The sequence below is a fragment of the Sus scrofa genome, chromosome 18 (genome assembly GCF_000003025.6).
Source record: "Sus scrofa isolate TJ Tabasco breed Duroc chromosome 18, Sscrofa11.1, whole genome shotgun sequence".
In the NCBI taxonomy this organism is placed as follows: Eukaryota; Metazoa; Chordata; class Mammalia; order Artiodactyla; family Suidae; genus Sus; species Sus scrofa.
Genome location: NC_010460.4, coordinates 32,985,467 through 33,960,549, shown reverse-complemented (window position 1 = coordinate 33,960,549; position 975,083 = coordinate 32,985,467). Strand labels below are relative to the sequence as shown.

The following is a 975,083-nucleotide window of genomic DNA, read 5'->3' as shown; positions in this document are numbered from 1 at the left end:
ATCTTTAACACATGTTCATTTTTATATCTGCTTGAGAATCATGAGTTTTACTTTTTTAAAAAAATTGTCATTTAACAATACATTTCAAAATGGGATGAAATCCATTTTGAAGTAGAGAGAAAGGGACAAAAAATGTGTAGATTTGAATGCGTCTCATTTGGACAATGTATAGACAGCACACAGCCTAAAGGAGATTGACTTGCTCAAAGCAGCAGAACCAGAAAATGAATATAAGATGATAAATAGTAAACAATAATTAATGGTAAAGATATTAAAGTGACCCAAAACATGTGAATAAACATTTAATCTCATAATCATCTAAAATCCCCATACCAAAAAAAAAAAAAAAAAAAAAAAAAAAGAACACCATGAACTATCTTTTCTTATCTAAGACAGTGGTAAAAACTTAAAAGTGTGCAAGTTATAAATTTTTTAGGAGGCTATTTAGTAACACTTTTTAGAATTTTTAGTGCAGCTACTCTTTAACCTGGCAACTCTACTTTTAGATATTTAATCAGTGAAAGACTGGCAAAAGTATGGGATCATATTTGTTCAAGAATGTTTATTTCTAGTATTGCTATAATGCAAAAATTGAAACACTCTGCATTTCCATCAGTAAGGGGTTGCTTCAGAAAAGAGTATGTAGAATAATTTTTAAAAAACCATAGCTATATAAAGTAGTTCTCTTAGAGTGGTGGGATTATGGAAGCCCGCCACTACACATTTTGTGTTATATGTTTATATTACTTTTATAATCTGCAAAAATAATATAGTGAAGATACAACTGTAAGAGAATCCTATCTTTTAAGCTTGATACAGTCAGTGTCTTTTCCACTGTTCTGGAATGGGCTGCATCATATAAATTAACTCAGTGTATCAGCAGGAATGAGAAAGGTTGTAGAACAGCATTCTGGAATTGACCTACATGGAGTAGAGAGAGGTCATTACTCTCTGAGAAGATTTTTCTATGGATGCACACAACATTAAGACTAGGATTTAATAAAGATCATACGCCTTGCCCAGACCAATCATACCCTTTACCTATCTGTATTTGGGCAAATAACCATGAGAATTTTACCTAAGTGATTTTGAACAATTTATGGACCGTGGAATATATATGTATGAGTGTGTGTGTATTTTTTAAACTGGAAATGACTAGCTGTCTTTTGATTATAGTACCCAGGGAAGAATTAAGTGGAAGATGAATTAATGCTAAAAGATCTGAATACCCATCATGTAAATAATTACTTCCAAGTGAATATAATTCAAATGGAATTAACATACTTTAAAAGATATTTACGGAGTTAATTGATTTCAAACTGCATATCCTTCCAATTTTAAAAGAGGATAATTTGAAGCTGACCTTTTAGTAGATGCATGACATATTATCATTTTAAGAATTTGGATCATAAGTTACACTAAAACGCTATAGGAAATAAATTTGATCAGGTAACCAAACCAATGTCATGGTTCACTATCTATAAATACCATGGCAAATAAGAGTAATTAACATTTATCACAGGCTTAGTGCATTGAAATTACTTCTGTCAGTTACACCCCCAAGTAACCCAGTGAGGTAGGCTATGATTATCCTAGTTTAACAGAGGGTAACTAGGGGCAGAGGGTGAGAAAATGATTGATTCTAGACAACCCGGTATGCAAACCAATACCCTGGAGGATAGCACCATAACATTATTAGTATTTACAAAGCCACAGTTTGGAGTCTTTTAGTTATTGAAAACAATTTTGGAAAAATAAATCAAATACAATCTTGCATAAGTCCCTCAACAAGCTTTAGACAAGATAACATAATAGTCCTAGACAGTTTCCATTCCAACTTTATTTGGTGTTCAATATACATAATTTCCAACTGCTTTCTCTTTACGCTGAAGCTAAAACAGGAGGCAATGGGGGATATTGTGGAATGAAAAACACACAAGCAGACTATTCAAACTTCTAACACTGGTGGTGTTTGGTGTTGTCATCTGTGGTCTAATTTCTCACAAAGCTCAGGACTGGGCTCTGAACACAGTAAACAACCAGTGGATGCAAATGATGGATCTAGGAAATTACAATAGGTCAGTGGGATCTTGGAGATTCTTTCCCTGGAGGTACTCAACAAATATTTATCTGTCTAGAGTAGATTATTGGTGTTGGGGGGCACAGAGGCCAGACCAGTAATAGATGACATTTTCAGGACTGTAATTCTTGAGAAAAAAAAAAAAGTCCCCCTTCATGGTTAGTTATCTAAAGAGTTAAATATAGCCTCTTCTAATACTGAGCTTGTCCGCCACCCTCCCCTTTGGAGAAACTGATTTCTGAATAATTTCTCTTGTACACGCATTTTAAAGGTGTGTAATTAACTGGTAACAGGTTGTTAGGTAGCTGATGAGGTGTGAACCAGCCACTAATTTGTTTTCTTTATTTACAACTTTCCTTGCACTTGAAGATGACAGTGTGGTGTTCCTCATTCCCTGCTTACTTCACCAGATTAAAAAGTGATTTGTGAAGCCATTTTTAATTCTTCAAATTCCATTAAAAGGGAATATCCAGGGGAGTCCTAATCAAGACATAATAGGCACTAAAATGTGATCACACAACAGCACTTCTAATGTGGTCCTATCGGCCAAAATGTTAAGGGATTGCCTCCAGTGAGCTGAATTCAGCCCTAATACTGACCTACAACTTCTGGAATAACCTCTATGCACTTGGCACGGGCTTTAATGCACATGTTTGCAGCTAACACACTTTATTGCTTTAGAATTTGTCATGTAACCCACAGGGGTAATTTGTTGCCAATTATTATTATTGTATTATCACTAAAATAGTTTGCTTTCCCCTTCGGATTGCCTTGCCTCCTACTTAATAATGTATTTTTAAATACCAGGGTGAGAAGAAATTTAAAATAGAAATATAATGGAATGAGAACTGCTAAAAGTACAAGACTGGAATATTGAAAATGCTGCTGAAACAGAAACGGCTAAATGGAGAATCAGTAGGTAACCAAAAGGGGTAATTTGGAACCAGAGAGAACATTGAGTCAATAAGTTTGAAAAGACAAATAGAATAAAAACTCTGTCCTGGCCTTTTAAAAATGCATAACCAAAAGTTAAGCTATAGAATCTGTGAAAATATGTACCCAGACATGCCCATAAGCCTGGCTAGATAGTTAGCCGACATACAATGAAGTTAAGATATTAGACAAGTGGGGACATTTCAAAGTCGCCCCAGTCTGTCCATCTAGAACACTGTGGCCTCCAGGATAGTATTTCTAAATGCAGTTGTCTTGCAGCACCAACTCCAGAAGCTGCTATGGTGAAATTGTGTGATATTAATAGCCAACAGTTTTTAAGTTCTTGATAGATAGCAGGCATTGGTGGGGCTTATTTTTGAAGTTGTAAAAACCTTTTTTTTTTTTTCCGTTTTACTGCTGCACCTGCAGCATATGGAAGTTCCCAGAATAGGAGTCGAATTGGAGCTGCAACTGCAGGCTTACACTGCAGCTAGAGCAATGTGGGATCTGAGCCACATCTGCAACCTATGCTGCAGCTACAACACTAGATCCTTAACCCAATGAGCAAGGCCAGGGATTGAACCTGCATCTTCACAGACACTATGTCAAGTTCTTAACGCACTGAACCAACAATGGGAATGTCAGTAAAAATATTTTATTTAACTAAACATATCCAAAATATTATTAGTTTAACTATGATTAATATAAAATTATTAATGAGGTATTTTTTTTTCTCCACACTAAATCTTCAAAATTCAATGTGAGTGTCACATCACATCTCACTTTGGACTGGCCTCATTTCAAGGGCACAACAGCATAGTGTTGAACCGTGTCTCAGTGGGCTCCCGGCTCAGGGACTGTCCCCTACCCAACTATCTAAAACTGCCCGGCTGCATACCTTTCACCACATTACCTAATTTGTCTTCTTTGCCGCCCTCACTGACACCTCAAATTCCCTTATTTTCTTGTGTGATTTTTGTCCCTCAGGGCAAGGACTCACCTTGAACAGTGCTCAGCACAGGGTAGGTGCTCAGAATATACCATCCCTGCCCGCATCCGTGTCCAGGGATGGATGACAGGTCCCTGGGCCCCTTCACCTTTGCCTGGACCTGCTCCCCAGTCCAGCTGGTTGGCCCCTTGACCCATGTCCAGGTCCATCCCCAGAGTGTTAGTGAAATCATGGGTGTCAGTAGGCGGACTCTGCCCTGCCTCGGATTTCCATGCCTTGCAGAGGGACCACGGAAGATGGTCACAGACAATGGAAAACCCCACGTGTGCTCCTTCCTTCTAGAGCTGCAGCTCCAGGACCCTCTCAATGACCTGGCAGCCGAGCTTGGCACCTGCTGCTTCCCACAGGCTTTGTGTTAAGTTCACTATGGTCTTAATTCACTGAATCTCCCCAGTGACCCCACAGTGACCATGGATAATACAACTAGGATGCTTTTTTTATAGACAAAGGAATCGAGGCACAGTTTCACAATCAAAAGTAACTTGCCTAAGGTTACAGAATGATGGGGAAATATAATTAAAAATGAAGTCTGCCAACCCAGAAAATCTCTCCTCAGTTTTATTATCGAATGAGCATCAAACCAGAATGGGAGGCACCTCATAGGCAATCCACAAAGAGATTGCAAACACAGAAGGAAGTCTTACTTTTTTTTTTTTTTTTGGTAGCCAGACAAATACAACCTGTGACATGTGTGTTCTCAAGATAAGCAATAACTAGTTCTCAACTAAGAGGCCTTAGGGGGCACTTTTTTGATACATAACTCATCTTAGCTGTACCAGGTGGTTGGGATGGCCATCTGTATTAGCTGTTCAGTTTTATTCAGAGGAAATACAAACATCTCATATCTTTATGACAGGAGAGAATTGGAGCAAAGTGCCTAAATCAGTGAGGCTTGCATGTTCCAAAGAAATTAGAAGATAGTGGCCGCTCTCTTAATGTTTACATGTCAAAGAGGTGGTCCCGGAAATCCTCAGAAAGGATTACTGGGTCCCAAGGCTGACAAAAAGCCTATCTAATTTTCAAAAGGATTTATACTCATTTCAAAGAGAGGAGAAACTCTCAGAAAACTAAAAATAGACCTACCATTTGATCCAGCATTCCCACTCCTGGGCATCTATCCAGAGAAAACCACGACTCCCAAAGACACATGTACTCCGATGTTCATTGCAGCATTATCTGCAATAGCCAAGACATGGAAACCACCTAAATGTCCATCAACAGAGGAGCAGATCAAGAAGATGTGGTACATATACACAATGGAATATTACTCAGCCATTAAAAAGAACAAAATACCAGCATTTTTAGCAACAAGGATGGACCTAGAAATTAGCATACTAAGTGAAGTCAGCCATACGATGAGACACCAACATCAAATGCTTTCACTGACATATGGAATCTGAAAAAAGGACAGACTGAACTTCTTTGCAGAACAGATGCTGACTTACAGACATTGAAAAACTTATGGTCTCCAGAGGAGACAGTTTGGGGGGGTGGGGGGATGCGCTTGGGTTATAGGATGGAAATCCTGTGAAATTGGATTGTTATGATCATTATATAACTACAGATGTGATAAATTCATTTGAGTAATTAAAAAAGAGCAAAAAACCTAAAAATAAATAAATAAACAAAAAACAGAGAGGAGAAAGTACTTCTGATTAAAAGTTTTCTAAGTAAATGCTTCTAGAAAAAAAAGAGGAAAGGGAAATCTCTTATTTTTAACCAGGAGAATTAAGCCTCTTATTTTTAATTTGTATTTGTCCTTATAATAGATAATAGGTGGTAAGTAGAGTTAGAAGTCAAGCCCAGAGAGTCAGGCATTAAAGCCCTTTTTAAAAAATCATGCATTATACTGCCTTCAGAAACTTCCTCCTTGTGAGAACATGTACTGAGAGAATGCATACATTCCTTCGTGGATGGATATTTATTAACCAGCTACTGTGTTCTAGGCATTTTGCTAGGGACTAAGTAGATAATTATGGATAAAACAGAGAAGAGTTTTTGACCTCATGAAACTTCGGTGGAGAGACCTATATTAAACAAGTAGTTTTCTAAATCAAACAGAATTATGGAAATTGAGAAGAATGAAAAGTAAGTACAGGGTGTTTTGAGAGCAAATGACATAGGAAATTTGAACTAGCCTCGGTGGTCTGGAAGGTTGTGTAAGGTGAAAATGGAAAGTGTGATAGAGAGGAAAGGAAAACAAAGAGATGATTTGAAGTCTGGGGTATTAAATCGTTTGGGGAAGAATTAGGTAAAAAAGTAAGCATGTCCTAAGCTTTGAACACTTATTCTGCCAGAGTGAACTGATGACACTTGATATAAAATACTGTATCTTTTTCTTTGATTAGACTATTTTACAACCTCTAGAGAAAGCAGTTAAGTTGTAGAAAATGGATAACAACACCAATTTTCTTGTCTATAATATTGCAAATGATTCTTTTTCAAAAATCCAAATAATTTTTGTCTGGGAGAGTTGTAACTGATTTCCACCTTTTAGGAAAGATGACCTCCAAATAGTACATGTTATTGTCCTATGGAATATTAATTAGTTTGCAGTTATTAACAAGTTCATTTCTGCATTTCTGGTAGCGTCTATGCATGTCTGTACTTCAAAAAAATTTTTGCACCGGTTTTAACATCTTACTTTCTCCTTTACCAATTAATAAGTTAAAGGAAATATTGACATGTTCATTTTATATTTGTGTAAGAGTCATAATTCTACCTTTTCGAAAATGATAGTTTAGCAAGTGTGGTATAATGTCTGCTATCACTTATTCAGGCGAGGGCTCTTCCTAGTTTGACAATAAAAACCAACCTGTGACCGTATTTCCATTTACACTGATGTCACATGAATTACTCATCAATCCTTTAAATGCTCAGCCCCCACATCCTACTCTAAGAATCTTTATTTGGTTTACTTTAATTCTAAGGAAACTCTAAATGTAACATGATTCAAAGAAGAAGAAAAGTAAATCAGAAAGAAAAAATAAATGATACAAAAAACGTGGAGCAGCCATAGAGAAAGAGCTTTAAACTGCCATAAATCCCAGTCAAATTTTAGCCAGTTCTGAGAAAAATTACCGTTTGACTCACATCCCTTATTTCTTCTTACTCTCCAGTCAACCTCTCTGAAATTTTTAATGCAAATAAGTACACTGCCTGCCCTTCCCATCCCCTCTTGGCTAATTCTGCCACTCCTGCCCGTTACACTTTGCTTTTCTCTGTCACACTGCAGTCCTAGGTTTCCTCCTACCAACATTTAAACAGAACAAAACAGAGCACTGAAATTCCAACCCATCTCCTCCAGTTCTAATTCATTGCTCACTGGAAGAGAAGTAACATAATCTCAGTTTGTTTGTTGGTACCGCTCAGCCAGTAGTGATCATTTTCTGATTAAGAGTTGTATTGAAAACATAAATAAAGATGAATATTTTGAACATTTGGAATCAGAGTAAAGTTCTGGAATGGAGTAGACAAAAAGGAAGATAAAATCTATCACTGTCAACTGCTGATGTAAATAATAATGGGATGGACTGGAAGTTTGGGGTTAGTAGGCTCAAACTATTGCATTTAGAATAGACAAGCAATGAGATCCTACTGCATAGCACAGAGAAATATACCTAATCTCTTGGAATAGAACATCATGGGAGATAATACGAGAAGAAGAATGTATATATATATATATATATATATGTATGACTGGGTCACTTTGCTCTATAGCAGAAATTGACACAACATTGTAAATCAACTATACTTTAATAAAAAAATTTTCTAAAAAGAAACAAATAAAATATTAAAAATAAGATAGAAAATTAGTAAGAATGAGTTTCAATTTAATTTTTTTTTTTTTTTTTTTTTTTTAGTCTTTGTAGGTATGTACCCACAGCATATGGAAATTCCCAGGCTAGGGGTCCAACTGGAGCCATACCTCCTGGCCTACACCATAGCCACGGCAATGCAGGATCCAAGCCACATCTGTGACCTAAACTACAGCTCATAGCAATGCTGGATCCTTAACCTACTGAGCAAGACCAGGGATCGAACCCATGACCTCATGGTTACTAGTCGGGTTCATTACCACTGAGCCATGACGGGAACTCCTGAAATTAAAATATTAATTAGCAGTGCCCAACTTAACAACATTTACTAGTTATTACACATACACAAAGTTAAATATCTCATTTTAAAGTGATTTTATCCTTAAATTTGAATTTGATATCACTTACATAGTTTAAAGTCTTCAAATAGCTTCCCATCAAATTGTAAATAAATAATAAAGCTTTTTAATAGATGTGGCCTATTTATTCTAGCTTCAACTTGCACCCATCACCATTGCTCAGGATTTGAGGAGTGGGAGGGTGGGAAGGGGTAGGGCAAAAGATGCACCAGGGGCAAAGTGCATCACGTTCTGCTTCTTCCCATGTCTCTACCCAGGAGAGCATCCAAACCAAGTACATATCAATGTATTGACTGAGACTCTCCAATTGCACCTCTCCTCTCTTGGGGAAGAGACATTCTTCGCCCCATAATCTGGAGCTTATTGTTGTGTGGGTTGTGGCAGGAATTTTATTGTTTCCTTGTTTTTGTTTTTTTCTCTCTTGTTAGGGAAGCTTAGTCCTTGGTGTGAGCCCATATTCGATGGCCAACTCCTCCTGATGTGAGGGGTAAGGCCATTGGCCTCTTGCTAAGTGGCAAGAGTGTCTCCAAATGTTGGCCTGACAGTGCTATCTCAATTCCCAGCACTGAAATCAATTCTATCTTTAAAAGGCAACCTTGTTTTAAATAAAGTGGATTCCATGCTGGACGCACTTGAATATAAATTCACCTATAGTTAACAAGCCCCAGTAACTTTCTTGAGGCCACAAGGCTTTGTTTGCGCCTCCACACAGGTCCCTCACACAAGGCAATCATCACGCCTCTTGCTCCCTTGACTCATTTTCAACAGGGACCAGCTGTGGAAGCCAAGGATACCCCTCGCCCCACACTCATGGAGTGTGGGGGATGTATGTTGATGTGAAAAGTGTATGTGATTCAATCTGATATGCTTTGCGAGAAAATGAATCCCCTCTTAAGAATTTCCAATCAGTAAGAATAAAACCTGAGAGAGGAGCACATAGAATTGAGAGCAGGACATCCAAACGAGGGGGCTCAATGGCCCTGGAACCCGGGAGAAGGAGGGGCACATGGAAAGAGAAAGCCTTTAGAGCATCCAAAGCAATCCTAGCCCGCTTTACACTTTGATCCAGAGCCAGTGTTCAGCCACTCTCAGGAGATTCTCAGCCTGGGGAAGAAGAGTTCAGTGAACTTTCTTGGGAAAGAAATCTATCTTCTTGCATCTGAAAGTTTTCCCAAAAGGGGGATCCATAGGCTTCACAAAGTGCCAAAAATTTCAGAGGCTCAAAAAGAAGTTTAGAACCTGAGTCACAGCGATTTTCTCATTACTAAGTTCTTTCAATGCCATCTTTCCTTCTTCTCATCCTCCTCTCTAAAAACTTTTCCAATTTATCTTTTGAGAAAATTTTATATCCTTGTGGGTGTCTGATACTGTCCTGAGATGCACTTCTTATAAAATCTGTCCCAGTTTGCAGGAACTTGGGAAGATTGTGCTACCTGGAGTAAAATATCCACAGACTGAGGTACAGCTAAGGACAAGAGCCCTACTTCAGCTTAGAACATGGTGATGGACTTGTTGAGATATTGATAGCACATTTGAAAATCTGAAAAGTATTTTACCAACACACCCACTAGTCTTTGCCCAAATGCTGAAGAAGAAAGGAAAATAACAGATAAAATGGCTTTAACAGAAAGGCATTATAAACACAATAGTGTTCAGCCCTACTGCCATTTATCTCAGGTTGCTCAATGCTAACCTCAATTTATCTTCTCCCAGGAAAGAGTGTTTGTAAATTACATCAAAATGATTCCAGACTATCAGGCAGGCTGGTGGGCTTGGACTCCTGGAAGCAGTTAGGGAAGCACTCATTTGTAATGTTATGTTGGTTTCTTATTATTTAATATGTCAGCCAAGGGGAGGAAATGCCCAGATGTTTGTGTTCACAGCAGTATATGATCCCGTCTCTTCTTGGATGAAGGATTTTAAGAGGGAGACGATTACCTTGAAGTTCTTGATAGTGAGAAAGGGGTGTGTATCTGTCACCCCTTATAACTGTGTTTGGAGTTAACTTTCCACTGCAGATGTTTTTAAGCATTCTGCTCCATAGTATTCCAGCTGCATAGTTTCAGATCTTCATGGAAACAACACAGTTCGAAACAGTCAAAATATTTTAGTTATTAGAGAGCAACTTTAAATTTTGTTTACGTCTGCATTTTAGAAACGCTAGAAAAAAGTAATTATTCTCTGAAAGACTGTTTCCCATACTGTCAAGAGTGTTCAAGAAGAAAGAACACAATTTCTTCTCGTGTGTTTCTAAACAATCAGATAATGACTGTTGACTTATTTTATTTCTAATAAGTATATATATATAACAGTATTGTACACATGTATATATGGCTTAAGATGTCAATGCAAAATGCTCTTAGATGTATCTACAATTTTTCGTATTTTCTTAAGCCTTTTCATATTTAATTAACAATGTATATCTTCAGACGTAAATCTTACTCGAGAATACAACAAACCTCCTTATGTTTTTTGCCTTTGATATCTTTGCCTTATTTGTTGGTAGTTTGCTAAAATTTGAAGAACATTTAAAAGTTTAAGATATCCGTAGATGAGAGGCAATTAAGTTTCTCCTCTTTAGTATTGCATTAACTCTTGCAGCCTACAAGAATCCCATTTTCTAGATTACTTTTCTAATAGACTTCCCAGTAATTTAGCACCAAGGTTAGTGACATTTCAGGGAGTGAATGGGAACATTAAAGGGTATTGTTAGAAGTCTAAAAATCAATCAAGAAATCACTCACTTATGTGTTGTCAGGTTCAAAAGACATTTGAGGTCAGCTCAAGTTTGCTGGTAAGAAGCCAGTGAATCGCTCTCTTTTGAGAGAGGTATGATTTTTCCCCAGGACAATTTGCTATGGTGTAGTAAATTACTTTATTTAAAAAAGTAGAACTCCTCAACTCAAGTTCCTTGGAGAAACATTCTAAAAGTGAAGTTAATAGCCTTACAAGACACCCCCTGTATGGGCCCCTCCCAGAAATGATGAGACGCTGAAGAATTTTCTAGTAAACTGCGACATTATTTCCCTTAAACAGCCAAAGGGAGCTTAAATTAAATTTAATGAAAAAACAGAGCCTGCAGAGGGGATCCTGGGAAAACTGGCAGAAGCCAGTGAAAGTGAAAATGCTTCCCAGAGCCAGCTCACCCAAACCTCTGTCTGTCATGCCCAGCTGCGAGAGGGGACTAAAAGTTCATGCTGTCCCTCCCTTTCCAAATCCAAACCCGTCAGTTACTGATCCTTCTCTCCTAGGGATAAGCTAACACCTTCTTGCTTGTCTTGTTTTACATCCGAAGTACCTGGCTTGGCTTTCTACTTGTCTCGGCCCCACAAGTGGTCAGTTCTGTCGTTGGATTGTCTTTGGAAGTGACTCTAGATCATCTATTTATTATTTCTAGTGACTCTAGGTCAAAAGCTAATATATTTCATACACTTTGAGGGGATATCGCTTGAGTCCAAGAGGTTGTATAACATTGCCAGAGATAGTCATTGCTTGTCCCAGCTGAGACCTGACAAGATATATGAAACGATTTACTAACTTTATAATCAGAGGTTTGGCCAAATTGAAAACTGATATTCAGAGGCTGATAAAACAAAAAAAATTGATCAAACCCTCTGAGATAAATGAAACCAGAGGGAAATATTCCAACATGGGTGGGTGGATATGTCAGTTCTTTAGCATCCAGGCTTCAACCCAATTCTTTGAGGAACTGAGAGCAAATGTCCTTATCTTATACATCTTTGTGAACCTAAAAGTATAGCTCTAGAGGACTACACAAAAGAAAAAAGGGAAAGGAGGATTAGGGGGACTCCCTTTTATTTATTATTATTATTTTTTTTTTAGGGCTGCACTTGTGGTATATGGAAGTTCCAAGGCTAGGAGTCAAGTTGGAGCTACAGCTGCTGGCCACAACCACAGCCACAGCAACACCAGATCCGAGCCACATCTGTGTGACCTATACCTCAGCTCGCAACAATACCGGGGACTTCCCATCGTGGCGCAGTGGTTAACGAATCCGACTAGGAACCATGAGGTTGCGGGTTCAGTCCCTGCCCTTGCTCAGTGGGTTAACGATCCAGCGTTGCCGTGAGCTGTGGTGTAGGTTGCAGATGCGGCTCGGATCCCGAGTTGCTGTGGCCCTGGCATAGACTGGTGGTTACAGCTTCGAATCGACCCCTAGCCTGGGAACCTCCCATGTGCCGCCGGAGCAGCCCAAGAAATGGCAAAAAGACAAAAAAAAAAAAAAAAAAAAAAAAACCAATACCAGATCCTTAACCCATGGAGCAAGGCCAGGGGTCGAACCCACATCCTCATGGATACTAGTCGGGTTTCTTACCACCTAGCCACAATGGGAACTCCAAAAGGGGACTTTTAAGAAATATAAACTTTTATAGAAACACCCTACCCAAAAATTTAGTTTGAAGAAAATTTTAAATCAAAAATTGTAAGATCTCTTTTTACCTTTGTCTGTATGCTCGTGTGTCTCTATATATGTGTTGTAGATATGTGGTATTTTTCTACCTTCATATGGTATTGATAAAATTAATTTGTAAAAGAGCTCTATTTTATTGGTTGAACAAATAAGAACTTTTATAAATTTAGTATTAAAACTAACCCATGGGAGTTCCTATTGTGGCTCAGCGGTAACAAACTCAACTAATATCCATGCGGATGCGGGTTCAAACCCTGACCTTGAACAGTGGGTTAAGGATCCAGTGTTCCTGTGGCTGTGGCGTAGGCCAGCAGCTGTAGCTCTGTTTAACCCGTAGCCTGGGAAACTCCATATGCCTTGGGTGCCTCCCTAAAAAGACAAACAAAACAAAGCAAAACAACCTGACCCAAATGCCTTTCAAGTTCATGTGATCTGGGATAACCCTTAGTAAATAAAAGTTAGTTTAACTTTGTTGCTTTAATTAAAGGAGGGATACACTTAGAATTGCCGTAATTGAATATAGTGCAGACATGCAACTTTTTATTATACCCGGTTAAGTAGTCATATAAATTTGTTATCTCCTACAAAATTTTCTAGCAGATAAATAACCTAGAATGATAACTGACTTTGTCTAATGTGTCATGATGTTTTTGCGTGTGGTTTAACCATACTTTTTGAAAATAAGTGAATTAAATGAATGTGAGATAAAAGTTTCCAGATGAATTTTTATAAATCACTTCCCCACATCTTTTTGGTAACCTGAAACCTTTAAGTATTGCTAAATTAAATGATGGATGTTCGTTGAATATTCATATTGATTTCCAAAGGAGATAAAATACTGAAACATTAATTATTGAACATAGGTTTATCCACTTTTGCTTCTTTTTATGGAGAAATTAAAGATACTTTGGTCTATTAGCAAACACATTTTATGTCATGCTGAGAAGCATGTTTCTAGAAATTATAAAAATATAAGCATGCCAATCCTCAGAATGCTAAAGACAGTTCACAATTGACTACTTCTTAGTTTTTACTAGAAATTAAAAATTTCTAAGAATTAAAAGTCCTAGTACTTGTAATTAAAATTACCATAAATAATAAGGAAAAGAAATTTTATGTGTGGTCAGGACTAGATAAGATTGGAATACATTTAATTAAGGAAATGGATTTTAATATCAAAATGTATCTGATTCAAAATGGAAATTTCTTTTTATCTCTGTTGAAAGGACAAAGTTTGTTTTTTTGTTTTTTGTTTTGGTCTCCTCTTGGTAATAGGAGATTATGGAAGATTTTTCTTTGCCTTTAAGTAATCTGCCTAAAAAAAAAAAAACAAAGATCTTGTATCTTATCAAAATAATCACTTATGCTCTATGTTTTTTATTAGATCTTGTACTACTTAAATAAACCCAGTCCTCTCAATATTAAAAGAGTTAGGTTTTGCTCAGAATTTGTAAGCTTCTGTATATGCTATGAAGTCTTTAAAACTATTATTTTAATTACATAGACAACTAAGTATTGTTCCACAGTAATGTATGATCCTATTTGGTCAAGTTTTATAAATTTTTTTGATATTTTTGAAACACTTCCCCCAAATCAAATTCTAAGCAAAGTTCTTTTGACCTTGAATTAACTTTGAAATTTTCCACAGGACCCCTGGAAGATTTCAAAAGATTCGTTCTCCCTCTTATAAAAAAGGGAGCTATTAAGCTAATTAGGCTTCTCTGGTATGTTAAATTATATGGGAAGCCTTGCTGAATAAGGAGTACTACAAATCCGTTTTCATGCTGTGCTTATATAGGTATATAAGTACTTCTGAAATTGTATGAAATTCCTAGAAATATGATATGGCCTGATATAATGTTACTAGATGTAATTCCAGTTATTACACCAAAATGTGGTGTGTCAGAAATAACCAAATTTCCTTGTCAATTCCATCAGATACTTAATAATGGGCATTTTCGTTTTTTTTTCGTTTACAGAGAGTTACTGCTTTACTCTGATGCTTTGGAAAGGTATTCCTGTAAAGGTGTTTCATCTTCAGAAAAATTCAGGGAATGAGCTTTTTGACAAGCGCAAGTTTCTGATAATGTTAAAATCATAAAACTGAACTGACAGGAATAAACATTGCCCTTGAATCTCCTTGGAAGGAATGACACCCGTCCTCCTTTCTGTCCAGATGGCAGTCAGACTTCTGGGATTTGAGCCTTGGATACACAGCTCACAGCTAAGGAAGACTGTCTCTGATATCTAATCTCACACACATGCTGAAGACCTCCAAACCAAATTGACTAGGTAAAGAAGAATCTGACATCAAGGTAGGCAGCTTTCTCCCAAGACAGCAGATCAAGACTTTAAACATGAAACTCCTTGTTTAAAAGATCTTCTCTTTTTTTTCTCTTTACTCTGGCATTGGCCTGGAAAGATAGTGCCATCATCCACATCTCCCAGGCTATTGCTAAGGTGGGGGCGGGGGGGAAATAGGCTTTCAGACTAGATTTGTCATCAAAAGCTCTGATCTGTCCATGACACTAGAGATCCCCTGGTCTGTTTCCCTGTCTCTGGTTAACACCCAGAACTAGGGGAATATTATGTCCAGGTAAAGAAAAACACAAAGCAAGAAGAGTAACTGGAACAAAACCAGTTGTGTGTCTTGGGATCTTTCCAGGCAGGAGACATTCATGATTCAAAATTAGCTCCCTCAAAAAAGAAAAAAAAAAAAAAAAAAAGAGAGAGAGAGAGAGAGAGAAAGAGAAGAAAATTAGCTCCCTTTGGCAGATTCCCTACTTTCCTGGTTAGGAGTAAATGCAATAAGGCTATGATCAGGAATCTCTCCTTAATTCTTGAAAACATTCCAGAATCTGCTGCTAAAGCAACCTCTGCCCAACAAAAATCCTTACACTCTGTGACCAAAATTGTCCTTGATAATAGGATAGGCCCTGTATCTTCTAGTGGAGCAAGATGTCTGTTTTGTGGCCAGTACCATCTGCTACACCTGGATTAACCCATCTGGGGAAGTTGAAACTCATTTACATAAGATCCTTGAACAAATATCTTGGCTTAAAAAGGTGACTCCTTCAGTGGGGTCTGTCTTGGACTTATTCAATTTTGATTGGTTTAGGTCTTGAGGACCATGGCTCCAAAGTGCCCTGTGAACATTGGGAATTATCCTGGTGCATCGTATTCTCTCAACAGCTTTAAATGTGTGTTCATAGCCAATAACCACCAAGCAAATATCTCTTCAAGACTGGAATGTCAGAAAAGGAATGAAGAAAAGGACCAGCTTAAGGTCTATGAACTTGAAGCCATGCCCTGTGACTATGACACAAAGACCAGCAAGGCTGCAAGAACCTCAGAGCTGTAGCCAAGAGTGACGCTAAAGCCTTACATTTTGATCACATCTCCCACTTCAGCTGAGAGTCTGATCAAAGGGGGGAGTTGTTAAAAAAGAACTGGCAGGCCCCATGTGGAGTCACCTGTGCTGAAATAAAGACTGACTACCTCACCTAACTGTTGCAACCTTCGTCAGGAATGCAATCCTCCCGGGTCAGCCAGTGTGGAATTTTCTGGTCAGCTCTTTTTTTTTTTTTTTTTTTTTTTTGTCTTTTTGCTATTTCTTTGGGCCGCTCCCGCCGTCTGCAATCTACACCACAGCTCACGGCAACGCCGGATCGTTAACCCACTGAGCAAGGGCAGGGACCGAACCCGCAACCTCATGGTTCCTAGTCGGATTCGTTAACCACTGCGCCACGACGGGAACTCTCTGGTCAGCTCTAATGCAGTGATCTGTCACATAGGCCCTCTCCATTCCCCAAAGGATGATGAAGTAATCTGCCACATTGACCCCTTCCACCACCCGTAGGTGGGTTACCCAAGCCTGAAATAATCTCCTTTGTGTATGGCTTCCTTGTCTTGCCCTTATACCCGTCTCCTTTTCTGGAGCCTTTGGAGCTTCCGTCTGCTCTCCATACAGGACGCCACCTGATTCATGAATCATTCAGAAAGCCAGTAAAATCTTTAAAATTCACTCAGGTGAATTTTTTTAATACCACCAAATGGCTTTAGAGCTTCAAATGTCCACATTCGTTCACTCTTTGGATTGAGGTAACAAAGGGTTCCTGTTAGGATATACTTTAGCTACTGGGACTTTAATGGTTCTAGTTTATCAGATGAGTCCAAACCCCTAGCAGGGTTAACATTTGATGAGGAAACTGGGCTACATCCCAGACTGGGATGCTTGTGGAGGGGAGCCTCAGGTAAGGCACCACTGAAAGGGATCCCAGGCAGCTGTGGGAAAAAAAAGTTAGGAAGCCCTGAAGAAAAGGGGTGGCTTGTGCCCCCTCCCTTTTTTTTTCTTTTTCTTTTTTTTTTTTTTTTTTTTTTTTTTTTTTTTTTTTTACAGCTATAACATTTGTGCAATGCCTGGAAGGATCGACTGGGTTATACGTAGCAGACTTTTCTGCTTGTCCCTTGGACTCCAAAATATGTCATCAGAGATGGCATTTAGTGGACCTAGCTGATCAGGATTTATGACTCACTACAAATCCGGCAGGCTCTTGGGCTGTGAGCTGTGTTTTGCTAAGTCAGTTTTCTGGAAGGTGTGGAGCCTGGCCTACTATGTTGGCCAGTGTATTTACTGCCTTCCTTTTGATCACAGGACTCACAAACAACCTCCAGGCCAGAGAAATGGCAAACACAGGATGAATCTTAATACAGAGAACCAACCCAGGCCTTCCCCACAGTCCTGTGTATCCTACTTTACATAATAACACATTTTGAAAAGTTTGAAGAAAACCACATTCTTATAAATCAAATAATATTCTGGGAGTTCCCATTGTGGCACAGCAGAAACAAATCTGACTAGGAACCATGAGGTGGCGGGTTTGATCCCTGGCCTCTCTCATTGGGTTAAGGATCCAGCGTTGCCATGAGCTGTGGTGTAGGTTGAAGACGTGGCTCGCAGATCTGGCATTGCTGTAGCTGTGGTGTAGGCTGGCAGCTGTAGCTCTGATTAGACCCTTAGCCTGGGAACCACCATATGCCGTGAGTGTGGCCCTGAAAAGACAAAATAATAATAATAATAATAATAATAATAATATTCTGCCCACTGACTTTTTGCATTTTAAGATATGTATTCCCACACACCATAAATCTTGACTTCAAAAACATCATGAAAATTCCTCTTTTAATGGAAAAACAAAACTTTACAGTAAAATAATAGCTTCAAAGAATCAAATAAGATTTTAAATATAATTGCTGTACCTAAGGAAAAAGTAGCTATTGTTAGTGAAGAATAGGAGAGAACATTAAGCATTTTTTTAAAAGTTTTCAAAGAACAATTTTTCTTAGTGTACACTTTCTTGTCTCAGTTTTTAAAAATAGGATGGTTTCCTTCCCGTAATCTTTAAAGTAATAACAGCCACCAACAACAAAAATCCCAACCAAACCAAACAACACATAGCCCCCAGCCCTCATTGGTACTGGCTGTGGGCAAAGCACGTATGAAGAGATTGGAGTTCCTGCTATGGCACAGTGGGTTAAGAATCTGACTGCATGGAGTTCCCGTTGTGGCTCAGTGGCTAACGAATCCGACTAGGAACCATGAGGTTGCGGGTTTGATCCCTGGCCTTGCTCAGTGGGTTAAGGATCCGGCACTGCCATGAGCTGTGGTGTACGTTGCAGATGTGGCTCGGATCCCCCGTTGCTGTGGCTCTGGTGTAGGCCAGCAGCTACAGCTCCAATTCGACCTCTAGCCTGGGAACCTCCATATGCCACGGGAGCGGCCCAAGAAAATGACAAAAAGACAAAAAAAAAAAAGAAAAAAAGAATCTGACTGCAGCGGCTTAGGTCACTGCAGAGGTGAGGGTTTGATCTCCAGCTCTGAAGAGTGGGTTAAAGGGTCCTGCCTTGCCACAGTCTCAGAGTAGGTTGTGACTGCAGCTGAGATTCAATCCCTGGCCTGGGGAACTTCTGTATGCCACGAGTGCAGCCCTAAAAAAAGGAAGAAGAAAACACAAAAGCAGAGATATACATTGATTATCTAATTCTATCCTCACAGCAGCTTACTATCATTATTACTGCTAAGGGAGAGGTCCTAGACATGCAGAACTATCAATGTGAAGTATCCATGAGTTGCTCTGCAGTATTTCTCAAAGCATGTCGCTCAGATTGCCTGTACCAGAATCACCTGAGATCCTTGTTAAAAATTCATTTCTTTAGGCTCCCAAATGCAGGGATTTTAATTCAGAGGTTTGACATAGGAATCTGAAATTTGCATTTTCATAAGCACAAGTGATTCTGGTGCACAGCAAAGTTTGAGAATCACTTGAGAGTGTTCATTTTTACTGTAACCTTCATGCATATGTAATTTTTTTTTTTTAGGGTCACAGGTATGGCAAATGGAAGTTCCCAGGCTAGGGGTCACATCAGAGCTATAGCTGCCAGCCACAGCCACAGCCACAGCAACGCCAGAAACAAACAATGCGTCTGTGACACAACACCACAGCCAGTGGCAATGCCAGATGCTTAACCCACTGGGATCAAACCCGCATCCTCATCGATGCTAGTCAGGTTCATTTCTGCTGAGCCACAATGGGAATTCCTCATACATATTTTTAATACAGAGGTATAAGAAAGTAAAAATGGCCCATAATTCTACTCATCATAAAAATTAAAACACACATTAAATAATTCTAGTAAAATAGAAAGTTAGAGGTAAAACCTCCCTCTTGCCACATCTTTTATCACCAACACTTCCCCAACACATACTTAAAAATTCCTGCTCCTGATGACATGATACTATACATAGAAAACCCTAAGGACTCAACCCCAAAACTACTTGAACTGATTAATAAATTCAGCAAAGTAGCAGGATATAAGATTAACATTCAGAAGTCAGTTGCATTTCTGTATACCAACAATGAAATATTAGAAAAGGAATACAAAGATATAATACCTTTTAAAATTGCACCTCACAAAATCAAATACCTCGGAATACACCTGACCAAGGAGGTAAAGGACCTATATGCCGAGAACTATAAAACTTTAATCAAAGAAATCAAAGAAGATGTAAAGAAATGGAAAGATATTCCATGTTCCTGGATTGGGAAAATCAATATTGTAAAAATGGCCATACTACCCAAAGCAATCTACAGATTCAATGCAATCCCTATCAAATTACCCATGACATTTTTCACAGAACTAGAACAAACAATCCAAACATTTATATGGAACAACAAAAGACCCAGAATCGCCAAAGCAATCCTGAGAAACAAAAACCAAGCAGGAGGCATCACTCTCCCAGACTTCAAGAAATACTACAAAGCCACAGTCATCAAAACAGTGTGGTACTGGTATCAAAACAGACAGACAGACCAATGGAACAGAATAGAGAACCCGGAAATAAACCCTGACACCTATGGTCAATTCATCTTTGACAAGGGAGGCAAGAACATAAAATGGGAAAAGGAAAGTCTATTCAGCAAGCATTGCTGGGAAACCTGGACAGCTGCATGCAAAGCAATGAAACTAGAACACACCCTCACACCATGCACAAAAGTAAACTCGAAATGGCTGAAAGACTTCAATATACGACAGGACACCATCAAACTCCTAGAAGAAAACATAGGCAAAACACTCTCTGACATCAACATCATGAATATTTTCTCAGGTCAGTCTCCCAAAGCAATAGAAATTAGAGCAAAAATAAACCCATGGGACCTCATCAAACTGAAAAGCTTTTGCACAGCAAAGGAAACCCAAAAGAAAACAAAAAGACAACTTTCAGAATGGGAGAAAATCGTTTCAAATGATGCAACCAACAAGGGCTTAATCTCTAGAATATATAAACAACTTATACAACCCAACAGCAAAAAAACCAATCAATCAATGGAAAAATGGGCAAAAGACCTGAATAGACATTTCTCCAAAGAACATATACAGATGGCCAACAAACACATGAAAAAATGCTCAACATCGCTGATTATAAGAGAAATGCAAATCAAAACTACCATGAGATACCACCTCACGCCAGTCAGAATGGCCATCATTAATAAATCCACAAACAACAAGTGCTGGAGGGGCTGTGGAGAAAAGGGAACCCTCCTGCACTGTTGGTGGGAATGTAAACTGGTACAGCCACTATGGAGAACAGTTTGGAGATACTTTAGAAATCTATACATAGAACTTCCATATGACCCTGCAATCCCACTCCTGGGCATCTATCCGGACAAAACTCTACTTAAAAGAGACACGTGCACCTGCATGTTCATTGCAGCACTATCCACAATAGCCAGGACATGGAAACAACCCAAATGTCCATCGACAGAGGATTGGATTCGGAAGAGGTGGTATATATACACAATGGAATACTACTCAGCCATAAAAAAGAATGACATAATGCCATTTGCAGCAACATGGATGGAACTAGAGAATCTCATCCTGAGTGAAATGAGCCAGAAAGACAAAGACAAATACCATATGATATCACTTATAACTGGAATCTAATATCCAGCACAAATGAACATCTCCTCAGAAAAGAAAATCATGGACTTGGAGAAAAGACTTGTGGCTTTCTGATGGGAGGGGGAGGGAGTGGGAGGGATCGGGAGCTTGGACTTATCAGACACAACCTAGAATAGATTTACAAGGAGATCCTGCTGAATAGCATTGAGAACTTTGTTTAGATACTCATGTTGCAACAGAACAAAGGGTGGGGGAAAAACTGTAACTGCAATGTATATATCTAAGGATAACCTGACCCCCTTACTGTACAGTGGGAAAATAAAAAAATTAAAAAAAAAAATTCCTGCTCTTCTTAATAACCGCTATCAATTTCATGTTATCCCCTAGAAAAATGTTTGCATGTATACGCATATCCTTTTAGCATGCCCAGAAAATGAATCATACTATGTTTACTTTTCTCCATATTTCCAATGTATAACTCAACCTCTCTACAGAGCTCCACCTCATTCTTTTAAACTGCTGCATAGTATTTCATTATACATGTGCACTAAAGTTTAATTTATTTTTATCTATCCAGTTTTTTACTATTATAAACAATATTCCCATGAAATAGGAATTAAATGAAAGGGGAACAGATCTTTCCAGAATCTCTTTCACATGTTCTCAACTTTATCAAGACCCAACACACTCTTTTTATATCAAAAAATATGTAATTATCCCCTGCATACACTGAAAATTGTGGATAATGTAATCTCACATATAGGATTTTTAAACTTTTAATGCAATGGCCCAACAGTAAGATAAGGTATAAATAAAAGGAGAGAAATTGAGGACAGAATATCTACATTCATATGTTCATGTTCAGGCATGACCACATAAAAGCATAAGGAAGTAAATGTTTGGACAATATGTGAAGTCACAGTCAGTGACTCAGCCACACACGTAGCTCAGCACTTCCCACTATACCTCCCACTATACTCCCGTGTCCCAAAATGCTAGAGGAGAGTTGATCTTGGCCAAAATATTGGAGAAGGCTTCACAATGCTGGTGGAATGTCAGTTTGGCTTCAAGAGGAGGATTTGACTTTTGAAATGGAGAACTGGAAGAAAAAGGCATTCCCAATGCAGAGAACAGCAAAATAGGGCATAAAAAAGGATAAGGTAATACAGGATGACCTTTGGCTTTTTGGCTGTGGTGATGTAGTGGGGGAGGGGGGACCTCCCACAACAAAGGGAAGCCAACAACACCACCAGCATCTCTGAGCACATGCGCAGCTCTGTGGCAGTACAACATAATCGGTATCCTTGTGCGCAGGTGCAACTATGTAACATGAACTATCCAATCAGAATTTACAGAAAGTATGTTACCTTATAAGGGGGGGACAAGGGACCAAAGTGTAGTGGGAAACCTAACAGGGTATATAAGGCAACGCCCCACTTCCTTCCAGGCTCAGCCTTTGGCTGGGAATCTGCTGAGCCAGTGCTGCTTCCCAGCAAAAAGCCTCAGTGTCCCGTCTCTCTGTACAGAAGTCCCGCAACAGTGGAAACTACATGGAGTTGGTGTCTGAAACTGGAGTTTGTTCTGGTTAGTTCAGAGAGGGCCTTGAAAGTCTACCAAAGAGTTTAACATTTAAATTGAACTTTTCACTTGCTTTGGTAAGTTATTTGCATTAATCAGCGGCATGAATAATTTTAGTTTCCCGTAAATACTGAACCAATCATCTTTAGGCTAGCCCCGCTCAAATTTTCTCAAAACCCAAAGTGATGAAGGACTAATTAATGAGATTTTATTGTCCAAATTGATAAAGTTGCATTAAAGAAGCGTTTGAAGGTAATGAGCAGATATAAAAATAGGTTTCTTGTCTTTTCAAATAATCTCCGGCTTGAAAGACTCAGAAGAAGTCTTTTGTACTTTTTTCTGGATAAGAATCTGAGAAGAGGACATTTATGATCTCTGCTGGCAGTAATGTGGGGAGAAGAGTAAAATCATGTAGATGATAAGTGCAGCCTGAGAGGACAGAATGAAGTCCCTTAAACCACCTCCTCAGAGAGGGCCCATGTTAACATTCTATCATTGAAATCAGTTTTCTTTTGAAAATACAAAGATGTACTACATAATATTTAACAGTTCTAAGAGGCTTGTTAATTATCTTTGCTGGAAGACAATAAAAGATAAGTTCCATTCAAGCACTATTCTTCTGGGAAAAATAAATCTCTCTCTTTTCAAATATCTTTTAAATTTCACATTATTTTTTGCCTGAAATATCCCATTAGGTTTTCAAAGACTTCTCTTCAAATATCCATTTGGCTAAGGAGTCAGCAAACAGAAATCAGGAAAAGGACTACTTAAATTACTTCCACACATTTTAAATCTCATAAATAATTGAGATACAATTGATGGTTGCTAGGCTGCAGCCAACTTCATCCTCTCCCATTATAATGTAGTTTAAGCATGTTTGTTTGTTTGTTTTCCCCTTCTTTGTAATCCTGTGGGGAAAAGCTTTTGGTGATCAAACTGCATGTATAAAAGTACCTATTCCAAGGAAATGACTTCAAAGTATTTCAGGTCATTTCTTCTCATATATATTTTTTTTTTTCTTTTTAGGGCTGCACCCTCGGCATATGGAGGTTCTCAGGCTAGGGATCGAATTGGAGCTACAGCTACCAGCCTACACCGCAGCCACAGCAATGCCAGATCTTAGCCACATCTGCGACTACACCACAGCTCATGGCAACGACGGATTCCCGGGGCCAGGGATCGAACCTACATTCTCATGGATACTAGTAGGATTCGTTGCCACTATGCCACAATGGGACCTCCCTATGACTGACTTTTTATGTCTGCTATGTTCATGGAGGAGGAGTCGCCATATATTTATCAGCCCTGCTCTGCTCTCTTTCCGGAAGTCAGAACCGCATGATGGGAAACATGAGATGGAAAAGAGTAGCTTCAGCATCAAACCCAGAGCCTAAGGATCACCCAAAACAGGAGGGTGTTGAATAGGATGTCAAAAGAGTTGGTAGCAAGGAGGTAGGAAGTGACGTCAGGGCAAAGAGGTGACTAGTCACTGGGGGTAACAGAAAACTTACAAAACCAAATCTGTCATTCAAAATGTAAGTGCACTAAGTTTAGTTTTCTATCTCTGGACTGAATTACACTTCTTGGTGATACAGAAAATTTGGAGGAAAACTTGAGTTTATTTAAGGGAAAGAAGCAAGGCATAGGGGCACAGTGATAAGAAAGAAGTCAACACTCCTTAAAAGTGCAGGGCTCCTTCTTTCCTCTGTACCATCTTTTTTTTTTTTTTTTTTTTTTGTCCTTTTGCCTTTTCTAGGGCTGTTCCCACAGCATACGGAGTTTCCCAGGCTAGGGGTCAAATCAGAGCTGTAGCCACCTGCCTACACCAGAGCCACTGCAACTTGGGATCCGAGCCGCGTCTGCAACCTACACCACAGCTCACGGCAACACCGGATCGTTAACCCACTGAGCAAGGGCAGGGATCGAACCCTCAACCTTATGGTTCCTAGTCAGATTCGTTAACCACTGCACCACAACGGGAACTCCCTCTATACCGTCTTTTACACACACACAACCACTCATACCCTCCCTCAGTCCTCCCATCTCACAGAACTAGCTGATTTCATACCAGTAGATACTTCTTTGCCATGAGATGCTGCAGTCAGAATGGAAGATGAAGACAGCCCTTTCCTAGTGGCCAATACTTATTTGTTTGCACTGAACTTAAGCACAGTACTTATAAATGGACAGAGAACATTTTCACGACTCTCTGGACCCCAAGGGCTTACTCCTGTATCTCATAAAGTTAGAATAGAATCTAATGAAAGACAGGCAGTGGGTTCTCAGTTCCAGGGATCTGCCTCTGGCTTCAAGTGTTTGGATAGAACAGACCCAGGGGCAACCCTTGCTCCAGCCTCCAACCACCGCCCCCCCAAACCTTTTTGTAGTCGCAGCCTTCAGAATCAGCCACTCAGCTATCCTCGGGACCAGCCAACACCATTTTTTGAGTTAAACTCCTTATTACCTGTCAACCAGGAGCTCCCAGATTCGTCAAACTTACTCCACCAGGGTGGAGGCCGACGTCGACCACCTGGTGGTGCATCTACAGCCCTCCTACACCTACCTCTCTCTGGGCTTCTATTTGGACTGCGTTGATGAAGCTCTGGAGGGCGTGGGCCACTTCTTCCACAGATTGGCTGAGAAGCGCAAAGGCACAGAGCCCCTCTTGAAAATGCAAAACCGGCGCAGCGACCACGCTCTCTTCCAGGACGTGCAGAAGCCATCAGAGGATGAGGGGGGTAAAACCCAGGATGCTCTGGAAGCTGCCCTTTTCATGGAGAAGAACCTAACCCAGGCCCTTTTGGATCTGCATGCCCTGGGGTCTGCCCGTACAGACCCCCGCCTCTGTGACTTCCTGGAGAGCCACTTCCTGGATGGGCAGGTGAAACTCATCAAGAAGATGGGCAATCACCTGACCAACTTCTGTAACGTGGCAACCCCCAGGCAGGACTGGGCATGTATCTTTTCAAAAGGCTCATTCTCAAACATGACAAGGAGCCTCTGGAGCCCACCTCCTCTGAGGAGCTCCTCTGGGGTCAGGTCTTCCGACTCAAGCCCTCGTCTGCAGCCACTAGGCAGCTTTTTAACCACCCTGGAGCCCTCTCCCCAGGCTTGGACCAAATGGAAACAATAAAGCTTTTGCAGAAAAAAAAAGAAGAAGAAAATGAGTGAAAGGCAATCGGAAAGTGTCTGAAGATTTTTAAAACATGCCGTTAGGAATGCTTGCAGTTGACATGCAAAAACCTCAACTCACGGCAAGATATGAACAATCCACTGATGGGCAAATTAACAAAATAAGAGGTGTTGGGTAGTCACCTACATATCTTTAGGAAGGAGCCAGCCAAGTGAATTTAATTTCTTTCTTTGACACACTGACAAAGGAGAAGTAATGGCTATAATATATCCAGACCTCAGTAAGGCTTCTGGTACCATTTCACATGACATTTCTTTTCAACAAGCCAGTAATACATAGCTTGGATCACAGTGCTGTCAAGTGGCTGAAGAGCTGCAATCAAAGGGTAGCTATCAGTGACTTCTTGTCACCCTGAGGACATTTATCAAGTGGTGTCCATCCTTCAGGCCTGAGGCATCCACTGGGTGATGGAAGCAAGTGGAAGTTCAATAAATTTACTGATAACACCAATCTGGAGCAGCCTTCCACACCTGGCAAGATGGGAATCGTTTTCAATGACCTTGATTAACTCGGGCTGGTGGAGTGGGACAATCTTAAAGCCAGGATGCCAGGCCAAGACACAGAGGGCAGATTTTCTACGCAGGAGGGCTTATGGCATGTTGCAGTAAAACACAGCACTGTTTTATTTCCAAAATATTCTGAGACACTGTCATTAACAACTCTCCATGATGTCAAGTGGTTTAGAGCTACTTTTATGATAACTAGTTTCCTAATTTGCAAAAGGGAGACTCAAAGACGCCTCTCACGATATTCCTTTAAGATTTAAATAACCCCCGGAAAGCACCTGACATATTAATGCTAAATGTTAGTTTCCTTCTTCCTCTGTTTCCCCCCACTTGTAACAGTGGGACCAGCACTGGGAAGGGAGAGCCCTGAATTCAATATATAAATTGAAAAGGAAAAAAGGATCTTCCAAAAAAAAACAAAAATATTGCTATTAGACCTTAAAGCACCCTTTGACATGTCAAAATGTCACCCCTTAATCATATTTTAACCATAAGGTAGAATCCTTTTTCAAGGATGGTTCAAAATGATATGAGAGGTTGTAAGAATTAAAAAAAAAAAAATTAACCTTCAGCAATTTTAGGAGTCAGAGCATTCTTGCTTCTTCATGGATCTTAACAAAAGATCAGTCCCTTGCATACAACGGGTACTCAGTAGAGGCTTGTTTTATTTGCCTTGTAAGTTGTCAGAGGAAATGAGTTTTTAAAAAATCGGTGCTTACTAGTAACTCCAAAGCAGATGTTCTGAACCCCTCTGGGAACCAGACATTCCTTTGAGAACGAGGAACAAGAGCCAGTGCAACACCTAGAACACAGTTTTTACTCTTAAATTCTCATGGGGCTGAGATAGAAAAAGTCAAGGTTGTATCCCCATGAGGAATGTCCCCAGACAGACCCTGGGCCTGGAGCAGTGGAAGGGCAGGGCAGGCAGTGCAAAAGCAGCTAGGTGGTGTTGGTTAATCTCTTTCCAAAATAAACTCAGAGATGTCCTCAACTGTAAATACCTTTGGCTTGTAGAGGATAAGAGAAAGTCTCCTGACCCCAATTCCTTAAATTCAACAGAGGCAAACAGAGAACCACTGTCAGAAAAGCAAGTTTCTGAAATTTAACATCTCTTCTTCTATCTCATTCCCGGCTTATTGCTTTATTTCGTTGAAATGAACTGGCCAGTCGCATGAGAGCTTCCCCACGCTGCCACCACAGACCTGTTTGCATCTTTGCCTCTTTCCCTATGCAATCCAACTTCGTGCCCTCGTTTTTTTTCTTCTTCTTCTTTTTTTTTTTTAGGGCCATACCTGCAGCATATGGACATTCTCAGGCTAGGAGTCAAATTGGAGCTGCAGCTCCCAGCCTGCCCCACAGACGGCAACACCAGATCCGAGCTGCATCTGTGGGCCACACTGCAGCTTGAAGCACCAGATCCTTAACCCACTGAGCAAGGCCAGGGATCGAGCCCACCGCCTCACGGACACTATGTCAGGTTCTTAACCCACTGAGCAACAATGGGAACTTCTGCACCCTCATTCTATTCCTTTTCACCTCTGCCTTATCGGTTGCCCCCAGTCCTCACCCTAATCATTGCCCTTAGGCCACATGCATGTCATTACATCTCCAGCTAAAAAAATAAAATAAAAATAAAAATCCCAAAACCACTTTTCTAAAAAACACTCCCTAGATCCCTATGCACCTAACATTGCCAGAACCCCATTTTGGGTTCCCTTTTACCTCAAAACTCTGAAAAGAGTTGCCTGTATTTTTGTCTAAACTCTTCTCCTTGAAGTCACTCCTGACTAGGCTTTTATTTCCACCACTGTATTCAAAGTCCTATTAGCAGAGTTCCCATCATGGCTCAGTGGTTAACGAATCTGACTAGGAACTATGAGGTTCAGTGGGTTAAGGATCCGGCGTTGCCGTGAGCTGTGGTGTAGGTTGCAGATGTGGCTCGGATCCCAAGTTGCTGTGGCTCTGGTGTAGGCCAGTGGCTACAGCTCTGATTGGACCCCCAGCCTGGGAACCTCCATATGCCATGGGAGCAGCCCTAGAAATGGCAAAAAAGACCAAAAAAAAAAAAAAAAAAAACCCACACAAAAAAAACAGCAAAAAAAAAAACAAAAACAAAAACAAAAACAAAGTCCTATTAGCGGGATTCTAATAAACTGCCAGATTGACAAATCCAGTGATTAATTCTCAGTCCTCCTTATACTTGATGTGTCTGTTGATCACTTTCCTTTATTTGAAATATTTCCTTCACTTGGTCTCCAAGATCTCACTCTCTCTGGGTTTTTCTTCTGCATCACTGGCTGCTCCTTATTCTCCTTGACTTGATGCAGCTCTTCCTCTGACCTCTAAACACCAGAGGGTCCCAAGACTTGGTCCTCAGACTTCTCTTCAACGTCCATATTTACCCTCTGGGAGATTTCATCCAATCATAGCCTTTATAACCACCTAAACTGTTAATTCCCACTATCTTTGGCAGGGAACTCACCACTGAATTCCACACTTATATATGCCTTCTTTTTTTTTTTGTCTTTTCCAGGGCTGCTCCTGCGGCATATGGAGGTTCCCAGGCTAGGGGTCCAATCGGAGCTGTAGCCACCAACCTACGCCAGCGCCACAGCAACGGGGGATCCGAGCCGCATCTGTGACCTACACCACAGCTCACGGCAACGCCGGATCCTTAACCCACTGAGCGAGGCCAGGGACTGAACCCGCAACCTCATGGTTCCTGGTCAGATTCAATAACCACTGTGCCACGACGGGAACTCCTTATATCTGTCTTTTTGACACTTCTACTTAATTGTCTAATTGACATTTCAAATGCAGCATGTCCAGAACCAGATGCTTAATCCACTCCCCTGCACACCCCCCCCCAATTGCCCCTCTTTCAGACTTTTCCATTTAATAAAGTCAACTCCATTCTTCTAGTTATTCAGGTCGAGAAACACAGAGTCATCCCGGACTCATCCCTTTCTTTTTCAGTTTTGTCAGCCTCCACCTTTGAATGATATCCAACCCTACTGTTCCATTATCACCATCTCCGGGTAGGATCACTGCCTTAGTCTCCAACCAGTCTCCCACTTCCACTGCTTCTCCCTCTCACCTTTGCATATATGCTACACACCCAACCTCTGGTCCCCAAGGCAGCTCAGGGAGCCCACCAAAGGTTAAGTTCAATTATATAAAGCTTCTGCTTGAAACATTCCCTTTTTTTTCCATTTCATTCTGAACAAAATCCTCTGTCTTCTCCAGGAAAGAGCCTACACGGTCAAGTCCTGGGAGCTTCTCCGGCTTCATCTTCTGCCACTATCCCCTGCTCACGCCTCTCCAGACACACTGCCTTCCTTGTGTTTCTCTAACACCCTGGACACATTTCTGCCCCACTGCCCTTGCCCTTGGTGCTCTCTGGGCTGGGATCCTTTTCTGCTCAGGAATCTGCATGACTCTCTTTCACTTCACTTAGACTTCTGCTTAAATGTCACTTACTACAGATACCTGATATAAAACTCCAAGACACACCTTATCTCATCACTCTCCATCCTAAATCAGGGGAACTCTTTTAGTTTAATTCTCTGTACTTCATCACTACCCGGCTAATACACATTTATTTGTTTCCTGTCTATCTCCTTCCACCACGATATGAACTCCATGAAAGCAGAGATGTTGGTCTCTTTCATTTCCTGCTTTATCCTCAGCATTTAGAACAGTGTTTTGCATGAAATAGGTACCCACCCAAATATTTGTTGCATAAATACTGCCAGGTGCAATTGCTCGTAGCTGCAACCTTTGCTTCAGGAGACTGAGTTGAAGCAATGATTACTTAGACTACTTTAACAATCCATCAATAACACCCACATTTTCCACTAGAATAATTCTGCAAAGTAAGTGTGAATTCTGGACCAAGACTTTTGTTGTGAATATTGCTTTCTACAAAAATATAAAAGTGGCTGTCATAATATATTCGTTAGGTTAATCCAGAAGAAACAGAACCAAGAGGGAGTGTGTGTGTGTAGAGAGAGAGGGAGGCAGATTTATTTCAAGGATTGGCTCATGTGACGGTGGAGGCTTAGCAAGTCCAGAATCTTATGAGGGAGGCCAGTAGGCTGGAGACTCAGGGAAGAGTTGTAGTTTGAGTTGTGGTCTACTGGCAGAATTCCTTCCTCCTCAGGAGAGGTCAGTCCTTGTTCTATTCAGACCTAAGATTTCGGATAAGGCCCTTCCACACTATGGAGGATCATGTGCTCTCCTCAAAATCCATCAGTTTAAATGTTAATCTCGCCCCCAAAATACCTTCACAGAAACATTGGGAATAATGTTTGACCCAAATCTAGGCACTGTAACTCAACAAAGTTGACACATAAAATTAGACATCACAGGTAAATTATTCCAAATACGTACATTATTTTGGCCTTGCCTGCTTTGTATCTTCACTTATCTATGAGGTCCCTGGGCATAGCGGTGTTCAGGAGAGCAGGTGGTTGATAAATGTGAGGGGACTTTCTTACAATGAGATCAAGGGAACAATCAAAAATTTACTTTCACCAGGAAGGGTCCCCATCATATTGGGGAAACTCCTGCTAAATTGCTCAGTCAGTTGCTTTTCTAAACAAGGCATATTTGATTATTTATATCCTCTAAACAAGATAAAAAGTGAGATGGAAAGTCTTCCAACATCAACATTTCCACTGGAGGTGGCCCAATAGAATCCGGGGTCTTTGATTGACAGTGGTCTAGAACATCAGCTGCTACATGCAGCTCTTCTCAGCTTGGAGGAAAATGTGAAGCCATACGCCCTTGGGCAGAAGTCTTTAGCCCCGCAAAATATGCACGAAGAGGCTTGTGATCTTTGCAAACTGCAAAAATTTAGCAACTGTTGTGATCAATGCAAACTACAACTGGTTTGGAGATCATTGTAAAACATGTTGATTCAGAAAACAAGAAATGTGTGTGTATGTGTGTGTGTGTTTGTGTATGTGTGTGTGTGTGTGTGTGTGTGTGTGTTATGATGGACACGTGTCTTTTTATTTTATTGAAAACAGGGCTATCAAATACTGAGCATTGATGCTGTGTGGGATTTTGCAGTTAATCCTGAAAAGGTGAGGTGAGGTGTCACAGGATAAGGCCATGGTTTGAAATCAGTCAATATCCTAGCTTAGATTTGAAAGTCAATAGATGCTTGACAGTAAACGACTAACTAAATAAAACATTTTAACATCTCTATGTGTTTAAATCTAATGCTATTAACTTCCTTCTCCCAGCTGCTGGTAATGTGTTTTAGCAATGGCTGTCTCTTATCAAGGAAAAAAGTGTGAGTGATCATTTAACAAGTTTGAAACTCTTCCTCTCTTTTTAGTATAGATTCAGCAAGAACTACCAAATGTGGGTTCAAGAAAATACTAGCCATAAAAACACATCTGTCTTAACAGACTGACACCAGTAGCTCCAATTTTATATTTCTATGTTTTCACTTGGATCCCTGATAAATTGTAATTCAGATATCAGCTGAGGTTGTCCTGGCCTTTCAGATTTAAATAAAATTGGCCTAAGTCTCCCTTCTGTCCTGTGGGAAGTCTAATTCTTTCCCTGATATTTTCACAAAGTTCTTAGATCTCATGTTTCTATGGACACCGCTGCTTGGAGTTCCCACTTGTGCCGAATTTTAGTGTCTCTTTTGTCTGATCCCCACCTTCACCCCTACTCCACCTACCTCTGTTGAGTAGTGACCAGGGATGGACCCCATTTCCCTCTTGAGAAAATCCCCTACATTGGAAATTTGGGTATGTGTAGCAGTCTTTATCCAAGATTTGGGGAAACCAATGGTTAAACCACAGCAGGGCAAGCAACTTAAAATTTGCACAGCTGGAGCCATCCACACAAAAGCGTGGCTTTTTCCTCTTATGTCTCCTACCCACACTTTTGTTCCCTCCCCTTCCCTGCTTCCCTCACAACCAAATTTCTGTCATTTCTTATTCAGAGCAGTTCATTCTTCTCATAGATTCAACCCTTAGGGCTCTACTTCCCTCTGGGAGTGATCATTCAGTATATAGTCTTAAACCAACAGCAATACTGCCTAAAGGGTCTGGTGCCAGCTGTTATATTCATTTTTTCATCTATGTCTGAAAAGGTGACATGGGAAGTTCCAATTCCAAATCTACCTCTGATTCTGAACTTGCATCTTCATGCACAAAAATACCAGACTTCCTGTAGTTTTTTGCAATTTCACCTTTCTGATTCCATGATAAGCATTGCCTTTTAAAATTTAAATGTGGAAGTTCTCCTTATGGCACAGCAGGTGAAGGATCCAGCATTGCCTCCATCCCCAGCTTGGGAACTTTCATACGCTGTGGGTGTGGCAAAAAAAGGAAAGAAAGAGGAGTTCCCGTCGTGGCGCAGTGGTTAACGAATCTGACTAGGAACCATGAGGTTGCGGGTTCGGTCCCTGCCCTTGCTCGGTGGGTTAACGATCCGGCGTTGCCGTAAGCTGTGGTGTAGGTTGCAGACGAGGCTCGGATCCCGCGTTGCTGTGGCTCTGGCGTAGGCCGGTGGCTACAGCTCCGATTCAACCCCTAGCCTGGGAATCTCCATATGCCGCGGGAGCGGCCCAAGAAATAGCAACAACAACAACAACAAGAGACAAAAGACAAAAAGACAAAAAAAAAAAAAAAAAAAAAAGGAGAGAAAGAAAGAAAGAAAGAAAGAACTATCCCCTGAAGGTAGAGGCAAAAATAAACTCCCATCTTCCTATCAAAAAAAGAAAAAAAACAAATTACTCAGCTTTGGAGTTCCCACTGTGGCACAGCAATCTTACTGCAGTGGCTCGGGTTGCTGCAGAGGTGTGAGTTTGATCTTCGATCCTTGCCCAGCACAGTGAGTTAAAGGATCCAGTGTTGGAGTTTCCATCATGGCGCAGTGGTTAATGAATCCAACTAGGAACCATGAGGTTGCAGGTTCGATCCCTGGCCTTGCTCAGTGGGTTAAGGATCCAGCGTTGCCACGAGCAGTGGTGTAAGTCGAAGACATGGCTCGGATCCCACGCTGCCGTGGCTGTCGTGTAGGTCTGCATCTATAGCTCCGATTAGACACCTAGCCTGGGAACCTCCATATGCCGTAAGTGCGGCCCTAGAAAAGGCAAAAAAAAAAAGGATCCAGTGTTGCCACAGTATGGTGTAGGTCACAGTTGCAGCTCCGATTCAGTCCCTGGCCTGGGAACTTCCATATACATGGGTGTGGCCATTAAATAAATAAATACTAAAGATGAATGTGCTATTCAAAATTCTCCATTTATATTCTTACACCTGTAAGCAGATCATGGTATAAACTCTTTGTAAGCTGAGAAGCAATTAGTGCATCTGAGCTGATTTACAGACTTTTATTTCACAAATATTACCTATTCGGCTATAATGTTTCTCCACCTACATTATTTAAATTATTCTGTATACAGAAAACTAGAAAGCAGAGCCTCAGTGTCAGCCTAGAAAATTTCAGAGACCTGAAATTATCAAGTAAATATGCTTGCATTTGAACAGCCCTCAGTATGTGGGGACAGTTTAGGTACCTCCAGCAGCATCACTAACAGTTGGCTATTGGTAAATCCAAAGGTTTTAGTAGTTGCTCAGAAGAACTTGTCTTTGTTGGAGCAAAGTGCATTTTAAGAAATGACTTGGTGGAACATGTGGATCCAGATGGAGCCTTCAGTTCCCCAGACAATCCATTTCCTCTATTTTGGCAAAAAAATACGTTTAAGTGTTTATTGTGTGCTGAGCACTGTGTCAAGGTGTAAATGAATTAAATAATTTACTCATCCACACTGCCCTGTCAGGGAGCTATTTTTTATCTCCATTTCAGATATGAAAATCCTGAAGCTTGAGAAGGTCAAGTAACTTGCCCAAAATCAGTAGTGGCTGGCACTGCCAGGGGTATCAGACAGGGTCCTGGGACACTTAAGTGAGAGTTTCACGAAAGAAGTGCTTGTCCAGGTGTGGGCTGGAACAAGCAGGATCAGCAGTGGGACCCATTGCAACCCCCAGGCCTCTAGGGCCAAGGGCAGGGAGCACTCCCTGGAACTCGGGGAGACCTGTAGCCATGGCAGAGGGCATTCCCAATAGAAGCTGTCATCTTAGGCCCAAAGGGATGGGGTTGACAGAGTAAATTCCCCCAGCTCTCAGCATCTTTCTGGTCTGCCATTGCACCCCATTGTCCAAATCAACCTTAGGTAGAAAGCCAAGTCACCTGTGGCATTCCCATCATGGCGCAACAGAGACAAATCCGACTAGGAACCACGAGGTTGCCAGTTCGATCCCTGGCCTCGCTCAGTGGGTAAAGCATCTGGCTTTGCTGTGAGCTGTGGTGTAGGTCTCAGACACCGCTCGGATCTGGGATTGCTGTGGCTGTGGTGTAGGCCGGCAGCTGTAGCTCTGATTTGACCCCTAGCCTGGGATCCTCTGTATGCTTTGGTTGCCGCCCTAAAAAGACCAAAAATGAAAAACAAAAAGAAACCCCAAAGTCACCTGTGACATACAATCCATAGAAGTGAGCCTTTTTTTTTTTTTTTCTTCCTTTCTTTTTAGATCCACACCTGAGGCATATGGAAGTTGCTGATCTAGGAGTTGAATCGTAGCTGCTGCTGGCCCAAGCCACAGCCACAGCAATCCTGGATCTGAGCTGCATCCATGACCTGCACCACAGCTTGGGGCAATGCCAGGGCCTTAACTCACTGAGGGAGGCCAAGGATCAAACCTGAATCCTCATAGATACTATGCCAGGTTCTTAACCTACTGAGCCACAATGGGAAATCCAAAGCAAGCCTTTTTTAAGAGGAGAAACGTAATGAATGCAAACCCCACTTCTCTGGTTGTGCATTGCGAGTTTCCCAACACATGATCTAAAAAGCCCAGTCCCATCCCTTTGGGCCTAAGATGGCAGCTTCTGTTGGGAATGCCCTCTGCCATGGCTACAGGTCTCCCCACGTTCCAAGGAGTGGCCCCTACCCTTGGCCCTGGAGGCCTGGGGGTTGTAATGGCTCCCACTGCTATTGAGAGAAGGGCCATAAACTTGTCCACAAGAAAACAGGGCTTTCATCAGGCTGTGCATGATCTGGGATGTAAATCTCTAACAGGAACAGCTGATGAAAGGAGGCTTCAGTAATCCTATAAACCCTCCTTTTTTTTTGTTTGTTTGTTTGTTTGCCTTTTCTAGGGCTGTTCCTGTGGCATATGGAGGTTCCCAGGCTAGGGGTCTAATCGGAGCTGTAGCCATTGGCCTACGCCAGAGCCACAGCAATGCAGGATCCGAGCCGCATCTGCAACCTACACCACAGGGCATGGCAACACCAGATCCTAAACCCACTGAGCAAGGCCAAGGATCGAACCCGCAACTTCGTGGTTCCTAGTCGGATTTGTCAACCACCGGGAACTCCCCTATAAACTCTTAATGACCTGTGTTTTGGTAGAAAAGGAGCACCAGGTGCTGTAAACTGGACACTTGCCCCACCCCCATTCATGCTTTGAAATCCTAAGCCCCAGTGTGATGATCTTAAGAGGTGGGGCTTTGGGAGATAATTAGCTCATGTGGGTGATGCCCTCGTGAATGGGATTAGTATTCTTATAAGAAGACAGGAGAGACCTTGTTTCTTCCCCCTTTCTGCTCTTCACTGTGTGAGGAAGCAAGAAATTGGCTGTCTCCAACCCAAGAGAGGGCTTTCATTAGAATCTGACCCAATTGGCACCATTATTTTGGACTTCCAGCCTCCAAAACCATGAGAAGTAGCTTTCCTTTGTTTAAAGCGATGACACTTTGTGGTAGCAGCCAGAACGAAGACATATGGCGTATGCAATGAGCCTGGCATGCTTCTCTTAGAGGCTTGTGGCAGGCATCATAAATGCCCCTAAAGAGGCCCACTTTCAAATCCCCAGAACATGTGAACTTTTCTTACACGGCCGTAGAGACTTTGCAGGTGTGATTCTGTGATTCAAGTCGACCTGGAGGTGGGCAGAGGAATCTGGATTATCCAGGTGGAGCCAATCTACTCCCATGTGTCTTTAAAAGCAGAGAAGCACTCTCAGTTGTGGAAAATCAGAGACATGGCAGCACGGGAGCGACCTCAACCCCTCTTGCTGGTTTGGAAAACAGGAAGGCAGCCGCGAGCTGAGGAATGTGGGAAGCCTCTGGAAGCTGGAAAAGGTAAGGTGACAGATTCTATTTGGAGCCTCCAGAAAGGAACGCAGGCCTCCCAACACCTTGCTTTTAGCCCAGTGACAGTGACTCCAATTTCTGATCTACGGGAGTGTAAGATTAGCTGTTGTTTTAAGCTGCTACAGTTGTTTGCTGGGCAGAAATAGGAAAGTAATGCCAGGCCATTCGTCTTTCTGTTTCAGATTGGAAAGAAAGCCTCTCAGTATATACATTTCTGGCTATGTGATACTTCAAGCTGTTCAATAAGCCCCAAACATTCATTTTCAAGTACTGGATCTATTCAGATTCTAGGGCAGAAGCTGTATTCAGTTGCACACTAGTGTCATTTGAGTGTATATTGATCTTTACACTTGTTTTTTCAAATATCCCTGCCTCACCATTAGAAAAAGTTTTGTTTTTGATGGCAGAAAACAATCAGGGGAGAGGAGCCTGTGCTAGTGGCCTAACTCCTGGCCATATGAAGCCGAAAAACCAAAACTCTTTAAGGAGGTCCCTGGTGGTTCAGTACGTAAAGGATCCACCATTGTCACTGCTGTGGCATGGGGGGCTCTTGGGGCGTGGGTTCGATCTTTGGCCCCGGCACGTCCATATGCTCCAGGTGGGGGGAAAAAAACTCTTTTAAAAACCACCAAGTTAACCACAAGGCCGTCAGTTTAGAGGATGCCATGTTTGTACTGAAGTCATTGCTGGGTTGCGCACATGTGTTTGTGGGGTTCCTGATCATTCTGTCCATCGTGGAGATAATAAAGCACCCAGAGGGTTCTAATGGCTTTATGTAGCCACACACGAAGTGTAAATTGAGTTGTTTAAGCCTAAGCCCCCTGAGGGGTGATACGGGTAAGAGGGATTTGGGGAAAACCTGAATTATCCAGGTATAAACCTTAATTCTTGGCTCGATGTTTATGAGAATGTGGCCCTCAGGTGCTCAAGCATCCTAAGGAGAACAGCCACAAGAAGGATATTTTGGTGCTTTCGTAACTGCAGAATTGTGTACAGTTCATGCCACAGAACAAAGCTCATGCGAGATTCTTCCCTCTGTTTTGCAAGTGGCACCACCTGTAAAAGAGGAGAATCTGTCTTTAAATTAAGCTTCCTTTGTTACTTTTGCTTCAGACATGATTGCTGAGTTTGAAGTCCTGGGATTTTAGATGAAAAGAATTTTCGAGTTGGTTAACGGTAGGGGAGGGAGAATGCCTGTTTCCAATCTCACAGCGTGCCACATGCTGAGTGGCTGTCACACAAAGGACATGGAAGGAAAACAGGAAAATTGGTTGCATCAGGATGGGGGCATCTTGCGTTTCACTGTGGTTGATGCCTATTTATTTGTCATCAGTTTCCCAAGGGAGAAAAGGAAAATGTGTCCCTCCTACCCCAACACAGTCACACATCCATCAAGGCACACGTGTCACCCTCTGCACCTCCTTATTTAGCTGTTCTTCTGAATCCTATGTCCTCTATGATAAACCAGTAAATATGAGCCTTTCCCTTGAGTTCTGTGAATCATAGTCAATTATTGAACCTGAAGGGGGGTTGTGGGCATTAACAATTTATGGCTAAGTTAGAAGTGTGGCACCCTGGGGACTGACAACTTGCCGTTGGCATCTGAGGGAGGGGGCAGTCCTGTGAGGCTGTCCCTCACCTACTGGGTCTGTGTTACTTCCCTCTGTGTAATGGAACTGAAGGACACCTCGTTGGTAGCCAGAGAGTTGAAGAATTGGTTGGGGTGGGGGACACCCTCACCTCTTTGACATCAGAAGTGACAGGGATGTACAACTACAGGGGTGATAAGTTCATGGAGTAATGAAACAAAAAAATCTGGACGAGAACGAATGGGTGTGTTTGCATAAGCGAATCACGCTGTGGTACAGTGGGAATGATTGCAACCTTGTAAATCAACGACACATCAACAAAACTTCAAAAAATGGAAAAAAATAAATAATTGTTAAATTTAAAAAGGTGATGGGGAGAGTCGAGGAAAGAGAGTTTTCTTTGACATTTTTGATTGCACTCATATGCGTGTGTGTGTAATTCTATGTGGTTTTATCCCATGTAATCATTACCAGCATTAAGAGAGAGAAATATTTATCAGCACAAAAGAATTCTGTCTGCCTATCACCCAGTCCCAGTCCCCATGCCCTGACAAGCATTAATCTAGTCTTTGTCTCTATGGTTTTTGTGATTTCGAGAATGTTACATAAATGGAATCCTACACAACATAACCTGTTTAGGCTGGCTTTTTTCACTCAGCAACATGACCTTGAGGTCCATCCAGGTTTTTGCATGTATCAGTAGCTCATGCCTTTTTATTACCGAATAGTATTACACTGCATGGATATAATGTCTTGTTTGACTGCTTATCTGTTGAAGGTCATCTGAGTTGTTCCCACTTTGGGGCTATTAAAAAGAATGCTGTTCTCAACATATATGTACAGGCTTTTGAATGGAGTAAGTTTTCATTACTCTGAGATAAATTCCAAGAGTACTGTTACTTAAAGCATACTTTTTGATTCAATTCAATGTCTAATATCACAAAAACAAAACTTAAAAAACTTCAGTTTCTACAAAAGGTATGATTATTTAATTTTGTTTTGGAAATAAAAAAATTTCAGCTTTATTGAATTATATGTCACAAATAAAATGGTAAGGTAGTTAAAATGTACAATGTGATGCTTTGATATATTTGATATATGTATATGTTATGAAAGTATTCCCTCATAAGTTAATTGTTGGATCCATCAAGTCACATATATACTTTTTTTTTCTGGTGAGAATATTTAAGCTCTACTCTCTGAGCAAGTTTTGATTACATAATAATACAGTGTTATCAACTATAGTTACCATGTGATACATTAGATCCTCAGATCTTATTTATTGTATAACTGTATAACTGAGTTTGTACCCTTTTATAAACCTCTATTTTCCCATCCACCACCTCTGACAACTAGTTTTCTACTCTTGACTTTTTCTGGATTTCACAGAAACGTGATGCCATTTGGTATTTGTCTTTCTCTGCCTGGTCTATTTCACTTAGCATAATGCCCACCAGTTTCATCCATGTTGCTGCAAGTGAGAGGATTTCTTGCTTTTCATGGCTAAATAATATTTCATTGTATTTATATGCCACATTTTCTGTATCCATTCATCTGTTGCTGGAGATTTGAGGTGTTGTCTATTGTGAATAATGCTGCTATGACCATGGAGGTACAGAGAGCTTTTTGAGATGATTTCATTTCTTTTAAATATATACCCAGGAGTGGAACTGCTGAATCATATGGAAGTTCTAGATACAATCTCTTCAGGAAACTCAAGGCTGTTTTCCATAGTGGCTACTCTAGTTTACATTCCTACCAAGTGTTCCGTTTTCTCCACATTCTTGCCTTAATATCGTTTTGAATAATAGATATCCTAGGAGTTCGCTTGTGGCACATGAGTTAAGGGCATTGTCACTGTGGCATCTTGGGTTGGATCTTTGGCTTGGGAACTTTCACATGCCATGGGCATGGCCAAAAAAATAAAATACAGACATCCTAACAGGTGTAAGATGGTATATCCCTGTGCTTCTCTTCTGCATTTCCCTGGTGATTAGTGATGTTGAACACCTTTCCATGTATCTCTTGGCTATGTTTTCTTTAGAAAATGTCCATTCAGATCTTTTGTCCATTTTTAAATGGAGTTACTTGATTTTTTTTTTTTTTTTTTTTTTTTTGCTATTGTATGAATTCCCTGCACATTTTGGATGTTAACCCCTTATCAGATATGTAATTTGGAAATATTTTCTTCCATTTCTTGGTTGCCTTTTAATATTGTTGATGGCTTCCTTTGCTGTGCTGAAGATTTTAAGTTTGATGCAGTCCCACTTGGTTATTTTATTTTAGTTACCTTTGCTTTTTTTTTTTTTTTTTTTTTCTTTTTATGACCGCACCTGGGGCATATGGAAGTTCCCAGCTCAGGGTCAAATTGGAGCTACATCTGAGGCCTATGTCACAGCTTGTCAGCAACACTGGATCCCTAACCCATTTGAGCCATTTCAGGGATCAAACCCACATCCTCACAGAGACAATGTTGTGTACTTAACCCACTGAACCACAACGGGAACTCCATTTTTTTTTTCTTACTTTTGGTATCAATTAAAAAAAAAATTGTCAAGGCTGACTCAAGGCTTTTAACTCTGTTTTCTTCTAGGAGTTTTAGAGTTTCAAGTTTTTAATCTATTTTGAGTTTATTTTTGTGTATGGTATAAGGTATGGGTATAGTTTCATTCCTTTGCGTGTGGCTGTTTAGTTTTCCCAACTCCATTTATTAAAGAGACTTCCTTTCCCCATTGTATAGTCGTGGCTTCTTTGTAAATTAATTGACCATATATGCATGGGTTTATCTCTGGGCCTTCTATTCTGTTCCATTGGTCTATGTGGCTGTTTCTATGCCAGTGCCATACTGTTTTGATGACTGTAGCTTTAAAATATAGTTGGAAATCAAAGTATGATACTTCTAGTTTTATTCTCCCTCCTCAGGATTTCCTTGGCTCTTCTAGGTCTTTTGTGGTTCCATACAAGTTTTGGGATTGTTTATCTATTTCTGTGAAAAAATACTATTGGAATTGGATGGTGATTACATTGAATCTGTATATAGCTTTGAGTAGTATAGCCCTTTTAACATTAATTATTAATTATTCCAATCCATCAACACAGAATCTTTCCATTTTTTTTTGCCTTCTTCAATGTCTTTTGTCAATGATGATGAACACAGAATACAGATATTTTACCTCCTTGTTAAATTTGTTTGTAGGTATTGTTTTTGATGCTATTATAAGTGGAATTGTTTTCTTTTTCTGTTAGTTTGGTGATGTATACAAATGCAAATGATATATTGACCTGGTATCCTGCAACTCTACTAAATTCATTTATTCCAACAGTTGGTGTTATCTTCTGAGCTTACTGTATTAACTGTCATGTAATCTGCAAACAGAAATAATTTACTTTTTTCTTTGTCCTTTGAGTGTCTTTGTTTCCTTTTCTTGTCTGATTCCTCTGGCTAAGACTTGCAGTCCTATGTTAAGTAAAAGTGGTAAGAGTGGTTACACTGATCTCATTCCTTATTTTAGAGGAAAAGCTTTCAGCATTACAGCATTGAGTATGATGTTAGCTGTGGGCTTATCATTTATCGCCTTTATTATGTTGTGGTAAGTTCCCTCTGTACCTACTTAGGTTTTTTAATAATAGGTGTTAAATTTTTTCACATATTTTTCTGCATCTATTGAGAGGATCACAGGACTTTTTACCCTTCATTGTGTTAATATGTTGTGTCATATTTATTGATTTGTGAATGTTGAGTCATCCTTCCATCTCTGGAGTAAACACCACTTGATTACAGTGTATGATGCTTTTAATGTATTGCTGAATTCAGTTTGCCAGTTCTTGGGGATTTTCGTGTGGCCAAATACGATATGATACTATTAAGGGCTTCCCCTTCATAACAAAGTTAGGAATAGGTGTGCCGGATACATCTAAGGGGCATTTCAAGTTTTTTGTTGTTGTTGTTGTTTGTCTTTTTGCCATTTCTTGGGCCGCTCCCGCAGCATATGGAGGTTCCCCGGCTAGGGGTCAAATCAGAGCTGTAGCCACCAGCCTACAACAGAGCCACAGCAACACGGGATCCGAGCCGTGTCTGCAACCAACACCACAGCTCATGGCAACGCTGGATCGTTAACCTACTGAGCAAGGGCAGGGATCGAACCCACAACCTCATGGTTCCTAGTTGGATTCGTTAACCACTGCACCATGATGGGAACTCCTCAAGTATGAATTTTTAAAAATCAGGCATAATGCTTTTTACATTTGCCTTAGGATCAAGCTGGTAATGAAGTTTGTTTTCAAAACATTTTCACCTCTAAAAAAAAAAATTCATGGTGGGGGCATACTTTTCAGCAAAAGTTATATATCCCCTTCACACTTTTTGCTATATATGGGTGCGTGTTATTTCCTTAAGTCAACTCACATTTTCTTTGTTTTTTTAAATTATAGTTGATTTACTATATTGTGCCAATTTCTGCTGTACAGTAAAGTGACTCAGTCATACATACATATACATTCTTTTTTTGTATTTTCCATCATGCTCTATCTCCAGAGATGGGATACAGTCCCTTATGCTGTGCAGTAGGAAACTATCCATTCTGAATGTAATAGTTTACATCTGCTAATTCCAAAATTGCAGTCCCTTCCTCTCCCTCCCTCCTCCCTCTTGGCAACCACAAGTTTGTTCTCCATGTCTGAAGTCATATTTTTCTTGAATGTAATTTGTGAAGTAGCTCTAAATCACTACTGTAAACTGGATAACATTGTTGCTTGTCATGAGTAAAAGTAACACATAAAATACAAATAAAAACTCTTCTTGGAGTTCCCTGGTGGCTCAGCAGGTTAAGGATCTGGCATTGTCCCTACTGTGGCTCTGGTTACTGCTGTGGTGTATGTTCGATCACCAGCCTGGAAACATCTGTATGCTGAGGGCTCATCCAAAAAAAAAAAAAAAACCTCTTACTAAATTTCAGCTGGTTGCCACTGTTCCTCCATTCTTTGTTAAAAAGAGATATTATCAGTACCAGAAAGATGTTAAAAATGAGAGTTCCTGTTGTGGCTCAGTGGTAACGAACCTGACGAGTATCCATGAGAATTCAGGTTGAATCCCTGGCCTCAGTCAGTGGGTTAAGGATCCAGCATTGACCTGAGCTGTGGTATAGGTCGCAGACGCAACTCGGATCGCTTGCTACTGTGGCTTCCCAGCAACTGCAGCTTCGATTTGACCCCTAGCCTGGGAACTTCCATAAGCTGCCCCTGCAGCCCTAAGAAGCAAAAAACAAATGAACAAAAAACCCCAAAAAACAAAAACTGCTTATTAACAACACCAAACTGAGACTTTCACCTTGGTATATTCAGAGGTAAAATTAAAAGAGAATTTTAAATATTAAGAAAACTTAGGAATAGAAAAAATTATTTTCTTAGAGTAATTCTACATAGACATAATGCACTTTCTGTGGCACAACCTAAAACTATCAGGGGTATCAAACACGGCAGTAAAGCACAATTAATATTGTATGTATTCCTTTATTAAAATTCATGTAGACAATCCGCCTTATCAAAAGATTCATGTAGGGAATAGGAGTAAAAGAAGTCTTACTTTACTCAGTGCTAACTTAGGTATCATCTTTGGTATCATCCCAGCTGACCTGTTTTGCAAAATGTCTACAAACTATGTTTACAGTTTGTATTCCCTGACCCATTGGCCTGTATATTATCACAGCTCCTTCCTCCTGCTCTTCAAAGCTAAGTTCATTCTCCCTCTGCAGTACTCGTTTGGTTCAACGAGGGCTCAGCAGGGGCTCTAGGCACCCAAGCCTGGAATACCATCACGGGGGTGGCCAGCAAAGCCTGAGCTGGGCACTAGGCAAGGTACCAGGGTTAGCACTTAAACAGGAACACACAATGACCTCAAAAGTGAGAAGAGATTGAGCCCAGGAAATCCCTTCCTACCACAATGTTTCAAACCAAGCAGTAGGTACCTGCAACATGAGAAAGGCAGAAATCATAAAAGGTAGTGTGGCAAGTGCAAAGACTCTTAAAAGAATTTGGCAGAAATTGGTCACATAGTTCTTATCCTTTAAGGAAGGCTTAGCAGTTTCACTTGACTCCTGGGAAGCTCCCCAGCTGCTCCCCGCAAGGCATTAGGCAGGGCTGCAAGTAGCCAACTACTCCTGGAGCATTTAAACCCCTCACAACCAGCCTCATTTATAGAGGCGGTTTTAACTGGTGCGGAGTACCTGCAGAAGTATTTGCAAAGAGCTCCCCAAGTGGTTATGAGGTGTGATCAGAGTTGAGAACCAAGAGGGCATCATACTTCGCAGACACTGTCCACCTCTGGAGCTTTAATAGCAGTTAAGGGGCCCCAGCTGGAGGGGGGATGAGAGGGTGAAGCAGACTCCTCCAGGGTTACACCCCAAGACCCCACTGGTGGCTTGGTTAGACCAACCGTGCTGTCTGTATCCTGCGAAACAAAGTCGATTTAAGAAATTCCTGGGTCAATTTTAGCTTAGTTTAACAAGTTCAGGATCTCTTGTTTGTTTGTTTGTTTGTTTGTTTAATGGCTGCACCAGCAGCATATGGAAGTTCCCAGGCCAGGGATTGAATCTGACTTCAACTGTGTCAATGCTGGAGCCTTTAACCCACTATGCCGGGCAGGGGATTGAACTCATGCTTTTGCAGCGACTGAGCCATTGCAGTCAGATTCTTAACCGACTGCACCACAGCAGGAACTCCAAGGATCTATTTGCTTAATTTTTAAGCATCTTGATCTCCACAGTTCACATCTCATGGCTGGAGAAAAGTACCTTCTTTTCTTTATTTTTCTACGTGCCTTTTAAACTAAGGTTGTGTATGTGCCTTTAGAAGATGGGATGAGGTCCATGTGTGTTTAGCAGCAGACATTTCTACTATTCCCTGTAAAGTTTCTCATTTTCTAATTGTTGGTTATGTAAAGTTTAAAACAGCGCTACTAAAACAGTATTTATGAATAGAACAGAAATGGCAGAACATTGAATTTCAGATGATTGCAAAACGTTAATTTAATGAAAAATCAGATCAGTTATTCAGAAGCAGAGCTACAAATACATCTTTATAAAATTGAAATGACTTGATAGGAAAAGTCACCCCATCTTGCTTTGTTAGAGCAAGCAGAGGCATCACAGTGTCATTTGTAATTTTGGCAGAATCAGCACATCCTCTCCCCCCACAGGTTAGAGCGCCATGTGCTGATTCTGAGTGACAGGAACAAATGTCATTCCAACCACCCTCTCTGCAGGAGGAAGACTCCTGGGTATAAAGCTGGTCTTCCTTGCTGGGGTATTGCAAACTTAATTAATGTTTGCAAAACACTTGGAGGACCTTATGTAGAAATTACTATGTAATTGCAGAAGATTACTGTGAGGGGAAATGCTAGTAAAATTTATTGGGAGAGGAAGAGAATTTAATTGGTAAATCTTATGTTTTCCTTTGAAAATGATTTCAGACAGAAGCGAATTGATTTTATAAGCACCCAGGAATAAAGGGCGTTATCTTAAGAATAGTGGTCTATAAATCCAAGGTATTAAGTTTCATGGCTCAGTATAATTTTGTTTAAATTCATAATCCGAGTACAAACAACCACCTACATTAAAACCATTTGTTACAGAGATTAAAATCTGCTGTTCCTATGATATCTGTCTCCTAAAAAAGCCCTTATGGGTAAGGACGTTTTGTTTTCTGTAAAGTTGAATGAGAAAACATACCCCAGCCACCAAGATGCTAATTGGATTTATTCTGAGATCGTTCTTTCTCCAAATTTCTTTTGGATGCCTGTCGGAGCTGTTTACTGTATTGGTTGGGTTACTTCTTGGGAAAGTTCAGCAGCCTCAGAAAGGACTTGCATTTTATTTGTTTTAGAGCTTTTTTGAAGCATAACAGCTGAGTTGAACATGTTTATCTGATAACACAATTTCAGTGTAACTGGTAGTGTTTTATTCTCCCTCAGTCCATCTTATGGTATAATGTCATTCTTAGCTGTTGATTCCCTTTTCAGGGCTAATGATTTAAGTAGAATAATAATTTGAAGCTAATTCATGAAAGCTAAGGTTTACAAACCCCAATTACTGTGTGGCTCAGGATTGAATGGCCAGGAGTTGAGTAGCCCGATACAGAATTGTGCTAGCTCATGGGTCTAAAGTTGCTTTTGTTTACATCCAACCTGCAGCAGCTGAGGACTGGATCCCAAGGCCTAGCCATTGCCCAGACTGTGGGACAACACTCCAGCTGTTGAGAACATAGCTGGGTTGCTGCACCAATGCAGAGTTTGCCAGTAACCTTCTTTACCCAGAGAGAGCTATTGACTCAAGACATTCCAAGAATGGATTAGAAGCTGTGGCCAGGTATGAGATGGAGCAGGAGTGAAAAGATAAATTCTCCAAGCAAACATGCCAAAATATGGTGGTGATTTTGTTAGGCATTGAGATCTCAGGTATGTGCAAGTCTCAGGGCAAGAGGTAGGAACTAAAGACCCCTGGTCATCAAACTAAGACATGATGGTTGGACTGGGATCCAGAGAATCCAGTGATGATGGCAAAGATGAAAGTCTGGCTGAACCAAACTTGGGTCTGGCTCCCCTGCCTCGCTATGAAGCCAATTTACTGACATTGGGTTGTGGTGAAGGAAAACACAGCATTTATTGCAGGCACCAAACAAGGAGGATGGGCAGCTAATGCTCAAAAGGCTCAAACTCCGTGATGGCTTTCAGGGAAGGGAGTTTAAAGATAACATTTGAAGTGAGGGTTGCAGGATGCATGACTTCCTCCTGATGGGTTGGTGGGGAGATAACAGGGTGTTGTTTCAGGAATCCTTATTATCAACCTTCTGGTTCCAAACAGTCTGGAGCCTACAGGCTTGTGGTCAGTATGTCGTCACCATCTTCCACCTGCACGAGGGTCTTAGTTTCTGCAAAACAGCTCAAAGATAGGAATCAGATTGCTGTGTATGTTCCCTGAGGAGGAACTAGGATTGTTTTATTGCTGAACTGTTATCATTACTTCTCATGATAAATTAATCATAAACTCTACAGGGGAATGGGTCAGGGGGTGTGGGAGGGACTTGGTTTCAAAAGCCAGGAACAGGGGCCAGAGGCAAGTTCTTCTGGGACAGGGGGAAGTGGTGGCAGCTGGCTTGTGTGTACCATTGCTCTGGAGCACTCAGCTGATGAGGCCTCACTCCTGCTTACACACACCGAGTACCTCGAATATCCTCTTTGGTATGACCAGGATGAAGTCTGACAGTCTTGGACTTTAGCTGGGTCCCTTGCTATAGGAGGCAGCAGTGGTAGAGAAACCACCCCTCATCCTTGTGATCCCCCTGTGTTCTGAGAAAAGACTCACCATAAAGGACCAGCCTGACCTCGAATAATCCCAGACAAGACTCAACTCCACCTTTCCTTGGTGACTTGGCTTGTTTTAAAAAACCTTCGGTGTCCGCCCTCTCTGAGACAGTACTTGTTAATGAATATTCTCTCTATTGCAATTCCCTGAATTAAATCATTTGCTTAACTGTTGGATGCATTTTCTTTCACAAGTCCACACTCCTTGGCAGTTCACAGAAGGCCCTTCATGGTCTAAGCCCAGCCTCCCCCTTTGCTGCTTTTGCAACAAACTCTGTCCTCCAGCCCCACAGCCCACCTGTGCCCTACTGTTAGCGCCACGTTCTTCTGGGTCAGCTGCCTTTGCACAGGCTGCATCGTCTGGGCAGAACTCTTTGCTCACCTCATCTTGCCAGCTCGTCCCCAATCATCCTTCAAAACCAAACTCCGCTATCTCCTGTTTTTGGAAGATTTCCTTAACCACCTCCACAACTGACAGCATTTTGTTGATTTATCACTAGTTTGGATGTGCTATGTTAGAAGTCTCCCATGTATTTATTATTTATTTACTGCTATTTTAGGGCCACGCCCGCAGCATAAGGAGGTTCCCAGGCTAGGGGTCAAATCTGAGCTGTAGCTGCCGGCCTATGCCACAGCAAAGCTGGATCCTTAACCCACTGAGCGAGGCCAGGGATCAAACCCACATCCTCATGGATCCCAGTTGGGTGGTACTGCTAAGCCTCAAAGGGAACTCTCCATTTATTTACTTTAAAACAGGAAAAACCCTTGTAGACTCTGAGGTACACAGTGCCGGGTGAGAAAGGACTTAATGTTTGCTGGAGAAAGAAGCCACCTGCTTAAATGATCAAAGGTTTAGAGTGGACCATCCATAGCCATAACCACCTCCATGTTGTTTATGTGGAAATGAGCGTTGCTGCTGTTCTGTTCTGATGTGACTGAGAGCCCTCACCCTTTACCGATTAGGAGCCCTAATTAAATGTCAAAAGTGACTAAATTGCAAAGAACGAGTTGTCTTAATTAAAGGGAGAAAGCAATTGAATTAAATGATGTGATAATTGTTTAAAGTGACCCATGCTGAATCTTTAGAATCACCCTCAGTTTGTTTCGGGCCTCAGTTCTGGATGAGGCGGGGAGGGCAGGTACCCAATGTCAAAAGCAGCTCCCACCCCACCGAAGGAAATCTTGGGCCACTTAAATGAGAAGATGCCTCCCTACTTGTCTTTTTTCCCCTTCTTCTTTCTTTTTTTTTTTTTTTCTCTCTTTTACATTTTAGTTAACTCTTCCCAACTTTTAGTCATTATGACAGAGGATAGTTTTAATAATTTCTGCCACTTCTATGTCCCATTAATATTTTTATGTAGCTCATGTCCTTTCTTAATGAGCACAAAAGGCAAACTTGATATGACTACCTTAAACAGTAGACAGTATTACTCATCATGAGCCAAAGTTCACCCCCCATGTATGTAGCATATCCTGCTCCACCTTGATGGAACAGAAAAATTCAAAAAGAGCCGCTCTAAAGGATCCTGGTCACCTCTACAGGCCTCCCTCCTTGATTTTATCGGTTTTGTATGAGTTGAAAGGCTGTGTTTGAAATTATCATGCGGGTCTTATCTAAAGCCAGACACCCATTGATGGGATACAAATTCAGATTTTAGGGCAAGAGAAATTCAAACATAAATTTTTCCTCTGCCAGTTTTGGCCTCCTCCTGCCCCTCTAACGTGTGGTGTGCTTCTCTGCATTATGGGTTCACCAGGCAGCCCCCATGGCAGAAACACCTGCTCAATCAGGATAATCAGTTTTTCCTCCTCCTGGTACCAGCCATGTAACTCCTCAGAAGATAAGGTTTCTTTCTCAGTTTTGTAAGGGTTACAATGACTCACCATGTATGTGGAGACATCCTTGGTGAACTTACAATGCCAATACATCATGGCCTTAAAATCAGCCCCTGGTGCACCACAGACCCGTCAGATGACCTGGGGAGGTCCTGGGCTTCACCAAATGGAAGCTCTTGGGTTGAAAGACTTACTTATGACCTAGTCATGTTACTAGCTATATGACTGGTATTCTGACTATTTTATAAGATTATTTCGTGCATTACCAAATGTGTGACTGAGCCTCAGATAAAATGACAGATGAGGTGGCTTGCAACAATTGAGCAAACATACAGTTCTATAAGATCAAGGTCATAATAGTGTAATTCTAGATATGGGACGAAGCAACAAGAGGGAACCAGTTCCTGGACCGTAACAAACTCATAAGACAGGTGGTTGAGAGGCTTTTGGTAATTGTTAACGGGACCTAGTCCAGTAAGAGCACCCGGAGCGGTTTATCAATGAAGTCTTCGCCTGCCCTGGGGATGAGCGTTCCTAGGACCGTGGGATGAACTGGTCACAAAACGCCTCTGAAGTCTTCGTTGAACTTAAGGCAGAAAAGGAAGGGATTATGGAATGATGTCATCCACCCTCTGGGTCTGCAAGAATCAAGCCATTAACCACTGCAGTTGTTGACCTATGATACACACTGGCAGGAATTCAGGGCCAAGATCAGGATGAGGCACTTTGAGCTCTAGGAAAACTTGCAGAACTGGTCCTCAGAGAGTTAGATGTTTTCAGGAAATAATTTTTATGCGTTTGGATTCTTGTGTCCTACCATACTCAAAAAAGCACTAAACCGTTAAGATATCTGTTTTTAGTGGCTAGAGGCAACCTTCTACTGAGACGGGGGCTTGATTGCACATATTTCTTGGCCAAAATCACACATACACCAGAACACACCCCCGCCGCCCCCAACCCTTTTTTCTGCAACAGCTCTCAGAACTCTCAGAGAGACTGTCTCCCAGGTTATAATCCTCAGTTTGGCTTGAATAAAAATTTCCATTTTTTTCTTTTCAGGCCATACTTGTGGCATGTGGAGGTTTCCAGGCTAGGGGTCGAATTGGAGCTGCAGCTACTGGCCAGTACCACAACCACAGCAACTCGAGATCTCAGCCGCTTCTGTGACCTACACCACAGCTTATAGCCATGCTGAATCCTTAACCCCCCGAGCAAGGCCAGGGATTGAACTCACATCCTCATGGTTACAAATCAGGTTTATTACTACTGAGCCACAATAGAAGCTCCCTGCATTTTTTTCTTTAGATTGACTATTGACTAACTTTTTCGTTGACATCATGGACCATGGCTGATACCTATTCCACACCTAGGATGACATTGCTGAAGTTTTCAGTATGAAAATAGGTGAAAACCTTGCTACTATCTACATTGAGTAGGCATTCCTGATTTTTTTTCCCTCATTTATATACCACAAAAAATTCTGATTACTTTAACATCTTTCCTATTTTACTCTCCAACACTTTTAACCACTTGAAATGTGTGGCTCTGGGACCCTCTTGGTATCCTTTTAAAAAACATGCAGTGGGAGTTCCCGTTATGGCTCAGTGGTTAACGAATCCGACTAGGAACCATGAGGTCGTGGGTTCGATCCCTGACCTTGCTCAGTGGGCTAAGGATCCGGCGTTGCCACGATCTGTGGTGTAGGCTGCAGACATGGCTTGGATCCTGTGTTGCTGTGGCTGTGGCGTAGGCTGGCAGCTACAGCTCCGTTACACCCCTAGCCTGGGAACCTCCATATGCTGCGGGAGTGGCTCAAGAAAAGGCAAAGAGACAAAAAATAAAAATGACAAAATAATAAATAAAAATAAAAAACGTGCAGTTAAGGAGTTCCTGACATGGTGCAGTAGGTTAAGAATCTAACTGCACCAGCTCGGGTCACTCTGGAGGCATGGGTTCAACCCCCAGCCTGGCATAGTGGGTTGAAGGATCTAGCATTGCCACAGCTGTGGTGTAGGTTGTAGTTTTGGCTCAGATTCAGTCCCTAGCCCGGAACTTCCATATGCCATGGGTGCAGCCATAAAATTAAAGAAAAAAAAATTTTTAACTGAAAAAAAAAATCATGTATTTAGGATTTCTCAGGTGGCTCAACAGGTTAAGGATCTGGCATTGTCACCATTATGGCTCAAGTTGCTGTATGACACCTCTTCAATCCTGGCCTGGAAACTTCCACATGCCATGGGTATGGCCAAAAAAAAAAAAAAAAGAAAAAAAAGGCAGTTAGGATTTGAAACTGACATCTAGCAAGCACCTTTTTAAAGGTAATGTACACGGTCTCTGTCTATTAATCTCGATAACAACCTTGAGAAAATAGCTATCAGGATCCCTATTTCACAGATGGGACAACTCTGCTGACCATTATGAGCTGGCGGTTTAAGTGGCCTGTTTGTTCACCCCTACTCAGTGCCACCTCTTTGAATGCGCTGCAGTTTTTTCAGTAGTCGCGTCATGGCTCAGCATCACTGTAGCATTGCCTTGAGCTTCCTCCTTGCTGTATTCTGAGTAATAAAGCCTACGCCTCGTTTTCAGTTTGGGATCACTGTGAACATTTCATTCAGAGATGGTAGACAGGTTTCATCTGAATGTCGAGGCGAACAGCAGGCAGAGGCTGTCTGGGGCTCTGCACTGGGAGACTGTTTCAGAGGAAAGGATTCATTAGAAATGTCTCCCATGGGTTCTGGACCAGGGCTTGCCAGCGTGAGTACCAGGCATTTGCCATGCTTGCTGTAATCTTTTCTGGAAGTACGTATGGCCTCAGTCATTGCCCAGTTAGCATTTACATGCTTCCTGTTTTCTCCCTTGATGTATCATGTAGCAGTTGTCTTTGTGGTTTCATGTTACTTCATGGGCTGCCCAAGTTTTAACGTTTAAATTCAATTTTGTGAAGGTGCTGGGAAACCTCATTATTTCTCTTCTTTACGCAACCCAATATTATCTACTCACCTAAGGAGATAGAAACCAATAGAGGGGCCTAAGAGGGAGCTGCCTACGACACCCCAAAATGTGCCTCTTTGGCACAGGGACTGTTTTGAGCTAAAGGAAATGGAGACCCAGCAGACTCAGGAAAAGCCTCTTTGCCTCTCTCTTAACTGCCTAACAGAATTTAGAGAGAGGGCCTGGACCAAGAGAGAGCTAGTACCAGCTGTCTATTAGAAAGGCTCATCTGCACGGCCTGGCACACCCTTGTTTCCCAAGCATCTGCTCTTGTCATCTGCCTGTGATTTGTCTTCCTTCTCTTTGAGGCCCCAAGCCGCTCTCCCATTCTTTAGTTCAGGATGGCACATAAGAATCAATTGCCTGCCTGCCTCTGAGTCTGAAGTTTTTATGGGACTCCTGTATGTACAGAATTTTTTTTCCTCCTGTTAATGTGTCTTATGTCAATTTAATGACTAGGCCAGCCGAAGAACCTACAAGGTGTCGGGAGGAAGAAATTTCCCTCTCCCCTACAAGGTTCTTCTGGCCGGTCTATGAATTAAATCTGCATGAGACTGGTCAATAGGAGAAAATGAAACAGAAGTTTAATAGCATGGATCCATGGGAGAGACCCAGGAAACAGAAACATCACGAAAATGTTTGGTGGCTGAAGCCCTCACTTTAAATGCCACCCTCAGCTACCAACAAAAGAGGGTGTTGAGAATGGGGAGTCAGTTGGGAAGGTTAACAGGAAAAGCAGGTACCTGAGGGGAAGGTTCTTATGCGGATTTAAGTCATGGCTTCCTCCAGGTTAAGTTCCTGGAGATCTAGTCCTTTTCCTCTTCTAGGTAGGAGGGAGATGCCCTTACAAATGGAAATTTCCCTGAGAAATGTAATGGATTCTTATAAAACCGTAACTCCTACTTGGTTATCAGAGATTTTCCCATGTCTCCTGTTTCTTAGAAAATAGCTATCTCATGGAGTTCCCATCGTGGCTCAGTGGTTAACGAATCCGACTAGGAACTACGAGGTTGTGGGTTCAATCCCTTCCCTCGCTCAGTGGGTTAAGGATCCAGTGTTGCTGTGGGCTGTGGTGTATGTAGGTCGCAGATGAGCCTCCGATCCTACGTTGCTGTGGCGGGGGTGTAGGCTGGTGGCTACAGCTCCTATTAGACCCCTAGCCTGGGAACCTCCATATGCTGCAGGTGCGACCCTAGAAAAGACCAAAAAAAAAAAAAAAAAAAGAAAAGAAAAGAAAATAGGTTAAAATAATGAATATGCCAAATAAGCGTTTTTGGGGCGGCAAATTTTGCTCCCCTACAAAAGGAAGAAGGGCAAGTTTTCCTCCCCTACGCATTTTACAGAAACTGCCTCTAGAACTGTATGTCTTCATGAGATTTCATAATCTGTAAAAGTAAATTTCACAAAATACACAATAAGGTTTTGCCAATTTTCATGCTCGTGATTCTTAAATCCAAAATTGTTTGCCTCTGACTGAGCAAGTCCAAAATAAAGTGGATTACATAATTCATTTCCAATTTCATAGAACAAATTGTCCCAACTTTGAGGATGAGTTTAAGGGTTCAAAAAGAAATTGGGTTATTTGTCTTAAGAATTTTATCCCTTAATTTGCTAGCTGGAATTCAATAAAAGTGATTTTTAAAATTTATGATTTTAAGGAGTTTTCATGTGATGCAGTGGGTGAAGGATTGGGCATTATCACTGCAGTGGCTTTGGTCACTGCTGTGGCACAGGTTTCGTCTCTGGCCCAGGAACTTCCATATGCCACGGGCACAGCGGGAGCGGGAGAGCGGGAGGGGGAAAGAAAAGTTGAAAACTTAGGGTTTTTAAAACACCAAATTATCATTTTTTTCTTCCTTTTTAAAATTAACTAGTCTCCAGATACCAGTTTGAAAATAAATTTCTAATGAGTATCTGAGGTCATATTTTCTAATATCCACACAAAGAAAATAAAATTTTTTCCTGGTTTTTTTTTATTTTTAAGTGTAAGTATGGAAGAAAAAGAAGTGAAAACATATACATTATTATGGTTAAATTTAAAATTCTTGTGTTCTAGAGAGGGGAAAACATAGTAGTTTTTCCTTACAAAAATTGTCTTACTCATAATTTAGAGGATAAACTTTAAGAACTGTTTCATCTTTGTGAGTTATTCATAATTAGACTATTCCAAGTTTAGCATTTGCATACTGATTCTTAGTGGAAAAAAAAAATGTTGGTCCTGGAAACTAAAATTACCTGCTGCAAATTATAGTATTTTCTTTGAGAGTTTTGCTTTTCTCAAGCATCCCAACCAAAGGCAAATGAAATGAGAGCACAGTCATATGTTAGTCTCCAGAGAAAATTCATTTTAATTGCATTGATCTTCCTTCATAAGGTTAAATACAATTGTTCCCCAAGTTATATATCATTTTTATTGAGGTTAATGTTGAGTCAAGATCTAATTTCAGCAGCTCCTTAAAGTTATTTGAACTGTTTCCTCCAGCTACATGATGATACTTAACTGTTCATTTGAAATTCCAATTCACAACATCTTATTCCATTCATGAGTAGTTGGATATGTTTTAGTAAATTGTGTTTCGAAATAAGAGCATGTGTGAGGCAAGTAAAGAAACTTAAGACTTCAGCTTCTGAACTATGGCAAACTTGATTACATAAAATAAGCTTGTGGTTGTTTAGAAAGCTTAAACATCCTGGCCTTTTTTCACCCCTCCCCTTGAAATTGGGTAGGTTTTGAAAACTTCAACCATATAGAGCTTAGCCGAAGTCACACAAATTGATCTATGAAAACCACAAAACTTGTTGGCTGGAACACTTGCTCTTAGAGCCCTAAGCCACACGTGAGACGTTCAGCTACCTGGAGAGCATCAGGCTGGAGAAGCCCCATGTAAATTTTCTAGCTGACAGTTCTGGTTGGGTCCAGCCTTCCCGCCTTTGGCACAAAGGTGCCAGGCATGCGTAAAAGAGCCTCCCAGATGATGCTGGGCCCCTAGGCTTTGAGTCACCCCCAGCTATTCACATGTCCTCATTGGAGGCCCCAGACATTGTGGAAAAGAGAGAATTTATCCTCCCTTCCAGAATCCATGAGCACAATAAAAGGTGATGGTCCTAAGGCTGTTTGTTATTCAGCAGTAGATAACTGAAACATAGCTTAGTCCCTGCAAAAGGGGTGCCATCATAATAAAACATGTTGCACTGATTTGGGGGCCAGGCAGCAGGTAGAAGCGTGATGTACCTTGACGAGTGGAGGTGAAATAATGAAAGAAATAGAGATGTTTGGGGAAGTAGAAGGAAAGAAGATTTTTGTTAGTCTCAGTGGAAAATCTGGTAACACTGTCACCTGTGATAATATGGACAATGGAAAATATACCTAAGAACTCCATGATCTAGCCGAAGAGTTCTGTGCCAAACACCAAAACCCTCTCCTGTTTTCATCTCTCTGCCTAGTTTAAAAGATGTGATAGAAGAAGAATGCACTAAAGAGTAGAGTTTGGAAAAAAGGAAAATGGCCCAAGTGAATTTTCCCATCTAGTAAAATGTTCTCAAAGTAAGAAATGACCTCAGGAGAAAGATCAGATCCTAGCCGCTGTTAGGAAAATGGGGACTTGGGGGAAAGGGCAGTACTTAGGGTGTGATTTACAAACCTGCGTTTAAAATTCACAAAAATGTAAGGTGGGGCCTCACAGGCTCTTTAAAAAAAAATCTTCTAAGGATCTTAAGGGTGTTCCTTGTAGACATTCTCCCTTAAACATAGGCTTTCTAGGAGTTCCTGCTGTGGCACAGAGTGTTAAGGGTCCAGCTGCTGTAGCTCGGGTCACTGCTGAGACACTGGTTCAATGCCTGGCTTGGCACAGTGGGTTAAAGGATCTGGTGTTGCCACAGGAGGTTTCAGCTGCAGCTCAGATTGAATTCCTGGCCCATGCCACAGATGTGGCCATAGAAACAGACAAAGAAAGAAACAAAAATAGCCTTTCTAAGAACCACAGGTGAACATATGGCAGACAAATGTAAGAACCTTAAAGGCATTGTTTCACAGAAAGCTCAGAGGAGGTCCAAAGTAGAAAGTCTTTTAGAAGAGATTTCTAGATATGTCTAATGAAATATACTATAAATGGAAAAATAATAAACAATTTTTAAAGAAATTATGTCTGCTTGGAATGAAAGGGACAGAAATAATATAAAATAAAAGGATTTGGACCCCTGAACTTCTATGGGCAGGAAGCAAACTGAGAATACTTATCCAGTGCAAAAATGGGTGATTTTTTTGGGAAAAGAAGGACCTCACTGAAAGTGAAACCAAGAACCCAGAGTGTGGGGCCTAGAGCTGGGAGGAACCATATCCAGGAAGGCTCTGATGAAGAAATTAGCAACATGGGCCTGATTGATTTCAGAATTGCTATGGACCAGTGACTGGTGTGTGCCTCTGCTTCTCCCCCCACCCACCCCTTTTTTAAATGTAGTCAATTTATATTATTTTCAGGTATGCAATATTGTGATTCAATTTTTTTATAGATAACACTCTATTTAAAGTTATTATCGGAGTTTCCTGGTGGCTTAGTAGTTAAGGACCTGGCCTTGTCAGCTGTGGTTCAAGCCACTGCTATGGCTTGGTTTCAGTCCCTAGGCCAGGAACTTCCACATGCCATGGGTGTGGCCAAAAATAAAGTTACTTCAAAGCAATGGCTATGTTTCCCTGAGCTCTACAGCATATCCATGGTGCTTATTTACTGGTTCTCCTCTTTTTGATCCAGAGTCAGTAATTCTAGACCTGTCCTGCCCCTGTATGTTTGCTATTTATCAGGCAGGTAACTTGTTTCTTTAGTTCCCAGCTTTTTCAATCAGGAGAGATTATATCTGAGGAAATATACCCCAGGGGTCTCATTCACATCTGGACCTGATTTAGATGATAACATCCTGGACCTCAAACCTGAACTTAATATTATAGAATCCTGGTACTTTTTTGAGTTCTTCACAGAGAGCGAGTATGTTTCATCTGTGGGAGGAATGTAAATACTTAGGGCTGTTGGGCCAATTGTAGCAGTTTGGAAACTTGGCCACAAATTCTTTGACACTCTTCTTGAAGAAGCAAGATGCAAATACCCTTTCATTTATTTGTGTCTTCTTCAGTTTCTTTCATTAATGTCTTAAAGTCTTCGTGTATAGATATTTCACCTCACAGGATAAATTTTCTCCTAGTATTTTATTGTTTTCAATGCTATTGTAAATGGGGTTGCTTTTCTATTTCATCTTTGGATAATTTATTTTTCTTTAGAGAAACAACTGCTTTTTGTGTATCAATTTTGAAACCTGCAACTTTATTAAATTTATTCTAACTTTTTTTTTGGTAGAGGCTTTACGATTTTCTATGTAAGATTATTCCATATGCAAATAGGTACACTTTTACTTTTTCCTGATTAACTGGATGCCTTTTATCTCTTTTTCCTGCTTGATTGTTCTGGTTGGAACTTCCAGCACTATGTTGAATAGGAGCGGTAAGTGTGGGCACCACTGCCTTGTTCTTTAACTTAAGGGAAAAGATAGCCTTTCGCTATTGAGTATAATATTCAAGTCATAGACCATAGCATATCTAGTATAATGTAGGCTGTCATGGCCTTATGTTGAGGTATGTTCTTTGTGTAGCCTTCTTGACAGCTTTTATCATGAATGGAGTTGAATTTTGTCAATTGCTTTTCCTGTGTCTATTGAGATGTGATTTTTATCTTTCAGTCTATTAAGTAAGGCATCACATTGATTTGCACTTGTTGAACCATCCTTGTATCCCAGGGGTGAATCCCACTTGATCAAAGTATAGGGTATTTTAATGTGCTGTTGACTGTAGTTTACTAGTGTTGGGAATTTTTGCATCTGTATTGATCAGAAATATTGGCCTATACTTTTCTTTCCTTGTATTATCCTTATCTGGCTTCTCTATCAGGGTAATGCTAGCCTCATAAAATGAGTTTGGAGTATTCCCTCCTCTTCAATGTTTTGGAGGAGTTTGAGGAGGATTAGATTTAATTCTTCTATAATTGTTGGATAGAATTCACCAGTGAAAGAATTTTGTGCATGGGGTACTTTTATGACTGGCTTGTTTCGCTTAGTGAGGTTTCCTCAGGATTTATCCATGTGGTAGGGTGTGACAGAATTTTTTTTATATGGTCAGAAAATATTCTATTATATGTAATTACCACACGATATCACTTATATGAGCTATCTAGAAGAGCTGAACTCAGAGAAACAGAGAATGGTAGTTGCAAGGGGCTGGGGCAAGGAGGAAATGAGAATTTACTGTTCAGTGGGTTTAGAGTTTCAGTCATAGAAGATGAAAAAATTCTAGAAGTCTACTGTACAACCTTGAGCTTATAGTTAACATACCCTATTCTTCAAAATTTAAGAGTATATCTCATGTTATATATTTTTACCACAATAAAACTAAACACTTAACTAATTAAAGAAAATAAGTACATTTAAAAAACGGTTAGGGTAGAGTTCCCATTGTGGCTCAATGTGTTAAAAGCCTGACTAGTATCCAAGAGAATGCAAGTTCAATCCCTGGCATTGCTTAGTGGGTTAAGGATCTGGCCTAGAGAAAGCTGCAGTGTACGTCATAGATGTGCCTCAGATCTGGCATGGCTGTGGCTGTGGTCCAGGCCCGCAGCAGCTCCCATTTGACCCCCAGCCTGGGAACGTCCATATATGCCCCAGGTGCAGCCCTAAAAAGAAAAAAAAGAAGAAAAAAATTAAGGCATTCTAAGCTGCATGTATGTCTGGAGTTCAGACTGTTGTAAATAATGGTCTCTCTTAAAATGCCCCCTACTTTATACGATACTCCAGATCCTCCGAGAGCTGCAGAGAAGACTGCTAGAGCTTGTCTCACAGGAGTTAGGGGTCCTGGACCCGTGGCACACAGGGTATTGGAAGGAATGTATTGTCCGATAGCAAGCTATGTCGTATTCGAACACATGAAGCGTTGTCTTTGGGCAAAGAGAGACTTGTTTCTCAAAGAACTAGACCTCAGTGGGCTAATGTTGCAGCAAGAAAGCCTTTGGCTCTGTCAAAACCGCCCCAAATCTCCTCAGCAAGAGGATACAATGTCTCATGAGGGGTGGAGGTGAGTCAAGTAGAGGCTGGGTGGCCATCTGCTAAGGAAGTCATGGGCAAGTCCCTTCCAGCGCTGAGACTCAATGACTCATTGACTCGGTGACAACACTTACCAACTAAGTCAACAAATTATTCTATGTTAAACACTAAAGTTTCAGCAAGGACTCCCTCTATACATTCTCTGTTCTGTGATGTATATTAGCTGTAACTCAGAATATGGGAAAAAAAATGTTGACACCTTCGTTAGAGACCTCTGTGAGCATGGACCCAGTGCCCTAACACTTTAGCTTCCTGGCCACTGCAGCTGGGGCCGTGTAACCTCCTGCTTGGAGAATCAGGCTTTTGTATTTGTGAATCCTGGAAATCCACTTCAAACCAGCACAGGGAAACTGTAGAATTTACCTGAAGTTTTAACTGAGCTATTGCACAAAATCCAAGGCAGGAAGTACAATCAAGTCTGAGAGACTCCATCAGGCAGTCACACCCTTTATGTGGCCACGTGGTCTTTTTATACCTGTAATCAGCCTATCAGCTTCATTGCTCTCTTTGCAGATGAGCTATCTTGGCTTATCCACACACGGTGCTGCCTCACAGGTCTACATGCAAGCTTAAAGCCATTTCTAAATTTCTGGCAAAGAGTTTTGATCGGCTGAACTTGGATCAGGTATCCATACCTGCTCTGGGTGGTCTGTGGTCCCTGGTGGGTGGTATAAATGGGCAAATACCGAAGTGGTAGAAAGTTTGATCACAGTACTTGGTACAGAGCAATTGCTAAATAATTGTTAGATTTAGATGAATTACAATTTTAGAAAATTAAAAAGTTGACCTGAGGAGTTCCCATCATGGCGCAGTGGAAACGAATCCGACTAGGAACCATGAGGTTTCAGGTTCGATCCCTGGCCTCACTCAGTGGGCTGAGAATCTGGTGTTGCCATGAACTCTGGTGTAGGTCGCAGACGCGGCTTGGATCCCACATTGCTGTGGCTGTGTTGTAGGCTGGCGGCTACAGCTCCCATTAGACGCCTAGCCTGGGAACATCCTTATGCCGCAGGTGCGACCCTAAAAATACAAAAAGACAAAAAAAAAAAAAAAAAAAAAAAAAAAAGTTGATCCGAGACTTATAATTTATAAAATCACAAACTTCCAAGATAACTATTAATAAGTCAAGTTTGGGAGTTCCCTGGTAGCCTAGTGGTTAAAGGATCCAGATTTGTCCCTGCTGTGGTGTGGGTTTGATCCCTGGCCCAGGATCTTCTGCATGCCATGGGTGCAGCTCCCTCACAAAGTCGTTTGTGATTTTTAAACTTGGAAATGTCAGAGCTCTATTATAATTCCCTCTTAAACATCCCACTTATAAAAAGAAACAAACCCAAGAGCTCAATATGCTGTTTCTAATGTGTAACATTGATTTTTGGTCAAATAAGATAGAGCCAAGCTACTTCCTCGAACATTTTGAGTTTGCTCCCACATAGTGACCAAAAAAATAGTTTAAAAGCAACAAGAAGAATTGTTGAATATATTAAATCTTTAAAGTCATTTTTCGAAAGTATTGGGTAACCTTTGATATTTTTACTTAAAATCATCTCCCACTTCTTAGTGAAACTTTCATTGGGAATATCAAAACTATCCCAATGGGGTTAAAACAGGCCCAGAGGCTGGGAAATTTGCTTTACAAGAAAATATAATTTCTGGAGCTCTGAGGTCTGAGTTGGTGTGATTTTTTTTATACGACAAAGCCAATTATAGGCGTATCTGCTTTCTACTTACTGAGAGCTAATTTAAGCTAACATCATTTCATATAATATTCCTTGAGAACTAAATCCTTTGCTTCTTGGGTAAGTAAAACTCTTTTTGACTTCAAAGAGAGTTTTGCCCATCTTAGAAACCGGATCATGTTTCTAAGCATATTACCCTTATATGATCTCCCATTTCTCTTTCCTTCTTTTTCTTTCCTTGATGTCTGAAAGTTCTGATGGACTGGGTATTAATGGAGAGGTGCAACTCCCATGCGAGTTTGCCTTACTGTCACTCCCCTTTGCCTCAACTACATACTTTTTAAGAAAAATTCGGTTGGCATATTCTTGAGAACTGTGCATTATAATAAATAGTAACTTCAAAATGCATCAGCATGTAGTTGAAATCTAGGGTATGTGTTATATAAGCAACATAGAGTCCACATCATTGGTGGAATGAACAGATAGGACAGATGTGTCCTGTTTCTGTTCTATTGACCTAGTCAGTTGCTTTTGAAATGCACGTGTGGGTCATATAAGAGGGCAGAGAAGTTATCCCAAAGGGTTGAATTTCACCTCTTACTGCATATTTCTAAAAATTGATGACATACATCCCATTGGCTCGTCAAATTTCTTTCAAATGAAAATGGATAATCAGTCCTCCTTGCCTCTAAAGAGAGAGCAGGTATCAGACTTTCTCGGCAAGTCAAGGCTAATTTCACTCAGTGGATTTATGCAAATGGATATTTTAGATGAAGATACCCTAAAGTAAAGGTCAAGAGGATGCCCTAAACTGAATTTGGTTTCAAAGGGCAAATAGGAACTCCAGACTCATTTGTTTTCATCAGCATTTTGCTGTACCCACAACACACGTCATAATTAAATTCAGTCCGAGCAGAGAAGCTTGACCATAGCTCCCTGATCTATAATGGTACTTGGCTCTAGAATCAAGATATATTCACCTGACAAACATGTTCCAACTTGCTCTTTGCTGTCCATCATTCCTGTTTGGGAAAGTAATGCCAAGCTCGGTTATTCGGTTGTTTTCTTAATTAATTGAGATTATATGATCATAACTAAGATTTTGGCAACAGTAGCTAGAACAGACTTATTAATGATGATCAATGATGACCAGGTGGACTATTTGACAGCAGATTTTTACCTGACAATGCGTGTAAAGCTTTTAATTAGATAAATATAGCTAACAAGCTGACCTCACCATCTGCTGTCATTTCTCTTCTTGGGTAGAGCATTTCATCCATTGCCTATGAAACTTTAACCCTGTTCAGTGCAGGTCCCTTCGAACAGCCTCATTTACAACTTATCTACCAGTCTAGTGACTAGTTGTGTACCTCTCAACCTATTTATGGTCTCCTAAGCAGAAAACAATTTTCCAAAATCAATTGGTGGGAGTCTAAACAGTTCCTTTCTTGATCTAAACCCAAGGGAATAAATTAAGCCCCTTTGTGTTTTATCTAGTCAATGAATAGTTGCACATCAAAGAATTCTGTGGCTTGAAGTGCTTGCTTTGTTGTGATGGCTGGTGGCAGCTATGGTGACATGGTTCATAAAGGCAGTGATATAAGAAAGCAGGCAGAGTAGTGGAGCTGCCGTTTGCAACTCAGATCCTCCTCAGGACTGAGCTCACAGGTGTTGTCTTCCCCTTCCTGCAGGAATTGCCCTCAGTCAAAGGGCAATGCCTGACTCCTGTTACATGACCTCTGCTCCAGAGCTCCCTGTGGCATCAGCTCAGGCTCTTTGGCAAGAGCATCTCAGTTCCGCTTCTCCCTCTGAGGAATATTGCATCCCTTACCCCTTACAATGTTGTTGAGTTCCCCAATAAAATCTTAAACCTTAGTCTCTTTCCCAGAGTCTGTTTCTTGGACACCCAGCTATAGCATACAGTTATGTCACAAGGCCTTGCTTGCAGGCATATGGTGGACTTGGACCAGGCTGATTTCGTTTTTCAGCCCTAAGACTTTTTCCACATTTCTTTGTCTCTACCCTATGGGTAAGAGAGATGGTGGCCGAGTTCCCGTCGTGGCTCAGTGGTTAGCGAATCCGACTAGGAACCATGAGGTTGCGGGTTCGATCCCTGGCCTCGCTCAGTGGGTTAAGGATCCGGCGGTTGCAGTGAGCTGTGGTGTAGGTTGCAGACGTAGCTCAGACCTGGCATTGCTGTGGCTGTGGTATAGGGCGGTGGCTATAGCTCTGATTAGACCCCTAGCCTGGGAACCTCCATATGCCACAGGAGTGGCCCTATAAATGGCAAAAAAAGACAAAAAAAAAAAAGAGAGAGAGAGAATGTGGCTTTATTATGTGCCTTGTTATGAATACAGTATGGTGAGGGCTAACCTTATGTGGATTCATACACATTCTCTCATTGTGTAAGTTGTATCAGACACAACTGAGCACTCACGCAGTCACTCAAGGATTTCAAGGGTATCAGCTGACCTTGAAATGCCTCCTGTCTACAACTTGTCCATTTCTAGGGAGCATCCGTCTATTTCCTCCCTCTCAGATGGCCATTTACTTGAACTCCTAGCAGCTCTCCTAAGTTGAAGTTTTGCTCCCAATATAGTCTGTGTACTTTGTGTGCTTCAAGAGTTCAGTTTTGGGCAAACTAAACCTAAGTTGATTCTAAGATATTCAAGAAGAGATTTCAGGTAGGCTATTTGATCAACCAGCCATGAACTTGGAGAAGAAATGTTGATGTTAGCATATATAGTGAGAGAGAGAGAGAGAGAGAGAAAGTGGAATTGCTGAGTCATCCACTAGCTCTGTATGTAACTGTTTGAGGAATGGCTGGAATGTTTTCCAAAATAACTTCACTATTTTACTATTTACATTACTTTATTCTCTCAGGCAGCAATGAATGAGGCCCCAGTTTCTTCACATCCTCATCAACATTTGTTACCAACCATCTTTCTGATTGTGGCTATCCCAGTCTAAGTAAAGTGGCTTTGATTTGCATTTCTCTGAGGATTACTGATGTTGAGTATCTTCTCATGTGCTACTTGGCCATTTGTCAATCTTCTTGGGAGAAATCCTTTGCCAGAGTTTTAATAGGAGTATTGGTCTTTTATTTCTGTGTTGTAAGAATATTTTTATATATTCTGTAGACAAGTCCCTTACCAGATATGTGATTTGTGAATGTTTTCTCTCATTCTGTGTGTTGTCTTTTCACTTTTTTAGTGATGTACTTTGAAGCATAAACACTTTTAATTTTGATGAAGTCCATCTTAGGTGTTTTAGATTTGGTGGCTCATGCTTTCGGTGTCATGGTCAACTGTGCTTTGCCTCCTGGGAAAGCACAGTTGAAACAGAGACAGAACTATCCACAGGTTTGGCAACAAGGAAGTCATTCGTGACCTTGGAAGAAGGTTTCTAGAATGTTGAGGTTAGACTTCTGCTGGAGTACATTGTGAAGGACTAAGGAGACCGCCTGAGCCAACTCCTAGTCCTCAAAGACCTGGGGTACAAGAGAGGAAACAGCTTCCACTTGAGAGGGCTGCAACTTGCAAGGGAAATGTCCTCAGAAATGTTACCTTTTAGTTAAGACAGGGAGTCAAGGGAATGTTCAGGAAAGAGATTAACAACATCAACCCCCCATTTTTTTTCTTGCTTTTTAGGGCCACATCTGCAGCATATGGAAGGTCCCAGGCTAGGGGTTGAATTGGAGCTGCAGCTACCAGCCTATGCCACAACCACAGCAATGCTGTGGGATTCGAGCCATGTCTGCAACCTGTACCACAGCTCACGGCAATGCCAGATCCTTAACCCACTGAGCAAGGCCAGGGATCAAACCCACATTTTCATGGATACTAGTCAGATTCATGATCACTGAGTCACAAGGGAAACTCCCAACATCAGCCACTTTGTTGATTAGTGTTGGGATGTTAGGGCACAGGGAAGGTTTATGGGCTGGGGTGTGAGTGGTAGATAGGGCCACTTTGAGGGGAAGCCTGGAATGAATTCTAAATCGACCCTTTGTCTTTGCAAAACTAGACCCAAATTCAAAATCCTGAGGTCATCTATCCAATTAGAGACCTCTTTTTCCCAGGGAGCAGAGAGAAATGAAGTTCAGCTCTCTTGACTTAGTGGGAATTTGAGTACCGCCTCCTACCAAGATGGCCTGTGGGGGAGGCATCTCTAACTTGGGAATAGAGATGAGATTCTGAGTTATTGTTCATCCCCAACTCAAAAATATGCTATATAGACTATTGGTTAAATTTTTGTGTCTATTTTAAAAGACTCTTTTAGATAAAATCTTCCTGGCTAGGTGACGAAGATTGAATACTGAATCAAATTCACATAAAAACAGCTGATGTGCTGTCACCTTTAACAATATGTTTGGTCTAGATGGTTTGAGGTATGGATTAGATCAGCCTAGATTTTTTTTCAAGAGAGTGCAGTCTTCAAAAGCATTTTTAATGCATCATACATTCTTGGAGTTAAAGTGTTTTCTTTTTCTTTTTCTTTTTTGTAGTGCTGCACCCAAGGCATATGGAGGTTCCCAGATCCCCAACCCACCGAGCGAGGCCAAGTATCGAGCCCTCATCCTCATGGATACTCGTCAGATTTGTTTCCACTGCCCCATGACGAGAACTCTAGAGTTAAAGTATTTTCAACACAAGCACATATAAAGAAGATTCATGAAAATAATCTTTCCTGTATATGTAAAAATATGCTAGGCATCTGCTTTGATTTTTCCTCTTCTACCTATGGCTGCTTGCTGCAGCATAAAATCCAACAAGAAGCCCTTGGCAAACATAGTTTAATTTTACTGACACACTTGCATCAATTTGCTGATTTAAATTCTACATGTGTTGGTTTGGGTTCAGTCTAAGCTGCTTAAGTTCCGTGGATTAAATGTGACAGTTTTTTTCTTTTTCCCCACGCAATAATCCACATGTTCAAGGATGGGTAAATGGCTCTGCTCCATACCTAGTAATCTTCACTCTGAATGTGTGGCTTCCATCTCTGGGCCCAAGGCCACTGTTTTGGTTCATCCCATTTCCAACTGGCAGTAAGGGGGAAAGGCTATGGTCCAGGGCCAGCAACTTGTCTGCATTAGAGTTGCCCCAGAAAGTGCATACCTCACTTATGATCACACCCCATTGGCCTCAATTTAGTCACATGGCCATTCCTAGCTGAGAAGGGGGCTGGGAAACGTCTTTGTGTTGAGCCCAGCTAAAACAAACACGTTCTAGACCTTAAGAAGAACAAATGGATACGAGTTGAGCAATTTCTGCCAAATCAGGGGACAGCTAATATGTGAAAGTTTCTCAGTTTTTCTATAGTCAGTTCAATCCTTGCCACAATAAAGTGCAGAGAGGAGTGTAGAACTGAACAAGGAACTCCTACTCTGCTCTTTAAAGGCAAGAAGCAATTAGAGTTCCCGCTGTGGCACAGTAGAAATGACTAGTATCTAGGAGGATGCAGTTTTGATCGCTAGCCTTGCTCAGTGGGTGGGGGATCTGGCATTGCCATGAGCTGTGGTGCAGGGTGCAAATGAGGCTCAGATCCCAAGCTGCTGTGGCAGTGCCGTAGGCTGGCAGCTGTAGCTCTGATTCAAACCCTAGCCTGGGAACTTCCATACATTGTGGGTGCAGCCTTTAAAAAAAAAAAAGCAAAAAAAACTCAAAGAAACAAACATTAGATTCGAGAACATGGGAACTACAAGCTTTGCTATGTAGTGGCTCTGGGACTCTTGAGTAAATGACAACTTTTCTGTGCACTATTTCCTTATGAGGGTGATAAGGATGAAAAGGCTTGGAACAGTGCCTGGGTTATATGGCATGATTCAATTGATATTAGTTTATATTCTAGTAGCCACGGGGGGTAATTAATTGCTTTTTAGCTGATGTTTTCAATTATTAAAATATCTTGAAATTGTTTGTATTAACACGGGCTGTACTTTTCAAAGCGCAACCATGGCCACACTTGGTTGCCTTCTTCACCTCTTATCTTCTAGAACTTTTCCAGCTTCATCTCTTCTCCTCCTCCTGAAAGTTTTCCTCCATTCCCAACACCTTGCTGCTTTGTGTGCTGGCTCATTCTATTTCTTCCTTTCAAACCACTTCTAGACCATTCATTTTCAGAACTGTATAAACTTTGACTTCAAATCTCCCCTCGGGCAACCCTTGTCCACTGCCTCTGCTCCTACACTTCAAGCTCCCTGCATGTATAGATGCCCATTTTACTACCCTCTTTGTACCACTTGATGTGGCCCTCTGGTCTTTCTGATAGGCAGTGTTAATTGCCTCTCAAATATCCATTACCCTTTGTTGCTTATTATTCAACATCTAATTTTATCCAAGGCAGCAATCTGTTCAGACTCGGATAAAAAAAAAAAAAAAAAAAGAAATCTACTTTCCTGGCCCACCTTGAAGCCAGGGAGACATGCAATACAGCTGTGGCTGATGAGATGTACTGATGTCTATTTAAGACTCAGGAAACTTTTACTTTTACTAATAAATGAGGAAGACATAGCTGTAATTGTCCCTTCTTCCTCTTTCCCCCTTATAATCTGTACATGATGTCTGAGACTACAGCAGTTACCTTGTGCCCATAAAGCAACACTCGAGAAGAAGGAACCAAATCCCTAAGGATGGTGTCACAGAACTGCAGAAAGACCAGAGCCCTGTTAGCATCACTAGGCAGCCGGACCAATGTCAACTATCCAACTCTTCCTTTCTCGTGTCTTTGTTTTCTCTAGCAACATGATGGTAATTATTCCACATTATTCTTGTATCTCTCCCACCTCCGGTGAAAGCTGTGTCCTATTCAGTTCCAGAGATAATAATATTGGAAGCAGAAAATATTTAAAATTCTCCATAGCTCACCTCCAGACTCCAGCATTGACTTGGACTACTGATTCACCCATCATGGTACTGGTTGCCCAGTGCTCTGCAGGAGGTTCTGGAATTGTATCCTCAGTATATGGGGTTTTGTCTCTCATTTGAGATGTGGTATCCCAGAGCTGGCTGCGGGCTTCTGAACTGCTCTCTGCTATCTATCACTTCGCTTCCTACTGTCATTTTATATCAGTGGGCTCTAGAATCTTATTAAGCCCAAGTCTTCCATGTAAATGTCAATTTACACAACTGGGCTGCTCTCCACTCCCCACCCTGACTCCTGGTTGGAACTCTGATGGACACTGGCTGTCCCTGCCCCTGGTCTGGAGGCTGGCACTCTGTTGTCTCTGAGAAGACTTCATAGATTCCAGTAGAACTACCTACCAGGCTCCTAAGCCTCCATTACCTTCTGGTTTCCCTGTGGAGTTTCCCCTGCCCAAGCTTAGGCATGGATTAGTCATGCCTAAGCCATGATAGAAGATTCCTGTAAGACTTGGACCTTGTGCTTTTCTTGGTGGAACAATGTCAGCTCTTAGTCCCCACAGCTGATCAGAACTCCAGCAGCAGGTCTGACCTTATAGATTAGTCTAGTGCCAGGCCGGTCCCACTTCGCTGCTCTCACTACCGGAAAACTGTTCCATCTCAGCCACAAATCCTCAGGTACAATTCTCACTATTTAGGGGTTTGTGATTTGTTCTTCTAACAATACCACTGAAGCCCTGAGGGTTGGTGAGGTCTCCTTTTTAAAGTAAAGAAAAAATGACCTCTGAGAGGGTATTTTTGAACATATAACATCCTCCTAATAATTGTTAAATGAATGGATAATGAGTCACTAAGCAAGGGAAACCCACAGGTGAAAATAACAACAGTGCTTTTTTGAGAATCTGTCTTCTGAACAGCGTCAGAGAGATTGGCCTGGTTGTAATTGATAAGGAAGATAGGGGTCTTTAATTCTTTCCGGTGCTGTCTTGTTTGATTGATAACCACAATTTATGGCTGTGGTTCCATGGGAAAAAGATTATCTCAGTACTTAAGCTAGTTATTCCAAATGTGACACAAATGACCTGGACACTATTCGTGGTAGAAAATAATGAGAAAATAATGAAAAATGGGGTTCCTACTGTGGTGCAGTGGGTTAGGTATCCTACTGTAGCAGCCTGGGTTGCTATAGAGGCATGGGTTTGATCCCCAGCCTGGTGCAGTAGGTTAAGGATCCAGCATTGCTGCACCTGTGGCATAGGTCACAGCTGCAGCTTGGATTCTATCCCTATCCCAGGAACTTCTATATGCATATGCTGAGGGTACAACCATAAAAAAGAAAACAGAAAAGATGAAAAATACTTACTGTGAAATTCAGTCTTCGAGGTCTTTGTGGCCACCTCTGCTCCTCAGCATCTACTCATATCTGTTGGGCACCACAACCTAGTTTTTTTGTTGTTGTTGTTTTTGTTCTTGTGTTTGGTTGTTTGGTTTTTTGGTTTTTTGCCATTTCTTGGGCCGCTCCCGCGGCATATGGAGGTTCCCAGGCTAGGGGTCGAATCGGAGCTGTAGCTGCCGGCCTATGCCAGAGCCACAACAACATGGGATCCGAGCCTCATCTGCGACCTACGCCACAGCTCACGGCACTGCCGGATCATTAACCCACTGAGCAAGGTCAGAGATCGAACCCGCAACCTCATGGTTCCTAGTAGCATTTGTTAACCACTGCGCCATGACAGGAACGCCCCACAACCTAGTTTTAATGCATGTGTCTGTTTGACCAGATGTTTGTTGGCTCATTATGTCTAACAGAGTTCCCAAGGCTCTGAAACTCAGCCTCTTTGGACTTTTTTTTTTTTTTTTTTGCCATTTCTAGGGCTACTCCCTTGGCATATGGAGGTTCCCAGGCTAGGAGTCTAATCGGAGCTGTAGCCACCGGCCTACACCACAGCCACAGCAACATGGGACCCGAGCCACATCTGCAACTTACACCACAGCTCACAGCAACGCCGGATCCTTAACCCACTGAGCAAGGCTTGGGATCGAACCTGCAACCTCATGGTTCCTAGTTGGGTTCATTAACCACTGAGCCACGACGGGAACTCCTCTTTGGACTTCTTTTATATATAGAGAGGAAGCAAACCTTTTCATCTTCTCATTGCTGTTTGTATAAACAACATTTTGGGGGTTATATCTGAAGTGATGACTAGTCAGTGAGAAAGTGCTGGGGCATGAAGAAAAGCATGAGAAGGATGGTACAAAGGAAGGGCAAATTGCCATCTGGAGACTAAAAATATGATTGGGGGGGCTCATTTAGGAGCCGTTCATGAAGAAAGATTTCTGAAGTTGTACCTCCATGGGCTTGGGGCCATAAATGTTCATTTGATTCCCTACCAGTGCTTTGGAGAGAGAAATATTTGAAGAAGAGTTTTTGAGCGTACCAAACAAGGGTCTTGGAGTCCAAAGCTTCTCGTGATGAATCTGTTAAGGTGTTACAATGAAACGTCCCAAATGTGGGGAAAGGTCTGGAGAAGTATACTCTACAGCGTGGGCCGGTGAGAGAGCCAGGAGATTGCACCCCATCTTCCTCCACTCCCCCAACCCTGGTGGATTCTTATCTACAGAATAGAATAATCAAGTATTTTAACCAATGGAAAATCAAAGTCCTCTAAAGACATGAGTGATAGTATATTTGGGGTAGAAAATTATTTGTATTAATAATTATTTGTACAAATAATAAAATAGCTAAAGTATTCCAAAGAAGAATGCATCAAGGGCCATTACATCAAATCTGCATTATGGCAAACAAACAACCACTCACTTCCACTGCACCCCATAGACTGTTGGTTCCCCAGAACTGCTCTGAAATAATCCACAATACCCTACTTGTAGCTCATTGCTCTCTCTCCTTCCAGCTCTCTCTCTTCCAAACGCGTTCTTTAGCTTCATTCGATACTCTAAGTACATTCCTCCAAGACTGTTAGACCCCCAGTGGGTATTTTACTTCCTCCCCTACCTCGCCTAGCCGAAGCCCCAGTGCTTTACATCTGTCTTGGGGCCTTGGTCCTTCAAGCCCTACTACTCCTCAACTACAGTGAATCAAGATGAAGGCAACTTTTATTTGCCTTCCTAGGTACTGGATGTTGGCCACTGAATGTTTTAGAGAAAGTTACAAAGTTGTACCAACTGGTGCCATCACAAATTCATGATCTGTATTCTAAGCACAGCCTTCACTGCCTAGTAATCGCTGTTTTTTGTTTGTTTGTTTTTAGGACAGCACGTGCAGCATATGGAAATTCCCATGCTAGGGGTTGAATAGGAGCTATAGCTGCTGGCCTAAACCACAGCCTCAGCAACTCAAGATCCAAGCCACGTCTGTGACCTACACCTCAGCTCATGGTAATGCCAGATCCTTAACCTAATGAGTGAGGCCAGGGATTGAACCCACATCCTCATAGATACTAGTGGGGTTCATTACCACTGAGCTATGATGGGAACTCCATTCTTATATGTATTTAGGCATCACTAGCTCCAACAAATTTGGCCAAAATTTCACAATTCTCCTGAGGTCTACTTTACCAGTTCACTGTCTTTACTTTCAGCAAATAACTCTTTCTGATATATGGATAAAATAGGGCCACTAGTAGTGAATTTTATCAAGTCATACTATATCTCTAAAACACAACTGTTCTATATTGAGCATCGAGTCCCAGATAAATAGACATCCCTCCTTTCATCCATCCTCTAGATCCCTTTCCATCCTCAGGAACAGTTTCACCTTCCCTACGGGCTATTTCTCTCCTGGATGAATCCTATTATTTCTGCTGCAGACAGATCTGTTCTATTTGTCATTCCTGCTCTCTACAACTCTGCCTTCATTGCCCTTACTGCAAACCCATGGGCACCCCTAGCTTGTCTTCCTGCCTCTCCCAATCTTGGCTTCTTCTAATCTATCCTCCTCACCACTGAGTCATCTTGCACAGCAATCTTTCTAAAACATTAGCCTGAGCATGCTTTCCTCCTCCTTAAAATGCTTTAGAGGCTTTATCACCACTGGAAAAAAAGTCTAAGTTCCCTGGCATGCCAAACCATGCCTTTCCTGACCTGGTTTCTGCTCACCTCTTGAGTTCCATTTCTGCTCTCTGTTTGCCACCAGATGCTCCTGCAATCAGAGCTGGCCCATTTACCATCCTCTAAACACTGCATGCTTGCTTCCAGGTGTCTGCTTCTATGAGTTTCTCTTCCTGGAATGTCTTCTCCCTGTTGTGTCATTCTTGATGATTCTTTAGTCTTTGACCGAGGTCTACCACCTCTGTGATGTCTTCTCTGTCCCACTTTACCCACAAACCCTCACTCTAGGTTAAATGCCTCAATACTACCATGGCATCCTTCTCACCATTCTCTTATAGTCTTTTTCATGTCTTATCATTTATTCATCTTCTTAGCTAGTTATTTCTTTATTTACAAAAGTAATTAGGGAGTTCTCTTCATGGCTTAGCTGTTAACGAAAACCACTAGGATCCATGAGGATGGGGGTTTGATCCCTGGCCTCGCTCAGTGGGTTAAAGACCCCCAAGTTGCCATGAGATGTGGTGTATGTCGCAGACCTGGCTCAGATCCTGCATTGCTGTGGCTGTGGTGTAGGCTAGTGGCTGTAGCTTCGCTTCGACCCCTAGCCTGGGAACTTCTATATCCCCACAGATGAGGCCCTAAAAAGCGCGCAAAAAAAAAAAAAAAAAAAGCATAGAAAAATTGAAAATATATATAAGCAAAAAGAGAAAAACCCAAACCTAAAATTCCTCTAATTAGATTTAATTAGTACTAACATTGGGGCATATATTCAAGTATGTATATATAATTGTTTGATAAAGGGTTTATATTATACCCACTTAGACTTTAAAAAATAAAAAATTTAGATCATAAGGTTTTTAGTTAGCAGTGTGGTAAATAAATTACCCGGTCAAAAAATATACATACAGGTCATAGTTTTTAATACCTGATGGGAATTAGTGTATATATATTTGATTAAATCTATTGGCTACTGTTAGCTGTTTAAAATATTTCAAATTTTTTACTATTATAAAAATGATTATAATGCAATGATTATGCATAAATCTTTGTGTACATTTCTGGTAAGGGTATTTTCTTAGAATAAATTTTTAGAAGTTCAATTTCTGGGTCAAGGAGAATTTTAGAGAGGGCTGGTAGTTATTTGCACAATAGGAGAATAATGCTGTGTTTAAGTGTTGGTCTGTTTATCTTCCTTTCCATCAGGGTGGAGACTCTTAGACAAGGTGGAAACACTGTCTTGTTACTTCCTATGTCCCCAGGACCACAACTGGGAGTATCACGGCCTCACATCAAACATGTCAGATTCATGCCATCTAGCCGATGGCCCTTTTCTAGGACTAAGGAAACACAAAAGGCATCAGGATCATGAGTCCTGGACAAACTTTGTTCCAGAGTTTCCATGAAAATAAATGAACCCAATGACATGATACGCAGGGTGTTTGAACCTAGGTTTTGGATGGGTTATGTGTCATGTAAAGTCTGCATTTATGGGCTGTGCCCCTCATTTGGTGACTAATCATTTGGCCATTCTCTTGATGGCATTTCTTGTGATATTTTCACTAGTTAATACACATAGCTCCATTTTTTTCCTTGGGAATAAATTCTCCAAAAATGGCGATGATTATAAAACTTTGTATACACATAATTTTGTGTTCTTTGTAGGCCCTCAATAAATACTTTTAATCACCCCGATAAATCTAATCTTGATCTAGAAACTGCTAAGGGGAGGGACATGGGCCTCATTCTGCTAATAGTTTCCATCCCTCATAAAGGGCCAAATAAGAGAATGAACTGCCTTCCGCAGTGAGCCTCAGCCCACTCATTAAATATAGATGAATGGATGACTCTGCTCAGCATCACTGACAGGTGGTAATGAGTGGATGCTCTTGCCCGAGGCAGCTGGTGGGCATTCCTAGGAGTCCCATGGGAGGTCCAGGACCATTTCAGCACCTCAAATAAACGCATGCTTACTATTGCCACCTAGCCCCAACCTTCAGCACATCCGTTTTTTCAGTACTGTGTTCCTAACAGTTTATGCATCTGACTTGAGCAAATTTTCTGAATAACAGAGTCTTCCACCAGTTTAAAGAATATGGGGATGTTCTTTAAAAGCCAGTAGCAGAAATGCGGGAGAAAAGTAAATCAGTGTCTGGCCGCCATTACCCACGCACCCGGTCACTTAAGTACTTTCGACGTGAATTCTGCAGCAATCAAGCTTCAAAATGAACCCTAGGCTCTTCGCCTAGAAAGTCTTTGAAATCACAGCTGAGTAGGATGAGGTAGAGAGGAAGTAAAACAGGTTGAAACTTACTAAATGGCATAAAAATGACTACTAAGGACTAGATCTCACTCAATACTCGAAGCCAAGGTGAGAACTAATCACTGCATTCCTGTAAATGCTGAGTCTTTTAGACTCTTGCAATAGGAGTATTACAAGTTTCTGCATCTGTCAAGAGTGATGGAAGCCCCAGCACCTACACAATCTCCATTCAGATAGCTGGCCCTCCACCTCCACTCCTCCTACTGTGCGTCCTAGGCTTTGAGGTTTCACGAAGCAGTACAATGAAAAAAAATGGAGTGGAGTTCCCATCGTGTTTCAGCAGTAAGGAACCCAAGGATACTAACGCCTAGTATCCATGAGGATGCAGGTTTGATCCCTGGCCTCACTCACTGTGTTAAGGATCTGGCATTGCCATGAGCTGTGGTGTAGGTCGCAGATGTGGCTTGGATCCCGAGTTGCTGTGCCTTTGGTGCAGGCCAGCAGCTGCAGCTCTGATTGGACCGCTAGCCTGGGACCTTCCATATGCTGCAGGTGTGGCCCTAAAAGACGAAAACAAAAACAAAACAAAAAAATGGATGCCAGTTATAAAGTTGTTCGCTTTTAACTCTGCAAATTACTGGGAAAACCTCTATCTGCTACCACTAGCAGTTCAAATACTGAACATTATTGTAACCCCTAGATAAAGAAGATCAAAGAAAAGTTCTTCCCAAGTAAAGACCGTTAGATATTTGAGTCAATATATGCGAGTCATATTATTCTCATTTTTCTTATCTTATGAAAAAATGTGTGAAAACTCCGAAACAGAGCAACACTGGCTTGCGAGGAACTCCCTTAGTCCTCGCAGTCAGGTTTGCCACTTTTCCCAACCACACTCTTCACGGTCCCTTCTTGTTATTTCCAGGCTGTTGCTCTAGGCTACCTCTTTCCACCTGCTTCACTCCCCAAGCCTTTTTACTGCTGACACGCACCCCTCTTTTACCCGATGGAGCACTGATTCCATGGCAGGCCAATACTCCTTTTTCTTACTTCTTTTGTTCCTCAGTTCCCACCTTGAAATTGCATCCCAGATGCCCCAAATCCACTCCATTCCAGGGTTTCCACTGTGGCTCAGCAGTAATGAATCTGACTAATATCCATGAGAATGAGGGTTTGATCCCTGGCCCCCTCAGTGGGTTGAGAGTCCTGTGTTGCCATGCGAGATGGTGTAGGTTGCAGATGCAGCTCGGATCCCACACTACTGGAGGTGGTGTAGGTCAGCAGCTGCAGCTCTGATTCAACCCCTCGCCTGGGAACTTCCATATGCTTCAGGTCTGCCCTAAAAAGACAAAAACAAAAAAACGACACTCCATTCCTGGGGGCTCCAGCATTGGTGAGTAGGAGGGATCAGTTCACCCCATTCACTCTGGAGAGACTAATAAACTTAAACCAGACCCAGGCCTGAGGTTGCTCCTCCTGCTTATTCAGGGTTTTCTTACTTCTAGCTAATACTCTCAGTTGGTTGATCCTTGGCCTTCTTGTCTAATTCCATTAAAACTTAAAAAAAAAAAACAAAAAACTATTTGTTCAGAAATTTGGAAAATTTAAAGAACAATTATCACCCATAATTCACTACTTTGAAACAACTCTTACTACTATCACTTTGGTGTATTTTTTAAAGTGCTTGCTACCAGTCCTCAAAAACATTTTTAAAAATAGTGTATACTGTTCCACTGACTGTTACATTTTACGTAACCATCTCCATACTGACCTTTCTATGACTTGAAAGTTTTGCCTTTTGTCTCTCCATAGACTCATGTCACATTTAGATTTATTTTCTTCTCATAGATTTCCAGTAATGGAGTTATAGCTCAAAGGACCATGACCATTTTTTGAGACTCTGGATCCATATTGCCAAATTGCATCTCAATATGTTATCCTGGAGTTCCTGCCATGACACCGTGGGTTAAGAATCTGACTGAAGCAGCATGGGTCACTGTGGAGGCATGGGTTCTATTCCTGATCTGGTGCAGTGGGTTAAAAGATCTGGTATTGCTGCAGCTGTGGGGTAGGCTGAAACTGCGGCTTGGATTCAGTCCCTGTCCTGGAAACTCCATGGCCTTGGGTGTGGCCATTAAAAAAAAAAAAACCAAAAATTTATCTTAATTTAGTGCCATTAGCCATGTCCAGGAGTACAACTTATCATCATACTCTTCCTAGAATTGGTTCTGTCATTTATACATTCAGCTAATTTCATAAGCAACAAATGTTACTTCATTGTTGTTTTCATTTGTTTTGCTTGATTAGTAATTCAGATAATTATTTTACCATATGTTTGTTTATGGTTTATCTTTTGTGAATTATCTATTTGCCTATTAGTATATTTTCTCCCTTCCTTTCCAATCCTTATGCCTCTTAACAGTCTTTTTTTCTTTTCTTTTTTTGCTTTTTAGGGCAACAGCTGTGGCATATGGACAGTTCCCAAGTGTCAAATCAGAGCTGCAGCTGCTGGCCTTTGCCACAGCAATGCAGGACCTTTAACCCACTGAGTGAGGCCGGGTGTTAAACCCTCATCCTCATGGATACTAGTTGGGTTTGTAACCTACTGAGCCACAAAGGGAACTCCCCTCTTAACAGACTTAATTATCATTTTTAAAAGATCAATTTATATGAATTATTTATAAGGATATTAATATTGTTATATTTGGTGCAAATATATATATATATATATATATATATATATATTTTTTTTTTTTTTAGTCTGCTTGCCCTTTTATCTTGGCTATATTTTTCTCTGAACTATGTTTTGAAATTTAATGCCAAATTGTAAATTCTCAAGTCAGACCAAAATGAATAAAAAAGAAGAAAAGTTACCTGAAATTAGTAAACATTTAGTTCTATTTGTTCTTCAAGCCCAGCTCTCAGATCTGGATGAACCCAATCAAAAATCACAACTAGATTCCCCCACACTTCCTCTTTGGTGAGGAAGGATTCAGAAGAGGGAGGTGAGGTGGAGTGGATTCATGGGGGACTCACGAGGGGAGCCCTTCTTTGTCTGGGTTTGGAACAAAGATTTGGAAGTTGTGACAAGAGGCTGAGGTACAGTGAGGGGAAAAATGGGGAGGGTACCAGGAGATCCTCTGCCAAGTTCCTTTTTTTAATTTTATTTTTTATTACAGTGGATTTACAATGTTCTGTCAATTTCCACGGTACAGCAAAGTGACCCATTTATACATTTATATACAATCTTTTTTCACATTATCCTCCATCATGTTCCATCACTAGTGATTAGATACACTTCCCAGTGCTATACAGCAGGATTGCATTACTTATCCAGTCCAAATGCAATAGTTGACATGTACCAATCCCAAACGCCCAGTCCATCCCACTCCTTCCCCTCCCCCTTGACAGCCACAAGTCTGTTCTCCATCACAGGCTTGAAGTTCTTGTAATGCTCACCGTGTGTTCACTAATTTTTTTTTTAATGAATTATTTGCTAATAACATCATTTTCCCCTCTTGGAGAGAAATAACCCAGGACTGTTGACGGTTGTTCTCAAGTCAGTCACACCAAGACCTGTGTGTGCTTTTTTCAGGACAAGAAAATTCACATCATTGATGCAAAGGGAACTTGTAAACTGCTTTTACCTGCAAAGTCCTTTTCAGACCTGACTAAAATTTTTCTATTGGCTGCTCAGTGCTATTAAAGAGGAGTCAGCCTCTTTAATCTACTGCAAATGACTTAACAAACAGGATTAAGTAACGAACAGGATTAAAATTTGCTTGTATTACTGCCAATCACTTCTCCAAGGAGTCCAACAAGGCACCAGAAACTTTTCTTCCTCATGGGCCACCACCTGCCACACCCATTCCTTTTAAGCAGAAATCTCCTTGCAAACTCCAGATGTACTTCTCAAGGAGCTCAAATCCAGATTTGCTCTGTCACATAAAGGAAGGGAAACGAACAAGGAAGAGAAGTGAAACCAGTGTGGTGATACCTAAAGGAATGTTGGAGAAATTATTTTTTAATCTCTTAAAATATATCACAGTCGAACATGCTGGTAGTTGTCGAAACCATTATGAAAAACAGGTTCCTTGCAACATTCCTGTCCTCCAACCAGTTTCACTCCAGAAAGGCCATTATCTTCAATTTTTAAGTTATTTCTTAACTCTTACTCATACACCTAAATAGCTGCTGCGTGACAGTCTTTACATTCTAGGCATTACCGATTGACATTCCTATATGGAAGATAGGACCTTGGTTACTCTGCCTGTACACAAACTCCTTCCTTACTCTCATCCTTCCAATGTAATAATTATAATTTGTGGTTAGGATTTCCCTTCGTGGCTCAGTGGTTAACAAATCCGACTAAGAACCACAAGGTTGTGGGTTCGATCCCTGGCCTTGCTCAGTGGGTTAACGATCCGTCATTGCCGTGAGCTGTGGTGTAGGTTGCAGACACGGCTCAGATCCTGTGTTGCTGTGGCCCTGGTGTAGGCTGGCGGCTACAGCTCCGATTAGACTCCTAGCCTGGGAACCTCCATATGCCGTGGGAGCGGCCCTCGAAAAGGCAAAAAGACAAAAATAATAGTAATTTGTGGTTAGATGAATCTATGTTTTATATTTCCCTGACTGTGTGAATAGTATGCGTAGCTGACCCACATAGTATAGTCTAATTATATTTACTTATCTAACCAATTTTTTGTTCTCGCTGGAGTTCATTTTTTCCCCCTTCACTTACGTAATTGTCTAGGTATCTTTCTCATCCATCCCTCAAGTCTCTTCCAAAAGTACAATCTCCTGATTATAAGTCCCAACACATCAGGCATTTCATCAGCCTCATCTTCTTTGGGACATTCCATTCAGCTGCCGGTGGCATTTATGATGGCTGTTGAGGTCGGTGTTCTTCTCTCTTCTAGCCTTTTGGCTCCTTCACTGATTATGAATGACAGGGGTAAAGGCTGGGTAAGTGAGAGGGTACTTGTGTTCAGAATGTTGGGGCTGCTCTCGTATTCTATACAGAGAGAGGATCTAACATACCTTCCTAGCAATCTCTTCTCTGGGATGAGGTATTTTCAGAAGGCACCCTCTAAGTGTCAGTGCCAGTTCCTTTAATGTCTCCTCATCTCTCCTTTTCATTTACTTAATAAGGATATCAATTTCCTTGCACAAAATTCTTTACATAATTGATTTTTTAACATTGTCTCAAATCTTAGGTAGTGGGGCAGTATTTTCTTCCCGCACATACACACACCAAATGACTGCATCAAATATCCAATCTGGGAAAAATATTGCTGGTGGCACTAAAGTTATTTGGGGAAATCATTTGCCCAAATATGTGAAATAACTACAAAGGCATCCTTCCCTTGTTTTTGCAATTTTAGTCTAGGTCTCCATTTTAAGGAACTCATCCAAAACATGGGAAAAGCGGTGCAAAAGTATAGTCGCAGTGTGTTATTTGCAGTGGTGAAAAACTGGAAACAGTATCATGTCTGTTAATTGGGGAATGGCTAAGTAAATGGCGGGAATATCTATTTTGCTTTTTACGTACAATGCAATAGTATGAAAATACTTTAACATTAAACAAAAAATAAAGATAGCCCCTCCAGGTACACTGCGATGACCTCGATGTCAACATACACGTTGAACACTGAGACTGTCGCTTCCATACAACTTCTTTCTACGTGAACATGACTTCACTATTCCGAAGTTCGCGGGCATAACTTCACTCTTCCAGGAATCTTTTGCCAGGGGAATAACTTTATTCTTCATAATTTAATTTCTCAACAGACCCATCCAATTGTCAATAGCAAGTATCAACTTACAGTTTAGGTCCTAAGCCTCTCTGAACCCCTCCACCCCAAATCCTTGCCCTGCTGTTTGTAACGAACCCTCAACAATGATATCATGATCTTGACCCAATCTTAAGGCCTGCTCATGGAAAGAGCCACCTTAAATAGAAGCCCAGAATTTCAATAAAATCTGATCTTGCCCTTGACCCTTTGAGACCCTAGGTGATGCTCTCCTTTATGTCAGTGAGCAGTGAACTCAGCCCAGTACTATGAACAGATTGTGCTGGGATACTTGGGGAACCAGCCCTCAACAATGTAGGAGAACTGTCGTATATGCCTAGAGAAAAAGACAAAAGGAATATGTGAAATAATAGTAATGTCAGGGGATTAGCATTCTATCAAATTTTCAAGTCTTCTTAACCATATTCTTGGGTAATGAGGTCAAGGTTTGTTTCCATCAATGCCTAAAGACTTCGTTTTGGCACAAGCCATCTTTCATTGTGTAAAGATCAAATAAAGGCAAACCTGTGCAACTGGTTATTTTGTCATGTTTTGTAGAACAATCAATATCAATCCAGAGAGAAGACAACTCAGGTGGGAAAAGGAGCTATTCATATTGTAATTAGGCTTGTAGAATTGAAATACTTGTGGGGTCAGTGGTAATAAAAATGATCCAAGAATGCTCTAAAAAATCACTTCATGTTGTGAAATAATGAGGAGGACACTAACAATGACCTTTAAAAGGGTTTTGGTATTTAATGGGACAGAGGCTTTAAACAAGGGCTTGCTTAGCACTGAGTTACATAAATGTTCTAAGTCTAACATAGCATAGGTGAATCTCACAGAATTAACAGCTTGACTTTATTAACAAATTTGGTAGTCAATGGATTTTGCAGCGTTAAAGGTATTTCATGTTTTATGAAAATCAGGGAGAAAGCTGGCACGCAGATAGTTTGTCTAGCTGGCAAAAGCAACTCTCACCTATTCCTTTTGTACACTTGGCAGTGATGTACACAGCTTCTGTTCCAGGTAAAGATATGCTGATGACACGAATAAAGATAGAAATATCAAGATTAATCAGGTCATTTTATTTAATATTTACCAGTCAGCAGCCACCAACGTGAACATCCGAGCTAACAGAATCTCTTGAAAATGTTCTGCTATACAGCTGCTTCAGAAATACACACACATGATCAACTGCTCATTGCCCAAAAAAATTTTTTTAAAAAATGGCTTCAAGAGCGAATGACACCAATTTATACTGTGCCCAAGCACTAGTCAACAAATCTATTAAATTACAGAGGAAAAGGAAATCAAAGAAGCTTTGTTATCTTATGCATGTCACCTTATTTAAATGGAAGGAAGGCTTTACTTTTTTAAAGCAACAGAAATATGGATCTTCCTATATATAGAGAGAGATATATTTGAGGATGTGATTACAAACACAAGGTGTTATCATCAAAAGTAAAAGCTAGTTCAAGAAATTTCTAACTGAAAAACTTGCAAGATACAAAGCTAAAATTCATATGTTCCTTTTCTCAATTATGAATACTTTCACTAAACATAAATATTTTAACATATATTATTTTTTCTGACATTCAAAATTGTAAAGTCAATATGGCAGAATTATTGTTAAAAGCACATATGTACAAATATTCTTTTTCCATACATAAAGTATTTGGCATAATTATAACAATCATACTGCATCCACAATTGTTTGCTTTTATTTTTACTTTTTTTTTTTTTACACATAATGGTATCTCTTATTAAAATTAACCAGTTATGTACAAAAATACTTGAACATTTATTATAGAAAACCTCTATAACCAGCCTCAACAGCGTATCCCTGCTGAATGGTTTCATTAAGGGAATATAAAAAAGTGGTCACTGCCTTCCAGGTAAGCTATCAACAAAAACAGACACAGTTAAACTAAAATGCGCTTCCCAACAAAAGAGGGAAAATATTCAACAGTATGATTTAAAATACAGTTCATAGCTATTGTCAGTTGAGTGTTATAAACAGTCAGTAAAGAAAACAAAGATACAAAATACATTACTACATACAAGGTGCTTTTTTTCACACTCCTACAACTGTGGCATTAGCGTCCCTATCTAGATCTAAGATGCTATGTTGCAATATTCAAGCTAGAGCAGTCTACAGCCATCCTTCAATAAAAGGACAATAGGATTAGCTCAGAAGACAAGCTCCACTGGTAACACTGGAGAGTTGTGAGGAATTTTGTATGTTGTGCAGGATTGAGAATTAATGCCCTTGCCTTTTTGAAAGTCCTTTTGCCATTTAATCATGCTCATATATTTCCTCTACGTTTTCTTTTTTTTCTTCATTTACTCTATTGATTTAATACTGTCCTGTATTGATTCCTGAATTCTTGTTAATGGGACACATTAATTTGTGCCTACCTGAACACCTGCTCTTCTTCAATGACAAATTTGGTAGAGGAACCTATCAAGTAAAGGAAGCACGAGATTCAAGTAAACATTTCTCCAGGGGGCTTTTGCTGAATCGACCCTATTGGAACTCTGGAAGTACATTGCACCTTGAAAAGAAATACAGTAGATCCCACGGTGTCAGGGTGCTAAAGGATTTACCAACCGGTTGGTAAAGTAGCGTTCTAAGAATGCAGACGTCAGTCAAATGTCAAAAGCAACTTCAAAGAAGTATTTTTGTTGCAACAACAAAACCACTTCCAGTCCCAATCCTTGCAACCCCTTAAGCTTTTCGTCTCACTTGCCTGCTTTAACTGTTAATTCTGATGGCGGGGGCATTCATCAGTCTGCTCATCCAAAGAGCTGGAAATCTCACCTTATTTACAGAAGTCTTCTAAAGTAAGGACCATTGTTAGGATGTGCATTCACTTAATAAGCTTTCAAGAAGTATCAAGTATTCAGTAAAAAGTATACAACATTTTCAGGGTGTGTCTTGTCCGACAATATCGTATGGGTTTCAAGATTAAACTATGTAAAAAAAAAAAGTGAACCTAAAAAGATCGAAAAGAAGTCTTTCTCACTATTTATCATTTTCAAATGAGAGACGTTGTAATGAAATTCAGCCATACTTGGAACATCTGGCGTTTGAGATCAGTAACTTTTAATATTGTGCAACATTTTATTCAATAAGCGAGTTTTAATTCCATTCATTGAAAGACAAATCTGAGTAAGTTATTAAAGTGCCTACACTAAATGTCTTCTCCCCATACGTCTCACTGCTTGTAAACGGCCAAGGAGTCACCGCGGGGAAATCGAAAAGGGCCTTACAGCTGCGAGACCTTCCGGGGCAGGGGCCTGGGCCGCGGGCCGGGGTCCGTCCTCCTGGTCCCATTCTCCAGGTGGCCCGATCGCGCCGCCAGGGGCTTGGGGGGCAGCGCGGGCGGCTCGGCCGTGACCGGGATGGAGAGGCTGTGAGGTAGCGGCACCGGGCGCCGCAGAGTCCGCTCGTACACGCTGTACGGGGGCGGCGTCTTGCTCTCTTTGCGCACCGGCTCCTCCGGGCCGCTGTAGCTCAGGCCCGGCCCCGCCGACGGGTCGTTCACCTGATTTTCAAAACCTGAGGTTTCGGACGTGCTGCACCGGCTGAGGGACGAAATCCCACTGCTGTAGCTGCCCGACAGGACGGGGGAGTTGGAGATGAGTCCCGGGGAGTGGTACTCCACTGGAGAGGGGGTGAAGGACTGCACCGAGCCCTGCGCAGAGGAGGAGAAGCGGGGGCAAAGCATGGAGTTCACTGCCCTGCGATGAGCGGCCACGGAGTCTCCCAGAAACCCACAGGTTGAAGCCTCAGCCCCCCACTTTTGGAGACAGTGCCTTTCAAGAGGCGCTAAGTTAACGCATCCTCAGGGCGGACCCCAATCCAATCTGATTTACAGGAAAAAAGAAACTGGACACCGAATCGCGAAAGATGCATGCATACTGACAAATGACCCTGGGGACAAAGGGAGAAGGTGGCCAGCTGCAAAGCAAGCCCAGAGGCCTCAGGAGAAACTAAACTTGGTGACACCTTGATCTTGGACTTGAAGCCTCCAGAACAGGGAGAGAACACGTTTGTTCCTAGAGAACTTCTGGTCTGCGGTGCTTTGTTCTGGCAGCCCTGCAAGGCACAGGCAGACACCCAGAGTCCAATGTGTGAGCTGACTGGACTTAGCATCAGGCATTGATCTGCCAGGCCCAGCAGTCATTCAGTTCCCCTCACTTTACTCCTCAGCATGGGCAGGAGAGAAAGAAGGTTCAAATAATCAGAGGGAAAATGCAGGAACATATTAGTCCCAGGTTTAGAAAAAGAGAAAACTGACCAAAAAAAAAAAAAAAAAAAAAAAAAAAAAAAATCCAGGGACTCATTTCCCTTTCTAGCTCTGCAGGGCATGTGAACTGCAGAGAAGGATGCAGGGCAGCTGGAAGTGGGGTGGGAATCCCACCACAGCCCTCAGAAGGAGGGCAGGAGGCCCCTCGGCCCTGCCCTGGAGTCTTCAGCACCCAGTCCCGACTCTCAGGCTGAAGCTGCATGTTGGCAGCCCTCAGGTTTTAGTGTGAGAGATAAGCTGTTTCATCTGCAGTGTTTTTTAAAAAGCCTTAGTTGTTAATTTTTTAAGATAGGACGATCTCCTACAGAACTCCAGATTTCCAGCATTTCATTAAGCCCTGGAAGTTTTAGCAACACCAGCTCATATTTTATCTAGAGATAATCTTTTGAAGCTGAGCAGGGGCTGTCCCCTTCAGAGCGGGCATGAGTTCCTCAGTTTTCTCAGTCCTCACCACACCACACTGAGTCCTCCTGGCGCCTCCCTCATTTGGTGGCTGCCTAAGCCTTGCTGGCATCGGCATTTGCTACTTGCCTAACTGGTGTCCCAAGAGAGGCTCTGTGAAAAGAGGGTTCCCTTGGGAAAGGCCGTATCCTATGTCCTCCTTGAGTCCATTCAAAGCATATTAGCTTGTTAAAGTCTTATAATAAAGAAACCTAGGAGTTCCCGTCGTGGCTCAACGGTTAACGAATCCGACTAGGAACCATGAGGTTGCGGATTCGATCCCTGGCCTTGCTCATTGGGTTAACGATCCAGTGTTGCCTTGAGCTGTGGTGTAGGTTGAAGACGAGGCTCAGATCCCACGTTGCTGTGGCTGTGGTGTAGGCCAGCGGCTACAGCTCCAATTGGACCCCTAGCCTGGGAACCTCCATGTGCCACGGGAGCAGCCCTAGAAAAGGCAAAAAGACCAAAAAAAAAAAAAAAAAAAAAAAAAAAAAGAAACCTAAATGACTTTATTCAGACCAGTGTTTTCTAACCTAATTTGACCATAGACTTTTTTTTTCCTTCATTTATCACATAATGGCCTATAAAACTAATGTTCTTTGGAACAAACGTTGAGAAATGCTATCCTAGACTAACTTTACCCTGGTGTCTCTTTTTAAACAAAATAACGTTGGTAGACACAAATCCTTTCATTTAGCAGGAGCCTAAAATTAAGCATGGCCAATTAAGAGATCCAGCTTCACTGTTGTTTTTGTTACATATTAGACCCTAAGTTCAAAACAAGGCAGGTAAGCTCAGTCTTCTCCATGGGGTTTATTCCATCTTTTCATTGCAGGGGGGGAAAAAAAAACTATCAGGTAGAGTTTTCTGCATTCCGAGCACAGCAAAGCTTGTACTTGGTAGAGCGATGCCCTCTAATGAAACCCAGGAGTTAGAACAGGAACGTTCCATCCATTTTCTCTTCAAACCTCCCTGTAAAGCAAAGGCTGCAAGGCTACCTGCGGCCAGTAGGAGCACAGGCAAATCTGGGGACAGGACTATCTGGTGGCTACTTGAACACAACTGTAGCCCTTGGGTTCTTTACTTCGGAATCAATTCCTAAGACTTATGACTACTCTGTACCATCAAGTTGAAAAGATGCATGTGTTACATCTACAGCAACATGGGGGCTCTAGGCAAATGAGGGAGAGGGAAAGATGTGGAAACGCCCGTGCTGCTTTGTTCCCATCACATCAAGGTGACAGCCTGTGGCTTCCCGGCTGGGTGCAGTCCCATGTGCTTTCTGATTAATGGCCGTACAGCAGACTGACAGCAAAACGAGCAGACCGTTTGCACCCACCAGCAAATTTTGACATCAGAAACGCTGGCAGTGCAAACCAAATCACACCTGGTTTGTAATTTTCTCCATTTGGGGAGTTTTCCTTCCAGATTCTCAATTTCTATCAGCACCGATCCTTAGCACCACTGATGCACTGGATCAAAACCTGCCCCTGTGTGTTTGCAGAAGCTAATTTGTCTTTTGCTTTCACATTAGTTAGAAATGTCTCATCCACCAAAAGGACATGGTGCATGTAAATCCTAAGTCATTCAGGTACAAAATCATTCTCTGAAGACTCACTTCAACCGCACATCAGCCCCTGATGTAGTAACGCTGCACACCTACCTCTGAATGGACCGACAATCCTTGCTTCCAGCCTGATTTCATTTGGATAGAGACTAAATGTTATTCTTCACCTTCAAGAGGGATTTTTGTGCATTTAAGGTGTTAAATAGCCTATGTCTACAGACCAAATCAAACATCTGACCTTTAAACCTTTCCAGTTTGTTTCCCAGAATTTTTCTGGCCTTGTTTTTCATTATCAAGGATGTGTCTCCAAATGTAAATGAAAGCCGTGGTGTAAAATATTCAAAGAGAAAAAGTTGGGTTTGACATTTTCAAAATGGGTGAGGCTGATGAAAAAGGCATTGGAGAATACTTACTAGATCTTGATTGCTGATGTTTTTAAATTGAGTTTGTTTTTGATGTCTCTGAAACCAAAAGACCAGCCCTGAGAGAGACACAGGGACCATTTCTTTCCTAATTCAGTGTATCTCCTCACTCTAGTTGGTACTTGCTCATTGCCACCATTTGGAGAAAAAGGCTAATAATCTGAAAATAAATGGCCTCATTCATGAGGAGACTCCCCTAAGGGCAAGCCTGGTGTGGGGATTTCTTATTCTTCTTCCTCTCCCCCCTCTTTATATGTGCTCTGCCTAGTCTGTCCAGATAAAGGAACCCATTGATGGAGCAGGGATGAATCTTAGGGGAAAAAAGTAATATGAGGCCAGTTTCTAGCTTCAGTCTCATAAGAACCTGTACCTTCAATGGAGATCGCCCGGCAGGCGAAGGGGATGATACGGATGTCGTGTGTCTTGCTGGTGAAGCTGTGAACAGAGGGAGATCATTTCAAGTCAGAAAAACCAGACAGCTGACTACCTGCAAAAGCCCTCTATGTGTACAAACCCATACAGGTAATCCAGTGCACAAGACTTCCTAGGCCAGGGGGTTGGGGGAGAGACTAAATGATGCCCACCCAAAACAGACTTCTCACAAAGGGCGGCGGCTCCAAGACAGGGGAAACTTAGTGAAAAGTCACCAGTGCACACACGATGCCTTAACCCAAACTGGTCCAACCTCCTTTCCATTTCCTCAAAGTCTAGATACTTGGTCTATTTCAAAAGGTACTTTTAGGTGTGAGGTGCCAGGGAGCAGATGTTGGGAAATAGTTGCTCATTTTGGCCTGAGCAGGAATAGGAAGAGGCAGGTCATCCAGGCAGCCGAGGATAGGTCCATGGGAATATGCTGACATCAGCCTCCCCTTCCACAGCCCTTAGGCTCTTGAAATTGACCATGTCCACACAAGATGTGGGAAGTTGTCAATTTCTCCCTCTAATGTCTGTGCTTGAGTCCTCCCTTTCTCTCTGGGGGATGGTGCCCTATGCATTTCATCATTGTGGCAAAGAAGAACCCTCTTTTTACCTCACACCCCCCCCCCCACCGATTTTCAAGCCCTACATCAAGAACACAGCCTGGGTGGTGGCACTGCTCTGTGTGTGGCTTGTGAGTCAAATCCAGCTCTCCAAGGCATAACCACACACACTAAAACCCTGCTGTGACATCGTCAGCACGGTGAGGATGAGCCAGACCTCCCGGTTCCACCTACAGAGGTTTCAGGGAGCTCAGCGTCTCTGGCTCGGTGATGAGCTGCCATTCTCCCAGCTGTCACAGTGAGGTGTGAAATGTAAGAAAGCTACGGAAAGGCTGAAGGGAAAAAAAGGCAGTTACCCACCCCCCCCAACAGTGAGCACACATGAGGACATGAGGACAGACCATGACAGCAATCAGTGCAGAAAGGAAGGCAGCCCTGCCAGGTTCACGGGGGAGCTACATGGTCGCCTAGGCACCCTGAGCTTGGGTTCCCACACTGCGGGGTTGTGCAGCCTCCATCCTGGGCTACAGCATGGCCGGCAGCACGTGTCATGTTCCATCCCCCCCATGGCTTCTCCTAGCCCATCCACTGTGGGGGTGGAGTTTGGGAGAGGAGCATGTGTGTGTGTAGAGAAGCAGACCTTGACTGGGAATGGCATTTCTGGCAGAAGTCAAGGCGTATGGTGCTTGGGACCCTCTTCCTCTTGGCTAAGGTGTCCCCTGACACCATCACGGTGGACGCCACAGCAGCCCCTGCACCCACTGCATGTTCACAGCCATGTTTCCCTGGAAAGATGTTCTCCCACAGAGACCTAGAATAGAGCTATCGGCATCCTTACCTACAAGTTTGAATTGGCCCAAGAACCAACGTACCGTAGATACTACTGTTTTTTAGAAAATGCTTTTCAAGGAGTTCCCACTAGGGCATGGTGGACACCAATCTGACTAGGAACCATGAAATTGTGGGTTCAATCCCTGGCCTCACTTAGTGGGTTAAGGATCCAGCGTGGCTGTGAGCTGTGGTGTAGGCCACAGATGTGGCTCAGATCCTGCATTGCTGTGGGTGTGGCCTAGGCCATAGGGGATGCAATGCCTTGAATGAGCCCTTTGAGACTATGACCCTTTGATACAGATCCCTCTGAGCACACATAACTGCAGATGCAAGGTTACTTGTTCCCCACAAGCCTATCAAAATTACAGCCAGTCAGTCCTATTTGGGGGCCACCTGAACCCGTGACGTCAGTCCTGAGTAAAATGGCTGGAATCAGCAGAGGTTGGTAAGAATGAGGTCATTCAATGGAGAAGATGCTAATGGCTGAGCAAGGTTAGGGTACCCCCCCCATCCTGAGGATGGTACCCAGGAAAAGAACATTCGACCCAATCTGTGGGGTTTGTTAGGAATGGTGCACTGTTTGACTTAGTGCAACAGAAGTTCAGGAAAGAGGGGGAACCCTGCAAACGCATTATGTAGCTACTGGTAAGGGTTTTAGCTTGGACATCAAATGCCTACCTTTTTGAGGAAATCAGGAGAGGTTGGAGTAGTCGGGAAAAAAAAAAAGTTATTTTAAAGAAGTGATTGTTAAATGCTTCAAATACCCACCAGTCTGTGTGGGTCTTGGAGGGACAGGGGGAGAGATAAGTTTCCCACCATCCGACATGTTCTTGGCTTCTTTCCCACTGTCCAGGCTCCAGCTGCTAGGGGTGGGATTCACAGCTGGAAGGGAATAACACAGCTAAAAACACACGGTCTACTTTGCTCTTCGAACGCTTGACATTTTAGAAGAAAGAACCATTCCAGAAGGAAAAAAGAAATCAACTCGATTAAAAAAAAAAAAAAAAAAGGAACCCTCCTCCATACCCAAACTTTATCTAATTGCCTACCTCACAGTGACAGTGGACATTGAATTGGGTGATAACACATCTCTGTCTTTTCCTCAAGCAGTCAAACCGAACTACAAATCGCTACACGAAGGGGTAGAAACTTTTGGAGAATGACAAACGTGTTTAGATGCTGGCTAACAGATGGAAGATGTTGTCACTGGGCTCTTTTAAAACTTGATTCTTAGTGGAAGTTTCTGGACAAGTGCACCCTAACGGGGGGAAGACCATGGCACGCCCATATTTCCACTGTCTGGCAGAATTACTGGGCAGGAACAGCCCCGCCACACCGGCCTCTGGGCCCTTGTTCCTGAAGTCTATCGGCTGTACGGAAGAACGTCCTCAAGAAAATAATTTGGAATACTGACAGTATCATCCTTTTTTTGTGATCTGCCTGCGCCATGCTTCAGTAAGATGCAGAAATACGGAACAACCCCGTTAGGAACAAGGGCAAGACACACAAGGTTATAAATAGCCGCTTTGCAGATGAGGTTTACAAAACCAAGCCTTGAGAGAGTGCCAACAGCTTGCTCCCTGAACAGACACTGCCACCTGATGGCTGCATCTAGAATTTCAACATTTCATCATTCTTTGTATTACCACTTTCATTGGATGGAGCTGGCACAGGTAAGATACTTTTCCTCTGTTCCTTTTAGATGGGCTTTGTGGTTTTCTTTGGTAGAAAAGGTGAGAAAAAGACCACATTCCTAAGTTCCCCAGACAAAGATCAATATTTGCTTTGCAACTTTAAAGCAGAATGTGTGTTCTATAATAATTTTTGGCCACAGTCTCGCTGATGGCTATCTCCCAAGGAAAGGTTTAATGTATCAGTGTAGTCAAATGACGACGCCGTCTAGCTCTTAATGATGGCAATTAAAATGCACTTAACACGGACATTTCTTTACTGGCTCTTAATTCACCAGTTTGGGGACTGCTCTGATTTTTGAAGCTTGACCCTGGGAGGTGAGTGGGTGCCTTGCTGCCACCCCTACCTCTCCTCCCCCAACTGAGGACCCCACATTTAATTGGCTCTTTGTCCTCTGCTGTGTTGCACAGATTGATGCTAATTAGCTATTAACTGCTATGCATGTGTTTGTTCCTTAGTTTTCATGTGACCTTGAGGCAGGGCACACTCCATTATGCACTGGATTGCCATTCTTAAATAGCATCTGAGTCACCACAAACAACAGATGAGCTGGCAGAATGAGCTTGGTGAGGCAGACAAAAAGTGGGACCAGGGACTCAAGGTACTTGTTTTCATTGTGCTGAACAAGGAGCCTCATTGGCAACTTGGTTTCAGGCAGCACAGGAAGTGCCTCCATGACTCATGGAATGACACCAAAAGCCATCAGACAGAGGAGTCCCTGCCTTGCTCTGATTCTGCTGCTAAATCCTACAAGAAAACAGTTTGTGGAGACGACATCAGGAATCACTGCCTTTCCTTTATCCCCGTGAGAGCAAATCAGTCCCCATCGTTAAAGGCCTGGAGCTCTGCCTTCCACACAGACACATGGGAGACTGGAGAAAATGAGGACAAAACAAACCCTCACATGCTCCAGGACGACGAAGGGGCTGGCTCTACACTCACCTTTCTCAGGCGCAGAAAGATTTGGATCACTTCGTGGCAAGGCCCCGTCTCCAATATGATTAAACAGCAGCCTCTGGAAAGGTACAGGAATCTATTTTTATGGTGCAATATGCTGACATGTGAGACCTTCTCGAAAATGAGATGATTCGCTCATGACTGAACCTTTGTGTTAATTTTTTGTATAGTATGATGAGCCTAAGAGCAAAGAATTCAATTATATTTAAGGGGAAAAGGGGAGAAAAGCCTTAGGTTTGAAACAGTAATTTCTTTTTTTTGGCTTTTTAGAGCCGCATATGGAGGCCGTGGCATATGGAAGTTCCCAGGCTAGGGGTCAAATTGGAGCTGTAGCCGCCAGCCTATGCCACAGCCGCGCGGGATCCTAGCTGTGTCTGCAACCTACACCACCGCTTACAGCAACACCAGATCCTTAACCCACTGAGCGGGGCCAGGGATCCAACCTGCAACCTCATGGTTCCTAGTCGGATTAGTTCCTGCTGCGCCACAACAGGAATTCCTGAAAGAGTATTTTAAAAGTCTATATAAATGGCAAATACGCTTCTGTAATAAAATGCTAGGAAAAAAATAAACAGTAAGTAGCAGTTAAGTTATGGTGCTCTTTATAAATACAAATGCTAGGCTGGCAATACAAAATGCAAGTAAGAATTAAGAAATATTAGCTCCAAAACCCTGGTGAACCGACTTTACATTTTAAGTCCTAAATGAGGTTAAAACATATGAAATGATCCACATGTTACAATTTTTAACCTACACAAATGCCAGTTTTACATGGTTCTACCTAATAGGCACTAAGTCCTTAAAGGTAGATACACCAGAGTGTGTTCTTGAAAAATTGCTCTTATTTATTTTTGGTTGCGTCTGTGGCATGTGGAAGTCCCCGGGCCAGGGACTGAACCTGCACCATAGCAGGGACCTGAGCCACAGCAGTGACAACTCCAGATTCTAAACCTGCTAGGCCGCCAGGGAACCCCCTGAAATGCTGGCAACATACACACTGCTTGCAATTGTATCCAAAGCAGAAAACTTAAGCGGCTAATCAAGGAAGTCTTGCAGAGTCCCTCGTGCTGGCGACACATTCTCTAGGAGCAGATGGAACTGCAAAGTTCCTTCACAGTATCAGGTGACAGAGGGCATTAGACCAGTTAGCTGGTTCAGCCAAATGCACCCAGCTTTAATTTCTGGGAGACAGCAGTGTTGTTCAGAGGAGGCATCCTAGGATTTGGGGGAAGATCACACATCAGCAAAGATAAACCAATGGAGCCAAAGCCCACTCATGCTTATACATTTCCAGATGCAGCTACAGACTTCTCTGCCAGGAGGGTGTAGAAAAACAGAAATGAGCTGGAGTAAAGGTGACCATTTTTCCCTGCTCCTAAGGTATTCCCCAGTAATCACCGGAACTCAGGGCTCCATATGAACCTTCAACTTTGAACCCCCCCTTCAAAGTGCTTAAAGGGCTCAGAGGGTCAAAACCTGGCCGGCCCTGCTCTCCCTTGGACTAAGAGGGGTCACCTCAAAATCAAGTGGGGGGGAGGGGGTAGGGCCACGGTGCTTTCCTCCTGAGGCCTGCCAGGGAGGCCCCAGGACTTGGCTGCCTCCTCCTCAGTGCACGAAAGGAGACTGGCAGAGGCCAAGAGACATGCCCAAGGAACCCAAGTTCTCACAAACTGGGTAGAAGTAAAAAGAAAGCCCCTCAGGTTCTTTGGCTGATATAAGATGTTCCACCAAATTTCTGCTAAAGACACATGCGCATGGACACATCCGCGTCCCCCAACTCATTCACCCACCCCTCCTAGTGTTCCAGAAACAGCAACAAAATGCAGAGTCTGATCATTTCCCATTTCCCTCTCAGCCTTTTGCTCTGCCAACTACCCAGCTATCCACATCGGATCCATGGTTCACACAAAAATTCCTAACAGCAGACCCAGGGCAGAGGTCTGCTCGCCACCTGGCAGGACCTGCCATCAACACAGCCCACGGGGCGGCCCCTGGCAGCTAAGGTGTGTTTCTGCAGAGATGTAAGCAACACCCAGACTGTTCCTTGTCTGCTAATATTTCCATCCCACAAGGACTACCTGAGAAGGTTCCACGGGGGTCGGATAGATGGCGCTGCACGGCCTCTCTCTTGGGGACAGGCAAGAGTTTTCTCTGGAATGTTTGTGTTTGTCAGACAACAAAGGAGAAGCTGGGAAGAGAAGCAAAGAAAGGCCCGTCAGCGGGGTGATGGGACTAGTCCACGTGGAGGGGAAAGCCTGAGTGTGGGGGAGCTGCCGTGGCTCCTGGGGGCTAGAAGGTTCTCTGGGCACCTGTAGTCCACCCCAGACCCTGGCACTGACCTCTGGCACTCGATGGAGCCGAACTTGTCACATTAGGTGAGGCAGAGTGAGTAGAACTCAAGCTTGAGGTAGATGGACTTGGCTGGAAATACATGGGAGTTGTTATCACACAAGGCTTAGAGGCTGCAGACAACACTGACACATTTGAAAAAAAAATCACCAGGTTTTTTTTTTCCAAATTAGCAAAAAAAAAAAAAAAATCTCACTAACTCATACTAATAAGGAGGCACTGGTCTGAATTAATCAAGAATCCGAGATTTTGACTCCCACCAAAGAAATGCATTAGTGTCCCTTTGAGCTACATAAATCCTACAACTTAGGACCAGTTAGCAGCGGCTCCCTGACTCAAGCTCAAGAAGAAGGACTCCCAGCCTCGGGCAGGTAAAGAGGGGAGTCCTTTGAAAGGCAGAGAATGTGCCTTTGCACGTTCTCCAATGTACGTATTCAAAGCATGAATCCGACAGTATGTATCACGCCCCTTTTCCAAAGACTGGTGAGGAAAATTTCAGCCAAGTCTTTTTTTTTTTTCTTTCTTTCTTTTGTCCTTTTAGGGCCACATCCACAGCACATGGAGGTTCCCAGGCTAGGGGTCGAATTGAGCTGCAGCCACTGGCCTACACCACCGCCACAGCAACACTAGATCGAGCCGCGTCTGTGACCTACACCACAGCTCAAGGCAATGCTGGATCCTTAGCCCACTGATCCGGGCCAGGGATCGAACCTGCATCCTCATGGATACTAGTCAGAGTATCCATGAGGAAATGCTAAGCCACAACGGGGACTCCTCACCTGAGTCTTACTGAGTTATTTAGACCCAGTGAGCCGGGTCTACATACAATTTTTTGTGGCAAGGGTTACACTGACTCTCAAATCCCTCCAAACTATGTTTTGGCTTTTGTAAAAAAAAAAAAAAAAAAATTAGGGAAAATTTCCAACATGTACCTAAGTACAGAGATGTTACTTACAATGGACTCCTAAACTCTATCTTCTTAAAAACCCAAAACATTAAATATGCTTAAAAAAACAAAACACTTAAATATGGTTTTTATCTTCTTAAAAAACCAAAACACTTAAACCCTCATTGGTGGTGACAAGCTTATCTGAGTCCCAAATGAAGGCCAGAATCGGAGCCAGAGCTCCACGTGCTCCCCACCTCCCCCCTCTGCCCCCCAGCACACACACTGCCCACGGCTCAGTCAGGTCTTCTTCAAGCGGAGGGGGCAGTTCTCAGAGAATCATCTCTGCAGCCTCCACAGACCAATGAGGCCACAGGAGGGTTTAAAGGTGTGTCCTTAAGTCAACTGCTTGCTCATGGGGCTGTTCATCAGAGGAGCAGACGGAACAGAAACTCTCACGATCGAGACAGAAAGGGACTACACACGACCAGACAAAAAAGCTAATCAAGTACCTGCATGTTAAAGACTTCATCAGAGCTTTCTGATTGCCCTGTAATATTGCTTACTTCAGCAGAAGCTTGTGAGGACAGTGAGGAGGAAGAATATCGGTTGACAGCTGGGTAACTTAATGGGCTGTTTGGGGGGAAAAAAAAAATGGTCGTTAACTCACAGTCTCTGAATTATGCTTTAGCACATGCTGGGACGGTATGAAACCAGAGGGGGGAAAATAGACATCCCATTTTGTCGTCTCCTGTTTGCCTCAATATAGTCACATGTTTGAGTTTATTTATTTCTCATGCTGCTGCTGTTGTACCAGTGGCAGATGTCTGCAGCTGCCTCGAGGGTTGATTATTTCATTAAGAAATAGCGTATTTGACAAATGGTGCCATAAAGAACGAGAGAATCGTTCCAAATCATCTAGTGGGGATGCCAATTGTCAGATAATTCAGAATATGACTTACCTGCGTCTAGGAATTACCCTGGTGCCATCTGGGCTCATAGAAGCAGGTGCGGAGTTTCTACACACGCGAGGGCTTCCATTAGGAAAATGGACTGGACTGGCTTGGATACAAGCGGAGAATTCCTGAAGAGACAGGAAAGAAAACATTTCAGAATAGTAATGATATGGGCACAATCAGTCACGTACTACATGTGCAGGCTAATTGCCACGAAACCTTTACACAGGGACCCATCAAGGTCAGGTTTCAGTAGGAGAAGGTTTTCTCTCATTTACTGTTTTTGTTTTCATACAAGTTGAGCATGGCAAATAAAAGTGACTGCAATTTGAATATGTGAGGGCTCTCTGGTACAGTGGTGCAGTTGGGTAGAAACACCAAAAGATGTCACTATTGGACACTGCATCGTCTCTCTGACAAAAGGCAACAGGCGGAGGTCAGACTGCCCCCCCGTGGACACTTGGTGAATGTACCTGTATTCCCAAACTGGACTTCATCACGAAGAACTGGTCCACCAGCTTTTTGTGAAGGGGCCTCATGTCTTGAGGTACAAACTTCTCATGCACGGCCAAGCCAAATTCCAGAATCTGTGCCTTGATAGTAATATAAGGAAAATAATCCACATCAATGAGTACCTCTGCTACGTGCCTGCTGGGAAAATTCAAGCACAGGACCAAGCACATTGTACACGTTATTGTTAATCTTTCAATCTGACGTGACAGGAACAATCCTTAGTTTACAGGTGAGGAGACCGAGCATCCGAAAATTCCAGTGTACTCGAGGACAAATGAGGATCTGAACGTAGTCTCTCTGATTCCAAAGATTGGATTTTCCTACTACCCCAAGTTTTCTTCCCACGTGTTTTTCATCTATAACCACAACTTTTTTTTTTTTTTTTTTTTTTGTCTTTTCTGGGCCGCACCTGAGGCATATGGAGGTTCCCAGGCTAGGGGTCAAATCAGAGCTGTAGCTGCCGGCCTACGCCACAGCCACAGCAACACCAGATCCCGAGCCGTGTCTGCGACCTACACCACAGCTCACAGCAATGCCGGATCCTTAACCCACTGAGCAAGGCCAGGGATCGAACCTGCGTCCTCATGGATGCTAGTCAGATGCGCTTCCGCTGAGCCACAAAGGGAACTCCATATAACCACAACCTTTTAAACAGCTAAGTGTCCCTGAGGCCCCTTCCTGCACTTCTCAGGATGGTGCAGGGAACTGGGGCTTCCCGTTAGGAAAGTCAGGTGGTTCTCCTGGAGGGATCGCCTTTTGGGTGGCACCCTCTTTGCCATGCTACCCTTCTCTCTCCCATCTGGTTCTTCTGTGCTCATCCCTTCCTCTCCCAGATTGTCAAAATCTGTCAGGGAGGAAGTAACAAGAGAACAGGAATTCTATGACAGTTGCTATGCTTCAGTTGTTTTTGTTAAAAAAAAAAAATTTACATTATTCTTGTTCACTTATTATAATGCAAAAAGATAGAGCTGCTATTTTAAAAAGTCTTCCTGCTGTGAGGACCTAAACCGAGATGACTATAAACTTGCAAGTTTGCTTTGTTCAACTATCAATAGTGCTTAATTCCTTTGATTTGAGTAGCAGCTGTCTTTTACATTTTAAAAAATGCACTACAGTGGTCAAAAGAACAAATTCCAGAGGCTGACAGGAAAACAAATCACACATCACCACGACAGTCCTTTATCTTTACAGCCTGTGAAGATTCAAGGTTGAAAGCTCAGGTCGAACAGGACTGACCCTGGAGTGTCAGAGCACCCAGCCACCTGCCTGAGGGGTCAGAAGTGTGGCACCTTCTGCTCTGGAGGCCCCACCACCACCAGCACATTTGCATAAAGATAAAAATGCCTTGAAATAAACATCAAGGACACCTTGAAAGGAACAGCTTGAGTGGCGTGTCTGTGTAAGGCATAAAGGGCCAGTGTGGTGTGTGGAGAGGGAAGGAGGGATGGAGCAGGTGAGCCCAAGGGCAGGGGCCTCCTCCATCGCTGACACCAGCTGGGAGGGGCCCTCCCTTTGGCCCAGATAGCGTTGGGTTGGCTTCTCCCGGAAGCAGGCTCTGACATGGAGATTAGGCTGTCTACGGGGATGGATCCTTGGGGTCGCTGCCTGTGGGAGGGAGGGAGGGCAGAGATGGGACGTGACCAAAAAAGAAACTCAACGGCATGACCCCAAGGGAGCGCTGAACCTTTAATGGTCTGTCACGTGGCCAGGCTCGGTGTCCCCTCCTCAGTCCCTGGATGCAGGCCACTCAGGCTAGGTGGCTCCCAGCAGCAGAGGCAATCCTTGAGGACCTGAGCCCAAGCCCAAGGTGGCTTCCAGCAGCTGGGAGGCCACAAGTCCTTTGTGGAAGGAGCCGTGGGGCAGTGCCTCGCCACAACTGTTCTCTGAACCAGCTCACAGAGGAGGCGGTCCAGAGAAGGACAGGCCCTCTCCAGCCCAGGCCGCTTTCCACGGTCCCACAAAGGCGATGTGGACCGCCCAAGGTGACCTGCACCACCACAAGGCGATGGAGATTTAATGCTTCTGAGGCCCTGGCTCTTGCCACAAGTCCCCAGGGACACAATTGGGCAGGATGTGGAGGAAACAAAGGTCTCTGATTTTATTTTTCTTGAGCGGTTTCCTAATCCCTTTGATTTTTCTAGGGAAAGAATTCAGTCAGACTGAATACACCAGGTAAGAATCCTGGGGTGGGGCAAACTTTTAAACATCCACGAAGGCCAAGGTCATTCCATAATCCCAAGTACTGGATTACCTAAGCCACTCCCTTCTAGAATCTACATCACCCCCAGGGCCAGAATGAGAATTTAACTTATTCTCTATTTCCTTGCAGGTCAGCGTCTAGTAATTCCTCTCTCTTTTCCAGAAGCGGTATCACTGACCCTCTTCCAGCCATGGCCCTTGTCCATGGCCATTTCTCTCCCTTCAGTATGCAGGTTTGAGGACTAAGCCTATGGAGCATAAACTGTGAAATAAAACTAGATACGACCTTGTTATTTCCTAATCCAAAAGAGTGTGCTTTATTTATTAATTTGGTATTATCAAGTATTATTTGGTACTATCAAGGAAAGAGACGCTTCTCTCACATTTTATCATGCATGTTCCATTTTTCATGGGTATAAAATATCTTCATTTCCTATTGAAGCCAGCCTCCCAACCATAATGTCTCACACCTCAGAGGTTTTCAAACCATCTTCAGGCCAAGAGCTAATAATTAGTAGGGGCACAAAGGCAACAGATTATTCACTTTGGTTCTTCATACTTGATGGGACCAAAGAAATAAAAACAAACTATGCTTCTTGAAGCAGAAAATGATGAGGTTGTATTTAGTTTTTGTCTATATCGTCTAATCTATAGGCTTAGCCTGCACAACGTGGTACTGTTTTAAAGCAAAGGGTATTGATTGTCTACTTCCTTATGGTGACGTTTAAGTAAGAATTTCATTCATTCATTACATCATTTTATTTTGAGTTGGCCTGAACATATTCGATCCCCAAATCTTGAGTGAAAAGTGGGCACCAAGCCCTTGGGGAAAGAGCATGCAAAGAAGAGACTTCATGAAGTTGTTAGAAGGAGCTGTTGTTGTCAACTCACAGTTTTTTTTTGCTTGTGTTTGTTTGCATCAAAGTGGGAAGAAAAAGTAGAGATTAGCAAATTGAGATATATTACAAGCAAATCTATAACCCTTGACTGCTAGCTTCAGTGAGAAGCTAGCATTGTAGAAAGCCATGTAGGTGGGATTCTGGGTAGGCAAACACATGTCTACAGAGAAGAGGGGGGAAGGCGATGGGCTTCTGTCCCCCTTACCTGCTCCAGCATCAGCTCTCTTAACCGTGCAATTTTCTCTCCATCTTCAGGGTGACTTAAGATATAGTCTTTGACGAAGAATGCCTAGTAAGAGAAGGGACAGTCAGTTTACTTCAAGAGTGTTACAAAGGAAGTGAAAGACACAGTTGTGTTTAAAAACATCTTTAAAGAAATGACACCATTATCCGTCACTTTTGGGGCAGAGGAAGTGATTCTGAGTGTGGTCAGCTGGTCAGATAGGAATAGAAGGAAACTATTGTTGAAATGAGATCAGAGATTATACACGCTTTGCATTTTGGTAAAACAAAGAAATAGCAAATGCAAATCAATAAGCTTTATGACATTATATCCTAAAATAAACTGCCTCAAGATTCTGAATGATCAAGATGGTGGCCTCACCTTCTAAGCTACTGTACCTTTCTGTTTAAAACTAAGACAGCAGGTGAAAAGTCCAGTATCTTCCAAACAGGGTCAGATTTTTCTATGTCCAAGAACCACTGTTTGCTCAGGGAAATGGTTGTACATAGACATTTATTAAACAATCCTGCTACCCTCACTACTTTTCTTCATTCAATAAAACATACACACACACACACACACACACACACACACACACACTTTTATCCTCAAAATACCACATTTTGAAAAAAGGAGTAAGTGTGCATTACAAATGACTAATGTTCTATTTAAAAAATAAACCTGTTTGCGTTAACTGCAGCCCTATGTTAACAGGCTGATGTGCATGTATATTTTGAAAAAAATACTTCTGAAACCTTAAGACATCACATATAAAAATTTTCAGACATCAGTACCTAATCCTCACCTCTTGATACCTGGAAACTCCACCATTAACCGCAGCATCTATAACTCCGTTCAGGCACATGGTCAGGGGATTAATATTCTGCATCTGTCTGGTCTGACACTGACTAATCAGAGTCTTCAGCTGCTGATTCTTGTTTTCCAATACTTCAATTGCATTTTCCAGAGGACTCATTTCTACCTGAGAACAAATGAGCATAAATATATATTGGATTTTGTGACATTCAAGAAAAAAGACACAGTAGATTATCCATGTTCGGAATGATCTGTGCTCCCCCTTGGCTCTCATCAATATCTCGACCAGGAGCCACCCAGTGGAACAGACAAGGATGTGGAAGATGAATTCGCTGTTCATTAGTAAGGTCTGGAAAGAGAAGGTGATTATATTCATTGGCTGAAATGTGGTTTGGATAATCAGTGATCATCAATTATGTACTAGCTCTGCAACAATCAATTTAACCCTTAAAAGAAAATACAAGCATATGTCTTATAAAATGTATTCCTCTTTTCTTTAGAAGGCTAAGTATTGAAAGGCTCTGCATATCATTAGCACCTTTCTAGATACATACTGAATGCAAAGTCCCACAGAAGGTACAGAGATGCATAAGATGTATTTACAGATCATCTGATGTCAAGGGGATTTCAACCCAATTGAAAAGATGGGACACATGCCCATATGGACCTCATTTGCATATGTAACAGCACCATAAGGTGGCACAGGAGGGAACCCAGTTGGGAATTTATAGAAAATAAGATAATCATATACGCTGTAGGATCTATTTGTTGAAGGAGCGCCAAATAGAATCATAATGACTTAAAAATTCTAGGTTGTATGGGAGACCTCATTGTGAAAATGATGAAAGTACTCTTCAAATGTATACTTTGTGACTGTTACTGTCATTGACTTTCTCTTTGAAGAGAAGGTCTGCCAAGCTCTCAGCTGTATAATAATTCAAGCTTACAATAAGCACATTTAAATATCAGTTCTTTCAGTGAAAGAAACAAATTATAGAGTTTTTAAAGGTCACTTAGACCATCTTAAACCAACACTGAAAAGTACTAGAATAATATGACTATGTCAAACTTAAGAATGTACCTTCATCAAAAGATACTAAAAAAAAGGAAAGATAAGCTAGAAAGAGTAGATATGTGCAACATGTAAAACCATCAAAGAGTCTGTGTCTAGAATTACAAAAGAAAAAAGGCAAACAGCCCAATTAAAAATGGACAAAAGACGCAGCTGGTTTACAAAGGAAGAAACCCAAATGACCAGTAAATGTATGAAGAGGTGTTGAACCTCATTTTGTGATCAAAGAAGTTAAAAATAATACCACAATGACATACTATCAAGAACTCACCAGAATGGCAAAAATAAATATGGCAATAGCAAATAAGAGAGAGAATGTGAGCAACTGAATCTCTCAATTCCTGCTGTTGGGAGTTCACACTGGTTCAATCACTTTGGAAAGCAGTTTGGAATTATTTATTAAAAATGAAGATATCTATATATTATATTTTATGATCCAGCAATTCTACTTATAGGCATATATCTCAAGAAAAGTGAAGGAGATGTGTATACATGTATACTAGGAAACATGGACAAAAATTGTTATAATCAGCTCCAAAATCCATATGTCCATTAAGAACAGAATGCATAAGCATACTGCAGAATGCTCATACAACAGAATACTACACAGCAATGAAAACAAACTTAAGTCACATATAATAACATGGAATAATATTACAAATAATACTGAGTGACAGATGCAAGTTACAATAGAATATATACAGTATGATACAGTTATATAAGGCCTAACTCATTTTATTATGCTTTGCTTTGCTGTGCTTCACAGATACTGTTCTTCTTACAAATTGAAGGTTCACAAAACCCTCCACTGAGTAAGTCTATTGTTGCCATTTTTCAACAGCCTATGCTCACTTCATGTCTCTGTGTCACATTTTGGTAATTCTCACAATATTTCAAACTTTTTCATTATTATTATGTTTGTTATGGTGGTTTATGATCAGTGATCTTGGGTGTCACTATTGTAATTGTTATGGCAATAAAATATTTGAAAATTAAGGTGTGTATATTGTTTTTCTAAGATATGATGCTATGACATATTTAATGTACTACAGTATAGTGTAAACATCACTTTTATATGCACTGGGAAACCAACGAATCTGTTTAACATGCTTTATTGTGACGGTCTAGAACTAAACCCACAATATCTCTGAGGTATGCTTGTGGGAAGTTCAAAATCAGGCAAAAGTAAACTGACTTCTTTAAAGAGGCATATATATATAGGCCATAAATGAAGCAAGTGAATGGATACCATAAGAGTCAGGGTAAGGGAGGGAATTGTAACTGGAAAAGGAGGCATGGGAGGTCTATAGGGTACTTCCGGCAGTGTTCTGTTTCTTTACCTGAGTGGTAGGAAAGGGGTTTTTATTTTCCAATTACTTCGGACATTACACTTTGGTTTTATGATCACAAAAGCTAAACCATAAAGAAGTTTGAGGATTCTGATGAACTGAAAGTTAAAAAGTGAACAAAACAGAAGTTCCTGTCATGGCTCAGTGGAAATGAATCTGACTAGCATCCATGAGGATACAGGTTCGATCCCTGGCTCTGCTCAGTGGGTTAAGGATCTGGTGTTGCCATGAGCTATGGTGTAGGTGGCAGATGCAACTCGGATCCTGCATTGCTGTAGCTGTGGTGGAGGCTAGCAGCTACAGCTCTGATTTGACCCCTAGCCTGGGAACCTCTATATGCTCTGGGTGGGGCCCTAAAAAGACAAAAATTTTTAAAAATTAAAAATGAAAAAAAAAAAAAGAGGTGAAAAGAGACTTTCTTAAAAAAAAAAAGTGAACAAAACATCTTAGAAACAGAGAGGAGAAGAGTGGTTGCCAGCTGTTGGGGGTAGGGGAAAAGGGAAATTGTTGTTCAATGGATATTGTACAACAATGTGTGTATACTCAATACGCTGTATTATACATTTAAAAATGGTTAGGATGGTAGCTTTTATGTATTCCTTATGGTGCAGAGGGTTAAGGATCTGGCATTGTCACTGCAGTGGTTCAGGTTGCTGCTGTGGCATAGGTTTGATCCCTGGCCTGGGAATTTCCACATGTTATAGGCATGACCAGGAAAAAAAAATTAAAAATGTAAATGAAATAAAATACAGAAAGTACAGACAAAAGACATATAACTTGGGAAGATATTTCCAGCATGTATTTCAGATGAATTATCCATATATCTAAAATACTGAAGAAAACTAGACAAAGGATATGATCAGTATATTCACAAAAAAAGAGAGTAAATTCATGAAAATATATCATCTTACTAGCACTCAACAAATGCCAAAAAAAATCAACCTACCATGATCATTTTTGGTCTATTTTTTGGAAAGATTAAAATAAAATACAACAACCAGTGTTGGGGAGAACGCTGGGAAATTGGATATTTCCCAGAACAATCATCTCCTCCAGACAGGGCACAAACTGATACATGCCATTGCTGGTCCATGAATCAAAGGTTACCTTGTAGACCCCTTGATAGCTCAATTCACTTCTAGTGAAATTATTCTAAAGGGATGGTCAAAGAAGTGTACAAAGAATAATGTGTAAAAAATGCTCACCAAGGAATTATTTTCTTTTAGTCCTAGATTGTGATCTTTAAATACTGCTTTTGCTTCTAAAAATAATCAGGAGTCATTGGAGAAATGGTTCCTTTCAGGTCTGGGGTAGGACCGTACACATGGGCCTGCACTACCTACTTATACCAGTAAGCAAGGAAGGCAGCTGGAGGAATGCATTAAAACAGCTGGTCTATGGTCCATTCCCTGTCTTTACTGGAGGGATGTCCTTGGGGAACAGAAAAGAAAGTAGGTGACTTGGTCTTATCTCCTAGTTAATTTAACCTTCAAATAAATAGACTAATTGTTAGGAGGAAGAGGTAGTGTCTAAAGAATGCCCTCAGCAGGAAGTCCCAAGCTAAAGGATTGCTTATAGTCCATAATCCCAGAGTCCATAAGGCATGCTTCCCTAGAGAATGCCCCAGAGAAGTGTGATAACTCTCTGGAATATAAAATGGAATATTCCACAGCTTAAATTTCATAATTCAAATGTACTCCCTGTATGGGGGAACTCAATGAACTTCACTTAGAGACTCCATCTTTTAATCTGGATTATTATTGATGTGAGAAAGAAGGACCTAGAGGACAAGGCTTGAGGTCTCATTCATCTCTCTGCTCATCCAAGCCTCTTGATTGCCTTAAAATTGTTAGTAAAGCTTGATGCTGATTCCTATGCTTGATTTGACAATCCAATCCTGTGTGTTAGCTCAGTAATAAAGACAACTTGCTTATTGTCAAAAAGACTGAGAAGCCAATTTGAAGAGACTCTCAAAGGGCAAAATGGAACAATTTGAAACGTAATGAGACTAATAATTGTGATGAATTGAAACAAAACAAATATATTTAAATCCATGAGCTACTACTGATACTAAAAACAAAACCAACCAAACAAAACCCTCCCTGGTCACTTTTATAGGGTGTTAGGGAACCAAATTATTATCCTGAAAACTGTTAAATAAAGGGAAAGAATAGAGCATTATCCTTCCTTTCCTGTACCTCAGGGTCATCAAATGGTTGATGAAGGTATATTTCTCTTTATAGAAGCATTCCAATCAACAAAGAATGATAAAATACCATTTTGCAACCCCTAATAGATTACTGGATAGACGCAATGATCATCACTGGCTGCCACAGCATATATCACTACCTATGAAGTAGTTTTGCAAAAAATAAAAACAATAGGAGTTTCTGTGTGGCTCAGTGGCTTAAGCATCCAGTGTTGTTACTGCAGTGGCTTGGGTCACTGTCATGGCATGGGTTTGATCCCTGGCCCTGGGAACTTCTGCATGCAGTCGGTGCAGGAAAAAAAAAAAAATTAAATACATACATAAATAAATAAAAATAAAAACAACACCTCATCAAGCTTCTAAGTCTAAATGCCAAATTACAAAAAATAGCAACAAAGAAACATGTTAAATGACTCCACTGATTTATAGTCTGCAAAATCCAGACTTAGGGAAACACTTCCATATAAACAACCTGTTTTTTTTCCCTTCACCCCACCCCCCCCCAAAAAAAAGCAAGGGGAAAAAAAAGTAATTCAGGGGGGAACCTATAGATCAAATGGGACTGAGGAGGTATTTCAACCATTACAATGTGTGGTCCTTATTTAGGCCCCAATTAAAACAACAAATGCAAAAACAAACAAAAACCTATAAAATAGGTTGGAGAAAAACCTATAAAACTTGGAGACGTATGAATGACTTGGATATTTTATGATCAAGGAATTAACATGAAAATTTTTAGATGGACATTTTTCGTTAATATACAGACAAATATTCTTACATAGATAAAATGAAATGATGTCTGAGATTTACTTCAAAATAATCCATTGTGGAAGGGAATGGAGAGAGGTATAAATGAAATAAAATGGGCCTTTTTGATAGGTGTTGAAGTAAAATGATGGGTAAACCAGGTTAATTATATATGTTCCCTATTTTTCTATGATACAACTTCAGTTTAAAAAGGACACTGGCTCTTGTGCACAGAAATGACTGCACAGGGAAAGGGCAGAAGGGCAGAAGCAGACGACCCCTTAGAAGACTAGTGAAGACATTAGGCATTAGGTGATGCTATCAGGAGGGCGGTGATAATGACCCGAAATAATCTGGGTCATTTTGAAAGTACAGCCACAGGATTTTCTGATGGATATGATGTAAGGTGTGATAATACTGTCGTTATCTTTAGAGTTTAAAAAATAATTATCAATACATTCTGTTTTATAACTTTTTCATCTTGTTTAAAAATTTTTAAGTAAGCTGCCTTTTTAATCAAAAATAGATTTTGGGGGGGGGAGTTCCCATCGTGGCGCAACAGAAACAAATCCCACAAGGAACCATGAGGTTGTGGGTTCGATCCCTGGCCTCACTCAGTGGGTTAAGGATCTGGCATTGCCATGAGCTGTGGTGTGGGTTGCAGACATGGCTCGGACCTGATGTTGCTGTGGCTGTGGTGTAGGCCCACAGCTATAGCTTGGACCCCTAGCCTGGGAACCTCTATATGCTGTGGGTGCAGCCCTAAAAAGCAAACAAAAAAATATATTTTTTGTTTGTGTGCTTTGAAAACAACAAAAACAATGAATGAGGAAACAGTAGTTCTAAGGCATTCTCAACTTTGAAAGCATGCAGTACTATATTCTGGGGTTACAATTTAGACAAGAAAGGTCCATATCTGAAATCTTTGGATAGGAGGTTTCAGAATTCAGAGTTTTTCAGATTTGAGAAAGGTGATATAAGGCACCTATGTTCTACTAGGTAATCCTCAAGCAGGGTCCAGGAAAGTTCCCTTTAATCAAATGCATTAATATTTCTGTAGTAAAACATATACGTAGTCATACTGAGATAAAGATCTTCGATGGCCTTAGGTCAGGTTAGCTTTTTATCAACTGAATTCTGGAGCCACATTTATGAAAACATCTTTTGGTATCCAGAATCTTCTCTATTTTGGCAGAGGACCTAGGGGATTTTCAATTCCGTGTGGCATCTCTGTGTTGAGTACCTACTCTGTGCTCCGACCTTCGGGACCTTCTGCACCAGGAATTAAAGCAGTCAACCAACAGCTTTCACAGCAGGTGGGGACAGGCCAGGCAGTGGGAACAAGAGAAAGACGCGAGGTTATCAGAAGTGGGCTGCGTTCAGGAAACAAAACGGCCCGGCTGGATTTGTTCTGTTCGGCAGAATGCAAGACGGCAAACCCTAATAAAACAGGCAGCTCATGTTGAAAAGACTGTGTTCAGTCATGCTCTTTTCATCGTTATCCGCATGCTACTTTTTATTAGCAGGGTGTCTGGGAGCGTGTGTCATATTTCCAAGGTTAGGAACATGGTGAGACTTCAAGGGACTGAATGCTCTGGGTAATGAGTGGCTGGGAAGGTGCTCTGAATCACTCATGCAGCATGGGGGACTCAGCACTCGTCTGTGGGTTGGGTCCACGCCATTCAGCAGGAAGCATATCACTTAGACTTTCGGAGCCCTGCCTTCATCACCCTCTCCTCTTCCACGGAAGGCCATGGGGTCCACCATGGAAGCAACCAGCTTTGTGGCCCCTTCATTCAGATCTGACAAGAACCCAACCGTGCTGATGTGATCTGCTGAACGGAGTTCAATTTGTTAAGGGAGCTATGTGAATTTTTCAGTCCTGCAAAGTGATAATGTCATTAAATCCTTGGCATGATTAAACAAGATAAGCCGAGAGTGGGTTTTGTTGTTGCTGTTTTTTGGTTTTTGGCCATGCCCGCAGCATATGGAAGTAAGTCCCCAGGGCCAGGGACTGAACCCACACCACGGCAGCGGCTCAAGCTGCTGCAGTGACAGCACTGGATCCTTATCCCCGCTGTGCCACATGAAAACTCCCAAGTTCAGGGTGGTATCAAGGCTGAGAGAGATTTCATGGAGGACAAGCTATTTTTGGAAGACAATTTGGGCAGGAACTGCTCTTACTTATTCGTGGACAGAGTGGGTTTGTTACCTAAAGAAGGAAGGGGTTACATTATATTTTCACAATTGGCACATTTTCTATCAGCCAGAGGACTGAAGCAATCGAAAGGCTGGCCCCAGCCCTAACAGCTGGACCAAGGGTGAGAGAGGGATGCTTAAGACTGCAGGGCTGTTGTGGCTGTCAGCTTGAAGAGCAGCCTAGACAGAAGGGCAGAGTCTCACTCTGGCTGTGGCTGCCTTCAGCAGCTGCTCTCTGTTCCCACATCTGGGAACTGAAGCTGGGGGCATGTTTTACAACCTAAAGGCTTCCTGGGTGCTAGGTTTCCAGGTTCTAGAATAACACCCACCCTTCTGCTGGTGCTCAGTGAGGCTGAGAGAGCAGCATCCCTTCTGTGAAGTGTGACAGGATGGACCTACTGCATGTCAGATACCATCCTGGCGCTTGACGCTGGCCTCATGTTGCCATAAGGCTGGAAGAGATAAACAGCTGATGGTGGAGTCAGTAAAATCTGGGTTCGAGTCTACCCTTTTTTCAATATCTTGCTTTGGGACCTCTGGCAAAGGCTTTTAACCTCCTGTTATAACTTAAGAAAATATGGATAAGCATACCTCGGATATGGGAGAAATGAGAATGCTAGTCCACTGTTGGTGGGAAAATAAACTGATTCAGTCACCTTAAAAACAGAATGGAGGTTCCTCAAAAGACTAAAAACAGAACGACCATATGATCCAGTAATCCCACTCCTGGATATATACCCAAAGAAAATGAAAATACTAATTCAAAAAAGACATGTGTACCTCAATGTTCACAGCGGCACTGAGTATAATAGCCAAGATATGCAAGCAATCTAAGTGTCCAGCCGATGAATGGATTGAAGTTCCCTGGTGGCCTGGCAGTTAAGGACTTGATTTTGTCACTGCTGTGGCTTGGACTGGATCCCTACCCCAATAACTTCTGCATGCTTTGGGTGCAGCCAAAAAAAAGAACAAAAACAAAAATAATCCTCCCCCCCAAAACCCCAGATGGATAGAGAAGATGTGATAAATACATAAGTGTACACACACACACACACACACACACACACAGGAATATTACTAAGCCACAGAAAAGAGTGAAACTCTCATTTGTAACCCCGTGGATGGACCTAGAGGGTATTATTGTACTTAGAGAGATAATACAAAGAATGACAAACACTCTTTGTTAATCTCTAAAATGTGGAATCTAAAAACAAATGAATGCATTATAACAAAGAAACAAAACGAATACATACCCCATAGCTTTGATATGGTGATTAAATAAGATAATGTGATACATCTCTTCCACTGGCCTGGCACTGAAGGCACACAGTGAAGGTTGCATAGCTAGAGTAGTTAGGAGAGCTGGAATTCCAGTTCTTCTAACGCAAGGGCCCACGCTGTTGACATGTTGCTGTCAAAGCTGTTTTTGAGGAATCCCTCTGGCTGGCTGAGCTAAGTCAATGGTACGGTGCCCTGCCAGCTCTGGTCATAGCGGTCCATCGCGCAAACATTCATTAACTTACGGTAAGTGTTTCCAGGGACTTCAAGTCCAAAGCAGAAGCAATGTCTACATGGTTTGACTCCCATGTAGAACAACTGTGATGAGAAAGTACATGAGAACAAGCTCTGATCCTTACCACTTCACGCTTCTCCACCTCAAACCAGCGGGAAATTCCAGGTAAACTCTGCACCAAGTATAACGATGTCCTCTCCACCCAGAGACTCTACGAGAAACAAAACAGAGGAAGATCCCAAGTTACCCTTCCTTCTGATTACTGAGCTGTGACTCATGTCTGCCATTGAGTTTTATCACGTTTTCTGCTTTTGCCAGCTTTTCTTTAGTATGCACTCCAGCACTCGGCAATCCCTTTGCACTCGGGAAGCTATCACAGTAAGACAGGGAAGCGTATGTTAATTTCATTGCATATCATCTGGAACTTTTTTTCGGGGTAGAATACAGGATCTACCTCAGGCAGCAAGCTTCAAAATGTAAAAACAGGCCATCACATTGTTTTCTTTACTATTTCTCTAAATTTCTCATTTAAACACTCTCCATTCCTCGGGGGAGGGGGGTCTAGCTGTTTTTATTTGGAGGGGGTAGTGGTATCAGCTAGTCAACACGAGATTAGACTAACAAAATCCTCAAGGAGGAAGGGGCTTTAGGAATCACATAGCCTGATATTTCCATTTTAAAAATGATGATATTAAGCCTCCAAGAGGCAATGTGATCTCCTCAAAGCAACAGTCTCATCACCTGTGGAGGCAGCCCTGGAACCCCTGCACTAGAACTTCTCCATGGCTAGAGCCACTATAGCATACTTTCTCGTGCTGATCTGCACTGCTCTAATCCAGGAGAATCTGTATTCACAAGCCAGGGCTCCCTCTGGCCAGGATGAGCCTCCCCCGGCCCCCAAAGCGTGAAACCACAACTGCCTTTGGTCAGAGCTGCAGTTGGGAATGAGGTTCTCCTTTGTCAAACCAGGCTTCCGCATCTCCACTTCATGTTTCTTATTTAAACCAAGCATATTCCCATGTGGATAAAGCACTTCACAGAATTCCTGAAATAGTGCCATTTATTCAACAACAACAAAGGAAAGGATTTCTTTGTGCCAGCCAGGATCTACTGAAAGGAATAGGGCAGAAGCCCTGGGGCAGGAGCTATGCACACTCTGCTGATGACATGGAGGCAAGCAGACCGAGAAGGAATCAGGGAGGAGAGAAAGGAAGGCTACAGGTGCTGAGGAAAAGCAGAGGAGGAAGCAGGTGGGCACAGCATCCTGTGGGAGGAGGACAGTGCTTCTTAGAGGCAGTGACACGTGAGTGGAATTTTGAAGAGTGCGTAGGAGTTTGCCAGGCGGCAAGTGGAGGAGGCAGCTCAGGCAGCAGGAAGCAGCAGGCACAGAGATGCGAGGGGCTTGTGAAAGGGCAAGAGATGGAGACGTTTGGTGCTGCAGGAGCCCAAGGGGAGGGTGGGCGAGTGGGCTGTGGTGGAGATGAGACTCCTGGAGGGGCGGTTTGGAGCCAGATGCTGAGGGCTGTGAGCCCAGGAATAAGGAGCCGGATTTTTAAAAATGTTAAGGGGGAAACACTACACCACCAATAAATACTTAAAGTGACGGCCAAGAGGAAATGTGGTGCAGCAGAAAGAGCCATGGAGAAGGTATCAGAAGGTGTGGGTTCCAGTGCAGGGTCTGGGACAATGAAAATGTGACTCTGAGCAAGTCACCTGCCTGACTCTGGTGGATCTTGGACTTTTTTCTTCACTGCAAATAAAGGCAATGAAAACTACAGTATATACTAATGATCTTTACTTGGAAGCCAAAAAGAAAAACCCAAGTGTTCAAAAGAATTAGAAAATGATTATGGATCTTTTTAGTAACTTACACCCCAGCACTATTTTCCAATGGTTTCCTGGCCTTGATATACAACCTGTCAACCTTCTTACCTAAAGGACTGTGCCTTTTTTTTTTTTTTTTTTTTTTTTTTTTTTTTTTTGCCATGCCCACAGGCATGCAGAAGTTCCCAGGTCAGGGATCCAACCTATGCCACGGCAGTGACCCAAGCTGCTGCAGTGACAACACCAGATCCTTAACCCACTGTGCCACAAGGGAACTCCAAAGGATTATGCTTTGCTCAGTCCCATCATAACACTGCAGAACTGCCACAGCTTTCCCTCTGATCACTTGGCTGTGAGTAATTCCTGACATTACTGCTGGGAGCACCGGGAAATGACACTTAGGCAGGGTGACATGGGGGGTACACATCAGACAATCTCTGATGATGGTGTCAGGAGAACATTTCCCAGCATAAGTAGAGACCCTTACATTCTTTGCTAGGGGGAAAATACTAACTGGGGATGTGCAGTCTCAGTCTGTCCCTGTTATCAAGGAAAGAGCAGATTATGATTTATCTGTGGAACAATTTTACCCCTCTCCCCCAGTGGGGCTGTAAGAAACCTTGGCCTTTTGGGCTTAGGGAGAATTAGCAAGGCATTTCAGAAGCACTGAGACAGAGAACTCAATGCATGTGAAGAGTCTATGGTTTGTTCCTACTTCGGGTCCTCTCAGAAGTCCTATCACACACCATTCTAATAAAAAAAGCAGTGGAAGACAGTCCAGAACTCTCCCACTGCACCAGCAGTCTACGCACCACGTCTGTCTCAGAATCTCCTGTTCCTTCTGGTCTATGCATGGCTGTCTCCTGCACCTGAGAATAAATATCCTGAGCTTCCCACCGTTGGTTCAGCATGAATGATGAGAGGACTGGAGCTGAACCAGGAAATCTCAAAAAACTGAACTGAGGACCACTGTTGAAAGGGCCATAACTTCAGGGCATCCTCTGAGACCCACTGAGTCAGAATTCCTGGGTTGAGAAATCTGCCTGGTTGGACAGCACCCCATGTCACCGTCATTCAGGACAGAGTTTGAGAACAACTAGTCCAAATCATTTCTGGTCCCTTCTAGTTCTATCACTAGATTCTATTCTGTTCATTTAATTTACTTTTTATGGAAGTACAGTTGATGGACACTGTGTTAGTTTCAGGTGTATAGCACAGTGACTCAGTTATACAGATATACAGATATATATATATATATATATATATATTCTTTTTCCAGATTCTTTTCCCTTATAGGTTTTTACAAGTATTGAGTATAGTTCCCTATACTATACATAGGTCCTTGCTTGTTATCTAATTTACATATATAGTAGTGTGTATATGTTAATCCCAAATTCCTAATCTGTCCCTCCCCACTCCTTCCCCTTGGGTAACTGTTGAATTGGTTTTTTGTTTGTTTTCTTTTTTTTTTTTTTTTGTCTTTTTGCCTTTTCTAGGGCCGCTCCCGCAGCATATGGAGGTTCCCAGGCTAGGGGTCGAATCAGAGCTGCAGCTACCAGCCTACGCCAGAGCCAGAGCCACGCCAGATCCAAGCCGAGTCTGTGACCTACATCACAGCTCATGGCACCGCCGGATCCTTAACCCACTGAACGAGGCCAGGGATCGAACCCACAACCTCATGGTTCCTAGTTGGATTTGTTTCTGCTGCGCCACAATGGGAACTCCTATCTGTATTTTTTTTTAATTAAAAATTTTTTTTTCCTTTTTTTTTCTTGGGCCACACCCACAGCATATGGAAGTTCCCAGGCTAAGAACATCTACGCCATAGCCACAGCAATGCCAGATCCAACCTAAGCGGCAGCTCATGGCAAAAAGCAGTGTAGCTCTGAAACGCACACTGGATCCTTAACCCACTGAGCAAGGCCAGCGATCAAACCCATGTCCTCATGGATACTAGTTGGGTTCGTTATCTCTGAGCCACGCTGGGAGCTCCCTGTATCTTTTTTTAAAATTCCACATATAAGAGATATCATATGATATTAGACCTGACTCTCTTCTAAGTAAATATTTATCAAACATCTTGCCTTGAGGAGCTCAAAGTCTATCTGAGGAAACTTCAATGTCATAAGAACTGCCCAGTACCTTGAATTCATTCTCTTTATCTTTGGTGCCTTTGTGAAATGGTCTGTCGTAGCGGAATTTCCAGATGTGATTCACTTTGTAGAAACTTTTGATGTTGTCTGGAACACCCTCTCTCTGCAGGACCTCCTGGCTCTCCGGAATGGGAGTCACAGCGTATATCTGCAAATCTAGGATTAAAGAGTCAAGGAGAAACCCGACTTGGCAAACTCCACGGAGGCCTGCTCCAGCTGAGCTGTGGCAGAGAGAAGGGGATTGGGTAACAATGTGGTGTTTCTATTTGGGGCAAAGTCATTTAAAAAACTACCAAGGTACCAAGAACTCAGTTCACAGCACATCACTTCTCAGACTACAGGCCTCGAAGTAGATTTATGGAGGCAATGCTGACCAACTATCAGTTTGAAATTTCCATGACCACGAATTTATTTATCAATGATTTTTTTTTTTAATGGGATAAGCGAGAATGGCTTAGATCTTGGGTACTGAGGATTGTACCCTAATCCTTGTTGATGTGACACTCTTATCTTTAGTTCATGCATAAGCCTTTTTAAAATTGGTGTCAAATAATGTATAAATACCCATGAAACCAAAGATAGTACCCAGTATCAACAGTAATTTTTAAGTTCCTCGTCTCTAGACTTCCCATATTTACAGTAGCCACCCTCCCAAATCTTGTAATGATAAGCAGAGTGTTTAGTTGTATGTGATGTTTTTAAAAATTACATCAAAAGGGTACATTTACTTGTATATTTACCTTCCCCTCTTCTCATTCAAAGAAAGATAGCAAAATCTTTTTCCTTACATAATTTCTGGCTTCTGTTCCCTTTCAATTTCTCCTATGAAATGGCATCCGTAATTTTCAGTGGGAGTTTCTGGTTTTCTTTAAGATCCTCAGTTCCAGGAAGAGACAGAGGAATTCAGAAAAGAATGCTGGGATGAAATCTCTTTGTTTCTAATGCCTGTGTAATTTCAGTTGAATTGCTCATGTTTAGACAATGGGAGTGTCAATTATACAGCAATTATTAAATGCTGCCCAGGACACCATGGCTAAGAGCCCCGAAAGCTACAGGGGGTACCTCTCTCTCTTCCCTTCACCCAGAATAAAAACATCAAGGGAAAAGGAGCTGAATGATATGTGCCAGTAACTATAATGCTATATCGTTTCCTTGAACTGAAGGAGTTTCTATGGGGTATAGCAGGAAAATTATTCTAAGGGAAATCGCTAGAAAGGGGTTTTAAAAGCAGGGGTGAGATACAGAAAAGTTGAAACTAAAAGGAAAACAATTCTCTAACAGAATACTAAAGGGGTTCCTTTTCAAATGATACCATAATAATAACTAGCGCAATTCAGTTTAGAAGGAGCTAAGCTAAAATTAAGATGACAAGAAAGAGGGGGAGGAAGAAGAGGACTATGGAAAAGGGGCCAGTGGCTGAACCACTCGCATGAAATTCCTCTGTTGCTAAAGGCCAGGGTGATCTAACTGGGATCCAGTCCTTCTAGGTGTGGATACACTGAGCTTCGGCCTGGAAGATGGTCTCATCGGGCTGGTTGGCATGTTGCATGGCGATGGCATGGGGGAATTCGTTCAGCATCCTCTGTTGGAAGGCCTCCAGCCTTTCGTAGTCATGCCCTCGACACACAAACTCTTTATTCTGGAGGTGAAACCATAAAAAAAAGAAAAGACTATATAATGAGTGCATTAATTACAGAGAAAAGCCAAAAAATATGGCACTGGCAGTAACCAAGCATATGCCCAACTTCAACAGACTAGAACCAAAAAAAAATAAATAAATAAACTGGAACAGTCCAAAAACTAAAAATGCAGAGCAAAGGTCATAAGCTTCATTCCCTATTGCTTTTTATTTATTTATTTTTTTTGACTTTCTGTCTTTTTCTAGGGCCGCACCTGTGACTTATGGAGGTTCCCAGGCTAGGGGTCCAATTGGAGCTACAGCTGCTGGCCTACGCCAGATCCACGGCAACATGGGAGCTGAGCCAAGTCTGTGACCTACACCACAGCTCAAGGCAATGCTAGATTCTTAACCCACTGAGCGAGGCCAGGGATCGAACCCCCAACCTCATGGTTTCTAGTTGGATTCGTTAATCACTGAGACACGACGGGAACTCCTTTTTTTTTTTTTTTTTTTTTTTTTTTTTTTTTTTTAATGGCTACATCTGCAGCATATGGAAGTTCCTGGGCTAGGGGTCAAGTTGGAGCTGCAGCTGCCAGCCTATACCACAGCCACAGCAATGCTGGATCCAAGCCGCATCTGCAATCTATGCTGCAGCTTGAGACAATGCCAGATATTTAACCTACTGAGCAAGGCTGGGGATTGAACCCACATCCTCACAATTCGGTGCTGGGTTCTTAACCCACTGAACCACTATGGGAACTCCTTTATTGCTTTTAATAAGTCCCAGCAACACCCCTCACTCTTCTGCTTCTCCTGTGTGAAGTGCAAAGGGGTGGCTGATTCTTAGACCACCCAAATACAAAACAAAGCAATCGTCTTTCCTTTAAATGTTAGTAAACATGTGTTACAGATTATTTTTATAAACTAGACATCAAAGTTGAGTGGGTAAATTCTCAATTTGGAAGAAAGGAAAGTAAGCGCAATCTCTAAAAATACATTTTAGGGGAGTTCCCGTCGTGGCACAGTGGTTAACGAATCTGACTAGGAACCATGACGTTGCAGGTTCGATCCCTCGCCTTGCTCAGTGGGTTAAGGATCCGGCATTGCCGTGAGCTGTGATGTAGGGTGCAGACGCGGCTCGGATCCTGCATTGCCGTGGCTCTGGCATAGGCCAGTGGCTACAGCTCCAATTGGACCCCTAGCCTGGGAACCTCCATATACCGCGAGAGCAGCCCTATAAAAGGCAAAAAGAAAAAAAAAAAACAAAAAAACATTTTAAGTACATTTTCTATAAAGGCCACAGAGATCAGCCTTAACACTTTCACTCCAAGATCCTTCCATGGAAAGGAAGGCTAAGCCCCCCGCATTCCAGCTCTCAATGGGGCTGACACAGGAGCTGAGCTGGCATCACCAGCTCAACTCAGCCTCCTGTAGCCAGAATTCTGTTGAATGGCCAAAGCTAAGATTTAGGACTTTGAGGCCTTGCTAAATATTGGACAAATCTTTGTCTGGTTGTTGTGTTTGTTTTTGCAATATGTAGAAATATTCTGTGGGCTAGGACTCTCTCTCATCCAGGTAAGAATGGTGAAGGTTCTCCTTGATGGAGGCTACAGAGCTGGAAAGAGAGGTCTATTTTCAACAAGTGCCTTTATGATGTGGTTACAGATTGGCAGGAACTCTTTCTGACAGTTTAATGATGATGAGATTATAACTGCTGAGCAGCGTCATTGACTAGGCACTCTGCGCATCTTATTTAACCCAAGTGAACTTGAGAGCTCCACCCGCCCCCCAATTTATAATTGGGAACTGAGGATCAAGAGTGCTTCATACTTTGTCCACGTGTGCTAGATTCACGCTCAGGTCTGCGTGCAAAGCCTGAGCTCTCTCTGTTCTGAATGTGGCCTCGTTTGTCCAGGAAAAGCTCCTCAGAGCTGCTGACACCAAGAAAGATTGTGAGAGAACATGCCCTGAAGATCTTTAAGAACAAAGGAGAGTGATTTGTGGTCTGGGGAATTAAGAACCAAGGCTCTCAGCCTTTCTCAGCTCTGGGAGGTTTCTGTGACTGTGCCAAATGCCAACAGAGGAAGAACTCTGGGCCAAAGCGAGGAAGTCAGAAATCACCCGTGGGCAGGGAAAAAGCCCCTGCAGACAAGGAGAGGAAACAACAGCAGGACTGGGCTCGGTGAACCTGCCATAATTCTCCACAAACCTCGAAATAAATCATGATCCTTTGAAAGACACAAGCTGACACAGTACTCCCTAGAAATCAGGTCCCCCAAACAATCCTCTCTTCAAAACTTTCTTGATAGAAGTCATAACTTTCTCTTCTTCTTCTTTTTTTTTTTTTTTTTTTGCCATTTCTTGGGCTGCTCCCGCGGCATATGGAGGTTCCCAGGCTAGGGGTCCATTCGGAGCTGTAGTCACCGGCCTACACCAGAGCCACAGCAATGCGGGATCCGAGCTGCATCTGCAACCTACACCACAGCCCACGGCAACACCGGATCATTAACCCACTGGGCAAGGGCAGGGATCGAACCCGCCACCTCATGGTTCCTAGTTGGATTCGTTAACCACTGTGCCACGACGGGAACTCCCTTCTTTTTTTTAATGGCCACACCTGCAGCATTCCCAGGCCAGGGATTGAATCTGAGCAGCCGCTGCGACCTACGCCAGATTCTCTAACCCACTGTGCCAGGACGGGGATTGAACCCACACCTCCAAAGATAATAAAGTTGCTTTATACAATAAGATAATACATACCTTCCTGCATATTACAGAAATCCTCCAATAAATGTTAGAATACCCCCAAAATTGAAACAGCTTTAAAGCAATGCAACAGTTTATAAAATCAAAGGAGTTACTCTAAGCACAAAGTCATTCGCTGGTATTAAGAAATCATTTTTCAGGAGTTCCCGTCATGGCTCAGTGGTTAAGGAATCCGACTGGGAACCACGGGGTTGTGGTTCAATCCCTGGCCTTGCTCAGTGGGTTAAGGATCTGGTGTTGCTGTGAGCTGTGGTGTGGGTAGCAGACATGGCTTGGATCCCACGTTGCTGTGGCTCTGGTGCAGGCTGGTGGCTACAGCTCCGATTCGACCCCTAGCCTGGGAACCTCCACGTGCCGTGGATGCAGCCCTAGAAAAGATTTAAAAAAAAAAAATCATTTTGGAATAAATATAAATTTGGGGTCTTATTTATTTAAAAAAATTTTTTTGGCCACTCTGTAGCATATGGAGTTCTGGGCTAGGGATCAGTTACAAGCCACAGTTGTGATCTAAGCTGCAGCTGTGCCGGGCTGGGGATCGAACCTGCATCCCAGCGTATTGGCGGCAATCTCGTTGTGCCACAGCAGGAACTCCTGTGTCTGATATTTGAATTGCTGATAAATAAAAAGGAATTAAGCATTTCCACCATTTTTTTTAAAAAAAACACAGCTTTACTGAGATACAGTTCGCATAGCATAAAACTCACCCTTTTAAAGTATGCAACTAAGTTGGTTTTAGTATATTCACAGAGGTGAGTAACTATCAAGCCCTAATCTCTGAATATTTTCACTATGTCAAAAAGAAACTTGTACTAATTAGCAGTCATTCCCTATTTCCCCCTCCCCTCAGTCCTTGGCAACCACTAATCTATTTTCTGTTTCCATGGATTTGCCTATTCTGGACATTTCATATAAATGGAATTACATAACATGTGGCCTTTTGTGACTGGCTTCATAATAGTCTCAAGGTTCACTCATTTTGTAGCATAAATCAGCATTTCATTCCTTTCTTCCTGCTGAATATTCCAATGCACAGCTATACCATACTTAGTTTATCCATTCATCAGTGAATGGACATTTGGGCTGCTTCCATTTTTTGGCAATTATGAATAATGCTGTTACAAATACTTGTTTCCATGTCTTTATGTGGCCCTATGTTTTCAATTCTCTTGATTATATATACCTAGGTGGAATTTCTGGGTCATATTTTTAACGCTTAATTTTTAAATTGCCTTTTTTGGGGGAAAGCAAATACATCCTTATGGTATTAAAAAAAAAAATCCCAAATAATACAGGGCATACAACGAAAAGTGAATCTCTTTCCCATCCCTGACCTCAGTCATTGTCCTCAGACAAATCAGTACTTAAAGATATTCTATGCATATAAAACATTGTCAATAAAGAACCCACTTGCCATGAGGGTGAAAAAAACTACTTTGGTCATACAATTATATACATGTATTCATTTATTTGAGCTTTAAACATTAACTGGAAATATGCTAAACAACAAAAGGAAATTATTAAAGTTGGTAATTGTTTCTTTTTAAATCAAAGAACAGATTATAATCTGCTTTCCTAAATAAAGGTCAATCCTCATGCTTCTGAAGGGTGCAGTGCTCTTTAGAAACCAATAGAGGGTGACCCTTCCCTTTCATTTGGAAGAAAATGCCATTTATTTATTAAAAATCTGTTTCAAAAGAATGATGATACAGAGATTGATTTATTCCAATTGATTTTTAATAAAATTTATTTTATTAGTTGATGCTGTCTTCTGGTTTGCTAAATTTACTTTAAAGTTATGGCTCTACTAAACTACTTCTGATTTTTAAAAATCTTTTTTTTTTTTTGCTTTCTAGGGCCGCACCCATAGCAAATGGAGGTTCCCAGGCTAGGGGTCAAATCAGACCTACAGCTGCCGGCCTACGCCACAGCCACAGCAACACCAGATCCAAGTCGCATCTGTGACCTACACAGCTCATGGCAATGCCGGATCCTTAACCCACTGAGTGATGAGGCCAAGAATCAAACCCATAACCTCATGGTTCCTAGCTGGATTCGTTTCTGCTGCACCATGATGGGAACTCCCTGATTTTTAAAAATCTTTACACTTTTATTTTACACTAATTGCACACACTAGATAGACGTCTAGGATACTTCATAATATAGTTGCCAGTTGAATTTAGAATTTGATCTAGGCTATAATATGACTTTTGTGGGCTTCTTTATCCATAAAAATCATATTGTATGACTGATTTGATAGAAAGACAAATATACCAATAATAATGTATAATATTCATTATAATATATATTTTAATATCTTCTTTAACCTAAAAGTCCACTCTTTTCTTCTGGTTTTTAAAATAAATTCAAACAGTTTTATGGGCTATCTAAAAATATTAGTCTCTAAACATTATACCTACCATGCATAGTGGATGAGGTAGCCCTGAGCATTGAGGGAAACGTAATCTATGTTATGATTTTTGAGCCAAGTGGGGAAAAGGGGTCTCCTGCAGCACAGTCATGCCTGCACCCTCCTGTGGGGTCTCTGGCTCTCTGTGCCGCCCACAGCTTTAGAATGCCCGACCTTCCCCTTAGAACCTGGACCCAGGCCCATGCACTCTGCAGGGGGTGGCTAATGACAGCCCAGGACCACCATGTCCCTCTTTCAGACTTCGTCTTTCAAATTCGGCAAGTGTTCTAAACTTGCCATTATTTTTGAGTTGGAATCGAGCTTTCCTCTGTGTTCAGGCAGGTCCACCTGCAGAGCCAACACTGTGACCACACACGTTGTGGGGATCCTCTTCTAAGACAACAAAGAGGGTTTGCTTGTGTCTGTGTGGCACCTGAATACACGGTCATTTCCATCAATTAAAAATGACTGATTTGGGAGTTTCCTGGTGGCTCAGCCTGTTAAGGACTTGCTGTTGTTGCCACTGTGGCATGGGTTCAATCCCTGGCCCTGGAACTTCCCCATGCCATAGGTGTGGCTGGGAAGAAAAGAGACTGATTTGTTATTTAAGTGTTTGTTCTATGTAATACTTAATGAATCTTTGCCCATGGTGTCTGGATAATACATACACACACACACACACACACACACACACACACACACACACACACACACACGAAGCCATTATTATGCAAGCCAGATAAGTTATTGTTAAAGAAACAATGAAGTCAAATCTTTCCCCTTTCTCTTCTCCTTCAAGTACCCCTAACCTATATCCATTCATATGTACTGACAGTTAAAGCAAAATATTTAGGGCAAAACAAATACCAAAATATTAAGATTTAAAGTTTGTAGTGAGGAGCTCCTGTCACGGCTCAGTGGTAACCAACCCAACTAGTATCCATGAGGATGTGGGTTCGATCCCTGCCCTTGTTCAGTGGGTTAAGGATCTGGCGTTGACTTGAGCTATGGTGTAGGTCACAGAAGTGGCTCGGAGCCCACGTTGCTGTGGCTGTGGTGTAGGCCGGCAGCTGCAGCTCCGATCCGACCTCTAGTCTGGGAACTTCCATAGGCCGTGGGGGTACCCCTAAAAAAGACCCCCAAAAGAAATAAATAAAAATAAATAAATAAATAAAGTTTGCAGTGAGTTCACTCAATGTTACAAATTATCCCAGGCACTTCTTAGTTGCTTGGGATGGTGCATCTCTGCTCCCAACCAATGGTTTTATGTAAGTAAGCATACGAGCGATGTTACATATTGAAGTGTGACCTAAGCATTTAAGCATACGAGGTCCTACTACCTGGCCACAAGGTGAACAATGGTAAGAATGGAGTCAAGTATTTTATTATCCAGTAGTACTTTAGACTATCTGGAAATTTTTCTTTTGTAGAAACAGTTTATAGCAATGAATTGGATCTCCTTGTGGATGACATTTACCGTGTCACAAAAACAACTAGGCCAAGCAAGGCTGTTCACATGATTCTGGAGGGAGAGTTTCCACATGATGTGAAACCACAATGTCTTCGATCGTCTGCAATTCTCAGACCTTGCAACACCTGCCATTTTTCTCTCATGCTAACTCCATGGGAATCGCACCGAATAGGACAGTCAACACCAATCATACACATAGAAAAAACTGCAATTACCAAAGAAGGCTCATAAAATACAGGAAGCTTAGAAACTTAAGAAGAAAAATAAAATGACTGTTTCAAATCTTCGGAAATTATTCAAATCTTGGGAAATTATTCAAAACATGACAGGGCATTTGGAGTTCCTGTTATGGCTCAGTGGTTAATGAATCTGACTAGGAACCATGAGGTTGCGGGTTCGATCCCTGGCCTCACTCAATGGGTTAAGGAGCCAGCGTTGCCATGAACTGTGGTGTAGGTTGCAGACACGGCTCGGATCCCGCATTGCTGTGGCTCTGGCGTAGGCCGGCAGCTACAGCTCCGATTTGACCCCTAGCCTGGGAACCTCCATATGCCACAGGTGTGGCCCTAGAAAAGACAAAACAAAAAAATAAACAAAAAAAGAAACAAGGAAGGCTTTCTAGCTTAGCATGGTCTTTGCAAACGACGAAGTTAAAACACAATCTCATGATGTGATTGTCTATCTTATAGGATACAATGTCATTAATATTTTAGTTTTTTTGACTGGCATACCTATGTTGGAAGTAGGAAAGCAAATTAAACAGTAAATTACTTACTCTTAAGAAAAATGGAAACTTTTTCCCGTAAAATCCAACTCTGAAGAACTCTGGCTCAAGACGTTGCTGGTCCATAATTTTGTCATACAAAGAGGCTTCCATCATCTAGTAAAGCACAGGAGATGTTTTAATCATCTTACCTCATCTTTTAGCTCCATCACTTTATAGAAGAAGACATTTCCTCTATACAAAGGAGAAGGTCATTTTAATTAGGTTTGCAGAAAAGGTTTGATTCCCTTTCGATCCTTTAAGGTGGGGATGGGCAAACTTATTCTGCAAATGGCCAGACAATACATATTCCAGGCTTTGCAGGCTACATGGTCCCTGTTACCACTACTCAACTCTGTGAGGCCCACAGGCTGTAGTTGCCTGACCCTGCTTTAAAGGGTTGAGTGTATTATTACATGTGCTCATCCAGAGCATGTTTTCTCCGCAGTCTATTGAGGAAATATTTTCTTCACAATCAAATAAAAAAGAACCTGACCTCTTAGAGGCAAAACCGTTCTGGAGCATTCTCATGCTAGATGTTGTCACCTGTGAATTCAGTTCTCCTGGGTCACGGTGTTTATTTTATTTCAGGACATGTGGCAGGTGCAACGTTGTACAGGGTGGACAGGGACAACGTGACAAACCAAACCAAAGGGGGCCCATAGTGCAAAGTGCTATCTGGGCTGAAAGCTCTTAAGTGTGTCTCTCACAACATTGGAACTAGGAAGTACGTAAAGCTTATGGTTTCCCATCCGTGGTATTATCCTCCCCAGGGTTCCCAGAGAAAGACTAATATTGCACTTGAAAACATCCCCCCTTCCCCCGCCCCTGGTAACAGCACCCAAAAGAGCAGTTGGCATGAAGTGTAATGCTTTGGGTTTATAAAAATCTTAGCATCTATGGCACCCAAGGGTTCTCACGGGTAAACATTGTAACCTCGCTTCTGTTCTGGGGACAGGATGCCAAGAGAAGCACAGCAACGTTTTCTATAAAACTGCAGGGCCTGCCAGAGCGAGCAGGATGGACCAAAGTTAAGACCAAGTTTTTTTCCTCCTTGGTCTTCATGTTAGGAGAGGTACTGATGAAGTACAGACGTGAAATAAGAGGTCAAACGTACCAGGCCAGCTCCCAGCAGCTCAATAAGTGACTTGTGGTGTAAGGGATTTTGAGCTGTTAAAGCTTTATGATATCATCTCTTAAACTGCTATCTCAGAATTAAAAGGCAACATCATCATCTTTTTTTAAAAAAAATATATATATATAAAAGCTGACGATCCTGGAGTTCCTATTGTGGCTCAGTGGTAACGCACCTGACTAGGATCCATGAGGACATGGGATTCAATCCCTGACCTTGCTCAGTGGGCAAAGGATCAGGTGTTGCCGTGAGCTGCGGTGTAGGTCGCAGACAAGGCATGGCTGTGGTGGGAGCTGCAGCTCGGATTCGACCCCTGGCTTGGGAACTACCATATGCCGCAGGTGCAGCCCTGAAAAAAAAAAAAAAAAAAAAAGGAAAAGAAAAGAAAAAAAGAAAGAAAAAGCAAAGTTGATGATTCTGTTTTAGAAACCCTAAAGTGGTACAAGATGACACAAAATGTTCATGACTTTAAAGAATATAGACTTGAGGACCAGAGGGACTGGCTTGAACCTGAAGAGGGTATAAAACGTTTGGTTCAGGGACAGAGAATATTAAACTCCTTGAGCTCTTGGGGACCAAGACTTTCGTTTCAGTTTAGCAGATAAAAACATATTTCTGAAGCTAAAAATATTTGACACCTATAGCAGCTAGCCCCCAAATATTTAAAAATGGGTCAGCGAGCTATTTCTACTATTTTGCTGGGCAGATGATGGGACTAAGAATGGCATGCTGTTATAGAGATTTGGTTACCAGTGGCAAGCTCTTTAAACAGTGTGCAGAGTTCCCCCTAATAAATGGGAAGTATTAATTCTGGGTTACATTTTATATTTCAGAGGTCAGATGTAGAGTTTGGAAGGGAACAGGGGCTTACTTTTTTTTTTTTAAGACAAATGGTTTTTTATTTAAAAATTTAATTATAATATAGTTGACGCTTTTTGTATACCAATCAGAAGCATCACAAAGATCATCGGGCTCTGTCTCGGTAAAACAGGAGTTTGTTTCAGAGGAAAAGCATTCTTAAAAAGCGATCTACCATACCCATCAAGATGATCACAGAGTTAATTTCACAGCATCACAAGGGAAAGCTAATGGAAAGAGGATTCCAAAACCCAATCAGGATGCATCCTGGTACCTTACCCTCATCTTGCTCAAGTTTCTGTAGTCATAGTAACTCTCGTACTGCTCTGCAATCTTCCGGCATAATATGATACCATTCTCCCAACACTGTGGACCAGTGAATGACAGAAATGTTAACGATGGCACAACATTTACTAACTTCCACCCAGAGGTCAGGAGGTGACCGCTTGCAGCTGATCAAGCTTCACTTCTTAACCTTTATAACCTACCCTTAACAGTATCATTGCAATTTTCAGCATGAAAACAGCATGTAATTAACATGTAACTTCTTAATAATCTATAGAAAGTTGGAAATGATAAACCACCACAAGTCATAAACATATGGTGCAAAAATAACATTTTCTGGTGTCATTTCAGAATTATCACCTTGAAATGACGGCAGCTCTACAACGGTCAAGGTAAGGAGTCCACAGACCCTCAGCTCTGAAGTAGAGGGAACTGCCACTGACCCCTAAGGCCCAATTATCCACAACTGGCACAGTGGATTCTTTGTTTGACCCAACTGTACTTGTAAATTGTGAAGGTCTAGCCAAGCTGGTTACTCTCAATAGAAATGCAAAAACCCTAGCCTTTGATCAACTCATGTGTTGGCAATTTTTTTCCCCAAACAGTAAAGACAGTAGGCTTTGTGGGCCATGTAGCCTTTGTCACAAACAACTACTCAACTGCCATTAAAGCATTAAAACAGCCATAGACACATGAGCTTGGGGATGTTGCAAGAAAACTTTAATCTATAGAGAATGAAGTGTGAATTTCATGTAATTTTCACGTCAAAACTTTTTCTTCTTCTGATTTTTTCCAACCATTTAAAAATGTAAAAGTGAATCTTAGACTGTGAGCCGAACAGAAACAGGCAGCGAACCATTTGACCCATGGGCTGTAGTCTCCCAGCCCTGATCCAGCAGAAGCTCGTGGGACTGGGCCAAAAGGCAGAACCAGAGGTTTTGCAACAGCTTATCCTACAGGTGACAACTTTACTGCAGAGAGGTACAGAGGCATTTCTTTCCTGGTAATGTAGAGAATGCTATGTCAGCGTAGTTTGATAAATAATAGAGGAACGTAGGAAAGAAGCCATGCATTTGCATCAAATTTTTAGGTGTACCCAATTACGTTTTGTAAAAGAATGACAGTCACTGGTTGTATGTTTATTCCCTGTTTAACCTTGGCACTTTGGAAGATATATTTAAGACATGTATCACCAAAGCATCCAAGTGTTCAACTGGGGTCAGATTCGCAATTATGTTTCCCTAAAGAATAAAAGGAAAAAACCCTTGAAGAGGGAAAAGGGTGCAGGGGGTCACGAGTTGAATTGCTTTATTAGCTCAGTGAGGTTTTTTAACACCTCATGGCAACAACCTCAAGTATATGACACAATGCCATAAGATTCTGTAAACAAATTTAGTTTCATTTATTTTACCTTGAGAAAAAGTAGAATGGAGCCAAATACTATATACATTTGGGGAGTTGAGTAAGGTGTGATAAAATGTCTGGGTATCCAAACGCCTAGATCAGTGTTTCTCAAAGTGGGCTTCAATGTTCATACAGAGTGGAATTTCCTGGCGTTCTCGTTAAAAGAGCAGAATTCCCTGCTCCAAGCCAGGCCAGGAGTTTCTGCTGTGGCGTGATGGGTTAATGACCTGGCTTGCCTCTGTGGCATTGCTAGTTCAATCCCCAGTCTGGTGCAGCAGGTTAAGGATCCTGCGTTGCTGCAATTGTTTCATAGGCTTTAGATGCGGCTTGGATTGATACCTGGCCTAGGAACTTTCATATGCTGTGGCTGTGGCTGCAGGGGGGGAAAAAAGCCAGGCCAGCTTAATCAGAATGGCCAGGGGTGGGGCCTGGGAATCTGAATTTCAACAAACTCTTGGGGATCTTTAATACATGTTAAAGGAATCATGGGAGTGGTGACCATCTATGAACTACGAATAAAGGAAGCATTCCCACTGTGGCTCAGTGGGTTAAGAATCTGACATATGTCCATGAGGATACAGGTTCAATCCCAGGCCTCGCTCAGTGAGTCAAGGATCTGGCATTGCCACAAGCTGCAGCGCAGGTCCCAAATGCGGCTTATAGTTGGTGTGGCTGTGGCTGTGGCATAGGCCTGAAGCTGCAGCTTCAGTTCGACTCCTGACGCAGGAACATTCATACGCTGCAGGAGTGGCTGTAAAAAAAGGGGGGGGGAATGTGACACCCACACAATAGCCGTGGGTGGGGCCACAGGTAGGTGGTGCCGCTCACCTTGCCTCTGTCAAAGTTCTGGATGATGGCCAGGTGCAGGTGCTCCTTGCGCTGCCATTCGGTTTGCATGGGGTAGGTCAGGAATTCCCGGAGGGGCCGATCAGACCATTCCAGCAGCTCATCATATAGCAGGAGAGTATAGGCAGCCTCTGAAAGTCAAGTGGGAAGTGAGATCAACACAGGACCCCAAACAACTCCCCTCAAATGGGCCTGGTTTGGGACAAACTGCAGAAAATACTACTTTCTAAATTTCATGATCCTGAAGAAAACAACATCTAGAATATTTGCACAAGAAAGTTAATGAATGTTGAGTTCCCCATGGAGATGGAATTATCAGAGATTTGTGTATAATCATGCGGTTTCTCTCTTTCTTTTTCCTTCTTTCTTTTTCCACAATGCTCATATGCTATTGGTGTCATAAAAATGTTTAAAGATATCAGAGTTCCCTTTGCGCCTTGGCAGGTTAAGAACCCGACTAGCTATCCATGAGGATGCAGGTTTGATCCCTGGTCTCACTCAGTGGGTTGAGGATCTGGCGTTGCTGTGAGCTCTGGGGTAGGTCACAGACCTGGCTCAGATCTGACGTTGCTGTGGCTGTGGTGTAGGCTGGCAGCTGTAACTCCAATTCGATCCCTAGCTTGGAACTTCCACACGCTGCAGGTGCAGCCCTAAAAAGACAAAAAAAAGTCTTCTGTAGCTGGTTCAAAGATGTAGGGGAGACATGCCTTTGCCTGGTAGGGGAGTTCGCTGGTAAAGCCTTGGGGCGGGACTATGGGCATCTTCCCAAGGGCGTGTTCAGGAAACAAAGAATGATAGCTAAATTCTTCTGGATAATGAAAAACTAAAAAATTTGAAAGTTGTGTGTGGGAGCATGTGTGTCAGGGCAGAGGCAGAATGTAGGAGGCGCAAAGCTAAAGAGGACCTGAGTTCGGAGAAAGAAAAATTTTTAAGTTCAGCAACAGAGGAGGATTAGAAAAGGTAAAAGTGTTGGATGAGAAGTGCATGCGTGTGTGTGTGAGTGAGAGAGACAGACGGACAGACAGAGAGACATGGAGGAGGGAAGGAAGGCACCGTGAGAGCTGTGTGATACTGTTCTCAGGTGGCTGTGAGATGAGAAGGTTGAATCCTAGCCGCTTGATGTAGGTCCCAGTACCTGTCCCTTTGGAGAAAGAATTCGACAAAGCGACTGAGAGTAGGGAGGCAAAGAAGTGTTTATTAAGAGGGAAGAGAGAGAAAATAAGTGTGGAGAAGCACAGGCAGGCCCTGTTTCGGGGGTGGTGAGCAGAGAGATAGAAACAGAAAGAGAGGAAGAGAGTGCCATGAGCTTTGGAGGTGGTTTAAATCACTTGTATGGGGACAGTCCTTCTGGGCCTCCTCTGGCCAATCAGCTTGCATTGTCTGGCCGTGAGCACACATGTGGCCTGATTCGGGGCCTTCCCCTGTGTGCAAGCACATTTCTTAGCCCAGGATGGATCCTCGTGCAGGGGTCTCTGGGCACCTGACAGGATGTATATGGTCTGGTGCCCCTCTCTTCTCTGACCCCTGGGAACTTTCCTGTGGCATGTAGTTCTGGAGGTTATCCTTGACCTCAAGAATGAGAAATAGGTGGTCTCCATAGTTTATTCAAGCAAGACACAGCTTATCCTTGCTCCTGCCATCATTTTTTTTTTTTCTTGCTTTTTAGGGCTGCTGCACCTGTGGCATATGGAAGTTCCCAGGTCAGGGGTTGAACCCAAGCTACAGCTGCCGGCTTAGGCCACAGACACAACAACAACATGGAATCTGAGCCATGTGTGTAATTTATACCACAGCTCATGACAACACCCAATTCCACTGAGCGAGGCCAGGGATGGAACCCAAGTCCTCATGGATACCAGTTGGGTTCGTTACCACTGAGCCACGCCGTAATTCCCCTGGCATAATCTTTCATCTTGAAGTTATCTGTCCACAGGGAACAGATTACAGTTGCTCTGCCTGGGACCCATCTACCTCCTGTCTCATTATGACTCCCCTGGTTGGCCTCACAAATCTTTGGCAAAGGCTACTCAAATCAGGACTTGTTCAGGGTGGTTGGGATTTCTTGGGAAAACATGTAAAGAGATGATATTCTAAACATACATGTAGAAATGGTGACACATAAGCTTAAGCGTAGTTGACAGGTAATGTCTTTAAGAGAATACTTGCTATTCTGCAGGTCTCTTCCTGAACCATTAATATGGCCAAATCGATCAAGAAGAGGAACCAGAATTCATTGCCATTGATGAAGGACTAGAGTAATTTTTCCCCTCCGACACAACAATAGCCAACTCATTTACTAAACTGAATAAAATGAACAAAATGAATAAAATGAACAAGCCCTTATGTTATAATCCCTCCATGTGTCTCAAAAGACACAGGAGTAGCTTTCAACGCACTATCAATAAATGGTAATCCTTTTTCCTCATTTCTTTGCCTTAAGGGTCACTACACATAAAGCTCTTAAGGAACATGTTAAGTCCTAGTATTATGATTTAGCTCCGTCAATGTATAAAATATAGTTGTGATAAGAAAGGTCTGGATTCTTATCACTTTTCTCATCTCTAATTGTAGAAGGCCAGTAGGCACAGGCTCTGGCCTTTTTTCTTTGTAATTACCTTTGGTGACGCTCCAGTCTGTGGCTTCAGTGATTGTTGCAAGAGCGTTCATCGCCCACCAGCAGCCTCTCGCTCCCCACCACTCAGTCTGTGCCCTGTTACCGATACGATCTCCTCCACTGCAAACGATCATGCTGCTCCCATGATTAAGACTAGCCACTAATACTAATACTAATTCTCCATAGCTAATTGGATAAATTTCGACTTCCTAAAGGGACAGAGAAGGCTGCGCTCCATAGAGTACAGGTAAGAAGGAGCCCACCACTGTCTCCCTTAAGACGCCTCGAGCCCCCTTTTATCACATCATCAAGTTTTGCTGAAGGAAACAAGATGCATCCTGATCCAGACATAGCTGCCTAACAGGGACAGAGGCGCCTCGTGCTGCCTGAGCTCTGGACAAACTCTTTTATACAGTGAGATAGACAGAGCATCCCTAGAGGGTGTTGCTTAATTGGTGGATGCAGAAACAGCCATGCTGCCGCAGTGTAGGTTGCCATGGCAGACTGCTTGAGACAGCACAAGAATGATGATGATAATAACCAGAACATCATAGCTGTGCTGTACTTGAAGAGCCTTCTAGTTTTTTCTAAGGTCTCCTGAGATCATTTCCTAATCTTCTAATTCCCCACACATCTTATCACATGAAGCGTCTAAGAAAACCCCACGTGTGTCTTTGTTCTTCCATCCACACGCTTTGCTCCTGCCATGGGAACAAACTATGGTTCCCCTCACTTACCACAGCAACTAACACCTAAGGCCCTTCAGAGCCTTTCCCTTTTATCTACTGAATAACTCCTATCCTCTTAATGACAGAGCAGGAATTATCATCTTTGTCTCTCGGATTTCTTTTGTGTCTCCCTGATGTGAATGAAACACATCCACCTGCCATATCACTAAACAAAGGATGCTGCAGCCACCAGGCTACCACATTATAGCTGACCAAACAGTGAGCCCCGAGGGACCTTGGGATGGAAACAAAGAATACGGCCATCTAGGAGTCAAGGGCTGCAGCCACCCCGAGACCACGCCTGAGGAGACTCAGAAGGAGAGGGCACAGGATCCTGGCCCCAGAGAGCTAAGGTGCATATCAAAGGAAGGACTTCAGGGAGCCTAGACTCTTGCAGATTTTTTTTTTTTTTGAATGATTTCAGTGAGCCTAGACCCTCCCATAGATAGAAAAGCACTAACTCCTTAATTTGAGATCATCTGGTTTTCTTTTATTAACAGTAATCTTCTGATGTTCTGGCTACCCAGCTTCTGTTGCAAAAACTCATGTGTACCCTGGCTTACCCCCTCCCCCTTTTCTTCTACTGAGCCGTCCCTTGGTTCTGAGTTGCTGTGTTGTGGGCTTAAGTCCTCAGATTTGTCCACTGCCTAAAACATAACTCTCAACCTTAAAGTTGTGCCTTTTTTTTTCAGTGGGCACAGAGTACTCAAAAAACATCCCTGAGACTAAGCATGTCACAGTGAAAAGGAAGAGGGGTGAGGGCTGAGGGAACTCCACCCCACAGCTGAAGCCTTCAGCTGCCCACAGGGAGGGACGTAAAAGGCAATGAAGGTCAAATTCACAGACACAGAAAGTACCAGGGACTGGGGGAGGGGGACATGGGAAGTTATTATTTAATGGCTATAGGCTTTTGGTTTGGGCAGGTGAGAAAGTTCTAGAGACGGATGGAGGCGACGGTTCACAACAATGTGAGTATACCTAATGCCACTGAGCTGTACACAAAATGGGTAAGATGGTAAACTTTACGTTATGTAGATTTTACGACAATAAAAAAAAATGAAAAAAAAAGGGGGTGGGGTTGGGGAGCAATTAAGCATTTCTAGTCCCTAAACTGCTTTCCAAATCATTCTTGCCCTGGGGATGTCCAGGGGATGGCTGGAAAGTCAGGTGGGGTGGGCTGCCCCTGAGAAGTAAGCAATGGTGGGCCAGCAGAGGAAGCTGACAGGTGACTGAATGGTGACGTGGGAAAGTTGTGAGAACAAATTACACCTGTTTGAGAAATGGATTTGGGAAAATGATGGAGTATATCTGGGAAAACAGGGTGTGTGAAGGAAGCTGTAGAAAAGTTTCATTCAAGGAAACATGGATACCTTTGTGGCATGGACAATACTGCAGACTATGGAGGCTGGTGACACATAATAGTAAACTATAGATGTTTTGTTACAATACATTGTAGCTTTATTTTTCTGCATCTTTAGAAGACAATGTTACACATTGAAAAAGGAAAAATGAATCCCATCCCAAATTTCCAACAGACAATGTTTTTAAAAGTGCTTATGATTTTGAGAAAAAGCCATCGTCACATAATTAATGATAGGCCATCTCATGTCATCATTTGTGTACAGGGAAGACACCAATAAACAAAAAGAAAGAACAGGTGAAGGGTGGAGATGAACTGAGCAAAGAAGGGCCCCGTCACAAAAAGCTGGAAAGGGTGAAGTCTCTTAAACCAAATCTTACAAAGACAGAAAAGTGTCTCCATCAATTTCACTTTCTTCAAGGACACACAAAAATGAGGACAGAGGAGAGATGAGTAAAACGCTTCACGGGAAAAGAACGTATTTCTTATGACTTTGGGGAACATAAAAACTGCAAGCTGGGTAAACAAATTAAAGAAAAAGATGTAGCCGTTTTCAAAATATAATCAGACAGATTTGGATTTTCAGAAAACCAAAATATATCTGTTACGTATCTTCAAGGGCTTGTCCTCACTTTCCTCTCTCAGTTCTTTCTTAAATGATCTTTCAAATAAAACAAGTCTACGAGGTTGTTTACACAGTTAGAAAAACTAGGTTCACCATTTCTCTCAAAAACTGGCTACAAACTACTTTAAAACTCCCAGACAACAGAATCAGCTCAGAAATCTTAGTTTATTTTAAATAAAAACTATCAGCACATCTGTGTGAAGAGACACCAGGGCTCCCTTAGTGACTAGGGATTACCAGGACTGAGGAGAAAAGCCTGCTCTCAAGGTGTTAACATTTCCTTGCGTGCATTCATTAGTGATATATATTTTTTAAATTACACATTGCTAGGCACTAGTCTAAGGAATGAGAAGATTAAGAAGAAGAAAACATCACCTATCCTCACAGAACTTTAAAATCTGTCTATTTACCTATCTCCCTATCAACACACACACACATACCTATTAATAAAACAACATGACAGGAGTTCCCGTTATGGCGCAGTGATCAACGAATCCGACTAGGAACCATAAGATTGCAGGTTTGATCCCTGGCCCTGCTCAATGGGTTAACAATCCGGCGTTCCCGTGAGCTGTGGTGTAGATTGCAGACATGGCTGGATCTGATGTTGCTGTGGCTGTGGCACAGGCCGGCAGCTACAGCTCCAATTCGACCCCTAGCCTGGGAACCTATATAGGCCGCAAGTGCGGTCCTAGAAAAGACAAAAAACAAAACAAACAAACAAAAACACCAAAAAACACAAAACAACAACAAAACCCAAACAAACAAAACAACAACCACCACCACAACAAACACCATGATAGATGGATGCTTTAATGGAAGTCTGAAAAAAACCTGCAATGAGAAAAGAGTTGGAAACATCAACTAGGAGAAGATTTGGAAACATCAAGGCAGGGGTGCTGGGTCATGGAGTTTGCGAGGGAAAGAGAGGGGAGGCCAGGACTTTATGGAAAAGATGCTATAGGAGCTGGCTCTGAAGGAGAAAAAGAAGGACTGTAATACAAGAGTGCAGATGAGGTTGAACAGACATGTGTTGGTTCAATGAATGATGGTCCTTGAATAAAGAGTTTGAGCTTATTTTGCAGAACACATGAATTGACAGTTATATTTAGAGAAGCAGCTTGCAAAATTTTCTCAAGGGCCAGACAGTCAATAATTTAGGCTTGCAGGCCATACGGCTTTTGTTGCAACGACACAACTCTGCCACTGGAGCACAATAGCAACCGTAGACACCATGTAATTAAGTGGGTGTAACTGAGTTCTAATAGAAATTTCTTTACAAAATCAGGTGGCTGGCCTGCAGACTGAAGTTCCCTGACTCCAGCTCTAGTGAGTAACTTTGGGGATAGTTAAGAAGCAGTCCAGGTGAGAGAGGAGGAAGACCTCATTGAGGCAGGAAAACCAGAAACAATGTAAAGGAAGTGGTTTTGATTTTTAGGAAGCAGAATTAATAGCACTTCATGAATGAGGGCACTCAAAGCTATCACGAAGTTCTCCAGACCTAGTAAACACTGATGCTTTTAATTTACGTAGGGGAACCATAGCTAGAGGCGCATGCTTAAATTCTGGGACTTTGAGCACCATTTCAGAGAGAGTTCCTATACTCTTTTCAAGCTGATGGAGGAACCATGATTCAGAAGTTCTTTGGAAGAACACTGAGGCAAAAGACTAAGATTGGTCATTCCTAAATCTAGTTAGAGAATTCTCATTCTGGTTAAGGTGTCGTAAGCACATTCTAGCCTATCTTTCACACTGATGCAACTAAAAACCCTAGACAGAAAATATGAATCAACTATTGGAGGATTCAGAAACATAAATGAGAAGGTAGGAAACATCAATACTCAAAGAAGGGCCATATAGTGGTGAATTCTCTGGTTTTATTTTTTGCCCCTTACATCTCCTGGCTTAGCCTTCCCTGTCTCCTGGAACTGGAAATGGAAACAGACAGAAAAAGCTCCAAGAAAAGCTCCTCTAGTCAGAGGACTGGGAAAGGACCTTCTGTGGGATGGAACACTTTGGACTCTTTGGGACCACTCGAGTCCCAGGACAAACTAACTGCAAATCTGCAAACCTGCAGTGGGACAGTGAGGACAACCACAGTGGCGGCAGCAGCAGCTTCCATTTTTTCCCAGGGAGACCAACTGTCATATAGTGCATCACAGCATGGAGACTCAAGCCTTGGCTCTAACCAGGTGAGAAGTCTAGGACAGGGAGCCTCCAGGAGATGGGAAGAGCGAGAAAGATCAGAGAGAGGAAGACAGGGATTTCATTTCATTTCATTTCATTTCATTTCATTTCATTTCATTTCATTTCATTTCATTTTGTCTTTTTAGGCCTGCACCCCTAGCATATGGAAGTTCCCAGGCTAGGGGTCTAATCACAGCCACAGCAACAGCATTTGCGACCTACACCACAGCTCAAGGCAACACCACTTCCTTAACCCACTGAACAAGGGCAGGGATTGAACTTGTGTCCACATGGATGCTAGTCAGATTCATTTCCGCTGAGTCAGTAGGGAACTCCTGAAAGGGATTTTAAAATTCTGTATAGGACTTCTTGGGCTCACTCCAGGCTATACATGTATAGAATGAACTAGAATCAACAAAACAAAGATTTTGACAAATGAACTAAACTATAGATAACATTCCAGGTCCCAGACTCTTCCTGGGTGACAAACATGTGGGAAAGACCAGAAAAGTACTTGCAAAGACTTTGAAAACTAAACTGACCCTCAGAAGATGGCTCAGTACTTGAGATCTGAAACTAACTGGATTGATTTTCTGCTAAAATAAAAATAGTCAATATTCTGCAGAATATTTTTAACAGAAGCCAGAATCTTATAACATTCAGAATATCTGGGATACAATCCAAAATTACTTCACATTCAAAGAACCAGGAAAACTAAATGAATCTCGAAGGGAAAAGGCAATTAACAGATGCCAACTTGAAGATGATTCAGATGTTGAAATTACAGGCAAATACTATGAAAGAGCTATTATAACCATGCCACTTGAAGTAAAAGTGAACACTTGTGAAACAAATAGAAAGTTATGGGCTCTTAGCAAAGAAACTGAAGCTATTAAACAAAATGGTTAAAATAAAAATTTTAGATCTGTATAATAAAAAATAACAAAAATTAAAATTTCACTAGAAGGGCTCAGTATTTGAATGGAAATGACAAAGGAAAGACAATGGACTTGAAAATGGATCAACAGAAATTATTATTCTGAAGACAGAAAGAAGAAAATTTGAAAAGAAAAAAAGAACAGAATTCTAGAAACTTAAGGAATAATACCAAAAGGCCTCACTTCCATATCAGTGGAGTCCCAAAAGAGAGAAGAAAATATATTTGAGGAAATAATGCCATAAAACTTCCCAAATTTTGATAAGGAAGTGAGTTTATAGATCCAAGAAACTCAGCAAACCCAACCAGGATAAACTTAAGGAAAACTGTACTCATATACATCATAATTGAAGTGCTGAAAACCAAAGATGACGTCTTGAAGGCAACCAGGGTAAATTACAAATTACTAACAAGGTAATAACAATTTAAACTGTTTAAATTTCTCATCAGAAACAATGGAGGCCAGAAGAAAGTAAAACAATAGTCCAGGGATCGAACTCCAACCTCAGTAGTTAACACGACCTGTAGCCATGACACCACCAGGTCCTTAACTGCTGGGCCACCGGGGAACTGCAACATTTTCTACGTACTGAAACAAAGAAACTGTCCACCTAGAATTCTATATTCAGCCAACATTTCCTTCAGGAATGAAGGTGAAATAAAAATTAAGGAAAACTAAGAATTCTTCACTGCTAGATCTGCTCTAAAAGAAATACTAAAACATGGAGTTCCCTTCGCGGCTCAGCAGTTAACAAATCCGACTAGGATCCATGAGGATGCGGGTTTGATTCCTGGCCTTGCTCAGTAGGTTAAGGATCCAGCATTGCTGTGATCTGTGGTGTAGGTTGCAGACGCGGCTCAGATCCTTCGTTGCTTTGGCTGTGGTACAGGCCACCGGCTGTGGCTCCAATTCTACCCCTAGCCCAGGAACTTCCATATGCTGCAGATGTGGCCCTAAAAAGCAAAAAAAAAAAAAAAAAAAAGAAATACTAAAACAAGTTTTTTGAGTTGAATGAAACCGTTAACAGAGGAAAACTGAGATTTTCATGAATGAAAAAAGAGCAACAGAATAATAGGTAACTATCTGAATAAATACAATAGATTATTTTTATCCTCTTAAATTCTTTAAAATAGGTATGACTTGAAAATTATGACATTATCCAAAGGAGTTTTTAAGGTACACAAATGTAATACCTATGATAACTACAACATAAAGTAGGGAGGTTGTAAAGTTCCTATATTTAACTTCCTATATTTACCTTAAGTGGTGAAATGCTAAATTTAGGTAGACTGTGAAAAGCCAGGTCTGTAGTTTATAATCCCAAAAGTGACCTTTAAAAAACTATGCAAAGAGATAACAGTTTTTTAAAAAGCCAATATATAAAATAAAATGGAGTACTTAGAAAACATAAATTTAATAAAAAATACATTTTGATTTTTTTTAAGTTTTTTTGTTTTTTTAGGGCCACACGCATGACATATGGAGGTTCCCAGGCTAGGAGTCCAACCGGAGCTATAGCCCCTGGCCTACGCCACAGCCATAGCAACGCTGGATCTGAGCCTTGTCTGAGGCCTACACCACAGCTCACAGCAATGCTGGATCCTTAACCCACTGAGCAAGGCCAAGGATGGAACCCGTGTCCTCATGGATGCTAGTCGGGTTCATTAACCACTGAGCCACGAAGGGAACTCCCCATTTCATTTTTAAAGGAGAAATGCTTGAGTTCTCAGCTCTGATTAAAAAATAGAGGAGTTATTATGTTGAATATACCAGTGTCCAGCCCACTACCCCAGGCCTGAGAGAAAAGACACAATTACCTGTGAAGTTCTGAGCTTTGAGATGCAGATCATAGAGCTTGTGGATGTAGCGTATATACATCTCTTCCTTGTTCAGTTCAGTCTTATAGAAGTTCTATAAAAAAGAGCATAAATATGGATATTTCAACAATCAGGCTGGCAAGTATCTGCTCTTTACTCTGCTCGATGTTCCATGTCTTGCACCAAGAGAACAGATACATTTTTCCATACAAATGTACTTTAAAAATCAAGTAAGGAGACCCAGTGATAGATTTAAAAAATTTTTATTATAGTTGATTTACAATGGTCTGTCAATTTCTGCTGTTCAGCAAAGTTTAATATTGTTTTCCAACTGCCAATGGACAATCAGTTAATTCAATCAGAAATATTAAATGCATGTAAGAGAATAACCTGTTTATTAAATTTGATCAGTGATATTCAAAGGATAGTTTCTTTAATTTTAAACTTATTTGGTTTTAAATGAAAGGTTTCCAGTTTATGATCAGAACATAAAAGGATTAATGAGAGATTTTATTTCAGATTACTGTTTTGGAGCTTATTGAAAATATTTTGTTTATAAAAAAAGTATCTGGATCTTACCATACGTGTCTAAAATGCTTTAACATTAGTCATCAAAAACTCAACTTTGACCTGGACATGTGATGTTGGCATTTTAAAGGTATATTTTATAGGCATCCATTCCTTTACCATACCAGAAAACATATTAGTCCAGACTGAACTTGGTAAACATAGGAGCAAATGTGTAATAAGTTGGATTCCAGCATAAGCATGATGTTCTGAGACTCTCAGACACTTTTAGTGAGTGGATCATGATACACTATGAAATCCCGACTTAAGCCATATTAACTACTATCAGCCTTGCTGCTGTCACTTTACCGATGTTAGCTCGTATACAAAAGAAGGAAAAGGAATAGTGATGATAAGTCTGTCGACCTGAAGGAGTGACAGGTTTTTCTAAGGGGGGAAGGCCAGGAATTCTAAAAAATTTTGAAGCTGATTAGCCAGAAAGAGCTTTGATAATGGACCAAACGAGCCAATGTGGCTAATTAAACTGTAACTTGGGCTTGAAGCCTAAGGATCTGCTGTCAATGAATTTTCTGGCCACTTCCTAACAGGTGTCCATTCTTCAATATGAGGACTCGTCTAACCTTGAGGCACTGAAACTTAGTTGAATGCATCATAAACAATATTTTTTCTAATTGACACCATTATCCAACCCCTTCCTCTTGTGTCCTGGAGATCTTGGCATTCTTTAAAAAGCTAAGTAAAGAATGCTGTTCACATCTCTCTGATTAGAACCAAAATCATTTCATTAGCAAGAGTTGCTGTACCATAAACATAACTCTAACAGCTCCATAGCAGGCTTTTATATTATTGAAGGATGATTTGCTTTCATACTTCTCTGCTAAGAAGATTTCTTTAGGAACAAAACAAGCTATTACTCTGTAAATGAAGAGTTCTTAACAACAACAAAAAAGATCTCTCCAGGCAGCAGATGAGACTCTGTCAGGTATGTCTGGCAAAACTAGTGAGTGACACAAAGAACAAAACAATAATTCCATTTCCTAGTATTAGTTATGTCAAAGATTACACATTTTTACCCATCTAGCACTACAGTTTAACTCTGATCTTATAAAGAAAGCCAGAGTTCTCCTGCAGAAAATCTGGAATTGATCTTTTCAAAGAGTTAAGACTGAGCTCTAGGAGGAAGTAAGTGGTTAAAGAGAACCATACTGCAGCTAGAAAACATCAAAAACTTTCCATATGGAGTAGAATCTAAAAAGATCAGCTTCAACGTTATATATGTGGTCTTTTAATAAAAGTATTCTCATGCTAGTTGAAATTAGAACAGCTTTCAAAATGTGAGCATTTCCTATAAAGATTATTCTTGTGTCAAACTATCAGGATAAATTATTTGTCTCAAGTGACCATTGATGGGGCCACTGATTTTATTAAGTCTCGGGCTTACTCCCACTGGAAAACTATGCGAAACACATGTAGGTCAGAATATGCATTCTTTCATCCAAAGAAATGATCTGTTAGAGCAAATGAGGAAATGAATCCAGGGTCTACATTTGTTTGTGTACCTCCACACGGAGGGCCCTGGGAGAGAAGACGGAGATAATCAATAGAAGATGATTTCTTTGGGAAAAGGGAAAAGCTTTCTTTTTTTTTTTTTTTTCTTTTTTTGTCATACTGCAGCATGCAGAAGTTCCCAGGTCAGGGAGGGAACCTGAGCCATAGCAGCCACCCAAGCTGCGGCAGGGACCATGCTAGATCCTTAAGCACTAGGCCACCAGGGAACGCTGGCCAAGGCTTTCTTTGAAGTCATTTATGAGACTTGTTCCTGGAGTTGCAGCAGAACCAGGAGACAGACTGAGAAAACCTGAAGCTTATACAGCTCTTTGTTTTTCTCCCCAAATACTGATGTACAACTAGGGACATGGAAGGAGATCAGGTGGGGGAACTTGACCCTGGTGAAAGGCTGGCAAAAAGCTGGGGAAGCACAGATAGGAAATTTAAAAGTGGGAATGACTGTGCTCAAGGTTAGAAATAAGTGCTAAGAGGAGAGGTAATGGGCTGACCCAGTGAGCTTGACTTGATGGCCTGGAGGTTACTGTTGGGTCAGATGACAAAAATTATGGAAGAAACTGCATAATAAGATGTGGCCTGATAGAGGATGCTCAGGCTGTGCTATTTTTAGTGACTGATATCGGAGGTGGAGATGTAACAATTAAATGCAAAAATGAGGAGGAAGTGGTGGGTGTGGTAAAGAAGGATAAAGTCATATATTCAGAGATGAAGAAATGCGCAGAGAGAAAACACATTAGGGAATCAGATTAACAAGGCAGTCATCAGACAGCAAAATCCTGAGTGCTGAAGAGGGGCTATTAGGGGAATAAACAAAACAAAACAAAACAAACTGAAATCAGAGAGCTAGGACAAGACAGCATCAGAGTGGGGGACAAAATAAAATTTCAAAGGTGCAGGCAAATAGAGCAAAAGACATGTGAGAGACTCATATGGATCAGGGTAAGAACTGGAATTCTGTCTGTGCAAGTACTTAGAATAGATGATGAGGTTTCAACTATTCTGCAGAACAAGAAAAAGAGACCATGATATTCACAAATTTAGAACTGGAAGCAGTCACAAGGCATTCCTGTATTTGAAATCCGATTAAGGTAAACTATTTAAAGCATCAATTTATCCATATTATAATTTGAAAAAGGAATGTAAACCTCTGGTCATTCTTTTGCTCTGTAGTGAGATTACCATTTTACTAATAGTTAGTTATGAGACATTTCAATATAAATTTTATTTTACTTCCACAGTTCTGGTGTAGCCAATTATCCTTACATAATCCTATTTTTGTTCTCAAAAATGTCTTGTTTGGCTGAGATATTATACGGTCATTCTGGTTACAACCCAAACTTTAACAATAGTGGTATTAAGGATTTAATCTGCAAAAAAGCCAGAGAGTAGAAATTCATGTGTGAAACAGGAAACAGGTCTGTTTACAAAAGAAGAGTGTTAATATTTATTAAAATCTAGAATAAATGTAAGAAGGACAGAAACTGTGCACACAGAGGTGAGACGTGTCCCCTTCTCCAGGGACCTCGTGCTTTTTCCTAGGAGAGCACAAAAGACTCCAGAGCAGAAGAGTGATGTTGCAGGAGAAGGGAGGCACTGCCCTGGGATCTTCGAGTGGGTGTGTTCTGCAATGTTCTGAGCTGAGAATCTTCTAGCTTTTAATTCAACTTGAAGCCAAAACAGTTCTAAACTCTTCTAAGAAACACCCAGCTCAAGACATATTGTGGGTGAAAAACAAACAAAGCCTAGTGTTTCTGTGAAATAACACACATTAGGAATATAAGGAAGAAAAGGGGAAGCGTCTACTAACCAGGAGGCTAACTGTGCAGCCAATCTTTTTGCCGTCTACCTCACCCACTTTCATGCAGTCCCTAAAAACAAAAAGCAAGAGTCAGAACTTAGAACTTCCTTCCTAGGGGCAAACATAGTTTGTTCTTTCAGGGGAAAACACAACAAAAACAAAAAACCCATCAGAGACTAGAAGCAATGAGCAGGTTGCTGCTGGGATAAAGGCTCAGTGGAATAGAGGAAGGGCCCTGGGAGGTGTGAGCTCAGCGGAGGCTGGGGGGTTGGGGGTGTCAGACCCTCCTGAGCCCCATTTTCCACTGAGAATTTTCACTTCCAGGTAGATTGCGCTTCCTTTCAAAAGACCAGGGGCTCAGGCGGACAGTATACTGAAGGTGTCATATTATACACTTGCACTGGGAGGAGAAGGAGCTGGTCATCACAGTGAGAATGAGGCTTTTATTCTTAAAATGCCATGCGTTTAAGTGGGATGAACTGCTTTAGCAGTTTAGGTCATTTCAAAATCAAAAAATGATGTCTATGAAAGGTAACAGTGTGGTTTCATTTCCCCTCCCCTTTGGTAAGAAAACAGCATGACTGTACAATTCTCTGTTACTCTGTTGTCCCCCTAAGACAAATGGATCTACTGATTCTAACAGACGAGTCTAAACACACAAAAAAATTTTTTTCTTTAAAGACAGGACTCTGAGAACCCTCTTAGTTCATTAAGACTTTGAAAGAACTGCCAAAAAACCCCAGAACAAAACATAGGGAAAAACAAATAACTCTGAACCAGCTAGTTAGAAGTCCATCATTTACTGCACAAAGTTCCACTCTCTGATGATTAACTCTTTTGAGTGATTAACTCAAGTGGAACATTGACTCTGTTCTAACTCCTGGACTTTCTAAATGTAGCGCAGCACATCTGGAAAATGGGGGACTCGGCTTACCTGTAATCTAACAACCTCTCCATGAGTCGAGTTACAGTGGCGATTAATGAAACACCACTTTCCCTCCATGTTTCCCGCTCAATTTTCTTTAGTAGACTGGAAAAGAAAGAACCCAGGGCATTTTCAACATTTATTTTTATCAGTCACCATGACAACTATTTTACTTTCATCAGTACCTTAAATGCCTTAGCAACCACGGCAACATCTCACAAGTAGCACAATTTGCAAACAATGTCTTACCTAGGATACGGACCAAATAGTGGAATTCTAATCCAGGAAGCATTGACAAAGCAAATTGATTTTCAGATTATCCAAGTCATCAAATACGAACACATGCATATAATCATATTTTCAAAATATGCAAGCACCTCACAGCTCAAAGACACTGTTTCCTAGCTTCTCTCTTCCACTAACAGAGGCTCGCGCCCCACCACATCAAATAACACTGCGAAAAGCGAAAACAGGAGTGCCTCTAAGTTTACTTTTAAGTAAGAGCTTGCTTTATTCACATAAAAACGTTTTCCTACCTCTCAGTGGAATGCATCTTCATCCAAGCAGTTTTACTGCAATGCAACTGCTACAGGAAAATCCTTGTACAGACGGTATGACGTTTTGCGTTTTTTCCTTTCACTTAACATTTGCCCACTCAATACATATTGTACTATCTGTGCGCTCACTCAACAGTTTCATTCATTTTGTCATTAATCACAGAGGCTTTTTCTATGTGGTTATTACAGCAGACTGATGACAAGTACCAAACCACATCTCTCCTCCTACATTTTCCCTACACTTAAGCACCTTGGAGCAGAGGCACTGCTATGTAAACACAAAACAGTAACAATCATAGTAATTAGGGGCTGTTTGACTTTCCCTCCCACCTTGTGACAAATTCACCATATACTTGGCAAAAACCTTTACGGTTGAACTGTCCCCAGAAGATAGAAGTAAAAACATAGGCATGATGATATAAAGATGCTTCCCTTCCCCTCCTAAATTCAGTGATCATTATTTCTGCCTAAAATCTTGTTTCCCTTTCATCTTGGTTTCAGGAATAACACAGAGGGAGAAAACATTTCTTACAAGCACCATCTCAGCCTCGCATATACTGTGCCTAGCAGAAAAAAAAAGCTGTTTTGTCAAATCTTTTTTTTTGTTCTGTGGCTACATTCGCTCTCAATTTTCCTTCCCACTCTCAACTTTGTCTTGCTATTGCCATTCCAGTGCCCAGTCTTGTCTCCTCATCTGTTGCCCAAGCATCCCTGATCATTTGTTTTTCCTGTTTATTCTGAGCTACTTCCTAGGTTAAAGAGGAGGGCAAGGGGGAGACAAAGCACATGAAAGGATGGAGTTAGCCCTGACTAATCCCCCAAGGAAAGGACCCCTCGTTTGTTCTAAATGCGTTTTCTTTAAAACAAACAAACAAACAAAAAAACCTCTGAAAAGCACCAGTTTCAAGCTTAAATGCCAAACTGGTACTGGATCAAGTACTCAAATGCAAATCTGCCTGCCAAAGCAATGCAGGATGATGGAGACATCTTCCCAAGTGACAGCCCACACCTCATACACTTTGAGGCTGAAAAACAAAGAACTCAAGTTAGGTAATAATTCTAAAAATATATGGAGACTTCTTTTACAGGCATGAGTTTCATTAATTAGCACAGCCTCCAGATGCAGTAGGAAATCTCAGCTACACAATCCTCTTGTAAAAAGAGGCACAGCTTTGCAGAGATTGTTTTCCTGAGTAACTCAAGACCCAAATGTCGGGACCAAGCCTAGAATGCAAACCATCTGCCTTCTCTGCCAGGCTTGCTCTTTCTGTGGGGCAGCCAGACCTCCCAGTTTACCTGATACACACCAACAAGGAGAGGCTCTCAGGCAAGAGGAGGAGAGTCTAGATCACTTGGGTGACATTGGCCTACCATTTGGTATATTTCCATTTGGTCTGTAATTGTGTTGACGTGCTCATGTTGAGTACACAAGGAACTCATCTAATAATGGTGAAAGATGATTCCTTTCCTTTTTTGGGGGGGAAATAAAGTGATAAATGGCTGTTACATAAACTAATGCTCTAAACTTTACGTACATGTCAAAAGAGCATAAGTTATGCATCATTCTTTTTTAACTTTTTAAACCATTTTTAGAAGTACACTTAATGTGTAATGTTGCATTAGTTTCAGCAAGAGGATTCAGTAATACAGAAGAATATCAATATCTATTCTTTTTCATATTCTTTTCTTTCCTTTTTTTTTTTTAGGGCTGCACCTGCAGCATAAAGTTCCCAGGCTAGGGGTCAAATTGGGGCCAAAGCTGTCATCCTACACCACAGCCACAGCAACACCAAATCTGAGTCACATGTGCGACCTATGGCACAGCTTGTGGCAACACCGGATCTTTAACCCACTGAGCAAGGCCAGGGATCAAATTCACATCCTCATGGACACTATGTCAGGTTCTTAACTGGCTGGGCTACAGTGGGAATTTCCAGATTCCTTTTCATTATAGGTTATTATAAAGCCCTAAATATAGTTCTCTGTGCTATACAAGGGTCCCTGTTGTTTCTATTTTATATACAGTAGCGTGCATATGTTAATCCTAAACTCTTAATTCATCCCTCCCCACCCCTGAAAGGTGAGATCCTCTTGCTTATTGATAGGCAATGGGACTCAGTACCATTGAGGAGCAGGATAATTTGCAGTCCTGTAGGATGACACATCGCTCACCAGGCTTTTACTCTATGAAAGCATATGAAGGGTGTACGATTTGACCTTCGTCTGACCTCTCTGTGTCATAGTGGGATTGTTCAGAGGCCATGGCTTATATAAAACACCTGTGTCTGTGTGTGCTCTTGTTATTTCAAAGAGAAACATTAGAGACCTAAAATATTGTTATGTAGCTGCTATAATTAAATGTGTGATCACTAAACAAAGATTTATGAAATAATTTGGGGTCTTAGTGAATTATTTAGAGCAATATTTACAAAGCATGGTAGAGGACTGATGTGGAGTTTCTCTCTTCTCTTCTGGAGGGTAGAGCCTCTGAGGGTGTCAGTACCTCTACCATGTGCTGCTACGGCCCAGTCATGCTGTATCCTCAGCCTTAGAAGAGCACCTAGCACAGGGAGATGCTCAAGAAATGAAGCCCAGTGAGAGAATTAAGTGATCCCAGAGAAGCAGAATTTAATTCTGATACTCTCTTCTGGATAGTGCATGGGCGGCAATGATCCACTATTTCAGTATTATCCAAAACAATGAATCCTGAACTCTATTTATTTCAAAAAGATTTTGTGTGGGCAAAGGAGAGGGTTAAGGAAAGATGAGTTCTTAAGAAGGAAGATAGGATACGAATCCACAGTATCATTCTAAAGAGGTGATTTTGGGAAGCAGTGTGCTACTTTCAGCTTCTGAACAAATTTAAAGACATTTTGGCCATGAGTTACAGAGAGTAAATGAAAATCTGTACCATAACGGCATGTGTGCCTAATTCATAATGTGTGCAATGACTCATCGGGATTACACTAATTCCCTGTGATTTCTAGTACCAAAAAGGTATTTTATTGTCTCCTGAAATACAGTTAGATTTTTCACTTTCTTTCCTGAGCCCAGGTAGTAATGACATTTAATTATCACTTTATGTTTTATTTATTCCCCATATGCTGATCATAAAAGCATGAAAGAAAAATATTTATAGTAACATTTCTAGTAATATGCTAAGAATCAACAAAAGACTAAAAATCTCCATTGAATGAATCAGGCACCTTAAAATAGTCCTAATTATAGAGGCTTAATATGTTAATTATTGGTTTGCTTTTAATGTCAAGGTACATCTTCTATTTCAAAGCCCTATTTATACACAAGCAGTCCAAATTGCATGCCATCAGGCCCTTATTAAAGCAGATAAGAGGCACTATAGAGCTATGTGAGTGTTTATTAATCTCGTGAATTTATTATAAATAATTAATCCCAAATCTCAAGAGATTCATTTCACTGAGTGCTTTCTCATTTTAGTTCTTTGTTCAAGCCAAGGACTAGTAACTGAACTGAGAGTGGTTCTCAAATGCAATTTATTATAGTGGATGAGGTTTTAATCAGAATTCTTGCTAAACTCCAGCTGTCATGAAAGACAGATGCTTTGTATATTAGAATGAACAAGGACTTGGTGAACAATTATTAAAAGTTCCAATTTAATTATGGTATCAGAAGAAAATGGCATTGTTCAGGATTCGGTACAAAAGAATATATTTTATCACCCACCACCACCACAAGAAATCTGTATGCCCCCTTCTTGGCTGTTCCTTTCAATATAATTTTCTTAAAAGCTTCAAGAATGATTCTGAACCAGGCAAGCTGAAATCTATCAGTCGCTAATAATACTTTTCAAACCTGTATACTAATATATTTACAGCTCTAAATTTATGATCGTGACATGAATTACAGAATTTTAAATTTGGCCATCAGTATTAAAGCATTCATATTTCGTTTTAGGTGACACGTGGGTGTAAATATAAGCAAAAAAAAATTTTAATAGACAAAGATATTGCTAAATTGTTTTTGTACTTCTGAAAGAATTGTGAACATTTCCCAAGCCCAGTGAGCCGGTTCTTTCTTCAGGAAGAAACATTTCATAAGTACACAAAGTTTGAAAAATGACTAAGCTCCATAGAAAGCAGTAGAGAAAACAAGCACTAGAATTAAACTCCGAAAGCGCTAAAACCTTTATGTGTCCTCTGGCCATTTCACCCGGTGGATGAATCCTTGATGCGAGTAATTCACCCTGTGCCGGTGATCACACTCTTACATTAGTGAGGACAACCTCACATTCTTACATGAATAAGGACAACCTTGAAGCCCCCTTCCAACACTCCATTTATTTCTCTATCCTCTAGACAAATCCTAATCGTAGAATTGACTAAAAATGATTTGCTTCTGCGATATTCCAATAAGAAATATTTAGGAAGCAGTGAACAATGCTGAATGAGCAATCGGTACTGAAAAATTAAATCAAGTGTTGAGGAATAGATGCAAACTGGATGAAGTATCCCAACAGCACATCAGCCAAGGATGTCTTGCTTTCGAAAGCACCACGTACCAACATGACCAACATACCATTTGTTTTCCTCTCCCTCTTCAGCCTCTTTAAAAGCATTATCACGTAACCCCCGTTTTAAAATTATTAGGCATGAAGAGAGTGAGCTGTGTTACATAACACTTGTGATCTGTCCTAATCAGACTAATCTGAGATACGTCTAATTATCAGTATAATAAGATCCATTTGCCAGAGTTAGGCAATTATCCTTTATTTCACACTCCACAAAGACAAAGCACTCCTGTGAGACCCAAGCTGTCTTTGTAGTTCTCCCGCTGCTTATCACTGACACCAACTGCCCCCAGTAGAAGCAACTTGAGATAAACATGTTACTCACATACTGTTGAAGAGCTCACGGTATGTTTCATCACCTTTGCCTTCCGACATCAGGCTGTCCAGTTTGTCAATGAGCTTGGCTTCCACCTGAAACATATCCAAGTGTTACTCTCTCTTTCCTCCCCTTCTCAAGTAGGCTTTCCCAAGCAAATTGAAACCTATTTATTTCTGTAAGGGAGAAAGCCACAGTAAATTTTGTGAAAGCGGCATTATCAGCTTTGGTTAACAGGAGACACCCCCTTGGAATTCTAGGGGGCCAATTTAGATGCAGCAACATGACTCCAAACTCCCGGTGGGGTAGCAGGTGCTGCCGCCAAAGACTCTTATTTGTTGATTCAAACACAAATGCCTTCAGCCCAGCTTAAACGTTTGAATTCCTTTTTTGGGAGCTGTAAAAACTGGCAAGCCCAATGTCTTTTTTTTTAAATCACGATAAATATAAGAACATCAGCAAACTAATGTATCCTTAAATATTCATTTAAATATTTGATGTGCTTTGTCTCTATTTTCTTTCTCAAAACACTTCGAGGTTGCGCCACAACTTTGCTGAAGTGGAGAATTTGTCCTAACCATGTGCAGATGGTAGATCCATACACATATTCTAAGTCAGCAATAAGCAGCATGAGAGAGAAAGGACATATTTCCTGAAAACTGTAGTCAAAATATTTGTATTTTCAAGAATGTAAATCCTTTAGGACTTGACTATCAGAAAGGCAGAAATGAATATCCCTTCATCTCTCTGAGGCAGCAAGAGACAGAAAATGAAGAATCTGCTTGGCCAGAGAGAGTTAAACAACTAGGAGCTGGGAGGGATATTTGGCTTTGTCAAAGGACTAAGCCCGATTTTTCTCTTTGAATCAAACTTCATAAGATGTTAAAAGAGACGGCAAGTGGGTCTTGCCCAATACAATTTTTAAACAGCCTTTCATTCAGCTATTAGCTTTCTTGAAAATAAATGCAGATATTAGTACAGATGAAATGCCATGTTTTGGGGAATGGAAGGGTTCTATGTATGCATTCAGCTTGTTCATACAGTTGATGATCATTTCTAAGACTTGAGAAGGGCTTCATCTGGAGAAGCAAGGGGGAGACCCAGCTCCTTCCCACAGGTGAGCGAAGTGACTGTGTGAACAGGTACTAGGCCTGCAATCTCCAACATGAATGACTCGGCATGGCAAAAGCAGCCGATTTCTGCTATGAGATCTGGTTCTGTAATAAGAACAACTGTCTTTCCAAAACTGAGGGAGCACTGTGAGATCCTGTGTCAAAGATAAATAATGGGCTCATCTCCTTGGAATTTCCCTTATGACCATCCCTACTGCTTTTCCCTTTAAATTAATTCTCCATGCTTCAAGCAAAGAGCAATAAAACACACTGCGCATCAAATGTTCAAAGCTAAGCCATTCCCCAAACACAATATGCAGACCACTGAGAGGTCAATGATTTTAAGAATCATTAACCTTCTCATTCCTCTGCCTTGTGTCCAGCTGGGAGCCAATAAAACGTCTGCCAGTTCTTAAACACAGACAGGACTTTTTTAGCTGAAAGAGAATGAAATGTTTTTTGGGGGGCTTCTCCTAGGCTCTGGGAAACACAGTACCAGAGGGTGTCCAAGGCTATGTAGCTCATAGCTCAGGAGTAGGCAGCCCGGGCTGGAATCTGGGTTCATTGACGGCAGGTTCGGTGCTCCTTCCCTAACTCAGAGTTGAATGTGGAGGCCCAGAGATGCTCAAGGAGAACTGCAACTCTTCCAGCTGCTCTGAGGAGCAGCACATCCACCTACCTGTTTAAAATTGCCACTCCGCCTCTGCTCCCAGTCCATCATATCATGAAAAATAGGAATCATGACATTCCGGAGATCTGGCTGGGGTATCAAGGTCACTTCTAGGAAAGGGCCAATCAGGGCAGGGATGAAATGAAGCTTGTGCTCTCCTAAATTGAATGAAATATTTACATTTCAGTATATTTAGTTTTAATAAAATTTCAGAAAATTAATGTTACAAAATTTGTTTAAAACTACTGTTGCAAATATACATTCAACTGTAGCTGTCTTCTCAAGCAAGAAAATATTTCCCTAAGCAGATATATAAACAGTAAATTTCCATGTGTTAATATTTCTCCATCATTTTTAATTTAAAAACTAGGGATTTACCTTATTCAAAGTTTTAAAAAGCCATAAGTTACAATGAAATATTGTATAAATCATTAGGAATTGGTTAGGTATACTATGGTACATTCACTTATTAAAATTTTTATGCAGTCATTAAAAATGAGGTTGAAGAAGAGTAATACAGGTGAACTTTTTCAATATAATTAACTGAAAACGCAAGGTACAAGTACATTATGCACAAGTAGCACTTTCACTTAAAAAGAAAATATATATGATAGGCTAGAATATAATATTTCCTAATACAATCCACAGTGGTTATCTCTGGGTGATGATATCCCTGGTGATTTTTAAAAGTTGTTCTTAAGTGTATTATATAATTTTTCTTGTTTTATTACATAGTAAACATATTGCCAAAGTAAAAATTTAAATGGTGGCTCAAACCAACAAACAAAGAACAATTTTCTGAAAAGATTACAATATGATAATAGTGAACTCAAATTGGTGTTTAATAGGTGCTCAAAGGTATGGTACCCATAATTCAAAGGAAAGGAAGATGGAGGGTGGGGTGGACACAGATGATTTTGTCTAGAAGATGAATATTGAGTTTGGTCCATTACTCCAGTCATCCATGTTAAATCTCAGAGAGTTTCTATTTTTATTGTAAGAAAAGGGCATGCTGTGACAAATGTACTATTGTACATTTCATGTATGTACATTACATGTATAACCCTTCACGCCATGGATGAAAGCATATGATACTGAAGCATCTACCGAAACCCTTTCCTGTAAGCCCCTGCAACAGGCTGGGATCGAACCCACACCTCCACAGCAACCCAAACTGCTGCAGTTGGATTCTTAACCCACTTTGACACAGCAGGAATTCTCTCTTTCCTCTTGTTTTTTTTTTTTTTTTTTTGAGGTTTCATCAAAAGTAACTTCATTGTTGCTGAAAATGGCATTTCTCATTCTTTTTTATGGCTGAGTAACATTACATTGTATATATGTACCACATCTTTATCCATTCTTCTGTCAATGAACATTTAGGTTACGTCCATGTCTGGGCTATTATAAATAGTGTTTCAATAAACAATGAGGTGCATGTATCTTTGAATTGCAGTTTGGTCCAGATATATGCCCAGGAGACTTATAGATCATATGGCAATTCTTTAGTTAGTTCTTTTGAGGCGCCTCCGCACTTTTCCATAGTGGCTCCAAGGCTTATTTCTTAACTGTTTTGTGGGGGGAGGGATGGAGCAGGAGGTTGGTGTTAGCAGACCTAAGGTATCATATACAGAGTAGATAAACAACAAGGTCCTACTGTATAGCATAGGCAACTATTCAGTATCCTGTGATAAACTATAAAGAAAAAAAGAAAAGGATATGAAAAAGAATGTGCGTATATTTATATATGTGTGTGTATATAGGTGAATCACCGTGCTGCACAGCAGAAATTCACACATTGTAAATCAACTATACGTCAACGAAATAAATTTTGAAAAGAAAAAAAAGTAACTTCATTGTTTCTTATCATCTCTAAACTGCTTATCTATACCCATTATGTGTGAGGAATACACTTGGCTTCTAATTCCTTTTGCTTTCCTACCTTTATTTTTGACCTAGGTAAATATTTTATCTTTCCCAAAAGACTGCTTAATATTTCACATCAGAGCAAGAACATCTCCTTCTTGAGGAAAAAAGAAACTTCCTTATCAGTGTACCCGTGTATATCTTCCCCAAAAGAATGAGTACTTCCAAGACCAACAAACTCACTGTGGCAGAACATACAGAAACAGCAGTTCAGAGTTCTTCGCCCTGTATTTCCCCCATCTTCCCAACATACACATTTCAAATGGGTAACTAGCAACCAGCATTTGCAATTCTTTCTGCAGTTATTTTTGTCAGGGCAGAAAGCAGAAGCAACCTGAACTCAATCACTCTTACTGTCATTTGTAAAAGCTTAAACCTACTCACTGCTTGTTCAAGATGTCCCAGCAAGCGAGGAGAAGAAAAAGAAAAGCAGAGGAGATTCCTGCAGAGATGAAGGCTGGCGAGCCCAGAAATTAGCCAGCCTTACACCTGTTCGGTGACCCTGCCTTAGGAGATGACTGCATAGCTTTAAAGTCTAGCCACAGATGCTAGGCTCCAGCACAACCATGAACTGAAAGGAGCCTGTGCACAGGACAAGGGCCATTTTGGCAAGTGGTGAATATTCTCCCTGCTACCTTGACACCAAAGAGACATGAAGCCTTTGCACAGCTTTTGGGTCTGCATAGGGAAAAGAGGATGAGAGAGGCAGGAAATACAAAATAAAATGAAATTCCTGCCAGCCTGGATAGTCCTCTTATACCTGCTTTGGTGGAACAAGATTCAGGGCTGCTATATAACAATCTTTGTTTTTAATTTTTCCTGAGCTGGCATCCTTTGACCTCTCTAACAAGAACATCGTTAGCATACACTTATTTTATTTTCCACAATTTGCTTCAGTATTTTTGTATCTCTTTTGAAAAAAATCTCTTCCATTTATAGACATCTTACAATGTGATTTTTCTTCTTTAAAAATTTTTTTACTATGAAAAATCTCCAATGCACCTAAGATTCCAGAGGATAGTAAAATAAATCCCCACATACCTATCACCTAGCTTCAATAATTATCAACAACTTTTTGCTAATCCTGTTTCACCTATCAACCCAATTATTTTTCCCCTAGGAAATTTTTTTTTTTTTTTTTTTTGGCTTTTTGCCATTTCTTGGTCTACTCTCGTGGCATATGGAGGTTCCCAGGCTAGGGGTCGAATAGGAGCTGTAGCCGCCGGCCTACACCAGAGCCACGGCAACGCAGGATCCGAGCCACATCTGCAATCTACACAATGCCGGATCCTTAACCCACTGAGCAAGGCCAGGGATTGAACCCGCAACCTCATGGTACCTAGTCCGATTCGTTAACCATTGAGCCACGACGGGGGGGGGGGGGGAACTCCTCCCCTAGGAAATTTTAAACCAAGTCAGAAACATCATATAATTCTACTTGTACAAATATCAGTAAGCATCTTTTTTCTTCTTCTTCTTCTTTTCTTAGGGTGGCTAAGGGGTCAATTGGGAGCTGCAGCTGCTGGACTACACCCCAGGCACAGCAATGCCAGATCTGAGCTGAGTCTTTGACCTACACCACAGCTCATGGCAATGCAGGATCCTTAACCCACTGAGCAGGGCCAGGGATCCAACCCACATCCTTGTGGACACTAGTAGGGTTTGTTACTGCTGAGCCACAACGGGAACTCCAGTAAGCATCTTTAACAGGTAGGCCATTTTATAAATACAGAATTACAATGTCTTTACCACACATTTTAAAAAAGGTAAACGGTAATTCCTTAAATTAATCTAAATCCAGCCTCTATTAAAATTTTCCTAATGGTTTTAAACTATGTCATTTACAGTTAGTGTCTTTCAACCATAACCCAAACAAAATCTATACACTCTCTTTTGTAGCCTGATTTTCTATGACAGTAGAGAGGTCATATCCATATTTAAATCATTGTTCAGGAATTTATGGGGATAGTCTTTCTTTACTGAAAACACACTTTGGGAACAAAGAAGCTGTGCAATTTGCACAAGCTCTCCACCATAGAAATTTTATTCCTACTCATGCTGCAAAGCAAAATCCTAAGCTATGTACGGCAACAGCAAAATAAACTTCATTTAGAATATTTCTTTTTAAATCACAGATTTGGTATACTTTTCCCATCTCTAATTGTCAGCCACATGGGCTTGTTTTGAGGTATTTAGGGCACCTGCTACTGGGGCTGTCGGAGTTGTATATTTATGCACACAGAGCAGCCTGTTAGGGAAGTATTGATTTTTCTACAGCAGTTATAAGACACTGTGTTTGCAAATGTGGAAGAAAGAGCCCACTTTATATTTAGTAAGAATGTTAGTTCAACTAAAAATAGAAAGAAAAAGTTTAATCTTGCAGCATGATGGATGGCAAGGACTGGACATGGCACTAAAGGCTAACCCTTTTCTTCATAGACTATTCTTTTTATTTATTTATTTATTTTCTTTGATTTTTAGGGCAGTGTCTGTGGCATATGGAAATTTCCAGGCTAGGGGTCAAATTGGAGCTGCAGCTGCTGGCCTAGGCCACAGCCACTGCAATGCAGGATCCGAGCCACATCTGTGAGCCACACCACATCGCATCATTGCAATGCTGGGTCTTTAACCCACTGAGAGAGGCCAGGGGTCAAACCCATATCCTCATGGATAATAGTCAGGTTCCTAATCAGCTAAGCCACAACAGGAACTCCCCTTTGTAGACTGTTCTTGCCAGCATAGGTATAAATGTATAAATTTGAGGGAGAAAATTCATGCCTTCCCACCTCCCTTTACTTATTGAGGTAACACTGTTTTATCACATTACATAATGCTACAGTGAACATAGGAGTGCATATATCCTTTCAAAGAAGTTGTTATGGTATTCTTCGGATAAATACCCAGAAGAAGACTTGCTGGAACTCTCAAAATAACTTGTACATGGCCAGTCCTTTGTGAACAGAGTTAAACTGAATCTATTAGCCTGTTCCATTAAAAATGTAAATCTATAATTATCTGAATAAATTCTCCTTTGGCATTCAAAATGCTCACTATGACATATTTATAGGTAAAAACAAAATTATAACTGATGTATTTTGATATTCTTAAGTAACAAGCTTACTTAAGCTCTATAAGGACTGTTAAAACAGCACCCTGAATACTTAATTTATCTTACCATTTTTGTAAAAGTATATCTTTGAAGAGAAGATTTAGTATCTCTGAAATTCTCCAATTCCAGTTGTTGTATAGTAGCAATGACCTTTAAAAGTCACCTGATATCTGGGAAGTCTCAGATCATATATAATGCAGAAACCAAGGAATGAAGTGAAAATTTACTCTTTAGGTGAACTATGTCATGCTTGAAATTTGTACTTGAGTATAATGAGCCTTTTCTAACAGAGTGCTAGAGCTAGTCTTTAGGGCTGGAAAAACAAAGAAAGGGGACAGTGTTGCCTGAAGCAGTGCTTTTCGATCCTTAGCCAAGCGCATTTAAGAATCATCTTGAGAAGGAAGGATTAAAATGGTGGAGCTATAAGATGTCATGTTCACCTTCTCCCACAAACACATAAAAAAAAAAACACATCTCCATGTAGAACGACACACACAGAACATCTACTGAACACTAGCAGAAGAACTTAAACCTCCAAAAAGGGCAAGAAACCCTCCACATAACTGGGTAGAACAAAAGAAAAAAAGAGAGAGAGAGAAAAGGAATCAGGATGGGACTAGTATTCCTGAGAGGGAGCTGTGAATGAAAAAAGGAACCCACACCCTGGGAAGCTACATAACCAGTAGGGAGATCAGCCACGATGCAGAGACCTCAAGTTTCCAAGAAAAGCTCATCAGCTAGACCAAGGAGGGCAAAGCAAAGGGAGAGCTGCACAGATCATTTGCACCACTGCACTGGACACCACAGCCCGAGACACTTGGGTGCTGAGACCCAGGGTCCGGAGACAGTAAGGACAAACCACAGCAGTCATCTCAGAAACCAGAGTGAGGCATGGCCTGCCACCACTAAGGGTCTGTGAACAAGCTCCACCTGTGGCCCCACTCACCTCGGAGGTTGGCAGAAAAGAGGTCACTGCAACCGAGCACCACCCATTGCTACTCTCATTCCCCTAGGAATACACCCGCCCTGCTGCTGCCACTGCCAAACACTCTGGACAGCACCTACACATGCTTGATCACTGTCGCTTCCAAGGACCCTGCAACTAGCAGCAGCCTGTGCAGCACCTCCTGCATGGACTAAGTGGGACAGGGTGCTTCTTGCGTGGTCTACAGGTGGTGGGGCAAACCACTGCAGTTATCTCTGACTCCAGAGGTGGACGAGGCCTGCTACCACTAGAGGTCCATGAACAGGCATCACTTGCAGCCCCAATCATCTCAGAGGGCACCACAGAGGAGGGCACTGTGACCCAACACCACCTGTTGTTGCTCTCATTCCCCTGGGAACTCACACACCTTTCCACTGGCACAGCCAAATGCTCTGGGCACCTCCTAAATGCCTGAGGCTCATTACCACTTCCCAAGGCCCTGCAACTAGGAGTAACCTGCGTCATCTCCCTGAAGGCCCTGGCTACTGTCAAGAGTCCAGTGACCAGGCACTGACTATTAGCCCTACCAATTGCCTCCTTCTCCCTAGAAACATACTCAGCACCCTAGGGATAACAGCCTGCTCACCCTGAATAAAGAGACAGCAGACATCCAAACTCCCACGCCAAAAATAAATAGCAACCTCCACAAAATACAAAGGGGAGGGGCTCTTGCACAGAAATAGCCCTCCAAGACTACAGTTTGGTTTCCCTAAACTCACAGAATAAGAAAAATATAAGCAAAATGAAGACACTCAGAACCATTCCCAGTGAAAAGAATAGGAGAATTCACCTGAAGCAGCAAACAATGAACCTCTACAGTCTAGTAGACACTGAGTTGAAAAGGGACATAGTGAAAATACTGAAGGATTTAAGAGCAGATATAAACAGTAATGCAGATTACTTTAGAAAGGAACTAGAAACTATAAGGAGGAAACAAGAAAAATTAGAAAATTCATTTGCAGAGTTGCAAACTGAGCTAAAGGCACCAAAGAGCAGACAAATAATGCAAAGGAATGAATTAGTGACTTGGAAAACAGAAAAATGGAAATCACCCAATCAGGACAGCAGACAGAAAACAAATGAAAAAACACAAAAGCAATATAAGAGATCTATAGGATAATACAAAGCAGGCCAATCTACACATAATAGGAATTCCAGAAGCAGAAGAAAAAGAAAAGGGGACTGAAAATATATTTGAAGAAATTATGTCTGAAAATGTTCCAAATCTAAAAAAAAAACAGAAATAAAGATACAGGAAACACAGAGGGCCCCAAACAAGTTGAACCCTAACAGGCCTACACCAAGACATATTATAATAAAATGGCAACGATAAAGAGGATTCTAAAAGCAGCAAGAGAAACACAAGGCATTAATCATAAGGGAACCCCCATAAGGCTATCAGCTAATTTCTCTACAGAAACACTACAGGCCAGAAGAGAGTGGCAAGATCTATTCAAAGGAATATATGGAAGGAAAAAAATTGCAGCCTAGAATACTCTACCCAGCAAAAATATCATTTAAAATAGAAGGAGAAATAAAGAATTTCTCCAACAAACAAAAGCTAAAAGAATACAGCATACTAAACCCACTATAAAAGAAATACTGAAAGGGCTTCTCTAAATAAAAAGAAGTAAGAAGAAATAGGATGGAGGAAATCACAACTAGAAAGCCATCACTTAAATAAGTCAGTATACAGTTCTAAAAGAAAAAAAAAAAAAAAACCTACTGTAAAAGTGACAATAAACACAAGGAACAGCAAAAGGATGAATATGAAGATGTTAAAAAAGGACTTCAAAATTTGTGGGGAAGGAAAGTAAGAAAATCTAAGTTATTTATTTATTTATTTATTTATTTATTTATTTTGTCTTTTTGCCATTTCTAGGGCTGCTCCAGTGCCATATGGAGGTTTCCAGGCTAGGGATATAATCGGAGCTGTAGCCACTGGCCTACACCAGAGCCACAGCAATGCGGGATCTGAGCCACATCTGCAATCAACACCACAGCTCACGGCAACGCCAGATCCTTAACCCACTTAGCAAGGCCAGGGATCAAACCTGCAACCTCATGATTCCTAGTCAGATTCATTAACCACTGAGCTGCAATGGGAACTCCTTGGCTCTTTTTTTAAATAATGTGTTTGAGCCTATATGACTATCAGGCTAAAGCAAGGAGAGATAGGAAGGGATTAACATACTTAAAAAACAGGGCAGCCACAAATCAAAACCAAACACCACATTCACAAAACTAAAATGAAAACTACACAAACATAAAAAAATGGTCATCATCCAACCAAAAAAAAAAAAAAAAGGAATAAAGGAGAAATATAGAATCAACTGGAAAACAAGGCTTAAAGTATCAATAAATACATATTTATCAATAATTACCTTAAATGTCAATGGACTGAACGCTCCAATCAAAAGATGTAGAGCAGCAGATTGGATAGAAAAGCAAGAGCCTACAATATTCTGTCTACAAGAAACTCGCCTTAGGGCAAAGGACACGTATAGACTGAAAGTAAGGGGACAGGAAAAGATATTTCATCCCAATGGACAAGACAGGAAAGCAGGAGCTGCAATACTCATATCAGACAAAACAGACGTTAAAATGAAGGCCATAAAGAAAGATAAAGAAGGACACTATTTAATGATAAAAGGATCCATTCAAGAAGAGGATATTACAATGGCCAATATTTATGCCTCTAATATAGGAGCACCCAGATACATTCAACAAATACTAACAGATATAAAAGGAGAAATTGATGCAAATACAATAATAGTAGGAGACTTTAAACCTCACTCACATCAATGGACAGATCCTCTAGACAGAAAATCAATAAGGCAACAGAGATCCTAAATGACATAGTAGAATAGTTAGACTTAATTTGACTTTCAGGATATTACCCAAAAAGATCAGAATATACTTTCTTCTCAAGCACACATACTGGGGCACAAAACTAACCTGAACAAATTTAAGAGTATAGAAATTATTTCAAGTATCTTCTCTGAACCACAATGGCATAAAACTAGAAATCAACCACAGGAAAAGAAATGAGAAAAAACTGACTACATGGAGACTAAACAACATACTACTAAAAAACCAATGGGTCAATGAGGAAATAAAAAAGGAAATTAAAGAGTACCTGGGGACAAATGATAATGAAGACACAACCATTCAAAATCTATGGGATGCTGCAAAAGCAGTGCTTAGATGGAAATTTATAGCAATACAGACCTTCCTCAAAACAAGAAGAAAAATCTCAAATCAACAACGTAACCCACCTCCTAAATTAATTAGAAAAAGAAGAACAAACAAAACCTAAAGTCAGCAGAAGGAAGGAAATCATAAAGATCAGAGAGGAAATCAATAAAATAGAGATTGAAAACAATAGGAAAAACCAATAAAACCAAGAGATGGTTCTTTGAAAAGGTAAACAAAATTGACAAACCTCTGGTTAGACTTAGCAAGAAGAGGAGAGAAAAAATCCAAATAAACAAAATAAGAACTGAAAAAGGAGAAATCTCAGTGGATACTGGATACTGCAGAAATACAAAAAAAACCATAAGAGAATGCAATGAAAAATTATATGCCAACAAATACGACAACCTAGAAGAAACTGACAACTTTCTAGAGACTTACAGCTTGCCAAAACTGAATCAAGAAGAAATAGATCAACTGAAAAGTCTGATCGCTAGAAATGAAATTGAGTATGTCATAAAAACACTCACTACAAACAAAAGTCCAGGTCCAGGTGGCTTCACACGTGAATTCTACCAAACATACAATGAGGAACTTATACCCATTCTTCTTAAACTTTTCCAAAAGGTTGAAGAAGAAGGAACACTCCCCAAAACATTCTATGACACCACCATCATTCTAATACCAAAACCAGACAAAGATACTACCAAAAAAGAAAATTATAGGCCAACATTTTTGATAAATATAGACACAAAAATTCTCAACAAAATTTTAGCTAACCAAATCCAACAACATATAAAAGATATCATACACCACAATCAACTGGGATTCATCTGGGTTCACAAGGATAGTTCAGCATATGCAAATCAATCAACATCATACACCACACTAACAAAAGAAAAGTCAAAAACCACATGACCACCTCAATAGATGTAGAAAAAGCATTTGACAAAGTCCAACATCCATTCATGATAAAAACTCTTACCAAAGTAGGTATAGAGGGAACATACCTAACATGATAAAAGCCATTTATGAAAAACCCACAGCAAATATAATACTCAGAGAAAAGCTGAAAGCCTTCCTGCTGAAATCTGGAACAAGACAAGGATGCCCACTCTCACCACTGCTATTCAGCATAGTATTCGAAGTCCTAACCACAGCAATCAGACAAACAAGAAATAAAAGGTATCCAAACTGGAAGAGAAGAGGTAAAATTGTCACTGTATGCAGATGACATGATACTACATATAGAAAACCCTAAGGACTCCACACAAATACTGTTCGAACTGATCAACAAATTCATCAAAGCAGCAGGATACAAGATTAATATTCAGAAATTGGTAGCATTTCTTTATACTAGCAATAAAATATTAGAAAATGAGTACAAAAATACCATACCTTTTAAAATCGCACCCCCAAAAATTAAATCCCTAGGAATAAACCTGACCAAGGAGGTGAAAGACTTATATGTTGAGAATTATAAAACATTCATCAAGGAAATTAAAAAGGATTCAAAGAAATGGAAAAATAGTCCATGTTTCCTGGGTTGAAAAAATTAATATCGTAAAAATGACCATACTACCAAAAGCAATTGACAGATTCAAAGCAATCTCTATCCAACTACCCATGACATTTTTCACAGAACTAGAACAAACAATCCAAAAATCTATATGGAACCATAAAAGACCCCAAATTGCCAAAGCAATCCTGAGGAACAAAAACCAAGCAGGATGCATAACTCTCCCAGACTTCAGGCAATATTACAAAGCCACAGTCATCAAGACAGTGTGGTACTGGTACCAAAACAGATACACAGACCAATGGAACAATAGAGAACCCAGAATAAACCCAGACACTGACGGTCAATTAATCTTTGACAAAGGAGGCAAAAATATAAAATGGGAAAAAGACAGTCTTTTCAGGAAGTGGTGCTGGGAAAACTGGACATCTGCATGTAAATCAATGAAACTGGACTACACCCTCATACCACGCACAAAAATAAACTCAAAATTTCTTAAAGACTTAAACCTAAGACAAGATACCATCAAAGTCCTAGAAGAGAATGTAGGCAAAATATTTTTTGACATCAACCTAACAAATGTTTTCTCAGGTCAGTCTCCCAAGACAGCAGAAATAAAAGCAAAAATAAACCAATGGGACCTAATCAAACTGACAAGCTTTTGCACAGCAAAGGAAACTGTAAGAAAAACAAAAAGACAACCTACTAAATGAGAGCAAACAGTTTCAAAGGATGCAACTGACAAGGGCTTAATCTCTAAAATATACAAACAACTTCTACAACTCAACAGCAACAAAACAAAACAAAACAAACCCAACAACCCAATTGAAAAATGGGCAGAAGACCTAAATAGACAAAGAAGATATACAGATGGCCAACAAACACATGAAAAAAATGCTCAACATCACTGATTATTAGAGAAATGCCAAATCAAAACTATGATGAGGTACTACCTCACACCAGTCAGAATGGCCATCATTAATAGGCCCACAAATGACAAATGCTGGAGGGGGTGTGGAGATAAGGGAACCCTCCTGCACTGTTGGCAGGAATGTAGATTTGTACAACCACTATGGAAAATAGTATGGAGGTACCTTAGAAAACTATACATAGAACTACCATATGACCCTGCAATTCCACTCTCCGGCATACATCTGGACAAAACTTTCCTTGAAAAAGACACACGCACCCATATGTTCATTGCAGCACTATTCACAATAGCCAAGACATGGAAACAACTTAAATGTCCATCGACAGATGAATGGATTAAGATGTGGTATAGGGAGTTCCCCTTGGGGCTCAGAGGCAATGAATCTGACTAGTACCCATGAGGATGCAGGTTCGATCCCCAGCCTCACTCAATGGGTCAGGGATCCAGCATTGCTGTGGCTGTGTGTCTGGCATTTGTAGCTCTGATTTGACCCCTAGCCTGAGAACTTCCATATGCCATGGGTGTGGCCCTAAAAACCAAAAAAAAAAAAAAAAAAGATGTGGTATATATCCACAATGGAATACTACTCAGCCATAAAAAGGAACAAAATAATGCCATTTGCAGCAACATGGATGGAACTAGAGACTCTCATACTAAATGAAGTAAGTCAGAAAGAGAAAGACAAATACCATATGATATCATTTAAAACTGGAATTTCATACACAACACAAATGAAGCTTTCTACAGAAAAGAAACTGATGGACTTGGAGAAGAGAATGGTGGTTGCCAAGGCAGAGGGGAAGGGAGTGGGATGGACTGGGAATCTGGAGTTAACAGATGCAAACTGTTGCATTTGGAATGGATAAGCAATGAGATCCTATTGTACAGCAATGATCATGTGTGATGGAGCATGATGGAGGATAATGTGAAAAAAATGTGTGTGTGTGTATATATACATGACTAGGTCACTTTGCTGTACAGTAGAAAACTGACAGAACACTAAGCCAACTATAATGGGAAAATTAAAATTATTTAAAAAATCATCTTGAGGCTTTTGTACCCTCTCTCAGAGACTGTCAGAGAGTCTGTTTTAATGGGCCTGGGGTGGTGCCCAAAAATCTGCATTTCTTACAAGCGTCCAGGTGATTCTGTCTATTGAGTACCACTGTTCTAAAGAGCAGAGACATCATAATGCATTACAGGGATCAGTAGGCTCCAGAGATTTTTCACAGTATCTAGTTTTCTGAGGAAAACAAAATAATTTAACATAAAACCCAGAGGGATAGAAATATTTCTGTTTTAAAGACAAAGTAGAGGAGAAAAGTTGATGAAATATACAAGGACATCCTTAGTGAGACAAAGGGTGCCAGCTTTATTTAGCAAGCCATGGGTCACGGGCCTGAGTGCACAGGTATCCTGGCTTGGAGAATGATTTACGCAAAATTACCATACACGGCAATGCTAAGATGTATCTAGAAGAAGTTGACCTGCCATGTGTTTTAACATTTTGTTAAACCAAATGATCTGTCCTGGCCTTATCTGAACTCCAACAAGGGCCTAAACCACAACAGCATTCTATGGGAAACACCTTGTTAAATTAATGCCAAAAGCAATATGGACATTCTATGGGTCTTGATCTGTTTCTGAAAAACAAAGACACAAATGATCATTGAAACATGAAGACAGAGAGGATTGATTTCCAAATAAGACCAATGGATGCTCTTTTTAAGCTGAATCTAAAGACGACTCAAGGACTTCTGCTAGCTGGTTTTAGACAGTCAGAGGTTGCTTTCAAGGCTCTAACTCATCCTCTGGTGTGTGAAATTACCAGCAAGCACTGAATATTGGGCTCAACTATATATAATCGGGCTTCTTTGAACTGCCTTGTATATATTGCATATTTGAGGGATATCCTGGTCAAAAATCACCCTGTAACAACATGAACTGAAGTAAAATGATAAAGGTTCTATTTTCACTTACAGTAAACAAATGCTGTCATCTCCAAGTTGTGTTTGGAGAAGCTCAAGAGAAAAGATACTTCCAGGTCATGGCATATTCAACTCAAATAGGTCTATCACTCTAATAAATCATGAGGAGGAATTACAATGCAGTAATACTAAATGAATACTATAAACTGGCACAATTAACACACTAAACTAAGTTACGAATCTCTACAAAACTCTGTGCCAAGGAAATTTTAAAATGATTTCTTTTCTCAATATTATCCTTTTCTGTGTAACCAGGTCTGTGTTATCAATTTGCTGAATAATATGCTCTATCTGCTGTGGCAGATTAACAAAATTAGATTGAACCATTTCTTAGCAATTTCAGATGCTTTTAAGTCCTTTGGTTATACTCTTTATGATATAGGCCATTGGTTTCAAGTTTTTAAGAGTACAGATGCTCGGAGTTCCCGTCGTGGCGCAGTGGTTAACGAATCTGACTAGGAACCATGAGGTTGCAGGTTCGATCCTGCCCTTGCTCGGTGGGTTAACGATCCAGCGTTGCCGTGAGCTGCGGTATAGGTCGCAGACGCGGCTCGGATCCTGGGTTGCTATGGCTCTGGCGTAGGCCGGTGGCTACAGCTCCGATTTGACCCCTAGCCTGGGAACCTCCATATGCCGCGGGAGCGGCCCAAGAAATGGCAAAAAGACAAAAAAAAAAAACAGAGTACAGATGCTCGAGTCATTGTTTCATGAAGTTTATTCCAAATTTGTTATGAATCATAGCCTCAATTAAGAGTTATAAAAATTTTGAGTTGCTATAATTCCAAAATCCTGAAAGGTTAGCTCATTGCTAGAACTGTATATATTATTGGAACAATGCTAGATTATAAAATTTGTCATTCAATAATAATGAAACACACAACAGAATGGTGATGTTTCAGAAAGACCCCAATTTAAAGAATTTGTTGTAACCTTATTCAATGCCAAAGTGTCAATTATTCTGTATAGATTTCTTTATTGACTTAGACATTTTGCTTCAAATGCTGTCATTGGTAAATTGTCCTTCTTCATTTGCTCACTTAAAAGGACAGTGATGAGCTGCAAAATGGAGGTGGCTTCTTTTTTCATTACTTACCTAGGTTCTGCCACATGCTGAAAATTTCACAACCCATTGTTACTCTCATGTCACCATACCTGAAACAGAACAAAAATTACACTTGATACAAAGCCTCCACAACAAAGACCTATCTGTGTTTCTTTAGGATACAATCTATCATCATGTTAAATGGCAATATGTTTTAAATTAAAGATGTTTAAAGTACACGTCTTTTTACTGGAACTGACACAACATCATACTGATTTCAGGTGTACAACATAATGATTTGAATATTTGCATATATTACAAAATGGTCACCACGATAAGTTCACTTAATTTCCATCTCCATACCTAGTTATGTATTTTTTTATTTTGATGGAAACTTAAGATTCACTCTCCTGGCCACGTTCAAATATGCAATAGAGTATTATTACATTCATTACATTCCCATGATGTTCACTTTATAACTAGAAATTTGTACAATGTATGTCTTGATGCCGCAAGTTCAAATCTTCACATAAATCCTTTAGTAAAACAGATTCATCTCGTCATTTTTTACTTCTCTTTAATTTTGAATCCTGAAAGGCTGAGGATAAAAATGTTTAAATAAGTTCTGAAAATAGTGACATTTCCAGAAAAGACTGCTTGCTGTCCCCTTGGCCATTGCCTTTCCACTATGATTTCCAGTTATGGAAATATGATTTATGCATCATTTGAACTAAAATACCCTTTAAAGGCACAACATTGGATTTGTCTCATACTCTTGCATTTGATTATACACCGGTACTTACTTTTCTAACACCTTTTTCTTTTTGGAAGGTGTGAACATCTCCAACTGCAGACACAATTGGTTTATGAAAATGACCGCGAGGTAAAAGTAGGAATCCCAGATCTAAAATGAGAACAACATATTTAAATACTATGGGGTTACAAAAAATACTTACAGGTGATGGGTATGGCTACATGGGGATTCCGCATACTATTCTCTTGACTTTTATATAGGTGTGAAATTTTCTACAACAAAGAAGTAAACTTAACTAAAATACTATCTACTTTTAAATTGCTACAATGCTGTATGCCAAGTTTCATGAGCTCTCTGGTACATGCTAAATGGTAGAGGCTTTGTTTCTATTATACCATGTCCGTGTCCCTCCAAGGAGGCTGAGGTATAAGCTGGATAACTTTATTCCTGTGTGATTTTATTTTTGGAGCCCCTTTTAATGTAGAACTTAAAAAAAAAAAAAGATGCATGCCCTCTTTTGGATATGCTAATTGCTTTAAACTGGTGAATATATAAAAATTCCCTACCCATATAAATCTTCTAAGTTCTCTCATACCAAAAACAGCATCAGAAAGAGATCAGAATAAAATTCCCAGAAATAAATGTAATCAAAAACATGCAGGACATCATGGGAAAAAACTACTTTTCTATTGACACTATGTAAAACTAAAGATAAACAGGAGAAACATTATAAAGAATTAATATCTTTTATACATAAAGAGTTCTTAGAAATATAAAAGAATTGATAAAATTCCAAAATAATGAAAAGTCAAGAATAGATCCTTCAGAAAATATGAATTTTACTTAGTCAATAACTAATAACTAATGAATAATGAATAATAACATAACTAGTAAGAAATGTAAATTAAAGCAAAAAGTTGTTGCCCTTTCAAATTGTCGAAAAAAACCTGTCTCTTCTTGTGCTGGCATACAAAAAGGCAATAGAATATAATTGGTACAATCTTTAACTTGACATTGCCACTTATAAATATTTATCCAAAGAAATAACTAGGAAACATACCAAGTCTCATTTTGTAAGAATACACATAAAAAGAATAATTTATAAGAAGCTAGAAACTTGAAAAAACAGTAAACTAGAAATCTGAATATTAAAAAGTAGAGCCCTGATTATGAAATTTTGACATATTATTATAAGGTATGCATGTTATGCAACTATTAAAATTCCACTGGCTTCTATTGTATTTTTCTGTATTTCCTAGTTATTCAATAAGGAAATTTTACTAAATAGTTAACATTAAAGAGTTTTTTTAAATAATAAGAAATAAAACTATCAAAACATGAAACACCATTAAGAACAGAAGCCAAGATACACACTGCCCATCTTTATTTAAACAAGAGTATATTGTGGAGCTCCCTGCTGGCTCAGTGGGTTAAGGATCTGGCATTGTCAATCCTATGGCTCAGGTCACTGCTGTGGCGCAGGTTCAGCCTCTGGCCTGGGAACTTGCACATGAAGCAGGTATGGCCAAAAAAAAAAGTTACACAGTAACAATGACGTTAAGCACTATGATCAAGCACCATGATTTCTACCAAGTTGATAGTTTATATTTATAGACTCCACTTACAAATGTAATGAAAAACTCTTCTAATATTATTCATAATCAAAACTGATGGAGGATAATGTGAGGAAAAAATATATATGTAACTGGGTCACTTTCCTGTACAGTAGAAATTGACAGAACACTGTCAATCAACTATAATGGAAAATATAAACATCATAAAATAAAAAAATTTTTAAAAGCATCATTTTTTCAAAAAAAAAAAAAAAATTGATATGGCCCAAGATTAATTTGAGGTAGCCAGAATTAATTTATTTTCCTATTATTAAGAGAAAGAAAATACATGAACTCCCTAAAGGACAAGGTGAAACCTTTAGCCCAAGCACAACAGTCCTCTAAATGGACACTCACCTTATAATCAAAGTTTTCATTTAAGAAGTTCTTACGAAGTGCATCTGACAGGTACAGAACTGTTGTAATAATAACGCTAGAGATGAAAAAGAATACACTTTAAGTTGGAAACTCCACGTTGGTGAAAATCACTTATTAGATAAGAATAAAGCAACTAAGACAAAAGAAAACCTTCTTCAATAAGTTTGTGGAACAAAATTAGATAATTCATATCATATTTGAAATAAAAAAGAAAACAGATGCCCAGCAAAAAAAAAATAAATAAATTTTAATAGTAAAAAAAATCTATCACTGAAATGACATGTAGAAAAAAATCCATGAATTCGTGACTCAGAATTATATTAATATGTTGATATTTGTAATTTTTAAAATTTCCAAAGCAAAAATATTTAATACAACCATAATATTCCATACTTGATCAGCACTGAAGAAAAGCAAACTTTTAAAAAGACAGAAAAAGAAATGGACCTAAAGATGACATAGACACAATAAAATGACAGACTATATTGAATATTTATTATATGTCTGTTCTCTCCCATTTAAGATGTTAGGGGGCATATAAGAGCTGCTGGAGAAGTCAGATTTCCCTCTCTCAGGGCCTCAAGAATGCCACTAAAGAAACAATTACAGACTGTGAAATTGTCTATAACCCAGTACTAAGCTGGGTGAAACTGGTAGTGAATATTATAGAAAATTGGTGAGCACTCTTGGTTAACTACTGAGATACAATTTGTTCAAAATATGCTCCTTTTCACAGCTGCAAGAGTAGACACCCAAAATCGAGTGCATTTCCAATTGGGTCATTACATGTTAGATACAGCATTTATACTGAAATAGGTCACTCCCTAAAGTACCTCAAACCAAGAACCAATGTATAAACGATTGATATTTACCACCTCTTTGGCTTTTTCTAAGACGCACCCGTAAGGAAGTGCTGTGATGTGATGAGGCCCCAGTTCTCATTACAGGATTTGTAACTGAAGAATACACTTGAATGACCCTAGGTAAAACAACATGAAACCTCACCCACCTCACACCACGGTAAAATACAGATTAGAAGAATATTTATTAATTAGAAGAGTATTTAGAGTCTTTTTAAACATAAATGTCCATTATTGTGATCTGCTGGAAAATTCACTGTTAGAGTCTTCTTGTGGGGCAGGAGAGCATTAATAAGACTAAGGTGTTGGATGGTTGAATGCGGAAGCTCAAATGAAGAAAAGGAAACAGGAGTTCCCATCGTGGCTCAGTGGTTAACGAATCCGACTAGGAACAATGAGGTTTCGGGTTCGATCCCTGGCCTCGCTCAGTACGTTAAGGATCCAGCGTTGCTGTGACCTGTGGTGTAGGTCTGTAGGTTGCAGACACGGCTCAGATTCCACGTTGCTGTTGCTCTGGTGTAGGCCAGGGGCTACAGCTCAGATTAGACCCCTAGCTGGGAACCTCCACATGCTGGGGATGGCCCTAGAAAAAGACAAAAAGACCAAAAAAAAAAAAAGAAAGAAAGAAAGAAAGAAACAGAAGAAAAGCACCATTTTCATGGGTACTTGCTCTACCATGAGCAAGTACTGCATTACATGTAATGTGCCTTTTATATATGTCATTTACATCTTTCAATGAATCCTTCTATGAAGGTTAAGTAAAACCTATTAGAGTAAGAAGTCCTGTGGTTACTTCTGTCTCCCAAAGGGCAGACATCAACAATGAATTTCACATCAAAGAGATTAATCACTGGCAAATAAAGTAAAAAGTGGCAATTTTCCATATACACTGGTGAAAACAATGATGATAATAAGTTCACAAAGTAGTTAATTTAAATCTTACCATATGGAGCTACAGCTTAATTATCAGAAAATGGAATGCTAACAGGCAAGGAAAGGGCTCTTTGCCCAGTATCTATTGGATTGTCAGGCTTCTAGGTTTAAAGAAGAAAACCTTACATCCTTAACAAATGTTCTGATTTGATTTATTTGTTCAATAGAGAAATACACATGGTCCCATTGCCCCTCAGTTTTACATAAAAACCCACTTCTGGCCCCAAACTCTAGCTTGCATTGTTGTTCACAAAGAGTGTTCGTGAATCATGACCTATCCGGGATTTGGGTTATTAGGCCTAATGTCCTGAAAAAGGCCAACAGACTCAGTCTTCCAAGTGAGAGAGCTTATTTATTCAATGGCAAAGACTACCCATGTGCTATTTACATGCTAGGTCCCAAACACACAAACAAAATTCATGGCTTCTTGAACTGTGCTTTTGGCAAACAACATGGAGTCTCTCTGGTTTAGGAAGGACCAGTGAGGCTCATGCTGGCCACACTCAATGGAATCACTTGGGAGCTTTAGAGACACAGACCTTGGATCACACCCCCAGAGATTTAATAACTGGACTAGGGTGCGATTTGAACATCAGGATCAGTAAAGCTCCCAGATGACTCTTAGGGAACACCCATGGCTGAGAACCACCATTCCAGACTTTAAAATTTTGGCAACCCTTATTGGGGACCTGGTGATCGAGTTAAGATGCAGGCGATGGTTCAGCAGGCCTTAGATGGGGTCTGAGGTGCTGTATTTCTAACAAGCTCCTGGAGATGCTCATGCATCCTCTCATGTTGATTCACAATCCACCCTTTGAAACGCAAGGTTCTAGAGCCGTCCAAGTCATAAACACATTCCAACCAACTCTGCTTTCCATTCTCCTGCCTTCTAGAATTTTGGGCCAATAACTACTGTGGTTCTTTAACAGGCTATGCATCCTTGCTCTAGACTGAACACTTCACCCTCTTCTCAAGGCTGCTTTATCATCCGGCGCAAGAGGCACAGGACATAGGACCTTTTTATGGGCTTTGAACTACCCTAACCCTAAAAAAAAAAATGTTATGGAATCAAAAATTAAAACTGCAAAATGAAAACTAAAAAAGGCTCAGAGATCCCGTCATGGCTCAGTGGAAACGAATCTGACTAGTATCCCTGAGGACGCAGGTTCAATCCCTGGCCTTGCTCAGTGAGTTAAGGATCCAGCGTTGTTGTGAGCTGTGGTATAGGTCACAGATGCAGCTCGGATCTGGTGTTGCTGTGGCTGTGGTATAGGCTGGTGGCTACAGCTTCTATTTCACCCCTAGCCTGGGAACCTCCAAATGCCACAGGTGTGGCCCTAAAAAGCCAAAAAAAAAGTGCATGATAGATCCACAGAATGCAACACTATTATTTTCATTAATTGTCCCATATTCATACCACATATATTAAAAATCAGGGGTGACTTTTTATAACTTCACAAGAATTCCTAAATATACAGAAGTGCTGAGAAATCACAGGCAATTGGAATTAAATGATTTACTCCACAGGATGATAATCTAAAAAGCAAAATGTAAAAAGTGCTTTTTACTTTGGCATATGGCATGTGGTCTGTTTAATATGTCTGATATGATGAGGGGTAAATTGCCAAAAATAAGGCTTCCCAGGGCTAGAAAGATCTTAAAATGACTCCACATCCACTGCTTTTCATTTATGCTTATAACATTCAACCCAAGTCACATAGGCAGCTCCAAGAGCTCTTTATGTCCCAGAACTAAGATAGTTTCCTGGCACACAGATCCCCAAGCCAGTCAAAGGCATGTACACATTATGGCTCTTTCACTGTAGTGGATACCTATTGTGTTTATGGAATTTTCTTTGCTTGTTCTAATTTATCCAAAACCACGTGGCTCTTTTGCTTTATTCTTTTACTCATGACTCAGTTTCTGAATACAGGGACATTTCAAATCTCAGTGCTGCAATTCAATAGCCAAGAGAGGTTTGCAATCTGTTACTACAAATGGTCAAATTACTGATGTCTGCCATAATGTGGCCATAAGGATCACTTCTGACAACCATAATCTACGGCACAGCATGATAAAGTGTATACATAAAAGAGAAAGTGGTGCACAGGAAATAAATCAAAGCTATTTCTTCAAGTTTTCCACTTGCCACTTGGTTCTGGCATTCAGAAAGTATTTTTTAAAGCCACGCCATCCCGCCTATACAAACCTCATCTCCCACAGACTGTCCTTTTGAAAACGACTCCAACCTCATAATCTGCTCAAGCAAGAGCCCATCTCCATAAATTATACCTGGACTGAGAGAAGCACCTTTTGGATAAACTGGGCATCAACAAGGCTGATGTTTGTACTTTGAAAAACAGGTACAAGACATTCTAAGTCTGGAGTACAAGCAGACCCATTACTGGGGCAGAAGAAGTCACAAGTCATCATGTTCTGGGCAGATAAAAACCCTGAATGGCCACCAAGGAAACTGGCAGAAGTAGTCCTCAAATTTTAGTCCATGAGCAACTCCCGAAGGACACCTAAGACTTTAGGGCCTCACCAGTGCCTGTGGCTTGGTGGGATCATGCTGGGCCCCACCGGTGATTCTGATGCATGTGATCATTCACTTTGAAAACTGGTTGTTACAGATGGAAGAGAAGACAGACAAGGTTGGAACATGGAAAGCAAGGACATTTGGGGAATGTGTCCTTGTTAAACATTGCATTGTCCAGGGCCTAGCCCAGTATCTGTTGAATGACTATAGCCTCAAAACTATATTTAAATCTGTGCTTTGTGAGAATTACTTGCTAGACTAGATAATTCTAAAATGCAAAGTTTGTAAAACTTTAAATACTTTTTAATAGGTATTTTGTACAAGAGACTGAAATTGGATAGTCAAAGCTGATGGAGAAAGGCATTCCCAGTGGAGGGCACAGCAGGAGCCAAAACAGGGAAGCAGGAAAAGGAGTGATTTTGCTTTGAATAGAGAAGCATGCAGTGTGGGTGAGGTAAAAGGAATGAACAAGGATTGAAATGGAAGGATTTTTAAAAATCCCTTGACCTCCTCCTCTGGGCAGTATTGGCAGAAAAATCACTCGCATGGCAACAGCCTCAATTTTTTTGACCTTTAGGCTTAAACCCTAACATCATTGCATTTCTTTACGGATACATTCTCTTTCCTCTCTCCTTACCGGGAGATGCAATATATAGGCAATTCTTCTGTAAATATTTGCTATAACTGCAGACATTTGGCACATTCATCTTAGTAATATAAAGTTTTGATAAAAATCACTATCTTCCCCCCCTCCCGGAACAATGAAAGGATTTAAAGATAATTACCCTATTAGGGTAAAAAAAACACCATCATCAACAAAAAAAAGTAGTCGGTGTGTCAACGGTTGTTCAACAGATTAGCTACTCTTAACATCCAACTTTTCATGGTAAGTATCACACACTAGGTCCTTCTTCCTGTTACCATGGATACACCATCAACGCTGCTAGCTAAGGCCAAGCTTCCTTGTGTGCACTAAATCAGCACTACTCTCAAGTGTGGTGAGCTTCCTTCTTGAGAAAGTCTCACCACAAAAAACAATGGCAGCAGAACTAAACTGCACGCTTACACAGTTGATTTAATTTCCAGTGCAAGCTGATGGTGAACAGGTATCAGAACAGAAAGGCTCTAGGCACGTGATCACATGCTTATTTGCCTACCCAAGGACACTGCTCCTTCACCTCTATTTTCTTTGGCACCATCAATATTTCTCTTTTCTGGGCTCTATCAGTTAATCAACATGCATAATATTCCACATTTAGAAACGAATCCTAGTCCTCCTATCTCCTTCCAGATATAGCCCCATTTCTCTGCTCCCTTTTGCAGTAAAATCTTCTAAAGAGCTGCTTGTAATTATTGCTTTCACTTTTTCAATTCCCATCTGTTCCTGAATTTACTCTAATGACTTTCATCACCACCACTCCATTGAAACAGCACTTGTCAAGGTCACCAGTGCCTACACCACATGACCAAACCCAAGGATAACTGTCAGTTCTTATCCTCCAACCTTCCAACAGCTCTTCATACTTCTTCCTTCATAAAATATTTTCTTCACAAGATACAACACCCTTCTGGTTCTCATCTTACATTACAGGCTGTCCCTTTTCAGTCTGTGTTGCTGGTTGCTTCTTGACATCCTGACCTTTGAAAGGGTGGCACATTCCAGGGCCCAGTCTTAAGTAATATTCTCTTTCTCTCTCTCTCTCTTTTTTTTTTGTCTTTTTTTTAGGGCCATACCCACGGCATATGGAGGTTCCCAGGCTAGGGGTCCAATCGGAGCTATTGCCACTGGCCTATGCCACAAACACAGCAATGCCAGATCTGAGCCTCGTCTGTGACCTACACCACAGCTCACAGCAATGCTGGATCCTTAACCCAATAAGCATGGTCAGGGATCGAACCCACAACCTCATGATTCTTAGTTTCCACCGTACCACGTGGGGAACTCCAAGTGCTATTCTCTTTTCAATCTATACTTTCTCCCAGGGTGTTGTCATTCAATTCCATGGTATCAAATACCATCCCGGCTAATACCCCTCATACATATGTCTCCAGCCTTGACCCCTTCTCTGAGCTCCATGCAAGTATGTTTTGCTTCTCCTACATCTCCACTTGGGTATCTAAAACTTCTATTCAAAGCACCTCAAACTTCTTCTCACCATAGAATTCCTGACCTCTCCCACTCCCAGTGCTACTCTTCCCTCAGTTTCTTCCATGTAAGTGTATGGCATCACCACCTGAAGTTCTGTTCAGGTCAAAAGTCTAAGAGCCATCTTCAATTTTTTTTTCCTCTTGCCCACATCTGGGCATCTAAAAGTCATCTCTGTCTTCAAAACTGATCTTCTCACTACCTTTGCTACTTGTTCACGCCATCATCATCTCTTACCTGGATTGCTTTATTAAGTTCCTAATGGGTCCTTCTTGGCTTCTCTTTTATCTCTCTGCTTACTAATATCCTGATCCTGTCTTGCTCTCCTAACCTCATTTTTACTGGTTCATTTCCTTCTCACATTTCAGCCACATAATCCTTCAGTTCTTCAAATGTGCCATATTCACTTTGACCACAGGGCTTTGCATATGCTATTCTTGATGATAAGAACATTCTTCCTTTGCTGTCTGCCTGTTAATGCCTGATTTAGCTTTCAGCTCAAGTTTCACTCCTTCATAAAAAAAATCCCTCCTATCCCAGTCCAGAACATAGTACCTTGTATAGCCCCTCTTGTAGAACTGTGCTTTTATCTTTATGACATTTATTTTACATGTGAAGCACTGGAAAATAATTGCTAAATGGATTGCTAATGGAAGACCTCCCCTAAGAATCTTTGATTCCATAAATCACTTACTTGCTATACAGATCTCATGTGGATACTAAACTGGTTAAGGTAATAATCAACTAAATAATCCAGTGTTTGGTTGGAAAAAACACAAAAGAAAAAGCATGATATGTCTGAAGCCAATAAGTACTCAAGATAAACAAAATAAGGGCCTGAAATTTCAACTGCAGGGCCAGGAAGTTTTTGCTTTCCTTGGTAGGCAAGTCTGTTAAAAGATTTATCTCCTTGAAAGTATGTATAAAGCTGTGACTTTATTTTTGTACTATATTTTGCAATGTTTATGGGAAGAGGGTGGAGAGAAACTTGTCTCAACGTGGCCTGTATTTTTGGTACTTAATTTTCATCTTCCTTATGTTCATTCTTTCTCAGATTGAGCAGTTGTCTTCATCAGAAAGATCTACCAAGAACTTACAGTGGGCAGGCACAATCTAGCTTTGCAAGCAAGGAGGAAAAGGCAGGTTTCCTGTCCTCATGAAATTCAGCCTGGGCACACTGACTATATTACATGATATGAGACATTTAGGTGGAAAGAAACAAAGACCATACTCATTGCCAGGAACTGACAGTCAAAGCTTTTGGTGGGACTTCACGTAAATCAGGGAGGCTTCAGGATTTGGGATAGCACAGTTTACAGATGAAAGTTAAGGGCATTTAACTGATTTGAAAACACGAGAAGGAAGGACCAAACCCATAAAAGAATATATGTTTTGCAGGATGAGCAATTCAGTTGCATTTAAGCGGAGGCAATAGTGACTTCTAGGCCAGTTTAATTAATACTATCAATTTGACATGTATTAAGCACATGAGTGGGTCATAACAGTGGGAGTTTGGGGGAAAATGCTGCTTTGAGGGGCCCTTATCAAATATTTAAGAAAGTTAGTATCACAAAGGTGGTCTACTTCAGAGACCTCGATCTAGCTCCTGCAACTTGCTTTGATATAACTTAACAAAGTGGGAACTGTTTCTTTATGGTGTAGGCTCTTTTAACATATGTATACTATCTTTAACATCTTTTAGAAATGATTTTTCGATGAATATTACTGAGGTTAGCAGCTCTTACAGATAAGGCACAAAGAGTTGAAGGCTTCTTTCTCAGCTGTGTACTGCAATGATAACACAAGAAAAATCCCATATGCTTTCATAATTGGAATGGAAATGACTGTGACAGTTAAATGAGGAGATGAGAGGAGAGGGAAGTGGAACAGTGGAGAGCAGGTGGTCAGTTTCCAATTTAGCAGGTGCCTAGTTCATGCCCTCCTGTCCATGAACTAGGCTGGGCCACCACTAGCAGCCATCCCCAGTGGAAATGTGCAGCCAGATTCCTATCAGCACTGACTTGGAGGGCAGTGGAATGATATTACTGCATTCTGCAAAGGCTTATGGCCTTTTTCTCGGGTTTGCTATGGGATTGATCTTCTCTTTAAATGTGTTACACAGAGCTCAACTGTAACAAAATCATGTTCTTCTGTGGGTAACATTATAGGTAAAATCCTGAACATCATGTGTTTACTCAAAAGCAGAATCTAGACTGCTAAGTCGGCTACCCACTCACGTGACCATGAAGTCTTTACAAAGATAGTAAAGATTTTTAGGTGGGGCAGGGCGAGACGGTATTTATTAGCAAAAGCCATGTGGTTGTCATGATCTTCAGAGGCTGAAGCACAGCCTATGTATGTAAGGAACAAAATGTCCAATGTGCTTTCAGTTTGAATTTCTGCCACTGAAAATTCTAACTCAGGTCAAAATATCCCTCTGCAGACAGGGCAAGCAGAATGACAAAATGACGATACTGTGTGATGGTGACGTCAGCAGCCTGGACCCCTGCCCACATGGCTCCCTGGATCACTTCATAGCCTTTGACAGGTACCTGGAATGTTTGATCTTTGGTAAGAAGGCTCGTACATGACCAATGGCTCCCACTTAAACCTGTAGCATCTGATATCAGATGAAGAGATATTTGCTTCTACTCACAGATATTAAGCTACACATGCTAAGTAAGCTCTAAAGAGAGCTATTTCAGGAGCTCAATTATTCTTCCAAATGGAAAAGCTGTTTCTGTACTTATGTAAAATATAATATGCCATATTATAATATTTGTTACTGCACAAAGTTTTTAACACATCGTTTTAACACCTCCACGTCTATAAATGTATACTGCAGCAGAAGCCATATTAGGCATCTCTGATCAAAACCAAACCCTATTTTCCTGGGGCTCTTAGCACCATCATGTCTGGGCCTCTGCAGAGGACATATGGCATCCCTGGCCAATGAATAAGATACCTGGAGAATCAACCTTCACCCTGAGCAAGAGGGTGTTGTGGATGGGAGAAGAGGAGGAAGGGGAAGTGGGCCCATGTGAGCTTGAAGGAAAGGATGCTTATGAAATAAGGTAAACGACAAGGGTGGAGGTAAAGACCAGGCCGCATTCTTGAAAAAACTTCATCCTCACTCTGCGTCCTGAGATAACAGAGACACGAAGTGTGAGAGCAGGTAAATCCATGATACTGCTTTCTCCAGGGATAGCTCCTACCATTCTGACTGCCCGCTACTCTCCTTTCTTGGCTCTTATGCATTCAAGGATTGACTGCAAATGATTTTACTTGTTTTCCAGACATGCTTGACACAAGCTAATCTGATCAACTCCCAGAGATTTTCTTTTATGCCAATAACTCCCCAAATGTCTGCATCTAGTCCTGAATGTCCTCCAGAGCACTCTTTTCAGCCTTCTGCTGGCCATATCACACATGTATAAAAGGAACTTCATTCTTCATGCATCCAACTCAGAGGTCGTATCTTACTCCCAATGTTCAGCCCATGGAAGATGCTTACTGTATTCTGCTGAGTTAAAATGAGTGAAGAAAGATCAGAAATGACTCAAGTGTGCAGCAACAGAGCTGGTTAAATAAGCAATGGTACATCTAATCAAGGGAATATTACACAGCAATGAAAGAATAAAAGCCCATAAATGAATGAGGGGCTTTCTATGTACTGTCTTAGAAAGACTGCCAGGATTTTTATGTGAAAGAGAGATGCACAGGACAGTTTATTTATTCTGCTACCTGCTAGGTTCTGCATAAAGGAACAATGGAAGGACGTGCAAGAAACTAATAAAAGTGTTTACTGGAGGCTTGGATAGGGATAAAGAAGGTAGGTGGGACTTCTCCAGGCATACCCTGTTATATTGTGTGATTTCTGAACTATATTAACTTATTACCTATTTAAAACAAATAGTAATCTTTAAAGAAAAAGGAGAGAAGTTAACTCAGAGGCAAAAAAAAAAAGAATACCAGGACTTGTAGGTTTCAAACTTGAGATCGAGTGAAAAGAGCGTTTTGCATTCTCCTCTCCTTCTCTGCCACCAGCTTCAATTATCATCAATGCAAATGTCTTACTTGTTAGCCACCAGGCGCATGACAGTCCAGTCCTTCGGAAACATCTCTGGACGTATCAATATTCGGAACACAGTAAAGATCTGCAGCAGGAAATCCTTGGATAAGGAGGAAAGAGAGCATTTTACTGAGTTATTGTACCTGCAAACACACACACACACACACACACACACACACACACACACACACACACAGCTGTCGTTACCATTTCTACAGCAATCACATGGGAAGGAGCTATGCTTCCATAGTTTACCCAGGAGAAGGAATCATCACCTTTCCATTCTCAGCAGCCCGCTGGTTTGCTACCCAGCCCAAATGTTCCCTTTTCTTTCTCTTTCTTATGCACAGTGGAAATGACTTTTTGTTTTTCTTCACAAGCTCTACAAATTTAGGCTTTGGAAGTAAAATAGCAAACTAATAACAGAAGATAAGCAGGGAAATATATTTTCTTTTTTCTATTATAGTGTCCTAAACAGAACTTTCAGCTCAAGAGAACAGTACATGGTCCTGGCTCAGTTCCGCTTTCCTTTAATTGGGTGGCAACATTTAGAAAGCTACGTTCATTAAAAAGCAGCTTAAGGAGTTCCTGTTGTGGCTCAGTGGGTTAAGAACATGATGTAGTCTCTGTGAGGATAGGGGTTCCATCCCTACTTTGCTCAGTGGGTTAAGGATGTGGCATTACCACAAGCTGCAGATCAGCTCGCAGATACGGCTCAGATCTGGTGTTGCTGGGGCTGTGATATAGGTCAGCAGCTGCAGCTCCCATTTGACCCCTAGCCTGGGATCTTCCATATGTTGCAGGTGTGGCCATAAAAAAGGAAAAGGAAAAAAAGCATCTTAAACAAAAACCCCATGTTTCTTAGAGGGTATTCTGAAGGTGCAGTATTAATGGGATGCATGTAGGTTGATAGAATCTAAGTGTCCTGTGCAGAATAAATAGAAGTAAAGATATGTTGCTGAGTCTAGTTCTTAGAGGCTAAGAGAATGTCAAGGTATTCTTCAGAGATGCCATACGGAGGGCAGTGGTATTTACTGAAATGTTATCTTTAAACTGATCACCTAGAAACACTCCTGACGAGAATCAATTGTCAAGCATGGAAATATCTCTTCTTAAAACATTATAAGCAATAGGTCCAAAGTGCTGTGGTGCAGTCTACGTAATGCAGAATCACAGATAACATACCACAGGTAATGAATGAAATGGAGCTTGCCCTACTCAAAACGACTTGGCTCAGTCTAGCTTTGATTTGGATTTACTACCTAGAAAACAAAGACTGTTTTGCAACCTTCAGTGCTGCTAAGAAAACATCTCTAACAATCTGACTGAGGGCAACAGTATAGTGTTGCTTAGGAAAAAAAAAAAACCCTACGACAACAGGGTTTTATTTATCCAACCCAACAACACATCATATTAAACACATAAGTTGCTTGAATATAAGATTATGATTGTCACTCGTACCATCAGAAGATAGAATCTAAAAAACTAAGCAACATGTGGGAAGTGTGTGTGTATGGGTGTGTGTGTGTTTATATATTCTCACAGCTTTGATCAAACCCATAAATATTTTGACAAGAATTTATTTTAGCTTCTTTGGCACCAGCACACATATGTTGATATGCAGTTCGTGCTGTGTGGAAACATGCCCACTAGGTCATCTGTCTTTAAATGACCAGACAGATTCTCCCTGTGTTGGCAGAATCACTGGAGACAGTTTCCCAAATGTATTCCACTGCAGGTCAGGAAATTTTGGGAAACATCTCACACGCTAGCCCTCCCCTGGGACAGGACGTCATTAGCACACTAAAACTGAGAGAAGCTCTTTTTAATGCATTTCTAAAACTTATTCCAAATGGTTTTGAGGCTGATTCTTTTGAGATTTCCAGACATGAACACACATAATTTCTGCAAAAATGAATGTCTGCATTACCTTTCAAAATGTCATGCTCCACTTCAGTTTCCTATCTTTTTAGGGTTTTTTGGCCATGCCCGAAGCATATGGAAGTTTCGGGCCAGGGAAAGAGCCTGTGACAGAGCAGCAACCCAAGCCACAGCAGTGACAATGCCAGATCCTTAACCCACCGTGCCACATGGGAACGCCTTCAGTTTCCTATCTTGTGGCGCTTGCTTAGATAGATATTAAAGAAATACCTAACGGTGGGGGAGTCACTTGTTTTTCATGGTAAACAAATATTTAGGAATAGTTTAAATACATTCTAAAATACTGACATTTCATCTTTTCTCCTCCAATCTTTTAAAATAATTGGAAATTGGAGGCGGCATCCTTCATGGTGGGGAATAGAAGGGTGTGATGTCAGTTGCACTGGGAAATAATTGGCTGAAACTCCAGTTATTGGAGGCAAGAGAGCTATCTTCTGGGCTAGCAACTGTGGTGATTCTTTTGCAGTGCTGGGGACAAAGGGAAAGTTATTCCAGGTGTACGAGTCAGGGACAGACCACCTATTTCTGTGCCATCTCATTTTCCTATTCCCATGGATCTCACAAAATAAAAGTCGTGGCAGCGTGAACCTTGTGCCAGTGCCTAGGTGTTGACATTAGTCTTTTTTACTCCTAAGGAGACTTCTCAGTGTCTCAAGGAACCTTCTGAGGTGTCTACTCAAGCTTGATCTACCTTTATAGAACCAAACACATTAATCTGTAGAAACCTGATAATGAAAATAAAAGAACATTATACTGAGAAGTCAGAAAACCTAGATTTTAATCCTACCCCTGCAATTTATTAGCTCCGTGACCTGGTAATTTATGTAACCTCTCTGGAACTGAGCCCTGAGGCTTCCTAACACAGGGGCTTTAAGGTCCCTTGTAATGAGAGGCGATTAAAAATACTTAATACAATCACTTAGTCATTCATATAATACGCAAAATCTTTTCTTATTTCTCAACTATGGGCTAATGTTTCAGCAGATGTTAACACAAACACCTTCCACTGTGGTACTTAACATGTAATTTAGTTCAGCAAGTATTTCTTGTCAACTGTCATGTGACAGGTTACATTTCAAACTCTTTAAATCATTAGGATCTGAATGTTAGGAGTTCCTATTGTGGCTCAGCAGTAATGAACCCAACTCGTATCCATGAGGATGCCGGTTTGATCCCTGGCTTCGCTCAGAGGGTTAAGGATCCGGCACTGCCGTGAGCTGTGGTGTCGGTTGAAGACGTGGCTTGCTGTGGCTGTGGCATAAGCCAGCAGCTGCAGCTCCGATTCGACCTCTAGCCTAGGAACGTCCACATGCCATAGGTGTAGCCCCCAAAAAAACAAAAAACAAAAAACAAAACAAACAAAAAAAAGATCCAAATGCTAGACTCACTGTCTTGTCCCTTCCTCCCCAAATACGGTGGGATTTTTTTGGCTATCCTTTCTAAGTACTTTTCAGCTCTGATTATTTCACTAAACAAGTGCTTCTGCAAGGATATGCAAAATTATTTTGCATACCCAACAATAAGAAAGTTAACAGGTTCTTTTTATAATTTTAAAAAAGAACACTGCTGTAATAATACTCCTGTTTGGAAAGCACACAGAAATAAGTGCTTCATATGCCACCATATTAAAATCGGCAGCCTGGGAGTAGTTTCTTTTTTGATTGTTTACTTCAAATAGCACAACATGGTACCTTAACTGCATTCCTGGTTATTATTCAAACAAGGGTTCAAAATGAAAAAAAACAGAGACATTACTTCAGAGAAACATTTTTCCTGCCATGCAAGGTTCAAGTAGGAAAGTTTATGCGAAAATTTTCAAAAAAACAAAAAAAAATCTCATATTCAAATAGCAAAGGAGAAACAATTGCTAAGAGTTTAGATTATCATTAACATTTAATCATTCATAAACAATGGCTGCTTTAATATGCACCAGGCACTGTGCTAGATGCTGGGGACATCTAGTGGGGTAAAATATATTCTTTAATTTGTTCATGGAAGAAATTTTAGAGAGGGCCTGCAACATGCCACACCAGAGTGAGCTAACTGAAGTGACCTTTGCCTGCAGGGAGCTCACAATTTTGTGGGAAAGATGAATGCTAATCTGTGTCCATACATGTTAGGACCTAGGTTAAGTCTGAGGGCCAGGTATTCCACCAGAGGGAAGGGTACCTGCAAGCCTCCTCGGAGGCAAGACAGAACACAGGGCTGTCAAGCTGCAAAGGGGAGTGATATGAAATGGGGTTGGTCGGTACCTAGGACTAAACAGAAGATAGAGAGGTAGGTAGAAAGATAGGCAGACAGGAAGATAATGATCACAAGGGCCAACTGAAGATAAATAAGTAGGGGTTCTTGCTGGCACTGTGGGTTAAGACACCGACTGAAGTGGTTCAGATCGCTGCAAAGGTGCAGGTTCGATCCCTGGCCCGGTGCAGTGGGCTAAAGGATCTGGCTGTTGTTGCAGCTGCCACATAGGTCTTGGCTGTGGCTTGTATTCAGTTCCTGGTCCAGGAACGTCCATATGCCACGGGTGCAGCCATAAAAAAAAAAAAAAAAACAAACAAGCAAACAAAAAAACCCTGAAGATAAATAAGTATATAACAGATAAAGGTAAATAAATGTCATACTCTTCATGGTAAGCAGTTTGGAAATTTATCCCCAGGGCAATAGGGAGACACTGAGGGGCTTGATGCAGACAGGTAAGGGGATCAAATTCATGTTTTACACAGTTTCTGACTACAACACATAAAATATTATTTTGTGTTGACACATACCATGGTATCAGAATAGCACAAGATAGATATGAGATATAAGAAACAGAATTGGGGAAGCACATACTGGGATCATGAAACTTGAGTTAAGACATCTGGGCAAAAAGTATCATGAGTAGTTGACAGGCCAGGACACTGTCTGCTTATGTCAAGAGCAATGAATGTGACAGTACCTTCTAGGTATGCATGTCCTTCTCTTATGGTTTAAAATACAGTCAAATGTTATTTTTAAAACATGCCACAAGTTTCAAATGTGTAACACCATTGATATAGAATTTGAGTTCAATTAAAAATGTTAATAATCATTATCACATTGAAATTTATATCCTTAAAATTGAGTACTTATGCGCATTATGCAAAAGTAACTCCCAAATGATCCTCAATCTCTAAGAGCTATATAACTATTTTTCTGTAATAAAAGACTACAAGTTAAAATAATTAGATGGAAAAAGATGGCTTCTGAAGCAGGCAGGCATTTATAAGGAGGGTTGATTCATTCAACAGAGATTCAGTGTTCCAAGCTCTGTGCTTAGGACAAAAGGCAGAGTCCCTACTCTCAGGAGGCCCATAGTTATCAAGGATACAAGGAAACAACAATAAGTAATTCAATGCATTGTTGCACATGCTATCACAGAGCAGGCCCTGTGGTCTGCGAAGGCTTCATTCAAAAAGGCGATACCTGAGCTGGATTTTACAGCAGGAGCTGAAATGAGGGAAAGAATCAATAGGGGTACAAAACAGGCAGTGGAAGTAAAGTGGTGGTGGAATGGGCAGCGCAGGCAGACAAAAATAACTGATGCAGAGGAATACAAATTAATTTTATGTTTTCTTAGGAATAGAAAATAATCATGGTCATCTTAAGCGGCTGGAGCAACAACGCTCTCTCTACATAAAATGGCAGGGACGTGGACAAAACCTTAGCCCCCAGTAGAAGGTGGGTGTATAATAGAACATTACCGACAACAGAAGGAGAAAAAAAAACCCTCATCACTGCTTAGTTTTTGCTTTTGTTTGTTTCTAAAATAATGGCATGTTCTAGGGAAGGAAAGAAACAGTGCAGAGTACCAGCGCTGAGGTCCACGTTCCTACACACCAGCTGACACTGTGACTCACACACAACTACCTGAGGACCAAGGAGAAGAAGTGGCCTGGTGTTCACGAGGCCGGAAGCTACTTCAGCAGTAGCCCTGGAGATGCCCAGGCTCTCCAAGCAAGAATGGGGTAAAATACCATAAGTCTTAGCAGATTCTTCTTTTTTTTTTTTTTTTTTTTTTTTTTTTTTTTTTTTTGGTCTTTTTGCCTTGCATATGCTCCTATGAACACCGGGGTGCATGTATATTTTCAAATTAGAGTTTTCTCCAACTATATGCTCAGGAGTTGGATTGCAGGATAATACGGTAACTCTAGCTTTAATTTTCAAAGGAATCTCTATACTATTCTCCAGAGAAGCTGTACCAGTTTATAGTGCCATGTTCATATTGCCATTAGGATGCTTTCTAATGGCAAAAATCATCAACATCCTGAAGGCCCATCAAAAGGGGAATACTTAAGTTCTGGAGCATCATATAATGAGACTCAGAATAAGGAATGATGTAGTGGGTTATATAATGTCCATGATATACTACTGCGTTGAAAAAATATGTGCAACCAATATGAATAGTATCATTCCACTAAAAAACTGTGTAGATAGCACAGAAAATAGCCTGTGAGGATGCACCCCTATGTGTTAACAGCAGCTACCTCCTGGGATTAGAATGCATGCATGCGGAAGAAAAGAGGATATGTGCTTTGATTTATGACTTTACACCAGTCGGGTTACATGGGATTTTTACTGTCAAATCCCAATATCAGTTATGATTTTTCACTAACATCACTCTATCAAGTTGTCACTTTCCTTACTGATCGTTCCCTTAGGTATTCCATTTCTAACCTACACGTAGATACAAAAATCTCCCAAATAACTCTCCCTCTGCCAATCTCCCTCTGCCCATCTGCCTCTTAAAATTTTCCCACTTCCTGACAAGAATTACGTATTCCTTTTAAAGAGGTGGTGAATGAAATGTTACACAATGTGATAGCAAAAGCGGTGGTTTAGCAACGTTTATTAAAGTTTAGGCAAAAGCTGAGTTCAGCTGCCTGAGCAAGGAGCTGAGATGGTACTAGAAATCCTAGCCCTCCCAACTACTTGGAAAGGAGGGTAACATCAAACTGCATCGCAGGGACAGTGAAATGAGATGCTGCAAGAAGAGTTTAGCGCTGCCTCCGGCTTGCGCCTGTGGGGGTGGGGGTGGGGGTGAGGTGATACACCTGTTACCCATTATCACTGCTGTTGTTTATACACATCACACTCATTTGTAACATAATCATTTAGATGCCCCTAATAACACGAAGGTATTAACAGAGATGGGTTTTTTTAGCCTCACTATCCCTAATGTCGAGCCACGGTGCTCAACAAATGTCTGCAGAGTCAAACAATGGACACAATAAAATAAGGACAGTGTTTACCTCACAGAGTTCTTTGCAGGATTAAATGAGTTAACATTCATCAACCTCTTAGTATCTGACAGGTACCAAGTTCTATGTAAAGGTTTGCTGTTTGAGGTCCTCAGTTCTTTTACCATGACACCCAAATCCCAAAGTCTTCTTTAAGGTTTTCAGTTTTATGATCCATTTGGCAGCAAAACCTGACCCAAACTACCAGTCTTTACTTACTCCACCTAGAGGAATACTGTGTTTAGCTGCTGAAATAGTGAGACACTTGATTGTACAGTTGACCCTTGGACAACATGGCTTTGGGCTGTGCAGGTTCACTTATACACAAATTTTTTTCAATAGTAAATACAACAGTACATGATCTGAAGTTGGTTGAACTGCAGGTGCAGAACTGTGGATACTGAGGAATCACCTATACATAGGGCCGCCTGAAGGTTATATGTGGATTTTCAACTGTGTGCTGTTCAAGGGTCAACCGTAGTTGCTACCCTTAAACGTGCTATACTATACTGTATATGTGCCACATCATCTTTCTGAAATTTCAAAAGCTTTAATTTCTGAAATACATGTGCTATATGAACTTTAGATAAAGGACTCTGGACCAGTGCTATTGTCTTTGGAAAATCTTGCACTCTGAGTTTCGGTAGCACAAATACGAATATTTGACTTTGAAGAAAACTGAGAAGAGAAAAAAATGTATTTGTTAAAAGGTGACCTCTGAACTTTTGAAATACAGATGAAAACCAGAAGGCTAATTAGCCTTTGGTAAAATAAATGACCTCCAGTCTCACACCAGTTATCCCCCTTCCATTCTGACAGTGGGGAAGATGAGCTTTCTCCCAGTCAAGGCTAATTAGTTCCCTCCTGCTGTTTTCCTAGAGACCTCGCCCAGTAAATTAGCACCTCTTTTATCTTTAGCTTCTTCCTCTCCACCAGCTCTGATCATTAATATTTAAATATGTTTAAATCTCCTCCATAATAAACATTCCTCTGACATCCCAAGTTGCTCCTCTTCTTAAAACTGTCTATATCTACCAATCTTTTTCTTTTTTCTTTTTTTTTTTTTTCCATTCCTCAATCTATGACATCTTGGCTTCCACCATCGCCAGCATTGAAATTGCTCATCAAGTTCACCAACAATATTCAATAATTCAAGAGTGCAACCAGATAGGTCTTTCTTAACACAAATGTGATCAGGTCTCTCCCTTCTTAAAAACTTCCATAGCTTCCCAATGACCTCAAAATAAAGTCACACGTTCACAGAGCCTTATGTCTTAGAACTCTCTTCCTCATACTCTACAGTCAGCCCATCAATCTACAGATGTTTTTTGAATGCCTAAAATGTTCTAGGATCTGAGGCTACAGCAGGGAACCAGCCATGGTTTCCAGACATCAAGCTTATAACCTAGTAACTAGGAGTTGGGGATATACATCAACGAATAAACTGAAATATTCCAGATTCTAATAACCATTAGAAAGGTGGAATGGCAGTGTGGTAGGCCAGGCAGGGTATTCAGGTGACATTTTAGTTGAGAGAGATGAGTGTCTCAGTCAACGATGACCAGCACACTCCCAACTCAGCTCTCAGCTGAGAGACTTCCCTAACCCTAACCCTAACCCTAACCCTAACCCAAGAGTTTTCTTCTTGTCTGAGTTTGGGCTGCCAGCATTTCCTAGATGCTCCAAAGCACTGGGTGCTTACTCTGCATTCGTCATCTTTACCTGACTCTTATTGGCCGTTACCTGCCTGACTCCTCCCAGTACAGGAACTGGCCTTTTTATTTCCCATTACATAATAGCCTGGTAGCACTTGGTATGCCTGAACTGCTCAATCTATATTTCCTGAAAAACAGATAAAGTCATTAATATTGTTAAATAATTTTCCTGGCTTGAAGACCCAGTTTTTGTTTGTTTGTTTGTTTTAGGCCTAGCTATTTTGAAGGGGAAATATGTGTCTTTTGAAAAGGTATGTGGTTGACTGAAATAAGGGAAGCCACATAAAACACTTTATTTATTGCTTTCATTTGCTTTATTATTGTTAATGTGAATATCAAAGTATAAAGCTCAACACCTAGATTAAATAAATTATGTTCTTCAGCTTATGCTTTTTTGCTAATTTTTTTATTCCCAGGCCCTGTGAAAATGTGTAATCTTTTCCTACATGAAATTTTGAAACATGAAGTCACACCTTATTTTTTTTTTTTTTTTTTGTCTCTTTGTCTTTTCTAGGGCCGCACCTGCAGCATATGGAGGTTCCCAGGCTAGGGGCTGAATCAGAGCTATAGCCGCCGGCCTATGCCAGGGCCACAGCAGCACCAGATCTGAGCTACATCTACAACCTACACCGCAGCTCAAGACAACACCAGATCCTCAACCCACTGAGCAAGGCCAGGGATCGAACTCACAACCTCATGGTTCCTAGTCGGATTTGCTAACCACTGAGCCACAACGGGAACTCCTGAGGTTGTAGCTTCTTAAGTAAAACCTAACAGTTCCTCAGCTGTGTTAAATATTCGACTTCTGATGAAAGCTAATAACTGCACGATTGTTTTCCTTTTTAACCATATGGATTTCTGTATGTAGAGTAAGTTCTAAGACATTTATCCATTTTAAATTCTAAACTCAAGATTGAATATAAGCATAAAACTATGATATTTTTACAGCTTGGGCACATGCTAACCAACTGACTATTAGATTACATCTGGCCAAACCTATTCTTTGTTTTATACGACTCAATTTGCCCACTGATCCAATGTAACTGAAAGATACTTCTGAGACTATATAACAGTTAAAAGTCATGCACTATCTATATTTTTAAAAAATCTACAAATCTTCCTCTAAGGCCCCATGAAGGCTTCCAATCATGCAAATGTTAAAATGTGAGTATAACCCTGTCCTATAATTCTCCACCCCTCAGCACTTCATAGTTCTTCCATTTTGATAGTTTACATATGAAGCTGTCTGAAGCTGAAGCAATGGAGGAGAAATAAAAGGAACTAAGGACAGATGAGAGGTCATTCCTCCGAATGAGGACAATCAATCCCTAAGCCTTTAGTGAACACTATGAAGGAAAGATTAAAGTACCCTAAGTCTTCGCAAAGTAGGATTTTTACAAACCCTGCGTCAATATTTTCTATGCAACGTCAGACTGTTACCAAACCAGCACAGCACATTGATGAGAATATAGCCAACAACTCTGCCTCCCTCATCAGAATGTTGTAACCAGAACTTCTCATTGTGGTTTTAGTGTAATGAAATCAGCGAAAATAGTAATATATTCTTCCTTATCTTCTATGAAGGCAGCCCTTCTTTTCTTTTGTCTTTTAGGGCTGCACCCACAGCATATGGAGGTCGAATTGGAGCTATAGCCACCAGCCTATGCCACAGCCACAGCAACATGGGATCTGAGCCGCATCTGCAACCTATACCACAGCTCATGGCAATGCTGGATCCTTAACCCACTGAGCAAGGCCAGGGATTGAACCTGTGTCCTCATGGATACTCGTCAGATTCATTTCCGCTGAACCACAACGGGAACTCCTAAGGCGGTATTTCTAATTCCACTTAACTAACTTAGTCTATTTGCTTTTGCCTTGTTCTGTTAGTCCATGACTAGGTCACTGGACTTTGATGATAGGGACTTCGAATCTTACATCCTTATCTAAAATAAGAGTTAACTGCTTGGACTGAGTACAGGAATTTTAAAGCGTCAATACGGATGAGCAAACCTGCGGATAAAGTTGAGGAACAATGGAATTAAATGGAAACAGGTAAAGCAACTGTCCAAGAACCATCTGAACCATGATGGATAAAAATAAAAGCAACTAAAAAGATACATTAAAGGGCACTTTAAAAAATGATACTTACCCTTAGTTCTTCTTTAGTATTGAAACTGTCAAGAAGCTGTTGATAGTGTCTGTCTGTCATTTGCCGTAGTAAGGACAGGAGACAAGCAACAAACTCCCCCTAATTAATTAAAAAAAAAAAAGAAAGAAAAAAGCAAATGCATTTTTTGGTAAATATATCACAGACATCAGCAGCTTACTTTCAACTGCCCTCAAAGAGAACATTAGAAAAAAGATTCCACTGTGATGGAATTTACCCCATAATCTGTCTTAATCTAAATCACAGTATCACAGTCAACATTTCTCCCTGTGATGATTGCCATTTACTTGGTATACATGCATTTTTAAATTTAGAGTGGATTTTTGGAAAAAAAAAAAAAAAAAAAAAAACTTGGGTGGAAGCTTTTCACTAGGGAAGTAACTCCACACACTTCAAGAAGGTAAGGCAACGAGGCCCCCAAGCATGTATTAAGCATTTACTAGGCCTTTGTTCATTTTATCATTTTTAGATGGCTGCACCTGCAGTATATGGAATTTCCAGGCCAGGGACTGAATCCAAGTGGCTCTTATGCCACAGCTGGGGCAATGTCAGATCCTTTAACCCACCACCCCAGGCTGGGGATTAAACTCACGCCTCCACAGCAACTTGAACCACTGCATTGGATTCTTAACCGACTGTGTCACAGCAGGAATTCTCATTAGTATCATCTGAGCCTCATATCAGTGCTATAAGGTAGGGGTATACCACTAATTTAAAGAAGGTAAAACGTAGGTTTAGTGGGCTAAAAGACTCGCCCCAAATCACACAGCTAGAAACTGGTAAAGATGGAGTTATTCCTAGATTTTTCTATTCCAAACCTCTTGCTGTAACTTCACGCTCCAGTTTTGAATTTACTTGCCCTTCCCCTGCTCATCAGTATGCTTAGCTGCTGACTTGCTGGGTATAGAGAAAGCCATACATCGTATAATGTTGGTTTCCATTTCCTTTTAAGAACAGTGTAATTTAACTGTGATCCTTTTTGGCTTGGGCACTATGTGACTGACTCCTATAAAGTTCAAATCTTAAAAATTAATAATGAAAAAGAAAAAAAAGGATCAGATTCAGTTCTTGGCCTGGAAACATATGCCATAGGTGTGGCCATAAAAATAATTTTTTTTTTGTTTTCAATACAAACTTTTTTCTCCAGCAAAGAATTTATCTGCTTGTAATTACATTTAAAACAAGACAAGCACAACAGGATAAGTAGTCAGTAGTAACTGACTGGATTTAGAGAAATGCAGTTTAATTGGGAATTGGTTTCTTTGAATCTACATGGAAAAAGATTATAGGCTCAGATGTAAAATTTGAGACTAAAAGCTCTGAGATGTGGGATTTGACAACTAAGTCAGGACAGTTAAACACATCCTCATTAAGGCCATAGGAAGCCTGAGGATGCTGCTTAGTGGCCAAATCAGGGTGACCAGAGATGCAGGCCGACTCCTTGCACATGGACGGATAATTATTTGTAACACAGAGATACAACAAATAGTTATCCCTACGTACTTTTTAGGGAAAATACTTAAGAACTAACCAGTACAGCCTAGCAGAAATACCCTCTAAGCTCAACGTATTACATTGATAATGAAAAAAAGGAATCCTTGATACTAAACACAAGAAATAGAAAATGTAAGGGGACAATTATGAATATTTTAATGGATGTGTGTATGAGGACATAAACCAAGGCAAAGCAAAAACTACTCAAAAGGATTGGGAGAACAGTGCCTGCGGCTCACACATGACTGGGAAGAGTGCCTTTCTTACCAGCTAGACTGAAAAATGCTACTAACAGGGCATCAGTTAGAGTACTAAAAAGAACCTTTCTTCAGTAGTGGGGAAAAACTGCTGCTAGGACAAATGCTGCTTTGAACCTACCTAAGAAAGTTCAAAAGCAAGACGTGAAAACAATTGAACAGTTCCTAAAAATTTTAACTTCATTCCGCAAGAAAATTAAAGATATTTTTAGAAATTAAAAAAAAAATCCACCTCCCATAAGGTAGAAAGCACAATGCCTGGCATTCAAAAAAAAATTATTAGGCTTACACAGAAGCAGGAAAAAATGATGATACAAATGAGAAGAAAAATTCAATCAATGGAAACAGATTAGATGACACAAAAATAGAATTAGCAGTCATGGATATTAAAATAGCTATTATTAGTGTATTCTATATATTTAGGAAGCCTGAGGAAAGACTGAACATGTTAATTAGAGACATGAAAGATTTCAAAAGGACCTAAATTAAATCTCCAGAGTTGAAGACTATCATGTGTGATATGAAAATTCACTAAGTGGGGGGACTAATGGCAGATTGGACTGTGGATGAAGGACATTACCTGCCATTTCAGTGAACAAAGGATGCTATGGCCATAAAGCCATCAGCCACTGAAGCAACCACTGAAGGTGCCCCCTAAGAGGAATTCAGGATGGAGGAAAACAGGATACAGGCCCTAGATAGTTAAGATGAATATCAAAGGAACAATTTCACCAAGCCCAGACTCTTATACTTCCCATACAGAGATAAGCACGAAAACTGTTAGAGCTCATCAATGAATTTGGCAAAGTAGCAGGATACAAAATTCATACACAGAAATTGATGCATTTTTATATACTAACAACAAAAGATCAGAAAGGGAAATTAGGGAAACAATCCCATTTACCGTCACATCAAAAAAGAATAAAATATTTAGAAATAAACCTACCTAAAGAGACAAAAGACCTGTACTCTGAAAACTATAAGATGCTGATGCAAGGAATCAAAGATGACACAAACAGATGGAAAGACATACTATGCTCTTGGATTGGAAGAATCAATATTATCAAAATGGCTACACTACCCAAGGCAATCTACAGATTCAATGCAATCACTATCAAATTACCAAGGACATTTTTCATAGAACTCAAACAAATATTTTAAACAAACTTCCAAAAGTTTGTTTGGAAGCACAAAAGACCCAGAATAGCCAAAGATGTACTAAGAAAGAAAAATGGAGCTGGAAGAATCAGGCTCCCTGACTTCAGATTCTACTACAAAGCTAGAGTCATCAAAACCATATGATACTGGCATCAAAGACAGAAATATAGATCAGTGGAACAGGATAGAAAACCCAGAATTAAACCCACACACCTACAGTCAACTAATCTATGACAAAGGAGGCAAGAATATATAGTCCCTTCAATAAGTGGTGCTGGAAAAACTGGACAGCCGCATGTCAAAGAATGAAATCAGAATACTCCCTAACACCATACACAAAAATAAACTCGAAATGGATTAAAGACCTAAATATAAGACCTGATACTATAAAACTCTTAGAGGAAAACATAGGTCAAACACTCTCCAACACAAACCACAGCAATATCTTTTCAGATACACCTCCTAGAGTAATGATGATAAAAACAAAAATAAACAAATGGAACTTAAACTTAAAAGTTTCCACACAGCAAAGGAAACCCTAAACAAAACAAAAGACAACACACAGAATGGGAGAAGATATTTGCAAATGAAGCAACTGACAAGGGATTAATCTCCAAAATTTACAAACACCTCCTGCAGCTCAATACCAAAAAAAAAACAAACAACCCCATCAAAAAATGGGCAAAAGATCTAAACAGACAATTCTCCAAAGAAGACATACGGATGGCCAAAAAACACATGAAAAGAGGTTCAATATCACTAGTTATTACAGAAATGCAAATCAAAATTACCTTACACTGGTCAGAATGGCCACCATCAAAAAGTCTACAAACAATAAATGCTGGAGAGGGTGTGGAGAAAAGGGAACCCTCTTACACTGTTGATGGGAATGTAAATTGATGCAACCACTGTGGAAAACAGTATGGAGATTCCTCAGAAAATTAAAAATAGAATTACCATTTGATCCAGCAATCCCACTCCTGGGCATCTATCCAGAGAAAACCATGACTCGAAAATGTTCATTGCAGCACTATATACAATAGCCAAGACATGGAAACAACCTAAATGTCCATCAACAGAGGAATGCATAAAGAAGATGTGGTACATATACACAATGGAATATTACTCAGCCATTAAAAGGAAGGAAATAACAGATTTGCAGCAACATGGCTAGACCTAGAAATTATCATGTTAAGTCAGTCAGATAATTAGACGCCAACATCAAATGCTATCACTTACATGTGGAATCTAAAAAAGGGACACAATGAACTTCTTTGCAGAACAGATACTGACTCATAGACTTTGAAAAACTTACAGTTTCCAGAGACAGGTTGGGGGGTGGGGGGATCAGCTGGAGGTTTGGGATGGAAATGCTATATAATTGTGCTGTGGTGATCATTGTAAAACTACAAATGTAATAAAATTCATTGAGTATTTTAAAAATAAATAAAATAAAATATGAGACAAATGAATCTATCTATGACAAAGAGAACAAACTTGCTGTTGCCAAGGGGGAGCAGGCTGGGGGAGAGATGGAGTGGGAGGTTAGGGTTAGCAGATGTAAGCTATTACACATGGAAGGGAAAAGCAACAAGGTCCTACTGTATAGCATAGAGAACTATATTCAACATCCTGTGATAAAACATAATGGAAAAGACTATTAAAAAAAAAGAACATAAATGTGAATAACCGATCACTTTGCTACACAGCAGAAATTAACATAACATTGTAAATCAACTATACTTCAATAAGAGAAAATAAAATTAAAAAACACATATAGGAGTTCCTGCGGTGGCTCCGTGGGTTAAGAGTTATGTGTTAGTGTTAGTGTCTGTGAGGATGCAGGTTCAATTCCTGGCCTCATTCAGTGGGTTAAGGATCTGGTGATGCCATAAGCTGCAGCAGCACAGGCCACAGATGTGGCTCAAATTTGGTGTTGCCATGGCTATGGTGTAGGCCTGAAACTGCAGCTCCGATTTGAGCCCTGGCCTGGGAACTTGCATATACTGCAGGTGCAGCAGTAAAAAGAAAAGGAAAAAAATCCACATAATCTTTTGTCAATTATATCTTTAAAAAACTTAAAAAAATACAGTGACAACACCACCATTTATGGAATGGCACTACGTATAAGTTGCTATATTTTGATTATATTGTTAATTTTATTCCTTACTACAACCTTGTTGCATAGACACTAATAACTTCACTTTACAGTGAGATGTGTTAAAGTTAATAACATATTTATTCCAGATTCCATAGCTAGAAAATGGTGAGCTGGGGTGTAAACCCAGGTATCTCTTGCTTTTTTTCCTATTGCTCAGAGTGACTTATTTTATAGGGAAATACATCTGAAATATAAGCTTGAGGCTTATATTTCAAATATAAGTAGGTATATGAAAATCTCTCTGTTAACCAATGCTAGTACTTTGTAGCGTCTTCTACATCTTGACATAAAAATGCACATCTAATTGGTATAAATGCATTCAATTTTTTATCTCATTTTTCTATATATATCTACACTATTTCCAATGTAGCTACTAGATTAATATTGTTAAAATATTTATTTCAACATAAATCCTGTGAATAGTGAAGTATCATAAATGACAAGCCTTTTTTTTTCTTTTTACAGGCAGCGCCTGCAGCACACGGAAGTTCCCAGGCTAGGGGTTGAATGGGAGCTACAGCTGCCAGCCTCCACCACAGTGACAGCAATGTGGGATCTGAGCTGCATCCGAGACCTACACCACAGCTCAAATCAATGCCAGATTCTTAACCCACTGAGCGAGGCCAGGGATCGAACCCGCATCTTCATGGATACTAGTTGGGTTTTTAACCCACTGTGCCACAACAGGAACTCCAATGATACACTATTTTTAATGATGTTAGTAAAAATTTAAAAATTATTAAAAAATGAGTAGACTTTCATTAAGTCTTAGAGTCACTGTACCTAGGCAAGTACCTCTTTTGAATCCAGGTTATTAACTATTTATAACTCTCACATCAGGTTTAGGTCCATTGCAAACAACCTGTCATTCCGATGTCTAATGTTGGCACATTTGAGACACACCAATGTCTACTCGACAATGTCATTTTATTTATTCACTTAATGCATTCAGGCACTCCAAGCACATTTAACCCTAAGAGGCTTAGACATCCAGTATCTTACTGACATGTTTTTCATCAGTAATATAATTTTATTTGTTTTATTTAAAAGATTTTAGGAGTTCCCACTGGGGTTCAGCAGAAATGAATCTGACTAGTATCCATGAGGATGCAGGTTCAAACCCTGGCCTTGCTCAGTGGGTTAAGGATCCGGTGTTACCTTGAGCTGTGGTGTAGGTCACAGAAACAGCTTGGATCTGGCGTTGCTGTGGCTGTGGGCATAGGCTGGTGGCTATAGCTCTGATTTGACCCCTAGTCTAGGAACCTCCATATGCCGTGGGTATGGCCCCAAAAAGACAAAAAATAAATAGAAGATTTCAAGTGTTTACCTGAAAATCCTGGACTCACAGTTTGTTAAAAAGAATAAATAAAAATCCATCGTTGGTCAAGATTCACTTCCTTTTAGTGTCGGAATTTTTTTTAACCTACAAATCACCTTTAAAAAGAATTCTGTGCTGCAATACTTTGTATCCATTTTACAACTAGATTGAGTATAATGGGCATTTTCCCCAGTAAGTGTGAATGATATTATTAGATGGCTACAAGTTAGTCTTTTGGAAGCCTTCTGTTGTACATACACAATTGTTCCCAGAAACTTCTTACAGAATTCTCCAGCCTTCTTTTCCCCAACCACAGCCCGCAATGCACAAAAAGTTCAGATAAATGCAGAGTATGCCTTTGACATTCATGCTGAACTCAAGTCATCTGCACTATACATGGCGCTGAACAGATTTACGTGCAAAGCAAAGAAGTATTTATCAACCATAAGGGACTCCGGAGTCCAATTAGTTGAGGGTGTGAACGGATGGCCACATATGCCTCTTTATAAAATCTGCTTCCATGTACATTTAGACTTTTGAAAGGAATCAATTACAATAGTGCTTCCCCTCCCCACCCCCGCTATAAAGAGTGTTTTAAAGTTTGAAGAACAGTTGGTAGAAGAACAAGAAATACAATCCTTTGAGACAGTAAAAATAAGGCTGTTGTTATCTGCAATTCTGATATAGTCATCCTGATGGGTGTTCCTGGGAGGCAGGGTGACAGACGTGGTACTAATAGAGAGCTGAATGCTTCACCACCACACACTGTGGGAATGGCTTCTATCTACCGTATAACCACTAATTGTGGGCACTTTTTCAGTAAGTACTGAAAAGTTCTTAGTGCAAAACTGCCATGTGAAGACTCCCTACTTGGCCTGTTTTGTTTCTTTTTTTTTTTTAACTTTAATTTTTTATTGAAGTATAGTTGATTTACAATGTTGTGTTAGTTTCTGATGTACATCAAAGTGATTCAGCTCTACATATGCATTTATCCAATCTTTTTCAGATTCTTTCCGCATATGGACAGCCTATATTCTAAGAGAAAAGGATGAAGAAATTCAGCAGGTCTTCAGTGCCCCGAGAAATGACCTTGTCAATGACCAGATCAAACTTTTCACTATAAATTAGTTGTAACAACAACAGTACGAGTACTGCTTCTGTAATTATCATAAATCCAGACTACTGTTGCTACCACCACTACTAATTGCTAAAGTGTACTGATACTGTTTAAACACTTTTATAGATTTCATGAAATCCTCACAGTAACTTTGGGATATGTACAATTATTTTCTCTATTTTAAAGAAACAGAAACTTTAAAAAACTGAAGCTTAGAGATATTAGGTAACTTGCCCAAGAGCATAGGCAGATCATCAAGTGGCAGAGTAGGACTCAAACCAGGTTGACTGAGGACTCAAAAAAAAAAAAAAAAAATATTAAAGCATAAAATCTAAGGTGCCAAATAATTTAAATGTGTGTTTTCTTGCCGTCTTCATCACACATACCTCGAGAAGTTTGGTTTTTCACACAGCAAAGCACACAACACAACTTCCCCGGACAAGGTTTCACTTGATGCGATCTTCCTAAAATTCAGCATGCCAGACGATCACCCCGCCCACCCCACCCCCAAAGCCATCCAGAAACCTGACCCACTGCCTCCTCAAGCCCCTTAATTTGCTCTGATTATTACAACTGTGAAGGCCTACAGCTAACCATATCCCAGAGAAATTTGGCAGTGACAACCTTGCCTATGGATACAAAGCAGTCTGAAAAAGTGTTTCGGCTTTTGACCTCAGGCAGTCTTTGACCACACGGAGCACTTGCTATGATTTCGTTTACGAGGCCATTATAATTTTAGAACTGTGTCTGAGCTGTATTGCCAGGAAGCAGTTGAGATGTTACCATCAAAACCAAAATGAAGGAGACCTTCTGTTTTGGGGGAGATGGAGGATATATGCTTTTCCCAATTCCTCTTGCCAAGTACAACTAAAATCCCTCCATTAGATATGAAACGCTAGAAGACGACTCTGGAACAGACTAGCTAGGCACCTTGAACCAAGGGAAGGACATGGCATTGAACTCTTGGGATTTTCTTTTAGCCTCAGACATCCCCTCCTCTGGAGCTGAAACACCATCAACTGCAACAGAAGTTCCCCCCAACCCCCAACAAAACTTGCGCCAAAGGACCAAGAAAAGGGCAGTTTAATAAGACAAACCTTTCAGCCATCACTGCTCTACTGCAGTGAAACACTACCAAAAACTCCAGCATCTCCCACACTTGCAAAAGCCAAATGGGGAGCCCAGACATCCATGTTCACAAGGCTTTGATGAGGTACCCCAACATCCCTCTCCAGAGTGGAGAGCCAAACAGAGAGCAGGTACTTTCACGACTACTGCTCAGTGTCAGTGGAGACAAAGTGGGGAGCCTGGACGTCTTTATTCATCTGGCCATAATGAATTGGCACCCAATCCCTTCACCTGTCAGGTGGTGTCACATAAAGCCAGTTAAAACAGAAGGTTTAAATAATATTCAAGTCTTATAAAAGTGTCCAGATTTCAACTGCAAATCACTCATCCTACCCAAGCCCAAAAGATCTCAAATTGAATGAAAAGAGACAACAGACATTAATACTGAGGTGATAAGAGACGTTAAAATTTTCTGACACAGCTAATACAAAAATTAACTCAAAATGGTACATGGATTAAATACAATATATGAGACTATTAATATTTGTAGGAAAAAAAGTCTAGGAGATAACCTTCAGGATATAGGGCTAGACAAAGAGAGTTCTTTAAACTTGACATCGAAAGCACGATTCATAAAAATAAAAACTGATAAGTTGGACTTCATCAAAATCAAAAACTTCTGCTCTACTAAAGACCCTATAGAATGAAAAAGGAAAAAAATGAAAAAATAAACTACAGAGTGGGAGAAAATATTTTTAAACCATACATTCAATAAAGGACAAGAATCTGGAATATATAAAGAACTCTCAAAACTCAAGAGTAAAAAGTAGTCCAATTAGAAAATGAGGAAAAGACATGAAGAGACAGTCCACCAATGAGGATATATAAATGGCAAATAAGTATGTGAAAAGATGTGCATCCTTATTAGCCATTAAGGAAATTCAAATTGAAACACATACGATATCACTACCCACCTATTAGAATGTTCCCCTCTCCCCAAAAACACTAAATGCTGATAAGGGTGTTGCAAAATTGAATCATTCATTAAACACTGTGTATATGAGAATATAAAATAATACAGCTACTAGGGAAAGCAGTATGTTTCTTAAAACAAAACAAAACAAAGCAAAACTATTGTACAACCCAGCAACCACGCTCCTGGGCATTTATCCTAGAGAAACGAAGACTTAGGCTGACATAAAAACTTGCACTCAAATGTTTAAAACAACTTTGTTAGTAAAGCCAAAATCTGGAACAACTTTGACAGCCTTCATTGGGTATGGTTAAATATGGTATGTCCATACCATGAAAACCACTGAGCGCAGGGTGAGGTGGGGGGCGGGAGGGGAATAAATAAATAAATAATAAAAAATACACACAGTGACCTGGATGGATCTCCAGAGAATTATGGTGAGTAGAAAAAAAAAAAATGCTCATCACAATAGGTTACATATTGCATGATTCCATTTTATATAAAACTCCTGAAATGACAAAATAACAAAAATGGAGAGGAGATGTGTGGTTGCCAGGGTTAAGGAGGAGGTGGAGATGGGAGGAAAGCAGGTTTGGCTATAAAATGGCAACAAGGGGGATTCTTGGGATGATGGAAATATTCTGTGTCTCGACTGTATTAATATCAATATCCTAGTTGTGACTGCATCCTATAGTTCTGTAAGACATTACCACTGGGTAAATTGGATAAAAGCTACATGGGATATCTCTATTATTTTTCACAACTGCATGTGATTTTACAATTACTACAAAATAAAAAAGTTCATAAAAACACGAAAATACACAATACAAAAATTCAAAACAAAAATTCCCAAACTTTCAGACCCATAGTGAACTCTAGAAGCATTAGGAAGAAAACAAAAAACAAAAAAACATGTTTTGAGCATTTGCTAAGAACCAAGTGGTGTACTAATGAGATAGGTATCATTTTACACATGAAATTCCATCAGACCCTGAGAAATTAACTGTGTGCCCTTCTTTTCTTTAAATGAGGCTGAAACCACTATTAAACATACAATTAAGAAGTGTTTTTCATACTATCTTTAGCATTAGTTTGTTAAAAAGGAAGAGTTTAACTTTACTTCCCAAACCCAGAGCTTGGATTCCTGAGTAAATTTCAGTTCTGAAAGTGGAGAAAATAAAATTCAACACAAGATGGCCATATTGAAACAGTCAAGCCAGGGTGGACTCTTTATGTGTTTTAAATAAAAGCAAAAATTATTTTCAGGGGTTAGGCAAAAATTCTTAAGATGGGGTTCTACAAAATAATGTAAAAATAATGCCAAAAGGCTGACATTTTGGTAAATAAAAATATGTGAAAACTACAGCAAATGGTATATGGAAGAATGTTCTTAGATCAAAAAAACACATATTTGCTCAATTGGATGTGAGTTTTAAATAGAAATCCATCCATCCATCCATCCATCTTTCTCTCTCTCCACACACATACACACATATAACCTATCACATAAATTATTTTTTAAGATTTTATATAAATCATGTCATACTAGATTCATACAAGAGTGGAGCTTGAAGATACATTAGAAATCATCAAACTTTCTCCATTCACAGCTGAGGAAACAGCTCTTCCTCACCCCAAACAAAGATCCTTACTAGTCACAGTGAGAAATTTAAAAGGAGCCCTCAGGACCCCTGGGTGCTCTTGCTCTATCTGACCATTCTCACTTCCTCAACCAAAATCCAATGGCTGAGAAAAGAATCAAAAGGTATTGAGAATACTGATGCAATAGAATCACAGGTTAACTTAAACTGAGCAAAGTGAAGATAAATTGGGCACATGTGGTCCTTCTGTAACTAAAAACATCGCAATCCAAGATCTTTTAACAAACTTGAATCGTATCCTCATCCTCTGGTAAAATGAAGGTAAACTCACATACATGTGAAACGACCTCCCAAGGCCAGATTTCCCTGATTTTTACAGCAACCCACCCTCCGAGCAACCGAGGCTTTAACAAGCACAACTCTGCTGCTCCTTGCACGCCATTTGCGCTATGGCCTTACAGTGACATCCTGGAACTGGAGCCGCATCGTGGAACCGGGCGGCTGGGGTCGACTGGTGATCTCCAGTATGGTTCTCAACAGGATGTCCAGCAGGCTGGCCACTATCACGTCTATTTCCTCCAGCACAGACTTTTCCTTAAGAGAGAAAAAAATACCGTGTTTAAGAAATAGTGGCTTAATGTGTACATTAATCTCTCTTTAGTGCAACAGGGGGAAAAGCACATGCCCAAATCTAGAATCAGAGTCAGAGAACTCAAGAGCTGGACAGACCTAGGGACCCACCCTAACTCGCTTAAGTCAATGACCTTCTTTTATTAGAAATCAAAGGGAAAGAAAATGTTGACAGCTCTACCCAAGGATGCAATGGGTCCGGGAGATACAAATAAAAATGTGGGGTGATGTTCTGAAAAGCACCGCAGACTAATTTGGAGCAAAAACCAATGCCACTGATAGGGGGGGAGGCCCTGAGTAAGTCAGTTTGCCCTTCTGAGCCTGATTCTTCAGGAAGTGTTCCTCTTGGTTTTAAGAATCAACAGTGTTTTGGTTTCAGATTTTGCTTACATTTACTTTTCTCATCACTGGAGTTGCACAGCTTATTTTCCAAAAATCTATTTTAAGTGCAAATGAGTATTCTTATAAAAATGACCTTAACAAAAATTCCTACATTAAAGGTTAGCAAAGAGCACTTTCAGTTGAGGTGAATACTGGTAGCTGCAGGCTGGACGTCTGTGGCTATGGTGGGAACGCTCTTCCAGAATAAAATTAATCCTATCTAGGCCCCCAGGACTTGAGAGAAAAACCCAATATGCTCTGCACTGATTGTATGTAGTGGATTTGAGTTTCTATTATAGCTGCACAAGACGAAGCACTACGATTACAAATGCTTTGTGTACCAAGAAGACTGCCTTGGCAAAGGAAACTTTAAGAAACTATGAGTTTGAAAGAGCTTTTTGGCTAGGATTTTATGATAAACTTCCTTACACTCTTGCAAGAACACTACTAAGGCTTTTTTCCTCCAAGCCAGAGTTTCTGTCCTGAATTCCTCATTGATAAGCCCCCAAATTGATTGCAACTTCAACACTGAAATAGTAGGGGAAAAAAAAATCACCTCTACTACCACCTGATGTTTTCAGTGTTCTGCAGTGAACTTACTTTTTAGTCTCAGTGATTAAAGTTAGAAAAAAAAAATTCCAACTAGGCACAACTAGGCTTTATTCAACTGGGTGTATAAAAACCATGGTCCTTCTCCAGGCAGGTCTGTCTTACTACACTTTTTTTTTTTAATTTTAATTTTTTTATTTTTATGGCTGCACCTGCAGCACATAGAAGTTCTGGGCCAGGGACTGACTCCGAACTGCATCCGTGGACTACACCACAGCAGGCAGCAACACCAGAACCTTAACCCGCTGAGCCAGGCTGGGGATCAAACCTGCATCCTCTTGGAGACTATGTTGGGTTCTGACCCACAACAGAGCTTCTGACCTTTTTCTCTCAAGTGCCAACTCTGCTCCTACAGTGCTGGAGCCCTATCTCCATCACTTCCACTGGGGGCCCATGCCAGCTGACTGCTGAGCTCTTCAGAAGGTGACCAGATGTCAAAAATGGGGAAACTGTAGCACCGTAGTTAATGGGGAAACAGAGGAAGAAACAGGAGTGTCAGCACTCATTGCTTTGTAAAAGTTGTTACAGAAGCGTATGATACTGCCTAACAAACAGCGACAGTGACACAACTAGAACAAGACAGCCTTCCTATGTGCATGACGGTGCATACGCCAAGCTGTCTCCACTTATAAGCAAGCATGCGATTGTTCCCTGTTGACAGGACATCATCTAATGCAACTGCATTGCCTCAAGAGTCAGGGATACGGACAGGAATTCCTAAAGCCAAAACATCTGAGTGATTACTGTCAGGTAAGTAATGGTTTGGGTTCAAGATACCTCCAGGCTGCTGGGGCTCTCCTTTGCTTCCACTGTCTCCACAGGCTGGGGCCAAGGGCCTTGGCCAAGCTCTGACCATCATCATGCAAACTTTCAAAGAATGGACCAAAACAGACCATCTTTGCAAGCAATAATTTATTCTTGCCACAGAGCACTCGTCAAGATTAAAGACACATGTGGGAGGCTTTGAGATTTCTAATTTTTCCCACTGGGTATTCAGTTCTTCCTTGATATACAAGTTTAGGAAACCCAGGTTATTTGGGGTTATGGCTATCCCACAAGGCTAAAAATTTTTTTCCCTCAGAAGAAGAGCAAAAAGTCCAACCCAGCTGGAAATAAAAGTGAGACTCTCTCAGAGGATGACTCTTTGGTGGGATTTCTTTGAAGACTTGTAAAATTTTATTTCCAGGAGCCATATGATGGGACCTGCCTCCTATGACCTGTATTTACTTACTGAGCTATTCTTCTTGATGAGACAAAACACATTGCTAAGGATCCGCGCGCACATGATCAGGTCCTTCTGTTCTTGCAGGTGCATGTGGAGGTGATGCAACACGACAGGTAAGAGAATGTACCGGGAATCTGGAGGGAGAAGAAGCATTAGTGTCACATCGAATAGTCCTATATAACCTCACGCAAACCCTGATCTACTCTTTAATCTAATTGTAACTGCTAAATTATTAACATGTGTAGTTAGAAAGGTAGTAGTTCTACATGGTTAATATTCAAAAACAGCAGTGTCTTCCCCAAACTATGATTCCTGCACTTGCAAGGCCTCTGACTCTTTCATGGAAATAGGTTTTTTTTAATTAAAAAAAAAAATTGTTCATTTTACCTCCAAAGACCTAAATGGCAAGCTTCTCTTGCTATTTCCCGATTTATCATTGAGACAGATCATCTACTGACTTTCCAATATGACAGATTAGCATTTAGCTTTTTATCCCTCCCCCCCTTTTTTTTGGCTTTTTAGGCCCAGAGGTGTGGCATATGGAGGTTCCCAGGCTAGGGGTTGAATGGGAGCTGCAGCCACCGGCCTACAACCACAGCCACAGCAATGCCAGATCCGAGCCACTTCTGCAACCTACACTGCAGCTCACAGCAATGCTGGATCATTAACCCACTGAGCGAGGCCAGGGATGGAATCTACACCCTCATGGATACTAGTCAGACTCCTTTTCACTGAGCCACAGTAGGAACTAAAGGTTCCCAGGTTAGTCCCTACAGCCTCTCAAAAGAGTTCTATCACAATTTCCCACTAAAGTAACATTTTGTGGCTGCTACCATTCTGCTTTCAAAGCCTTTGTCTGTAACCAGTTTTTTTTTTTTTTTTTTTTTTTTTTTTTCATGGCTGCACCTGCGGCATATGGAAGTTACCAGGCTAGGGGTCGAATCAGAGTTGTAGCTGCTGGCCTACACCACAGCCACAGCAACACAGGATCTGAGCCGAGTCTGTGACCCACATCACAGATCATGGCAATGCTGGAATCCTTAACCCAATGAGTGATGCCAGGGATTGAACCAAGTCCTCATGGATCTTAGTTGGGTTTGTTACTGCTGAGCCACAACAAGAACTGCCTATAACTGGATTTTGTTTTATTTTTGTTTCTCTCTTTCTGAAAGCTTTCAGGAAATTATTCTTGGTAATTTAAAATTTCATAATTATGTCCCTTGTCTAGGTTACTTAACTCTATAAACTCATGTCTTTCAGTTCTGGGGACTTGCTCTGACTTACTTCCGGGATTATCTCCTTCCTGGTATTTCTATGTCCTCTGCCTGAAATTTTTACTACATTTTCACTATGAATCTTTCCCTTTTCCTAGGCCAGGGATTGAATCTGAGTTGGAGCTTTGACCTACACCACAGCTGTGGCAATGCTGGATCCTTAACCCACTGCATGGGGCCAGGGATCAAACCAGGACCACACAGAGATAAGCCAGATCATTAACCCACTGTGCCACAGTGGGAACTCCTACATTATCAATCTCTTAAACTGTCTTCTACTTGAATAACTCTAGGCATTTTCCTTACTTTATCTTCCAAAGCTTCTATTCAATATCCTTGTTTATGCTGTCATATATTTCATCTCCAAGAGTCCTTCTTACTTCCAAGGCCAGTGTTGCAGCTGCTCAACCTGTGCAGTCACACGGGTCCCTGTGCCCAAAATGGTCCCACACCTTAAGGCTCTACTGCAGCCATCATGAAACTCAGTATTTTCAAACATGAGGTGCTGCATTTTCATATGCAGCCATTCCTCTTTATTCCTTTATTTATTCTTTATTATATTTATATTTATTTATTATATTCTTTATTTCTCTTTTTATAGTTTCCCATTCTTGTTTCATGGATACACTATCTTCTCTCTCTGGGGAAATCAGAGACAATTTTTTTATTTTTATTTTTTCTCCCTGAATTTATCTTTTCCTTTCAAGTTCTTTTAGTTTGTTTGCTTGCTTTTTCCTTTAGGTCTCTGCCTTTCACATTAGAGGTTTTTCTCCAACATCTGGTGATCTTTCATTGTCCATTCAGCTTTACAAGTGAGGTACTAAAATGCTAACTAGGGGGGAAAAAAATTACAACCCAAAACCTGTATGCCTAGTCAAGCCTGTGGACGGACGAGGCTTTACCACAGGGAGGACAGACATACAGATGTTTCATGAGGGGACCTCCAAATTTCCAAATTTGAGATGTCTGTTTTTGGGCTGGTCAGTTTCTCCGGAGAGGAAGCTGCCAGTCTCCCCTCTGGCAAGCACGAACTCATCCTTTTTTTGGCCATTTGAAATCAACACAGGAAGTGGTTAGTAGAAGCCTCTCTGTTTAACCTGTTTAATGAGGCCCTATTTACAGTGTGGTGCCTCATCCCTGCATTTAGCATTGTCTAGTTTTCCTGAATACAGGCATATCTCATTCATTTTCTCCAGCAAATAAACTGTACCCCCCACCCCCTTTTCTGGCTGTGTTCCTGGCCTGTGGAAGCTTCGGGGTCAGTGATCGAACCTGCGCCACAACAGCAACCTGGGCTGCTGCAGTGACAACATCAGATCTTTAACCTGCTGCACTGCAAGGGAACTCTTCATAAAAACTGTTGATAGCTCTTATGCGTTGTCATCTTTCCTGCTGTCCTAAATTTGTGAGATTACATAATTTTTCTTTTTTGCCTTTTATCTTTTTAGGGCCGCACCCACGGCATATGGAGGTTCCCAGGCTAGGGGTTGAATTGGAGCTGTACCCGCCAGCCTATGCCACAGCCACAGCAACATGGGATCCGAGCCGTGTCTGTGACCTACCCCTCAGCTCATGGCAATGCCGGGTCCTTAACCGGCTGAGCAAGGCCAGGGATTGAACCCGAAACCTTATGGTTACTAGTTGGGTTTGTTAACCACTGAGCCAGAATAGGAACTCCAATTTTTTTTTTTTTTTTGAGACATAATTTTTAAAAATTCCTTTAGTGTCCATAGATATAAAAACCCTTTTCAAAACTTTAGGAAATCAATTTCAGCCATAGATAAATGAGACTTTAGGACCAAATGAGGTTCATCCTAAAAGGAAGTTTTAATACCTGAAACTCATATTCATCTACTTTCATCAAGAAAGAAAAGTAAAAACAGTTGATTTTATTCATGGAAGTGAATTTCGAAAAAGTCACTGGGAATGATCAAACAGTGAATACTGAATCATCCTTCCTAGGGGAAACCTCTATGTACCTGTGCATATCTCACAGAGCTTACAATCTGAACTCCCAAAGATAACTCATCCAGGCAGTTTATTTTCATTATTTTACAAAGAGAAAGTGAAGTTCAGAAGTACGAAGGGGCCGGCCTGAGGGAGTCCCACAAACAGGGGCCAGAGGGAGGATTCAAACTGTCAGCTGCCTGAGAGCTAGAGCCTCCTGCCCTCTGCTGCCTCCACCCTCTGCTCATCCCTGTGTGAGAGTGGAAATGAAGATAGAGCATCGTCATGTTTGACAGCTGGGAATGTATGCATCCTGCACCTTGATGGATTCACTACTCTGTGCGTGTCCATGAATGGGCATTGAAGTGCCCTAAGTATCGATGTGGGGGTTACAAATAAGTTTTAGTTGAGTCAATCCACAAATAATGAATTTTGACTGCACATGCGTCATTTCTCCCTTAACTGGAAGTCTTATATTGATCCCTAACTTGTTGTTAATATTTGAAATAGTAAGGTGATAGGTAATCTAAAAATTTAAGCAGTATTTGAAAAAGTAACAATAAGTATGCATATTGTCCTGAGTGCTAGTTTTTCAACATGATGTTAAGAGTACAAAATTATTGTCTATTATGGGCCCATAATGGGCATTATTACTTACGGGACATGCCCACTTGCAAATCCCCTAGTCCCTGTCCCTCTCTGCTTGATTTTCTAAAAGATGTCACCTGTGCAACAATTCAAATAGATTAATCTTGGTTTATAAAAACCCATGTGTAAACCCATGGAAAGGATTTACAGTGAGATCCTGCTGAGTAGCATTGAGAACTACGTCTAGATACTTACACTGCAACAGAACAAAGGGGGGGAAAAATGTATACATGTAACTTGGCCCCCATGCTGCACAGCGTAAAAATAAATAAATAAATTATAAAAAAATGTGCCTTATAAAGAGTTTGCATAAATTATAATTCCACTTTACTCATTCGAGGAAAAATGGATAACTAAATAATTCTATACCTATTAAAGAAATTAAACTTGCTGTTAAGAGCCTACAAGAAAAATCCAGACCCAGGTGGCTTCAATGAATTTATGAAGTATTCATTGGAAGAAAGCATATCAATTCTATACAAATCCTCCCAGAAAATAGAATAAACAGGGAATATCACTAATTCATTTTATGAGGCCAACATTATTTATGCCCAAATCAACCAAAGACATGACAAGAAAGCTAGATTTGATATCTCTGGTCAACATAGATGCAAAAATGCTTGTAAAATTTTGGCAAAATACACACACACAATATGATAAAAGAGGGCTTATCCCGGGAATGCAAGTTTGCTTTAATATTCAATCAATCAATGTAATTCCCCATATTAGCAGTAGATGTAGAAAAAAAATGTGCAAGATTCAGTGTCCATTAATGATAAAAGCTGTCAGGAAGATAAGAACAGAAGGTAATTTCCTCAAATTGATACAGGGAATTAATGAAATGCTTGCTGTTAGCTCACATAATAAGAGTAAAAGATTGAATGCTTTCTCCTTAAGATAAAAAATAAGGCAAGGATTGCCAATTTCACCTATTCAATTCAACATTGCACTGGATTCCTAGCCAGTATAAATAAGGTACATCTATAGGTAAAATATATACATTTATACAAAATTCTGTGTTCTAACAGATATCATAAGAAATATAAAGTATTCACAATTCAGAAAGTGCTTTTTTTAGTGTTTACCTGACTTCTCATTGTTTTCTCTTTTAGGAGTGAGGTTGGGAGTCTCATATTTCTTTTAATGCCGGCTATCAGGCTCCCAACAAGCCTGATGGACTGGCCTTAGGTTTACCATCAAAGCAAACCACATAAGACACTTTAACAAAACAAACACAGAGTATTAAAACCCAAACTTGTGAAAATTAACTGCAGGGTTCCTTTCAATAGGAGGCCTGACCAGGAAACCTAAATACTTATTTATAAATCAATTACCTGACAAAAAGAACCAAGAAAAAGAAACTGGAAGCTTAAATGACAGAAGTCACTACCTAATGATGTTTAATTAGAAAGGAAGATAAAGCTTATCTGATATGTTCCTGCAGCCACTGGGATTTAATCTCTAAAAATTCAATTTGCAACCAAGTGTTAAGAAAATCTCTACTTCAAAAAAGTAACTAAGATATACAAAAAAAAATTGTATGTGGTGTGTGTAAAAAGAAAATAACACTAGCCTGCAGATTTACGTCTTTTCCATTACTAGGGCAGCATCAGCTAATGCAAATGATAGACTCAGTGGGAAAATGCCAAACAAGCTGACTGGTTAAAATGCTAATTCTTACCTTTAAAAGAAAACACCTGGACTCATCAAGGAGGACCAAAGAAAAAAAGAAAAGCCACAGTTGAACAAACACTAACTTTCTATACATTTAAACAAAAGACTTGTTATGCAGGCTCCATCCTTGAAAGATTCAATACACTCATATTCTATATCTCAGGTAGAGCTCCATGTATTGAATGCATTGTGTGTCTCAAAACTTTTTGTTTTGCCTGTACACTTTTGCGTGGATAAAACCAGCTCCTGTTAGCAATTCCCAATGGGTGTGGGGCTGTGAAGGAGGAGAAGCTATTAAGAAATGCTAATCAATTTCCTCCGTGAGGTTAATTTCAAGGAGTGTCATAACCTCTGTCTCCTCTATCAACAAAACATCTGTCCCCAAGGGAGTGAGATCTGGGAGTCCTGTGGAGCTCCCCCCACACAGGGTTGCCAGCCACTCTTCACAAACTGGCCCAGCATGGGCTGGACATCAGCAGGACACCCAAGCCAGATGCTCTTGGCAGCCTCAGGATGGGGAGATGGGAAACCAGTAGGCAGGGGTCACACTGTGGTGGAGCTTTGTAGGTAGCAGAGCTGCTGACTGGAGGGAAGCATCAGCTGGACAGAAAAGCCTAAATCAGAGCTGCATTAGGGATTTGTCACCAAAGCCACCAGGAACTAACTGCAAGTGTCACAGACAGCAACAAAACCTGCAAACAAGCCCTTCGGACACTGGAGGACAGGTGGAAAGGTCCCCAAGTGATTCAGGGGCTCCATGCCATGCAGACAACATCAGGATCACAGAGGGAAGGAATGGGGGGCGGAGGGGGGAGAGCTAAGGGTGATTTCTGAATGTGGCTTAGGATCTTACCCAGTGGACTCAATCCACCCACACCCACCTCCCCATCCCTGTGCCTCCACCAGGGAGTAGCTGTCCTAAAGCTAAATCCTAAGGAATGCAATGCCACATATCCATAAGTGGGGAAGTGCCTTATCTCTGTTGGCCTTTCTCTTATTCTTCTCGATTTCTTCTGGGAATGAGGTTTGGAGTCTCTTTTGGAGGGTGGGGGTACACCTGTGGCATGTGGAAGTTCCCAGGCCAGGGATCAAAATAGCACCACAGCTGCAACTTGAGCCACAGAGGTGACAATGCCTGATCCTTACTCACTGAGCTACCAGGAAATTCTGCATATTTCTTTTAATGACTCCACTGGGCTACCAACACAAGGCGGTCTGGCCTTAATTCTTACCTTTGTCAGTTTTGCTCTGCTCCTGGTCTGGGACTTTCACACTGAACACTGTTCTGTTGTCATATTCATGGTCCTTCTTAGCTCCATCCTGATCTCTAGCCGTGACCCAGTACATAGCATTCACAAAACACTTATCAAGCATCTATTTTGCACCAGACACTGTTATGGAAGCTGGAGATATAACTGCCTTTAAAAGAAAGAAAGCCCCTGCCCTCCAGGGCTTTCCTTTTGGGGCAGGGTGGGAGGTAGACATGAAACCACTAAATCACCAATTCTTTGGGTATTATAGACACGTTAGGTTATCCAAGAAGTAAAAAGCTAAGGAATGAGAGTTATAATGGCGTAGGCGGGGCAGAGAGGAAATTTCTTGAGAAAATAAGAGTTCAACTGAGCCCTGAAGGATGAATGGGAATCAACAAGGTTCAGAAAGGAACAGGAGAAAGGAGGTTCCTAGGAGAGTGAAGTAATACAGTGATGGGACCAGGCAGGGGGCAGGGCAAGAGCACAGGGCCTGGGACAGCAGTTCTGGAATGTACCTTCAAAACAGAGCCAAACATCTACGATGTAAGAAAAGAAGCTGGGGGAGTTTCTGTTGTGTCTCAGAGGAAACGAATCTGGCTAGCATCCATGAGGATGTGGGTTTGATTCCTGGCCTCCTTCAATGGGTCAGGGATCTGGCATTGCCGTGAGCTGTGGTGTAGGTCACAGACATGGCTTGGATCCCACATGGCTATGGCTGTGCCATAAGGCAGCAGCTGTAGCTCTGATTCTACCCCTAGCCTGGGAATCTCCATATGCCTCAGGTGCGGCTCTAGAAGACAAAATAAATACATAATAAAAGAAAGAAAGAAAAAAAAAAGAAGTTAGGAGTGACAACATCTGGTATGAGTTTCCAAAGGGAACTTTGGTTCCGTAGATGGACAGGAGAAAGGAGATATTGGGGGAACGTCTGAGGCAGTTCAGACCAGGTGGCAGTTCGGAGGGAGAAGTGGGAGTGGGGGAGAGGCGAAGTGGCCAGGCATGGGGAACCCTCGGGAGGCCCCAAGGGCGGGGGTGGTGATGGGTGGAGATGAAAGGTAAAGGGAGGAGAGGGTTTCAAGAGCACCCCTGAGCTCTCCAGGCACATGGCGCTGCATCTGCTACGATGGGAAAGAGCAGGCTTAGAGAGAAAGATGTTGAGATTTCCATTCTAGGCAGGCTGAGTGTCAGGAGCCCGTGAGACCTCCACGTAGAGCTGTGGAGAGGGCAGATGGCTCTTCATGTTTGGAGCTCAGTGGAGAGATCTGGCCTAGAAATACCAACCTGCCTGTTACGTTAGCATATGGATGACTAACTGAGGTCAAGTGGGTGGGATGAACCCCAAGACTCACTCATTTCTCCCTGGTCAATAGCACCTCATCCACTCCCCCCAGCACAACTGCTGAGGTACTTAACCACAGCATAATTACTCATTCAAACTCTGCTTTCATGCTAGAGGAGAAGCAGCTTACAAGCAGGTAGTATGTATCTGTTTAATTTGCTGCAATGTTGCTAACATAATTCCTGGAGTGGGGTCTGCAGGCAATAAACATCTGCTGAATGAAGGAATGAGCTACAAGGTGAATTCTACTGGATGTGAACTGCAAGTAAAATGGTTTCTTTTTTTTTTTTCTTTTCTTTTTTCATTTTGTTTCTTTTTGTTTCTTTTCTTTTCTCATTTTGTAAAGTTCTGTTGACATATAGTGGATTTACAAGGTTGTTATAACTTCTGCTGCGCCACCAAGCGATTCAGTTAAACATATACACACATCCATTCTCTTTCAGATTCTTCCCCCCATAGATGATCACGGAACATTGGGTAGAGTTCCTTATGCTATGCAGCCCGTCCCCATTGGCCAATCATTGCACATACCTCGGTGCACATATGCCAATCCCAAACTCCCAATCCGCCCCTCCCCACTCCCCGCCTGTCCCCTTTGGTAACCACACATTTTTCAAAGTCTCTGAGTCTATTTCTGCTCTGCAAAAAAGTTCATTTGTATCCTTTTTTTAGATTCACAAATAAGTGATATCATATGATGCTTGTATTTCACCTTTCACTAATTTCACTTAGCATGACAATTTCTAGGTCCATGCACTCCACAGCCATACCACCCTGAATGCACCCAATCTTGTCTGATATGACTTTTTTTTTTTTTTTTTTTTTTTGGTCTTTTTAGGGCTGCACCTGTGGCATATGGAAATTCCCAGGCTAGAGGTCGATTCAGTGCTGCAGCTGCTGGCCTACACCACAGCCACAGCAATGCAGGAACTCCCTGACCTGACTTTCTCTTTTTTTTTTTTTTTTTTTTTTTTTCTTTTTAGGGCTGCACTCACGGCATATGGAAGTTCCCAGGCTAGGGATCTAATCTGAGCTACAGCTGCCAGCCTACACCATAGCCACAGCAACACCAGATCCGAGCCACATCTGCAACCTACACCACAGTTCACAGCAACGCTGGATCCTTGACCCACTGAGCAAGGCCAGGGATTGAACCCATAACCTCATGGATCCTGGTCACAATGCTGAGCCATGATGGGAACTCCAACATTTCTTGTCTTAATGTTTTAACACAGCTTACGTGGGAAGCAAGTGGGAGACACATTATCACAGCCCACTTTGCAGTGACTGCACATGCTGGTGCGCACCCTGGGCCCCCAGGAGAAAGTGGCTCTTCCTAGCATCGTACTTCCACACAAACCACAGCAACTATTTGTGGCATCAGAAAAAAGACATGCATCCTGGCTCCACTTCCCACTCCCTGAAAATCTGCAAATGTGGATGAGTGACAGATAAGAAATGAAAAGATATGGGTTCACTCTTTCCCTAGGAGGAGCATGCTTGCTCGTGTCAATCTGTACTGAAAAGATCAGAAACATGGTCAGAGAACAAAGTTAAAATTAGATGTTGAGTAGTCAAAAATATGTATATTTACCTTTATTTTCAAACACCATAGATACAACTCAACTCATAAAACTCAACTACGAATTCAGTGACGCCTATCTTTCATATTAGGGTCTATGTTCAAAGTAACGCATTACCTAAAACTCCTAATTTTACCTTTGTCTCTTTTTAGGGAAAGATGCGGAAATTAGTTTCCAAAGAAGCTCTTTCCAAGTACTTCTTTAAGAACCTACATCTTAACATGATTTTACCTAATATATACACCTTAATAATTTTATGCACGCAGATCTTTAGTGAAAGCCAAGAACAGAGACTGAACAACTGTGAAAACTAGGAGACGCTCAGCAAGTGCTTTCGGAGCTCCCTGATGGTGGAGGCTACTCGGAAAGGCCTTTTTTCACTTTGGGAGGGGGGGTCTGGGGGGAACACTGCGAAAGGAGGTAAGGAGGTGGGGCGGGGATGAAGGATCTGAGATGAGAGGGGGAAGAACACATGCTATTTTAACAAAGGCATTCTTGAGGTCTCAGGGGACTTTTAAAAAAACCTATTTTTATATTGGTCAAACAACATGAAATCTACATTAAAAAAAAACAAGGTCTTATACTTCTTCCAATGGTCCTGCATTATTATTCTACTTTTAGGAGGAAAAGGAGCAGCCAGTATTCACGCAACTTTGCTCATCTTTATAAGGTCCACCTACTACTTTGCAAGCTCTGGCTAGCAGAAATGTTTGAAACAAATGGCATTTTCCAATGTGAAAAAAATGTAATCACTGGCAGTGCAAGAAAAGTCAACACTCAAGTATGCTTTAACCGTAGCTCTAAGAAATAAAAGCTACTAGGCACCCATCAACTGTAGTTAAGATTTTATTCTTTCTTTTCTTTCTTTCTTTTTTTTTTTTTTTTTTTTTTTTTTTTGAGGGCTGCATATGTTCCCAGGCTAGGGGTCGAATCGGAGCTATAGCTGCTGTCCTACACCACAGCTACGACAGCTTGGGATCCACAATGCCAGACCCCCGGACCACTAAGCGAGGCCAGGGATCAAACCTGCACCCACATCCTCATGGATACTAGTGAGATTTGTTTCTGCTGCACCCCAATAGGAACTCTGAGATTTTATTCTTAAAGTTGTCAAATGGATAAACCATCACACACCCCTCCTTTATATTATGACCTAAAATGGGGATGGGAAAAAAAAAATGACTTCCGGCTAGTTTCTTAAGAAATCCCCACCCTAAAATAGTTGCTCTTTTGGTTTGTAGGCAAAAGAAAGTAGCATCAGCATGTTTCTCATCACTACACACTCAGGGCATTTATTCTCACTTCTATTTTCTGCATGGAGTTTTGCCTGATAAACTGCTCAATTATCCCAAAGTTAGAAACATATATGACTTTTTCTTAATAAGCAAATAGCTTTGCAATAGTTCAGCAGACCTCTGCTGAACCAGTCAAGTGCCAAGCAATGGGGGCCCAGGGCAAAGCTGATGCAAAAACCACAGTCCCCCAGAGTCCAGCCTCTCGCTACCATTGCCCAAACTACCCTCTGATCCCACTCTCCATGCTTCTACCTCCCTATACCACAACCTCTGTACTTCAAGTCTACTCATTTTGCCACTGCCAAGGCTGTCTTCTCCAACACCTTAGACCCTTTTCCAGCCTTCAAAAAACAGCAAGAAAAGAATTGGGTGGTGAAAGGGAAAAGTGAATTGCTCAACTTTTTATACGTTACGTAAGTCTGCCTGGACTCCAGATGATTTCGACATTGAATGTCAATATACGGAGATCCCAAATCTTAGGTAAGTCCTTCAGGCCTGGCCAGACGCTCTAGACTCTGATCATGGGGGGGGGGGGGGCCTGCAACCACAAGGGTTGATTCAGTCCTGCCTGGCTGTGGAAAGGCTCCAGCCTTGAGGCTGCACAGTAGCCTTTAACTCAATGTGGCTTGAACCTCCCTGTGACTTTTTTCACTGCGTTCTGCTGTGCTGGCCTTAGTATGTAGTACTCGTTCTGTCTTCTGTATGCATTAATTTCTAATCTAAGCTCAACTGCAAGTATTTTGCAGCCATGCTGCTTCCTTTGCCTGCCCACTCTACTTTATCTCTCCTTGGGCTTTGCAAAGGCTAATTTTTTTTTTTTTTTTTTTTTTTTTTTGCTTTTTAGGGCCACACCTGCAGCATATGGAAGTTCCCAGGCTAGGGGTTGAATCAAAGCTGCAGCTGCCAGCCTATGCCAGAGCCACAGTAAAACTAGATCTGAGCCACATCTGTGACCCACGTCACAGCCTGCGGTAATGCCAGATCCTTAACGCACTGAGCGAGGCCAGGGATCAAACCTGCATCCTCATGGATACTAGTTGGGTTCCTAACCCACTGAGTCACAAGAGGAACTCCATGTGATGGTTAATTTTATATGTCAACTTGACTGTGCCACAGAAGCCCAGATATTTGGTTAAACATTATCCTGGGTGTGTCTGTGTGACTGTTTCTGGATGATGAGAATTCCATGATTTGCTAGACTAAGTAAAGCAGACTGTCCTTCCCAATGTGGGTGGGTCTCATCTAATCTGTTGAAGCCATGAGCAGAACAAAAGGTGGAGGAAGAGAGAGCTCCCTCTCTGCCTGTCTTTCAGCTGAGATGTTGGTCCTTTCCTGCTTTCAGATTTAGTCTCAATTTATACAATCAGCTCTCCTAGTCTGCAAGCCTTAAGACTCAGACTGCATCTCTGTCACCAGTTTTCCTGAGTCTCCAACTTACCAATTACAGACGCTGGGACTTCTCAGCCTTCATAGCATGAGACAATTCCTCATAATAAATCTCTTTACACACATAAATGCACGCACACGCGCGCACACACACACACACTACTGGGTCTGCTTCTCTGTGCAACACTGGGCAATACAGGATTCCAGCACAAAGACAATGTTTAGAATTTTCTATCCCTCCTAAGGGGCTTGTAACATCTAAGATCGTTTTCTCCAGAATGTCTTGAGATTTATTTTCTTAAAGTGTGGGCCACATGTTCTCTGTCTTCCTTTTGGCTAACATGAACCCCCAGAAAATGAGGTCACTTCCTCAGATTCTTCTCACTTCTCCATCACTAACCAGTTCATTTCTGCTGAACAGAATTCAGCTTAGAGAAGCAGTTATCTTTGCCATACTCAGTGTTCTGAGAAATGGAACTGTCATGAAGGCAGTCAAGAATTAAGCACTTTGTCTTCAGCTGAATACATACCCAGTTGATACCCTGTAGTACTTATCACTCCTTTTTTTGCCCTGTTCAGCTTTATACTTTTAATCAGGAAATTGTCATTTGTAATTTCCACCTGGCCAAGATGCATGTACTCACATAACTACAGCTCTTCTGTGTGCCATGTATTTTACTTCCAATAAACACCAAATTTCATAGATTTCTGAGGGATTTTGACCTTCAAGGAGCTATGTCATCACACTGTCTTTGAATCTGTTTTACCCATATGTCATAGGCAAAAATAGTCATCCTCCTCAAAGACCTCTAAATTCACAGAACCTATGAATATGCTTTGTGAAAAGAAGATGCTAGATTAAAGGGACTTGGCAGAGGTGATTAAATTAAGGATACTGAGATGGAGAGATTATCTGGGATCATCCAGGTGAGCCCAGTGTAAACGAAGGGGTCCTTACAAGTGAAAGCAGCTAGACACAGAGAGGGATGTGAAGATACTACCCAGCAGGTTTTAAAGACAAAGGAGGGGCTGAAACCAAGGAATGCAAGTGGCCTCTAGAAGATATAAATGGCAAGAAAAAAATTATCCCCTAGACAGAAGAATGATGCCTAGACAGAAGAATTCTAGCCCAGTGAGAAGCATTTGGGGACTTCTGCTCTACAGAAATGTAACGTAAGAAATTTGTGTTGCACTAATCCACTCAGTTTGCAGTAGCTGTTACAGCATCAGTAGGAAACTAATACACCAAAACGAAGTCTAAAATGTAAGTCTGATATCACTGTATTTTTGTGATGCTATTCATTTTTTTTTTTTTTTTTTGTTCATGGTTCCTTGGTAATTTTTTTTGACCACTTTCCATCATTTAGTTACAGTTACTTCTGGGGAAATATGACAAAAGTGTGGCAATCGAATTATAAACTCCCATTAAAAAAACTTTCCTTGGAGTTCCAGCTGTGGAGCAGTGGGTTAAGAATCCCACTGCAGAGGCTTGGGTTGCGGCAGAGGCACGGGTTCGATCACCATCCTGGTGCAGTGGGTTAAGGACCTGGCATTGCTGGAGCTCAGATTCAATTCCTGGTCAGGGAACTTCCATATGCCGTGGGTCTGGCATTAAAAAAAAAAAAATCCATTCCTTATTGTAAGAAGTGTGTGCCTGTGTGTGTGTGTTTGGATGTGTGTGTGTGTGCCTGTGCACTTGTGTTTTTTTAAGTACAGGTCAAATGTGTTAGACTTTATTTTTCTACCTGTTATTCTCAGTGGATGACTGCTGGAATCTATGTTCTCTGCATCCACACCAAGCCCTTACAGTTTTATATGGTCCCTTTTCTTCTTCCTCTAGTGAGACAGAATCTGCTTACTTTTGTGAGGTGTGCCATGGCCCTTGTAGGGATCATACTCTCCTCTTAACCACCAGCCAAGGTATCCTACCCAGTTCTTTGGCACGATCTATGAAGCCAACTATCTGCACTGCACGTCTTTTCCTACAAGAGCTCATCTTTGAATGGGACAACACAGATATGCCCCATCTGTTCCCCAAGTCCACAGTCTCTGACTTAGCATTTCAGAGACACTAGAAACACTTCCAGGTTTTTCTAACACTACTGTGGGATCCCACATGATTTAAATGCAGGGTAGTTTGAGTTGTGGAAGGACCTGCTGTTTTCCTCCTTCCAGATGTGCCCTGTCACTTGTACATGATGGTCTATTCCTCGGTGGGTGAGTCACTGAATGGCAAGCTAATGGCATCTTCCTGGGGCACTGGCGGAAGTCGATCCTCTTACCAATCTGCACACGGTGCAGCTTCTAACTGGTCCACTGATTGGGAGCTGCTTTTCTTCTCCAAAGTTTATGCTTCCCCATAATCATCTTCCCTGGGGAGTGTCCCAGGTAACACGGGAGGCGGGTCTCCCCTCCCCCTCTTCCTCCTCCATACCAGTGTCACCATCACTAACTAACTCCCAGCACTGGCTCTGAACCTCTCCCCAGCTCACCAGCTCAGGCCCTTGAAGGTCCCGTTTTCCTGGGTCTCTTCCACCCTGTCCCCGATAAATAATCTCACCACCTCCCACAGAAACCCACTATCTTTTCTCCTGGATTGTAGCCACTTCTTTTCATATTTCCTAGGTCCTCATGTCTCTACCACCTACTGAATGAACATCAGTGATCAACAAGGGACTGAGTCCGCAGACAGAACACATCTCCCAGGGGCATATATATGTAATGAAGGGTCTCCCCAAATAATTTCCTCATATTTGAAAACAGTTTTCATTATTCATGCTGCTCAGACTTGAACCTAATAAAGAATTATCTTGTCAGTGAGCAGGAACTATGGTAGAAATTACTGATTTCTCTGAGAGGGGAACGAACCCTTCTTAGGTTGGTAAAAACAGAATTAGTGGTCTAGCCAACTGGTACCTGGTACCTGGTCTGAACCCTTATGCTCTCCACTTCACACCCCCTGCGCCTAACCCCAGAGGCAGCTTTAATCACTACAGAAGACTCTCTAGGGCTCCTAGGGGTAGAGTTTGAAAACTACTCTAAGAAATCGCCAGGATGTTTATTTATGTGGAAAAAATCAGAAGGATGAACTTTATTTCACAATGTCTGAAGTGCGGTTTATTTCAGAAAAAAAAAAAGAAGAAACATATTAACAGTCTATCAAGAGGAGAAACATAAATTAACCATGAATATTTCATCCAGTGGAATACTAAGTAACAGTCAAAGAAAACTCTAAAGCTATATCTAGTAGCATGGATTAATATAAAATTGTAATATTTGTCAAAAATAAGCACTCTACAGAACGACATTCAACATAATGTCGTCATACAAAGACTAAAAAGACGAACAAATTTCGAAAGGGTTAAAAAAAAGTATTTTTCATCTCTATAGAATAAAGACATAGAAAATAGGAATGAAATATTGATAGAGAAAATTTCTTTTTTTTTTGCTTTTTAGGGCCGCACCTGCGGCATATGGAGGTTCCCAGGCTAGAGATCCAATCAGAGCTACAGCTGCCAGCCTACACCGCAGCCACAGCAATGCTGGATCTGAGCCATGTCTGCGAACTACACCACAACTCATGGCAATGCCAGATCCTTAACCCACTGAGTGAGGCCAGGGATCAAACCTGCAATCTCATGGTTACTAGTCGGATTTGTTTCTGCTGTGCCACAACAGGAACTCCAATAGAGAAAATTTCTATGAGGGAAGCAAGTATACACAGAAGGGCCTATTTCCTTCCTTCCTTCCTTCCTTCCTTCCTTCCTTCCTTTCTTTCTTTCTTTCTTTCTCTCTCTCTCTCTCTCTTCCTTCCTTCCTTCCTTCCTTCCTTCCTTCCTTCCTTTCTTTCTTTCTCTCTCCCTCTTTCTCTCTCTCTTTCTCTCTCTTTTTTGGTTGGGGTGTGCAGCAGCTTGATGTGGCATCTCAGTTACCAGACCAGGGACTGAACCATGGCCACAGTGGTGAAAGTGCTGAATCCTAACCATTAGACCACCAGGGAACTCCAGAAGCAGGACTCCCCTCCCTCTCTTAACAAGGAAAAAAGCATACCCTATGCTACAACCTGTTATGATTAGAATCAATTTAATCATTAGAGGTTTCATTCTTTCTAGAAATAAATTTTTAATAGTCGTATTTTTTTATCTGGCTATTTAATACATGCATTCTAACAATCCAAATAAATAATGCCTTTGAGAACGCAGTTTCTAGTTTCCTTTTTTAAAATTGCTTCTGCTAACCTATGGCTGGAAGATGTAAAAAATGGCTTTCTAGGGACATTGTTTCATTCAAGACACCCACTGCCTTACCTGGGTTGGTATAGAGCTGGCTTTCCACGGTTTTGCCAATGCACTGAAGTTTGACAGCCTGCAGGGCGTCGTCCACGTGCACGATTGTGGGCAGACTGCCCAGGGTGTCCTGTACCAAGTTGGCCACTTCTCGGACATCAAAGAGCTTCAGCAGCTCTGAGTACACGGCTGGGAAGGAGCTCAGAAACACAGCCTTAAAAAGATGAAACTTAAATCAACCCCCAGATAAGCCCTGAGAAATCAGCTATAAAATGTCAGTGAGTTTAAGACTGTGACAAATATTTTTGAATGGTAGGAAAATGAATGTAAAATGCTTCTGGTACCTAAAACTTTAAAAAGGCTGAAAAGGCAAATTATAGGGGGGAAAAAAAAGTGTGCCAGGATAGAGCAATTTTTCAAAACATGCAAAGGCGTAACACAGTGAAAACTGGGCAGTTCTGGAAAACAACTGACATTAGCAGAATGATGGGCAAAACCATCAAAGAATCAGTGGAATACAGCATGATCAAATGGAAAGAATGCTCAACCAAGACCTGAACTCTAATTAGTTATGTTACATTCTTTTTGGGAGAAGCTTTCTGAAGTGCTCATTTAAATCTCAATTACCTTTAAGAAACCAAACACATGTATTCCCTAAAGCACACAATTCATGATTAAAGAAAAGAAACACAGGACATCAGAAGGCCCGAGATGACCTAAATTATGTGTAGGACTAGCCTGGCTTCTAATCAACTCTGTGACCTTGGACAAATCAGTCTAAACCCTTAGGTTTCAGTTTCATCACCTCTCAAATGACAAGATCATTAGAACAACACCTTAGGTTGCTTCAAGAGCTATTGTAAACCCAGAACGGTCTGTACTAAGAATATTCTTTACATAAAGAAACCCAATTATTATTTTCTAAGGGAGAAAAAAAAAAAAAAGATGCTAGCATCAAATCCTGAGGGACATACTTTAAAAATTGGGCTAGGACGGTACAGCAAAACAAACTCAGCCTTTTAAAATTTCACAAAAGGAGGGCAATGGAAGGAAAAGTCGATCAGCCTCAACCACCTGGTGAAGAAAGGAGGCACATGTTTCTAATATGCTGAGATTCAAGGGCAGGCTGGCTTACCAATGAGACCTGACACCAGCAGAAAGTAGGTCAAGTCTACGTGTGCTGATGATTCAAACACAGAATCAAATTCAAATTCATGGAGTTTGGTGTTTATCTATACAGCAGCAACAAAAATATCTAGAAGAGCCAAAATCTATTTTTGATGTCAGAACCATTAGAATACTTAAGGTGCTGGGGTCAAGAGCTATGCTCTTCCTTTGACTCTTAGAAATTATAGATTTACTTGAATGCATTTAAAATTAATAACCCGATACTTCCTGGTAAAGACTATATTTATAGAACTTCATTTCACTCTGCAAAGAGCTGAGTCATACAGATGAAGTTTAAAAAAAAAATAAAATAAAATGAAGCCAGGTCTCTGTTCACTATAAAGTCACCTAAGTTGATTTTCTTCAGGAATCATTACCTATTTTTACCTCTTTGCTTCAAAAAGTATTTGAATGGGCCTACAATGGAAGACACATTTATTAAAAAGGATAAAGGAACACAGACCTTGTGATGAGGGCAGACAAAAAGTTGTACATGCATCTAAGATAAAAATTTTTACTGCAAATAACAATAAAAACAATTTTGTTTTGACCTTCCTGGTAGCCAAGACAAACAGAGAAGGATAATTAATAGGAATTAGAGGCAGAGTCTTGGGCCTCAACTCCTTCTGCCACTCCTCTTCTTTGCTTGGGGTTTCCATGGTAGGGAACTGTCCATGGATTTGGAAAACAAGATCCACTGCATACAACTGAGTTAGCCTTCAGTCCTGCCCGGGGCAAGACTCCCAAAGAACTGGCTTTAGGCCAGGAGGACTAACCTCTACTAGGACCAAGATGGCCAGATCTATATAGCAGATCCATTGATTCAACCTGAAGGATTGCTGGGCTGGCTATTCTGCCTCTAGGAGAAGGAATTTGCCCTGAGCTGTAGCCCATCTGGAAAATGTGCAAAATGGATCAAGGAAAGTGGGTTTTTGTCTTTAACGCAAAAGGCAAGACCAGTGGATATGGCTCTGGACATGGTAGGCAATGTCTTAAGAGATCCCCATGAACTTGGTCCCCCGATGTGGTTCCCATAATTGTATTATGCTATGCAGCAAAAGGGATTTTGCACATGTAATGATTCCTAATCAGCTGATCTTAAACTATGGAGTTTATCTAGGTGGGCCTGACCTAATATACAGCCCTTAAATCACAAGTTTTCTCTGGATCCTGGTGGGAGAAGGCATAGAGACCTGAAGAGACTGACATACCATGGCTGGCTTTGAGGATGGAGAGGCCACACACCAAGGAATGACAGTGGCTTCTAGGAGCCGAGACCACTCTATTCCCCACCCCTGCCACCTCCTGCCTCGGCTGATAGCCATCAGCTAGGAGATGGGACTCTCACTCACAGGGAAACTGCTAACTGCCAAAAGACCCAGAAAGTGAGCCATCGATGCCTCCAAATAAGCCATCAGTGCCAACACCTTAATTTTGGCCTATGTCAAAAATTCAACCAAGCCTTCTGACCTACAGAACCTGAGCTAAGAAATGGGTGTCATCCAAAGCCATTATGGTCATTGGTTCTGCAGCAATAGAAAACTAACACCGTGGAACAGAATGGTGACACCTTCCTTCTTGGAAGAGAGCTATGAAGGCACGGGGTCAGAAGGGGGACTTGGAATGGGGAGACGTGTGTAGCATTCTCCCCCTCCCAAGATACGGAGGGACAATGTCCTCATTGCTTAGTGAAGAAAACTAAGCACCTCCTCATTTTATATAAAATTTCCCTTAGCATCAACCCAAACAAAAGTACCACATCAGAATTTAACAAACATGGGATAATGAACAAAATAATACAGAAGGACTTCAGTAGAGTTTATGAAGATACTCAGAAACTTTATGTACACATTTTATATATTATCTTATTATCTCTTGATAAAAAGCTAAGGGCCAAAAAAAGACAAAGTCTGATTCTTTCTTTCTTTCTTTTTTTTTTTTTTGGTCTTTTTAGGGCCGCATCCATGGCATATGGAGGTTCCCAGGCTAGAGGTCAAATCAGAGCTGTAGCCACCGGCCTACACCTCAGCCACAGCAACACCAGACCCAAGCTGTGTCTACGACACATACCACAGCTCATGGCAACGCTGGATCCTTAACCAACTGAGCAAGGCCAGAGACTGAACCTGTGTCCTCATGGATGCTAGTCAGATTATTGTCCACTGAGCCATGATGGGAACTCCAAAGTCCGATTCTTTGAAGGAGCTGCAGTTGTTTCACTATCTTGATGGAGCTGCAGAACTCAGAGCATCAAGAGCAGTGGAGGGCAGTATGATACACAGAACAGGAGGCTGCTCTGCATTTTGTGGCCCAAAGCATCTCAGGGTGACTGCTAGGATTTGGTGGAAACATAACAAAGGTAAAAGAATATTTCTCTAACTTTAAAGAAGAAAAAACGTCTCTTGAGTGCTTAGGAAGGTATCTCATGGAGAAACTATGACTTAAGGTTACTCTCAAGAGTAAGAAAATATTTTTCAGAGAAGAATTAGATAAGTTTTGTCCCTGTAGCTGACAAAAGTTGTTGTTGTTTTTTTGTTTTTTTTGTTTTTTTTTTTAGAGAAAATCTCAAAACGAAAACACAAATTTTCAACAGCTTTTGTAAAGTAGTGAAATTCTGAAGGAACATTTGCTTAGTGTATTGGATCTGCCTTTTCTTTTTTTTTTTCTTTTTTTAGGGCTGAACCTGTGGCATATGGAAGTTCCTGGGCTAGGGGTCAAATCGGAGCTGCAGCTGCTGGCCTACACCGCAGCCACAGCAATGTGGGATGTGAGCCGCATCTGTGACATACACTACAGTTAATGGCAACACTGGCTCCTTAACCCATTGATCAAAGTTAGGGATTGAACCATCATCCTCATGGATACTAGTTGGGTTCGTTTCCACTGAGCCACAACAGGAACTCCTAGACTTGCCTTTTCAAATATCAATTTAGAGGGGTTGGATAGTGGGCAATTCGACACTGAGGTCTCTGGCAAGTTTCCTAAAGTATAGTAATTGTACTGCTGATAAGTGAGGTCAAAATGACATTTAAAAAAGCCTGTATCCTTGCCCAGATGGAAGATCAGTCCGCTTTTGCAGGGATGAAAAAAACAACAAGAATAGCCCCCTGAAAAGTCAGAGAAGCATGATGCTATTTTTGGAGGGTTGGTACCTTTCCACTGTTTTGCCATTATATGTAATGCCTTCCTAATGTCAAATGACACCCAATTAAAATGATACTCTTAGGGATCTAGTTTTGTCTCCTAATCTCCCATTTTATATCCCAATTCTCAATAAGTCTCCAGTCTCCGGGGGATGGCAGTAAAGAGGCTGCTTCTCCATCTGACAGGCTTGTAACCAAGTTTTTAGAATTAAACATATACAAGAAGGATTAAGAAAGTGTAGAGAAAGATATTCAGCCTTATCTCTTGGATCATGTTCAAGGCCACGCTACTTGGAAAGTGGATAGATGCTGCTCTTAAACAAAACATGACGAGCTACTCCTGGTAATAGAATTTGGCAGCAACCACTCAGCACTGGACATATAAACTCAGTCCCAGGACAATTAGGGTCAAGTTAAAGAAGACAAAACAACATGCAGTTTAGCCAAGTCCAATATAATGAGTCTCAAGTCGACAGACTGAAAGGTAGCACAAGGCTTGGGGGAAGACAACCGCGGCCAATTGGCTCTCGTGAAACTCGTTCCCCTCCTTCCTTCCCCCGGGCTGATGGTGACAGGGTGTCTCTAATCATTAGCACGTGTTCTGGAAACTGGAATGGAGACCAATGTAAACTAAGAGGCTCTCCATTCAGTCTGAGGAAGAGCAACGCAACGTCTGCTCGGCTGGAGCTCAGAAGCTGGGGGCTTTTTAAAAGTCTATTCAAGGTCGGTTAAGCCACAATGTATAACCTGGAGCTACAGATGACTGATGCAGAGAATATTCACTTATGCTGCTGTGTAAAAATAAATAAATTGGACTCATTTTGCTTCTATTCAGCAGAGATGAAAAAAAAAAATTACCTGTGATTGAGATAATGCTCCAGACCCTTTGCTCTCTTGTGACAGAAAAAACCGGACTGACATGAGAAGCTCTTGAATGCAGCAGCGAAATTCCTCCTCATTCTGTCCGCCGGTGGCGAGGGAAAACAGCCTCCGAGACTGAACTATGTACTTAAAAATGTATTCTTGGGCCTTAAAACAAAATTTTTAAAATGTTAGTTTCGAAGGAAACCAAAGGTGTTTATTTAACACTGACATGGCACAAAAACACAGTACATTAGACTTTAAAACTGGTGATGTAAATAACGAATTCCCTGTGAGATTTTTTTTTTTTTTTTTTTTGCCTTTTCTCTCAAAGGCATATGGAGATTCCCAGGCTAGGGGTCCAATCGGAGCTGCAGCCACCGGCCTACGCCAGAACCACAGCGACATGGGATCCAAGCCGCGTCTGCAACCTACACCGCAGGTCACGGCAACACCGGATCCTTAACCCACTGAGCAAGGCCAGGGATTGAACCCGCAGCCTCATGGTTCCTAGTCGGATTCGTTAACCACTGAGCCATGACGGGAACTCCCCTGTGAGATTTTTGAAGAATATTTACTCGTAGGGAAAGAGTCATTTTTCTCTGATGCCTAATGAGAGGAAACATAGAATTTTTAAAATTCTATGTAATTCTCAAGAGGTATGAACATTAACTGTCTTTTGATCCTCAGATGATTTTTAATTTAATTAATGCAGAGAGAGTCTGTTTTTCAAAGATCATTTTGCTTAGCTGGTAGGTACTCTTGCCACTTGCATTTTACCTTCTGTTAGACCAAAATGATAAATTTATAATGAGTAAAACGCTTTTTTTTTAGAAATGAATACCTGTGCATTTTTATCTACTAACTTCAAATGGGGTGTATTCAATTATACGAATCAAAAGACTGCCAGGGCTGTTACTGGACAATCCCTTTAAGAATCTGTACTCTAGGGAGTTTCTGTTGTGCCTCAGGGGGTTAAGACCCGACACAGTGTCCGTGAGGATATGGGTTCGATCCCTGGCCTTGCTCAGTGGGTTAAGATCCTGCGCTGCTGCAAGTTGGGGTGTAGGTCACAGATGTGGCTTGGATCTGGCACTGCTGTGGTGCAGGCTGGCAGCTGCAGCTCCAATTCGATGAGCCTGGGAACTTCCACATGCCACATGTGTGGCCTTAAAAAGAAAAAAAAAAAAGAATTTGTAGTCTAGGCGTTCCCACGTGGGAATCCAACCGCGGTGGCTTATGTTGCTGCAGAGGTGCGGGTTTGATCCCTGGCCCGGTGCAGTGGGCTGAAGGATCTGTCCTTGCTGCAGCAATGGGTCAGGCAGCAGCTGTGGCTCGGATTCAGTCCCCAGCCCGAGAACTTTCATATGTCACAGATGCAGCCATAAGAAGAAAAAAAAAACCTGCATTCTATATGAATATATTTGCAAATAAGGTATAAGCATCTCCATATATACTAAACACACAGGGCCCAGAGATATGGGCAGTGTTAAACCATGAAACCCAGTAAAACCTCCGGTTTCCTCCTGGGGATCCCTGCTGTGCCATCCCATTTCCTCTTAAAATTTCAGACAAATGGTCCTCAGGTGGTTTCTGTCAGGATGGTAGAAGCAAGAGCCAGGAACGCCTAAGCTTAACCATCCATCTGTAGTCTTCTCTTCTTCTGAACCCTTCCTCCTGCCCATCCTAGAGTTCAAGTATCTGGAACCCAGAGAGGTAAAGATTCAATGCCGAGCAGACCCTAGGGGGCGAGCCTGGCAAAGTCCCTTTCAAATTTCATCAGCTCTGGAGCAGCCATAAACTGATTGAGATCCCTGAATTGGAATGTCAGTAATATACCTTCACCACTCACAGTCTGCACAGAGAAAACCAACTAGTTGAGGCATCACCAGGCAACAGCACCGCTGGACTGTGATCTGTTGTCAACAGCGGGGCCTTACCTTTAACACCTCCTGGATGTGCTCCTGTCTCTCAGCTTCTGTGATCCTGTCCACATACCACTTGAGCACTTTGATGAGATCTCTAAAATACAGGGAGAAATGTGCAGAAGGTAGATGTCATCTCGCTCTCAATTAAATGTCAACAAATCAAATGCTAATTTTTGTCACGGGGAGGCTTCTTTTCCCATCAGTTCTCACATTTCTCTGCCAAAGTGCTATAACATCATAATTTCACCAAGTCTGCATATCAACACCACTACCCCTTTGGTGAGGCTGAAGAGAGGAAGGACACTTGCAGTGAGATTCCTCTCAATCTGGACACACTCCATCGGCCCTGCGGTTCCTGGCAATGTTTCCAACGGGCGAACACAAACATCAGTGGACAGGACTCTGGCCCAGGGATTGCCTGCAGTGCCATGGTCATGGTCACCCTCGGACAAGTGCTAATTGGGATTCCCTCCCCAGCGACTCGGTAAACAGTTGGATGAAATATTCAGCGGGAGGCAAAAGGGGTTGTGGGGAGGGCTGGTGGTAACACGACCCCACTTCAAATCACTGGCAGTAACACATCCCCCCTTCAAATCACACCCCCACGGATTTATCAAGCCAGTTCTCTGACCTGTGGGGAGAATAATTTATCAAAGGGTGCCTTAGTAAATTCCAGGAAAAACAAGGTTCCTTGTTTAATCCCCAACTCATCCCATGCTCAAGTTTGTGGTCATGTGACTTTTAACACTGGTCAGTTCTTGGTTTCTAGGAAACAGCGCACTTTTAAAAAAATGCTCCCCTTTTCTCTTTGTCTGGGGAGAGTCCATGGATGTGCGTGCAGGTAGATGCTGCTGGGAGAGCTACTTTGAAGCCGATCTGTCATGCGTTTCTAGCCATCCACCCACAGACCAAGAAGATTCCACAGGCCTTACTTGTCATATTAGGACTGATGAGCCTGCCTTCCGGGGCAACCTGAAGTTTTAGAAATTATACCCCTGCTCTCTAGCTTCCAATGCCCCCTCACATCAGGGCCCAACTGACGAAGGGGCAAAGTCAGGCCAATATTGCAGAACTATCTCTGCTGTTACATTTTATCTTCTGAAAAACTCACGTTGGTGGGGGAGGGTTCAGACTTGCAAAAATAACTCCATGCATTCAAACGTCAGAGGCGTAAGTCTTACCATGCCAGGGTAGAGAATGCCCAAAAGAATGGGATCGAATGCTTCTCTGGTTACCTACTATCTTTATACAGCACATAGATGGGGGGGCAAACCCCCTGATTCTGTGCTCTTGTAACCCACCTCTGGGAACAGATAACTGTGCATGTATATGCTCATAGATGCTTAAAGTACAAGGTAAAAAAGCTGGCAGGATAGCAATGACAACACTGAAGTGGGGGGACAGAACTTTGGGGTACATTTCAGGGCTGTATGTAAGCAGGACCCCCAAACCAGGAAGAAGCTAAGCACAGGGTAGAAAGAGGGACATTGTGGCCTTCTGGCAACTATGGACTAAGTGGCACAGAGGATGGTACCAGCTAAGGTCTGTCATTATTCATTCCCTTTCAGCCTTGTTCGCATAATCTCAGCTGATAGGAAAGGACCAGCAGTTAAAACGGCAGCTGGTAACTGGGAGAGTCCAATGCCTCAGTTGCTTGCAGCTAGGGACCAGGTCTTTATAGGATCAGCACAAAGTATAGTGCCTGGCAGGCAGCGGGTACTCGGTAAATACGGTCAGATGAATGAACAAATGATTTTAAAATGGTATGACGGCAAAGGCTATTTTCTCCTCATATTTTTTTCTTAAAGACAGATAGAATCATCAAGGAGTATAGTGATTAAATGGGGTTCTTGACAACTGGAGTGAAATAACCAGACCTTTTAGACCAAAGACTATCAAGTGAAATAGAGACAAGAAGAAAACACTTTATATTTTAGGTTTCAGGAACAGAATTCAGAAAGTCCTTTTTTCCCCCTTTTAACCAAAATAAGTTTTAGCCATTAAAAAAAAAAAATGTGAGAAAGGAAGATACTGTCTCAAGAGACACTTCAGTGGTTGTGCTTCATTTCTCTCTACACTCCCGTTTAAATTTTCCTATATACCGGGTTCTGCTTTAAAAGGCTCAAAAGAAACTGCTTTTAAACCAATTATAAGATAAAGGGCCTTACCTGTATGCAAGTGCCCCAGCAAAATGACTCTCAATATAAGTGTCCATTACAGGTTTAAAATGATGAAATTTGCTATCTTGCAGCAGATTTATTATGTGAACCTTAAAAAAAAAAAATCAAAATGGAGCTTTATAAAACTGAATGCAAACCAAGATTTTTTTTTTTTTTCAGCAGGGGAGAGGGGGTTCTTTTTAAGTGAACTCATGCTATTAAGTGCACATTTCTAAAAACAGCCTTATAAGAGTTAAGGCTAAGAGACAGGACTTGCTGATGTGGCTCAGTGGGTTAAGAACCCGAGGGTTAGTATCCATAAGGATGAGGGTTCAATCCCTGGGCTCGCTCAATGGGTTAAAGATCTGACGTTGCCATGAGCTGTAGTGTTGGTCACAGACATGGCTTTGATCCAGCGTTGTTGTGGCTGTTCCCTCGCCTGGGAACCTCCACATGCTGAGGGTGCAGCCCTGAAAAAAAAAAAAAAAAAAAAAAGGAGAGAGACAGAAACAGACTAAAGACTGAGAGTTAAAATGAAGATACAATTAAAGTGAATTTAAACTCACCAAAGAATCAAACACTTTCGACCCATATTTTTGGGAATTTTCATCTAAAATTCCAAACAAGGTATCCAGTGTATCTTGTAGAAACTGTTAAAGAAGTAAATGCATAAGTAAAACATCCTCTATCCTTCCTCTCTAAATATTCTTTATTGTAGGAACTTCTAAGCGAGGGAGAACAAAATAGCATATACCTTTACTATCTCTGAGCCATCGATTTCTTTCAATTTAGAGAGACAGCCTGTGATCTTGTCTGGGTGGGTTCTCCATTTCAAAAGATCAAGCATATCACCTTTGCAAAGAGAAAAGGGAGATTAATTGCCTTAATAGATAATAGTCTCTCACATGAAAGGGTATTTCTGGTAAACAGTCAATACTTAAATATGCTGCCTCCTGTCACCCAAGGAGCCAAGTTGCAGGCTCCTCTGACTAGCCCTCTAAGACAATATTTATTACAGTGTATTCCAATTATTCCTCCCTTCCCAATGCCCTTGAATTACAAACTCCTACTTATCCTTTAGCTGTTTTTGCTCCCACTGGACTGTAAACTCCAAGAAAAATAAAATCATGCCACACTTGGCCCTATCATCATCCTGGCACCCAGAATAAGCACAGCAGACATGCAGCAGGAATTCAGTGTACACCGGCTGAATGATTTTCTGCCTCCTCCCATTAAAATGGCAGATTCTTGGAGTTCCCGTTGTACCTCAGCAAAAATGAACCTCACTAGTATCCATGAGGCTGTGGGTTCCATCCCTGGCCTCACTCAGTGGGGTAAGGATCCGGCGTTGCCGTGAGCTGTGGTGTAGGTCACAGACGAAGCTCAGATCTGGTGTTGCTGTGGCTGTGGTTAGGCCGGCAGCTACAGCTCTGATTCAACCCCAAGCCTGGAACTTACATATGCCAAGGGTGCGACCCTAAAAAGTGAAAAGAAAAAAAATAAATAAATAAAAGGGAGATTCTTGAGGGCTGAGAATGTACTTCATTCATATTTGTGCCCCTAGCCCCCAGTGCTCTGCCTAGCAACCAATTCCACCTGGCAATGAAGGTCTCCTTGATGAGGTGACCCAAGCCTAGCATGACTAGAAGGTCCTTGCGCAGTGACGGCAAGTCCAACCAATTGTCAGTCCATCTGGCCTGGAGGGCTGGGTCCTTGACTCCATGGTCATCATCCATCCTAGACTCTGGGCAAGCGCGGGGCCAGCTCTTCAATTTCCTCCTCTCCCTGAACTGGCAACATGCGGGCCCTTGAGAACCTCTTCACCTGGTGAGGAAGCAAATCCTTCCCTCGCCTTCCCTGGGCAGAAGCTCCCAAACATGGTGTCTGCCTTTGCTTGTCCCCAAAGGGAACAGGGAGGCGGGGGCTTGTGGAGGCCAACGACAGCAGTAAGAACAGACAAGGCTCATGCAAGCGGGATGTGCCCAGGGCCGGGGCACCTGGCAGGGCTGGTCTCCTGGTGCTTATGTGGCTGAGCGACTAGAATGGCCAAGAGGGACACTGGGAGGAATGTTCTACTTCAAAGCACCTGTTTCAGGAGAAACCTGAATGGGACCTGCTGAGAGACAGAAAGGCCAACATGGAAACAAAAACCAAAAAATTAAAAAAACCAAAACCAAAACCAAACCAAACCCAATGACAACTCAAGAAATCAAGAAAGTAATTATGATGAGAAAGCAAATATGATGCGGTAAATAAAGATGAGAAAAAAAGCCTAAGAATCTCCAGAGGAAATAGAAGCACCCTCCACCAAAGCCAGATTCAAGAGAAAAACTTCACAAAGGACTTAAAGGTAAGACATTTTGTACAAAATAGGAATGTTTAGCTATAACCTATAGAGGTAGGAGGGGGAAGAGAAGGATTTAGAATTAGAAAAAATGAGGGAATTTTAAAATAATGACATTGAAACAGATTTATGATTATTTTCCTAACAGAAAATCCTGAAAATGTTTAATATTCCTGTCTCACTCAGACATCCTGGAGGTATGATTGAAACCTTTTAAAAAGTGATTGGTTATATTTAGATTAAATTCTCTCTGGGGTGAGACCCTCGGTGGCAGAGGCGGCCTCCATTATTCTCCTTGTCTGTTTGCTGCCTCCCCCCTGCTTCCTGCATCTAACGTCAGGATGCCTTCCTTCCCTGGCAGCACCCCGGCTATGGCTCCCCCTGCCATTCACTCCCCACCCCCACGCCACCTCCAGTCCAGCGCTTACTCCAGCCCCCCTCTCTCTTTCCCTGCGCTTTAGAGGGAGGCCGTCTGCAAGGGCATCCAGGACACTGCCCAACGTGGGGGGTGGAGAGTGTGCAGTGGAAGGAGGCAGCTCCACCGGCTTTAGAGCGGCACCACCAGAGGCAGCAGTGGGGGACCAGGCACAGGACTGTCAGCAGAGCCAGACAACAGATGACAGTGGTCCAGACCATCAGATCAGGATGGGGCTGTTCACCTTTCCCGAGAGAAGTCTGGTGACTCTCTAGGCTGCTCCCAAAAGAGCCAAAAGGAGAGCAAAGTAGTGTGTCTGTCTGGACAGAATTAATCACGTACGTATTCAGAATTCAGTCAAAATTATCCTCTCTTAGGTCTCTATGTTAGCCATGAGAAGATACATTAGTGGCAAATTAGGAGCTAGGACCTACTACTGAAAACATGAACTTTATACATTCCATTCAATAGGCATTTGAGTGAACACTGTATGCCTAATCTACCAAATGCTATAAAATAGGCAGATGACATGATCTCTCATCCTTTTTTTTTTTTCTTTAATGACAATTTCAGGAAGAAATTGAATAAACCACCCATTAGTTGAGGGAGAAAAAGATGTGGGGAAGTCAGTATCTGCACAAATGTTAGACTGGATTTAAGTACTGTTTTTATTTTTTTCTTAATTTTTTTTTTTTACTTTTTTTTTTTTCTTTAAAGTTGTGTTCAACAGCTGAAGGAAGCCAACAAACAAGTAAAGTAATTTCTTCCCTGATCTCTATTTTTAAAAGTTTAAAACAGCTACCTGATCTGGCAATCACAGATGTCCAGCAGAGCGCTCTGGCCTGGGCAGGCTATATATGAATGACAGTGGAACACAGAGAAAATGTGCAGGCAGACACACCTTAGGGACTCTCAAATGCAGATCTGCTCTAGGAAACTGCTCTTAGAGACTACATCACTTACGAAACTGTAATGGAAATGGGATTTGCGTATTTTCCAAGTCTCGTAAAATGAATACAAAGCAATTTAATTCCAATTTGGAACTGGATTACTTCTACACAGAGATGTGTGTCTGGCATGTAAATTTCAGAAAGATCAACTAACTTCCTTCCTCCTTCCCATCTCTTTGAAACACACTATTCATTTCCTGGCTCATTTTGAGCCGTCTTATATTGACAAGGTTAAGCAAAGTCAAAATGATAATTAAGCACTTATCAGTCTCCGAAAATAATTTTCCTTCCATACAGTGAGATTTCAACACAACGATCTCATGAATAGGTTATTTACCCATATTCATCTGCAAATGTTCTCTGCTTTTACAAAGTAGTAGCTTCTAATTGTCAGGATTTGGTTCTATCTTAAGTTCACAATTCTGTCTAATATCCTAAGCCCTAGAACTAGAACAAATTAGGATACAGGGCCAAATATTTTAATGGCAGAGAACCTACTGTTACTTTGTGTCATTGGAAGAATAATGGCCCCCAAAGACGTCCGTAGTCTAATCTCCGGAACCTGTGAGTAATTTTACCTTATATGGCAAAAGACATTTTACAGATGTGCTTAAATTAAAGATCTTTTATTTTAAATGATTTTTATTTTTTTCTACTATAGGTGGTTTACAGTGTTGTCAATTCTCTACTGTACAGCAAGGTGACCCAATCACACATACACACACACATTCTTTTTCTCACATTATCCTCCATCATGCTCCATCATAAGTGACTAGATATAGTTCCCAGTGCTATACAGCAGGATCTCGCTCCTTATGCATTTCAAAGGCAATAGTTTGCATCTATTAACCATAAATTTTAAAGACCTTTTAAAAAGGGGTACTGTCCTGAATGATTCAGTGGCCCCACTCTCATTACAGGACTTCTTCAAAGTTGGAAGATGGTCAGAGTCAGAGAAATTTAAAGATGCTATGCTGCTGGCTTTGAAGATGGAGAAAGAGGGCAGCAGCCAGGGAATGCAGGTAGTCCCTAGAAGCTAGAAAAAGTGAGTAAAAGGATTCTTCCTGAGAGATTCCAGAAGGAATATAGCCCTGCTGACATTATGACTTAACCACTGATCTCAGATTTTTGACCTCTAGAATTGTAAGATAATAAATTATTGTTGTTTTATGCCAATAAATTTTATAGTAATTATTAGAGCAGCAATAGATAACTAATAAAAAGCTGAAGATATTCTATTGGAGGCAATCAGTTAAATGTCAACCTAGGCTAAGAGACATACAACCAATCTCCATGAGATGAATAAAAATTCCACCTAAGGGAGTCAATAACATGCAGATTTTATTATCTTAACAACCTCCAAAGGGTTAGACTGGTCCCATAAAAAAATGCCTGAGGTTTGGTAAATGCTTTATAATCATTACAGAGTTCTCTCAGTGAAGCTTTTATTTAACCACTGTATACTGATAAAATCTGATATAATGACATAACTTGGCAATAACCACCTTCAATCAAATTTACTTAAAATCAATTATATAGTTGATTTTTAAAAAATATTTCTCCAACAATACTTTTGGAAGAGGAGGAACAAAATCCAATATAAATTCATAAGAATCAACTGTCATTTGCCGATGTCCTAAAAAATGTAACAGTAGCACTGCATGAGAAACTGAGTGGTATCTTAAAAGTGGTCGTTATTATAATGCCCCAATCTGCATCTTTTCTCATTCCAGGTTCTAAGAAAAGAAATACATTTCTTGGCCTATGACACAGAAGAAAGAACTAATAACACAAAAGCTTAAGCATGGGAGCATTTTCTGACTCATAACACAGAACCCTGAATTATGATGGTTCGACTTAGGGTTTTTTTACTTTGGTGTGAAGGTGGTATGAAATCATTTAGAAACCACACTTTGGATTTTGAGTGTTGACCTTTTCCTGGGCCAGCAACAGGCCAGGCAGTGGCAGTGAGGCACGGCTCCCAGTCATGTGATCACGAAGTAAACAATCCACACACTTACAACCATTCTGTACCCACAGGACCATTTTGCTTTTCACTTTCGGTACAGTGTTCAACCAATTAAAGGAAATACTTCATACTTCATTATAAAATAGGCTCTGAGTCATATGATTTTGCCCAACTGCCAGCTAATGTAAGTATTCTGAACATGTTCAATGTAGGCTAGGCTAAGCTAGGATGTTTTGTAGGTTAGGGACAATAAAATGTACATTCGACTTACCGTATCCAAGTTACCACGGGCTTATCAGGATGTAACTCAATCCTAAGTCAAGGAAGAGCTGTACCTTATTATGTATGAAGTGATTCGCTTCAACATAATGAGTGTGACTTTCTTAATGTGGCATTCACGCTGCTTTCTAGAAGCCTGGCATGGCACCATGGAGAACTCAAAAATGTTTAATTTACTTCCTTCATTACAGACAATGTTTTCATGACAATTTGCCAAGGAGAAGAACTTGCTTTATTAATCATAGCTTGCTAAACAACCACTGACGTAAAAAAGTAATGCTAGAATAGAAAAGCAATATCCATCTAATTAAACAAAAAACAGCATTTATTCTAAAGCCCGCAATTAGCACTGTTTATGGAGCTATAAAACAAGAGAGATTAAAGTGGTGGGAATCTTTGCCTTTTTTTTTTTTTTTTTTTTAAAGCAGCTGGGTTTTGATGGTTTATTTGAAGCATTGTGTGTCTGGGTTCCAAGAGTGGGATAACTCTGTAGCCCTTAAAACTACATGCATTTAATTGATCACTGGGTCACAACTGTTTCCATTTTATTGGAAATCACAAACAGAAGGATCAATGATTTTTCTAGTGCAAAATTCTTAAATATAACATTGATGTTTATTGAATATGCCTACCAAAATTCATGAGTACTTAAATACAAAGGCTTGAAAATAAAAACCAGTATCATACGTTACCATTTTGTGTGAGTTTTGTGGAACAGAGAAAAGATGTTATCCAAAAAGACTCCTTTGTGGCCTTCATAGCTTGATTATTATTCCCCAGGAGAATGCCCTTGGAAAAGGGAAGTTTGAGGTAGCGGGTAGTATCCTGAAGATTTGTGTTTTCTTCACACTATAAAAAAAATAGTTTAAAAAGGGGGGGAGGTGGAGGAGAGACCTCATGAGAATTATTAATCATAATATCCATTTCTAGCATTTATGAACTGGGAAATATTCCAAATATCATTACAAATAGAATTTGGCTTTTAAGTAAAATGTAATGCAAATGTCTACAAGGAATTACACATGGATTTTGGACTCAGATCCTTGTGGGTTTGAACCTTATCTTTGTTACTTCCCACATGAGTAACTGCATCAGGTTATTTAACCTCTTGGGATTTCTGTTTTCTATCTCTAAAAGCTCACTGTGCTGTCATAAGAATTACATTACATAAGGCTTTTAAACATAGTGCCTGATACATTGAAAGTGCTCAAATCACACTGCAGTGGCTGTGGCATTTTAAAAAAGTGTTTAAATTCTTCCAACATTTCATCTGAGACAGATATTAACTCCTTACTTTGAAAACTGGCAATTAGAGGACTCTGCATCGCAGGGTAATTGAATAGCCCCCCTATGTTGGGAAATGTCTACTGTACAGAAAATGCCCCAGCCAACAAATGTAAAAGGAATTATGAACTTTAAAAATATTGTTTCCTATCCCTAATGTAATCCTTCCTTGAGTCAAGGATTGTCACTTAGTGCTAAAACCAGCAGGAGAAGTGTTGATGAGGAAATCAACATTCAAATGATGCCAATGTAGCAACATACCAGTGACCTCCAATGGGCAAGGGGACGAATACAGCTGCACGTGGGGGGACGGGGAGGTCAGCACTCAACTGCAGGGCAATGCAGAGAAACACATCATCATCTGTACTGCCTTCTCACCAAAGCGGTGGAAACCTGACGCTATTACACCTAGAGATTCAACTTCTACTTCACAGGAAATACGAGGGACAGCAACGTGCTGAGCGTTACGGGGAAGCAACCAGACAAATCTAGAAGGCGGCACTTGCCATAGGATGCCTGGCTTTGTCTCTTCAAGTTTTATGAAAAAAGGACTGTTCTAAATTAAACAACATTTAAGAGAGAAATAGCTAGATATAACAGAGTGGTCCTGGATTTGGATAAACACGCTAAAGAGGATTTTTTTTTTTTTTGAAATTTAAATAAGTTCTGGATGAGATAAAAACTAATGATTGGAAAAGTCCATAACTGACCAAAAAAAGTAAACTAAAAATATATATAAATAAAGATATGTAAAAAATATATAGAATGAAGCAAGCTAGATATCCTTCAGTACATGAACAAAGGAATTAATTATTGTACATCCAGAAAACTAGAATACCATTCAGTGCTCAAAATAAATGAAAAGACATGGGGGAATCGCAATGCATAATCACCAAGTGAAAGGAGCCAATCTGAAAAGTCAACATACTATATGATTCCAACTATGTGACATTCTAGAAAGTACAAAACTACGGAGATAGTAAAAAAGATCAGTGGTTGCCAGGGGTTGGGAGAAGGAAAAGAGAAGACTAGGCAGAGCTCAGAGGACTTGTATAGGGCAGTATGCTATTATAACGATGAATACATGTCATTATACATTTGTCCAAACCCACAGAAGATACAAAACCAAGAGTGAACCCAATGGTAAACTGTGGATTCCGGGTAATGATGAAATTCAATGTAGGTTCATCCTTGGTTTAAAAAAAAAAAGGACCATTCTGGGGAGGGATGTTGATAATGTGTGGAGGCAGAGAGTGGACAGGAATTTCCTGTACTTTCTCAACTTTACTGTAAACTAAAACTGCTCTTTTCAGAAGTCAATTAAAAACATATCATTTGGGTTTAAAAAAAAAAAAAAAAGTCCATCCAGGAAAACATCCAGAAGGATATACACTAAGGGGTTAACAGTTAACGTCATCTGGGAGTTCCCGTCATGGCGCAGTGGTTGACAAATCTGACTAGGAACCACGAGGTTGCGGGCTCAATCCCTGACCTTGCTCCGTGGGTTGGGGATCCGGTATTGCCATGAGCTGTGGTGTAGGCCGGCAGCAACAGCTCCAATTAGACCCCTAGCCTGGGAACCTCCATATGCCGCAGGAGCGGCCCTAGAAAAGGCAAAAAGACAAAAAACATCTCATCTGGGTAATGAGAGTCTGCTGTTTTTATTTTATTTTTATCTGTATACTGCTTTTGTAATGAAGGGGATTTTAAGTTAAAACTTTGAGAAGAAATATTTTAACAGATATACAACTGGTATAGTTTAGCTTATTTTGAGTATAAATTAATATAGTTTTAGGAACGTTATTTCTTAAACTTTGTATATTTTCAAGGCCAGTGTCTCAGTAACAGGTAGGAATTTAAGCAGGGAATCCCTCTGGCTTTCTAGACTACTTGGTGTGATTTACAAAATTAAAAAAAATAATAAAAAGTAAATCTTTAAGAAAGACCTGATATGTTCAGAGATGGAGAACTGGGATATGACAAGATGTTCTTCCCAGCACACCTGCCCACCAACAGGAGTACCAAGAAACACAACAAACAGCCTCCGTAATTTGCTTCTCATGTTATGACTCCAAATGCCTTCTTTTATTACTACAAGATATTTCATTTAGACAGAAGAATGTATGTATGGTTTAAAGAACATTTATAAAGTGAACACGTCATATGCTTTCCTCAGAAAAAATGCTTAGGCAAAGTAGTGTTCTGGAACCCAGAGACACTGTCTCCCTTTTCCTTGGTCTTGTTCAGTGGTATCAGGGTTTGGAGGACAGCAAGCCATGCGTCACAGGGCCCCTCAGTAACCTGATTTCCTGTCTGGACCTCGTCTGTGGGGTTAGGAACATGCTGTGGTCTGCCATCCCCAGCCTGACTTGTGCTGTGTAGGCTGAACCACTACTTCCTTTTGGGACAGGAGGCTCGTGCAAACCCAGTCTGGACACTGTCTCGCTATTTCCAGGCTTCCTCCCCAGGAGCTGCATGCTCTGGTCTGGTATGCGCCATCTGTTCACAGGAGTCCTGCCCCTAGAGACAGGGCTTCTCCCCGTACCCACCCCCTGCCCCCGCCAAAGACAGCCTGGCTCTTGAGCACTTCTCAAAGCGTCTTAGGATTCTTGCTTGCTGTGCTCGTGGAGCTCAACTGGCAGTCAGGGACTGACCACTTCTGTGATGGAAGACGCGATGGCTGTGTTGTGCCTGTAGGGGGCACTGTAACCACAAGTCCTGGCTGCCTTCACTGGGGCCAATCTTGATGACCTGATCATTGCCATCTGTTCTTGTTCACTTTACTTCTCCCCCAGCCTGTGGGGGCCAAGACTGCAGCACCAAAGTCTCTCTGGTTCTGAGGTATGACACCTTGATAGCTTCTCACAGCTAAACTCTTATCACCCTTATTCAAGTACAAAAAACAACAACTAATAAAACATCACTTTGGATAGAAAAGTTATTTTAAGAACTTCCACCAATAAAACTGGTGTGTGTATATGTGTGTTGTGTGTATCTTAGTATTGGTGTGGGGAGGAAGTGGGAGGGGGCAGGAATTCTACCCATCAATTCAGTAAAGTACATAATCACCCTTTGGTCTCTATGAACCTTTTGATATAATATTTACCAAAGCTTTAGAATTGATTTTTTTTTTTTTTTTTTTTTTTTTTTTTTTGTCCAGTAGGAATCAAGGCCATATGCTAGGTATTGGGGTTAGAATTTTAATCTATTTCTGAGGAACTTAAATGGGGCAGGCAGAAATTACACAGAAAATCTCATTGCTTATCTTCTCTTGTCCTCTGAGGTTTTCCATGTGCATCCTTAACACATCACACAACTCTGGAGATTTTAAAAACAATTCAAGCAACCATCATTCATGAGGGCTTACTAAACGTCAGGCTGAGCACTTTGTATTTTCTTATTCAGATAATAATCCTATGAGGTGGGATATTGTAACCCAAAGAGCTTATGCGACTTGCTCAATGTCACAGTGTTGGTATGTGTCAGAGCTTGGACCTGAACCAAACTTTGTGGTCACACCTACTACACAACATAGTGGTTGTGACCACAATTGCTCTTCCACTATTGTTTTAACCAAGTTTTGAGTTTTGCTACATCAAATTTAAAATTGATTGATTATAGGTAACATACTAAATGTCAGGTATGGCTAAAAAAGATATCCCCACCCCCGCAACCCATGCCGACTTTCGTTTTCAAAAAATAGGGTATGTTTGTGGGAGATATCCTGGGAGAGAGAGTGGTCTGTGCAGCTGAAGTAGTTTCATTATTTTTAAAAATAATTAATTTTGGGGGCGTTCCCATCATGGCTCAGTGGTAATGAACCCAACCAGTATCCATGAAGATACGGGTTTGATCCCTGGCCTCACTCAGCAGGTTAAGGATCCCGCAGTGCCATGAGATGTGATGTAGGCTGCAGACAGGGTTCAGATCCCAAGTTGCTATGGCTGTGGCGAGGCCCGCAGCTGCAGCTCCAATTCAACCCAAGCCTCGGAACATCCATATGCTGCAGTTATAGTCCTAAAAAGACCAAAAAAAAAAAAAAAATCCATCTTTAAGAACATCCTAACATGTTTAGAGAAGCAGAATCAGATTATTAGAAGACATTCTTCTTAGCATACCTGCCTGTAACAAAAGTACCAATAAACACAATCGGCAGCCGAGGAGTCCTCCTGTGAAGTGACTTGTCTATGGCCTAGAATCATCTAGGGAGTGAAAGGGGTCACGTGATCTGGATGCCAAGGGGAGGAGGAGCAGTGAGGAAAAGAGGAGGCATGACAGCAGAGCCTGGGACCCCAACAGATGACTTAAGAGATCACCGGTTCATTCCCTCGAGGAGAGAGAAACTGCAGAACCTGCAGACAAGAAGTGAGGTTGCAGAGCAGCAAATAATAGAAATGGGTTCCAGAAGACAGGCCTGTAGGTAGGGGCAGGGGCAGGTGTCACAAGGGTTTAAACCCAAAAGCCTGTCCAGACTCTTAAGAGAAAATGCAAAGCTCACCAGCCAGGGAGTGAGGAAAAGTCAGCAAGAAATTCCTCAAATGTTCTTCCCGCAGGTGGGAGAAGGGTCTGTACGATAAGTATGACTTGGAACCAGGACACAGACCAGAGGAAACCAATGAGAATGAGCAGTCTCCCCCATGGGAAGGGCTAAGAGCCGTGAAGTCACAGAAACGAATGTGGTAAAGGACAGCCTGGCACCGCCTGTGCTTGAAGTGGAAATATCAGTACTTAAGGTTGTGGCTGGGTGTCTGAATACCTGTGAATCTTGAGCAAGGCAGGCTCAACATCAAAAACCTGCAGCTTTGCAACTCCCTCTGCAGAGAGTTGAGAGATAGTTTTGCTACCACAGCAAAATCCACTTAGACCCGTGAGCTGGATGGGTGGTTAGATATGGATCACTTGCATTCTGAGGAACAGTTTTAACTCAGCTGATTTGGTTTTGGCATAAGGATGATTTTCTTCCATCAAATCCAGTGCAGGCACGGAAAAGGGCAATATGGAGAGGAGAATAAAAGGCACCGTTCTCTCTTCTGGCGACAGACAGAGACACAGCTACAGTGTCCCTGGTGTCACGGCAGATGTATGATGACAGAGAGATGAGGGAACAATTAACTGAGCCATTCTTTGTAGGAGAGACAGGCAACAGGACCACAGCCTCTTGAGGCTGCTGCTGGACTGTGGGAACAAAACAATGTCATTGTCATAGCAAAGAACAATTCTCTGTGCCTGCTTTGATAGGCTGGGATCTGCACAAGTCATTTTAAAATGGCATGAAGTTAATTTACTACACATTAGAGAAGAGGGACATGAAAGCCAGCCCTCTGCTTTACTCAAGACCAAAATCAGATCTGACAGGAGAGATGTGCTCCTTCAGACTCTTAGGGAAGAATTAAAGCGCAGGCTTTGATGCAGCAGTGGCAGCCTCCATGGTCTTTGAGATTATATAGTATGTGGCTCACGGTCTACCTCTTTGCCCGGAATTAAAATCAGGTGGTACAAGGAGTTCCCTGCTGGCACAGTGGGTTAAGAATCTGCCACTGCTATTGCTGTGGCTTGGGTCTGATCCCTGGCCTGAGAACTTCCACATGCTATGGGTGTGGCCAATAAATAAAACAGAATAAAATAAAATAAAATAAAATCAGTTGGTATCAGGCCCTGGACTACTTTTTGACCAGTGTGTTAGGCACGTGAAAGAGATGCAATGAGCAGTCATAGACAGTCTTCCAGAAACGTGATATTTATAAGAGCTTGCAATAACAGAAGCTAGGTGTTGAGATAAATAAATGAGAAACTTAGTCACGTGTAAACTGGTACAGATATTTGTAGTATATTAATCAAATTAAGGGGTCTGTAACTTGCAGGAAGTAGAGAATTAAACTATAAAATACCGTAAGTTAGACAATCCAGGTGGAACGTGGTGTTACCAGTTAATCAAAACCAGATTGATTTTAACAGTTGGGGCAGCAAAATACCATCTTGAGATTCTTCCAATACGATAGTCATCCTTAATGTCATTATTAACACTTCATTAAATTCCTACTACTTGCCAGTCCTTTAATTTCACATGAAGAATGCAACAAGGAAATAAACCCGGACCCTGCCCATGAGAGTGTGACTCATCTGACCTCTGCACTCATCTGCGAATGTTGACTACAAAGCTGTGATAAAGGCCCCTGGATTCCAGCTCTGCCAGGGAAGAGAGAGAAAGCCTTGTGGGAACCAGGCTATCTGACTTCAGTCATGAAGAGTAAGAGGCTTGCCAGGCAGGCAAGGGAGAGAAAGACAGGTTATATGGAAGAAATAATACATACAAAAGCCCTGGGGGAGGGAAGAACACATATGAGGTTATGGAGATGAGGCATGGAAACGGAAAATGGAGTGAGGGATCCTGGATTGGATCCTCGAACAGAAAATGACAGGACTGGAAAAACTTGCGAAATCCAAATATGTTTCCTGTGAACAGTATTACACCAAGGTTAATTTCGTTTCAATAAATGTGCTATGGTTATGTAAGATGTTACCATAAGGAGAAGTTGGGTGAAGGGTATATGGAAATTTTCTGTACTATTTTTGCAACTCCTCTGTAAGTCTAAAATATCTTGACAAACAACTGTTTTAAAAAGTCCAGGAAATGCAACGAGGAAATAAACAATACGTAGACAAGAATACACAGACAGACAGCAATACGTAGTTTAGTATGGCTGAAGCATGTCATGTTTTTCAACACCAAAAAAAGCCTTAGGACTACCCTAAACATCTTAAGAAAAAACAAACAAACAAACAAACAAAAAACAAACAAACCTCAAGGTGACTGTGATACCTGTCTCTGGTTTAAATTTCCTAAATTAAAGTACTATCAAGGAGGTGGCACTGACTGGTCCTGAAACCAAGTGTCTATAATATGGGGGGGGGGCAGGGTGTGAGTGTTGGGAAGTCAAAAAAGCCTGAAGATTTCTACTTAGAGCAGGAGAGAACAGAGAGTTGGAGAGAGAACTCGGCTTCGGACCAGGTGAGTTTTGACATGTCTCTGGTGAACCCAACTGATGATGTTTGGTAGGCTGATAAAAAATTGTGGGTTACAAATGCAGATCTGGCCAGCAGCAGCAGAGATGTGGCAAGAGAATTCACAGAAGTGGATGCGATGGTTCTGGAGCATAGGAGACACAGAAGGTGCTCAAGGGTTAAATCCATGATCCCACTAACATCTCAGATGCATATAAGAGAGTTCTTAAAGGAGAAGAAGGTTGGAACTCAGGAGAACACCACTGGACAGACCATGGAATACGGGATTTTCAAGAAGGATAATCAATAGTGTTACGTGCTACAGGGAAAGTCAAATAAAGAAAGATTGAGAAAGTGTCTGGAGGCTGTGACCCCAACATGAGCACCAGTGACCTGGAGGGAGAAACTTCATTTGCGCCGTGGGGACAGAAGTCGCCTGAGGATCAAATGGAAGAGAGGGGCAGGAAGCGGAGACAGTCAATGGCGACTGGCCTTTCCTGTAGGAGGCTGAGATGGGAAGGGCAGAGGCGGAGTGGTGGTGCTTGCAATTTTGTTTTTTCAGGAACAAGGCTTGAGTGTGTTGAAAAGCTGAAACCACTATTAGAGGAGAGGAAGCACAGCGGGAGGAGAGAGAAGAGGGGACTCCCACGGGAGCCAGGAAGGAGGAAGATCCTGAGGGAAGCAGGTGGAAGGATCAGCCTTGAAGCAAGGAGTCCTGCCCCATCCCCCCGGAGATGGGAGGCAGGAAGGAACGGAAGGATGCAGATAAGTCTGCAGGTGGCAAAGGAGAAAACACAGCGAGTTAAGGAAGTTCCTGTTGGACGGCTTCTGTTTTCTCTATTGAGGAGACAGGAAGTGGTGAGGTAGGCAGAATGGTAATGTCTTGTCCATGGCTCCTTTGGGGACTCAGAGAGGGAGCTGATTTGTTTGCCTGCAGTGTAGACAGTCCTGCACCTGTACCCATCAGGCTCATGCTAACCAATAACAACTGCATAATTCCCTCCACTAATTAACATTCAGCTGCCCAGGGAGGAGGAGAGAAGGGGGCAATGGTGAGAGATTGATCCGGGGCTGGTTTTTTCTTCCCATGTAGGCACAGTAGAACTAAAGATCAAGGGACATTCTGGACAATAAAAAGAAGAAAGGGTCAGGCATTGGAGGAGAATAGATAGAAAAAACAGGTATAGTCAGAAAATTGGAAGGTTGTGGTCAGTATAGAAGGAATTTATGATTTTTGATCAGAAGTGGCTCTGAATGATCTTGTCTACCCAGGCATCCATGCATGTGTCCAGCATTTATTTAGCACCCTCATGGCAGGTCCTGTTGGTTGGGCATGCATCCCGGCCAAGGGAGAGACCACAAGGGGGCAGAACACAAATGAAGGTCACTGGCGTGGAAGTGACCGAGAAACAAGGGATGGGACACTGGCCCGGTCAACCAGAAGGAGCAGACAACTTTGAACGAGGGGTTAGCCCGATAGCAGGAAAGCACACAGCTACCCACCACCCCGTCCTCCCATCTTCCCTGCTGGCCAGCAAAACACATAGGGGAAGAAGACACAGGTAACTAGGAAGGGGAGAAAGCTGTGTGGAATGAGCCTTATGGAGGGCAGGGAATACAAGAGGGTGGGGGACCAGCATCTTGAAGGGCACTGGAGCATTTAGAGACATCTGACCTCCAGACAATGGACACAAGGCTTTAGAAGGTGAGCTCACTCTACTCCCAAGGCCTCCCAGGAAGCTCTCTCAGCAGAGGAGAGCCAGGTTTCAGCGGAGGCAGAGCATTTTAAAAAGATCGAAGATGCAGTGGTATATATGTTAGTGAGAATGAAAGAGCTCTCTGCCCATCATGTTAATAGCCTTCAGTGCTAACATCAAGTCCACCTATTAAATGCTTCTGTGTTCAGCTTGGTATGCTTTCATGCTAAACTTAGCAGGTTACTTACCTTTATTTATTGACTTATTTTTAGGGCCACACCTGTGGCATATAGAAATTCCCAGAGCTACAGGTGCTGGCCTACACCACAGCCACAGCAACACCAGATTCGAGCTGCATCTGTGACCTACACCACAGCTCACAGCAAAGCTGGATCCTTAACCCTCTGAGGCCAGGGCTCAAACCTGCATCCTCATGGATACTAGGTGGTTTCGTTTCCGCTGGGCCACAATGGGAACTCCCCAGGTTACTTAACTTTTTTTTTTTTTTTTTTGTCTTTTTGCTATTTCTTGGGCTGCTCCGACGGCATATGGAGGTTCCCAGGCTAGGGGTCCAATTGGAGCTGTAGCCACCGGCCTACGCCAGAGCCACAGCAACGCGGGATCCGAGCCGCGTCTGCAACCTACACCACAGCTCACGGCAACACCGGATCATTAATCCACTGAGCAAGGGCAGGGACCGAACCCGCAACCTCATGGTTCCTAGTCGGATTCATTAACCACTGCGCCACGACGGGAACTCCAGGTTACTTAACTTTTAAATTAAATTTTGCAGGTGTTTATTAACAAAACAAAGGTTATGTGATCACATTCTCCTGTGCCCAAACCCAGATGGACAAACATGTTTGTGGTTGCCTAAGAGCCAGTGATGTTGGTTACTGGGGCGTCTCTCGCAGAATAATTGGGGAAATATGCAGAGCTCTCTGAACAGCATGATGGATGGTAAACCTATCAGTCTCTCTGAATTTTTCAGACTCCTCTCATTTTTGTTTTTCATTTTACTTATAACTACAAACATACTAAAGGAAAGGATGAGTAGAGAGCAACTTAATCTGAGAAATTCACCTCACAGACAGTAACGTGCATCGAGGGGCTGTGTTGCCTTCTGGGGACCAGGTGGGGAACTGAGATATAGCATAAGAAACTGAAAAGTTACAGGGAAAAGAACTATGAGCCACAAAGGGTTTAGGAACAAACTCTCAGGTAGCAAAAGTGAAATAAACAGATTTGCAAAAGGCTTTTGCGATCTAGGCCAGCACATTAAATTAATTCCCTCTCCAACCAGAAAACCTGATCAATCCTCTATTTGGCCTATTGCTTACCTGGCCCTTCTCTTGCTCAGATGCAATAAATTCCAGTCAAAGGAGTCAAATTCTTTACCAAGCAAAACCCCAGCCTGGCTGAGCTGGGCCGCTTGAGCCACAGTGGCATTAATCAACAATGATGAATTTGCAAAACCCCAATTTCTTTAAAGGTAGACTCTATTATTATTATTGCTTATTTATACATACCTACTAGACCGAGGGTATTTGAGAATGTACTTTTGAGAATTAAAAAATCCTTCACTGGACTAAGTCAGAATGGAGACTTGAACACATAGCTATTAACTTCCCATCTTCCTTTTTTGGCTCCTCACATTATTCTCCTTAAGAGACTTGACTTTTGGGAAAAGAATTTTCTTCCACTCATTATTTCAGTCTCTTTTCTTAACTTGCTTTCCAGCAGGTAGCTGGTGAGGAGTAGCCAAAAATATCCCTACAAAGTTAAGGAAGACAACAATCCTACGAGAATGCAGCAACATAACAAAACTTAATAAGATTAAATATGGTTACTAGCAAATTGGTAATTCCAGAGACAGGTTTTGGATTTAGCCATCTGCCACTGGGAGATATGACTAATGTTCTGGAGTTGAAAATCTCTTACATTTCTTTGATTACTCATATATTTATTCTATATACTGATATTTATTATTTTTGAATAGATTTTTTATTGCATTTATCTAATATTCTTTTTCTGCTGGTCTGTGATAACTCTTGGTAAATTGGGAATAGTCCCCCTTTGTAAGCTCTGCTGCAACCATATTTCGGTTTATTTAGTCTTGGTTATGATGGGTCTATCAATAAAGAGGTTTTAAGCTTTATGTAGCCAAACTTATATATTTTTTTGGTACTTGATTTCTAACACTTGAGAGGCATCATTAGAAAGGCTCTCCTTACCTGAATTTTCTAAAAATGTTCATTTGTATTATTTAGGCTCTTACAGTTTTATTTTTTACATTTAATCTGCGATTTGTTTTGGTATAAGAAGCAAGGTTAGGGATCTAGCGCTTTATTTTTCCCTCCAACACCTACTGTGGTCATCTCAATACCACTTATTAAACAGGGTATTTTTTAAAGCAGTAATTTGAAATCCACTCCTCTTTGTTTTGTTTTTGTTTTTTTTTAAACAATAAATTCAAGGCTGCAATCATCAGCACGCCATGTGCCTTCCTGCCATGGCAGAGGAAGGATCAGCATTATGCTCATAATATGGTTTTATTATCATAACCTGCAAGTGGCCTTAACCTGAAACTGACCTTCTTGGCTTAGTACTACTAAAAAGCAAACCATGGCATCCACTAGATTGAACACAAAAGATGTTATGCTTAGCAGGTAGTCCATCCCCCCCCCCCTTTTTAAGGGCCACACCTGAGGTAAAAGGAGGTTCCTAGGCTAGGGGTCGAATTGGAGCTGTAGCTGCCAGCCTGTAACACAGCCACAGCAACTCAGGATCCAAGCCACATCTGTGACATATACCAGAGCTCACAGCAACACCAGATCCTTAGCCCACTGAGCAAGACCAGGAATCAGATGTGTGTCCTCATGGATACTAGTCAGGTTCGTTAACCACTGAGCCACAATGGGAACTCCTATTCCATACCTCTTTAAGTAACACTGAATAACCCTAATCATAAGGCAACACAGCTACTAAGGGTTTTTCTGTGGAGCTAATGCTTCCTGATGGGTCTACGCAAGGTAGGTCTGCCCCAAATTAGATGCTCTATGGATACCATCCTGAGCCTCCTTTGTGATGGAGGAAGAGCATTGGAAACACCTGTCCTTTAAAACGTTTATGCTCAAATATATTTTCTTATGCTTTATGGATCAGAATTCTGGGGATTCAGTGAAAATTTGTACAAAGGCTTGAGATGATTCAAAGCTCTACTTTTGAGAAAAATGTTTCTGCCAAAAGCACCTTGACAGGCCCCTGCAACAGAGGAGAATTGGTTTTCTGTCTGGGATTTAGCAGTAGCTGGACTCCTAAGTACTCACATATAGAAATCTGTCTTCCTGGCATTTTAAGTACATGAGTGTCTCTAATCACAACTAAGAATCTTGGTACTGCTCACGTTCGTTTAGAGGAAGTCAACCTGGACCAGACTGGAAATTTAGTACCTGCCCCCAAAACACCTTCCGAACCATGGTGAGAAAGTCCACATGTGAAATGTCATAAAAAAGTAACTTATTCTTCAAAATACTGTTAGGAAGCTAATGATTATCTTAGCCCTGCCTTTTCTGGGTGGGGATTTAAGGCTGCACAGAGGCAAGATCACAAACCTTCCTCTCCAGTACCATTTAGATCTTCTGGAAAAGCAGAGCTGAAGACACTGCCTGTCATGTTATCTACCTCACCCACAGGGGCCTCAGACCTAAAGGTGAGATAAAGAGATCCTCTCAGGTGGCTGCTGCATTTAGCGCCTCTGTTTGCTTTAGTGGTTACACTGCTTTAAGATATTTTTTTCTTTGTATTTTAACACTGTAAGCTCCTTTCAGTCACTTTTTAGGATGAGATAATGGAGGTGCCAGAAATGGAGGGACCAGCACGGTCTGGTTCATCACTGTATTCCCAGTGCCTAGAAGAGGGCCTGCCCTGCAGTCTGGGCCAAGTCTTGCTATTTGTTCTTGAACAAATAACAAGAAAAATAAATGATTAAAGAAATATACATATACATACGCACAAACAAAAATTACCAGGTGTCTTGTGCATGGACGCTCAGTTTAATATTACTAATCCAAAGATAAAGAGGTTTTTTTTTTGTTTTGTTTTTTTTTTTTTTAATGGGCACACCCATGGCATGTGGAAGTTTCCTGGCCAGGGATCAACCCTGTGCTATAGCACTGACAATACGGGATCCATGACCCCCTGAGCCACCAGGGAACGCCAAAAGGTCGTTTTGGAGGGTTTTTGTTCGTAATGTCCTTCATTCATTCATTATATCTCCATTGCAAACCTGCCATGTGTCACAAACCCCTCTGACACAGCTGTCACTCTTGAAGGGCTCATAAAGCAACCAGAGTAAGCCAAGGGACCACCAGACGACGGCGACAATGTAATGAGGAGACAGGTAAGAGATGTGTGAAGATTCCCAGGGACCTCAGGGGAGGGCGCTTAGCCAGATGGAAACACAGGGAGTAGAGGCTGGGGGACCATGCTCCCCAGTAAAGGTTCTGGCCCAGGTGAGCCTCTGCACATGAGGAGTGGGCTGCGGGGAGGCAGGGGAGGACTGCCAGGTGGAGGAGGGGGAACCAGTAGACAGGACGTGAGGAGATAAAAAGGGCTGGATGTGGCTGTGGCTTCAAGTGAAAGACCAGAAGTGGTGAGAGGTGACGCGAGGGAGGAGGCAGCCAGACACACCCTCAGAAGCCTGCAATTTTCTCTCCTGGCAACAGGGAGCTTTTCAATGGGTTTAAAGCGGGAAGAGGCCTGGTTAGATCTGCACCTTAGACTGGTCACCCTCAAGCCTGGCTGGAAAATGAACTAGAGGGAGCTAAGGCCCAGGTTGGCAGGACTAGTTAGCCCAGGTGAAAGTGGACAAGGGCCTGGAATAGCATATGGTTCCAGAAATGGAGACACGAAAAGGTGAAATATTTTGGAGAAAATCGTGTACTTTAGTTCTCTATTTCATAGCTGCTAATACTTCTACACCTCATTATCACGAGCAGAGTCAGCTAACTTCTGAGGATCTCTTGCTTCGAGAACTTTCTTTTTATTATCTACTACATTACACTTGATTCCAAATGTGTCTGACAATTCTTGATGCCAAAAATAGAAATTAACAACCACTAAAGCTGTCATGACAAAGGAGAGCCATTTTTCTGCTTGCTTAGAGCAGCAGACCAGAAAAATGTGCAGCTTGACCTTGCTAAATGTGCTTCTAGGGGTACACAGATCTTCAGATAAGAAAGCAGATATTGGGAATATTTACAAACTTCTTTTTGAGGTTTATCTAATCCTCTGAGAACAATGGAAAGGATTTTAAGGTCGACATATAGACTGATCCTCATAACTACACTTAAATTAAGAAGAAAAAAATTCTTTAAAATATGTTAGAATACGACAGAATATAGAGACAATGTTCTACAAAAAGACACTCTTGGAGTTCCCATTGTGGCTCAGTGGTTAACGAATGTGCCTAGTGTCCCTGAGGACGCAGGTTTGATCCCTGGCCTGGCTCCGTGGGTTAAGGATCCGGCGTTGCTGTGAGCTGTGGTGCAGGTCGCAGACACGGCTCTGTCACAGAGGATGTGGTGTTGCTGTGGCTGTGGCGTAGACTGGCACTTACAGATCCAAGTTGACCCCTAGCCTGGGAACCTCCATTTGCTGTGGTGTGGCCCTAAAAAGCAAAAAAAAAAAAAAAATTAAATTAAAAATAAAAATAAAAAAAAAGATACTCTTCCTTCTAGCAAACTTCCAAAAGAGTATCTTTGGAGTCCTTTTTGGTTGTCTTTTCCAGAATGAGGATAAGAGAATGAGTTAATAATTCAGCCCAGACTTGCACAGCCCGACCCCTGACTGCTGTTACCTTATGCACAATGAGCTCATGAGTGCCGTCCGGAAGAGTCCTACCATCTTCCTGCATCAGGGGGACGAAGGAGAAACCAAATAACTTCTTCTCTCCTTTCTCCTTTGCTGTAGGGGGAAAATAAAAGAATCCGTCAGTTCTTGAAGTGTACGCTTCCATATCTGTGTTCAGAGACATAAATTGTGAAGATGTGTGATCATCAAGAAATATAACTCCACACACCCAGCTTCCTTTTCTCCCAGAATGGAAAAAGCATTGTTCAACTGGACACTGTCTTTGTACTCAGATGATATTTTTACTAATGAAGAGCAGCTTGTATGCTGGCACCTCTACAGACAGTAGCCACCCTCTAATGTCATAATCCTGTGTCGTTATCTGCAAGTTGCATTCCTTGACCAATTTTCTTCATGGGGCTCACTATCTGAAATTATGCTTTTTTAAAAAAATCTGTGGATTTCCTGTTTCTTCTCCTGGCAACCTACCCTCCGCCCTTAAATGTAAGCTCTATGGAGGGCAGGATTCTTGTTTGTTTTATTTTATTCTACACTTGGTACCTCAAAGAATGTCAAGACCATAGCAGGTTCTCAATAAATATATGGCAGATAAATGAATGGGGAAATGAATGAACATGAAATGCAATGTTTTGCTTATTATTTATGGAAAGAGTCTCCTAGCTCTGTCTTGGTCCTTGACAGAACTCTTCCTACAGGCACATGTGTAAAGACAGAGCCCTGTGGGAGTTTCCATTTAAGCTCAGTGGGTTAAGAATCCAATATGTGTCTGTGAGGATGCAGGTTCGATCCCTGGCCTTGCTAAATGGGGTAAGGATCCCGAGTTGCCACAAGCTACAGTGTAGGTCACAGACACAACTCAGATCTGGTATTGGCTGTGCCTGTGGTGTGGGTCACAGCTGCAGCTCTGATTCAACTTCAAGCTCAGGAACTTCCATATGTCACCGGTGTAGCCATAGAAAGAAAAAAAAAAAAAAAAAAGAAAGAAAGAAAAAAGAAAACAAACAAAAATAAAAATAAACAAAAAAAGAGCCACATGGAAGCCCCTCCTTGGAATAGGCATGCTGAAAAGCAAACTGCAACCTACAGTTTGATATGCACTTACTGCAGTAGGGTTCTGGAAGCCAGAAACAGGCAATGCGGTTTTCAGATGCCTAACTGTGAATTACAATGGCTAGAAATATCAAGGGTCATGAAATGCAGGTGATACCTGACAGAAACGTCCAGCTTTGGGAGGCAGTAAGACCCACACAAACGGGACCACATATTGGTGATCTTGAGGACCAGACAAGAGGCTCTAGCAACAAACACACCATCCCTTTCCAATTGCTTCTGGCATTTAACCACAGGGACACGGAACCTTGTGCAGACAGTATTAATTCTGGTTGACTTAGGCCCCAAGCATGAGGACATCCCTGAAAATGTGATTAGAGTAACGGATTTTTTTTCAAGTTATTAATTTCAACCCCCAGAGAGAAACTGGGAAAAAAGCAATATTCTTTAAAGTTAAACAAAAGTCAGAGCAAAGATCTCTGGGAAGAGATTTCTATGTCAATGAGGAAGCTAAGTCTGGAACTTACTATTTAGGGGACAAGACTCACTTAGAAATAATTTCCTGAGGAGTTCCCATCGTGGCGCAGTGGTTAACGAATCGGACTAGGAACAATCAGGTTGCGGGTTTGGTCCCTGCCCTTGCTCAGTGGGTTAAGGATCCGGCGTTGCCGTGAGCTGTGGTGTAGGTTGCAGACGCGGCTCGGATCCCGCGTTGCTGTGGCTCTAGTGTAGGCCGGAGACTACAGCTCCGATTAGACCCCTAGCCTGGGAGCCTCCATATGCCGCAGGAGTGGCCCAGGAAATAGCAAAAAGACAAAAAGAAAAAAAATAAATAAATAAAATAATTTCCTGAGGTTTTTTTTGACTGTCTTTGCTGTGTGGATTTTGGTATTCAATTTGGAAAGATAAAAGAATCCAAGATGAATAAACTTAGCAAAGATAAGGAACAAAGCAAGAATTTCCCCAAATTTGCCTCCTGCTATAAATTAGAAATAAAAACCAAACACCATTTAAAGTACATGGCCTTTTGTCCTAAGCTATTAGATCCAGATTAATAACCTGAATGGACTGTTATATATAATATGCATAACATGATTCCGATTTTGCTAATAAAACCCCTGAATTTATGGATGCCACCTCCTAACTTTCCACTTCATTCATTCTTGTACCCCAACTCCAACAATTCTGCCTCCCTGGCACCTCCAATTTATTGACCCCTTACCCCTCCACTCCCACTTCCCACTGCTATGGTCCATCATTCTAATCACTTCCTTGAACCCCTCCCTCCTGCATGCTTCCATGAATAACACTGCACCCTGGTAAAAGCCAATGTGTGGCCTATTCCATGCCGACACTAATCTAAGGTTAATGAGGGCACACTAACCACAAAGGCACCCTGGGCTGGGCAAACTTTCTGCAAGTACCTAATCAACTCATTCCTCTACTTTTCTGGACAATAATCTCATTCATTTTCGCCCCCTTTCAAGCCCCCAATACTCTGGCACTCTCTTCACTGTCAGCTCCTATAGAGAGACCTCCCATACATACACTCCAGCATCTGCCTCTTACCCACCTGCACTGCCTCCTATGGGAGGCCTCAAGTACCGACACTCCCACCCAAGGCCAATTCTTAACCTTGAGCACTGGGTCCCATGGTCCTTCCCCAACTCCAGGACACGGCTCCTACAGTTGCCCCCACTTTTCTACATCATCGGGTTCTCCTCTTCACTGAATGATTTCCTCACAAAAGACATGGTTTAAAATTTCATTTTAAACAAACAAAAAAGCAGAAAAAACAACAAAAAAAGACTTCCTGTGACCCACTCTTTTTAATAGCTACTATCCCATATCTCTGCTGGACTGTATTCCTGCAGTCTTTTTTTGGCCATCCCCATAGCATGAAGAAGTTCCTGGGCCTGGGATCAAACCCGAACCACAGCAGTGACAATGCAAATCCTTAACTCCCTCTCTGTATTCTTTACAGCAAAGTTTCTGAACAGATTTGTCTCTACTCACTTTCTGCCCTCCCTTTTCTCCGTCTTACTCATTGACTCACTCCAGCCGGGCCTTCCACACCACAAACCCACTAGAACCTCTTCCCAGGTTCAATGACCTTCCTAATGCCAAAGTGAGTTGTAATTTCTCTGTCCGTGTCTTATTATCACTGGCACCTGACACATCTGATCAATCTCTTCTTGAGAAACTTTCTTCATTTAATCTCCTGGATTCTACTCTCCCTTCACTTTCCTTCAACCTTACTGGCTATTCCTTCCTAACCTCACTTAGGAGCTACCTCTCATTCTCCCCAGATCTAAATGCATAAGGGCCTCCAGGGATCCATCCTTAGACTTCCTTTTGGTTTCTAAACTTTCTTAGGTTTATCATCCAGGCTCATGGCTTTGAACACCATCGATATTTGTGATATATGTGGGAGCTGAGCTGCACTGGCTCACAGAGCTGACAGCATGATCTTTCCCCAACTCCAAGATCGGTGATGTCAAGCTGGCAGCTTGAAATGGACATGGTAGGAATATTTACCCCCAAGAAAATAAACAAATGCTATAATTTAGGGCTTCCCCTCCCCTCCACAACCCTGAGACCGGGTTCACTATTTACAGAACACCAATGAACTCTATGTTCTCATCATCTAGTGTAAGTCTTCACCTTGGATCCCATTCAATGCCTATTTGACATCTTGAACATCTAACAGGCTTCTCGGAGTTAATGAATTTAAAATGGACTGTTTGAGTTTTGCTCTCTAAACAGATCCTTCTTGTCTTCCCCACTTCATTCAATGACCACTTTATTCCAGGCCAACATCTTGAGGTCCACTTTGGTTTTTCTCTTTCTTCCACATCCAATCAGTCAATAAATCTATAAAAAAGAATCAAACCGCTACCATCCTCATGCAAACCACCTAAACCTCTTCCTCAGAGGACTGCAAACGCCTCCTGAATGGCCTCTCTGTTCCCACCTGGCCCACCTACAATCTCCCATCCATACAACAGCCAGACTTAACTTCAATCTGAAGCCTTTAACAGTGCTCCTCACTCCAAATGAAGTCCAAAGTCTTTCCCATGACGTAAAAGACAATGGGGGATGTGGCTCCCCTGCCAACTCTCTGGCTTCACCTCTCACCTCTCTTGCTCATTCTGGCCCCCTTGCTATTCCTTGAAAATGCCAACTGTTTCAACCTCAAGTATTTTGTACTTACTGTTCAATCTGCCTGAAATATTCTTTACGCAGGTACTCAAAGGCTCACACCTTCACTTCTTTTATGGTGTTGTTGATGCTTCTCTTCATCAGAGAGATCCACTCTGACTGCCCTATGTGAAACAGCAACCTAGCACCATCGCTTTCTAGCATCTAATGCAAATGTAGTCTTCTTCACTGTACTTATCACTACCTGATGCATTATATATTTATTTGCTTATATTTGTCTGTCTTCCCTCTCTAGACTGAAAGATCTGTGAGAGGAGGTACTGTGTTGTGTTCACAACTGATGCATTTTCAATGACCAGTAAGATGGCTGAGACGCAGGTGTTCAATAAATATCTGTTTCATGAACAAATGATATTTGCAAATAACTACATGTATACTCAAAAAAATCCTTGGAAGCTCATGTGATAAAATGATTGCATGAATTATTATAGTTCATGGGATTAAGGGGATTTTTGTTTTTCTTTACACTTTGCTGAATTTTCTTCTGAATTTTAACAATGAGCATTTAAAAAAAATAAAAATAAAAAACCCTGTGAAGAATGTTTGAAGTACAAGGACAAGAAAGCAGAGATCTAACAGGTGTTACTGAAATTTTCATCCACTTTCCAAGTTTTGAGTTATAATAGTTTTCTCCAAATGCTCTTTCTCCCATTTCACTTTTACTTTCCTCTTTTTCTCACCTTAAAGCTTAAAGCTCAAAGCTCCTATTAGGCCCAAGTGAGAATGATAACAAAGTCTGGTGGAAGGAATGGTAGGGCACTGTGCCAAGTCCTTTGTGCTTTTCCACTTCAAATCCTACCCATGTAACGCTTCTGGGAATTTGGAAGAATGCTAAGACCCAACTAGCCATCACCCTGCATTCTGAAACAGCCACAAAAGATAATTTATAGAGGTCTCTCAGCCAATTCCAAAGCATACCACAGTCTCAGCAACAAGACAAAGTCCTTCTCCTCTCTCTGAATCTTGGGTAAGTTATACAGCACTAGGCAATGTCACTGCATAGCACTGGCAATGCTCCCATTCCTTCCAGACTGGAGAGGAGCCTGTTGCTTCCCCAATAATTGATTATTCTTATCGCTTGATTATTATACTGCTCTTGAATCTTCTCTGACTACCATGTACACTTCCAGAAGTGCACACCTCTGGGGACCCAGGGAGAACTGGAAGATCCCTGGATTGGAGGTTGGTGGAGGTAGGGAGTGCAGGCTTGAGAGGGTAGTAAGGAGTGCCAAAGAATAAAAATAGAGATGTCAAGAAACGACAACTTTATGGCTAGTAATGTCCTCACAAACAAATCCTGTCATATCTCTATGTCTTGGGGTTTTTAGCTCTAAAATTAGGCAATGAATTCATATCATCTCTAAAGCTTGTTTGAGTTGACATTACTTGATTCTCATTTGAATACTGCTCGAGACTGCACTGTGACGCAGATTTATGCAAATCAGATATGAAGCTCAGCCAATCATAGACTTTCCTAGTGACATCATATGACCAGGAAAGTCCCCGTGGGTTCCCCTGAGCCTTGTGAGAGCTGGATCAGCTCTTGGCCAGAAACAGAGCAGATGGGTGAGGACTGCCAAAGACCACCCGAGCCAGCCAGGTTTTTAACGCCACATCTCCCCTTTCTGTTTAGACAGTCTTTCTAGATTGTGAATTGATGTTTATGAAAGTGATCAATTTAAGAAGACCCCTGTACATTTCCATAGGTGTTTTGTTTCCTCCTTCTCTTTCATCTATGTTTCCAGAGAGGTTATCAGTTCTTTGAAAGAAAGGGAGCCCACTCACCTCTTAGGATTTCACTCACCTTCATTTCTCCCGCACGGAGGTCTCTGGCTTGTCATATACTTTCTACAGATTAGTCCACACTGTTGTTCAGCTCAATAAGCAGGCCACCCAACACAACAAAGCCATAGAGACAATCCCGCCAAACACTTACTGGAACAATGCCGAAACTCGAAGCGGATGTGTGCACCCCTGAATTTATCCACAGGGATAGGAAGCTTCAGCAGCTCAGACCACCTGGGACTGTTGTTATGATAAAGCACAAAGGAGTGGTACTCACTGGCTGGCGGCTCTCCAGACCCAAAGGAGATAAAATCCTAATGAAGGAAACATGCAGGTTAAAGTCAGCTTCATTTCAAGATGATTTTGGAAGGAGCAGAGCAATTGCTTTACTGTGTCTGCTCCCGAAATAGCACTTCATGGGAAATTTCCTCCTTGGTCCTCTGCAGGTGACTGCTGCCCTCACCAACACTGGCAGGCTGAGTCTGTTACATCCTGAGGCTGGTCTCCCAGGGCCTTCTCAGCCAAGGGTAGACCTTAGTAACCTGGGCAAGATGGGCAACGGCGTGCCCAATTTCAACTACGTGGCAAAATTCTCCACCTGCAGCAGGCAAAAGCCTGTCCTATGCCCTCCGAGGAAACTCATGCAGCCCGAGGCTCACCTGAAAAGTTTCTTCCATAAAGGAACCTACTATTATCACCCCAATTAGTTACGTCCTAATCTTCATGCCCTATTTTGGCCAAATGCTCGTCTCCCCAACTATCACAGATGAGAGGAGGAAAATGAAATCGCATAGAAATGTGGCATTTAAGGAAGAGCTCTTATGAGGACATTGTTGACACAATTGATTAAACAACTAAACTCCAAAAAGCCTTTCTGTTTTTCTTTCTTTTCTGAAAGGCACTTAAATGATTAAAAACACCAACAACAACCACAGGGGGTGGAGAAGTAAAATGAGACTGAAAATAATGCTACTCAGAAATTAACCAGTTGTATGAGAGATGAACCCAAAGCAACAATGTGAAATTGTTTTACCAAAAAGTTAACGCACCTTCAAGATCTGGCCACTACTCTCTACGATGAACATCGTAACTTCCACGTTTCTGGCCACACTCTTTCCTCCTTTCTCAAATTCTCCCCTTTCTATAGTGATGTATAAATCATTCCGCATTTCACCTAAGAGGAGGGCAAAAGTGAAACCATGTCATGTATAGTAGGAGTGTAGTAAATACTCTATCAAGAAAAACTTTACGCATAAAAAAGTGTTATAGCAATCATATAAAAGTAACATATACCCTATTTATACTTTTATAAAAAGGCCCCCACCCTTACTGCCAACATCCAAGAAAAGCTAAGGCCAGCCTCTGCTAGTCCGAATCAGCAATGCTGAAAAATGTACATTTAGGAGGTGAATACTGGGATTGGGTAGAAAGGTGTTGTCAAGTTTCACCATTTTTCAATATTTCCCTTATTTCATTTATGAGGTGTGATTCCAAAATGACAACCTAGCAGGGGTGGTTCAAAGAAACCAGTCTTAATACTTTACAGTCCCAGCACTTAGAGTAGAAGAAATACCTAGATGGAAGAAAATGATAGGACTGCAAACGGGTTACGGTTACAACTTAAATCTTTTCCGAAATTCATGGACAAAATGATCTCACTGCTGGAAGAATCCAGATTAGTGCTTTCTGAACACAGATGTAGAATAATTCAGCCATACAGACACACTTGGCTTAATATTTCTTGCCATCAAGCTATAAAACAAATGAGAAAAGCCCTGGATTCAAACGGACATGGTCTATGTACACATATATCATCAATTTTTTTCTCTGCAGTGGTTATTTATAAAACCTGAATGCTTTTTCATCTTGCCCCTTTCTTATTCCTGCTAGAAAAAAAAAGAGAAATTTGATGCCAACTAGCAAAGTGAGGCAAACACACTTGACAGCATGCTTTTACTTCTTCTGCAAGAATTCAATTAAGAGCAAGTGGTGAGTAGATACGGACATGAGAAGTAAGTACATAAAGAGCAACTAGAAAGTATTGGAAGGGTAAATGGCGGTGGTTGGCAAGGTTGAATTTATTTTTACTTCACACAGCTTTCAGACACATAAAGAGTCAAAAGCAATACCTTCTCTTTTTTCCTAATGAAAAACCCTCTGCTTAAGAAAGCAAGTCACCAGAAGGAACAACGACCATGCAAATATAGCCACACTTGGGAAATTTATCAAACTTCCTGACCAAAGTGTGTAGAAGAAAGTACCCTAGCTTTCAAGATCACGGGGGAATACCACTTTGCTTGGTCACCTTCCTCCATAAAGACCAACTTTTAATAGGAACATCATTTGTAAATGACCTTGGCTGACCTGGAAACAGATGGGCCACTAAAGAGTGAAAATGAATAATCTCTAAAAAGGATGACGTCTCGCCCACTCTTTACAAAGAGTATACAATGAAGACATTAATGGAAACAACTGATACAGTGGTCTCTGTCTTATGAATTTCTTAGTACTTGCACACAGCTCATACAAATCAATTTGGGAAGTCAGTGAAGTTGGAATTCCCAGGAGAAAAACAACATATTTCAACACATGTAAACTTATACTTGGGTGCTTTAGAAGGTTTTTTGTTTTAACCATCTTCATTTAAAAAAATTAGGAGAAAATGGCCCAGTAAATTTTCAGTATTTTTATGTTTTTTATAATGCAGTTCATTTAGTTATTACACACACTCATCTATCTACCTACCTACCTACCTATCCATACATATAAACACTCTTAATGCTACTTATTTGAACAATTCCATTACAGAAGAAATAAGCTCACAGACTTTACCCTCCAAATCCATCCATTTCAATTCAGAACAGGTCTACCAGGAGTTCCCGGCATGACACAGTGGTTAACAAATCTGACTAGGAACCATGAGGTTGTGGGTTCAATCCCTGGCCTTGCTCAGTGGGTTAAGGATCCAGCGTTGCCATGAGCTATGGTGTAGGTTGCAGACGTGGCTCGGATCCCGCGTTGCTGTGGCTCTGGCGTAGGCCAGTGGCTACAGCTCCTATTCGACCCCTAGCCTGGGAACCTCCACATGCCGTGGGAGCGGCCCCAAAAATGGCAACAAAACAAAACAGGTCTGCCATGCTCATGGTCTGCATACGTTCTATTTCAACGATATGCTGGGAGGAAACACTCGACACGTTTTCCCACCAGCAGATCTGGCAGGTTAAAAAAACAATACAAAGAGATGTCAGTTAATAGGAGCGGAATTCCTTTGCTTCTTGGAGCAGGTGAAACATGATGTGTAGCTCTGCTTACACACAGACTATAAAATGCACACTGATTCATGGGAAGTTCAGCTACAGGGGCTTTTACCTTAGAAATTTCCCATAAGGAGCGATTAGCTTGTCCAAACCACATGGGGATTAACTGTCCTGCAAAATGAAGAGTAAGTGTTCCTTGGGAGGGGGGACGTCCAACTCCCGTCTGCTGGAAGGACCGGCAATTGTGACGCAGGGAAAGACGAGCGGGGATGAGGAAGAGCTGCACGGCAACCCGTCTCTCTCTGCGGCGCAGGCCGGGCCTATGGAGGGACGGGGGCGGGGGACAGTGCGATTCTTTCTGAGTGTATTCATTCAGCAAATACATCGTGAGCACCTGCTATGTGCCAGATATTATTCTAGGAGGGATAGATTCAGCAGTGAACAAGGCAAAAATGCTTTCCCGGCAGAGCTTAGATTCGAGGAGGAGGAGGTCTTGGATGAGGAAATAAACCATGGAGCATGTTGAATAATGATAATAATGACTAATGCCCTGGATAGAAGTCAGACAGAGAAGGGGGCAGAGGGTGCTGAATGGGGCAGAGAGGACGTGCCATGAAGAAGCCCTCATTAATAGGAAGGTGTGGAGTTCCCACTGTGGCTCAGTGGTTAACAAACCCGACTGGTATCCACGAGGACGAGGGTTCAATCCCTGGCCTTGCTCATCAGGTTAAGGATCTGGTGTTGCCGTGAGTTGTGGTGTAGGCTGCAGACGTGGCTCGGATCCTGAGTTGCTGTGGGCGTGGCGTAGGTCAGCAGGTGCAGCTCTGATTCGACCCCTACCCTGGAAATCTCCATATGCCCCAGGTACAGCCCTAGAAAGACAAGAGACAAAGAAAAAAAGAAGGTATATTTCCACAAGGGAGCAAGGTTAAAAATGGGGTTTGCTTCCCAAAGGGACCTCCAAAGCTGGTTTAGCTTAGAATTTAAGTGGATTCTTTTATCTCTTCGGAATTCAGGAAAGCCTAAGAAATGGAGGGTCATAGGAAAACTGGAATAAGGAGATCTGAATTTAAGTCCTTCTCTGCTATTATCTGCTCCCTGTGATATCAGTGTAGGCAGGGGAGGATAAACCTCAGAGCCTCAAGTTTTTGTGTCATTAAAGTGGGGACAGGGTAAAGGCAGAGGTAGGGGTGGGAGAGGCAGGAGGAGGGGCAATGACGACTGTGTTAGGCTTGCTGTTTCTGCGGCTTACAACAACTTCTGAAATATAACACATTCATAAATGAAATCACCTTACAAATGTGCTTTACTTTTCTGTTCTTTAACTGTCATTGTCCCTGTACCTCCCTTCATCTTTTGCAAAAATGCTACACTAAAATAAGACTCTTTGAAAAGAGAACACACGAGAAGAACATTCTCCTGGATGACATTCTCCATGCGTTTCCCCCCCCTCGGGACTCGGCACCTTGCTCTGTTCTAACACCGCAAGGTGCCACGGTTTGCCAAAATAGGCGGAAGGACAAAGTGGAAACGAGTGCTAATTAAAGTCAATACACTTGAGGCTGGTTGGGGAGAAAACTAATAAGCCCAAATGGTGTCAGGAAAGCATCCTGGGTAATTACGAGAGAAACCATACAGAGTGAGGATGAAGTGGAGGCACAGCACCAAGCACGATGAGCTATTTTCCTGACCATGTGTATTAAGACCTCGTACCTCTTGGATCTACTACTCTGTGAAATCTGACACGCTTGACACTTGCCTCCACGTCACAGGCCCACTGGCTGGGAAGGCTTTACCCATGAAGGCTTCTCAAAACACCCACTGTAGAGGAGATAACGAGAAGGCCACAACTATAAGAACAAATTCAAAAGAGTCCAGTGACTACAATCAAATGGGGTGGAGGATGGCTTGACCTTATGAGCAGCTGAAAACCTTGATTCCTTCATTCTGTCCTCTGAATGCCCTGGATAAAGGCAGAGAGGGCTCGCTCTTCACATCGCATCAACCGCTGTACCCAGCCATAGCGGCTGCTCCACTGCCCTTTCTGTGCTGAATATGTGTTATTATTTTCGGAACTAGAAAACTTCCTGTCCTTAAAACCAAAAGAACATATGCAAAAGTCTAAGTGTTTTTGGTGAACTTGGATTGTGAGGATGATGGTGATGGCAGGATAGTAGATAGTAGCGGATACACAGGTAGTTGGCCAAGTGCTCTAAGTAGAATATCTTATTAAATCCTCACATGACTTTATAAAAATCCCTATTGTTTCCATTTTTCCATTAGGTGAGGAAAGCAAAGTACAGAGATTAAGAGACATGTCCAATGTACTATTGGTATCTCTGCTTTCCCCAGGAAAATGTAATTCAACGGGATGAGACCAACCATCCAATCAGCTGATGCAATTCAGCCTTTGTTTTCAAAAGATGCGGGGAAGGTATTACTCCTGCTCACACTGGTCAGACCAGTCATGGAGCACTGATTTCATTTCTAGGACAGAGACACACAGAAACGCTGTCATCCAGACCATGAATAAAAGTAGAGAAGAGACCCATCAAAGGAGAGATGAGGCAGAGAAGAGACTTAACTGAATTTTAAAATGTTGAGGTTACAAGCAGAAAAACTCAATCCACTGGATAGAAGGTAGACAGAAATCCACCCAACATGAAAGAGGGCCCTTTGAGAGACAATGAGAGATGTGACGTGATCCTGGTCATTACGAACATTCAAGTATAAGCCAGAAAACCACCCTCAGGGACCCGAGGAGGAAATTAATGCCCTGGACACATGGCTGAGCTGGATGGCCCTTCCTGTCTGTGGCAGGCAGACAAATGACAACCCCTTACCTCCCCAAAGATGTCCAGGTCCTGATCCTGGGAACCTGTGACCGTACCTGGCACAAGGGACTTGGCCCTCGGGATTAAGATACTAATCTTGAGATAAGGAGATCTTCTTAGATTATCAGGGTGGGCTCAATATAATTACAAAGGTCCTTACAGGGAGGCAGAAGGGTCAGGGTCAGAGAAGGGGATATGATGAGAGAAGCAGAGGCTGGATGGCATAGGGCCGTGAGCCAAGGAGTATAGATGGTCTCTACAAGCTGGAAAAGGCAAGGAAATGGATTCTCCTTTAGACCCATCAGAAGAAATTCAGCCCTGCTGTCATGCTGACAGGTTGGCCCAGTAAGACCTGTGCCAACTTCTTATCTCCAGGACTGTAAAGGAATTCATGTGCATTGCCATGATTTTGTTAGAGCAGCCACAGGAAACTAATACATATAACATGCTACCCACACCCAGCTTCTATTACTTCAGAAAACCTTCAAGGTGAGGTGGCATGAGGGTGAGGGGTAAGGGATAGGGGCAAGATTCACAGGTAACTGGAAATCAAAGCAGACCACAGTCAGGGAAAATTTACCCATGGATGAAAAATTAACCTTGGATTTCACACACAAAGTACACTTCAGTAAATCATATCTGTTGTTCTCATTTTTGCTTTGCTTTATTTTTAAAGAGTTCTCTGAGATACTGAACTTTTGAGGGGTAGCTTTTAATTGTTTTTTATGGCTATCTAGCAAGCAACGCAAATGATATAACAGCAGCCACAAAGGGCTTTCCAGACAGTAGAACATAGAGAGAGGAGCGGGAATGAGGTCCCATCACATGCTAGGACAAGGCACAGATTTCTGGTAGTGTCAGGTGGGGAAGTCCTACATCTTTGGGTGGTGGTGCAGGCAAGCTTCATAATTTGGGGTCATGAGCATCTCCCCTGATGTGATCAGAGACTGGGATCCAACCTCAGGGTGGAAAGAAGTGTGGGAAACCTTAACCTCCCTCTCTCTTTGGTCACCATGGCAAACACTGGTTCCAAGACCACCAGCCCTCGGCAGCATGATCAAGGGCTTCAGATGTAAGCCGAGTAGTTGCGTCTATACGATGTGGAGACCCAGTGACTTGGTCTAGGGGATGGAGAGCTTTGGTTAGATTTAGGATATGTTTTAGGGAGGACCAAATCAAGCAAGTTCCCACCTTCTTTCTTCAAAAGAAGGATTATTTGAGTCAATTCCACCTGTTAATGTACATGTCTCTAGCAGTAAGTGGCAAAAATAATTATATCTATGTATATACACACATTTAAAGAAAGACTATATATCTTCTTAAATGGAAGGCAAACATTTCTATAACATTTTTTTCACCCTAGCCTTGCAAATCATTATCTAATCAACTTTGACCCAACAGAAATCTGACTCTACTGCCTAAAGACCAAAGAAAAAGGAGGCTTACACTGGAGACACTTGTAAAATAAACTTAAATAAATTTTGAAATCACTATCACAGCTACTATTGCTGGCAACCATTTGAAACACAAGCTGTTAACCATGTTCAGCCTGAGCCTCTAGCCTCTAAATTCCAGTCCTTTCCCCACCCCCCAATCAGTCCTCCACTTTTCCTCAATTCCTTTTAGGACGAGGAACCTCAAAGATGTACTAAAAGTGAATGCACTGGAATGTCCTATTTAGGGGTTCCCTAGCAAAGAGTGAGAGTTTAACTGGCTGATGTGTGAGAACAAGAGTCTGGGAGACAGGGCAAAGGCCGGGAAGATAAAACAGGGAGACCACGATGACTGTCGAGAGAGAATCAGAAACTCAGACTAGAATGGATCCTCGGGGGCTGGGGGCGGGAGGCACAGCCTGACTTCTCATGACCTTCCCGACACATCAGCCAGCTTTATTCCAAAATGTCTGGTGGATGGAAACTACGTCCTTCCTGACACTCAGGATCAGCTCAAGCTGTGCTCTGCACAGTCTGTTAAGACACTTAGAGCCTGGCTGTCCAATACCATAACCACTGCCACATGTGGCAACTGAGTCCTTGAAATGTGTCTTGGCTGCAGAGAGACGTGCTGTAAACGTGTAATAGTTACCAGCCTTCAAAGGCTTAGGTTGATAGCATAAAAGAACTCATTACCAATTCTGTATATGAATCACCACCTCAAATGATGTTTGGGATGCACTGGGTTAAAGACAATGTATTGTTAAAAAACGTATTTCACCGCTTTCTTCCTGCTTTTTCAAAAAGTGGTTACCAGAAAAGTTAGAATTACATTTGCGGCTCGCTTATATTTCTATTGGAGAGCACTGGTTGAAATATTTTCCTTGCCCTCCCTCTCATGGTCTCAGAGACCAGACCATGGAATTTTCTGTAGAGTTATTTGGTGTGTAGGTGGCAGGGATGGAATTTCACAGAAGGTAACTTTTTCTCTTTGGAAATTAGGCACCCTAAGAAACAAAGTGCTGAATGACTGACCCTTATCGACAGAAGGGCCCGGAGGACTTCCTGACCACTCAGTAGCACAGGGGCAGGTGGCCGCCTTACACCAGCTGGCATTCCAGAGACTAGCCCATGTAAAAACCAGACCACGAGCAGGAGCTCTGTGTCCATGTTTTCCTCATTCCAAAAAGCGTTTGGCACGGATGACACTCTGTGACCCTCGAGAAGAGTTTTGTCTATGTTCCCATCAGGGTCAGGACCGCAGCTAATTCATTCTGCAGGGAGGTAGTGACTATACTGATGGAGGTATAAACACGTGCCTCACCGCATCCTGCCCTCTATCAGAACACAAATTAACTCTGAAGGACAAATCTAGAAAAAGAAAAGAAAAGAAACCCATCACGCTGGCAGACTGCAACACTGGGATGAGAAATGCTGTCCACATACATTTTCTCATTGAAAACTCAGCTCAAGTTTTCATCAGGGCCACCAGCGAGCATTAATTGACAAGTCAAAATTCTGAAAATAAGAAAGGAAAACAAAACAGTGACGGTTATGTTTGCCAATGTAAAACATCCCATTGAGTTTTAAAGTTGCTTTCGGCTGTTGAAGTAAACACACACATTCCTGCTTTCTCCAACTAATTTTTCTTTCTCTTTTAGGGCTGCACCTGCAGCATCTGGAGGTTCCCAGGCTAGGGGTCCAATCAAAGCTATAGCCACCAGCCTTCGCCAGAGCCACAGCAACGGGGGATCTGAGCTGTGCCTGCGACCTCCACCACAGCTCACGGCAATGCCAGATTCTTAACCCTGAGACAGGCCAGGGATCGAACCTGCGTCCTCATGGATGCTAGTTGGGTTCGTTAACCACTGAGCCACGACGGGAGCTTGTCCAACTAATTTGAATGACTCAGAAACTGAAGAAGAAAAATGAGGGAAGATGAAGAAGAAAGCGCTTTCAAAACTCTCCTGCAGTTGCAGGTGCTGCAGACCTGTGTCTGGAAGTCCCTGGTCAGCATGAACCCCGACATCGTAACATAGGCCAGCAAAGCGACAGAGGCGCATCTTATTCCACAGAAAGTTCATTTCCATCATTAAGGCCAGACAAGGGCTGCTGAGCACAGCCCAGCCCAGACAATTACTCAGCCAGTGAAGTGTCATGTTGCTTCATATTTTTCCATTTCTCAATGATACTGCTCAGAGACCAAGCTGAGGAATTCTTTGAGCAGCTGGCTGCATTCTGTTCTAAAATATGTTTTGTATATTAGATTTACCCATCAATTTGCTTCCCAGTGGGATGAAAACTTTTTTCTTTTTTGTTCAAGAGGAAATACCAGCTATTTATAGCAACTGAAGGAAATAATGAAGGGTTGCAAGTGCCCCTGAATAACATGCCACCAAGTAAACAGTCCTATAAACAGTCATTTTCCACAATGGTAACAGGAGATGCCTGGGCAGATGGGGTCCCTAAGCTGGGTCAGGTCATCTCAGGAAACGTTCCAGGCTGTTCGCTTAGCCTTTCTTGCATGAATGGATTTCTATCAGGAGAGAAAATGCTGCGACAGAAAATGCTGGTCAGTTTCTGCATCACGTTAGGTCTTTATGGACAACAGTCCATCTCAGCCGTGCCAGGGGCCTTGTCAGATGCAATTTCCGTTGCTTGCTTTTTTACACATGGGATTTAAACGGTGCTCTAAAGGCTCTTGTTTCTGAAAATACCGTCAACACTTTGAGACTAGTTGGCCTTTCTATTTTCTTCTTGGTTGTGGAGGGTGGGATATAGAGTACTGAGAAACACTATAACTTGGCATTTCCCTTGACGGCGTGCATTTGCTCCGCTCTACCGTCTCCACTCAGCAACAAACTCTTTTTTGGAGTCCCTTTCGGGTACTCATATAGATCTGATTTACATAGACAAATAGAAGTAAGAATACCTATGACCTTTGCATATAGCTGCTTACTTACATACATATATACATATCTGTGGTGGACAAATCCTCCAAGAAAAGCAAACCATTGCTTAATAACTGTTCTTGTCAAAACCTGTAAGGATTTCCCCTAAGTGAGTTCAATAACACGTTCCACCAGAGGGCAAACTATTTTCCGGCTTCTACTTCAGTTTTCTTTCATATTATGATCACAATGAAATGCAATCACAGACCCTGCAAGTTAGCCACCGCAATGCAATCAAAATGTAAAGATTTTTCACTTCATATTTTTTTTTTCCTTTTAGGTCCGCACCTGCGGCGTATAGAAGTTCCCAGGCTAAGGGTCAAATCAGAGCTGCAGCTGCCAGCCTACACCACAGCTACAGCAACACAGGATCTGAGCCGCATCCCCGTCCTACACCACAGCTCATGGCAAAGCCAGATGCTTAACCCACTGAGTGAGGCCAGGGATTGAACCCTCATCCTCATGGATAACTAGTGGGGTTTGTTACCACAAAGCCACAACAGGAACGCCTTTTAAAAAATAAAGATATTTTTTAAAAAAGAATGAATATACCTCATTTCATTCTTTGGCATGGCCCACTGGAACTCGTCGAGGTTGACAATGTGACAAATTTCTCGAGTGTCACAAAAAGACAAAAGAGCCATACTTATAGCCATACTGGGTCATCCTTAGTCACTTACCAGGCATGATGATATTAGAAAAACCCAACTTCCTGGTGATGGATACTCCATGAGAAAACACTGATGAGTACTCCCTTCTGATCTGTTCAATGTCTCCGTGCAAGAGTTGTAGGGAAACTGCTAAACCTAAAATAAATCAGAGACCAGAGTTAAAAATACTAGGGCAGAAAGAGCATGAACAGACACTGAAATTGCTTCAACCAGCTGCAATCGATGGTATCATTGTTTCAAAGACAAAAATCAACAGAATCTCTAAGATGAATATTTAGATAACACTTCTCCAACTTGACTACCTGAGTTTTCCCACTTATAAGAAGGTTCCTAGGAACTGGAAAAAACAAAAACAAAAAACCTGAACAGAACACTAAGAAGAGCATGTCTGGCTTCTATCCCCAAACCCCCTTCTCTAGGTGCCATACTCAACAGAAATATTGCTGCATCAACTCCATTTCAGGAACAGACAGTGGCCATCTAGCCCTAGCAGACACTGATCTCAAAATGAGAGTTATAATTTTTTTAAAAAATGCTATAAGGCCTGCGAATGAGTATTTATCAAATATCATAAAGATAAACACCAATCAAAGTCATATAATAATCCAAAGACCTTAAGGACATTCATAGCGATTTTTAAAAATTTTAGGTAACAATGGTGATTACAATGAAACAAAGATTATATTCTTAATATAATACACAGTAGAAAGTCATAATCCCATTCTTTACGGAATTTAGCAGGATGCAGGCTACTTTGAAAAACAAAAGGGAATTTACTCAGTAAAAGAGTAAAATTATCTTTTTTTGTTTTATCCCAATCATAGTGACATTACCACAGTGGCAGATATAAGACAAGTGACACTTTTTTCATATCTTATTTTCCCAACTTTCAGGCAAGAACTATAGAAAAGAAAGTAATGTCCTATCTTTTTTCATGGGTTTGTGTTATTTCCAATTTGCTACTTCTCTTTCAGCCTTTTAATTTCCTGTTCCTTTTTTCTTCTATTATTTTAAAATAAGAAAGACAAAAAAAAAAAATCCCTCATGCACATTAATGATAGAAAATGAAACCAGTCAAAGGTGACTTTTTTTTTGGCCACACCTACAGCATGCAGAAGTTCCCAGGCCAGGGATCAAACCTGAGCCAAAGCAGTGACACATCTGATCCTTGACCTGTGGAGCCACACAGGAACTCCAAAGGCGACTTATTTTTAAAAGTCCTTTCAGTCATCACTAACCTGAACTCTATTTTTTTTTCCGGCTTTTTAAGGCCACACCTGAAGCATATGGAGGTTCCCAGGCTAGGGGGTCAAATCAGAGCTACAGCTGCTGGCCTACACCACAGCCACAGCAACGCAGGATCTGAGCTGCATCTGTAACCTACACCACAGCTCACACCAACGCCAGATCCTTAACCCACTGAGTGAGACCAGGGACTGAACCCACAACCTCATGGTTCCTAGTTGGATTCATTTCCACTTCGCCACAAAAGGAACTCTGACCTGAACTCAATTTTAAAATAAATTTGGGGGCTCCCTGGTGGCCTACCATTTAAGGATCCAGTGTTGTCACCGCTGTGGTGCGGGTTTGATCCCTGGCCTGGGAACATCCACATGTTGTGAATCCAGCCAAAAAAAAAAAAAAAAAAAAAAGAGAGAGGAGGTTGGAGTCCAGAGGACGATAAATCTGTAGCCCAAAGGTCCTCCATTTACATCATTACATATCACCCTTTCCATGCAATAACGTACATACTATTGTGCAAGCTGTCATTTCTAATTCCCAGCTCTCAGTACTACTATGGGCAAACACAGATCCTAAGCACACCCACAACCATGCTGGGATGAGGCGGACATGCAAAACAGTTGGCATTTATCTCGATTAGGGTCTGCCTTTCACTCTCCTTCAGTGACGTGAAGAAACAACCATAAGAGCAGAGCTTTATTGGTTGGTTTGCTTGCTTTTCAAGAGACTGATTAAAACATCAGAAAGATGTGTTCTCTGAAAAAAGCACTAAGCTCAGAGAGAAGATAGAGCCTTTCCTGGGGTTCAAACCTGACCTAGATGAGGCACACCCAAGGGGCAAGGACACAGGAATGAAGCACAGGGTTGTGACCGCATCCCTGTGTCCTCACGATTCCTGGTGTGCAGACCTGCTAGAGGGCTGGTGTCAGAGAGATGTTGTGAGAATTAGATTAAATCTGGCAGGCACGTGGGAACTTTAATTCAATCTTCATCCTATTTTTACTTAACTATCCTTTAGCTCCCTCCACACCCCACCACAGGAGTTGGGTGATGGAAGGCGAGAAACAGAGGAGAGTCTGCTCTCCAAAGGCACATGGATGAAGCAGGGGAGAAAGAGCGCTCTGGATGGTTCGATGGAGACAATTTCAACGTGGTCCTATTGGTTCCTTTTAAAACCTAGAGTCCACAGCCAGCGAACGAAGACAAACTCACATGTTATAATCCATCTGTCCCAGCAGCTATTTCTTCCTGACTCATGCTCCTCCGCTACCCCCACCTCATTACTGGTGCTTCTGTTCGCCTCCTACTTCTGTCCTTTGCCTTCAAAACACTCACCCACACCATCGCCATCACCAGGAGCTGATATTTGTAGACTAGCAGTGTGTGCCAGCCGTGGTGCATAAGTCCTTCCTGCTGCGGAGAACTGTTCCGATTCTGGGTACTACAAGCAATGCTTTCACACAGAGAATTAGGGGCACCAAACCAAATTCTTGAGGCCCCGTGATGTTTTCAAAGTGCAGATCATTTTACCAGAACATCTCAGAAAAGGATCTGATGAGGCACTAGCAACGTTATGTGTTATGTACAAAGAAGGAAGAGAAGAGAACTAAACCGTAATGAAAAACAAAGCGATCACGCTGTTCGAGGTAGAGGCTGGAGGAGGAAAAGTGATCAGGAGTCTTGCTGGACCCTATAAGAACCACAATTCATTTAACCGTCAGTGATTTTTTTTTTTTTTCCCCAGTATAAGTTAATACAGGGATAAGATACTGAAAAAAGGCATTCAGTCAGAGACAAGGGGAATGCAAACAAAAATGAAAGATAGGAAATAGAGAAAAAAATGCTTCAGGGAAACACGGCGATACAAGCATGAGCAGAGAAATGCATCAATGTTCTCAAGATAGTAAGAGCCATAGGGAGGAGACACTACAAGATAGAGGGGATCCAAGTAGAAGAAAATTAGAAAGGAGCCAGCTAGCGGGTAAGGGAAGGCCACGAGGGGGGGGGAGACAAAAACAGGGAGAAAAGGAAAATTGGGCATTTAAGAGTTAAATGCACCCTAAAATTTGTTTGGAAGATATAGTAGTTTTTAATCTGCAGGTTTAGAAAGATATAGATGAAAGCTCCAGGCATAATGGCTGCATTTGTCCAGCCAACTGATACTAATTTGGGGGAGAGGGGAAGTTACGGTCATTTTGAGGTGACTTAATTTCTCCAGAAAGAAGAACTTGGAGAGATTCAAACCTGGAAAGGTCAACTGGGCCAAGCGCTTGGGTCTTCCCAAATCAACTAACTGCCATAAAAACACACAACACTTTACAAAGAAACATGAAAGAGTGGGTGTACTTTCAGGAAGACAAAGAAACACAATATACCGGTGAATCAACAGGGACCAGCCCACCAAGAGCTATTATAATACTATCTAATTTTCAACGAGGCAAACTCCTGAGCCTATTTTTACAGTGGTTCTTAATTATCATGACTACAATGAACAGGTTGGATAAATGACTCACTAGACAATAAGACATAATGTGCTAACACAAAGAAACTACTCTGCACTACAAAGAGAGACTTTTCAAATATTCACCCTTTCCAATGACTTAAGGATTAGTCCTATGCTTTCAAGAGTATAATTTATGACAGAGACTATGTTCACAGAGCAGTATTTTTTTTCCCCATTCTCTTTCTTGTCAGACAACTTCACTGTCTTTGCTTATCTGCTACCTCTAGAGGCAGAGCAACTTCTAAAACTTTATCTGCACACCTGAACTTACTCCTGCCACAATTCAAACTGTCCACATTGGGCAAGGCAGTAGCTTCCAGCTTTTGAGAAAGGTAGAAGATGAGATATAAGGATGTATAATCCAATAATGAAAGTAGCACACACGTAAGTAGAACATGAAGTGGTATGGGTTAGGTGCATGGTAGGAATTTTTTTTTTAGGGGTGCACCTGTGGTATATGGAAATTCCCAGGCTAGGGGCTGGATTGGATGTCAGTTGCAGGTCTTCGCCACAGGCACAGCAACACCTGATCTGAGCCATATCTGCAACTTAAACAGCAGCTTGTGGCAATGCCAGTTCCTTAACCCGCTGAGTGAGGCCAGGGATCAAACCCACATCCTCATGGACACCTGTCAGGTTCTTAACCCATTGAGCCACAACAAGAACTCCCATGAAAGAATATTAAAATAAGGAAACATGACCTATTGAGAGAATCTGAAAGTTCAGAGATTTCTTTTTTTAAACAGGGATTTATGACAACCAATAAGATAAAACTAGGTTGGATTTTTAATTTCACAAAATAGATCAATAACGTTTCACAATCAATGTTTTTCTGGCCCTTCAAATAGATACAAAAAAAATGAGATAGTTAAGAAAGAAATGTTCCCCTTATTAAAAGAAACAATCATTAAACCACACTTTTCTAATCAGTCTAGATTGTTTAATGCCCAATTATAAAGATTTGATACCTAATTTTAAACAGATGCCTAGTCATGAATTCATCTATAGAGTCTGTCACAAAACATATTTTTCATGATTAAACTCAGCTTATGGAGTAATACTACAGGAAAGAAAGGCTTGGCATTTGTTAAACCAAATGTGGTCGATTATTTGGTGGCTCTCATTTCTTATGAATTGAAGCTAACTCACTCTACAAGACGATTCCTTTTAAATTCATGGAATTCTGCACTTTTACATAAAAAGTAGCAAGCATGGCATGATTTATAAGTAGCAGGCAAAATTAATTTTAGACTAGATCAGCCATTTTGCCACCAATGAACCAAGTAACACGTAGCTGCAAATGTACAGTGATGCAAAAATGGAAAATAGTGACAAATAGATTTGATAAATACATGCTGTGATTAAGTGTGCAATTTAAGAAGTTTATCACACAGTCTCATGACCCTGACTCAATATTAACTTCTCTATGCTCGGGTTTCCATATCTGTAAAATAAAGAGTAATGATACCAACTCCATAAAATAAAGGAAGTGCTCAAACATGTTAGCAGCTGCTATACAACTACCACCACCACTGCTATTAATGATACCACACCATTCTTTCTCTTTCCAGCTGTGCTCATTTGGTATTTAAGCAGTCCACTAATTGCCTTGAGACGACTTCTTCTTGAAAATAATTTTAGAAATTCTGTATAGTTCTTTCCAACCGCTAGAAGCTAAGCACCAAGAGGACGAAGATTTGGACTTATTCTCTTACGTGCTGTATTACTAGTGTCTTGAATAATGCAGACATACAGTTTTTTTTTTTTTTTTTTGATGCAGGAATGTGAAAACTCTCCTTGCTCATTTTTTCACGATATTTTCTTTTTCATTATCAACCTATTCTTCTACCTTTTACTTAAGTCTTTTCCTGAGAGTGTGTTATCTAAACATTTTGGGAGACACAGCTGAGGGAATATACAACTGATGCTTAGAAGTGAGTCCTCTAATACTGGGCTTGAAAGAGCTACTCTCTGTGTTCAAGAGGTGACAAGGGTACATTTCAGTGAAACAGAAATGCCAAGGTTAACCTGTTGAATTTAAATTAACTCAGTAGTTTGGAAAAATCCATAGCTATGAAATCCAATGTAAGTAACTGGTCTCAGTCGAGTGGCCTGAAAAAACGTTTATGCATAATGCCACTTTCACACCTACGGGACCCGAGATTGCTATGGAAAAAGCAACACCTATTGAAGATACAAATAAAATAACAAGAACAATAATCAATCATGAAATAATAGGCAATGAGGGCGAGTGAGCAGATATAACGAAGTATGTGTTGGGAGTTCCCTGGTGGCTCAGCAGTTTAAGGATCCAGCATTGTCACTGCAGCTGTTTGGGTTGCTGTTGTGCGAGGGTTGATCCCAGGCCAGGAAACTTCTGCATGCCACAGGTGCAGCCAAAAAAAAAAAAAAAAAAAAAAAATACATAAATGAAACTTAAGTCCCCAAGTGTTAGGTCCCCCTTCCCTTTGGGGGCACCCAAATGAGTGTTGCCCCTCTGGTTTGCAGCTCCCTCTTCATTGTCAGCAGGATGTCCCTTCCTTTCTTCGGAGCTTAGTTTACTACTTCTTACCAGGTCTGGGTTGTTATGTGATTGTAGAGGAAGGGGAGGTTAGAAGAGGCAGTCTACATATTTCAAAACCATTTTAAAATCCTTGAAATAACTACTGTTTTCCATAACACAAGCAGTCCATGAAGAACAAAGAGTGTGCCTTCAGTGAACAATTAAGTTGTAACTGTAAATGGGCAATTAATTAACCAAGCAAAAATGTACTCTGTGTAGTATGTAAGAACTATCAATCTCACCAATATTTAATTCAAAGACTGTACTTTGCTCCAAAAATTTTATAAATGTGCCAAATTAAAGCATAAAATAAAATCACAATATTGATTAAATAAGGTACCTGAGAAGTGTAAAAAGTACTTAATACTATACAATTACATTTTTCTTTTTAATTCTCCTGAGTGTCTATACAAGCACAGAAGAAAAATGATAAATTTTAAAATACATGTTCTAAAAATAAATGTGCCAAAAACATGTGAGCTAAGAATAGATGTGCTAGTAATGCAGAAGTATTTTCACAAGCGGGGTATTCGAAGGTCACATTACAAACCAAAACTGTTAAGAAACAAATCCCTGAAGTGACCTATGGGGGGAGGAAAGGAAGAATATACTTGGCATATATCTATTAATCCCTACTCGTTTAATTGCCTCCATTAGAATTTTCATGAATTTGGAGTTCCCGTCGTGGCGCAGTGGTTAACGAATCTGACTAAGAACGATGAGGTTGTGGGTTCGATTCCTGCCTTGCTCAGTGGGTTAAGGATCCGGCGTTGCCATGAGCTGTGGAGTACGTTGCAGACGCGGCTCGGATCCCGCATTGCTGTGGCTCTGGAGTAGGCCGGCGGCTACAGCTCCGATTGGATCCCTAGCCTGGGAACCTCCATATGCCGTGGGAGCAACCCAAGAAATGGCAAAAGACTAAAAAAAAAAAAAAAAGAATTTTCATGAAGTTTGATGACTAAACTGAAATAGTCTTTTCATTCCATGTTCAGCATTTTAATATATCCACATTAAGAAAAAGTCCAAAAGACTGCTTCACTTACTTTTTCCCTCAGTATCAAATAAAGAGCTCTGAATTAGGCTCTTGATCTCAAGTCAGGATATTCTAACACTTAAGGAAACATTTCAGCAAATGAGACTAAATGAACAAGATTATATATATTTGGAAGAAAATCGTATATAACATGCCACCAATCTAAATAAACAAACAAAGACAGGGAATGGTTTGTTTAGCAAAGAAGGTTTTTTGTTGTTTATTTTTTTGTTTGTTTTTGTTAAAGCTGGCACAGGGAGAGGACTCAACATACAACAGGAAGTATGACCAAAGACAGAAACACATGGAATTGGTAAAAAATGTTTTGCCCTGTTGTTCTTTTTTTTTTTTTTTTTTTTCATTTTAGGGCCGCACCCATGGCATATGGAAGTTCCTAGGCTAGGGGTCAAATTGGAGCTGCAGTTGCTGGCCTAGACCACAGCCACAGCAACACAGGATCCGAGTTGTGTCTGTGACCTACACCACAGCTCACAGCAATGCTGAATCCTTAACCCACTGAGCAAGGCCAGGGATTGAACCCGAGTCCTCATGAATACTAGTTGGGTTTGTTACCACTGAGCCACAACGAGGACTCCTGCCCTGCTGTTCTTTTGTTGCTGTTTTTGTTTGTTTGTTTGTTTTTCTCTTTTTAAACCACTGGGGTCTTCTGATTCCTAGTAAAATTACTGAAGGTTGTATCTTGAGTTTGGTTTCTAACTGTCAAAAAGCATGGACTTCTGGGGTATGTTCATTTATAGTATCACAACACTATGTGGCGACTCATACCACAATCAAAAGAGGGTAGACTGGGTTGACAGCAGAATGTAGGGAGAGACAGGAAAGGGCAGCCGGGCCCCATCTTGGAAGATTTCAAGCCCTAATTTATATATTCAAGCCTTACTGTTAGACTCTTAAATGCTTTCATGTTTCTCATATATATAAGAAATAATATGAAGAACATCTCCTACATTTTGGAATATGTCTTGAAAATAGTGCCTTAGAAATGAGGTTATTAGGGGAGATTAAGACCTCTTTTAAGAATTTTGCCACATTAACAAAATCAAAAGCAGCTAGGATGGTCATTTTGGAATAAAAATTAACACCATGTAGAAGCCACAATGGGAACTTTTTTTCCCCTACAAACACTATTTCTTAACAGTCCTGCATGCTGTGTCTATGTTTGAAAGGTAGGAGGGGTAGGGGGCTAAACCAACAACCCAATTGAAAAATGGGCAGAAGACCTGAATAGACATTTTTCCAAATAAGATATACACATGGCCAAAAGACACAGGAAAAAATGCTCAACATCACTAATTATAGAGAAATGCAAATCAAAACTACAACGAAGTACCACCTTACACCGGTCAGAACAGCCATCATTAACAAGTCAGGAAATAACAAATGCTGGAGAGAGTATGGAGAAAAGGGTACCTTCCTACACTGTTGGTGGGAATGTAAGCTGGTACAACCACTGTGGAAAATAGTATGGAGGTACCTCAGAAAACTTAATATAGACTAACATATGACCTAGCAATCCCACTCCCAGGCATATTTCCAGACAAAACTATCACTGAAAAAGATACATGCATCCTATCATGCATGTAGTGGAATACTACTCAGCCATAAAAAAGAACAAAATAATGTCATTTTGCAGCAACACAGATGGAACTAGAGATCCTCATACTAAGTGAAGTAAGTCAGAAAGAGAAAGACAAATGCCATATGCTATCACTTATACAGGGAATCTAATATATGGCACAAATGAACCTATCTACAGAAAAGAAACAGACTCATGGGCATGGAGAACAGACTTGTGGTTGCCAAGTGGGAGGGCGAGGGAGTGGGAGGGACTGGGAGTTTGGGGTTGGTAGATGCTAACTATTGCATTCGGAGTGGACAGGCAATGAGATCCTGCTGTATAGCAGAGGGAACTACATCCAGTCACTTGTGATGGACATGATGGAGGATAATATAAGAAAAAGAATGTATATATATATATATTTTTTTCACATTCTTGTGAATATAAGAATTTGCAAAGTGACTGGGTCACTTTGCTGTACAGCAAAAATTGACAGAACATTGTGAATCAACTGTAATTTTAAAAAATATTTTAAAAAAGAAAGATAGGGGACGAAGGGTAAAACCTAATTGCTAGGACTTCTACACTTGAACCACAAATTATTAACAGAGTGAGATTTCAGCAAAACTTCCTAAAGATGATATTATTATATTTTTCATAAATTCATCTTCAATAAAATCTACTCATTTCTGAAATCCTCAGACTTCATTATTATCAGAGGAGGGATTTTTACTTCTCTTCCCTTCTATGTGCTTGATTTATCAGATTGCTCATCTGAGTTTTGCTTTGGGTACTAGAATATTCTACGCTGTGTCTTTAAGGTAAGGTAACTGACTTTTAAAATAAAACTCTAGAAGCATACATAACTTCCAGGGGTACATCCTGGCTGAAGCAAGCAGTAAAACCTTGAAAGGATCAGGCCAGGCGTTTATAACTGAGAGGTCAGATGCAGGGTCTCAGGGCTTCTGGAACAGAGGAGAGAAAGGAAGCCAAATGTCTAGTAGGAGTGGTGTCAAGTGAGACAACACTGCTGGAAAATGAGTCAACTGAGCAAAACACAGAGACACTGGGAAGAGATGAGAGTGCAGAAATGGGCTAGGTTAGATGAAGAAATAAAATGGGAGCCGTGATAGAATTATAGGCCTTCTGAAAGGTAGGCTCATTACACAATGCAGGGCGCTAGCAGCTCAGAGCCTCCACCCAGCAGGACAACTATCTTTTTTAACACTGGCATATTGAAAACCTAGACACTTACGTCGTTAATGTCACGGCTGCTCAAATCTGGTGATGTTTCTCCTCTTTAGGATGCACTTTGAAAACCAATTTAAGAGGGGGAAAAAAGTACTACTCTCCTTTCTAAATAGTCATAGCTTGATTTCTGATTTTCAGCCAGTATTATTTAATTTGTGAAATGTCTATTGCTAAACACTTCCTTAAACTGAGGAAATAAAAACTTAAATTTTAAGGCAAGGCAAGACAAATTTAAAACATAAAATATTTCTTTGCACTTCTGGGTCCATTCCCTCCCCTCTGGCTTGTATGTTGAATCTGCACTGTGCATTAACCAGACCTCCCTAATGGCAGGAATACCTGCTCAACCATAAAGATCGGTTTTTCTTCTTCTCAAGCTAGCCATGTAATTCTTTAGAAGATAACATTTCTTTCTCAGTCCTATAAGGTACCCACCACTCACCTTGCATGTATAAATACCTGTGGCGAACTTTATCCACAATGCCAATATATCACTTCTTTTTAAAGAGAACAGTTGGTATAGCTAAGAGATGGTCAGATAATCTGAGGAGATACTGGACCTCACCTACTTGCGGTTCTTAGCTTAAATACTCACTTATCACACATGCACTTGTATGTTCATTGCAGCACTATTCAAAATAGCCAAGTCATGGAAACAACCTAAATGTCCACCAACAGATGAATGGATTAAGAAGATGTGGTATATATACACAATGGAATACTACTCGGCCATAAAAAAGATCAAACTAACGCCATTTGCAGCAACATGGATGGAACTAGAGACTCTCATGCTAAGTGAAGTCTGAAAGAGAAAGACAAATACTGTATGATATCACATATCTGGAATCTAATATATGGCACAAATGAACCTTTCCACAGAAAAGAAAATCATGGACTTGGAAAAAAGACTTGTGGTTGACAAGGGGGAGAGGGAGGGAGTGGGATGGACCAGGAGTTTGGGGTTAATAGATGCAAACTATTGCCTTTGGAATGGATAAGCAATGAGATCCTGCTGTATAGCACTGGGAACTATATCTAGTCACTTATGATGGAGCATGAGAATGTGAGAAAAAGGAATGTATAGGTAGGTGTACATGTGACTGGGTCACCTTGCTGTACAGTAGAAATTTGACAGAACACTAAACTAGCTATAATGGAAAAATATAAAAATCATTAATAAAAAAATACGTATGAACTTTATGTTACTAGCTGTACAGGATTATTGTTTCTTGCATTAGCAAATGTATGACTGAGCCTCAGATAAAATTAATGATGATTAGGTGACTTGAAACACTTGATCAAATATACAGTCCCATAAGATCAATGATTGTAATGGTATAACTCTAGATATGGGAAGAAGCAACAAGGGGGAACCATTTCCTAGACTACAACAGACTAATAAGACAGGCAGTTGACAGGCTTTTGCTACTGTTAACAGAACCTTGTCTAGTAAGAGCACACTGAGTGGCTTACCAACAAAATCTCTGCCTGACCTGGAATGCGCATTCTCAGCACCATAGGACAAACTGGTCACAAAATACCTCCCAAAGCCTGGTCAAAATTAAGACCAAAAGGAAAAGGATTATGAAACAGAGAATGCTGCTCACCATCCAGTTCTACAAGAATTAAGTCCTCAGCTACTGCAGTGGCTGAACAACAGCACAGAGCAAAGATCAGGATGAGGCACTCTGTGCTCTGGGAAAACCAGCAGAACTGGTCCTCAAAGGGTCAGATATTTTCAGGAAAAAATTTTATGAACCCAAGTTCTTGCATCTTTCCATACTTAGACAACTTCTAAAACCATCACCTAAGACATGTGTACCTCAAGAGCAGCAGTAACCTTCTACCGAGACGTGTGCTTGACCGCACACGCCCCTGTCAGAATCACGTCGATCCTGACCACCCTGAGCTCTCACCCCATCTTCTGCCTTCACCTCTTGGGAGCAGTTCTCTGACCTCTCTGAGACTGTCTCCTGGCTCATAATCCTCTGGTTGGCTTGAAGGAGATTTCCCACTTCTTTCTTAGACTGGCCATAATTTTTTTTTCATCTGCAAACTTAACTCTTAAAGGGTGCAATTTTGACACCACAGAGGATAAATCAAAGACTCTGAAAATCACTTCCTCACCTTCTGAAAATCATTTCCCTGAGATCTTTGAATACATAACCCTATCCATTGGGATGCCTACTTCCTCACACGTAAAAGGTATGATAAATATGAGCAAATAACCCTGTAATTTTAACTACTAGCCCATAGATCTACTATTTCAAAGTCTTGGGAAGGCTTTTATGTTTGCTTAAAGAAGTGGTTAGCCCGTGGCTAAGAGTTATTGAGGAAGTACGACTGAAGTAATGTGTAAGTCATGGGATATCAAACTAAGGGACAGACAAGACATCTGAAATTGTTTACTTTCACTGAGTCTTAACCAGAAAAGAAATTTATTGACCAGAAATGAGAGATGAAGAGGGACCCACTGGTACAGAGTGGAAGCTCTAACTGCAGAAGTGGATGAAACCATTCAGAGGGAATTAACATTTCCTTTTAGCAAAGGCGATTTTTGACCTTAAAGTTTCCATCTTTATTCGGATTTGAGATATTAATATTTCAGTGGTATACATGGAGAATTAAGGTTAAAAAAGTTGTTTGTTTGATTTCTACTATAACTATTACTTACTTATTTGCAATTTTTTCAAGATCTGAAGCACATGGCAAGCCATTGGTTAAAAACTACTTTTTAAAAATGAATATAAGCATAATAACATACGAGTGTAATTTAATATCTGATTATTTTAACTTATTGAAATACTTGCCATAAACGGCAAATTTTTTCTGTGTAGCCAATCTTCCAAATAGTATTGCTAGTGATTATATCTAAATTAGCAAAATATAATTAAAAGAATAAAATTGGCTCCAATCACTACTTCCATTAGTTTATAGTTTGGGTTTGTGTCTTTTTTAAGTCAAACATCTTAAAGCATATTTTAGTACCATATTTTGAACTATATCCTTTTTCTTCACTGTCATGAAAAGAGAATGGCTGAAAGGAAATTAAAAAGATATGACAACTGCATGCAATACATCCTGAGTTTCTTTTGTTACAACGGACATTGAGCAAACTGTCAAAATCTGAATAAGATCTATAGATTAGATAAGAATAGTTTATCAATATTAGCTTCCTGATTTTGATCATTGTATTGTAGTTATGTTGCCATGTCCTCGAGTAAGCAGGGGCAGAGGGGAATAATTCTTTCAATTTGTTCTTAAACAGCTTAGGTGGAAAAAGTACATGTGTACGATATACATGTATGTGGGTGTTTATATATGTATGTGTATATGTGTGTATATATATACATATGTATGTATAAACTTCAGGAGCACTGATGCAATCCTTAAGAATTCAGTAATATTAAAGAGTCTATATAATATACAACATACAATTATACACGTATGTATCATATATATATAAAGCATGTGTCTGTGTATCTGTATACAGAGAAAGAGAGAGAAGTATAAAGCAGATACAGTAAAACGCTAACTTCTGAGAACTTAGGAGTTTTTTTTTTGTTTTTTGTTTTTTTGCTTTTAGGGCCACACTTGTGGCATATGGAAGTTCTCAGGCTAGGGGCTGAATCAGAGTTCCAGGTGCCAGCCTACACCACAGCCACAGCAACACGGAATCCGAGCTGTGTCTGTGACCTACACCACAGCTCACGGCAACGCTGGATCCCCGACCCACGGAGCGAGGCCAGGGATCAAACCTGCATCCTCTTGGACACTAGTCAGATTTACTTCCATTATCAACAGGGACTCCCAACTTAGGAGTTTTTTGGTACTATTCTTGCAGCTTTACTGAAAGTAAAATTAATTGAAAATTAAAAACTCTAAAAATAGAAAGAGTGTGGCTTAATAATTAGGAAATTCCAAAAGTGAGCAAAAAGGTCACATACTATATGTCTAGCCAATAGGCGGTGCCAATAAGTACAAGTGTTCTCTCTTTCTTTCTTTTTTTTTTGGCCGCACCTGGTATTCAGAGACTATGGGGCCAGGAATCAAACCAACACCATAGCAGGGAGTCCAGCTACAGCAGTGACAATGCTAGATCATTAACCCTCTGAGCCACCAGGGAACTTCAGTACTAGTGTTCTTTAGACAACAGTAGAAAGAAAAGTTACTAAATGCAATGTTCAAAAATCAAGAGCATTGACACTATCATTAAGAATTACACCAGGATGGGAGTTCCTGTCGTGGCACAGTGGTTAACGAATCCGACTAGGAACCATCAGGTTGCAGGTTTGATCCCTGGCCTCACTCAGTGGGTTAAGGATCTGGCATTGTGGTGAGTTGTGGTGTAGGTCGCAGATGCAGCAAAACATACAGTGGACACGAATGCAACCACAAAACTCAGCTTACTAAGTCAAAAAGCAGATTGTAGAAATGAACTGATTAGCAAATGTGATTCTTCTAGTTGTAAGCTACATGTGCAAATGATAGGAAATAAGATTCATAAATACACAGATAATACGAAAATACTCTGAAGTTTCTCTTAGAACATACATACTGAACTGGAGCCAAGGATTTTTACACAATTTATTTCAGGTCGTAGAACTGAATGTGTTTCAAATAGTACTGGCTCAGTCCTAATTCACATTCCTAGAATTCAACTGCTAATGTCTATCAGAGGTGATGCTTATAATAATCATTTGCTCAACAAGCCTAAACCAGGCTCATTTTCATGACTATTTTTAGAATTTCAAATTCTCACAAAATTATTTACGGATTTTAAAAATCCCCTAAAGTACAACTTTGGAACTCTCAAACTACCCAACCTAACTAGATCTAACCACAGAGATACATTAATTCAATTATATTTTTATCTTTAAAAGTTAAATGGGGAGTTCCCATTGTGGCTCAGTGGAAATGAATCTGACTAGCATCTATGAGGACCCAGGTTCAATCCCTGGCCTTGTGTGGCTGTGGCCTAGGCCAGCGGCTACAGCTCCGATTCGATCCCTGGCCCAGGAACCTTCATATGCTCGGGTGCAACCCTAAAAAGACAAACAAAATTAAAAAATAAAAAATAAAGGTTAAATGGATCATCTGAAATTTTCTCCCAGTTTCTAAATTCAACAAGATAGTGGTTAATGTACCTTTGCTATGTAAGTCTTAGGTTAGAGAGGAAAAAAAAAAAACTAGTTAAGTAGACAAAACTTTTTATCTATTAAATAGACTAGATTACAATTCCAAGCGACAGGAGGATATCAGTGAAGCATAAAAGGCCTGGAAATTAGGTAGTAGAGTTTGTTTCTAAAGCTAATTTCAAAGTTATCCTTTTTTTTTTTTTTTTCTTTTTTTAGTACAATGACCAAGGAATAGCAGGGAGAAAGCAGGGGGAAAAAACAATACTTTGTTGAGTGAACTTAATTTTCTTGAAAACATTTGAATGCATTGCTTCCATTTAATCAGCTACTCCATGGTCCGAGGAGAAAACAGTGGAAGTCAACCCACCTATCCACTGTGATAGCTTGAACATTAGGCACTCCAATTTCCGACTTCAATTCTGTATACCTTTGCTTCCCCCACTATTTTAAAGTCATTAGATGCCTCTCTTCCAATGATAAAGCCAAAAAGTTCCTAAAAACCCATCTGCTGTTTTTATAACTGCCTTCTCTCAAGACAGGGAATGGATAAGGTGACAATAGAACAAAGACCTACCAAGACTGAATGGGAGAGACTTAAATGGAAAGAGTAAAGGGCTAAGTTATTAATTTTATTTTAATTTAATTTTTCTTTTTCAGCTAAACCTACAGCACATGGAAGTTCCCAGGCCAGGGGTCGAATCTGAGCTGGAGCTGTGACTTACAACACAACTGCAGCAACACCGGATCTTTAACCCATGGCACTGGGCCAGGGATCGAACTCGTGCCTCCATGAATCCACTGTGCCACGGCAGAAATTCCTAATTCACTAAATTTCAAAAGTTCTTTCTGAGCTTTCTTTCTCTGAAACAGTATTTTGGAGTGGTGAACCTTAGGGCTGGGTTGGCCTTGCCTTGAGAAAGCTAGAAGGATCAGGAGGAGAATGGAGGAATAGAAGGCAGATAGATGCTGGCTGTGTAGAGTTGGTGGGGCTCAGGCTTGAAAGGAGAAGGATGGAGAAGGGTGGGCCATACAGACAGGACAGCAGACTGGGCTTTGCAGCAAAAGGCAAGTATAACGAGCATATATCAGGCTGTCAGCAACGTAAGTATCAGAATAGGCAGCAAAAAGGAAGAGGGATTCTACCAAAGTGGGGGTGGGGGACCCTGTAGACAGGGCTCTATGGCATAACAGTTTCATTCACTCTTTCCAAAGATACAGCAAGGAGGTTTCTGTTTGTTTCAGTAAATGGCTGTAAACAGAATTGGTAACACTCAGGGAATAGGGTGGTTTTCATCTTACTTTCTAGTAGCCTGATTCAGGATTCCAGGAAGAGTAAGTGGTCAATCAGTCAACAGAATGGACGAAGCACATGGAACATGTGGAGCATGTCTAAACACCCACAAAATTTCCCAAGGAAATAGAATGTGCTGCCTTTCCTTCCTGGAGCTAATCAATGGAACCAATCAGAAGACCCAGCAAGAGATGTTAGCAATCAACGGGCAGAGATGAGATGGAACAAACAAAGAGTAGGAAGGGTCAGTTCAATGAGCCAACCTACCAACAACCCAGCTCTACTATTCTCCAAGTCTTCATTAAGAAGATCAAATCAGGATCCACTTTGAAAAAATAAAACAAAGTGATCCGACTTAAGAAGAAGGGGTAAAATACTTCAGAGGATGACTCCAAAGTAGGTAAACATAACAACTACTAACACTGAATAGACATTTATTATGTATCAAGTCCCATGCTACATGCTTTGCATACATTTTCTCTTTTAATCCTTCTAATAACCTGGGAGGAGGAGGATAGCCTACTATAGTAGTAAAACTTGATTCAAACTTAGGGCATTTACTTCCAGAGCAAAGCTCTAGGAGTGATACTTTCTTAGAGACGTCTTCCATCTGAAAGTAGAGAGAAATGTGTGGTTTGGCCTGACTTGGACCCTGACCTCACAGGATACAGAGTCAGTTATGTTAAGAATCTACTGGAGGTGTAAATCAACGCTCATCATTGAGTCCTTCACCATGACTCAAGAGCCAACTGGGTATCGCCTCAGTTTGGACAAAGATATATTCAACAACCCAATGACCGAAGAATTTTAAGGCATATTGGAAAGAGAAAAGGCTAGGTATTTGATAAGGAGTTTGGAAAGAAGTATATTGGAGCCGGCCAACATGTCCTGCTTAGTCAGGGTTGCATCTATGACAATAAGGAGGGAAGGGAATACATGGGAAAAATCAGAAGGGCAAGGTTAGTTTTATATTTATTTATTCATAGAGGCAAATGCAAGCAAATTAAGAGTAATGGGAGTCTTGGGGAGAAAGAGAATGATATTTAATAGCTACAGACTTCTCTACCCAAAGTCAGTGAGCAGAAGGAAAAGAGCAACGCATAACGAATATTCGTGAGGCCTCAAAAGAACTTAAAATTCTTTAAATTGAATCCAGAGCAGCATGATCTAATAGAAGTATAATATGAGGCATCAATGAAATTAAAATTTTTCTAGTAGCCTTGTTAAAAAAATAAAAAGAAACAAATTAACTTCATTTTACTTAATCCAGTATATCCACAATATTACCTTTGAACATATAATCAATATAACACCTCAATCCCAAGTACTAGCCTCATATCTAATGCTCAACAGGCCAGGTGGGCTGGTGCCCATCAAACTGGATAGCACAGATACAGAATACATTTAATAATAAAAAAGAGTCCATAGTATCCAGAAATACCAGGAGTTCCTGTTGTGGCTCAGTGGGTTAGGACCCAGTGTTGTCTCTGTGAGGATTTGGATTCAATCCCTGGCCTCGCTCAGTGAGTTAAGGATCCAGCATTGCCACAAGCTGTGGCACAGGTCACAGATGTGGCTCAGATCTGGTGTTACTGTGGCTGTGGTGCAGGCCACGGCTGCAGCTCCGATTCAACCCTTGGCCCAGGAACTTCCACAGGCCATAGAAACAGCTGTGAAAAGAAAAGAGGGGGAAAAAAAAAAAAAGGCGGGGACTGGGGAGGAAGAAACACCAAAAGGCCTGAACAAAACTACTAGATTTGGCTAGAAATTTGCCCATGAATTTGGCAAGGTAAGTTTTTTTTTAAAAAGCAGCTGCTCTACCACCTCACTGAAGGAACATTTAAAATAAATCATTTGGTCCCTACACAGCAAGTGTTATTGTAATTCTTTCACAGAAAGAATAAAGACAAGTGTACCACAGCAGTGTCTGAAGAGTTCTTATTACTTCATGTTGTATTCCACTACTAAAACCTCCTGGTTCTTCAGAGACTCTGCCTTCAGCAGTAAGTGCAAGTCTTTTGTTTAATTAGTGGTAGATACAGGGCTTTGTGTGAATCCAATAAAAGCCAAGTTACCTCCCCAACTCTGGGGAGACGGAGGGAAATTAGACCTCACCATTCACTGTGGCCTGAAGCACTGCCACATGTGAGCTGTGGATACGTATGGCTCTAATGGAACCAAACCACACAGTTTCTGTCTGTAGTTACTTATTCTTTGTGGGTTGTTGTGGCCTGGCAACATGTGCACAGGTCTGAAAAAAAAACGTGGTCTAAATTTAAATTGGGTTCATCTAATTGCCAGGCAAGCTGGATTATAACACAAGCATCTCCATTCGGGGTACTTAAAAAGCCAGCCATACGAAACAATGCATTCAGTTCAAATAAGAGCTAATTTGATCTGAAGTTTCTTTATGTCAATTTTAAAGCACACAACTCCGTCGTTTATTTTGCTTTCACATGGGTTTGAAGGTGGGACAGGGAGCAAACAATATTCATGAAATTTTTGTCTACGAATCAAACCTAAAGACATCACTCTGCATACTATATAATCTGGATATGCTATGTTATAGTACAGTATATAGTATATTACCAGTATAAGACTATTTGCCATATACTATGTTACATATAACTTATAATGCTACATTATATTTCAGTTCCTGCTGAAGAAGCATGCCCATGTTTTTCTCTACATAACAATGCCTTCAGCATTATACTCTTTCTTAGCCAGTTTCAATATCTGAACGTGCATGTTTATTTTCTAGTACAATATAGTTGCTTGCAACTTAGAATCAGTGAAGCATGTTTTTCCTGGATCTTGCTGACAATTTCCTGTTCATCAAACACATCCCACACAACAGTCACAAACCCAGGCATATTTATCATGTGGTTTTTAGCAATCAGTAACAACTTGGAGGGCTCAAGACTGGCACTATGGAACAAATTCAGATGCTCTGCCTTGATTAAACCAGAACAGAATATATATATTTAGCAAGTTATAGCTACGAGCCTATCAAAGAACAGGGCGAGTATCAGAATGATGACTAAACAGCATTTTTAGGGAGTGAGGAGAGAGAAAAACAAAGGGCTGATCATTTTCTTCCTACACACATAATAAAAGCACCTGAAATGAAAAGTGTAGAGAGTTAGCCAGCAGCACATACCTGCATTGGAGCCAGTCAAATTATAACGTGCATTCAACTTCTTGATGATGTTCTCATGGATTTGGTACCACTCACTCTCTGTATTACACCTAGGAAAACATGACCATTCTGTTAAGCTTTGGTGATGCAGGAGATGACCGTAATAGCACATCTGCCCTTCTTGTTCTAAGTACTATAATGAACTTCCTTAAACCTCCTTGGAGCTCTCAACAATCCACTGCAAGTGATGATCATTTTTGGCCTATTTGCCTCCAAATGAGCAGGAAAGACAATATCTGCTACTGTATGACCAACAACTTCATGCCAGAAGGGGCTGGGATGAGCAATTCAGATTATGAGAGCCCCCTCTCCCCCAAATCTCAGAGAACAATGCATACAATGGAAGGAAGCACAGACAGAGTCTGACTCCCTGGATTCAAATCCTCACCATTAACTGAAACATTCTCTGGGCAAGTTATTTACGCTCTCTGTGCCTTGATTTCTTTATCAATGAAACCAGGATAATATACTAGAATATTAAACCAGCTTGGGCTTAAGATAAAGGCTGGTACATAGTAAATGCTCAATAAATGTTAGTTCTCATTAGCGAGTCTCCACCTATTATAACATGATCAAGTTGGCTGGCGTCAAAATGCAACAAATCAAGCAAAATGCAACTGAGGTTAACACAACCTGCACTGGCAAAAGGCTGGCACAATTCACTGACAGATATTTAAAAGTAACCCTCCCCAATTTTCTACTTCTAGGCCCAAAGACATCTCTCCATCTTCTCATCCTCACCGCCATTGGGACCTTGGTCTTTTTAGCTCTTGCCACTCACGGCTCATGTTATCTTTGTTTACGTGTATAGCTCACCCAGGAGCCCCTGAAAGCTCTTGAGGATTGGATCTAGGACGGGTAGGTATATTTCCCTTCAGTACTTTGAACACTGTGGGTACTTAAAAGATATCAGCTGTGTGAATGACCAGATGGATCTCCTCTGGACTGGTAACTCCTGATGGTTTGTAAATATCTGGGTCTGCCCTCTCTTTACTGCTGGGATCTCCCCACTTAGGCCAGGGAGAGTCTCCTTCATCTGGATGTGTTTGTGAATTCACTACTATGTTTTGTTTTGTTTCTATCTTTTGGCCATGCCCTTGGCATGTAGATGTTCCCGGTCCAGGGATGGAACTTGCAACACAGCAGCTACCCAACCCACTGCAATGACAATGCTGATTCTTAACACACTGTGCACCAGGGAACTCCTACCACTATCTTTTATTAGCCATAAATGCTCCTTCCCAAAAGTCCTGAATATCAAAGATTCTATACACTATCAATCAAAATGTCCCTCAGTATAAAGTCCTTTTCCTTATGATTTTGTCTACAGTCAGTAATTCACAATTTGCTTACATATTTATTTATTTCATCACCATAGGCTTTTCCAGGACGAATATGATGGAGTTTACTTTTGAATAGGTTAACAGCAGGACACCAAACAGAGCACTGAACCTTAGACGGCTGGAAAATTAAGATGAAATGAAACCATCCCACCTGTCCAGCTGTAGGATACCAAACTGCCATTTAGTACATTCTGCCTCTAGTTTTCTTAGTTCAGCTCAGTGGGGAAGGAAGAAAAATGGCTTGCTCCCTATTAGGTAGGAAGTGACTCCAGAATTCATGTTTTTAACCTGTAAAACTCCCAATAAAATAAAATCTCCAGAATTCATGTTTTTAACCTGTAAAACTCCAATAAAATAAAATCTCTTAAAGGATGTGCCTGCCCTAGGCAGGCAAGGTATTTGTTACTGTTCTCTGTTTGAGTCTCAGATAGGGTTGGGATTCAGTCACCTTAACTAACAGAAATTTCTTCCGCAGTATTTCTAGCAGGCACATCCTTAAGACGTTTTACCAACTTTCACAGTTTATTTTTAATCTATAATGACTGTGCTCACCCTGTAATAGATTCATAATTGACCAAATTTGAATTGACTAGAATTTTTAAGGGATCTCTCTTGCAGCAAGAATAACCCCAAACCTTATTTGACACGTATGAAAAAACAGGCAGTAACAACCACAAAGAGCAGTTTGATTTATTTTATGAGAGTAACTGTCTCACATAGAACTGGAGCTATGGGTCTTCCTTGGCTGGCTGCACGATCAGGGGGGATGCATGGAACTTAGGGTCCCTTCATTTTTTCCAATGGTGAGATAAATCTAACACAGGCTACCCACACCTGGAAAGACCACTCTAAAAAGCAGTGAGATAGTGTTCTTAAGGAATTTTCATTTTCTTAAAAAGCAATGCTACCTAACAGCATCATTTTAACCTGATGGACCAGTGTGGAATAACACCTGGAAACATACAATCTCATAACATACAGTCCTGACTTCACATCTGGTTCCTATTCTGATCAGCCAGGCGACTTAGGGCATTATGTAGCTTCTCCGTCCCCTTATGTGGAAAATGGAGCCAACTTATCATGAGGGTCAAGTGATATGATACAAGCAAAGTGCTTAACACAGTTCCTCACAAGTAGCAAGCACACAGTAAATGGCAGATCATCAGTATTGGTGTAAATAAATTACGTTTTATGATCACCAACAGAATTTAGGAAGAGGATTATCAAGGATTTAAGCTCGACCATGTGATAAAAAGAGTAGCATGATTTACTTACTACCCACCAGGTTCACCAGAAGTCTTGACGTTTAAAATCAAGGTCATAGACTTTATCCCTCTTAGGAGTGATAAAGAGAGTTTCCAGTCCTAAACCACAGGCTACAAGCAAGCCTTTGTCAACTAATTAGCAAACGTGTGTCACAGGTCCTGGGGACTCTGGGGAGAGGATGGGATAAATCCATGAAACCCTGCAGCTGTGGTCAAAAAGCAATTTGAACTATATGTCCCGCAGGCAGTGCGCCACGTGCATTCCCTCCACATATGGAAAAACTACTGGCAAGCACTGGGTATAGCAACTCAATGGCCAGAAGAGAAAACTAAAGCAAGCTCGCTCATGGAGGTGGGCAGCGGCACGGTCCTCAAACTAGGATAGGGAAACCAGCGCCCCCATTTCTCAGCCCCCCCAGGGGTTTGCTCTGAGGATGTCACTGTGAATCAACTGTCAGTTTTCCAACCCGTCGGTAGGTTCTCAAGGTGGGGTCCTCCAAAACCAGGCACATTTCAAAAATCATTTCACTTAGGATGTGGAATATATTAAGTGCTTCTCTTAGCGGAGTGTTTAAGTGGAACCCTGCCTGCCCCTACTGACCTGCAAAAGACAATTTAAGTCCTAAAGCACATTCTAAGGACTTTATGTGGAAATGGGGTCTTCCCATAGTTAATTAGGTTAAAATTAGGTCTTTAGGGTGGGCTCTAACCCTAAATAACTGTGTCCTAATAAAAAAAGGGAAATTTGGTTACAGACACAGTCACACAGTCACACAGGCATAAAGCCACATGGAGATGAAGGCAGAGATCAGGGGACGCATGTCCAAGTCACGGATTATCAGCAAATCACAGGAAACAAGGAGAAAGGGGCAGGGAACAGATTCTGCCCCACAGCCCTCAGAAGGGCAGCCCTCCCCTTGACCTGGGATATGTGGTCCCCAGAACCATGAGGCGATACATTTCTATGGTTTAAGCCCCTTGTTTACGGTGCTGAGTTAGGGCAGCCCTAGCCAACTAGTAATTCATCAAGTAAGAGGGAAATCACCCAGCCTGAACTTCCTTTTCCTAATTCGAATTAGTTTAAAAACAAATGAACTTTCTGAGGGTAAAGAGAGGTTAGGTTTTAAATTCACAGGAGGTACTCTTCGCAGTGAATGGTCCACCCAACTGTCTCTATTCTCTTGATTCTTGATTTCCTAATTCCTCAGACAGGCAAATGATGACATGTGAGCTCACCTGTAGCAAAGCTACAGATTGTTGAGTTTTTGAGGAATGGCTCAGAAACTCAACACCTTCCTTGCTCTTCCATTACCCGCAGAAAGCAGGACACCCAAACAGGACGCCCATGTGTCCCTGCACCCGCCCCAGCCCACCACCCAACGCAAGCTTCTTACATGTACACTTTCAGGATGAGGTCATCCTTGGTCTCTCCCGTCAGCAGGTCAGCAATGCTAAGAACTGCACAGCCAAAGGGTCGCCGGTACTGGACACTACAGGCATTCTTTTTTTCACCTGCCCCCATTCGACCTGTTTAATTAAAAAGCACACACAGCCCATGGAGGTTTGTGATGAAGCTATCTTGAACAGAGGACATCCAGGTACAAGATGCGCCATGTGAAACGTAACTGAATGCTGGAAAAGACACAGATTTGGGGCAACTGAAGACGCTGCTTAGGTTCTGGACACTCCCCTCCGGCCACTAGCTGTGACCTTCGGCATGCAGTGTCAACTCTGACCATCAGATGCCATCTATACGACCTGAAGACTGGAGGTAAGCCACTTTTTGGGTACCTGCCCCCTAGGATACATAAAGGCATCCCAGGGGGCTTGCATCAAAAAAAAGCAGTACTGGAGCCTCTTTCATATTCTATTTTTTAAAGCATTTCCATATTAAAAAAAAAAAACTATTTCAAATATTTCACCTTTAAAAGGAAGCAGTTTGAGATGCCTGAAGATATAGCAAATAAGCACAGGGGATCAAATGAGCATGTGCCTTCCTCATTTGGTTCTCAGACTGAAATCTCCTGAGATAGATTTCACTCTGAGCAGTTTCAACTACTTTAAATTGTCATACATTTTCAAATGTGTTGTTGAGATCCTATTTTAATTTATCATTGTACTGAATCACAAATGAGTTATTTTGAAGACAAAAAGTGAAAGCACACTAGAGCTATAATGTAACAAATTAGTGTGAGGAAAAATAATGAAAAAAAAAAAATCGGCAAGTCTGTTTCCAGAGGCATAGTGACAGATCCGTAAGTGGTTTCCAACTGAGTGAAATTCTCCTATAGCACATCTGGATGACTCCAGCACTTTCCAAGTCCAATGTTAAATAGAAAAAAAAGAGGGATGGCAATATCCAATTTGGCTTCCATTCTTCAGGAATATAGGAAAATTGCCTCTGCAATGTATCATCTTCAGAGAAATGCTTACAAATAGAAGCTGGAATACCACTTAAGGTGGTAGAAAGCACAGAAGAAACCAGTTTAAAAAAAAAAAAAAGACTTCTGAAATAATGAATAGGATTTTTCCATTTAGAAGTTCCTGTTGAAAGACTGGTGGGTGATGGCTTTGAAATGGCTTTTCTTGGATGATGTCTCGTCATCCTCGGTATATCATTAATATATTGGTTAACAGTCCTAAGGATAATACGAATGTGGAGTTAAAATGGAATCATATATTAGATCAGATATTGTAAGAAGAATTGAGAGGGTTCCCTCGGAGGTCGGGGGCTGGGGTTCACTATGTGATATACATGACTTGGTGGGTCACTAGGTAATATCATGTAGGTAAAAGCTAATTCAGAGGGTGAAACATAAACTTGACTTCGGTGAATTCAAGAATAACAAAAGGAGTTTCCCTCGTGGCTCAGTGGTTAACAAACCTGACTAGGATACATGAGGACGGGGGTTCGATCCCTGGCCTTGCTCAGTGGGTTAAGGATCTGGTGTTGCTGTGGCTGTGGCGTAGGCCCGCAGCTGCAGCTCCAATTCAGTCCCTAGCCTGGGAACCTCCATATGCCACAGGTAAGCTCTAAAAAAAAAAGAAAAAGAGAGAGAGAGAAAGAAAAAAAAGAATAACAAGTAAAATAGGAATGATAAATGTAACGAAGGCTCTAGTAGGACCAACACTTATAGGGCTAGGGTTGCTCCCTCAATTAAAGGAATTAGTAGGTATCTGGCTGTAATATTAGCCACTGGTCATACAGTGAGGGTTACTGATTAGGTGAATTAAGCTGAGAGTTCCAGTAATTACTAATATAATGATAAAAGGGATGGGTGTTCCTTGCGGTAGAAAATGGGTTAGAGATGCTATTGTTTTGTGGTGGAAGCCAGTGATGACCATTCCTACTCAGAAAGGGATAGCTACTCCTACACTTACTGACAGTTGGGTGGTGGGTGGCAAAAGACCTACTAGGTTTCTTGAGCCAAGTAAGTGATCGAAGTGTCAGCATCAGATAGAAGCTCAGGTCTGCCCTTAACAGTTACGAACAGCCATTATTTGTTTTGATGTAAGTTGAAGTCATCACTGTTGAACAGAAACTTGACAGTTACTATGAATCAGTTGGGTGTGAGGACACTATTTGTTTTTCTTTTTCTCCTCCTCTTTCCAATCCAAGATCTGGGCTTGGATTCCGAGGCGGGGGCTGTTACTCCTGCCCTCTGCAGCCTGTGAGGGGCAGCATGACCTATACTTACTAGAGATGGAACAAAGAACATTCTAAAGTGGTTTACTTTTTCCTTCAACACTGTAGAAGATTACACTCAGGTTTTAGCAATGTTTACATGAAGAGATGCAAAACCACAGTTCGAGTTAATAATTGCTATTACACATTTGAATAAATTTTTATAAACCTACAAAGAATTACATAAACTGTACACCCTGCCATCCTGGAAACAGACAGAGGCTTGTTCTCAAAAATACACAGCAACACTCATTTCGACTTTTCCAATGTTTTAAAAGCTTCTTTCCAATTTTCTCCCCACATGCTCATCTATAAAAAGTAAATTAAAACCGAAAACAATTTAGTTTTTATTTCTATTGTCCCTCAGATGGGTTTTCAGAACACAGTTTTATGAGAAAAAATATACAGAAAACCTATGTTGAAATGACAAGTTTTAGTCCCTCTCAATGCACAATGTGGTTCTCGTGTACATAAAATAAAAATCTAGAAAAAATAAATGTCACTGTGCAGGACTGCATAACGAGATATTACTGTTCTGCAGAAGTATTCCCCAGCAAGGAATGCAGCATGGATAGTGAAAAAGTGGGAACCAGTTCCCAGTATCAGCAGAATAGCTTTAATAGAAAAATGATAGAGTCCACACCACTCCTCCTTTTATCTAGTTCCTTGACCATAAAATGCCTACCTTCAGAGGCCTAATGTGTGTAAAAACCAGTGACCGTGTTCTGGCTCTGATGTGCAAGTTCATTGTAAAACACTTAGTGTGTCCTGTCAGATGTTAAAAAATGTTATAAGTGTTTCCAGAGTCAAATCATTTGGCGAAAGCTAAGGTCAACAAAGTTAGAGAAGCATTTTTATTTTTCCCTGCAGAACTTCTCAGACCTTGGAATAAGCTGATAAAATTATACAAGTGAAAAAATATATATAGTATTCAGTAAAATATATATATATATATACATATATATATATATATACACAGCAGTCAGTATTTCATTACTCTCAGAGCACTTGCTTCAATAATGCCCTACAGCCTTCTGCACCTTGGAAAATGCCAATTGGTACAGAGTTTTCATAAACCTGTAGGAAATCTAGCTCTCCAAAGTTTAATTTATGCTGAATTTGGTTGTAGATTGCTCAGCCTTTAGTTGTGAATTTTGTTGTTTTTCGGAGAGAAGTTGAGCTCCAGTACTTCCACTCCGCCATCTTAATCCCACCTCTCCTAATTTATGCTGAATTTAAAAAGACAAATAGCAGGTTTTAGAATCAAATATGTTGCTCAACATTGCTAATCATCAGGGAAACACAAATCAAAACCACAATGAGATATCACCTCTCAGCTGTCAGAACGGCTATCATCAAAAAGTCTACAAACAACGAATGTGGGTAAGAATGCAGAGAAAAGGGAACCCTTGTACCCTGTTGGTGGGAATGTAAATTGATGCAGCCATTGTAGAAAATAGTCTGGAGTTTTCTCAGAAAACTAAAAATAGAACTATTATATGACCCAGCAATGCCCCTCCTGGGTATATATCTGAAAAAAACAAAAACATTAATTTGAAAAGATACATGTACCCCAATGTTCGCAGATGCATTATTTATAATAGCCAAGACATGGCCACAACTTAAGTGTCTATCAACAGGTGAACTGATAAAGATGTCCTACATATATACAAGGAATACTACTCAGCCATAAGAAAGAAGCAAATTTTGTCATTTGCAGCAATATGAACAGATTTTGAAGGCATTATGCTAAGTGAAATAAGTCAGACAAAGATAAATACTGTATGATATCACTTACATGTCGAATTAAAAAAGGAAAAACCAGTTAATGTAACATAAAAGAGGCAGACTCACAGAGAACAAACTAGGGGTTACCAGTGGAGAGTGGAGGGAATGGCATCACAGGAAAGTGGAAGGCACGAACTACTGGGTGTAAGACAGGCTCAAAGACGTATTGCACAACACAGGGAATATAGCCAGTATACTGTAATATCTATAAATGGAGATCATCTTTAAAATTTTTAAAAAATAGGAGTTCCTGTCATGGCACAGTAGTTAACGAATCCGACTAGGAACCATGAGGTTGTGGCTTTGATCCCTGCCCTTGCTCAGTGGGTTAAGGATCTGGCATTGCCGTAACCTGTGGTGTAGGTCACAAACGCAGTTCAGATCCCGCGTTGCTGTGGCTCTGGAGTAGGCTGGCAGCTCCGATTAGACCCCTAGCCTGGGAACCTCCATATGCCGTGGGGAGCGGCCCTAGAAAAGGCAAAAAGACAAAAAAAAAAGAAAAAGAAAAAAAAAATGTTTTGAATAAAAATCTATTTAAAAAATTTTTAAAAACCTAGGTGTAATTATCAATAAAAGGATAGCCAAAACCTCAAAAAAATGTTTAGAGAGTCCAACAAAACAAAATGAAACACAAGAAACTGTCTAATGGCATATATGGGAAGAGAACAAAATCTATTTATGGTAATTTAGGAGGTGCTGTGTGAGTTTGGAGAAACTAAGGAACAGAGCCCCAATTCCGCAATTCCTGAATTCAAATCTGGCTCTGATTTCTTTCTGATGCAGACAGCACGTAAGTCACAAGCACAGGGAGACCCGTCAGCAGTTCTCCCTCCTGGTCCCACCACACCAACAGGCGGCATACCCACCGATTCGGATGATGTGCACAGTGATATAGATGTCCCTTCTCAGCTCGCTGCTGCCCAAGTCCTACCAAAAAAACCAAGCCTGGTTATTTGAGAACTCATCATTTGTGCAGAACCATTTAAAAGGCATAAAGAACAAGAAAGACAAAGACGAACCTAGACATTCTTTTTTTTTTTTTTTTTTTTTTTTGTCTTTTTAGGGCCACACCTGTGGCATATGGAGGTTCCCTGGCTAGGGGTCCAATTGGAGCTGTAGCTGCCGGCCCATGCCACAGGCACAGCAATGCAGGATCCAAGCCGGGGCTTCGACCTACACCACAGCTCACGGCAATGTCAGATCCTTAGCCCACTGAACGAGGCCAGAGATCGAACCCTCGACCTCATGGATGTGAGTCGGGTTCATTAACCACTGAGCTACGAGGGGAACTCGCAACCTAGACACTCTTACTGGAATTTTTATAGCAGAAGCATAGAGTTCAAATCCTGTTCTAAAAATAGCACTCCAATCAACTTTAAGCCTGCAGATCTCAAATCAAACTTAAATGAAAAGCCCATTCTTATTTCAGGCTCTCACTCACTCATTCTTTAAACATTTATTAAGTACATACTAAATACCACATGCCAGGCTGAGCCTTGTCACCCTTGTGATTTGGCCAGAGGGGACAGGCTAATACACACTAAGGGACAAAGATGTGACTGTGCACGGTGGCATTCAGTTTTCTGGGCACTACTATAATCTGTGTGTTATTTACAGGGTTGAAGCAAATTCACTATGTTCTCTCACACTCATTTATTTATTTCCCTTAAATAAGAGAAAGGGCTTAAGGAAGAATCTGCCCCCTGGAGAAAACAAGATCCACTTACCACAAAGAGAGAGCAATGTCGTTCTGGTTTATCTGGGGCTTTGGGAAGCCCGTTTCTATTTAGCCTCAAGAAAAATCTCTCACTACAAGAGAAAAAAAGTGTAATATTTTGAAAATTACTTAATAGTTGGACTCATCACTTTTCTAGCTGCTCTTCATCCTAAGCGCTAAGCTCAAAACTTATTAGGTCCCTCCTATGTGGGAAAAGAATCTGAAAAAGAATAGATATGTGTCCATGTGTAACTGAATCACTTTGCTGTACAGCAGAAATTAACACAACATTGTAAATCAACTACTTCTCAAAAATTTTTTAAAAATAATAAAATAAAATAAAATGCAAAAAAATCCTTCTTAGGTCTTTCATTTGACAACAAAACTGCAGATGTAAACTAGGAGAGCACTCGGGACAGTAAGTATCTGCTTCAATTCTGACAAAATTAGCAAAGAAGTAAGTGCAAAAGCAGAAAACTTAAGTATACGTGCAAACAAAAAATTAACTTTCAAAGAATAGCTTTCCATATCAGTGATATCGCTGCCATTATTTTTAAAAGTGGAAACAAATACACTAAAAAACATGTTTTGTGTATTTATGCCTAAGATGATTTTTTTCCATGTTTTACGTCATAGTATTTAATTAACATCATAGGAGGATACCATTCTGAGTGGTAACCATCCATTTAGAAGGCTTAGTATTTCATGATCTTATAAACCTGTAACAAGAAGAGACACCAAGAAATGAAACTTGAATTTTCTTTGGTCCACAAACAGAAGACTTGTCACACTGCCCAGAGAACTTGCATTTGAAGATACAGTGACACCCAGATTTAATGCAAACACAAATAATGCTATTGATGAGAGTCACTAATTCAAGTCAATAAATATTTGAGGACACCATTTAGATTCAAGGTAATGTGTTACACTAATTATGTTTTAAAAAATGAGCATCAACCCCTCCCCTCAATTAATCTACCAGCTACCCTGAGCTTTGGGTGCCCATGACAGAATCAAAGGTGACGGCCTCAGGCAGAGAACACACAACCAACATCCAAAGAACGTGAAATGAGGACATCGGGTGGCCTTGGTCAGTGTAGCTTCAGCCTAGGGAATAAGCAGGGAAAAGGAGGCTGAGAACCTTCCAAGTTTCCATGCTTATTCGTCACTTTGTTCCTGCCATAAATAATGGCGCTGTCATCCAAAATCTCCCTTCTCTCCTACAGGGGGAAAAATGAGAACCATAATCAGATCTCTGAGGAAGCATATGGATTTGAATTTATAGCTGTCTTGGAATGTTTTTATTCTCTTTTGCCATCTAAATCTAGATAGATATAGTTAACAGATCCAACCACCTGGCTTATCTTGTCCTTTTCTTTTCCGGACCTCTCGCAGGAGAAAGGGCAACCAAATATACATTTCTATGGGGTCACTTCCGTACCTATTACCTAGGTCTTACTCCCACAAAGCAGGGGCTGATGAGATCTGAAGGAAGAGAATATCAACTGCTGTAAAAATTCTCAAATGAAAAATATAAAGTTCCCAAATGACAGAATTCTGAAGGAGAGGCTGGGTATGACAGGCCACGTGAGGATGCAGAGTGCCATTTACTGTAATTGAAGGATGAGGACTGCAAGCTGTCTTCAAAGTGGAAGAACACTCACTGTGATTTCAAATTTAAGATGTGCTCAAAGGCAATGTGCAAAAATCCACCTTGGGATAAATGAATTACGCTTTTAAATAATCATATTACAGAGTAATACTATTTTTTTTTGAGAGTTCACTATTTCTTTTTTTTTTTTTCTGCTAAGGACTTCATGTGGATTAACTCCTTTTATCCTACCATGCCCTTAGGAAGTTGGTATTATTATTATACCCATTTTACAGCTGGGAAAACTGAGAAATAGTAAATGGTTTTGCCTGAGGGACACACAGAGCCGGGGTGTGGCTGAGTAGGAATTCTATGCCACATATACTTTAAAACCCTGGTACTTCATGTGAATGTTCCAAATTAAATTCTTTTTCTGCCTCATAGAATAACAAATATTGAGACAATACTGAGACAAGGGAGAAGTCATTCATCTGCCTGAGAGAACTACTGACTCAGTCAAGCCTGGTCCCAGGAGGTCAGGTAACTCTGCCCACACCCTTCCTGGGCTAAGAGGAATGGAAGAAGTGGGAAGCTTGATTTAGCAGCTTTTGAAGAAAAATGACCTTGGACGTAAACTGTTTACCTAAACTAATGCAAACCTCCAGAAAGATTTCAGTATTTGGTTCTAGATAGTCAAACACCAGAACTTTAAGACCAGGATTTGGTTTTGCTTCTTGGTTGTCAGTCACCAACAAAAATAAAATGTTCATTGATTATATTCTGGCTCTCAACACAAGCAGTGTGAGCATCTTCCTCTCTCCAGATTATGGATGGCATGCTCTTCCTTATATTTCGAGGTGCACTTATTCCCATGAAAACATGGCAAACAAATTTCACTTTATCTTCTGACAGGTCAGTGAAAATGATAAATAACAATGATATCAATACACAAAAGTCAACAAGGCATTCTAGATACTGAGACCTTGACTCTAGTACTGATATAAAAAATTTTTCCATATTCACATATTTCATCAATATTCTGGAAAATAAAATTTCCTAAAGTATTCCACTTCAGAGATTCCTTTTGCTCTGCCACTATTTTAATTTCACTAGTCTAGACAGTATCCTGGTTATGCAAGTCTTATATTATATCACATCCTGTTTCAGAAAAAATACCAATACATACTAAGTCCTATCCTTTAGCTTAAGCATGCCTGAAGGGGGAGATGAAAATATACAGAAGATGGGTACTACAGAAAAATAAGTCATATGCAACTTTTTTTAAAGACTTCTTTTAAAAGGAAAACAAACCTTTTGTGCCCAATTTAATAAAATCTTTTTTTATTCATTTGGTGACAAGTTGTTGGTATACAAATTTAATCAATTTCTCTTAGCTTTGGTGATCCAGCAACCACTTAAGCAGCAAATGGTTTCAGAGGAGGAAAAAAAAGAACTATTGCAACATGTTTCTGAATCTTTGGATTACAAATAAACATCTACCTACATGCTCACAGACCTTTGGTGAATGCCAAAATGTTGCCTTCCAGACCAGTTGAAAAAAACAACAAATCAATAGACATTTCACTATGACACATCTTCTAAAGTTCTCTTGTAAACTTCTATGACCACACACAAAGGTATTTTCAACTCTCTATTGTAAGCCAAAGAGCAGTGACTTAAAAACAGAACTAATTTTTGTGAATTTTAAGAATGTTCTGTTCAGTTGCATATAAATCAATGAAGTTAGAACACACCCTCACACCACGTACAAAAATAAATTCAAAATGGCTTAAAGACTTAAATATGAGACAAGATACCATAAAACTCCTAGAAGAGAATATGGGCAAAACATTCTCTGACATAAATCATATCAATGTTTTCTTAGGTCAGTCTCCCAAGGTAGGAGAAATAAAAGCAAAATAAACAAATGAAATTCAATCAAACTTATAAGCTTTTGCCTAGCAAAGGAAACCATAAACAAAATGAGAAGACAGCCTATGAACGGGAGAAAAGATACAAAAACAATGCAACTGACAAGGGATTAATTTCCAAAATATACAAAGAGCTCCTACAACTCAATAACAGAAAAACAAATGACCCAATCAAAAAATGGGCAGAAGACTTAAATGGACATTTCTCTGAAGAAGACATACAGATGGCCAACAGGTATATAATAAGACACTCAATATTGCTAATTATTAGAGAAGTACAAGTCAAAATTACAATGAGGTATCACCTCATACCTGTCAGAACAGCCATCATTAACAAGTCAACAAATAACAAACACTGGAGAGGGTGTGAAGAAAAGGAAACCCTCCTACATTATTAGTTGGAATGTAAATTGCTACCACCACCATGGAGAACAGTATGGAAGTTCCTTCCAAAACTAAAAATAGAACTACTATTTGATCCAGCAGTCCTACTCCTAGGCATATATCTGAGAAAAGCATAATTCAAAAAGATACATGCACCCCAGTGTTCACTGTGGCACTCTTTACAACAGTCAAGACATGGAAGCGACCCAAACACCCGTCAACAGATGAATGGATAAAGAAGATGCAATATATATACACAATGGAATACCACTCAGCTGTAAAAAAAAAAAAAAAAAAAAAAAAAAAAAAAGAGAGAGAGAGAGAGATAATGCCATTTACAGCAACATGGATGGACCTAGAAATTATCATACTGAGTGAAGTAAGAAAGAGAAAGACAAATATTATGATACTACTTATATGTGGAATCTAAAATATGATACAAATGAACTCATTTATGAAACAGAAACAGACTCGTGGACAAAGAAAACAAACTTACAGTTACTAAAGGGAAAGGGGGAAGGAATAAATTAGGAGTTTGGGATTAGAAGATACAACTACCCATATACATAAAACAGATAAACAAGGTCCTACCGTATAACATAGGACAGTATAGTCAATATCCTGTAATGAGCCATATGTATTATTGAATCACTTTGCTTATGCAGAAATTAACACAAGTTGTAAATCAACTATACTTCAATTTTAAAAATTACCCTTGGTTTTTTTTTTTTTTTTTTAATTTTCCCACTGTACAGCAAGGGGGTCAGGTTATCCTTACCTGTACACATTACAATAACATTTTTCCCCCACCCTTTCTTCTGTTGCAACATGAGTATCTAGACATAGTTCTCAATGCTATTCAGCAGGATCTCCTTGTAAATCTATTCTAAGTTGTGTCTGATAAGCCCAAGCTCCCGATCCCTCCCACTCCCTCCTCCTCCAAAAAAAAAAAAAAAAAAATTACCCTTGGGAGTTCCCATCATGGCTCAGCAGAAACGAATCTGACTGGCATCCATGAGGATGCAGGTTTGATCCCTGGCCTTGCTCAGTGGGTTATGGATCTAGCTCTGCCATGAACTGTGATGTAGGTCACAGACGGGACTCAGATCCCATGTTGCTATGGCTATAGGCTGGCAACTACAGCTCTGATTCACCCCTAGCCTGGGAACCTCCATATGTCATGGGTGCGGCCCTAAAAAGACAAAAGACAAAAAATATATATATATATTCTTTGCACACCCTGTAAAAAAATAAAAAATGTCTATCGTAAGATGTGCATACTTCTAGGACATCATGTACACTTTTTTCCTCATTATAAGAGGTTTATTTCTACTACATTGTAAATAGAGTACCAGCCCATGACCATTAACCTTCGCATCCTCAGTTGCTAGCCAATGATTTGGTACTTCCTTAGTGTTTAAAGACTGAACAAATACAGCATCTTAGGAAAATATACAATAATACAATAAAATACAAATTTGGGGGGAATTGACTTTTCCTCTCTCCTCCATATCTCCTTTACTTTACAGTAGGGAAATGTATGAAAGTCTCCAGAGACCTTTCGGTCAATGGTGTCCCACCATCAGATATGAGAGTCACCTAATTAACTTCCTGGTCCCTCCAGATTGTATATCTAACACTGTCCCCCATGCACATTCTATGTCTTTCTTATATTAAACATATAGTAATAGAAAAATCTAGTGACATATATGGTTTCAAATGAGATTATTACCTTTTTCATGACCAAAGAATGAATAAGCAAATAGAACACTTTTAGAAACACTGAGAAATGAGAATTGATATTATTACCAGCAGAGAAATCATCTGACTTCCCCTTATATTGCTGTGTCCTCCCAGAGGAAATTTCACTGCCAGAGAAATTTAGTATCCACCTGAATTCCATGTGTGAGCCATTACAAATCATTCTATTATAAATTGACAACAGCAGATTCTTTCTTTGAAAATAAAAAAATAAAGAATCACAATTACTTATTATTTATAGCCTGCCTTCTTCTAACATGGATTTGAGAAAAACACAATAATAAAATAGGCGTGCATAAGCATCCCCAGAGGGCCCCTGGGGAAAACCAGTACAAGTCAAAATATACCCTGTGCTGGGCACTGTGATAAAAGCTTTACATAGATTTTCTCATTTAATTTTCACAACCACCCTATAAGAGCCCCATCCCCAACCCCATTTTGCACATGAGAAAGCTGAGACTTGACGATATTAGGTAAGATGGCCAAAGTTGTATGATTAGGCAAGGATGGAGCCAGGAAGTTAATTTCGAGGGTCTTAAGCCAAAATTTCAGCGCTTAACCACAATCCAGTGCTGTCTTTAAGAGAACAGAATACCTCAAAATGTCTGTGAACCAAGGGTTTTTATTATGAATATTTTTAATAAACAAACAAACAAAAATGCATGAAGCTGTAAATGGTAACAAAGCTACAAACATAACTCTGTTTAGAGAGTTTATGTCTGTGAACCTGCTCAGCAGGACTGGTGACCTTATGATGTACTCAAAACAACCTCTGATAATAAAAGGTGCACTTCAACAGCACTTTTTTTTTTTTTTTTTTTTTTTTTTGCTTTTTTTTAGGGCTGCACCTGCAACATACGGAAGTTCCCAGGCTAGGGGTAGAATCGGAGCCACAGCAGCCAGCCTACAGCACAGCAACACGGGATCCAAGCTGCATCTGCAATCTACACCACAGCTCATGGCAATGCTGGCTCCCCAACCCAGTGAGTGAGGCAAGGGATGGAACCTGTGTCCTCATGGATATTAGTCAGATTCGTTTCCACTGCACCACCATGGGAACTCCTCAACAGCAAGTTTGATAGAAAAGTTCTAACCATGGGAGTTCCCATCTTGGCACAGTGGTTAACGAATCCGACTAGGAACCATGAGGTTGCGGGTTCGGTCCCTGCCCTTGCTCAGTGGGTTAACGACCCGGCGTTGCCGTGAGCTGTGGTGTAGGTTGCAGACACGGCTTGGATCCCACGTTGCTGTGGCTCTGTTGTAGGCCAGTGGCTACAGCTCCGATTAGACCCCTAGCCTGGGAACCTCCATATGCCGCAAGAAGCGGCCCAAAGAAATAGCAAAAAGACAAAAAAAAAAAAAAAAAAAAAAAAAAGAAATGAAAAGTTCTAACCAGTGATGCAAATAAAGTGGGAGGCACAGCAGGGGTCTGAAGACCCTAAAGGCTTCTCTTCCCCTTCTCAGCAGGATAGGGTGCTCCTATCGCCCCCCACTCCCCATCGTAACACTCAGAAGCAGCTGTTGATCTCTAGCAAAGTCCCTACCCTGGGCAGATGTGGGAGGGTCCTCCCAGCCTTCTGAGTGACCACATCAAGTGGCTCTCCCATACGGTATTCCTAGACAATCATCTGCCTTCCAAGAGCAACGTCGCTAAAGTTAGGAAGGACCAATGCCAAGGACATGTTTGTATTTCTCTACATGGACTCATGTTTACCAACTCTACAGCCTCCTCTCATAAGAAGCAAAACTGCCTTCTCAGTATACATGAAAGTGACACCATGTGTACTTTATCCATAAATACATGCGGGTAGTATTTTGGGTGGAAGTCTGATTAATCTGCAAAAAGAAATTACAAAGAATACTTCCAAAATTATTTTGAACAGTTAAGTCCTTGAAATAAATTTATGTTCTCCCAAAGTGACCGTAACAGAAGAGAGAAAACACTTAGATGGCTGTGTTGTGGTAAACTAACCAGAAAATGAACTGTCCAGTTCTTTCACACTCATACCTTATAAAACAGCTGTACCCCCAAATACTCCATGTGGCATCTGTGAAAAAGCCAAGCCCCTTGTCTTCACTGGGGCTATGCTGTGTGTGAGGACAATTACTATCTCTCCCACATGGGGAGCAGGACAGGGAGATGCACCAGGAGCTAAGGAGCAAATGGCAGGAGGAAGATGCTGGGGGGAGAAGAGTGAGAAGAGGTAGGACAAGGGTTCAGATGTGCGGACTCTAGGGCCTGTGGCCAAAAGGGTGAATACATGGTGATCTCGAAGCTTCTATGTCCCTGCTCCTCCTGTATTTTCTCAAATGCTTTCCTTTTTTCCAAGATTTTTATTTTTTCTATTATACCTGATTTACAATGTTCTGTCAATTTCTGCTGTACAGCAAAGTGACCCAGTCTTACATTCTTTTTCTCACATTATCCTCCATCATGTTCCATCGTGAGAGACTAGATGTAGTTCCCTGTGCTATACAGCAGGATCAAGTGTTTTCTGAATGACTAACAGTGAAACAGTTTGTGCCAGGAACTGTTCACTGTGCTCTTCCCTAGAATCAGTGGCAAAGAAGAATTCAAAATGGGAAGGCTCAAGGAGAATTCTAAAGTGTCAGAGTAACGTCCCCTAGAGCTGGTGCTACTGCAGACCAGGCAAGATAAAAATACTCTGGGGAAGTGGGTGGAAGGTATGCTGGCTGCCCTGTGGTGCCTGCTGGACCAAGAGTTTTGGTGCTCACCATGGCACAGACGAAGGAATTCTCACCCAAGATATCTCCTAGTGGTGGGTATGCACGGCATTCTCCTAGGGAGCTGTATAAAGCCCAGGCCCTAGCCTGGAGATTCTGACTTTCTAATTTTTTTTTTTTTTTTTTTTTTGCTTTATAGGGTTGCACCCATGGCATATGGAAGTTCCCAGGCTAGGGGTCAAATCAGAGCTGTAGCGCCAGCCTAACCCACAGTCACAGCAACATGGGATCCAAGCCACGTCTGAGACCTATACCACAGCTCACAGCAACGCCGGATCACCAACCCACTGAGCGAGACCAGGGATGAACCCACATCCTCATGGATACTAGTCGGATTAGTTTCTGCTGTGCCATGACAGGAACTCCTGACTTTCTAATTTTAAGACTAAAGCAACATGAGAGTCATGAGCTCTTCTGATTAAAGGGAAATCAAACAAGAAGAATCCTTGACACCAGGGGTTCTGATAGAGTTTACCTAAAGAACAGACAGACTTTGACTTTTCTTTTTTGATATTAATTGCCCAAGCCCAGATTCACTTTACAAATATTTGAGTTTGAAGGTCTAAGTGACCAACTAATGTGATGGCTTTGTTAGGACAGTAAGGGATTTCGCCTTAGTTGGATGATAAAATGGGAGATAATTTTTTAAACTACAGTCCGTTGCCAATGTTGAACATCAAGTTGATTCTTTCTTACTATTTACGATGACCTAAAACCACTTCAAGCAGAGCCCATTCTGCAACCTACACCACAGCTCATGGCAACATCAGATCCTTAACCCACTGAATGAGACCAGGGATAGAAACCACATCCTCACAGATACTAGACGGGCTTGTTACCGCTGAGCCATAATGGGAACTCCCCATTGTGGGAATGGGAATGAATTTTTTAGAGAATGAAGCTAACTGAATCAGAACGCTTTATGGGAAGGTAAAGGTGAAAGAAAAAGGAGTACAATGCTTTTTAAATAAGGGATGTACATGATATTTGATTGGATTAAGAAGATGTGGTATATATAAACAATGGAATACTACTCGGCCAGAAAAAGGACAAAATAATGCGATTTACAGCAATATGGATGGAACTAGAGACTCTCACCCTGAGTGCAGTCAGTCAGAAAGAGAAAGACAAATACCACACGACATTACTTATATCTGGAATCTAAAATACAGCACAAATGAACCTTTCCACAGAAAAGAAAATTATGGACTTGGAGAATAGACTCATGGTTGCCTAGGGGGAGGAGGACGGAGTGGGATGGATGGGGTGCTTGGGGTTAATAGATGCAGACTATTGTTTTTAGAAAAGATTAACAATGAGATCCTGCTGTGTAGCACTGGGAACTCTGTCCAGTCACTTATGATGAAGCACGATAATGTGAGAAAAAAGAGCGTATATATGTATGTGAAACTGGGTCACCATGCTGTACAGCAGAAAATTGACAGAACACTGTAAACCAGCTATAATGGGGAAAAAATCATTATATGTATAAAAAAATAAGGGATGTACAGATCACTTGCTGACTGATGATGAATTAAAAGATTTGGATCAACTGTTCACCTGAGAAAAAGAATAATGAGTACAAAGAGTAGAGTAAAGACTCTAAGTTCTAAAGGCTTGAGATTCTAAAAGTCCCTTGTTGAATTCAAGTAAAATCCTTAGAAACAGCTAAACTGTTTAACTGAGCTGCTCAGGAAAATAGTTGCTTGGGTTTATCTCTAGAGAACTCATTAAGAATTTCACTAGAAAACAAGTTTCTTACAGGAGTAACTACAAGTAGGTAATGACAGAATCTGGTCAAAGGAATCAGGGACTGTGAAATAAGAATGTTTATGGGCAGAATATCTTCTGCCTATTCTTCTTGGAATTTTCATAATTTGATTATGGTAAATACTAAATCTTTGACATTTCATGAGGTAGGAATTGCTCTGATTTATATGTGGTAATGATTCTGACCTTTCTAACGATGCCTCTGTGTTAGGAAAGTATCTATAATAAAGAATCTTGAAAGTAAAGCAAACCTGAGCTCTTTATAATTACTCTGGGTTGAAGCATGGAGTTCTTTTCAAAGGCAAAGAAACCTTAATGAAAATGGAATAAATAGTAAAAATCCAAGTAATTCGAGCCCTGCAAGAACAGAGTGTCTTTCCTACATTTATTGTCTCAAAAAATGTTTTGTTTTAACCCCAAGGAGCTTGGGGTTAATCGATGCAAACTACTGCTTTTGGAATGGATAAGCAATGAGATCCTGCTGTGTAGCACTGGGAACTATGTCTAGTCACTTATGATGGAGCATGATAATGTGAGAAAAAGAAATGTATACATGCATATGTAACTGGGTCACCATGCTGTACAGTAGGAAAAAAAAATGTATTGGGGAAATAACAATAAAAAAAGAAAGAAAATTTAGAAACATTCTGTTTTTAAAATGAAATAAGCGAAAATCAAATATCCCTTCCAACAGCTTACTGACACATAGATTCTTCATGTTCATTATAACTTTAAAAGATGAAAACTTATGGTTACCATAGGGAAAAGGGTGAGGGGTAAATTAGGAGTATGGGATTAACAAATACACACCACTATACATAAAATAAACAACAAGGATTTACTGTATAGCACAGGAACCACGTGCAATATCTTGTAATAACCTATAATGGAAAATAAACTGAAAAATGATAGATACGTATTTGAATATATACGTATATAGATGAATAACTGAATCACCTTGCTGTACAGTTGAAACTAACACAAACTGTGAATCAGGAGTTCCCGTCATGGCTCAGTGGTTAATGAATCCGACTAGGAAACATGAGATTGTGGGTTCGATCCCTGGCCTTGCTCAGTAGGTTAAGGGTTCGGTGTTGCCGTGAGCTGTGGTGTAGGTTGCAGAGGCGGCTCAGATCCCACATTGCTGTGGCTCTGGAGTAGGCGGTGGCTACAGCTCCGATTGGACCCCTAGGCTGGGAACCTCCATATGCCACGGGAAGTGACCCTAGAAAAGGCAAAAAGACAAAATGACAAAAAGACAAAAACAAGATATAACCTCATTGTAAGCTGAGGAAGGCCTGTGTAGCAGCTTCTTTTAAGTAATTCCGTGTAGAGATCTATGACTGGAATTTAAACAGAGGCTGCGTCTTTTTATTTCCATTGTGACTCACAAACTGTGAATCAACTATACTGCGATTAAAAAATAAAAATTATCTAAATCATTAAGTATTATTTATTAACTAGATGATACATGCAATTGTACTTTCTAAAGGTCAAAAGCTTTTTTTTTCCCCCTAACAAGGGAGCTACAAAGCCTCTACACTGATATGTAAAGGTTCGTGTGTATGAGGACAGGTACACTGTTTTCTATAGCGGTCTATACCTTTCCTAAGTTTGGAAATGCACTTTAGGCTCTGAAAAATTTAGGCAGCATCACTTTAGACACCACAAGTATTTTTGGTGAAATAAAAACATCGTATTAGTTACCATACAAAGAGATGGTATTGTAGAAACTTTAGCCTTTAAATATATTTCTTGCCTTAAAACTTAACAGTATTTTGAACATCAAGAGAATATAAGTTCTAGGAAGGTAAGACCCTTTTATTTTTTATTCACTGACCTGTCCCGTGCCCAGATCAGTGCCTGGCCCAGGGATGGGGAGTATAACGGTTTGCTGAAAGAATGAAGACCAGTGATTTAACAGCAATCGTGTGAAATCCAAAATGCACAATGGAAATAAAAAGACGCAGCCTCTGTTTAAATTCCAGTCATAGATCTCTACACAGAATTACTTAAAAGAAGCTGCTACACAGGCCTTTCTCAGCTTACAATGAGGTTATATCTTGAGGAGCCCTCCATCAGCTGAAAACATCACAGCTTAGCCTAGCCTGCCTTAAACGTGCTCAGAACATTTACATTAGCCTGTGGTTGAGCAAATCACATAACTCAGAGCCTATTTTATAACAAAGTGTTAAATTATCTCCTGTAATTGGTTGAATACTGTGCTGAAAGTGAAAACAGAACAGTGGTGTGGGTACCGAATGGTTTTAAGTGTTACGCGTTGTCCACTCCTGTGATCACGGGGCCAACCGAGAGCTGCAACCACTCAGCTTGAGGAATGTTTTGGCTTGCCCAGGAAAAGAGCAAAATGCAAAATTCAAAGCACAGTATCCACTGAATGTATACTATTTTCACAACACTGTAAAGTCAAAAAATCATAAAGTGAAACCGCTGTAAGTCAGGGACGGTCTACGCACCTGTTCATCAGCCACTTTCCCTCCTTTTTTATTATTTATTTTAAAGCCAGATAGGTTTTGCAAATGATGCTTCCCTAGAGATATGTCTGAGAGTACAGTTCTGATTAACATGGGGAAACATGAAACAAATCCATCCACATTTCTGATGCACTCAACCTTGAGTTCTCTCTCTTATTAATAAGCGCATCCCACCGGAGCGGAAAGGAGACAGCAAAAATTAAGACAATAATGACATGATCTTTTAATACGCTGCCTCAACAACAGCGAAAGTCTTGTAAACTGCCTTTAACTGCATCAGTGCCCCGCCTGTGTAGGGCCCTCTGCAAGCTGCTGGGAACATAAAGATAACAAAAGGGTAAAGCCTTATCTTCAGAAAAGGAACCAAGGAGGACCGTATCATGAATAACTCCTTTGTCGATGTTGCATCACCTCACAACACAAATGGCAGTGAATAGCAAAGAAGTCCTTGCAAGGCGGGTTGCTATGTGTGAGCATAATTTAATTGGTAGGGAATTCAGGAAAATGAAATTAATCTGAAGTCCCTATAAACAGAGACACTGGGCAGAGGAGAAAAGACAGGGTCAACCAGATACCTGGGGAAGAACACCAATCAAGTCAACTTTTAAAACACAGGAATAGGGATGGAAAGCCCTTCTGATCTCATTCTAAAACTCTGCACTGTTTAAGTACAAGAAGACAAGTTGGCTGCCTAAGTGCTTGGAGCTAAAGGGGATGAGAAAGCTAGCTCTGAATCCATTTATGAGTTTTCGGTTTTGTGCCACTTTGAAGTTCCATCCACTTTTTATTATAATATTGGAGTGATTTATGAATGCAGAATAATTGGAATTGTGTGGCTCTTAAAATGCTACAGAGAAAAAACAGGAGATCACTTCTATGCTGGGTATTCTCAGCACGAATCAAATTACATGTTTGCTCCTTTTGTTTTAATTTAGATCCTTTTCCCAGTCCACTTGTTAGAATCTCTCCTATTAACACCACCACATCTCTAAAGCAATTGTTTTGTTGTCTGTGACAGAAAGGGGAGCAAACCACAAAATCTGATGCACTCTGAAGTGACAACAATCTCACTTTTTGTGCACCTGCTGAAAGAATCAAATGATGGGAAAAAAAAGGAGAGTGAAAAGCACTCATGCCTTAAAACATGAGGCCTGAGGGAAGGTCACTGTGGGTCAGTGATGTACAGACACCCACAGAGCAATCTGTGCCAGCGCGTCTAGACACAGCAGGAAGTGCTCTGGGCCATATGGAATGGTTGATATTGCCACATTCCAAGGAAGATCTCTGAGAGCCTTCTTCTTCTATATCTGTTCTCAAATAGAGTCGTGTTCCCTGCACGCATGGCCAGTCCAACTTTCCCCTCTCTATTATTGCTTGCCTTTGGAGAAGATACAATTTTGACTTAATTTTAACACCTAAAAATATAAAAAGAGATCTATGCCAACGATCTTTCTATGTTCAAAACAACAAATGCTCCTAATTTATGTAAATACGGAGATGCTGAACTTGTGTGATCACACGATAATAAGCTGTAAATGAGGTATGAAATGAGAAATTCTGGTGCTGTGCTCAGAGCATTTAAAAAATCATATGTGCTCTCTTAACGGTGTTATGGACTGGAATATATATGCAAGACTATTACCGTCTTTTCCAAGAGTGGACTAAATAATGATTCTCTCCAACAGCCCCCTTCTGTAAGGTCTTGAAAAAAATTCCCTGGTAACTCAGGCTTTTCCAAAGAAGCCCGAGGTCTTTAATTTCCTCTTAAAAATGAAAGGCTACGAGATCATGTCAGCCTCTAAAGAGACCAATTGGAAGCTATGGTTGTGATTTCTTTAATTTTCCTCCTCATTATGCTAGAGTCTCCGTCTTCTTGGCTATTTCCAAAGGCGAGGTGTTAGGCGCCACCTCTACCACCTGACTCCTCTTTCCTGAACACACCTGAGCACACACTTGGATGCCAGGATTCAGCACCACTTGGGGCGCTCCCTGCACTTAGAAATTTTGGTACTCGTCCCTAACTCACTTCCCATCACATTTTTGACCCAAGGCTGCTGACCTTGTTCCTGGAACTCACCTTCAGCCCTGAACTCCCTCTCCTTCTCTCTTTTGTCCTCCAACAGCAGCTCATTTTGTTTCTCCACTTTCTTAAAAAAGACCAAGGCTACAAACTCAGCCCCTCTTTTCTGTTTCACCACGTTACATCCGTTTCACCACCCTCTCTCCCTCCCATGATAGGAGGAGAAGTGACCTTCCTCTTTCTCAAAATAGATTTCTGCACATGTGTCCGAGATCCCTTCTGCCACATGCTGCAAGAGGCACTTTTTGGTGTCCAGCAGGGTCTCCTGCTGCTGGAACACAACTGTCACTGCTGCGCCCTGTGTGAATGAGTGAGAAATGAACAAAGGAGTGGTTCGAGGTAACATGCCATGTATGTAACTCTAGAATTTCCTTGCCTTCGGCATGATGAACCTTTATTTTTTGTTGTTAAAATAATTTTTTTGTTTTTTTGTTTTTCGTCTTTTTGCCTTTTCTAGGGCTGCTCCTGCAGCAAATGGAGGTTCCCAGGCTAGGGGTCCAATCGGAGCTGTAGCCACCGGCCTATGCCAGGGCCACAGCAACCCTGGGATCCGAGCCGCGTCTGCGACCTATACCACAGTTCACAGCAACGCCGGATCGTTAACCCACTGAGCAAGGCCAGGGATCGAACCCGTAACTTCATGGTTCCTAGTCGGATTCGTTAACCGCTGCGCCATGACGGGAACTCCTAAAATAATTTTTTAATTTTAGTTGATTTACAATACTGTGTTAATTTCTGCTGTGCAACAAAGTGATTCAGCTATAAATAGATAAACATTCTTTTCATCGTCTTTTCCACTGCGGTTTATCACAGGATATTGACTATATAGTTCCCTGCGCTGTATGCAGTAGGACATTGTTGTTTAGGACAAACCTCTATTAATTCAGTTTCTGGGAAGCTGGTCCTTTATACAGACACAGGATTTTGGTTAAGCATACAAGGTATTCCTTTTCACAGAATATTAATCTTCCAAAAGTTGCCTGTTTTTGGAGTTCCTGTTGTGGCTCAGCAGAAACGAATCTGACTAGCATCCATGAGGACCTGGCCTCATGCAGTGGATTAAAGTATCCGGTATTGCCATGAGCTGTGGTGTAGGTCGTAGACACGGCTCGAATATGGTGTTGCGACAGCTGTGGTATAGGCTGGCAGCTGCAGCTCCAGTTTGATCCCTAGACTGGGAAACTCCATATGGCGTGGATGTGGTCCTAAAAAAGACAAAAAAAAAAGTTGCCTATGTTTTAAAATACATGTCAAAACTTATGCTTTAAAGACAATATTATTATAATGTGTGTTATAATAATACCGAATATCCTAGACCTTCAGAAAACATTAAGTTCTTCCAAATACATTATCAAAAATATCATTGTCAGTTCATATAAAATCATGAATATTATTTGAGGCAGAATGGAATCTAAGCCATGCATGGGGCTAGTAACTAGTCCAGATTAATAAACTAGTCTTCTTTTAAGAAATTGGAGGGGAAAAAAGCCTGCCCTTATTTCTTTATTCTCCCATGCATAAAACATTACTGATTTTGAATCAGGTAATTCATTAACCATACACACTATATGCTAAAATTTGAACCAGGAACTCATACACCTATCACAGGGAATTCACAACCATTCAATTCGGTTAGCATGCTCCATTGATCCCTTTGTTTTTTGTTTTATTTTATGTTGAAGTATTTTAAAGCAAATCCTATCCCTGAGGCCATTCCACCTGTTTACCAGCAAGTCCCTCTAAATCTTACGTAACACATACCTAACAAATTAATAATAATTTCCTAGAATAATGATTTCTTTAAGAATTTAAGACCAAACACCCCATATCATTTCTAGTTATGCCAAAATACATTTCCTGTTTTTTTTTTTCAAATCATCATCATTATAGCTGATAATTACTGACCACTGTCAAGCATTAGACTAAGGTGTATATGCATTATCTCATGTAATCCTCAAATAATCCCATGAACAAAGTACTACTATTATCCTCATTTAGCAGATAAATTACAGACAAAAGAGAAATGAATTAACTTGCCCAGGCTGATGTAGCTAATGAATGGCAAAGGCAGTCCCTTGGACCCCAGTGCCTGGCCACTTACATACTTACAAAGTGGCACCTGTAAGAGACACATCAAGGTATGTGCCTTGAGGATGGAGAAAAATTTGGATATATTTCCTAGTCTAGAATGAAATATTTGCTAAAAAATCAGTACTTCACCAATAATATTCACTACTTTCTATTAATGACAGATGTGGGATATACTGAAAAGAAGGTAATTTTAGGCGGTATAAAATTAAAAATGAAACATTTAATGAAAATGGAGAATTTAACTGTGTGATGGTGGAAAAAATACATAACTTCAGGAAAGTATGTGCATAATGCACCAGCAAGAATGTCAACTTTATCTAAATTTAATTACCATGAAAAGACTTTTGTATTTAATCACCAGGGATGATGAGGCCAGGGATCAAACCCACATCCTGATGGAGACCATGCCAGGTTCTTAACCCACTGAGCCGCAATAGGAGCTCCTCCATTGCAGATTGACATATATCGATACAAGAAAGATAAAGAAACATGCATCCATAACTGCACAACCGATAAAAAGCATAAACACTGTGACTATTTCTATCACCAAAGAGTGCAACATCCAATTTTCAATGCAAGCTGAAAGAAACATTTGTAGTACATGATGCTTAACCACAGGCAGATCTCATTTTATTGTGCTTCACTTTATTGCACTTCATAGATCCTGCATTTTTTACAAATTGAAGGTCTGTGGCAACCCTGTGTCGGGTAAGTCTATCCGCACCACTTTCCCAACCGCATTTGCTCATCTCATGCTTCTGGGACACATTTGGGTAATTCTCTCAATATATCAAACCTTTTTATTGTTATTATATTTGTCATGGTGGCCTGTGCCCAGTGATCTTTAATGTAACTATTGTAATTTTATTGGGGCATCTCGAACCGTGCCTGTATAAGATGGGTGTTCTGACTGCTTATTCCCCATCTCTCTCCCTCTCCTAGCGCCTCCCTGTTCTCTGAGACACAACACTGAAATTAGGCCAATGAAAGGAAGACCAGCATGTGTATCACTTTAAATCAAAAGCGAGACATGATTTAGTTTAGTGAGGAAGGCACGTGGAAAGCTGCTAGAGGTTGAAAGCTGGGCTTCTCGTACCAAACAATTAGCCAAGTCGTAAATGCAAAGGAAAAGAAGAAAATTAAAAGTGCTGCTCCAGTGACCACATGAATGATAAGAGCTCAACAGCCTTATTGCTGACAGTGGTCTGGATAGAAGGTCACACCAGTCACAACATTCTCTTAAGCCAAAGCCAGATCCAAAGCAAGGTCCTAGCTCTTCAGATCTGTGAAGGCTGAGACAGGTGAGGAAGCTGCAGAAGACTTGTTTGAAGCCAGCGGGAGATTGGCTCATAGGGTCAAGGAAAGAAACCGTTTCCGCTAACATTAAAGTGCAAGGTAAAGCTGCTAGTGCTAATGCAGAAGCTGCAGCAAGCTGTCCAGAAGATCTGGTTAAGATAATCCATAAATATGACTAAACTCAACAACAGATCTTCAGTGTAGATGAAGCAGCCTTATACTGGAAGAAGATGCCATATAGGATTTTCATAGCTCAAGAGGGCAAGTCAATGCCTGGCTTTAAATCTCAAAGTTCGGGGCTAACACACTTGGTGACTTTAAGTTGAAGCCAATGCTCAGTTACTATTCTGAAAATTCTAGGACCTTTAAGAATAATGCTAAATCTAACTGTGCCTGTGCTCTACATAGGGAGCAATAAAGCCTAGATGACAGCACATCTGTTTACTACATGGTTTCCTAAATATTTCAAGGCCATTGTTGAGAACCACTGCCCTGGGAAAAAAGATTCCTTTAAAAATATCACTGCTCACTGACAATGCACTGGGTCACTCAAGCACTCTGATGGAGATGTATCACCAGATTAATGTTGTCATCATGCCTTTTAACACAACATCCTTTCTTCAGCCCATGGATCACAGAGTCATTTTGACTTTCAGGTCTTATTACTTAAGACATACATCTCGTAAGCTGCCACAGATAGTGATTCCTCAGGCGGCTCTGGGCAAAGTCAATTGAAAATCTTCTGGAAAGGATTCATCATTCTAGATGCTGTGAAGAACATCTGCGATTCATGGGAAGAGGACCAAATAACATTAACAGAAGTTTGGAAGAAGTTGAGTCCAACCCGCATGGATGACTTTGAGAAGTTCAAAACTTCAGCAGAGGGCGTAATTGCAGACATGGTGGGAAGAGCAAGAGAACTAGAATTAGAAGTGGAGCCTGAATTGCTGTAATCTCACGATAAAACTTGAAAGGATGAGCAGTGAAAGTGGTTTCTTGAGATGAAATCTACTCCTGGTGACAATGCTGTGGAGATGGTTGAAATGACAACAAATGATCTAGAATATTATATAAATTTAGTGGATTAGGCAAGGTTTCCAAAGGATTGACTCCAGTTCTGAAAGAACTTCTACTGGAGTAAAATGCTCTCAAATGGCACTGCATGTTACAGAGAAATCATTCAGCAAAAAAAAAAAAAAAAAAAGTCAACAAAGGCAGCAAACTTCATTGCTGTCTTAGTTTAATCAATTGTCACAACTACAACAGCCTTCAGCAACTAATACCTTGATCAGTCAGCAGCCACCAACATTGAAGGAAGACACTCCACCAGCAAAAAACAGATAAAAGTTCAGGAGTTCCCGTCGTGGCGCAGTGGTTGACGAGTCCGACTAGGAACCATGAGGTTTTGGGTTCGATCCCTGCCCTTGCTCAGTGGGTTAACGATCTGGCGTTGCCGTGAGCTGTGGTGTAGGTTGCAGATGCGGCTTGGATCCTGCGTTGCTGTGGCTCTGGCGTAGGCTGGTGGCTACAGCTCCGATTGGACCCCTAGCCTGGGAACCTCCATATGCCGTGTGAGCGGCCCAAAAAATGGCAAAGAGACAAAAAAAAAAAAAACAACCAAAAAACAAAAAAAACAGATGAAGGTTCAGACGATGGATGGTATTTTTAGCAATAAAATTTTTTATTAAAATATGCATATTGTTTTTAATACCATTTTATTGCACACTTAATAGACTATAATATAGTATAAGCATAACTTTTATAGGTATTGGGAAACCAAAAAAATTAGGTGACTTGAGTCTGTAACATCAGCAAGGTAACCGAGGTTCGATTTCTTTATGTGCCCCTCCCCCATATTCCCAATTCTATACCCAGTTTATACACATCCACACTCGGCCCTTTCTCCCTTTTTCTTGGCCCATGGCTGATCTTCTCACCTACAATATCAAGCCTGTTTGCTAATTCCTCCTAAGGGACTTTGATCCAGCAATGACTTCCCCTTTCCTCTGAGTAGAGCCTCTCCCACATTCCTGGATCCTTCCTGTCAATTTCACAAGCTCAAGTCTCCTCCATTCCAGTTTCTTAAAACAAACAAAAAAACCCCACCTCTCAACGGACCCCTTCCTTCACACTGGTGAGTAAAAAATCGGTTGAGGGGAAAAACGAGAATACTATAAATACTGAAGTTTGTTGAGAATGGGTATAGAAAAGTGATTTAGAGTCCTGATGCCTGATCAGACTGCATTTTAAAATACAGCTCCATTACATGCCAGCTGTGTGACATTGGGCAAGTTATTAATCTCTCTGTGTTTCAGTTTTCCCACCTATAACAAATGGGCATATAGTCAGCTTTTCATATCTGTAGGTTCTGCATCCACAGATTCAAATAAAAAATGTTTGCAAAAAAAAAAAAAAATTCCATAAAGTTCCAAAAAGCAAAACTGGAATTTGCAACATGCCAGCAACTATTTACACTGCATTTATAGTGTGTTAGGTATTGTAAGTAATCTAGAGATGATGAAAAGTATATGGGGGGATGTGCAGAGGTGATAGGCAAAAGATACACCCTTTTATATAAGAGACTTGAGTATCCATGGATTTTGATATGAGGAGGGTCCCAGAACCAATCCCCAACAGATACTGAGGGAAGCAACATAAATAGTACCCATCTCATAGGGTTGTTTCAAGGGAAAATAAGGTAATATTTTTTAAAGAGCTTAAGAACATTGTCGGGCATATGGTAAGCACTATGTAAGTATTAGTTAAATGAACTGGATAGAACTGAATTAAAATAAAATTCAGATGCTACCTAGGGAAACGATGCCCTGACTTTTCTAGCTACACTCTTACAGACTAGGGAAATAAATTTTCAACTAGGCAGATGCTCTCTAAAAACATTTTATTCATACAGAACTTAATTTGACAAATTTTTTTAACTAATATATTATCTTTAATGGTGAGAAATCAATGCTACATGCCAAAGACTGCAAAACTCACTCAAATAAATGTAAGTACATTATTTTTGCTAATAGTTGAGTCCAATGTAGCTGTACCTGCCAGGGGCTCTGTCTAGGCAGGTGCTGTTACACAGGAAAACTGGAAAAGAAGTATGTTAGCAAGAAGCTGTCAGAATATGCCTGAATCTTTCCAGTATAGTAAGAGATGTCTGCAACATGCATCAGAGGCTTAATATCCTAGGTCACCTTCAGGCTGAAACTGTTCTGAGACAAAATTAATGGGCTTTCTAAGTATCACCCAGTGTTAACGACACACTGTTTTAAGTTTTTGTCAAAAAACATACCCTTCCTGGTGCTGAGAAAATGCCATGTGTTTCATTGTTCCACCAAGTGAACTGAAAGGGGATAATTGTCATGCGCTGCTCCTTTCTCATTTGACATCTCCAAGTACTGAGGCTTGGCTTTTTGATTGATGGCACATAGGAAGAGTCGAAGCTATTTTGCTATTCTTAAAGTATCCTGAGAAGGACTCAATTTGGAAAACCCATTTCTACGGCATAGAATATCTGAGGCCCTATATTAGTTGCAGTGTTGTCGTTATCAATAATTTATAACAACTTATTATTAGGGCTATCCATCTTTGAAGCTCTCACTCTGGTCAATAAAATTCTGCTTAGGGATGGAAATAGGCAGACCCATACTGAAGCCCTGGTGGAGGAATGTGGCTGAGACCATGGGGTGGGGTCTAGAGGGCAGGCTACTGAGCTAGACTGCTGCCCTGCCACTCTGCTCCGCCTCTTGCTTCTCGCCAGTTTGGTAAGCTTGGGCACGTTCCCTAACTGTTCTGTATCTTGCTTCCTCACTTCGACAATCAGTGCTGATAATATATTGAGAGAAGTTAGAGCAAAGTCTGGCAGATGGTTAGTGCTCAACAAAATGCTGGCTGTTTCCTTCTTAGAGGACAGAAATTAAATGAAAAAGTCCTAACCAGTTATTTGCCTTGTGAGAGGGGTAAACATCTGCCCTTCCTCATCAAACCTCTAGTGGCTTTGTCTGCCTTGGCCCCTCCACCTGTACTCAGACAAGGTAAAATAGCCTGTGATTAATGGTCAGATGACCCCGAGATTGTATTTTATTTGTTGTGAATTACAACACGAAAGATCCCCTTTAACAACAAATGCATTCCCTGAACTCTACCATCTTTTGTCTACTACATTTCATCGTTTGGATTGGACTTTGAATTCTGAAAAAGAAAAAAAAAAAATCCAATGCGACAGTGTCTTCAACAAATAAATTAACATGGAATTTAAGAGAGAGATGGAAGCGGGAAGGATAACTAAAAAGTGGCTTGCAAAATTTATCAACCATGCAATGGATGTGATTTCTTTGGATCTTGTAAATTACAAATTCCTTACTTGGAATCTGTGAAACAATACCCATCAATCGATAGTAGAAATCTGAATACTGACTAGAAATGGTTATTTGATGATGTTAAGAGAATATTTATTTTGGGGGTGGTAATTTCTTTAGAGCTCCTTTTTTGAGAGCTAGGTACATCTTGAAATATTTACATATGAAAATTCGATCTCAAGGATTTGCCTCCAAATAAGCAGGGGAAAAGAGGAAGACTGGAAAGGGACGTGGTTAAAGCAAGAGCAGCCCAGAGTGGATCACTGCTGTCATTGGTGGTGGGTCCATGAGGCTTCATGATACTCTTCTACTTTTTTATATGTCTGATATTTTCTAAAATAAGTTTAAAAAAGAAATATGAATTGATTTCTAAAGACACATCTCACACTGCATTCATTGTGGGGCATAAAGAGAAACACAACTATGCCCCAAAGATCTTATCTTCCATTTATAACACCTTTTTCTGAGGAGAGGCAAAGACTTTACATCCATTAACTATGCCCAGAGCAGTGAAGGAAGCAAGACTTGTCATTGGTTTCAAGCTTGATTTCGCCAGACCGCATTCTGTGCGGGTGTGTGTGTCACAGAGGGATACGGAGACAGGTGGGAGAGGGAAGAGGAGGGGAAAGGGAGAGAGAGGAGGGGGTAAAAATGAGAGGGGAAAGGGGGGAGACAGGTACAAGCCAGGTCACGTCACAGCAGGAAAAAGGCCCAGCTCCTGGCCACCACCTAAGGACCACACAAACAATATTTTGGGGATTCTGCATCCAGGTCATCTTCCTACTTTCATCAAGTAAATAGGGATAATAGAAAGGGAACTCTGTTGATCAAAACCTAAAAGAACATTTTAGAAAATATGAAAATGTTTATCACAAGACAAAACTGAAAGACAAACTGATGTTAATCCTACATGGATGCAATTTCAACATCAGTGGCAAAGGGGTATGAATATTCATCAAAAACGTTAGCTGAATAGGAAGTAGCAAAAGAGTGACCTGGTTTCTCCCTTTCATGTTCCATATTCTTTGTTAAATATTTTAGAGACCATACATTACACAGACTATGTTATGAAGATTTTGGTTAGGAATTCCTGTCTCATGGCTCAGTGGAACCAAACCTCATTAGTAACCATGCGGATGCGGGTTCTATCCCTGGCCTCGCTCAGTGGGTTAAGGATCCGGCATTGCCATGAGCTGTGGTGTAGGTCACAGATGCAGCTCAGATCCTGCGTTGCTGTGGCTATGGTGCAGGCTGGCAGCTGCAATTCCGATTCAGCCTCTAGCCTGGAAATTTCATATGCTGCACCTGCACCCTTAAAAACAAACAAACAAACAAACAAAACACTAAACTACCTGGAAACCAAGCTAACACACAATTCAATATGTAAGCAGCTATTCTCTGTAAGTAATCTTTCACATTTCTAAAGCCAGTTTCTAAGCTGTAATTTAGATCCTTTATTCATACCTTTATCTTTCCTTTTTAGCAGTGCTGATTTGGGAAGAGGAAAAGGTTTTTTAACTCACTGATTCATTTCCTCCAACAAGTGTATAAAGTAGAGTCTGAAACTGTATTACCATCGTTATTTCCACACCTCATCAATCTGTCCTTGCTGCACAAAAATACCACTTTTAAATTCCATGGACACAGTCCACTGTCAAGAAATAGAAAGTACACTTTCTAGTAGGTAATGAATAACATATAAGTTAATTCACCAAATGTTTTATGGTTATAAATACATTAAAATAAACTTTACACATATTTCCTCGAAAAAGACTTTTTTTTTTTTTTTTTTAACCAGAAAAGAAATATTCTAGGATTATTTGGTGCTGATAAAACAGTACATGTGGCTCATTGTTGCTGAAAATTGCCAACATTTATTTCAGTAAGTATTATCTTTTAAAGTGTGGTACAGTTGGGTATATAACCTGTGGTCTTTCTAAATTCAAATTTCAAATTTTAAATGTGAAAGACAGTATGTACTGCGTTCAACTTTAAAATTAAAAAAGATTTCAAACCTAAAAGAATCTCACAGAAGGTTGAGACTTTGGGATAACAACCAAAATTCCACTTTAAGTTTTTCCTAAATATCAAAAACTTGCCATTAAAGATTACAACAGTTAGGACTGAGAAGACAAAAATACATGTGAAAACTGTTTTATCATTTTTCAGCTCTGAAACTCTAATGATAAAGTTTCCAAGTATTTAGCTGTCTCTCAGTATCATTTGCTGCACACAGGATAAGAATAATGTAACTGTTTCCTGCAAATCTGAAAAGATAGAATATATTGACCTTGATAACAAACTTCAGATTTTAGAGATACTATGTCTTCCTTGCATTATCAATACAAAATAACAGACCTGATATTGATACCATACTTTCATTTAATAATAATTACTAGGGTTCTACAGCCCTTTTGAGTTCTTCAAAAAACTTCTGCATGCATAATCTTATCTAACTTCCAGGGAAACCTCCAGAGGTGAGGCACCTGGGAAATTCACAGAATTCTAGAAATGAGAAAACTGAAGCTGAAAGAGGACAAGTATACAAGGTCACATATCCTAAAGCTTGCCAGTTGCAAATATTCACCATTTCAACATGAAGCAATACAAACAGTACCTCCACGTGCAGTTACCTGATCGGTCGATTCTCTTTACTATCAAAGAGTGAAAAGATGACTTCGAGCTCCTCTCCCAGGTTAGAACACATGAGGCTCTTCATCTGCACAAAGAGGTGGTGACTGCTGGCCTGCACTGGGGTATCTTTCTTCCGGTGTCGATGCTCCATCTGTATGACACCCCCAAACAAACATCATCAGCATGGTCCAAGAAGATAATGGAACCCCACAAGCTCGTCAGTGATGACAAGATTATGATATCCAGGATGTTTGGGGGGGTTTTTTTGCTGTGGATTTGGTATCTAGCTGGATGCTAAATTCCAAATTTTCTTCCAACTTCTAAAATAAGAAACTGTGAAGTTTGCGGGCCTTCAAGGAACCCAGCTTCAAGAAGATTTGCTTTTTAATCAGTCACGTTAAAATGATACCAACTCACGGAGTAGATTCAGGCAATATGAAGCTCAAAAGATTCTATTGATCTCTTATTACCACCCAGGGTGACAATAAATTATTCGCCCTCTTAAAAAAAAAAAAAAATAGACTAAATTATATCTGATGGTCATTTCATTAATGGCAGCTGAACAATGTGGCTATGACTTCACATTTTTCATACTTAAGCTTTTTTTTTAAGTATACTAGATTGCAGAATTGTGGTAATTTTCTGAGGCAGGCAGTGGCAAATGATATTCAATCACTAGAACAAGAAAGTGTTTCTAACTTGTAGTTGAGTTATAGAGAGACCGACTTAAGAATGCCTCAAGGTATCTAAAGATACAAACAGTATCTGTGTCCATTTCTCATGTCTGTCCTTAATTATAGCCAGACTAAGCTGCACTTGAGAGGCAGGACCTGAATTAAGAGTCCTCCCAAGATGAAAAGGCAAGAATCACCTAGGGTTCCAGGGGTGAAAAGAACATGGGAATGGTCTTTTATTCGACATGTATTTGTTAAGCATCTATTATGTGCCAAGCACCGAGAATGCAATGATGGATTAAAAACAGAAATAGCCTATGCCTTCATGCAGCTTATCAACCAGAGGGAGGTGACATCAATAAAACTGTCACAAATACAAATGGAAAGCTGCAACTGGGATGAATGGAGGGAAGGAACCAGATTATCATGAAAGTCTATAAAAGGGGATTTGACTTGTGTCTGGACAGTTGGGGAAGACTTCCTGACAAAGTGACACTTTGGCTGAGAGCTAAAGACTGAGCAGGGATTATCAACCATCTAGCAGTGAAGGACCACCTTGCTCTCCCCCCTAACTTACCACAGACTTGTATTTTCATAAAATACAATGAAAAATGTCATGGCAATGTCAACCTGTTACAAAGCTTTCTAAACATTTACTTGCCATTTCTGTACTTGGACCAGTTAGAAACAGTTCATGGTCCAGCTAGTTCTTGGACCACCCTTTGAGCAGAACTGCCTCAGGGTAAGAGCACAGGGAAAAAATACAGAAAAGCTGTGTATTAACAGAACAGGTGCTAAGAGTATAGAGGATTATTGCTTTCATAGCACAGACTACTAATGAGGCCACCTCTTTGGATCACTTAACAGTTGAAAAAAAAAAAGGTTCAGGGATTACCTCCAAAGAAGGCATATTCTTTGCTTGAGATTAAGGTACAAAGCCCCTTTTCTACATTAGCCATCTTTTTATGTTTCTAAGTACAGTGTAGTAACTACTAGCTAACTAATAATATTTTAGGGCAAAAAAAAAAAATGTCATTTACATTTACCATTATACATGCCACAGCATAAAATCACCAGAAGTTTTTCATGCTTTTATCTTTTGATTTGAACTACGTGAAAAGTAAACAGCTAAAAAATGCAATTAACCAAATGCATCATAATCACTGTATACTCCACAGGCGCACTGAACATACCTCTGTAAATGTGAAGAGTAAGGACGTTTTCTTTTTTCTTTTTATGTATTTATTTCTTTTAGGCCGCACCTCTGGCACATGGAGGTTTCCAGGCTAGGGGTTGAATCAGAGCTACAGCTGCCAGCTTACACCACAGCTACAGCAACGCAGGATCCGAGCTGCATCTGTGACCTACACCATAGCTCACGGCAATGCTGGATCCTTAATCCACTGAGCAAGGCCGGGGATCGAACCCTCAACCTCATGGCTACTAGTCAGATTCATTTCCACTGCACCACAGCGGGAACTCCAGGACATGTTCTTTTATAGTTGGACCTCAGCATTGTGGTCTACGTTGGCCATAATTACTAGAAAAGGCCTCTTCGGAGAGATACTCTAACTAGAAAAAAAAAAAGCACACTTCTCTTTTTTTCTGTGAAGGTTGCTCTATTTTATGTTTTCAAAATCCTAACAGGGCAAAGGAAGCATCATACATTCATAACACTACATCCTTTTAACTCACAAAGCAGCTTTTCATTTTCTGAGATTGCTACCTTATTTACTGATTTACGTAAAAGTTCAGAGTAACAAAGCACAAACTGCAATGAGGAAATGAACAACTAGTAAAGGCTAGAGCTGGAAAAACAATATTAAAAAACAAAAACAAAAACAAAAACCGACCTAGGACAAGAACAGACCTCAAGGAGACATCTGGTCTTTAGTTCAAACAGTGCAAAGTTCCCAGCATCAGTCATGACACTCACTCAAAACTGAGGTGGGGAGGGGGACAACAGCTTTCTTACTCATGCAGAGAATTCAATAGATCTAGATCAGTGATTCTCAACCTTGGCTGCACTTTAGAATCACCCAGAGAGCTTTTTAAAAATACTTATGCCCAGGTCCTATCCCAGAACAATTAAATTAGAATTTCTAGGGGGTGGGGGTCCAGACAGTGGTAGCTTTAAAAGCTCCCCAGGTGATTCTAATGTGCAATGAGGGCTGAGAATCACTCATTGAGATCATATGCAGAGCGATGAAAATCACAGCTGCCTACAAAATGCAGCTTTAGTATAATTACGGCCTTGGAACCTTTGGTCTTTGCATGCCTACTAGCAATAAGCCTGCCTAATTCTTTCCTTTATACGTGTGACATGGACGCTCACGAATGACACTGAACTCTCCCTTCTCCCCTCCCCCACCATCCTTCCAAGCCTGAGATGGGACCGAACTTAAGTAGGTTATGATGCCTTGTTCATCTCTTAGTATTTCACTACTTTGGGGACCTGCTAAAAATATCTCAGTGAAAATATTATTATGATAACAAAACTAAAAAGGCAGGTTCACACTTCAAGAGCTATAATTTGGTACTTCTCACACATAGACAAAAATCCATCTCTGAAATAATTTATGGTTACAAAGGCACCTGGCAGTTACTCTAAATGTGCTTGCAGTTTAATACACCCTTGATTAGGAAAACAAACAGAGGCACCCCAAAGATTTATTAAAGTGATATAAATTTTTAATTCTCATTAGTAGCTGATTCCTGGGTGAATTGTCTACACCACAGTTTCTCACCTTCAGCATTGACAATTTGGACCAGTTATTTCTCTGTTCTGGGGGCTTGTCCTGGGCTTTGTAGGATATTTAACAGCTTTTTCTGGTATCTACCCACCAGATGCCCATAGCATCTCTTCCCACCTTCCATGCCACACCATGCCCGATTGTGACAACTAAAAATGTCTCCAGACACTGCCAAGTGTGCCCTGTTCTCTGTTAGAGAAAAACTGGCCTGCCCACTAAGGATCACAAAGCAAGCAGCCAACATGATCTTATAAAAACCAAGAAAGGTTTCTAAAGAGGAACTCCTTTGTGTACAAATAACCAGAGAATCCAGCCTATAAGGTCCTCTTTATTTAGAGAAGGACTGAGCTCTGGTTGTTGGCAGGAAACCAAATGTTCCAAGTGGACATATGTTAACACTGGGAGGCTTAGCACATTTTACTGCTTAGATGAACACAATTAGGTGAGAAAGATCTGCTAACAGGGCTATCAAAAATCCCAAACAAGATTTTGGTTTTTTCCCTAATGATGCAATACAGATTTAGTAAGATGCAAACACCTGTGTTTCAAATAGGACACAGAGGCTATAGCATAAAAGAAGCTAAGTGGCAACAACTAATCCTACATCCTGTGTTGGGGCATTTGACCTCCATGCCGCAGTCCTTAATCCAGGAGTGACAATAAACCACCACCACTACCACATCATCACGGATTGGTGGTGAGGCCTGTCAGCTCTCCCTGGTGATGTCAGCCACGTTTATGTTGCACAGAGAAAAGCGCCAGTGCTACCAAGAACCTGCTTATTGCTAGGCCAAGACATAAACAGGAACCTGAAGGTGCTTTAAAGAAACGTCCTTCTGAAGCTTATAATCATTGGGGTTTTCTTGGGCTATTGCTTTTGCTTCAGAAAAAGAAAAATGCAACCGCTATGTGGGAGACATTACAGTTTCATGTAAAATCACAATGTTTTCCTGTAAAATATGAAAAGCCCCCTCCAATGGCAGTCATTGCTAATCAGATACAGCCCTGATGAGACCCCAGTATCTTATCAACACAGCACTCCTAGCAGCCACCACTAACAAATTAGAATGTTGAAAGAGATGAAATCAATTTCCTGTCCTATATATGATGCTAAGTGAAAAAAAAAAAAAACAGACATAAAATCACATGCAGGTAATTCCTGTTGTGGTTCAGCAGTCATGAACCTGACTAGGATCCATGAGGATGTGGGTCCAATCCCTAGCCCTGTTCAGTGGGTTAAGGATCCAGCATTGCTGTGAACCATGGTGCAGGTCACAGTGGCAGCTTGGATCTGGCGGTGTTGTGGCTGTGGTGTAGGCTGGCGGCTGCAGCTCCACTTTGACCCCTAGCTTGGGAACTTCCATATGCCTTGGGGCAGCCCTAAAAAGACCCTCCAAAAAAATCACATGCGTATAAAATCAAACTAAGGAAAATAAAGCGTGTGTGTCAGACACTATTAGATGCTTATAAATATCTGACATCCCTAACTAAATATGGAGATGTGGCTGTGTTCTGGCCAATGAAATATAAGTGCCAGTATGTGTGAAATTCTCAGGAAGGCAGTTGAGTCAACTGAGAGAGATCTTTCTGCTTTCTACTACTGGAGAGCAGATGTAATGGCCAGAGTCCTTGCAGCTACGTTGTACTTTGAAGTATCCTTGATGATGGAATCTGTTTTGCTTCTGACACCATGAGACTACACATAAGCCCAGGACCTCCTGCCTTTAGGTTTACATACTGTGAAAGAAAAATAAATTTCCATCATATCTAAGACTCTATAATTTATTTAATTTATTGAAGACAGCCAAATCTAATCTGAAGATTTAGTATATGAGGCAGCAATCATTCTTACTCCTTTGCATCTCTAATACGAATGATATAAAGATGAAAAAGGAATGAAAACTGACTGAATGCTTAGGTGCTTTGCAAATGTTATCTGTCAAGGAAAGCCATTTTATATGCTGCTCTTATTTAATCTTCCTAATAAACATAAGAATTATTTCTCCATTTAATAGATTAAGAAACTGAAGCCCTGAAAGATTTAGCAATAAGTCCAAGATCAGAGAGCCAGTATAAGGAAGAGATGAAATTCAAATCTAGTTTTTTGGATCTATACTCACAGTCATTTCATAATACCATAATGACTTCAACATCATTTACAGATTGCCAATTAAGCACAAAGCCCTGTACGAGATTATCGTGGCATAACAGAAGAGGTTAAGACATAGTGCCTACCTGAAGAAACTTTAAACTGAGCAAGAGATTAAAACAAAAGTGAGAGAATGGAGTTCCCGTCGTGGCGCAGTGGTTAACGAATCCAACTAGGAACCATGAGGTTGCGGGTTCGGTCCCTGCCCTTGCTCAGTGGGTTAACGATCCGGCGTTGCCGTGAGCTGTGGTGTAGGTTGCAGACGCGGCTCGGATCCCGCGTTGCTGTGGCTCTGGCGTAGGCCAGTGGCTGCAGCTCCGATTCAACCCCTAGCCTGGGAACCTCCACATGCCGCGGGAGCGGCCCAAGAAATAGCAACAACAACAACAACAAAAAGACAAAAGACAAAAAAAAAAAAAAAAAAAAAAAAGTGAGAGAAAAAGTACAATGTTCAATGAGTTAAATAAACTATCTGTAATAAAAATGTCCCACTAAAGATGTGGCTGACAAATAAAAGATGGTGATTTTTTGTTGTTGTTATTGTTATAAAAGCTAAAAGTCAGTGATGACTTTAACTTGGAATATCCTTCCTGTGTTCCCTTCCTCCTTCTCTGCCCACCTCCCTCCACCTAACCTTTAACAGTGTTCTTGTTCCATCCTCGATATTCTGCTTGTTACTGATGCCATAGAGGGGAGCAGCAGGAAACATCACTCTCAAGAAGTTCAATATAAAGAAAATTTCCACGAAACCAGAATTTATGCCAACCGATATCATAATAAGTGCTGGAGAGGGTGAGGAGAAAAGGGAACCCTCTTACGCTGTTGGCGGGAATGTAAAGTGGTACAACCACAATGGAAAACAGTAGGGAGTTCCTTCAAAAACTTAACTTATCTGGAGAAAACCATAATCTGAAAAGAATACATTCACCTCAATATTCACTGCAGCCCTATCTACAATAGCCAAGACATGGAAGCAACTTAAATGTCCATCAACAGAGGAATGGATAAAGAAGATGTGGTCTCATATATACAATGGAATATTAACCATAAGAAAGAATGAAATAATGCCAATCGCAGCAAAGTGGGTGGATCTAGATATGATCATATTAAGTGAAGTAAGTCAGAGAAAGACAAATAATATACGATATCACTTATGTGTGGAATCTAAAAAAAAAATGATACAAATGAACTTATTCACAAAAGAGAAATAAACTCACAGACTATAAAAACCAAACCTATGGTTACCAAAGGGGAAAGGTAAGGGTGGGGGATAAATTTGGAAGTTTGGGGTTAACAGATACATACTATATTGAAACAGATAACCAACAAGGACCTACAAGGGAACGCTACTCAAAATTCTATAATAACCTATATGGGAAAAGCATCTGAAAGATAATGGATATACGTATATGTTTAAGTGAATAATCATCTTGCTGTACACCTGAAATTAACACAACATTGTAAATCAACTATACTCCAATATAAAATAAAAATTAAATTAAAAAAAATAAAGTCACTCCAGAAGGAAGAAAAAAAAAAAAAAAAGCAGTATGCTGTTAAGAACAAGACAGAAGGGACCAGGAGTTCCTGTCCTGGCGCAGTTGTTAATGAATCCGACTAGGAACCATGAGGTTGCGGGTTCGATCCCTGCCCTTGCTCAGTGGGTTAACGATCCGGCGTTGCCGTGAGCTGTGGTGTAGGTTGCAGACGCGGCTCGGATCCCGCGTTGCTGTGGCCCTGGCATAGGCTGGTGGCTACAGCTCCAATTGGACCCCTAGCCTGGGAACCTCCATATGCCGCAGGAGCAGCCCAAAGAAATAGCAAAAAGACAAAAAAAAAAAAAAAAAAAAAAAAAAAAAAAAGACAGAATGGACCAGATTTGAAGAACCTAGATGCCAAGTAAATAATTGGACTTCAACCTACCAAGTTAGTTACATGAAAACTCAAGTCCATGGGTGATGCCGTGACGGGCAACATGGTCAACTATCTTAAGATTATTAAAAAGCTTCAGCACTTGGGAATGGACTGGGGTCTGGGAGGAGTGGGGATAAGCTCAGCATTTGGAGACCAAGGAGGAGATACTTTCAGGGTTCCGCATACAGTGATAACGGGCCAGGGAGGGGGCTAATACATGGTGAGCACTAGCTGGAACCCATTAGCCACAACACTGACCTGAAACACAACAGATAAAGATGCATGACTTGTAAGCATGTCACTAGACTAGGCAAAGCACAAATACTTAAAACTTCTTGAGCTTTACTTCCTGGGAGTTGAGGGCTCAGCAGGAAACATCAGGTCCTTCGGAGATGGGTAAATTGTTTCTGTTTTGTACTTAGGGCATGGTCACCTCAGCTCTCAATTCTCCTTACTTGCTCCAAATGACACTGGGAACATCCTGTTCTTACGAAATCAAGCAGCTATGAAGACCGTCATGGAAACCACAAAATTAGCACTGAGGCTGTGAGCCAAGGATTCCTATACCTACCAATCGGTAGAGCTCAGTAACGCTGATGTCCTCGGGGTCCACCATCGCATACTCTTTCCTAGGCACCAGGTCCAATCCCAGTTGTCTAGAAAACAAATTACAAACGTTTGGGGGAAAAGCCACCTCTATAGGATATATAAAAAGAACTCTTTTCACCGCATTGCCTTGAAATTAGCTACATAACCCACCATGCTTCTCTCACCCATGTTTACTTTATATTAACCTCTTCCTGTGGTTGGAGTAAATAAGCAACCAGGCGGAACACTGGGCATAATTTGAGAAACAGAAGATGACAAAGGCAGGCACACCGGGGGTTAAGGGGTGGGCTGGCACTCTCGGTGGACTGCTCCTGCCCTTGGGAGCCTTGGTGATATATGGCGGACCTTAGCACCTTACAAATGATTGCCACAGAAACCCTTCCTCACTGACGAGGGTGGAAACTAGAGGTGGACATAGTTTTGTTCTAGAAATAAGAGTTGAGGAGAAGCAAGTGTAGCCTTCACAGTCTAACCTCGCACCAAAAACCTAATTACATCCAGAGTTAACACATTTCCAGTGGGAATTTCTGCCAGCATGTGCATGGCTGTCATTCATGTTCTGGGATCAGTCATTACGAGAGACTCAGTAAAGGCAGGGGACAGAAAGTAGGGCAGCATAGCTCTAGGCTCTGGTAGCAAAAATGGCTTAGTCTCTTAGCTCAGGTGCCACGGTGGTGATGCATGGATTACTGTGCTGAGAAATATTCTATGGTGATATCCAGCCTCAGAGGGACCACATATGGTGACAGATGCGTAATGTCTTATCACGGACAGAGGAAATTGAGCAAAATCCTGCCAGTTTCCCTCTACTGACCCTAATTTATTCCTCTCCTGACACCCACCTTATATACACTGCTATCAGTGCTATATAAATCTGCTCTTCTCTTAACCATCCATGACCATCCCAAAGGCTTCACAATGTCTACCAGATAGCTGTCCTTCAGAGTAGAAGACTGGTCTTCTTGATGGCAGGAGTTGGCTTTTAGATACTAAAACAGTTTCTCAATTTTCATCAACAATGTTTCTCTTTGAGAAACTAAAATACCACACTCCCATTCTTGAATTTTTGTCCAACATTCAAGGCCTAATCAACACTGCGTTGTTGTTTTTGTCATACCCATGTCTCCCTGTTATGGACTGAACTGTGCCCCCCCAAATGTGTATTTTAATGCCCTAACCCCGATACGGTTGAATTTGGAGATCGGGACTGTAAGGAATGAATACATATTAAGGCAGCCATCTCCAAGCCTGCAAGGGAGCCCTCACCAGAAACTGAATTTGCTGCCAACCTTGCTCATGGACATTACCTCCAGATCCATGAGAAAATTAAATGTCTGTTGTTTAATGCCACCCAGTCTATGTATGGCATTTTGTTATGGCAGCCTGAGCAGACTAAGACACTCCCCTCACCAGGGCTTCTGATCGGGTCTGGTCCCCATTCTCCATCTCTCCTACCAAGAGAGAACCACTGCACCACAATGTAAGATGTCCAAAGACACCAGGTCTAGACACTGCTCTATGGAGCCATTTTTCCAACAGCATCTGCTCACTTCACGTCTCTGGGTCACCTTTTTGTAAACATTTCAAACATTTTCATTATTATAGCTGTTATGGTGAACTGTGATCAGTGATCTGAGACGTTTTAATTGTTTTGGATTTTTTTTTTAACAATAGAGTTTTTGTTGTTGTTGTTTTTCTTTTTAGGGCCACCCCCATGACATATGGAAGCTCCCAGGCTAGGGGCGAATCAGAGCCATAGCAATGCCAGATCTGAGCCGCATCTGCAACCTACATCACAGCTCACTCACGCAAAGCTGGATCCTTAAGCCACTGAGCAGGGCCAGGGACCGAACCGTGTCCTCATGGATACCAGTCAGTTTTGTTACCACTGAGCCACAATGGGAACTCTCAACAATATAGAGTACTTTTCAATTAAGGTATGAATATTTTAAAGGCATATTGCCACTGCACACTCGACAGACCATAGTATAGTGTAAATATGATTTTTATATGTCCTGGGAAACCAAAAAATGTGACTTGCTTTATTGTGAATTCGCTTTATTGTGGTAGGCTGGGATTGAACCTGCAGTATCTCTGAGGTATGCCTGTATATAATCACCTATGAATCAGGGCACCTACCTCCATGTTCTGTGAGAAGCTGCCCTATCACAGTCTCTGCTGGGAGGGGCAGGGGACAGCTGAAGTAGTCCAGCCATCTGATATCTCCCTTCCATAGCCACACCTGACTGGTCCACAGGTAGGCACCTGACTAAAGGACAAATAAGGCCCAGAGTGGCCAGCAGCTTATGAGTGGCTAGTATAAAACGCTCAGTTTGAATGGGAATAATTGATATTAGCTGTCAACGACGGTCTCCTTTGAGAATTTGAACATGGACGTTCACACAGCATCAGCCACCTGAGAAACATGAAGGGCAGCTGATCTGTATCACTGAACAATGAGTGAGTCAAGACCAACTCCAGGGGCAGAGATTCTGGAGTAGGTGTGGAATCCAGAACGCTCCTCAGTTTGGGGCCCCTGAAGCCAATGATGTGAAAGTGTCTTTGTCTCGTAAGACTTGGACTGTTCAGCTTCTCTTGGCTTCCTGGAGTCCTGGCTTTTAATGAGACATTTATCTGTTTCTACCTTGTTCTGTTAATCCCTAGGTATGTCCTTCAGATAACCCTTCCAGTTATGAGGCTTCAAATTCGATACACGAATATGAGGATGATTTCCAAAAAATTACATTGCTCAGTTTCGCACATCAATGTTTTACCAACTTATCATAAATTAGCCACAGAACTGCCTGAAGTACAAGCTAGAACTTAGGTGAGTCAAAACTGAGCCATGAATCAGTCATAATTAATGCTTTTCCCTCCTTTCCCTTTCCTCTGTCTTTGCCTTCCTTCCTAAAACTGAAAAAGTATCATCTTCTTGCCTGCTCTACCTTTCTAAGCTATTTTTGATAAGCTAACTTCATCCAACTTTCTTCCTATTGACAAACTGGTCTTCTAAAGGAGGACCAGCGCAATGACTATGAGCCAAAATCTCAAAGATTTTTCAAAACAAAAAAGAAAGACATGAAAGACAGACAGCCCAGATCACAGTCAAAAAGTCTTTGGATCTACCCCTCAAAGCACTACCCCATTTCACACAGCAAGACCAGAGGCTCCATGCACAGAGCTGGCAAAGTGTCTCTCTCAGGAAGTGCTCTGTGCTTTGAATCACATTGTCCTGGAGCCGAAAGGGGCCTTGGATCTCTTCCAGCTCAACTTACTCCTTCCACAGGTGAAGATACTGAAGCCAAGTCAAGCTCAGGAATTTTCCTCCCATCCTAAAAGAGCAGAGTTCCAAGCCCAGCGTCTTGCTGCACGCTACACCTGCTCTTGTTTTTGATTCCCCCCAAGGAATAATCTCCCAGAGATAAATGAGTTAGGGCTGTTCTCCTGATCACCTGTCAAAGGATGAATGGCACAGCTCACTCAAAGAAATACCAGGACTCTGGGTGAGATGGAGGTATAGTACGTCTTAGGAGGTCTGTGTCTTCACACCTGTAGTACACGATGTCTTGGCAGGAACCAAAACTGGCTTCTGATAAAGCAACTTGCTACAGTTAGAGGAAGCAGTGCTCTGATTTCAAGTTGGTTTTTCCAGATTGAGTAAGAGGCAAATTTATCTGTGGTGTACCTTTAACCACCTTCTCCTTTTCTGTCTGCTTCCCTTTTATTCTGTTGCCCTAATATCCTTCAAGGCCCAAGTAGCAAATGGGGACGCACTGTTGGGGAGAGGACAGGGAGGGAGGCTCTGACCTTGAAAGATACTGAGGGACCATTTACTTTTCTTAAACTCGAGCCCATACGAGCCTAACATCACAGGCAGAGCTGGCTCATTCTAATTTCTCACCCATATATTAACATTCATACTTAGCGTAATATCAACCTTGATCAGAGATTTAAGTGATTAGATTTGCCATTTAAAGTGTTTGGCTGTTATTTTAGACTAGTCACTTACAGTTTTATTTAAAAGTACATCTTGGTCAAGAAGAGCTTTTGACTGGAGTTCTGCCAAGCAATACCTCAAAGAGCCTAATATATATTAATATATATGCACAGATGCAATCAGAGCAATAAGGAACTCTCCTGCCGCTCCTCACACCTAGCTTGAGACTTTTAACAGAGCTGATAGCATCGGTGTCTCCCTCCAGAGTACACTAATGATCTATTACCACAATACAGAAGAGGAAAATATTTAAAAGAGATATACATGCCAAACCTAAAGCCTTTTGAAACAAGATGTATTTTTAGCAGATGCCGTAATTGATTGATCCAAGCAGACATTTCCTATTTCGTGAGCATGTGCACACTGTCAGACCAAACAAGACACAAGAGAATGGACAAAGTCCTAGAGCCCACACCAGCCCAAGAGGAGGCGGTTCTCAGTACCATCAGTTTTCACTTTGTCCCCTAAAGGAGAAAACTGGAAAAATCTCCTCTGGTGTCTTGGAGATATCAGAGCACAGCAGCTCACTGCTGCTGCCATTGCATCTGTTGTGTTTGGTTACCTTACCAGAGACCGCAGCGACCCGAGGTGGCTAGTACTCACTCATTGCCCCAGTCCAGGCGGGCGGTGATATGGCGCTTCACATCCTTCATCCGGTCGTGGGTGAGATGCCCCACCAGCACCTGCCGCCGCAGATCCAGGATTTCATTCATGATGTGCCACAGCCGGTGGAAGAGATCACCTTCATTTCTCTAGGAAATATGCAAATGTGGAGAGTCAAAGGTCAGTCACTGAGACGTGGGGTAACCATGGGGATGGGGAGGGCGAGTCCTGCTTACCCTCTACGTGCTGGCCACTCTGTGGACCATGTCTCTATTAACAAACTCTTCCTCAAACCACACACTGCTCTGCATGCTTATGTCCCATTTCACAAGGCTGCTCTCTTGCCCAGGAATCTAACTTCACTCCTCAGACTCCCCAACAGAACTTGTGTTCCAGGGTCCTAAGCCTCCACACCCAAGCTTGGCCAGGTCTCCGGCTTTCCACACTCTGCTTCCCTTTCCACCTCAAATCCCCTTTCCTTAACTCCATCCAATTCTTCTGTCCTTCAAGGCTTCACCTGACTTCCACTTCCACCAGGAAATCTTCCCTGACAATGCTTGTTCATATCCCTTTCTCCCTTCTCTGAACCAAGGCTGCCTGCAATTGAAATCCATTCAATGGGAAACACCGCTTTGCACATTTCTTGCACATTGGTCATTATGCTTTACCATGCTTTCCATTAGAAGTGGTGCACACAGAGGGCCTCACACTCCTTCACTGAGGGATGTTCACTGCTATTATCTGGGCAGATTCAGACTTTTTAAAAAATTGTTTTCAGAGTTCCCATTGCAGCTCAGTGGTAACGAACCCAACTGGTATCCATGAGGATGCAGATTTGATCCCTGGCCCCGCTTAGTGGGTTAAGGATTCAGCATTGCCAGGAGCTGGCTTCGACCCCTAGCCTGGGAGTGTCCTATGCTAAGAGTGCAGCCCTAAAAAGACCAAAAAAAAAAAAAAAAAAAGGGTTTTCTTTTTTACTTGTTAAACACTCATGTAAATTCAAGCTAATCTCCTGTGAAATTCATCAAGCAAGGAGGCTTAGAAGGAAAGACGTGTTAAACTCCTGGCTTCAAATCTTTTGGTTTTGCCACTTACTAGTTTTATAGGCTTTGAGTATGAGTTTTGTCATCTGTGAAACAGGCCCAGTACTATCTTCCTGTAAGGCTATTTCGGGGATTAGAGATAACATTTGTGAAGAGAACCCCATAACACAGTGATGTGGAGCATAGACTCGAAAGACAAACTACCTCAATCTGCATTCTAATTTTGCCCTTTGCCGGCTGAAAAACCTTTGTGCTTATTTTCTTATCTGTACAACGGTGATCACAGTACCTGTCTCATCAGGTGGTTGTGAGGACTGATGACTTCATATATTAAAACTCTGAGAACAATGCCCGGCCCAGAATGAATCCTGTGTTAGTATTGGCTGTTACTAATGCTGTTATCACTATGGGCTTGACCCAGAATAAACCCTCCTAGAATACTGTGTCTTTATCAAAATCTGTCTCTTACCCAGAGACATTTAGAGTAAACCCTTCATAAGCATTTCGTTTCATCAGCCTTTCATCTTTCTTAACCAGAAGCCAGGCTTTCACTGTCTACAAACATGATGAGCAGGCTACATGAATGGGGATATGAAAGTACTGAGATTATCATTCATCTAAAGTCCTCCGCAGAGATAAGCTGCCAGAATATCAAGATCTGTGTGATGGGTGAAGATGATCAGTCATAACATTTTTTTTTATTATAAAAAGTAGTGATGGATCTTCTGCCTATCAATACTTGGTGACTAGCAGCCTTCTCATGATTGTGCAGGTCAGACGAATGTGCCAGCTGACCAAGAAGTATTCTCCACCACACCATCCCTGATCCTCTGAGATCTAAATAATCTTACTCTCAACTCCTAGAGCACTCTCTTGAGTCTGTTCTTTTGATGCCTCTCACTCCTGACTCTTGTTTTACACTCCCACACAAGGCATTACAAGAGTGCCGTAATGCAATACCCTCAATTCCCTGGACAGTGGCTGTGTTCTTCGCCTGGTATAAACCCCCAAGTACAATGGCCAGGACTGCCCTGTGTAGTCCCAGCAGCTGAGAAGGAAGGAAAGAATACCTTGATTTATAGGGATTAGTTTTGGTGGATCCTGAGGAGGATGGACCTAGAGATTATTACACTAAGTGAATTAAGTCGGACAAATATCATATGATAGCACTTACATGTGGAAGCTAAAAAAAAAAAAAAAAAAAATGATACAAATGAACTTATTTACCAAACAGAAACAGACCTACAGACATAGTCAACAAACTTATGGTCACCAAAGGGGAAAGAAGGAGGGTATAAATTAGGAGCATGGGGTTAACGGATACAAACTACTATCTACAAAATAGATAAACAACAAGGACCTTCTGTATGGCACATTATATTCAGTTTTATATATATATTCAGTATCTTGTAATAAGATTCAAGATGTTGTATCACTATGAATCACTCTGCTGTACACCAGAAACTAACACAACATTATACTTCAATAAAAAATATACTAAAATTTAAAAGTAAAAGAAAAAAAAACAGAAAGAAAAACTTGAGGAACTCTATGGTCGAAGGAAAAGTCCAGTCAGGTCAAAGACATTACATAAGGAAGATACAAAATAAGTCAAATTTCATGCAGCCAAGAGGAGAGCCAGCTCTGCTTGAAAAGACTATCACAGTGTGAAAGTCATCTGTCCTGCTCTGGGGAAGGTAATCTGCAGTTTTCCAGAAGAATGGGCTTGCTTTCCTAATAATGTCACCTTTAGTATTTCAGTTTAAGAGAATGGTGAGATGAGAAGAAGCCAAATACTTCATCAAAACTAAAACCAGTTGGTCTGCTTTCCCTTTTGAGAAGGGGACAGGAACTGTGACAGAGCACAGCCCTGACCAGCAGACCTGCCCTAGTAGTTCATGAAAACAGAACACACCTGTTTGCACTGCTAGTCAAAAAATGATGCTTCTTTAAAAATTGGATAGTTTTCCCACTGTACGGCTTTTTTTTTTTTTCCCACAGTACAGCTTTTTTTTTTAATTTTCCCACTGTACAGCTTTTTTTTCCCACTTTTTTAAAATTTTTCCACAATAAAAAAAAAAAGTGGGAAAAAAAAAAAACAGATGATTGGATTGGAAGAGGTGGTATATATATATATACACAATGGAATACTACTCAGCCATAAAAAAGAATGACATAATGCCATTTGCAGCAACATGGATGGAACTAGAGAATCTTATACTGAGTGAAATGAGTCAGAAAGACAAAGACAAATACCATATGATATCACTTATAGAATCTAATATCCAGAACAAATGAACATCTCCACAGAAAAAATCATAGACTTGGAAAATAGACTTGTGGCTGCCTGATGGGAGGGGAGGGAGTGGGAGGGATGGGAGCTTGGGCTTATCAGATACAATTTGGAATAGATTTACAAGGAGATCCTGCTGTAGCATTGAGAACTATGTCATATTGCAACAGAACAAAGGGTGGGGGAAAAAATGTATACATGTAAGGACAACTTGATCCCCTTGCTGTACAGTGGGAAAAAAAATAAATTAAAAAAAATAAAAAAAGGAAAAAAAATTGGATAGTTTGCTGTACAGTAGAAACTGACAGAACACTGTAAGCCAACTATAATGGAAAAATTAAAATCACAAAAAATAAACTAAAATAAATAAAAATAAAAATGGGATAGTTATGAAGACTTCAGAAACATGAAAATGCTTTTGATTTACTGCTAAATGATAAAGGTAGGGTACAATATTAACATTTAAAAACATCTAAAATTGTTTAAAATATATCAGAAATTTTCTGCAACATATGTCTGCAAAAAGCGAACTGTAAGGATTTTAGCATTTTGGCCTCAAAATGACAATATTATGGAGTTTCCTTGTGGTGCAGTGGGTTAATGATCTGGCCTTGTCACTGTAGGAGTTTGGGTTGCTGCTACAGCATAGGTGTGATGCTTGGCCTGGGAACTTCCATGAGTCATGGGCGTGGCCAAAAAAAGTGACAATAGTATAATTTTTGGAGCAGCAGACCTCATTTAGAGCTAGGATTTCCCACTTAAGCTGGGACCCCCAGATAGATTATCTTTGATGAGATTCCAGAATAAAAACTACCTGGCAGAGTCCTAGGGAAGAGAGTTGTAAAACACTCAGGCAAAGGCCTGCACAAAAGTTCTTAGTGAAAGATGGCTTTATTTCTCCTAAACTTTTTGTGGTTAGACAATTTTTTACTAAGTTATATCTTAGGCACTTACCAATGTTATTAAAAAGAACAACTAGTATTTCTCAAGCATGTGCTTTTATTCTTAATGATAAATGTCCTACATTTATTAAGTATACTTCATATACTCTTACAGTTTACAAGATACTAGTGGCTCATCAAACACTTTCCAATGGAGAAGCTAGGCACCTTAAAACCGTTAGGGACGAAAATGGACAGTATCCCAATAGGCGCAAGCATGATGAACTTGAACCAAAACATTTGGCACAAAACGTTTACATCAGGAAAAGAGAAACCAAAAGGTCCAAGTCAGCCTCATTCTCAAGGTCAAAAATCTGGTATCTCCAGGTTAAGTTGTGTATATTTGCTCCTAATAGAACTGACTACCATTCCAGCATCCAAGTCTATTTTGAAATAATTCTCTGTCTGTTTCTCAGGATGGTGGGGGTGAGGAGGTTACTCTGACAGCTTACAACATAGATTTTCAAACCAGTCAAATATGTCCCCAAAACATGATCACAACCTCAAAAGCTGGTAAAAATAGCTAGATGAGGCAGAATCAAGAGGAAATTCAACTTTGTTCCCCACCAGCAGCCACATAAAAGGAAAAGTGCTGGCACCTTAGCTCAACTAAGGATGACACTTAAACTGTCATTATTGTTGTAACTCTTACGTTGGGTATTTAGGATGGAGTATTTTGAACATTTCACACAGTTTCATTTTCCATCTTGTATCATGCACAGTATTATTCTAAGTGAAATAATACTTGGGTTTTACATTCTTTCCAATACATTTTTTTAAATCTAAAAAGCAGATCTACATTTCCTTTGTGGCCTCTCAGCACAGAGCCCCTAAGTTCAGGTAGCTTGACGGTGCATTTACCTCATCCCAGCAAAGCCCAGATGCTAGCATTTCATCTAAGATCATCTGGTGGATTTTAGTAGTGAACCCTAAAGCCACTAGCCTCAGGAGGGCAGAGTCAGAGAAATCCAACATCAAAAGGGGTTTTATTAGGGACTTTTCAAGATTTTCTTGCCTCAGTGAAATAGCCTATCGCATGTTCTATACAGCAGAAAATAAAAATGTCATTCGGTGCCCAGGTCCCTCACTAATTTGGATTTTCTCTTGGACAGGCTGTATCAAATCGCGTTATCAGGCTAAGTACACCTTTGTATTCCTAGCACATCCCTTCAAATGATTAAGCTGTTCTACACATTCCTTTGAAAATCAAAGAAGAAAACTGCATTCATCTTCCCCCAGACCTCACTCCCAACTCCCCCTTATAAAGTGGTTCAGAGTGGCGGGGGCTGGGGGCACGAGATTTACAGCTGAATCTCAACTCAGCCATTTCCAACTACTTGGCCTGGAGCAAGTATTTCACTCTCTGCCTCATGTTCCTCATTTGTTTGTAAGCACCTGGTGATCAGCCTTTATTTCCTTGAGTGGTTTTAAGGACTAAATGAGATACTGTGTATAGAGTACTTCCCACAGGGTTTGCAACATGGAAGGCTCTAGGTAAGTGTAATAAGTAAACAGGCACATATATACATACATCCAAAACACTGACCCCTTTCTTTCCCCAAGAAACATTCCTCTCTCTTGTATATTTAGGAATTTCTCATTGATTCTAGGTACCCTATCATTTTTAGTAAAATTGAATAATTGATAGAGACCTAGAATATAAAAATGCATACACCCATATGAAAATTGCATGGAAAATAAGTTTAATTTTCCCTGAAAGTTAAAAATACTCAGAAACCCTAATGCTAGTTTCATGTAAACCATCCAATGTGATGAGATGCCAGCAAAGTAATCTTGTATATTCCTGCAGCTTGAAAAAGAACTTAGAAAATCCATGCTGGATGGACACGGGGATTAAAACAAGATTTGTCTTATTTGGCTATGAACACCCAATTCCCAGTGGAACACTAATGACTTACAGCAGATGCTCAAATATTAGTCGATACTTACTCTTGTTTAGATATTTCTTAAAAAAAAAATTCTCTATCCAAAAAATGATGCCATTAAAAGGTTACTTACCACATAGAGTTGTTTCCACATGGTTCCCCAGTCTCTTAATGTTGATGTCATTTCTGTGATAACAGAGTCTTCAGTGGGAATCACCATTTCAAATTGTCTGTGAAATTAAACAATAATAGCAGCAAAGTATATATGCAAATAACATACACAACAATCTTCTTCCTAATGCTGTAAAAGACTAACGAGGAAAGGAAGTTATTTTTGGTTCTGCAGCCCATAACCAGGATCTGACCATGAACTTGTATGAGGAATGTGACGTGGGTCGTGGCAGGCAGGACAACACCAGGATGACCAGGCACTTCATCCACATCAAGTCTGAGCAGTGTGGTGGAAAAGCAGCAATAGCCAAAGAGTTCTTGGAGTTTCTGCGTGGCTCACAGAGATGAATCTGACTAATATCCATGAGGGCACAAGTTTGATCCCTGGCCTCACTCAGTGGGTTAAGGATCAGGCATTGCTGTGAGCTATGGTATAGGTCACAGACGCGGCTCGGACCTGGCGTTGCTGTGGCTGTGGTGTAGACCACCTGCTGTGGCTGTGGCGTAGGCAACAGCTACAACTGCGATTCAACCCCTAGCCTGGGGACTTCCATATGCCAAGGGTGAGGCCCTCAAAAGACACACACACACACACACACACACACACACACAAAAAAAAAAAAAAAAAAAGAAGAAGAAGAAGAAGAGTTCTGCCCCCAGCCACAGTTTGACCTCTAAACAGCAACTCATTTCACTCCTCCAAGCCCCAAAGTCCTCGTGTCTAACATGAGGTCACCAGGCTACATAAACTGTGAGATGGCTTTTGCCTTCCAAGTGCTATGACTGTAGGACTCAAAGGGAGTGACAGGCTCATTCAAAGATCAGGATATGATGACTGCAAACACCCAAACTAACTCCGTATTATCAACAACCAGACAACCGAAGTACTGACTGAACGAGACCGCATTTTTATTACTTGCAAATGGGACCATGAAAAATGATTCGTACGATTAGTAATGTTATGCATCAGAGAACTTATTTGTGCATGTTAAAATGGGTGAATGGCTATTAACATTACAGCTTCTCAAAAGAATGCTACCAACTATATCGATGGGAGTATTTTCTTCATTTGAGGTTTTTCTTTCGAGGACAATATCTAATATACAGAAGTAACAGGCTATTAGACACTGAACCAGGTTATGTAACAAGGGAAAATTATTCTTAATATGAGGATAATAACTGCTCTGCATTCCTTTTGATGTTATGTCCAAAGTGTATATAACTGCCTTTGTAAAGCCTTCTTAACATCAAGTATGGGAACTAAAATCTTGCCTTGATTTCTTCACCCACAGAGCCTCATCTCATTTCACACTGCTGCTGCTAACATCCTTACCTTGTGAATATTTTACTTCTTCCTAGAGCTTAAACACAGCTGAAAATGTAAAGCTGGGATGTAAAACTAGAAATAAAAGTAAACAGTAATATATGAACTGTGACATATACAGAACCTTTTATCAAGTCTTCATACAACATTTTCCAACAGTAGGGCATTTATTTTGCCTTTGAAACAGCTACTGCAATTTACATGAGAATATTTGGAGATAGAGACTATAAAATGATCAGATGCAAGGTCGAGGAGGGAACAATAAATTTCCAGGAAAACTCAACAACTTACTTAACATTTAAAAAGTGGCATGATTTCAGGAGGAATTAAACAATACAGAAATGACCTCACCATTCACGAACTATAATTTAATTTAAGGACTCCCATCGCAGTCCTCCATTGCTCTGAAGACCCAAGAAAGAACATAAAGGCAATTCGGTCTGTGGGAAGTTGATTTGGGGTTTGTTCAACCAAAATGTAAATTTTTAAGAAGCACAAAATTGTCATTTTCGGTAAGGTAGCTGTTTCCTCTTAATTACACAAAACCAAAATCAGCACTCAAATGGTCTGTTACAAGTAGCTGCCCCTGGAATTACATTTTGTTCCTTATTCTGAGAGGTACTCTGCAACTATTTCAACTTGGTGAGCCATCAGGTTGCTAAATCCTTTTAAATAAGACAGGTGACATCAAAATCCCAAAGAGGTTTCTCTGTAGAGAAGCAATCCCCTGACAGTATAATTTCTCAGATATTTTCAAGGTCAAAGTTTTCTTCCAGCTAACAGTCCTAGAATCTAGGGTCTGAATCAATTTCAATAATTTTTTTTTCTTTTTTTCTTTTTGGCCACCCCTCAAGTTCCCGGGCCAGGGATCAGATCCGAGCCATGGTTGTGACCTACGCAGCAGCTGCAGCAACACCAGATCTTTTAACCCACTATGCTGGGCCAGGCATCCAACCCAAGTCCTGGTGTCACAGAGGCGATGCTACCCCATGGCGCCACAGCGAGAACGCTTCAATAATTTTTTTTTTAAAGAAAACAAATTTTGGTTCTACCCCGAAGTTCTCCTGCTATATAATGCTTATCATGCCCTGTGTTGGGCACAGAACCCACAATCAAGTCTTAAACTTAGAACACCAAATTCTGTGACACCTTTATCCAAATGGAAACTTCCTAGGACTCAAGGAAGGAAACTAGATATTCACCAGTTACTGGCTGGGACAAAAAAAAAAAAAAAAAATTAAATATTTATTATAATTAAAGCTATGTTCCACCCCAATACACTTTGAGAGGGAGGAATATCACTGGGTGGCGTGTTTGACATGGTCCTTGCTAGCTAGCATTCTCTCTTACCTTCCTCGATCAGAGTATAAATATGGGCTGGGTAGATCATATGGCAACTCTTTTTTTAATCTACTATTTTGAATAGTTATTACTACATTAACAAAATAATAATAATGTTGCTTGAAGTAATTGGCATATATAAGACATACAGTGTAAGGATATTCTAGCCTTATCCATACAAGTAGTTACATCACAAACTTTCAGCTACCTGTAGAAATTATTTCACGAAATTGAGATTAAGCGGCCTCCTTTATAGAGAGCAGATATATGTCATCCATTTGAATAGCATCCATGGAACTTTTTTGATAAAGTCTGAAGATATTTTAATATGCTTTAAAATGTGCTTTATTGATTTTTTTCTTTGCCAGGGGCTGCACCTGCGGCATATGTAAATTTCCAGGCTAGGGGTCAAATTGGAGCTACAGCTGCTGGCCTACGCCATAGGCACGGCAACATGGGATCTGAGCCACTTCTGCAACCTACACCACAGCTCACGGCAACACCAGATCCTTAACCCAATGAGTGAGGCTAGGGATCAAACCCACATCCTCATAGATTCTAGTCGGATTCGTTTCCGTTGTACCACAACAGGAACTCCTGCTTTATTAATTTAATAAATTCCTATATTTTTCTAACTGATGAATAATGCAGCTTTTATGGTAGAATCTGCATTGTTTCTTTTGTCATAAAATGAAAATTATTCCTTGATTCAATGCATATTCCTTGGGTCCAAATCCATGCATACTGGTAATGAATACTCTGCTATGTTAACCAATAAATAAGCAAGTGCTATTGTTTTATTCTGTGATATTTTATTTGAATAATCTGTTTCCCTAACAGCTGTTTCAAGACCTTTTGGACATAGACTGGAATAACTTCTTAAATATATAAGAAATCCTAAGTGATCAATGAGCTCATCAAACCAAATAGCATAGAAACAATGTTCTCTAAAGTGGAAGAGTGGCTTTGTGAAGTGGTCACACAAAGATATGGTATTAATCCCAATTAGGAAAATAACAGCAGACTTGGCTGTTTATAATCAATAGTGAATCAAGGAATTTCCTGGGGTTAAGATTCAGTAACTGATCGGTGTGTCTGCCAGGCTTCCCCCACCTAGCAGGAAATTCCAAACAGCAAATCTTTCTGCTTAAAATTAGGCAGATTCCATGATTTCTGGACCATGAGAGATCTGCCCTAGATCCTACTGCTGTTCAACACACAGACACGATTCTTTCATTTTTCCACCACCCGCCTTAGTGTAATTTGTCTTTATCAAACAACATGGACAAGAGTTCATTTTTTGAGAGAATTAATAAGTCAAATTCCAAAATGAACAGCACTTCTGTGGAAATCCTCCAACTATTAATAAAACATTTCTTTTTCCTTCTTTCCTTTTTTTTTTTGGTTTTTAGGGCCACACCCTGTGGAAGTTCCCAGCTAGGGGTCAAATCAGACCTACAGCTACCAGCCTACGCCACAGCCACAGCAACGGTGGACCTGAGTCGCATCTGCAACCTACACCACAGCTGATGGCAATGCCGGATCCTTAACGCATTGAGCAAGGCCAGGGATCGAAGCCGCATCCTCATGGATCCTAGCCGGGTTCATTAACCGCTGCGCTATGACGGGAACGCCCAATAAAACTCATTTCTTACCCTTTGTTCTTTACACAGGCATTTTTCAAGTGAACATAGCTGGAAGGAAATATCCCCTGAAAGAGAAAATGTAAAGGTTAGGGTGCTAGTTATTTCAGCAGGGTTAGTTTCACAAGTCGCATGCAGAAAACACAACCCTAACAATACCAGGAAGAAGGAATCTCTCACACATTCTACAGGCTAAATCTATTGCAGCTTAGAGCCATTCGTTTTATTTTCTACTCTTTACTAGTTTAGAAATTTAGAGCTACTCTAAAAGAAGTATAATCAAAAAATTAAATCCTACTCAAAAATATGTAAGGGAAAAACTTTTACATTTTCAAAAATTCTACATACAAAGCATGGTGAATAAGAAGTTTTTTTATATACTGCAGAGTTTTGAAAGAAGGGTTTTTTTTTTTTTGTTTCTCCCTGTTTCTTTGTTTCAGTTATAGTTCTTTATCTTCTCTCCAAAATACTCATGTATCTATTTAAAAATATACCCTAAAAAAACACAACTATGAATTTGGAGACAATATGTATATTACATGTTGGGGAAGCTCTTCGATGAAAACAGAGCAGCAATTTACCACCAGGCTACCATTATGATGGAACAAAACATTAAACAAAAGAAGTCATGCTAGCTTAAAGTTCTTTATTGTAGGGAATAAATACAATATAAATATTGTAGTGTAAACAAGGGCAGGCAAATTATTTCTGTATTCTAAGCGAAAAATTGAAAAAATTTTAAAGCATCGATTTTATTATCCATTAAATGATGATATTCTCTCAATAATTTTTGATGTACAGTTAAATGACAAATTCAATTAAATATTTAGGAAAATAAATATCATTTGAATACATTATCACCATTGTGAATCCAAGGATAACAAAATTTAACAAGCAAATTCCGATTATATAACGGTAGGAAATAGGTAGACAGTATAAAAAATAACTTTTTTCCTTTAGAATTAAATTTACCTCAATATGATAGGAATAACAAATAGAGTAATTATAACAACTAATAAGGAAAAGTCAGAATTCAGGTTTGTTAGAAGAGTAAAAAAAGTAACAAATCCCAACAAAGGTTTTCTCAAACATGTTCCAAATGAAAATTAAATACTGAAGCTACATTTGCATGTGCCTGCAGATGTCCAAAAATTCATTTAAATGAGGGCTAAAGTATCAGGCTCTCCTTTAGAATGACCTACAATAAATGAAATAAAGGAATTAAACACAGGTGGATGATCCAGAAAAAAGGTATATTTAAGCAAAGTCGAGCAAAAGAGTTTAGATTACTTATATTTTGGTAATGAGAAATGATACTATTTCTTATCCACAATCCTAATAAACCAGAGTTAAGCCCCAAAATGGTCATGACATATAACAAAACATTAGAGAATGTGAAGCATGGGTGAAAGCTGAGGAGATTAGAACAAAGTAGAAAAACAGAGATATTAGTAAGGATTAGTGTCAAAAATCATAAACTACACCAATGAAAGGTAAAAGAAAAATCATATCACCTCCTACTATAATTCCTTAGGATTTATATAAATATATAAAGGATAATGAGTCAGTTTTTGTCTCGAATCGTAAGAAAGATAGACTCTTTACAATATGATTTTCCTATATTTCAGCTCCTCAAACCCAAAGGGATTCTTAACATACCCTAAAATAAAGCTATTTCTCTACACCAATTTTTTTTACAAATGATACCATAGAAAACTTAGATTAAATACCTATATTCAGTATTTCTTTTGGAATATATATTTCCCCTGCCTGAATTTTAATTTCACTCTCAGTGAACTAACATTTCAAAAAGATTTTGTTTACATATAATAAGCTTATTAAGGTCTTCTCAGTATAAATTTTGAGAGCTACATAGGATTATCATTTGAATAGCATGTCTTAACTATAATCCAAGTTCAAAGGACTATCCAAAATTGTGAAAATCTGTATCGCCATTTAGTATTTCAACTAAGGGTCCCAAATGTAATTTCAATTGTATAATAAAATAAAGTAAATTAGCTATCTTCATGTAAAAATCCCATAATTATGGTTAAAAGTAATAATTTTTACCTTGATATTTGGGTTTTTTAAGGCAAATCCTCTGTACCAGCCTGTGGAGAAATAATCACAGTCATATTTCAGTAAATCAGTACAATCCTTTAAAGATATAATTATAAATCAATCTGTTCTTTGCTGATGGAATTTTATCCTACATGTAAATATTCTAGGTAGAAACATGGTGGAGGTTGGGATTAAGTTAGACTAACAGTCAAGTGACTACCAGTTTAAGTCTTCTACTAGTAAAACTGTCTTGGAAATGTCTATGAAAATAGAAACACGAATAATGGAAGTAAAGGCTTTGGAATCAGCATTGGGCTTAAATTCTGGCTTTGTTACTTATTAGCTAAGAAGTAAATTAACTGACCTCTCTGAGCTCAGTTTCACTGTGTTTTATAAAAAGCTACATACACTATGTTTCAGGGAAATTCAAGCGTTTGTAAAAGATATACTCTATTTCCAAGTTCTCTTTGTCTGACGACAAAGCCCTGACTTACCCCCAAAGAATAGTGCTCAGCCTGCTGTGTTGGGTTAGGATCAGTCTGAAAGCATAAGAGTGAAGCCAGGTCTTCTCCACTAAGAGAATTAATGGCACCCTTTCATCCACGCAAAGTCCTACAACTGAGCTCATCACAATTTTTATTCTGTAGAATGCATATTACTCAACCTCCAGGCAACTCTGAATCAATTTTATAGCTCTGCCCTTAGGGAGAACATATATTTTTATAGTTTAAAACAATTACAGGTATGTGTACATGTATATGAATTTGTATGGTTAGTATAGAGTCCCCTGTAAATGTATTATTTTCTTGTGGGTTTTTTTTTTTTTTTTTTAGGGCCACACCTGCAGCATATGGAGGTTCCCACGCTGGGGCGAGGTGCGGGGGGGGGTGTCCAATCGGAGCTACAGCTGCCGGCCTACACCACAGCCAGAGCAACAGCAGATCTGAGCCGCATCTGCAACCTACACCACAGTTTACAGCAATCCCATATACTTAACCCACTGAGGCCAGGGATTGAACCCGCAACCTCATGGTTACTAGTTGGATTAATTTCCACTGCGCCACGATGGGAACTCCAAATGTATTATTTTCAATTTATTGTTTCTTCAAACATAGAAATTGTTTTGCTTATTGGTAAGAAGTAGTTTTATGGAGTTCCCGCCGTGGTGCAGCAGAAACGAATCCGACTAGGAACCATGAGGTTGTGGGTTTGATCCCTGGCCTGGTTGTGGGTTAAGGATCCGGCATTATTGTGAGCTGTGGTGTAGGTCACAGATGCAGCTCGGATACCACATTGCTGTGGCTGTGGTGTAGGCCAGCGGCTACAGCTCTGATTAGACCCCTAGTCTGGGAACCTCCATATGCCACCGGTGCGGCCCTAGAAAGACAAAAAGACAAAAAACAAACAAACAAAACAAAAACAAAAAAAAACGATTTTATCACATAACAAACGTTCTGTTGAAGTGAATCTTTTTTTTTTTTTTTTTTGATTAACTGGCTTTTAGAAAGAATTAGAGCTTTGTATTTAAAAATATTTTTGTTCCTCGTATGTTTCCTTAAAAGAATATATCGTTAAAACATCCTTTTAAAATCAGGCTGGAGAAAGCAGAATGAATTGAGAATTGGAATCTCTATAATATCAGGGTTTATTAAATCCCTTAAAGACATACATCCAAAAAAATATCCATTCCTAAATAGTTATTCTAAAAGAAGCCAAAACTTTTTGCTAACTGCAGAAATGTCATAGAAAGGTCTCTGTCCAACTACATTTACAGGAAGGTTTTTAGGTTATAAAACAGCTTCCATTAGCTACGAAACCCATTTTTATGCACCAATTCAAAACAGATTTTTTTTTTTTCTTGGCCAAGCCTGTGTCGCGTGAACCTGGACAACAGCAGCAACCTAAGCCACTGCAGTGACAACATCAGATCCTTCACTCATTGCACCACAAGGGAACTCACAAAACAATTTTTTATTATCTGTAAACAAGGTAGAAACAGATAAAATATATCTGGCAATGAAAAAGAAAACCTTACTATATTTTTAAACATATCAATTACATTGGACAAAATAAATGTCCATGTATCACCACCATTAAGTGACAGGCTCTAACTAAAAGTAATAGTTCTATTTGGGAGAACACAATTTTATCATTAATGACCCTTGATATGATAAATCAAGGAATATTTATAGTAGGAATTATAAATTCCTAATAAGGACAACATTTTAGGAGGAAAACAGGCACCTTCAGATGTGCTGATAGGACTTTACAATGTGGCCATTTTGTTCAGAAACAAAGGAGGAGTCATTTCATCTGGGATCTTTTCAAAGGCTAGAGTTTAAAGATGTTTTGTTGAACAGGAAGAGAAACATGTGAGAATGTATTAGGTTGATTTAATGAGCTACCTGCTACATAAATTGTTAATAATCATGTAAGTTCATATAACACTGCAAATGCAATAAACAATTTCAGTTCAAATTTGGGAGAAGGGAGGAGAAGACTCCAAGCCTAGAGCAGGGCTGGCCTGGGCAGGAGTCCTTGCCTGAGGCTCTGGTTACCCAACCTTGGGCAAGACTTTTCTGCCCTGGACCTCCCTGTCCTGGGGAACCCACCCGACGCTTAACATTCTAAGTTTGGCCCTGAGTCATGAACTCCCACAGACACAGTAGTCTCAAATGCTTTCTCTGTTGGCATCTCGTGAATATAAGCAAATAACATTAAGAAAAAAAGACAATCGGCATAAAAATAACATCACCATGCTTTCCCATAAGCCAGACACTGAAGATCCAAGAAACAAGTGACGACTAGGAAAATTCCAGAGACTGAGAGATGTGTGGACAGAATGTATAAACTTCCTGAGTGGCCCAATGTTGAAGAGATTGTTCCATACAACCTCCAACGACCACCACCAGCCTACTCACCATCACACTTCTCCAGGATCTGAACCGTATCTCCAATTTCCAATGACAGGCCATATGGGACAGTTCCTCGAAAACTGGCAATAACTGTAAGAAATGATATAGAAGATAATCCTATCAGTTACAGCCAGCTATACAGCGGACGATTAAATGTTATTGACTAGAAAAAATGAATGGGAGTAGGAATTACACATGGATAGCCAGAACCGGCTGTCACATTTTAATGTGACACTCTGGAAGAAAATTATTCTTTAAATTTTACATACTTTGCCAACTTCTTGGTTGAATAAGCATTATTAATCCAAATTTCAAAGGTGTGGCATTTACTAAGACAGTAGACAAAACGTCAACAATATCACCTAATAACACATGTAAACAAAGGTATTGCCCGAAGAGCTTCATAAGGCGCTGTGCCCCTCCCACTGCAATCACTCCCCATCCAGTGCCTGCCCCATGGTAGTTACTCGACAAATATGTGTTCAATGATAAATAAGGAATGTGGGAGTGCCCGTTAGGGCTCAGAGGTAATGAACCCAACTACATCCACGAGGATGTAGGATCAATGCCTGGTCTCGCTCAGTGGGTTACGGAGCCGGCGTTGCTGTGAGCCGTGGTGCAGATCGCAGACGTGGCTCAGATCCCTCGTTGCTGTGGCTGTGTCATAGGCTGGCAGCTACAGCTCTGATTGGACCCCTAGCCTGGGAACTTCCATATGCCACACCTGTGGCCCTATAAGAGGAACTTATCTCTTACTCATTAATAAGCTTGGTTGACCTTCCTGCTCTTTTCCCTAGACCGTAAGGTCCAAGAGAAGAGACTGCATCTATGTGCACACTAATATGTCCCCAGGGTTTAGCCTAGTAAATGGCACAATCTTCTGCTTCTCTGAAAATCAATGGTGATGACAGGAGCTCTGCCCTAGGTCTAAACACAGAGCCATAGGACAATTCCCACATGCCTGAGCTCTCAGACCATTTGGGATGGGGGGGGTGGCACAGAGGAGTCCCCATGTTGTCTTATTAATGGTTACACATTGATTGGTTTCTGAAACATTTCTCAGGACTGGGCAGGACTAGGACACCCTACCACAGAGAACAGGTGTAGATTAACCATCTCTGATCGATTTGCGGGGTTACAGAGAAAGGAAGCACAGTGATTCTCCTTGGGATAATAACACTCAAGTCATAAAGGAGACAAGGATGGAAAATTTAAAAAGGTACCTCAACACAAGAAAAGAGACATCCATCGCCTGTTAAATACTACATATGCTAAAAATCACCTTGCTAATCACATTAAAAAAAAAAAACAGTAAATGCTTTGACTGCATGACTTTTAAAAGCCTGAAATTCTGGAAGTGAATTTTATCATTCTCTTTCAGAAGGCTGAGGGTTAGATAAAACCCCATCCCCAAAATAAGTTATTGTTACTGCTATGAATGTATTTTAAAAGCCTGAAGGAATACATGAATCTGTCAAAAGTCGAAACAGGCCAGTAAGTAATGGGCTTTCAGAGAAGACTAAAGCCCTTTTATGATCTCCAAACAAAATTAGCAGCAGAAATAAAAACACAGGACAGAAAACATAACCCAAAGTACATGAGATGAATAAAAATAACTACATAGTAACCAAGTTAGAACATTTTAGATAAGCACTAATCCATGATGTCATTTTCTAACTATAACCATAAATGCCGTATGACCTCATGCTGATGTCTCAGAAGATGTCTGCTTGAACAGTAATCAAAGGTCTTTTTTATCTGGACAGATTACTTCAAATAACTCCCAGAGACCTCTTCTTACACGAGATCAACAATGGAACAGATAGTAGGTTGCATACAATTTAAAAGACGCCAAAGCAAACATGTACCTGGAATTGCTTCTCTACACTCTTTGAAGTCATCATAACCTCTCACAACCCTAGTGGTTCAAGTCCGCACCGCTGATGCTTCCCTTAGAGGTTCAAGTGCACAGGCGCCCCAGCACAGCTCAGGCGACAGCTGTTAACACTCATGAAAGCCCTTGTAACTCCAAGGCTGCCATGAATACCTCCCTCGCTGATGGCTGCTCTCTCCTAGCTCTCATCACCTTCTTGAACACGGCAGTACCATTCGTGAATTCCGCCTTCACCGTCCCTCACACCTCAGCCCTTCCCACCACTGTGTTCTCAAACGTTGTGCCTCACTGCCTTTGCCTTTGGGGAGTCCAGCCTCTCTTCGATCGTCTACTGCTTTCCTCATCCCCTCCCCTCCAGTCTTCTGCTGACCTTCTTTTCTCAGTCTTTTTCTTAAATGTCACTGTCACAGAGGCTGGAGGGTGTAGCAAAATAACATCAAACTGGGCATCGTGAGCTGTGGGTTTGAATCCAGATCTTAATATTTATTAGCTGTGTGACTTTGGTCAAGATACCAAGCTCTCAGAATCTCCATGACTTCATTAGGAATATGAAGCTGACAGTAAAGAAATCGCAAAAAGTAGTAGAAGATTAAATAAGACATCTATCAGAAATGATCTACCTCAGAGACTGGGATAGTCTGATCATTTAATAAATTCCCCAACTGTGAAACTCTACTCCCCCCCTTCTACCCATACACATCCTCCCTATTTGGAGAGATTTCCAAGACCTCCAGAACCATCTATTGATAATATGACCTGCCAAGCATCCCTCCAGGCCTAAGCTGTGCCCTGAGCAGGTGACACCGACTTCTAACTTGTTTATCTCTATTTAGATGTCTACGCACCTACAACTTAACAAGCCTCCAACTGAACTCATCATCTCCCCTCAGCCCCTAGCCAAACCCAAGCAATTTTCTCTGCTCCAATCACTCACTCTAAGAAGTTAGACTTCTACTGTGAGTCCTGCTTTAGCTTGCTCTTCCTAAGGGATTTCTCTGCACCTCTCAAGAAGGCCACTGCAAAGCCTTCCAGGAAGGCTCCTGTCTCCATGGCTGTCTTTCCCCAATACAATATCTGTGACACCACGAGTTACCTTTGATACTGTCACATTTGTACTTCAAGGCTTTTTGCATATGTGGCATCAGGAAAATGTGATTAGGTTCGATTCCTTTTGTATTAAAGGAACAGTTAATAAAATATGTCATGGTCTAATCAGACAACAGCTTAATGAGGTGGTGTTCTTCTTATTTCATGCTGCCGGTTAGCTCATACCATCCTTACGTGTTCCAGAACAGATCCTCTTCCATGGCTCCCAATTCTGCTGGATGGTAGTGCATGTCCAGCGAGTAGATAAGCCAGAAAGCCAGGGGTCATCCACACGATCCATGACCACATCGCAATGATCTTGTCTCTTAAATACCTCCCGAAGCCATCTTTTTCTCATTATCTCCACGCCCACAGCCACCCCAGCGTCGCTATCACTTCTTGCCTGGTCTTCTCCAGCCGTCTCCTTATAGCGCCGTGTCCACGCACTCAGGGTCCTCTCCAATCTATTTCTCACACAGCAGTTAGAGAGGTCTTTGCAAAATACACATCTGAGGATGTCGTCCTCCTCCTAAATACATCAAAGCTCTGAGAATAGCAGAAAAATCAGTCCCACAGCCTGTAAGACCATGCCCTTCTCTCTGGTTTCACCCTGTACGACCCAACCCTGACTTTCTGTACTCCCGTCACAACGACCTTCCTTGCCAGTACTCCCTCCTGCACAGGACTGCACCCAGGACACCTTGCAAGGAATCCTCTGCCTTCCCCTCCCCACGTTCAGCTCTATTCATCCTACGGATGTTGGTTCGGTGGTGACTTCTCTGAACAGCTTTCTTTGATGCCCATCCCCTCACCCCAACCGTGTAAACTCATGGCACCATATACCACTGAATGGTCCCTTTGTATTTGGGCAAATTTCTGAATGATGTCTTCTGCAACAGACGTAAGTTCTGTGGGTATAAGGACAAGGTTGGTTGTAGCTCCCAACTGTATAAGTGACTCAGCTCAGAGCCCAGCACATAATCTGAGTTCAGTAAATAATCACTGAGGGAATGAATGAGGGCACAGCCATTCCTGTTAAGTGTTCTGGTCTTAAGCAGTCAGGTTCCTTTATTATTGGCAATTCTATTTTAAGAGGGCACTCAAGATTCTAAGAACCAAACTATATTACCTGTGAAAACTCCTTCTTTCATAGGAACTGTTTAAAACTGGGATGACAGGCTGTCTAGGCCATAAGTGTGTATCATTTCATTTCTTCCCCAAGAAGTCAATATGGATGAATTCTGATTTTACTCTTCAGCCATATAATATTTGAAAGGTGTTAAGGGCAAGCTATTAAGTTCTTCAATCTCATTGAGCTTCAGAAGCCTCCTCTATAAAACAAAGGAGCTAGATAGATGAACTGAAAGGTCCCTGCCGCCCTGCAATTCTGAGTCTGGAGGAGGGCTTTGCAATTCTGAGCTAGATTGACCCAGCTTAATACATAAGTGAAGAACTCTGCCTTCAAACCACCCCTGCTTTGGTTTCAGTCACTTCCTGAGTTCTGAAGGAATGGACATCTGTCCCCACCTCCAACAGCCATCTGATGAAGCAGAAAGGAAAGCCTGCTCTCAGCATCTTCAACAAGGTCCTCTGCTCTCCTGCTAACTTTCCAGGCTCCCGTCCCACCTGCCTCTGCAGAAACTGCCCTGCACACTCTGCTGTACCCAAAGCCTCATCAAACTCTTTCACGCCAGCCTTGGGGCCTTTATATATATTATTCTCTTTTGGGGGAACCGCCTCCCCCCACTGCTTCTACACTGGGAACTGCAAAGTAGCCTTTGTATAAGGTCTCACTCCAAGGTTAGGTCTTTCAATTTCCTGATGCCACCCCTTCCCTTTCCCCATTCATGGATCCAAATGGAATCAATTACTCTCTCATCTGTACTCCCAAGGGCATTCTGACCACATCTTAAATAGTGTAAAGTATCACATACTATTTAGCACTTTATTCATCTGTATCTTTCTACTTGAGAACGTGAACTATTTTTTTTTTTTTTTTTTTTTGTCTTTTTGCCTTTTCTTGGGCCGCTCCCGTGGCACATGGAGGTTCCCAGGCTAGGGGTGTGATCGGAAATGCAACCACCGGCCTACGCCAGAGCCACAGCAATGCCAGATCTGCACCGTTTCTGTGACCTACACCATAGCTCAAGGCAAAGCCGGAACCTTAAGCCACTGAGCAAGGCCAGGGATTGAACCTGCAACGTCATGGTTCCTAGCTGGACTCGTTGACCACTGTGCCACGACGGGATCTCCAAGAACTTGAACTATTTCTAATTCATCTTCTATCAGCTAGCATATGAATGTGTTAGTGCATGAGTAGACGATGAACAAACACATGGAAGGCATGAAATGAATGAAGCCATTGAAGAATGGCGCCCAGGTTTGAATGGATTCAGCGACTGTCAGGGGCACCTCTCATAACTCAAAACATCTAAAAGTTAGTATTAAACTGCAGATCATACTGGAGAATGACACTTTTTTAGGATATAGTTCAAGGTATGACTTTGATCTTTACCTTCTAAACTGGCAAGCCATTTCTAATCTCTGAATTACACAAGTAACCCTACTTTGCGATGTACCAACCTCATGCATGGATGGGTGAATGCTATACTATCTATGCTTCAGGTTGTGAAACAGAACGTTAAAGGGGAAAGCAGCTCCAGCCAAAAGAGCAAAAGATTTGAAAACGTGATTGACTCGTGTTTACTAGTTGTAGCATGTAATGTATCACAAAGTAAGGAAAACTGGTTTAGCAAAGCAAAGTTCAAAGGAAACAGACATTCATGAAACCTCAGCTTCGATTTCTTTCAAATGCACTTGAAGCACATGTTATTTCTAGATTCCATTTTGGATATAACTTTTCAACCAAATCCCATTAAGATCTTCTAAACAGGAGTTCCCCTCGTGGCTCAGTGGTTAACGAATCTGACTAGGAACCATGAGGTTGCGGGTTCGGTCCCTGCCCTTGCTCAGTGGGTTAACTCGCGGCTCGGATCCCGAGTTGCTGTGGCTCTGGCGTAGGCCGGCGGCTACAGCTCCGATTCGACCCCTAGCCTGGGAACCTCCATATGCCATGGGAGCGGCTCTAGAAATAGCTAAAAAGACAAAAAAAAAAAAAAAAGTTGCGTTTGATACATGTAATGGAATACTATGCAGATGTAAAAAAAAAAAGATCTTCTAAACATTTTTTGCATGAAACAAGTCTATAATTGAAAATTCATCTGTCCCCAGTTATTGAAAAGTAACTCTGCCTTTATACCCAAGTCTTCTCATTGTACACTTTCCAGGGGCATTTCTCCCCCAGTAATACCGGGGTTTACTGAACATGACCACACGCTGTCTTTATCCCTTGGTTTCCTTTTCTGATTTGTTTTCTTATAAATAGAATACATTTAGTAGCTACAGAAAAGATCACAGAGAATTAACCCTTCACAGAGCTGGAAATATAAAGGTTTCATACTATTGTCTCAGTCCTAAGGGCCCTGAGAGTGCAATTTCATTATTATTTTTTGCTTTAGGGCTACATGGCAGAATAAAATATATTCATTTCTGAGATTTTACAAGTACCACCTGAAAATATACTACTGTCCTTGACTGTTAAGAGGACATTTCTATCAACTGCAGAACCACATTCTGTTTGAACCACCGCCGCTTGAGGTAGACATAAAGTATGGCGGTGGGTGCCCCAATACCAGGACCCCTCTTCAGAAATGGATGACTTATCCTCCCAGCTGCCAAGAGTGTCAGGGTGGACAGCCCAGGGGCAGACTTCTGAGGTTGCCTCAGCTAAAGAGAGCTGCTTTGCCCAAGGCTATGCCCTTTTCCCAAGGTGGCCTGCATTCAGTGACTGACTTGGGGGGACTACAAGGGCCAGGCCCTTCGGCTACCACTTGGTACAAGTCTGAGGGCCACTCTCGCCGAAGCGACTAAGGTTTCACTGGGCTGGCATCACAGGCCAACTGCTCCCTCTGCCCAGTCCTGCTTCTTTCCCCTCCCTGATAAATATCTTGCAAGCTAACCTCTATCTCCCAGTCTGCTTTCTTGAGAGCCTGAGAGCCCAAGCTGCTCCAAGCTTAGGCGTCACCCATTTAGAACTGACTTCTTGCCAGATCCATTTTCAACGAGAAGGAGAGCAGCAAAACTACAATACCATCTTGTGGTTTTGCTAAGTTTGTTAGGTATTATTTCTAATCTTCTATGATGTAGGTGTTTTCCTTCCCATTTTAGAGACAAAGAAAAGAGGCCAACAAGAGGACATATCAACATCATGAGAGAATTGTTCCACATTAAGATTTATTTGAAGACATTGTCACTGGGGCAGTAAATGAACCAGTTTTACTCCCCAAAGAGTCATAAACATACTCTTCACCTTGGCTTTAATGTTACAAATGCAAAGGCACTTGGCTAAGTGGCTACAAGAACAATTGAAGGTCAGACCGTAATGCTGTGAACTGAGGACTGCATCCACCCATCAGTACTTTTAAAAACACCTTAATATGATAGAAAAGGTTATGGTTTGGGCCAACTGCCAGCCAAGAGGAGCATCTTGGAAGAGACAGGACTTAGACAATTATCTCAGAAAACCCCAGCACTTAGGAGAAGGAGACAAAACGGAACAGGGAGATGGAGGCCTGGGGTTTGGCTCCACTGCTCATGAACCACACGGTCTTTGGTGCTTCCCTCTTCAGGCAGGATGACACCACCTGCCCGGCCTACCTCAAGAGGTGTTGTGAGGCTCCAACAAATGGAGGAGAAGTGGATATATAAGCCTGGAAGTGTAAGGAAATACAGGATGTGCTTTTTTTTTCATCATCATGGCTAACTGGAAGCTTGGAGACTGGGTATGAATCTGTCACGGCCAAAAACAAGGCTTCCATTTATAGTCGTTACGTCAGAAACCCTTGCTCTGTTTTGCTATGATGGATTCTTGGAAATCATGATCAACAAGTTAAACTTAGAAAGATTCAGGTTCAACTACTCCAGAGAGGGAGAAAAGCTGATAAAACAGGGGGAAAAAATCTTTGGCAAATGAGACGGATAAAAAAAGCAACAGAGTTAAGAGAGAGTTTCCTTAAGTGCTAAGGCAGAGATAGGAAAAGGAGATTCAGCTTCTAACCCTCATTCTGCCAAAGAGTGCAGTATTTGTCTGAGGGATACTGAACAAAACATCAGGAGGAAAATTAACAACACAGCCTTCATGTCACAAAGGGGAATGAAGTTACAGAAGATAATAATTGCTTTCCCCACAATCCAAGGGAAATTTTTTCACTGAGAAATAAAAATACCATTTCCAGGCAAACATACTAAATCTACCACCAAATATTTCGTTTAAAAAATGTATATATAAAATGTATATACCTATATAAAATTTATTTATATAAAATATATATATTCTTTTTCCAATGTGTGATGGTTACTACTACAATTATATTATTCGAGAGAATTTTTGAAACCCAAGATTAAGTTTCCTGACCTTTTTGATTTTTTTTTTAATGCTTTGCTATAAGAGAAGAAAAAGATGTGTCATATCCTTCTTTTCTTTGTTCTGATTTATCTCTCCAAGGACTCAATACTCAAAGTCACAAAACAGCACAGGAGAACTGAAGTAGCACACCTGGGCCGGGTTATCTTTGCCTTCTCCACCTACACCAGAGGGTCGCCCCCAAATGGGAAGAGGCCAGCTTGTTCTGGCAGCTTCTTCTAAGGTCCTCTCCAACGTCACATCCAGTCCTGTCTCACCTGGTCTTTTATCTGCCCCACACAACAAAGCACTCACATTTTTAATTTTTCTTCCACAGGCTTCTATTTTTCCAATGTGAATTCTGCCTTCTATTCCCACTGCTCACCTCTCAAGAGGTCTGCTGAGATATTACTTACAAACTACGTAACTTCCATCTCAAGACAATCAACCCCTAATTCTTACTAGGTATTACTCCCTCCTCGTCTCTGACGATGAAGCTAATTTCCAATTTAGAATAAACACCAGTTTTGACCACTGAAAACCACGCAACAGCAATTTCCCTAGAAAATGGGAGCCAGCAAAGAGTTCAGCAGAAGTAAAACAAAGTTCAAAGTTCTCTAAAAATGGTTCCTGCCCCCGTTTCCAACCTCAGCTTTTACCGACCACACTCAACAGTCACACTGAACCTCTCCCATGGGGCTTAGCAAGTCCTGCAAATGCTTTGCCTTCTACTTGGGATTTTTGTCCTTGTCCACAAAGTATTCTCCAAATCGACTCAAGCCTCCCCGCCTCCAATGTACCCTTCCCATTGCCATCCCGCCAACACTTATCTCACCCAGCACCTGCAGGCTTGAGGCCCCTTTATGTTCCCAGCACCGCCTAGTGGGTATTCAATCAACACTGATTGAAAGCAAAATGTGTACAGCTTACTCCTCCATTCACCTTCGATGTGCCAGCACCGTGGCAGGCTCCGGAAATACAATGGTGAAGGGAATAACTGCACGAACTTCATCTAGTCCATAAGGCATGAGAAAGAGTATTTCCTATATCTTTTGATACCTACAAAATACAGCTCTGAATTTTGTACCCCCAGTGATTTTTAAATGACACACTTACCATGCTAACATTCTTGTGTAGGGGGAAAAAGAAACAAATTTATTGCTATTTAAAAAAATTTTTAATGTTGAGATCATTGCAGATTTATTTTAAAAACTTACAAAAATAGTACTGTACACCAAAGTATCAATACATCATAAAAACTGATAGACCCAGAGTTCCCGTCATGGCTCAGTGGAAACGGATCTGACGAGGATCCATGAGGAAGCAGGTTTGAACCCTGGCACTGCTCAGTGGGTTAAGGATTTGACGTTGCCGTGAGCTGTGGTGTAGGTCACAGACACGGCTCAGATCCGGTGTTGCTGTGGCTGGGGCGTAGGCCAGCGGCTACAGCTCTGATTAGACCCCTAGGCTGGAACCTCCATATGCCCCGAGTATGGCCCTAAAGAGACCCCCCCCCAAAAAAATTAATGTACCCTTAAGTTAGCTTCAGCAAATGTTATTAAATAAAGCACACTTAATATAAGGCAGGAATTAACGTTGATACAAGTTTCACCAACTGTCCACCCAATGTCCTCTGTCTGGTTAAGAATCCAACCCAGGAGTCCACATTTCATTCAGTTGTTGTATTTCCTTGGTCTTCTCTCATTTGACAGGTTCTCAGTTTGCCTTTCATGACCTTGCTGCTTTTAAGAATACTGTCCAGTTATTTTGCAGAATGTCTATAAATTCAGTTTTGTCTGATGTTCCCTCGTGATTAAATGCAGGGTCTGTGATTCTGGCAAGAATACCGCCACAGAAGGGATGATGTGTACCTGCTCGGTGTACCTTATCAGAAGATATATGATGGCCACGTGTCTCACTGATGACGATGTTATTAACCTTGACCATTTGGTTAAGGTGGTGTCTCCACTGTGGAGCTGTTATTTTTCCCTGTGTAATTAACAAGTATCTTGTGGGGAGTTTGAGACTATGCAAATATATCATTTTCATCATAGTTTATAGCATCCAGTGATGATGCTTGCCTGCAATCTTAGAAAATTTAACTCTGCTGTTTTTTCACAGGGCTATCTACACACAGATGGTTTATTTTCATTGCAGCCAAAATTTATAACAGGTCATTTTTGAAGTTGGCCCAATATCCTGACTTCAGCCTTGATTTCTTAAGCACAAAGCGTAAAATCAACACCACCGTTACCATAGGTATCCTTGAGATGACCCACTCGTCACACCAAACAAAGTTAAATCTCAACCGTAACATTTCATTTGTTTCAGGAAGTGAACAGAATTAACATTTTTGCTTAATTTTTTTAGTACACTATTTGGTCTCCTGAAATACAGCTTTTTAACCAAAGAATGGATATACGTGAGTTTGATCAAAGATAACTTTTGAACTGTTTCAGCCAATACTTTCAAGAAAGACTGAATGGGTCTTATCATTAACTATAACCCTCTGCAGATCCAAATGAGGTCCTTCTACCTTTCCTTTCATTTCCTTTTTTTTTTTTTTTTTTTTTTTTTTTTTGTCTTTTTAGGGCCACACCCACCGCATATGGAAGTTCCCAGGTAGGGTCAAATCAGCGGTAGTTGCCAGCCTACACCACAGCCACAACAATGCAGGATCCGAGGCATGACTGTGACCTACACCACAGCTCACAGCAACACTGGATCCTTAACCCCCTTAGCAAAGGCAGGGATTGAACCTGAACCCTCATGGACACTAGTCGGGTTTGCTTCTGCTGAGCCACGACGGGAACTCCAAAGCCATTTTGTTTTAACTGCACTTATGGGTCACTGATAAGCAAACCATGTTAAAATTTTCAATTTCTCTTATTGCAGGGAAGGAATCTAGCTTTCTGTGATGGCTAATTTCGTGTGACAACTTGAATGGGACAGAGAGTGCCCAGATGAAACATTATTTCTGGATATGCCTGGGAGAATGTTTCTGGAAGAGATTAGCATTTAAATCAGTAGACAGAGGAAAGCAGACAGCCCTACCCTACCCAATGTGGCTAAGCCTCATCCATTGGGCTGAATTCAACAAAAAGGTCGGAGGAGGGATTTGATCTCTCTGCCTGATTGAGCTGGACATGAGTCATCCCTTGCCCTGGACTAGGACTTAAATTGCTGGCCTTCTACTTGTCAGAACTACATCATAGGTTTTATACATACATCCAACTTGCATGATGGGACTTCTCTGCGACTATCTTCACCTGAGCCAATTCTTTACACTCAATTAATCGATCAGTCTCTATGGCCATCTGATTGGTTCAGTTTCTCTGGAGAACCCTAATACACTTGCCTAATAATTTTGTACAATAATACGGATTTTTAACTAAAGTCTTAGGTTTTACTGACGTTCACAATAGCTCACATTATCAATTCTGTTGCGGACTGTATTAGAACTGCTTACGAAGATCTTCCTTCAAAGAAGACATAGATTACAAACCAGAGAGAGTCTCTACTTACAAGTGACTTATAACTCGGCCATTTTATGAAGTTGGTTATTGAAAATGAATGGATTCTCAAGCTATCACATAGGAGTCTACTTGCTTGATTAAGCAGCTATAACAAAACTTTCACATGCAATGAAAATCAGGGCATGGGAGGGAGCCATAGGAGGGGAGGTGTACTATGGCAGAGGTGGAGAGGTACTGGCAAATATGCAGAGACAGTGGGCACGAACTTATTCCTCCCATGTTTCTCATCCTGGTCTCCTAGAAACCCCCAGTCCTGGTGGGGGCCACCACACCTTCCTCAACTTTGCTGTGACCTGGTGACCCAGCCACACTACTCAGTACACCCCACACACCATCTTTCATCATTTCCTTTTTCCCCAAGGAAACACAGGTGTATAAGAACACCTGTCTCAACCTCACTCTCGCCTCAATCAGCTGTGCAGACCCGGTAGCGATCTGACCAACAGGAGGTGAAGAAATAAACACCCATGTCCTCTGGAATCTGGCAGGAGCCCAGCCCAACCATTCTCTGGACTTAGAAAGTATTAAGACTGGAAGGACATTCTAGGTGTGATGATTCCTAGACATGGTATCTGTGAACCTGGCACTCAGGTGGCTTATATTATCCAGGAAATTCATCTAACCTATTATTTCTATTTTATAAATTATCGGGAACCCTTCTGCTTACCCTCAATGACTGTTTTTTAAAATTAATAGATATTGAGAAAAGAATTGCTGCTAGTTTATCGTTGAGATTTTAATGACAAGTTAAGGCAAAACTCATAAAACGATAATAGCCAAATCAGGGAACCAGGATAAAAATGAACATTACTGACTCAGCACTGATCAATTATAAATGAACTTTTAAATCCCTCCTCGGGGTTTTCAGAGGGCATGAGTTCCCCTGGGGATCACGTCCTCTGTTCTTCGCCTCTTCCAATTTTATAAACTAATGAAGCAGTTGCTTCCCATGCCTTTCTCCTCACTGTAAATTTCAGCTAACTATGGATCCCAGATGTTTCCTAGAGTAACTGAAATCTGGGTTCGTGTTAGCGAATTGCTGCACCATTTAAAAGAAACTTTTAAAAATGAACCCCCACCCCAAACACATTTCCTTTTGTTCTCATTTTTTTTTCCATTTTCATCTTTCGTTTTTTTCAATTTTCAGATTAAACATCACTGTGCTTGGCTAGGGTTAAAAATCTTTGTCAATATTTGTCCTTCCCCCTCTACAACTGAACTTGCCCAACACATTTGATAAGTTTTCCAAACTGTCTTCAAAAACAGACAGCAGGTCTGGTGCAAGGGCCAAACCCAGTCCCTTGTTTCACAATATGTTAATTAGGAACAATCCATCTATTGCAATTCTTTGCTTTGAAGGGTAATTTTGCATTTGTTTTTATTTTTCTGAGCATCACTGGAGGTGAGTCAGCCTGTTGGTGAACTAAATCTGACAATGCGAATGCCCTTGGGGTCATGGACAAAGTGACTGCCTTTAATAGTCCAGCCAACACGGAGTGAAAAAACAAGTGCTCAAAGATGATAAGGTTCAAAAGAGAAAACAATTTTCCAACATCACAGACATTTTTAATTTTTTGACGATAATCTCCAATGCCCAAAAATAACCTCAATGTAAAAGTTAAATTGAAATTGCGATGAATTCTTCCACAAGTGTGGGTGAATTTAAGGATAATTCCCTTCACCAAAAAGAAAAATGAGGAGGCCAAACTCCTAAGCATCACCAAAAGAAGTGACATCTACAACAAAATTACATATAAGAAAATACAGCTACTTCTTCTTTTATTCACTACTATAATTAAAAGTATCTTGTTTTATAACTTCTGGTAACAGCCATATGTTAGTTATGCTTTATAAAGCATTGACGATTTACTATAAGATTTGCTATTAATAATAAATGTAGGCAGGAGTTCCCGTCGTGGCGCAGTGGAAACGCATCCGACTAGGAACCATGAGGTTGTGGGTTCAATCCCTGGCCTTGCTCAGTGGGTTAAGGATCCAGCGTTGCCGTGAGCTGTGGTGTAGGTCGCAGATGGGGCTCAGATCCTGCATTGCTATGGGTGTGGTGTAGGCCGGCAGCTACAGCTTCGATTAGACCCCTAGCCTGGGAACCTCCATGTGCCACGGGAGCGGCCCAAGAAATGGCAAAAAAATAAATAAATAATAATAATATATGTAGGTAAGTGTAGTGAATGCTGAAAGGTAAAAAGCTATAAATTCACCTATATAAACAAATAATTTAGCTATTTTTAAATACAAATGAAGGGATCAAAAAACTGACCATATGCTATCAAGACCCCATAAGAATATGCTTAAAAATCCTGACTTTATCAACTTCTTATAAAATTCCAATACAAAAATATAAACAAATAAATAATAAATAAATGTTCTTGCCATCTCTCCTATCTCTGGCTCTTATCATTGAGTGAAACATTGGCAAAAGATTAAGATATTTCTTCAAAGAGTTTTCAATCATTCAATTTTAAAGTCTTTTTGGGCACTAAACATTTGTGGTTTTTTGGGGTTTTTTTCAGCATCTTCAATTAATCCAGAGGAGCAGATCTGCCTACTAGAAAATGTAGTTTAAAAAAATTCTGCATTTTTCTTTGAGTTCTTTCTAAAAGCATGCACAGCCAGCAAGGTCAACTTTGTGTTTGTTTATGTAGGAGACTTTTGTAGGACGAAATTATTTCATGCCAGGAAATGCCAATTTAAAATTGGAACTACACAGTTAAAAATACCCAACGTTATAGGGAAAAAACTTTGCTACACTGTAGCTGAAGCTGCACCACAGAGAGATGTCTTGTTGCTCAATCGTCTCTTCCCCACCATCTACCCCAATCTGGACACAGTAAGCAAAAAGGACATCAAAACAGAGGAGTTAAAATGTGCCTATCCTTCCGTCCATCAAGCTACTATTTTTCTTTCTTTGCTATAACACTGAGCCTTTTTCAGCTCCTGATACATAAGTAGAAATAATAAATCATTCCGTCAGTTTCCCAAAGAGGAGTGAGGTCCTGCTGGAAGTCACATATGTCAAGCTACTTAGTGTGTGCGTGAGTCTCCAAGCCCCAAGGTGAAAAAGTTCAGCTTCCTATGATTCCCTAGCTATGGCAGGACCTTCTGGTTGTTAAAAACAAACCAACCAACCCATCTTAGTTTGAATCCCTGACGACCGTCATCGAGTCTGAAGTATGCACCTCCTGGCCACATGAAAATCAAATTTCGGATTTATGCTTGTTTTCGGGAAATGAGTAGATGTCAATCATTTCTTGAAAACCAGCCTTTGGCTTACATGATCAAAGCTTCAGTATTTCAAACCCGAGGACCTTACAAGATCACGTGAGACTGAAAAGAGGCTGAAAGTGATTTTGTTTTCCATGCCCAAGAGCCACTTGTAGCCTATGAGTAAAAGAAATTCAATGAATGAGCAAATGCTGGGCAAATAGAGGCAGGGAGCACAAAATAATGAGAAGGTATGGTAATTTCTGTTCATAAGAGCCTGGTGAGGTGAATATTATCTCTGGACATTAGGTCCTAGGACTTTAAGGTCTATAAAGCAGTGTAGTTTTATACATTTGGCATTGACTCGCTACAATCAAAAAAGAACATCTCACTCTCTTTCTGCCCTCTCCATTCCTGTCGTTCAACAGAATATTGTCACCGGTAAGATTCAACTTCAGGAACTCTGGGAGGACAGTTTTTGGCTTTACAGGTCCATACTTGATTCTCTAGCTGGACAGTGTTTACACAGCAGCATTTGCCTTTTTATTCCCAGTAATTTCCGGTGCTCCTTACCCTCCTCCCACTGAGGCAGTCACATTGTTATCATGGGGACAACAAAACAAAGGAGACGTGATCGGTCTTCCACTTCCCAAACAGGCGTGGCTCATTTCCTAGTCAACAGTTGTGAAATTCCAGGCTTCCATCCGCCAGGGCTTTCATTAACAAGGACTTGGCTTTACTGGGAGAAGTGTTTTCTAAATTCCTAAGGCGGTCCTTTAAATATCCAGACTACAATCTGGAGAACCCAAGAGTTTTGTTACAAACCCCAAAGCATGAAAGAGGCAGAATGGTTTCCCAAAATGGGAAAGAGAACATCTCTACCTATCTAGAAAGGGAGGGAAAGGCAAGTAGGGAAAGGAAGAGGTGAGCCAGAGGGTTGTATACAAGCACAGCACCTGCTTGGTGTCCTACTGGGGTGAGACCAGGAATGGGGAGAAAGGCTGAACAGATTCCCTGATGGAGTTTGGAAATTACGAAGTAAAAAAGGTCTGTGCTCCCTGCTCTGTGGTACTGCGAGCAGGACCTCAATAAGAAGAGCAGCCAAAAGAGAGTAGAAAGGGCAGCCGGGTACATTTCATGATGGTCTGAATAAGGCAACCTTCTTGCCTCCCCTCAAGACAGTCTCTCCCTCTCCAAAGGGCAGCAGAAGGCAACTGAGAACACAGAATCACCTTCCTGCCAGGTCTGCAAGGCTGCAGAGTCAAGAGCCCAGAGCCTGCACTGGATGGAGATGCCAGGCTGAGTCCTGAAGGGTCAATAGCACCAACTAGACCGAATGTGGAGGCCAGGTGAGGATGGGAAACGGCCCCTTACCATGTCCTACCCAGGCTGGGAGACAAACGCCAAGGGTACACAGAGGACAAGGGCTGATACCCAAAACTATCGTACTGTCTGTCCTCCCAATTATTTTGGTCCAGAAATCAGCCCTTTGGAATGAGACATGAAAGAGAATCATTAAACCACTCGAATGAGTATCATGAGCATTAGCGCATGGACTTGGGCAAATCTATTCTGTGTGTTCATAAAATTACTTGTTAGTTCTTGCTGTGTTTAGGGGAGGTGAGCCCCAGAGATGTGGGATGTTAAGACCAGGCACCTGTCCTCAAGCGGCCTACACCCAGGTGAAGAAAATGGGCAAATACACATCACAAATGAGTGGGGGAAAAAAAAAAAAATCAATCCTGTCAATCCTTTGACTAGCTTAGAAAAGGAAACAAGCAGTGCATGAATTTCATAGGTAGGTTTCCCACATAAACAGAGTGAAAACCCTAGGCTACCTGCAGTCCAGAAGGGAGTGTAACATCTTCAACAGGCAAGACTAATTCAACAGTTAGACCAATCCAACTCCTAGAGGCTGTCATCTGAAGCATTTTGTATCATCCACAAAGGATCTCATCATCATCTCCACAAATTCCCCCAAATCTACTCAGTAAGCTAAACTTCCTGCATCTTTTCATAGCTTTCTTAAAATCTATGTCTTTTAATTTACTTACTGCACCAGAGAGTTCTGGTCCAATAGTTCCTCAGACAATTCCCAAGCCATTCCTATCTGCCAAACATGACTATACACAAAAGGACCACAGTTCTTCCTTACCGGTGTCCTGCCGAGCACCTGCTAATTCCCTAGAGTCAGCTGGTCTTCACCACCTGCGGACTACAGGGCAGGCACGTGGGACAATCTCTAGAAAGCCCCACAGCATGCTAAGGGCATATGACCTCCTATTTTTATAAAATATGTATTTGACTATCTATGCTACTTAATGTCAAAATTGGAAGCTGAGAAAGACCACTAGCTATTGGCAGGGGCGCACTTTGCTTAGTGCCAGTCTGTACCGTGATGCTATGAGAAACCCTTAGAATAGAGTTTTACTTTTTTCTCTTCACATGCAACACTCCTCTGTCCCCACCTGGGTTTCCCCCAGAAGATGCTATGCTATGTGCTCAGCACATGAGAGTCACCGCCTCAGTAAATGATTATTAAAGATCCACCTACCACAAAACAAACAAAAAACCAAAAAAGATCTCCTAAAGACTGGGCACTGCTCCAGGTACTGAGCTAGAGCAGCCACAAACCTATCACGATGTCTCTTCTCACCAGCTCTCTGCCATAGGCACCTCCATTTGTATCTCATAGAGGAGGAAAGCTGAGTTTAGACAAGGGAAGTCATGTGCTTCAGGTCACAAAGCTTGAAAGAGTCCCAACCTCGGTTGGCAGATGGATGTCCCCGTTGGGCTTACTGCTGCTTGAGGGGAGGACAGGCATCACCTGGACTTCTGCACAGGTGCGTGCAAATCCCATGTCTGCCACTTCTTCACCAAGGGCCCTCAAGCAAGCTATTAATCTTGTCATGCCTCAGTTTCCTCAACCTGTACAGTGAAGAGATACCAGTATCTGCTCCACAGGGTTCTGGGTCCACGAAGAACAGGGCAGGCGTTCAGCACAGGGGCTGGCACACCTGCGCGGTCAGTATATTTAAGCTGTTACACGTTACAGTTGTTGCCTCTCCTACCTGGCAAGTAGTTCACATCAAAGAATGTTTACTTCCTGAATTTCCAACCTCTGAGATTTACTGGCTGTAATTTTCTATTAATAAACACTCAAAGCGAACGGCCCACAGATTGCCCCAGAAATAAAGTACAACTTCTATCAAAGGGAAGCCTTTTCTAAGAAGTCTTCTTGACAGGATTTCCAGAGTCATTCCAAGAAGCCGAGGGAGGGAGGCAGGCAGGAGGAAGTCAAAGCCGGGAAGCTGTGACACATACTTGGTGCCGAGTTCCTGCTGCAGATCACATGGCAAAGGCCTCTGTTTCCCACCTCAAGACTTGGCATTTACTGCTCAGTAAGAAAGTGAAACATTAGATAACATCAGGTCCTCTCAATCTGAGAACAGAGACCTTAGGCTCTTGCGCTTACTATCTTTAACATCAGTAGTGGTGAAGGCTTTTTTACACCTCCCCCCCCCTCCCCCGGACTTTGTCCTTGGAATCTCACCACTAGAATAGGAACGAGAGAGAGACAGGCACTCTGTGCCCCAGCCCCTGAATACTGGTAATACGTAACTGGTGTGCTGTTATTTCTGCAAGTGGAAAATCCACAAAAAACCCCTCAACTTGTCGATTCAGGATGTGCCTTTGAGGAATTAGCAAAAATAATTCTCAAAGACAGCCTTATCCTTTAATTTATATTCCAGCTCTCTTCATGTCATTACAAAGTAAAACTTTGATATTTAATGTTGCTAACGGCTAGCCAGGAGACCAAGTGATACCAGCACATGCAAGTGTTTCTTCCCCTTGATTTGACAGCCATGGCTGGCCAATAGCTTTCCTTCCTAAACCGCTTTGATTACGCCTTTCAGAGGCGAGAAAATGTTTATCATTTACATGCTGGTTCATCTTCAAGAAGGATTACTTATGTGCACATCTTTGAAAGACATAAGCGAGGATACAGTGCTTTCAATTTTCTAATATAATGACTTCATAAAAATAACCAACTTGCCTTAAACACTTAATGAGTATATAATCCACATGTTTCAAGAGACCTTTCTCAGCTTCCTGGCTTTATTTATCATCTAAATGCTGACTCCCAAACTGATCTATCTAGTTGAGATCTCTCCTTCGAACACTTTTTTTTTTTTTTTTTTTGGTCTTTTTAGGTCTGCACCCACAGCATATGGGAGTTCTATATAGGTCTATTTGCAGCTGCAGTTGCCAGCCAACGCCATAGCCACAGCAAAGCAGGATCCAAGCCAAATCTGCGACCTACACCGGATCCTTAACCCACTGAGTGAGGCCAGGGATCAAGCCCATGTCCTCATGGATACTAGTTGGGTTTGTTACTGCTGAGCCACAACAGGAACTCCTACAAGGAACTCAATCTCTCTTTCCCACACTCTCCGACACCACAATCCAAAACCTGTTCCGTGTCAGCCGACCATTTCAGGAAATGGTTTGCACCATTCCAGCTGCTCAGGCCCAAACCTGGGAGTCATCCTTGCCTCCCTACCCTTATATTCTTTAGCCAACCCATCAACAAATCCTGTCCTCTATTTGTAAAGTCTACCTCGAGTTCTGGCCACTTCTTAGGCTCTGCATCAATTCCTACCTGGTCAAACCACCATTGTCTCAAGCCTGGATTACTGTCCTCACTCCTAAAGCTCTCCCTGTTTCCAAGACCTTGACTTTCAAAGAGTCAATTCTCCATAGGGCCGCCAGAGCAATTTTTCTAAAACCGAAGGCAGATCATGGCACACCTCTGCTCAAAATAACACAATCTTTTCCTCCACTGAACATTGACATTGGTTATTTTCAGACATTCTGCTCTTCAGAGCAGGGCTGCCATCAAGACCTGTATCCTTAGCCACGTGTAATGTAAAATTAGCAAAGTGATACAAAATCTTTCACAAAATTAGTGAAGTGATACAACTCCTTCCTCAGTATTTCATGCTACTAAATACATTTACAAAATAACCAAATCTCCAAGTTTAGAAACTTGGTTTGCATAACACAGCTGGTCATTGAGAAAGCACTAATCAACTGAAATGTTGAAGACCAACTTAAAGCATTTAGTGACACTGATGATAGTACAGATGTTTTCCAAGTGCTGACATAAGCCGAATCCTTGACACTGCCTCAATACCGCCCATATGCCAGGCACCGTGCTGAGGGGCTAGCGATCCAGTGATGGATTTTTAAAAAGCTGCTGTTCCTACTTTAGCCTCACCTGAGTTCCCTAAGCACTCACAGGGCTTCCAATTCAGCTCGAGTCCATGCGTGTGAAATCACACCCAGCTCAGAGACTCCCAGGAGGAGGACAAGAATTAAAAACAAACCCAGGGAGTTCCCATCGTGGCGCAGTGATGAGCAAATCTGACTAGGAACCATGAGGTTGCGGGTTCGATCCCTGCCCTTGCTCAGTGGGTTAACGATCCGGCGTTGCCGTGAGCTGTGGTGTAGGTTGCAGACGCGGCTCGGATCCTGCGTTGCTGTGGCTCTGGCGTAGGCCAGTGGCTACAGCTCCAATTCGACCCCTAGCCTAGGAACCTCCATATGCTGCGGGAGCAACCCAAGAAATAGCAAAAAGACAAAAAAAAAAAAACAGACCCAGCTTCTCGTCTCAAGTGGGTAGTAGTGACACACTGTTTGTTTATTTTGGATCTTTCTTGGCCTTGCTGTCTCCGTTCAAAGTGCTCAGTTAACACACTAGCTAAGGAGAGGATAACATACTCTACCAGAATGCTAAACTTCTTTTTCAGCCACCCTTATGCTGCCTGTTGCCTCAGCACCTCTGATGCGATGCCCTCCATTCTAGTGCTCCAAGCTGAGCTCATTAGGTCTCTCACGCATAAAGCCCTCGGCAGCACCACTTGCTCCCCAACTGTTAAGATCACGTTCTCATCCTCTGTGGCCCAGCCCAGCTGCCTGCCTCACCGTGACACTTCCTCTTTCACCATCCTTTATTTTGCATCAGTATCATCAGATCCCTAGAGGGTCTCGCACTCATGATGCTGTTTCATCAATGCTACTGGCTCATGTGGGTCCTTCTGCTGGGAACAGCCTTCAGCCCATTCACTGCCTGCTTTATGCTAAATCATTTTTAATTCAGCTAAGAGTGTCACTTCCTCTCTGGCCACCTTCCCTGCCCACTCCAGTAATATACACAGAGCTGTGTCCTCATTCTCTTAGGGTGACGACCTAATAGGTTACAGCAAAGATAAGAAGTGGATTCCAACCTTCCTAGAACGCTGTGACAACATACTATTTTCCCGAGAGCAAAAGCATTTTGTTGGCAGAATGGAGGCCAGAGGGTGCACCAAAAGGCTTGATCGGTGTATGTTGGAAAAAGGCTACCCTACTGTTCCGAACACAGAACTACCTCCTCTTGCTAGGAGGAGCTCAGTGTAAGTAACTGGCTGAATTGCAATTGCCAGATAATGCCTTTAAAAGATCTAGTTAACCTCTTCTCTTAAAGAATCCTCATGTGGCTGAAATCAAGCGGGAAGAATTTCAACCCAGAAAGAAAAGCTTTCTGAAAGAACCTGGATCAAGTGAAATGGAAACCTGGAGAAGACTGAACATCTCCCATCATCCGCTACACAGCAAGTCACAATGGCTTTCTGAGTCTAACTGCCTCCCTGGGTCCTCTTCATCCATTTCTCTCTCAGCAGGGAAAACACACATTACACACTGAATCACATACAACTCTAATCATTTAAAAACAATAATGCTAGGGTTAGCATTTTCCAACCAACTACCAAAATGTAAATCGGATACCCAGCCAGGCTGGTCCTGCCATATTAGGATGTGAGCAAAGCACATTCTGAGTTTTTCTTTCTTTCTCTCAGCACCCAGCTCCTTCCAGCTGCCCTTGAAGAATCTGTCACGGAGCTGGTAGCCCCAGCCTAGAAATGTGCCTTCTTATCTCTTGGTTCTGTCTCCCATCATCACTGGGCCCACAGAATCCAAAGCCGATGATGAGTTAATCATTGCGAACTTGCAGGTACAGTAAGGCTTACTGGCTACCCCCAGTGAGTCCAGTCACCTCAACTACAGCCATCTGGGTGAAGAACACACCCCCACCCTCCCACCCAGCACACGTGACTCTCTGGGCCCCTACAGGAGGAGGAAGAGCGCTTTGGAAATCATGCAGCTTAGAACCTCTTCTTTCATAGGTCGGTCCAGGATATAGATCTGTTAGGTCAAAAGGAAAATCCTAAGCAGCCTCGAGGGATGAAAATAAGCAGGGAAAAACAATTCATAAAATGTCACCATTCATTTTCTGCAGCGGACCAATGGTTGGTGTTGGCAACATGTTCTGCAAAGTCAAATTGACAGTGGATGAAAACTCTCATTAACCCCTGAACTCCCATGCTAATATGAAGGACAGTCACTTGTCACTTGGGCTTGGATAATCTAAAATGTCAGCCAGCACTCACTCTTGAACTCGGATGGAAATTAATTAGTTCCAACAGACAGCAGTGTTAATGAGAATGGTAACTGCACTCACTGCGTGTTTTGTCTGCTGGTGTCGACGGGAGGCGATGCTATTATGAATGAATATGATCCTACTTAATCCTTGGAAGTACAAGGGGAAACTACTGATGCAGTACAGAAAGAAATTAATTGTAATATGGCTGAACCTAAACACGATCACGATTCATTGTTTCTCTAAACATTCATGACAATTAAATAGCAGTAATATTTCCAAAAAAGATCTGAAGGTCTAAGTCACCGCAAATGCAACTTTTGGGTTCAAAACAACTCAAGGAGTTTGCTTTCTTAATATAAGCCAAGTCTTTAAGTGAGTAAACCTCTACATCTGCAGGAAAAACTTTACTGAGGTCAAGAACTTTGATAGTGGAATGTCATGTCTCTAAACCAAACGCTGGCCTCAGATTCATACGGACCAACCCACATGACTAGGACTTTGGTTTTGCAGAACCCAGAGAAGATGCCTTTTTAGGCCTAAACTAGCAATCGGGCTTGGATCTGTATTTGTTTCCTAAGAAGAACACACATCAAGACAGGGAAGAGGGCTGGCGTGGGAGGTCAGGCTGGGTCTGAAGAGTGACTGCTCACATCTCTGACACACACATCCCACTGTGCAAATACCATCACCACCCAACACCTACCATAGAGAACCCTCTGGGCTGTGTTAAGGCCACCTCAACCAATGCAGCTCAATACCGGAGTCACATTTCCCAGGTGTTTCTAAATCACAAAGTAACTACAAAAAACAAAACATTAACAAGGCGGCTGGAGGGACCACACTTGTGCAGTGTGCCTCTCACCATTTCTTATCACTCTGAGTGGCCCCTGTAGTTTGAGAAAGGCCTCACACATCTGACACCGTCTTCAGCCCACCAGTGGACAGGTTCTTCCCTCCGACTTTAGCCAGAACTGATGAGACAGATGATCTTTCACTTCTCTGGGGACTTGGAGCTTTAAGAGACATGAAAGGCTAGAGCCCCAGTGACAGAGCCTTCTAGAAAAAGAAGGCTTCCCAGAGAGATGAAAAGAGCTCCTGGATGGAGCAATTGCTACAACAAAAGTCAACACCTCAGATTTCTCAGTTTAATGAACTATTTTTTAGCTAGTTTGAATTTGGTGGGATTGCCCCTTGTAACTAAGAGAACTGGCCACATACCATGACAAATACTCGGAAAAGGATGCAATACAGGACAAGGGATGCAGCCTTTTAAAGTCAGGAGTACTGGCATATATTCTTTTGTGGCATGGTGAATGCATGCCTATTGGTGCCCTTCATTTAGTGCCACCAAACCAGAACAGAGCAGAGGGGGAAATAGCAGGAGTATTACATGAATAGCAGAGGTGTTGTACAAGTAACTGCAGAGGCTGGAGGTCTGATATTAGGGAGTCAGCATCATCTTCCTGGTTGGCAGGTGGCCAGCTTCTTATGGAATCCCTACATGCTGAAAAGGGAGTGAGCTAGCTCTGTGGCCTCTTCATATAGGGCGCTAATCCCATTCATGAGTGCTCCACCCGCATGATCTAATTACTTCCCAAAGGTTCTCACCTCCAAATACCATCACATTGGGGTCAGATTTCAACATATGAACTTGGAGAGAACACAAACATTCAGCCCAAAGAACAGATTCCCAGTAAGTAAGGTTGGCCTTCACCCCAATTCACTGCTGACCCCACTAAGACACCCTCCACGCAGGCAATGGATTCCCTCTCTCATGTGCTGACCTTCAGGGGAGCTGGAATATCACTCTCTCGCCTGTTTAAGTTAGATGCCAGAGGGTTTTTTTCTTTAGGAGACCTTAATTCCACTCTTATTCTTCACAATTCTCCCTTTCCTTCCAGCTGTCCTTCTTCGCAGGAGCTTTATTTTGTTAAAGACTGATTAAATCTTCCTACAAACTGCTCACAAAGAAAACTAAGCCTGGTTTTTACAACCTTTCCAAGTGCGCCCTGCTTTCTAACCTTTAATCAAGCTGGAGCCTCTTTCCTCACTCCTCACCTTCCTCCTTTTCCTCTCCTGAGCTGGAACTCAGGGACTGACTTCTTTTCAAAGAGAACTCGCTGTGCGTAGTGTGTCATTTCAAGCCTCTTCAAATTAATCTCACTGCTCCAGGGTGACTTCTTGCTTCACGCCAAGAACTGTTTTGAAACCATTAGATGAAGGCTTGAAAAATACAGACTTATAAGTGAAAGCGCTGACAAACCTGAATTAAAGCGAGGTGAACAGATCACTAAAATGTCGCTGACCAAAACATCGAAAGATACAAGCAGTGTATGTTAGAAACTCAAATCGACGAAATCAAATGATATTGCTTCCTGAGAGTCGGAACACAAAGCACATCTACCAAAAAAAGAAGGCCGTGGGTCTGCATGACAAGCCTGGCCATTATCTCCATAGGAACAAGACTGGAAAACACGAGTACAATTGCTGAATGCGCTGCAGTCTGCAGCACAAAATGCACTAGAATTTTTAATCTTGTCATAAGACCCTTAAGTAGGTCATAGCAAGCTTAAAAAATTTTGACAGCGAGAAAAGGGTGATGGGTGACAATGTGTACATCATCTTGGAGGAAAAGTCAGTATTTTGTGATTCTGACCAAACCACAGCTACATTAAAATTATTAAATATTTAGGAAGAGCATGTACAAAAAATACCTACTCACCTACTCCAACAGAGAAACTAAAGGAAGTATTCTACCATCTTCAACTAAAATACTTCAACTAATTAGGCTTAAGGTACTGTCTACCTAAAACTGGAAATCCTAAGTGAATGGCTATAAACACCAAATACAGCAAAGAAGTTATTTATCAAGAAATTGATTAAATAACAACAAGCCTACCAAAAAATGGGCAGAAGATCTAAACAGACAATTCTCCAAAGAAGACATACAGATGGCCGAGAAACACATGAAAAGATGTTCAACATCACTCATTATTAGAGAGATGCAAATCAAAACCATGAAGAGGTACCACCTTACACCAGCCAGAATGGCCATCATCCAAAAGTCTACAAACAAGAAGTGCTGGAGAGGGTGTGGAGAAAAAGGAATCCTGGTACACTGTTGGTGGAATTGTAAAGTGGTGCAACCACTGTGGAAAGCAGTATGGAGATTCCTCAGAAAACTAAACAGAGAACTACCATTTGATCCAGCAATCCCACTCCTGGGCATCTATCCAGAGAAAACCATGACTCGCAAAGACACATGTACTCCAATGTTCATTGCAGCACTATTTACAATAGCCAAGACATGGAAACAACTTAAATGTCCATCGACAGAGGAGTGGATCCAGAAGATGTGGTACATATGCACATTGGAATATTACTCAGCCATTAAAATGAATGAAATACCAGCATTTTTTGCAACATGGATGGACCTAGAAACTATCATGCTAAGTGAAGTCAGCCATACAATGAGACACCAATATCAAATGCTTTTACTGACATGTGGAATCTGAAAAAAGGACAGACGGAACTTCTTTGCAGAACAGATGCTGACTCACAGACATTGAAAAACTTATGGTCTCTGGAGGAGACAGTTTGGGGGGTGGGGGGATGTACCTGGGCTGTGGGATGGAAATCCTGTGAAATCAGATTGTTATGATCATTATACAACTACAGATGTGATAAATTCATTTGAGTAATAAAAAAAAAATGGAAAAAAATTGATTAAATAAAAAAACCAAATCTTTAATGTCTTACTGGAGTGACATCTCACATAAATGCCATCCTTGCTTCCATGTCTGGGACTGCTGGCTTTGTTTTTAATAAGGGCCTTTGGTATGGTGGTCTTCATTACAAGGCACCAAAGCATTCAGGAAAGGTCTGTCTTACTCTGAATTCCTCCCAGTATGATACTGTGTTGCAGTTGGATTCCTTTGCATTACACCAACACCATATAAAACAGCAAGTAAAGAAGTGGCTGAAAGGTGGACTAGATTTTACCCTGTTCTACTGTGACTCTGCCTTAGTTCCCTTTGTCTCATTCTTCCCCAAAGCCCTCTACGCACCTAAAAGGGAAGGATGGGTAGGGAAGGGGTGAAAGCAAATGCGTAGTCATGTGGGATTGGTTCCCTGACCTCCTCAGACACCGAAATCTGAGGATGCTCAAGTTCCTTCCATAAAAGAGAGGCATACATTATTAGGTCCTCTGTATCCACAGTGGGTTGAATCACAGATGTGGTTGAAATCCACAGATATGGAGGGCCTATTATATTGCCTTTTATTTGTGGCTTCAAGTTAACATTTAAGTATTAATTGAATAGTTTTCTCAAAATATTTTATTTTCCATAAAAAGAATACAATCTAATCTCTGAGGGGAAAAAAAAAAAATCTTTTACTACAACAACCCCAAAGGGAAGGGCAAAGGAGGTGTTTATTTAGCTCATTTATTTAGCTAACAAATGTAAATAAAGTAAAACTCATTGGAATCACCTCTGACTTCAATCACGAAATTTATCTATTTATTTTAGCTGTAACAAACCTAAGCATGATTACCCTGGTGGCTTAGCAGTTAAGGATCTGGTGTTGTCACTGCTGGGGTGCCAGTTTGATCTCTGGCCCAGGAACCTCTGTATGTCACAGGCATGGCCAAATAAATAAAATAAATCTGAGCAAACAATCTGATGAGACATAAAAACACCATCTTAATTTTTTATTAGAATTAATTTTTATATTTCTCATATTTTTGAAAAGTAAATAACCCCAAAACAAATACAACAGACGGACATACAGATTCAACAAAATTAAAAGATAGGCCAAACTCCTTTACCTTTCCAGACTAGAAAAAATAGACTAACAAAAGAAAATATAAAAATGATTATTTCTTTTGTTAGCTACTGTTTCAGGCTTGAAGAGAATGATGAAAAAGCATAAACTATAAAATTTATAAATGGAATTTGAATATGCCCAACTCCATCCCTTAAAACAAAAGAAAGCCAAACAAAAAGCCTTCTTCAGGAGGGCAGAGGTGATTATCTATTAGACTGATGGCATATGCTAGCCACATCCTACTAACAAATTCAACAATACCTTTCAAGGTGTGTCTTATACTTCCTCCTGAAAGTTACCTGCAATGCCTTCTCACATTCACTCACAAATTCAAACCTTACCCTCTTTTAGGCTGCATCACTGTGGTATTGTTTTCCTGACCCTATCACTTCAGATTTATTATGACTGCTTGATCAGTATTAGTGGACATAAAATTATTAAACCAGTGTTGTAAAGGACGTGGACAGAGAGCCAGCACTAGCTTCCAAAGTTCATACTCACTGCCCCTAGCAGCACAGTCCTTGGAAATCTGAGCCACTACTTCACCTTTGGGGGATCATAATCTTCTCCACATGTTCTTAAGAGAATGAGCAAGTTCAATGTAAAACTCACATCAGCATGAATGTTTCATTGTTAAATATACTGCTCAGTCTGGAAAAGTCCCTAGAAAGAGAAATCTTACAGGACAGCATCTCAATTGACAAATCTTTCAATAAAGGAGAACACTTTCAATTCCTGAACTAATCATGCTTTTGATCGGGTTTGGGTTACAAGCTCACTCTCAAACCACTATTTTTATTTAAGAGACTAATTTTTCACTTGTATCCATGAATGGGAAAAAGAAAACAAGAGAGATTCATGTGTGTATCTGGGGGGAGAACAGGAGAAGCAGAAAGAGAAAATATACAAGGATGAATCATTTGACCAAGTTCACCAAAGTTATAGAAAGGACTGAGAAACAGTTGTGGAATCCAACAGGATTATCAAATCTACTTCCTCAAATGGCTAAAAGGAAAATTTCAAATATTTTTCTTTAAAGTAACTAAACAAGGAAAGGAAACTATGTGATATCTTTTGAATAAGTGACATCTGGAGGAATAGGCCAAGACTCTGGCACACCTGAGCCCATTTCTTGAACTCTGCCCAGGAAGTGGTGATGAGGAAAAGAATGAGCTGACTCAACTCTGAACAATCTCACTTAAATGCTCTCAACCGTAGAGAAGCTGAATTGGAATTAGAAGTCATAAGGGGGCAACAACAACAACAAAAAAAATCCTTGAGACTAGAGTCCTGTACTTCCCCACATGCCCCAGGCTTGTCACATTCCAGGAAACCAAGCAGAATTGGGCTCAAACTGAACCAGCTGCAGCTACATGGAGTAGACAGGAGCCTAGACCATTTAAAAATTAGTAGAAAAGAAAGTAGATCCAGATGGAGGGACCAGCCATCCTGATAAGCCTGGGACTCAGAGGGTTTCTGGGATGTGGGGCTTCCATTGCTAAATTTGGGGACGTCCTGGACATACTGGGATGGTTAGTCATCCCAGATCCAGGTCCTCCAGCAAAGACTGTACACAGCTCCAGCTGAGTTCTCCCCACTCACATACCCTTGGAATAGAAATACAGCAGTGAAGCTGATGGCCGGCCTTCAAGTTATAGGTAGAGACTGTGAAGACAATTTAGACCCAGATAAAGGAGAAACAAGATCAAATGAATTCACTTCTACTTGATCAGAGCATATAGGTGATGCAGATGGAGATCATACATGAGTGAGAAGAAATAAGAACAAGTCTAAAACTACGCTAAAACCAAAAAAAAAAAAAAAAAGGGCAAGAGGTGGATCCACCTGCAAACAACAGATGCAGAACTAAGACTGTTAAGGAACGTAACCCTAGAAAGGGAAGACTTTCGGAGTGTTTCACACTGTATATATATATATACATAAAAAAACCTTCAAAGACTAGATAATGACAGAACAAAAGGCCAAAATGAAAGGAAGTTTACAGAAATAAAGAGATTACATAGAAAACAACAGTATTAGGTAGTTAATAAATTAGAAAATGCAAGGGGAAGAAGAGATGAAATCTAATTCATGGCATAGAGTAAAGGTTAGATATCACACTGAATGGGGCAAGAAAGGACTAAGGAATTAAGGAACTAGAGGAGAGGTGATACATGGAGAATCAAGAAAGCAAAGGACAGGATGATCATTATTCTTTTTTTTTTTTTTTTTCCTTTCTCTTTTTAGGGTTGCTCCTGTGGCATACGGAAGTTCCTGGGCTAGGGGACAAATCAGAGCTACAGCCTCAGGTCTACCCTACAGCCCCAGCCACACCAGATCCGAGCCTCATTGGTGACCTACCCTGCAGCGTGAGGCAACGCCAGATCCTTAAACCCACTGAGGAAGGCCAGGGATCAAAACTGCATCCTACAGACACTATGTCAGTTTCTTAACCTGCTGAGCCACAACAGGAACTCCCGACTGTTGTTCTTTAAGTAACACATACCATATCCACAAGGAGGAAAGAGAAAAGAAGAAAAGAAGGATTCATATTCAGCAAATAAAGTACCAAGACTTAACAACGCACTCCCTAAAAGCTCTCTAAAATAAATGAAGAGCTAAAACTGCGGATCCAAAGGGCATTCTTATGCCAGAGAAAGTTTTTGTTAGTTTAAAAAAACAAGTCATATCTTAAGTTATTCAACATCAGAATTAAAAACGTTTCAGCTATCAAGCATAAAAAGCAAGTCATCTACTAGAGGGAGAAAGACAACAAAACTAGGTTGACTACAGACATGGTCATGATAACACTCCGTGTCAGAAGACAGTGGGGCCACGTCTTTACAAGAGAAAACATGACTGAAGAATATTAAATCCAGCCAATTTACAGTCCAAGTATAAAAACAAAAGGCTGATATTTGCAAACACTGGAAAACTCAGGAAATAGGATATCCATGAGTCTTCCTTTAGAATAAACAAACCAAAAAAAAAAAAAAAAAAAAAAAAAAAAAAAAAAAAAAAAAAAACCCACACACAAAACCTGCTTGACCGTGAAATCTGGATAAACAAGAGATGAATCAAAATAAAGAACTCAGAAATGGAAAAACTGTGGCGAAAGAACACGTGGTAATAAGCACAGAGTCTATTTAAATACAGAGCTAAGACTAAACAACCAGGGCATCATGACTGCAAATCGGAGTGTGAATGCTATGGAACCTGAAAAAAGAAAAAGGAATATAAGCAGCATAAGGGGAGGTGGGAGGAAGCACAAGTTTGTTAAATCCTGTCGTTTCCTAACAGGGAGACAATCTATAATATCTGAGATGTTTAAATTTAGTTTGTTTTTAAAATGTTTAAGTTGAGATTTAGTTATATATAGTAAAGTACACAGATCTTAAGTGTATATTTTGATAGATTTTGACAAGTACATATACTTGTTTAACCAATATCCCAGTTAAGATATAGAATATTGACACAATCCTGGAAAGTTCCTTTCCAGTCTATACTCTATTCATCTCATAGGCAACCACTGTTCTGATCCATCACCAGAGAAACGTTTTGCCTGTTCTAGAACATAATACAAATGGATCTGAAGAGTGTATACTCTTTCAAGTCTGCCTTCTTTGCTCAACACAATGTCTGTGAAAGCTATCCACGTTGTTGCATCTCTTAATAATCCCTTTTGTTGAGTGATGGATGCTATTCCATTGCCTTTAAGAGCTTATGAATAGATGTGAAAAGAACATCATTCTTGCACAAACCTTTTTGTGGACATGGGTTTCCATTTGAGGGAGGTAACAGTGGAATTACTGGATCCTAATGCCGGGGCACATGCCATGTCATAAGAAACACTTTCCCATAGGGTCTGTATCATTTTACATTCCCACTAGGAGTATATGAGAGTTCCAATTGTTTCACATTCTCATGTAAATTTTGCATTGTAAATTTCAGCCATCTTAACGGGTGTACAGTGGTGACACCACGAGGGTACCAACCTCCTAACGGTTCTTCCTAACTTTCTTCCTTACCCTGGAGGCACTCTTAGATATTCGTATTTTTGAGATTAAGAATCAGAAGTTCAAAATTTCTCCAGTTTCACTTCATTAAATGTAATGCTTTAAAAATTTTAAATAACATATACAACATGATCACACTGTTTTAAAATTATTCATGCCTGTCCACCTATATCCATTCACTCACCCTTCCATCCATAAATTTGCAGATGCTGATATTCCCCAAATGATAACATTTTATTTCAGTCAGGCAAGGTCTTAAGGTGATTTGTAACTGTTTTCTTTGTATTCTTCTACATTCCTTGAATTTTAGAAAATGAGCATCTCTCATATTTTAGAAAAATTGTAAAGCCACTATCTGTTGTTTGCTGGGGATCAGACACCATATAAATGCATAGAGAGAAAACTATGGAGGTGAAGTACAAGTACTTTTGAAAAATTAATTAACAGGCATATCAACAGGTCATCTCAATCTGGGGGACTTTTGATTCCTTAAGAACTCTGTACGGAGGAGCAGGAGGCTTAGTAGTGATGAATGGTAATGTCACCCCGCCACACAAGTGGATGAGGACTGCAGATCGATATGCCAAGTGCAGTCAAGAACAACGGCTTGGAGGTGGCAGAACTGTCACTTCAGTGCCACTGCTGGCTGTGCAGCTTCACGGGCACTCAAGACAGGCTAAACCCTATACCATCACTGTGTGTATCCTGAAAACCAACACCAGTAGGACCGTACTTCTTCTCCAGGTGACAAAGTGACAAAAATGTAAAACCCAAGTAGAAGCTGGATATAATCCTCAATCAGAGATGCGAGTCAAACCCTGCTGGGTTCTTTAGAAAGGATATATAACTTTTGGCATCAGCTAGGGCGATTTCCACCCCTGCTACTGAGTTACCAACCATACTGTTTTGTACCTATGAAGAGGATCATGTGTGTTTCACTCAGCAGGTACTTTTTAGAAAAGCAGCACATTGGACCAATGTCACTATCTTCTGGGCCTAAGCAATGGTGACTAGTGATGCCAAGTTTGCTCATGTCCACCTTAGACTGGTCCCTGGCTTCAGAGAAGTGGTTTGGTCTCCTCACAACCCAGAATAAATAATAGGAAAGAGAGTTAAACAGCATAGGCAGAAAAGAGAAGCTAGGATTGTTAACATTCATATACCATGATATATTTTATTGTTTCAGGCTCAGTGAATTTCCTAGATTCCCCAGAATCATCAGGCATATTTAAACACAGATTTCAAATGCATTCCACACTTAAGTGATGTCAGAATTATTTCAATAGAGAGATACTTACTGATTACCCACAGTGTAAGGAACCCTGCCACGATTCCTGCTAAGGTTGAATCACCAAGCACTTACTGTGCTATGCAGAAAACTGAAGGTTATAAAGAAGATTTCATGTGGGAGCCTTTAGAAATGCACAAATCTAGTAATAAACTGTTATTCGTTCTCTCTCTTTTTTCTTTTTCATCTGAAGTAATTTCCTACTTGAAGTCTTCTGGCTTTCATACCTATCCTTAAAATAACCCTGGATGAAGGAAGCAAAGCCTTCTCTTTCTGAAGGATTTCCTCATCTCCAAAGAGCTGAAAACTTGCCCCAGGAGCTACTTTCATCCAGACTTTGGGCTAGATTAGATCCAGAGATGTTTCCAGTTCCATGTGCACTGTGTTTTAAAACAATTATAATTACTACCAACATTTAAGAATTAGGAGTTTTTCATAAATAAATTTAATTTCCAGTTTTCCTTGAAAAACCCCAAAATCCAGTTAATCTGGGTCCTTATTTCCCATGCTAACAACTTAATTTGCTTTAAATAACAGCTGATGAAATTGAGATGCAAAAGATAGTCTCCAATTAGCCCTAGTACTTCCACCTGGCCCTTTCCACTCAGGTCTGTCACCAATAAGTATTTGAATTTTCAGGCCCCACCAAACATCAGGTGTATTTTACTGGTAACTACTCATAATGTTGTAAAATGTGACAGCCTCAAGCCATCTTGTACACAGCCCACTAGCTGGGAAAATAAGGAATCTCATACATACGCTGACCCAATTTAAAGTGAGGTCAAGATATTTTACAGAGCAAATTTAATAAAATCAATATGAAATAGCAACAAGTGATTAAATGGAAATCCTCCAACAGGATTCTCAAATGCCAGAGATTAAATTTCTAGTTTCTATACTATCAAATCTTATCTTCTAACTGATTAGAATTCTAAAGAGAAAGGCCTTCGTATTTAAGTGTCACGAATATGGGAAATTATGGCACAGGTAGACTCTGCAATTTTGTTTTAAAATGTCCAACGTCCAATGTCCAATATCCAACGGCAGGGTTTAACTAAGTAAATCACGATGCTCCATAAAGAAGGATGCTAGCATTAAGAACGATATTGTAGAAGGAAATTTAACTGTATAAAATCTGATCAAGTAGTATCACTCAGGAAAAGGATCACATTCTAAAACAGTATATACAACATAACTCCTTTAAAAATATGTACATAATTATTCATAAGGTATTAACAATGTACAGTTGTATGTATTAGGTTCTATAAACATGCATTTAAAAAGATACAAAATACATATAATGTCTAAAGTAATTATCCCTGGGTGATGGATTTAGAAGTAATTATTATGTTTCCATTTTTCCATTTTTAACAATGATTAAATATTATTTTTTAGTAAGAAAATGATAACCTGCCAGCTCATGCTGAGATGCAGCTCTAAGTTGAAACCGTTAGCTAGGACATCTTATGAACTACTTTCCTTGGGTTTAACAGGGAAAACATTGAGGAACACTGCTGATAAAAACCCTTCCAGAGCCTCAAGTATCCATCTATTGTGACAGGAAGGTCACAGAATGCCCAATTATTATAATTCTTTTCAGGAGACGTGAGACCCTGAGGTGTAGCTGTCAGAGTAGATAAGAATATACAATTATAGGAGTTAAAAAATGTATTTCCTCTGACCTCAAGGAAACGGGGGAGAGAAGAAAATGAGGTCACAGTATATTTCCGTAAGAGTCAACATTTTGCATCCAATCACAAACCTGAATGAATTTTAAGAATCAAAATATGGGGAGTTCCCGTCGTGGCGCAGTGGTTAACGAATCCAACTAGGAACCATGAGGTTGCAGGTTCGGTCCCTGCCCTTGCTCAGTGGGTTAACGATCCGGCGTTGCCGTGAGCTGTGGTGTAGGTTGCAGACGTGGCTCGGATCCCATGTTGCTGTGGCTCTGGCGTAGGCCAGTGGCTACAGCTCCGATTTGACCCCTAGCCTGGGAACCTCCATATGCCGCGGGAGCGGCCCAAAGAAATAGCAAAAAAAGACAAAAAAAAAAAAAAAGAATCAAAATATGCTATAAATCAATGTATACTGAACAGAAAACAGATACATTTTAGATGAAGGCAGGGAGGTCACTGACAAATCCAACCTTCAATGGATAAGAAACAATTTAAAAATGATTTAATTACTCCTAATCATGCAACTATTAAGTAACAACAGACCTGGGCATAAAACCCATCTTCAAAGGGTGAACCAGAGTTCCCATTGTGGTTCAGCAGTAACGAATCCAACTAGTATCCATGAGGACTTGGGTTCAATCCTTAGCCTCACCCATTGGGTTAAGGATCCTGTGTGGCTATGGCTGTGGCTGGCAGCTGTAGCTCTGATTCAACCCCTTGCTTGGGAACTTCCATATGTTGCGGGTGTGGCCCTAAAAAGACCAAAAAAAAAAAAAAAAAAAAAAAAAAAAAAGGTGGTAAACCCTATGCTATTTCTACTCTATCCACCCTGCGTTTTTTTCCATTTCACCATAGGGAACCATGGGAGCAAAAAGACCTTTTAGTTATGGTTCCTGTACTGTTATGAACTTTCATTTTGGCAGAGACACTTCCCATTTATGAGTTTCCTTTCCTCGTCAGCAAAGTGAAAGAGCAGACCTACATGATATCCATGACCCCCCAGCCCTAAAATTCCGTGATCTGATGGCAAAGCGAAGACATCTGCTTGGGCCGCAGGCTGCCCCTTCCTGCCCTGCACAGTTGGCTTCTGGAGACCCAGGCTGTACCCCATTCGGCTGAGAGTCCCAGCCGGTAGGCTCATAGGGGAGCGGCTGTCGAAGTGAAATATTCTCTAGTTCACAATGGAACAAAAAGAACAGCCAGTTACTAGGTGCTGAAGAGCAGTAATCTCTGAGGATGTTTACTTATCATTGTAATGACCCCCCAACTCCCTCCACTGGAATAGACACCACTGTAGTACAGAGAAATCAAAGGTGGGGAACTGAAAACCTTATCCTCATGTCTTATTTGTGCCTGGACAGGAAAATCGTGTTCAGAATGTGAAAGGATAGTGGACCAAAGACAACAAGAAAGGATCAAGAAGTTACCAAACACCACTGGTAAAACTCACATCCAAGACAGTAATGATAAATAAAACTACTGTATAGCACACAGCACTCGACCCAATATTCTGTGACACTCTATCTGGGAAAAGAATCTGAAAGAGAATGGATGTGTGCACATGTATAACCGAATCACTTTGTTGTACAGCAGAAACTGTCACCCTGTAAATCATCTGTAAGTCAATAAAACTTTACAAAATGAAAAAAAGAGAAATAAAACTTGTAGTCATATGGGAAAAGGCTAGGCCAGTATGTGCTGAGTGAAAATGCCATGAATGCCACATGGCAAGAGCTAATGCATCAGGGGAAAGGAAAGGTATTTAGTTGATAATGTATGTGCTCTACAAAATTAAGTCTCTGCTAGCCAACTGCTTGCTGTAGGAATGACCAATTACCCATGGACAGTAACGGCTCTATTCACTCAGCTTGCATGACAGTCAGCATGTCAGGTGGAAGGGAAAAATAAGCAGACATCACCACCTACTCAATGAGATAGAGAGACGTTCACACATCTTGACCAAAACGATGTCATTATATCTCTTTTCCAATCAAAAAGAATCGAATCCATAATCCCATTCTTCTCTCTGGGAAACTTTGCAGCTTCACTAATACTCACATTCACTACTAATCACATTCTTCTACACCCAAGAAACTGCCACAAATTAATGCTTATTTAAAAAGGATAGAGTCTTAAAAACAGGAGCTTACTTGCTTTGATCCATATACCATGATGCACTGATAACACAGAAACATGTTATCATGAAAGATTACAGTGTAGCTAACTAAGACACTGCTTATGTGAAAGGCAAGATTAAGAGCTCTGTTAAAAACACATCCATAAACACCATCAATGGAGAAAATGCCAAGCTTCCTCCCTTGCTTCACAGGGCAGCAACCAGAGGGTTCCTTCTAACATCTAAGGTACTCAGATTTCTCCATTATGCAGAATCTTTGAGTGCCTTCCCATCTCACTCACAGTGAAAGCTCACATTCTTCCCACTATGGAAAACAAAAGCCAGGTGATCTGGTGCCTCACCCCCTCCCTTTTCTTGGTGGAGCTCAAGTCCTACCATTCTCTCCGTGCTCATTCCACTGGCCACCCCACTCTCTGTGATTCCACAATCAGTGTCAAACATACTCTCCTTTTCCAGTTGTTGTCCCTGTCTCTGTCTAGAACACACAGACTATGACACACAGCAGATTCCCAATACATACTCACTAAATAAGCACACCAGTAAATATGACCACTATGTGTTATCATGATCATTTGACACTAAATGCTCCTTGGCTGAGGACAAGGATCAAGTCTTTTCAACCATATGCACCCAAAACTTAGCATTTCCCTGAAAGATAATAATTGTTCAATAATACATATCAAATAAGTAAAGGTGTTTTTTCCTGGATATATACTAACTCCTTTCTATGACATGTTAAGAACTAATAGATTCCAAAGTCTTGCCTCTAAATCTGATCAGCTGGTGAAAGTTTTCTGTTTTGTTTAAAAGAGCACTGTTGACCAAAAAAAAAGAAAAAGAAAAGGAAGCTCTAACAGACATCAAAGGCATGGCCAGAGCAAATGCTACCATTTAGAACATGAGAGAAAATTGCCATTTAGCAAATAAATAGATTAATTAATTAATTAATTAAAATGTATGCCTCATAATATGAAGTACAGAAAAATAACAGTACTTTTTCCATGAAGTAAAAAGCAAGTTCCCCTTAGCTATCATTTATAACTTTATATCATGGCATATGGAACTACTGCTTAGGGAGATCACTGTTCAGTACCCTGACTCTTAAATAACAACTGTACTTTAAAATAAATAAATAAATAAAAACTTTTCAACCAAAAACCTACACATGACTTGAATTTGTTTCTTTGTTGGATATACTTGTTATCTGCTAGATTCTGGGACCTTTTACTAGTACTGGTGAAAATAAAGGAATCCCAGCCTTAAAGGAATCCCATACCTTAAAATCTGCACCAGACAACGTTAGACAACATAAAAGTCAATAACCATCCATAGCCATGCAAGCCATCACCATCCATACAACCTTAGAATTAAACAAAGCAGTATCCATCAGGAAGCTTTGGGTACCAGATCGCCTTTGTTCAAGTCTGAGGCCGGTGTCAGGGACCAAAGGTCTATCTCATTTGTCCCATCTTGAAATATTTGAGAAAACTCAAACGGTGGGGAAAAAAAAAGATTTAGGGAAACTGCATTCTTGTAATAAAGGATACAGGTCAGTAATAAAAAGGTTAACATTAAGGTATGGAAAAATAGTCTCCGAGGAAGCTACAAAATTGGAAAAGAAAAAAATAATAATCCTTCAGTGATACTTCTGTTTCCAAACAAGTTGGAGTAACAGGGACTTGATTTCACCTGCTACGTGAAACAACCAAAAAAACAGCCTAAAATATATGTAATAATAATTTTCAAGACAGTGGACATGAGACATCAACAGAAAGTAATCCTTGAAAGAGGTTCTACACCGAGGTGAGCCCTGTGACTGCTCCAGCTTTCTGCCTTGAAAGATGGCCCAGGACATGGAGCCCCAAGGAGAAGCTTGAATGGAGCCCAGTAGACTTACTGACTTGAGGAAATAGAGATGGGAGTGTGGGGACACTCAGGAAACTTACAGTAGGAAATGAGATAGGGTTCTACAGAGAAAAACCTCCAAAGTTCTGCAGAAAGTCTACCTCGAGAATTCAGGAGAATACCCATCAGTGCATGCAAACTCAAACTATGAGTCTGGAAAAAGACCCACCCTAAAGGATTAGAAGAAACACTCTCTAGAACTCAGATAAGACCTGTTCCCAACAGCCAGACTGGAAATCCTCATAATTCATGAAGTATTAGATAGAAAAGGGTTTTGCCTCAGTAGTACAGCAAAAGCAATCGTAGACTAATCACCACTCTGTCCTGATTAGCAAATCTTTTTTTTTTTTCTTTTCTTTTCTTTTTACTGTCACAGCCCCATATGAAGTTCCCAGGCCAGGGGTTGAATTGGAGCTGCAGCTGCCAGCCTATGCCACAACCATAGCAGCATCAGATCTAAGCCACATCTGTGACCTTGCATCAATGCCAGATCCTTAACCCGCTGAGAAAGGCCAGGGATCAAACCTGCATCTTCATGGATACCAGTCAGATTCTTAACTCACTGAGCCACAATTGGGAACTCCAATTTTTAAAAAATGTTCTATTATGTAAATGACTTTAAAAGTTAATTGACTGTTTTAACAAGAATAATTATAATGTATTCTAAAGTTTAAAACGTGTATAAATAAAATGTATGATAACAGTGCAAAGATCTGGGGGGAGGAATAGAAATGTACTACTGTAAGGTTCTTATGCTCTATATGAAACGATGAATCGCTTGAAGGTAAACTATGGTAAATTCAAGATGTATGCTAAAACCATAAAGCAACCACTGAGTAACCAAGACAAAAAATTATAGTTGATAAGCCAATAGAAGAGATAAAATACAATTATGAAAAATACTCAAACAAAAAGAAGACAGAAAAAGAGGGAAAGGGACAAAAACAGATGGGACAAATAGCATACAACACAACAAGATGACAGAACAGATTAAAATCTAAACATACCAATAACCACATTAAATGCAAATTGCCTAAACACCACAATTAAAAGGCAGGATTGTTAGACTTAAAAAAAAAAAAATCAAGATCCAACCATAAATTTTCTATAAGAAAGTGACTACACTCTAAAGGGATCAGTTAATTTTCACATGGAACAATAACCAAAAGAAAGCTGGAATAGCTAGGCTACCATCGTGCAGAGTAAATTTCAAGAGTACAAAATACTAGCACAAATAAAGTCATTTCATAATGACAGAAGAGTCAATTCATTAAGAGAATAGAACAAACAATAGAACATTTATATGCGTAACAACAGAACTTCAAAACTCCTCTAATTAGAGTTCTATCATATCAGATGGGTTGGAAATTGTGTGATATTCAGAGGCCTAGAGGCTTAAATCTGAATATTAGCCTTACCACTGTTAATTTTGTGACCCAGGGCAAATGACAGAATCCCTCAGAGCATCATTTCTTCAGATATCTTCAAACCTATCTATTTTAAGGATTTAAGAGGATTTGTCTCATCACATAGCATGTCTGATCACAGCAGGAACTCAAGACTGGTTATTCTCTCCTCCTTTTGGAATGTCTATTGCAGCATTCCCGTCTAAAATACGAGATTTGTCATCACAAATAAAATCTAACATTTCCCCCAAGAATTTAAAGAGGCCTCTCCTAAAAGTCTTTAAACTATTGGTCATCTTCAGATCAGGCTTGTTTTTGTTTAAGTTTTATGGGCACCCTCCAACTGAGATAAAAAGCAAGTGGCCTATGGCGGTGGTAGCTCTGCTGCCATCCAAAGCCATGGGCACTGGGTTTTCTTCCCTGACTTTTAATTAAGGGCACACAAATCAGAACAACCCTCAACTTGGTGTTTATTTGCCCAAAAGCCTTTTTAGTATTCTGTTACACTCATACAGGTTATACAACATTACGATCCAGAAAGAAAAAATTTTGAGAATCGAATTCAAATTGTTCTTCCACATTGTCAAACAACTATTTATGCAGAAAATTAAAGAGAGCTATTGCTATGAATGACTTGTAAAAACAATCATGATAATACTTTTTTCAACAAAAGCCAAATGTTGGAATTCACTGGGGAATCATAAACAAAAACAAAACAAAAACAAAAGAGAGAGCTCTAGCTCGCAGTGCATTCTTTTCACCATTAACTTTCACATTTCACATTAAAGAAACTGCTAGGCTATTTTTTTTTTTTTTGCTTTTTAGGGCTGCACCTGTGGCATATAGAAGTTCTCAGGCTAGGGGTCAACTCAGAGCTGCAGCTGCCAACCTATGCCACAGCCACAGCAATGCCAGATCAAGCCATGTCTATGACCTATACCACAGCTCACAGCAATACAGCATCCTTAACCATGGAGCAAGGCCAGGGATCAAACCTACATCCTCATGGATACTAGTCGAGTTTGTTTCCACTGAGCCACAATGGGAACTTTGAAACTGCTCATCTCAAATCTGATTTTTCACTGATTTAAAAGTCTACTTAAGAGTTCATGTTGTCAAGACAAATTAAGATTGCCAAATATTACTAAAATGCAAATTCTGAAGCTGGAATATCTATGGGCTATTTTTTGTTTGGCTCACTATTTCACAATTAATAAATTCTGATTATGGCATAATTACAGATGAATCAATGATTTGTCAAAATCCTTTGTGGCTTTGCAATACAGCCTACCAGGAATATAATTTTAAGAGGAAAATACAGCTATTGTCTAAAGTTAAAAAAAAAAAAAGGCAGTATTAGGTGCACATACAGTACACTTATATTAGTACTATATAATACATATATTAGTACTATATAATACTACTGTACTGCACAGTACTAAGCTCACACCTAGATCAACTGGAAAAATAATTTAAAAATAAGGTTATTTTACAATGAAATATTAGAAAATGAATAAAAAATACAATGCCTTTTAAAATTGCACCACAAAAAATCAAATACCTGGTAATAAACCTGCCCAAAAGGAGGTGAAAGACTTATATGCTGAGAATAATAAAATGTTCATAAAGGAAATTAAAAAGGATTCAAAGAAATGGAAAGATAGTCTATGTTCCTGGGTTGGAAAAATTAATATTGTAAAAATGGCCACACTATCCAAAGCAATCTACAGATTCAATGCAATCCCTATCAAATTACCCATGGTATTTTTCACAGAACTAGAACAAACAATCCAAAAATTTATATGGAACCACAAAAGACACAGAATTGCCAAAGCAACCCTGAAGAATAAAAACCAAGCAGGAAGCATAACTCTCCCAGACTTCAGGCAATATTACAAAGCCACAGTCATCAAGACAGTGTGGTACTGGTATCAAAACAGACAGACAGACCAAGGGAACAGAATAGAGAACCCAGAAATAAATGCAGATACCTGTGGTCAATTAATCTTTGACAAAGTAGGCAAAAATATAAAATGGGAAAAAGCCAGTCTTTTCAGCAAGTGGTGTTGGGAAAACTGGACAGCTGCATGCAAATCAATGAAACTGGAACACATCCTCACACCATGCACAAAAATAAACTCAAAATGGCTCAAAGACTTAAACATAAGACAAGACATCATCAAACTCCTGGAAGAGAACATATGCAAAACATTCTCTGATATCAACCTTACAAATGTTTTCTCAGGTCAGTCTCCTTAAGGCGACAGAAATAAAAGCAAAAATAAACCAATGGGACCTAATCAAACTGACAAACTTTTGCACAGCAAAGGAAACTACAACGAAAACAAAAAGACAACCTATGGAATGGGAGAAAATAGTTTCAAATGATGCAACTGACAACACCTTAATCTCTAAAATATACAAACAACTTACACAACTCAACAGCAAAAAAGCCCACAACCCAATGGAAATATGGGCAAAAGACCTGAAGAGACATTTCTCCAAGGGAGATACACAGATGGCCAACAAGCACATGAAAAAAATGCTCAACATCACTGATTATTAGAGAAATCAAAATCAAAACTACTACGAGGTACCACCTCACACCAGTCAGAATGGCCATCATTAATAAGCCAACAAATAACAAATGCTGGAGAGGGTATGGAGAAAAGGGAACCCTCCTGCACTGTTGGTGGGAATGTACATTGGTACAACCACTATGGAAAACAGTGTGGAACTATCTCAGAAAACGAAAGAGAAAACTACCATATGACCTAACAAACTCATTCTTGGGCACATATTACAACAAAACTTTCCTTGAAAAAGATGCATGCACCCGTATGTTCATTGTACCACTATTCACAATAGCCAAGATATGGAAACAACCTAAATGTCCATTGAAAGATGAGCAGATTAAGACGTGGTATATATACACACAAGGGAATACTATTCAGCCATAAAAGAGGACAAAATCATGCCATTTGCAGCAACATGGATGGAACTCGAGATCCTCATATTAAGTAAATTAAGTCAGAAAGAGAAAGACAAATCTATATGATATCACTTATATCTGGAATCTAATATAGGGCACAAATGAAACTTTCCACAGAAAAGAAACTCATGGACTTGGAGAACAGACCTGTGATTGCCAAGGAGGAGCAGGAGGGAGTAGGATGCACTGGGAATATGGTTAACAGACGTAAACTATTACCTTTAGAATGGACAAGCAATGAGATCATGCTATATAGCACTGGGAACTATGTCTAGTCACTTATGATGGAGCACGATAATGCAAGAAAAAGAATGTATATATGTATGTGTGACCAGATCACTTTGCTGTACAGTAGAAAATTCACAGAACACTATAATTTCCCTATGATGGAAAAAATAAACATAATTTGAAAAAAAATAACGTTATTTTTCAGGTTTAGGAAAGTAGAGCAATGGAACAGCAAAATAAGGGTGGGTGAGGATTGTAATGAAAAGTTTCAGGAATGAGTTGGGATTTTCTCAAGGCTTTGGGGGTGAAAGGTTAAAAATTCTCAGGGAGTTCCTGTCGTGGCGCAGCAAAAACGAATCTGACTAGCATCCATGAGGACACAGGTTTGATCCCTGGCCTTGCTCAGTGGGTTAAGGATCGGGTGTTGCTGTGAGCTGTGGTGTAGACCAGTGGCTACAGCTCTGATATGACTCCTAGCTGAGAACCTACAGATGCCACAGGTACGGCCCTAAAAAGACAAAACAAAAACAAAAAACTCTCAGGAAGGATGAGTTAAGACATTTCAGTGGCAGGATTTATTCATATGATGGAGGGTAAATTTAGTGGCACCAAATGGCAAAACATCTTGAAATGTCTATATACACATTAGTTATACTTTTTAGATAGGGAAGTTTCAACCATACGAAGCTACAGATTCTTTTTAAATAACCTCTTTTACTGAGGAAAAGAGAAGCCAGGAAGAGAGAAGGAGGAATTAGGAGATGAATATGTAGAGTCAACACCTTTTGATGTTAATTTCTGAAAGAATATATTTTAAAAATGATTGCAATCATTTTCAGAGAAGCCATTAATAGGTCAGAAAAAGATCAGAGAAAAGAATGACATTTTGTAATAATGAAAAAGTTTAATTTGCACCTGGCTGCAAATATTTTTTCAATAAAAACTTGAGAGTATGAAGGAAAGAACCTCGGGAGCTGTTTAAATGATACTGTATTATTATATGAGATGATTTGATATTGCTATGAAAATTATTCAAGCACTTTTCAAAAAGGCAAAAAAAAAATACTCTATATCCGAAGGCTATTTCAATTTATTTCTCAGAAGACATACTTTTAATTAAAACCTATAAAAAGGTCTATCTGGATAGACAGATCTCTACATATTTATATCTATATTTAGAGATCTATATCCTTAAGTATTTACATTATGTATGTACTCGTGCCATCAGCAGTGATAACACCAGATCCTCAACCCATAAGCCACCAGGGAACTCCTTTAACATCCCAATTCCAATATTCCTGTCAAAGAAAGTTCTATAAATACATGTTGCATTCAGTAGAATTTTAAGTTATCACTCAACATTCTTTCCTATGTCCCCTCTGATTCCCTTTTGGGGCATACAATGGACTACAGCTCTCCCTGCTAGATTTTTTTGAAATTCATAACAAGGTCATGTTCTTTCAGTGCTGGATCACCAGCCCTATGTTAGGTCAGACCTGTTCCCAAACTTATCAACTGGCCACCTGTATCTCCACATTCTGTCATAACGCCCTAGACCCATCCCTGCACTGTTACACAAAAAGCTCTGCTGCTTCCCACTCACCCAGGAGCAAGAATGGCTACAGTTTCCCCATAGCAGCAGCTGGACTACACACCCACCCCCTCCCTCCACTCCCTCTGAGATGTCCCTGCACTGATTTCACACTCCTCCTCAATCTTAATATTGAAAAAATTCATTCTTCCTCTCAACATTCTTATTTAACAGCTTTACAAGCTAAAGCCCAGTGAACTTGATGTAATTCATACCACATACAAAGTCATTTGTTTTAGAATCAATTGGCAGAACCTACCCCCATATGATGCCAATTTCTTGCCCTGCTTTCTATATCACCAAACCTAGAGGAGTCAAAAGGCCAAGAGAAAAGCCCGTTAAATGCTACAGCTTCCCCTGCCCATTGTTTATTTACTTCCATGATTGTTACTTCAAAGGACTTATATAGAAAGAGACTCAATTCTCTTAACCATTCAAAGCCCGGTGCTAATAAAAACTCTGATTCTTACTGACCAGCCATCATTCTGGAGAGGCAATGGCAAGCCATAAACCTCACTAATTATAGTACAATGTTTGGCTACATGCAAGACACATGCTATTTATAGCCTACTCCTCAGATCAAGTTCAAGGGTTTGAAGTTCAAGGGAAGGACAAGCAAGGTGCATAATTAGAGTTTACTGCTGCAGACCGTACCACAATGCAGGTAAAAACACCCTTGGTCATTTCATTTTTACGACTTAATCCGTATGCATACTTTTAAAGGGGTTTTTCTGTGAGGAAGAAAAAAAAAAAAAAAAGATTCCACTCATTTCCTTCCTATTCCGATCCCTATTTCTCAAACGTTCAAAAAGTAACTTTGCCCTGTCTCATGAAAGTTCCACCAGCTAGTGCAACCCAACAAGGCATCAGCCAGCTTAATTACAAAGTGTCACAAACATCCTAATAACAACAAAAAAAGGCCTTTTCCAAACATTTGATAATCCTCAACTTACACTATAAAATAGGAGATTTGTTTCCATGGCTTATCTAGAATTTTGTTCGTTTTTCCACTCGATGGTATGCATGCAATGACTAGATCTTGCAAAACCAGTTATATGTGTCAGAGCCTGTAGGGGAAAGGTCTGAGGGAAAGGCATCGAGGGCAAGATCATCAGCATCACACCCTGAGTCAATCCCTTGGGCTGGAATCTATCCCAAGCGCTTGGGTACTTAGGAGTAAAGAAAGACAAATCTCAAACCAAGACGGGAGCTGGTCCCAGAAGAGGGGGCACTGACTCCCGGAGGGGGGCCAGCAACAAACGTCCAAGAGCTCAGCCTCCAAGCTTCTGTACCTCCCTCTGTGTATGAAATTGCAAGAACCCCTCCGATGGGACCACTGAGCAAATTAAAGCATTCACAACAGGGAGGTTCAGAAAACAAGAACCTCCACTTCGGAGCTGGGTCACGAAATAATGACTCGCTTGGCATCTAGTTTGAGACCACAAAATCTTGACCTCAGATAAAAGTTATTTTAAAATTGCTTTCCAATTCCAAAATAACAAGATCTATTACATACCTTAGTAAATCTCCATCTGTCCCTACAACAACTGACCCCAATTTCTAGAGAAAACGACCTCCATTTTCCAAGTAATCCCAGCATTAAACCCCTGACCTTGTTGCCAAAATAACACAGAAGTCATAACTATACTGACTTCTAATGAAGAATGACAGAGCCCGGATGGTCTGCTTTTCTAAATGAGCCTCTGAACTTTGGAATTACTGACCCCTCCACCCCCCCAAATCTACAAGATAAAGAAATAAAAAATGATGTATTTTCCTTTTTTTTTTTTTAGGGAGAAAAAAAATTTTTCAGGTAACATTGGATTTACTTGCCTTCTCTCAAATCAAGCCTAAGTCATTCACTCCATTTTGAATTCACTTATCTACCATTTATTTAGCACTATATATACACACACACACACATATATAGCATTATATGTACTTACATACACACACACACATATATATAATGAGAAGTTAGATACACTTAATGTGTTTAATATAAAAAGAAAATATAAATTAAATATGAAGCAAAGGAAAATCAAGGTATAAAAGCAAGATAAAGGCAGGAATCGCCTGGAATCAAAAGTGTATCCCATGCATGACCATACACTGCAAAAGAGGTAACAGATGGAACTGAACTGTACCACTTAGCACAAAAGATGGAGCTGGCGCTAAGCTCTTCCTAAAGAAAGGCCATGAGGGAAATGTGATCGCTGACAAGAATCTTAGGATCCAGGAGAGAAAAACAAAGAGACATCGAAGGAGAAGCAGAGTGAGATCTGATACTAAGATCAGAGACAACTTTTCCCTTCCTATCTTGAGTTAAACTGTGGTCTGCTAGCGTAGGCTGGGAGGGAGAAGGGAGGCAGGTGGAAAAGGAATGAAGCAGGTGCGATCAGACAGATCTCAGCCGTTCAATGCTGCTGCTGCAGGAACAGCAGCTCTGGGTATTTTTACATAATTGGCCACTGTGCAAGAAGTAAGTGGGGTGGGGGGTGGCTTTATTTTAAACAGCAAATTGACAACCATTGATGGAGTTAGGTCCACAAGATGAGCCACGGAGGCACGGAGAATGGATTAGCATTTCTTTGCATGTGTATGATATGATATACGTAATGGCTTTACCTTAAAAATAAGGTAAGCTCTCCTAAAGTCTTGTTTGACCTCTCACTGGTGCATGCCCTAAAGCACATGGGACTGGAGCTGTGAGGCGCTGAGAGAGAAGAGAGGGGGTTCCGTCCAGAGGGAAGGGTCCACACAGTTCTTCACTCCCAGCATATGGTGAAAGGCTGCCATGCACCTGGGCCTGACTAAGTGGATTTACAAATAAGATTACATCAGTTTAACTGAATTCGTTTACAAATGTGTGCAAATGGCTTAAAAAGATTCCTGCAAAGAAAACATGGATTAAGGATGGCGCTAATAACATGAGCACGAGCAAGCAAACAGAATGGTAAAACTGACACTCCTATGGATTTACCTTAATCAGCCGTATGTTATAGGTAAAAATTGACGAGCTAATCAGATCTAAAAATAAGAGGGTGACAACAAATTCTGCAACCCAGGCTGAAATCATAAAGAAAACTGTGAAATATGGATTATATGCCCATTATCACCAATAATGAATTGTGTCCTAACTATACCTTGTTTCTAAGGTATAAGCTATGAAAACTAGATATCAGAACAAACTACTCAGAAAAAACTCATTAAACTACATACTTTAAAACAGATGCAGTTTTTTGTACATAAATTATATAAAGCTAATAAGGCCAAAGATAATAAAGCTCTTGGAAACTAACCTTCAAATGAAGCATATTTAATCACACTGCTCTCACTAAAATTCTATTTTTGTATATGATTAAAAGGGCTTTACAGTATTAATCAAAATTAAATAATCAAGTTTATTTTACCTTTATCTCATAACATGTGTTTTGGAGGCACTTTTACTATGTTAAATAAGAGCAGGCAGTACATGTCCATAACTTATAAACGAAAATACATATTTTGTAAGTGTAGACTCTGATTTTTTGTTACCAGACATGTTTCACTAATATAGAAGACACTGTCTGAATTACATGAAGCAGAAATGTTTGGAAAGTGTGTGGACAGGTCCTTGGAGAGAAAAGAAGGCCAGTAGCAGTGATAGCATCTTATCTTTGCATCTCCTCCCTCTTCTTATTCCTCTCTCTTCACTCTACCATGGACAATTGTTTTTTTTAGAATATATGGTCTAGGTAATTTTTAAAAATAAATCATTAAAACCTCTGTTATAAAGACTAGCAAGCACAGCCTCCTCTACTCCAGGAAGTTTCCAAAAGCAGTAAGTGACAACCGAATGTCACATGCCTAAATTATTTTCATAATATGAATTACCCACCCTAGCATAATTCACATTAAATTTCATTTGTGACCTTTCTTCTAAGCCACCCTGCTTGATTAGAATCTCTGGTATGTCTTTTCAGCCCTTTCAAATGCTTACAATCCTGAATGGGGCTTCCATAAACTAAATTTGTCACCTGCTCCCTGTTTCATTAACCCAATCAATCATGAACACACTGAATATGGAGTCCCTTGGGCAAAGGCCACATGTAACCAATTCTCAGAGCTTCAGTGAGGCAAGAGCCTTGATTACAGCCTTGTTTGCTGCATTATAAGGAACATAGACAGATCATGAGTAAGAAGACAGCAGACTAAGCAGGACAGAAGAAAGGCAGAGAAGAGGAAAAGAGAAAAGCCAGATCTGGAAGTGGGTTCTATGGGGCAATACTGACAAAGGTCAAAGGCTATTTCCTCTTCCTCTTCTTATCTCTCCAAGGATCACTCGGTCCTGGAAACTGGGAAGTGAGGGCAAAGAACTCCAGGCCAGAAAGGAACAAGGAAACAAGTTCTTTCCAAGTCACAGGTCAAAACGCTGAAGGAAAAGCTTGTTTGGTTAAAAGATTAAGCTCCACTCTGAGGACACCAGGGGTTTCCTAGTCTGATCTGGCCTAAATTCAGAAAATTCAGGTGTTCAATCTTGTTTCAACCACTCAGGACGTTCTGAGGCGAATGAAGTCACAATAATAGTTCTTGAATGCATGTAACAATTTCACATTCATAAAGTTTCACTGCATTTCAGAGTTTTTCACTTCAGTGAATATAAAATCATCACAGCACAACTAAGGAACCCATTCTTGTTCACGTATCAAATCAAGATGTGATGATAACAATCATCTTCCATTTACCTTTGTTTTCATTTAGCAGCAAAAGTGATAGCATCAGATATCATGATACAATTAATCAAAGAGAATTCTAGATATGCAGCTCTGACTAACCAATCCTATCGCCTCAAAGAGTTTCATAAAGGTAGCTGACTGAAGCAATAATTTTTCATTAATAATAAAAATTAAGATAAACATGGACACATCAAAAGAAAAAAATGATGAAAACCATGGGACCTGGAAGCTAATCAGCAGTTACAGACATGAGGATGTGGATGTTTTCCCGTGGCTGTACCTAAAATATTAAGAAATCCTCCCTTTCAGATACTGGCATTTACCAAACTCCCTACAGAGCTCTGTTCCAATAGAACCACTCACAACTACTGCTGTCAAAATCTACACAACTCAGAAGAAAGAGAATACATTTAAGAGCCAATGAAAATGTTTCTTGAAAATTAAGAATTTCTTTAACTTTCAAGAGAAACCCTTAGAAAAACTCTTGGTTACAACAGAAAGGAATTAAGATCATTTCCAAGGTAGGGGCTAAAAGGATCATCGCATTCAAATTAGGAACTTCACAGGCTTCGTGAACATCAAGTTCATGAAACGCATTTCACAGTTGCGCAGAGAGAAAACACATCTGCAAAGGGCTGCCAGCTTCAGCAGACAGCAGATTTCACTTTCAGCTCCTTCAAGGAGAGTTATGGAGAAAAGGAATAGATGAACCTCCTTGATTTTTAAGCCATTTAAAGGTCAAAAGCACAATCTAACTGGGAAAAAATGGCTTGAGTTCGTAAGATAAGGAGGTATCTGAGATGACTGTTAATACGCCCTCGAGCCCTACTTTACCACTCGTTCTCTTCTTGCATCCCTTCACTTCACACAAATGAACACTTTCCAAAATAAAAGGGAATGGATGGAGTTAAAAACTACTCACCTCTCCCCACCCATCGGCGTCTTTCCTACAAAGAGATGATCACACCTGGGTGCATTGACATTTTCAATGATCACCACTTTGGATGGATTTGAGGCTACAGCCCATGGACAGAAGGGACTGCTGCGCATCCTTCGGGGAACAGCTACATCCTGCCCTGGCTGGCCTGCCCAGCACCTGGAGGACTGCAAAAGTGGGTCACACCGAGAGTGGCAGAATGAAACCATGAGAGAGAGTCACCGTCACAAAGGGAATGAGAACCACACTGGAAAAACCTGTCTCCGAGTGCCAGGCTTTGGTTCATGAGGGAGTTCAAGACAGATGCCCAGGAGATGGGCTGCCAGCAAGGCCTTCCTTCAAGGGAGCTGAGCCCAGGGCCTGCCACATACCAGCACTCCTGTCACTTGCTTTCCACTATCCCAGCCATCCATGATACTCAGTGAGGGTCAGCACACAAGCAAAGCCTTTAAACTCTCTCTGGCCACTTAAGAAGTCTTAAAAATAAATACACTAAAGTTTTCAGAAGAATTATGAATGTAACTTTAATTCATAATTCATAGTAGCCTTTCTCAAATTTTATTTCGTGGTGCAACAGTCTGGGAAGATGATAATATCCCAAACACTCAAAAAAGGCGCATATGATTTTTTTTTAATGTCAAGAGGTTCTTTTGCTGGAGAACTTTCCAGTGTCTTTGTTATGTTCATCTTCACTGAGAATTTCCAAGGGGAGAATAAAGTGATGATGATGGTGGTGGTGATGGAAATGTTTCTGGAATGCTTCAACAGAAACCAGACCAGCATCATTTAATTTTTTAACATAAGTTAGCTTATTTAATCCTCAAAACAAACCTGGGTAGTAAGTAAAATTCTACAGTGTAGATGAATAAACTGAAACTCAGGGCAATCATCATAACACAACTAGTAAGGAGCGCAGCAGGAACTTGAACCCAGATCTGGCTGCAAGGTACTTTTGTTCATTCATTCATTCATTTATTCATGCATTCACTCACTTTTCATTCAATAAGATAGGAATCATTTACTCTGCTCTTAACTAATACGTGCTCATCCCTGACAATAATGCTGATAATCAATCATGACCAATATCTCTCCTCCTGCCAACTTGATATTTTACAAATTATCAAACCTAAAGGAGTTGAAAGGAAAGCCTAATGATCATCCAGTTCTTCTGCCTGTGAAATGCACTTTGTGTAAAGCAAAGTAAGTTTCAAAGACGAAAAGAACATAAGCGAAGTCATGAAAGTGGGAAAAAGCACTACAAACATTCATGGGACATTCTGAAGGGACAGTTCTGTCACCGATAAAAGCAAGGCTAATTTCTTAAATCTTACATTTTATCTCAAAGTAAAGGCAGTTGTCAGCATGTGTAAATTTAGCTAGTGCTTTATACAGCACCTCTTGATGAATATATTGTAAGGACCATTAAGATGTGCCAATATATCTTTCTCTCTCCTCTACCTTCAGCACCAAAGACAGTGATACTTTGGGTGAGAGCTGAGGGTCAACATTAAACAATTCTATTTGCAAATGCGTGCATAGATAGAGGGGTGTATTCTGCGAGTCTGACCGTGGCCTTCCAGATAGGACCGCAGCTCTCACTGCCTTTCTCTCCTGTGCACACTCAGGTGTGGCTGTGCATCAGCACTGTCCCCTCTCCTGTCCCCCCATCAAAAGGGAAGTTATGAGCAGAAAACTAATGAATAAGAAGATGTCACCTGAAAATTGCAAAGCATGAAAAATCCCTCCATTCAAAATAAATCGCAGCAGGTGAAGATATCTAAATACCTCCCACTCTGACCAAACTGGAAAAGACTATCTGGAAGATTAAAGCTGTGGTTCCACAGGAGCCTCAAGACAGAAGCCCAGGGGCTCTAGAATGTTGAGTTTACACTTACTACACACCAGCCTTTCTTGGTTTTTTGTTCATTTATTTGTTTGGGGTTTTTTTGGCTGTGCCCGCAGCATGCGGAAGTTCCTGGGCCAGGGACTGAACCTGAGCCACGGTGGTAATAACACTGAATCCTTAACCTCTAGGCCACCAGAGAACTCCATGGCAGCCTTTCGCTCACAGCCTTCTATCTTCCCGCTCTCCCACATAATAAGGTCATAAAAATGAATGGCACTACTGATGGGACACTTAAGATCGCTCCATGTCACATCTGCTACTTTATGCCCTGTGTGTCTCATCTGCACCCTTGCAAAGACTAACAGACAATGAACACAGCCTCTACTCAAGTTCAACAACTCTCCCCAGGTAGGACTGCGAGACTTATAGAGTGATCCAATCTTGGAAAAGAGGATTAGAGAGGAGGACATCTGTCACATGACATTGGGGGGCATACAAATCTTGTCCTTCCCTCACTTTTTTTTTTGTTTGTTTTTTTGTTTTTTTGGGTTTTTTTGCCTTTTCTAGGGCCACACCCGCGGCATATGGAGGTTCCCAGGCTAGGGGTCTAATGAGAGCTTTTGCTGCTGGCCTATGCCACAGCCACAGCAACGCGAGATCCAAGCCACGTCTGCAACCTACACCACAGCTCACGGCAATGCCAGATCCTTAATCCACTGAGCAAGGCCAAGGACGGAACCCGCAACCTCATGGTTCCTAGTCGGATTCGTTAACCACTGAGCCACAATGGGAACTCCTTCCCTGACTTTTTTTCCTCTTCAAAGGAAGGGCTACTTCTGACAGCTCCCCACACTGTCAATCCTCCCTTGAGGCTGGAACGTAGCCACGAGACCAGGTTCTATTGCTCAGATGTGAGTTTTGATTTGTACGTGAACAGTGTGAGGCCCAGGACCTCCACTGTGATGGCGCAGGGGATGGTGGAGGGGTGGGTACGGGAGTCAGGGGTGCAGCAGCTCTGTGGATCTCAGCAGAGGCCATGTGGTTTGGGGATTGGCAGCAACAGCAGTTCTCTTATCAGACCAGTCCTGTGGGGTAGCTCTAAGAAATGTTCATGGAAATTTAGCCTAGAGCATGTTGCTGCATCCTTTCCATGAGTCTATAAGCCAGCTAATATCCCATAACAAATCCCACTTAAACCAGCGAGCGTGGATGCTATTATCTGCATCAAAGAACCCTAGCAGAGACAGAACTCTCTGGAAATGAACGGTCTGGAAACTGCAAAAGATCCCAGTGAGTGGAAGGAAAAATTTTATAAGCCGCTTATATCACTTACCACCCCTCTGTCTACACATGAGGGTATAAGGAACTAAACCTGTCTCTCTCTTGCTTAGGGTTCTTTCAATCCAAATAGTAACACAGATTTCTCTCTTGGTGCCAAGAGCAGCTGAGAAGCAGGTGCTTTGTCTTGTTAGGCAAACTCCTATGACAATGGGGGATGGGCAACGATAAGAAGACAGCTCTTAGAGGCTGAATTGTGTGTCCCTTCCCCAACTCAAAATTCCTAGGTTGAAGTACTGAAGTTCCCCAGTACTTCAGCATGTGATTGTATCTGGACATAGAATATTTAAGTAAGTGACTAAGTTAAAATGAGGCCATCAGGGTGGGTCCTAACCCAAGCTGATTGACTTCCTTCCAGGAAGTTTGGACACACAGACACCTAGGAAAAAAAAATATGTGAGGCCACAGTGAAAAGGAAGCTGTCTACAAGCCAAGGACAGAGGCCTCAGGAGAAAGCAAGCCAGCTGACAGCCTGTCCTTGAATTTCTAGCCTCCAGAAATGTGAGAAAATAAATGTTATTTAAGCCACTCAAGTCTGGGGTCTTTTGTTATGGCAGCTTGAGCTGACTAATACAGCAGCATAAAAGGCACTGAATGGACATGCAATCAACCAAAGAAGGTCTGGCCTTCATTCTGTGAGTTGCCAGTAGGGTTCTCAGGCAGCAAATTAAAATAACTTTGGGGTCATCTTTGCCCTCTCCTTCCCTCGCTACACTGCAGACACACTGCTCTCTCAGTTCCTGAAAAAGGCCAAGTTTTTGCTCCTATCAGGACACCTGCGTGTGCCATTCCTCAGCCTGAAGCCTCTTTCCCATTCTCTTCACAGCGAGTGTGAGGATGCGGGTTCGATCCCTGGCCTCAATCAGTGGGTTAAGGATCTGGTGTTACCACAAGCTGCGGTGTATGTCATAGATGAGACTCAGATCTGGTGTTGTGGCCGTGGCTCCTTCTCAGCTGCAAGTTCTGAGACTCTGCATCTTGTTCAGAGAGGCCATCCCCAACCACACTTATCTCCAGTCAATTCTCTCTTAGTGCCTTATCTTCAAACTACCGGCCATGATTTTAATTATTGTTTTTATTTATTTGGTCTTTTGCTGTTTTCCCTAGTAAGACAAACTCCAAGAGGGAGGATACCATGTCTCTACCCTGGTCACTGTGTTCCTAAAGCCTAGCAGAGTGCCTGGCCCCCAGTTAAACTCTCAATAGATGTTTGATGAATAAATCAGTGAACTGGCTCTCAAATTCTAGTCTACTGAGCGGTGCTCAGATAACTCTAGGAAATGCCTAGGCACTTAACTCTTCTCAAGCTCCATTATTAAGATACTGATTCAACTGGCCTAGGATGACAGCAAGTTCCCCAGATGTTCTCAGGCACGGCTGGATTTGGGGAGTCACTGGACAAGATGCCTTCCAAGATCCCCTTTAAAACTAATTTCTCTCCATGTCATTGTTTTGTGTCATGGTACTTTCCCCCCTCAAGTTATCATATAAGCTATTCTAAGACAAAACAAACACTGTTGGTGGGATTATAAAGGAAGAGTCACTGCCATGACTATGTGATTACACCCAGCATCCAAAATGGGGCTCCTGGAATTCCCATTGTGGCTCAGCAGAAACAAACCCAACTAGTATCCATGAGGCTGTGGGTCCAATCCCTGGCCTTGCTCAGTGAGTTAAGGACCCAGCACTGCTGTGAGATGTGATGTAGGTCAAAGATGTGGCTTGGATCCTGCATTGCTGTGGCTGTGGTGTAGGCTGGCAGCTGTAGGACCAATTCGACCCCTAGCCTGGGAACTTCCATATGATGCAGGTGCAGCCCCCCACCCCCCAAAAAATAAGAAAGAAAGAAAGAAAGAAAGAAAGGATCAAAAAAATAAAAAATTAAAAGTGATCCATGGCATTTCCCTGTGATAAAATTTCAGGTATCCAGAATGGAGCTTCTGTCCAAGGACAAAATAAACGCAGATAGTGACTGTCACACCTGAGACTAAAAGCAAATGGCCCAAAATATTTAACACTGGTTATCTCCAGATGGTGAGTTCATGGGTGATTTCATATCCTTTCTTCTCATCTCTTCAAAAAATGTTACACAATGAATATTACTGCATTTATAATAAGGAAAGATAATCATGTTACTTTAAAAAAAAAAAAATCCTCTTTCTAGAATTGAACGGGATAGTGCCATGACACCAAACGAACAAAACCCATGGGCATCGTTTTGTTGCGGGCCTGGACAGAAAGGCCCTGGAGGCAGTGCATCCAGCTCCCCGAATGGTTGGCCAGAGCAATGAGAGGCATCGTGAGATGGGCAGGAGACAAGGGTAGGAGTCAGCCAGGGAGGTGGCCCCAAAGGAGGGGCGACTTCAGCTAAGTGGTAAAGGAAAGGAAAATACACTGAGCGAAATAAATTAAGTCTTTTACATGCTCCCTGGGTGATAACCTGGGGCTAAAATGAAAAAAAAAAAAAAAAAAAAAGAAGTGTAAATGACATGGTAAAGTACCGGACTGCTGCCTGCTGCGAAGAGGCATTCATGTCTTGCAGGAAACAGGCAGGGACGGGTTTCCTGCCAGCCCTTCTAGAGCTGATAGCTTTGACCCGCCTCCAGCACCTCTGGGGAACAGGAAAACTCCCCAGAGCAGCAGAGATGTTCAAAACATGCCTTCAAAGGCCACCCCTTGAAATCCCCAGGAACTCTCAAATCCTTGCCATGGAAAACTACGGCAGACACCTATCAGATGAACTCTGGGTGGCTGCCACGAGCACTTTAATTATTAGCATTTTTGGTGAAAGATATTGAATGACTTCGGCTACAGGGCGACCACATCCCATCTCAGCCTGTTACTCACTGCACTTAGAGTGTTCATCTCAAAGCAGGTATGTAACTACATATGGGGCCAAGAAAATCATGCATGGCCCGCACAATAAGGAAAAAATGAAGGAAAATATAATAAACTCCAAATGTCTTTGTTCTGGCATAACAACACTGTTCCAGTTTGTTTCATTGTTACTGAAAGCTGTATTAAGAAGACTGGACAATTGTGTTCACAACCCAATGTCACTAGTTGGTAATAAGAGGGTTACTTTGCTCCTGACAACCCTTCTAGGTCCGTTTTTTTTCAAGCACAAAATGGGAAGAGTGTCTTGTATGCCTCACTGGTCCATTAAAATGACCAAATGATGCTAAAGCATCCTGTGATGACCTTGACAGTTCTATTTTCCTAGACTGCTCTGGGTCAGATCAGGAGGAAGAATAGTGCAGTGATGAAGAGCACTGGCTCTGGGCGTGCATTTTTCAGCCCCATGCCTTCTAGGTTTGCGAATGTGGACACGTTATTCCTCATCTGTAAGAGACAGATAATGATCTCTAACCCATAGGTTTATTATGAAATTAAAAAATAATAATTCACATAAAGTTCCAGACACATCACAAACACATACGAGTTATTATAAATGATAATTATAAATGATAACCTCTGTCTTAAGCAAGGATGAATCTATAAGGCACCCTACAGAAAGACATGCCGTCCCAGATAGAAAATTTGGGGGATCCTCCCACCGGCTGGAGAGAGGCTGAGATTTCTAGAGACAGAGGTAGTGTCCTTTTCACCCCTGAATTCCTGAACATCACCCACAGGGCCCTGCACTTGGAGGTTCACACTCCGGGCAAGTTCATGGCGCCAAGAGCCTTCTGGTGGATTCTGAGAGGAAGCAGAGGATTTGCCCCCAAACGATTCACAAAAGTTAACATGAAAGTATCCAAGTGAAGCAGTTAAAAACAACGACAAACAGCAATATTAATGAATGGTATCATTAGGATGGTTTCCCAACCTTCATCTCTAATTCCTCCGTGCTGCACAAAAGTGCCTCCTTCAGAGCAGTAAATATGCCTGACATTTAAAACGCACTCCGAGAGCCTCAAATAACAGTGACTGGCTGTTCTGAGCATCCAGATGATCACCTGTTGCCTGACATGAGTACTGCCAGACCACAAATAAACCAATAAATTCATGTCACCGGGTGGATGCCGGCTCAATGCTTTTCTTGTGAGAAGAATGAGTTATCTTTGGTGCTGTAGGCAAAATACATTTTTAACACTCACACCTTTGCTCTTCTTCTCATTCAAGCAGTCCTTTACCCAGCTGTTGATGAAAGACACAATTCTTGCTTTTAAGAGGCTCTTAGCCTAATGGAGGAAGCAGCACGGGGTCATTGTTAAAAGGGAGGCGCTACAGGAAGGCTAACCTCTTGCTGAAGACTTAGAGAAAATGGCTTAACATCTCCCATTCTCATTTCCCTTATTTATAAGTGGGGGAAATAGAACCTACCACTCTTATAAGAAGAGATCAGAGACCTACCTAGCTCTCTTTCTGCCCCGGGAAGACACAGTAAGAAGGGCCCTCTGTAAACCAGGAGGACAGCCCTCACCAAGAATCCCACCTTGCTGGTACCCTGATCTCAGAGTGCCAGCCTCCAGAACTGCAGAAATAAATGTCTGGCGTCCACGCCCTCCAGTCTAAGGTAATATGTCAGCAGCCTGAACCAACTAAGACAGGACTGCCATTAGCAGTCATGGTGGTGGAGGGAGAGGATGTCCCGTGGCAGACGCAAGGGTGGGCTGGGGTCAGAGTACAGACGAAGCGTCCCAGGCTCCAGGGGGAAGAAACCACAAAGGAACTACTCGCCTACAGACAGTCAAACAGGAAAGAAGAGGGAAAACCAAAGATGGCATTTGCCAACAGGCCTCTCTTTTTTTTTTTTTTTTCCCCCACTTTGGAGGCAGGAAGATGGAGCTGGATGGTCCAACCACTGCTTCCCTCATGCATACAAGTGCTTAAAGTAAAGCACTGGGGCAGAAGACAGCTCACTCTACAGAATTTCTTGTAACCAAATCAGAGCTGGGGTTACATGACACATGGAAAACTGATTTGTTCTCCAAAGCCATTCTGTTTTTAAAAAAAGAACAGCATCGGTTATAATATGATTTTACCACAGCCCACAATGGGGCTCTCCTCCTAAAATATCTAGCATTTTTGTTGACAGCTGACACCAGCACCTTGCACCACTTTTTTTTTCTGCTCTTCTTAACCATTATGACTTAGTTCTCCACTTTATCTCCTCCCAACTAGCAGTTTTAAGTATTTTCAGATCAGAAACTTCTACCTCTTGTCTTTTCCATAGCCCCCGCCTGGCATAATGTACTAAACTTTTGAGAAGGACCAACGCATGTTGACTAAAGAAAAAGAAAAGAATTCTTTAGCATCCTTTTTTTTTTTTTTTTTTTTTTTGCTTTTTAGGGCTGTACTCATGGCTCATGGAAGTTCCCAGGCTAGGGAGCCATTTAGAGATACAGCTGCAGGCCTACACCACAGCCACATCAGATCAGAGCCGTGTCTGCAACCTTCACCACAGCTCATGGCAATGCCAGATCCTTAACTCACTGAGCGAGACCAGGGATCGAACCCGCAACCTCACGGTTCCTAGTCAGATCCATTTCTACTGCGCCACAACACAAACTCCTTTAGCAACATTATTAAGGATAGGCTGAAATTTAAATGACCCCATCAGATTCAAGTTATAAATCTTTATCGTTCCATCACCTAAAGGCAAAAACATTAACAAAAAAATTAGAGTTCTTTTACTTCTCTAACTGGGAAGAACTCAAGAATAATTCTATTTCAACAGGAATGTTAATACAAAGTGTAAAAGTGTTCCATTCTCAGAGCAGTCTTCAATCTTCTCAAAGGAATACAAGTATAATCCTCTTAAATATCTTCTAAACTTTGAATTTATTTTCATTCACAATTACCTGCCAAATACTGATCTTCTTTCTTGCACGTCCTTGCCCTTAGCATAGAAAACACAAAGACACTAGCTTTAGAAAACTGTATCAGCAGCAATATTCAATACTGTCAGAAATAAAGCTAGTAGGAAATTATCATCTGAGCCTTGTCAAAGTAAACGTTGCCTTACTTCATATTTTCACTTAAAAAGATCAGACTGAAGAAACCCCAAATTACTCTTCTTTCTACAGAGAATTTTCTTGACTCTCTAAAGTCAAAGTGAAATTCATACCCCCTTCATCCTGCTGAACTCGCTTTTCTATAAACCAAGGTGAAAATTCATTCCTGAGTCATACTCTGCTAAATGCCATACTGAATGGGAATCCAAAACACCTTCGGGCTTTTTTCTCAATCCAACAAAAAAGCTTCCATTTCCATTTGGAAAGCTCTCATAAACCACAATAGTTCTCTGTAACTCAGGAAGTGCAAAGTGCTCACCCATTCATTTTCTCTTTGGGAATTCTCATGTGCAGAAAAACTATCCATGACCAGATTATCAGTTTGCACAAGAACATGGTAATAGCAAGTCAGCCAATGACTTATCTGCATTTCACTGAATCTTTACTGAACACCTCCACACGACCTGCTCAGCCCTTTTGCTCCAAGATCACTTATCAGAAACCCCAGCCTCAGATGTATTGTGTAATCGAGGACATTGCCAGGTTTTGCTAAGTAAGCTGTATCAAAGATCATGTATTACTAACCTCCCCAGGAGGATGTGGGTCAGTGTTAATACTTCTGCACCAGTATGTATGAATACTGTCTCAACAAATTAGATTACGTTTTACTGTCAAGTAAGTCAGGAAAAGATGTAGATATTGGAGGGATTTGGGAATGAGAGAAAAATAATATACTATTCCTATATCAAAGTGCTCACAGTCAACTAAGAGGAAGATGTTTATTTATCTCTCTGAGTCAGTGAATAAGCCATCACAGATCAGTTCCAAGTTTGCCTTCTACCCTCTGTTCTGGGAGGCTGGGCTCAGCAAACCACATTTCTGCTTTGCCAGCCTCTGGTTCCTCTGTCTGCAACAAGGATGTCGTGAGAGACTGGAAGACCAGAGAGGGAGAAGGGGCACATGCCTTTTAGTGGATGGATGTTCTCGTGCCACCTCTTGTCTGTTGGCAGTTCCTGTGAGTAATATCCAGGCAATGCTTCTTCCCCTAGGCAGTGGCAGGTCCCTCCAGCAGCACCGGAATCCAGTTGGCCAGTTTCCCCCACACTAGCAGGGCCAGCCACACCCAGACACAATTCACTAAATACTGTATAATTAAATATAACTGGATCCCAGATTTTTTTTATTATTATTTTTTTTTTTTTTTTTTTTTGTCTGTTTGCCTTTTCTTGAGCCGCTCCCGAGGCACATGGAGGTTCCCAGTCTTGGGGTTGAATCGGAGCTGTAGCCACCGGCCTACACCAGAGCCACAGCAGTGCGGGATCCGAGCCACATCTTCGACCCACACCACAGCTCACAGCAACACTGGATCCTTAACCCACTGAACAAGGCCAGGGATCGAACCCGCAACCTCATGGTTCCTAGTCGGTTTCGTTAACCACTGCGCCACAAAGGGAACTCCAACTGGATCCCAGATTTTGATCCGCATTCACTGGTAGTAAACAAAGGAATTTGAGTCCACTTCAATAAGTGGTAAGACAACTTTAACTCTGAACTGAAGATTTTCATTAAAAAGTATTTCCACATAGATCTAACCACCCTCCCACATATACACATGACCATGATGAAACCTGGATTATGAAAAGGTTGGGCTAGACTCTGCCTTTATTAAAAAAAGAAAGTCCCCTAGTATGAGTATGTACTGTAACAGGAATAAACTCTTCTAGTGCAAAAGAAGTACCCAAATAAATGCAGTGACTTCTTAATTTCATTTTCTTTGGATTCCTGTAGCACTTACATTTTAATACAATTATCACTGACTTGCCCTTGTATTATCTGTTATTTTACCTTCTGTCTTAAGCTAGATCATAAAATTACTTTGTCAAGGGAAAGAATCACATATGACATTTTTGCTATGTCCTCCTAGCATGTGTCACAGTGACTAAAAACTCCTGAAACATCTGCTCATTTGTATGCCAAACATATAGTATTTTCAGATATTCACTTAAAGAACTCTATAAAAAATACTGTGTAGAATTATTTTTTAGGGCAGTTCTCAGTAATTTAAACTGTGATTTATTTACTTTCTCTATATCCCTGGGAAATAAGTATAAGCTCTTGCTCAGATATACTTGCTGATTTGAGTTGACTGAGGAAGAGAATCAAGGGTCATTAAATTATTCTGAAATCAAATTCTCCATTAATTTAGGATCAGAACAATCAAGGTTCATAAAGACAAACTGGATTTGGCAAAAATAGTTAAAATTTTTGGAACTCATTTTCATATTAAACAGGTTATTAAAAAAAAAAAACAGATGAGGAAAGCTTAGGACATATTGGCACACTTCCACAGATTATTTGATGATCAAAGACATCTGGCTTCTTTGATTATTTATGGAATTCTACCCTAAGGCCCACTTGATAATTCCAAAATATGTTTTGAAATATTTGGACATTCTCCAGGTAGCTGGTTTAATTCACATTTCCCCAAACACTCATCTTACTGGGAAGTTTGATTATTATTTCTTTATGATTACAATTAAGTCCTAAATTCTAAGAAAAGTCTGTTCAGGGTTTTATGAAACCAAATGAAATTTTTAAAAATTCATTTCTAATTTAAAACTGAAATTAAGCTTCGAACTGCTCAATTTGTCTCATTTTTCTGTGTATGATATAGGTAAGAGCTAAACATTGTACAGAGTATCATTTTTCAGGGAAAAAGTACCACGGTTAATCAAGAGATGACTAAATACACTCTTTCTTAAAGGTTGACAACTACAAGTCTTATTTCCAATGGCATACGACAAAAATATTATAGTTTGAAGATTCTTTTCTCCAAGAAATCTATTAAACATAAAAGTCAAGGTGCATCTGGTAAATAGAGTAGTTAGTTACGTTTGATTTTATTCCATGTGATGCCAAATGAGAAACAGGGAGAGAAAAGTCAATGGGACAGGGAAAGAGCGATTGAACGCCAACCGATATTCAACAAATAAGGTTAATGTCTGTTGGTCGTCAAAAGTGGGAAACCCAAGAGCAATGCCCCTTTTCTGGAGTTCCCGTCATGGCTCAGTGGCTAACGAATCGACTAGGAACCATGAGGTTGAAGGTTCAATCCCTGGCCTTGCTCAGTGGATTAAGGATCCAGCATTGCCATGAGCTGTGGTGTAAGTTGCAGATGCGGCTCGGATCCCGCGTTGCTGTGGCTCTGCCATAGGACCCCTAGCCTGGGAACCTCCATATGCTGTGGGAGCGGCCCAAGAAAAGGCAAAAAGACAAAAAAAAAAAAAAAAAAACCTTTTCTGACAAAAGTGACCTTTGGGCTATATCTTTTCCTCATCCCCAACATGGATGATTACATAGTAAATTAAGCTATCTGAAAGGAAAAATGCTACAAGAATTAGACAAATATCCCACTAGCCCAAAAATGCTGCATAGTTAGCCTCCCTGTAAATATTAAGGACAAAAATGCAATGGTATTCTTATCTACACTGTGGGAAAAATAAACTATATAAAAGGGAACCAAATTAGAACATCCTTTAGTTTATACTCCTTATGGCTTAAAAATATTTTGAACATTTGTAGAAAATAGCAAGTCTTTAAAAAATATATTGTTTACAAAACAGAAAATTATAAATCAATACTGCCATGTACTTAAGAATGATGAAGTAAATATTTAGAAAAAGCCTTTCAGGAGTTCCCGTGGTGGCGCAGTGGTTAACGAATCCGATTAGGAACCATGAGGTTGCGGGTTTGGTCCCTGCCCTTGCTCAGTGGGTTAACGATCCGGCGTTGCCATGAGCTGTGGTGTAGGTTGCAGATGCGGCTTGGATCCAGCGTTGCTGTGGCTCTGGCGTAGGCAGGTGGCTACAGCTCCGATTTGACCCCTCGCCTGGGAACCTCCATGTGCCGCGGGAGTGGCCCAAGAAATAGCAAAAAGACAAAAAAAAAAAAAAAAAAAAAAAAAAGAAAAAGCCTTTCAGTAATAAATCATTTATAAGCATTCTATAATGAATGGTGATACCATGTATTATATATTTTTTTCTTTTTACGGCCAAACCTGCAGCATATGAAAATTCCTCCTCTTCTTCTTCTTTTTTTTTTTTTTTTTTTTTTTTTTTTTTGCCTTTTGTCTTTTTAGGGCTGCACCAGTGGCATATGGAAGTTCCCAGGCTAGGGGTTGAATCGGAGCTGTTGCTGCCAGCCTACACCAGAGCCACAGCAATGCCAGATCCAAGCCACATCGGTGACCTACACCACAGCTCACGGCAACACCAGATCCTTAACCCACTGAGTAAGGCCAGGGATTGAACCTGCAACCTCGTGGTTCCTAGTCAGATTCGTTTCCACTGAGCCACCACAGGGAACTCCGATCTCTCCTCTATTTTTTAATTAAAAGATGCTGAATTAATTGGTACCTAACTCAGAGCGTTCCTTCAAACATACGAGAAATGCCCTCTGTTTCACATTCTACCCCATTTCTCTCAATATATACTGCTCCCACCTATATCTAAAACCACTAGAGCTGGTAGGTTTTCGAGCATGAAATAGTCTACAACTGCTCAGGACATCTTCCTATTAAGTCTCTCCCACTATGATTACTATGAGCAAAGGATTATGATTAACAGTTTTATCATCGGGGAGAAACTAGAGCTCCAAGCAGGGCACAGCATGACATGGTGATTCAGGGATAGTATATCTGAGAAGGCAAGATTGCTGCGGATTATCAAAGGAAAGAGACTGAAGAGTTTGTCAGATTATTAGCGAGAAAAAAATGCTGTCACATAGATCCACCGTCTTCCCCAAAGATGATATGGTCAAACAGCAGATACACGCTGCTGTCACTCGACTATGGCTACGTGAGCCACCTGAGAAGAGGCTATGGATGGTCCAGGGTGAGGATGAATGCAGGCGCTCACACATCATGCACCTGCTTTCCCGCAGACTCCAGGTCTCTGCTCTTAACTCCTGTCGTTACCATCGTTATATTATACAGCGTTATACAAGATGACTACCAGGCAAGAAGCGTGAAGTAAAGGAAAACACTTCCTAAAAATTATACAAATAAAAAAAACAAAACAAAACTGCACATGTACAAACTGAGGGACACTTGACTTATTTGCACTGTGTGTAGGCAGACACCCTAGAAAGTCTGCCTGTCTAAGGGTTCAGTGTGAGGCAATGGTTTTCTGTGGGAGTGTATTTACCCCAAAAACAAACACATGATCTCATGTAATCCTTGGGCCACTATGAGAATTACAGTATCCAGTATGAGAGCCATTAAAAATCCCATTGCATCCTGCTTGTAAGTTACATGACATGTGACACGGCCTTTTAAATTTTGGCCATTCTCAGCAGTAACGAACCCAACTAGTACCCATGAGGATGCGGGTTTGATCCCTGGCCTCACTCAGTGGGTTACGGATGCAGTGTTGCCATGAGCTGTGTGGTGTAGGTCGCAGACACAGCTCAGATCCTGCGTTGCTCTGGCTATGGTGTAGATTGGCAGCTACAGCTCTGATTCAACCCTTAGCCTGGGAACTTCAATATGCTGTGGGTGTGGCCCTAAAAAGACACAGAAAAAAAAAAAAAAAATTGGCCATAACACATTCAAGGGCACTGGCAAACCTCAGCAACCCCAGAGCTGAACGGAGACAGAGAGGGGTCTGGAGCCCTTGTCCCACAAAGTATGAAAGAAGGAACTGAAAACTTAAAGGCTACAAAGGAGAAAATACTTGAAGAGCTGAGAGAGAGATAAGCTTGGTTAAGTTAATTAATGTCTCTGCTTTAGTTTCCTAATTTGCAATACAAAAATCATAAGGCTGTTGTAAAGATTAAATAAATTAAGACAAATACAACAACAGTGCCTAGCGTGTCACTGATCTCAGCAAGTGCTGGCTCTCGTTAATAACATCTTCTTCATTATTTTCTAGAGCCTCCAGAGGGCAGAATAAGGAGCAATGGGGAAATGCTGAAGGAAAGTAAAAATGGAATATTAACTATAAATCCTACTTTCCTATTTTGGAGATCCCTGTGCTTCGTTTTAATGTAATCAAATTGCAGTTACTTCAGATTTAAACTCTTACACTTCTTTAGTTTTCTAACTTAAATTTCTATCAAAAGAACCAAATTTAGAGCAATTGCTTTAGTAAACATTATTTACATTTAAAAAAGAGTAAGTACTCTATCTTACATATTAGGTAAATATAGATCATTAAACACTTTTTAAAGTAGGATTTTCGGATAAAATAAGGGATGCCCAGCTAAACATGAATTTCAGGGGGAAAAAAAAGGAGTAAGTTTTTAGTATAAGAAGGTCCCCCAAATTGCATGGGAAATCTACTTTTGCTAAAAAATGTTTTCGTTGTTTACCTAAAATTAAAATTTAACTGGGTGTCCTGTATTTTTATTTGCTAAATCTGGCAACTTTACTTAAATGTGCACAAAACTCAAAGTAACTGAAAATGTTTTTTAAACAAAAAATTTAAAGATCCCTTTACATTTAGAAGGTTCACTAACATGGATAGGGAAATGCTATGTATCTGTTACTTTTTGTTTTAAACAACATTTCAGAAATTTTTCCTCCATGACACATCCTTCAGTCATATCTCAGATTTCCGGTGCCAGCTTAAACTGCTCAAGAGGAGGTTATGATCAGCCATGCACATTTGGCAACTTGTAGAACCATCACTTCCCATGTGGCTAAAGGAAGACAGACCTGGTGGGAGATTTTTGTTTTCATTTCTGTTAGGCACAGATAACACAAATCCTCTGCTCCAGGAATATTTACACAGCCAAAATATACAAATATTTGAAATGTCCATTGTCAAAGAACATTTTGCTCAAGCTCTACAAACAAGCCACCATCACCTGAATACTACACACTGGTAACAGGATGGAGACAGTAAGATACTTTGCTGTTTCAACAACATTTATATCTATGTCACTAAAAATTTATATTGTGCGATCTGTGGGATACGAGAAATGAAAAAGATTTAAGCTCCTGTTCTAGCTAGTGTTCAACAATATAAAAGACATTTTTAAAGAATAAAAATAACTGTGGAGGTCCATTACTGGAGGGTCTGCCAAGTGGTCCCTAGACCATGGATGAGAGGGCACCATCTGATGAGATAAGGGTAAAACCAGTAACAAAATTGCTGCGGTGTTAAAGGGAGTGGGGGTGCTGCTAAAAGCCTACGAAAGAAGAAGTGAAACAGGAAAAAGGAACCCCAAGTCAGAAGAATGCAAGTCCAGTGGATAATTCAAGGAAGCAGTGGGGTTGGAGGAGCCTGGCAGAATGCGGGCCGGCTGTGTTAACGTGACTCAGTTTCGGTATGACTGCTGCTTCTCAAAGTTATAGGGAACAAACAAGACAATCCTTGTGAAAATATTCTGCACATTACAAAGTCTTTAGGAGATGCTGGTCATTGAGGTCATGTATCAGGATGGCTTGAACCCAACACTCAAGTTGACGGCAGAGCCCTAAGAAGTCCAAGATGGAAAGCGCCAATGGGAGTTTTCCTTCTGTTCTGCAGAATGGACCAGGGAGACAAAGAACACGAAACAATGTTCTGCAAGTGGAACTCTTCTAGAGGGTCCCCTGGAAGGAATTCATTCTATCTTCATGGTCTTTGAGACTTTTTTTTTCAATCCCTTTTTTATTTGATGTATTTTATCAGCTACCTCAAATGTTTTCTAGACTGTATCGAGAAAACCAAAATGTTTGTCGCTCCAGTTTCTGACACAGTTCTCCTCACACAGCTGATGTTTAACACAGGTCTATTAAATTACAGGTTTATGTAATGCTTCTTCCCATTAAAGGACCAAAAAGGAAGATGGCAACGGGGAACTTGGGACTCAAGAATGAAAAGAGGGGAAACCACCCGAGGTGTCATAATGCACAAGCATCAAGACCCAAGGAGGCAGATCACAGGGTAATGTGGCACATGGCATCATGCTCAAGGGTACAGCCTCTACAGGGACACAGACTTGAGCTGGAGCCCTGCTCTGCTTCTTACAGCCACGTGACAAACTAGGCAGGCTGCTCATCCTTTCTGGGCCTCAGCATCCTCGTGCATCCAATGGTGTTGGAGGAACACTCTCTGCAGAGAGTTGTGGGAATTAAAGGAGATTCCTACCCATATAGAGTCCCTGTCACAGTGCCCAGCATGGAATACAGCCTCAATAAATGATAAAATACTGAAAACTGACAAACTTCCTTTAAAAAACCTATGTCATGACTAAGGTGAAACATCTATGCCAAGAGAACCATGCTTTGTGGGATCTCGAAAATAGGATATTTTACCCTGAAATTCCCCTAAATTGTAATGTCAGCAGAGAAAATAATAACCATCACCACACCCTGATCTGTGGGTCTGGAAGACTGAGAACATGCTAGGTAGGCATTCGTTATTCCACAGTGATGATGGGAACAAAACAATGGTTAGAAATAGGGGCAGTGGTTTCTGTGGTTAGAAAAACTACCTTTTTTTTTTTTTTATTTAAATCTCTACTGGGGGATGACAACATTGGAAAGCCCTCAGCAGGCTGGGATTTCCCATCAAATCAAACATCCTAATTGTAGTTTATTACAAAACAATTTTTTCTTACTCTAAGATGCTGAAAAAGCCTAAGGAGAATGTACTGCTAAGTTATACCCGTAGCTAACAGAGACAGTGAGGCACCTACAGAGAGTGGCAACTCCACCTCTCTCCTAATTAAATTATATTACATTTAATACATTTAAGGGTTTATTACGAAAGAGAGCAAGCGAGCGAGCACGTTAAGGGAGAGAAGGATACTAATCACCACATCCCTTACTGAGACATTTCATATCAAAACTACATGAGACGGGTAGTGCTTTTCTTGCGTTCAAAAAAATACATAATTTTGTAAACATGCTAAAATCCTATCCATGCGATTTAGTTAAAAATAAATTTTGAAGAAAATACGATTTATTGTAGAACATATTTAAATTTAAAAACACTATTACTTTTAATTCATTATGGAGATTGTGAATTTAAAGTCCATTGGGTCTGCTTTGTGAACAAATTAAGCATACTTGAAATTAGCACTAATTATAATTAGCACTGATTATATTCCCAATCAAATGTTCTAATTTTTATGATGTACTTTTTTCAGTAGGTTCTTAACACTAATTTTTTTGACAAAGTCTTTCTCTATTAATTGCACTAAAGTGAGTTTCAATACATCTAGGGCAAAATAATTAGGAATTAGCAGGATTTTATATTACTATGATTTGAAAGTAACTGACAATAATTTTATTTGATATTTGATTACATCACAATTTCTCAAGCTTTCATATTTATCATCTCCACTGGTTACATTCACAAAGTACCCAGAGACTAGGCAATTTGCCCCTGTTGTTCTGTAAGATTAGAATCTGAAAAGCTAGAGTTACTAGCATAGTGCATGACCCAGTTAGTGTAACAAAATGAATTAACCTCTGTTTCCTAGAGGTTTACCTTTACATACTGTGGTTAACCTCTTACTCCCAGAAGTCAAATTTCTGACAACATCAAGGATTCTTTTGAGAACAAATTGTATAGAGGAAAATAAAAGAAATTCACCAAGTATCCAAAGTAGCCATGAAAATGCTTCACTTCCCAGGAGAAGGCCTTAAGTCCACATCTAGAATTCATTTATCCTTACCTAAAACTGGGTTATCTGTGGTACAGAATGAGCAAGTTCAAAGTTAGGATTGTTGGCAGGGTTCTCAAAGGTACAAATAAAAACTGTACATAACAGAAAACCCTGTTGCAAACTCTTATCAATGACCCTGGTTATTATGATAAAGCAGATCGCTGTTTAGCAAACTCTTTCCTTCCTCACCTCCACGAAAGAGGTATTGTAACTCCCTGTGCTACTGATATTAGGCTCAGTCACTAACTGACCTACTTTGACCAATGAAATGGAATCAGATGTGATACAAGGAGACTTGAAACATGCTTGTGAAGTTATTTTGTATCTCTGCCATCACCATAAGAAAAATTTTCCTTGGTTGGATGCCCCTTCAGATTGGGCCCAAGACTAAACCCAATCCAAGTAAGATCAAAAGCTCAGGAAAGCCTGCAACATAGCTTACAATAACCCCAGCCAATCAGCATCCAGAGGAATGAGAATGAATGTAAATTATTTTTAAGCCACTGGCTTGTGGGATTATTTGTTATGTAACAATAGCTGTCTGGTGCAGTCATAGAGAAAAGGTTAAAAGATGTTTAAATTGCCTCTGTTTAAGCCAGTTACATTTTTTAGTAAAATTTAGTAAATTTTTATGAAATTTAGTAAAATTTCATAGCTTATCAGAAGCTATGAAAAAAAATTTTTCTTTTTTCTTGGTCATTTTTTGCTATTTCTTGGGCCATTCCCGTGGCATATGGAGGTTCCCAGGCTAGGGGTTGAATCAGAGCTGCAGCCACCGGCCTATCCAGAGCCATAGCAACGCTGGATCCGAGCCGCATCTGCGACCTACACCACAGCTCATGGCAACGCCAGGTCCTTAACCCACTGAGCAAGGGCAGGGACGGAACCCGCAACCTCATGGTTCCTAGTCGGATTCATTAACCACTGCGCCACGACGGGGACTCCCGAAAATATTTTAAAGTTTAGCATTGAAAAAGAGTAACTTTCAACTGATGGGAAAATTCATTTATATGAAAAGCATCCCAAAGCCACTACTCAACAGCATGATGCATATATAGTTCTTGTGAGTTGTGTGTCCAGAAAAAGAGAACAAACACTTTCTTTAAATAAAGTCTGCTTAGCTTTGCTGAACAGTCATACTGAACCCTGAGTTAATATACTTCCATCTGAGATTTCACACCGCTGACAAGAAGTAACAGTCACATGATGCTGCAGACGGAGAAAATGTTTTCTTCTATTCCCACAAATAAACCAATGTGGGAAACTTCAAGACCTGAATAATGAAAACAAAAGAAAATCCTCCTTCATGTCTGCACAGAGGGAAGCAACAGATTTAGACTTAATGCCAAATCCCATGAACGTGACCTGCTGCCATTTTTTTGCTACTGCTTCCTGGGTGTGGCAGGCTTTGTGTTTCACTGTTACCACACAAGCAGTCTAGGAGTATATATCACTATCACCTGCACTTTAGAGACTGAAAAAGCAAAAATGTAAAGCTCATGAGTAACTTGACTAAGCTGTAGAGCCCAGAAGTGATCAGGTAGGGATTTGGAGCCAGTACGTCTTACTCAAGACCAGTGCCCTTACTCACACCCTGTACTCTGAGAGAATAGTTTCAAGATCTTGGTTTTAAGACCAGAATCTGCCATTGTAGATCCTACCACAAAGCTACCTTCTAATCCTTTCTCCTGAAAATGAAAAGGATCTGACGTGATAACATTTGGAGGAATTACTGCAGTGCTCCCTCGTAACTCCCAAATGCCTACTTGTCATCAAATAGGATGCCCACTGACTAATTTCAAATACCCTTTAGAAACCAGTAAACAAGATTAGAGATCAAAAACCTGTACTTGACCAAAGATTGATGGGATTGTGTCAAAAAGACATCGGGATCAGACAGACTGGCCTAAGATAGAGCAATCTGAGTAAAAGGAATAAGGAAGAATGACTACAATGGACTGAAAGATATCCAATGTCTAATATTACTTATGGGAAAAAGTTAATTACTCCTTATTGGAGGCTGCAAGGACACAAATTTATTACTCCCCAAATTTAAAATATGGAAAAGTATGAAGTATTTATCTTGTCGTTTTCATGCACACTGTACGTCGAGGTAATCAAACAGTACATGAAGTCTTCTTTATAGAAGAATTCTGGGCAATAAATGTAGACAAAATAACAGAATTAGAAAAATCACCATTTTCTGGAGTTCCTGTCATGGCTCAGCGGAAACAAATGTGACTAGCATCCATGAGGACACAAGTTCAATTCCTGGCCTTGCTAAGTGGGTTAAGGATCCAGAGTTGCTCTAAGCTGTGGTGTGGGCCGCAGACATGGCTCGGATCTGGTATTGCTATGGATGTGGTATAGGCCAAGCAGCTACAGCTCTGAATTGACACCTAGCCTGGAAACCTCCGTATAATGTGGATGTGGCCCGAAAAAAGACAAAAAGAAAAAAGGAAAGAAAAGAAAAGAAAAGCCACCATTTTCTAATTCCCAAGAGAAAGACTGGATCTAGGCAGCAACTATCAATGGATACTGGGTCCATCAAGATGAGAGGATGTTGGGGAACTTTCTAATGGAATCAGGCTGACAGCATTTGAATTTCCTGACTGATGTAGCCAGAGCAGTGCCACTGAAGGGACAGCCAGACATCAGGTCCTTATTGAAGGAAGGTAAAAGTACACAGCAACACCTATGAGACATTTCTCCCAAAAGAACTAAAACAAATAAGGCTGGAACTAATCACATCTCTAGACCTAATATTCAATTTACAGAAAATACAGGTTATTAAAAAAAAAAAAAAGTGAAAGTTACCACACCATGGGTAAATCCACAATAGGGCACATTTGAACCTATAAACGAGCTCATTTTGCCACCAAGGAAATGGCATGAAGGGGAAAAAACAAAATAGCAGGAGAGGGAAGGACAATGATAAAATAAAACTTAAGAGACCCAATAACCACTGAAAAATGTGGACTCTGTTTAAGTCCTGAATTAGTAAGAGTCAGAGAACAACTGAAAAAAAAAAAAAAAAAAAAAAAAAAAAAAAGCATATCCTTGAGATCACCAGAAATATGAACTGTTAATTTAACTCTTGAAATTAATGTTCATTATAACAGGTGCGATGATGAAATGATACTTAAAAAAAAAAAACAGTCCTTCTCAGAAAGACATGCTGAAGAATTTTGAGGTAAAATGACATAATATCCTGGATTTGCCTTAAAATACTCCAAAAATAAGGGGGGAGGGGGCGTAACAATGTGATGTTAGGTAAGTAAGATTAGCAAAATAGAGCCAATTCTTGAAGTTCCTAAAATATATGAAGATATACTACCTTTGTGTAAACATGTGTTCAAATTTCTATAATAAAATGAGGCAAAAAAGAAATCAAGAAAAACTAACCCATAATAGCTAATGTGCTTTTAAATCCGGGGGCTGTTGGTCATGTTTCAGTTAGTGTTGACCTGCCTGTCCCTCTTTTTTTTTTCTATTTTCGAAATTATAGTTTTGTATTAAATAACCACATTTGGGAGAAGTTGTGTTTTCTTTAACAAGAAAGTCAATGAAACAGAAATTAAAAAAAAAAAAAAAAATAGAAGGGGAGCTCCCGTCGTGGCTCAGCAGTAATGAACCTGACTAATATCCATGAGGACTGGGTTCAATCCTTGGCCTCGCTCACTCGGTTAAGGATCTGGCATTGCTGTGACCTGTGGTGTAGGTTGAAGACAAGGCTTGGTTTCCACGTTGCTGTGGCTGTGGTGTAGGCTGGCAGCTGCAGCTCTGATTCGACCCCTAGCCTGGGAACCTCTATACACCTTGGGTGCGGCCCTAAAAAAGGCAAAAATATATATATATTTTTTTTAATTAAAAAAAAAAAACTAGAATGGAGAGCACCAAAATTCATTCATTTACTAAATATTAACTCTCTACTTTCTCCTTCCCAGTCCAAGGCTGTGGGAAACCCTCAGTGTCAAAGACACAAGTCCATCTTGTCAAAATAGTGGTTGCTAAAAATCTGACACATATCAGCTTCCACATTAAGATCAGAAATAAGGATGTGGTAACAGATGAACTTTCCCAAATCAACTCTGGCATGCATAATGTCAATAAAGCCAACTCCAAAGTCACATCTAACTGATCCTGACAGGGTTTACACTGAGCCCAAGCTTTCCTGCCCAAGCTCATTAAATGTTAGCTGTGAAGGAAAAACGCATGCAAAGGAATCCAATAGTATTCAAAGATCAGAGCGGAGTTTGTCACAGTGTACATGGCCAGTAGCTCACCAAGAATAGGAAAGCAAGATCCCTCAGGAAGACTGAAACATTCCACCACCACCACCCCACCACCCCACCACCACCCCCAAAACAGATGGGATTTCAATGGCGAATGTTGCATGGTTTACCAAGTGTAAGAAGGAATAAAAATCAGGAGACCAAAGAGGAAACTCTTAGGATTCCTGGTTCTACATTTTGTGGTACAGACAAGACAGCTCACCACACCAGGGCTTGTGGTACAGGAGTTCAGGTTTCACACTCCACAATGCCAGTTTAGATGAGGTCCGTCTCCAGCAGTGATAGCTCTTTTTCATGGCAAGTTTCCACTCATTCAGTTTCCTACCCTGAAGGATCAGGGTAATTGAGGCAGGATAACCTGCTACTAATATCACTCATTCTGGGGCTGGGCTGCCTGAGACTGTATCCTAGCTTTTACTTGTTCTGCAACCTTAGGAAACTTCCTTAACCTCTCTGAGTCTCAGGTTCTTATAAAATGGGAATAATAATAGCAGTACCTAGGGTTTGACATTTAAGGTGACGGAAAAGATTAAATAACTTAATGCATTTAATGAGCTCACAATGATGCTTGGTAAGTACCAAGTGCTCAAATGTGCTTGTTATTATATGTTGTCAGTGTAAAAGACACACTCGATTTTGAAGACTTGATTCTAAAAAAAAAAATACAGAATATCTAAATTTTTATGTTGTTGCATACTGAAATGATAATGTTTTGAATACACTAGGTTAAATAAAATAGCATCAGAATGAATTTCACCTTTTTTACTTTAATTGCTTTTTAAACTTTTTAGTGTACCTACTGAAAAATTTACAAAGACTATGTGGGATGGCATTTTGTGTCCACTGGACAAGGCTGCTCTACAGGTTGATCTTTGAAACTAGAGATCCGTTATCTCCACGCCTATCTACAGCTGCAAACCAGGTTTACTTTAATCATAAAAATACCTGTGTATATAGGGTCGATAAGGTAAGCTCCACCACACTCATTCCATGGCCCCGAAAAGAGCAGAAAACATTCTCAGTGACATTTCTCAGGTCTTCACCCAGAGAAGAGGGCCCTACCCATCTAAGCCCTTGATTAAGAGTGCCCATGCTCCTGAGATATGAAATGAATGGGGAGTTCCCGTTGTGGCGCAGTGGTTAACGAATCCGACTAGGAACCATGAGGTTGCGGGTTCGCTCCCTGCCCTTGCTCAGTGGGTTAACGATCCGGCGTTGCCGTGAGCTGTGGTATAGGTTGCAGACACGGCTCGGATCTCGTGTTGCTGTGCCTCTGGCATAGGCCGGTGGCTGCAGCTCCGATTAGACCCCTAGCCTGGGAACCTCCATATGCCGTGGGAGCGGCCGAAAGAAATAGCAAAAAGACAAAAATAAAATAAAATAAAAAATGAAACGAATGGCAGTCCATAACTGACACCCAGAATCTTTCCTGTAGCTTCTGAAGGCTTCAAGAGCTGAAAAGCATCGAACCCATAAAGTCCTCTTTTTAAGTCTGTCCCTTCTTTCTGAGTATCGTCAGAGCAACCTCATCAGTCTTACCTCACCCCACCCCTCTGATGGCATCCGCAAGCCACACTGTATTTGGACCTATGTGGGATGCTCTGATTCTCAAAACAAAACAACAAAAAAAACCAAACCTGAGCACTCGCAAGCACACTGCCTGAGGTTTTTGTGTGTCATTAATGGAATCAGGTCCACTTTCAGCCCTGCTCTCTAATATCCCATCTCCTCACCAAGGCTGCTTGTGCAGTTATTTTGTTTAATAAACGAAAATGCCAGGGACTGCCATGAACTAATTCTTACCAGACTAATAAGAATACTAAATATCATATTCTGCCTCATGTTCCCTCATCACGGAATATGTTCACTACACGGATTTGTAATCTGCAAGGAACTAAATGAACATTTATTGAGCACTACTTTGGTTATCACATTTTATTTTTTAATCCCCTCAACAACCCTGAGATATTTTTACCTATGCTTTCCAACAGATGAAGACTTTAAAATTCAATTATATGTCCACAAAACAGTTCCCTGCAGATCCGACTTGTGTACACTTTTGGTGTCAAGGCTCGGAGAACTCTAGCCAAGGGAGAGACAGCCTCCCTCTACATGAAAAGGAAGAATCTGGGCTCTGACTTGTCCTTGGACCTGCACGAGGACTTTTGGCTCCAAGTGTCCAGGTTCTTGAAAGCTGCATTTAAATGCACTCAAGTGAAAAACAGTTTCTCCAAAGGCTACTGCAGTGTGAAGCAGCTAAGGATGCCCTGGTCTCAAAGAGACGGTGATTTGCATTAAACTTCCCTTCCTTTTCTAACATGCCCAGCAGGCAGCCTTAGATCAGAAAGCCATAATCATGATCCAAGTTTTGAAACTGCACTGTCTTCCTTCCCCAAGAAGACAGAATAAAAAGCACAGCCAGCAGGTTCTGGGTACCAGTAAATTACAGCCCCCCCACACCTCAGGATGTCAAAGAGGTGCTGCTCTCAGCGGGCATCTGGAAGAAGTGGGAACAGAATAATGAAATCCCTACCAGCCAAGATACTCAAGGTGTCCGGAGGAATCAAACCCCAGTTTAACAACAAAGGATGTATCTTTTCTGTCTTTCCCATATTGGTGTCATTATAGAAGATTTGAGCACATGCAGAGATAATTGTATCAGAAGGCAGAAAAGAATGTAACCCAAACACAGTGAAAGTGTCTTACTGAATTCTTAAGTAGGCAGATAGATATCCTGTTGCTTGAAAGGATACAAGGAAATGCTTAATGGTCACCTGATCACAAATAAACATCGAATGGTCCCTGTCACAGGTGCCCTTTCTCAATGCCCACTTTGCCTCCTATCCCCATAAATCACTGATCATAAACACTGTAATTAATTCTCTCTTGGCAACTAACCTGTTAAAAGTATCATTTAAAATGTTCTGCAAACCATCATTAATATTCTCTTCACAAAAACAACCTACAACTTAACAGAGCCAATTAAATTAAAAGTCATCACAAGTTTCATAAAGGGAAAAAACAATTATATTAATATTACCACTTTTGAAGTTCATGATGACTATGCCCCTGATTGATTCATGTGAGCCAACAATTCTAAGAAGCAGGACTGTTTTCTTGGAGTAGGGTGGACTGGGAGCTTGGGGTTAATAGATGCAGACTATTGCCTTTGGAATGGATTAGCAATGAGATCCTGCTGTGTAGCCCTGGGAACTATGTCTAGTCACTTATGATGAAGCATGATAATGGGAGAAAAAAAATGTATACATGTATGTGTAACTGGGTCACAATGCTATACAGTAGGAAAAAAAAAAAAAGCTGAACTGGGGAAATAACAATTAAAAATAAATAAATAAATAAAAACAAATAAAACATTCCTGCAGTAGAGCCGGAAGTCAGCAAAGACATTGTTTCTTTTAAATGAGAAATGCTGTATAAGCAAAACCACCTTCCCATAAGGAAACTCTTATTACTGTAATATATGACCTCAAAGACTAATGTAGGAGTTCCTGCTGTGGCTCAGGACTAGTATCCATGAGGACACAGGTTCGATCCTTGGCCTCACTCAGTGGGTTAAGGATACAGTGTTGCCGTGAGCTGTGCTGTAGGTTGCAGACATGGCTCGAATCCAGTGTTGTTGTGGCATAGACTGGCAGCTACAGCTCCGATTTGACCCCTGGCCTGGGAACCTCCATCTGCCACAAGTGTGGCCCTAAAAAGACCAAAAAAAAAAAAAAGACTAGTATAAAAAATCCAGTGATTTCTGATCCTAATTTTTAAGGAACAGAAGGTTCTATACCCATCTAATAAGAAGTTAGTTTTTACAATGCTTGCCTTTTAGAAAAGCTCTACTGAAAATTTGAGATTAGAAAAACATACTAAGCCTAGACATTGGAAGAGCATTTGACTTATCTGAAGCAGATAGAAAAATGTACTGAAATATCAGCAACTGACTTAAAAATATTTATATTAAAATACACATTAACAGGACCTTTCAAAAGCACATCGATGCCATGTTTCTCTCAAAAAAATTACAATTATTTAATGCCACTAAAATAATAAACTCCTTTCTTCTGAAACATCAGTCTTTCATAGGTTAAATTAATAGTTATCACAATGGGAAAAACGCAGTATTATCAGGTCAGGGTTCAAGGATGAGCCATATAGAATTTTCTCTGGTGACACAATGAGAAGTTATTCAGATGAAATGGGAATATGAGAAATAGAGTTGCCTTTCATCAAGGCCCAGGCCTTCCCAAATGACAGCCTTAGGAAATGAAGATCATTTTAGATCAAAATTTCTTCCAAAGATTGTGAGTTTACACCTGAGGAATCTCTAGGCTTTATCAGCACTGCCATTTAGAAAAGGACCCTTGGTAAATCACACCAGTTTAGTTGTAGCTAACTTGAATGACAGAAACATGACAACTGTTTATACAGGGATAAAAAAATATATCACATGTAATAGAAAATGACAGCATCAGCAACAAAGTTCTAAAATGGAAAAAATGACCAATGTTTTAGAGTGTATGTCCACAATTATAACAGGGCTTTATTATTAACTTTTGCGCAGCAAAAGAATAATTTGCAATTGTGTATTAAAAAAAAAAAAAATCCCTCTCAGAGTTCCTGTTGTGGTTCAGCGGAAAGGAATCCAACTAGGAACCATGAGGTTGCGGGTTCGATCCCTGGCCTCGCTCAGTGGGTTAAGGATCCAGCATTGCCGTGAGCTGTGGTGTAGGTCGCAGACACGGCTTGGATCTGGCTTTGCTGTGGCTGTGGTATAGGCCGGCAGCTGTAGCTCCAATGAGACCCCTAGCCTGGGAACCTCCATATGCTGTGGCTGCAGCCCTGAAAAAAAAAAAGACCAAAAGAGGAAAAAAAAAATCCCTCCATTTTACTTACCAGTGATCAATCTTTCAAAGGTAGAGGGTTGAATTTAGGCTCTTTTATTTTATATACAACTCGGACAAGGTGAAGTCCAAAAAAGGCAGTACAATCAGTTGAGAGGGTAATGTTGAATTATGGTGAAATGGATAAAGGCATTCAGTGGCTAAAGGAAAATAAAAGGCTTAAGAACAAAGAAATGGACAAGAGTAAGGGATTTCATTTGCTGTAAGAAAGACTTAGTTTAGATTTACTTGAAAATCAAAGGAGAAATGGTGACTAGGAAACAAAAGGCAGTTAAACCTCAAAGTTTCAAACTATGAAGAGACAGAATATGTGATTAAGTGGCCCATGACACTTCTTGAAGTTACTTAGCTGTACAAATCCTACGGATAGAAAATGCAGCCAACATTTCACAGGGGTCTTCTTTCTCCTACTGTTACAGTGATAACTCCATTAAAAAAATGGCTTCATTCTTTCCAAAGCATGCATGCTAATTTGAAATACTTTGATAAAGTTCAATGATGTAGAGAGGGACAAAAATAAAAGCAACAAATTTTAAGAAACCATAAAATATTTCACCAAATTCCCTTAAGAAGGTAGAATAAGTTAAGTTTCATGAACTTAGGTGAATCCAGAACTGAAAAGGAATGGGTGTAATGAGTTCTTTCTGAAGCAAATTCCACAATTATATAAAATTGCGTGTCTTTTTTTTTTTTAAGGGCATTCCTTTACTCATCATGTATCATTACCAATTTTAATTTGTCCTCTCAATGATTATGGTTTTAGAACTTGGGATCCAGTCTCACTCATCTCTCTGTCACAACACATAGCACTGCCTTCTATACACTTGGTACTCCACAAATGTTGATTTAGTCAAAATGAATTCCAGTGCCTTTGGATTCCTCCAGGAGCCAAGACTGTGTTAACTGTCACTAAGGTACTCCTGAAGGAGTGAGATCTGGTGCTGGCCAGACCCAAAGACCAAGGTATGTCTGATGAGTAAAGATCCTAGTGAGAAGATCAGGAAAGACACTGGCCAAGCCAACATGGACATGGGCAACTGGATGTTCCAGCAATGGACCACAGGACACACACTGGAAAATACAGGAACAGAAAATCAACTGGTGTTGCAACAGAGAAGTCCACAGTCTGTAAAAGAGGCAAGGGTTCAAGGGCAAGATTCAGTCTATGGGGATCTGTCTATAGAAAGCAGGGCACCAATACAGTACAAATGGAATGTGTATCAGATGGGACACACTGACAGAGGGTGCAGGAATTCAACACAGGACCTGGTAATCACAACTAGAGCCACTCTCACCCAAAGGAAAAGTACCAAGTTTAGTCAACAGAAGCCAAGTAATCAATCAGAAGAGAAGTGGTAGAAGGGTACTAGTCCCAAGTCATCGAGCCATCAAAATGAAGATTCGCACACTTTTTTGGCTAGAAAAGGATCAGTTTCATATCTCAGGGAAGATCTGAACATACTGAAAAGTTTACAAAGCTCTAGGTAAAGGGACGAGGATTCAGTTTGTTCCATAAGCCTTCCATAGACTAAACACATGTTTTGAACACTATTTTTACAGCAATGTAGTCATGCATACTTTGGCTATCCTAATCCGTATTATTGACAGGGATGACAGAGGTGAGCATACGGACAGAACTCTCAAAACGTTCCAGGTCTATTAAGTTCAAGGCCAGTCAGAACCACTTAAGCTGAGAACAGATTATCAATAACTTTCCCATCATTAGGCCAAGATGCAGGAGGAGATACTAAATGCTAGAATGCCAGACTAACTCCCAGTTCTAAGAGGGCTTAAGACACCAGAGGTCTGCCCATAGGAAGCTGAAAGTTTGGGATGAAACTCAAAGGATTCTACTGTGTATTTCAGTATGGAAATTTTGTTATATAACCAGAGCTTTAAGTATTACACACAATAGTACACTCTTCTTTTTTTTTTTTTTTTTTTTTTTGTCTTTTTGCCTTTTCTAGGGCCACACCCACAGCATATGGAGGTTCCCAGGCTAGGAGTCTAGTCAGAGCTGCAGCTGCCAAGCAACGTGGGATCTGAGCCGCATCTGCAACCTACACCACAGCTCATGGCAACACTGGATCCTTAACCCACTAGGTGAGGCCAGGGATCGAACCCACAACCTCATGGTTCCTAGTCCGATTTGTTAACCACTGAGCCACGACGGGAACTCCGATAGTACACTCTTTGAGGAAATGCTTTCCTTGTCTTCTGCCTGTGTCTCAAATATTTCCATTCTGTACAATTATTAGAAACTCCTTAAATGTAAGCAAATGCCAAAACTGTAAGTCATAAGTGCTAAAAAATACAAAGATAATCCATAATCCTCTATGTAAATGCCCTAAAAATAAACTATTTACCATTAAAGGAAATTTATTTTTCATTGTATAAATTATACGTATTATAATTAAATTACATACATAATAACTTCCTTTAGTGGTAAATAGTTTAATAGAATAGATATATATCATATACTTCGAAATAAGATACTTTGAAGTAACTAGACTCAAATTAACATACACTGAACTTTAATCCAAGAAATACTTTTAAAACACCTAAAAAGAAACAGTAAAGAAGAGATTTCAATTCCTAAGACTTACTATCACTGTTTACAGTCTAAAAAGGCAAATAAATAATAGTCCACAGAAACAGCAGCAGACACTAGCCCTGATAACCAACCATATCTACCCTAGGATCCTCCACATACAGCCTCTTTTTAACAATACTCCCTTATTCTCTTTAACAGGAAAAAATAGTTTATTGTGTTCCTTAACACAATCAACAATTATGTATTTACTTGTTTGTTTACTCATTCAATGCCTGTCTCCAGTACTTCATTGTAAGTTCCATGAGGTCAGGGAAGGTGACAGTTCTGTTCACCACTAAGCAACTACTCTAACACATGGTAGGCATTCATTAAAACTGATAGATTGAGTGACTGAATTCATGAATACACACTATGTCCTTTTAAGTTCACAGAACTTACACAGACACATCAATCAGAAAAACCTGCCTTGCAAAACAACCAAGTACAAAGTTGGCTCGGAAACTACATGAAATGTACGTAGGAAGGAAAGAAAACTTAAAAGATGCATTAACATAAACAACTGGCCAGATGGACACAGTAACAGATAAAACTATCCCCTCACTCACATTTATCAACATATTCGGTGGCATTTGAGCCCACTAATGTATCGTTACTGACATAATTGTAGCTAAGATGTAAAAATTAAAAATCAATCAAAAAATAATGAACAGGTTTTGTTTTTGTGGGTTTACTGTACAAATTAAACACGGATAAATATTTGCAAAACAAGGACTCACAAATAGTATTTTATCCTCTTAATTCTAGGTTATTATAATTTTACAATCATATCTTTATTTTTAGACTCCATGGAATAGTATAACAAAAATAAATTCTGGCAATGAAAATGAGCTGTGTTTCAAACATACATACGCCAACTATTATACCTCCTTCCAACTGTGAACACGAGATATTGTATTATGCATGAAGCATTTCGTATAATGTTTTGATATAGTTCAGGTATTGGTAACTATGTAAAGCACTTGTTAAAACTGTGAGGGTCTCCTAGGAACTGAATCTAGGTGTCTGTTATGAAAGGAGAGGATAGGGGAACATGCACAGTGAGAGTTCCGCTGTTGGCATCACTTTTAAAGATGAGAATTATAACAGCAATCCACCAAAAAAAATATCATCTACTAAGAATTAACAAGCAATTTTATCACAGGCAGAAGTGCTCAGGTATCAATTCAGTTTCATCATCCTGGTATAAGGTCATGCTGATTTACTAAGTATTTCACAGGCTAGTTAAGAAACTCATCTATACCATATATCTCAAAAAGTCTCCCTATCAGGATGACGGTGACCCTGCCTACACCATAGCTCTGGTCCCCAGGGGGGTGAAATATGTGCTCTAAAGAAGAAAGGCTTGATTTTTACATGTGGTTGCTTAGCATCAAGTACTTTTATGTCAAAAGACAAATGGCACCAATAAAACAGCTTATTACAAAGGCTACCAATCAGCCCTAGAAAAGTCATGACCCAGTGCCAACTTCCCGAAGCAATTCTCTCAGTTGAATTTGCTGTTTACTCCTGTTATGATTCTTCGCACAATGAAATCCCTCATAACCCCTCTCCCTTGGTATTTTTAACTCCACTACTTCACTTTTCAACCATTAACAATTTGGCCTTTCCTATACTGGGAAATATATTCATTTTTCCTTTTGCTTTCAAACACATCTATAGCTCATTCCCAAACCTTTTACATTTTATGCCCTTGGACTAACTTTTCCTAAGGTCTTTTTGCAGCTCTTATCCTTCGCTTTCCTTTAAATGCCAGTGCTCCGAGGTCTTCCCAGAGATCCACATGCACCATTCTTCCTCCAACACAGTGGCTTTCTCCTCCCAACCTTCTCATTAGTTCTTGCTATGCTTCCTGATTCTGCTTGCTCCTCCTTCTGTGACTATTTATGTATCTGTCTTCACTGCCAGCCTGAGGCTTTTGAGGACAGGACATACACTCAACGCCAACACCCAATGAAGAGAAGGTCTCAGTAAATATAAGATTAGTGAGCAAGTGGCTGGGGCACTGATAAGTAGGTGAGGAAGAAAGAGAAAGCTACAAACACTGTGAGCTCTGAAAGGAGGCACAGCATAGTGGTTAAGAAGAAAAACACCCCAACAAACTGCCAGGGTTCAAGACCCAGGCCTGCTACTTTCTAGTCCTTAGGAAAGGTACCCACCTTATGAATGTCATGAGGAATAACTGAGTCAGTATATGTGAAGCACTCAGAAAAGTACCTTTAAGCATTCTAAACACTCTGAGTGTTGGACATTAATATTTACACAGTGGATTATCCCTTTAAGAATTCTGGCTACTGAGTGTGTAAATAATAAGACTTTTAAAGTTATTAATAAAACAGCTAGTGCAAAAATTTTTAAAGAGTTGTCTTACTGAAAAGAAGGAAATCCACAGATGCCTAGATTTCTGCCTCTGATAATGCTGACTTATGCACATGCCTAAGGTCACCTGTAACAACGGTCACTTAAAATATCTACAAGATTAACTCCATTTATATGAAACATTGCCATTTTTAAAACTTATGAATTACACCCATTTCTCCCAAGGTACTACAGGAAGACAGTACATTTTGTAAATTCCTAGATGACGATCCGCAAGCTTTGGAGAGGAAATGGAAACATGAAAACAACCTAAATTTTCATTGACATATGAATGGATTAAGAAGTTGTGGTACATATATATATGTAATGGACTACTACTCAGCCATAAAAAGGGCAAAATCATGCCATTTGCAGCAATATGGATGGAACTAGAGATTCTCATACTCAGTGAAGTAAGTCAGAAAGAGAAAGACAAATACCATATGATATCACTTATATGTGGGATCTAAAATATGGCACAGATGATCCTATCTACAAAACAGAAACAGAACACAGACACGGAAGCAGACTTGGGGTTGCCACAGGGCAGGGAGGAGGGAGTGGGATGGACAGGGAGTTTGGGTTTGGGGCATGCAAACTGTAACATTTGGAATAATGGGCAATGGGCTCCGACTGTACAGCACAGGGAACTCGGTGTGACTGAGTCACTTGGCTGTACAACAGCAACTGAAGAAACATTGTAAATCAACTCTACTTTAATAATAAAAATATAAGAATGAAGTGGAATTTTTCTAACAAGACTACAGGTACAAAAGTACTGAAAAAAATGAATGGGAACTTGCATACTAGAAGTCATAACCACGAATTCAGGTGACCTCCTTCCTTGCTTTCTAGTCCCAACCCCAGGCCCCAGAGAGCCAGTGGGAAAGCCCGTAGGGCCACCTCGTACCTGGGCAGGAGGCCTATTTACTCAGAGGCATCAGAGCTGCAGAATACTTGGCCATGGCACTTAAAACCAAATGTTCAGTCTTGGGGTAGAGTAGGCTAGTGAAAGATGGTCTATTCATAGGATTTAAATAAATACATACATAAATAATAAATAGCCCTAAACAATCATTTCCTTTTTCTGAGACCAGAGACCCAGTCCTGCCTATCCCTTTGGGACATGATGCAGTGCCAGCTTCTCAAGGTGGACCTGCCTTACCAGCCTGAGTTTTAGGACAGGACAGAGAGTAAATCCAAGCTCCTGCACCCTATTTGCCACTCTCTTCTCTCAGCTGAGGCCAGTGCTGTGGGGCAGGTGCATTAAAAGACTGAGTCTGAATTTTTTCCTAGGATTATGGTCATTAAAGAACACAGGTTAGGTAGGTTAATGCCCTCTCAATCTTATAATGGTACTTTCACAACAGATGTGTCATTGCTACTGTGTGTTCTGAATATGAATCATAACACAATGCAATTATTACTGAGTGACTTTTAAGTACATCACTGAAAGAGAATGCCTCATTAACCAGCTCTGCTCTCTCCATTAGCGAACTAATTATTAGAGTAGGACCTTCTAAGAGGAAGGAGAGAAAAGCTCCCAACTCAGAAACTCTGCAGCATCTTTGCACAAAACCGTGAGCTGTAGCTTGTGAAACATGGCTCTCCAATTACAAGTGAAGTGCCAAAACTTAAAATTAACCTTGGCTGCTAACAAACTTGGAAAAGCAATCATCAGAAGGAATCTGTTTTCCACCCCCCTATACTGGACGGTATCGTTTAAACTGGGTAAGTTTAAAATACCACTTTTTAGGAGAAAAATATCCAAATGACCTCCTATGTCTTCAAATGACCTCCTATATTTTAAATTTTATAGGAAGAATATAAAAAGTATAAGGCAGAAGTTTCAAAATACTTCTAATCTTGGGGAAAGGGAAAGAGAATAGACTAAGAAATGAGTCTGGAAAAATAGAAGATAGTATATAATTAACGCAATGCCAAATGGTATGATATGTCAAAAAATAAGCAGTACATGGGATCAGACAAGGATGAGATCAGTAATGATGGGAGACGACACGTTCAAGAATAACTATTATGGGAGTTCCCTCGTGGCTCAGCAGGTTAAGGGTGTGACCAAAAAAAAAAAAAAAAGAATAACTATTATAACTTAAGAAAGGGATCAAAGCATCTTTTTTTTTTTTGGTCTTTTTGGGGCCAAACCCCTGGCATATGGAAGTTCCCAGGCTAGGAGTCAAATCAGAGCTGCAGCTGCTGGCCTACACCACAGCCACAGCAATGCCAGATCCGAGTCACACCTGTTACCTACACCACAGCTCATGGCAATGCCAGATCCTTAACCCACTGAATGAGGCCAGGGATCAAACCCGCATCCTCATGGATACTAGTCAGATTCGTTATCACTGAGCCACAACGGGAACTCCTAAAGCATTACTTTAGATTATCACGTAGACACTATCCGCTTAATAATCTGCTGGGATCATTAAAAAACAGGAAAAATGGAGTTTCCATGAATCATGGAAAACCTACAATAAAGAACATGCCAATAACCTTATGGAAACAAATTTAAAAATCAATGTGAAAACCTAAAAGTCTCCTAAAAATGTCCATGTTTCCTCCACTAACCATGAGGAAAGCTGAGTAATGGGTACCAGGACCTCTTTGTATTGTTTTCACAACTTCTTAGTAATAATCTAAAAATCATCTTTTTAAATCATCATGAGAACAAAATCAAAATGCAAACGCTGTAGGCAAGGCACTGACCTGAGTAACCATGAGGAAGTTTCAAATTTGGTTCCAAGCTTCCCTGAAGCAAAGGCATAAAGCCTCCAAACATTAAAAGAAACTTCTTATAAGAATCTGCACAGTTCTATGAAGGGTAGGAAGGCATGCAATGGGCAATGGATTCCACAGCTGATTCTGTGGGGCAGTTCCTAATTGCTATGGTCTGAATGATTGTCCCCCCCCCCAAATTCATATGCTGAATCCAAACCCCCAACGTGATGGTGTTAGGAGGTGACTAGGTCATGACAGCCAAGCTCCAATGACTGGGATTACTGCCCCTATAAAAGAGTCCTGAGGAGGTCCCGTCGTGGCTCAGTGGTTAACGAATCTGACTAGGAACCATGAGGTTGCGGGTTCAATCCCCAGCCTCACTCAGTGGGTTAAGGATCCAGCATTGCCATGAGCTGTGGTGTAGGTCGAAAACTCAGCTCAGATCCCGTGTTGCTGTGGCTCTGGCGTAGGTGGGCGGCTACAGCTCCAATTGACCCCTAGCCTGGGAACCTCCATATGCCGAGGGAATGGCCGTAGAAAAGGCAAAAAGACAAAAAAAAAAAAAAAAAAAAAGAGTCCTGAGAAATCACCTCTGGCCCCTTCCATCATGTGAGGACACAGTGAGAAGATGGCTGTCTATGAACCAGAAACTGGGCCCTCACCAGATACCAAATCTGTCAGCACCTTGATCTTGGACCTCCCAGCCTCCAGAACTGCAAACAATAAAACATGTCTTATTTATAAACCACCCCACTTGGGGAGTTTTGTTATAGCAGCTGGGATCAGACTAAGACATGTATGCAGTCTTCTGCAAGAGTAGAGGACATAACGTTCAGGTTCAGCTTTGGGAGGTGACGAAAGAATCTAAAGGGTCCTGGGACCTCGAGGCATGAACGGATATAGGTCTTCAGATGCACTTTCAAACGCCCCTTCCTCCTAGGCAGGTTTCTGATAAAAGGTGTTTGTCTGAAAGGTTGAGAGTATGTTCTAATCTGCACCCAGAGACTGATATTCCAAACTGCTAGTGAGGACAATTCTATACACAGAAGATCAGACCCCGCAGACAGCAGGGCAGGACCCTGTAAATCAAATTGAGAAATTTTGCCAGACCTTTCCAAACAAAGCATCCATGCAGAATTGGAGTGCTGAGAAGGCTATGGGCTAAACAAGATATTTTTTTTCTTGGGTAGCAGCAAAGAGTCTCCTCCGACACGTAGACACGTATTTGCCAGCGAGTCTGGGAATCCACACAGTGGAGCATGGCAGAAATGCTTTGAACCTTATGGGTTTTCAAAATGGAAATAACCACTTTCTTAACCTAACCAATGATAACTTCAAAAATATTCCCAAGGAACATCTAATTTTGAGTGGCAGGGCTCTGTGATGAGGCCTTTGATGTCACTAGCCCCAAAGAGCTGAGTGAAGTGGCTTGTTACACCAATGTTATTTAACATTTGCCAGTCAAATGCAGAGAATGGCTGCCAAAAGCAGCAAAGACGCATGTGTGGATTTAAAAGGTAGATGTACTAAGTTCTGTCTTGACTTTTATTTTCACCTTGAGTTTGTAAGACAGAGAGGATATGTGTGCAAAAGAGCCACGAGCACTACTTAAGTGTGAAGGAAAAAGAAAGAAGACTAACATATTATTCTGGCAATGTTCTGTTTTAAAAATTACTTGGCAGCATTTGGCTAATTCCGCAAAGAAATTTTAAGTACCGTGTTTTGGCCATAGATTATTTCCATAAAAGCATAATGGTGGTACAGCAAAAATGAAGAACAGTATGGAGGTTTCTCAAAATCCAAAAATAGAGTTACCATATGATCCTGCAATTCCACTCCTGGATACATGTCCAGGAAAATGAAAACACTAATTCAAAAAGATACAGGCATCCCAAATGTCCACTGTAGCATTATTTACAATAACTCAGGTAGAAAGCAAAGAAAGTATCCATCAACAGAAAAATGGGTAAAGTGATAAAGAAGATGTGGCACGTATATACAATGGAATAGGACTAGCCACGGAGTTCCCAACATGGCTCAGCCGTTAGCGAACCTGACTTGTATCCATGAGAATGTGGGTTCAGTCCCTGGCCTCACTCAAGGGGTAACGGATCTGGCGTTGCTGTGAGCTGTGGTGTAGGTTGAAGATGTGGCCTGGATCCCACGTTGCTGTGGTTCAGGTGTAGGCGGGGAGCTATAGCTCCGATTCGACCCCTAGCCTGGGAACCTCCATATGCTGCGGGTGCAGCTCTAAAAGACACAAAGACAAAACAAAACAAAAAAAAGGAATAGAGGAATAGTACTAGCCATGAAAAAAGAATGAGATAATGCCATCTGCAGCAACATGGATGGACTTACAGAATATCATATTAAGTGAAGCAAATCAAAGACAAATATCATTTGATGATATTATGTGGAATCTTTAAAAAACGATACAAATGAACTTATTTGCAAAATAGAAATGGACTCACAGACATAGAAAACAAATCTATGGTTACCAAAGGGGACAGTGGGAGTGGGAGGTAGTAAGGGAGGGATAAATTAGGAATTTGGGATTAACATATACACACTACCATACATAAAATAGGTAAACAACAAGGATCTACTGTATAGCACAGGGAACTAGATTCAAATCATGTAAGAACCTATAATGGAAAGGAATCTGAAAAAGAAAAAAAAAAAAAATATATATATATATGTATGTATGTATGTAAAACAATCTTCTTTAGGACAAAACAATATAGCAAAAAAAAAAAAAAAGAAGAAGAAAACAAATTCGGGGGTAATAAAATAAAATACAGAATCCTTACACTTTTCCTGGGGGTGGGGGGAACATCATGGCTACAGTAACTTTGGAACAGTTGAGCTATTTAAAATTATATCCAACAGATATTTATCGACTACTTATTATGTATGAGGCATTACATAAAATTCAATAAGCCCATTTATAGAAGGTCCTACCTTCAAATACCTCACAATTTAATCAAGAAAAGAAAAGAGGTCAAGACACGTCTATAAACAGCCACTGTTTGGGACTGAATTGTATTCCCCCAAAATTCATATTTGAAGTTCTCACCCCCAGGACCTTAGAATACAGCTATATTTGGAGGCTGGACCTTCAGAGAGGTAAATAAAGATAAATGAGGTCATGTGGGTGGACCATACCCAACCTGACTGGTGTCCTTCTAAGAGGAGGAAGACACGCCAGGATACATGGGGTGGGGGGGGTAGGAACAGAAAAAACAAACAAACACGTGAGGACACAAAGGGACCTCTGCCAGTCAAAGGCCTCAGGAGAACGAACCCTGCTGACACCCTGATCTTGGACTTCCAGCCTCCAGAACTGTGAGAAAATGAATTTCTGTTGTCACCCAGTTTGGGATATTTTGTTATGGTCACCCTAGCAGACTAATAATAGAGCCACTCTGTTGGGGAAGTAATGATACATACCATAGATGAAAGTGATATTTTATTGAATCAAAGGAAGCAGGAGGGATTTTCTGGGAAAAGCTCATGGGATGGATACATGGAATTCTGGAACATGAAGGTGCGGGAAGAGGAGGGAAAGAAATCATTCCAGGAATGAGCCAACATCCCAGGGTAGCAAACAGTAAGCAATTTGGAAAGCTGCCAGTTGCCCGGTTTGGTGACATTCTGATTTCCTGTGGGCAAGGAAGTGAGATCCTATTAAAGTCATACAGCAAAGGGATTCATCCTGAATTGGGTAGAGGCAGGACTGCACATAAGAGAAATAATGTCAGTTACACAGCCTTCGAGTGCAACAGGAATGACTATTTCTGAATATGGAGAAGAGTCTTATACAGGGCAATGCAATTAATAAAGTTTCTTCGTTTTTCTTTTTTCAACACACACACACACACACTAAAGTTCTAAGTACACATCTATTATAAGAATTTAAATTAGTGTAATACAAGCATTTCTGGAATTACATCCTTAGATAGACGGTGATATTATTTCACTGCAAGCTCATATGAATTCTGAAGAGCTTGCAAAAATAAATGCCACTCTCTAAAAAGGGATACTCACCCGAATTCTAAATTCATATTCATTACATAATCTGTTAGGTGTCACACACAACACTGGAGTGATACATATCCTTCTAGGAAACTGAATAGAAAACGACTGAACTACACAAATCCCTCACGGAAGTGCTCTACGCTTCTAGTCAAGGAGTCACACTCCTGAATTGAAACTTCCACCTCAATTACTAAATAAGAAGGTGTAACATTTTACACCATCAACTATACTATTTATTATTAGACCACTGATGATACTGTTAGATCACTCTCCCAGCAGCAAGACATTTATTTATACTCCCTTACTTTGCAGACCCCAGTCAAACAGGCAATTAAAAGGATATTTACAACGCAGCACGACAATGGGAGAAAAAAATTACATATACATGTATGGGTAACTGGGACCCCATGCTGCACAGGGGAAGAAAAAAAAAGTGCGTTGGGGGAAATAACAATAAAAAATAAATTAAAAAAAAACATACTGGCTAAGCACAATAAATTTCTGCTGATATCAAAACAAACTAAAAACTCACTTCAGAAGCCAACCTTTCTATGTATTGCAGACAAATATCAAACACCCAGGTCACTGCATCTCAATGCCAGGAGAAACCCAACAATTGCTAAAGAAACAATGAAAATGGATGCTGTAATCCTGCTTTTTAAGGATATACTCTAGTAGAATGTAGGGAATCTCAGTTTGCAGAAAACAAAGCCAGACTCCTGTTTCCACATGCTGCTAGGATCCAGGGATGTAAAGGACCCATCACTTCCAGTACCTGGTCCTGTTTTATTTAGGGGAGGAGAGAGAGAAAATACCTCGATCATAGCTGTATTTCAAAGACCGATGTGAGAAGAAAGCGCTTTCCCCCTCCTGAAGGATTTCTCTCAGAAAGAGGAGTTTCCTTCATTTAGGAAATAGACACTAACTCCCTGGCTACGTGGCGACATTCCCGTGGTGTGGTCAGGAGGCCAGGGTTTCCCAAGTGCAGTGAATGGCAGGAGCGGTGCCCAAGAATGCTGCAGCACTGGCTCCCCACAGCCCTCTTCCCACCTACCGCTGCTATTTCCCCAAGGAAAACACACACATGCGTGCACACACGCACACGCACACACGTGCACACACACACACACGCACACACGCCCAGCGGTGAATGACAAGGGACCCTTTCCCAACTGCCAAACAGACAAGAGATGAAAGATCTCTGCTGACCAGGCTTCTTCCATCCAGCTGGAATAATGAAGGAGGCAGCATTGAGGGGTAGGCCACTGGCCAACTCAATTCCTCCGCAACCCCAAATGAGACAACAAGAAGGGGAAAAAAAATACATGGGAAGCTTAAAATACAAAAAGTGGGACTGTTCTTTAGAAGAAACTACTATATAAAGTCAGACAATCCAACTCTCACATAAATGCAACCAGCTTTCATGATAGAAACTCCTGGGCCACCTGCTCTCTCAAGGTAAAACTACTGAACTAAAAATAAGAATGTATTGATTTTTAGGGATATTGTGTCTCAGCAGAAAAGGAAGGTACTGAGGTTTTAAGAAAGTTTGGAGGGAGGCTGGTTATTGAACAAAAGCTACATATATGTGAGCGACCAGGGTATATTTCTATACATAGCACTATTTTTCAGTTAAGCTGCAGTAAAAATCATCTTTGAATGCAATATTGTATCCAAAAGCAGCATCATTTGTGGATGGCCTCCCAGAAAAGCAAAGGACCACCAAACATGAATATGAGCCTCTAAGTCTCCTGTTTTTTTTTTTTAATTAAAATGTAGTATATTAACAGATATCTTCCCAATAAAAGTAAAAAATAATTTCAAATACTAGAAAAGCTTGTCTTAAAAACACTGTTAACACTTGCAGAACTCGGTTATGATTGGAATAAAATTCCAAAGCAAAAAAGAGTATTTCATATAAATATGTACAGTGGCATCCATCTATCCAGCACATGCCTTGCTCTGTGGACTGAGTCCAGGTTGATCTAGGCCTACCACCCACCTGACCATCTTAGAACCTTAGGCTTCAAAGACATGACTGGGTTATTATATGTCAAGAAACTGAACTAAATAGGATAGGAAACATTTATGTGTTACTGCCCCTGTGTTGAGGCCTCAACATTAAGCCTTTCGAGGGAAGAGCCGCACAGCAGACAGACCACCAAGCCACCTTTATCAGCAGACGAGGCGCGGTAGAGGCCGAGTCTAGCAAGCATCATGCACAGTGGCGATCATTCAAAAATTTCTCAGCCAAGAAGACAGTGCCCATATTTTCAGAGCCAAGCTTGTCCCTGGTTGGGGTGACTTGCTGATTGCAGCCTTTCTGGTCAGGCACTCCCCAGCTGCCACCCTTTAGACCCTCTCGTGATAGACCAAGGGTCCTCTGCTCAGGGAAATCAGACGGGTATCAGTTGGAAGATGGGTGCAGCTCACACGTGCAGGAAGGGCCTGTCCCATCAGGTCCATGCAACTCACCTCCCACAGTTAAATATACAGATGCACCTGCCTGCATCTTCCCCACTCAGAATGCACCTGCCTCAGCAAGGAGAATTCCCACCTATAGTCCCATCCATTCCTCCCCTCCAAGCCCCCTCTCACCCTTTTGACATCCACCCTCAGGTCTTCACATAGCAGACTGCAGGACGTGCAGGAGATCCGAGTGAGAAAATGGGTGTAGTCATTTCTAAAAAGCGCCCTCAGCAGATGATGTCACCTGGGAATAGGAAGAGCTGGCTCTTTGAGCTCTTCATCTGAAAGAGCACCTAGTCTTGCCTCAATAGCTGGTTCTTGCAGCATCCATGTAGGCTGAATGACACTAGGAAGGGGATGTGAGCTCAACGGGGAAGAACGGAGCCACCTTGAGGGTCCCAGTGTCCTTAGCAATATCCTGAGGTGTCAACAGGGGACATGAAGACACTACCTTATGTGGGGAGGAGATAAGGGACTGCCTAAGTTTCAATTATTTCTGCCAGCTTGTCCTTAGAATTTAAGTGGGAGTCCCGGTCTCAGTATGGTCTATACCAGGCTGAGAAAGACAACTTTAGTTTTACAACTTGGTGGAAATTACCAGCTTAGAGGGACGTCAGTGACCACACACAAAACTTCTGTCCGTGTGGGGTATTCTTGCCAGTCAAGTTTTATCTCAAATTAAATTACAATTAGTCCTTTCTATTTTCCATATTGAGACATCTTTGGCAATTTTTCACTGAAAATGTTTAATGTTCGTGAAGCTTTCATTCAGAAAAAGTTATCACGCCATGACATTCAGTTACCATCCTTGCCTTTTGCTCTCAGAACTCCTGTGATGGTACCCTAACCTGGAGGGCCCCTGGTCCCACCTGCAAGGGTCAGGGACAAAGCTCCTGTTCTGGACAGAGTATGACCGGCTGGTCTTCCCTCAGATGACTAACTATTCTCATTGAGTCCAGGCTTCTTCATTCATAGAGAAGAGAGGCCAAGAGTCTCCACAATCTTCATGTTACCCTCGAAGGGCCTCCACGTGTCTCCTCAGCCCCAACCTGCACGAAGATTCTTTCACATTCATCGAGAAGATCCCTCTGAGTAAACTGTGACTGAGTGGATTTCACTACAGATTTCACAGGGAGAAGTGCCAACATGTTTCCACCCACACAATTACATCAAGCCCTGTAGGCAGAGCTCTTCTCAAGTCTGTTTTTAGGCTCCAGTCTCTTGCCTTTCCATGAGAGGGCTTTGAATCTCTCTGGCTTATGTCTTCCCTTGCAGACATTTTCAGGGACCTCTCAACCGCTCCCACTTCCCCACACAGAAAAGTTTAGTTCTCTCCGAGTTTCTACCTGTCTCTTATACCCTTCACCTAGCACCTAACACTGTTTTCAAGGACATGGCAGGCTATTACTGTGAGAGAGCTGATGCTATGCTAAGCAAACCACGGATTTCCCACAGTAAGGGTCCTTGGAAGGCAATCGGAGGTGACCAAGAGGAAAATGAACAATGACTACTGGATGGTCAATAAAAACAAACTTGCAAATTTAAAAAAATACAAACAGCAACAAATTAGGCTATAGCGAAGGAAACCATTATTGGGGCTTTCCTGAGACAAAGTGGGGGGTAAGCCCAGTTCTAGCAATTTAAAAACCAAAGAGATCTGTTCCTGAGTTTGCAAATACAAAGACCCGTATCTGAGACCCGGAAGAAAAGTCTCAAGTGAGCAGAAGAAGCAACTGAAGAACTGGGAGCCTGGTGAACCAGCTGGGCTGAGGAAGAAGGGGCAGCTGTGCAAAAATGCAGGGGTTCTGACAAGGAGATCGGATTGGCACCATAAAACAATTTTTTAAAGGCAACAAAAACAGAAAAATATGTTTGTTAAGGTAAGTAAGAAAAGGAAAAAAAAATTCTGTGAAAATTGATTTCTCCACATCTGACTCCATAACGTCTTCCCCAAACAGAAAAGCTTTAATAGATTTAGCTGCTTCTCAAAAGATCTGATGAAGGATTTAGAAAATTTCATATCAGGACCCAGCCAAAAGCAAAACATTATTTTCCTTAACTCCCCCTCCTCCCCGACCAGCTCCCTCAGTTGACCTGCATGTTTCATTAACAGACCATGGACATGGGGGCAGACTTGTGTTTGTCAGGAGGGAAAGGGGGAGAGAGGGGACAGACAGGGAGTCTGGGGTTGGTAGATGAAGAGTGTTTTTGTTGTTCTTGTTTGTCTGTTTTGTCTTTTTAGGGCCCAACCCGTGGCATGTGGAGGTTCCCAGGCTAGGGGTCAAATGGGAGCTGTAGCTGCCGGCCTACCCACACCCACAGCAATGCTACATCCTTAACCCACAGAGTGAGATCAGGGATCGAACTCATGTCCTCATGGATACTAGCGGGATGGTTACTGCTGAGCCACGATGGGAACTCTGGTAGATGCAGACTGTTAGATTTAGAATGGATGGGAGGTGGGGTCCTGTTGTACAGCACAGGAAACTGTGTCCAGACTCTTAGGTTAGAACAGGATAAAAAAGAAAAAAAAAAAAAAAAGACTTCTTTTTTCTAAATCCATCAGCCTCAAAACACCTGTTTTGTGTCTGACTTTTGACTGACCATCCCCCAGGCAGGAGGCAAACCCTGCAAAACTGACCTACCTCATTGTGCTCCCGGGTTGACGGCATGAATACATGAGCCATCCCAGGCGAGTCCTCATGATGCAGTCACTCCCAATGACTAATAATGGAAATACTGGCTCACTCAGTAATACACAACTTCCAAATGCTGATGCATCTCATTATACAATATCAAAATATCACAAAATCTCATTGGAAAAAAAGTATTGGTATGCAAGTAGGTTCAGGTTAGCAGGCACAATTTTTTTTTAAATTCTCATTTTTTGCTCAAGAGGGCAAATGTTATCATCAGCAGTATCTGCTGTCAAATGCCCTGAAGTGACAGGCTGGCACTGCTCTTATCCAGTTGAAAGTATCTGCCAAATACCCAAGGCTGAAGGACTGTAATATGTCAATTAGTCTTCCATGTAAAAGGATGTTCCTTGAAAAAAAAAAAAAAGGAGCTAGTTCAAGAAGTTCCCATTGTGGCTTAGCGGTAATGAACCTGACTAGTATCCATAAGGACACCTGTTCAATCCCTGATCCCACTCAGTGGGTTAAGGATCCGCCATTGCTGTGGCTGTAGGACAGGCCAGTGTGGCCCTAAAAAGACCAAAAAATAATAATAATAAAAGAAAAAAGGAGGTAGTTCAGTGACTCAAACTTATGCACAAGTGCTTTTGCTTAAGACAACCAATGCTGTTTGGCATGCAGTGGAAGTGTTTTATGAGTGTTTCCAGTTTTGTCATACATAATATTAAAAAGATGTGAATCCTTCGTTGGAGATTTTTACTGCCCCATCAAGGAAACTACGTTTTTCTGTAGGTGCATGGAGGTGAAACATAGGAGGGAAGTTCCTGTTGTGGCTCAGTCGGTTAAGGATCTGGCATTGTTCCAAGTTGCAGAGTAGGTCACAGTTGTGGCTCAGATCTGGTGTTAAAGTGGCTGTGGCAAAGCCCGGAAGCTGCAGCTCTGATTTGACCCCCAGCCAGGGAACTTCCATATGCCGCAGGTGCAGCCATAAAAAGAAAACACAAAACAAAACAAAAACAAAAAAAGAGGATTACAGCTCAGTGCCTTGACCTTGATTTGTGCGAAGGCATCAAAAGTTTCCCCAGCACTGCTTTTGCACCATCAATACAAATGCTAAACCCAGTGAAAAAGGTAAATAATACCTTAGCATTATGCAAATAGCTTTTTCTTTGCAGAACCTTCCCCAAGAGGGTCGGGGAAATCTCTAGGAACCTACCTATTTCACCTTGAGAAACTCAGGTCTAGACCATTAAAATGCATTCCTTCCAGGCCTTCCTGTCTGCAGTGATTTATAGGACAGATCATGATTATCTCAAAATGCTGCCAGATTCATCTATCTAAAACAAGTACAGATATCTGTACCTCCCTCCCCCATCAAAATCCTTTGAATTCTTTCCATTGACGACAAAATGAACTGCAGATTCCCACCTTTACAGTAAAGATGCTCGGTGAGGTTGACCGAGCTGCTTTTCCTGCCTGGCTCCCCAACTCCTGCATTCATTGACACCTGTACAGTTAAACAGATCTTAGGTTCTTCCCAGCTGGGCATTTGCTTCTATAATTTCCTCTGCACAGAATGCACCTGTCAATATCCCATTGTTCCTTAAACCTGTGCTCCTCACACCCCTGGCTGTGTTTGAGAATCCCATGGGGGTCTATTCCTAAGCCCCTCCTAACAGAGGTTTTGATTTAATTTGAATGAGGTCAAGCCTGGGGATGGGCATTTTTAGAGCTTTCTGACACTCAGTTGAGACACAATGAGTACACTTTATGTGCTACTGCCTGAAGGAAAGCCCTTTAGATTCCTCCAGAAGAACAGGTGCATTTTTATGTACACCTGCAGCCTGTTTAAACCTCCTATGTGGTGCACTTTATTTCTGCCTTATAATCTAGCTATTGTTCCATCTGCCTTGTTTCCCAAGCAATCTGCCCAATCCCTCAAGACAGCACCTCACCACACTTGTCACTGCATTCCCCGTGCTCAGAGAGCTCTGCCCAGGACACAGATTCAAAATAGGCTGCTCCTTTTTTTTTTGTTTGTGTTTTGGTAAAGTACACATAAAGTTCACCATTGTAACTTTTTTTTTTTTTCAGAGCTGCACACATGGCATATGGAGGCTCCCAGGCTAGGGGTCTAATCAGAGCTACAGCTGCCAGCCTATACCAGAGCCACAGCAATGCCAGATCTGCGCCGCATCTGCAACCTACACAGCTCACGGCAACACCGGATCCTTAACCCACTGAGCAAGGCCAGAGATCGGACCCACAACCTCGTGGTTCCTAGTTGGATTCGTTTCCGCTGCACCACAATTGGAACTCCCATTTTAACCATTTTAAAGTACATAATTCAGCAGCACAAAGTACAACCTCAATGTTGTTGCAATCATCATTACTGGCTAGTTCTAGGAGATATTCATCACCCCAAATGGGAACCCCATATCCATTAGCAATCGTGCCCCATACCCTGCCCTACTCCAGGGCAGCCCTCTGCAACCACAACTTTCTTGTCTCTGTGGATTATAAACAGATATGGTACATAAGCCAACATGTATATATCTACATACAATTAACCCTTGAACAACATGGTTTGAACTGTACAGGTCCACTTACATGTAGATTTTTTTCAATAGTAAATATTACAGTATGATGCAATCAACTGGTGGCTGAATCCACAGAAGAGGGGCCATGGATACAGAGGCACCACAGATAAATTATGTAAGTAATTTTGGAGTTCCTGTCGTGGCTCAGTAGAAACAAATCTAACTAATATCCATGAGGACACAGGTTTGATCCCTGGCCTCGCTCAGTGGGTTAAGGATCCAGCATTGCCGTGAGCTATGGTGTAGGCCACAGATGCAGCTCAGATCTGGCTTTGCTGTGGCTGTGGTGTAGGCCAGCTGCTGCAGCTCGGATTTGACCCCAAGCCTGGGAAATTCCATATGCTGTGGGTATGGCCCTAAAAAGACAAATAAATAGATGTAAATTACATAAGACTTTTTTTTTTTTTTTGGTCTTTTTTTGTCTTTTTTTTAGGGGTCTAATTGGAGCTACAGCTGCCGGCCTACACCACAGCCACAGCAACATGGAATCCGAGCCACATCTGCAACCTACACCACAGCTCACAGCAACGCCAGATCCTTAACCCACTCTGCGAGGCCAGGGATCGAACCCGCAACCTCATGGTTCCCAGTCCTATTCATTTCTGCTGCACCATGATGGGGACTCCTACAAGAATTTTTAACTGTATGGAAGGTAAGCATCTTAACCCCCACATGGTTCAAGAGTCAACTGTATATTTTCTATATCTCTGTGCAATATGTGATATGTATGAGCCACACATTGATGATTCTCTCAGAGTTCTTATAGCTTTCCTTCCACCACTTCGCAACAACTCCCAAGCTGCAGTCCTCGGAAGCCAAACTTCAAAAGAAAATTTCAGGTCTTTTTCAAATGAAAGTTTTTTTTTTTTTTTTTTGGTAGTACTTATATGTCTTAACTATTCAATGTGTGTAAAACCATACCTCCATTTTTTTTTTTTTTTTTTTGGTTCCTATGTTTTAAAAAAATGTGTCATTGATTATGTTTTTGAAAGTTGGGTCCCAATTTTTCCCATACGTGCTGTGGGTTTTGTTATGCAATTCTGTGCAGCATGATGATCTGGGGGAATGCAGAAGTTGCATTACAGCAGAACTGACCGTATGGCTTTCATTTCAAAGAAGGTTGGGTCTAAGACCAAGCTTTCATGAGCTGCTTCTTCCTTTGAGTGAATTCCAGGCATCCCAACAAAGATGTCAGTGCACTTATTAAAAACCTCTCTCCATTCAACTCCCAGTAAAATTTCTTCTCACATCACCAGAAGTAGGAATGGCCTCCTCCTCCACAGAAAAATCCCGGTAAGACTTCTCGCACAAAATGCAGAGCTGCTATGGAAGTAAACTCTCTTTGCACTTATCAAATCATCCCTATTTTCCACAAAAATCTGTGATTCGCTTGCAGATTCTCATGTTTTAAAGGAATGACAACAGAACCAGAGACACAAAATTAAAGGAATTGTTTCTCTGAAAATTCCTAGAGCTTACTTACGCTATATTCAATGTTATCCCACTTACATTTTAGAGAATTTATGGGAATTATTGAGTAATTTATTGCCACACTTAACACGACTTAACTGGACGACTTCAAATGGAAACCATTCAGAGACAGGCAAGATGACCACTGAAGAGTTCAGATTAATTTGGGAAGAACATTTTGGCCTCTCACCATATCCATATATTCTACTAAAATAAAATTCATACTTCATGAAAAAGCAGAGGAATAACTACTCAATGGCTCTACATTATATCGTAATAACTGTCCCCAAAGCTTTCCTATCCTAGCCCTAATCGCCAGGTGGCCACCAGGAGGTCTCTGCTTACTGTCAATTCCCCTTCCACATTCCTCCCCTCTGTAATGCAGCCCACGGGGCTAAAACTATCGTGTTTTCTAACTTTTAGAATCCTAGTCCAGGGCCTGTCTTCAACCTATGAATCAACAGGTCTATTTGGCAAACACAGGCAGCTGCAGGGAGGGGAGAGAGCTCTGGCAATTGTCACTCCTGCGCTCCCGCCTCCTGCAGCTTCTCAAGCGTTACATCTATAGTGGACATGGAGTTGTTCGTAGCCCAGCTGCTTCAGTGACTACCCAGAAGATACACAAAAGTCTTCATCTGCCCCTAAACGTAGATGTGCCCATTTCCCCAGAAATCTAAATGCTCCGATAGATCTTACATGTCTCTTCATCTTTTCCTGATGACCTGGTGCATCTCAACAGAAATGGTATGGGGCCAGAGCTAGTCACTCCTGTTGGCTGCCTGTTTCCAACAACTATTGGCAGAAAAAAATATCCTTAGACAACAGCCAAGAAGTTATGTCATTCCGCCAAGGCCTGGAGGGGATAGGAGACAGGGATTCTACTCCAAGAAGAGAAGTGGAAACCACAGCAGAAAACTCAGAAATGGGAATAAGGCAGCAGATGATAGGGCACTGAAGGAACTGTAGAATCTCAGAGGCTTTGCTAGAAGGCTCCATCCTACCGGGCCCCAAAGCCCAGAGCCCTTAGCCTCTGTCCCCACCCATCAGCTGCAGGAGACCACCACCAGCCCGGCAGCAGGTGGAGGCGTGCAGGAGAGGGTAGAAATGCCTGAGAACAGCACAGCACTGTGCAAAGAGTAGTTTCTGGCCCTCCAAAGTTAACGAGCCAACACTGTCCCAGGATCTCAGAAGGGCTTTAAGCTCCCTGATGTTTTGGCATTCAGATGCCTTGGACTCATTAAGGCTGGCCCGAGAACCTAAAACTGATCAGAACACAGTGTCTACGGCAACACGTGTGCCAAAGCCATGCAACTGCATCCTAAACGAATTCTGGAATCACCAGCCCTTTCATAAAGCAGCAGCTCGGGCTGGTGATGAGGTGTGGACTCTGAAGTCAGACAGCCTGGGTTCAGTTTCCAGCTCCACCCCTCTGTGGCCTTGGTTCCAGGCAGTCATCTTACAAAGGATAAGATGAGCTAACAGCGTTCATGTACTGACCAACCCTCTCTGTGCCAGACACCAGGCGAGGTATCTTACGTACCCTCTATCCTCATGATCGAACTGCAAGATAAACGTCACTTGTCCAACATCACATACGGCCAAAATGGCAAAGCGGGGATTTTAACCTAGGTCAGCATGACTCCCAATCTCATGCTTCCTTCCCACCTCAAATAGCAGTTCCACATTACATATACAGCTTCTGCATCTTTCAATCAAGTCTCTAACTTGCACGCCTTCCTCTTCCTTCTGGGGCAGGAGGAGGACTTTACCCCGAAATCAGATTCGATGAGTCCTTTGTGTTTGGCTGAACACAGGGCCCTGGCGCTGCTCAGGCAGCTCCACACACGCTCTGCACTGAAAAAATGTTTAGCAGAGATTAGAGAGAGAACAGACACACACTGTTTGAGGACCTGTACTGTTCACAAATTAGACTGTATCTGCATGCATCAGAAGAGATTAATTCCAGGCAGGAAGACTCACGGACTAACATGTATATATTTCAGCCTGCAGGTCCCCTCTTCACGGTTCCCCTTCATTGCTCTACATGAGGCATGTGGTTTTTGACTCCACGCCTCCACCAAAACTGCTCTCACCAAAGCTACCAGATGATGTTCTGGTGCAAAATGATAACTGAACCCCTAACATCGACAAGATTGCCTTGTATTAGAAAGTAGAATATAAAAGTGAGCCACCACTAGCATACGTTTAACCAATTTCTCCACCCACTTCTAGTGCTATTTGATTTACATTTATTCCTGAGTGCAAAAAACGCTGCAAGCAATATCCATTAAATTCTGCTTTGTCCAATATTAATAGCGTCACATTTGAATTCTCACTTGCCGCTGCTAATAGACTTTAGCTTGTCTTTTTATTTTTAATTGTGGTAGGTCATTACGTTTGTTTAACTGTGGGGGAAAAAAGCCACAGAACATAAAATTTACCATCTTAACCATTTTTCAGTGTCAGTTCAGTGTGTGAAGTATATTCATATGGTTGTGAAACAGATTCTGCAAATCTGAAACTCTATACCATTCGACAGCAATTCTCCACTCTCTATTCCTTCCTCTCAACCCCTGGAAACCACCATTCTGCTTGCTAGTTCTTTGAATTTCATTACTTAAGAACTGAGTCACTATGTTTTAAGACTATAATTGTCATATGGATACTAGGTAGTTGGATTTTTCAAACCCAATCTGAGTCTGAACTTTCTAGTGTTTAGCCTAAATGCATTCATTAAGATGACAGATGTTTGCATTTATCTTTGATATTTTATTTACTCCTTTTTGCATATTTATGTGCCATGAACTTGATCTCCATTTCCTTACAAAGACTAGGTTTTTGTCTGCTTTTGTTTTAGTATTTTGTAAGCTGAAATCTTGTTTTTATTTTACTTGTGGTTATCTCTAAGTTCTCAAATACACACTATTTGAGAACTTTTTACTTCTCTAATAAAACACCTTTTATGTCTCTAATTATGAAGTCAAGAGCAAGATCAATTGCAATTTGCTCACAGCTGGGATAAGAAATTTAGCATCACAAGAGAGTGACCTGAGGGATGCTCTTTGTAAAAAGTAGGCTGAATGAACCCTCAACTCGAAGTTAAAATGAGGGTCTAGTTAAACAACTAAATCCAGTTTCCATTAATCATTTCTATAACTGAAGCCAACAGCATCTGGAATTTTAGCTATCAAAGTAGGAAATCTCTTATCCTGTAGAAAAGAGGAAGTAACTTTCTAAATGACTCCATCCACTGTATCAACTATGTACTCAGTAAGTTTTCAACCACTTACCCCTGGAATACTCATGGTAAATTGTTCACTCTGCATCTAGCGTGGCCTTGAACTATCTTCTTACTTTATGTTCTTCTGTTATAACTCGAGGCAGTCAAACTAATTTCCATTCTCCCCTAAATCAGCTCTAACAGGGAAGGAAAATCTGCCTTGAACACTAAAGAATATGCTCTAAATCCTAAGAGAAGGACTCCATCTGGGTAAAAGGAATTTGTCTAGAAATAATAGACGTGCAACTCACAGTTAGTTGGCACCTCCACTGATCTGTCCTTGTACTAATTATCATCAGGAGTTTATTATGAGAATAGAGTGTTTTTCTGATTATGGAGAAAACATTTAGGTGACATCATAAGCCAACATTCTCTTCAACTTATTATGTGTAACAACATATCAGATAAGTGAGAAGTGGTTAACCAGAACACATTTTGTCATTTTCCTTTAAATAAGAAATGAATTGACTAGACTATTCCACCTGTGATCTCTTGGCCGTATTAAAGGGTACTGCTCTTTCGACCAAGGACCAAATCCTGCTGGATTTCTCCTTCCTCCAGCATAACAGAGGGATGATCATGACCTGGAAACAAAAGAACAATAAAGGAAGAGAGGTCTAAACACTCACTGGCCACATCACCTGGGAAACCTCATTTTCTTTTTTTGTTTTTTGGGGTTTTTTTGGAGGGTTTTTTTGTTTGTTTTTGTTTTTTTGCCATTTTTTGGGCCGCTCCTGCGGCATATGGAGGTTCCCAGGCTAGGGGTCGAATAGGAGCTGTAGGTGGCCTACGCCAGAGCCACAGCGACACGGGATCTGATCTGTGTCCGCGACCTACACCACAGCTCACGGCAATGCTGGATCCTTAACCCACTGAGTAAGGCCAGGGATTGAACCTGAAACCTTGTCATTCCTAGTCGGATTCGTTAACCACTGAGCCACAATGGGAACTCCTCATTTTCTCATTTATAAAATGAGGATAATATCACTAACCACGTCATAAGACCATTTTAAGGATAAAATGAAATAATGTATTATCAACCTCCTAGCATGCTGCCTGGCCCATGGCAGGTATTCATTAAATACTGTTTTTTAAAAAATGAATAACACTTGGTCAATTTCCCTGTCTTTAGTCTAAAGAACAAACCCACATTCATTAAGGTAATATATTCACCGATATATCTCACATATAATTTAGTTTATTTTTTCATCAGTTTCCAAACCATAACCTGCTTATTAATCTCTTAAAATATACGCTGTATTTGAATCTATTAGTGTGTTGATAAATGACAAAAAAATAAACAAGACTTAGATAAGACATTCTTACCAAAAATGAGTGTGGCTTCCCTTAGTATCAAAACCTTTTTTCATAAGGAAGCTTCATGGGTGAGCAAAGCCCTGAAGCAGTGAGTTAAGCTGGAGCCTCCTTGTGAAAACAATAAACCTGAAAGCCCAGAGCTCCAAGTTTGAAATATAAACAAGATACAATTATATATATATATATGTATATATATATAATATATATATACACACATGTATATATTTTTTAAATTTTATTGGAGTTTGGCTGATGTGCAATGTAATCAGCCAACATATATACATATCCACTCTTCTTCAGATTCTCTTCCCATCTAGGTTATTACAGACTATTGAGCAGAGTTCCCTGTGCTATACAGTAGGTCCTTGTCTGCATCTATTCTATACATAGCAGTGTGTATATGTCAGTTCCAACCTCCCAATTTATCGCTTCCCCCCTACACCCAGCAACCGTAAGTTTGACTTTGAGATCTGTGAGTCCGTTTCTATTCTGTAAATAAGTTCATTTGTACCATGTTTTAATTAGATTCCACATATAAGTATCTCATATGATATTTATCTTTCTCTGTCTGACTCACTTCATTTAGTATGACAATCGCTAGGTCCATCCGTTATTTCACTCTTCTTTTTTTATGGTTGAGTAATACGAATTATCTATTTTAAAAGTTATGTGCCCGATGAAGAGATGGGTGAGTTCACTCTCAGGTAATTCTAATATCTAGTACTTTCTATAATATCTTTATGATTTAAATTACAGTGTGTGGGGAAAATCATATGTTTTAGAGACAATGATTCCCTACCCCCCAAAGGGTGACCCCAAGCCTTCCCTCTCATGTCATTTAGAGTAATTATCTTGCCTCTCAAAAATCCAAACCGGCTATTTAAAAAATACTAAGGTTAGTTGGATTCTTTCTTTCTCAAATGAGAAGTGATTCTGTACATGTGGTTGCTTCCACTGTCCTTGAGACAAAGCCTAAAAGCAGTTTTAGTAGAGGTGGCTCCTAATGGATGCAGCACGTATACCTGGCACTTCTGTTATCACTACACTGTGCAGAGAATTGCATTTGAAAAGCAACTGACGCTAAGGAAGAGGTATAGATGAATGATTAGAGCACCAGAGTCAGACTCTATAGATTCAAATTCTAGCTTCCCAAGATATGTGATCTTTGTCAAGTTAATTAATCTCTCTATACCTCAGTCTTCCTCATCTAAAAAATGGCTTATAAGAGTACCTAGCCATGGCTCTGCTCCAAAGCTTAAATGAGACAGGTAATCCCCACTTATCAAGAATGGCATTACACTCAACATGCTACCAATAAATGGAAGGCTCATCATCACTATTCTTAAAGAACTATCAGTGAATGTTTCTCTTTTTTAAGAAAAACTAGAGCTAATGAAAATATTAGCTGTTTCCAATCAACATAAAAATTAATCAAAAAGACAACATTGAAATCTTCAAAATAGAGAACCTCTGAGTACTGACCAGAAGCCAGGAAAACAGGCTACTAGCCTACTTCATCCTCCCAACAGCCCAGATATTAGGTATTGTTATCTCCAAATTAAAGATGAAGCTAAAACTCAGATATCTAAGAACAGCCAAAAAGGAAGAATTGTGAGTTAAACACCGTGTCTGACCCTCACTTCTGTATCTGCACATTAGATCAGGATGTCCCCCTTGGAGTCTGACACACATGTCAGACCAAATGTTTGGCAATGAAAACAATAAAGAGCAATGAAATAAACCAATATTATACAGCCAGTAAGTATGTGCATGTGTGTCTAATGCGCACATGAAAACTTATACATGAACACTTATTGCAGCCTTATTTATTATAGCTCCAGAGTGGAAACAACCCAAATGTCCTTCAGTGGATGAATGTGTAAACTGGTACAACCATACCACCAATCAGCACTCTGCAATAAAAAGGGGTGAGCATTTTTTTTAAACAGCCAATATGGAAGTTCCTAGGCTAGGGATCTAATCAGAGCTATAGCTGCCAGCCTACACCACAGCCACAGCAATGCCACATCCAAGCCACATCTGCGATCTACACCACAGCTCACAGCAATGCTGGATCCTTAACCCACTGAGCCAGGCCAGGGATCAAACCCACGTCCTCATGGAACCTGATAACAAACTAGCCAGGTTTGTTACCACTGAACCACAATGGGAACTCTGGTGAACTATTAATATATGCAACAATGTGAATGGATCTCGAGGCATTATGCTTAGTTCTTTTAAAAAGCCAATCTCAAAAGGTTATGTATAGTATGATTCCAATTAGATATCATCTTCAAAATGACAAAATTACAGAGATGGAGAACAGACAAGTAGTTACCAGAGCCAGGGACAGTGGAGAGACAGGTGAATCTATAAACAAGTAGTCTACTTTTTATTTATTTATTTTTTAGGGCCACACCCATGGCATATGGAAGTTCCCAGGCTAGGGGTTGAATCAGAGCTACAGCCGCCAACCACAGCCACAGCAATGCCAGATCCAAACCACGTCTGCAACCCACTCAGCAGCTCACAGCAACACCAGATCCTTAACCCACTGAGCGAGACCAGGGATCAAGCACACATCCTCATGGATACCAGGCAGGTTCATTACAGCTGAGCCACAATGGGAACTCCCTATAAAGGAGGAGCTTGAGGAAGGTCTTAGGTGGTAATGCAACAGTCTGTATGCTGATTAGGGTGATGGTTACCTTAATCTTCATGGGATTAAACTGCACAGAACTATACACACACTAGGGCACATATAACTGAACAAGGCATATGCCAATTTCAAAGTGCTGGTTTCAATACTATATTACATCTACATTAGATGTCATCATTGTGGCAGTTGGGTGAAGGGCACGTGGGCCTCTTCATGTGTAAGTAATCTTCTCTGAGTCTATAATTATAAATATTTCAAAAGTAAAAGTTAAAAAAAAAAATCCCAAGCAGCTTTTTAACTCATCCACATGGAGATACCTCTAAACAGCCTGAGCAACATTCCTCCTTCTATGAGACTGCGATTTCCCCAAAGCACCTTGAACCAGCAGCAGACTGGAGACTAGAACCCATGTCGCCAACTCGCAATCCAATTCTCCATCATAGCTTTTATACTGGAAGACAATGAAAACACAAATGTATGCATACAGCCATAACCTTGGCTTTCACTAAGGCCATTCCATCAGGGTCAAGTCCATGGGAATCCTTACTCAAATGAACAAGGCTTTGACTACATCTAGCCTTGGAGGCACTTGACTCTGCCTGAAAAGGTCAGGAGAGGCTTCTTCTAAGAAAGGAAATTTGAGCTGAGCTTGAAGGTTATGTAGGATGTCACCTGGCAGAACCAGAAGGAAAGGGCATTCCAAGAAACCACGGGCCTAGGACAGCACCCTAGGTTAAGAGAGCTGCAAGGAAGGGGCAAGGGGGTATGACAACAGTACAACATAGCCATGGGAAAGAAGTGGGCACCAGGTCTTAAAGGTCCATAGAGCTCTGTTAAAAGCATGAAGTCTTAAAGTTCAAGGTTGCCAACCTACCACACTCTACCGATGACAGGAGTCTCTTAAGTACTTCCTCCCTGTATATTCTGTTAAAATACCTATAGGATATTTCTTTTCCTCACATGCATGTCCTCCGCTAGTTAATACAAACAAGATATCATGGTTCTAACAATTCTCCCAATAATTATGACAATGTGATGCTTTGTCAATTTGTTTTCTGACTAAGCAAAGCAAGTAGATTCTTCTGCGGAAGTAAAATTAAGCTGATGAGAAATGCTATCAAAATCACTACCCAAAATACACACAAAAGCTAAAGGAATCTCATGTAACCTACTCCAAGCATATTTGATTTTACTCAATCTTGCCCTTTCTCAAAGCTTGTCTACCTCTCAAAATGAACATAAGCCATGTTTTAAGTCAGCAAATGGGAGGGGGGAGGAAATGTACGGGGGTGAGTAAAAATACAGAGGCATCCTACCAAAAGGAACCAATAATTCTTGATTTAAATTTAACAGCTTTGTTCGCTGTGGCAGTAAAATATTAATGGTTTTGCAAAGTTGAATTCACATGGGCAGTAATTCACAATCTCTGAAACAGAGTCTTTATTTTAAGTCATTACACCAGTAAAATTTACCAAAAATAAATTCATTTGACTTCCAATATTTTAGACAATAAATAGAGCCATTTCTCCCAATGTCAAGTTGGCTCTGAAATATGCCAGTTTTCTAATAGTGAAAACCTCCATGATAGCAAATAAATAGCATGCCGGATCTCATAAATATGTCAAAACTACCAAATGTGATTCTGCTTCATGTATTCGTTGAGGTGTCTTCTGCCCGTCAAATTAATCTAAAACTCCGAGTATGAAATACACGCTGTGTGTTGAATGAGATCAACCCTGTGCTCAGCACTTAGGCTGTTTTCAATGCCCTTTGGCCTGTGATTGACGAGTCAACTCTGCAATGACTAGAGCATCAGGAACATGAAGTAAAGTGATCCCTGTCTACCTGGGGAGGGCAAAAGGAGGCAAGCAATTCCAGCAGGACACAGGGCTGCCAGCTTAAAGGTCAAACAGCAGGGAGGGTCATTCACCTATGTGAGGTACTTACTGGTCTCCCAGCTTTTTAAGGAAGGAACCAACTACGTTGACATCTAATAAACCATGGGCTTTTTGAGGGGGATAACTATGTCTTATGCCTCTTCGCATCCTCAGTCCCTAATATGATGCCACTTGATAACTGTTTTTGGATTAAATGAGCGACTGACAGAATGAATGCACGCACGGTGCAATGCAAAAAAAACAAAAACAAACAAACAAAAAAAACCAGTTAAAACGTAACATACACATCATTTATTACTTCACTTATTTTGTTACAAACATTTATCGGGTGCTTGTAGTGAGCCAAGTACCAGGAGAAGACAGTAGGAGACGGCTAATAGGTGACAGCAGAGAAAGACAGGACCCAGAGAGGAGAGGGGAAAGGACTAAGCATGGTCCTAATAAACTGCGTGATTTCAAACTCATACATTGGTATGAGGGCCAAAGGAGAGGCTTTTCAATTCCATCCCGGAAAGAGGCTGATGTCCTGCAGGGTCTAGAGGCAGGAGACTCAGACACAAGGGGCCTTCGCAGGCTCATCATCACTGTGGGTCTGAAAGCTTTAAAAATCTCATTTCAGGAGTTCCCCTCATGGCGCAGTGGTTAACAAATCCGACTAGGAACCATAAGGTTGTGGGTTCGGCCCCTGCCCTTGCTCAGTGGGTTAATGATCCGGCGTTGCCGTGAGCTGTGGTGTAGGTTGCAGATGTGGCTTGGATCCCGCGTTGCTGTGGCTCTGGTGTAGGCTGGTGGCTACAGCTCCGATTGGACCCCTAGCCTGGGAACCTCCATATGCCATGGGAGCGGCCCAAGAAATGGCAAAAAGACCAAAAAAATTAAAAAATAAAAAAATTAAAATCTCATTTCAGAAATATTTATTAATACCCGCATGAGCGCTAAGATGAAAAGGATGTGGGGCAAGGGGACTGGCAGTTCCTCAGACCATTAGGAGAACAGTGGACTGGCATAACATTTGGTTTAGGAGTCTTGCTTTGATAGGCTCCCTAACCCCATGTAAACTGCCCCCTACTTCAGAGCCAGAGGTCATTTTCTCCGTGGTCACTTTGTCTGAACTACAGGGATTCTCTAAGAGGTTTAAGCCACAGGATTTCAAAGGCACAGTTTTGCTTGAAATGCGGTTCAACACAGTTAAGAACAGATTGTCATCCCAAAAGGATTTCTAGCTATCACGGACAAAAGAATGGAACTTGACCAGGAAAAACCTAGGGGAAAAACAGGACATTTGGTCATCCCAGCCTGGTGGCAGCTCGCACAAAGGATGCAATGTTAAAAATAGAATCAACAAACATTCACGTGGCGATGGTATCTAGAAACAGCACAAAGATTGATGGCATTCTGTCCCCAGGAAGGCCCTTAAAGGAGGAAGCTACAGACCATAGGCAGGCATGCACACAGCAAGATATTTAGAGAGATGCTTTAAAGGAAAAAAAAGGAGGGGGGGACCTTGTGGTTTTGCTATTTCACCTACATTCAATATCCTAGGTTACAAAGTAGGAGGGAGCATGGGACAGACACAGAAAGGTTACTAAAGGGTGGGCAGAATATTCTCTGGCCTTCAGACAAGTTACTCCTGGTTTATAGTGCTCCTTGGGCACTGCCCCTTAGCTTGGTAGATTCATTCCCCTTGCAGGATTCATTAAGCAGGGAGGCCCACACAAACCAGTTCTTACTTTTTGTCACAAATCCCAAGTGTCACTCCCAAGTTTCAACTGACAATGGATGGAAGGACAAAGACATGTCCTGACATGAAAGTGAAATGGACAAAAGCAGACATTTCATTTTCAGGTTCCTTAGAATTTAGAATCTCGAATTCCAGAATCACCCACACTTCCCAGTTCCAGAACTATCGGATTCCGAAATCACCGTATACCCCTAAATTCCAGAATTATCAGCATCGCTAATACTGAAGTTCCCTGGAGACTTCTACATCTTCATTCCAATCTAATTCCCAGAAGAGGGACACAGGTGTTACCTCTCAAGTCTTGGAGGGAGGGGTGGTGGTAGGTGAGGATGATGCAGCCATGTGTGCACCTGTGGGAGCCACTGAGCCTCCAGTACGCAAAAGTGTGTCCTGGTAGAGTTCTGTTTAGCTAGAAAGGTACCAGAATGGAATCTAGGACTGACGGAGGCAGAATTTATCTTGCCATTCCATAAATGTTTCTGTCATGAGTCTTAAACTTTCTCAAATAAATAAGCCATGCTTTCTTGTTTAACATTATAATTTGACCTTTGGATCTTATGTCTCCTTGCCTCAATGAAAAAAAATATGGTATAAAAAGGCTGTTTGGATATATGCTTATAAAGGACAAAGACTGCTTCTTGGAAAAGCACCATATACAGGCAGATGTTTATTATTCTGAATTGGCATTTCTCAAACTGTGAGTTACATATCATTAATGGTTCCTAAACTGGTTTGTGAAATCAACATTTTGAATGGAATAAAGTTCAATGGAATGGAAGAGAATGAAAAGGAAAATAGGAGTTCCCGTCGTGGCGCAGTGATTGACGAATCCGACTAGGAACCATGAGGTTGCAGGTTCAGTCCCTGCCCTTGCTCAGTGGGTTAACGATCCGGCGTTGCCATGAGCTGTGGTGTAGGTTGCAGATGCGGCTTGGATCCCACGTTGCTGTGGCTCTGGCGTAGGCCGGTGGCTACAGCTCCGATTCAACCCCTAGCCTGGGAACCTCCATATGCCGTGGGAGCGGCCCAAGAAATAGCAAAAAGACAAAAAAAAAAAAAAAAAAAAAGGAAAATATTAGGAGGTATCACATACTGTCAAGTTAACAATTATTTGGTGAAACATACCATAGGGCACACCAAGATTTGGTTTTTAAGATAAAAAGCCACTACTTTGGATGATGTCACCTTGACATTTCAAAAAATATAAATGCACTATTTATACTATTCACATTTCTTTGAATTCTTCACTCCATTACATCACTTCAGGATCATTGGTTTTGTAATCAGACCAAGTCGCAAACCTTTTACAGTTTAGCCTCAAGATAAAAAAAAATTAATAAAAAGGGTGAAGCCTTCTCATCCCTAAGGCTTTGAAAGTCTGTATAACACCAACAACTTGAAGAAGAGGTAAATTCCCCATCCAAAATCATCAAGATCCTACATCTCTTAAAGTAATCTGTCCCGAAGACATTAGACTTGGACCTGGCGTCCTGACCCCATGAATTGTAAGAACTGACCCAATGAATTATAGAAGGGTTTTTACTAATATTTTTAATGACTTTTAAAAATTATAATAGATAAAATAGTGAAATCTCCAAAACAAAGAAGAAAATTCTAAAATGATAAGTATATCAAGGTATGTTTCAAAAATTCTCACGTGTATTGTCTTTTTTAGTAAGAAAATGTCTGGCCTATGATTCAACGAGGTATATCTCAGAGTAGTAGTAATATGTCGTGATAATAAAACATGTCCATAATCAGTACTTAACAATTGCTGTAAAACTCCTTTCACCCTTAAAAGAGATATACACAAGCAAGCTTTAAATAAAAATACCACCTTTATTTAATGAAGTCCTTTCTGTATAATCCACTCTTTCTAAATCCTTTAGTCAATCAATTTTGCCTTAACTAAGACGTAATTTGCTTTAACAAAAACATAATTATTCTGATCAGGGCTCTTTAGATCGATTCTTTTACACTGCTAAATTAAAAGTCAGTGTATTTTTCAAGTAAATATGGCTCAATCTTATTGATAAAAGCTCACTTTAAGTCATTTAAAAACAGCCCAAACTATGAAAGTAAATGACTTATAACTGTCTATTTAAGCTTTTCCTTTCTCTCCTTCTTTATGCTTCTGTCAAAACCAGGGCATTAAAATCCCTATGTATCTATGAGTTTGTGTGTCTATCCATCAATCATCTGTCTCTTTCTTGACACAGTACCTTACATGTAGTGAGTACTTGAGAAAAAATTATTTTCTGGAATTTCCCATTGTGGCACAGCAGAAACAAATCTGACTAATAACCATGAGGTTGCAGGTTCAATCCCTGGCCTCGCTCAGTGGGTTAAGGATCCGGCATTGCCGTGAGCTGTGGTGTAGGTCGCAGACGCGGCTCGGCTCCCCTGTTGCTGGGAAAGTGGCGTAGGCCAGCAGCCGTAGCTCCAATTCGACCCTTAGCCTGGGAACTTCCATATGCTGTGGGTGCGGCCCTAAAAATAAAAAAATAAAATCTGAAAGGATTCTGAATGGAAAGATTATCTAAGATACATTAAATTTATTCAAATACCCAGTTACAGTTATTTATTTATCAAATTTTATTCCCTAAATCAAGTTCTTATTATTAGCTCTGCAACCTATCTCCTTTAATGGACAGAAAGCCACCAATCCAAGCATTCAGTCTTATATCCATTCAATTGACAGCTTGCTGCCTTGATTAAGCTGTGTTCAGGCTATTATGCAAGGAATTAAAGAGCATATAGAAGAGCAATTCAACTATCAGAAACTTAAAAAAAAAAAAAAGACCTAATAGCTTTTTCTAATTCTCTCTTTTCCAAAGGTTACATAAAATTCTAATAATTCCTCTCATCAAAAAAATTATACCATTCCAAAATACCCCCAAAATACAACAAGGAAATGATAAATTTGTTTCCTTTCCCAGGAATACGTGAAAGGCCAGCTAAAAGGCCAATGGGTAGAGAAAATTATATAAACCATCCCTATCAACTATCCTGTACATTCATCCTAATTACTGGCCACTTGCCCCTAAATAATCATCTACATCTAAAGCCAAAAGAAGAAAACCAGGTACTCAGCAATGATCAAGAGCTAATTGGATTTTTCTCCCATGTCATACACCACTATCACAGGTTTAAAGGAGAATTATTTGGGCCAATTTCCAAAGATGTCACTGTAAATTAAAGAGACTCTCTGAAGTTTTTACCTCACTGTGGTTTATAACCCAAATCAATAGCTGGCAAAATGTCAAAGCTTTGAAGAAACTGAGAACAAAATAAATGAAAATTGTTTTATTTTATGTCTAATATAAGTGTTTTCATATATAAAAGAATTATAGAAACCAAGACAAACAAGCAACGCACAAAAAGCCATTATGTGCTTGTAGGTTTTTCTCTGTGGTTTATTTCATGTCTGCAATCCCAAGCTGGTTTGTAAATCACTCAGCCTAAAATCATGCCACAATCCCCACTCCCAGAGTCAAGTAAAATGCACTCAGCGAACACAAAATAATTTTTATTAGCTTAATCCAGACAGTTATGAAAAGATAAGTCTGCCATGAAATGCCATAATTCAGTCACTCATTCACATATGTACATAGCACCTGCTACGTGTCAAGCCCTCTGCTTGAGGATGATGTAGTGAAAAAGATTCGCCTCTGCCCCTCAGAGTTTATCATCTGGTGGGGGGACAATAACTAGAGTTCAAGGTCAAATGTTGTAAATACCATCAGAATGAAATTAAAAAAAAAAAAAATCCTAGGAGTCAAGAAGAGGTAGATTATCATCACTTTATGTGATCAGGCAGGGTCCTTCGGAGGAGATCAAATTTAAATTGGGTCTTGAAGGATGGACAGGATTTTGAAAAGCAGAGATGTATGGATCATTTGAAAAATGAGAAGAGAGTGCTAACATTTCTCCGAAGGCTAGAACATATGCTGCCACGGGGCCATGTGCTTTTATTTATGGTATCTCATAATTCCTTTCCAATGGAGAAGCACAATGGGATTCAGCTACAGCATCTGAGAAAGAAGCAAAAAGGCAGACGAGGTGAGGTGAGTGCAAGTGCAGAGTGCCCCCAGAGCTGAGCCAAAAAGTCTGAACTTTCCTAGAGAGAAAAATGGAACTCAGTACTTCAGGACCTTCATCTGTAAAACGGGGCTAATAGCCCGGCCATACCTGCCCCACAGGCTTTTTGGACGAGCGCTACATGGGACAACACACGTAAAACCCTCTGCACGGTGCCTGGCACACAATCAACACTAGTGACATGTCAGCCACTATCATCATCATCTACCTTTAGACTAAATAATTCCCTGCCTACAATCATCCTCCATATGACATCATTTCTAAGACACGTGCCCACTTCTGAGTCTATTCCAACCTATGTTTCATTCAGAAACAAATCAAAATGCTCTCATGGTTTAGTTGGACCATGCCCCACCTTTTTTTTTAATTTACAGCCACACCTGCGGCTTATGGAAGTTCCCAGGCTAGAGGTCAACTTGGAGCTGCAGCTGAGGCCTATACCCCAGTCGTGGCAGCAATGGATCTGAGCTGCGACTGCAACCTATGTTGCAGCTTGCAGCAATGCTGGACCCTTAATCCACAGCGGGAGGCCAGCAATTGAACCACACATCCCATGCAGGCTATGTTGGGTTCTTAGCCACAATGGGAACTCCTGGGATATGCCCTTACTCCTGACCCTGAATAAAGAGCACGAGCTACGGTCTCTTTGGTAGAGCTAAAACAGAATGACCAAGAGTGAATTTGCAGAAGAAATGTTATAATTTATACATTCAGGGAACACATGTGGAGACCAAAGATGGAAACCAGAGTGGCAGAACACAGCACAGGAAGAGACCATGCGTGGCTGGTTTCTGACTCATTATACATCCAGATTCTGAGAAGAGCCGCTTGCAGCATCTCTGGCCATACCTAATTCCACCACAACTGCCTGCCCTGCAAGAAACTGGCAGCACCAACAGCAGCAGCAGCTCCTATAATTGATGCACATTCAAAACCAGGGCCTCAGGGATTCAGGAAACAATCTGAGTCTAGCTACCTCCAAACTGACAAAGAAGCTACCTCCTGCATGTAAGATAGGAAGCATGAAAATACCAACCCACCTCCCAAAGGGAGTGATTCCTTTGAATAAAACCACCATGAATTCCCCAAGCAAGACAATCAGCCATGAGAAAAAAGGGGTTCTAGTTCCAGTAACCATAACTCTCAACAGCAGGGACTACTATTGTTTCTTCTTTCCCTCCTTTTTTTTTTGGGGGGGGGGCTTTTTAGGGCCGCATGAGTGGCATATCAAACTTCCCAGACCAGGGGTTGAATCAGAGCTGCAGCTGCACCACAGCCACAGCAACACCAGATCCAAGTTGCGTCTGTGACCTACGCCACAGCTCATGGCAAAGCCGGATCCTTAACCCACTGAGCAAGACCTGGGATGGAACCCACATCCTCATGGATACTAGTCAGGTTCATTACTGCTGAGCCACAACGGGAACTCCCTCCCATTGCTTCTTTATGCAGCAGTATCATCAAAAGTTATCATTTTTTGAAATATTAAGGACAACCTTTGGACAAAACACAGCTTAGGAAAAGGGCACCATCTAAAGTCTAGCCTTAGAATATGTGAGAATGGAATCTCATTTTATCTAACCTAAAATGAGGAGGGAATGGGAAAAGTATCAAATTAACAAATTCAGCAGCAGCTGATAATTCTGTAGCCTGGTGTGACAAAATAGTAAGTGCTTTACAGATTAACAGTGATAATTAAAAGTTTTCCTGGGAGAGAAAAGTCAAGGCCATACAGCTAAGAGACTCCATAAAGATATACTGAAAAGAGAGTAAAGTCCTTGACTGAGGAGGCACAGGGAGACGGGGAGTCCTGGGCTCGAAGAGAGCCAGGGAACGGAGATACTGATAAGAGAGCAGTTGACATCACAGACCAAAGGTCACCACTGAATAAGAGAGGATGTTAGCTGTGGAAAAAGAGGAATCAAGGGACCATGAGAGGCTCCAACCAACCTAGACGTTTTTGCCAAGGGCCAGTTTTTAGGGCAATTAAAATACACTATGTATGGAATTTTTAGTTACCATCCCATTCAACCCCCTTGTGGTAAAGATGAGGAAGAAAAGACCCAAAATGACCCGCCCGTGGATGCAAAGTTAAGGTACCCCAACAACTGAGTCAAGATTAGACACCCAGCTCCCAAGTCCAAATTCACTGCTCTTCCTTCCTACCGACCCAGACCAAGAATAAAAACGAATACAGCTGGAATTCTCCCCAGAAAACCCAAGGCTGATCTGCATGGCTTTAAAGAAGGATACAAGCAGAAGATCAGTTAGATTAACAACCCAATCAACAGAAGGCTCTATGCTCTCCCTCGAACAGGAAACCCTGACATATAGAAACGCTGGTGCCTCTATCTGCCATCTGTAGGACACGGTCCCTCATGCCAAGCAGGTAATGTCCAGACTACACCCAGAGCCCATGAACTAGGCTCCTACATGCTTGCTCCACGGCGTCTTAGCATGCTCCATGCGGAACACACTTCTTGACACTAAAACTCTGAGGCTGAGCTGCTGGGGGGTCTTGTGTCATTCCTTAAGGTTAATTTGGTTCTTCTAGTCAGTCATTCTTCACAGAAATGAAACACAAATATTCAGGATTTTAAGTTGTGAATTAGCCCAAGACATGTAGAGATGGAGCTCAAAATCATTTTCCCTGAGACATTAAAAAATAATAATAAGGCAGAGACAAACATACATAGAAGATGGTTTTTGCCTTGCCTTTCAGCTTCTCTTTAGCCACTTTGCAAAAATCTCTGAGAAACAAAGAAGGCTTTGGGAGAATTCCGTCTGAGCTTTGTTGGAAACCTTTCCATGCACAAGGCCACATGAGGCTTGCTGTGAAGACAGGTTTTCAGAATCTGCATTAGCACCTGACCTGAAGCAGGAACAACACACACCTATACAGCTGGTTTGTAGGAGGCTCTACAATTGGTGCGGAAATCTAGTTTCTTCTAAATACATTTCTACCTCCAAACCTCCCCTGAGAGTCTACACATGACTATTTACAGCCCTCAACGGCATAGCCTATACTGCCAAAGCCAGGATCCTTGTCACCCCCTACCCAGAGGAAGCATTCTGCATCGTCAGTCACCAACATGCAGCCTCTTAGATGCCAACCCAGACACAGCAGTTTTATTTGCAAAGCTTAGTGATTCTCAGTTCTTTATATTCAATCCCTTCAAAAAATCCTAAATGCCAGCACAATCTTCTACTATAAGGGACAGAAATAAGTCCATAGGTGACACATGTATATCCTAAGATTGCTCAAAAATGCAATCCCTGATGGTTAGCTTCACGTGTCAGCTTGGCTAGGCTATAGCATCCAATCAAACACTAACCTAAGCAAAACTATCTGCTATGAAGGTATTTTGTGGATATGATTAACATCTATAATACGGGGAACATCTATAATATGCTTGATCATGTGGGTGGGGCCTCATCCTACCATTTAAAAGGCCTTAAAAAGAAACGCAGGTCCTGAAGAAATTCTGCCTCAAGAGTGCAGCGTCAATTCTTGTCCAAGAATTGGTTTCCTTACATAGGAAGGGCTGTAATATAAATATATATATTGGGCCATATACAGAGATATAGACATACACACACACACTTTCCCACCAGTTCTATTCTTGGGAAGCCTCAATTACTGACACATATTCCAGTTCCCTATTCACATCACTACAGACCTTTTAAAATAGAGATTGTAAAAGCAAGTGCCAGTGGGAGCCAAGTAGGTAGCATCTCTGGGGAGAATGGCTGTTAGTTAATCACACAGCAATGAACAGGCTGCCTCAGTGCTCAGAAGACATGAGGGAGTTGCTGGGAAATACACTGAACTGTGGGCACTTCTACCCACAGGGGAGAGCCGTATTGCCAGGCTTCAATGGGGAACCAGTGCCAGCAGGTGTTCTATTTGTCTAAGAGAAGCCAGAAATCCATACTTTTTATTTTTTTATTTTATTTTATTTATTTATTTTTGTCTTTTTGCCTCTTCTTGGGCCGCTCCTGCGGCATATGGAGGTTCCCAGGCTAGGGATCGAATCGGAGCTGTAGCCACTGGCCTAGGCCAGAGCCACAGCAACACGGGATCTGAGCCACATCTGTGACCTATACCACAGCTCATGGCAACACCAGATCCTTAACCCACTGAACAAGGCCAGGGACCGAACCGGCAACCTCAGGGTTCCTAGTCGGATTCGTTAACCACTGCGCCACGATGGGAACTCCAGAAATCCATACTTTTTAATGGTAACCTCCCCTCAGTTCATAAGTACAGGCAACTAATTCAAATTTAAAGCATCCTGGAATCCAATTCTACGGAGATCAAGTAAACGAAGTCTGTGAGCCAGATGGGAGGGAGGAGGAAAACAGGCTCTATGAATTCTACATACGCATTAATTCATTTACTCCCCATAGGCAGGTACCATTAGGCTGCCCTTTTTGCAGATGAGGAAACTGCAGCACAGAAGTCAAGGTCACATGACTAGTAAGTGGAGCGGCCAGGACGTCATCCTTACATAATTCAGGGCCACAGACAACTTTGCTTACCTTTGTCTAGAGTCCTTATATTGAAAAGCTTGAAGCTCTGACTTTTCATTTCTGGATGTTTTCACAGGCTTGCAGAGGCAGCCATGGAAACTTTACAGAGGGAGAAAATGTGACACAGGAAACTAATGACATATTAAAGGGCTCACTCACATAGCTGAGCCAGTAATTCAACTGATGCCTCTCTCCTCTGCCTTTCAACTCAGAAGACACACCATTCTCTCAAGAGAGCCAATTACTAATGCATTTCTTTTGGGGGGCGGGGTCTTTGTAGGGCTGCACCCACGGCATAAGGAGGTTCCCAGGCCAGGGGTCAAAATAGAGCTGTAGCCACCAGCCTATGCCATAGCCACAGCAATGCCAGATCCGAGCCTCATCTGCAACTTACGCCACGGTTCGCAGAAACGCCAGATCTTTAACCCACTGAACGAGGCCAAGGATCAAACCTGCATCCTCAGGTTCATTTTCGTTGAGCCATGATAGGAACTCCCATTAATGAATTTCTAATGAAAAATGTGGCTGGGCTTACTGTATTATCATTACATTGTATTATTATTGTATTATTATTCATTACCAAGTTTTCACATTAAGCATTTTAGTCATTGAAAAGCTTGGAAAACAATACAGAATCCCAGAGTGCCTACCACTAGTTTAAAAAATTAGCAGTTCCTGTCGTGGCGCAGTACAAACGAATCCCACTAGGAACCATGAGGTTGCAGGTTCCATCCCTGGCCTCACTCAGTGGGTTAAGGATCCAGCATTGCCATGAGCTGTGGTGAAGGTCGCAGACCTGGCTCAGACCTGGTGTTGCTGTGCTCTGGCGAAGGCCGGCAGCAACAGCTCAGATTAGACCCCTAGCCTGGGGACCTCCATATGCTGCAGGTGCCGCCCTAAAAGGACAAAAAAGAAAACAAAAAATTACATATCACAAGCACCATAGAAAGCTCGCAAGTATTCTTGACCACTTACAGAAGAAACCAGAATTCTGAATTTTGTGTGTATCATTAATATGTATGTGGCAGTGTTTCCGGGTACTTCACGTGCATGTATAGCATCTAATACCACTGTGTGTGCCTTTAAGCCTGAAGTAAATGGTCCCAGAAGGTGTATATACCCATCTGCAACTTGCTTTTATTTTCTCACAGTGAAGCATTTGACATTTCTTTTCTATATTGCTTAACATTCCATGGTATGAAAATAACACAAGGTATTTATCCATTTGTTTGTTATTGGATACATAGTTCCATTATGCCCAATGCAACAAGGCATATTCTTACATGTATCTTCTTGTGGACAAGCCTGAGGCTTCCTCTGGGGGTAGAGAAGTGGGGGTGACAGTTACACTATGGTAACAGGTGAGAGAGCTAAGGGGATTCTGTATAATTTTGCAATTTGTCTGTAATTCTAAAATTACTTCAAAACAAAAAGGTTTTAAAAAGAAAAAGAACACCGTGGAGCCACTCAAGGCAATCCCTCTACAAGGCTGCAAAGCTTTGGGCTAAATACCAGACAGTGTAACAGGAAGAGGCTGGCTCCCTGGCACCCAAGCCCAGAAATGTCACAACACCGCCACGTGCACAGGGCTGTTTAGAATGCTTCAAATAGCTAAGCTTACATATGGTCAAGTGTGTTAAGTAAATCAAAGCAATTCTTTGAAAATTTATGAACCAGACAGGAAGAAGTTATTTAAATCAAAACAGATAGCAAAGATTCATTAGAGTCAAAAAAGCCACTCAAACTACAGCACCTCTCCACTGTATGTAATGACTTGTCTTTTTCAGAGGCTTAAACTGAATCTGGTGTTTGTTTCATTCTACGCATGTAGGGACACATCTAAAAGTTTGAGGCCCCTTACACCTATGAAGGAGAAAAAAAAAATCCTCTGAGTCCAAACATCTCTTCTTTTTCTTCCTCTTCTTTCTAACCGGGTAGATACCCTGTGCTATGAGAAAAATATGTTTATGTAAAGGTCCAGAGAGTGGGACTGACAAGAACTGCATGGGCCAAACCCAAGCTCAGCCACCTCCCCTAGGAAGCCTGCCAGGACTAACCTCATCTGAACCACATCACTCAGCTCCTCCTCTCTCCCACTGGACTTGCACATTCCCTTTGGCCTCACTCACTTAGCACTTGTAGATGTTTTGACTGGGATCATCTGTAAGTCCTTGTTATGTTTTCCTCTTCCTACACAGATTGTAAGCTTCTTGAGTCATTAGGTCAATCCATCACCACGGGCAAGTGCCAGAATATAGCAGAAAGAAGCTGAAGTGAAACCAAGGAGACTCCTTGGTTTCCAGTAAGATCTCTGCAACCACAGCCTAAGGATATTATCATCTTTGGGAGGACTGCCTTTCTTCAAATTCTTTCTTTCATTTCTAAGACAATTTCCTCCCATTAGATTCTATTTATAAATCACCCATTCATTCTCACCTTCTTCTACTGACAGTTTATTACAGGCAAGATACACGAACCCTGGGAGATGAAATCCCTGCCAATAAGAAAGATCTGATTATCTTACATTTTGATACCTCCTACAGTATAAGGAGCTCACTATCAACCAAAGAGTACTTAACAAATGTTGGTTAAAGTAACCAACTGATAAAGCCAGTGGCTGGAAAATAAACAGTCAGCGGATCCTTTATCTGAAGTGTGTTTTCTCTCTCTAGCCTCCTCAGTCGTGGCCCACACTCAGGAACAGTTTGACATTTTCGCACCATATGGCTCAGTGAGGATTCAAAGGCCACACTAAAACTCGCCAGGCCGCCTGGCATTTCCCACGCTTGCCCATGTGGATGGCAGCAGGCCCCGGGCTCACAGCTGCAGCCAGGTCCAGGAGCGCCAGGAGCTGTCCAGGATGCCAGGTCAGCAAGCAGCCAGAGCAGCAGCCACAGAGCCTGGTGGTTCAGCACCGTGATGCCAAAACTAATAATCTAATGCTCATTTACCCAGATACCTGGCATAGCTGAAAAACACATGGGGGGGGGTGGAACCAAGTGTCTTTCCATCAGAGGTATCCTGTAAGCAGGCACCACAGTGAAATGCCAGCCTTCTGAAGCACACCACGATCTGCTCACTCTCCCAGGAATGTGTGCCATCATCAAGGAGCCTATTGGGACTCCAGGGACAGTGAGAGCACAAGGGGTGAAAAGACAGATCCCACCTGCTCCCCGCCCCCAATAACCTCTTTTCCTGGAAGTCTGGATTTTATCATCAGAGATTTGATTCCTACTGGGTTATGAAACACCTTTTGCTTGTTAAAATTTTAAACAGTGCTTCACTCTGTAAGCTATGAACTCAGACCTTTTCTAATGCCTCTGTAAGGGCAGCTCCCTTTGTGATGAAACAGTATTTATGTGGTGAGAAGGAGGGGAGCTGAAGGAGCTGAGGGAGGGACTGGGCACCTTGCTGGATGGGGGGGTCAGAGGCAGGTGGTGTCAGAGGGGAGGGAAGAGCAGCAGGAAAGGCAAGGCGGGTGCAAATGGAAGGCAGCTTGTCTACTTAAGGTCTGTAATGAGGGTATTTTACAAACATAAGTGTTCAGGGTCAGGCTGTGATCACACAACCACATCCCTAACCAATGCTTTGGTCTAATGGCCATGCCTCCTTATTCCAGGCCCTAAAACCCCTCTTAAACAACGCACACACACACAAACTCCCACCCTGGACCTCAGATTGGTTTGGCTCACATAAAAACAAGCTACATGCAAGCGTATGTTGTTCACGAAATGGGCCTTAGGGCTTGCAATACTGCACTTCTACATATTCGGAGATAAAAGAGAAGTCTTCCCAGTTTATGGAGCCAAAACCAGCTATTCAGAGGATGAGAAATTCCAGACGGACTTACGATCCCACACTTAATAACAGTTAATCTAAATAAAACCCAAACAGGGTCATTAAACAGGATTTTTATTCTTCCTTCAGGCTCACCTAATTTCATCCTTTTCTCTAGTAAGCTTTGCATTTCACTAGACAGACATGCACTCAAGGGATGATTTTAAAAACATGATTTGCATGGAAATGCTTATTCTCATCTGACTTTTCCTGTAAAGTCAGAAGCCGAGGTCACAGCCTCCAAGTCACAGACCTGAATTTCCTGAAAGAAAAAATTAAAACAAGGTAGGGGGAGGGTATGACAGCAATTAACGCAAAAAAGTATTTATGACAGTCTATTATATGTCATCTAACTTCTCTAACACTGCATACCTTATCAGAATGTGTTCAAATGTTTATTTCCGAAGGAGAAAATGACAGAGACTGGAAGAGGAGCTCTCATCATGGCTCAGTGGTAACAAATGTCACTAGTATCCACGAGGACGCGGGTTGGATCCCCGGCCTCACTCAGTGGGTTATGGATCTGGCGTTGCTGTAAGCTGCAGTGTAGGTCACAGATTTGGCTCAGATCCGGCATTGCTGCGGCTGTGACATAGGCCAGAGGCCTCAGCTCCAATTCTACTCCTAGCCTGGGAACTTTCATATGCCATGGGTGCGGCCCTTATAAAAAAAAAAGAGAGAGAGAGAGAGAAAGCAACTGGAAGATATAATACTCTAACCAGATAAAACGTGCCTCCCAATGGTGGGAAACCCATGAAACAAATCCAACATCTAAAAATACACTGTGGCAATATTTATCAAAAACTTACAACATCCATCATCAGCTTTTGCAGCAGGAATTCAAGGTGACTTTACAGAGGAACTCAGCTTTGAGAAGCAGTTGAATCTTAAATGCTTCACCAGAAAGATTTCATAAAATCAGTCTTTTCGAGGGCTGGCATGGGGAGGAGTTTGCCAATCTCCAACCCAAAGCTACAGGGGTCCCCAGAGCTCGGGTATCCCGCGAGGGGTTTTCCAAGGCGTTCCTTCATATACTGGCAAAACTTGACCCCTCTCCTTCCTGGTCACCCCCATTGCAGGAGCATCAAATAAAAGGCAGGAGTTTCAAGGCAATCTGAACCTAGGTTCTGCTATTAAAAGAATAAACAATTTGAATTCATGTTTAAGCATACCTATGGACATATCAGTGCGTGTGTGTCACTTCACACTTTGTCTTGCATCCTCGTGACCTGTAACCTTTCCCTTCTGGCTCAATATTCCCATTGTTTCTGGATAGCCTGCCTAAAAACATTTTCTATTAGAATGGTTTTTAACCCATTTCCATGCCCAATCCCTCCAAACACCCTCAAAGGCAGACAATATTTGCTACAAGTCAACAGTTTGCCCACTTTCCCCTCTTCACTATAAAATCTGGTAATACCCTATCAGAAAAGTCCAGCTAAACTAAGGGAGTTATCTGGGAGATCAGGGAGCCTTTACAGAAAGTAGTGAGTCATAAAAGCATCACACCAAATTCAGGTCATTGAAGTCACAGGTGAAGAAGCATCCATCCTTAAGCACACAAGAATGGTTTCCAGGAGCAAACGCAGATTTGGATAAGGAGAAGCCCCTTATCAGAAGCAGGCTGGAAAGCCTCAATTTAAATACCTCTGCACCTTATTATTCCGCCCAACTTACTACTTCCCCATCTCATTTCACAGCCTCCGCCAGCTCTCCCCTGGGGCCTCCTATCACCTCTTTGTACAAGCACACACTCCAGCACCCCCTCCTCCCCACTCCCCACGTGGTTAAATGTTCTCTGCTTTTTGTGTCTTGTTTTCACAGCAGCCAGCTTTCCAATAAAGTGTCACTGAATCAACACCTTTCCCTCCAAGTTTACGTAGACAGTACTATCCTGGGGAGGCAGAAAAGCTAAAGAAAGTCTGCTCTTCTAAGACCTATGAACCATGGACAAAAACAGATGAAGAATCTCTGTTGCCAGAGTCCAAGAACATAGAACAGATTCCAGTGATGCGACTGATGCTGGACCTTTCAGAGTGCACACCTCAGCTCCCCAGAGTGCAGGCAGAGGATCATGGGACAGAAGAAAATCAGGACTAACATACAGGCAAACTACCAGAACACAGGGTTCTTAACTTTTTTTAAGCCCAGAACCCTTTGGCAATCTGATGAAGTCTAGGGAACTTTTCTCAGAATAACGATTCCAAAAGCATAACAAATATAGGATTACCAAGGATCATAATTCGTTTGAAACAGACATCACATTTTTTTAAGTTCTGATATAGTTATACTTGTGCCCCCTTATTAACACATTGCATAACAGGATCTAGTGGCCTATTTCCTAAGTATTAAAACTTCAAATGTTAAATGCTATCATGATTGTTGTCTACAGTCATACTTAAAGGAAATGCCACGTTTCACTTAAGGATTAGTGAAAATGAAGATTTTTTTTCTTCCATCCAAGTTCAGAGACTAGAATTCTGTCCATGGGCTTTCTGATTAAGAACCCCTGCCACAGTTACACTTGCCAGATCCCAAAATAACTCAAGCGTCTCAAAGGAATGACCTCTAAGTTCACATCAATACAAAGCCAATACCACATCCAATTCAGTGATAATGGAGCACACAGCTACTGGACCAAAAGGTCTAACGATAACTCCAGTGCTTTGTGAATACAATGAAGCCCCTGCAGCCCTCAAGTCTGATTCCCTAGAAGAGAGATGAAGGCTCTGGTCACTAAGGATGCTGTCCTCCCTTCAACAGGGTCTGTAGCATCTCTCTTATTTCTAGACATTAATTTTGTATTTCCCAACTGAAGACACACAAGCACATTTGTGTGGACTCATGAATCACTGTGTTCCCATTCAAAGATCAGTTTTGTTTTGTTTTTAAATTGCAGGAGCAGGGGAGACACAACATTAAGTACATCCATGGATTTTAAAATACATATAATTTTTAGATATTAAAGGATCAGGGGAGGGGTAGTAGAATGCCTCTGACTTAGAACTGAACAAAAAATATAAGTGATTTCATGTTATTCTGAATATGCTAAATACTACTCTTAAGCAGAAGATATTTGAAAAGTGAAATTGTTACTTAAGATTTCAAAATATTAGCCCTTAGATTTTACGAATTGATGCAATTTATTTAACCAATACTTAAGTGTATTTTAGTCTTGGACAAAAATATGCCAACCAATCAGCTCAAATACCCATTACTATCATTTCTAGTATTTAATATTTGACAAATACTTATATAGTGCCAGCTATCATTCGAAACACTTTGTTAAACCAGTACATTTTCAAGACAATCCTATGACATAGTAGCTAACACTCCCCACCCTACAGATGAGGCTGAATGACTAGCTCAAGCTCATATAGCTACTAAGTTGCAAAACTTGGTTCAACCCAGGCTATACCGCTGCAGGGTTCACCTTCTCAGCTATCCTCTATGGCTTTGTCTTGCCTGATTCCTGTCTGAACAACACTTTCAACTTTTTTTTTTTCCTCACAGTTTAAGAAGTGCTATTTGGTAGCACATCTCTTTCTGGCATGTGTATAGAGAGACTCTCCATGGAATTTTTTCATGCCAGTGAACAGGGGCTTATGATTCATTAACATCTATGGCGTAAAAGATGGTGTAGCTACAGGACCAGCCCCAGGTTCTGCAAGAGTCCACTGACATCCTTTTGTCATTACGAATTCTTTTTTTTTTTTTCTTTATTTTTTAGGGCCGCACCTGCAATATATGGAGGTTCCCAGGCTAGGGGTCGAATCGGAGGTACAGCTGTTGGCCTACACCACACCTCACAGCAACGCCAGATCCTTAACCCACTGAGCAGTCCAGGGATCGAACCCGCAACCTCTTGGTTCGTAGTTGGATCCGTTTCTGCTGCACCATGACAGGAACTCCTATCATTACAAATTCTTGCCTTCCCACTGGAATATACCACTACTTGTATGCTTAAGCATTGAGGCTGTAGACTGATATAAGCCAAGCACTAGGCATAAAAATGTAAAACAATCAGGTTTGCAGCAATCGGGCCTTTCAGATTCAGAGCACATGGGATCATTTTTCTGATTCCACATGCCAACGTGTTCTGATAACTCCTCTGTGTATGAAAATATAGGGTCTTATTAAAGTCTTTGTAGAAAAGAAAGAGAAATTTAAAGGAAAAGGAGAAAAAAAGAATATTATTAAAAGTATAGCCAGTATCCTTATTTTGCAGAAAATAAGACTATCTAAGAAGAGAACACGCTATCACAGACAGAGGAACAGAAGTTCACCTAAGCTAGGAAAAGAAGATTTACCCCACATTAGAAGACATCATTTCTCAGGTGCTTATTTCATTACTCAGTATATCTGGGAGAAGGATGAAAAATATTGGTAGAAAAAAAAAAATGAGCTTGCAGGCCAAGCCACCCGATCTGCCAGTCTGATCAACAGGCGAGTACCCAAAGGCTTCTGAAATATGCCCTAAGAGCAGCCCCTAGAGGTGTCTAGACCAGACTCAAGAGCACGGGTTGAAGCGGGGGGAGGATGGCAAGAGGCAACAGCTGCGGGCCGTCACTGAACACTTACTATGGGCCAGGCAAGGTACCAAGTGCCTCACATGCACTATCCAATCCTCACAAAAGCACTGCTGACCTAGAGAAGTTAAGCCATTTGCCTAAAATAACAAAACTTGTAAGAGCCTCGACCTGGATTTGAACCTAGGTGGAACTCCAAAGCTTTGAAATACTTCCCTGTCTAAGGAATTTCTCCTCCTAAGACCCTAACACTATCTCTTTAACCCGACATCTCCCAAAATGACCACTGCATGGTGCAATTACAGTGGTAAATGCATATTGTTTTATTCTCGTTGGCAGAAGTAACACGGTACAATTACCCAATGATTAGGTAGTTGATGGGTAAGTAATTTCAATGTTCTCAATTATCTTTACCTGAAGAATGAGACTTTCTGACAAATGCAAGTCAAAACAATGACCCATTACCTCACCCCTGTCAGAATGGCTATCATCAAAAGTTCTACAAATAATTAATGCTGGGGAGTGCATGGAGAAAAGAAAACCCTCCTACACTGTTGGTGGGAATTTACCAACTATGAAAAATAGCATGGAGGTTCTTCAAACAACTAAAAATAAACTACCATATAATCCAGCAATTCCACCCTAGCAATATATCCAGAAAAAACAAAACCACTAATTCAAAAAGAAACATGTACCCAGTGTTCAGAGGAGCATTATTTACACTAGCCAAGACATGGAAGCGACCCAAATACCCATCAACAGATGACTGGATTAAGAGGATGTGGTGTACACACACACACTCTTACACACACATGTGCATGGGCATACCATAGAATATTACTCAACCATAAAAAAGAATGAAATACTACCATTTCCAACAACACAGATGGATCTAGATAATGTTATGCTTAGTGAAAGAAATCAAAGACAAAAACATATCACTTACATGTAAAATTTTTAAAAAAACAACAAATAAATGAACATATATACAAAATAGAAATAGACTCAGAGATGTAAAAAACAAACTTGTGGCTACCAAAAGGGAGATGGCATAGAAGAAGAACAAATAAGAGATATGGGATTAATAGATATAAACTACAATGTATAAAATAGATAAGTAACAAGGATATACTTTAGAGCACAGGGAGTCACAGCCATTAGCTTGCAATAACCTATAATGGAGTATAATCTACGAAAATACTGAATCGCTATGCTGTACCCCTGAGGCCAACATTGTCAGTCAACTCTACTTCAGGAAAAAGTTAAATAGTAGTTCCCATCGTGGCTCAGTGGTAACGAACCCGACTAGTATCCATGAGGACGTGAGTTCGATCCCCGGCCTCGCCGAGTGGGTTAAGGATCTGGTGTTGCCGTGAACGGGAGTAGGTCGCAAACGTGGCTCGGATCCAGCATTGCTGTGGCTGTGGCCTAGGCCAATAGCTAGAGCTCCAATTTGACCCCTAGCCTGGGAACCTCCATATGCCGTGGGTACAACCGTAAAGAGACCAAAATAAATAAATAAATAAATAAATAAATAAGAAAGAAAGAAAGAAAGAAAGAAAGAAAGAAAGAAAGAAAGAAAGAAAGAAAGGAGGCAAGAAGGGAGCAAGAAAGAAAAAGGTAGACTTTCTCTGCCAATAGTGGTTCCAGGTTCAAGTCCCTGGCTCTCAGCCTCTGCCTCTCACACTTAGAGATAATCTTGTCTTGTCTTGCTTTACCCCCTCAAAGAGTCTTGCGCTGAACTAGTTCCTCCAAAAACAGAAACAAGGTCTACATTTCACCAGCAAGTCAACCCTGCTCCTGCTTGCAAGCCTCCTGACATGGGGCTGCAGGGCTTCCTAGTTCCCCCCCCATCTTATAGTGGTGGCTTTCCCAGCATCTGTTCAGCTCACCTACTGCTCATCCCTTGAGCCGAGTTTCTGACACAACACCAAGTCGTCTGTTCCAGGGTGCCTCACAGCCCTGAGTACCGGAGGGACTTAACAATCCCTGTCCTCAACGTCCCGGGACCTCCAAAATCCCAGTGGGTGACTAACAGCACCTTCTCGGGGCTTCCAGCTGTTCAGATGCCATTTCCTAGCCACTTTCTTCTAGAACAGCAAGACCAAGAGCATGTTCACAACTTAATCACAAGGCACCGCTTGGCACCAGCCAGACGTGGCGATGCTGAGTGACTTAGGAAAGAGCATCTTCAAAATGGGTCTTTCAGAGCTATTAAGTAGAAGGTGGGCGCACCACTTTAACGGCACTAAGCGCAGCACATATAAAGCAAGTAACTTAATTCTGGATTCTTTTACTATACCCCGGAGTCAGCTCCTGGGAGAGATGATGCCACCACCATCTCTGAAGCAGTTTTACAACAGCAAAGATCTGTACTTACAGCTAGGTCACTTTGGTGGCTAAAACCTGGGGCTGTGGCTTCTGAACCTGAGCTGGCAGCCCTTACCCAGCAGCTACATTCGCCTCCTGCAGCCTGTTTCCTCACCTGTACAATGGCAATAATATTACTACCCACCTTACAGTAGGACTATAAAATAATGGATATTAGGTACTTAACACTCAAAAAAGAGCAAATACTAATTACTAGTGGTAGTAAAAAAAAAAAAAAAAAGGAGTAACTCAATAACATACACAACCATCACACAGCAAGGCTAAGCGATCCTACAGTTACAGCATTCATTAAACTTTTTTTTTCAGCCATGCCTGCAGCATGTGGAAGTTCCCTGGCCAGGGGTCAAACCTGCACGACAGCAGTAACACCACCAGATCCTTAACCTACTGTAACACAAGGAAACTCCCCGTTTCATTTTTATTTCAGTTTGAAGGCAGGCACATTCGAGATGCAGGTGGACATTCCTGTGTCTGGAGCTTACCACCAATATACATCTCTGAGTCATGCATAGGAGGGGAGTATCTTTTCCCAAAACACACTTTCGTGCTAAGGTTAAATTCTGCAAATGCAAAGTTCTGTTACTGTGGGCCTCTAAATGCTTTTCTCAGAGAGCTCTGTTGGTTTTTCATCACATTTTTATCAAATAGTTATCTTTTTTTCAATAATGAGGAAAGTTCAGCAAATTGTAGACCTGTAGTTGAACATAAAGGTTTCTACAACCCAACCACCCACACAAATCTGATCATCAAAAAAACGACCCGTGTCTGGCTGTAGATGGAGCTTGATAGGAAGAAAACAGTCACACACAAATGCAGGCTGTAGACCATGGATCTTTAACTCCAGCGCCAAACTGCTGCTGAGCCGTTAGGAAACAAACTCCAACTGATTCAAGCTAATATACAATAAGTTGATGCCTTTGCTACATTCGAGGCAGCAGGAAAAACTAAAAATTCAAAATTCATTCAAAGATGTACAAATGAATAATGAATGCTATTTTCATAAATGCTCTATTTATATAAAGGCCCATGCTCAACTTTAAGTTTGGAAAAACTGAAGAAAAAAATAACTCTTCCACTTACTATGTAAGTAATAATCTTAGAAAATGAACAATTAGACCATTCCATGACAGAGAAGATCAGCATTTAACAAACTTCTATAAATATAAGCAATAAACAGTTTCGACACAGCTGGCTTCTAAGACTTCAATATTAACAAACAGACTTAATATTCTTGATTTACTACAAATTCCTCCATCCAGTGAAATAGTCATGGGGATGATAATCGGACCCACATGCCTCCTAAGGACACAGCTCTTGGTGTGATGGGGAGCACGTCACAGAGCCCCACAGGAAGGCCTGTGTACAGCAATTCTGAGCTTGCAGCCTTGAAAAGGTTCTATTTACTCATTTCAACTGAAAAGAAACACATGGGATATATGCAGTCCCAATGGCCCCCCAGATTTTAAAGCACCAAAAACTTACTCATTACTCAAAACACACCCAAGATTGACTCAGTAGTATTTTTTAGTTTACAGCCATCAAGTGAAGAATACATCTAAAGCAGTAAAATATGAAAACATCAACATTTACTCAAAGTAAGATCCTATGAGAGTAAATGTACATAGTCTATGATGTAATAAGAATTTAAATATATTTTCACGTTGAACTATTTCAAAAACATGTCATAAACAGGGTCAAGCTTCAAAGAGGATATGGATGTCAGTTTCAATAGTGATTTATTTATTTATTATTTATTTTTATTTATTTACTTTTTTGTCTTTCTGCCATTTCTTGGGCCGCTTCTGCGGCATATGGAGGTTCCCAAGCTAGGGGTCGAATTGGAGCTGTAGCCACTGGCCTATGCCAGAGCCACAGTGATTCAAGATCCGAGCCACATCTGCAACCTACACCACAGCTCATGGCAACGCCGGATCCTTAACCCACTGAGCGAGGCCAGGGACCGAACACACAACCTCATGGTTCCTAGTCGGAGTCATTAACCACTGAGCCACGACAGGAACTCCCCTCAATGGTAATTTAAAGACTACAATTCGGAATGGCAGATGGGAAGTACTTTTATAAAGTAGTGTTTATACATAAACATTAATGTATAATAAATTCTATTTACCTTTGCAGGATGTAGCACAATAAATTCTTGGCTATATGCCTTTGCTACCATATAATACCACTATGGGCTGCCTTGCTGTTCTCTTTACAAGGGAAAACAGTGTAAGTCAATAAAATGAGATCATTTTTAAATTACATTTAATCAAAAGGCAGAAGAAAACTTAAAAACCACAGCGCTGGTTTTGAGCAAAATTTTGGCAGATAAGCAGACAACATTAAATTCAGCTCACCATGCACTCATTGCTAAATTTTGATTTGTTTTATTTTATATCTTTTATTTTTTATATGTATTTTTTCTTTATTTCCCCAATACATTATTTTTTTCTACTGTACAGCATACTGACCCAGTTACACATACATGTATCCATTCTTTTTTCTTTATTTCCCCAATACATTATTTTTTTCTACTGTACAGTAACTGACCCAGTTACACATACATGTATACATTTTTTTTTCTCACATTATCATGCTCCATCATAAGTGACTAGACAGAGTTCCCAGAGCTACATAGCAAGATGTCATTGCTAATCCATTCCAAAGGCAATAGTCTGCATCTATTAACCCCAAGCTCCCAATCCACCCCACTCCCTCCCCCTCCCCATTGGCAACCACAAGTCTGTTCTCCAAGACTATGATTTTCTTTTCTGTGGAAAAGTTCTTTGTGCCATATATTAGATTCCAGGTAGAAGTGATATCATATGATATTTGTCTGTCTCTTTCTGACTTACTTCACTCAGTATGAGAGTCTCTAGTTCCTTTTTTATGGCTGAGTAGTATTCCATTGTGTATATATACCACTTCTTCCTAATCCAATCATCTGTTGATGGACATTTGGGTTGTTTCCATGTCTTGGCTATTGTGAATAGTGCTGCAATGAACATGCGGGTGCATGTGTCTTTTTTAAGTAGAGTTTTGTCTGGATATATGCCCAAGAGTGGGATTGCTGGGTCATATGGTAGTTCTATGTATAGATTTCTAAGGTATCACCACACTGTTCTCCACAGTGGTTGTGCCAGCTTATATTCCTACCAACAGTGCAGGAGGGTTCCCTTTTCTCCACACCCGCTCCAGCAATTGTTATTTGTGGACTTATTAATGATGGCCATTCTGACTGGTGTGAGGTGGTACCTCATGGTAGTTTTGATTTGCATTTCTCCAATAATCAGCGATGTTGAGCATTTTTTCATGTGCTTGTTGGCTATCTGTATATTTTCCTTGGAGAAATGTCTCTTTAGGTCTTTTGCCCATTTTTCCGTTGGGTTGTTGGCTTTCTTGCTGTTGAGTTGTATAAGCTGTTTGTATGTTTTAGAGATTAATCCCTTGTCAGTTGCGTCATTTCAAAACTATTTTCTCCCATTCTGTAAGTTGTCTTTTTGTTTTCTTTTTGGTTTCCTTTTGATTTGTTTTAGATTGCAGGGTAAAGGTCCTCTGAAGGGAGGTGGTTTGTATACTGAGAAGTCAGAAATAACTTAAGGAGTTCCCGTTGTGGCTCAGTGGTTACTGAATTCGACTAGCAACCATGAGTTTGCAGGTTCAATCCCTGGCCTCGCTCAGTAGGTTAAGGATCTGGCGTTGCCGTGAGCTGTGGTGTAGGTCACAAACGCAGTTCGGATCCCCCGTTTCTGTGGCTGTGGCCGGCAGCTACAGCTCCAATCAGACCCCTAGCCTGGGAACCTCCATATGCCGCGGGTACAGCCCTAGAAAAGGCAAAACAAACAAACAAACAAACAATAACTTAAAATGGAACAGCTAAGATAGCTAATTGTAATTTATTTTACAAAAAAAATGAACAGGCAGTTCTCAACTTATCAGGGTAAGTTACCAGCTGTGTGAAATTTGGCTCTGAGTCAGTTTTTGAGAGCATCTTCAGATGCTAGCAAATGTGTTTCTTCTCCAGCTAGGCCACGGGATGGGTTAATTTAGTTTGCTGGACCATTCTGGGAACAGACCCATTATTTATAACATTATTCCAACTGGAAAATTAATTGCCAGTCCCAATATAGAGTGTGGGATGTGTGTAGGACACATTGTCCCAGCGAAACAAAGAGATCACCCTCCCGTATCTACCAACCCCAGCTACCAAATCAGCAAGCAACGTGTATGAGGCATCATCCTGGGTACTTTGGAGGACCAAAGCGGTCCTACTGCAGCAGCAGCAGCCTTCAGTTTAAAAGCTAGCAATAACAGAAATGAGCCATTGTGATAGAGGTGACAAACTTCCTGTCAAAATAATCTAATGATGTAGCATATTTTAATGTCATTTTAGGTGAAATGAATAAGTCATCTTTAAATGACACCATACCTGAAGAAATTATAGGGTTGAGAGTTACAGTCATCACTAATCAAGAATCTGCTGCCTTCCCAGCTAAGAGCAACATCTCCATACTGCTGAGATTTTTGTTTGAGCAACTCCTTTTTCTTCGCACTTGCTTTCTGAAATACAGATTACTGTGCAATTCCACAATGGTGTTCTACATTTGTCACAACATCCTTCCAAGCCTAACTAGTAAAAGCATTGGATAACTTCCCCCTTTCATGAATAAAGACGGCAGCTGATACACAGAGTCCTGTCTACTATCTATCAAGACAACTGTTCTCTGCTATAGATGTGCTAAGACGGAGACTGGTATTTATTCCTCCAGGAGATAAAGCCTCTCTCATCTCCCAGGAACGCTGGCTCCGGCTGAAGGAGTTCATAAAGTGAAGACAGCTCATGTGGTCCCTAGCATCAGACTCCTCTGCCCCACACAAAGCATTTTTCATCATGCCCATCAAACCACTACTGACCCTCTCTCAAGAGCAAGATCTATCATCACAAGTGTATGCCAGAGACATGAAACAAGAGGGAGTGCCCTTAAGGAGAGCTGGACCTCATGCAATATCTTGTTCATCTTTAGATTCAAAAAGGGTTCAGAAACAAAAAAGAAGTAACTGCAATATGATGCCATATGGACACTCGCAAAGCACTGGTCAGTTTCCCAAACACTATCACGTACATCACTTTATGGGAGTCTCCAATGACTCCGACTAGCAAGGCAGACATTATTATTCCAATGAAGAAATGGACAAGGAAATTGGTAAAGCTCAGCAGAGTTAAATGACTTCCTGGAGAGCCATCGTAACTCACTTTTTCTTTTATAGGACACGGACTCACTTGTCAAAATGATCTTTTTTACTGAACTACTTTTAAAAGCCATAATAATAAAACAGACATCAGGTTAAACCCCCTTTATGTACCCCCTTCCCTAAAAAATTCCTTAAAAAGTCTATTCCCTATATGACAAAAAAAGTTTCCTGAAGAGAATACTAAGGATTTTAGTATTCACTCGCGGACATTCTGAATTTCAATTCTCACGCATTGTGGTTTATTCTTTCCCAACTGAATTCAGATCCTATGTTGAGGAAATATTAAGCAAATATAAAAGAATAATTTTTATCTGAGAGATACACAGTTTAGCATTTATGGGGCAAAGAGCAACAGATCATGATTCCTCCCATGGTCTGACCTATTCAAAATAAAAACGCTCTCTGGGTAATATTCCATATACAGTAGTATTACAGTTATGCTTCAAGTGCCCACAGTGGGTTATGCAATGCTTCTCCCCTCCTCCACTGTGGCCAGTGTGGATTCCAGAGTTTAAAAAGAAATGTGAGTGCAGGAGTGGCTAAGCCTGAGGAGAACTCAGAGTCCCAAATAATACTTCTAGGTTCATTACTAATTCTACCAATGAAGATAATGGATGGGACCCTATAAGGGCTTTTCCAGAGGGGGCCTCCAGGCCAGCCCTGTGCAAGAGAACTTTCTGTGACAAGGGAAATGCTCTCTTTCTGCACTAACTGATGCAGTGATCCCTAATGACACGTGGCCACTGAGCACTCGAAACATGGTTAGTGCAGCAGAGAGACTGAATTTCGCATTTTATTTAAATTTACTTAAAACTACATGTACAGACCCACATATGAATAGCCCCTCTCTAGAGTAAGAGCATCATTCCACACGGGAATGAGAGCCCCATTTGTCCCCACAGGGCTCAGACCCCTGGGTGTAACAAAGCGAGCTGCGGCTTTGGAGGCTGACACACTAGGCTCTCTTAGAAGCTGTGCCACGTTGAAGGTGGACTTTACTGAGTCTCAGCTTCTTCGGGTGTACACTGGGAATCGCAGTGCCAATTTCTCAGGATGGTTGGGAGGAAAGGGCTCCCCTCCCGCTGTGTCTAACACACAAAACACTCTGTAAAACATTAGTCTCAGAGTTCCCGTCGTGGGTGGCTCAGTGGTTAACGAATCCACTGAGGTTGCGGGTTCGGTCCCTGGCCTCGCTGAGTGGGTTAACGATCCGGCGTTGCCGTGAGCTGTGGTGTAGGTTGCAGACGCGGCTCGGATCCCGCGTTGCTGTGGCTCTGGTGTAGGCCGGTGGCTACAGCTCTGATTAAACCCCTAGCCTGGGAACCTCCATGTGCCGCGGAAACAGCCCAAGAAATAGCAAAAAGACAAAAAAAAAAAAAAAAAAAAAATTAGTCTCTCTCCCCCACCATCCTCGGCAATCCCTTCAATCCAAAAGACCTAGACACTTGGGACCAACTGGGAAACTATGAGAGATAATTTTACAAACGATTTATAAAAATGTCTGAGCTTCTTAGAAGTAAAGGTAAGGAAGAAAAAAGAAAATCACATTTAGGCTTACATTTTATTTTATTTATTTATTTTTTTTATTTTTTGTTTTTAGGGCTGCACCTGTGGCATATGGAAGTTCCCAGGCTAGGGGTCAAATCGGAGCTACAGCTGCTGGCCTACACCACAGCCACAGCAACTCCAGATCCAAGCCACATCTGCAACCTACACCACAGCTTACAGCAACGCCGGATCCTTAACCCACTGAGCCAGACCAGGTATCGAACCCGCATCCTCATGGATACTAGTCGGATTTGTTTCTGTCATGCCGCAAAGGGAACTTCTAGACTTACATTTTAGATTGAAAAAAAAAATTATGAATTTTATCAAAGAATTATAAACTGTACTCATTTATTAAATATTTGCTTAATCACAACTACACTTTACTAATGAGCCAGAAAGCAAAAGCATGCTCCTCGCTTATCTCACAGGGTGTAACAGTCTATAAAAGTGACTATAAAAACCAAATAAAGTTATGTCAACATTACTTTCTGTGATGCAGACTTCACATGGGGCAGATCTGGGGCCTCTCTACATTCCCGGGTAAGGGAGTATCTATCAGCATCATTCTAGTGCTCAGTGAATGTTTGGTTGGTTGTAAAAGGGACAGAGCACAAGCGTCATTACTGACATCTTTAATTGTATGCCTGGCTATAGAAATTATTCAAATATTATTCACACATTCACATTAGTCACCATATTCAAAGTAGTTTTACTTCCAAAGAAAAAAATGGACAACTTTAGCATTCCATTGCAGTGGAATTATATAATTAAGTAAAATATATTCATTCAATGGAATTGCGTGTAATCTTAAGAGTTTGTAATAAGTTCAGAGGATAATAAAGAAATAAGGTTATAAAAGTATAGATAGTGTGGTTCTTTAATTTAAAATATAGAAAAATGGTGGGAGGAAAACCCGTTTTTATTAAGAGATGGAGCAACATATAATTTTTTTTTCCCTTACGCGTCTCTATCTTCCTAGATTTCAATAATGAGTATGTATGACTTCTATAGTGGGAGGTGGGACACAAATGTTTTTCAAGTTGTTCATTGTGGCTGGGCCCCCGTCATCCTTGTTTCCCATCATTTGAAAGTGGCTCACGGTACTGTGGAAGGACAAGAGCTCAAACCACAATACCTCAAATGTGTTTTGGCTCCAGCAGCCTGGCAGCAAGGCAATGAGAGTGATTACAGAGTGCTCAGCCCACACCCTCCCTGTGGCAGCCACTGGCCACACTACCTTCTCCTCCCGGCCCTGAAGGATGACACACGAGGTTCTGCACCAGCTGCTGGTTTGCTCCCCAAAGGTAGGAAGGAACACGGTAAGGATGAAGAAGTACTCTCCTGTAGCAACAACACATGGAAGTAACCTGCATGAAAGGTCTTCCTTGGGTACCAAAGATTTTAAAAATATCAAGTCTGGGAGTTCCCACTGTGGCTCAGTGGGTTACGAACCCAACTAGTATCCATAAGGATGTGGGTTCGATCCCTGGCTTCGCTCAGTGGGTTAAGGATCCGGTGTTGCCGTGAGCTGTGGTGTAGGTTGCTGATGTGGCTTGGATCTGGTGTTGCTGTGGCTGTGCTGTAGACTGGCAGCTGCAGCTCTGATTCAACCCCTACCCTGGGAACTTCCATATGGCACAGGTGCAACCCTAAAAAGCGGGAAAAAAAAAAAAATCAAGTCTGCGGTCAAATAATTTGGGGAATGACTTCTGGAAGAAAACCACTAGAGCAGCTCAGAGGACAGAGCTCCAAACACCATCTGGGTTGCTGAGGAATACCTGGCTATAGGATTTCTGTGTGAATAAATGTTCACTGGGCAGGGAAGAAAGGAGGGACGTTCCAGGTGCAGGAAAAGTGCAAAGGGGAGATGTCACAGGACCAAGAACTGAGGGGTAACTTCTGCTAAAGCTACGTTACAAGGTATGTGCTGAGGAACGTGAGAGGGGAGCTGAGAAAGGCCGACAAGGTCTACACCGTGAAAACTTCTTGCAAGCTACTCTAAAGAATTTGAATGTAATTCCATCTGATCAGTGACTTAATGATTTGAAGGCCTTAAAGGATGCCCAGCTAAGAATGACCCCTTTGGCCACAGTGGGGAGAGGGACATGGGGAGTAGTGAGCCTGCTGAGAGGCAGGACCCTTTGGTGGTAACTGCAGTAGTTTTAAAAGGAAATGAGCTTTAAGCTAAACAAACAACACTGGGGATAAAAAGAAAGGGCAGATTGGAGAGATTCCCCCAAGAGTAGAATCCAGAGGTCTGATGAACTGATTGATAAGAGAGGAAAGGAGGAAGGGAGAAAGGAAAGAAGGAATGTAGGCCAACAGGATTCCTAACTAAGCTTTTCAGTGCCCCGCACCACTTTCCTGTGGGGCGGCGATTCTGAGACATGTTTCTCAAAGTGTTTTTAAGTGCAGAAAATAAAACACGTGGAATTAAAAGGAGACTAGTACCAGTGAAGTACTTTCCATGGAAGCCCTGACTAATAATCTAGGGCTCTCAACTTTTAGCCCATAACAAAAATGCTAGAATGGCTTATTAAAACAGATTGCTGGATAAATAAGCTACAAGGATATATTACACAACACAGGGAACAGAGCTAATATTTTGTAATAACTATAAAAACTATACCCTTTAAAAATTGTCAATTACTGGGTTGTACACCTTAAACTTATATAATATTATATAGCAACTACATCTCAATTAAATATATATATATATATATTGCTGGGACCCACCTCTAAATTCTCATGATGCTGATGATGCTGGTCTGGGAAACCCACTTAGGAAGACAGGGTGCCAAGAAACCTAGGTGGGCTTGGTATTCTTGAGGTGCTTGCTTACCACTGTATCCCCAGAGCCTACAGCTTGTTGCACTGTATGAATTCAATAGATACCTTGAGAACAAATGAAGCAGCAATACAGACACAACGGTGAGTTCAGTGCTTAATGTTTGGCTAAGTTATACCTTCACTGGGTTTTCATTAAGTACCTTTTCTGTAATCTTGGGACTCCTAAAGACAATGGATTACACTGTTTTGATCTAATTTACAAACCTTTCTAAGATTCAGGAAATGATCAAGTTGCCAGTTACATTCCTCTGTATATAAGACAAATACTTACAGTATACATTTACATTTCAAAATAATACTTGGGCAATCAATGAAGATGCTGAATTGTCTATTCTTATTTAAGAAATATCTCTCCTATTAAGGCTAACAGTGTCAAATACAGAAAATTTCAAAGAAATTATCACTTATAATAAACTCAGCAGAGTTCAAAGATTTGACCAGTAAAAACTTTTTCGGGACTCTTTTATAATAAATAGGTGAAAACTATTTTTAATTAGTATCTCAATGACTGAGTTATAAACAGATGTTTCTCTGACTCCTGACAGTGCTTAAAATGTCAGCTGTCTCCACAATATTTTAAATATTCCTGGTTAGTTCTCATTTACTATAACCACAGTGTAGGAGTTCCCGTCGTGGCTTAGTGGTTAACAAACCTGACTAGCATCCATGAGGACGCGGGTTCGATCTCTGGCCTTGTTCAGTGGGTTAAGGATCAGTGGGTTGCCAGGAGCTGTGGTGTAGGTCGCAGATGTGGCTTGGATCCCGTGTTGCGGGTGGCTGTGGTGTAGGCCGGCGGCTACAGCTCCAATTGGACCCCTAGCCTGGGAACCTCCATATGCCATGGGCGCGGCCCTAAAAAGACAAAACAACAACAACAAAAATCTATAACCACAATGTAAAGTTTACACTTAAGATTCAGCCCAGCTTCATCTAAGTTACTACAAGCTAACTAGAAGAATTCCACTATTGATGTCCACATGTATGTGTAAGGTAGGCTGCTCTGTGTTGGTTGCTATGGAGGAGATTATAGACACCAAAGAGGAAGTCAGCCACGATTGAGCTCTGTGCACATTACCAAATCCTTTTGGTGTTCAACCTATCAGCATAGCTCCACAAACACGTCCTTCTCTGAAATATGTCCTCTTCCCTTGGAATGAACTTCCAGCACCTTTTCAAGGCTACACCACTCTACAAACTACACCACCCCACCACCAGACCATCACTTGCTTGGGGGTGTCCTTCATGATGTCACTCACATCTGCATTTCTTCACCCCCAACTCCCATCATCCTGCTCGGGGACCTCTCAGGTAGACCTGGCAGCTGTCTCTTCCTTACCTTTCTCCTCCTCCCCAGAAGCTCCCTGATGCTTGCCCACCACACAGCCTTTATCACACTCTCCCCCTCAAGTACACTCTTGGCCCAACCAAGATCCTGGGTCTGGCAACCAAAGTTCTCCATCATTTGACTCCAACTTGAGTTTCCAACTTATTTCTTTCCTGCTTCTCTAAACAAACTCTTCACTCCAGCCAAAACTGTCCTACTTCCTCTTATCAAAACATGCCTTTGGCTTCCATATTTCTTTTGCTCTGTTTCCTCCCTGACAATGATATCCTGCATCTGTGAATGAAAGTCTCACACATCTGTTGAGATCCAGCACATGAATGACCCCCACCTCCTCCAGAAGCCTTCCTTATCCCAATAAACAATCCCTTCCCTACTTTCCACAAAATAAAGTCACGTATTTCAGATGACTGTGCACACATCTCTTCTTGGTGCAACAGTAAGCTTCCACAGCAAGGATTGTGTATCACACTTGCGGACAGCTGTCCACCAACCACCACCATGCACCTGCATTCAGAGCAGTGCTCCATCAACACGTGACTCCAGGAACCATGCCTCCATGCCTCAGTTCATCTGCAAAAGTACCCTCCTGTGCTGCTTCTCTCAAAGGGCTTTGTGTATTTCAAATGGGATAATAAAATCTTTCTGTGAAAACCCTACAAATTGCATTGGTAGGATAACGTAATTGGAGAGGCAGATGTGCCTTCAGACAGTCCCAGAGACCCAAACGAGGCCCTATGTTCTCAAGTTCTGGGGACTAGACCACCATAGGAATTCAAGGACGGCATGGACCATTGCAGGCTTCATGGGAACCCTGGGCAAAGTTCTCTTAGAGAGGAGGATTTGAGGGAGCTATAGATTCCCAAATAAAAGAGGAGCAGCTCAGATGAGGATGTTACCAAGCCCGCCTGGTAATGTCTCTCTGAAACATTTCTGCATCTCCTAGTAAATCATCAAGAATCTGAACATGGCAGTCAGGGGTTCCTTAGAAATCTTCTCAACAGCCCTGGGTGGCCTCCTCAAAGAGGCACCTCCATTTCCCCAGCCAGAGGCCAGTGGCCACCGCAGGAAGGGAAACAGAATGTTCCTTCAGTGGGGAACCACAATACATGGGTTAAATTTTAGCTTTCTATACACTTTTCCTTCTAAATGACTTGCTTGTACTTAGCTATGGCCTCTATTAAAGAGCCTATCATTGCATTCAGCAGTCTGCATTTCACAACTTTTTCCAAGCTTATCAGATATTTTCGTGAGCCAACATGAACTCTGGATTCTGTGAAGCAGGACCAAGGCCCACGATCGGGAGCACCACTGTGATCCTGCACTTCCTCCCACACAGACATTTAAATAATTCTTGCCGGGGGACAGAAAGAATTGACACGTAAAGTGAATCACAGGGTTTTAATAATTAAAAAAACTGCTTTGAAGGCAGACATGCACAGAAAAGGCCTAACAGTGACAAATTTCCTATTGTTTCCTTTCCTGTTATGTCTACTTGGTGATAGCTGGCTAGTCTTCAAAAACATCCCATACACAAATATTTCTAGACTCTTTGTGTAGCATACTTAGTCCTACCTGTCTAAGTCCAAAACATAAGAAAAGAATAAGGAACCACTTCTGTGAACTAGTAAGCTGGCTGGTCTTGTTTAGAAAACTGAACAGCGCACATGCCTGTTGAAGAATCCGAGTCAGACAATTTCTTTCACTTTACCATGTAAGCTGCTAGTTAACAGCACGAAACAATCTGGCTAGGCACAGAAGGAAAAAAAAAAAAAAGGCTCAATACATCTTTTATGCCTGGCATGGGGAAAACTAATGGAAGGTTACATTTCCTACAAATTCTAATTAGACTAGAAAGGTAAATCAGAGGATTGTGCTTTGATCCTGGAATCTGTCTTTATCGTAGTATCAACCTGTGTAACACAAAAGCAGCTTATTAATCCTGCATTCCAATTTCACACAGCAGAGCCTTTTAGGGTAAAACAAAACGCTGACTGTCTGGAGAGACCGGGCTAATTTATGTGATGGAAGGGATGCTTTATTTATGGGAGGAAGGTAGGTTAAGCTCTCCTGGGGATAACAACTTTAACTCTGGAATAGTCTCTCTGGACCACTTAAGCAATATCAATAGTTCACTTACGACACTTACACATCTTGGTTAATGTGGCATAGCAAAACCAGAGGACCTTTATGCCAAAGCAATTTTTTCCTCTGTGACTGTTAAGAAAAGGATGCCAAAAGCTTTCATCCTGAGCATGCTAACTAAAGAGTACAGTATATCGAACTCGTATTGCAACACCCACCCAGACTGATTTCAACTTTTCTTTTAAGATTTGGAGGGTGGAAAGAGGGTACATCGGTACCACTGTGATGGTGAAAAAGCTAGTGGAAAAAGGTTTCCTTTCCATTACACTATAGGTATTAAAAATGTGATTTAAAATGACAGTGTACTTTTTTAATGTAATGCCATTTTTATTTTGCATGTTTCCAAAGAGGGTAACTCCAAATAGTGTGAAATCTTATTTATCTGGCATCAAGAGAGTGGCTCAGGAGGAGTGGTTTCCTGAATAACAAACACTCTGCCATTCAATTGCCTGGAGTGGAAGAGTCTCTCCTGCCAGCACTCTTCCCCTCTGGTGCCTCCCCTCCTCCACTCTGTCCTGGCTGGGCTGTCACTCATGGTAGCCCAGCCCCATGGCCTCAGAGGAAACATGTGACACAGACTGGACCAATCAGAGCCAGCACCCCCTGGATATGGTGGTACATCTAGAAGTAGGCATGTGACCCAAACAGGATCTGTGTCCTTTCACTTAGTTTTGTGTACAGACATCAGGAAGAAGAGGATCTGTTTTCTTCTTTATCTAAAAGCCCCAATCTTGGAGATACAGAGCAAAAGTAACAGAGCCCTAAGAAATTACACTAACCCTCCTTACCACTGCTTTGCCCCAAGTTAGTAATGCCTTTGAACTTCTAGTTACATGTTTTCAAGATGTGTTTTTATCACTGTCCAGACTTCCTGTGATTTAAAGTTTACCTGGTATTACAAGAAAACTTGCCAAAACAAACTGCATGCTTCTCTACATTACAGAAAGGGGGGAAAAGCTACAATAAACATCATTTAACCTTTTTTTATTGATCTAGTCACTTACATAGTAACATAGATAGTCTCAAGGGCTAAAGTATTATCCAGGGATACTTGACTCTTGACTAAATAAGTCAATACCACTTTGTAGCAGATTCCTGCCTTTGTTACACTGTAAGCAATATAACACTGCCTGAGCCTGTAGGGGCCAGATGTGAATTTATCCTCCCCAGTAGCTGCTTCTACCACCACATCCCAGGACAACAGATCATTTACAGACCAGAAACCATTTACTAAAGAGGAATAAATTAAGACACGACAAGCTAGTTGTTGTGAATGACTAATCATACCCTGTCCTTTGTTGCACAAGGAATGGAGCTTCACTCAAGTTACAAGATAAATAAACTAAGGGACAGGAAGTACACTTTACACAAATGTAGCCACTCCAACAGAGCCTAGACCCACCCCTGGCATTCTGCACCATCCCCACCCCACCCCAACCCCACTTTTGTTTTTCTCTGCACAAAACACTCCATCCTCACCACTGCCCGGGCCAATGGTAGCCCTTGTTGCCTGCATCCTCTAATGGGTACCCTTCTCTGAGCTGTGAGTCATCTTTCCCACAGCCTACTTTCCAAGGGTAACTTCCTGGAAGAGGAATGAAATCTAGCTCTTCTTTGTGAGCTAGACCAACAACCCAACATCATGCCAGTATCAGCTGATGGAGGAACATCTCTGGCTTGTGTGTCTATTCTGAACACAATAAGCGGTAGCCAAAGAGAGGTCCCTTTGATTTGTTTATCCATTATTTATTTAACAAACATTGACAGAGAACTTAGTGGAGGCAGATGCTAAGTGCTTTACAAACATTCATTAAATTAATACTTATAAGAAACTGATGAGGTAGGTGCAGTTATTAGCCCATTATACAGATGAGAAGACTAAGGAATATAGAAGTAAACAACTGCCCCAAGGTTGGCCGTCTATAGTGGAACCAAGATGAGACTGTCTGGGGGCAGTTTATACTATTAACCACTGTGCCACAGAAAATTTCGTAATCAGGACTGCATGAAGCTAGGAATGCACATTCTGAAATGAGTTCAGTACACATTCATCCATCTGTTCATTCGATCAAATTTTTGGAGCATCTTTTAAGTGTCAGGCCCATTTTAGTCTGTGAGGAGATAGCAGTGAACAAAACACACGAAAAACTTGCCTTGAAGGAGTTTATATTTGATTGTATTAAGATTAACTTGCTCATCTTTATTACGCAGCATACTCAGTGTCCTTTAAATTTACACCTTTATTGTGATGGTACAGCCTATATACAGCCATGTTAATAAGGCACGCATTTTAGACTTTTGGAAAACTGAGTAAGAAACAATACTCCGAGTTATTGCTCTCTAACCTGTCTGGGTTATTCATTCACTCTGTGCCAGGAACTATACTCAGTGTGCATTCCTTCATTTTACATATATGCTCCAAGCCTGTGTGCTCTTCCTAAAGTTCAAAAGATGGATGTATAGCTGCTCAGTCCAATTCTGGAACTGTCCTGAGATCCTGTCTCAGGCTCAAAATTTTCAATTAATTAAAAAAAAAATCTTTCTATTAAGCGTGCCAGGCAATGTGCTAACTTCACCACATACTTCACTTCATTTAATGTTCACGGCTATTCTAAGGTGGGTACTATTACTCCTTTATTCAGATGAGAAAGTTAAGGCTCAAACACCTAGTAAGTGGCAAGGCCAGAAAACAAACTGGGATCTGCTTGAGCTCCACTACAGACTATTGGGAAAATGTCACCCATTGGGACAAAGGACAAAGGACTATCAGTTAAGGCATAAAAAAATCTTTATCTTTCTAAACACTAGCATCAGCATAAACTGCCAAATTAGTTTTAACGTGAACTTACTAATACTAATATTAATTAATGTTAACTAATATTAAGCAGGGTATTAGGGCTTCTGCTTCAATCATAGGGCTTCAGTCTATGACTACAAACAAAACTTGTCCATTACATGGTCTATAAAGTGGATTTCTTTCCTTGGATAATAAACTCCAGTGTGAGAATTATTACTCCCTTCTCTTAATGGATACTTAAATATAAAGTTTATTTCTTAAAGTAACATGAGAAAAAAAAAATCAAGAAGTTCATATCCTTCTCTGAGAAACTGAATTAAGCATAGGATAAATTCTGTTAGAAGTAGGCCAAGGTAAAAGAGAATATTTAGAAATCATTCAATAACACAAAGGTGATCAAAGAACCCTGCTACTTAAACATCCCTTTCACACGGCTCATCCTGTGCAAGCTTTGAACGCCGCTGGACCCCTCCTTGAAGTAACTGCCATCTTCTGGTATCTGTAGCACGGTCACAACCTACTCTATCACTACTACTGCTATTCAGAAAGTAAAGAGAGCATCTCTACAGCCATTTCTGTCATAGCGTTTCTCCCTTTCCAAGAGGAAAACCACATGCTAGCTTTCTTCTTTTTAATATTCCGTGTATGAGAGGCAAAGAAAGTTAGGCGCTTTTAAATACCACTATCCATTACACAACCTGAACCAGGCAACCTGGGAAACAAAAAGGCAAGTTTTAAGTATAAAATAACCTAGCTGATAAAACTATGCCATTAAAGAGGAAAAGCAAAGTGTTTTGTTCTTCAAAGCAACCACTCTGGAAGTCTGAAACGATTACTTTAGCCATATCTTGTCACTAGAGATGTCTTCAGAGCCTACAGTGTATTTCAAGTCAAATCCTTTAAGAAGGAATGTGATTTTTTTTTTTTTTTCCTTTCTGCTGCATTGTGAAGTTTCTGGGGCCAGGGACTGAATCCAAGCCAGGGCTGTGACCTACACCGCAGCTGCAGCAATGTTGACACCTGAACCCACTGCACTGATCCAGAAATCAAACCGGTGCCTCCACAGAGACAGGCCAGATCATTAACCTACCGAGGCCACAGCAGGAACTGCCAAAAAGGATATGACTTAAATTGAAATCTCAATTCTCTCAAAAGAATAGGGTATAGCAATCCACCTAGAACACTAAAAGTTAAAAAAAAAAAAAAACTATGACCTTATTAGGCTATAATAAATTCCTCTGTTTTCAGAGGAATGGGCAGAAGACTAAACAGACATTTTTCCAAAGAGAAAACTCAGATGGCCAACAGGAGTTTGGAGTTAGTAGATGCAAACTATCACATTTAGGATGGATAAACAATGAGTCATACTGTTTAGCACAGAGAACTATATCCAGTCTCTTGGGATAGACCACGATGGAAAAATGACATAAAAAAGAGAATGTATATGCATATGTGTATATATGTGTATATATATATATATATATATATATGACTATGTCGCTTTGCTGTACAGCAGAAATTGGCACAATATTATACATCGATGATACTTTAATAAAGAAAAAAAGAAGCACAGATATAGAAAACAAACTAGTGGTTATCATTGGGGAGAGGGAATGGGGGAGTGGCAATATAGCAGTAGGGGATTAAGAAGTACAAATCGTTAGTTATAAAATAAGTTACAAGGATATACTGTACAACACAGGGACTATAGCCTATATTTTATACTAACCATAAATGGAGTACAACTTTTAAAAATTATGAATCACTGTATTTTATACCTATAACTTACATAATATTGTACAGCAACTATACTTCAATTAAAAAAAAAATTCCTCTCAGGAAAACTAGGCAGCCCCATGCAAATCAATGAAACTAGAACACACTGTCATACCATGCACAAAAATTAATTCAAAGTGGCTTCAAGATTTAAACATAAGACGAGACACCATCAAACTCCTAGAAGAGCACATAGGCAAAACATTCTCTAACATCAATGATACAAATGTGTTTTTAGGTCACTTTGCCAAGGCAATAGAAATAAAAATAAACCAACAAGACCTAATCAAACTTACAAGCTTTTGCATAGCAAAGGAAACCACAAAAAATAAAAATTAAAAGAGAATTGACGGAGTGGGAGCAAACAGATGCAAACAATGCAACTGACAAGAGCTTAATCTCTAAAATATACAAACAACTCATAGAATTCAACAACAAAAAAGCAAACAACCCAATTGAAAAATAGGTAGAAGACCTAAATAGACATTTCTCCAAAGAAGACATATGAATGACCAACAGGCACATGAAAAAATGCTCAACATCACTAATTATTAGAGAAATACAAATCAAAACTACAATGAGGTACCATCTCACACTCGTCAGAATGACTATCATTAATAAGACTACAAATAACGAATGGTGGAGAAGGTATGGAGAAAGGGGAACCTTCCTGCACTATTGGTGGGAATACAAACTGGTATACCCATTATGAAAAACAGTATGGAGGTACTTCAGAAAACTAAATATACCACTACCTTATGATGCAGCAATTCCATTCCTGGGCATATATATGAAAAAAAAACTTTCATTCAAAAAGATACATGCACCCCTGTGTTCACTGCAGCACTATTCACAATAGCCAAGACATGGAAACAACCGGAATGTCCATTGACAGATGAATGGATTAAGAAGATGTAGTACATATACACAATCTAATACTACTCAGCCATAAGAAAGAACAAGATAATGCCATTTGCAACAACATGGATGGAAATAGAGATGCTCATACTATGTGAAGTAAGTCAGAAAGAGAAAGACAAATACCCTATGATATCACATCTAAAATATGACAGAGATGAACCTATCTACAGAACAGAAACAGACTCATAGACATGGACAGCACACTTGTGGCTGCCAAGGGGGAGGGGAAAGGGGAGGGAGTGGGATGGACTGGGAGTTTGGGGTTAATAGATGCAAACTATTACATTGAGAATGGAGAGACATGGAGTTCCCATCATGGCTCAGTGGGTTACGAACCCGATTAGTATCCATGAGGATGAGGGTTCGATCCCTGACCCCCACTCAGTGGATTAAGGATCGAGCATTGCCACGAGCTGCAGTGTAGGTTGGAAACTCAGCTTGAATCTAGTGTTGCTATGGCCGTGGCTGTGGCTGGCAGCTGCAGCTCCAATTCCACTCTTAGCCTGGGAACTTCCATATGCCACAGGTGCAGGCTTTAAAAAAAAAATAGAATGGATAAACAATGAGGTCCTGCTGTATAGCACAGGGAACTATATCCACTCACTTGCGATGGAACATGATGAAAGATAATATGAGAAAGAGAGTGTGTATAGATGTATAACTGGGTCACTTTGCTGTACAGCAGAAATTGACAGAACAATGTAAATCAACTATAATTAGAAAAAAAAAATTTTAATTCCACTCTTCAATAATGGCAGTAGCACTGAAAAATAGATTAAATATTTAAATTCACTTGTCTTAGGTCATAATAGTTTCTTAGAAGAATAAATTCTGATAATTATAGCTGTTTAAATTCTCATTACTTTAGGGAGTTCGAGCTATAGCACAGTGGGTTAAGAATCTGACGGCAGTGGCTTGGGTCTCTGCAGAAGCGTGGGTTTGATCCCCAGCCCAATGCAGTTGGTTAAAGGATCTGGTGTTGCCACAGCTATGACATGGGTCATAGCTGCAGCTGAGATTCAATCCCTGTCCCAGGAACTTCCATATGCTGTGGGCACAGCCATAAAAAAAGAAAGAAAAGAAATTCTCATTACTTCAATGAAACCCTCTATATATTTATTGAGGGAGACATAAAAGAGAAACAGATGAAATTGTTTATAATTTTCAAGGTTCCCATGAGACACATCTTCAAAAGTGCTCAACTACAAAAGTGTTCATTAATGGACGAAATTTCATTCAGCTAAACGGCCTATAGCTGGACCAGCATACCAGGTCCTCAATTAAGAGTTGTTATTCTTCAGAGAACAAAACCAGGAACACCAATCAACTTTTTACCTCCCTTTCCAAGTTCTTCCAAGGAATTTTTTTTTTTTTTTTGAAGTTGATGTTGATGCCAGAAGAGGAATAAACAACCTCCATTTGCAAGTGGGACAGAAAAACAGAAGCAGGTGGTCAAGTAGCTAAACTGGCAGTGCTTCTGGCCAGTAACTGGATGGCGTAAATTCCATCTTGGTCAAGGTCACCAGTGACTCCCCAACACACAGCTGTACAGTGGCCAGTCCTACCTTTATAAGAAAATGCTTGTGAAAGACAAGAAAAGGCACAGCCAAAAAAACACACATCTGAACACTGAATATGTTAGCGCCATAATGATCGTTAGAAAATCAGCCCATTAATTTAAAATGCTCATGGCAAAGGGAAGAACAGCAAAGACACAGATGTTCTTGGAAGGAATGGGTCATACATATTCAAGGAATTTAAAATATCAATCATCCGAACTGTCCACCTTCACTCTACGGGATCATCCTTTATAGACTTCATGGTTCATTTTAAATGCCTCTCGGCCTTTGTACTGTCAACTCAATCTCTGGCCGACATACAAGTGAGTTAATTTAAGAAGTTCAAATACCCACTCTGGGACTTGATGGTTTGTTTAGAAAAAAATAATTTTAAAAAAATGTACAATTGACCTTTGAACAAAAGGAGTTTGAACTTCACAGGTCCACTTACATGCAGATTTCTTTAAGAGTAAACACTACAGTACTATAGGAGCCTGTAGGATCTGCAGTTGGTTAAATTAGCAAATTTGGAACTGTGAATGTGGAGGGCCAATTATAAGTTATACCTGGATTTTCTATTGCACAAAGGGTCAGCATCCCTAACTCCTGCATTGTTCAAAGGTCAACTGTACTATACTAAATAATCTCCAAGAGATTCCTCAGAAAACTAAAAATAGAACGACCATTCGGATCCAGCAATCCCATTCCTGGGCATCTATCCAGAGAAAACCACAACTCCCAAAGACACATGTACTCCAATGTTCATTGCAGCACTATTTGCAATAGCCAAGACATGGAAACAACTTAAATGTCCATCGACAGAGGAGCGGATCAAGAAGATGTGGTACATATACACAATGGAATAGTACTCAGCCATTAAAATGAATGAAATACCAGCATTTTTAGCAACACGGATGGACCTAGAAATTATCATACTAAGTGAACACAGCCATACAACGAGACACCAACATCAAATGCTTTCACTGACATGTGGAATTTGAAAAAAGGACAGACTGAACTTCTTTGCAGAACAGATGCTGACTCACAGACATTGAAAAACTTATGGTCTCCAGAGGAGACAGTTTGGGGGGTGGGGGATGTGCTTGGGTTATGGGATGGAAATCCTGTAAGATTGGATTGTTATGATCATTATAAAACTACAGACGTGATAAATTCATTTGAGTAATAAATAAATAATCTCCAAGATCTGTTTAAGATTTTTCATTTCATTATTACAAAATTAAAATCCTGACTTCCAGAGTTCCCACTGCGGCTCAGCGGGTTAAGGACCCGATATAGTCTCCCGGAGGATACAGGTTTGATCCCTGCCTCGTTCAGTGGGTTAAGGATCCAGCATCGCTGCAAGCTTCAGTATAGGTCACAGATGTGGCTCAGATTCTAAGCTGCTGTAGCTGTAGCATAAGTTGGCAGCTGCAGCTGTGATTCAGCCCCTAGCCTGGGAACTTCAATATGCTGCTGTAGGTGTGGTGGTAAAAAGAAAAAAAAAAATCCTGACTTTCTCCTATGCCAGCAAATTTTTCTCCAGCCCCTCCTCACCCTCCATGACTCTAAATAATTGTCCTACAATTTAAAATCTATTGACTAGGATGCAAAATACAGTCATGATCATGGTCTATTTGAATTAAAATTTGAAAACCATATCACACTTTTTAATCATTGAATCCACCACACACTTCCTGGCAGAAAAATATTCTTCTTCATGAGTATTTGAAAATCTTTCTGTTTGCAAAAAAAGCTATCTAGTACTTCCTAGTAAAAAAAGAAAAAAATCAAGTATTAATTAAGTTTTAAATGTAACATCTTAGACGCATCACACCCATCGTGGCATCTAGATATACAGTTTGGAGCTGTGTAAGTTAAAGTCTCTAGAGAAAGTGACTCTGGTTTTGGACAAACTGCCAGCACACATACAAGATGTTCCTCTATAAACACAATAAAGCAATACAAGGAATTAGGCAAGGTAAACACTGACCATGGCTGATGAAAAGAATAATTTTTAATATTATATACAGCTATCACTGAAAAGGAAAATCTGGTACATCTGTTGTCCCAGTTTGGGTCAGAAGTCCCTGAAAAATTGCAAATTAAGCACATTAATCCTCTTTTAAAAAAAAGTTCCAGCACCCTAGGTGGTCCTTCTGAGGAAGATACACACACATACTTTTATATTATCACTACTGCGCCAAAGCTATAGCTTTCCAAGTAAAACAGTAATAACTCAGCTTGAAGGATAAAATTTTATACACCAAAATTAAGATGCCTCTTAGAACAAGCTCATTTAAGTCTCTGGAGGGAGAAAGTGAGAATTTTACAACCCAAATATTTGATCTTTTTTAAAGGAAGCATCTTCTATAGAGGAAGATTATAAAGTATTCGGCGGTTGATTCCATGAAGAAATTTTTGGAAAATATCATGCCAATAGCTAAGGGATGTGGTCTTAAGCTTGTGGACCATTCAAAGCCTTTCTCTCTTGTAGCCTCAGATAAGACTTTTGGCCTCTATTTCAAAGTACGAATCAAGACTGAGTGAAGCAGAAACATTTATTTCTCAACTGCATAAATGGTCAGAGCTGATAAGAGAGTAGGGAGAAAGCTCATCTCTGGAATTCAGGGAATGGACCAGGGCTGGCCCTGGGCAGGCCTTGCCTATACCAAGCACCCAGTAGAAGTTACATTAATCTGAAGAGTCGAGGAACTCAACTAGATACCATGAGGTCCATCAGCACTTTTTCCTGAAGCAGAGTTTCTTAGGCCTCTCAAGTCACTGATCTATACACAAGCACTCTAAGTTCAATTATTATAATCACCATTCTCACAAGCAAAGCCGAAGCAGCAAACTACAGGGAGGGAAGGGGGTACAAAGCGAAGGGGGTACAATAAAGCAGCCAAGAAAATTACAAGTAGGATCTGCTAACAAAAGAGAAGAGAAAAGAAGGGCAAGGAAAACATTCAAAAATCATATATATTTAGGTTATTTATTGTAGGAACATACTCTACTGATCTCAGTAGCTCAAAGCCATCATTATATTGCAGAACAAGAACCGGTTTTATAAATAATGATGACTTTGATTAATTACACAAAAGGTCAGGCTAGGTTCGGAATATCTAAGAGAGACACAACAATTAACATGTTTTACACAAATTTTCCTAAGAAATATTTTTAATTCCGGTGCTAAAAGGAGAACCTTAGGTACCCAGAAAGCCTATGAAATGCTTAAGTAACCTAAGAAATTTTAAAGCCAAAAGCTCCTTATGAATAATTATCAAGATATTGGGATATGCAGAACTGTGGTCAGCTACCACCTCAGAGAACAAAATACTCAGAAGCAGTACCATATACGCTGAAAGGGGTGTCTTTCCAGCACAAAGCTCCACTCAATTCTACCTTGCAGCTAGTGCCATGCATTTCCAATGTGATCTATTAATGTGAAAAATCTCTATAGTCACTGCACTTAAAAAAAAAAAAAAGGCTAAACCGACGAACTGACATGAATGTGCATTACACTCCTTTCCACTAAATGCCCACACCCCATACCTTCCTCTCCAGGTCATGGTAAATATTTTCAACTCTAAATGTTAGAAGCGTCGTGGTTCAGTGGAAACGAATCTGACTAGTATCCATGAGGACGCAGGTTCGACCCCTGCCCTCACTCAGTGGGTTAAGGATCAGGTGTTGCCATGAGATGTCATACAGGTTGCAGATGCAGCTCAGATCCCATGTTGCTGTGGCTGTGGCGTAGGCTGGCAGCTGTAGCTCCAATTCGACCCCTAGCCTGGGAACCTCCATATGCCATGGGTGTGGCCCTAAAAAAAATTAATAAATAAACTTTTATAAACCGTCTTGACTGTCCTTCATAGCACAGGTATTTTAGGATCATTCTTCAATGGCATCAACTTCTGCATTTTCACATCACATTGGCAAGGCTGAATACCTCACTTCTGATATATATATATTTTTAATTGTTGTTTCCCCCAAACAATTTTTTCTCCTATGGTACAGCATGGTGACCCAGTTACACATACGTATATACATTCTTTTTTTCTCCCATTATCATGCTCCATCATAAGTGACTAGACATAGTTCGTCCCCAGTTGCTACACAACGAGGAAACTCCATAAGACTGAGCTTTGAAAGACGGTAAATCATAAGTACAAGACACCAACAAGAGACAAGACACCATCAAACTTCTGGAAGAGAACATAGGCAAAACCTTACAAATGTGGTCTCAGGTCAGTCTCCCAAAGCAACAGAAGTAAAAGCAAAAATAAACCAATGGGACCTAATCATACTTCTGATATTAATTTTCACCTCAAGTGGAAAAAACTTAACCTATTTCCCATAAAGAAATGAATGCTGTTACAATTTGCTTCAGAAAACAGACTAGCTATTGAAAAGAAAACTGTGTAAATGATATTACTAAGTATTCTGACCATGTCCTATTTTATTTCATGAAATGCAATCCCTGTAAATAAGTGTTTTTTTCTTTTTTTATATAGAATGGATTTTTTTCTTCATCTTTATACAATGTTTGATTCATGGAAAGTCGCATGTTATTAAGTAGATGAAGGTACAAAGCATAATAATGCAATGGAACACAATGATCAGACCACAGGATTCAGGAGCCGCATCTATCCAGGTCCACCTCTCCCCACCCCTGCCTCCTGTTTCCCACAGTGTTCATCTTCACAGGTAGTATATATATATATATATACACACATATATATATATACATTTTAATAAGGCAGGTAGAAGAATTATTTGTAACATTTAATAGTGTACTTTCTTTTGATACCACAGACTATATGGCTTCAACAACAGAAATGTATTTCCTCACACCTCTGGAGCCTGGAAGTCCAAGGTCAAGGTGTTGGCAGGGTTGGTTTCCTCTGAGGTCTCTCTCCTTGACTTGCAGAAGGCTACCTACCCGCTATGTCTTCACGTGGTGGCCCTCTGCGTACTCACACCACTGGAGTCTCCTTATGGATCTCAATTTCCTCTTCTTATAAGGACACCAGTCAGATCAGATTAGGGTCCATTCTAGGGCCATATTTGATGTAATCATCTCTTTCAAGGACCTGTCTCCAAATAGAGTTCCATTCTGAGGTTCTGGGGATTAGGGCATCAACCCGAATCTGGGGGTATGGGATACAATTCATCCCATTAGCACTGCACAAATGAAATTTGAAGCAAATATTCCAGTAAGTCTCTTAAGCTGTGCATCTTGGAATTCTTCATAGTAATTTAAGGAAATATTCCATTTAGAAGCTAACATTCATTTGGCCAGAAGAAATCCCCACAAAAACAAGAGAAACACTTCTAGAATAAGAAAACTTTCTCTCTTTTTTTGTGGGCTTACTTTAATGTGTCTGCCTCTCTCTTGGGGTCCTGTGGTAGGTCCCTTTAAGAAGAAAGTTCGGACTGAATCTCTGAGAAAGCCTATTCCCTCTCCACCTCTAATAGGAAGCACATCATTAGAGGCATGAGATCTCAAATAAAGGCTATTTCCAGCATATGAAGAAAACAAGTGACTTTTAGATACTCACTGCCAGTGTTAGAAAACAGAGGTAAAAATCAGGGCAATTGCTCCCTCCAAAGCCAGACTACACTAATTAACTAAAATTATAGCAATTCACATGTTCAAGTGTTTATCTTCTGCAAAAGAGATAAATTCATTAGCTTGCAATCTATCGTTAAATAAAAGAACCACAATACGGAATGGTAAATATTGCATGATCCTGTTGTTAAAATACATCAAATACAGAAATAAAAAATATAAAGACATGAAGGATAGACTTTAAAAAATAACTGTAGGTTATTTCTGATGATGGGGTTATAGATGATCCCTTTTCTTTATACTTTTGATAGTTCCACATTTGCAACCATATAATGTTATCTTCTTTTCTGCTATATGGATACACAGGTAAAAATGACAGCCTATTGTCCTGAAGGATCTTCAAGGGTAGACCTTAGCCCAGAGGACACAGACTCAGATCCAAACAAAATCTGGGAACTAGAAAGAAGCTTAATGACCTCCTGTGAGCCTTTCACGAGAACCAGTCTGATCACATGAACATTTATCATTTCACTGATGCCAAAGACATCTGGCATGTCAACAGCTCAAAGGCCAACCAATGATTACCCAGAATCCAATGTAATCCCTCTGACATTCTATACTTTTGCCTGATTAATTTAGTGTCAGATTTTTTTGGGGGGGGGGGGATTCTGTTCAAAAACCAGGGAGGAAACAAACTGCTAAAAAGCATGATCTCCCATGAGCATTGTGTAAGAAAGAAACAGCAAAAGGGATGACTCCCACCCCCACCCCCCAATTTATAATTACTTTTCCGTGTTTCAACACAACTGTTTCAACTCAGGGGAAGGAGGGAAATGTCACTCTGGACAATAGCCCTTGTTGTACTAGATTATTTTCCATTGTCTCTTTCTAAAGACTTAGTGGCGAGGCAGCTGTTTTGCAGGCAGCGGGTCCTCTTATCCCGGTTCCCTAAGGAATCATTTCCTAAAGAGATTAATAACAGAGCCAAACAGAAGTGGCTTTGAAGCCTGCCTTGCTCTTTTAAAGGCAAGCAGCACTTAGCTCAAAAGGGTTCCACTGGGATCTTGTCTGGCTTTCCAAATAGTTATTAGTTGGGCAATATTTAGGAATCACCTGCTCCCAAAGGCTACCGCACACTCTGAACACACTACAAAGACCTGCGGGAGACCTGGGTCATGGCTATGCCAGCTCAGGGAAAGCTTGAAAATGCCCAAGGGCAGGGTCTGGCCAAGCACAACCCCACAGCAAGACACTACCATCGGCAATTCCAAGTGGAAAAGGGTCCCCAAGAAAGTTTCCTTAACAGTATCATGTCCAACAATACAGTGAGCAAAGTAAGTCAGGAGATCAAGCAGGGTATCTGCACAGCCTGTCACAGGGGCACTGGACCTCCAGCAGCAGCCCCAGCAGGTGACCCATAAAACACCTCAGAGAGGACAGCAGGGTGCAGGGGGTGGTTTCTGAGCCTCCCAGTGCAGGCTTTCCCTTCCTCTTTCTCTTTCTCTTCCCCCCCCCATTCCCTCCTGGTTCTCCACCTGTGTTATGCTCCACCCTGGCCTGCCAGGTATCATTGGGACCATGGCCGAGACCATGCCATCTGCAGACTCTCACCCTTGACCTGCTGAAGCTCTTTGACAATTCAGCTGGGTGTGAGAGTCCGTGGGGTCCCATCAGACTTTAGTACACAATCTGAAAAACAGAAATTGTTCACACATGCCCACATCATCCGAAAAAGACGGCCATAATCCTTGAAAACACACTCTGCCTTTGTTACCTTGATCTGCTATCCTCCAAGGACCCAGACGACTCAGAAGCTCATCTAATTCACTGCTTCAGGGACAGCTGTGGACATGCCGTCACGGAAAGGTACTAGGGTGCAACCCTGCACCAATTGCAAGCTCACTGATGTTTTGGTAAAAGGACCCCAAAACCTTCTCTTTACCATGACGCCAAACAATTAGACACACACATGCACACACTCATATATATGAAAGAAAACATGATTTTAGGAAATAAAGGCAGGTTCTCAAGTAATAACAATAATTACACTATTTTAATTAAAAGATCTCACCACCTTAGGACAGTATAAGATGCTTCCCCAGTGCCTTTCTTCGTGTGACCCTAAAATACTCCAGAGATTTATAACATCTGATTTTAAGGCTCTGTCACTTCCATATTGTGCTCCAGAATGACTGGCACCTGGTTCTCACTAGATGATGGTTTATCTCAATGTTTTCCAGAGAGTTTTTGTTTGCATGCCTGCTAAAAGAATTATAACTGTGTTCCCCCCTGCACATGTTTAAGTTGACATATAAGGTTTTTCGTCTCAAGTTTTTTTTTTGTTGTTGTTGTTTTTTTGGTTTTTTTGTCTTTTTGCCATTTCTTGGGCCAGAGGTTCCCAGGCTAGGGGTCGAATCAGAGCTGTAGCCGCCAGCCTATGCCAGAGCCACAGCAATGCGGGATCTGAGCCGCGTCTGTGACCTACACCACAGCTCACGGCAACGCTGGATCCTTAAACCCACTGAGCAAGGTGAGGGATTGAATCCGCAACTTCATGGTTCCTCGTCAGATTTGTTAACCACTGCACCATGACAAGAACTCCTTCATCTCAATTTTAAATAGTATGAAAGAATCTAATTTCCAAGACATCGTATAATGACATTTGAAAATTAAAATGTAACCTGATTCTTTAAAACGTATCCAAGTGAATCAAAATACCAGAGCTATTTGCTGTCTACCATTATTCATTTAAAAAAGAAAAAGAAAGAAAGAGCACTTGTATAACAAAAATTTTCATTGTTCCTTATTCCCTTTGAATTTGTTACGTCCATTTCAGTATGCCTACTTAAAATATTTTTATGTTTGAGAGTTTTATCACTCTGTCATATATCTCTGCAAATTAATTATAAACAATATATTTGCATATTTTATAGAAAACATTATATATATATATGTAAATATGGTCTCAAGAAACTTTAAAAACTTACATACGGAGTTCCCATCGTGGCTCAGTGGTTAATGAATCCGACTAGGAACCATGAGGTTGCGGGTTCGGTTCCTGCCCTTGCTCAGTGGGTTAAGGATCCATTGTTGCTGCGAGCTGTGGTGTAGGTTGCAGACGCGGCTCAGATCCCGCGTTGCTGTGGCTCTGGCGTAGGCTGGTGGCTACAGCTCCAATTCGACCCCTAGCCTGGGAACCTCCATGTGCTGCGGGAGCGGCCCTAAAAAGACAGAAAGACAAAATAAAATAAAATAAATAAATAAAAATTTATATATAAATATGTTGTGGTCACGGGATCTTTTTAAATTTACGTACATAGAACACAAATGTGAACATTTAGGTTTCCTGTGACCATAAGAGTTTCATTATTTTTTTCAACTGAATTGATGTACGTTACTTATTAGTTATATGGAACTGATAAAACTATATTATAATTGTATAAATGATTATCAAAGTAAAAATTAGCTCTTTTAGAAATGCATCATTTAACGAGATGAATGAGCCACCTTTTCCAGTTAAATTATGCACTTGCAGATGAATATTGCTAAAATGAGACAATTCGGCAAGAGGTTTATTTCTGTCTCTCCCCCTTCATTAATCTAAAAGCTGAGAAAAACATGTTCACACAAATAACTACATGGAAATTCAAATTTGTCGTAATAATTTTCCTCACTAGTTTGAATTCCTTCTGGGACATATGCCAAAAACCATCTCAGGGTGATCTATCACCAAAATTATTTTTAATGATCAACTGACAACTCAATTAAGTCCTCTTTCAATTTGAGGAAAATAAAGAATCGGACACCACCTGAATTGCAAAAGTATTTGCTATCCTGTCATTAGAGTCATTAATTTTCATCAACACCAACACCACTATTTCAATCAGCCCTTTGTTTGGAGCCCAGGAGTTTTTTCTAAGACGGGGATCTGAAAAGCACCCTAGGAAAATCAGGGATGCGTCGGCGACAGCCTTTCTCTTGTCCAGAGGTAGATGTATTAGGGAAGGGGGTGTGTGGGAAAGGAGACTCTAGTACTAAAGGAAGAAAGTTGAGATTTAGAAATAGATTCCCTGAAATCCACCCTCAAACCCCACCACCACCTCGTACTTGCTAGACCTCTATGGGTCCACAAACCCCAGTCTGAGTATCTCCCCTTGACCCCACAATGTCCTGTTTGGTCCCGATTTCAAAGACAACACAGAGCTGGGAGCTTTGTTCTTCCCTCCTACAGTAATGCAGTCCTGTCTGCATCACCTCTCTTTTCACCTTGTCATTAGTAACAATACATTAGTTTTAATGCATCTGTTTATTGGGACTGAAAACTGTACCAGAAAAAAAAACAAAAAACAAAAAACAAAAAACCTCATATATACAATGCCCTTATTGGCTTTTTCAGAATCAAAATAGAAAAACCTGTATTTTGCACAAACCTGCCAATTACTACATTTTAATTACTGCACTTTTTATCCCCCAGAGTTTTCTAACCACCAAGTCCTGCTCAGCAACAATGTTGAAAGTGCCTGATTATAATAAGCTGTCTCCTGAGTACCTGCTTCTCTAACCAAGTGCAATTGTTCCGAGAGCCCTGCATCCAGTGCTGAGACTGCAGATAAGACAAAAGCCGGTCTTGTGACTGTTGTTGTTTGTGTTTGCTTTTTAATGAAATCGATGCATAGATGTTGATCATCTAGGTGTCAGCAGGCCTGATGTACCATTTTCCATCAAGGCCATGGGTAAGGTCATCCTTTTGTGACCTAGGTTGCCTAGGTTACCAAGAGAGTGAGATGGGTGGGGTAGGAAGGAAAGAATTCTCCTGCCAACCAACTTCCAATTCCAATCATCACCGTCAGACAATTAAGCTCTGGGGCACACCACCACAGCCAGACCAAGTAGGTAGGCAGAGATGCTGGGAATCTATGCTGTCCCTAAAAAGTGGTGCCTGTCTTGCCGTTAAAGACATCAGGCCACAATTAGTACAAGCTGAAGAACTGGTTAAAAGTTTAGGCTCAGAGATCAGACAACCCTGGGTGCCAAGTCTGGTATCACCCCTTCCTGCACCTCTGTGTCCTTCATCAAGTCATCTTTCCAAACCTTAGACAGCTCTCCTGAAACACAGGGAGGATAGCAGCACCTATTTCACGAGATTATTTTGAGAAGACAAGCTAATAATGCATTTAAAAGCACTTGACCTGGTGCCTGGCAAATAGAATTGCTCATTTAACTATAGCTATTGCTGTCAAACAAAATATTCTCTTACACATTTGCAAATCAATTTCTCTTAAAAATAAATCCATAGATGATACATCAGATACAATAGGGGAGTATTGATTTTTGTTCAAAGAAATTTGAAATGAGCTTTTTTATAAGGTTAAAAAAAAAAAGATTCACCCTTTTGGGGATATCCAGATCTTTATCAACATGGTATTAGGTTTGCTTACAGGAAAGAACATCTGCTTGCAGAAATGCTCTTCTTCTTGATGGGCAGTCTCTTGGGCATGCCTGGCCACCAACTGTCATCCGCTTAGCACAAGCTGTGTGTGTGTGCGTGCGTGTGTGTGTGTGTGTGTGTGTGTGTGTGTGTGTTTGCAAATTCAGGCATGTACATAACACATCCTTAGACACTCATCCCCTAGGACGTTTACAGTCATAGGACAACAGCTGTGGGACCATGGTCAATGCCATACACGAATTGTTTTAAGTGCCTACGATCAGGATTCAGAAAATCCCGAAAAGCTTACTGATGCTAGAAGCATTCTTTCATTCTCTAAGACCTTTCTGAAGGCTGCTTCTGGTCTCATTTTCTTTCATCACAGCATATCTTTCATGAAATGCAACACAGTGTTACAGCAGTGCATGTACTAAGTTGTAGTGTTTCCGCCATAAGATGTAAGGAGTTTGGCCATATCACTCTTCTACGTACTTACGAAGTGAAGCTTTATAGTATGCTTTTCTTGCTTATCTCGTTGTGAATGGTCCTAAGTCATTCAATAATGTAAATGAATGAAGGACTTTGCCAGAAGAGAGTCAAGGAGGAGAGGAGAGGAGATGTTGGCAAGGGAATGAGGGAGCTGCAAGAGAAAAATCAGCAGCAACAGCACCTTTATCTCCCAGCCAGCCCTGTAGAGAAGATGCACTTTGTAAAACTTTTCCACTTCTCTCCTTCCAGCCTCTACAACTTAGCCAGGAACAGAAATATCCACCAGAAGAAGCTGCAGGAAAACACTAGGAAAAGAGCTGAACTGAAAAGATGCCATCTCCTTAAATCTGTCTCTAAGTACCAGACACACACATCACACACTGAATCCTAGCCTCACAAAGCAGCTACCTGACTGCAAAGACAAGGACATCATTTTGTTGCTGCTAGCAGCTAGTCATGTGGAAATGATGGGTTTGTATGCTTTTTTAAAAAAAAGTGATCCAAAAAATAAATTAATTTTTCTATCCATCATGCATCACACTTCCCTTCAATCGGCCCTTTCATTCTCAGTTCAGAACTACCGGACAGCTTACATGCAGAATACACATGCAAAGAATAGCTGGCCGCTAAATTAGAGGCTTTTGTAAGATCTCAATGCATTTATCAATCCACAAGAAATTTGGACACTATCCATTATAAAGGTTACCTGAAAGATGCAGCAACTGTAGGCATAAAATGAACCTATGATGGTAAAATGAATGAAAAAATTTTAAATTGTGCAGGAGTGTAATCAACTCCTCGGAAGTTACAAGTACACAAAATGTTATTTAGGAACAGAAATAGACACAGTAATGACCACAGGAGAAAAATTTCTATGTGACTTCTCTAAACACTGCCTTACAGGTATTGAGTAAAACAGTACTAATGTATCATTACTCATTAGGGATTTTCAGCAAAATACCCAACACAAAGAGTTGTCTTTTAAGCCTGGACACATGGATACAAAAACCTGAATTAAAGACGCCTGGCACTCAAAGAACCCCTTCAAGAATACAAGTGCTTCTGAAGGAAGTTTTTCCTAGAATCACTACATAATTTTTAACCGACACATAAGGTCGCCTCAAAACCCTTTCTTCCTCACCTTACAAAAACCTAGCTTAATTAGAAATATGGAAATAAAACTGGCAGTTCTACTGTCAAGATTTAGGAGATCAGGATAGCTTTACTGAAACGCCTCAAAATCAGCAATGTGCCAATGAGACAGGCACCTGAAATGTGTGATAAATATTAAACTTACACTTGGATCACTTTAGCATAAACATAAACATTTTGAAATTTAGATTCTTTCTATTATACAAACCCCTGGCACATCATTAGTAAACTGACAAGATGTCAAGTCAGTTTTAAGGGGTGGGGGTGAAGAGACACAAGATCAGTTCCTTGTTCCATATGAAGTCCACACATCTAAAATAGAACAGGACTAGCAAACAAAATTCCAAAGTAAAAACTAAAACTTAGTAACTTCAAGGTCAACCCGAGCAGCTGTACTCATAGTTCATTAGGCAAACAACTGAGAAGACAAAGGGCATGCACTGAGCCCAAGGTTGGGCAGCCCACAGAACACAGCAAGGAAAGACCCAGCACACCCCAAAACAGAACCCTGGCAGCTGCAAAACCTCTTCCCCCGCCCCCACCGACCCCGGTCCAATCACTTAAAAGGCATTCGGAGGACCAGAGACCTCAGGAAAAGAGAGGCACAGCGCACTCTGAGACACAAAACTCCCCTCTTCCTTCAGCAAACAATCTTGTACCCTACACAACACAATCTGGGATCTGCCAGGCAGATCTGCTCTCCAGGCTTGACAGTTAATATGAGTTGATTCTGTGGAGCCAAAACATTCTGAAACAGAATCTACAGGCATGTAGGTAAAAGCACTGGCTTTTCTAGAAAATGCTCAAAGAAGAAAGGCACCAGTGATAAAAGCACAAGCTGGAGAGTCACTTGTACAGCTTTCTCAATTCCTTGATGATGGCATGAGCTTCCTGCCAGTTTAACAGTGTCCCAATGATTGGCATCCTTTCTTTGAGTTGCTGGGGTCCCCAAGGTGCCACCCGGGACTTTGTGGTTACACACACTGCTTCTCTGCCTTTGTCTGGGGTTAACAAAGAAGGCTGGTGTCTGTATCCAGGGCAGTAAGGGCAAACTTCCTAATTAACAATAACTGCCGGGCCCTGATCTAGGAAGCACTCCCTGGTTGTGATGCGGCAAAGGCGGTTTTCCTGAAGGAGATGAAAATGACATATAAGAGCTATGCTTTAAAGGAAAAAGAGTGGAAGTCAATTCTTAATAACATGCGGAGCACCTGCATAACTTACACATAACTCCTCTTCTTGAGCAAGTGAATCCTAGCAAGATTGGACAGGCTAAAAGATCACCAACGTCAAATGTTACTGATGTTGCTTGTTTGGTATACCGACATCACTTTTATAAATAAAATCCTAACAATAAAATCAAGCAAAGGAAGAGGAAACAAGCAGGTTGGTGGGAATATAAAATGGTAGACATCTGAGGGAATGTAATTTGTCAAGATCTACAAAAAGTCTAAATGTGCATCCCTTTTGACCAAGCAATTGTACTTCCAAGAATATTTTCTACAGAGATATTCAGACATTGTAACTACATGATTTCATACAGTTGCATATTGATACAAAATCTGACATCTCTCAGGCAGCATTATTTACAAGAACATGACACTGGCAACTACAAAAGGAAGGGTTTCAAATAAATTAGGACACATTCCTACCATAGAATAGTATGCAGCTATTAAAAAGAGTAGTAACCAAGATATGGAAACAACCTAAATATATGTTGAGGGATGAGTGGATAAAGAAAATGTGGTATATACATACAATGGACTACTATTCAGCCTTAAAAAAAAAGTATGAAATCCTGCCATTTGTAACAAGATGGATGGACCTAGACGACATTATGCTCAGTGAAATAAGCCAAACACAGAAAGAAAAATACTGCATGATTTCATTTATATTTGAGATACGAAATATTCAAACACCTAGAGCAAAGAGTAGAATGGTAGTTTCAATGGAATTTAAAGAAAAAAAAAAGGGTAACAGAAAGCAGAATTACAGGGTTGAAATGGATGGTAACCTCAACTGTCACCTTATCACTAACTTTTTGCACCTTTTGAATTTTATACCATATGTTGTCAAGTATATTTAAGAGTATGCATTTTGGAACCATGCCACCTGGCTTCAAATACCAATTTTATATCCTTGTCCTGCATGATCTTAGAGAAGTTGCCTGATCTTTGGGCCTCTGTTTCTTAAGTAAAAAAATAGTACTAACACTACATATCCCATAAGGTTGTTCTGATACACGTAGAGAGCTTAGAACAGGGCAAACTCAACAGAACATACTCAAACTTATCATGGTTATTATTATTACTACAGATAATATTTCAAATAAATCAATTTTAAATATATTAGTTTTTAGACAGTTCCTGTTGTGGTGCAGTGGGTTAAAGAATCCAACTGCAGGAATTCCCATTATGGCTCAGCGGTAATAAACTCTACTAGCATCCATGAGGACGTGGGTTCAATCCCTGGCCTTGTTCAGTGGGTTAAGGATCCGGCATTGCCATGAGCTGTGGTGTAGGTCTCAGATGCAGCTCTGATCTGGCATTGCTGTGGCTGTGGGGCAGGCCAGTAGCTACAGCTCGGATTCAACCCTTAGCCTGGGAACTTCCATATGCCATGGGTACAGTCCTAAAAAGACAAAAAAAAAAAAAGAATCCGACTGCAGCGACTGCAGCTCAATCCCCAGCCTCACACCATCAGTTAAAGGATCTGGCATTGCTGCAGCAGGGCCTCAAATTCAATCCTTGGCCCAGGAACTTCCATATGCTGTAGGTGAAGCTATTTTAAAAAAAAAGTTTTTAAAACAGCTAGATTTATAATGTACTTACATGGATAGATATGATTTTTTTTTACGCTGCAGAACATAAATAATATGATCACATTTTTTAAAATATACACATCTGCAGGAAAAAAAAAAAAAAAAGAGCTGAGGCTCCACCCCAAAGCATTAGTAATGATAATTTCTAAAAATTAGGAGATTGGAGGAAGGAGGGAAAGGGAGACTGCAGCTTCATATCTGCATTCATAAATTGCATGTTCAGTTATATTCATGCATAAATTTGCATGAGAGTGACAAAATTTGGAACTTACAAAGCACTAAATCCTCATTCCACTAAGGAAGCTAAAAGACAGTTCAAGTAAAAATTAGCACCCCTTCCATCCTCTGGAGAGATAGAGGAAGCAGGTCAAACCAATGGGGATCAAAATGTCAGCTTCTGACATTCAGCTCCACACGGAAGGACAGAGTTGGTGTGTGGACCTTTGGCTCACTACCAAGGGAGGGCACACAAGACCTAGAACAGTAGACACAGAACACAAAGGAACACAATGGTACCCTTGGGGTTGTGCAACAGGGCAGCCACTGGAGTACACAATGTCCTCGTTCAAATGAGCAAAAGGAACTGCTTGGGTCCCAGCACAGCTGGCTGGGCCCAGCGGAGTTCTGGCTGGCTTCCAAATACCACTCTCCCCCTTTGTGCAGTGCACAGACTGCATCACTGTACACAGGGCCCTGCTAACACTCCGCTACACCGAGTTTAAGTCATGAACATACAGGCATCCCGCACCACCACTAACCGCATAAATCAGAAGGCAGACTTTCCACAGAGGGCAGATTCCAAAGGAGAGGAGGGACTGAGCCAGGCCAACCTGGTCCCCAGTCTCACACTAGCCAGCCAACTGCCAATCCTATCAGGCAGGGAGGGAAAGAGAAAAGGGGCAGAGTGAAAGCAGACTGCTTCACTAATGGAGCTCTCCACTTGGGAACAGAAGGAAAACTAAGTGTTCTTAACAAAGATACTAGCAATATAAGGTATTATCTAGAATTCTCTAAGGCAGAATAGCAATAAAACATGGCAACTAGAAAAAAGCAACAGAAACATCAAACATAACATGTTAACGGAAAAAGCATGCCAGGCTCTACTGATGACCTACAAGCTGTGGACTCCGCGTTTTGTGTCTTCAATAAAAAACAGCAGGCATACTCCCCACCTTGTTACCTCGTGGGATCATGTCTACCAGAGCTTTGCAAAGAGTACGTCATAGGCATTCGGGATGGGAGAGTCGTCCCTGCCGAAGGCATGTAGCATCCCTGGCTCTGTCCAATGAAGGCCACTAGTTATTCATCAAAAACAACACATTTCTAAACATCCATGGGAGTAGGGGTAGAGGGTGAGGGATTCAGCCAAGTTGAGAGCCACTGATCTAAACTGGACTAAGGTACTGTGTCAGCTACATGAAGCAGTATTAGGATGATGACAATTTATATGGGCGTCACTTACGCACAGCTCCCCAGCCATTCCACGCACACCCGCAGCTTACGTGCCTTTACTTGTACTATTTCTTTATCTAGGAAAGTCTTCTCCCTTCTCTTCCACCTAGTTATCTCCCACAACTCCTTCTCAATTCCATTCAGATGTCACCTTCTCCAGGACCTTCCTCTGTGCACACCTGTCTCCCAGGCCCACCATCCACGACTCCTCCGCCCTCTCCTTGCAGATCTGAGTTCCTTCAAATTTGCTGTTTATCTCTGCACCCACAGCACACTGCACAGGCCTAATGCATGTACCTAACACATATTTAATGGGGGGTGAACTTCTAAACTTCCTGAGGTCCAAACACCCTCCCCTCCCCAGTGTCAACCCAGCACCAGCACAGCGTCCAGCAAAAGAGGAACTCAGATCAGTGGACATCACAGGGAGGTAGCTGCATGGGCAGGGACAGGGTCTTCCAAACCTTCTCTCCTCCCTCGTCTGACCCTGCAGGATCGGTGGGCACTTCCTGTGGGTGCTGCCCTAGGCAATTTCTTCAAGGTGCACTGTAGTCTCTGTCTCAGTCTCATACAGGAGCATTACATAGGGAACCCAAGCATTTGGGCTAACTCCAACTGGTTTAATAAAACACATGCTCCAACCTGTCTTTCATTTCTCTTCTTTTTTTCCTTTTTTGAGCAAAAGGCACAAGCTACTACCCTTGTTTTGCCTGGTTCAGGCAGCATGGCACTGACCCTCCTTATCAACACCCAGGAGATGCCTGGAGATCAGCTGGTGACTCCTTCCTGACTGTGGGTCTCTGTTCCTACAGTCGCACGCCTTGCACACTGGCTCCCAGTAATGTGAAACCAGCAGTGGGACGCCAAGGGGGCTAGAAGTCTTTTTGCTCCTTCACAAACACTTGGGCTACTGCCATACCTCCCCATGGGGCTCGCAGAGGGTCTTGAGAGAAGAGTTATAGATGGTATCATGACCAATTATTCCAATTAGCATGGACTTCTATCTTGAACTCCAGGTCATCCATAATCATTTCTTAGGCTTGTAAAGCCCTTTATAATTTACATGGCTTCTTAAGAATGATCTCACTGGATCATGATAATTATACCATGAATAAGCAAAGCAGGCATTATTATCCCTGTTTACAAAGCAAGAAACTAAAGCTTCCCTGTAGTTTCCCTTAAAAGGATCTTTCCCACACTTAAAAAACAATGACATAGGAGATAAAAATTATAAAGAATCTATAGGACACCAGCAATACTGAACTACAGAGATGCCAGACTCCACATGACTGACAGTACAGAGGCTGAGGCTGGTCTGGGGAACCAGGAGCAAAGAATAGGCTACACGCTGGTGTTCTCATCTAACGATGGAGACCACTCATGAGAATCTGGTTGAACCTACTACCTGGACACATATATGCACAAAGCATGTGGTAGATGATCGAATTTCTGCAGAGTGGAAAATAAGCAAAGAGAGAAACAAACTGAGATAGTTCTTCAAATGAACAGCAGACCTGGGCTATCCTGACCGGTCACATTTGATTTATGCTCGACTGGTCAATTCATTTGCTTTTTCTTAACCAAATCACCCTTAGAACAGGAACAAGTCCTTCCTATCCACATCTAGGAGGCTTAAAAAGATCTAAAAGGACACGTGAGAAAATAAGGCAACAGAGTTACAAGCCCCATTTCAGTGGAATGCGGTATTATCCCCCCCCCCCGAAAGTTATGATTAAAGCAGTCAGGACCTATTCTGTCCATCAAGCCCAATGAATTCACAAGGGAGTGGGGAATGTGGGTCACCCTCAGAGAGAGAGAGCTATCTGGGGCAAAAGTCACTTGAAATCAAAGAGATCATCTGGCCACAACGCTTAACCTGCACCATGGGGTGACGGTTAGCTTTCCCTGATACTGCCCAGATCCGCCCCCAGCAGGTCTCTACTGTCACACATTCTATTTGATGAACCTGCCTTTCCTACATTATGGCTGCACAGTCCTGAGCTGCCTTTCCTAAGTGGCATCTAGTCTCTTATGCATCTCCCGACAAATGACAACTACCACAAGGTGGGAGGGTACCTGCCCACTGGCTGCAGCTGAGAGAAGGGGGTCCCAGTGATGGGGGGGGGGCATCTCAGCTGCACAGTCAGGGATGCTTCAACCCCTGGCTCCTGAAAGCAAGCCTCGATTGGCGGAGCCTCAGCCCACATTTCTGATGAGCCCTGTAGCAGTGATAAGCTGGGCTGGGCTGTAGAACTTCTCTGGGACATCATGGGGGTTCTCAATGGAACAGACGGACAAGGGCTCAATCCACCAATGCAAGGTTTCAAAGTCACGGGCTGTCCAACCATTAGCCTTGGCTCTGTGTCAGTAGCCAGCTTACACCCCTTGATCCCAGTGGACCAGCCAGTTTATTTAAAACACACACACACACACACACACATACACACACACACACAAAACAATAAATGCTGCAGTAAAAACTACGCCTTTTGTTGATAGCTTAACCTTAATTGACACCCCAAAGTCACCACCAGCACCACCAACACAAAACAAGATAAATGAGCAACAAAGACCTGACTGGGAAGACACTATAACATAGTGGTGATGGCGTGATAGCAAATCTCAGCTCCACAGCTCCTGAGCCTTGAGGTCTTGGTCAGGTTCTGTAACATTTCTGTGCCTCAGTTTCTCATGTGTAAAATTACAAACTATAATAAGAACAGTACCCATGCCACGAAGCTGCCGTGAGCATGAAATGAAATACCATGTACACAATCTTGGCATGGTGCCTGTCACATACTAAGAGCTCAGGAAATGTTTACTATTACCATAAAAGCAAGGTACTGCCTTTAACCGACTATGTCATCACAAAATACAGTTGCATCAACAGATTAACACTGTTACTGAGATAGAAATATAAATGCAAAAATCTTTCCACAGTGCTTAATGAGATACACACACACAAAACAATCAAACAAAAACGTGCAGGATATGGACATGATAGCCAACATGTCATAATAGATTTTCTTCTTGAAGACATTAAAAATACCAAAAAGGTCATTACCTCCATTAGAGTGCTCCAAGAACTCTGATGGGAGGGGACAGAACTCAGGGACATATAAAAGAAACTGCTTATATTCAAGAAACAAAAGTCTTGATTCAGCAAAAATCCCATGATTACCAAAATGAATAGATGGTGAGAGGAGACGGGGGGGGGGGTCCTCTAATTACACAATATTGTACTATGCTTATATTTGTTTCCCTTTAAAAAAAAAAAAGCTAATAAAAATTCATACTGATGCCTCAAGGAAAAAAAGTGTTTGTAAAGTCAGCCACGAGTTTGGGATGGACATGCAGCAAAATTTGGTTGTGAGAACTGTTGTACACCTATAAATGTAATACAATTCACTAAGTAATAAAAAAAAATAAAGTTAACCATGAGACAGACTAACGTTTGTCAGTTACCTTTTTCTTTTCAATCTCGCTCAAAATGTGCAATTGCCCGAGTAAATTTTAAGTATGCCAAAAACACTAAGAAATTACAAAACTCAATACCAAAATAATTCATGTGTTACAACCATAATTACTTGTATAGTTAGAAAATTATTATCCTCATAAGAAAATCCCAGCAAACTGCTTAAAGCATTTCCCTTCTGAGTGGAATGAGGAAGAATAAATGCAAATTCAGAGTTCAGTCATTTTGATGTCCCCCTGCCTAAGAAGGCTTTATCTCCATCAATTAGTACATGCAAATAATTTTCAATGTCTCTGCAACATTTCCCTGGTTTGTGAGGTCTTCCTGCCCCACTCCCATTTTCATTTTCACAGATGTTTCTGTGGAATACAAAATGAAGGAAAGCTTTCTTCTTCTGTTTCTGTGCCCTCTGCCTTTTGTTAAGTCTTTGTCTGATCTACTCCCAGAACTACAGCCAGAAAGGAAATGGGAAGGGAAAGTGGGGAAAGGAGAGTCTGGCTTTGCCCTTCAAAGCTACCATTTCTCAGGTGGAAAATAAGATTGTCACTCCATGCTGACATTTCGCCTTGTGTCACAATGATTAATAGTCCTAATTTTTTCCAATTAGGGAAGTGATCACAACCAGTCGATGGAACCCAACCAGTCTTGCACTGTGTGGTATGTGAATGCTATAATTTTGATGTAGAGTAACATCTGAGAGGATTCTTTTCCTTTTGATGGCTAAGGTAATATTGTATTTCTATCCCTGAGCTCTTTCTTCACAACTAAAAAGAAAAGAAGCCTTTCAGAAATAAATTATTTCCAAATCTGATTCCTTTCACCAATTTGCTTTCTTTCAATTGGTACATGTGACTCAAAAAAGAGAGTATGGGCTTGAGTTTATTCATTTGTATATGTTAATAAACTTGGCAATGCCTTACTACAGATAGAAAGACTTAGAGTGGTTTTATATGATATTTATCAACACTGAGGAAAATTCACTGAACCAAATTCTATAGGGAGTCTTCCAAGAGCATCCAGAAATAGACAAGGCTGCAAACGCAGTAAATTGTATGGAAGAAGAACCACACAAAGAGTAAATACCTCATATGCTTCACCTTCAATTATCTAAAGACAACTGAACATTTCAGATACGGAATATTCCAGACAGTTTCTCTGACATCTAGTCAAAGGAGTGCCCAAGGAAATCTCTAACTTACAATGAATTTGAGAATTGCAAGCAAATTTGGAAATCCACTCAAGTTTCCTCATTCCACTCTCTGATTTTTCAGAAAGGCCCTAAGAGATAAATGCTTTCATACGGTTATTATGAAGGAACCAAAATTAGAACCCTAGGCTCTTCCTTTCATAAGACAAGCTCATGTTAACCCTTTCTAAGAGGTACTTTATAGCATGATGATTACAAATGCATTTTTCAGACACGAATAGTTTTATTACATTGATATAAATGGTGTGAACTGTGCTACATGGCATATATGTTCTGAAAAATGCAATCATTCCATGACAACTCATATCCCCTAAGCCAGAGGGTTTCTCCCCATCCCCATCACTCAAAGCAGGAAGATGTCAACCATCAGGAGAATCTGGACCATAATTTCAAAGTCTGTTGTAACCGATATTTACCTGGGATACTCCAGTCTCATTTCAAGGCATTCTCCCATGTCAATGGTTTTCAAATTTGGTGTTCACGGTAAAGTTTTCCTATTTTGATGGTTGGTTGGTTGGTTGGTTTTTTAAGGAACCCTTAGATAGAACTTCAGCATATAACATCAATAAAAATCAGCATTTATCCTAACAAAATTTCTATTTTCTCATTTGCATCTGCTCAGTATCAAGTCAGTCAGGGAAGACACTGATCACAGGGTTCCTGTTGGCCCCTCATCACACCACGTGCAAATCAGAAAGGGGACAGTCCTTCCCAGTGGAGACATTCCCAATTCCAACCACCTTGTACAGAGCACATCCTGTAATGCCATACACTGGGCATGACAGATGGCTTTTAATAAAATGTTCTGATGAATAAGATTGTCCCCATGAAGACAAAAATTAAAAATGGGAAGCCATAAATGACTACTCTATCTCTTCAGCATGCTATATATGTCTATAATTTGTTTTAGTTGCCCAGTAGAGTGAAAATGCTATTTCTCACCAATGGCTAAATGCATATTTGGTAGCAGTTTTGTTTCTGTCTTTTAATAATAGTCTGCCTTGCCATCTCAGGATACTCTTATTCTGAAAGAGCAGCTGTGGCAAACTTTTGTTGCAAAAGTGGACCACTAAAAAGTTGGAAAAGCACCCCAAACTTGCAGGAAGCACGAAGAATGTCTAAGATACACTGTTTGCCAGAAGATTCTCTCCAAGTGATGATTACATGGTGGCCAGAGCATGTGACAAACAGATGTGCCTGAACATCTTCTGGTGTTTAAGCAGGTCCAACAGCCACATGCTATTGTGGAGACTTCACTTGTAAACACTCTTAAAACTCTGGACCTACCCACACTGGCTTAAATAAAATTTATTTTTATATTATAATTGATTATAAATTATAATTTATTATGTAGCAAATACCACACTAAGAGGAGGAAATACAAGAGGAAACAAAAAATCCAGTTCTGTCTTCATGGAGTTTAGTGGTGAGCAGTATTTGTTCATGAAATAGCACTCACAACTTTCTTGTTTTTATTCTCCATCTGGATTTTTTGGTGCCAATTTTATATGGTCACAGAACAAACAGAACCATGCCATATGCTTCAGAATTTCTGTAGGTACTTTAATACACTTTTGACAAATTCTGTCACCTCTCTGACAAATATATGTCTTCCTGGATCAGCTCTGTAGGATGTAAGAGGCACATCCTGGCTAATCTGGTTGCCCTCACCTTCTCAGAGTTTGGTGTATTCAGTCTGGACAACCAGATAGATAAACTTAACAAATAGCTACAACACACTGGGCTGAGAGTTTTCTCCCTCATCCAAGGAACCCATTGGCTAGGGTCTCAGTGAATGTGTGCCCCCTCCTCCCACATTCATAAGTTGAAATCCTAATGCCCAATGTGATGGTATAAGGAGATGAAGCCTTTGGAAGGTGCTTAGCTCATGAGAGTACTGCCCCCATGAACGGGATTAATGCTTTTATAAGAGACCTTACAGAGTTCCTTAATTCCTTCCACCCTGTAAGGATACAATGAGAAGTCTGTAACCTCAGAACCCAAAACCAACTGGCACCCTAATCTTGGACTCCCAGCCTCCAGACCCATGAAAACTAAATTTCCATTGTTTATAAGCCACCCAGTCTATGGTATTTTGTTATAGCAGCATGAATGGACTAGGATACTATTTATTCATTGATTTACCACTTACTGAGCCTACTAAAAGTTAGCTCTGAGTTAGCCTCCAGGGAAATCAAAGCTGAAAACACAGCATCTAGGGCTTGATAAGCCTGCAGCAAAGGTAGACAGTTTCTGATGATAGTAGCAAGAGCTACCGAGGAAGGCAGCTGTGGGCACAGATGAGGAAGAAAGAGCAGTTTTCATTTCTGCCTGGAGGCATCAGATTTGGAAACCCTCAGAGACGAGACACCACAGTTAGGTTTTTCAGGTAAAGAAGGGGAAGGAGGAGAGTTCCCATTGTGGCTCAGTGGTAATGAACCAGACTAGCATCCATGAGGATGTGGGTTCAATCCCTGGCCCCATGCAGTGGGTTAAGGAGACAGTGTTGCAGTGAGCTGTGGTGCAGGGTGTAGGTCCCACGCTGCTATGGCTATGGTGAAGGCTAGCAGCTGCAGCTCCAATTCGACTCCCTAACCTGGGAACTTCCATATGTGTGGCCCTAAAAGGAAAAAAAAGAAGAAGAATGGTGCAGCCAGTCAGAGTTACTGTAAGTGCAGGGACCAAAAGTCCAGAAGCAAGGAGCACATCACCTCTGAACAGCTCTAAATGGTTCCCTAGGATGGAGCACAAGGTGCAGGAGGAAGAACAGTACATCATGGGACTGGACTGCAGTCAGGGGCCAATTCTGGAAGGACTTAGTGTGCTACCAACTGACTTTGCACTCTATCCCAACTACCAAGGAAACATTACAGGTATTTGATTTTTTGTTTTTCCAGATGGAGCACCTGGAATTTGCTTTATAAAAAAGATCACTCAGGTTCATTGCAAGGCGTGTGCTAGAGAAAGGAGAGACCACAGGGAGGAGACAACTTAGGAGGATGCTGCAGTAACCCCGACAAGAAGGACCTACCCGGCATGCCCAGGTTGCTTATGGCACCAAATCCTTGGCCCTGCAGGATGAGGCTTCCCTGAGCACAGACGGGGCCCAGGTCCATGCAAAGCAAGGGCTTCCAACATCAGTACCACAAGCCTCAGAGCCTAGGGTTTCCAAGCCTCGTCCATCAGTGTTGATGGGCCCTCCCTTCTCGCTCTCCTCCCTGTCACTGAGAACTTGCACTTTACTCCAAGGCTCCTCCATGTTCCTGGTCATACCTGGCCAAATGCCTATTTTTACCCACTTTCTGCCATGCAGCCCTGTTTGGTCCTTGGCTCTCATCCTCCCCACCCCCCATTTTGGTACCTATCCATCTCCTGACCCACCCTGTGGCCCCTCCAGCACCACTGGGTTCGGTATCCCCCCCACTCCCATAGACAGGCAGCACATCAGGGCCTGACCATGACCACCAGTGACTAAGGCTGACATCAAAAGACAAGGCAGGTACTTATTTCATAAAACATTGGAATTAATACCAGTGTTTTATACAACAAGTAAAGTATGGTAAGTAATTTCTTCACCACTGTCCACAGAACCCCAAAGTCAGGAGCTAGGCCTCCAGATTCTGGCCACAGGCTTGTGTGTGCCCAGGCCTGTGGTACCATGACAGGGCGACAGGCTTCAGACTCAGACAATGTGTCCAAATCTCAGCTGAGTCACCCTGAACAAATCACTCACTCTCCCTAGGTTTGTTAAGGCTTCCGTGTGTATACAGTGGGTCAATCACACAGGCCTAGTCCCCGGAAGCAAGCATCTTAAAGTTGGTTCTTCCTCTGCCTACCCATTTTTAGTTATACTGAGTCCATCTTTTTTCCTTGGCCCAGTCTTAGAAGGAAATTACGAAAAAGGACAATCCATTGTCCAAGACACCTAACTTTGGTCAGGTGACAGGAATGAGTCCAGGGGGAACGGAAATTACCCAGTAGGAAGAGGAAGAAGGTCTTCCAGCTATTTAAAGTACAACTCCACTCGAGTGTTTCTACAGGCCAATCTCAGCAGCTAATGACTCACTCTATGGGGAGTATCTTGAGATGAAACTTCTATTCTTCTGCACAAGTTCTGAGTTTTCCAGGATATGAGACACTCCATCCTCGGGGCTAGTTCCTTGGTCTCACAAATGAACAGTATCACCATCCCAAGTCCTTCTCTTCATTTTAAATTTGAGGGGAAAGATGTCTTAGCCTTCACACTGATTTCTCTATGATAGGTTTATATGCTGCCTTACTAACAGAATAGTATTTAAAATATATATATATAACACCTATCTTGAAAAAAATGCATATATTAAATGAGAGAAAACTATGGAATATTTCTAGCTTCTTCCCTTAAGGGACTCAGTTTGATACCTCTTCATGTGCTTCTATAAAGCCAGCACAATGCCTTACATGCAGTAGGCATACCCAATAAATAATCACCCAACACAGGTTTGCCCTCAGTGTCTCATCAAAGGATATGCCTTTATACTTAATCACTAAGGGAAAAAAATATATATATGTGGCAAGTAAATTCTTACAAGGATGTACTTCCGGCTATTAGGAAACATATATTTAAGGACATAAGATGAGAAAGAAAAAAAAAATCCCCCCAAATTGCTTTATTCTTCTCAAGGCCCTGGCATTTACTGCCCAAGCCTTTCAAAAACAAAGTACACCTGAAGTGATAGCTCCAACCAAGCTGCTATATACTACAACTTCAACTACTTGTTCTAGATGCCAACCCAAATGGTCACACCTATTGCCCTGAGTTTTTCATAAATAATTGTAGCAGGGAAAAAATGACTCAAGACCTGGTTGCTTGAATGTACCCAAAGTGATTTAATGACTTAAGTCAGTATGAGCAATTCCGCACAAATGCCATTACTCAAATAAACATATTCCTGGAGTTATTAGTAGATAACCATCATCAAACACTCTCATTCAATTAAGTCTGTGCTTCTGGGGGTGGATCAGGGAAGTTACATATCAGACCACAGAGAGGGCTAACACGGATTACATCTATTACACACATGTCCAGGGTTCTGCTTCTAGTTCCTTTGTTCCTCTTCCTACAGTGCCTAGTGTACTAGTCAGCTCAGCCGCCCTAATAAAAGATCGCAGCCTGGGTGGCTTAACAACAGCTTTTTTTCCTCACAGCTGTAGAGGCCAGAAGTTGCAGATCAAGATCCAGGAGGGTCAGTTACTGGTGAGGGCTCCCTCCCTGGCTTGTAGACGGCCACTTTCTCACCATGTCTTCACATGCCCTTTCCAAGGTGCGTGCATGTGTGCATGCTTGTGTTCCTAGAGAGAGCCCCAAGCCCTCTAGGATCTCCTTATAAGGACAGTAGTCCTATTGGAACAGGGCTCCACCCTTATGACCTCATTCAACCTTAATTACCTCCTTATTTCAAATACAGCCAGGGTGGGGGTTAGAGCATCAATGTAAGAATTCTGGAAGGGCAAAAACCCTCAATCCATAACACTTGCGAATAAGCAATGATTCCCCGTAATTGCTAAACAAAGCCTCCTCAAGTTCTTGACTCTCCATAGTGATCAATTTCTCTCACAGGACAGAGTTTACAGAGCAATGAGAAGTGAGCGGTAACACCGACATTCATCTTCTAAACAAATACTTCTTGGAGAGAACAGTGTTTTTATCTTAGATGAATTTCTTTGAAGCTCTTTTTCAAAGAAGGATTGGGGCTCTTTTCCAAAGATCTGTACCCCACGGCCATCTGAAAACACAGCTTTGCGACTACAGGGAAGTGAAGAGAGCCGACACATCACAAATAATCAGGTAGATATAGCAAGGAAAGCCACTTTGAAACTCTGGAACAGAGTACTTCCTAGACATAAATGACAAACTAGATTCAGGCATTTCAGACTCAACTTCCACCAATCTTACCTCCAATCTGAGAGAAAAACTCTATATAGAAAATGATGTTTGGATTACAAAAGACTTTATATAACTATTTCTGATTTTGAAAATCTATGTTAATTGTGGAAAGGACTAAGTCTATGGGAGTTCACATCATGGCTCAGCAGTTAATGAACCCAACTAGTATTGAGTTGTGGGTTTGATCCCTGGCCTTACTCAGTGGGTTAAGGATCCGACATTGCCATGAGCTGTGGTGTGGGTCGCAGACGCAGCTCAAAATCCACGTTGCTGTGGCTGTGACGTAGGCCGGCAGCTACAGGTCTGATTCAACCACTAGCCTGAGAACTTCCATATGCCCCAAAAAGACAAAAAAAAATTTTTTTTTAATTTAAAAAATTAAAAGAAGAAAGTCTAAAAAAAAAAAATGCCACCTCTCAATTGCAACAATTGATTGTAACAGCATGTTGCAACATGTAATTTGTATCCTAATTCTTCACCTCTCATAAGTATTTTCTCATTTTAAGACTCATTACCATAATTTTTACATAATTTATACATAATATTTCCTCTTCTAACTCGGGGCCAAGAACATAAATGTTTGGCGTTCTGAATTCCTAGAAACTACAGAAGGGAATATTAAATGAAATGCACAATGCAGTTAATAAAGATGTAATTATTTATTGTCTAGATTGCTGAGAAAAATCTAGTTATTTGTCCTTGCTTGCTTCTTTATAAAACTGCCTTTGCTTGCTTGGGTTTTCCTGTTTCTTCAACAGCGCAGCGAAATCCTAAATCTGTTATCAAGGAAGGCTCACAGACCCTTCAACCCACTCTGGACACCCTCGGAGAAGGGCCAACAGCTTCTTTCCTCTTCCCAAGAGGGTGAGTACTGTTTTCTCTAGGAGCTAAGTTGGGGCTATTTTTAGTTGCCTCCTATACATACATATCTGTGTCCCCAAACATGTCCCCCTTGGTCACCAATATAGACAGGATTCTTTACTGCAGAGGAGAGGAAAGGAGAACCAAAGCCCTACAGGTCTGCTTAATGATTTCTGGGAGACATGTTCAGATTAAGGCCCAATTAACACTCTCATAAAATGGAACAAGAAATTGCCTGGCTTAAGAAAACTGTTCCCAACTTGGGGGAGGACTGGTTACCAAATTCACCCGGGGAAGACTTGCAAATTTCATATCCAGAAGGGTTCTCGCCAACCTCCATCCCACCAACCTTCTCTTGCTGGGGTGCACACAGGGGACATGAATGGGGGTGGAGCACAAACACACATGTGTAACTAGCTGCTTCCGAAAGCTTCCCAAGTGAATGTCATGCTTTCTCCTCCCCCCTTGCTGAGAAGCAGTCATGCTTTTGTTCATTACAGAGTAGCAGATGCCTCTTTGCGGATTTAGTGGCTTTCCTTCCTCAACAGGAAGTGATCACTGACCGATATAACCTGGGTCCTGACCCTCCCTGCAGTAACAAAGATGGGGCTAAAAATAAAGGCATGGGTTCAATGCCTCCCTGGACCAAGAGCACAGCTCCAAGCCAAGTTTCCAGTCATCCTGTTCTGTGCATCATGGTTTTTGGCAATTCAGCGTGCTATCATATCCGCATATCCACTATAATATCCAGCACACTTTGTTACTGCAGAATTTCAAAGGTGCCCACAAAAATCATATTTTTTATGCAGACCACAACACACATGTCAAACACAAAGTAGCATCTTCTGAGGACTTTCTTCCACTCACTCAACCACCCACCTTGTCATTTTTTTTTAATGCAGTTCCACCCGCCTTGGAGATATTCCTCCCAAATTCTGCCAATAGGCTTTCTGTCAAACTTCATTTCTGATATTATCCGTGTTTGCCTCTTTGTGTGCATTTATGAAATTTCAATGGAAAGTTATTACAAGCTACATTAGGGGAAGGGAGCATAATGCTAACTTAAACTGGAATCCCTTACTTCAAATCACATGTTTTTCAGGAGTACAGTATACTAAAGCTATACACTTTGAGGATTCTAAATTTGACTTTGTGGTTCCTAAGAAGTATTACTACACATTTACCACACACACACACACACACACACACACACACGCACAAAATATCTGTGTGTACAAATACACTGCTTTGGCTATCTGAGCATTTCCCCATTTTTTGGATGTGTGTATACACTTGTATGCTGTTTGAAGGACATATAAATCTTGTTTATTGAAATATTATTTGTGGTTTCTGTTTTTCAACATCCTGTTGGGGAAATCTCACAGACATGCACAATCTGGCATGAGGTATCTGCTTGGGAGCGAACTGTCACAGAAATAGAAATAACTAATGCCTGAGCCAGGCAATGCACTAATGGGAAGCAAGAAAAGACCAGAAAATCTAGTTTGCTACCAACCACATGGACAGCTAATATTTCTTATTTGGCAGTCCTGTTACCCATATAAATAAAGTGCTTCAAGATAACCGCTCTTTGAAAATTTGGGACTTGTCACTTTAAAACTTAGAACAGACAAGCAGACTGCATAATCAAAATCAATACAATTAATAAGGTCTTATCCAGGTGAATCGCACATAAATCAAATGAGCCTCTAATCATACTCTTTAGTCTAGAACCTCTCTCCTTTGCTCCAGACCAACTTCCTATTCCTGGAAAGGCATATATGAATGTTGGATGGGTATGGCAAACTCACGGTGGCCAAATAAAACTCTTAATACCATAAGATTTTTTGCCCACTTACAAAAATGTCTCTTTTGTTGAAAAGCACCTGTGTTCACCCAGTCATTCAAGCCAGAAGCCAGGAAGACATCCTAAACTTCCTCCTTTCCCTAGCTTCTGACGTCCAATTACCAAGCCCTTCTGTTCCCATCTCCGAAATATCTTAAATTTATGAAGAATTCTCTATGCAGGATTGCTTACCTGGTTCGGGTACTTCTCTCTTACCTCATCTATTGCAACAATTTCTCTTTAATCATTTTTATGCCAGGCCCCTCAACCACGAGCAACAATATGTGTTTTATAAAGTTGAATATTCATATATCCAAACAAAGTAATTTTTAAAAAAGAATTTGCTGGTATTCTTTGTATTCTAACAATTCTCATCTGGGCACTAATTACATCATCTGGGTCTACGTGTTAACTACATCTTCTCTGTAATGCTGCACATTTTATGTAGTTTCAATCACTATATTTACTTTGATTTATTTTGTCACTTGACAATAGCTAACTGGAATGTATTTTGGAAATAGAATTATTTATGGAATTACACCATTTCATGACCATATAAATACCTTGCTGTGCTGATAACCAAAAGTGATTAAACTATTCCTGCATTGGAATTTATGTTCTTTCACAGACAACATGGCAAAGAACAAATCTGTGCATAAAGTGTTTTGTCTCTTAATTTTTTTTTTCATGTAAACTTTGAGCAGTCAGATTACTAATTCAAACTCCTGCTAAAAACTGTCATATTAGGCAATACAGCTCAGTGGATAAGAGAGCAGGCTCTGTGTAAGACTTTTGGGGTTCCAATCCTAGTTCCACCATTTCCTGTGTGACCTTAGACAAGTTACTTAACCTCTCTAGGACTCAGTTTCCTGTAAAATATGAGTGATAATTGAGACTCCCCTCATGGAGCTGTCCCGAGGATCAGCGAGAAAACATGTGACAAGTTCTTAGAACTATGCTTGGCAAGCAGCGAGTACGCCAAAAAGGCTATTTTCATATACAGGATCACGTTCATATTCAATACAACCAGTAGGATAATGCATATCCTTTTGCCACAACTTTCACCAAAAGGCATCAACACAATTTTTTGGTGATTCTTATTTACTTAGTAGATATCCAGTGTATCTTAGCACACATTTTTTGTTTCTTAATAAACTTAAATTGCTTTAATTAAAAATAGGCTTGGGGAACGTTATTTCTTTATTCTTTAGTATTATATATACTCTGGCCAAATAAGCTTACCAGGTCAAATTTTTAAGAAAACAATTATATGAGTTACCGTTTTCTCTTTTAAGAAGGATCAGCAATATGTAAAAGGATAGAAAAGAAGGCACCCCTACAACTGGCAAGACACCTCATTAGAGTCATTACATTTGTTCTTCTGTTAGAGCTGACAGAGATCATTGTCAAAGGAAATTATAGACAAAAATCCAAAATTGGTCATTAGGCAGTTGATCCCAGTCCATGTCAAAAGGATTCCCATAAAAAGACACACACAACCTTAAAGAGACAATTTGTACAATGTATGTGATGGCTTTGGATATGTGTTTCGTCTTTAATGAGAAATACTACATAAAAAGACAGACTTTGACTTACATGGAAAGAAAAAAGTAAATCCTAGGTTAAAATAAAAACAAATTGATATTTGTTAAAAACACCACCACCTCCATGAATGAACTTAACTAGAAACCCAACAAGGTCTGAGTTTCAGTCCTTCCTATACCACAATTGTGGTATCTAGAGCTTTTTCAACTATGGGTTGGGACCCATTAATAAAGTCATTAAGCCAAGGTAGTGACAATCTTTTTTTTCTTACAAAAAAGAATACATCACAGAAAATAAGAGCAAATGCTGTTTCACTTATATGTGTTTGGGTGGTGCTGGTTGGTACTGGTGGTGTCAGGAAATAAAATACATTTCCTATTACAGATGCCAGTTAAACAAGATTAAAAGCCACTAATTTAGAGTATAGGCATATCTCATTTTACTGCACTTCGCGGATACTGCGTTTTTGTTTGTTTTTACAAAATGAAGGTTGGGGGCAACCCTGCATTATCAGATGATGTTTGCAATTTTTTAAGCAATAAGGTATTTTTAATTAAGGCATTTACATTGCTTTTTAAACATAATGCTATTGAACACTTAATAGACTATAGCACTATGTAAGCATAACTTTTAAATGCACTAGGAAACCAAAAAAATTATGTGACTTGCTTTGCTGTATAATTCGCTTTATTGCATTGGCCTGGAACTGAACCCACAATATCTCCCAGGTCTGCCTATAAGTCACTTAACCGCTGTCAAGTTGTTTCCTCATCTCTTAAATGGAAAATTTTTTTAATCACTCTACTTCAGAGAGTCATCCAAAATAAAATAATTTCACATTTGTTCAACTATAAAACATTGTATTCATATGTTATGGCTACGGCACTTTGGTTGGGTTTCTTTAGAGTGAAATGTTTCTCTGCTATGTATGCTCACAACAGAAAGTCACTATGCTAGAAACTTGGTCATACTTAGCAAAGATCATTCTGAGAATGTAGTCTCCTAAAAAGTGGAGCTAGAGATACGAAAGCCTTAAATTTCTTGAAATGGGTAGTACTTACCATTAAGCTTCTGGGGGAAAAACAAGACTGAAGAAGAGAAGCAGCATCTCGGTGTTACTGCGGGGCCTCGTGAAATCATCACTCAGGAGAACATTCATAGGCTATTCCCACAGGAGGCCAGATCAAGAACATCAGCTGCCACCCCACTGTCTGTGCAGCCCTTCAATGGTACTTTACTTGGAGGTAGAAATCACTCACTCCCCTTTGCTTCCCACTGAAAGTTCAGAATTCCATGCCAGGCTCTAAATGCCACAAACAATTCCAGGGCGCGCATCATTCTTTAGCAATACATGTGATAACACATCATAGTCCCACACATCATAGTACCACAAACAGGAAACATTTAAGACTCTGGCTAAGAAACTGAAAACAGCTAAGAGGAAAGGTACACTCCCTTGTAACTCTCCCACACAGGCTACCATTAAAGCACGCTTCTGAGAAAAAGGCATTCTAAAGAGCCTGTGTAAATAAGAGATGGGATGTCTTCCCCTAAAATACAGGGCGCTTTAAAAGGGCACTTGGATTCCAACATGGATCAGCTCAAAAACCGCTTCAGGATAAATGGAGGACATGAGTATTTGTGCGAACTCAGTGATACCCATACGAGAATACTTCATTTTTTTAAATGGCATGACCTTCATATAAGCTTGTTTGGAGTTTTGTTTTTTGTAAGCCCCTTGGAGATGTTTGCGCTGATCAATCCAGACTGTTTTCGCCTTCAAAATTTAACTGGGTTCACACATGTAAAACATCTGGCTGAGTCTCTCAGGCTAGGGTTCAATCAGGCTCACAGGCTCACCTGGGAATGCTGCAAGGAAGCCTGCTGAGCAAATGAATGTAGAGATAGATCTGCAATGGTCTTAACTTTCTCTGTGACTAATTCCCACCACTTGAAAGGAGGGAAGGGGGGTATGACAGATGAGGACCTGCAGAAGGCAGACAGTGAACATGAGCAAAGTTGTAAAGGGGCCATCAAGATGTTTTAGTCACTGCCCACAGAGGTCTTAGTGGAGCGAGAGAATCAAATAGATTTCAAAAGCGAGCAGCCAGCACCTTGGTTCTGGCAGCCTGCCAGGTAGCTTTTGCTTACCTGTGATCTTAGTTGGAAAACACGTGTGATGTGTCACAGCAAAAGTGTCTTTGTCAGAACAATCTCTACACAATGGGTATGTTTTTCCAACCAAAGAACACATTTGTTGAGAAGAGCTCTACAGAATTAATACTTCGAAGTATCTTGGATATCATTTGACCCTGAAACGTTACAGGACTCATCTAAGCTCATACTGCTGGCAGCATTGTCTAGCCTAGGACCAAGAGGTAAACAGAATTTCCCAAGATAAAATATGCCTATCATTGTGCCTACTAACACGTTTTCACAAGGTTCCTTATCACACTGGACCCTAGCTTTATCATTATACCTATGTAATTCCCTAGAACACTCAGGTATATGACTAAATATACATTCTTGTAAGACGGTTCATCAATTAAATGAAGGAGATGGAGCCCACATACCAGGTTTGAAAAGAATTTCTATCTCCGATATACCCTACTACGGGTATGAAATTTAAGTAATTTCATCCTTGTTCACAGTAGGTTGCTTGAAAGTGAAACACTAATGTATAAAAACATTCAATTATTTCGTACATGATGGGTGGCAGATAAGAAGTATCATATTAGAAATATACAATTTGCATGGAAACTTCAAGTATTCAAAGTTACAAAGATGAATTTATTTCAAAGAATAAAGAAATTGCAATACGATGATACCTGATATCAGCCAAACATTTGGGACCATCATATATCTTTTTCTTAGTACTTATTAAAAAAAACTAGGCAAGGAAAGCATAAACACTACCCAAGTTTATTAATAAATAACAACTTGCAGCATAGGCAGCTACAAATAGTGCTCGCTATGGTGAGAAATAAAGTCCACACATAAATATTCTAGCAAAATTTTCACTACACACACACCTAACAGATGGATTCTAAAAAACAGCTAAGCATTCCATAAGCCAAATGTTCAAAAATTAATAAAAGATGATTAACTTCATATACTATAATTACATGTTATAATGTAATATAGTAAAAGATGACACACACAGTGCTCTATGTGTGATATTGTATAAATGAGCACAATGGACCCCTCTCTGCTCTCATCTCACTAAACCTCCTTTTCCCAAGTGTGTGCTCACCCTTCTACCTCCTCCAACCTCCTCTGCAACCAAATCACAACCACCCAAAGGCGAGGTGTCGGCTGCAGCCCAAAACATTTGACTGATAACATCCGGTTTGCCATTCCAGGAAATCCCACAGTGTGTCTTAAGCCTCTGCCCACAGCTTGCAAAGAAAGGCGAGAGAAGAACTAATCAATACAAGCACCCCAGCTGTGACCTGGCACATAAAGAAATCAAGAAAATAAATCCCCTCCATAATCTGTATAATTTAACACTTGGAAGAAAGCAACATCTGGGATGAACTCCAAACGGGACAGTGTTGCTTGATGTCTGTGCTTCCTGCACTGGATGTTAAGCCTGGTGACAAGGGAACTCGGTTCCTCACCAGTTCAGCTAAGGCAATGTCTCTCCCATGCAAGGGCTAATCTATCCCAAAAAGGGGGCGAGTGAAGAGAAGGAAATGTCTATGCTTTGCCAGTACAGTGCCTGGCAAAGACTCCCCTTAACGCTTCAAAGACAGGGAAAGCTGGAACCCCCTCCCAAAGATGGGTCCTGGACAAACTATTGTCTTGCCAACCAGTCAAAATCCAGAATGAAAGCTAATGTAATATAGGAGATTGACTTTGTTTAATTACACAGTCCTTTCAGAGGACTCCAAAATCCTATCCCTTGGCTAAGTTGAAAAAAAATAATAATAATCTTATGACTATGACTCCCTGGAAAGGCTTTCCAGATTTTTTAAATCATAGAAAAATGAATTTAGAACATAAGCAGATACCTACACATTATCTAAGTCACTAGATCTATACTCAATTTATTTAAAAAAAAAAGTCCACCAATCAGCAGGACAGGGCATTATAGGAAATAAAGATTGTTAGTAAAATCCATAACGCTTTCTCTCTGTTAAATCTTTTGAGAGGTTATAATTGCATTTGGCTGCTACAAGCTTGTCAGAGAGCCTGGCTTCTTAATAGTCACTACCCTAAAAGGAGTAACTGTCAAGGGGCGACCCAGCTGAAATCAAACAACAAAAACGGGAACTGTAATCGGCCTGAAATGGGAGGAGGGAAAGGAAGGGAGACTCCTGTATTCATCCGTCAACATTAATGTCCTTTGTTGTTCACCTTTGCACAGAACGGCGAGCGTTACCCTGTTCCTTCTCCTCCAAACACCAGTGTCAGGGTAGTCCTTCCCCAAAAGCCGTCTCCGTGCCTCTAAGACCCAAGCTTTCCGATTCCCTCTCCCCATTATCGCTCCACAGCTGTCCTCCATCACCACCCCCACCGGCTCACCCCGGGCAGAGAGGGTGATCAGAAGTAAAAACATTGCTGAAATACCGGTTCCCCTCCAAAGACCAAAGAGCAGAGCGACGCAGATGTTGAAATTTACCAATCCCCCCCGCCCGTCAACACACACACAGGGTAACCCGGGATGAGAGTCCCCGGCCGGACTCTGTCTGACCGTCTCTTTTGAGGACGGTGCCACATTCCGCACTCTGGGAATGCTGAAGGGAGGCAGAGGGAAGGTTCTGCGCCTCCCTTCTGTTTTGGGGCTGTTCACTTAGCGCGATTGTTGTTGTCTCCCTCTCCACCCGGGAAATCGTTACAGCCCTTGCCGCCTTGGGGAAAGGTAGCAGCTGGAGAGGAACGCGGTTCGCTCTCCTCTTGCAACTTGACACACACACGCCCCGTCGCCACTACAAACTCCGCAGGCAGAGCCTGCAGCGGGCGGGCTGGTCGCGCGCTCCCCCCAGCCGCTGCCCGGAGCGCCCATCAGACGCTGAGCGGCGAGACCCCAGAGCGCACCCCTCTGCCCGGAGCTGGCTGGGTAAAGCCCCGAACCCGCAGCGCGATGCCAGGATGAGGCATTTCCAGCCGGGAGAAGAGAGAGTCGCCAGGGCAAGGACGCGAAATACGCACCCGCTCCGGCCAGAGCGGAATAAAAAGTTCGCCCCGCGGAGACTCACCCACGCCGTATTTCTCGTGCTCTGTAGGTATCCACATGGCTAAAGAGGGGTTCGGGGTCTTCGGGCTTTGTAATCCCCTCACCCCTTCTCCAGCTCACAACAATGCACAGCTCCGGAGTAGCGTCTGCAGCGCTGGAGCCCGGCGGCTCCGCGCGGGCTGCGGGCGCTGGGCAGGGTCTGCACTGGAAGCTCGCGAGTCCGAGGTTGACACCGCGCGGCCGAGGCTGCGCCGCCCGCCGCTCTCCAGGCGGCGGCTGCTCACAGTCCTCCGACGCGCTCCCGGGAACCCAGCGGCGCAGTCATTGTTCTGATTCACTGAACTAAGCGAACACGCCGGGGCACTCTCGGGCGCACCCCCGCCCGCCAGCGCCTCTTCCAGCCCTCCCTGCCCAGAGCCTGCGCAGCACACTGGGAATTGTAGTTCTGGGTCTCTCCATCCCGGAAGGGGGCGTGGCACTAGCATGTAGGGCGGGGTTATGTTCTGATCGTCACGTCCTATTGGCCCAGAACGTGACGGCACGGCGTGGGAGTGGAGGAAACGCCGCGTCGATGGGGACTTCGTTTCTAGGCGCGTTTCCATTGGTTGCGCTCCTGCCCGTGACCCTCCCTTTTTTCTTCAGCCGCGTAATGGCTGCTCCCAAGACCCAGGGGGCTGCTCCCCAAAAGGAGGAAGACGGTGATGGCAGCAGCGGCGGAGCCGGAGTTTTCACTTATGAGGGTGAGTACAGTACCTCTGAGGTGCAAGTGGTTTATTTTCCTTTTTCTCCCACCTAGAGTGCAGCTGACTGCGGGGCGGACCCCAGCTCTAAGGCCACCTGGGGGCGCGAAGGGGCCACATGAGGGGCCCCGAGGGACATGGTGGGGTGGGCGGCGGCAACTTGAAGGGGTCTTTCTGAGAAGGAAGAGAAAATGGGATGGAATGGCTTTTCCGAAGCCAAGGAAGTTCTCTGAGCGTTTATCCTGCCTTTGGAGCTCGCACCTTTGCGCTCTCTGCCGAGTGAGTGGGCGTGGGTCAGGTCAGGTTCCGGCCTGTGTGCTGTTAACTCTGGGATTAGCAGCGTTTTCTTCGCCAGTACCCTACCCCCGCTTCGATTTGCTTGCTTTGGCCTCTGAAGATAAGTTTTATTTGGGTTCGGGCGGATTTCCAGTTGCAGACTGGTCGCTGCCTTGCACGCCCCAGATTTTCTCAGTGGCTGGCTCGTGCAGCCTCTGAAGGGAGAGTGTGTGGCTCTCAGAGCTTCTCCCGTTGCTCATTGACTGCCCTTGGCATTCTCCGGGATTGGTGGAGCTGGGTCCTTGGAGCAAGAGGAAAGAAGCGGCAATTGGCTCTCGTGGCTTGAGAGAAAATCTTCACAGCTTCTTTGGCTTTACCTAACTTTCAAGTTGTCCTTTTATCCGGTGCAGAGGGCAAAAAAATCAAACTTTGAAAGCTGCTGGGGGATTATCTTTAGAATTCCTAGCCCAATTCTTTTACCTTTAATCTATATATTTATCCCCCACCTGACTCCCTTCTTTTTTGATTTGATATGTAACTTAACACAGCTAGTTGTCTTTTTCTAATGGACATGGTTTGGAGCTTCATTTTAGTTCTCCATCCTTATTGCGGTTTTGTAAAATTTCTTTCTTTGCTTTTGCATTCGTGGTTAAATTGACATTTTTGTCTTAGCACACAGACTGTGCTATGTCTTCCCACTTCCCATCCTAGTGGAACCTCCTACCTCTGAAATTATTTCAGCACTTCTGCCAAAGAAATCTTTGGTAAGCTCCGTACTTAAATATTGAGTTATATCCACATCCTAAACAATTCATTCCAGGGTTGGCCATATAGTCAGATCTTATCTAACAGTAACATACTCTTAAGGTTTTCCAGCTTCTCAAAATTCCAGAGGGTTACGTGTTTGAACATTTGAAGGTGGAATCCTTTGTAAATTGATCTCATAGATTAACTCATAAAGAAGAAAATGGTGTGCCTTTCAAAAACATTGTAAAACTTTTAAATATCATTACTTGTTTTTAAATTATAAAACTTTTCATTATAAACTGTTCAAACTGTTCAGAAATGTGTATGGTAAAAAACTGCAACATTTCAAAGTTTCCCCATCACACACAGTCCCATTCCCAAAGTAACAACTTTTACAGGTTTGGTGTGTGTTCTAATATATGGCTGTGTGACACACATCTGTATAGTTTTGGGGGTTTTTTTTAAATAAAAAGGGCTCATTCCGTGTAAGCATAAAGATCTGTCACCTTCTTTCTCACAATGATCTGTTAGAGACATTCTTCTACATCAGTACATTTATTGATTCATTCTTTTCAAGGACTATGCCCGTAGTATTCCATAGTATGGACATACCCTACTTCAGCTTTTCCTCTGTTAATGAACGTATACTGTAGCTTTAGTTTTTCAGTAATGTAGCGAACAACTTCACATACATGCTTGTTCACCAGGTGTGTATTTCTTGAGGAATTGGGTCAAAGATGACACACATTTAAAATTGTGGTAGATATCAGATTTTCCTCTTAAAGAGTGTATATAAACATTCCTACCAGTAGTCATATGAATATTCTTTTCTCCATATACTTACCAAACTGTGATGACCAGCATTAATTCAGGATGAATTTTTAGATAACTATTAGATTGAATTGAGTAACTGATAGGAAGCGTAATTTTAGGTTCCAATTTTACAACGAAGATATTGAGCAGCAGAACTGCCTAGTAGTCTCACTGATTTGTAGCAGTCAATGGAAGTTTAATGGTTGATTTTTATGTTGTTTTTATATGTGTTAAGGTTGTCATTAAAAATTCTCTTCAGAGTTCCCGTTGTGGCGCAGCGGAAACGAATCTGACTAGTAACCATGAGGTTGCGGGTTCGATCCCTGGCCTTGCTCAGTGGGTTAGGGATCTGGCATTGCCATGAGCTGTGGTGTAGGTTGCAGACGTGGCTCGGACCCTGCGTTGCTGTGGCTCTGGTGTAGGCCGGCAGCATGGCTCTGATTCAGTGCCTAGCCTGGGAACCTCCATATGCCATATGCTGTGGGTGCAGCCCTAAAAAGCAAAAAAAAAAAAAAAAAAAAAAATCTCTTAATAACCTGTTTATTATCCTGTGACTTTACCAACATTCTTTTACAAGCCTGCAAAGTGTGATACAGGTTTTGGTGGAAATAATGTAGATTCATATTTTTCTGTTAAAGCAACTACTTCAGTTATCAAAAATGTCTTCCCCTATAAAATCACTGATTTCTTGAAAAATGCCTCTTTTAACAGGTTTCTCTCTAATTAAAATATCAATCTGTGTATTTATATTATGAAACAGAAGGGACTAGGGAGTCTTTTTATAGGAATCCTTGCAATTCTACAAATTTCTGCTAGAATGAGTCACTGGGTAGTATGCATGCAGGTTCAGCACCTTCCCTGAGGTCTGTGTGTCATACTTCCTGAGGCACCATCTCTTTCCAGGGAAGGCCCTAATCTTCCACAACACTGCTTTCCAACCATTTGAACAGTAACTAGCATTTCATATTGTCCCCTAAAATTAAGAACAGGTAATAAACCTTCCAATAGTTCTCACACTTGGGGATATTACTGGGGAAATTTTTCCGATGAAGTTGATTTTTTCTGACAGTGTCAACCTGTGCTTCCATCGGTATCATAAGAGTCTGACAGAGTCAACTTTTTTTCTCTGCAAATGCATGACCAGTAGATGATGATCATGGTAATACCTCTTTGGATTTATAATTCTTTTCCTCTGGAGACCTTATTAACTCATTTGTGATGTCTCTAGAAGAAATGGGGGTAGCAGGTGGTGTCATCTCCTCATTCTTATATTTCCCATTTTGATAAATAGCATCAAGCTTTAAAAACCTAGGAAGCACCCTTGATTTCTGTCTTGCCCTCAGGTCCTAAATCTGATCAGTTACCATGTCTTATCTTCCTGTGCCTGAAAGAATCTTTTGAATCCCTTCTTTCTCTTCATCTCTTAGAATAGCCACTATTCTAACCCTCACCATCACTGCTGAATTACTTGTGTCCTGACTCTCCAAGCTGTGCTTTTGGGAACTAAAACCTTGTCATTAGTTTTTGTCTGCTCGACCCTATTCTTGGCAGTATTTAATAAATGTTTGACCAGAACTGAATTCTAGCTTGAATGATTACAAAATCTTCCTATTGATCTCACTGGCCCTTGATTTTCTCTCTCTTAATCCATCTTCCAAAACTCAAATATATTCATGAGTCTTTAATCAGATCTTTAGAGTAACTCTAACATGTGGTATTTAAGGTTCTAATCTACTTTATAAGCCTCATCATCCATACCCTGCTTCCCTTCCCAAGTGTCCATTATCACACTTTCCATATCAGATTATAGTTAGTTGTTGGCAGTTTTTTTTCTACATCAATAGACCGTGAACTTCCTGAGGGCAAGAGTTATCTTATCTTACTTTCATACATCCAGTGCTTATCAGAACTGTGTGTAGTCAACCCTCTATAACAATTTAACAGTTAGGATCTGTATGAAATTTATCCAAAATACTTAAAATGACTAGTATTTTAAGCAGACGTATTAAAGTAGAATAAAAAACTGAGTAGAATAAAAAACTGAGTAGATGTTATATGCTTGTGAAAATTAGGCATCCCAACTGGAAGATGCAAATAGCATCTTGAAGATGATACTTTGCCAGAGGTAATCATAGTTAGCATTTTAGCATAGTTTTTCAGTCTTTTTTAAGTGAAGTGTTAGTGTTTAGATAATGATTAAATGTTTACAAGAATACTTCAGTTCTTTGCTTTATAACATTGTAACCTTGTGAGTGAACTGCTGCAGAGACTTTGAAATCTGTCTTCCAATTTCTGTATGGCTTTTATCCAACTTTCCACAGGTTGTCATCTCATTTCCAACATTAATGCTTAGGTCCAGTCTCATATATTTGACATGACATTGGAAAAAGGACTAGACCCTATCTTGGAAAAACTGTATTTAAATTTCAATTCTGACATTTAGGAGCTGTGTAACATAGTTTTATTGCGTATCTGCTACATTTATGAAAATGTAGATATATTGCCTACCTTGCGGAGTTGCTCTGATTATTTCATGGAATTGTATATTTATGAAAACCCAACATAAAGTTCCTTTTATAAAGTTGAAACAATAAATATCAGTTACATTCAGTATAAAAATATGCCTAATTGAACCATAAAACTGCCTACTCTCCAATTCACTTAGGAAGCAATCTAAATTGTGGTGTAACCAAGGGGAAGCTTAGGAATGTGGTGGTGATAACTGCTTAGTCCGCCCATGCATTCCTAGGGATTGTCAGAGTGTCTGCTGGTGCCCCATATTGGTATTGCAACTATGTGGTCTGAAGGCCTTTTATATTCTCTCTTATACTCTTTCTCACCCCTGCCCAGCACTGCCCCCTCATATCCAGCTCCCAGCTCTTCACACATAACACCCACATTCAGAGTCAGCAAGCTCAGATAATCTGACATACTGGGATGGCCTTGCAAGGTACAGGCCAGAGGGTGTCATGGAAGAAAAAGAATTACCTGTGCTAGGTTTGGTATAAGATTCTGAAGGGGCCTTCTTCAGAACATCCTTTTGTTTTCCTTTAAAACATATGTGGGACCCCACTTGTAGACTATTAAGAGGCAATATTATAAAGGAGATATTATCATAATGATGATGCTGATGGTAGCTAACATTTGAGCAGTAACTGTGCCAAGTGCTATTTCCAGTGCTTTTACAGATCTTACTTCATTTTGTCTCACAACATCCCTGAAGTAGATACTCATATTATCTCCTTTTTATTTACAAATGAGGAAACTGGTACAAAGAGCAGCTTACACAAGGTCACAGAGAACCTTTATCCTATTTACTATTACAAAGATGTCTCATAGTAACTAAATTCCACTAGATGAGGTCTGAAACACTTTCCGTAAACATAAATGTGTCTAAAGTTAATGTTCATATAGAGAAGTAAAGTGGTATTAGAAAAGAGTGTAAGTGTACATTCTGAGGTTGGAACAATTCACTATCAAATCCTGGTTACTTACCAGCCACAGACAAGTTAAACAGCCTCTGAACTCAGTTTCTCATCTGTGAAATAAGTAATAGTCATTATCTGTCATGATGGAATGTTGAAATGATTAATGAGATGCCTGGTCTTCAATAGATGATGACATTTATTTCAGTCATAAGTGTAGACCATGTGTGCCTAAGGTGATACGGGTGATAATTTTGAGTGCTACAACCTTAATGTGTCTTTTCCATTTTATGACCAGGCTTCTGTGGAGGGATCTGGTAGATATTTACAGTGTCAGACACTGAATTTATGTACATTTCTCATTGATTGACATAGACCTTCCATTCATGTAAAAGAATAGCACTGCCCTCCACAACACGTTTGAAAAACTGAAGATGCTGTTGACCAGGTTCAAATAATAAAAGTCCTGCTTTCTTCTAAACATAAATCCGTAAGTGCATCGAAACAAGAAGTGTACATAAACTGCCCGTCCAGCAGTTGAATCGTTAAATGCTTTTATTAGCTGTTCTTGGAGAACTTTGCCAGAGCTCGGGTTTAGTTTTGCTGTGATTTATTTAAAAAACTTATCACACTCTCAATGAATTGGCACTTCACTTACAGTGCCTTGAAGAATTACCATCTCTTGCTGGAACAAATGTGTTCTACTGACTTCATTGACCCAAAGGTGAGCAGGGCAGCTTTTTCCAGAAGTGGTGATGAATTTGTCTGATCAGTCTTCTGCCTTTTCTTTACATCTCGGCCAATGCTCTTTGTGACCAGTGTCATTTATTTGTAAGATAGACAACTGGGGTTGAGTACTATCTTTAGCTGCAGGGACCAAGTAAAGTTTTTAGACCTAAACAGGACTTAAAACCTTTGTTTAAATGGGGGCCAGGGGGAAGCCAGAGGGGGTGTCAACAGTTGAGAAGTGATAGACTATTTTAAGTGGTATAAACTAATGTGGGATACTTTAGAGCTTTTTTATGTGTAGTATATATTTAATCAGTACATTCAGTAAATATGTGTGGAAGGAAAACCTGAATTAAGAGTTATAAATCTGGATTCCCATCGTGACGCAGCAAAAACGAATGCAACCCAAGTTGCTGTGGCTCTGGTGTAGGCTGGCGGCTACAGCTCCAATTAGACCCCTAGCCTGGGAACCTCCAAATATCATGGGTGTGGCCCTAGAAAAACGACCCAAAAAAAAAAAGTTAGAAATCTTGGAGTTCCCATCGTAGCTCAGCAGTTAACAAATCTGACTAACATCTAACATCCATCAGGACGCAGGTTACATCCCTGGCCTTGCTCAGTGGGTTGAGAATCCAGTGTTGCCGTGAGCTGTGGTGTAGACCTGCAGGTACAGTTCCGATTAGACCCCTAGGCTGGGAACCTCCATATGCCAAGGGTGTAGCCCTAAAAAGCAAAAAAAAAGAGAGAGAGAGAGTTAGAAACCTGGATTCTGATACTGAATTTGCTCCTTTGTAGCAGTATGAACCTTGGAAAAAAAATCATTTAAGCCCTCTGAGCCTCAGTCTCATTATAAAAATGCTGTAGCTAAGTATTCTTGGGAGATTGAGTGAGGCACTCTGTAAACTTTGATACACTATGAAAATATAGAGATGAGTGATTCTATGAAGGTCTGGCACATGAGCAGTGGGTTTTTAGAATTGGACAAACTGGATTCCAAAATAGCTGTCCGTTAAAACCTGTTTGGCCTTGAGCAAGTCATGTGACCTCACTATTGTTTTCATCACAACTGCCACTGCTACTACAGTGGTTTGGAACTATGACTTTAAAATGCTTACAGACTAACATTAGAATTTGAATCAAGACATGTCTGGGAGTTCCCGTCGCAGTGGTTAACGAATCCGACTAGGAACCATGAGATTTTGGGTTCAGTCCCTGGCCTTGCTCAGTGGGTTAAGGATCCGGCATTGCCGTGAGCTGTGGTGTAGGTTGCAGACACGGCTCAGATCCTGCATTGCTGTGGCTCTGGCGTAGGCCGGTGGCTACAGCTCCGATTGGACCCCTAGCCTGGGAACCTCCATATGCCGCACGAGCGGCCCAAGAAATAGCAAAAAGACCAAAAAAATTAAATAAATAAAGACATGTCTGTGGTTTTATAATATGTAAACCCTTTGGGATAGGGACTATCACATAGTGCTTTGGTTCACCTCAACTTCTGCGACAGTGCCATGATGATGGCATCTGGTGTTGGCTGAGTGGTAACTGTGGATCAGCTCCACTTTGGGGACTGTGTGGGCCACAAGTGAAGAAGAAACCCCTGGCCTTATCCATGGGGACATTTCAATGTAATTGGGGGGGGGGGGCTCCACATTCATATTTTACCAGAGCTAATGGGAGAGCCCTTTCTTTGTTCATATTACACTCTGGGAAGAAGTGGATACATTTGGATCTGCAATTTGTATTCATTGACTGAGGAGCAGAGTAAAGCTTTTAAATGTGGTTATTTAAAAGAAAGGAAATGCATGCTCCATCTCCTGGTTTCCCTAACACTGTCCTTATTTCATGCTTTTTCTCAACTAAAAGATGAACCCTCCCCCAAGTAATTACAGAGGCCTTGCCTTTAACAATTCTTTTTTTTTTTCTTTTTTTTTTTTTAGTGTTTTTATCCAAAAGCTTAGACTTGTTTTGTAAGAGAAAGACTTCAGAATTATAATTGTGGTTATTTATTTAACACAGTCTTCTGTTATGTAACAAGCTGCTATTCACCAGTAATAGCCAATTAGAAAAGAAAATATCTTGTACCACAAATCGTAATTACCATTATAAAGCAATTAATAGAGGGAACTGTTGCTGAACAGTAATGTAACATCAATCAAGCTATCTTTGCTAAAGCACCATACAACTAATTTCCACAGATGGAAGAGGGAAGACGAAGGGGAAAAGGTGTCTGAAAGCATATTGGAATTTCTTACAAATTAGTTGATGGGTAACTGTTGAATGCTTTATAAATATGCACCCACATGAAGGAAAGTAATGCTGATTATCTCCTGGAGCTGTGTGCTATTTTTCCAGCATCAGTGATCATAGTCAGTATGTTTAGTGGAAAGCCCACTGGACAGAAGACCTGGGTTTTAAGCCCACTCATGCTTCCTCTTGGTTCTGTGATTTTAAAGAAGTTATTTGCACTCCTGGTTAAGATTTCCTGGTTTGTAAACCAGAGAATTTGTTTACATTAGCATGCTTTCAACTAATCTTACAAATCTAAATAAAAGAAAGAGAAGGTAGGCTTTCAGCTAGGAAGTCCAATTATATATATCAGAGTCTGTGTAGCAAAGAAAAAAACGGTATTTTGATTTTCCCTTGAGAATTAGTTACACATTAGTTGCACATGTGAATGTCATTAATCAAGCATATCCAGCTAGAAATTTAGTGGAGAACCACTGGCAATAGCTTCTAGGGTCTCTTAATCCAAGAGATTATGGATTGATCCTTATAATGCATGGCATCTTACCCCACCCTCTCTCCTTTACATGTTTTATTGAATGATGCATATCTGAAAGAGCTTTGATAGAACTGAGAATTCATTCAAAAATTTTTATTAAACATCTGCTGTGTGCAAGCTTCTGTAGCTGCCCCCACAGCCTGCGAAAGTCCTTAGGCCAGCGGTCGAACCTTCAGTCAGACCCCCACAACAACAGCAATCCCAGCCACAGCAGAGACAACACTGGATCTTTCACCCCCTGAGTCACCAGGGAACTCCAAACTTGTGTATTTTAGATACTGTAGAATACAGAGGTGAAAATAAGATAGGTCTTGCCATCAAGGATATTATGGCCTAATAGGGAAGATACTAAGTGCATAAATAACTATATTACAAAGTAGAAAGTGCTAAGGACCATCAGAGTGATCAAGATGGTGTTGAGCAAGAAAAAGATGGTACTGAACAGGTGGTCCTGAGCCTTAAAGTTGAGTAAGACTTGGATATGCAGAAATAAGGAAAAGCATTAGGCTTAGACAAAGAGAGGGAACAACAACAACAAAAAAAAACTGAGGGCATATAGGAGCAATGAAAAGTTTAGAAAGTTGAGTTGAAGCTATATCATATAGTCTCAGATGTTAGACCCTGACTCTGCAGACTTGAGGAAAGGGAATAACAAAGTCAAGGTTTAATGAGGTAACAGTGTACTGAAGAGGGGAAATTGAGTCAGGAGGCATGGGTATTTACCAAAGCAGGAGATAATGGAGACTCATACTAGATTTTAATAATATGCCCTTGTTGATAAAGTCAGGTGACCAGTCAGTCCTATAAGGAAATTCCTGAGATTAGGAAAATATGCCAGGGCAGAGCTGGTTGATTCTTTGACGAGAACTATGAAGAGCTGTCTTTGATAGCTTGAGGTCCACTTGAGCTCTGTTACAAGGACGGCTCAGAGTGCAGGCAGAGAACACCATATAGATGATAAATCAAGCATCAGAGAACAGACAGGTAGAGAGATCTCAGGTAGTGTAAAGAAAACCTGAGTGGGACAATAAAGTGGTTAAAAAAAAAAGATTTTATTCAGCAACTATTGCAATAGAAGGGAAAAGATCTCAACATAAAACTGTGCTTACTTCCAGATTCAAGGGAAGGTGGGGATTTTTAGACAAAAAGACAAAGAGTAGGTTGAGGGGAGTTGGGTGATGGAAAATTAAGGAAACATCAAGGGATTCTGGTATAACAGAGCAGGGGTTCACATGCCTGCAATGCAGAAAGCCAAACTCTTGATGGTGCAAGTTTGCAGCAAAGTCAGGGATTTATTGCAGGGCACCACACAAGGGAGTGGGAGACGAGCCTTAGAGCCACTCTAACTTCTTAATTGTAATTTTGGGAGTTAGGATGTCTCTGGTTTACAATTCTCTGGCCAGGTGGTCCTTGGCTTGGGGATCTATTAGCTCATCTTGCCCTGGAGAAACAATCTGAATTTGTATATGAATGATGTTATCACCAGCAATGTTAGTCATCTGACTCTGGATGGTGAGTGTTCATTTAGCTGGAGATTGAGGTCAGAGGGGATAAGAAAGGGAATAAAGTTTTGGATAAAGAGGTTAATCATAAACTCAGCAGGGCAGCTCTATTTTAGGAGGACATGGTTTCCAGGGCTAAACAGACTTAACAAGATTCTTGTTGAAGGCCAGCTGGGGTAGTAAGATAGCACCTGGAGTATGGTAGCAATGGAAGAACCCCATCAGAGATGGAGGGTCGGGGATCCTCTCCAAACTGACTTAGCAGGTTTCTTGCTAAAACCAGGCTGTACAGGTCTAGCAAGGCCTGGTTGAGAAAAGGGTTGAGAGGGGTCTGACTAAAGTTTGGTCAAGGAGAGAGTCTCTGTAGCAGGAACACAACCACAAGTAAACTGGATTTTAGAGACAGGACTCAAATCAGTGAAAGGCCTTAGGAAAACAGATTTAGAGGAACAGGGATTCCGGGTAAGGCGTGGGGTCAGACAGTTTACAGAATCAGGGCAGCAGATTGAAGACTCAGTTACTAGAAAAGGTATACATTAAAGCTTGGTTCCAAGAAATTAGTCATATGCCCAATGACTAGCATCCCAGACCCAGATGGAGATGAAGCCAAGAAGACTGGGCCACTGGCTTGAGGTGGTCCCCTGCTGGAGTAGAGCCAAACTGCTAGTGGGCGTAGGGACCCCTACCTTGCTGATTGGCAGTATTGGCAGGGGCTTAGCTCCAGGCAACTCATTACAGTGCTCATATGGCCACTGAACTCCTAACCCTGAGCTCATTAATCCTGAATAATCAGCCAGCTGTAATGTAATTCTCAAGTATAAGGTGATAATACTCTTTCTTTTTCTTGACCCCTAGACTACATGGGTATTTGATGCCACAAAGAAAGATCCCGTTCTTGATCTTTTTCCTTTTGAAACATCTTAGAGTTTATTGACAAAACAGATTAAACCTATAATGTTAATTATTTTCCCCTGTTAATAAGGTATCTTTAGGTATCAGTTGTTATAATTGTTTCCATAAACAGAGCACAATCCCATTTTCCTTTCATTACGTGAAACCCAGAGTACATCACACCATACACATTTACATGTTCTTAGTCTTTCATTTTAATTAAAAATGAATTAAACTTTTAAATAGTGGAGTGAAAAGAAATTCATTTCTTTGCTGTCATACTTTTGAGATACATTCATAGAAAAATGCATTCTCATTTTTTGTTCATCTGCATAGGTAGGACTAATGTAAATTTAGTATGCTATTTGTTTTTAGAGACAGTATTTCAGGACTCCATGAAATTCTAAGACAGAAAAAGTATTGCACTACCCTTTGCCCTAAGATGTTCATGTGCAAATACTGAATTGAATAAAGTTACTTCTTTCTTACTTTAGGACTTAAGTGTGCAATTTTTGTGACTGTCACAAAAAATAAACATCAGATTGCAGTTTCCCAAATATTTAACTATACTACCTTTTCCTCAGATAGCACCTATTAACATTTAATGGGATGCTAGTATCCATGGAATTTGATTTGGCAAATGCTAATGCTAACCAGGGTTGTCTCGCCCTTAAACAGATCATATTTATTAAGAACTTAGACATTCCCAACAGTTCATCTGTAAACATCTTTAAGAAAAGATTGTTCACCCTGAGTCTATAATAGAGTATTAAGCACAGGGTAAAACCAACAACCAGAACTCTTTGTTCTATGTCACAGACATATGACATCCTCTAAGGAGTATTTTCTTTTCTTATATCCAGAAAGCCAGAATTCTTTTAAAAACGTTCAAGGTAGCATTGAAATAATATTTGTATAAGCACTTTAGCGCAGCTTGAGAACTCTTCAAATTTTTGTCTTGTGTTTATTTTAGTGTCCCTTCCTTAGTACATTTGCATATTGACCGATAAAAGAAGTTGTTCCTAAGTAACCAATTTCTGATCTACTGTTCCAGAGCACTCAACAAGCCTGTGTTTCTTGTTAAGGCAGGTAACCATAGCTATTTGATACATTATTTAAGGTTATAAAATTTTAATTTACATTTCTCTATCAGTTTTCATTGACTTCAAAAATATAGGTTAGTTGCAGTTTTTTTTAATTGCCTGTGTTTGGCATCATTGTCAGAAATGTCAGAGTTTCTGAATTACTGTTTATTAATAAAATGATGAATCCAGGCATCTCTTTGATGTAAAATCCACAACTAGTGTTATCGAGAGGAATTTTTTAGTGAAAGGGTTTTTTTAGCTTAGAAATGATTCATGGGATCATTGTTATTCACTTTTAGTTAGCAGTAGTTAGAGCCAACCGGCAAGTCTCCATTTCTCCAGGATTCTGTTACATTAAATGTGATTTCAGAGTAGACCGATTTAGGCAAGCAGTGTGTTAAGTGAAACAACTGGATGGCATCCTTTATCTTGTCACCTTTTCTAAAATTACGTATTTGCTTATGTCCCTTATACCTTAATAAATCATATTCTGAACTCATCTGGTTTATAGATGCTTATCAAAAATTATTATAATGTTATTAGCTGTTTTTCGGACCCTGCTGTGAAATGCATACATACTTGTGGAAACTCAAACACATTTTCATAATTTTTTTATGTTGTATCCCATTGTTACACTTCATAAATATTATAATCCTCAGTATAAATATATCCTGCCTCCCTTTCTTTTTCTGGTTTAGTCATACTAGTATTTCAAATCTTAGTTTAAATGTCACTTTTTTTATGGAACTCTTCTTGAATCGTAGACTGAATTAGCTACACACTTCTTTGGAGCTTGAATCATATTATACTATATAGTTATCTAGGAGAACACCATTACCTGCTCATAGAGAGAGAAATTTTAATTCTAATAGTTTAGAATTCTAAATTCTAAATTCTAATTCTAATAGTTTAAAATTCTAAATTTTAATTCTAACAGTTCTGTATGTGTGTGTGTATACATACATATATATACACACTATGTTAGTTTCCAAGGGCTGCCTGTAACAAACTACACACATGGAATGACTTAAAACAGCAGAAGTTTATTCTCACAGTTCTGAAGTCCAGGAGGCCAAAATCAAGGTGTCAGCAGGGCCGTGTTTCTACATCTTTCAAGGAGAATCTCTTCCTTGCCTCTTTTCAGATACTGGTAGCACCAGGCATTTCTTGACTTGTGACAGCATAACTTCAGTGTCTGCCTCAGTCTTCAAGTGGCCTTCTTCCCTGTGTCTCTTTGTCATCTCCTTTTCTGTCTCTTACAATGACTTCATTCATTGAGGGCTCACACTAATCCAGGATGATTTCATCTCTAGATTTTAAGGTTTCAGGATCCTAATTTTATCTGCAAAGACTGTTATTCCAGATAGGGTCACTTTCTGAGGTTCTAGGTGAATATATGTCCTGCGAGTCATCATTGAAGCCATTCCATGTGTTAAAGATACTCCCTTGTTTCCAGATAGTCTTCTTTCTTATCTGGCTGGGGGTGTCTGCACTAGTGAGTACACACATAAAAATGTGAGTGGGGGAAGGGGGAGGATCCTGTCTTTTTGTTTAAGCACTCTACAGCAGATAGTACCTACTACCTGACTTTATGGACATTGGCACTTATTCTTTTTTTTTTCTTTTTAGGGCTGCACCCAAGGCATATAGAGGTTTCAGTGCTAGGGGTTGAATTGAAGCTGTAGCTGCTGGCCTACCCCACAGCCACAGCAACACAGGATCCTTAACCCACTGAACAAGGCCAGGGATCGAACCTGCATCCTCATGGATACTAGTCAGATTTTTATCCACTGAGCCATGATGGGAACTCTAGGACTTACTTTTTTACCTTATTGTTCTCATTAATATTAAATTCTTTCTAGAAGGTTACCACTGAGGATTTGGATAGCTTACTACTTAAAATGTGTAGTCTTTTTATGCTGGAGACTTTCCATCATTGTTATTTTTTTTACTTATCTTTTATTATTTTAGGTACATGCTAAGTCCCTTTGCTTGTTGACTGATAGCTGGACGTTTGTCCCTTATGCTTACAGTCCTTGAAATTTGGTTTCATCCTGAGATTGACAGCGTAGTGTGGTGCAAAGAACTCTGAACTTAGGGACAAAAGAATCCAGTTCATGTATTAGTTGTGCGACCTTAAATAAATTACCCTGAACTTCTTTTTCCTCATAACTAAGAAATAATAATCTTTCTTACTTCACAGGTTAATATTAGTGTGTTTAGGAGGTGATTTTATGAAATACAGAGAGTTATGTAAGGTTAGCGGTGTTATATTAATATCCTACTTGAAGTGACCAGCTTTGGTTTTACTGATAAATGCCTTTCTGTCTTGACTGTATAGTATGACAAGCTTGTTCCCCCTTTACACTGTCACTTATCAGCTAAATATTCACAGAATATTTGATCTGGGGATAATTCACTTTGGGAAATATTTTAAAAGGACACATTGTTTCTGTCTTCTTTGAGTTTATAGTCTAAAGGAAAAGGCACATACAGTAACTAGGTTAAGCTCTGAGTAAGTGGCTAGAAAGGTGGATAAAAGTAAATGGAGAGAGAAAATACTTGCTTGAAAGAAGTGATCATAGTTGACTTTGTAGAAGAAGTGAGACTAGAGGACTAGCTAGAAAGGACTCCAGCAGGCATGTAGGTGGATAGAGTACCTGAGCCTGCATGAAATATACATGGAAAAAAGAGCCAGATGTCATCCCAAGCATATTGTAGAAACTACTTAAAAACATTCAGGCCCCAGGGAGAAGTAGTGGGAAATTAACTGGGATAAAGGGTGAGATAAGACTGCATATGATAACCATCTTACAAAAACCAAGAAACCATCCGGTGCTCAAGCCCTTATTTATGTGGATGTGGAGTTTCACAGATTTGGACCTTTGTTCTCCATCAGACTGAATGGTCTCCAAATGTAGTTAGTGGAACCTCCACAGTTAAGAATAAAAGCACACAAACAATTCTCCTTAGATGTCAAAAGGAAACTCTTGATCTTCCTCAGAGTTTCAGGAGGCATTTATTGAGTGCTAATTATGTGCCAGGTCCTGAAGGCATCAAAAAGAACAAAACGGTGTTCCTACCCTGAATGAGCCACTTGTCTAGTAAAAGAAAATGTTACAGAATAAAAGAGTCACACTGAAGCAATGAGATGACTTTGTCTACTGTGCTACTAACCAGTGTGTGACATTGGGTAGGCTTCACCAGGAAGTGAGACCTAGGCAGCGGTCTTTGCAAGGTGGGGTGGGTCTTCTTGACAGAGGAGGCCGAAAGGCTTGGAGTTGCCCTACACCTGCATATTACCAAAACCCTAAGTGATGTGGTGGAGTAGGAGACAAGGGTAAAAAGGAGACCGGGCTGTATTAAAAAAAGAGCTTGTGGGCCATGTGGAAGAACTCAGGCTATCTCCTACATGACAGGAAATGTTTTAGGTGAGTGAATCAGATTTGCTGGTAGAAAGAGCCTTGGGGCAGTTTTAATGTGAAAATGAATTCACCCTTCAGAGGCTCTTGTGGGAAGACCACATTTCTTATGTAGTCCAAACAGGGTACCAAGCTAAATAAGTCTCTCTAAGATGTATAAACCATCATGTAACCTTGCAGCTCAAGAACCAGCTGTAATTTCTCTGTGTCTATAGGAAAAATTCCAAAATCAAAGAATATTTTCATTCAGGACTCCTCTTTGCCAGGCCCCACTAATTTAATCTGCCACTTCTCAACCAGAGTTAGTTGTGGGTTTTCTTTTTCTCTCTTGCTTGATGTAACCACTCTTGAGGTATGAGTTAATCTAAGAGGCACACAGATGGAGGAGTAAAGCCTAGTCATTGAGTGCTCACTTGACTTTGTCGTGTGGAAATCTGCAATTTTAAATGTTATTTTCTAAATGAAAGTGGATTTTTAAAGTTACATTTTTCTTTATTATTTCTAGGAAATTTTTGCTTTCTAAGAAAAGTTGATATTATTTCATAATTAAACATGGCCATATACCTTTGTGATTCTGTATTCTTTTGATCCATGACAGTTTACCAGATACTCCTAATTAAGCTCTAGACTTTATACAAATCTTCTAAGAATTTTCAAACAAGCCCTCACATCATTTGGGAGGGAGAGGGATTGTGTCTGTAAAATTGTGCATGTGCGCATATACACGTGTGTGTGTGTAATAAAAATGTCAGTTTGTTGTAAACATTTTTAAAATGTTGATGTGTTCATTGGAGTGAGGTTTAGTCTGGTTAGCCAAAAAGGAGAAATGCTGCTTTGTTTCTGTCATTGTTCTCTTACTGAAAACTTACATACATATGTACTACAAATCCTTTATTCTGATTTAGCACAACTGTTAAGCCCAGGATCATCCTTTCAGAGATATTTAATCTTCCACTGCAGTACCTCTTTTTAATGGTAAACTGCTTCGTTGTACACGCGCGTGTGTGTGTGTGTGTGTGTGTGTGTGTGTGAGAGAGAGAATAGCTCAGTTACTTCTGAAATCTCTAACGAATGCCATCTGGTCCTAATGATGGAGTGCATTTTTTTATGTATTTATATATTTTTGTCTCCTTCCATCTCCACACTGCTATTTTTTCCATTTTGATAATTTATTATTTAAAAGATTAGTTCATTGCCTTAATTTTTTTTTTTTGCTATTTTTCTTTCAATTTTGTTAGACATGAATGACATCTTTCATTTCTGAAAGTAAGCAAACATCAGCATGATACTATCTCATATCATGTATTAGGAGCAGTAACCCATAAGATCAGGGTACAGCTTATTTTATGTATTCCTTCCTAATATCAAGTGTATTTGCTTGAAATCAATAATTTGGGGGAGAGGAGTCTACTCTTTAAAAAAAAAAGACCAAATGGTAGTTTCCACCTCATTAGGAAAGACTGGTAACAATTTAAAATATTCTGGCATTCCTCTTGTGGCTCAGCAGTAACAAACCAGGCTAGTATCCATGAGGACTTGGGTTCAATTCCTGGTCTCACTCAGTGGGTTAAGGATCCGGCATTGCCATTAGCTGTGGTATAGGTCACAGACACAGCTCGGATCTGGCATTGCTGTGGCTGTGGTATAGGATGGCAGCTGCAGCCCCAATTTAATCCCTAGCCTGGGAACTGCCATATGCCATGGGTGTGGCCCTAAGAAGACAAGTAAAATATTCTGCTGTATTCTCCACTGAGTTCCCTTGGCAAAAATGGAGCAGTATCCAAGGACTACCTGCCACCCCTTCCCCCATAAAAGGATTTTCTCCCTTAACTACAGTGATTTTAAAGTCTTTGCCTGTGTCATGTATTAAAGACTAGACAGTGATTTTAAAAGTGAATAATGAGATCTGGGGAATTAAGATAGGGCTTGGAGTCAGTATAATCCCCTGGGATTAAATTCTCAAAGGAAGACAACATGAATTGCTCGAAAAAGGAAACAAGGTGTCAACTAGACAATAGAAGAAACTGAGATTTGCAGAACAGAACAGAGTAGTTGGTCTGGGATAGTTTGTAGATTGACATGAATTCGTGCAGGATAATGCTCTTAATTTTCAGGTGTTCCACTCCAGTACCTATTTTGTGTTGATTGATTGGGCTTCTTTGAATTAATTTGAAAACCAGATTACAAATGGAGTACTGAGATTAAGGCTACTTCGCCGAGATTAGTGAAAGTTTAGGCATATGTATGTGCACAAACAATAGCACAACTACTAGTTGATGATAATCTGGGTGTTGTAAGGGATGAGCAAAAGTTGAAACTGCCTCCTACTTGGGATGTCCTCTCCTCAAGATCCTCTTGAGTCCTGAACCTGAGTAACAGTTTAGTAGCAGTTATGTTAGATTGGTTACATATCAAATATTTTATGTAGTGTCCAAATCAAATACCTAGGGATACTGGTCTTACCCCATCTGCCTCACTACATTGAACTTTTGTCTGTAGTCACTGAAGTACCTTGTAATCTTGAGTATGATGTGTAAAGTTTCTTGAGTAGTTAGTTCACTTCCATTATCCTCGCATATTTTGGAGAAATTTTGTCATCTTCTAGCCAGTTCACCAGTGCAGACCTAACTCATATATTCTCTCTGCCTAGAATTTTTCCCTGCCTTTCGACCCCCTACTCATGCCTTAAGACTTAGTTAAGATACCACCTTCACCTTTCCTTTGGAATGTTTTTGACTCCTTGCCTCCATTCAAAAGGTAACTTAGCATTTCCTCTTCTCACATTTCATTTCCATCATCAGCATTAAATCCTGTGAGAATGTATGGGTATTGAAAGCTCCTATGTGGCACAGCAGGTTAAGGATCCACCATTACCACAGCTGTGACAGGCTAAAACTGTGGCGTAGATTCAATCCCTGACCCAGGAACTTCCTCATGCTACATTTTGGGAAATAGTCTTTAGCTTGTTTGTTTCTCTGTGGACTCACTCACCAACTTTACAAAGCCTGAAATGCTGAATATCTTTAGTGTCTTACTGGATTGCATGGTCAGGACCTTATTCGTATTGTCACTACACTTGAATACAGTAGCCTAAACACATTCGAGGAGTGCACTTCATCACTGCTGCCCAGGTAAGGAAACAAACAGAAGCAAGAAAGGATCAAATGTTGTGTCTGAGGTCCAAGGCTATCACTGGCAGAGGACATTGCAAGTCCCCAGATTCTAGGCGGCCTCTTCTACCTCAGAGACTCCAGGAATCAGGCAAAGTTGCTTCCCTCCTAGAGACATTGTGGACGTATAATGTACCTTTTTGCCAAAAAAGAGTTTTGTTATTTTTTTTTTTCCCTCGGTGACTCAAAACCACAGTTCTACTCGTGTACTGGCTGCAGGAACAATATTACCATGCTGTCCTGCTCTACTCACTCACCCTTTTAAGGAAATGCTTAAAGAACAGCAGGGCCCTATGGTGACAAAGGCACTTTATTCTCAGTTCAGTATTCCACTTGGCAGCCTTGTCTTTCTTCTCCTTAATTGCAATAAGCTAACCTCTTGCATCTGAAATGTAGTTGTAATCCAAAGGAAATAACCACATCAGTGAAGGTTTTATTAGTTGTGAATTTCTTAAATAATGAGATAAGGAAAACATAAATAACAGTCTTTGCAAGCATGTAGTTTAGCACAATGTACCAGTTCATGTATCTCTGCATCAATGTACAAGAAGTTACATAAACCCAAAAGACATAAATAGGATTGATAAATTAACGGTATGTGCCAGAACTGATCCAGTGCTGCAGATTAAGTGCTAATTTAGGTGGCCTGATTTGAGAGGCATTGAAAAACCTCCATTTCTCAAAAGCCTGTCTTCCTCGTTTGCTGCTGATATAAAAAAAATTATCTTCATCAGTCCAATACTTTTCATTACACACTATCCACTGTGAAGCACTGTTTTTTTAAAAAATGTGAACTCTTCATCACAGAGAGGCAGTACATCATGTCACTCACCTCTGTAGAGGTCACCTCAGTGTGAATTTCACCAGGTCATTTACAAAATGAATTTTAAAATGAGTCAATCAACAAAATGGACTCCTTTTGCTCATGGCTGAGCTGAGCACAATGGGGAAAGAAAGATAAGCTAATTTTAAGGAGCTTCCAGTGTAATTTATGAGACTAACCATATACGCATAAAACAAAAGTTCCGGCAATATTTTATTGATTGGAGAAAGATTTGGTACATGAGAGAGCAATGTTTCTCAAATTTTTTTAAGCGATAGAACAGTTTTCCAAGTTATCTTACACAAAATCCCAATACATAAAACCTATGGAAGTTGGTCCTCTTTGGTTAGAGAGGGTGAGGTGAAGCCAAGGGAGCCATCTGCTCTGGTTGTCCCTTCATCCCCAGTGGGCCGCTTGGGATCTTAAGGCATCTGGGAACACAAAAATCATTAAATTCAGCATGTAAACTTGAGGTAAACTGAGAAAAAAAGGAAAATCCACTCTAAATCTGACAAGGAGAGGAAAATCCCAGGTAGGAATTCCTTCTCAAGTTGGTGTTTAAAAAACATAAACAATTGAGGGTAGTGAGAAATGAAGTTGGGTAAGGAGGGTAGGTAGATATTAGGTCTAAGCTAGAAAAGCAGGCAGAAATGTTGAGATTTGTTGACAAAGAAAATAGGGAGACACTAGGGTTTTAATCTTAGGAACTAAAGTGATGAAAGAAGACTTGAAGAAGGGAGATTGGCAGCAAGTGCAAGATGATTTAGGAAGAGAATTGATGCTTATTCTCAAGTTATTCCTTCCTCTCTGGCTCTTCTTAGTTTCATTATTTGAGAAACTGAGAGCAATCCAGCCACCTATCCTTCTCCTCTCTCAGTCCCCAGTGCTCTGTGTCATACCTGCCTGAGCCTTCTATCTCCCATTCTGTGCAAAACTGAATCCAGTTGAACAAACGCACATGCTTTGCTTATAGACCCTAGCCTGGGGGTCGTCATGCTTTATTGATGCCTAATAAACCCCATAATGCCACTTTCCTTTTCTTTTTTAAAAGACTTTGTTTTTACTTCCCTCCCTGAATTAAGAGGGACTATACATCCTCTCAAATTGGAAAGATCTATATGTGGCTATATCTCATCATCAAAGGAGATAATTTTAATTTATATAAATGCCGGAAAATGGGCAATAAGACTTGAATTTAATTTCTCAGAAAAATTTTTTTAATTCATCAATTCCTTCTTTTCATTTACTTATGTACTGATGATTCCTCTCCAGTTAGTCCCCATAGCAACACCAGTTAATGCTAAAGAAACTGCGACATCTTCAGCTCTCCCACAGAGCATCTCAGTTAAAATAGCCATGAAACACGGTTGCCTTTATTATTTCCTTTGCTTAAAAGGAGTTGATGTTTTGGGATCTTTCCTGGTGATTGAGGCTTAACTTCCTAAATTCTCTGGCCAGAATTGAAGCCTCTGATTTAGAGAAGATTTTTCGAAGGTGATTGGAATACCACTTCTTCCCCCACATTCATACTCCATGTTGGTGAATGAAGTGGTTTTCAAAATATGATTTCCCAACAGCATCGCATCGTCTGGGTACTGGTTAGAAATGCAGATTCATGTGTTACACCCCAGACCTATTGAATCAGCTACTCAGGATGGGGCCCAGTCCTTGTTTTAACAAGTACTCCAGGTGACTGGGATGCACACTGAAGTTTGAAAACTACTGGTGTACAGGATAAACAGACTTGCACTGGGCAGTAACATCACATCCAGTTTGATGGAATCTACTCACATGATTAGAAATTATCCTACTTTTTGTTTTTATATCACCTAAATTTATTTATATCATAAAATATTAGCTGAATACCAATTTGTGTTAAGATAAATTATGGCAGCGGAGCGTGTGATTGATTTTAGCAACTATAGATAAATGTTTCCTGATACTTATTTATCCATTATTAACAGGGTTTTTTGTTTTTTTTTTTTTGGTTTTTTTTTAAAGCCAAGTAATTACCAGTTAGTCTATGATAATAGGTAATGGCTCAGAGTACAAAAGCATGAGATTTTTTTTAAAAATTCTGTCTCATGTTTTGATGTGTAGATGCTGATAGGTATTCACCTTTTTGAAAGGGGTACAGTTGACCCTTGAACATCACAGGGGTTAGGGCTGCCAACTCTTCACGCAGTTGAAAATCTGAGTATAACCAAATTCACAATTCCACAACCTCAGATTCAACTAACCTCAGATCACATAGTACTAGTATTTACTATTGAAAAAAATCTGCATATAAATGGACCTGCACATTCCTGCACAAGCAAGAATCTTTTGGAGACCATGGTTTAGAGAACAAAAGTAGAAAGCAGATGTAATAGAGAGCTTCACAAAAGGGCCAGCTTATCATGCCATCTAAAGTTTTAAGAGTCAGGTAGGCCCTCAAACGGGGAAATTCAGGCAGAAATTTGGGCTGTAGAGAGGCTGCAAGTTAAGATATTTTAAATTGCTGTTTACCACAAAGGAAATTGCACTTTTTGGTGATCTAGTTAAGTCCGAAAGCCAGGCTGTGAGGCATTATTAAAAAGAGGCAAATGGGGTTCAGAAACCAACATAACTAAGATTCCCCTGATCAGGAATCCAGAGATTAGTCCAAGGAAACAGTAGCAGCAGAGTGATTCTCATCAGCACCTGGCATTTGCTCCTTCCTCTTGATCACCACCTCCATAATTCAGATCGTCTCAATAGCTAACCAAGACTGTTGTATGTTGGGGTCAGATCCCTGGATATTAGTAATATTCATAGTCCCCTGAATATACTGTCTCTGCCCCATGACTCCTAAAATGCCCGCAGCCACGCTGTCCTCCCCAAGTGGGTTTGCTCCTGCCGTATACTCATATTTGCCCTTAAGGTCTTAGTTCAAATAATGAACGTTTTCAGCTTTGATTGGCAGACTTAGATCCTCTCCTTACCCTGGATTTTCCCTATACCTTGTACATAGCATTATAACCAATGCCATATATTGTAATTATTTGTGCCTCTACCTGTGCTTTGGTAACTGGATCCATGTCTTCATCTCTCTAATCCTTTTTCTTTGCTTGGTGCCTAGCACACTGTAGATTTTCAGTAAACATTTTTGGAATGAATGATTAAGAGTGTTTCTCATATTATAACAGGCATGGCTGAGAAAAATGGACAAAGAAATTCCAAATAAAAATTATTTCAGAAAATGTATAATTTTTATTTGGAATTTCTTTGTCCATTTTTCTCAGCTTCCAGTAACTTCAGCTGTTTTAGTGTCCCAAATTTATCTCCTTAATGTCTTATATACAGATATAAGAAAAATGCTTTAAATAAAGTTACTATATACCAGGGAATCTGGAAAGTGGAAGACTATATTTTTACCTTTACAGAAGGATATGTTAGCCATTTCAGAAAATCTCCAGGGAAGTCCATTAGTGGAATCTTAAGGTAGGAGGTTGGACTAGGGTGTTTCTGTGCTTGTTTCAGGTATTTATTTAATAGAATTCTTGGACTGAATTGTCCAGACCTTATAGAAAACCTCTTCTGTTCTCTCCTCTCTTTGCATTTCCACGTTAATCCAAAATTCAGAATTTTAGTGTTATGTGGTTAGAATTGAGAAATAAAAGGAAATACTAGATTTTCTCCATGGTTAGTGTATTATAATGTCCTTTAATTTATCTGGCAACATCTCAGAAAACAATATGATGTTTTGTTTAAGGCACATAAGTTTTCTGAAAATTTTTTAAGTTTTCTGAAAATTGTTTAAGGCACTTACCAGGTTTCTGAAAATTATTGTGTTGGGTAGCTTTTCAAAGGGATTGCACACATCACTGACTAGAAACATCCTGTCTTGATGACTGTCAACAAAATCAAACGCAAATATTTTTACCTACTGATTCCATGCAAATATTCCTAAATAGCTTCACTTGTTTTTCGTTGCCATAGTTATTCTTTCTTCCTCTTTGATCATTTACTTATTGATCAAATGAATATTCACTTAGCTTCTACTGTATGCTGGGCACTGGGCCGGGGTTAAAACCAGAAGAATGTATTAAATCGACAAACTTTCTGCCTTCAGACTTTAAAACTAGTGGGAGAAGTAGACTTTAGCAGCATTTCATCTTCTCTCCATATCGTAATATGTGGCTTCTGATCTGTGGTGGAGAGAACTGGGTATAAAATGAATTTATATAGCAGAAGCCAGACCACAACCTCAGAGAGATTATAATGGACTGCCAGGTAACAGAAATGATGGAAATGGGGTGCAAAATGACCATTTTGAATCACTGCTACCTTCAGCTTGATTTGGGAACTGTAAGGAGTAGTGATGATTGTGGCAAATGGGAACATACCTACCCTGCCTGAGGAACCAGCCATCCAGTCTGGATTATTGACATGTGGAAGTGGGCTCGCAGTGTTTGCAGAATCTGGAAATTCTTTTAATGTATACTGTTTCAATGTTAATGATGGAGGCTAATTGAAATTTAAATACTGTACATATCAAAATGTATCGGAGGGATGGATTTGGCGTGAGGGTTGCCAGTATATAAACTCAGAGTCAGAGCTCCCTAGGAGTTAACTACATGAGTTTTAGCATCTAATTTTAAGACAAAAGCCTTTTTTGCTTCCTTTCTTTTTAGAATTACCAGTTCAGTCAAGTGAAAATAAAGGTTGAGACCCAGTTATATTTGCATTTCAGATAAGCAACTAATAACTTTTTTAGTATATATCCTGAATATTGCTCAGTGTATGCTTATGCTATGCAATACCATGCAGTATCTGGGACATACTTATACTAAAACAGTATTCGTTGTATATCTGAAATTCAAATTTAACTGGGCCTCCTGTATTTTACCTGGTAACCCTATTCCTAGCATTAAATTTTTGAATTTAAGTTTGCCAAATAAATGGTCTATCTGTGAAGTATTTAATCATTTTTCCTATTTATTAACAATTAACTTAGGAGTTTCCACTGTGGCACAGCAGAAGCAAATCCAACTAGTGTCCATGAGGATGCAGGTTCGATCCCTGGCCTCGCTCAGTGGGTTAGGGATCTGGCATTGCCATGAGGTGTGGTGTAGATCACAGATGTGGCTTGGATCCCAGGTTGCTGTGATGTAGGCCAGCAGCTGTAGCTCTGAGTTGATCTCTAGGCTGGGAACTTCCATGTACCGTGGGTATGGCCCTAAAAAGCAAAAAGTAAAAGTAAAAAATAAAAAATAATTTAAATAATTAAATTACAATTTTTATTAAGTGATGTCTGTATGCCAAGCTGGGCATACTTTCAAATACGAAGGGTTTGGTTTTGGTTTTGGTTTTTAAATCTGTCTAAGGGGAAGCTTTCTTATTTAGCCTTCATATATATATATATATAAATATTTTTACAGAGTTTTATTATTTTGGCACAAAAATAATAGTTCTGTGGTTCAAATTAACATTTTTATCTACGTATTTATCCCCATACCACCAGATTGCCTTTGTAGGACCTTTAAAGAAACCCTATCTTTGTAAATGCCCTTTCCATGTTAGCACATTGATTTTTATTTTAATCTTTGAAAAGCTAAGTTCTGAGCATTTTGCTTCATATAATATTCTCCCTGATGCCCACGTCACTTTGCAACTGCTTTTGTACTTTTTGAGATTCTCCTGTTCTTCCCTTTGTAATATTAACCATCTGTATTAATGAGATAATAAACCAGGCTGGTTGCTAATGAATTGATTCATTCAACTGCTAGGTTTAATTAGAAAGACATTTAACATGCCAGCAGATGTTCTGGTTTTGTTTAATTGTCCCCAAATATAATAGAATACAATGAATTTTTATATTTTTGGCATAAATTAAATCAAGATTTGTTACTCTATCATATATTGTAAAAGGCTAACTAATACAGTGGAGTTTTTTTTACCATTGTATTCCAAATATCAGAAGGAAAATGAGTTTCCTTCTAAAAATACTGTAACCGGCACAAGAGTGAAGTCTAGGAGTTAAGGGTATCGTGACCCTCAAATCTGTGTAAAGGAAACTAAGCCGTAGGTGCATTATAAAGTTTTTTTTTCAGTACTTGGATAGGAATGCAGCTTCTAAATTAATTAAGCAATAAAAAAACTTTACTGAAGAAATGTAGTTCTAGGAGTTCCCTGGTAGCCTACTGGTTAAGGATTCAGTGTTGTCACTGCTAAGGCTCAGATTCAGACCCTGACCTAGCAACTACCACATGCCCTGGGCACAGCCAAAAAAAAAAAAAGAATGGTTGCTCTCTCCCCTCCCAAAAAAAGAACTGTAACTCCAGAGACACTCTAATGAGTTTTTTTGTTTGCTTTTCGTGGTTTTGCTTGTATTGAAAGAGATTTTTACTTTAAAAAAAAAGAAAGAAAGAACAAGGCAAAGTTTTAGGAGAGATTTTAATGTTCAGGACTTTTATTAGAGAAACTGTCAGGGGAAGTTTTAAATGCGTTAGTGCATGCACAAAAGTAACAGCTCATACAAACTGTCCTTGCTTTAGAGCTTCAGCCTCCAGCATGCCCCTCCTAAGAAAGGAATGAAAGGATTTTATGCAGTGTCCCAGACACCAGGCTGATAGATGATGTGAATTAAGCAATACACAGATACAAAGCAAAGTACAGATACACTAGGAAAAAAATCTTCTTTAAAAAAATTACCAGATGGGTAAGTTCTTCCATCCTGGGCATACTTCCTGAGATAGGGGCATAAAGCCTTGTAGAGTAGCTAAAGAGAAAAAGGAGGAAGAAGACAAAAGTAATTCCCTTCACCTTTCCAGCTTAGCATTTTCTGTTTTTGTTTTTGTTTTTTGTTCAGTAGTTCCTTTTGTTTAAAAATGTGTGTTTTTTTTTAAATTAGGGATATTGGAGTTCATGTAATGACTCAGCGGTAAGGAACCCGATTAGTGTCCATGAGGGTACAGGTTTGATCCCTGGCTTCAGTCAGTGGTTAGGATCCAGTGGTGCCCCATGAGCTGTGGTATAGGTTGCTGTCTTGGCTCAGATCCTGTGTTGCTGTGGCTGTGGTGTAGGCTGGTAGCTGTAGCTCCAATTCAGCCCTTAGCCTGGAAATTTCCATATGCCACCGGTGCAGCCCTAAAAAGACAAAAACTTTTAAAAAATAAAAAAATAAAGTGGAGATCTTAATGTAAATGTGGATTTGTATAATTTTTTCCCGAGTACTTCCCCATGCCACTAAAACTCTCAAAAGAAACATTTTTAATGATTTGCTCAATTTCTGTAATTCACTTAATCATTCTTATTATTTGATATTAGGACATTCTAATTTTTTTCTATCATTAACTTAACATGAATAGGTATCCTTTAATAAACCCCCCCAATCTTGCTTTTATATAGGGCAGTTATTTCTGGGGAAGGATCAGCCTCGGGTACCAGTTAAAGTTTAATTTTCACATTACATTTCAGAGTGTAAGGAAAGCAACAGTTTTCTAAAATTAGGGCAGGAAGAGAATGAAATCAAGAGGGTAGGCTAGGCATAGAGAAATGCTAGTGGAACAGAAAGTTTTGCCTACCTTGGTTTCTGTACCATCTTAACATCTGCATTGAATTGTTGCAGCCTAGAGTGATTGCTTTTTTTTTTTCATCTGAGGTTCATTTCTTACAGATTTGCAGTATTTTCTTTTAGTTTTAACAGTTCTTTCAAGGACTTGGTAAGATTTTTAATGTCATTCATACACAACCACAGAAATGTGTGTGAGATTAGCGTTTGTGATGGTAGGCTACCATAACCCCTAGGAATAGTCTATAAGTAGAACTTGGCTTAGTGGGTCTCCTTTTTATAAGTCTACTCAGGCAGCTTGAGAAGATTCCAGCCACCATAAAAACTTGAGACATTAAGTAGCTTCATGAATTTTAAGTGTCTTTCAGAATTCATTCATTCTTAATTCCCTACTCCGCTTTACTATAGACTGGTGGTGTCAGCTTCGAGCAGGTGCTTGGGTGATTGTAGTGAAAGTTCAGCTTTGACTTTTTACTCAAAACTAGTCATAATGTACCTGGGACCAAAACTGTATCTCATTTCACAATTCGTAAAGTCTGTTTTACCGAATAGCCAACAATTAGCTTTTCTGCCTATTTTTTTTTTTTTTTAAAAAAGGATGCAAAATAAATTTACTAAATCCCATAAAAGGCTATGGATAGCATTTTATATGCCTAGCTATGTCTGCTTTCTGGTTGTGTTTTTGATTTTTCAGATTTAGAGAGGTGATAAAACCCTTGAATGATAGGGGTTTGAACAGCTAGGGTCTCCTTATACATGGATTTCTTCTGTGAGTACTACAGAATCTGCAGTTGCTGCAGAACCACGGATACAGAGGGCCCACTGTAAAGTTATATTCGGATTTCACCTGTGAAGGTGTTGGTGCCCCTCATCTCTGCATTGTTAAAGGGTCAACTGTAACTTCATTTAGACCTTATCTCTTGTTTTTTTCTGGGAGGAAAGAATGATAACTTGTATTGAAAGTGGAAACAAAACCTCATTTTTTAGTGTCAACCTCTCCCTGAGTTTATTTTTGCGCTTCTGTCTGAATTTTACCACATGTAACATTTTGCCGCAAATCCTTATATTCCTTAACCTCCGTGGTCTCTTTAGAATTGTGCTTTTATGAGTTTCTTCATAATCTGCTCTCCATTAAAAGACTCTAGTGCTCATTTGTTTAATCCTCTTGAATATCAAAGCCTCTAGTCAAAGCTTTTGTGTCATTCTGCTTGCTTTTACTTGAATGTCTGTAATAGAAGACTTTTTTAAAGCAAGGTGACCTGAACTACCCTTTGTTCCAAATAAAGTTACTTCATTGTTAAATAACATCCTTTGACTTACACCAAGGCAATAAACATTTTAAATATCTACTTAGTTTTTTGAGCACTTTACTAAAAATTAGACTCTATTCCTCTACTAAACATGTATTCTTCTGTTCAGTGTCTTGTAGCATATGAGTACCAGGGGGTATATTCATTTTTTGTAGAATTTGGTGTTTCCTAACTCAGTACATTCATTATATTTCTCTACGATGAGTTCTGTCCACTGCTCTCAGCCTGCCTGCATTTAATACCTCTACTCCTTCCTACAATCTGCCCTTCTAGTTTTGTGGTCTCAATAGACTTCATCTCTCTTCAAGTTCTATCTTCCAAATTACTGAGGCATTTTAAAAAGCAATTAAATTTAAAAAGACTATTATTGAGCCATGTGTATAGACTGCTTGCCCAAATTTATGGATCCTAAAATGGCCAAGCTACTGGCCAGGAATTTTCAGCTTTCATATTAAAGCTCAGAAAGAAAGCCAAGGGGAGAGCAAAGTAAAGAGTATTGTCATAACAAAGAGAACTTTGGACTTTAAGTTCCCATGGCAAATTATACTTTTAGCTTCAGTTTTTTAAGAGGGTTTTTTTTTTTTTGGTCTATTTGCCTTAATTACTTTTTTATTACTGAAAAAATTATTGCATGTGATTTATTTCCTGTGTTAGTATGTTAAAACCTTAATAAATTAATTATATTAGTAAAGGTAATGTAATGGCATAAAAAATTTATTCCATGGCTTTATCTATTAGAATGTTTTGTAAACAATGGAGAATCATTATTTTTTTAAATACATTTTGTCTTATTAGTACAAAAATACGCTGTTACTCATATTTAGAAACTCTTTAAAGCTTAGGATTTAAGAGGTAATTTTGTTTTAAATTCATTTCAATTAAATATGTGGATACTTTGGTTGTAAATGATGATGAATAGTACTGCCTCACTTTATAGGGACTTTGCCATTCATGATGCCCATAAAAAAATAAAATTAGAAAGGAGCAATAATAAGTTACTATACACTGTTTTAAATAACAATATTGGTGTGGTCATGAAAGGAAGAGGGAATCCAGGTCTCTCCATCATAATCCAAATATTAAGATATTTGCCCTAAAATACAATACAAGGGAAAATACAGTGACTCCAAGGTTAGGCCCTGGAATCTGCCTGGATTCTAATCCTCTGTGTTACCCTTTGGTCAAGGAGGTCATTGCTCAATCTCTGAATCAGAAGGCTGGGTTTACTGCTGCTGGAGAGTGGAGACCTGTGCTGGAAAATCATCGTCTTTCTGAACAAAGCAGACTGCTGATCTTGTTTTGGATTTGAGGAATCAGAGGTCAAAGACTGTTGGACTGTGAGAAGCAGTACTGTGTGAGGATTGGTAGACTTTAGCTGCAGCAGTGTAGTCACTGAATGAAGCTGTTGCCAGTTAACTGGCTTTCGAAAGTGTGGTAACTGACCCATTGAGATGAGTTCTAAACTATGACTCTCTTGCTACTTAACAATAACAAAACTGCCTTCCTCATAGAAATTTTTGATGATTAAATCAGAGGTTGTGTATAATCTTCCTAGCATAATGCCTAATAGAATCAGTCTGGCCTGAAAGAGAGTAAAGCCCCTAAACTGTGAAAGACCAGCTTTAGAGCATTAGATCATCATATCGGGGCAGTGTAGCACCTTAAACTTGCCTCAGTCCCTAGTGTTACATACTACATGCTATTCATTTTCACTCTTATAGGTGCTTAATACACAGCTCTACAACAGTAACATTTTAGGCAGTGTTTATTTCACTTTTAAACAGATATCATTCTATTAAAAAGAATGAAATAATGCCGTTTGCAGCAACATGGATGAAACAGAGACTCATACTGAGTGAAGTAAGTCAGAAAGACAAGTACCATATGATATCACTTATATCTGGAATCTAATATAAGGCACAAATGAACCTTTCCATAGAAAAGAAAATCATGGACTTGCAGAATAGACTCATTGTTGCCAAGGGGGAGAGGGAGGGAGTGGGGTGGTTGGGGAGCTTGGGGTTCATAGATACAAACTATTGCCTTTGGAATGGATTAGTGATGAGATCCTGCTGTGTGGCACTGGGAACTCTGTCTAGTCACTTAAGATGGAACATGATAATATGTGAAAATAGAGTGTGTACATGTATGTCTGTAGGAGACAATATCCCGATAAAAATGTAGAAAGGAGACCCCAGCCATGATGACGAAGCAAAGTCTGGCCAACTGCCCCAGCCACCCCTCCCCCACACATCTGCTTTTGTAAACTTGTTTCCGCATCTGTTACTTTACCAGTTCTCAATCTGGTCCACCAAGCACGGACCCAGAAGAACTAGCCCATAAAAGCCTTGTGAAACCCCTCTTCGGGGCTCCGACTCCGGAGAGCGATCTCCTCTGAGCTCTCCAACTCTCCCAGTGCTTGCTTGGTTTCTCACCAGGTGAAAGAGCTGCTGGAGCTGTACGCTGCAGCCACAGAGCTGCTGTTGCTGGTACACTGGCCATGGGGCTGCCACCAGAGCTGATACACTCCAGCCTTGGGCTGCTGACAGCTGCCAAAACATGTGTACATGCTGTACAGTAGAAAAAAATTGTATTGGGGAAATAACTATTAAAAAAATAATAAAAAAAAAACACCATTCACTCTTAAAAAAAAAAATAGGTATCATTTGCTTTCTAGACCATTGGGCTTTTTGTGCATTTGGTTTGGTTTTGAAGCTTTTATGAGCATCACAGATCTCTTTGAGAACCTGGTAAAAGCTATAAATTCTTTCCCCTGAGTGGTATATTGTGCATATACACATTTTTATATACAATAAAAATTGTATATAAAATTTGACAATTTCTTGGTTTGTCAGATTCCATGAAGGCCCAGGCCCTGTTCTTTAACACTATCTCTGTTCAAAAAGATAGTTTTCTGTGAGAATCTTTATATATAGAAGCACAGATTTTGATTGTAGGACATAGGGTAATACCAATAAAAAAGCCCTTTATGATAGAAAACATAAAATGTATGTCGTGATTGAGGTTTAGAGTAAAGGTTAAAATAGATTAGACAAGAAAATGCCAGGTCTTAGAGGCCACAGTGGCCCTTTCTAGGCAACAGTGAAGAGTGGGCACTAGGCTTTGAATATTAGTGTACATAAGCAACACATGGGGATCCTGCTCTAGCCCCAATCCCCAGAATTTTATTGGTTAGATCTGGCACTGGATAGTTTTTTTTTTGTTTGTTTGTTTGTTTGTTTGTTTGTCTTTTTGCCTTTTCTAGGGCCACTCCCACGGCATATGGAGGTTCCCAGGCTAGGGTTGAATCACAGCTGTAGCTGCGGGCCTACACCACAGCCACAGCAACATGGGATCCGAGCCATGTTTCCAACCTATACCACAGCTCACAGCAATGCCAGATCCTTAACCCACTGAGCAAGGCCAGGGACCGACCCCACAACCTCATGGTTCCTAGTCGGATTCATTAACCACTGCGCCCCAACAGGAACTCCTGGTCCTAACTATTCTTAGAGAAAAATTGAATTACTTTATCAAATCCAAACATCGTTATGCAACAGCAGGTTTTCCCTAATTTCCTCTCCAGTCCAGTTTTTTAATATCTATCCCCTCTTGCACCTTAATGAATCCTCTAAAACAGATCTTCTCTAGAAGATTTTATGGTGTCAGATTGCTGGGCCTTGGGCCTTTGGTTCTTAAATTGCATTACCTATTAAAACAGGTTGCTTGTTCAGATTCCTCACCCCACCCCACCCCACCCCACCCCCGCCGTCAGAGTTTCCAGTTCAGTAGGTCCTGGTCTGGGGCCCAATGATTGCATTTCTACTGAGTTTTCAGGTGATTCTGATGTTGCTAGTCCATGGACCACACTTTGAGACCTTGATATATCATTGTTCCTCCAGGCCCATTTACCACTAGTCGCAGACACTAGATTGTTCATGCCAGCTGCTCAAACTCAATAAGGTTAACTCATGTTAAGTAATAATTGATAATTACTCTAGCTCATTTGAAAGAGGTAATTGCTCTTGGTTAGTATCTAACAATCAAAAGTATTGCAAAAATATCTTCTGTCTTGAGAGAGTAAGACAAGGGCAGAAAGAAAATTTTAAACAAAAATTTTAGTAAAGTGCAGATTGCTTCTTCTAGAACCTAGCCTGACTCTAGGTGAGAAAAACTTTTGAACAGGGGCTGCATCCTTAACCAGGAATCGGTCGCACTTACAATATGGCCCTACCTAGGTTATGCTTCCTTAGGAAGGAAATAAAGAACTCCTGTGGCTAGAGAGATTATTAACCATCTTTTCTGACTCTTTTCATATCAGAATAAAAGAAAAAAATAAAAAATCTGTATATATGTATGACTGGGTCACTTTGCTGTACAGCAGAAATTGGCACAACATTGAAAATCAACTATACTTTAATGTTTAAAAAATTGGGTGAGGAGTTCCCATCGCGGCGCAGTGATCAACGAATCTGAATCCGACTAGGAACCATGAGGTTGCGGGTTCGATCCCTGCCCTTGCTCAGTGGGTTAAGGATCTGGCGTTGCCGTGAGCTGTGGTGTAGGTTGCAGACACTGCTCGGCATGGGCCAGCGGCTACAGCTCCGATTCAACCCTAGCCTGGGAACCTCCATATGCCTAAAAATGGCAAAAAAAAAAAAAAAAAAAAAAAAAAAATTGGGTGAAAAAAAAGCAAGCAAGTTCATATTAAAGTCAACCATTACGATATCTGGTTCCCCTTGCTAACCTCTCCTAATTGCTAGTGTCCAGACTGTCTTTAACCACTCCATAATTAAAGATGTAAGTGATCCACATTAAAATATTGGTACCCTTTGACCTAGAAATTCCACTTCTGTTTAATCCTAAGAAATTTATTTTAAAAAGGACAGTGAGAGATCCTATCTTGGCTCAGCAGAAACGAATCTGACTAGCATCCATGAGGATACAGGTTCAATCCCTCGCCTTGCTCAGTGGGTTAAGGATCCAGTGTTGCTGTGAATTGTGGTGTTAAGCTACAGCTGTGATTCAACCCCTAGCCTGGGAACTTCCATATGCTGCGGATGCGGCCCTTAAAAACAAAAACAGTGATTTAGGCACAAGTATATTCACTGTTTATAATACCAAGAAATGTGTACAGCTGGTTAAATAAGCTCAATTATGTTCCAATGTTAGAATGTTCTGGTTAATGTAAGTAATTTTATAGAAAGATATTTACTGGTGTGGAAAGTACCTTATGACATATTAAGTGGAGAAAAAGATATGTATCAAGAAGATATCTTAAATTTTTAATAAAAAGATGAGTTGAGATATATATATGAAGTAAAATCATGCTAATATTAATGGTGCTTATTTCTGAATGGTGGAATTATGGGTGCTTTTCCCCTTCATTTTGCTGTCTGAAAATTTTGTTTTAGAAATAAGACTTGGTTAAACTAGTTTAGTGAGAATTTTAATCAAAGTATTATACCTGTCAACCAAGACATACAGAAAATAACTGAGAGCTCTTTCTTACATTCTGAATAAAAAAAAGGTAAGAAATCCCAGAACCGTACTGGGTGCTCCTCTGTGGAAAAGAAAGGTTAGCAGCGAGGGCGGAAGGGTCCAGAAGGACACTCCTGGAGGCAGATATCTGCTGGCTGTGCTGTTAGCCTTTGAATGGTAAAGGCAAGTAGAAGCTGTGAATAGTATTGTCATCTCATTACCAAGAGAGGCAACTCTGCCTGTTATTAACATTTCCACATTTACTTTTTTAATTCTTAAAATAAGTATATAGTACATCACTAAGAGTGGTCCAGGGTTATCACTGGCAATAAAATCCCAAACCAAGAAATGAAGATCTTTTCTTTTTTTTGGACTCTGGTTAGGAATTGCAGTAATTTCTAAAATTTCCAGTAAGATATTTGAAGACCTCACCAGCATATCAAAACAAACTGACTCTTGAAAATAATTATAAGACTTAGGTGTTTTGAACATTGAAAACTCCATTGAAAGCTCTAAAGTTTTATTGTACTCCTAAAACAGTTTCTTACCAGAAACTAGCAGTGCTAATATCCCTTGGTTATTTATAGTTCTGGATCTTCTCTTACGGAGCTGTTGGTGTCACAGATATGTTAGATTTTAGAGAACTCATCTTAAAGTGTCTTAATAATCCCGTGAAATCAGATTGTTATGATCATTATACAGCTATAGATGTGATAAATTCGTTTGAGTAATTAAAAAAAATGAAAAAAAAAATCCCTTAAGTCACCATAAAAGTATCTTTTAATAGATGTAGGACTCATCTCTTTAATATTAATAAGCATTCTTTCTACTCTATTCTTTTTTAAGTAAGAGTTTGTTTACCCCAATGCCTTTCACCTGGAGGAGTGGTTTACAAAGCTTCCCAAATTATTATAACAATATCCCCTTCTCCCATTGTAAATTACGTTTAGAACATAGCAGAAATGACAGGTGGCAGCAAGATTCAGAGTGAAGCACCTTTCTGCTCTGTAGTAGATTTCCTTTGACCAGCGTGCTGTCCTTTTATATTCCTAAGTATATTGAACATGTCAAATAGAATTATTGTCCTGTAAGCTTATTTAATACAGCCAAATAATTTATTTGGCATTTTATGTTTTATTTGGTAGCCATTGTGCATGATCAATAATCACTGTTTAAGAGTGCTGGAATTTGGGAAACCTAGGGTCTTTTGATGCTACTTTTTGTTGATTTTATCAAATATTTACCCACTGTGTTTTAACTTTACATTCTTTTCAAAAAGCCTTATTTTAGGAAATAAGAAAGCTTTATAGAATCAGAGCTGAGAATGAGAAGAGGTTGGAGAATACAGGCAACAGAGCAAGGGTGATAAATAACCTTTAAATAACTAGCATTTGACTAGCTTTGCTGGCTGTTTGTGAGAGTTGGGGGTATTTCTTAATCTCTTGCCTACTTCCAAAAGTCCCCTTCATTTTTTTTCCCCTTTCCTGTTTTTCCTTTCCTTTTTGTTAGTGTACCTCTGATTGCTAGGGAATTTGTGCGGAGTGGAAAAAGACTAGGAGATTTGAGTCTTCAGACCTAATAGACATAGAGTAAAGGATTTCTTTACTGTCGATATCTCCTCATTCCAGAAAGGGGATCTGAGCCCATTGCACTTTCAAAATAATAGTGGTAGCAACTTGCCCAACAGAGACCTTCCCCAAGATTAACTCTGGCCTAGGATAAGACCCATCTAAATGATTTTTTGAATGGTGCTGAATGCCATTTGTAGAAGGTCAAATGTACCACATGACAGTTTGACATGAAGATGAATTTGTCTGTTGCTTGGGAATTTATAATGTGCCATGTTGGTTTTTTGTCTTTCTCTGTTCTTTTTGTACAGAACTCTATCCCACATAGGAACACTTGAAATTTGGAGTGATTTTATAACACCAGAAGTACACAGATATAGATCATTGCTTCTGAACTTTTTTTGGGGGGGAGGGCATGTCCAAAATTAAAATTCAAAGTGGGAGGATTCTGTGGAATTATGTACCTTCAGATCAAAGTAAAATGTATAGAAACTATGGATGGGTTGCTGCTATTTTGTCAGTGCATATAATCTTTCCTTGACTTGCTCATTTCGATTACTCTCAGTAAAACAGATATGCAAAAAACTGCAATTTTTAATTTTATACCTGTTTTAACTGGTTTATATAAACATTTGGTTAGGTTTCATTGATTGCCACTTAATAACTTCAAATACAGTCACTTCAGTGTTTTGTTCTAATCTAGATTTCTTGAGGGATTTCTTCACTTTTAAGACTCTGCATCTCTTTGATATCAGTGTTTTTATTCCATGAGTCAATACCCTGAAATTTAGACTGGAACTCTTGAGTGATATTTACTGTCTTTCTCCATTTAGTATTTTTCTCTCTGAATGGCAATTTTATATGTGGATTTGGGAGAAATAACTATTCCAGTAAAACTGGTTATAAAGCATGTTTTCATAAAACAACTGCTATTTTCTCATTGTTTTGCAAAATAAAACTGGAACTGCATTGGGAAGGACAAAGCCTCCTTCTTGACTTGGCTGTCACATGATACAGAAACTCTTAAGATGGCCAGTCATTTGGCATAAAATGAGCATTGGCCTATACAAGAAGGCCTGTTGTAACACTTCTAGAGTGGCAAGATGCAAAGCAGAAAAGAACTTTTAGGTTATAGTTTTCTTATCCCTAAAGTGTAGTTTGTATTCTAGGTCCCTGCTAGCTGTAAGCTGTGACATACTAACCAGAAGCACTTTTTCTGTATGTGGGATATTTTGATTTCCTGGCCCTACATTGCTTTATTAAAGGTTTAAGTCTAAAACCTGAGCTGTATTGCAGTTCCCGTCATGGCGCAGCAGAAACAAATCCAACTAGGAACCATGAGGTTGTGGGTTGGATCCCTGGCCTCACCGAGTGGGTTAAGGATCCGGCGTTGCCATGATCTGTGGTGTAAGCTGCAGATTGGGCTCAGATCTGGTGTGGCTGTGACTGTGGTGTAGGCCGGCAGCTGTAGCTCCAATTTGACCCCTAGCCTGGGAACCTCTGTATGCTGCTGGTGCGGCCCTCAGAAGACAAAAAAAAAAAAAAAAAAGCTGAACTGTATTATCAGTAGATACCCTTGTCTATCCCAGTGTATTCAGCCCTAAAAATATTTTGTTATATATAAATAACAAAGGTGCTTCTGCTCTAGTAACCTTATATGCATTTCTGGAAAACTTTGCATTCTACAAAAGCATACAATACAATACAGATAAGAGATCTTGCAGGGGAAATAAGGTTAGGGTCAGATCACTCAAAACCAGTAGAATTTTGTAAATCAGAGCAATCCTAATAAAAAGAGCAATCAGAGTCCAGTTAATCTTTTGCATCATAGAACTCTAGAATTCATGCTGCCTTCTTCAGTGTTCCTTAGCAACATTTACTCCTAATGAAGACCAGTTTTACAGAAATTAAATATCTGACTCAATGTGTAGACTTCTATCAATCAGGCATTTTGTTTTTAAGACTATTTTTTTAAATGCAGTTTTAGATTTACAACAAAAATGAGAGCTATTTCCCATATACTCCTTATCCGCACACATGAATAGTCTCTCTTATTATCAACATTATTCATCAGAATGGTACATTTTTTACCAAGGATGAGCCTATATTGACATATAATAATCATCCAAGGTCCATTGTTTAGGGTATACCCTTGGTGTTATACATTCTAAGGGTTTTGCAAATGTATAATGATCTCCATAGTTGCCTTTTCCAGAATGTCATATAGTTGGAGCGATACAACATGCAGCCTTTTCAGATAGACTTCGATCACTTAGTAATATGTATTTAAGATTGTTCCAAGTATTTGTATGTCTTAATACTGTGTTTCTTTTTAGTGCTGGTAATATGCATTGCCTAGATGACCAAAATTTATCTGGTCGCCTGCTAAAGGACATCTTGGTTGCTTCCAAGAGATTATGATTAAACCTGTTGTCAATGTCTGTGTGCAACTTTTTGTGTGGACATCAGTTTTCCACTCTTTTGGATAAACGCCAGGGCATATGATTGCTGGATCATAAGATAAGAGTATGTTCAGCATGGTAACAAACTGCTACACAGTCTTCCAGGGTGACTGCACCAGTAATTTTATGTTCCCACTAGCTATGAATGAGAATTCCTTTTGCTCCTCATCCTCACAAGCATTTGGTATATACAGTGTTCTGGATTTTGGCCATTCCAATAGCTGTATATGAGATTTTTTTTTTGCTTTTTAGAGCCTCAATCGCGGAGGTTCTCAGGCCAGAGGTCGAATCAGAGCTACAGCTGCCAGCCTATGCCAGAGCCACAGCAGGGCGGGATCCAAGCCGTGTCTGTAACCTACTGCACAGCTCACAGCAATGCTGGATCCTTAACCCACTGAGCGAGGCCAGTGATTGAACGCTGCAACCTCATGGTTCCTAGTCGGATTCTTTTCCACTGCGCCACAAGGGAAACTCCTATGTATAGGATCTTGTTATTTTAGTTTGCATTTCCCTAATAATATAATGTGGAGCATCTTTTCATATGCTTATTTGCCTTCTCTGTGTCTTCTTTGGTGAGATGTCTGTCAGTGTCTTTAGCCCTATATAGTATTGTAAATCAACTATATGCTTAAAAATAAAATTAAAAAATAATAAAGATCTCCAGCTCATTTTTCAGTCAGATCGTAATCTTATTGTCAAGTTTTGTTTTGTTTTTTTGGTTTTTGTTTTTTTTTTTCTTTTTGCTATTTCTTTGGGCCGCTCTCGCGGCATATGGAGGTTCCCAGGCTAGGGGTTGAATCGGAGCTGCAACCACCAGCCTACGCCAGAGCCACAGCAACGCAGGATCCAAGCCACATCTGCAACCTACACCACAGCTCACGGCAACACCTGATCGTTAACCCACTGAGCAAAGGCAGGGATCGAACCCGCAACCTCATGGTTCCTAGTCAGATTCATTAACCACTGCGCCACAATGGGAACTCCTATTGTCAAGTTTTAAGAGGGTTTTTTTTATGTGTACATTTTGGATAACAGTCCTTTATCTAGTGTTTGTTTTGCAAATCTTTTCTCCCAGTCTGTGGCTTGTCTTCTAATTTTCTTGATACTGTCTTTTTCAGAGTAGAAGTTTTTAATTTTAAGGAAGTTCAGGCTATCAGTTATTTCATGGATCATGTCTTTGGTGTTGTATCTGGAAAGGCATCGTTATGCTCAAGATCATCAAGGTTTTCTACTACGTTATTACTGACTTTAAAAAAAAAATGCACAACATAAAAGCCATAAGTTGAGTTTATTCAGTGACTTACTAAGGTCTGTTGCCCAGGAAACAGCCTCTCAGCTCAGAGAAACTCTTCCAAAGAGATAAGGGGCAGGCTGGTGGGGGCAGGGGTCAGCATACATGAGATTTTGACAGAGGAAGTATGTGCAACCAAGCACACATCTTGGTAGGGGGTTGCTGCTGGTCACAAGGAGCAGATATCTTAGCTAATAGTTTTAGTGCTTTTCTCAGTCTGGGAAGATGGAAGAACCCAGGTTCATAAAAAATTTCTCCTGAAAATACCTCACTGTCTAAAGGCCTGTTCTGCCAGTTTTCCCAGAGCACAGAGTGCCTCACTCCTGATCTCCACCCTGAACTCCTTTCACCCACTGCAGTGGCTAAATGATTCAATCCTTGTGGAGCCGGATGGCAAGTGGCATTATTTTGTTGGCGTTATTGTCTAGGAGATTAACAGTTTTGTGTTGGGCAATTAGGTCTGTGATCCATTTTGATTTAACTTTTGTGAAGGTTGTAAAGTCTGTGCTTAGATTCCCCTTTTTGCCTGTGAATTTTCCCTTGTTCCATACCATTTGTTGAAAAGACTCTCTTTGCCAATCGGATGTTTTAAAACACAGGAAGAAATGCTGTTGCACCTTCTTCATCTGCATTATCAGCTTCTTTAAATAGCTCAGCATAATGGAAAGACTAGCAGTTCTTGAAGCCCCTGCTTGCTATAAGGAAGAACTTAACTAAAATTTTCAGTAGCTTTGTTAAATATCGTTACATATTGCTTAGGCTTTCTTTAAATAATGAGTAAGTTTGCCATGACTGTTTCAAATCATTATTTTGCTGAGAAAAAAACCACACATAAACCAATACAACTTCTGTGTTAGGCTGACAGTATTCTTCAGTTTATCAAGTGTGTATGAGCAGATTCACATTTAAAAAAATTTGATCAGGGAGTTCCCGTCGTGGCGCAGTGGTTAACGAATCCGACTAGGAACCATGAGGTTGCAGGTTCGGTCCCTGCCCTTGCTCAGTGGGTTAACGATCCGGCGTTGCCGTGAGCTGTGGTGTAGGTTGCAGACGCGGCTCAAATCCTACGTTGCTGTGGCTCTGGCGTAGGCCGGTGGCTACAGCTCCGATTCAACCCCTAGCCTGGGAACCTCCATATGCCGAGGGAGCGGCCCAAGAAATAGCAACAACAACAACAACAACAAAAAATTTGATCAATAATGACTAATTTGATTACCTTTCATAAAGCACTTTCGGTTTTAGTCAGCTTACTATCTACAAAGTGCAATTTTATCTGTCACAAAAATATCCCTTCTAAAAATCTGTAGAAAAGATGTTGTTTTCCCCAAACCAGAAACCATTTTTTACTCTTCCCCCATAAAATGTCTATCTTTTTACTCTTATACTAAAATATGAAGTTATAGAGTTGATCATAACAGATTTTCCTTGGAACAGTAGTTTGTGGATTCACATAAAACATGTACCAGTCACTGTAGAGTGATTGATTACAGTAGAATCTGTGTGAAAAACATCATGTTTAAAAAGCTCCCTGATTGATTTATATATGCCATCAGGTTTGAGAATCACTGCCTGAAAATCAAGATAACTAAAGGTATTTGTTGGTTATCATTTTTAGTAAAATTGCATTTGGACATCCCAATGAAGCCAGTGCTGGTCTGATTAACTGCCACCAAAATTCCGCGTTTGCTGTTGCTGACTTCCACCTATTCTTGTATGGGTACAAGACTTATATTACCTTCTGACTTAATTTTTATAATTATGTAAAACATTTGAAATTTACACTGCATGTAAAATTCTAGGACTAAAATCAGTTGTATGTTTTACTGTTCATCATCTTTTTGGGGTTTTTTGGTTTGTTTGTTTTGTTTTGCTTTGCTTTTTAGAGCCACACCTGTAGCATATGGAGGATCCCATGCTAGGACACAGCAATGCCAGATGAGCCACACCTACAACCTACACCACAGCTCGCAGCAACACCAGATCCTTAACCCACTGAGCGAGGCCAGGGATCGAACCCACAACCTCATGGTTCTTAGTTGGATTTGTTTCCGGTGCACCACGATGGGAACTCCTGTTCAGCATCTTTTTACTTCCCTATCCTCTATATCAGAAGCCAAGTGATTTTTGTGATATTGTCACATTTATAGAAGATTATCATGGAGACAGAATTTATACCAAACTTCACAGAAGATAAAGAGAGGTTGTCAGTAGACAAGTAAATTGAGAATTCTGTTTTTTTAAATGTCCTGAAAAAAATGATTGAATCTCCAGTGTTTTGCAGAAGCTTCAAAGGTCTACTCATAACTGTGTCTTTATAAAAATAGCAGGTCCAAGCAACTTGAGGAAAAAAAATTTGTAAAATACCTCAAAGTAAGACCAAACAACTACCCAAGCAGTCTGGCATGTGACTGGAACTGAGGAAGCACATGTAGTGCTTGAATATTTCACTGGATGGATGTAGACTCACTTTCCACTGTGCTTTGTTCTTTCCCCTGGTGCTTCTGACATTCTAAGTTGTATGAGATGCATCTGTGAACATGACCAGGCTCCCCGGTGGAAAAGATGTGGGTTCCTTGAGGGCAGGGTCACTTGTATTTTTCCTTATTTGCTCCCTAGTATCTAGCAGAGCCTTTTGCCTGAAAGTGGACTGGAAGGAAAAATTATTTTGTAGGGAAATATTTTTATAAAACTAGTGATACAATGAATATCAGCTAAGACTTTGCTTAACTTCAGGGAAGTCTCTGTTTCAATATCAGGGCTGAAAGACAATTTGTTATTATTTTTCATTTTCAAATCATTTAGAGCCTTGATATTACAGAGCTGTTTTATTGCTGCAGAAGCTGTTATAAAGAGGTCTTTTATTATTTCAGCAATTAAAATCCTTCAGATGGAGTCTCAGCTGACTTACCCAATGCTGAATAATCTAGTAAACACTGCCATAGCCAAATTCACTGTTTTAATAATAAAAAGAAGTTAGACTACATTAGTAATTGTTAACTTTAACATGTCACCCGAAGATCAGAAAAGAATTAGCACATCTTCTTAATTATAGAATTTGTTGTGGTATTTACTGTTTAACATAGTGATTTTAACAAATCACTTGTCAGAAGAGCAGAGGACATATTCAGTGCCTTTTTAACATGTGAAAAATCCATTCAGCATAGATACCGATTTGAAACTACTGCTTGACTTTATTCTACGTTATTAATATGTTTAGGACATAAGCCAAAGAGAGAAATGCATTTGTAGAGTTGTTGCCAAGACAACACTTTTCATTCAATGAAAGAAAAAAACTAATTTTTTAAAGGAACTAAATTATATCTGCTATATGCGTACATAGTACACATATGTATACAAGTGTGAGAAATTAAAATGTTCTAAAACAGGAATTTAAGTGAGTGTGTGGTACTTTTGAAAAGTTCGTATTTATTAATGTGCTTTTTTGTGCCTAAAAATTATTATTCATATCTGTTCTAAGAAAACAAAACCATTGTACTAAAAAATTATTTATATTGATGAATTAAGACATTAAACATTAAAATTAAAAGATGACATAGCTATTTAATTTTGTAAACAGAGATATATTAGTCCCACAACTCAGAAAATATATGATTCTGTCAAAAACACTAATTATACTTAATAGGAAAATATCGTATAGGTAATTTACAATTTTCTAGTTGCCAACCCATTTCATTAAAATATCGACTAGAATACTAATTCTGGAGTAATTGCCTGTCAAATCAAATCATTTAAATTAGGTTTAAACCCAGCCTCTGTGGATGCACTGTGAAATCTCCACTAGGCACTACTTATTTACAAAGAATAAGGCAGGCCAGTAACCAGTCAGGTCTTTATGAGTGAGGAAGGTCTTTACCCTTTCTTCTTTTCTATCTTTTTCCCCCATAGATTTCAATAAATAAGAGTATCCACTAGTTTGTGTTGTTTCACCTTTCCTGCCAAAAAGTCCTGTTTGTCAGTATCTTTTGTTACCTTGATCCTCCTGTCAGGATCACCAGCATTGTCTGAAATAGGTTATTCTGGTTAATTAAAGTTTCTGTTAACTGAGCTGAAAATTTTAGTGCCTTTTTTGTTTACTTCCAGATTTATAGTCCTAAATCCCTGATGTCTGCCTCCTGCCTACTACTGCCTTCTACTGGTGGAGGGGAGATAAAGTTGAGAACTTAGTTCCCATTTGTTCCATTATGTAGAATAAAATGTATATACCAAGGCTTGAATTCCATTTAGAGTCCCAGCATCCCTATTAAAGAAAGACTTTTAGTAGTTTTTCATTTAAATATTCTAAAATATCTTTTATAATGTAGAATAGGAGCAGTAGAGGATGTGAAATATCACTGATGTGAGCAAATATTTAAAGTAATCATATTACACAGGCAGAAGTCTTTTAACCTCCATTGTTTTGTTTTGGTTTGTGGCCACACCCGCGTTATATGGACGTACCGGAGTCAGGGACTGAATCTGAGCCACAGCTGCAGCCTGCACCTCAGCTGCGGCTATGGCAACACTGGATCTTTCACGCACTGTGCCGGGCCTGGGAATCAAATCTATGCCACCACAGAGACAATGCCTGTTCCTAACCCACTGCACCACTATGGGAACTCCCATTCCACTTCTTTCTGGATTCTAAATCTCTCATTGCCAATAAACTTTAGAGCTGGAGAAAATATTTCTAGAAAAATGAGTATACTTAACCACATGTGTTTTAGAGTACATTTTTTTAATGGCCACACCCATGGCATATAGAAGTTCCGAGGCCAGGGAGTACATCCCACTCCCTCTCCCCTCCCCCTTGGCAACCACACTTCTGTTCTCTTTTTCTGTAAGTTTGTTTTGGTTTTGTAGATAGGTTTTGTGCTATATTTTTGGAGTTCCCTTTGTGGCTCAGCAGAAACGAATCTGACTAGAATCCATGAGGACTCAGGTTCGATCCCTGGCCCTCGCTGGTCAGTGGCTTAAGGATCTGGCGCTGCTGTGAGCTGTGGTGCAGGTCTCAGACATGGCTCAGATCTGGAATTGCTGTGGCTGTGGTGTAGGCAGGCAGCTACAGCTCCAATTTGACCCTAACCTGGGAACTTACATGTGCCCCAGGTATGGCCCTAAAAAAGACAAAATAAATTAATTAGTAAATGTTTTAAAATTTAAAGAAATAGGAGTTCCTGTCATGGCACAGTGGAAACGAATCCAACTAAGCACCATGAGGTTGCAGGTTCGATCCCTGGCCTCGCTCAGTGGGTTAAGGATCCGGTGTTGCCATGAGCTGTGGTATAGGTCACAGATGCGGCTCGGATCTGACATTGCTGTGGCTCTGGCATAGGCTGGCAGCAACAGCTCCAGTTGGACCCCTAGCCTGGGAACCTCCATATGCCTCGGGTGTGGCCCTAAAGAGACAAAAAAAATTTTTTTTAAAGAAATAAAATTTGTACCATATTTTAGATTCAACTTATAAGTGATATCACAGGTATTTATCTTTCTCTTTCTGACTTCACTTAGAATGATAATCTCTAGTTGCATCCATATTGCTGCAAATGGCATTATTTCATTCTTTTCTATGGCTGAGTATTTAATTAGATTCTTAACCCACTGTGCCACAGTAGAAACTCCTAAAGTACATTTTAACAGTAGAAATTCTGTGTGATTTAAATCTGTAAGTAATCATTTATCTTATTAATAAGGAAGGGTTTGTTTTTATCCATTTACTTCCTCTTCCTAGGATTTATTTCCCTCTGAAATGTCATGAACTTAAAATATTTTAAGCAGCTGTTGCTTTCACATTATTGCTACTGCATTATTAAAGTAGACACTAGTAATTTCCTCTTTTTGGAATGGATTAAGAAGGTATCGTGTGTAAACCATAAACAAGTAATTGATAACCAAGAAATGAAACCAAGGTACCATTTAGTTTCCCAGTTTTGCACTAAAGTTGCCTGAGAAAGGAAACTTAGTCACTTTTGACCACTAGTTTTGAAAATAAGAATTGTAACATGAAAGGTAGGCGGTAGTCAATATTTTAGATTCTGCAGTGCTTTCATATTATAGTAAAAAAAAAGGAACTAATTAGTCTCATCTCATTAGTCAATAATCTGGACAGGAAATCAAGCCATTTCTGCACCCTCTCTTCTACAGGGTTTGCTCTTGAGTTCCATTTTTTTAGTAACTCCTAAAGTAAGTGAGTTTTCTAGACAAGAAGAATAGATCTACAAATAACCAACCCCCCAGCCCATCCTCAGGGAATTTGATGGGATACAGTGGTTCAGGGAGTTATGAGAAAGCAATTTCTGAGTATTTCTAGAAAGATGGGACATGCTAATAACTTTAATATAACAGTAGGATGATTGCCACAGGTTCTCAGTCTTTTCCTGACCCCTCTTTGCTCTTGATTATGCTTACATGCAAACTGAACAAACCTGCTTCACTAGAAATAATGAGGTGATACAACATGCTACCAAGCTTACCTAAACAGTTTTTCTTTATAGAATGGGAATGTAAAAAGGAAAATCATTGGGGAGCAAGAAAGTTAGTTGTTAATCATGATTCTATATGAAAACATGTTATTTTTTTCTAAAATAAAAATTAGTTTTGCCAGGGCATTTGTTTGTAGTTTTTCTGTTATACTTTGTGTAATTATTGTTTCAGGCTCTCTCCTTCTGCTCTGGCTACCAAGTGAAATCATGTTAAGTCCTACTCCACAGTGGTGGAGTTTGTAGTTGCATGAAATCGCAACATAAGGACACTGTTCACATACATGTCATAAGTAAAAATGTTAGACCAAATGATTAAAAATATCATGTGACAGGATGCATAGTTTTAAAGCTTTTTAGAGTCCCAAGAACCCTTTAAGACTCTATTAAATCAAAAGACCTTTTTCCCAGAAAAATTCAAACGTACATAATTTTTTTTTTTTTGTCTTTTTTGTCTTTTTTGCCATTTCTTGGGCCACTCCCATGGCATATGGAGGTTCCCAGGCTAGGGGTCAAATTGGAGCCGCCGGCCTACACCAGAGCCACAGCAACGTAGGATTTGAGCCGCGTCTGCAACCTACACCACAGCTCACGGCAACGCCGGATCCTTAACCCACTGAGCAAGGCCAGGGATCAAACCGCAACTTCATGGTGTCTAATCGGATTCATTAACCACTGAGCCACGACAGGAATAATTTTGAATACAGTTTCACATTGAACTTTACAGACAAGTCTGTGATTCCTCTAGCTACCCAGGGACCTAAGATTAAGGACTTTTGCATTAATTAGATCTGCTCTGTCAATTATGATAGCCAATAATTCACACTAGCCATTTAAATTAATTAAAATTAAACAAAATTGAAGTTCCCCAGTTTCACTGTCCACATTCTCAATGATCAATGGCCAGATGTGGCTAATGGCCACCAGGGACAGTAGCCAGGAGGACAGAGCAGATGTAGAACATATCCATCGTCTCAGAGGATTTGGGATAGCACTGAGCTAGATGTTTCTGTTTCTGAAATACTCTATTTAAGAATCTTACCATTATGTATATTTATGTATGTATTTGTATAGAACTGCATAATTTGACAACCCAGAATGTCTATAAGAAAAGTTAAATTCTTTTAGGCACAATACAGATCTGTTCCTGAAACATAAAAGTGACAAAGAGTAAGGCAGCTTGTTGACCTCAGCTGGACCTGCAGAACTGTTCTATAATGACTTTTATCTAAATTGCATTTTCAGTTAGTAGTAGTTCTAAATCTTTCCCATGTTTCCCTTAAGTTCTTGTCTTCAGTATGGTTGGAGACCTCACTCCTATGTTCAGAAAATTGGGGTTATTAATATAAATTCCTTCAACTTCCCTTATCTTTGAATAAAAATCTCACTGTGTTCTGCTATTAAAATATGCTAGGAAATAGCAAGATGTAATATTAAGACAATGCAAAAGCCTTTGAATTTTAATGATATAGTCAGGACCTAAGAGTAGATAGATAGATAGTTGTGAAGTTAGCTTACTCTCTTTTAGAAGCCTGGACTCTATTCTTACATGATTTCATGCTTTAGATCTATTTTAGGACCATGGAATGTGTATTTTGATTTCTTCCATCCCCTGATAACCACCATTCTATTTTATGCTTCTATGAGTGTGACCACTGTAAGTGCCTCATGTAAGTGGAATTGTGAAGTATTTATCATTTTGTGATTGGCTTATTTCACTTAGCATGATGTCCTTCAGGTTCATCCATGTTGTATGATATGACAGAATGTCCTTTTTTAAGGCTAAATAATAGTTCATTGTATATCTGTACCACAACTGCATTATCTGTTCATGTGTCAATAGACATGTAGCCTGTTTCCACCTCTTTGCTATTATGAATAATGCTTGATGAACATGGGACTGCAAATCTCAAGATCCTGTTTTCAATTCTCTTTGATAAATACTGCTGAATTGCACAGTAGTTCTATTTTTAATTTGTTGAGGACCTTCCATCTTGTTTTCTGAAATAGCTGTACCAATTTACATTCCCGGCAGCAGTGTACAAGGGTTCCTGTATCTCAAAACCCTTGCCAACACTTGCCATCTCTTGTCTTTTTAGAAACAGCCATTCTAACATATGTGAGGTGGTATCTCACTGTGCTTTAATTTGCATTTTCCCAGTGATTAGTGATGTTGAGCACCTCTTCATATACCTGTTGGCTATTTGTAAGTCTTCTTTGGAAAAATGTCTACTAGGGTCTTTTGCCCATTTTAGTTGTGTTATGTGTTTTTACTTTTGAGTTGTATGAATAGCTTAGATGTTTTAGATATTAATCCCTTATCAGATATACAGTTTGCAAGTATTGTATCCCATTCCATAGATCATTTTGTTCATTATTTCCTTTCCTGAAACTTTCTAGTTTGATATAGTCCTACTAGTCTATTGTTTTTGTTGCCTGTACTTTGGTGTAATATCCAAGAAGTCATTGCCAAGGGTAATGTTAGGAAGTTTTTTCCCTATGTTTTCTTCTAGGAGTTTTATAGGTTTAGGTCTTATATTTAAGTCTTTATTTCAAGTTGATTTTTGTTTTGGTGTAAGGTAAGGGTCCACTTTCATTCTTTTACATATGAATATCCAGTTCACCCAACAATAGTGTTCTTTAATAAATGGTTATTGAAAAAAACTATCTTTTCCTCATTGCATATTCTTGGCATCTTTAGCAAAGATCGTTTGACCCTCTACGTGTGGGTTTATTTCTGGGCTCTCTATTCTATTCGTTTATCCATGTACATCTCTTGTTAAGCTAGTAATACTCTTTTGATTACTGTAGTTTTGTAAGATGTTTTTGAAGTCAGCTGCTCTTTAGCTTTGTTATTCTTTCTCAAGGTTGTTCTGGCTATTCATGGTCTTTTGTGGTTCCACATGAATTTTAGAATGTATGTGTGCGTGTGTGTGTGTGCGTGCGCGTCCATACACAAAAAAATTACAATTGGAATTTTATAGGATTGCATTGAATCAGTAGGTTGCTTTGGTTAGTATGGGCCATTTAACATTTTATGTCTTCCTACCCAAGAAGATGGGCTATCTTTCAAATTATTTGTATCTTTCTTTCATTAGTGTTTTGTAGTTTTTAGTGTATAAGTCTTTTTGCCTTTGGGTAAGTTTATTCCTACATATTTTATTCTTTTTGGAGCTATTGTAAATGAAATTCTTTAAATTTCCTTTTCAAAGTGTTCATTGTTGGTGTACAGAAGAGCACATCTAATTTTTGTATGTTGATGTGGCCTGCAACTTTGCCGGATTTGTTTATTCTAAACATTTTGGTCTGTGTATAGAATCTTCATAGTATTTCACACATAAGACCATGTAATCTGCAAACAGATAATTTTAGTTCTCTTCTGATTTGGATGCCTTTTTTGTTATTTTCTTTGTTTCTTGCCCAACATCTCTAGTTAAGACTTCCAATAATATGTTGAATATAAATGTCAAGAGTAGGCATCCTTAATTTCCTTGTTCCTGATCTTAGGGGGAAAGCTATCAGCTTTTCACACTTAAATATATTAACTGTGAGGAGTTCCCGTCGTGGCGCAGTGGTTAACGAATCCGACTAGGAACCATGAGGTTGCGGGTTCGGTCCCTGGCCTTGCTCAGTGGGTTAACGATCTGGCATTGCTGTGAGCTGAGGTGTAGGTCACAGACGCGGCTCGGATCCTGCGTTGCTGTGGCTCTGGCGTAGGCTGGTGGCTACAGCTCCGATTAGACCCCTAGCCTGGGAACCTCCATATGCCACGGGAGCGGCCCAAGAAATAGCAAAAAGACAAATAATAATAATAATAATAATAAAATAAAAATAAATAAATATATAAATATATTAACTGTGAACTTTTCGTATATGACCTTTATAATGTTGAAATAATGTCCTTCTTTTTCTAAGTTTGTTGAGTGTTTTTATCATGAAAGGATGTTGAATTTTATCAATTGCTTTTTTCTGTATCAAAGATCATGTGATTTATATCTTTCATTTTCTTAATGCAGTAAATCATAATGATTGATTTTCATAAGCTTAACCATCCCAAGAATAAAATTCCACTTGTTTATGGTATATGATACTTTTAATGTGCTGTTGAATTTGTTTTGCTAGTAATTTGTTGAGGAGTTTTGTGTCATTATTCATTAGGAATATTAGCTTGTAGTTTTCTAGTGCAATCGATGTCTGGCTCTGGTATCAGGGTAATGCTGGCCTCCTAAAATGAGTTTGGAAATGTTCCTTCTCCTATTTCTTGATGATTCAGTTTGGTAAGTTGTATATTTTTAGAAATGTATCCATTTCTTCTAGGTTATCCAATTTATTGGAGGGTGATTATTCAGAGTCATCTTATGATTCTTTGTATTTCTGTGTTATTGTAATATCTCCTTTCTTGCCTGATTTTATCTTTTCAAAACACCAACTCTTAATTTTGTTGATTTTTTTTTTCTATTCTCTATTTCATTTATTTCTGTCCTGATCTTAAAAATTTCTTTCCTTCGGCTAACTTGGAGCTTAGTTTGTTCTTCTTTGACTAGCTCCTTGAGTTACAAAGTTTGGTTGTTTTTTGTGAGATCTTTCTTCCTTTTAACATACACATGTACCAGTATAAACTTATCTCTAGGTACTATTTTTGCTGAATCCCACAAATTTTGATATCTTGTATTTTCATTTTGTTAAGACCTGTGAGCTAATATGTTATCTTCCCTGATTAAATACCTTCAGGATCTACTCACAACTTTCACATTAAATGTAAATCTTTGACCTGGCCTTAATGCTCACCAGCATGTGATTCATCTACCTTTGCAGCCTTTTCTTACTTAGACTCTAGCACTAATTGGACTATTTGGACTTTTTTAACTATATACCTGCTGGAATTCTGTACCATTTCAAGAATCCTCTGTGAGACTACACTTCATTTCTCCAGATTTAAGTTATTTTTTTCTTCCTATTCTTAGCCCTTGATGTATATGGTCCACTTCACACATATTGACTTATAATTATTTGTACAGTTATCTCAAAACTTCCTCTAGACTGACAACTTCTTTGAGATAGGGACTTTAATTATCTTTGTGCTTATTATAATATCTGAAATATACCTTCCGCTTAGTAGACATTCAATTTTTAAGTGGTAAATTTAATCAGAGTTTTTCATCTTAGATATCAAGACTTAGAAAGTGACTAAGTAAAACTGTGCTTGGGAGTTCCCATCATGGCTCAGCAGAAACAAATCTGACTAGCATCCATGAGGATGCAGGTTCAATCCCTAGCCTCACTCAGTGGGTGAGTGGAGTGCAGCCCTAAAAAGACAAAAGAAAAAAATTGAATAAAACTATGCTTGTTTCCTGTCTTTTGTCTTTTTTAGGGCCACACCTGCGGCATATGGAGGGTCCCAGGCTAGGGGTCTAATCGGAGCTGTTGCTGCCAGCCTACGCCAGAGCCACAGCAACGCAGGATCCAAGCTACATCTGTGACCCACACCACAGCTCACGGCAACACTGGATCCTTAACCCACTGAGCAAGGCCAGGGACCCAACCCGCAACCTCATGGTTCCTAGTCGGATTAGTTAACCACTGAGCCACAACAGGAACTCCCTTAATATGCTTCTTATTTAAAAATTTTTCAGTGTTAATATTTGGGATAAATGCATTCATAATCTCTGTTTTGTATATTTTCTTGAAAATATTATATTTGGGTGTATATACATGTATATTTGTGTTTGAGGGAGGAATTGTTGGCAATTAATTGTGGATTAGGCTCTTTTCAGTTAATATTAAACATGGTTGTCAGTATTTCTCCATTGTTTTCATAATTGCCAGTTAGCAAATACATAATGTTACACAGCACAGATATGCCATACATTATAGAACAGTTTTTATTTGCATGATATTTAGGTTGTTTCTATTACTTTGTTTTATAGGTGATGCTGTAGTAAAGTTTTCATATCTTTTTGCTGTTAAATTATCTCCTTAAATCTTTCAACCATGGCTTTATTAGGTTTAAGGATTGAATCTGTTTTTGTTTTTATACCAAAAGAAGTGGCAAACCTTCCAGGGGTATGTTATGAGTGTACTGATCCAGCACAGCCTCATCAGCTGTCTTAATGTGTTATTGAGAATATGTAACAATTCTGATTTAAGTCCATCACCCCATACCCCTCCCACTCTTAGTAGGAATATAGTGAATCTTTTAAATATTGGGCCTCATTAATTTATAAAATGAATTATTAGCCCAGGGGTAATTAAATAATGGTATTATATTCTTACTCTGAGCTTTAGAGATTGATTATGGTTAAAAAAAGAGTAGACCTAGTCTTTTCCATTTTCCAAATGCATCTGCAGGGGAGATGCTCTTAGAAATCAAAGAACTGATTTGTTTAGGATGTAGAAGGCCATTTTTTAGTATTAGAAATACCCTCGAGAATTTTGAAATAAAGTTAGCTTCTTGGAGTTTACTGTTTTGAATAAAATCCACACATAAAAAATGAGCTAGATAGGCATTGGAATCCTATGGAAAGATAGAGTGTGTGTCAAACAGAAGCTTAGAGAACGAGCCTGAAAATAGTATCCAGGGTTGTTAAAATACTTAAGTAAGCTAGAATCAAATAAATTATAACCAAACCAATGTAAAGGAAGTGTTTCTTTTGGAAACTAGGAGTTTGTTTACCGCATTTTCAGCATTAAAACAACAAAAACAGGAGTTCCCGTCGTGGCGCAGTGGTTAACGAATCCGACTAGGATTCGATCCCTGCCCTTGCTCAGTGCATTAAGGATCGGGCGTTGCCGTGAGCTATGGTGTAGGTTGCAGACATGGCTCGGATCCCACGTTGCTGTGGCTCTGGTGTAGGCCGGGTAGCTACAGCTCCGATTGGACCCCTGGCCTGGGAACCTCCATATGCCAGGGGAGTGGCCCAGGAAATAGCAAAATAAAAAAAAAAAAAGACCAAAAAAAAAAATAAATAAATAAATAATAAAAAATAAAAACAACAAAAACAAAAACACTCCACCTGTCTCGATATTCCAGTTTTTTATGATGGTTTATCAGTTAATTAGATGATCAGAGTGTGGCGAGGATAGCAACTAAACCAGGTTTATCTGGGTTGAGTATATCACCAGATTACTGCTTTTCAGTTTCAGTAGTGGCGTGGTGGTAGTGTGCAAAGTAGGTTGGGGGGACTTCCTTAAAGGAGAACTGATATGTGAGATGTGTGCAGTTCTTTATAATGGAATGCCGAAAGTTTTCTCAGCAATTATTTGTTGATTTGGGCTTTTCTCTCGTTCAACTTAAGGAGAACCGAAACCTCAGAGTTTTCTTATTTTTCCTTCAAAGCACTAGCAGTCTTTATCTGTTTGGCAGTAATGATATATTGCAAAGTCTAGAGCTGCCTATTTTAGCACATAGGTATATTATGAATTCATGACTGGTTTGTTCCCTAGATAGAACTTTGCCTCACAAAGTGTGGTTTGTGGATGAGTGGGCTGGCATCAACTGGGCACTGAAATCTGCAGCATTTTAAGCCTCTCTATCTCCTAGGCCCACTTTATTAGTTCATGTCCTCCAGAAAGCACACACCAGGATGGAATTTGATGTCTAGGACATTTGTTGGGAAGGACACCAGAGGGAAAAAGAGAGGCCCGACCTGTGTGAAGGACAGGCAGAAAGGAGGACTGTATAGTATCTCAGAGTACAGTACAGATCTAAGCAGGTTCCTCGCAAGCTGGTGGGGAGTCCTCCAGCCAGTGTCACATGTCCATAAAGTCCCGTCTCTCACAGGAATGAGTCTGCCTTACTGAGAGCAGTGTATGGAAGGCTTGGCTTCAGTGCAAGTGGGATTTCAGAGCACAGCACCCGAGGCCTTCTCTTAGTTGTGGTCATAGCAGCCGGAGATTTGACTGCCGCATTTCCCTGGCTGCCACACCTACCGCAGCCAGCAAAACCTTCAGGTGATTATAGTATGTTAAACTTTGAAAAGAACTATTCTAGAATAATAATTTGACACTTTGGGGATCTTTCCCAGAGTCAGCAAAAATTATTTGTAATCACCATAGGATCACCTCAAAAACTCAGCTCTTTTGGGATAGTATTTTTTACAGTTCATTTGAAGAGAGTTGGTGTTCACAGTGAGAACTAGAGCAGATAATTTGTTGTTAATTTGTAACAAATGTGTCAAGCAGATTTGGGGCCAAAACGGAATTTCCAAGATGCTTTGCCTCTTTGCTGAAAAGAGTGAGATATAATTTACTTCCACTTACCTTTTAGAGTTCAAGGTTCTTAGAGCAAAGAAATATACATTTCTATGTCCATTGTCTTTTTACTCTGTAGTAAGATGTAAACGTGATTGTTATTGTAATAGCTGGAAATAAACTGTTACACAAATATTACTGAATTTCTTCTGCTGAAACAGTGCTTAGTATTTGAGGGTTTCTCTTTAGGACAGATTACACTATAAAGTTAGGTTTGCCAAAAGAATTTGTCACCTAATTTATGGATTTCTCTGGGAGTCCATGATACCCACACTCTCGTGTGTGACCAGTAGACCCATAATCCCCATGTGATCATCCTCTAAACCCTTGATTTCCAGGCTTCAGGGTAGAGACTACTGCTTGGTAATAAATAAGTACATTTCTACGGAATACGATAAGGTCCTGAAAAAAGTACATTTAAAAAGCCTTCCAGGTGATGAAACAGTTTGTCAATCACTACTCCACAGTAAAGTGTATACTGAGGATTGGGGTCTGTCCCATGGAAACATCCTCAGATGAAGTGGTTATAACTTACTCTGCATTCCAAATGCCATTTGCTCCTTTACATTAAAATTTTTAAAATAATTTTAAAATCCCTAATTAGAGATAAAATACTTTGATTACACTCAATAATATTTATTGTTATTTTAGAATTCAATGTAAATTTTATATCATTATTTATTAACTAGCAGTGGGCCTGTTACACCAAGGCCCACGGCACTAACAATCTGGCTATATTTATAGTTGGACTCTCAATCCAGGGCAGAGAAAGCTCCTAAAGATACAGCCACAGGCACTTCCTAAAATAGAACTTACCCAGAAACTGAGTTAAAGGTGTAACTCTAGTCATAAGTACTTCTGGTCCACTATTCATTCTTTCATTTTTTTGTTCTGCAGACATTTATCAAATACAGCCTATATTTCAGGTACTATATAATCTATTATCAGAGACCTAAAAATAAGACCCTCGCCCTTGACCTTGAGGAGTTCACAGACTACCCTAATGGCAGAGATGTGCATGTAAGCAATTAATTACAACTGAGATATTTGCAATTGTTGAGTTTGGGGAGATGGAGTAGGTCAAGCCCACAAGCAGACGGGGGCTGGGGGCAGTGGGGCGGTGAGGGAGTGCAGAGAATCAGCTCTTGAGAAGTTGGGGAAGGCTGGTACACAAAGAGAATAACACACATGTATCACATGAGACATCAGTCAGTGCTGCCTTTGTCTACCAGCCATGTCAGGAATTTCTAAATTCTGAGCACATCACCTGAGCTCATCTAAAACTTTTATCTATCCTTCTCACAAAACCAAAAAAAACTGCTTCTCTATGTGTATTTCTAGATCTAGTAGCACCATTCATACAGTCTTTCTAGCCAGAAATCTGGGCGGCTTCCTCATCTCCTCCTTTACTTGTATGGCCAATCATTAATCAGGAACTGTCAGTTCAATCTCTTATAAGCCTCTTCTCTGTCCCTCCCTTCTTTTTTTTTTTATTTTTTTTTAATTTTTTTATTTTCCCACTGTACAGCAAGGGGGTCAGGTTATCCTTACATGTATACATTACAATTACATTTTTCCCCCACCCTTTCTTCTGTTGCAACAAGAGTATCTAGACAAAGTTCTCAATGCTATTTAGCAGGATCTCCTTGTATATCTATTCTAAGTTGTGTCTAAGTCCAAGCTCCCGATCCCTCCCACTCCCTCCCCCTCCCATCAGGCAGCCACAAGTCTCTTCTCCAAGTCCATGATTTTCTTTTCTGAGGAGATGTTCATTTGTGCTGGATATTAGATTTCAGTTATAAGTGATATCATATGGTATTTGTCTTTGTCTTTCTGGCTCATTTCACTCAGTATGAGAGTCTCTAGTTCCATCCATGTTGCTGCAAATGGCATTATGTCGTTCTTTTTATGGCTGAGTAGTATTCCATTGTGTAAAAATACCACATCTTCCGAATCCAATCATCTGTCGATTGTCCCTCCCTTCTAAGCACTCTAACATTGCTCTCTGAGACAAGCCCTCAAACTTGGACATCTGCAGTAGTCTCCCACCTGGTTGGTCTCCCCATCTTCAGACTTGCCTCTTGCCAATCTATTCCCCCTATGTCATTTTAAAACAGGAGTGGTCCCGCCTCCCATAGGGAAAGGTCTGAACTCCGTAGTGTTATGTATAGGTTGAGAGTGCTAATGCTTGAGCCAGACTGCTTGGATTCAAATCCCGGCTGTCTTATTAGCTGTCTAGGACAAGCCACTTAGCCACTCAGTGCCTAAGTTTCATCAACTGTAAAATAGGGGTAGAAATTGACTCTATGTCATAGAGTTCTAGTGAGGGTTGAGTTGATACTGTACAAATAAAGTGTTTAACAATGGCTGGCACGAAGTAAGCACAGTGGTGGTGGCACTCGTGGTAAGATAATAATACACAGTGTACATGCCAGGTAGATACAGATGACCATGACTTACCTTGCCTTCCAGAAACTAACAGTCTGAAGGTAAACAAATTACTTCTGATGGTCAGTACTGTTATAAATTTGAACACAATGTTAAATGATTAGAGAATCAGAGAGAAAATTGTAAAATCTTGTGATATAAAAATATTAAAATTTTTATTTTCTGGGTACATTGTAATTCAAGCTCCCAAATACAACTTAGTACCTCCCAAACCACAAGTTCCTTGTTCGTGAAATTCACAAATTCCTGATTTTGTTCCTGTATACTTGACAGTGGCAAGAAATTTGGTTCTAGTATGTGTGAACATTTAGGTTCATTCGCTAAGGAATAATTTGGAAAAAGAAAAACTGACATTGAACATTCAGCAGGAAAGAGAAAAGAACCACAGAAGAATACTGGTGTGCAGTAAAGCCTCAAGAAAGAATAAAGACCATGGTAGAGATTACTGTGCCCAGTGATTTTTCAAGGATGTGGTCTGCTGAGGTCAGTTGAAGAGCTGCTGGTAGAGGTTGTATCACAGAGCCTGCAGGACACTGGCAGAATACATATAAATTCACTATGACTTATAAATACCTATGAATTCAAAACAGCACTGAACAAATGGTTTAAAGAAGAAACAGAATTGAGAATTGCCTTTTGGTTTTGGAAGCAAAAGAATATAGTATTTGAATATAGGCTCGAATTACTAAATTTAGGCCGTTTACTAACACTGTGAGATTCTCACCTGGAAGATGGGAGTTGTAACAGTACTAATCGAATAAGGCAGCTAGGATTAATTGAGAAAGTATCCTAAAACACTTCAGTGGAAATTTACAAATAGCAGACACCTAGTAAGGTTAGTTCTTGCTGTTATTAATATATTGTTTGCTTTCTTCAGTCAAGCAAAGCAAATTTACAAATACCTTAATCGAATTTGGGGAGGAAAATATGTATAGTATGTGTTATTTCCTAGCTGGCAGGTAATGCTACTAAAATTACCTTTATTTAGAATATGCTGCCTTTTGTTGTCCTATTCTAGGGAACATAAAATATTATTAGGGAGTGTCATAACCATATCACATTGCTCTTTCCACATCCTGTTTTTCACATGCAGGTTTAAGTTCCTACAGAAGTTAACTTATAACTGAAAAATATATCCTACAACTAAAGGCTGTAAAATTCCGGAACTCTTTAATCCCATTATCCAACTTAATGAATACAATAATTAGTAACACACCAATTTTACTAACAGTGCTTCAAGTGCCTAAATAGTTTTAGTATTCTCTCTGTTGTTATATGTACCCTGTTTTCTCCTTTTGTGGTATTTAAAAACTTTATAAACAAGCTTGATTTCGCATACTGCACTCTGAGCACAGTATTACAAGTGATATATTGGAAGACATCTCCTATGGGACACCTTCCCTCCCCAGCTCACTTAGGTGTCTCCCCTAAACCTATGCTCCCATTCACCCTGTACATTCTCTTTTTTTTTATCCTTTTAACTTATCTATACCTTTAAACAAATTTCAAGGACTTTAGTCTTGACAGTATCATGAAACATCAAGTGGGAAAAGACCAGCACTTGGTAGATACTCAGCTGATTTTTTTTTAAGTGGGTGAGTGAATGCTGCCATTTTAAATTACCTATCCAGTTCTTAGGTCATGGTCAGCAGTTTACCAGTAACTGATTCCATTAATTATTTACTTAAGAAGGCCTTTAGAAATGAGATAAGTAAGATAAAAATAAGAAATAAAATTTAACAATAAAGTTAATAGTAACCAAATTCCAAAGACTGTTGCATGTGAAATAGCTGTCTTTCTTTCTGAAGAAGGTTTCCTGCCCTTCCTCAGATGCCAAATGCTTTGCACTAGTTACCTGGTTACTAACTACTCAATAGCCTGCATAAGATGACAGGTCCAGCCTTCTACCCTAGAAGACTGAAGGAGACCCCCGGCACAAGGCTGTAGGAGGAGGCTGTGAATTGAGAGCTCTAGACCTTACATACCTCAGCTTCTTAGATATTTTATAGATGATGTTAGGAAAAGGAGTGGTGTAGACAAGAAAAATGTTTACCATGTATGTCTAGTAATTGAGCATCTCTTTATTCACAGGAACTTGAGTTATGATACATAATTGTGTAGTAATTAAATGATAGGCATAAATCAACATCAAAATTTGCCACCTGGGCCACCCAGCACATGCTGTGTCAACCCAGTGTGAGACTTATCTTTTTTGTGTGTGACAAGTAATCAGAAATAGGAACAAGTTTGCAGGTGCAACTGGAAGAAGCTTAAAAGATTGCCCTGGCATCATCTGTAGCCTCAGTATATACCATTTACTTCCCAGTATGATGATTCTCAACCTTAGGTCACAGTTGGGCCTTGGAACCCTAATCTCGCATTTGCAGCCTTCTCCCTCCAAGTACCCCTGGAATTGCTCCCATTGGCCAGTATCCAAAAAGAATGTCTGAACAGCTGTCCCGACAAATGGGTTTCCCCCATTCAAACTGGCAAATGGGGAGTTTGAGTTGCTTTGCAATACTCCTTGCTTCTGCAGTGCAGACGCTGTTTTAAATGGTAATAAAGAATCCTGCTCTCTGATACTGTGTATTTTTCTTTTGGGAATTATGCAAATATCTTTAGGATCCTTTTAATGCAAAAGGTGAGAAATCATCCTTCTCAAGAGAGTTGATTTCAGCTTTTTTTCTTTTTCTTTTTGTCTATCCCAGACAGTAAGGATTGTATCCTGGAGCCACTTTCCCTGCCAGAAAGTCCAGGTGGCACCACCAGTTTAGAAGGTTCTCCATCTGTGCCTTGTATTTTCTGTGAAGAACATTTTCCTATGGATGAACAAGGCAAACTTCTGAAGCACATGATTATTGAACATAAGATTGTTATAGCTGATGTCAAGTTGGTTGCTGATTTCCAAAGGTAAATTTCATCTGTCTCTATAAAAGAATTAAGTTTATTATTTCTTAGAAGGAAGGTATAACATATATATAGAATTATTCATGTACAAATACAAAAATTCATATTCTTTTTCAGGTTTTGCCTTAGTCTTTTAAAAAATCTTTGTACTTATTTGCCTTCTTGAGTTTGTAAGTTGTATTTGAGAATGTCACATACTGTTGAATATCCTACCTACAAATTCTGGAAACAGACCAGACTCCCAAGGAGTCGATAATACTCCCTTTGCCACATTCCATGCAGTTGTTGACACTGTTGATCTCTAGCAGGCTGATTTTTCTTTTCTTTTCTTTCTTTTTTTTTTAAGAGCTGCACCCGTGGCATATGGAGGTTCCCAGGCTAGGAGTCAAATTGGAGCTGTAGCCACCAGCCTACACCACAGCCACAGCAATGCCAGATCCAAGCCATGTCTGCAACCTACACCACATCTCACAGCAACACCAGATCCATAACCCACTGAGTGATACTAGGGACTGAACCTGCATCCTCATGGATACTAGTCAGATTAGTTTCCACTGAACCATAGTGAAAACTCCAGACTGATGTTCTTTTCAGTTTCAGGAATATACCTTCTCCATCCAAGTGAGTCCTTACAGAAAGCCCAAAATAGACTTAGTAAAAGGCCACCCAAGTGTTAGTGTTTGGAAAAAAACCAGCTCCTGGGAGCCTTTTAAGCCAAAAGGGTATCATCCAAACAACCATGATAAGGTTGAAAACTAGAAAAAAATTGAGTCATTCAATGAGCCATAAGGGTATAAGGGTAGACAGCTGCTAAGGTCAGTGACTGAGGTACTTAGAGGAAGAGGATGAGGAAGATGAAGAGTGGATAGGGATGAGTAGTTAAGGAACAGCCAACACTGGGCATGTGTGAAATGTAGGAACCTGATTTATAGCTCCAGGGTCTAAAATGAGCTCACTAAACTAATCTCTAAACTAATTCCTGGAAGTGACTGTCCGAGGTAAATGCCTTCTCTTAAGCAGATGTAGTAGAGTAGTTATGTTCAGGTCATTATTAATTGAAATTTGGAATTTTTTTCCATACAAACAGTATCACAGTAGGTAACTGGCTTTGTATAGGTACTGAAAGCACACATTTTGGTGTATCTGGTAAGATTCTATTTCAAAATGTTCTGCCCTGATTTCCAAACAAAACATTAGAGTAGCCCAGATATACTATCCCAGATATATTCCGTATCTCCCAGAACACATTATTCTTAGCAAGCACTTTTTTCTTATGATGGGTCTTGCAAAGACCAAGCTATATTAAGAGTGGACTATGAAACCTGGCAGGCCTAGGTTTGAAGCAGACTCAGTGATTTCCTTACCACATGAATTCCAGCAAGCTACTTAACACTCTAAGCATCAGTTTTCTCAAAGTAAGATGGGGGTAAACACCAGGCCTCCTAAGATTATTAAATATCATATAAAAAGGGTATGTATAGCACCAGCTAGTGTCCGAGACATCTTTTATACCCAATAAGTGGTAACCAAATGTTTTATTTTATTTTGATTACAGAAGATATATTTAAACTCTTAGTTTTCTGCAACTGTAGCTTAAGTTTTCAACAGGCGTTCATGCTGGTCTGAAAACCTAGTTATCGTTTGTAAAACTTTAGTCTTGAGAAAATTTCATTTAGGGTTCTAAAACTCTAAACTTTTAGACTGACAGTTTGTTTTTATGAACAAATAGCCACAGTACCCACAGGGGTAATATTAGATATTCTCTATCCCTTCATATTCTTCTCAGCTGAACAGCACCAATGCTGAATGTCTGCCGTGTGCCTTCTGTGTTATGGCGCTTTATATACACTCAGCATTGCTATTTTTGAGTGGACTTTGGGAGTCTATGGTTAGGGGGCAGAAATAGAATAGGGAAGAAGGTTTAAATGAACAATATATGCCACCAACTGCTAGAATAAACTTAATTCTTTCTTGCTTTCAGAGGAAGCGCTCTGGCCTTCTCATTCTCATTAATTATTTATTTTCAATTAAAATATCTGTGTATGTATATGTATTGGGAGTCTGAAAGTTTTTTCATATATGATACTTAGTTATATGTAGTCAGATCTGTTGATTTTTTACACACTTCTTAGGCTACAAAACTTTAAATTCTTTTTTTATTCAAATAACCATTGATAGGACTATCAAATGTGTTACTTTTACAAATCTTGTATCCCTTTTCTTTGATATAAAACTTTTTTTCATTCACCATGTAAGTGCAAATTCTCCCTCAGGAATTTCAGAAACAGAGATGGTCAACCAGTGATAGTTGAGTGATATTAAGATTTTCTTTCTCTTAAAATCTGTGAGGAATTTTTTAATCAGAATTATTATTTATACTTAATATGTAACAGGTAAGTAGCTACATTTATACCAATCAGTCTCTCTTATCATTGATATAAATCTCATCAGTATGTGGGCAGGAAAATCAAATTATTTACTAGGTCTCAGGGCTTAAGAGTCAATAATTAAATATTGAGATCAATCATGCTCTAAATGCACTTATGTAATAAAATAGATATTTAAAAAGAAAATAATACATATCAGATATAAATGCTTTCTAAATAAAGTATGTAGTTAACATGTACTTTAAATTTGGAAACCTAGATTTTCCTTGTCAACTGTCTTGCTACTTAGATAAAGTTTTAGGAAGTAAAAATGTGATCAATTCAAATTAACCAGGAATGTATATGAGTAAACTTTATTGTTTTTAAATACCTTTTAGTATATTCATTCTTTCACATATCCTCCTACTATTTAGAGAAAATAGAAATTCCTCTCCAAAACAGTACAAGCATTGACTACCTGTGATCAGAGTTAGGTTGGAATTTTCTCAACATAATATAACTTTTTCTTACCTTGTGAAAAGCATTTATTGAGGGGAGGGAGGGGCAGTGAGAGGTTCAATTGGCATGAATTATTTCACTCAGAACTTCTTTATAGGTTGAATAATTCTTAGATAGCTATAACTCTTCAGAGAGAATTTGTTGCTTCCATATAATAAGTAATAAAATGATAAATAATAAGTAAGAGATGGATTTACCTTGTCCTTTTTAAGAAATAAGCTCTAAATTTTCATGTTAAATGTATTTGACATTTTTCTATAGGAACAAAGTAATAAAAATCTCTCCTTCGAGCCATTTATTAACATAATTATTTATGCTGAACTATTTGCTAACTTTTATTCAGTAGATAAAATTTTTCCAGAAGAAAAATGTTAACTCCTTGATTCTTGCCCCTTTCTATATTAAATTCTACTCATTCAGTGCTACTTAATTAACAACAATATCTCAAATCTTTATGCTTCTGTCAGTAAGCACACCAGTAACAAGTAGGGAACTAAGCAGGCAAGATACTGCTACCAGGATTTTTTTTTTGATAAGACATTATTGAAGTCCTTTTAAAGAAAGTATTTGCAGATGGCCTAATAATTATTTTTATGTCTGTGATAAAATATGAAATGCCATGATAACTGTCCTCCAAATAAAAGGTTCATAGCCACATATTATTTCATGGCTTCCTTTATATATTGAGTGGCTGCAATCACAACTTTAAATAAGTTGGAAAAAAATGAAGAAGAGAAATAGGAATACTAAATGATTGAACAGTAAGTTTTAGTGGGTGGGCAGAAATGCCTCAAGAGCATGTATTGAAGATCTGCTGTCTTTAAGACTTCACTCTATTGAATCCAGTTTATCTATATGCTTTTACCAACCATAAGAAAAATGGATATACTGACACCTTCTAATTCTAATTATAAACTGAAGAAGTATTATTATGTATTTAACTGGAGTGCATCTTAAATTTAGACTTACGTCAAATGTTGTAATTCACATCTATTTATATAGTATACCACAATAAGATATGATACACAATTTTATATATTTGAATTATGTGATAATTTATGGTCATATTTTGCTTTTGTAACATGAGTTTTTCTTTGATGTTGCTGTCATCTAACCTTTGGTCAGGAGGAAACCACTGAAATGATAGCTTTGTGCCTATTGGACTGACCTGTTACCTGCTTTATCCTCCTTCCCTCAGAAACTGCCTAACAATATCTCAGAGATGTTCCTAGAGATGGTATTTGAAAAACATCCTTTCCAGAATTCATGACCACTTATTCATGGAGCAATAAACTAACTTTTAACCAGTGTAAAATCTGCCAGGCTATAAGCATATAGCAGTGTCTTCTCTCCCTCCATCCCATGGGAAACCTTAACTGTTTGAGGAAAGTTAAGTTCTGTCAGACAAAACCATGATTTTAAGTCAACTGATGCTGTAATTGTGTGCCTACTATGTGAGGTAAACTATAATAAAACAAATAGGTGATGTGAACCTTCTCTTCAAAGATCAAGGAGAATAGGACCCAGAATGAAGGCCTGGAGACTAAGAGCCATTGACTTTTGGAATCAGCACATCAAGGAATCAGCGCCTCTGTAGGGGTTACCTTTTTGTACTTCTTGCCTAGTCAAGCAGTTCCAGTTCGACAGCCCCAGACAGCTTGTGTCAACTTTTAATACCTGAGGAGGAAGTTAGGAGCAGTTCTGAACAAGAGCTGCTTTCAGGTAGTGTGCTTTTCAAAAAGGAAAACCTTCCCTTTCTCTTCCTACTTCAATTCTGTACTTTGGTTTTGCCTATCAAAAACCATTCTCCTTGGTCTCTAAGGAAAAAAAATTCTTCAGGTATTCATCACAACTGTAATTCTAGGGGCTGTCTCTTGTTCCTGCCTTTTTCTGCAATTCTTGCCTAGATTGGTCCTCGTGTGATGTGAGAGGCACTGTTTTGTAGAAGAGTTGAGTTTGGATTTGGAGCTAGAGAGATCCCAATTCTCATCCTAATTTTATTCTAATTGTGTGACCTTGGGCGGGTAGGGTCTCAATAATGGTAGCTGCTAATAATTGCCATCCCTGTCATCATCATCACCATCACTTTGCTCTTGCCCCACCTTAACCACCTGTGTGTACCCTCTGACACCACTAATATAACTGTTTTACCTTGTTCATTAAATGTTTGAGGAAACGTTATCATTGTTGTTTTAGACACCAATATTTCTCTAGAATAAACCAATTTTTACTACTTAAATCTTATCTAAATATGTTACTTTTCTTATAATAATAATTGCCGTTTATTAAACACCCAGGATGGTAAACACTGCTTTATATGTATTATCCTATTTAATTATCAACAATTCATGTTGCAAGTGCTCAAACTGAGTTTCAGAAAGGTTAAAAAAATTTTTTTCAGGAGTTCCTGTCGTGGCACAGGAACCATGAGGTTGCAGGTTTGGTCCCTGCCCTTGCTCAGTGGGTTAACGATCCGGCGTTGCCGTGAGCTGTGGTGTAGGTTGCAGACGCGGCTCGGATCCCGAGTTGCTGTAGCTCTGGTGTAGGCCGGTGGCTCCAGCTCCGATTCAACCCCTAGCCTGGGAACCTCCATATGCTGCAGGAGCGGCCCAAGAAATAGCTAAAAAGACAAAAGAAAAAAAAAAAAAAACTTACAGTTCAGGTTCACATCTCTGAATGCAGAGTCCCTGCTCTTCTATTCACTACTGCCTGCAGGACTGCCGGAGTCAGTTACTAGAACATCAGCTTTGAAGATTTGACCATAGTCTTAAGCAAACTATAAGCAAAACTACTTCTAGCACAAGGATCTATGCAGATAAGAGACTCTTATGGTGTTGATTCTTTATTACAGAAGAAGTCAATGACAACTCAAAGGACAGTCTAATCACTAGTATCTGCTCTTACCTGGTTATCTGCTTCATGTAGTTTCACACAGATACTTTTCTAAGTCTGTGATCATTTTCTAAAGGTAAACAGCCTGTGTGTTCAAGGAGTTATCACTGTCTTTTAACAAACTATAGGCTCTGAATGGAAATAATATTATAAAGGGCTAAAAAAAAAAAAAATAAAGGGCTGACAACCATTCTCCATTTTGTCCAGAGGGTATCACCCCCATGGCCTCCAGTGAAGTAGTCAGGAATGATGGATGAATCTCTCCTTGGTGTGTTCTAGTGGTAACCGTGCCAGACCTCCAGAAGGAACCTGACTCTCCTGGTTTTTTTGTCAGTTATCTCAGCACCTGGTTCTGCTGTTTAAACTTGATTACTCATGAAAATAGATACCTATATGTCAGTTTAGAAGAACAATCCATCTTCTGTTCCTACATTTCCACTGGTGGTTCCCCTGTGGTCCTTCGTCCCTGTCACCACTTTGCAATAGAAAATATGCCGAGGGAAGAATAAGAAAAGTGGCGAGGAATGTTATTTTTATTCTCTTTAAGTCTTGTCTTTCTCTTTTTTACCCTCTTTCCCCTGTAGGGGAAAAAAGCAACTAATGGTGAAGTAAAGAAGGAGTAAGAGTAGCTGTGTAAGATACTGAGGAGTGAAAGGTGCAGAAGCTGGCCCAGGATGGCAAAGGAAATAATGTTTAAGCCTTTTGTGGGTACTTTTCCTCTTTCCGTACTTTGATGGATCTGACATGCCTTTTACTCTGATACTTCTAATATGAAAGCCAGTGAGCTAGCCATAGGGTTGTGGTGCATCATTTATGGTATTTATGGTTTGAGGTTAAGCTGGAGCCTAAATACATCATTTTCAGATCTCTTAAAATAAGGCCTATCACTGTTTTATAAGGAAAGAGTTGCCCCTTCTTAATCATCCAGGTTGACAGTGTGGTTATACATGAGGAAGAAGAAGTAAAGCAAGTGGTTCTATTTTCATGCATTATTCTTTTACTCCTTTTACTTATGAACTTTATTACTCAGTGTTGTCACCCATTGGTATTTTATGTTAGCTCTTGTCATGTTTCTCTGCCTCTCTCACATTTTTTTTTGCTAATTGATGAATGCCCTTTCTATAGAGCACCATGGGATTGGGAAATAAATGTTAAGGAAAAGGGAAGTAAGAATAATAAAAGAAGACAAAATACTAGGAGTTGGTGGCTACTTAGAGAACCTTATAGGACTCTTCAGGTACTCTTTAAACCGTTTAATGTGGACCATGTGTAAACATTGCTAGGTGCTATATCAAACCATTTAAAATGTCCAAGTTCCTGCCTTTTTTGGTGTACTTCATCCATTTCACTAAGTTCCATCTCTTTCACAGGTTTTGGTTCTTTGTTTTAAGTTTCTTTTTTATACATCAGCCATGTAACCTGATAAATTGTCAGCTATGGTGTCAGCCTTTCTGTTTCCTTTATCCTCATGAAGGAGATCACCTTCTCTTCCTGGTACCATTTGATAAATGAAGTTGCATTTGTCAATATAAATCTCGTTAGATAAGTGGAAAGATGAACAGCTTGTTGAATCCTGTCACCTTACTCCCTCTTTCATCAGATAATGCAGGTCTGGGTGTTAGGCTATCCTTTTATATTAGCCAGTATATTCTTCTAACTCAGCTCATTAGATACAGGAATTGTAAGCCTGACTATTTTTCTAAAAGGTAAATTTGCCTAATTTCAGACACAGTGTGCACATATGGAATTGTTCTATCTTGTTATATAGATAATGAATTTAGACTGACTTTTCATTCCATTGTTATTATGATCTGTTCTTTAACCACTCTGCTTTCACTTTATTGGAAAATATGTGATAAAGCCTATTTAATCATTGCTGCATTTTAAATTCACATAAACTTAGATGTGATTTCAGAAAAACTTCATTTTCACATAAAAATAATTCATTTTAACTTTCCTATATGTCGGTTTATTGAATTTGGGGATGGTAAAATTTAATCATTTTCATGCCTTTACAGAGTAATTTCATTTCATTAAATACTTATTTCATATTTCTACAGTGCTCTGCTGCCTTTCTATTTACAAATTTTCTAGCAGTTTTCAGTCAACATTTGATTTGTTGTTTTAGGATAATTAAATGTTCTTATAAAATCCTATTGTTCTAAAGTAGTGTGTTGAGTCTTCACATTCTTTTGTTTTGATTGTTCTAAGGTACATTTTATATTGGAGGAAAAGGTTCACTGAACAGCCCATTACAGATTTTTGTAGTGTGATAAGAATCAATTCCACAGCTCCAATTGGTAAGTGTATATCTTGACTACCATTTTTGTCCTACAATTCAAAAATTCAAAGGAATAATCTTTATTAAATTATAATTCTCTAAAATTAAATCTAAAATTAAACTGTTGTGTTTATGTTGCCTCACTTCAGTAAAACTAAAACAGAACTATATACCAGAAGAGAGATCGTCATAGACATAGACAGATGTATTTTTTAAGAAATAAAACTATTTTGGAAAAAGTGATAAATACCCTTTCTCATTTATTTTCCTAATCTGTCAACAGAAGAACAAGACAATTATTTTTTGTTATGTGATGTTTTACCAGAAGATAGAGTACTTAGAGAAGAGCTTCAGAAACAGAGACTGGTAAGAACTATTTTAAAGGATAAACAGTGTGTTGGAAAAATATACAAGATCATTTTTGTTACTGCTCTTTTTTTGTTTGTTTTTATTCTGGAAACTTTCTAACATATATAAAAAAGCAGATACTACATAAAGATCTTAAAACTTTAAATATACACATGGATAGAAGATTAAAGCATTTCATGTTAAAAATGCAGAGAAAATTTTTGGCTTTGTTTTGCTTCCTGGATTATCTCTAAAATAACAACACAGCTTACACATTTTAGTGTAATTTTAGCTGCCTGACACATGCTAGGGTTTAGCAGTTGTGGAAAAATGCCCTCAGCTAAAATTGAGTTGAATTGATTAACTTGGTTTGGTCCCTCTGGAATGTGCTATGCACTAGCACTTCTTTTATTCCCCTTTATGAATTAAGCATATAGTTTGATCATAATAGCCTTTTTCATTTTTACCCTTAACTATAAGTAAACTAATTTGAAAATCTCAGCATGTTTAGTCTTTAAAAAAGACAACAGCATTTGCAAGTATGAAATTTTTTGTTTTCTTAAGTTGAACAAAAAATTGGTTATTTTTTTTGAAGTTATTAGTTTGTTTAAAATTGTCCAATTTTCCATTTTTTGTCACTTAATCTCAACTATTACTTGTTTATAACTTGCTTCCTTTAGTGGTTATTTACAAAAATTCCCCGTATCTTTCAACCTGGCTAGATTTGTTGTAAGAAAAAGCCTTGATTTCAGTGTTTCTGCTGAATCCTCAAGAGATTTAGGAGGAAAATAAATTCTATCTACCAAAGACATGAGATTTGGGAAAGTCCCCTGAAGCACATTATATTTTATCAACATCTCAAATGATTATTTCTCCCCTAAGGAGAGATAATATTGTTGGGTATTGATTTATGTATAAGAAAAATTATGCTTTTCCTGTAGCAACAAACCCAATGAAGAAATAGGACTTCATGAGTTTCTCTTCTTTCCCTATTGTAGTATCTACGAAATCTGCAGCATAAGGTTAAATTTACTGTCAGATTTTAGGGATTTTGTTTTGATTTTGTCTGGTTACTCATAATTTTTTATTTCTATGAGTGTTTTCACTCTTGTTCACAGCGGTTTTAATCATGAATGATCAAACTGTAACAATCCTAGTACCCATATCTATTTCTTTATAAGAACTCAAACCATTACTACTTCGGTGTTACTGTTCCTTAGTACACAAGAGTCTTTACTGTATGTCTGCAGGTAGACTCAAGTCCCTAGAAATAGCTACATCTATAAGATTTAGATAACCTTTTAAGATTCTGACACCAACTGCAACATGTGGGTTTTTCCCTCACACCGAACAACTCTAACACCAGCCGGATGTTCTCCAGTTGAACTCAGTCCTGACACCATCTACCCAAAGACAGAATCAGATCCCACAGGTTAAGGGCTCTGTCCCACAAGACTGCCCTCCACTCCAGATGCCAGTTACAAATCCAGATTGATACTGAGATTTCTGACTGACTGGCTGTAATATCGGAAATTCTCACAACCCCTCTTCCTTGGGCTTAATTAATTTGCTAGAGTGGCTCTCAGAACTCAAGAAGCTAGTTTACTCACTAGATTACTGGTTTATTACAAAGGACATTAATGAATGCAAATGAACAGCCATATGAAAAGACACATAGAATGACATCCTAAACAAAGAAGCTCTGTTCCCATGGAATTTGAGGCCCACCAAGGCAGCATGTAGATGTGTTCTGGTTCATCAACCTAGAAGTTCTCTGAACCTTGTCATTTTGGGTTTTATGAAAATCTCATTACCTAGGGATGGCTGATAAAATCATCAACCATTGAGGGAGTGAAAGTTCCAACCCTCAAAAACACATGTTTGGCCCTCATCCCTAGGTTACCTGTGTGCTCTCCAAAGTCAGCTCATTAACATAACAAGAAGCACTTTCATACCTCTAAACATTTAGAAAATTCCAAGGATTTTAGAAGCTAAATGTCAGGAGTGGGGATTAAAGCCAAATATTTATTTCTTTTGACAAATCACAACATCCCATCTTTTTCCAACTTTATACCCTGACACAGTGGTAGATTTGATTAAAGTGAGCATTATGGCAGCTTAAAAGAAAGAAAATATGAAATTGCAGTCAGTTCGTACATCCATGCATATTCTTTGAATTCCTATGTAACTAGATGATCATACAAAAAAAGCACAAGGCCTAGTTCATGTCATAAAAGAGTGTACAGTCTAGAGAAAAAAAGGCAAGTACATGCTCTTGTCTTGGGAAGGGAGGTAATGGTAGAGCACCTCATAGGGCTTGTGAAGACTGGGATAATGCATGTAAGATACTTAGGACAGTATCTGCCACATAGGAAGCACTCAATAAATGTTGCCAATAATACAAATAACAGTAATATTGTATCTTAACAATGAGATGTATTTGGGTATTTGGAAAATGGAGGAAAATAGATACGGCTCTTTATGTTCAAGCTATATTCAGAAAAGTTGATTAAATCTGTTCTGGCTGAGGTAGAAAGATTTTTTTTTTTTTTTTTTTTTTTTTTGTCTTTTGTCTTTTTTGTTGTTGTTGTTGCTATTTCTTGGGCCGCTCCCGCGGCATATGGAGGTTCCCAAGCTAGGGGTTGAATCGGAGCTGTAGCCACCGGCCTACGCCAGAGCCACAGCAACGCGGGATCCGAGCCGCGTCTGCAACCTACACCACAGCTCATGGCAACGCCAGATCGTTAACCCACTGAGCAAGGGCAGGGACCGAACCCACAACCTCATGGTTCCTAGTCGGATTCGTTAACCACTGCGCCACGACAGGAACTCCCAGGACTTTCTAGTGATAAAGACCCATTGATGTCTGTCTCCTTATTGCCCATGAGAGTAAAATGAAGAAAAGATGATAAATATAACTGTAGAAAAATCTGTTGAAAGCTAGATAACTTCTGACAGACTGCAGACCAAGTTGGAGCTATGGAAAGAAGTTAACAATTACTGAGTGCCAGCTTTATGCCATGCCTTCAGTAGATCCTTGCTTCATAGTAACCCTGTGAAGTAGCTATGAAGTGCTGTTCTGCTGATGAGGAAACTGGTATAGAGAGATTATTTTGCCCAGGAGCACTTAGTGAATGAGAAGCAAAGCTGGGGAATTAAGCCAAATTTTTCATGGCTTTTCAGGCCTTGCTACCCATGCGAGACTAGTAGTTATTTATTCTGCTTACCAAGTGCCTTGTACTTTTTTTTTTTTTTTTTTTTTGCCAGTTACCACAGCATGCAGAAGTTCCTGGGCCAGGGATCGACCCAACCCACAGCAGTAACAGCACTGAGTCCTTAATGGCTAGGCCACCAGGGAACTCTGCCTTGTATTCTTTTTTTTTTCTAGGCTCTGAGACTTGCTCATAGTCTGACATGTCTATGTAGACAGGGGTTTTGGGCTAGGATTGGACTATAGGGAAAGCAAAGGAGGTTTATAATAGGCTACCACTGGGAATGATGGCTAGAAGATCAATAGAAAGAAAAGATTTGCCACATAGCAAGAAGATGGGCTGAATTCGCAACCAGCCATTTCATCACAATTTTATGCTCTGTAGTGTGGAAGCATGAGATTGGCCTGGGTGATCTTCCTTTGGGAGCTGGCAATGAAGACAAGATGTCTCTCTTTTATGTATAATGAGCTCTACAAATCAGTATCAGGCATTTCCAGAAGGAAGCTCAAATGATCAAATGAGATAGCTTTCAAGGAAAGTAATCATACACCTTTTTTGTTCTATCAAGTTAACAAGATTTGAGAACTGTAATACTAAGTGGTGGCAAGAGTGTTAAAAAGACAAGCACTTTTTCAGCCACTTTAAAGACTGCGAATTGGTATACCATTCCTGAAAGATGCTTAAATGTAGTTTAAACCACTTAAATTGGCTTATTGTAATGAGTATATAATCGATTCTATGTTTGAATGACTCAGTTCAGTGTAAGTAGGATCTCAACTCAAGCTCAAGTCTGTGAGGGAAGGCCTTCAAATTAGAGTGGCATTTGCTCTCCTGACTTGCTTTAGTGATGACTTGCATAGATATAATTTGTATTTACTCTCTCATTTGGAACTCTGTAAATAAAGGATTTAATATAAATACCTTTTTATGATCTGCCTTAGTTCAAAATGACTTTGTAATTTCTTTGAGGGCAGGGAATATGTCTTATATTCAAATATCCTTCAGTAGTGCTCACTATACTGCTAAGTTTATGTTGGTATTTTTTCCAAACCCCTTTTAAAAAAAAAAAAAATTAGTTTGTGTGTAAGTGGCTGGAAGCATATAGAGTCTAATTGATCCACTTTTTCCATTTTTTTGTAGACCTCACTGGTTTGTTGTGACATTTATGAGATTTGTCTGTGTTACCAGTTGTATTTTAAAGAGTCCTGCTTGGCACTTTGAATGCCTTCACCTGCACTCTGAAGGAAACTAGAGAATTAGGGAAAATTTTTGAGGGTTTGAATATAGCCTGTGCACCTTCCTCCCTTTAGCTTGCTTCTTTAAAAATTTTCCCCTGATTTCATCATTCTGCCTTAACCTCCTCCAGTAGTTCTTTGCCCTCTTTTCTTTTAAATTTAAAAATAAACTTTTCAGGGAGTTCCCATCGTGGCTCAGTGGTTAATGAATCCGACTAAGAACCACGCGGTTGCGAGTTCCGTCCCTGCCCTTGCTCAGTGAGTTAACCATCTGGCGTTGCTGTGAGCTGTGGTGTAGGTTGCAGACGCGGCTCGGATCCCGCGTTGCTGTGGCTCTGGTGTAGGCCGGTGGCTACAGCTCCGATTGGACCCCTAGCCTGGGAACCTCCATATGCCGTGGGAGCAGCCCAAGAAATAGCAAAAAGACAAAAAAAAAAAAAAAAAAATGAGTTTTTACATTTGCCTACAGTAGAAGTGGCATTCATAAGCTCTCAGAGCAGTATATAACTTTTAATTAAGTTGGAATGAGGGGAGACATCCAGTTATCTGCATCAAAGGGTTTTTTTTAATCACTATTATAAATGCCAGCTTGAGAGGTCAATTTCATGATGATTTAACCTATATTGCAAGTTGATCCTCTGAAGAGAAATAGGCGGGGGGGGGGGGGGTGTTTGTTTTTCAATACTACTTCATATATTCCACCTCCCCCCACAGCAAAATAACAAAATGAAATTATATATCTCCCACTAAGATTTTTCTTCTTTGTGCCACTTTTCTTTATAGATTTCAGAGATTTTTTTTAATAAGAAACTCAAAATGGGAGTTCCCATCATGGCGCAGTGGTTAACGAATCCGACTAGGAACCATGAGGTTGTGGGTTCGGTCCCTGGCCTTGCTCAGTGGGTTAAGGATCCATCATTGCCGTGAGCTGTGGTTTAGGTTGCAGATGTAGCTCGGATCCTGCATTGCTGTGGCTCTGGCGTAGGCTGGTGGCTACAGCTCCAATTCGACCCCTAGCCTGGGAACCTCCATATGCCGCGGGAGCAGCCCTAGAAAGGCAAAAAAAAAAAAAAAGAAAGAAAAAGAAACTCAAAATGAAAAGTCGATATACATTTGTACCTTTCTTGCATAATCCCAAACTTTGTAGCACAAATTCTCTAACTGCTTCTAGAGTAACTTTCCCAAATACAAGATGATATTACGCATTGAATGTAGTGTTATTATTAGCAGTACCATCGAGATCAAGTTAGCTAGAGTGACCACTGAGTGATGTTAACCTTCAGATTAATTAATGTTTTCATTTAGGAACATTGTAAACCCAGTCTGAAATAATACTAAGCTGAATCCTGAAGTTTACCACTTAGAACTTCTTCAACAGAAACTTAAAATTTACATGGCTATTTTTATATACACTGGCTCTAGGAGATCTCTAAGGCACTATTATTGTCTCTGTTTAGATGAAACAACAGGGTTGAATGTTAGGAAATATGCTCAAGGCCACAGTTATATACTGTAATAAACAGGGAGGAAAGAACTCAAACTCCTGTTTTCCAACTTCCAGCATCATTCTCTAACAGGATCCTGTATCAATAAAACAAAGATCCAATTTGATAAAGGATCCTCCTGGTAGAGAATGATGCAACATGTGACATTTTCTAAATTGATAATTTTAGAATTAATAAAAATGGATGAACAGAACAAAAACACGTGTAAATAAATAATAGTGTTCTGTTTCCATCGCTAATAATTTTTTCATCTAATTTCTTATTAAGTCAGTGGTGGATAGGAATTTCTTATTCTTTTGGGCCTAAGAAGCTTATATTTTCTTTTAAAACTAAAAAATAGTGTGTTTTTAGAGTTGCTTCTATCTTTAGAGAGCCATAGGGCTATACTTGACCTTGAGTTAAGCCAATAAAATACTTCTTCATGCAGGTAATACTATACTGATCTATGCCATCCTCATAGCTTCTCTCTTCTTTAGTGTAAAAGGTGAGCATTTTTCAATCTCCCTTAGTCACCTTCCAGTTTTTATAAAAAGTTCTCTTCCTGCTTAGGTTAGATTCTATACAAATAGAAATTAGGCTTTTCTAGTTCTCATGTGTTTAACTCTTGCATTTTTTTGTTCTGTATTTCAACTTCTTTTTTTCATTGAGATGATCTTTTCCATGTAAATGATTAGATCTATGTAATTTTTTTTGTCTACTAGTTAATTTTTTAAAGATGTTCTGTTTCTCTCCCTTACTCTTCAAAAGCCACCTCACAGAGATTCAAAGTAGGAGGAAAATACTGACTGTATCCTATGTAGCAAGCAGATGGTTATTGCCTTTATTGTTGCAATTTCAAAAAGGTGGGAGATACTGATATCTTTCAAAAAGGTGAGATATTAGTCAGATTAAATCTCATGGATTTGGAGGGGTACTTCATCATCCAGTTAAATTTCTCCCTGACTTTTTTTATTGTACTGTCTGTCTTCTTTAGTCATTGACATATGTTTTCTTTTTCTTTTTTTTTTTTTTTAGAATTCTATTTATTTATTTATTTTTAAAGACAGATTACACATTTTATTATTTAATTTTTTTTCTTTTTTTTTTAATTACTCAAATGAATATATCACATCTGTAGTTGTATAATGATCATAACAGTCTGATTTCACAGGATTTCCATCCCACAGCCCAGGCACATTCCCCCCACCCCCCCAAACTGTCTCCTATGGAGACCATAAGTTTTTCAATGTCTGTGAGTCAGCATCTGTTCTGCAAAGAAGTTCGTCTGTCCTTTTTTCAAATTCCACATGTAAGTGAAAGCATTTGATATTGGTGTCTCATTGTATGGCTGACTTCACTTAACATGATAGTTTCTAGATCCATCCATGTTGCAAATAATGCTGGTATTTCGTTCTTTTTAATGGCTGAGTAATATTCCATTGTGTATATGTACCACATCTTCTGGATCCACTCCTCTGTCGATGGACATTTAAGTTGTTTCCATGTCTTGGCTATTGTAAATAGTGCTGCAATGAACATTGGAGTACATGTGTCTTTTCGAGTCATGGTTTTCTCTGGATAGATGCCCAGGAGTGAGATTGCTGGATCAAATGGTAGTTCTCTGTTTAGTTTTCTGAGGAATCTCCATACTGCTTTCCACAGTGGTTGCACCAATTTACAATTCCACCAACAGTGTACTAGGGTTCCTTTTTCTCCACACCCTCTCCAGCACTTCTTGTTTGTAGACTTTTGGATGATGGCCATTCTGGCTGGTGTAAGGTGGTACCTCATCGTTTGGAGTTTCTTTTTGTTTATGGTGTTAGGGAGTGTTCTAATTTCATTCTTTTCCATGTGGCTGTCCAGTTTTCCCAGCACCACTTATTGAACAAGCTCTCCTTTCTCCATTGTATAGTCTATAGTAAAGCTATCGCTATTTGCAGATGACATGATACTATACCTAGAGAATCCTAAGGACTCTACCAGAAAACTATTAGAGCTCATCCACGAATTTGGCAAAGTTGCAGGATACAAAATCAATACACAGAAATCGATAGCGTTTCTATATACTAACAAAAAAAGCAGAAAAGGAAATTAGGGAAGCAATCCCATTTACCATCACATCCAAAAGAATAAAATACCTAGGAGTAAACCTACCGAAAGAGACAAAAGACCTGTACTCTGAAAACTACAGGCCACTGATGAAAGAAATCAAAGATGACACAAATAGATGGAAAGATATACCATGCTCATGGATTGGAAGAGTTAATATTATCATAATGACTATACTACCCAAGGCAATCTACAGATTCAATGCAATCCCTATCAAATACCAAGGACATTTTTCACAGAACTTGAACAAAATATTTTAAAGTTTGTCTGGAAGTACAAAAGACCCAGAATAGCCAAAGACATCCTGAAACAGAAAAATGGAGCTGAAGGAATCAGGCTCCCGGACTTCAGACTATACTACAAAGCAACAGTCGTCAAAACTGCATGGTACTGGCACAAAGACAGAAATATAGATCAGTGGAACAGGATAGAAAGCCCAGAATTAAACCCATGCACTTACAGCCAACTACTCTATGACAAAGGAAACATATGTTTTCTTATTCATCTAAGATATCTTGATAGGGTCATAAAGTTAACTTTCCCTCATCACATAAAATGCTGAAAACACTGGACTTTATTGATTTATTTTTAAGAAGCTGTATTGTGTCATTGATAATTCTTGTTTAAATGCAGTTATTTCTGCCTCTACATGCAGAGATGTGTTTTTGTTTAAGTATTATTGCATGAATTTCATTCTGACATAAATTCATGTGCTTATTAAGTCATCAGATTCTGGCAAGCAGGTTAGTCTTTCTCGAGGCTACCTAACAATTTTTGACACTTAAAAGGGAATTCTTGAAGTTCCCGTCATGGCGCAGTGGTTAACGAATCCGACTAGGAACCATGAGATTGCGGGTTTGGTCCCTGCCCTTGCTCAGTGCGTTAACGGTCCCGCCTTGCCGATCCCACCTTGCCGTGAGGCTGTGGTGTAGGTTGCAGACGTGGCTTGGATCCCACGTTGCTGTGGCTCTGGCGTAGGCCGGTGGCTACAGCTCTCATTCAACCCCTAGCCTGGTAACCTCCATATGCCGCAGGAGCGGCCCAAGAAATAGAAAAAAAAAAAGGGGAATTTTTTGGGGGGAAAGTAGCTTTTTACGTGACCTCTGGTCAGGGAGTTTCTAAAATATTTAAGTGCAAGCAGATTCTGTCCCAAAAGTGGTTGGGTTAAAACAGGACATCAGTATCTGTACACAAAATTTATTCTTGTTTGTACTTTACTTTATTAGCAAATCTGTCCCCTAATCCTTAAATTCGTGTTACTTAGCATTTTATACTGTAATTTGCTCATAGTAAGCGTTACATCAGATAGAAATAAAGGTGTGATAGAAATAAGCTTTTACTGTAACTCTGAGATTAGATGAAAATACCATGCTTACTGTCAGAAGATATAAGAAATGGCAGAAAGAACAAGAAGAGATGACGTTATTTTTTATCCTGAATGTGAGTTTGAAACAATCTCAAGACCCATTTTAATATTTTTTTTTTTCCGTCTTTTTGCTATTTCTTGGGCCGCTCCTGCGGCATATGGAGGTTCCCAGGCTAGGGGTCGAATTGGAGCTGTAGCCACTGGGCTACGCCAGAGCCACAGCAACGCGGGATCCGAGCCGCATCTGCAACCTACACCACAGCTCACGGCAACGCCGGATCGTTAACCCACTGAGCAAGGGCAGGGACCGAACCCGCAACCTCATGGTTCCTAGTCGGATTTGTTAACCACTGCGCCACGACGGGTTAACAAATAATAATTTATAATAATTATTATTAATTATAATTAATTTATAATAATTTATGTCATGTTTACTTATTCAATTCATATAACTCCAATATTAAAATTTGCCAATACTTTCAAATTTATTTAGAATAAAAATTCAGCCTCCTCACCAAGATCCCTAAAGGTCTGGTGCCTCTTTCCCTCACCCACTCCCTTTACTCACTGTATCCAGTCACACCAGCCATGCCTGTTCCTCACACACACCAAGCTTTCTCCAGCGCCACTTGGAATGCTCTTCTCTAAAATCTAATCGCTTTTTGAAGGGGAAGAGTTTTTGGAGAAGGTGGTACCTGAGATGAGCCTCTAGAATGGAGCTATAGGCAAATGAATGTCTTGGAAATGCTTTTGGAAGGTAAAGACATTTAGAGTAATTCCAGTGGTTGACCGAAGTGATTTAGGAAAAATTGCCTTCTGTGGAGCATTGATTTAGCTACTAGCTACAGTGTAGACACTCAAAACTTGCAAACGTTTATGTATTATTTTCCCATCATTTACTCCTCAAGGTGGTGGGGGAATGAAGGACAGGACATGGTTAGGAAACAAACTTCCTTGGCCTCTTTCTTATTTATCACCAGTGATAGCTGATGAATCATTCTCTGTGCCTCGAGGTCAGTTCCTCAAAGGAATGCCAGTCCGGAATCTCCAGTGCTGTACCTCAAAGCAGTGAGTGTTCACACTCTGGGAGAAAAGGCCCATCAGCACACCCTATGTGAATGAGGGGCTTTGCCATTTGGGTTTGCAGTCTGGGTTCTGGTGTGGTAAACAGATGACTTGAGAAGAAAGCTGGTACATCGTGACTCATTTGTATCAACAGTACAGACCCTTTTCTGCATCTGCCTATTAAGAATTCTTATTATTTTTCTTTTAAACCTCCATTGTGTTAACTACTGCTTCATTTTCTACCCTGAAGTTTTATTGATAGCTGAAAATGTAAAATTCTAAACTGTTCCAGAACTGATTCTTCCTAAGTTTTTCCTCCTTTAAGATTGTGGAATGCTCATTTTTTTCTTGGGAGGGTCTTTTGTAATCCCAGCATATAAGCAAAAAGCAAATACCTCTGGACTTTCACTGGTCCCTGGACATAACAGGGGAGCAGAATCACCAAAGGGTGGTGCTGCAGGTCTCCTCAGTCTGCTTTCTTTCCCTGCTATTCCATCAGGTTGGGGCCAGACCTACCCCAACTTTTAAGAAGACAAACTTCATCTCTGTAAATGTTAAGCATCTTAAATATTAATTTTTTTTAATGTTTAAATCCTTCAACGCCAAAATACATGCCTATAATTTTCTTGGGTGTTCTGAGAAAACTGCATTTTCAAACTTGTTTTAAAACCGTTAAGTTAGTTATCTTCCAGGCCTGTCTTTATACCCAGCTCTTGTGCCGCAGAACACTATCTAACACTCAGAAAGAACTCAAGAATAATACTACTTACTTCCTCAGCATTTTTGCTCCTTTCCCCAGCACCAGCAGACCTCTGCTTTGTATCATTGTGGAGTCTGGGTCCTTCCCCCAGCCAGCCATATCACGCTTTTGTTGTGTGTTAAAGAATGGTCCTAGGAAGCAAGCAGGATTTTATTTTATGCCTGTTCACCATCGAAGGGCTCTTGTTCATATTTCTTTCTCCTGAGAACTTGGAGGAAACCTGTAGAAAAGAGCTAGATCCCTTTGTGTCCAGGCCTCCCAGATTTAGCCTTGAAAACTTGTTTAAAATTTCAGCTGTTTTCTTCTTACTTGCCCCTTTCCTCTCACGTTCTGCCAAAGGTAAAGTAGTTCATGTGTCCCTGCCTCTCTTCGGAGAGCTTGTCACCTTCTGGAATTCAGTTTGGTTGCTTTATGACTTCAGCTTTTTGGAGTCAAAATAAGTTAATGTTTGGGGGTTTTTGTTTTTAATCCAGCTTTTTCTCATTGTAAGGATATTCTCTTGTGGTTTTCCTCATCCTAAACAGACAGAAATCCTTTCTACCTCTGCTTTATTTTAATTAATATTTTGGTGATTAAAGTGCCTCTTTTGGTTAAAGTAGATGCTTTTCTTCTTTTCATAGAACTCAAAAAGACATACGCACACAAATGTATTTGTCTAAGAAAAGAAACAATTGACCTAACTAGTTGTCATAAATAAATTCTCAAACCCATTATTCTTTAGTATTTAACCTTAGCCTTTTGGCTGAGTTATCAGTGAATACTGTATCAGTAAATTACTACATTTAGTTACCTTGGTATACATGTTGCCAGAAGTTTTTCCTTGGAGAATATACCAGCAAATCGTCACTCATTGTCAGATGTTCTTTGGGTACATTCCTACTCAATCAGGGCCAAGCAGCTGGTGACACCTTCCTTAAACTGTAATCCATGTTAACAGTTGTGACCATGATAAGTGAAGTAGAACTTCAGAGGCTAGTAGATGGCATTGAGAGGGTGAATTTTTAGGGGACTCTTTTGTCTAATGTGTGTCTATCCCTTGAGTCATTTTTGACAAAGAATTAAATGACTTTCCCTGCCAACTCCAGTCCATGTTTAGAACTATACAGTTTTTAACAGGGAGATGTCAACTCAAATGTTTCTTGGTTACTTCTAAGGTCTATGGCTTTGCATCCAAGTAACAGCTTAGAAAAGCAGCATTCCAGCTATTTGAATGGAAGGACAACGTCAAGAATATTATCAACCATATTTATAAAAGCAATGTTCAGGAAAAATTGTTTGAGGAAATTCATAGTTTTTCTAGGTAGCCTTAAACTCTGAACCTGCAATCTAGAGGAAGCAGGTAACTATATTGTATCGTGACAGCTCTTAACCCATCCTTCTGCCTTGCTTTCACTAAGTTTTGGGTTATGCTTTGGCATGAGAGTCAGCTTTTGAAAATCAGTAGGAGAAACAGTCCATCTTATTTGCTCTACTTAATTCTAAATATATCACCCATTAGATCACATAGTGTTATCAATGACTTCTAGCTTCACAGAGTTAGGCCAGACTTTACAAGACTATCCTTACCTCAAAGATCAGCCACAAGTTGGGGGATCCCCAGGCTGCTGCCTTCACGTCTGACCAGCTGACTACAAATTCAGGGGGGGGGGTCCCACTACCCCCTTGAGTACATCAATTCGCTTTAAAAACTCACATACCTCAGGAAAGCACTACATTTATAATTACAGTTTTATTATAGAAGTAGGTACAAATCAGAACTATGCAGAGAGATACATGTAGGGTGAGGTTTGGGAGAGCCCCAAACACAAAGCCTCTGTCATCAGCAGGGATGATTTGCCCCCTGGAACATCCCTGTGTGACAATATACATAGTATTGCCAACCAGGAACAATTACCTGAGCTTTGGTGTCCAGAGGTTTTACTGAAGCTTCATTGAGTTTCATTGATTGACCCATTGACCATGGCTAAGCTCAAATTCCAGTTCCCCTCACCTTCCTAAAGTCATGCTGCTGTCCTGTGGCTCAAAGCCCTAACCCACTAATCACATTGCTGGTATTTCTGGTAGGGCAGCTCTCATCCCGAGTTCTTATTAGCATGAACTGTCAGGTGGAGTCCCACCAGGAGTAACAAAGACACTCCAGCCACTCAAGAAATTCCAAGGCTTTAGAACAGGGAACAAAATCAACCAAATTCTTTGTTACAAAAACTCCTGTCCATCCATTTTCCTTTTCTAAGAAAGCTGATAGCTAAATTTGAGGCCCACCTTTAGGTTTGAATGTGTGGATTTGTGTGTGTGTACATGTACATGTGTATTTATTTCTTTTTATTTTTTATCTTCAATTGATGTGCCCATCCTACCCTGATTTTCCTTTCTTCCTTTACTCATTTTTATGCTACATTATTTTATAACAGTCTGGAATACTCATTAGAACAAGATAGAAATGTAAATGAAATAATCCCAAATACCTCAGAGATAATCTATGGTTCTAGAAGTAGAAAGTAGGAGGAATACGAGATTCTGCTGCCTGTCTGTGGAGCCTGTGGCCCACTGCTCTAACTTTGGTAGGGAGATTTGTTATATTCACTGTTGGAAGAGCATACCCAGGCTCCGGGACTGAGAATTCCTGGCAGGTTCTGCCATGCTGCTGCCTTTGAGCTGGGCGGGGAGCAAACCTTAGGCGTGTGTTATTTTCTCTCAGAGTCACTCATACAACCATTCAGCCGGGAAACTCCATTGCGAATGTAATATGTCAGTATCTATAAAATGTTTTCGATAGCTGTAATTAATAATATTAGCCTTAATTTTGCTTCCTTATGTTAATGCACGCTATTTCCATTGGATTTATCAGTTAAGCATCAGCTTTTGCTTTCTTGTATATAAATACTTATCTAAATTGACATTTTCTAAATTGCTTTTTTCCCAAATTGGCTGATATTTACAATTTCCAACCTACCTCCAAATTTCATTTTCTACCTACATGTCAGTCCCCTATGACTGTGTTGCATGCCATCTGCTGTATCTGCTGTTTCGTTAATGTTTCCTCTGCATCAGCTTATGAATAAAGATGAAAGACTATGCACTGACCTCTTTGCTACCATTCATGACATTTTAAACCAATTACACAAACATATAGCTTGTTATTATGATTCTTTGCCTAATACATAAGCTGATGTTGTATTCTTACAACTATGGTTTTTATCTAAGCCTATTTTGTAATGAAAATTTTATCTGATTTCATCAGCTGCTTTGAGAAGCTCAAACATATAACATCTGTGACCTTCTCTTTATCCCTCTATTCTGTAAATCCATGAATAAAATAGTGTATCTACCCAGCATGAGATGTTTTAGAAAAATAAAGGCACAAAGATGGCAAGCTTTGATTTGCACATCTTTGTGATGCTTTCTATGGATTGTCTCCTAATATTACATTTTTCTGTTTGTAAGTTACTTCAAACATATGCTGTGATTAATTCTGTCAGACACTAAGCTTAATGAAAGAAGAAGGGAAAGACAGAAGGAAAGATGGAAAAGGGGAAAAGAAAAAAATTTTTCTTGTTGATCACCCAAGTGGCTTCCACTCAGTTTCTTCCTTGCTGATGCCTGATCGGCAGCAGTCAACATGTGAGCTACAGAAGAAGCAAATACAGAATCTTTCAAGCTCATTATTGTTTTCCTACATCTTAGCAAGTTAGCAGCAATGGGATGGGAATTAAGGGTGTGTGACTCCTTCAAGGTCTCTGAGGAAGTAGAGACCATAGGAAACAAAGCACCTCCATTCAGCAGTTACCGCTTGCTCCCATCGGTGAGACACAGTAGGGACAAAGATGAAAAAAGCAGTTGTGCCCCTCAGCGAGCTTTTCATCTGGTGCAGTACATTACATAAAAGTCACATTAACAAGGTTTTCCCAGCAGTCATCCATATACTTTAGAAGGCTGTTACTGAGTTGGGAAAAATTTCCCTCTTCCATACATCAGAGCCTAAGTCCCAGGCTGCTGCTGAATTATTTTGTGGCTCATGATTTAGAGGGTGAGGGAATTGGGTGAAAAAAAAATTTTTAAGAAAGATTTAGAGACAGGGAACCTAACAACCAAATGAAATATGTGAACCTAGGATGGTCTTGGTGGGAGGTGGGGAAAAGAAGATTAAAAGACATTTTTTGGACCATTGAAGAAACTTAAAATACTTCCTGGATATTGCATACTGTTTTGGAATTATTATTGATTTTCTTAGGTATATGATAGTGGCATTGTTGTATGTAGAAGACTGTCCTTATTCTTAGAAAGGGACGCTGAAGTATTTATTTAAGAGTTAAGTGTCATGATATCGGCAACCTTCAAATGATTCAGCAAAATAAAAGGTGTAGTGCTAAATATATGTATGTGTCTATTCGAGCACGTGTGTATGTTTGCAGACAGAGAAACTGCAAAATGTGAACAGTTACTGAATATAAATATTGGGTATAGGAATGTTCATTGTACTACTAGTCTTTCAACTTAGCTGTTTGTGAAAATTTTCATAATTAAGAAAAAGGTTAAAAGAGAAAGTGATGGAGTTACTTGGCTTGAATAGCTTCCAGATTTACTAACTCATTTGGCATATCATGACTTAACTGTCAGCACAGCCAATTTCAACAAGTAAATGAGAACTGTCCCCTTAATTTACTGAATTAATCACAATAGGATGATGAAAGCTATTATAGATATAATAGTTGCAAAATTATTAAAATGATTTCATCTTCATATGATTTATTTTATGAATAAGTAAAATTTGATTAAAAGTATATATGTGTTTGGTGTTCCTGTATTAAGAATTAAGGATAATTTCCTATTTCTTTTTTAATGTGCAGACATACTTTATAGAGTAGGCTCTATTAGAATGAATGAAAGGGAAAGTATGTTCCCACGATTTCATTTCTTAATATTTTTAAAGAATAATACTACAAGAATAATTTTGTTCTACTTCAATATACTTAGTTTCCTTAATTGTTGGATTCAATAATTATCAATCTAGCTCATTTCCTTATCTTGATTTGCATCTCCTGTTTTTCTCAGAAAGCCATCTTAGTAACAAATGTGTAGTTAAGATTTTAAGATATATTGGAGTTCCCGTAGTGGCGCAGTGGTTAACGAATCCGACTAGGAACCATGAGGTTGAGGGTTCGGTCCCTGCCCTTGCTCAGTGGGTTAACAATCCGGCGTTGCCGTAAGCTGTGGTGTAGGTTGCAGACGCGGCTCGGATCCCACGTTGCTGTGGCTCTGGCGTAGGCCGGTGACTACAGCTCCGATTCAACCCCTAGCCTGGGAACCTCCATATGCCACGGGATCGGCCCGAGAAATAGCAACAACAACAACAACAAAAAAGACAAAAAAAAAGATTTTAAGATATAAACTTATTAAAATAATGTATACCATATTAAAAATAAAAGTGATTAATTGGAGTTCCCACTGCAGCATAATGGGTTAAGGATCTGGCGTGATCTCTGGAGTAGCACAGGTTCAATCCCTGGCCTGGCTCAGTGGGTTAAGGATCTGACCGCAGCTTGGACTTGCTCTCTGGTCTAAAACTTCCATATGCCACAAGTGCAGCTGAAAAATAAAAAAATAAATAATAAAAATAAAAGTGGTTCATTGAAAAAAGTAAAAACTTGTCCTCCAAATTCTTATCCCATAGCACTATAGAATTCTCTATGTTACTCTGCATGTTCATAAAAATTATCAGCTGCGAGGGGGTTTTTTTGTTGTTTTTTATTTGCCAGACTCATAGCATGCGAAAGTTCCCAAGCCATGGATCAACTCATTCCCCATGCCATAGCACAGTGACACAAGGGAACTCCTGGATGAGTTTAAAAAAAAAAATCTTTAATTTTAAAATAATAACCAATAGTAAATTCATTTCTTTCAGATAGTTTACATATACAGTAGGCTATTAGCTTTGTTTAAGTATCTCATCAACTTACTCTTGCTGTGGAAAGCTCTCCATTTTTTATAGTCTATGTGAAATGTAAACCACATAAGAAGTGCCATTCCTGTGTGAATAAGGGACATTAAGTGATGTATGAACTCCTCTCCTTTGAAAAGTTCATTTTGATTTTCAGGAGAGCATTCAGATTTCTACTGTGCATGTTGTTGCACCAGGGGTATGAATTTAGTTATCATGTATTTATTAACACAATACTGTAGTAAATTATGTGCCTATGGCATAAAGGACCTCATGTTTTATTAGTAGAGATGTTGGGACACACTTTTCTTTAAAGCCAAGTGATATAGATTTCAATGGAACACTACAAACTGTGGCAAAAAAAGATACTTCTGGCACACCAATGGCCGGGATCACCTTTATGATTTGTAGAATGTTTCAAAAGCAACTTGGAGAGCACCATAATCTAAGTCCTAGAGAAGTGGCATGTTCAAGGCCACATTTAGAACTAGTTAGTCATAAAAATAGGACAAGAATACATGTCTCCTGAGTTCCCATCAGTTGTTTTTGTTTGTTTGTTTGTTTGTTTGTGTGTCTTTTTGCCTTTTCTAGGGCCACTCCCACAGCATATGGAGGTTCCCAGGCTGGGGGTCTAATCGGAGCTGTAGCCACCATCCTAAGCCAGAGCCACAGCAACACAGGATCCGAGCCACATCTGTGACCTACACCACAGCTCACGGCAACGCCAGATCCTTAGCCCACTGAGCAAGGGCAGGGATCGCACCCGCAACCTCATGGTTCCTAGTCGGATATGTTAACCACTGAGCCATCATGGAACTCCATCAGTTGTTATATGTAGTGTTGTATGTAGTGGTTGTGTGTAGTGTGTCAGATTTATGTAGTGTTTGAGATGAGCTCTGAAGGATTAGAGAAGAGAACTTTAGTAGGCAAAAATGGGTGAAGAAAAAGAAAGAATTGTTATTCAAGACTATTGAGTGGCCTGAGAAGTCACGGTAGGTAACTGTGAACTGCCATTGAGGATAATAACACACAAATAAATTATAGCAAATGTTCTTGTTTTTCCCTGTAACAGAGTTTATATGGGGAAGCAATGCAGGAGAAGACCTTTAAAAACATAGGGTAAACTCAGATACAAAGCAATAGGCATGGCATTCGAAAGATTGTGAATTTTATTCAGTAGAAAATAGGGGGCAATTTCATGTTACTTTAAGTACCAGTTCTACTTGTTTCACTTTTGGATATAGTCTAGTTTTTGTTGTTGTTATTGTTGTTTTGCTTTTTAGTGTCTCACCCTCGGCATATGGTGGTTTCCAGGCTAGGGGTCAAATCGGAGCTACAACTTCTGGCCTACGCCAGAGCCACAGCAACGCGGGATCCGAGCCGCGTCTGCAACCTACACCACAGCTCACGGCAACGCCGGATCCTTAACCCACTGAGCGAGGCCGGGGCTTGAACCCGCAACCTCATGGTTCCTAGTTGGATTTGTTTCCACTGCACCACAACAGGAACTCGTAGTTTTTTATTTTTTTAATTAAAATTGTCTTATCAGCCTTACTCCCCTTTATTTCTTTTGCTTTTATCTGTCTACTTGCTGCTAGTGTTAAGTCCTAAGCTTCATGAAGTAAAAAGTGTTCTTTTATATTTTCTGTGTACCTAAAGCATTGAGCAAGGTCTCTCTATTCTGTATGTCAGAGTTCCAGCATATTCCAGTGCTATAACTTCTGGAGTCCCCATTAAGCTTCACAGCGCCAGGGAACTCCTCTGTCAGGCCTCAAAGAGTACCGCCTTGTACATGTACAGCTCAGTATCTGGACAAAGATTAAAAGAATCCCAATACAGGTTTTGTGAGCTCCTTCTCTGCTGCTTTCTTCTCTCTAGTACTTTGTCCCCCAAATTCCACTCAATTTTGTATCCTGAACGCCAGTCTTTTTTTTCTTCTCCACCAGGTGAGGTAGCTACATACTATTTATTCCGTTTTAACTTCCCTGTGTTGCAGTTTGAAAAATACTGCACAATAGAAGAGTGACAATGTATTGTTTTTTCATTGATCAGTCAGAGATGTGTGCTATTATCCATTGTCCAAAAACAGATAAAGTATATGAATCAATTTATTTTATAATAATTTACAGGAGAAAGGAAAGTGTGATATCCATTATTTCATTGTGGCTGAAACCAGAAGTTGATTGAATTGATTTTTATCACAGTGGCTTATTAATTTTTCTCCTCAATGAATGAATACTTCTAGATGTTTGTTGATAGATTTCCAGAAATGACACATGAAATTTATTAAGCTTCTAGATACTAGCTCATTTTTATGCTGTTCCGTAAATATCTATAGAATCAGCAATAAACTTTATGAAGTTCCTATTTTGTACTCCATGTTATAAGCGAAGTATAATATAAGCTTAATATAAGAAGAGCATAAAGACTTTCTCTTAACATCAAATAGTTTTCATATCCATTGGCAAGCAGTAGTTACCAGAGAGATGATAGGGAATAAGATGATAGGGAAACTGACATTGGCTGGCTAACAATAGTATTTAATGACCCATGCATAATTTGAATTATTTATAATTTGAATTCTTTTTAGATCAGAAATTTTTCTGATATAATCCTGTAAACAATGCTCTGAGATGATATTTTCATCTTAAAAATGAGAAAATTGAGTATTAAAGAGATTAAATAAAATATTGAGTAAAGGTGCGAGACAGATCCAAGTGTAGTTCTGTTCAATGTTCCTGAGTCTGAACTCTAAACTATTGTAATATAGTCCAGAAATGGCTACATGACTGAAATGGGAATCAAGTTGGATCTTAACATTTGGTACTTGTAAGAGTGAAAAAGCAAGAGAAATAAAATTACCTCAAGGAAGAATAATGTGTAGGACCACCTTGATTAGAATAGGTTGGTACCAGTGCATATTTAAAATTATTTGAGTTGGAGAGTAACAAGATAATTGTACATGAAAATAATTTTAACAGGTTTTTCTAGCAGCAAAAAAGAGGGTAGATGTGATAGAAAAAAGGATAGAAATCTGGCAGACCCTCTAGGAGACACATACGATAATCTCATAATAACTGATCAAAGACTGGACTCAGGGCGATGAGACTGGATATGGTGGAGAGAAGTAATATGGAAGAAGGTTCAAGTGAAAGGTTGATCAGAGCTTGATTACAAACTAAACTGAGAATTACAGAAAGTAACAAGTCAACAGTCCCATCACGTTTTTGCTTTTGGAAGAGAGTGAGGTTAGGAGTTTATGAAGATGGGAGGAAAGACAAGGTAGGGAAGGACGGTGAGACCCTGATGACTTCACGTTTCCTCTATAGCTATCCAGACGGTGTGTTGGCTGGCATTTAACAGTTTAAACTTGGAGTTTTGGTACAAGGACAAAAATGGAAAAATTTGAAATGTCATCAGAGTTCACATACTTCTTTTGTGCTTCTACCCCAATTTCCCCCCATCCAGCCTATGCCATTTTTCATTAGCTAACTGTGTATTTATTAAAGATGGTATTATGTATATGTTTCTACTTTACAGAAAGAAATTCTGGAACAACAGCAACAAGAACGAAATGATAACAATTTTCATGGCATTTGTATGTTTTGCAATGAGGAATTCCTTGGAAACAGGTAGCTATTAAGTATGTCTTTAAATGTTGCTGTTTTTCATCCAAAGACTTGTCAAAATATCCGCAATGGTTATATAGATTAAGTTCTGTGAATTGGCTCACGATCCCTTCGTGTATCCACAGAAATTTTTTTTCATACACCAACATCAAAGATGGAATGTACGTTCTCTAAGCAGAGTGGGAAATAAATTTTTTAAATGCCAGAAACAGACTTGTGTTTAACATTGTAGGGCCTCTTAAATTGGCCGACAGGCAAGACCAGGTGTAGCAAACTACTACAGATGTGCCCTTCTGTATTAACTGTATTAACTTTTAGCAGTTTTTAGTGTTTCACTTTTGAACATTAAAAATAATGAAGATCTATGAAAAAAAGGGGGGGGGATTAGTAATTCTGTCACCACCCCCAATTCGTCCAAAACTAGCTGGTGTACTGTAATTTAATTCTAACATTAACCACCCAAAGTTAGTATCAGACTCTTTAGGTTTAAGGGCATTATCCTTAACAAGACTACCCCCACTTTGGACACCATTCGCAAGTTCAGGGGTTCCCCAGGACACCTGCACTTTTTGGCCAGCTAGCTACAAATTCAGGCGTTCCCACCAACGATGTGCATGGGCTCGAACAGGGTTTTCTGGGTATCAAATTCTTGTTCAGCTGTATATAAGCAGTGTGAATATATCATCCCACTGGCTTCTAGTTTCCATGATTTTTGGTAAGTAAGATGATAATATGGATGATGATGTGAATCTTGTGTGGGGAGTTCCTGTGGCTCAGCAAGTTAAAGACCCAGTGTTGTCTCTTCGAAAATACAAGTTCAATCCCTGGCCTCACTCAGTGGGTTAAGGGTCCAGTTTTGCCATGGCTGTGGCATAGGCCACAGACCTGACCCCTAGCCCAGGAACTTCAATGTGATGTAGGTGTAGCCATAAAAAGAAAAAGAAAAAAAAAAAAATCTTTGTAAGAGTTCCTCGTGGCTCAGTGAGTTAAAGATCTGACATTGTGCTGTGCCTCTGGGTAAAGCTATGGGGTGTGTTCAATCCCTGGCCCCAGAACTTCTGCAAGCTACAGGGCATGGCGCACACACACACACACACACACACACACACACACACACAAATCTTTTATGGATATTAAGCTTCCTTTTGTGCTACTTTGAAGATTCTTTGGATTTCAGCACATTGATATGGGTCTCTGATTTATTCTACTTGAAGTTGATTGGGCTTCTTTGATGTTTAGGTTAATGTTTTCTATCAGACTTGGGAAGTTTGGAGTTCCTGGGTGGCCTAGCAGTTAAGGATTTGGCTCTGTCACTACTATGGCTTGGGTTTGATCCCTGCCCATGGAACTGCAACGTGCTGCAGGCATGGCCAAAAAATAAAAAATTGGGAAGTTTTTGGCCATTATTTCTTCAAATATTGTTTCTACTTCTTTCTTCACCTTCTGGGAATCCTGTGACACATGTGTTGGTAGATGTGGTCTCTGAGGCTCACTTGGTTTTTCTTTCTTTTTTTCTTACATTCTGCAGACTGGAAAAAATCTTAATTGATTTTCTTTTTTTTTTCCCCTTTTTTTTCTTTTTTATCTTTTTTCTTTTTATGGCCACACCCACAGCATAAGGAAGCTCCCAGGATAGGGGCTGAATCAGAGCTGCAGCTGCCAGCCTATGCCACGGCCACAGCAATACCAGATCCTACTCGTGCCTACAACCTACACCACAGCTCATAGCAACACTGGATCCTTAAGCCCCTGAGTGAGGCCAGGGATCAAACACTCATCCTCATGGACAGTATGTCAGGTTCTTAACCCACTGAGCCACAACAGGAACTTAGTTGATTTTCAAATTCAATTGAGTCTTTGAGTCTAGTTCAAATTTTATTTTGAGCACCTCTAGTGAATTTTTCAGTTACTGCACATTTCATTTCCAGAATTTATATATTTTTTATTTGTTTTATTTTTTTTTTTTTGGTCCTTTTAGGGCCAAACCTGCAGCATATGGAAGTTCCCGGGCCAGGGGTCCAATCAGAGCTGCAGCTGCTGGCCTACACCAAGCCACAGCAACACCCAGTCGAGCCACATCTGTGACCTACACCATAGCTCACGGCAATGCTGGATCCTTAACCCACTGAATGGAGCCAAGAATCAAACCCACATCCTCATGGATGCTAGTTGGGTTCATTATCACTAAGTCACAACGGAAACTCCCTAATTCCTATCTTTTTATTAGTATTTCCTTTTTGGTAAGATATTATTCTCATACTTTTTTTTCTTGATTTTTTAGACATGGTTTTCTTTGAACATTTGTATATTATCTGATTTAAAGTCTTTGTTAAGTCCAACATTTGGGCTTCCTCAATGGCAGTGTCTATTTACTGCTCTCTTTTCATATGATGGGATATAGTTTCTTTTCTTTGCATGTCTTATAACTGTTTGTTGAAAACTCAACATTTTAAATAATATAATGTGGTAACTATAGAAATTAGCTATCTCCCCTACCCAACCAGCGTTTTTGTTGCTGTTTGTGCATTTAGTGACTTTACTGGACTAATTCTCTAAAATGTGTATTCTTGTCAAGGATGGCTGCTGGACTATCTACTTATAATGTTCAGCTAATGTCATGACAGCAATTTACTTAAATGTCTTCAGTAAATATATCTTCTGCCTTTGACAAGGTGTTCTGTGTGTGGGTTGGGACATGTCTTTGATGCTCGATCAGTTTACACCTCTGCCTTAGCCTTCACTTCCTGCTTATATAGAGTCACAGAGTCCACCAGAGAAGAGAGACGAGGGTCTTCTCAGGGATGTCCTTGGGATGCACACAGCCCTGCGCATGCGTGTGTTCTTCTGGATCCCCAGGAGTGTGACAGAACTTTGTTCAAAGTCCCTTATGGTCATCTCACTCTTCAGGTTTTCCTTTTAAGTCTTTTGGCCAGCCTATTGTTCACCCCAGTTGATATTGCTTCAGGCACACTGCCTTGTTGAAATATGTAGGGAAACTTTTATTCATCCCCGAGGTATGAAGAGGGAAAAATATTGGAGAGGGGAGAATACATTGGCTTTGCCTCCGTCTCCTATCTTATGGACCCTAGATCCAGGCCTTAAATCCCAGAGAGGTTGAAAGCAGAACTAGTCCCCCATTAATACATTCAGTATGACTCTTAAAATCAAGAGACCTTGATGCAACAAAGACTGGGGTGAGGGAAATCTCCCAGTCCATCCATAGACCTTGAACTAGCACAACATAGAGTCTGGATCTAGAGGCACTATACCCTGCCCCAGAGTGCCATGGGATTAGGGAAAGCCTTCCAACCCTCTGCCTCACACACCCACCCCACCACCTACAAGAGGACCCCACCTTTGCTTCTGCCTGGACCTTTCCACAGCCTGGGCCTCAGGCCTAGAACCCCTGGGAAAGTTCAGCTCTGTCTCTGCTGTCCCTGGGGAATCTTCTTAAGGGCTCAGAAAGCACTGTGAAGTACTGCACTATATACTGGGTTTATTCAAAGTTATCGGGAATAGTTAATTGGTTGGAGAAATGGACGTATTAACTATGAGGTTAACAAATGTATCCCCTATGTAGTTTTAAAAAAATCAACAAACATCTTCATAAAGGTGGTTGTTTTATTTCAGTCTCTGAAGGGGGGGAGATACTAAAAACACCTTATTTGGGGCCAGAAATGTGTCTAAATAAGCTGGAAAAAATAAACTGTAATGTCACTATTCGTAGTCTCTCAATGGTATGTGTACTAATGAGTTCCAAAAAAACTGTCACCTTTATTTTATGAACTAAAGTTGTTGTGAAGGCCCAGTAGAATGTATTTTACAGACAGGGTGTTTGCTATGTAAAAGTTACATAAATTTTTCCTTTTCTGCATAAACTGAGCAGCAAGATAGTCATTGTGTATCCAGGTTATCATAACCCTTGCATGAAATTAGATGTGTGAACTGTGGGTTCCAAGTCTCTGTCCAATGATGAGCTGACTAAATGCGTATGATCCCAGTTTGTAGCAGGTCGTATTTCTCTTGGACAGTTGCTTCTTCCTCTTTTTCATGAAATGGAAAGGTAGGCAAAACACAATTTATTGAATAGTTCAAAGAACAGACACTCAGTTCACCTATAGGTGTAATGCTGCCCAGTGGTGGCAGATTGTGGAACAAGCTTGGACACCCTTTTTTAAAGAATGAATGTGATTATATGTGCACTTACTTTATAACATATCACTCTGACATAACTCAAATGTGTGTTTCACTGCTTAACCTTTACTTGTACTTCTAATTAGTGTTGTTATTGCACAAATGCTTCTCCTGACCTGATTTGTTCCTAGGTGATTTATAAATAATGCAAATTGCTCAAACTTCTTCCTAGATCTGTTCTTTTGAACCACATGGCCAGAGAACATGCTTTCAACATTGGATTGCCAGACAACATTGTTAACTGCAGTGAGTTTCTGTGTACGTTGCAGAAAAAGCTTGACAAGTAAGTACTTCTTTATGAAGCATGACCTGAAGCTATATTAATCTTGGACTCTGTTGTGAATTTTTTAAATTCATTTAGTAGTCAGAAGTAGTTAAAGATGGAATTTTCTCATTTTTCAAATTGAAGGAATTTACATTTTGTTTTAAATAATTGTCATATATACCAGTGTTTATACCAGTAAGAGCTATGTTATATGGGATATGAAAAAATTACTTAGCCTAAGAAAGAGATTGCTAATAATTACTTTGAATCTCCCTGTGTGCCCTTCCTCATTAATCTCTCCCAGGGACCACTATTCTTGATTTCGGATTTATAATTTCTTTACTTTTCTCTGTAATTTTTCTATACATTTAGTAAATATATTGTCAAATTGTTACATATTATCCAAATCTATATTAAACATAACATGCTGCATCCATTATTTCACCTTTTAATATTTATCCACATTTATATATCATAACATTCCTACCTTTTCTCAAGGTCATATTCTGGCAACCTTGAGTATCTAGAGTTAGTTTGTAGAAATAAAGGAAGAAATTTTCTACATCACCAAAATGGCTTTCAGAAATCTGTCCACATTTATTTCTAGGAAAGGACCCAAGAGTTTACTCGCAAAAGCTGTTTTTTTTTTTTTTTTTTTTTTTTTTTTTTCATTTAAATACAGTACTAGAGCATGTGGTATCTCAGCCCACAACGTTTGGAGCATTAACATTGAAAAAGTAGTACCCATTATTAAAAGGTTGGAATTCAAATTCTGGTATCAAGAGGACGTTAAAATAAATCTCTTCACTCTTTTATTGAATGACCCTTCATTTATAAAATAATAGTAGCTGTGCTTTCTAGCAAGATAGCAGTAATGAAAATCTCTAATCAACCTATAGTTAGTTCTGTGGCATAAGAAATAGTTGAAAGGGTGTTTAGTGAAGACAAAAAAGAATGCGGAATAGAAACAACTGATTTCAGTCATTTGTTGCAAAACCCAAGTTCGTTTGCCCAACGCACCATGAGGCCAAACAAAAACTTTGGCGTTTAGAGCAGAGAAAGGTTTATTACATGGACCATGCAAGGAATACAGGTGACTCATGCTCAAAAGACCAGAACTCCCTTATGGGTTTCAAGGGAGCATTTTTAAAGGCAAGGAAAAGGAAGGGAGTTGAAAGGTGTGTGATGAGCTCATGCACAATTCTCCGATTGATGGCAAGGTGCAGACAGGTGTCACAGGGGTTAACATCGTCAATCCCTTGGCTCCAGTAGGTCTGGGAGAAATATGCTCATGGTCATCCACTAGTTCACTTCTTCCATTTGGTGGGGGTTTTAGCATCAGCATCAGACACTGTTATCTTGCTACCTCAGGGAGGAAGAAAAGATTCTCTGACTGCCATGTGGCTAATTTACTGTTTAAATTCTTACAAGTTCTCCTGGCCCAACTGCTATTCTTGTCATTACATGTTCACATCCTTTCAGTCTTGAGCCAGGCTTTTGCGACCTGAGGGAGGCCTGAAAGACTACAGCTTTTCTACAAACAAGAGGCAAACAGAGGACACGTTGGGAAGGGTCTGTCTCAGGAAGGCCCCAAGGCCCCTGCTTGGTTGCAGTTTCAGTGTTTTCATGTATGTTTATTCTGCGTGACTCCAAAAAGTAGAACTCTAATGACTGTTGGGTAAAGGTTCCAGGCAATATCAACTTTCAGGCTTAATCTAAGAATGATATTTTGTTAATAGTCTGTTCAAGAACTGATCATACCTTATTAGGTATTGAATTCCCAGTCAGTGGAAATATTCTAGCCGAAGGTACATGTAAATGGTAAGATGGTAAAAATAGCACTTACTGTGTTTTGTGAATGTGCTGGGTATTTTGTTCATAAATATATATGAATAAACTGACCATGTATATATATGTGTGTGTGTGTGTATGTATATATTCATATTGTGTGCAAATTCTCATTATTATATATGAATTTATATGTATATATATGTATATGTTATAAAAATTCTCTAAAATATAGAAATTATCTTCAGTTTAGAGGTCAGAAAATGAGTGGTAACAGAGTGGGCAAGTAACTTGACCAAGTCCCACAGCTGGAACTATGAATCAGGCCCTGCAAAGCAGGTTACAAGATAGACCAAACCATGGACTAGTTGTTATACCCAATGAAGGCAGCCAGTGCTAGTTATCATTATTATAATTATTTGAAAAACATACCTACATTTTCATTTTCAGAATAAATAATTCAATAAATAAAGCACCAAAATAACTTTTAGATAATTGATATCTTTATTTTAACTAAAAAGCCAAGTTGGCCAATTTAGCCAACTACCAAATAAACCACAGCATTTATCCTCCAAAGCCAAATGAATAAAGTTAGAGGGGTTCTGAGAAATGTACAATATCCCATTTGAAGATTCTGTGAGACCTGAAGTGAACAAATTATAAGGCCCAATAATAATAATAATAATAAAAGGCTATTACAACAACTATTCCAGAGACTTACTTAATCTCAGTGTTTGTATCTTTTTGTAGCTTGCAGTGCTTGTACTGTGAGAAGACTTTCAGGGACAAAAATACACTTAAAGATCACATGAGGAAAAAACAGCATCGTAGGATCAATCCTAAGAACAGAGAATATGACCGATTTTATGTCATCAATTATTTGGTGAGGCTTTCTTTTCTCTCTCTCTTTTTTTTTTTTTTTTTTTTTTTTTTGTTGTTGTTGTTGTTGTTGTCTTTTGTCTTTTGTTTTTTTAGGGCCGCACTCTCGGCATATGCAGGTTCCCAGGCTAGGGGTCTAATCGTAGCTATAGCTGCCGGCCTACGCCACCACAGCCACTGCAACACCAGATCCTAGCCACGTCTGTGACCTACACCACAGCTCACGGCAACGCCAGATCATTAACCCACTGAGTGAGGCCAGGGATCGAACCCACAACCTCATGGTTCCTAGTCGGGTTCTTTTCCGCTGCACCACGATGGGAACTCCTCTTTTCTCTTTATAATTTAAAATTGTATTGCATATCTACAAACAGAACTCTTTCTAAGGACCATCTAATATTTAAACAAGCAGGAGTTCCTGCTGTGGCACAGTGGGTTAAGAATCTGACTGCAATGACTCGGGTCCCTGAAGAGAGAGGTACAGATTCAATCTCTGGCCCAGCACAGTGGGTTAAAGGATCCAGCATTGGCACAGCTGTGACGTAGATCACATTTGGAGCTCAGATTCAATCCCTGGCCTGGGAACTTCCATATGCTGCAGGTGAGGCCATTAAAAAAAAATTTTTTTTAAACAAGCAGTTAATGCAAAGGTCATAGGTAATTGAGGGATATTTTTAAGCAATGATTAGCTTCAAAAATGGTTGGTTTTCAAAGTGTAACTTGATTTGGTTTGTCTCTGATTTACCAGATGTTTATATAGTAAAAAAATCATGTCTCTAATAGTCACTTGATCTAAAATAAGTAAATAAATGTAAAGCACCTAGATACCCAACATTGACCCCCATTTATCGTATCGTCTGTTACCATGAGGCCAGGGACTTCAGTATGCTATTCAAAAAAAAATTTGTTGTCTTCTGGTTGTGCTATGCTAGATAATTATTTACAGACTCTTCACTCATTCCTTTTCCCCCCATTAAAATGCCTTCCCTTTACCCACACACACCAAAAAAAAAAATTGTCTTTACCACTCTCTTGGGCCATCTTATTTGTAATTGAAATTTTAAAGAAACCAAGTGATTTCTCTAGACCAAAGGACTCTTAATTAGACAAGTAGTAATGGGGTTACCATGTCAAGGATTTTAAATACTTTGAAAGCTCTTGTTTTTCAGAAACTTCAGTAGTACTTGCTGGCCTCTGTAGATTACAGTCCCTTTTGTTTAAGAAGTCTTCAGTTGGAGGCAGATGTCCATCTCTGGAAGGGCATTTGGAAATTTAAGAGGGGATTTTTGATTGACACAGTGACTAGAGAGTACTACCTACCATCCCCTGATCTGCTGGGTTTTTTAGGTATGCGTAACAAAGAAGGGAAGCTACTCAGGAAAAGAGAGAAAGTTAAGTAATTTCCAGGGCAATTGAAAGAAAGATTGAGAATTTTATGTCTGACGCTTTTCTTAAGCAAATGGAAATTGTTTTTTGTCTTAATATGAGAGTTCAAATCCAAACCCAATGGCCACAAAAGGCATAATTGAGCCATTTTACCTATTAGACAGAAACAAGCCTATGCTGAATTATGCTGGAAATCTCTGCTTTAGGTTAGAATTTTTGCCTGTTCTAACTAATCCTTATCGTGTTAAAATAAAATTCCCCTTGAGAAACAAGTTTAGCATGTGTTTGAAGATTGACTCAGAGAGGTTGCCATGGTTTGCTACAAATGTTTTACAACTAGCTAAAGGCAAAGACACTCTGAGTCTTTCAGTCTTCTCTTGAAATCACTCAGTCATTAATTCCTAGAGCAAATGCTACTTCAGGGCCCTGCCCAATGTGATAGGGAGTAGATTCAGTGTTAACTCTGAGAAATATTCATCTCTTGAAAGCTGTGGAAGCAATTTAATAGTCTTCCTTCTGGGGCTCTTTTAAACTAATAGTGAAGAGCTTGGAACTAGCAGAACATTGTATATAGCTGGAGGTGTTTACCTTTTAGAGGAGACTTCAAAGAACCTGCTCACTCAGATTCTGCTGGCACTTTTAAAAAAGTTTGATACTTCCTTCCCTGGGCATCAAGTAGTGTGACTATAAAAACTGACATTCTCTGTGAGGGCCAGCTGTCTCTAGATGAGTGTGCTAGATTGTACTGCCCACAGAGTACCCAGATTTCACGTGGGATGAATCACGGCTTGAGAGAAGTGCTTCATGAAAATGTAAAGGCTTCGATAACATATAAAATTAAAATTAAATCACTTTAGGATAATATTGATAGAAAGGTTTGATTTGGTTTGTTTGGTTTGAACTAGCAGCATTTGAGTACTTGCCCATTATTATCTTAGGTATTTAGATTAAGACATTTACCCTTTTTTTTTTTTTTTCTGTATTTTTAGGGCCACACCCACAGCAAATGGAAGTTCTCAGGCTAGGGGTCGAATCGGAGCCACAACCACAGCCACACCCAGATCCGAGCCATATCTGCAACCTATGCCACAGCTCATGGCAACACCAGATCCTTAATCCACTGAGTGAGGCCAGGGATCGAACCTGCTTCCTCATGGATACTAGTCAGGCTCATTACCACCCAGCCACAATGGGAACTCCTAAGTCATTTACTCTCAGCCACATCCCTATGACACAGGTTTTATCATTATCCTCATTTGTAGATTAGGAGACTAGAGCACAGAGTAGAGTAATTTTCCTAGGGTCACGTAGCTAGAGTTTTCTGCATCAGTTTCCTTCCATTTTTTTCTCAGTTTTTAACAATTGAAATAATACTAGGACCTATCTCATATGCTTTGGTTGGGTTTTTTGGTCCATTAATGGTGATAAATTTATAATGAGCTATTCACATGCACACACACACACACACACACACAGCCCTCTTTGCCCGTTATCTTTTATATCAAACTAGATAGTGAGCCAAGGTCAAGGTCGGGCTGACTTTAATCAGCTCCTTAGGGGCTCTAACCTACAACCTTAGCCTTCCTAGCTCTGTCTGCTTTCCCACCAAAGCCAACAACAAGAAAGTTTAAAAAAGAAAACCTGAAATGTGTTATGATGCCTTAGTTTTTTTTGGGAAATGATGTAAACTTAACTTTGGAAAGGATTGAAGAAGCTAATAAAGTCTCTAAAGATGTGTAAGTGTCTTAAACTAGAGGAGTGCTTACTGGAAGTATCAATCTTAATAACATCCTAGGAATATTTTTATAAATAAAAGGTATAATAATATATAGAATGAGATATTAAAAATGTCCCAAATACTAATAATGTATAGGGTTTTTTTTGGTTTTTTGGTTTTTTCTTTTTTGGCTGCCCTGTAACATGTGGAGCTCCTGGGCCAGGGATCACATCTGAGTGCAGCAACATTGGATCCTTAACTCACCACACTTGGCCAGAGATCAAACCAACATCCCAGGGCTCCAGAGATGCCACCAATTCTGTTGTGCGACAGCAGGAACTCTTAAAACATAGAGTTAGAGAAAAATGAGGGGCAAAGCCTTTTGATTTTAGTTTTCTTTTAGACCAAATTAATGAAAAGTATTTAATATGAAGACTAAATTATTCTAAAAATTTAATTAAGCAGTAAAAACGTTGCTTTACTTTTTAAAAGACTAAAATAAAAAGGATTGTTTATTCCTCTAAGGGAAAAGGCTGTCATGAATAGGTGGATGTGGGCAGAAGATTGAATTGTTGTATTAGTAGTTAGTGTCTGGATGTCCATTTCTCACATCCTCTTTCCTTTAGAAGCAATTTCATTGGCTTCATACATTCTACAAACTTTTGAGTGCCTTCTAGGAACCCGGTGCTGGTAGAACAGAAAGAAAAATATTGTAGAAAAAGTGCTGATTTGAGCCACTACTTTCAAAGAATTTAGAAGTTGATATGAGAACCAAACATATCAGCACATTAATTTCAGCACTTTATAATGGAGTGTATGGAGTTAATATTTTGACCTCTCCTGTAGTGGATCTATGCAGTAATTGAGTAATGCACCCACAAGATTTCTCATCTCTAGACAGAACTTCCAGACCAGTAGTAATGGAAGCATCCAGTATATTCCTGGCAAGATAAACTCTGAGAGCCATAAAGGGTGGGAGAGCCAAGGAACAAAGAGGCTGTTTTTAATCCCTTCTGAGCTCAGCAAATTGATAGATTCCTTTTTCTTTATTGGATAAAATAATTTTCATTTCCACTTATGTCAATTTTTAAATAACAGACTTCCAAATGAATGCATTAAAGGTCTTTGCATAGTCTAAATTATCTACCTAAGAGTTCTTGCTGTGTTCTCTCACAAACAGAAGGGTTCAGTGGATAGTGGGGAAAGCTAAGGCAACGTGGTCCCAGGCAATTTCACATTCAAATATCCCTGCCTCAGAGGACAGCAGACACGAAACCTCATCATCGAGGCTTCAGCTCGGTGTTTCCTTCAGTGTTCATATTTCAAGCCCTGAGTTTTTCTGAAGGGAACTCTTTATGCAGTGGTATTATCGTTTTTCATTTTTTGATTTAATTTTTTTTAATATGCAGGAGTTCCCATCATAGCTCAGTGGAAACAAATATGAGTGGCATCCTTGAGGATGCAGGTTCGATCCCTGGCCTTGCTCAGTGGGTTAAGGATCTGGCTTTGCCGTGAGCTGTGGTGTAGGTCACAGACACGGCTCAGATCTGATGTGGCTGTGACGTAGGCTGGCGGCTATAGATCCAATTTGACCCTTAGCCTGGGAACCTCCATATGCCACAGGTATGGCTCTAAAAAGACATAATAATTATTTATTATAAATAAATAAATAAGTAAATAATATACAACGTCATTTGTAACAAAGATAGACCTTTAACCTTGTTTTCAGTTCTGTTAATAGTTTTCTCTACTGCAGTTATTTACATTTAAAACACTGTCTCTGTTTCTCATGGACTTTTTGTAAAAGTTCCTATAAGGGTGTATGTTTTGGAATGAAGGGGCGCTGGGTGAAAGGGATCTTTTTTTTCCCATGTTTTTCTTTTTCCACCTTCTCATTGATCATAGCCATCTGATGCAGGGGTTTGAGGGGGTGTTCTGAACATCTTTACTGACATGCCTTCCAAACTTTGTTTTTCTTGCATACTTTTCTTTCCTGACATGATTCATTAGCAGACATAGTGTCTTAATTAGAAACTAAATTTTTTTTCTCTTTGGGGCTTGTTCCTGTAATAAATCACATATTTAACTGTACCAAGGCAGAACACTCTAGGAAAGTCTCAGCCACTGTCACATGCAAATCACTTGTTTCCTATTATACGACTGAACAGAGTGTTCCATTCTCCTCACAAGTGGTAAATGGTTAGTGCTGCACTGCCTAGATAAATCCCTGTGTTTTACCAAACACTGAAAACGCTGCAAGTAATGCTTCGAGTCTGGAAGTTTGACAGTAGGATATTTTTAATCATTTGGGGCTGAAACCATCTGTTAATAAGTAACATTTGCCCATATCATTGAGAATGGTAATACCCTAAATGGCCATCCTTGAGTAATATCTTAGAGCAGTAGCCTTAAGTCCAAGTCCAGAGAGACCAAGTGATGCATAAAAGATTTAGTTCATCACCAGAAATTCCACCTAACAAAGATTCTTTTGGCAGTGGCGAGGCCATTCTTGATGTTTATAATGAGGCTTAGACACTTCCTGATGACTCTGGGAAGTACATTATAGAATCCAGATTAACTGTTTCTAATGACGTTATGGTAAATCTCTGCATGTCTGAATTTATGCATCATTTAGCTGATAGATAATGACAGCTTCAAAACCTCTCATTAAGTTGATGAATGATAGATTTTCTTTTTCTCTAAATCATAATGTCTCTTGTAGTTCTTTGTTTTTAGTTAAAGGAATTCTTTTTTTGAGAAAATAAATGTTCCTGAGAATGAATTCTGGTAATGTTTTTCCAAAGGAAAGATATCAAGCAAAGATATCTGTATTTATATCTGGTGACAGTGGGCTTGACTGTTAGCAGAGTTTAACTGCTTGAAAAAAATGCCTGCTAATATTTCTATATCCCCCTTTAATGCAGTGTCTGCTTTTGCACAGCCCAGTGGGAAGATTGAGTGACAAGAGAAGAAAGGACAAAAGAAAGAAAGAAATTACTCGAGGGAGAAAAGAGACATGGCTGGGCCAAAAGAAATCATTCCTGCTCATCAATGCATAAAGTTTTTCTGAAACTATGGCTAAATTTGCCACATAGCCATAAAAGGGTGTCACTCCTCCATGAACTGTAAGAGATAAAAGGGAGTTGAGTAGATACCTGAGTACCTGCAGTTACATAGTACCATGTGCTTTGTGTACATTAACTATTTAATCACCTTACAGAAACCTTTTGAAGTAGGATCTAAATTGACATCACATTTTTAGACTTTTTCAGTTAAAATTCAATTCAAAAAAGACTTTCTGGTACCCACTGTGTGCCCAGCTCTAGAAATGTAACAGTGATCAAAGGCCATATCCTCACAAATACTCTCTTTAGTGGGGGAGATGGATAACAAATAAGAAAACAAATAGATAAACAAAATGATTTCAGGGCGTGATAAATGCTTTGAAGAAAAATAAAATGTAGAGAAATTAAAAGTAACTTAAAAGAGGGGTGTTTTAGACAGAGCAGTCTGAAAAAGAGGTTGTAACATTTAGGCAGAGGCCAGGATGACAGAGCCACAGGAGAATATGTGAGGGTGCAGTGTTTGAGGCAGGCAATGCAACAAGAACCAAAATAGCTGGGTGGAAGTCTACTTGCCGTGCTCAAGCAGCAGCAAAACAGCAGTTGGGCTGGAGCCAGCTGAGCAAAAGAAAAAGTGGTGGGGTGTAGAGATGGAGAGGAAACCAGGGCAGAACATATGGGTTTTGTAAGCCACGGTAAGGACTCTGAATTGTATTCTAAGTGTGTGAGAAGCCCTGGGAAAGTTTATACAAACAAGGAGATGTCCTTTAGAAAGCTCAGTGCGGCTGCTGTCTGGGAAATAGAATGTACAGCACCTCAAAAAGAAAAAGAGTCCAGCTAGGTGTCTGTTTCAGAGTCTCTTTCAAAAGATACTGGTGGTTTTTTAAAAAAGAACCCCAAGATATTCTTCTGTGCACCCAGAGTTGAGAAACGCTGATCTGCATTTGAGAAAAGAGTTTGAAAGGTTATTGCCACTTCTCCAAAAAGAAATATTAAAATGTTATTAAACGTTCTTAAATGTTTTTAAATATTTGGTTTAGTATATATCCCAAATCCTAACCATTTCGGATATACCCTAAATCCTAAAATTTTATTTAGGATATATCCTTTCTTATCCCTGAAATAACAGCTGTAACATATCCTACTTGTATTGTTTTAAAACCATTTGAGTGTGAGTTCTGTTTTGTTTCATTTTTGAGTTCTGTGTCCACTTTCTCTCTCCTTTCCTCTCTTTCCCCTTTAACCTTACCCCCACCCCCTACCCACTTAATCTCTAATCCCTCTGTTCTTCCTACAAAAGGAACTTGGAAAATCATGGGAAGAAGTTCAACTAGAAGATGATCAAGAGTTGCTAGACCATCAGGAAGAGTAAGACTTATTATTGATGCTACTTAATTACATTGTTTTAAAAGAAGGAAAATAGTTCTTTAGTTTGATTTAAAATTATCATTCTGAAAAGATAGAATAAAAAGAAAGAGAACTCTCTCTCTAAGCCATGCATCATTTCATGTAATGTAGCAAAAACTTGAATTGAAAATAACTGACACCTCACACCGCAGAAGGACCATCATCAAAAAATCTACAAATAATAAATCTGGAGAAGATGTAGAGAAAGGGAACCCTCCTACACTGCTGGTAGTAATGTAAATTGATGTAGCCACTATGGAGAATTGTATGGAGATTTCTTAAAAAAATAGAAATAGAGTTACCACGTGATTCAGTAGTACCACTCCTGGGCATGTATCTGGAAAAGATGAAACCTCTAATTTGAAAAGCTAGATGCACCCCAGTGTTCATAGCAGTACTACTTACAATAGCCAAGACATGGAAGAAACCTAAATGTCCATTATCAGGGGAATGGATAAAGAAGATGTGGTACATATACACAATGAAATATTACTCAGCCATGAAGAATAAAATAATGCCATTTGCAGCAACATGGATAGACCTAGAGATTATCATACTAAGTGCAGTAAGTCAGAAAGACAAAGACTGTATGATATCACTTACATGAATCACTTTACCTGAAACTAACATAGCTTTGTAAATCAACAATATTCCAATAAAAAATAATAATCATAATACCAAAATAACTTTGACAGAAAAATCACTAAAGCAACTATTATTCTGACTAAATAGTGTTTTGCTATTAAGCTATTCATTGAACACACAGGTAGTACATAATTCAGAAAAATGTATATATTCCAAGGTGCTTTGCTTATTAGTCTGTTGGTCCCCAGACCTTAAAATGCCATGATCTTTGAACTCTCCATGCTGCTCGCTTTTGGATTAGAGACTGTAACTGAATTGAGGTTAACCTTGTTCTGTGTTCAACCCATTGATGACTAACTTAAAACATCCATAGCTTCTTTGCTTGAACTTAGAAGTTTGAGCAGTGTTTTCAGCCTAAAAGGATTCCCTGTTATTTATCCTCTTTTTATTGAAAGATGTCCAGCCTCTTGTCTCTCCTGGGATTTTGATTTTCCTTGTTTAGGAATGACAAGAGGTTGACAGTATCTCAAAAAATAAATGCAAGGAGGGGGGAAATAATAAAAAAGGGCCCTGTATGTCTTTTGATTTCTCCGTCTACCGTGAAATTTAACACTTGCCCCATTTAAAACGATCAGTATTTCCCCATGGAAGATACACAGCTTGCCTTTTAAAAATACACCCTTTGTCATGCAGAAACCCACTCCCAGCACTGCACCTCACAGCAAGCGGCACTTAGTGCTGTGGTTAATGAGAGAGAGCATCACATCCACTGACATGGCTCCTCTGCAAATTAAGCTGCTTGTCTCAGAAAGACATTGAGCTGATTCTGCAGTGAAATAGCTGCTCAGATAGAGAGGCACATATAAGAAGATATGGCTGCACCTGTTTGCTGTTTATATTAATTTCATGGTGCTGCTTTGAATTTCAAAAGCTGTATCAAAAAGTCATAATATGATATACAAAATACCAGAATTGAAAGAGACTGGTGGGGTTTCCTAGGGGGAAGAAATACTAAGTCACTGTGCAAGACGCCTCCTAAATGAAGGGAATCTCCATGTTTGCTGTTTTCTTTTTAACACAGTGACTGGTCTGATTGGGAGGAACACCCTATCTCTGCTGTCTGCCTGTTTTGTGAAAAGCAAGCAGAAACAATTGAGAAGTTATGTGTCCACATGAAGGTAAGATATTTTATTCATTTGATTTTGTTGTGTTCTGACAGGGACAAGCTGATAATGACTGCAAACTCAACATTTTATACCTTTAGTTTTCCAAACATTTTATTTATTTATTTATTTATTTTGTCTTTTTGCTATTTCTTTGGGCCGCTCCCGCGGCACATGGAGGTTCCCAGGCTAGGGGTCGAATTGGAGCCGTGGCTGCCAGCCTACGCCAGAGCCACAGCAACGCGGGATCCGAGCCGCGTCTGCAACCCACACCACAGCTCGCGGCAACGCCGGATCGTTAACCCACTGAGCGAGGGCAGGGACCAAACCCGCAACCTCATGGTTCCTAGTTGGATTCGTCAACCACTGCGCCACGACGGGAACTCCCCCAAACATTTTCTCCTTCTGATTGTGCTATAAGCAAAACAGAAGAGACAGGGAGGGTCCAAAAAGGAGAACCAGAGCAAATGGCCTTCAGTACAGTTGACCGGACCTGGGTGAACTGTTCGGGATTTCACAAACCGCTGAGGCCTTCCCACCTTTGAGATGCTAATGAGATAGTTCTAGCTTAGAGGTGGGATCTGCAGCCACCATTAACAGTACCCAGGAATCTTTTTCCAGTGAATACGGAGGTCTGGGCGAGAGAGAACGTTGTCATTTGCAAAGCCCTTGGGGGAAATGGGGGTGGGGGAAGCATGGAGGTGGAGAGGGTATAGGATGTGGTCTTGCAGCTCCTTCAACTACAAGGATCTGGAGAGAAGAAATTTGAGGACATTTCCAGTTTGTGCCTTTCCTTCTAGACGCTATCTTCCTATTACGTTGAGAGTAGAGTTGAGTGTGATAGAAAAATATTACCAGGAGTTCCTGTCGTGGCTTAGTGGTTAACAAATCTGACTAGGAACCATGAGGTTGCGGGTTCGATCCCTGCCCTTGCTCAGTGGGTTAACGATCCGGCGTTGCCGTGAGCTGTGGTGTAGGTTGCAGACGCGGCTCGGATCCTGCGTTGCTGTGGCTCTGGCGTAGGCCGGTGGCTACAGCTCCGATTGGACCCCTAGCCTGGGAACCTCCATATGCCGCCGGAGCGGCCCAAGAAATAGCAACAACAACAACAACAACAACAAAAGACAAAAAGACAAAAGACAAAAAAAAAAAAAAAAAAGAAAAATATTACCAGATGATTCTGATGTACCCCTCCCCCACTCAGTTCTGCAGTAGTGGAGCGGAGGCTCCAGGTCCACCCACTTCACTCCATTCTTATCCATAAACACTGTTCTTAGTTCAGTAAACAAGGACCTGGAAGATGTTTAAAGGGCTGTGGGCATTTCCTTGTGAAAGCAGAGAATCAGTTTGTCTGAAACAGGTTGCCACTAGTATGTGTGTATTATGAATGCAGTTCATAATAACCTTGTATCTTCGAAAGGAAAGGAGCCTTAGTACCCCTATCCTGTATAAGAATTCCCTTTGCAGCATCCTTGACTGGTGTCAGCCTCTTCTCAGTCACTTTCAGTGATAAGATCATGGAATTCTTAATTATGCTGCCTATGGTGCTATACTGAATGCCTTCACAGGGAGTTAGATGGTGTTTATGTATGCTCTGTAAGTTTGTAAGTTGAAACATTTACCCATGTGGACAATTGCAGGAATGGAACAGAATAAAAGTAAGTCTGGACATCATAACAATCAAATCACATGTAATTTGTGGGAAGATATGAGTGAAGAGAAACTTACGGGTTTAAACACTGTATTTGACAGCATAAGACAAAAAGCATAATTTTAAAAATTACCTATCTGCTTGTGGAGCAAAGGGCCTGTATTCATAAATCTAGTCCAGACACAACACAGTAGGGCCACATCTTACATAGAGACTGAGACACTTTTGTCAGACTGCAGAATGCATACAGAGTAAATTGTAAAAACTGTAGATAGAAGCTGTGAACAATTAAAATGTTTTAACTGATTGACATGACTTGTTTAGACTGTGCTTTAAAAAGCAGTTGGATGTAGGGGGAAGCAGTTAAATTTCGAAGACTTCAAAAGCAGATGATCTGAGACTGAGTTTCTACAGTGTTCAAACTCCTGTGAATGAGCTGTCTGTTTATAAATTCAGCCTGAAAGATTAAATAATTTATATGCTCACAGATATATTCATTCCTTTTTTTAGGATGCACATGAATTTGATCTTCTCAAAATAAAGTCAGAACTTGGTAAGTCTGATTTGGAAGTTGTTTTCCATGATGCTGCATTTTTCTATACACCATCCCATAACAGTGCCTGTGTTCCACAGTCATGACTGGAGAGCACACAGCCAAAATGTGTCTCTCCACAGATGGTCTCTGCAGAACTGCCTGAACCACTGATTCACAGCCCTTTTAAACTACAATTTTTAAATGTGGTTTTTTATTTCATATAGTATTTCTTCTTCTTTCCTACATATCTGATTGCTTCAAATAAAATACAAGTTAATGATTAATATATATGATAAAGTGGGGGGGGAGCTAGTGGAAAAGACATGGATTTTGAAGTGAGACAAGAGTGCATATTCCAGCTTCAGCACTTACTGGCTGTGTGATGTTGGGCCTCAGGTCAACAGAATATTACAGAGAGTGGATAATATATATATAAAAAACCTACTGCACGGCTTGGTAGTGTAGCTAGAGTGTTTATTATATATTAAACCAGCTGGATCACTATGATAGATTAGAGGCATGAAGACGAAAAGTACTGACTTGCTAATGTGTCTGAGACCATCAAAACACACTTCCCATACTTCAGGTCACTGACTCCTTTGCTAGACTCTTAGGCGTGTTACTTTACTTCGCTGCTCTTACAGACATGTATATCTGTTGCATATATAACTTAACTTTTAGTTAAAACATGGGCTGGGAAGCCATCAGCCTGGTGTCAAATCCTGGCTCTACCACTTACTAGCTATGCAACCTTGGACAATTTACTAACATATAAACACCTACGTGACAGGGTTTTGTGAGGATTAACTGTATTAATGCATGGAAAGTAATTAGAACAGTGCCTAACACATAAACCCTATGTAAGTATTGGCTGTTATTATTTGGTATCTGTTATTACACATTAAAATTGCTCTGCCTCTTCAGGTTGTCTAATAAAAAGAAGTGGTTCTTTTAAAAAAATTGTAACATTGCAGAAAATGAGCCTGACCTGATGCCCAGTGATTCTATGTGCTATCATTTTCAGGACTGAATTTCTATCAGCAAGTAAAACTGGTCAATTTCATTCGAAGGCAAATTCACCAGTGTAGGTGTTATGGCTGCCATGAGAAGTTCAAGTCCAAAGCTGACTTAAGGACTCACATGGAAGAAACTAAACATACTTCACTGCTTCCTGAAAGACAGACATGGGATCAACCACAGTGAGAACTGCTCAGCCAGACATACATTTTTTGTTCCCTCTCTCCTATTTTGTCCCTTTATTTAATTCCTTTAAACTTATTTTTTTTTTCTTTTTGATTTTTTTAGGGCTTCACCTATGGCGTATGGAAGTCCCCAGGCTAGGTGTCAAATCAGAGCTATAGCCACTGGCCTATAACCACAGCCACAGCAACACTGGATCCTTAATCCACTGAGCAAGGCTGGGGATTGAACCCACATCCTCATTGATCCTAGTCGGGTTCATCAATTGCTGAGCCATGACGGGAACTCCCCTTTAAACTTAAATTAAAAAAAAAAAAAAAAGTTTATTGTAAAAAAGTAAAAATCTTCAAAAACTTTATTTTTAAAATACAGATGTAATCAGCTATCTCAGATTTTATACTGTGGAGATATGGATAGATATTGACAGAATAAAGAAGCGTATTTTCTAAATAATATTTTGTTAGCGTTCCTACTGTAGTGCAGTGGGTTAAGAATCCAACTGCAGCAGCTGGGGTCACTGCAGAGGCATGGGTTTGATCCCTGGCCCAGCATTGTAGGTTAAAGGATACGGTGCGACATAGGTCACAGCTACAGCTTGGATTCAGTCCCTGACCCAGGAACTTCCCATATGCCACTGGTGCAGTGATAAAATATATGGTTAAGAATATGTATAAGCATCTTCTATATCCAGTACACATCTAATGCATCATTTTTAATAGTTGTCAAATATTCTGTTGTATAAATATACTCTAATTTGTTATATATTTAGAATTTTATATTCTGCTCTTATACATTAGGGATATGATTAAGATCCATATGTCTACATTATTGCACAGTTTTCCAGTTGTTTCATCTAGATAAACTCTTAGAAATAAAATAACTCTGTCAAAAAGTATGTAACTACTAGGGCTTTTGTTACGTAGTTTGCATCTTGGCACCTAAAAGCGTTAAGCCGTTGTCCTGGTTCCTATCGAGGAGTTATCAGACTCAGGTATCCCTGGTCAGTCCAGCCTTCTCGAATGGTTCTCAGATCACTCTGCATAACCCCAGTTGAGGGAACCTCTGAAAAGTTGTGGGGTTCTAGCTCCTCAGAAGTTTCTCCATTCTCAGAGAATGTTAAATCAGAGTTCCCAGTAGTCTAGCCAAAAAGCTAGAAAGTTTCTCCTCTTTAGAAAATTCCAGGTTTAAATGAGGCAAAGTCAGCCCTGAGTTGACCAGAAACCTGTTCCTATAATCTTCTTATATAGGTTGAAATCTTTAAAAATAACCCAGAAGCACAAAGAGTGTCCAGAGAAGGAACCAGAGTAATTAAGATTTGAAATTCTATAGGAGTTCCTGGAGTTCCCATCATGGCTCAGTGGTTAGTGAATCCAACTAGGAACCATGAGGTTGCAGGTTCGATCCCTGGCCTTGCTCAGTGGGTTAAGGATCCGGCGTTGCTGTGAGCTGTGGTGTAGGTTGCAGATGTGGCTCAGATCCCACATTGCTGTGACTTTGGTGTAGGCCAGCAGCTACAGCTCCAATTCGACCCCTAGCCTGGGAACCTCCATATGCTGTGGGTGCGGCCCTAAAAAGACAAAAAAAAAAAAAAAAAAAATCAGTAGATGGGAGTTCCCATTGTGGCTCAAACATTGCAAACCCTACTAGTACCCGTGAGGATATGGGTTCAATCCCTGGTCTCATTTGGCAGGTTAAGGATCTGGCGTTGCCATGAGTCGTGGTATATCACAGATGTGGCTCAGATCCTGCATGGCTGTGGCTGTGGCCTAGGCCAGCAGCTGAGCTCTGATTTGACCCCTATCCTGGGAACTTCCATATGCCATGGGAAGAAAAAAAAGAAAAAAAAAATTCTGTAAATGTTTTTACTTTTGATCATCTATAATAAAGGAAATAGTGATGATTAGGTTATTAATGAATAGGAAAAATAATGGGGGGGGGGAACCCACAGGGGAAACTGTTCTTAACAGATATTTGAAGGAATGGTGTATAAAGAGTCAATATAGTTGAACTTGGCTAGTCCTAGGGAAAAACTGGGACCTTTGGGTAGAAATAGGAGGCATGTCTTTTTTAGCTTTATACAAGGAGGTATTATTTATTAGCTAGAGCTGCCTGATAATAAAATCAGCTGCCTTTTAAGATAGTAAGTTTTTTTTATTATGGTAGATATCAAGCAAAGGCTGAATGGCCAACTAGCAAGGATACTAGTTAAGACTAATGTCAGTCAGGAGTTCCCGTCGTGGCTCACTGGTTAGCGAATCTGACTAGGAACCATGAGGTTGCAGGTTTGATCCCTGGCCTTGCTCGGTGGGTTAAGGATCTGGCGTTGCCGTGAGCTGTGGTGTAAGTTGCAGACGCAGCTCGGATCCTGCGTTGCTGTGGCTCTGGCATAGGCCAGTGGCCCTACAGCTCTGATTCGACCCCTAGCCTGGGAACCTCCATATGCTGAGGGAGTGGCCCTAGAAATAGCAAAAAGACAAAAAAAAAAAAAAGAAGAAGAAGAAGAAGACTAATGTCAGTCAGTAAAGGTCAAAGTAAAATTCTGAAGTTGTTTTCCTTACAGCCTTTGCAAAATGTGGTTAAAATTGTTGGCAAGAAAGCCTAGCAAAATTGTAGTAATGGGTACATTCAGCTGCTTAGAAATTTTCTGGATAATTTATAGTTTTGGTTATTCAATATATCTGTGATTGTTTTCAGGTATTATTTTCCAACCTATGAAAATGACACTCTGCTGTGTACGCTGTCTGACAGTGAAAGTGATCTGACGGCTCAGGAACAAAATGGAAATATTGCCATCATTAGTGAAGACACATCTAAACTGCGTGCTTTGAAGCAAAGCAGTATTTTGAACCAGTTGCTACTACATGAGTCCTTGAAAAACTAGAAGAAACTGCCACAGAAGCAACGTTTTATGTTTTCTCCTATGAGACAGACATGAAGGAACACTTTAAATTTGAACATCAGCAAAGGATTAGTCCTTGGTAAAATTAACTTTTTAAAAAAATGAATTTCTTTTTTCAAAAAATAGAAAATAAAATGAAGGCTTTTGTATTTGGGCTCTAAAATTTTACTATGTGATCATTGTAAATGATCTCATTTCATTAGACTCATATTTATCTATAATATTAAAACATACAAATCACAGAGAAATGAAATGTTCAAATTATTTATAAACCTAATTTCAATCCGTAGTTTATCTCTTCCCCACAGGCTTTCTTCATCCAACAAGTCACAAAACTTGACAGATGTATGCTTTCTATACTACACTGAGTAAGTCGTAAATGCAGTGACCGAAAGAGGAGCCAGGGAGGAGGGAAAATGGTCAAAGTCCTGGATATTGCACAAATTGGACACTGTTTTGGAATAATCAAGGTCTGACTATATTATTATTATTGCCTTCTGCCTAAAGTTGCTAAACTCCCTAGAAACAGACATCAAATCACATAACTTTACCTTCCCTACAATGTATGTATGGTAAACAGATGAGGACCATTTATAAAAAAAACATAACCACAATACCATTATGACATCTAACATAATTAACAGTAGTTTAGTATCATGTGATTTCGGTTTCCCCTAGTTGTCTCAAAAATATCTCTTTACATTACTAGTTACAGAACAAATATTGTTTGCTTCTGATAAGATGCAGTGCGCAAGACAAAACATCACTTTTGAGGGTACCTCCCAAAAATGTATACTGTGAATATACTGAAGAATCATCAATTGAGGGACATCTGCAAAAAAAAATTGGCCTTTACCCTTCAGAAATCAGGGTCATGAAAAACAAAGACTGAAATAACTGCTCCAAGTTAAAGAAGTATAAAGAGATACCACAAGATATTAATTTCCAAATTTTGGTAATAGTACTGTGGTTATGTATGAGAACGTTCTTGTCTTTAGGAAATATACACCGAAGTATTTAGAGATAAAGGAGCACTTTGTTGGTAACTTACTTTAAAAAAAATAATATGGGTATATACAGAGAGAAAGGGATAAAGGAAAGCCAGTAGGATGTTAATATTTGGGGAATCCAAACAAAAGGTATGGGGGAATTCTTTGTGCTATGGCAGCTTTTCTGTAAGTAAAAACATATCAAAATTAAAACTTTTTAGGATGTCTTTATAGTTGTTTTGTTTCAATGAGGATCCTAGCGAGATACATACTTTGCATTTGGTTGGTGTGGTCCTTAAGGGCCTTATGTGTAACAGTTCACACTCACTTTCATTTTAACTGCCACTTGCTTGTTAAGAAACTGGATCATTTTCCTCACTTTCTAAATTTGGATACTGTATCATCTTTGTGTCATTTAACATGTTTCTCTGTCACCAGTTTTTCCTGCAAAGTGGTAGATCTAGACGCTCCATTAAATTTGCATTCAGAGAAATTTTTACAAGAACAACTCATAAGAGAGCATGTAGTTTCCCTCATATTGATGTGCTGGTTTTAGAAGTGTCAGAATTGATCAGTGCATTCAGGTACTGTCAGTCTGATGCATCATCATAGAGTTCCCTATTAAACTATTTTAGTATATATTGGTATATGTGTTATATATATATATATATTGGGGGGTGCTGGCAAAAATGCTGATTTCTAATTCTGTCATTTCTTTACAAATGAGTTCTTTACACAGCATTTGGAGTCTGAAGTTCTAGTTCTCAACTGTTAATGCCAAGCTATGTAGGCAGTACCCAAAGACAAATCTTGGGAGTTCCCACTGTGGTGCAGTGGGTTAATGACCCTCTTTGTCTCTGTCTCTGTGGTGTTGCTGGTTTGATCCCCATCCTGGCGCAGTGGGTTAAGGATCTGGCATTGCCACAGCTATGGCATAGGGGCTCGGATTTGATCCCTGGCCCAGGAACTTCCATATGCCATGGGGGCAGCTGAAAAAGGGGGGTGGGGGGAATCAGTTGGAAGGAATTTTCTGAGAAAACAGAACAAAAAAAGACTAATCTTGAAGTCATATGCCCTGTCCAGAACCTCAAGAATAATTTCCCGTTATGTAATCCTAAATTGACTGGATTTGTAAATTGTAGGAGCTGTAGCCAAGACTTTAGATTAGATTTCCAAGCCTCCAGCTGTGCAGACACCCATACAAGGCTTTTAATTGAAAACCAGCAGACAATAAATGGGAGCCCCTACTTAATGAAAACTACCTAAGTTAAAGACACAATTAAGTTGTTTTAAAACCAGAGATCAAGAAGGCAATTAGTCCTATGCCTGGAAACTTAAGTCCTTAGGCATCAGATTTTTTCAGGAAATCAAGGCATGTCTGGAGTGTTTCTAAAATGTGCTTCAGTCTTAGAACAGGAGCACTGACAGACTGAGAGTGAAATTAATGAAGAATAATTAAGCTTGAGAAGGAGAAAACTTTTTGGAAATAAAGTTGAGTTTTAGAGAAGAGTTCTGGTAGACATAAAAGGGGAAGTAAAATTGAAGAACAGACCAGCAGATAAAAGGGAAAAGGTGCTGTGCTTGGGGTTTCACCCATTTAAGAGGGTATTTCTTAAATGGGTAGATATTTGGGGGATCATCTGGAACATAAAGACAGAAATAATAACTTAGTCCCAAAGAAACTGAACAAGAATAGAAGCAAAATATCTGCAGACTTTACTGACTCCCATAGGGAGCACAGATAAAGGCTACAACTGGCTAAGTGCTCTCTTGGAGCCTCACAGAGACTCCTTGGGAAGAACCACTGGGGAATTGCACTTTAAAGAGTGGGACAGTGGTGCCAAGTGTACCTGAGAGTCTGGACCACTTGTTCTATATGGAAGCTCAAACCAGCCACAATATTCCCTTAACAAAGGCTGATCCACAGCAAGTCCCTAAGTCTTCAGTTCTATGAAGAATGAAAGAGGTCAAGAAGCTGCTGAAGAAAAGTTTGAAACTGGCAGAGGTGGGTTTATGAGGTTTAAGGAAAGAAGTCGTCTTTGTAACATCAAAGTGCAAAGAGCAGCAGGTACTAATGGAGAAGATGCAGCCAGTTACCAGATGTAGCTAAGATAATTTATGAAGACGACTATACTAAACAGATTTTCAATGTAGACAAACAGCCTTCTGTTGGAAGACGATGACATTTAGGACTTTCATAGCTGGAGAGAAGTCAGTGCCTGGCTCGAAAACTTCAAAGGACAGGCTGACTGTCAGGGACTAATGCAGCTAGTGACTTTAAGTTGAAGCCAATGTTCATTTACCATTCCAAAAATCATAGGCCCTTAAGAATTATGCCAAATCTACTCTGCCTCGGCTCTGTAAATGGAACAACAAAACCTGGATGATAGCACATTTATTTACAACATGGTTTGCTGAATATTCTAAGCCTGCTGCTGAGACCTGCTCAGAAAAAGATTCCTTTCAAAATGTTACTATTTATTGACAATGCACCTAGTCACCCAAGAACTCTGATGAAGAGTGCAAGCAGATTAAAGTTTCCATGCCTGCTAACATAACATCCATTTTGCAGCCCAAAGACTACACTAGCCATAGGTAGTGATTCTTCTAATGGATTCGTGCAAAGCCAATTGGAAACCTTCTGGAAAAGATTCACTGTTCTAGATACCATTAAGGACATTCGTGGGAGTTCCGCTGTGGCGCAATGGGTTAATAATCTGGCTTGCCTCTGGGGGCGCTGGTTCAGTACCCAGGCCGGTGCAGTGGGTTAAGTATCCAGTGTTGCTGCAGCAGGCATAGGTCACAGCTCCGGCTTGGATTCCATCCCAGGCAGAGAACTTACATATGCCCTGAGGGTGGCTGGAAAAAAAAAATTTTTTTTAATTTGTGATTTACAGAAAGAGGCCAAAATGTCAACATTAGCAAGAGCTTGGAAGAAGTTAATTCCAGCACTCATAAATGAGTTTGAGGAGTATAAAACCTAAGTGGAGGAAGTAACTGCAAATGTGGTAGAAATAGCAAGAGAACTAGAATTAGAAGCAGAGCCTGAAGATGTGACTAAATGGCTGCAATCTCATGCAAAACTTGAATGGATGCAGAGTTGCTTCCTAAGGATGAGCAATGAAAGTGAACATCTACTCCTGGTGAAGATGCTGTGAGAATTGTTGAAATGACAACAAAGGATTTAGAGTATTACATAAACTAAGTTCATAAAGCAGCATCAAGATTTGAGAGGATTGGCTCCAATTTTGAAAGAAGTCCTACTGTGGACAAAATGTTGTCAAAAAGCATTGTGTACTACATACAGATGGTTCATGAAGGGAAGAGCCAATCCATGAGTCAAACTTCATTGTCTCATTTTAAGAAACTGTCATATCCACCCCAACTTTGAGCAGCCACCACTTGCTCAGTTAGCACCATCAACAGTGAGGCAAGGAGTTCCCATCGTGGCTCAGTGGTTAACGAATCTGACTAGGAACCATGAGGTTGTGGGTTTGATCCCTGACCTTGTTCAGTGGGTTAAGGATCTGGCGTTGCTGTGAGCTGTGGTATTGGTCACAGACTCGGCTCAGATCCCACGTTGCTGTGGCTATGGCGTAGACCAGCGGCTACAGCTCCACTTCAACCCCTAGCCTGGAAACCTCCATGTGCCATGGGAGCAGCCCTAGAAAAGGCAAAAAGACCAAAAAAAAAAAAAGTGAGGCAAGACCCTCTACCAGCAAAAAGATTATGACTCACTGATGGCTCAGATGATGGTTTGCATTTTTTAGCAATAAAGTGTTTTTTAATTAAGACCTAATACTATTACATATTTAGTAGACTACAGTATTGTGTAAACATAGCTTTTATATGTACTGGAAAAGAAAAAAAATTTGTGTGACTTGCTTTGTTGTGATACTCGCTTCATTGCAGTGATCTGAAAACAAACCTGCGCTATCTCAAATGTATGACTATACTCTCGCGTCTTCCTTAATGCAAACACTCTTTGCTTTACTTTCATCCTTTCCTGCCTCCTGTTGCTTAGGTGTAGATGTCTGCCTGTGGGACAGGGAGGTCCAGACCACACATGGTGGACAACAGTCTGGATCCCTGACACTGGAAGGCTACACCCAGACATTTGTGTGAACAGATTAAACTTTAACCTTCCCCCTCTTGGTTTGGATTTCCATAACTGAAATTAATCCTAACATACCTGGAGATGCAAGCTGCAGAAATGTCAACAGCAGCTTCAGTTCAAGAATCTGCTGAGGATGTTTTCCAGCTGAAACAAATGAGGGGATGAAGGAGACACTCCCCTTGTGCGTCAGGCTTCACACACCCAAGTGATTCCACAACAAAAGGCAGCAACAGGAGCCACGTTATCATTGTTCAGAGCCCAGACTCCATGGGTCAAGGAGTGTTGGAGACAAAGGGCTCAAAGGGGAAATGGAAATAAGTGTTTAAGATTCAAGATAGGAAAGAAAAATCTCTCAAAAAAAACTCATGACTGGAGTTCCAGTCGTGGCGCAGTGGTTAACGAATCCGACTAGGAACCATGAGGTTGCGGGTTCGGTCCCTGCCCTTGCTCAGTGGGTTAACGATCCGGCGTTGCCGTGAGCTGTGGTGTGGGTTGCAGACGCGGCTCGGATCCCGCGTTGCTGTGGCTCTGGCCTAAGCCGGCGGCTAGGCTCCGATTCGACCCCTAGCCTGGGAACCTCCATATGCCGCGGGAGCGGCCCAAGACCAAGAAATAGCAAAAAGACAAAAAAAAAAAAAAACCTCATGACTGGGTTCACCATCAGTGCTATTTCTAAACCTTGCAAGAATGTTAGCATCCTGTGGGGAAAATTCTCTTTTACCCTCTTAGGCTCTCTGGCTGGGTCTGCAAAGTAATCTGACAACAGACATTAATATGAGGAAAGACATGCAAATTTCTTAGATGTTAAATAAAAGTTTTACATGTTGAGGGGGCGTCCCAGAAAGAGAAAACTCACAAAGAAGCAGCTAGACTTAGAGGCCTTGATACCATTTGGACAAAAGACGTTATATTTAAAAAGTGTGAAGACAAATGAAAAGGACTTTGAGCTTCTAAGGGCAGCAAGTCGTAGGAAAATGAATACATGGGAAATCAATGGTAGATAAGGGCTAGTGAGTAAAGTTTGTGTTGACTCGAGGGGCCATCCCATCTCTATCACCAGAGGTTGTTATTTCCTTCCTCGTATGGACAGTGGGAGAGGGAGACACCTTCACAAGGGGAATTTGTGATCTTGTTTTCAGGTAGATAAGGGGACAGCAGACAGCTCATCTTATGTCTGCTTTTTCTCAGTTGCCTTCAGCTCAAAATAATCCTTATGCAAGAGTGGCATAAGTGGATGGCGGATGGTGGATGGTGTATTCTGACCTCCTACAATCTCATATGTCACCCAGAGAGAAATATCTGTTGATTCTTTCCACAGGAATGATAAAATGTGTTGCCAGTATTAACTTTTTGAAGGAGCTGCTGCCAGTTGGTTTTGTTTACAGATCAAGGATTTCAGATAACTCACACAGATGGACTAGCATCCGGGTGAAGCCCAAATCAGGATGCCGCTTAGCCTCTCTTCTGGAAAATGCAAGGTTCTGGGAGCACCACTTTGTCTTGATAATTACTTGATCTTGGTATTGACTTTTTTCTTTTATTTAATTTTGTTGTTGTTGAGTGCTTTGATGATATTCTTTTAAAAGTGAGGTATAAAAAAAAAGAGTTCCTGTCACGGCACAGCGGAAACGAATCTGACTAGGAACCATGAGGTTGCGGGTCCTATCCCTGGCCTTAATCAGTGGGTTAAGGATCTGGTGTTGCTGTGAGCTGTGGTATAGGTCATAGACGTGGCTCAGATGTGGCATTGCTGTGGCTGTGGTATAGGCTGGCAGCTGTAGCTCCGATTAGACCCCTAGCCTGGGAACCTCCATATGCCGTGCGTGCACGGCATGTGGCCCTAAAAAAAAAAAAAAAAAAAAAAAAAAAAGGCAAAAAGTGAGGTATAACAGAATTTTGGTGTTTAACTTCTGACACTCTGAAAAAAGCCACACCAGTGATTCTAGGGAGACCTGTCCAGGCTGTTGAAAGAACCACAGTGCTATCCAGATATGAAGAACCCTTCTGGTTCAGAACAAGCAGAATCAGAAACTGGGAAGGATGAGTTTTAGACTTGAATGCCTTTTAACTTTAACTCAAGCAGACAAGAGAATCTAATCTCACAACTTTAATTTCTCCCTGGAAAATAGACAGCAGTAGAGGCTTTATATTTAAATTGGGGACATCCTTACACTGTTATGTAATCTCTTTGCAGAACCTCTGATAGACTGTTCTGAACAGTGTGGTTAGTTTTTAATTTGGAGTGAAAAACGAAATGGGGAACTTTCATCAGGTTCAGCATGGCCTAGAATTACTTCAGTCAATGAATTGCCTTCTGAGGGCAGTAGCCACACCTTCACCTCCAGGACCAGGAGAACACACAAGGAAAGCGTAGTTGCCATTTGTGTGGGAGGGGTGGGGGATGTGCTCATAGTGGAGCTGCACTGTCATCATAGATGGTTGATCTCTTCCTGCAGAGGGGATGGTCACTCTTAGTTGGACTGGAGTTTAATGGTTAAGCCCTAGAAGCTAAGAGAGCAAAAGCCTGGGGAATGTTGGAAAGGGGGAACTCATTTCCCCAGCATCTTGTTTCCATGATAGAAGGAATCCATTACAATAACATTCTGGGTTTCTTTCTGGCCCTCTCATTCCTGCAAAGGAGGAGTGAATTTTCTAACTGGCAATTTGGAGAATAGGAGTTTGGCATGTGTGACTCAGCCCCCTCCTCCTCCTTTTTCTTTTTGGGATCTGTCTCTGTCTGTAGAGAAAACACATCCTGTTCTGCTCTTCCTTTCCGCAAATTTCAGGGGTGGCAAGCTCTGCCAGTGCAGTTGGAGGCCAGCACTTGTCCAACTTTGTCCACAGCTTTAAGCCCTATTCTCCACTATCATCCTGGTAGCAATGACAGCAATATCTAATCTCTGACTGCTTGACTCATGTATCAGCTAGCCCTTCTAAGGTACAGAGTTTGTCAGGGAAAAGCCAGGAAAACTACCTGTCAGGGAGTTTACCACTAAACACTAAGTCCCAGCAAACAGGAGGCAAAATAGACTTAGTTCCATCCAAGACTAAGGCTGGATGAGAATGTCATTGGTGAGCCAGCTGCACATACAGGTTTTGAAAGACCATGAGTCTAGGGTCTTAGGTTGACTTCCACCAGAAACAGACCTAAAGATAAGTATTTGAGGGCAGGTCATTAATTTGAGAGGTAAGCCCAGAAAATACCAGCTCTGAAAGTGAGGGAATAAAAAAATGGAATGGCAGAAACACAAAACAATGTTCATTATTGAAGATGGTGTTGCTCTGGGAAGTGGTCTTAACCGTAGTGAGGACATTTGGAACTTTGTAGAGTTGCCCCCACCTGCCAGCACTACCAAGGGCAAGAAACTGGAATGTTTCTTCACCAACTCCATTGGTCATGGTCTGAAAGCTGCTCTCAGGAGCATAAATTCTCTGGCGCTTTCAGCCTGCCTTGCACATTGATCTAGTGCCCTCGGGAGGCTGAAGAAGACCCTCACATAATGCAAAAGGACCCCCACAGTAATTGCTACAACTATAGATGCTACATTATCACAAAAGAAAAGGTTTTGGATAGACCTTAGCAGTCTTCACAACTTTTCCACGTATCAACTCACTTGACCTTCACAACAGTGTTGTGAGGTCTCTAGTCAGGAATTCTATCCTCATCAAGGGTAAAGAGAGGAGGAGAAAACTAAAGATCAGAGAGATGGGAACTTCCCCAAAAGAAAAAAGCACAGCAAAGTAATATATGACAAAATAATATGTGGACATTTAAAATGAGACAAAACCAAGTCCTGGACCTCCTTAATGAATGGAGGAATAGCAATTCTTTTTGAGAGGATGGAGTCAAACTTGAGTGAGCATAAGAGTAGACTCTTTGATGTAAGTGCTTTGCTGAATTTATATACAGAATTAACATGCCAGTCTACTTCCATCAAGGGCATCAAGTTGCAGCTATTATTTGCTTAGTTTGCAAAAATAGCCACCCTGCATCCTTGAAGTTTAATTCAACTATTTCTGTAAGCTTTTTTAGATAGATATCTAAAGGATTAAATCAGGAGCTGCAGTTGAACTCTGAGGCCTTATAAATGATATTTTGAAAAGCTTAAGCATGTTCAATTTCTGATGATGGCAAATTGCAAGAGTGAATGGCATTGCAAGCATGTTGATTCAAACTGAAAACATTCAGCTTGGTTAATATTAATTTCACAGTGTTCTAAGATTCAAGTGAAGCTATGTCCTTTTGGGCTTGTAAAATTAGACTACAAAAAAAAAAGGATTTGGGGGGATATTCTTAGTCACTTGACTTGGATACAGAGTGAACAGCAAAGGGAATGCTAATAAAACCAAAGATTATGATTTTGGTGTTTTCATCATCTGGAAAACATTAGAAGAACAAAAGAATATGCAGTGGTAAATTTTTAAAACAAAAAAAAAATGGAGGAGAAAGTGAAAGGCAAACCAAAAAATAAAAATTATTTATCTCTTACTCACAAAAGTCAACCCACTTCCACACCTTCATGGACCACTAAGATGAAGTCCAAAGCTTGCATCTGAGACCTTGTAGAGTCTGCCAAAACTACCTCTTCCAACACCCAAGCCATCACTAAGTCCAGTCGATTCTGTTTCCAAAATTCATCTCAGTCTCTATGACCATCATCTCTGGACTCTCAGTGGGCCTCCCTCTTTCCTTGCTGGCTTGTTCTTCCAGTCTGTCCTTCTCACAGCAGCTGGAGTGATCTTTAAGAATCCTTCTAATGGGGAGTTCCTGTCATGGCGCAGTGGTTAACGAATCCGACTAGGTACCATGAGGTTGCGGGTTCGATCCCTGGCCTTGCTCAGTGGGTTAAGGATCCAGCGATGATGTGAGCTGTGGTGTAGGTCGCAGTCGCGGCTCGGATCCCGCGTTGCTGTGGCTCTGGCGTAGGCTGGCGGCTACAGCTCCGATTCGACCCCTAGCCTGGGAACCTCCATATGCCGTGGGAGCGGCCCTAGAAAAGGCAAAAAGACAAAAAAGAAAAAAAAGAAAAAGAATCCTTCTAATGATATAACGAACTTGCTTGATTATTTACCCAGCCTCCTCTTCCCCTCTCTTCCTTTCCTAACAGATTATTTGGGGAACCCATTCCACTCTTACTAAGTATCAGCCATGCCATTGGTATAGACCCAAGCCCTAGCTGCAGGGCGATCCTGATTGGAGGAAGAACTTGAATACAGAGACTGGGTTATACAGAAAGGTGCCTAGCAAGGGCCTACACATTGTGATTGGTCCAAGCTGACCCAGTCAGAGTGAAGGTGAGGAATTCTGCTACGTGGCTTGGAGAAGCTAGAACCTCCCTTTCCTGTTGGAAAAAAAAAAAAGACACCCATACCCTAGTTGCAGCCAAAATCCATCTTGCAACCCTGAGAGAAACTACACCAAGGACTCTTAGAGAAGAGCAAAGAAGAGAATTTCTGAGAAATGAAGCCAGAGCCCTCACCTCAAGGTCCTCTGGACTTCTCTGTAACTCAGGTCAATAAATCCCCTTTATTGTTTAAACCCTCGAAGTGGGGGGTTTCTGTTTCATACAGTGAGAGCTTCCCACCAAGCAGGAAAGTTAGTCTAAACCTCTGACATGCTCTCCAAAGCCCTCGACAGTTTAGCCCTAGAGACATCTCCAACCTCATTTCGAGTCACCCTCCTGTGTGCCCACTGCTCTCCAGGCAACCAGGCCTCCTTCTGTTCCCTGAGCTGACCGTGCTTTTCCCACCTCGGTGTTGCAAGCACATTTTGTGCTCTCCATCTGTGTACTTTTGCCCCAGCTCATTAACATTAGGGTGTCCTTAGCTTATCAGGCCTCACTTTGATCCTCTGCACACACCAGCCCTGTCCACTTTCTATCCTGTTGCTAACTCATCTCCTGCAGTGCAGTTTCCAGTTCTGAAACCCCGTAAGAGAAGGAGAGGGGGACGGTCAGGGTGAGAGCTGGAAATCGTCTTGGGTACCATAAGCAAATATTGAACTTGCTCTCCTCCTGCTGTCACCTCTGGGAGAAAATTATACAATAGATTTGTGGGAACATCAAATTTTTCTGGATTTAAGATGGAGAATTTTATTGCCAAGAATGTCAAGAGGCTGCATCCCATGAGACAAAAGTCGGACTGCACTTTGCTGCTGGCTGTGCAGGTCTAGAAGGTGTCTGGGCTGAAAGCTGGTGGGGATGGGACACGAGCGGGAGGCGGAGGGAGAGATGGCAGCAAGGCAGTAAAAGATGAGGGAAACTGCAGGAGTCAGAGGGGCAGGCTGTTCAGCCCCAGAGAGGAGGACTTTGAGGATATTTTTTTGATGAACAATGCTCGGTACACAGTTGTCCTTCTTGAAAACATTCCTTAGGAAACAGAAAATAGACTGGAGGTTACCAAGGTTGGGGGAGGGAGAATGGGAGTTACTGTTTGATAGTTACAGTGTTTCTGTTTGGTATAGTGGAAAAGTTCTAGAAATAGTGGTGATGGTTGCACAACAGGTGAATTTAATTAATGCCACTTAAGATGTCACAATGGCCAATTGTATGTTGTGCATGCTTTACCATAGTTGTCTAAAATACCAAAAAAGAAGAGATTTTTTGAAAAATAAAATTCCCTAACTGTGTAAAGAGTGAACTAGAGAAGGTCAAACTACCAAGAAGGAGACTGGCACATTATTCTGGTCAGGAGGCGATAAGAAACTTAGCTTGGGCAGTGACGGGAAAATTGGAAATAGGGTGCTCAGGACAATATGCATTTGGCTTTGGACCTGCTGAGTTTGGGGCATGTGGAGGGTACTGCCCAGCTCCCTCCTTCAGGACTGAAGTCTTCATTTCCCCAGCTGGCCTGGGTGCCGGTTGAGAATTGCCCACAATGCCCTCTCTGGGCATTGCCATTGGCCACATGGAGCTGCGTTGTACAAGGGTTGTGGAAACTCAGGAAGAAACAGTTACCAGAAGGAAGGAGTGATGGGCAGAGAAGACAATCTGAGAGTCTCCGCTGGATTTGGCAACATAGACGTTATTGATGACTTTGGCAGGAGGAGTTTATGCCAAGGGGCAAGGTCTGGATTACAGTGGATTGGAGGCCATGTGGGAGGCAGTGCAGAAGAGCTGGACCTGCATCTGGAGGTAAGGGTTGGAAAGACCTGCCAGGCGGAGAACCCAGGCTGGGGAATCACCCAGTTTGTTTGTTTGTTTGTTTATATTTTTGCTTTTTTTTTTTTTTTTTTTTTTTTTTTTAGGGCCAGACCCGAGGCATGTGGAGATTCCCAGGCTAGGGGTCAAATCAGAGCTGCAGCTGCTGGCCTTTACCCAGCCAGGGCAACACAGGATCCAAGCTGTGTCAGCGACCTACACCACAGCTCACAGCAATGCTGGGTCCTTAACCCACTGAGCGAGGCCAGGGATCGAACCCACATCCTTGTGGATACTAGTCGGATTTATTAACCACTGAGCCACGACGAGAACTCCAAGAATCACCCAGTCTGAATGGCGGAGGTTGGGGGAAGGCAGGGATGGTTGGAGAGGTGGGTCGTGCCAAGTCGTAGCTGTCGTAGCTAGTAGGCTGTGGGGTTTGAGTAGAATTAATCAGGCTCTCTGCACACACGTGCCCGAGTACCACTGGGTTCAGGAAACTGGCCTCTGGTGGGAACTGGGCATTCTCCTCAGAGTGTGGCCCTGGCCATTCACACCACGTGAATGTTTTGACTACAGTCTCTTGGATTCCATGTTTATGAATGCAGATGTCATACATTTTCTGAAGTGAATTCCGTTAAGCAGTTGAATTCCTAGATCAGTTCTGTTCTGCCTTGTAACTTGTATCTAATACTTTTTACTTTTGTTTTACTAAAATTATTTTCAAAGAATTTAATTCTGTGTTGTGAACATTGTGCAAGAAGTATTTAATACATCTATCAGATTGCATCCATTATAGCTTCTGCCTTTGTCAGTTTTCTTCTGTGAACACTTTTTTATCAAATCCAATTTCCCTAGACAAATATTTGCAGATATAAATTTTATCAAGACACTTTGATCTTTTTAAAAATCTCTAACAAATTGTATGGTGTGACATTTTAACCATTATCAGTTCTATTTTGAAATTATTCCTTCTAAAAAATTCATTATACCTTGGGTAAAAATGTCCTGGATAAACATCTCTTGTCAAGGGTTCTGGAGTTGGTCTTTGTTCTTTTTGGATGTGCTATGCAGAAGCTGGACCCAAGACAGCCTTGTGGTAACGCAGTTACAAAGGGACAAACACAATTTTCAGGGTGATACTTAAAGTATCCTGTTATCAGTAAAATTCCGAGACACTAATGAAAGTTCTTTTGGCTCTCCAAGCCCCTGCCTTACAATCAGTGAATAATTTAAACTCTGGAGAGAATCTGGCTTATTAATTTATAAGATAATTTTCTTCTTTATACATTCTTCTTTTCCTCAGAAAGTGACAACATAGTTATTTGAAATCTCCCTCAAAACCAGTGACAATATTAATCATGTTTTTTAAATGCCTTGGTTTGTGAAATTCTTTCAATAGCATGTGATTACCCCAGCCACTGAAATAGCCTGGGTTAAATTATTAAAGCAGGCTCTCACCATGGTGCACATAATGAGCAGACTTATGAGTAGGTTGACCCCTGCAAAATCACTTTCTTCTTAGTATTTGGAACCTTTAAAAATGGCAAATTCGTATGAGTCAAGAAGCTAAGAAGATTGGTTTTAAAAGTTAAGCGTAGGGGGGGTGGGGGGAGGAAATTATTTGGCAGCACACAATGTGCCAAGATGAGATTATGTTTGTGTCAGGGTAGAATCAGAAATCCTCATGTCTGGGCAGTAGATCTGATGTCAAATCCTCACTTTCCCGGATCTCCTCGAGTGGGGTAGTCTAGGCAGATTGCAGCGACCCCCAGCCGCACCTGGCATTCCCCCCACCCCTCCCGCCCAGGACTCACTGCAGGCTCCAGCCCATTTTCCCGAACGAATGGCCCCTATCAGTTGTTACATCAGCAACTCAGGCACAGGTGGCCAAACCTACTATTTTTTAAAAAGGAGTCAAATCTGGATTTTTATATGACATTTCCTGATTTTTAATTCCGTGGGGCTATGACTCTTGATAGGGATGACGTGATAAAACAATAGTAAATTCACGTGTGCTGATTCTAGACCAGTGTTCTCAAAGGAGGGGTAGCGTGAATCCACTCAGGGGCTACTTTTAAATGTCTATTTGTGTGTATGTGTGGTATACATACCACATTAGGACAATGGCATCTATATATTAAATTGTAAAGAGTAATTTACAAAGAGTAGATATAATTTGGAGAGAGAGTGGGAACACACTGAGGGAACGTCTTTTAAAGCATTTTACAAATAAAGGTGTAGCCTCCAGAAAGTTCAGAGACGCTCTGGTCACGACTGTGCCCCACACTCTATCCTGGGGCCAGTTCTCAAACTTGGGTGGGCTTAGTGAAAAAGCTCATGTCAGATGTGTATTCCTAGAGCACACACCATGGGGTCCGATACACTCATCTAGGGTAAGAGTGATAAAGCCGCCTTTTTTTCAAGTGCCCTCGTATTCTTGAGTCAAAAAGCCGGTGGACCAGCTTTAATAAACACAGGCATATTGTTAGTAGAGGCTCTTGAGGCAAAACATCCTGGATTCAAATCTTGCCTCCAACATGGATCAGCCGTGGGACTTTGAGAAAGTTACATTTAACTTCTCAAAGCTGTAATTTTCTCATTTGTAAAATGGGCATCATCATAATAATAACAACAACAATAATGGTTACCTCCTAAGTTTGTAAAACAGTGCTTAGCACACGGGGAAGTTTTAATAAATATTAAGTATCTTGTTATGATGGATTTATTCTAAATCCTGTGGGAGGTGTCAGGAATGTCCCTAGGCCAGGTGAGCATCACCCTTGTGGTCCTTGTCGTTTCCTCTTATAAAAGCCTTTGTCTGAGCACAGTCCCTCCCGTTTTCATTACACTCTTCTTTGTCACCTCTTTCTCAAATCTTTTCCTCTTGATGCGTTTTTAACTTGATGTCATCTGTATAAAAGTATTCACAGACATGAGCACTCATGATACTAATCTTTCTACTTATGTATGTGTTAGAAATTTTCCTAATAAAAAGTTTTTGGAAGTCATTATTCACTCCGACTGCTCCAAACACACCCTGTCTGAGGATGGCTCTGACTAACAGCACATGAAATTTCCACCTGGGCCGAGAATTGCGGGTACCTTCTCTGGAACTCCTACCACATGTGAATCACTGGAGAACTGCCATGGCAACAATACGTATAAAGTGCAAACCTTATTCATGGTCCTAGGATGCCCTTGTGTGAAGAACGCCGGCCATCCCAGCATGTGCAATGCATGCCCATTTGTCAGAGCTGTTGGAGCCCAATGTTTCCTGGTTGACTATGGTGGTCTCACTGCTGGGATAATCCAGTTGGCCAGGCCTTGTCTGGGACCCTGGGGCCAAATCTCAAACTCTTGTCAAGACACCCCACAGGGAGTTCCCGTCATGGCTCAGTGGTTAATGAACCTGCCTAGTATCCATAAGGATGCAGTTCATTCTCTGGCCTTGCTCAGTGGGTTAAGGATCTGTCGTTGCTGTGAGTTGTGGTGTAGGTCGCAGACGAGGCTTGGATCCCGAGTTACTGTGGCTGTGGCTGTTGTGTAGGCTGGCAGTTGTAGCTCAGATTCGACCCCTAGCCTGGGAACTTCCATATGTGGCAGGTGCAGTCCTAAAAAGACAGAAAGACAAAAAAAAAAAAAAAAAAAAAAAAAGACACCCCACAGACAAAGCAGATGATAACAGGAATGAGATAAAAAGAATGTAGCTAGATGAATATTCGTTATTACCACTGAGAAAGAAATTTAAAGCACTTTCCTGAATTTCCACAACTCAGAGCCCAAGATCTTTGTAAAAAGGCATTAGATCAGTGCCTCTGCTTTATATGTATTTTGGATAAAATAATGGGACCTATGTCCTGAGGGGTCGTAAGAAATAAATCACATGGTTCCCACAACACAAACCTATCAAAATATCGATGGCATTTTTTGCACAAGTGGAAAATCTCTATCCTGAAATTCAAATGGAATTTTGAGGGGCCCAAATAGCCAAAACAATCTTGAAAAAGAAGAACAAAGTTGGAGAGCTCATACTTCTGAATATCAAAACATATCACAAAGCTACAGTAATCAAAGTGTGGTATTAGCATAAAGACAGACACCTAGATCAAGGAAATAGAATAGAGAGCTCAGAAATAACATAGTTTCCAGCATATGGGAGGCTTTACTAAAGGCACTACCATCATCATCATCACTAAGCCTGATTATAATTACCAGTTTTTCTCCCAGTCTCCTTCTCTATATACTGCCTGCTGATGTCAGCCACTTAATTCAGGTTCATTTCTTTACTTCTTTATAGACTTTGAGTTTGGCAGATGTTGACCAGGTATACGGAGAAATGGTAATCAGGCAGGGATTAAGTGAGAAAGAATGGGTTCCAATCTCACCCTGACAGAATCTTTTCTGCCTTCCAGGGTTTTGAAAAGAAATGAAGGAAATTATCTTTGTCCCACAGTTAGGAGTTACTGGTTGAGCAGTGGCCGTCAGCAAGTCTACAGGCAAAACCACAGCTCACACAAAAGCCAATTATGGATCCCTAGGCACCGTTTATAACTTGTACAGGGTCTTCAGCATATGGGAGGCCAAATGGGGTTTGTGCTCTTATGCCACACGACTGGGTACGTTTTCAACAGCTGGCTGCTCAGAGAATGAAACAAACAGACTAAAGGAGAATTTTATGGTGCAAGTAATTTCAGAGCATCCTTTAGATCAAGGAGTAAAATGTTGAGCAGACAGCTCAGAGGTCAAGGCCTGGGCATGTGTTTTTCTTTGCTTTTTTCTTTTCCTTTCCTTTCCTTTCCTTTCCTTTCCTTTCCTTTCCTTTCCTTTCCTTTCCTTTCCTTTCCTTTCCTTTTTTTGGCTGCAGTGTGCAGTGGCTTGATGTCAGATCTCAGTTCCCAGACCAGGGATTGAACCCAGGCTGCAGCAGTGAAAGCGCCTAACCACTAGACTACCAGGGAACTCCCTGGGCATGCATTTTTCTCTGCCTTCAGCTACAACTACTTCTGGAGTTCCAGAGGGGCTTAACAAGAGCCAAGAAAATTTCCAAGTATTTATCAGCAACTATGCCAATATTCTGGATTGACGTTCTCTCAGAGCGACGTTATTTGATGTCCCAAATGGAAGCTGTTTGCTTTTTTTCTTCTCTGAAATAACAGCTACAATTTAAATATTGTCAATGGCAATGACCAAATTTGAGTTTCATCTCATATTACAAAATTTTCTGGTCCCAGCTTACTCCATTTATGCCATCGTAAAAATCTATTACTGCTGATTTTTACTTAAAGTTCCATGTCTAGGAGGTAACCTGTCTTTGTACCATTTTTTACCAGGAAATAATTAGAAACACATCAAACTACAAGCAGGTATAACTCTTAAAAACACAGCCGAGGAAGGGGTGCCAGCCCCTCTTCTCCACAATGTGTTGTCGATGCCGTCACAGATGGATTCTGTTGGAGTCACTCTTCTCTCGTGTCTCAGCCATACCCGAGGCATGATACAACAGGGACCTGTCACCTCACTGAACGCCCAGATCCTTGTCTCTGCAGCTCTATCCTGGAGACCCTAGGGCAACCTGAGCTTTGCAGGGAATTTGTACACTAGAAGGAGAGTTTTCTGTTTTCTCAGGATATGGACCCTGATGAAAATCAGAAGGACATTTGTATGCTTCCCTCCAACTCCCACAAGGAGTCACAGCATGATAAACATTTAAGTAAATAAATAGGCACCAGCTGCTAGTGTGCACAGCTCTGGACTTGAGTGGACACAGGTTCTGGACATTTTAAGAGAACATGACACATCAGGGGCTGGGTCTGTGCTACAGTCTCAACTGGAGGCTAGTGACCTGGGATCCCCGGACTCTTCTCCCTAAGGGTCTCTGGCTAGAGTTCAAGGAATCTCTGAATATGAATGGGAAGAAATGACATCTTTATCATCACTAGCCTTAAAGTGAAATTTAGCACTTCCTTCCACTGTGAATGTAGGCAACAAATCACAGTGGAATTAGCAGTGCTTTTGATAATAGAAACCACTGATATATTCATATCACATTCAGCTGTTGCAGACATAGCAAAATACCATTTACAACTCATTACTAATTCAACAGTTACCGTACCCACCACTGGATCTTGTTGTTGAATGCATTCATAAAGATGCACATATATTATTATATCTTAACTTTTATTAATGTTTTATAACTACATTTAACATATTTGATTTCCCCTGTATTTAATTTTGTTTTTAGAAAAAAATGCCTAGAGTCTTCTCCAGGTGGCAGTGGGCCCATAACATGCCAAAAAAGCTTAAAAAAAAAGCCCTCATCTAGGGTAAGGATGTTACCTTGCACTTATCATGGGACTCCTTCTCTCAGAGACTGGACTTAACTTCAGAATCTTAACACAGATCATCAGGCAGCCACGTGCAATCAGCTGGAGTTGGTTTCCGAGATGATGCCTATTTACCAAATCTTGTCAGCAGGAAGGAACTGATACAATGACAGGCCATCTCCTGGTTCCACAATGTTCACGTCCACTTGGAGATTAAGACCTAGCCCTGGATTATTATATCTGTCCTGGAAGTCTTTCGCCAATGGGGACGTATTTCGAATTTTGGCTGAGTAGTTGTAGTGAGTCCCCAGGTGTCCAGAAAGCTCCTGAAGAAGACTAGCCCCTGGAAGGAATGGTCGGTAGTTCAGGGATGTTCTGCTTATGGCACCATGCAAAGATCTCCCAGTGCTGCTCAGGAAGACATCCTGTGTCTGCGTCACAACCAGGGCTGCTCCCTGCAGCAGTGAGCGTTGGGAACATGTTAAATGCTCCTCACCAGTCGGTGAATAGTCATCGGCCCAGGGTCCTGAGTGCCCTTCCACCTCTGCAGACACCCTGCTCCCAGGAGGCCCTGACGGGTGCTAGAGGCGGGAAGCCACGGACCTGGCTAAGTTTCCTGCCTGCTCAAGACTGTCCGGCACATGCCCTCTCCCCAGTCCACCTTCCCCCACTGTGCCAGAGCACGCTCAGACCCTAACCTTCCTGGGAGCGTGACTGTTCTCCTGTAGGGAAATCTGCCCAGTGCCCACCCTGGGCCCCTCAAGGCTGCAGCATCTTGCTTGCCTTCCCCAGGAGTCACTTTTGCATGGCATCTTTGGGTCCATAGTGTTGAAATATTTTGACTACCTGCGTGGTCACAGCTATCCTCCCCTGCTCCTAAATCTCTGTCACTTTCACAAGGGAGGTACCACAGGTCTGTACTTACTGAGATGGTTGTGGAAGGACCCCACTGTCACTTGTCTACATTTTTCTAAATGTGCTACCACAGGATGAACCGGAATTAACAAGGAAGGGCAGTGTTGCCTCGGAGGAGAGGCAGCTCGTAGGCTCTTTGCCTACACCATGTCAGCTGTCCTTCGCCACCCCAAACCCCTCACTGGGGCTCAAGCACCGGGTCTGTGGAGGGCTGGGGCAAGGTGTTCTCCTTGGCCCTGAGCACACATCTGAAACAACTGACCTTCACGGAGATCTAGCCTCAGATCTCTGAAAGTAGCAGCTCTTCGCCAACGCTGAAGATACTTCCCACCCCAACACGGAGGACTTGTTTCTAACTCACAGCACTCATAAAGGTAGATGGTTTCATTATTGCTTTAAAGTAAGAAAGCTTTGGAAATTTCTCTACTGATCCAAGAATGTCCCGCCCAAACATTTCCTTCGCAGCCAGTATACTGTTTCAGACCCTAAATGGTGAACAGTGCCTGCTGGACATTATTCAGCAATAAAATGCGTGCCGCTCTGTGGTGTGCTGCTGAGCTGTTGCCAAGGCAGCCGTGCTTGTGTGCCCACGAGTGGCTTTCCAGCTCCTCCAGTGGGCTGGGCACTCAAGTCAAAATAGCTGAGTGGATTTTCTCTCTGCCACTTCCAAGCTGAGTTCCCCCAGGGAGCCACTTCGGCTTTCCAAGCCTCAGCTATTTATCTCACCCGAAGTTGGTGTGGGGTTTAGAGGAATGTAAAAGGCCCAGCCCAGTGGCTCGCACATGTTAAAGGCTCAGTCATTTGTTATTTTTGTTGTCTTAATGCTCTTTGGCATTTGAATGAGCCAAGGGGCTGTGGGCAGGCAGAGTAGCGGTGCATTTGGAAGGATACAGGGAAGGTCAGCCTTGCTATTATGTAGTTGTTGCCTGAACTTCTCCATTAATCCAGTCTTGGATTAATATCTTTTTAAAAAAGCAAATAACTCTGGGGTGTACATGATGAAACTATTAGCACTCATAGGATATGTGTGATTGGGACAAAAATATAGCGTGTGCCTGTCCAGAGCTTCCCCTCCCCTGAGGACTGGCAGTGAATGGGGAAGAAGAAATACACTTTGGGTGGGGGCAGGGGGTGCTGTTGTCCTGGAGCCAGTGGTGAGTACTGCTGGCCCAAGCATCACCTCCATCTTTGCCACTACGGCTACTTCATTCATTTACCAGTGCTGGCAGAGCTATGAGAAAGGCTGGCAGCTGTGAACTGGCCTGGTCTTTTGGTCCACTTGGCTGTTTGTTGCCTCTTCTGTGATAGACAGTTGGTGGATGCTGATGTGTGATACAGAGATCTTCACGCTCTGTGCCCCCGCCTGCGTGTCCAACCACATGCTCTCCCCTAGACCTCCTTGTCCCCAATCTTTCAGTCTTTCTTCTTGCAGACCCCTCACCAGCTAGCTGGCCCATACCACCTGTGAATCCAGGGATCATCTAACCTTGAGCCATTTCTCTTACTATACAAAGTCAATAACCAGATGTACCCAGAGTTCTATCCTTTGGGAGAATTTTCTCTTGCCACTGTCTGTCAATGCCACCCCTAAGTGAGACTGAAGAACAGCTGCCATCCATTTTCAGACTGCATACACACATCGAGCTGAATCATCCATCGATTAAGTTTTAGCTTTCGCGTCCTTCTGCAGTTTGTCGTCCAGGGTCACCCATGCAGTCATAAATGTGAGCTAAGGAAGTTTGCTAGTGAGTTGAGGGAGGGGTGCTGGTGCAGCAGTGGTGGGTGCCACAGGAGTCTAGCCCAATTCCTCATGTAGCTTATTTATGCCCACTGGTCCTGTTCATGCTCAGTCTGGAAGACACCACTTCCACTTTGTGAAGGATCATTTTTAGCTCAGTCTAAAATGACTCGGTGGGTTTGACAAGACCTAGCTTATTGACGGGCAGCTCTTGAAGCTTGTCACTTGGTATCCCATGTTAAGCCTTCTGTCTCAACCAGGGGCCAGTAGAATGCCAGGACTAGAATGTTTCTCAAAGGGCATGGCCTTGCTTCTGAACCACAGGAACCTATGTCATGATTCTTCTACTGGGGCTTGCCACAAACACAACACAGCCTCTTTTTTCCCCATTGATATTTGCAACACCATAGGATCTGCTGAATCATGTGCCTCACACACGAGGGCTGCTCATGTCACAGCCTGAACCTGCTATGGAGCCCTTTCCTGTTTTGCAGCCCTCTAATCCAGCAGCTACGCACCTCACTCCTGGGCTTTATCATAAAACTATCGCTAGCTATAAAATATGATGTATTCAGAACCCAAACAGGCCTACCAGGCATGGTGCATCCTTCTTCATGATAAGAGATTATGAAACATGTAATAATTTGTCTTTCCCTCAGAGGGGATTTCAGCATATCCCTGACCACTGGACCATAAAAGTTTAAAAGATATAGCAGACCCCTATGTGTTCAGACTTTATCTCTCATCTTCTGGAGCACCAGTGGAGGTCTTCCCACGACCTCCAGCCTGCTGGTCACCTCTCACTCATCTGATTGAATCAACATAATGCCCATAATGAAATAGGTAAATACCCCTTTTTCTAAGGAGTCCCAGGATAGCCCTGAGATCTCCTGTAATATATCAGTGCAGAAGGCCAAAGTTTACATAGCTCGGGGGTAAAACTTAAAATGTGTATTATTATCCATTTGATGTGAATATGAACCATTTCTGATCCCCTTTCTTGACTGTGATAGAAAAAAATGCCTTCACCATGTTAAGACCACGTACCATACTCCTCAGACCATATTTCTTTCTCTAGTAAAGATACCACATCTTGGAGTTCCCATTGTGGCACAGCAGAAATGAATCTGACTAGTAACCATGAGGTTGAGGGTTCGATCCCTGGTCTCGCTCAGTGGGTTAAGGATCCGCCGTTGCAGTGAGCTGTGGTGTGGGTTGCAGACTCAGCTCAGATCCTGCATTGCTGTGGCTGTGGCTGTGGCGTAGGTTGGCAGCTGTAGTTCTGCTTCAACTCCTAACCTGGGAAGCTCCATATGCCATGGGTACAGCCCTAAAAAAAACAAAAACAAAAACAAAAACAAGAACAAACAAACAAAAAAACACACTTGACTGATGGCTGTAATTTAGGCCCCTGTGTGGCTGATCCCGTTGTGGTCTGCAGCAGGAGTCAGCAAACTTGAGCCTAAGAGTCAAATCCAACCCTCTACTTTATTTTAAAAATATGTTACTTTTTTTTTACTGGAACCCAGTTACATTTACAAATTGTCTGTAGTTGTTTTTATGCTACAACAGCAAACTTGAGTAGGTGAAACAGAATCTCTATGGCCAGCAAAATCTAGATATTTATTATCTGGCCCTTTATGGAAAAACTTCATTGACCCCTGGTCCACAGCAGTCTTCCATGATCCGTCTGGAGATATTATGATGACCACCACCCTGCATCTTTTTTATCCTTAAGAATGGCACTAATTTCTACTTTTTCTCCCAGGATGCAGTATCTATCTCGAGGAGAGAAGGGGCTCAGAGACTTCCATGTGGCCTTTCTCATGACACTTTTACCCCACAGACCAATGACTTGATATGAAAATTGCACCAGTTGTCAACTATGTCAATCCCAGTTGTACATTTGGTGAGAGAGGAACAGATCACAGAATAGATTCATAGACACAGTAAACCACTAAGCCAAGATTTGATTAGAATTTCATTTATTATCTAGTTTCCATATCATCTCCCTGTAACCAAAGGCCCAAGGTGGTGCTTCATGCTTCTGTTCATCAATGTCTACTCAGATCTTGTCCAACAGTCCTTCTACTGTCCAGGGGCTCCCCCCTTTTCCATTGCACAGTTATCTGAGCAGATGCCACATGATGCTTTGAAGAGGGAAAGGTTTTTGCATTGTCTCCTGGGGTGGGGAGGTGGGAGGATGATGGCCCCTGAAAGTGGAGTGAGCAGCTTCTATAAGTCTGCAGGCTCAGCAAGTTCAGGGGAGTCTGGGAGTCAAAATCTCAGGAGACTTCACTGGGTTCTAAAGCCTCTTGAACTTGGCCCTTGGCTTTCTCCACCCTCCTAGAGAAGATGAGAGCTTCTTCACCTGCACTGAAAGAGGCCCTCTGGCTTCCAGACCTGGCTTTCAATCGCCTCTTAGCTCTTCTGTGTTCATTATCTTTCTGTAGAGCATCACTGGCCCTTTAACAATCGTTCTGATACTCTTATCCATGCAGCTGCTCTTTTCTCCATACATCTCAAATGCCTGGTAACATTCTAGCTGTTTCATTTCCTTCTACCAATACATGCTCCCAATCCACCAGAGGTGAAAGTTTTAACAGTTGTGCTGTTCCCTTGCCCAGGGCTGTCCGTGTTCCCCTGTTACCAGTAATTGGTATCCTCACTGCCAGCCAGAGGTGATTGAAAACGAATCTTATTGCCTACTTTCTTGGACCGTTCTTGGTACCACCTCTCATAGTTTGGGTTCTCTGGAAGCAGATGCTGAGATGGCATTTGAAGTGCAGGGTGTTTATTAGGAGTCAACACTGGTGAGGGAAGAAACAGGAAACAGAATTGGGCAGAGGAAGACGTTGAACTGCAATGCAGGCTCAACATAGCCTTGGCCAATTTGGCAAGGAGGTGTGGAGCGAGTGTTCTGTGCCAAACCAAAATGAATGTGCCTTTAAATCCCCAATTTGCTCAGTGAGAGTATGTGGGCTGCTTTGGAAAGGGAGAGAACTTAGGAGAAGCAGCTCCCAGCAGTGAGCCGGCTGGCACAGGCTCCTCCCCCAACTCCCAGCTGGGAAGCAAGTCCTTCTTTGAGGGAGGTTTGGGCCCCCATCTGTGTATCTACCCCAGACAGCCCCTTTCTCAGTCTTGAGAAGCTAAGGCAAGAACTTGACTTATTGTAAAATGATGTTTCAGCTTGTTAACTTGTGCTTCTTGAATGTGATCCCCCTCAGAGTCTTCAAGTAAAAGGTATAATGGCTGAAGAATTGAGGTGGAATCAGTGCTCTAGAGTTTGGGCCACGGCAGCATGTAAGAATAAAAAGAGGGGGAGCTCCCACTGTGGCTCGGCAGGTTAAGAACTCAACTAATGTTTGTGAGAATGCAGGTTCGATCCCTGGCCTTGCTCAGTGGGTTAAGAATCTGGCGTTGCTGCAAACTTCAGCGTAGGTCACAGATGCGGCTTGGGGGTCTGGCATTTCTGTGGCTGTGACTTAGGCCTGCAACAGCAGTTCCATTTCGACCCCTAGCCCAGGTGCTTCCTTAAGCTGCAGGTGCAGCCATAAAAAGAAAAGAAAAGAAAAAAAAAGAATGAAAAGAGGCACTGGCTGGAAAAGGCACTGGTACTTGGAAGAAGACCTGGCTCAGAAGGAGAGGGAAAAGGGAAAAGGAGGGTCCAGGACTCAGAATTGCCTAGCCGTGAAGTTCCCTTCCTGGCTCAGTGGAAACGAACCTGACTAGTATCCATGAGGATGCAGGTTGGATCCCTGGCCTTGCTAAGTGGGTTAAGGATCTGGCGTTGCTGTGACTGTGGCTTAGGCCAGCAGCTACAGCTCCAATTCAACCCCTAGCCTAGCTACCTCCCTCCATATGTCTCGGGTGTGGACCTAAAAAGACAGAAAAAAAAAAATTGCCTAACCTATATGACTGCTCTGTGTTAAGAACAAACAAACAAAAAACCAGATAAAAACAGGGCTTAACGAGGATGAGCAGCAACTGGAACCCTCATATATTGCTGATGGGTTGTAAAATGTTGCAGCTGCTTTAATCTAGCAGTTCTTCAAGATATTAAACATAGAGTTAATGTTTGCCATCAATTCCAGTCTGTTATATACACAAGAGAACTGAACATGTATGTCCACACAAAAACTAGCACATGAATGTTTATAGCAGCATTATTAATAATAGCCCCCAAATGGAAATAATCCAAATGTCAGTCAATTGATGAATGGATAAACAAAATGCGATATACGCATGCAATGGAACATTATTCAGCAATAGAAAGGAATGAAGTGCAGATACACGCTACAACATGAATGAACCTTGGAAACATTATGCTAAGCGAAAGAAGCCAGCACAAAAGACCGCATATTCTCTGATACAAGTTATATGAACTATCCAGAACAGGGGATCTATAGATACAGAAAGGAGGTAAGTGGTTTCCAGGAGTTGGGGAAAGGAGAAATGAGAAGAGGCTGCTCATGGGTACAGGGTTTCTTTTTAGGATGACAAAAATGTTTTAAATTTAGTGTGGTGGTTGTACAATTTTGTGAAAATACTATTGCATTGTGTACTTTAAATGGATAAATCATATGTGAATTATTTCTCAACAAAGCTTTAAAATAATAAAGGATTTCAAGTAAAAAAGACGGCTTTGCATTGACCCTAACCAGAGCTATCATTGAAAGGTGTTGACCAGTTATGAGAACAGAGTTTTTTTAAATAAATTTTTATGTTTTGATCTCCAAGATTTCTCTTTGAATACTTGTAACCTTTTTAAGGTAAACCCCAGGAATTTGAAAAAGCTGTTGCAGAGAGGTTAGTGGTGCATGAGAGATGTTTCTGACTGTGGCGTTGGCAGTTGAGTTCCCGTGGATGTGAAGAAATCTTCCCATTCACTGCAGCCAAGGATTGTGCAGCCCCCTAACACCAGAGACACATGAGCTAATTCACCCACCTACCCACCCCCTCATTCATCCAGTCATCACCCATCCATCCACCCATCCACCCATCCACCCATCCACCCATCCACCCACCCATCCATGCTTCCATCCACCCACCCATCCATGCATCCATTCACCCACCCATCCAGGTACCAGTACCTACTGTGTGTTACACCTGTGTGATTAGTGGAGACAGTGAAGAATACAACAGTCACCATTTTTATATTTAAGCTTAGAATATAGTGGTGAGGTAGTCAAATAAAAAGGCCACTGCAACACAATCTAATTCATGTGCTACACGAGGTGAGCATCGGGGTTACGAGTAACTATAGGTCTGCCTTGATTAGTCAATCCACTCAGTGCTTATCTCATCCAGTCCTCTTTCCATGTAATGGACTCCTTCAGTTTTCTCTTTTTCTCTTGCTCTCTAATAACCATTTTCTTGCACTCAGCTAACTTTAAGATATATCCCTTTAGTGAGTAATCAGAGTATCAGATTCCAACTCTCTACAGTAATAAAGTACTCTTGGAATATTATAATTTTGTATCAAACCCTCACTGCTTTATTATAAATAGATAATACAGTCAAGATCACAGTCACATGAATATTCTAGAAATATTGTAGCAAGAAGCTCACATTTATTGAAATAATTGGATTAATCACCTTCTCCTCTGAGACCTGGGATTTTTCTCCTCCAAGCAAGTCTCTTTAGAGAAAGTTTTATTGCCTAGCCCTAAGCATCTATCTCCATCTGTCTTAGATGGCTAGTTTGGGTTTTCCTATGTGCTTTTAGTGGTTGTGTGAAATTGTTTGCCATTATTTCCTCAGCTCTGTCATGATTTGAGATATTTTGAAAGAAAAGTAGTTCATTGCTGCCTGCACCATGGTGACCGCATCCTTACCTGTGCCAGTTTACTTCAGAGTTCCTTTTCATAACCACCTTATCAATCTCGAGTGTTTAAGTATTACAGATGCTTTCTCATAATTTATTTTATTTTAATTTACATATCTACCTATTTAAAAGAAACCAGTGGTATTCATACTTCAGAAAAACCTGGACAAGTACTGAGACTTTAAGTCCTTTGAAGTAGGGTGCTGAAGGAGATGTGTTATTTCTGACTTTCTTTCTTTTATCTCAGCACTGAAAATTCAGAAATGAGAATTCATTCATTCATTCATTTACTGTCTTTTTAGGGCCACACCTGTGGCATATGGAAGTTCCCAGGCCTACACCACAGCCACAGCAACTCCTGATTAAGACGTGTCTGTGACCTACACAGCAGCTGAAGGCAACGCTGGATCCTTAACCCACTGAGCAGGGCCAGGAATCGAACCCTCATCCTCGTGGATACTAATCTGGTTCATTACCGCTGAGCCACAATGACAACTCTAAGAAGAATTTTAAAAATACTGTATTGACATAGATAACAGTTTTGAGAGATGATGAAAAGGGCGATTGAGTGCTATTGGTTCATAGGATAAAATTTAAATATTTTGTATTAATTTCTGTAGTAAAGATCCTGTTGCAATGTTTGGACAAGATAACTAAATTTCATGGTTTGTTTCCAATCTAAGCATCGCTTTAAAAAGTTATTGACAATTCCAATTCTTTCTGCCTCACCAGGGCAGTTTCTTCAAACTGAAACTAATTAAGGAAAAAACCTAAAAACTTTACCCAGAAAAGACTTCCTAAATATGTGAAGGTCTTGATTAAAACCACATAATTAGTGGTTTTATTGAAGTGAAGGCAAGGGAAAAATGTGGAATACAAGATGCATTGTGAATTTTGCATGTCATTATTTCATTACTGTTACAAACTTTGCCAAGCAAATGGGCCACCCTGATATGCCCAATAATTTAATTCTTTGGTGCTTGATAATTTGCCAACTTTCGATTCTACACTTATTTATTTAGTTTGTCATTAAGAAAGCTTATTTTTCAAGGTAGGAGAAGAGAACATATTTTAACAGTTTGTTGGCTTGATTTACAATTTCTACATAGTCTATAGCACTACCACCCTGAATGTGCCCACCCTCATCACATAACTTATGCGTATTTAGACTTGAAGTCTGTGAGCCTCCGTTTGAGCTCTTGGCCCACATCCACAAATGCCTGGGGGAAGCCTACCCCACTCCCCCGGGGCCATTCCTTAGTTAAAAAAAAAAGCTCGGGTTCCCACCATGGTTCAGTGGTAACGAACCTGACTAGTATCCATGAGGACGCAGGTTCAATCCTTGTCCTTGCTCAGTGGGTTAAGGATATGGTGTTGCCGTGAGCTGTGGAGTGGGTCTCAAACATGGCTCAGATCCCACATTGCTGTGGCTCTGTTGCAGGCTGGCTGCTGTAGCTCCGAATAGAATCCTAGCCTGGGGGAGTTCCCGTCGTGGCGCAGTGGTTAACGAGTCCAACTAGGAACCACGAGGTTGCAGGTTCCGTCCCTACCCTTGCTCAGTGGGTTTTAAGGATCCGGCGTTGCCGTGAGCTGTGGTGTAGGTTGCAGATGCGGCTTGGATCCCGCGTTGCTGTGGCTCTGGCGTAGGCCGGGGGCTACAGCTCCAATTAGACCCCTAGCCTGGGAACCTCCATATGCCACAGGAGCGGCCCAAGTAATAGCAAAAAACGACAAAAAAAAAAAAGAATCCTAGCCTGGGAACCTCCATATTCCATGGTTGCAGGCCTAAAAAGACAAAAAGAAAGAGAGAGAGAGAGAGAAAGGAAGGAAGGAAGGAAGGAAGGAAGGAAGGAAGGAAGGAAGGAAGGAAGGAAGGAAGGAAGAAAGAGGCAAACATTGAAAAGTCTAATTACCACCATAGCCCATCTACCCAATCCCCATCTCTGCCTGCAAACCCTTTCCCATATAACCATGTTCATTAATTTCTTGTATTTTGTACACAAATAAAACTATATGTAAATATAACTTCTTGTCAACCCCTGAAATGTTTGCATACTATGTGTATCACTCTAAACTTTATCTTTTCCACTTTAATACATTTTGGAAATCTTTCCATAATATGGGGAAATTTCTCAATCTTTGAACAGCTGCATAGCATTCCACTGTATAAAGGACTACAAATTATTATTTAGTCCCAAGTCGAGAAGGACATTTGATTTATTTCCAATCTGTTACTATTATAAACAAAACTACACTGAATAAACTTCTACATTTTTCATTTCATTTGTGTGCAAATAGATGTGCGGGAAAAAAATTAAGTATTAAGAGGTATGGCAGTGTTTCTCTGCTGTTGACTTTAAGGGTGGGGTAATTCTTCATGGTTCATGACTGTCGTGCTTAGTGTAGCATGTTTGCCATGGCTGTTCTTCCCCCGCTACATGCCCACAACACCCTCTAGTCTCAGAGGTTAGCGGATGTGTATCCTCTCCCCCTTCCAACTCCCTCTGAGGCACTACTTACCAAAATGTATAACAGGCCAGTTGTAGGGAATCGGTTAGATAAATTATGATATGGCCTTATAAAGAAAGATCATGTGTCCTCTAGCTAAACCTTCTTATATATTAGGACCGGTTCTGAGTACTTGAAATATTAATATGCCTTTGCTCTTCAGGACACTCCTATGAGATAGATGATACTGTTACAGTTTATAGGTGTAGAAAGAGTCACATCCAGAGGTGAAATAACTTGCCCAAAGCCACAGCTGATAGAAATGGGAGCTGGGAGTTGAACCCAGGCAATGCGACTCCAAAGCCATGTCAGACCCTTCTGCTGTTTTCTTAGGAAGTATGAGGCACAAAGCAATGTGAATGTACCTAAAATGACCAAACTGCTCATTTATATATTAAGACAATTTTAAAATAAAATCTATTTAAAAAAAAACAAAACAAAACAGGAAAAGAGTGAAGCAGATCTATACATCCTAATCCAGAAAGGAAGCCATGAAGAAATAAGTGGGACAAGAAGAGGAGAACAGTAAGTTAAGCATATTTCCTTTTGCATTATCTCAATAATTTTGCATATATATCTGTAATGTGAGTATATATGAGATGTATATTCATAGGGTATATGCACAGAAAAATATGTAAAAGATAAACATCAAATTATTAACTGTGTTGGAGAGGAAGGATTTTTAAATTCTTTCCTCCTTTAATTTTTAGGAAAAAAATTACAGTGAATGAGCATGAGTTTGGGAATGAAATAGGCAGAGAAGATATAACGGAGGCCCTCAAAAGACCCACCTGCCTCGCCCAGGCTTTCTGTCCTCCAGTCTCTGCTTCATTGCTCCAGGGACAGGGGCCAGTGTCCAACTGGTCAATCTGTCTGAGATTGCCTATCAGATATCCTTTCTCACTCTCCGGCTTTGCCCAGCACCAGACCTTGGAATTTCTTTGTCTTCTTTCCTTATATACTTTTCTGTCTTGGAATATTCCAAGGGTTGATTATAAAATGGATGGTTTGTATCTTATGCAGACACTGCATAGAACATGATGCTGCAAGTGGTGGGGCATGGCTGGCAGAATGTTCCCCAAATGGTGGTACTTCACGATGCAATCAAGTGAAAACAGCTTATCTCTTTGGCTCACATTTTAAGTTTATGAGTCGAAATCATACTTTGAGCTGTAGAACCCTCTGGGGTTATTAAAATGGGTTAGGGGTTTTGCTATCCAACACCTGTGTTTATATCCCCTTCATATCAGTGACAGCTGACACTGCCTCAAGGTCAGCAAAGGGCAAACATAGACCCCGCTTTCTTTCCGCTGCTCCTCATCACAACGCACCCCCACCCCACCCCACCCCCAACCCTTGCGCTGCTACTCAGGCTGCCTGCCTCCCCTTCCTTTCTTCTTTCTCTTTTCTCCCATGCTTCCCCTGCTCTTCTCAGCTTGGGCGCCCTCAGGCCGACTGGAAGACCCGTCACAGACAGGGGGTTCTAACAGAGTGTAAGTCAGGCCTTTGCTCTGCTCAAAATGCTCCAGTTCCACCCAGGACAAAAGCTAAAGTCCTTCCAAGGTCCTATGAGACCCCGCGGGACCTACTCCCATTGCCTTCTGCTCCGCAGTCTCCCTGTCCTGCTTACTTGCCCGGCACACTGGCCTCCGCGCTGCTCCTTGCGCGTGACAGGCATGCTCCCACCTCGGAGGCACTCGGGGTCCCTTCTGCCTGGAACCCTCTTGATTTCTAGAAAACCTTTGACCTTTGTTACGTGTGTGTGTGTGTGTGTGTGTGTGTGTGCGTGCGCGTGTGCGGCAAATCTCTGTGTCTTTCCATCTTCATTGGTAAAGGGTCTTCTGTACGCAACACATAGGGTTACTACCATGAATCAGAGGAGGCCTTCGGAACACGTTTGTCCTTCGTAAGTATAGTCATGTGATACAAGGCCTGTGGATGTAAGTTTGTCAAGAACTAGCCATTCCCCCAACACATAACATTCCAAGGTAGGGTTTGCTAACAATTCACCAACAGTGCTTAAAGCTAAGGGAAAAGAGGTTTAACGGTTACAATTATTAATGAAAATAAATTTAAAATAGCAGTATGAGTTACTGTATATTGATATAATTATGAATTTTGAGGCATATCTGGAAAGGAGAACTTTTAAAGACCACTTTTTTTTGGGAACTGATACCTGGAATTTTATCTTTGAGCATCTCTCTGTTCTCTCTTATTCTTTCTCTCCTGATTCTCCCCCCTCACCCCCACCTTCAGGTTTTTACTAGTCGACACTGTATTGTTAGTTTTATCAAGTAGGGGAATACTGGTTTCTATGCTCCTATTTATTTGCTTATTATTATGAGCTCATTCAAATACATATGGAAGCATTATTTTCTAAATTGTTCTTAGACTGCAGTACATAAAATTTTTTTTTATGGATTTGCACTCAACAGTTCATTGCTTTTTAACATTGCTATTGGTGTAATCCACAAGTACATGTCATATTTGTCTTTTATTATTGCAGAAAACATAACTAAAATTATAATTAAAGGAGTTGATTGAATAGTGCATGAACTATGTTAACATAATCTCATACTTAGTACTGATTGCAATTCAACGTAATAAACTCAAATTTTCCATTATTATTATTTATTTGAGCCAAAAAAGCGTACTCTGAAGTTTTTGGCCGTCTGCCTAGGCATTTTAATGTGGATGATAAAACAATGCCAAATTCTATGGCAATGCACATGCAGGTACACACACACACATGCATGCATGTGCATACACTTAATTTTTTTTCACAGATTTCCTCCCTGAGGCAAATGTTCTACCTTATCAATTAAAACCCGTATGTGAAACTGCTCATTTGGGTAGGGAAACATGAAATATATGTTTTAATAAGTATAAAGTTATTAAATTTAATAAGTAGTTTCTAGAAAGTTGCATGACTGTTGTTGTGTAACTAGTGCTACCAGGTTGGTATTACTTGATTAGCTCACTGCAGAGGAGTCTTCTCCTGAGATTTTGCCATGGATCACACTGTCTGCATTTGACAGTTTCTCTCTTTAGTTCTAGGAGTAACCCCACAGTTCCCTCTGGAGGCTCAGCTCAGGGATGGTGCCCTCAAATAAGCACCGTAAGAGCTGGGATTTTTGTCACTTGTGTTTGCTGCTTTATCCCCAGTGTCTAGATTAGTGCCTGGCATTCAGTAAGTATCGTTTGTGGTTTGGCCTGGGGCTTCCCAGCCCTGATGCTTAGGGCCAGGTTTTGCCTAAATGGGAGCCTCCAGGGGCATTCACACCCATGATCATTCTTGGGACCTCAGCCTCTAATGTCCTTCCCCCACTGCCCCCGCAAGCCACAGCTGCCTCCTGCTTTCCCAGGGGAGCCTCCAAGACCTGCAGGTAGGTCTGCCCCAGATTCTTATGGAGTCCTCACTTTGCCCTGGGACCCAGTGCACATGAAAGCCTGTGTGCACCCTCCAAGAATGGAGTCTCTGTTTCCACCAGTCCTGTGGAACCCCTGTGCTCAAGCCCTGCTGGCCTTCAAATGCTCCAGGGTCTCCTCCTCCCAACGCCAGACCCCCAGGTTGGGGAACTGATGTGGGGCTCAGAACTCTCACTCCTGCGGGTGAGCCTCTGCGTTATAGTTATTTTCCGGTCTGCAGTTTGCCCACCCAGTGGGTACGGGATTGCTTATATCGCAAAGGCGCCTCTCCTACTGTCTTGGTGTGGCTTCTTCCTTGTTTCGGGGTGTAGGATATCTTTTTTGGTAATTTCCAGTCTATTTTATTGATGGTTATTCAGCAGTTAGTGGTAATTTTGGTGTTTTTGTAAGAGGAGGTGAGCTTGAGTCCTTCTATGCCTCCAGCTTGTCTCAGGATCTCAATAAATATTGTTTGAATGAATAAATCTTGGAGTGTGTGATATTAAATGCAAAGTTTCCTTTGCGACTCGGGGTTGCCTATTTCTGGGCGGTCTTCCCCGATCACCTCCTTTCTTCTCCTGCTTTCATCCAAGCGGAGGTTCTAACTTTCTCTTCTCTGCCACTGATGTTCATTGCATGAACTTTTCTACTTGGACTCATCACCCTGAATTCTAATTTATTTATGAACCTGTCTGCTTTTCTTTCTATGCTGTAGGCTCTCCGTCTCATCCCATCCTTTCTGAATTCCCGCCACCTTGAATAGTGTCTGAAATGTCACCAGCTAAATGTCTGATGGGGAAGAATTGCACAGATTGTAGGTGCAGACAAGAGTGTGGGAGTTTGATTCTGAGTGTGATCGGGCTGGTTGTTCTACTGTGTACTGCTAATGTCCCTGTCCTTCTCCTTGAGCACACTGAGTAGGAGGGTCCAAGGACTTCCACTTGGCACGGGGGCATCCTCAGTGCAAGTAACTGCCCATCTCTTCCACTCTCCTCTCTGCCCCGTCTACACAGGACAGGCTCCTGCATCCCACCTCCAGGAGTAAAGAAAGAGGCATAAATCCCTGCCTTTCCTCTTTGCCTCCTTCTCCTCTGCCTTCAGCACTCCCACCTCCATCCAAGCCTGCCAGCAGGACTACCCTGTCCTGTTCCTGCTCCCCTCCATTTCTTCATTGCAGGACCCCCGACACTCTGCCCTGAATCCTTTCTCCTTTTACATACTCTTCCTTAATGACTGTACCTATTCCTCCACTTCCATCTGTGAAAATACCTGTGAAAATAAAACCTAGAGAGAATTTAGGACTGTTGAGTATGAAGCACCTTCTGGACAACCTAAAACTTAGTTTTCCAAACTTATCATTTGCAAACTATCTTCAAAATTTCCAACTTAGCAGTCTGCTGCCTGAATAATTTACAGAATATTTCTATAAAATCAACATGCGGAGTTTCCATTGTGGCTCAGTGGTACAAACCCGCCTAGTATCCATGAGGATGCAGGTTTGATCCCTGGCCTCTCTCAGTGGGTTAAGGATCCAGCATTGCCATGAGCTGTGGTCCAGGTCACAGACATGGCTCAGATCTGGCATTGCTGTGGCTGTGGCATAGCAAGCAGCTACAGCTCTGATTCGACGCTTAGCCTGAGAACTTCCACATGCCATGGATGTGGCCCTAAAAATAAATAAATAATAAAATCAACATGCTTTTTCTCTTTACTTCACTTGATTTTTGGATTCCTGCATCCAAACTGCTGCAGAGGCTGTCATATTCCTCCTAGTTATTTGATCTCTCAGTGACAAGGCCATCCTGGCAAATCCGTTGGCAGTCAGCTCTCTCACCTCTGTGCTTTCTTAAACCCTGTATATTTCAATTCTGTGGCATTTATTACATACTATCTCTCATGTTTGTTTTTTCACACATCTTATTTATAGACGTTTTTTATGAAGGAAGGAATTTAGTAATTTTTTTTTTTTTGTCTTTTTGCCATTTCTTGAGCCGTTCCCGCCGCATATGGAGTTTCCCAGGCTAGGGGTCTAATCGGAGCTGTAGCTGCTGGCCTACACCACATTCATAGCAACGCGGGATCCAAGCTACATCTGTGACCTACACCACAGCTCACAGCAATGCCGGATCCTTAACCCACTGAGCAAGGCCAGGGATCGAACCCGCAACCTCATGGTTCCTAGTCAGATTTGTTAACCACTGAGCCACGACAGGAACTCTGGAATTTAGTAATCTTTTAACCCTCAGTTTCTCATACATGTATAGCATGTACTATGTATGTGTGAATGAATTTATGAATCAATAAATCAATCAATGGATGAATGAATAAACTACAAGTCAAGAGAAGAGCAGCCTAGGGGGTTATGTTTTTTTAAATAATCCTTTGGCTTTTAGAAAACAACTTCAACATACGTTTTCTTGATGTTTTGTAACTCAAAGGCAGTTTTAGTATAGAGCCAGTTGAACTTGGCTCCAGGTGTGAGATATAAAACATTTCTAACTCAAAGATAGCTGTAAAGTCCAGCTCATTGGCCATACATGACATATAATAAAGGTACAATCTGTTAGTCAAACAATTACCTACTTGAAGTATAAGCAGGAAGGTAATTAATAAATATGTTGACTCTTCTTTCAGGCTATGGACACTGGCAGCATTCTGCTTTTAACTCTAGCATATAAACTCTTATGGTGGAAATATTGAGTCTATGATATTGTAACATATTATTTACAAACTGGTAAATTGAGACGCTTTAGAATTATGTTCTTCAATATTCTTTGTCTTATACTAATGAGAATGCCAGTTCCCTGTTTCTTTACCCAGTTAACTCCTTATATTATTAAACGTCAAACCTAAATGTCACCTTCACTGTGTTATCTTCCCTCCTTCCCAGAGAAGGACCTAGGCGTTTTCCTTGGAAGTGATGCTGCACGCAACTGATGCAGGTGGTCCAGGTCCACAGGCTACACTTTGTGTAACCCCACGCAAGACTCTAAGTGTTTCAAGAATGAAGGTCATGTTTCATTCATTTGGTCTCCAAGACCTGTATAGACTATGTGCTTTACACAGGTGCAAAACAAAGGTAAAATCCATTAGTCAAACAGTTGACCTGTTTGAGGTATAAGAGCGTATAAACAGACCCTCAATAAATGAATACACGTTTATTGAATGAACAGCCTCCGCTACTACATATGTGCGCGTATGTATGTGTGTTTCGGGAACACCTATCCAAAACCCGAACTTTAGCTTGTTTTCGTTTTTTGCGTTTTAGGGCCTCACCCATGGTACATGGAAGTTCCCAGTCTAGGGGTTGAATCGGAGCTGCAGCTGCTGGCCTACACTACAGCCACAGCAACGCCAGATTCCCAACCCACTGAGCAAGGCCAGGGATGGAACCCGCATCCTCATGGATCCTAGTCGGATTCGTTAACTGCTGAGCCACGAAGGGAACTCCTAGTTTAGTTTTTTAATACAGTTCTATAATAGCTGTTTCTTGCTACTTGCCTTGGTATGCAGTATCAAGCTTTCTATTTTTCCAGCATTAATACACCACAATTTATTTAATTTATTTTTACGATAACATTTACTTACTTTGTAAAACCCAATTACCGAAATAATATGTATGCAGGATAAAAAACCCGGGACCAAAGACAAAAAGAGGAAACTACAAATTACCTCCAATCCCTTCTCCGAGAGACGCCTGTTGTTCACATAAGCTGCGTGTTACAATTGCATTATACGTTGCAGTACTTTACATTTTTTCATTAACAAAATTATCTTTTATTGCTTCTCTTTGGAGAAGGTATTTAAAAATAGTGAATCGTTTCAGACACCCTGTAAGTTCTGAAAGGTGATGACATGCTTGAGGAGCAAGTACTTTTTCAGTTAGTTTCCTAATTAAACATTTTGCTTTATTCATTAAGGCTTTGTTCAAGCAGCAGAAACTAACTCTCACTAAGTAAAAAGAGGTTTTACCAGCAAAATATAGGGGTCTCATGAGATTAGAGGGAAGCTGAAGAACAGAGCTGATAATGGACAGGGATCTGGTGGTCCTGGCCTGGCCTTGCTTCCTTACTTGTCTGTCTCTTCTCAAAAAATCAAAGTACTAGGAGAGAATGGTTCCTGTTTTGTTTTGCTGAATTTAGGTTACATAAAACTATCTCGATTTGGTGATAGAAAGAAAGAAAGAGGCCAGGAATGTTCTCCAGGTTTCTGGCTTCCATAAATACCTTGCTAATGGTGCCAGTTCCTAAGATTAAGAACATGAAAGAGAACCGGGCTGGCTATGTCTCAGAAGGGGTTAGATGAATGGTTTGGTTTGGGGCATGCTGAATTTGAGGTGCCTCGAAGCATCCAAAGCATGTTCCATGGGCAACTGGATACATGGTTTGTGCTGCAGGTTTTCTATCTGCATCTCCGTATCTCCTCTCCACCCTGGGAAGCTGACCTGCATCAACAAACTCCCTCTGCTTTTGGCCTCAGATTGGGTTAGTTCAGTGGGGAGCAATGGCAGGAGATCAGAGGAGGGAAAGGAGTGAGGTGGGTCTTTGTTTTCCCGGTTTCTTCCCTGCAGAGTTGCTGTGGGCTGGCTGCAACCCTGAACCAAAGTCATGCTCTTGTCAGAAAGCCTTCCCCTCCACGCCCTCTCTCTGCAGGGTCTGGCTACACTCTTGCTTGTTGCAGAATACTGTGCTATATCTTGGATAATGTTCCTATTTTCTGTCTACTCACTCAAATTGCACCGATCTGAGGGTATCACTTGTTTCTGCCAGGATCTGTACTGATGCAAGCATACAGAATTTAAAGAACGGGTTCAGGCTGGAGATGTATTTTGTGAACCACCTGTTTATAGATGTAGCAGAAGCTGAGGTGGATGTTAAATTCCTTGGTTGGGGAGCACAGTCAAGAAGTGGAGAGATTTTAGGATGACATTTTAAGAATCCCTACCTTGCTTCCTACTGAAACAGAACAATGAGAAGAAGAACCTAATGAATGGAGCCCCTGGGGACTGCCTTGGCTCCATTAAAGGGTGAATAGGCTCCTAGTCTAGACCATTCACCACGGCATCACACAACAAGAGAGGGTAATTCACCAAAGGAGAATCAAAATAATATTAAATGATAGAATGGATCCTGGGTATCTGGAACCCCTCCCCACACACACACACATGCACACACACATCCCAACACACACATACATACATACATATCTATATGAGTTTATTATAATAGGATATAAATATTTCTGCTCTGTCAGAAAGATGAATTCTGCTGTGAGTGTCAGAAGATCCAAAATAGTAGTAACATAAACAAGGTAGCAGTTTATTGCTCCATCATATAGCAGAGCTTGGAGATGGTTCACGGCTGGTATAGATAGCACTCTTGGTGTCAGGGATCAAGGCTCTTTGTCTTGCGGTTCTGTCTTCCTCAGCATACCATTTCCATCTCATAGTTCAGGATGGCTACTTGTGCTCCAGCCATCTCGTCTGCATTCCAGCCAACAGGACATTTTTCAGATATTGCACGTAACACTTAGGCCTTTATCTCACTGGCCAGGGCTTAGATACATGACCATATCTACTGGTGAGCTACTGAGCAATATCTTTATGTCAGATCATCATGTACCCAGCTTAAAACCAGGAGTTCTAATATAAAGAAAATATGGGAGAATGGAAAATTGGGACACCATTAGTGGTCTTTGCCAGACATACTACTTTCTAACCTATTTTCTTTTTCATTCAAAAAATTTTCCAATTTTTGATGACTCTTTCCCAGCCATGGCTATATTGTAATACTCTTCCATGTATGTACTATAACTTCTAATCCAAAGCACGCATGAAAAATATTAGATGACATCAAGGATCTGACACATGGCTAACAGAGTTTAGGAAGATTTTGTAAACCAACTTGGCCTGTCCACAAATCTTACAACGTTAGAATCAAAAGGACCTGTAGAGGATATCCAGTCTAGGAAATAGCACAGTGACAGATCCAGGCACATATTTCAGCAGACTGCAGCCTGGCTGCAAAAGCCTGCCTCTTGCAACTAATTCTGACTTTCTTTGATTTAAAAATTCTAGAGCATCTTTGATTCATGGGCACATTTTATGCCCTGCTTTAGGCAGATGTGAATGTGCACATGTTACCCCTGGCTACACATCAATTTCTAGACAGAAATAAACTACCCATTGCTTCTTTTTCTAGGAGGCATATGATGCTGTAGTGAATGGGGCCATAAATTTCTGCAGGAGATGAAAATCCCACAGTAGGCACTCATTACCATGTCACTGGGCTGCCTTTTCCCGTAACAAATATGGTCGATTTTGTTTATGGGGCTGGTAGGGAAGGCAGTTGTTGGCTCAAAGAATTTGGCTCATTAAGCCAGAGGAAAGCAACCAAAAAAAAAAAAAAAAAAAAATCTTAAGCAATGTGGAATAGAAACAATTGTGAAGTCCAGCCAAGTGTAGGCTGGGTAGGCAGGCAGTAGGGTAGTAGGATTTTTCTCATTATGATGGATCTATTTACTTCCTATATAGGCATTTCGTGACTTAAGGGATCAACAGCTACTGTTTGTGGCAAATTGTCTTTGAATTCTAGAGTTATGAAGCCCTGTCTAGGATACATGGCAAAGAACGTAGCATGGTGAAAAGGGCTTACAGTAAAAATAGCATTTTTGGTGAGAAACAAATGAAACTGTGAATGACAAAGAATATTTTCAACTTTAAACTGCCCCACCAATGTTATTAATCATCATTTTCTTTGTCTTTCGGCTCCAGCCCAGATGTCATTACTTAGATAGCAGGATTTATATGTACTATCTGATATAAGTATTAGGTCCCAGAGAGTCCTAGGTTGTTCGTCCCAATGGTGCCCCTTAGCCAGATGGCTGAAAGGTTGCATGCAGCTCTGTTCAGTGGGAGAATTAGTGAATCATTTAGTGTGGGTAGAAAGTTGTTTAATTTGAACCTAGCATCAGCAATTAAAGATATCTCTCTGGAACACTCTTAAAACAACCTAATAATTCTCTGAGATTATAAAATGATAATAGGAGTTGGATAATAATAGTGTTACTTTGATTCCTGGTAAACTCTGTCTTCTTACCACATTGTCTTTGGTGACAATAGTTGAATAGAGCAGAGTGCCAAATTATTCCAGATTTGTAATGGCCGTGTAATAGCTTACCACATGCTGATGTGTTGACTGATTCATGAAAATACCATAGTATACAAAGTAGCAAGTAGAATTATTTCCCCACATAATATATATATTATGAAGAAAGGGTCTTCAGGATTTCTTAGTGAATAAGAGAGTGAAATTGCTGAATAAAAGCCTCTGTGTAGAAAAGAAACTCATGGACTTTGAGAACAGACTCCTGGTTGCCAAGGGGAAGAGGGAGGGAGTGGGATGGACTGGGAATATGGGGTTAATAGGTGCAAAATATTGCCTTTGGAATGAATAAGTTATGAGATCCTGCTGTATAGTCACTTATGATGGAGCATGATGGAGGATAATATGAGAAAAAGAATGTATATATATGTGTGTGATTGGGTCACTTTGCTGTACAGAAAAAAAATTGACAGAACACTGTAAACCAGCTATAATGGAAAAAATAAAAATCATTAAAAAAAAAAAAAAAAGAAAGAAAGAAAAAGCTGCTGTGTAAAAAAATCACCTAAACCCTGAGAGGCTTAAAAGAATTCCTGTGGTTCGGGAGCACAGGACGGTTGGGTGCCTCTGGCTCAAAGCATGTCAGGAATTCGCAACCAAGCTACCAACCAGGGTTGTGATCTCATCTGGCAGCTCGGCTGGTATTAGTGCTGGAGTCCACCCTAAAGCTTACTTCCATGGTCACTGACAGGCCCCAATCCCTTGCCATGTAGGCCTTTCCACAGGGCTGTGTCATGACTTAGCAACTGGTTTTCCACAGGGCCAGTGATCAGAGAGAACCAGAAGCTAGTCATTTTAAAGCTTAATCCCCAAAGTAACGTGTTACCACTTCTGTCATGTTTCATTCATTGAAAGTGAGCCAGTTAAGTCCAGTCTACAGGACTGGGAGGAGTACACAGGGCATGAATGTCAGATAGTGGAGATCATTAGGGATTATCGGAGTGGCTTCCTATAACAATGGCATGAGAGTTTCACAATTTCTAAATAATGGTTTCACAGATGGTCTTCATTTTAACAAATTATTTTGTTTTTACATAGTAGCTAATATTAGATATTTGCTAATGAAAAAGTTTTGTGAGGTTAGATATCTGCTGATAATTTCTTAGACTATGCATAATGTCAGGTTAAGTTTTATGACCTATTTGCAGGCACTGAGCCTATAAAATCTACATAATATTTTTATAGATTCATTAAAGTTCATCTAGTAAATTATCTTTCAGTAAATTAAATAGTGAACTAATTTCAATTTTTTAAAACCTAATGAACAGGAAGTACATTTTACATGGTAAGAATGTGGCTTATTGTATATTTGGCATCATCAGGCTAAACATTATACATACTTCCTAAATAAAAGACAAGTGTGTGTGTTAATGACTTTAATTTCTAAGAACTTATGTCAATTAGCAGAAGATATACTATGATAAGGAGTTCCTTTTGTCGCTCAGTGGTTAAGGAATCCGACTAGGAACCACGAGGTTGCAGGTTCGATCCCTGGCCTTCCTCACTGGGTTAAAGGTCCGGCGTTGACGTGAGCTGTGGTGTAGGTCACAGACGCAGCTCGGATCCTGGGTTGCTGTGGCTCTGGCGTAGGACTGCGACTGCAGCTCTGATTCAACCCCTAGCCTGGGAACCTCCATATGCCATGGGAGCGGCCCTAGAAAAGGCAAAAAGACAAAAAAAAAAAAAAAAAAAAGAAAGGAAGAAGAAGATATGCTATGATAAAACCAACCAATATCATTTTCTTTTTGCCTGAAGAACTTCGTGTAATATTTCTTTCAGTGCAAATGAATTTTCTCAGCTTTTATTTATCTGATATTTTCTTTGAGTAAAGCATTCTAGCGTGACAGTTTTTGTTTTGTTTTTTTTTTTTTCAGTATTTTAAAGCTATTGTACCAGTGTCTTCTGGCCTGCATGGTTTCTAATAAAACTTACCTTTTTTTTTTCATTTTGTTTTTGTCTTTCTCTCTTTTTAGGGCCACACCTGCGGCATACAGAGGTTCCCAGGCTAGGGGTCCAAGTGGAACTCTAGTCGCCAGTCTCCTCCAGGGCCACAGCAAAGCAGGATCTGAGCCCCGTCTGCAACCTACACAACAGCTCACAGCAATGCCGGATCCTTAACCCACTGAGCGAGGCCAGGGATCAAGCCTGTGTCCTCAGAGATGCCAGTCAGGTTCATTAACTGCTGAGCCACGACCAGGAATTCTTGCAAGCTCATTAGTTGTTGACAAAATTCATTTTCTTGGTGTCATAGAATTGAGGTCCCCATTTCTCTTGCTGTTTCTCAACTCATTTCTGTTTTTAGCAACTGGAAGCTGCCCACCTCCCTTACCCATGGGCTTTTCCATTGCCAAGCCAGCAGCAGTGCTTTGAACACTTCCGTTTTTAATCCTTGACTTCATCCCTCTGAGCAGGCAGAGAAAGTCTCTGCTTTCAAAGGGCTCTGGTGCTCAGGTCAGGCCCACCTTGATCATCTCTCTTTCTTAACATCACTGTGGCCTGGAACATAGCAATCACCGTTGTGGAATCCATCATATGCACAGTCTTGTGGATTATGTTGGGTGTGCATACCAGAGGCACAAAATCTTGGAGGCACATCTTAGGATTCTGCCTACCACAGGTATTTTTACTGCTATTTCTTCAACTTCAGTTATTTTTTCTTCTGCGGTTATCTTTTATTCTCCTGTTATTAATCTCATCTAGTATAATTTCCATCCAAATATTGTATTTTTCATCTCTGAAAGCCCCATTTGAGCCTTTTTTTTTTTTTTTTTTTTTTTGTCTTTTTGCCATTTCTTGGGCCGATCCCGTGGCATAGGGAGGTTCCCAGGGTACAGGTCGAATCGGAGCTGTAGCCACTGGTCTACACCAGAGCCACAGCAACACGGGATCCAAGCCATGTCTGTGACCCACACCACAGCTCACAGCAACGCCAGATCCTTAACCCACTGAGAAAGGCCATGGATGGAACCTGCAACCTCATGGTTCCCAATCGGATTCGTTAACCACTGCGCCACAATGGGAACTCCGCCCCCATTTGAGTGTTTTTAAAAAGCTTCCATTTCTCTCGTCACAATGGTCATGTTTTTCTCCATCTTCTGGAATACAGACCACATTCATAATATCTTTTTCAACATCTTTACTAATTCCATCATATTTTTCATTCCTGGCTCTGTTTTTCTTTCTTTTTTTTTAATCAAAGTATCTCTTGGTTATAGAAAATATTGCCTGCTTCTTTGCATGCATGGTGATTTATGATTACATTTTGGACATTGTGAATTTTACTTTTTTGAATGTTTGGTTTTGTTGTTTTCCCTTAAATTGTGTTGTGTTTTGTTCTGGCACACAGTTAGGTACTTGGGATCAGTTGAATCCTTTCAAATTTGGCTTTGAAGTTTTGTCAGGACAGGTCCAGAGCTGCCTTCAGTCAGGAGATAATTTAGCCCTTCTGCTAAGGTGGCACACTTTCAAGGCTTCTTCACAATGCCCCATGTACTAAAAGACCTTTCCACTCCAGTTTGAGCAGCACAAAGCATTCCCAGCCTGTGTGAGTTCTGGGAATTGTTATGCCTTCTCATTTCCAGTGCTCCCTTTCCTTGCCTTGGGTAGTTTCCTTTCACACAAGCAAACAGTAGAACTCAGCCAAATACTTGAGGATATTTCTCTGCAGATCTCCGGCTCTCTCTCATCCTCTCTCTCTTTCGCAGTGGTTCCTTCCCTTCTGGTAATTTGTCTTGAAAATTCTACTTACCATGGCCAATACCTGCCTTTCAACTCAGCAAGACTTCTGGAATCTGTGTGGGTTCCCTGTTCTTCATACCGTAGCCCGAAACTACCTCCAGGCTGTAAACTGGTACAGCTGTAGGGCTGCCCTTGTTTATTTCCTTTCTTTTAGAGGTCATGGATCTGCTCTGCCTGTTTTCCAATATGTGAAAATAGTTTTTTCATTGTCCTAGCTGTTTAAGGTAAGAGAATACATATGGTCTCTGTTATTCCATCTTGGCTTAATTTTACGATAAAACTAAAATAAATGCAGAATTTAAAAAACATTTTAGAATATAGAATAATGTTCATTTTATGTCTAATTGAACTGTTATTAGTCCTCTTTTCAAATATGAAGCTCGTGCTAACTGTTCAGGTGCAGTTGCTTTTCTGTTTCTTGAATAGAAAGGAGTTCACCCAGGAAGATTATGTGTAGGAGGTTTTTGAAAGAGTGGAAAAATGTTAAGGAGAGCATGGAAGAAGACACCATGTCAAGGGAATTACTGCACTGACTGTGTTCCCCAATTCAGCAAATATTCCCTCAACAAATATATTTTTTTAGGGCCACACCCATGGCATATAGAAGTTCCCAGGCTAGGGGTCGAATTGGAGCTATAACCGCCAGCCTACGCCACAGCCACAGCCACAGGGGACCTGAGCTGCATCTGTGACCTACACCATAGCAACGCCAGATCCTTAACCCACTGAGCAAGGCCAGGGATTGAACCCGCAACCTCGTGGTTCCTAGTTGGATTCGTTTCCGCTGCGCCACAACAGGAACTCCTCAACAAATATTTTTTCCAAGTACTTGTTATCCTGGTTTTTCCATAGGGCAGAGCCAGCTAATGAGCAGGGGCAGCAAGTGCAGCTGGAAACTTCTGACTTCCAGGTGATCCTCTGGTGCCTGGGAGCTGCTGGCTGCCTCCCTCCTTTAGTCCTTTGGATGCCTTTTTTTTTTTTTTTCTTTGTCTTTCTCTTTTTGACTTTATTTAGTATGAGAATATCTATTTCCATCCATGCTGCTACAAATGACATTATTTTGTCCCTTTTTATGGCTGAGTAGTATTCCACTTTGTATCTTGTTAATCCATTCATCTGTGGATAGACATCTAGGTTGTTTCCATGTCTTGGCTGTTGTGAACAGTGCTGTGGTGAACATAGGGGTGCATGTATCTTTTTCAGTGAAACTTTTGTCTGGATATAAGCCAGGAGTTGTGTTGCTGGGTCATATAGTAGTTCTATATTTAATTTGCTGAGGTGCCTCCATACTATATTCCATAGTGGTTTGGATGCCATTTTAAAGGGTCAGCACCATCCTTAGATCCAGGCGAGATGGTTTTTGGTCCTGAGCCCTGTGCTTTAGACATCTTTATTTCACAAATGCAGAAAACATAACTTTATTAAAAACACGCAATGTCCAGTCAGCTCAGCTCTGGTGTGGCACAACATGTGATGTTACACAGCTATTCTCATGACTAATACTGCTCAGGACTCAAGGAAACACTTACCCACAACTTTTGTCCAAAGTCCTTTTATTTTTATTTATTTTTAATTTTTGAAAGTATAATTGATTTATAATGTTGTGTTAATTTCTATATAATGTTGTACAGCAAAGTGATTCAGCTACACACATACATACATTTTTTTTCATATTCTTTTCCACTATGATTTATTACAGGATATTGAATATAGTTCCCTGTTGTTTATCCATCTTATATGTAATAGTTGGCATCTACTAATCCCAAACTCCTAATATTTCTCTCCCCCCAAAGTCTTTTTTTTTCATTTTAGGGCCACACCTGTGGCGTATGGAGATTCCCAGGCTAGGAGTTCAATCAGAGCTGTAACTGCTGGCCTACACCACAGCCACAGCAACAGCAACACGGGATCTGAGCTGTGTCTGCAACCTACACCACAGCTCACAGCAACACCAGATCCTTCACCCCGTGAGTGAGGCCAGGGATGGAACCCAAATCCTCATGGATATTAATCGGATTCGTCCACTGAGCCACAATGGGAACTCCCCCCATCAAAGTCCTTTTAAACAACAGGTGATGACATCTGAGCATCCTGAGGGTCTGTATGAGCAATGGACACTGCTTTGGCATGAGCATTTGAGTAGCAGAATTGTTTAGTATAGAGAAGACGAATTAAATGTTGACTCTAGGGTGACTTGAACGCGACAGATTCTTGCACAATGAAATGTCATTTTCCATTAGTGCTGAGTGTTTATGTTCTCCTCCTATTCCAATCTGTGGTTCCAGAGCAGAGCATTCACAACCATTGCATATAGTGACCAAGAAATACTTTGCAATATTAAATTCACACTATCTTAAATTTTGTTTATATGTAGGCCTATATTGACATGAGTGAAATGCAATACCAATTCTGAACACTGTTGACTAAATGGGTACTGTTATGCCAGTGTGAGTTTTTCAGAAAGCAAATGCCAAAAAAGGGTCAGAACTGTAAGAGATTTATTTGGGGGAAATTGCTGTGAAGGATATGGGGAAGAGGGAGCTGGAGTGGGCAGGAAAAGCCTTCAGACCACAGAGTAGGTCTAATTCTTATGAAAGGAGAGTGGAAAGGAAGGAAGTTTGGGTAGGAGGAGTCTCAGATGGCAGTACAGCTCTGAGAAAATCTTGACCAGCCCGTAGAGATCTCTGGAGCTTAGATTGTACCAGAGTGGAGGAGTCCTGTCTCAAGCAGAAATGACTAAGCCATCATCGCCCTACTGTGCAGCTTCTGAGAGCTTCCTGGTGAGAGGATAGCCTCAGCTTGGACACTGAGGCAAATCCTGAAGTTGCTCTAGCTGGAGGCCATAGATAACTGCACACCTCATGGCCATTTTTCTCTTTGAAGGGAGATCTGAGGGACTCCTTTTTATGACCGGTAAAAGCTGTGACTCATTTTTATGAAAAAATGGAGACTTAATAATGCTTTCAAAAAAATTCAACTGAAACATCCCTTTGTTTACATAATTTTGATTAAGACTTTTGATAATCATGCTACAACAAGGCTGAACCTTAAGGACACCACACTATGTGAAATAAGCCAGCCACAAAAAGGCAAATACTGCATGATTCCTCTGACATGAGGTACCCAAAGGGGTCAAACTCTTAGAAACAGAAAGTGCGATGGTGGTAGCCAGGGGCTGCGGGGAGATGAATGGGGTATAGAGTTTCAGTTTTGCAAGATGAGAAAGTTCTAGAGATCAGTTGTACAGCAAGGTATATGGTTAAAAATGATTAAGATGGTAAATTTTGGAGTTCCCATCGTGGCGCAGTGGTTAACGAATCCGACTAGGAACCATGAGGTTGTGGGTTCGATCCCTGCCCTTGCTCAGTGGGTTAAGGATCCGGCATTGCCATGAGCTGTGGTGTAGGTTGCAGACGCGGCTCGGATCCCGCGTTGCTGTGCCTCTGGCGTAGGCCGGTGGCTACAGCTCCGATTGGATCCCTAGCCTGGGAACCTCCATATGCCGCAGGAGCGGCCCAAGAAATAGCAAAAAAAAGACAAAAAAAAAAAAAGATGGTAAATTTTATGTTAAGTGTTTTTTAAGCACAATTTTTATACAATTAACACATTTTTATAATCCTTCACTATAATCAGTATTTTACCTTTTCATTTTAATAGAACATTTTGAAACAAGAATAAAAAATAAAAATTCCTGTTGTGGCTCAGTGGGTTACAAACCCAACTGGTATCTATGAGGATGCAGGTTTGATCCCTGGCCTCGCACTCAGTGGGTTAAGGATCCGGTGTTGCTGTGAGCTGCAGTGTAGGTTGGGCCTGGATCTTTCATTGGTGTGGCTGTGGCTGTAGCTGTGGCCAGCAGCTGCAGCTCCAATTCAACCCCTAGCCTGGGAACTTCCATTTGCCACAGATGTGGCCCTAAAAAAGGCAAAAAAAAAAAAAAGAATAATTTTCAGTTTTGCTCAGACCCTTCATCCCCACAAACATGAAGGCCTGCCCAGTTTCCATTTTTCTCTCTACCCTATGTGTAGCAATCTGACCCTAACAGCCTGTTTTTTATGTGCACATTATTGTTTCAGAAATCTGATTCTTTTTTTTGTTTTTTATGGCTACACCCTGGGCATATGGAAGTTCCCAGGACAGAGGTCAAATTGGAGCTATAGCTGCCAGTTTACACCACCGCTAGAGCAACATGGGATCTGAGCCATGTCTGCAACCTACACCACAGCTCATGGCGATGCTAGATCCTTAACCCACTGAGCAAGGCCAGGCATCAAACCCATGTCCTCATGGATATGAGTTGGGTTCATTGCCACTGAGCAACGACAGGAACTCCAGAAATCTGATTCTTAACTATAACTTGTCCCAATCGATTTAAAATATGCCAGAACCCCTTCTCCTGGCCCAAGCTGGGTCAAATGGACAGAGGGAGGGGTGAAGTGGGAAGAATAAAATCCCAAGGGGGCAGAGCAAGAAGACTTGTAGTATTTGGTGTAAATGTTGCCAAGATTGAAACCAGCAATGAGGAGTGGATATTATAAAGCAGGAAAGCATATTGTCTTCCATGGAAACCAAATAGTGGTTTTTTTTTTCCCTTTTCAGAGCTGCACCTGCGGCATATGGAAGTTCCCAGGTTAGGGGTCAAATGGGAGCTGCAGCTGTAGGCCTGCACCACAGCCACAGCAACTCCAGATCGGAGCCATGTCTGTGACCTATGCAGCAGCACCAGATTCTTAACCCACTTCGCAAGGCCAGGGATCAGACTTGCATCCTCATGGATACTAGTCAGATTCTTCACCCGCTGAGCCATAATGGGAACTCCTGAACAGTGATCTTAGTGACAGCCCACAATTGATGTATCTGGACTTTTCATTTATCTTCAAGAGAAAAATATCATAATGGACACACCCTTAAGACACACTTTCAAGTGCTGTTTTAAGATGCTAAACAGATCAGGTTCATGCTCAGAAATATTAATGAGAAACCTTGAACTCATTCTCAAGATTTTCATTAAATCAGACCCACCTGGCTCTGTTTTCAAAAGGCTAAATGCTTGGCAGGAGGTGCAGGTATTTGGGGAAATTTTAGAATTGCATGTTATCAGAGCAAATGGGTTGTGTCCAGAAAGTGCTGTTCTTGGGAGCATGGAATTATGATGTTACTGTGTGAATACAAAATAACAGGCCTGGCTGCCAGCATTTAGAGGGCAGCCCTTACAAACTGTTTGGCTTTGGAATAGTCACCTGACCTGTCTGGGTTCCTTCCATAGAAGGAGGGATCATGATGGTTCTTATCTCATTAGACTACTATGATGATGAAATGATATTATGTATGTGAATGAAACACTAGAATGGGGTTTGGTACATACCAAGCATTCAATAAATATTATTTATAACGATTGTCTCTTTATCTGTGTGTATCTGCTCCCCTCTGTGGACTGATTACACTTCTAAGCTTAGATGCCTACCTTGCAGGATGTGTTCGTTAGGAGAGTGTTGAGTAGATCAATTCAAACTCATCACCACTCCAAATTACTAAAATAAAACAAACAGCTCAAGGATCCCGTGATAATGGCAGTGGGTCACCCTTGCGCCAAATGATGAGGTGGTTGAGGGTGGGCAGTCCATTTTAAGTCACTGCCGTTAATCTACCCCACAGGTTTTGAAATGATTCTTCTTAAGAGCATAGAAGGAGTTTATTTTTCATGCCTGTTCTTGAAATATGCTACAGATGCTATGGAAAACAAGGACAAGAAGTGGGAGGCAAGAGTTCTTAGATGAGATTTATGATATTACTTGCCAAAGAGTTTTGGTCTTTGCTTTCTTATATTTCAAAATTGTGTCCCACAGGTCTTAATAACAACAGCTTGGAGTTAATTGAGTGGCTGATGAGAAAAACATACGGTCCTCCCTGGCACCAGGGCCTCTGCTTGGCTCCCGTCCAACATTCACTCCCAAAGGCCAAGGAGCTGTGGGACCAGAACCCCCCATATTTCTCTGGAATTCCAAATTGGTAATATCAACAGGGCATATGGGGATTGGGGGGCCTTGAAAGTAACCTGAAATCAGTAAATCAAATTCTATTTGACCTGTTTAAATTTACTAAGATTTCTTTCTTCCATTCTGAATGCTAACCTCACTATGGATTAGAGGCCAGAATCTCTCCCATTCTCCCCCAGGAATCAACTCGGAATGTTTTTCCTCCTTGAGATGCAGACCAATGAGAACAAGGCCTAAGATACATGATTCCATCCTTACCTGCTTCTCCGCCCACCTTTAAATTCTAGTTCCATGTCTGAAGAATTATTCTGTCGTTGACACTGGGCATTTCAAGGGAGAGGGGCTCACCAGAAGGGAATGACCTTGTCCATTAGGTCTTAGGCTAACCATCTCCCCTGAAAGATGGTTCATGGTCAATTTGACACAAAGGTTCCTAAGGCAAAACTTGCCAACACAGTGGCTGCTGTGCCACCTAGAGGCACCTATGACTGCTACCACGAGACAGGCCACGGTTCTCAAAATGGATCCGTTAAGTATCTTTGTGACTCCATCTCCCAGGTTCCTTCCCCTTGCTTATTTATTAGGGCTTGGAATCTTCTTCCTCTCCTGTTTACAATTCGTCTATTACCTTTGGGCCACTTGCCTCTGAAAGTGGAGTGAAATCCTTGACTCCAGGTGGGTAGTGACAGGGCCAGCAGATAAATGATAACCACTCAGGTAGGTTATTTCTACTCATGAAGCTTGTTGAGAAAATCTAGACTATACCCAATAAATACTGTAGTCTACTCATAGGATGGTTAAGGTATCCAAGCTGTCATTTTCTTTTTTCTTTTTTGTCTTTTTTTTTGCCATTTCTAGGGCCGCTCCCGAGGCATATGGAGGTTCCCAGGCTAGGGGTCTAATCGGAGCTACAGCTGCCAGCCTACTCCAGAGCCACAGCAATGCCAGATCCGAGCCACCAGATCTGAGCCACGTCTGCAACCTACACCACAGCTCACTGAGCAAGGCCAGGGATCGAACCTGCAACCTCATGGTTCCTAATTGGATTCGTTAACGATTGAGCCATGACGGGAACTCCCAAGCTGTCATTTTCATCTTCCTGCTTTTAAGTGCCAGGGAGAACTTGATGTCACCTGTTATTAGCATCTGACTTTAGTTAAAATGCTTCTCCATCTCGCCTAAAATCCTGCCTAAGAGTACAAACACTTTATATTCTAGGCAAACTGGCAGAACAGGCCTTCAGATAGTGAGATATTTTCAGGAGAAATGATTTAGGAACCTGGATTCTTGTATCTTCCCATATTTGGAAAAGTACTGAAACCATTAACTAAGATATCTGTTCAGCAGCAACCTCCTGCCAAGATGTGTGCTTGGTTGCCTGTACCCCCTTCACCAAAATCACATTTATACTGGCCCCCTCCCCTTTACGTCCTGGGAACAGTTCTCAGAACTCTCTGAGAGACTGTCTCCTGGGTTATAATCCTCAGATTGGCACAACTAAGTTTTCTGTTTCTTAGATTGACTATTGATTAGTTTTTTCGTTGACATCCTCATCCCACCACACATTCTTCTGGGGTCTTATGAAGATGAGTATGGTGTGGTGGTCCCCTGTGGTATTAATTTGGCCCATGGGGAACAGGCAGCCCTGTCCACCGTTGGTAGAACTATTGCTGCTTCCTCTGCTCTGCTCTTTTCTTGTTCTGGGAGCTCTACCCAGCCCATCCACTTACATCCTTGCCGGTGAAAATCAAGTACCAATTGCCACATCCTTCAAAGTTTGGGGAACACATGTCAAACAGTCTTACTTTGGTCTCATTCACTGGCCTCTCTCTCTAATCCTAAAGCATTTCTTTGTAGGCTGACAGCTCTTCCAGAAAATTTCTCTTTGATAGTAACTCTTCCCTGAGCGGTACTCTTAATATTTTTTTTTGGAATTTTCTGCACGTATGTTTATTTAAACATTAAAAAATTTCTCTTGCCTTGGCAATTATGACTCAGCTTCAAGTTGCTTAGCTGCAAGCCCTGACAAGCTTAGGAATACATACCTGAGTGTAGGCAGTGTCTGTAGCTACATGAGGACCTGCCTCAGGCTTTCTTTGAAGCGGTGGTGAGTGTACTTATGGGACCCAGGTGGTCATTTGCAATCACCATTAACCAAAATAATGAGGTGTTGTCTGTGTACCCTGGAGAGTCGAACAGAGGAATTAGAAGTTTCCAAGGGTTGTGAGCTGCAATTGAAAGAACTCCAGCAGCTAAAAGTTTTGTGATTCGATAACAAGAATATGGGAGTATTTGTGTTTCTTTGTTTTGAAACTTCAGACTTGTTGATCAGGTCTTTTTTTTTTTAGTTGAGATGTGTATGTATATGAACTCTTGTATTGAACTCAAGAAGAGGCAGTTGGACTGAAGAGTAAACTAGGTGACTGAAGGGTGCTTTATCCCCTAAAATAGAAATATATACTTCTATATATATGTGTGTGTATGTACATACACACACATATATTTGCTTTATTGCTTAAATACTGAGGATAGTGACAAATGTGTTAGAACTTTTGTATCTTTAAAAATTTTTTTTATCTTTTTTATGGCCACACTTGTGGCATATGGAAGTTCCTGGGGTTAAGGGTCAACTTGGAGCTGCAGCTGCCAGCCTGTGCTACAGCCACAATGCCAGATCTGAGCTGCATCCACAACCTACGCTGCAGCTTGTGGCAACACTGGATCCTTAACCCACTGAGTGAGGCCAGGTATCAAACCCGCATCCTCACAGAGACTATGTCATGTTCTTAACCTCTGAGCCACAGTGGAAACTCCCACCTTTTGTATCTTGCCTCTCATCAATCACTCTCTCAGAGAATTGTCTTACCTGAACTAAAATACAAACTTCCCTCTGGGAAGATGCTTCTGTGTTCATAGGTATTAGCAGTTGTCTTAGCCACTGACCTGTGAACCCTGGGAGTTTGGGTACCAGAGGTGGTACCATGCTTTGCTTGACTATCTCTGCCTTCGCCTGCAGCACTTCTTTATCTAATTGGATGACCTTGAAAGTTAAGCCATGTCCTTGTCATCTTTGGGTGTTTCCTTTTATTTTTATTTTTTATTTTTTGTCTTTTTATGGAGGTTCCCAGGCCAGGGGTCCAATCAGAGCTGAAGCCAGGGGCCTATGCCACAGCCAGAGCCACACAGGACACGAATTGCTTCTGCGACCTACACCACAGCTCACGGCAACACTGGATCCTTAACCCACTGAGCAAGGCCAGGGATCGAACACTGCAACCTCATGGTTCCTAGATTTGTTTCCACTAAGCCACAACGGGAACTCCTGAGTGTTTCCTTTTAAAGTAAAAAAGACTGTTAGAGCAAGTGAGCTTCGGATACAGCTCCTCGTGGTTTAACATGAGGCGCACTGGCTGTAGTCTGTGAAATAAGCATTTCCCAAACAGTGACCCTCATTCATCCTTAAGGTTTTCCTAGGGAGGTAAAAACCACCCTTTCAAGTTAAAAATAGGTTAACCAACTTTGTCGACCAATCATTTAATGTTTCGTATTAACGATGCAATTTGCAATTTGAAAGGTAGAAAGACACAGCCTAATGGCTTGTAGAGGAGAATTCCCTCTTTGCGCATAGATCAAGATTTTTTGATGAGTTATAAGCCAGTTATACGCAAATCTCTCTTGTAATCCTGGAGGCATTGTTTTTAAAAAATGCACAGTTACCTTAGGCACAATCGTTTCTGACATTTTATCAGCATGCAATTAATGGCTCTAACCTCTCAAAGAATAGATAGAAACCCAGAATGAACTGTGTTTATGTTTCAGAAGGAAGAAAGAAATTAATTTGACAACTGGTACAGTTCAGTCCCCAGGCAGGAGTGAGTGGTACAGTGCTGCTCTCTATTGGGCCGCTGCGGAAACGTGCAGGACAAATTATGTTTGTCTGCCAAGAAAGTCTTCCCAAGGAAATGTCTCCACTCACTTCCCTGGGAATAATCTGGCTGCGTATTCAACACAGAGACTCTTCTTTCAGCCGAAGGGCAAGAGAAACCCAGTAAGCTAAGCAATAGAAACAAAGTAGGTTAAATCTCCTTTGGTGGGTGCTGAATGTTTGTATCCCCTGTAAATTCATATGCTAAAATCCTAATCCCAATGTGATAACATTTGGAGTGGGGTCTTTGGGAGATTATTACATCATGAAGGCATAGTCTTGGTGTATGGGGTTAGTGCTTTTATAAAAGAAACACTTTTTCTGCATTTATTGAGCTCATCCCATGATTTTTATCCTTTAGTCTGTTTTTTTTTGTTTTTTTGGGGTTTTTTTTGTCTTTTTTTGTTGTTGTTGTTGTTGCTATTTCATGGGCCGCTCCCGCGGCATATGGAGATTCCCAGGCTAGGGGTCGAATTGGAGCTGTAGCCACCAGCCTACGCCAGAGCCACAGCAACGCGGGATCCGAGCCGTGTCTGCAACCTACACCACAGCTCACGGCAACGCCGGATCGTTAACCCACTGAGCAAGGGCAGGGACCGAACCCGCAACCTCATGGTTCCTAGTCGGATTCGTTAACCACTGCGCCACGACGGGAACTCCCCTTTAGTCTGTTAATGTGGTATATCAACATTTATTGATCTGTGGTTCCTTTTACTTTTTTTCTTCTTCTTCTTTTTTTTTTTTTTGTTTTTTTTTGTTTTGTTTTTTTGGTCTTTTTGCCTTTTCTAGGGCTGTACCTGTGGCATATGGAGGTTCCCAGGCTAGGGGTCTAATCGGAGCTACAGCTGCCAGCCACAGCAACAGCCACAGCAACGCCAGATCCGAGTCGCCTCTGCGACCTACACCACAGCTCATGGCAACGCCAGATCCTTAACCCACTGAGCAAGGCCAGGGATCAAACCCGCAACCTCATGTTTCCTAGTTGGATTCATTAACCACTGAGCCATGACGGGAACTCCTGATCTGTGATTCTTGACCCATCATTGCATCCTCGCAGTAAATCCCACTTGATCATGGTGCATGATCCTTTTACAATGCTGCTGAATTTAGTTTGCTAGTATTTTGTTGAGGATTTTGCTTTCAGTTGGTATCTTGATCTTGGACTTCCCAGCCTCCAGAACTGTGAGAGATGCCTGTGATCTAGTTCTGGCCACTGAAATGTAAGAGCAAGTGTAAGGGAAAGATTTTCCTCCCCAGGAAGAACAAGAGTTGCAGGAGAAGCAAGTTACACTTGCTCCCTCATCCCTTCCTGCTGATGGAGCTTTTATGTGAGGTTGGTCTGCCTAGAGCCTGGCAGACAGCTGGTAACCATCAGGTATTAATTCTCTGGATGAAACCATTGAACTGCTGACCACTACGGAAGAGGTGGCTCTGAACTTCTTCTTCCTTATGGTTTAAGCTTCTGTGGTTGACTGTTCTGTTCACTGGAGCTGAATGCCTTTCAGCTGCTATAGACAGTCAAGAGTTTGGGTAGGAAGTAATGCTTCCTTATACCACAGCCTAGAGGAGTTTTAGAACTGGCTGTCCTCCCTTCTTCTTTTTTTTTTTTTTTTTTTTTTGACCATGCCCAAGGCTTTCCAAAGTCCCTGGACCAAGGATCAAACCTGTGCCATAGGTCTAAGCCTGCTCATGCCTTCTATCTACTGAAAAGGGCAGTCCTGTGCTCACTTTTTCTACCTCCATTCTTACTTACCTGGTAGATCAAATAAATGTTTATTTTCATAAACAATCTATTTACTGTTTTGACATTTGTTATTCCATTTAACAAACATCATCACGTGCTGTATTGATGAGAGCATCGCATTCTTCAGAGAAATCTCTTCCTGAGATTTGTAAAATTAATCACTGCTGTCTAGGCTTATTAAAGTTTTAGAGACTATCATTTCTGTGGAATCTTCAAATAAAAGTGTTTCTTAAAATGTGAGGTCCAATTATTCACACATATTCCCATATTTTGGTTCAGCATTTAAGGATCTATAAAGAAATGTATGCATCATTAAAGAGATCCTGACTTGTAAAAAAGTAAGAATTTGTTGCAATGATGACAGTAATCAATTCCCGCTTTAGGCATGTAGTTTTTAAAAATATTTTTTCAAAAGAACCACAGGAGTTCCCATCGTGGCGCAGCAGAAATTAATCCGACTAGGAATCATGAGGTTCCGGGTTTGATCCCTGACCTTGGTCAGTGGGTTAAGGATCCCGCATTGCTGTGAGCTGTGGTGTAGGTTGCAGACTCAGCTTGGATCCTGCATTGCTATGGCTGTGACGTAGGCCTGCAGCTATAGCTCTTATTCGGCCCCTAGCCTGGGAACCTCCATATGCTGCAGGTGCGGCCCTAAAAAGCAAAAACAAAACAAACAAAACAAAAGAACCACATTCATCCCTGCTTTCATTGTTTGCTTTTGCATCTAACCAGTCCTTTAATTCCAAATATTTCTGAGATGTAAATCCTGGAATGGTTTCTGTGTTCTCTCGCCCTCTGCTGGCTAAATCGAGACCTTCCTTGGAAGCATGTCCATCAGCTACCTTCTGTCCTGCTCAATTTTAGGTCTGACAAAAGCCTCTTTAATGGTCTTTATGCCAGAGGTAAAAATCTAGCTTTAGACCCCCCCCACACACACACCTCTCATCAAGATATACATGAGCTGATGGTTCCAGCTCAGGAGACCTATCCGTTCTCAAGCATCTTTTGTATTTACCACCAGCATCCCATGATGAGCACCTTATTATCTACTCCACTATTCCTGAATTGGCTCTACTGCATCATTTAGTAGATATATCAGTGTGTAAATACAAGCTGTATCAATCTGTCTTGGCTGTTAACTACTTGGTGTTTGTCTTGTTTTCCCAGTGGGACTGTCAGTTCTCTAGGCCTTCAACCCCATGAACTGAATTTAAAAGAGGTCTCAGCCGTGGAAACGAAGCCTTCACATGTCCCCTCAACCTTCATGGAGTGATGAGGAGGCCCTCGTTCTTGCTGTGACCTGCCATTCCCAGGCATCCTCCAGTCTACTTGCAGGGACCAAGGTGGAGGGCACACACGTGGGTAAGGTCAGGTGAGCCCAGTGGAGAAGCATGAACCAGCTCAGTCTTAGACCCAGTTCCCCGAGTCTCCTGCCAGTGGTGAATTTCAGCTGATGTTATTTAGGTTCTGCCGCCCCTGAGACAGCTCTCTCCTGTCTTTCACTTAATTCTCACAAGTCCGATGTTCTAGAGTAGACTCCAGAGGGACTGCTGCTCTTGGATTTCTACTTTCCCATTTACATCTAGATTGCAATCTGGGAGTTCCCTGATGGCGCGGGGGAGTAAGGCTCCGGCGTTGTCACTGTTGTGGCCTGGGTCCCTGCTGTGGCCCGTTTCAATTCCTGGCCCTGGGAACTTCCGCATGCTGTGGGTGAGGGTGAGGCCAACCCTGCCCCCCCCCCCCATCGTTCTCTGTCTTCTGGTTATTTTGAAGATGCAAGCTCCCTCCCCCATGACCCCCTCTCCATCTGTCCTTTTTTTTCCTAGAGGGAGGGTGTGTGCGTAGATTTGAGTTTGGGTGGCTGGCATTATTACCCCATGGGAAAGTTGCAGGAGTTCTGATTTCTTCTAAGCTCTTTTGTGTTGTTTTTCTCACTGAGGTAGAAAACAAAGCCATCCGCTGAATGAGGCTGGGGAAGGAGAGGGCAGAGGGTGTGAATAGCTTTCCGGAGAAGCTGGAGACTGGAGGAGAGGGCAGTCTGACTGCCCAACAGCACAGAGGCACCACTCGAATTTTGTGGTGATAAATCTAAAGGAAGACCAGTCAGCATGATCACAGCTTTTCTCCTGCCACGTTCAATTTCGCTGCTTCCTGTTGTGGTTTTGCAGGATGAGTACAAACAAATGTATCGAACAGGAGGAAAACTTCAAAGCACTCCTGTGAGGCATGAAAAGTAGAGTTGAACAAAGAGGGAGACACACCATGTTCTTGGATTAGACAAAGCAGTCCCAAGGAGAGGCTGGTTCTCCCCAAGCCAATACACATTTATCGAGATTGTGTTAAAAACGACCATTTACTTTTTCCCTGGAATCAGAAAAGTTGATTCTAAAGTACCCAACAAAAGTGAGCAAGCAAGAAGACTCAGGAAAACCCTGGAAAAGAGGCGCAATGGACAAAAGATATGAACAGGCTGTCCAAAGCAGAAGAAAAAATTTTTTTAAAAAATAAAGAAAATGTCACTTACATATCTAAAAAGGCTACTCAATTTTGCTTACATTAAGAGAAAGGTAAATAAATGTTTTAAAATATGAATACTCACCTACCTGATTGGCAAAACTCAAAAAGTTTGATAGTACCTTCAGTGAATGAGGCTGTGGAGAAACAGGTGCTGTCATAATTTTGGGGAGTACGGAATGGTCCAGCCTCTATGGAGAGTAATTTGGAAATAACTAATAAAGCTGTATGTGCATTTGCCTATGGACTTAACAATTCTACTTTAGGATCTCTACAAATTCATAACCATATGTGCAGGGAGTTATTCATTCTGACATTATTTATGGTAGCAAAAGCTTATAAACAACCTAAATATCCATCAATAGGGGACTTGTTACCTAAAGTAGAAAACAGAGCAGCTGTTAAAAAAGAAAAGAAACAGCTCTGTAGGAGTTCCTGTTGTGGCACAGCAGAAACCAGTCCTAGGCCCTAAACTAAACCAAGGCCCTAAAAAAAAAAAGAACCAAGATTAGAGATTAGACAGAAAAAAAGGCATGTATAGAACACTATCTTTTTTTATGGAAGAAGGAAAAATAAGAATGTTTGCTTATTTTTGCCCAAAACAAAAGCCCTCAAATGATAAGTAAAAAATGAGTAAATACGGTTTCCTAGATGGGGCAGGAAAACGGGGCTGAGAAGACAGATATGGAGGTGACACTTCTCTAAATGTATTGAACACTGTAAACATCTTACAGATTTTGGGGGGCCTTGCCCATGGCATGTGGAAGTTCCTGGGCCAGGGACTGAACCAAAACCACAGCAGTGACCTAAGCGGCTGCAGTGACAATGCCGGATTCTTAACCTGCTGTGCCACAAAAGAACTCCCACATTTTACAGATTTTAAAAATAATAAAATAAAATGGAAGACGAAAACAAAAGCAACCCTAACGTTGAAGACAAACTTTTTACGTGAATAACTGACTGAGGGACTCAGCGCCTCTTCTTGTTGCCCTTCCACTTGTGAGCTTCCCCAGTAAGGCTTGCTCTTCATACCCAAACCACGGAATGCCATGGAATTTGTACAAGGTGCCTCAGTTATGCTTCCTGTCTGTTGTCTGTATTTTCCCACTGAACAATCAGCTCCTCAGGGAAGGGATCTGTATTGGTTTTGTTCACTGATGTATCTAAACAGCCTACACAGTGTCCGGCACATAGTAGGTGCTCAATAAAAATTTGTTAAATGAATGAAACTCCTTGTGAGCAAGGAAGCCATTCCTTTTTTTAAACCATTTTTTAAACCATTTTTTAAAATTGAAGGATAGTTAATTTACAGTGTCATGTTAGTTTCAGATATACAGCAAAGTGATTCAGCTATATATTCTGATTCTTTTCCATTACAGGTTATTATAAAATATTGAGTATATTTCCTGTGCTACACAGTAGGTGCTCATTGTTTATCTTTTTTATATATTGTAGTATCTATCTTTTAATCCAAAACTCCTAATTTACTTCCCCTCTCCTCCTGCTTTCCCCTTTGGTAACCATAAGTTTGTTTTCTGTGTCTGTGAGTCTGTGTTTTGTAAATAAGTTCATGTGTATCATTTTTTTAGATTCCACAAATAAGTGATGTCATATGGTATTTGTCTTTCTCTGTCTGACTTACTTCACTTAATATGATAATCTCTAGGTCCATCCATGCTACTGCAAATGAAGGAAGCTATTTCTTATATGTACTGTCTTTATGCCCCAAAGCGAGTAGTGGGCTAGCACTGAAATTGCTAAATATATATTTTGATCGGAGCCCATTTGTTTTTAGCAGAACTCCAACTACAGTTTTATCCGCACCGTCGTTTTTCATGTCTGGCCAATAGCCTGGGACCCTGCTGCTGTGACTTTATCTGCAGCTGGCAGTCCCTGGCAGTCAAGACATTGCCCAGCCTCGTGCTGTGTTGACTGTGGCCCAAACTGCCCAAGATTTACTCTCCTTCTTACTTTAATGTCCAGACTTCCAGCTGAGCTGCTCTGTAGATGTTTCAGAGGTTTCTCTCCATTTCTTTCTAGTCAGCTTATAATGACAAGCAGTGATGTTTTGGATTCAGGAAGAAATAAATCTCTCTTTTTAAATTTTATTTTATTTCTTTTTAGGGCTGCACCCACAGTATATGAAGCTTCCCAGACTAGGGGTCAAATCAGAGCTGCAGCTGTCGGCCTATGCCACAGCCACAGCAATGCCAGATCCGAGCCACATCTGCGACCTGTATCGCAGCTGATGACAAAGCCAGATCCTTAACTCACTGAGCAGTGCGAGGGATTGAACCCACATCGTCATGGATGCTAGTTGGGTTCATTATCACTGAGCCACAACGGGAACTCCCCAAATCTCTTTAAAATGACTATATGCAGATGAAGAAATTTCTTTCCGTAGGTCAGATTTCATAATAAATTGGATAGATCTGACTCTCACTAAGAATAGCATCAACTTTCCCTCATTCCTCTCTCCTCATTTCCTTTTCTCCATATAATCCGCTAAAAGGCTTCAGTTTGGAGTCCATTTAGAAAATTTCTCTGGGAGTGAGAGGTGTGGATTTGAACTAGCCCACCTTCCTGTGGCTCAGTTTCCACAATTTCAACAACACCTTTCTTTCTGAGTTGCTGGTAATACTAGCATATGTGTATGTCTCTCTCCCAGTACAGCGCTGGTTCTTGGTTGAGGAGTGCTGTTAATAAAAACAGCCCTCCTATTCCCACTAAAAATTGTAGGAAAAAGAGATTGGAGGGAAATATATCAAAATGTTCATAGTCATTACTGTGCGGTGTCGAGATTATTGTGCTTTTTATCGTGGTGATTTAAACTTGCCTGGACTTGTCACATCTTGTAAAATGATTATATAGTAGTTTTATAATCAGAAAACATGAAAAAAAATGATAACTTGTATAATCCTTCATGGCTAAAAAATTTCTCAGTTCTCTTTCCATGATTCCATCCCATTTCTCAATAATAACTCACAACCAAAATCAAACTAAATAAGAGAATTTGTGTTGGTTCATCTCATGACAAACCAAAAGAATTAATATAAGCACACAGACCCAAGGCCTGAAAAAAAAATCAGTCTGCAAACAAATGTAAGAATGAAAAAAGGACTTGATTTTTGGTACAGATGTTGAAGTCAGAACTTTTAGGACCTAGCGAGCAGATGGTATGTCTCTTTTAAAGTGTTGGTCAAGAAGAACAATCTTTTTTTGGGGTTGGGGGCTGCACCCACAGCATGTGAAGGTTCCCAGGCTAGGGATCGAGTCAGAGCTACAGCTGCTGGCCTTTGCCACAGCCACATCAACACAGGATCCAAGCCGCATCTGTGACCTACACCACATCTCATGGCAAGGCTGGATCCTTAACCCACTGAGCAAGGCCAGGGGTCGAACCCGCAACCTCATCGTTCCTAGTTGGATTCATTTCCGTTGTGCCACGATGGGAACTCCATGAAGAACAATCTCAAGATTAGGGAAGGGCTCAGGAGAGTGCCCTCGTGAGCCAGAGAGCAGAGTCGGGGTGCAGGTCCAGAGCAGCTCCCTCTCTCTGCGGGGAAGGCAGACTCTTCATCGGCCCTTCTGGAAGGTCATGTGTGGAGCAGGGAGGCAAGCAGCACTCAGCCCTGCTACAGCCACCCTCGATGGCCAGCATGGAGAAAGATGTCACAGCGGGTTGGGCATGCCCCCACAACGGGATGGCAGTGTTTGTATCACTTGGTGGTGGGGAGGCGGGGTGAGGACAGTTATCAGAGATTGGAACCCAAGAGGGCAGGAAGTGGCAGAGTTGGTGGTTGCTGCTCTTCGGACCTGCCAGCCACTCCCACCTCCTGTCACTTGCAGGGGCTGTGGTCAAGGTTGCAAGAGGAACAGTGGGGGCAGAGGAGGCAATGGGGACTCAGGCATGAGACGTCTAACCACTGGCATTTCACAACTGAGGAAATAGGAAGTGGAGCCTTAGAAGGGAACATGGGGCTGGCAGCTGTACACTCACAACTTCAAAGGGCAATTTGTTTTTGTCAGGAGAGGTTGTCCGGTAAGTGAAGATGCTGAAATGCATTTCCCATGTGGCTTCTTTTACAGAGTGTCGACCAGCTCACTAACTCTGGACATCTGCTGTCTGTTGCCAAGCTCTGCAGCCTGAAAATCAGAACCAACCATTCATCTCACAGTCCTACCGCATAAAGCAAGGGTTAGTCACCAAAACTGATATTTATTATGGGGAGAATTTATAACAGAGAAGAGATGGCAAGTCATCTTTCTAACTCTGGCAGCACTCTCAGACTGCACAGATAGGATGGGAAATTAATAAAGTAGTTGCACCCATCTATCTTCTGCAAAACACATCTAGCTTTTGCCCTTTCCTTCACTTTGATCCAGTTCCACGATGAGCAAGTTTTTCGCTTGCTTCCTCCTCCCTCTCCTTTAACCCTCTTAAAAGAAGCACCTGAGCATGAAGAAAGTCAGCCTCTTTCTCTGCTTAGGGCCTCCCCTGATTAGCAGGTGGAAATTCCCAGGTAAAAGCACCTGCCCATTTGGCTGCGGCTCAAGAACTGAGGTCAGGACGCGCTTGCTCACGGAAAGAAAATAACCAGTTGGATCAGTGGGCAAGAGAGGAGAGCAGAAATAGGCCCGAGACAAAGAGAAGGTCAGCTTCAAGTGGGTCAGGAGATCTGAGTGACCGAGTAGGCCCTGGAAGGTTCAGCGGGGAGGCCTGCCCCCAGAGGATTTCAGTCCCCACCCCACCCCGGGGGTGGGGTGACTCAGCATTTCCTATTATTACTATTATTAAGGCCAACCCAGAGGCCCCAGCAAGGCTGACTGCTGTTAAAACTGAGCTATTCTCCTTCTGGCCCTCGGTTCATTCTAGGTCCATAGAGTAAAAAGGCTGTTCCAGAAGGGGTGTGTAATTCATCCTGGTACTTAATGCTCTTTTATTACTGTGTCTTCTACTTAAACCAATAGCCTGATCTGGTCAGGCTTTGGGCTGACATCGGCTGCCTTATCTTATCGCATTGTCCCATAATGGTAAGTAACCTTTATCAGGGATTGCTGGATGCTGACATATTGAGGAAACTTGACAAGAATATCCCTTCGCATTCTCAGAAGCGGGCCACAAGGTGAGTAGTATTATCTCTACCTGCAGATGGGAAAGCTGAGGCTTAGAGATGTTAATTGCTCAAGGACTGAGAGCCGAACTCAGGCCTTTTCACTTAAGAGTCTGTGCGCTTTACCTGTACCCTCTGCTGCCTGGCAGAGATTAGAGGTGGTTTGTGGAGCTTAAACACAAGTCAGAAGGCGATCATAGGCGGGAGAGCATGGAGAAAATAAAAAGCAAACAGTGGGCCAGGAATAGATGAAAAGAGGCCGATGGAAGGAAGGGAGCCTAAGCTGCTGGTTGAAAGTCAAGGTGGGTAAAACACTGGTTCTTTATATCTGTGTAAGGTCCTACCTGGAGGCTTGTTTACCTTGTTGACATGACTTCAAGATGGACATGTTTCATCATCTCCATTTTCCGTGTATGCACTCCATGGGTTTATTACCTAGATCTGTATTCTTCCAGCCACCTGGGGACCAGTGTGTATTCAGTGTCACCGGAGAGGCAGTTGTCACACTGTTGCCCCCTCGCCCACTCACCGTGGATGGAAACTTCACTGCCAAAGTAATTGGGTGAGGCAGCAGACGCTGGGCATTGCTGAAGACAGTTATTGAAAGTTATTGTTGAAAGGCCCATGTTGTACATCCATGAAGGCAAGGATTCTGTCTTGTTTGCCTCCTACCTCTAAGGGCTTGGAAGGGGATTTTTACATACTGAGTTAAGAATGTAGAAATAGGTCTTACCTTGTCGCTCACAGCATAATTACATGGTGTTGCTTCTACAGTGGCTGTGGCTGGATCCCTGGCTTGGGAGCTTCCATATGCTGCAGGTGCGGCCACCAAAAAAAAAAAAAAAAAAAAAAAAAGAATATATAAATAAATGAATTAGAGATGTGAGCAGGAGGCAGTGTCCCTGAAGCCTTTGCTGATGCTCTGATCTAGCTGATTCATTGCCTTCAGAATGGGGAGGAATGGGTCACAGGTAGGAGGTTGGGTGGAGGTGTGCTTGGGTAGGATTAGGGGTGGGAAACTTTGGGGCATGGGGCTCTAGAAGAGAGGTACTGGCGAGCTGGTGGCACCTGTCACCTTGCCAACCTACGTTCCTCTGCACTTTAATATCAATGTCTCTACACTCTCCTCTCATTCTTCCTTCAGTTTCAGGAGCCAAATCCTGATTTACCAAGGCTTAAATCACTAGCATTTCCAGCGTTTTTAAATCTTTCTATGGGTGCCTTCAAAGTAGTACAGGTAGTCCTCCTTCAAGAAAAACAAAACAAAAACAAACCTTGTTTGACTCTGTATTTCTTTATATTTCTCTGCCTCTAATACCCTATTTCTCTGCCTCCATTTACTGTTAAACTTGAATAAATAGCCTGTAGTTTTTAATCTTTATTTATCCACTCCCCAAAACTCTTAGTCCCTTGAAATCTGGCTTCTCCTTCTGTTTTGACTGTTTTTTTTTTCTTTTTGGGGCCGTACCCGCGGCATATGGAAGTTCCTAAGCTAGGGGTCGAATTGGAGCTGCAGCTGCCGGCCACAGCCACGGCCACGGCCACAGCCACAACAATGTGGGATCCGAGCCTTGTCTGTCATCGATGTCATAGCTCACAGCAACGCTGGATCCTTAACCCACTGAGCGAGGCCAGGGATCGAACTCACATCCTCATGGGTTCTAGTTGGGTTTGTTAACTGCTGAACCACGAAGGGAACTCTCTACTTTTCTAAAACATTATCTTTCTCTATCTCTCTCTTTTATGGAAAACAAACAGGAGTTCCCATTGTAGCTCAGTGGGTTAAGAACCTGACTAGTGTCCATGAAGATGTAGGTTTGATCCCTGGCCTTGCTCAGTGGGTTAAGGATCCAGCATTGCCGTGAGCTGTGGTGTAGGTCACAAACTTGGCTCAGATCTGGCATTGCTATGCCTGTGGCTATGGTGTAGGCTGGCAGCTGTAACTCCAATTCGACCTCTAGCCTGGGAACTTCCGTGTTTCGCATGGTAAAAAGAAAAAAAACACAGGAGTTCCTGTCATGGTGCCTGGGAACCTCCATATGCCACAAGTGCAGCCCTAAAAAGACCAAAAAAAAAAAAAAAAAAAAGAGAGAAGTAAAGAAAAAAATGCAAACCAAAAAAAGAGAAAACAAACAAAAAACAACACTACCTCAGAACACTAGCTGTCTCTGGTATTCCTTTGCTATTCTTTTTTAGGAATAACGCTCTCCCGAGCTTTAGCTGGGCATATGGGTGCCCACTGGAGACCACAATTCCTGGTCTTTTTTTGCAGCTGGATGTGGATAATTGGCCACAAGCTGAGGGCAAATTCCTGCTTCCCTGAAAGCCAACTGTCCTGTCCTTCCTGTTTTGTTCCCACTGTTCCTTAGAGAAGCAGCCTTGGAAATTGTCAGTCAGCTTGGTCATCTTCAGGACAGCAGTGCTGTCCACCAGCCCTGGACAGATCCTCTCTGGATCTTTACACGAGAGAGAAATAAACTTACACTGTATTTTAATCATTCCATTTCACGGTCTTTTTGTTAAACAACTTAGCATGTACTCTAATAAACTCCTTTTGTTAATTTAAAAAATAATATGCATAGAAACTTAATGATAAGTAGAAAGAATATGGCAAAAGTTCCTGTGGATCTGAAACTGAAACACCTCTGACTCGAACCCAGCTTAAACCGAGATTGGAACTTGAACCCACGAGGTTTTTGTTTTGTTTTGTTTTCTTCTCTTTCCTTTTTTTTTTTTTTTTTTTTTTAAGGGCTGCACCAGTGTCACATGGACATTCCCAGGCTATAGGTCAAATTGGAGCTGCAGCTGTCAGCCTACGCCACAGCCACAGCAATGCCAGATCCGAGCCACATCTGCCATACACGCCACAGCTGGATCCTTAACCCCACTGAGTGAGGCTAGGGATTGAACCCACATCCTCATGAATACTGGTCAGGTTCATAACTCCCTGAGCCACCCTGAGAAATCCCCCACTTTTTTTTTTTTTTTTTAATTAGAATTGCTCACCCAGTGTCTAAACTTATGGAGCCTCAGGTTCTTTGTGTCTCAGAAACAGAAGGAATTCAGCCAGAGACAAAGTGATAGGCAAGAAATAGGGTTCTTAAGATAGGATGCTTGTGAGGGATAAAAGCGGGCAGGTGAGGAGGCTCTGTCCCTAGCTTTAAGTGGGCTACATTTTTAGAATCCAAGGGGAGTGCAGGAGCAGGAAAAGCCACCTTCTTCCCCATTCTTCAGATACACACCAGGCTTACATCATTAGCTTCTCCTTCATATCAGATAAGAGAGTACTTGACCCTATGAGGTCAAACTAGGACTGTCAGGGTGCTTATTCAAATGAGCAGAAGGGTGGTAGCATGTGCTAAAATATGCTGAATCCTCTCAGGTTTCTGTATAATCAGGGTTGCCTCTTTGGAATGCTATCCTCCCTTAAATTCCTGTCCTGGGTCTTAAGGATCATTATCTCGCAGCACCTGAATGCAGGCCTCATTTTATCTTTCACTTAACGACCTGAAGTATATCTTGTGCTTTTATTTACGGTCTTATTGTTAAGCAAGGCTGCGTCATTCCCAGATGCACTGAGGGCTTTCTTGAGCCATCATTAACTTACAGTGCTCTCCCAAAGTTCCCTGGGTTTCCTGCTCTATCTCCTGTCCCCTGCTGGGACTTCCACAGCTACCTCTGTGACTCTCCTACTCTACCCCATCAAATCCTTCCACCTTTCTGATTGATTATTCTCAGTAGCCTATGCCTAATTTTCTTTTCTTTCTCCCACCTACAATCCTGGGCATGGTCCAGAACTAACTTCTCTGCTCTCTTGCCTGTGTGTCTCAGAGAATGGCTTATAAAGTGATTGATTTAGTCCTGAGTTTATTCATTCCAAAAAAAAATCTCATGAGGACATATATCCTGCTAAGGGCTGGGGAGCTACGTTTTGCTAAAAATTAATCAGACATGTCTCCTAACCCCAAGGAGATCACAAGCTGGAGAGGAGAAGGAAAGGCGGACTATAAACAAGTGAACATATTGTCATATTAAGAACATAATGTGCTGAGTATCTTTTTTTTTTTTTTTTTTTTTTGTCTTTTAGAGCTGTACTGTCGCAGATGGAAATTTCTAGGCTAGGGGTCCAGCTGGAGCTGCAGCTGCTGGCCTATGCCACAGCCACAGCAATACCAGATCCAAGCAGCATCTGCAACCTACACCACAGCTCATGGCAACGCCGATCCTTAACCCACCGAGCAAGGCTGGGGATCAAACTTAAACCCGCATCCTCATGGACTAGTCCAGTTCTTAATCCGCTGAACCCCAACAGGAATTCCGCATGCTGAGTATCTTGATGGAGCCCCGTATGTGGGATTCCAGAGGAGGGAATCTGAGCAGCTTGTTGGTGCAGAGGGCTGGTGTTGATGAAGGCCACCAGGAGAAGGTGAGCCTGCTAAAAAGGGCAGAAAGGAGGAGGAATGAGGAGAAAGGGAGTTGATTCCAAGCCCTTAGTTCAGGGAGAAACCAAAAGCCTGGGTGTGCAAACCTTCAGGGTGTTTGCAAGGGTGTTTAGGCCACATGGTGTTGATTCTGAGAGGTTTTGCGGAGGGTTCAGGGGGCCAAAGGGCAAGGTCATGGAAGCGTTGCTTGTCATGCTAAAGCAGCTCCCTCCCAGCGTTCTCCTGAGAAGCCCTTCCCGAAGGGTACTCCGCTGAAGTGTGAAGTTGTAGATCCACCTTTGTGGTCGGGGTGGTTGGGTGAAGGATGGATGCCTGGCAGGTAAAGAAGAGTGGCAACAGGGAAATGGTTTGGAGGCCGCTGGCAGTGGAATAGACAAGAGGTGGTGATGGCTCGATGCAAGATGTTGGCAGGAAAAATGAAGGGAGAAATGAATTTGAGAAAGAGTCGGGAAATAAAATGGGCGTGGCTTGGTGACTGAAGAGACAATAAGAGGAAGGATCAAAGATGACTCCTGGGTTTCTGGTGTGGGTGCTGGGTAGATGGGAGTGACGGGATTAGTGGCTTCAGGTGTCTGCTTACTCAGGAGGTAGCTTGTTGTGAAGGTGAGATGCTTAACCTTCAGGCTTCCTTCCGTGCTTGGGCCCATTCAAAGGCTCTGGGGCTTCCCCTAACAGTTGTGTGTTTTTCAGCCTGTATTCTTTTTCTGGAAGAGGGCCCACACCCTCTTTAAGCTGGTATTAGCTTCAGACACACACAACCTGAATGCTTCTGTGCCCATGCTCTTTCGGTGCCCTCTGCTCATGGCCCCTAGATGAATCCTCGTAAGAAAGCCACTGACATCGTGTCAATCTTCTCGAAAGCTCTTGTGGTGACATTAGCCCTTTACCAGCTCGGCAGTTTTACCTTGGGGTTGCCTTTTACGTCCTCTCTGAAACCATGTCTAAGCCATGTTTATAGTCTCAGAAAAATAACGTGACCTGTCTGCCAAAGAGCAAGGTGTCATTTATAAATGTTCCAAGTGTTTGCTCCCTTAAGACCTATCTCCCAGTCAAGCTGCTTTAGTCACAGTTACAGTTGATCCTTGAATGACGTGCGGTTTAATCTGTGCATAATTTATAGTTGTTCCTTTGTATCCTCACTTCCTCAGCGTCTGCAGATGTAACCGACCATCGATCAGGTGATACCGTAGTTTATATTACTGACAAATATCCACGTCTCAGGGACCCGCACAGTTCAAACCCGTTGTGCAAGGGCCAGCTGTGCTCTGTTGAACTTTGTTTGCTACCAATCGTCTTGCTTTATTTTTAGGCCAGTTGTGGCTTTTCTGTGTTAAATATGTAGCTAATCTTTGACTCAGCCCTTCAGTGGTCGCTGGTCTCTGGAATGTTTCATACCCACAGAAAGCCTCTGGCATAAATAAGCACTCATCACTCCATACTATGACCCTGGTGTATATTCAACATATGGAGACACTTTAAATTTCTGGTTTTGTTGGGGTTTTTTTAAAAAAAATTTTTAAGGGCCACACTTGCAGCCTGTGGAAGTTCCCAGGCTAGGGGTAGAATCAGAGCTACAGCTGCAGGCCTGTACCACAGAAACACTGGATCTGAGCCACATCTGCAACCTACACTGCACTTGGGGCAACACCAGATCCTTAACCCACTGAGCAAGGCCAGGGATTGAACCCTCACCCTCTTCCTAATGGATACTAGTCAGATTCTTAATCTGCTGAGCCACCATGGGAACTCCTAAAATTCTGTCTTTTGATAATGTTGAGTCAAAGGCAATTTGCACTCTAAAATGTTCATTTTAGGCTGTAAACCTTTGAGCAGGAGTTGTTCAGTAGTTCTGCTCAGACACATGACATACTGTCACCTGCTGTCACAAAGCTGTGCTGGACCATCCTCTCATCTGAAGGAAGTGTCTTTTTCCTTGTTTGCTGCCTGATGAATGACTTCGTAGGCTTTTTCTGCTATCTGTGCAATTCCTACTCTGGGTATGAAAAATCTCACTTTATTTCCTAAGCTTTTCCACCATAATGTCCCTTCTGCTGAGAACAGGTTCTCACTCAGACACACTAAAGTGGGACTTATACTATCGATTATCTTAGCAATCTCAGTAAACAAGACAGTCTCACTATGTTCTTTTTTCTTCAGGGATAAGGAAGGCCTAGCATCTTCCTAATAGGAATATACAATATGGCCTCATTTACAAGAATTGCAGCTTGGTTAGAATTTCCACTGGTAGTCCTTCAGTTTTTCTTGTAAGGTGATAACTTATTATGGAGAAAGGTTGTTATGTAAATAAAATATAGAATGTTACTACTGGGAAACAGTTTTGAGCCATAGAGCACAGTGCTGATATTTCATGCTGGATCTTTCCTGTTCCTTATTCCCAGCGCCTTTGTGATGCTTCAGCCTCTCCGTCTCTCTGTTATACATTGGCAGATGCAAATCCAAAGTGTGGCGAGGCTGAGAGCACCTGCAGAGGCCCGAGGCCTTCTCTTGGGTAAAGGGATTTGGATCTGCCCACTAGAATTCCGCAGAAGGCGTTATGAGCCAAGGAAAGCAAAAATTACGATTCGAAGTGATATAGGACGGATGCAACCTGGGGCAGGAAGAGGATTCTTTTTTGGGAAAGCCCAGTTGTTTTTGGGGAAAATGCTGTTTTCTGTATTGTAATTCTCTTCTCTTGGCCCAAGCCTTCTGATCTCGGTGGTGTTTGAAGGACTCGGGGATAGGTATGTGTGGGTGGTTGTAGTAGAGCAGAAAAAGGGAAGCCTGGCAGCAGCCTGGGGCAGGTGGTTATGAGGCAAGAGAGGTGACCTGTTCTCAGGGAACAGACAGTAGCCAGTGCAGAGGTGGGAGCATGTAAGCAGCTGACCTCAAGGGTTCTTGGAAATACCTGGAAGGGGGACCTGGTAAAAGATAAACTTCCTCTTGTCACACATGACATGAGCCCTGATCCTTGTTGCCCCTGGAAGGTTAGAGAGGCCTTTGACATCTGTCCTGCCCAGAAGAAACATCGATGAGCCCATGACCCGGAAGGGACCACTTCCCCCCTCTGTTAATACACACACCCACGTACTCTAGCTGCCTTTCATGCCCCTCCTGTCTCTTTCAATGGGGGCTGCCCAAGTGGGAGGAGCAAACTAGAAGGTATTTTACATAAAGGGAGTGAGGAGGATGTCAAAGACCCGTCTCACCTGTTTGCAGCTTGGTACCCCAAGAAGTGGCCCTGGACACTCCGGGAGCCTGCTGTCTGAAACCGAGGGTTCTCCCAGCAGCCTGTTTCATGTAGGTCAGCATCATGTTGCTCAGATAATTGGTAACAGACAACCCCTTGACTGGGAGTTGTAGGGCCATTTCTCAAAGCTCCTTCAGCTCAATGTTTTACACAATTAATCCTTGAGATGGATGGAACTTGTTAGGTTCATTTATTATTTCTTTCCTTTCTCCCTCTTCTCTCATTTTTCTTCTCTCCCTTCCACCTTCTCTCTGCCTTTCCTTCTTTCCTTATTGCATCTTTGGTCCTAGGAAGTTGTCTGCGCATTATCTTCTGAGCAGTGTTGCTACTTACTCCCAGCATCATGTGTTCTCTGCAGTGTCCAAAGGCTGCTCCCATCATTAAAGGCTTAGAAACCAAGAGGGGCCTGAGGAAGCTTAGGCCTAGGCCTCTAGGTTATTGCTTAGACCTTTTTGCCTAGAAATGATTTAGGTAAAGACCTGTAACATTGTTTTAACTCTAGCTCCTATTATTTATTTTGCATTAGGAATCTCAGTGTAGGAGTTCCCATCATGGTTCAGTGGTTAATGAACCTGACTAGGAACCATGAGGTTGTGGGTTTGATCCCTGGCCTTTCTCAGTGGGTTAAGGATCTGGTGTTGCCGTGAGCTGTGGTGTAGGTTGCAGACGAGGCTCAGATCCAGCGTTGTTGTAGCCCTAGAAAAGACAAAAAAAAAAAAGAATCTCAATATATAGACATGAAAAATTCAAACTGGCAACTCAGCATAAAGGCCTGGGTACTTTTCCCTCTTCTTTGATCACTGGTACCCCAGTAGGTTTATGGGGTCTACTTTCGTATCTTGGAGAAAAAGAGTGACAAGCATTGATTTGGACTGTTTTAAGTGAGATCACCTAGAAGCCAGGTTACAGATGAGGTTTAGTCATTTGTCTTTAGACTCACAGCTTTAAAAAAATAAAATAAAATATCTTGGACTATAGTTGATTTAACAAAGTCATGTCAGTTTCAGGCATACAGCAAAGTAAATCAGTTATAGGTATATCCATTCCTTTTCAGATTCTTTTCCTATACAGATTTTTATAATGGAGTAGGTTACCCTGTGCTATACTGTAGGTCCTTGTTACCTATCCATTGTATACATAGAAATGTGCATATGTCAATCCCAACCCCCGATTTCTCTGTCCCCTCCACGTTTCCCCTTTGGTAAACATAAATTTGGTTTTGAAATCTCTGTAGACTCACAGCTTTTATTTACCCGCCCTCCATGCACCTCTCATACCCGCAGAGTTCCATCCTGTACCAGTGGGAGTGTACTATCCAGGGCAGCAGGAAACTCCCTTGTCCTGACCGCCATACTCTGTGTTTCTGTACTGTCTGTATTTGCCACTAAAGTCAGAGGGGCTACCTCCCTCTGCCCAAGTGAGTGGGAGCAGAAAGGTCACAGTTAGGAAAGTAGTATTTGAAATAGAGAAAAGATGCATTCCTATCTGTTCATTATGCTCTTTTTTTTTTTTTAAATATCTTTTTTTACATGGAAATCCTGGTCATCTGAGATCTCAGATTCTGGAACAGCGAGCACTGCCATGTTCTGTCCCTGACAAAGATGTACATGTCCCTGGATATTTGTATCCATTTTGGTGTTCTCCCCATCCTAAAGTGCTCACTATTTACTAAACAAATGATGCTTGCTATCTCTATCAGTGTCGTGTTGGAGGTATGAGCACAGTTTAATGGTAGAGGGTATTAGTCATCAGCCAGCCTCACTGCATGTCCTCTTATTACCTCTTCCTGTTGTGATAAAGACATGGGCATGATGCCCATCGCATTTTTTTGATCCTATTTTTCATAACCATTTGTTTTGACAATCAAAAATCAGTTATTGTGGCCTACTATGTATTTCCATTCTTCGTAATTCTTGCAGTAGTACTGTAAGAAATGACCTTGGTTTTTTGGGGTATTTTTTGTCCTTTGTCTTTTAAGGGCCACACCTGTGGCATATGGAGGTTCCCAGGCTAGGGACCTAATCAGAGCTGTAGCCACTGGCCTACGCCAGAGCCACAGCAACACAGGATCCGAGCTGCATCTGCGACCTACACCACAGCTCATGGCTATGCTGGATCCTTAACCCACTGAGCGAGGCCAGGGCCCGAACCTGCAACCTCATGGTTCCCAGTCGGATTTGTTTCTGCTGCCCCACGAAGAGAACTCCCTGATCTTGGTTTTTTAAGTCATTCAGAGGTCCATTCGGCAACTGCTGGGCTCTGTGTTAGATGGTGAGGACACATCAGTCCATGAGATAGACAGAATTTAACCTTCACGGTGCTAAGACACTGAGGCTTAGAGGAGTAACTTGGGGTGAGGGGACACACTGAGGGACCCAGCTAAGATTTGAATCTGTTTGATTCCAAAACTCATGCTGACTCCGTAATGAGAGGTGGTTAGAAAGAAAGTGCTGCTCCTTCACGACCTTACTCATTTTCAAGCCTTCAGACCAATCTCATATGTTAAGTGTCGCTATCTCCATTTGACAAGCGAGGAAATGGGACTTGGAGAGGTTAAATACCTTGCTCATGATCTTATAGCTGGGGGACAGCGGGGCCAAGGTTTGTGTGAAGGGTGACCTGGTTCCAGAGCCCATGCCGCTTCCACTTGCCCATGCTGCTGCCCCCTGTAGCAGGGAAGACAAAGATCCATAGGCCCGGCCCTGCCGGAGCTTACCCGACAGCAGAGGAGAGAAATAAAATACACTTAAGTAAAAGACTAATGGAAGACGGCCATAAGGAGGGTATGAACAAAGTGCTTTGGGGTTGAGGAGGGATTATTTTAGTCTAAGGAGCACTTGAAAACAGAGGACAGGGAAAGAGCTCTCTTCGATTAGATCTACAGGGTATCATCTTCAAGCAGGAAGAAAAATCCATTATTCTAGTGAAAAATATAATAAACAGAAGTTAGGATTGTTTCACTTCTCTTTTTTTGTTTAGTAGGTATATGTATTATATAAAATGTATTGAATGGCTGCCTGGGTATAGCACTGTAAGAAACGACAATTTCGGAGTTCCCGTCGTGGCGCAGTGGTTAACGAATCCGACTAGGAACCATGAGGTTGCGGGTTCGGTCCCTGCCCTTGCTCAGTGGGTTAACGATACGGCGTTGCCGTGAGCTGTGGTGTAGGTTGCAGATGTGGCTCGGATCCCGCGTTGCTGTGGCTCTGGCGTAGGGCGGTGGCTACAGCTCCGATTCAACCCCTAGCCTGGGAACCTCCATATGCCGCGGGAGCGGCCCAAGAAATAGCAACAACAACAACAAAAGACAAAAAGACAAAAAAAAAAAAAAAAAAGAAACGACAATTTCGGTGGCATTACATTGCTAAAAACCTGTAGATATTCAAGTCAATTAAATACAGTTTTTTGGCAATAAGATTATGTCTTGGTCTATGTTCAAGATATTCTAAGCAGAGAAAGCAGAGACAAGGCATAATATATTTTCATTTTCATTGAGGTCCCAGCAGGACTGCTGTGTGCAGTTGTACAATTTGTGGGTTACACTAAAGCATCCAGCAAAGGGGTTGAAATCCAGTCCGCATTTCCCACATCAAACAATGCTCCTCATTGCAAGATTGCTTTCCTCCCAAGAGGAAGGCCATCTGGTGCCTTTTTAAATTTTGTAGGAGTTAGAAAAGATTGTTTGTAGGCTAGCAGTGACCCTGGGTCCTACAGTGAGAGCAATGATAACAGCGCTTGTAGCAGCCAGGGTTGAAGGTGGTGTTTAATAGGACAGTGTTTCCTATCTCTACTACAGACTTTAAAATCCTGTAGGAGTTTATTAAATTCAAAATTAAATTTCCGTCAGTAAGTAATAACTAACAACATTGTAAAATCCGTTAGTGAAAAATGTGACTGATTCCATGTTATTGCATAAAAACAAATAGTAATGTGGTATAAAATGTAATGACTTTAATTCTCAACCCCATAATATTTTTGCACATAATTTTAGGGATTTCACAAAGCATTTGAATCCTATTTTTGTTTTTTTTTTTTTTTTTTTTTTTTTTTTTTTTTTATTAAATTTTATTTTATTTTCCCACTGTACAGCAAGGGGGTCAGGTTATCCTTACATGTATACATTACAATTACAGTTTTTCCCCCCACCATTTCTTCTGTTGCAACATGAGTATCTAGACATAGTTCTCAATGCTATTCAGCGGGATCTCCTTGTAAATCTATTCTACGTTGTGACTGATAAGCCCAAGCTCCCGATCCCTCCCACTCCCTCCCCCTCCCATCAGGCAACCACAAGTCTCTTCTCCAAGTCCATGATTGATTTTCTTTTCTGAGGAGATGTTCATTTGTGCTGGATATTAGATTCCAGTTATAAGTGATGTCATATGGTATTTGTCTTTGTCTTTCTGGCTCATTTCACTCAGTATGAGATTCTCTAGTTCCATCCATGTTGCTGCAAATGGCATGATGTCATCCTTTTTAATGGCTGAGTAGTATTCCATCGTGTATATATACCACATCTTCCGAATCCAATCCTCTGTCGATGGACATTTGGATTGTTTCCATGTCCTGGCTATTGTGAATAGTGCTGCAATGAACATGCGGGTGCATGTGTCTCTTTTAAGTAGAGCTTTGTCCGGATAGATGCCCAAGAGTGGGATTGCAGGGTCATATGGAAGTTCTATGTATAGATTTCTAAGGTATCTCCAAACTGTTCTCCATAGTGGCTGTACCAGTTTACATTCCCACCAACAGTGCAGGAGGGTTCCCTTTTCTCCACAGCCCCTCCAGCACTTGTTATTTGTGGATTTATTAATGATGGCCATTCTGACTGGTGTGAGGTGGTATCTCATGGTAGTTTTGATTTGCATTTCTCTTATAATCAGCGATGTTGAGCATTTTTTCATGTGTTTGTTGGCCATCTGTATATCTTCTTTGGAGAAATGTCTATTCAGGTCTTTTGCCCATTTTTCCATTGATTGATTGGTTTTTTTGCTGTTGAGTTGTATAAGTTGCTTGTATATTCTAGAGATTAAGCCCTTGTCAGTTGCATCATTTGAAACTATTTTCTCCCATTCTGTAAGTTGTCTTTTTGTTTTCTTTTGGGTTGAATCCTATTTTTGGACTTCAGATTAGCTAACCCATGTTATGGTACAGAATGATTCAAAGAGAATTGACAAATAAAAGGTGTTTATATGTTTGTGGCATTTATTTGTAACAAATACAAACATGTCAAAATCTAATCCTTTCCGTTTGGCTAGATACATAAAAGGTCATCCACAATTTGGCACATGCATGGTGTTTATTTACAGGTTAATGCCCGAGTCGTCCATTCTGTAAATGTTCGATTCTTTTTGAATCGCTCTGTTATTTAACAACTTCCTCTGAGCGGTTTTAAATGACAACTGAGCATTCCTAGTTTGGGGTGCTCTTGTACCTTGAATATGTATTTATCGAGGCTCACTTTGTAAGGCTCTTATAGGCTGGATTCATCGTGAACAGAATATGCTTTATTGGGTGACTATAAATTTACTTTAGGTTTCAATGAGTGATGGTGACCTTACCTCGCCACTGTAGCACTCCCTCAAGATCAGATCCCCAGGGTCTTAGAAAGGTTCAGAGTTGTCATAGTGATCATGAAATTATGAGCTCTTCCAGGGCTCATTCTCATCGAAAGTGAGGTTTCCTGGGACAATGAGTCATTGTTACAGCAGAGAGCGCCTCTAAATGCCTCCCTTATTAGAAGAGCCAGTGTGAGACTGTAAAACTTGCATCTGACAGTGTGGTTATCACCACTAGCCAGAGGCTGTCTTCATGTCACAGACTATGTCAGGAAACTGACATGTTAAGTGTTTATTTTCCTGACCAAATGTCATCTTCAAGAACTATATCACTGGCGAGTTTGCTGAGAGGAGATTGGATTGGATTTTTATTGTGAGCCAGAAGAAATCTGCTGCAGATGGAAGGGGTGGGGGACCATTAACTAGTTGACTGGTTGCAAATGCCCCTTGATTATATGTGGATTCTAAAAAAATGATAAAAATGAACTTATTTACAAAACAGAAAAAACAGACTCACAGACTTCAAAAACAAACTTACGGTTTCCAAAGGGGAAAGGTAGGGGAGAGGGATGGACTGGGACTTGGGAGGAGCACATGGACATCGTGGTATATGGAATGAATGGTCAACGAAGACCTGCTATATAGCACAGGGAACCCTACCCAATATTCTGTGCTAACCTATGTGGGAAAAGAATCTGGAAAAGAATGGATAGATGTATATATATAATAGAATCTCCTTGTGTGGCAGAAATTATCACAACATTGTAAATCAACTGTACTTCAGCAAAACTTGAAAAATTTTTTTTTTAAATTAAAAAGAATCTGGAAAACAGGTCATACTGAAAAAAAGATTAGGATATGGAATTCTCGGAGGTGGTAATTTTGGGGTTTTATAAAAACTCTAGGCATTGTACTCTAAGACTAAATAGATCACACATTTGGATGTTGATTCATAAATAAAGTTGGTATTTATTAAAGTGGTAAAAAAAAAAAAAGAAAATGCCCCTTGAGTCTGACAGCAGCCACATACATGAGCTCCATCAGCCAGTATGAGTTAAAATTCACCTTAACAGCAATATATTTATCTAGTCCGTTTAGAGACCAGCTCCTTATAAAGTTTAAATTGACTCATTAATATGAACAGTCATACTTGAATGTGTCAATCATTTTGAAATTTTTTATTTTATTCTCTATCAATGTTTATCTTTTTGAAGATATCAAATAATGGTGACTCATTAAAGTAGACTTTATTTCTTTAAATTTTTCCTTTATAAAAAAATGGGGATATTTGTTCAAAGGACATGTGTCTCCTTTGAACACAATTTTAGGGATCATGAATGACAGCTGAAGGCAAGAAATGCAGCATGAGATCAGCAGACCACATGCCAAACATTTTTCTTCACCATCTAGAACAGCAGGATGAAAGGGATGGTGGGGAGGGAGGTTGTATGTTGGGAATATTCACCATCAATGATTCGGTGGGTGACCGTTTTCCTTGCCTTATACATAGATACTCCATAAATATTGGTTGACATTGTATTCATTCAGAAATATTCGGTGAGTGCCTGATCTGTGTCGGTCTTGCAGTCGGGTGGTTGGAATACAAAGATGAATAGGGCAGAGCCCCTGCATGCTGAGTCCTGGAGAAATCTGTGTGTCGCCAAACAGGCAGAGGTCCATGTGGGAACATGAAGAAGGGAGGGATCAGTTCTTGCTGCAGGGTGGCCATGAAGTCTGGGAAGTGAAGATACATTATTCCATCCTGTATTGGAATATAATACTGTCAAGCCCCTTATTCTGCATTTGCCTGTGTTTTTAGATTTGCTGGCTATCAGTGAGAAAGTCAGGAAAGACGTTAAAGAAAGCATACTTGATTTGGGTCTTGAATATCAAAAGAAGTTCACCAGGTTTGAGGAAAGGGCCTGGAAAGACATTCCTGGTTAAAGAACATGTGTGTTTGGGGAACTGTGAGTGATCCTGTTTAGCTGGAGAAGATGAGGTAGAATTGATGGGTAGGAGCCAGGTTTCAGAGGTTTTGTGAACCATGCTGAAGAGTGTGGATTTTATATGACAGGCAGGCAGTCGGGAGCCAGTGGAGGGTTATGAGCCAGGCAGTAACACGGTCATTCAATCAAAAAGTATTTATGGAGTGTCTGCTACTTTTCAGACCAGTGCTAGGGGCTGAGTTACAAGGATGAATTAGAGACAAGCAACTCACAACCTAGTAAAGAAAACTATAAACAAGTTAGTGCAATGAAAGTCATAGACTTTCTCTAATAACATTATTATTACTTTTATTGAGTATTTACTAAGTTCCAGGCATTTGCTAAGTGCTAAATGCATCATCTTATTTAATTCTCCCAATAACTCTAAGGAACACTATTGATTAGTGCCATTTTACAGAAGAGGAAAACTGAAGCACAGAAGTCTAGGAACTTGCCTCTGGTAAGTGGTGGGGCCGTTGTCCAAATCCTAGTGATCTGACTCCAGGAAATGTGCTTTTTACCACTAAGAACTATGTTGCTTCCCCATGACAGAACTCTCTCTGATTTCTAAGAGCGCTACATTATACATTGTGCAGAAACAGAGGTTAGGTTGGAAAGTCTTCGTGAAGATAATGATTGGATTTGCCTTATGGAAGGTCACTCTGCAGCTTGGAGCTGGGCAAGACCAGAAGTGGGAAGGTGAGTTAGGAGCTAGGTAACAGTGGGTAGTATCAGTGCAAATGAGAGGAGAGGATAGAATCCAAAGACATTTTATTTTTTGCCTTTTATTTTTTTTTTAATTGTTTAGGGCTGCATGTACGGCATATATAAGCTCACTGGCTAGGGGCTGAATCAGAGCTGCAGCTGCCTGCTGATGCCACAGCTATAGCAAGGCAAAATGCAAGCTGTGTCTGCAACCTACACCACAGCTCATGGCAACACTGGATACTTAACCCATTGAGAAAGGCCAGGGATCTAACCTGCATCTTCAAGGTTACTAGTTCATTACCACTGAGCCACAGTGGGAACTCTCAAAGATATTTTAGATGTGAAATGGTTTATTTTTCTGGATGAAGTTAGGTTTCTGACTTGGCTATCAGGATGGATAGTAAAGCCATTAATCATGATTTATAAGCCAAAGGAGAAAGAGGTGGGCATGGGGCGGGGGGAAGGGGAGGTATGTATGTTTGAAAGTTGTTGAATTTTTGGAGTCTGCAGGATAGTAAAAGTCAGTGATTGGATATGTAGTTCTGGAGTTTAGGAAGAATTATCAAAGCTAGATATTACATTGAGTGTCATCTTTGAAGATTTAAGAATGAGTAATGAATGTATTCGTTAATTGACGGTATCTCCCTAAGTGTCAAATTATAACTATAGATTCTATCCAAAAAATTGTGTCAAATATAACAAATGGATAATACCACTAGAAAGTAAATAGTGCAGCTGGCAAAATGTACCACCCAATTTTAAAGAAAACATGTAGGCAGTTATTCTAGCTTATGGGGCTGTGAAGAAATGGTAATTTAGCACTGTGTACTCTTTGTGCAGGGAAGCCCTGGGGAAGAGGAGAAGGTAGATTAAGACATAAGAGGTAGAACTTCAGAGAACAAGAGCAGGGGAAGAATATTACTGAACATTGCCTTAAGCATATGGAGAGTACAAACATATAAGTTATTGGTTCACTTCCTATTTTCAGCATTCCTTAATCAGCCTGGGGCTTCTTAAAATGCATCCTAGGAAACAGAACTAGGAGACAAAAGCAAATTTGTTTCAATGGCTGCATGAATGGAAATAAATTGAGATTAGAAGCTAACTCCTATACAAAAAAGACTAGGCTATGAAAATCAAGCTAAGAAATAAATAATCTTCAAAGAAATAAGTTATATATTATATTTAGAATTAAAAATATATTCTATATATATGGAATTAAATAAATCCTATAATCATGTGGGTATCATACATTGAATTCCCTTGGTCTTTGGAATGCAGGGAAGACACCATTGTTCACCCATCGTGGCACCCCTTGTTTAAGGAAAACTATCATTCATGAATCATCAACCTAAGCATAATGCAAGTTAGCCACTTGGGATACTATTGACAGAGAAATTGATTCCTCCCATTGGAAGCTGTGTCAGTTACAGAAATTCTGATGCCAATTAACAACAGCAACAAACGACCCTATTAAGAACCACTAAGGTAAATAAAAACTCTTAATTAGGAATGCCAAAGATGGAGAAAGAGAAGGATACTGGGGAAAAAAGTCTCCAAAACACTGGTACACAATAATAGTGGGAGTGGAGGAAAGGAAATTATGCAAAGAAGGAGTTTTAACAGGATGTTCTTGGACAGGATTCTGTGGAGGCGGCATGAAGTGGGCAGTGCCGCTATGTTGGTACATTCTATGTACAAAACAGCAGATGAGAGGAATGAGGTTTCAAAGACATTTTCTCTCTTAGAACATATGGGACTTTTAAGGGTTGTAGGGGAATAGTTGGGGATTATTTTTATTCAACTTGCTTTTGAACACATATAAAAATGTTAGAAATTGCCAATATGCTACCATCTTTTTAAAGGGATTGTGAAATAGAATGCTATCAGTGGAAATACTGATATATCAGCCCCAAGTCACAGAAATCTCTAGTTAAATTCACTTAAATATTAAGAGCCTTTATTATCTCACACAATGGATGGACTAGAGATAGTTGGTGGAGCCAGTTGGGAACTGAGTGATTCAAAAATCTGGAGTTCCTCTTGTGGCGCAGTGGAAACAAATCTGACTAGGAACCATGAGGTTGCGGGTTTGATCCCTGGCCTTGCTTAGTGGGTTAAGAATCCGGCATTGCCGTGAGCTGTGGTGTAGGTCGCAGACATGGAGGGGATTCTGCATTGCTGTGGTTGAGATGTAGGCCAGCAGCTATAGCTCCAATTTGACACCTTGGCTGGAAACCTCCATATGATGCGAGTGTGGCCCTAAAGAGAAAAAAAAAAAAAAAAAAAAAAAAAAACACCAAAATCTCATACAAATTATTTAATCCTTCCCTTTTGCCATTCCTTGTTTGTTAGCTTTGTTGGCCCTCATGGTCACAAATGACATCATCCAGAGAAAGAGAAAAGCATCTCTTCATTTGTATTTCTTGTGGAAAGGAAAAAGTCATTCTGTAAAACCCCTAAACTCTTACACTTAGTTGGCTAGAATTATGCTGCTTGTCTAAGACTAAACCGACCATTTGTAAAGGGGATCAGTCTTGGAGTCAATCATGACCCCGCTCCTGGAGCTGAGGCTAGGTCCAGCCTTCCCCGAAGCACATGGCCACTCAAAGCAGGTTGGAAATCTGGACAAAATTGGGGTTTTGTGAATGAAGGAGGGTTGGACAGCTATTGGGTAGGCCATCAATGATATCTGTTACAAATTAATTACAAAAGCCTTTTTTGAATGGAATGACAAAGTATTTATTAATGTATCTTATTAATAAAATTTTTAGTCTTTTAGCTTTTGTTCAATGGCTGGTTTTCTCTTATTTTTAGTAAAATAGTTTAAATGATAATTTTAGAACTACTTAATTTTTATTTTAGTGTGATAAATCTGGTACCGTCAGCTCAGTTTGGCTAAAGTTTTTAAAGCATCTTTTAGAATTCTTTTGGCTGGGCTGGTTCATGGTAAATATCACTGATGATGAATGAAATTTGGCAGTTCACTCATTCTCCATAATTTAGAAAAATGCTAGTGTTGGAGAATCTGTTCCTACTTCCTACTGCCTTTCATCTGAGACTAAAATATAGGCTTTGCAAATCCCATTTGCAATGTCCTGGACAGTTTCCTGGGTTTCCCAGAGATAGCAGACTCAAGATAATAGGGGAATGTCCAACAAGAAACTATCAGTCGCTCTGCCTCACAAGAGAGAGAAACTGACTAGACCTAACTCAAGCATACAGAAAAGGGTTTCCTTTAACAGTTCCAAGGGTGAATCCTGGAACCTGAAGGCAAGAATTCAGTCAAGTCTGGAAGTTCTGCTGCCTGAAAGTGGAAGCCTCTTTGGAGCTAAGATGTTCCATCTCTCATCTCTGCTTCTCACTACAGACCTGTTGAGCTCTTTTCTCTCTGCAGACATGTTCTCGTTTTTCATGTCTGTGGTTGGCAGATGGGAGCCAATTTTTATTTCTTTATTACTTCTCCTCTGCTCCAAAGACTATTCCAGACCGAGTGTCTCTCAGTTCTAAATCTGAATCCCCAGGAGAGAGAATCTGATTTACAAATGAGGAAACTGTGGCTTAGAGGAAGTATCTTGCACAAGGTCCCCCAACTAGGAAGTGGCTGATAAGGCATTTTGACTCTAGGTCTGTTTGGGTCTAACTAAAACTTGGTGACCTTCCAACAAAATATGTGAGCGCCAGCGAGATTTCCAGGAGCAGAATACCTTGTCGGCTCCGTCCAGCCTTGTGCCTATTCATAAGCCTGATTCGGGGGCTTGCTCAGTTTCTCTTCTCACGGCCTCTATCAACTCCCAGCCAAAAGATCTTCCCTTGCTGACTGATGTCTAAAATTCCATCATTAGAGGAGCCATTTCTTTCCTTGGCTCAACCCAAGGCGTGTCTTGTCATTACAGAGTGTGTGATGGTTACAAAGTTCCCATAATGATCTGATTTTATTTTACAACCGTCCAGTGATGTAGTAGGCTAGAATTACTTACTTCCATTTGCAGATGAGGAAGTCGAGGTTCACAGGGGCAAGGTGATTTGCTCTAGAAGAGGGGACTGAATTCCTTGGGGAGGTGGACTAGTCATTCAGGATAGATGAAGGATCTCCTTGGTCATGTCCCTGGGGGACCCAAGTGGGCTGAGAGGGCAGGACAGGCACAGGCCATTTGGTCCTGAGCTTTGCTGCTGGTCTGGGGACTTCATGAGGCCAGATACCTTGTTCTTAGCCATCTCTTTGTTCTCAAGTATTGGGTACACAGAAGACACTTGATGAATGTTTATTAAAGGAATATGAGACTTCCCTAAAAATGATAACGTTCAATACTGGGATGAACTGCCTTCAAAACTGGGTGATTCCTAGCAATGGCAGACCTTAAAAAAAGATGGATACGTATCTGCTTACTAATATTAAAGGCTAACATTTATGGAGCATTTATAATGTGTTGAGCACTTTGAAGTGCTCTGCAGGTATTGTTTCATGTATTCCTCACTCCGACTCCATGAAACAGGTTCTATTATTATCCTCATTGAAACCAAGGCACAGAGAGGTGAAGTGACTTGCTCAAGAATCCCCTGGAAGTGGTGTAGTGGTGTGGTCAGGATTTGAACCCTGGAAGACTGACTTAGAGATCTGGATCTCAGTCATGCTGTCCAATGACTTCTAGATGAGACAGGAGTTTGAAGCAGATTACCTCTCAAGTCTTTTTCAACTTTGAGATTCTCTGGTTGTTTGGCCAGAAGGTTGGTGCTACCACACACAGAGAGAAAGTAGGGAAGGAGAACCGTTGTAGGCTTAAGGAGAGAACAAGTTGATTTTGATTACGTTTGGTATGAAGTGTCAGAGGATATCCAAATGGAAAAGTCCAACGGTATCTTTCTCTTCAAAGAAAAGATAATTTAGGAGTTCCCGTCGTGGCGCAGTGGTTAATGAATCCCACTAGGAACCATGAGGTTGCAGGTGCCACCCCTGGCCTTGCTCAGGGGGTTAAGGATCCAGCGTTGCCGTGAGCTGTGGTGCAGGTCACAGACTCGGCTCGGATCCCGCATTGCTGTGGCTCTGGTGTAGGACGGTGGCTACAGCTCTGATTCGACCCCTAGCCTGGGAACCTCCATGTGCCACGGGAGCGGCTCAAGAAAAGGCAAAAAGCCAAAAAAAAAAGATAATTCACACATGGGCTGTTGGCATGAAAAGCTTTTCCAACACCGTATGTCGTAAGTGTTACTACTGCCTTATAGCTCACAGTACTCTTCTACCACAGCTTCATACTGTACTGGGGCTAATACCATAGCTTTGTGAGATAGGCATCATTCTCTTTAGAAAAAGACAATTGAACTTACTGTTTTATTTGTGAGAAATTTCATTAGAGGAAGTGTATACAATTTCAAGATTGAAAACCACAAAGAACCCTGTGTTCTCCCTCCACCACGGCACTGGCCTATTTGATAAACTTGATTATTTTACTTGGGGAAATAAAAAAAACCCACAAGGAAATGTCTCCTACATAAGAAAAAAGGCAAACAAAATACATTTTCAGGCTTAAGAGTTCTAACCGAATTTGTCACTGTATCTTTGCTTAAAAGAAACAAACTGGGAAGTTCCCATTGTGGCTCAGTGAGTTAAGGACTCCCACTGTCTATGCGAGGGTGTGGGCTCGATCCCTAGCCTCACTCAGTGGATTAAGGATCTGGCGTTGGCACAAGCCACTGCGTAGATTGCAGATGCAGTTTGGATTCAACCCCTAGCCCTGGAATTTCCATATGCCCCAAGTGTGTAAAAAGAAGGGGGTGGGGGGGGAGAAAAGGAACAAATACAGACCTCACATTTACCATGTAGCATTATCACCATTCCTGGCAATAAAACAAAACTTGAAAACATGTTAAGAAAGCAGTGTAACAAAACATAAGTGATAGTCCATTTTAAAATTATTTGATTGAATAACGTTGCTATTTGATTATACAGGTCTGTTACAGCCTGAGACCTATTAGAAAAAGCTAAAACTCCTAAAGGGGAGTCATCAGGAAGTCAACAAAACTAGGGGTCAAGAGAATACCAAGGAACTGAATAAAAAGGAACAAGGCAAGATTTTGCCCAGGTGGGCCTGTCCCAGTAGAACTGCATATGTAACCCATGACTCCTGGGAACACTCAGTCAGGTTCCTGTGTGGCCAAGGCCAGCCAAGGACAACCTTGGAATCAGAAGGGCCTGGGATTTAATCACAGACTCACTGTTTACCAATGGCACAAGGCTGGGGAATTTGCAAAACTTCTCTGAGCCCATTTCTTCATCCACAAAGTGGAAAGACTAATCTTTCTTTCACGGGGGTGTTGTGAGATATGTGAAAAGAACCTAGAATGAAGTGTTCTTCTCTCACACACACACACACATACACACACACACACACGGGTGGGAGGAAACTTTCAGATTTGACAGCTATGTCTAGGTCATTGATTATGCTGATGGTTTCACACATATACACTTATCTTCAGATTCGTCAAGTTGTATACTAAACATGTACAGCTTTTTCGTATGTCAGTCTTACCCCAATAAAGTGGTTTTTTTAAAGAAACAAAATAACCTAGACAGTACCAGTAACAGAGTGGACTTTTGATAATTGTTAAGTCTCATCCATTCCTGGACCTGACTTTCCTTGCCTTTAAGAAACTAAGATACAGAGGAAATTCACTCCCTCATTGCATTAAACAGTGAGTGTCTACCAGGGCCAGTATGTCCAGGTGCACAGGTTGTTCCCTGCTGAAGTGTTTGTAGGAGGTGAATTCCAGCCCATTAGCACCCATCAAGCTGGGTGCCCTGGCCTCTCTTCCTAATTTGCATAAAGGTGCTACGTGTGCTTGTAAAGCTCTGGTATCTGACTCAGAGATAATGAACTTGAACTTTGCCCATTCTGTGACTGATGGGAAATGGACAAGTAATCAAGGGTTATGATATATAAAACTAATGGTATTATAGGGAAAATACCATAAGCACACAGAAGAGAGACATTTAATGAGACAAGGGTGTTCAGAATCTCTGACTTTAAAGGATGACAGGGGAAATTGTGGAGAAGATGATTCCGGGCAGAGCAGTGACATTAATTATGCATCCACTTATTCACAAAGTACACACGAACTGAACAGCTACCAAGTTCCAGTACTTGAAGACACAGCAGTAAATAAAACAAAATCTCTTCTCCTAATCCCAACATTCCATGAGGGCAGAGAGACATGAAAACGGAGCTAGCAAAACATTAGGTAGTGACTAGGTAGCCTTGGGAGAATACTGTAGGCTGGGTGGTGATGGGTGGGGCCAGGTGGCTGAGATGGCTACAGGAGCATGGAGAGTCAGGCAGGTGTCATCAGGGAGGAGTCTAAGCTGAGGTTTGCATGGCAGCTGTGAGCAGCTCAGGGGAGGATCACATCAGAAGGAGGGAGGGGCTGTTACAAAAGCCTCAAGGAGGGAATGACCGTGACTCCTGAGGTGGCTGGAATGAGTGGGTGAGAAGAGGCGCCAGAGGGGAGATGGAGACCAAACCTGTGTGAGGCCCAGAAGCTGGAGCTTGGGGAACTCCCAGGCCTGTGAGGCCTCCCACATGGCAGAGGGAGGGGCCTGTGTTGTTAGGGGATGAGAGGGAAGCTGGGACAAACAGGTAGGAACCAGACTGGACAAGTCTTAGGTGGAGGGTCTGGGAGGCATTTATTTCTGCTTAAAGCTATGGAAAGAATCCCAAGGAAGCCATGACTAAGTCAGGCAAGGAAATCCTTGCATGTTTGTCTTGAAGGGATGTGGGAATACCAAGTCATACTTGTGTTACTAGTTACTAAACCCAAATTCTCAATATATAAACCCCACGAGAGGTTAGAACTCTTCTCAGCTGTGTCCACACATTCAAATTTTTTTTTTCGCTTTTTTTTTTCCCCCGCTTTTTTTTTTTTTTTTTTCTTCAGTGCCAGACCTGTGGCACATGGAAGTTCCCATGCCAGGGGTCAAATTGGAGCTAACAGTGGCTGGCTTATGCTACAGCCACAGTAACGCAGGATCCGAGCTGCATCTGTGACCTATACCACAGCCACAGCTCTCAGCAAAGCCGGATCCTTAACCCACTGAGCAAGGCCACGGAATGAACCTGCATCCTCATGGACGCTAGTCAGATTCGTTATCGCTAAGCCATGATGGGAACTCCTCCGTACATTCAGATTAATGTAAAGTTTATTTCTGCAACATCCGAATATGCTCACCATGATGGTGATGATACCTGTTAGGTGGAATGATAAACTGGGTAGGTTGTGTTTTATAGGCGGATACATTTTCCCATGAGTAAGAGGTAAGAGGCAGCACATAATGTCAAGATGCTAACAAATACGTGACATTTATTTGAGCATTTCAAGGGGGACCTTTGCCTCCCCCGAGGGAGACGCTGCTAGCTGCCTAGCTTATATCCATGATCTGCATCATCAACAACAGAACCTCAGATTTGATTATCAGTGAGCTCAACTAAAAATATTTTCCTTCTAGACTCCCTTGTGACTAGGAATGATTTAAGACAAAAGTATAGCCAGTGGGACAATAGGCTGGAGTCCCTGCAGAGGCAAAGCCTGGCTAGGAGAAAGCCCTTTGGTCCTGTTCCCTTTTCCTCTTGGGATTTGCAGTTATTTCATGACTTACGTGGTGGTGTTTGGAGTCTTCAAATGTGTTGCAAAACACATACATTGAGTTGTTCAGAGACCACTGTCTTCTGCAGTCTTTGGCTACAACTTTCTGGTGCTTATACTGATCTGGAATTAATCTGTGGTGTAGGGAGTCCTGTTGTGGTTCAGTGGGTTATGAACCTGACTAGTATCCACGAGGATGATCTCTGGCCTTGCTCAGTGGGTTAAGGATCTGGCATTGCCATGAGCTGTGGTGTAAGTCACAGATGTGGCTCAGATCTGGAGTGGCTGTGACTGTGGCCAGCAGCTGCAGCTCCGATTCCTGGAAACTTCCGTATGCTGCAGGTGCAGGAACTTCATATGCTGCAGGTGCAGCCTTAAAGAGAAAAAAAAAAAAAAGCTGTGGATGTTAAAAGGCAGCAAGATGATTTTATCAAAAGTTCCTCTCAGAGTTCATTATACTAAAAGCAACACTTCATGTACGTAATGTTGCTGCCTTTTCTTGACCTAGAAAAATCTAGTCAACAAGTATTTCTCAAACATTCATTTAACATACACTGACACCTATCATTACAAAGATAACACTTCTATATGTGCCATGAGGGACAGAGATGATGAAAATAAGGTTCTTGTTTTTGAGGAGTTAACAATTCCTTAAGACGACAGATGTGTTTACAAATAAATGTCAAACGAGTATGTATGCGATGTGACAGGCCACGGTCAGGCCTGCCCAGGAAAAGCCTCTAAGTGGACGTGGATGGATGCAGGTAAAAGGAGCGTGCCCCACATGCAGGCAAAGCACAAACTTCAAGGCCTGGAGGCAGGACACTGAACCTGGGTGATGTGGCTCACAGCAGCAAAATTGTTGCCTTATGTATAGTACAGTATTTCTGGATGATAAAGAGCCTGGGGGCATGAAAGATACAGTTCTGTGATCCTCCAGTGTGGGCCAAGTCAAGGCCACTGGGCTTCAGATGCACAGTCATGTGAAGAGATCATACAGGGGCATCGGTGGGAGCTATGTCCACCAACCTGCATCCTGGTGTACGTGCTGTTTCAGGAGAAAACAAAGTAAAAGCAACCCTGCAATGTTGCCCTTGGAATAGGCCGTGAGGTCTGGGGAGATGTCGTAAGTGCCATTAGAGCATAACAAAAAGTTTTTTAAGAGTTGTGAAGAAAAAAACAATTCTGGTTGGAGGCTTCATGAAGGAAGTGGAATTTGAGTGAGATCTTGGAAGACGGATACCCTTTTCGAAGGTGAATGTGGGAGGAAGGACGTTACAAGAACGCTGGATGAGGGACAACAGGAGGTAGGAGAGCAGGGCTGTGTCCTGGAAATGAAGAGCAGTGCAGTGTGGCCGAAGCACAGGGCACGTCCGTGTGTCCGGGGAAGCAGTGAAAGATGGGCTGGAAAGGGAGTCCAGGCCAGGGGAGGATTGGCATTTAATATATTGGTAATGGGACCCAGGAAATGTTTCTGAACAACTACTAAACCATGTGAATTAGTAAAATAGGGATACACAAATAAATCTGGCAACATTATTATGCATGAAATATGGTGAAATGACTGGCAAGATCCCTTAAAATGCCCAGGCACCAGCTGAGGTCATGTGTGACTGGAAAAGAGCACATGAACTTCAGAGTTTTATGGTAATACTGATGGTTTTAGGGAAACCATGTATGAATTTGAGTCTTTGAATCTGGACATATGGGAAGATAGTAGTACTGTGAACATACACAAGGAAGGCAGGAAGAGAGAAATACAGTATTAGAGATGGTGGATTGAGGTGCATATGGAACATGCAGGTGTAAATGTGCTACAATGCAATTGAAAAGAAAATAAGAGAAGGAGCTCAGGAGAGAGGTGGAGTGGGGGATGAATCACCTACACTGAGGTGAATCAGTCACTATGGTCTGTCATAAGGATATGAGCTTAATAACAGGTCCTAGATACCTGACGAATGCAACAAGGAAGACAGAACTCTTAGGAGCACCTGGGAAAATAAAAAACACTGCGATTATTGGTATTCATAGCCCATGTTTGTTTTATCAGCTGTTAAGTTACCCAAACCCAATTCTTATCCCAGGCTGACCTCCTAACTGGCAGGCAGAATTGTCAAAAGGACACATTCTTGTACAGAAACCTGAATCGCCAGATCTTTCCGGTGCAGAATAGACGAAACACACGAACTACACGACTAAGTAGATTAAAGCACACCTTTCTGAAGGTTTGGGGGGCACAAGAGCCCTGAACCACAATTCAATGGTAGATACTGATGATCGCTAAACTAATAATTAAAAGACTAAAACCATGGGAACATTCCTAAGGAGGGGGTATGGCTGTGCCGGGGCAGAGGACGCAGGCAAGTAGGGGAAAGGTGAAGGAGAAGAACACGATCCTCTGGAGACAGACCAGCCACGCGGATTGCTTAGCTCCCAGTTGGAAGCGGGCTGTCGTCATCCAGCATACCCGCGGCATTGCTCACCATCCATGACCACCTTCGTCAATTCCAAGGCGGGGCTGCGGGGAGAGAAGGGAGGGGTTACGGGAAGGGAAGTGCGTACAAAAGCCAGTTGGGAGGAGCTGGGAGCCGGCTCCCCCGTGAGACCACATTTCCCAGACTTCAGAGCGGCAACTAAGCCTGGCTCCCTGGGCGCCGCTGGAAGACTTGTGGCATGGGATCGGTAGTCAACATCCTTCGGCCGCCCGAAGTAGACTTCGGTGGGGGGATCTATAGGGATTGGCTAGTGAGAGTTCGAGTCCCGCCCATATATGGTGACGACAGGCAGCTGTCTTGTACTTAAGGCGTCGTGGCCGCGACCGCCCCGCCTTAGCTCCTGCGCTAGAGAGAAACATGTATCGTTTCCGATCACAGCTCTTCACGGGGATTTCTGCTGCCGCCACCGCCCACTCTTACCCGCGCCGCTTCTCGCCTCTGTTGTTAGCCGAAGAATCGCCTCTCAGCCGCCCGCCGCACAGACGCACGAGTAAAAAGTGCAGCTCCATTGGCTGATCCTCGCTAAGCTCCGAGTTTAGGCGGCACCGGGCGTCCCACGATGCCGAAGAATAAGAAGCGGAACACACCCCACCGTGGTGGCAGTGGTGGCGGCGGCTCAGGGGCAGCCGCAACGACGGCGGCGACGGCAGGTAGGAGGGTATCCCCGCCACCGGCATCCCAGTTGCCGGCCGGGCTAGCGAGTCTCTTAGTCTTGGGCCCCGTGGGAGTTGTAGTTCTTTTCCTCTAGACGTTTGCGTCGGCGGGGCGCCTGGCGTGCCGGGGGAACTACACTTCCCAGTGTGCCCCGAGGGCCGTACCTCGCGCGATTTGGATCTGGCGTGCGACCCGAATTCTTGGGCACCCGCCTTGGGGGCAGGGAGGGGACGAATGGGTCCTTGGGATTGAGAGTGGGTCAGGGTCGAGGGTGACCGGGAGCTGGGAACTGTTCTCAAAGGCTGGTGTCTGTTCTCTAGATCACTCCCAGACGGAGGGGGCCAAGCTCGGAGTTGTGTCCTGCTGTCACTGGTCGTTTTTGACTACCCGGCTCCAACATGGAGTTCTCGGGAATGCCAAACGTCCGGCGGGTTTGGACCGGCTCTTGCGTCACGCGGCCTGGGCCTTGCGCGGTAGGGCAGGCGTGACGTGTAGGCGCCCGTGTGGCATCCCGTTCCGCTGCCTTCTTGCTCATCCCGCGTGTCCACGTGGCCCGGCGGAGATGTCGGATGCTGGGGGCCACTGTCCCAGCTTAGGCTCTGCTCCTACCCCTCCCTGACCCCGAGCCCCCAGCTCTTCTGTGACCAGTCGAGGTGACCTCTTGCTTCCCTGAGCCGAAACCTCGTCCTCCTTTGTGCAGTATTCTCTAGGTTCTCTGCTGGGAGCCCGTGTTAGGCGGGGGTGGGGGGTTGGGGGGTGGAGAGCTCAGATTGCAGTTGGCCAAAAGTTTAGGTTTTTGTCTTCTCTTTGCAAAGCTGAAGCTTTTCCCGGATGGGTAGGTGCTTACCTGAATTAATGATACATTATTCCTCACTGTACGGTTAAGAACAACGGACTGAAAGCAGAAATTCCTACGAGACACCGTACTAAAAACTAGTGTTAAACTGGGTAAAAGTCATCTCATTTAATCCTTTTTTGAGACTTTGAAATTAAATATCGGAATATTCTCAGGTGTTATCATATCGGAATACTAGCCATACAAACACAATATCCACTTTGACCCTCAGAATGTTGTGCAAGTAAATAGGCCAGTTTTCTTGTTAAAGTTGATTGGAAACTGGTATTTATTTAAAAAGTTTTCCTGTAGGATTTATAGCTGCACGAAAACTTGTGATCATGTATTAAAATCTAACAATTGACAATAGGAATGCAGGGGTTTTTTTTTGTTTTTTAGCTTTTACATTGTTCTTTATTTTGATTGAATGCTCTTGCTGTTTATGAAGTTCATTCTTGATCAAGATACAAAATACATAGTTTGTTGTGGGATCCATTTGTTTTGTGTGAATTGAAGTTACCTCTTTCTGCCTGAGCTTTTCCTCCCAAGAAGTGAACATTCAAATTCTGTCTCAAGGATTATATTAATTTTATTCTTTAAGTTTACCTTTTGTTGATGAAACAAGTTATGGCGATGTACCAAGCAAAATCATTTTGAAAATGGTAGTGATTACTAATGGCCTCCTTGAATCACAGACAAACCTTTATGCCCTTCTGAAGCTTCCTGCCCAGCCTCCTTCCTTCCTGGTACTTAAAGAATCATCTCTGGAGGCAGTGGGAGATTGTCTTACCTCAAAGCTCATTTGTGACCTTTCATCTGCAGGAAAATAATTCTTTGATTAGTTTATACAACCAAACATGCTTTGACTATCTTTATAACTTTATACTAGAACTTGTTAGCTGTGCTTACCTCTGATAATTGGGGTTTGGAAGTGAGATTTGTTTTGGAAGACCTTAGTAGTAGAGCAGAAGAGGACAAATTGTCATAAACTTGTACTTAAAAGTCCCTTACCTTACTGTTATTTTTTTAAGTGACATCCAGAAAGAATGGGATTCAAGTGATATCTTGTCATGTACAACCAAAAGATAACCAACTTCTCTCATCACTTAATAGGTTTCCCATTTGAATTCTCTAGTTTTAGTGGAGGGGTCTAGGAAGTTAATAATAATTGACCTATTACTCAAGTATGCATATTTGTCATAGCACTTAATTTGAAAAGAGCATTTTTAGGAAAGAATAAAACCTTGTTGGTAAGTAAGCCCTCTAAAAAATAAGGACTTCATGTGTCTAGAGTGCTGCCTCATTAATAGTACTTAGGATCACAAGGTGGGTGAGTGTCACTTAGCTGTCAGACACTTAAACATTCTCTTTCTTGATTTTTTTTTTTTTTAAATCTCTCTCCCTCTTTTTTTTTTTTTTTTCCCTTGAGCCTTGGGAAATCATTGAAACAGAAGGGACCTGAGTAAGAAACTCTTCTTGACAGTTTAAAAATAGGCTGAGTATGAAAAATTAAAAAAATGTAAATTGATTTGTGAATAAATGTTAGTAAAAGCTAGGCAGATGACTCTCAGCTACTACTGTAACTTCAAATCATGAAAACACATGAAGATAGACCTAGAAATAGAGTATGATGTCATACATCTTTGTTTATTTGTTTATTTTTGTCCTAAGCACTATGATTAAGATATTTTGGGCTCTTGGCTTCTTTGCTTATTCTTTATACTTTACTACTTTGGTACATTTTATTCTCTTTTGAGTAGCAGGCAGCTTTGAAAGCCACTTGCTTCCTGTGTTGATTATAAAATCTGCTCATTTCTCTATTTTGATTTAAAAAAAGACAACCCCCCATTGTTGTCTTTTTAAAAGAAAAAAAATCAGCAACAGGCTTAATTAAACTTAGAGGATTTTTGAAAAACTGTCTTAAGTTGTAATATATGACCCAAATTTCTTAAACATAAGGACCTAGTGATATCTAGTGCAATCGTCAATCAGTTCGGGCTCAGAGGTAAATCAGGTGACTCAAGATGACTTTTGGGGCAGAATCTGGGGCGTATTTTAACTCAGAGCTCAGGGTAATTGCTGACTGAGTAATCCTTTTATTAATGTGAAATTCCTATGAAACAAAAGTGGCTAGTGAATATAAATTATTGCTTAGGTTAATGAAGTTGAAAGAAAGTTTCCCCTTTTAAAAAGGAGATTTTTCCTAACAGCACTGATATTTAAAACTGTTGGATATGTTAGAACCTTTCTTTTAAAGGTAATTTATCTAACAGGCTTTTATGCTATATCAAATACCAAAACTTTTGTTTTTTTGGTTCTTAAAATTTGGCTCTCTGGTGGGAGTTCCTGTCGTGGCTTAGCAGCAATAAACCTGACTGGTATCCATGAGGACGCAGGTTCAATCCCTGGCCTCGCTCAGTGGGTTAAGGATCTGGCCTTGCTGTGAACTGTGGTGTAGGTCACAGATAAGGCTCAGGTCCTGAGTTGCTGTGGCTGTGGCTGTGGCATAGGCCGGCAGCTGCAGCTCTAATTCAGTCTCTAGGCTGGGAACTTCCATTTGCTGCAGGTGCAGCCCTTTAAAAGTAAGTAAATAAATACACAAATAAAGTTCGTGTATTTTCAGTCAATGAAGAGCCATTTTTTTTTTTTCTTTTTCTTTTTAGGGCTGCACCTGTAGCATATGGAAGTTCCCAAGCTAGGGGTTGAATTGGAGCTACAGCTGCTGGCCTACGCCACAGCCTTAGCAAGATGGGGTCCTTGTCTGTGACTTAAACTGTAGCTCACAGTGATGCTGGATACTTAACCCAGTGAGCAAAGCCAGGGATCTAAACCACATCCTCATGGATGCTAGTCGGGTTCGTTACTGCTGAGCCGTAAGGGGAGCTCTTACACAAACTTTAAAAGGACACTGTGAGTCTTCCCAAAGGAGTGACAGGAATGTCAACACTTGTGACTAGGAACTCATGTTCACATGTACACCCATTGCAGTAGGAAAGCCATCATACAAATTAGTCACTGGTCACAGTAAGGTGGATTTTTTAAAAGTAGCCGCTTGTGAAATTGGCATGGGAAAAAGTCAAATCTTAAATGCTGCTCAGTTAAATAATTCAGAATCTTAGAAGCAAAAGTCCTGATTTTAAACATAGCATGCCTAGTCTTCATCAGTTTGCTCATTATTTTTCATATACAGAAATGAGGGAGTTCTGTAAAGAAGACTCAGTTTTGATGCTTTCTGTCTCCAGTGGACACGGCCCTGTGACGTCTGCCAGTGAGGACTGGCTGAGACAAGGGAGGCCTCTGTCGGTGCTGGAGGGCCTTTTTGTAGTCCTACCTCTGAAGTGATTCACACACTTGTTCACGTGACTTCTCAGCTTTTCTGTCTACCACGATTCCAGAACAGAAATCCATCCTGTAGTTCACTGCACCGGGAATCACCCAAATAGCCCACCGGAGCTCTTTATAATCTCTTACACGTCTCATTCCCACTGTAGTTCTTTAGTGATAATTACTTCATCCAATTCCGTCATTACTTTCTATGCCATCTTAGATCCACTTGTCAGCATCCTCACTCAACACCTATTTTTAGCCTTTTCCCACCTCAGTTCAAATTGTCTTTAAAAACAACCCATCCATAACTCCATAAATACCCCTTCATGTAAGATGTGTAATCTAAACACTAACCTGTTTAGCATTTAATATTTATTAAGCCCAGTTATTTCCACTGGAAAATCTATTTGTCTTACTCTTATGATGATCTGTGACATCTTACTGGATCTCTTTTCATTGTCTTCAGGATTTGAAGTAATGGTGTGGAAGTAGGTTTTTTTTTTTTTTTTTATCTGTAATACCGGTTTTTGTTATCATCAAAAATGGTGCTGCATGTTGGATAATTGATATATTTCTGAAGTTGATATATACTGTGAATAATATAGTTGGTGCTCTGAAATACATATTAGGTGAACTGGCTTATATTAGAAATAGTTAAGTGTGTTCTCTTGTAAAAAATCATCAAGTGAGTTTGGGTTTTTATTATTGGATTTCTCTTAAGTAAATTTTTAAATTCCCAAGGTAAATATTTGCATATAAATGGCAACAAACTTTTTTACCTCCATTCTCCTTTACCTGCCAGGTGGCCAGCATCGAAACGTTCAACCTTTTAGTGATGAGGATGCATCGATTGAAACAATGAGCCATTGCAGTGGTTACAGCGATCCTTCCAGTTTTGCTGAAGATGGTATGAGTTTTCGGTTTAGATTTGCAGTGTTAGATCAAAGGATGTTTTAGGGGGAGGAATTCTTGTAACTAAGTGTACTGTTACTGTTCCTATCTGCTGCTTTCTGTTTAAATTACAGTGGTTGGTTTTTATTATTCCCTAGGACCAGAGGTCCTGGATGAGGAAGGAACTCAAGAAGACTTAGAGTACAAGTTGAAGGGATTGATTGACCTAACCCTGGATAAGAGGTAGCAAATACTGGAACTGCTCTTTGTTCTGGGTGATTCTGTCAGCCACTTTTCATTTAAAATATGGGCACTTCTTTCCTTTAACATTATGTTTTTCTAAAGCTTGCCTTATTTATTTTGGATATTTTAATGTTTCTTATACCTTTGGACTCTTAATGTAGATAGAAACATGCCACTAGAATTTAGATTATTTGACTCAGATTAGTCACTGTTCCAGCATAAAAGCACATAACTATTTGATAATTGAAATGGATTTGTTCAATTAAAAAGTTAATCTTCAACTAGAAGGGATTACTAATCTTTGCAAAATATCAAAGTTAAATTGTTTTCTTACATAACAGTAGCTGTAAAAACCAACTTAAACCAAATGGAATTATAAAGCCCAGAAGATGTAAATAAGAACTCTAGACTTTTGTAGTGTTAAAAAAATGAGTTTACTTTAATATGAAATGTAGGAGAACATGTCTTACACATTGAAACTGTAAAATACTATGTTGCCATCTAAAGCTGTGGTTATTAAACTAATAAACAGAAAAATGGTATGATATAAAGGAGCTTAAAATCTTCTGTGTAATAATGCGTTACAGATGAAAATTTTCTGTGTAATAATGCGTTACAGATGAAAATTAATTTATTGAAAGATGGTGAGAGCTTGATGAAAATTAGATTTAAAAAAATCTGTAAACAGAAAAAATTGAGAGGGAAATAAGCTAAATTTTTAAAAGTCTCATTGACTAATGGTACATTCCAACTGGATCCTCTTTCTCTTGTTTTGTTCTAAATAGTGCGAAGACAAGGCAGGCAGCTCTTGAAGGTATTAAAAATGCACTGGCTTCAAGGATGCTTTATGAGTTTATTCTGGAAAGAAGAATGACTTTAACTGATAGCATTGAACGCTGTCTGAAGAAAGGTAATATCCTTACTTTTCAGTCACAGTCACAGAACTGGAAAATGTGCCACCCTGTAAAGTGCTACTTGTTTATAGCACCAGAAGGCTGTTTCACTCATAACTTTGTAATTGGCAGGGAATATGCCAGACTTGTTAGAATTCAAAATCAGACTTGTTAGAAGCTTTGTTTTTGTTTACTACAGTTGGAAGCTAGGAAGATTGGGGTGGAGTGTCATCTTTTCTTGTATTGGAAGAGATGATTGCCATTCTCTTTGTATATAAGAAAGGCTTGAAAGCTTGTGTCAGATGTCAACAAAAAGTCTTTTTTAAAAAGCCATCCTACTTTATTTTTCTAAAATTGGAAAAGTATCATAACTTTTTACCTCATTTTTTTATTTAAAACATCAGTCATACCTGATGGTGACATCATTTCAGGGTATCTTTTTTATTTAAAACATCAGTCATACCTGATGGTGACATCATTTCAGGGTATCCTTTGGAATATTTGAATTCTAGAACTTTGTAATAGAGATTCTGGAATTCATATTGTTATAATCATAGAACTTTTAAGAACTTTTAAGAGACCTTAAAGATTAAGTCTGGAATCATCAGACTTGCAGTTGTGAGAACCATTAGAATTAAAAAGATTTGAGGCTGCCAGCTTAATTGTTTGGCCAAGTAAGAACATTATGAAAATAATTAGCTTCTACTATCATTTTCACTTTAGCAACAAAGTATTTGCAGCACTGGAGTTCCCGGGTGGCTCAGTGGAAACGAATCTAACTAGGAACCATGAGGTTGTGGGTTCGATCTCTGGCCTCGCTCAGTGGGTTAAGGATCCTGCATTGCTGTGGCTGTGGTGTAGGCCGGCAGCTGTAGCTCCCAATTGGACCCCTAGCCTGGGACCCTCCATATATTGCAGATGTGGCCCTAAGAAGCAAAAAAAAAAAAAAAAAAGTAGTATTTGCAGCACCAAAAATGTAGAAGCACATTTAAATTGAATGAGCTTAGTTTTATGTCCTTATTCTCATTTCGCCTCTGTTGAAAGCTTTGTCGGGAATGGGTGTTTGGAAATCTTTGGTCTAATCTACTCAATGTAGAGGAAAAAAAAAAAAAGAAGGGCCTAGGAAACAGGCTGGTCTAAAGTTACATAACTTGTTAGAGGTCTAGTTGTTAGTAGAGCCAACTTTTTTGAGAGGTTACAGTGACTTTGTTGAAGGTGCTTACATTGAAACTGTCTCCTAGGTGTTACCATTGTGCCTCAGCAGATTAGAAACCCAGCTAGTATCAGTAATGATGCGGGTTTGACCCCTGGCCTTGTTCACTGAGTTAAGGATCGGGCAGCTGTGAACTGTGGTGTGGGTCGCAGATGGGGCTCAGATCCCATGTTGGTTGCTGTGGCTGTGGCGTAGGCCAGCAGCTGTAGTTCTGATTCAGCCCATAGCGTGGGTACTTGCATATGCCTAAAGTGAGGCCCTAAAAAGAAAAAAAAAAAAAAAAAAGTAGGTGTTAATTTACATTTTATAGATGAGGAAATTGGTTTTTCGAATTTTTTGGCTGGTAAGTGGTAGACCTAGAATTTGAGTGAGGTCTGTTTCCAGAGTTTGAGGTCTTTAACCTTGCTAGGTTTATAGCTTCTGTCAAAACTTAAAGCATATTATGGGTTTCATAGATGGTAGGTGTTATTTCGAAATTAAACAAATTTGCGAAATTGCTGCCTTAATAAGTCTACTTAACGACTTAGAGTTGCACTGTGACTTCTTTTGCAGGTAAAAGTGATGAGCAGCGTGCAGCTGCAGCCTTGGCGTCTGTTCTTTGTATTCAGTTGGGTCCTGGAATTGAAAGTGAAGAGGTCTTAAAGACTCTCGGACCCGTCCTGAAGAAGATCATTTGTGATGGAACAGCTAGTATCCAGGCTAGGCAAACTGTAAGTATCGAAGTTTTAAATTTCTAGATCGATCTAGGCATGACACTCACACCTTGTGAGAAATGTTCTAGGAAAGTTGCTTTTATTACCATTTTATTCTCATTTGGTTTTCGTTTTAGTGAGTGGATTCAATATGACAGTTGTCTTAAATTTTCTGAGACTCAATAGAGCATCCCAGATAGAGCAAATTTCTACATATTTGGAATTGAAAATCGTATGCTGATAGGAAATACAGTGCTATGTTCAGTTTAGAATGATCTAGTTTTTATTGGACTTCAATGGTCTAGACATTGTTTATTGTGCGGTTATTTTTTATTCTAGTAAGTGTAATGGAGTGTTTGAACAAAAAAGTTTTTGGCTGCTGTGGCCTACAAGTTCTTAGGGGAAAGCTGAATGCTATGGCTACGTGGGTAGATTTGATAGATATAGAAAACTCTGAAGCTCTGACTTGTGAAATGTTCATCTGGTTTGGGGGTTTGGGAAAGCTTTTTTTCCCAAGGGATATTCACCACTTATGACATGTGACTTAATTCTGGATTTTGGCAGAGGGGAGAGTGTTGGTTGGTTTTTGGTGTGCTCAGAAGTGATTTAAATGATCACATGAACATGTTTTGCTTTATCGCAGAAACATACAAAGTGGCTTTAGTGGATTTGGAAAGTGTGTTTGAATCTTAGTAGAATTTAAGATTGGAGTCTTTGAGTTCCTGTGGAGTCTTTGAGTTCCTGTTGTGGCGCAGCATAAAATGAGTCTGACCAGTAACCCTGAGGTTGTGGGTTCAATCCCTTGCCTTGCTCAGTGGGTGGTTAAAGATCTGGTATTGCCGTGAGTTGTGGTGTAGGTCGCAGACGTGGCTTGGATCCTGCATGGCTGTGGTGGAGGCCGGCAGCTACAGCTCTGATTCAGCCCTTGGCCCAGGAACCTCTGTATTGCCGTGGGTGTGGCCCTAAAAAGCAAAAAAAAAAAAAAAAAAAAAAAAAAAAGATTGGAATCTTAATCTTAATAGATCCTAAGAATTTAATCTTAGTGGGTTTGCATCTTGAGCTGTTTGCCTTAACAAGAAAACCAGTTCAAGTTTAAAACTTTTTAATACTGATTATTCAAATTAGCTTCCTCTTTAGTATTTACCTGAGGTAAATTATATTAATCTTTGTAGCAGATAAACCTTGAAATCTTAGTGGCTTAATAAAAGTTTATGTCATGTTTGTATCACTGCCCAGTCCAGTCAGCAGGGTTGCTAGGCATCTGTGCTGCAGCTCTGCCCTACCTCTGGGTCCTTTTCAGATGTCAGCTATGGCAGCTGGATAGGGAAGGCCAGGGGACAGAGGCCTGTCACGTCTGCCCAGAGTTCCTTGGTTTACCAACTGTGTGCACGCTGGGTATGGTTGAGCTGTTGCTCCTGGAGGCGAAGGAATAGGAGTTTGGTGACCTTATAGGAATCTCTGCCCTCCAATAGTTAGTAATCCTAAAATGTTGAATGAAGCTTTGCTTTTAAACTGTTTTTCCTTTTGGGGCACTGTGATGCAACTTTTATTTAAATAATTCAGGGCTGTAGTGGTATTTGAAATGATTAGATATTTGGGGCAATTTTGATTGCATGTGAGTTTGTTGTCCTCTAAAGGCACTTTCTTCATACCTCTCACTCTTGCTGTGAATTTAAAAAAGACAGCTTACCATTTTTCTGCATATTAACAGAAGGAATCTTTACTAAGTGCAGGCAGTCCTAATTTTTAATCTGCCATTTCTCTTAGTAATCAAAAGGAGAGAGGTGGGCTTGCTTCGGCTGCTTACTCAGGAGATGGGGTTACAGTTGGGAGTTTTCCTTTAGTGAGAATAATGCTTCAGCTACTTTTGGATTTTAACAGTGTCCAGTTTTTACCAGGATGAACTAATTGAAAATAAAATAGTGACACCAAGCGGATGAGTATTACAAGTGCCCTCACAGCACTGGAACAGAACTGGCTGAAACCTGGGCGTGTGAATGGTGACTTTAAAGATTAGAAACTTAAAAGCTTTGGTGGTACTTGGAACCGCATGAAGGAGTTTCAGTGATAACAGAGACAAAGGGAATGAAGACTAATAAAGCCTTACAAACTTCCAATTCTGTTTTTATGTGATGAAATTCCTTGAGCCAGTGTTCTGTGAATTGATTTATGTTGCAAGTAGATTGCATGTAAATATTCTCCACCTGTTTTTTTAGGTAAGCTTTGCCTTGGTCATCTTGGAATGTACTCACTTGTTTAGCCCTTCCTCCCACCTCCTAAAAGCAATTACAGGATTCCTAACCGCCTTCCAGCATATTCCAAAAGAAGTAAAATCTGAGTTAATGAGAGATCTTTCTCTAAGTGACAAGTGTGAGGACAGTTATTTAAATTTTTTGGGGATTTGCGTTTTAAAGGTTTTTAGTAGAGAGAGTAGGTGTCTTTATTTCCAATTCCAGACTTCATCTCTGCCTTTGACTTGGAGTTGACGTTTGAGGTGATCTGCTAGATGAACCAAGGAGGAGCCGAGAGAAGCAGAGTAGCTTTCTTTAAAGCCGTCTCTGAGTTTAGTCGCAGACCCACGTGGGTTTTAGCCCTGAACTCTTGGCCCTGTATTCCTGTATTTTTGTGTTTTGCTTGAGACCTAATGTAGTCATGTACTCGAGACACTTTTCACATTGAATTAGTAAAGTAGGAAGATGTAGAATTCATAAGAAAATGACAAACACTAATGTCCGTTTTCCTTTTGCTTTTTTTCAGTGTGCAACTTGCTTTGGTGTTTGCTGTTTTATTGCCACAGATGACATCACTGTAAGTAGACAGCTGTTTGTTCCAGTTTTTTGCACGTTTGTCATTTAAGATGGTCACTGTATTTCCTGTTCTTACGCATCAGGAGCTGTATTCAACTTTGCAGTGTTTGGAAAATATCTTCACCAAGTCTTATCTCAAAGAGAAGGACTCTAATGTAATTTGCAGCACCCCTAACACAGCCCTTCACATCAGCTCGCTTCTCGCGTGGACGTTGTTACTGACCATATGCCCACTCAGTGAAGTCAAGAAAAAGCTCGAGATGTATGTATTTCTCGTTTCTTATTTTATGAAAATGTGATGGATTGTGTTCATATGGTAATGACTGACTCTCTTCTAGGCATGTCCATAAACTTCCAAGCCTCCTCTCTTCTGATGATGTAAACATGAGAATCGCTGCGGGTGAATCTCTGGCGCTTCTGTTTGAATTGGCCAGAGGAATGGAGAGTGTAAGTATCTGGCTCGTAAAGCAAAAAACTTGTGTCTCAAGGACCATTAATCCGTCGTTACCCTCACGATTAAGAGCTTGGTGATAACTTGAGAGTGTGGCACACTTGAGACTCTAGTGAGATTGTCCTGCTTCTTGGACGTGGTGATAGAATACTTCTAAGAGCATAAAGTAGTAGGCGTTGTAGGGCAGTCTTTGAATGTAGTTCATTATATACCTAATTGTTGCTGCCTCTGGAACTGAAGTTTGGGTACAACTGTGTTACTCATGGAGAAAGTTGTCCTTTCTTATCTGTGGATCTGCTTGGATTTCTCAGACATGAGATGCATTAACATAAATCAGGCTTGGAGGAGTTCCTGTCATGGCTCAGGGAAAGTGAATCTGACTCGCATCCATGAGGACGCAGGTTCGATCCCTGGCCTTGCTTAGTGGGTTAAGGATCCGGTGTTGCCGTGAGCTGCGGAATAAATTGAGGATGTGGCTCGGATTTGGTGTGGCTGTGGCTGTGGTGTAGGCTGGCAGCTGTATCTCTGATTTGACCCCTAGCCTGGGAATCTCCATGTGCCGTGGGTGCAGACCTAAAAAGACCAAAAAAAAAAAAAAAAAAAAAAAAATCAGGCTTGGATGCTTTATAATAAATGTCAGACAAAATGGATGAAATATTAAGTCAGTGTAGGTTTGGGACTAAGTCAGATGAGCTTAGTTACTGTCTAACTTTTCTAAGCCAAAGATGGAAAAGCTACATGGCCCTTTAGCCTGGGACATGTGCTTTGCAGTTCTTCACCGCTGTCTGCTCATGGTTGTCTTTTTCACCACACTTTGGCTTTCAGAGGTATTTGAGTTTGTGGAAGGTGCTCCATCGTCCTGGTGCTGTTGCAGGTTTAGCACTGAAAAGTCTTGTTCTAGGAAACCCTTCGTCGTAGGCTATGTGGGACAGCTGATCACCCTGCTTTGTGATCTCTGTCATAGAGAATCTTGGGTTACTTAACAGCTGATTTTTAATTTAAGAGCAAGACTGTATTTCTTTTTTTTGTTTGTTTTTTTGCTATTTCTTTGGGCCGCTCCCGCGGCATATGGAGGTTCCCGGGCTAGGAGTCCAGTCGGAGCTGTAGCCACTGGCCTACGCCAGAGCCACAGCAACGCGGGATCCGAACCACGTCTGCAACCTACACCACAGCTCACGGCAACTACGGATCCTTAACCCACTGAGCAAGGCCAGGGACCGAACCCGAAACCTCATGGTTCCTAGTCGAATTCGTTAACCACTGTGCTACGATGGGAACTCCAAGACTGTATTTCTGAAATGAAAATTTTTCTGCAATCAAGGAAGTTATTAACAGTGGCTAACTCTACATAAGGTTAACATGTGTTCTGGATTGCCTCAGTTCTTCATATTCCATTCTAGGCCTGTGTTTTGTTGCTCCCCTCCACCCCTGCTATATTTTTTTTTTTGTCCTCCTAGGGTTGCATGTATGGCTTATGGAGGTTCCAGGCCAGGGGTCAAATTGGAGCTGTAGCCACTGGCCTACACCAGAGCCGTAGAGATGCAGGAACCGAGCCTTGTCTGTGCAACCTACACCACAGCTCACGAACCCACTGAGCGAGGCCAGGGATCATACCCATGTCCTCACGGATGCTAGTCAGGTTCGGGTTTGTTAATCGCTGAGCCACAATGGGAACTCCACACCCCTGCTTTTTTTGAAAGATAGGTATGAATTAAAAGTAAGTTAATAATACTGTCAGCCTTAATATAATGAAGTCTCTTTATGTGAGAAATTGGACTCAACCGTTGAGCAATAAATTTAATTTTATTGAGCTAGTTAATGGCTCCTTAACCTCAAGGCACAGAAGCCAGATGTTCCAGTTTTTAATCTTGTATTCCTCCTCTGACTGGAAATGGTAATTCTTTTCTTCTTCCTTGGAAATGCATCTTAAAAGTGAACAATTTAAATTATACATACTGAATTTGTTTGAAGTTGTGTAAATATATTACTGCCTACATATCATGTTTTCTGACTTAATAAATCATAGGTGATAGCCAGGAGAACTCATCCAGACGTGTTTAATTTGACCTAAGTCCTTGTCAAAGACAAAAATGAACTGGGTTGCTATTTTTGTTGAGTAACTTTTTTGAAGGAAGATGAGTGTCTAGTGGTGGGTTGGGTAGTTGTAAGGTGTACAGAAAATTAATTAAACCATAGTTTGATTTAAAGTTAGGATTTTGTAGCATGATTGCTAATGTAATTATGCCCAAGGTTTTTTTCATCTATCTATCTATCTGTCTAAATAATGGATATTTATGGTTCAAACCTTAGATATTCTTCCTGCAGAACCTCATGTTTTGTTTGACAGTAAACATCCTCACACAGGGGTAATTGCTGCCCTGATGGTTTAAAGTCCAATTCTATTTAAGTTCCTCTAAATCTGGAATATTGACATAGTAGACTTTATTACTTATTGGGCACATTTATATTTATTGTCTTATCCTTAAAACTGTCATGTGTGAGGGTAGATAGTTTCTTTTTACAGGTGACAAAACACATTCATAATTTTTAAAACTTGGTTTAGTGAGGAGTAAATTTGAGATTCTGATCCAGGACTTTGGACCCTGTTGTGTGGTAATAACTATGCAATTTTCTTTTCATTATTGATAAGACCTAATTGTGCCTCCAAGAACCCCTTTTTCATTTGTCCCTAAGTGCGTAATTTTACTATACAATTATCCCAAACTCCGGTAAATTAGCTTTTGGGTGCTGTTTATGGACTATTTTTGTCATGTTTTATGTATATGTACGTGTGTGTGTTTCCTCCTGACCAGGACTTTTTTTATGAAGACATGGAGTCTTTGACTCAGATGTTGAGGGCTTTGGCTACAGATGGAAATAAACACCGGGCCAAAGTCGATAAGAGGAAGCAGCGGTCGGTGTTCAGAGACATCCTGAGGGCGGTGGAGGTAGGCCTTTTAAAATTTTTTTAATTATTTGATTTTTAAAATTTTTATTTATTTTTTTAAACAGCTACACTCATAGCATATGGAAGTTCCTAGGCTAGGAATTGAATCTGAGCCACACAGATTTGGCAACGCTGGGTCCTTTTACCCTGCTGCGCTGGGCCGGGTATCGAACCCAAGCCAAGCCACCGCAGTTGTATCCTTGACACACTGTGCCACAGCGGGAACTCGAGAGATAGACCTCTTAATGCTGGAATTTTGAAGTTCGATTCTTGCATACCAGGCTTGACATTTGGGTGGTTTTGCTGATTGAACTTCGCCTTTGACTAAAATCTTTCTCTCATTTTAAGACAGAACAAGTTTTTAACAACAAAAATTTCTTTTTAAAGAAAGGGAAATTTAATTCAGATATTATAGAAGTTTTCTTTTTAATGTTAAGACAATCAAAAAGGTTCATGTGATAGAAATGTGTTTCACTTTGGTGGTGTTGCCACCATTGAAGCAAGGGTGTATGATAGTGAATTATTTTTTGTGAATAGTAAATTACTGCCTAGTCCCTTTAAGCAAAGACCGTTGTGATCTCCCCAGGAAGGCTAGTTGCTAAACTGAAATAACACCCCCCAGCATCTTAGCAGGGTCACTTAGAAATCATTTTTTGATGCTTGAATCCCTACTGTAGTCCTCTAACCTGCCCTAGCCTCCCTGGCCAGTACATTGATTTAGAAACCTTTAGAGATCAGAACATACGGTTAAAGTGACTCTAGGACAAGGGCACTCTTATTGTGGAGAATAGCAATTTTTTGTGTGTGGCCAGGTAAAAACATTTCTTGGATATAAAGGATAAGTTTCTCAGGTTCATGCTATCTGATAGGGCAGTCCATTAAAGAATATTACCAATTACGACTCAGCCATAAAAAAGAACAACATAATGCCGTTTGCAGCAACATGGACGGAACTAGAGACTCTCATCCTGAGTGAAATAAGTCAGAAAGAGAAAGACAAATACCATATGATATCACTTACATCTGGAATCTAATATGAGGCACAAATGAAGCTCTCCACAGAAAAGAAAATCATGGATTTGGAGAATAGACTTGTGGTTGCCTGGGGGGAGGGGGAGGGAGTGGGAGGGATGGGGAGCCTGGGGTTAATGGATGCAAACTATTGCTCTTGGAATGGATTTACCGTGAGCTCCTGCTGTGTAGCACTGAGAACTATGTCTAAATACTTACATCACAACACAACAATGGGAGGAAAAAGTATGTATACGTGTATGTGTAGCTTGGTCCCCATGCTGTGCAGTGGGAAAAATAAATAAATTAAAAAAAAAAAAGAATATTACCAAGGCGTCGTTCAGTGTGACATGTACGTGAAATTTTAGGGTGGGGATTTCAACAATTTTAAATTGGTGGACTGAGGGTTTGGGAATGGCAAAGACACACTTTTGTGTATGCAATGGGTGATCCCTGGGATCTGCTGTATGTGGCACAAGGAGCTCTACTCGGAACTGTTTCATAATTACACGTATGGGAATGGATATGTGTATGTGTGTGGCTGAATCACTTTGCTATATAGCAGATATTAACACAGCACTGAAAATCAAAATTAAAGAAAAGTAAATACAATTTTTAAGGAGTTCCCTGGTGCCCTATTGATTAAGGATCTGGTGTTGTCACTGTGTCTCAGGCCACTGCTGTGGCACAGATTCAGTCCCTGGCCTGGGAACTTTGTATGTCACAGGTGTGGCCCCCCCAAAAAATATATGTAAGCGTAAAAAAGTTTTAATGTAAAAAATTTTCTTATCATGGAAACTATTCCAGTATTTGGATCCCGTAACCTCCAAAAGATAAAATGATATGTCCTAGATTTTTCTGGATTAGACCCGATTTCAGATTTTCTGTCTTGAATGATCCTGTCCAGGTAATAGGTTTTAAGGGTTGGTAGGACCCAACAGGCCCCATTGAATACAGGCCCCCTCAGCCTGGGCCGGCCCCATAGCCCTGACTCTCCTGAGAAAGGTACAGATGAAATCTGAACTTGCACCAGCTTTCACAAGCCTCCTGGTGTGTCCGTCTGTGTCCTCCCTGCCTCCCCGCTAGCCCTCTAGGCACTGCTGAAAATGAAAGCTCTCTGTTTGCTTCATTCTCCTCTAGTGTAAGGCTCACAGCCTTAACCCACCCTCACCTCCTTATCTCAGTTTCTGTTCCTTCTCTGCTCTTGGACTCGGTTCCTTGTTCCTCCAGCCCTGCTTCAGGGCACCTGCCTAGTCTCAGAGCTGTGCTAAGTGTTCTTATCTCTTCTTTCATTGAAACCCAGCTCTCTGAAGGACTCTGTTTCTTTGATGGATCTTTGAAAGAAAGATGGTCCAACTGCTACAGAGAATTGTCCATTTGGGGTGTGATGGCTGTTGCCTCACCATTTCTTTACATCCGAAAACCCTTCTTGAAGCTCATGTGTTAAATCAGCAGACATTTAATATGTTAGGTGCTTGGACATACAGTTATCTTATTTCAGTCCCATTACAACTCTCAAGCAATAGAATTATCTTTTTAAGGAAAAATGAAGACCCAAGGAATAAATGACAGTAAGTAGCAAAGCTGGAATTTGAACGCACTGTCCTGTGCTGCTTTTCAGCAGGGCCAAATGCTGCAGGTAGGTCAGGTGAGAGGGAATGAAGCATGTCTATTGGATTTGTCAGCTTGGTCATCGGTGACCAAGTGCAGCTTCAGTACAGCGATGGAGCAAAGGCAGGTTGAAGTGGTTTGAAAGTGAATGGGAAGTGGAAGAGTTGACTATTATTTTTAAAAATGTGGCTGAAATGGGAACGGGAAGAGAGTTGATAGCCGGATTGTGGGAGGGTTTGTTGTTTTGTTTTAGCTGCTGGAGACAGTTTATGGGAGAAGGAACGGATAGAGAAAGGAGCATTTGGAAGTGTAAGCAAAAGATTGGGAGTGTGATGTGGTTGAAAAGTAATAACTAACATCGAAGGGCAGGAGGGCCTGTCTGTCTGATTGAGGAGGATGGAATAGGCAAGGATGCTGCGAGTTCTGTCTGGTGTCTCAGTGTTTTCTGAAATAACAAAGGCTGAAATAATAGAATCCCACTGGTCTTTTTTGAACTGTTAACAGACCAGTTGCTGTAGGTGCTTCACAGACATGCTGTCTTAGACCTCTGCTGATTCTCTGTCGTAGAGGTTCGATAGCCCCATCTTACAGGCAAGAGAACACACCCAGACAGGTTAAATCACTTGCCAGGGAGGGGCATAACCACTAAGCATGTTCACAAAGTCCCAAGATGCACATTCTGTTCTGCATAAGCTGCTGCCTCTGCCGAGAGAGGTGGGCTGGTGGTTCCTCTCGTCGTGGTCTTACATCTCAGGTCCATCCCCCTCCTTCTGTGGTCTCTGTGAAGAGCCCCTGTTCCCTCCCTTCCCGGTTGCTCTTCCATATCGTGAGTCATCAAAGAGTGGAGCAGCCTTTCCTGCCCCCCCCTCACGTTCTCTCACCGCTCTGGGTGACTTCTCCATGTGTTTGGGAATGTGAATTTCCATTTCATTTGGGCCCCCCTTTTGTGGTTATGCTTTAGAAATTATCCTGTGGCAAAATTCTGTTCCCTCTCTGAAGCCTTAAATTCAAACATTATCCCTCATTTTCTTAATAAGACTCCTCTTAGGCCCTTGGCAACCCTCTGGTTGCTCATCCTCCTTTTTGGTTGGTCTATCAACCCCATCTTCACTTTCCTAGATTTTTTGCTTCCCTGAATTCCACTGCTGACTTGTAGGGATGTCTTGGCTTTCTGACTTGTCCTGCAGCCTTCTCCCCTGCTGCACCAATCCTAGACCCGTACAGTATCTGACTTCCCCCCAAGTTTGCTGAGTGCCATCGAAATGTAAAAACATGTACAACAGTGTGGTTTTGCCATTAATATTTACCCAAACTTAGTTGTGCCTTCAAGTCTACCATAGTGAGACAAATTAATTCTACGCCCTTAGGATAGTACTTCTGCTTTCTGGTCTATTCCTACGTATGTCAGGGATGGAGATGTGGCTTTAGACCATACTGTTCATTTTAACATGTGTTTATCTATTTAGAAATTATGTTTATGTAGGCTCTCTTTAGGTCCTTTTAGTTCCTCTTGTAATTTTTGTCCTTTTTTTGACCAGGAACGGGATTTTCCAACAGAAACTGTTAAATTTGGTCCTGAACGCATGTATATTGATTGCTGGGTGAAAAAACGTACTTATGACACATTTAAGGAGATTCTTGGATCAGGGATGCAGTACCACTTGCAGGTGAGTCGGTGACATCTTTCTCTATGTTTGCTTTTTTGTTTGTTTGTTTGTTTGTTTTTTGGGCTGAGCTCATGGCATGCAGAAATTTCTGGGCCAGGGATTGAACCCAAGCCATAGCAGTGACAATCCAAATCTTTAAACTGCTAGGCCATCAGAGAACTCCTGTGTTTGCTAAGGGAGCAGTTTTGAATGTACCTCACTTAATTGGCTTTTGAAGCTTGAGTATACAGAAGATTTTCAGCTTAGTGATAATACAAAATAGAAAATTTATTTTTGGAAAATAAATTGCGTAAATGTGAAACTGTCCTTCCTGTTTTGTGTTGTGTTATGTTTGGTGGAGCATCTCTAAAGCTGTTGGAGCCCTATTGGTATCTTTGTTGGAAAGCAAATAGTTTGCTAGAGCTTTCTTGAATGTAAGGCATTGGAAAACAGTTTGGTTTTATGAGAAACCGAGGGAAAATATGTGACCTAAGTTCACATTTATAAACTTCACATAACTTGTCACGCAGATTTCACTTTATGTAGTTAAAAAAAAGAGCTGATTTTTAATACCGAGTCTTACTACATTTTTCTTTTAAGTCAAATGAATTCCTTCGCAATGTGTTTGAACTTGGACCCCCAGTGATGCTTGATGCTGCAACACTTAAAACAATGAAGATTTCTCGTTTCGAAAGGGTAGGTTTTGTTTTTGTTTTCAATAGAACTAAGTACATGGGAGAAAAGTAGAGCCAAAGTTTTGATTGTGCCAGGTGATAGGTTTTTAGCTTTGTGTGTGAGGTTTTAGTTCATGATGTTTCAGACAGAATAGCTACACCAAAAGCATAGAAACTACTATATTTAGAATACGATGAGAAATTCTTTATCCATAATCCTATTATCATAGATCATAGAAGTTATTTTCCTTTTTCGTTTGCTTTTACTCCATGAAGTTTATATACTTAAGAACAAATATTTATACAATGCTTCTTTCATTTTTTGTTTTTTTTGTTTTTGTTTTTGTTTTTTTGCCATTTCTTGGGCCGCTCCCACGGCATATGGAGATTCCCAGGCTAGGGGTCTAATCAGAGCTGTAGCCTCCAGCCTGTGCCAGAGCCACAGCAACACAGGATCCAAGCCGTGTCTGCGACCTACAACACAGCTCACGGCAACACCGGATCCTTAACCCACTGAGCAAGGGCAGGGATCGAACCCGCAACCTCATGGTTCCTAGTCGGATTCGCTAACCACTGCGCCACGACGGGAACTCCAATGCTTCTTTCATATCAGATCACTGAGCCTAAACTTAGTAAGTTCCAGATTGATTTTATAAGTAGGGAAACATGTGCTCAGAGAGTTTGTAACATTAAATAGTGACTAATAGTATTTTCATTTAACATTTTGAAAATCCTTATATTTGTATTTTTTTTTTTTACTGAGGAAAAATTCACATAATGTAAAATAAACTTTTAAAGTGTACCGGCATTTAGCCATTACCAGCCACTATCTAGTTTCTAAACATTTCTCAAAAGGAAACTCATGTCTATTAAGTATTCGCTTTTTACTCGACTCCCTCCTCCCCCCAGCGGCTGACAATCACGAGTGCGCCTTCTTTCTCTATGGGTTTTCCTGTTCTGGATATTTTGTATACACAGAACTATATAACATGACTCTTTGTGACTGTTTTTTTTTTTTCTTTCTTGCACTTAGCGTAATGTTGCCAAGGTTGATCTGTGATACAGGCATGTATCCGTACTTCACTCATTTTGGGGCTGAATAATACTCCACTGTGCAGCCACTCCACATGCTTATCCATTCATTAGATGGTGAACTTTTGGTGTTTCCACTTTCTGGCCCTTTTAAATAGTGCTGTGATAACAATACACATTTTTGCCTGTTTTCCAGTCTTGTAGGACTAGAGCTGTTTGGTTATGTGATTAATTCTGTGTTTACCTGTTTTCTATGGTGACTGCACCATATCACATTCCCACCAGCAGTAGAAGAGTTCAGATTTTGACATCCTTGCCAACACTTTCTTTGCTTTTATTTTTGTTTTAAGTTATAGGCATCTTGGTAGAAGTGAATTGTTTATTTATAGAATCTGGAACCATTTTGATGGCCACATAATTGACTGTTTAGTACTTTAAAACTGTTTTTAATAAATATTAATTTTTTGCCTACATTTTTTCTTTTAAATTTCTTGAAAGAAATCCCTGCATGGGACTAAGGGCTGGATTATGATTTTTTAAGATGATCTGTAGCCTGTCTTCCACTGATGAGGAAACCCTCAAAAAGTTTCTTAGCAGTTTAGTACAGATTATTTCACTGTGACAGGCCATGGCCATGATTTAAATGCAGGTTAATCTGAAAAAGGTACCTCACAACTGCCCCACCTGCATTAGGTGGTCATAGAAAAAGGACTCCCCTTACCATGGTGATTTGTGTCTCCTTTCAATTGCTGGAGTTTGGGAACAAAAATTACTTGTTTCATTTTTGTTTGTCTTAAGTTGAAGCTTAAAAGGGCCATGTGATTAGGACACTCTTAGATTTGTTGAAAGCATTTTTGACATTTGTATAAAACAGTTTGATATAGTTAATACATCAAGGTGCTGACCAGGGAAGTATCTAACAACTGAAATTAGGTTTTAAAAAAAACTGATCAGTTCACTCACTTACAGTCAGAGAGACTGTCCGAGGTCAGGGCAGCTGTGATTCAGGTGTGTAACGTGTAGTAACTGAATCCAGTACCCTAGTTATATGTGGAGCTCTTAGGATTTTCTCCGTAAAAGTGAGTTCCCCTGCCTCTCCAGCCCACCTGTGTTTCTCTTAATGAGCTCCCTGTGCAGTCTGAAGATGCCATTGCAGTCAGAACCCATGTCTTAATGATGCAATGGTAGCAATAAAAGTTGTCCTTAAAAAAAATTTGCCAAATTACCTTCCAAAGTTATTCTGTGACTTTAAATTGTTTTCAGCAGTGACGCGTAGCTATTGCATGTACCTATTTGACAGCATTGGGTTTCATAATTTTGAAAATTTGTTAGTTTGAATGAGACCTAATTTCTTCCTTATTTTAATTAACAGCAAAATTGAATATTTTGTTTACATTAATTCATGATTTGTCTTTTCCTTGATCAAATTTAATGTTGATACACTTTTTAAAACTTTTTTTCCTGGAGTTTTCTTGGTATTTTTACATATTTGGTTATAGTTTTCTTTAAACAAAGTAGCCATGAACTTTTATGTGTTAATTTTTCCCTTCATTCTTTGTGTGTGTTTTATAAATGTTAAAAATATTTACAGGGCCAAATTAGTTCATTTCTCCTTTGTGATTTTTTTACTTATTATAAGAATATCTTAAGCTTTAGTAGCTCACATGTATTTGCCTTTTCCTCTTTGCAGCATTTATACAATTCTGCAGCCTTCAAAGCTCGAACAAAAGCTCGAAGCAAATGTCGAGATAAAAGAGCAGATGTTGGAGAATTCTTCTAGATTTTTAGCATTTGAAGACCTGTAAATACCCCCCTCCCCTTTTTGTAATTTCTAATGTATTTACTCTAGAGACAGTTTTTATCTTGGGCCAACAGCTTTTGTAGTAGGGGTTATATTTAATGTATAGTATTGCAAATGGTGAGTTCTGATTATTGAATATTCTGTATATATAATCAGTAAACTTGAATGAAGTGTTTGTAATGTTTGGTCATTTTCTATTTATGAAGAGAGCAAAAATATGGTATTTCACTTGATTTCATGACAAAAAACTATTAGCCAAGGTTAAACTTCTTATGGTGTGGTTGTCAGAAAAATTGATTAGAATGGTATAGATAACTTAAGATCTTAGCCAAATGAGTTCCAGATATAATTTTGGGAGCTAGTTCTTCTGGAAAAGCTACTATTATTTTCTGTTTTAAATGGAACCTAATAATTTTGTCACTGGGATCATCAAAGGGAATTATATCATGAGGCCTTTCAGTCCATCTGTTGGGAGTTAGGATGAACTAGTATCTGCCAGAAAGGTTGCTGACCTTGACCTCTGAGGGCAATAACACTAACTTCACTTGCTGTGTAAGACCTTGTGCTCTTTTTTTTGAAATAAAGATCTTTTCACACCGAAAGTGCTTCTTTTCTAATAGAAGAAACATTTATGGGTTGAGGTACAGAGTTCACAATGACCAAGTCGGGTAGGGAAAGCCTGAAACAACTTACTCTGTATATTCGGAAACATGAAAATAAATGAAGAGATATAGCAATATATTATTGGCATTCCAACTACTTTTAAAACTGTTGCTGTTTGTTCCCCCAATGTGGTGATCGTTTTTTTACAATTTGTAAGCATTTTGACAGTGCATTAGGATTTTGTTACTGTTATACGTTATATTAAGACTATATTGCACAAATCTATCTGCAGTTTAGAATTTATAAGGTTTATTTATATTGGTGCACAAAGCAGAAGGGGGCTGTGGAGGCATATAAATAAGGACCAAAATCAATGGAGGTATTTTTTCTAAGCTACTGGGAGGTCTGATGTGCCCCTTAATTGGAAATCACTGGCTGGCCTCTGGAGTTGCTGTTGCTGCTAGGAGGATGAGTTCCATCTCTCATACAGTGCCTTGAAAAACCGACCTGGAATCTTGAACTTGGGGTTGCATGTTAGTCACCTCTTTATATTCCAAATAGGTTAGAACTATAGAGAAGAGATTTCAAGCAGTATTTTTTCCTACACTTTCAACTTCATATATGTGTGTTTTAAAATAATAATCTTTATAAAAGTAACATACATAGTTTAGTAGTATTTCAAAGCTTATAAGGAAGGTAGCCCCTGCTCCATCCTTTCTCATTTATTTCTCAGGAGGCATTTCATTTCCGCCTTTAGGTTTTTCCTAGCACCTTGGTTTCAGATTTCTAAGTAATATGTTTATACAGTTATTTATTTATTTGCGAACTGAAGAGAAGTTCCCATCATGCAGCAGAAACAATCTGACTAGGAACCATGAGATTTCGGGTTCGATCCCTGGCGTCGCCCAGTGGGTTAAGGATCTGGCGTTGCCGTGAGCTGTGGTGTAGGTCACAGATGCGGCTCAGATCTGGCGTTGCTGTGGCTGTGGTGTAGGCTGGCAGCTAGAGCGTTGATTCGACCCCTAGCCTGGGGAGCTCCATATGCCGCAGGTGTGGCCCTAAAAAGATTTCTCCTCCCAATTTTTTTTTTGTTGTTAAATCACCATGTTTGCATTATAGTGAGCCTATTTCTGTTCATTTCTGAATCAGGATTTTTTGTTTGTTTTTGCTTTTATTTTTTAGGGCTGCAGGTGTGGCGGTACCACAGCTCAGGGCACCACTGGATCCTTGACCCTCTGAGGGAGGCCAGGGATGGAACCCACATCCTCCCGAATACTAACTATCAGATTTGTTTCTGCTGTGCCACCGTGGGAACTCCCACACACAGGACATCTTGTCTTGCTTTTACATAACTAATTCTTCCCCAGCAATCCCACATACATTTGTAAAACTAATCTTGATCTATTTTCTACATGGTCAGGGCCCAACAGAATACTTGTGTCTTTTTTTCTCTCACATCTGAGTTCGCAGCTGTTTCCTGAGATTTCATCGTCCTGGAATTTGTTTTCTTCTCTCTTTGAGCTGGATTCCACATCTGCACCCTATGTCTTGGTGGTTGGATTACTTTCTTGTTAAAGTGGAACACTTCCTTCGGTTGACTTCTGGGCATGAGTGTGCGGGAGGTCAGTTATTTTGAAATTTCACATGCCTGACAGGTAAATTGTCTTGGGATATAACATTCTAGGTAGAACACCAAATTCAGAGTTGAAGGCAGCGCTCTGTTGTGATTAAAGTGTTGGTGATGTCTGATGCAATTTTCACTTCTAATGTGTTTTTGTTTGTTCTTTAAATCTCTGTCTACTATTCTAGACGTGTGGTTTACGTGCTTTGGTGGACTGTGGCAATTGAAAATGTTAAGCTCCTGCCCTCAGCCACACACATGACACATTTTCTTTGTTCTGGAACTCCGTGAGATCCTACAGCTGCTGGGTTGAGCCTCTGGCCTTATTTCTTATTCATTTCTTTCTCTTTCTGGGAGATTTCTGTGACATGGCTTTCCAGTCTTTCTTTTGCATTCTGTTTTTGGCTAACATGAAATTAACTGCCTGTATTTAGCTGCGATCGTTACCTCCAGTTCCTAAGCCTGCCTGAGTTCTACAGCTTTTGTCCCCTCACTCATCAGTGATGGGTCTGCCAAGGCACATACCAACCACTCTCTTTGTGTTGAATACATTTGTTGACATCTTGCTCAGTATTGTTTCTTCCTATTTTCCTGAGGTTTTGTAATTTTTATTCTTTTTTATTCTTTCTTCTTTCTGTTTTTTCTTTGCTGCATCCTGCAGCATGTAGACGTTCCTGGACCAGGAATTGAACCTGTGCTGTAGCCGCGACCTGCTGCAGTGACAACACTGGATCCTTAACCTGCTGTGCCTCAGGAGGACTCTCTCCTTATTTTGCCTTTTTACTGGAATTTTAGGGGGAAGAAGAGAGAAGCAAGTGTTAATTTGTATGTTAAATGCCTTATTCCTCATGAAATTGTGGGGTAGTTGCTGGATAGGATAATGGAATTCAATGTGTAAGAATGCTTGAGTTTTCTTCAAAGCAAGTAAAATAGCATATGATAGACCAATTCATTCCCTGAATCTTGGTTAATATTGATGGGTTACAGGACTTTAAAATGGTCCCTGCCTAGTAAGTTCTTGGTTTTGAGGTTCATGCATTAATTTTGAAACAACTGTCATCTTTGACTCAAGTCACTGATGACATATGGTTTAGTTTCCTGGGAATGAGATATAATAATTGAAAGGAAAAGGCAGAAGTCCTTTAGAATATCTCCCGATTGAATAATTCACCGGAGAATACCTATTTTCTTGTGACTCAAAACTTCTGGATGTGACCTTTCAGTTACATAATAGCTAAAAGGAGGCAGGTTATCTTGCTTTGCTCTGAAGTGGTTCTCCAGAAGTCTAAGTGGTCACACGCCATAAAAAAAAAAGAAACCTCACCTCCCTCACTGGTGTAAAATACGGCTGAATTCAGACTGGTGTGAAGAATTGTCTGGTTTCCATTTCCCGCATCTTTGAGGGATTAATACATACTTCACAGGGCTGGAAGTTCACAGGAGAGAGAAAAACACATAGTGTTCAAACTGAGGCTATTATTTCTTCAAAAAATAGATGGTTTAAAACAGATCGGGTAGTTGGGAAATAAAAGCTGAGCATGATAATAACTAACAAGCATTTTCAGTTTTCAAGGAATTTGACATAGATTTTAATGTATCATGTGCTTCTGAGAGAACAGTTACTAGTTATATCATGCTTCTTCATGAAGTGGTTCTCTGGTATAGCTGAAGTTTTTTAGAAAAAAAAATGACAGGCATTCCTTTTCCCCCAGAGTAGAATGAGGTCCATATTGAATACAAGTTGTAAAAGGAATTTTGGGGGCAAACATTCTCCAATTGACAACATGCAACGTGTTTCAAGGGGTGAAAAATGTACATCTAGTCATGGCCATGGAGGGTAGGATTATAAAGGATTACAGACCAGTTCGCCACTTAACTCTTGGTGTCCTGCTGGAATAGTAAATGCCCTGCGATCTGCGAAGTGGGCTTGTGGGACTGCTGGTCTCCTGACTGTAGTTTCTCTTATGTCCACCAGAGGGCAGACTCCTTGGCATGTGTGTGTGAGAACCACGTTAAGAGGCAGGCATTCCGAAGAAAGGAGGATGCATAAAAACTCCGAGAATAAAGCCTTAAAGAAAGGTGAAGAGATAAAGTGCGTCCATCACTGGCAGTGGGGGCAGCGTGTCTGTAGCCATACGATCTCCCAGGCACAGTCCACTTTTGCAGCTACAGGAAGCTCTAGGAGTCCTCTGATCAGCCCTCATCCTGGTTCGGGTGTTACAACCTCATTCTGTCCTGATAACTCTCTGGTTGGTCTGGAGTCCTGGGCAGGTTAGTTGTCAGAGTGGCAGCTCCACCTGCTACCCGGTATTTATGTATGTGAGCTCATCATGGCAGAAGTGGGGAAAAGTGTCCGTTTACAAATCACATCAGCCAAATAAGGACATCAATCTCAATCTAGTAAGAATCTCATCAGTTACCAGTTGAATCAAGGCACGGTGGGTTTTTTTTTTTTTTTTTTTTTTTTTTTTCCCGTTTCTTTTTAAAGCATAGTTTCAGTAACATATTTACTAAAAACCTTAGGCATTATGGAAAAGTTACTATTTGGAATCTTATACTACTTGGCTAAGTTAACACTAAATATAGACCAACAGTTTCATGCTGGGGTTTATGGGCCTTATAGGAGCACCTGTGTGCTGAAGGAAGGCAAAGAACTATAGAATTTGTAAAAAGTTTTATTATAGCTGTTTCTGAATAATTTTTTCCTGGTAACCTAGCAGTTAAAGCTCACATTTTTGTAAGTAATTTGCATGTTATTGCCCTACTGAGACGGAATTATGATTCTTGAGGCTGGGGTGTTTTTCTGTCACATATGCTCTGTGCTTTTAACTTTAGATAGAAATGATTTAGACTTGATTTTAAAAATTACTTCCTGAATGTGAAGAGGCACTGACTGAAATGGAATTAAAGAACAAATTACCATGACTCACTCAATAAAGCTTCCTATTAGCTTTGAATTAAGCCCTATTATAACGATTCTGATTCTGTGGCAAGCAAGACTGGTGTAAGTTATTTCTGTAGTTTGATACCAAGCACCTAAGGGGGGAAAAAAAAAGAGAGCAAAGTGAATTTTCATAGATAACTATACTGGTCAGAATATTCATTTGTTGGCAGTCAAAAATTCATAAATGACAAAAGGAATCAGCTGTTAGCACTGATCTAACAGAAGAAAATGCAATTACTTACGTTTTTCAGCTCAAGGTATTAGAAAGGGTTCCCGGAAAAGGATGCTGCCTTGGTCCATCTTAATGAGCAAATCTGTACACAGCAGTGGAGAAGGAGAGTCAAGTTAGTGCGAGCAGAATTCAGTAACACCGGCTTCTCCAACACGGCTGGTTGTTCCCAGATGCCCTCATATGGAGATGCCAAAGATAGCAACAACTGGGCATCAAACAGCTGTGGGTCCAGGGTTCCAGGGCCATGTGATCTTGAATCCATTTGCTCACAGGGTCATTTGCAGGATCTTAGTGGCCATGAACCACACTCAGCTCATTTTTCTCTGCTGGCTCTTTTCCATTTGCCTGCTGCACTTAATTTCAAATGCATTTTGAAATAGCATCTATTTATGTTGTGACTTTACCCAAATGAAGAAATTTCCTTTTGGAGCTCACTCTAAGTTGTTATCTTAGCGCTCTTGAATTCGATGCTGCATTGAATCGCCTTTTGAGTTTGCGGCAAGGCCAGTGGTAACCTGGAGATTTTATTAGTTTTTTTGTGGCTGTAATTTTCTAGCTAGCCGTCCACTTTGTAAACCATGGTTAAGCCTCCGTATGAAATTTAAGCAAGAGTAATTGCATTCCTGCAGGGGAAGGCAAGGCTCAAGGATGTCAAGTGAGAGATGCCAAAATGAACCATGTGTCAGCCACCAAGCCTAAAATAGAAGCCGTGTTTGGAACGATGATCCTCTGATGTGACACAACCGTTATGCCTCATCAAATGTTAGTGTTTGCGATGATAAAGTGTAAAGAGAAGACAAAATAGAAAACATTTCTCGAAGGATAGTTTAGAAATCTGTGACCATACATCAGTCAACACTTTGGGTTTTATCTGTAAGAGAATTTGATGGGTTTCTAAGGCCCCTCTGCTCTTCTTTTTATTTTAATCACTTAAAGTCAGTCCCTTAGGAATGCTCCCTGAAGTATATTTGGAATTAGGTAATATCAATGTCTGAAGTGCTTCAGTAGTATCTCATCAAAAATACTCAGGGGGTGATGTGTTCTTGTTAATTAAAATTTCTGAAGAACTGAAACACCCTTTAAAATTTTTTTTTTAACTTTGAAAAAAATTAACTAGTTCATTACTTTTTGAACTCACATTTTCTTAGGGTTCTGGAAGCATATTTTTTACACATGCTAGTAGGTTTTAGGTTTTACTGGGAAATTGCTGAGTTTCAAGATTTTATTTGTTTGTTTGTTTATTTATTGTCTTTTTAGGGCTGCACCCATGGCATATGGAAGTTCCCAGGCTAGGGGCTGAATGGGAACTGTAGCTGTCAGTCTACACCACAGCCACAGCAACTCGGGATCCCAGTCCTGATTTCGACCTATACCACAGCTCACTGCAACACTGGATCCTTAACCCACTGAACAAGACCCGGAATCGAACCTGCGTCCTCATGGATGCTAGTCAGATTCGTTAACTGCTTAGCCACAATGGGAACTCCTGAGTTTTAATATTTTAGAGTGCAGTTTAGTCTGTTTAGTAAATGGCTGATTTTTTTTTTTTCAGATCTTCTATAGGTGTTCTTATTTTTTTATTTCTGTATTTGGTTTCTCCTAACTCTGGTCATATTTCTGTTTATTCTGTAGCTGTGTATTAAAGGAAATTTTAAAAATGTTAAAGGAAGTAAATAAATAGTGTGTTGTCACATTAAAGGCAGGTATGAAGTTTATTACATTGCTTTTACTAAGATCTAGATATCACATGAGGCTCTTTACCTCAATTTTATTTGTCAGTGTACTATTAACTGCCTCCAATTCTTTTGGAAATAGGAAGATTTAAACCCTAAATAAAATATTTTATGTGTTCCACCTTAACATAAGTCACTGGCTTCTAGACCTTTATACTGCACAAAAGTACAGTTTTGTATTAAAGCCTCATCAGTTAGAACGGTTCTCAGTAATATTTTCTCCCCTCAGCATCTTTATGGCCACAGGCTGCCTCACTTAATTTTGTCTTTCTGGGTGTTTATGCATAGTCGTCTTGCACACAAGATTTGAGGCATCTCACTAGCGTATGAACAATGTGATAAAAGAGAAATATTGAAAAGTCAATTACAAAATTAAAAAAGAGACCCAAGGGAAATATAGGCAGAAGTGAGAAATCTGAAGAGGAAAGCACATATGCATGTAAGCAGAGTATTAAAGCATTAAAATGGGGCCCACGGCAGACGCTGAGCTTCCTGGCAAGCAAAGCAAAAACAAGAGTTGCCCCCACAAGGGAGTATTTTCTTTTGGACAAGCAAAGCTTTTCTGGCCCTTCATTGGGAAGTAATTCGTGTGGGTGGTTCTTCAAGTGCCTGCCCAGCTTCCTGTGGGCTGTGATCCTGGCCAAGTCCAGCTCCCCAGCCCAGCGTCCTGCGTTTAAGGTCCGCGTTTTCTTCCGGGGACAATGAATCGTTCTTCCCAGGACACCGGCTCTCGCGGCCTTCCTGAAGAAAGAAAGCTTTACGTTGTGGATTCCATAAATGACCTAAACAGACTAAACCTCTGTCCTGCCGGATCGCAGCATCTGTTCCGTACGTGAGCCCTCCCAGGCTTGGCGGCCCGTCCTGGCTTCTAGGCCACCTAAAAATAGCCACCGTCCAGCCAGACCTGTGGGCGTGGTGGGGGCTGGGTGGGCATTAGGACGGCTCCGCGTTAGAAATGCTGTTTCGTATTAGGCAATTTGTGCTTTTGTTTTCTGAATGCTTGCCAGGCTTATGGGCTTTCTTGGCTCTTGGCAAGATTTGAACTCTTGTCTGCAAAAGTCCCGAAAAGTCCCTGTGGCCTTTCTCCCCCTGGAAAGGGGTGGAGGCTCCCGAGATGGGCCCCCAGAGGCTCACTCATCCTCCTGGCTGCTTTCGTGCCTTCTAGTGACCACAGGCAGGTCACCTGTGGTGCCCGCTTTCCTAGAGAGGTCTTACTCGGAGCGGATTGCTGAGAAAATGTTCCACGCGTTTACCTAGTTTTTGAAAAAATCATTAGTTTTTTGGGCAAAAGAGTCAACTTTTTTTTTTTTTTTTAATTCGAAGATTGCCCCAATTAAAGTATTAGAAAAAAGAGGGGGAGACTAAAATGAAAATCTGTTAAGTACCAAATAACTTAATGTGGGAGTTCCCTTGTGGCTTAGTGTTTAAAGATTTAGCATTGTCACTGCTGTGGCTCAAGTTTGATCTCTGGAATGCTTGCATGCTGTGGGCGTGCTCCCGCCCCCCCAAAACCCAACAAACTATAAATGTATGTCTTGTCCCTTAAGTATTACAAATGAGTTCTAAGATTATTAGAACCCCATCTTTTCTAGCTTCAGTGCTGACTTTCCAGCACAGGTGATAAATGCCCCCTTGGTTTGTTTCGCGTACACTCTTAAACTCTTACTCTCTCAATTTATATCTATTATTCCCCTTCTAAATAATTTTTTTTTTTGGTCTTTTTGTCTTTTCTAGGGCTGCACCAGAGGTATATGGAGGTTCCCAGGCTTGGGGTCCAATCAGAATTATAGCTGCCGGCCTATGCCACAGCCACAGCAACTCGGGATCCGAGCCGCGTCTGGGACCTACACTGGATCTTTAACCCACTAAGCGAGGCTGGGGATCAAACCTGCAACCTCATGGTTCCTAGTTGGATTCGTTAACCACTGAGCCACGATGGGAACTCCCTAAATCTTTTTTGAATTCTTGTTTTTCTCTTCATTTTGATTTGTTCAGACTTTCGCTTGTTTTCACTGCAGTCGGTCTCAATAAGCATAGGGGTTTGGGTGCTGGCCTGTGCCAAGGCTTTGATTAGGAAGCAAAGGCTGTGGAGGCTGTGACATAAGATGCCCCTGAAAAGTGTGGGACCTACACCACCCATCTGTCCATAATCAAGTAGCAGAGGCTGTGGGCTGATATAAAGTAGGAGAGAATATGGAAGGTAATCCAGTTTCTGTATCTCTTTTTCAATTTAATTTGGGTATTATTAGGCAAATAGGTCTTACAAAATGGTGACCAAGTGCAGACAATTCATGGTTTGGGTGAACCGAACTGGTTTATACGCTTGGTTGCCTTCTCAGTTCAGCTGCACAACATTTAAGAAAACCTTGCTTTCCGAGCGTGTCCATCCTGAAAACAGTTTTAAGAAACCAAAGTATATCAGGGTATTTTGTTATTGTTATTTAAATGAATGTAGGCATTACAGGTTATTTTATTTCTTTTCTTTCCTTGGCTGCTGCATCTGCCGCATATGGAAGTTCCCACGCGAGGAGTCACATTGGAGCCGCAGTTGCTGGCCTACATCACAGCCACGGTCACGGCAGTGCTGGATCCATGACCCACTGAGCAAGGCCAGGGATCGAACCCACATCCTCATGGACACTCTGTCGGGTTCTTAACCTGCCAAGCCACAACAGCAACTCCCCATAATAGGTTATTTTTTTTAATAGGAAACAAAGTTTTCTGGGAGATATCTCAGCGCCTTCAGCATGTCACCTGGAGTAAGTGGCCCACAGCCAGCTTTGTGTAACTCCTGGATCATTTTGGGAAAAGGGCAATAGCGCCTCCATCACCTTGACCTTTCTTTATCCCCCTCACCCACCTTCCAAAAGAACAATCCATGTCCTGCTACGTCAGTTGTTAACATGATCTGCAAAGAATTTTCCCAGTAGGGGTTAAGGAGACAACTGGACTCGGCTTGTTCTTTGAATACTAATAGAGAAGAGCATGAAAAATTCTCAAAGACCACCCGGCCCAAAGACATTCCTAAAACAAGTCTCTTTCTAGAGTGATCAGAGGGCAAAATGGACATATCTCTCACGCATGCCTCTAATGCTGGGGACTGTTCAGTTCCCTGTGAAGCTGTCTGCTGAGGAGTTTTTGTCTTTGTTGCTGTTTGTTTTTGCCTTAGCTCTGGAGGAGAAAATCCCAGCCGACAGCAGTAACTCAGGAAATGGAAGCCACGGGCTGTTTTTGGTGGGGCTGATAATTGTGCTGATTGTCAGCCTGGCGCTGGTTTCCTTCGTGATATTCCTAATAGGTAAGTCCCTTGGAGATGTTTCTCATCACGGCCGTGCCCTTCGTAGCTGGTGTTTGACTTTGCTCCTGCAACAAGGCAAGGCTTCTTGGCATCAGGGCTCACACTGAAGGACAGGGGAGTGCCAACACACGCCCAGGATACCCTGCTGCTCTGGGACAGGTTGCAGACAAGCCCACAGTGCCAGAAGATCACAAATGGGGGCTTTAAACACTTTTGTTTTTCTTTTTAGGGCTGTACCTGTGGCATATGGAAGTTCCCAGGCCAGGAGTAAAATCGGAGCTGCAGCTTCCAGCCTATGCCACAGCCACGGCAACGCTGGATTCAAGCTGCATCCTTGACCGATGCCCTGGTAAGTGAGGCAATAAAAAGAAAAAGAAAAAAACAGAAAGGAGATATGAATAAAGAATGTCTTTTTATTGGACAATGACGTGGTGTCAAACACATTAAATTCTTTATCTTAAATCCGTACTCTTCCCTTCAAGGTAGTGTCTCCTATTTCTGATTGACTGATGAAAGACTAAAGCCCAGAGTGTTTAACTCTCCTTGTTGATCCATCTAAGCAGAGGCAGCACTGGGATTCGCACCCTGCCCTGCTTGCCTCCAGAGCTCCCCAGCACTCCACGGCCTGCGTTGAAGTCATACTAGAGGTTTCCTGGGGTTTCCAGATAGACTTTAGCCCAACTGAAGACCAGAATGGGCATAGGCATCTGTCAATGAACCTGGCCTGTGCTCATCTTCATCAAGGAAGCTTTTTTGCTCTTAATGGGATCTAGCCAGTTTGTATCATTTTAAACCAAGTGCAAGAACTTACATTTAGAGTTCCAACACTCTGGAATTTTTAGCCAGGAGAAACAGGGCTGTTTTATACTGATGACATTGATTAAGCCGTGGGGCTTTATATTTGTGTCATAGTCTCCGACCTAAAGAGGAGGAACGGACGGCAGGGAAAGATTACCACGAGGGCCTACCCGCTCCGGAAGCAGTTTCCAGGGGCCAAGCAGTATAGATATTAAGCATGTGGAATGTTCCTAAGTGTCGCCTTAGTTACGAAAAGGTTTCTATAGTTGAATGAGTTTGAGAATTGTTAGGTAAGGCTCAAGGTGTGTGTGTGGTGAAATCCCAAAAGGCAGGTCATTATATGATTTTTCTCTAACATTTCTGAACATGGAACCCTTTTCCTTTTTGGAATTTAATTTGGAACCAGCATGTTGGGGAACAGACTTCGTCCAACGTGGCTGTTCCTTCCTCCTCTGTTTGACTAACGTTGGCGGCTCCTTAGAGGGAAGAGGATGTCACCAGCTATGGATTTACTTGTTTCACACTGCTCTTCAGAAGCAACCGACACCTCTGCCTCAGTGTGTGGCCACGCTCAGTGAAGACCCTCCCCTCATGTCTTGGACTATAATTCATCCAACACAGTTTTCCAGACATGAGGTAGCAGCAGCTTCTGGGCAACAGTTTGTCCCAAGGCTGGAAGGTGAAGCTCTAACACTTCCACATTAGTTTTTAGCTAAACCCCATGGGATGTTTATAATCATCACTGGTTCCTGAAAGCTGTCTTGGAAAAACCTTGCCTAAAATAGAAATGATAAGAAGCCCAGAGGTTAAAACTGATTTTGTGCTGTTTTTCTTGGAAATTTGGACTCTGATAAGCAGACCTCAGAGTGTTCCATTCCCTGACTGACTTAATACCCAAAGGTTCTGTTTATTTTGGAAACATGATCTCTCTTCTCTCAAGGTGGTCTGAGGGAGATTATTATACATTCATCCTGGGCTGGTAATTTAGGACCAAGAGAGCTATGCCAAAATAGGCTGCAACTCAAAATATCTCACCTCCCAAATGAGGAGGGGGGAGGGAACCTTTTCTGAGAATGGGTCTCACAATGAGACAATGTAACAGTCACTTCTCTGGGGATAATCACACGTGCTGGCACGTTCCTTTGGTTGCTCACAGCCACATCTTTCTCTGCCAAAATCTGTGCAGAGCTGCTGGAGCTAATCAAGTCTGGCACTAAGAAGTTGTAAAAATCACTCACTTGACGGGTAACTTCAGCAGTGTCTCTCCGCGGCTCCTGGGCTGCGTGGGCTGCTGGAGCAGGGGATTTGCCAAGAAGGCCTCTAGCTCAGCCCAGCCTCTCCCCTCCCCCCCAGAGGGCTCTGCTGAGCCCCCCGAGGAAACATGCTGGAAACGCGGGTAACACTGTTTTTTCATTTTAAAGTGCAAACTGGCAACAAGATGGAAGATGTGTCCAGAAGACTAGCAGCCGAGGGAAAGGACATCGATGATCTTAAGCAAATGAACAGCATAATTGTAAAGCGACTCAACCAACTGGACTTGGAACGGAACTAAGGAAATGGGCTTCCGAGAGCAACTGCGGCACGTGAGCTTCGCGCTGTACTGGGAGTTTACAGGGATGAGAACCAACTAAGGGCATTTCTGCAGGCAACTAAAGGCCAACCTCCTACCACAGGGATGGGAGCAACGCCGAGGCAAGCGGGGTGGGGTGGGGACAGCTGCCTGAAAGGGGCTAAGGCTCGTTTTGCGTGAAGGTCCTTGGGCTTTCATGGGGATAAGGGTGGCTGGCGCCGAGGAGAACCAACAGTAAGAAAGAAGGGGACTCTGGCTCTGTACTTACAGCTTCTTTTACACACGGAGCTTTGTCACCAGAATAAGTTCACTGTGGCCAGTGGACGTCATGGCACCTTATGTACCCTTATGAACTTCCACAGAAGCCTAAGGAATACACTGAATTTTTTGTGTTCAAAGGAATCAGGCGATAACTCTTTTCAATAAAAGAGGTTCTGCTCGAGTGATTAAAGTTTGATTCACTTCCTCAAGGACAGGGAGAGGGCCGACTCCGAACTAGGTGCCTACTGGTATTTGTTAATAGTAGTTTCGTGTGTATGGTGGGGTGCGGGTCAAAAGAGAGCCCGATTTTTCAGCTCATGTTTAATGAGCAGCTTCTTTGTGCAAACAACCATATTCTAGAGGAGCTTACATTCAAGTGGGGAACACAGGAGATGTATAGTTGTATATAGATGTATAAACTTCTTGACTTTGTTTCTTACGGGGAAAGATCCTTCAGTACTCTGCTGATTAATTGTGAAGAACTTAAGTCTAAATTGTGTCTAGGAGTTCCCGTCGTGGCACAGTGGTTAACGAACCCGACTAGGATCCATGAGGATGCAGGTTCGATCCCTGGCCTCGCTCAGTGGGTTAAGGATCCAGCGTTGCTGTGAGCTGTGATGTAGGTTGCAGATGCAGCTCTGATCCCATGTGGCTGTGGCGTAGGCCGGCAGCTCTAGCTCGGATTCGACCCTTAGCCTGGGAACCTCCATACGCCGCAGGTTCAGCCCTAAAAAGCAATAAAATAAAATAAAATAAAATAAATTGTGTCTAGACTTTACTAAACTACAGTGGGAAACTGTCTATTTGGAGTGTTTCAAACCTGCCTTGTTTCACCCCAAAAGTAAGGCACACCTTTTAGATATGGTGTAATATAAAAATGAGGATGAGTCTTGGAAAATCTTTTATTTAAGATAAATATACTGTGTAGGTCTACTGTGTGAAGTCATTGAAAAGCTATCATTTGGGGTTTATCAAAAACATTTGGGTTTATTCCAAAATTACACACACATATACAAACACATTATGTAACACTCAATAGCTAATAAAATAAACACATTTCACCTATCCATTTTTGCACTCGAAAACATTTGTACTGAATACTTATCTTTTTATTTGCTTTCTTGCAGGATATTTTAAAACTGAAATTTGTATTTGTTGGAAAAATTCTCATTGACCTGATAGGAGGTGGGGTAAAAATAACCTGTAGTCAAGATTTGTTACAACATTGTTTCAGAAACCACAGAATAGCTGATGCAATGGCTCTTTGAAAAAAACACCCATTTTTTTCCTTTGAATCTGTTCTTGTTATACTTTTTTTTGTTTTTACCTGCACAGTGGATGTATTTTGTGCTCAGTAATAAATAATCTTTATTCCAAGAAGTTTATGATTTTTATCTGAAGTAGTACAGTGTCTGACAAATCATTTCATCCACCTTTTGGGTCCATCCTGTTGGACATTCACTGCCCTGCCTGTGTGGCATCGATGGAGCCATGGTCACACACACAGCCTGGAGAACGCCAGGCACCACAGCGCCTGGTATTTGGATTCACAGGTGAACCAAATCTATTCTATCGACTCTGTATTAAAATATCAACTGGCTACATCTGGTCTTTTTTCCTTCTGGCAAAACGGGGATTTTAATTTGCTATTGAAGCTATTATTGGAAAAATTGAAATAATCTAAGATCTATAAATTAGATAATGGCATTATATCAATGCAATAATTTCATGATTTTAATAAAATATCATGGTCATATAAGAGATTGTTTTTAGGAAATATATATGGAAACATTTAGGGATAAAAGGACATAATATCTTCAATTCCAAAATGGCTCAGAAAATAAGGATGTATATGTGTATAAAGGCCCTGGTAAATGTTAACATTTGGAGATTGTTATTTAATGAAATCATCCTTTTTTTCTTTTTTAAAAAACAGCTTTGAGATATACTTGACATAAAAATGTTTTTTTTTTTTTTTTTTGTCTTTTTGCCATTTCTTGGGCCGCTCCCATGGCATATGGAGGTTCCCAGGCTAGGGGTCTAATCGGAGCTGTAGCTGTCAGCCTACACCGTAGCCACAGCAACGTGGGATCCGAGCCGTGTCTGTGACCTACACCACAGCTCATGGCAATGCCAGATCCTTAACCCACTGAGCAAGGGCAGGGATCGAACCCGAAACCTCATGGTTCCTAGTCGGATTCGTTAACCACTGTGCCACGACGGGAACTCCCAAAAATGATATATATTTAAGGTGTACAACTTGATGTTTCAATCTACGTGTACATTGTTAAATGACCACTATGAATGAGCTAGTTAACATATTCATCTCCTCCACGTGGTTACTATTTGTATGAGTGTGTTTCTGTGTGTGGTGTGGATGGAAAGATTTATGATTTGAACTCTTAGCAAATTTCGAGTATGTAATACAGTATTGTTAAACTCTTGTCACCGTATTGGACATTAGGCCCTGAGACCTTGTTCGTCTTACATAGCTGAACTTTCATTCACTTTGGTTGCCATGTAGTCTCATGGCCCTCATATACGGCGTCTGAGACGTGGGCTGGGGAACCCAGCTTTCTGGTTCAAGTCCTCATGCTTCCACTTACTGTGACTTTGGGGAAATTTACCTCTTTCCTCCTATCAGTAAAAGCTGGATAATTATAAAATCGACTTTTGGAGTTCCTGTTGTGACGGAGTGGAAGCGAACCCAACTAGTACCCATGAAGTTGTGGGTTCGATTCCTGACCTCGCTCAGTAGGTTAAGAATCCAGCATTGCCACGAGCTGTGCTGTAAGTTGAAGATGTGGCTCAGATCTTGCATTGCTGTGGCTATGGTGTAGGCCAGCGGCTGCAGCTCTGATTCGACCCCTAGCCTGGGAACTTCCATATGCTGTGGGTGCAGCCCTAAAAAGCAAAAAAATAAAAATAAAATAAAATAAAAAAAATCAATTTTTTAGTAGTTAGGAGGCTTAAAGGGGTGATAAATGACTGATGAGAGTGTCAGAAACAAAGTACTCAATAATGCCAGTTGTTATTGTAATTATCATTATTGATGTCCAAAGTAGTAAGTGTTGTATAATCCCACTAAATTTAAACATCAGCTGAGGGAGTTTTCATCGTGGCTCAGCGGAAATGAATCCGACTATTATCCCTCCGTGAGGATGTGGTTCCATCCCTGGCCCCGCAGTGGGTTAAGGTTCTCGTGTTGCTGTGAGCTGTGGTGCAGTCAGCAGATGCAGCTTGGATCCCGCATTGCTGTGGCTGTGGTGTAGGCCAGAAGCTGTAGCTCCGATTCAACCCCTAGCCTGCGATCTTCCATATGCCATGGGTGTGGTCCTAAAAAAGCAAAAACAAACAACAACAAAAAAAATCCCCAACTGACAAGGACTAGGGCTAAATATTTTTCTCCTGTGCCTCCTAATCTGATCTGACTGGGGGTGGTGGGATAAGAGCCTTTGGCAAAATAACTTATGAGGCTTGGGTACAACAGGTGATCAGTAGAAGCAGGAGGCTTTGTTGTTTTCAGCTGATCTAGTCTGAAGAGCATAAGGGTCCACATGTGCCTCCCTGCGGCGGAGCCAGGAACTGTGTGTCCTGGCCCAATGCCTTGACCACAAACAAGGTGCAGTGGAAGGAGGGAGCCGAATGCTGGTGTGAGGCCGAGTAGAGAAAGAGAAGGGACCACGAACCCAGGCATGACTTGATAGGAGGAAAAAGAAAGTTTTGCATCTTTCTTAGAACTTTGTCTATGTTCATAAGGGGCTAAAAGAGAGATATTTTCCAGCAGTGGGCTCTGCCGGCATGCCCCTGGCATTGCTGTGGTGGAAGGATTAAACACATCTTCTGACCCCAGGGCCGAGGCCATGCATGCCCTATTCTACCATGAGGACCCTGGGAGAGCCTTCCTGTAGCCCCTCTAGGTGCTATGATTGGTAACCCTCTGCAGGTGAGCCCGGTGAAGCCCTGCCCACCACGCTCGGCTGTGACACCTGGAGGCCCTTGGGGTGTGGAACGACCTGGAAGGAGAAGGCTTCAGCCTCTCAGTGTGGCTGCCCAGCCACCAGTTAGGGCACATGGGGTGTTTTTCTCTTCTGAAAAGACCAGGGTCATCCGGCCAGGACTCCGCCAGTGAACACCAATCTCTGAAGCAAGGCTCTGGGGTAAGAACAAGAAAACCAGGAGGCTTTAAAACAACACAGAACAATTGCTTTTCTTTCCTAATAGCAGTCCGTGGTGGAGAAGAGAAGAATTTAGGTGTGCGTGACATGTGGACTGAGGTGTCTTGGGAAATATTGCACGCACCATGGTGTTATAACCCGTTTTTATTGCTTAGAAAGAGAATTCTAGGGGAAACAAGATCTCTCTGAGTCCTGGTGTATAAAACAACTTTATTCCAGCTTAAAATAATGACCCCATTTAAATTCGGTAGAGAATGAGCAAAGGAAACAGATCATCAGAGGACTGGTCCTCTGTCTCCTCTGAATGAGTTTGCCCAGAAGAAGCTGTGAAAAGGAGAGAGAGCCTTAGGGTGATGAGCTACCTTTCCACGGAGTTAGGAAGTGTATTTTTTTTAAAGGGGAAATTAAAAATATTCTTATTGGAACCCAGGTGTCTACTTATTCTCGTTTGGTGAAGATAACCTCTCAGTAAATATTTTTTATAGGGAAAACCTCATTGAAATTTAATTCTGATTTTTATGAAGATGGAAAGGATTTTTTTATAAAAGCAATGAAAAGCAATTCAGAACAAACTTAATTCCGTGTAACAGGTGGGTATTGGGCATATGTGTGGGCTGCCTCTGTAGGGCATTCAGAGGAGGCAGAGACGTGATGCCAATGGGCTTCTGATCTGGTTGCGCAAACAAGACAGGTGAGAAGCTAGTAAGGACCTATAACTGGTAACATGAGAAAGCAGCTCTCCAGTGTGACTCTCCAAGGACCACCTGGGAAGCTTGGAAAGATTCCGATTCCTGGCCCCTACTCTGAGAGATTCTGCTTTAGCAGGCAGGGGGTGGGATAGGGAATTCATGGTTTTAAAAAGCTGCTGTGATGGGTCCGCGTCTTGGTTTGGTTGAGTGACAGGACAAATGATGGCTTCGGAGTAAACTTGTATTTAGATTCCGGTGCTGTGCACGAGTAACCATGAGGCCTTCACCTCTCCTGACTCTGTTCCTTGACTCCCTGACTCTCAGGAATTTTTTCCCTCTGTGAGGTGGGAATGCTGCTGCTGCTGCTGCTGGTGAGAACAGTGAAGTTGATAGAAAGTTCTTCAGGCTCTGTGTTGTTCATAAGTCACTAATAAGTTATACATTAAGGGGGGGCATCTGATTATCAGTGGCTATTATTTTTAATCTCCAGGGAACACTATAAACCTTTTGTTAAAGGACCCACAAAAGTCTCCAGAAGAACACTCTGCTTCCTCTCACTAGCCTCCCTTTCCCCTCTCCTGCCCCTTCTCAACTCAGGTGCTCAGGTGAGCCTCTAGTTTAAGGGGCTGTTCCATGGTCTGAAGGGCTGTTGAGGGCCATTCTGGTAGCAGAAGGTGTGAGTGAGAACCTGGGAACCCTGAAGGGTAGGAAACCTCGGGCAGAAGCCAGACAAGGGGTCTGTTCCACTTGCTGCCAGGAGAGCAGGGAAGAATTCTTGTAATAGAAACGTTGTGGTCACACCCCCTGCGGGCTTCCCAGAAACGCCAGACATGCAGGCCTGGCCAGGCTGGCAGACTGTCTGGCAGTTTGTCTTTTCACATGTTGGAAAAATTGAGATCTGTCTTTGATCTCAAGACACAAATGGTTCAGATTTCAGCTTTGTTTTTAAGAAAAGTAATGCTGCCCAGGGCCCTACCTGCGAGTGGCCTGGCCTCACCCACAGTACTACTGTCAGCATCATCATTGGATTCTTGGATTGGAGTAGGAAGCTGTCTTGAAGAGTTGCATCCTTTGATAGGAATTGTGACTTTCCTTGGCTGTTGAGAAGCATGTCCAGCAACAGTCAGATGTCCCTCCTCTTTGATATGCCTGTTATAAGTGATTTAGAAACTACTCTGCAGAGTCGGTGGGATGAGTAAAATCAACACCAAAATATTCAACAGTCAACTGAAACCCATGACAATCATGGGCCATGAGGCGTGGCAAAGGGATTAGCTCAATTCTCAGCCACTGAGTTGCAAACAGATTGTTAAAACTGAGATCGTCTATTAGGCAGTGAGATATAACTCTTAAAAGTGCAAGGATTAGGAGTTCCCATTGTGGTACAGTGGAAACAAATCCGACTAGGAACCATGAGATTGTGGGTTCGAGTCCTGGCCTCGCTCATTGGGTTAAGGAGCCAACGCTGCTGTGAGCCGTGGCGTAGGCCGGCAGCTGTAGTTCCGATTAGACCCCTAGCCTGGGACTCTCCATATGCCATGGGTTTGGCCCTAAAAAGCAAAAAAAAAAAAAAAAAAAAAAAAAAAGTGCAAGGATTAAAAACCTGTCTTCGATTTGGTTGCATTTTCTGTCTTTGCAAGAGTTCATTTGGACACAACTTGTGTTGCCCTTGAATTCCTCACCACTTAAGAGAAATAAATTGCACCTAGACAAAGGCACATAGTTGGTTAAAAAGAAATCAAAGACACTTTTACTCTGGTTTTATATCTTCCATCCCCCCCTTTTGCTTTTCGTCAAAGTTGGTCTGGCCAATAAAATATGCAGGGATTTTTCCGTAGACATTTGCTTTTAGGCCAGGATTGTGTGTGTGTGTGGGGGTGGGGGGGTGGGAGTAATATGTGAAAGTAAGAGCAGAGAAAGCAGCTCTGGAGTGAAGTCTAGAGCCCACTTGTAAGGCTGTGCCATTTTAAGTCTTCCTGGACGGAGGGAAATAGAAGCTATTCCGCATCTTCCTGGATACATGATGGGCTGTGGAAGATGAAGTCGAAATCCTAATTTCTCTTTGTTTTTTGGCCTCCTTTGACTCTCAATCCTCTTTTAAATTGTGAAACATGATTTCCAATCTTCATGCATGAATCCTGAAAGAAATGGATGGTAACAAGCTTATTCCATGAGGAGTATCCTTCCTGAATGTGGGACCCTGTAGCCACAGAGCATTTATTGTCTGATGAAGAGATGGGGCAGGTCAAACAATTGAAAAACCAGTTAATAATTTAATTATGTCTTCTCAAATGCTAAAAATATCTGGTGTTCCATGCCCTAAAGTGATTTTAAATATTGCCACAGATAGACGAAAATTAGAATTCCGTTCCACATCCTCCCCCCTCTCCCCAACTTCTTTAATATTGATGAGTTGGGGTCAACTTCTGAATTACTGTAAATCCATTTAGGGGCTCAAAAACAGTTTCTTACAAACTCAGAAAAAAACAGGATGGAAGAGACAGGTAGCCTTTAAGATATATTCTTAGACTTTTTTTTTTTTAAATCTTTTGTCCTTTTAGGTCCACACCTGCAGCACACGGAGGTTCCCAGGCTAGGGGTCTAATCGGAGCTGTTGCTGCCAGCCTACGCCAGAGCCACAGCAATGCCAGATCTGAGCCGTGTCTGCGACTTACACCACAGCTCACGGCAACACCGGATCCTTAACCCACTGAGCAAGGCCAGGGATCGAACCTGCAACCTCATGGTTCCTAGTCAGATTTGTTCCCGCTGCACTGCGATGGGAACGCCTCAGACTTATTTTTAAACTTCATTTAGTACAGATGATAGAAAAGCCAGGTTCTTTCCCTATTACCTGTAGACGTCACAAAGGAATCTTTCATAATTGTTTTCCCCATGGCCTTGATGCAGTCTGTCCTTCCTTTTGAGCCTAGAACTGCCTGTGAATCTCTCAGATTTTGCCTTGTGATCGTGGACTTGTATTGGACCCTTTGCATGATGTTCTCATCTGGGTTTCCTTGGGTATAGTGATGGCTCAATATTGGGAATTCGTATAACTGAATTAAGCCAGGATGGGTTTGCAGGCTGCCTGCATTGTCTCTGATTTACAATAGAGGAAAATGGCGCTGGCAAATGAGCCAGCAGGGACACCTGGTGGCAGTTGATTATTTCAGGGGAAGAAGGTCAATTTGAAAAGCAGAAAGAAGGTAAGAGTTAAAATATAGTGTGTATGCTGGAGGCAAAGTGAATGTTCGCATCAGACGTAGGACAGCTGGGGGCTCCATCTGGGAGGAATCCCACCAGGCTAGGAGGCCACCTAGGTGGTGGTGAAGACTGTGGCTTCGGAGTCTAGGGTCTTGCCTTTGAATCTAGCTCTGTTGCTCACAAGCCGTGTGCCCTGATTAAGCTACTTACCTTTTCTGAGTCTTGGTCACCTCATCTACAAAACGGGAAGAATACCAACCTTCACAGTGTGGTTGTGAAGACTGGACAAAGTGATGCCTAGCCCTTGGCAAGCCCTTAATTAATGAGATTGGCTATTACTTATTTACGGGAAGAAGGTGAGAATCTGAAGTGAAGGAGAGGTTTTCTGCTGGCTCTCGTGAGGGGCTGATAGTTCTTTGGGATTTGGAGAAATTCCCTGGAAGGGGCCTTTCAGATCCCACTTTTGGGAAGGTCCGCACAAGCTAACCTATTATCAGGTCTCTGTTGGGAAGCATCTTCCCATGAGGCAGTAGGAACTTATTAAGCTCCAGGGTCTTTTCACCCTGCGGACACACTGCCCTTGTGGAGCTTACCCCTAAGTGGGAAGACAGGATTCCCCGACAGTGGCAAAATGAGACGTAAGGCATGGTTAAATCCCCAGTTTTGTGGTCCAGAGAATAAGAGCTGGAAAGGTTCGGGGAGGGAAGGCATCCCCCTGAGCAGACATAGGCTGACCACCTGCCCTGGGAAAAGCCCCTAATTCCGGGCAGAGCCGAATCTTCAGTCTTAGTACTTTCAGAGCAAAGACTGATGTAGTCGGGAGGGTTTCTCTGGATGCCCGCCTTCTCTCTCCACAGACCTACCTACAACCTCACCCAGCTGTGGCTTCCCCCAAGCCTCAGACCAAGGTGAACTGCCTTCCATTCCATCTCTTTTCCTCGCCTGGTACCATGTTCTATTTAGTCCTTCTGTGCCTTTCCACTAGCTTCTCCTTTTCTGTAGACGCCCACTTACATCTCTCCCATCCTTGTGAATCCTTCTCCCCTTACCCCTACTAGTCATTATCTTTTTTTTTCTTACTTTCCTCGCCTAGATTTCTCAAAATGGTAGAAGAATTTCTACCACTGTTTCTTATTGTTTAACCTCCTGTCCATTCTTCAAAGTGGGCTGCAACGTGACATTCGCCCTCACCTGTCTACTGAAACTGTCTGTGCTAAAGTTATAACTGCCGACCTTATGGCTAGATCCAGTGACCATTTTTCAAACTTTTTTTTTTTTTTTTTTACTTTTTAGGGCCACCTGTGGCATAAGGAGATTCCCAGGCTAGGGGTCAAACTGGAGCTGTAGTCACTGGCCTACACCACAGCTACGGTAGCACCAGATTGGAGCCTCGTCTGCCATCTACACCACAGCTCATGGCAACCCAGATCCTCCCACTGATTGAGGCCAGGGATCAAACCCGCAACCTCATAGGTCCTGGTTGGGTTTGTTAACCACCGAGTCAAGAAAGGAACTCCTCAAAGTTGTTCTTTTTTTTTTTTTTTTTTTTTTTTTTGTCTTCTTTGCCATTTCTAGGGTCGCTCCCGCGGCATATGGAGGTTCCCAGGCTAGGGGTCGAATCAGAGCTGCAGCCACCGTCCTACACCACAGCCACAATAACTTGGGATCTGAGCCGCGTCTGCGACCTACACCACAGCTCACGGCAACACTGGATCCTTAACCCACTGAGCAAGGCCAGGGATCGAACCCGCAACCTCATGGTTCCTAGTCGGATTCGTTAACCACCTAGCCACGACGGGAACTCCCAAACTTGTTCTTAATGGACTTTTTGTTGCCTTTGTCACTGCTGCAGTTGACATTGTTGATCCTTCCCTTCCCAAAACGCTCACGCTCTTGAGCCCCAGCTCAGCGGTCTCCTGGGTTTCCTTCCGTATTTCTAGGGGTTCTATTCTATTTCTAGGGCCCCTCCTGCTCTGCTTGCCTCTTCAGGGTAGCTGTTCCTACTCTTCTATCTCTACACACTATTTCTGGGTTAGTTCATTTTATGGTTTCAGATGTGATTGTTATACATAGATGACTTCCACGTTAATTTATTCAATCCAGATCTCTCTAATGTGCTTCAGATATAGAACTAACTGCCTGTTGAGTATCTGGATGGAGATAACCTCAATGTGTCCAATACAAAAAAAAAAAAATCACCCATTCCCCACTACACTTCCTCCTCTTGTAGCCCCTGCCTCAGCTGGGGGCATCACCATTTGCCCAGTTACTCAAGTTGAAAACCTGGGGGTCAGCTCTGATTGCTCCCTTTTCCTTACTTACCATATGCAATTTAGTCATTAAGTATTTTTAAAAATTTTACCTCAGGAGTTCCCATCGTGGCGCATTGGAAAGGAATCTGACTAAGGAACCACGAAGTTGTGGGTTCAATTGCTGGCCTGGCTCAGTGGGTTAAGGATCCGGCATTGCTGTGAGCTGTGGTGTAGGTTGCAGAAAAGGCTTGGATCTAGCATTTCTGTGGCTGTGGCTTAGGCCAGCAGCTGTAGCTCCAATTTGATCCCTAGCCTGGGAAACTCCAAAAAAATTTTTTTGACCTGAGTCATTTCTCAAATCCATCCTTCCCTCTCTATCTCTAGCTCCTATGCCCTATTTAAGGTCATCATCGCCCTTTGTCTGAATCATCAAAACATCCACCTAACTGGTCTCTCAGAGTTTGTCTCTTGCAAGTCCTCATTCTGCAAAGTCATTAGAATAATCTTCATAAAATTGGAAATCCATATTCTCCCCAATGGAAAAATGTTTAATGGTCCCCTGATCCTACTTGGTAGGTCCCTGCTCACAGCTTGCCGTTTCCATGGCAATGCCTTTGTTCATGATGTCCCTTCTGTGTGGGGGACCTTTTCCAATCTCTCCATCTCGACCCCCATTCTTCAGATAGCCAGGCTTCTCAGATGTGGTCTCTAAAACATTTTTGGATTAATCACCTCAAGGAGACCTACCCTAATATTTTCAGGTACCAAAAAGACTTGGAGTTGGGTTCACTGGGTTAGAATCTTAGGTCTAATTCTCCATAGCTGTGTGGCCTTGGGAAGGAAACTTAACCTTTCTTCACTTTAGTTCTCTCCTCCCTAAAAATGAGAATGAATCATCAACCTCATGGTGTGTTTGAAAGGAGATAACATTTGGGAAGCATGTAACACAGCTTAAGGTTCGTTGTCAGTTTTCCCCTGGACCATGACGACCATGGCAGTAGAAACCATGCTTACCTTTTTTTTTTTTTTTAAACCAGTTAAGGCAAAAAGGGGACTTTATTGGTTCACAGAAGCTGGGTCTCAGGGACAGTTGCAAATAGGAACACAAAAGCCATCAGGATCATCCTCTCTTGGCCCTCTTTCTTCTGTGTGTCGGCCTTATTCTTTTTAAATTTATTTTTTAATTTTCATTAAGAATGGTTTTTCCAGGTACTGGAACCATGGCCCCAACACCTCCTGCCTTAATATGAAACCATATTTATCTTACATATGACTGAGTCACTGTGCTGTATATCAGAAATTGACACAACACTATAAATCAACTATAATTTTAAAAATGAAAAAAATTCCTTAAAAAACACATGAATTCCATTTGTTCAGTGTGTCAGAAACTTTTGCTTAGGGTAAAAAAGGGGATTTCTTTGAAAGTCTTGATTAATATGAAATCCAAAAAAAAAAAAAAAAAGTTGAACAACAAGGCCTTAGGAAATGGAAGATGGAGCTTCTCTTTCTGATCAAGACTGAGAAACTGGGACTGGATGTCACCCCAAAACCCCACTTTGAAAATATATACAGCTATGGTTTCAAGACAATGGGCATCAGGCATTGAACAACATATCTCTAAAGATTGGAAAGAATCAAGGTGAGACTATAGCTGTCTCAGTGTACTGCCTTGAACTATATTCCATATGTTTAAAAAGCCAGAGATAATAAAAATATTAAAAATATCCAAATAAAAGCATCTAGAGAGAAAAACTACAGTGATACCACCCAGTAGATGGTATCAATAGCAGATTAGACATTAATCAATAGTATCATTAGCAGATTATTAGAAATTATCAGTGAATTTGAAGACATAGCCATAGAAAACACTTAAAGAAACACGTAGAGAAAAGAGAAACAAAAAAGGAAATAGAACATCAATGAGCTGTAGGACACCTCCAGCAGTCTAATATTTGTGTAGTTGGAAGTCTTGAAAAGACAGAAAAAATATTTGAAGGAATAAAGGCCAAATATTTGATGGAAACTAAAAACCCAAGGATCCAAGAAGCTGGACAAAACCCAAGCACAAGCTAGATGAAGAAATTTATTATAATAAAATTTCTGAAAATCAGTAATGAGAAAATGTTAAAAGCTAAGGGGAAAAAAAGAGACAAGTTAAATACAGAGGAACAAAGATAAGGGTGACAGTAGATTTCTCATTGGGAGAAATATAAATGAAAACATAGTGAAGCAGTATATTTAGTTAGTTATTTTTTAAGGCCTCATCTGCAGCTTATGGAAGTTCCCAGGCCAGGGGTGGAATAGGAGCTGCAGCTGCTGGTCTATGCCACACCTACAGCCATAGCCACAGCAATGTGGGATCCAAGCTGCGTCTGTGACCTGTACCACAGCTCATGGCAATGCCCATTCTTAGCCCACTGAACAAGGCCAGGGATCGAACCCATACCCGCATCCTCATGGATCATAGTTAGGTTCTTAACCTGCTGAGTCACACTGGAACTCCTGAAACAGCATCTTTAAAGCACCCAAATTTAAAACAAAAACCCAAACCTCTCGACCCATAATTCTGTACCTGAAAAAATAACTTTGAAAAACAAAGGAGAGATAGACTATTCCAGACAATCAAAAGATGAAAGGTTTTTTTTTTTTTTATTTTTGGCTTTTTGCCATTTCTGGCGCCGCTCCCGCGGCATATGGAGGTACCTAGGCTAGGGGTCTAATCGGAGCTGTAGATGCTGGCCTATACCAGAGCCACAGCAACATGGGATCCTAGCTGTGTCTGCAACCTACACCACAGCTCACGGCAACGCCAGATCCTTAACCCACTGAGCAAGGCCAGGGATCAAACCTGCAACCTCATGGTTCTTAGTCGGATTCGTTAACCACTGCGCCATGACGGGAACTCCTCAAAAGATGAAAGTATCCGTCATCACCAGATCCACGCTACAAGAAATGTTCAAGAAAGTCCTTCAGCAGAAGGAAGTGGGAGGTTCTTGGGACAAAGAAGGGATGAGCTCAGGCATCTTCTCAGTCTGTTTCCTGTGGGTCTATGTGGTTCTTCTGTCTCGGCTTCATTCTTTTGTCTCTGCAGACAAATCTCTGCTTTATTGTGGAATAACTTCTCAACAGCTTTGGGTTTATGTCCTAAGTTCAGAAATTCTCTGGCTGTCTTTGAACCCATTCCAAAATTCTAAGTGCATCTGTGGCCCAGCTTACAATAGGTGTCTGTTTCTGGTCCATTCACATGTGGCTGAATTGGGGTGTGGGACCATATTGTCTAAGCATGACTTTTAAGGGATAGTTCTTAGAAAAAGGGTTTTATTATAAGCTGGACATACACCTAAAGGTCATCAAGCCTTCAATTGCCTTATATCTCATCCTTTCATTGAACTTGTCTTGGAAATTTCTGAATCTGAATTAATCCTAAAAATTCATTGAGAAATAGGAATGCCAAGGAGTCATCACCATGGATATTGAGGGACCAAATTTTATGGCAGAAGATGAGAAGGGAGAGCTAACATTAGTTTGGGCTCAAATTTGTCAGAAGCAAGGACATAAAGTCTGTGCATAGACTTTGGTGTGGTGACTCTGAGTGTGGTGTGGCACAGGCTTGAGAAGATGGGAAGTTGAAGAGGATATTTGTGATCTCATCAAGACGAAATAATCCAGAAGAGATCAAAGCTCCATTTAAAAAGGCAGGGTAGTTCCCATCATGGCTCAGCGAAAAGAATCTGACTAGCATCCATGAGGACACAGTGGGTTAAGGATCCAGTGCTGCAGAGCTGTGGTGTAGGTCGTGGATGTGGCTCGGATCCTGTGTTGCTGTTGCTGTGGTGTAGGCCAGCGACTACAGCTCTAATTTGACCCCTAGCCTGGGAACCTCCATATGCCACTGGTGTGACCTTAAAAAAGACTAAATAAATAAATAAATGAATGGCAGGGGCAAAATCTGTTGACAGGAGACAGCCAGCATTTTCCTTAATGGAGGAGGTAGGAAGAAAGGGAAGACGTGTTTAAGACACAGGGCACCCACATATTGCATAGGGAATGGAGTTAGATCATTTCTAGAATGCGAAATGTGAAAGTAGAAGATGTTTTGGGGAAAGGGGACATTCCATTTCATGGTTCAGGTATCCCAAGGTAAATGAGTCCAATGCCCAGTGATGAGCAAGCACCTGGGTATTCCAACAGGTAAGCAGACAAGGCATAACACCTACCAAGTAGGGTGTTGGAATATGGAAAGTATTATTCCTGTGTCCCTGTTTATAGATTTGTTTTTTTTCCTTCTACCCTGTCTGGAGTCGTCTTGGGCTGGGGTCAGTGATGGAATGAACTAAAACTATGATTCCATCTGGAAGCTGGAGGGAAATGTGGAGAAGTACAAATATCTTGTTTTTCTTTCAATGTCAACTCATGTTGGTTTAGTGCTGGAATGGATGGAATTCTCTCAGGAAAATTGATCAGTTTGTTTCCCTCTCCTCTCTCCTCTCTCTTTCTTCTTTGTTGTTTCTGTCAGACTGTCAGTCCATGATTTCTGCGGCAAGTTTTGTGCCTTCAACACTATTGCCTGTGGTGGGGTAGCCAAACTAAAGCATCATAAATTTCATATCTCTGAGTAAAACAGAATTGTTGTCCACTCATCGTAAACGTGCAACCTTGAAATCGCTAAAGACTGGGACCCTGCTTCACAGACTTGAGGGAAAAGGTTATCTTAACTCTCAGTTTGATTGACTCCCTTAGGCAGATGTGGTTGTGTATTTATCGTGCTTAACGTACGTGTGCAAGAGGTTAGGACTCTGCCTGGTGTCACCCACTTGTGCCTGTATTTTCATGTTATCAACACTAAACACAAAAAGTGAAAGAAGCCCTAATAATGGAAGTAGATCTCGGTAGATCCCAGGAACTACCGCCTACCTAAGAAGTGGTAAAGTCTCTGAGCCCCAAATTGACACAATCTTGCATTGAATAAAGATGTTTTAAACAACTCATTCCTTTAAAACCTACTCATGTAGCTAAGGGCTAACAGTATTCTAAATTCTAGAAAGTATTTAAAGAATGGAGAGTTTTTCCACTAGGTGGTAGGATTTTGCCATGGTCATCAGTCTCAAAATGCTGGGAGGAGGTTAAAGTAACTTAAAATCAATGAGTTGAATTAAGATAGAAAGTGACTGGAATAATGACACTACACATTGATTGAATAGATTTTTTTTTTTTTTTTTTGCAAACATGGACAACTTTTTTTCTTTCTTTTTTTTCTTTTTCTTTTTAGGGCAGCACCCATGGCATATGGAAGTTCCCAGGCCAGGGGTTGAATCAGAGATACAGCTACCAGCCTACACCACAGCAATGCTGAATCCCCACCCACTGAGCGAAGCCCAGGTTCAAACCTGAATCCTCATGGATACTAGTCGGATTCCTTTCCACTGTGCAACACTTAGAAAATTACTTCTAATGCTATTCTTGAAGTAGGCCCCAAATAAAGCAATTGAAACATTCTAAATTGTTAGGATACAACTGGAATTTTAAAGAACACGCTTAGCGACCTAGTTTGTAGTTTATACTCTTTCACACCTGTTGATTATTTAAATTTTTTAAATTTAATTGGAGTACAGTTGATTTATAATGTCATGTTAGTTTCTGGTATACAGCAAAATGATTCAGTTATATCTACATACCTACTCTTTTTCATATTTTTTTCTGTTAGGCTTTATTATACCTATGGAATTTTATACCATACACATTTTTCACATATTCAAAAAATTAGTAAAATTTTGACTCAAATTTTTAAAGAACTGTCTTGAATCTTTGCAAGACTTCAGTCCTCTCCGATTGTTGAGTGTTTTTAGCAAAGACGACATTCCAGCATTTGTCAGAATTGATTATTTTTATTATTTTTCTTTTTTGACCTCCCTGGGGCATATGGAGTTTCCTGACCAGGGATCAGATCCGAGCTGTAGTTGCAACCTAAGCGGCAGCTATGGTAACACCAGATCCTTAGCTGGATCCAGTTAAGGCTGGGCATTGAACCTGCATCCCAGTGCTCCTAAGATGCTGCTGATCCTATTGGGCCAAAAGTGGATCTTTTGAACACCATAGAAACCTCTGTTGAAAACAGGATTCAGCTCTCACTTCAATAGATCTGGGTCAGGCTCTGTGATTAGTAATTAATTTCGGGCCTCAGATAAAGTTTGGATTGACATTGTTCCTCTGAGTCCTTTTGTGGTCTAAACTCACAGTGTAATTTGCCATCCAGAGCTATAGTCCCAACCTTTTGGCCTTTCTGCTCTCTAGGTCTTTCTTCCAACGCAGAGCTTGCCTTCCTTTCATGAAAAATTCACAAATTGAAAGCTATTTTTGTGGTGGAATTGGGCTTAGGCTCTCATTAACCCACATGCTGACCTGAGGTGCTTCCTTCTATATAGGAAAATGATGTATCCAGTTCACTGGGTGCATGTTCTGGACTTTGTTCCCCTGTTGTGTGATATTTTTGGCAGGTTTTCTGCTGTTCCCATGGCACACTCTTATTGGAAATTTGTTGGACAATTATTATGGATTGCCTATTTTTTGCCAGACACTGTGCAGAGTCCCGAGGAGATTTAGATACCTAATGTGGTCTGTGATTTCACAGATATTACCCAGCATGGAGGAGAGATGAGTGACTTGACAATGATATTTCAGTCTGAAAAGTTAGGATGGTAAAGATGCTGTGGGAGTCTGGAGAATAGGAGTCTCCAGGAATGTGTATCAGTTTCTAGTGCTGGGTAACAAATTGGCGGAAAACTGAGTGGTGTAATACCACAAGGTTATTATACGCACAGAATTTGTTGGTCAGGCATTTGGAAACGACACAGTGGGATCTGTTCTTCTCTGTTCCACAATGTCTGGGACCTGAGCCTAGAAGACTCAAATGGAGGGGGAGTAACTCAATGCTGAGGGCTGGAATCACTGGTGTTTTCACTCACATGTCTGACTCCCGGGCAGAAGCTATCAACCAGAACACCTACCTGTGGGCTTCTTCACAATGTGACAGCCTCAGAATAGTTGGAGCCCTTGTGTGGTCAGCAGTGTTCTCATGGATACTCATCAGATTCATTTCCGATGAGCCATGACAAGAACTCCAGAATCACCTTTATAAATGATAAAGGAACTTCCAGTAACAAACCTCTCACTCTGTTTGGGCCATCTTGTCATGCTTTTATCTACCATGTTTTATCTACCATGTTGCTGTGAATGATTTTCTAATCAATAATATTAGTAACATCTTTGAGGTTTCCCTCTGGGTATTTTTGTCCCTATTTCAGTTTATAATTTCTTCAATATCAGCGGTATTTACCAGTTAATTCAGTCTTTATCCAGAGCTTAGGGTACACAAATCTGGCTTTTCTCAGTAACTTCCATATGTTCACTTGCCTAGCAGACCCATAACACTTTCAGTTTATTTTATTTTTTTTGTCTTTTGTCTTTTTTAGGGCTGCACCCATGGCATATGGACGTTCCCAGGCTAGAGGTCTAATAGGAGCTGCAGCTGCTGGCCTACACCACAGCCACAGCAATGCGGGATCTGAGCCGAATCTGCGATCTACACCACAGCTCACAGCAATGCTGGATCCTTAACCCACTGAGCAAGGCCAGGGATCAAACCCACAACCTCATGGTTCCTAGTCGGATTTGTTTCTGCTGTACTATGACAGGAATTCCACTTTCTGTTTATAATATCCCTTGCTTTATTCTAAATCTGCCTTTAGTTTTTCTTTGTAAAGATGATTTGGGGATGAACAGAGCTAAAATGCCTTCCTGGGTATATTTCTGCTTTCTGTGTTCCCTTCAACCAAGCAAAATTTCTCAAGATCCCTGGGCCCTGTCATCTACAGAGCTATTGAGATGCTGTTGCCTTTGCCCAGAGCCTTCCTGATGATGGCAGCAAAACCGTAAATTAAGAGCCAAAGCCAGGGATTTAAATGGGGCTCTGCAAAGCCCCAAGCAGATGTTCCTGGAGCCTGTGTTTGAAAAACAAACACACACAAGTTCTTAGGAGGGTAACAGGCTGGGCGGAGGCCCAGGAGAGGGGAGCTTTCCTTCCTTTTCTCTGTGGGGCTGGAGGAAACCATGCATGGAGCCTCTCATTCTGAAAGACTGAGAGTTGTTGATCACTTTCCATCCTCGCAGGGATGAGCTGGCTAAGCGCCTCTCGGAGTGTGGAGCGGAGATGAGCCCTCTACGTGTCCTGTTTCTTAGAAATTCCTGAGAAAGAGTCTTAAGTGGAGGGGAGGGACCTGTTGAGGAGGGGTCCCCAAAAGCCCATTTCTCTCCCACTCTCCAGGTGCTTGGCCAGTTTAATCTCCTCGCTGTGCTCTGCCAAGTGCCACCACCTCCCTGTGTCCCCTCAACTCTTCTCCCAGAATCACTTGTGTGGCACTTTAATTAATAGGTCTCAACACAGTAGAAACCAGATTGGTAGCTGTGTATCTGTGTCACAAGGACAGGAATAGATGCGTATCTGGCATAGGGGTGACGACCTTTCTCCTCATGCCTCTGCTTGTATCACAAGGTGCCCCAAGGGTGCTATCCTTAAGCCTTTTTTTTTTTTTTTTTTTTTTGAGAGAGAAATGGACAGCTATATCCCTAGTGAGTGGAAGCACACAGGACTACATCTTTAGTTGAGAGTCAAAGAAATTACTATAAGGCAAGTTGGTCCCTGCTCTGGGCAAAGGGATGAGGGGACTTTTTGTCTGACTTGGAAGAGCCAACTTCTCCCTTGATGTGTAAAATCTGATGAGAAGGTGGATGGGTGTGCATAGAAGCTGTGGAGGGGGCGCCCCCTCTGCTCTCTCAGAGTCAGGATTTTGTTATAGGGAAAATTCAGGGTTTCAAGGGAGCTGAAATGATCTCATCAAGGCCCAAGGCCTGTAACACGTTGAGCTTGTGAAGCTTAGCCACTGAGTGTTACCCAAAGAGAAGTCCCTCTTGTCCTGTGTCCTTGGCAGAGACGCCTCTGAGCTGCTGAGGCACCTGGAGGAGTGAGGGCACCAGGTGGCGAGGCCCTGCAAGCACACGGGAAGGGGGGTGCTGCAGACACAGGCATGCGGAGGCAGCTTTGCCTGACTTGTGAGAAGGTGTGAGAGAGCTTTTGCTGACTCCTCACGAGGGGCTGGAGAGAGTCTTCATGAGGTTGGAATTTCTGCCTGATTGGAAAGAATCAACAAAAATTGGGCTGTAAGTATTTATAGGACACCATTTTTAGACCAAAGTTGGGGCAGCCTGGGGTCATTCAGCAAAATTCTGAGGGTATCCATCCTCTCACCTGCATGGCTGAAGGGGTGAACTGTCTTCTCAACATGAGTTGCTTCCTTCTTTGCAGAATCCCCACGGACTCAGCCAGGTTCTTGGTTGCAGGGTGTCTTAATATGGTCAGAGCACCATAACAAAATGCCGCAGACTAGGTGGCTGAAGCAGCAGAAATATTTTTCTCACAGTTCTGGAGGCTAGAAGTTCAAGGTCAAGGTGCCAGTGTGATTGGGTTCTGGTGCATGCTCTCTTCCTGGCTTGTAGACAGCTGACTTTGTGCTGTGTCCTCAGTGGTAGGGAGGGTGGGAAGTAAGCTCTCTGTGTCTCTTCTTAAAAGGGCACTAATTGCATCATGAGGGCCCCTCCCTCACAATCTTATCTAATCCTAATCAATTCTCAAAGATGCAATCTCCAAATACCATCACCTTGGGAATTAGAGCTTCAACATATGCATTTGGAGGCGGGCACGATTCAGTTCATAACACATGGGTTGCTCTGAAATCTTCCACTCACATCTCAGTCTACTTGGAAACCAGAATCTGCTCTTCTTTTTTTTTTTACTATTTTAATTTTTAATTAATTTATTTTTATGGTTGCACCCACATTACATGGACGTTCCTGAACCAGGGATTTACTCTGAACTGCAGCTGTGAAGTGGAATCCATTAACCCATCCTGCAGGCCACGGATCAAACCCAGGCCTCCTCAGTGACCCGAGCTGCTGCAGTTAGGTTCTTAACCCACTGTGCCACAGCAGGAACTTTCTGCACTTCTTTCTCTCCCTTCCCTCCTTCCTTCCTTTTTTTCTTTTTCCCCTTCCTTCCTTCTCTTTATTTATTTATTTTTTGCCTTTTTGGGCTGCACTCACAGCATAGGGAATTTCCCAGGCTAGGAGTCGAATAGGAGCTGTAGCTGCCAGCCTACACCACCCTCACAGCAACCTCAGGTATGTGAGCCATGTCTTGGACCTACACCACAGCTCATGGCAATGCTGGATCCTTAACCTACTGAGCAAGGTCAGGGATAGAACCCACATCCTCATGGATAATAGTCAGGTTTGTTATTACTGGGCCACAGTGGGAACTCCCACTTCTTGCACTTTTAAGTGGGCCATCTTCCTAGGGAAATCATCTGCTCTTTCTCTGAGATTCATTCTTCTAAACAATCATTTTTATTTTCCTTGATTTGGATTTTCTCAGCCCTCCAATCTCTTTAAGGCACATTTCCCTGTGGTCTTGCATCTTCTCTTGTGGAGACCCTCTAGCTAGGGACTGGGTCATGATTAAAAAAGAATAAAGACTTAATTCTGCCCCAGCAGCTCTCCTCTCCACACCTCGGGGAAGAGAAGAGTGTCTTCAGTCTTGCTCATACCCTGTTGAGGTGGGAATGGGGGAGGCAGCCACAGCCTACAAGGAATGAAGCTGCTTCCCTGCAGCCTAGAGAACACTGCAACCACTCACTTTTTTGCTAAAAACAAAGGCGATAATCAGCAACCACTAAGAATCAGGTCAGTTGATGACCATAAACCATAGCTAATGCTAGACAGGTGTAAGTTAGCTAAATATCAATTCTGGTTGCAAGAGCTAGGACTCCAACTCCAACTGGGTTAAATGAAAAAGAGCTCTCGCAACCCTTTAGGGTGGATGTTTCATATGACTTAAGCTTTGCTGGGTGTAGCTGCTTACATGCTCAAATAGTGCTCTTAGGGCTCTGAGTATGCCTGTCAGTCTCTTCTCACTTCTCTCTGCAATTTGGCTGCCTCCTGAAGTCAGGCTCTCAATGTAGTAAGAAAGATAGAATGCAAGTACCATGGAAACATCCTTCCTGTTGAGCCATTCCAATGGGAAGAGGCACCTCTTTCACCCCATGTATATGTTAACATAGGGAAAGACTCTGATTGGTCCATCTTAGGTCATGTGCTCATTCCTAGTCTAATCACTGTTGCCAGACGGATGAGATCACTTCTGTTACTCCGTGTGTGCTTCTGCCTGATTGTTGGGAGGCTCATATGGAGTAGTAACGGGATCAAGAGTTCCTGGCAGGCAAATATAAAAAACATCTACCTTTGCTGATTGATAGCAAGACATTGGGTAAAGAGCAGAAGAGCTTCTCTCACTACTGCCTTGTGCACTGTTGTTCTTGATTCAACTGGTATCTTGGATGCTGCCTCTAAATAGGTGGTGGGAAATCCAAAAAGTGGACTTGTGGTGATAAGAGCGGTGCAGGGTGGGAGAGACTGCCTGTGTGACTTGGCTCTCCTTCTATGGGTTTGCAAATGAATTATTGGGCGCTTTGTCCTGCTTTTGCCCTGGGAGTGTCTGGTAGACACTGGTACAGGGCAGGGAAGGTCAGGGGCCCCAGCCACCTCCCTCACCCACACAGACCTCCTCTGTCTTGCACAGGCTGTTTTTACGCAGGGCGTGGAGACAGAGTTCCTCCTGGTGCAACAAGGAGACATTGGATTAATCTGACTCATTCTGTTTTTGAAAGGCTTATTTTTATCAGCTGTGGGTGAGTTGGAGTTAGAAGGTAGTTGACCATGTTTAGGGGGGAGTGGTAACCTGCCTCCTGTTTCCATTCACTATAACTGGTGGTGGATGGGTTTTTGAGGCGAAGGTGGGATGGGAGGGGGTTTAAGGAAAGGAGGGGAGGGCCTACCTGGGAGACTGCTCCAGGCAGAGGAGCTAGAGAGCAAGGAAGATTTATAGCTGGAGGTGGGCGAAGCCAACAGAAAGGGCGAGGAGGAAAAGGCACGTTCCCGGGAGGGAAGGCTGTGGGCGGAGATGGATGGAGATGCACGGAGAGAGGAAGGTGCAGAAAGAGGAGCTGATGGAGGACTTGCAAGGCAGGAGTGATTTAGTGCTGCAGCCATATGGAAAAAAAGATTTGAGGAGAGTTATGATGTTTGTGCATCAGCTATTCAGATAAATAATTTTAGCTGTCACGGTAGAAAATGTGTGTCACAATTTATGGGGTGTACAAAGTCAAATGGGAAAGATGACAGATGGATGTCCACTGTCACCATACTTTGATAATTTGATTCTGCAGCCCCTGAACAGGAGATAATTCATATTTATTGAATATTTACTATGTGGAAGGCACGGGGCTAACCATGTGACCAGGACTATCTCATTTAATCCTCATAACAACCCTACAGACAGGCACTATCTAAGCGAGGCTATTTTGTAGCTGGAGAAATGGCTTGAAGAGCCAGCCAGTTGTCTAAGATCACAGGACCGGGTTTCAGAGCATGGTGGCTGGATCCCAGTGCCAGGAGATAGGGCCTTTCCCATCCGCTCATAACCATCGGCTTTGGCCCAGTGTATGTTTCCCAGGGCTGCAGGAACAAAGGCCCACAAACTGGGTGACTTAGGACAACAGAACTCTATTGTCTCATAGTCTAGAGACCGGAACCCGGAAATCAAAGGGTCAGCAGGACCATGCTCCCTCTGAAAATGCTAGGGAAGGATCTGTTCCAGGCCTGTCTCAGCTTCTGGTAGTTCTCTGGCTTCAGCACTGGCAATCACACCTTCACAAGGCATCCTTCCATACGTGTGTCTGTCTCTTCACAAAGGGGTGGTGTTTTTGGGGCTGCATCCATGGCACGTGGAAGTTCCCAGGCCAAGGATTGCATCCCAGCTGCAGCTGTAAGCTACGCCACAGCTGTGACAAAGCCAGATCCTTAACCCACTGTGTTGGACTAGGAATCAAACTCCCACCTCAGCAGTGAGCTGAGCTGCTGCAGAGACAGTGCTGGATCTTTAACTGCTGTGCCACCGCAGGAACTCCACAGAGTGTTCTTCTTTTATAAAGGCGTCAGTCATACGGGATTAAGGACCCACCCTCCTCCAGTATGACTTCATTTTAACTGATCACATCTGCAACACCCTCTTTCCAAATAAGGTTCTGAGGCTCTGTGGTGTAGGACTTCAGCATATGATTCTGGGGGGATGGAATTCAAATCGTAACACCCAGGAGCCCATGCACAGGGGTCCTGCCTCTTGGCAGTCCTCTCGGCTCTTTCCTCTGACTGGGTCTCTGGCAAAGTTCCCTTTGCTCATGAGGCAGGTGTCTCCCTGGCTCTGCAGCCGGCTCTGGGGTTCAGCTGTGGCATGCACGCTGCAGTGATGGCCTTGGCCGGATGGGCTGGAGTCGCTGCCAGGGGCAAATGTTCTTCCCCTGCCACACCACCAGCTGCCCCTTTGTCATCCCCATCAGGTCTTACTGACCTGCCGGAGAACCTCCTGCTCTTTGTTCACCGTTCCTGTTTGTCTTCTGCAAAGCAGACCCCCAGCCTCCATCTGTGTGCTTGTGTGTCTGTGATGCTGATGTAATTGCTTAATCAATGCTTTTGGAAAATGACTTTGTCCCACTTGCAAGTGCCCCATGATCCATTCCCCCCTTCCTCTCTGTGGCCTTAAAATGGGTTTCCTCTTCCACCTGCTTAGATCCCAGGAAGGTACACCTGCTTGGGGGCACCACTATCTTTGAGAATAAAATTATCAGCATCCTTTCTTTTTCTTCGTCTCACTTCAAGAGCTGAGGCCTGTTGAACGCATTTCTTGGCTGGTTTCTACGCGGCAGCATATTTGATAGGAAACTCTGATGTGAATGATTCTATTAACTCCCCAGAAAAGCAAGCCTCGTTGCTGCCCCTCCTCTTTCTGATTGGGAAGTCTGCAGAGGACACACAGTCGCGTTCCCTTTTCCGGTAGAATGTTCCAATCAGCAGCCAGCACAATGAAATCCAATTAATGTGTTTAGGCTGTTGTGATTCTAAAAATAGTTCCCATCCCCCGGAGGGGCTGAGGAAATTGGAGGAATCAAGGTATGATGGCAAACTCGTAATGTGCAGAAAGGTTCCTCAATCATTTTGAAGGTGGTGGATTTGTTCTTGAGAAAACAAAAACCGATCACCTCTTCAGAATGAGCCTGTCCCCGAGATCACTTCCATGACGCTTTCTTCAGATGCCAGCCCTTGCGTGCAATGTAGTGATCCCCGGGTTGGGATACATATGAATTATTAAGGTCAGTTAATTAACACATTTTTCTTCTGCTGAAGTAATTAGATGAATAGAGCTCTTGCCCTCCTTTTGGCTTCACTGACAATGGCTCAGGGCTGAACAGAGGCAGTAAACATATTGCCACACAGATGCTCACCAGAGAAGTAATTTTTCGCTTTTCATTTGATTTCTGGTGTCAGCCTGCCACCGAAGGCAGCTTCCACCTGAGGAACATAGAGGGGGGGCCGTGGGGAGCTGGAGGAGAGCATGGGAGCGGGGGGCAAGGGCAACAATTTCACACAAAGCTGCCCACTATTTATTGGTCGTTCTGTCCAAAATTGGGCTTTGCATTTTTACAATTTTGTGCTTCCCTCCTAAAGCCTTTGTGTCATTTCTCCAAAGGCTATCCCAAGTGAGCAGACACTACAGCTGGATGTATTAATATTCCTAGGTCACTTTCTTTCTGTCCCCAATGTGGCCACTGACTTTATAATTGCTGGAAATTAGAGTTTAGTATGTTTAAAGTTGATTTTTCTGTCACCTGCATTTTCTGATTTTCTAGGTCATGGCGTCCTAAGACTGCCTGGTGTTAGAATCATCCAGGGAGCATGATGACGTGCAGGTTGCTGCCCTTCCCCTCACAGCCATGATCTCACAATCTCTGGGGATGAGGCCTGGAAATCTGGATTTAAATAAATCTCCCAGGGGAGTTCCCATTGTGGCTCAATGGTTAACGAATCCAACTAGTATCTATGATGATGTGGGTTTGATCCCTGGCCTCGATCATGGGGTTAAGGATCCGGCATTGCTGTGAGCTCTGGTGTAGGTTGCAGGCACAGCTTGTATCCAGCATCGCTGTGGCCATGGTGTAGGATGGCAGTTACAGCTCTGATTTGACCCCTAGCCTGGGAACCACCATATATGGCGGGTATGGCCCTAAAAAAAAAAAAGACCAAAAAAAAAAAAAAAATCTCCCCGGTTGCAGCTGATGCTCAGCCAAGGTTTGGAAACCTCTGTCCTTGGTAATGACCACGGAAATGCCAGTCCTCAGTCTCTTTCCTGTTCTTTGCTGATGGGTAGCCTGCTGTCATCCTGCAGGTCAGGCCTGATCTCCAGTCCAGGGAGGCCCCTTGACTCCCAGGCAAACAGGCAGAATGGATTGGTGGCTTCGTCTCTGGGTGTGATAAGTCTTTGTTTGCTTCATTTCTTTTTTTTTTTTTCTTTTTTGTCTCCATGGCTTCTACCCACCAAACAACCAGCATTTTTGGGAAATTATTTGCTGTGAGAAGGCTGGCTGGCTGAGGAGACCATGGCCACGGAAAAGAAGAATAAGACATAGGTACCAACCAATAGCCTTCCCAAGGCTTCAGTTTCCTCGCCTGTGAAATCGATTTAATAAGAACAACCCCATGTGACTGTGAGGCAGAAACAACGTAATGTACATAAGAGTCCTAAGTAAATTATTTTTTTCTTTTTATGGCTACATCTGTGGCTTGCAGAAGTTCCTGGGCTAGGCTGAATTGGAGCTGCAGCTGCGGCCTACGCCACAGCCACAGCAATCCCGAGTTCCTTAACCTCCTGAGAGAGGCCAGGGGTGGAACCCTCATCCTCAGAGAGACAACATCAGGTCCTTAACCTACTGAGCCACAATGGGAACTCCCTAAGTAAAATCTTAAAGCAATGTATCAAGGAAGCATGATGATGGTGATGGTATGATGATGATTAAGCGAGACTCTGGTGGAGACAAGGGAACAGAATGGAGGGCTGGAGAGGAGAGGAGGAGGAGCTTGTGCCATCTTAAGTTGGGGTAGGTGGCCTGGTGACACCATGTCTGGTCCATGGTACACAGTCAGAAAATGGGTCCTTGCTGACCATTGTCCCTGCAGTGGTTTGGGTCGCTGCTGTGGTGCAGGTTTGATCCCTGGCCTGAGAACTTTCATAGGTCACAGGTGCAGCCACACACACACACAAGCAAACCACAAGCTCCTTAGGATGGGATATAAAATCCTCTCTGAACTGGACCCACCTGACTCCAGTGGCAGTGCTTAAGAGTGTGGACTGGAGCTGGGTTGGGGATAAAATCCCCTCTCTGCTGCTACCGAAGTGTGCATGACCTTGGACAAGTCACTTAAACTCTGCTTCAGGTATATATATTTTTTGTATAATAGGAGTGATGGAGTCATGTACCATGGGAGGTTGTGTGAGCGGTGGATGAGTTAAGGCAGTGTAAGCTATTTAGCACATACAGTAAGCACTCAGGTGATGTGAGCTGTTATTATTAGGATTTCTTCAACATTTAAAAAATATTATCCAGCTTTATTGAGATATAGCTGATACATACCATCATGTAAGTTAACAGTGCCCAGCGTGTTGATTTGATATCTGAAATCTTTTCTCTTGCAGCCAGCACTCCTTCCTCTCCTACCAACTCCTGCTTTGATGTCCTCCCGGGAGGTGGAAGACCACAGCAGCCTCCTTGTCCTTGCTTATGCCCTTGACTTTGTCCTATTGCCCTTGTCCTACTGCCCACCTGCACATCAACCATCTGTTTATATTTTACAACTCAGGTCAAGAGCCACGGCCTTGAAGATTTTTCCAAACTTGCCCTCCTTCCCCCTATCCTATGGTTCTTCATGATGCTGTGTTTTTATTTCTGTCATGGCCACCTACAATATTTTAAAGTTCTTCTGGGTTTGCCAATGTGTCTCTTTCCCTGAATTTTTTTTTTTTTGTCTTTTTGTCTTTTGTCTTTTGTTGTTGTTGTTGTTGTTGTTGCTATTTCTTGGGCCGCTCCCGAGGCATATGGAGGTTCTCAGGCCAGGGGTTGAATCGGAGCTGTAGCCACCGGCCTACGCCAGAGCCACAGCAACGTGGGATCCGAGCCGCGTCTGCAACCTACACCACAGCTCACGGCAACGCCGGATCGTTAACCCACTGAGCAAGGGCAGGGACCGAACCCGCAACCTCATGGTTCCTAGTCGGATTCGTTAACCACTGCGCCACGACGGGAACTCCTCTTTCCCTGAATTTTAAGGCCCCTGAGAACAGGCCCTGTAAGGGCATCCCTGGACCCTGTCAGTGTCTGAGAGAAGCCATGTAATCAATGCATGTGAGTAAATGCTATGGAGAGAATTCTTTCTAACTTGGTAGGAATTTCTGCTTTGGATGCTACTTATAAGCAACAGAATTGGGCAAATTTGAGCTGAAAAGGAATTTATTAAGGGTTATGAGGTAGCTCACAGGATTTCCAAGAAGTCAGAAAATGGGGCTTGGATTTTTTTTATAGCCAGGAAAGGAACAAGATGCATGCTATGTCAGTTCTTTGTTCTGGTGAAGGTCTTCCTACCATGCTGGTCCTGCACTGAGCATGGGCATGCCTCTGAATATGGGCAGTCTCTCTTTCCACCCTCCCCCATCCTTGCCAGCAGCTGGTTATGTAGTGCCTAAATGTTGCCTTCTAGTTGTGTTGCTTTCTTCCAAATTGATATCTCCATGGATGCACCTGACTGGTGAGTGTAGGTCAATGCCTGTATGTAGGCTTCGAGGGAGGCTGGCAAGGAGAAGGCATCAACTTTGAGAATTCGTGGGTTCATACACTTGGGTGCCCAGCAAAGAAAAAGTTTCCAAAGGTGCTGAGGGGCCAGAGTGTCCTGTGTGGTGAGAATGGCAATGGTGGCCAGAATTTACACCAGTGGCAGCGGTAGCGGTGAAAGGGTGGCTGGTCTCGTTGCTGTGGCTCTGGCGTAGGCCAGTGGCTACAGCTCCGATTCAACCCCTGGCCTGGGAACCTCCATATGCCGCGGGAGCGGCCCAAGAAATAGCAATAACAACAACAACAACAACAAAACAACAACAAAAAAGACAAAAGACAAAAGACAAAAGACAAAAAAAAAAAAAAAGAAAGGGTGGCTGGTGAACAAGGTCGTGAAGTGGTATAGTGAGAAGGCTTCCTGGGCAGGAGAACTTTCGTAGTCTTAGAGTGGGAAACTCATCTTAAAAAATGAGGGAGACATTTGAGCCTAAAGTTCTAAATCTCAGCTTTTCTTACCTGTGCTCTTTACTGAAACTTCCTGTTCTTTCTATCAAGACTGATGTTGTCTGGAAACATGAGGATCATGCTTATGCATCACCTCTCTTCCCTAAACTGTTGACTGTGAGGCATTCATTGATAACAAAGAAAAGGAAGGCATTATCCCTTGTCTAAATCAGTGCTGTTTAACAAATGTTCTATATCTGCTCTGTCCACTAAGTACATGTGGATAGCACTAGAGAGGTGGCTAATGTGGTTCAGGAATTGAATTTTTTATTTATGTTTATCACTTTATTTAGTCAACTTAAATGTAAATAGCCACATGTGGCTTATGGCTTCCTTATTGGATGGTATAGGGATAGATGATTTGACTTGTTTAGGAAAACAAAAAGGGGTCACTTTTTTTATTGTGAAAAAAAAACTTTTAAATATATCACAGACTAGCTTATACCCAGTTGTTACTTCTTGGCCAGTAATGTCTTTATGAATAGAAATATTTTGTGACATGTTGATTTAGCAACAAACAAGTAAATGGAGAGATACAGGATTTAATCCTCCGTAGGCATTCCTCATTAGAAGGTTTGCTAAACTGAGAATCTAAAAGCTAGAGTTTGCAGTTACAATATTTTCCAAGTAAATCACTTTGGAAACTATAGTTACTTGCCAAAAGTAGAAGAAGAGTCAATTTTAGGATGGTGGTCCTCAGACCACCCATCAGAAGTCACCTTGACAATGTCAGTGGGATCATAACACAGACTCCAGGGGCCTTCCCCAAACACTCTCAGGTGGGAGGAGAATTGACATTTCTAACCAGTTCTCAGGTACTGCTGCTGCCACTGGACTGGGACCACACTTCCAGGACCTCTGACTTAGCAAGTGCTCGGTTCAATAAAATTAAACCAAGTTTTTCAATGTAGGACATCTCTGAATCTTTCATCTACAAATATTACTCTGGTACTCTGAAGCTCCCAGGGGGGACCATGTATGCTGCACATCACACACTGATCTGAACATAAAACACTTTTCCCACTGAGTATCACACAGACTTGAGTCGGAAAAACACAATTCTATGAAATTCTGTTGAGTTAAACAGAGAGCTTAGTTTTCCATACTTCCATTTCCCCTCTCCAGTCACAGAAATGGCATTCCCTGGGGTTCAATTCTGAGATGGCTTTTCTTTTCGATCTGTGCTCTCCTCACAGGAGGGCTTATGTGGGGCCATGACTTGAACTGCAGATGGCACCCAACTTGACATTTCCATGCAGTATCTCCTCTGAACTCTACAGAGTGTATCCACTGCCTACTTGGCATTTTCATCTCAAACAGAACACACCCTGAGCTGAATTCATGTTTACAGCTCCCACTGACCCGATCTGACTCTTCTCCTGGTTTCCTCTTCTCAGTAAATGACATCAATATCCATCACCGGGATTGTCATCAAATTCACCAGCAAGACCTGTCATTTCTGCCAAAAAAGGTGTGTGTGAGAGTGTATGTGTCTACACTTAAATATACACGAACACAGCTGCAATGCATATGTATGTTGTACACATACACATAAAATCTCCTTTTATCCACTGATAAAGCCATATGCTAGTTGAAGATATGAGGCATCTTTATGACATCATCACATTCTTTTTAAAAAAATGTATGATTCCTATTTCCCTGGGCTATGCCCTCTTGGAGGCGACAATGACAGTGGGATCATAATAATGTGAGAGAGGATAAAAAGTTCTTTCTCTTGCTCTGCTCCCATCTATAATTGTGGAATCTCAAATGGCTCTCAGATCTTTCCAGGTGGAAATATACTGAACTTCTCAATATTCTGTGTTTTTTTTTTTGCATTTTTAGGGCCACACATGTGGCATATGGAAGTTCCCAGGCTAGGGGTTGAATCAGAGCTACCGCTGCTGGCCTACACCACAGCCACAGCAATGCCGGATCTGAGAGTATCTGCGAGCTACCCGGCAGCTCACGGCAATGCCAGATCCTTAATGCACGGATCGAGGCCAGGGATCAAACCTGGGTCCTCATGGATAAGAGTAGCATTTGTTTCCTCTGAGCCATGCTGAGAACTCCTCTATATTCTGTTTTTTATGTTCTCTAACTGGAAATTTAGTGAAACAGGTCTTTTCTTTTTCCTTTCTTGTATTTCAGGCTCTTTTGCTGGGATTCAGAGGAACAAATGTCTCAAAATCTCCTTTCTCTTCCTATATGGACCCAGTAGAGTTCTTGGGCCAAGTTTGTATGATTTTATTCTCCTTTTTGATCCCTCATACAAATAGAACCATGGGAGGGGTCTGCCCCTACCGGCCTTTCTAGTTTTCTTCCTGGGATGTGCCCAGCCTCTTGCTTCCTAGCATCCTCTTCCCAGCCATGGCCATTAATGCTCGTGTGTCTCTCTCTGTGTGTTATATACAAGTTGTATGCCTACTTCTCTCCGTTTTATTGGCATCACACAAAAAAATCCAGTAGTGGCTACCCTGTAAGCTCCTCTTTTTGTCCCTTTCCTTTTGGACTGTCCTGAATTGTTCTTGGATACCTTCAAACACCGTGTATCAAAGTCAGAGGAGTAGATTTTGTCCTTCCTATCTTGTGGGAAATCTAAAGACCACTAGGGCTTCTGAGCACAGGTTCTTCAGACATTACCGACTTGATTCACATTGAGGGAAATGTGCAAATTGCAACCTGAGCTTTGAGGAGAGCAGGAATCTCTACCCACCTCTCCCTGTCCACTCCCAGGTGTGCGGTTTCTCGTAGAGCTGGCCCTTCCCGGTGCTGGGGGTACCTGGGCTGCGGAGGCCGCCAGGAGTCGTGCAGGTCGAGCAGGGCTTCTCACAGCTTAGCACGAGCGCCACTCAACTGCTCATCAGGAAGCTGGGTGGACAGATGGAGGCTCTTTGTAGTTTTTCACTTATTAGCAGTTTGTCACGTAGCATAATCCCACTCAGGCAATTTGGCGCAGTTGGGGCTCTATAATTTACAAGATCAATAAACCAAGAACAAAAGAGTCGTGAATTAGGTAGGGTGTGTATTTTTTTTTTTTTTCAAAAGTAAAACCACCAAAGTAGATGTAAAACACAGATTTAAAGGAAAAACCACATAAGGTCAGTTGTTTCTCTTTGTATCACAGTCCTGAATAATTCAGAGATTCTGTTGTCATGGTCCTGTGCCAGTTTAATCCCAAATCATGTCACCGAATGGATCTGATTTTAACTTGAGATTTTTTTCAACAATTAAAGAAACTTACAGTTTTCTACTATAGAAGCTGATAGAAACGTCCTCTATTATATATCTACTCTATCTAAAGAAAGGGAGATTTAGGAGTTCCTGGCATGGCTCAGTGGTAATGAACTCGACTAGTATCCATGAGGATTCGGGTTCCATCCTTGGCCTCGCTCAGTGGATTAAGGATCCAGAGGGAGTTGCTGTGAGCTGTGGTGTAGGTCACAGACACTGCTTGAAGCCTGTATTGCTCTGGCTCTGTTGTAGGCTGGCAGCTGCAGCTCCAATTCAGCCCCTAGCCTGGGAACTTCCATATACCATAAAAAGACCAAAAAAAAAAAAAAAAAGATTAAATAATTTTTTAACTGAAGTATATTTGATTTACAATGTTTGTTAGTTTCAAGTGTATAGCAAAGTGAGTCAGTTATACACATACATATATCTGTTGTTTTTTTCAGATTCTTTTCCCATATAGATGATTACACAGTAATGAGTAGATTTCCCTGTGCTATACAGTAGGTCCTTGTTACTTACCTATTTTATGTAGAGTAGTGTGCATATGTTAATCCCAACCTCCTAATTTATTCCTCCCCCCATATTTCCCCTTTGGTAACCAAAATTTTGCTTTTTAAATCTTTGAGTCTGTTTCTGTTTTATGAATAAGTTCTTTTGTATCATTTTTTTTAGTGTCCATGTATTAGTGATCTCATATTATATTTGTCTTTTTCTGCCTGATTTCACTTGGTATGAATGATTTCTAAGTCCATCCATGTTGCTGCAAATGATATTATTTCACTTTTTTTTTTTTTTTTGGTCTTTTTGTCTTTATAGGGCCACACTTGCGGCATGTGGAGGTTGCCATGCTAGGGGTCTACTTAGAGCTGTTGCTGCCAGCCTACACCAGAGCCACAGCAATGCCAGATCCGAGCTGCATCTGCAAGTACAGCTCACAGCAATGGCAGATCCTTAACCCACTGAGCGAGGCCAGGGATCGAACCCATAACCTCATGGTTCCTAGTCAGATTCGTTTCCACTGCGCCACAATGGGAACTCCAAATTAGTTCATTTGTTTAATGGCTGCGTGATATTCCATTGTATATATGTACCAAACTTCTTTATCCATTCCTCTGTTGATGGATATTTTAGGTTGTTTCCATGTGTTGGTTGTTGTAAACAGTACTGCAGTGAACATTGGGGTGCATGTATCCTTCCTTCCTTCCTTCCTTCCTTTCCTTCCTTCCTTCCTTCCTTTACTTCCCTCCCTCTTTCTTTCTTTCTTTCTTTCTTTCTTTCTTTCTCCACTGTACATCATGGTGACCAAGTTACACATACATGTATACAAACTTTTTCCTCCCATTGTATTGTGATGTAAGTATCTAGACATAGATCTCAATGCTACAGGATCTTATTGTAAATCCATTCCAAGAGCAATAGTTTGCATCCGTTAACCCCAAGCTCCCCATCCCTCCCACTCCCTCCCTCCCCCTGGGCAGCCACAAGTCTATTCTCCAAGTCTATGATTTTCTTTTCTGTGGAAAGGTTCATTTATGCTGTATATTAGATTCCAGTTATAAATGATATCATGTGGTATTTGTCTTTCTCTTTCTGACTTATTTTACTCAGTATGAGAGTCTCTAGTTCCATCCATGTTGCTGTAAATGGCATTATTGTCGTTCTTTTTTTATGGCTGAGAGGTATTCCACTGTGTATATATACCACATCTTCCTAATCCAATTGTCTGTTGATGGACATTTGGGTTGCTTCCATATCTTGGCTATTGTGAATAGAGCTGCAGTGAACATGCAGGTACATATGTCTTTTTCAAGGAAAGTTTTGTCTGGATATATGCCCAAGAGTGGGATTGCTGGGTCATATGATAGTTCTATGTATAGTTTTCTAAGGTACTTCCATACTGTTCTCCATAGTGGTTGTACCAGCTTACATTCACCAACATCCAACATCCACCAACAGTGCAGGAGGGTTCCCTTTTCTCCACAAACCCTCCAGCACTTGTTATTTGTGGACGTATTAATGATGGCCATTCTGACTGGTGTGAGGTGGTATCTCAAGGTAGTTTCGATTTGCATTTCTCTAATAATCAGGAATGTTGAGCATTTTTTCATGTGCTTGTTGGCCATCTGTATATATTTCTTGAAGAATAGTATATTCAGGTCTTTTGCCCATTTTTCCATTGGGTTGTTGGCTTTTTTGCTGTTGAGTTGTGTAAGTTGCTTGTATATTCTAGAGATTAAGCCCTTGTTGGTTACATCATTTGAAACTATTTTCTCTCATTCTGTAAATTGTCTTTTTTCTTTCTTTTTTGGTTTCCTTTGCTGTGCAAAAGCTTGTCAGTTTGATTAGGTCCCATTGGTTTATTTTTGCTCTTATTTCTGTTGCCTTGGGAGAATGACCGGAGAAAATATTCATGAGGTTGATGTCAGAGAGTATTTTGCCTATGTTCTCTTCCAGCAGTTTGATGGTGTCTTGTCCTATATTTAAGTCTTTCAGCCATTTTGAGTTTATTTCCATGCATGGTGTGAGGGTGTGTTTTAGTTTCACTGATTTGCATGCAGCTGTCCAGTTTTCCCAGCAGTTCTTGCTGAATAGACTTTCTTTCCCCCATTTTATGCTCTTGCCTCCTTTGTCAAAGATTAATTGACCATAGGTGTCAGGGTTTATTTCTGGGTTCTCTATTCTGTTCCATTGGTCTGTCTGTCTGTTTTAGTACCAGTACCACACTGTCTTGATGACCGTGGCTTTGTAATTTTGCCTGAAGTCTGGGAGAGTTATGCCTCCTGCTTGGTTTATTGTTCTTCAGAATTGCTTTGGCAATTCTGGGTCTTTTGTGGTTCTATATAAATTTTTGGATTGTTTGTTCTAGTTCTGTGAAAAATGTCATGGGTAATTTGATAAGAGTTGCATTGAATCTGTAGATTGCTTTGAGTAGTGTGGCCATTTTTACAATATTAGTTTTTCCAATCCAGGAACATGGAATATCTTTCCATTTCTTTATGTCTTCTTTAATTTCCTTGATTAATGTTTTATAGTTCTCAGCATACAAGTCCTTTACCTCCTTGGTCAGGTGTATTCCCAGGTATTTGACTTTTTGAGGTGCAATTTTAAAAGGTATTGTATTTTTGTATTCCTTTTCTAATATTTCATTGTTAGTATACAGAAATGCGACTGATTTCTGAACGTTAATATTCTGCTACATTGCTGAATTTATTAATCAGTTCAAGAAGTTTTTGGGTTGAGTCCTTAGGGTTTTCTATGTATAGTATCATGCCATCTGCATACAGTGACAGCTTTATCTCTTCTCTTCCTATTTGGATGCTTTTTATTTCTTTTGTTTCTAATTACTGTGGCTAGAACTTCCAAAACTATGTGAATACCACTGGTGAGAGAGGGCATCATGTCATCTGCATACAATGACAGCTTTATCTCTTCTCTTCCTATTTGGATGCCTTTTATTTCTTTGTTTCTAATTGCTGTGGCTAGGACTTCCAATACTATGCTGAATAGCAGTGGTGAGAGAGGGCATCCCTGCCTTGTTGCAGATTTGAGTGAGAAGGCTTTCAGTTTTTCTCCATTGAGTAATATATTTGCTGTGGGTTTGTCATAAATGGCTTTGATTATGTTAAGGAATGTTCCCTCTATACCCACTTTGATGAGAGCTTTTAATCATAAATGGATGTTGTACTTTGTCAAATGCTTTTTCTGCATCTATTGAGATGATCATATGGTTTTTGACTTATGTTGACGTATGATGTTGATTTTTTCTCTTGTCTTTTTTTGGCTTTTTGCCTCTTCTGGGGCCACTCCTGTGGCATGTGGAGATTCCCAGGCTAGAGGTCTAATTGGAGCTGTAGCCCCCGGCCCAAGCTACAGCAGCATGGGATACGAGCTGCGTCTGTGACCTACACCACAGCTCATGGCAACGCCGGATCCTTAACCCACTGAGCAAGGATTGAACCCGCAACCTCATGTTTCCTAGTTGGACTTGTTAACCACTGTGCCGCAATGGGGACTCCGATGTTGATTGATTTGTATATGTTGAACCATCCTTGTGAACCTAGGATGAACCCATGGTGCATGATCTTTTTGATGTGTTGTTGGATTTGGTTGGCTAAAATTTTGTTGAGAATTTTTGCATCTATATTCATCAAAGATATTGGCCGATAGTTTTCTTTTTTGGTGGTATCTTTGTCTGTTTTTGGAATTAGGGTGATGGTGGCATCATTGAATGTCTTTGGGAGTGTTCCTTCTTCAACCTTTTGAAAAAGTTTAAGGGGGATGGGCACCAGGTCCTCTTTGTATGTTTGGTAGAATTTGCCTGTGAAGCCATCGGGTCCTGGGCCTTTATTTGTAGGGAGTGTTTTTACGATGTATTCAATTTCATTTCCAGTGATTGGTCTGTTCAGTTGGTCTATTTCTTCTTGATTCAGTTTTGGCAGGCTGTAAGATTCTAGAAAGTTGTCCATTTCTTCCAGATTGTCAAATTTGTTGGCATATAGTTGTTCATAGTATTCTCTTATGGTTTTTTGCATTTCTGCATTATCCATTGTGATTTCTCCTTTTTCATTTCTAATTTTGTTTATTTGGGTTCTTTCTCTCCTCTTCTTAGTGAGTCTAGCCAGAGGTTTGTCAGGTTTGTTTACCTTTTCAAAGAACCAGCTCTTGGTTTTATTAATTTTCTCTATTTTATTGATTTCCTCTTTCATCTTTATGATTTCCTTCTGCTGACTTTAGGTCTTTTTTGTTCTTCTTTTTGTAATTCATTTAGGTGGTGGGTTAAGTTGTCAATTTGAGATCTTTCTTCTTTTTTGAGGAAGGCCTGTATTGCTATGAATTTCCCTCTGAGCACTGCTTTTGCAGCATCCCATAGGTTTTGAGAAGTTGTGCCTTCATTATCATTTGTCTTGAGGTATTTTTAATTTCCTTCTTGATTTTCTCATTGACCCATTGGTTTTTTAGTAGCATGCTGTAGTCTCCATGTAGTAGGTTTTTTCTCATTTCTTTTCCTATAGTCAATTTCTAGTTTCATGCCATTGTGGTCAGAGAAGATACTTGAAATAATTTCTATGCTCCTAAATTTGTTGAGGTTAGCTTTGTGCCCCAATATGTGATCAATTCTTGAGAATGTTCCATGCATGTATCTTTTCAAATTATGGTTTTCTCTGGATAGATGCCCAGGAGTGGGATTGATGGATCATGTAGCAGTTCCATATTTAGTTTTTAAATGAACCTCCATACTGTTCTCCCATTGCCACCAGCAGTGTAGGAGGGTTCAAGAAAGGGAGATTTTTAATTCCTATGAGGGAGGGGAGAAGTGTGGAGTGTTAAACCAAAGAAACGATTTCTGACTATGTGGTTCCTGACTGTTCTGAAGGCCTGCTTTAGTGTTACCAGAGATCCCCAAAATGTTAACATTAGCTTGATATTTTTTTCCCCCAGAGCAGTTGTTTCCAAACCTGGTTGCTCAACAGAACCACCCAGGAAACATATTAAAAATATAGATTCATAGTCTAGTTTGGGATATCAGATTCAGTAGGTCTGAGGTGATGCATGGACCTGTCCTGCCTTCAGGGCAGGTAGCAGCCATTTCCTTTCCTCTGGGATTTTTGGCTAGGTACAGACCCAACCCTGAAGACCAGCTCTTCCCATTTTGCCTTAAAACATAAACCCACTGAAGAACTGGTCTGTTAGCTGACTTGAGTCCCAATGTGATTTCTTATATTTGGAACGGCTTTCCATTTCTTCTCATTTTTCTTGTAACTCTCTCTTTAAATTAGATTCTTTGTTGAAAATTTTATTGCTTGCCTGGCAAATAATTGGTGGGACATCACGTATCTCCCAAATACCCTCATTAGCATTAGTGACATTAATTAATTGCTTCCAAATAGAATCTTTCAGAAAGCATTGCTCTTTGGCAAGTATTGTGCTTTGCTTTCAAAATTATATCAGTTATTCAAAGAACTATTTATAGTCCATTTGGCTATGATTTATTATATGATGTTATTTATTCAATTTAAATTTTCAGCATAGAGACTGTAATAATCATGGTATTTCAAATATGTATTTATGGATATTTGCTTGTCTTTATATAAGTAGATAAATGACATAATCAGTCATTTCTTCTTTAGAAGTGACATGTAAAGGAAAAATGTAATCTCTATCCTTGTGTTAGTATTTTGAGAAATGGCTCGGAAATCAGAGTTATTTAAAAATTAGATGCAAATGGGCACTATTGCAAACATTTCTTTCTATTCGAACGTTCAAAAATCCAGACAGTCTCATCATATCTCTTCAAAGTGTGATTAGAGGAAAGAGAATCTTCTGTTTAAGGCAAAAAGCAACTTAGAATCTTATCAATTTTTCTTGTTACCATGAAGCTAATTTGAATACACACACACACACACACACACACACACACACACACACACATATATATACACATATATTTTTTTCTTTTTACCTTGCAGTAACTCTGATTTAAAATTTATCATTCAACTAAAGGATTAACATCACCTGTGTATTCACATTTGAAATAGTTGTGATTATGTCAACTTCTTGTTTCTGCCTTTGACCATTTTCTTCATGAAGAGACAATTTTTCATTCCTATTGGGCGCAGATCTGTGCCTGATGGCCAGTTTCAAGAAGTGACCAGGAGAAGCTGATGCTTCTAGATTCTAGATTCTCAGAAGACTGAGTGCTGAAATTACTTGCTATCCCTCCTAATCTGCACTTGATTTCTTTGTGAACTGTTGATGAAATTCTACCCAAATCCTATCTCCACTTCCTTTCTACCATCCCTTTTTAAAGAATGTGGCTGTTTTTCTTCTCCTTCTCTCTACTCTTCCTCTTCTTTTTCTTCTCCTCCTCCCCCTCCCTCTTCTTTTTCTCTCCTCCTCCCCCTCCCTCTTCTTTTCTTCTCCTCCACTTTCTTCTTCTTCTCCTTCTCATCCTTCCAAGTTAAATTGCCTCTGAAATTCAGAACTCTCTTGCCAGAGACAATTTTCTCACAGGAAACAATTTTTGCCTTCAGGCAGTTCTTTTTCCAGGGAGCACTTTGTAACCAATTAGAAGTGGACTCCTTTGGGGTACCTGCTCAGCTCACAGTAACTACCCTACCTCTGCCTTCATTTGGGAACTGTCCCCTGATCTGTAGGGTAGCTACGTTTATTTATTTATTTATTTATTTATTTATTTTTATTTTCCCACTGTACAGCAAGGGGATCAAGTTATCCTTACATGTATACATTACATTTACATTTTTTTCCCCACCCTTTGTCAGCTACGTTTATACTTAGAGTCTTGCCTACCTCCTCTGGCTGTAGGGCTTGATGCTTGACTCAAACTTAATCTACTTAGTCTCTCTCTTCAGAAAGTAAGGTTAGGATTCAGATACAGATACTTAGTCTCCATGAGTCACAGTGACTGCACAGGTATCAGTTAACTCTAGGAACCATAATGTCACAAAGCAAACAACTGCATATCCCAGGGTCATACAACCATCAGTATTTATACATGCTCACGTGCCTGGGCTTGCCAGGGGTTTGGCTGATCTAGTCTGGGCCCAAGTGAGCAGCTCTGCTCTGTGTACCTTTTATCCTCATCCTGGAACCAGTGGCCCAGGCTGGGCTGTTCTCATGGTGCTGTGGTCTGAATGGTCCTGCACCCTCATATTCATATGTTGAAATCCTAACTCCTAAGGGGGTGGTATAAGGAGGTGGGAAGGTGGTTAAGTCATGAGAGTGAAGCCCTCATGAATAGGATTAGTGCCCTCATGAAAGCAACCCCAGCTAGATCCCTGGCCCCCGCCACTATGTAAGGACAGAGTGAAAAGATACTGTCTTTGAACCATGAAGCAATCTCTCACCAGAGACTGAATCTGCTGGTGCCTTGATCTTGGGCTTCCCAGCCCAAAACTGTGAGAAATAAACTTGTGTTGTTTATAAGCCACTTAGTTTATGGCATGTTGTTACAGCAGCCTGAACAGACTAGGACACATGGCAATGGCAGAGCACAAGGGTATATGTGGAGAGGCAGGCCTTTAGAGCCTGGGTTTAGAAGTAGCGTGCTTTCACTTCTGCCTTGTTCTGTTTGCCTAGTAAGTCACAGGTTGAACCCAACCATTTAGAATGGATAAGCAGTGGGATCCTACTATATATAGCACAGGGAAATATATCCACTCCCCTGGAATAGAACATGATAGAAAGTAGTAAGAGAAAAAGAATATATGTGACTGCTATACATTGCTGTAGAGCAGAAATTGGTACAACATTGTAAATCAACTATACTTCAATAAAAAAAAAGTTTTGAGGATTGTTGGACACTGGGTATTCTATTTTCTGAGTTGAGACTATTTGGAGCTTAATGTGACTCTAGGACTTTCTACTACCTAAAACCACCAGAAAATTCCTGGGGTCTGCCCAGATTTCTTCCATGGGGAGGGAAAAACCACTTTCAGTTCATATATTTTAAAGGACCATGAAGGATAAAAAATCAACAACAGTGACAAAAAAGACAAAGCTAAAGACACTGCGCCTTGGTAGAACTACAGTCATGAGGCATGTTGCATGGATATGGGGCCTGAGGGGTGAGTGGTGGGTGGTGAGAAGAATCAAAGCCAGTGATGTAGTCTATGATACACATGAACTTGGGTTTATCTGTGGGGTGGCCATACCCTCCATGTGGACCAGACAACAGAGAGCATGCATCTCCTCTGAGAAGGAAGAGCAAAGCAGATACAAAGAATCAGAAAGGAGGGAGGGTGGGAGTTCTGATGACTTCCCTGTTCCTGGTGCCTGGTCTTTCATTTTTATTTTTTATTTATTTTTTTTGCTTTTTAGGGCCACACCCATGACATATGAAGGTTCCCAGGTTAGGGGTCTAATCAGAGCTACAACTCCCAGCCTACGTCACAGCCACAGCAACACGGGATCTGAGACGCATCTGCGACCTATACCACAGCTCACGCAGGATCCTTAACCCACTGAGTGAGGCCAGGGATCAAACCCACAACCTTACGGTTCCTGGTCGGATTGGTTTCCGCTGCACCACGCTGGGAACTCCCTCATTTTAACTGAAGCATAGTTGCCGTACAACATTATACAGGTTATAGGTGTACAATACAGTGATTTATAATTTTTATAAAGGGGAATCCATTTATGGTTCTTACAAAATACGTGCTGTACAGAGAACTCTTCCCAGTAGTCTGAGATAATCTATGTAGGAAAGTAATCTGAAAGAGAATGGATGTGTGTGTATATGTGTGGCTGAGTCACTTTGCTGTACAGCAGAAATGATCGCAACCTCGTAAATCAACTCCACTTCAATGAAACTTAGAAGAAAAATCTGCCGTGGTGTTGCCTATGTAAGATCATCATGTCATATGCCAGTCAGTGATCTACCTGCTGTTTTTTGCTTTGGTTTTGAAATTTTTTTTGTAGTAGGTTCTTCTTCTTTTTTTTTTTTTTTTTTTGGCTGTGCCACAGCATGTCAAATTTCCCAGGCCAAGGATTGAACTCATGCCACGGCAGCAACCCAGGCCCCGCTGCAGTGACAATACCATAGCCTTAACCCACTGATCCACAAGGGAACTCCTGTAGTATGTTCTTAAAAGCATTTTTATATTCATGCATTTTATTAGGAAAATGTAATCCGGACATTGCTATTTTGTGCAGGATGTTTTGAAATATTATATTTATTTTAATGAATTTTAAATGAATTATACATCTTGTGGAAATACATTTTGTTATATTATTGAAGTTTACTTACTCTTTACAAACCAAAAAAAAATGTGCTTTATTCCCTGTTGTATATTATATCCTTATAGTTGACTTTATCCCCAAGAGTTTGTACCTCTTGATCTCCCACCCCTTTATTGCTCCTCCTCCTCACTGGTAACCATTAGTTTGTTCTCTATATTCATGAATCTGCTTCTTGTTTCTCACATTCACTAGTTTGTTATATTTTTTAGATTCCACGTGTAAGTGATATGATACAATATTTGTCTTTCTCTGTCTGACTTAGCATAATGCCTTCCAAGTCCAAGCATCTTATTCTTTTTTATGGCTATGGCTGAGTAGCATTCTGTGTGTGTGTGTGTGTGTGTGTGTGTGTACACGTACACACAATAACTTCTTTATCCATTCATCTGATGATAATGGACAAAATCTTGGCAATTATAAATAATGCCGCTATGGACATTGAGGTGCATGTATCTTTTTTTTTTGTTTGTTTGTTTTGTTTTTTTAGGGCTACATCCACTGCATAGGAAAGTTCCCAGGCTGGGGGTTGAATTGGAGCTACAGCTGTTGGACTACACCACAGCCACAGCAACATGGGATCTGAGCTGTGTCTGCGACCTGCACCGCAGCTCACGGCAACACCAGATCCTTAACCCACTGATCCAGGTCAGGGATTGAACCTGCATCCTCAGAGACAATAGTCAGATTCATTACCGCCGAGCCACGACAGGAACACCACGTGTATCTTTTTGAATTGGTGTTTTTGTTTTTTATTTGTTCCAAGTTCTTCTTGAGTCTGCCTTTCTGCCCTTGGTTTCTATGCAAGATCTCTGAATCTTTTTAATAAATCCACTCTTTGTGGGTACTAAAAAGAAAATGGAAAGGAAGGCAAATGACAGGATTTTATTCTTTTATTGTGGCTGAGTAATATTCCATTGTGTAGGTGTGTGTGTATATACACACAGACACACATATAAACCACATCTTTATTCATTCATCCATTGGTGAGTATTTAATTGTTTCCATGTCTTAGCTATTGTAAATAATGCTGCAGTGAACATAGGGGTGCATGTATCTTTTTGAATGAGTGTTTTTGTGTTCTTTGGATAAATACTAAGAAGTGGAAGAGGTGGGTCATGTGGTAGTTCAACTCAATTTTTTGAGGAATCTCCATGCCGTTTTCAGCAGTGTACATCCTCTCCAACATTTGCTATTTCTTGTCTTTTGGACGACGGCCGTTCTGATGGATGTGAGGTGATTTCTCATTGTGGTTTTCATTTTTATTTCCCTAATAATTAGTGATGTTGAACATCTTTTCATGTGCCCGTTAGCCATCTGCCTGTCTTTAAAAAAGTCTATTTAGATCTTCTGCTCATTTTTTAGTCAAGTGGTTTTTTTTATTTTGAAGAAATTTTATTTTAAGATTGAGCAGAAGCAGAAGGAGGCTCTGTTTTAGAGGTCTTACCCAAATTTTCAGACTCAAATACTTGTCTAGAAATCAATCACAATTGAAACATTTATTCATTTATTTTTTACAACTCCTGCGCTCATCGTTTTCTTTTTTCTTTTCTGCTCTCTTTCAAAAATATCCTGGCAACTTATATATGAGGGGTGTCTGCACTAAGGGGTTTCCAGTCTCTTCCACGTCTGAAGAGAAACTAATTTTTTTTTTTTTCATTTTAGCGCTACACCTGAGGCATATGGAAGTTTCCAGGCTAGGGATGGAATTGGAGCTGCAGCTGCCAGCGTATGCCACAGCAACATGGGATCTGAGCCGCATCTGCAACATACCACAGCTCACTGCAACGCCGGATCCTTAATCCACTGAGCCAGGCCAGGGATGGAACCTGCATCCTCATGGATACTAGTCGGATTTGTTTCCACTGAGCCACAATGGGAACTCCCGAAACTAAGGTGTTAGTTAATACAGTACTGAATATTTGCAGACTTAGTGAATTGTCAAATATTCTGAAGGCTTGCTGTAACACAGACTTGGCTTTGGGAGGTATGTCAAGGAATTATGGATCATTAAAATAAAGTGAAGTGATTTTTTTTTATTTTTTAGATTTGAGAATTAAAGTACAGAGTCCAAGACTAACTTTTGTCTTATAACAGTTTTCAAGCTGTGTGAGACTGGGTTACAGTGGTAACCCTCTAGCACCCCTGCTATAGTTTTAGGGAACTCGCTTAAATTAATGGTGGGCTAATAGGTGTAAAAAGAGAACAGTGGCTCCTTTACAGCCTTCTTGGAAGATCGAAGACGAACGAGTGTTTATAGTATTTTATTTTCGCAGTTTTATGTTTTATTGAAGAGATTTAGCACTGGCTTTTTCAGACAAGACGTCATTTTGATAAAGCATGTTTCTTCGTAATTTTGCTACATTTCCCCATAGGGCTGTTTGCATTGTCACATGTGCTCTCTTGTGAGGTTTTGCTATTATTCTTTGCAGATTGGCTGCCTAGCCTGTCCCACATTCAGGAGATAATTGAGTTTTCCAATAATTTCTTCTGGAAATAGGCCTTGATAAAATGAGTACAGGGAGGACAGAAGGTACATGGCACGTTGAGGCAGCCTAATATGTACACCTCTAAGCATTTCTCTTAAAATCAGGCAAGATATGTATGCCATAGACACTCTCAATCCTCTCGCACTGTCTTAGGCTCAGGCGTGGGCTGGGACTTAGGGAAGACTGTTGCATTCATTTCTCTTTTCTTTTTCTTTTCTCTTTCTTTCTTTCTTTCTTTCTTTCTTTCTTTCTTTCTTTCTTTCTCTTTTTCTTTTCTAATTCTTGCTTAAAAAAATAGAGATTTTTACATTTTGATGATGCTCCATCCAAATGACTACATCAGAGTATGTCTCTAAACCCAAATAATTGCAAATTGATTCTGACCTAACATGCTGATTTTGAAACCATTTAAAGAAACCTGTGTTTCGAGAGTGTGGAACACGCAGTTGTGAATACAGAACACAAAATACATGGTATCAACTTTGAAAATGGGAGTGGAAGAGCGAGCTGTCCAGAGGTGGGAAGGGAAGGGGGATGGTGAGGATGGAGTCAGGGTAGGGGTGGTAATAGCCTTCTTTTAGAAACTCTGGAGTCAAGTGATTGTGTTGAAAGTTGATGGTAGTTTAATAAATTATTTCAAATTATAAGGGTAAGCAGTGGATGGATTAAATATAGTTGTCTAAATATAAAAAATGAGGAGATAGGAGGAAGAGAAGGTGGGCCACGGTATGAGCTGAATCCTTACCAGCTGTGGCAGAAAATCAACAAATACATGTGGCCTAAAGTTGATAAATCAAGAAATAGTGGTATGAACACATTCTTTAAAGGTATGGAGGTAATCAGCCAGAGAACTCAAACCGCAGGTGGTTTCAAGTGGTGGTCTCTGTGGAACAGGACTGGGGATCAGAGTGGTCTAGTGAGAGACCCTTCTTTTTCATTAGAAGTTCTGGGCCTATTTACTTACTTATATCATATATATACATTAATCTTCATTTTTTTTGAGGTTTTTTTTTTTTTTTTCTTTAGGGTTGCATCTGCAGCATATGGAAGTTCCCAGGCTAGGGGTAGAATTGGAGCTACAGCTGCCAGCCTACGCCACAGCCACAGCAACGTGGGATCCAAGCCATATCTGTGACCTACACCACAGCTCACGCCAGTGCTGGATCCTTAACCCACTGAGCAAGGTCAGGGATCGAACCTGCATCCTCGTGGATAATAGGTTCGTTACTGCTGAGCCACTATGGGAGCTCCTTTGTTTTAATTTTTAAATCAAGAAATATTTCAGTAGAGCTCTTAAGATCTGGAAGTTGTGTCTTCAGGAAGAGGGGCCAGGGCGCTGTGTTCTTTGCAGGTCTTGGCATTGCTCACCGAAGACTCTCCTACCTGTTCCTTCCAGCTCTTGCGGCTGTTGTCTCTTCTCTCACAGGAGACTTCTGCTGGCTAATAGTGGCTAATGGCTTCAGGCAAAAAATTAAAACCTTGCCAGCGAAGTAGACTCTTCTCATAGAACCTCACATGTGCCCCCACCTTCTCGTCCAAAAGTCACAGCCCTCCTGACTTCTCACCCCATGTACTGGCTTTGTCTGTTTGTCTGTCTGTCTAATGTAAGTAAATTGGAGTACGTGTTCTTTTGTGTCTGCCTTTTGCTCAATATTGTTAAATTCTTTCCTGTTCTTATGTACACTTACAGTTCATTTTCATTGCTTCAGAAGAGTCCATTGTATGAATGCACCTCAAATGATCTATTCTGCTAATAATTGACTTTGGAATTGTTTCCAATTTAGGGATATTAGGTATTACAGTTAACATTCTGGTGCAAACATTTCTGTTGGGTATATACCTAGGAGTGTATTTGTTCGGTCATAAGGATGGCTGTTTGGACTTAAAAAAAAAAATAACACCAAACTCTTTTCTAAATTTACTAATTTGCAGTTTCACCACCAGTATAAGGGAGTTTCCAGGTGATGTTCCATAACCTTGCTAACGTTTAAAATTTTTAGAGAGTTCCCGCTGTGGCGCAGTAGGTTAGGAATCCCTTGCAGCGGACAGGGTCACTGCTGAGGTTTGATCTCTGACCCCCGCCCCCCAGCTGGAAACTTCCATATACATTGGGTGCAGTTATTAAAAAATAAATAAAATTTAAAAAAGAGAAGAGCCAGAGACTCCTGCAGCCTAAGTTCTGGGCTTGGTACCTTACTACAGTGGAAACCTCTGGGAGTTGCTGTGGAAGTCGTGTGCGTGTGACAACCAATCAGGGAGTGGGGAAAGGCGGGACAGCCAGACTGTCATTTTTCCATAAAGAAAGATAAAAGAGGGGTGGGGGTAGATGAATGTCCACCCAGGGCTGTCTACACTCAGGGCTTGTTCCAGAGCATTCTTTCCCTTGCTCCTTTCATCAAATTATACTCATGTCATCCAGTTCCCTCAGGTCTCATTTATTCGCAATAGCTTTAGCTATAATCTGCTGAAGTAACCTGCTTCGATGTGATAATGGTGGCTAAATTCTTTTCTTTTTTTTGGCTTTTGCCTTTTTAGGGCCGCACCTGCGACATATGGAGGTTCCCAGGCTAGGAGTCGAATTGGAGCTGTAGCCACCAGCCTACACCAGAGCCACAGCAATGCGGGATCTGAGCCCTGTTTGCAACCTGCACCACAGTTCACAACAATACCAGATCCTTAACCCACTGAACAAGGTCAGGGATCGAACCTGCGTCCTCATGGATGCTAGTTAGATTCCTTTCCACTGAGCCATGACAGGAACTCTGATGGTGGCTAAATTCTTAATGGGGAAGAGCTTGCTCCCAAACCCTTTCTCCCATTCCCCAAAGGGCATGTTTAACCAGCTGCATTTGAAACATCTGTTCATATTTGCTTCTAGAAGCTCAGTCTTTCTGGCCCTCTGTGGCCACAGAGTTACTTTCCATTTTGCCCCTGAGGACTTTCCTTTTCAGATAGCTTTGCTGGTGGGTGACTCGGGCCTGGGTTCAAGGCCATCTTCTCTTAATCCATAGCCTGTCATTCGTGCCCATAGCTCTACACACTAGGAGAAGATGTCCAAGCTTGTCTCTATGTCCAGGTTATTTAATTGCCTACTTGCACATCACCACTCAGCACCTCAAATTAACTTATTCCCAACTGGACTCTTTGTCTTTATCCTTAAAGCTGCTCCTTTGAATGAGCAAATGAATGCATTCTGCCCTTCTGCAGACAGTGCTGTCATTAAAAGCACTGGATTTACGAGTGAAAGAATTGGATCAAAATTCAGGCTGTTTGGTGATGTGGGGGAGTCTGTATCTTAAAACTGAAATTTATTAAATTTTTTTCTCTGCTTCATATTGTTGACTCACCAGAGAAAAATAATTCCTTTGTTGTCCCCTTCTCTACTTCTCCAAAAAGGGATCCTTGGAGGGCGATATGATGAGGGAGAGGGGATGTGATCTGTCTTTGGGTGTCTTAGAAGGAGGAGACTTGGCAGAGGGTGGTGAACCTTCCTGAAGACAAATCAAGATGGGCTTGGAGCTCCCCCTGTGGCACAATGGGATGTGTGGCATCTTGAGAGTGCTGGGACTCAGGGTCGATCCCCAGCCTGGCACAGTGGTTAAGGATCCAATGTCGCCACACATGCGGTTTAGGTGGCAGCTGCAGCTCAGATGTGATCCTTGGCCCAGGAAATCCATATGCTGCAGGGTGGCCAAACAAACAAACAAACAAAACAAAAACAAACAAACAAAAAACAAACAAAAAACCAAGCTTTTGTGTAGGAAGTTTGAACCCTGGAGGTTGAAGTGCTGAAAGGGAAATTTGCAAACCACCTACCTGCTTTCCAGATGGAGAAGGGAAATGGAGGGTTTCCTTTTCTCCCAGGGGAAAACATCTGGGCCCAGAAGAGGAGAGCTGCCACCTTGCGAAGTTGCAAGGCCTGAGAAAGGTCCCGGAGAGAGCTGCCCATGAAGACTTGGCTCTGTGGATGGTGGTGCAGGTTTCCTTGGTCAAGCGTGGGATGGAGGGCGTGGAGTTGCCAACGAAGTCAGTTCCTTTCCAGGGGCCTGGGCCCCTACCCACGTGGTCTGAGAGTCAAATCCCTCTCCTCATTCTTCTAGATCTTGTGTCCATGGCCTGGGATTCTTGGATGATCCAAAGACAGGAGGTGATGTCCTTCAAAATCCACAAATATCTAATTTCTTTTCAATCTTGTTGAGTGCTGGGGAGGAGTGGGCTCAAGTCAGATCTATTTTGAAATATTCCTTTTGGAGGGTGGGAGATATTTCACATCTGTTATATTTGTGGTGACTTTAAATCTTCCCAGATGATTGTCTTCTGTGTGTCCCGACTGACCAGGGAGTACATTTCTAGTCACTGAAAGAACAATGGGCTCCATCATGCAGAGTGCAAACTGGCCATGAAACAAACAAACAAACAAAACCAGCCCACTTTAAAATACTTTAGTGTCACTGTAAAAGAGAGTTTTAAATCTTGTTCATTACATGCAAAATTATCTTCTAAATAATTGTCATTTAGCAAAGCTGTGGTTTCTGTCTGGGAAGCCAGCACCCTAAAACGAAAATTGTGCTTTTGTTCCCCCTCATTTTTTTGGGTCTAAAACTAGGAGTATTTATTATGAACACATTTAAGTCATTCTCTACCATGCGTTGAGAGTCTCTTCTGCCAGGGCTCTGTGGCATCTGAGAACCGTGGTAAACATGGGGAAGGGGGAACGGAAACAGAGGGAGAGAAAGAGACAGAGAAAAAGGAAAAGAAGTCTTGGAGTTCCGGTTGTGGCTCAGTGGAAACAAATCTGACTAGCATCCATGAGGATGAGGGTTCAATCCCTGTCCTTGCTCAGTGGGTTAAGGATCTGGTGTTGCTGTGAACTGTGGTGCAGGTGGCAGATGTGGTGCAGGTGGCAGATGCAGCTTGGGTCTGGCATGGCTGTGACTGTGGCGTAGACCAGCAGCTACAGCTCCGATTCGACCCCTAGCCTGGGAAATTTCATGTGCCACAGGTGCCTCCATAAAAAGAAAAAAAGAAAAGTCTTGATGTTTCCTGAATTGAAATTACTGAGCTAAAATATCAGGGGCTCAGGGAGTAGATTTTTTAACTCTGTTTACAAGAGGCATTTCAAATACTCTAGAAGGGTTATAATTCTCATATTGTGGCAACAAGAAATCTAGCAAAGCAAATGCTGAGTCTTAGAGTAGACAGGTCAGGATATTTTATGTGCTGATACCCAGGGTTGTTTTTGTGGCTAAATATCAACACAGTGAGTGACCTGAAGGCTGACATTGAGCCTATATCATATGCAAAATCCTTCCATTAGTCAGACACTTATTAAGTTATATTATGCTTATTTTTGGTCAAAGCACTTTAGTAAAATAGAATAGAAAGTGAAAAGAATTTTGAAAAGAGACTAAGAAGGTCAAAAGATGTAAAATACAGCAAGCCCTCATTATGCATAGACCCAGGTCCTTCTTTCTGTTCAAAATAAACAAAGAAGGGTATCGTAGAAACATCATTTCTATGTTTTTTGGAAACATAGATTTAGCAGTTAGGATAATTGTGGCTTGTTTCAATTTGGCCCTTACTAGAGCCAATAAGAAAGATTCATTAAAATTTTAAAAGAAAACTACTATAATTATTTTGCTTTTGCTTTAATATTTTAATATTACAGATATGATTGAAGCCCCCTTTGTACCCTTTGTAATTTTACCCCCCCCGCTTTTTTTTTAATCTTTCCCAAAGCTAATCCATTGTTTGGAAATGTGTATGTTTTCCTGCTTAAATTACTTTTAAGAAGATACTGTATTTGTATCCACAAACATTATTTTTTTGTAAACTTTAAGGAAATGATATTATATATAAATATGGTATAAATGTCATATCCTACATATTATTTAACTCACTAGCAGCTTTATTGAGATATAACTCATCGTACCATATAATTCACCCAATGGCAGTGTACAATGCAATGGATTCTAGCATATCTGCAGACACACACACCATCGCCGTGATTTTTAGAAGATGAACGTTTTCATCATCTAAAAAAAGAAAACCTGTGCCCACGAACTTTCTGCCACCCTTCTGCCCTGACCCCAATCCTAAGCAACCATTAATATATTTTATGTGTCTTAGGTTTTTCCATTATGAACATTTTACAGGAATGAAGCTATATAATATGTGGTCTTTTGTGACTGGCTTCTTTCATTTAGCCTAGTTTTCAAGGTTCATCAATATTGTGCCATGTGCCAGTACTTAATTCCTTTTTTTATGGCCAAATAATATGAGAGTGTGTGGCTAAACCACATTTTATTTATTCATCCTTGATGGACATTTAAGTTGTTTCTCTCTTTGGGTTATTATAAATAATGCTGCTGTAAACATTTGTGAACCAGTTTTTGTGTGGACATATGTTTTCATTTCTCTTGAGTATATACCTAAGAGTGGAATTTCTGGGTCATATGTTAACTTCACATTTAACCTTTTGAAGAATCACCAGATTATAAAAGCATCTGTGCCATTTCCCATTTCCATCAGTAGTGAATGAGAATTCTTGTTTTTCCAAAATCTTAACACCTGCTATTGTCTGACTTTTTTTTTTTTTTTTTTTTTTTTTTTTTTTTTAGTCTTTTCTAGGGCAACACCCACGGCATATGGAGGTTCCCAGGCTAGGGGTCTAATTGGAGCCGTAGCCACCGGCCTACACCAGAGCCACAGCAACGCGGGATCCGAGCCGCGTCTGTGACCTACACCACAGCTCACAGCAATGCTGTGATGTATGATCCTTACAGTGTTGGATCCTTAACCTATTCAGTGAGGCCAGGGATCGAACCCACAACCTGTGGTTCCTAATCGGATTCGTTAACCACTGAGCCACAACGGGAACTCTTGGTTGTGTTTTTTTTTTTTTTTATCTTTTCTTATTGTCTGACTTTTTAATGTCAGCCATTCTAATGGATGTACTTTATATAGATCTGGATACAAGTCCCTTATCAAATATATGATTTGCAAATATTTTCTCACATTGTGTCAATTGTCTTTTCACTTTCTTCATGGTATCCTTTGAAGCACATTTTTAGTTTTGATGAAGTTTAGTTACCTCTTTTTTCTCATACTTTGGTGTTGAATCTAAGAATCTGTTGTATAACTCAGGATTATAAAGACTTCCCTCTATGTAGTCCTCTAAGGGTTTATGGTCTCATAAATATGTCTTTGATCCATATTGAATTAATTTTTAAATTTGGTGTCAGGTAAGGGTCCAACATAATTCTTGTGCATGTGGCTATTTTGCTGTCTCAGCACCATTTGTTGAAAAGATCATTCTTTTCCTATTGAATAATCTTGGCACCCTAGCCAAAAATCAACTGACTATAGAGATATGGATTTATTTCAAGACTCAGTTCTATTCCATTGATGTATTTATCTGCCCTTGTGCCAGTACTACACTGTCTTGATTACTTTTTTGTAGCAAGCTTTGAAATCAGGAAGTGTGAGTCCTCCTTTGTTCTTCTCTTTAAAATAGTTTTGGCTTTTCTGGTTCCTTGCTAGTCAGTGTGCCTTTAAGAACAAGTTTGTCAGAGTTCCTGTTGTGGTGCAGCTGGAAATGAATCCGACTAGGAACCATGAGGTTGTGGGTTCAATCCCTGGCTTTCCTCAGTGGATTAAGGATCCAGCATTGCCGTGAGCTGTGGTGTAGGTCACAGAAGTGGCTTGGATCTGATGTGACTGTGGCTGTGGTGGTGGCATAGGCCAGCAACTATAGATCTGATTTGAACCCTAGACTGAGAACTTCCATATGCCATGGGTTCGGCCCTGAAAAGAAAAAAAAAAAAAAAAAAGAATAAGCTTATTAATTTCTACAAAGATGTCACCTGAAATGCTAATAAATACTAAGGCTCTAGATCAATTTGGGAGCTCCATCATCTTAACAATGTCAAACCTTCCAGCCTCCAAATGCAGGGATGTTTCTCTATTTAGATCTTTAAAAACCTCTTTCAACAATACCTTATTGTGTTCAGATGATAAGTTTTGTACTTTTTTGTTATGTTTATTCATTATTGTTTTATTCTTTTTGATGCTTTGTAATTTGAATTGTTTTGTTAATTTAATTATCATATTTTTCATTGTAAGTGTATATAACAACTAATTTTTGTCTATGAATATTCTGCAGTATTGCTGAACTTGTGTATTGGTCCTAATTGATTTTAATTGATTTCTTAGGATTTTCTATACATAAGATTATTCTGTTGGTAAATATAGGTTTGCTACTTAATTTCCAGTCTAGATGCCTTTATTTCATTTTCTTGCCTGATTTCCTTGTCCAGAACCTACAGCACAATATTTCATAGAAGTGGCAAGAGTGGACAATTTTATGTTATTCTGAAAGTATCAAGTAGATCACTATTAAGAATAATGTTAACTGGATTTTTTGCAAAGTCAGGGTCACCATTATAATCATTATTTATTATGGTAAAAGATGCATAGGATGAGAAGTAACATTTTTTTATTATATTCAATATTTGGTAATAAGTAAGACCTTGTTGTTTATCTATTTTACATTCGATACTTTGTATCTGCTATTCCTAAACTCCTAATATATCCCTATCCCACCCCCTTTCCACTTAGGTAACTATAAGTTTTTTTCTCTTAGGTCTGTGAGTCTGTTTCTCTTTTGCGAATAAGTTCATTTATACCATATTGTAGATTCCACATAAAAGTGATATTATATGGTATTTGTCTTTCTCTTTCTGATTTACTTCACTTAGTATGAGAATCTCTAGGTCCATCCATGTTGCTACAAACATCCAGCTGTCTTTCTAACACTGATTCTAATAATTTGTCTATATAATCTCTAGGATATCTACATGGACAACCGTATTTTCTCTGAAAGATTACAGCATTGTCTCTCCACATCCTGTTTTAAAACTTCATACAACATTTCTCAGTGTTCCTGAATCAATTATGACTTTCAGTATACCTTGAATAGTACAGGAAATAGTGGCAATTGTTCTCCTAGTTTTTACTTCAATGAGAATGTTTCCAAAGATTTATCCTTTGCTGTTGGTCTTTGATAGAAAACTTAAAGCTGTTCCAGAGCAGTGATTCTTATCCTGGATGCACACTGGACTCCCCTGGGGAGTTTTATAAAAATACTGATGCCTGGTCCCAGCCTCTAGAGATTCTGGTCTAATTGGTCTGGGATGCAGCCTGGGCATCAAGACCTTTAAAAATTCCCCTGATGCTTCTAATGTGCAGCCAAAGCTGAGAATTACTATTCTTGATCAATGCCTACATTTGTTGGCCAAGAGTATTTTAGTGATGAGCAACAGAAACCCAACTAGCTTAAAAAATAATGAAGAGAAAGACTTATAAGTTTATAAGATCATGGTGGTTGCAGAGCTAGGAATAATTGGATCCAGAAATGAAAGCTCTCTTGATTCCCTTTTTCTCCATCTCTTGTCTCTGCCCTCTCTGTAAGTGGCGTTCATTCTCACTATAGCAATGGGCTGTCTGCAAAGACCTGTGGAACGCTCTGAACTCATCTTGTGGTAGCTCCAATGATGAGAGCATATTCTTCCTGCTAGCACCATCCGGAGAAATCCCCAAGAAAGGCTCTGATTGCTTGACTTGGGTATATGTCCTCCTCTGGACCAGTTGCTGTGGCCCACATATGGGCAGGTGACTGGGAGGAAGCCTTGCTGGGCAAACAGAGAGTCATTTATCTAACATTTAGACTTTGGTTAACCTTAACCTTCTTGAATGCAGTGATACATCTGACAGTAAGAACATCTCTAAGAAGGGATGAAAACAATCTTCACAAGAGAGGTGAGAAGATATTGTTAAATACTGTGTTAAATTAAGTTATTCATTTAATGAAATTGGTAATTTGGTTTTCCCTGGCAAGGTGCCTAGGTTTCAGAAAAAAAGATATTAGGAGCAGGGAAGGTGACTGCTGAAGCCGATATACTGAAAGTATTTATTGGTACCAAGGGAGGGAAGAGGTAAATCATCTTGTAAGGGCTCAGAAACCTGGCCTGTTTAGTTGTAGAGTGAACAGTCCCTGAGGGAACCCCCAGAAAGAAAGAGCTATAAAAGCAACTTTCAAAAGGGGAGGGGAGGAGTTCCTGCAGTGGCTCAGGGGAAACGAATCTGACTAGGAGCCATGACATTGCAGGTTCAATCCCTGGCCTCGCTCAGTGGGTTAAGGATCTGGTATTGCTGTGAGCTGTGGCTTATGTCGCAGATGTGGCTTAGCTCTTGAGTGGCTGTGGCTGTGGCTGTGGCATATACTGGCAGCTGTAGCTCTGATTTGACCCCTAGCCTGGGAATCTCCATGTGCCCCTGGGTGTGGCCCTAAAAAAAGCAAAAATAAAAGGGGCGGGGGAAGGATGGGAAGGAAAAGAGGAAGGCTTTGGAATCAGACACAACTAGATATAAATTCTGGCTAAAGACATGTTTGATTTTGAACAAGTCCATCTTTCTAAATCTCAGCGTCTTTCTCTGTAGAATGGAGCTAGTGCCTAGTGTATGGGATGAGTGAAGAAGTTAAGTGTTATGTATCAGGCACATAGGAGAAGCATAATAAATGTTACTTCTCATCCTATGCATCTTTTACTATAATAAATAATGATTATAATGGTGACCCTGACTTTGCAAGCAAGATTATATATACATATATATATATATATTTTTTTTTTTTGTCTTTTTGCTATTTCTTTGGGCCGCTCCTGCGGCATATGGAGGTTCCCAGGCTAGGGGTCCAATCAGAGCTGTAGCTGCCAGCCTACGCCGGAGCCACAGCAACGCGGGATCCGAGCCGCGTCTGCAATCTACACCACAGCTCACGGCAACACCGGATCGTTAACCCACTGAGCAAGGGCAGGGATCGAATCCGCAACCTCATGCTTCCTACTCGGATTCGTTAACCACTGTGCCACGACAGGAACTCCGCAAGATTATATTATGTCTATTGTACTGTATTTTAGGAAGGTAGGGAAGTTTTAGTGAGACTGACATAAAATGTGGCTAAAATTAAAGGTTTTGTTCCTAAAATAGTGAACGTTATCTAGAAAATTCACTTATACAAATATAGGCATTTTTGTGCTACAATGACATAGAGGAATTTGAGGGTACTGAATTTATACTTGCAACAAAACTGTAATCTCTAACTTATTTGCTAAAAGGCAAGGGAGGGAGTGGGAGGGATTGGGAGTTTGGAGTTAGTAGATTCAAACTATTGTATTTGGAATGGATAAGTAATGAGGTCCTACTGTATAGCACAGGGAACTATGTTCAGTCTCTTGTGGTAGAACATGATGGAAGATAATATGAGAAAAAGAATAGTATATATATAAAACTGGGTCACTTTGCTGTACAGTAGAAATTGACACAACATTGTAAATCAATTATATACTTTGGTAAAATTTTTTTAAAAAATAGGCAGGTTGTTTTGTCTACCTCCCATGGTTCCATGCTTTCTAAAATTTTCCCACTGACCTGAAGCTACTATGGGTCAGCTGCTGAACCATGGGACAAATGCTTCTCTCTGCTTTGTGGAAGCCACAGGGCTTCTGGCTGCTGTGAGATATAAGTGCAGAGGCCTCTTCTGTCCTGGGCCTTTGTTGTCATGGGAGATTTTAGGAAGGCTGCACCCCATGGGCTGGATACTCTTGGATGCTTGGGCCTGAGGTTCTAGACAAGACCTCAAATCTTGTTCATTTCTAGACAGAACTTTGCTTTGGTTGATCTGATAAGGGAGGAACACCCAATCAGGTCTTTTTCTCAAACTCTCCCCTCCTTCTTCTGTGTCACTGTCTCCCACCACCCCCATCCCCACCCCCGTTTCTCTGCAAGTTTTCTGGTCTTCCTTCTCACCACACTTCCCCATTTTGACATTGTACATGTTTCTCTTGGTTCTCTCATTCTCATTTATACCGATGGAGTCAAAATAACAATTATGTGTGACCACTCACAGATCTACATTTCTAGACCTCAACCCTTCTCCTGGCCAGTTTTCACATGTGCAACATACATAACATATATGCGTTTCCCCACTGGCTGTTTCCCAAGCGCCTCCAAATGAGCATCTTTTTCATCTTTACTTCCTCTCACCCAAACCTGTTTTTCCTTCTGTATTTCCAGCCCAGTGAATGACATGTCTGTTTACCAGTCATGTAACCTAGAAACCTGGGAACCATTCCTTTCTCTCACTCTTCCCAATTAATATTACAATAATACCACTGGCTGCTATTTCTGTTGGTTTTTGCTAAGCCGTAATTATTAATACTATGAGCCAGAATTCACTGCTTTCAGAGTCCTCCTTTTAGTCCCCTCCATTTTAATTGCCAGTCAGTTCTCAGGTCTGACTGATTCTACCTGGCTGTTATATTTTAGATCTTTCTTCCTAATGGGTGATATATTTGGCCTATTCTTTCTACCCCACTCTTCCTACAGTAATCCAGTCCTCTAAATGCTCTCTCTGCTCCATTTTGTCTCTTTCAATCCTCTCCAACTGGCACACTTTGGCATTTACCCTTCTGTGTCAGACTAATCCTTTATAGACCCTCAAAGCAATGTTTCATGTAACACTTTACCCCTCTTTGCTTTTCTTCTGGAATCCCAGTGTGATAAACCTTTTATTTCATTTTAAGCAACTGGAATAGTAGGTAATCAGCCATTCTTCCAGAGCTTAGTCTTGATATGTTTAGTATTCACAGGGGATTCATTTCAGCTTTCCTTGGCATCCTGCTGAGTTCCTCCCAGCTACAGCTCTCATTGATGGAGATGAGTGCTGTGGGGCAAGGGAATTAGATGAAAAATGGTCTCATAATCTCTATCAGCACAGGGATTGAGATGCTACCTTACCATGAGAAGGAGGACCTAGTGGAGAGTCATGGGAGAGCTTTGGAAGAGCTGGTGGTAAATACAGATAGGCTGATTTTCAAGTAGAGATGAATGCTACATATTAGAATCCTCCCCATGGTGCTACCAGAGTTAATTAAGAACAGGTTAAAGGTCATATGATCCTCTGTTAGCAACAACAACCTGTGCTGGTTGGCAAATTGAGGTCAACGACAGGCTCCTTTCTTTAGAAAAAATTAAGACAAGAGACCAGAAAAGTGTTTCAGCATTTGTTAACTTGCTACAATGTGGAATGGCTTTCAATGAGATATAAAAACTCATTACAGGAAATGAGTCTCATTTGTAACAGAATATGTTAAAAATTATTTTCTAAAAAAAATAATTTTTTAGAGGATTATAAAGTTTATAGGATTTTAGAAACCAAACTTTTTAAGTAATATGTAGACTACAAAATCCAAAAAATAAAAAATGGTGTACTATAAAAATTAAGTCTACTCCCCAGAGGGAAACCTGTTAACAGTTTCTTATGTTTCCAGAGATAGTCTATCATAGAATAGATTTTGAAAGCTTTTTTTAAATCAAAATATTTCCCCAATACCTAAAGTGTTGCCTGTTTTCCAGTAGGTACTCTGTAAATGCTGACTAAAAGAAACTATTTCTGAGCAACATTTTAGCAAATTTCATGAGAGTAATTTTTTCCAAGTTAAAATTTCCCTTTGGTCACCACATAAAAACAGAAACAACACAAAAGTAGGCAATGATATAACAAAGTGAAAAAGAGGTGCATGTGTTATGAATTATTTTATTGCAAACCAAAGGCCAACATCATATTCAACTATTCAACATGATACTGAGTTTTTAGCCAGAGCAATTAGACAAGAAAAAGTAATAAAATCATCCAAATCAAAAAAGAAAAGTAAAATTATCTGTGTTTGCCAGTGCTATAGAAAATCCTAAAGACTTCGTCTAAAAACCTTTAGAACTAAGAAATGAATTCAGTAAAGTTGCAGGATACAAAATCAGCAAAAATCAGCTGTGTTCCTGTACACTAACAACGGACAATCTAAAAGAGAAACTTAAAAAGAAAATGCATCTACTGGGGTCCTCTCTGTGGTGCAGTGGGTTAAGAATCTGTAGCAGCGGGGATCACTGCAGAGGCACAGGTTAAAGGATCTGGCACCGGTTGAAGCTCTGACTTGGATTCAGTCCCTGGCCCAGGAACTTCCATATGCCATAGGTGTGGCTATATAAAAAAACCCCCAGAGTTCCCGTCATGGCGCAGTGGAAATGAATCCAACTAGGAATTGTAAGGTTGCGGGTTTGATCCCTGGCTTTGCTCAGTGGGTTAAGGATCTGGCATTGCCGTGAGCTGTGGTGTAGGTCGCAGATGTGGCTGGCATCTGGCAATGCTGTGGCTCTGGTGTAGGCCGGTGGATGCAGCTCCAATTAGACCCCTAACCTGGGAACCTCCAAATGACGCGGGTGTGGCCCTATAAAGACAAAAAGACAAAAAAAAACAAAAAAACCCCACAAAAAACCCAAACTCTTTTATAAAAGCAGCAAAGATAATAAATTATGTAAGAATAAATTTGACTTCTAGATTTAATAAAATCCCAATCAAATATCTCAGTGGGCATTTAAAAATATAAATTGATAAGCTGATTCTAAAATTTCTATGAAAGTATATTACCTAGAATAACTGAAACAGTTTTGAGTGAGCAAAATTGGATAGGTTTTGAGTGAGAAAATGAAAAAAGTTGAAGGACTCATTCTACTTTATTTGAAGATTAACTATTAAAACAACTGTAATCAAGATAGTTTAATCAGCATAAGGATAGACATAAACTAGAGAGTCCAGAAATTGACCTATACATATGGTCAAGTGATTTTGGACAAATGTGCTAATATAATTCAATAAGGGGAAGAAAAGATATTTTTTCAACAAATGCTAAAGCTATTGAACACCCATATGCAAAACAGTAAAGTCCATCTTAACCTCAAACCATATAAAGTTTTTTTTTTTTGCCATTTCTTGGGCTGTTCCGGTGGCATATGGAGGTTCCCAGGCTAGGGGTCGAATCGGAGCCTAGCTGCCGGCTTAGGCCAGAGCCACAGCAACAAGGGATCCGAGCCGCATCTGCAACCTACACCACAGCTCACGGCAATGCTGGATCCTTAACCCACTGAGCAAGGGCAGGGATCGAATCTGAAACCTCATGGTTCGTAGTCGGAGTCGTTAACCACTGAGCCAACGACAGGAACTCCCCATATAAAGTTTTTAACACAGGTTAGATGACAGTCCTAAATGTAGGAGCTAAAACCATACAATTCTAAAAGGAAACATAGAAGGAAACATTTATGATGATCCATTAGTCAAAGATTTCTAAGGCACAACACAAAAAGCACGAAGAAAAAAATGCCGAAAATTGAAATCCGTCAAATTTAACCATACACCAATTGGATTAATCATCTGTTTTCTCTGAGTTCCAAACCCAACCTTCTAGTCCACGATTTTTAGCAGCAGAGTTGCAACCTTTGCCAGTTAGTATAATGCCAAGATCTGCCGATAGAGGGCACTAGGGTAACATCGCAAGATGATCACAAGAGGAACTTTTTGGGGTGATAGAAATGCTATTCCCTATCTAATACAGTACCCCTGCATCACATGCAGCTGTTTAAATTAAGATTTAAATGAATTAAAATCAATAATTCAGTTCCTCGGTCTCCAAGCCCACATTTTAAGTAACCAATGTGGTGAATGGCTCCCTTATTGGGCAGATATAGAACATTTTCATCTTTACCAAAAATTCTATTGGACAGCGCTGCTCTGTATGCTCATTGTGTTGAAGAATACGCTGCTGTATACACCTGTCAAAACTCATCACATTGTATACTCACAATTAGTCTGTTTTGTTGTATGTAAATTATACTTCAATAACAATTTAGCAAATGCAATTACTCTTTGGTTAAAAAGGTGTTAACGGGCTAATCTAGGGTTTTATTCATTTTTATCACCAAAGCTGCACCATCAATTTGATGTTAGTAAGATTTTTCTTGCCAAAAAACCTTGCAAACATCAATATTGTCACCCCTCTATTTTTTCTTTTTCTTTTTGAGCCAGGGCAAGCAGTGCTGCACTATTTATAGTCTTGTGTTAACATTTATTCTGAATTTCCACTTTTAAACCAGGCTTTTAAATTCTTATCTTGCTTTAGAAAATTAAATTAAAAACATATCCTTTGGCGAGTTAAACTGTTTTAACCATTTTTTTCAATGCTGTTCGTAAAGTTTAATATCCTAAGAGAACTGCCAACAATTTAAGTGCTTTTCTAACGTGGTTTAAACAGTTATTAGAAAATTATTTGACACATGAAATAAAATATTCCTATTTCAATTTCCAGATACTAAATGATTGCCTTTCCCAGAAAAAAATGAATAGCTTTTGAGTGAGAAAAATCATGGAGATGACTCCATGGAGGGGCAGAGGCCACATGTATCTTGTCATCTTGAGCACCTGAACAGAACCTGGCACTCGGTACATTCCTTTCGAATGAATGACTATATGAACGAATGAATGCAGGTTTGGGGGAAGTCCATGCTTAGATTTGAATTCTGAAAGAGGGCATAATCACCAGCAAAGAACAGAACTGGGGGAACGCATAGCTATTATATTATATTATATTATATTATATTTTATTTTATTTTATTTTATTTTATTTTATTTTATTTTATTTTTAGGGCCTCACCCTCAGCATAAGGGGGTTCCCAGGCTAGGGGTCCAATCAGAGCTGTAGCTGTCGGCCTATGCCACAGCCACAGCAACCCAGATCCGAGCCACGTCTGCGACCTACACCACAGCTCTGGGCAAAGCCAGATCTTTAACCCACGAGCAAGGCCAGGGATCCAACCCGTGTCCTTATGGAACTCCTATTTTTTTTTTTTTTTAACTAAACACCTCCCCCAAATTACTTTTGATTGAATATCTGGACCGATTTCCTAATTTCAAACTCCATTTACTATGATAAAGGGCAAACAGGATGGCACATTCTAGGCATTTGAAATAGCAAATCCTGAGCTTCTTTGTAGTTTAAATATTTGAAACAGACAGTTGAACTACTACCTCAGGGACTTCTATCCAGCTACCTGCCAAACCACTCCCCTTGCCAGCCCTCAGACCCCTCACTGTCAGTGTGCTTAAATCCAAATGCTGCTTCCAAGTCTAATCACCGGTCACCTCCATTTCAATACATTTACCCAAGCTTCCCAGGCTGACCTGACCGCTCTGGCTTTTGCGTTCCATTCTGTACCTTGCATACAAACTTCTATCATAGCATCTCTAGAGTTGGTTTGCTCTTGTGTTTTGTCCTCTCTTTTTAGATTGAGAGTTTTTCACTGGCAAAGATAATGCTATCTTTTTTTTCTTCTGCATCTTTTCCCAGCTTGACACTGCTTGACAGCTACTGGCCCATCCCCTCCCACATATTGAAATTGAAGCTTTAGAAGAGAGATCAGACAGTTCTGTCTTGGTTTACCTCATCCCCTGCCCCTGCTGTTATATGGTCCTATGTGTTCTGATGGTTGCAGAGGGCCTTTTCCCAGATTATCTGTCCAAAGGCGGAATCTGAATTTGAACTCTGACTCATGCCACCAAGATTTTGGCTGTGCTGTGTACCGCGCCTGGCCACGGTTGGACTTGTATGTCTGGAAGCTGACTGCAGCCTATGTGCTGGACTGTGAACCTTGCCAGGTCTCTCCAGTTCAACCCACACTCTCAACTCTGCTTTGATGTGAGACTGGTGGGACCAAGATCCATAATCTGTGCACTCCCTAAGTTGTCCCAAACCAGCTCCTGGTTCTGTGCTCCTGATCAGCCTTATGCCACTTTAGCTATGTTGTGTCACAGTTTCCTCTAATCCTGACTGTACCCCCTCTTATTGGCACAGTTTTCTCTGACTCTTTCTCCGCCTGCCCAAGGCTTCCTGTGTGCACACCAGGTGCCTATGATTGTGCTAATAGGCTCTCCTGTAGTCATTTCTGCATGTCTCCCTCTCTCGCTAGAACGCTAGGCTAGAGCTTGTCAGCAATGTTTTCTACTTTGACACGTGATAGTGATTTTTGTTTGCTGATACACCCCCTGGACTTATCCAAATGATGAACTGCAGCAAAGGACATGGATTATCTGCATTTTGTGAATTGTAACTCCATCCCTTTTATTCCTACTCAAGAATGTGTATCATGATGCCAGCAAATGAGTACCAAGTTATTATGAGGATAAGTGAATCCATTCACCAACTTCAGTGCTTTGTTAGGAAGAGCAAATCACTCGTGCTTGTCCTTTGAAGTGGTTATACTACATGGATGTGCTATGGGTGCCCCTCTGCAGGATCATGGGTCCCTAAGAGCTGGAGGTGCCTCAAGGTTGTCTCTCTATACCCAGAGTCTAGTGCACTTTCTGACAATAGCACGTACTTTTTGTGTGGCTGTTTAATGGGGACTGGTTGATGAATTATAAAATTAAAAAAATTTTTTTACAATTCTTTGGAGATTGAGGGTGACCATCTCCAGATGTGTCCAGCTGTCTAAAGGCAGCTTCCGAGTCCAGAGTTCTTTATTTATGCATTTATTTTTTTTATGGCTGCTTTGCAACATATAGAAGTTCCTGGGCTGGACGCTGAATCAGAGCTGGAGCTGCTGGCCCACACCATAGCCATGGCAATGCCAAATCCAGCCACATCTGTGACATACGCTGAAGCTTGTGGCAATTCTAGATCCTTAACCCACTGAGCGAGGCCAGGGGTTGAACCTGCATCCTCATGGACACTATGTCTGGTTCTTAACCTGCTGAGCCACAATGGGAACTCCCAGAGTTCTTTAGAATTGTCCTTTCATAATAAGGCCATCGTTGAGGTTACTATTCAGGAGAAGTCATATACAAAATAGTTAACCAGTTGTTTCACTCCTAGAATTTGTTACTTTTACACACTGGTGAGTGGTTTCCAGTCTGTAACTATGGATGTCTTTTGGGTCTCCACATGGAATCCACTAGGTGAATCTATAAATCCATCTCATATTCTTTCAGTCAGGTGCTCACATAATCATACTTTAAGGGCATTTTATTTATTTAAATTTTTTTTTTGTCTTTTTGCTATTTCTTGGGCCACTCCGGCAGCACATGGAGGTTCCCAGGCTAGGGGGTCCAATCGGAGCTGTAGCCACCGGTCTACGCCAGAGCCACAGCAACGCGGGATCCAAGGCACGTCTGCAACCTACACCACAGCTCACGGCAACGCCGGATCCCCAACCTGCTGAGCAAGGGCAGGGACAGAACCCACAACCTCATGGTTCCTAGTCGGATTCGTTGACCACTGCGCCATGACGGGAACTCCTTTAAGGGCATTTTATTCCACGGAGCTCATGATCATAAAGAGCACAGTAGAAATAGCTTCTGTCTGAAGAATATGATTCTAATACTGTGTTCACCACTACCTAACGTGTGACGTTAGCTTAGACACTTCGCTTTGTTGAGGCTTTAAATGGCAGTTAAATGAATAGTCTCTGATATCCTCACCCATGCTAAAATTCTTTAGTCCAACAAGTGTTGAAAGAATTTCAAAAGTACATGGACAGGTTGTCTCCCTACAAAATGAATTAAAAAATGTAAGAGTTGTCAAAATCTTTACATCACCTCGCAAGGAGAAAAGACTGGTACCTTAGCCCCCATATCACAGGAGATGCTGGGCTCCCTTGTTCATTTCTGTACAAAATGGGTACCTGTCTGAAGATGGAGAAAATAAGGTAATCACGGCAAAGATTCAGATTTGCCACATGACTGGGACACACAGATTGTTTCTCAGTATGCCTCCATAATTAGAGCCAAACAAGATCCTTCAGGGAGTGAGTAGGGTTTGGATTGGGGGCTTAGTAGGGTTTGGATTGGGGCATTGCTTCTTCTGGCATTTAGGATTCATGAGCCTGTAGGCATCCTCACCAGTCTGTGAGATTTGTGAGAGGGGAGCCTGTCCAACTTGAAAGAGTGATGGTCTGGGGACTGGAGTCTAAGGGAAAGATGAGCTTTTAAGGGCAGAGGGACATAGCTTCAACAGTAACAGGAGGAAAGATAGAGAAACTGGTATTGATACAGGCAGGTTTCACATATATACGTGAAAAAGTGAGGGCATTCCCATCTATTGATGTCTGTTATCTTAGGAAGTATGAGTCAAGAGCATCAATGGAGAATGAAAAGGGAAGGGGGTATAGAAGGTTTTTTTGAGGGAGGAGGAGGTATGAAATAATTTTTTTTGAGGGAAAGTGAACTTATCAGAGAAACATTGTAGATGTTCCAGGATGTGTTATATGCCCATTTGAGATTTGTGTTCATAAATAGAAATGATGAGCTCTAGCATCATTATGATAGAGGAAGAGTGGATATTCAGGTTCAATGAACCAGTCCAGTATTTTGTTAGGATAAGCACACTCAAAGAAGAGAGTATCAGAGCAGTGATAGTCTTGATGGTTACAAAAAAGATAGAAGATGGGTGTGTTAGCAATAGATAGAAGATCAATATCAAAAATTGTGGCAGTGGAGGAGGTTGTTAATAGAATAAATGATCTCAAATAAATAGAAGGTGGGGGCTAGGAATAGAATGTTTGAAACAGAGTATGGAAGGGAGTGGTCATGGGAGTGGCTGGCCGAGATAGGGTGGAGAAAAAGGTCCCTGCAATTCAGGTGGTTGAGAAATTGAGACACTACAGTGTATAATGGGTCATCCAGGTGGATGTTGTCATCACCAAGAATGATGACAGAAGGAGGGATGAGGAAGACTCTAAGGTCTAGGATCTAACCCTGTCACAGGAGGGCAGTAACTGGGAGATAAGAAGAGGACAGCCATGGGGAGGTGGAGCAGCTAGTATAGCTGGCTGGAATGAGCTGCGAAGGCAAAAGGAAGGGGAAAATGATTCGAGGTTGCAATGGAAAGCATGGAGGATAATTTCCTTATAACCCTTTGGCACGTGAGATGTGAGAAGGGAAAAAAATAAAGCCTCTACTTGAGAAGATTGCAGAGGAAGCAGTGCTGTTAGGAGATAGACTGGTTTCACTTAAGGCAAAGAGAAGAGAATGTTCAGAGAAGACATTGAAGTTACAGTATTTATTGCTGAGGAATTATAGAAAATTCAAGAGGAACAGGTGGAAGGGAGGATTGAGTCAGATTCAGGGATGTACTGAGCAGAGAGGGGAAGCTGATGACCATGGAAGAGTGTTGGACTTTCAAAAGGGAAGAGATAGTATCTTGGGTATGAAGTTGGCACTCTGAGAGGGCCAAAGGGTCTTGATACTTACCTCAGTGATTAAACATCCTATGAGACTTGTTTTTCTAAATTTTAGAATTGTGGAGATTTTAGGTAAGAGTAGGAATATAGCAAGCTTCTATGGCATGAACTTATTTTCAATTTATAATTATGAACTTGTGGTTCATGTAGAGCTTGTTTAATAAATATACTGGTAGAAATTTTCAGAGCTCAGAAAATGATAAGGCATTAGCAGGACACCATCTAATAATATACAATAACTGGACGATAAATAAAAGAAACTGCTATTTTTAAAATCATTATTATTATTTTTATTACTCAATGAATTTATTACATTTATAGTTGTACAATGATCATCACAATCCAATTTTATAGTATTTCTATCCCACACCCCCAGTGCATCCCCCCACCCCCCAACCTGTCTCATTTGGAAACCATAAGTTTTTCAAAGTCTGTGCATCAGTATCTGCTCTGCAAAGAAGTTCATTGTGTCCCTTTTTTTAAGATTCTACATGTCAGTGATAGCATTTGATGTTGGTGTCTCATTGTCTGACTAACTTCACTCAGCATGATAATTTCTAGGTCCATCCATGTTGCTAAAAATGCCAGTATTTCATTCCTTTTAATGGCTGAGTAATATTCCATTGTGTATATGTACCACACCTTCTTGATCCACTCCTCTGTCGATGGACATTGAGGTTGTTTCCATGTCTTGGCTATTTTTGTAAATAGTGCTGCAATGAACATTGGAGTACATGTGTCTTTTCAAGTCATGGTTTTCTCTGGATAGATGCCCAGGAATGGGATTGCTGGATCAAATGGTAGTTCTCTGTTTAGTTTTCTGAGGAATCTCCATACTGTTTTCCACAGTGGTTGCACCAATTTACAATCCCGCCAATGGTGTACGAGGGTTCCTTTTTCTCCACACCTTCTCCAGCACTTCTTGTTTGTAGACTTTGTGATGATGGCCATTCTGGCTGGTGTAAGGTGGTACCTCCTCGTGGTTTTGATTTTCATTTCTCTAATAATGAGTGATGTTGAATATCTATTCATGTGTTTCTCGGCCATCTATATGTCTTCTTTGAAGAGTTCTCTGTTTAGATCTTCTGCTCATTTTTGATGCGGTCTTTTTTTTTTTTTTTTTTTTTTTTTGGTATTGAGTGGTAGGTATTTATAAATTTTGGAGATTATTCCTTTTACAGTCAATTCATTTGCAAATATCTTCTCCCATTCTGTGTGTTGTCTTTTCATTCTGTTTAGGGTTTCCTTTGCTGTGCCAAAACTTTTAAGTTTAATTAGGTCCAATTTGTTTATTTTTGTTTTTACTGTCATTACTCTAAGTGGTGGATCTGAGAAGATTTTGCTGTTGTTTATGTCAGAGAGTGTTTGGCCTATGTTTTCCTCTAAGAGATTTATAGTGTCTGGTCTTATATCTAGGTCTTTAATCCATTTTGAGTTTATTTTTGTGCATGGTGTTAGGGAGTGTTCTAATTTCATTCTTTTCCATGTGGCTGTCCAGTTTTTCCAGCACCGCCTATTGAACAAGCTGTCTTTTCTCCATTGTATATTCCTGCCTCCTTTGTCATAGATTAGTTGGCTGTAGGTGCGTGGGTTTAATTTTTGGCTTTCTTTTTTTTTTTCTTTTCTTTTTTTTTGTCTTTTTGCCTTTTCTGGGGCTGCTCCTGTGGCATATGGAGGTTCCAAGGCTAGGGGTCTAATTGGAGCTGTAGCTGCTGGCCTACACCAGAGCCACAGCTACATGGGATCTGAGCCACATCTGCAATCCACACCACAGCTCATGGCAATGCCGGATCTTTAACCCACTGAGCAAGGTCAGGGATCAAACCCACAACCTCATTGTTCCTAGTTGGATTTGTTAACCACTGAGCCATGATAGGAACTCTTAATTCTGGGCTTTCTATTCTGTTCCACTGATCTATATTTCTGTCTTTGTAACAGTACCATACTGTTTTGATGACTATTGCTTTGTAGTATAGTCTGTAGTCAGGGAGCTGATTCCTCCAGCTCCATTTTTCTTTTTCAGGATGTCTTTGGCTATTCTGAGTCTTTTGTGCTTCCAAACAAACTTTAAAATATTTTGTTCAAGTTCTGTGAAAAATGTTCTTGGTAATTTGATAGGGATTTGCATTGAATCTGTAGATTGCCTTGGGTAGTATAGTCATTTTGATAATATTGACTCTTCCAATCCAAGAGCATGGTATATCTTTCCATTTATTTGTGTCATCTTTGATTTCTTTCATCAGTGTCATAATTTTCAGAGTACAGGTCTTTTGTCACTTTAGGTAGGTTTACTCCTAGGTATTTTATTTTTTGGATGCAGTGGTAAATGGGATTGCTTCCATAATTTCTCTTTCTGATCTTTCATTGTTAGTATGTAGAAATGCAGTTGATTTCTGTGTATTTTGTATCCTGTGACTTTGCCAAATTCATGGGTGAGCTCTAACAGTTTTCTGGTAGAGTCCTTAGGATTCTGTAGGTATAGTACCATGTCATCTGCAAATAGTGATAATTTTACTTTTTCCTTTCCAATTTTGATGCCTTTTATTTCTTTTACCTCTCTGATTGCTATGGCTAGGACTTCCAAAACTATGTTGAATGGTAGTGGTGAGAGCAGAGATCCTTGTCTTGTTCCTGATCTCAGTGGGAATTTTTTCAGCTTTTCACCATTGAGAATGATGTTAGCTGTGGGTTTGTCATATACACATTCTGAATGTGTAATCTGTTGCTTTTGGAGGGAATGTTCTATAAGTATCTATTAAGTCCATCTGGTCTAATGCTTCATTCTGTGCCTATGTTTCTTTATTGATTTTCTGTCTGGATGATCTGTCCATTTCTGTAAATGGGGTGTTAAAGTCCCCCACTATGATGTCAATTTGTTCTTTTAAGGTTGTTAGCAGTTGTCTTATATATTGTGGTGAACCTATGTTGGGTGCATAGAAATTTAAAATTGTTATATCTTCTTTTTGGATTGATCCTTTGATTATTATGTAGTGTCCTTCCTTGTCTCTTAAAATATTCTTCATTTTAAAGTCTATTTTGTCTGAATGACTATTGCTACTCCAGCTTTCTTTTGCTTCCCATTTGCATGGAGTATTTTCTTCCATCCTCTTACTTTCAATTTGTATGTGTTCCTAGAAGTGAAGTGGCTCTCTTGAAGACAGCATATATATGGGTCTTGTTTTTTTATCCATTCATCTGGTCTATATCTTTTGGTTGGGGTGTTTAGTCCATTAACATTTAAGGTAATTATTGACATGTATATACTTTTTTTTTTTTTGTCTTTTGTCTTTTGAGGTCCACACCCATGGCATGTGGAGAGTCCCAGGCTAGGGGTTGAATTGGAGCTGTTGCTGCTGGCCTACGCCAGAGCCACAGTAATGCCAGATCTGAGCTGTGTCTGTGAACTACACCACAGCTCACAGCAACACTGGATTCTTAACCCACTGAGCAAGGACAGGGATCGGAACCTGCAACCTCATGGTTCCTAGTTGGATTTGTTTCCACTGTGCCACAGGGGGAACTCTGATATGTATGTTCTTATTGCCATTTTATTAGTTGCTTTGGATTTTTTTTTTGTTGCTCTTTTTTCTTCCCTTCTCTTGTTCTCTCTTCTTGTAGTTTGATGACTATCTTTAGTGTTGTATTTGAATTGATTTTTCTTATTTGTTTGTGTATCAATTGTAGCTTTTTGGTTTGCAGTTATTCTGAAGTTTTGATATAGGAGTATATATATTTATATACACACATGAGATTGTTTTAAGTTGTTGGTCTCTTAATTGCAAGTTCATCTTCAGTGTCCTGCATTTGTACCCTCCACTTCTCACGATTTCTGATTTTGGTGGCATAATTGTGCATGGATGATTTCATGTCTTTACTCTATATATGCCTTTCCTGGTGAGCCTTGTCATTTTTGGTATTTTTGTTTCCTGTTGTGGCCTTTTCTTTCCTGTCTATAGAGAAGTTCCTTTAGTATTTCTTGTAAAACTGGTTTAGTCTTGCTGAATTCTCTTAGCTTTTGCTTATCTGTGAAGCTTTTGATTTCTCCTTCAAATCTGAAGGAGAGCCTTCCTGGCTAAAGTAATCTTGGTTGGAGATTTTTTCCTTTCATCACGTTAAATATATCATGCTACTCCCTTCTGGCCTGCAGAGTTTCTGCTGAAAAAAATCTGCCAATAACCTTATTGCGGTTCCCTTGTATGTTATTCGTTTCTTTTCCCTAGCTGCTTTCAAGATTTTCTCTTTGTCTTTAATTTTGGTCAGCTTGATTAATATGTGTCTGGGGGTATTCCTTCTTGGGTTTATTTTATATGGTACTCATTGTGCTTCCTGGATTTGAGTGAGTGGTTCCTTTCCTATGTTAGGGAAGTTTTTGGCTATTATCTCTTCGAATATTTTTTCTGTCCCCTTCTCTCTCTCTTCTTCTTCTGGCACCCCTATAATATGGAAATTGGTGCATTTAACGTTGTCCCAGAGTTCTCTGAGACTCTCTCCATTTGTTTTCAATCTTTTTTCTCGTTTCTGTACTGCATCCATGATTTCCACAAGAAACTACTGTTTTGTTTTTTTCCTCAGCCAAAAGTTCTTCACCTGGTCTAGATTTTCTGGAAGGAGAATCCAAAACTTTCATTAAATTCTCAAAGTGGTCTTTGAACCTCTGAAAATTTACCAACCACTGGCCTACATGATCGATCATGCATTGAGTGATTTTTTTTTCTGAATTAATTGAAAGTGGGACTGGATTTACCAAGGTTTTTGTCATCATTTGGATGCAAACGTTTATCTTTAGTTTACATAATTTCATTTTCTATGAAATCTTATAATGAGAAATACTATACAGAGGAACTTTAGTAATTTCCCATAATTACTGAGAGCCTTTGCACCATACTGTCCTTCATAAATCAATGAATAAATAAACAAAGAGACATGGTAAATAGACAAGGGCAAGTTGTCCCTGTGAATATGCTTGATTGCATAATAAAAAAAAGTCACCATGAACTACTTGGGATGTACATTAATAATTGTTTGAATAGTACGCTACACAAAAACAAACACCTCATTAACAGACTTCATTGGAATTGATGATAATTCTGCCCTGTAGTCAGAATTTTTATATCTTTGCATTAAGAAAAATGTGTTTGATATGAATATTAATCATGTAAACAAAGGAAATGAACAGATTATTTGAATGAAGTCCCTTAGTCCAATAAGCCATTTTCAGAAGAATTTGGAAAACCATATTTAGAGTATTTGAACAGTACCAATGAATATGTTAATGGAAAATGATTATTTATTTTCTAAAGAACTCATAAACACTAAGAACTGCAGCCCTACTTCATTCCCCTGCCAGTCAGCAATGTGACTATAGCACCTTATGCTATAAGCCTCATATGTACTTCCACTTAGTGTAGATTATTACGGTTAATTAATTTTAAGTTTTTCTTTTCTCCCAAAACCATAAATATAAAAATATGTAAGATACTATTTTGACACAGATATTCAAGCTTGTGAGTTACTAAAACTAGTAGTTTCCTTAGGCTCGTGATAATTTCAAGTGACTTTAAATGATTAAATGACAGTTGGGTAAATTGAAGTTTAAGTTAAGGTTTATTTTACTATTCTTAGGACAATAGAAGGTAAATCAAATTATATATAATACTATGAGCTAAAATTATAAAATTTGGAATACAAATATAAAATTATCTCTATAATATGAGCATTATAATGTTCTAGATTGTAAGCACAGGTCATATCTGTCTTTTGCCCCCAATATGTAACTGCCTCATCATGAGTGCTTAAGAAATATTTTCTATAATGAGTGAATAAAATATAACAAATTATCCACACATTTTTGAGGGATAGAAAACATTGATGGTTTAGAGAGACATTGCCATTTTTTTGTGGCTCAAACTATATGTAATTAAAATGCCTATTTAAATTAACCTGCTATGTATAATTAAGGGCTTTCTGACTGGTGTGTATTTTCTAAGCCAACCATACATGATCAGCAAATACCATAACCATTGTTTACTTATTTAAATATGGATGCAGAAATACCCATGAGTCTAGTTAAATCATGGTGTACCAACCAGATGTTATATCCAAAGATCTTGTGATATGATTGAACAGCAAAAAGACAAATAATCAAATTTAAAAATGGACAAAGGACATGAATAGATATTTCTCCAAATAAGATATCCAACAGGTACATGAAAAGATGCTCAATATCACTAGTTACTAGGGAAATGCAAATTAAAACCACAATAAGGTGTCACTTCATACATCTTAGAATGGCCATTATCAAAAAGTTAAGAGAGGAGTTCGTGATGTGGTGCAAGGGGATCGACAATGTCTCTGTAGCACCAGGATTCAGGTTCGATTCCTGGCCTGGCACAGTCGGTTAAAGGATTCAGTGTTGCCGCAACAGCAGTGCTGATTGCAGCTGTGGCTCGGATCTGATTCCTAGCCCAGGAACTCCATATGCCGCAAGGTGGCCAAATGAGGAAAAAAAAAAAAAAAAAGACAAGAGATAACAAATGCTGACATGGATGTGGAGAAAAGGGAAATCCAGTGCACTGTTGGTGGAATTGTAAATTGGCACAGCAACTATCGAAAACATTATGGAGATTCTTCAAAAAATTAAAAATGAAACTACCATATGATCTAGCAATTCCACCTCTGAGACTATAAACAAAGGAAGCAAAAACACTAACTCAGAGATATCTGTAATACAATGTTCATAGTAGCATTATTTATAAGAGCCAAGACAAACTTATTGTCCATCAGTGGATGAATGGATAATGAACTCATGGCATATTACTCAGCCATAAAAAATAAGGAAATCCTAGCATTTGCAACAACTTTGATGGATCTTGAAGGCATTATGCTAAGTGGTTTGTCGGACAGAGAAAGCCAAATACTGTATTATCTCACTTATATGTGGAATCTAAAAACAAAGCAAAGCAAACCAAACAAAAATCAAACTAATAGAAAAAGAGTCAGACTTGTGTTTACCAGAGATGAAGAGTAGGGGTAGGGAAAATTGGAAGAAGGAGGTCAAATGTACAAACTTTCAGCTATAAGATAAATAAGTACTAAGGATATAATATACAATATGATGACTATGGCTAATGATATAGAAGAAAGTTATTAAGAGAGTAAATCCTAATTCTCATCAGAAAGAAATGTTTTTCCTTTTTTCTTTCTTTCCTTTTAGTGTATGTATATGAGAAGATGGATGTTAACTAAATCTATTGTAATCATTTCAGAATATATATAAATTAAACCATCATGCTCTACACATTAAGCTTCTACAGTGATATTTGTCAATTACTTCTCAATAAATCTGGGGGAAATTCTTACGATAGAAATAATCTATTACATGTGTATTTCAAGGATGAATAGAGGGGAAATGCATTTAGGTTGTAGTTACTGGGAAGGAAAACCTTGAATACATTGTTTTAGAGAATTTTATTTATTTGTTTGTTTATTTATTTATTTTCACTTTTTAGGGCTACACCCGGAGCACATGGACGTTTCCAGGCTAAGGGTCGAACTGAGCTACAGCTGCCGGCCTATGCTACAGCCACACAACATGGGCTGCGTCTGTGAGGAAAACCTTGAATACATTTTAAAAATTTTCAGTTAATTAGGTCTACAACTTGGAGCCATAGGAAATTGCTTAAAGACCAAGTTTTCTTATAGAATTAATAGATGCTGGCAGAATTTACAATTTGTCATATTACCCAAAGTTGGTAGAGTCCATATTTCCATTACTTTCTTTTCTTGTTTCTATGGATTTCACTAACAGAAACTTATCTGGGAACTGTACAAAGGGGTTTAATAAATATCAAGTGAATAAATGAAAAAATGATGAAAAATGATTTTGAAACCTGCTTTTATAATAAATGTTCTGGTTCCTTCATTTAGCAACTATTTACGGAGCGCATACTCTGTGCTATCCCAGGACTGCAGCTAGAGACACAGTGGAACCTAAGTTCCTACCCTTGTGGCACTCCCACCTAGAGAGTCAGGGCTGATGAGTGCTTAGTAGGCGCCTGGCAGAGTTCTAGTGCCTTACACATATTGACTTGTTTAATCTCCACAAGTGCCTTTATGGTTGGTGCTGTTATTATTCATCCTCATTTTACAGATAAAGAATCTGAGGGTCAGAGAAGTTAAGAAACTTGCCTATGGTCACACAGTTAACAGGAAGTGGCAAGTTCAACCCCAGGCAGCCCAGCTCCAGAGCTGTCTCTGTGATCTGTTTATGACTAGGGGAGAAAGTGATACAGGGATAATGTTTGGTGATGAAACTCCAAATGGACAACTATTTTACTAATGGGTAAAAGTTTTATGGTAATTTACTCTCCATTGTCAATCAAAGATCTTTTCACATATACTGCCTGAATAATTGAATGACTCTTACTAGATACTGGGTGAAAGTTTTGGCACTAGTACTTCAGATTCTTGTGCTAAAATTTCTCTTTATAGACATTATGACAATTCTCCCTGTTATATTTACGTATTTTTTAAAAACAAGGAGTATGGTGATATACTGTTAATATATTTTTCTCTCACAGTTTGATTCTAAATATTTGAAAGAGAGGAGGTCCCACAAAAGAGTAAATAGAAGTATATAATGCCATCTTAAACATTCCCGAGTGTTAACAATGGGAGTTTCCACTTTCATATATTATATTTCCAAGGGAGTTGCATTAAATACATTTATTACAGTGCAAAGAAATATGATTTCTTTGCTCATTTCTCACACTTTGACCTGAATTGGAGATTGCTTAATCATGTATTTTATAAATATATGCAGTTTCCAAGCTGTAGGAAGATGCTAGCATAACAACTAGAGAAATGAAGAAGGGTGGAGCTGGGCTATTTGGTTGATGTCTAGGCAGCTAGTCTGAGCAGATTAGGAGAGAAGAGTATTGAGGTTAGCTTGAAAAAATGGATCAAAGCCTCTAAAGACAGATAGAGGTGTGTAAAGGACAATAAAGGTGCTGAAGGGTGTATATTAATTAGCAAGATTGCGAGCTAATGTCACTAGGATGAGAGGAATAATACTATCCTATGAGAGGTTTCTCTGCTAGAAAATTCCAGGGTGCTCACAGGGGAATAAGCTGTTGCTGAGGCAAAAAGCTTGATGCCCTATTTACATCCCCACTCAACAGAACAGAAGCTTGGGATGGCCTCTTTCTCTGTCCTGAATCATTCCGCCTGAGTTGCAGAGGAAAACAGGGGCAGGAGGGCTCAACCATGACCTGCCTGAGCTCAGACCAAACTGTGTTTTCCTGTTAGTGTCTGAAATAAGAGTTCAAAGTCCTTAAGATTTTACATGATTTAGCCTTCAACAGATTTTCAGATGCCTGACCTTTAAAATATCAGCCCTTCCCTTTGCTTTTCCATGGCTGGACATATTTAAAAGAACAACTGAGACTTTTCAATCTCCTACTTTCATTGTCATTAAATGCAGCAGAAATGACAGCAATAAAAAGTCTCGGCTTCTATTACTGAATCGATGGCCGATCCTTTCATATCTAGGCAAGCACATGTGACAGTAAGCAGTGGTCTGTAGCACCATTATCACCAAAGGCCAGCTAGCAATTCTGCTAAAAAATCTTCTGAGGCAGCTTGTAATTTGGCTATTTTAATTAAACCTCACCAGCCCAGATTGCAGAGGGAAAGTACTGGGAATTTTCCACTGAACTGTCACTCTAAGATAAGGTTTTACCATGGATTTGATATCAGAAATCATAACAGTATTTAATGTCAGATAATTGGTAGAACAAGTGATCTTGAATGACAGCCAGCTAGCTTGGGGAGTTAAATTAAAGTTGTTATGCTTATTTGTCTCTTGAACTGTCAAGTCAATACATGCATCTTTTGCCTTTTCAGCAATGCTACATCTTGGGGCAGTTGGCTGCAACCAGTAGTTATTTCTGTGCATTTTAGCAAGAGACTGGATTTGATTTCAATTCTTTCTTTCTTTCTTTTTAAACAAGATGAGGATAATGTGAATAGTGGCATTGGTAAATTTACCAGTCCAAACTGGGGCCATGAAAAATTAAATGTCTAGAAGAATATTTTCTTGGCTTAATTCTTCTGTTCAGTGAATTTAGGATGTGTAAAGCAGCTAATAATGGCAATGACTACCATTATTGAGTGTTTATGCTAGGTACTAGGCTAAAGCTCTACTATCCCTGCATTTACAACTTAAATCACTCTGTAAGGAACATAATGGCACCCCTTCATAGACGAAATTTGCCAAAATCCCATAGCTGGTAAATGGTGGATTTGTAATTTCAACTTTGGTCTGCTTAACCCTGGATACTGTGCTTTAAATTATGATTGTAACATAATGCTTCCTGTCACACACTAACCCCTCTCTCCAAAAATCAATTTCTTTTTCCAAGAGTCTAATTTGGGGAGAGGCTTTTCTTTATAGTGTCTTTTATTTAAAGGGAAACTATTTATTCTAGAGCTACATACAAAAAAAGAGAGATAAATATAAGACATTCAATTCACCTATTTTTAGCTTAAGGACAGTCATAAAACTTAATATAATTTTGTAAAAGCTAACATTTTTATTTTGCTTCTATATTACAGCTAGATGGGAGAGAGAGAAGTGAGGAGAGGCAAAGAGGAAATGAAAAGCAGAAATGAAAATAAGGACTAGGAAGTTGAGGGGAAAGGAAGATTGATTGGGATGAGAAAAGGAGGCACAGACACAATTCCTAGAAACAGTGGGGAGAGGTCTGGTAAGGCTTTTGTCATGTCTTTGACCATCACCACTAAGAACTTTTTTCCATGTTTCTCTTTAATCAAGGTCTTCCTTTTAAAATGAACTGTTTCATCCCTCCATTGGCTTCATCTTCTTTGCCTTCAAAAATACACAGCCCTCTTCTAACGTGAAGAAAGTTTCCCTTGGTCTTTGAACCCTTTTTAATCATTGGTTGAACTAGTGACTGACCTGGGATATGAGTCTGGGCATCCATTTAACAGGCATTAGCTACTGAGTCCTAGGGCTACAGAGCAGCACGAGAACAAGTTCTTCCCTTTTCATAAGCAAACTTTCTGAAATATTGGAAATTAATCATGAGCAGGCAGATAGATCTAGGACCATATTTTATAATGACAAATCACTTAGGGATAAAAATCTTCCAAACCATCTTAGAGTGTTATGTAGATCAACCACCATAGTGATTGTTTTCCCTCTTTTCATTTCTTCTTTTCATGGACTCATTACTATCTCACTTCCTTTCCACTCATTATGACTTTTTGGTACATAATCTCCCCCCTACTAAGCCGTACACTTAAATGTCACAAATTACTTCCTTATTGAAAATCAAATGTTTCTTTTACTCTCATACTTTCTCTTCTTTCCGTTGTACATATTGTGCATATATATTGGATGATTTTTGCCTCTTCTCCCTACCCTCAAATTACTTCTCTCTTCTAGGCTAGAAAAGCTTTATCTCAAACTGGATGAGCTTGGTTAGAAAAACCTTATCTTGAACCATATGAGTTTGGCTTGTTAAATTTGAGGCAAGTCATTCAAGTTGAGGTTCTGTCTTATGTTTATTCATTATACCGTAGATTTCTTGTACACCTGGATATCCTTCCAATGATGATGGTTTCTTTACTAAAAGGAGATGGGGTCTTTATTGTGTCTGTTATTTTTTTGGTGGTGGTGGGGTTATTTTATATTTGATACCATATATCAGAAAAAAAATCTAGATTTTACAAAGCTCATTTTTGCATATTCAATGATTCAGGCCCTCTGGTTTTCTGTGTATAAAGGGTTGGGGTGGGGGAAGGCCCAACTTTGCAGAAGTAATCTCAGTTGAGTTCTTTGTCCAATCTACCTCCTTTTATCTTAAAGGGAGGGCCACCAAACTCCCTGGCTCTTACCACAAGAATCTTTCTTCTAAACCTTTAACAACAATGTCTTTACTATAAAGGCACAGACTATCTGCTCAAATATTAGGTTACATTTTTGCATCTTCCTTAACTCCATTTTGTGTACAATCATTATGGAATTACTTATTTTGGGAATTCAGTATCCTATGAAGTTGGTTATCAGGTTTATTCTAGAGATGTTTCCTCTTTGTCCTTCTCTGTTTAGAATCACAAATGTTTGCATTAAAAAATTGTTCTATGTATTTTTTTTTTTTTTACTGACATAGTAAAGAGATTTGGGTTGTGTCCAAATAAAGAAGAAATATGTGGTTAAAAATAGGGAAAACACTTAATACAGTCATTTATCTATATGGCACTAAACAACTGGTTTGTCAGATTTCTATTCTTAATTGATTCAAATATCAATGTAAAATATGGTCTTACATATCTACCAGCTCATGATTAATTTCTGATTCATAACCCTGCCTCATCTGACAATTTGCCCTTAGAAATTTCCCAATAGAAATGAAAGCTTAAAAAATGACTATTAGCTAATTCAAAGTACTTGGAGCCCAGATGAAGGATGTAGAGCCAATTTATATAATGAGGATTTAATTTATTCAACTTTAAAAGACTATACACCATTTGGGTTCAGGAATTCTTAAGAACATGGTAGTAAATATCCACATTTGCTTTTGTTATGTATAATTATTACTTCAGTAGAGCAGGAGAGGTCTGAGTTTTAATAGTAATGAATAAAGAATGAGAAAATAGACAACTTAGTGAATAGCAATTTCCGATCATTTTAACTGTCAGCCTAACTCTCTGTTGCCCTTGTAAGAAGCATGGCAGGTCCTACCAGTCTGGTTGCAGACAAAAAAATAAATGGCTCAGTGCTTAGCAAAACCAACTAGTGTCCATGAGGACTCGGGTTCAATCCCTGGCTTTGCTCAGTGGATTAAGGATCCGGCATTGCCGTGGACTGTGGTGTAGGTTGCAGACATGGCTTTGATCTGGTGTGCTGTGGCTCTGGTGTAGCCTGGTGGCTACAGCTCTGATTGGACTCCTAGCCTGGGAACCTCCATATTGCTGTGAGTGCAGCCCTAAAAAGACAAAAAAAGAAAAAAAAATGACTCCCTTAAACCAAGTAATAGAGGAGAGCTTAGTGAAAGGCCTGCTACAAAGATGCAGGTAAGGTAGTCAATGTCACAGTCAATCAGCAGGGAATGATGACATACACAGCACTAGCAATTGCAGGGAGGTCTCATCTTCCTAGGTCTGAAGCAGAAAGACAAGGGAGCAGTTACCAGAACCCAGAGAGAGAAAGCAGGTGGAGGATCTTGTCTGGCAGGTGTTGTGGTCTTTGGTAGATAGAAAGAGTCACCAAGGTCAAAGGAACAGATACCTAGTCTCACTCACCTCTCTCTCACTTTGTACTAGTGTCTCCCATTGGATGGACCCAGCTGGAAACCAGAAGACAACACAACTGATTGATGCACTTCATACACATCAGCCCCCAGAACACAAAGCAGAGAAGAGAGGCACTGAGAGTGAATTTGCTCTGGAAGAGTAAGTGAATACACCCAGTTCACAGGCTAAGTCTAATGTTTATGGCCTACATCAATTCATTTGGAGTCAGTTAATTTTTATTGGCCCAGATAATGTCACTCCTTTTGAATGCCACCCATTATTTCCGTCTTGACAAATGTTTCTTTTACTCTCACACTTCCTCTTTTTTTTTTTTTTCCTATGGTACATGCTGGATGATCTCCCCTACATTTTATCCACCCCAGGTCATTTATTTCTAGAAGTATAGCTCAAATTTCCATTCCAGTCCAGAAAAGCTTTATCTTAAACTGGATGAGCATGGCTTCTTAAATTTGGGAGAAGCCACTGCATGGGAATGGAGGTTCTATCTGATTCTTCTCTCTCCATTCCCATGGAGTGGCTTCTCCCAAATTTAAGAAGAAATGCCTTAGGTGGACAGTCGGACCGTGACTTCTGAAGTCTATGAATATGATGAGTTAGAAGCATGATGATATTGGTAGCATACCAAAGTACACAATATTTGTCTTTTAGGTCACTATCTGCTGTACCAACCTCTCCTAAAACCCATCAGGCGGATGGGGAAAAGAAGAAAAGTCATACATCTTTCTGAATTTACACAGGAATTGCCCTAACAGGAAGTGTCATGCTGTTGGAAGATTTTTGAGTCTTAGAAACACACTTTATTATAGTATCCAGGCTTATTAGCTTTGTCTTCATGTGAACAGAGTTCAGTGAATAATGGCTCTTGTCAAGGTTACCAGTGCCTTTTGCCAAGAGGAGATTACCTTTAAGGAGGAGTAGTTTGGTCCCCATTTTCTCTTCTATTTCATCTTTCATTATTCCCTCCCAATACCTGTAGTGCAGACAGACAGACTCCACTCCACCATACTAAGCTTCCTTCTTAACTCTTAAGTTTTGCACATGTGGTTCCTGCTTCCAGGAACACTCTTTCTGCTTTTTGTATTTTTTTCTCCTCCTGCCATTCACCATATATATTTGCTTAGTAGTGATATTATGCTGTGAACATCCTGAGAGGAAGGGCTATTTATTTATCATGAAATCTCCAGGACCTTAGCCAGGGTTGGCATATAATAGCTTCTCATTTTCTGTTGAATTAATAAATGAATGAAGGAAATAGCCATGGGAAAAGTTTTACTCACCCATGTTTAGCCTCAAGTTAGTTCTGCTTAGGATGATCTCATTTGTTAACTCTGAGAGAAAATTGCATTGCAAAGTGCTTGAATAGTTTGCAAATACAGTTTAGGTCCTGAATAAGCAGGAGAACAATAGCCAGCATGTTGCCTTGTGAGGGCATTAGGTGTGTGACACAGCTGGGAGGAAACTGATTCTACAGGGCTGCCCAGATTAGACGTCCATCAGTATCCCTTCAGATAACTTGTTACAATTACCTAAACCAGGCCTTCTGCCTCCCAGAAATTGTGAGTCAGCACCTCTGGGGCTGGGTTCCAAGAATCTTCCCCTACCAAGCCCCAGGTGGCAGTCCTGGGGCACCCTCAACCAGGAGCTTTGCTTGGTCCCTGAAAAGTCTTGAATGTCCCTGAGCACTTGTGATCTTTCCATGAGCATGAGTCATCAACAGTCTGAAGTTTGTAAATGATATTTGTAAATATTCAATTTTATGTTTTAATTTTTTATGAATTGTAGGCTTTCCCCTGGGGAGATGTTTAATTTTCTTTTACAGTTTTGTATTGCAGGGTCTTATTCACTTGATTAATTTTTAATCGAAGAATCATGCTGAGCTATTTCCACACTATGAGTGGAGGCAGCACGGTACTGCTTTCCCAGGAGAATTCTGATTAATGCGCTTGCTCTGTGGTCCCTGTGGGCTACCAATTTCCTCACCCTCCAATTATATTTATTCTGTTGAGAGGGAAGCAGAAAGTTGGGGAAAGGTAAGCACAGCTGAGCAATGTTGAGAGATGCTGGGTAGCAGAATGTTGAAACCTACTTTTGCACATCTGTAGGTATGAATCTACTTGTGTGTTTCCATGGAATCATCTAATATAGTTCTGCTTCTTTGATTTCACAACCACTTGCTTTTGTTGAAAAATTGTTGTTCTAAAATAAGCATTTAACTTCATCAGAGACCTCTGCTAAAACTTCCTAATAAGCATCTCAGTCTTGAAAATGTTGGTTAAAATCATTTTGGTTAGATGGTTCTGCTGATTCTTCTCTTTAGGCATGCTATGGTAGCTAAGTGAGTCATTTTCTTCTTATAGCTCATTGTCACTAAACAAATGATTTTCACAGTGGTCAACAGAACTTTTCCGATGGTCAGCTGATGGCATCTCTGTTTCTCCATGTGGCTCAGATTTTGAATTTTGTAAAAGCTGCAAGAAAACATTAGATACAAAAGAAGTGTGACATATAAGTTTATAGAAGGATAGTGAATTAGTTATCTATTTCTATCTGGAAAATTACCACAGAGTTAGTGGCTTACCTCTCATTTATTAGCTCACAGACCTATAGTAGGGGCTGAGCTGAGTTCTCTGGGTTTCACAAGGCAAAAATCAAGCCTTGTGGGAGGGGGCAGTTCTTATATGGAGGCTCTGAGCAGAGTCACACTCATTCAGGTTATTAGTAGAATTCAGTTTCTTGCAGTGGTGGGAGAGAGGTTGCCATTTCTTTACTGGCTGTTGCTTGGGGTCTTCTTAGCTCTTACAGGTAGCTCTCTGGTTCTTGCATGGTGCCCTCTCTATTTTGAAGGCCTGCAATTGTGCATAAAATTTTTTATGGTGCAGCCCTGAAAAGACAAAAAAAAAATTCTGTTGTAGCAGTGCATAGATTAGTGTTCAACTGAATAACTAGGGGATAGGAATCATGGGAATCCATCCTACCATTCTGGCTAAAATAGACAGGGATATCATTAAATTTTAAGACAATTATAATTTATAAGTATATGAGATCTATATTATATATGCAATGTATATCATTCAATTTTAATTGGCTAATAATATGGCTCTATCCTCAGGAAAAATGCTAGTTGTGATGGTGTATAATATCTTTTGTAGATTATACATAAGCCAGAAATTAGGGTACAAAGATGTAAGATCTTTTACCAAGTTTAAAGGTATACTTCTTGAATTTTGAATGAAACAGCTCTTCTCTACAGGCAGGACTTTCAGGTCATCTAAATGCTCACTCCAATGATGAAATTTGCTAGAAATTTCCAAGTAGTTATCTGCCAGGCCTGAGAACTCATTCTTTCCTCTGTCTGTTGCTTGAGAATTAAGAATTCATTTATGGACCAAGATACTAATAGAGAACTCCTGTTCTGATTGGCTTATGCTATGTTTAAAACCACAAACATTTAGTGAAAAGTCCTTTCCAGTTCCACAGCCAGCCATCACATTGTATCAAAGTACTTTAAGTTCTTGTACTTTACATATAAAAGTTTATATATAATAGCGATATTATATATCTTTAATAGAATTGAGTGTCAAGTAAAGGGGATCTGTTAAGGATAATGTACTTCTTTTTTTTTTTTTCCTTTTTAGGGCCACACCCGTGGCATATGGAGCTTCCCAGACTAGGGGTCAAATTGGAGCTGCAGCTGCCAGCCTAGACCACAGCCACAACAATGCAGTATCCATGTTGCGTCTGTGAACTCCACCACAGCTCACTGCAATGCCAGATCCTTTAAACCACTGAGCGAGGCCAGTGACTGAACCCGCATCCTCATGGATACTACTCAAGTTCGTTATGGCTGAGCCACAATGGGAACTCCAAGGATAATGTATTTCTAATTGGTGAGAGAAAATTGTTTTGATGATGAGTAGGATCATAAGAATTGGATTAAAGATCAGCATGTATGGTTGAACTATGGATGTGCATATTGGCCTTGGGACCAAAAGCAAAAGCTATAGCAAAATATATAAAGAAGAGTGGACACTTAGGAGAGGGGTGAGGCCAGGAAAGTGCCCAGGGGATGATGGCTACGGATGGCTAAGGGCTGGGACGAGATGAGCTGTCCCAGCGGGTCACAGTGAGGTTGGGTTCTATATCTGGGCACATCCTGAAGCTTGAGTTTGAAGCAAGGCAATAAGTCAAACTAGAAAGAATGCAGAAGCCAGGAGGACACAGATAGTGGAGATCCACGGTTCTTTGTTTCTAGTTAAACCTATTGTCCTACTTTCTTAAAAACACACACATACAAAACCACACTTATTTAATTCTGGGCCTCGTAGGAATTGGGACTCTTTCTGAATGTTTATATTAGCAGCCACCCAACACAGGCTCCGGATTGGATGCAAACCTTGAATTCAGAGACAAGCTCTGAAACCACCTACAGAACTATGATGGGGCAGCAGCCAGCAGTAGATGCTAAGATCCTTGATTCTGAAGCTACCTTCTTCTTTCACGAAGAATCTCCTTATACACTCTGGTCACTCAGAAGTGTCTTAAGAAACGAACTCTGCAAGGTTTAGGAGTGAGGTCACAGAGGATGGACTTGAGCATTGTAAGATAGAAGGGAGGGTGATTCCTAATACCTAGTAGTTCCTAAACTGGAACTACCTTTCATTTTTTCCTTTACAGACTCTTGTCCTCCTTACACATATCCAACCCCTTTGTGGTCTAGTTCTTAAAACTGCCCATCTGAGAAAAATTGTTAAAAGTCTTTTAAAGCTCAAGGTTCACACAGGCCTATTTAGTTTATAATCCTGAGTGTTTAAATAATTAAGAAGGGGCCTCAAGAAATTGTCAAATGAAATAGGTACCTAATAATTGATGAAATACAAATGACTTTGAACTAGAAAGACATAAGAACACCAGATTTAGCCTTTAAGGCAAGAGAGTCAAAAGAAAGCATTAAAAAAATACAGTTTGGTTTTGTCTAGGAATATTTGTCAAGAAGTCATTTAGAGTTTTAAGATGGCACTTTCTTCTCTCCCCTTTATTAAATCCATAGCTTGGAAAACTATGCTGGTCGAGAAGTTCATTGATAATGAGTATCTACAGTGCATCCAGAGAAGCCTAACAATTATCCACATAGACGGTTCCATCAGAGTGGCCTATCCTGGCCTGTCTCTCTACATACTGCACTCACACTGGGGATTCAGTGTGTCAGTTTTTCTCTGAGTGGTATCATCACTGGTGGCTAAAATTTAGTTTCACAAAGTAATAGCTGGGGGAGTTTTAGTTCACTAAGCATGTTGTTGCAGCCATAACTGAAGGTTGGTCTGGGTTCTGAGTTTAGTTTCTTTTTAGAAAGGAGTCATTGCTGCTGCTGATGGACAATTCCAATGCTTGGGACTCCTTCTTTAGGTAGGGGACCCATGCCTAGGGACAGATCGAGGAAGAGTCTCCAGAAATGAGGTTGTGTTGGGGAAATCTATTTCAAACAAATGTATTTGGAAACATTCAGCTATTCTTCTAGGGAGGAATCGTTTGCAATGAACATGAGGTAACGGACCCTAAGTGGCAACTATAATTCATAAACCATGTAACATTGGTTGTAATCCTTTCTGTGTAGATGAGCACGTGCGGGTTTATAATCCTAAACCACATGTATATTCAGGACGCAGAGTGTTCTTAGCTGCCCTGTTTCATTGATGGTTATAACTCGATGAGGTAAGCAGGAAAGTTATTAATGATACTATCTTTAAAAGAGGTATAGGACTTCCCGTCGTGGCTCAGCGGAAATGAATCTGACTATGAATCCATGAGGAGACAGGTTCGATCCCTGGCCTCAATCAGTGGGCTAAGGATCCGGTGTTGCCATGAGCTGTGGTCTAAGTCGCAGATGCCACTAGTATCTGGTGTTGCTGTGGCTGTGGTGCAGGCCGGCAGCTGCAGCTCTGATGCGATCCCTGGCCTGGGAACTTCTATATGCTGTGGGTGCGGCCCTAAAAATAAATAACTAAGAAAAAGATGTATAACTGGGGCACAGAGGGATAAAGTAACTTGCCCCAAATTACATATGTTATAAACAGCAGACCTGGGCCTTGAACCCTATCTCCTTAGGCTTACATATCTGTAAAGGCTCTTCTCCTCCACTGTCCTCAGGGAAGTCGCTTTGTGATTTGTTTATCTATAATTGATGAAAAGGTTGTGCTTTTTAGCAGCACCCTTGGGAGCCCCGGTAGCAACACCCATGTCACAAATGAATGACATCACCTGAGCACTTCAAGTGAGGCGTTTCTTCCAGTGGCAGTGAACAGGCATATTTTTATGATTAAAATTGTGTTCCATTCACTTTCAGCAGAGGAGTACAAGGCAGCCCCAAAGAGGCCCAGAGCAGTGCCTGGGACTTGACAGATACAGAACCAGGATATGAGAAGATTGGGGCTTTCTTTGATCTCTCCCTGCTGGGGTGTGTAGGGCTGGGAAAGTATATTCCGAACTCTTTGTATCTCTTTCCTTTCTTAAGGAACGGCAAGAGTAAATACATGAAAATGCCCATGCCCAATAACTTTCCCCAAGAGTTTTGAGCGCCTCAGGTTTCAATGTTATACAAGTGTAACTCGCTCCCCCAAAGGTCAAGCAGCGTATCTCCTCGAGAGTGATTTATGCGAGCAGCTCTGGTTGTTTATCTCTTCAGCAACTCTGCTGCCAGGAATAGAAAGAAAATCCTGAGACATCTTATTCTTCATTAGGCAGCAGGGAAGTGGTTTAAAGTCCTTGTCTAAGTTATTAATTAACCACTCAGCTCTGTTCTATACTGAAGTATAAGGGATTTTTTCTCTCCATCTTAGAAGAGGAGGGAAAAAAGCAAAATATAGAAAATGAGCCATATACCTGTGTAGGTTACTGAAAAATAGTACTTGTATCTTTGCCACAGCTCAGTCTCCACAAGATTAAGTCAAGGCTTTGAGCATCCATTAACATTTGGTTTTAATTTAATCATCCTTTCACTCACTGGGGTGAAATAAGTTGTTGTCAGGTGCCGGACAAGTGACTTCCCAGATTTCATCAAGAACTCACAATGGTCTTTAGATTGGCACTAGGAATAAGAGTAATGAGTAAAGTTAGCCAAAATGATTATCTATTATACACTGATGTGAATATTTTTTTCTCTTCACATATTTTTTTAAAATTAAAAATTTTATTTTATTTTTTAGCTTTTTAGGGCCACACCCATGGCATATAGAAGTTCCCAGGCTAGGGGTCAAACTGGAGTTGTAGGTGCCAGCCTATACTGCAGCCACTGCAATGCCAGATCCAAGCTGCGTCTCTGACCTATACCATAGCTCATGATGATGCTGGATCCTTAACCCACTGAGAAAGGCTAGGGATAAAATCCACGTCCTCATGGATACTACTCCAATTCATTACCACTGCACCACGACAGGAATGCCTCTCTTCTCATATTTAATACTCAAGGACTGCCAAGTATTTTTAAAGCACTAAACTTGTGAGACTTTTAACAGCTGAGAATCTGAGGCATTGAAGAGATTGAGGGCTTATCTAAAGTTAGGCTGGAATTAGACCATAGAATCTAAGTCTATTGTGGGTGAAAAAGTGGAAATTTCTTTCCAGTGACTAATGACCTACCTCCCTTATCTGAATCATTCAACCCCAACAAACCAGGGCCTTACGGTGTACAATTCTGGGACCTCTCATTTCAGAAGAAAATGTTATGATTAATGAATTCATGATTGAATCAGACTGGTCACAATGTAAAGAAGGGATTTGAATTTTTAAAAGCCAATACTCAGGGAAATGCTTAGCTTAAGAGGAAAAATAATGAGTCTTTGATAGTGGACTTTTAGTCACATGGCCTCTGGTTGGATAAGTGTTTGAGACAAGGGGCATCTTCCTGGCTTCCCCAAGTCACAATACATCCAAGATGGCCTGCTTTATCATCATAAAGACTGGTCCTGATGCAGCTTCCACTGGTTCGCTGAAGCCCAAGAACAATAGAGACTGAAGTAGCCATCCCACCACTTGTAGGGCTTTCTCTAAAATCAAATTTATTTTTACTCAAGCACCCGCTAAATATTATTTTCATACATGTATTTGAGAAAAAGAACAAAATGTTTCTTTCTTAGATTCATCATTCTGTCCATGCTTCCTCCTTCCTAGTGCTAGTAAAGAAAAGGTAGCTAGTTAAATGAAAGCCAGCCTGTGGTTGTATGTCAATGATTGAGAACTTAGGTTAGCATGGTGAGTCTCAAGCTCGAGTGTACAATGCACATCAGAATCACCTGAAAAGCTTGTAAAAACACAGGTTGCTGGACTCCACCCCTGAGGCTTCTGATTCAGTAGCTCTGGAGTGGGTACTGAAATTTGCGTCTCTTACCAGTTCTGAGGTGATGCTGATGTTTCTCATCTGAGGCCCACATTTTGAGATCTACTAACTTAACCTTCACTCTCAAATCTCTGTTGGGGTAATGAAGAGTGGACACAGCAGCAACCAGAAATTTTCACTTTGAATCAAAGGAACTTAAGTCTCGGAGTTCCCATTGTGGTTCAGTGGAAATGAATCTGACTAGGATCCACGAGGACACAAGTTCGATCCCTGGTCTTGCTCCGTGGGTTAAGGATCCGGCATTGCTGTGAGCTATGGTGTAGGTCGCAGACACAGCTCAGAGTCTCCCATTGCTGTGGCTGTGGCGTAGGTCGGCAGCTGTAATTCCAATTCAACCCGTAGCCTGGGAACTTCCATATGCCGCGGGTGCAGCCCTAAAAAGACAACGAACAGGGAGTTCCTGTCATGGCGCAGTGGTTAACGAATCTGACTAGGAACCATAAGGTTTCAGGTTTGATCCCTGGCCTTGCTAAGTGGGCTAAGGATCCGGCGTTGCTGTGAGCTGTGGTGTAGGCCGGCAGCAACAGCTCTGATTCGACCCCCTAGCCTGGGACCCTCCATATGCCGCAAGTGTGGCCCTAAAAAGCAAAAAAAAAAAAAAAAAAAAAAAAAAAAAATTGCAAACAGCTTAAGCTATGTGTTCATATTCTTTAATGGGTGGGTAAAGATCTCATTTCCTCGCTTCACAATAACCATCAGCTGCATTGCGATATGATTTCTTCAGGAACTATTTCAAATATTACCTTTTCATGAAACCTTCCCCATTTCTCTAGGCAGGAGGGAGGCTTCCCTTACAAGATCCACACCACACTTAATTCGCATGCTGTTGTTTATCACAGGGAATTACAGTATACATTCTACCACAGGTCTTTTACCCTTCAGTAGATTGTGAGCTGTTCAAGGAAGGGCCATCTATTACAAACTTGGCCAATTACAATGCTAAGTATGTAATAGATACACAATAAATGCTAAATGAATGGGATTTAAAAAAGTTATTGTGAGGCAAACATTTATAAACAGCAGAAGAAGAGAACCACATTCTATCAATAATAGTACATCATTCCCCTTTTGGACTAAATGATAAACTCAGTAACAGATACAATATATTAATCTTGTAGCTGTCTTGAAGTATAAAGTTGAGCAAAGTTGAGCATACTTGAGTGAACTAGTGATGACTGAGTTGGTGTTGACTATTAAAAAAGTAACATTTATTATAAAACTAATATGTTTGTTGTAGGAAATCTGGAAGATACAGAAAAGAAGGTAAAAATCAGCCCTAGTTCCATAGCCATAGTCAATAACAAATGTATCTAGTTAAAAGTCCCTTTCCCAAAAATGGAACAATGTTAATGATATGGTTTTCCAGTTTCACATAGTAAGATTCTATTTATTTTTTTATCATTTATTTATACAAATTTTTTTTCCTACTGTACAGCATGGTGACCCAGTTACACATACATGTATACATTCTTTTTTCTCACATTACATATTCCATCATAAGTGACTAGACAGAGCTCCCAGAGCTACACAGCAGGATCCCATTGCTGATCCATCCCAAAGGCAACATTCTGCCTCTATTTACCCCAAACTCCCAGTACCTCCCAGTCCCTCCCCCTCCCCCTTGGCAACCAAAAGTCTATTTTCCAAATCCTTGATTTTCTTTTCTGTGGAAAGTTTCCTTTGTGCTGTATGTTAGATTCCAGATATAAGTGATATCAAATGGTATTTGCCTTTCTTGTTCTGACTTACGTCACTCAGGATGAGAGTCTCTAGTTTCATCCATGTTGCTGCAAATGGCATTATTTTGTTCTTTTCTATGGTCGAGTAGTATTCCATTGTGTATATATACCACATCTTCCTGATCCAATCATCTATCAGGGGACATTTGGATTGATTCCATGTCTTGGCTATTGTGAGTAGTACTGAAATGAACATTCGGGTGCATTGTTCTCTTACTTGATTTTTCATTTAATAATCTGCATTTTGATTATTCTGGGTGCCAATATCATGAATCTATATTTTATTCATTTACTTATTGTCAGGATGAGATTATTTTCATGTTTCTATATAGTTTAAAATTATGGTTCTCACTCAAATCTGGAACAAGACAGGGATGCCCACTCTCACCACTGCTCTTCAACATAGTTTTGGAAGTCCTAGCCACAGCAATTAGACAAACAAAAGAAATAAAAGGCATCCATATAGGAAGAGAAGAGATCAAACTGTCACTGTATGCAGATGACATGATACTATACCTAGAAAACCCTAAGGACTCAACCCCCAAACTCCTTGAACTGATTAATAAATTCAGCAAAGTGGCAGGATATAAGATTAACATTCAGAAGTCAATTGCATTTCTGTATACCAGCAATGAAACATTAGAAAAGGAATACAAAAATACGATACCTTTTAAAATTGTACCTCACAAAATCAAATACCTCGGAATACACCTGACCAAAGAGGTAAAGGACCTATATGCCGAGAACTATAAAACTTTAATCAAAGAAATCAAAGAAGATGTAAAGAAATGGAAAGATATTCCATGTTCCTGGATTGGAAAAATCAATATTGTGAAAATGGCCATACTACCCAAAGCAATCTACAGATTCAATGCAATCCCTATCAAATTACCCATGACATTTTTCACAGAACTAGAACAAACAATCCAAACATTTATATGGAACCACAAAAGACCCAGAATCGCCAAAGCAATCCTGAGAAACAAAAAGCAAGCAGGAGGCATAACTCTCCCAGACTTCAAGAAATACTACAAAGCCACAGTCATCAAAACAGTGTGGTACTGGTATCAAAACAGACAGACAGACCAATGGAACAGAATAGAGAACCCGGAAATAAACCCTGACACCTATGATCAATTCATCTTTGACAAGGGAGGCAAGAACATCAAATGGGAAAAGGAAAGTCTATTCAGCAAGCATTGCTGGGAAACCTGGACAGCTGCATGCAAAGCAATGAAACTAGAACACACCCTCACACCATGCACAAAAATAAACTCCAAATGGCTGAAAGACTTAAATATACGACAGGACACCATCAAACTCCTAGAAGAAAACATAGGCAAAACACTCTCTGACATCAACATCATGAATATTTTCTCAGGTCAGTCTCCCAAAGCAATAGAAATTAGAGCAAAAATAAACCCATGGGACCTCATCAAACTGAAAAGCTTTTGCACAGCAAAGGAAACCAAAAGGAAAACAAAAAGACAACTTACAGAATGGGAGAAAATAGTTTCAAATGATACAACTGACAAGGGCTTAATCTCTAGAATATATAAACAACTTATACAACCCAACAGCAAAAAAACCAATCAATCAATGGAAAAATGGGCAAAAGACCTGAATAGACATTTCTCCAAAGAAGATATACAGATGGCCAACAAACACATGAAAAAATGCTCAACATCACTTATTATAAGAGAAATGCAAATCAAAACTACCATGAGATACCACCTCACACCAGTCAGAATGGCCATCATTAATAAATCCACAAATAACAAGTGCTGGAGGGGCTGTGGAGAAAAGGGAACCCTCCTGCACTGCTGGTGGGAATGTAAACTGGTACAGCCACTATGGAGAACAGTTTGGAGATACCTTAGAAATCTATACATAGAACTTCCATATGACCCTGCAATCCCACTCTTGGGCATCTATCCGGACAAAGCTCTACTCAAAAGAGACACATGCACCCGCATGTTCATTGCAGCACTATTCACAATAGCCAGGACATGGAAACAACCCAAATGTCCATCGACAGAGGATTGGATTCGGAAGAGGTGGTATATATACACAATGGAATACTACTCAGCCATAAAAAAGGATGACATAATGCCATTTGCAGCAACATGGATGGAACTAGAGAATCTCATACTGAGTGAAATGAGCCAGAAAGACAAAGACAAATACCATATGATATCACTTATAACTGGAATCTAATATCCAGCACAAATGAACATCTCCTCAGAAAAGAAAAACATGGACTTGGAGAAGAGACTTGTGGTTGCCTGATGGGAGGGGGAGGGAGTGGGAGGGATCGGGAGCTTGGGCTTATCAGACACAACCTAGAATAGATTTACAAGGAGATCCTGCTGAATAGCATTGAGAACTATGTCTAGATACTCATGTTGCAACAGAGGAAAGAGTGGGGGAAAAACTGTAATTGCAATGTATGCATGTAAGGATAACCTGACCCCCCTGCTGTACAGTGGGAAAAAAAAAAATATGGGTTACTTTGAGAATGGACATGTTTTTACTATTACTAATAATCATGATTATATTATACTTTACATAAATTAATACATTTAATTCTCCTAATAACCCAATAAAGTAGATTCATTTTTGTATAACCCACAAGGGAAAGAAGACACAGATAGGTTAAATAATTTACTTATCCAAGTAGAAAAATAGTGTATACAGAAACACAATATGTCACTTCACTTAATCAAGTGTTTAAATATTTCCTTCAGTAAAGTTTTACGATTTTTTTCTCATAGGTTTGACACACATCTTGTGATGTTCTTTCCAAGGTGTTTTATAGGTTTTTTTGCCCATGTGAGTGAATATTTCCTGCATTACTCTGCAGGTTTGTTAGTGCCAGCATGTGGAACAGGAAGTCCCATTCATGTGTTGATCTTATATTTGGCCATCTGAAAAAAATTCTTCTGTTGGTTCTCATGGTTTTAAAATGTTTCACAAGTGTTACATATTCATGGTGATAACTGATAGGCCAAATCCGGAACATCACACATGAGTGTGTACAAACACACAAACGTATGTGTACCATATGCACACACAAAGGACACGCATACGTACACAAGCATCCATGAGCAGGCACAGTTTGCTGCAGAGCACGCAGAACCTCACCAGGCATCCAGGGTCTCAGACTTGCTGGCTTGGTTTCTATATGGCCTTGATATTTCGAACTCAGAGCCAGAGCAACACGACACTTGGCTCTGGTCATCCCTTGCCCTTCAAGTCACCACATCTATGAAAATGGCAGGGTTTTCTTCATTTGGTTTCTCAGTGGAGCTTTTATTCTTTTCAAATTCCACCAAGTCAAAGCCCTTTTCTTTCTGCCTGCCTCCTGGATAATCTAGTTTCAATAGCCTCGGGGAACAAGATCTTCTAATCCCAGAGCCTGATTATCTCCAGGACTGCCAGTGCTTGAGTGCTCACTTCCCTCTACTCGCCTGGAAACTTAAAAACTCCATTCCAGCTGGGGTTAGGGAGAACCTAGACCATAATTTAGCTATCCTCCCAGGAAGGGGTAACACTTTCTCTTATTCTTAATTAATCAGTCTAAAGGAGTGGGAAAAAAAACTTAGATTAATTTTTTACAGGGTATCCTAGTCTCATCCTATTCCTAAATAATAGTTTATTTCAGGAATAGGTTTAGGATTTTTTTTTTTTAAATTCCTTTTCAGCATCTATTACAAGATCATATATAATTTCTCTGCTTTTCTATTTATACAAGGAATTATACATATCACATTGTTTAACCATTTAACCACACTTTCATGCCTATAAAAGGTCCTACTTGGTCATGATATATTATTCTTAGAAAATTCCGATAGTTTTGACTTGTAATTTTTAAAAAAGACTTTTAGTTTTATAATTATATATGAGATTTAGAAAAGGCTATTTGGGGCAGTTTTTGCTCAATTTGGTAATATGCTAGCCCTATAGAACAAGTAAGGGAGTTTCATATTTGTTTTGTGCTCTGAAACAATTCAAATAAAAATGAAAAAACAATCTGTTCTTTCACAGTTTTGTAGAACTCGCTCATAAAACAGTCTGGAACTGTTGCCTTTTTTAAATGGTAGATTTTTTTAAAATTATGTTTTCAATTTTTTTCCTATGGCTATTTATTCAGTTTTACATCCTCTCTGATATTATTTTGATAATATATATGTCCCAAACAATTCTTTCCTCTAAAATTTTAAATTTATTGGTTTAAGTATTAGATATAATTCTCTCTTGATTTTGCAAGTATAATCTGTATTTTTGGCTATGTTTTAACTTATTTCTGGCGTTATTTCTTTCTCTCCCTCTCTATCATCAGAATTACCCGAGGCTTATGAATTTTTATTACCCTTTTCAAGGAACTAACCATATTTAATTAATCTAGTCTGCCTGTTTTCTATTTAATTTATTTGTTTTCATCTTTTTAAAATTCCTTCCTAATTTTTTGGTTTGGTTTGTTTTTCTTCTATCATTGAGAGTTAAAGCTTAATGTGTTCATTTTCTGTTTTGTTTTCTAATACATACACTTAAGAATGTATATTTCTGCTGATTCTGTGGCTGTGTGCCATACTGGAGAAAATGATAAAATCATTTTATCAGTAATTTTAGATGTGATTTTTTTCTTTAATGCATGAATTGCTTAGAAATGGTTTTGAATGTCTCAAAATGCGTTTATTTTACCTTCACATCTGTATTTTAATAGATGATTTCAGTTGTGCCCTTTAAATATCACAAACATGCAGTAAGCAGGGTTCGGCATCTCATTGTTTCTGTAGCTGGGCAGCTCCCAGACATTGTTGATCTGCCCACTGAACTGTTCCTTTGTTGAACACAGATACTATCCAAAACTTTGCTGGTATCTTTGTTTTTAACCAGTGAGCCTTTTAAAATTGAAGCAGCTGAATTCAATACAGGAGTTAACTCATCTTTCTGAGCTTGAGATATTGAAAAAGTAATGGTCCAACCTTATCCCAACCTTGTGGATCTGTTTTTCACCTGAGCAATTTCAGATTTCGAGAAGAGACCCATTTTCATAAATGACGACGTTAATGGAGAAGAAAGCACATATGGACTTCATCCTGTAATGAAAGACCAGTGTCGCAGCCTTGATGATATTTTGTACATGACAATAGCAAGAGGGATCTACATATAGTGAGTTCTTTTCTACTTCCCCACTCTTTTTCAACCAGACTTAATTCTTTTCTTTGCCAGATGATGGTTCTATGCCGACTGCAGTCCCTCTGCAGTGTTCCTGTCTGGCCCTTTGTGATGGGCATCCCTACAAATTAACTTCGTGTTTTTGGAGTTTAAAAAATAAAATACAATCCCTAAAAAAAGCAAAATGCTAGTACAAAGGGTGTCAGCCTTCCATCTTTCAAGACAGGGAAGACTTGTACACGTGTCTGGTTCCTCTGTAGTTCTCAGGGGACAGAAAGAACAGCAGCCTTCATCCAGGGGAGCAAGGATCTCCCCAGGCCAAGCTTTCCCTAGAATCCTCAGCCTGGTCTACTCTTTCCCCTAAGCCATTTTGCTGCTGGTCCTGGCTGTTTCTGGGATTCATTTCTCTCCTTCAGAGTGGCCAGGAGTTCCTGCTGTGGTGCAATGGGATCAGTGGTGTCTCTGGAGCAATGGGACACAGGTTCTGGGACAATCCAGAACATTGCTGCAGCTGTGGTGTAGGTTGCAAATGTGGCTCAGATTTGATCTCTGGCAGGGGAACTCTATATGCCATGGGGTGGCCAAAAAAATAATGAAATGAAATAATGCTTAAAACATTAGAAAAACAAACAAAAATGGGAAACTAATGTATAGCACAGAGAGCTTTACCCAATATTCTGTGATAATCTATGTGGGAAAAGAATCTGAAAGAGAATGGATGTGTGTATATGTATAACTGAATCACTTTGTTGGTTGTACATCAGAAATTAGCACAACATTATAAATCAACTATACTTGAATACAACTTAAAAAAAAAAAAAAAGAAGAAGAAGAAGACTGGCCAGATCTGCAGCCTGCCTGGGGTTACACCCTGTAACCCCAGGAGACATTTGGCTGGAAAGTGGTATGGCTGTAAGATCGAGGAGAGAGCCAGTGAATAGGAGAGCATAGGACCAGTTCTAACCACCACCTTCCTCTCTCAGACTCTTGAATGTTCACCAGTCTTAATGAGCATAAAATGGCACTTCATCGTGTTAATTTGACTTTCTTTAATTATTAGTAGGATTGAGCATCTTTTTATATAATTACACTCTCTCTTTTAAAAACTGATACTCTCCCTTCCATTTTCTTTTGGCTTGTTAAATTTTTTCTAATAGTTTGTAATTCTATAAATATAACTATATGTTCTGGACTAACCCTTTGTTGTTGATTTTTTCTTTGTTTTATTGATATGTAATTGACATACAGCCCTGTATGAGTTTAAGGTGTACAGCATAATGACTTGACTGAAATATATTCTGAAATGGTCGCCACAATAAATTTAGTTAACATCTATCACTTCACATACATACAAAAAAAAAAAAAAAGAAAGTGCTTTTTTATTTCCCCGTGATGAGAAATTTTGGATTTATTCTCTTGGCAACTTTCAAATATACCACATAGCAGGGTTAACTACAGTCATGTTGTATATTACATATCGAGTACTTATTTATTTTATAATTGGAAGATTGTATCTTTTGATCACCTTTATCCAGTTTCCCCATTCTCCTCCCCCTGCCTTTGATAACCACAAATCTGATCTTTCTTCTTGTAAGTTTTTTGATTGATTCTGCACGTGTCACCATATAGTATCTGTCTTTCTCTCTCTGACTTATCCCACTTATCTTAATGGACTCAAGGCCGATCCATATTGTTACAAATGACAGGATTTCCTTTTTTATGGCTGAATAATATTCCATTGTATATGTATGTATATCACATTTTCTTTATCCATTCATCTATCCATGAACACTCAGGTTGTTTCCATGTCTTGGCTATTGTAAATAAAGCTGTTATGAATATGCGGGTGCAGTTCTCTCTCTCTTTTTTTAATTTAATTTATTTTTTTATTTTTAGGGCCACACTGGCAGCATATGGAGTTTCCCAGGCTCGGGGTGGAATTGGAGCTACAGCTGCTGGCCTATGCCACATCCACAGCAACTCAGGATCCTAGCCACGTCTGCGACCTACACCACAGGTCACAGCAACACTGGATCCTTAACCTACTGAGTGAGGCCAGGGATCAAACCCAAAACCTCATGGTTCCTAGTCTGATTCTTTTCCACTGTGCTATGACAGGAACTCCTGCAGGTCTTTTTGAATTAGCGGGTTTTTTGTTTGTTTTTTTTTGTTTGTTTTTTAGTCTTTTCTAGGGCTGCACCCATGCCCATATGGAGGTTCCCCAGGCCAGGGGCCTAATTGGAGCTGTAGCCACTGGCCTACACCACAGCCACAGCAATACCAGATCTGAGCCTCATCTGCGACCTATACCACAGCTCATGGCAACGCCAAATCTTTAACCCACTGAGCAAGGCCAGGGATTGAACCTGCAACCTAATGGTTCCTAGTCGGATTTGTTAACCACTGAGCCACAACGGGAACTCCTGAATTGGTGTTTTGTTTCCTTTGAATAAATACCCAGATGTGGGATTGCTGGATCATATGGTAGTTTAAAAAATTCTTTTGAGTAAACTCCATTCTGTTTTCCACAGTGGTTACACCAATTTTCATTCCTACCAACAGTGCACAAGAATTTCTCTCACTCCACATTCTTGCCAACACTTATTACCTCTTGTCTTTTTAGTGATAGCCAACTCTTTATTGTTTAATGTATTTTATAGCTTCAGCTGGTGGCTTGTCTTCATTCTATAGTGTCTTTGTGGTAACAAGTTATTAATGTTTAAGTAGCTTTTTTTTTCTTTTTGAAGAAGGACATAAAATTGACTGAGGGTGTTCTATATTCGCCACTGCCTCCAATTCCTGAAAAAATGTTGAAAGGGGAAAATTGATGATTCACTTCTCTGACTACAAAAATAAATAATAGGCAATGTTAATAGGAAAAAACCCAGGCTGTTTTAACATTTTTATACTCGGAGTTTTAAAAAGCTGCTTAAATGTCAATTTGTGCTAAATGACAGGCTTTAAAAAAGAGGCTCACAAAATTAACTGTCATGGTTATAAATCCCAAGAAAAGGCCCAAACCTTAGGTCACATGAATGTCTGCCAGGACTGGGTAATTTTCACTTTAACCACTTTTAGTTGACAGGAGTAATATGTATATGTCGAAACCTTATTATTTATAGGACAGGGTGGCTGAGTCATCTTGATAGTCAGAGCAAAGAGTTTAAGTGTGTTGCGGATCATCTTAATGCTGTAATATTAATGGGCAAGAGACATATAGAAGGTACAGAGTTGACAACAATGGGTCCAAAACATTAATACTCATGTGTCATCTACTTAGAAGGAGGTCCCTGGCCACCAAGGCAACTGCTTTTATATGTAAACTCATTAACACATAAGGCTACAGAGTAAACCAGAAAAAAATGAAGATGCTGATTTTTTACATTTCTGAAACAAAAGAGAATCCTCTCATACACACTAAAATAGTTTTCGTGATTATATCTTATGGCCACATATCCTCACTCCAAATTGTGTATTTAACTCGATAAAAGCATACAGTTGTACTAGTTGAATGACTGATTTTAAGAACTTGTTTATGATGTTTTAAACCATTGAAAGTAGTGGTTTTGGGCTATATTAACATTATTTTTATATCAATGCATGACATTGGAAAAAAAAACTCAAAATAATCAACTTCTGAACCAAAGTTAAGCATTTTATTTCTCCAATCTTTTAAAAGTGACCTTCTGCAAGCTCTTTCCCTCTTCCCAATCCTCTAGGGCAAGTTAAGTCCTATGTTATGAAATGGACCCTTCCATGGGGCTGTTTTTTGAGTGGCTCCACCACCTGGGGGAGCCAACAGGCCAGTATACCTTTAGGATTGGTCAGCTAACTCCTGTGTTGTTTCTGAATGATGATCTGGCACCTGATTCTTTTTGACCTTAGCCCTATTTCCAACTTCTAACTTCTGCACTTAATCCAGCCCTTTTTCTGTGACAATCTTGGGCTTGGAATTCAACTTGGACTCTGGGCAGCTCCACACATCCTCAGTTGTTCTACAGGTGGTTCTTGTTTTCTCAACCCTGGCATCATCCCCAAGCCAGTTCTTCAACCTGTTCCAGGTGGTGATAGTTGCAGTTTTAAATCATTATAAAGTTATTCTTCTAACAGTTTGTTCTTCTGAATTGGGAAAGTTGATATCTTGATGGGAATGGGGAACAATTCTGGCTCCCTTGGGTAGGCTGTCTCCTCTCTCTCCTTCCCTCCCTCCCTTTCTCCTTTCTTCCCTCCCTCCCTTCCTTAATGGAAGCTGTATATATTCTCCTACTCACTAGGTCTACAATGTGGGAATATTACTACCAGGTGAACAGTGGAACAGTAGCACACAGATTGCATTTTTATGATGTGAATATCGATTTGGTTCAATGAAAATATGTATAGCCATCATTACACTCAAATCAGTCCATCTATTTATATATGTTTTTCCTTGCACAGCTGATATCCAAGAGACATGTGTTGGTATGACTCTACTGGCTGCAGCCATCTTCTGTCATGACTAACTGATGTTGCACTGATTGTGGAATATTTTAAATATCATTCCTGTATATGTATATTCACAACATTATACATCTATCCATCTATCTCTATAAAAATATTATATCCATGAACTCAGAATCATATAATTTTAGATTTTAGAGCTATGCACTTACTCTGAGCCACACCAAGAGAAACAAATGATCATTGGCAACATTTGGAAACCAGAGAGCTTTTGTGGCTTACCCAAGGAGAGAGAGACAAAAAGAGGCAGAATCAAGCCTATAAGCCGTATCTGCCATATCTCTAGTTAAAGGGCATTCTGCTTTCTCTCAATAACTTCCATTGAAGACCAAGGTTTGAAGAAAGATAAATATGTGTACATATTTGGGTAAGTTGCCCTCTACCTTTTAATGGACCTCAATCATTTTTATTTTAAGCTTTTGTTTTTCTAACTGACCTTGGTATTTTAACAATAGCTAGCAACAGTTAATATAAGTACTTTAGTGTAAAATTTTCCCCTCTTTTCTCATTTTCCAGCATCTTCTCCCTGGCTTCTGCCTTTTAACCTTCCTAAAATTCCCATTCTGTGGAAGATATCTTTCTGGCTAAAAATTCTCCCAGACCTGTCTTGGTCATCCTTCTCTACTTAAATTCTTAAGCCTGTTTTTTTCCCATATGGAACAGTAATGCTTTCTTCTTTTTCACATTCACTTCCATCTATGCTCTGTACTTTCTTTCCATTATATATTTACTTAAAAATAACATATACTTCACTTAGTATGAGAGTCTCTAGTTCCATCCATGTTGCTGGAAATGGCATTATTTTGGTCTTTTTTATGGCTAAGTAGTATTCCATTGTATATATGTACCACATCTTATTAATGCATTCATCTGTGATGAACATTTAGGTTATTTCCATGTCTTGGCCATTGTGAATAGTGCTCCAGTGAACATATGGGTACATGTATTTTTTCAGGGAAACTTTTGTCCAGATATATGCCAACAGTGGGATAGCTGGGTCATTTGGTAGTTCTATAGTTAGTTTTCTGAGGTTCCTACATACTGTTTTCCATAGTGGTTGTACCAATTTATATTCCTACCAACAGTGTAGGAAGCTTCCCTTTTCTCCACATCCTCTCCAGCATCTGTTATTTGTTGACTTGTTAATGATGGCCATTCGACAGGTATGAAGTGATACCTCATAGTTGTTTTGGTTTGCATTTCTCTAATCAGTGATGTTGAGCATTTTTTCATATGTTTGTTGGCCATCTGTATATCTACTTTGGAGAAATGTCTATTCAGGTCTTTTGCCTGTTTTTCAATTGGGTTGTTGGCTTTTTTGTTGTTGAGTTGTATAAGTTGCTTGTATATTTTAGAGATTAAGCCCTTGTCAGTTGCATTGTTTGAAACTATTTTCTCCCATTCTATAGGTTGGCTTTTTGTTTTTCTTATGGTTTCTTTTGCTGTGCAAAATTTGTCAGTTTGATTGGGTCCCATTGGTTTATTTTTGCTTTTATTTCTGTTGCCTTGGGAGACTGACCTAAGAAAACATTTGTAAGGTTGTTGAGAATGTTTTGCCTATGTTCTCTGCCAGGAGTTTGATGGTGTCTTGTCTTAGGTTTAAGTCTTTGAGCCATTTTGAGTTTATTTTTGTGCATGGTGTGAGAGGGTGTTCCAGTTTCATTGAAAGAGAAAGACAAATACCATATGATATCACTTATATCTGGAATCTAACATATAGCACAAATGATCCTTTCCACAGAAGAAAAAAAAAAAAAAACTCATGGACTTGGAGAACAGACTGGCAGTTGCCAAGTTGGAGGGAAGGGGTGGAGGAGTGGATGGACTGGGAGTCTGGGTTAATATATTCGAACTACTGCATTTGGAATGGATAAGCAATGAGATCCTGCTGTATAGCACAAGGAACTATACTCAGTCACTTATGATAGAACATGATGGAGGATAATGTTAGAAAAAGAATGTATATGACTGGGTCACTTTGCTGTACAGTAGAAATTGACAGAATACTGTAAATCAACTATAATGGAAAAAATAAAAATCATAAGATAAAGACACAGTGGCATAGGCAAAAGAATAGACAAATAAAACAGAAAAAAAGCATATTATGGTTAAATTGGCATATTTAACATTTCCTTTATTAATGCTCCTCTCCTAAATGTTTGCAGTCTGTTTTTGTCATGGATTGATTTTGAAAGACATTAGAGATACAATATTGCAGTTTGTCCCAGGAGTAACTTTTAAAACTACATTTAAGGAAATATAAGAGTTCAGTAAGAAGTGTTTCTTCATGTACATTTCCCAGTCTGATAATTGAACTGATTTTCTAGTTACAGCAGATTCCATAGCCCCTAAAATCTTTTGGTTCTGAATGGAATATTTTCATCTTGATAAACCTTATGATTTCATTCAATTTTGGTACCCTTCCCGTCAATCTTCTGTAGTCTTAAATCACTATCAAAATGTTTATAAAGAAACACATTTTTCTCCTTTTCATTTTGGGAGATAGAAGATGAGCAATTCTAAGTTATTAGCAACATAAGGAGGGCTATGTCTTAGGGAAGGAACCTGTCAGGACTGTAAAAATCATACTAAATTCTATGTGTTAGGAGGGTTCTGCCACTGAAAAAGATGAAGCCTAACCTCACCTCAAGGAAGGTAGGGCTGTCTAACTTTGCTTCTAAACATAAATTAAACAAGTTTAATAACACTTTTAATGATGCTGTGAATCCATTTGAAACTACAGAGCTGTGGTTATAAAGGTGTGTTTATTCATCTGACATTTAAATTCTTACATCTTAGTAAATTCTGGGCCATGTGAGAGAAGTAGAGAACATGCTTCTTGTACTTAAGGATATTGTTTCTAATTTTGCAAAGAACTTATTTAAATTCCTAGCATAAACACATAAATGCTGGAGTTTTCTGGTAGCTCAGAGGGTTAAGGATCTGGCATTGTCACTGCTGTGGCTCAGGTCACTGCTGTGGTGTGGGTTCAATCCCTGGCCTGGGAATACCCCCTCCCCAAATTACACAACACACACACACACAGACATCTAAAAGTACATACAAAATCATCATATCAACAACCTAAGTGCTTGCTAAATGCGAGATAATACACTGTCAGCCTGGATCATAATTTTTGCCTTTTCCTGTCTTTGTGATAGAGGCAAATGTTTATTGAGTGCCAACAGATTTTCAGATACCATTTCTTATGGGTTGAATTGTGTACCCCCCCCCCAAACACATATCTTGAAATCCTAACCCCCAGGATCTCAAAATGTGACTTTGTGTGTGTGTGTGTGTGTGTGTGGTGTGTGTGTGTGTGGTGTGTGTGTGGTGAAACAGGGTGGTTGCAGACGAAATTAGCTAAGATGAGTTTATATTGGAGTAAGGTGGGCCCTTAATCCACCTTACCATTGTTCTTAGAAGAAGAGAAGAGAAAGATACAGGCAGAAGATGGTTGTGTGATGACAGAGGCAGAGATCGGAGTGATGTGTCTATAAGCAAAGGGACACTGAGGACTGCCAGCCAACACTAGAAGCTGGAAGAGGCAAGATGGATTCTCCCTTATTGGTTTTGAGGGGAGCATGGTCCCACAAAAACCTTAATTTTGGGCTTCCAGCTTCCAGAACTTCAAGACAATACATTTATTTTAAGCCACCTAGTTTGTGGTCCTTTGCTGGCAGCCCTAGGAAACTAACATAGCATCATATTTAATCCTCTCAATAAACATGAGTTAGATAATACCAGTGACCTCATTTTACAGACTAGGAAATGGAGTTATTTGCTCAAAATTATATAGTTGCTAAAGGGACAAGAGTAGAACTTGGATTTGAAGCAAGGCTGTGTAATAACTGTTATCCTTAACTATCACCTTCAGTGCCTCCCACAGATGCAAGAGCTGACATTCTTTCCCAGTGCCAGTTACCAAAAGGTCATCGGCTAGGCTGCACCTGCTAATGACATGGAGTTGTCGGTTGTGCAAGCTATTCCAGTGCAGCTTTGCAATATACGAGCCTAACTGCTCAAGTGATGCACTTCCAGGGCCAGGGGTTTTTCTTCACTATTCCATGGGAATTGATTTTTCCCTCTAATAACTATCTAAAATATGTTAAAATAATTTATAGAAAAAAACATTTCAAGAAAAAAGCCTTCTCATGTGGAGAGTTTGTTATTTCTAGAAACAGATAACTTTATTTTAAAGGATACAGCTAGTCAATCCTGTTTTTTAGAAAATCTTCCTCACTTCTCAGTAAATATCCAAACATAATTTGGCACATTCTTCATAAGCTAGTGGAGTCTCCATGTTGCCCTGCAAGGAAGACTATGTCCTGACTCTGCCCTTCACTCAGACCCACCATTTCTTTCTTTTTTTTTTCTTTCTTTTTTTTTTTTTTTAGGGCTGTGCTGGTGGAATATGGAGGTTCCCAGGCTGGGGGGTCGAGTCAGAGTTGTAGTTGCTGGCCTCTGCCACACCCACAGCAATGCCAGATCTGAGCTGTGTCTGTGACCTACACCACGGCTCATGGCAGTGCCGGATCCCTAACCCACTGAGCAGCGAACCTCATGGTTACTAGTGAGATTCATTTGCTCTGCGCCACAATGGGAACTCCCAAGCCCACCATTTCTTTCTTTCTTTCTTTCTTTTTTTCCTGTCTTTTTGCCTTTTCTAGGGCCGCTCCCGCGGCATATGGAGATTCCCAGGCTAGGGGTTCAATCGGAGCTATAGCCTCTGGCCTACTGCAGAGCCACAGCAACGCAGGATCCAAGCCACGTCTGCGACCTACACCACAGCTCACTGGCAACGCTGGATCCTTAACCCACTGAGCAAGGCCAGGGATTGAACCCGCAACCTCATGGTTCCTAGTCGGATTTGTTAACCACTGCGCCATGACGGGGACTCCAGGCCCACCTTTTCTAATGTTTCCCTACCATGTAAATTTCTGTGTGCTCCTCTTAATTCTCAAACTCTTGGACATACTTCAAGGACCACATGAGGTGCAACCTCCTCCATTCAGCCTTCGTCAGTCTTCTCAGCCCAGGGGCTTCCCCTGCCTTGATGCCTATAGTGTGCTAAAATACGTATCCTTAAAATGCAAATTTAAGTCCTAAACCTGGACCTATGAATGTGACCTTATTTGGGAATAGGATCTTGAAGACTTAATTAAGGTAAGGACCTAGAGATGGGATCATTCTAGATTTGGGGTAGACCTTAAATCCAATGACAACTATTCTTACAACTGATAGAAAAGGAGAGGACCCAGAGACACACAAACACAGTGTGTGTCTAAAAAAAAAGAGGAAAAGGCCATATGAAGAAGAAGATGGCGAGTGGACAGTAGCCACAAGTTAAACCAAGGAATACCAAGGATGGCCAGTAGCCACCCAAATATAGAAGAAACATGGAAAAGATTCTCCCTTGGAACCTCCAGAAAAAAACCAACCCTGAAATCACCTTGATTTCAGACTCTGGCCTCCAGAACTATGAGAGAATATAATTCAGTTGTTTTGAGCCACCAAGTTTGTGGAAATTTTTTCCCAAAATTGTCACTGTGGTAGTTAAGCAGTCATAGTAACAAGAGGCAAGGCGACAATTTATTTCAGGTATCCTAAATTATTTTGATGCTGTGGCACCACTGTTTACAAAACCATTTATCAAGCATTCATCAATTCTAGTATAAGAATATTAAAGCAGCTCAAGGTGCAAATTTATCTTGACTGGAAATAATGGCAATGTTATTTTTCTTTATTAATTGCTGCAACAGAACACAGACATATGATGCATTGCTTCCTCCTTCTAAGTAAGATTATTTTATTTTACTTTTTATTTTTTGGCTGCACCTGTGGCATGTGGAAGTTCCCAGGCCAGGGATCCAATCCATGCCATAGCAGCAACCTGAACTACAGCAGTGACAATGCTGGATCCTTAATTCATTGAGCCACAAAGGAACTCCCCAAGTAAGATTATTTTAAGTTTAAAGAACTGAGTAGAGGGAGCCATATTTTTTATATACTTTGAGGTCTTGAACTTGAAATATTTTTCAGTAGAAAACTGGGAAGAATGATGTTACTTTCCACATTCAAAATTCTTTTGTGCTTTTTATTTTATTTTTATTTTTATTTTTTTTGTCTTTTTGCCATTTCTTGGGCTGCTCCCGCAGCATGTGGAGATTCCCAGGCTAGGGGTCCAATTGGAGCTATAGCTGCTGGTCTACACCAGAGCCACAGCAACGCGGGATCCGAGCCTCGTCTGCGACCTCCACCACAGCTCAGGCAACTCCGGATCGTTAACCCACTGAGCAAGGGCAGGGATCGAACCCGCAACCTCATGGTTCCTGGTTGGATTTGTTAACCACTGCGCCATGACGGGAACTCCTTTTGCGCTTTTTAATCTTAAAAAGAGTGTATGAAAAAATTCTTGTTGAATAGTCAGACGATACAGAAGTACTTGGAGTAACAAATGAAAAACCAAAACTTTGTTTTTATGAGTATGTTCTTTTCATGTATTATGGATACAAACACTTGTCTGTTATTTTTGAATATTTTCTGCTACTCTCTCCTCCCTCTCCTCTTCTAAAACTATCTTCGAGTTCCTGTCGTGGCTCAGTGGTTAACGAATCGAACTAGAAACCATGAAGTTGTGGGTTCGATCCCTGTCCTCGCTCAGTGGGTTAAGGATCCGGCATTGCCGTGAGCTGTAGCGTAGGTCAAAGATGCGGCTTGGATCCTGTGTTGCTGTGGCTCTGGTGTAGGCTGGTGACTGCAGCTCTGATTAGACCTCTAGCCTGGGAACCTCCATATGCCACGGGTGTGGCCCTAAAGACAAAAAAACCAAAACAAACAAACAAAAAAACACCTTTCTTTGTGATACCTTTTACCTTGTTCATGTTTTTGCGTAGTCCAGTTTCTTAGACTTTTTCTCTATGGTTTCTTGGTTTTGTGTCTTGCTTAGAGAGACCCTTCCCATCCAAAGATTTTAAATCTTTCCTCATTTTTTTTTCAAATTCTTTTATGCTTAGATATTTAATTTTATGTTTGGTGCAGAGAAGGGATTGAATTCTCCCCCAACTCTAAGGTATAATTATTTGTCATATTGTGTTTAGAAAAGTCCCTCTTTCCATATAGATATTAAACATCAACTTCACCACATATTTCATTATGGAAATGGAATACCATGGAGTTATCTAAAGGGCAGTTTCTCAACTCCCTAGTCTCTTTCACTGATCTGTGTTTATATGGCTCTGTGCCAACAAATTCAACGCTTTATTATTGGGGTTTCATAGTGTATTTGAATAAATGTTAGGGTAGTTTCTCTTTTATCCTTTGTATTTGCAAACATTTCCAGATATAATTGAGTATTTTTTTCTTTTGGATGAACTTTAGAGTCAGCTTGTTAAATTACATACACAACAAATGTCTTGTTGGGATTTTGAATAAAATTACATGAATTAAATTAATAGCAATGCACTTGGAGAAAACCATTAAGAACAAGGTGGGCCTCTGTATTTATTCGAATATAATTTTATGTCCTTCCGTTGAGTTTTCTAGTTTTCTTTTTATACTTTTTGAACATTTTTATAGGTGTCTTCCTATATATTTTATGTTTCTTTTGTGTTATAAATGGTAGCTTTTATATTGTATTAAAATTACTGATTAGTACAAGTATATCACAATGTTATAGATGTTTTTAATACTTATATATGCCTATGTTATTAAACGCTTTAAAAAAACTAAGTTTTTTTTAATAGATTTCTCTTGATTTTCTAGCTAAGCAACCATAATTCTTTGTAAATAATGAGTTTGATCACTTTTCTATAATCTCATTTATTTAATTATGTAATTGTGTTGGGCATGATCTCAGGTACATGGTTGAATAGCCCTGGTAAGAGTGGACATTTTTGTCCTATTCATGACATCAAGTGGAATTATTTTCACTGTGTTCACAGTGGGTATGATATTTGTTGTCTCTTTTTGGTAGATATCCTTTATGAATTAAGAAAATTTCCTACTTGATAAGATTTTTTTTTTTTTTTTTGTCTTTTTGCTATTTCTTGGGCTGCTCCCGCGGCATATGGAGGTTCCCAGGCTAGGGGTCGAATCGGAGCCGTGGCCACCAGCCTACGCCAGAGCCACAGCAACGCGGGATCCGAGCCGCGTCTGCAACCTACACCACAGCTCACGGCAACGCCGGATCGTCAACCCACTGAGCAAGGGCAGGGACCGAACCCGCAACCTCATGGTTCCTAGTCGGATTCGTCAACTACTGCGCCACAACGGGAACTCCGATAAGATTTTATTTTAAATTATTTTTAGTCAGAAAGAGGTGTGGAACTTTACCAGATAATCTTGGGCTGTATAATCAATGACTCCTCTTTTTTTTTTTTTTTTAAATCTGTTCTTGTAGTGAATCACATCGATGGATTTATTAGTGTTAAGTTATCCTTGCATTAAACTCTCCTTTGTTAGCATATTAGTTGTTTTTAGTTGCAAGGAACAAAATCCACTCATGCTAAGTTGAACAGAAAAGCAACTTATAGAAAGCAATCAGAGAACTCCTGGAGTATCTGGGAAGTTAAAAGAATTAGGCTTGTAGGCTACAGAGTCCAGAACATAGCCTCACATTATTTCATAGAACTGGCCCGGCAGAGCTACACTGCAGAAACTGCAGAACAGCGATGTCATGACTTTTATCACCTAACCTGGTCAGCAGATACTCCCTCTTGCCCCAACATCTTTGTGCTTGGATGCAGCCTCTGCTGTCCAACCAATGGATTCTGAGCAGTCCCTGCTTTTCATGTCAGGTGCTTCTAACTCAAAATCTGGAGTGGTATCAGATGGGCAAAGCCCAGGTCATGTACCTTTCACTTTAGCTTTGAGGGAAATTGGGAAAGAAAATATGTTGGCATGGGAATCATTTTGATGGGAGATTGGGAATTCCCTAAACAAAGGACAGACTGTCAGGTACAAGTCACCCAGAAGAATGACTAAATGTCCCTGATAGTTCTGATGTGTTAAAAATAAACTGTTGGTTTCTGTTAGATAATATTTTATTTAGGATTGTTACATCAATGTTTTTAAATGAGATTATCTATAGCATTCTACTTTTGAGCCACCCTTATTTATTTTTTATATGAAGTTAGGCTGTTCTTATAGAATGATAATGTGAAGATTTTCATGCTTTCTATGCTCTGAAAGAGTTTATATAACATAGTAATTACCTACCTTTTATAGGTTTAGTACAATTTATAAAACCATCTGGGACTAGAGCCTATTTTTAGGAGAGAGCTTTGACAACTCTTGCAATTATTTTTTTTATAGTTATTGCTATATTCACACTTTTTACTTCTTTCCGGTTCAGTTTGGTGATCTATATTTTTTTTCCTCTTTTTTTTTTTCTTTTTTGGCCTCCCTGTGGCCTATGGAAATTCCCAGGCCAGGGGTCAGATCAGAGCTGCAGTTGCGACCTACATCTCAGCTATGACAATGCTGGATACTTTAACCTGGGGATCTAACCTGCATCCTGGCACTGCAGAAACACTACCAATCCCACTGCACCACAGTGGGAACTCTGGTAAGCTATATTTTTAAGAGAAAACAATTTAATCTATATTTTCAAATTAATTCTTATTAGAAAGTTCAGTATTCTTTTAAAGTATAACAATCTCTGTATTTGTAGATACATCTCTTTTCTGATTATGAATGTTGTTTATTTTTTTTTCATTTATTCTAAGCAAAAGATTCAAAGCTGTTATTTATTTTCTGGGACTTTTCAAAGTGCTTATTTTGATTTTATTGATCAATTTTTTGACTTTGTTTTCTATTTCATTCTTTTTAATCTTTATGAATTCTCTTTTCTTCTTTCTCTGAAGATAGTTTATTATTGTTTTTCTAGCTACTTGATCTGAGAAATTAACTTATTCATTTTTTCCTTAAAATTATAAATTGTATCAAGCAAACAAATAAGTTTAGAGGATATGTCTATATTCTTCATACAACTCAGACACATCTTAATATTTTGCCAAATTTGCCTTAAGAAATAAAATATTTCAGCTATAAAGTTCCTTATATATCATTCATGAGAAAAAACTATCCTAAACTATATATTTATCATGCTTTTCTGTTTACTACATTTCAAACTTTATATAATTGGATCCAATGGTGTGTATCTTTCTGCAAACTGGTTTTGCTAACACATTGTTTAAGATTTATCTATCAAAATAAGTGTATCTATAGTTTATAAATTTGAGCTACTATATAGCTTCTTTGATGAATGAGTCAAAAATTTTTTATAACATCATGTTGCCAAATTTAAGGAAGAAATGGTCTACAATGATCTACAATAATACTAAAAGGAGCAGAAGAAATGATGTAGAAAGAGATATTAGAGTTCAAATATTGCTATGAGGGTGTAGTTAGAACTTCAACTGGAATAATGTTTGGAAATCTTTTGCTGATTCTTTGACAAAAGATTCAGAATTTTTGTGGGATCCAAATGGAAACCTCTTAGGTAATGTTATTAATATTATTAAAGTTTATTTTTCCCTCAATGGTTACAGATTGTATAAATCCTGTTTTTCAGTTTAAAATTAGAAAAATAAAAATAATTTCAAAAAGGTTGGATTTTCTGAGGTTAGAGATGACTTAAAATGATACTGGGAAGTCCATTCAACTTTTGTCCTTTCAGCATATGATGAATACCAAATTTTCATCTACCTACTTTCATCTACCTAGATTTTACTTTTTTTTTTCTCTCTCTCTCTCTCATCTGTTACATTCTACCTTAACTGAATATAGGACAGAACTAAAATATAGGCTGGCTTGATGTTCCCTGTTCTAAATTTTAATATGGAATATGTCTATTTTCTCTTTAGTATAAAAATTGCTTTTTGATGGATTTTTACTTAGGTCAGAAACCTCAATTTAAAAATGTGTGTGTGGGGGTCCTTCTCATCTGATTTAAGGATTTGAAACTAAAATAAATCCCCTGAAATTGGTAGCTTTCTGTACTGTTTCACAGAAGCCCCGTTCTGCAAGGCTGACCTAAGCTAGATGGTCTGTCTGCATCCTGGCATCAAATCTTTCATTAAAAGCATTCTGCAGTATCTCCACATCAAAATTTCATACATATTTTAAGATTTCAAAACAACTCTTTGTCCCTAGGATTATTAAGAATGGATTATCTTTTTTTTTTTGAACTTTAGTCATGTTATTGTAGACCAAAAAAAAAAAAAAAAAAAAGAAAAAACAAACCAACGCTATGCTGCTAAAACTGGAAGACTAAGAAAAAATGGTTGACACGCGGAGAATGAGCTATCGTATTTTGAAATGTATTAAAGTATATTTCACATTTGAAAAGAAAATCTAAATGAAAAAGTTAGTTTCCGAGGAAGAGGGTCAAAGAATTCCAAGCGAATCTCTGCCGTTCATGAATGTTCCTCTGAAGAGAGGCTAGTGTGTGAGAGGCTGGAGAGGAGGCTTCTCTGTACTTTCTTGGCAGCAGACTGGACTTGGGAAAGCTCAGGAATATAGCCTGAAGTTTTTACTCACTTCTTTGGGACTTAAATCCTGGCGTTGAAGGAAACTGCTGAGACTTTTTAAGTTATGCCTGTGTTGAGGGTTTACTCTGTGTCAGGCAGCCCTCCTGCTACTTTCTGGGTAAACTGAAGAGATATGGGCCCTGCCCCAAAAGGGACTTCCTGTCTGAACCATTAATGTGTTTGGGTACAGCAGGAGTCTGTTTTTATTTTTTTCAGGGCCTCACTTCACTGGCAGCATGTCAGCAATGAGGGATCCAAGCCGTGTCTGCCACCTACACCACAGTCATGGCAACGCTGAATCCTCAACCATTGAGCGAGGCCAGGGATCAAACCTTCAACTCATGGTTCCTCGTTGGGTTTGTTACCACTGAGCCACAACAGGAGCTCCGTATTCTCTGTCTTTAGTGGCCTTTCAGAGACAAACCCAACGAGCATGACCCAGTTAATAGCAGTAAGACAGTCAGCTAGGCAGGTGCATGATGTGGGCTCTTCCTGCTCCCCCGGGCAGCAGACAGACGCTGGAGGGCAGCTGCATGTTGGAGAGCTGAGATCTCATCCACTGAGTAAAACACAGTTAAGAATAACAGCAAACACTCGCATAGCTCTTACTGTGTTCTAGGCGTAAATAATATCATATGTGCAATTAACCTGTTAACTCCACACCACAACCCCATGAGGGAGATGCTAGAGTTTGCCTTCCTATCTTAATTCAGGAGCCAAATAGATTCAAAGAATGTGTGATGCCCTCTTAAATAATCCCATTTTAGAGATGAAGAAACTGAAACATGCAGACATTAGTGACTTGCCTAAGCTGACGTGGCTGGAGAATTGAAGATTCAAATCCAGGTATATGGCTCTAGAATCTGTGCTCTTAACTACTGCACTACATAGCCGCTCATTCCTTATTTATCCCAATAATACCTCTATGCTAATAAGACTTTGAATACTGACATAGATCTCAACATTTTTATGAGAAAACCTCTGGATCCAAGATAATCTTCTATTGATTGAGGGAGGGCCTGAGCATGGCTCCAGCTGCAGGGAGAGTGTCTATGCAAGGAAAGGACCCAGGCAGGGCTGACTCTCTTCAAGCCCCTCCACCAAAGCACACTGTTTACATTTCTGTCAGTACATTTAGCCACACATTAAATGTATTTACTCATGTGTCCTCACCTCTTACCAGAAAGAACCCTAACCTTGGTAGCATTGTGATACACATAAAGTTCCACGCTTCTCTTCCTCTCTGTGGTCCTCTCCCATCTGATTTGGATGTGTTTCCTTGGGAATGACCTCTCCCTGCTCCAGAAGCTCATAGAAAATCCCAGCCTATAAGGGAAAGCTTCTTAAAACCCCATGACAAGCAAACATATTGATTTTTCCCCTTTTATTTTCATGTTGCCATGGTGTCTCTATATTGCAGAGAATTAGAGAATCTTGAGAAAAGTCTCATAGCATAGTAAGAATGTGAGTTAACTACCTCAATATATGTTATTCCCTTGTTACTTAGTAATAAAGCTCCCAGTTTATAACTGGGCACAGGACGGTCTAGAATAAAGACTAATTTCTCTGGCCTCTTTAGGCGGTGACTGTGGTCATATAACCAGGTCTAGTCAATGCTATGTATACGGAAGTGTTAGGTGCAACTTCAGGAAGTTTCCTTAAAGAGAGGGAGTATGTCCTTCTCACATTACTTCCTCCTGTTGATTGGGATGGGAGCTCAGCAGTCATCCTGGACCGTGAGGTGGCATCTATGTCTTGAGTTCAGTGGAGCAATAGGACAGGAGACTTGTGGTTGTGGAGCCACCATTCAGCTCTGGATAGTTTACCTTCAGGCTTTAAGAGGGAAAGAAGTAAAATCTTAACATTTTATTTTATTTATTTATTTATTTATTTATTTATTTATTTATTTTTGTCTTTTTGCTATTTCTTTGGGCTACTCCCGCGGCATATGGAGGTTCCCAGGCTAGGGGTCGAATCGGAGCTGTAGCCACCAGCCTAAGCCAGAGCCACAGCAACTCGGGATCCGAGCCGCGTCTGCAACCTACACCACAGCTCACGGCAACGCCAGGTCGTTAACCCACTGAGCAAGGGCAGGGACCGAACCCGCACCCTCATGGTTCCTAGTCGGATTCTTTAACCACTGCGCCACGACGGGAACTCCTCTTAACATTTTAAAGTCACTATAATTTTACATTTACATTTCTTATAGCTATGCCTAATTCTAACTAACATAGACACACACGAAGTTTACTCTCTACGCATATCCTGGTGGCAGTACTCGCCTGAATATTTACCTGTGTCCCCTCTCCCCACCAACCACTGTAAGTCTTCATTATTGAACTTCAGACACACTTTTCACTCAAGTTTACTTATTCAATTCCTCAGAAAGGTCCTGACCTAGAATTGGCTGATGCCTTAGGAAAAACAAGGGAATTTTGAATGGGATGGTAAGGCTCTCTAATTACTTGTTTTTTCTTTTTTTGCTTTTTTAGGGCCACACCATGGCATATGGAGGTTCCCAGGCTAGGGGTTGAATCAGAGCTATAGCTGCCAGCCTACACCACAGCCACAGCAATGCAGGATCCCAGCCATGTATATGACCTTCACCACAGCTCACAGAAACCCAGATCCTTAACCCACCAAGTGAGGCCAGGGGTTGAACTGGCAACCTCACGGTTCCTAATTGGATTCATTTCCGCTGAGCCACGAAGGGAACTCCAGGATCTCTAATTACTAAGGAAGGTTTGTTACTGTTATCCTATGGATATTGTACAGTTTATTTGGAGAAGGGAGGGGTGAGGAGATGGGGGGACTTCGTGACTCCTTTGCCTTAAGGGTTATTTTTTCTGTTGTAACAGAGGGCTGTGTGAACTGGAATCCTCAAGGTGAAATGATAGTCATACATTATCTCTCAGTCTTTTTGAGTGTTCTGGTTCATAATCCCTAGCTGTCCAGCTTGTTGGCCAGGGTTCTGACTCCAGAGCATGGCCCAACTTTTTGATCTCCTAGATGTCTGTATTTCCTTCTTTATCTGGTTTCTTCTACAGTAGAGATCTTCAACCTGGGAACATGCACCCTTAAGGCACTGACTTGAGGTAAGAGGAGCCTGTGAAAACTTCTTGCATTAAATATGGACTTTTATGGATTTGTGCATGGATGTATTTCTTTTTTAAATTTCTTTTTAACTGAAGTATATTTGATTTATAGTGTTTTCTTAATTTCTGCAAAGTGACTCACATGTGTACATTCCTTTTCTTTTTTTCTTTTTTTTTGTCTTTTGTCTTTTGTTGTTGTTGTTGTTGCTATTTCTTGGGCCGCTCCTGCGGCATATGGAGGTCCCCAGGCTAGGGGTTGAATCGGAGCTGTAGCCACCAGCCTACGCCAGAGCCACAGCAACGCGGGATCCCAGCCGCGTCTGCAACCTACACCACAGCTCATGGCAACGCCGGATCGTTAACCCACTGAGCAAGGCAGGACGAACCCGCAACCTCATGGTTCCTAGTCGGATTCGTTAACCACTGCGCCACGACGGGAACTTCCTACATTCCTTTTCTTATTCTTTTGCATTATGGTTTATCCCAGGATATTGAATATAGTTCCGTGTGCTATACCGTAGGGCCTTGTTGTTTACCCATTCTATATGTAATAGTTTGCATCTATTAACCTTAACCTCCCAATCCATCCTTCCACCAAACCCCATTTCTCTTTTTTCAAGGTGGAGAGTCTACATTTTATTAAATTCTCAGAAGGATTTCTACCTATGAAAAGCAACCCAGTTTTATATTCTGTTCATTTTTAACCTCTAGAGTATGGTAAGTAAGGTGCCTTAAGTTCTTTTTTAGAAGGATACATAATAAAAAATATATAACCGTAACTTACTTGAAGGATTCATCATTAATTCCTTGTGTCAGACAGACTCTAATGTTGTGCTAAGGGTTACATTAACTGTCTCTGCTGAACATTAAATATAACTTCCCCATTCATTTTCAGGAATGTTTAAAGTGATTTTGATCTAAGATGATATCAATCTGTAAGCATCTCTGGTCTACCTAATGGGTGAAGAATTTTGAAGTTTAGGCTTGAGGGAAATGGTGGGAAAAGATAGAAGAGAGAGCCTAGGAAGATGACATAGATTTTGAAGGAGGGAGTGATATTTCTTCTGAAACAGAAGTCACGGTGGAGGTAAAGACGGATATTTTGCTGTGGATACCAGCTGAGATGAGGGAATTTACAAGTGATAGCTCAATATTTTCAGGAAGGAAAGAAGTAAAGGGAAGGTTTCAAGTCATTGGTGTGAAAAAGGCAGGAACTGGGTTTAGTTCTGATATGAATGCCCCACTGAGGTGAGAGGACTCAGTCGAAGAGTAACAAAAAAAGCTGGCTGGCCAATTCAACTGTTTGACAAACTTCTATGAGCATTACCATGCTGAGGTCCTGTGTAGACACAGGCTCAGAGAAGATACAGTCCCTTTCCTTGTGGGTGTCACCATTGACGGGAAAGCTGCCATAGGGCCCAGCTGGAAGCAAAGGGAAGTGAAACACTACCATAATCACATGGCAGTCTTCAACCTTGTGTGTTAGACTTAGGAGGAGAGGACATTAAGGTCTCCGCAGATTCAGGTTGACTAAGGACCTTATGGCCATGCAAGGCAATAATGATCTTATGAACATAGCATCCAGAGTAGGGAAGGAGATGTGGGCCTAAGGGGGAGCGCTACTCCTGTGTGGAGGGGTGGAATAGGTGTGTGGAAAGGTGGTGCCACCTTGCAGGGGGCCACCAAGTTAGAAATATGCTAAGTGGTAAGGGGCCCCACAGTTAAGCTCTGATGGTGGGTCACTGAGACAGTGTGTAGGGACATAGACAAGCAAGAAGTGTTCCAAAGATGTAATAAGGGCTTACACATGTCATAATAGGATCTAAACAGATAGGTCGTGCAAAAGGGTTGTGGGAGTTGGCTTCCCCACAAATCTAAGAAAGATCAGAACATGTAAGGTCTTGCTCACCCTTGAAAGTCTCTAAGTATAGGAATACTGATTCTAGAATCATCTCCATTTATATTGGCTTATCTTTTTGAGACAGTTGTTTCTGAGCTGCCTTACTATGAAGATTCATTATCTTTTCTTAGTTCTTCTTTTCTTTGGCCTCTTCTCTACAGCAGGTAAGACTTTAGCAATAATAAGAGAAGAGTTGACGCAAATGAGCAGTCTATATGAAGTGACCCAACAACTGTTCATGGCCAACGGTACTTTGTGGGGATTCAAGGAATATTTTGAATGACTGAATCATTGTTTCTTTACAAATAACCCCTTGGGAATAAGATAGGATTTGGAGAATTCCAGGAGTCCCTTTCTTTTTCATACCCAGTTTCTTATCTCAGCTATGAAGTAGAAACTTAGACCATGTCCAAGGGGAAGTTTTACAAATAATGATTTTGAGAGCTTGAATCCAGGTCCTTAGAATCCCAGTACACCAAGCAAATTTCACTTCCACTCCTGTGTTTCTCTGCCCACTGTAAGGAAGGTACAAAGAGTGTCTTTTTCACAGACTTTATCGTGACCCTTAAATGTGTTAATCTGTATAAATGGCCTTTAAGAAGTACTTGACAAATAGCGCTCAAGCAACAGTAACTACTATTATTATAATTATTATAATTTTTCTTCTTTATTTATCCCCATTAGTAATTTTCCCTTTCAGTTCAGGATATCCTCAATCAGAATAAGCTCAGAAGAAAAAAATCTGTGCAGTTATTAGAGTTTGTCTTTAGAACTCAGGTGCCCATGAAATGATAAGGCCTTGATAAATTTAAGAATGGAAAGGAAGGGATTGGGGAGAGAGATAATATCAGGAAGATAAAAACACTGATGGTGCAAAGGTGAGAAGAAGGCAGGAGAGTCAGTGTTGGCACTGGGGATCAGGTTGAGTGATTTAGAAAGCCCTGGGGCCATTAATAGAAACGTGAATGCAGGGAAAGAGGCCTGGTTTAGGGATGAAGCCAGTTAAAAAGATTTTAGAAATGGTTACTTTGAAGTGACAGTAAGACATGCAAGTGGAAATAATCTAGACAAGTGGTGATAGGAAACTAGGAGGAAGCTTGTGGCTGAAGGTAAATGATGTGAGACCTTCCAAAGAGTATGATGCTTGAAGTTGCATGAATAGATGACTTCTTCCAGGGTAATTTTCCCTCTCACCTCCCCTGTTCTCTCAGGCATGTTATATTCTGGGCGTAGTAATGAAAAATACTGTGTATTAGTGGAGGACAAAGGCAATGCAGGAAACTATCATTCTATTTTTTTTTTTTAACCTCCTCACCCCATCCTCCTCCTTCCTACGCCTTTCCCTTCACCTCCTCTCTCTTTCTCTTTATTTTTTCCTGGTCCTGAACATACAAAGAAATGTTGTGCATATGATAAGCTTTTTCTAGCTAAATAATTAAGAGGACGACTCAAGCAGAGGAAAATCAGTTTAGTGAAAAGTAATTTGGAACAGCAGTGATATTGGGTCCTGAAATGATCCCTAGGTGGCAGCTGAAAGTGGAGGGGAGGGGAAGTCCTTGATGCGGGTTTCAGTGAGGAATGGAGTGGTACCTCCTGAGAAACTGCACCTATGCCTTAGGTCCCTGTTCTCACCTGCTCAGAGTGGCAGGACATCCAGCGTGATGTGATCTTCTAGAAGGTCTAGAGTTGGCCTTTCTCCTAGGATTCCCATAATGCTGGGCTTATTCAGTCTAAGGGGAGGGTGGTCAGTCTTCTATACCAAGTCAGGAGCACCTGCAGTCTCTGTCAACTCCCTCTAATACATATTTTTAAAATCTGATTAAAAACTATCTTGTTCCCATGGGCCACGGTCACTGATAATTCCACAAGTCTTTATATTCAAAGTCTCTGCTAGAACTCTGTGGAATATCTGCCAATAAATATAGTCTTCTGTTTTTGCTTACCTGTCTATTTATATACCTGCTTATTTTTAGGAACCGAAAATGCTCATGTGGCCACTAGCTTTCTAGAGTGTAAAAATCAAACATTGTGTGAATCTTCAAATGAAGAAGAAGACTGCTCTCATGCTAAGAAGGAGGTTGGATTATGTGTCTTGCGACTCAGAAAACAGACAAAGCAAACAGCCTTGAAGAAATAGAAAATTAGGAAGACATGATGATCAATTCCCTTATTAAAAAATAAAGTCAGTCTTCCTTTCTCTTTTTCTCTATGGTAACATTTATTGACAGCTTAGACAAAAGTTTATCAAAGAATTACAATGACAGCCAACATTTCTCCTTCAGTTCCAGCAGATCAAAGGATATAGATTAAGAAAACGGGGAGTTCCCACTGTGGCACAGTGGTTAAGAATGTGACTGCAGTGGCTCAGGTTGCTGCAGAAGCTCAGGTTTGATCCGGTGGCCTGGTGCAGTGGGTTAAGGATCCAGTGCCTTGGATTCAATCCCTGGCCTGAAACATCCATGTGCCACGGGTATGCCATTCTGTCTGAGTTGGGAGAACAGTTTGGGAGAATGAGAGGTGGGAGAAGAAAGATCTGAAGGGGCATCTATAGTGTGCGTATGAGATACAGAAAGGGCAGGTGGGAGTGGATATTATTAAATGTTACTGTAGATGATGAAGTCTTTCCTTCTTGTTTTACACATTTTGGTAAGGTCTTCAGTCGCTTTTTTTTTTTTTTTTTTGCTTTTTAGAGCTATATCTTTGGTATATGGAAGTTCCCAGACTAGAAATAGAATTGGGGCTGCAGCCACCAGCCTATGCCACAGTCACAGCTGTACCAGATCTGAGCTGCATCTGTGACCTATACCAGAACTCACGGCAACACCAGATCCTTAACCCGCTGAGCAAGGCCTGGTATCCAACCCACATCCTCATGGATACGAGTTGGGTTCATTTCCACTGAGCCACAGTGGGAACTCCCTTCAGTTGATTTTAAATGATTATTTTTTCCTTAAAAATCTTTGACTGTAACATGTTAGTGTTTGTAGCTTAAACTGTGATTCCTTTCCCTGACTTTTTATGCCAAATCCCCAAACACTCCTTGGATCTTGTAAAGTGTTTCTTTGAGCCTGGATTCCTTCCCACTGCCTCTGGTGCCTCTGATGACCATACTGTCCATAGCAAATAGAATTTCCTGCTGCTGAGCCAAACAGGGCTGGCCTCCCCAAGTACCTTATCCACCAATGTTCACTGATTCCACTACACCAGCTTCTCTCTGAGCCTGCTCTCTTTGCTTTTTAGAAAAGAACGTGATTGAACATATCTAATTTGGGTAAAAAAGACCTCCTACATATGCAGAAGTGTCTGTACTTTAAATAGAAAACTTAGTGCTTGTAGGTGAATTTCAGACTGTGTAACTGAAGAATTTCAGTCAAATATAGGTCTATCTATCAGGGTTCTGGTGGGAAACAAATGAGACATTCAAGAAAGTTCCCAAAGGTCTGGGCGGGGCTGTGGTCATCAACCAGCACTGGGGCAGCAGGGGCTGGGGTCGGTGGGGGGTGGGGTGGGGGGGAAGCAATGTGGGAGGAAAAGCCTTTTGCTGACGTGCTGCACCTGAAGCCCCACAGGGGGGGGGGGGGAGGGGAGGAGGAATTCCCGAATGCTGGAAAGGGAATAGCAAAGGAAAAAATTAGCAAGGGAACAACAGTGATTTGTCTCATTATTAGCAGAATAGGAGGCAGCAGTAGGCTGCAAAATGGAAATATTTGTCCTGATTGCTTAGAGGAAGGCGTTTTTTGTTTAAGGAATTCAGGGTGGCCCCTGCAGGCCCTGCCTTTGGGGTCTAGGTGGCCTCCTAGAGGGGCTCTGTCCTTTCTCAGGGTCTCCCCTCCCCAGGTGATCCGGGGCCCTAAGATCCCTTTGTGATGCTCTGAAAGTGTCCAGGAAGGGGACATGAGGGTGACTCCCTTCCACTCTCATCCTCAGTCCTCTCCCCGGCCACCACCGGCCTGCAGACCAGCCCCAGGGGATCAGATGTCCCTGTTTAGCAGGTCATCAGTCTCAGAGTGGTGAGCAGGATGCCACGTCTGTGGCCCCTCACAGGGCCCTGGTCGGCCAGTACAAGCGCTCCTGGACGAAGGTAACGGGGTTGGACCCACAGGGCTCTGGTGGGAAGGCTGGGTCCCCAGGTGGGGTGAGGGGCGAAGGTTGGGTCAGGTTCTGCTCTCCCAGTTTCCACAAAGCCCTCCCTGCCTATCACGGAGACTAGAGCCCTCTTCTCAACAGTCCTGTGTGCTTGAGAGACACTGGTGCATCAAAAAAAAAAAAAAAAAAAAAAAAAAAAAACAGGTAAAACACGCTGTTCAGCTTCTCACTGCTGTAACTGCATCATTTTCTGTGTTTTACTTGTCTCCACAAGGGCCCTTTCACCCTCTAGTACCCAGAGATGGTTGTGCTGGTTTTCCAATTGGCTTTCCAGTCTCAGGCTGGCTTTCAAATTTATTCTTCATGGTCCCACCACAGAGGGGTGGGTATGTATATATGTGTGTGTGTGAGAGAGAGAGAAGGAGGAGGGGGAGGAGGAGAAGAAGGGAGGGAAGAAAGGAAGGAGGGAAGGAGGAGTCTATGGCTTATTTTTATTTGCGCAAGTGGGCTGAATTTTATATGCACAGACTCAGTGTTTCCTGGTGTGTGTACCAAAACAGGACCTGAGTGTACCCGTAGTGTTACCTGAAGACTCTGGGAAATGGTTTTGGAAATTCCCACGAGCCTTGCTTTTGTTGGCAAGCCGGGGCACGCCAAGGTCACAGCCCCTGCATCAGCTGGGCTGATAAATTAGACTCTTCCTACCACGGCTGTGTTGTGCGCTGGGTGAGGTTGCAAGTGGTCCATTTCTCACCGCCATCTCCCCAAACAAACCAATGAGCATCCAAAAACAAACAGTAAAAAGGAACAACAATAGCAAGAAACAGCCAGGCACAATATTGATAATTAATGCTTACAGGACATACTCTATCACCTATGTGAGTAAGTAGCATCTATCGCTCGTGTACAGAGGAAGGAACTGAGGCGCCTGAGAGGTTAAAGAGCCTGCAATGTTGTAAAGGGTGAGGCCAGGATTCAAATCCAGGCAGGAGCTTTAAACCATTTTCCAAAGAAAGCAACTAGAAGCAGGGGTATAATTTGAAGGTATGAACTTGAAGCAACATATCACGATAACTGCTGGAATAAGATCATAGGTGGCAAAGCCAACTCGCTTGACTGAGGAAAAGTTGGGAGTCCTTTAATTTCTAGACAAGGAGACATGTTGGCCTTTTAAGTGGAGCTGTAGGGAGCTGGAGACAGCAATCTTTCTGGAGAGCTGTTTTTCAGTCTGGGTCAAGAGATTTTAAATGCTCTTTAACCTTGTAATTCCATTTCTAGTCTTATAGAAGAAGAAATAGAATAAGACAGAGATTATGGACAGAGATTAGGAGAGAAGTGTATTTACTGCCTTTTTTTCCCTTTTAGTTGCTATCCTCTTGTATCTGACCGTACATAGAGTTCCTCACTCTTCTCATTCTCTTTCCCAAGGCCCTTTCATTTGCCCATAATTTCAGTTACCTTCTCTTTGTAGAAACTTGCAAATTTTCTTCTCGCCTCACAGCACAGCCAACTGACTAGCGATACTTCTATGTGGATGTTTCAGTCGTTTCAAAATCAGTAGTCCTGAATCAAACTCATGTTTTTCAACCTGGTCTTCTTTCATGTTTCCTATGAAGAAGCAACGTCATTCCTATGCTAAAGAGGTATCATCGCTCTTAAAATAAGGCTCTGCCATGGTAATTATAAATGTGAAAATCAAATTCTAGAAATTAATATGAACAAGCCTGACAGTTTATTTAATTTTTTCCTTCCAGTTTTAGGTTGTTGACTATTACACTGAACTATGGGACGTTCTAGTCCAAGTGGACCCTGACATTCCTTTAGCCCATTTTTAATTTTCTTGCCAAAAAGTCTTATTTTGGGTAGTAATAAAATGATGCTAGAAAACAGAGTTGAATATCTGGAATGAAAATGATTTATGATTTTCATTACTGTGTTTTGTTGCTTATTATTGCCCTAAGTAGTATTTGGTTGTGGGTACAAAGTACGGTTCTTTGTGATTTAGAAAAACCTAGTGAGACTGGATCAGTGTAATGATTAGGCCTTACCTAAAGGATATTTATGCAGCATCATTTTGTTGGACTCACCTTTGCAAAGACTAGAGCAAAAAGAAATCAAATGAGTAGACAGAAAAAACAACTCTCTCCGCTGTGCTCATAGAGGGTACCACCTGACGAGGCTGATAAACATATGGACTGCAGTGCTGAGAGCACCTGTCCCCTAGAGCAGTGCTTCTCCACGGGGCTGCACAGTAAACTCACCTGGGGAGTTGCCCTGCTTGCACATCAGGATCTCTGGGGGTGTGATTCAGGTTGCATATTTTTTAAAGCTCCTCAGGTGATTTTAATGGGCATTGAAGTTAGAGAATTAAGTATAATGATCAGCCTGCTAATGGATTTTATTCTTTTAAACTTGAGAAAAGTCTTTTAAATATGAGCCTGAATTGAGAACAAAATGCACATTTTATCACGGGGATCATAGCAGCAGAGTCGAAGTTCTTTTTAATACTGTCTCTCTGAGAAGGGGAAGACTTCGCAACCAAGTGTGCGCCTTTGCGGTAAGAAGGCCATATGTAAAAAGATTCTCAAGTCCCTGTGATATGCCAAAACCCAATTCCTTAGATGGGGGGAGGAAACATCTGAGAAAAACTTGATTCTTGGCAGTGCTCGTCCACATGACTTGAAACCTGAGCATGATAAGAAGGCTCATCAAATTCTGTTGTCTTTCCTGTGGAACCACTAAAGCTGCTAATTTTACAAGCACTGACTGCTTTTTTTTTTTTTTTTAATCTTTTTTGGTTCCAGATGCTTTTCATTTATTCACATATTCAGGTTGGAATTACTCTTCTGATGAACTTATTTCCTCACTCTCGAAGATATTGAAGAGGTAGCACTAAAGCTACGTCAAGTGCCTGAGTGTGCACTTTGAGGGCTGTGTCTGAGTCTCTTCTCTGAGGATACCCTTGATTTTCGCCAACCCACTCTTCCCTCAACATCTTAGCGGTGCTCAGCTCATCCTCCTCAGAAAACTACCCACTTCTGAGCGCAGTAGCACAGATGCGGTTTTGGTGCTTTTGAGTTTAAGATTGGTTTTCAAAAGCTCATTGAATCAAGACAGAACAAAGCAGAAATTAGCCCCAAGGCATTTTCCACATTAAGCTTCCTCCTGTCCTCCTACTGTCAAATGGGCTTTGGACAATCTTAACAAATCATTTTCTAACCCATTAATTACTGAAAATTATTAATTCGTGGTTTTGAGCTCCTCACTTTTATTAAATACCATTAATTTCATTGGTCTAATTTTTTAGGAAAGAATAACAAACCCATCTAAATTTATTAGGTGGCACATATTTAGGAGGTTTTTTTTAACGGTGCTGAAGCTGTAGTTTCAATCTGTGAAATTCAACATGCTTTGCAAATAATTGGTTTCTATAAATATTATTCCAAGTATGTATTGGCAATGATATCTGATAGAAATATTGTAAAACAATAAAAATGGCAACTGTCATGCTTAAATAGAAAAGATTATTAGCCAAAATTATTTTGGATCATATTATCAAAACCATCTTAGGCCTGACCAACATTTGAATAAATATTTACACATGAAGAAACTCTGCTTGTTGCATTTCTGGTCAGATTTAAGGGTTCCTTGCAACCTGGCTTTCTAGTCGTGGTGATAAGGGACATTTTTCTGAGATCATTCTTGCCTTTGATGCTGCCTCAGAAAGCTAAGCTGTCACTCAGACATCCCCACCTTTTTTTATGCCTTGGTCATACATTTATCTTGAATTTCCCTAACCATTTTCTGAATTAGTTTATATTTTTAGCTTCGACTACAAGTTATAGTGTGGGAAATCAAAATGTGCAAGTAATACCTCTTACAGAAATTACAGACACCAGCACTTTCCCAAGATTTATGCGACCTCTGAAAAAGTACACCATGATTTAATGAGTTACTTGTAGATTTTTGATTTTTATGAAAGTAATACTTGGGTTGAGTGTTTAAAGTCAGATACTACTGTAAGATTTTTGTGGAACAAAAAGAGTAGCCCTCGGATATATTCCATGCCAACCCTGGTTCCTGTGCTTAGTCTTTTAATTCAATGTTTTTCTCCTACTATTTACCTCTATACTACTCAATAACATGCTTATATTGCCATTTCTTGATGTTTCTGTTTAGACATTGCATATTGGTTTTCTACTCTGAAATATGATGATTTAGTTCTCTCATGTCATCTCTCTTAGACACAAGAGGATCACACACACACTCACACTCATATTCTCAACTGCACATACCCTCCACATACTGCCACTTCCTCATCCTCCCAATGTATTTATTTCACATGTTTTTTTTTGTCTTTTTTTTTTTTTTTTTTTGCTATTTCTTGGGCCGCTCCCGCGGCATATGGAGGTTCCCAGGCTAGGGGTCTAATCGGAGCTGTAGCTACCGGCCTACGCCAGAGCCACAGCAACGTGGGATCCGAGCCGCGTCTGCAACCTACACCACAGCTCACGGCAACGCCGGATTGTTAACCCACTGAGCAAGGGCGGGGACCGAACCCGCAACCTCATGGTTCCTAGTCGGATTCGTTAACCACTGCGCCACGACGGGAACTCCCTATTTCACATGTTTTTTAGTTAAGTCCACATTCAATAGTTACATCATTATGACGCAATTGTTATTCACAGATGAACCACACATAGTATATAGCTATTACATTTCCTTTTTAAAATTTTATATTGGAATGCAGTTGATTTACAAAGTTGTGTTAATTTCAGGTGTATTTTTGTACCACTTGTTTTTCCTGGAGTTAATATAGTTTTTTTCCTTGGTTATCTTTTTTTTTTTTTTTTTCTTTTTAGGGCCACACTCATGGCATATGGAGGGTCCCAGGCTAGGGGTCGAATCGGCGCTACAGCTGCCCATCTATGCCAGAGTCACAGCAACGCCAGATCCAAGCCACATCTTCGAACTATACCACAGCTCACAGCAACGCAGGATCCTTAACCCACTAAGTGAGGCCAGGGATGGAACCCACAACCTCATGGTTCCTAGTCGGATTCGTTTCCCCTGAGTCACGATGGGAACTCCTGGTTGTCTATTTTTAATTGAACACTCAACATATGGCAGACCCTGTGCTAAACAGGTTATACTATAGTAACGATTTCCTTCTTGCACTTCTCCCATGAGGTAAGTGTTGTTATCATCCCTGCTCTACAGTTGAGGAAACTGAGGCACAGAGAGGTGGATGAACTTGCCCAGGTCATAAAACCAGCCAGTGGTCGTCTTGAGATTTAAACAGAGGCAGTCTGACCCCCCATTAACCACAGCAGAATACAAAAGAAAGTCCCAAGCTTTTGAGGCCAGTGGTTTGAGGAAAGAGCAGTGTCATTAATGAAAATTAAAAGACTGGAGAGATGTCCTAGCCTAGATTTTTCTTGGCAAACAGAGAAAGGGGAGATGATGAATTTAATTTGGGACAGGTTAGAATGACATGATGTCAGGATGTATAAATATCGGTCCTGGAGACAGTTAGTCATATGCGATTAGGGCAGAAACCTGAACCATGCAGATGGAGTGGAAAATCTATAACGTAGAAAATGTAGGTTAATAGATGAGAAAGTAGGATTTTTCCAAGCAAGTGAACATACGGAGAAAAGTGCAGGGGAGAGTTGAGCTTTATCGTAAATGCAGAGTTAAGACGGGGGCAGCGGAGGTGAAGCTCATCAGAGAGAAGCTCCCCGAGATGGGCCTGGAGGTCTGAGCCAAATCCAGGTCCCTGCTCTTTCTGATGTGTCTCCAGTGGCTTGGGAACAGGTAGAGTTAGCTAAAAGCCTTAGGCTCTTTTCTGACTTACATATTCAGTCCTTCCTAAGTTTCCACAGGGTGGGGTTGGTTTCCTCCCCAATAGAAAAATTCTTAGGTGCTCAAGTCCTTTCTATGAGATGGCATAGTATTTGCATGTAATTTATGCACAAGTTCGCATTCGTTTTAGATCATTTGCAGATTATTTATATTACTGAATGCAATGTAAATTCTACGTAAATAGTTATAAATACAATATAGGTCCAGGGATGTGGAACCTGCAGTTTCAGAGGGTAGGCGGACTGTATCTCGACTTGCACCACTGTCACATATTGGTGACCTTAGACCAAAAAAAATAGACTTTAAGAAATCCTTCATTATTGAATCAGAACATTGAACTGTGTCTGGTTTGTTTGTTTTAAATCTTTGAGTGCCTCAGAGATTCTTTCAGACTTAATAAGAACATAGAGTCAGTAGTGTTGGAATGAAATATATAGTTTTTCTGGAAATAGATATTTAAAAACTTTTAAATTGTGACACATAACTTGTCGCATTGGGAAATACTGAAAAAGAACAGCGATTAGGATTTTAAGAGTGAATTTCCGTATCATTTTGTGTAGGTTTAACACATCCTCATAGAAGACAGGCTGCTGGAGTCAGCCCTGTTACTTTTTTACCTCTGCCACCCATCCTATGCATCTGTTTGCTCACAAGCCAGATTTGCTCTTACATGGCTAGGAATGCAAACTGACTGACAAAAACCTATGAGAAATGTGTGTTTGTGCAAGAAGAGCATGTGCCTGTCATTTTGAACGACTAAACTCCTAGACCAGTGAGGGTTTGGAGCTCTACTGTGTATGGATGTGTCGTCATAGACCACAAGCTTGCTTTGGCTTATGTGTCTTTGGACTGGTCTGTTCTCACTGGCACAGGGGAGTCTGAGGCAACTTCCTCAGCAGCATGGATGATATTACTGAAGGGGCAGAAATAACTTCTCTTTTATTACTTAAATGTGGTGTCTTACTACTTAAAGAAAATAAAAATAAAAACAGAAACCTTTAAGTCCTTTGGCACTCTTTTTCTCTTCCAGCTCTATATGAGTCATTTTCATTTAGCAGTTGCCTTCCCAAACCCGAATCTCCACAAGAAAGCCATGTAGCAGTGAACAAATGCAGCAAGGACTGCCTCCACACCAAAGAAACCTGGGGGTTTCGGCTGTTACTTAGGATTTTAAAAAAAGGTGCACGTTATTGGAGTTTAATGTGTCAGTTTGATGACAGCCATGTGTTTCCATGCAGCAGAACACAGCATGATGTAGGATACATAAAATATTCCACCCCGGAAAACAGTGCATTGCTTGGTTCATATCAAGTCGTACCGTAAATCATTTTTATGACTATTTTATGCTGACTCCTGCTTTGTTGTTTTTTAAGTATTTTTTTTTTTTTCTGATTGCAGAGGTCATATGTATTCTGTGTGGAGAATTTGGAAGATGAAGAAAAGTACAAATCCTATCAACCGTAACATCTCCTGCATTTCATAAAACAATGATATCACTTTCAAATGTGTAAATGAGAAGCTTATTTTAAGAACACAATTTTTCTTTTCCATTAAATTTGCATCTAGTAGAGTAAGCTTAGGGAGAAATTAGCCCTTCTGATTGTTATTTAGCATTATTTTACTTTGTGTTTACTTACACACATTTTTTTTTTTAATGGCCACACCAGCAGCATATGGAAATTCCAGGGCCAGGGGTTGAATCTGAGCTGCAGCTGTGGAAATGCCAGATCCTTTTAAAACCACTGTGCCAGGCCAGGGATTAAGCCTGAAGTGTCTCAGCAGCTATCTGAGCCAATGCCGTCACATTCTTAACCCACTGGGCCACAGCGGGAACTCCTTCCTTACATTATTATTACTAAAAGTAAACTCTCTTCCCGGAGCACTTAGCATGTGTGGGGCAGAATGCTAAGCACAGCACATGAATTATCTCACTTTGTCCTCCCAAGAAACCCAGAAGATTGGCATGAATTCCGTTAACTTAATACAGGTGGGTTAGTGGAAGAATCAGAGTGATTATATAAGGCAGCCAAGGTCCCTCAGCTGGTAATGTGGGAAACCAGGATTCATACCCAATCCTCTGCAATCATTCCACTCCCTCATCGGGGAAAGGAACGGAGGGAAGGAGGGAATTTATGGAACCTTGCCTTGTCAGTCCTGGTGCTGGTTGCGTGCCTTGCTGATCGTGTTCAATCTTCACAGCCCCACAAGGTAAATAATATTTTAGTTTCAAAGGTGGAAACTGAGGCTTTGGGGGATTAAATGCTTTATTAAAAGTCACACAGCTAATAAGTGGTGGAGCTAGGAGACTGACTCAGCTGTTTCCAAAGCTGTCATTCCTAGTCAACCACAAGAGAAAATTATTTTTACATCTCGTTCTTTTCACATGGATTTATAAGATAAAAACATGCTGCCTCTGTTTATAAATGTGTACAGGTTAATATGCACTCAATTTGAGGACTCTGTCAACCCAAAGATTCATGCTGACTTAGACCTTGAGGTCCAGCTTGGAGAATTCCACCAGAGATTCAACATAACCCCAGAATGCATGGTCTAATGTCTTGATATTTTAATGTTGAATCTCAATTTAAAATAAATTGGAAAGAATGGATTTGACACTCTGACTTAAAAGTGAGAGCATTTTAAATATGTGTAGGAGGAATTCAAGCACATTGCTGAAGTTTTCCCAGTCAAAAATGTTCCCTCATTTCCTGATTAGATAACAAATGACAAATAAACAGGTTTGTCGTAACTTAGATATATATCTTTGCCTGTGAAATAACTTTTAAAAGGAATTATAAATCATAGGGAAGGAGTTCCCGTCGTGGCGCAGTGGTTAACGAATCCGACTAGGACCCATGAGGTTGCGGGTTCGATCCCTGCCCTTGCTCAGTGGGTTAAGGATCCGGCGTTGCCGTGAGCTGTGGGGTAGGTTGCAGACGCGACTCGGATCCAGGGTTGCTGTGGCCCTGGTGTAGGCCAGTGGCTTCAGCTCCAATTCGACCCCTAGCCTGGGAACTTCCATATGCCGCGGGAGCGGCCCAAGAAATGGCAAAAAAATAAATAAATAAATAAAAATCATAGGGAAAAGCAATATGCAAAATCTGTCTTAAGAGTGGTATCATAGTTTATTAATTTAATGAAGAGCTGTTGAATATACTCTTCGACTTCTGTTGAAGACACAGCAGTGAGAAAAGCAAAGTTCCTACGCTCAAGGATATTACCTTCTAGTGACAAAATGCAGACAGTAAACATACATAATATATCAGATGGCGAGTCGTGCTGGAGATGGATAAAAGGGGAGAGGAAATCTGGAGTGTAAGGGCAGGTTACTGTTGAGCAGAGAAGTGTGAGATCTCCATGTCAAATGGAAGCTCCAATTTCTGCCTTCAAGCAATGTTGTAAGACTGTGGGTTAAACTATCCAAATCTCCCTGTGCTGAGTGAAGAGAGAGGAAGGTGTTATTATATAAGTGAGAAACAGATGTGGATTAATTACTTACCACTAATTGGCAAAGCCAGGGTTTGAACTCAGGTTATCAGACTCTAGAATCTCTTCTCTTCCCGTTTCATCTCGCAGTTGTGCTATTACCCATGGGTACTGATGACCCTTAAAGAGACATTGAAGATAATATTTGTTGCAAAGGAACCTAACATAAATGCTAATTTTTTGTTTTTATATTTTTTTTCTGTGTGATGCATTGTGTTTTGAAAGTATATTTACCGTTAACTGTAATTTTTGTGTCTGTTAAATATATTTAAAAATTATCTCTAAGGAAGTAAACTGATTTATATTAATGTGTGGCTAATATTAGAGGGTGTTTTTTAATAACTTTTTGGGTTTTCATATTGTTTTTAAAAACTGAGTGTTATTATAGGAAACATTTATGGAATGATGGTAAAAGTCAGCCCTAAAGGAACAACAGAAGTCCTGGAGTAGTCTTGTAGAGTCCTATTAAGATTGATAAGGGTGGTGATTTAAAATAAAGAACCACTTGTGCTTGTCCATTATGATATAAAAATATTGTTAGATTTATTGTGAGGGATTTTTCTATTTGGCGGTTCTAGTGGACCATTACATTGCTCTGCAAAACTGTGCCACCAAAGAAATGACAGAGGAATTCCCATCATGGCTAAGGGGAAACAAATCTGATTAATAACCATGAGGATGCAGGTTCAATCCCTGGCCTCGCTCAGTGGGTTAAGGATCTGAGGTTGCCATGAGCTTGGTGTAGGTTGCAGATGCAGCTTGGATCTGGTTAGGCCAGTGGCTACAGCTTCAATTTGATCCCTAGCCTGGGAATTTCCATATGCTGCAGATGTGGCCCTAAAAAACAAACAAACAAACAAACAAACAAACAAACAAAAGGAATGAGAGAGGAAAGTATTTTAGTATATGTAACAAAGCTAAACATGACATATGAAAAGTACATTCTGACTACTCAGCCATAAAAAAGAATGAAATAATGCCATTTGCAGTGACATGGATGCAACTAGAGATTTTCATACTAAATGAACTAAGTCAGACAAATACCATATGATATCATTATATGTGGAAACTAAAATACAGCACATATAAACCTATCTACAAAAGAAAAACAAACTTGCAGATATAGAGAACAGTCTTGTGATTGCTGAGGGAGAGGGAGGGGGGAGTGGGATGGACTGGGAATTTGGGGTTAGTAGATGCAAACTATGACGTTTAGAGTGGATAAGCAATGATGTCCTACTGTATAGCACAGGAAACTATATCCAGTCTCTTGGGATAGGCCATGATGAAAGATAATATAAGGAAGGAAATGTATGTATGTGTATACATATATACATACATATATATATATACACACACATATATATATAACTAGGTCACATTTATATTCAGCAGAAATAGGCATAACATTGTAAATCAACTACACTTTAATTTAAAAAATGGAAAAAAAGAGAAAAGTACATTCAGTTATAAGCAAAAAATTGTACCGCAATAGGATTGGCAAACACAAAATTTCATCAAAAAAGAAGAACTGTTAAGGAAACAGTAAAAATGTTTGTGATTGCTAGTAATCATAGAGTGAAATTAAAAGGCAGAACGAGCTATTTTTCCACTCAAATTAGTTTAAAGGAAATGACCAAAAAGCGATCATGGAAATGATATTTTTGTATTTTGCAAGTTGGAAGACAAATGGTAACAACCCTCATGAAAAGCATTGTGATAACAGAAACCAAGAGCCATGAAAAGATGCACAGTATTTAAACTTGCAGGTCAATTTACTGAATTTGTCCTATTAATGTAAACTAAAACAAGGGGGAAATCTTATTGATGAAGATGTTCATTGCAGTATTATTTATAATTGCAAAAGAATATGGGAAGAAAAAAATATCCCACAATGATATCATACTAGATAAATTTTGGACCTACTTGTTAGAAGATTTTCCAATTAGAAGAAATGATCATAAACATAACATAACAATATAGAAATGTGTTAAGTACTATCTTAAGTAAAAAATAAGTACATGAAATGGAATGCAGATTATTATTATAGCTATATACAATTATGTAGAGAAGACCAAAGGGAAACATAATTTGTAGCTTATTTAAGGATATTGGAATTACATAGTTCCCCCATCTATTTTTCAAATATTCTGCAATATTTTTATAATTCTTAATAAAATGTTAATTCATAGTATTTTAATAATATTCTACACTTATTTCCAGTATGGCTGAAATGTTGGCTGTAATGAATCCTTCTTCCACACACCAAAATTTTCAAGAATGGCAGATTCTCATGTAGTCTGTAGTAAAATGCATTATTTTTCTCTGAATTATTGGGCTGAGGGTAATTTTCATGCTATCAAACCTGTTTCCTCTACGAAATTGTTTCCACCAGAGACCTTACTCTTACTGTATATAAGCAGTTGTTAACAAAAAGCCATTATTTTGAAATGAAAAGTGCTTCCTCTACTAAGATGTTTTTATGTATTCATAACTTACAATCAAGTTGATTAAAGCACTGCATTTTAAAAATGGTGTGGGACAACATCTTCATATGCACAAGAGACGTTTAAACCCAGAGTTTCAAACACAGAACTACTATTTTTGAGGGAGGTACCACTTAGGAAAACCATGCTATGTGTGCCAGGGGAGATGTACTTAAATTCAAGGCTTTCATCCCTTAGAAGATGAATCAAGTTCCCTTTGTTTCTATCCTTCACCTCCTAGATTACCCAAAACCTAACTTGGAGAGAAACCCACTTTTGTGGGTTAAGCAGAGAAGGGTGCAAATATCTTGAGCTCAAACATTGATGCTATATCCAGTTTCATGCAAGACTCCACATTCCTGAGACTTTTTCCTCAAGTCTGCCTCTCTTCCCTTTTTCCCCATCTTAATTCATGGTCCCATTTTTCAGGAATTTACCTAAAAGAAACACCTCAGTGATTTTTCAGCCTCCCCTCTCCTTCCAAAGATGGTCAACTTCTGTCAACTAAACCTCTAAAATGCTTCTTAAGTTGATTCCCTCTTTATTTACACCTCTGGACTATTTTTTAAAAACATTTTTGTTGGAGTATAATTGACCTAAAATGTGTTAATTTCGGTGCACAGCAAAGTGAATCATATCTGCATATCCATTTTTTTCCAGATTTTTTCCCCATATAGGCCATCATAGAACAGATGTAGATTTCCCTGTACTATATAGTAGGTCTTTGATACCCATTGATTTTGTGTATAGTAGTGTGTGTACGCCAATACCAACCTCCCAATTTATCCTTCCCCTCACTATTTCCCCTTTGGCAACTATAAATTTGATTTTGAAATCTTTGAGTCTGTTTCTATTTTGTGAGTTTTTTTTTTTTGTTAGATTCCACTTATTAGTGATCTCACATGATAATCTGTCTTTCTCTGACTTACTTTAGTCAGTATGACAAACTCTAGGTATATCCATGTTGCTGCAAATGACATTATTTCATTTTTTATGGCTGAGTAATGTTCCATTGTGTGTATATACCATATTTTCTTTATCCAGTCATCTTTTGATGGACATTTATGTTGCTTCCATGTCTTGGCTATTGTAGATAGTGCTGCAATGAACATTGGGGTGCATGTATATTTTCAAATTTGGCTTTATCTGGATAGATGCCCAGGAGTGGGATTGCCAGATCCTAAGGTAGTTCTATATTTAGTTTTTAAAGGAACCTCCATACTGTTCTCCATAGTGGTTGTACCAGCTTACATTCCCACCAATGGTGGAGGAGGGTTCCCTTTTCTCCACACCCTCTCCAGCATTTGTTGTTTGTTGACTTTTTTTTTTTTTTTTTTTTTTTTTTTTGTCTTTTTGCCATTTCTTGGGCCGTTCCTGTGGCATATGGGAGGTTCCCAGGCTAGGGGTCTAATCGGAGCTGTAGTTGCCAGCCTATGCCAGAGCCATAGCAATGCTGGATCTGAGCTGCGTCTGCGACCTACACCACAGCTCACAGCAACGCCAGATTGTCAACCCACTGAGCAAGGGCAGGGACTGAACCCGCAACCTCATGGTTCCTAGTTGGATTCATTAACCACTGCGCCACGATGGGAACTCCCGGTTGACTTTTTGATGATGGCCATTCTGACTGGTGTGAAGTGATACATCATTGTAGTTTTAATTTGCATTTCTCTAATAATTAGTGGTGTTGAACATGTTTTCATGTTTTTGCCCATCTCTGTGTCATCTTTGGAGAAATGTTTATTTAGATACCCTGCCCATTTTTTCATTTTTTTTAAAATATATATTTTGGAGATTAAAATACACCTTGTTGGTTGCTTCATTTGATTTTTCTCCAGTTCTGTGGTTTGTCTTTTTTTTTATGGTTTTCTTTGCGGTACAAAAATTTTTATATTAATTAGGTCCCATTTGTTTATATTTGTTTTTATTTTCATTACAATGGGAGGTGGATCCAAAAAGATATTGCTGCAGTTTATGTTGAAGAGTGTTCTGTCTCTGTTTTCCTCTAATATTTTTATAGTTTCTGGCCTTACATGTAGGTCTTTAATCCATTTTGAGTTTGTTTTTGTGTATGGTATAAAAGAATGTTCTAACTTCATCCTTTTACGTGTAGCTTTCCAGTTTGCCCAGTACCACCTATTGAAGAGGCTGTCTTTTCTCCATTGTATATTCTTGCCTCCTGTGTCATAAATTAATTGCCTATAGTGGAGCAGGTTTATTTTTGGACTTTCTGTCCTGTTCCACTGATCTATATTTCTTTTTTTGTGTGTGTGCTAGTGCCGTATTGTTTTGATCACTTTGATCACTGTAACTCTGAAGTCTGGGAAACTGATTCCTTCAGTTCTGTTTTTCTTTCTCAAGATCGGAAAAGTGTACCCTTCTACACTGTTGGTGGAAAGGTAAATTGGTACAACCACTATGGAAAACAGAATGGAGGTACCTCAGAAAACTAAATAGAGAACTACCATATGATGTAGTAATCCCACTCTTGGGCATATATCTGGACAAAAATTTTCTTGAAAAGATACATGCACCCGCTGTATGTTCATTGCAGCACTGTTTACAAGAGTCAAGACATGGAAACAACCTAAATGTCCATCGACAGATGAATAGGTTAAGAAGATGTGGTATATATACACAATGGAATACTACTCAGCCATAAAAAACAAAATAATGCCATTGGCAGCAACACAGATGGAACTAGAGACTCTCATGCTAAGTGAGGTAAGTCAGAAAGAGAAAGACAAATACCATATGATATCACTTATATATGGAATCTAATATACAGACTTTTCTGTGAACCTTTGCACAGAAAAGGAACCCATAGACTTGGAGAACAGACTTGTGATTGCCAAAGGGGGGAGGTGGGTGTGAGATGGACTGCAAGTCTGGAGTTAATAAATGCAAACTACTGCATTTGGAGTGGATAAGCAATGAGATCCTGCTGTATAGCACAGGGAACTATAGTCACTTATGATGGAACATGACAGAGGATAATGTGAGAATAAGGATATATATGTATGTGTGTGTGTGTGTGTGTGACTGGATCACTTTGCTCTACAGTAGAAACTGACAGAACACTGTAAACCAATTACAATGGAAAAAATAAAATCATTAAAAAAATATCCTCAAGATGAGAGTTCCCATTGTGGTTCAGCAGAAACAAATCTGACTGGCATCCATGAGGATGCAGGTTTGATCCCAGGCCTCTCTCAGTGGGTTAAGGATCTGGAATTGCTGTGAGCTGTGGTGTAGGTCACAGACACGGCTTGGATCTGGTGTTGTTGTGGCATAGGCCAGCAGCTACAGGCTTGATTTGACCCCTGGCCTAGGAACCCTCCATATCCCCCCCAAAAAAGGCTATTCACAGTCTTTTGTGATTCCATACAAATTTTAAATTTTTTTGTTTTGTTCTGTGGTAATTGGTAATCTGATAGGGATTGTACTGAATCTATAGATTACCTCGGGTAGTATAATCATTTTGACAATGTTTTCTTCCAATCCAAGGGCATGCTATTTCTTTCCATCTGTTTGTGTCATCTTTGATTTCCTTCATCAGTGTCTTATAGTTTTCAGAGTACAGGTCTTTTGCCTCTTTACGTAGTTTACTCCTAGGTATTTTATTCTCTTTTATGTGATGGTAAATGAGATTGTTTCCTTAATTTCTCTTTCTGATCTTTCACTGTTAAGTGCATAGGGATGAAAGAAAAGTGTATTAATTTTATATCCTACAACTTAACCAAATTCATTGATGAGCTTAGTAATTTTCTGGTAGCATTCTTAGGACTTTCTATGCATCACATCATCTGCAAACAAGACAGTTCTACTTCTTTTCCAATTTGGATTCCTTTTATTTCTTTTTCTTCTCTGATTGCCATGGCTATGACTTCCAAAACTATGTTGAATATAAGTGGTGAGAGTGGACATCCATGTGTTATTCCTGATCTTAGTGGAAACGCCTTCAGCTTTTCACCATTGAGAAGGCTGTTAACTGTGCGTTTGTCATATATGGCCTTTATTACTTTGAGGTAGATTCCTTCTATGCCCACTTTCTGGAGAGTTTTTATCAAAAATGGGTGTTGAATTTTGCCAAAAGCCTTTTCTGCATCTATTGAGATGATCATATGGTTTTTATTCTTCAGTTTGTTAATGTGTACATCTATTGTATTAGCTTTTTGATAGGTTTCTACCAGAGTCTTATTCCTCAAACAATTTCAAACATTTTATTTTTTATTATTATTTTTTTGCTTTTTAGGGCCACACCTGAGGCATATGGAGGTTCCCAGGCTGGGGATCCAATTGGAGCCTGCCTGTGTACTCCATAGCCATAGCAACACAGGATCTGAGCCACATCTGCAACCTACACCACGTCTCATGGCAATGCCTTGAGCATTGATCCTTAGCCCACTGATCAAGGCCAGAGATCGAACCTGAAACCTCATGGTTCCTAGCTGGATTCTTTTCCGCTGTGCCATGACAGGAACTCCTCAAACATTTTATTTTTATATTAAAAATCTTTGGTGGCTCTCCTACCTGTGAGAGAAGGCCCAAATTTCTTTTAATTTGAAAATTAAAGGCTGGTAACTGATCACCACTTTTTAACTCTCTCTTATGCATCTCACATCTGATTCAGACACAGCGAATTGTTTCCATTTCCTCAGTGCAGGAGGCCTTTCCATGATTCCATACCTTTGTTTAAATATTTTTTGATAGCATATTACCAACACATGGCCATTATCTGCTTACACTTGCCCCCTTCACTAGATTGTCAGGCACTCAGGACAGAGGCCATGTTTTGTTCACTAGTATATGGAGCAGCTAACAGAGGTCACATTAGTTGAGTGAATGAACGATTTAATGACTCCTGTAGAGTGCATGCAAAGCTAATGTGATGTTCCAAAGAGATGACCCTTTGGTTTTCATAGGCGGAAAACTTTGGGAGGGGAGAAGCTGGCAGAGGGAGTATCTGCAAACCTGGCCCAGACTAGAGTGGAAGCAGAGCTCTGACAAGTGTTCAAGTCCCAGGGAAGAGGGAACTAGACTGAGAATGTGATGGGAGTTGCACTTGAGGTCAGGAACCAAAGATACAGATTGAGTCAAGTATAAAATTGAATATAATGAGAACATAGATCCTGTATTATCTTTTCTCTAGGCTCTGCTAGTAGCTCTCCTGCAACACAGAGGGCCAAGTTTTTTTTTTTTTTTTTTTTTTTTTTTGTCTTTTCGCCATTTCTTGGGTCACTCCCGTGACATATGGAGGTTCCCAGGCTAGGGGTCCAATTGGAGCTATAGCCACCGGCCTACACCAGAGCCACAGCAACGCGGGATCCAAGCCACGTCTGCAACCTACACCACAGCTCACAGCAACGCTGGATCCTTAACCCACTGAGCAAGGCCAGGGATCGAGCCCACAACCTCATGGTTCCTAGTTGGATTCGCTAACCACTGAGCCACGACAGGAACTCCCCAAGTTATTTTTTTCTGCAAAGAACTTGAGGTATAGAGAACTCATGTAGGTAGAATAGAATCTAATATTTTAACAGACAGCAGAGATAAGGGCAGAGCTGCCTTCTGGTCCTGAATAGGAAGGAACTGAACACATGCATGCACTGCTGGTTAGAAGAGGACAAAAGACATTCTCGTTAGACAAAACAGAATGTACAAAAGGACCAGAGATGTGAAGGTGTGTATTAAGTTCGAAGATTTTCTCATACTTTCATTCAGTAGGAAAATAGAATGTGAGGGAGCAGGGAAGGAGGAAAGTGTTAGCGACTTTTGGAAAAGAGCAGAAGATCCAAGGTGGCCCCTGTAATCCCTGCCTCCTGTTATTCACATGTAATCCTCTCCCCTTAAATGTGAGCAGAACTTGTTATTTGATTCTAATCAATAGAGTGTGGCACAGGTGATGAGATGTCCTATGATAACATCACCTTCTACAAACTCCAGCTTGCTAGCAGGCTCACTCCCCCTTTTACTTTGATGGTTTTGAGGAAACAAGTGCTGTGAACTCTGCAGCCAAAAGGAACTGGATGCTGCCAACAATCACATGAGCAGGGAAGCAAGCCTGTCCCTACTGGAGCCTCCAGATAAGAATGTAGCCCTGGCTAACACCTTGATTACAGCCTATGAGACTCTAAACAGACAACCCAACTAAGTCATGTCCACACTACGGACCCTCAGAAACCTTAAGATAATAAATGTATCTTGTTTTAAGCTTTTAAGTTGGTGGTGATTTGGTCTTCAGCAATAGTAAACAAAAACAGATTTTAGTATTTGGAAGTAAAATGCTGCTCTAACCTAAAAATGTGGGGGTGGCTTTGAAACCAGGCAATAGATAGTCTAGAGAATTTTTAAGATAATACAAAAGGCCTAAATTCCCTCAAACGGGCTATTGGTAGATATTTGGACTTTAAGGACCCTGTTGGAAGACTCAAAAGGAAGTGAGCATGTTATTGGAAAATGGAGAAAGGGGGATTTTTGTATAATAGCAGAAAGCAAGCAAATTGTTCCTGTTTTTTCTTCAACTACTTCAATAAAGGCAAAGACAAAAAAAAGAAAAAGATTATCTTGAAAAGATCTCTAGGTGCATCTTTTGTCTAATGGAACAAACTCCTTTGAAACCCAAGGGAGACCCACAAAATTTTTGAGAAAATTATTTCAGCAGAAACATTTCCAAGCTTGGGTGGAAAGTGGCAGAGAGAGTACAAAATGAAAGGAGGCTGTTGATCTCCAACATTCTTCTGTCAGGAAGTTGGCTGACAACACTACTTGGCTATAAGCACATGCTACCATTTATGAAAAAGGAAAGATGAGTTGACGAACCACGATCCTCCACGGTCAGAGAGCCATGGAGGATTATTTCCAGCCTTTGAACATTAGTACAGTAACTCCCAAGTTTTGTCTGGCTGGATTGATTTCTGAGTTCCTATAGACCAGTAACATTTTTACCTTTGATCATCCCCCTTTACAAACTGAGATGTCTATAGCAGTTTTCCTATACCTATCCCACCATTGCATGTTGGCCATGTTGCAACAGATAACTTTAGTTTCACAGGTCTGAAAGTGGAGAGGAACTATTTCTCAGTACCTATATTTTACAGATTACACCTAGGAGCCTAATCTGCACCTGAACCTAATTTAGATGATGAGAGTTTGAACTTTTGAGTTGCAGCTATAGAGCAATGAGAGTCTTGAGAACCTTAAAGAGAGAAAAATGTATTTTGCATGGGCAAAAGATGTGAATTATTGATGGCCAGAGGGTGGATTGTAGCAAATAGATGCTAAGGTGGCCCCCATGATCTCTGTTTCCTGGTGTAATTACCTCCTCTTACAAGACCTGTGATTTGATTCTAACCAAGAGAATATGGCAATGATGGGATACCACTTTCATGATTACATTATGTTATACTAGAATCTATCTTGCCAGCAGACTTTGTCTCTCTTTCTGTTTTCTGTTTTTAAACCAGTAAACCTTCATGAATCCTATACCCACAAGAAAGTAAATGCTTCCATCACCTATATGAGTGGGGGAATGGATTCTTCCCCAGAAGAGACTCTGGCCATGGCCAAGCTCTTTGCATTATATTATTTTTTTTCTCAGCAACATATAATTAATACATTATAGCATAGGAGGCAAAAGCCCCTTATAATCTTCACTTTCACTTTCACCCACAGTCTATACAAATGAAGGGGGAACAATTATATTTTATCAACAATATTTTTCAAATCTCTCTAAAGCATTTTATTAGCTTTCTATTCAAAGAAGTAAAGGATTATTGGAATTCCCATTGTGTTTCAGGAGTAATGAACCTGACTAGTATGCATGAGGATGCAGGTTCAATCCCTGGCCTCACTCAGTGGATTAAGGATCCAGCATGGCTGTGGCTGTGGTGCAGCTGCAGCTCTGATTCAGCCCTTAGCCTGGGAACTTCCATATGCCATGGGTGCAGCCCTAAAAAGACAAAAAAAGTAAATAATTATGAAAGGCAATTTTCCTCTGAGATTTTTTATTTTCTTCCCTAGGCCTTTTATATCTGCTTGTCTTCACCTCCAATTCAAGCTATGTCCAAAGGGAACTCTCCTGTTCTGGTTTGAGGTGGTAGATCCTTTACTACCATTAGCTGCATTTACATTAGTCTAGTGGCTCATTTCAATTTAAAAAAATCTGTTCTTACATTATAAATCTGTGAGACATATTTCAGTATGCCTTTGGTAGTTTTTCAGAAAGTCACAACCATCTATGAACATGTCATATATGTTCATAGATAATAAATGCATTTATTATCCAGTTTATCCTTGGCAATAAAATAATAAGAAAGATTATGGGAAAATATTTCTTTCTACCTTATCTACATTGATTTAGGACAGGTGAGAGAAGCAATAAAGGATGCTAACAAAGCTATTTCTTTGGACATTCTTAATCTGGTAGGTTTGATAACTATTAGTAATAAAACAAATGACTAATAATAGTGTATTATTCCTAAGATTCTTTCCTTTATAATCTCTGCTTGCTATTTTTTAGACATTGTAATTACATCTCCCTATTTTTATGTTTGTTTATGTCACCATATATCTCCTTGACCAGTTTTCAAGTCAGTGAATGTTGTGCACCTTGGAATATAAGAATGAAATTGAGGAATAAAGTTAAAAATTATTATAATCAACAATACTATATATAGCTAATATACTATTACACATCATCTTCATAAAATGTGCCTTTAAAAACTTCACTTTCTGTGATGTAGATTGATAAAATGTTGCATTAATGTTATTAACAATTTATTGTCAAATGGTATATGTGGATTTTTGAAAAGATAAGCAGAGCTAAGGAAATGCAGTGAATGAAAATGCATGGAGAAGATGGTTTTAAGTCTACAGTTTGACAAGCTTGAAAGGTACCTTCTCATTTTGCAGATGGGGAAAGTGAGATCCAGGGAACTGATTAGTTATAGTTATGTGAGTTTCAGGGCGCCTGAGTTGTAAATGACATCACTCCTGAGGGGCGCAGATCACATGATCTAAGTTTGGACCATGTGAATGGAGCTCCTGAGTTTCCAGTGTACAACCTGCATGGCTGTACAGTTAATGCAACTCTGTTAGTTAATAAAAATTCAGATTTCTGAACTGCTGGGCTGGAGTTCTTTATTCTACTCTAGCCTATCTTTTTTTTCTTGTTTTGATTCTTTTTTTTTATTTCTTTTTTTTTTCCCAAAGTCTAAAGACAAACCACATTTTTAAAATGAGCTTTAATGTACCATGTTAGAGGTCTGGTGTGGAAGTCATGCAAAGAAACCAAAAGAGCCATACGTGATTTGAACTATGGCCTTAAGCTAAATCCTTCTCACACTTGTACTTTAATATTAAGAGGGGCCATCACCAAGTTTATTGGAGATGAAAATGATCAGTTTCATGAGAATAAAGATCGTAAAAAGGTAAACATAGTTTTCAAAAAGGTTTTGACATCACAAATTTGAAATTAATATGTGTTCCTTCTATTGCCTAAAGTTTTAACTCTAATAAGAAATGTGGTGTGAAAAACACTAAATTAGTAGTTATAAATTTGGGAGGAGAGATTTAGAAATTACTGCATACTGATAGCATTAGCCAAGCCAAATTATAAAACAAAATAAAGCCTTGTATATGGGAGTGATGTAAAGATATAGCACATAAACTCTCAAAGTAGAATACACTAATTTACACTTTCTATATTTTACCTTTGAAAGAATATATTTAAATCTTTACACTTATAAATACCTGATTTCCAGTCCTCTTGCCTACAGTAGTTTTGGGTGTATCCTTCCAGGAAGGGTAAGCAGATAGTTTTTTCAAGAGAATTCCTATTCTTTAAAAATACTCAAATCCAGAGTTCCCACTGTGGCACAGGATTGACGACATCTTGGCAGAGCTGGGATGCAGGTTCTATCCCCAGTCCGGCACAGTGTGTTAAGGATCTGGTGTGGCCACAGCTGTGGCTTGGGTCACGGCTGTGGCCCGGATATGATCCCTGGCCTGGGAACTCCATGTGCTGCAGGGCAGCCAAAAAAGAAAACAAACAAACAAACAAAAAACCCAAAACTCAAATCCAAATTAGGAAGAAACCATAATATTCTTTTGCAACTTCTGTTCTCAATAGTACATCTTTCCATGTTCATACATACACATTGACCTCGTCTTTCCTATGACTTGGTTGTATTTGAAACTTATCTTCAAAGTCTAAGCAACTCTCCAATTTTCAGATAAGTCTTTTTACAAATGCTCTATTCACACACACAAAGTAATAACATACCCAGTAAGAAGCTACCTGAACATGAAATATTCCAATTTGGATTAATGAATACTTGGAGCATCGGCTCTGCCCTTAACTTAAAGATTTAATAATTGCCAAAACTGAGGGTTATAGAAAACCAGCAACAGTGTTTTCCTCAATCTCTAGAAGAGAAGATGTGGAAAAATGAGAGAAAGTGTCCCTTTGTGCAGGTTTTATGCTTAAAGTAATCAAATTAAATGAATAAGCTCTGACGATGCCGCGGGAAGGGGAGTTATTTAAGCCATCCAGTCATGAAGACTGGCTGCTGGACTTCTTGTTCCAATTGAGTAAATAACACAGCTTTATTGAGTTATAAGTAGAAAAATTCAAACTTCTGTTTGCTGAAAAAGTTAGTCGTGGTTCTAAAAAATTTCTTCTCTATGTATTTCTGAACAATGATGTTTCTTACTGCAATGAAGCCATGAACTACATAAGAAACTCATCACTGGATGCTTACATTGCCATCAAACTCTTGAGAGTCATTTATGAAATTGCTTGTAATTGTAAAACATCTTTTTGCACCGCAGAAATAGACTTTGTACAAAAAAGTATACAATTAGTCACTCTAAACAAACAAATGACTTAAAGCAGTAATGACTTTGGAGATTAAAAATTTCTCACAATTTTGTTCTCTGAGTGATCCTTGCATTTAAGCATCATTAATGAAGCATTAGCAATTCATGTTAATACAGCTGAGATGTCATTTTTTTCTTTAATAGTTTTCTAAAATACGCCCGAGGAGTGTTTCTTGGATGTTGCAGACCTCAACAGTCCTAAAACGGCTGATTTCTATGACAAGTAAACGCTGTATCAGATGAGGAGAGTTTAAGCTACTTTAAAAAAAATTCACTGCCATAATGAAATAGGCTTAATTAATTTTTTTTGAATCTGTTAGTATAAACACCCATCAATACCAAGGTCTAAGAGCCTGGGGAGGGAAGGGCACTCAGGCCTGAACAGCTAAATCAGGTCTGCTGTGCTTTTTTATTCTGAAATTATGTTCCAAACCCACACAAAGGCCACCCCAGACTTGAGGTCTATGTCTTCCTTGCAGAACTTGGATTCTGATCTAATGCACAGAACTTTGAGGCTTCAGGCTTTGCTTTACTCTCATTCCTCCCCCCCCACCCCCAATCTGGTCAAGCTTGTTTGTGTTGTCAGGAACATTATCCTTAAAACATTTTTTTCTTATACCCTCTTTGCCTTTCTTCTCCTGGTAGAAATTTTTTTTAAAGAGCAGGATGTAAGGGATTCTTTCAGCTCAGGCCAAATCTCTGTCCACTGATCATAAGGAAGAATCCCTCTTGGGGTGTTCTATGTTGTCACAGATGCCACATGCCCCAGTCGCATCCCTCAAAGTAGAGTTAATGTTTTGTTTTTGGTTTGGGTTTTTTTTTTGTTTTTTTCTTTTCCAGAATTTTGTCTTCCTTCTTTAACCAACTGTACTATTTTCTCAAGAGGCATGAAATAATATTTCTCAAAGTGTAAGGTTTGAGTTTGGAATTCTTTCTTATTGGCAGTGCTGACTGTTTGCTGTTTTGTTGTTTTTTTCATCTGGTTTGGGGGATGGGCTTCTTCAGGTTCTGCATCAAACTACCAATTACCAGAACATAAGCTTCCCCAAAGCAGGGATCTTGTTTTTTACTTGACTCTCTGCACAGCATTAGACGATTTTTTTTTTCTGCTTTTTTAGGGCTGCACCTGTGGCATATGGAAGTTCCCAGGCTAGGGGTCTAATTGTATCTACAGCTGCCAGCCTACAACATAGCCATAGCAATGCAGGATCCAAGATGCATCTGTGACCTACACCACAGCTCAAGGCATCTCCAGATCCCCCATCCACTGTGGGGGGCGAGGGATTGAACCTGCATCCTCGTGGGTACTAGTTGGATTCATTTCCACTGTGCTGAAATGGGAACTCCAGCACTAGACTAATTTTGACTAATAAGTGTAGTTTTGGGGTGTAATGGATGTGATGGGATATATCGGGTATCCTACGCGTCTCTGGAAAAACTCTATTGAGGGAGTGGTGAAGACCTGCTGGACTGAAAGCATCAGGGTCTGGAGGTTTCCAGCATAGCCTCCAGCTCCTCCTTTGGGTGAACAGTCCCTCTTTCCAAACTGAGGTCTCTCCTGCCCACCCAGCTCTTCACCAAAGACTGACATGCTCACATCTCAGAGGCATGCTCACATCCCTTGAGGACTTCAAGGGATGAATTCCATTTTAGGCACTTGGTTTGACTCAAATGAACACTGTGTGCTTAATATTAAATACTTATATACAGTTCCTCTCCAGAAGATGTAGAAAAGGCTTTTCCTCAATCCTGTAATATATTTTTTTTCTCAGTGTGAACAGTTGTGTGTGTATTGACTAAACAGAGATGTACACTGCCTGCCTGCTCTGTGTCTGGCCTTGAGCACTGGAATACAGTCCTGACTAAAATAATCTTTGCCCTCAGAGGGTTTATGGTTGAGCGAGAGAAAATAAGTATATATAAATTGTATATATATCTGCAACCAGTTTTGATGGATTGAGTGAAAAATTTCAAATTAGGTATTCCTACAGGATCCAGGGATTATTGATAATAGAGATGAAAGTTCAGAGACGTCTTTATGTTTTATTCCCTTACAGATTGGAGGAACAGATTGGAGATTTTTTTTTTTAAAGCAAAATGCTTTTGAAATTTTGCCTGAAATTTAAATGAAGATTTTGCACAAAATTCTTGGGCTTCAATGAGAAAAATGCATAAATATTTGGCAGCTTGAGTATCTATTGTTGTGTGGTTAGGAATCTTTTAATGTGCCTTTAATATACACTTAAAGTCAAAGATTCACACCAGCTATTCAATTTATTGAAATTAGCAGCTGTGTCTTCTTAACTACTTGTTTATTTTCCCCTTGCTCTTTGAAAATGAATGTGGTATGCAAATTTCTAGGCATACTTGGTAAGGTATAGGCACAAATAGTATATTCTTGAATTGTTAAAATGCCTTTTATCTGTACGACTGCTCCATGGAAGAAAGTTAACTATGACATTTTATTTACTATACCAGGAAAACTTGCTATGTTTACTTTAACTCATCTTTTCAAGAAGGTATTTCCAATGTCTTGTCAAGATTTTTGCAACAGATTATTTAAATTCTGCACTGTTGTTTTTAAAATAGGCATTGTTCCATTCCATTTCCATTTCTTTCCTTTTCCAAAGAGCTGCTAATCTTACTTTCTATGAGAAACAAGAACTGGCTTATCTTTAAACTGGTGGTCTTTTTCCTTCTTGGTAGCTGGCTTGGAACCAGGTCCTTCACTCAGATATTTACATGTATGATCTGGAATCTAATGGAATTAGAAAACAGAAACATGTAAAAGCCTTCCTTTCTCATTACCTGTCTTCTTCTGGTACCACTAGAGAGAGATTCAAAGCATGTCCTGTTTGTGTGTGGCAGCCCTCAATCTGTCCCTTGAGACAGGAGAGCAGTGTAGTCCAAGGTCATCCATATGTTACCAGAACAAACATTCTGGGTCCACCTACAATCCTGTGAGGAAAGCAGGTTGCATAGAATGCTGGCTATACTTTTTTCAGGGTCTGTAGATCTTTGCAGACATGCAAACCTGCAGAAGTTTGCCCTACACAGATTTCTTTCAAACCCCTATCTGGATATCAGGAAAAATGTGTAAGTATGACAAAAGAAATAGAATCCCATGGCTAAATATTTACTTCCTCACCTTTCTCTGCCTTGGGTCTTACCTTAATTCACCTTTACTACTTTGTGGCATTAGGTCCAGGTAGAAAGATAGATTATCTGGAAGTTTTTTACATGTGAGGGGTATTTCAGTTAGAGGTTGTTGGTTGCAAGCAACAGACCAATGAAAAAATGAAACAGACCATAAAAAGATTTTTTTCTCTTGGAGTATAATTGACTTACAAAGTTGTGTTAGTTTCAGGTGTACAGCAAAGTAAATCAATTATGCATATACATATATCAGCTCCTTTTCAGATTCTTTTCCCGTGTAGGTTATTACACAGTTTTGAGTAGATTTTCCTGGCTATACAGTAGGTCCTTGTTATCTACTTTATATATAGTAGCATGTCAACTCGAACCCCCTAATTTACTCCTCCCCTCCATGTTTCCCCTTTGGTAACCATTATGTTTAGTTTCAAAACCTTTGAGTCTGTTTTGTAAATTCTTTTGTATCATTTTTTATTAGATTCCATGTATTAGTGATCTCATATGGGCTTTGTCTTTCTCTGTCTAACTTACTTCACTTGGATGGACCTAGAAATTATCATTCTATGTTGCTGCAAATGGCATTATTTTGTTCTTTTTATGGCTGGTAATATTCCATGTATATATATATATATACCCCACCTTCATTATCTAATCTTCTGTTGTTGGACATTAAGTTGCTTCCATGTCTTGGCTATTGTAGATAGTGCTGCAGTGAACTTTGGGGTGCAAGTATCTTTTCAAATTATGGCTTTGTATGGATAGATACCCAGGAGTGGGATTGTTAGATCATATGGTAATCCTAGATTTAGTTTTTAAGGAACTTCTGTACCGTTCTTCATAGTGGTTGCACCAGCTTACATTCCCACTGGCAGTGGAGGAGGGTTCCCTTTTCTCTATACCGTTTCCAGCATGTGTTGTTTGTAGACTTTTTGATAACACCTTTTCTGACTGGTGTGAGGTGATTCCTCATTGTAGTTTTGATCTGCATTTCTCTAATAATTAATGATGTTGAGTATCTTTTCATGTGTTTTTGGCCATCTGTGTGTCTTCTTTGGAGAAATATCTGTTTAGACTTCTGAACATTTTTTAATTGGGTTGGGTTTTTTGGTTTTTTTTTTTGGTATAAAGCTGTATGACAAATTTGTATTATTTTGGAGATTAAACCTTGTCAGTTCCTTTATTTGCAAAGATTCTCTCCTATTGTATGGGTTGTCTTTTTGTTTTGAAACAGACCATTTTGCTTCATGTATTTGAGACTTGAATACATTAAGGTATTGTGGCCTCATCTTAACATTATAAATGTAATTTAAAGACCTCTCCCCCCCCAAAAAAACCAGAGCCAAGTAAAACAGAATCTAGTGCACAGAAAAGAAACTATCAATCCTGTTTTGGGAAGATAACCTGGCAATTGTATTAGTAGCTAGGAAAACAATCATGCCCTTTGACATAATCTTAAGTTTATAGCAGTGAACAAAGTTCATGTTATTAAGTTTACATTTTTGGTAAATTTTCAAAATGCATTTAACTTTTGACTTTCATTTGGAGAATACCTTCATAAATTATGATTCCATGGAATTTAAAATTTAATCAATATTTCAATTTATTTCTTGGATAGCTTCATGACCATGGAATTGAACACTCTTAATTAAATTTGTGAGTTAGAATTGCAGTAATCACTCCCAAGGAGTGACATTCCTAAAGATGTGCAAAATCTGAATCATTGACTTAGACAGAGAACCCACATGCACCGAGAGCTGGTTTGGAGCCAGCTCCCTGAATCTGAGACTCACAGACATACCTCTGCCTTCAGCTGAGAATGATTTTAACTTGGAATTTGAATCACATTTAACACCAAGTCTTATAAAGTGAAAGATCAGCTATTTAATGGAATCGTTTTAATTAAATGATAATGGCTTTTGTATTATATAAAAAGAAAGTAAGCAAGTTCTAAAATGGAAGACTAATAGCTAATTCTGATGAGGAAATCAGACTTATGAACACAGACAGCAAAGTCCTTATTGGTTACTTTGTTTAACGAAAATTTATTTCATTCCAATTACCTCTGCCTTAACTTTTATAAATGGAGTGTATTTCCAATATTTATATTAAAATTCTTATTACAATAGGGGTTGCTGAGTTATCTTACTCAGAATGTGAAAAATAGAATATGGATACTGAAAATATATTGCTGTTGGGACTCAAGATAAACTTTATGTATGTTAAAAACAAAATTTTATGCCAGATATAATATTAAAGTCAAAATTATTTTTCCTCCAAAATTGGCTATTTATATCTCAAAACTGAAAATGTTTTTCATTTCTGTGGGTTGGGTTATGTATATACATTGTTGAGATTTAAACAATGAGAAACAGCAATTTTTTGAAGATTTGCACTAAAGTGAAATTAACGGTTGAATAACCAGAACATTTAACATGCACATAAACAGATATGTTATCACGTTTACACTGGGGTGAACTGTTACTGGATGTGTTACCAGCTGGGTTAGGGTTAGGGTTAAGAATGTGTTGACACATTTCTTAGTCAATAGAAATTGATGATGCCCAAAGGAGAAATTCAGGCAAGGCTTTAGTGGGACTCTTGCTGCTGCAGAATGGGTGAAAAAAAGTAACAGGTGCCCTTGCTCACTCCCAGGAAGGCTGGTTGGTTCCTTAAGTGGGTAGGAGGTGCATAGATAGGTGAGGGTAGTGGTACATAGGTGGAGCAGGCCAGGAGGGATGGTTCATGTGGTTTGCCCACCTCCTTGGTGGGCACTGAGTGCAGGGATCATGTGTAGTTCCCTGCATTTGCTCCCAGCCCCTCAGAAATGATAGTTGGGTTTTGGCCTTTTGTACTTTTTTTTTTTTTTTTTTTTTTTTTTTTTTTTTTTTTTGGCTTTTTAGGGCCGCATGTGTGGCATATGGAGGTGTCCAGGCTAGGGGTCAAATAGAGCTAGAGCTGCTAGCCACAGCCACAGCAATGTGGAATTCAAGCTGTGTCTGTGACCTACACCACAGGTCACAGCAATGCCAGATTCTTAACCCACTGAGCCAGTCCAGGAATTGAACCTGCATCCTCAAGGATACTAGTCAGATTCCTTTCTGCTGTGCATCTATGTAGTTATTTTTAGTCTTGTATAGTTTCTTTGTATTCTATTGCTCAAGTGGATGGCTGTCCAGGTGCAAGCACTATAGTAAAGGGTCCCAGGTCCCAGCCTATCTCAGTTGCTTCAGTCTTTTCAACACTTAATCTGCCCACTACTTCCATTTTTTCCCCTCACTTTCTCCTTATGTAAAAACTTTGTCTTTTAGCCAAATGACTCTATTGAAATGTTCTGAAAAGTCCAATGATTTTCTAATTGCCAGTGCCAATAATTTTTAATATATTTTAAATAAGTTTAACATAACACATGGGGAAATGTACAGATCATAACTGTACAATGGATTCTCTTGTCTAAGGATAACCACTATTCTTATCTCTGGTTTAGTTTTGTCTGATTTTTGAAATTTACGTGGATACAACCACATGGTATCCCCCCACCCAGGCTTCTTTTGCTTCACATTGTATTTTTGAAATTCTTCTATGTTATTATGTATAGCTATTTATTTATATTTCTGTAGAGTATGCTACTGTAGAATATAATGTACCCATTTTATTGCTGATGGACATTTGGCTTTTGACCAGGTTTTGGCTATGACAAATAATGCTTCCCTGAACACTTCTGTGCACATATTTCTATTGAGTCATGTATTTAGGAGTGGATTGCTCTGTCATGGGATATTCTCAACTGCTGTTAACAGTGCCAAAAAGTTCACTAAAAGGGTGGTAACGATTTATGTCTCCACCAGAGCCGTATGAGGGTCCTACTTCTATAAACATGTTCTTTGAGTCTTAAATTTTAATTGTTTTGGTAGGTGATTAATGGTATGGTATTTGCATTGCAATGTTTATTTACATATTTTCGACTACTGGTGCAATGCGTCCCTTTTCGCAAGTCTTTTGTTGACTTGGTTTTCCCTTTTTTTGTGTGGTGCTGATTCCAGGCTCATGCTTGGTCTAAAACATAGGTTGTCTTTTTCTTATTGATTTGTGGTTATGTGTGTACACATTTCTCCTCCTAGTCTGTAGGTTGCCTTTTATTGTCTTAATTGTGTCTTTTGATGAATGTACTCTTTTTTTAAAAAAAATCACCCACAGAGTATGGAAGTTCCTGGGCCAGGGATCAAATATAAGCAGTAGCTGTGGCCTATGCCTCAACTGTGGCAACAGGGGTCCTTAACCCATTGCACCGGGCCAGGGAAACGAACCTATGCTGCCACAGAGAGAGTGCCAGATCTTTAACCTGCTGTGCCACAGCAGGAACTCAGAACATATATTTTTAATTCCAATAAAGCCGTATTTGTCAATGTTTTCCTTTTATGGTTAGCACTTTATATTTTCTGTGAAAGAAGTCAGACTCTCCTCTTGGAGGCATGAAACTATTTCTTATATTGTCTAAATATTTTCTGATTTGCCTTTTGTAAATCACTTCCAGACATTGTAGGAATTAGAGAACAAACCAAACAAGGCTTATGGGAACATTATCTAGGAAAAGTGGAGGATCTTAAGTTCATTATAAATGGCTCCAAGTCAAAGGCTCAAGCAGTTTTTATTTGAAGAAAAAAATGATAAAATATATTCCAAGGTTCAGAAGAAGGAAGATATAAATAGCATTTTTAGGAACATTGGTTGTTCATCCTGGCAGCTGTGGGCTTTGTGATTTTCCACTTAATTGGATTGCGATATTCCTGAGTGTGCTAAAAAATGAGTTGCTTGGGCATATTGGGAATGCAAGCCCGGTTTCTCTGCGACTATCAGTGGTGAGCAGCACACCTCATACAGAGGCAGGGCTTTGAACTTGTAGGAAAGGCAGTACCTATCAACTAAGAAATAGACGTTTGGAGAAAATCATAGTCATTGTCTTTTTCCATTCATTCGGATTGTTATCTGAAACCTGGTGTGTTTGTCACTGAACGGAAAATAAAACATGAGCCATTTACCTGAAAGATAAAAGTATTAAGGGAAATCAGCTTTACTGTTACTTAAAATGGAATCTGTTCTACGGTTTGGTTTTTCTTCCTCTTCCTTTCTCTCTGTTCCCCTTCCTTCCTTGCTTCCTTTTTTCCTTCCTTTCTCAACCCCTGTTTTACACTTCCAATTAGGAATATTTTCATGAACTAACAAATGAAATAAAAGTGTATATAACTACAAAGAGAAACACTCTGGCTCCACTTGCCTTATTAAACTATCTTTCTATTAAACAAGAGTCTCCATGCTCTTGGTTAAAGAAATTAATAGTGATTAGAGTAGTCAGGATTCCTGTAAAGGGAACAAGACTTGAACTGAGTCTTGAGTTGGTTTAATTTTAGTCATTCAACCGGACTTGAGTAAAGAAATCACAGAACTGCGAAAGACATAATTTGGGCTAGGTTCTTGATGAGTCGGGGATGGTGGGAATGCTAAAATTTAAGTGAGGCCTGATTTGGAAGGCATCAAAAAGTAGGCAGAGAGATGTGGGTTTGATGTGTCAGGAGATACAGAAAGCTGTTGGGGAAATTGAAGAGTGGTGAAAACATTGTTTCAAAAAGGCTAACTGCAGTCTGAGCAGAAGTTGCTGCAGTGTTGAGATTCTCTGAAGGACAGGCCAGCTGAGGATTGATCAAGTGGAATGGACAAGGGCTTTCAAATCAGCAGAGCCTGGCTGTTCTCCCAGCTCTATCATCAGGCCTCTCTAAGCCTCCTTTTCCTTGTGTTCATCAGTCATCTTTCACTGGCAAGTGATTGAATCTCACTTCAATCTATGTTTTAAAAAATGTATTGGACAGTAAACTGGATTGACTCCCAAAGCTGAGCGAAAGCTGAGCAACCAAGCCCTGTGAACACACAAACCAAAGCCAGTTGGGGTGGGGGGCTACTCAAAAAATGGAACCAGAGATTAAAAGCCACCCGTATTCCCTCTTCCTCTCTGGGGGAGGGAGGTGAGCAGATCTCAGCTTGGGCTGCCACATGTAGGCCTTCCTAGCTTCTTCACCAAGAGAAAAGGACTGCAGTTCTTACTTTTGAGATAAGATTAATTTATGACCTTAGCATGTTCCTTAACCTCTCGGTGCCTCTTGTCTCTTTATCTGATAAGTGGGAACAATACTAGGACCTGTGACAGAGTGGTTGTGAGGATTAAATGTCTTAAAAAATTTAAAATATTTGGAATAGTTGCCAGCACAATGCTATCACTGTTGTTGTTGTTTGCTGTTGTCATAGCCCTGAGTGTGGCCAAGAGCGTGGATTCCCATCCCCTGTGGCCAAGAGTGTGATTCCAAGACCTAAACATATCTGGGAGGAGGGATAGGGACGCTGTCCTTGGCACCAGGGAATGGGGTGTGGAAGGAGTAATGACCCCAAAAGACCATGAGGGGAAGGAGAGGGGTGTCAGGCAGACAAGAACAATAGCTTTCCTCCATGCCTCACTTGTAAAACTTTACTACTGAGTTATAATGTACCTGTGAGTATTAACAGTAATGCATGTAAGGTGCCTGTCCTGTCTCACGCCTTTAAGGGTATGTCACTTATGCAATCAGCCTGCGGAAAAAAACAAGGCCTGGGCTGGATACCAGTGATAGGAACTAATAAATATTTTGAAGGAAACTCAGATAGATGTGGATTGGTTTGTGGATTGTATTGATGGTGGACAGGGGCTATCACTTTGGATGTTTTATCTTTTGGCTGTGCCTTATAACACAGAGCAGTCATAGACTTCAGGTTACATTAAAATGAAAGTTTTTTCACAGCAACAGGGATCCAACTAGAGATTCTTCTACTAAGTGAAGTCAGAAAGAGAAAGAAACACCGTATGATATCACTCATGTGGAATCTAAAATATGGCGCAAATGAACCTATCCATGGAACAGAAACAGACTCATAGATGTATAGAACAAACTTGGGGTTGCCAAGGTGGAGGGAGGAGGGAGTGGGATGGACTGGGATTTGGGGGTTGTTAGATGAAAACTATTACATTTAGAATGGATAAGCAATGAGGTCCCTCTGTATGGCACAGGGAACTATATTCAATTTCTTGGGATAGAACACGAGGGAAGATAGTAGGAGAAAAAGAATATATATATTACATATATAATATATAATATAGATAAAGAATATCTATATTTATATATAGATAAAGAATATATACATATATATATAATATGCTTGGGTAATTTTTGTTGTACAGCAGAAATTGGCACATTATAAATCAACTATACTTTAATAAAAAGTATATAAATTTTGATACTGTCTCCTATGGATGGGAGGGTTTCCCTGCAGGAGGGGCATCCTGCAACCTTTCCAGCTGGGTGGTGGTCAGTCTGTGCTGATAGAGAGTGAGGGCTCAGTATACTTCTGGGCCTCTGGGACCCTGGGTTATAGTTCCTTCAGTCGTTAGGTTCCAGCAGAGAAGGCCATGTCCATGGTTGGCCAAAGAGATACTGTTCATGCAGTCAAGTTCATGGGAAAGGAAGGAATCTTCTTTTTATGAGGCTTATGGTGTATTGTGGCTCTTACCAGTTACTACCACATAAACCAGTCATTCACTCTTTATTCCATACCAACAGCCACATTGTTCAAAATGCAAACCCATATATATCATCATATTACTTTGTTGAGATTTGAGGTCTATAGGCTTCTGCTAATTAAATTAGTACTCTTGGGGTTGTCTTTTTAAAAAATCCATTATGTGGTATATTGAGAAGGGAAATCAGGCCCAAGAGTGATCATCCCAGACCATCTCCAGGCTCAGAAATAAGTGAGAAGCCTGAGTCAAAGGTAATGCCACATTTTTAAAGGCTTTACCTGAGAAGTGGGAAACTCTGTTTTCATGTCCATGTGCAAATGTGCAAAACAAGCTTGCAAAGATCTTTGCGTATATGATGTGCTCAAAATGAGCAAGAAAAATAACAAATTTCAGCAAAACTCAGTGACATTGCTCTGAAAAAAATTATGTGAATGAATGTATGAGGAGTTGATTGACATAAATGACCCCTGCATGAAAGGAAAAAGACTAGAGAACGAGGCAGAGAAATTGAACTTGTGATTTGTCTTGCAAAAGCCCAGCTGACCAGAAGGAATTAAAGAAGGTAGTTGGGAAGAAAGAAGGAAGGTAAAATGTAGAGGGTGGAAAAGGAGCTGCAGAGACATCCGTAAATAAAACAGGAGATTGTGAGATGCATTTGCTTCAAGACGGTGCTCTCTAACATGCAGAAGAGTGAAAGAGGGGTTATTACTTCAGGGATGTTGATTTGACCTCATGTTAAGTGTTCATGACACTCATTGACCAGAGATTTATTTGACAGGAAAAATGCCTAGCTTGTACCTAAACTTAAACAAAATTTTTATATTAAAGTATAGTTGATTTATAATGTTGTGCCAATTTTTGCTGTTCAGGAAAGTGACAGAGTTTTATATATATTTATATATTCTTATATATATATTAGCATATATTTATACATTCTTTTCCATCATGGTCTAGCCTAGGAGACTGAATGTAGGTCCCTGTGCTACACAGTAGGAACTTTATGCGTTCCAAAGGTAATAGTTTGCGTCTGTCAACCCCAAACCCCTAGTGCATCCCTCTCCCTAGCTTTTGTCCTTGGTAACCACGAATCTGTTCTCTATATCTGTGGGTCTGTTTCTCTTTTGCAGATAGCTTCATTTTGTGTCATATTTTAGATTCCACGTATAAGTGATACCATATTGACTTTCTCTTTTTGACTTACTTTACTTTAGTATGGGAATCTCTATTTGTATCCGTGTTGTTGCAAATGGCATTAATTCATTCTTTTTTAATGGATGAGCAGTACTCCATCATATATATGCACCACATCTTCTCAAACCATTCCTCTGTTGTTGGACATTTAGTTAGTTAATGTCTTGGCTATTGTGAATTGTGCTGCTGTAAACATAAGGGTGCGTGTATGTTTTTGAATTTAGGCCTAGGAGTGGGATTGCTGTACCATATGGTAATTCTTAAACTTTTATTATTTCTTTACAATCTTAATAATCCCTGGGACTGCTATATGTGCACAGTCCACCCTTACCCCTCTCCACACACCTCTGTACATATGTATAAATATAATAATTCTTTTAAAGAAGAAAAAAGCAGTGCTGGTCACACCCATATGGGGTGTGTGTGTGTGTGCCTGTGGTGCACCTAGCTCATTTACTCATTTATCAGTTTCACGTGAAGTTTATTATGAATGCATCAGTTCACTTTGAAACTCAAGTCTGCTAAATTAGCAAATTGTACTATTGACCAAATGAATTAATAATCACCAGTCACCATCCTAATTAATTAATAGCAGCAGAAGCAGTAGCAGTAACTACTTCCAGCTATCTAGTATTTCACAGATTTATCTCTTTTGATAAATGAGCATGCAGTGAATGCAGCATGCCTTTGATTGGCCCTTTAGGTAAACAAAATGCTCTCTCTATTTAAGTGAGGGTGGGTAACTCTTTTCTCACAACCACAGAGACTGACTTTTGTTCCAAGGCCTATTTCAGTAAGAAGTTTATGTGGACCAAATATCAGTTGCAACATGAATAACAGATTTAATTAATATGAAAGGCGCAAAGAGAGCATTTTAACATCCAAAATTATAGTGGTCTACCTGCTGAGCGTTGGACTAAGCTAAAGAAAAGTACAACCAGCTCTACTGCTGCTTAAGATTAATTGGAATGATTCCTGTGAAGTAGGAAATGCAGCTTATTTTTGCTTTAAAAATGTTAAATATATTTAGCACTCATTCCTTTTGTGATTAATTTATGGCTGATCATCTTTTAAAAACAGTTTTTGGTGTGATGTTTTCCTACAGCTTTACTGAGGGTTAATTGGCATATAGTATCTTGTATTTACAGTGTACAGTTTGATGAGTTTTGACATATTTATGTGCTGTGAAACCATCAGCACCACCAAGATAATGAACACGTCCAAATTTTTCCAATTCCCCTTTGTCATTCCTTGCCCAGAGCCCACTCCCCAGGCAATCACAAAACTGCTTTCTGTCACTACAGATTAGTTTGCATTTTCTAGAGTTTTCTATAAATAGAATACAGTATATACTATTTTTTTTGGTCAAGGTTCTTTCACTCAGAGATCCTTCCATAACGTGAACATATATAAATATTTCTTTCCTTTTAATTGCTGAGTTGTATTCCATTGTATAGATAGTCTATGATTTACTTATGATTCACCTGCTGATGGACATTTGGTTTTAACTAACTTTGAGGTCTTGCACATGAAGCTGCTATGAACATTTATGTACTAGTCTTGGAATAGCTGTATTGTTTCAGTTACCTTAGGAGCAGGAAAGCTGCTTTATATGGTTATTGTATGTTTAACTTTTTAGGAGACTGCCAAACTGGTTTCTAAAATGTAAGTCAAGCAAACTGTTTAAAAAACAAATATTTTATCAACATAAAATTTAACCTGCACTTTTTGAAACAGTTGATCCCTGGTGGGTGTGTGTGTATTATTAAACTAATTAATCAAATTAGTCTAATTGAGTCGATCTGTTTTAAATTTTTGATTGACATGCTAAAGTTTGCTCCGAGAGATTTTTTTTCAATATATTTAAAGCTGATATATCAAATATTATCTCAGTATTCGTTTGAGGCATCCGTTCCATTGCATGGGTTGTTGCACAAATATGTCAGTCACTTGCTTTGCTTCTTCCCTTGTTTATTTTGAGGTTAATGGAAAGACTTTTACTAAAATATCCAAGTTAGAATTTTCATCATATGGAGATTTTGTTATAAATACAGATTAATTGAAACCAGGCATCTCAGAAAAAGATTTAATTCTGGAAATACATTATTTTCTTAGAAACAGTAAGTAACCAAGCTTAACACACAAGCCATAGAACATATAGAGTTGAATGCAAATTTATAGATGCCTGTCCTCAGCCCTGCTCTCCTGCTTTATGGGGTTTTCTTCCTTTAGCATGAAAATGACTATCACCCCCATTCCACACGTGGAACTAGCAACCCACCCCTTCTCTCATTACTAGATATTTGGAGACCTGAGTTTCTCTTGTCATCTCTTGCTTTTAAGTTCCTGCTTCCACTGAGTTCTTGGTCTGCTCTGTGTATTGTCCCCTACAACGGGTCTCTTCTGTCTGTCCTGCACCAATACAAATATGGAACAGACAGATTTTCTTCAGTACCTATGCAAGAGGAGTATTGCAGGTTCGGGGACATAAAGGACAGAGGAGGTGAGGGACAAGGGATTGTATGATAGCACAGCAAACAATATAATTGAGAATGAAACTTTTTTTTCTGGAGGTCCTTAACCACTTGTCTTAGAAGGTTTTGCCCAACACCATATCACCCTCCCCCCTCCCTCTTTCTTCAGACCCTTGTCATTGTCCCATTCTCTCAGCTCTCTGGAACCCCTTAATACCTAAGGGTTTTCAGAAGTGCCTTCATGTTCATGCACCAACTGGAGCAGTCCTTCTCAAACTTAATGTGCACGTGGATCGCCTGGAGGTCATGTTACACTACAGATCCTGTGTCTGGAGCAGGGCCAGAGATTCTGCATTTCTAACAAGCTCCCAGGTAATGCTGGTGTCTCTAGTCTAAGGAGCATGCATTTAGAACCACTGGCCTGGAACAACCTAGCACTGGTCTCTCTTTCTGAGCCTACCTTTGTCTATCCCAGTAGTTCTCAACTGGAGTCAGTTTTACCCCCTAAGGGACATTTGGTAATGTCTGGAGACATTTTTCATTGTCATAGTTGAACTGGGGGAAGAGTACAATTTGTACCCCATGGGTCGAGGCCAGGGATGCTGCTAAATATCCTATAATGCACAGGACAGCCCCCCTCCCAAAATGAATTACCCAGTCCAAAGTGTCAACAGTGCTGTGGTTTAGAAACCTTGCTTTATCCCAATACTCAACTGCTTTGCTGAATAAAATGCCATCTCCGAGTGTCTCTACCCTTAGAAAACACTTGTGTAGTCATTTAAAGTAATAGGATTTAACTCTGAGGCTTTGCTCCCTTAACTCAACTGCTAGTTTCTATACAGAGAATACATCTAACTCTTTTATAAATTAAACTCTCCTTCCTTGAATCAAATGCAGAAGCAGCTGAAGTCAGTTTAGCTTTGTTTTATTCTGTTTTAAATAGCAATAAAAATGTACATGGGCAATATAAATGTAGATTTACTGTTAAGAACAGAAAGGAGACATCAAGCATCCTGCTGGCATAATGAAAAATGGCTTTATAAATGTATAAAAGAACTAATTTACTTGATCGAGTTCTGGTTTAGGTTAAAGAAGACTCAGCTCTCCTTAGCTTCTACCTGTGACCTGCCAGTCACTGCTCTAGCTACTTGAAGCTATGCTTAACTGGAGCATAACATTCGTATGCATGAGAATGAATAGTTCCCAGATAATACAAAAGAATTAACCTTGATGGAATCCAGGACTCACCAGTAGTGAGCTTTGAGGCATTGCCAACATTCCTAGGGATAAGCCCCTGAGGACAGGAATTACGTGAAAGGAAAAAGTCCTAGATTAGTTACAATGGTTAAGGGTAGGGGCTAGAGCCAGAATGCCTGGGTTCCAATCCTAGCTGCACTGATTACTATCTCTATCACCTTGGCAGGGAAACTGCATACAGCAGTGCACGGTGTCTAATGATACCCCCTGGAGTTGTGCAGTGCACGTGCATAGCCTTGGATCTTGGACACCTTTTAAAATTATTCTGTGCCTCTTTTTCCTAATTTGTATGTGGAGGTAACTACCGACCACGTAGAGCTGGTGCGAGTTTTAAGTGACTTTATATTTATGAAGAATTGAGAACAGAGGCTGGTATATAGTAAACATCCAATAAATGCCATGTTGTCATTAATTTTCTTTTACAATGTAGGCAAAGAGGTAGTAGGGATTGCCATGAAACAGGATTTTTTGGTGACTTTGGGAAGAACTACAGAGATTGGAATAGAGGTGATTGAAGAGAAAAGACTATTTGATCTCTATCCTTATTGTTAATATAACTCTACTAAAAAGTATAGGACAAAGTCCTAAACAATTAGTAGTTAGACTCCAAATATCCATCTTCAGACCTCTTGAGTCAGAATGAGAAATGGTCCCTTTGCCTGGGAAGAAATTGGGTCAGGATCGTGAACAGTAGAAACAGCTAAAGGAGAAAAATGGGGGAAGGCTTTCATTCAAGTATTTATTGAACACCATGAGAGGTGCTAGGGATGCAGTGATGAATGGAATTACAAGGTCTTGCCCTCTGAAACTTATTTATCACTCAGTGGAAAAGGCAGACAAGAAAACAAGCAGTTACAGTGTGTTGAGAAAGACAGGGTGATCTGAGAACACACATTCTTGTGTTCAGCCTAAGATTTACTATGTTTTTTTCCAAAAATTTTGAAGGAAAATGTAAAATTTTGTGATTGTAACAGCTGTAAGGGAGGTGTGTTGTGCCTCTTAAATACCCTCGTCCTAAGATTTCACAAGGGTCATGCTCTCTCCAGGTGGAGCATGTGACTGCTCACCCTCTCAGCATTCCTTCACTTCCCACACCATGTCCAGGCACAGGTTGGGGAAGGGGCATGTGTGATAATTTCCTGCTGCAGTGGGAGGTGGTTTTAATTAACTTTGCGAGGATCCTGTGTTAGTAATGGACTATTTGTTCTCTACCAATGAGATTCCAGAGAAGATGGAGAAATGGCCAGAGCTCTTGAAGAATCATGGCCAACTTGCTTCATTCCTCACCTTGTCCTCTTGTTCATTCGCTCTTGAGCCAAGTCTCAGCGTCTCCTTTTTGCTTCAGAACTTAAGTTGAGTATCTCTGGTCCAAGAAGGGATATGCTGTGGCTTGCATCTCCACTGAGTCCAGCTCCACACCCTAGTCCTGAACGGGCACAGTTATCATCCTACTTGATCTATACCAGCCTCATTTCATTTAGAAAAGCCTTCCCAGGACTATGACTTCACATACTTTCTCAGGTGGTGGTCAATGCTTTGACCAGGTGAAGAACATTTTTTGCATCTTTTTGAGGAACCGCAACTGAGACTTTATGACATTACTCAGTAAAGAGCAGTGTGATTTTTCTTTTTTTTTTTCTTTCTCCCCCAGAATTTGCTGCCAGGCAAGGAATGATCTCCGGGGAAAATGGTATAGATAGTAACAGCTGTGAAGCCACCTGCCTCAGCTGCAAGGAAGTTCGGGGCTAAATTTAGTACTCAGGCAGAGGATTACATCACCCTCAGTTTCCTTTTTTTTCTCCTATTACTTTAGATTCTGTTTTAATTTTATTTCCCTGTGTATATATGTATGTGCCTTTTCTATAAGAAGACTGGATTCTTTTTATGAAAGTAGGAAAGAGATACTTTTATTTTAAAAGTAATAATGTATTCGATAAGGTCTCCACCATTTTTTCCAGTCATCCAGGGTCAAATCTTATATCCCTCTCTTCCTCCTTCACTCCTTAAAGCTATGTCACATCAGCTTTTTCTCTAGAAAATCTTTAGAGCCATTTTCTCCCTCCACCCCCATTGCTCCCACTGACATCCAGGCTCTTACCATTTTTTGCCTGAATTATTGCAACATCCTCCTATCTGACCTCTTGGCCTTAATACCCAAGAGGTTATTCCCTTGAATCTAACCTCAATATCCCCACTCAGTAAGTGCTGATTTCATTATGCTACTCATATACTCAGAAACTTACAATGATTCTCTACTTCCTTGCTAAGTTTTACCTTTGCCCTTTGGCAGTAAGTATCTTGCTTTCTTGTCTGTCTGTCCTTATTTCCTTTTAACCTCTGTTATCCAGTTCCACTCTTGTTTAGCTTGTTTTCTGCTGCCCCGTGCCCTGTCTCCAAACCCCTCCCTCACCAAGGCTGCTTTCCTTCTCCCCTCTCCTGTGCAGCTGAAATACTTTCCTTTAAAATAAAAAAAGTAGGAGTTCCCGTCTTGGCGCAGTGGTTAACGAATCCGACTAGGAACCATGAGGTTGCGGGTTCGATCCCTGCCCGTGCTCAGTGGGTTAACGATCTGGCGTTGCCGTGAGCTGTGGTGTAGGTTGCAGACACGGCTCGGATCCCGCGTTGCTGTGGCCCTGGTGTAGGCCAGTGGCTACAGCTCCGATTCAACCCCTAGCCTGGGAACCTCCATATGCCGCGGGAGCGGCCCAAGAAATAGCAACAATAACAACAACAACAACAAAGACAAAAGACAAAAAAATAAATAAATAAATAAAAAATAAAATAAAATAAAAAAAGTAGTATTATCTTGACAGGTGGCATCAGAGTTTTTCTTAGGAAGAGAACCGTTGCTTAGGAAGCACAGACACTAAATTTTGATAAGCTGCTTGGAGTGAAAGGAGGAATTTGAGGTCATGGTCAGCAGCAAGTAAGACAGAAGAGGAATCCCTGATTTCTTTCTCTGCACCAGAGGTGGGTGGACTCAGCAATGGAAGAGAGCAGAGAGTAACACGTGGCCAAGCCACAGGAAAATGTTTCAAGAAAAGGGAGGGTCCATATTCAGAGTGAAAATCTTTCCTTTGCCGTGATGGATCCCCCATTCTCCATTTTCCTCAAACTTCCTTTGACTTGCTGTCTGCACACAGGCCTAGTAGGAGGGTTTCCTCATGGAAATCACAGAAATGAGCTGTTTCTCGTTTGATGTGGTGCAGAATAGAATATTGTTTTCTTCTGAGTGAGATTTTAAGCTCCTTGAGGGCAGAAGTTACTACTTAATTTCCTTGAGATTCTCCATAAGGCAAAGCACAGAGCTGGGAAATCACCTCCCCAACTTACCAGTGATAAAAATTGCCCGCAAGTAGACGTGATGGACAATTGTCAGGAATATTTACAGTTGGCAGAGTAGATAACATACCCACATGTAAGAGGAAAGTAAATTGTTGCAAAACCTGTTTTTTGGAAGTGAGCTACATTGTTCTCATTTATAGCAGAGGTTGGCAAACTTTTTCTGCAAAGGGCCAGATGGTAAATATTCTTGTCTTTGGGGGTGATAATGCCTTTATCACAAGCACTCAAGTGTGTGTTGTAATGTGAAGGCAGCCAGACACACAACTATGGCTGTATTTCAATCAAATTCTTGTTATGGACACTGAAATCTGAAGTCCATATACTTTTCATGTGTCATGAAATATATTTTTCAATATCTTAAAAATGTAAAAACCATTTTTATGAGTTGTATAAAAATAGGAGGTAGGCAAATTTGGCCCTGAGGCTTTGGTGGATAACCCCTAATCTAGAGAATCTCTCTTGCTTGGTTGTGTGTTTTATGAAGTAAGCTCTTATTTTTTAAAATCTACACTCTGGGAATTCCATGCTTGGTTTTGTTTGAAAATAAAGTTTCCCTGCTTAAAAAAAAAAAAAAGGTGTGAGAACTCTTAATAATGATTTTAGACTATCTTCATGTGATTTTATTTCCCTTCACTATTAGCGATTTGCAGATTAGGTGGCCATATCCCAAAGACTGGGTTTTTTCCCCAAATCTCTACAGCAGTTGGAGACGCTTTTTCAATTAACTGTATGCCCATTGGCATCTTTGCCAGTCTGGAGAACTTAAAATATATCTATATTAAATTTGTGCAACATTCCTGAGCATGGTATTTGGCGATGTTAGGAATACTACAGAAGTTTGTTTATAAGCCAAAATTCAGGATATTTTGGCTTCAGACTGAAAATAATGCAAAGTTGTAGTTTTCTTTTTTGTCTTTTTTTGTTGTTGTTGTTGTTGTTGTTGCTATTTCTTGGGCCGCTCCCGCGCATATGGAGGTTCCCAGGCTAGGGGTTGAATCAGAGCTGTAGCCACCGGCCTACGCCAGAGCCACAGCAACGCGGGATCCGAGCCGCGTCTGCAACCTACACCACAGCTCACGGCAACGCTGGATCGTTAACCCACTGAGCAAGGGCAGGGACCGAACCCTCAACCTCATGGTTCCCAGTCGGATTCGTTAACCACTGCGCCACGACGGGAACTCCCAAAGTTGTAGTTTTCTTACAGAAATTCCTCAAGTTGACTTGTCCAGGGAAGAAATTCCTAATTCAGTAGTTCAGAAGCCCAGAAAAGCTGGAGTCTAATTCATATACCATCAAACTTTTTTTTTTTTCTTTTGCCACCAGGGGTTATTTAACTATAAATTCTCATTAATCATTTTCATAAAGATATCATAGTATACTGAAAAGATTATCCTACACATTTAAATAAATCATTCTGATAACTCATTTTACATTGATTATACCGCTGACTCCCCATAGTTATGACACATTCTGTCCTAAATTTGTCTGAAAGTCTTAGATAAAAAAATGAACATAGAGAAGGATAATGATAACAGAAAAGTAAATACACTTCAGTCAATCCATGGAAAAGAGGCACAGGTATTCTCATGCCAAATATATGAACATATTGGGTCCCACAATGGAATCAAATATGACATGATTCATAACCTGATTGCCTCCCAGTGTATAGGAGTTGCCTTCGCATTGCAGTATTGAATTGTGCTTGGAGAAGGTACCAGTTTCCTCCAGCTTTAATGTTTTTCTTTGTTTTCCCGTCATGAATAGCACGTAATCTTAATGTGAAACAATGTATGGAGTCTGTATCATATTTAAAATAACCGGAACAGTAATAAAGGTGAGGCAAGAGAGAAACAATTACATTTGGCTTATTAAAATTGTCTTTCTTTTAGATTCTTGTCTCTGGATGTCCCTCACACTATCACAGTGGTGAAACTCTCTCACAGACTTGTCTCATCTTTCAGCAGTAGGTATTCAGATCTAGGTATGTATACTCAAAGTTGGGGGGTAAATGTTAATCAGATACACGTTGATTTTCAAGCCATTAAAACAGATGACGGCTAAATATATAAGGGTTATATGTATTTTCACCTAGAAGTAAAACTACCAGAGCTCTAAACCAAAAGACAAGTTTGGGTCCCAGCTATGCATATGGGTTTTGAGGTTTCGCGTCAGTTCAGTTTTGAAAATCCAGACAAAGTAATTTGTAAATAAGTAAAATAATAATTTGGTAGGTTGACTTTTTCACTTTTCAACCAGTTTTACGTTCCTTAGCTACAATCTGTATATTAGCAAATGACACAATGAGGAGTTCTTGTTTTGGCTCAGTAGGTTAAAGACCCAACATTGCCTCTGTGAGGATGCAGGTTCAATCCCTGGCTTGGCTCCTTGTGTTAAGGCAGCTTGGATCCAGTGTTGCCATGGCTGTGGTGTAGATCCCAGCTGCAGCTCCAATTTGATCCCTGGCTTGGAAACTTTCATATGCCACTGGTGCAACTGTGAAAAGAAAAAGAAAAAGAAAGAAAATAACATAATGATTGGTAGCGTGAGTTTACGAATGATAATAAATCCAAGAAAGAAAGGGAGAGAGGAAGGGAGAACTTGAGGAAAGGAAGCAAGTTTCTCATGGGGCCCCTGGGAATGATTGGATGTACTTTCTTCCCCCAGTGGCTAGTTTTCAAGATTACAGTAACTATAAAATTCATTCAGTTGAAGAGGATGAAAATCAATTTTCAATTTACAAGCTTGCCAAGCAGATTACTAAACCACTCGGGGGATCGCTTATTTGTTTGTGTGTATTTATGTTCTCAGTCAATGATGAATTAATTTTACTCGTACATAGTTAGATTGGAGAGGTTTTAAGTATAAAACCAGAAGTGCAATGCTTGTGGTAACTTTACTTCCACCATGAGCTCTACATAGGATATTTGAGGAAAATAGATGTATGTTTAAAGGTTAATAAGAAAGTTTCTTTAGTTAAATTTTTATTCAGTCTAGCCAAAGACAGGCATCAGCAAATTATGGCCCATAGGTCGAATTCAGCCAGCCACCTGTTTTTATAAGGCCCATGAGCTAAGAATGCTTTTTGTATTTTTAAATAGTTGAAAACAATTGAAAGAAGAATATTATCCCAAATAAATTTTACATGAAAATAATATGAAATTCAAATTTCAGTGTTCATACTAAAGTATGAACTGTGTTACAGTACCTATTAATCATTGATTAAAAGATAATCTACAACTGATTTAAAAATCTGTGTTACAGTACCTATTAATCATTGATTAAAAGATGATCTACAACTGATTTAGCACCATAATAGCAGAGTTGAGTGGTTGAGGCAGATATCTTATAGCCGCAGAATCTAAAATATTTACTGTCTGGCTCTTTACAGAAAAATTTGCTAATGTCTGCTCTAGACCAGTCTTGTTCACAAACTACACATGTAATTTAAGGAAAAGACAAAGGGGAAGAAAAGCCCAGCTATTAAATTATATAACAAAGATAAATGGACATCAGGCAAGTCTGTCTTATTGGTCTTTAAATGCCTGGCTAAGAGATTAGAATTTAGTGAAGGGAATTAGAATGAAAGAGAATAGGCATTACAGTATTTACACTATATCTGAGGTTTATTTCTTATATCTAATGAGATTGGAATTGGTTTCAATTTGATCTGTGGAGTTGCACCCTTGTTTATTAAAATTTGTGCTGGCTCATAAACAACACAGATAGATGAGGCGACCTTATAACTTGTAAAGAGTGATACAAATGTCTAGAATGAGGATGTATTTTTAATACACCCATCCACCAAGAACACTTAACAAGTGGTCTCGAATTTGTCTTTTTTTTTTTTTTTTTTTTTTTTTTTTTGTCTTTTTGCCTTTTCTAGGGCTGTTCCCGCGGCATGTGGAGGTTCCCAGGCTAGGGGTCCAATCGGAGCTGTATCCACCAGCCTACGCCAGAGCCACAGCAACACGGGATCCGAGCCACATCTGCAACCTACACCACAGCTCACGGCAACGCTGGATTCTTAAACCCACTGAGCAAGGCCAGGGATCAAACCACAGCCTCATGGTTCCTAGTCAGATTAGTTAACCACTGAGCTACGACGGGAGCTCTGTCTCTAATTTTTTTAATTGTGCACCATCAACAGCAGAATTTATGGCAAGTAATTCACATTCTTTTTAAAAACACATTTATTGAGATATGATTCATACAGTGCACATTTTACTCACTTAAAATGTACAGTTCGGTGGTTTTTAGTATATTCACAGATATGTGCAACCATCATTACAGTCAATTTTAGAATGTTTTCATCACCTAAAAAAGAAATCCCATAATCATTAATTATCATCCCGTTTTCCTATTTCCTGCAGTTCTAAATCCTACATCACTAGTATACATTGGGTCTGTACAGATTTGCCTCTCCTGAGTGTTTCATATAAATGGAATCATTCTTTAACTTACCATAACGTTTTCAAGTCCCCTTCATGTAGTAGCATGTACCAGCACTTCATTCCTTTTGTGGCTGAATAATCTTATACTGTATGAATAAGCCATATTTTGTTTATCTGCCCATCATCTGATGGACATTTGTATTGCCTCCATCTTTTGGCTTTTGGAAATAGTACTGCTATAAACATTTGTGTACAAGGTTTTATATAGACATGATATCATTTCTCTTGGGTATATACTAAGTAGTGGAATTGCTGGATTAAATGGTAATTTGGTGTCATTGTTTGAGAACCACCAAATATTTTTCAAAGTGGTTGTGACATTTTATAGTCCTATGAGCAGTGTATGAGAGTTTGGCTTCTCCACATTCTCACCAACGCTTGTTCTTATCTGACTTTTTTTATTCTAACCATACTAGTGGGTGCGAAGTCCTATCTTATTGTGGTTTTAATATATTTTTAAATATATGTTTACCTTATGACTAATTATATTGAGCATCTTTTCATGTGCTCATTGGCTATTTGTACATTTTCTTTGAAGCAATGTATATTAGGTCCTTTTCCCATAACTCATTTTAAAATTCGTTGGATGGGTTTTAACCCATTTTGTAAATATATCATATAATATATGACTTAAGAATATGTATTGTTTTGTTTTTCTTTGTTTTTTGTCTTTTTGCTATTTCTTGGGCCGCTCCCGCGGCATATGGAGGTTCCCAGGCTAGGGGTCCAGCCGGAGCTGTAGCCATCGGCCTACACCAGAGCCACAGCAACGCTGGATCCAAGCCGTGTCTGCAACCTACACCACAGCTCACGGCAACGCCGGATCGTTAACCCACTGAGCAAGGGCAGGGACCGAACCCACAACCTCATGGTTCCTAGTCGGATTGGTTAACCACTGCGCCACGACGGGAACTCCTGAATTAAGAATATGTAAATGAAGTCCAGATTACCAATGTTTTGTTCACTGATTGTGTTCTTAGCATTGTATCTCCTTTCATTACACCCAAGTTCTTCTAGGTTTTCTCCTATATTATCTTCTAGGACTTTTGTAGTTTAGCATATACATTTAGGTCTATAATCCATTTTGAGTTATTTTTTGTGAAAGATGTAAGGTCTATTTCCAGATTCATTATTTGGCATAGGGATGTCCAGTTGTTCCAGAACCATTTATGGAGGAGATTATTTTGACTTCATTTTATTACCTCAGCTTGACTATATGGAAGGTCTCTTTCTAGGTTCTCTATTATATCCTATTGATGTATTTGTCTATTCTTTTGCAATAATACACTGTCTGGATTACCACTTTTTTTAGTAGTCTTGAAGTTGGATAACATCAGTCCTCCAACTTTGTTCTTCTCCTTAAATATTGTGTTGGCTCTTTGGGTCTTTTGCCTCTCCATAGAGACTTTAGAATCAGTGTGTCAATATTAATAAAATAACTTGCTGGGATTTTGATTGGGGTTGCATTGAATATATAATATAGATCAAGTTACAAAGAAGTGACCACTTGACAATTTTGAGTCTTCTCCTTGAATATGATATATCTCTCCATTTATTTTAATTTTTCTTTGATGTCATTCGTCAGAGTCTTCTGGTTTTCCTCATATATCCCTTGTAGAGATCTTGTTAGATTCATGCCTAAGTATTTCTTCTTTGGGGGTTCCAATGTAAATCACATTGTGTTTTTTATTTCAAATTCGCCTTCTTCATTGGTATATAGGAAAGTCATCGGCTTTTGTGTATTACCTTGTATTTTGTAACCTTGCTATAGTCACTAACTGATTCTAGGAGATTTTTGATCAGTTCTTTAGGATTTCCTCCATAGACAATCATGTAACCCTCTGAACAAAAACCACTTTTTGTCTTTTCAAATCTGTATATCTTGTATTCCCTTTTTGTCCTTTAGTGAATTAACAAGGACTTCGATCATGTTAAAAGGTGTGATAAAAGGAAATATCCTCGTCTTGTACCTGATCTTTGCATGAATGGTTGTAGTTTCTTAACTTTAAGTATGATTTTAGCTGTAGGCTTTTTTGTAGATAGTCTTTTTTCAGTTTATAAATTTCCCTTCTATTCCTAGTTTACTGAGAGGTTTGTTTTGTTTTGTTTTATTTTGTTTTGTTTTAAATCATGAATGAATGTTGAATTTTGATATGATCATATGATTTTTTTTTAGTCTCTTGATATGATGGATTACATTAATTGATTTTTCAAATGTTGAATCAGCCTTTCCTACCTGGTCATGGAGTGTAATTCTTTTTATACCTTTTTAGTCTCAATTTTCTAATCTTTTGTTGAAGAATTTTATCTACGTTCATGAGCGATATCAATCTGTACTTTTCTTGTATGTAGTGATTTTTTTCATTTCAGTTACTATTTTTTTCAACTCAGAATCTTCATTTGGCTTTTTAAAAATAACTGTATTAATCTATTGATGTTTTATAATTGATGCAATGTTATCATACCTTTCTTTAATCACGATTTCATTTAGTTTAATATTTTTGTAATGACTTCTTTGAAGTCTTCATTCATTCCAACAATCTGGTTGTTTTCACAAGCAGTTACTGCTGTCTGCATTTTTTTTTTTTTAGATATCCTATTTTTCTGTTCCTTTTCATGTCTCATAATTTGTTGTTGTTAGAAACTGAATATTTTAGAAAATATATTGTAGGAGTTCCCATTGTGGAGCAGCAGAAATGAACCCAACTAGTAGCCATGAGGATTTGGGTTTGATCCCTGGCCTCACTCCAACGTTGACATGAGCTGTGGTGTAGGTTGAAGACACCTCTTGTATCTGGCATAGCTTTGAATGTGGAGTAGGCTGGCAGCGTCTGTACCTCTGATTAAAAAAAAAAAAAAAAAAAAAAAGAAAGAAAGAAAGAAAAAGCAAAAAGGAAAAGAAAGAAAGAAGAAAAGAAAATATATCGTGGCAGCTCTGAATACCTGTCCCTCTCACCCCTCAGCAGGGCTTGGTATTGTTGTTTCCTTGTTTATTGGCTGGCAGAATTTTTATGGCGACGTCTATTTCCTCCCTGTAGGGTAAAGTCTCTGATGTAGCTCCACAGGGGATTGGGGGGGAAGAGGGGGAGGGGGTAAAGCCTTGGGTAGGCCATAATCACCATGCTTTTTTCTAGGGCTTTTTTGGATTGTCTTCTTCCTAAGTATACCTAACTGTTAATTTCCAATACTAGTTGCTGGCTGATTGCTCTATTGTTTTCAACATGCCCTGGGCATAAATTGCACCATTTTCTCATCCAGTGAAATTCAGGATTCTTGGAAGGGATACTGCAGATGTCAGGGCTTGAGATTTTTATTGAGCCCAGGAGGGCTTCTCCCAAATGTCTCTTCCCAGCTGTCTGTCCTCTCTGACAAGCTAGCTGATGTAGAGTTTAGCTTTTATCTCCAATGAATCTATCAATTTCTTCCCAGTTTTCTTTTACCACACCTTCACTGCTTTTGAGAGGATGCTTAGACTTTAACTTCTCTATAATCTGGTACAAATGGAGTCAGTTAATTTAGGATGAGGTTTGGAGCTGCCTGTTTTATGGCCTGCTTCTTTCTCTGAGCCAGAGCTTGAGCTAGAAGTGAGGACGAGTTTCTTTTTCTCTCTGAGTGACCCCTTCATTCCAGGAGCCGAGCCCTTGGTGGAGGAAGTGGCAGTAGCTTCAGGTCTTCTTGGTTTGCCTCTCTGAAAGTAACACATGTCTTTTCTATCAAAGGAAATCTTGGTTACTCCATTTTGCTCTGGTTTCGGCTGAAACACCCTCTTGCGGCCCCCTCCTCTTTCCCTCTCCTCCAGCAACCGTTTGTTTCAATTAGCCAACCAAGAAGAATGTGTGCCCTGACCCGACCAATGGGAAGGGGACAGGTATACCACCTGCGTTAGGGATAAATAGGGAGGGTCTTTTCTTCTTCACACATTTTTGAGGACCTGCACCCTTCTGCCAAAGTAAGGAGCCTTGTTGAGATGTCCTCATGTTCATGTGTCTCACTTTCCAACACTGACGATCCAAATTAGAGTCCAACAGGATGAGCGTGGCAAGGGGGACCCGGGCCTGGCACTCTTAGCATGCTGTACCAAGATGGAGCTTGTATCCCACCAGTGGGTGATGGATAGAAGAAGAGAGCCCCACCTCTCACCTGCATTCACCCAGAACTTAGCCTCAGCCACAGGTATCTGGAGGCAGGATGAGAAATGTTGACATTGCTTCTCCTGAATGACAGCCCTCTAGCGGGGGCCTGGCAGGGGCCCGGGCAGGGAGTGGGGTGGGGTAGGAGAGAGAGCCCTGTGTAATTGTCTGCACTAGTCCAGAGAGGAGTTTTGGCTGAGCTGGGAGGGAATAGCCAGGAAATATGTATTGGTTCAAATACCATGGATTCTGTTGTTACTAAATTTTAATAGATTTTGAGTAAACGGTTCTTTATTTGCTGTATACCCTCAGAAAATTTCCCATGACTTTAAATGGTCTTTCTTTTTTTTTTTTTTTTTAATAATTTTCACCAGTTTCACTAGTGAAATGGAAATGGGGCCATGGAACTCCTCACAACGTCTTGCTGGAAGTAGAATCTGATTGTAATTAATTGGAAATCACACACATTCTCATACACGCTCGTGAGTATACATAGACACATGCTTTACTAATACATTATGCATGTTATAAATGACTTACTCTATGCATTTTTGAATGATGAAATTATTCTAAATAAACTTTTTGAAAGATACTTCGTATTTATGTGCGGTACAAAATATCGTTGCTCTTTTCAAAAATATTGTATTATTAAATTATAAGTGATCATAATTACACTAATATTTTTGGTGAATGTAATGTGATTGAAATACTTTCTTGTTTTTAAAGTCCTGGTTCTGATTCAGTTGATTTTGATACTTGATTTTAATGGTGTCTTAGCTGGGAAAATACCATTGTTGGGTTTTTTCTTAGTAAATCACTTTTAATCCTGATGAAATCTGACTGGTGAATTTCCATCTTCCATCATGCCTATCACTTGCTTTTGTGCACTAAGTTGGATGGTTTTGCATTTTGCATTTTGATATTGTTAGAGAGAGGTTCAAACTCAAGCTCTTCATTTAGAAGATGTTAAAACAAATGATAAATTTCTGTTTCCAAGTTTTTAAGGTGCTCAGACATAAAAATGTATCAAAGTGATAAATTACATTGGTTTTACCCCAGAATTGCATAGCAATGGAAACATTTTCAAATATGTTTTGAAAGTACTGTTTCTGTAGTATTTATTTTGAAAGCGTGTCCTCAAATAAATCTAGTAATTTCCCTCTCCTTTTTTAACGGTTAAAGGACAGATTAGGTATGTTCATGTGTTTGAAAACATTTGATGGATAGCTTACTACTTATTGCCACAAGTTTATCACATTTGTCTCTGGAAAAGAAAAATGTCTTTATTTTTTATTTTTATTTTCTTTTTAGGGCTCATCGCAGCAAATGGAAGTTCCCAGGCTAGGGGCTGAACTGGAGCTGCAGTTGCAAGCCTACACCACAGCCATAGCAATGTGGGATCTAAGCCACATCTGTGACCTACACCACAGCTCACGGAAATGCCAGATCCTTGACCCACTGAGTGAGGCCAAGTATAAAACTTGATTCCTCATGGATGCTATTTGGGTTCATTACCACTGAGCCACAATGGGAACTCCCTTCATCATCTCTTTTTTTTCTTTTGTCTTTTCCAGGGCCGCACCCATGGCATATGGAGGTTCCCAGGCTAGCGGTCTAGTTGGAACTGCAGCTGCCAGCTTACGCCACAGCCACAGCAATGCCAGATCTGAGCCACATTTATGACGTACACCAGAGCTCACGGCAACACCGGATCCTTAACCCACTGAGTGAGGCCAGGGATCAAACCTGCATCCTCATGGTTCCTATTCAGATTCATTAACCACTGAGCCATGACAGGAAGTCCCCTCTACCATCTTTAAATCCAGTAGCTCTCTTAAGTATGAGAAAACCAGCAAACCTCTGCTTAAAATTTATTTTTCAAAATTTATTTTTTATTTTTTTAATTGTTATTTCCCCAATATAATTTTTTTTTCCTACTGTACAGCATGGTGACCCAGTTACACGTACATGACTTAAAATTTAAAAATTCACTACCAGCATGGCTTAGAATTTAAAAATTCACTACCAGCTGTTCATCTTTTAATAAAAATATTAGGAACATACTATATCTCAATGTCCTTTTTTTGGGGTGGGCCACACCCATGGCATACAGAGGTTCCCAGGCTAGGGGTAAAACTGGAGGTTCGGCTGCTGGCCTGTGCCACAGCCACAGCAACGTGGGATCTGAGCCCCATCTGCGACCTACACCACAGCTCAGGGCAACACCAGGTCCCCAACCCCCTGAGTGAGGCCAGGGATCAGACCTACGTCCTCATGGATGCTAGTCAGATTTGTTTCTGCTGAGCCACAACATGAACTCCCAATGCCTGTTTTTATATCATTAATTCCATTGCTATATGCTTTAGCATTTTGTTCACGCCTGACTTTAATACTTTGCTTATAATATTGATGTAGAATAATTCTTTAAAAATTACTCCAGTTAAGTGTAGTTTTTTAAAGCTTAATTTCATTTTTTAACCTTTTCTTGATATTTTAAAGCCTTTTTATGAGAAGGAATTTTAAACAAACACCAAATTACAGATAATTATGTGCATGACTGCTCGTGTAACCATTACCAGCATCAGCTCATGCCTCATCTTACTTCACCTATGACCTCTAGTCCCTTTCCTGCCAGAGGATTTAAGAGAAAAATCTCACACATCACATAATTTCATCCATAAATATTTTAGTATGCATCTCAAAAAGATAAGTACTGTTTTAAAACATAACTTCAATACCATTATTGCACATGCAATTTAGCAATATGTTCATAATATTATCAGTGTTAAAATTTCCTTGATTATACATAATTTTCCATATTATTCCCCAATTGAATCTGTAATTTTTTGTCTTTTTTTTTGGGGGGGGGCATACCCATGGCTATGGAGGTTCCCAGGCTAGGGGTCTAATTGGAGACATATCTGCCAGAGATCCGAGCCACCTCTGCGACCTACACCACAGCTCATGGCAACAACAGATCCTTAAGCCATTGGGCAAGGCCAGGGATCAAACCGCATCCTCATGGATACTAGTCGGGTTTATTAACCACTGAGCCATAATGAGACCTCCTATACTGTAATTTTTAAAAATAAGATTCTACATCAGGTCCACAGAGTTGATATGTCTCTTAAGTCTCTTAATCTATAGGTTTCCCTTATATTTCTTTCTTTTTCCTTTTTTAAAACTGCAGTTATTTATTTAAAAAAAATGGATATTAGGTCAAAACATTGGATTTTTGCCTTGTTCATGTTGTGTTGGATGTTCCCGTTGACCATCTGGGGAACTGTTCTGGAAACGGTTGGCAGTGTGGTTAAGGAGCTTAGGTCAAGGCAAATTATTTGGTAAATATTTGAGCAGAGGTTTGTATTGGAGCCATAGGAACAGATGAGATCACTTACTGAGAAGCTATAGGGCAAGAAGAAGACTGGATGCAGAGCTGGGCTCTGGGAAGAGCAGGGACAGGCAGAGCCGAAACAGACCAGGGGAGGGAACTGCTCAGGAGAATGTTGTCAGCTGTGCCTGGCGCTGAACGACGCCTGAGGAAGGTGACTGACCATTGGATTCCGGTGTGTGGTCATCCTGGTTCTTTGACGGTGAAGACGAGGGATAGCACCCAACTGGAGGGAATCGTGTTTTGTTTTGCTTATAAAATCATGGAACTCTGGGCTTGTCTTGGTGAATTCAGGAAAACTAACTGGTGAAGAAGGAGAGACTTATGGCCTCAGCCTGGAGCGGGGAGACAGTGGAGACAGGAAAGAGTCACTGAAGAAAAAAGTCTTGGAGGTTATGCTTGACCACAGAGGCAAAGGCACACGTAGAGAAGTTGGCCTTGGGAAGATGGAAGGGCCTGTGCCTCTGAGAGAGGAGGGCAGGGAGACAGGCTGTATGAAGGTACAAAGCAGGTAGAGTGGAGAGGAAGGGAAGCTGAGGCAGCCCACACGGAGGAGCCTTCATCCCCTGAGAGGGGAAGAAAGTGACGGTGAGACTGGGGACATGAAGAACGGAAATGAGTCTTTTTTCCCCCACTAACTCATTTCTCTACTCCTAACTGTCTAATGACTACCAACCTGAGGGACAAAGAATGAGGCATTAGTATGTGTTCAAATGCTGAACTCAGAAAACTACCTCCTGGCACTGTATTCACCCTATCTTGCTTTGGTGGCCATGCGGAGGCAAATTCAACTTGTGCAAGCTTCTTGCCTCTTCTAAAACTTTTCACCCTCCGATAAATGATATGTTTGATATGCTTGACTCTGACGCAGGCAGATTTTGAAACATGGAGCAGATCTCACCATTTGAACACCCCCACTCTCCAGAGAGGAGAGGATCATATTACAGCTCATTTTTGTCTCTCCCGTCCCCCCAGCATTCCCGACCCTAGGACCTCAGAATGTGACTGTATTTGGAGACAGAATCTTGAAGAGGTAATGAAAGTAAAATGAGATCCTATGTGTAGGTCCTAACCCAACATGACGGGTGTCCTTAGAAGAAGAGAGGTTTGGGATGCAGAAACAGGGAAAACCAAGTCAAGGCACGTGGAGAAGACAGCCATGTAGGAGCCAAGGAGTGAGAGCTTCACAGGAAACCATCCCTGTGGATACCTCGATTTGGACATCTAATCTCCAGAATTGTGAGAAATAAATTTCTGTTGTTGAAGCCTCAGGCTGTGGTCCTTTGTTATGGCAGCCCTGGCAAGCTGATACAAGTATCCTTTTGTGAAAGTCATTTGCCTCCTGCAGACATCACACTATGACTCCCGATAGCAATGGCCACAGCTGCAGGAGCAAAAACCATCATGCCCTCAGGTGCCACTCCATCGGAGAGTGCACGATTGTTCCCTCAGGCTGAATAAGAGCCTGCTCTGAAGTCAGAGCAGCTTTCTCTGGAGAATTCATCAGAGCAAAACAGGGTGCATTTAGGAAAGGCTGACACAATGTAAAAAAAAAAAGACAACAAAAAAACCCTAAAAAAATTGATGTGCTATTTGAAAGTAAAAATGGATTTTGGAGAGCCAATAAATACAAAGCCATTTAATACAGTTTTGTTTATTTGTTTTAACTAAACACATTCTCATTAGCTTCTTTCAAATTTACCATAGCATTGCTTATCTCTGACATGCAAAATCTAGCCATAATGCTTTTTTTTAATGATTTTATTTTTTTCCATCACTAAGATGCACAAATAACTTATACAACTCAGCAGCCAAAAAGCCAACAACCCAACTGAAAAATGGGCAAAGGACCTGAATAGACATTTCTCCAAAGAAGATACACAGATGGCCAACAAGCACATGAAAAATGCTCAACATCACTGATTATTAAGAGAAATGCAAACCATAATGCTTTTTGTCTTTCTCCTTTGCACTGCTAATTCTTACGGCTGACAGTTTTCCCCCAATGAATCTCCTTACTCTCCTTAGACCACATTTTTTAAAGAAGATCATTTGATAAGGGATGGGACAAGATAGCATCTAGAGAATTGCACTAGACCAACACATTGATATGGTGAAGGTGGAGGGTTATATACATTTATCCTTTTTGTGATTATCTCCAAAGGAACTCTTGAATCAGAAAGGGAATGTGCCAAATGGCAAGGGCAAGAATTAGGATTAGTCAAACTGAAAAGACATAGACACAAATCTTGATTCTGGTATTTTTGGTTGTTTGTCTTGAAAAAAATTTGCCCTCTGGTCACTGGACTCATTCCAGTTAGGATTGATAAGGTTGTAATAAAATCTTTAGGGTTCCACACTGGGTGTACAGCAGGTTGTTTAATATACATGACTAATGCACTTCGGCAGCTGCCTGTCACCCTAGGAGAGAGCAAAGACCTCTTGGTCAGACAAGGCTCTAGTGAAGACTGTGCCTTCAGAGATGTTTAAGCATTTTCTTGACCGCTGGGTCCTAAATCTAGTGAAATGCTTCACTCGGATTCGTTTCCTGCCTGATAGAAACAGAACATTGTCCTCCAATGGACAGACGGAACTGATGTGCCCCTTTGGATGAGGTGATAGAGACTGGGAACATTCTAGATGGCTATGTTCTTCAAGCAAGTTTGTTTTAAAAGGAGACAAAATCCAACCACTGCTTCATTCTACTGTTAATGCAGCACCGTTCGTAACATCTCTATGCTGCACTGACTAAATCACATGGTATTACCTTTTATTTTTAAAGTATTTATACGGAGTTCCTGTCGTGGTGCAGTGGTTAACGAATCCGACTAGGAACCATGAGGTTGCGGGTTCGGTCCCTGCCCTTGCTCAGTGGGTTAACGATCCGGCATTGCCGTGAGCTGTGGTGTAGGTTGCAGACACGGCTTGGATCCTGTGTTGCTGTGACTCTGGCATAGGCCGGTGGCTACAGCTCTGATTGGACCCCTAGCCTGGGAACCTCCATATGCTGTGGGTGTGGCCTTAAAAAAAAAAAAAGACAAAAAATAAAATAAAAGCTTCGTAGGGATAATATTAACAGGAAACAAGTAGGAACTCCTAACTCTTGGACAGATGGGACATTAATAGACTAAGTCATGAGAAAAGTGTGTGGGTAATTTGGCATAGAGAAGGCCAGGTACCAGTTTAGCCAAACAACGTCACAATCATGAGAATGCGAATAAGTGCACCTCCTCACCTCTTTCAATCTGACAATTTATTAGCCTGCTTCTGGTAATTGTAGGAGAAAGTCAAGACATAATGCTGCAAAGGGTGTGCCGTAACTTAACTTCTGGGTGTTTATTTCCTGGAGGGGGTGGTAAGCCATAAAGCTGGTAGTAAAACAGTAAAACTTGCCTTGCTTTGCTCATATTGGAGAGAGTAGTTCCATTTCAGCCTGTAGGAAGGTATCACTCATCAGCTAGTTCTCAATCTACCCTCCACCCCACTTCCCCAAAAACCAACCAAAAAACCAAAACAGAGTCCCACAGCCGGATTACACACTCTGCTCAGGAAATGCAAGCAAGGGAGGGGTGGTGTTCCAACTTTAGCTGCCCACTTGGCCACCATAAAAATTATCCACTGACCTCCCTTCTCTTTTTGAGTCCCTTTTCTCTGAACTTGCAGCTTCCCTGAGACCCACCCCATAGCCACAGCAATCTTCTCTTTGAGTCTTATTTTGGGATATCATTTTCTATATCTACTCCCCCAGAAATCTGAGGCTGTCTACTTTTTATTTTTTTATAATGATTTTTATTTTTTTCATCATAGCTGATTTACAGTGTTCTGTCAATTTTCTACTGCACAGCGACGTGACCCAGTCACACATACATGTATACATTCTTTTTTCTCACATTATCATGCTCCATCACAACTGGACAGAGTTCCCAGTGCTATACAGTAGGATCCCATTGCTTATCCACTCCAGAAGCAATAGTTTGCATCTATTAACCCCGAATTCCCAGTCCTTCCTACTCCCTCCCTCACATGTGGTTGCCAAGAGGGAGGGGGAGGGAGTGGGAGGGAGTGGGAATTTGGGGTTAATAGATCTGTCTCCATGTCCATGATTTTCTCTTCTGTGAAAATCTTTTTTTATGCCATATATTAGATTCCAGATATAAGTGAAATCATATGGTATTACTTTTTATTTTTAAAGTATTTTTAAAAAATTTTGATTCCCTTGTTATCTAGTGCTGTTAATAATTTATTCTTTTCAGAAACACATTTTTTCTTTCTAGGATGTTGGAAAGAATAGCGAAATTTGCCATCTTGATTCAACTAAAGTTTGTTTTTTTTTGTTTTTTTGGTTTTTTTTTTAAGGCTGCACCAATGACATGTGGCAGTTCCTAGGCTAGAGGTCAAATCAGAGCTGTAGCTCCCAGCCTACACCACAGCCATAGCAACTCTGGATCCTTAACCCACTGACCGAGGCCAGGGATGGAACCCATATCCTCATGGACACTACATTTGGTTCTTAACTTGCTGAGCCACAAGAGGAACTCCCCTAAATTTATTTTTTAAAAGGAAATCAGAGTATACAGGAAAAAAAAATTCGACTATTTACATTGGGCATTAAACCATCATCTTATCTATGAATGCTAGATATATATATTTTTTCTTGTCTTTTTGCCATTTCTAGGGATGCTCCTGCAGCATATGGAGGTTCCCAGGCTAGGGGTTGAATCAGAGCTGTAGCCACTGGCCTACACCAGAGTCACAGCAACATGGGATCCGAGCCACATCTGCAACCTACACCACAGTTCACTGGCAACGCCGGATCCTTAACCCACTGAGCAAGGGCAGGGATCGAACCCGCAACCTCATGGTTCCTAGTCGGATTCGTTAACCACTGAGCCAAGACAGGAACTCCTGTGAATGCTAAATATTTAAATGATTTACACAAATAATTTAGGAAACTATCTTCTAGAAAAGCATATACCAAGGTTGTAAAGACCACGATTAATGAAATCATGAGATTCATTTTCAAATTGCATTATTCTAAAAAGGCCACCTAATTTATACAGAATTAAAATTCTTTCACTTTAAAGCCCAGAGGCAGAGTTGATTTACAGAACAGAGAGATTGGGATTGTATCAAGTTCACCAAACAGTGGCTTACATAAATACTTTTACATTTCCCTGTCCTCTTTCTGGTTAGATATTCCATATGACTTTGCAACCCTTTTCCCTATACTTGCTCCATGTTGAAGATTTTATTTATTTTATTGTTTATTTTATTTTTTTAAACTTTTTAAACTACTCAATAAATTTATTACATTTGTAGTTGTAAAATGATCATCGCAATCCAACTTTATAGGAGTTCCATCCTACAACCCCAGCACATCTCCCCGACCCCCAAACTGTCTCCTTTGGAGACCATAAATTTTCAAAGTCAGTATCTGTTCTGCAGAGTTCATTCTGTCCTTTTTTTAGGATTCCATATGTCAGTGAAAGCATTTGATGTTGATATCTCATGGTATGTATGGCTGACTTCACTTAGCATGATAATTTCTAGGTCCATCCATGTTGCTAAAAATGCCAGTATTTCGTTCCTTTTAATGTCTGAGTAATATTCCATTGTGTATATGTACCACATCTTCTTGATCCACTCCTCTATCGATGGACATTGAGGTTGTTTCCATGTCTTGGCTATTGCAAATAGCGCTGCAATGAATATCGGAGTACGTGTCTTTGTGAGTCATGGTTTTCTCTGGATAGATGCCCAGGAGTGGTCCATATTGAAGATTTTAGCTGGTAACCATTCTAGAATGCCAGAAATAGTAAGTTATTTATTGTTGAACATACACATGCGTACTCCAAAATTTAGAATTAAAGCAATTTAAATGCTACAGGTACAAGAATAATGCTGCTGGGATCCATGAGGGAGAAAAACTGTGGCATTTTCTTCCACTTAAATGGAAAAACACCTGGTGAGCAGGACAAAATTCCCAGGTAAGGATTTTTTTTTTTTTAAAAAGTGAAAGCTATGGATGTTCCTGGAGAGATAAACATTAGTCCAACATGAATAGTCCATGTCATCCTGACTCCCCAAAGGACGCAAAGCTGCTGAATGGATGAGCCACGCCTGCCTTGCTCCTGATGCTGGAGGTGGGATATAGGAAGATGAAGTTGTAGAGAAACGTTCACTGTACACCTCAGCAGGAAATTGGCCTTTTCCTCCTCCACCACCAGCAGCCACGGAGGCAGAGATTTCTTACTCTGCCACCACCCACAGGATTGCCACAAACTTAGGGTACCTCCACCTCAGACCTGAGCTCCAGTCGGTCAGTAAATACCATCAAAGGGAACCTCACACCCGGAAATGAAAATTAGTCACACCACAGAACTAACTGCTGAGTGAAAGAGAGCTTTTAGATAAGACAGAGTCAAAACCCGAGTTATGAAATATCAAAGTGACTTGAGATTCTAGTGGAGACCATTTAAAATTTAAAAACGGTGCAGTAGTTAACGAATCTGACTAGGAACCATGAGGTTGTGGGTTCGATCCCTGGCCTTGCTCAGTGGATTAAGGATCCGGTGTTGCCAGTGAGCTGTGGTGTAGGTTGCAGAGTTGGCTTGGATCCCGGTTGCTGTGGCTATGGCTCCGATTAGACCCCAGCCTGGGAATCTCCATATGCCGTGGGAGCGGCCCTAGAAAAAGCAAAAAGACAAATAAATAAATAAATAAAAATAAAAAAATAAAATTTAAAAACAGTAACCAAAACCTAAGTCATTCATTAATCACATGATTCAGTAAATGAAATGAAGGAGATTTAAACTAGTGACCTGAAATATGTAGTGGAAGAACTGTCTTGTATTAGTTGTTTCCTAGGGTGGCTGTAACAAATTACAAAGAATTGAGGACTTAATACAACAGAACTTTATTCTCTAACAAGTCTAGAAGCTAGAAGGCTGGAATCAAGGTGTCAGCAGAGGCATGTTGTCTCTGAAGGCTCGAGGGAGAAATCCTTCCTTGCTTCCCCCTGGCTTCTGGTGGTTGCTATCCGTCTTTAGCCTTCCTTGACCTGCATCCCTCCAGTCTCTGCTCCTTCAATACATGGCTTTCTTACCCTTTGTGTCTGTCCCCTTTCCCAAATAAAATCACAATGGAGGTTAAGACTTCAACATTTCCTTTTAGGGCACCCGGTTCAACCCGCAACATATCTCAAAGCTCAAAGCAAAAAATATATTGACATATAAACCATTAGAGAAAAGATAAGAGAATTGGACGATATGTCTCGGAAACTAAACATGGAAACAATAGTCGTTCCAGCAGAAAGATACACCATAAATAGAGATGAGGCTGTAATAAAAGCAAGAGAGGAAGAAAGCATCCTTGAGCGAAAGATAGATCTGAATTTTTATAGTGAAATGTTCACCAAGTACCCCGCCATATTCATGAGCCGAGACATATACTTAGATATAGCCTAGGAAGTTTCTGAATTCTGAAGATAAGTAAAAAAATATTAAAAACTTTCTATCAAAAAGAATGAACCAACTGTGAAGGGAAAAAATCCTGTAATACTGGCTTTGAACTTCTTATTTGTAATACTAGAAGCTAAAACTCAATGGAGTAATATCTGAGGACTATTGTGAGAAAAAAATTTCAATGTTAGACTCCCATATAGTCAAGAAATTATCCATCTGTCAGAACAAAATAAAGCTATTTAAGGATTTGCTAGTGTTCAGAGGAAGATTCTCAAAAAGATGAATGAAACAATAAATGTCACAGACTACAACAGAAGTCTAGAGATGGGGAATCTAAGACATAAGGGAATGGTGATAAGAAACAAATATATACATTAAATTAAAATTACTTATTCAGTTGAAGGCTAGGTGGATAAGAAAGAGGTGAGCCCTGTAAGATAAACACTACGTAAAAATCTTAGAAACAGAAGGGATGTTCAATATGAGAAATTCTCATAAAAGTTTAAAATTAAATGTATTAAACTACCTTAGCAAAACTCAGGAGTTAGTGAAGAATACAGAAGGGATGGGAAATAAAAGCACTCATTCATAGGGAAAGGAGGAGGTAAAAAGGGATGAAATATTGTTACCATTATTACTATTTTACTTTATAATTAAGTTTCTTTGAATGCAAGCAGAAGCAAAAGGGAATATTGGAAAGAAAATTACCTTTAAAACCCAGTTATGGAGTTCATGTCATGGTGAAGTGGGTTAAGAATTTGACTGCAGTGGCTCAGGTCACTGCAGATGTGTGGGTTCAATCCCCAGCCTAGTGCAGTGGGTTAAAATATCCAGCATTGCTGCAGCTGTGGCTCAGATTCAGTCCCTGACTGGGACTGGGAACTTCCATGTGCTACAGGTGTGGCCATAAAATGAAAACAAAAACAAAATCAACAGTTATATAGAAACTTGCTGAAGGAAGCCATTTTTCCCTTGCCAAAAATGTGTTCTGTCCTTTCATTTCTGAGAGCTATAATATCTCCCATCATTCTCCTTTAGCCATTTTCTTCAGCACAGCCTCAGCACCTGCCTTCTCAGAGGAAGCAATGTTTCCCACAGGTGCCCGGTAAGGGACATTAAAATGCCTCAGTGTTCCAGACATAAATGATAATTTAATTGGAAACCTCTCCCTGCCTCCCTCTTCAGCATGTGTCCTACCTCCAAGGTCATGAAGGATAAGGATTCATGACCCAGGAAATTTCAGCTTAGACCCCAGCTGCAATTTTTTATTCCTCTCAGTTAAAAGTCTAATGTAGAAGAAATCATAGTGGTATAATTGAAAATAAAATTACTTATTTACTTATTTTATCTTGTAATGATTTTTATTTTTTCCACTCTACCTAGTTTACAGTGTTTTGTCAATTTTCTACTGTACAGCAAGGTGACCCAGTCACACATACATGTATACATTCTTTTTTCTCACATTATCTTACTCCATCATAAGTGACTAGATATAGCTCCCAGTGCTATACGGCAGGATCTCAGTGCTTATCCATTCCAAAGGCAGTAGTTTGCCTCTATTAACCCCAAATTCCCAGTCCATCCCACTCCCTCCCCCTCCCCCTGAGAAACCACAAGTCTGTTCTCCATGTCCATGATTTTCTTTTCTGTGGAAAGGTTCATTTGTGCCATATATTAGATTCCAGATATAAGTGATATCATGTGGTATTTGTCTTTCTGACTGACTTCACTTAGTATGAGAGTCTCTAATTCCATCCATGTTGCTGCCAATGGCATTATTTTGTTCTTTTTTATGGCTGAGTAGTATTCCATTGTGTATATAGACCACATCTTCTTAATCCATTCTTCTGTCGATGGACATTTAGGTTGTTTCCATGTCTTGGCTATTGTGAACAGTGCTGCAGTGAACATGCAGGTACATGTGTCTTTTTCAAGGAAAGTTTTGTCCAGATATATGCCCAAGAGTGGGATTTCTGGGTTGTATGGTAGTGAAAATAAAATTATTTAAAATTCTCACTTTATTGAAAAGAAGCAGGAGAAAAAACAATGTCTTTGTGGCATTTTGTTTTCAAATTGTAGTAGAGACGTATTTGCCTTTTATGAGAACAGAGAAAGGGAAAATAAATATTAACAGAATTTACAGAGCTACAGCTCTTATTCAACCCCTAGCCTGGGAACCACCATGTGCTGTGGGTGTGGTCCTAAAGAGACCAAAAAAAAAAAAAAAAAGACTAAGTATCACAAAATATGACCTTGATCAGGTCCATTCTCATTTGATTGGCCAGAGCAAATAATTTGACCACACCTGTGGTTCAAAGGGACAAGAAAGTGCAGTCTCCCCTTGAAGACAGAGAGAGAAAAAGTGGCAGCACCCTATTTTAATGAATTGGCAAGCAGGGCTAATCTGAAATGTAGCAGTAATGTCATGAACAAAAAGTGTTTGTGTGTTTGCATTTACTTTTGCAACACAATTAGTTAAAAGATTCTGCTTACAGTGGGGTATTAAACTATTAGAAAAATTATTATAATTATTATAATTGTGTTCTTAGAAAACAAATTTATCTCAGGTAAGTTGTTTAGCACTTCCACAAAACACATACTAAGTAATATCACTTACTAAAGAAAAAATCCTCAAGCTGAAGTTGGACATTGCTGAACAAATAGTGAAGTATGAAAAGGATATGATGTAGAATTTTTTTTTTTTGGCCTTTTCTAGGGTTGCTCCCGCGGCATATGGAGGTTCCCAGGCTAGGGGTGTAACCGGAGCTGTAGCCGCCGGCCTACGCCAGAGCCACAGCAACGTGGGATCCGAGCCACATCTGCAACCTACGCCACAGCTCACGGCAATGCCGGATCCTTAATCCATTGAGCGAGGCCAGGGATCGAACCTGCAACCTCATGGTTCCTAGTTGGATTCATTAACCTCTGAGCCACGACGGAAACTCCTGGAGAGCAATTTTTCAGTGACAGCACAAACTCCAGGAATACTTTCTATGTCTAATATTTTCTGATTAAAAACAGAAAAAAACATAGAAACAATCCACTATATGTAACATGTATACCAGGAACTATGATCTCTCTATAGATATATATCTTATTGCTTTGCTTTTTTATGGTAATAATGAAAAGACTTGAAAACTTCAGTTTTTTCCTCTTAGTTTTTTCCTCTACCTTGTATTAATGCATCAGAGTATACTGATTTCTTGCTTTTTGGATGCTAACATCTTTTTTTTGTTTGTTTGTTTTTTGTCTCTTTTGTCTTTTTAGGGCTGCACCCGTGGCATATGGAGGTTCTCAGGCTAGGGACTTAATCAGAGCTATTGCCAACAGCCTATGCCACAGCCACAGCAACACAGGATCCAAGCAGCATCTGTGACATACACCACAGCTCACAGCAACACTGGATGCTTAACCCACTGAGTGAGGCCAGGGATGGAACCCACAACCTCATGGTTCCTAGTTGGATTCGTTTCCGCTGCGCCACAGCCGGAACTCCTGTGTCTTATATAAATCTTGTAATCTCAGCAGACAGTCTGTCTTGCAACTATAAGACTGATTAGCTTTAGTTCATTTCAGCTCTACTCAGAATTTTTTCTAAATGATTTTCTCTATTTTTCACCACCTACATTAGTTTCAGAATTCTTAAATTTTTGAAAGATCTTTATAAAAGTATCCCTCTGTAGTATAAAACTTTTCCTTCATTGTTCTCTTCTCCCCCCAGACCTGGGAGATACTGCTGTTCGATCCTCAATTTACCCAAAGTGCTCAGATTATAATGTCTTTAGGCCAAGCAATTTATTTAGAATTCCCTAAATATTTTTTTAAATTCCAGATTTATTAAAGCTGTGATGATCAGAGTATCAAAGAGACAATAGGACCATAAAGTGCCTAACTGGAATGAAAGAAATAGATCCATAATTTCCTTTCAATTTGTTTATTTGCTTATGATTGTAGAAGCAGTATATGATCATTGCAGAAAACTTAGAAAATCCAGGGAAGAATAAGGAATAGAAATCAACTTCTCCACCTAGATAAAATGTAGTATTTTGATTAAATTATGTTTTAAAGTAGACTATAAGCTGCAACAGACTTCAATAAGGCAATAAAAATAAACATCTTTCTCTTGTGTTTTGTTTTGTTTTGTTTTTTCTTTTGGAGACTCAGAAGAGCAGTACTAAGCAAGAGAGAAAAGAATAAGAAGCAGGAAGAGGAGAAATTAAAGGCCACATATAGGTAGCATGCTAAAAGAGAATCATTCATGTGTTTTTTTTTCTGCAACAATATTTTCCCTGGGAAAAAAAATTAGCTGGTACTTCCACTTGGCAAATTATATTACAGCAATCATGATATTAGAAATATTTTTCTCTGTGATACTGATGTTTGGGGTTAAAAAAATTAAGCTGGAATGCTTTAAAAAATGTCTGACACGTGAAATCAACGTGTATCTTCATTTTTCTTTGCATTGTTTCAGTACAAATATTGACCACTATTTCAGCTTCTTTAAGCAAACATCTTTTTATTGTACCTTGACAATATTTCCAAGCAACACGGTGAGTGTCAATACCAGTAGGTTTACCCACACTGTGAGGTTTAGGAAACATCTGGTCTCTAGGTCAAGCTTTTCATGTCTATTTCCTCTGTCTTGGTGCACTTAGGATTTTTTGAACACAGGCACATACCTTCGAAGGATGCTGGACTTTCCTATTCAAACGTCTCTGCTTCTTCCTCACATAATTTTCCCCTAAGGTCGATTTTTTTTTTTTTCGTCTTTTGTCTTTTTTTTAGGGCCGTACCTGCAGCATATGGAGATTCCCAGTCTAGAGGTCAAATTGGCGCTGTTGCGGCCAGCCTACACCACAGCCACAGCAATGAGGAATCCAAGCTGTGTCTGCGACCTACAACACAGCCCACAGGCAATGCCAGATCCTTAACCCACTGAGCAAGGCCAGGGATCGAACCTGTGTCCTCATGGCTACTAGTCAGGGTCGTTAACCACTGAGCCATGACGGGAACTCCCAGTTATTTTTTAAAGTCCAGTTTTTATAAATGAATAATTATTGTTTCCTTTGGGACTACTCAAAGATAATTTTCTCTGTCTCCTTCAAAGTTTACTTGAAAGTAAAATATTATTCAAGACAAACAAAAATTTTGTCTTATATTCTCCCACTGCTTAGACCATAAGATATTATAATAGGTGAGTGGCTGGAGAGTTTTTAAGTTTTGTTTTTTTTTGCTTTTTCGGGGTGGGGTGCATCTGCTTCATATGGAGGTTCCCAGGCTAGGGGTTGAATTGGAGCTGCAGCTGCCAGCCTACAGCACAACCACAGCAACGCCAGATCTGAGCTGCATCTGTGACCTACACCACAGCTCACACAGCAACACTGGATCCTTACCCCACTGAGTGAGGCCAGGGATCAAACCTCATCCTCATGGATATTAGTTGGGTTCATTACCACTGAGCCACAATGGGAACTCCCAAGGGGACTTTTAAGGTCAGGTCAGGTCTTCATCTACAAATCTCTCTTTCTTGTTTTCTTCATTATAAAATATATTCATCACCCTTAAATAATTCACTGGATTATGCTTACATTTAAGAAAAGTTATTCTGCCTATTCTATAATAACATCAAATTAAAAAATTTTCTTTGATATAGGTATCTATTCATTTTATTGTCAAAAAATATTAGCAAGACAGTGATTTAAGTATGAAATAAATCAGAGCTTGTTAATTGAGAAATTAAATTAGACCCATAAAGAATGAAATAGCTTTTGTTTAACTGTAGCATCTAGAAATCCTACCTTGAAAACAAACAACCACCACCTGATGTTATATAAATAAATAGAATAGAAAAGTTATAAGCTTACTTTTGTATACATGTTTCAAATACACTTTAAAAAATAAATGGTAGTTCCCATCATGGCTCAGTGGAAACGAATCTTCTAACATCCACGAGGACACAGGTTCAATCCCTAGCCTCGCTCAGTGGGTTAAGGATCCAGTGTTGCCGAAAGCTGTGGTGCCAGGTTGCAGATGCGGCTTGGATCTGACATTGCTGGGACTATGGCATAGGCCAGCAGCGACATCTCCGATTCGACGCCTAGCCCAGAAACCTCCATATGCCTCGAGTGTGGCCTTAAAAAGACAAATAAATAAATAAGTGGGTGAACAGAAATACAATGCTGATTAGGGAGTTTCCTGGTGGCTCAGTGAGTTAAGGAAATGGTATTGTCACTGCTGTGGCTATGGTTACAGTTGTGGCACAGTTTCGATCCCTGGCCTGGGAACTTCTGCATGATGCAGGTGTGGCCAAAAAAAGGGAAAAAAAAGACCGATAAAATTATTCTTCTCAAATGTATTTCTAAAAAGCAAATTGATTACTTAATCACACAGTAATAATAATGTATCTTAATAACATAATTAATTGGTTAATTGATTATAATCCCCCCCCTCAGTATGTCTGAAATAGGGAGCAAAGTTTTTGAAAAAAAATCCTTGTAACAGATTTCCTCAAAACTTAAATTATTTCAAAATCTGGCACTAGCATGTCAGTTGCCAACATTCAAAAATATGCATGAGTGGGGAGTTCATATTGTGGCTCAGTGGTAATGAACCCAACTAGTATATATGAAGGATGTGGGTTTGATCCCTGGCCTCACTCAGTGGGTTAAGGATCCAGTGTTGCTGTGAGCTGTGGTGTAGGTCACAGATGCAACTCCGATTTGCCCCCTAGCCTGGGAACTTGCCAAAGGTGTGGGCCTAAAAAGCAAAAAGAAAAAGTGTGAGTGAAACATTGAAATCTAACAACTACTCTATATCTGAATATCATCAAATATATGTGTGCCTTGATTTATTTTGGAACTAGTTTATTGATTATATGATATATAAGGGGAATTATAAAAGATTCCAGAAATCTTGGCTCAAGCTTTTCAATATATACTGTATTGACAAATGGGGAATACCTGAGCCATTATTGAATATTTTCACCTCAAAGATACGAAGCCTAACTCCTGGATGTTCTGAGTTTAAGTCAGATTCCATACTAAAACTTTTAATTTTTTGAATACACTGATATCTATTCACTCAAATTCAAACCCTCCCAAACCCTCTCAAATTTATTTTTCCCCCTTCCCTCTCTTTTCTCCCTTCCCTGAATTCATAGATTTACATATCAATTCATGTATTGATTTCTTATTGATTGCCTCTGTAAGCCAAAAACTGTGCCAGATAATGGAAAAAGAATATCGAATAAGAGGTATTTCTGCTTCTGACTACTGAGTGAGTAATTGGTACTAAATTAACCTCATGCTTTGAAAAGCCGTATAACTGCAAAATATAAGAGGCCATTGTTTTCAGGCCTTGGAGACCTCACAAAATTATGGTCCCTGAAAAGAAAACTCATCAGGTAATACCCCATAATCACTCTGGCCCTCTGCCTGGAGACAATCAGTTGTGGCACAGGGAAATAAAGCCTGAGCAGAGCATGGAAGTCCCACTTAGAAGACTCAGAATTGGGGCGGGTATAGACTGGGGCACGCTGGAATGAGCAGGGTAGGAACTCGCGAGCAGTGGGCGAGAAGGCACAGAAGGTCATGGGTCTTGCATGTGCATTGGGTAAGATGACCAGGCTGAACAGAGAGTGTTTGCTATGAGGTTGAGATTGAAACAAAGACTTTAGAGGTTGAGAAATGTTGGGAGACATTGGAGTTATAGCCCAGAGAGAATTTTATTGCCCCAGGCATCCAGAAAGGCCATGCCTTAAAAGTAAGGCCGTAGGCAGTTTTATGCTAGAGTTATCCTAGCAACACTGAAACCCACCAACCTAAAAGCCTGTATCTAGTAAAATTATCTTTCAAACGTGAAGGAGACATAATGATTTTATCAAACAAAAACTAAGGTAATTTGTTCCCAGTAGACTAACCTAGTATGAAATGTTAAAAGAAGCTCTTCAGAAAGAAAAAATAATAATGTAGGTCAGAAACTTCGATCTTCATAAAGTAAGAAAGTATATGGGAGAAGGAATAAATGAAGATGAGATGAAATCTTTTTCTTTTAAAAATTAATCCTGCAGATAGAAATTTGTTCGTAATAACAATACCATTGTACTTGGTGATTACAGTATATGGGTTACGTGAAGTAAATGACCGTGATATTATAGGAGACAGGATGGATTAGGAATATTCTAAGATGCTCATACTACCCATGAAACAATACAGTGTTGAAAGTGGACTTGGATTGGTTAGAAGTGTGTATTGTAAACTCTAGGACAACCACTAACATTTTTTAAAGAAATTTTATGAAATGCGATAAAAATCAAACTAAAGAAAGCAGAAAAAGAGTGAATAAAAGGAAGTGGAAGAGGAAGAGGAAAAAGAACACAAAGGACGACAGCAACAGCAGGAACAGCAACAACCGTAGCAATGGCGACAAATAGAAAACAGTCGCAGATATGGCCAATATTAATCCAACTATGTCAGTAATCACTTTAAATGTGACTGGTCTGAATGAGCCAACGAAAAGACAGAAACTGTCACAGTGAATATAAAAACAAGACCCAACTGTACATTGTCTATAAGAGAACACTTTAAATGAAAGGACAGATAATTTAAAGAAAGGCAGTGAAAATGATATACCACAGTTAATAGCAATCAAAAGAAAGCTGCAGTAGCTATATTAATCTCAGAGAAGGAAGACTTCAGAGCAAGGAAATTAACAGGGATTATTATTAACAGGGATTATTGTAAAGAAGGGCATTATATAATGATAAAGGGGTCATTTCTTCAAGAAAATATACAAATCCTTAATGTCTACTTGCCTGACAATAGAGGGTCCACACACATGAGGCAAAAGTTGATAAAACTGCAGGGGAAAACAGATAAATCTATTGTTATAGCTGGAGACTTCAACACTGCTCCATTCGTAAGCAGTTGCAGCAGCCAGAAACTCAGTAAGGATGTAGTTAAACCGAACAGTACTGTCAATCAACTGGATCTAATTTATAATATCAAATATTTCATCCATCAGGAGTAAGATACATATTCTTCTCAAGCTCGCATGGAACATTCACCAAGATAGACTACATTCTGGTAATTAATACAGATAAAACACACCTCAACAAATTTGAAAGTATAGAAATCATGCAAAGTGTGCTCTTAGACCACAATGAAATGAAACTAAAAATCAATAACAGAAAGCTGGAAAATACCACAATATTTGCATATTAAACAACAGACTTGTAAATAAAACACGGGTTAAAGAAGGCTCAAGAGAAATTTTAACATTCTTTGAGCAAATTAAAAACAAACAACAAAAATTGTGACATGCAGCAAAAGCAGTGCCTGGAGGGAATTTTATAGCATTGAATGCATATATTATACAAGAAAGACCTTTAATTAGTAATCTAAGTTTCTGCCTTAGGAAACTGGACAAAGAAGAGTAATATAAACCTAAAGCAAGAAGAAGAAAGTAAATGATAAAAAATTACAACATAAATCAGTGAAATTGAAGATAGGAAATTAATAGAGAAAATTAATAAAATCAAAGCTGGTTCTTTGAAAAGATTTATAAAAAATTGATAAACCTCTAGCCAGGTAACCAAGAAAAAGAAAAAAAGGGCAAGATACACATTAACATTCTTTCATTTCTACTATCAGAAATGAAAGACAGGCCATTACTGTCAATCCTGTGGCCATTAAAATGTTCTGTTTCTGGAGTTCCCCTCATGGCTCAGTGGTTAACGAATCCGACTAGGAACCATGAGGTTACAGGTTCGATCCCTGACCTTGCTCAGTGGGTTAAGGATCTGGCATTACTGTGAGCTGTGGTGTGGGTTGCAGACGCGGCTCAGATCCCACGTTGCTGTGGCTCTGGTGTAGGCCGGCAGCTACAGCTCCGATTCGACCCCTAGCCTGGGAACCTCCTTGTGCTGCGGGAGCGGCCCAAGAAATGTCAAAAAATAAATAAATAAATAAAATAAAAATAAATAAAATGTTCTGTTTCTGTGGTACAATCCTGAATAACACAGGAATATACATTAAGTTCATACATGTTTGTAAAACACTCTATGTGAAAGAACCAAGTCAACAAAATGGTTGTTTGGAGAGGACCAAGGATAGACTTTGAACCTAGAATTGGGTTTTAATCACTCACACACACACCCCCAAAGAAGATATTCATATATTTCTTGTGCAATTAAAAAAGCATTTTTCAAAGCAAAGAACAGTGGAAAGCCTGGATAACTGTCTAATCAACACCCCCCAAGGCAAAGGGAAGTTGCTGCTAACATCAGTGCATGCAGAACAAAGGTGGAAAAGAACAGTTTTCTATCAATTCCGAGAGCATAGTGGACCTTTGGTAGGTGCTTGAAATGGGCCAACAAGATACTAGGAGTAAAAAAGGAAGCAAAGTGGTGTCTGCCTTCCTGTGAGAGAGGGAGCCTCAGGGATGCTATACTCTTCCCACCAGCTTTTATTCCTAGACATCAACATTTATTGGGCGCTAACCAAACGCCAAGCACGGCTCCACATGTCTGCCCTGTTTTACATGTGATTTTCCAGTCAATCCTCATGCAACCACATGGGCATAGGCATTATTTTTATTATTCCTGTTTTAAAGATAAGAAATTAAGCACGACGGGTGAGTTACTTGCTTAAAGTCCTTCAGCTAGAATCTGGGGTTCATCCCACCCAGGCCAGGAATGGAACCTGAGCTACAGCAGTAACAATGTCATATCCTGAACCCACTGAGCCACCAGGGAACTCCCAAAGCCTAGCTTCCTTTTGTGTGTGTGTGTGTGTGTGTGTGTGTGTGTGTGTCTTTTTAGGGCCATACCCACAGCATATGGAGGTTTCCAGGCTGGGGTCAAATCAGAGCTATAGCCACTGGCCTACACCACAGCCATAGCAACACCAGATCCAAGCCATGTCTGCGACCTACACCACAGCTTACAGCAACACCTGATCCTTAACCCACTGAGCCAGGCCAGGAATTTAACCTGCATCCTCATGGATGCTAGTCAGATTCGTTTCCACTGAGCCACGACAGGAACTCCAAGCCTAGCTTCTTAACCACTGTCTTTTGCCTCCAATACTCCTTTCTTATCTCATTGAATCCTCACCCAGACCTGGCCACACACTACTCATTGTGTATACCCGAGGAAACCGAATCCTGACAAGGTTGTAGATTTGGTGTAGGTTGGCAATGGTGGATGGCAGAGCCAGATTTTAACCCATCCCTTTCTCCAGTGTTCTTCATGAGGTTATCAAATAAGTGTAGTAATGTCACAGGGGTATGGGTCACAAACACCTCCTGGTGACTGTGCAGTGTCTTTGCCACAATTATTTCTCCTGTACCTTAGTTCCCTTCAGTGTCCTTCCCTTTGCTCCTGCTTTTCCTGCGGTTTCTCCGCAGGAATTTCTCTCCTCCTCTTGGTGGCTGCCGTCTGCCAGCCTTTCTCCCTTTCCCTTCTGTTTGCCCACCTCTCTTAACGCCTCCTTCAGAACACGTATATCACACTCTGTTAATAAACAAAACTCTTCTTAGTTACCCATCGAGAGAGGGGCAGGAGAAGAAGCCTTTATTCTCTTGGTTAAATTCAGGTCCTTGTTGATCAATTCTTCCCTGAGGGGTTAACAGTGTTTTTCTTCCTGTTCACGTTCACAATTATGGTGCGTACAGTGGCTTCATATGTGCATCTGTGTATCCTTCGACATGACAAACACAAGTGTTGACAGAACACGGCCTTTCTCGGTAAGAATTGCCAGCTGGTGCCTGGGTGCTAAGCCCGACTATTGCTCTTGAATCTTGTGCTGAAAACTTCATAATGAAACCCCCAAATCACAGCAGCATAAACACAGCTGCTTATGCCTCGAAAGTAAGTGGTTTCCGAGGGAAAGCCTAATCAGTAGAATCTAGTGTTTAGTCAATTACATTAACAGCAGACAAATAGAAATCATACATATTTGACAGGAGGACATTTTAAGAAACTGTATATTTGCATGCTGCCAATGTAATGAGACATCTTACAAGAAATGGGATCCATTATTCATGAACCTGAATAAAAGTCAAAGAACTCTCCTGAAAAACCAGAAAATTTAAATTCTGTTAAAAATGTGAGTTTTTTCCAATTGAAATATACTTGCTGTACAATATTATATAAGTTACAGGGGCACAATATAGTGATTCACAATTTTCAAAGGTTATACTCCATTTATAGTTATAAAATATTGGCTCTATTTTCTCTCACGTATACTATATCCTTATAGCTGATTTTATACACAATAGTTTGTACCTTTAAGGTTCTACCCGTAAAAGCTACCCTCCCCCACTTCCTTTTCCCCACTGATAACCACTGGTTTGTTTTCTATATCTGTGAGTCTGTTTCTTTTTTTTTGTTTTATTAAAAAAATGTGAGGGTTTTATTTTGGCAGTTCATTATATTTCTTAAATCGATTCATAGGTGTTTTTAGTAAGTGATTACAAGCAAAGAGATTTAATATAGCTGAAGTATGCAGAGATATTTTGAAAACACCATATTTTGGGAATTTCCAGGACTAAGATACACAGTCAATATCAGAACTTGAACTGAGTTGGAGGAGGGCCGTAGCAAATAGAGCCAGCAGAAGATGGCAGGTGATTAAGGCAGTTCTCTTAATGGATGAGAGACTGTGATCAGTGAAGACAGCTGGACCACTGGGGGAATCTTGTAGCACCTGAAGGTCAGAGGTCAAGCCAGAAAGCTCAAAAGACCCTTTGCTGGCTCATGGGTGGAGTTTCAGCCCTTGGAATCGGTGCCTGTTGAAAAACATCTGATGAAATTGAAAAGGAATCTGGAAAGACCCTTGTGCTGGGACACAGGTATGAGGATTCTGCTGTTGGAGTTAAGGCTCAAGGTAAGGAGTTGGTACAAGGACCACTTCCAGGACATCTAGACATAAGGTACAGTGGCGATCACGTGTTTCTTAAATTCTCTTTATGGACTGCTGTGAGAACCTGGAGTGTGGCTGAGTCTTCAGGTTCCAGGTACACTGTCATAGTTACAACTTCTTTGGGAAGGGGGGGAATGCAAGTTGCAAATGAAATTTATTAATCTGGTATAACTGCCATGGTGATAAATGAATAAATGATAAAGTAACAGTGTGAACAGCTAGTAACTGCAAATTTCATCAAGCATTTTTGAAAACATTCTTAGATTCCAATGATTACAAGACTGGAAGTCCTTAGGGTATCTGTTAATAAATAATAATAGTAAATTGATGGATAAGATGCACTGCTGTGTAATTCTGCAGAGTTCCGCCAGCACGGGTGCCTGACTCAGATGCATTTGAAACACCTGCTGGCGCTTTAAGATTAAAGTCTCAGGCCCACGGACAGCCTGTGGACAGTATCTGAGAAAGCCTAGGGATCTAAAATTTCTCCAGTCTTCCCAGGGAACTATAGCGTGGATGACACCTTCCCTTTAGAGACCTGCCAAGTTTATTCCACGTGGTGATTCAAGTGCTCCAAAGAATTGGGAAGTTTGAAGATATTGCTTTCACAAATAGGTTTAAGCATTCCTTTCCCCAAAGTATCCTATAAATACATAGATAAATACAGCTTCTTGTTAAACTCCAATGTGTAGTTCTAGTTCAGTGCTTCCTAGAATTGTCATGACATCCAATTGAATAAGCATTACCTGGTGCATTTTTAATTCCTGAAAATCATCCATAATCCTATTCCTCTGCAACTGCAGCACCCACCCCTGCTGTGCAGCTGCCCATGAGACAGTGTCCTTGAACAATCCAAACCGTATCTTTATTTTGTGTATCTTATTCCCCACTCTCCTCCCTAACATGCTGAAGTGAGTTTTGTCTGGGTGTCATTGAGATGGGAGGAGAAGACTTGATCCATTTCATCAGAAGGCAAGGTCTCTACACCCTGGCAGGTTATTGCCTCAGGCTGTAGATGAAGACACAGGTGCGTAAGACGTTGCCACCTGAGTCCATTTCCTACCTTTAGCCCGCTGGGCACGTCTCTCTGCCCTGCTGGAGGCTGAGAATGGTTTTTAGGTCTGTTCACAAGCCCAGACTCCTGGATGGGGAATCAAGAGACCATAGTCTTGGTTTTGCCTCCAGGACTAGCCAGCTGTGTGTCCTGACACAAAAGCATGACTTCTCTGAGCTTTGTTTTCTTTTAGTGGTAGGATCAAGGGTTTGACTCATGATTTCACTTTCTATTTGTGTCATTTGGGGCAAATTATCCAATGTCTAGTGCCTCAGTCTCTTCACTTGTAAAGGAGAGAAAAGGACCCATCTCAGAATAGTGGCAATTCGCGCAGATATTGCCTGTTAAGGACTTAATACAGTGCCTGGCACAAAGTAAATATTCTATAAATGTAAACTAGGAAGATGTGAGATAATAGATGGGGAAAGCACTTTGAAAGGGTTGAAAGTCCAGATGTACATTAAATAAGTAAGGAAGATACAGTATTAGCTGTCTACTGCTATATAACAAATGACCCCAGTAAGTTAGCAGCTTAAAATAGCAAATATTTATTATCTCACACAGTTTCTGAAAGTAAGTGGTTTTGGCTCAGGATTCTCAGCGTCAGGAGCTTAGCTAAGCTAGAAAGAGAGCTGAGCTGTCAGACATTGGAGTAGCAGATTAAAGCACAGGCTCAAAAGGAATTAACACAGAACCGTTTAATCACTTACTGCAAGGGCAGAAGGAAGAGTCCAAACCCAGAAGAGGTATCAACTGTCCTTATTCCATCTGCCCCCTTGGGGGATGTGCTGGTCATGCATGAGGCGGGGAGTGGAGAAGTCCAGGGTACTGAGTCAGAGGCAGAAAAGTGTCTTCCAATACCTCCTCCTTCTCCCACCCCACATAGAGGCATCTGAAGAATGCCTTGGCCCAAGCGTGCCTGGGCTGGCCAGAGGGGCTTGAGTCCTTGACTTGAAACTGCCTTCAGAGACTGAAATGCATTGATTGTGCACCAAGTCTGGCACGGAGAGGGCATCGATCCCTTGTGAGGCCCACCAAGCAAGCCTTGGTAATTGCTATAGTCAGGCCTCAGAGTCACATGTGGCTTTTGGTCAGGAACTGGACTCCTCAGCTACCCCAGAGTCGTAGCACTAGGCTCATGCAGAAGGCGGGCCTCTGTTGCAGGGCAGCTGGAGCAAGGACCTACAACCCAATTAGATAAAGGCTGCAGGGGGAATGGAGGGCAGGGCCAAAGAGAACAGATAGACAGACACAGGAGGTCAGGCAAGGTGAGCAAATACCAGAGGGCCAAGAGCCAGAGCAGCTCCACAGGTAGCCAGAAACAGGGACCTGAGAGTGTTTCTGCATGTGCAGTGCTGGGGTCAGCTCTCTGTCACCTGAGAAGCTCATGAAGTCCTCCATGCCCTTCCTTCAGTTTCTCACTTGCTAGTTTTAAAGTGGAACCAGGGCTTTTTTTTTCTGAAATGTTTCTAGGAAGTTCCCATGTGATCTTGATGCAGACAATTTGAAAACCACTAGATGAAGGGCTCAGGAAGGAGCAAGAGGGCGGGTCAGAAACAACCAGAGAAACTGAGCAAGGCCAAGGCCAGGCCAGAAGAGCTGTCTGAGCACCATGCCTGCCCTACCAGGTTTTATTTCCCTTTTCCAGGTGTGAATATTCCATCTTTAGTGAGATGGAGCCTAGAAACACACAGGAAAAGGTAATTGTATGGGGATTCCCATTTAATTCCCATTCAATGTAACTGGCTAAAAAATGGCTTGAAAAAAAAAATAAGGACAGGTGTGGCTCTTAGTACTGATGCCTGAGAGTAGCCCAATAATCCAAGCACCCAGCCTGGGCTTTGCCCTCTTTCTGGCCTTTTCACCACAGGTGGGAAATGCAAACTTTTATTGCTGTGTGAACCCTTTGGTTGCTTCTCGTGCATGATCTGCCATCATTGTGACAGGTTGACTTGATTTACGTGGTTCAATCTCATAGGAATATTTGGGGTTTCACTGAACCTGTGCTTACGCTAAAGCAAAGGTTGTATTGTGCTGTGAGAAAGCCATCTGGACTTAAGTAGTCTTCTGAGCTAGTCCATTGTTTCAGTGGTGTAGTGATGGTGGTTACTGGTTATGATGCAGCGAGTGAGTGATCGATAAAGCGTGCAAGCCTAATGATCAGTGGCTGTCTAAGCAAGAGAGGAGACTGCTCAAACCTTGAAATTCACAATTCTCATTCTTGGTAACATGCTGTAGCGCACCATAAGCATTTGGTGTGTTTGTGTCTCCCATCCCCACTGGCCATAATCAACAGTTTATAAAATAATCTAGAAAATAATCCTAGGTTATTCATAAAACCCTAAAGATTCTTAGAATATTAAAAAGCCCAAGGGCATAGTGTAGGGAATGTGGACAAGACTTCTACTCATCTACTGATTGCTTTCTGACCAGACTCTATGTTACAAAAGGGCCAGTTTAATGAAGAGATTTCCACTTTGAGCTCTTTTATGGGCCAGATATTCTAAAAAGCTATATTGCTGAAGTACACATATGTCCTGAATAACAAATATACTTTAAAAAATGACCAAGTTGCTAATAAGTATATTGCCAAGAACCAAAAGGAAAAACTGTGAGCTGAAATCAGGATTGCGAGTAAACATAAAATTCTGCTCTACCCCAAAGCAAATGCAGATACCTGGAATCTAAATTCTTAGGGTTTATCATATGATATCATGTGTATGTGGAATCTAAAATATGGCACAAATGAACCTATCTACAGAATAGAAACAGACCCACAGACATGGAGAACAGACTTGTGGTTGCCAAGGGGTAGTGGGGAGGGAGTGGAATGGACTGGGTATGGTCTTAAAAAAAAAAAAGAAGAAGTTTTTCCTCTTTAGCAACTGAAATACTATGAAAAGTTCTCATTGCATATTATTTTAGGAAAGAGAAATTAAGTGTGAAATGTATGCTGAGTAATAAAGGGTATAGAGATGAGTTCCTGGCTAAAAATGTGCCTACATTTTTAGGTACATTAGATGTGGGTCCTGATAGCTGCAAAGGGTCAAGCGTGCAATCTGTATCTTCCATCACCGATTCAGCATCATCTTTCATTTTATAATGTAACCCATTTGACTAATTTTTTTCCCCCATGCATTGCTCTTGAAAGAAGGCGTAGAAAGAGAGAAATGAAGCCTTCGTATTCCTATGGGACAGGTCCAAAGTGAAATGTCATGGGAGATACTGAGGCCTGAACATCTTCAGCACATGCATGTGCTACACTGGGTCTCACAGAGAACATGAGGAGTATGGGTCCATGCTTAGGCAACCACATGCTGCTGCAGAGAGTTATTAGCAAGTGGGCTGGGCACCAGTCCTTGATCTTGACTTTCCCACTCTTCAGCCTTCTCCCTGAGGAGCTCTCTGTTATCCCAGCTTCTGAGAGAGTCTACACTGTACATCCCACATTTTTAGTACCAATGCAACCTCTCTTCTGAGATGCAGTTGCATATAATCTCACTGCCTATTCAGCATCTCCACTTGAATGTCCCAGGAGGAAGCGGAGGCAACACCGAACAAGACAGGCAAAAAATATGTCATCTTGGAACTCACATTCTAGCCCATATTCAAAACTGTCCCAAGCAGAAATCAAATACCCTAAACCTGTGTAAGCCATTCAATTGCTTTGGCTCAAAACCACATCTCATTAACTTTAACTTTAAGGTATTTTTTTCCTCTTCAGTGCCAACCCAGTCATCCAAGAGATCCATCATTCCTCTCCTAGGCATCTATAAGAGGCTCCTAATAAGACTCCTTTGTCCATTCTTCTTCTCCCCTCATTCAAGTCAAAAAAATGTTTACTTATTTCATTTTCCAGGAGTTATCCTTTTAAAGTGTAAAGCTGATCATGGCAATCCCTTGCCTAAAAATATTTCAAATGCAACTTGACTAAATAAAATTCTAAGCCTACTAGACTCAGCAGGATCTGGTTTTGGCTTTCTGCAGCTTTCTCCCCTTCATGCTTGGAGTTCCAGTCACAGCGCTGTTCTGTGAGTTCTTAACTATGCCAAATTCCTTTTCCTTCTAGTGACCCACTTCCTCTTCCATCTGTCTCTGTTAACTGCAAATCATTTTCCGATCTCAGGCTGAGCATCATTTTTGATAGCCTCCAATTCCTGCCAAATTATTAGTTTCTTTATGTGTACATTTGAAGCATTTTTTTTCTCATGCTTGTTAGCATTGTACTTAATTACTTGTGTGATCTATTAAATGTCTCTCTTTACCATTAGGCTATAAGTTCCATCAGGGTAAGATCTATATCCATCATTTTAACCACAAAATTTCCAGTGATATCATGGTGAAAATAGTACACCCTTGTTGAATATGTATTATATTTATTGGATATAAGGAAAGGCCACAACTCCTTCAAATAAGCCAGTGTTATTACACAGCTAAGAAATGAAAACTCTTAATTATGGGTGTTGTTACAGGAAGGGAAGGAATTCTGGACTAATTAGAAAAAAATAATTTAAATAAAATTTATATTTTCTGGATACAGAGAGTGAATTAATACAAACTGCTGTAGGAGAAAATAAATATTGATGATTAATAAATAATAGGAACAAAGACAGACATTATAGCAGCTCCAACCAGGATAGAATGAGGAGGGAAATTAAGGATGAGAATTTTTGTCTGTATGAAAGGAACAAGCCGACCTACAGTGATGATAAATAGGACTTCTGGGGGCCTTCCTGCACCAAATGTCTTGGGAGCTATGATCTCCGGCATTCAGATACTCAGATGTGGTAGAACAGAGTTGTGAAGAGAATAGTATGAAATGCTAGAGGGGAATGGGTGGGATTCCAGGCAGCTGGCATGTGGAGAAGGCAGAAAGCACTAGATAGTTTGCCTGCAGGGAGATGACCATGAGGCATTCAGTTCAGGATGCACAAATATTTCATGAACTGAAGCTTTAAGGTTGGGAGTGGTCCTGTATTGGTTGTCTTCTGCCCAGAACTCCTACTGACTTCAGATTTTCAAAAGAACAGATTGGGCCAAAGTTACTTATTGTGTGGTAATGATTTCATAATGGGAATATTATGTCTCAGGGTTTACAATCTTCTAAATTATTCAAAAATCTTCTGAAAGTTGTATTTTTTTCAGCCTCATAGAATATGGCTTATTTTGTTTTGAAGAAGAGCACATGAATCTGTATTTCTGAGAGCTTGTTCTTTTATAGAAATAAATCAAGGTAAATAGGTTTACATATTTGGGAATGTAGGAAGTATATCTCCCAATTTTTAATCCCAAAATGCTGAGTAAAACATTCAGAGTCTTATCACCAACTATTTCATCAGTAGACCATGAATGTACTACTGATACTGAGCTCCCAGTTCAATGCTAAACATAGCTGTGAAGTTTTAAGTGGCTTTTATTAACAAGTTGCCTTTTCTTCAAAGGCACCGTGATAATAAGGCACTGCACCTTTTCTCATTAACTAAGCTCTGATAAGACAATCTGAATAGACTTCTAGTTTCCTATCCTGGTAAAAGACCGAAGCTTTAATAAAGACATATTTTCTTTGTTTTTATCTTGTCTGGTTAGTCTTAACAATAAACAGAACTTTTGATTTAATTTTTTAAAATTAAAATTTAATTTAATTACACTGTGTCAGTTTCTGCTATACAGCAGTGGCCCAGATAGGTATTATCTGTGTATATATTTATATAAACAATATATATGTTATTTTTTATCATGTTATCTTCCATCATGTTCTACTCCAAGAGATTGGAATGAGTTCCCCATGCTATACAGCAGGACCTCGTTGCTTATCCATTCTAAATGTAATAGTTTGCATCTACTAACCACAAACTCCCTG

General features: G+C 40.7%; 4 protein-coding genes and 3 long non-coding RNA genes across 21 annotated transcripts; 5 read left to right on the top strand and 2 right to left on the bottom strand.

Moving 5' to 3' along the window:
* DOCK4 (dedicator of cytokinesis 4) lies at positions 81,182-537,351 on the bottom strand. Of its 10 annotated transcripts, none has more exons than XM_021079277.1 (54): positions 536,947-537,351; positions 350,162-350,245; positions 347,250-347,290; positions 345,192-345,247; positions 340,834-340,930; positions 334,538-334,686; positions 329,900-329,984; positions 321,838-321,989; positions 296,704-296,785; positions 295,843-295,903; positions 290,898-291,030; positions 286,857-286,945; positions 267,106-267,231; positions 257,000-257,124; positions 256,102-256,264; positions 249,880-249,986; positions 234,729-234,885; positions 228,834-228,931; positions 228,646-228,729; positions 228,089-228,189; positions 225,933-226,014; positions 223,990-224,160; positions 218,843-219,035; positions 202,143-202,270; positions 199,751-199,885; positions 188,127-188,225; positions 177,063-177,157; positions 166,487-166,562; positions 164,566-164,666; positions 163,814-163,872; positions 149,080-149,228; positions 147,298-147,383; positions 142,119-142,145; positions 141,879-141,974; positions 140,954-141,014; positions 137,053-137,146; positions 126,766-126,914; positions 124,528-124,614; positions 122,268-122,372; positions 114,725-114,866; positions 113,217-113,383; positions 109,375-109,461; positions 100,151-100,327; positions 99,328-99,411; positions 95,985-96,104; positions 95,518-95,639; positions 95,068-95,188; positions 93,660-93,741; positions 93,399-93,508; positions 91,306-91,378; positions 89,440-89,553; positions 87,231-87,295; positions 86,852-86,899; positions 81,182-83,815 (listed from the first exon to the last, which is right to left on the bottom strand). In XM_021079277.1, exons 1-54 carry the CDS (start codon positions 536,981-536,983, stop codon positions 83,387-83,389), a joined length of 5,961 nt encoding a protein of 1,986 aa, XP_020934936.1. In that variant the 5' UTR covers positions 536,984-537,351; the 3' UTR covers positions 81,182-83,386. The 10 variants fall into 10 exon arrangements, with proteins under 10 accessions (XP_020934936.1, XP_020934939.1, XP_020934938.1 ...); XM_021079280.1 differs by having other exon boundaries at positions 95,122-95,188; positions 536,947-537,334; XM_021079279.1 differs by lacking the exon at positions 86,852-86,899 and having other exon boundaries at positions 536,947-537,334.
* ZNF277 (zinc finger protein 277) lies at positions 537,444-650,614 on the top strand. 2 transcript variants are annotated; one of them, XM_005673239.3, is made up of 12 exons: positions 537,444-537,664; positions 596,855-597,056; positions 605,042-605,130; positions 605,395-605,477; positions 626,169-626,260; positions 630,624-630,734; positions 633,255-633,387; positions 640,849-640,916; positions 642,622-642,718; positions 644,865-644,907; positions 645,914-646,088; positions 648,784-650,206. In XM_005673239.3, exons 1-12 carry the CDS (start codon positions 537,496-537,498, stop codon positions 648,968-648,970), a joined length of 1,449 nt encoding a protein of 482 aa, XP_005673296.2. In that variant the 5' UTR covers positions 537,444-537,495; the 3' UTR covers positions 648,971-650,206. The 2 variants fall into 2 exon arrangements, with proteins under 2 accessions (XP_005673296.2, XP_020934946.1); XM_021079287.1 differs by having other exon boundaries at positions 537,535-537,664; positions 596,859-597,056; positions 648,784-650,614.
* Positions 711,638-762,548, top strand: IFRD1 (interferon related developmental regulator 1). 4 transcript variants are annotated; one of them, XM_021078531.1, is made up of 13 exons: positions 739,911-740,582; positions 740,688-740,820; positions 744,837-744,941; positions 745,084-745,168; positions 745,954-746,078; positions 747,827-747,984; positions 750,724-750,774; positions 750,857-751,035; positions 751,112-751,220; positions 754,038-754,172; positions 758,332-758,460; positions 759,040-759,135; positions 761,836-762,548. In XM_021078531.1, the coding sequence occupies exons 3-13, from the start codon at positions 744,893-744,895 to the stop codon at positions 761,923-761,925; spliced, it is 1,206 nt and encodes a 401-aa protein (XP_020934190.1). In that variant the 5' UTR covers positions 739,911-740,582; positions 740,688-740,820; positions 744,837-744,892; the 3' UTR covers positions 761,926-762,548. The 4 variants fall into 4 exon arrangements, with proteins under 4 accessions (XP_013841153.1, NP_001007520.1, XP_020934190.1 ...); XM_013985699.2 differs by lacking the exons at positions 739,911-740,582; positions 740,688-740,820 and adding an exon at positions 711,638-712,161; NM_001007519.1 differs by lacking the exons at positions 739,911-740,582; positions 740,688-740,820 and adding an exon at positions 739,579-739,868 and having other exon boundaries at positions 761,836-762,023.
* On the bottom strand, positions 761,927-768,636 carry LOC106506809. 2 transcript variants are annotated; one of them, XR_002340212.1, is made up of 3 exons: positions 767,357-768,636; positions 766,032-767,206; positions 761,927-765,596 (listed from the first exon to the last, which is right to left on the bottom strand). It is a non-coding gene; the product is annotated as an uncharacterized LOC106506809 (long non-coding RNA). The 2 variants fall into 2 exon arrangements; XR_001302377.2 differs by having other exon boundaries at positions 764,900-764,953; positions 765,495-767,206.
* LSMEM1 (leucine rich single-pass membrane protein 1) lies at positions 769,640-776,383 on the top strand. The gene is made up of 3 exons (XM_003134769.5): positions 769,640-769,907; positions 772,249-772,377; positions 774,597-776,383. The coding sequence occupies exons 1-3, from the start codon at positions 769,781-769,783 to the stop codon at positions 774,725-774,727; spliced, it is 387 nt and encodes a 128-aa protein (XP_003134817.1). The 5' UTR covers positions 769,640-769,780; the 3' UTR covers positions 774,728-776,383.
* LOC100519118 lies at positions 778,652-892,202 on the top strand. The gene is made up of 3 exons (XR_002340462.1): positions 778,652-779,166; positions 853,665-853,793; positions 891,964-892,202. It is a non-coding gene; the product is annotated as an uncharacterized LOC100519118 (long non-coding RNA).
* LOC110257595 lies at positions 901,662-960,093 on the top strand. Its single transcript, XR_002340433.1, has 5 exons — positions 901,662-902,149; positions 937,701-937,792; positions 944,767-944,874; positions 953,671-953,770; positions 959,405-960,093. It is a non-coding gene; the product is annotated as an uncharacterized LOC110257595 (long non-coding RNA).

Coding starts and splice junctions, on each gene's coding strand:
- DOCK4 (XM_021079277.1), bottom strand. CDS start 536,983: ATGTGGATACCTACAGAGCACGAGAAATACGGCGTGG. Junction 350,246..536,946: donor GCACGAGAAATACGGCGTGG/GTGAGTCTCCGC, acceptor CATTTCTTACAG/TTATTGCCAGTTTTCGAGGA. Junction 219,036..223,989: donor GAGCATTATCTCAATCACAG/GTAATTTTTTTT, acceptor CATCTTTTTAAG/GCTGTGTTTCTGAGCTCCTT.
- LSMEM1 (XM_003134769.5), top strand. CDS start 769,781: ATGAATCGTTCTTCCCAGGACACCGGCTCTCGCGGCCTTCCTGAAGAA. Junction 769,908..772,248: donor CGGATCGCAGCATCTGTTCC/GTACGTGAGCCC, acceptor TTTTTGCCTTAG/CTCTGGAGGAGAAAATCCCA. Junction 772,378..774,596: donor CTTCGTGATATTCCTAATAG/GTAAGTCCCTTG, acceptor TTCATTTTAAAG/TGCAAACTGGCAACAAGATG.
- IFRD1 (NM_001007519.1), top strand. CDS start 739,778: ATGCCGAAGAATAAGAAGCGGAACACACCCCACCGTGGTGGCAGTGGT. Junction 739,869..744,836: donor AACGACGGCGGCGACGGCAG/GTAGGAGGGTAT, acceptor TTTACCTGCCAG/GTGGCCAGCATCGAAACGTT. Junction 751,221..754,037: donor TGGCCAGAGGAATGGAGAGT/GTAAGTATCTGG, acceptor CCTCCTGACCAG/GACTTTTTTTATGAAGACAT.
- ZNF277 (XM_005673239.3), top strand. CDS start 537,496: ATGGGGACTTCGTTTCTAGGCGCGTTTCCATTGGTTGCGCTCCTGCCC. Junction 537,665..596,854: donor CGGAGTTTTCACTTATGAGG/GTGAGTACAGTA, acceptor TGTCTATCCCAG/ACAGTAAGGATTGTATCCTG. Junction 630,735..633,254: donor TTGCAGAAAAAGCTTGACAA/GTAAGTACTTCT, acceptor ATCTTTTTGTAG/CTTGCAGTGCTTGTACTGTG.